Consider the following 1,090,243-nt stretch of genomic DNA (forward strand, 5'->3'; position numbering starts at 1 on the left):
GCTATTTCAAATCCTAAAAGACGATGCTGTTAAAGTGCTGCACTCAATATGCCAGAAAATTTGGAAAACTCAGCAATGGCCACAGGACTGGAAAAGGTCAGTATTCATTCCAATCCCAAAGAAAGGCAATGCCAAAGAATGTTCAAACTACTGCACAATTGCATTTATCTCACATGCTAGCAAAGTAATCCTCAAAATTCTCCAATCCAGGCTTCAATAGTACGTGAACCAAGAGCTTCCAGATGCTCAAACTGGATTTAGAAAAGGCAGAGAAACTAGAGATCAAATAGCCAACATCCACTGGATCATTGAAAAAGCAAGAAAATTCCAGAAAAACATCTACTTCTGCTTTATTGATTATGCCAAAACCTTTGACTATGTTCAGCTCAGTTGCTCACTCATGTCCAACCCTTTGTGACCCAATGGACTGCACTATGCCAGGCTTCCCTGTCCATCACCAACTCCCAGAGCTTGCACAAACTCATGTCCATTGACTCAGTGATGCCATCCAACCATCTCATCCTCTGTCATCCCCTTCTCCTCCTGCTTTCAATCTTTCCCAGCATCAAGGTCTTTTCCAATGAGTCAGTTTTTCACATCAGGTGGCCAAAGTATTAGAGCTTCAGCTTCAGCATCAGTCCTTCCAGTGAATATTCAGGACTGATTTCCTTCAGGATTGACTGGTTGAATCTCCTTGCTGCTCAAGGGATTCTCGAGTCTTCTGTGACACCACCATTCAAAAGCATCAATTCTTCGGCGCCCAGTTTTCTTTATGATCCAACTCTCATATCTATACATGACTACTGGAAAAACCATAGCTTTGACTAGATGGACCTTTGCTGGCAAAGTAATGTCTCTGCTTTTTAATATGCTGTCTAGGTTGGTCATAGCTTTTCTTCCAAGGAGCAAGTGTCTTTTAATTTCATGGCTGCAGTCGCCATCTGCAGTGATTTTGGAGTCCAAGAAAATTAATAAAATTAAACTGTTCCCATTGTCTCCCCATCTATTTGCCATGAAGAATGGGACCGGTTGCCATGATCTTAGTTTTTTGAATGTTGAATTTTAAGCCAGATCTTTCACTCTGGTCTTTCACTTTCATCAAGAGGCTCATCAGTTCCTCTTCACTTTCTGCCATAAGGGTGGTGTCATCTGCTTTTCTGAGTTTATTGCTATTTCTCCTGGAAATCTTGATTCCAGCTCGTGCTTCATCCAGCCTGGCATTTTGCATGATGTACTCTGCATATAAGTTAAATAAGCAGGGTGACAATATACAGCCTTGACATATTCTTTTCCCAATTTGGAATCAGTCTGTTTCATTTCCAGTTCTAATTGTTGCTTCTTGACCTGCATACAGATTTCTCAGGAGGCAGGTAAGGTGGTCTGATATTCCCATCTCTTAAAGAATTTTCCACAGTTTGTTGTGATCTACAATCAAACGCTTTGGTGTAATCAATACAGCAGAAGTAGATGTTTTACCGGAATTCTCTTGCTTTTCCGGAAAACTCTTCTACAGTTTGTTGTGATCTACAATCAAATGCTTTGGTGTAATCAATACAGCAGAAGTAGATGTTTTACTGGAAATCTCTTGCAAATTGCCAACAGATGGTGGCAATTTGATCTCTAGTTCCTTTGCCTTTTCTAAATCCAGCTTGAACATCTGGAAGTTCTCAGTTCACATACTGTTGAAGCCTGGATTGGAGAATTTTGAGTATTACTTTGCTAGCATGTGAGATGAGTGCAATTGTGTGGTAGCTTGAACAATCTCTAGCATTGCACTTCTTTGGGATTGGAATGAAAACTGACCTTTTCCAGTCCTGTGGCCACTGCTGAGTTTTCCAAATTTGCTGACATATTGAGTACAGGACCTTCACAGTGTCATCTTTTAGGATTTGAAATAGCTCATCTGGAATTCCATCACCTCCACTAGCTTTGTTCATAGTAATGCTTCCTAAGGCCCACTTGACTTCAACTTCCAGGATGTCTGGCTCTGGGTGAGTGATCACACCATTGTGTGACTGTGTAGATCACAAACCATTGTTTGACTATGTAGATTACAACAAATGGGAAAATTCCTCAAGAGAGGGAAATACCAAACCACCTTACCTGCCTGGTGAGAAATCTATATGCAGGTCAAGAAACAACAGTTAGAACTGGACACGGAACAACAGATTGGTTCCAAATCAGGAAAGGAGTACATCAAGGTTGTATATTGTCACCCTGCTTATTTAACTTATATGCACCATGCAAAATGCCAGGCTGGATGAAGCATAAGCTGCACTCAAGATTGCCAAGAGAAATACCAATAATCTCAGATACGCAGATGACATCACCCTTATGGCAGAAAGTGAAGAGAAACTGAAGAGCCTCATGATGAAAGTGATAGACCAGAGTGAAAGATCTGGCTTAAAATTCAACATTCAAAAACTAAGATCATGGCAACCAGTCCCATCACTTCATGGCAAATAGATGGGGAGACAATGGAAACAGTGAGAGACTATTATTGGGGGCTCCAAAATCACTGTAGATGATGACTGTTGCCATGAAATTATAAGGCACTTGCTCCTTGGAAGAAAAGCTATGACCAACCTAGACAGCATATTAAAAAGCAGAGACATTATTTTGCTGACAAAGGTCCATCTAGTCAAAGCTATGGTTTTTTCCGTAGTCATGTACAGATATGAGAGTTGGACCATAAAGAAAGCTCAGTGCCAAAGAATTGATGTTTTTGAACTGTGGTGTCAGAAAAGACTCTTAAGAGTCCCTTGGGCAGCAAGGAGATCCAACCAGTCAATCCTGAAGGAAATCAGTCCTGAATATTCATTGGAAGGACTGATGCTGAAGCTGAAGCTCTAATACTTTGGCCACCTGATGCAAAAAACTGACTCATTGAAAAAGACCCTGATGCTGGGAAAGATTGAAGGCAGGAGGAGAAGTGGACAACAGAAGATGAGATGGTTGGATGGCATCACTGAGTTGATGGACATGAGTTTGTGCAAGCTCCAGGAGTTGGTGATGAACAGGGAAGCCTGGCGTGCTGCAGTCTATGGGGTCGCAAAGAGTTGGACACGACTGAGCGATTGAACTGAACTGATGATAGTTCCATGTTTAAGAAATTCCAAAACTGTTTTCCAGATTAGTATACTGTTTAACAGTTCCACCAGCAATGCATAAACAAGTGATCTAGCTTCTCCACATCCTTGTCAATATTTAGTATCTCCACTATTTTTTATTTAGTCACTCAGATAGTTGTATAAGAATACCTTATTGTGGCTCAATTTGTAGTCCTCTAATGATTAATTGTGTTGAATATCTTTTTTATATAAATTTATTTATTTTAATTGGAGGCTAATTACTTTACAAAAATATGGAACGCCTCACAAATTTGCACATCCTTGCACAGGGGCCATGCTAATCTTCTCTGTATCGTTCCAATTTTAGTATATGCACTGGCTAAGCGAGCACTGTTGAATATCTTTTCATGTGCTTATTTGTCATCTGTATATCATTTCTGATCAAATATTAGTTCATATCTTTCACCCATTTTCTAATTGGATTTTTGGGTTTGCTTCCCACTCCAGTACTCTGGCATGGAAAATCCCATGGATGGAGGAGCCTGGTAGGCTGCAGTCCATGGGGTTGCTAAGAGTTGGACACGACTGAGCGACTCCATTTTCACTTTTCACTTTCATGCACTGGTGAAGGAAATGGCAACCCACTCCAGTGTTTTTGCCTGGAGAATCCCAGGGATGGCAGAGCCTGGTGGGCTGCCGTCTATGGAGTCACACAGAGTGGGACACGACTAAAGTGACTTAGCAGCAGCAGGAGCAGCAGCAGCAGCATACATTCTAGATACCAAGGCATTTTGGATATGTGGCATGCAAATTTTTCTCCAATTCTGTAGCTTGTCTTGTCATCCTCATACAAAGATCTTTTGTAAACATTTAAACAATTGAACTATAATCTATCAGTTCTTCTTTTTATGTATCATGCTTCTGCTCTCAAGTCTAAGAATCTTGCCTAGTTTTGGGTAACAAAGACTTTCTCTTATATTTTTTTCTAAGTTTTAATGTTACATTTTACATTCAAGTTATTTAATTAAATTTCCGTTTTGAGGTTTATTTAGAGGATTTTTTTTTTTTTTTTGCCCATGAATGTCCAAATTGCTCCAACATAATTTGTTTAAAAGGTTATCTTTCTTCCATTGAGTTGATTTTACACCTTTGTCAAAAATCAGTTGGGCATGTTTGTGTGGTTCTCCTCCTGTATTCTCTATTCTGTTCCATTGATCTATGTATCTGTCCCTCTGCCAATATCACAGTCTTGATTATTGTAGCTATATAATAAGTCTTGAAATGGGACAGAGTGAGTCCTCCTACTTTATTCTCCTTTTTTGAGATTGTGTTAGCTATTCTAGTTCCTTTGCCTTTCCATTTAGGTTTTAAAATAATCTTATCTATACCTACAAAATATCTTGCTGAGACACTAAGGACATCTCTATAATGTTGAGTCTCTCAGTCCATGGTGATGGTATGTCTCTTCTCCTTTCTCAACAGCATTGTGTTGTTTTCAGTGTACAAGTCCTGTATATAATTTTGAGTTATTATAAATGGTATTATATTTTTAATTTCAATTTCCATGTGTTCAGTGCTAGTATATAGAAATGCAACCTTAAAAATTAAAATTAAAAAAAAGACAGAAATGCAACCTTGCTGAACTCACTTATTAATCCTAGGCGCTTTTTTTGGCCAATTCCCTTGTATTTTCTTCGGAAATTATCTTGTCATATGGAAATAGACACAGTTTTGTTTCTTCCTTTATGATCTGTATGCTTTTTATCCCCTTTTCTACCTCATTTGACTAGCTAAATCTTCTAACACTGTTAAATAACGTGGTGAGAGTGAGCATCCTTGCCTTGTTCCTGATCTAGGGGAAAACATTCAATCTTTCACCATAAAGTGTAATAGTAACTGTACTTTTTTAGTTAGCTGTTGGTTTCTATAACTTAACGTTCCTCTTTATTATTATCTTTCTGAGAGTTTTTGTCATGATATGCTGTTGAATTTTGCCAAATGCTTTTTCTGCATCAATTGAAATGATAAATGAATTTTCTTCTTCAGACTGTTAATATAGTAGATTATGTTGATTTTTCAAATTTTAATGTTGTTTTCTGATGTAATATTTAAGTGCGTTTAATGCTCAAAATTCTCCAAGCCAGGCTTCAGCAATATGTGAACCGTGAATTTCCTGATGTTCTAGCTGGTTTTAGAAAGGGCAGAGGAACCAGAGATCAAATTGCCAACATCTGCTGGATCATGGAAAAAGCAAGAGAGTTCCAGAAAAGCATCTATTTCTGCTTTATTGACTATGCCGAAGCCTTTGACTGTGTGGATCACAACATACTGTGGAAAATTCTGAAAGAGATGGGAATACCAGACCACCAGATCTGCCTCTTGAGAAATTTGTATGCAGGTCAGGAAGCAACAGTTAGAACTGGACATGGAACAACTGACTGGTTCCAAATAGGAAAAGGAGTTCGTCAAGGCTGTATATTGTCACCCTGTTTATTTAACTTATATGCAGAGTACATCATGAGAAACGCTGGACTGGAAGAAATACAAACTGGAATCAAGATTGCCGGGAGAAATATCAATAACCTCAAATATGCAGATGACACCACCCTTATGGCAGAAAGTGAAGAGAAACTCAAAAGCCTCTTGATGAAAGTGAAAGTGGAGAGTGAAAAAGTTGGCTTAAACCTCAACATTCAGAAAACGAAGATCATGGCATCTGGTCCCATCACTTCATGGGAAATAGATGGGGAAACAGTGGAAACAGTGTCAGACTTTTTTTTCTGGGCTCCAAAATCACAGCAGATGGTGACTGCAGCCATGAAATTAAAAGACACTTACTCCTTGGAAGGAAAGTTATGACCAACCTAGATAGCATATTCAAAAGCAGAGACATTACTTTGCCAACAAAGGTCTGTCTAGTCAAGGCTATGGTTTTTCCAGTAGTCATGTATGGATGTGAGAGTTGGACTGTGAGGAAGGCTGAGTGCCGAAGAATTGATGCTTTTGAACTGTGGTGTTGGAGAAGACTCTTGAGAGTCCCTTGGACTGCAAGGAGATCCAAACAGTCCATTCTGAAGGAGATCAGCCCTGGGTGTTCTTTGGAAGGACTGATGCTAAAGCTGAAACTCCAGTACTTTGGCCACCTCATGCGAAGCGTTGACTCATTGGAAAAGACTCTGATGCTGGGAGGGATTGGGGGCAGGAGGAGAAGAGGATGACAGAGGATGAGATGGGTGGATGGCATCACTGACTCGATGGACGTGAGTCTGAGTGATATCCGGGAGTTGGTGATGGACAGGGAGGCCTGGTGTGCTGCAGTTCATGGGGTCGCAACGAGTCGGACACGACTGAGCGACTGAACTGAACTGAACTGAATCAATCTTACTTTGAGTACTATGCTTGTTGTGTATTATGCTAATTTGTTCCACAAATTTTAACATATTTGTTGTCATTCAAGTATTTCATAATATCCTTTATGGTTTCCTTTACTACACGAATTGGATTTTTAAGTTGTCTCTCTGTTATTAATTTCTATATTCACTGCAGTATAAAGATCGTCTGATACCAATCTTTTGAAACTTATTGAAACTTCCTTTGTGGCCCTTTTTTTGAAAGATTTTGCTTGTGTTCAGAAGGAATATGTATTCTTTTTTGGGTGCACAGTTCTACATATGTATCATACATATGTGCACGCGTGTGTGCTAAGTCACTTCAATCGTGTCTGATTCTTTGCAACCCCATGGACTGTAGCCTGCCAGGCTCCTCTGTCCATGGGATTCTCCAGGCAAGAATACTGGAGATGGTTGCCTAGCCCTCCTCCAGGGGATCTTCCCAACCCAGGGATTAAACCTGTGTCTCAACTCCTGCATTGGCAGACAGGTTCTTTACGACCTAGTGCCACCTGGGAGGCCCATCATACATATATATGCTTTAATTTATTAATTTCCGTTTCATGTATTCAATGTTTGTTAATCAGTTTCTGAGAGGGATGTCTTAAAATCTCCAACCACAATTAATCTATCCATTTCCCCCACAGTTCTATAGGTGGTAGCTTTTTATGTTTTGAAACTGTTTGGTTTTTTTGAAGTTATGTTTTTAATGCATCTATGCTTAGAATCAGAGAAGGCAATGGTACCCCACTCCAGTACTCTTGCCTGGAAAATCCCATGGACAGAGGAGCCTGGTAGGCTGCAGTCCATGGTGTCGCTAAGAGTCGGGCACAACTGAGCGACTTCACTTTCACTTTTCACTTTCATGAATTGGGGAAGGAAATGGCAACCCACTCCAGTCCTCTTGTCTGGAGAATCCCAGGGACGGGGGAGCCTGGTGGGCTGCCGTCTATGGGGTCGCACAGGGTCTGACACGACTGAAGTGACTTAGCAGCCGCAGCAGCATGCTTAGAATCGTTGTATGTTCCACTCTGTTCTTTTTTCCTAGCATATAATATGCTTAACAGCTATGGTATTTTTGACTTTAAGTCTGTTTCATCAAATACTCCAGCTTTAAGTTATTTATTTTTAAATTGAAGGGTAATTGCTTTACAGAATTGTATTGGTTTCTCCAAATATCAACATGAATCAGCTATAGGCATTCCAACTTTCTTTTGATTTAGAATTACATGGTTTATCTTTCAATTCTTTCACTTAAACATATATTTAAGTATTCATCTATTATATTTTTATTTCAATTATCTATTTAATATTTTACCTAGTTCCTTATGATTTCTTATTCCTATATCATATTAGTAATACATTTACTATTTTGAATACATTGTTTAAAATTTATCTGATCCAATAATTCTGTTTTAAGCATTATACATTGTTCAATTTTTTGTCTTTCAGTGATTTTTTTTCTTAGGTGTCTAGCTATCTTGGTTAATGATGTCATGTTCTCCTGGCATTAGTTACTCTTTCTGTTAATATCTACTGGGCAGGGACTGAAGACCAAGTCTCAGTATCTCTCCTAGTGAATTTAAAGAGAGAGGATGGAAGAATTTCCAGGGTAGAAAGCCTTAGATACCAGGTTCCTTTAACTGCCACTTTATTCAGTTCAGTTCAGTCGCTCAGTTGTGTCTGACTCTGCGACCCCATGAATTGTAGCACACTGGCCTCCCTGTCCATCACCAACTCCCAGAGTTCAAACTCATGTCCATCAAGTCAGTGATGCCATCCAGCCATCTCATCCTCTGTCGTCCCCTTCTCCTCCTGCCCCCAATCCCTCCCAGCATCAGAGTCTTTTCCAATGAGTCAGCTTTTTGCATGAGGTGGCCAAAGTACTGGAGTTTCAGCTTTAGCATCATTCCTTCCAGTGAACACCCAGGACTGATCTCCTTTAGAATGGACTGGTTGGATCTCCCTGCAGTCCAAGAGACTCTCAAGAGTCTTCTCCAACACCACAGTTCAAAAGCATCAATTCTTCAGCGCTCAGCCTTCTTCACAGTCCAACTCTCACATCCATACATGACCACAGGAAAAACCATAGCCTTGACCAGATGGACCTTTGTTGACAAAGTAATGTCTCTGCTTTTGAATATGCTATCTAGGTTTGTCATGATTTTCCTTCCAAGGAGTAAGCATCTTTAAATTTCATGACTGCAGTCACCATGTGCAGTGATTTTGGAGCCCCCAAAAATAAAGTCTGACACTGTTTCCACTGTTTCCCCATCTATTTCCCATGAAGTGATGGGACCAGATGCCATGATCTTAGTTTTCTGAATGTTGAGGTTTAAGCCAACTTTTTCACTCTCCACTTTCCCTTTCATCAAGAGGCTTTTTAGTTCCTCTTCACTTTCTGCCATAAGGGTGGTGTCATCTGCATATCTGAGGTTATTGATATTTCTCCCGGCAATCTTGATTCCAGCTTGTGCTTCTTCCAGCCCAGTATTTCTCATGATGTACTCTGCATAGAAGTTAAATAAGCAGGGTGACAATATGTAGCCTTGACGTACTCCTTTTCCTGTTTGGAACCAGTCTGTTGTTCCATGTCCAGTTCTAACTGTTGCTTCCTGTCCTGGATACAGATTTCTCAAGAGGCAGGTCAGGTGATCTGGTATTCCCATCTGTTTCAGAATTTTCCACAGTTTATTGTGATCCACACAGTCATGACCCAGATAACCACGATGGTGTGATCACTCACCTACAGCAGACATCCTGGAATGTGAAGTCAAGTGGACCTTAGGAAGCATCTCTATGAACAAAGCTAGTGGAAGTGATGGAATGCCAGCTGAGCTATTTCAAATCCTAAAAGATGATGCAGTGAAAGCCACATTCATTATGCCAGCAAATATGGAACACTCAGCAGTGGCCACAGGACTGGAAAAGGTCAGTTTTCATTCCAATCCCAAAGAAAGGCAATGCCAAAGAATGTTCAAACTACCGCACAAAATTATACTCATCTCAAGCGCTAACAAATGCTCAAAATTCTCCGAACTAGGCTTCAACAGTGTGTGAACTGAGAACTTTCAGGTGTTCAAGCTAGATTTAGAAAAGGTAGAAGAATCAGAGATCAAATTGCCAACATCCATTGAATCATATAAAAAGCAAGAGAATTCCATAAAAAACATCTACTTCTTCACTGACTATGCTAAAGCCTTTGACTGTGTGGATCACAACAAACTGTGGAAAACTTTTAGAGATGAGAATACCAGAACACCTTATCTGCCTCCTGAGAAAGCTTCATGCAGGTCAGGAATAACAGAAGCAGACATGAACAACAGACTGGTTCCAAGTTGCAAAAGAAGTACATCAAGGCTGTATATTGTCACCTTGCTTATTTAACTTATATGCAGAGCACATCATGTGAAATGCCAGGCTGGATGAATCACAAGCTGGAATCAAGACTGCAGGGAGAAATATCAATAAGCTCAGAAAAGCAGATGACACCACCCTTATAGCAGAAAGTGAAGCAGAACTAAAGAGCCTCTTGATGAATGTGAAAGAGGAGACTGAAAAAGCTGGCTTAAAACTCAACATTCAAAAAACTAAGATCATGGCATCCAGTCCCATCTCTTCATGGTGAATAGATGGGGAAACAATGGAAACAGTGACAGACTTTACTTGGGCTCCAAAATCACTGCAGATTGTGATTGCAGCCATGAAATTAAAAGATGCTTGCTCCTTGGAAGAAAAGCTATGACCAACCTAGACAGCATATTAAAAAGCAGAGACATTACTTTGCCAACAAATGTCCATCTAGTCAAAGCTATGGTTTTTCCAGTAGTCATGTATGGATGTGCGAGTTGGACCATGGAGAAAGCTGAGTGCCGAAGAATTGATGCTTTTGAACTTTGGTGTTGGAAAAGACTCTTCAGAGTCCCTTGGACTGCAAGATCAAACCAGTCAATCCTAAAGGAAATTAGTCCTAAATATTCATTGGAAAGATTGATGCTGAAACTCCAATACTTTGGCCACCTGATAGGAAGAACTCAGTGGAAAAGACTCAGATTCTGGGAAAGATTGAAGGCAGAAGGGGATGACACAGGATGAGATGGTTGGATGGCATCACAGACTCGATGGACATGAGTTTGAGCAAGCTCTGGGAGTTGGTGATAGGGAAGCCTGGAGTGCTGCAGACCATTTGGCTGCAAACACGACTGAGGAACTGAACTGAACTGAACTGAACTGAACGTGACTAACAGATAAGGAATGTATTTATTTCCATTGCCCAGAACTTTACTCAGGTCTGTAAACTCAATTCCAGCTCAGATTTGAACTGATCCCTCTCTTTCCAACAAAGCTGGCTAGAATTGTTATCTAAAGGAGTGTGACATCCTGCTTCTCCACCCAAATTTGAGACCTAAGAAAGATGATTCAAGTGTCTTCTAGGCCTCAGGTTGAATGTTAGTTTCCACATTTAAATGTCACTAAAAATGGATCCTACAATGTTTGCTTCCAGGTAGGCCTGATGTCCCAAAATGTATTTGACAGCACCTTTTATTACATGACTCTAGGCAAAGTCTCCCAAGTCTTACATATAGGTAGAGATTTTTCCTATTTTTGTGTAGCCATAAACTATAGACATAAATTCTGACAATTATCCACATTACCAAATATCTTACTTACCACTACCTTGACATAGACATGTGCACCTTTGAGACCACATATAATTCTTGATGACCATGTATAATTCTAATTGTTTTTCTATCAATCACTATTGTTTCATCATTTCCAAATTCCATCAGGAATGCCAATTTTTCTCTGCAATACCTGTCACTATTTCTTTTCAAAACGTCTTAAGAGTGGGCACGTAGCCTCATAGCTCAGTTGGTAAAGAATCCGCCTGCAATGCAAGAGACCCCAGTTCAATTTCTGGGTTGGGAAGATCCACTGGAGAACAGATAGGCTACCCACTCCAGTATTCTTGGACTTCCCTCATGGCTCAGCTAGTAAAGAATCCGCCTCCAATGCAGGAGACCTGGGTTAGATCCCTGGGTTGGGAAGATCCCCTGGAGAAGGGAAAGGCTACCGACTCCAGTATTCTGGCCTGGAGAATTCCATGGACTGTACAGTCCATGGGGTCACAGTCAGACATGACTGCATGACTTTCACTCTCACTTTTTTAACAGTAGCCTACAGAACCAGTAGGAGACATGTATAAAGTATTGGGTCATGTGATTATGGAGACTGAGAAATCCTATGATCTGTAGTCTGCAAGTTGTAGACCCAGGAAAGTCAGTGGTATAGTTTGAAGGCCTGAGAACCAGGAGTACCCAGGGCAGACAAGTTGGCACATACAATTACACACAAACTTTGACTGCTGTTCTAACATGAATTCAAATGCAGGCCTCGGAGTGTTCATCCAGTCACCAGGAGACCCTGTCTCAAAGGTAAAAGTAAGGTAGGGGTCTTAACTCAGCACACTCATGTCTGCCTTGGGCCTGTTAGCTTTCCAGGAAAGACAGGTTTCTAGGAAAGAATCCATTTTCTTCAGGTGATGCTGGGCAAAAGACCATCTTCCATACTATGATTTTGTGATGAAGATTTTCAGAGATTCACTCTAGAGAGACAATGCTATGTGAGCAGTTTTCCATTCAAAATATAGTGTATTTCCCTCTCTCAGCTTCCAGTTTTATATTGATCTCAAGAGTAGCTTTCAAAAATTCCATTAGACTTTCAGGTGGCATTCCAGAGCTATCAGAGGCTAACACTGGATCAATTTCTATTCCCCAGCACTCTTTATCTAACAGTTCAGTCATGATGATGAGTGCCCACTTGGCAGATCTCCAACTGCTAGATGATACTGAACTTTAAAGCCCCCCAAATGTAATATAGGAGTTCAGTGAATTCTCCCACATTTTATTCTCAAAGTATCATCCCTGCTAACTCGAAGTGGTCATCAAACTTGGGACTATGGTTTCTGTTTTTAACACCAAGTCTTTGCTAGGATGAAGACTCTTCAGAAGAGTCCTTTTACTTCCTTTAACAATTACTATTTTACCCTGTTTTATACTACTAGTAAAGTAACCAAATAGGAATAGCTTTTGCTTTGTTTTCTCAAGTATTTCATTACAAATGAAATGGTTAATTTATCAAAATGTGATGATGTGAAAGCACACTGCCAGCTATAAAACAAGCTAGACAAAGGATTGCTTAATTTAGTATTTTTAGTTAGAAGGGCCTATTAACATATCGCATTAATTTCAGAAAAATCCTATCATGTCTGAGCTGTAAAGAACCTGGAGTTCACTTATTCCAGATGAGAAAAATGAGGCCTAGAGCTTAAACAACATCTCTTTAAGTCACCCAGCTTAGCAAGTTTCTCCCAGGAAAGGAAGAAAAAAGGGAAAAGGCAAAAATCAGAATAGAGCATCGAAACTGCAATAAGACCCACCTTCAAACACCTAAACTACAATCAATGAACAATTATTTAAATACCAGGAAGTTTCAGCCCTTTTGACTTATTCTACTCATTTTCAAAAAGCCAAAGAGAACTTTAAAAAGATGGCTTTATAGAGAAATCATTACATATACCACTTATATAAATGTTTACTTGTACTTACCTCTACAATTTAAATTTTAAATGCTTTAAGATTCTCCAAAGCCAACTATAAAAATTAAAGGTTTAAAATTTTTTTTCTTTGTTCTTAGAGATGAAAATGTGCATCAGAATTTCAAAAGAATATTTTTGTTCAATATAAATACTTACATGAAATAAATCCCAAGTGCTATATTTGAGGTTTTTTCAGTACAATTTATTCTTCTTACATTTTAATTTACATTTATTAAATACCTTAGAAATATTACACTCAAAGTTAATAGACTTCCAGACAGAGACCATTAACTAAGAAGGAGCAGTCTCACTAAGTCAACTTCCCTAGTTAGTTTGCTGGCCTCCTCACTATTCACATGCTCTCTGGTGCTAATTACTATGCAACTGTCTTCAAGATGTGGTTGAAGCTTGAATCTACATCTGGCATCAGGCCAAGTCTGTGAATCCATGAATACTGGCCATCAACTGCATTTAGGGTACAGCCTGCAGAAGGCTCTTTCCTGACAGTCAATGATGATGAATGTGGAAAGACTGGATATTCTCTTGGGAGAAGAAAATATACCCCACCTTAAGTGACAGCTACAGTTTCCTAACAGAAAAAACAATTAGGAAAGGGAAAAGATCAATGATAAGAATAAGGAAAATACTCTGAGAATAGAGTAAGTACATATACATAATGGAGTAAATAGGCTGCTCCTGAGTCCATACGCTTACTTTTATTTTTAAAAGTCTGATAAAAATTTACTCAATTACATTTTATACAGTAATATTTACTGAGCTTTGTCCAAAAAGGCTATGTTTTAAGTTTGCTTGTAAAAATAACAAAAGCTTTATCAGTCTCTGGTCAATAAGAAAGGAAGAAAACCTTGCTAGAAATAACAATAAATAATTTCACACAAAAGGCCAGGTGACATAAGAATAGTATATTAATGAATATATTTTCTTTGTATTTACAATAAATCCATTTGTTAATACTGTGATAGAAAAAATAATCAGTCCACATTATACAGTAGAAACAGGCTTTGAGGCTGATCATACCTGTCACAATAAAAACATACAAGGATTTCTTCCACAGCTAAAGTACTTTTCAACATGACAGTCTTGGGTGAAGGCAAAACTGACCGAATACTTCACGTCTTAGAATCGAGGAATCGAGGGTGTTACCATTAAGCAAGTAGCAAAAAGCTGTTGGGTTTTCCAGGACTATTTAAATATAGTAGTTACCATATGAGAATTTAATTTTACTTTGAGATATAAAAAGTAAAAACCCTCAATAGGGAAACTGCATTAATCAAAAGCAGCCCCAAACAATAAAGCCATCAATAGAGAAATGAAACAAGGCATTCTTATGTATCATGCATAAAAAGGATAATTACATAATACATACTTAAATGACCAGATTAATAAATAAATGTGATAAATGTTACAGTCATTGGAACAAATAAACTATGTTCAACTACTTAAGTGTTATGCTGTCACTGCTTCTGTTTCAAAATATTAAGTAATATAATTAATCTAACATCTAAAAACTGCATACTTTGAATGTTTGCTTTTTTGATCCCCTCTTGAGACAGTAAAGGGGAACTATGTAATAAAATATTATCTGAATATAAATTATCAACACCAATATGATACAATTATTATGTAATTGGAATTTTGTATATGCACAGTGTAAATATTTTGAAAACTGGACAAAAAAAGATGAAAATAGACTGGTCAGAATTTTAAATTTCAGACTAATCCATGATAATCTAGAACAGAAGATAAAAATAAAGTTCACCAAATAGACATAACTTGATATCTTTTCCAAATTCAGTAGTCCACTGAAGATGCAACTTCTAAACAAGTCTATCGTCTCAAAGGTAAAAAGAAGAAGAAAATGTAAATCTCTTTTGAGCTTTAGTTTTCAAGTTTATGCTCTCAAAAAAGAGCTTGACATTAGTCAGAATAGCAATACTATATCTTTGTTTTTGAACTTTGTATTTGCTTTTCCTATTTTAGCTATAGTACTGAACAGATAAATTATCGAGTCACCCTTAACTATTTATGGCAAGCTCATGAAATATATTAAACTGAATTAATCAGCTGGGTCAAGAATTTCCTACCATCCTGCTATGTTTAATACCTATAGTCTTGGAACAGTAATTTAGGAGATGTCTATCATAACTACTGACAGCACTTTCTATGGTATACCAATTTCCACTTTTACTTTCTTCTCTCCTTTGCCACTTTAATGCATTATTTTAACCATCTGATATTTTATTTTACAAACTCCTGTTCCAATTACTGAAGAGGTGATTGTAACACATAAACCTGCCAGTCCTCAGATGATGATGATGATGATGGTTAAATTAAAACCCAGAGGATTATTCACTCAAATTTCTGCTTTAGTTTTTTCTGGAAGATGGCTGGCAGAATAGAAAGTAGAGCCAAAATCATCAGAACAAATACTGAGTTCCAGGAAACAGCTTCCCCTGCTGTTGTAAGCTGGTATAGTGTTGTTCCTGCCTTAATTGCTACAAAAGAGGGAGGTGCAACACCTAAAATTAAAAGTAAAAACATACATTAGAAAAACAATCAATTCTTGTTAAAAATTAAAATTCTGTGTGTATAAAATTTCTTGTAAGAATACAGTGACTTACATTTTTTTAACTTTTAATTTAATTTAAAGCCCCTCAAGTTTATTTCCATATAAAGAATTCAATTTTTCATAATCACCTCTTAAGGATATTGAATTAAAAAACCCAAGGAAAGTTTCCAGAAAATAATTTTACAAAATTTATCAACAGCCTTAAAAAAAGAATGTGCTATGATTCGCCAATTTCAACTATATATAAGTTTATATACTAATGTATATAAGCAAAGATTTGGTCTCAAGGATGTTCATCTAAGAATTATATTTTAAAAATCTGGGAAAAAACCTCCATTGTTGAAAATAAGATTGAGTAAGTTTTCATTCACTCTTGATAGAGTACATTTAAAATAAAAATGAGTGGTAGGAGATACTCAGAAATAAAAAGATACTCAAAATATATGATTAAAAAGGGCACTTTATACAAAAGAATAGTGAAACAACCGTATTTTATTAAAAATCAGAACTGGAAAAATTACTTTAGCCAAAGCTGAAGTTAATTTTATCTCTAGGTATTTCATCTGTAAAATAGAGAGACAGTACAAAAACTCTCTCTTCTGATCCCATAAATGTAATATTATTTTACAAAATCCAAAAGTACCCCCACTAAGATATTTTTGCCACTTTTATGGAGAACCTAAGACTTTCAGCTTTGTCTATGAATTCTTCTAAAGGTAGCAAAAAAATTAAGTATTAACTTAAAGGTTTAATGTAATACACACTCAACACTTGAGGAATCTGCTCATTTTGTTGATATCTAAACAATTCAACTTAACTTTAAAAGAAACACAGAATATTCTTAGTAAAAGAACTACCAGAATTCACAAAATATATAAATGAATCTTTACGTCCACTGATTAATTTCAAAACTAGGTGTTAGCTCCTCGAAAGCAAGAATCTTTTTGTTGATCCTTATTTCCCTTATACTTTTGGTAATGCCCATAATGAGTACTATGTCAATAAAAAGAAAGGATCAATTCTTTATTGAAAATTAAAGTTCATTATTTAAGTACCTGATTAGAAGACAAAGGAGAAAGTACTCAAAAGAGGCACTTTCATTTTTTTTCCTCTCCACTGAGGGAGAGAATGGAGTTAAGAAGTCCTGCATAATTCTGTATGACTAAAAGAATATCCAGCAGACAGTGCTCTTATTTTTAAAAAGTAACAAAAAAGATTTAAATCAACCCAATCCAACAAACATTTCTGAACATCAATTTACATAGACCGGGCTCTGTGACCACCAGTTATATAAACCTACCCCAGTTGGACACGGCTAGACATGTACACAATGAGTTCTGTAACGTGCGTGAATTCATAGACAAAGATAAAAGTCTTAGCAGGTTCTCCATAAAAGTGGGAAAAAAATCTTAGTGGGGTACTTTTGGATTTTATAAAATAATATTACACTTATGGGATCAGAAGAACGAGAGGCCTTGGCCTTACCTAGAAAAGTGCCAATAAAGAAAACTTTCAAGGGCACATTTATCACAGGAGATGTAATATTAATAAACCAATTAGGCAGAAATGGTGTTATTCTCAAAAATATAATGTAGTTAATGAGATGTTCTCTGTGACGTTCAACCTGTGACAAGAAAGAAACAAATCAGGATGAAGACAAAGCCAATCCTGAAAATAAATTGCTTATTATAAAATACCTTATTTCAAATTCTCATCCCTGATAGCTCAGCATTTACCCAATAGAAATTATCAAAAAAGGAATTTGGAAATGACAATGAACTAGTCAACAAATGTTCATTATCAGAGCTAAATAACATCAGATGAAAGTTTTTATGATTGTGCTTACAGCATAATGTTACACTATTAAAGACGGTTCTACATCAGCCTAGATAATATGGCTCAACATTTTAAACCTAAAAAGGCAAAATTAAATTTATAACTATATATAAGATATCCAATGGTCAACTTTTTAATGCCTTTAACTTCCTATAAAGGAAGGGCTAGTATAGTACATCAATAAACCTAGCCTCCACTTTTTAAAAAAATTTCAGATAATCTTTGTTATTACAATTTACTTCACATTCATCATTGATAAATGAGATTAAATAAGCAAATGGAAACATTCAGCTGATTAAATAAAGGCACTGAATGCAGTTTATACTTCCTAGATCTTGCTATATAAATAATGATTTTGATTTGGGGCAAAATGCTTAATTTCTCTTAATTTCTTAACCTATAAAACAAAGGGGTAAATATCTAAAATTTCTCTGATTTAATAATGTTTCTTCTGCTTTTTTCTTAGAAAGACTATGTTAGACTTTCCTGTGTAGTAGTGTTTATATCAATATTTATCAGTGGTAGTCTTTGCAGAGATCCTAACAGAAGATAACAGTTCTTCCCACTAATGAAATGCATTAAAGGAGTTGGCTGATCCAAGCTTTTCAGAGACCCACTGACAGCATCCTGCATCAACACAAGTGAGGTGTTTAAATACATGGATGCCTTTACATTGACCCTTGGATTTTTCTGCTCTGACTAAACTTACTAGCAATACAGAATTTACTGTTATAGACACAAAAACTTCATATTTGAAATTCTTAACATTCATTATTTGCCTACCACTTAATTTTATTTTGGACAAAAGATTATTTTTATCAAAGCCCTGAGTCTGAGTTCATTTATGTAGATATTATACACTGACCTCCCAAGTAGCCAAAGAATTACATCAAATAATTTAAAAATACATGTTTACCTGCTGTGACCATTTTACTGCTTTCTCCGTTAGGTATTTATATACAACTGGCCTCCCAACTAAATAGGAGAGCATATAGCAGAATGAGGCACCGAGTCCAGAACACTAGAAAATAACAAAAACTCATAAGCATTTTGTACTTTTCCATCTTACTCACATGGATATATTCCTCTAAGGCAAAACTCAACTAGTTTCTTTCTTTTGGGGTACAGGGAGGTTACTTTGCATAACACCTCTAATGCAGAGAGCAAGAACCCATCTAATCCAGTGCTTTCTCTCACCAAATTATAACTAAAATGAGACCAGCTAAAACAAACTGGAACTTGTGATTAAACTGAGAGACTATATCCAAATAGTTCACGTTAGCCATTAGCCTATGAATAAAACCTCAACAGCCAATATGTTTTCAATTGCTATGCTTGAAAACACCACCCCCAGCCTTGGGACTTAACTCCTTGTGCCCACCAACAACATTCTTGGACTGTTTGAATTACAAAACAGTACTGGAAGCAAAGGCTAGAACAGAGCCTATAAATGCAATTAAGTCTGTGATATCCCTGTTCTAGAAAAGAGACAAACTATAACATCTCCTTATGGAGGGACAATTATTACTTTAACATTAAACAGCTCTTAAAACTAATTAAGTTTATGCTTCCAGAGACTAGAATGCCATCATCATTCCATCATTCTATTTAAAGTTATTTTTTTCTAGCCTCCCAATTTCATTTTAAATACTTACCAAACAAACAAGAAATAAGGCTAGTGGAAAGGGATAAAGAAACCCTGAGAGTATACTGAGAAATATAGAGCCCGGAATAGCAAATGTTTGCAAGCTGTTAACTTCTAAGTTAAGGATTAAAACATAATTAAATGGATTTTTCAACCACAAAACCAACAATCCAGAAAAAAAGCATCAATGCAGAAGTTATATGTTAATAAGATTATATCCATATTTCAATATTAAAAAATTAAGTGAAATTACACCCAAAGTTTAAAAAACACATGATTACTCAGTTGTAATACCTGTAACTTGAAGCTTACAATTTACTAACATTATCAGAAATCAATGCTAATTAGAGTGCGTTACTTAGAGAAAACCAAGACAAATGCCGAATGTGTACCGGACAGAGAAGAACTAGGCACTTTAGGGGAACAGGGACACAGAAAAAAAGAAGAAGAGAACAGAAAAGGTCTTCAGTAACCTTGTAAATAATATACTTCTCTAAATACATTGGATTTTTTACTCTCAAATACTTTTAGGAAACATGATTTCTGTAGACACACAGGTACATAGAAGATTTACTATGCCTAATTCAATGTGTGGACATTTACCTCAACTTACTACTCATTAAAAAAAGGACAAAGGTCACAAAAGATAGTCAAGTTACAAACAAGTCTTATTTTCAAATTAGATCTTTTTTCTACTTCTCTGGTTCCTAGTTTGAGCCTGTACCTCTGCATCAACCATAACATGATTTACTTATAAGTCAGAAAGAGTGAATTCCTTCAACATCTCTATACTTTAAAATTTGTATCTTCACTCAACCTGTTTGTTCCCTCTAGTTTGCACTTTACTCTTACTTTTGTTTCAATCTCCTTCTTCCTGGGTTCTTTAACTTCTTGCTCTTTGACAGATTCCTCCTGCATAAAACTATTCAGATGCCTACAAACTAAAGAAAACCTGGGCTTTTTCCTTGAGCAAGGTATCCTATCCAGCTATTGCCTCTCTCATCTTCACTGCCTTAGATTCTCTCCATGTCCCTTGCCACCTGGCTTTCATCCGCCACTCTACTGAAACCTCCTTCTGGCTGAAAGTAATGACTTTTTCTTAGTAAGAATTTTTTAGTAATTCCTGCATAAGATTCGGAGAAGGCAATGGCACCCCACTCCAGTACTCTTGCCTGGAAAATCCCAGGGACGGGGGCGGCAGGGGGCCTGGTGGGCTGCCGTCTATGGGGTCGCACAGAGTCAGACACGACTGAAGCGACTTAGCAGCAGCAGCAGCGTAAGATTAGATATCCTTTAATGTGAAACTCACCTCCAGTGAACTGTATTTTTCGATATTACAGATCATTCCTTCTCTAGCTTTTTTCTTCTCCTTACCCTCAAATCTGGAGATTGTTAAGTCAATCTCCTCTCACTTTTGATAAATTCAGTTACTTCCACGTATATGGACGCACACAGGGCTTCAAGTATATGGTCATATGAATCTATAATTTTGAATTCTCTTACCACTCTCAAATTTCCCAGCTGTCTATTAGATACCTCCACTAAAAAGTTTAAAATTACACTTATTTATTTCAGGGCTCTTTAGAATCTTTTAATGAAAAGTCTCAAACACATATGAAAGATGAGAAACTAGTACTATATACCCATACACAGTTTTAACAATTAACATACAACCAATCTTGCTTTCTCTGTATCCCTTACATGCAATTAGATTGAAGCAAATCCCAGACATACCATTACAACTACTTTAATACCTTTAAAAGACAAGGATTTCTTTTCTTAACACAACTATAATAACATTGTCAGAAATTAACTATAACTTCCAATTGGTCTAAGTAGCTATTTAGTGTGTTCACAATTCCCACATGCCTTTTTTTTTTTGACAGTTGGTTTGTTCAAATCAGGAATGAAAGGGGTCCAAACATGGTATTTGCTCACTATTAGCAAATAAATACAGATTTTTTTCCCCTTGCAATTTACTTATTGAAGTAATTAGGTCATTTGTGGAGAAGGCACTGGCAACCCACTCCAGTACTCTTGCCTGGAAACTCCCATGGACGGAGGAGCCTGGTAGGCTGCAGTCCATGGGGTCGCGAATAGTCGGACACAACTGAGCGACTTCACTTTCACTTATCACCTTCATGCCTTGGCGAAGGAAATGGCAACCCACTCCAGTGTTCTTGCCTGAGGAATCCCAGGGACGGGGGAGCCTGGTGGGCTGCTGTCTATGGGGTCGCACAGAGTCAGACACGACTGACGTGACTTAGCAGCAGCAGCAGCAGCAGCAGCAGCAGCAGCAGGTCATTTGTAGAATTTACCACTTTTTGAATTTTGCCTATTGTATTCCTTAGGGTGGTTTAATATGTTCCTTTGTCATTTTTTAAGATTAATCTTTGTTGGCATACACCTGATTTACAGGGACTTCCCCGGTGGCTCAGTAGTAAAAAATCTGCATGCCAATGCAGGAAACATGGGTTTGATCCTTGGGTCTGTAAGATCCACTGGAGGAGGAAGTGGCAACCCACTGCAGTATTCTTGCTTGGACATCCAATGGACAGGGGAGCCTGACAGGTTACAGTCCATGGGGTCTCAAAGAGCTGGACACGACTAAGCAACTGAGCATGCAGGCATGCGGTTCATTTACAATCTGCATTAGTCCCTGCTGCACAGTAAAGTGAAGCGGCTGTACAAACATAGATTTATATATATTGTTCCTCTGTCATTTATCTTGTAGTAACAAAGCCATTTTCTGTGCACAGGGATATAATTTGACTTTAATTTCCCAGCTCTGTATAGATTGTGTATTTTTTTCTCTAACACTGAAAAATCTTGGTTCTTAAAACCATAGCAAAATTAGCTATTTCCTTACATATTAACATATATATACACATATATATGTATGTGTGCATATATGGGCTTTCCTGGTGGCTCAGACACTAAAGAATTCACCTGCAATGCAGGAAACCATTAGTATTACATATTTTAAAATTTCAGAACAATACAACTGAAAAGAGTTTAAGATTTCTTTCAAATTTTTTTTTGTCCTTAAGATTTATCCCAGAAGGGACACATAACCAAATTAGTTTTTTCAAGGATATAAATAATTCCTCTTGATAGCCAAATCCATATCAACTCAATATATTGTTAAATTTATTTCATTTTGCTTTAGATTATTTTTTTTTGTTTTGTTAAAATATACTGAACATAAAATTTACCATCTTAACCATTTTTAATGTATGGTTCAGTAGCATTAAGTACTTTCACACTGTTGTGAAAGCAATCTCCAGAACCCATTCCTTCCTCCCCCACCCCCCTGACAACCATCCGTTCACTTTCAGTCCCTATGAATTGGGCTACTCTTATGCGTGTGCCTAGTCACTCAGTCGTGTCCAACTCTTTCCAACCCCATGGACTGCAGCCCGCCAGGATCCTCTGTCCATGGGGATTCTCCAAGCAAGGATACTGGAGTGGGTTGCCATGCCCTCCTCCAGGGGATCTTCCCAACCCAGGGATTGAACCCAGGTCTCCCACACTGTAGGTGGATTCTTTACCATCTGAGCCACCAGGGAAGCCCACTTTTTATGTGAGAGGAATCATACAGCATGTCTTTGTGACTGGTTTATTTCACTCAGCATAATATCCTTAAAGTTCATCTATGTTGTAACATGTTTCAAAATTTCCTTCCTTTTAAAGCTGATAATATTCCATTCATGTACATAGCAAACTTTGTTTATCCATTCATTGGTTAAAGGACACTTGAGTCACTTCCATTTTTTGGCTATTATGAATAATGCTGCTATGAACATGAGTATACAAATATCTCTTGAGACCCTGCTTTCAATTTTTCAGGTATATACTCAGAAATGGGACTGCTGAATCTTGTTTTTAATTTTTTGAGGTAACATCATATTGTTTTTCATAGTAGCCACACTGTTTTACACTCCCATCAACAGTGCACAGGGGTTTCAATTTCTTCACATCCTCACCAACACTTGTGACTTTCTGGGATTTTTGCTTATTTTTTTGATTAGTAGCCATCTTAATGGGTGTGAGGGTACTTTAGATTTTAAAGATCTTTGTTTCTTTTTTCATTTTGATTTAGTTGGTTTTATACCTCTGTGAAATTATTTACTTGGTTCTAAAGTCAACTTTACACAATGAAGTACACTTGAGGAAGTTCCACTTCCATCACTGTTTCATCTCTCTCCCCCCATAGGTAAACATTTTTATTAGTTTTTAAAGTTATCCTTTCTATTGTTATCCACAGCTCAAAAGTCCTCAATGACTATCCAATACCAAATACTATTCTAAATTCCTTAGCCTAGTACTCAAAGTCCTCTACAATCTGAGTGCAACGTCCAGCCTATCTTTCTAAACTTATTTCTCAAATCCTCCTCTTCTCACTTCCTATACACCAACAAAACTGGACTACTGATCACTTCCTTACCATGCCCTGTGCTTATAAGCCCTGCTCTACACTTGCTGTGTCTAGAATGACTGTACTATATCTCTACCCATAATTCTCATTATTCCAGATGGAAACAGTTGTTTTTGCTTTTGAACACTTAAACTAGACTGTACTTAGTATATAATTAGTACTTAAAAAAAAAAAACTGGCTAAATGGATGAAATCTAAGTTAAAATTAGTGATTATAACATAAAAAGTAACAGATATATGAGTTTGAATTAGGTAATACCAATGAAAGAACCAGTACTGCACTGCTGAATACAACGGCTACCAGGCAAATGTGCTGTGAAGATGAGACACTAAAGTGTGCCTGGTCTGAACTGAGACGTGTTATGAGCGTGAAATATACACATTTCAAAGACTTGGTACCAAAAAAAATGTGAAATATTAATAATTTTTATGTGGTTACATTTTGAAATGATATTTTTGACATTTCAGTTCAAATAAAATATATTAAGATTATTTTATTGGGGACTTCTCTGGGGGTCCATTGATTAAGACACTGTGCTTCCAATGCAGGGGACACAGATTCAATCCCTGGTTGGGAAACTAAGATTCCCAAATGCTGTCTGGCCAAAAAAAAAGAAGAATATGCCAATATCATTATAATAAATATTTTTAAAAATTGTTACTTTTTCTAATGCACTAACTAAAAAATTTTAAAACTGCATGTGGGTCACATTATACTTCTACTAATCAGCACTGTACTATTAATTATATGCCTTATATACCCTAAGATAAGTCTTCTCCTGTACACTGAATTTTAAAAAGTTTCTTTTTAACACCCAGAGCTTATGATTCAAAGGTGTAAAATAAATAGAAAATTATAAGAAAATATGGAATTAACACATTATCCTATAAAAAAATCTAAAACAATGCAGAACCATTACAATTAATTATTAAGCAAATAGTTAACCATATGCTATCAAACCTGAACTGACAATATTAACCAATGATTTATTTTTATCAAATGTATTTATAGTAACAAACCTATTCCTATACTTTCAATTCACTTTCTACAAGGCACTTTATTCTTTCCTACTAATTTGCATATGAATATTAAAGACAACTAGGCTGTAACATTTGTTCTCCCATAGATGATCAAGATTCACTTATGCTAACTGGCTGATTTGCCATATGAGTGGGAAACCCTTTTATCCTTCAGCCATGAATCCTTCCCAAAGCTAGGGGGCAAACTGGACAGAAAAGATGCTTTTCCAAAGTAAATAGAAACTGTATGTCTTGTTCACAAAAACCTTCCAAATGAAAGGGATGAATCAAATTTGTTTCTTCTTTGGGGAAAATATTTAATTTTATGGCTAAAGTTTATAAGTGTAAAATAACCTACAAGCCTAACACTCTGGTTTTCACAAATAAGCGATGAAATGGAAAGCAAACATCAAGAGTTAATGTCTTTCATTACCCAAGAAGATATGAAAAACACACAGGACTAGAATAAAAGATACAAAAGTTAGAAACTAACATCCACAAATTGGAAGGTTAATCACCAGTTGCACAGGTAGTTTGAAAATATGTAGAAAGAATAAAGCTCTTTTCCTGCCTAGTTAAATTATAACATATATTTCTATATAAAACAAAGGAATACATACTGAGAACTGTAAAAAAAAAAAAAATCATATCTTTTACATGACTAATTATCCTGTTAGGATTTTTTTACAAAGAGAACCATTAAGAAAAAAATCATGAACAAAAGATTCATAGCATAGTATCTACAAAAGCAAAAAATTAAATACAAACTATAACTACAAATCTAAGAGAATTTTTAAAAATTATGGTATGGTAACTATTAATTCAAAATTATTATTTAAATTACACCATCGATTAACTAATAATCCTAAATAAAGTAACTATCTTAAATAATACAAAGGAAAGAAAAAAGTTTATGATAAGTGAAATAAGCAGAAAACAGAAAAACAGGTAAATATTCAGAAATGACAACTGAGTTGAACAGACAGGATTAAAATGAGAATTTTTTCATTCTCATTTTTCAATATTTTAATGTTATACTGAGTTAGCAATTTTTAAAAGGAAAAAGTTATATATAACTGAACAGCAGATCTTTCAAAACCTTTTTCTTAAACAAAACTAAAAAACATTTTTTAGTTAAAAGGATACAAAATATATGTAGCAAAATAAGCTACAAGTACTTGTACATAAAAGGTGTCCTTATATTTGGATAAAACTTTTCCTAGAGCCTTGGCATCATCCATATCTCTGGGAACCTTCATATTCATTCTTTCTTCTCTAAAGAAATAAAATTAAAGTGAAAAAAATTTTAAATAGAAATTTGCCAAGATAATTCATATCAAAGTCAAGTTCAAAACATGAAGTTTTATCCAAAATGATTTTGATGCCTCGATCTGTAATACGCTAAGTATAAATTCACAAAATTTAACTTCAAACTCTATATATCATTTGCCTTTTAATGCTTTAATATAGTTTTATGAGACATATAATTCATATGAAAATTCAGGATGACCCAAATTAAAAGTTAAAAGCATTTGCTCAAACACTGGAGTAAATTTTGAACTAAGAAATGAACCACTGATGTTAGCATATTTAAAACATACTAAACATTATTTTGGGTAATTCTCATGATAAGCTACAGTAAATAATTAATTACAACCAAAATTAAATATAAATTTCAATGAATTTACAGTTCATATCTTTTCTTCAAGTATCCCAGCTTAAAGTTCAGATAAAAACTTAAACACTTGTTACTTTCTATTAATTTTACTTTATATTTGGTGCCTTGTTTGGAACTGAATGTTCTATTTATAAAAGCCCCAAATAATCACCTTAGTGTTTAACATATATTGTGCCCATTTTTTACATGAAAAAATTTCATCTTGCGGAACAATGATAGAAAGCTCTTAAAAGTTCTATAAAAATAGCAGGTAAACTAAAAAGGGTTTTTCTCTATAAGTTTAAAAGCTAAACTTTATGAGGAGATGCATACATCTCATACATATTACACACACAGAAATAATAAGCAGAATACAGAAGATCTATAAAAGCACATTATTATATAAGTGTTATAATTCTTAGAGCAGATTGGAAGCAAACAATCTTAAATTACACTCTATATTCTTTCCCTCTTTCAGTCAGTTCTTTATTTCTTACTCCTTTGATAAAAATGAGAAAGGATCTAAAACTGAACGACACTAGTATTAATGAAATGACATGCTATCCTCCCAAAGGCCTTTTCATTCATGTAAGAAATTTAAAGTATTAAAAATAAACATGTTCAACTATACAATTTCAAATAAAAAGGAAGTGTTAATGAAAGAAATTAAGAGGAAACAGGAACTTACTGATACCTTGAAATCACATCTCACAGTTATCTATTACCACACCAAGCTGGCCCTGGTTGAAAGTCTAACTATTTACATTTTAGTAGTCTCTCACATAATCTATGATTACCCAAGGGTGTTATTACTGTGGTTAAATAACCCAGAGATATTTCACCCTCATAAAATATGCCTCAGGTCTATAATCTTTTACCTGAAATTCAAAAAGCACTGAAAACCAAAAGTTCTTTGTAGTTTGTCAGCAAAAATTGATCCACATGTATATAAAGTTATTTATAGTCTTTTATGATACAAGTTTTTCTATGTATTTTATTATGGGGTACTGCCCCAGACCCTGCTGGAGATACTTCATAATATACAGGATTTATTCCATGCTATCTTTCCAAAATAGAAAAGCTCTAAATTCTGAAATACATCTCACTCCCAAGGTTTTTGCTAAGGAACTGTGGCTCTATACTAATAGACAAGTCTTTTTACAGGGTGCATTTCACAGCAAAAAGTACTTATTCAAGCCTTATCATTTCTATATAACAGGGAACAGAAAAAGAGCCAGTAGACAGAGACGCGGGAAGGAAGTAAATGGACTGGACAGAGGCAGACAGAAACTGCCACAAGGAAAAGTAGGAAGGGAGAAAACAAGAGTGGAAAAATGGAAAAAGCAGAGAAAAAGAACATTAGTATTTCTCAAACTGCAGGTCAGTTTCTATTCTAGACTGCAAGATAAATTTACTTGGTCACTACTAGCATTAAAAAAAATAAAATGCAATAAATTAATGTAGTTTATTTTCCAAAATTGCTTGAAAGCCATTAGAAAGATGCCTTAGAGGAGAAGAGCTAGAAAAACCAGGCGCAGAAAATCAAGAGACATATTTGGAAAGAAGTATTTAAAGACAGTGTCAATATGAACTTGCTACAAACCATGAGAGCTGATATACAATCATGACAGTTATGTTGCTTAAAATTAGTTAAACTTTTAATCCACTTTAATGCCTTAGACATTTTCTATATATTTTTTTTAGTATACTTACTCACTAAGCTGAGGAAAATTTTTATATACCAAAAACATAACAAAAGCTGCAGACAAGAAAATGGACACCAATATAAGAAGTGACATTCTTGCTGAGCCAGCTTCTGCACAGGCTTTCTCTGAAAGGGGAAAAAAAAAGTTGTAATTAAGATAAATATAAAGGAAGAGAGTATTCCAAGCCAGTAAATAATTTCCTGAAAGATTTTCCTCCTGAGAAACTGTTCACACTTTTGCCCACAACACTGTAACATAAAATTTTAAGTACTACCATATTTGATGTTTTATGAACTGGCTATAGTTCTTCTCACTGATATATGCATTTTAAAAGCATGAAAAAACAGAATAGCAGAATTTGTAGCACTGATTTGTGGATAAGCTAAAGGGGAAAAAAGGGCATTGCTGTAAATCTACATCGGGAGCTAACAGCATAGGCAGAATGGCTTCATAGGAAAAATGAGCTAATGCGGCAGTTACTTCAACTCTCATAAGAAAGAACCTGGAGACTGACTAACGCAACTGGTGAATGTTACACTTTCTGTTTATATCAAGGGCTTCAGAACAGAGCTGAAGCCTAGATATTTTGGGTGACTCTGTGACTCCAAGAATGGGAGAATATGTTTGTGTTCTCCAATAAGGTAATCTTAGTGTTATCTTAAAAAAAAAAATCTTATGGAAGATGACCATAGAAATGAGAGCCAGGATACTGCAAGCAGAATGAGCAGGGTGTTTTTACTGCAAGCAATCAATAGTGAGGAGGCGGGAATACCTTATAGTCATCACTGGGGAAGAGGCAGGAGAGGGTGGCTCAATTTGTATTACCTACATTTATCATAATCCCATGTATATACTGATGACATTCAGGAGACTAAGAGACAAACATGTACACTATAATTCAGTTCAGTTCAGTCGCCTAGTCGTGTCCGACTCTTTGCGACCCCATGAATCGCGCAGCACGCCAGGCCTCCCTGTCCATCACCAACTCCCAGAGTTCACTCAGACTTATGTCCATCGAGTCAGTGATGCCATCCAGCCATCTATCCTCTGTTGTCCTCTTCTCCTCCTGCCCTCAATCCTTCCCAGCATCAGGATATTTACAAATGATTCAGCTCTTCACATCACGTGGCCAAAGTATTGGAGTTTCAGCTTCAGCATCAGTCCTTCCAATGAATATTCAGGACCGATTTCCTTTAGGATGGACTGGTTGGATCTCCTTGCAGTCCAAGGGACTCTCAAGAGTCTTCTCCAACACCACAGTTCAAAAGCATCAATTCTTCGGCGCTCAGCCTTCTTCACAGTCCAACTCTCACATCCATTCATGACCACAGGAAAAACCATAGCCTTGACTAGATGGAACTTTGTCGACAAAATAATGTCTCTGCTTTTTAATATACTATCTAGGGTGGTCATAACTTTCCTTCCAAGGAGTAAGCGTCTTTTAATTTCATGACTGCAGTCACCATCTGCAGTGATTTTGGAGCCCAGAAAAATAAAGTCAGCCACTGTTTCCACTGTTTCCCATCTATTTGCCACGAAGTGATGGGACCGGATGGCATGATCTTAGTTTTCTGAATGTTGAGCTTTAAGCCAACTTTTTCACTCTCCTCTTTCACTTTCATCAAGAGGCTTTTTAGTTCTTCTTCACTTTCTGCCATAAGGGTTAGCAACATTTATAAAGGTGCATCAGGTGTCACTGCCTACTCCACTAATGCTCCCTTCTCTGAGGCCTAGCATCTTCCTCAAGTCTCCCCAACTCTTCAAAGGGGCTAATCTCAATGGCCCTATTACCACTGATGCCAACACTTTACCCGCCCAACACACAAGGCTGACTGGCCCATGGCTGGACACCTGACCCAAGTATCGGGATGGCCAAAATGTCATTTGGGTTTTTCTTAAGGTGGTATGGAGAAACCCAAACAAACTTTTTGGCCAACCCAAGAGAAACAATTCATTATTGGCTGACCACATTTTCTCTTGAGAATATGAACTAAGAAAAAGAGATATACTATTGTCAAGGTGTGGTAGATCTTGAGGCCAAAATGTCAAACAGCAAAAGGACACAGTCAAAAGACATGGCAAGCCAAAGATGTGTACCAGAAAATCCAAGAGGACAGGTTCAAATGGAAACCCAGACAGTAGAGACATGAGAGGAAGCTAACCTTCTTATCGATTTCTAACTTTTCATTTCCCTTGAAGCCTGGTGAGAATTCATTTTTTGCTCCTGGATACCAGAGTGACTGTCTCATATTCTTAGAGAACAACCTTGCTTTTTATTTCTGTTGGTCTAAACTGACTCCTGTTCCTTTGAAAGGAAAAAGTTTTAACTTTTTATGCTCAGTTTATCCCTTAGCTCATTATGGCAGTTTTTATATACGTTACATCTGAATTATTAGAATTTTAATACACTCAATGTTAAACATAGAGCAATAGAAAACCATCTAGTCTCTTGCTATTCCATGTGTTTTATGAACTACATGACTAAGCACTATCAATGAGTTTGTTAGAAATATAGATTCTCAGGCTAACATCCCAGACCTACTAAATTAGAAGCTGTATTCTAATAAAATGCCCAGGTGATGGTATATTAAAGAAGCAAAAATCTGACCCATCCTTCCTATTTTTTGCTAAGTAATGGAGGCCCAGAGGAGACTGCACTATTTTTAAAAAGTCTTAAACAATGAGATAGTGTGAAGTATTAAATATATTCCCAAAGCACTTTAATAGCCATTTATAAGCAACTCATAATTTCTGCTGAAATGAACTGCTTAGGTTAGTGCTTTAATATACTAAATATAAATTATTCTTATTGGTTCATTAAAGTATGCTTTCTAAAAGACAATATTAGGTTTACTGAGTTCTAGTATGTGGACACTAAAGTTAATTTTTTTTTAAAATCTTTTCTAATTTTCTATAGTCTAAATGTATCACTAATCAGCCCAACCTTCCAACTAGGCCCTATCATTTTAACTTTGCTTCATCTTAATCTCAAAAAGGACTTTACTTCAAAAACCAAGTCACAGATAGAAACTTATCTGTTCACATCACACTTATAAAATTTATTGCAGGAAAGAAAGGGATGATAAAACAATACAAAAGATGTCTTGAATGGAGTAATAAAGCAGTCACGTGCATGTGTGTGTTAGTCGCTCAGTCATGTCCAACTCTTTGCGATGCCATGGACTGACTCCTATGTGCCTGGGACTCTCCAGGCAAGAATACTGGAGTGGGTTGACATGCCCTTCTCCAGGGGATCTTCCTGACCCAGGGATCGAACCCAGGTCTCCCACATGGCAGGCAGATTCTTTACTGTTTGATCTACCTGGGAAGCAGTAAATAAAACAGTCATGCCTTCCTCTTAATACTCCAGTTCATCAACCCACTTACATATTTATATGCATGCTTTGTTGCGACACAGAGAATTAAAAAAAGACTTTAAACATCCGAGGTGGGTCAAAAGTGAAAAGGTCTCTTCAGAATCTTATGATAACAAACAAGTAGTTTCCTATTACTTTTTTGCCCTGATTATGATACCTAGTTCAATGCACACCTTGAGGATTCCTAATAAATCAGATCTACTCAATCTAAAAGGAAAAAGAGTAATTAGCCAAAAGTTACAAAACTATCAGTGCACTAAAACCAATTATATGAAAAATGTAGTTTTAGTTTCTAAGTAGGAATCCTATTGAAATATAGACTACTCTTAAGGCTAAAATGGTTAGTTTCTTTCTTACTTATAAAATAAAGAAGTACTCTACTAAAAAAAAAAGGGTAATATATAGGTACTGAGTTTGGGGACATAGGCTGACATCAAAGCAAAGACATGATAACATAAACGGTCTGTATAATTTTTCCAGAGTCCGATTACTTCTTAAAGATAGGAAATTAACTTGCCCCAGCCCTCACTTTTCACTTACTTTCCTGCTAGAATCAGGTCTAGAGTACAGAAAGGACTGATATAATATTTTAATATTATGGGCATCTTTTAAAATCTTTAAAACCATTAGTTTCTGTTTTGTTTTTCATCCTATAGATACTTGTGGACACAAGCATCACAGCTAAGACGAAATGGCTGATTTCCCCTCCTTTCTGGGAACATCTCTTCAGGATCTCTATTATGCAAGGAAGGCACACAAAGGTAGAGCTGCATAGGACTATCTGCTGAGCATTTGTATTGTACAAAATGTTTGGTCAATCTATGCTAAGAAGCTGGTAACACCATTAGCTAGATTCCCAAGGAATAGGACAAATGGGGTTTGAGATTATAGGAAAGCAAGATTACTGGGCTGGAGGAAGGCAAGATTCACAGACCAGGTGGAAATTTAGTTGAAAAAAAGATAAGTTTACACTCCTCTAACCTGTCCTGGAGCTAAAAGTATATTTAAAGAATCCAATAGGTGACTGCTGCTGCTAAGTCGCCTCAGTCGTGTCCAACTCTGTGCGACCCCATAGACGGCAGCCCACCAGGCTCCCCCGTCCCTGGGATTCTCCAGGCAAGAACACTGGAGTGGGTTGCCATTTCCTTCTCCAATGCATGAAAAGTGAAAGGTGAAAGTGAAGTCGCTCAGTCATGTCTGACTCTCAGTGACCCCATGGACCGCAGCCTACCAGGCTCCTCTGTCCATGGGATTTTCCAGGCAAGAGTACTGGAGTGGGGTGCCATTGCCTTCTCCTCCAATAGGTGACAGTCCTCCTTAAATTACACAAGACATTTTGCACAGTAACTCTAAAATTTAAGTATAATATTTTTCTCCCCATCATTAATCCACCAGTCTTAGGTAAGGGATCTGAAGGGAGAAAGGTGTGAGACTTTTAAGTGGACTACAGACCACTCTGGCCTCCTGATTTCACTAGAAAAGACCCTGATGCTGGGAAAGATTGAAGGCAAAAGCAGAAGGGGGTGCCAGACGATGAGATGGTTAGATGCATCACCAACTCAATGGACATGAATCTGAGCCAACTCCAGGAGATAGGACGGGAGCCTGTCGAGCTGTGGTCCATGGGGTGGCAAATAGTTGGGAAGGACTTAACAACTGAACAACAAAAACAGAATACTATCCTGAGTCTTCCTTCAGTACAGATTTCTCTGATTGCTACTTGTTGCCTTACAGTTGGATGATGAAATATGTAAGACATTTGTTGAACAAAATTAACCTCCAGGTTTAACTCGATATCTATTTTTTCACTCTCTATAATGAAATGCTTTTTCAAGCATTGTACTCAACACAACGTAAACACAAGAAAACAGTTGATAATGCAATAAAACTAAGTGACAGTCAACTTTAAAGCTCTCCATTCTTTCACACAAAACTTGCAAGTAGAGAATGTTGCCTATTACAATTCAATAATTCTGAGTACAGTTCTAATAAATCCAGAAGCTAGCATGCAATTCATTTAGTTCTGAACCTAGATTAAAGTTATAAACTTGGGAATTCCCTGGCAATCCAGTGGTTAGGACTCCGCACTTTCACGGCCGGGGGCCTGGGTCTGATCCCACAAGCCTTGTGGCACAGTCAAAAAACAAGAGTCATAAACCTTGTTTTAATGATGATTCAACATCTAAATGTGTAGCATACATAATTATAATGCCTCTTCTTTCTGGTTGCATTAGACACATGTTATTTAGCATCTAGAGCTTCCGACAACAGTGCTCTATACATTCATTAACCTCCAAATCTTCCACTATACCAATTCCCATTCTCAATTATCCCATTATCTGTTTGCCAACCTCCTCCCAGGCCAAAGGTACTGCGAGAGAAAGATGACTGTGTTCTCTTGGCCGACAAGTTCATAGGCTTCAAGCTTTTCTATCTTCAATTAAGGTTATCATTGGTAAACAATAATGATTTTACAGTACCCTCCAAAAAGACTACTTCAAGTCTCTTCAAGCCTTTAATTCTACTTTCTCCTATTCTCAACCAGCGAGGCTGCCTCCACAGCTTACCAATCTCCATCTCAAGATCTATTCTTGAATTATCTTCCCTGGACTCTTTCCCCTTATCTTCCATTAAATGCCAGCACACTTCCTTCCAGATCTTGCTCTCAGAACTAACTCTTCACTGAGTATCTTCAACTCTTCCTACTAACAAGCAACTTTTCTCTAACTTCAAATATGCATCTATTCATCCTGAAAAACCAAAACTTAACCTTAATGCCCCTGTAGTAGCTCTCTATTTCTCATTACTTTCATATCAATACTTTTTGAAGAGCAAAAAGTATTATATCTACAAGATCTCAGGAATCACTCTACTGCTCTTCTAGTACTCTAGTTCTCTACATTCAGTGTTTTCTAGACCTACATGATCCTACCATGGAGGAAGCAAAAGACCCATCTCTCCTGAAGACACAATTTACAGGGACTCCAACAAAAGATTTTTAAGGTTACAAGAATCTATTATAACACTTCTGGAAGTAAATTTTATTTCAAGAGCTTAAAATTCTTTAAAATTATGTATTAATAATCAAAAATGGTAGTTTCATCTAGTATAAATTTAAACTAAAATAACTTTTTTTTATAAAATACAAAGAGAAAGCATGTTTGCAGGTAGGTGAAGAAATAGCACCACCTAGTTTTGTATGAAAGCTCATTCTCTGATGTTTGTGCCCTGCACATCTGCTACCATTCAACCCACAATGCTCATTCACGATCATCAACCACTTTCAGGCACTTCCCCTTAAGAGGATAACAGGCAGGAAGGCAAGGGGTCTCCAAAAGGAGGAAATAGACTGCAAGTGTCAGACTTTTTTTTTCTCTCTCCCTTAACCAGCAGGAGGAAACACTCTCCACGGATATGTTTTTCTTAAGCTATGTTAATGAAACTATGTATTTGCTTTGGAATTTGCCTTTCTTCAAAATGGTCCCACCTAAGACTAACTTGATCTCCTTTTCTCAAACCTTGGGCTGGTAATAGCTCAACAAACCAGTATTCATATCAATTGTTTTACAGCTGGGGGATGACACACCTCGCGCCATCCTATCTCAAAAATGCATATTATGGGAGAGGGGCCTGGTGAAACTCCCTCAGGTCTCTCTTACCTGATTCAGTTCAGTTCAGTCGCTCAGTCGTGTCCAACTCTTTGCGACCCCATGAACTGCAGCACGCCAGGCCTCCCTGTCCATCACCAACCCCCAGAGTCCACCCAAACCCATGTCCATCGAGTCCATGATACCATCCAACCACCTCATCCTCTGTTGTCCCCTTCTCCTCCTGCCCTCAGTCTTTCCCAGCATCAGGGTCTTACCTGATTAATAGCTTTCTAACAGACATAAAACAGCTTGCTAAAACTAGCGGGGTGGAGGTGGGGTGGGGGGTAGCACTCTCCGTCCCCCTTCTGATGTCTATGTCAGAAGATTTCTCTGTCCCTTTTTATACTTTAATAAAACTCTGCTACACAAAAGCTCTTGAGTGATCAAGACTGGTCCCTGGTCCCCAAGTTAAACCTTCTTCGGAGATCACGAACAGGACACCGTTCACCATAAGCTATCACCCTATTCAGCAAAGACTAAGACCAAGCTTCAAGTAAACTTCATAATCCTAAAAGATACCTCCATTTAGAAGATTTACTCAGCCTCAAAATTCTTAAGACTTTCATTTCTATTCAACTTTAGCCACCCACTTCCAGAGATAAAGTTCTCACACCACCTGAGACTGCTCTACCTTCAACATTTTAAGCTTCAACATGCCATTCTTTGATCACCTCTGTTCTTTCATGAGCTTAACACCTCTATTTTCTCCCTTCTGTTGGGCTCCTCGCTTCTCTTCCTTCTATGCCCAGCCTGTGTATCCAACACCTTTGATTTAGAATCCTTACCTTTCCTTATAGCTAATCTAACCTGAAATCAGTGTTTCAAGCTCACTTTTTTCACTCCCATACCACGATGGCTGAGCACAAATATAGAAAAATCATGAGTGACCTATCACAGAGATCCATGTCTTTGGGAGAACTGATTTAGCCTCATTCCTACTTCCTTGTTTAGGTACTGAATACACATCAGGCTGAGCCGATTAAGTTATTCTTACCCTCTGACAACAGTGATAGGCTCAGGGACAAGCATTTTATCTGAGGCAATCTAATCGGAGTGACTAGACTTTTATTGGTAATACTAGGAAAAATAGGCTCAAAATTATCAAGGAAGCATTTAGCTTTACCTGGACCTTCAAGAGAAATCAACCTTAAGTAAAGCTGATATCAAGCAAGCAAAACAAGATATGAAAGAAATCTGATCCTGATGATACTACTGAGCCACTGGTTCCAGACTAAAGCCAGTGAATCCCACTTAATCTCTCTATTTTTTAGTTATATGAACCAATAAACTTCCTTTCAGCAAAGGTTTCAATTGTGTACTCTACTGATTATAAGCAAAAGAATCCTGATATATAATATTTGGGTTGAGTCTGACATCAGCACATCATATTAATATACCTTGGTTGATGTCCAGTTGCCAATTTTACTCTTAGTTCCCAATTATCAGTAATCAGAGCTTCCTTCTTCTTCCTCTAAGCTAGTACTTAGCTCACACCAGATGCCCAAAGGATATTTGTTGAACCTAAGTTCAGGCATCTGAGAAGGATTTTATTATCCAAGTTCAAACAATACTGTCTTCTAAAAGCAGTAAAAAAAAAAAAAAAAATAAAAGAGCAGTAAAATCAACTTCTTTTAGTGTTTCTAAAAGAAGTTTTTAGTGTTTCTCAAACATTTTTGGCTGCATTCCACAATAAGCAATGTATTTTATACCATGATCTGATACACACAAAACTAGATGACTGAAAAATAAAATTAAAAGAATACTTACCCCTACTACATACAAAGAACTCTATTTTTCCTTCAATTTTTTTAATGGCTCATGATTACCTATCAAATTCATTTCACACTGCTTACAAGCGGATGACCTATATATTGAAAAATGTGGCCTTAGGAGTTCTCTTATATCAAAATGGGGAACTTCGATGATTTGCTAGCAAAAAGATCAGTCAGGACAAACAAAAGAAAATAAAACACCTACCTGGTCCAGGTATTCTTGCACAAAGAGTAGGTCAAGAGCCTCTTAAGTATTATTACCTCTTGTGTCCCACCTTTTCTTATCATGCAAGAATTAGACTTTCAGTTTTACTGCCCTGCTCAAATCCTCACAGTGGTCTTCAGTGTATAAGACTCAAATGTCAGTCAAGGTGAAAGTGAAAGTCACTCAGTCCTGTCAGACTCTTTGTGACACCATGGACTATATAGTCCATGGAATTCTCCAGGCCAGAATACTGGAGTGGGTAGCCTTTCCCTCCTCCAGGGGATCTTCCCAATCCAGAGACCGAACTCAGGTCTCCCGCATTGCAGGTGGATTCTTTTACCAGCTGAGCCACAAGGGAAGCCCAAGTCAAGGTGAGGAATCCACTAAATGTACCAAATACTGCATGTGAGGTGTAAAATATTTCTTTTTTAATTTGGCTGCTCCAGGTCTTAGTTGTGGCATGTGGGACCTAGTTCCCTGACAAGGAATGGAACCTGTGCCCCCTGAATTGGGAGGGCAGAGTCATAACCACTGGACCACCAGAGAAGTCCCTAAAATATTTTAAACATACACACAATGACAACTACTATTCGTCAAAGTTATGTAGATGTATCAGTTAACAAAAACACAAACTTATTTAAAGTGTCATGGAATTTATAGAAATATTCAATTACTATGTATTCAAGAGTTACTGCATTTTCTTCCTCCAAAACTTTTCCTTTCTGAATACCAAGTTACCACCTACAATTAACAAAAATTTTTCATAATAACTTGGCAAATCAGTTGCTAAGTGGATACTACTGACATCACATCACCAGCTAATTAGCCATGCCCTCATCCAGGGATCTTCCTGACCCAGGGATCAAACCCACATCTCCCACATTGTAGGCAGATTCTTTACCATCTGATCCACCAGGGAAGCCCAAGAATACTGGAATGGGTTGTCTATCCCTTCTCCAGGGGATCTTCCCAACACAGGAATCGAACCAGGGTTTCCTGTATTGCAGGCAAATTCTTTACCAGCTGAGATACAAGGGAAGCCCAGCTAATTACCACCAGCAAGGAACTTACACCCTATCATGTAAGGGGTCCACAAAATCTTATACACAAAGACAGAATTCCTAACACCAATTAAAAAGAGATAGAGAGGCAGAGGAAAAGAAAAACCTGAGAACCATTAATAAGCAGATAGATCAAAAAAACATCCTTTGCCTAGGTCTTAAAGCCCTTTATACTAACATCATTTTGACCATGGCCAACATTATCTCTAACTACCACCCAACAGAACTAGTCCACTCCTGACAATTTTATCTCTTTATAAACACACATGAATGGTTCACACTAACTTTCAAGCCTAATGTCTCCTCTGCCCAGAATCCCTCTCGGGTCTACTAATCCAAACCCTACTTCTCTATGAAGGCATACCTTCACATCTCTACCCTCTGTCTTCCTGCAGATTTGTAGTTTCTTGACAGCATCACAAAAATAACTGTGGTGGATGTGTTTTTCTAATGGTAAAATAAGATAAACAATTGTAAAAGCTCTCTGGAGGTTTCAAGGTCTTATTTTTTATTTTCCGAACAGCTTTAAGTTAAAAAAAAAAAAAGTAATAAAGCAATTGATTGCTATTCCAAACCAAATGATAATCTTTAGGGATGACTTATCTGGTAAATACTTTTTCAAAAAACCCTTGGATTACTGTCACTCTGAATCACAGCATTTTCAAAAGATTCCTGTCATTTATAGTGTATTTATACTTTGACAACAATTCATTTCTGGGTTTTTGAAGTTATTTGGCTCTATGTCTATGAGGTGGAAAAATATCCAAATACATTAAGCTGAAAGACCCAAATCAGACTGGAGGCATCTTAAAATATTTTAAAGTGAAATACCATTTTCTGCAAGACACTTTCTAAATTTTTCATATATTTTAAATTTGATTCAAAAAAATTCAGCTGAATGTTAAACATTATCTCCATTAAAGTGTGCAATACTTTATTGTTGACTATAGTTAACAATGTTGTTGCTGCTGCTGCTGCTAAGTCACTTCAGTCACGCCCGACTCTGTGTGACCCCCAAAACAGCAGCCCACCAGTACCCCCCATCCCTGGGATTCTCCAGGCAAGAACACTGGAGTGGATTGCCATTTCCTTCTCCAATGCATGAAAGTGAAAAGTGAAAGTGAAGTCGCTCAGACGTGTCCGACCCTCAGCGACCCCATGGACTGCAGCCTACCAGGCTCCTCAGTCCATGGGATCTGACACTCTTAAAAGATCCTCTCTTTACCCATCACTGGTGGTGGAACACATGAGTGTGAGCTGTAGACAACTTAATTGAGACAACTAAACTAACAACTAAATGGAGACAACCATTTGCTACAATCACTCCAAGTTTACTGGACAGAGGAACCTGGTGAGCTACAGTCCATGGGGCTGCCAAACAGTCAGACACCACTTAGCAACTATACAACAACAATTCCAAGTTAATGGGCTTTAAAAGCATTTAAAGAGTTTAATCACTTCAACTGCTAAAAATTCTAGCTCAGATGGCATCAAAGTATTTAGTTTTTGGTTATACTTTTTTCCTTAAAATAATATTTAAAGCCCTGAGAAATTCCAAGATGGAGTAGTGCAAAAAAAAACCTTAAGGATAAGAGATCTCAGCTATAATAGTAATTGCTAACATTTATTCAGCCTTCACTTCAACTAAGCCAAACATCACTTTAAATCCTTTATATGAATTATTCTCTTTAATCCACGCACCAACTCTCTGTGTTATTATTACTATTGTCATCATCCCCCACTGTGCAGTTCAGATACTGAACTTTTAAAGGATAACAAGTCCAAAGTCATAAGTGGTAGAGGAGGGACTCAAACTCAAGTGTTCTTGCCACCTGGAAGTGGCATCTGGACGTATTAATAGTTAACTCCTTGCTTTTAGCCACTACTTCACTAATCTGGCTCTGTGACTTTGTGTAAGTTATATATCCACTCTGGACCTCAGTTTCCTCATCTGTAAAAAATAAACCCACGAATGCTAACGTTCCTTCCAGTTCTGCCTGGCTTTAATATTATCAACATTACAATCTCCCTGAGCATCAACAAGCCAGCGTTTCATTCCTTTTTTTAGTTGAATTAAACTGAAAAAAAAAACAAAAAAAACACAACATTTAGGAACGCACCCCATTTAGGTGTCTGGCCTTATGGACAGTGGGCACAAGGTGGACAGTGGCCGTAACCGAGGTCTTCCAATATCTCTGCTCCCGGTCCTGGATGCCCCCTTTTCACCCGCAAGTCCCCGGTACCCGCTGGGGTCCTTTCTCCTCCGAAACCCCTCCCGGCACACCTCCGCCTCTGGGCCAGGCCCCGCGCTGGTTCCCAGGTCTACTCACCTTTCAGGTGGTCTCTGCTGCTCGGCGTCGAAGGACCCCGCGTTCCCGTTGCCTTGTTCCCCGGAGGGGTTGAATGGAGTGCCTCCGTTTGCGATCTTTCGACCGCTCTGCCTTTCGTCATGGTTGTTTCAGGGTAGGTGGAGGAAGCAGGGTGAGGCCGCTCCCCCTTAACAACTCCGCTGCAGGATCCGTAAAACACCCAGGGGCTACAGCACAGCCACTTCCGGGTCGACCACCTCACCTGAGACGACCTCAGCTCCGCGAGCAGTGACGCGAAGCTGAGATCCGCAGCGCCTACTCGGGCTAGGCTCCGCCCCGCACCGCCCCCAAGGCTCGCGCGCTCGCTCCCGCCCTGTAACCGCGAGACAAGTCAGGGTCCCCGCCCACCCCATTTGCTGCCCTACCCGGTTGCGTAACTGCGCGGAGCATGCGCAGTTATGGCACCGGCATCAGCCGGTGTGACTCACGGGCTTAGGCTTGTAACGCGCATCTCTAAATATCCGGAAGTGCGTCCCAGACACTTAAATCCCTTTGTCCCGGCAGCCGGAAGTGGCCAGGAGTAATTAGTTGGCGTTTCACGGCAGATGTTGATTCCAATCTGCACCAATTAGACAACTTGTCTTGAATCTGGAGAAGCTAGACAGTGCTTTGTCTGGAGATGTTGGAAAACATAAAGGCTAAGCCGAACCCACCGAATTTCAGGAAATTAAGACTCAGCTGGCAGCTATTACCTGTGAAGGTCACAGGGTGGCAGAAATGGGTTTAGAGGGACTTCACTGGAGGTCCAGTGGTTGAGACTCCGCGCTTCCACTGCAGGGGGCATGATTGGATCCCTTATCTGGAACTAAGATCCCACATGCCCCACAGCAGGGCCAAAAAAATAGGTTTTGAATCCTGTTCCCAAGCAAATGCTTTCCCACGTCATTGACCTGTCACCTGTCACTTGTAAATCCAGGATGGCACATTTATCTTTTCCTTTTCCTGACCCTAAAGGTACGTTGTTTTTTTTTATGGTTACATTTTCCACTCTTACCTCCCAGAGCGGTATTCATTTACTGGTGAGTGTTTTGAAATGTCCTCTTGAAAGCAACTTGGCAATGTGTGTAAAAATACTGATTCTTCCTATCCTGTAATTCAATTGCTAAGAAACTATTCTGTGGGAATAAACCTACAGAGGGAGTTATTCCTGACGGAATTATTTTTTTAGTATGATAGTAAATGCAGAAGCAGTCTGAAAACCAATAGGAGATCCACTCAGTGGAACTGTTACTTTGTACACATCCTCTGTCTCCTTATATTAAGACCGTCAATGCCCTCTGTTAGGAGGTAGTGAAAACAGGAGGGAAGGGGGCAGGGCACAACCTTTGAAAGAATGACATAGCCTGAGAAAAGGACATAAATTGATTAGACTCAAACGGGTCCACGATGTCAGACAAGTCACCTTTGACTAGCCCTTGAGCCTCAATCAACACCCAGAGGTACTATGACAGTTCCAAGGTAAACCATCAAAGATCAAAAGGTGGGCAGTGGCCCAATCCCTGGAAACCCCCACCCATTTCCCGAAATAGTTGGAATAATACTCCCACTCATTAGCCTGTGAAATTACCCAACCCATAAAAGCGAACCACACACTCTGAGGCTGCTGCACTCACCCTCTGAGATGGCCCACGCTCTTCTGTGGAGTGTGTTTCTTTCTGAAGAATCCACCTCTTACCTATCACTTGGTCTCTCACTGAATTTTTTCTACGATGAGACATCAGAAACCTGAGCTTTGTTAGGTGTTGAAACCAGATCTGTGATCTCAGTCGGAAGACTGTGGATTTTGGCTGGTTTAGAGTCCCAAAGGGCTTCCCTGGTGGTTCAGACAGTAAAAAATCTGCCTGCAATTCAGGAGACCTAGGTTCGGTCCCTGGGTTGGGAAGATCCCCTGGAGGAGGGCATGGCAACCCACTCCAGTATTCTTGTCTGGAGAATCCCCATGGACAGAAAAGCCTGGCCAGCTAGTTGAAAAGAGTCGGACATGACTGAGCAACTAAGCATGGAGTCCCAAAATGGGTTTTGGCTGTTCAAGTCCCAGCCACATGGGTTCAAGTCCCAAGTAGGGTTTTGGCTGGGTTTGAGTCCCATTCTGAGGTAAATGATTTCAGCAGCTTCCCATTCAATTAATTCATGGTCATTATTAAAAGCAATATTTATTTAGATTATTTGTTTACTCTCTGCCTCTACCTCTAGAATGTAAGCTCCATTAAGATAAGGGGCCTTGCCTTCTGGCCCATTTGTATGCCCCAGCACCTGGCAGTGCCAACACCTAAGTGGGCATTCAATAAATATATTAAATAGATTTTCTTTTTGGCAGCACCAGGTAAATAGTTCCCTAATATATAATAATAATAATAGTTCCTTATTCTATTATTATTTTATAGTTCTGGGATCTTAGTTCCCTGACCAAGGATTGAACCTTGGGCACTCAGCATGAAAGCATAGAGTTGTAACCACTGGACAACCTTGGAATTCTGTATGTTTTTCAACCATACAAAATTACAAAGAGACTAATAACGTGGATAATGCTTCTTTAGAAACAAATGCCAAGAGGTAAGTATAAAAAGCAAAACAAATATCAAGAAGAAATACATAAGAAATTTATATCTTTAGTATAGAGGTCTTCTTGAGCAAGATGCAAAACCATTTTTAAACACTTTATATATTTTACTAAAAAAACAAAATTTTTTTTTTTAGCCACAACTTGTGGGATCTCAGACCCCTGACCAGGGATTGAACCTAGGCCATGGCAATGAAAGCCCAGAATCCTGACCACTAGCCACCAGTTCACTTCAGCCTCTCAGTCATGTCCGACTCTTTGCAACCCCATGGACTGCAGCACGCCAGGCTTCCCTGTCCATCACCAACTCCTGGAGCTTACTCAAACTCATGTCCATCGACTCAGTGATGCTATCCAACCATCTCATCCTCTGTTGTTCCCTTCTCTTCCTGCCTTCAATCTTTGCCAACATCAGCTTACTCAAACTCATGTCCGTCGACTCAGTGATGCTATCCAACCACCTCATCCTCTGTTGTCCCCTTCTCTTCCCGCCTTCAATCTTTGCCAACATCAAGATCTTTTCCAGTGAGTCAGTTCTTCACATCAGGTTGCCAAAGTATTGGAGTTTCAGCTTCAGCATCAGTCCTTCCAATGAATATTCAGGACTGATTTCCTTTAGGATGGACTGGTTGGATCTCCTTGCAGTCCAAGGGGCTCTCAAGAGTCTTCTCCAACACCACAGTTCAAAAGCATCAATTCTTCGGTGCTCAGCTTTCTTTATAGTCCAACTTTCACATCCATACATGGCTACTGGAAAAACCATAACTTTGACTAGATGGACCTTTGTTGGTCAAGTAATGTCTCTGCTTTTTAATATGCTGTCTTGGTTGGTCACAGCTTTTCTTCCAAGGAACAAGCGTCTTTTAATTTCATGGCTGCAGTCACCATCTGCAGTGATTTTGGAGCCCAAGAAAATAAAGTCTGTCACTGTTTCCATTGTTTCCCCACCTATTTGCCATGAAGTGATGGGACAAGATGCCATGATCTTAGCTTTCTGAATGTAGAGTTTTAAGCCAACTTTTTCAGTCTTCTCTTTCACTTTCATCAAGAGGCTCTTTAGTTCTTCACTTTCTTCCATAAGGGTGGTGTCATCTGCATATCTGAGGTTATTGATATTTCTCCTGGCAATCTTGATTCCAGCTTGTGCTTCATCCAGCCTGGTATTTCCCATGATGTACTCTGCATATAAGTTAAATAAGCAGGGTGACAATATACAGCCTTGACGTACTCCTTTCCCAATTTGGAACCAGTCTGTTGTTCCATGTCCAGTTCTAACTATTGCTTCTTGACTTGCATACGAATTTCTCAGGAGGCAGGTCAGGTAGTCTGGTATTCCCATCTCTTTCAGAATTTTCCACAGTTTGTTGTGATCCACACAGTCAAAGGCTTTGGTGTACTCAATAAAGCAAAAGTAGATACTTTTTTGATGATCCTGCAGATGTTCGCAATTTGATCTCTGGTGCCTCTGCCTTTTCTAAATCCAGCTTGAACATCTGGAAGTTCAAGGTTCACGTACTGCTGAAGCCTGGCTTACAGAATTTTGAACATTACTTTGCTAGCATATGAGATGAGTGCAATTGTGCGGTAGCTTGAGCATTCTTTGGCATTGCCTTTCTTTGGATTGGAATGAAAACTGACCTTTTCCAGTCCTGTGGCCACTGCTGAGTTTTCCAGATTTGCTGTCATATTGATGCAGCACTTTCACAGCATCATCTTTTAAGATTTGAAATAGCTCAACTGGAATTCCATCACCTCCACTAGCTTTGTTCATAGTGATGCTTCCTAAGGCCCACTTGACTTCACATTCCAGGATGTCTGGCTCTAGGTAAGTGATCACATCATCGTGGTTTCTGGGCCATGAAGATGTTTTTTGTATAGTTCTTCTGTGTATTCTTGTCACTTCTTCTTAATGTCTTCTGCTTCTGTTAGGTCCATACCATTTCTGTCCTGTATTGTGCTCATCTTTGCATGAAATGTTCCCTTGAAGAGATCCCTTAAAGAGATCTCTAGTCTTTCCCTTTCTATTGTTTTCCTCTATTTCTTTGCATTGATCGGTATCTCTCCTTGCTATTCTTTGGAACTCTGCATTCAAATGGATATATCTTTCCTTTTCTCCTTTGCCTTTAGCTTCTCTTCTTTTCTCAGCTATTTGTACAGCCTAGTCAGATAACTATTCGCCCTTTTTGCATTTCTTTTTCTTAGGGATGGTCTTAATCACTACCTCCTATACAATGTCACAAACCTCCGTCCATAGTTCAGGCACTCTATCAGATCTAATCCCTTGAATCTATTTGTCACTTCCACTGTATAATTGTAAGGGATTTGATTTAGGTCATACCTGAATGGTCTAGTGGCTTTCCCTACTTTCTTCAATTCACCTATCACATACTATATACAAAATTAATTATAGCTTACATTAAAGCTTTAAATTTAGTAAGAACTATGAAAGTACAGGCTGTATATTGTCACCCTGCTTATTTAACTTATATGCAGAGTACATCATGAGAAATGCTGGACTGGAAGAAGCACAAGCTGGAATCAAGATTGCTGGAAGAAATATCAATAACCTCAGATATGCAGATGACACCACCCTTGTGGCAGAAAGTGAAGAGGAACTCAAAAGCCTCTTGATGAAAGTGAAAGTGGAGAGTGAAAAAGTTGGCTTACAGCTCAACATTCAGAAAATGAAGATCATGGCATCCGGTCCCATCGTTTCATGGGAAATAGATGGGGAAACAGTGGAAACAGTGTCAGAATTTATTTTTTTGGGCTCCAAAATCACTGCAGATGGTGATTGCAGCCATGAAATTAAAAGACGCTTACTCCTTGGAAGGAAAGTTATGACCAACCTAGATAGCATATTCAAAAGCAGAGACATTACTTTGCCAACAAAGGTTCGTCTAGTCAAGGCTATGGTTTTTCCTGTGGTCATGTATGGATGTGAGAGTTGGACTGTGAGGAAGGCTGAGTGCCGAAGAATTGATGCTTTTGAACTGTGGTGTTGGAGAAGACTCTTGAGAGTCCCTTGGACTGCAAGGAGATCCAACCAGTCCATTCTGAAGGAGATCAGCCCTGGGATTTCTTTGGAAGGAATGATGCTAAAGCTGAAACTCCAGTACTTTGGCCACCTCATGCAAAGAGTTGACTCATTGGAAAAGAGTCTGATGCTGGGAGGGATTGGGGGTAGGAGGAAAGGGGATGACAGAGGATGAGATGGCTGGATGGCATCACTGACTCGATGGACGTGGGTCTGGGTGAACTCCAGGAGTTGGTGATGGACAGGGAGGCCTGGCGTGCTGCGATTCATGGGGTCGCAAAGAGTCGGACACGACTGAGCGACTGAACTGAACTGATGAAAGTACAGAAAGATAAAATAGAAAAAATGTTTTTATTATCCTGAGCAAAAAGACCTTTCTTAGTATAACCTATAAGAAAGCCTCTGATTTTACCCCTGTCAAAACTTAAAACAGAATTTAGCACTTTGAGTGATAGTCGCTCGGTCATGTCTGATTCTTTGCAACTCCATGGACTGTAGCCTGCCAGGCTCCTCTGTCCATGGAATTATTCAGCAAGAATACTGAGTGGCTTGCCATTTCCTTCTCTAGGATTTAGTACTTTATCACACACCCAAAGGAAAATCCACTCCACAAAACAATAATGAACAATGTAGACATTATTGAATTGTTTGAAGAGAAATAGAGAGACAGTAAATTATTTTAGACATTATTGTTCCTCCCTCTCATTGTGAGCACCTCCCTTTTTCTTCCCTCTCCTAATCTCTGGAGCAAACACAATCCTTTTCCACATTTAATCTTGACTCATAGGCCTTGGAGGTCTAGCCTCTGTGCAGGCATTCCAAATATTTATCTAATAAAAGTTGAAGAGCTTTTTTGAGAATCTAAAGCTAATATTGGAATAAGGAAGAAACTGAAGTTTTTATTATAAAGAAATGTGGGCATAATTTAAGTTTGCAATTTGCTAAATATTCACAAACTCAACAGGGGAGTCTCTAAGAGACAAAATAGTACCAACACCCAGAAAACCCCATATTACTTTCCAAGTCACTATTCACCCTCCCAAAGAGACATTGGAAAAGCCTCTTAAGCAAAACTCAAAGCCAGTTTCACATTTCTCTATCAAACCATGACAAAGGAATTGGGGACTTCTCTGAAAGTCCAGTGGTTAAGAATCTGCCTGCAAGTGCAGGGGCACAGGCTCTATCTCTGCTCCAGGAAGATCCCACATGCCACAGAGCAACTAAGCCTCCTCACCACAACTACTGATTCTGTTCTCTAGAGCCACAACTACTGAGCCCACGAACTTTAACTATTGAAGCCCAAGCACCCTAGAACCTGTGCTCCTCAACAAGAGAAGTCACCAAAATAAGACCGAGCAGCACAACTAAAGAGTAGCCCCTGCTCAATGCAACTAGAGAGAGCCTACACAGAGCCATAAGTAAATAAACAAAATATTGGTAAAAGTAACTTTACACCTTAAGGAGCTAGAAAAAGGAGCAAATTAAAACAATAGCTAGCAGTAGGAAAGGAATAATAAGGAATAAAACGGAGACTAATACAATACAGAATGGAAAAACAATAGAGAAAAATCAATAAAACCAAGAGCTTGTTTTCTAAAAGAAAAAAAACTAACAATTCACAAATATTTAGCTAAAGTAAGATACGAAGCAAGAAAAATCAAAGTATTAAAATCAGAAAATGAATCATTACAGAACAAAGCTCGTGTGCCCAACTCACAGTGAGGTCTAATAAACTGAAACACTGGAGCCTGGAACAGAGAAAGGTTTATTGAAGTAGGACATTTTTACAGATTTTACAGAAACAGAAAGGATTATAAGAGAATACGATGGCTTTTCATGAAGATGGCACCTAAAGCAGGGAAGGAAGTCCCTGCCCCTACCCAAACTGAAGCCAAAGCAAAGCGTTTGAAGACCAAGAAAGCAGTGCTGAAAAGGATCCACAGTCACAGAAAAAAGATCCGAAAGTCACCCACCTTCCAACAACCCAAAACACTGTGGCTCAGAAGGCAGTCCAAATATGCTCAGAAGAGTACCCCTAGGAGAAACAAGCTTGACTACTATGTCACCATCAAATTCCCCCTCACCACCGAGTCAGCCAGGAATGAAATAGAAGACAACATACTGGTATCCTCTGTGGATGTCAAGGCTGACAAGCCCCAGATCAGACCGGCTGTGAAGAAGTTCTATGACACTAACACGGCAGCCAAGGTAAACACCCTGATTGGGCCTGATGGGGAAAAGTAGACATCTGATCAACTGGCTCCTGACTATGATACTTTGGCTATTGCCAACACAGTTGGGCGGAGAAGGCAATGGCACCCCACTCCAGTACTCTTGCCTGGAAAATCCCATGGACAGAGGAGCCTGGTAGGCTGCAGTCCATGGGGTCTCGAAGAGTCAGACACGACTGTGCGACTTCACTTTCACTTTTCACTTTCATGCATTGGAGAGGGAAATGGCAACCCACTCCAGTGTTCTTGCCTGGAGAATCCCAGGGACGGGGGAGCCTGGTGGGCTGCCGTCTATGGGGTCGCACAGAGTTGGACACGACTGAATCGACTTAGCAGCAGTAGCAGCAGCAACACAGTTGGGATCATCTAAATTGAGTCCAGCTGGCTAACTTTTCATGTAAAAGTTTTCACTAAAAAGAAAAAGAGAGAGCCAGAAGATACTATAAATAATTCTCTTCAGGGAGAAGAACTGGGTGGCAGGGGAACAGTGAGATTTTACTTTTTAAATTTTGCCCTGTATGCATGAATAATTAACCAATAACAACAATAAACATATGAACCCAAGAACAGATAAAAATAATTTATTAAAGTGTAAATTATTTTTACTGTATTTTCTAAAGTATTTGCAATAGGTTTATGTTATTGTCATATTGTCAATTTGAAATAAAAACAAAAAAGATTTTCTAGGTGTTTGTAGTGATAGTGTGCATACAATTTTTATTGTGTATCTTTAATATCAGGTCTTACCTCTTCTTTGACTAAAGGACTTTTGGTGAAAACAGCATCTTCTTGGCTGTGAGCGGGAACAGGAACCCCTAAGTTTTGCATTCTCAGATGAGGGAACTGAACTGGGAATGGTAACAGTTTAGAAACAGAAAAAGAGTAGTTTCTCAGGAAGCCAAAGAAGGAGGATGTTATCCTAAAAATAGGTTGGAATGCAGTGGCTGGACTCAGGCATTTAGAACTCATTTTTAAGTCCGAGTGTTCAGGCAGCTGTCAGACAAGGCAGGCTAGAAGCCAGTGAAAAACAGCTGGTAAAGCTGGAAAGAAGTAGCAGGCTATGCATGTGGGGTAGGCAGGGTTGGCACCTTCATATACTGACACAGCAATGAGTTCTGTCCCCAAACTGAGTGGGAAAAGGCCTGGGCTCCAGTCAAGAGCAACCAGCCAGGTCCAACTCTGGATTGACATCACTCTTGTGCCAAAAGAATGCAGGGAGCTCAGACTGCCTTTTCATTTGGGCTGGGTGGAGAGAGTGTTGGCAATAGTCCAGATGGTTCAAGGCTTTGAGGCTTGGCCCTCTGGCCCGTTTCTCTTAGTTCTGCTATTTGCCCAGGCCAGTAAAGAACCCTGGTCTCTACAGAGTCAAGATTATCTGAACAAATCAGAATAGAATAACTTTTAAAATAAGAACTTTTTTTTTGGCTACGCTGGGTCTTCATTGCCACACACGGGCTGTCTCAAGTTTCGGCAAGCAGGGGCTACTCTTCCTTGTGGTGCATGGGCTTCTCATTGTGGCGGCTTCCGTTGCTGCAGAGCACAGGCTCTAGGGCTTCGGTAGTTGTGGTGCACAGGCTTAGTTGCCCTGTGGCACGTGGGGTCTTCCCAGACCAGGGATTGAATCCATGTCCCCAGCATTGGCAGGAAGATTCTTAACCACTAGACCACCAGGGAGGTCCCTAAAAATGAACCTTTTTTTTTTTTAATGTTTTTTCCATGGGCCATGTCATCAATTATCATTATATTATAATAGCAAACTTGTATAGATTTTTTAAATTTTATATTGCCTCCCCAGTTGGAATGTAAGCTTCATGAGGACAGGGGATTTTTCTGTTTCATTCACCGCTGTCTTCTCAAAGCTCAGAAGGATGCCTGGCACAAAATGTTGCTCAGCAGATTTTAGTTTAGTTACAAAAAAAAAAAAAAAAAAAAATCACTGCCAAAAAATTGTTAGAAAAAGTTCAAATAGTAAAGTTCAAAAAGTGAAAATTAAGAGTCATTGTCCATACCTCTAATTCTACCCACCCCCTACATAACCATTAAAACATTTTTGTGTGTACAATATTAATCCTAGAACAATCTGTCTTTTTATTATATCCTAAGCAGAGCACAATGCCTGGCATAGAAGAAAGCACTTGATAAAACTAGTTGAAAGAGTGGTAAGCAGTCTTGGAGTTGGGGTGGAGTGGCTAAAAAAAGGGTCGGCTGCTACAGGCTCTTTCCTCAGCAAGTTAGGATGAGTTCCTTGAGTTAAGTATTCATCTATATATCACACATATCTCAGGAAGAGTGCCTAAACAGGACCAATTATTATTTTTTTGCTTGTCTTTGAATTAATTTTTATTGGAGTATAGTTGCCCTACAGTGTTGTGTTAGTTCCTACCGTACAGCAAAGTGAATCGGCTATACAAATACTTACGTCTCCTCTTTTTGGATTCCCCTCCCATTTAGTTCACCACAGAGCACTGGATAGAGTCCCCTGTACTATATAATAGGTCCTCCTTGTTGTTGTTGAGTTGCTCAGTCGTGTCAGACTCTGCAGCACCATGGACTGCAGCGCACCAGGCTTCCCTGTCCTTCACTATCTCCCAGAGCTTGCTCAAACTCATGTCCATTGAGTCAGTGATGCCATCCAACCATCTCATCCTCTCTCAACCTCTTCTCCTCTACCCTCAATCTTTCCCAGCATCAGGGTCTTTTCCTGTGAAGCAGCTCTTCACATCAGGTGGCCAAAGTATTGGAGTTTCAGCTTCAGCATCAGTCCTTCCAATGAATATTCAGGACTGATTTCCTTTAAGATTGACTGATTTGATCTCCTTGCAGTCCAAGGGACTCTCAAGAGTCTTCTCCAGCACCACAGCTCAAAAGCATCAATTCTCATTAGTTATTTATTTTATACATAGTATTAGTAGTGTATATATATGTCAATCCCAATCTCCCCGTTCATCCCACCCCAAGGAACGATTATTTATTAAGCACTGTCTCCATGACCCAAGCATAAAATGAGGAGAAAGGTTTGATTCCCTGGCCTGCTGCACTACGTCTGGCTTCCTTGAATAAGACTCCTTGCCCTGTTAAACTGGCTCAGTACCTTTCTACCTGAGCATGCTGGCTCCAGGCAGAACTCCCATCCCAAGGGGCTCTCCAAGCCTTTTGGCTGCTGGCAAGATGGAATGAGAGGACTCTTCCACAGGCCAACAGACACGGACACCCATGCTCATGCCCAGCACATCTGGATGGAAAGTTGCCCAGTTAGGACCTCTGAGAGACAGACATCTGTCAGCATTTCTTTGTGAGGGTGTCTCAGGGGATTTGTCTGAGTGCCAGCTTTTCTATGGAAAAGGCAGTCAGAGCCAGAAAAAGCCAGCCATTCAGTCACACTGAAAATACAATGTTGAAGCACTCAGCTGGAATGTGGCGATTTACAGCTGTCATACCACACTCTCTAAATGAAATCACATTTTGTGCCAGACTTCCAAAGACATAATCACATGAAAACTATTTTTATTGCCTTGATGCATGGTTACAAGTAGTTTACCACAAACGTAAGAAAATCTACTATGGGATCGCTGTTGAAAAACAAATACAGGGAGCAAAGTGGTGTTTTCTATTTCACTTTGGGAAACATTTAGTTATAAATAGAGTGATGCACTAAGCACAGAAGAGTGACTTAGGGTGGATTCCTTGCTGGTCAGTAACTTTATTGAGTCAGTGAAACTAAATTTCCTAGAATTCACCTTAATGATAGATAGAAGATCTTCTTAGTAGGTCTTTTAGGTTCCAATTCAGCTTCATTTTCTTCTTGACTTCTGCTTATTTCCTTACCAGATCTTTCACCTTCTAAAAGTTAAGTAAAATATTCCAGTCTTACACTACACTTAGCACTGGATTCTCATGGGAAGGGCAGGGGTGAGAGGCGGGTGTTGGAGAGAGCGCCTGCATTCTTAGTAACCAAAACATTAAAAGTTGCCACATATGGGACTTCCCCGGCATTCCAGTGGCTAAGACTCTGCTTTCCAATACACTTTCACTTTCCAGTGCAGGGGGTATGAGTTCCATTCCTGGTCGGGGAATTAAGGTCCCACATGCCTTGGGGTGAAGCCAAAGACAAAAAAAGTTGCCACACATTTCCTCAAGCCCCTGCATCAGCTTGTTTTTTGGTTTGAGAGGAGACTCTTTTCCAAGTCCTTGAGTGGCTGCCTCCTCATCATTTCAGTCAAAGGTCAGTCCCTGCTGACTATCCTATTTAATATTACCCTCCTCCCATGACTCTGTCTCATGACATTTAATCTTATATTCCTCACACTACAGCATCTGAAATTTTACTTATTGGATTCCTGTCTGTCTACCTAGGTTAGACCTGAGCATCATGAAAGCAAGTAACTTGTCTGCCTTGGTTACCGTGGTACGCCAGCACGTCTGCTAGTGCTCGGTACAGAGCAGCTTCATGTACATGCTTATTCATAACTGAATAGATGGAGGCTGATAGATGGCAGTGATCAAGTATAAAAGCTTCAGAAGAGTGATTGCTTTAAGGATTTAAAAAGAGAATTTTAAATTTCCAGTCAATTACTGTCTTACCAAAAAGAAAAATGAATTGGGATTATCGTGTCCATTGTCAACTTCTGATCGTGCCCTTAGCACCGGTTTCTGTAGCTGGTATGAGAGCATCACACACACAGTGCTGGTTTTACCACTTGGATCTGAGATCAAAGGAAACCAGAAGACATTAGCAAATCCTAGATAGATTAACCATAACATGTGTTTTCCTTAATAGCTCTTGGAGGAGTCACCCTAAAACACATTGTTGCTCAATGGAATATGTAAATTAGTAATGAAAAAGTTCATTCAATTAAGGTGAAGCGATACATGTGTATAGAGAAGACACATTTTAAAGGGATAGAAGAAGTGCCTATTGAACTTAGCAACAGTAAGATCATTCTTTTCTTTAGTTCTTTGTAGTGAAAAAACTGTAAGGATGGCAAAAAAATTGACATTTTATGTGAATTGATACAAAGTAAAGGCATATATTTGCATCAGAAAAAAATTAACATTAGCAATCAGAGCTATATCCTAAGTGTCCAAAATATGACTTTGCTGGAAAAGGAAATGGCAACCCACTCCAGTATTCTTGCCTAGAGAATTCTGTGGACAGAGGAGCCTGGTAGGCTGCTGTCCATGGGGTCGCACAGAGTCAGACACCACTGAAGCGACTTAGCTAGCTAGCTAGCTATGACTTTGTTAATATTACCTCTCTGAAATCTTAACTAGTTTTTTGCAGGGGGCCGCTATAGAAATTAGGTAAGAAATCAAGCCCTCTTTGCTATAAAGCACAGGAAGCTCAGCTCGGCACTCTGTGATGACCTAGAGGGGTGGGATGTGGGTAGGATGGGAGATCCAAAAGGGAGAGGATATATGTATGCATACGGCTGATTCACTTCACTGTACAGCAGAAACTAACACAACATTACAAGGCAATTATTTTCCTTTTTTTTTTAAAGGATGGGAAGCAAGAGAAAAAAAGAAACAGGGCCCTTGAATAATGGCAATTGATTTAATTCCTCTTACCTTCACTATGCTCATCTGTAAAATGGAGCTAATAATCCTTACCATATAGAATGGATAGTGTGTACTAAGTGCCTGACTTCAGTATATAGCCAATAAATATTATTTTGGGTTGTTGCTCTATTTAAAGTGCTTGAAATCCAGAAGCCCTTTGAACAGCATCTGGTCTGTGGTCGCTAACCTGCTTCAGCCATTCTGAGCTCTATTATACATCCTCCCCGGGAGGTTACTCAGCAGGCACTGTGGGAAATAAGAGTTTGTTCTGACTGTAATCTGCCCCTATTTGTCAGAACAATAACAACAATAAAAAAATCAAGCCTCGTTTCCAGTTTCCTCTCTAGCACCAACTGTGCTTCAGTGATCTAACACTAGGCTTCTCTGGTGGCTCAGTGGTAAAGAATCTGTCTGCCAATGCAGGAGACGCAAGAGACATAGGTACCATCCCTGGGTGGGGAAGATCCCCTGGAAGAGGAAATAGCAACCCACTCCAGTATTCTTGCCTGAGAAATCCCATGGACAGAGGAGCCTGGCGGGTTACAGTCCATGGGGTTGCAAAGAGTTGGATACAACTAAGCATGCACACTCACACTCAAGGTAACACTAAAGAGGTATCTGAGGTCAAACTGAACATATGCCTAAAGAGATTGTGTACCCATTCAGGTGAGACTACCCCTCCACAGAGGCCACAGCAGTAGCAGGACAAAACTGAACCAGAGTAGTAATTTCAGGGCTGCCTCCCCAACAAGAGTAAAGTAGCTACTAAAAGGAGCTCCAAAGGCCGCCTCCCTCTCCCTGACCCCATCCTGAGAACAGGAAAGTGGACGAGGTGTCCCAGGGTGTGACTCAGCTTCCACCTGTCCTCCAGGGCACTGGAGTGGGAGGAGGATTTAAAAAGTCCATGGATCTCCTCTTCCATAAGTCCAGCATCTCCTCTGCCATTGTACCAGGGGAAGTGGAGAGCTTTGAACCAATCTTGAGATGGACATTTTAAACCAGACTGAACTGAGTTTTAGTTGTCATATTACAGAATCTGTCCAGGAAGACATTGAGGTACAGGTGAGGGGAAATTGCCACATCATCCTTGAAAGTGGTAAGCAAAAATAATAATACCTAACAATTACCGAGAACTTACTATGTGCTAGCCTATTCAAGAACTCTACATATACTGTCTAATCCTCATAATAACCTTGTGAAGTAGATCCATTACTGTCTCCACTGGACATGAGAGGAAACTGATGCTCAGAGGAGTTAATCTGATGAATACAGACTCCAGCAGTCCTGCTCCAGGGTCCTGTCCCAGACAATCATACTCCACCTCTTCTTATACCCTGATAGGGTGAGATTTCTTCATAAGCCTATACTCAGGTATGTGGGCTCCATCATTTATCAAGACCATATAAGCTGTCAGTGCAGAGTTCTCTCTTTTCTTTAAAGAACAAAACCTCTCAAGATATCTTGACTAATGCAACCAGACCTTTTTGTTTTTGTTGTTTGTTTGTTTTGATTGCACCACACAGCTTGCAGGATCTTAGTACCCTGACCAAGGACTGAACCCTGGGCTGCGGCAGTGGAAGTGCTGAGTCCTAACCAGTGGACCGCCAGGGAACTCCCCAAGCAGATGTTTTAAAGGCAAGGTTACACATGGCCATTCTACAGCTTCTGAGAATGTACCTCCTCCACTCAAGCAACATGCAAATACTGAAGAAGAATTTCTCAAATTCCATCATAGTTTCTGATGGAACACATATCCTTGAAGCCAACTCTGACTTCATCAGACTTTAGAAGAATGAAACAATAATCTTCTCTTTTTCACCTGGTCTGAATTGAGTTTCTGTTATATGCACTTGAAAGAGTTCAGAATTTCCGTAAAAGTTATGAAGCTCCAGAATGCATTCCAAGAAAGGTTTCATTTCTAAAGAAACTCTCTCCAATAATTGTCTGCTGCTGCTAAGTCGCTTCAGTCATGTCCAACTCAGTGCGACCCCATAGACGGCAGCCCACCAGGCTCCACCGTCCCTGGGATTCTCCAGGCAAGAACACTGGAGTGGGTTGCCATTTCCTTCTCCAATGCAGGAAAGTGAAAAGTGAAAGGGAAGTTGCTCAGTCGTGTCTGACTCTTCGTGACCCCATGGACTGCAGCCCACCAGGCTCCTCCATCCATGGGATTTTCCAGGCAAGAGTGCTGGAGAATAATTGTCTAGAAAGGACAATTCTTTCTTTCAAAGGGCCTTAAGTCTAGATTTTTCCCTCTAGATTTCAAAAGCAAATAAATAAGAAGAAATAAATCAATTGTCTCATCATCTTCCTGGAGAGGCAGACAGATATTATTATCCCAATTTGATAGGTTCAAATGGGCACAAAAATACTGAATTATTTTTTGGTGTTATCTACCACATCAAGAGACCTGCTAGGAATGGAAAATACTTTTTAGCCTCAGGACAACACTTCTCCTTTTAAAAAGAAAACATATGGAATCTAAATCTAAAAGAATCTGAAAAAGAGGGGATATATGTATGTGTATAACCTATTCACTTCAGTGTACACCTGAAACTAACACAACATTGTAAATCAACTATCCTCCAATAATTTTTTTTAAATAGGAAGAAAGAAATCTGCAACAATGAACACTTAACCAAGAAAAAAGGTTAACTTCTAAAGCTCATTTATTCCACCAAAGTAAACTCTAGCCACTCCCTTAGTCAAGTACCAGACATAGTTCAGGCAAATGAACACGTGAGCAGAAAATACGGGAATTAGATCTTTAGCTTATCACCTTGTCGCCCAGTTATTTCTGTATACGTTTTCTGCTTTGAATGCTCTTTGATCATTTGCTCTTCAGGGAATCTGATCATTGCGTTGCCTTTTGAGATCTAGTTGTAAGGCATCTGGAGTTCATGGTGAGAACAAGATTTCCAACTGTGAGAAAGGTATTTTCCTAATAACAGCTGTTACCTCTGTCGGGGGTGGGATTGTACAAAACTTTTTTCCTAAATTAAATATTTCTGAAATGTTTGAAATTTTTCAATGAGTATAGCTTGCTTCTGTAATCAGAAAAAAGTAAATACATATTTCTTTAAATGTTCAATGCCAAAAGTAAAAAGGCAGCCCCACAAAAAAGAAAGATATTTTACCCATGGAGTTCTCCAAAGGTATAGTATTTCTCTATAAGTTCAGTTCAGTTGCTCAGTCATGTCGAACTCTTTGCGACCCCATGGACTGCAGCACGCCAGGCCTCCCTGTCCATCACCAACTCCCGGAGCTTACTCAAACTCATGTCCATTGAGTCAGTGATGTCATCCAACCATCTCATCCTCTGTCGTCCCCTTCTCCTCCCACCTTCAATCTTTCCCAGCATCAGGGTCTTTTCAAATTTCTCTATCAGCTAGTGCATTTTGTCCTTTTTATCTTCTAATGATAAAATCTTATGTTCTTAAAATTTGTGATGTCTTAACAGAATTATAATAACCCCAGGTCTCTGCTTCCAATCATCCTTTTCTAATCATTCCCCACACTGTTACCAGAGGGATCTTTCTAAAGCAGATCTGAAGAAGTTATGTTCCTGTTGCAAATTTATCTGAGGCTCCTCCTCCTCTGCAGGGCCCCAGGGGCTCCATAAACCAATCTCTACCTACCTGCTGCTTCTTGGCTGCATTGCCCTTTACTTGTCACCTTGCTCTTGAAGGCTCTCCAATCCCAGACTAAGTTTTAGGGACACCATCTCAAGGCCCAGACTGAACCATCTCTGTCTCTGTCTAAATGAGAATGCACAAAGATCTCTCTAAAAAGCTTGACTTGCTGGGGCTGCACTCAGAGGTGCTCCTGTGAGTACAATTGAGGTCATAAAGATTGAGACACAAGAGCTGGCACTATAGTGGGTGGAGTGTCTTGCAACAACGTGGACAGACATAGAGAGCATTGTGCTTAGAGAAGTAAGTCAGACAGAGAAAGACAAATACTCTATGTTGTCACTTATTTGTAGAATCTAAAAAAATAACAAATGAATGTATATAATGAAACAGAATCACAGACATGGAGAACAAACTAGTGGTTACTAGTTTCACTCTTTCATGGAGAGTGAAAGGAAGAGGGGCAAGAGAAAGGAAGGGGTAAGTTAACAGAGACAAACTACTATGTATAAAATAGATACGCTACAAGGATATACTCTACAGAATAGGGAAATGTAGCCATTATTTTGTAATAATTTTGAATAGAGTATATTCTATAAAATATTAAATCACTGTGCTGTACAGCTGAAATAATAAAATATTGTAAATCAACTAGACTTCAATTTTTAAAAAGGTGGATGGAGAGCCATCACTTTGCTGATCCTCTGTGACCATCTTATCACTCCTGTTTTAACAACAGAAGAATCACCAGCACATCTCTATATACCTTGATATTGGTTTTCTCTGTGACTTTAGAGGTTTGGCATAACCCTCTGGTGGCTGCTGTGATGTCTGCTAAATGGATCACTTGGTATTTCTAGCCCAGACCCAAACTCACAGTGAGTGCCATGTAGACCAAAGGCTACTTAGCTCTACCGGGCTTCCTGAGTTCCTGTTGTTGCTGAAGCATCAGGAAGGAGACTTAAGAAGGAAGAGAGGCCACACCAGAGTAGTTCAAAGGCCAGTTTGTTCCTTGCCTGCTCTTATTATGCAATAATTGGAAGCACCCCAAGCTTTGACTTCTCTTGATCATGTGTGGGATATGAACTGGGGCTTGTAAGGACACCAAAAGCATGTGCTAGTGACTGCAACTGGAGCAATATGCAGATGGGTGGTCAAGATCTGGAAAGGAATTAGCCAAAGTATAATTAGTAATGTATCAGGTTAGTGGTATTACGGATTACTATTTCTTTTTAAAATTTTAAATAATTTAACTTTAAAAAAATAATTTTTGTTTATTTAACTTTTTGGTTCTCCTGGGTCTTCGTTGCTGCGAGGGCTTTTCACTAGTTGTGGTGAGCAGGGTCTACTCTCGTTGCAAAGCACGGGCTTCTCATTCTGGTGACTTCTCTTGTTATGGAGCACGGGCTCTAGGGTATGTGGTTTTCAGTAGTTGCAGGTCCTGGGGTCTGGAGCACAGGCTCAATAGTTCTGGCCCACAGGCTTAGTTGTATGTGGGATCTTCCCGGACAAGAGATCAAACTTGTGTCTCCTGCATTGGCACGGGCTTCCCAAGTGGTGCCTCTTCACCACTGAGCCATCAGGGAAGCCCTAAATAATTTATTTTTTAAGTACTTGTTAAGAGAAGAGGGAGTAAGGGAAGAAAAGAATGCTGCACCCTTGAGACCTGAATTTCTAGGGCTTAGTGTAATGGGATATATATATATATATATATTTAATAATCCATCTCACAAGTCACCATAGAGCTCAGTCAAATCCACCCATAGAATTAGAAAGTCATTGAAGGTACCTTTGGGGCACCTTAAAGACAGTCTAGACCAATTCTTCCTTTTATAGAAGAGAAAACTGAGTTTCAGAGAGATCAAGCAGTTTTCTACACTAGCACAGCTAATCTGTGGTAGAGCTAAAAGGAGAACTCAGGCTTACCTTTCCACCAATGAAAGGAAAAATTTTATTCTTCCTTATTACTGCCTTTCAAACACATTCTGTCAATTCTCTCTTCCCAGCCACTTGACCTACCTACCATCTTTGGTCCTCCAGCCAGCCTCTCACATAGCTCTCAGGTGAGAAAAAACATCAGTTTCTCTTCACCACAAGTCAGGGGACTCTGGTCAGATTGTCCCAAGAACTCTCACCACACTCTGCTCCAGGTCTCGGCTGCCTCGGGGCAGGATTTCCATTCAGCACACATCCACTGGGGTGTCAGTCTTTCTGCTTGATAGGTCCTTATTGTTTCCTTTCCCTTGACCGGAGAGAGAGAAAACAACAGTGCTTTTTAGTTCTCATCAAAGTAATCCTCATTTTTTTTTTTTTTTCATATTTTAAGTGTTAAAGCCATCTTCATTTTTTAAACCTCTTCCCTTGATCTTCTTTCCTTAAACCAAAAGTGGGAGTGACAGGTTACAGATGTCAGAACCAATGTGGGGGCCACCCCTTGAGCAAGCTGAGCATAAACAACCTGATTAGACGCCTTATAATATGAGGGTACTCGCCACCTAGTAACCTAAGCTCTGAAATGAAGAAAAGAAGGAAATCTCATTTAACGTCTTGGGGAGGCGGGTTGAATTGGGAGATTGGGATTGACATATATACGCTGCTGCTAAATCACTTCAGTCATGTCCGATTCTGTGCAACCCCACACACGGCAGCCCACCAGGCTCCCCCGTTCCTGGGATTCTCCAGGCAAGAACACTGGAGTGGGTTGCCATTTCCTTCTCCAAGGCATGAAGGTGAAAAGTGAAAGTGAAGTCGCTCAGTCGTGTCCAACTCTTCGCGACCCCATGGACTGCAGCCCACCAGGCTCCTCCGTCCGTTGGAGTTTCCAGGCAAGAGTACTGGAGTGGGGTGCCATTGCCTTCTCCAGACATATATACACTACTATATGTAAAATTAGATGACTAATGAGAATCTACTGTACGGCACAGGGAACTCTACTCAATGATCTGTGATGACCTAAATGGGAAAGAAATGTATAGCAGATTCATTTTGTTGAAGTGGGAACTAACACAAAATTGTAAAGTGATGATACTCTAATAAAAAATAAAAAAAAAAACACAAAACACGCACAAAAACAATTGCCTCTATTTCTTTCCTGGTGTCTTTGCTTCAGCTGAATCTTTTTTCAATTTGATTTTTATTACATTAGGCATTCAAATGAGAGAATGCATGTTTCTGATTTTTTTTTAGTTGGTTGGATCCTATTGTGGGACCAACTTCTGTCTCCCTCCTTCCCCTCAGCTGAGACTCTCAATAGCATCTGCAGAACCCTGCACAGAGACAAGAGGAATTTACAGTATGTCCATCCCTCACTCTAGGGTTTCCTATCAAGGTTGTCGATCATCTAAACTTAGGTCCCAGTCCTATCTGTTATCTGAACTTCAGTCTTATTCTACAGACTCAGCCCTCCTGGCCCTGCCATGGACACTCCAGACCTAGTCCATGGATTTCAGCCTGGTCTAGCGCCTTAGCTCCAATCCTGACTCCCTGCCCAATCTCGATCCCCCTGCAACTGGCACATGCCTACCCCTTTCAATTTCCTAAGATTGGACTGGCCCTGAACTTTAGTCCAGGGGCTAAGTTCCTGCTACCTGACGACCAGACTTACCTGTTTATCTGAAATCCTGAGTATTTCCTACCTTAGAATTTTCTGTCTCACATTAAGACGTGTCATGTTCTGTTTGGTCCTGGGAAATAACTGCTTGCCCATGCTACTGCTTGTCATTGGCTTCTGTGTCCTCCCAGTGGTGGAGCTGGCCTGCCTAGGACTATTTCAGTTGATGCTGTGTTCCCTGGTGGTATCAGATCCCAGTCTCTTCTTCTCAGTTGGCTGTAGACTATCACAGGACTCGAGCCAGGCATAAACCATTTCCCGCGAGTAGAATGTTTTGTTATATAACTGCTCTGAAGAACAGCACAACACTTGGGACTAAACCAGGAAAACACTCTTATGCGGTGAGTTATTTGAGGGCAGACCATGGGCTTCCCAAGTGGTGCTAATGATAAAGAACCTGCCTGCCAATGCAGGAGACGTAAGAGACACAGGTTTGATCCCTGGGTTGGAAAGATCCCCGGGTGGAGGGCATGGCGACCCACTCCGGTACTCTTGCCTGGAGAATCCCATGGACAGAGAAGCCTAGCAGGATATAGTCTATAGGGTCATAAAGAGTCAAGACTAAAGGGACTTAGCACACATATATGGAGTCACCTACTGTCTCTACTCAGGTACAGTCAACATGGATCACAGACTGTTGAGTCCTAGCTCAGTGAATGTATGTATAATGGACATTTATCTTGCCTGTCCAGCATCCCTTCTAGTCTGGTACCATAATTTTTCCTTTCCCATTCTCAATCCATAGAGTTCTAGTAGGGTTGACCCAAACCTCAGGCTTACCCCTGGCCAATCAGAGCAACACAGCACTCCTCAAACAGAGATTATTTCAGGGATGTGCATGTGACCCAAGCTGGGCCGAGGACAGTCTTACTTGGGAATGTTACAGGACCTATCAGAAAAGAGGTGCTTTCTTCTGGGGTTGTTAAATTGGTAGAATGTAACCTGGAGCTACTGGGAGCTGCCTTTGATATCATACAGGGAGAGATTGCCCAGTTATGAAATCAGTTTAGAGGAAAACAAAACAGAAAGCCAAAGGCAAACTTGTTACAACATTGATCCAATCCTAACACCAGCAATCCACCAAAAGACTCCTTCTTTTATAAACCAATAGATTTTCTTCTATTGTGCAAGTCAGTAGGAGTTGGTTTCCTATTTAGTTCAATTCAGTCACCCAGTCATGTATGACTCTTTGCAACCCCATAGACTGCAGTACGCCAGGCTTCCCTGTCCATCGCCAAACCCCAGAGCTTGCTCAAACTCATGTTCATCGAGTCGGTGAGGCCATCCAATCATCTCATCCTCTGTCATCCCCTTCTCCTCCTTCCTTCAATATTTCCTAGCATCAGGGTCTTTTCCAATGAGTCAGTTCTTCACATCAGTTGGTCAAAGTATTGGAGTTTCAGCTTCAGCATCAATCCTTCCAATGAATATTCAGGACTGATTTCTTTTAGGATTGACTGGTTTGATCTCCTTGTTGTCTAAGGGACTCTCAAGAGTCTTCTCCAACACCACAGTTCAAAAGCATTAATTCTTCGGCACTCAGCTTTCTTTATAGACCAACTCTCACATCCATACATGACTACTGGAAAAACCATAGCTTTGACTAGATGGATCTTTGTTGGCAAAGTAATATCTCTGCTTTTTAATACGCTGTCCAGGTTGGTCATAGCTTTTCTTCCAAGGAGCAAGCGTCTTTTAATTTCATGGCTGCAGTCACCATCTGCAGTGGTTTCCCATTACTTGAAGCTAATACAGCTGATAAGAAAGACTGATTGGTATTTCCTTCTGCTTTACCAGCTCAGTAAACCTCCAGGAAGGAAATATGCCAAAGAAAAGCCAGTTGAAAAAGTGTTCAAAAATGTATTCTTCATTTATTCAACTATTCAGTTTAAGAAAGCAGCAATATATAATGAAAACAAAACAAGCTTCAGAGCCTGTCAGAGCCCTATTCAAATCTTATTTTTCTTTTTCTTCCAGCTTTATTGAGATATAATTAGCATACAGCACCATATAAGTCTAAGGTGTACAGTATGATGATTTAAATTACATACATCATGAAGTGATTATCACAATAAGTTTCCTGGATGTCTATCATCTCATATGGATACAAAATTAAAGAAAGAATAAAAGTCTTTCTCTGTAATGAGAACTCTTAGGATTTATTCTTTTAACAATTTTCATATATAACATACAGCAGTTATATTTATTTTAGTTATGTTAGTTATATTAAATCCCTATTACTTATTTATCTTGTAACTAGAAGTTTGTACCTTTCGACTGCTTTCATCCAGGTACTCCTTCCCCAACCCCTCCCCCTCAGGTAACCACAAATCTGATCTCTTTTTCTATGAGTTTGTTCATTTTTGAAGCATAATTAACCTACAACAGGATATTAGTTCCTGTTACACAACATAGTGACTTGGTATTTTTATACATTTCAAAATAATCACCAGGATAAGTTTGGTTATAATCTGTCACCATACAAAGATATTACATAATTATTGACTATATTCTCTACACTGTACATTTTGTACCCATGACTCATTTATTCTGTAGTTGGAAGTTTGTATCTCTTAATCTCCCTCACCTATGTACTAGGCAGGTTAATTAATACCTCTGAGCCTCTATTTCTTCTTTTATAAAATGAGAATAACAGTACCTTCATCCTAGGGTTATTATGAGGAATAGACATGTATATGGTGCCTAAAAAAGGCTTTCAATGCTTGGTTGTTATTTTAATTAGCATACACCTTGACAAGCAAAGTGCTTTGGCCTAGTTATTTTAGAGGGATTAACAAAACAAAACAAAAAAGGAAAAAACTTGGACACTACCTCCAGAGATTCAAAATCTAACTAGAGGAAGAGATGTTAGAGAGAAAAGAAGCTGTCATGTGACTGGTAGAAACTTTGATAACTGAGAGGAAGGAGCTAATTTCCTCTGGGGTGAATACAAAAGTCTTTGTGGAAGGAATCGAATTTGGACCCTAGAATGAACAGTATTTTTAATAAGCAGAGATTGGGAGGAAGAGCATCCCAGAAAAACAAAGAGTGGGGGGAGTGAGAAAATCCATGGCTCTGTCTGTGGGATTACAGAGCATATCAACATGGCTGGAGTCAGAATCCATACAGGAGAAAATGTTGAAGCTGCAGAAGTTAGCTGCTGTCAGACGTGGGGTGTGGGACGTGCTAAGGTATGTGGCTTCTATTGTAGTCTCAGGGACTAGAACCAGGCAATGGGAACCTTTGAACGCTTTAGGTTAGTGTTTGTACAAGAGGGAAGTTATTATTAGTCAGAAATCACTTAGATCCTCTTTTAAACTGCACAGTTCAACCAGCTGTCCTTAGAACGCCTGCCTCAGTGAACCGCTATTGCTGAGAAGTGCATGTAATAACTTTCAGCCATGTCTTGGAACATGAAGGATGGCTGGTAAACATCCCAGAGGCAGAGATGCTATTCCAAAGACTATTGTGTATGATCAAAAGGGCACCAGGATCAGTAAAGCTTTAAAAAAACGGAGGGAATGTGGGAAGGATCTGTGTTCATCTCTTGCTTGGGATCCTACAATCATTTCCTTCTAACTGCTTTCTCTGCCTGTGATACTTCTAACTATTTTCAAACTATTTTACATATCATGGCCAGATTAATTTTTCTGTCCTTATCCTGTCATTCCAACTCCAAAACCTGTAATAACAAGCCACTATCTACAGAACAGACTGAAGTTCTTGATTTCCCTTGGAAGGCTCCTTTTGAATGAGACTTTTAGACCATGCTTCCTGGTTTTTGTCATCAGGTACTTCTGGTCCACCAAGCAACTATTCCAGAATCCCTTGTTTTCCTGTCTCCATGCCTTTTTCATACTTCTCATTCTACCTGGAGTAGCAAATCACTCCACATTCCCTTTCTTATCTATCTTCATTTTTTCCATCCTTAAAGGCTTAATTCAGGTGCCTTTCCTGAACCCCTCTATGTCCCACTCTACCTTTAATAATGTCTCTCCATTCTGAATTCCCATAGAACTTTACCTATATTTCTCTTTAGCCATGCATAATTTGCTTTTTAAAAGAGACTCTGAAGTTATTTATTTAAAAAAAAATCAAAACTTTAAAAGCAGTGTAATAAATAAAATAAAATCACACATACACCCCCCACCCAGAAGCACCAATTTTTAACCTTCATATTTGTACTCATATTCTTTTTTCTTTTTTTAATTGAGGTATAGTTGATTTACAGTGTTTCAGGTGTACAGCAAAGTGATTCAGTTGTATGTATGTGTATGTATATATATATATATATATATATATATATATATACACATATATGCTGCTGCTGCTGCTAAGTCCCTTTAGTCGTGTCCGACTCTGTGCGACCCCACAGACGGCAGCCCACCAGGCTCCCCGGTCCCTGGGATTCTCCAGGCAAGAACACTGGAGTGTGTTGCCATTTCCTTCTCCAATGCATGAAAGTGAAAAGTGAAAGGGAAGTCGCTCAGTCGTGTCCGACTCTTTGCGACCCCATGGACTGCAGCCTACCAGGCTCCTCCGTCCATGGGATTTTCCAGGCAAGAGTACTGGAGTGGGGTGCCATTGCCTTCTCCAATATATAAATATACATATATACAAATTTTGAAAATTCATCAGTGGCCACAGGACCGGAAAATGTCAGTTTTCATTCCAATCCCAAAGAAAGGCAAAGCCAAAGAATGTTAAACTACTGCACAATTGCCCTCATCTCACATGCTAGCAGAGTAATGTTCAAAATTCTCCAAGCCAGGCTTCAACAGTACATGAACTGTGAACTTCCAGATGTTCAAGCTGGATTTAGAAAAGGCAAAGGAACCGGAGATCAACTTACCAACATCCGTTGGATCATCGAAAAAGCAAGAGACTTCCAGGAAAACATCCATTTCTGCTTTATTTATCGAAGCCTTTGACTGTATGGATCACAGCAAACTGTAGAAAATTCTTCAAGAGCTGGGAATACCAGACCACCTTACCTGCCTCCTGAGAAATCTGTATGCAGGTCAAGAAGCAAAAGTTAGAACCAGACATGGAACAACAGACTGGTTCCAAGTTGGGAAAGGAGTACGTTAAGGCTGTATACTGTCACCCTGCTTCAGTTCAGTTCAGTTCAGTTGCTCAGTTATGTCTGACTCTTTGCAACCTCATGGACTGCAGTACACCAGGCCTTGCTGTCCATCACCAACTCCAGGAGTTTACTCAAACTCATGTCCATTGAACTGGTGATGCCATCCAACCATCTCATCCTCTGTCATCCCCTTCTCCTCCTGCCTTCAATCTTTCCCAGCATCAGGGTGTTTTCCAATGAGTCAGTTCTTCACATCAGATGGCCGATGTATTGGAGTTTCAGCTTCAGCATCAGTCTTTCCAATGAATATTCAGGACTGATTTTCTTTAGGAAGGACTGGTTGGATCTCCTTGCAGTCTAAGGGACTCTCAAGAGTCTTTTCCAACTCCACAGTTCAAAAGCATCAATTCTAAAGGTGCTCAGCTTTCTTTACCTTCCAACTCTCACATCTGTACATAACTACTGGAAAAACCATAGCTTTGACTAGACAGACCTTTGTTGGTAAAGTAATGTCTCTGCTTTTTAACATGTTGTCTAGGTTGGTCATAACTTTTCTTCCAAGGAGTAAGCGTCTTTTAATTTCATGGCTGCAGTCACCATCTGCAGTGATTTTGGAGCCCCAAAATATAAAGTCTGTCACTGTTTCCACTGTTTCCCCATCTATTTGCCATGAAGTGATGGAACTGGATGCCATGATCTTCATTTTCTGAATGTTGAGCTTTAAGCCAACTTTTTCACGCTCCTCTTTCACTTTCATCAAGAGTCTCTTTAGTTCTTCTTCGCTTTCTCCCATAAGGGTGGTGTCATCTGCATATCTGAGGTGATGGTATTTCTCCTGGCAATCTTGATTCCAGCTTGTGCTTCATCCAGCCCAGCATTTCTCATGAAGTACTCTGCATATAAGTTAAATAAGTAGAGCGACAATAGACAGCCTTTATGTATTCCTTTCCTTATTTGGAACCAGTCTGTTGTTCCATGTCCAGTTCTAACTGTTGCTTCTTGACCTGCACACAGATTTCTCAGGAGGCAGGTCAGGTGGTCTGGTATTCTCATTCTGAAGAATTTTCCAAAGTTTTTTTGTGGTCCACACAGTCAAAGGCGTCGGCATAGTCAATAAAGCAGAAGTAGATATTTTTCTGGAACTCTCTTGCTTTTTCGATGATCCAATGGATGTTGGTAAGTTGATCTCTGGTTCCTTCCTCTGCCTTTTCTAAATCCAGCTTGAACATCTGGAAGTTCACGGTTCATGTACTGTTGAAGTCTGGCTTGGAGAATTTTACTTTACTAGTGTGTGAGATAAATGCAATTGTGCAGCAGTTTGAGCATTCTTTGGCATTGCCTTTCTTTTGGACTGGAATGAAAACTGACCTTTTCCAGTCCTGTGGCCACTGCTGAGTCTTCCAAATTTTCTGGCATACTGAGTGCAGCACTTTCACAGCATCATCTTTTAGGATTTGAAATAGCTCAACTGGAATTCCATCACTTCTACTAGCTTTGTTCATAGTGATGCTTCCTAAGGCCCACTTGACTTCGCATCCATCATGGGAAATGTCAAGCTGGATGAAGCACAAGCTGGAATCAAGATTGCCAGGAGAAAGCTCAATCATCTCAGATATGCAGATGACACCACCCTTATGGGAGAAAGTGAAGAAGAACTAAAGAGCCTCGATGAAACTGAAACAGAAGAGTGAAAATGTTGGCTTAAAACTCAATATTTAGAAAACTAAGATCATGGCATCCGATCCCATCATTTCATGGCAAATAGATGGGGAAACAATGGAAACAGTGAGAGACTTTATATTTGGGGGCTCCAAAATCACTGGGCATGGTGACTGCAGCCATGAAAATTAAAAGATGCTTGCTCCTTGGAAGAAAAGCTATGACCAACCTAGACAGCATATTAAAAAACAGAGACATTACTTTTCCAACAAAGGTCTGTTTAGTCACAGCTACGGTTTTTCCAGTAGTCATGTATGGATGTGAGAGTTGGACTATAAAGAAAGCTGAGCCCCAAAGAATTGATGCTTTTGAACTGTGGTGTTGGAGAAGACTCTTGAGAGTCCCTTGGACTGCAAGGAGATCAAACCAGTCAATCCTGAAGGAAATCAGTCCTGAATATTCATTGGAAGGACTGATGCTGAAACTGAAACTCCAATACTTTGGCCATCTGATGTGAAGAACTGACTCATTGGAGAAGACCCTGATGCTGGGAAAGATTGAAGGCAGGAGGAGAAAGGGACGACAGAGGATGAGATGGCTGGATGGCATCACCGACTAGATGGACATGAGTTTGAGCAAGCTGGTGAGGGACAAGGAAACCTGACGTGCTGCAGTCCATGGAGTCGCAGAGTTGGACACGACTGAGCAACTGAACTGAACTGATAGATATATACATATATATGCATTTCAGTTGCTCAGTCGTGTCTGACTCTTAGTGACTCTATGGACTGTAGCCCACCAGGCTCCACTGTCGGAGGGACTTTTCAGGCAAGAATACTGGAGTGGGTTGCCACTTCCTCCTCTAGGGGATTTTCCCAATCCAGGTATTGAACCTGTGTCTCCTCCAGTGCAAGTGGATTCATTACTATTGAGCCACTGGGAAAGTCCAATATGTATGTTTATATATTCTTTTTCAGATACTTTTCCATTATAGGTTATTACAGCATATGCATTTATATCCCTAAAAGACTGAAACATTATAGATAAAATTATCTCCTTTAACCACAACACTTTCCCACTCAGTCCCATTTCTGCTCTCAATGTCCAGTGGTAACTGCTACCATGAGTTTGGGGTGTATCCATCCGTCCCATTCCCTATAATTTTATCTGAGTATGTATATGTATCCATATCCATCACCAATGGACTGTGATGTTGTGTGTTCTTAAATTTATGTTAATGGTATCATGATGCATGTACCAATTTGCATGTTGCTTTTAACACCCAAAATGGTTTTTGAGATCAATTTAGGTTGATATATGAAATATACTAGGTTGGCCAAAAAGTTTGTTTGGGTTTTTCTGTAAGATGTTACAGAAAACCTAAATGAATATTTTGGCCAACCCAATACTACTTTTATTTTATCCATTCCTTTTTGATAAAAATATCAACTATTTCTATCTTTTTGCTATTATAAACAGTGCTCCAGAGGACATCCTCATACTGTTTTTTTTGTATAGATAGGTGAAAGTTTCTTTGAGATACAAACCCAGAAGTGTAATCGCTAACTCACAGGGTATGTACCTTTTAAAAAATGTTTCATTGTGGTTAAACACACATATAACATAAAATTTACTGTGGTTAAACACACATATAACATAAAATTTACCACCTTAACCATATTTAAGTGTACAGTTCAGTAGTGTTAAGTATATTCACAATAGTGTGCAATCAATCTCCAGAACTCTTTTTATCTTGCAAAACTGAAACTCTAAGAGTATGTACATTTTTAACACATTATTAAGTTCATGACTTAGTTCATCTACTAAAGTGTGAGCTTTATATGATCAATATCTTATTAATTTCTACACCATGTCTACTATCATTGTTCAACAGGTAAATGCATAACAAATGTTTGTTGAGTAAATGAAAGAACCAAGTAATTAAGAGGAGTAATATAATTTTCACAATTATAGTGAGACAAAATTTCCTCATTACACAGATGAGGTACTGGACTCAGTTCTGGGAACCCCAATTATTTGAAACTTATCCTATAAGCCAAAAAGGGACACTCATGACCTCTGAACAGACAAAATAGCTGACCAAAGAAAAAAAGAATCAATGCTCTAAAGTGTATGTGCTTTAGAGGATCCCTCCTGAACTTATATTTGAGGTCTACTTACTATTTTACAAATTTTATTATATAGCATTTTTGATGCCAAAATTAGATTATAAAAATATACAAAACAGGCATTTTTAAATAATCACCCTTTGTTGCAAATAGAGAGATGTACTAGTCAGATTCCCTCTTGAGAAAGGGCTTTTTGCCCAGCTGCAGGAAAGGTGATGGCCTTCATCTGTTAACTCCTTGATCATCCTTATCTTTCCAGCCTCTGTCACTCTCTTCTTAGAGTGACTCAAACCAATGACCATGGAAGGTGGTGGTACAAAGTCCTGGCTCTTACCACAGATCACAGGACACCTCCAGTAAGGCAATCTTTGCTCCAAAGCTCCCTGTTGGCAGCAGAGAATTTGTACCACATCTAACTACTACATCTACCCAATCTGGCTTCCTCCTCTTTCTTTTCAGAGGAGTAACTTCCCAATGACTTTTTCCACTTGTAACTTCAACCCAACATTTGCTTCCTAAAGAAACCTAACTCTATCCTAATACTATAATTCCAATTACCAGAGATAAATACTTCCTTCCAGTCTATTTACCATGAATATATGTACCTTTTTTCTTTTAGGCCGCACCAGAGGCCTGCTGGATTTTAGTTCCCCAACTAGGGATTGAACACAGTCCCTGGCAATGAAAGTGCCAAATCCTAACCACTGGACAGCAAGGGAATTCCCTGAAGACACATACTTTTGCCTTTTATTTTCACTCATTTAAAATTAGCATTTTACTATGAAATTAAATAATTCTCAAAACTGTTATTTAATAAAATCATGATTGTACCATGATTTTTTAAATTATTGTCTTATGTTAGACATTTATATTATTACTAGTTTTTAAATAAATAATCCTGCAATGACTATTGGGAGAAGGCAATGGCACCCCACTCCAGTACTCTTGCCTGGAAAATCCCATGGATGGCAGAGCCTGGTAGGCTGCAGTCCATGGGGTCGCTAAGAGTCGGACACGACTGAGTGACTTCGCTTTCACTTTTCACTTTTATGCACTGGAGAAGGAAATGGCAATCCACTCCAGTGTTCTTGCCTGGAGAATCCCAGAGATGGGGGAGCCTGGTGGGCTTCTGTCTATGGGGTCGCGCAGAGTCGGACACGACTGAAGCGACTTAGCAGCAGCAGCAGCAATGACTATTGTATATAAATCTCTGCTCATATCTGTATTTATCACCTTAAGATAAACAAATAGAAATTAAATTACTGAGACAAGTTTGTATGCTTTTATTTTTACCACATTATAAATGAATGAAGTTTAAAAATATCTCACTGGAAATATTCCTTGACATATTGAAAAATATTTCAATACTTCAATACCCTAGACAAGATAGAGTGAAAAACACTTATCTTCTGCCTCATTCCTCTTTATAACCCAAACACAACCAGTTTCCACTTTCCATGTTGCTTCAGGTATATACCATCATATATTAAAAAGAAAAATGTGTTTCTGTTGCTATGTGTTAAACTTGCTCTATTGCCTTCGTGTTGTGGTAGATGAGGATGTAGAACTGTGACAAATACACCACACACCTAACTCCACTTCTTCTTCCCTATCTTCCCAGAGTAGTTAAATCATAATTTTAACTTACATTAATAATCAATGCAGATTCTTTACTGTCTGAGCCACAGACGGCAATCAATGTTTATATTATGATCAACATCTATAATTTTCAGAGTTGAAAAGTACACTCTTACTCCTGTATTGTAAAACTCTGCAGCTGCTGCTGCTAAGTCACTTCAGTCGTGTCCGACTCTGTGCGACCCCATAGACAGCAGCCCACCAGGCTCACCTGTCCCTGGGATTCTCCAGGCAAGAATACTGGAGTGGGTTGCCATTTCCTTCACCAATGCATGAAACTCTAGCCAATAAGAAATGGATACCAATGCAGTGACTTTTTAAAAAGAAACAATGTTTCTCTGGGACTTCCCTGGTTATCCAGTGATTAAGATTTTGCCTGTCCACTGCAGGAGGTTCAGGAACCAAGATTCTGCAAGCCTCCTGCGGCAGTCAAAAAATTTAGTAACTAACTAAATAACTAGATAAATAATTTTTTAAAAAGTAAAACATGTTCATGATGGAAATGTTTAAGAAAGAACCTGAGATCTAATGTAATCAAAGTCCTTGTGTAAAATACTCCTCTTGCCACCTCTCTGATCCCTTGTCTTCTTTCCAAGTACTGAATTGAATCAGTGCTACCTGGGATATCTGCAGAGTGTCATTGAGATGTCCTTGACCCTGAGGTCCTTTGGAGCATCCACTCTGACAACTTGCAGATCTGTGCTGCCCTTCTCTCTCTGATCAGGTGGAAAAGCCTGTCCCTTTCTCACGCAAAGCTTTTTTTCACAGGGAAATCCCACAGCAGTGTGTGCCAAGTGTGCCTAACAATTCAGTTCTTTCAGGGAGCTACCCAGAAAGGTACGTGGGCTCCTGGTGAGTTGGCTGCTTCGTTTTAGTACACAACCTTCTCCTTCCTTGGACTGACTGGAGGCAGGTTCAAATACAGCTTTATAAAATCCTCACAAACACCCTCCCCTAGCATTCAGGCCTGGTGGCTGATTCCACCCTCTATGGAAACTCCTTCCTCAGTTGTGGAAGTTTCCCTTAAGGAATCCATTACTTCCCACAATCTGTGTTTCATCAAACAATATTCATTTTAAAACCCAAATTTTATTTTCCATAGTACTTCTGGATCCAAGAAAATCAAGGGAAGGGGCTGTTTCAGACATCGTGTAACAACAGTCCAGAGCCCAGCATGACTTCCAGGTTCTGCACCAACCATGACACTGATATATAACGATAATCAGAGTGCTGGCAACTCCGCCAAGCCACCAGTTACCCTCCGTATGTTACTTCCTCTGTGAAATTTTCCCTGTACCCCTCTACTCACTGAGTTGCTTCCTCTCTTGTCCTTGGGCTTCCCCGATAGCTCAGTCAGTAAAGAATCTTCCTTCAGTGCAGGAGACCAGGGTTCGATCCCTGATCAGGAAGATTCCCTGGAGAAGGAAACGGCAACCCACGCCAGTATCCTTGCCTGGAGAATTCCATGGACAGAAGAGCCTGGCAGGCTGCAGTCCATGGGGTCGCAAAGAGTTGGGCACGACTGAGCGACTTTCACTTCACTTTCACTTGTCCGAACTTCGAGCAGAGCTCTTACTACGCCTATACACCCCCTCTCAGCCCTGACAGGGCAGGAAACTGTGCCAAATGCAGGACGAAGAGTAAGGATAAATATTTATAGGAGGGATGAGGATTTGGGTAGTCCAGGCTACATTCTAGGGCTTAAACACCAGGAAAGGGACTTTCTATCAAGTCGAAAAACAACAAGGAGGTGTTACGTTTTCTTGAGGCAGGGCAATTGGCTTGCACAAAGCAGCGTGCCTTAAAAATATGCCAGGTCATTGAGTGAGAGTCGGATGGGAATGCGGGAAAACCATTTAGGAAGTCACCCGCGGTGATCCTGCATTGAAATGTGAAGTGCAAGAAGGTTGCAGTGGCGGGGAAAGGAAGAACTACATCCGAAAGGTATTTCAAAAGAAATAATAACCAAGGTAGATTTGCTGAGTTCCCGCTATTTGTTAGGCTGGGCCAACAGCACCGAAGTGGGTGTGGACTCAGCCCTATTTCACCCAGGTGCAAAGTGAGGTTGACCAGATTGAATGATTCTCTAGGGATGACCCACCCGACAAGTGGCAATGTTGAGCTTCCAGCTTAGGTCGTGGGGCTGCCGAAGCTTCAACTGGCCCAGCCCAGTCACCCAAGCTCTGCACAGGTGGGCTGTGGACAGTTCTCCTAAATTTCTCAGTTCACTGAGAGGAGCCTCGCAGGGCCCTGGAGTTCAGGGCTGCTTTACAAGCTGCCGAGCCCTGTCGGGACCTTAGAGCTCGGCGCTTACGAGGGGAAAAAGGCTCGTGGCCGCGGAGGCTGGAGCTGACCGGGGCCCGGCCGAGCGGAAGCGGCTGAGTCACGGCAGTGCCAGAACGCTGCCGGCAGTTTAAGATTAGTGAGCCGTGACGCTCGGCGGCCGCACCTGCGGAACTGTCGGGAACCCCAGCTGAGCCGAAGCGATGAGTCAGCGCAGGTGACGCCCGCGGACGTTGGTGTGGAGGGCGGCCGCGTGGCTCCACGACCTCCGCGCCTCCGGCTCCCTAGGGCTGCGGATGGCGGATCCCAGGCCCTCCCCTTACATCCGCTCCGCAGAGATTAGGCGCAGGTTTTCCGTGATCCCGCCCTGAGATTGGAATCTGAGACCCAAATTTGACATCTTCAGGATTCCCCAAACAACAGATGCTGTGTGCAGGTTTCAGTGGAAGCTCCTGACCTTGTGAAAAGCTCCTGACCTGTGTGTCTCATAGACTGAGTGGGTGTTGAAGATCAAAGTGGGTGGGTTTCCCAGAACCAAAACTGATTTGCTCAGTTCCCAAGTTTAGTAAATAATAATGAAAACAAAACACTCACTTTTTCTTTTCTTTCTTTCTTTTTTCTTTTTTTGATGCAAGAGAAGAACTTCCAGAATTCCAAGAGAAAATGAACCTTGGTTTTCTGAGATGACTCCCAACACGGTGGGAGCATGCCAGAGGGAACTCCAGAGATCCCTGATAAACGTGATCTGAAAGTCTTTCTCCAGTTTCTCCCCACTTGTGCAATGCTGAAGCCAGAACCCATTTTAGTATGATGATGTTTTATTGTTCCTTGTTTATTTTTTAGTTAAAAGATGACACCACAGAAATTGCTGCGGGGGAGGGGAATGACACCTAATCACAGTCCATCAACCAGAAACCACAATTACTTCTGTTTCTCTCTTTACATTACTGTTCATAAAGAAGAGATTTTTCACATAGCTGCAACAGAGCCCTCATTTTCTGTTTTACCGTTTTCAGGTAATGTTATGTAAACATTGGCCCCTGTCGCACAGACCTTCAGGATCATTATTTTAAATTACTGCATTATGCTTACCACATAAACTATGCTCCTGTTGCTATGCGTGTAGGTTGTTTTGTTGACTGTAGGATGTTGACTGCTCTCATTTCTGATTGTCAGTCTTTGTCCTCCATCCGAAAACGTTCTCACTGGGCAAAATGAGGAAACTTATGAGGAAAAGTGTTTGCCAACCATTGCCTTACAGGAAAACTTATTTTCTTTTTAAGAGTTGGCATCATTTCCCCAAATAGTCTTTTGATGTTTTATCCCACTTGAATCATCATAGCATTTTTTGAATGTTGTTCGGTATACATTTTAAAAGACAAGGACTTTCCAGGAGTCTGACAGAAGAGGGATTCAGAGTTGTGTTATGAGACATTTTCAGATTTTCATCAAGCAAGTTTGTGTTAAATTGCCACTGTTTGCTGTCTTCTGTATGACTCAGAATATGTTATTTAACCTCAGTCTCAGTTTTCTCGTCAGAAAGACGGGGATAATAATAGTACATAGTTCATTAATTGTTGTGAGAATTAAATGAGATCATATTTGCAATGTGAGTGCTTAAAATGCCTGAACATAATACTCAGTAAGTATTTACTTTAAATAGTATCGTGTTTTTGCTATCAAAGAGAGAGCAATGGCTCTATACTAATGACCGGCAACATCTGCCATGGCTACCAAAGCTGAAACGGTAGAAGTATTTCCTTACAAACTTTCCCCACCCTTTGAAAGTCAACTCCATGTGTTAAGTCTTCTTAATCAGATCAGTAGTTTCATAGAGAAAAATGATAAAGCTGAAAATAGGTACATAATGTCATCTGATCTTTTTTTAAGGTTTTTTTCTTAGTTTATTTTTTGGTTGTGCTGGGTCTTTGTTGCTGCATGCAGGCTTTCTATAGTTGTGGACAGCCGGGGCTACTTTTCATTGTGGTGCACAGGCTTCTCTTGCAGAGCACAGGCTCTAGGCACACGGGCTCAGTAGTTTCAACTCATGGGTTCCAGAGCACAGGTTCTCAGTACTTGTGGCACACAGGCTTTGTTGCTCCTCAGTATGTGAAATCTTCCCAGACCAGGGATCGAACCCGTGTTCCCTGCACTGGCAGGCAGGTTTTTATCCACTGTACCACCAGGGAAGTCCAGATCTTTCAAACAGTTTTACCTTTAGAAAGTTGGACCTGTCTAGGGTAAAGACCGAAGGTGGGAGAGAAGACGATCAAGAAGCTGTTACGTTCCATTTTAGACTCCTCTGCACTACTTTGTCACTGTGCACACATATTACTTACTTTTTCTTTGTAATTTTGTGTAGCCTGAATGCTTGCTTTGAGTCAGACAGTTTGATGGTTCTTCAAACTGAAAACTAGTAGTAAGTCCCAGGTGTGATTCTGGTGGAAAACACAGTAGAATTTTTGCTTTTTCATTTTTCTGTCTTAGGCATTGTTTTCAACTACTGCTATTCATTCATCCATTCAACATATACTCGTTAAGTGGCTATTATGTGTTGGACACTACTCTTGTTGATTAAGACATTCCTCAACAGGCAAATAAAGTTTGAAACACGTGTGGCCAGCTACACAGAATGGATTTTTGTTAAAGACTTCTGTAATTGTTGGTCCTTGCACTTGTTGCTACTGAATCTTGAGATGATCTGACAGAATGTAGCTTTCTTTGCAACAGAGCTGTACCTAAAACATTCTATTTCAGACTCCAGAGTCTTGCACATATGAAACAGAGGTAGGATTGACTTTGGGCCCTGTGGTGAGGGAAATTCTTCCACAACACTACTTTTCTGGAGTTCTGCCCAAAGATAATGTTATATCAAAGGGCCCTGTGGGTGCACTTGCTGGAGAAATTATTTGGTTCATATCAATTCAATTCAAAATCAAGTATTGAGTGCCTACTATTAAAGCACTGGGGTAGGAATGGGTATGCATGCTAAGTCGCTTCACTTGTGTCCGACTCTTTGTGACCCTGTGGACTGTAGTCCACCAGGCTCCTCTGTCCTTGGGATTTTCCAGGCAGGAATAATGGAGTGGGTTGCCATGCCCTCCTCCAGGAGATCTTCCCGATGAGCCAACTATGGAAACAACCCAGACCTTGAAGCTCATTATCTTTTAAGGCCTTAAATCTTCGTGAAGGGCTTCCCTGGTGATCTAGTGGTTAAGAATCCACCTGCCACTGCAGGGGACACAAGTTCAATCACTGGTCCAGGAATATCCCACATGCTGTAGGGCAACTAAGCCCATGTGCCACAACTACTGAGCCCGAAAGAGAACCACCACAATGAAAAGCCCATGCCCTGAAACTAAAGAGTAACCTCCTCTTGCTGCAACTAGAGAAAGCCTGTGTGCAGCAACAAAGACAAATAAATAAGTAAACAGCCAAAAATAAATAAATTAAAAAAAATTTTTAATGTAATCTTCCTCATTAAAAAAACAAAATCTTCCTGAAAATTGTTCTGATCTAGGTACTTCTCTTTTTAAAAAATCTTGAATGGATCTCTTTTGCTTTCAAAAAAATTAGTTTTTCATCTCAAAAAATGCTAAATGAGTACTGGGCACTGTGCTAGGGGTTGATGATACCATTTTAAAAAATTACCATTACTGCTTGCATTATTGTTGATGGCATCTCATCCACCAATACAATGCACTTAAATCAGTCTGAATTGTAGCCAGAACAGGTATAATTTTGTCTTGTATTGCTGCAAGCATCTGACCACTGCTTTATGACTTCTAGTGTAGCTGTTTCATGAGAAACTGCATATTAAAATATACATTATTTTGTTATATCACTTCCCTTTTATTTCTTCCTTGTATTAAAGCACTATATTGATTCTCTAAAAATATGTGTATTTAGTCTATAGTATTTATAATCCTCATTTAAGAATAGCATAGAAGACATTACAAGAAGATGTCTGATAAAATTGAGAACAACTGGCCTAGTCAAATAAATCTAAATGGCTCATTTTGGCACTTATGGCCATCATTGTATGGTCTCAGGTTTATTTTTCTTTGCTATACCTAGGATCAGGCAAAGTTGCTTCACTTGATATTAGCACTTTTGGAGCAGTGCCTTCTGCTCCTACAGCTCTGAGGTCACTTTGTTCTATGCCACTGGGCTCTGTCAACTTTGACACATCCAATTGATCAGTCTATTCATAGTCTGTCCAACTGCCCAAGAGAGATATTCAATAGGAATGACAATAATTAACCAGATCAATCAAATTTTCTCTTGCAAAGATTGAATTTGAGATCCAGACAGATAATTAGTTAACAGCAGGATCAGAAGATGAAAAACATACAGAAAAAAAGCTGTAACTAGATATTATAACACAGTGGAAGCCAGGAGTAGACAGAAGTTCTTGAATATGCAGAAACAAAATGAGAAGCAGTATTAGCAGGAGCACCAGATACAGAGAGTGTCCCTACCTGGTCTGTGGCAGACCCTTAGAAAGGGGCCCAGACAAAGTATGTGTTCCCTTGAGCTGCCTTGGATCTAGTATAACCTTCCAGTTCCCAGACAGAATTTAATCCCCCACAAGGTCTTAGTCCTATGTGACTGAGATTCCTGTCTTCTTTATTCTTCCACGTTGCCTTGGAGAAATCTATCACTTAAGATAATGTGATCTTTGCAACCAAAGATCCTAACTACCAGCTACTACAAATCATGCTATCCCATTGCTATGCCCCTGACATAGCCTCTATTTACAACGTTCTGCTCCCATGGTCTTGTTTCATGATTCAGTGTCATGTACAGAGTCCAGCTCAGACTCCACCTCCTCCATCCTGAATCTTAGCTGCAAGTAATGCTTTTCTCTCTCCTTGGAGCTCCCGTTTCTACTTCTCTTAAGAATATATCTCTCTCCGAACTCTGTTACAGAAAAACATCACCTTTATCAGGCTTCCCTGGTGGCTCAGACAGTAAAGAATCTGCCTGCAATACAGGAGATCGGAGTTCAGTCCCTGGGTTGGGAAGATTCCCTGGAGAAGGGGCTACCCACTCCAGTATTCTTGCTTGGAGAATTCCATGGACACAGGATCCTGGCTGGCTACAGTCCATGGGGTCGAGAAGAGTCAGACATGACTGAGCAAATTACACTTTCACTTTCTAAGACTATTTCTCACTCCCAACTCTGTTACAGAAAAACATCACCTCTATCAAATTATGAGTACCTTGAAGTAAATACATTGACTATTTTATCTCTGTTACCCTTCACAGCAGAGCTAAACATAAAATCATGCATAGAATAGATGCTTAATTCTTTGCTTCTCCTTCTACTGATACATTGCCTATCTTCTCCCTATTTACTTCTCAGTCTTAGTTTGTTCATGGTGTCAGTTATTTTTAAGAACATGGCTTTGAGGGTGGGAGGGAGGCTCAAGGGGGAAGGAAATTATAGCTAATTCACTCTGTTGTACAACAGAAACCAATGCAACATTGTAAAGTAATTATACTCCAATTAAAAAAAAAAAAGAAAAGAACATGGCCATTGAGCCTGAACTGGTTTGTACATAGTTTTACTTGATATATAGGGCAGCATCATGTCCTATGCACTGGGCATCACAAGAATATACCCAGATATTTTAAATGAAATATTTCCAGTAGCCCTGAAATATTTTCAGTTGACAGTTCCTACTACTTCATTACTGATTTCTTCTAATGGCATTACCACTCTCCAAATCACTCAGATTTAAAAACTTTGAGTCATCCAAACAAGTAAAACCGAACCACCATAAAACAAAACCAAGCTGAATTTGACCCACGAGCCATAGTTCTCCAACACCAGATCTAGAACCCTGGAAACGTGGCAACTCTCTTTTTTGAGCTGGCAAGAGACACTTACAGGGGTTTTGCCTGCCACGGATACCTCTGGCATATCACATCTACTGAGTCATATGACCCAAGTGGCAGAATAGCTTGCTCTGTTGCTTGGACTTGCTACAAAGCATACAGTTGCTTGGACCTCAGTCGCAGGTCCCTCTCTTGCTCTTAGTCTCACTCAAAAATAGGAGCTTTCTGTATTGCCAAAGTGGCTTTTGCTGCTCTCATAATTGAAAGAGGTCCAGCAAGCATAGTTTCTTTTGCTTTCTTTCCTAGTACAAGGTGAAGCAACTTGTCCTTTAAGTTTTAAGGGATGCCACAAACCATTGGATCACTAAACACTTCACCAACGTGGTAGTTTTAAATTTTCATGAGTTTACATGGCCTACATATGTATTACTAGGGCTTTGGGAAGTATTTAATACTCCTGCTCACCAGATCTAATTAGTATGATGTTCTGACTACGGTGATGTTCTGTAGAATGTTAAGAGATCAAGGTCACTGCAGACTGTATATACAGTGACAAAGTAGGAGAATTATTATTATTATTATTATTTTAAGATTTATTTTTCTGGCTGGTGGGTAAGTCCTCTTCATTGCTGATGCAGGCCTTCTCTAATTGTGGAGGGGCTGCTCTCTAGTTGCAGAATGCAGGCTTCTTATTGCGGTGGCTTCTTTTGTTGTGGAGCACAGGCTCTAGGCTCATGGGCTGAATAGGTGTGGTTCACGGGCTTAGTTGCCCTGCAGCATGTGGGATCTTCCCGGACCAAGGGTTGAACTGGTGTCCCTTGGCATTGCCAGGTGGATTCTTAACCACTGGACCACCAGGGAAGCCCCAAAGTAGGAGAATTAAATAAAACAGCCCTGGGGCAAGACACTGCTGCTGCTGCTGCTAAGTCGCTTCAGTCGTGTCCGACTCTGTGCGACCCCTTAGACGGCAGCCCACCAAGCTCCCCCGTCCCTGGGGTTCTCCAGGCAAGAACACTGGAGCAAGTTGCCACTTCCTTCTCCAATGCATGAAAGTGAAAAGTGAAAGTGAAGTCGCTCAGTCGTGCCGGACTCTGTGCGACCCCATGGACTGCAGCCCACCAGGCTCCTCTATCCATGGGATTTTCCAGGCAAGAGTACTGGAGTGGGGTGCCATTGCCTTCTCCTGGGCAAAACACTAAATGGGTACTAATGTCGTTTCCACTAAAGACAAAATGGTTTGGGCCCTTACTTTCTATATAGCCATAACCATTTACTAATTGCTAGAAGCTGTGTTGATGTGTTGACAGTTCCTTGTATTCAAGCTTCGAAAGAGCCATCCCCAGCAAGATATTAGGACCAGCTCCAAGTGTGCTCCTGCCAGAGAGCTGAATCTGAGTCTTGGGTGAGTGTCTCCATGTCAGTAAATTCTCACCTATTTGGTTTAAAATAGTCCACTCCCTTGCTCTAACTCTCTCAAGATAAGCTCTTTCGGTTTCGGTTGTGACATATTAGCCAAGTCCTATAGTTCTTTTGCTGTGTAATTTATTTTCTCTTGGAGCAGGAAGAATATTTTTCCTCCTGGGCTATCCTGAGACCTAACCCTGGCTATCAGTATTATGAGCCCAGAGCAATGAGGGGTGACAAGGATGGATCTTAAGAAGGACAAGTCATCTTATGAGTCATCCGCTCAGGTTAAATCTTCTCAGGGTCCTCAAGGGAAGGGAGGTTTCTTTCCTTCAGCTAGAGGAAGGAAGGGCTTCTTCTGCTAAGCTGGAGGACTTAAGAGAATCCAGGGGTTCAAAATTCTCATGCTTGTCCATCTAAGTATCTTTATCCTGGTTTTCTTTTTTTTATTAATTTTTATTGTAGTACGGTTGCTTTACAATGTTTTGTTAGTTTCTGCTGTACAGCAAAGTGAATCAGCTATATGTATACATATATACCTTCTTTTTTAGATTTCCTTCACATTTAGGTCACCACAGAGCACTGAGTAGAGTTTCCTGTGCTATGAGGACAGTTCTCATTAGTTTTCTCTCTTATACATAGCAGTGTATATATGTCAGTATCAATCTCCCCATTCATCACACCCCTCTTTCTCCCTTTGGTGTCCTTAAGTTTGTTCACTACATCTATGTCTCTATCCTGCTTTGCAGATACATTCATCTATACCGTTTTTCTAGATTCCACATATAAATGATATTATACGATATTTTTCTCTTTTTGACTTACTTCACTCTGTATGACAGTTTCTGGGTTTATCCACATTTCTGCAATTGGCAGTATTTTGTTCCTTTTTATGGCTGAGTAATATTCCATTTTATATATGTTTATATGTACCACATCTTTTTTATCCACCCTTCTGTTGATGGACATTTAGATTGCTTCTGTGTCCTGGCTATTGTAAATAGCACTTCAGTGAACATTGGAGTACCTGTGTCTTTTTGAATAATCATTTTCTCTGAGTATATGCCCAGAAGTGGGATTGCTGGATTATATGGTAATTCTATTTTTAGTTTTTTGAGAAATTTCCATACTGTTTTCCATAATGGATGTACCAATTTACATTCCCACCAACAGTGTAGGAGGGTTCCCTTTTCTCCACACCCTCTCCAGCACTTATTGTTTGTCAACTTTTGGATGATGACCATTCTGACCCATGTGAGGTGATACTATCCCAGATTTAGTCCCCACCTTCTTCCTATCAGGGACTGACTGACTTAAGACATCTGATGCAGCTTTGAAACAATGCTACCCTTCTGAAGAGAACCTAGGCCCAGTTTTCAGCACAGACTGCTCTATTATTTCAGAGTGTTTAGAGTCTACTGAAATGGCAGAAAGTGAAGAAGAACTAAAAAGCCTCTTGATGAAAGTGAAAGTGGAGAGTGAAAAAGTTGGCTTAAGTTCAACATTCAGAAAACGAAGATCATGGCATCTGGCCCCATCACTTCATGGGAAATAGATGGGGAAACAGTGGAAACAGTGTCAGACTTTATTTTTTTGGGCTTCAAAATCACTGCAGATGGTGACTGCAGCCATGAAATTAGGAGACGCTTACTCCTTGGACGGAAAGTTATGTCCAACCTAGATAGCATATTCAAGAGCAGAGACATTACTTTGCCAACAAAGGTCCGTCTAGTCAAGGCTATGGTTTTTCCTGTGGTCATGTATGGATGTGAGAGTTGGACTGTGAAGAAGGCTGAGCGCCGAAGAATTGATGCTTTTGAACTGTGGTGTTGGAGAAGACTCTTGAGAGTCCCTTGGACTGCAAGGAGATCCAACCAGTCCATTCTGAAGGAGATCAGCCCTGGGATTTCTTTGGAAGGAATGATGCTAAAGCTGAAACTCCAGTACTTTGGCCACCTCATGTGAAGACTTGACTCATTGGAAAAGACCCTGATGCTGGGAAAGATTGGGGGCAGGAGGAGAAGGGGACGACAGAGGATGAGATGGCTGGATGGCATCATTGACTCAATGGACGTGAGTCTGAGTGAACTCTGGGAGTTGGTGATGGACAGGGAGGCTTGGTGTGCTGTGATTCATGGGGTCGCAAAGAGTTGGACACGACTGAGTGACTGAACTGAACTGAAATGTATCACAGAGGTCCTCCTGCGTTCAAAGCTTAGTTAAGTTGTCAAGGCTAACAGAGGTTTGTCCTTTTCGTTTTTTCTTCAAGTCTTAACAATGCTAATAAAAAATGAAGTCCCTCCACAATTTTCATAATCATCATTGCTTCAAACTCTTCAAGCGTCACAGCCACTGTAGATATAGCAAACACCTCCCTTTCACCTGCACCTCATCCCAATCAACCACAGGTTAGAGTCTTCGTAAATGTGATCCCAGGGAAGTCAAAGGTATCACTAACCCAGTTTTCAACAGCACGAAGTCCTCATTAGGTGATGCAATTATTTCCCAAAGTTCTGCTTTCTAAGACCATTCAATGCATCGCTGTTCTTAGGCTGGATTGCCCTGAGAGCAGAGCTTAAGACAAAGGCATACACGATTATTTCAGAGCACAATCCCAGAGGGCAAAAGTAAGGGACACAGGGTTAAAACAAGGAAAGAGAAAGAAGCCAATATAAACGGGGCTCTGCAGTTAGCTATTGTTCTGGACGACTGGGTGCTAGATTCTATGAGGCTGTCTCAGGAGTTATAGGAAAGATATCTCAGGACTATCCACCTGAGGGAAGAATGCGAGAAACATTTTTTTTTTTTTTTGATCCATTACTGTTCTCATAGATTAGGGTGTCCCCACAAGGCTTAAACTTCTCTGGGCACTTTTGGGTTATGATGTGGGAATACTGAGCAGGTGCCCACAGGATCCTAAGGAGTGTAATCAGAGACATCCTTGGACAGGAAGTGAGAGGTAAATTACATGCCTGAAATGAGACTTTGTTAAACTACACCTGCATGAAAGTGGTTGAAACCACACAGAATTGGTCACTACAGCTAAAACTAAGAGGATTTGAAGTGGTGCACAAGAAGTATAGGAAAGACTCAGGAACTTTACTTCCTGAAGTATCGCTCTATAGCAACCCTTAGATCCTAATCATCTCTCACCTTGACTACTACAACTCATTTTGTCTGATTTATCTGCTCTTAGTCTCACTCCTTCCAAGTCAACTCATTATTACCAGAATAATCTTTCTAAAACACAGGCAATTCTCTGGTTCAAATAATAAAGCATGGTGATACGATGATGAAGATCACACATACACATATGCACAAATAATAACTGTCATGTCCTAAATGTGTACTATATGCCAAGTACACATTTGGCGTATAGTATGCACTATAGAAAGGCATCCATGCAGAATAGTACACTGTATAGAAACAGTGACAGATTTTATTTTCTTGAACTCCAAAATCACTGCTGATGGTGACTGCAGCCATGAAATTAAAAGACGCTTGCTCCTTGGAAGGAAAGTTATGACCAACCTAGACAGCATATTAAAAAGCATAGATATTACTTTGCCAACAAAGGGCTGTCTAGTCAAAGCTATGAATTTTCCAGTAGTCATGTATGGATGTGAGAGTTGGACCATAAAGAAAGCTGAGTGCCGAAGAATTGATGCTTTTGAATTGTGGTGTTGAAGAAGACTCTTGAGAGTCCCTTGGACAGCAGGGAGATCCAACCAGTCAATCTTAAAGGAAATAAGTCCTGAATACTCATTGGAAGGATTGATGTTGAAGTGGAAGCTCCAATACTTTGGTCACCTGATGCGAAGAACTGACAAATTGGAAAAGACCCTGATGCTGGGAAAGACTTAAGGCAGGAGGAGAAGGGGACAACAAAGGATGAGATGGTTGGATGTCAGCACCAACTCAATGGACATGAGTTTGAGCAAACTCTGGGAGATAGTAAAGGATAGGGAAGCCTGGTGTGCTGCAGTCCATGGGGTCACAAAGAGTCAGACATGACTGAGTGGCTGAAGCCAAGTACTGTGCTCAGAGGTTTATCTGCATTTTCTCATTTCTTACAAGTCATTCATAAATATTATTATTTATTCTCAATGAGAAACTGAGTCTCATTGAGAGTAAATAACTTGCCCAGTGTCATACACCTGCCTTGTGGTATGGTTCAGATTCAAATCCAAGGCTTTTAAATTCAAATCTGAGCTTTTCAACCACTCTAAAGTACCGCCCTAAAAATTACTTTCACCTGTAAAGCACAAACTCTAACGTGATACTTTTACATTTTGGCACTAGCTGAGCTTTCTGAATTCATCTCTCATGATTGTCCTCCCCTTTCCACTCTCAAACGCCATGCACTCTCATTATTCTATGTCCCCGTACCTGCTATGCCTTCTTCCTAGAATGCTCTTCATTCTAACTGCATTTAAAGTGGTATCTCTCATCCTCCAAGTTCAGGGATCATGATATGTAGTAATCTGAAAATCCTCCTGGACTCCTTGAAAAGTAATAATTTTGACCTATATAGTCCTTTCTTCCATCTTTCTAGCCTTACTTTTTTCCTTCTTTTCCTCCCAGCTTTTGGATCTCAGATGTGGAGACTTGAGTTAATTATAATCTCAACTCCTGGCACATTTATCATCAATGGTCCTTGTTAGATTCCCTTCTTTTATTCCCCTTCGTCTGTGACTCTCATTAACATCTCTTTCCCTTCCATGGGCAACCATTTTAATATGTTTTACATGTGTCCTTAAGTAATTATTATGCTTGTAAAACATAAAATACTATTTTTTGTGAGTGGGCATTTTTAAATGTCAGATAAAATAGACTTTAATGAAAAAAAATTACTGAGCTAAAGACAATCATTTCATAATGGTAAGTTTCAGTCCCCCAGTAAATAGCTTAGCCCCAAATATCTAATGCAAGCCAACTGATAGAATTACAAGAGAAAATTTAGAAGTCCACAATCATAGATGATTTCAATTTTTTTTAATATTTGAAGAAACAAAGAGGAATTAGGAAAGAAAAAAGAAGGACAGAAGATGTTAAAGGCTAAACAGTGTCCTCTCAAAATTCCTGTGATGAAGCTTTAACTACCAGAACATGACTATATCTGGAAATAGGGCCTTAAAAGAGGTGAAGTTAAAATGAAGCCATTAGGACCTAATCCAACTTGACTGGTGTCCTTATAAGGAAAGATTAGGACACACACAAAAAGAGACACCAGGGACACAGTGTCCACGGAGGAAACACCACGTGGAGACAGTGAGAAGCTAGCCATCTCCAAGCCAAGGAGAGAAGCCACAGGAGAAAGCAACCCTCCTGACGCCTTGCTGTTAGAATTTTAGGCTCCAGAACTGTGAGAAAATAAATTTCTGTTGCTTAGAAGGGAAAAAATGTGACAGTATGGGATACTGTTTCATTATTTTTATATTTTTTGAACTTTTAATTTTGAATATTTATTATTTTTAATTTTAGTTTTCAGACTTTATTAAAAAAAAGTACAAAATTTCCCATATACCGTTTACCCTGAGTTCTCAAATGTTAACATTTTACCAGGTTAGCTTTATCATTCCCTTTGCCTATATTTCTTTTTTGACCATGAAGTGCAGACATGACACCCCTTTATTTTTTAGTTTTTCATAGTTTAGTTTATCATTTATTTATTCTGGCCATGTGGGGGTCTGTGTGCACAGGCTTTTTCTCTAATTGCAGTGAGCAGGAGCTGCTTTCTAGTTTCAGTGCACGGGCTTCAGTAATCGTGGCTCCCAGGCTCTAGATCACAGGCTCCATAGTTGTGGGGCACCGGCTTAGATGCTCCACAGTACATGTGATCTTCCCAGATCAGGTACTGAACCCACGTCTTCTGCATCGACAGATGGATTCTTTACCACTGAGCCACCAGGGAAGCCCCCTATTTTTTATTTTTAAAGAGAAAGCGAGTTTGTTTAGAAACATACACATTCCATAGGCAGCATGCAATCTGTCTCATAAGGTAAGAACAGCTTACATGACACCCCTTTAATGCTAAACTCTTCTATGTGTATTTTCTAAAAATATATTGGGTTATTTTTGAGGGTTTGTTTTCAGATTTTATCGAGTTGAAGCTAGCAGAGCTTTTTCATTAAGATATGGTGCTTATGGCTAAGGCGCAGATGTTCTAGTGTCTCAGCTGAAGTCCAGGGATATTTAACGGGATCTCTTTACCCTGTCACGGTTGGAACTCTAGTGACTCCCAGACAACTTGGTCTCTACCATCTCTGGTCCATTCTCTAGCTCCTGGTAGCTTCTCTTTGGCAAGCCTTTGATGCTTTTGCTCCATATGCATACAGCAAAACCCTCAGCCATGTTCTCATGGGAGACCATCACTACCCAGACTTCTGCGGCTCACCTGTACACAGCTCCCACTTCTGGGAAATCTCACCCCAAAGATTCCAGCAATTTCTCCTGGCCTGAGCTCTAATCTTTGATTTCTTAGATCAGCAGGATCCCTATGTTCTGCCAGAACCCCCTTCTTTACGCTGTAATTAAGAATTATCTTCAGACGGAATAGACTGGTGGTTGCCAAGGGGGTTGGGGGTTGGATTGGGAGTTTGGGATTAGTTCAGTTCAGTCGCTCAGTCATGTCCGACTCTTTGCAACCCCATGAATTGCAGCACGCCAGGCCTCCCTGTCCATCACCAACTCCTGGAGTTCACTCAGACTCACGTCCATTGAGTCAGTGATGCCATCCAGCCATCTCATCCTCTGTCGTCCCCTTCTCCTCCTGCCCCCAATCCCTCCCAGCATCAGAGTCTTTTCCAATGAGTCAACTCTTCCCATGAGGCGGCCAAAGTACTGAAGTTTCAGCTTTAGCATCATTCCTTCCAAAGAAATCCCAGGGCTGATCTCCTTCAGAATGGACTGGTTGGATCTCCTTGCAGTCCAAGGGACTCTCAAGAGTCTTCCCCAACACCATAGTTCAAAAGCATCAATTCTTTGGTGCTCAGCCTTCTTCACAGTCCAACTCTCACATCCATACATGACCACAGGAAAAACCATAGCCTTGACTAGACGAACCTTTGTTGGCAAAGTAATGTCTCTGCTTTTGAATGTGCTATCTAGGTTGGTCATAACTTTCCTTCCAAGGAGTAAGCGTCTTTTAATTTCATGGCTGCAGTCATCATCTGTAGTGATTTTGGAGCCCAAAAAAATAAAGTCTGACACTGTTTCCCCATCTACTTCCTAGAAAGTGATGGGACCGGATGCCAAGATCTTCGTTTTCTGAATGTTGAGCTTTAAGCCAACTTTCACTTTCATCAAGAGGCTTTTGAGTTCCTCTTCACTTTCTGCCATAAGGGTGGTGTCATCTGCATATCTGAGGTTATTGATATTTCTCCCGGCAATCTTGATTCCAGCTTGTGCTTCTTCCAGTCCAGCGTTTCTCATGATGTACTCTGCATAGAAGTTAAATAAGCAGGGTGACAATATACAGCCTTGACGTACTCCTTTTCCTATTTGGAACCAGTCTGTTGTTCCATGTCCAGTTCTAATTGTTGCTTCCTGACCTGCATACAAATTTCTCAAGAGGCAGATCAGGTGGCCTGGTATTCCCATCTCTTTCAGAATTTTCCACAGTTTATTGTGATCCACACAGTCAAAGGCTTTGGCATAGTCAATAAAGCAGAAATGGGATTAGCAGATGCAAACTGGTATGTATAGAACAGGTAAACAAGGTCCTACTGTATAGCACAGAGAACTATGTCCAACATCCTGTGATAAACCATAATGGAAAAGAATATGAAAAAGAATGCGTGTATATATATGTGGGTAAAGAATCTGCCTGCAATGAAGGAGACTGCCTGCAGTGCAGGAGATGTGGATTCAATCTCTGGGTCTGGAAGATCCCCTAGAGAAGGAAATGGCAACCCACTCCAGTATTCTTGCCTGGGAAATCCTACGGACAGAGGAACCTTGCAGGCTACAGTGCATAGGGTCACAAAGAGTCTGACATGGCTTAGCGACTAAACCACAACATAAGTATATGTGTAACTGAGTGACTTTGCTGTACAGCAGTAATTACCACAACATTGTAATTCAAGTATACGTCAATAAAAAATTTTTTTTAATTAAAAAAAAAGAACTATCTTCAGACAGATAGGTGGACAACCATAAGGCTCACTTTGTAAGTTCCTTTTCTCTCAGGGATCAATCTGACACTGTCTTTTTCTTTTCCTTTACCTGAAGATGAAAATCTTGTGTACTTTGTCCAGTTTTATAGTTGGTTACAGTGAGATGGCTCATCCCCTAGTTACTCTGTTTTGGTCAGAAGTGACATATGTGTGGGTTTTTAATTTACATCAATGTCATTATGCTGTGAATTTCATGAGGTTGCTTCCTTTTTCACACAACCCTGTTTTCCAGATCTGTTCATATTGCTATAGATACATTGAGATTGTTGCTTTTAACTGCCTCATAGTGTTCCAAAATGTGAATTTATTACTTTTGTCTTTTCCACTGCTCTTCCAGACCTTCTACTGCTCTAATGATAGATACCTGGGTTCCCTTCTACTTTCCTCTAAAAGAAATCTATGAAGATTTTGCTCTGAATTGCAGACCTAGGACTGGGAGCATTGCCTTATAGTATGAAAGCACTATTTGCTTTTGCTAAGTACTCACAGATTATTTTTCAAAATAGTTGAGTAAGGTTATGCTTTCATAAGCAGTACATAGGAGCGCCGTTCTTCCCATATACTTGTTTTGATAAATACTCGGTATTATACTACTTTATATTTTCTTGTTGCTGTCCCAGTGGATTAAAAAGTAGCATTTCATTGTTTTGTGTTTCACTAATTACTTGTGACCTTGAGCATTTCTTTATGTCCCATTTAGCAATTTAAGCTTCGCCTTCTATGAATTGCCTCTTAATACTACATTTCCATTTTTCTTTGTGGTCTTAATTATACTGATTGCAGAAATTCTACATATATACTTGATAATTATCCTCTGTGGGTTTTAGATGTGGTAAATTTCTATATAGACTCTGTCATTAACTTTGTCGCTTGTATCTTTAATTGGATAGAAATCCTTGTTTTTATGTAGATACATTTTTGTTTTGGAGTTTTAAAACCATTTCCCTCCTTCTAAGGTAAAAAAAATTCTTTTACACTTTTTCTATTAACTTTACAGTTGTACTTTTCAAAGTTATATCTGGCTACTTCCTTGGTGGTTTAGTGTCTAAGACTCCCCAGTACCAATGTAGGGGGCTCCAGTTTGATCTCTGGTCAGGGAACTAGATCCCACAGTCTGCAACTAAGACCCAGCACAGCCAAATACATAAATAAATATTTTTAAATTGCTACAAAATTATATTTGTAACCACATATATAATAGAATGCATTAATCTTAAGTGAAGACCTAAGATGTATAGAACAGTCTTTTGGACTCTGTGGGAGAGGAAGTGGGGGGATGATTTGGGAGAATGGCATTAAAATGTATATATCATATAAGTATAGTATCATATAAGAAATGAATCGTCAGTCCAGGTTCGATGCAGGATACAAGAAGCTTGGGGCTGGTGCACTGGGATGACCCAGAGGGATGGTATGGGGAGGAAGGAGGGACGGAGGGTTCAGGATTGGGAACACGTGTACACCCGTGGCGGATGCATGTTGATGTATAGCAAAACCAATACAATATTGTAAAGTAAAAAAAAATAATAATAATTAAAAAAAATTTTTTTAAGTGAAGACCTAGATAATTTTGTAAAATATTTGTTTATTTTTTTGGCTGCATTGTGTCTTGGCAGTGGTATATGGGCTCTCTAGTTGAGGCATGTGGGCTAGCAGCCCAGAGGCATATGGGATCTTAGTTCCCTGACCAGGGATGGAATCCATGTTCTCTGCACTGGGAAGTAGATTCCCAACCACGGGACCACCAGGGAAGTCCTAAGACCTAGGTAATTTTTGCATGTGTATGTAACTGTTGTAACCACTGTTTAAACCAATACATAGAACATTTCCATCATCCCAGAAAGTTCCTTGTTTGCTCTCTGTCAGTATCCTCTCTAGGTTTAACTACTATTCCGACTTCTACAACTACTGATTAATTTTCTATACTTTTGAATTTTAACGTAAGCAGAGTCATACAATTTATACAGCATCTATATGTGTGACTTCTGTCATTCAACATTGTCAGGGAGATTCATCCGTATCATGTGTGTATCAGTAATTTGTCCTTCTTTCTTTTCAGTGTAGCATTCCAGTGCATGAATTTATTTATCCATTATATTAATAGATATTTGAGTATTTTCGGTTTTGAACGATTGTAAAGAACACTGCCACAAATATTCATGTGCAAGTGTTTTGGTAGACATAAACACTAATTTCTTTAGAGTGTATGTCCAGTGTCATCAGTTCAGTTCAGTCACTCATATGTGTCCAACTCTTTGCATGGACTGCAGCATGCCAGGTTTCCCTGTCCTTCACTATCTCCCGGAGCTTGCCCAAACTCACCTCCATTGAGTTGGTGCTGACATCCAACCATCTCATCCTTTGTTGTCCCCTTCTCCTCCTGCCTTCAGTCTTTCCCAGCATCAGGGTCTTTTCCAATTTATCAGTTCTTCGCATCGGGTGACCAAAGTATTGGAGCTTCAGTTTCAGCATCAGTCCTTCCAATGAGTATTCAGGGCTGATTTGCTTTAGGAGGGACTGGTTTGATCTCCTTGGAATCCAAGGGACTCTCAAGAGTCTTCTCCAACATCACAGTTCAAAAGCATTAATTCTTTGGCACTCAGCTTTCTTTATGGTCCAACTCACATTCATACTTGACTACTGGAAAAACCATAGATTTGACTGTATGGGCTTTTGTCAGTAAAGTAACGTCTCTGCTTTTAAATATGCTGTTTAGGTTTGTCATAGCTTTTCTTCCAAGGTAATTCTACCTTATGGTGGTTTAATTTGCATTTCTTTGATGACTTAATGATGTTGAACACCTTTTCATATGTTTATTTCTCATATTGTTTTTTCTTTTTTTCTCTTTAGTGAGACATCTGTGTAAGTCTTTTGTAGGCTTTTTGAGTTTTTTTTTTTTTTTTTTTTCCCAGTTTGCAGGAATTCTCTATATATTCTGGATATAAATCCTTATGTATTTGACTTATGTATCCTATTAACTTGCCACTATTCATTATTTTTTAATAAACCTTTTATTTTAGAAGATTTAGAGCAGGAGAGGAGCTAACTCTTCTCTAAACTTTCGCTAGAATTTGACTGTGAAGCCGTCTGGCCCTGGGCTTTTGTTTTTGGAAGGTTTTTTTGGTTGTTTTTTTTAAATCACAGTTTTGATTTCAGCGTTTGTGATTGGTCTGTTCATAGTTTTTGTTTCTTCCTGGTTCAGTTTTGGAAGGCTGTATTTTTCTAAGAATTTGTCCACTTCTTTCATGTTGTCCATTTTATAGTTGCTTGTAGTAGTCTCATATGATCTTTTGTATTTCTGCATTGTCTGTTGTAACTTCTCCTTTTTCATTTCTAATTTTATTGATTTGAGTCATCTCCCTTTTTTTCTTAATGTATCTGTCTAATGGTTTATTAATTTTGTTTATCTTCTCAAGGAACCAGCTTTTGGTTTTATTGATCTTTTGCTATTGTTTCTTTCATTTCTTTTTCATTTATTTCTGCCCTGATCTTTCTGATTTCTTTCCTTCTAGTAACTTTGGGTTTTTTTTCTTTGGTTCTTTTTCTAGTTGACTTAGGTGTAAGGTTAGGTTTTTTATTTGATGTCTTTCTTGTTTCTTGAGGTAGGCTTATATAGCTATAAACTTCCCTCTTAACACTGCTTTTACTGAATTCCATAGGTTTTGAGTTGTCATAGAATGAGTCTGCGAGTGATCCTCCCTCTGCAATTTTTGGAAGCGTTTAAGCAGGATAAGTGTTAGCACTTCTCTAAATGTTTGGTAGAATTTGAACTTTTTATTTTAAAATAGCTTTAGGTTTGCAGAGTTACTGCAAAGATAGAACAGAGTTCACCCATACTGCACATCTAGTTTCCCCTATTATTAACATCTTACTTTAGCATGTTCTGTCACAACTAATGAGCCACTACTGATACATTATTATTAACTGAAGTCCTTAGTTTATTCAGATGCTCTGTTTTTCCTAATGTCCTTTTTCTTTTTTAGAATCCTATCCAGGATGCTACAGGGCATTTAACATTTATGTCTACTCAGACTCCTCCTGGTTACAATATTTATTATTTTAAAAAAAATCTTTTTTTTTTCTTTTTTGTCTGAATCATGCAGTTTGTGGGATCTTAGTTCCCTGACTTGGGATTGAACATAGGCCCACAGTAGGGAAAGCACAGAATCCTAACCACTGGACCACTAGGGAACTCCCTTTAAACTTTTTATTATTATGCAATTATAGATTCACAGAAGTTGCAAAAGTAGTACAGAGAAGTCCTATGTATTCTTTACCCCAATTCCCCATTGCATCTTGGACATTAGCACAATATTAAAACCAGGAAGTTGACATTGGTACAATGTGTGTGTATAGTTCTATGCCATATTGTCAAATGTGTTGATTCATGTAGCAGCCACTGCAATCAAGATTCAGAGCTATTCTGGGGACTTCCCTGGCAGTCCAGTGGTTAAGATTCTGGACTTCCACTGCAGGGGGCATGTGTTCAATTCCTGATCAGGGAACTAAGACCCCACATGCAGTGCAGCCAGAAAAAGAAAAAAAAAAAGATATGGAGCTATTCCACAATCACATCTCCCTTAGTGCTTTCCCTTTTAAAGTCACATAACTTCTTTTCTTTCTTGTCCACCACCGTCTCTAACCCTTTATAACCACAAATTTGTTCTCTACTGATATAATTTCATCATTCTGCCACTATTGATTTTTTAATTGACTTTAGTTTTTAGAGCAGTTGTAGAATAATAGAAAAAGTGAGCAGAAAGTACAGAGAATTCCCACTTACCCCTTCACCTCTCCCCACTGTTTCCCCTGTCCTTAACATCTTGCATTAGTGGGTACATTTGCTATAGCTGATGAGCTGATATTGATATATTATTATCATTTTTTACTACTTGATATTTTTTTAAACTTTTTTATTTTGTATTGGGGTACAGTGTGTGTGTTTGGGCTTCCCAGGTGGCTCAGTGGGTAAAGAACATGCCTGCAGTGCAGGAGACACAGGAGATATGGATTCGATTCCTGGGTCAGGAAGATCCCCTGAAGGAAGTGACTGAGCCCGAGCACAATGTGTGTTTAGTCATTCAGTTGTGTCTGACTCTGCGACCCTTTGGACTGTAGCCCACCAGGTCCTTTGTACGTAGAATTTTTCAGGCAAGAATACTGGAGTGAGTTGCTATTTCCTTCTCCAGGGAATCTTCCTAACCCAGGAATCGAACACACATCTCCTATGTCACCTGCACTGCAGGCAGATTCTTTACCCACTGAGTCATCAGGGAAGCTCCTCTGAAATGGGGTATAGACGATTAAAAATGCTGGGCTTCCCTGGTAGCTCAGATGGTAGAAAATCCTCCTGCAATGCAGGAGATCCAGACGCAGTTCCTGAGTCGGGAAGATCCCCTGGAGAAGGGATAGGCTCTTCACTTCAGTATTTCTGGGCTTCCCCGGTGACTCAGTCGGTAAAGAATCTGTCTGCGATGCAGGACACCTGGGTTTGATCCCTGGGTTGGGAAGATCCCCTGGAGGAGGGCATGGCAACCCACTCTAGTATTCTTGCCCAGAGAATCCCCATGAACAGAGGAGCCTGGTGGGCTGCAGTCCATGGGGTTGCAAAGAGTCGGACACGACTGAGTGACAAAGCACACACTGCTGTGTTAGTTTCAGGTGAACAGCAAAGGGACTCAGCCATACATATACATGTATCCACTGATACTGATATATTTTAATATTTACTGACATCCACAGTTTACATTAAGGTTCACTCTTTGCGTTGTATTATCTATGGGTTTTGACAAATGTATGGTGACATATGGGATTCCGCAACCCACTCCAGTACGCTTGCCTAGAAAATTCCATGGATGGAGGACCCTGGTGGGCTATAGTCCATGGGGTCGCAAAGAGTCGGACATGACTGAGAGACTTCACTCACTGATAGTGACATCTATGCGCTGTATCAAATAGAATAGTTTCACTGGCAAAAATCCCCTGTGCTCTACCTATTCATCTCTCTCTCCCTGAGCCTCTGGCAACCACTAATCTATTCACTTTTTTTATAGCTTTGCCTTTTCCAGAATGTCATATCGTTAAAATCATAGTATGCAGTCTTTTCATACTGGCTTCGTTCATTTTCTGATATTCACTTACGTTTCCACTCTATTTTTGTGGTTTGATAAGTTGTTTCTTTTCAGTTCAGTTCAGTTGCTCAGTCGTGTCTGACGCTTTGTGACCCCATGAATTGCAGCACTCCAGGCCTCCCTGTCCATCACCAACTCCCAGAGTTCACCCAAACCCATGTCCATCGAGTCAGTGATGCCATCCAACCATCTCATCCTCTGTCGTCCCCTTCTCCTCCTGCCCTCAATCTTTCCCAGCATCAGGGTCTTTTCAAATGAGTCAGCTCTTCCCATCAGGTGGCCAAAGTACTGAAGTTTCAGCTTCAACATCAGTCCTTGCAATGAACACCCAGGACTGATCTCCTTTAGGATGGACTGGTTGGATCTCCTTGCAGTCCAAGGGACTTTCAACAGTCTTCTCCAACACCACAGTTCAAAAGCATCAATTCTTCGGCGCTCAGCCTTCTTCACAGTCCAACTCTCACATCCATACATGACCACTGGAAAAACCATAGTCTTGACTAGACGGACCTTTGTTGGCAAAGTAATGTCTCTGCTTTTTAACATGCTGTCTAGGTTGGTCATAACTTTCCAGCCAAGGAGTAAGCATCTTTTAGTTTCATGGCTGCAGTCACCATTTGCAGTGATTTTGGAGCCCCCCAAAATAAAGTCTGACACTGTTTCCACTGTTTCCCCATCTATTTCCCATGAAGTGATGGGACCAGATGCCATGATCTTCGTTTTCTGAATGTTGAGCTTTAAGCCAACTTTTTCACTCTCCTCTTTCACTTTCATCAAGAGTCTCTTTAGTTCTTCACTTTCTGCCATAAGGGTGGTGTCATCTGCATATCTGAGGTTATTGATATTTCTCCCGGCAATCTTGATTCCAGCTTGTGCTTCCTCCAGCCCAGTGTTTCTCATGATGTACTCTGCACAGAAGTTAAATAAACAGGGTGACAATATACAGCCTTGACGAACTTCTTTTCCTATTTGGAACCAGTCTGTTGTTCCATGTCCAGTTCTAACTGTTGCTTCCTGACCTGCATATAGGTTTCTCAAGAGGCAGGTCAGGTGGTCTGGTATTCCCATCTCTTTGAGAATTTTCCACAGTTTATTGTGATCCACACAGTCAAAGGCTTTGGCATAGTCAATAAAGCAGAAATAGATGTTTTTCTGGAACTCTCTTTTTCGATGATCCAGCGGATGTTGGCAATTTGATCTCTGGTTCCTCTGCCTTTTCTAAAACCAGCTTGAACATCTGGAAGTTCATGGTTCACATATTGCTGAAGCCTGGCTTGGAGAATTTTTTTTTTTTTTGGCTTGGAGAATTTTGAGCATCACTTTACTAGTGTGTGAGATGAGTGCAATTGTGCAGTAGTTTGAGCATTCTTTGGCATTGCCTTTCTTTGGGATTGGAATGAAAACTGACCTTTTCCAGTCCTGTGGCCACTGTGAGTTTTCCAAATTTGCTGGCATATTGAGTGCAGCACTTTCACTGCATCATCTTTCAGGATTTGAAATAGCTCAACTGGTATTCCATCACCTTCACTAGCTTTGTTCATAGTGATGCTTTCTAAGGCCCACTTGACTTCACATTCCAGGATGTCTGGCTCTAGGTGAGTGATCACACCATCATGATTATCTGGATCGTGAAAATCTTTTTTGTACAGTTCTTCTGTGTATTCTTGCCACCTCTTCTTAATATCTTCTGCTTCTGTTAGGCCCCTACCATTTCTGTCCTTTATCGAGCCCATCTTTGCATGAAATGTTCCCTTGGTATCTCTAATTTTCTTGAAGAGATCTCTAGTCTTTCCCATTCTGTTGTTTTCCTCTATTTCTTTGCATTGATCACTGAGGAAGGCTTTCTTATCTCGCCTTGCTATTCTTTGGAACTCTGCTTTCAAATGGGTATATCTTTCCTTTTCTCCTTTGCTTTTCACTTCTCTTCTTTTCACAACTATTTGTAAGGCCTCCTCAGACAGCCATTTTGCTTTTTTGCATTTCTTTTTCTTGGGGACGGTCTTGATTCCTGTCTCCTGTACAATGTCACGAACCTCCATCCATAGTTCATCAGTCACTCTGTCTATCAGATCTGGTCCCTTAAATCTATTTTTCACTTCCACTGTATAGTCATAAGGGATTTGATTTAGGTCATACCTGAATGGTCTAGTGGTTTTCTCCACTTTCTTCAATTTCAGGCTGAATTTGGCAATAAGGAGTTCATGATCCAAGCCACAGTCAGCTCCCGGTCTTGTTTTTGCTGATTGTATAGAGCTTCTTCTCCATCTTTGGCTGCAAAGAATATAATCAATCTGATTTAGGTGTCGACCATCTGGTGATGTCCATGTGTAGAGTCTTCTCTTGTGTTGTTGGAAAAGGGTGTTTGCTATGACCAGTGCGTTCTCTTGGCAGAACTGTATTAGCCTTTGCCCTGCTTCATTCTGTACTCCAAGGCCAAATTTTCCTGTTACTTCAGGTGTTTCTTGACTTCCTACTTTTGTATTCCAGTCTCCTATAATGAAAAGGACATCTTTTTGGGATGTTAGTTCTAGAAGGTCTTGTAGGTCTTCATAGGACTGTTCAACTTCAGCTTCTTCAGTGTTACTGGTCAGGGCATAGATTTGGATTACCGTGATATTGAATGGTTTGCCTTGGAAACGAACAGAGATCATTCTGTCGTTTTTGAGATTGCATCCAAGTACTGCATTTCGGACTCTTTTGTTGACTATGATGGCTACTCCAGTTCTTCTAAGGGATTCCTGCCCACAGTAGTAGATATAATGGTCATCTGAGTTAAATTCACCCATTCCAGTCCATCTTAGTTCACTGATTCCTAGAATGTCGACGTTCACTCTTGCCATCTCCTGTTTGACCACTTCCAATTTGCCTTGATTCATGGACCTAACATTCCAGGTTCCTATGCAATATTGCTCTTTACAGCATCGAACCCTGCTTCCATCACCAGTCCCATTCACAACTGGGTGTTGTTTTTGCTTTGGCTCCATCCCTTCATTCTTTCTGGAGTTATTTCTCCACTGATCTCCAGTAGCATATTGGGCACCTACCGCCCTGGGGAGTTCATCTTTCAGTGTCCTATCTTTTTGCTTTTTCATACTGTTCATGGGGTTCTCAAGGCAAGAATACTGAAGTGGTTTGCCATTCCCTTCTCCAGTGGACCACATTCTGTCAGGAATCTCCACCATGACCCGGTCGTCTTGGGTGGCCCCACACGGCATGGCTCAGTTTCATTGACTTAGACAAGGCTGTGGTCCGTGTGATCAGATTGGCTAGTTGTCTGTGATTGTAGTTTCAGTCTGTATGTCCTCTGATTCCCCTCTCTCAGTGCCTACTGTCTTACTTGGGTTTCTCTTACCTTGGATGTGGGGTCTCTCTTCACGGCTGCTCCAGCAAAGTGCAGCCGCTGCTCTTTTTGTTTCTTTTCATTTGCTGAGCAATATCCCATTGTATGGATTTACTCTGGTTTGTTTATCCATTCACCTATTGAAAAACATCTTGGTTGCTTCCAAGTTTTGGCAATTCTGAATAAAACTACAATAAACATTCATGTACAGATTTTCATTTGTACATAAGTTTTCACCTCATTTGTGTAAATACCAAAGAGTATGATTGCTGGATCATATAGTAAGTATATTTTAGTTTTGTTAAGAAACTGCCAAACTGTCTTTCAAAGTGGCTGTACTATTTTGCATTTCCACACAGTGAATATGAGTTTCTGTGGCTTCACATTCTTGTCAGAATTTGGTGTTGTCAGAGTTTTGGATCTTAGTCATGTACAATAATAGCTATACAGTAGCATCTTGTTTTAATTTGCAATTCCCTAATGACATATAAGGGCTTCCCTTGTGGCTCAGTCAGTAAAGAATCTGTCTGTGATGCAGGAGACCTGGGTTTGATCCCTGGGTTGAGAAGATCCCCTGGAGGAGGGCATGGCAACCCACTCCAGTATTCTTGTCTGGGGAATCCCCATGGACAGAGGAGCCTGGCGGGCTACAGTCTGTGGTGTCTCAAAGAGTTGGACACGACTGAGCGACTAAGCACAATGACATATGATGTTGAACATATTTTCATATACTTATCTGCCCTCTGCATATCTTCTTTAGTGAGGAGTCTGTTCAAAGTGTGTGTGTGTGTGCACACTAAGTCACTCAGTAGTGTCCAACTCTTTTTGACCCCATGGACTTGTAACCCACCAGGCTCCTCTGTCCATGGAATTTCCCAGGGAAGAATACTGGAGTGGGTTGTCATTTTCTATGCCAGGGGATCCTCCTGACCCAGGGATTGAATGGCCACTCTTGAGTCTCCTGCATTGGCAGGCAAATTCTTTACCACTAGGGCGGCCTGGGAAGCCCCATCTGTTCAAATAAGTCTTGGTTAAATTCCCTTACATTGTTTACTCTGTGTGCAGGGCTCATACTAGTTGTTTGATATTGTGAACTTATAACAATCCAATGATAAAAGTGCTGTTGTTCCTGTTTAATAGCAAAAAATCCCCTTAGCTCCTCAGTCATGTCAAAACTAGGAGGTTGTAGGGTCAAGATTTAACCCAAGTTTGTCTGTTATGCTCATGTACCTTCTACTAAACTATAATGGTACTGAAGCTCTGTGGCTAAGTAGAATAATTTTTGCCAGCTAAAAGCTATGTGTTTCTGGATCAGCTCTTAATAAGACTGCCTTCCTAGAAAATTAAGTCTACCAAATAAACAATCACAGACCTCCTTCCCAGGAAATGAGGTATTCTGACCTCAGGTCAGAGTTTTCTGGTTATTGGGACCAACACTACCTCACATGTATTCTGACTGCTTTCTCCCCTTCAATCCGCTTGTTGGGCTAGATCTGCATATAAAAGGACTGTGGAAAGTATGTAGCAAATTTCACCTACATTATGAGTGAACACGTAAAAGGAAACTTTTCCATTGTGAATTAAAATAATAATCTTCATATGCGATTTCTCTTTCAGTTCTAATGGTTATCCTGACTACTTTATGTTATAAAGAGAGTACCTCTACCGGTCTGCAGTAGCTAAAAATGACAGTCTTCTGTTTTTGATCTCATTGGAGTAACAGTGAACACCTCCAGCTGTAAATAACTAGAAACTGGACAAAATATATGAAACAGCTGCTTTCAGACTTCAAACAAGGAGAAGGATTGTGATCCTTGAAAGAAAGAAAATAAATGAGGCAGGCCCTATAGTTTCCCCAGTTTTCTGTCTGGAGGCACAGTCTGAACCATAGGCCAGAAAGGGGATTACCATAAGGAGTATTGTGGTCTTACTGAGTCTTAGAGACAGAATTTGAACTTTAGAGAGGTCAAGGTGATTGTGATAGCAGAGTAGGGTTTCTGAAAGGAGAGGACTTTGCAGAAAAAGAACTCAAGAAATCCACATGAAGTCCCCCTGAATCTTTGTTGAATATTACATAATTTGATGTCTTTGAAATATGGTGCTAGAGAAAACTCCTGAGAGTCCCTGGGACAGTAAGGAGATCAAACCAGTCAATCTTAGGGGAAATCAACCCTGAATACTTGTTGGAAGGACTGATGCTGAAGCTGAAGCTCCAGTATTTTGGTCATCTGATGTGAACAGTTGACTGATTGGAAAAGTCCCTGATGCTGGGAAAGACTGAGAACAGAAGAGGACATCAGAGGGTAAGATAACTGGATGGCATCACCAATGCAATGGACATGAACTTGGGCAAACTTCAGGAGATGGTGAGGGACAGAGAAACCTGGGATGCTGCTGCAGTCTATTCCTATCAGCCAGACTGCAAAGACTTTGTTGATCACTTGGGACATTAATAGAACCCCAAAAGCCACACCTTAGTTTTACCATAAAATAGCCCTATAATCAGAGAAGGCAATAGCACCCAACTCCAGTACTTTTGCCTGGAAAATCCCATGGATGGAGGAGCCTGGAAGACTGCAGTCCATGGGGTTGCTGAGGGTCGGACACGACTGAGCGACTTCACTTTCACTTTTCACTTTGATGCATTAGAGAAGGAGATGGCAACCCACTCCAGTGTTCTTGCCTGGAGAATCCCAGGGACTGGGGAGTCTAGTGGGCTGCCGTCTATGGGATTGCACAGAGTCGGACACGACTGAAGTGACTTAGCAGCCGCCCTATAATAAGTGATGACTTAGACTTACCCTTAGAAACCTTGTAAACAAGGCTTGCAGGTGTCATACTGAACCCCAAATAACTTACTGCATACCAGGACAAAGCATTCATTAAAGAAAGACCAAAAAAATTCACTTAGTCAGCAACATAAATTTTACTATATTATCCAATAAAAAAATTACTAGATGTGGGGCTTTCCTGGTGGCTCCTGCCAATGCAGGAGACACAGGTTCAATTCCTGATCTGGGAAGATCCCACATGCTGTGGAGCAACTAAGCCCATGCACCACAGCTACTGAGCCTGTGCTCTAGAGACACAACTACCGAGCCTACGTACCGCAGCTACTAAAGCCCGTGCACCCTACAGCCTGTGCTCTACAAGAAAAGCCACTGTGATGAGAAGCCCACACACCACAATTAGATGGTAGCCCCGGCTCGCCACAGCTAGAGAAAAATCCTGCACGGCAACAAAGACCCAGTACAGCCAAAAGTAAATAGATTAAAAAAAAACATTTACCAAACCTGGCAAGAAGTAGCAAAATGTGATACAAATTCCTAGTAACAGGAGTGAAAGAAGGAATGTCACTATATATACTGCAGATATTAAATGAATAACATGAATATTATAAACCACTTATTCTAATAAATTAGACAACTGTGATGAGAGAGACAAATTTTGATAGACACAAATTGCCAAAACTGACTTAAGAAAAGTAGAAAATCTTAATAGTCCTATATCTATTAAAACTTAAATTCATAATTCAAAATGCTTCCAAAAAGAAAACTCCAAGGCTCTGATGGTTTCACTGTTGAATTCTACCAAATATTTAAGGAAGAAATAATACCAGTGCTACATAAATTCTTTCATAAAACAAAAGAGGAAGAAATATATTTTATGAGGCTAGCATTATCCTGCGCAGTGACAACCCACTCCAGTACTCTTGCCTGGAAAATCCCATGGACGGAGGAGCCTGGTAGGCTACAGTCCATGGGGTCGCGAAGAGTCTGACATGACTGAGAGACTTCACTTTCACTTTTCACTTTCATGCATTGGAGGAGGAAATGGCAACCCATTCTAATATTCTTGCCTGGAAAATCCCAAGGACGGAGGAGCCTGGTGGGCTGCCACCTATGTGGTCGCACCGAGTCGGACACGACTGAAGCAACTTAGCAGCAGCAGCATTATCCTGATACCAAAACTGGGTAAAACCATTTAGGAAAGGAGGACTACTGAACAACAGCCCTCATTAAGATAGATGAACATATCTTCAAAAAATTTAGCTAATTGAGTACAGCAATATACAAAAGTGGCAATACACTATGACCAAGTGTAGGTTATTCCTGGAAAGCAACATATGAAAATCAATTAGTATAATTCACCACATTAACAGAATAAAGAAAAAAATCCACATGGTGATATTAACGGTTCAAGAAAAATATTTGACAGAATTCAACACCATGTTCATGTTAAAAGCTTTAAGGAAATTAGGAACAAATTGGAACTTTTAAAATCTCACAAAATGGGCTTCCTTGGTGGTGTGGTAGATAAGAATCCACCTGCCATGCAGGGGACATGGGTTTGATTTCTGGTCTGAGAAGATTCCACTGCCTTGGAGCAACTAAGTCCATGCGCCCCAGCTACTGAACCCAAGCTCTAGAGCCCTAGGGCTGAAACTGCTGAAGCCTGTGTGCCTAGAGCCCATGCTCTGCAACCAGAGAAGCCAGAACAATGAGAAGCCTGTGCACAGCAACAAACAGCAGCCCCTGTTTGCGGCAACTAAAGAAAGCCTGCAAGCAGTGATGAAGAGCCAGCGTGACAAAAAAAAAAAAAAAAAAAAAAAAAAAAAAAAAACTCACAAAGAGAATCTGAAAAAGAATAAAAAAGTTGAGAGGATTTATACCACCTAGGGCTAAAGAGTAAGGGGGGGGGGGGGGGGGGTGGGAAATGTATCTGGAAATGCAAATAACCTAGAATAATCTAAACATCTTGAAAAAGAGCAAAAAAAAAAGTTGGAGGATTTATACTACCTGACTTTAAGACTTACTAATAACCTACAGTCCATGGGGTCGCAAAGAGTCTTACACGACTAAAGTGACTGAGCATGCACACAGTAACATATAGTATCAAGACACTGTGATATTGGCACTACCTGGAGGAAGGCATGGCAACCCATTCCAGTATTCTTGCCTGGAGAATCCCATGGACAGAGGAGCCTTGCTGGCTACAGACCAGGGGGTTGAAGAGAGTCTGACATAACTGAAACGACTTAGCACACACACATGTGATATTGGCATAGGAACAGATAGGCAGATCAGTGGAACAAAATAGACAATTCAGACATAAAGTGAAAGTGAAAGGTGCTCAGTTCAGTTCAGTCGCTCAGTCGTGTCTGACTCTTTGCGACCCCATGAACTGCAGCACGCCAGGCCTCCCTGTCCATCACCAACTCCCGGAGTTCACTCAGACTCATGTCCATCGAGTCAGTGATGCCATCCAGCCATCTCATCCTCTGTCGTCCCCTTCTCCTCCTGCCCCCAATCCCTCCCAGCATCAGACTCTTTTCCAGTGAGTCAACTCTTCGCATGAGGTGGCCAAAGTACTGGAGTTTCTGCTTTAGCATCAGTCCTTCCAAAGAACACCCAGGACTGATCTCCTTTAGGATGGACTGGTTGGATCTCCTTGCAGTCCAAGGGACTCTCAAGAGTCTTCTCCAACACCACAGTTCAGAAGCATCAATTCTTCGGTGCTCAGCTTTCTTCACAGTCCAACTTTCACATCCATACATGACCACTGGAAAAACCATAGCCTTGACTAGACGGACCTTTGTTGGCAAAGTAATGTCTCTGCTTTTGAATATGCTATCTGGATTGGTCATAACTTTCCTTCCAAGGAGTAAACGTCTTTTAATTTCATGGCTGCAATCACCATCTGCAGTAATTTTGGAGCCCCAAAAAATAAAGTCTGACACTGTTTCCACTGTTTCCCCATCTATTTCCCATGAAGTGATGGGACCGGATGCCATGATCTGCGTTTTCTGAATGTTGAGCTTTAAACCAATTTTTTCACTCTCCTCTTTCACTTTCATCAAGAGGCTTTTTAGTTCCTCTTCACTTTCTGCCATAAGGGTGGTGTCATCTGCATATCTGAGGTTATTGATATTTCTCCCGGCAATCTTGATTCCAGCTTGTGTTTCTTCCAGCCCAGCATTTCTCATGATGTACTCTGCATATAAGTTAAATAAGCAGGGTGACAATATACAGCCTTGACTAACTCCTTTTCCTGTTTGGAACCAGTCTGTTGTTCCAATTCCAGTTCTAACTGTTGCTTCCTGACCTGCATATAGGTTTCTCAAGAGGCAGGTCAGGTGGTCTGGTATTCCCATCTCTTTCAGAATTTTCCACAGTTTATTGTGATCCACACAGTCAAAGGCTTCAGCATAGTCAATAAAGCAGAAATAGATGTTTTTCTGGAACTCTCCTGCTTTTTCGATGATCCAGCAGATGTTGGCAATTTGATCTCTGGTTCCTCTGCCTTTTCTAAAACCAGCTTGCACATCAGGAAGTTCATGGTTCACGTATTGCTGAAGCCTGGCTTGGAGAATTTTGAGCATTACTTTACTAGCATGTGAGATGAGTGCAATTGTGCAGTAGTTTGAGCATTCTTTGGCATTGCCTTTCTTTGGGATTGGAATGAAAACTGACCTTTTCCAGCCACTGCTGAGTTTTCCAAATTTGCTGGTATATTGAGTGCAGCACTTTCACAGCATCATCTTTCAGGATTTGAAATAGCTCAACTGGAATTCTATCACCTCCACTAGCTTTGTTCATAGTGATGCTTCCTAAGGCCCACTTGACTTCACATTCCAGGATGTCTGGCTCTAGGTGAGTGATCACGCCATCATGATTATCTGGGTCATGAAGATCTTTTTTGTACAGTTCTTCTGTGTATGCTTGCCACCTCTTCTCCATATCTTCTGCTTCTGTTAAAGGTGCTCAGTTGTGTCCAATTCTTTGCGACTCCATGGACTATATAGTCCATGGAATTCTCCAGGCCAGAATACTGGAGTGGGTAGCCTTTTCCTTCTCCAGGGGATCTTCCCAATCCAGGGATCAAATCCAGGTCTCCTGCATCGCAGGCAGATTCTTTACCAGCTGAGCCACAAGTGAAGCCCAAGAATACTGGAGTGGGTAGCCTATCTCTTTTCCAGTGGATCTTCTCGACCCAAGAATGAAACTGGGGTCTCCTTCATTGCAGGCAGATTCTTTACCAACTGAGCTATCAGGGAAGCCCTCAGACATAAATATACACACATATATTAGGTCAACTCATTTTAAGCAAAGTGGCCAAGTGAGTCAACGATCAAAGAGTAAGCTTTTTAACAAACGGTGCTATAGTAACTGGGTATCCATATGCTTTCCTCACACCATACACACAAAAAATTAATTCAAACTGGATCATAAATGAAAACATGAATGCTAAAACTATAAAAATTCTAGGAGAAAATATAAGAGAAAATATTTACATTCTTGAAGTAAGAAAGATTTCTTATATAGAACACAAAAGGCACAATTATAAAAGAAACAGATACATTGGACTCTATCAAAATAGAAAACTACTTTTAAAAAGACCTATTAAGAAAATGAAAAGATTTCAAACTGAAAGATTCACAAAACAGCCCAGTGGATAGGACCATGGCCCAGGTTCAATTCCTGGTGGAGGAACTAAGATCCCAAAAGCCACATGGTATGACAAAAATAAATAAATAAGTAAGTAAGACAGGCAAAACAGATACTTGTATAGATATACAGGTACTACAAATAGATGTTATGGCACATGAAAAGATGCTCAACATTAGTAAGTCATCAGAGAAAAGCATCGTGTATTACACATCTACTACAGTAGATACACTTAAAAGACTGAGAATTCAAACTGTTGATGAAGATGTCCATAATTGCTGGTGGGAATGTAAAATTATACAACCAATTTCAGAAATGACTAGGCTCTTATAAAGTTACATATACACTTTCCATGCAAACCAGTCTTTCCATTCTTAGCTGTTTACAGAGAAATGAAAACATATATCCACACAAAGATTCATACACAAATGTACATATTATCTTTATTACGATAGTGAAAAACTGGAAATGACCTAAAGAGCCATTAACAGATGAAAGGATGATTGTTGTATATCTAGTCAATGGAAAGCCGTTTAGCAATGAGGAAGGAAGACCTATATACTCAACATCATAGAAATCATCTCAGAAACACTACAGTGAGTGGGGAAAAAAAGCCAGACATAAAAAGTGCTTACTGAATGCTTCCATTTTTATCAAACTGCTGCTAAGTCGCTTCAGTCATGTCCAACTCTGTGTGACCCCATAGACGGCAGCCCACCAGGCTCTGCCATGCCTAGGATTCTTCAGGCAAGAACACTGGAGTGGGTTGCCATTTCCTTCTCCATTTTATGAAACTAGGAATGGCAAATCTAATTGATAGTAATAGAAAGCACATTAGAGGATTTATGTGTCATGGGGCTGAGCATGTCAAGGTTGACTAGGAAGGGCTAATGGACAGAATCTATATGTTGATTATGGTGGTGTTACATAGTGTAAGATTTTGTGAAAATTTATTGATTTTGTGTAAATTATACCTTGATGAAGTTGAGCATCAGAAAATTGTTATATGGTTTAGGACATAAACTTCGATTTTGTGTAGGTTAGTGTGTTTCTGAAAGCTTGGCCTCTCTGTACAAATACCAGGGCCAAATCAAATCTTGGAGACAGGGTTTTGGATGAAATAGAAAAGGATAGCTTTATTCCATTGCCAGGCAAAGGGAGACACACCAGGCTTCTGTCTCAAAAAGCTATGTATCTCAACCCCAAAGAACTCAATGAGGGTTTTTATAACAGTAAATCAAAGGTGGGGTCTCTGACAAGATTAGGGTGTATGCAGGGTCTTCAGGGGTAGGGTCTCCTAATCTTGATGAACTTATCTGGTCCCTTTCATCTTGCCTCAGACAATTTTTGGCTGCTCCTTCCTTGATTAGCAATTGTTCTAATCTGCCCTTTGGAATTCAAGGTCATAATGGCTGAGGTCTTGCCTACAAGAAGTGGAGGGCAGAAAGGTCTCTAAGCCTGGAAGCCTCACAGGGCCCTGATTGGTTTCAAATGTACTTAAAAGAAATGCAATAATAAAATTGACAAGGGACCTCCCTAGTGGTCCAGCAGTTTAGAATCTGCCTGCCAATGCCAGAGACACGGGTTTTTTCCCTGGTAGGAAATGGCAACCCACTCCAGTATTCTTGCCTGGAGAATCCCAGGGATGCGGGAGCCTGGTGGGCTGCCATCTCTGGGGTCACACAGAGTCGGACATGACTGAAGTGACTTAGCAGCAGCAGCAGCAGCAGGGGAACTAAGATCCCACATGCTGAAAGGTGACTACGTCCGCAAGCCGCAGCTACTGAGCCTGGTGCATTCTAGAGCCTGCACACCACAACGAAGACCCAGCACAGCCAAAAAGAAAAATTAAAAATAAAAATAAAATTGACAAGATTGTCTTTTACCTTTCTTTGCATACACTAAGCTTTATAGAGACACATATGTACCAAACGGCTGAAACTGCAGACTTACTGCTGAGAAGGATGCTTTGCAGAAAGTCCCCCTTGCTTCACTTTCTTTCAGTTTCCTTCCTTGCCCTCTCCTCAGTCCTTTCCTTAATACCAATGACAATTTATGTTTGTGATGAGCTTTCTAATTACAAAGCACTTTCCAACCTCATTTAATTCTCAGAATAACTTTGAGAGTCTGGGATAGCATTATTTCTTCATTTTATAAATGATGAAACCAAAAATTTAGGGCCAATGAGACAAAAAACATTTTACCAAAGGCAGCACAGTTTGTATGTGCCTCACAACATAATCAATAGCTTTTCTCTTAGCTTCCAAGACTTTTTTTTTAACCCCTCTACACTTTAAATTGTTTAGAGTAAAAATCTTCCCAAGGTGTGAAAATAAATCCCGCTTAGTGACAAATATATATGATGTCTTTTAAAACAAATATTCATTTATTTGACTGCATCAGTTCTTAGTTGCGGCACATTGGATCTTCGATCTTCTTTGCATAAGCAGGATCTAGTTCTCTGATCACAAATCAAACCCTGACCAGGGATCAACCCCTCTTAGCCACTGGACCACCAGGGAAGTCCCATAGGATGTCTTGACAAAATCCAATCACCTCAGACAGATCAGTCTGGGCCTTAATATGCCCTTAGGTGCTAGGTACTTATGATCAAGGGACTTGTCATTGGTGTTCACCCACAAGAGACCCCAAGATCAGATCAGATCAGTTGCTCAGTCATGTCCGACTCTTTGCAACCCCATGAATCGCAGCACACCAGGCCTCCCTGTCCATCACCAACTCCCGGAGTTCACTCAGACTCATGTCCATCGAGTCAGTGATGCCATCCAGCCATCTCATCCTCTGTCGTCCCTTTCTCCTCTTGCCCCCAATCCCTCCCAGCATCAGAGTCTTTTCCAATGAGTCAACTCTTTGCATGAGGTGGCCAAAGTATTGGAGTTTCAGCTTTAGCATCATTCCTTCCAAAGAAATCCCAGGGCTGATCTCCTTTAGAGTGGACTGGTTGGCTCTCCTTGCAGTCCAAGGGACTCTCAAGAGTCTTCTCCAACACCACAGTTCAAAAGCATCAATTCTTTGGCGCTCAGCCTTCTTAACAGTCCAACTCTCACATCCATACATGACCACAGGAAAAACCATAGCCTTGACTAGACAGACCTTTGTTGGCAAAGTAATATCTCTGCTTTTGAATATGCTATCTAGGTTGGTCATAACTTTCCTTCCAAGGAGTAAGTGTCTTTTAATTTCATGGCTGCAGTCACAATCTGCAGTGATTTTGGAGCCCAGAAAAATAAAGTCTGACACTGTTTCCACTGTTTCCCCATCTATTTCCCATGAAGTGATGGGACCGGATGCCATGATCTTCGTTTTCTGAATGTTGAGCTTTAAGCCAACTTTTTCAGTCTCCTCTTTCACTTTCATCAAGAGGCTCTTTAGTTCCTCTTCACTTTCTGCCACAAGGGTGGTGTCATCTGCATATCTGAGCTTATTAATATATCTCTCAGCAATCTTGATTCCAGCTTGTGCTTCTTCCAGCCCAGCGTTTCTCATGATGTACTCTGCATAGAAGTTAAATAAACAGGGTGACAATATATAGCCTTGACGTACTCCTTTTCCTATTTGGAATCAGTCTGTTGTTCCATGTCAGTTCTAACTGTTGCTTCCTGACCTGCATATAGGTTTCTCAAGAGGCAGATCAGGTGGTCTGGTATTCCCATCTCTTTCAGAATTTTCCACAATTTATTGTGATGCACACAGTCAAAGGCTTTGGCATAGTCAATAAAGCAGAAATAGATGTTTTTCTGGAACTCTCTTGCTTTTTCGATGATCCAGCAGATGTTGGCAATTTGATCTCTGGTTCTTCTGCCTTTTCTAAAACCAGCTTGCACATCAGGAAGTTCACCGTTCACATATTGCTGAAGCCTGGCTTGGAGAATTTTGAGCATTACTTTACTAGCGTGTGAGATGAGTGCAATTGTGTGGTAGTTTAAGCATTCTTTGGCATTGCCTTTCTTTGGGATTGGAATGAAAACTGACCTTTTCCAGTCCTATGGCCACTGCTGAGTTTTCCAAATTTGCTGGCATATTGAGTGCAGCACTTTCACAGCATCATCTTCCAGGATGTGGAATAGCTCAACTGGAATTCTATCACCTCCACTAGCTTTGTTTGTAGTGATGCTTTCTAAGGCCCACTTGACTTCACATTCCAGGATGTCTGGCTCTAGGTCAGTGATCACACCATCGTGATTATCTGGGTCGTGAAGAGACCCCAGTGGAGGGCTGAAAACAGATGATTAACTCTTTCCATTTCCTTATAGCTATTTTGGTCAGTCCCTCAAGAGCCCCCCTCCTCCCATTTTTTCCTCTCTCTAAGCTGCAGCCAGACAAGTTTTTTCTGTTTGAGCAACAGAACCCTTGTTTATAAGAGCAATTGACCAAACCACCTCTGGATTGTTTCTTTATCTTTTCCTGATTTTTGTTGAATCCCATTCTACTTCAAAACTATTGATAGCTCTGAACTCTAGAACCCCTGTGCTTTGTACTTCTCTAAATTCCTCAGACTAAACTTCCCTCCTGAGGGCAGGAGGAAAAGGGGGTGACTGAGGATGAGATGGTTTGATGGCATCACCGACTCAATGGACAGGAGTTTGAGCAAACTCCGGGAGATAATGAGGTACACGGAAGTCTGGCAAAGGAGCTGCAAAGAGTTAGACACGACTTAGTGGTGACTGAACAACAACAACAACAACAGAATGTATAAATCAATGCTGGAATCTAAAATAGCTTTGCAGGGACTTCCCTGATGGTCCAGTGGTTAAGTATCTGCCTGCCAATGCAGGGGAACATGGGTTTGATCCCTGGTCTGGGAAGATTCCACATGCCTTGGGGCAACTAAGCTCTGTGCACCACAAATACTGAGCCTGAGCTCTAGAGTCTGCCAACAACTAGAGATAGTCCCCACTTGCCCAAATTAGAGAAAACCCTTGCACAGCGATTTAGATCCAGCTCGGGCAAAAATAAATTAATTAATTAATTAAAAAATAAAATAGCTATGTAGTAGTGCAAAGATGATTGGCTTTGAAATCATAAAGACTGAGGTTTCAATTCTGGCTCAGCTCTGACAACTACAAGTATTTATTGAACTCTTAGTAGACATTTAAGCTCTGTGATAGGTGAAGATGCAAAAGTGAATTAAAACAATCATCATTTTCAAGGCCCTTACATTTGAAGGATGGAACAGGGAGACGAAATTCCTAAACAGATTGTATCTGTACAATAATAGATCTAACTAAAGGTTATATTATGAAAATCTTATGATCTTTCACAATTTAAGCCTTGGAGTCTTCATTTGTAAATCAGGAATAATTATACTTCACTTCCAGGCATAATGGCTGGCACATAAGAGGTTAATATTGCAAAACCTGTTATTCCAGGGAAAGCTTTTATGTCCTTGCTTCTCCTTTCTGTAAAGAAAAAACAATAAGTGATCTTTTTACAAACTGCATTTGAAAGCTTTAACGTAAGATTCACTTAAAATACTTACATAACTTTATTACAACAATAAGAGGTGTGAAAGGGAATTACTCAAAATCTCACCATGCTAGAAAATCACCTACTTTCCCTTGCTAGTCTTATTTCCCAGTTTTTGTCTGTTACAAAGCTATATCTATTTTTAAATGTTTTAGTGTTGTTACAAGGTATACAATACTTGTAATTTTTGGTGGCTGTTAAAAATTTAATTGACTGGATTCCTGTTATTTGCTTAATCATTCCTCTATGGTTCCACATTTCTCTTGAGAGGCAACGATTCATTGGAGAGAATGAAAACTTTGAAAACAGAAATATCCTAGGTTTGAAGTTCTAAGCGAACCTCTTACTAAGAGATCCTGGGTGAGTTATTTAACCTTTCTGAAACTGACTGTTTAAAGAAGATGGATTTTAATAAAAATTACGCTTTTATTCTGCATTTAGAGGTGATCCATATAAAGTCTGTGCCAAAATTTGGATACTCGAAATAAATCATAATTTTAATATTTAATTATCAGTACATAATGCGATAAGCACCTTTAACACATAAAGCTCATTTAACCCTTTGTGTTAGTTACTTCCTTAGTTTCAAATGGGATTACTTGGGTCAAAGATTATAAACATTTTTACGGTATTTAGAAACATCTCAAATTGCTTTTCAAAAGACTTCCTTCAGTTACACAACTACTAGCAACACACATTACATCAGCCTTACTTTATGGTTACCAAAGGTATATTATTGTGTGACATCTTTGTAATTGATAGTTTTAATTTCTTTCTGAGAAGTTGGAACATTTTTTTCTTTTTAAATAGCAAGTACTGTCTGCAGGAACGACAGCTCAGGGCCACGTGGGTTGCGGATCGCACAAGTGGACTACATCTCCCAAGGTGCTCAGCCGGCGCGCCGACAGGAAGTGGCCGGAGCATCTCCCGCCTCCACGCCGAGGAGAAGAGGTTCTATCCGGGGCCTTGGCGCTTCTCTTTCCTTTCGCGCCGGTTGCCGCTGCGGAGCGCGGCGGGTCCATGTGCGCAGTGAGCGGCACTATTCCTGGCCCAGTAGCACCCGAGCCCCGGGTTTGACCGCGTCCCCGCTGCGATGGACCCCAACACCATTATCGAGGCCCTGCGGGGCACCATGGACCCAGCCCTGCGTGAGGCCGCGGAGCGTCAGCTCAATGAAGTAAGGACGCCGGGGTGGCGGTGGCGGTGGCGCTGGCGGTGGCGGCGGCGGCGGAGGGCGGGTGGACTGTGGCAGGCCAAGCCCTCCCGGCCTGGCCAGAGGCGCGGACGGCGTCGCTGAGGGGCCCAACGGGAGGGGTGGGGCGGGGACCTGACGGCGAGTGCCACGCCGGGGCCCTTTGGCTGCTGCGGTAGTGGTGGCGCCGGCCACGGTTTGCGTCGGATCCTGAGTTGGGCCTCTGGCTGCGGTGGAGGCATGAGGGGCCGGCTGGGGCGAGGCGGGCGTGACGGGCTGGACACATGGCTGGCTCGGGTGGCGGCCGCCCTCTGGCTCATTCCCAGCTTGTTCTCGCGCCCAGGAGGGGGCGAAAGTCACCGGGAGGTTTTCAGACGTTTCCGGGAGGAGTCTTGCTGGCGCCGGATTTGGAGGGGCTCCTGGGAATGCAGAGCTGGTCCACTGGAGGCTGCGCCTGTCAGCTTGTCCCTTTCCTGGGCTGATGGGTGACCTGCACAACTTTCTCCTCCCCGGCTGAGTTGCTAGGGACAGCTTTCAGAGGCGAGCCCCCACTTCTTAGGCAGGGTGAAGGTAGTGCGGGACACCCACAGGAGTCTGATTCACTGCTCCTCTACTCTATTATTGCCTCGCTGGGGAAGGCAGGGCTATTTAGTGGAAAGTGTCGGGTGAAGCGCAACCTTCTAAGTAGAGCTACACCACTAATTTCTGAACTGACCTTGGGCAAGGCGCTTAACCTTTCGATCCTGAGTTTTTCCCATTCATAAAATTAGGCCGGAGGGTTTGCTGAGAGGTCAAGGGAGACGATGTAAGACAGTGCCTTGAAATGTGCCAAGGTCCACATCAACTATCTGAGGATTGGTTTATTTTTCTCCCCATATTTTTGAAGGAGACCACTCTTTGGAAAGCAGCCTTATGTGGGTATTTAATTGTACTCGTTTCCGTTTCATTCTTTGTTTCTAAGTTTCTGCAACTTCTGTTGGAGTAAAGACTTTGAAAAGGATCCCTGTCACTTCTTGTGTCTCCCTATGAATTTGCCCAGCTTTAGTGAGGTTTATGTCTTTTTATTTTTAAGGTAGAGAGAATTCCTCTTTAAAATAGAATCTCAGTTAGTTTATGCTCCTCTTAGCTGGTAGGTAAATACTTCTACAACTTGATATTGACTAATCTGAATTGAACATCTTCAGTGTGCCATGCTGTTTAGAGATCCCTGGCCTCAGTGAACTGAAATTTTAAAAAGCTCATCCACAGAATTTAGACAAATTAAGTGTGAAGTTACTTCAAAGTAAAAAGTTAAATCTATTTTATACTGAAGACCACTAGATCTTGCCAAAAATGATGCTCAAATTCTCAGGCTGAAAGTCACCTTGGGAGGAGGACAGATTCCTTTTGGATATAAAATCGTGAGTTGAAAGAAATTCACTCTTTAAACCATTATTAAACTATGGAGAGAGTTATGAATCACTTTTTGCTTTTGTGATAGACACATGTTAAGATGAACATTATTTTGTTTATGATGTACTAGACACACTACAAGTTCAGTCATGGTGATGTCTACCATGACTTTGCCCTAAATCACATTATTTTCCTTTTGGATATAAAATAGTGAGTTGAAAGAAATTCACTCTTTAAACCATTACTTAACTATGGAGAGAGTTATGAATACCTTTTTGATTTTGTGATAGACACAAGTTAAGATGAACATTATTTTGTTTATGATGTGCTAGACACACTACAAGTTCATAGTGATGTCTACCATGACTTTGCCCTAAATCACATTATTTTGAGTAAATATACTTGTGTGTAATTATTAATTTAAGAAGTTATTTGAAAGACTTGGTTCCTTTGTAGGAAAATTGAGTAAGTAATACTTCCTGCATATTTGAAATTTATTTATTCCTCAAGCAGCTCAGTTCAGTTGTACGTACTAACATCTTGTAATAGAGACTTGGGGTAAGTATTTAACAGGCTAGTTTTTAGAAGATAAACAATCAAAGTAATATTCAAAACATTTATTATTTAACAGTTAAGCTGCTATTAGGGTTTTTAAATTTTCTGAAGTATGAACACTGCTTAGCTTTTCTTTCAAAAAAAATTGATATCTGGCCTGTATTTCTGTAATTGTTAGCTACTTATATTTTGCACTTTTCTTTCAGTTATTACAAAATACCTAGGTTTTTTAGTAATTTTCCTAAGGTAACTTTTCTGTTAATTAGCATATTCTAATTTCCAGTCTTGCTTGTATTTGAATTCTTTTTGCTTTGACTTTCTTGCTGCAGAACCTAGGTTTAGTCACACTATACAGCTCAGTCGCGTCCGATTCTTTGCAACCCGGTGGACTGTAGCTGGCCAGGCTCCTCTGTCCGTGGGATTCTCCGGGCAAGAATACTGGAGTGGGTTGCCATTTCCTGCTCCAGGGGATCTTCCCAGGATCGAACCCTGGTCTCCCGCATGGCAGGCAGATGCTTTATCCTCTGAGCCACCAGGGAATTCCCGAACCTAGGTTTAGGAAGAAATAAATCCAACTCTTGAAGAAGCTTGACTGTAGTAAGAATGAGGAAGTAGCATCTTATTTCTGGCAAGCTTTTCTTGCTTTGGATAAAATAGGGTAAACCAATCATTCCATCATGATGGCTTTTTCAACTGAAGCTACATATTGGTTCATTTAGTTAGAAGAAAAAGATCATTGCCATTGAATGAATCTCTTCAGCTAAGTAAAGTAATCACTAACTTAAAAATTTTTTAATATTATCAAAGTAGATAATTTAAAAACCAAACCAAAAGTGTCCCTATCTCAGAGATTGCACTTGACTGTTCCATTTGCTTGGAACCCCTTTTATTCATTTGTCTCCCAAACTTGTTATTTCACTTCCCTCTCATTACTGTTCCGCTGTGTCCGTATCCCTAAGGAGTGACTTGACTACCATGCTCCATGTCTCCCTTCACTTGTTTATATCATATGTATTGTACTTACTGTTTCCCCAGTGTAATTTTTGAGTTTCATGAGGTCAGAAATTCTTATGTCTTGTTACTGTTATTCTTTGGTTGTTAATGGTAGGCTTTACTGACTTCCTGTTATAGTAGATAACAGTATAGGCTTTAGGTTTCTCATATGACCTCCACTTCAGGAATTTTAAGGGTATTTATATGTTTTTTATATTACATATAAAGTTCCGACAGATTGTTAAAGACCACTGTATGGACACTGTTTTTGACAGATATTTTCAAGATAAAGCTGATTTAGTATTCCTCACTTAACTCTGTAGTGTGTTATGAATGTTTTTTTTTGAACCACTGTTATAATTTGGAACCCATTGCCATGTCTCAGTTTGAAATATGTTCATGTAACAAGCTTTGCCTCAAAGACTGGAGAGAACCATTTTGATTTTTTTTTTTTTTAACTACTGGAACATTTCTCCACTAGCGGGATGGTATTAATTTAACCTTTTTTAAAGCATCATTTTCCTTGTGTTATCATGGTATGTCATTGTGTGGGTTGAGCAAAATGATAAATGTAAAAATTTTAGAACTACTAAGTTCTCTCAAGAGTATTTGAATTACTGTTTAAGTGCCAATTGATTAACCAATCCAACATGCAATACATTTCATTTCCTACCTAAGTTAGTAGTTGTTCATCTCAGTGGCAGATGATCAAAACTGATGGAGAGAGAACACATAACCTGTTATTTGGGCACTTAGCTCACTAGTGGATAGCATTATTATATTGCAGCATGAAAACTGGCACTCTTATAAGTACACTGCATGGCACATTGTAGGCTCTCAGTAAATATTTGTTGAATGCAAAGAAATAAAAACTTGAATAATGGAAATGTTAAGAAGACTCATCCTTGAGTTGTTAAAGTAGATTTGTGTTACAGGGATCTTTCAATTCTCATTGAAATTCTATACTACATAGTTTAATATATCTAGAAGTGCAGTTAAAAAATTTGTTTAGGTTATCTAAAATGTGTGCGTTTGGTATTCATTCAACATTGTTTCTAATATTCTAGAGACTATTTGTTTTTGAATGCAAAGACTGTTCTTTTCTATCTGTACACACACACACTTAGAAATACTTGTTTTTTCATTTTCATTTGCAAAATAAAATATGTCTGAAGGTTTTTGGCAGATTATTATAACAGAGGACAACATCTCTGCTCTCTTGCTTTAGCTGCCAGTGTTCCTCAGTGGAAACCTTTCTGCATGCAAATTTTTACTCATGCTGCTCACGCCTCTTGTTAAACTCTATCAACTAAAATTTTTTCCTAGCCATGGTTTAGTCCCTAAGTTGTGTCCGACTCTTGCGACCCCATGGACTGTATGTAGCCTGTTAGGCTCCTCTGTCTATGGGATTCTCCAGGCAAGAATACTGGAGTGGGTTGCCATTTCCTAACCATAAATCTCTTTTAAATCTCTTAAACCCACAGTTCCTAAGCTTAATGTGCTATAAAATAGTTATGTGGGCAGAAATGTTGCTTTTTCACATGCCTTCTGTGAATAAAAAGTAAGAGGACATAGCTTTGGTAAGTTTCTTGATATTTTGTGTTTATCTTTAAAATTCATGAACTACCTAAGTCATATCTGGTATCTTCATAGATGGTTACTATTACAACTGTAAGTGATATATTTATTTATAATTGATTAGTTTTATTTTATTTTATTAAAGGCTTACGAAATGTTTAAGGAAACTCTTAGGTCCGGAAAAGTGCAGAATGACAGCAGTTTGGCATGTCTAAAAATTCAAAAATTTTTGAGACTATGGTGTATATTTTTGGAAGATGGAATAGTTTGTAGTCTAAGCAGGTAACATTCCTTAATTAGGAATGTCATGAAGTAGGTACTGTTGTGAATTTTGTAGAGGGAAAGTCCCTGGATTCTTGGACAGTTAGACAGGAAGTTATTCAGTGACATAGCATGTTAAAGATCTGAAAGAAAAATAACAGTGTATTAGTAATACTTATAAGAAAACAACTTTCTTTTTCAGAAGTAGCGATGCATGCATATCTGTCAGTGGCACAGTAATGATGAGTTTGATTTAAAGTTTGGCTTTTCTTTTGTAAATTTTTTTTGTCACTGATAATTTGTAATTAAGTTTTTAGAAACACCTTAATTGGAAAGCATTACCACTGTTTAATGAAAGGCAGGAAGACACAGTGAAGACCCTCAACCTGGTCCTAATTTTACCACTACACTGACTTACCCTCACTATGCCTCGTATTTCATATAGGTAAAATAGATACAGTATTTGCCTTTGTCAACTTCTTTAGTAAAGCAGAGAGGGAAGAAATTCCTTGGCTCTTGAAATTATCTGGCTGTATTCATTTTACGTAAACTCTGATATCAGAGTGCCCTTAAGCCCCTCTCTTCCTTGTAAATGATGTAAAGTACAGTAACTGAAGGTTTGTTTGGTTACATTCCAAAATGACAAATAATAAAAAGCTACCTATTAAAGAGTAAGCTTTAAAAGAGACTGACATTGGGTGATTACATTGGAAAATGTGGGTCTGGAAGGGAAATTGATATTGAAGAAAGCATGACTAAAAAGTTTTGTCTGATTTGAGGAACTGTAGACCCCAAGGAGAAAATGGCTAGGAGGCAATTGGGAATGTGGAACTGAAGTTTAGGATAGAAGGCAGTAATAGAATTGTGGTTTTTCTTCTGCAAGTGAATTGAGAGGAAGGGAGTATGATCCAGATGTGTGGGGTGGACTGGAGCGCAGCACACACTTGGGCCATGCCCATTTTGGGGGGACTCTGAGAAACATGGAAAAGGAGATAGGAGAATTGTGCAGAAAAGTAGGAGGAAAGCAAGAAAAGGAGTTTCAAGTAAGAAGATTGGTTTCCTTTTTCCTTAAATAAATTTCAAAAATTTTCTACCAGTGAGCATGAATTCCTTTTGCTTAAAAAGCTATTAGAAAAAAGGGTTGTTGACATTTCTAAATGAGAGAAATTAACGGAAAATGAAGACTTTGCTGGGAAAGTCTTTTAACGAATTGATAACCTTGGAGAAAACAGTATCTGATTACAGGATTAGTGAGTGAAATGCTTGTTCAATTCAGTCGCTCAATGTGTCCGACTCTGTGACCCCATGGACTGCAGCATTGCAGGCTTCCCTGTCTATCACCAACTCCTGGAGCATGCTCAAACTCATGTCCATTGAGTCGGTGATGGTGATGCCATCCAACCATCTCATCCTCTGTTGTCCCCTTCTCCTCCTGCCTTCAATCTTTCCCAGCACCAGAGTCTTTTCCAGTGAGTCAGTTTTTCACATCAGGTGGCCAAAGCATTGGAGCTTCAGCTTCACTAGGAATAAGTTTGTAGGTTAGAAGGGTAGTAGGGTCAGGGGAAGTGTGTTTATGTGATATATATGTCTTTTTTTTTTTTTTTTTTCCTTTTGTAGTCAGACTTATTTTGGGGAGTAAGGGAGCTCCCTGTGGAGTAGAAGATTTCAGGCTTTTATAATTATAGGTTTCTATCTGTAATGTTTTATAGTCCTTTATCCTAGAATTACATCCTCATACTGCTTCATGACCTTATCTTCCTACAGGATAGATCTGATCATGTAAAAATTTTCAAAAATAAGTTCACACTTAATAGATCTTGATGTGATCACAACTTACCTATTCATTTTTGTCTTTCACTGTTCTCTTTCATTCTCCTAGTAATCTCTTTAACATCAGATCAGATCAGATCAGATCAGTCACTCAGTCGTGTCCGACTCTTTGCGACCCCATGAATCACAGCACACCAGGCCTCCCTGTCCATCACCAACTCCCGGAGTTCACTCAGACTCATGTCCATCGAGTCAGTGATGCCATCCAGCCATCGCATCCTCTGTCGTCCCCTTCTCCTCCTGCCCCCAATCCCTCCCAGCATCAGACTCTTTTCCAATGAGTCAAGTCTTCGCATGAGGTGGCCAAAGTACTGGAGTTTCAGCTTTAGCATCATTCCTTCCAAAGAAATCCCAGGGCTGATCTCCTTCAGAATGGACTGGTTGGCTCTCCTTGCAGTCCAAGGGACTCTCAAGAGTCTTCTCCAACACCACAGTTCAAAAGCATCAATTCTTCAGTGCTCAGCCTTCTTCACAGTCCAACTCTCACATCCATACATGACCACAGGAAAAACCACAGCCTTGACTAGATGAAACTTTGTTGGCAAAGTAATGTCCCTGCTTTTGAATATGCTATCTAGGTTGGACATAACTTTCCTTCCAAGGAGTAAGCGTCTTTTAATTTCATGGCTGCAGTCACCATCTGCAGTGATTTTGGAGCCCCAAAAAATAAAGTCTGACACTGTTTCCACTGTTTCCCCATCTATTTCCCATGAAGTGATGGGACCAGATGCCATGATCTGCGTTTTCTGAATGTTGAGCTTTAAGCCAACTTTTTCACTCTCCACTTTCACCTTCATCAAGAGGCTTTTTAGTTCCTCTTCACTTTCTGCCATAAGGGTGGCGTCATCTGCATATTGATATTTCTCCCGGCAGTCTTGATTCCAGCTTGTGCTTCTTCCCGTTTCTCATGATGTACTCTGCACAGAAGTTAAATAAACAGGGTGACAATATACAGCCTTGACGAACTCCTTTTCCTATTTGGAACCAGTCTGTTGTTCCATGTCCAGTTCTAACTGTTGCTTCCTGACCTGCATATAGGTTTCTCAAGAGGCAGATCAAGTGGTCTGGTATTCCCATCTCTTTCAGAATTTTCCACAGTTTATTGTGATGCACACAGTCAAAGGCTTTGGCATAGTCAATAAAGCAGAAATAGATGTTTTTCTGGAACTCTCCTGCTTTTTCCATGATCCAGCGGATGTTGGCAATTTGATCTCTGGTTCCTCTGCCTTTTCTAAAACCAGCTGGCACATCAGGAAGTTCACGGTTCACATATTGCTGAAGCCTGGCTTGGAGAATTTTAAGCATTACTTTACTAGCATGTGAGATGAATGCAATTGTGCGGTAGTTTGAGCATTCTTTGGCATTGCCTTTCTTAGGGATTGGAATGAAAACTGACCTTTTCCAGTCCTGTGGCCACTGCTGAGTTTTCCAAATTTGCTGGCATATTGAGTGCAGCACTTTCACAGCATAACATAACCTGTATTTTTCCTTTTAAAAATCTTTTCTTCTCATTTCTGTGGGTTTAACTGCTTTAGGGTCTAACTAAAAAACTTACCTGTCAGTCTAATTAGAATTAATCCCCCAGCCTACCTTGAAGTGGTGATCTTTTATCTCTGTAGTATATGGCATGTTGTAAAGTACTGGTAAGTGGAGTGGAGTTAAAGGAGATGGAGTTGAAGAATTTTGTTGAGGTGGGTTAAGGGTGAATGTTGGTTATCTGTATTGATGACAAATAATGAAAAGGTAAGAAGTCGTCTATAAAGATAGTTCTGTATTATGGTGAGCAGCTTTTAAACCTGAGTGTTAGCAGTTTTAGCTGTATGATATATAATGACCCATTTGTTGCCTTACTTCTGGTTCAGGAGCTTGAGGTGGGCCCCTAATTAGTGTCAGCATCCAGAAGTTACATTTATACTTAGACTCATATAAAAGATTTATTGTAGCATCTTCTGAAGCCTAATCAGTGTTTGCCAGACTTTGTGATTAAAGTTGATGCTAGTGGTATTTTTACTTAAATTTATTTTTTATATTATAAAATATAAAGATGTTTAACATTTATGAATAGTTAACATGTGATAGAAATTCTTCTAAATATGTGATAGTTTGCTATATTCAAGAATCCAGAAAGTTGTTAGAGATTACCCAACGCTTGAGTTTTTTCCTAACTTGTACAGTTAGTGTATATCTTGTTTCTTTTATAACTAACTGTACAGATCTATGCATTTTTCTCCATTTTTAAACTTAATTGAGGTATAATTTATATACTATAAAATTTACCTGTTTTAAGTGATGATCAGTGATTTTTAGTAGATTTGAGTTGTATGGCTATTAGAACAATCTAGTTTTGGAAACTTACCATTATCCCAATAAAATGCCTCAACTCCAGCTCATAGTTAATCCCTGTCCCGCCCTCCAGTGATGATGAATCTACTTTTTGTCTCTGTTTTTTTTCTTGAGAACCTGATGTTTGATATTTGGTACTAATTTAATTGAGTCCATTTGTTAACTTCTTTGGGAGAAGATGACAAGGCTTCCTGCACTAGGGATTTCAGACGGATGGGACCAGTAGATGGATGTCCAAGGTTGAGATTGCTTGTGCTATTCCTGCTGATGGAAATACCCCTTCTTTCTTAACCTTAGTCTAGCTCAGTTGTCTGAACATAACAGTTTTTTTGGTCATTTGCGCTTTTCGGATTTATGCTAGTGTGTTTTTGAAAGCATTCAAAGTGACAAAATAATAGAGTGATAAATTAGTACTTATTTTCAATGTTTAGTTTCCTGGTTTTTTGCAATAATAAATTTATTGAATTCAGTCACTTTAGTATCCAGTTCAGGGGTTTTTTAGTATATGCACAGTTATGGATCCATCACCACAAACTTTAGAGCATTTTTATCACCCCAACAAGATACCCATACTATTAGCAGTCACTCCGTACTTCTTCCTACACACCTCCAGTCCTCGGCTACTTTCTGCCCATAGATTTACCTATTCTGGACATTTGATACAGATGAAATCATATCATCTGTAGTCTTTGGTGACTGGCTTCTTTCACATAGTGTAATGTTTTTAAGCTTCATACATATTGTACTATGTGTCAGTACTTCATTCTTTGTTATTACTGAATAATTTTACACGAATGAATGGATATGCTTACATTTTGCTTACCCATTGAAGGACATCTGAGTTGTTTCCACTTGGTTATGAATAATGCTGTGAATGTTCAAGTATAAGTAATCTTGTTGATTTTTTTTCTCTTTTGAGGGATAATTTATATATAATACAAAGCTCAAAAATATGTACAGCTCAGTCAGCTTTTACCTAAGTACCATCCTCCAGATTAAGATAGATAGACAAATAGAGAAAACATTTTCATTGGCCTCGAACTTTCCCTTAAGACTCTCCCTAATCAGTACCTTTCTTTAGGTTACTGTTACTCTGATTTCTGTTATTGTAGCTTGGATTCACCTGTCCTTAAACTTGATGTTAATAGGATTACATAGTATGATATAGTCTGGCTTCTTTCTCAACATGTTTTTGATATCTGTATTATTGATTTCATAGGTTGGGTATTTTTTTTTAAGTTATTGTATAGTATTTCATGTATGAATTATATCACAGTTTGTTTATATAGTCACATGTTAATAGACTGGAGAAGGCAATGGCAACCCACTCCAGTACTCTTGCCTGGAAAATGCCAGGGACGGAGGAGCCTGGTAGACTGCAGTCCATGGGGTCGCTAAGAGTTGGACACGACTGAGCGACTTCACTTTCACTTTCCTTTTCATGCACTGGAGCAGGAAATGGCAACCCACTCCAGTGTTCTTGCCTGGAGAATCCCAGGGATGGGGAGCCTGTTGGGCTTCCGTCTGTGGGATCGCACAGAGTCGGACACGACTGAAGCAACTTAGCAGCAGCAGCATTGTGAACATAACCCCTTATTTCTCTTGAATATATAAGAGGGAAATTGCTAGGTTATGAGATAAGTGCATGTCAGATAATGCCAGTTTTCCAATATGGTTGTGCCATTATATATCTACCAGCACTGAATTCCTTTTTTTTTTTTTTTTCTTATCTTGATCAATGCTTTGGTATTGCATATATTGTTTTGGGGTAGCTTTGTCTTGTCCACGTGTGTGTGTGTGGCCATGCCATGTGGCTTATGGGATCTCAGTTCCTCAACCAAGGATTGAACCTGGGCCATGGCAGTGAAAGCCTGGAATCCTAACCACTAAGCCACTAGGTAACTCCTTGTGCTAATTATTTTATAATTTGCTTGCACATATTTGTTGATTTTTGTTTTGGAGTAGTTAACACTTCCTCAGATGTTGAGGTATTTTCCTTTTGTTCCCCTCAACATTATTTATACCAAGGCAGGGCCGAAGCCTATGAAGCTTTACTTTTACCTATCTGATACCAAAACTGTTTCGTGTCTTTCACCCTTTAAAGTGTTAGGCTTAGGTTTTCTCCACCAAGATGATAAAAATATTCACCTTGGTTTCCTTCAAGTACTCTTAAGGGGTTTTTTTGTATTGTTTAAATCTTAAGAAGTTAGAAATTGATAAAGGTCCTTTGTTATTATAACATGTGGTACCTATTGTGTTACAGGAAGATGCACTGAGTAGCATGTGCTCACTTCTGACTCACATGTAGCTGTCTGTGTCCAACCAACAAAAACAGTAGCCGTTGTGTGGTGGTTTTTGTTGTTATAAAGTGACTCCTAAATGTAAACCAACAGCCTCATTTGGAGTTCCAGTCATAGAAAGCAGTCTTTTTCTACTCAGAAAGATAAACTTCAGAATTGGGACCTCAGGAGAGTGTTAATATATAAATGAAACTACATGTTGTACTTCATGAGTGATTTAACGTACTGAAAAGTAATTGGCAAAGTCAATTTATGCCCTACTGACTTTAGAACATACTTTCTGAGAAAGATGAGATACGGTTTTTGTGTGTTTTTCTGTTGTTGTTTTTATTTTTTGGCCACACTGCACAACTTGCAGGATTCTTAGTTCCCTGATCAGGGATTAATCTCTGGCCATGTCAGTGAAAGCCTGGAATCTTCACCATTAGACCACCAGGGAACTCCCTGTCATGTTTTGATGTTTGCTAAAATACTTTTCGTGTTATTTCCTTATAGCTATCCTGTGAAGTAGATTCTGTTATACTGACTTCGTAATTAAGAGTTAGATTTGCTGCAGACTTCTGTATACTACTATATATAAAAGAGATAAGAACCTGCTGGTATAGCACAGGGAACTCCATTCAGTACTCGATAATGGCCTATATGGGAAAAGAATCTTTTAAAAAAAGTGCCATAAATATTTGTTAAATATAATTAATCTTCACAATAAAAAAATTAATTTGCTGAATTAAACTTGCTCAGGAGTTAAAAATGTAGGACATGACATCACTTAGGTTTATAACCAGTACTGTCTTGAATTCTAGCAGTTCATTCATAGAGTTCACAATTTTATGCAGGAGATAAGATATATTGTTGTAATATTAATGACTTAAGAAGTATCATAGTAGTGGTCTTTGTGGGCTTACCAGTCTAAAAATACAAATTTGCTTTTTTGCTCCATACAACCTCTATGTGATCACAACTGCCTCTAAGGCACCTTTTTTATTATTCATTCAGTTATTCTTTTAATAAATTTGTTGATTATCTTGAATGCCAAATATGAGTAATTGGATATAAAGATAGTAAAGTCTTTACTCCTTATGTATCTTGAGTCTAATAGGAGAGGCAGACATAAAGCCAGTCTACAAATATGTAACAATTATTATGAAGTGGAAAAAAAAACCCTTGGAGCTTATGAGAGTAATTGGGAGCCCTGCTTAGCCCTAGTGTGATCAGTGAGGAAATGCTTCTCTAAGGAAATGTTTAAACTTGAGACCTAAAGAATAAGGGTGTGGACCAGTTAACTCTGGTGGAGCATTGGAGAGAAGAGTGATGTAGGCAGAAAGTGACAGCATGTACAAAGACTGAAATGGGGTAATGTTTATTGTTGCAAAAACCTAAGGTGGGGCAATGAGGGGGATGAGGAAGTTTCTTTAAGTGAGGCTGAAGAAATAAGCAGAACAAGCTAAGACAGGGCCTTTTAGGCCTTAGGAAATACACTAGAAAATTGTTAAAAGATGTGTTTCAAGGGGATTACTTTACAATTTTAAAGATTATTGAGTACTAAATAAAGAATGGTTGGGGAGGCAAATGGTTACATTAAGAGAGATGATAGTCACTTGAATTAGGTTGGTGTTAGTGGGAATGGAGAAAGTGGATATATCGATTATACAACCAATTTGGCTATGCAATTGATAGAGTCTGATGTATTGAATTGGGATAAGAAGAGGAAAGTGGACTTCCCTGGTGGTCCAGTGGTTAAGAATCTGCCTGCCAATGCAGGAGACATGGGTTCAATCTCTGCTCTGAGAAGATTCCACGTGCTGAGGGGTGAAAAAGCCTGTGGGCAGCAACTACTGTGCCAGAGTACCCTAAAGTTTGTGCTCTGCAACAAGAGAAGCCACTGCAGCGAGAAGCCTGTGCAGTGAGAGGAGGAGTAGTCTCTGCTCTAGAGAAAACACGTGCACAGCAGCAGAGACCCAGCACAGTGAAAAACCAATAAATTAAAAAAAAATTTTTAATTTTAAAAGAAGAGGAACATATTAAAGATGACAGTCAATTTTCAGATATGAATAACGGATAATGATGACAGGTTGGGAGGGGTGGTACAAGGAAGGAAGAGTCACAACTTTTTGGGGGAAAAAATGATTTTATCATAATAAGTCTGAAAATCCTGTGTGATAATGGAGGTAGGAATGTTAAATAGGTCTGTTAGTGTGTCCTGGACTGGAAACTACATTTGATTTATAGATGGTAGTTAAAGATAGGAGTTGCATGAAATCAGCTGGGGAGCAGAAAAGATGGCCTATGACCGAGTTCTTGAACCATGTAGACAGAATGAGAAACAACCAGAGGAGCCTGAAAAGGTACCAGGAAAAGTGATGTATGAATGATTTAGATGGAAGGGTGTTTCATGAAAGAGATAACGGTTAACTGTTCAGATCTATTTAGAGTACTGAAAAGGGTAAATTCCTCCCCTTTATCTATTTAACTGCTCCTGTCCAGGTCTTAAATTTAAATACTACTTCTGGGTTAGGAGATTCTACTTTTGATTCTTCGGTACTGTTTTCTGTTTCTTCCATTATATTGATACTTCATTACAGTTACCTGTTTGGCTGTCTTGTTTTCCTTCATTGTTCATTTTCCATGAGGTCATGGAGACTTACTGTCTTGTTCAACCTTGTGTTTTCAGGTCCTGGCATAGTGTTTTGCACCAAGAACAGCTAAGTAAATAACTTTTGGAGTGACTGAATGAGCAGAGTATCCCTTTGGGTCTAATGTGGAAGACATTTTTTAATATCTGAAGGGAAATTCTTCTGTTTCTAAGAATGTGTTTGTAGAATGCATGAAAAAGTCTATAAGGAGGAAACTAAAAATCATGAGTGTCCATGTGAACATGCGCAGAAAAATACTAAAACTTGGGCTGGAAGGACATTATAGGAGGTGTTTATATTGTGGAAAAGGGAATGAGAATACATATAAGAAGAGATTTCAGGTCTTTTTTAATAAAAGCAAATATGACAGATTTAGAAATTAACTTTTTTGTGTTGTTAATGAAAGTAATCCAGGATCATGGCATAAAATTTGGCTAATAGAAAATCTCTATAATCCTACCATCCCAGATACAACTCATTAGCATTTTTGGTGCATTTCATTATTTTCTGTATGTGTTGCATTGTATATTCATGTAAATACATTTATTAAGTCATGCAGTTTATATCCTACTTTTATTGTATGTTCAAAGCTATTTTAAATATAGCATGCATACAGAAAATGATCATGAGGATACAGTTGATTAATTTTCACAAACTGGACACACTTATAAAACAGCTGTATTATGATACAAAATGTTATTAGCACCTTGGAAATGACCCCCTCAGGTTATTAATTTTTGCTCATTTCATTTTTGTCTAGCCACTTAATAGAATATCCCTGGAGAAATTATTACTGAATTGGGGAAATAGGTATCACAGAGGAGACCGTTTGTGAGCTGCTGCCATCAATGTGGTGAGAAGTTCAACAGTATGTAGGCAAATGCAAACATATGAAGGTTTTAGGAGTTAGGTTACTGCGTTTTGTGTGTGTTCCTTATATGTGAGTGGCAGGAAATACTGGAACCAGCTAGTGGAGGAGAGCCTTTTGTGCCAGCCAAGTAGTGAAATAAGAGTACTAAGAATATTTATTTGCAGAAATTTAAAATATATTTTTTTATTTGTAGGCACACAAGTCTCCGAATTTTGTTTCAACGCTGCTTCAGATTACTATGTCGGAACAACTGGATTTACCTGTGAGACAGGCAGGCAAGTTTCCTGAATTATTTTCTTGGATATATGTAAATAATGTTTGAAAGGTTCATAGTTGAACAGCAGAAGTGTCTTGGGAAGATCCTTTGGTGATTTTCTTCCCAGAAAATTGATTTGGCCCCCTTGTGTTAACTACAAACTGTCACAAGTACGTTGGTATCTGGTGGCAGAGTTTAAAGGAATGTGATATTTCACCGAATTAAGAAAAAAGCTGGAAAATTGGTGAGGTTTATTGCAAGATTCTCCATATTGTGTTTCCTTCCTTGATGGATGATTCTAAAATACAAACCTCCAGTTATTTGCTTTTACTGTTTTATTTTAACCATTTAAAAGATACTATTTCTTAGTCCCAGTTTCAACAAAATATTAGTTCCTTCAGTATCAGAGTCGATGAAAATGTGGCATGCTACTTCTGATATTATCTGTTAGTCAGCAAAGTAATGGAATTCACATCTTTAATGCTTGTTATTTATTTGCAGGTGCATTTCTTATAGGACATATAAACTGCAGATAACTTTACTGTTCTGGAAAAACCACTTATATTCTGGAGTTATTTTTTGCTGTTCTTTTTCCTTACACCGATTTTGTTTTTTAAAAAAATTTTTCCGCTTACTTTATTTAATGCAAGCACATCCCCTTTCTCTACATAGTGTTAATCCTAAAATTTATATTTTAATGACTAAATGGTTTACCTTAATGTTCCATATGCTCTGAAACCTTTCTCAGTTGTTGGAATTTAATATCAGGTCTGTATGGTTAACAGTTGTATTTCGAGTACCTAAAGAATTGCCTGACACAGTGAAGGTACTCGGTAAATGAATGAATGAATGGAAGTTATGACTTTTTAAAAATTGGCATATAAATAACAAATTAAATGAGACTTTTGTGTCTATAAAATACAGTAATTTCACTGAACCATGGTCAACAGTAAATCTTTAAAAAATTTTTCTAGTTAAATAGGAAAAGGTTGGTTTGACAATTTTAACTGTCATTTCTCTTTTACTTATGAAGTTGACATTTTCCCCTTTGGCTATTTTTTTAGATAAGAAACTTTGCCTTTAAATCTCAAAAGTTTTACTAAGATGTTGAAAGCCTTTGGATTTAGGAAGGATCTTAAGCACATTAGAAACTTGATTATGTGTTTTAGCAAAATTAAATTCTACTAGAAAGTTGTTTTTTTAGTATGTATAAAGCCAGAAGCAACTGAACTGTGGAATTGGTCCGAATTTTTACAGTATCATCATTACTTTAAAATTTACATCCTTGTAATAACTGAATTATATTGTATAGTGTGTGGTATATGGTGGTTTCATTTGTTAGACTTTGAAAGATACATTTACTGTCTTTGTAGTAGAGCTCAAGCATTCTGGATGGAGTAGAGTGAATCATGAGGTTCTTGCAATACAGTTCCCACTTGTTTATGTATTTTGTTTGACTAAACACCTTTTAAAATACTGAATCAAAATTGTACAAATAAGTATATACATCCACTTCTTTGGTGCATTAAGATAGAAAGAAATACTCAGAGGCTGTTTCTCACAGTTCTAGATTCCAAGATTAAGTAGAAACTTTATTGGTACGTGTATTCAGTTTTGTTTTTTAGAAGTTTCATTTAAAAAACAGACTTGGTAAAACAGCTTTCCTACAGAAAACAGGGTGAAAAGTGTTGTGTGTAAATGCATTGTAAAAACAGTTTTGTTTTAGTTTGCAGACTTACTGCAGTTCAGTTCAGTTCAGTTCAGTTCAGTTGCTCAGTCGTGTCCAACTCCTTGCAACCCCATGAACCGCAGCACGCCAGGCCTCCCTGTCCGTCACCAACTCCCACACACTGTATATTTAATAATGACTTTGTGGATGATTACTGTAGCCAACCTTAAATTTGTGTTTTGTCAACTTTTTAAATAATAGAATACAGTATTTTAGTTTTAAAAGGATAGCTTTACTAGCAGTGGTTGGTCTGAAAGAAATAAACTGAGGTGTAGACACGGGAATGGTTACAGTGCTTTCACATTCTTTTGTCAAATTGATCTATATTTTAGGTGTTATCTATTTGAAAAATATGATAACGCAGTATTGGCCTGATCGGGAAACAGCACCAGGGGATATATCCCCTTATACTATTCCTGAAGAAGATCGACATTGTATTCGAGAAAATATTGTAGAAGCCATTATCCACTCTCCTGAGCTCATCAGGTATGTATGTATTTTAAACTTGACCATTATTTTATTGAAGGTAATAGTTTTCAGGGTTTGCAGGAAAGGGAATCTTTCAGAACATAAAAATTGGTTGTTTTGGAGACTTCCCTGTTGATCCAGGGGTTAAGAATCCACTTTACAATGCAGGGGATGCAGGTTCAGTCCCTGTTTGGGGAACTTTGATCCTACATGTTGTGGAGCAACTAAAGCCTATGTGCCACAACTCCAGAGTCAGTGTGCTGTGACTGAAAGATTCAGCAAGATGCAGCAAAGATCCCTAGTGCTGTAACCAAGACCCAGCGGAGATCCCCCCACCAAGTCTATCCTTTCTGCAGCACAAAACTTAAATGCTGTTACAGGAAAATTAGTTTTTTGTTTTACTTTCTCACTGCAGTTTAATTTTACATTTATTAAAACCCAGAACTTTAAACTTCATGTCAAACTTGTGAAACATACTATGTTTAGATGAAAGGGAGCATAGAAAACTATAGAATTCTGTCATATACTTTATATTGTATTGATGTTCTGAATGAAACCTGTCAGTTGATGGGGATGAAAAAAAATACAATTACCTGTATTTGTAACATTTGTTGGGTTTCTTTGAAATCAGTAGTAATAGTTCTTGCTTAGTGACTTGTTTTTTAAAATTTATTTTTGGCTGCACTGAGTCTTTGTAGCTTTGCTCAGGCTTTCTCTAGCAGCAGTCAGGGGCTACTCTTTGTCGCGGTGTGCTGGCTTCTCATTGCGGACCACAGGCTCTAGGTACTCAGGCTTCAAGTAGTTGCAGCATGTGGGCTCAGTTGTTGGCAGCTTGCATACTCTAGGGCGCATGGGCTTCAGTAGTTGGGGTGCACGGGCTTAGTTGCTCTGCGGCTTGTGGAATCTTCCTGGACCAGGGATCAAGCCTGTGTCCTCCACATTGGCAGGGGAATTCTTATCCACTGCACCACTTGGAAAGTGCAATCCAGTTGCTCAGTTGTGTCTGACTCTTTGCGACCCCATGGACTGCAGCATTCCGGGCTTCCCTGTCCATCACCAACTCCCGGAGCTTGCTCAAACTCATGTCCATTGAGTCGGTGATGCCATCCAACCATCTCATCCTCTGTCGTCCCCTTCTCCTCCTGCCTTTAGTCTTTCCCCGCATCAGGGTCTTTTTCCAGTGAGTCAGGTCTTTGCATCAGGTGGCCAACGTATTGGAGCTTCAGCTTCAGCATCAGTCCTTCCAATGAATATTCAGGACTGATTTCCTTCAGGATTGACTGGTTGGATCTCCTTGCAGTCCAAGGGACTCTCAAGAGTCCTCTCCAACACCACAGTTCAAAAGCATCAGTTCTTCATTGCTCAGCTTTCATTATGGTCCAACTCTCACATTCATACATGACCACTGGAAAAACCATAGCTCTGACTAGATGGACCTTTGTCGGCCAAGTAATGTCTCTGCTTTTTAATATACTGTCTAAGTTGGTCACAGCTTCTCTTCCAAGGAGCAAGCGTCTTTTAATTTCATGGCTGCAATCACCATCTGCAGTGATTTTGGAGCCCAAGAAATAAAGTCTGTCACTGTTTCCATTGTTTCCCCATGTATTTGCCATGAAGTGATGGGACCAGATGCTATGATCTTAGTTTTTTCAATGTTGAGTTTTAAGCCGTATATATATATATTTGGCTGCTTTGGTTCTTCTTTTGGGCATGTGGGATCTTTCCATTGTGGCGAAGGCTTCTCTAGTGATGGCATGGGCTTAGTGTTTCTTCCTTCTTATTGTTTATTTTTGACTTTCAGGGTACAGCTTACTACATGCATTCATCATATCATCAAACATGATTATCCAAGTCGCTGGACTGCTATTGTGGACAAAATTGGCTTTTATCTTCAGTCTGACAACAGTGCATGTTGGCTAGGAATTCTTCTTTGCCTCTATCAGCTTGTGAAAAATTATGAGTAAGTATCTCTCAATTCCTATAGTTCTGAGAAGTAGAAAAAGCTTGGGAAATTTAAGCTGATCGGTTTGAACAGCTTAAAGTTTCATTTGATCTATATACCAAAGTTAGTGAATTACATGTTGATTTTAATTGTGTCTTCGTTTTGAAATAGCATTCTTGTTTTAATTCTGCAGTCTCTTCTGTTGATTCAGCTGTGAAACTCCTTGTGCCCTTTTTTCTTAATCATCTATTTGCCTATTCAAAACCTAAGTTATCTATAACTCCTCTATATAGACTCCTCAATTGTGCTGATAATAGGCCTAAAGATAAGCTTTTTTTAAGATATGAAAGGGGTCAAAGTACACTGAGCTTTAGAGCTCTTTTCCTGGCTTTCTGTAAATTTTTATCTTAATTTGAGTTCTTGCTAAGTTTCAAGAACCTACCTCTAATTCTTTAAGAAGAATGTGTTGGAAATTCATTGATCATTTTTTAATCATTGTGTTTGAAGGATTCATAGTCATCTGCTTCAGTGTTGGTGTATTTGAGCAAATTATAGTCTGTGTAAGTACTTAGTATCAGTAAGAAAGATTTAGGGATCATTTTATACCTGGGTTTAGGGATCAGGAAAAAAAACATCTAACCTTGGAAGTTGAGGTAGCACTAAAAGTAGTGAGGTGTAGCACTAAAAGTAGTAAGCCTAATGTTGTTGAGGTTTCTCTCTTAAGTGTGTGGTGAAAATAATGAAATTGGTAGGCACTTGAAAATTTTGATGTTAGAAAATTAAAGAGGAAGGAACACTACACCGTGATGGTGGCTTTATTTCTAGTCCTAACAGCTACACATTGTGAGCCCTCTAACTCGGGGGCTTGAAGTTAGCCTCTGATATCCTTTCTGGGTCCCACTCAGAGTAGCTGATGAACTGCTGCTTTTGTTCTGAGCAGGAAAGAAATATACCATTTACAGCATTGGTACTGGTGTTTTCTTGTGTTCCCACCAGCTACCCATCTTCCTGCTAAGGGATGTTCCAGCTGTTGCTCCAACCTCTGTCGGAGTGCCAGTTGTTGTAGTTCTGGTAAGTGAGTGACTGAGAGAGAATAATAATAACAAGCTGTCATTGTCATTGAGAAGGTTCAAGTCTCTCCTGCCCTGTAATCTTTAGTAGGAGAGAGTATGATAGGGATTTTTTAAATGGAAAACATAGGAGACGGCTGCAGTGGTGGAATTTCAGTTTATTTTCAGCCAGTGTTTGTGGAGCACAAGGTGTTCACAAGGGGCCTGTGTGGACTAAAGCAGTTCTACGAAAATGCATGCAGAAATGGAAAGTTGTGATGGCCTTCAGGAGCATAGATCCTTAGGAAATGCTTGTCAGTTGAAGGAGCATAGAAGGAACATTTGAAGAGAAAGACATGTCACACCACATGGAGTGAGCAAAGAAAGACGCCGAGGCAGAAATGAGACACTGTCTTTAGTGGGTAGTGAGGAGACCACTGACTGGTATGGCTAACTTCTGTTGAGAGACTGGGGTTCGTTTTAAATTAGTAAATTGGGACCTTGTTAAAAGACGGTTTTGAATGCCAAGATGGGGAATTTGCATGTGATCTTTTACATGCAAATTGACATTTCTTTTTTTAAAGAGGAAAGTGATTGGCTAGTTTTTGAGAATTCCCTGAGTATGGTTCACCAGATTGACACTGATAATAGGCTTTTATTTAAGAGGTGAGCTCCACATCCTATTCCTCCACCATCTTGATCGCTCCGTAGGCTTTTATTGGTATCACATTTTCATGCTTTCAGGAGCTTTCAGGTCTTATGGAATAGTATTTGTATCCTTCCATAAATTATTTTCATACTCCAACCCATTCCATTTTAAGACATTCTTCTCTCCTACCTCCCTCTCTGCACTGAGTGGTGGCCTGGAAGTTGGATGGTACAATATCTAAACTAATGAGTATGAAAATAATAATGTGGGCGATCGCTAGATTAGATAATGGAGAGAGGGTTGCATAATATAGTTCTCCTCTTTGTTGTTACAAGATAATATTGTCAGTAATTAATACAGCTTGTCTAATCAAATTGGAGAGTGCAAATGGCTTCCTTTTGTAAATCGTTACTGTTTTTATTGACTCAAAGAAATGTTCAGATAACCTTTAAATGTATACTAGGTGTAATTTCTCAGCATATCAAATAATATTTAAAACTGTCAGTTAATTGTTTAATCTCAAATCATTATTAGCGTGAACATTGCTCTTATTTTACTCTTGGCAGTTTACTTTGCTTCTCGTTTCACCCAGTGGGAAAAACACTCCTGCCTTTTAGGAATGTCTACCTTTACCTTTAAAAACGTGCTAATACACTCAATTCTTAGATACATTTTCTCCCTTTAGAAAAGCTACTGGTCGATAAAACTGGGGTCTGATAGGGGAAATCAGTTACTTAATTAAAAAAAAAAAAAGCCAGTAGACCTTTTAATAGTACTGTTAAAATGCTAAGGATCTCTGGGGGATTGTCTCAATTAGTCAGCACTTGTTTACTCATATCTTTTAAGCAAAATGTAAATCAGAATTCAGGATTTTTCAAAGTTTAGAAAGGTTTAACAAGGTTCACATAATATATTTTCTATTGAAATCTATACCAGTGTCCAGGAATCAAACATTATTTTTTATACATGCTATAAGTATATGAATATTTACTCCAAATGGGATAAACAGAGATCATCAATATCCTGTTGAGGTCAGGCTTTGTTGCCAGAAAGGTTACCAATTTATAGTGGTAACATATCACTACAGTGATTTATAGTGCTTTTAGAAATAGAATATTTTCTGCTTTACAGATGCCATTTCTTCTGTAATGCTTTTGGTGTGTAAATCACATCAGCTCCTAATGTTTAAAAACCAAATCATTGTAGCTCCTCAGTTGTATCAGTATTCACAGTTAGTGATAACACAGTGACATGGTTAAAGGGCAGATCCTGAATATGCTAAGGTTCATAACTAGATTTATATATTGGGGAAGATATTTAACTACTCTGTACCTCAGTTTACTCAGCTATAGAAGTGAGAATATTAATGAGGCCTTGGAGGTTATTTACCTCATAATAAATACTCAGTAAATTTTAGATGTTCTCTTGTTATTTGAGGTTTTTCTCAAGTTGCTTTTTACCTATGGTTAAGTTACATAATAGGTTTTTCTTCTAGGACTATAAAATTGCTTAGAAAATATTTGCTTTTATCTGTATAAACAGGCAAGTAGTTTATATTTATAAATAAAGTTGTAAATAAATTCTCACAGAATTAGTTTATATTCCTACCCAAAGGTATAAGAAACCAGAGGAACGGAGTCCATTGGTAGCAGCAATGCAGCATTTCCTGCCAGTTCTAAAGGACCGTTTTATCCAGCTTCTTTCTGATCAGTCTGATCAATCTGTCCTCATTCAGAAACAAATTTTCAAGATCTTCTATGCTCTTGTTCAGGTAATTTTATAAAGTAGTTTTTAATATATAAAGTCCACTATCATTTGGCACCATTAATGATGATAAAGAATATCTTTCAGCTTAAGAATTCCCAAAACTGAAAATCAGTTCTTAGAGTTTACATCTAACATGTGCTTTGTCCTGCCATATATGTGTGGATTGTCCCACTAATTACAAAACCTATTCCTAAACTTGACACAAAATGATTAATACTGTGGATTTGACTTTATATATTCTAAATCTTCCTGGGATAAAAGACCCAACTAAGGAAATGGTGGTATCTATAGTTTCAGTGGACTGTAATTACTTATGAAACAGAGTTTTCGATTAGGATTAAAATTCTTGCTCTTCTAGTGCCACATGGCCAAAGAGAGATTTGTCTCATCTGCCAGAGTCTTTGGTTCAATTCATAACATTACTTATTTTTTATAAATCTCATTTAAATAGACTTTATTTCCACTAAGGTTATTATAACTGACTGCCATTGTTTGGTTGGATTTTTCATGTGATTGCTAGATCTTTAAAGATAATCTAATATCTTTCTCATGACTCCTTATACAATTTTTAAAAAAATGAAAGTTCTTTTTATAAGTTATTCTAGGGCGTAGGACCCAATTGATTTTTTGAGACTAGCATACCCTGAAATCAAAATGTAGTACTGGCTCATTTGTGAAAATAGAGGTCCTGAAATGCTAAATAGGATGTTGATTTTAAGTTCCTATTAAGTGATATGATTTACCCCAGAAACATGAGAATGTCAGGAGTGAAAAACCAGTTTTTGTGATTAAGCTTTATATTATTCAAAAAGAGACCTGTAAAACAATCTTTAAGGATGGTAGATAAAGTATTTGATAAAATAATCATTTCTGCTTTAAAAAAAATTAAGTATCCTGGAATAGAAATTTCCTTAACTCAGTAAAAGATATCGTACCTTATGGTGAAAATTAGATGTATTCCCAGGAATTTGGGAATCAGACAAGAATGCTGACTGTCTTTGCCACAGTTGACCATTGTACATAAACTAACCAAATCAGCCAGATGAGAAATTTGCCTGTCTACTAAAAGAAATGTGGATTGCATGAAGTACGTTTTTTAGGTTTTATAAAGAGTAAAAGGAAGTTGGATTTTCTTTTGTAAAGATTTTAAAATATTGATTCTTGATTTTAATTTAGTATACATTACCACTGGAGCTGATAAACCAACAGAATCTGACAGAATGGATAGAAATTTTAAAGACTGTTGTGAACAGGGATGTACCTAATGTAAGTGTATTTCCTATATCACTGAACTTAAATATTTAGTTACCTTTTGAGAATTTTAATTGATATTTTCTAATACATTCTTTGTGAATGTGTGTATTTTGTGATGCAAGTTTTTCTAAATACATGTTTCATTTGTTTATATATGTGAGTATATTAAGGGAAAAATTATAAAGGTTGTTTTGTGTATTATTTAAGGTGCTTATATATAGCTTGTTTTTTCCATCCTAATTCTCTGTTCTTCAGTTTTTAATTGAGTTCATAAAATGTATCACCTGACATAGTTAGGAATTTTTTTTCTTACAGTGAGAACTTTTAAATATACTGTCTTAGCAACCTTCAGATAAACAATATTTTTTTGTTATTTATTATTAATCAAATCTATAGATACCATGTCCCCAGAATTTATTTATCATATACCTGGAAATTTGTACCTTTACACCATCTTCCAAAACTTACTATAGTAAACATTTTGCAGTTTATACATATATCAAATTATTCTGTTTATACCTTAAAACTAACACAATGTTAGATATCAGTTATATCTCAAAAAGAAACAAAGAGCCTGTAGCTGGATTTTAGTCTAGTGATTTGTCAGACTTGGATGAACTGAAGAAGAACTTGATTTACAAGTTGGTCAGACTTTGTTGTTAGTTATATTACTTGGTTTTAAAATAACAACCTCATAGAGATCTAACTCAAATACTATAAAATTCACTATTTTAGTGTACAATTCATTGGTTTTTCAGTCCCATAAACAGAATTGTCCATAAATAAAAAATCTTATTTTTTTCACATTTAATAACAATTTTTTAAATAACCACAATTTTTCTTTATAATCTAGTTTTCTAGAGAGGTAGCAAATTTTCAATTCCTGAATCCCTAGTGTGTTTTAAGTACTTTTGCATACCTTGCTTATCTAATGTTCAAAAAAAAAAATAAATCCTGAATTTATTTTAAACAGAGGTATAGAAGGGTTATATAATTTACCAACATAATTTTTTTTAGTGGAATAAGTGAGACTAATCTCCTGTTTTGTAATTTAGTTTGCATTTTAGTGCTCGAATTTTTATTTTAAAAATACGCTGAAGAAGTAAATAGGACCTTCCTTCCACTCCATAGAAAAGTGATTTGATGTGTTATTTTCTGTATACATTTAATAGGTATAAAATATAACTTTGAGTTTTCATAACTATATTCTGCATCTTTTTTGGTATCATTTGTAATAATAAACATGCACATATGAGTAAACAGTTTGAGTTGTAGCAGTCATATTCACTCAAGTAACCAGCACCTAGAATATTTGCTCATGGCTGGATCTAGTCGTTCTACCATCACCATTCTAATTTCTAGCACCATATATTAATTTTGCCTGCGTAGAATCTAATAAAAAGGTGATTTTTGTGTGTGTCTACTTTTACTTAATATACTTACGATGCATTCATGTTGTGTTATGGTAGTTCCTTTTTATTGACAAGTGGTATCCCATTGTAAGGATGTTCTATATTTATTTACAAGTTAATGTGTATCTGGGTAGTTTCAAGATTTTAGTGTTACAAATAAGGCTGCTATGAATGTATATGTTTAATTTTATAAATAACTTCCAAAGTAGTTGTATCATTGCTGTCACTGGCAGTGTATGGAAGTTTTGGTTGTTTCACAGTCTCATTTCTTTGTCTTTAAAAATATGTCATGACTGTCTTAGGTCAGTAATATAATGAGCCAGTTCATTCTTTTAATGGTTGTGTAGTAGTCTGTTATGGATGTTCCATAATTAAACATCTCCTTATTAATGAATGTTTAGTTCTTGGCATTTTTCTCTGTTACAAATAGTTTTGTAAATGAATATTTTCATCTGTTTATATATTTAAACTAGTATTCTGAAAGTAGATTTTTAAAATGGAGTTTTTTGTGCCCTTTTGATTTGTGCCCTTTAACTATACTGGTTTTAGTTAAGCTGCTTGCCCAGGCCTTTATTTGTATTATTTGGATCATGACTAAAATGTTTTTGAGTTTAAACTTTTATAAGACTTTGAAAAAGCATGTCCTTTGTAACTAAGTAGTGAAGCAAAACGCCTCTTATAAACAAAGGTTAGTACTTTTCCAAGTATATCCTTTTATAATGAAAGGCCAATGTTGGAGGAGCATTCATGTTTTTGTGAATCTGTTCTGAACTCACTCTATATTCCTTTTAGATTATGTTGTCTGTCATTAAATAAATGTCTCTTTAAAGGAAACACTTCAAGTTGAAGAAGATGATAGACCTGAGTTACCATGGTGGAAATGTAAGAAGTGGGCTTTACATATCTTAGCAAGGCTTTTTGAAAGGTAAACACTTCTCATTATGTGATAACTTAAGTTTTGTTTTTTTTTTTTTCAATCTTCATGATTTGGTGCTATTTTAGTAAGTGCTGATATAAAACATTATAAAGACATGATGGGCATTTTAATGTTCTTTTAGGTATGGAAGTCCTGGCAATGTTTCCAAAGAATATAATGAATTTGCTGAAGTATTTCTGAAAGCATTTGCTGTTGGTGTCCAACAAGTAAGTTTAAGATAATTTTTCCATGTAAAAACATGGCGCTGTTAATTTATCTTGCTTATTTCTAGTTTCTTTGTCATCCAAAGATTGCATGTAGCAGTCTTTAACATCTTGAACACTGTAGTTAGCAAATGTTTTGGTCTCAGGACTTCCTTACAATCTGGATTATGGATTATATTATATGTAATGATATTTACCATTTTAAAAACTGAGACAAAATTTAACAGTATTAATTTATTTAAAAGTAATAGCAAATCTGCCACATATTAATAGAATACATGTTTTTTGTTGTTGTTGTTGAAAATAGCTCTTTTCCAAAATGAAAAATTTTTAGCAGGAGGAAATGGCATCGTTGCACATTTTTACTAATATCTTTAATGTCTGCCTTACTAAAAGGTAGCCATATACCACATCTACCTCTCTATTCATTGTTTTAATTTGTTCTAATGGAAGTAAATAAAGATAATTTGGTCTCAAAGATAAGTTGGAAAAGAAAAGACTGATTTAATATACTTAACACATAATGTTGGAAATTTTTTATATCATGCCAACATTTGACAGTGGTATTTTCTTAAAGGTTAATTGCAATGTAGAGTTTGAAACTATAGCAATAAACATCTCATATTCTGTTATATTAACATTCATTGGTTTGGTATTGTACTTTGAATGGGTCTTTTATCCATGTATGATTTTGTAATCCTGCCTTGGTCATTGGAAAATATTGACTTAGTGGGTCAGTGGCAATTTTCTGAATGCTAATTGATTTCATTATGTAACTTTAAAAATTTTCATTCATTCATATCACCACTGATCTTATCAGAAGTATCTTTAAATATTTAAAAGCTGTCAAGTGGAACTAAGTGGTGGGTGTAAGATTTTGAGAATTCTAGTTTTGCTTGAAGTCTCGGATTTTAATACCAGTAACATATTCTCACTTCAGTGAGAGGCTCATTTTGTTCATTTTTGAGGGGAAAAAAAAAAATCTGCCATATACACAAGTCTAAATAACCATAATTTTTATCAATCAGTTTTTCGTTCAAGCTTATGGTATTTGTTGGAAAAAACTTTTTCATTTCTGACTCTTGTTTCTCTTCGAAATTAATCTTTCGCCTTTTACTGAAGGTTTGCCTTGGGAGGGATAGGCAAGTGTTGCTTCATTTTTTTTGAGGCCTTGTGAGATAAACAAGGCCCCCCCAAAAAAGCTGTTTCCGCTTTTCTTCCAAGCATTGTACTTTGGTGTGTAGCAGAAGTGCTGCATGTATGCATTACTGGTTCGTGAAGGACATCGCTAAGGCAAGTTTGTTCTGTGATTATGTGGCTGTAAAGAAGATGATGACTGCTAGCACCCTTGAGCGCCGCTCTGTTGGCTCCTGTTGGGCGCCTGAGGTTTTACCACCGCCACTCTCGTATCGTTGATGCAAGTGTCAACACAGCAAAAATGGCTAATAATGTCTGAGCATTATTATGAAAATAGTTTTGACCTGTCAGACCCTCTGAGGTCTGTGGAACATATTTTAACAACTGCTATTCTCAAATATCAAAGATGAATTAGAACTCTTAGCAGTCATTAATTGCTTAAATGGTTTGGGTAAGATTTTCCTAAAAGTTGATTTTAACAATATAGTGCTGTCTCAGTGGTGTGTTCATAAATAGCATATGATTTTTTCTTCTTGTATTTAATCAGAAACTCATCCTTTGATGTACAATGTTACCTCAATTTGTTTATTTTACTTTGGGAATAAATATAGTTCTCCAATACATAATTTAAAAAATTCCTTTTTAATAGAATCTGGTGGTTATTTTATGATGATGATCTGGGTAGTGTCAGATGTTTTTGCTAGCTTGTAAATGGTTAAACTCTATTTAAGCTTTGGGTTTTGATCAAATTTTTTTTCAAAGGTTTTATTGAAGGTGTTATATCAGTACAAGGAGAAGCAATATATGGCTCCCCGAGTTTTACAACAGACGTTAAATTATATTAATCAAGGAGTTTCCCATGCTCTCACCTGGAAGAATCTGAAGCCTCATATACAAGTAACAATTTTCTATCTGAACTATTTTTCTAGAAAATATAATGGAAATAACATTAATTATCAAAAAGGTTGAAAAAATCCATTTTTTAATGTGTGTTACTTGGTTTAGTTCTGATAGTTTTATATTAGAAAAATAAAGTAACACCTTGAAAAACCTTATAAAAGGTATTTTGTGAATATTCAGATTATTTGTTTAATCTGAAACTATTACCTAAAAATTTGCCTTTAAGTTCTGTTAGATCATGATTAGTTTAACATGACTAGTTAACATGTAATTTGGAATAGACACAGGACTATTGCACCAAATTACTTCTGAGGCTAATTGGCTTATGTATTGTTTCCAGTAGTGTATTTGCTTTGTTTTTAACTGTAGGGTTTGATGGACTAAAATTTCACTTTGTATTTTCTAAGAATACTTAATTGCTATGTATGTATACATGTCTTATTTGACATGTGCCTTACCCTTATTGCACAGAGGGTAAGATTATGTACATTGGTGGTTGATCTGAGAATGCATTTTAATGCATTTATATTTTACTGAAGTTTGATATTAAGCTTTGAAACACATGCTGTAGAGTTATTTTTATTTTAGCACTTATTAGAAATTTGAAAACTGAATTAAGGTTACTTTCTTAACTTTTAAATTGCAGGGCATTATCCAAGATGTTATTTTTCCATTGATGTGCTATACAGATGCTGATGAGGAACTTTGGCAAGAAGACCCTTATGAATATATACGCATGAAGTTTGGTGAGGACATTTTACTTTTTTAGAAACAAAATACGTCAGTAGTTAAGGTTCTGTATGATAAACCTTGAATATTAAGGCCTCACCTTTGGAACTGAAAAATCTCCCATTATTTTAATATAATTTATCCATTGTTAAGTCATTTGGGAAGCTTTTCATTAGTTTGGTCATTTGATAATGATAATCCTCATTTTTAGCAGATGTAAATACAATAATGTTAGTAGGTTATGACTGTTGGATATACCTCTGGCACATGCCAGAACTGTTAGAAATTCAAGGGTACACCTTAACACTAAGTATCTGAACTGTGCTTTTGGATCCCATGTCAGTCATCATGTGTATGGAAGTTGAGAAGATGGCATACGGAAAGCTGGAGTCATACGGAGTCTCTGCATGGAACTAAAGAATTGTAATTTGGCTAATGTTGAGTATTAGTCTTTCTTCCTACCAAAATCTTAGGTACTTTCAGTAGTTGGTATTTTTGTGACCCCATTGTGAAAATTCTCACAGTAGTGGGGCTTCATATGATAGAAAATAATCATTGGGAGAAGTTAATGGATTAAGATTTAATTCGTACAGAAAAGACAAGGCATTAGGCTTTTGCAAAATTCTTTGGAGATCTGGATTTGTTTTCATGTTTGTCTTTGAAGATTTAGTGAAAATTTAAGGTCCTTTTTTGTTATCACTGAAAATCATTTGTAAACTATATGAAAATGTTTGATGAAAAATTTGAAATTACTATTTTTCTATATTCTGTGTTAATTCTATTCTCCAGATGTATTTGAGGATTTCATCTCTCCTACCACTGCTGCCCAGACGCTCTTGTTTACAGCCTGTAGTAAGAGGAAAGAGGTGGGTTATTTAGTATGTGGATAACTTTTGCTTTAATATTTAAAATATGTTCAGATATACACTTAGGATGTTTTTTTGTTTATTTTATTGAAGTATAGTTCATTCACAGTAGTAATTTCTGCTATTCAGAATAGTGATTCAGTTACATATATAGTTTATCACAGGGTATTGAATATATTTCATCCTGCTATACAGCAGGACCTTGATGTTTATCCATTCTGTATATAATAGTTTGCATTTTCTAAACCCAAACTTTTAGTTCTTAATGGTTACTTAAGATCATCTTGTCATCAGTGTTTTAGAAGGATTTTTGGATATCCGGTAAAGCAGTACTTTTCTCTGTTAATCTAGGTACTACAAAAGACTATGGGATTTTGCTACCAGATTCTCACAGAACCAAATGCTGATCCTCGAAAAAAAGATGGAGCCCTGCATATGATTGGTTCTTTAGCCGAAATACTTCTGAAGGTATTTGTGTGTGTGTGAGTGTGTGTGTGTGCGCACACGTGCATGCAATTAGTTTGTTTTAATAGTGGCAATTGAGATAAAACTGAATTGAGGTATAGTTCATATACCAGGGAACGCCCTGTAGCTCAGATGATAAAAATCTGCCTGCAGTGCAGGAGACCCAGGTTTGATCCCTGGGTTGGGAAGATACCCTGGAAAAGGGAATGGCAACCAAATCCAATATTCTTGCCTGGAGAAGTCCATGCACAGACCGTGGGGTTGCAAAGAGTCGGACACTACTGAGCAATTTTCATATACCATATGGTTTGTCCATTTAAACTATACAGTTCGGTTGTTTTTCTTATAAAGAGTTGTGCCACCATCAACTCTAATTCCCAAGAGTTTTCATCATCCCCAAAAGAAACTTTTAGACATCACTCCCCATTTTCTCCCAAATCTCCTAGCCCTAGTTGTTATCTCCTTTATGTCTCTGATAATGGATTTTTCTATTCTGGACATTTCATATAAATGGAATACATACCTGTGACTTGAATTGCTGATGAAATGTTGGGAGACTGCTGGACTGTTTTCCAAAGTGGCTGTACCATTTTTTATGTATTAATTAGCAGTGTGTGACGATGGTTCCAGTGTCTTTGTCTTTATCAACACTTGGCTGTTGTCTGTCTTTTAAAGTTATAGCCATCCCAGTTGGTATCAAATGGTAATTTCACTGTGGTTTTAATTTACATTTCCCTCACGACTAATGATACTGAGAATCTTTTTTTATGCTTATTGTCCAGTCTTCCTTGGAGAAATTTCTGTTCAAATCTTTTGTCCATTTTAAATGAAGATATTTATCTTTTTACTGTGATTTGTTAGAGTTCTGATATATATATATACATATATGTGTATATATATATATATATTTTAATCTAATTTTTTTGGCCACACTGGGTGGCTTGTGGGATCTTAGTTTCCCAGCTAGGGATCAAACCTGGACCCTTGGCCGTAAAAGTGTAGAGTCCTAACCTCTGAACCACCAGGGAATTCCTTGTATATTCTAAATGCTATGCTTTTAAAAAGCTTTCAAATACAGTTGACCTCTGAACAACACAGGTTTGAACTGTTTTCAGGTTCACTTAACGTGGATTTTTTTAAGTAGTAAATACTACAGTTGGTTGAATCCACAAATGGAGTTGTTTGAATCCACAGATGCAGAATCACAGATATTCAGGGCTAATTGCAAATTAAGTGGCAGATTTTCAACTGCACAGAGGGTTGGTGTGCCAACCGCCTCATTATTCAAAGATCAGCTGTATGTGATTTGCAAGTATTTTCTACCATTCTGTGGATTATCTTTTATCTTTTCACATTCTTGATGGTGTCCTTTAAGGTACATTTTCTTATGATTTTGAAAGTGTCTTCTATATTTCTTTTTTATTGCTTGTGCTGAAGATAATTCTTTTTGCATGAATTATTTTCTTTTCATATTGTATTAAATTGTAGTGTTTTTTCTTCTCAGAAAATTGGTTTTGCTGGAAATTTGTAAACCTGAATATATCCCTTCCCATTATTACCTTGAGAGCAGAATATTTCTCAATCTATGCTGTATTGTTCATGTAGAACCTTTCCAGAGGTTCTTTCATTATAATAATTTTATAAGAGAAAAATGTTTTGTAAGATAAGGAATAAAATTAACCATTCTTCTCTTACTTAAACACCACTGGTGTTCATGTCCAACATAATTGCTTTGTAAACAAACGATGTAAAAAGATTTAAAAATGTATAGTGATTTTGATGTTAATGTTTGAGAATTAAGATGTTTTGACACCATTAGTCATTTTAAGGATTTGTGTATCTGTTTGACATTTGAGATGATTATATTTGTTTATTTTTACAGAAAAAGATCTACAAAGATCAGATGGAATACATGTTGCAGAACCATGTATTCCCTCTCTTCAGCAGTGAACTAGGCTACATGAGAGCCAGGGTATGTTTTAAAGCTGTATTGTTTTGTATATTTATGTCTTATAATGAATAACTGCTTATGTGGACTTTTATATGGAAGCTTTTAGATGTTCACTTTAAAACCCTATGTTATCCTAGACTTTTGTGTTTCTGTAAATGGCTGCTCATAATGTGTGCATAGTTTTCATCTGTGTCTGATAGCAGCATCTGTCTGTGTTTTGCATTCAGATCTTGCTATCCACACAAACATCATGCAGCCAAAGAGTAAGTTGGGATCATAGTACTGGTCTAGTGTTGTCTCTTTTGACTTCATCTACCACTGGCCAGCCTCCAAATTCCCACACAAGAACTTTGGCACTAGAAATATTGTCACATGGTAGAATTTAATGTAAGACACCTATAGTAACTCACTGCATTTTTTTTTAAAGGCTTGCTGGGTCCTTCACTACTTTTGTGAAGTGAAGTTCAAAAGTGACCAGAACTTGCAAACAGCCCTAGAACTGACCCGAAGATGTCTGATAGATGATAGGGAAATGCCTGTTAAAGTGGAAGCTGCCATTGCACTTCAAGTGCTGATCAGCAATCAAGAGAAAGGTAAAAGATTTGTATGTATAAGACATAGTCCTAAAAACTTGACATATTGTCTTCCTTTTCATTCTAAGGTATTTCTTGTTTACTCTTTGGTATATATTGATTCAGGTTTTAAGGAGTTTTAGCTGTTGGCACCAGAAGTTTTTTCCTCTTTCTCTTACAGCTAAAGAATATATCACACCGTTCATCAGACCCGTCATGCAGGCTCTTCTTCACATTATAAGAGAAACAGAAAATGATGATCTTACCAATGTAATTCAGAAAATGATCTGCGAGTACAGTGAAGAAGTTACTCCTATTGCAGTAGAAATGACACAGCATTTGGTATGTTATTTGATCAGTAATGTATGCATTACTTAGATTACAGCAGGTGTTTTCACAGAGCTTATTGTATATCAGGCATCATTCTAAGTCCTTGATACATATTTTAACTCATTTAATTCTCATACAGTCCTCTGTGAGGAATATTCCTATACTGAAAGAAAATGTGAGTTATGAAAAGGTTAATTAACTTGCCCAAGTTAGAAGGGGTGGGGCTCCTTCTAACTTGGAGTGGATTGCCATTTCCTTCTCCAGGGGATCTTGCCAACCAGGAATCAAACCCTCATCTCTTAGTTCTACATTTGCAGCCGGGTTCTTTACTAGTAGTGCCACATGGGAAGCCCCAAATGTCAGCCAGTAATACTAATGTTCATAATATTAAGCATTTTCTATGCCTTGCCTCATTTAATCCTCACAGTATCTCTGTGAATATGTCAGGAAAAAGAGGTCAAGTAGTCTGTTTGAAGTGACCCAGTAAGTGGTAGAGCAGTACCATTGACTATATAATATTAATTGATTTGGAAATGCCAGTTGTGCTGTCTTAGAACATTTTAAAAACTATGTTTTAGACAAAAATATGTTTATACTGCTTTAAGGGCAAAGCTTAATTATATTCTCTTCAATGTAGGCAATGACTTTTAATCAAGTAATCCAGACTGGGCCAGATGAAGAAGGAAGTGATGATAAAGCAGTTACTGCTATGGGAATCCTGAATACCATCGACACACTTCTTAGTGTAGTTGAAGATCATAAAGAAGTAAGAAAATAATCCAGTGCTGTAAAAGTTTTAGGGAATTTCAAGCCATTCTTCATCAGTTGTTTTGTGCTTTTGGGGGGCCCTCTGACATATAGTCTTTGGTCATCTTCTCACATATCTTGATTTTTGCTATCTTTTAACTAGTAGTACCCTTTTCATAGTACCTTATAAATATTTTAGAAGGAATAGGAGGGAGGTATTTGTATCTTTGCCTCAAAGCTCTGAGTTTGGGGTTACCTTTCTCAGATCTAAAGGTATAGTGATTCCTAGGAAAACTTACTCTCGCTAGTTTTCCTTTTTAATAAAAAATTTTTTAGTTAGGGTATAATCCGTATAACATATACCACCTTAACCATTTTTAGGTGTACACTGTATGTATTCCAAATGGATGTCCTGCTTCCTGCACTTTTTAACATTATGATGACTGTTAGGAATTTGGGATCCAATTGAGGATCATACTGATAATTAAAAGGGGAATTTGTATATTCTATCTATCTTGTATGACTTGGGTGCACTGCTCACTGTTAGATAAATGGAGCTGACTTAAAAATTTACTGGGAGTGGTAGGATTAATACCTTCTTTTAAATAATTTTTCAGTAAGCTATTGATTTGTATCTCTGTTAACTTCACTTACATTTGGCTGAATTACAAGATTTTAGTCTCTGCAGAATGATGTGGCTCCATTTTTATAGGATATTTTTTTTTCTTATAGTAAACTATACTTGTTATTTCTTGTTTGTCTGATTGTAATGGTATTGTATTAAGTTTCATTCCCAGATTGATTCACAATTTTGAAACATTCCATTTTGAAACAAAGGCTTAAAATAATTTGTTGACAATATTGACTTTACATGTAAATGCATTGAATTATTATATTATTTAACAATTCACTCAGTGTGCTGCAATTCCATATGATTTTTTTCTTCTCTTTTAGATAACCCAGCAGCTTGAAGGAATCTGCTTGCAGGTCATTGGAACTGTTTTACAGCAGCATGTCTTAGGTAGATACCTCTGATTGTTCAGAGAATATCCTACTACTTCATATGAGCAAGCATTGTCCTAATGACTTGGTATTCTCTTTTAGAATTCTATGAGGAGATCTTCTCTTTAGCACACAGTTTGACATGTCAACAAGTGTCTCCACAGATGTGGCAGTTACTACCTCTGGTATTTGAGGTTTTTCAGCAAGATGGTTTTGATTACTTTACAGGTAGGTGAAGTCATCATAGAAATACTTAGGGTTCCCCCTGTTTGTATTCAGTTTTAGTATATCACTTGAACACAAAGTTTTGCATATTCTTAAGTGCTTCCTTGTTTGGATAAGTTATCAGTAGTAATTAATGCTCCAAGATGACCCTAGCTTTGATTTCCATTATACATTTTGATTTAGTTATCACTTGAGATCTTTTTCACTAAAACACATATTCTTAAGTTTCTGTTTCCTGTCAGTCTTCTTGGTATAATCTTTAACATAATCTTTATGTTTACTAAATATGAAGGAATATACTTTAATAATAGGCTCATTTTGACATTTAATTACAAATGAATAATTAAAAGTGAATGTTAGGGATAAAACATTCAGACTTGCTTCTTTTTCTTAGATTTTTCAGAAACACAGCATTTATGTTAGTAAAGATATTTAACTTACATTTTTTTTATTAATACAGATATGATGCCTCTGCTTCATAATTATGTAACAGTTGATACAGACACACTTCTATCTGATACCAAGTACCTTGAAATGATATACAGTATGTGCAAAAAGGTAGGTCACCCTAATACAAGAACATGTGAGGCTTGTGTTATAAAAAGTACAAAATTGTAAAGAGACATGATACTACATTATGGTAAATATCATATGAGTTTGATATAATAAGGATTATTTAAAAGTTATCAACAAAATGGCTTTGATTCCTAGATCTCTCATTGATGACTTTGACAAGTATTTATGTCTACCTTCTGGTATTTAATTAGAGCTACATTTCTTGATTTTAGTGCCTGGATCTTATCTTCGCTTGTTCCCTGCTAAGTTTTGAATCAAAAGAAGAAAAGGCCAGAAATGATTATCAATGTCTTATAAAGAACATTCTCAGACTCAAAGATACAGAAAAGAAACTAATGGTTGCCAAAAGGGGAGGAAGGGTATAAATTATGAGATTGGGATTAACAGATACAAACTACTATATATAAAATTAATAAACAACAAGCTTCTGCTGATGTTCAAATAAATAATAAACCATAATGGAAAATAATATGAAAAAGAACGTGGATATGTATTAATGACTTCGCTGGTGGCTCAGTTGGTAAAGAATCTGCCTGCAATGCAGGAAACCCAGGTTCAGTCCCTTGGTGGGGAAGATCTCCTGGAGAAGGAAATGGCAACCCACTCCAGTATTCTTGCCTGGAAAATCTCATGGACAGAGGAGCGTAACAGGCTACAGTTCATGGGGTCGCAAAGAGTTGGACACAACTTAGCGACTAAACCATACTATGTGTAAGTGAATCAACTTTGCTCTACACCAGAAATGAATACAACATTGTAAATCAACTACTTTAATAAGGAAAAAAAAAGAAAGGAACTCCTTGGAGGCTGTGGGTTTGCAGTAGCTGTACAGTATTAGTAAATAGCAAGATTATAAAATCTGAAGGTTCATTTTTAAAAAGTCAAAAGTACTAGGCCATTTTTGGAAAATCATAAGATACATATATATGGTGAATGTTGCTTTTTTTTTTTGCTCTTAAGTAGGAGATAAAATGATTGATTGGGGTCCTTTGATATCCGAGTTAGTGTAATTGGTAACATGAGTTCCTTACAGTATTTGTTGAGAACTCTCAGTCTGTTGTTTAAAACCAGACATTAAAAAATGATTTTCCTCCATGAAGTTTTTAGATGTGTTTGTCATCCTCATTCTTTCTGAACACTTAGTGGCAGAATAATCTAGTTATGTTATTATTTATTGCTAATTGTTTATGTTGATGTTCTAGGAACAGAGATAGCTATGCCATCCATACTCCAATTTTAAAACACTTATCCTTAACCCTTTGATTCCTCTAGTGCTAATGAGCATGTGAATTACATGCTTTTATTTCTTGTCTGGGGACAACTTCTGCCATCAGCAGACTGCCTTTTCATCCTGCTCATCTCACAATCCATTGCCAGTATTTTTTTTTTTTTTTAGACACAGTGGTTGTCAACTTGTTACAGTCCAGAATGGCACAACAGGGGAGGTCCTTTGATTATTTAGACCAATGTTACAGACAAACAACTCCAAATCCTTACAGTTCTTTAGACTGTAGTCTGTGCAATCACTCATATTTATTTATTAGACTCTCTTGAATACTTAAGCAGTTACAGACTGATTAAAGGTTTTGAGATGCCTCCTTGCAGTTTATATTTTCTGTTGATCAGGTTCTTACAGGAGTTGCAGGAGAAGATGCAGAGTGTCATGCAGCAAAATTGCTAGAGGTCATCATTTTGCAGTGCAAAGGGCGTGGCATTGACCAGGTCAGTGAAGCCATTAATGATTCAGATTGCAGGATTCAGAGAAGGAATCTTTCCCTCCGCTTTTTGTTTTTGGGCATTTGTTATATATATATATATTGTAGTTTATTATGACACCAAGATAACATGTTAAAATTGTTTAAAATTTAACCAATATTTAATAGTGACCATATATTTAATATGTATGGAAATAAACAAAATGATTACTACAGTAAGGTTAGTCAGTAGGAATATTTTGAATCCATGATTGCTCTTGTGGTGGGGCTCTCATATCAGTGAAGACTGATTTTTCTCTAAAATTGGATTTCCCACTGAAATGCTTCAGCAATAAAAATTATTGGATCATTTAATGGAAAAGTGTTTAGTTGAGGAAACCAGAAAATTAATATGGTCAGGATAGTTAATGCCTGCTATTACTGACAGTTTTGAAATGTTTCGTTCTTTCTCTATAGTGTATTCCCTTATTTGTGGAAGCAGCTTTAGAGAGGCTGACGAGAGAGGTGAAGACAAGTGAGCTTCGAACAATGTGCCTGCAAGTTGCCATTGCAGCTTTGTATTACAATCCACACCTACTTCTCAATACCTTAGAAAATCTTCGCTTCCCTAATAATGTTGAACCAGTTACAAATCATTTTATTACACAATGGCTTAATGATGTTGATTGTTTCTTGGGGTAAGTGACATGTACTGGGTCTTTGTTTATATAACTTTGTGAGGAACTGTGCAAAATTTTTTTAAGGAAAAGAAGAAAATATTTATTTTATTTTTTTCAGGCTTCACGACAGAAAGATGTGTGTTCTGGGCCTGTGTGCTCTTATTGATATGGAACAAATACCACAAGTTTTAAATCAGGTTTCTGGACAGATTTTGCCAGCTTTTATTCTTTTATTTAATGGATTAAAAAGAGCTTATGCCTGCCACGCAGAACACGAGAATGACAGTGACGATGACGATGAAGCTGAAGATGATGATGAAACGGGTAAGGGATTTGCAGTGTAGGAAGCCAGTCTTATTACCTAGTTAGAAATATCACTGGACTTATTCCTTTAGCCCTTCTTCTAATGAAATGTGGGATCATAGCTAAATATTTACACGTTCATTCATTCATAGACTCTCACTAGATTCCCACTGGAGTATCAGGTCCATGAGGGCAGAACTTTGAGCTGTATCTCCATTACATAAAGCAGTTCTAGGCAAAAATGGCACCCCACTCCGGTACTCTTGCCTGGAAACTCCCATGGACGGAGGAGCCTGGAAGGCTGCAGTCCATGGGGTCGCTAAGAGTCGGACACGACTGAGTGACTTCACTTTCACTTTTCACTTTCATGCACTGGAGAAGGAAATGGCAACCCACTCCAGTGTTTTTGCCTGGAGAATCCCAGGGGTGGGGTAGTCTGGTGGGCTGCCGTCTATAGGGGTCCCACAGAGTCGGACACGACTGAAGCGATGCAGCAGCAGCAGGCAAAAATGATTTTTGGTTTGGGGTTTTTAGTGTTTGTGAGCATCTAATACATTTCACCTGTGAGATACTACAGACCACAAGAGTAAAAATAGATGTTGTTTAAGTTATTGTAGTGGTTCCAAAATATGATAATTGCCATTTTTGTCTTTTATCATATATTATCTTAGCCAGCCTTTAAAAAAAAATCTCGTAAAAGGTATTCCTGTGGAAATAACAAACTGTTGCTTTACTATTGGTATTTATTTGGTTTGGTAAATACCATAAGGTTCAGAGCATGCCAAGTGCTGGCTCTCATTCAGTCCATTTTCCAATTTTAGAATCTATGTATAATAGAATACTGGAATCTAGATTATTAACAATTGTGGTAGTTTTCTTAGATTTCTGTGAGAATTTTTTTTTTATTTATTGCTGAATGTGTATTTAAACACAAATTCCTGGAACTCTCCCTTGAATTATTCAGTTGTGATTTTCCAACAATGATCATTGTCAGTGAGTTAAAATGAGTAACAGAATATTTCAGCGTTAACAAGAGCACCTTTTTATGACTTGGCAGAGGAACTGGGCAGTGATGAAGATGATATTGATGAAGATGGACAAGAATATTTGGAGATTCTGGCTAAGCAGGCGGGTGAAGATGGAGATGAGGAAGATTGGGAAGAAGATGATGCTGAAGAAACTGCCCTGGAAGGCTATTCTACAATCATTGATGATGAAGATAACCCTGTTGATGAGTATCAGATATTTAAAGCTATATTTCAGAGTAAGTTTACTTGTTCTATGTAATTCAGATAGTTCCATATGACCCATTTTCCTGAATCAAACTGTTCTTCTTTATGTCTGTCCCCTAAAGAAGAGATTGGGGTATATCAAACCCAAACTAGAATTTGATTTAGGATTGTTAGGCAAAGTAACCAAAGTTACTTCTCCTATTGCCTTAGAGATTCAGAGTATTTTCCTCATCCTGTTATTTTACTTTTATTTAGATCATAATTTTGAAATAGGCACATCATAGGAAAATTGTATACTTCATTGTAGCCTCCCAGGTTTCGCCAGAAGTATCTACCCTTATGTTTCTTGTGTTTGTGTGTGTTTTCCCCCCTGGCTAAACCTGTGCTTACCTATCTGAGAATTTGACCATTTTTTTACATGTATAGTCTTGGGAATCTTTATTCTTTTCTCCTGCTTCACAATGTGTGGCTATAGACTGCTAGGTGCCACTTTTTGTTTTTGATAATCATTTACTTGGATTTCAACAAAATACAACATCAGTATGCTTTAACCTAGCTTAAGAAATTTAAATTGACACTATATTTGAACCTCCTTTCCTTCCAGTTAACTACTTTTCTATTTTATCATCCCTATACATTATGAATTTTGATGTAGAATAAATTCTCTGATAAGCAAAGCATTAATCTTCCAAGCCCACGACAAAGCAATTTTGATGCAAGGTTGCGGAAATGCAAGTAATTGTTTTGGGGCTATGTGGCAGGCTGTTAAAATTGATTGAAGTGCCAAGAACTGACTGGCTTTTGTCCTTGACTTTGTATTTTGTATACTTAAACACATGTTAATTCCTAAATGATGGTTTATAATAGAAGGCTCATGCACAGTAAAGGCAATAAAGTAGAATATCATGAGGAAATGAGTTTTCATTCTTGGGAATTACTCTGTAAAAATTTTTTATTTTGTGGAAAGCCTTTATAGAGAACATTTTCTCTCACTCACTCACCATACACACAGACCCCTTTCTGTAGCTAATTGAAACACAGACGTATATAGTTAGACTTGTTACCATTATTTATCAACTTATCTAGTGCGTGTTTTCATTAAACAGTGAGATTTTTAACACCTGGTCTTGTGATATGCTGGGAAATTTTGTTATTCCTTCTTACGGGTTATATTTGACCATTATTTAGACTATAATATAAAAATATGTAAGTGCTGCAGAGTACCTTTCTATGGAAAGACTACATATATTTAAGAAAGATTTTTGAATAAATGCAGAAAAAAATAATTTACTTTGTACCAGTCATCTCTTTTTTAAGGTTTCTGGGTTTTGTTTTTTAATGTAGGAATTTGAGAATTATATCTAGAATGTGGGAATGTGTCCATTTTTAAGTTGCTTTAACTCTGAATCTTCTAAGGAGTTTGAGTTAACTTTATTTCTAGTTTCCCTACTTTGTTACTTGTTAGATAACAACTGATTTAGGCTCTGTTTACTAACGGTGAGGATTTTGAGTATGATTAGATTTTTGAGGCATAATGCTAAACCATAGATTTTTCCCCTGTATGTTTTTCTCACAAACAATTTAAAATACTGTAGGTAATTATTCGGAAAATATAAACGAGATCAGAATTTCAGTACTGGAGGTAGAGTAGAGGGAACAGAATAGTAGAGAACTACCAGGACTCTTACCGCCCTATTTTACCTTGTTTTCTTTTTGATAGCTATACAAAATCGTAATCCTGTGTGGTATCAGGCTCTGACTCATGGTCTTAATGAAGAACAAAGAAAACAGTTACAAGATATAGCGACTCTAGCTGATCAAAGAAGAGCAGCCCATGGTATGTTACTTGACCCTCTTTAATGCAATTAATAACTTTGATACAGCTTTAAAATTTAAATTTGGTGATTTAAATTATGTAAAAGCTACAGTTGTTGGAAGTGATAAGAAATTCACTCTAATCTGTAGGAATGAGATGAATTTTGGTTTGGGCCACAATTTCTTGATTTTACGTGTAGTTGAAGACTATAATAAGGTTGCTAAACCTCATGGGGCTGGTTTGATAGTGGAAAATTCTGAAAACTGCAGTTTCTTAAAAGTATATTAAAGACATACATCATTTCTTTTCATCAGTAAATGTTTCATGCTTAACAATATATAAATGTTTTTCAATATAGGATATTTTAGGTAATACACATTCTAACAGTTTTGTAGGTCTTAATAACTGTGAGTAAGACTAGTTTTATATTCAGCGAGGGTCCTCCTTATAAAAAAGGAAGTATTTATACCTCCTTTCTAAAGTATTTATATTTGAATTTGCTTGCAGTAAATTCATTAGCTGTTACTACCTTTGGATTTGGATCCTATTGATTCACTGTTTGACTCAAAATAGGGTATTTAAAGATTTTTCTTTTTAAACAATGGGAAGTAAAATTGCCTAAGAAGTCTACAGCATACAAGAGAGTTCATCTTATCTACATATTATACACTTCTCTTCTTTACATATGGAGGGAGAACAGAGACCAAAGCTTGGAACTTCCTGGCTAATATTGGTGGTTTAGCTGTTAATGTCTGTTGGTTCGTTCTGTTCTCCAAAGTAGTAAGCTGATCGAATGCTCTACCAAACGTTTACTTTTTGTTTTTCTAGAATCCAAAATGATTGAGAAACATGGAGGATACAAATTCAGTGCTCCAGTCGTGCCAAGTTCTTTCAATTTTGGAGGCCCGGCACCAGGGATGAATTGAGTTACCACTTTCCTTCCTGCAGTGTGATTGTAGTGAAGAGCTTGTGTTCCTCCTAGTAGCGGTTCCAGAACTGGTTCATGTTATCTACTCTAAACTAATTGATCAATAGATGGACAAAGAAACCCCAGAAGGTGGGACTTGATCATGCAACTTGGCACTGAAAATGAAACTAGAGGGATTTTGGCCGGGGAGGGAGGTAACTCGGGGGGTAGGGAGTATTTTCTTTCTTTTTTGAAGAAAGTAAGGATTTGACTGAAAGTTCAAGTGACACTGTGGAAATCTGCAACAGGAGGGGATGTCATGAAGGCAGCTTTTCTTTTTCTGAGGAAAAAAATAGGCATGGGCTACAGGACTATTTAAAATGTCTCATTTACAGTATAAGCTCAAAGGTAGATGTAATTTTTACACCTATGAGTATTTGTCCAATTTCTGTCTCTCCTTCACCATTGGGTATCTATTCTTTATATGTAAATAAGATAAGGTAATGGATAGCCTTATTCAATCTTCATCATTTTCATTCATCAAAGATTGTTCCTATGTAGATTATTGGACATTTATTGTAGCACTACATAACTGATTAAAAAAAAATCTGTAAATGAATTAGCACTTTCATATTGAAACAAGCCTGCTAGCCTATGTATAAAATAGCAAAATGTTTGCTGTTTATAAAAAGATGGGATGTAATGGGGTGGGGGGCAGGGGTAATTTCAAGTTATTAATTTAAAAATGAATTAGCAATTTTGTACCTGGTGACTTTGTGGTGCACTCACCTCTGATAGTGACTTGAATTCGGTATGTTAAAAGGGGTTAGTGATATTTCATTGCTGCTAAAAATGGCAACTCCCTCTGTGTCCTGTTTTTTTCTTAAAGCTCTCAGTGTACAAGTGGATATTTGGGTACAAGACCTTACTGTAACAAAGAGGAAAGGTGATATTTGAAGCATGTAAATTGGATATAAAGTTCTACTCTTAAAGAGTTAATCGAAGAGTATGACTAAACATCTATATATGCAATCTATTAAAAGAACTTAATTCGGCTCTTATGTCTTGATTTGATTGCAGTTTTTTTCTAATTATAAATTTTTTCCTCATTGATCTATTTTTATCCTATAACTAGAAAGAATAGGAAATGCACACTTTTAAAATTGACATCTAACACCTGCCCACCTCCCTTTCCCATCTCCTTTGCCCCTCTTGTTGATGCTGGTATCTGATAGGCTGAAGGCACAGGGTTCCCTCCAAAAACCACTGTTGATACCACTGCAAAAACAAGCCAGCAACAAGACAACGTGGAGAGGTTGGCTTGCTTCCCTCTCTCCTAACTGCATGTTTCAAAAATAAGCTTTTATTGATCTTGAACATCTGTCAGATGAGTCATACATTGGGTTATTTTTTTATATACATGTATACACACAATATTTCAAATTGAAAGCAACATCTCAATGGATTCAAAACTATTGAGTGCTGTTATCTATAACAGACTAGGAAATTTGTAAATGTAAAAATGAAGCAAATGCACATATTATTTAAAATGCATAATGAAAACCCATTGGTGTTGTGTTTTTCTTGTATGCCAGTAATTAAGCCACTACTGTTGGCATTGTTTGGTTTTCTATTTTAACACTGAAGGAGTGAAAGTATTTCCTATATTTATGATTTTACTATGAAAATCTTGGCAAAAAAAGAAAAAAATGTTTATCTGAAATGTGTGGGTGAAAATTGTTAATCAAGTGTGTTTCTACTTTTTCGCCCCAAGTTGAACACCATCTGTAAACCTTAGGTTGCTTCAGGGGATTTCATTATTACATAAAAGTCATAAAATTAAAATGGAGTAGTTGTATATATGCAACATTATGTACAGAGGGGAAGTGCTGAATAGTATTAAACATTTTTGTCTTCCTTTACCTTTTATCCCCTACCTAATATCTAGTCTACTTTTTTAAATTTCAAATTTCACTGCTCTTTGAATTGATAATTTCAATTTTCACATTGTTATTGGAAACCGTATTAATAAAGGTTTTAGTTATTCCCATGCACAGTATGAAAATTCTCGGTTGCTGAGATTTTGTTTCAAGAAAATGTATTGGCATGTCTTTGAGATCAAGTTTTATTGTCTCCTCTGTCATACAATCCAAACTAAATCTACATTTATGAATTTTTGACTGAAATGAAAGACCTTAAAATTAAACTATATTTAATATTAAATATTGTTCAAATGGTAGTTTCTAATGCATCAAATATACCTCGATTATTTTCAGTATTTCCTTAAATATAACATCAAATTAGAGTTTCTTATAGATTATGAATCTTGATAATGTATCAGTGTTTTTAAATAAGGTTATAGGACTTTTAGATAACTTTTTGAGAGTAGTATTTATAAACTTGTAATTAGTTGCATGTGGATTTTATTTATTTCTTTAACATACAGCATTTCCCACAGTTTCACTAATCTATAACTTATTTTTTAATTTATACAAGTTAATTCTGATTTTGTTTGGGTTTCAGTATGTCTTTTTTAATGGCTGACATTAGCATAAAATCTTCACTTTTTTGTAAACCTAAGCCATCCATTTTTATAAAAGCTATTCGTTTATCAGTATTAAATAAAAGATGTTAATCTATTTCTCTGCAGGTAACAGAATGGTGATTACTAATCTACATGCCTTACCAGGATAATGACCGCTATGTTCACCTCTTGAAGAGACCAGAGTGTAGAGCAGGGGTGGCCATACCACAGCACTGTGGCTATGTTCAGTTCCAGATGTAGTCCCTGAAGCAAGCATTTAGAAAAAGTGATTAGCAATCACATTAATATACACCGTGTCTTTGGGAGGATCTAGCACAGTGACTTAAGCAGAGTAGGCATTCCATAAGCGTTTGTGAATTAAATGACCTGAAATTACATTAAAACATGGGTTATAAAAATGTCAGTTCTGTTCTATGTAATTTTAAGTTTTGGTGAATATTGATCCCTTCTGAAGTTGAGGTTTTACCATTGATGAGGTTGGCCACCCTTGCAATAATAGCATTTTACTTTGGTGCATGTGGTTTTTACCAACGGAAACTAGATATACAGCTAGAAATCTAGAATTTTGTTACTATGAGAGGAATATCTTTTAAGTAACTTTTTGAGAGGTAATTCCCCCTTTAGTTTTTTTTTTTTTTAAAGCACGGGTGATAGATAGAAATTTGTCAATTATATTTGGTATCTGAATCCTATATTTAAGTGCTTCCTGCTGCTGCTGCTGCTAAGTCGCTTCAGTTGTGTCCGACTCTGTGCTTCCTACCAGAGTCTTTTTTAAAATTTCCTTTTAACAAACTCAAGAAGGAATTTCCTCAATCTGAAAGAAAGGCTCAAACTAATGGACTTAATAATGAAAGAGTAAAAACCCTTCCCCCTAAGATCAAAAATGCCCCTGTTGCCCTTTCTGTTTAGCGTTGTACATAGGGTTTTGTTTATTGTTGTTCCATTGCGACCGTGTCCGACTCTGACCCCATGATCTGCAGAACGCTAGGCTGCTCTCTGTCCTCCATTCTCTCCCCAAGTTTGCTCAAATTCATGTCTGTTGAGTCAGTGATGCTATCTAACTATTTCATCCTCTCCTTTTGCCTTCAATCTTTCAATAAGGGTTTAGCCAGGGCAGTTAGGCAGGAAGAAATAACACACCCAGTGGGAAAGGAAGAAGTAAAATGTATTCTCAGATGACCGATGTCACAGAAAACTCTGAAGAATCCACACACAAAGAGCTAATGATTTCAAGTTTGCAAGGCATAAGACTAATATACAAATACACAGTTGTATTTCTATACAGCAGCAGTGAAATTAAGAAAATTACATTTACGGTGTTGTTTAGTCACTAAATTATGTTCGACTCTTGCCACCCCATGGACTGTAACCCGTCAGGCTCCTCAGTCAATAGGATTTCCCAGGCAAGCATACTGCAGTGCAGTGGGCTGTCATTTCCTTTTCCAGGGGATCTTCCCAACACAGGGATTGAAGTCTGCTGCTTGCTTGGCAGGTTCTTTACCACTGAGCCATCACCTAGTAAGAATAGGTAACCTTTTTTTTCTTTTTTTGCTGTAACTTCTGGCTTCTGGGATTTTAGTTCCCCAATCAGGGATTGAACACATGCCCTTGGCAGTTAAAGCACAGAGTCCTAACCACTGACCACCAGGGAATTCCCAAAGATAGATACCTTCTACTGACAAATAGAATTGAGAGTCTAGAAATAAACATTTAAGTTTATTGTCAATTGATTTTCAACAGGGGCTTCCTAGGGGCTTCCCTCATAGCTCAGTTGGTAAAGAATCTGTCTGCAATGCAGGAGACCCCAGTTCTATTCTTGGAAAGATCTGATGGAGAAGGGATAGGCTACCCACTCCAGTGTTCTTGGGCTTCCCTTGTGACTTAGCCAGTAAAGAATCCACCTCCAATTTGATCCCTGGGTTGGGAAGATCTGCTGGAGAGGAGAAAGGCTACCCACTCCAGTATTCTGGCCTGGAGAATTTCATGGGGTCACAAAGAGTCGGATACGACTGAGCAACTTTCATATTCCTAGGTGGCACTAGTGGTATCCACCTGCCAATGCAGGAGACATAGGAGACTCAGGTTCTATCTCTGGTTTGAGAAGATCCCCTGGAGGAGGGAGTGGCAACCCACTCCAGTATTCTTGCAGGGGAATACCAGGGACAGAGGTGCCTGGTGCACTATATAATCCATAGGATCACAAACAACTGGACATGACTGAAGTCACTTAGCACATACTTATGCACAATTTTCAACAAGGGTCCCAAAACCAATGTAGGAAAGAATCTTAAAAATGGCTCTGAGACAGCTGGGCATATTCTTAGGAAAAAATACAGGTGTAACTCGTGGTGACTGAACTAGTTAAGTTTCTTGGATATAACACCAAAGACCAAGACACAAAAACATGATTTAGATTTCATCAAAACTTTGGTTCAAAGGTTACTTTTGAAAAGTGAAAAGACTCCACAGGATGGGAAAAAATATCTGCTAATCTTGAGCATATGCAGAACTCAACAAGAAAACCTCAATGTAAGAATGGTCAAGAATCCAATTAGACCTTTCTCCAAAGAAATAAATGGCCAGTTATCTTAGGAAATGCTTAACATCTCTAGTCATTCAGTTCAGTTCACTCAGTCGTGTCCAACTTTTGCGACCCCATGCACAGCGGCATGCCAGGTTTCCCTGTCCATCACCCAAATCCTGGAGCCTGCTCAAGCTCATGTCCGTTGAGTTGGTTGATGCCTTCCATCCATCTCATCCTCTATCGTCCCGTTCTCCTGCCTTCAATCTTTCCCAGCATCAGGGTCTTTTCCAATGAGTCAGTTCTTTGCATCAGGTGGCCAAAGTATTGGAGTTTCAGCTTCAGCATCTGTCCTTCCAATGAATATTCAGGACTTAGGATGGACTGGTTGGATCTCCGTGCAGTCCAAGGGACCCTCAAGAGTCTTTTCCAACACTCAGTTGAAAAGCATCAATTCTTCAGCCTCAGCTTTACAGTCCAACTCTCACATCCATAGGTAACTACTGGAAAAACCATAGCTTTGACTAGACAAACCTTTGTCAGCAAAGTGATGTCTTTGCTTTTTAATATGCTAGTCATTAGGGAAATGCAGATCAGAATTCATGATGCGGTATTCCTTATCTACTATCCTGTTTAATCAAGAAGGTACACAATCACAAGTATTGGTGAGGAAGAAGAGAAATTGTACCCCTGTACAGTGTTGGTACAAGATAAAATACTTACCTGTTGTATAAAAGTTTGACGGTTCCTTAAAAGGTTGAAAAGTGTCACCTAAAAATTCCACTCATATATATATGTATACACACACACACATATATATATATATAATCTGAGAGAATTGAAGCCTATCCACACAAGAACTTGGTGCACAGTTGTTCATACTAGCATTATTATAGCCAAGAGCAGGAAACAATCCAAATAGCCACTGGTGAGTGGATAAACAAAAGGTGAAATATCCATACAATCAGATTTTTGACAGTAAAAAGGAATGATGTGCAATTACACGCTACAGTGTGGATGAGCCCTGAAAACAAGTCAGACACGAGTCCATATATATGAAATGTCAGGAATGAGCAGATCCGTAGATTAGTAGTCACTGGGACAGGGGTGGGGAGGGATGACGGAATGGAGTGAGTGTGATGGGCGTAGGTTTTCTGTTGGCATGATTAAAGTGTTTCCCATTGGGTACTGGTGATGGTTGAACAGCCTGGTGAATATACTAAAAACTACTGAAGTGCATGTATACTTTAAAATGGTGAGTTTTCTGATATACGAGTATCTCAGTTTTCAGTTTCAAGTTTGTTTTAAAGTTCTCTAAAAAGTAATACTCAATGTTTATTCATTAAGTATAAAGTAAGAGCTGCTGCTGCTACTAAGTCACTTCAGTCATGTTCGACTATGTGGGACCCCATAGACGGCAGCCCACCAGGCTCCCCTGTCTCTGGGATTCTCCAGGCAAGAACACTGGAGTGGGTTGCCATTTCCTTCTCCAATGCATGAAAGTGAAAAGTGAAAGTGAAGTCGCTCAGTCGTGTCCAACTGTTAGCGACCCCATGGACTGCAGCCTTCCAGGCTCCTCCGTCCATGGGATTTTCCAGGCAAGAGTACTGGAGTGAGTTGCCACTGCCTTCTGTGAAGTAAGAGCTAGCTATCCCTGTATACAGGGAAAACTGTCTTAGAGATTGTATTCTGCCAATATTTAGTTATTTGAGCTAACTACTCTTTTTTTTTTTTTTTAAATCACATCACCCCATCAAATAGCCCTAGCTGGCACTGAACTTTGTCAGGGTGGATAGCAGGAGGAAGAATTCTTAAAAAAATTTTTTTTTCCTGTAAATGCTGCATCTTTGTTATATATTTCAGTGTAATACAGCATTAGAAATTTAACACTGAGCCATCTTTTTTTCCGCCTCCTCCCAAAACTACAGCACCTAGTGCTTTTCTATAAAATGGTATCAATCTTACTGTTTATTTGGAGACAAACGCTTCACTTGAAAAAAAAAAACCCTGACCTTGAGTATGTCTTTTCAGAAAAATAAAAATCATTTTAAAAACAATGGTTTCATTTATAGACTATTCTTTACTGCTGAAGTACTACCTACTGACTATGTATATTAGTGAAACTTGATTTTCCTTTTGTCTGGAATGTTATATTTTAGATTTAAGCAAATGTAATTAGAAGCCAAAAATGACTGCTAGAATCTTACGGAGGAAGCCAGTTTCAAAGGAACACTTGGAATCCTCAAGGGCTCTAATTGATAAAATTTTGTAAATAAGAGTTTATTTTCTCTTAGCTTGCCATTAAAATCAAACACATTAACCACAACTAATAACCTTGGAGCTCAGTTATCAGGTGCTATTTTCAAAGATGTAATGAATAAATGGGCTTCTCTGGTGGGTCAGCAGTAATGAATCCGCCAGCCAACACAGGAGGTGCAGGTTCCATCACTGGGTAGGGAAGATCCCCTGGAGAAGGTAATGGCCAACCACTCCAGGAATCTTGCCTGGGAAATCCCACTACAGAGGAGCCTGGCAGAAGAAGGTGGCAAGAGTTGGACACGATTTAGCGACTCATTCAACAACAAATGAATGAATGAATTGGGTTAACAAGTGGTCCATGAGTAGAGCTGATAAAATGGAAAACGGCACATACTGGAGTTACTATCAATAACTTGAAATGACGGGAGTCCTGCAATTAGCCACTAACAAAACATTACCAGTATTATCAGCACTATGCTTAAGTCAGCATACATACTGAGAACTATATCTGAGATTGGAAAGGAACATTTTAAGTAACATATACTTCTAAAAGTATATTCTAATAAAGCTCTGATTAATGTTTTCAGTGTAGAAGCCGAGTGAGATTAACTGAGTTTATACTGCAGAGCAAGGATTCTGGGTCCATGAGCCCTATGAAACTGATGCCTTTAGTATATTTTTCATAGCTTTCATCTGAATCTTAAAGGAGTTTTCAAAGTGCTTAGAAACCACCGGTGTTGAGCATTAAGTGAGACTTGGAGAGAGAGGTAACATCAAGCATTTGAAAAGTACCTCTGATGGGCACTGTGCTACCTTTTTCTACATTCTCATACATCTTCCCAATCAACACTTGTGAAGTTTGTTTTTTATTTATTTGCTCTGGGTCTTAGTTGTAGCATGTGGGATCTAGTTCCCTGATCAGAGATCGAACCCAGGCCTCCTGCATTGGGAGCACAGTCTTAACCACTGGACCACCAGGAAAATCCCTGAAGTAAGTTTTTATTTTACAAATGGGGCAAGAGTTTCTAGGACAAGTGACACATCTAACAGCCACAGCTTCCAATGAAGAGCAAATGACTAGCTTGTTTTTAAAATCTTTAGCATTTTAAGAAAAAAGACAAAAATTCTTCAGTGTTTGAAAATGAAAGTCGTTCAGTTGTGTTGGACTCTGCCACCCCATGGTCTATACAGTCCTTGGAATTTTCCAGGCCAGAATACTGGAGAATACCAGAAAACTGGTAGCCATTCCCTTCTCCAGGGTATCTTTCCAACCCAGGGATGAAACCCAGGTCTCCCGCATTGCAAGCAGATTCTCCACCAGCTGAGCCAACCAGAGAAGCCCTCAGTGTAAGAATTGTAGATTTCTTTCAGTGTTTTAAAAATTCTACAAATTTAGAGGGAAAATGTATTAAACCTATTCCAGATAATTTGGTAACTCAAAGTCACCTTCTCCTAGACAGTTATTTAAGAGTTGAATGCATTAATTTTTTTTGCCGAACCACCAGACTTGTGGGATCTTTGTTTCCTCACCTAGCCCTCAGCAATGAAAGCACGGAGTCCTAACCACTGGACTGCCAGGGCATTCCTTCCACGTTTCTTCTATACATAGAATACTTTAGTAGTTATATCTGTGTGCAAATATGCCCAAATCAATCAATTCTCCAGAAAATTCTGAGTTAAATGTTTTTAAAAACTAATAGTAACAGTTTTTGAGGGCGGCTAGAACCAGACCACCTGACCTGCCTCTTGAGAAACCTATATGCAGGTCAGGAAGCAACAGTTAGAACTGGACATGGAACAACAGACTGGTTCCTAATAGGAAAAGGAGTACATCAAGGCTGCATATTGTCACCCTGCTTACCTAACTTAAATGCAGAGTACATCATGAGAAACGCTGGGCTGGAAGAAGCACAAGCTGGAAATCAAGATTGCCGGGAGAAATATTAACAACCTCAGATATGCAGATGATACAACCCTTATGGCAGAAAGTGAAGAACTAAAAAGTCTCTTGATGAAAGTGAAAGTGGAGAGTGAAAAAGTTGGCTTACAGCTCAACATTCAGAAAACTAAGATCATGGCATCTGGTCCCATCACTTTCTGGGAAATAGATGGGGAAACAGTGAAACAGTCAGACTTATTTTTTTGGGCTCCAAAGTCACTGCAGATGGTGACTGCAGCCATGAAATTAAAAGACGCTTACTCCTTGGAAGGAAAGTTATGACCAACCTAGATAGCATATTCAAAAGCAGAGACATTACTTTGCCAACAAAGGTCTGTCTAGTTAAGGCTATGGTTTTTCCAGTGGTCATGTATGGATGTGAGAGTTGGACTGTGAAGAAAGCTAAGCACCGAAGGATTGATGCTTTTGAACTGTGGTGTTGGAGAATACTCTTGAGAGTCCCTTGGACTGCAAGGAGATCCAACCAGTCCATTCTAAAGATCAGTCCTGGGTGTTCATTGGAAGGACTGATGCTAAAGCTGAAACTCCCAATACTTTGGCCACCTCATGCAAAGAGTTGACTCATTGGGAAAAGACCCTGATGCTGGGAGGGATTGGGGGCAGGAGAAGGGGACGACAGAGAATGAGATGGCTGGATGGCATCACCGAATCGATGGACATGAATTTGGGTAAATTCCAGGAGTTGGTGATGGACAGGGAGGCCTGGTGTGCTGCGATTCATGGGGTCGCAGAGAGTCAGACATGACTAAGCGACTGATCTGAACTGAGAATTAAGTTAGCCTGTTTAGAAAACTGGTGAAAAAGTTCAGCTTTGTGGAAAAGCCTGGACTAACAATGATTGGCAGTTAAATGTTTTCAAGCCATTAATTTGTTAAGATGTAATAAGATGAGGAATAGGAGGTGATTCAGGGAAAATCTGGATTATGGATGGCCCTAAATATTACGACATTCGAACTCTGATCTGTAGTCAGTGGTAAACATTGTAACACAAAGATCTATTATCTGTGACAATATCATTAGTGTATCTTTGTGAATTAAAGTAGAATTATAGCATCCTATTCACCATTATCATTAAATGTTTACAACCACTTAGTAGGTCCCAAGGATAGAAAGATGTCCTGTAACCAAGATCCACAATTACAGGGTGATTTTTTTTTTTTTTTTTTTTTTTTTACAGGGTGATTTTTAACTTCCTTTCTGAGATTCTGTATTACAATGTTTTAACAAACACACTAAAGGTTAGTGACTTAGTAATAAATGACTAAATTCCATAAAAATATTTTGATTCTTTTAATAACATTTCTGATGACAAAATATAGATATAGCATCTGGAAGGTACAGAAGTATAAATTAGAACACTTGTTTGTCATCTGAACCCTCTGCTCTGTGAAAAAAGGAGTCTATCCATCGGGAACAAGACTGGAATGAGCCAATTCCTCCAGTTTCAAGCAACTTAATCCAATCTTATGTGTCCCATTTTTTATTCTTATAAGGGAATAAAAGATAGTAACTACTTTAAACTTCTAAAGATCATGTATTCAAACGACACTCAAAAGTCTCTTCCTTCCAATGGCGTTTGGGCACCAATTAGGCAGCTATACCTTCGTTAGGGTCTGTCTGCCCCTCACTCCCTACCAAAAACAAGGTAACGCTAAAATCTCAAACTAGACTCAAGTGTAAATAAAAACACTGTAATGATCCTGAGGACAGTCCATAATCACCTGAAAGACACTAAATCAAACATTATCCAGCTTTCTCCAATTTTTGTAAGCATTACACAAATCTCCAAGTTACAGCGGGACCATCCTCTTCATTCTTAGTAACTCAAATCTACACTTGGAACGCCCGATTTAAAAAATCTTGAGTCTACACACTTTATCTCATCTTTATTCAGCTTCGTTGCTAAAACACATGAATACATACTGAATACTCCTCAAATGAGACTTGTATTTCCAATAGCTTAAAAAAGTTTGGGTTAAGAGCTACGAGAAACATTACCTAAACTTCACAACTAACTTGTATCCAATCTTATTAGGTACAGGGAGACCCACTCAATCAATGCTTTTCCCACCCTTTTTGACTTTAATTCGCGGCACACACAAGAGGGAAGGTAAAAAAGAAGTTAGCGACACCATTAGAGACGACTTCAAAATTTGAACTTATGCAACATGAAAACGCAAAGCATCCGCAATGTCTCCCAGCAGAGTCCAAGACCACCGCCTCGTTGTCGAGTTTCGCCTGAGCTTCCGCTGAGGCAGGAGGTTCATCCTCCTACCAATGATGACACCCCGGCGACTGGAAAAGCAAAGATAGTCTTGGCAGCCAGTGACAAGGATACGGCAGCTCTCAAAAACCAGAACCTCCACCCAAGAGCAAAGGCCTCAGCTGGCACAAAGAGCCCCCAGGGAACTGTGAGCCGTCGCATCCCGTCTCACCCCACCCTACCGACGGGGCAACACTCAGCAATTGCTAGGCAAAGCGCAACCGATCTCCAGAACGCGCTCCAGCAAGCCCACCGGGAGAGCCAAGGCCACCTCCTAGCCCCTGTGGGGAAAATGGCGCCTGTGAACTCTTCTCCCTCCCGGCTAGTCACAAGGACCAGCCTCCCTCCCTCGCTACAAAATGGCGCCTCCTGCTGGGGCCCCAGAATAGGCATAATTCACTTGTCAGAGAGGCGTTGTCGCGCTGGGATGAGCGGTTCTGTCAACCAGTCAGAAGCAGGAACTTTGGTTCCGCACTTTGGGTAAGCCACTCAGTCGCTGGCTGTAAGGCCAGGCGAGGCTGACGTCAGGTAAGGGGGCGTGGATAAGGCCGTCTTCTTTCGCGTCGCCTAAATTTGAGCCAATGGCAAGCAGGAAGCGTCTAGTGAGTGACGTAATGACAGCCCAATGGAGGCTGGGGGCGGGCCTCAGAGCTACTATGCGGGTTGCGGGGCTTGGGGGCCGGGCGGCTGTTTCCTGTCCTGGTGCATGGTGGTCGGACGAAGGAATTGTTGGAAAATTTTCTCGGAGGTTCGTATATAAATGTGTTTTTACCCAGTGTGCATTATTCTCCGCCCGGCCGCCGCCCTCAGCGCGGCGGCGCGGGCCCGCTTGGGCCCGGGCTCTGGCTCCGGCTGCTCAGCCTCCATCTCAGGCCTTGCCGATCCTACGGCCGGTCGCGGTAGTTGCGTCTGGGCAGAAGCGGAGTTTATTAATAACCCGCGGCCGCCACTCTGGGGCGGCGGAGCTTTTCTCTCTGAGGACGCAAACCACCCCCCCTCCCCCCAGTCTCGTCGGGTAGCGCCCCGCCTGTTCCCCTCAGGGGACCGCCGAGGGGAGGGAGTGAAAGAGGGGAGGGTGGAGCCCTCGGGAGCCTGGCGGCGCTTCTCGGCTTGACCTCCGCGCGGAGCGAGTCCCCAGGCGCCGCCGCGGCGAAGCTCCTCGGGCTGAGACGCTGGGCCCTGGTCAGCACCAGGCCCCGGCTGGGGCGCCGGCGGCAGAACTGGCCGAGGGCCCGATTGGGTTCCCGCCTGCAGATCGCCCCCAGTATTTCCTCCCGCTCCGACCCTGCACACATTTCTTGTTTCCCTAACTTGGGGAAAAAAAAAAAAAAAAAATTGGGGTCGTTGAGCCTAATATCGAATATTGGAAATTACTGATTTTATCATTCTGTTTTCTCGATTTTGGTGAAAAGTGAACGAATCCTTCGTTGCTTTGTAACATTTATTGTGGAACGTCCATCAATATTCTCTCCCCTTTTGCTCTTTTTAACATTGTTTACTCTTTAAAGAAGTTAAGTAAAAAGTGATAAAATGATTGCCAAACTGATGATAAGTTTAAGATCAGTTTAAGCTTTTGGAAGTGTGTCTGTAGTCAGCTGGTATAATCTAATGGAGATGTGAAAAACTGTAATTTCGAGGTTGTCGCCTTTGTCCTGAATCTTACTAGAAGCTGTAAGCGTCCAGTAGTTTTGCTGTAGTTAACAAAAATCTGTGCAATATTTAATATTTTCCCTTGCTGATGGCATAGTTTCAGTTCGTTATTACGTGTTTAGTAAGAGACTAGGTAATGAAATCATCCAAAAGTTTCGGTAAGATAGTAACGAATTTTACCCAAGTGTATTTTGATTACTTTGGAAATTATTTAGTGTACAAATACTTTGCCTATTTTTTCCATAGCGACCTTTTTAAAAGTAACAACTTTATTGATAGAATATACAGACCTTTATAATTCACCCCGTTAAAGAATGTAATTAGGTAGGTTTAATGTTTTCACGGAGTTGTGCAACCATTACTAAAATTTTAAAACAGGTTCATCACCCCCCAAGAAACTCGGTACCCACTAAGTTTCTCCCGATTTCCCCGTAACACAGCTCCTTCACCAACCACTAATCTACAAGTTTGTCTGTTCCCAGTGTTTCATAAAAATGGAATCACACAGTATGTGGACTCTTGTGACTGGCTTCTTTGACTTAGCATGTTTGCAAGGTTCATTCATGTTAGAGCATGTATGAGTACTTCATTTCTTTTTATTGCCAAATATTTCATTGCATGGACATAATACCTTTTATTTATCCGTTCATCTGTTGATGTGGACTTTTAGGTTGCTTCTATCTTGGCTATTATGCATAATGCTGCTATAAACAATCACATATATTTATTATTTATCTATTCATTTGGCTCCTCTGGGTCTTAGTTGTGGCATGTGGAATCTTTTAGTTACATCATGAACCTGTGGAATTGATTTCTCTGACCAGGGATCTAACCAGGGCCCCCATCATTGTGGGTGTGGAGTCTTAGCCAGTGGACCACCAGGAAGTCCCCTCTACTGTTAGTTTAGTTGTTATTAAATATTTATAATGTAGGTACAGTTTATGATTACACATGAGGAGAACTTTCTGAGTCCTGATGTTCTTATCATTACTTAATTTTGAAGTTCTTATATAGTTCTTGTTTTTATATATGTGTTATTTATTTAGCTGCCCTGGGCCTTAGTTTCAGCATGTGGGATCTAGTTTCCCCATCAGGAATCAAACCCAGGGTCCCTGCGTTGGGAACTCAGAGTCAGCCTCTCTACCACTAGGGCAACCCTTGTTTTTATTTTTAATTTGAGATTTTACCCAGTTCTTAGTCTTTTTCACTTGGCTTTATTTCAGGACATAGTGATTATTTAAAGAGTTGAGTTGTTTCATTGCTGATTTCTATGCTTAATTTTCATTTTAAGGATAGCTTTTGTAAGACAGTGTATTGTACTATCAAAATGATTTTGTTTTTAAGATGGATCTATACTGAAAATCTCCCTCCCTCTCAGAGAAATAAAAAGTCTAGTTTCCAATAAATTTAATCCTATTTTAAAACTGTGCCACCATGGGAACTCTATACTCTGTGGAAATAACTTATCTATTAATGTGTAGACACAGGCCTTTAACTCCAAACTACATTTTTTTTGTACTTAAAATACCACTTTATGGAAATTACCCGGTGGTCCAGTGATTAGGACGTGGTACTGCCAGGGGGCCTGAGTTCAGTTCTTGGTTCGGGGAACTAAGATTCCACATGTGGCAGCTCTGCCAAAATAAATAAGTAAATACATATTTTTTAAAGTCAATTATTTAAAATCACCCTTAGAAATTATTTTTTGTCTTCTTTTTGAGGGAAAAAAACTTTCATAAGGATAAGGAAATTTTTTTCTCTTTTTAAATTGAAGTATAGTTGATTTACATTTTATTTGTTTAGGGCGTATAACAGTGATTCAGCATTTTTATAGATTGAAATTTTTTATTTTTAGCTTAAAAATTTTTTTTTAATGGAGGAACCTTGAAAACATTATTTAGTTTAAGTGAAAGAAGACAGTCACGAAAGACCATATGCTATGATTCCATTTATATGAAGTGTCCAGAATAAGCAAATCTGTAGAAATAGAAAGTAGATTGGTGGTTACCTATGGGTTTGGGAAGGGGGAGATAGGCTTTTCTTTTGCTGGTGATAAAAATATTCTGAATTCAGGTTGTGATAATATTTGTACACTCTATACTTAAGTCATTGACTTGTACACCTTAAATGGATAAATTTTATGGTGTGTGAATTGTATCTTAGTAAAGGTATTTTCAAAAAGTAAAATTATGAACAAGAGGAAAGTTTCTCTTGAATAACACATCTCTGAAACTTTTTCTTGTTTTTCCCTCCTCTGGCAATACCACTTGACGGAAATTCCCTAGCAGTCCAGTGGTTAGGACTCAGTTCTTTCACTGCCTGGGAGCCTGAGTTCAGTCCCTGGTCAGGGAACTAAGATCCTGCATGTAGTAGGTGAAAATAGTGAATAAGACAGACATTTAGCTTCTCGTTTAGCTTTAAACTACTGATAAGCAGCTTAGTCACTCAGTCATGTCCAATTCTTTGGGACCCTCATGGACTGTAACCCGCCAGGCTCCTCTGTCAATGGGTATTTTCCAAGCAAGAATACTGGGGTACTTTGCCATGCCCAGGGATCAAACCCAGGTCTCCCACGTTGCAAGTGGATTCTTTACTCTCTGAGCCACCAGGAAAGCACATTAATAGCAGACATACATGTAATGCCATGTGCTGTTAAAAGCGATTTTTATTTGCAGTACCTCTGTGAAGTACCTGCCTTTTACAGATAGAGAACTGTGGCACAGTGTAACTTGCCCAAGGTCACATAGATAATATGTGGTCAATGAGAGTGTGAAGCAGGCTGGCTCAGGAGTCCTTATTCTTAAGTATAATGCTATATACCATGTCTTGTAAGTATTCCTTCCTAGGTATAACACATACTTTCTAATATATCAATAGGTGAATCCTCCTTAGATACTATTGTATGTTTTAGTAGCTGGTTGCTATAAATATGGGCTTCTCTGGTGGCTCAGCGGTAAAGAATCCACCTGCAGTGCAGAAAACCCAGGTACGGTCTGTGGGTCGGGAAGATCCCCTGGAGGAGAGCATAGATGGCAGCCCACTCCAGTATTCTTGCCTGGAGAATCCCATAGACAGAGAAGCCTGGCAGGCTGCAGTCCATAGGGTCACAAAGAGTCAAATGTGACTGAAGCTACTGAGCACGCGTGCACATGCTCTAAATACACTGCTACTCTGGAGAAAAACAGGTCAAGTATACTGTGGTAAGTGTTATGGTAAGGGTATGGACACAGTGTCTTGGGAAATACAGGTGAAGCATTCAGACCCAGTTTGGGGAGTTGAGATAAAACTTTCCAGTGGAATCTGAAGAATTTAGCCAAGTAAAGAGAGAAAGCGGAGAAGGCAGTGGCAACCCACTCCAGTACTCTTGCCTGGAAAATCCCATGGACGGAGGAGCCTGGTAGGCTGCAGTCCATGGCGTCGCTAAGAGTTGGAAACGACTGAGTGACTTCCCTTTCACTTTTCACTTTCATGCATTGGAGAAGGAAATGGCAATCCACTCCAGTGTTCTTGCCTGGAGAATCCCAGGGACAGGGGAGCCTGGCGGGTTTCTGTGTATGGGGTTGCACGGAGTTGGACACGACTGAAGCGACTTAGCAGCAGCAAAGAGAGAAGGAAGAGTATCCTAGAGAGAATGAATGGCAGTGTTCAGAGCCCAGATGCAAGAGACATCTTGGGCCAGAGTGGCTCATGTAAAGAGTCAAATGGTTAGAAGGTGATTTTACCATTTATGTTGTGAAGTTAAGGACATCATTTAACCTGAGTTTCACTTTCTTCATTTGTAAAACTGTGATTAAATGATACTTAATTCACAGGATTACTAGAAGGATTAAATGAATCAGTAGTAATGCCTGGCACATAGTATTTTGGAAGGATAAGTTGTCATTATTAAATTTTTTAATTATTTACATCTTAATATTATTAAATGATACTGCTGCTGCTGCTAAGTCGCTTCAGTCATGTCCGACTCTGTGCGACCCCATAGACGGCAGCCCACCAGGCTCCCCCATCTCTGGGATTCTCCAGGCAAGAACACTGGAGTGGGTTGCAATTTCCTTCTCCAATGCATGAAAGTGAAAAGTGAAAGTGAAGTCGCTCAGTCGTTTCTGACTCTTAGCGACCCCATGGACTGCAGCCCACCAGGCTCCCCCGTCCATGGGATTTTCCAGGCAAGAGTACTGGAGTGGGGTGCCATTGCCTTCTCCGATTAAATGATACTAGTATCATTAACTACTAGAATTTTAATCAGTGTTGCTGGAATGTAGAATGTGAGATTGTGCTAGAATAAGACTGGAGGATAGAGTGACCAACTTGTCTTGATTTGCTGAAAGTGTTAGTTGTTCAGTCATGCCAGTTTGTGGGTGGTTTTACTGTGTTTAGAACCATGGAGAAAAATAGTTACCTTAGAAAGGAGCAAAATGAGAACAAAGTAGGATATGCCTGTGTACACACACATAAGCACATTTTAGAGATTGAGTTCACACCAGTACCTCCAATTCCAGCTCATTCCACAGAGCTCTTTCTTTTCTTCCCTTATTCCATATTTGCATTTCCTTTCTTCCTTAACGAGAGCTGTGGCTTCCACCAGCGTTTACACATTTATTCAATGCTCAGTCTTTTATTATGTCTAAAATAGTTTCCAAGTTGTTTTGCCTTTGAAAGTGTTAGTCACTCAGTTGTGTCTGATTCTTGTGACCCCATGGACTCTAGCCCGAAGGCTCCTCTGTCCCTGAAAGTCTCCAGGCAAGAATACTGGAGTGAGCAGCCATTCCCTTCTCCAGGGGATCTTCCCAACCCAAAGATGGAACCTGGGTCTCCTGCATTGCAGGCAAATTCTTTACTGTCTGAGTTACCAGAGAAGCCCTTGCCCAAGACTATTCCAATTTGTTTTCCTTTTTAATTATTTGTTCTTTTATATATATATATATATTTTTTTTATTTTTTATTTTTTATTGAAGTGTAGTTGACTTACAGTGTTTCAGGTACACAGCAAGGTGATTCAGTTATACAAATATACATATATTATTTTTGAAATTATTTTCCACCATAGGGCATTACATGATATTGACTATGGGTCCCTATGCTATGCAGTAAACCTTTGTTGCATATCTATTTTTTAATTAGAAATCTAGTATTTTATTCATAAGTCAAACAAGTGGAATAAAAATGTCATAATTTTTTTAGTTAGGCAAAAATGCATACATTTTAAAAAATATAAAGTATACATATTTATATATATATGTATACAAAAGCTTTTCTACTACACTTGATAAAGACTTGAGAAAGAACATCAAAAAAAGAGATGGAGAACATAAACTAAATGAAATGGAAACACTGAAGATGAAATATAAAAAGTGAAACAAACTAGATAAAAGTAAAAGTCCATCATATAGTCCAGTTTTTAAATATGACTGCTCATTAGAACCATGGAGCTATGGAGGTAAAAGCAATACCTGAGCATTTGTATTTTTCAAGAAATTTCAAGATAATTCTGATATGTATCTGGATTTTAAAAAGTGATTACAGATTTTTCTGTTAGATCCTAGTTTTGGTGATATGGTAAGTGGAAGTGCATATATGCACATGTTTTCATCTACCTAGCTAGTCCATGTCTTTTGGCTGTTGCATTTAATCTATATTTAAGGTTATATTATGATCCTGTTACTGTTTTCTTAATTATTTGGGGTTTATTTTCTGTAGCTCTTTTCCTTCATTTGTGTTTCCTGCCTAGAGAAGTTCCTTTAGCATTTTTGGGATAGCTGGTTTGGTACTGCTGAATTCTCTTAACTTTTGCTTGTCTGGAAACTTTTGATTTCTCTATCAAATGTGAAGGAGAGTCTTTCTGGGTAGAGTATTCTTGGTTGTAGGTTCTTCCCTTTCATCACTTTAAATATATCATGCCATTCCCTTCTGGCTAGTAGAGTTTCTATTGAGAAATCAGCTGACAGCCTGATGGGAATTCTCTTGTATGTTATTTGTTGTTTTTCCTTTGTTGTTTTTAATATTTTATCTCTGTCATTAATTTTTGTCAGTTTGATTACTGTGTGTCTCTGTGTGTTCCTCCTTGGGTTTATCCTTCCTGGGATACTCTGTGCTTCTGGACTTGGTTGACTATTTCCTTTCCCATGTTCGGAAAGTTTTCAGCTGCTGCTGCTGCTGCTGCTAAGTTGCTTCAGTCGTGTCTGACTCTGTGCGACCCCATAGACAGCAGCCCACCAGGCTCCCCTGTCCCTGGGATTCTCCAGGCAAGAACACTGAAGTGGGTTGCCATGTCCTTTTCCAATGAATGAAAGTGAAAAGTGAAAGTGAAGTTGCCCAGTCGTGTCCGACTCTTAGCGACCCCATGGACTGCAGCCTACCAGGCTCCTCCATCCATGGGATTTTCCAGGCAAGAGTACTGGAGTGCGTTGCCATTCCCTTCTCCAGGAGATCTTCCCAACCCAGGGATTGAACCCTGGTCTCCGGCATTGTAGGCAGACGCTTTACTGTCTTGAGCCACCAGGGAAGTCTTCTTCTGGGATCCCTATAATGCAAATGTTGGTGTGTTTAATGTTGTACCAGAGGTCTCTTATGCTGTCTTCATTTCTTTTCATTCTTTTTTCTATATTCTGTTCTGTGGCAGTGATTTCCATGGTTCTGTCCTCCAGTTCATTTACCCGTTCTTCTGCCTCAGTTATTCTGCTATTGATTCCTTCTAGTGTATTATTCGGGAGAAGGCAATGGCACCCCACTCCAGTACCCTTGCCTGGAAAATCCCATGGACAGAGGAGCCTGGTAGGCTGCAGTCCATGGGGTCGCTAATAGTTGGACATGACTGAGTGACTTCACTTTCACTTTTCACTTTCATGCATTGGAGAAGGAAATTGCAACCCACTCCAGTGTTCTTGCCTGGAGAATCCCAGGGACGAGGGAGCCTGGTGTGCTGCCGTCTATGGGGTCGCACAGAGTCGGATACGACTGAAGCGACTTAGCAGCAGCAGCGGCAGTGTATTATTCATCTCTGTTTATTCTTTAGTTCTTCTAGATCTTTGGTAAACATTTCTTGCATCTTCTCAATCTTTGCCTCCATTCTTTTCCCAATATCCTGGATCATCTTTACTATCATTATTCTGAATTCTTTTTCTGGAAGGTGCCTGTCTCCACCTCATTTAGTTGTTCTTCTGGGATTTTTTTCTTGTCCCTTCATCTGGGATATAACTTTCTGCTTTTGCATCGTGATTAACTTTCTGTAATAATAGGTTTTGTTATAGCTGCTGTGAGACTGTGCTTCTTGCTTCTTCTGTCTGCCCTCTGATGGATGAGGCTAAGAGGTTTATGTCAGCTTCTTGATGAATGGGAAAAACTGGATCTTGCTCTGGTGGACAGGGCCTTGCTCAGAAAAGCTTTAATCAAATTATCTGCTGATGGGTGGGGTTGCACTCTATCCCTGGTAGTTGTTTGGCTTGAGGCGATCCAGCCCTGGGGTGTGTGGGCTCTATGGTAGACTTAATGGTGAACTCCAAGAGGCTTTATGCCAAGGGGACCTTCCAGTGCCCCCGTTCCTGTGGCGAGCCCCTGCCGATCCACGCTTCCACGGGAGACCCTCCAACGCTAGCAGGTAGTTTTGGTTCAGTCTCCTGTGTGGTCACTGCTCCTCTCCTCTGGGTCTTGGTGCACGCAAGATTTGGTTTGTGCCTTCCGAGCTTGGAGTCTCTGTTTCTCTCAGTGCTCTGGAAGGCCTATAAACAAATCCTGCTGGCCCTCAAGGCCAGATTCCATGGAGATTTCCAGTCCCTTTGTTGGATCCTCAGGCTGGGAAACCTGATGTGGGGTTCAGAACCTTCCCAACAGTGAACTTCTTTGGTATTACTGGTCTCCAGTCTGTGGATCACCCATCTGGTGGGTATGGGATTTGATTTTATCGTGATTGTGCCCCTCCTACCATATCACTGTGGCTTCTTTGTCTTTGGATGTGCAGTATCTTTTTGGTGGGTTCCAGCGTCCTCCTGTTGATGGTTGTTCAACAGCTGGTTGCAGTTTTGGTGCTCTCACAGGAGAGATGAGCACACACCTTCTACTCCACTGTCTTGAACTGGAAACTATCCCAATTTTAAAACAAATTCCCCCCAGAGAAATAAAACAGAAATGAAAGTTCCATGACCTAGGAAGTTTGTCAGTGTTAGGCAAACCAGGATGATTGTATTAGAGAAGTTAGTAGAACCCCAATCATGGTATTTGGACTTTATGGGTAAGTGGGAAAGTTTTGAAGGTTTTTATGACAGAGAAATGCTCTGATTGGATTTGAAAGCACTTGGACTGTGCTGTGGAGATCAGGTTGGAGGAGGGTAAAAGTGGATTTCAGGAGGCTGATGTAATAACCCAAGTGGTGATGGTCTCCTGAATTAAGACCACCTAATAATAGAAGTGAATGCATTTGACAGATATTTAGGAGGTAAAGTGATCATTTTTCGTGATTGGAGATTAAGGGGGATTGGACTACTGGGTAGTGATTGCATTTATCATTGAGGTAGAAAATACAAAAGTAGAATTCTATGGCAAACTGTTTTGAGATGGAGGTGGCTGTGGACCATGAATGTTATCAAGGCCAATAAGCAGCTAGATAAATCAGGAGCCATTAAGGGGAAAGACTTGATAGTTTTAGAAAGCTTGTACATTCTAGAGATCTTTGAAACCATGGGAATGGATATGATATTCCAAAAGGAAAAGTGCATAAAATGAAAAAACAGATGAGGATGCAAACTTGCAGGTTCTCAACATTTAGGAATACATCGGAGAAATGGAAAAGGATTGGCTAGGAAGTTGGAGGAAACCAGGACCATGTAGATGTCATAGATGCCAAGGCAAGAGAATATTCTAAGAAAGAGATAAAGGTCAGTGGTATCAAAGACAGAAAAGTATCCATCACACTGTTTTTTAATGTTTAAATATCAATATTATAATGTCTGGTCATTTAAAAAAACTTTTTGAAAATTTAGGGTATAATCATCTATGTTCAATTTGATGAGTTTTGGCAGTTGTATACATCCAGATGATCATTACTCAAAAGAAGATAATAGAACATATCCATCACCACAGAAAATTCCCTTGTTCCCCTTTCCAATCAGTCCCCTAACCTTGCAATCACATTTTATTCTAACATTGTAGATTAATTTTGGTGTTCTTGGAAGTTATATTAATGGAATAATACAATATGTACTGCTCTGTGTCTGTCTTACTTCCCTCAGCACAATAATTTTGAGATTCATCACTGTTACTGTTATACACTGTTGTGTATGTGTATATAGTTTGTGATGCCAAAGAATGCTCAAACTACCGCACGATTGCACTCATCTCACACGCTAGTAAAGTAATGCTCAAAATTCTCCAAGCCAGGCTTTAGCAATACGTGAACCGTGAACTTCCAGATGTTCAAGCTGGTTTTAGAAAAGTCAGAGGAACCAGAGATCAAATTGCCAACATCCCCTGGACCATCAAAAAAGCAAGAGAGTTCCAGAAAAACATCTATTTCTGCTTTATTGACTATGCTAAAGCCTTTGACTGTGTGGATCACAATAAACTGTGGAAAATTCTCAAAGAGATTGGAATACCAGACCACCTGTCCTGCCTCTTGAGAAACCTATATGCAGGTCAGGAAGCAACAGTTAGAACTGGACATGGAACAACAGACTGGTTCCAAATAGGAAAAGGAGCACGTCAAGGCTGTATATTGTCACCCTGCTTATTTAACTTCTATGCAGAGTACATCATGAGAAACGCTGGGCTGGAAGAAGCACAAGCTGGAATCAAGATTGCCGGGAGAAATATTAGCAACCTCAGATATGCAGATGACACCACCCTTATGGCAGAAAGTGAAGAGGAACTCAAAAGCCTCTTGATGAAAGTGAAAGAGGAGAGTGAAAGAGTTGGCTTAAAGCTCAACATTCAGAAAATGAAGATCATGGCATCTGGTCCCATCACTTCATGGGAAATAGATGGGGAAACAGTGGAAACACTGTCAGACTTTATTTTTGGGGACTCCAAGGTCACTGCAGATGGTGACTGCAGCCATGAAATTAAAAGACGCTTACTCCTTGGAAGGAAAGTTATGACCAACCTAGACAGCATATTCAAAAGCAGAGACATTACTTTGCCAACAAAGGTCCGTCTAGTCAAGGCTATGGTTTTTCCAGTGGTCATGTATGGATGTGAGAGTTGGACTGTGAAGAAGGCTGAGCGCCGAAGAATTGATGCTTTTGAACTGTGGTGTTGGAGAAGACTCTTGAGAGTCCCTTGGACTGCAAGGAGATCCAACCAGTCCATCCTAAAGGAGATCAGTCCCGGGTGTACATTGGAAGGACTGATGCTGAAGCTGAAACTCCAATACTTTGGCCAGCTCATGCGAAGAGTTGACTCATTGGAAAAGACTCTGATGCTGGGAGGGATTGGGGGCAGGAGGAGAAGGGGATGACAGAAGATGAGATGGCTGGATGGCATCACTGACTCGATGGACGTGAGTCTGAGTGAACTCCGGGAGTTGGTGATGGACAGGGAGGCCTGGCGTGCTGCAGTTCATGGGGTCGCAAAGAGTCAGACAAGACTGAGCGACTGAACTGAACTGATAGTTTGTTTCTCTTTATTGCTAGGTAATAATCTATTGTATGAATTTATCACAACTTTTTTTTTAATCGTTTCTTTTATTTGAGTTCATTCCAGCTTGGAACTATTATGAATAAAGCTGCTATGGACATTCTTGTATAAGTCTCTTTGTGGATAGATGAATATTTTCATTTCTCATTCATGCCTAGAAATGGCCATTGAACTTCATGTTAAAATAGAGATCAGTGACCAACCAGAGAGTTTCTGTTCTTAGGGACAGAAATCAGATGGATGGCAGTGGGAAATCAGGAAGCATTGTTAGTAACAACTGTTAAGGAAATCTAGCTGTGATAGGAAAGAGATAACAAGTAGCTGAGTCAGAGGTGAGTTTTTTTGTTCTGTTTTGTTTTTGTTGTGTTTTTTAAGTTACTGATGGGAAGAAATGGGGAGAGAGGGAAATTGTTTACAGAAGAGGTCCATGAAATCCCTGTGGAGGAAAGACAAATGAAATGCAGAGTACAGGTTGAAGAATTGGTCTTACCTTGTAGGAAAGTAGTATGGTAGGAGAGAAGGAAGAAATATGCAGAAATGCAGTGAAGTGAGGGTTATTGGCAGATAATTCCTTTGATGACTTATTTTCTGTGAATTGAGAGCTGATTAATTGAAGTCCTGAAGGAGACAGAGTGGGGGGATAGCAGAAGAGGGGGTGAAGTTGAAACAAATGGAAAATATTTAAATAGTTGCCACGAGGAAACAAAGAAATGTAAGTTTTCGGGACAGGTTTGGGGATTCAGAAGAGGCTGGAAGAGCCCAAGAACTTTTATGTCCCTTGAGGACTATTCCATCAAATAAGTTTTTAGATCTGAAAAATGCCTTGTAAATATGAGACCTATGCAAAGTTTTTTCTGACTAGAGGTGTGTGTTTTTACTATTTATGTTTAGTGTCCTAGTCCGTGTACTTTTTGTACAAAGGATCTATTTTGTTGCAGTTGTATGTCAGGAATGCTCTGTAATTTTCATAATTGTCTCACAATGTTTTGCTTCCCTTACTTATGACAAGATGAGCAATTTGGATGATAAAATATTAACATAAACAGTGTTTCGGAGAGGGCGGTGGCACCCCACTCCAGTACTCTTGCCTGGAAAATCCCATGGACGGAGGAGCCTGGTAGGCTGCAGTCCATGGGGTCGCAAAGGGTCAGACACGACTGAGCGACTTCACTTTCACTTTTCACTCTCATGCATTGGAGAGGGTGATGGCAACCTACTCCAAAGTTCTTGCCTGGAGAATCCCAGGGACGGAGGAGCTTGATGGGCTGCCGTCTATGGGGTCGCACAGAGTCGGACACAACTGAAGTGACTTAGCAGCAAACAGTGTTTATCTTGAGGGAAATAAAATACAATGCAGGATCACAGTCAGAAGTGGAGTTTGAATATATCAGAACCTCTCTCCTGCTACTTACACTTCCTCAAACTCCCTAGACTCTGTGCAGGCAGGCCAGGGCATGCTTAGTAAACTGAACTATGCAGAAATGCCCTTATTAAGCTCTGCTGTTAGTACCGCATTGTTGAGGTTTGAGAGAGATTTTTTTTTTTAGGTTCTTTTTCATATCAGTGGTTCAGTTAAGAGCAGACCGTCGCCAACATTGATGTTTCTGATGACTAGACCTAGATGTCCATTTCTAAATTCTTGTCTCTGTTCTCACAGCTTTTTCTCACACATATTTTAGTTTTACTTCTCCAGGCCTCGTCTCAACTTCCTGCCAGTCTGTTGTAAATCTTTCATTTCTGAATGTTCTTGGAACTTGGTAAAGCCTTCAATTTCAACATTTTACCCACCCACTAGGATATCCTACTTCTTTAAAATTGGTAGTATAAGCTCTGTCCCTCCATTTTACCCTTTAGCATTCTGTACAGCCTATGAAAACTACCTCATTTATTAGCACGTTCTAACTACTCTGTGCTTAACTGAATTACATTGCATCCATGGAACATGCTTGCTCCCTGGGTATATTAATATTTAAATAAAACTGAAGAGATTTAAAGACAGTTTTCCACAAAGGTTAATCAAAGCAGTGTAACTGAATCAGCAAACTACAAAGTTACAGAATAGCCTACTATTTTTGTTGCTATACTAAGAGATTCCTTGTTCCAGGGTAGGAGATGTCATAAAATGCAGCACAAATGACCATGCTTAAATGAAGAAGCACTTTGTATATTAGTGAGTTTATAAGGAAAATTTGTAATTGAGACCAGGTAATAGAAAGGCGTGACTTCTCTGGAAAGTGTGTAGGTGGAACCAGCTTGAGGTTAGAACTGGAGTTTGACAGTTTCTGAAGGTCTGGTTTTTGTTAGTTAGATCAGTCGCTCAGTCGTGTCTGACTCTTAGTGAACCCATGGACTGCAGCACACCAGGCCTCCCTGGTCCATTGCCAACTCCCAGAGTTTACTCAAACTCACGTCCATTGAGTTGGTGATGCCATCCAACTATCTTATCCTCTGTCATCCCCTTCTCCTCCTGCCTTCAATCTTTCCCAGCATCAGGGTCTTTTCAAATGAGTCTGGTTTCTGTAGCTTCATGCAAAAAGTCTTTAGAATTTGTTAATCTAGATTTCTTGTTGTATCATTTCTTACTACGATAAAGATTACTTGTAGTTGAAGTCCTTACTCTTATACCTGAACCATTAGATTTATATTTTCATAATAATTCATGATAATAATTGTATCTCACAATTTACACCAAATTTGAGATAGCTAAGGGCTTCACATTTTAAAATATTGGTCTGATGTAGACTGAGACCACTGAGGAAACTCTGATTCTTTTTTTTTTTAGGGGATGAAGTCAGCTAGTATTTAATTACTAATTTTCTTTAATGTGGGAAGCATGATTCTCTTTATTTTTTTATTTTTGGTTGTGCTGGGTCTTCATTGTTATGAGGGCTTTTCTCTAGTTGCAATGAGTGGGGGCTACTCTCTAGTTGCATTGTGTGGCTTCTCGTTGTGGTGGCTTCTCTTGTTGTGGAGCATGGGCTCTAGGGTGCTTGGGCTTCAGCAGCTGTGGTGCGTGGGCTCAGTAGTTGTGGCTCCCGGGCTCTAGAGCACAGGCTCAGTAGTTGTGGTGCACAGGCTTGGTTGCCCTACCACATGTGGGATCTTCCCAGACCAGAGATCAAACCCTTGTCCCATGCATTGGCAGACAGATTCTTAACAACTGCACCACCAGAGAAGTTCCTGAGAGTCTGTTTTAATCCCTTTGGATATATGCCCAGAAGTGGGATTGCTTGATCATATGGTAAAATTCTATTTGTAATTTTTTGAGGAATCTCCATACTGTTTTTATTTTGTTTTAATTTGTTTGGCCGTGCCACTCAGCTTGTGGAGTAACAGTCTTTTTTGTTTGTTGTTGTTGTTGTTGTTGTTATCTTATTTCATTATTATTTTTCTGTGGAGTGGCAATCTTAGTTCCCTGACCAGGGATTGAACCTGTGCCTTTGGCAGTGAAAGCAAAGTGTCCCAGCCACTGGACTGCTAGGGAATTTCCTCTATACTGTTTTTAATAGCAGCTGCTAGTAGTAAAGAATCTGCCTGCCAGTGCAGGAGATGCCAGAAACTTGGGTTTGATTCCTGGGTCGGGAAGATCCCCAGAGTAGAAAATGGCAGTCTTCCCCAGTATTCTTGCCTGGAGAATCCCATGGACAAAGGAGCCTGGCAGGCTACAGTCTATAGGGTCACAAAGAGTCGGACACAACTGAAGAGACTGAGCACATGTGCACATACTATAAATACACTGCTTCTACTCTGGAGAAAAACAGGTAATTAAGGTATACTGTGATAAGTGTTATGATAAGTGCGTGACTGAGCATTCGTGCGTGCACCATTCTACATTCCCACCAAAGTGCTGCTGCTGCTGCTAAGTCGCTCAGTTGTGTCTGACTCTGCGACCCCATGGACTGTAGCCCACCAGGCTCCCCCATCCATGGGATTTTCCAGGCAAAAGTACTGGAGTGGATGCTGTTGCCTTCTCCACACCAACAGTGCACAGTGGTTCTCATTTCTTCATGTCCTTTCCAACACTTACCTTGTGTTTTGGTAGTAGACATTCTTACCGTTGTGAGGTGATATCTAATCATGGTTTTGATTTGCCTTTCCTCGATGATTAGTGGTATTGAGCATATTTTCATCTTTGTTGGCCATTTATCTTCTTTGAAGAAATTTCTATTAAGTCCTTTGTCCAATATTTATTTGGGTTATTGTTTTTTGATTTTGAGTTGTAGAAATTCTTTATTTTGGATATAACATTTGCTGCACTTCATAAATGTATTTTATTTTCTTTTCTTATGGTAATATTGATCATCATCTTCCAGAAAGGCAGGAACTTATTACTTTACGTATGTCTTCCTTTGAGATTCCTGTTGTGCCCCATCACAGCCTCCCTGTGTCTGATTTCGGTCCATGTTTCATTATTAAAGCACAGGAAATTGCCTACCTTTCACAAGGTGGCTCTTTCTGAAGATTTCGTGTGTATCTCACATGCTTCTGTGTGCGTGCTCAGTTGTGCCCAACTCTTTGCAACCCTGCCAGGCTCCTCTGTCCATGGGATTTCCTGGGCAAGAATACTGAAGTGGGTTGCCATTTTCTTCCCCAGGGAATCTTCCCAACCTAGGGATCAAGCCTGCGTCTCCTGCATTGGTAAGTGGATTCTTTACCACCGAGCCACCTGGGAAGCCTTTCTCACATGCTTATTTACACACTATCTGAAAATGTTGATGCACAATCATGGCATGAATGTGAATATGGTGTGAGTAACTATAGAGTTTTTAACTCTAGCTTATTTCATTTATTCACTATCATATTTTCCCCCACTTGATCATTTTCTAACAAAGGGCAGTAGTTGTATCACGGAGTCTTTTTGAGAATAAGATGGGCTGTGACCTGACATCACTTATTATCTCTGGCAGTTGTAGTGCACATTTGATCTCTTCTGAATCCCTTACCACTAAGTGTATTTGCCAGCAGTTTGTGTCCAGGAATCAGCTGACTCTTCATCTTTGAGTTAATGTAGATTTTTTTCAATTAGGATAGAAACTATAGGTGCTGAAGCCTTCCTAAAGAAATGTAACACTTGACCAGCTTTCAGACAAGAAAGAACTTTATCAGTTACCTGTTGATGTAGTAATTTGGAGATTTATAAATAATTGAAAAGGACAAATGCTTGAGTTATGGTCAAATGGACGTTTTTTGATATTATGACCCTAATTAACTTGTAATCTGCCTTTTTCAAAATTCACTTTCTAGATGTATACTGTAAAAATCATGCAGTACTTACTACATTTTTATAGGTGCTTTCCCTTCCATTTCCTTGTCTTATTTCTGTTATATAGTGACTGTACTTGTTCTGAAAATGAGCCTGTCCCAGTCTTAAACTCAGGGAGCAGAGTACCATTATTACTTTGAGGCTTCTCTGTTAGTCCTTAGAAGTAGCAAGGAAATAATTGAAGTTTCCATCTGCTTTATAAACAGATATAGATTATATCTGTTTATAATCTGTTTATACTTCAGGAATCCCTGAGAAGTCAGCCCTTGACTGGCTTTTTGTGAGTCTAAACCATAGTCTTTGGCTTTAATCCAAAGAAGGTGCAGTTTATAGTGTTTATAAAATGAAAATCTTCTAGTCCTAAACATAAATATAATTGTAAAATATTACTAATATCTGTATATTTCCCTTTTAAATATTGACAGCTGAAATTAGATCTTTAGACCTGAAAAGGTCCTCAAGAGATGCTCTGGTCCAGTTCCCTGGCTTAAGGCAGCTAAATTATCCCAACTTCTGTTAGAGACAACTCAGGGCCCACAGAAGTTATGAGACCTGGAGGTGGGAAAAGGGAGATGGGGTTACAGTGAAGATTGGTTAAAGGGCCATTCGTGCATCCATTTATTCAGCACCTATTGTGTACTATGTGCCAGGTACTTTGTAGGCACTTGAGTCAGCAGAGAGCAGATGACAGTCCCTGTCCATGCTAGTAGAGGGAGAAATAGATAAGAAACAAACAAAATAAGTAAATACATGTAGTGTCCATTTATTAGTACTGTGCGGAAGTATAAAGGAAGGGAGAGGGATAGAGTGTATCATCATTGAGGGTTGGTGATACAGTTTGCAGTGAGGTAAATAAGGAAGCTCTCGTTGAGGTGCCGTTGAACAAAGACTGGAAGAAGACGAGAGAGTAATAATGAAGATACCAGGAAGGCTGTTTCAAGCAGAAGGAACATCAAATGTAAAGGTCCTGAGGCAGCAGAGCATCCACTATGTTAGAGGGAAAGCAAGGGCACCAGCGTGGCTGAAATGGAATGAGTGAGATGTAGAGCAGTAGAAAATGGGGGCAAGACCATTGGCCTCACAGGCGAGCATAAGGACTTTTGGCTTTACTTTGATGAGAAATCATCAGAGAGTTTTGAGAAGAGAGACAAGATCTAACTTTTCCCTTCAGAAAGGGCAGTCTGATTGCCGTGTTGATAGGAGACTGTGAAGGAGGTCACAGTAGAAGCAGGGAGACCCATTACTATGCTGTTGCAGTAACATCTCAGGGTAAGAGATGGTAGTGGCTTGAATCAGGGAGGTGATGGTGAAGCTTGTGAGAAGTGGCCAGATTCAGGATAGATTTCTGAAGATTGTCAACAGAATGGACTCAGTACATTCATGGATTCTAAGGGGGAATATTCAACATGTTAAACCCAAGGAATGTTGGGTTTTACAGGAATTTTAGACATGGTACAGAACTGATGGGCAAGACTTGTCAGTGTGTTCAGTAATTTTCTGATGAATTATTAAAAGCATGCTCTGGACTTTCAGCTAATACTCTTACCCTGCATATTAAGTGAAATTTCAGCTTATTTCAAAACACTCTTTAACTTCCTTAGCAGTTTTTTATAGTTCATAAATATTCTCTGTAGATTTTATTTCGTAAATACATTGTTTTTTGTTCTTAATGCCTGCATTTTTCTTCAAGGTAGAAAATGTTGTTAGCCCAGATAAATCGAGATTCTCAGGGAATGGCAGAGTTTCCTGGAGGAGGAATGGAGGCTCAACATGTTACCCTGTGTCTGACAGAGGCAGTAACTGTGGCAGGTGAGCAGTTTTATTTGAAGGGATCGTGTGGGTTTGGAAATATTTATCTTAAGGGAAAATGGAAACTCACAACTGTGATTACTTTGTTCCTCCTCCCTTAGCTAAAGGCAACACAAAGCTAAGCCTTTTTATGAGCATTTTTACCTTGGTGTGGATGGTGGGTACAGTAGGGTGTAGAAATATTTTTTTGTAAATGCTTGAAGAAAGTCCACTTGAGTCTAAGTTAAGCAATCTGCCTTTTGATTAATTTTTACTTAAAAACTTAAACAGCACGCACATATGATAGTTATTTAAAGAAAATAACTTTTGTTTTGTAATAGATGGTGACAATTTAGAAAACATGGAAGGTGTAAGCCTACAAGCAGTAACACTTGCAGATGGTTCTACTGCTTATATACAGCACAATTCTAAAGGTATGTGCTTCATATACAGCCCATTGGTTATTACCAGCAATTCATAACCTCAGAGTTGGAATACCTAGCAATTATACTTTTTCCTAACCCCTCCTAAAGACACTGTATATTGCATGTGGTAATTTTAAGTCATTTCAATTTAACTTAAATTTTGTTTTGATAATTTGAGGAAACCTTTTGAGATATTTGGAACATACTCTATCAGAAGTAGTGAGGAAAGGGAGAGGATTAGTGTCCTTGACCTATTATCAGTAAGACCTTTATCACTTTAAATTACTATTTAATGTTTTTACAAAATATGCATAAAAATAGACATTTGGTTTTGCTTTTATAACATTGTTTCTAAATCAGTGTTTACTTTGTGCCAAGAAATAGCCTAGTTCTCAAATTTCTTGTTTTTATGGAAACCTGCAGAGCATATGTATGCATAGTCAAGGGACTTGTAGCCCCCAAGGATAAGAATGACAACTAGCCTTGCATGCACTGATGTATCTCTCTGTCTTCCCAGTTTCAGCTTTGCTGTGGTCAGGGTCCCTATTCCTAAGTGGCTCTGAAAGGTATATGGAGGTTTGACTCATGTCACTTGCTATGATGAGCCACTCTTCCTCTTGAACTAATTGAAAGTTGGAGGGAAGGAAGGATGGCTGAGGGAGGCTTTTCTGCTTTCTGTAGGATCACTGGATGTGTTATTGAATTGCCTCAGAACATTGAGGGAAGAAGAAAGATGAACATGATCTTAAGTAGTGTATGTTTTTATAGTTGATATCATTTTGAAATTGTATGAAGTTGAAATTTTTTGCTTGTGCTCATTTATTGGCTTAAATCTTTTGTTTCTAGATGGAAAACTCATAGATGGTCAGGTCATTCAGTTGGAGGATGGTTCTGCTGCCTATGTTCAACATGTACCCATACCTAAAACTAGTAAGTATTTGATACTCACTCACCTTCCTGATTCTCATACTTCAGTATTTTCTGCCTCCAGCTGCCTCTTACTACTTTAACTTGGTCCTGATCTCTAGTCCTCCTTCTGAAAGGAGAGATGGGTAGATGTCAAAGAGAGGATCTAAAGACTATTTTAACTTGAGACTTTCTCTCAGACATAATAGAAAAGAAGTTACTAGACTGTACTCTGGAGATAAATGGCAACAGTTTTAAGTGAATATTTCTATTAGTTGAGCTAAATCCTACATGTCGTCTTATTTTCTTCTTTCTTTTCCCTTCTTTCAATTCTCCTTATCCCCTGGTATATATTTTTCAGGTATTGTAAATATCTTTTTACCTTTAAACACTTACTCAGAGCAGCTTTGCTGAAATTATTTATATTCAAGTATCCTTAAAGTAAGCGTAGGTTTGTATGATGTATTTAACGGTTTATTGACTCTGTTGCTGCTGAACTATCAGCATATACTTGGATAACATGGGATCTAAATGTAAGCATTGTTTTTGAGCAGGGGACAGTTTGCGTTTAGAGGATGGGCAAGCAGTGCAGTTAGAAGATGGAACGACAGCATTTATTCACCATACCTCCAAAGGTAAATTAGCTCTGAACATTTGAATAAAACAAGGGAGAAGTGGGGTGTGGGAAAAATAAGACCTTTATTTAGTTGCTGAAATGGTGTTATATAAAAGAAGAATTCTCTCAAATATAAGATGGCAGATTTTGGCACAGTCTAATATAACTCTCATAATGGTCCAGTAGCAGTTTGGATTCCTGGAAAGACTTCAAATAGAGGCTGCTTTTAAAATATGAAATTAAAACATTTGAAAGCTAAATTGTGGATTTTTTTTTCCTTTTAAATGTACTGTCTTTAGCAAGGTCCTTTGCCCCTTGGGTTGGTCCTTAAAACTAAATAAAAATTTTAAAACTATTTAAAGTAAATATGGCAAAATGTTTATGAGTATTAACTTTGTATAGGGGAGACCAGGGGATTGAGGTGAAATGCATAGGAGCAATGAGCACAGCTCTGCAGCCAGACTATCTGGGTTCCAGTCTGGATCTGCTGTCTTTTAACTGTGTGCCCTTGAGCAAATTATTTACCCTTTTGTACTTCAGTTTAATCATCTGAAATGAAAATTATAATATACACCCCCATCATAGGGTAGTTGTAAAGACAAAATATACAAACATCTAAAGCACTTGGAACAATATTTGTCACCAAGTAAATGCTCAATAAATATTATTGTTATTATTTTATAAAATATTTTATTATAGAATGATTGTAAATGTTTTAAAGACTGTTTAGTTGTGAAATCAACAAAAGAAACTTTTAAAAATTTAGAATATTTTTATTTGTAAGTAAATTTATTAAAGTTGAGGGAAAGTAAACTCTGACTTTTTTTTCTTTAGCAGTAGAAGTTGATCACAGGGTCACTGTAATTGGCTAGATTTATTATTTAACAATGCTGTGTGCATCTTGGTACGGTTATATAGAGGGAAAAAAAAACATGGAGTCATACTGACATAAGTTCAGATCCTAGTTTCTCTGCATAATGCTTTTGACTGTTAATTGTTATTTTTTTATTTCCTGGGTCTTAAGAAAGTATCTTTACTTCCTCAAGCCTCAGTTTGCCATTTGTACAATAGGGTGATAAATACACCCACCTTAGAGAATAATTGTGAAGATTGAGTGAAATACACATATAAAGCACATGGGCCCTGCTCATAGTAGCTACTCAATAAAACTTCATTCCCTGCTTCCTTTAAACATGTAATTGTTTATCACACTACCTTTAATTTAATGCCATTCTCTTCCACTCCCTCAGATAGTTATGACCAGAGTGCATTACAGGCAGTTCAGTTGGAAGATGGCACCACAGCTTACATCCACCATGCAGTGCAAGTCCCACAGTCTGACACCATCTTGGCAATTCAAGCTGATGGGACAGTGGCAGGTCTGCACACTGGGGATGCCGCCATTGACCCCGACACCATCAGTGCTTTGGAACAGTACGCAGCAAAGGTATAGCATTTTACAATGTCAAGAACATCCCAGGTAGAGCTTCTTTTGTTGTTATTTAGTCACTAAGTCATGTCCAACTCTGCAACCCCATGGACAGCAGCACATCAGGCTTCGCTGTCCTTCACCATCTCCTGGAGTTTGCTCAAACTCACGTCCATTGAGTCGGTGATGCCATCCAACCATTTTATCCTCTGTTGCCCCCTTCTCCTCCTGCCCTCAATTTTTCCCTGCATCAGAATCTTTTCCAGTCAGTCGACTCTTCATATCAGTTGGCTAAAGTACTGGAGCTTCAGCTTCTTTATCTTTCTTTAAAAGAAAAAAAAATAAGAAACTAGAAATCTCAAAGTCAAAATGAGACAGCATCAAAGAGAAGGTCAGCATTTATCCTAAAAGAAATGAAGGGTATAAATATTTGAATAAAAATAAAGGAATGACATAAGAACTTATAGAAGGGAAATGGGTAGCAGGTAATTCACACACAAAAAAATTCAAGGATGAGTGCCATAAAAGAAACAATGAGGTATATAGATAGAATTGCTTATGAATTATGAAGTAGACATTAGAAATTGGAAAAGGTGAGGGAACATCTTAAGTTTTACATCAGAAGGGCTGTGATTTCTCCCTGCATTTAAATTATATCATTTATATAGTTTAAAAGTCCCCCATAATTTTTATCATGAAAATTTTCAAACATACGCAAAAATAAATAAGAATCCCCATGTACTTATCTCCCAGCCTAAACAGTTATCAATATGTAAACATTTTTTTAACTTTATTTTATCCTTATAGGTGTCCATTGATGGAAGTGAAGGTGTAACAGGTTCAGGAATAATTGGAGAAAATGAGCAAGAGAAAAAAATGCAGGTGTGTAAGGCTACTTTTTTATATTTGAATCTCTTTCTCTTAGCATGTCTGAACTCTTCTAAGGATGAAAGCAAGAATTGGGAACTTACTACCTCTTCAGGGAAATTGTTACCAGTGAAGAAAAACAGTGTGCCTTCAGCAACAGCTTTCTCCAGCTACCTCAGGTCTCAGAATTCATGATCTGGTTGAAAGTGGCACTAAAGAAGTAGAAATATCACAGAAATCCAGATGAAGCCTGTGTTCTGGAGTCCAAGGCAGTTTTGGAGACCAGGTGGTCTTCTGTCTGCCCCACCCATGGCAGTCTGTGAATCCTTTTTCTGGGCCTTCTCCCTTACTGTGATTAAACTTTGCTACCTTGGTTGTTATGTCTTTTTGTTTCTTTTGCTTATAATTGATTCCTTCAGTACTTCCCTTTTCAACTTCTAGAGAGAGGGTCCAGCCTAGCTAATTATCATTGTTCCTTCTGGTCAAAGCTGTTTCTACCTCTTCTATCAGACACCTTCCTGGGCTGCAGATGGCCACGGGTCGGCTGCCCTTGATTCAGATGCTCACCTTGGGTCCAGTCATTGGCTGTCCCTTACCAAGCTAATAGCCTAGAGCAGCAGTCAGTGCCTCCATAAGTACTGAGTACAGAGTAGTCACAGAAGCATTTTGGAAACCCTACTGAACTGAACTGAACAAGTCAAAATTCAAGATTATGTTTTGAATTTATGTGAAAACATAAAGTATTTGTTTGAGGGTAGGTGTTTGTCTGAGTGGGCGTTCTTGGAGTTTATATAATCATTGTAGTGTATTCTTGCTTTAATGCTGGTCCTTTTTGTTCTTAGCGATTAGTTCTAATGTTTTGTTGACTGTTTTCTCATAGCAGATTTTTTTTTTCATTCTTCCAAGAGTTTTTATTGTATTTAATTCCTAAAGTTATTGCTTCAGGACCACACTTGTTAAAAATTTACTTATTAATTTTTGGTTGCTCTGGGTCTTCATTCCTGCACGTGGGCTTGCACAAGTTGCGGTGAGTGGGGCCTACTCTGTCGCGGTGCACAGGCTTCTCATTGTGGTGGCTTCTTCTGTTGTGGAACACGGGCTCGAGGTGATTGGGCTTCGGTAGTTGCAGCATGTGGGCTTCAGTAGTCACGTCACAGGCTCAGTAGTTGTGAGGGCCACACTTTTTAACTTGAGCATGTTGTTGCTACTGACCACAGGAAATGTAGCTAGTCACAACTGGCATGTGCTGTGAGTCTAAAATATCAGATTTCAAAGACTCCCAATGAAAAAAGAATGTAAAATATCTCTTAATAATGTCTCCTGTTGACAACATGTTGAAATGATAATGTTTTGGATATATTAGATAAATAATCACTAAAATTAATTTCACCTATTTCTTTTCACTTTTGAATGTAGTTACTAGAACATTTTAAATTATATATGTGGTTTGTATTTGTGACTCATATGTCTGTTAAGAGCTGGACAAGAAGTTTCTGAATCTTCCATCCCTTAAAATAATTGTGTCCCATAGTTGAGGTTGAGGGCCAAGTACATGGTAGTAAAAGGTCAAAATGTCCTATAGCCATTCTGCCAGAGTTGCTTAAGAGGTTGTAACTCTGTGCCTGGCTGAACTTTAAAGAGGTCTGTACCTAACACAATAAATTTTTTTTTATAGTCTTGTTTTAAAGCTTTAGTTTTTTTTTTTTAATTGTGATGTTTATAGTGTAGAGCTTTTTCTTTCACCTATAACATAAGCATACTTGTTGTGCTGCTGAGCACACTCTTACTTGAAATCAGATTTCATAGGACAGCAAAGACCTACAGTATTAAAAGCATCTACCCTCAAGGGAAAGTGGTTTTGCCCCTAGGGGATGTTTGGCAGTGTCTGAAGACAGTTTTGGTTGTTACAGGTGTCGGGCATCTGCTGGGTAGATGTCCTGCAAGGCATAGGAAAGCCCACCTCAATAAAGAATTGTTCTGTTCACAATGTCAGTAGAACTCAATGTGAAAACACTCATCTATTTAAAGATGTCCATGTGTTCAGTTGTAAGAACTCTAAGGATGATGGGATGTATGTGTTTTGAGGAGGCTATAACTGTTGTGATTACCCTCATGATGCACCACCCTTAGTTAAGCAGAAAACAGTATGGTGTTAAAGTAGCATGTGATTTGTAAAAAAAAAAGTCTGAGTCAAGCTTCCATCCTGCTGTGTAGTAGCTATGTGACTGTGAGCAAATGACTTAATTTTTTTGTATCTGAGATTTCTTATTAGCTAAATGAGAATAATAGCCTTTGCTTTACTCATCTCATAGGGTTGCTGCTGCTAAGTTGCCTCAGTTGTATCCGACTCTGTGTGACCCCATAGATGGCAGCCCACCAGGCTCCCCCGTCCCTGGGATTCTCCAGGCAAGAACACTGGAATGGGTTGCCATTTCCTTCTCCAATGCATGAAAGTGAAAGATGAAAGTGAAGTCGCTCAGTCGTGTCCAACTCCTAGTGACCCCATGGAGTGCAGCCTACCAGGCTCCTCCATCCATGGGATTTTCCAGGCAAGAGTACTGGAGTGGGGTGCCATTGCCTTCTCCGAGTTTCATTTGATTAGTATTTTAGGTAATACATAAGAACATAATTTGTATATGTATAAGCATTATGCAACATTGTTGATGCCTTTACATGTTCTATAAGAACCCAAGGCCCTTGTTCATGGTTTCCATCAGTTTTGACTTCATTAAAAACCAGTTTTATTTATATTGGAGATCAAAGTCCTATGGCTTGACAGCTTTTTGTTTGTTTTAAGCCACACCATGGAATTTGTGGAATCTTAGTTCCCTACCAGGGATTGAACCCAGGGCCCCTGCAGTGAGAGAGCCAAGTCCTAACCACTGGACTGCCAGGAAATTCCCTAACTTGGTGGTTTTAATCAATCAAAGCTCTAATAACTAGTTAACACAAAAGGCCCATCAATCTAGCTCAAGAAAAAAAGAGATACGTTGTCAGAAGAATGTATCTTATAAGAAACTAAGAATTGGAACTGCTGAACAGCTATACTTCACAGGAACCAGAATTGCAAAGGAATCAGGACTGGAGGCTGATATCACTCCTCCTTTTTCCTTCTTCTGCCCTCTTCCATGGCATCTCTGCTCCCTTCTTTTCTCTGCAGACAGGCTTCCTCTGCATCTTCATTGAGTGTGCATTTGGTTTCACCACAGCCATGCTTTCTCAGGTTTACTACCCACAAGCAAGTCAAGATTTCCCTGGAGAATTTGTGGACTCAGCTTGACTTTTTAAGCCAGGCCATATACCTCATTGGTCAGTCTTAGGTATGCCATCTTCCGTGATTATCAAAGTCTATGGCTAGGGTGGCAGATTCTCCCAGAACATGGGTTGGATAATTATCGCAAAACTCATTTAGTATAGACAGTTTGAATGTGGATCACATTTCATATATATTTTCTGGGGAGTTTCCCACTTTCAGGGCAAGGGCACAGAAGTGATTCCTGGTTGGGAAACTAAGATCCCATATGCTGTGCAGGGCAGCCAAAAAAAAAAAACCAAACATACGTATGTTCAGTACTTTTGTCTAGCTATGTGATCTTGAGCAAGTGAACCTTGCTTTTCTTAGGCTCTTTTTTTCATTCCTAAAGGAATGTATTAGATCACTGGTTATTAATCAAAGGCCAGCATGAGTTTGAGCTGTGGGACTTTTGCAAAATAACCCAAGACCAACTTCCAGAGATTCTATTGGTAGGTCTGGGATAGAACCCAGGATTTAAAAATATATATATTATTTTTAGTGGGTTTTTTTTTTAAATCAGAGACATATAAAGAAAAAAAAAACCCAAATGAAGACCATATCTTACTCTACAGATAGCTATTGTATACTTTTTTTTTAAGTAATCATGGTTTCATGTTTATATTTAGATATCTAAAAATAAAGAGACATAAAAATAAAAAGTGAAGGACCTGGATAAACAAGGTCCTGCTTTAGCATGGGGAACTATGTTCATTATCCTGTGATAAATCATAATGGAAAAAAATATAGATATAGGGTTGGCCAGAAAGTTCGTTCAGGTTTTTAGTTACAGTGTATGGAAAAAACTGAACAAGCTTTTTGGCCAACCCAATATGTATAACTGAATCACTTTTGCTGTACAGCAGAAATTAATGCAGCATTGTAAATCAACTGTCCTTCAATAAATTTTTTTAAAAACCGAAGGACCACTACCTTGTAGTATTCTTTGTATAAAACCAGTGAAGATTTTTTTTGTTTTTTTAAAGTCTTCCTGTCAATGCCGACATGTCCCATGGTTCCCTAAAGGTCCCTCTGTTGCCGTACTTCTAGTATTCCTTTCTTGAAAGAGAACATACTTGAAAAAATATTTCCAGTTGCTTTCATTTTGTTCTCCCAAGGAATATATTTACATCCTAATATGCAAGCTTATATACAGCAAAAAATAAAAACTGTATCTGCCGTGTGCATTAGGGCATTATTGTAAATTGAATTTTACTGAACGAGGCAGCAAAAGGTACCAGTTATTCTCTGTCCTATGTCTATCACTCTACAACTACATAAACTCTGCTGACCCCAGCCAGAATGCATTTATCTGATTTACACTGTGTAAATGAATGCTGTGTGAGATTTCATCTGACAAAGGAGTTTGACTCCTTAAAAAAATGTTTAAGAAAGGAAAAATACCACTGATTTCACGTAATATGTTCCTTTTAAAAACTTATTTATTACTTTACAGTGTTAATATTGGTTTCTTCCATACATCAACATGAATCAGCCATAATATGTTCTTTACACAGATAAGCAAATAGGCCCTACATAACTTGCACAAGGTCACATAGTGAATTTACGACAGAGCTAAGGTTATCTCTTAATTCTCAGAACATACATTAAGCATAAAATAGTAATGAAGTCATTTTCTGTAAATGGTTTTAGAAGCTAATTAGTATTCACTGATAATAGCTTCTGAATGGCCCTCAACTCATTTCCCTTGTGATGACACATCAGGTGGTTTTCCTTTTTACAAGGACCACTTAAATACCTAAGCCTAGTTTATTAATTTAGCTTTTGAATTTTGAATTCTGTCCATTTTTGTCCTTGAAATATCCGCAGAATCATATGTTGTATTCTGTTCCATTAGTCAGTTGTCCTGGGTTGGTTTTCATCACTCCATGGTTACGATTATACAAACTTGTGTTGGTCTCCTTGCCTCTTTTGTCTTTCACTGCGTTGTGCACCATTGCCAGTTTTCTCTTTTGAAACACAGAGCTGATCTTGGTCAATCCCTTGCTTTAAATTTTTTGTATCTTTTACTTTCATTATCTAGGTTTGTACTTCAGAATGACACCTAAAACTCTTCCAAATATGGGCCTAAACTTCCCTTTCTTTTTTATGGTATTAATTCTATTATATAGATACAATGTTCTTATATTAAGTTTCCATTTCTTCCAGACACACTTTCATACTTTTGGTGATACTATTCCTACTGCGTGGACTGTTCTGCCCACCCCTCTTTTTCAGCCTCCAGATTTTTTCTGTAGACAGCTTGCCCTAACCTACAATTCTCCCAACTTTTGAATTTTGTCCCTCTAGAACTTTGAGTGGACTGCCGTGATAGCAATTATTATATTTTATTATTGTCCTTCATTTATAGGACAGTTTAACTAGCTAGACTGAGAGCCCTACCAAGGCAGGGGCCATATCATTTATTGTTGTTGAAGTAGGTACTTAACCAGTCATTTGTCAAACATTTATTATTTCAGAACTTCTGCCATGGTGGAGTCAGAAGTGGGTGGAAAGGGAAGTTAGTATGGAAATAGGATAAAAGAGAGTGGTAGACATAAAGCAAGTTCCAAAAAGAATAAAATAGTTTGAGAACTGAAAAGATAAATGTTGGTTGGGATTGAGAGATAAAGGGTTTTATAAGGAAACATTTCCAGTAAAAAAGGAGAGGCTTCCCATTCCATTCAAACATTCTATACATGGAGATAAAAAAGGTTTTTGACTGTGTGTTCTTTGGCTATTTGGAGATTTTTCCAGGTGTTGTTGTTGAGTCTCTGAGTCATGTCTAACTCTTTGCAACCCCATGGAATATAGCCGGCCAGTCTTCTCTGTCTATGGAATTCTCCAGGCAAAAATACTGGAGTGGGTTGCCATTCTCCAGGAGATCTTCCTGACCCTGGGATTGAACCCGAGTTTCCTGCTTGGCAGGCAGATTCTTTACCACTGAGCCACCTAGGAAGTCCATTGTATGTTATATTGCATTGCTATTTCAATGGTTTTCTTTTAAGAGGTTCCTTTTGCTAGTTGGTGTTGCTATGGGTACTCATCCTACTGTATTTTGCAAGAATGCCTTTATGCCAGGTCAGTTTTGGATAATTAGAGCTACTAGTGGAAATAGTTCTGTTGCAAATAGTGCTTACTAATAATTCTCATAATATGTCAATGTTAGTGACTTCAGTTGGTTTAGAAATAAGAAATTCTGTTACCAGCCTCACTTCTGCCATGCTGACAGAGACTTGGAGTTCTCAGTAGTTCTTCCGAAACTGGAGCTTCTGCCCCTTATGTCACCACCCCTGAGCTGTGGACGTTAGGATAAGAGCAGAAACAAGTACATTTTTGGAAAACATTTTGAATCCTCCTAACAGGTTTTAAGTTCAGTCTTAACTTCATTGTTTTGGCTTAATTAAATTAAATGCCAAACCTCTGATAATCTGTTTCATGCCAGAATTAAAACTTGTCCTAGGAGAGAATAACAGAAAAGATTCAGGTCTGGGCCTTTCCAGAATAAACCGCTGCCACCACCTGGTCTGAAGGTGTGGGCTTGTTGGGCTTAATCTTTCAGACCTGGGAGATGATAAACTTGGTGCTTTTAGAAAGGAAGAGAAGGAAACAGCAAGAACTCTCTTCTCATGATGTGGAGTCCCATGTTCAATTAATTTCTGCCTTTAGAATTTGTGTAAAGCTTAATTCCAGTTCTGCTAAAATAAAACTTATACACTAATATATATATAACATATATATATTTTAAAAATGCTAAGTAGAAACAAACCAAGATATTAACAGTTATTTTTTGCATGCTGGAATTACAGCTCACTTGAACTTTTCTCTTTACTCTTTGCTGTGGTAACCAAATTCACCCAATGTATGTGTTACTGTTATAATCAGAAAAAATAATAGTGAAATTTTAAAAATAATAGTTACTTTTTAAGGGATTCATAGAGACTCTTCTGGTTCTTGCGAATAAGAGAAATTTTCTTATTCAAATTACCATTTATTTCCTTTTAATTTTATTAATATATATTTCACATACTATACAGTTCACCAGTTTAACGTGTGTAACTCAGTGGTTTTAGTAGATTCACAGAGATGAACAGTAATCACCACAGTTTTAATTCTAGAACTTTTTTAACACCTCCCAAAAGATTTTTAGTTCCTTTGAATTATGCTCATATAGTTAGTGGTATAAACCCTTTAGCTAGCACTGTGAGTAATGACCGGAGAAGGCAATGGCACCCCACTCCAGTACTCTTGCCTGGAAAATCCCATGGATGGAGGAGCCTGGTAGGCTGCAGTCCATGGGATCGCTAAGAGTCAGACACGACTGAGCGACTTCACTTTCACTTTTCACTTTCATGCATTGGAGAAGGAAATGGCAACCCACTCCAGTGTCCTTGCCTGGAGAATCCCAGGGTCGGGGGAGCCTGGTGGGCTGCCGTCTACGGGGTCGCACAGAGTCGGACACGACTAAAGTGACTTAGCAGCAGTAGCAGCAGTTAGTGGCATAAACCCTTTAGCTAGCACTGTGAGTAATGACCAGAGAAGGCAATGGCACCCCACTCCAGTACTCTTGCCTGGAAAATCCCATGGATGGAGGAGCCTGGTGGGCTGCAGTCCATGGGGTCACAAAGAGTCGGACACGACTGAGCGATTTCACTTTCATGCATTGGAGAAGGAAATGGCAACCCACTCCAGCGTTCTTGCCTGGGGAATCCCAGGGATGGCGGAGCCTGGTGGGCTGCCGTCTATGGGGTCGCAAAGAGTCGGACATGACTGAAGCGACTTAGCAGCAGCAGCAGCAGTGAGGTATGATGGCATATGTGATATAGATTTTGACATTGAGGAACTGCTAGGCTAATAGGGAAGAAAAGGAAATACAAATTCTTTAAAATAAGACAGTAGCATCAAGTGCCAAGTCCATGATACAAGCTAAATATTACAGAGATGCTGAGGATTTGAAGAATCTGCTCTGTTTGGAATGATGAGAACAGGCATCATGAATTTAGAAGGACGGAATTTCCTAGGCAGAGAAGATGTGGAATTATATCTTTTTACTTTCAAGCTTCACCCATTAGGAAGTGTGCCCATATTTTATCTAGATGTTTTAACAACATAAGCCTACCTTTACTTAGAAAATTGTGCCCTGCAATATTTATTAATATACCACAATACATGAACATAGATAATTACTAGCTTGTAATTCAGCAATAACACTGAGATCCACTGCTTGTTTTTCCTTTTTTTTCCCCCCGATTATTTATTTATTTATTTATTTTTTATTGGAGGATAATTACTTTACAGAATTTAGCTGTTTTCTGTCAAACCTCAACATGAATCAGCCATAGGTATCCATGTATCCCCTCCTTTTTGAGCCTCCCTCGCATCTCCCTCCCCATCCCACTCCTCTAGGTTGATACAGAGCCCCTGTTTGAGTTTCCTGAGCCATATAGCAGCAAATTCCCGTTGGCTATCTATTTTACACATGGTAATGTAAGTTTCCATGTTACTCTTTCCATACATCTCACCCTATCCTTCCCTCTCCCACTGCTTGTTTTGTAACTGATTTAACAGTTACAGGGAAAAGCCTAAGACAGACTCTGTATAGCCATCTGTGTCTGTTTTGTAAAGACCGTACCACACCTTCTGTACTGTTATCCTCTAATGCGGGGCTCTCTCTGTCCCCCCAACCCTTGTAGCTCCTCCACACTCCCACCCCCCAACCCTCACTTCCCACCCACCACCATTTAAGTGTGTATTGCTGTAGTGGAGCATTGCTCAGAATGATGAAGACCTGCCATTCCCACTTAGAATGATGAGGACCTGACCATTCCCAAAGTTTAGACAGCTCCATTCCAAAACAGCAGAATGATTTTTAAAAGTTGTTTTGTCCTTTACAGCATGGTAAATAAATTTTTAAAATTATCTACCCTAGAAAACTTTATTTAATGTAAATATATCCTGTGAATAAATGAAATATATTAAATCATAGTGTTGTCAGATTTTTAAAAATATCTAGGTGAAACCTGAAGATGGAGGAAACACTCATTATTTAGAAGCTTAAATATTTAGCAATATAAATAAAATTAATTTTTATCAGTTCTGATACCAGAATCAGATTCCATGAAGCATATTCATTTCCTTCGACACAGGGTTTATAAATATTTAAAAAAAAGAAAGAAAGAAAAAAGAATAGGAATAAAAAGCACCAGGCAATTGAAAATATGGAATTTTTACTTACCAAAAACTCCCATGTTGATGTGCAAGTGATAGGGGGTATGACAGAACCTCTTTTGGAACCGAGAGTTCTCTTTAATAGAAACAAAGAGATTCTAACAGCTCTTTGAAAAAAGGCCAGTAGAGTCATCTGTTTCACTTTGTTGTGTCTTTTATTTTCAGATTTCTCTGTCAGCTTTTAGCATCTGTTGTATCTCATCAGTCATGATGATATTTGCTCCATTATTTTGAAATCTTTACAATATAAAACAGCTTTTGGCAGAGTTATTTTTGAGCCAAGCACGACAATCTGCACAGATAGGATGTGGCAGCACCGTCACTACATGCCCACAAAGTAGAAAGTCATGTCTTCACGTTTCATGGTAACTTAATTTCTAAAATAGGTCATCATCTTTAAAAAACCTCTGTGGCAATTTAGTTGCAAAGTTGTGTCTGACTCTTAACAATGCAATGGACTGTAGCCCACCAGGCTCCTCTGTCCATGGAATTTCCCAGGCAAGAATACTGGAATGGGTTGCCATTTCCTTCTCCAAAGAAACCTGTAACATCAATGCAATTATTTAAAGTCTTAGGGTGTTCATTTCCAGAGAAAGTGAAAGTGAAGTCGCTCAGTCATGTCCGACTCTTTGCAACCCCATGGATACCAGACTCCTCCGTCCATGGGATTTTCTAGGGAAGAGTACTGGAGTGGGTTGCCATTTCCTTCTCCAGGGAACTTCCTGACCCAGGAATCGAGCCCAGGTCTTCCCACATTGTAGACAGACGCTTTACCGTCTTGGGCCACCAGGGAAATTCCAGAGAAGTGATCTTCTAAAGTGATAGTGTGAAAGTGTTAGTCGCTTGGTTGTGTCCAACTCTTTGCAACCCCATGGACTGTAGCCTGCCAGTCTCCTCTGTCCATGGAATTCCCTAGCAAGAATACTGGAGTGGGTAGCCATTCTCTTCTCCAGGGGATCTTCCTGACCCAGAGATTGAACCCGGGTCTCTCTCCTGCTTTGCAGGCAGATTCTTTACAATCTGGGCCATTTTTTCCCCCACAGACTAGCATCATATGGATTCTCATGTCTCCCACAGGTGACTCAGATGATCTAACCCCTGCTTTTTCATTGGTTTTGAAATTGAAAATGACTTTTACATTGTTTTTAGAACATATGTACTCTTATATATATATATATTTTTTTTTTTTTAAAGCATTATTTTATATATATACTATATTTTAATGGAGAAGGAAATGACACTCCATTCCAGTATTCTTACCTCAGGAATCCCATAGACAGAGGAGCCTGGTGGGCTACAGTCCATGGAGTTGCAAAGAGTAGGACATGACTGAAGTGACTTAGCACATTATATTTCCAAAAATATTATTATTATATATATATTATATCATTTTTAAAATTTCAGAATTTTTAAATATTTTTAAAAATACACACACACTTATTGGAATATGTCAAGGAACAGCTGCATACAGTGGACCAATGTATGCTGCCTGGCTTGTTTTCAGTTTCCAATCTCTGAGTGCTGATTACGCCCCCTTGTGGATCTCCTGTTGACTTCTTCCAGAGCTGCTGACTTCAGCCACATAACAGAATTAACCCGACTGGCTCAGGATGATAGAATCTTCGTCTGAGTCTGGAACCTGAGTCTGGAAATCCACATTTTATCTTTTTTTTTTTTTTTTTTTTCTGAAAACTGTAACTTCATCTACTTTATTTCTGTGTAAATACTTTAAATTGTACTTTTGGTTTCCTCTAGATTGTCTTACAAGGACATGCAACAAGAGTAACTGCTAAATCTCAACAGAGTGGAGAGAAGGCCTTTCGATGTGGCTATGATGGATGTGGAAAATTGTATACAACAGCTCACCATCTGAAGGTATGTACGAAGGAAGGCTGTGTCTAGTTATGAGGATACCTAGGACATTAAACGCCAACTTGATGTACTTGTAGCATTCAGACACCATTGTTCTCCCCCACCTATCAAGATACAAATGCTCACACTCATATACACACAAAAACCTATGCAGATTTTAGAAATAAACTCTTTGAGGACTAGGACTATGCTTTCTTCGTCTTTGTCTCCCTCGTGTCCAGCATATGTCATAGCATATGATAGGTACTCTACATATTTGAAGAAATTTTTCTCATGTGAAATTTATGTAATTATATGGGAGATGTGGATATAATCACTCCGTTAACAGTGATTTGCTGCAATCCAGCAAAAGTTGGTGTTGATTGTCCTGTCTGTCACATACATAGGCCAAGTATTTTGATTGAAGCTAATATAATATATCATCACTCAAAAAAATAATATCTAGCTTTTATTGAATAACTTACAGTGTGTCAGGAAGTGTGCATTTAGCATATTTGGAATAGCAGCCCCAGAGCCCATCTCTGCTGCCTATCAGTATGTAACCTTGACATGTTACTTGACCTTTTAGTACCTCATCTTCCTTATCTGTAATATTAGACCATAGAGATTATATACCTCCCTCAATGAGTAGCTGTAAGAATTAAGTAAGTTAATTCTGTGCCTGTAAAGTACTGAAGAGAATGGCCTGGCAAGTGGTACAGGTTGAGTAAATATTGGGCATCGTCATGAGTATTCCTTTGTCACAGCAGCCCTCTATGGTAGGTACTATTATGCCCCCATTTTACAGAGAGAACTTGGAGGCTGAGAGAAGGCAGATGCCACAGTCACACCACCAGTCAGTGGTGAAGCCTTGCTTCAGATCAAGGCCCCTGTAGCAGCAGCCTCCACACTCTTAACTTTATGTTGTGTAGTGTCTCCTTGTACTCGCTCTCAATAGGTATATGTTCCATACAGACACCTTTGAGCAGTCTAGAAAAGCTCACACCTCCAATATTCCTGTTCCTTACTTAAAATGAGTACATCTTAACATATAGCATTTGGTCTATATTGAGAATTAGTAGTTTTTGAGAAAATTTATCTTCTGTCTTTCAAAAATAATATACAAGCAGCAAAATAATTCAGCAGTTGGGGGCAAGGAGGAAGTCTTTGTGGAGACCATCTACCTGCAGAATGCCTCGAGGAAACAGACTCATGCTTTTGTTTTAATGACAGGTCCATGAGCGGTCACACACAGGAGACCGGCCTTACCAGTGTGAGCATGCAGGCTGTGGGAAAGCATTTGCAACAGGTAAAAACTTCGAGTTATGTTTATTGGTTCCACTCGGGAGTCAAGCAGAGACAGGTTAGAGGAAGGAACTGACCGCCTGCCTTGGTCTGAATTAGTGGGCGTGCAGTGACTAGTTTTCCAGTCTCTCCCTTTCTTCCTTTTGTCCCACTTGGTCTCTTCTCTTTGTGTTCTCATTTTTCTCCTCAGACCTGTTTCTGCCTACTGTGTTCATATTTCACTCCACACACTACTTTCTTTTAGCAAGAAACACAAAAGCTGAGAATTAACACTGACTCAGAGTTTAACATTAGGACAGGCTCTGAGGGGAACCATGATCTGGGGCTTAGCAGTGGGATGGGTCCTGCCCTGGGACACATGCAGCAGGGCCAGGACTGGTGCCCGGACTCCTGACTTCCGCCCTGTTCTTCACTCCATGCCTCCATTCTGCTTCAAGATTTTGGAGTATGAGTAATGCAGATGTAATAAGATGGGGAAACTTTTAAAAAAAGAAACACACAGTCTCTTCTAGTCAGAGATGAAACTGTTGAATTTTCAGCAGGACAGTCCTGATCTGTCATGCTCTAGTACCTGTTTAATAGTTATTCTGTTGTGTTTGCCTATTATATCCTTGGTGTTTACTGTACTTTTCAATAGCTTAATCTCAGTGGGCATGCTTACAGGAATCTGGTATAATTAAATTTCTTTTAAATTTTTCTTAAAGGTTACGGATTAAAAAGTCATGTCAGAACTCATACAGGAGAAAAGCCATATCGGTGTTCAGAAGACAATTGTACCAAATCCTTCAAAACTTCAGGAGATCTACAAAAACATATCAGAACTCATACAGGTACTGGTGTGAAGAAATACTCTATCTAGGCCAGGAGTTCTTCATCTGCAGGGAGGCTCTTGGGGAAGTGGTTTCTGGAAGCGCTTCAGGGAGTCAGTATCAAGGGCTTCGCTTAAACTCATGAAACTCCATGTAGTCTGCCATTTGTGCAGGTCTGTTTTTTCCAGGATGAGGGCCTGTAACATTGTTAGATTCTCAGTGGGTTCCGTGTTCCAAAAGATTAGCAGTGGCCCTAGACCGCCAACCCTCTCAGTTTTCAGGAATTATCTGAGCAACAGGCTTATGTACCTAGGATTATATGTCTGCTTAGTAGCCCAACTGAGACCAGAACCTAAGGCACTCAATTTCTTCTGTTTAGCATGGCTTCTCCTGCTTTAAGCTGCTCGTATAAAAAGAAAAGAATCTGACGTCCTTACAGCCCCACAGAAAGAAAGGCTTGTTCCTTTCTTGTGATCATTTTTCCTACCCTTTAAATTCCTTCTCTCCTTTTCCTACGGGGTACTTTGTTCAAATCTTCCTTCCCCTCCCCTCCTCTCCTTATATTTGATTATTTGCTGATTGGTGTTATAAAGGTAATTATTTGCTTTGGATTAGAGTTGGAAGAGTTTCAGAAACTGTTGATAAGAGATGCTGGTATAAGCTGTTGACTAAGTAATATATTGATAGCATAAGGTCATTTAGTTTGAGATTTTACTGCAGATGTTTTAAATGTAATCTTATCACTTTGTCCCCAGATATTTCTAAGTATTCTGAGATAGTTTAGCAAATTTTCATGGAGGATTCTTCCCATTATCAGTGTTTAACTTTTAGTTCAAATATGATTCCAGACTGGCTTTACAGTGTTCAGGAACAAAGCTGTAGGTCCCTGGTTCTATTCATGCTCTTATTGTTATATGAAAGGCAGGTGTTTCTAAGCTCCTGAGAATAATAATATATTCAGTGAGTATTTTTAATGCATATTATGTATGAGACACTAGATTTTAAAAAGACCAAAAATTTTTTTCTTTAAGTGTTATAGAATAAATAAAGGAGGAGATAAGCTTTTAGGGATTCCAAGGCTATTCTAACTTAATCCTTATGCTTTACTCTGTTTTTCTTTTGTATTTCTTTGTGATATGTAGTTCTTTGTCGCTTATCTCAGTTCATTTTTTAGTATGCCTTTCTGGATGACTCCCGTCTTGGAAAGTCATGTAATCAGTGATGAGTTTTGAATACTATTCAGGTTTTCCTATGTAAATTTACGTTTGGAGTAGACAGTGCTGTTTGCAGAAAAAAATAAAACAAGAAAAACAAAGGGAAACTCAATACAAAAAGGCTATAGAGTCTGAGCATGAATGATCCTAAGCAGAATTGAAGTATAAGACATTTTAATTATCTGTGTATTTTTGCACCATTTAATGTATTTCCCTTTGTGTTTTCAGGAGAAAGGCCCTTTAAATGTCACTTTGAAGGCTGTGGTCGGTCTTTTACAACATCAAATATTAGAAAAGTGCATATTAGGACACATACAGGAGAAAGACCTTATTACTGCACAGAACCAGGATGTGGGAGGGCATTTGCCAGTGCAACCAATTATAAAAACCACGTGAGAATACACACAGGTAACGGTCTCTAGTTCTTAGTCTTCTGTCTTTCAAGGCTCAGTTTTAACTCCTGCCTCTCCCATAAACCATTTGCAGGAATCTCTTCCCTCCTTCCTGCCACAGCAGTGGATTACATAACTTGAACAAACTTCACTTTGGCATTTATACATTTATTTATGCAATAGTTACTGCATGTCTGCTGTGTGTTCCCCTGCTAGGCATCAGAAATGCAGAGATAGACAAAACATGTCAAGGGCAGTTGATTTAGGGAGGGGTCATAGACATAATTGTTGCAGAGTATCTGTATATATTTTTTTACCAGCTTTATTGAGATATAATTCATACACTATACAATTCATCCATTAAACTATATGATTCATTGTTTTTTTAGTATATTCACAAGGTTATACAACCATCACCACAATCCAATTTTTATAGATATTTTCTCCTGTTCTTTTTTTTTTTTTTAACTTTTTTGATGGTGCCATTTACAGCACAAAAGCTTTTAATTTGATGCTATGCTTTGTGGTTGTATTTTTTTTATAGTTGACATATAATTGATTTATAATTTTGTATTAGTTTCAGGTGGTTGTATTTTTGATGGGAATGGAGAGGAGAATGAGAGGATACATTAGTTTTATCAGAAATTTTTAATTATTATTACTCATATTAAGAGTAAACTTGTGATAATTCAAAATTAAAAGACATTTAGAATGGAATGTTAGTTGTGTAAGGTAGTATTTCTCAGGCTACATTCTACAGACCCAGGATATCTCTGGAAATATTTTCAGGCATCTATAGCAATCCCTTTACTTTGAGAAAGGTACATTAATAAGTTTTGGATACTGCTTGGGAATGGTACATTAATAAATTTGGATACTGCTATGGACCTAAGAGAAGCAGAAGATATTAAGAGGTGGCAAGAATACACAGAAGAACTGTACAAAAAAGATCTTCACAACCCAGATGATCACGATGGTGTGATCACTGACCTAGAGCCAGACATCCTGGAATGTGAAGTCAAGTGGGCCTTAGAAAGCATCACTATGAACAAAGCTAGTGGAGGTGATGGAATTCCAGTTGAGCTGTTTCAAATCCTGAAAGATGATGCTGTGAAAGTGCTGCACTCAATATGCCAGCAAATTTGGAAAACTCAGCAGTGGCCACAGGACTGGAAAGGGTCAGTTTTCATTCCAATCCCAAAGAAAGGCAATGCCAAAGAATGCTCAAACTACCGCACAATTGCACTCATCTCACACGCTAGTAAAGTAATGCTCAAAATTCTCCAAGCCAGGCTTCAGCAATACATGAACCGTGAACTTCCTGATGTTCAAGCTGGTTTTAGAAAAGGCAGAGGAACCAGAGATCAAATTGCCAACATCTGCTGGATCATCGAAAAAGCAAGAGAGTTCCAGAAAAACATTATTTCTGCTTTATTGACTATGCCAAAGCCTTGGACTGTGTGGATCACAATAAACTGTGGAAAATTCTGAAAGAGATGGGAATACCAGACCACCTGACCTGCCTCTTGAGAAACCTGTATGCAGGTCAGGAAGCAACAATTAGAACTGGACATGGAACACCAGACTGGTTCCAAATAGGAAAAGGAGTACGTCAAGGCTGTATATTGTCACCCTGCTTATATAACTTATATGCAGAGTACATCATGAGAAACGCTGGGCTGGAAGAAGCACAAGCTGGAATCAAGATTGCCGGGAGAAATATCAATAACCTTGGATATGCAGATGACACCACCCTTATGGCAGAAAATGAAGAGGAACTCAAAAGCCTCTAGATGAAAGTGAAAGTGGAGAGTGAAAAAGTTAGCTTAAAGCTCAACATTCAGAAAACGAAGATCATGGCATCCGGTCCCATCACTTCATGGGAAATAGATGGGGAAACAGTGGAAACAGTGTCAGACTTTATTTTTTTGGGCTCCAAAATCACTGCAGATGGTGACTGCAGCCATGAAATTAAAAGAAGCTTACTCCTTGGAAGGAAAGTTATGACCAACCTAGATAGCATATTCAAAAGCAGAGACATTACTTTGCCAACAAAGGTCCGTCTAGTCAAGGCTATGGTTTTTCCCGTGGTATGTATGGATGTGAGAGGTGGACTGTGAAGAAGGCTGAGCACCGAAGAATTGATGCTTTTGAACTGTGGTGTTGGAGGAGACTCTTGAAAGTCCCTTGGGTTGCAAGGAGATCCAACCAGTCCATTCTGAAGGAGATCAGCCCTGGGATTTCTTTGGAAGGAATGATGCTAAAGCAGAAACTCCAGTACTTTGGCCACCTCATGCGAAGCTGACTCATTGGAAAAGACTCTGATGTTGGGAGGGATTGGGGGCAGGAGGAGAAGGGGACAACAGAGGATGAGATGGCTGGATGGCATCACTGACTCGATGGATGTGAGTCTGAGTGAACTCCGGGAGTTGGTGATGGACAGAGAGGCCTGGCATGCTGTGATTCATCGGATCGCAAAGAGTTGGACACAACTGAGCGACTGAACTGAACTGAACTGATGGATAGAGAGGAGGGTAGATTTAAAGAAAATTTACTTTTTTTAGAAAAGAATTACTCTGTCAATGCTATAGAAAGAAGTTAAAGGGAGATGAGGCCATAAGCAAGGAGACTGATTAAGGGCCATTAGAATATTTTAAGTGAGTGAGATGGAGAAGGATAAAAATGAAAGACATTGAAGAGGTATCAGCAAAGGACCTGATGACCAACTTAGTTATGAGGAATGAGAAGAACTTGTCTTCTAGCTTGTGTGATAGGTTCAGTGATAATGCTAAGATGAGGAAGACCAGGTTGGGAAGGGAAGATAATAGTGTGGGTTTGCAGTATATAGTTCTCTGGGTTTCCCTCACCACCTGAACTCTCACCATCTGTATATTTGCAGTAATGGTTTGTAAAATTTTTACTCATAATTTGATTCAAACTGAAACCCCACAATAATGAATCCACTTGATACATGCATTTTTCTATAAAAGGAAAAGATTTTAAGTTGCATATGAATCTAAATGAGAGAACATAGAATACACTGTGGTAATATTTCTGATGCAGTCATATCTTATACTCACATTGTATATTATACATTACTTTTTTTATTATACATTATTGCCATCATCTTGCCTACATTATTTGTGTTTCCTAAGAAAGTAGAATATCCTGTGAAAACCTCAGAGGCCTGGAAAAGATGGCTGTAGATTAGAAAAAAATTGTCTTTTGCTAATGTAATCTGAATTCCTTTCTATCTGTCTTTAAGATTTGTTGTTCAGTTGCTAAGTTGTGTCTGACTCTTTGCAATCCCTTGGACTGCAGCACACCAGGCTCCCCTGTCCTCCACTATCTCCCAGAGTTTGCTCAAATTCATGTCCATTGAGTCAGTGATGCTATTGAACCATTTCATCTTCTGCACCCCCCTTCTCCTTTTCCCTTTAGTCTTTCCCAGCATCAGAGTCTTTTCCAATGAGTTGGCTCTTTGCATCACATGGCCAAATATTTTTAAGATATTTCATTTTAAACTTATAGTACATGTTTGTGGTGTAGAAAGAAAACAAAATTCCTATTTGATACTCTGCTATTATTGTGTATTACACACAAACTTATACATGCTACTGAGTTCAGAGTGTTAATAATTAGATAAATGGTGTTTTAAGTGCTTCATTTTATGCAGACATTCTTGGTGGGTTAAGAACCTTTTTGTAATATTTGGGGTAAATGGTTGGGGTTTTTAGATGGATTGGGAAAACTATTTTTCCCATCTAAAGTAATGGAATATAGAAAGTTAGCCATTCAACATGTTTTATGGGCAAATTAGATTACAGTCAGAGGGATGTCTGCTTCCCAAGTGGCTCAGTGGGAAAGAATCTGCCTGCAATGCAGGAGATGGTTCAATCCCTGATTGGGAAGATCCCCTAGAGAAGGACATGGCAACCCACTCCAATATTCTTGCCTGGGAAATCCTATGGACAGAGGACCCTGGCAGGCTACAGTCCATGGGGTTGCAAGAGAGTCAGACACTACATAGCAACTAAACAACCACCACTAAAAGGAATGCCTACATTCAGTTTGGTCATTATGATCTTTGGAATATGCAGGTAGAGTAGTGCTTTCAAATGTGGCTGTACATCGGATTCACCTTTTTAAAATAGACTGATTCCACAGATCCTGTCTGCAAAGATTCTGACAGTTTTACTGAGGTGAAGCCCAGGTATCAGTATATATTAAAAATCCTCCAGGTCTTTTAAATGCATACATGGTTAAAAGTCACTAAAATAAGGATATCCAATGGTGGTTTAGTTGCTAAGTCATATTCGACTCTTGCCACCCCATGGACTGTAGCCCGCAAGACTCCTCTGTCCATAGGATTTTCCAGGCAAGAATGTTGGAATAGGTTGCCATTTCCTTCTCCAGGGAATCTTTAAAACCCAGGGATCAAACCCGGGTCTCCAGCACTGCAGGCAAATTCTTTATCTATTGAGCTATCAGGGAAACCCCCTCAAGGATATCCAGTAGGTAGTTGTAAATGTTGGCCTGACCCAGGAAGTGGGTCTGGGTTGGAAGAAAAGATTGGCTGATGATCATCAAGTAGATAATACAAAAATCCACATTATGTATAAGTGGAGCATAAGACTCAGCTGTGTAAAATGCAGTCCATTTTGGAAGGATGATGAGATGACCGACCCAGTTGAGAGTACAGCTAGCTATTGCTGCTGTTAAGTCGCTTCAGTTGTGTCTGACTCTGTGCGACCGCATAGACGGCAGCCCACCAGGCTCCACCGTCCTTGGGATTCTCCAGGCAAGAACACTGGAGTGGGTTGCCATTTCCTTCTCCAATGCATGAAAGTGAAAAGTGAAAGTGAAGTCGCTCAGTCATGTCCGACTCTTCGCAACCCCATGGACTGCAGCCTACCAGGCTCCTCTGTCCATGGGATTTTCCAGGCAAGAGTACTGGAGTGAGGTGCCATTGCCTTCTCTGCACCTAGCCATTAGGGAGCTCTAAAGTGCAACTCAGATCCATTTATGTCTCCATGAGAAGATGTTCAACATCGCTATCACTCAGGAAATGGTAAACAAAACCACAATGAGATATCACCTCACACCTGTCATAATGGCTATTATCAAAAAGATAGTAACAAGTGTTGATAAGGATGTAAAGAAAAGGAAATCCTCTTGCACAGTTGGTAGGAATGTAAATTGGTACAGCCACTACAGAAAACAGTTTGGAGTTTCCTCAAAAATGAAACATAGAACTACCATACAATCCAGCAATTCCACTTCTGGGTATTTGAATGAAGAAAATAAGACACTAATTTAAAAAGATATATACACCCCTGTGTTTATTACAGCATTATTTTCAATATCCAGGATATGGAAGCAACCTAAGTGTCCATTGATAGGTGAATGGATAAGTGTGATACATTTACATACAAACATACAGTGGAGTATTAGCCATAAAACAGAATGAAGTCTTGGCATTTGTGACAACATGGATGGACTTAGAGGGTATGCGAAATGTCAGACAGAGGAAGACAAATACTGTATGATTTCACCTATATGTGGAACTTTAACAAACCAAATGAATAAACAAACATAGAGACAGACTCATAGATAAAGAAAACAAAACTGGTAGTTGCCAGAGGGCAGGGGATTGGTGGATGAATAAAATAGATAAGTGAGATTAAGAGGTACAAACTCCCAATTATAAAATAAACTTGAGTTATATGATGTGCAGCATAGAGAATATAGTCAATAATATTGGAGTAACTTGTTATGTTGACAGACTTATCATGGTGATGATTTTGTAATACATAATATTATTGAGTCACTATGTTATACACCTGAAACTAATATAATATTGTAAGTCAGTTACACCTCAATTGTAAAAACTATAGTTTCAAGACAAAACCAAAAAAAAACAAACCACCCCCACTGCCCATGTATTTCTATCTTGACTGTGGTTTGGTGCCACATAGTGGCAGTCACTGCTCAAGCCTGAATATGAGTAGGGCTGGTTCTCTGAATTGGAGTTGCCTGACATTTTCCTGCCTGGTCTTGCCCTCATCATGGCCCCTCCACAACCATTCGCCAAGATAAAAACTTCAACCTGCCCTATTTTGAGATTGTGGGCTGGGCAGAGGACAAGACGTAATCTCAAATACTTAATGTCTAAGATGTATATTACAGATTACCTTAGTGATTTTACTATTTGTGGATGGTTTTACCGTGTTTAGAACCGTGAAAAAGATGGGAGTTACCCTAGGAAGGTGTAAAGTGAGAACGAGTAGGATATGCATGTTTACACACATAAGCACATTTCAGAGACTGAGTTCACACCAGTACCTCCAATTCCAGTTCATCCCACAGAGCTCTTTCTTTTCTTCTCACATTCCATGTTTGCATTTTCCTTCTTCCATAGTCAGAGCTTTGGCTTCTAACAGCATTTATACATTTATTCATTATTCAGTCTTTTATTATGTCTAAAATGGTTTCCAAGTTGTTTTGCCTTTCAAAATGTTAGTTGCTCAGTGATGTCAGACTCTTTGGACCCCATGGACTGTAGCTTGCCAGGCTCCTCTGTCCATGGAATTTTCTAGACAAGAATACTGGAGTGAGTAGCCATCCCCTTGTCCAGGAGATCTTCCCAACCCAGGAATCAAACCCTGGTCTCCCACATTGCAGGCAGATTCATTATTGTCTGAGGCACCAAGGAAGCCCTGTTTTGCCCATAGTACTAGAATAAACAAGCCCACCAAGAAGAGTTAAATCTTTGTTTGTAGTTTTTCCCTATTCCAGGTAGTCCAAGACTGAGACTATTAAATACTGTATATATGAGTTACTTTAGCTTCTCCTCCCCAACCCTGGCCCCCATACCTCTTCTAAGTGGTTAAAAGTGTTCATTTAAACTACAATTAGGCTAATTTGTTCCAGTTTGGTTTCCCTCACTGTGTTAGATTCCCTGCGCGGCACCCTCCCACAACATACAAACAGTGTCTAGATATTGTGATACTAAATAATTATTGGTAATTTTGTTCTTTATAAAAAGCATCCATCTTTTATACAGTCAGATATACTCATGGATGAGATGGAATGTACATGGAGTTGTTTCAGAGGGGGCAAACGTGTGGCGAGTAATTGATAGTTGAAGCTAATAATTGATAGTTGAAGCTAAATGATTGGTTTATTGCACTGTTTCTCTATACTTGTGTGTATGTTTAAAATTTTATATAATGAAAAGTTCTAAAAATATGTGCACTGCCTGTATTATTCTCAGACTGTTTCATGGAAAAAGAATTGCTTTGCATTGAATTGTTTTTAGTGAATATTTAATAGCTTTTGATTGGTTGCAAGAAGTCAAGTGAAGTTAATATGAAATATGTGTCCAGACTATATCTCATACACTTTTTAGAAAATGTTTGTTTTTTATCCTTATAAAACCCTTAGGGTAAGCTACATACATTATACTAATAATTGCATTTATTATTTTTATTATTATTTTGGACTGTACCAAGTGGCTTGTGGGATTGACCCCAGGTCCTCTGCAGTGAAAGTGTGGAGTCCTAACTACTAGACCGCCAGGGAATTCCCTACATTTATTATTTCCATTATTAATATAGTATCACTAATGATATGTAGATTATCTAGTTATAAGTAACAAGAACAGTTTCATCAATGCTTTTTTTGTGTGTGGCTTTCTGTGTGGCATATGAGATCGTAGTTCTCCAACCAAGGATTGAACCCATGCCCCCTGCAGTATAAGTGCCTAGTCATAACCACTGGATTGCCTGGAAAGTCCTCATCAAAGCTTGTAGCTGGGCAGTAAATATCTCCATCCTTATTTTTCACATTTCTTGAAATTAAACAAAAAGTGGTATTCAAGTGTGGGGTATGACTCAGGTTGCAGACCACCTTTTGAGCCAAGTTGAAACCATAGTCAGAGAGTCTTTTCTTATGCTGTGCCTTACAGCAGGATAGAAAGGGATTTGACAACTGGTTACTTTTGCTACTAGTGGTTTCCCTCCCCCTTCATTCCCCGTCCACCTCCTAGAAGGTATGGAATGATTATGCCTTCATTACTGAAAATTGATTTTTTTTCCCCGGTGCCATTCTTTTCTTAGGGGAAAAGCCATATGTTTGTACAGTCCCTGGGTGTGACAAAAGGTTTACAGAATATTCCAGTTTGTACAAACATCATGTTGTTCACACTCACTCCAAACCATACAACTGTAATCACTGTGGGAAGACATACAAGCAGATCTCCACACTGGCCATGCACAAACGAACAGCGCACAACGACACTGAGCCCATCGAGGAGGAGCAGGAAGCCTTCTTTGAGCCTCCCCCAGGTAAGGGTTTTTTCCAGTATTTTTATGTCTGTGTTTGAAAATCAATAGTTATGAGCATAATGTATGATTGAAAGCATTATCTCTAACCATAAAGTTTCATTCAAATAGTCGCACAAAAATACCGTTTACAACTGCAATAATTGCTATCAAAGTAAGGTACTTAATGCTCTGGGATGTATAAGAGGGGAAATTAACCTAATCTCAAAGGTCAGAGACAACTCCCCTGAAGAAGTGATTTTTGGAGAGATCATGGGTTCACTCGGTGTACGGGCAGGGATGTACAAGGGTTGGGGGGTAGGGTGGTAAACAGGGAGCAGAGGCAGGAGAATGTTCCAAATGGAGGGACTGGCACATGCAAAAAGCCCTGAGGTTGGAGAGAGCCAAGTAAATTGGAGAGACTGAACGAAGCCTGGCCAGCATGGCATTTCTGCCTGGGAGGGTGGTATGACATGAGGCTGCACAGCAGGGTAGGGGTAGCTAGACTATTTGGGTGTATTAGAATGTTGGTCTTAATCAAGAGTGGTGAAGCATTCCCAAATAACTTAGTTGATTCATGTCTATTCAGTAGTGTTGTGGGAGACAAAAACATTCATTTCAGTAAGGATAAACTCTTGAGAAAAACAGAATTAGATTCTATGATTTCAGTTAAATAACACAGCATAGTTAAATAGGTTAAAATGAAATAGGTTTTTCTGAAACAGAACAAAACATATATATTGTCCTGTTTCATTGAGTAGTTCCTAAATGAAGTAAGTTTGAAAATTAAAACATTCTTACCCAATCTTACAACTAATATTAAAGGATTGAAAAACATACAGGTAGGGGAAAAAATGGAGAATAAGGAAAAGAACAGATCATTCACTATCTACTCAAATAATTCCGTGTAATTCTAATTTATCTTTTCAGATATTAGTCGTGTAATAGTAAGAAAATACGGAGAAGGAAATGGCAATCCATTCCAGTATTCTTGCCTAGAGGATCCCGTGGACAGAGGAGCCTGGTGGGCTGCTGTCCATAGGGTCGCACAGAGTCAGACACAACTGAAGCGACTTAGCATACATGCATGCATTGGAGAAGGAAATGGCAACCCACTCCCATATTCTTGCCTGGAGAATCCCAGGGACAGACAAGCCTGGTGGGCTGCTGTTTATGGGGTCGCACAGAGTCGGACACGACTGAAGCGACTTAGCAGCAGCAGCAGCAGTAAAAAAATAACATTTCCTTCACTCTTTTTAAAATATTTCGTCCATATCACAAGGTTTGCAGGATCTTAGTTCCCTGACCAGGGATTGAACCCAGGCTCCATCAGTGAAAGCACCAAGTGCTAGCCACTGGACCACCAGGAACTTCCCAACAATTCCTTTCCTCTCAAATGCTATGCTGTTTTCTAGCCATAGCACTGTAAGTGTGCTTGGTTAGATGTTAACAATTGCTGCTAAATCCTTGCAATTATAAAGTAGACTTTAATGATGTCAAACTTGGGTTTAAGACTGTTCCCTTTTTAATCTTCCTCAGTCTCTTCCTTAAATGTTAACATTTCAGATTGTCAGAATTTCTTGTGTTCTAGAAGATAACCTATGATATACATGTTATTAAAAAAAGTTAAACTAAGATTGTTTTTCCGAGAATAAGAATGGGTTTGTGTTCCTTTTCTCCCATGTGATCCCCTACGTTTTGAACCCCGTTGGAGTAATGGTATAATAATAATAAATGGCCATGCGTGCATGCTAAGTCATATCAGTCATATCTAACTCTTTGTGACCCTATGGACTGTAGCCTGCAGGAATCCTCTGTCCATGGGATTCTTCAGGCAGGAATACTGCAGTGGGTTGCCATGCCCTTCGCCAGGGGATTCTCCTGACCCAGGGATTGAATCTGCCTGTGTCTTGTGTGTGTGCTCAGTCGTGTCCGACTCTTTGCGACCCTTTGGACTGTAGACCACTAGGCTCCTCTGTCCGTGGGATTTTGCAGGCAAGAATACTGGAGTGAGTTGCCATTTCCTCCTCCAGGCAATCTTCCCGACCCAGGGATCAAATCCACATCTCCTGCACTGGCAGGTGGATTCTTTACCACTGAACCACCTTGGAAGCCATGGAACAGAACAAAAAGAAATGAAATAATGAGTGTCATAGGGATTACACCATGATGACCATAGCTGTATGAGTGCAGGCATCAACCATAACTTTGAGAAGTACTCTTAAATTAGCATATAAAGTCCTTTGAATTAAAAAAAGAAAATTACCCTTTTTCTGGCCTCATGAGATGTGGAAAGCAGTAGAAGAGAGGGATAAGGCATCTTACTGGTTGCCAAGTATGGAAGTAATGGACAGTTGAAATTTCTGTTTACTTGGTGATTTTTTGTAAAATAAAATTGGGTGGGAGTTCCTGTTCAGTCACTTATGAAATTATTAACCTTACCCCAGATAATACTGTCTTTACACAGTGATATCATTGTGTACTGATAACTTGTAATAAGTCACTCTTGTTAAAGAGTAAGTAACTTAGTGTTAGTACATTGTGTTTACACACCATTCTGGTTTTGGGGTTAATGTTTATGAAGATTGTCTTATCATTTTTAACAGCTTCTTAAGTGACTGCAAGAACTTAGCACATATTTGCCATGTTAGAAGGGTTACTTGCTAGTTAGTCTCCCTGTGCAGTTCCCCCACTTCTCACCCCAACACACATGCACAGTGTTGTATAATTATGCCAACTAAGGGAGTAAGCAAGGTCTCTCAGAATTAGAACAGTTACTCTTTATGTGGAAAAGTTTAGTTCAGTCTGCTTGGATTTGGTTTGGCTTTGCAAAAGAGCAGGCGGAGAGATCAGCAGGTGGTGTTAGAAATCATTTTCATTATTTAGAATTCAGTACAGTCTTTTGGACTCTGTGGGAGAGGGAGGTGGGGGATGATTTGGGAGAATGGCATTAAAACATGTATAATATCATATAAGAAACGAATCGCCAGTCCAGGTTCGATGCAGGATACAGGAAGCTTGGGGCTGGTGCACTGAGATGACCCAGAGGGATGGTATGGGGAGGGAGGTGGGAGGGGGGTTCAGGATGGGGAGCATGTGTACACCCATGGCAGATGCATGTTGATGTATGGCAAAACCAATACAATATTATAAAGTAAAAAAAAAAAAAAAAAAAAGAACTCAGTACATATGCCCTTTCATTTTTGTCAGTTTCTCCATAATATTTAAAATATTCTGTTTTCTAAAGAGCTTGGTAGGTTGATCAAATAAATGATTTATTTGTTTTAAACAGGTCAAGGTGAAGATGTCCTTAAAGGGTCCCAGATCACATATGTTACAGGTGTAGAAGGGGATGACGTTGTATCTACCCAAGTAGCCACAGTAACCCAGTCTGGGTTGAGTCAACAGGTTACACTCATATCCCAGGACGGGACTCAGCATGTAAGTACCCACCAAAAGCCAGACACATTAATATTTCTCTGAGCCTGGTCTCGAAAGGCGGGTTGGGTCCCAGTTGAAGAAAGCCTTGAATTGGAGCACAAAGTTTGGAGTTTAGCTTGTGAGCAGTGCTAGATCTCCTGAAGAAAGAGACTCTTTCTTGCTGAAAGAGACTACATGCAAGGAGGTCCATAAAGAGAGAAGGTTTGTCACTCTGTAGAATTGAGGTGGTGGAATGGGTATCTTTCAAAGGTAAGGTGATGAAGGTCAGGAACACAGTGAAAAGTAATGGGTCTATGCGAAACTTGGAAGGGATAGATTGGGTGGCTAATTAGGTCCAGGAGATAAGATTGAGAAATCAGCAGAAGTTTGGCAGAGGTGATGAGGACATCATTAAAAGATCTGGGCGAGTCAGTGATGGGGAAACCTGTAGAATTTCCAGGGTGTGACTTTCTCCCTACTTGGAATCATGGTAGTTCATTTAACTAGCTTCAGAATTAATAGGAAGCTGTCTTAATTTCCCCAGGAAAAGCAATATAAGAGTTGTTGTTTGACAGTCAAACTTGTCATTGTTTTCTAGATGCCACTGTCCTAAAATAATTCAGACTTGATTTCATTTTTAAGCCCTTGCTAAGGTTGTCTTAATACCCGTGGAAATAGATGCATGGGGTTCTTTATCCTCCAGTACTGCTTCTTCCATGGAGAACTGTCTTTTTACCCATCTCTTTTAGAACTTTACCTCCCATGATTAATCTGCCCTTTGAATAGATAACTCTTAATGTGCTGCACTCAATATGCCAGCAAATTTGGAAAATTCAGCAGTGGCCACAGAACTGGAAAAGGTCAGTTTTCATTCCAATCCCTAAGAAAGGCAATGCCAAAGAATGCTCAAACTACCGCACAATTGCACTCATCTCACATGCTAGTAAAGTAATGCTCAAAATTCTCCAAGCCAGGCTTCAGCAATACGTGAACCGTGAACTTCCTGAGGTTCAAGCTGGTTTTAGAAAAAGCAGAGGAACCAGAGATCAAATTGCCAACATCCTCTGGATCATTGAAAAAGCAAGAGAGTTCCAGAAAAACGTCTCTGTTTCTGCTTTATTGACTATGCCAAAGCCTTTGATTGTGTGCATCACAATAAACTGTGGAAAATTCTGAAAGAGATGGGAATACCAGACCACCTGACCTGCCTTCTTGAGAAATCTGTATGCAGGTCAGGAAGCAACAGTTAGAACTGGACATGGAACACCAGACTGGTTCCAAATAGGAAAAGGAGTACGTCAAGGCTGTATATTGTCACCCTGCTTATTTAACTTATATGCAGAGTACATCATGAGAAACGCTGGGCTGGAAGAAACACAAGCTGGAATCAAGATTGCCGGGAGAAATATCAATAACCTCAGATGTGCAGATAACACCACCCTTATGGCAGAAAGTGAAGAGGAACTCAAAAGCCTCTTGATGAAAGTGAAAGTGGAGAGTGAAAAAGTTAGCTTAAAGCTCAACATTCAGAAAACGAAGATCATGGCATCCGGTCCCATCACTTCATGGGAAATAGATGGGGAAACAGTAGAAACAGTGTCAAACTTTATTTTTTGGGCTCCAAAATCACTACAGATGATGACTGCAGCCATGAAATTAAAAGACGCTTACTCCTTGGAAGGAAAGTTATGACCAACCTAGATAGCATATTGAAAAGCAGAGACATTACTTTGCCAATAAAGGTCTGTGAAGAAGGCTGAGCGCCAAAGAATTGATGCTTTTGAACTGTGGTGTTGGAGGAGACTCTTGAGAGTCCCTTGGACTGCAAGGAGATCCAACCAGTCCATTCTGAAGGAGATCAGCCCTGGGATTTCTTTGGAAGGAATGATGCTAAAGCAGAAACTCCAGTACTTTGGCCACCTCATGCGAAGAGTTGACTCATTGGAGAAGACTCTGATGCTGGGAGGGATTGGGGGCAGGAGGAGAAGGGGACAACAGAGGATGAGATGGCTGGATGGCATCACTGATTCGATGGACATGAGTCTGAGTGAACTCTGGGAGTTGGTGATGGACAGGGAGGCCTGGTGTGCTGCAATTCATGGGGTCGCAAAGAGTCGGACACGACTGAGCGACTGAACTGAACTAAACTGAACTGAATGTGCCAGTGTTAGCTAGAAGCAGAATATATTCAGGATAGAAACATACAGAGCACTTGGACCATCCCATTTATCCCTCTCCTCCTCACTTCTGTCATCACTAATTCCACATAGTACTCTTTGTCCACCGATTGGCATATAAGATTAAACAAATTTACTAACAGTTTTATTCTGGACAGATAGGGTATCACTGGGGATTTGAGCAGGGAGCATAATGAAATTTGTTTTTTACCAAGGTGACAAGGTGGAAGATGATTAGGGAGGGGTTAAATATCTAGAAGTTGTATTATTGGCAAAAATTAGATGAAAGAAAAATAGAAATCTAAATTGTCAGTAGAGATGGAGAGGAGGAAAACGTATTTAAGAAACACTCAGTTTTTCTGATGATCTCTTTCTAAAAAGTTTATTCCATTATAAAATGGTTATTTGCTCCCAGAGTAGACTTAAACAAGACTTGCATGTGTGCATGCTCAGTCGTGTCTGACTCTTTGCAACCCCATGGACTGCAGCCTGCCAGGCTCCTCTGTCCATGGAATTTTCCAGGCAAGAATACTGGAGTGGGTTGCCATTTCCTTCTCCAGAGGATCTTCCTGACCCAGGGATCAAACCTGCATCTCCTGCACTGGCAGGCGGATTCTTAACCACCAAGCCACCTGGGAAGCCATAGGAGGCTTAGGCCCAGTCCTTAATAAAATTGACCAGATAAAGCAAGAAACATTGCCTGATTGTAAAATGCATTGTGTTGCAGGTCAACATATCTCAAGCCGACATGCAGGCCATTGGCAACACCATTACAATGGTAACACAGGACGGAACGCCCATCACAGTACCTACTCATGATGCAGTCATTTCCTCAGCAGGAGCACATTCTGTTGCTATGGTTACTGCCGAGGGTACAGAAGGGCAGCAGGTAATTGCTTTTTTCTTTTATACCAATTGGTACAAATATCAGTATCAAAATTGTTAGTCATAGATGTACGGTGTGGTATCGTGCATGCTAAATCACTTCAGTTGTGTGTGCCTCTTTGCGACGCTGTTGGCTGTCACCCACCAAGCTCCTCTGTCCATGGGATTCTCCAGGCAAGAATACTGCAGTGGGTTGCCATGCCCTCCTTCAGGGCTCAAACCCATGTCTCTTACGTGTTCCACATTGGCAGACGGTTCTTTGCCACTCGCGCTCCCTGGGAAGTCCAGTGGTTAAGCACATAAACTTCAGATTGAATCTCAGTTTTAAAGCTTCTTAGCTACACATCCCTCTGAGTCTCAGTTTTTTTTTCATGTGTAAAATAGGATTGATTTTTGCATATACCCCATAACAGCCCCTGGGATCACAAGAGTTAGATACAGCTGAGCGACTGAGCACACGCACACACAAATAGTCATCTCCCCCCGCCTTTTATACGGTAGTAAGCACTGTAGTGTTTATCACCTCCTTGTTTGTTTTTTTTAATCTTAATAATACATCTAGGACATCTTTTTGTGTCTTTATATAGAGAGTTTTCCTATTCTTTTTTCTTTTTTTTTTTGGTAATTCTGGTGGCGCCGCATGGTTTGCAGGATCTTAGTTCCCAACTGGGCATGGAACCTGGGCGCTGGAAGGGAAAGTGAAGAGTCCTGACCACTGGATTGCCAAGGAATTCTCTCTCATTCTTTTTCTAAGCTATATCATATTCCACTGTATGGACATGCCATAATTTATTTAAAGTCTTTTGCTGTTTCAGACAACACATAATCTTGTGCACATGGGATTTTTTATGTGTGTGAATATATCTGCTACTAGATAAATCCCTAGAGTGAAACAGCTGGCTGAAAAGACATACACATTTGTAACTGTGATAAGCATTGCCAAACTTCCTTTCTAGGGCTGTACACATCTACATTCTTATCTGTAGCCTTTGAGAGTGCCTCCTCCCCTTTTGATATCAGGTCAGCACAGTGGTATCAAATCTTATGTATCTCTTTGTACTTTATTTTTCATTTATCTTAAATGATTTTGGTTAATACATTTAAAAACTGTTCTTATAGGGTCTTCCCTGGTGGTCCAGTGGCTAGTACTCTGTGCTGCCAATGCAGAGGGCACCTGGCTGGGGAACTAGATCCCACATGCTGAAATGTAAAGATTCGGACTGCCATAACTGGGGAAAAAAAAAAAGATCTGCATGCTGCAACTAAGACCCAGCACAGCCAAATAAATCAATAAATAAAGTTGAAGACATTACAACAACACACGCACACAAAAATTGTTGCTGTGCTATGCTGAAGACAATGCTAAGTTTCACTTCAGCTACTGTACCCTGTTCAATGAAAGGGTGTGTCAAAATTCATAGCTATTATTCTTCCTAAATTCATTTATAGATTGAGTACTATCACAATCAAAATTTCAGAAGGCATTTTTTAAGATATACATAACCCAATTCCAATATTTATATGAAAATACAAAGGACCTAAAAAGAACATGCAAAGTCCTGAAAAAAAGAACAGAGTTAAAAGTCTTCTGGACCTTGAAATACAGGAATCAGAATCAAAAAGCTTCTAGAAAACAAGTAAATGTTTTTGTAACCTTAGGATAAAAATTTCATAGACAGGATACAAAATGCACTAACAATAAAATTTTTTCTTTTTGGATAAATTGGACTTTTTCAAAACTACTTCTGCTTACCAAAGACAATGATAAACAGGGTGCCTGATGAACTATGGACGGAGGTTCATGACATTGTACAGGGGACAGGAATCAAGACCATTCCCAAGAAAAAGAAATGCAAAAAAGCAAAATGGCGGTCTGAGGAGGCCTTACAAATAACTGTGAAAAGAAGAGAAGTGAAAAGCAAAGGAGAAAAGGAAAGATATACCCATTTGAATGCAGAGTTCCAAAGAATAGCAAGGAGAGATAAGAAAGCCTTCCTCAGCGATCAATGCACAGAAATAGAGGAAAACAATAGAATGGGAAAGACTACAGAGCTCTTCAAGAGAATTAGAGATACCAAGGGAATATTTCATGCAAAGATGGGCTCAGTAAAGGACAGAAATGGTATGGACCTAACAGAAGCAGAAGATAGTAAGAAGAGGTGGCAAGAATACACAGAACTGTATAAAAAAGATCTTCACGACCCAGATAACGCGATGGTGTGATCACTCACACTCACCTAGAGCCAGACATCCTGGAATGTGAAGTCAAGTGGGCCTTAGGAAGCATCACTACGAACAAAGCTAGTGGAGACGATAGAATTCCAGTTGAGCTATTTCAAATCCTAAAAGATGATGCTATGAAAGTGCTGCACTCAGTATTCCAGCAAATTTGGAAAACTCAGCAGTGGCCACAGGACTGGAAAAGGTCAGTTTTCATTCCAACCCCAAAGATAGGCAATGCCAAAAAATGCTCAAACTACCGCACAATTGCACTCATCTCACAAGCTAGTAAAGTAATTCTCAAAATTCTCCAAGCCAGGCTTCAGCAATACATGAACCATGAACTTCCAGATGTTCAAGCTGGTTTTAGAAAAGGCAGAGGAACCAGAGATCAAATTGCCAACATACACTGGATCATTGAAAAAGCAAGATAGTTTCCAAAAAACATCTATTTCTGCTTTGTTGACTATGCCAAAGCCTTTGACTTTGGATCACAATAAACTGTGGAAAATTCTGAAGGAGATGGGAATACCAGACCACTTGACCTGCATCTTGAGAAACCTGTATGCAGGTCAGGAAGCAACAATTAGAACTGGACATAGAACAACAGACTGGTTCCAAATAGGAAAAGGAGTACATCAAGGCTATATTGTCACCCTGCTTATTTAACTTCTATGCAGAGTACATCATGAGAAACGCTGGACTGGAAGAAGCACAAGCTGGAATCAAGATTGCCAGGAGAAATATCAATAACCTCAGATATGCAGATGACACCACCCTTATGGCAGAATGATGTTGAATACCTTTCCATGTGCTAAATGACCTTTAGGAAAATACAAATCAAAATCACAGTGAGACCCCACTTTACCCCCATTAGGATGACTCTTATCCAAAAACAGAAGATAACAAATTTGGGGACAATATAAAGAAATTGGAAATCTTGTGCATTGCTCATGGGAATGTAGCTGCTGTGGAAATCAATATAGCAGTTCTTTTAAAAGTTGAACATAGATAGATTTACATATGATCCTGTAATTCCACTTAAAGGTATATACCCAAAAGAATTTGAAAATAGAGACTCAAACTAAAAATTAGCTATAATCCCTTGAGGTTAAAATAACTAGTCTCAACATTTAGGACTGTTCATCTTGTTTTCTGTGTATATGTGTGTATGAACAAAGTTGAGGATAATAATACAATTCTGTATGCTTGTCATCCACTTAACACTATATCCTGAGCACTTTCTCATATCAATTAAATGTTCTTTTAAAAGGATTTTTAATATTTATAAAACAATTGATCAAATGGATATACTATAGGGCTTTCCCAGTAGCTCAACGGTAAAGAATCTGCCTGCAGTGCAAGATATACCATCATGTATTAACGCATTCCACATACACAGATTGTTCTGCAAGTCTCTGATTATTTTCATGGGAAACAAATTCCAGTCATGGAATTATTAGATTAATGGCTTTATTGACTATGCCAAAGCCTTTGACTGTGTGGATCACGATAAACTGTGGAAAATTCGGAAAGAGATGGAAATACCAGACCACCTGACCTTCCTCTTGAGAAACCTATATGTAGGTCAGGAAGCAACAGTTAGAACTGGACATGGAACAACAGACTGGTTCCAAATAGGAAAAGGAGTATGTCAAGGCTGTATATTGTCACCCTGCTTATTTAACTTCTATGCAGAGTACATCATGAGAAACGCTGGGCTGGAAGAAGCACAAGCTGGAATCAAGATTGCCAGGAGAAATATCAATAACCTCAGATATGCAGATGACACCACCCTTATGGCAGAAAGTGAAGAGGAACTCAAAAGCCTCTCGATGAGTGAAAGAGGAGAGTGAAAAAGTTGGCTTTAAGCTCAACATTCAGAAAACGAAGATCATGGCATCTGGTCCCATCACTTCATGCCAAATAGATGGGGAAACAGTGGAAACAGTGTCAGACTTTATTTTGGGGGGCTCCAAAATCACTGTAGATGGTGATTGCAGCCATGAAATTAAAAGAAAAGTACTCCTTGGAAGGAAAGTTATGACCAACCTAGACAGCATATTCAAAAGCAGAGACATTACTTTGCCAACAAAGGTCCGTCTAGTCAAGGCTATGGTTTTTCCTGTGGTCATGTATGGATGTGAGAGTTGGACTGTGAAGAAAGCTGAGCGCCGAAGAATTGATGCTTTTGAACTGTGGTGTTGGAGAAAACTCTTGAGAGTCTCAAGAGAATTCCCTTGAGAGACTGCAAGGAGATCCAACCAGTTCATTCTGAAGGAGATCAGCCCTGGGTGTTCTTTGGAAGGAATAATGCTAAAGCTGAAACTCCAGTACTTTGGCCACCTCATGTGAAGAGTTGACTCATTGGAAAAGACTCTGATGCTGGGAGGGATTGGGGGCAGGAGGAGAAGGGGACGACAGAGGATGAGATGGCTGGAGGGCATCACCGACTTGTTGGACATGAGTCTGAGGGAACTCCGGGAGTTGTTGATGGACAGGGAGGCCTGGCGTGCTGCGATTCATGGGGTCGAAAAGAGTCAGACAATACTGAGCGACTGAACTGAACTGAACTGATGAACTATTTTAACCTTCTTCTAAAAAGAATAGTGCTAAATTCCTTTCTGGAGAGTTTTAATAATTATGCCATGGATCTAAAAGTATTCTTATTTCATTGTACTCTTGGTAGCACTGAGGATTTTGTTTTTTACATTTGCATTGTTCACAAGCAAAAGATAAGTTATATTTTTACTTTAACTTGTCTATTAGTGAGGTTGAACATGTTTTTCATATTAGCCTGCAATTGTTTCTTCTTCATTGAGGTAAAATTTATATACAGTGAAATGCATAGGTTTTTTTTTCCCCCACATCATGTGGTTTGCAGGATCTTAGTTCCCCAACCAAGGATCACACCTGGGTTCCTGGCAATAGAAGCACAGAATCCTAATCACCGGACCACTACCTGCACAGATCTTAAGTTTACAGTTTAGTGAGTTGTTAAACATACACACCCATCCCATCCCAAACAAGATCTAGAACATTTCTGTCACACCAGAAAGTTCTCTTGGGACCCCATCCAGTCAGTGTCCATCTAGTTGCTCTGACTGTATTATCTTGTCTTTTCTTGAATTTTGCATAGTGATGCCAGAGTATGAACTCTCTTGTTTTGTGTTTTTTTGTTTAACGTAACATTTTGGAGATTTATCCATGTTATTGTTTATAACATGAGTTCCTTCATTTTTATTGCTAAGCAGTATTCTGTGGTTAGGAGTGTATCACAATTTATTGATAGATTCTCCCCTTGATGAACAAATATTTGAGATACTTCCAGTTTTTTTTTTCTATTATGAATTAAGACGGTGGTAAAAATTCTAGTACAAGTATATTTGTAGACACATATTCTCATTCTCAGATTAATAACCTGTTAGTGGAATTGTTGAGTCATAGGGTAGAGGTATATTTAACTTTATATGAAAGTGTCAAGCAGTTCTTCAGAGTGGTTTGACCCCACTCACACTCCCACTCACAGTAGTTCTGTTTGTTTCATATTATCAACATTTTGAGTTGTTGCTATTTAAAAGTTTAGCCATTCTTGTAGATGTGAAATGGTATATCATTGTGGTTTTAATTTGCATGTAGGTTGTTTAATTTCTTGAAAGAGAAAATGTTAGTTGCTCAGTTGTGTTTGACTCTGTGACTCTAGACTGTAGCCTGCCCGGCTCCTCTGTCCATGGATTCTCCAGGCAAGGATACTGGAGTGGGTAGCCATTTCCTTCTCTGGGGGATCTTCCTGACCCAGGGATCGAACCTGGGTCTTCCACATTGTGGGCAGATTCTTTACCATCTGAGCCACCAGGGAAACCCTGATAATTTCTTAATATCTGGTACTTTTCTCAATACCTGTTTTTCTTGATTTTTAATTTAAGTCTGTTATGGTCAGAGAACTATATGGTAAGATATTCTTATTTTGAAATTTGAGACTTGTTTTCCCTTTGTCTTTCATTGATTTCCTGTTGTATTTCATATGTATTTGAAAAGAATGTGTGTTCTGCACTTGTGTATAGCATGTTATACTTTAAGGTGGTTGATAGTGTTGTTCAAATATTCTATAACCTTATTAATCTTTTATATATTTGTTCTATCAATTACTAAGAAAAAGTAATTGATATCTTCAACTATGATTGTGGATTTGTCTCCCTTTTAGTTGTTTCTTTTTTTACTTCTAGGTTTTTGAAACGCTGTTATTAGGTGTGTACATATTTCATTTTAATTCCTCAAATGACTTCATAATTATACCCTTCTCTGTTACCTTTTTGAGGTTGCCCTGGGGATTAAAATGTACATCCTTAAGTTATTGTGGTCTCTTTAGACTTAAGATTGTTACTAGTTTACATAAAACCTTGAAGCAGTATATTTTCATTTATGTCCCTACTCTTTGTGCTGCTGTGATTTATTTTATATTTACAGATATTAAAACCCCTGCAGTGCAATATTATTTTTTAGCGTAAGCAGTTAGTCTTTTAAGTAAGTTACAAGATGATGGGAAACATAATATTTTATACTTATCTGCTGGTTTACAATTTCCAGTGCCTATTATGCCTTTCTGTAGATTAAGTGTCTAAATGACATCCATTTGGCCTGAAGGATATATTTTGTTTTTTAAATTAATTAAGTCATTTTGGCTGTGTCAGGTCTTAGCTGTGGCACACAGGATCTCTCCGTGCAGTGCGTGGTTGTGGTGCAGGCTCCAGAGTGAGCAGGCTTCGGTAGTTGTAGCCTGTGGGCTCAGTAACTGCGGCACTTGGGCTTAGTTGCTCTGCAGCATGTGGGATCTTAGTTCCCCAGCCAGGGACCAGACCTGTGTCCCCTGCTTGCAAGGCAGATTCTTTATCATTGGGCCACCAGGAAAGTCCCCTGAAGGATATACTTTAGCATTGTTTGTAGTGCAGATCTACAGTGACAAATTCTCTGGTTTTGCTTATTTGAAAACATGTCGCCTTTCTGTTTGAAACATATTTTTGTCTTGAAGGATATTTTTGCTAGATATAGAATTGGCCGGGTTTCTTTTTTTTTATTCTTTCAGCACTTCAAATTGTCTCTGTCCTTCATTGTTTCTGGTGAGAAATCAGCCATCTTCATATCATTGTTCCCCTGTATATGATACACCAGTTTTTCCTCTGGCTATTTTCTAGACTCTTTATATTTGCTTTTTAGCAATGTAATTATGGTGTGGTCTTCTTTGTATTTATCTCATAGGTTTCTTATATATAAGACAACATATATAATATTCAGATCAGATCAGTCGCTCAGTCGTGTCCAACTCTTTGCGACCCCATGAATCGCAGCACGCCAGGCCTCCCTGTCCATCACCAACTCCCGGAGTTCACTGAGACTCACGTCCATCAAATCAGTGATGCCATCCAGCCATCTCATCCTCTGTCGTCCCCTTCTCCTCTTGCCCCCAATCCTTCCCAGCATCAGAGTCTTCTCCAATGAGTCAACTCTTCACATGAGGTGGCCAAAGTACTGGAGTTTCAGCTTTAGCATCATTCCTTCCAAAGAAATCCCAGGGCTGATCTCCTTCAGAATGGACTGGTTGGATCTCCTTGCAGTCCAAGGGACTCTCAAGAGTCTTCTCCAACACCACAGTTCAAAAGCATCAATTCTTCGGCACTCAGCCTTCTTCACAGTCCAACTCTCACATCCATACATGACCACAGGAAAAACCATAGCCTTGACTAGACGGACCTTTATTGGCAAAGTAATGTCTCTGCTTTTGAATATGCTATCTAGGTTGGTCATAACTTTCCTTCTAAGGAGTAAGCGTCTTTTAACTTCATGGCTGCAGTCACCATCTGCAGTGATTTTGGAGCCCCCCAAAATAAAGTCTGACACTGTTTCCACTGTTTCCCCATCTATTTGGCATGAAGTGATGGGACCAGATGCCATGATCTTCGTTTTCTGAATGTTGAGCTTTAAGCCAACTTTTTCACTCTCCACTTTCACTTTCATCAAGAGGCTTTTGAGTTCCTCTTCACTTTCTGCCATAAGGGTGGTGTCATCTGCGTATCCGAGGTTATTGATATTTCTCCCGGCAATCTTGATTCCGCTTGTGCTTCTTCCAGTCCAGCATTTCTCATGATGTACTCTGCATAGAAGTTAAATAAGCAGGGTGACAATATACAGCCTTGACGTACTCCTTTTCCTATTTGGAACCAGTCTGGTGTTCCATGTCCAGTTCTAACTGTTGCTTCCTGACCTGCATACAAATTTCTCAAGAGGCAGATCAGGTGGTCTGGTATTTCCATCTCTTTCAGAATTTTCCACAGTTTATTGTGATCCATGAAACATTATATGGTAATGTTTTTTGTAGGGGAGGGTGTTTGTGTTTTTATCAAATTTAGGACAAGTTATGCCATTATTTCATCAAAAGTTTTTATTCTGCCTCATTGTTTCTCTTTTACTTCTGGGTCTCTAAAGTATATGTGTATTAACTTGGTGTTTTCCCACAAGTTTCTGGGGGGTGCATTCTTTTTTTTTCTTAGTTCTTCAGATAGATAATTCTTATTGCTCTGTCTTTGAGTTCACTGACCTTTTCTTTTGACATCACCTATTTTACCCATCTTTTATTAGGCCCATTTAGATAATTTTAGATATTGTCATTTTTGACTGTAGAATTTACTTTTTTATAGTTTTCGTTTATTTACTGAGATTTCCCCTTGTGTGAATTCCGTAAGCCTTTTAACATATAATAACTGTCTTAAAGCCCTAGTTTGCTAATCACAACATATTGGTCATCTCAAGGTCTGTTTCTGTTGACTTCATATTCTCTTGACTCTGGATTACATTTTCCTCTTCTCATGTGTTGTAATTTCTTATTGTATTCTGGATATTGTAGATGATACAGTATGGGGATTTTTAATTTGTTTATCTTCCTCTGAAGAATATTAATTTTATCAAGTAGTTAAGTTACTTATGGAGGCTGGGGTTTGCACTTTATTAAGGTAGGTTTGTTTTGGTTTTGCCATTTGGTCTCAGGGTGAATCTTTAGTCCTGGGACATAGTCTTTACTCCTAAAATGTAGCTCTTAAGGTTTCAGTGGAAAGCCTGAGGTATTTTCCAAGCCCTTCTAAACTTGGTGGGGTTGAAATTCTAAATTCTGTCTGCCCTTTGGTGAGTATCACTGAATCCTCTTTTCAGCTTTTTAGCCTTCTAGCTGCTGCTTTATTCCAGATTTATTGACACCTCCCCAACACATTTGCAGTTCTGAGGTCTTAAAGAATTGAGAGGAACTTATATACAGGTTTGGGGATCCCCCTCCCTCTGGTTTTCTCCTTTCTAGGATATCCCTTTCAATATATAGCCATTCTGGCAGCCCTGGACTTCAATATCTGATACCATAAGTTGCCTTATGCTGCAGATTGCTGACTGCCCTCAAGTGGAAAAGCTGTTGAAACCAATGTGACCCAGTGTGGTTCCCTTCTATTGAGAATCCCCTCCATTTCCTGCCTGCTTTTCACCATTCACCAATGCCTTCAGATGGTTGCTATTTCATATTTTTTTGACACTTTATGATTGTTACCTGAAGGAAAGGTTAGTCTAATATAAGCTTCTCTCCTGTTGTTGGACTAAAATCTGTTGCTGGACTATGGACCAATACTGGGATTGATCCAAGCTAAATATCTATTAGCACTAAAATCTAGCATTCTTACTGGATTAATGGCCGGGTAAAATCGTAATTTCAGTTTTTAACCTATTCTTTCTCTAAGTTTGGCTGAACAGAATACTGAAATATCATATGACATGTAGTTGATGCTATTTTCTATGTTATTATCTACACAGAAAAAGCTGCATTCGTAGTTTAAGAGCCACAAAAGCACTTTTAACCACTCTGACTAGGTGCTTCAGGAACAGGTTGGAAAGATTCCGTGGGATCTAAAAGAGGAAGTGACTGTGACAGAATGTGTTGCTGGGAATTAATTCCCTGGTAACAGGGGTTAGGATTACATGCTTCCACTACAGGGGTCATGGGTTCAGTCCTTGGTTGGAAAACTCAGATCCCTCATGCCATGTAGTAATGTTCCTGGTACTTTGTTTTCCCAGTTAATGGAAATCTTTTTTTTTTTTCTTTTTTTTTGCCATGCTGTGCAGCTTGCTGGGATCTTAGTTCAATTCCCTGACCAGGGCTGGAACCCAGACTCACGGCAGTGAAAGGGCTGAGTCCTAACCACTGGATCACCAGGGAATTCCCTGTGGAAATCTAATTTTAATTTTAAAATATTTTATTTAAAATTATTTTATTTTTAATTTTTTGTTTAATTTTAAGCATTTAATGGAAATCTAATTTTTTAAAACCTTTTATTTTGTATTGGGGAATGGCTGATTAACAAACAATGTTGTGATAGTTTCAGGTGAACAGCGAAGGGACTCAGCCATACCTGTACATGCATCCATTCTCCCCCAGACTCTCCCCTCCCATCCAGGCTGCCACATAACACTAAGCAGAGTTCCCTGTGTTACATAGTAGGTCCTTTTTGGTTAATGGAAATCTGATTTGTAGTGCAACAGATAAACAGGAGAAAATAGTGTATCTACCACGGATCCAAACTCAGGAATAAATAGACATATGAGATATAAATGAATCCATGAGTGTAACTTCCCAGGCAGCTGCTTAGGGATATTAGAATCTAGGCACAGTCACGTCTCTTCTGTTTAATGAAATCTGACATAGCGAATCCACTTTCTCAGTGTCCTCTCTCCGGTTTTGCTCTCGGCTTGCGTCATAACTTTAGATAAGTCCCTTCTTTCTGAGTGTCAACTTCCTCAAAAAAGAGGAGTCCATGGGAATCCCCGGCAGTGCCAGTAGTTAGGACTCTGCTCTCACTGTGGAGGTCCCGGGTTCACTCCCTCGTAGGGGAACTAAAATCCCACAGTCTGGGAGGTGCAGTCAAAACAAAAAAGGAAAAAAAGAGGAGTTCAGAATAGACAATATGTAAGGTCTTTTCCAGCTTTCAGCTTCTACAAGTCTATGGTCAGAAGGGAGGATTTCCCTTTGAATTTGAAGACAGTCCCTTGCATTAAATGGATTTTAACCTATTTAAATCGTAGTTTTAATTCTTCTGTGTACTTTTAAGGTTGCAATTGTGGCTCAGGACTTGGCAGCATTCCACGCTGCATCATCAGAAATGGGGCACCAGCAGCATAGCCATCACTTAGTAACCACAGAAACCAGACCTTTGACCTTAGTGGCAACGTCCAACGGCACCCAGATTGCAGTTCAGGTGAGTCCAGTGGCAGCCGTCCTGTCGGCAGCAGTGCTGTTCAGCCCTCAGCCTTGTCGCTGTGCTCTGATGCATGGCAGTCACAGAAGCAGGCCACGGATAATACGTAGTGCTTAGCTCCTTTAAGGAAACTGCCATGTTTGAAATAAACTCAAAGAGACTAAAACTTTGTTTGCTACTATCTTTGTGTGTTATAAGGGGATTTATAACAAGAAGTATAAAGCTCCTGGTATATACATCCCTGTGTGTACCTGACCAGCCATCTTTACTGTCAGAATAAAAGTTTAATTAGGCAGGATTCCATAAAGCATTTAAGAGTTATTCCTTGGAAATGAACCACCTGTAAACATAGACTCCCAAGTTAGTCCTCAAAAATGTCCCTGCACAAGAGCTGTATGTTATGGTGGGAAATGTCAGAAGACGATGAAGAATACAGTCTCTGGGAAGTCAGTGCATTCAGAGAATCTAGAATATGAGGTGTAGATTACCTTTCCTTGGGAAGTTTGTTTTGTTTTAACATATTTACTTGGAAAGGGTTAGAATGCACTCAGGAAAATGCCAGCTGTTGGTTTTAATTTAGTTTATGGGCATGAAGCTAAAGGCTCATGAAGCTGTCTATCTCCAACAGAAAAGATAAGCATCTTTTTGTTCCTTGCATATGTGAAGATTTATCAAAATCCTGTATAAAGAAACTGCATTATTCTCCCCAGCAGGAATTTTTGTTTTGTGGATGAGCATTAGTACTTTAACAAGCCCAGGTGTTAGAATTATAGAGAGAAATTTTACTTCTGGGATATTATATTTCTTTGGCATTATCTTGACTGTGGCTTTGTGTATATTCCTGTTTCAGCTTGGAGAACAGCCATCTCTGGAAGAAGCCATCAGAATAGCATCCAGGATCCAGCAAGGAGAAACGCCAGGGTTGGATGATTAATCCTCAGAACAATGGAGCAATAAAGCCAGAGAAGCCTTTCATCTTCAGGCAGCAGAGATCCATGAAGCCCGGGCCCAGGAAAATTAGAAATTTTCCATTCCTGAAACACTGTACACATTTTTATGCAAGAGTGGAGAACATTTTATTCTTGACACTTTTGTGTATATAACCCTTGGAATAGATTTCCCAAACTGATGTATTGTGTACAAGGAAGTATGAAATTAGGGCAATACAGTAATTTTTTATGTTACTCTTTTATCAGATTGCAAACTCCTAGAGTCTACGTGCAAGACCAGTGAAGTCTTACGGAGTCTTATGATGGATTTTTAACTTACTATGAAAAAAGTAAATAAATAAAGGCTGTATTGAAAATGTCAAAGGTTCTATACGTCAAACAATCATAATTCCAAAAGCCATCATGGATAATAAAGGATGTAAAGCCTTCAGATATTTCCCTCAGCTAGTAGAGTGTCTGCAGTTTTTGTTCTACTGTATACTTGTCCATTTTTATTTGTATTAAATATCTCACGGTTTGAAGACTATTCATTACAGTTTTCCACCCCTGTTAAATACCAGCTCTGCAAGCTGAAGTGCTAATTATATTAGCATTACATTGGATTATGTATAAAATTACAAAGTTTTGTTATTTAAAATTAAAAAGTTAATTCCAGTACTTCGGTTTTGTTAAAGATGATTTCCTGAGTGTTCAGTTTTTTTGTTACTGTTTCTTAAAAATAACGAACTATCAAAGCTTGACCACAGGCTGGAGCCCGGGATAATAGTGCTGCAATTGGAAATGGCTTTACTCTGAAAATTAGGTTAGTGGGTTGGTGTAAATTATTTATTTTTGCTTATGTACTTTTGTTTTAAAGCTTATTTACCCTAAAGTTTGTTATTAATTTTGAATACAGCAATTTTTAAAATGTTACCTTTATATTTGTTTCATTAAATTGGTATGGGGTGGGGGGAAGAATTGTAGAAAACACCACTAATGTAATTGGTTAAAATACAATATATATATATTGAGAGTATATTATGTATCAAGCACAATAAGTACTTTTCCATACATATTTATCTGCTCATAACAGAAGTTTGTGAGATATATGAGATTTAATACCTCTGTACATGAGAAAGCTGAAGGTTCAAAGAAGTTGTGTCTGCCCAGAACTGTGGTGAGGCAAGGTAAGGACTTGAGAAGCCAGACTGACTCCTACGTCCAGGGTGTTTTTTTTCACCACACCACAACCGCCTCCAGATTATGTATATGAGGTTTGGTGATTTCTTTATTAAAATTTCTGGTGGCATGCCGAATCTCAGTTCCCTAAACAGGGATCAAACCCATGCCCGCTGCAGTAGAAGGGCAGAGTCTTAACCACTGGACCTTCAGGGAAGTCCCAAGCTTTGGTGGGGATTTATGATTGCCCAGTGACCTGATAAGCACCTGAAAAACCATCTCTAATGTTAGAAATTCAGTGTAGGGGCCACCAAGTTCCAAAAAAGGAGGGGGGAGGGTGTGTGAGGGTTGTCCTGTAAGAATCACTTCTTTGCTGTTTTCACCATGCTTTGTTTGCCAGAGAGCTGAAACAGGGCTGTTTTTCATTTCAAGCTTTACAGTAAAAAGGAAAAAATGTTGTGCTGTTTTATTTAATATAAATGTTATCTTTGATCAGGTTCTTTGAAGTCTTGCTAAGAAGGGTCATGACTTAGTCATTTGAAATGGGAAACCCGGCAGGGTTGGGCAGGGCGGATTGGCTGCTTCCCTTCAAAGCTCTTCAAACATATATAACATTAGAAAGGTCTTAGTCACCCACAGTCTCAGTCTGCATTCTTGACAGAGACATTTAAGTACCCACAACTCCCAGCTGAGGCTCAGAAAGGGGTCAGCATGGGGCAGGGGCTGAGGTAGGGGTGGGATAGAGGAAGAACAGGATCTTGAACTGTGCTCCCGCCTTCCACTCTTCCTCTGGGGACTGGCTGCCAATCCAGAGCTGCTCTGCTGAACCCAGCTGGCTCTGCTGTGAACCAATACCCAAACCTCCCTTGGCTTTGCCTTTCACCTGCCTTTGTTTAGAATCGGTGTTCATCCCTCACCCCAGCTCCTCTGCCTGGTTTGGACAAAGCTGAGCTGGATGCTGCTGGTGGGCCTGATTGTCCCTCAGCTCAAAAGAAAATGCCTTCCTAATAGCACCAGAGAAGAGGGCATGGGGTGTTGCTGGTTTGTCCCCTGACTTCCTGGGAAGGGAACTCAGGAGCATAGACAGTGTATTCCCCCAAGGGAAGACTCCAGCTGATGCACTGACAGTTGTGAGTAAAGCTGGTGTGGGGTTTCTTCTTAGCCCGCGAAAGTTGAAGAGTCCCCCCAAGATACTTGATGAAACTAGAGAATATCTTTTTTTTTTCTTCCCTAGCTGCTCCACGAGTCTTGCAGAATCTTAGTTCTCCGACCGGGTATTGAACCCAGGGCCATGGCGTTGAAAGCACCAAGTACTACGCACTGGACCACCGGGGAACTCCCCCAGGGTACATCTTAGCAGATGTAGCTAGTTGGAGCATAACTCTCTGCAATATGATCCAGATGATGCTCAAGGCAAGCCTTTCAGTCCAAGAAACCCCGCCCCCACCTCCCACTCTACCCCAGACACAATTTGAAGCCACTACAAAGAGAAAGTACGTTGGGTACAGTCTGCACTCCAATTTAGGAAATAGAAGGATTTGGCTTCCTTAATCCTCTACAGGTGGCAGCTACCCAGAGGGCCACACTTCTCCCTGTGCCCGTGCACTGCACCCCCAGGTCATTAGAGGCAAACTAATAGCCAGTCTCACATCCTGCCCTCCTGTATGGCAGCCCTGGGACTAGGGAACTTGGGAAACCATGCACTCAGGGCTGACATGGGCTGGATTCCATGTCTCATCCCGAGGAATTTACATCCCAGTGTTTGCTGGCTCAGACAAGTTGTAGACCAGTCAAGCAACAGTGGATGGGGAGTGGGAGGGTGAAAGGAAAGGGGCAGAGCTGGAGTCTGTTGTCAGAAAGAAAGGAAAGGGAACAGGAGGGACAGGAGGCAAGGCTGCCTCAGCCCCTCCAGTGTAAGCACTTCTACACTTAACTAGGTTTAAGTTAAGTGTAAACTTCCTTCAGGGATGAGGGGGTCTTTCGAAAAATACTCCCGCCAAAGACACTCTTTTCTTTGGCCTGAGGAACAGGGTGTGTGACTAGTACCGTTGAGGGCCCCGCACTTGGGGCTGAATGCACTGTGGTTGCAGTCTTAAAATTCATAATCATTTTATCTCTGATTTTGTGTCAAGGGAAGTCTCATGGAACCAACAATGGAGCAGGCAGGCACAGCGGTGGAAGGGGCGGGGGTCCCTGGAGTCTGACCTTACACAGTCACATTCCCTACAGCCGCCATGGATGGGTTCTCACTATCCCTCCCCTGCCTGGCAGGGGTCTGGTGCCAGTGCAGGAAGGTGGGTGTTGGGGGCATGGTGGTGGCCATCCCCACCTACTGAGCTCATCCCAGCTCTGAGTTCTAATGATGCTTGGCAGTAGCCTATGTGCTGTGGGCTGGGGTGGCAGGCCTGTGGGAAGGGGAAGCTGGCAGCTTTTAGGCCAAAGAGACCATCCCCTCAGGCACCCATGAGGTCCTATGCCCTGGAGGGCTCTTTCTCCAGGTTCTGTGCCAGGGGGATCCTCACCTCCTCCTTCCACTTTTCCAGACCTTAGCTCTTGTTTTTCTCTTCTAGCCAGCTCAAGGTAACCTCCTGGAATTACACAAAATTCAAGTTGTATAATTTCAGTGATTCCAAATACAAGCTAAATACTTAATTTAAAATTGGTATTGCATAAAATGAAAATGAAGAGTAAAATTGATGCTAAAAATTTAAGTCTTTAATTTTTCTTTACTTAGGATGACATTAAGTAGCAAATAAAACACACCTTAACAAGTCATAAGAGAGTCTGTGAAAGAAGGAAAAAGTTTATGTATTATGCATCTGTGTGTAAGAGGTGGAGGCTGAAATATACATAATAGAAACCATTTTAAACATTTTTGAGTGTGCAGTTCATTAAGTACATTCACTCTCTTGTGTAAACATGACCACCATCTGCAAAACCTTCTCATCTTCCAAAACTGAAATTGTACCCATTAAAAACTCCCCCTCCTCACTCCCTCCAGCCCCTGGCAACCACCATTCTTTCTCTTTCTACGACTCTAGCTAAACTTGGTACTTCACAGAAATGCAATCACATGCTATTCGTCCTTCTGTGTCTGGCTTTATGTATACCTTCGATAGGCCTTTTCCTCCTGCTTTTTGACCAAGAGTCCCCATTATTTTCTTTTTCTTTTTACACTAAGCCCTGCAGATTATGTAGCCTGCCCTGCCTAGGAAAGCTCTTCAGTTCTCTTTTTGCTGTCACACAGGAGGTGTGACTCGTGTTTGGGGAATATATCATATACTTCTACTTTTTAGGTTATGGGCTCCCATAGGGTAACTGGGAATTTCTACTTCCACAGAATTCTAGACACCCTGCAAAGCAGGTCACCTCTAGCTTCTAAACTCACCTGCCTTGAGAGACACAAAGAGTCCTCAATCCTTCATGCAGAAATTTCATGTTGCTTCTAGAACTTGGCTAAAATTGAAAGACAGAAGGCAAGTCTTGTGAGAATAAAGCATGCTCAAAAATCAGGATAATTGCATGAATAGTTAAGATGAAAATTAGCTGGCAAAAGCTTTTTCTTCTCACTTTTCTGCTTTTGAATGACAGAGAATAGGATTCTTGCTCTAATGTCAATCCTAAATTTCTCCTGGATTGCTTCCTTTCTGCAGTTTCCCTGGACACACAGGAGGCATCCAAAAAGAAGATAGAGCACCTTCACTAATCTGTCCAGAAGGCCATCTGTGTAAGGAAAGATGTGGAAACACAGTTCTAATCTGAGTTTCAGACTCAGTCCCAGAGCCCTCTAGATAAATTCTGCAATTTCAAGAAAAAAGGTAAAATCTCTGCTGCCACAAGGGAGTTGTCTTATCTTTTTAAATAGGGAACTTTTGCTCCAAGCAAGTGATGGCACTTTTGTGCTGATGAGGACGCTGGGAGGGCAGTAGGTCCAGATGGGAGCAGCTGTTATACTCACCAGACCTTTTACCCAGACAGAACTCATCAGCTAAGCGGTTTCCCCACTGCCTTGGAGCTTCTCTAACTAGTAAAGTAATGCTCAAAATTCCAAGCCAGGCTTCAGCAATACGTGAACCACGAACTTCCAGATGTTCAAGCTGGTTTTAGAAAAGGCAGAGGAACCAGAGATCAAATTGCCTACATCCACGGGATCATGGAAAAAGCAAGGGAGTTCCAGAAAAACATCTATTTCTGCTTTATTGACTATGCCAAAGCCTTTGACTGTGTGGATCACAATAAACTGTGGAAAATTCTGAAAGAGATGGAAATACCAGACCACCTGACGTGCCTCTTGAGAAACCTGTACGCAGATCAGGAAGCAACAGTTAGAACTGGACATGGAACACCAGACTGGTTCCAAATAGGAAAAGGAGTACATCAAGGCTGTATATTGTCGCCCGGCTTATTTAACTTCTATGCAGAATACATCATGAGAAACGCTGGACTGGAAGAAGCACAAGCTGGAATCAAGATTGCCAGGAGAAATATCAACAAACTCAGATATGCAGATGACACCACCCTTATGGCAGAAAAGTGAAGAGGAACTAAAAAGCCTCTTGATGAAAGTGAAAGAGTTGGCTTAAAGCTCAACATTCAGAAAATGAAAATCATGGCATCTGGTTCCATCACTTCATGGGAAATAGATGGGGAAACAGTGGAAACAGGTCAGACTTTATGTTTTGGGGCTCCAAAATCACTGCAGATGGTGACTGCAGCCATGAAATTAAAAGACGCTTACATCTTGGAAGGAAAATTATTACAAACCTAGATAGCATATTCAAAAGCAGAGACATTACTTTGCCAACAAAGGTCCATCTAGTCAAGGCTATGGTTTTTCCAGCGGTCATGTATGGATGTGAGAGTTGGACTGTGAAGAACGCTGAGCACCGAAGAATTGATGCTTTTGAACTGTGGTGTTAGAGAAGACTCTTGAGAGTCCCTTGAACTGCAAGGAGATCCAACCAGTCCATTCTAAAGGAGATCAGTCCTGGGTCATTGGAAGGTTTGATGCTAAAGCCGAAACTCCAGTACTTTGGCCACCTCATGCGAAGAGTTGACTCATTGGAAAAGACTCTGATGCTGGGAGGGATTGGGGGCATGAGGAGAATGGGACGACAGAGGATGAGATGGCTGGATGGCATCACTAACTCGATGGACATGAGTTTGAGTAAACTCCGGGAGTTGGTGATGGACAGGGAGGCCTGGTGTGCTGCAATTCATGGGGTTGCAAAGAATCGGACAGAACTGATTGACTGAACTGAACTGAACTGAACATTCTGAAATTACTGAATATTCTTTGAAAGAAAAAATCAGGAACAACAGAAAAGTGGACCATTTTTGGTGTGCAAAGGTGACCTTCACTATTGTGAAGCTGGTGAAACCTTGTGGGTGTATTAAAGTCAAAAAGAAAGCAATTAGCTAAGAGATGAAAGGCTCTAGTGAGCCTTGGGGTCAGCCACCAGCAGAAGGCACTTAGTAGGTTCAGGGAGCAATTGACAGCTACACACGGCTTCACAACTTCCTTCTGGAAGGAATCAACCGGCTGTGGCTGGATGAGATCAGTCTTTATTCTCAAAGGAAGTCATTTCATGCTAGGAGGAAACAGGGTTAGTGATAGGAAAAGAAGAACCCTGACTGCCTCCTCAGGTCATGGCGTTTGACATTAGGACAGGGGTCCCCAACTTCTGGGCTATGGACCACTATGTCCTTTCAGATCAGTGGTGGCATTAGATTAGAAATAAAGTGCACAATAAATGTAAGTCTCCTGAATCATCTAGAAACCACCCATACCCCACCCAGGTCTGTGGAAAAATTGTCTTCTGTGAAACTGGTCCCTGGTGCCAAAAATGTTGGGGACCACTGCATTAGAAGGAAATGCCCACACCAGACTTAGGAGACTAGCTTTGTCTCTTGGCTCAGTCTCACAATCACTTCTGGCTTTGTAACCAGTGTTGACCAAGGAAATACTTCTGAGCACATCTGAGATTTAGTCCTGATGCCAGTTGCAATTCTTGTGACTAGTAGGTGCTGAGGACTAAATATTGTTTTCAAGCCTGCACTTACAGGGCAAATCTCTGCCAGGCCTACTGGGTCCCAAGTACTAGTCACTTACTCTACCAGTGTTCAACACTCCTCAGCCCAGTCCTAATTAATGTACGGGCAGGTTGTTGGCAGTATTTATTAGTGGCATCCTGCATCCCTGCATGGGCTTCCCTGGTGGCTCAGCAGTAAAGAATCTGCTTGCAGTGCTTGCTTCGGCAGCACATATACTAAAATTGGAATGATACAGAGAAAATTAGCATGGCCCCTGTGCAAGGATGACAAGAAAATTCGTGAAGAATTCCATATTTTTTCAGGATGTGGAACACATGTACACCCATGGCTGATTCATGTCAATGTATGGCAAAAACGACGACAATTTTGTAAAGTAATTAGCCTCCAATTAAAATAAATAAGCAAATTAAAAAAAAAAAAAGAATCTGCATGCAATACAGGAGGCCACTTGTAATGCAAGAGACGCAGATCCGATCTCTAGGTTGTGAAGATCCCCTAAAGAAGGAAATGGCTGTCCACTCCAGTATTCTTGCCTGGAGAATCCCATGGACAGAGAAGCCTGGCGGGCTACAGTTCATGGCGTTGCAAAGAGTCAGACACGACAGCAACTACACCACCACCACCACTATCACTCTGCAGTCTCGGGGTAAGGGCTACAGGGCCACGTTCCTCCATCTTCACGGAAAAAGCCGCTTGCTCACTCAAACGCAGACCCCAGTTCAGGGCCCCAGAGTCAACCATGACTGGATGCAACAGGGTGCTGAAGCTCCCACCCAACGTCCTTAGCAACCATTGGGATGAATGCCCTTTCCTGCCCTACCCTTGGATTTGAGTCTAACAAGTAGGCTCTGAATGGGGGCTTCCCTGATGGTCCAGTGGCTAAGACTTTGCAGGGGGCCTGGGTTCAATCCCTGATTAGGGAACTAGATCCCACATGCCATAAGTAAGAGTTCAAATGCTGCAACTAAGATCTTGCATACCACCACTAAAAATATCCCACACTCTGCATAGACAAATAAAATAAACATACAGGCTCTAACCTTGTTGCCAGGGTTTGCAGATGCTACTACTCTGGAGATATTTTAAAAAGTGTTTTAAAAACAAAACAAAACCTGTTGCCTTTAACTACCTTCTTTGGCTATCTTTCTTCCTTTTTCTTCCTTACTGGGTATCAGAAGAAAAGGAGGAGCTTACTCATACTGTACGTGCAGTGACTAAGATTTACTCATTCAGAAGAAGAGCCTGTTTCTAGCTCCACCTCTGAAACTAGGAAGTTAGAACTTAGCACTCAATCCCTAGGAAAATTTTTCAAGCTTTCCTAAACGACCCTTCAATCAGTAACAAACCAAAACTAAATTATAAACTAGTTTTTAAGCATATAGCTGTGTGAATGTATGGTCTTCAACTGGATGTGAAAGTATGAATGATCCTCATAAATCTAAAGTTGAGCAAAAGAAGCTGGATGCAAGAGTATAGACCAAACTATTCTCTTTATTTGAAGTCAGGACACTGACTACCTCTGCTAGGGAGTGGGGCTGAGGATGAGAAGAGAGCCAAGAGGGGAGTTGAAGAGCCAGCTTCAGGGGCATGTGTATAGGGCCCTGTGCTTTGAAAGACCCCACAGTTGACTTCAAGCTCTGCGGTCACCATCTTAAAGTTCTTAATAAAACTGGAACATTGCATCTTCATTTCTCTTTGGGCCCTGTAAATTATATAACTGCTTCTGGGTATTGGTGATGTTTTCTTTATTTTTTTATAATTTTATGTGTTTATTTTATTTTAGCTATTTTTGGCTGCACTGTGTCTGCATCGCTGCGTAAGAGTTTTCTCTAGGTGCGGCAAGCAGGGGCTCCTCTCTGTTGTGGTGCACGGGCTTCTCACTGCAGTGGCGTCTCTTGTTGCGGAGCATAGGCTCTAGAGCCCAGCCTCAGTAGTTGTGGTGCACGAGCTTATTTGCTCCGTGTCATGTGGGATCTTCTTGGACCAAGGATTGAACCCTTGTTCCCTGCATTGCAAGGTGGATTCATGACCTTACACACTTTTATTGCTAAATAAGAAAAAATAAAATTTCATTAACAAAGCAGATGACATAGGAAATTAGAAGAGGAAAAAAGTCACAGCAAAGCAAAATTTAAAGCAAAAGGAAGAAATTAATAAAGATAAAAGCAAAATGAATTATTTCAATAGCAGAAAAGCAATTGATTGATAAATCTAAAATCTAGTTCTTTGAGGTTGCTGCTGCTGCTGCTAAGTCACTTTAGTCGTGTCCGACTCTGTACGACCCCATAGACGTCAGCCCACCAGGCTCCCCCGCCCCTGGGATTCTCCAGGCAAGAACACTGGAGTGGTCCACCATTTCCTTCTCCAATGCAGGAAAGTGAAAAGTGAAAGTGAAGTCGCTCAGTCGTGTCTCTTAGCGACCCCATGGATTGCAGCCCACCAGGCTCCTCCATCCATGGGATTCTCCAGGCAAGAGTACTGGAGTGGGGTGCCATTGCCTTCTCCGAGGTTGGAGGAAAGCAAACAATAAAACTGATAAACCACTAGCTAACATGATGAAAAAAGAGTAAATAGGGAATTCCCTGGTGGTCCAGTGGTTAGGACTCTGTGCTTTCACTGTCAAGGCCCCAGGTTCAATTCCTGGTTGGGGAGCTAAGAGTCTACAAGCCTTGTGGCGCAGCCAAAAAAAAACACGACAAAACATAAATATACAAATTAGGGAAGAGAAAGGGCTTATGAGCATGGGTAAGAGGAAATAATGAGAAATACAAGTGAAAACTTGGCCCTATTACAATTTAAAATCTGAAAGAAATGGATAATACTCAAGGAAATATAAATTACAAACAGGGACTCAGAGATGGTAGAAAATCTAAATACACAAATAACCATGGACAGAAGCTGTCAAAAGCTATACCTCAAAGAAAAAGTGCTGAACCCAGACACATTAATGAGCAACTTCTTTCAAATTTTCACAGAATCAACCATTCTTATACTATTAAAGCTGTTCGAAAGCAGAGAAAGAAGCAAACATTCCACTATTTTGTGAAGCCAAAATCTTATCGAGATTGTACGACAGAAAAACAATGGCTCAGTTCCATTTATAAATATAGATGCAAAATGCCTAAATGAACATAATTTTGCAGTATACTTTGAAAGCAGCTTGACTATAGTTTATTTCAGGAAGGATAGAGTGGCATAATAGAAGGAAATCCATTAATTTAATTCACCACATACATAATTAAACACAGAAAAAAAGACTAATTAAGAGAAATGCTAAAAAGGGGGTATAATGGAATATTCATTCCTCAAATATTCTGTTGAAAGAATACTTCTCTAATATGGTAGATATAAATCAAGTCCACATGTACATATATACACATCTTATCACCCAATATTATTCAGTTCAGTTCAGTCACTCAGTCATGTCTGACTCTTTGTGATCCCATAGACTGCAGCACACCAGGCCTCCCTGTCCATCACCAACTCCCAGAGTTTACTCAAACTCATGTCCATTGAATCAGTGATGCCATCCAACCATCTCATCCTTTGTCATCCCCTTCTCCTCCTGCCTTCAATCTTTCCCAGCATCAGGGTCTTTTCAAATGAGTCAGTTCTTCGCATCAGGTGGCCAAAGTATTGGAGTTTCAGCTTCAACATCAGTCCTTCCAATGAACACTCAGGACTGATCTCCTTTAGAATGGACTGGTTGGATCTCCTTGCAGTCCAAGGGACTCTCAAGAGTTTTCTCCAACACCACAGTTCAAAAGCATCAATCCTTCGGTGCTCAGCTTTCTTCACAGTCCAACTCTCACATCCATGCATGACTACTGGAAAAACCATAGCCTTGACTAGATGGACCTTTGTTGGCAAAGTAATGTCTCTGTTTTTAATATGCTGTCTAGTTTGGTTATAACTTTCCTTCCAAAGAGTAAGTGTCTTTTAATTCCATGGCTGCAGTCACCAATGTGGTCCACTGGAGAAGGGAATGGCAAAGCACTTTGGTATGCTTGCCTTGAGAACCCCATGAACAGTATGAAAAGGCAAAAAGATAGGACACTGAAAGATGAACTCCCAGGTCAGTAGGTGCCCAATATGCTACTGGAGATCAGTGGAGAAATTACTCCAGAAACAATGAACAGACGGAGCCAAAGCAAAAACAACACCCAGCTGTGGATGTGACTGGCAATGGAAGCAAGATCCGATGCTGTAAAAAGCAATATTGCATAGGAACCTGGAATGTTAGATCCATGAATCAAGGCAAATTGGAAATATTATTCTTAATAGCCCCATTAAAGTCAGGAGCAAGACAGGGATACTCTCTACCTCTCCTAATAATTAGCACCGTACTCTAACTGAGCTAACAAGCCAGTGAACACCGCAACCCACTCCAGTGTTCTCGCCTGGAGAATCCCAGGGACGGGGGAGCCTGGTGGGCTGCCTTCTCTGGGGTCGCACAGAGTCGGACACGACTGAAGCGATGCAGCAGCAGCAGCAGCAGCCTGTTACTTAATACTGTCCTGGAAGTGCTAGTTAATGGAATTAGAAAAAAAAAAAAAAAACAGCAAGAAGGACAGAATGATCAAATACATGATTGTCTACCTAGAAATCCAAAACAATCAACTGAAAAATTGTTAGAAGTAATATAGAAGCATAGAACATCAGTTCAGTTCAGTCGCTCAGTCATGTCCGACTCTTGGTGACCCTATGAACCGCAGCACGCCAGGCCTCCCTGTCCATCACCAACTCCCAGAGTCCACCCAAACCCATGTCCATTGAGTCACTGAGGCCATCCAACCATCTCATCCTCTGTTGTCCCTTTCTCCTTCTGCCCTCAATCCTTCCCAGCATCAGGGTCTTTTCAAATGAGTCAGTTCTTCACATCAGGTGGCCAAAGTGTTCAAGTTTCAGCTTCAACATCAGTCCTTCCAATGAACACCCAGGACTGATCTGCTTTAGGATGGACTGGTTGGATCTCCTTGCAGTCCAAGGGACTCTCAAGAGTCTTCTCCAACACCACAGTTCAAAAGCATCAATTCTTCAGCACTCAGCTTTCTTTATCCAACTCTCACATCCATACATGACCACTGGAAAAACCATAGCCTTGACTAGACGGACCTTTGTGGACAAAGTAATGTATCTGCTTTTTAATATGCTGTCTAGGTTGGTCATAACTTTCCTTCCAAGGAGTAAGTGTCTTTTAATTCCACGGCTGCAGTTACCATCTTCAGCGACTTTGGAGCCCAAAAAAATAAACTCAGCCACTGTTTCCACTGTTTCCCCATCTATTTGGCATGAAGTGACGGGACGAGATGCCATGATCTTAGTTTTCTGAATGTTTGAGCTTCTTTTTTTTAATTTTATTTTATTTTTTAACTTTACAATATTGTATTGGTTTTGCCATATATCAACATGAATCCGCCACAGGTGTACACGTGTTCCCCATCCTGAACCCTCCTCCCTCCTCCCTCCCTATACCATCCCTCTGGGTCGTGCCAGTGCACCAGCCCCAAGCATCCAGTATCCGCATCGAACCTGGACTGGCGACTTGTTTCATATATGATATTATACATGTTTCAATGCCATTCTCCCAAATCATCCCACCCTCTCCCTCTCCCACAGAGTCCAAAAGACTGTTCTATACATCAGTGTCTCTTTTGCTGTCTCGTATACAGGGTTATTGTTACCATCTTTCTAAATTCCATATATATGCATTAGTATACTGTATTGGTGTTTTTCTTTCTGGCTTACTTCACTCTGTATAATAGGCTCCAGTTTCATCCACCTCATTAGAACTGATTCAAATGTATTCTGAATGTTGAGCTTTAAGCCAACTTTTTCACTGTCCTCTTTCACTTTCATCAAGAGGCTCTTTAGTTCTTCTTCACTTGCTGCCATAAGTGTGGTATCATCTGCATATCTGAGGTTATTGATATTTCTCCCGGCAATCTTGATTCCAGCTTGTGCTTCCTCCAGCCCAGCGTTTCTCATGATGTACTCTGCATAGAAGTTAAATAAGCAGGGTGAAAATATACAGCCTTGACGTACTCCTTTTCCTATTTGGAACCAGTCTGTTATTCCATGTCCAGTTCCAACTGTTGCTTCTTGACCTGCATACAGGTTTCTCAAGAGGCAGGTCAGGTGGTCTGGTATTCCCATCTCTTTCAGAGAAAGAGAAAGCCTTCCTCAGCGATCAATGCAAAGAAATAGAGGAAAACAATAGAATGGGAAAGACTACAGAGCTCTTCAAGAAAATTAGAAATACCAAGGAATATTTCATGCAAAGATGGGCTCAATAAAGGACAGAAATGGTATGGACCTAACAGAAGCAGAAGATATTAAGAAGAGGTAGCAAGAATACACAGAACTGTACAAAAAAAATCTTCACGATCCAGATAATCACAATGGTGTGATCCCTCACACTCACCTAGAGCCAGACATCCTGGAATGTGAAGTCAAGTGGGCCTTAGGAAGCATCACTACGAACAAAGCTAGTGGAGATGATGGGATCCCAGTTGAGCTATTTCAAATCCTGAAAGATGATGCTGTGAAAGTGTTGCACTCAATATGCCAGCAAATTTGGAAAACTCAGCAATGGCCACAGGACTGGAAAAGCATAGAACATAGTTTGTGTATTTATTTCATCCTTGCCATATTTCTGTGCTCTTGTTGTTTCTAACTACTTGTTGATAAACATACAGACAGACACACAGAGCCCTGGAAAGTTAGCACAGCTTAGTCGTGGTGGGTGGGAGTGGGGACAGGCATCAAACACAAGACTTGGCTGCTTCAGAAATCTTTGACGGCAAACCTGCTTTGTCTGCAAAACGGGTGATCTAGTCAGAAGTGGCAGGAGCATGTGTGAGCTATCCTATGTCCCAAACTGAGTTTCTGGATCAGTTAAATTCTGCAACTGGTTACTAGGGACAAAGTCTTTTATTCTGCACTTAGAAGTGAGCCTGTAATAAATCAAGAGCGATCCTGGAAGCCCCTTCCTTATCAGCACTCACCATGGACGACAGGCAGAACACAGAGCTGCTTGTCTGAGAGCAGCCGGAAGACCAGTCCAAATGAAATAACCAGGCTGAGAGAACCGGAGCACACGCTCCTATCCCAAGAGCAAAGCCAGAGAAGGGAGACAGGGAGGCAGGGACACGAAAAAATGGAAGGAGGGCTGGGGCATCAGTGACCAGAAAGAGTGGAGAGCTACAGGATGTCAGAAAAAGCAGGGTATGGTTCTCCAGGACCTCTGCCATATTCCACTTGCCCCATCCTGTTTTAGAGTAATGTTACAGCTTCTCTCTTGTCTCTCTCTTTAGTTGGTACCCAGGCATTTTGGAAGTGAGATTTTTTGATAAATTTGTATATTTCTCCGTATGGTTAATATATTTACTGTAGGCTAATTTTTTTTAATAGAATCATTATATAGTTTTGTAACCTTTTTAAAAATTATATCTTAGATATCTTTTCATTTTGTATGTATAGCTCTATCTCATCATTTGGCAAACTGTGGTTACTTAATATTTAATGGACATTCAGGTGGCTTCCAATTTTTGGTATTATATGCCATACCTAGAACACAATTCTCTAGATCTCCATTTGGCTTATTCCCTCACTTAATTCAGACTCCTGCTCAAATGTCACTTCCGCGAAAGGCCTTCCTAGATCACCCTATTAAAATAGCACCTCCCCCCAACCCTCTGGGGCTTCCCTGGTGACTCAGAGGGTAAAGAATCTACCTGCAATGCTGGAGACCCGGGTTCGGAGCCTGGCGGGCTACAGTCCATGGAGTCGCAAAAGAGTTGGACACAACTTAGCGACTAAACAACAAACATTCTTTTACATATTTTTGCAGACCTGTACCCATGGACGGAGGAGCCTGGTGGGCTGCCGTCTATGGGGTCGCACAGAGTCAGACACGACTGAAGCGACCTAGCAGCAGCAGCAGTAGCAGCAGAAAGGTTTAGTAGCATTGCTGAGTCAAAGATGATCAATATTTAAATTGCAGAAGAAACAGTCAAAATGATCTTTTAAAATGGTACCAATTTATACCCACCCCCATAGTGGACAGGAATGCGTTTCTCCAAACCCTTAGCAACACACCATAGTATTAATCTTCGCAATTTTTCCTCTTGATTTTAGAATTTAAAATACATGTGGGTTTTATAACAAAAAGGCAGAGGTGCCAATACGGCTGTCTTTGACACCCATGACCCTCCACCGCGTCCTGCTACCCAAACTCTATCAGCACACTGCCCATGGTGGGGTCCTGTGACCCTGTCTTCAGCAAGCCTCCCAGTGAGTTCTCACCCTCACCTTACCCAGTCCAGCTTGTTTGAAGGTTCTAGCGAAGGAGTGCAGCTATTCCAATACCCTTTTCGACGAGCTTGAGCTTGCAGCTTGAGGAGGGACACACGTGAAGGGGTGACGCAGGAAGGGGACACTGGTCTAGCCAGCCAGATCAGCTGAGTCAACCCTGGTGATTAATGGGGTGATAGATGTCACAGCCAGATCACCCTCACACGCGAAAGAGCGAGTCTTGAAGTCAGTAGTGACACAGTCTCAGTGATACCAGCTGTATGACTATGTGATACAGGCATTTAACCTAGTTGGGTTTCATTTTCTTTCATTTTTTTCATTTTCTTCATTTGTAAAAACATGAATTAAAATACCTCTCTCGGAGCATTCCTATAAAGATTAGATAAATATGGAAAGCATCTGGCTTAGTGCGTGCCATATATAGCCAGCACTCTAGCCTTCCCAGCTCCTTCCAAAGCACCCCAGCTTTTTTGTGGCCCTTAGGATATTACTCATACCCTGACTCGTATAAAGGTAAGGGGCAGTAGGTAGGATATGGATCATGCTTGAACATGGCACACACCCAATAGAAGATGCCAGGTAGAGTTGATTTCTGCATTCAGGAACTAATTCACCCTCATGGGTATTTTTTTTCCATGTACATATTTATGCCCACCAATCAGCTGATCGTACCTAGTACTACTGGGTACTCTCCACCCAGTTAGCTACTGGATGAGCTCATCTCTCAATCCAGTCTGAGCTGGATTTTTACAGAACTTTAAAACTGACTCACCACTGAATCATCAAAACATAGCAATACCCAAACACACCCCTGTTGCCACACAAAAGACCAGCAAGGGGTGTCTGCCTCATCTCCTTTCCCTCTCCTACTGAGACAGGGCCCTTGTTTCACTGGAGACGTGTCATCACATCTTTTGTGCTGCAGGAATCTGGACAAAGCTGGTTCAGCTAATCACAGTGCGGCCGCAGAGACTGGCGGTCCTGTAGTCCTCCAGATCATTTCCTGTGTGTGTCACTAACCCAGGAGGAGAGGCAATCAATCAATTACCCGACTGTGTATTTAGCACTGCTGTTCTGTTGGTCACTCGCTCATGACTCCTCCTGTTTATAAATAGATTCCTGTGACGTGACCTTTTCAGTTACTGAAACTCATTAAGAATTTAGAGAAAAGCAGCTCTTTGCAAGTATTAACAATACTGGAGAAAATGGGACTACTTAGTTCCATTCCTCTAAAAAGGAATTTTAAAATAGCAAATAGGAAGCATGATGTTTTGGCTGCCTCACAGAGCTATAATTTTAAATGTTGGTTGAGAACTCCTCTTTTATCTAGGAATGATATGTCCAGTGGCCAGTATTGTCTCTTGGGAAAAGTCTTAAAGTTAGTATTATTGCCACATGCCTTACTGAGTGCAGTGGACTATCAAGTCTTTGAAGATTAGAGGGGCTATGTAAAGGCTTAGATAACTGGGAGTAGGCCTGAAGGCTTCTTTCACTAACAAGACTGGTTATAGCAGAGGTTTTGTGTATGTACACACACAATTGTTTTTTTCCCTTTTTGTTTTGGCCATGCTGCAAGGCATGTGGGATTTTAGTTCCCTGGTCAAGGACTGTGCCTCCTGTAGTGGAAGCTTGGAGTCTTAACCACTGGACCACCAGGGAATTCCCCAGATACAACTTTTAAGTACCGTAGCACGGTCTTTCAGTGTTGAAATCCCCAAAGATAAACTGAATGAGAATTTTAGATCCTCAGACTTTTTGTACATAATCTATTTAATTGATACAATTCTATGTAATGGAATCTGCTGTTGATCTTACATAAATGTTAGAAGGATAAATGGAAAGAGTATGTTGGTAATCCTTAAAGATTAATTAGGCATGAAAATAAAGTATGTTCATTCCATTAAAATACAAGCTTTCAACTGGTCACTCTTTCCTAGCTATACTTTTCAAGTTCTTATCACTATTATCTCTGTTCTGATTTGATCATCCTCACTGGCTATACACAGACTTAACTGGTTATTCACATTGCGTGTTTAGTCACTCAGAAATGTCTGACTCTTTCCGACCCCATGGACTGTAGCCTGGCAGGTTTCTTTGTCCATGGGGATTCTCCGGGTAAGAATACTTGAGTGGGTTGCCATGCCCAGGTTGTGCCAGGGGACCTTCCCAACCCAGGGATCGAACCCAGGTCGCCCACGTTGCACGCGGATTCTTTACCCTCTGAGCCACCAGGGAATTCCTAAGTTTCACATTAGGCAAACTTGTTTTGAGGACACCAGGAATCACAGGCTGCATTTACTGATTAAAGCCATTAACAAGTATGATTATTCTCAAATAACACTGCTGTAATTAAGGACTTTCCTGGCAGCCCAGTAGTTAAGACCTTGCCTTCCAAGGCAGGGGGCACAGATTCAGTCCCCAGCTGGGGAGCTAAGATCCCCCACACCTCATGGCCAAAATGTCAAAACATAAAAACAGAAGCAATATTGTAACAAAGCAATAAAGAGAATAAAAAATGGTCCACATAAAAAAAAAATCTCTAAAAAAAATTGCTATACTTAAAAGTACACACAAGATTTATTGAACACTATTTGTAAGGCACAATGCTAGTCTCCCATTTAGTCTATTGAACAACTAAGGGGGAACTGGATTTGATTATTCTGTATCAGAGTGAGCTGATGAACACGCAGTTGAAATGGTCAAACAATGTCATCCATCAGAGGGTATTAAGGCAAGCGACAAAGTACAGAAATCTAAACTACACCTGAGAAGTAAAATGGGAGCAGTGGTAGGGGTTACCACATTCTAGCCTGAGAACTGGATTCTGGAGCCAAATGGCAGTTGGTAACAGTTAGAGCTGGGCTGAAGTGAGGTGAGGTTTGCTGAGAAAACCAGCGGAAAAGGATCGGTAAAGACACCAGGAGGATGAAGTGAAACAGTTGAATTTTTCAAGCACATTATTTGGTTTTTAAGTGAAAAACAGATTTGACCAACATGACTTAAAAAAAAAAATTAGATATCTATTAGAGTAGGCTTATCTTTAGAAAAAGTTATTTCTCCAGAATAAAAAGCATAAGCTAGAAAGGATTCAGCTGTGGGTAAAAGCACGCTAGTCTTAAGAAACATTCTTAGAGGCCTTACATCACTGTGAAAAATTAGTTCCTAGTTCTCAAGGACCTTTCATTCAAAAGTTCATGGCTTATGTTTACGAGAATACGCACATATATTTATGTGCTGTATAAAAAGTATCTGAGAAGGTGATTTAGGACTCTCAATTATAAATTTTCAGGGCAGGAGACTTATTTTGCTGCTAGGACAAGTGAATGGGCCAACAGTGGAATGAAAGTCTTTACTTGGTAAATCATCATTGTAAAGGAGAGAAACAGGTTAAGTCTGTTCTCCCAGAGGCATGATTTTTACTCAGTTATTACAACAATACCACAAAAGCTGCCTAGTAACATTGGTTAAAAACAACACAGGGTAGGGAAAGAGCAGGAAATTTGAATTAGATATGCCCTGGGGCAGGTGGGCGTAACCCCTTCTCTCAGTACAGTGAGTGCTGTACTCTGAAGAGCGTGAAATTTAAAAAATCGGAACAATCGTTTAGAATTTCAGTTAGGATATTGCTGCAGTTAAACCCATAACGTTGTGCCATGTTCTCAGCTGCAGGAGGCAGGGCCTGGATTTCTTACTCATTTTGGCACTTTTGTTTTTTAAAGAACACTACATTTTAATTATTTCAGAAACATTTATTAAGCACCTTCTTTGGAGCCAAGACACACTGCTGTTTTCTGCAGCTCTAAAGATAAATAAAACTTGATCTCAGCCCTGGTTGGGAGAGAAGCCAGACAAGTAAACAAAGGGTGTTACATAGTCCGCGCAGGGTGTGGTGAAAAGTCTGGAGCAGGCAACATCTATTTTACATGGAAGTGGAGAAAGTCAAAGGATTCTTGCCCTGAGTATCACTTTTAACAATACTTTAAAAAAATTGTTTTTCGTCTTTCCCCCAGTCATTCTATACATCTGGTGGGAATTTACCTCTCCTATTCTGTGTGAGGACCTGGGTGTGAACCAAGAAATCTTCCCTTCCCATTGGGAATCCACACCCTTTTTGCCCCAGCTGATTTTAAGAACATCCCAGTTTAGGGAAGCAGAAAGGTGGCAAGGTTAAGAGTTGACGAACAAAGAGTATTAGAAGAGTTTTCACCTCCAGGAATGGGACTTGGGCAGGGGGTTGCAAGGTTAAGTGGGAGACTTCTGTATCATTTGAACTAATAATATTGAGAGAGAATATAAACCAATCAATAAATATGTAAGTAAGGGTCCTATTATCACTCAGAAGATACTGAGCACCTAAGCCGTATCATTTACTTTGCTGACAAATGTCCACATAGTCAAAGCTATTGTTTTTCCAGTAGTCATGTATGGATGTGAGAGTTGGACCGTAAAGAAAGCTGAGCGCCAAAGAATCGATGCTTTTGAACTATGTCATTGGAGGAGACTCTTGAGTCCCTTGGGCTGCAAGGAGATCCAACCATCCATCCTAAAGGAAATCAGTCATGAATATTCATTGGAAGGACTGATGCTGAAGCTGAAGCTCCACTTTGGCCACCTGATGGGAAGAACTGACTCATTGGAAAAGACCCTGATGCTGGGAAAGATTGAAGACAGGAGGAGACGGGGATGACAGAGGATGAGATGATCAGATGGCATCACCAACTCGACGGATGTGAGTTTGAGCAAGCTCTGGGAGTTGGCGATGGACAGGGAAGCCTGGCGTGCTACAGTCCATGGGGTCACAAATAGTTGGACACGACTGAGTGACTGAACTGAACTGAAGCCATATCAGAATACTGCAATAAACAAAAGGAAAGGTCCTTATACTCAAGGACCTCATTTTCTGGAACGGAATAGTAGTTAACAATCAACACACTCTGAGACAGATAAAAGCCTGTCAAGGAAATGAAGCAAGATGTTGTGAAAGAGTGAAGGGGGTGGGAGGCAGCATGAGTTTGCATTCATAGAAACAGCAGATATAGAATTCTTTATATAGGAGAAGCTTGGGGCAAAAAATTAGGGGGCAGGGGTGTTTAGGAAGCACACTGCTTTACATACAACTCATGTTACAGATCAACAAAGAGTAGAAGTTTTACAGTTATATTTATTTATACTTCACATGACATTTAGAAAATGTCAACTATCCATATCAAAGAATTTATATTTCTCACTAGGAGAGAAGAGGTGTTGGAGTGCCAAATCACTTCAGGCATGTCCAACTCTTTGCAACTCCATGGACTGTAGCCCACCAGGTTCCTTTGTCCATGGAATTCTCCAGGCAAGAATACTGGAGTGGGTTGCCATTGCGGAGGGTGCTAAAAACCACTCCTTGGCTTTTCAGAGAATGGCACTCCTTGAAACATACAAAATAGGAGAGTTCCTGTCTTCTGAGCTTAAAATTAAGTTTGGATTAACACACACAAAAAAGAAATATCAGTTAGCAAATATTTGGAGAAAATGACTGTTTACTCTTCACTGCATCTTCAGTTATGTAATCTCAGGGAATTTCCCATGTGATAAATACTAAGATGTGTTTCCATTACTAAAAATCCAGCTTAAATTTTAACTTTTGAAAAGTGTTAGAACAGCATATATGGTCAAGTGTTAATATTCATGAAGTGCCACAAGCCCATGAAAACTGTCCAGTGATATGAATCAAAACAACAAAATTAGATCAACAAACATTAAGTACCCAGAGAGTCCCTTGGACTGCAAGGAGATCCAACCAGTCCATTCTGAAGGAGATCAGCCCTGGGATTTCTTTGGAAGGAATGATGCTAAAGCAGAAACTCCAGTACTTTGGCCACCTCATGTGAAGACTTGACTCATTGGAAAGGACTCTGATGCTGGGAGGGATTGGGGGCAGGAGGAGAAGGGGACGACAGAGGATGAGATGGCTGGATGGCATCACTGACTCGATGGACGTGAGTCTGAGTGAACTCCGGGAGTTGGTGATGGACAGGGAGGCCTGGCGTGCTGCGATTCATGGTGTCGAAAAGAGTTGGACACGACTGAGCGACTGATCTGATCTGATCTGATGTCCAGAATTCTCAGAATGTACTGTAATCCACTGCCAGTGAGAACATAATTTTTTTTTTCTTCTGGAGAGCAATTGGGCAGTTTACATACTTTGACACAGTAATTCCTACTTCTTTGAATGTATCCTAAAGAATAAAAACCAAAAAGGAGAAAAAAAACAACACGAGAAGGAAGAAGATTCATTAGGGTGTTAGAACTGAAAAAATTGTCAGAAACTTCTGTTTTCGACAATAACAGAGGGATAAATCACAATTTGACAGGAGTACTAGGGAAATTTTTTCTCAAGTTGCTTTGAAGTTTGCAGCAAGCTGAGCCGATCTGTTTTGCCAACACTTGCCCACGTGCTGGCAAACAAATATAAACACCGTGGCCGCGTGGTGGGCACTTGGTTTTGTGCTTAGGGCCGAGTGTAGAGCTGCATTATTTACGGTGAACGAGTTGGGGGGTGGGGTGGGGGGGAACGGGGATGGCAAAGACCACGGTCTGGGGGCGTTCTGCAGACACCCCGGCCCATAACAGGCTCTCTGGAGGGAAACAGAGGCTCAGAGACAGCCCTGCAGCCAGGGACCTCGCCTGAGAACTCGAGTCTTCTTCTGACTTTCAGTCAGTTCAGTCGCTCAGTCGTGTCCATCTCCTCCGACTTTGGTGTCAGCCTAACCCATTTGCACACACTTCGGTCCAGAGGCTGGAGTTACCATTCCCGGCTCAGACCTCGACTGGGGAACCTAACTCCCCTTAGCCACGCCCATGCGCCCCAGGGGCCAGAACCAAAGGGATGCGGGACGTTAAGGTCAGTCTCCCCCGGGAGCAACCAAGGGCCACCGCGGCCTCCTGCTCGCCCCGACCCGCAGGGACTCTGAGGCGCTCTCCAGCCGCCAGTCCAGCTCCACCTCCGAGGAGTCGGAAGGGCCCGGAGGATGTAGTATCCGGGTTGGCGCTCGGCTCGGCCGAGTTCAGCCCTCAACCATCGCCCCTCCCAGAAGGCCGCCTAGGGTCCCCTGCCCGGCCCAGTCCGGGAGGTGCCAGACCCAGCTCCCAGGCATCCCGCTCGCTCATAGGCCCGAGGCGCCGCGCCCGCCCTGGCTAGGCCCGGCGCCGAGAGGGAGGGGCGGAGCCAGCGAGTTCGCGCCAAAATCGCGTAGCCGATCCCTCCCCAGCGGACTACGTCGCGCCCTCCATTTTTTTCAAACCTTAGGCTGGATGGGGATTGGTGGACTGGGCACTCACGTGGTTAACGGTCGCGGGAAGCCGCGGAACCCGAACCTGCGGCTGGACCTGCGGAGACCCCAGACTCGGCGCCCGGGCCACCCCGCCTCTGCCGGACGGCCCGCGCTGCCGCCTCCCCCGCCGGCCGCCGCCCAGAGCGTCCCGGAGCCGCCGTTCGCCGGCGCCGCCGCGCAGGCCCGCCGCAGCCGCGGCCACCGGGCGCGCCTAGTCGCACGTGGCGGACCCGCCCCCTGGGCCGGCCGAGCCCTGGACTCCGCGGGCTCTGGTTCTCCTGTCCTCCGCCCCGGCCCCAGGGGCGCAATGAGCTTCCTGAGCCGGCAGCAGCCGCCGCCGCCCCGCCGCGCCGCGGCCTCCTGCACGTTGCGGCAGAAGCTGATCTTCTCGCCCTGCAGCGATTGTGAGGAGGAGGAGGAAGAAGAGGAGGAAGAAGGCAGCGGCCACAGCACCGGGGAGGACTCGGCCTTTCAGGAGCCCGACTCGCCTCTGCCTCCCGCGAGGAGCCCCACAGAGCCCGGGCCCGAGCGCCGTCGCTCTCCGGACACTATCCCCGGCAGCCCGGGGGAGCTAGAGGAGGACATGCTGCTGCGGGGCGCCTGCCCCGGCGCGGATGCGGCGGGCGGCGGGGCAGAGGGAGACTCGTGGGAGGAGGAGGGCTTCGGCTCCTCGTCTCCGGTCAAGTCGCCGGCCGCGCCCTACTTTTTGGGCAGCTCGTTCTCTCCAGTGCGTTGCGGAGGCCCGGGGGATGCGTCGCTGCGGGGCTGCGGGGCGCGCGGGGCCGGCGAGGGCGCCTGCTCGCCGCTGCCAGACTACCCGGGTACCCCGCCCCACAAGACCTTCCGCAAGCTGCGGCTCTTCGACACGCCGCACACCCCCAAGGTGAGAGGACGCGGCTGCCTGGGCGCCCAGAGCCCGCGCCGGCCCAGCCTTTTAAAAAGGCCGCGGCGCCGGGAGCGGAGCGCGGCGCTGCCCGGGTTCGGTTACATAACCGCCCGGCCTCACCCCAGCTCGCTCTCCGGCGCCGTAACAAAAAAGTTGGCAGCCTTTTTTTGGGGCCCTGCCCAGCAGTTGTCCGTTAAGATTATGTAACTGAACAATGGGCCTTGTCTGGAACTTCTTCATCTTTCAAAGGGGCTGATCGGCGCCGTCCAGGTGGCTGACGATTTAACGCCCGCCGAGTCGGGGCGGCCCCGAGCGTGGCAGGCGGGAGTGTGGCACCGATAACGCGGTTTGGAAGGATGCTCCAGTGGTGCTGGCCCGGCCACCTGACACTCCTCAGCGCCGCAGCCATCTGGTGCCTTTTAAACGCAGTGATCACTCCTGTAATTTGGGCGGCGCACGCAGGAGTTCGGTTAAAAAAAATGCACTTATCGTTTCGTATCAGGTGGCCTTTTGGGGGAAAGTTTGAGATACGGAGGGAGACTGCGCTTCGACTTTGGAGAAAAGGCTGGCCTTCAAGTATTTACAGCCTTAAAAAGGCTCGTAAATAACTCGGGGTAGCGTTTAAGCCTCTTTCCGGAAAGAATATTTTATTTGGTAAGCGTTTGTTTACACTCGGGTTTGCAGTTCCCAAGTTTGATCAGCCGAAGTGTCTGAATTAGGAAGGTCCAACTGTTAAAAACCAGCGTGGATATTGTCGCCTGAACCCTCAGGCTTTCATACCATTGATAATGTCTCTTAAAGAAGTAGGTATTCAGCACCTGTGTTGAGTGGCAAGTGAGTATGCAGATTACCACTTGTAGAACTTTAGAAGTAACAGCAGATTTTAAAGCAGACACCGAAATTCAGACAGTATCGAACATAAAAGATTAATGTGGAAAATGGACCTTTTAAAGTGAGTTTCAGTCCGCTTACTAGTCATAAACCTCAGGAGATGTGTGCTTTTTGTGCCTTACTGTTTATTGGCCGACTTGCCCAAGGCAAGTCTGGAAGTGAGGGGAGGAGCTCTACGATGGTGGCTTTCAAAGCCCTACTTGGATGGGGGAGGGGAGCTTTTATGTGACTCCCAGAATGCTTTCTATTTTTAGATGGATTGAAAGGTTTCTTAACTTTAGCTCCTAGAGTGAACTTAATTTTAGTTTTCATTCATATTCTTTTTAGGGCTAGAGACCTGTTGACTTTTTCAGGAAAGGTGGTTAGTATCCAGCTTCAGGCTCCTAAGTAAACCACTGTCTATTTTGCTTGAAAGATTAACAAGGGTTGGTGTGTTGCTTTGACCTACACATTCAGCCAGGAGAAAGACTTGTTGAAAATTAGGTTGAGAAGGCTATCTATAGCACTTGGATCCTAAGGGTTTCTTTTCCTCTCCTAGAGTTTGCTCTCCAAAGCTCGAGGAATCGATTCCAGTTCTGTTAAACTCCGAGGTGGCTCTCTATTCATGGATACAGAAAAATCAGGAAAAAGGGAATTTGATGTTCGACAGACTCCTCAAGTGAATATTAATCCTTTTACTCCAGATTCTCTGTTACTGCATTCCTCAGGACAGTGTCGTAGAAGAAAGAGAGCATATTGGAATGAGTAAGTTATTTATTTTTCAACAGTTTGGTTCCTCAACCACCCAAGACTGGTTTGGCATAATTAAAATTTAATTTCAACCAAATGATTTGGAAGTTTATGGGCTGAGAATTTTCTCCATTACTAGCAATTTTCAGTAATCAGCTATGGCGTGGGAAAGGAAGAAAGAAAAGGTCTAGATAAATTCTAGTAAATCTGCTTGTGTCAAAATGAGGCAAGCAGAGAAAGTTGATTTAGAAAGGCTTTAATTTTGATATGTGTGGTGGTGTTGGTATATCTAAACAGGAACAACATTTTCATCACTTGGTCTGTATCTTGTCATTACAAAAGTAAATGCTTTCTTTTCGGTTTTCATTCATTAAATTTTCATTTTGCTATATATCTGTCAGATAGTTTTGGATCTCTAGTTGATGAATCTGTCAAATACATTGATAGAAAAAATAATATTTTTCAGTTCCTGTGGTGAAGACATGGAAGCCAGTGATTATGAGTTTGAAGATGAAACAAGACCTGCTAAAGTCAGTAGCTTTTGATTTCCTTTTTATTGGTTTTTTAAAAAAATTTCTTTTTATTGTTTTTGATATTTGTTTTTACTTAACAAGCTATCATATATACATGTTGAAATTGAAAGCCACTCAGTCATATCTGACTCTTTGCAACCTCATGGACTATAGCCGGCCTGGCTCTTCCATCCGTGGAATTCTCCAGGAAGGAGTACTGCAGTGGGTTGCCATTTCCTTCTCTGGAGAATCTTCCTGCCCCAGGGATTGAACTCAGGTCTCCTGCATTGCAGGCAGATTCTCTACCAACTGAGCCACAAGGAAAGCCCATATATACATGTTAAATAAGCATTAAAACATAAGATAAAATTTTTAAATTTCATAGTGTTATTACCTTAGTGAAAAAATCACTTTCGTACCTTTATATATATATATGGATACACTTTTTATTACAGAGAATTACAATTACTGAAAGCAATATGAAGTCTCGATATACAACAGAATTTCATGAGCTAGAGAAGATTGGTTCTGGAGAATTTGGTTCTGTGTTTAAATGTGTGAAGAGGCTGGATGGATGCGTTTATGCCATAAAGCGATCAAAAAAGCCATTGGCTGGCTCTGTTGATGAGTATGTATTAAAGATTTTGTCTTTTGCTCTTTTGTTCATCAGTATGGTGTTAGAAATGTTAAGGTTTTATGTGGTCAGTCACTGAATTTAATCTCTAATGTTTGAGAAGTTACAATGACTTAAATCAGATCCATTTCATTTTGTGCCATTAGTTTTTATTGGATTTGATAGAGTAATATGAGGAGTCTGATCTTGGAGCCTAATTTAAATTTTCTATTTCTAGTAGCATCCATGAATTCACAGTAGAGTAGAATTTCATCTTTCCTGAATTGTAGGGCCAGCAAGATTCCTTCTTTCTAACATTTTTAAATGGCATGATGTGTGCTTAGTCGTGTCTGATTCTTTGCAACTCCATGGACCGTAACCCACCAGGCTCCTCTGTGTGGAATTTGCCAGGCAAGAATACTGGAGTAGGTTGCCATTTCCTACTCCAGATTCTTTAATGGAAACCTTTGGGAAAATCTCATACAGAGTTTTAATCCTCTTCGCTCTTAAGCAAGTTGTTCTTCAGCATAATGAATGATAGATCCAGAAGTCAAGATTCTTTTATGAACTTTCAGATAAATTAACTCAGTTTATCTTAAATAAAAATGATTTACGATTCTCTTAATCTCAAACTTCTAGGCAGAATGCTTTGAGAGAAGTATATGCTCACGCAGTGCTTGGGCAACATTCTCATGTAGTTCGATACTTCTCTGCCTGGGCAGAAGATGATCATATGCTTATACAGAATGAATATTGTAACGGTGAGTAATGGTTCCCCTGTAAATGTGTAAGCTCAAGAAAACGAACACCAAGGAAATAATTTATTTTTTATCTAAAGTCTTGCTCTAATTCTATATATCTTTTACCTGTTATAAATTCAAAGATCAAAAGCCTGACATGAAGTGCAAGTTATTCTTACCTGGAAGATAAGATTGAAAACCTTGTTCTTTCTACCTAGATAGTAGAACCATGCATATTATTTGTATGTCTGTTACTCAAATTAAACTGATTTTCTTGAGAGGATAGCACCCTTGCCATGTATATTTTGGTATTCCTAGCACTTAGCATAGTGTGGGGGAGGGATATAATAGTTAATAAGCCAAGCTCCCTGTATCTAACCTTCCGTTTGCATTTCATTTTATGTGCTGCTGAAACTGATAATGGTTACTTGTAAAATGACAGTGACTCTCCATTGATATAAATTCAGCCATTTTTGAATCTTGCTCCCCCTACCATCTATCCACCCTTTGTTTACCACTAGAATCCACTGAAATGTTTCTATAAAGAGAGAATTATTCTCATTAGTTCCCTAGCTGTGCTTGCCTCCTTTCTTCCTCCCTGCCTCGCCCCAAAAAGCATTTATAGAGGTTTAACTTTGGACCTTTATATGGTTTTGAATTTCAGCAGGTCCTTCAACAGTCATCCTGGGTCCTTCCTTTTTCACTAAATCTTCACCAAAGTCCTGGCCTCACTTCTGATTCTTACAGATCTGTTACTAAACACCTAAAATTTTGTATATGATGGATTTTTATTTCTGTACATCTTCAGTAAAATATTAGAGAATTTAGAATTTATTGAACACTTGAGTAGCGAAGATTATTTTTGTTGATTCTCATTTTTTCCCCTAAGACTAGCCATTTCATAGCTTGTGAATAAATAAGTGGTATAAGTAGTAGATCAAGTTTTCTGTTTTGGAAAATAATGAACAAAACAGATGTAGAAGATCCATTTCTCATACCTGACTTCTCACTGAGTTGTCATTTTATTCTACACCCTTGAAAAAATATAATTGTTCAGTATGCAGCATTGCTGCCGCTGTCACAAATCTCTTGAAATGTTTCTGTTCATATCAAAATATTTATGTAGCTGTCACCTATGGCTTTGTGGACTATTCTGTTGGCTTAACCTCCATTTTTTTGTTACTGCACTTACTAATAGTATAACTTGATCATAATACCTTCTTTCCTCCATATTTGCTAGACACCATCTCCTAGTTTCTTTCTACCTCTCACCTTGTTGATGTGACTTGCTGTCAGCCACAGTCCAGAAATCACAAATTTGTAGCAACCTACCAAATATGTGGTTGTGTTATTTAGTTGATTCTGAGATAACTGGCTTGGGCCTGGGATTTGAGTGAGGGGGATGAGCCGTTTTGCTACCCTCTCAGATTACAAAGACCCTGTCCTGTAATAAAGTTAGATTATAAAATAATCTTTTGAAATAATTTATTATTTTGGAGCAGTCTTAAGCACTTTAGGAATATGGATCTTTAAAAAAATAAATAAACTTGTGTAAAATAGAACAGCCTCTTTGTATGATGTTTTGCTTAGATGAAAGAAAATGAGGCTGTCTAGATATATTTGTGAGCTCTTCTGTTTCCGTTTTCCATGATTTTCTCCACATAAACCCTGAATATCCTAATAGACCTAGCTAGATCCTTTTCTGTAGTTTCACAGGGATGGATTCTGTTATCATTCATTTGTAGTGTTGATTAACTGATATCCTTTATCTTAACTGATTTTTTATCGAAAACAGTTGTTTGCATTTTGAGCCTGTTTTCTTGATTTGGTGATAGACGGAATTTCTACTCTTGATAAGCAGGTGTAGAAAAATGTTAATTGATAGCGGAGGAGAACCTGAAATATCAGATGAATGGTTTGCTCTTCTCACCTTTCTTACCCTTTCAGCAGCAAGATAGAAGAAACTGGCCCAGCTGTAGTAGCTAGACCCATTAAAAAGCAGCCATATTATTTCTTGGTGAACTTGATCTAGGACTTCAAATTCACATATCCCAAAAAGCTTATTGACCTGCTCCCTTCTAGAGCTCTCTTTTTCCCACAGTTCAAGATTTGTACAAATTAAGTTCAGAGAACATACTTAATCCTAAACTATACAGGTGTGTGATTTACTTTTATTTTTACCACACATTTGATGTTTTTGCTGTTTAGACTTGTTCAAATTATAGGACCTCCTTTTCTGAGTAGTATATCATCGACCTAGATTTTATTACCTTGCTTCTGGTTTTATTATTCCCAACTAAGCTTTAAGCAGAAGTGGTTTGTTTATTTTTTAAACATAACTCCTCATTTCCTCTGAGACAGAGTATAAATAAAGTTTTTAGTAAAACTTATGAAGTATAAGCTTAAAGTTTTTTAAAGTATAAACAAATTAGCTGATTGGTTTGATTCTATAAAAGCAGGTTTGTTCTTATTCATAGAGTGGTATAAATTAAAACTATACTAAGATACTGGATTTTACTTATAAAATTTGTAGATTCTGTTGTTATGTGTGTGGGGAAAATAGGTATTCTTGTACATTAAGCATGGAGGTGTGATTTGGTACAGCCTTCTCTAAAGGGGACTCTGTGTGTGTGTAATCGTCCAGATTTGTCTTCCAAATCCCCAGATTTACATAACCTTATGCTAGCAGATTTTAAGTATTAGCCTTTTGAAATCAGGAATTGAGTGTGTTTTATGTGAGCTTTCAGAGGCAATCAAGTCTTGGCATTGATACTGTGAAAACCAACCCAAAACTGTTTTGTAGGGTAAATGGAAATGGCGCTCTCAGCTATAGGAATTTATCCTATATCTAATAAAATAGTGTCTCATACACCCAATGAATGTGTATATTACATTGTATATACCATTGGACCCAGCAGTTTGTTTGTAGGAGATAACAAAATATGTGTGAATTCCTGAGACTAATAATTTGTAGTATTGAAAAGTGAAAGTGAAGTCGCTCAGTCGTGTCTGACTCTTTGCGACCTCATGTACTGTAGCCTACCAGGCTCCTCCCTCCATGGGATTCTCCAGGCAAGAGTATTAAAGGCTTGGAAATCATTTTTAAATGTCCATCAATTAGGGGATTGGTTAGTGCATTACCATTCAATTATGCAATGGAATTTTGTATACCTAAGAAAGGAGTGGTCTTTGTATAATATAAAGAATGATCTTCAAGATAATGAAAATGTGTTATTGCTTATATAAAAAGGAGTTGAAAAGAATTCATAACATTACTCTGGGAAAGAGAACCAGGTGGGTTGCTAGAGTATGTATTGATAAGACAGAGACTTTATATTATAGTTTGTACACATGTGAGTGTTTTAGCTATTGAGAGAATAAATACAATTTTGATTTCACAAGCAGGTTGAAGAGAATAGGTCCTGTAAAATGTCATTTTCTTGGTTGCGTCTAGTCATATAGTAAAGATGAAAGAAAAATGGTATTTCAGAAAGAAGAAAATTCTAACTTCTCTTGTGTTTGTTAGGTGGCAGTTTAGCCGATGCCATAAGTGAAAACTACAGAAGTATGAGTTACTTTACAGAAGCAGAGTTGAAGGATCTCCTCTTACAAGTTGGCCGGGGCTTGAAGTATATTCATTCAATGTCTTTAGTTCACATGGATATAAAGCCTAGTAAGTATTACAGATCATCTGACCTATGTATGTTCTTTAGGGTTTTATAAAATAAATGATCTCATTAAAACAATAAGGCAACATAAACATTTTACTATGTTTTTTCATTGTTAGTTTTTTTTTAAACTTTTTATTTTATACTGGAGTATAGCTGATTAACAATTTGTAATAGTTTCAGGTGGACAGCAAAGGGACTCAGCCATACAAATACATGTATCCATTCTTGCCCCAACTCCCCTCCCATCTAGGCTGCCACGTAACACTGAGCAGAATTCCCTGTAGTGTACAGTAGGACCTTGTTGGTTATCCATTTTAAATTCAGCAGTGTGTACATTTCATTTTAGCTTTAAAAGATTTTTGACCCACTTAGTAGTAGTGTTTCATTTCCCATCACCTCTTCCCTTGTTACGCCAAAAGATCTGAAATAATATTCTCATTTTTACTAAAAGCTGAAAAAAAATGTTCTGCATCTTATGGGAACCACAGTCTTAGAGTGGGACTGATGGGGAGACTAAAAGAACTCATGTTTAAAGCCTGCTCTCTTGTACTAGGCTGTATAGATCTGTACTTTTAAATTAATGGTGGTGCGGCTAGGAGGGTTATTGTTATTACTGTTTTGTTCAGAAAACAAAATGGTACATGCATTTTTATTTTGCGTTTAAAAAAGGATGCAAGTGAATCCTACACTAACATTTTAGTGCAGATCCCTCGTCAAAAGTCACATCGTAAGGTACATACTGTTGTAGAACTTTTTTTAAGACACTGTCTCTACCTTTCCATTTCAATAATTATCTACTTGCCAGATCATATTCAAATTTTTACTAGTTGACCAAAGTCCTTAGCAGTTGCTTCATCCAAACTAGCGTCCATTTCAGAACCATGCATTACATCAGGGTAAATCCATTTTCTTTTTTAGGTTTTACTTTTCCCCTACTTAAATAATAATAATACAGACCTTGTTTTGCCAGATTTCCTTTCTTCTGGGTTCGACTGGTTGCTTCGTTGCATCATTTAGCTAATTCCTTTTTCTATCCTTTAATTTAGAAGTTATAACTAAAAAGTTGATGGGTTTAAGTTAAACATTTTAGGCTAGGTGTTTTTAGGCATGGTCAGGTGGATTCTTTACCGTTTGAGCCACCAGGGAAACCCAACTGAAAGGTTGATGGATTTAAGTAAACATTTTAGGCTGAGTATTTTTAAATTGAATTACTGAGGTTCTTTTCTTTTTTTAATCTACGCTAAGTCGTGTCCTACTCTATGCAACCCCATGGACTGTGTGATTTAAATCATTTTTCACAACTTAATTGTATGCATTATATGAAGAATTTTTGTATGTCAACTTACTAAAACATTTATTTTCAAAAAGAAAAAATTAAGTTTGAACTGGTTGCAATTAATGTAGATCATTGAGGTTTCCCCATACTCATAGCTTGTATTTAATGTTATACAAACATAGGGGACCATTACATTACAGGTACAAAAGTTGAAAATATTAAGGCATGTGAAGTTTTAAATTTACAAATATCTCCATAAAATAAGTTGTCCTGTAAATAAAATTGAAAAGACGCTAGTGAATGAAACATTGATAAAACTACTAAAATAAAGTTTGCTGCTGAAGCTTATATTTATATAACCTTACCTGCATTAGATGAAGAAAAAGTTTGTGTACGGTAGAAATAGTGAGCCACAAAACCTCTTTGGGTTGTAGATGCTGTATGGTCAGCCAAACTCAATATCTGCATGACTTGTTTTCACACCAGCCTTGTAGCATTAGATTAAAATTTGTGCCTCAGTAGCATCACAGAGTCGGACATGACTGAAGTGACTTAGCAGCAGCAGCATCATGAATTAGTATGTTAATTGCCCTTTGTATTATTTCTAAGTAATTAGAACTGCTGAAGATCAATGTGTAGCTGACAAGAGTCTAATGCAGTGGTTTTCAAGTGTTAAAGGACCAGTGCTAGACCAGATTCTGTATTTTCTGTACCTAGAAAATACAGTCCCCTTTCATTCTCACTGGGTTTGGGATAGAACACATAGTCTATGTATTTAAGCGCTTTCTGAATGTTTCATTGTATGACTTGTTTGTGAACTTTGATTCTATTAATTGTTAGTATGGCTTACCTAAATAACTGTTTGACAGGTAATATTTTCATATCTCGAACTTCAATCCCAAATGCTGCCTCTGAAGAAGGAGATGAAGATGACTGGGCATCCAACAAAGTTATGTTTAAAATAGGTAAGAAAGAAAAGTAACCAAATTATTTCCTTAAAATAGAGGCTGTTTTGTTTTAATTCTTGACTGTATTTTTTGCAATACTTCTAGGTGACCTTGGACATGTAACAAGGATCTCTAGTCCACAAGTTGAAGAGGGTGATAGCCGTTTTCTTGCAAATGAAGTTTTACAGGAGGTAGTTTTTCTTCTTTAAGCCATTTGCTTTGTAACACTTATTATCAGATGCTAGAAAACTATAAATGCAGATGTACTGAAATTTTAAGCTAATAACCAGTAGAAAGATAATACAGAATAGAAAGTGTAAACTATTAGCTTGTTGGGGTATTCAATCTAGCAAAAGTCAATAAAGGCAAAGATTTATCATATTCAACAGTGGTGGGGTTGCAGTAAAAAAGAAGTTTCCACGCATTACTGGTGAAACTTTAAAATGACAATGTCTTTTCGGAGGTCAAAGTGTTAACATCTGTCAACATTTTAAAGTCACATTCCCTTTGACCCAGAATTTCCATTTCTAGGAGTCTCTCTTAAAGAAATATTCATATACAAATAAATTGAGAATGTTAATATTTAGCAATAAAGGAATTATTAAATAAAGTATGGATACAGTTAATAATGTGAAAGTGTGTGTTAGTCACTTAGTTGTGTCCAACTCTTTGCGACCCCATAGACCATAGCCCGCCAGGCTCCTCTGTCCATAGAATTCTCCAGGCAAGAATACTGGAGTGGGTTGCCATTTCTTTCTCCAGGGGACAACTTCCTGACCTAGGGATCGAACCCAGGTCTCCTGGATTGCAGGCAGATTCTTTGCCATCTGAGCCATCTGGGAAGCCCCATAGTTAATAATACTATTTCAAAAACAGTGTTGTAAAATATTTCTTGATAAGCATTTTTGAATGGAAATAGAATAACTAGAACAAATGAATTGTATGATACTATTCTGTTTATGTATATTTGTGTTGTATATGTATATGCATATTTCTAACTTGTTGATGTTTGTAGTTTCATATGAATGCCCCTAGAGCTAAAGTTTCTTCTGAGAGTTGAGTGAGGCTGGTGATAAAGAGGAGGCCTTTTAGAAATAACCTGAATACTTTTAGAAATGTATTTACCATCCCACCCCAAAGTGTATTGTTGTTTAGTCGCTAAGTCGTGTCCTACTCTTTGCAACCCCATGGACTGTAGTTCACCAGACTCCTCTATCCATGGAATTTCTCAGGCAGGAATACTGCAGTGGGTTACCATTCCTTCTCTGGGGGATCATCCCAGCCTTGGGGTTAAACCTGTGTCTCCTGCATTGTCAGGCGGATTCTGTCCCACTGAGTTACCAGGAAAGCCCCAGAGTGTATATAACTTTGTCATTAAAAAAATTATAATCTCCCCAAATTTAGCTTGTTCTCTGAGTATGTCCTAAATTTAAATGTATCACTGGACATTTTAATTTCGTCTTATTTCTCACCCAAATCATCATTGAGGTGTAATCTTACTTTATTTTGACAATCTTTATATTCCCTTAACTTTTTTTTTCCTTTTAATTTTACAGAACTATACTCATCTACCAAAAGCAGATATTTTTGCCCTTGCCCTCACAGTGGTATGTGCTGCTGGTGCTGAGCCTCTTCCCAGAAATGGAGACCAATGGCATGAAATTAGACAGGGTAGATTACCTCGGATTCCACAAGTGCTTTCCCAAGAATTTACAGAGTTGCTAAAAGTGAGCATTTTATATGTGAAGCACTTTATTGACACAGTTCAATATTTTATTAAATTGCATATCTTTGTGTTAATTTTACTTCTCTTTTTAAGGTTATGATTCATCCAGATCCAGAGAGAAGACCTTCAGCAATGGCACTGGTAAAGCATTCAGTATTACTGTCTGCTTCAAGGAAGAGTGCAGAACAATTACGAATAGAATTGAATGCTGAAAAGTTCAAAAATTCACTTTTGCAGAAGTAAGTGATGGGGTTTTTGTTTTGTTTTTTATTTTCTCATTTTTATTCTCAGATTTTAATTAGAAATGATTTATACTTTCCATCAGTGAAGAATAAAGTGGCTTGGCATGTTATATGGTTAAAGTTTGGGGACTTCTGTCTTGATATTTGACCTATAAATTGGCATTGTTTCTAAACTTTGAAATTATGGACTTAAAAGATTTTTAAACCTGCATATATTCGAAAGTGGTGATAATCCTTATGCCCAAATTGTCCCAAAAGCTAAAATGAGCAGGTATCAGTTTTTTCTCTCCAAACTCTTGTCATAAATGACATTCTCCTCGAAATGTTCTGTTTACTTTTATGAAAGGATGAAATTAATGTCAATTGGGTTAGATGATTTTCACATTTGCTCTGAATGACCTTTGACATTTTTGGAAAACTGGTTGAAAAAAAAAAAAGAAAACTGGTTGGAGTGTTTATCTAATTCATTTGCTTTATTGCTACCATTTTTATACTAACCTAATAAAACTGACTTGAAATACTTAAAGGTTATTTTGCCATTAGTTTGATAGCCAGCATAGTTCATATAAAGAGGAAATAGAATTCTCCTTTTGTCTCTTATGTAAATAGATTTTCACTTTTTTTTTCTCTCTAATTGTATCTTGGAGTAATGATGGCACACAAAAATCTCCCAACTGATAATGTAGTTTGTTGGCCTCTTAGGATCCCTTTCTGGGTTTAATACAATAGGTGAAAAGTCTTGTTTCCTATTTTTATGTTGTTAGAGAACTCAAGAAAGCCCAGATGGCAAAAGCTGCAGCTGAGGAAAGAGCACTCTTCACTGATCGGATGGCCACCAGGTCCACCACCCAGAGTAATAGAACATCTCGACTTATTGGAAAGAAAATGAACCGCTCTGTCAGCCTTACCATATACTGAACTACTCATTACCCACCTCCCCCAAAAAAAACTGTGACAAGAGGAAGCTAGGTTGAAATCACTGCTACAATCGAGTTAGCAATTCCTTTTTCAATCGGTGTCAGTAATTTTACTGAAATACCTTTTAGGACTTATTTGTGAATTACAGTTTAAAGCTGTATTTTGACCAGTGCTTTATCAGGCTTTTGTCTAGTCGTACCAGTCTGTCTTCTGTAGGATGTCGGTCACTGTTGGATGTTACACCAGCCTTTCCAGGGTTAACCACTGTGGTGGTGTGCTGCTTATGGTTTGCTGTTGCATTGTAATAAAAGGTATCTTTTCCTGTAGTGACCTGTAAAACAAGGACTCAAGGGCTTTATTACATACCTGTTCTCCCTTTGAAGAGGGAAATGCTAAGAGACTCAGTACTCCTCAGCTTTCAATGTACCTGTGTGTCAATCTTATATTTCTTTTTTTTTTTTTCTAAATTGTGAATTATACTTGTATATCCAACTGGGAGCACTTTGTAGGCATTGCATGAACCATGGAATGATAATTCTGTGGAAGTACTGCCTTGTGAATTTGCTGCTATTTTAGTTTTGTCTTTGCTGTAAAATTGTAGCATTAAACAATCATTGTTGTTAATAGGCTTTCTTTTTAAAACAATTATGTGAAATATATAGCTGCTCTTGATGACAGTAGCTATATGCCTTTTTTTTCTTTGAACTTTGAAGCTAGTGCATTGGAGAAATGCACCTCCCTCCCCTCCTTTGGAATGCTGTATTAATGTAGTATAATTATTACTGGTTTTGTACTTTTTTCCTGATAATACCCTTCTCTGACTCTTTAAAAAATGTTTTCTCCTTCCACCCAAGTTTTGTACCTGATTGTATTGTTAGTCTGTTTTTAAATGTTTTGCCCGGTTTCTCTTCAATATTTGTGTATATAAACTAATCTTGGTGATACTGTACATAGCTGTTTGAAATGGCAGAATGATTTCTGACTATCCCAAGCTTTTCACAAAATATATTTTATCTGTGATTAGCCATTTGACTAATAATACTGGCTAACAGATACTGCAAAAAAAAAAAATAGAATTTGTTGTTTTTCTATTAATTTTCTTTTAAAACATGTTTGCACGTGTCTGTTTGACTTGTGTTTTATTAACATTGATTGGCATATTAAAAGTCACTCTGAGCTTACCTTCATTGTGTGAATCTTAGTGGTGCCTGTTTTCTACTATTTTATCTCCATTATCACTACATTTTTTTTAACACATTTTAAAATGTTGAATATAATGTATTTAAAGTACTAAAGACAGAGGACACATTTTTGATAGAGTATGAAACATGATTTAATGATGAGCTTTAGTTCACATTGGGCTTCCCTTGTAGCTCAGTTGGTAAAGACTCCACCTGCAATGCAGGAAACCCTGGTTCAATTCCTGGGTCAGGAAGATCCCTGGGGAAAGGGATAGGCTACCCATTCCAGTATTCTTGGGCTCCCCTCGTGTCAGCTGGTAAAGAATCTGCATCCAGTGCAGGAGATGGGTTCTATCCTTCGGTTGGGAAGATCCTTTGGAGAAGGGAACAGCTACCCACTCCAGTATTCTGGCCTGGAGAATTCCATGGACTCTGTAGTCAATGGGATCACAAAGAGTTGGACACAACTGAGTGACTTTCATTTTATTCCACATTAGTTACATTTTGAGATTTAAGAAAAATTTACCCATCAACCTTGAATGTTTTTTGTCATTATAAATAACATCTTTATATCACATTGCATATTATGCATTTGATCTGCTAGAAATGTATAATATGGTTTGAAATAGCTCTAAGTTAATATAATGATAGGACTTATAACTTTAATTTGAACTGTGCCAGAAGAGTTTTGAAGTGGGGAGGGTTTTAACTCACTAAACTGGACTAGATTTTAGAATTGATGGTGTAAATTTAAGTGATTAACAGTGCTAATTCTACACATCTTTTTCTGACAATTAGTAGTGAAGGCCGTTTAGCAGGTAAAAATGTCACAAGATCCTTGTGCTTTTTCATCATGGGTACATACATCATTTCTTCATTAGGGTCCATTTATTTCTGCTATTAGCGTTTCTAAAAACCTTCATTATTTTAGCTTTTAAGCGCAATTTAGAGGTGTGAGAGGAGTTGATAGAGACAGAAAAAATAGTTATATTAAAGTTGATAGATGTGGGAGACAGGAAATAAAGTTACATAGGCTAGAGCAGGTAATAACGTTTTATCCACTGAGGACAAAGCTATAAAGAGGTATAATAATTGGTGTTTATTAACAGCACTAAGTCATTAAGGTGCATTTTTCTAGTGCACTAGCTTCAAAGAAAAAACCAGATGCTTTTCATCAAGATTTGTGGTAAATTTTCTCATTGTTTAAGAGAATTTGATTGAGTAGGAAAAAAGTGATTTTCAAAGAGAGTTTTTAGGCTATCTGAAAGCTGATAAGAGTTGGGCTCATATTCAGTGTAAGATACTTAACATTAAGTGTCTTTTTTGTGATAACTGGTAGACCAAAGAAATGGTCTTTGTCCACTAGATACTCAAGATAAAATACAGAAGACTCATGTAAACACAAAATGACAATAAAATTTGTTTAGTGCTGTGTTGGAGGGATGTTTCAAAGGACAACTGCAAGATATGCAGTTGTTGGGAAAATGCTGGTGGCAGATTAGAGAATGGACCATGGCAATTATGTTTGGCTTGGTTTCAAAGCCATTGTACTAAATCAGGGTAAGATTAAGGAGGGCCTGAACTAGGAGGCCTATGGATGGAAACAAGGGGATGGGATTTCATTAGGAACACTATGTTGAACACTTTATTTTTACAATAGAATGAAAATTTGTTAGCATAGCATCAGGATTGGGGAAAACTGCAAGTGCTAATATGGAAGCAAAGAAACTTCCCAGAAAAATTACTTAAAATACAAAGGTCTGTTATTGTTTGAGACAGATATTTAACAATGATTAAGTTACTTTTTTGGGAAGCTAACTTTAGTGAGGAAGAAAATATTTAAAATATTTAAATATTTTAAATTTTAAATATTAAAATAATTTAATATTTAATTTAATTATATTTAAGTTAAATATATATTTAAATTAATTATAATAAAATTAAAATTAAATATTAAAAATTTAAAATATTTAAAATATTGACTATGCAGTTGGGTAGGAGGAATCATATTGCAGTTGGCTACAAATTGACACCGTTGCCTTACTTTTATCTTGCCGAGAATCGAAGGCAATCCCCTTAAATTAATGCCTTTTGAAGAGCCAGTTCTCAAACTTCGGTTTTTACTCTGTTAAAGAGGGCAAGAAATGGTGCTTAATTGATAACAGCTGGGTTTGGATAATGCTTTGACTGTCTCCCAATTCTTAAGCAGCAGCATCCTGCCTGATAGTTTTTCTTCCTCTCATTCATATCCACAAAGTATCTCACTGACTTTAGCCAACAGATGAGAGTTGTTGCATCCTTAAGGTATTTATATTTGTGAAATTATTAAAGGTCAATTAAAGCAATTAGCAAAGAGGATGGATCAAAAGGAATTGTGGAAGTGTTTTAGATACTGGTTTTTAAAATTTATTATTTATTTGTTTGTTTTGGACACTGAAAATCATAATTGAAGCCCTGGAACTAGGAATTTGGAGGAAACTGCCTCAGTGTTTTGAAGGCGTTTGTATAACTAAAAAAAATCATTGAAACTGGTCAACATTGCAGAGTGAGTGGATCTAGACAATTGTCCTGCAAACCTGGTTGTATTGTTAGGTGTTTCTCAGAGGCTCAGCAAAGTAGATTTTTATGAGATGCAGGTTTGATTTCTGGGTCAGGGAGATCTCCTGGAGGAGGAAATGGCAACCCACTCCAGTATTCTTGCCTGGGTAATCCCATGGACAGAGGAGCCTGGTGGGCTACAGTCCATGAGGTTGCAGAGTCAGACATGACTGAGCACGCATGCACACAAGACATCATTGAAACTGCCCCTCTTCCAACATTTAGCTTTCAGAAACTTTGAGAGGCCTCTTTTTTTCTTTGTGGCAGATGACCCTAATTTTCAATGTAGTTCAGAAGTCTCCTAGAGTAAGGAAAAATATCTGTGTATGCCTTAGGAAGAGTTACCAGCAAAAGAGCGCATGTTCTGTCCAAACTTCATTAAACTAAGAGTCTAAGAAACCTCGGCCAGTCCATCCTATGAAGAAAAATGCCTCAAAGAAACATTTATATCATAGTTCATATTGTTTAGTTTTATACGGTTAATAAATATTTTGAAGAGCACATTTTTTGTTTTGAGTTGTGACATTCTTAAGGTAGGAAATGAGTTTCTAAGTCTGGAATTCCAATTTAAGCCTACTGATTCATTACACCCATGGGAAATGTAGGCTTAGTGTACAATGACTCCATTTGGACTGCTTATCCAGGAGAGAAGTTACCTTTCCACAGACTAGAGTATGGCAGCTCAGGTAGTTAAGTAATAGGAACTCAGTTTGATAAGTAGGAGAGCCAGAATTCCAACTCAGACCTCATAGCAAAGAATTGTGCTTTTTTTCCAGATACATGAAAGTTGAGGGCAACACTAATTAAAGGGCAGAGTGAGGCAGCAAAGGAGAGTAGGAAGGATCAGTATGAGAATTAGGAAAATTAGGAAGACTAGTGTCATGGTGGAGAAGGCAACGGCACCCCACTCCAGTACTCTTGCCTGGAAAATCCCATGGATGGAGGAGCCTGGTGGGCTGCAGTCCATGGGGTCGCTGAGAGTTGGACACGACTGAGCGACTTAGCAGCAGCAGCAGCAGCTAGTGTCATGGAGACCAAGAGAGAACTTTGAAGGAGAAATTGGTTGACTGTGCCTGTATGCAGAAAAGATTAAGAAACAACTTGAAGCTCTATGAATGCATCTGAAATTTATTCAATCTTTAGCAAGCAGTGTCAGTAGAGGGGGAGCAGAAGTGACTACAGTGAGGTATAAATGGGAGATGAACAAGTAGAAACAGCAAGCATAAATTCCTTTTAAGAAACATGGCTGAAAATGCATGGCAAGGGAGGAGGGGGCCGAATAGTTGGAGAGGAATCTTTGGATCTTGTTTTGCTATCATGTACTGATCACCTGGTATATGCTAAATGTTTTCCATACATAATGTCATTGATCCTCATAAGAATTCTACACAAAATCCCCACTTTACGCATGATATTTAGAGAGGTAAAACAAATTTCCCAGATGACATAGCCTCAAAGCTTCAGTGTTCAAGCCTAAAGTGTTTGGCTGAACTACTAGCCTAATTCATAGCAATTCTTTTGAGCAGAGGAAAAATGTGGATGAGACAAGTTTGGAAGTGATGGGGGGAATGCAGGAAATGGGAAAGGAGAATTCCAGTTTGAAGTCTCAATAGTAGAGTCCCATGAACTGAAAATGCCTGTGGACACATAAACATATGTGGGAGGAATACTAACCCACTCCACTGCATTCTTTCTAAATGAGGGAAATATATAAAGAGTATACTATAAGGCTACCGTCAATGGGGTCTCCAGAGTCGGGCACAACTTAGCGACGAAACCACCACCACATATGGCCATTTAAGCAAAGTTTCAAGGAATTTTTATGACTGAGGGAAATGTATGAGTTATAATGTTAAAGAGGAAAAAAAAAGGAAGCAAAATTGTGTGTAAGGGATTTTTTTTTTTTTTTTAAGCACTAAAAGAATGAGGCTTAACAATGGCTGTCATTTGAGTGGTGAGATTATGCATATTTCCCACTTCTTAACCTTCTATATTTTAAACAATGAGCCTTTATTTTGTAATCAGAAAAAGTAAAGTGTAAAAATATTTGATGTTTTTAACATCTGTAGTCAGTACAAATGGGGCTTAGTCAGCTGAATTGCAGACTTACCCATTGATCATATCTGTGGGCCCTAAAATTTCTAATAATAAACCCACTCCTTTGAGTATATGCTAAAGATCCTAGGGTTCCTAATAAATCCCTTCGTTAAGGCTCCTGTTGTGTCAAGACTCCTGTCTGACAGCAGCAGACTCCACAGCAACCTCTCCTGGCGTGCCGTGTTTTTTCTGGTTACGTGGGGTTATAGCATCAATTTTCTAGTGGTTATTTTGTGCTAAGCACCATGCACAACAGTTCCAGAAAGAATTCTGCTGAACATGATTAGACACCACATAGTTTTATTAATGGAGAAGGAAATGGCAACCCGCTCCAGTGTTCTTGCCTGGAGAATCCCAGGGACGCGGGAGCCTGGTGGGCTGCCATCTCTGGGGTCGCACAGAGTTGGACACAACTGAAGCAACTTAGCAGCAGTTTTATTAACAGCTCAAGAGATTTAGCCTGGTAAGTCTTTAGACAATAATTAGACTGTGCAGTTTGTTTTCCTGTCTGCCATACACTATTGCTGTGATGTCACAAATGCTTTTTTGTTTGTTTGTTTTTACTGCGATGTGCAGCATGCAGGATCTTAGTTTCCCAACCAAGGATCAAACTAGTGCTTCCTGCACTGGGAACACACAGTCTTAACCACTGGACTGCCAGAGAAGTTCCAAATATGCTATTTTTGAATGAAGAAATTGGAGATAGAAACCAGGGGAGTGGGCTTCCCTGGTGGCTCAGTGGTAAAGAATATGCCTGTCAATGTTTTCCTTTTCTGGTTTTCAGTTCCCTGACAAACTGCTAAGAAATATGGATTTCTGTTTATTCTGTGCAGAAGAGTTGAAAATAATGATAAATGAACAAATGAAAGAAAAATAAATAATAGGTCCTAGGTCTTGTCAGTCAAGGAATATGAGCCACAACAACTGTGGGAGGAAAAGAAGAGAAGAGCTTCGATCACTGTTGCAACCTCAGCATCTCCCGAGCCCCATCCTCTGGCAAGGACCTGGAGGGTCTGCTTCTGCTGTGACAATGGTCCTGCTGTCTGCTCCAGGAGCAGGCCAGCTGTAGGCACCGTTTCTCCTGTCCTCTGTACCATCCTCCTGCCTCCAGTGCTCCTGGTGCTGCCTCCTCTGTGCCCACCATGTGCTTGAGCTCAAGCATTGCCACCCACATGCCCCTTCCTAGCTCCTGGTCCCTGAATACTGAGCCATTCCAGCAGAGACAAGACTTGGAGCAGGTGGAGGAGGGCAGGCCTGTACTCTGGAAATAAGCATCTCCTCCCCTTTGGCAAGGGCGGCTGCTTCTCTTCCTTTCTTACTCATTGGTGTCCAGAGAGGGCCAGGAAGGACCTAGCAGCCTCCCCCTCTATGAAGCTGGATGCATTTCTGCAGCAGAGCCCGTGTGATACTGCTGTTATGATCTTGACTAGAGTGCTTGCCAAGCAGGCTGGCAGGGAGGGATCTATGGAAAGGCTGAAATGAAATCCTAACCAACGAGGCTAGAGGGTGAATAAGAGCTAAATCTAGAGAACTACAGGCGCCAGCGTAGAAAACCAAATTCAGCTGCAAGCCAGAGGCAGAAGGCTTGGATTCTGGCTTGGATCAGCCTGGCACACTCCCTTCGGCTGCTTCACTGGTTGTCAGCTGTGTGGGGTTAGTGTGTTACACTGGTTCCGCGAGCTCACACGCACACTGGTTCATGCAATTTGGAGGCCAAAGAATCCCTTCCATCCAGGAAGAGACCCAGGCCCAGATGGGGAGCCTGTGATGGGACGGCTCCTCCCCCTGTCCTCTGCACTGGAAAGGAAATTCTCTCCACCACCAAGGCTCCTTCTGAAAAACTGCAGTGGGTGCAGATTTACATCTGTTTGCATTAAGAAGGCGGAGAGGGCAATGACACCCCACTCCAGTACTCTTGCCTGGAAAATCCCATGGACGGAGGAGCCTGGTAGGCTGTGGTCCATGGGGTCGCTAAGAGTCGGACACAACTGAGAGCCTTCACTTTCACTTTTCACTTTCATCCATTGGAGAAGGAAATGGCAACCCGCTCCAGTGTTCTTGCCTGGAGAATCCCAGGGACGGGGGAGCCTGGTGGGCTGCCATCTATGGAGTCGCACAGAGTTCGACACGACTGAAGCAACTTAGCAGCAGCATTAAGAATGGAGGCAACATCAAGGCTTCCCCTTTGGGCATAATAAAAAAGAGAGCAACTCAGAGATAAAATGGTGCCAGGGAAGGAAATACGGAGGGTGGCTTGTGAAAAGACATGGGCAGCTTGGGAGAGATGAGAGGGGCTGAGAGGCCTTAGAAGTGCAGCAGAGGAAGGGCAGTTGACTGGCCTGAGAGGGATGACAGAGCAAGGAGAGAGGCTCAGCTGTGTCCCCACGTGCTTTAACCCTTGAACTCCACATGGGCAATGTGTTAAGGCTATTTGACTGTGCTTTGGGTAAGGATTGAAAAATACTTAGCAATGACATAGTAATGCTTCCTAGAGGTGGCTACCTGTATTTTAACTACAGCATTTGTTTTTTTTTTTTTTTTTATAGCACTGCGCAGCCTGTGCGATCTTAGTTTCCCCACTAGGGATCAAACCCACGCCCCCTGCAGTGGAAGCTTGGATTCTTAACCACCGGATCACCAGAGACGTCCCTAATTATAGCATTGTAATTGTAATGTTCTAATACATTTTCTGCTCTGGGAAGTGTCCTTATTACATGGGGCAGGTACCCAGTGAGCAGGTCTGTACTTTGGGACTCATTTCCTCAGCACAGCTGGTTGATCCTGTGAAAGACACTTTGACTCAAGAGAGCTCTCACATCTCTTCATAGCCCAGTCATTGGTGATATTTTTATGGGACCAAACTTGGATCTGCTTGCCTTCCATGCAGCAAAGCCAGTCCACGGATGCTGGGTCATGGTGAAGGAAAGGACGGTGTTCATTGCATGTGTCATGCAAGGAGAAAGGGACCACTCCTGCTCCAAAGTCCTAGGCTCCTGGATGGCTTTGGGGGAAGGGTTTTCAAAGACAGAATGCAGGAGGGGGTCTCAGGGTGAGGGATCAGCCTGCGTGCATGCTTCTGATTGGTTGGTGGTGAGGTAACAGGGTAGTATTATACTTAGGAGTCAACATCAACAGCTTTCTGGGTCCAGCTGGCCTGGGGGCTATGTGCTGGTTGTCAACAGGCAGTCAGCTTCCTCCATCTGGTATTTGTTATTTTTTTTTAATTAATTAATTGATTTTTGGCTGCCCTGGGTCTTTGTTGCTGCGAGTGGGCTTTCTCTAGTTGTGGCAAGCAGGGGCTACTCTCTAGCTGCAGTGTGTGGGCTTCTCATTGTGGTGGTTTCTCTTATTGAGAAGCATGAAATCTACGGTGTGCAGGCTTCGGTAGTCGTGGTGCGCAGGCCTAGTTACCCCATGGCATGTGGGATCTTCCTGGACCAGAGATTGAACCAGTGTCCCCTGCACTGGCAGGTGGATTCTTAACCACTGGACCACCGGGAAGTCCCTAGTGGGGGTTTTTAGTATCTGCAAAATAACTTAAGAATGTGCATCAGACTTATCTTTACTTTTTCTACAGTGAAGGCAGGGGTTGGGGGGTGGGTCCCCGTGACTGATTTATTATTTAACTTACGACTACTCTCCTGCCTGACTGTGCGATCTTTGTTTCTGCATTCGTTACTTCCCCAAACATTAACTGCTGGGACCTGTTGTTTGTTCCACACGGAGGGCGTAGGAGGTCACAGTGTATTTCTATAGCCTCTTTTCCCAAGAGGCCATCAGTGGAAACACAGAGGGTCTGTCACTGGGAAGGCCACTAACGGACTTGCTCAGTTTCAGTATGGAAGTCAGTCTACAACCCAAGCCAGGACAGGATCTCCTCTCAGAACAGAGAGAGACTAAGCCAGTCCCTGTCTGCAAGGGGCCAGGTGGGATGTAAGAGGCCAGGGAGCTTTTGGCACTCAGCCTCCCTGAGGAGCCCAGTCTCCTTAGTGGGGAAAGTTATAGTCAGCATGCAGAGAGAACCAGACATTGAATCCTTGGTTCTAGTTATATCTGCAAGTGAAAGTGTTAGTCTCTCAGTTGCGTCTGACTCTTTGAGATCCTATAGATTGTAGCACACCAAGCTCCTCTGTCCATGGAATTCTAAGCAACAATACTGAAGTGTGATGCCATTTCCTTCCTTTTTTTTTTTTAAATTTTATTTTATTTTTAAACTTTACATAATTGTATTAGTTTTGCCAAATATCCCAACCCAGGGATTGAACCCTGGTCTCCTGCGTTGCAGGTAGATTCTTTACCAGCTGAGGTACCAGGGACTGAGGCTCAAACTCAGAGTTTCCTTCCCATTCCTCTAGTTTAGTTGCTGTTGAAACAATTATCCTTCCAACAAGCCCCACAATCCTGTTTTTCTTTCTCCAAGTAGTTTTTGGTTTCTTGTATCACACTCCAAGAGGTCTTTCTTACACGGGTGACAGACTGAGTAGATTAAATTAATCTTATCCAAAGCTTTCTTCATTCTCAGACCTTAGATCACTCTGCACCCCCTTTATAAGCTCCATGACCACAGCTGGTATCTGCCCTTCTAGGAAACTCTCAATCCTAGAAAGACCTGGGAGCTGCCTTTGAGAACCCACAGTTCAGGAGAGAATAGGAAACCCAGATGCTCAGGCACTTTCCTGGAGTTTCCTCAGAGGATGTTTGCTTTTAGCTTTACATTTGACCCAGCCTCTTCCCATAGGAAGCTGAACATCTGCAATACAGCAAAACTCATTTTTAACTATGCAGACGAATGCACTGTATCTGAAATCGTTTGGTGTCATTTCATGGGCTCTGGTACTACAGTCCTTTATGTCTTCATGCAGAAAGAATTCAGCGAGAGGTAGAGTGACAGATAAGAAGTGATTTATTAGAATAAACCCCATGGACTGTAGCCTGCCAGGCTCCTCTGTCCGTGGAAGTCTCCAGGCAAGAATACTGGAGTGGGCTGCCATTCCCTTCTCCAGGGCATCTTCCTGACTCAGGGATTGAACCCAGGTCTCCTGCATTACAGGCAGATTCTTTACCATCTGAGTCACCAGGGAAGCCCAGAATAGAGTGCTTGTGAGTCTTAAGAGTGGGTGGGCAAGAGAATGTCACACCCTGAGAACTTATTGGGCTACAATTTTATAATCAAAGGAAAAGTGGGGAGGGGGAGAAGACCTTTGTTTTTCTTGAGTAGATGTCATGGTTCCATCATCAGCTCCTCCTCAGGTTGAGCAGGGGAGTTTTCTTGTCCCTACATGGTCAAGCTAGGCTCACAAATTATTGTTTTTTTATGTGTGCAGAGAGCATGTCCTAGGGATCATTAACTTAGTGAGCTCACTGGGCAGGATGTGGGGCTCATGCCACCATTGTTTTATTGTTTGGGGCATGTCTTCTGCTTCTGTTGCAAGGTTTTGTTGCTAAACAGCCTGCTTGGTTTTCTGGTTAAGCAAACCTGCTTTCTTGAGTGATCATTAACTTACAGGGATCCCCCATATTTTTTTCTATGGGCTTCCCAGGTGGTGCAAGTGCTAAAGAAATGGTCTGTCAATGCAGAAGACAAAAGAGACGCAGGTTCGATCCCTGGGTTGGGAAGATCCCCTGGAGAAGGGCGTGGCAACCCACTCTAGTATTCTTGCCTAGAGAATCCCATGGACAGAGGAGCCTGGCAGGCTAGAGTCCACAGGGTCGCAATGAGTTGGACACGACTGAAGCAATTTAGTGTGCACAACCCCCAAGTGGGATTAACTATTTAATCATCTATTTTGTCCCTTTTTACTCTGTCCCTATCATATCTACTCACCTAGACCCTGCTCTGTACTGCATGACTCATGGGTCTTCCCCGCCTCACCCTCTGAAAAAGCACATTTACACAAACAAAATGTGCCAGGAATCTGACCATACAGACAAAGCAGCAGGTGAGATTTCTCACTGGAAAGAATGACTCTCAATGGAACATAAATAGATCCCCTCAAAGCATATATATCTCTCATGAGTGTGAGACTACATATGTAATATATGAAAAGGAATTTGGTCTCTCCCAAATTATTTCTGGTTACTCAGAAATAATAATCAACATCTCACTTGAGGAAGTGGGAGTGCTACAGTCATGTCATAGATCAAGGTCCACTTGCTCCTGCCCGCACTTCCCCTCTGTACACTATATTCCCTTGCTGAGTGGGAGCATCTGCTGATCTTAATTTTGACTCTGCCATTTCACACAGAGTATGATGCTTTAGTGAAGAGAAAGAGGAGTTCAAATTACAGAACAGAAAGTTCAATTTTGGCCATGTTAAGTTTGAAGTCCCTGGGGGGCACGCTGGTGGCAATATCCAATGGGTGATCACCTATTTGTTCATGTCAAAATTTTAGATTTGGGCATCAATGGCATTTCCATGGTCATTGAAACCTTGGGCCTCAAGAGAGAGAGAATCTGAGAAGAATTTACAAAAGAGAGAAGAAGTAAACCCAAGGAACAATATTTATGGGATTGAGGGAGGAAAAGGTGTTAGGGAGAGCATCCAAGGAGACAGAAGAAAATGAGGGGTGACAGGTGTATCAGTAGCCCCAGGAGAAGAGAATTTTAAGAATAAGGAATGTAGAGAGGGGGACTAATTAGATAAGGACTAAAGTGTCCCTCTGGTTTAGCAATACAAAAGTCTCGGGACATTGGAAAGAGCAACTTCAGACATGAGGAAGAGAATCCAGACGTCACGTGCCTGAAACTGGAGACCCTGGCCCCTGTCCACAGGGGAATGGAATTTTCCCTGCCCCTGCTTAGCAGTCGGTTTTAACAAGAAGATAGAAGGATAAGGAGACAAAGGAGGTGGAGAGATAAGAGGAGAGTTACAAGTATGGCTGTGTTTGGAGAATGGGGCTTTATCATAGAGTGTAGCCCTTCTAAGTAACAACAAGACTTCGAGTATGACCAAGGGGATGAGTGGCTCAAGCAGTAGGAAGAACAAAGGTTACTGGAAACAAAGGAGTCAGAGACTTTAAGATTAAGATGGAGAATGTATTATCCACAGAGATACTAAGTTATTTATGATGATGACAGTATTTCCCAGTGAATGTTGGGAGACGGGGAAGATGATGTTGCCAATGAGGGGAGACTCAAAGCAGAGTGACAGTCCAAAAGAGGTGGTGGGAGGTAGAAAGATGCTGACCACCCTCCTCCTTGTCCCGTCGTAGGTGGACAATGGGACTGAGCCAGCATCTCAAGAGATCAGCAAGGGAGGCCTTGTCCCCAGCCAGATTTCAGTTAAGGTAGAAGGCGGAGAGAGCTCCTTTCTGTAGGTGAACAAAGATTGCAGGTGATACAGGCTCAGGAGACTGAGAGTAGTGGCAGGAAGGTCAGAGGGCAGCATCAACCAAGACTATGGGAAGAGGCAGGTAGCTGGATTGACTTGTATTTTGGGTGTATTAACTCAAAAATTAGCCACAATCTGAAAGTAGGGAGTGTTTTATATGGTGGGAATGTTTAGGACTCCAAACCCAGGAGACAGCATCTCAGTAGCCCTAAGAGACTGCTCCAAGGAGGTGGGAAAGGGCATCAGACTATATGTTTGCAACAAAGGGGGCGGGCAGTCTGAACATCAAAGATTATTGTTAAGTAAGATAAGCCGGATATCAAGTTAAAACTTTTAGCGTTCTTCTGTGCAAGATACAAGAGTCTGGGATTATTGAAGTCATTCCTTTCATACGCATCTCAAGTATCTGGGGCCAGCACTCTGCATTTTTACAGAGATATTCTTCTCTTCTTGAATTCCCTTAGGTCACACCAGAGGGTTGTAATCACTGATGATTGTGACATCCTTAAGTTTCTCATATGCGGAGTGGTGCAGCTTGTCGGCATGGCTCAGAAATTCACATTTGGAGGGCTGGAATTGCGGATGGCCATGACACTTCTTGCCCACCATATGGCAGGGAACATTTCATTTCATGGGAGTTAGCCTGGGATGACAAGCAGGGAGCGAGGCACAGTGAGACTGATTGACTAGGACCAAAGGAGACCATGATTGAAATGGTCTCCATGACGTACAGACCGAGACCCAAGGCAACTTGATGTACAATTTAGGGCTTTGCACCAGGTTCCCAACAAAAATATGTGGGTGTTGTTTGGGAGTCTCTGCAAGACCTGGCCTTGGTGAAGGGATGGGTAATTAGACTGCATCAGAATAGAAGCAGGCAATAATCTCCTGCACCCCAGCCCTCAGTGGATATTCCTTTGTCATGGATCCTGTGACAGGTCCCCACGCCCCATTCATGCCACTCTCTTTTCTAAAGGGAAGCCATGCTCTTTAGTCAGGATTGATTTCACTTCCAGCCCCAGCAGTATGTTGTCAACCAGCTAGAGAAAGCCCATCTTCCAGCCCAGTGCCTGATTCAGGGGAAGGGCCTAAGGCAGCTCCCGCAACTGCCCAGCTGCAGAGGTTGCTTTGGGATTTCCCTGGTGGCTCAGCAGTAAAGAAACCGCCTGCAGTTCAGGAGACCCAGGTTGGATCCCTGTGTCAGGAAGATCCCCTGAAGGCATGGCAGCCCATTCTAGTATTCTTGCACTGAGCTGAGCTTCCTGTGTTATACAGCGGCTTCCCTCTAGCTATCTGTTTCACACATGGTTGTATATATATGTCAATGCTACTCCCTCAATTTGTCCCACCTCTTTCCACCCTGTCTCTGCAAGTCCGTTCTTTATATCTACAGACACCTGTTTATATTTTGTAGAACCTTTTGTGGGCTTCCCTTGTGGCTCAGATGGTAAAGAATCTACCTGCAATGCAGGAGACCTGGGTTGGATCCCTGAGTTGGGAAGATCTATACTTCAGTATTCTTGCCTGGAGAATCCCCATGGACAGAGGAGCCTGGCAGGCTACATTCCATGTGATCGCAAAAAGTCGGACATCACTGAGTGACTAATCACACATACACACAGAGCCTTTTGCACTATTACATCTGTATTCTTAATAATCCCCCTAAGCTAGTTTTCTGGGTTTTTTTTTTTTTTTTTTGGTTTGTTTTTAGTGTTCTGTTAATGAGAATGTTACCTCCCATCTCTGATCTTTACCACATTGTACAGTACTGCCTGCTTTCCCTTCCCTCTCTCATTTATGCAGGGAACATTTATCCAGGGTCCATTATGTGGCAGGCACTGTGCATACATAGTGAACAAAACAATCATCTCTGCCTTCAGAGGTTTGTGTTCTAAGGAAATACAGACAAAAAACAAAATACACAAGTGAAAGACACATACACAAACAAAATACACAAGTGAATTACACACACATGTATATGTGTATATGTATATATACACATACTTTATTTTTAGCCACCCCATGAGGCTTATGGGATTTTAGTCCCCCCGACCAGGGACTGAACTGGGGCTGTTGGCAGTGAGAGCACAGAATTCTAACTAGGGAATTCCCTACATACCTTTAGATAGTGATAAAGTAGAAAAATCCAAAGCAGGGAGGTTTTTTTTTTTTCTTTTTCCTGTTTGCCTCACTGAGAAAGTTGTTTTTGCTTCTGAGTAAAGATCTGAAGGAAGTGGGGCATGTACCATGTGAGACTATGGAGGGGAAAACCTTCCTGGCTGAGGAAATAGGTCCATCAGGTGGGCATGTGCCTGGTGTGCTTGAGGAACAGCAAGGAGGCCAGTCTAACCAAAAAGAGTCATGGGAAGGGAGAGGAGGAAGACAAAAGGCCAGAGATGTGGGGGAGGGCTTTAGGGGACAGCGAGCACCTCAGCTTTTACAGGTGATGATAGATGGAGAGATTTGGGTAAGTTTTAAATAGAGAATTGGCATGATCTGACCCAGACTTATAGGAAAGAGAAGGACTCAAGGATGACTCCAAGTCTGGGGCCTGAGCAAATCAAAGAACTGACTTGCTATTAACTGAGATAAAGACTGTTAGAAAAACAGTCATGTGCGTGGTGTGTGCGTGTGTCTGGAGAAGGAGAGATGGAGAACAAGCGGTCAGATTTGGACATTTATGTTTGATATCCATTTGAAGAGATCAGAGGACAGACAAATATTTGAGTCTGAAGTTCAGGGGAGAGGTTGGGGTTAGGGATCTGTTTTGAGAATCATTAACACAGTGATGGCATTTAAAACCACAGAACTGAATAAACTAACTCAAGATCTTATTTTGCTTTTACTTTGAAGATCCTTTCCCTAAACTGTGGCAGTACTTTAATTCATATCTTTAGATACTTTATTTTGCAACAGACTGAGTGTACTGAAAATGAAGAAGTGGCATTTTACGTCTGGCTAACTCCAACTCTGAGAAAAGGATGAGGTGAAGGGATCTTTTTGCAGTCACTTTCCATTGAAGTTAAGGGTTTTGTTAATTGGGTGAAGATAAAATAACATATATTTGACTATATTACTTCAGCTTAATGAATTTATCATTGTCTTAAGATGTATATAAGATAAATCAATTTTTAAAATATTCAAAGTATTATTGTGAGCATTATTTTATTGCTTTGCTAACATCATGCATTACAATTTTATGGCATTTCTGCAACTTTAGTAGATGTATGGTGCTATGTCAAAGTTTTTTTTTTTAATAAAAGTATAATTGATTTACAATATTATGTTAGTTTCAGATGTACAATACAGTGATGAAATATTTTTCAAAGTTGTTTGAAGTTTAAAATGTTTGATTATCTGGAACAATGAAAAATTTCTCCTATACTTGTGTACTAATTTTATTTCTCCTCTTGAATTACATACTTCTTTGTAAACTGAGTTAGTGGAATCTTTGTTTTTTTTAGATATATAAACAAAATTTTATATGTTTGAGGGATTTTCTGTTTGTTGTTTTGTGTAAACATTTTTCTTTTAAAAATCCTGTCCAGTTTTTGAATGTTAGTCTTTCCTTTGCAGTTTCTTGTTTCAAAGCTTTGGGAATGCTGACATTTACCCATAAATCTGTTTTATCCTTTTTAATATAGTGTTTCTATGACGTTCTTTAAAATATTTAGAATTTTAATCCACATGGAGTTTATTTTGATGTATAATGTAGAACTTCCTTTTTTTCCCTCCAAATGTTCATTCATGTATGCGAGCATTCCTAAGTAATCCCGTTTTACACCCGTGTTTGGGAATATTAATTTACTATGTATCACATCAGGGTTTTAGACATACATACATGTTTGTTCAGTCTCATTCCTTTCAGTTGATCTCAGCTTCTATTTTTGGCTCTGGTTTCAGTCCCAGCCTAGCAGTAGAAACGAGCATTTTGCCCCCTGCAGGCTGCCTTGGTCCTACCGGACCTGAGAAGCCTGGGGCCGGGCCTAGAATCTGCCCTCCGAGCCCGCAGCCCGGCTGTGTGTGTTGAGGGGGTGTTGGGGGGTGGGGGTGGGGGGGGGCCCGCTATGTGTCGCTCTGTCTCTGCAGGAGGATTTGGGGCCCTTTTGACCGGCCTCCTTCTGTCCAGGTCTCCTGGAGTCTCAGGTTTCCCCAATCCCACGTCTCTAGTCCCTCTAAGAGCTGGGCCTGTACCCGGCTGTCGGGTAGTAACTGTCCCCTTCGGGCTCTCCCTTTAGCATCTTTCTTTGCAGTTCCTTGATGAGGTCACGTGGTTCTCGCCCACTGTGCGGAATTCCGCGGCACCAGGCGCTGCGCCCGGATAGGTTCTAGGAGCTGACTTTCCAGTCTGCAGCTTCCTGCGTTTTTTACCCCACTTCCTCGGCCGCCCCCCATCCTTCTCAGCACATCACGGACTGTACCCACTCCTAACAAGGAGCTCACTGTTGAAATGTTGAAGCAGACACCGTTCAAACATGAAAAATAAAATATTTTATTTATTCAGCAGACGCATACATACAGAACGTGTGCCAGATGCTATTGTCAGATTAGTCCCGGACTGAGTCAGGCCGGGGATTCTCGAACCAGCCAAGTTTGGTTGCCAAAGTGGAAATCAGGTTTGGGGGCATCTCAGGGAATGAGAAGACAGCCGGGAGAGGGGTCGGCCTGGAGTCGTCCCCGATGAGGAACAGGCTGGCGCGTGCGCCCCTCTGTTCACGGTCTCCCTTCAGTCAGCGAGCCGCCGGGGAGGAGGGTGTTCGGGAACCGCACCGTCTCGGGCCTGGCGCCGCTCAGCCCGACGCCGAGGCCTGTCGGGAGCCGGCGCCCTACGGCGCCCCTACCGCCGCCACGCCCGGCGCGCCCCTCCGCGCGGGAACGCCGCGCGCTCCCTGGTCTCGGCCGGGCCTCCCGGCGCGCCCAGGCGGGGGAGCTCGCGGGCAGGACATTCCGCGGTTGGCCGCGGCCCAGCCGGCCGCCTATACCCGGGCGCGTCGGGGCTCCTCCCCAGGGCGCTCCGGGCGCCCTCGAGGGCTGCGCCACGCGCTCAGGACCGTGCTGGTTATTTTTGTAGACACTGGCTGACAGTCTACGTCCGGAAAACCCAGTGATAATTGGGGAGTAAAACTTAAAATACAGGTGAGCCAACCAGCGGTTGCAGCATTTCCGTGGAAAAAAAAAAAAAAAAAAAACCCGAAAAGCACAGGCGCCTTCCAATGCCTGGGCCCCGGAACCCGCCAGGGCAGGACCCACTGTCTTAGAAGGGACATTGGGGGTTCAGCCTTGCTGCGGGGATAGGAGACCCCTGGGATGGAAGACCCCCTTTAACGTGCTCCTGGACCTGTAGGGGCGTTTACTGTCTCTTTGGAGAACATACAACAACAACAAAGTCCCTGAATTCAGTATTTCTTTTAAATTAATCTGTACTTATTTATTTGTATTTATTAATCACAAACCTATCAACAGATGAAAAAGAATGTTCACGTCATACACTATGTATGTAGCAGATGCAGCAGGAGTTTTTAATCTAGGGGTACAGGGCCAAGTAAGCTTGTCTAGGATTTAAGGAGTCCGTGACAACCCTGAAATTGTTTCCAATTTTGGGGGTGATGTGCCTTTTTCTAGTAAGAAATTCGGTAGCTTTTATGATAACCAATGTACATAACCTTAATTTGGTTATGAACAGCTTAACATTCAGTGGGTTTCTAGATTCAGACCTCTCGGCACTAACAAGGAGGTTCCCCTGAGGAGCGACCCGAGGCCCACGAATCTGGACTCCAGTGGAAGTGTTTGGTTCTCCAGTGAGGGTCATTACAGCCTGGACTTGACTTTGTCTCCTTGCAGAAGCCCCTTCCACCACCCCCAAAAAAGCCTCAGGGGCACAGTTGGTTTCCTTTTAAAGACAAATTAGGTTCACGTAGATCTACTTCTGCATTTCTCTGTGCTTAAATAGAAATTAGTCTCTGGTGGGTTTTTTTTCCTGAATTAGTCATGCAAACGCTCTATGCCTCACTTACCACTGGGTTTCAACCTCTGGGGCAGCCCTCGGTGCAGGCGCGGCCCAGGACCCCTCCTCCACGCAGGGGAGTCTCTGGGGGAAACTTGGGTGCTGACTTCACTGGGCTGGGATTTTCCTCAGCCAGTGTGCCCAGGGAGTTAAAACGTGCTCCTTTTAAGGAAGAAAGAATACAAGATTTTTTTTTTTTTTAATTGTAAAGGAAAAAAAGAAAGATTACAAAACCATCCACAATGCCACTAATAGGCCTAACAAAGTAATTTATTTTGTTTTAAACATCAGCTCTCCTGTGTGCACACATTTGCATTGCTGTAATTATAGCAGCACAGTAATTATATATTGAGAACTGTTCTATTTCACAGTCTGCTACTTTTAACATACTGTAGACATTTTACTGTCTTCATAATTAGTGTTTTTAATGGCTGTATACTTTTCCACCCCACAAACATATGTCACATCTCCCTTTGTTGTACATTTTCATGGGTTTTAAGTTATTGAGGGTCTGTGTGTGGTGGGGTGGGGCAGGGGGCGGTGGTTATGCCATGAACTTGTGTTCAAGAGTTTGTGCTGAGGTCTTTTTTCTCCAGCCAATTTCTGGTGTCATGATGAACCCTTGAGCTCCAAAGAAGCCAGCCTTCCTTTCTTCCTTCCCTCTTTCCTTCCTCTCGCAAATATTTAGTGAATGTCTACTACCTGCCAGGCACTGGTCCAAGCACTGAGGATAGAGAAGTGAACAAAGTCTGTGCTACTGTGAAGCTTCTAGTTAGGGAGACATACAATAAACATATATATTAAATATTATGTATTATATTGTCTGATAATCATAAGTGCAACAGAGGGAAATGAAGCCAGGTGAGGGAGATTAGGTGTACTGTTTTTGTGTAGAGTAGTTGGGGAAGATTTTTTTCTGATGTAACATTTGAGCAGAGATACGAAGGAGGTGAAAGAGCAGCCGTTTTGCAAATCTGGGGAGGGGGCTTTCATGGCAGAAGAAACACCAAAGCAAAGACTTTGAGGCAGGGGCATGTGCTTGGCATGTGGGAAAAAGCCTGTGTGATGGAAGTGGAGTAAGTGGGAAATGAAGGGGATGCAAGCAGAGTGGTGGATTGTACCACATACTGTGATAGTGGAGCCACTGGAGGGTTTTGAGGAGAGGAATGAGACGCTCTGATTTAGCTTTTAAAAGAATCAATTTGATTGTCAAACTGTCAGAGTTTGGAGGTTGTTAATAATTCAGGCAAGAGATAATACGGTGCTTTGAACCAGGGTGCCCTGGTAAAGGTGGTACGGATAGCCTGGGCATGGATCCAGCAGCATTTGTTGATGGTTTGAATGTGAAGTTTGAAGGAAGAGTCGGTGATGGCTTAAAGTTTTAGAAAGAATGGAACTGCCTTATTTAAAAAATTTTTATTGTTTGTTCTGTTTGTGTTTTATAGAGGGAGAGAATTAGGAAGTAGTTTTGGACATGTTAAATCTGAGATGCCTCTTAGAAAGCTAAATGAATATATCAAGTTGGCAATGAAATTTAAGAAATTGCAGCTTAAGGCACAAATCAGCTGATTTTGGAGATGTCAGTGAACTCCATATTTAAAGCATGGGAAGCCATGAGAGAGCCAGCCCAGATCTCTCTCCTTAGTCATTTATCCGGTTGTCTACTTGACGTCTCCACTTAAAAGTTTAAAAGACAACCCAAGGTCAGTGTGTCCACACACAAACATCTAATCTTACCCCCTGTGCTGCTCTACGCACAGCCTCCCCTGCCTCAGTTGATGAGGGTGGTCTTCTTCCATTGCTCAGACTAAATAAAGCCTGAGAGTCGTTCTTTTCTTTTTCTCTCACCTCCTACCTCCAGCCTGTCAGGAAATCCCTACGGCTCTGTCTTCAGAATATATCCAGAGTCGAATCCGTACACTGCTCACCACCTGCACTGCTACCCTCGTGGTCAGAGGCACTCTTAGTTATCTCTTGCCTGGGTTACTGCGGTAGCTCCTACAATTTGCTCTGCTTCTAAATCCACCCCCACCTCCAGGAGTCTGTTCTCCATTCAGAAGCCAGAGGAATTCTTTTCAAATATGTCAGAGCAAGTCCCTCTGCTCAGGACCCTCTGACAAAGTCCTGTGTGATCTGACCTAGAGGGCTGCACCTCTGGTTCCTACTGTTCTCGTCATCATTCACTTTGCTCCAGCAACAGGGTCTTCTGGTCGTACCTCAGTCATGTCAGACACACCCTGCCTCAGTTCTCTCTACTTAGAACATCCTTCTCTCAGCTATTCTCCTTGTCTTCTTTCCCCACTTCCTTAAGATTTTGCTCAGCTCACTTAGCTCACTTTCTCAGTGGGACAGCTCCTGGCAGCATCTTTCACCCTGCGCTCTTGTGCTGGTTTCCTTGCTTTTTTTCCTTTTTTTAATCTAAGTTTTTATAGTATAACATATGATGTAACATATTTATTCAAATATATTATATTTATTAAAAAGGAGCCCTTGTAGAACACTGATATTTGTTTTGTCTTCTTTAATTTATTGATGTGTCCCAAGGAGCCAGAGCAATACCTGGAACATAGTGGATGCTCAATACATATTTAAAAATTTATTTATTTGTTTATTTGGCTGCACTGGGTCTTAGTTGTGGCTTGCAAACTTTTAGTTGTGGTATGTGGGCTCTAATTCCTCAACCAGGGATTGAATCTGGGCCCCCTGCATCGGGAGCATGAAGTTTTAGCCACTGGACCACCAGGGAAGTCCCTCAATACATGTTTGTTGAATGAATGAATGGTTGAATTTAGAGCATAATGAAATGAGTCAGATGGTTTCCAAGGCAGACTGTGATGGTAAAGCTGAAATGGAGTGATGGAAGATGCCAAGAACAGGTACAGGGATAATGCTGAGACTCTTTCTGGGCTGGGTGCAGGGTACAGGTAAGACATTGTGAGGACCTGAATCAAGACAGGGAATGGAAGCATATTTTTAAAGTGACAGACTTAAAAAACTGAAATTTACAGAAACCAGGTAGTTATTTGTTCATTCATTCATTCGCTCAGTCTTTCATCAAATGCTTTCTCTGCTGCTGCAACACGGAAAATGTGGAGAAAAGCAGTGCTGTGTCCTGCCAGAGCTTTCCTGAGTTAAAAGGTAAAGTGTCCAAGTAAATGAAAGAGCTAGTGTATTCCTTGAGCAGGGCATTTGTCTCAGTCTCATAGGGTTATCAACACTTACATGAGCTGCCAAACACCTCATAGGTGGGAAAAATGAAAGCAGAATGAACTGAACTGGCTGGTACTCCTCTGGCAAATCTGCTTGGTTTTTTTGCTGCCAGGACGTCTGGGCTTGCCTTAAGTCAAGGAGGCACAAATACAGGATCAGAACTCCAAAGTTTCCCAAATATCTGTTCAGGGAAGCTGTGTAGGCTGAGACCCTGCTTACTGCTCCCCACCCTGCCCCTTGGGTACTGTCTGCAGAAGGTCAACTCCTGGGGCAGGACATGTTGACCAGTGGAAGCAGCGCTGAGACCAATTTTGAGACTGAGCAGGATTTTCAAACATCCAAGTCCCTGAAAGGACTGATATGGATGGGGACTAGGCTTTGGCCTGCAGGGGCTACACTCAGACAGATACCCCGGGGCCCTGGAGTCAGAGCCAGCTGGAAATATAAACCATGTCACAGTTTCATCTTTTACAGTCCTGAGTGTGTCCATGTTTGCATAACTTGCCACGTTGATTTAGACCTTCAAGGCAAGCAAAGATTTGGATCCAGGACAGCATGACACAGGAGTCTGGCCCACTCATCTTTGATCTGGTCTACATCCTCCTCCACTTGGGATCTGGCATCATAGAAATCATCCCATTTTGTAACAGCTGTCTTTTTACAGAAATGAGATTGAATGGGACTAAGAGGCTCAGTTAAGTTCAGTTCAGTTCATTTCAGTTGCTCAGTCGTGTCTGACTCTTTGCAACCCTATGAATTGCAGCACGTCAGGCCTCCCTGTCCATCACCAACTCCTGGAGTTAACTCAAACTCATGTCCATTGAGTCGGTGATGCCATCTAACCATCTCATCCTCTGTCGTCCCCTTCTCCTCCTGCCCTCAGTCTTTCCCAGCATCAGGGTCTTTTCAAATGAGTCAGCTCTTCGCATCAGGTGACCAAAGTATTGGAGTTTCAGCTTCAACATCAGTCCTTCCAATGAACACCCAGGACTGATCTCCTTTAGGATGGACTGGTTGGATCTCCTTGCAGTCCAAGGGACTCTCAAGAATCTTTTCCAACACCACAGTTCAAAAGCATCGATTCTTCGGCACTCAGCTTTCTTTATAGTCCAACTCTCACATCCATACATGACTACTGGAAAAACCATAGCCTTGACCAGACGGACCTTTGTTGGCAAAGTAATGTCTCTGCTTTTTAATACACTGTCTAACTGTTCACTTTTACATTTGACTTTACTTGAATTCTTAAAATGAGCAGGAATTATTTTTGTTATTTAAAACTTTGGTTTTACCAGACCACCTGACCTGCCTCTTGAGAAATCTGTATGCAGATCATGAAGCAACAGTTAGAACTGGACATGGAACACCAGACTGGTTCCAAATAGGAAAAGGAGTTCGTCAAGGTTGTATATTGTCACCCTGTTTATTTAACATATGCAGAGTACATCATGAGAAACGCTGGACTGGAAGAAACACAAGCTGGAATCAAGATTGCCGGGAGAAATATCAATAACCTCAGATATGCAGATGACACCACCCTTATGGCAGAAAGTGAAGAGGAACTCAAAAGCCTCTTGATGAAAGTGAAAGTGGAGAGTGAAAAAGTTGGCCTAAAACTCTGCATTCAGAAACTAAGATCATGGCATCTGGTCTCATCACTTCATGGCAAATAGGTGGGAAAACAGTGGAAACAGTGACAAACTTTATTTTTTTGGGCTCCAAAATCACTGCAGATGGTGATTGCAGCCATGAAATTAAAAGATGCTTGCTCCTTGGGAGAAAAGTTACGACCAATCTAGACAGCATATTAAAAAGCAGAGACATTACTTTGCCAACAAAGGTCCGTCTAGTCAAGGCTATGGTTTTTCCAGTGGTCATGTATGAATGTGAGACTTGGACTGTGAAGAAAGCTGAGTGCTGAAGAATTGATGCTTTTGAACTGTGGTGTTGGAGGAGACTCTTGAGAGTCCCTTGGACTGTAAGGAGATCCAACCAGTCCATCCTAAAGGAGATCAGTCCTGAATATTCATTGGAAGGACTGATATTGAAGCTGAAACTCCAATGCTTTGGCCACCTGATGTGAAGAGATGACTCATTTGAAAAGACCCTGATGTTGGAAAGATTGAAGGCGGGAAGAGAAGGCGATGACGGAGGATGAAATGGTTGGATGGCATTACCAACTCAATCGGCATGAGTTTGAGTAAACTCCAGGAGTTGGTGGTGGACAGGGAGTCCTGACGTACTGTAGTTCATGGGGTTGCAAAGAGTCGGACACGACTGAGTGACTGAACCGAACTGATAGTTGATTTACAATGTTGTGTTAATTTCTACCATACAGCAGAGTGACTCAGTTATACATAATATGTATATTCTTTTCCATTATGGTTTATCACAGCATATTGAATGTGGTTTTCTGTGCTGTACAGTAGAATCTTGTTGTTTATCCATTCTATATGTAACAGTTTACATCTACTAATTCCAAACTCCCAGTCCAAGCCTCCCTCCCTCCCCGCCTACCCTTTCCTTTGGCATCCACAAGTCTGTCTTCTATATCTGTGAGCCTATTTCTGTTTTGTAGATAGGTTCATTTGTGTCATATTTTAGATTCCACATAGAAGCGGTATCATATGGTATTTGTCTTTCTCTTTCTGACCTACTTTCATTTAGAATGATAATATCTAGACACACACAGGTGAGGTTGAAGGGATTGAGGAACAGGCCAAGACCAGAACCCGGGTCTCCTAAGATGAGAGGAGTCTAGGCCCCAGGGTGAGGCGCTTTGAAGAGCGAGTGGGCCTTCGCCCGGCTCAGCCCCTGCCTGCACCCGCAGCCGCCCTCCTGATGGAGGAGCTGAATCCCTATTCCAAGGTCAGCGCAGCACTGGGTTCAGGGCGGCACTGGGTGGGCGCTGTCACACGCATCGTCCTCCTGTTGCTCCTCATGGTGGTGCTGCTGCGCCTGTTCGCCTGGCGCTGGTGGAGACAAAAAGACAGGGGCAACAAAAAGGAGAAGAAATGCCCAAAATGGCATTATTTCATTTTTTTTTTCCAGTGGATGAGTAGTATCCCATTGTATATATGTACCAAGTCTTCTTTATCCATCAATGGGCATTTAAGTTGTTTCCATGTCTTGGCTATTGTAAGTGCTGCTATGAGCATAAGGGTGCGTGTATCTTTTTGAATTATAGTTTTCTCCAGATATGTGTCCAAGAGTGGGATTTCTGGATCATATGGCAACTCAATTTTTAGTTTTCTGAATTACTTCCATACTGTTCTCCATAGTGGCTGCACTAATTTACATTCCCACCAATAGTGTGGGAGGGAGCCCTTTTCTCTACATCCTCTCCAGCATTTGTTATTTGGAGACATTAATGGTGGCTGCTGTGCCTGGTGAAGGTGGTATCTCGTAGTTTTGATTTGCATTTCTCTAATGATTAGCAGTGTTGAGCATTTTTTAATGTGCCTACTGTCCATCTATATATATATTTTTTTGAGAAATAGCTACTCAGGTCTTCTGCCCATTTTTTGGTTGGGTTGTTTGCTTTTTGTTATTGAGTTGTATGAGCTGATTGTATATTTTGGAGATTAAGTCTTTGTTGGTTGCATCATTTATAAATATTTTCTCCTAGTCCATAGATTGTCCTTTCATTTTTTTTTAATGGTTTCCAATAAAAAAAGCAAGAGAGTTCCAAAAAAACATCTATTTCTGCTTTATTGACTATGCCAAAGCCTTTGACTGTGTGGATCTCAATAAACTGTGGAAAATTCTGAAAGAGATGGGAATACCAGACCACCTGACCTGCCTCTTGAGAAACCTATATGCAGGTCAGGAAGCAACAGTTAGAACTGGACATGGAATAACAGACTGGTTCCAAATAAGAAAAGGAGTACGTCAAGACTGTATATTGTCACCCTGCTTATTTAACTTCTATGCAGAGTACATCATGAGAAACGCTGGGCTGGAAGAAGCACAAGCTGGAATCAAGATTGCCAGGAGAAATATCAATAACCTCAGATATGCAGATGACACCACCCTTATGGCAGAAAGTGAAGAGGAACTCAAAAGCCTCTTGATGAAAGTGAAAGAGGAGAGTGAAAAAGTTGGCTTAAAGCTCAACATTCAGAAAACTAAGATTATGGCCTCTGGTCCCATCACTTCATGCATGGGAAATAGATGAGGAAACAATGGAAACAGTGTCAGACTTTATTTTTTGGGGCTCTAAAATCACTGCAGATGGTGATTGCAGCTATGAAATTAAAAGACGCTTACTCCTTGGAAGGAAAGTTATGACCAACCTAGATAGTATATTGAAAAGCGGAGATACTACTTTGCCAACAAAGGTCCGTCTAGTCAAGGCTATGGTTTTTCCAGTGGTCATGTATGGATGTGAGAGTTGGACTATGAAGAAAGCTGAGCGCCGAAGAAGAATTGATGCTTTTGAACTGTGGTGTTGGAGAAGACTCTTGAGAGTCCCTTGGACTGCAAGGAGATCCAACCAGTCCATCCTAAAGGAGATCAGTCCTGAGTGTTCATTGGAAGGACTGATATTGAAGGTGAAACTCCAATACTTTGGCCACCTCATGCAAAGAGTTGATGTATTGGAAAAGACCCTGATGCTGGGAGGGATTATGGGCAGGAGGAGAAGGGGACGACAGAGAGTGAGATGGCTGGATGGCATCACCAACTCGATGGACATGAATTTGAATGAACTCCAGGAGTTGGTGATGGACAGGGAGGCCTGGCGTGCTGTGATTCATGGGGTTGCAGAGAGTTGGACACAACTGAGCAACTGAACTGAACTGAACTTGCTATACAAAGGAGCTTCCTTCATAGCTCAGTTGGTAAAGAATCCGCCTGCAATGTAGGAGACCCCGGTTTGAATCCTGGGTCGGGAAGATCCCCTGGAGAAGGGATAGGCTACCCACTGCTGTATTCTTGGGCTTCCCTTGTGGCTCAACTGGTAAGGAATCTGCCTGCAATGTGGGAGACCTTGGTTTGATCCCTGGGTAGGGAAGATCCCCTGTAGAAGGGAAAGGCTACCCACTCCAGTATTCTGGCCTGGAGAATTCCATGGGCTGTAGTTGAACACGACTGAGCAACTTTCACTTGCTATACAAAAGCTTGTGATTTTTGACTAGGTCTCATTTTTTAATTTTTTGCTTTTATTTCTATTACGTTGGGAGACTGACCTAAAAAAACACTGGTATGATTTATGTCAGAATGTTTCACCCGTGTTCTCTTTTAAGAGTTTTATGGTGTCACGTCTTATGTTTAAGTTGTTAAGCCATTTTGAGTTTATTTTGTGTACGGTATAAGGGTGTGTTCTAAATTCACTGATTGACGTGCAGCTGTCCAGCTTTCCCAACATCACTTGCTGAAGAGACTATCTTTTTGCCATTGTATATTCTTACCTCCTTTGTCAATGATTAATTGACTGTTGGTGTGTGGGGGGAAATGAGTTTTGATATTGTAGACTTTCTCAATTATTTGAGTCCCTTCTGAATTAAATGCCAAAAATCACATAGCAATTTACTATCAAAATTATTTTTAACAATCTATCAGCTGACACCTCAGTTTTCAGTATTGTTGAAAGCAAAAGAGCTGGAAAGCACCTAACTTTCAAAGGAACCGTTACCCACTTAGCTTCAGTCACTTAATTCCTGGGAAACATAGCAAGAAAGGCTTTACCAATACTTAACAAATTAATAATAATATTACTTATGTATTTTATTATTCAGATAGAGGCATTTTATTTGACCCCAAACCCTCAGAAAAAATTGGGAACATAAAAAATTAATTATAATATACCTTGCAATACAGCTCCCCCTTGAACAACATGAGTTGGAACTGTGTGGGTCCAGTTAGATGCAGAATTTTTAAATAAATATATTGGACATTTTTTGATATTTGTGATAATTTGAGAAAACTCTCAGACAAAACACAGCCTAAAAATAGTGAAACGTTTTAAAAAAGCTTGGTATGTCATGAATGCATAAAATATATGTAGTTACTAGTTTGTTTTACCATTTATTACCATAACATTTACACGGATCTATTATAAAAAGTTAAAATTTATCAAAACTTAGGTACACAAACAGAGACCATCCATGGCGCCACTGGAAGGCCAGAGAGATGTAAATGAACATGAAGATGCGGTATTAAATCATAGCTGCATAAATTAGCTGTGGTGCATACTGGACTGTTGTAATAATTTCATAGCCACATCCTGTTGCTATTGCAGTGAGCTCAAGTGTTGTATCTGCTTAAAAGGCTTTGTGAGGCTAATCATCTCCACATGAGCAGTTACTTAACTGCTCTCTCTAGTAAATAGCATATTACAGTAAGAAGTGATCTGTCGTGGTTCTTACATATTTTTCATTGTGTTTAAAGCAGTACCGTAAACCTTAAGTAACATTGTAGGACCCATACAAAGTGTTGCTAGTGATGTTGGAAGTGCTCCCAAGAAGCAGAGAAAAGTTATGACATTATAAGAAAAAGTTGAATTGCTCGATATGTACTGTAAATTGAAATCTGTAGCGTGGTTGCCCACCATTTCAAGACAAATGAGTCCAGCGTAAGGACCATTGCAAAAAGAAAGAAGAGGCAAAGTAATGTCTCTGCTTTTTAATATGCTGTTTGGTTTGGTCATAGCTTTTCTTCCAAGGAGCAAGCGTCTTTTCATTTCATGGCTGCAGTCACCATCTGCAGTGATTTTGGAGCCCCCCGAAAAAAGTCTCTCACTGTTTCCATTGTTTCCCTAACTATTTGCCATGAAGTAAAGGGACCGGATGCCATGACCTTCGTTTTTTGAATGTTGAGTTTTAAGCCAGCTTTTTCACTCTCCTCTTTCACTTTCATCAAGAGGCTTTTTAGTTCTTTTTCGCTTTCTGCCCCTAAGGGTGGTGTGATCTGCATATCTGAGGTTATTGATATTTCTCCCGGCAATCTTGATTCCAGCTTGTGCTTCTTCCAGCCCACCGTTTCTCATGATGTACTCTGCATAGAAGTTAAATAAGCAGGGTGACAATATACAGCCTTGACGTACTCCTTTCCTAATTTGGGACCAGTCCGTTGTTCCATGTCCGGTTCTAACTGTTGCTTCTTGACCTGCATACAGATTTCTCAGGAGGCAGGTAAGGTGGTCTGGTATTCCCGTCTCTTCAAAAAATTTCCCCAGTTTGTTGTGATCTACACAATCAAAGCCTTGGGAGTATAATAAAGTGGAAGTAGATGTTTTTCTGGTATTCTCTTGCTTTTTCAATGATCCAGTGGATGTTGGCAATTTGATCTATGGTTCCTCTGCCTTTTCTAAATCCAGCTTGAGCATCTGGAAGTTCACGGTTCACATACTGTTGAAGCCTAGCTTGGAGAATTTTGAGCATTACTTTACTAGTGTGTGAGATGAGTGCAATTGTGTGGTAGTTTGAACATTCTTTGGCATTGCCTTTCTTTGGGACTGGAATGAAAACTGACCTTTTCCAGTCCTGTGGCCACTGCTGAGTTTTCCAAACTTGCTGGCATATTGAGTGCAGCACTTTCACAGCATCATCTTTCAGGATTTGGAATAGCTCAACTGGAATTCTATCACCTCCACTAGCTTTGTTCCTAGTGATGCTTCTTAAGGCCCACTTGACTTCACATTCCAGGATGTCTGGCTCTAGATGAGTGATCACACCATCGTGATTATCTGGGTCATGAAGATCTTTTTTTGTACAGTTCTTCTGTTTATTCTTGCCACCTTTTCTTAATCTCTTCTGTTTCTGTTAGGTCCATACCATTTCTGTCCTTTATTGAGCCCATCTTTGCATGAAATGTTCCCGTGATATCTCTAATTTTCTTGAGAGATCTCTAGTCTTTCCCATTCTGTTGTTTTCCTCTATGTCTTTGCACTGATCACTGAGGAAGGCTTTCTTATCCCTCATTGCTATTCTTTTGAATTCTGCATTCAGATGGGTATATTTTTCCTCTTCTCCTTTGCCTTTAGCTTCTCTTCTTTTCTTAGCTATTTGTAAGGCCTCCTCAGACAACTGTTGTGCCTTTTTGCGTTTCTTTTTCTTGGGAATGGTCTTGATCACTGCCTCCTGTGCAGTGTTACAAACCTCCATCCCTAGTTCTTCAGGCACTCTGTCTATCAGATCTAATTCCTTGAATCTATTTGTCACTTCCACAGTATACTTGTAAGGGATTTGATTTATGTTATACCTGAATGGTCTAGTGGTTTTCCTTACTTTGTTCAATTTAAGTCTGAATTTGGCAATCGGGAGTTCATGATCTGAGCCACAGTCAGATCCTGGTCTTGTTTTTGCTGGCTGTATAGAGCTTCTCTACCTTTGGCTGCAAAGAATATAATCAGTCTGATTTCAGTGTTGACCATCTGGTGATACCCATGTGTAGAGTCTTCTCTTGTGTTGTTGGAAGAGGGTGTTTTCTATGATTGGTGCGTTCTCTTGGCAAAACTCTGTTATGCTTTGCCCTGCTTCATTTTGTACTCCCAAGGCCACATTGCCTGTTACTCCAGTTGTTTCTTGACTTCCTACTTTTGCATTCTAGTCCCCTATGATGAAAAGAACATCTTTTTTGGGTGTTCTAGAAGATCTTGTAGGTCTTCATAGAACTGTTTGACTTCAAGCTTCTTCAGCGTTACTGGTTGGGGCACTTGGATTACTGTGATATTGAATAGCTTGTCTTGGAAACAAATAGAGATGTTCTATCATTTTTGAGATTTCACTGAAGTACTGCATTTCAGACTCTTTTGTTGACTATGAGGGCTATTCCATTTCTTCTAAGGGATTCTTGCCCACAGTAGTAGATATAATGGTCATCTGAATTAAATTTGCCCATTCCAGTCCATATTAATTCACTGATTCAGACAGAATGAAAATCCACAATCACAGAAAACTAATCAATCTGATCATATGAACCACAGCCTTGTCTAACCCAATGAAACTATGAGCCCTGCCGTGTAGGGCTGCCAAAGATGGACAGGTCATGGTGGAGCGTTCTGACAAAACGTGGTCCACTGGAGAAGGGAATGGCAAATCACTTCAGTATTCTTGCCTTGAGAACCCCATGAACAGTATGAAAAGGCAAAAAGATATGACACTGAAAGATGAACTGCCCTAGTTGGTAGGTGCCCAATATGCTACTGTAGATCAGTGGAGAAATAACTCCAGAAAGAATGAAGAGATGGAGCCAAAGCAAAAACAATGCCCTGGTGTGGATGTGACTGGTGATGGAAGTAAAGTCTGACGCTGTAAAGAACAATATTACATAGGAACCTGGAATGTTAGGTCTATGAATCAAGGTAAATTAGAAGTGGTGAAGCAGGAGATGGCAAGAGTGAAGCCTACTCTGGGTGACCTCTTTAAAGAGATGACTTTTTTAGGTGTCTGACTCTCTTAGGATGCGTGGGTGATGCACTTTTTTTTTTTTTCATAAAGAGAAGAACAGTTGTGAAAGCTCTAGTGGGGATAGACAATAGGCATGATAGTGTACATGGAAGGTGCATCCTTACATCAGTTAGAGGCAACAGTGCATATGGAAGCCAAGATCAGATCAGATCAGTCGCTCAGTCGTGTCCGACTCTTTGTGACCCCATGAATTGCAGCACGCCAGGCCTCCCTATCCATCACCAACTCCTGGAGTTCACTCAGACTCATGTCCATCGAGTCAGTGATGCCATCCAGCCATCTCATCCTCTGTCATCCCCTTCTCCTCCTGCCCCCAATCCCTTCCAGCATCAGAGTCTTTTCCAATGAGTCAAGTCTTCGCATGAGGTGGCCAAAGTACTGGAGTTTCAGCTTTAGCATCTTTCCTTCCAAAGAAATCCCAGGGCTGATCTCCTTCAGAATGGACTGGTTGGATCTCCTTGCAGTCCAAGGGACTCTCAAGAGTCTTCTCCAACACCACAGTTCAAAAGCATCAATTCTTCGGTGCTCAGCCTTCTTCACAGTCCAGCTCTCACATCCATACATGACCACAGGAAAAACCATAGCCTTGACTAGACGGACCTTTGTTGGCAAAGTAATGTCTCTGCTTTTCAATATGCTATCTAGGTTGCTCATAACTTTCCTTCCAAGGAGTAAGCATCTTTTAATTTCATGGCTGCAGTCACCATCTGCATTGATTTTGGAGCCCAGAAAAATAAAGTATGACACTGTTTCCACTGTTTCCCCATCTATTTCCCATGAAGTGGTGGGACCGGATGCCATGATCTTTGTTTTCTGAATGTTGAGCTTTAAGCCAACTTTTTCACTCTCCACTTTCACTTTCATCAAGAGGCTTTTGAGTTCCTCTTCACTTTCTGCCATAAGGGTGGTGTCATCTGCATATCTGAGGTTATTGATATTTCTCCCAACAATCTTGTTTCCAGCTTGTGTTTCTTCCAGTCCAGCGTTTCTCATGATGTACTCTGCATATAAGTTAAATAAACAGGGTGACAATATACAGTCTAGACGTACTCCTTTTCCTATTTGGAACCAGTCTGTTGTTCCATGTCCAGTTCTAACTTGCTTCCTGACCTGCATACAGATTTCTCAAGAGGCAGATCAGGTGTTCTGGTATTCCCATCTCTTTCAGAATTTTCCACAGTTGATTGTGATCCACACAGTCAAAGGCTTTGGCATAGTCAATAAAGCAGAAATAGATGTTTTTCTGGAACTGTCTTGCTTTTTCCATGATCCAGAGGATGTTGGCAATTTGATCTCTGGTTCCTCTGCCTTTTCTAAAGCCAGCTTGAACATCAGGAAGTTCACGGTTCACATATTGCTGAAGCCTGGCTTGGAGAATTTTGAGCATTACTTTACTAGCGTGTGAGATGAGTGCAATTGTGCAGTAGTTTGAGCATTCTTTGGCATTGCCTTTCTTTGGGATTGGAATGAAAACTGACCTTGTCCAGTCCTGTGGCCACTGCTGAGTTTTCCAAATTTGCTGGCATATTGAGTGCAGCACTTTCACAGCATCATCTTTCAGGATTTGGAATAGCTCAACTGGAATTCCATCACTTCCACTAGCTTTGTTCGTAGTGATGGAAGCCAAAGATCCCCTTAAACTGATGTCCTTAAACTGTCCATTCCTGCATAGCTGTTGAGAGCCTAGTTTAAAGACCATTATCTGAAAGTACAGTTCTGATCCTCGGCTTCCCAGCTAAAATTTTGAATGGCTTCTTATTGCCTGTGGTGGTAGCTCCTAATCTAATTATCATCAGAAGCATGGGTCCTACCCCCCAAAGATTATGATACAGAATTGCTAGAGTATAACTCCAGAACATTCATGTTTACAGTGTTCCTTAAGTAATTCTAATGGCTTCAGTGATGCTAAAGCCTTCTAATGGGAACATGAGTTCTGGGCTTACAGCATTTGCCTCCATCCCTCCTACATAATTACTCTCAGTGACTCCAGCATCCAACACCCAGGCCTCAATTCTGTTTATTTATTTGTTTGGCTGAGTCAGGTCTTAGTTGTGGCACACAGGGATCTTCGATCTTTGTTGTGGGACATGGGATCTTTATTTTTATTTTGTAAATTTATTTATTTTTAATTGAAGGATAATTGCTTTACAGTATTTTGTTGTTTTCTGTCAAACCTCAACATGAATTAGCCATAGGTATACATATGTCCCCTCCCTCTTGAACCTCCCTCCCGTCTCCTTCCCATCCCACCCCTCTAGGTTGATATAGAGCTCCTGTTTGAGTTCTCTGAGACATACAGCAAATTCCCATTGGCTATCTATTTTACATTTGGTAATATAAGTTTCCATGTTACTCTCTCCATACATCTCACCCTTTCCTCCCCCTTCCTGTGTCCGTAAGTCTGCTCTTTATGTCTGTTTCTCCATTGCTCCCCTACAAATGAATTCTTTGGTACCATCTTTCTAGATTCCATATACATGCTTTAGTATATGATACTTATCTTTCTTTCTGACTTACTTCCCTCTGTATAATAGGCTCTAGGTTCATTCACCTCATTAGAACTGGCTCAAATGTGTCCCTTTTTATGGCTGAGTAATATTTCATTGTGTGTATGTACCACAACTTCTTTATCCATTCATCTGTTGATAGACATCTAGGTTGCTTCCATGTTTTAGCTATTGTGAATAGTGCTGCAATGAACATTGGGGTACATATGTCTTTTTCAATTTTGGTTTCCTCAGGGTAAATGCCTAGGAGTGGGATTGCTGGGTCATATCATGGTTTTATTCCTAGTTTTTTAAGGAATCTTCATACCATCTTCCATAGTGGCTGTGTCAATTTACACTCCTACCAACAGTGCAAGAAGGTTCCCTTTTCTCCACACCCTCTCTAGCATTTATTGTTTGTAGACTTTTTTTAAAAAAGATAATATATTTTTATTTGCTCAGAATGCTTGTTTTTAAAGGTCACTGAAATTAAAAATGGTTTACTTCCCAAGAAGTTGTTAACATCCAGAACTTTATTAAGTTTACAACAAATTAAGAATTTACCACAAATAGGGACCTATGTAATCTTAGCTGATACCTGAATAGTAAGGTATACACTATACGATGGCACATATTCTTTTTATTGGAGCATGGTCTCCTGAACAGACACAGAAATGCAAAAGTAAGTAATAGTGTTATTTTCACTTTTATTATGCTTGAGTATAAGATTTGAGTTCCTAGAATTCAAAACTCAAAATTGTTCACCCAGATTTAGTTTTTTTTCCTTCTTGTTCAAGCCTGGAGAGCTCCTCCATAAAATTTTACATTTTAAAACTTTTCCTTTGACATATGAGAAAAATGTGGAATCTCCTATGTTACATGCAACTTATACATACTTTAAAAATTATTTTTAAAAAAATCACAAATTAACCAGCATATATATCCATAATAAGCATCCTTACTATTCACATAGTTCTTTAAACAATATTCAAGTATATTTGTGCTTGTATGTTTACATTACTTTAGAGCCTGTTTTTAACTTTCCATAATACTGTATCTATAAAAATTACTCAAATATTTAATAAATGAAGCAAACCAGTCATTATGAAAATATAAACTGTGTTTACAGCCTTTTCATCTTTCGTGTTTTTATGCATTTCCTGTCAACCATATAATTTCCTTTTCCTCAGGGAAGTTGCAGAGAAGACAATGGCACCCTACTCCAGTACTCCTGCCTGGAAAATCCCACAGACAGAGGAGCCTGGTAGACTGCAGTCCATGGGGTTGGGAAGAGTCGGACACAACTCAGGGACTTCACTTTCACTTTTCACTTTCATGCATTGGAGAAGGAAATGGCAACCCACTCCAGTGTTCTCGCCTGGAGAATCCCAGGGACGGGGGAGCCTGGTGGGCTGCCATCTATGGGGTCGCACAGAGTCGGACACGACTGAAGTGACTTAGCAGCAGCAGCAGCAGCAGCAGGGAAGTTGATAAATTATTGTCTTTGTAATCTCAACACTGCTGCTTTCTCAACTGGCCATTCAGATTTTCTGAACATATGGTATTCTCTTTATGTATCAGTTGTATCAGTGGAATCTGATAATGTTGCTATTCATCATTTCCAGTTATTTCAACTGCAGGACCACCTTATTAGCTGCTTCCCAGGAATTTATTAGATTCTTCAGCTCTTCTTTACTCATTTCAAAAGAATATGGCTTGACTTCATCATTTTCTTTTACATCTAGATGAAGGTTTAAAAGTGGCATTTGTAATATAGCAATCTTGTCACTAGGAAGTGCAAGCTTTAACTTCCATCAAAATCATGTAGCTGTGCAGAGGAAATATCAACTATTTCTTCCAACAGAGTCTGCTTGATTTCATCTTTCCTACTTTTTAAGCATTTCATGATAGCTTCTTGATGAGATGAATTCAGCTGCTTTAACTGCTGAGATATCTCTTCGTCAGATAAATTTATACCAACTACAGCTTTGAAAAAGGTGGTAATGTCCTCTAGAACACGCATCCATTCTGCTGAATCCCAAACCCTGTGATAATCCTGGTAGAGAGGATAAGTTCGGCCACAAGTGCCATCAATTATTTTGTGAAGAAGCTGCAGGCCCTGCTCTGTGGGAAGCTTCTGCAGCTGCTACAAGGGTGTCCCTTCTTCCAGGTCCATCCCTGTGAGAAGCTAGGGGCTCTGTTTGTAGACTTTTTGATGTTGTCCATTCTGACTGGTGTTTTGATTCACATCTCTCTAATAATGAGTGATGCTGAGCATCTTTTCATGTGTTTGTTAGCCATCTGTGTTTTCTTTGGAAAAATGTCTGTCAACCCACTTTTTGATTGGGTTGTTTGTTTTTCTGGTATTGAGTTGTATGAGCTGCTTGTATATTTTGGAAATTAATCCTTTGTCAGTTGTTCGATTTGCTATTATTTTCTCCCATTCTGAGGGTTGTCTTTTCACCTTGCTTATAGTTTCCTTTGCTGTGCAAAAGCTTTTAAGTTTAATCAGGTCGCATTTGTTTACTTTTGTTTTTATTTCCATTATTCTGGGAGGTGGGTCATAGAGGATATTGCTTTGATTTATGTCATCGAGTGTTCTGCCTATGTTTTCCTCTAAGAGTTTTATAGTTTCTGGTCTTACATAGGTCTTTAATCCATTTTGAGTTTATCTTTGTGTATGGTGTTAGGAAATGTTCTAATTTCATTCTTTTATATGTAGCTGCCAAGTTTTCCCAGCACTACTTATTGAAGAGGCTGCTTTTGCCCCATTGTAAATTCTTGCCTCCTTTTTCAAAAATAAGGTACCCATAGGTGCATGGGTTTATTTCTGGACTTTCTATCTTGTTCCAGTCGTCTGTATTTATGTTTTTGTGCCAGTACCATACTGTCTTGATGACAGTAACTTTGTAGTGTAATCTGAAGTCAGGACTGTTGATTCTTCCAGCTCCATTCTTCTTTCTCAAGAGTGCTTTGGCTATTCAGGGTCTTTTGTGTTTCCATATGAATTGTGAAATATTTTGTTCTATCTCTGTGAAAAATGCAGTTGGTAATTTGATAGGGATCACATTGAATTGGCATATTGCATTTGGTAGTATAGTCATTTTCACAATATTGAGTCTTCCTACCCAGAAACATGGAATGTCTCTCCATCTGTTTATGTCGTCTTTGATTTCTTTCATCAGTGTCTTAAAATTTTCTGTATACAGTTCTTTTGTCTCCTTAGGTAGGTTTATTCCTAGATGTTTTATTCTTTTTGTTGCAGTGGTGAATGGGATTGATTCCTTAATTTCTCTTTCTGATTTTTCATTTTTAGTATATGGGAATGCAAGTGATTTCTGTGTACTGATTTTGTATCCTGTGACTTTGCTAAATTCACTTGTTAGCTCTAGTAATTTTCTGATAGTATATTTAGGTTTTCTATGTATAGTATCATGTCATCTGCAAACAGTGAGAGCTTTACTTCTTTTCTGATCTGGATTCCTTTTATTTTTTTTTCTTCTCTGATTGCTGTAGCTAGGACTTCCAAAACTATGTTGAATAATAGTAGTAAGAGTGGACACCCTTGTCTTATTCCTGAACTTAGGGGAAATGCTTTCAGTTTTTCACCATTGAGAATAATGTTTGCTGTGGGCTTATCATATATGGCCTTTACTGTGTTGAGTTAAGTTCCTTCTGTGCCCATTTTTGGAAGAGGTTTAATCATAAATGGGTGCTGAATTTTGTCCAAGGCTTTTTCTGCATCTTTTGAGAGTATCCTATGGTTTTTATCTTTCAATTTTTTATTATGATATATCACATTGATTGACTTGTGTATATTGAAGAATCCTTGCATCCCTGGAATAAACCCAACTTGATCATGGTGTATGAACTTTGTAATGTGTTGTTGAATTCTGTTTGCTAGAATTTTGTTGAGGATTTTTGCATTTATGTTCATCAGTGATATTGGACTGTAGTTTTCTTTTTTTGTGTTGTCTTTGTCTGGTTTTGGTATCAGGCCTCATAGAATGAGTTTGGAAGTGTTCCTTCCTCTGCGATTTTTTGAAAGAGTTTTAGAAGGATAGGCATTAGCTCTTCTTTATTTTTTAATTTATTTATTTTTTTGCAGACCTCTCTCTGAGATTCTGTTTTTATTTTCTTTAGATGTATACCCAGAAGTGAGATTGTTGGCAGGATCAATCATTTCTCAACCACTACTATTTTCTAAGTCCTTCTGAGGTGATCCAGTTGCTGCTGCTGCTGCTGCTAAGTCGCTTCAGTCGTGTCCGACTCTGTGCGACTCCATAGACGGCAGCCCACCAGGCTCCGCCGTCCCTGGGATTCTCCAGGCAAGAACACTGGAGTGGGTTGCCATGGCCTTCTCCAATGCATGAAAGTGAAAGTGAAGTCGCTCAGTCATGTTCGACTCTTCATGACCCCATGGACTGCAGCCTACCAGGCTCCTCTGCCCATGGGATTTTCTGGGCAAGAGGACTGGCGTGGGATGCCATTGCCTTCTCCGTAGATCTTCTTTAAATGTTTGATAGAATTCACCTGTGAAGCCATCTCGTCCTGGGCTTTTGTTTTTTGGGAGATTTTTGATCACAGATTTCAGTGCTTGTAATTGGATTGTTCATAATTTCTATTTCTTCCTGGTTCAGTCTTGGAAGATTGAACTTTTCTATTTAATCTGTCCATTTCTTCCAGGTTATCCATTTTATTGCCATATAGTTGTTCATAATAGTCTCTTATTATCCTTTGTATCTCTGCATTGTCTATTGTACCCTCTCCTATTTCATTTCTAATTTTGTTGATTTGATTCTTCTTTTTTTCTTGGTAAGTCTGGCTAAAGATCTGTCAATTTTGTTTATCTTCTCAAAGCACCATCTTTTAGTTTTATTAAGCTTTACTATTGTTACTTTCATTTATTTCTGCTCTGATCTTTATGATTTCTTTTCTTCTGCTAATTTTGGGGATTTTTTTTGTTGTTCTTTTTTTCTAGTTGTTTTAGGTGTAACATTAGGTTGTCTGTTTGATGGTTTTCTTGTTTCTTGAGGTAGGATTGTATTGCTATAAACTTTGCTCTTAGAACTGCTTTTGCTGCATCCCATAGGTTTTGAGTTGTCATGTTTTTGTTGTCATTTGTTTCTAGGAACATTTTGATTTCCCTTTTGATTTCTTCAGTAACCTGTTCATTATTTAGAAACGTATTGTTTAATCTCCATATGTTTGTGTTTTTTACAGTTTTTTTTTTTTTTTTTTTGTAATTGATATCTAGTCTCATAGCGTTGTGGTCAGAAAAGATGCTTGATATGATTTCAGTTTTCTTGAATTTACTGAGATTTGATTTGTGACCCAATATGTGGGGACGTGGGACCTTTAATTGGGGCATGCAGGATCTTTTTACTTGTGGCATGTGGGATATAGCTTCCCAACCATTTGAACTTGGGTGACCCCCTACATTGAGAACCCAGAGTCTTAGCAACTGGAACATAAGGGAAGTCCCTCAATTCTGTGACTTTCTTGTCGTCAATGACATTTCTTCTATTCCTTACTACTCTTGTGGATTCACCTGAGATCTTACCACCAAAATCTTCACCACTTGCAAAATCTCCCCCTTCCAGTTCTCCAGCTCACTGTTCTGCTTACTCCATGCTGTTGTGGGCAGGATAGAGGTCCCCCAGAAATGTTCACATTCTAATCCTGGAACCTGTGAATATTCTACTTTACAGGGAAAAATGGATTTTGCAGGTGTAGAAAAGGTATGACGTTTAAGATAGGTAGGTTATCCTGGCTTGTCTAGGTGGGCCCAACCTAATCATGTGAGGCCCTAAAAGCAGAAAACTTTCTGTGGAGTCAGAGAGTTATAACCAAAAGTGTAGAGCAGAAGAGATGTGGCCAAAGGGGCAGTCAGAAATATTTGAGATTTAAGGAGGACTCCATGTGCTGTTGTTGGTTGGAGGATGGAAGAGACAACATAACAAAAGGAATGCAGGAGTTTTAAGAAGTTATAGAGGCTCCTGCCTGACAGCTAGTAAGGAATGGGGACCTGAATCCTTCAACCATATGAAACTGAGTTGTTTGTTGTTGTTTTGGTTTTTTTGGCTGCACTCTGTGGCATGCAGAACTTTCCTGACCAGGGATTGAATCTGTGGCCCCTGCAGTGGAAGCATGGAATCTTAACTGGACCACCAGGAAGTCCCTGAGGTGTTTGTTTGTTTTTTTAACATTGAAGTATAATTGACTTACAATATTATATCGGCTTCAGGTGTAGAGCATAGTGATGTGATATTTTTATACAAGATGATCACTATGATAAATCTAATTACCGTGAGACTCTACAAAGTTATTAAAATATTGATGATATTCACACTGAATATTACATCCCTATGACCTGTTTATCTTATAACTGAAAGTTTGTGCCTCTTTATCTTCCTCACCTATTTCATGCTACCCCTCCCCCACCTAGCCACTGGCAACAACCAATGTGTTCTCCTGTCTATGAGTCTGTTTCTGTTTTATGTTTACTCCTTTGTTTTGTTGTTTAGATTCTACATATAAGTGAACTCATATGGTATTTGTCTTTCTCTGTCTGAGATTTTACTTAGCATAATACCCTCTGGATCCATCTATGCTGTCACAGAGGGAAAGTTTCATTCTTTTTTTATGGTTGAGTGTATATATATATATATATATATATATGATATATATATATCACATCTTATTTATCTACTTATCAATCAGTGAACACTTAAGTTGCTTTCATTATGTTGATTATTGTTAATAAGGCTGCAGTGAACATAAGGGTACACATATCGTTTCAAATTAGTGTTTTTGTTTTCTTTGAAAAAAATACCCAGAGATGGAATTGCTGTCTTGTATGGTAGTTCTGGGCTTTCCAGGTGGTGCTCGTGGTAAAGAACCGCCTGCCAGTGCAGGAGATGTAAGAGACTAGAGATTGATCCCTGGTCAGGAAGAATCTATGGGAGAAGGCATGGTAACCCACTCCAGTATTCTTGCCTGGAGAATCCCATGGACAGAAGAGCCTGGTGGGCTACAGTTCATGGGGTTGCAAAGAGTTGGACATGATTGAAGTGACTTAGCACACATGCATAGTAGTTCTATTTTTAATTTTTTAAGGAAACATCATACTGTTTTCCATAGGACTGTACCAGTTTATCGGAGAAGGCAGTGGCACCCCACTCCAGTACTTTTGCCTGGAAAATCCCATGGATGGAGGAGCCTGGTAGGCTGCAGTCCATGGGGTCGCTACAATCGGACACGATTGAGCGTCTTCACTTTCACTTTTCACTTTCGTGCATTGGAGAAGGAAATGGCAACCCACTCCAGTGTTCTTGCCTGGAGAATCCCAGGGATGGGGGAGCCTGGTGGGCTGCTGTCTGTGGGGTCGCACAGAGTCGGACACGACTGAAGTGACTTAGCAGCAGCAGCAGCACCAGTTTATATTCCTACCAGCAGTCTGCCTTTTCTCAGCATCCTCACCAACACTTGTTATCTTTTTGACAGTAGCCATTCTGAAAGGCGTGAAGTGATACTTCATAGCTTTTATTTGCATTTCCCTGATGATTAGAGCATCTTCACATGTGTCTGTCAGCCATCTGTAGGTCTTCTTTGGAGAAATGTTCAGGTCCTCTGCTTTTTTTTTTTCTTTTTCTTTTGGCTGTGCTGGTTTTTTGTTGCTGTGAGGGCTTTTCTCTAGTTGCAGAGATGGGGGCCACTTTCTAGTTGTGGTGCTTGGGCTTCTCATTGCAGTGGCTTTTCTTGTGGAGCACAGGCTGTAGGGCACGTGGACTCAGTGGTTGCGACTTGCTGGCTCCAGAGCACAGGCTCAATAGTTGTGTTGCATGGGCTTAGTTGCTCCAAGGCATGTGGGATCTTCCCAGAACAGGGCTCAAGCCTGTATCTCCTGCACTGGCAAGTGGATTCTTCACTACTGAGCCACCAGGGAAGCCCCTGTCCATTTTTTAATTGGGTTGTTTGGTTTTATCTATATTGAATTGCAGGAGTTCTTTACGTTGGATATGAATCCATTATAGGATATATCATTTGCAAGTATGTTTTCCCATTCAAGAGTCTGTCTTTTCATTTTTTATTTCTGGCTGTGCCATGTGGTTTGCAGAATCTTAGTTTCCTGACCAGGAATTGAACCCAGGGCCATGGCAGTGAAAGCGCAGAATCCTAACCTCTGGACTACCAGGGAATTCCCTCTGTCTTTTAATTTTGTTGATCATTTCCTTCTCAGTATACAAGCTTTTTAGTTTGATATAATCTCATTTATCTTTGCTTTTGTTTCTTTTATTGGAGGCAAGATATCTGAAAAATTATTGCTACTATTTATGTCAAAGAATATATTGGTTGTATTTTCTTCTCTGAGTTTTATAAAAGTTTCAGTTCTTATATTTAAATGTTTGATTCATTTTGAATTTATTTTTGTGCATGGTATAAGTAGTCCAGTTTGATACTTTTACATGTAGCTGTCCAGTTTTCCCAGCAACATTTATTGAAGAAACTGTCTCTCCCCCATTGTATATTCCTGCCTCCTTTGTCATATATTGTGCTGTGCTAAGTTGCTTCAGTCATGTCCAACTCCTTGTGACCCCACAGACTGTAGCCTGCCAGTCTCCTCTGTCCTTGGAATTTTCCAGGCAAAAATGCTGGAATGGGTTGCCATTTCCTTCTACAGAGGGTCTTTCCAACCCATGGACCAAACCTGCATCTCTTAGGTCTCCTACATTGGTATTCAGATTCCTTACCACTAGCGCCCCCTGGGATTGTTGTAGATTAACTGCCCGTGTAAGTGTGAGTTTGTATTTGGGCTCTCTATTTTGTTCCGTTGATCTATATGTCTGTTTTTATGTCAGAATCACACTGTTTTGATGACTGTAGTTTTGTAGTATAGTTTGAAAGCAGGGAGCATGATACCACCAGCTTTGTTCCTCTTTCTCAAGGTTGTTTTGGCCCTTTGGGGCCTTTTGTGTTTCCATACAGATTTTATAATTATTTGTTCTAGTTCTGTGAAAAATGCCATTGGTATTTTGATAGGAATTACATTAAATCTATATATTGCCTTAGAGAGTATGCTCTAAGTATTGGTCTAAGTATAGTCATTTTAATAATAATAATTTTTCCAATCCATGAACATAGTATATTTTTCCATTTGTTTATGTCATCCTTGATTTTTTTCATCAGTGTCTTACAGTCTTCCAAGTATAGATCTTTTACCTCCTTGATTAGATTTATTCTTAGGTATTTTATTCTTTCTGATGCAATTGTAAATAGGATTGTTTTATTAATTTGTCTTTCTTAGATCTTGTTATTGTACAGAAATGTAACTTATTTCTGTATGTTAATTTTGTATCCTGCTATCTTACTGAATTCATTTATTAGTTCTAAAGTTTTTTGGTGGCATCTAGAATTTTCTATATATAGTATTATATCATCTGCAAACAGTGACAGTTTCCTTAATAATTTTCTTTGTGGATAATCTATTGATGTAAGTGGGATGTTAAAGTCTCCTATTATTACTATGTTAGTGTCAAAATTTCCCTTTATTCTTATTGATATTTGCTGTATATATTTGGTGCACCTATGTTGGCCACATATGTATTTACAATGGTTGTGTCTTCTTCTTGGATCTATCCCTTTATCATAAAATAATGTGCTTCTTTGTCTCTTGTTATAGTCTTTGTTTTAAAATTTATTTTGTTTAAGTATTGCTATTGTAGATTTTTTGTTTTGTTTCTATTTGCATGGAATATCTTTACCCAATCATCTCACTTTCTTTCTGTGTGTGTTTTTAGATCTGAAGTGAGTCTTTTGTAGGCAATATGTATATCGTCTTGTGTTTTATCTATCTGGTCACACTATGTCTTTTGACTGGAGTATATAGTTCATTTACACTTAAAGTAATTATTGATAGGTATGTGGTGGTTGTTGTTCAGTCACTATCTTATGTCCAACTCTGTGACCCCATGGACTGTAGCATGCCAGGCTCCTCTGTCCTCTACTATTTTCTAGAGTTTGCTCAAATTCATGTCCATTGAGTTGGTGATGCTATCTAACCATCTCATCCTCTGCTGTCCCCTTTTTGCCTTCAAACTTTCCCAGCATCAGGGTCTTTTCCAATGAATTGGCTCTTCTCATCAGGTGGTCAAAGTATGGAAACCTCAGCTTTAGCAACTGTCCTTCCAATGAATATTCAGGGTTGATTTCCTAGGATTGACTGGTTTGATCTCCTTTCAGTCCAAGGGACTCTCAAGAATCTTCTCTAGCAGTGCAAATGGAAAGCATCATTTCTTTGGCACTCAGCCTTCTTTATGGTCCAACTCTCACATCTGTACATGACTACTAGAAAAAACATAGCTTTGATTAGATAGATCTTTGTTGGCAAAGTGATGTCTCTGCTTTTTAATACACTGCCTAGGTTTATCATAGCTTTCCTTCTGAGGAGCAAGCATCTTTAAATTTCATGGATGCAGTCACTGTCCAGTGATTTTGGAGCCCAAGAAAATAAAATCTGTCACTGCTTCTACATTTTCCCCTTCTGTTTGCCATGAAGTTATGGGACTGGATGCCATGATCTTAGTTTTTGAATGTTGAGTTTTAAGCCAACTTTTTCACTCTCTTCTTTCACCTTCATCAAGAGGCTCTTTAGTTCTTCTTCACTTTCTGCCATTAGGGTGGTGTTGTCTGCATATAACCTCGCCTGAGGTTATTGATATTTCTCCCAGCAATCTTGATTTTAGCTTGTGATTCATCCAGCCCAGCATTTCACATGATGTGCTCTGCATATAAATTAAATAAGTAGGGTGACAGTATTCAGTCTTGCTGTACTCCTTTCCCAGTTTTGAACCAGTCCTTTGTTCCATGTGCAATTTTAACTGTTGCTTCTTGACCTGCATATAGATTTCTCAGGAGACAGGTAAGGTGGTCTGGTATTCCCATCTATTTAAGAATTTTTCAAAGTCTGTTGTGATCCATATAGTTAAAGGTTATGTACTTACTGACATTTTGTTAATTGTTTTCTGATTGTTTTCATAGTTCTTTTTTGTTCCTTCTTTCGCTCTCCTCTCTTCTGATTTGATGACCATCTTTAGCGTTATGTTTGGATTCCATTCTCTTTTGTGTATGTGTATCTGTCATAAGTTTTTGTTTTATGGTTACCATGAGGTTCATACTAATATATAACCACCTTTAAATATACATGATTATTTTAAGTTGGTAATCTAAGTTTGAGCACATTCTAACAACCCTGCATTTTATACCCTCCTGTTTTGACATCATATTTTATATATTTTTGTTTTGCGTATCTTTTCCTCTAATTGCTTATTGTGGATATAGGTGATTTTACTACTTTTATCTTTTAACCTTCCTACTAGCTTTGTAAGTTTTGATCTACTAACTTTACTGTATAATTACCTTTTCCAATGAGATTTTTCCTTTTGTAATTTTCATAATTCTGTTTGTGATCTTTTCTGCTTAGAGAAGTCCTTTTTATATTTCTTGTGAAGCCAGTTAAGTGCTGCTGAACTCTTGTAGCTTTTGCTTGTCTGTAAAATTCTTTTATCTCTCCTGCAAATCTGAATGATAGCCTTGCTGGCTAGAGTATTCTTGTTGAAGTTTTTATCTTTCATCACTTTGAATATGTCAGGCAGCTCCCTTCTGGCCTGCAAAGTTTCTGTTGAAAAGTCAGCTGATAGTTTTATGATAGTTCTTATGTAACTAGCTGCTTTTTCTCTTGCTGCTTTAAAAATTCTTTCTTTATCTTTAATTTTTGCCATTTTAGTTATAATGTGACTTGGTGACCTTTTTGGGCTCATCTTGTTTGGGACTTCCTGGACCTGTTTTCTTCCCTAGGTTAAGAAAATTTCCAGGTATTATTTCTTCAAATAAATTCTCTGCCCCCTTTCTCTCTTCTTCTGGGAATCCTGAAAGCAAATGTTCATACACTTGATGTTGTCTCAGAGGTCTCTTAAACTAGCCTCATTAAAAAAAATTTTTTATTTTCTTTTTGGCGTGGGTAATTTCTACTCCTCTTCTAGTTTGTTGATCTATCTCACTGTGTCATCTAATCTACTATTGATTTTTTCTAGTGTATTTTTTATTCAGTTTTGTTTGTTCCTTTATGTTTTCTGAATCTTTGTTATACTTCTCATCATGTTCACTGAGCATCTTTATGATCATTATCTTGAATTCTTTATCTACCCAGATTGCTTATCTCCATTTCACTTAGTTCTTCTAGAATTTTATTTTATTCCTTAGTTTGAAACTTATTCCTGATTCTCTGTGTTTATTTCTATGTATTGGGTAGGTTGGTAACATTTTCCATTCTTGGTGAACTGTCCTTATGTAGACGTCCTAGGGTGCCCAGCAGCACACTCCCCTCTGGTCACCAGAACTGAATGCTCTAGGGGTACCCCCTGTGTGGGCTGTATAATCTCAGTGTTAGGAGGGATGAGTCCTGTGTGACTGGCTGAATGGCCTGGGGTGGCCTGGGGCTGATGCCAGCCTTCTGACAGTGGAAGTAGGACCTGGTGGGGCAGGCTATGTGGTCTTGGGGGCCGGGGGGCAGTCCCTAGGACTGGTGCTGGCCAGCTGGTGGGTGGGTAATTTCACAGGGCTAATAAACTAGAGAGAGTACACCAAAAAAATCACTTGCCAGACTAGTGTCTGCATGATAGAACAATCTCCCAGAATTGGTGGTGGTCAGAATCTGTGTCCCCAGGGGGAGTTCCAGTTGCCTCCTGCCTCTCCAGGAGGCTCTCCGAGGTTAGCAAGTGGATCTGATTCAAGATCCTTTAAAATTATTGCCTCTGCCCGGGAGCTTGAATCTTGTGAGAATTTGCATGTGCCCTTTGAGAACAGAGTTTCTGGTGCCCACGGTTCTCTGGTTCTTTGTACACAAGCCTTGCATCTTTCTGGTGCAGGACCTCTGGAGCCTGATATGTGGCTTGGACCTTTCACTCCCTGGGGAGAACCTCTGCAATTGTGATGATCCTTTCCTTTGTGGGTCACTTCCCTGGGGGCGTGGGTCTTGACTATACTGTGCCTCCACCCCTCCTACCTATCTCATCATAGTTCCTTCTTTATATCTTGGAAAGAAAGTGAAAGTGTTAGCTGCTCAGTCATGTCCAACTCTTTCCATGGACTCCATGGACTGCAGTCTGCCAGGCTCCTCTGTCCATGGAATTCTCCAGGCAAGAATACTGGGGTGGGTTGCCATTTCCTTCTCCAAGGGATCTTCCTAACCCAGGGATTGAACCCAGGTCTCCTGCATTGCAGGCAGATTCTTTACCATCTGAGCCACCAGGGAAGCCCACCACTTTGTATCTTTAGTGGTGAAGAATCTTTTCTTCTGATCGTCAGCATGTTCTCATAGATAGTTGCTCTGTAAATAGTTGTGTGCCTGCGGGAGGAGGTGACTTCAAAAGTTTTCCTATTTTGCCTTGCATACCTCCTACCTCAAGGAACTAAATTTAGTCAGCAACCTATATAATCTCAGCAGATTTTTTCCTTAGAATCTCCTGTGAGGAATGCAGTCCAACCAACACATTGATTTCAGCCTTTTTGATACTTTGAGTAGAGGACCCAGCTGAGCCGTGTTGTCCTGGTACTTCTGACCCACAGAACTATGAGATAATCAGTGGGTGCTATTTCAAGCCACTTTATTGTTGTTTAGTTGCTAAGTAGTGTCTGACTCTTCATGACCCCCTGGATTGTAGCCTGCCAGACTCCTCTGCATAGGAGCTTGGATTTCCCAGGCCAGAATACTGGAGTGGGTTGCCATTTCCTTCTCCAGGATCTTCCTGACCCAGAGATCCAACACGTGCCTCATTATTGGCAGGCGGGTTCTTTACCACAGAGCCTCCAAGGAAACCTTCCAAGCCACTTAGTTTGTGGTATTGTGTAATGGCAGCAATAGAAAATGAATATACCATACTATGGTTGTTTACATTATATTCTAAGCCATTGATCCCCATTACTTTATCATTATTGGTCAGTCCCTCATGCCTTGACTTCCTTTCTTTTCCAGTTTAGACTCTCTAGTCTGCCATTTAATTATTCCCTTATAAACACCCTCAGGTCTCTTTGTTCTTTCCCTTTTTTAAAAAAAATTTATTGGCTGCGCCAGGTCTTAGTTGGGGCACGCAGCATCTTAATTGTGGCGTGTGAATCTTTCACTTGCGGCATGCTAACTCTTAGTTGCAGCATGTGGGATCTAGTTCCCTGACCAAGGATCAAACCTGGGTTCCCTGGATTGGGAGTACAGAGTCTTAGCCGCTGGACCACCAGAGAAGTCGCTTGTTCTTTCCCTTTATTGCAGTGCTGCTCAAACTTGACTGGGTGTGTAGCATCAGGGTCACCTGAAGGGCTTGTTAAAACACAAACTGCTGGGTCTACCTTCTGAGTTTCTGATTTAGGACATCTGGAATGAAGACTGAGACTTTACATTTCTTACCAGTTTTCAATAATTCTGATGCTCCTGGTCTGAAGACCACACAATCATAACCCCTGCCTTACTATGATCACTCTGATTGAACTCAACAGATTGAGGACAGGAGGAGAAGGGGATGACAGAGGATGAGATGGTTGGATGGCATCACTGACTTAATGGACATGAGTTTGGGAGTCTTGAGAGTCCCTTGGACAGCAAGGAGATCAAACTAGTCAATCCTAAAGGAAACCAATCCTGAATATTCATTGGAAAGACTGATGCTGAAGCTGAAGCTCCAATACTTTGGCTACCTGATGCAAATTGCCAACTCATTTGAAGGGATCCTGATGCTGGGAAAGATTGAGGGCAGGAGAAGGGGTCAACAGAGGATGAGATGGTTGGATGGCATCACTGACTCAATGGACATGAACTTAGGCAAGCTCCAGGAGATAGTGAAGGACAGGGAAGCCTGGCATGCTGGAGTCCATGGGGTCGCAAAGAGTCAGACCAGCTTAGCGATTGAACAACAACAATTGTCTTTTCTGTACCTGCAACCAACTAGCTGGATATTGCTTAAGAGAAATCACCAATTGGTCTGACTGCTTTTGTTTAAATATGTGATTAAAGACTCCAGATGGTCCCTCAACAACTGCCTGGCTGTCCTTTTACATTTCTCTAGTAAGGTCTCTAACTTTTCTCTCTTCTCAAACTTCCAGTATCCTGCTCACCCCTTAGTTTCAGCTGATAGCCTCACGTCCCACACTTCATTCACGAAGGTGAAGCCAGGAGATGTGAACTCCCTCGTCTTCCCATCCACGAGGCTTTAGCTCTGCTGCAGTCTGCTCCTTCTTCTGTTCTGTTCTACAAAAGATAGATCTTGCCCATAATCAGTCAACCTCTTCTCCACGCTCTACATCTTGTTGCGCTCATCTCACCAAGAACTCTACTTCTTTAATCCCCTCCTTTCTCCTATGCTGCGGTCCATGGGGTTGCAAAGGGTCTGACATGACTGAGCGACTGAACTGAACTGAACTTTCTACTGTGCTACTGATTGTGTTAATCTGATTATGCCTCGTATCCCCATTTTTAACTCTCCCTAGATCATATTTAATTTCATGGCTGCAGTCACCATCTGCAGTGATTTTGGAGCCCCAAAAAATAAAGTCTGACACTGTTTCCACTGTTTCCCCATCTATTTCCCATGAAGTGATGGGACCAGATGCCATGATCTTTGTTTTCTGAATGTTGAGCTTTAAGCCAACTTTTTCACTCTCCACTTTCACTTTCATCAAGAGGCTTTTTAGATCCTCTTCACTTTCTGCCATAAGTGGTGTCATCTGCATATCTGAGGTTATTGATATTTCTCCCAACAATCTTGATTCCAGCTTGTGCTTCTTCCAGCCCAGCGTTTCTCATGATGTACTCTGCATAGAAGTTAAATAAGCAGGGTGACAATATACAGCCTTGACGTACTCCTTTTCCTATTTGGAATCAGTCTGTTGTTCCATGTCTAGTTCTAACTGTTCAATCCTGACCTGCATACAGGTTTCTCAAGAGGCAGGTCAGGTGGTCTGGTATTCCCATCTCTTTCAGAATTTTCCACAGTTTATTGTGATGCACACAATCAAAGGCTTTGGCATAGTCAATAAAGCAGAAATAGTTGGTTTTCTGGAACTCTCTTGCTTTTTCGATGATCCAGCGGATGTTGGCAATTTGATCTCTGGTTCCTCTGCCTTTTCTAAAACCAGCCTGAGCATCTGGAAGTTCACGGTTCACGTATTGCTGAAGCCTGGCTTGGAGAATTTTGAGCATTACTTTACTAACGTGTGAGATAAGTGCAATTGTGCAGTAGTTTGAGCATTCTTTGGCATTGCCTTTCTTTGGGATTGGAATGAAAACTGACCTTGTCCAGTCCTGTGGCCACTGCTGAGTTTTCCAAATTTGCTGGCATATTGAGTGTAGCACTTTCATAGCATCATCTTTCAGGATTTGAAATAGCTCTACTGGAATTCCATCACGCTTACTCCTTGGAAGAAAAGCTATGACCAACCTAGATAGTATATTGAAAAGCAGAGACATTACTTTGCCAACAAAGGTCTGTCTAGTTAAGGCTATGGTTTTTCCAAAGCATTCATAAGAGTTGAACTGTGAAGAAAGCTGAGCACCGAAGAATTGATACTTTTGAACTGTGGTGTTGGAGAAGACTCTTGAGAAGACTCTTGCATCTCCCTTGGACTGCAAGGAGATCCAACCAGTCCATTCTAAAGGAGATCAGATTTGGAAGGACTGATGCTAAAGCTGAAACTCCAGTACTTTGGCTACTTCATGAGAAGAGTTGACTCATTGGAAAAGACTCTGATGCTGGGAGGGATTGGGGGCAGGAGGAAAAAGGGACGACAGAGGATGAGATGGCTGGATGGCATCACCGACTTGATGGACATGAGTTTGAGTGAACTCCGGGAGATGGTGATGGACAGGGAGGCCTGGCGTGCTTGGATTCATGGGGTTGCAAAGAGTTGGACACGACTGAGTGACTGAACTGAACTGAACTAAACTGAGATCATATTTACTCTCTCAGTCATCCCGTTTCTCCATTTCTATTCACAGCAAGAATTCTTAAGAAGATTGTCAACTTACAGTGTTTCTACCTCCTCAATCCCCATTCCTTCTTTTGAAAGGTGCATGGGAGGTGTATTTATTGATTAAAATATTACATTGGATAGTTGATATCTGTTAAGCTTTGTTCTGCAGTTCCCACTGTCATGAGTTGGTGGGTAAACCCCTAAATATGGCATTTAGAGCAAGTGCTACACAGAAAACAGAAGACAGTGGTGGTTTTTGTGACTCATAAGGGCATTCATGAAATTTATATTGAGTACCGACAGTGCACCAGAGAATGTATCAGTGAAAAGCAGGGGTTTCTGTCCATGTGCTGTTTACTCTTCTTCTGGAGAATATAAGAAATTAGCAATGACAACAAAAAGATAAAAGTATATGTTGGTGATATGTGATATAAGGGAAAATAAAGCTGAGAGAGTTAGGGCGTGTATGCAGGGGGATTGTAACTTTAAATAACATGGTCAGAAAGGGCCCCTCTGAGAAGGTCATTTGAGTAAAGACCTGAGGAAGGTAGAAGAGTTAGCTGGGGAAGAAAAGGATGGAAGGAGAGAGCGGGCGCAAAGGCCTCAGGGTGTGAGCATGCCTGGCTGTGGAGTAACTGCAAGAAACTACAGACTTATCAAGGAGTTGGCCTGGAGCTAGATGAGCAAAGGGAGAAACCAAGAGTCATCAAGGAGCCGGACTGTGACAGGCAGGGCTTGGCAGACTTTCCCGTAAAGAGCCAGATAGTAAATATATGAAGCTTTGCAGGCCACATGTGGTTTCTATCACATATTTATCCTTTAAACATGTTAAACAACCTTTAAAAAGTGTCGAGGTCTTTTTTTTCTGTAGTACAAGGGTTTGGCCCACTGGCCCTAGTCTGCCACCCTCTGAGACCTTGTAGACTGTTTTAAAGATTTTGTTTCTACTCTGAGTGAGATGAGAGGCACTGGAGGATTCTGAGCAGAGGAGTGACAGGGCCTCGTTTAGATTTTGGATGGATCTCTCCTGCTGTTGTGTGGAGAACAGCTGAAGGGGCGGGGAGGGGTGCCTTGTGAAGGAGGAAGCAGGGATGCTAGACTTTAGGTTGTACGTGGGGCAAAATAAACCACCCATCACTTAGAGACTGAAGTAACAAACTTTTACTGTCACTCATGGTTCTGTGGGTCAGGAATTTGGCCAAAACACAACAGGACTACCAATCTCTGCTGGGCCTGAAATGTCCCATGTGGCTCCTTCACTCACATGTGTTCACAAACAGTCAGGGTCCTGACTGCAACGCACTTGGGGCCGCAGGTCTGGGCAGCTTGGCTCCTGCTGTTGGCTGGATTCCTTGGTTCACCTCCAGATGGTCTGGTAGCCTGTCCCTCTTTTCATGCGGCCTCTCTAACAGGGTGGCCAGACTTCTTACGTGGCGGTGCAGGGCTTCCCGAAGCGTAGGAGTAAAAGCTGGCAGGCCTTCTAAAGACTTTGGCTCAGCATCAGTTTTGCCACATTCTCTTTATTTAAAGCAGGTACAGGGCCAACTTTGATTTGAAGGGAGGAACCATTCAAGGACATGAATATAGGAGCTGAAGTTCACTGAGGGCACCAAAGTGAAAGTCCAACACCACTGAATTGAAAGCTATTTCAGTAATTGAGGCAAGACGACATGGTGGTTTGGACCTAGGTGTTAGCAATGGAGACGGGAGGAATTCATTGGTTTCTGGATGTGTTCTGAAAGTAGAGTTGAGAGGATTTGCTGGTGGCGTTGTATGCAGGTGTGAGACAGACAGTTCAGGGTGACTCAGGTTTTCAAATTGAGCACCTGGAAGAATGTTATTTACTGAGAAGCAGAAGACTAGGGGAGGGGCAGGGTTAGTAGAACTGTTAGTTATTCCAATTTGGAATTTTAAGCTTGAGATTTCTGTTGGACATACAAGTGAGACATCAAGAAACAGCTGAATATGCAGGTTTGGAGAGGTCTGTTGTGGATATATAATTTTCAAGTTGTTTCAGGGTATAGATGGTATTTTAAGACCATGAGACAGGATTTCACCAAGGCAGCTTGAAAGCAAGAAAGGGAAATTTCCAGGAGGCAGAAATCAAAATGCAGCCCAAAGCTAGTATGCTGAGCAGAATTCAGAGCTGGGACAGGATGGGTCTCAGGCACTAAGGATGGGATTTCATGTCGTTATGGCAACAGGAGATTAGGCTTTGGACTCCCTAAGACTTGGACCTGGGATGAAGGTCCCATCATAACATATGAAAGAGTCCACTGAAAGTCTAGAAGAGTGAATCAAAATCAGTACTCCGTGGAGAAATTTCAGAACAGTGTGGACAAGGAGGTGTTCCTAAAACCTTTCAGGGAGAAAGAACCATTTTCAACAAAGCCTTAAAGATAAGACATTGGAATTCTCACCTTTCTCATGGAAAGCTAGGAGGCAATGGAAAAATGCCTCCAAATACTGAGAAAAAAAAATTTTTTTTTACGTAGAATTCTAACCCTACCAAGCTATCAAGTGACGGTAGAAAAAATTCTTCAGACATGCAAAGTCTCAAAAAATGTTGCTCCCAATGCACTCTTGGGACATAACAGGAGAATTTGCTCCAGGAAAACAAGGGGATAAACCAAAAGGGAGGAAGAATGGGAACTAGGGGACTAGGTCTTTATCACGAAAGAGAGGGAAAGGAAGTCCCCAAAACAATGGTGAATGAAAAAGCCAAGATGACGATGATGCTGCGGGCTTAGAGGACAACCAGCTCACACTGGAACCAGTCAGAAGGCTCCAGGGAAGATTTCAAAGAGATGGGATAGATAGCATACCTAAAGGGAAAAAGTATGCTTGAAAGGAGATTCACACAGCTGATGGAATGTTTGAAGATACATTAGGATAAGGACATAGAAGACTAAAGGAAATAAAAATCTAGGATTTTTTAAAATGGGGAAACAAAACTAAAAGTTGCCAGTTGATTGTAATATGCATCGTGACTTCAGAGATGTTAAAATGTGAACAAATGTGCATGTTAGAATCAAAATCCAGTAGTTCATTAGGAAGGGCCTATGAGGGGTAAGAATTTGTTAGTTTTTATATGCTGAGATTCAGCTCCCCTAACACTCCTAATAATTTGGTTGAGTCTAAATTTCTTTCAGGGACTTCACTGATGGTCCAGTGGCTAAGACTTGGCGCTGTCGATGCAGAGGGCCTGGGTTTGATCCCTGGTCAGGGGACTAGATCCCACATGCTGCATCGAAGGGTTCACATGCTAGAACTAAGCATCCTGCTAGCTTTGACTAAAAATAAATAAATAAATTTCTTTCATTCCTAAGACTTGAATCTTCAATTCTGGAAAAAAAATACTCAGTGCTTTTCAAATATTGCTCTTTCTGCTATTTCTTTCAATTCTCTTTCTCTGGAACTCTTATTATATGAATATTTCAACCCTTGAATCTGTTCTCCATGTTTTAACTATGGTTACTTTCCATTCACCTCATATTATACTGTAAGTGAGCTCCTGCATTCTCTCTTGCAATTCTCTAATTCACTCTCTGAATGTGTTCAATCTTGAGTTTCTCCTGTTACGGCCTTTTTAAGCTTTTTATCTTTGGCTGCACTGAGTGGCTTGCAGGATCAGATCTTAATCAGGGATTGAACCCGGGCTCTCCGCAGTGAAAGTACAGTGTCCTAAAGATTGGGAATTGCCCCATTGGTGACTTTTAGATTTCAATGAGGGTATTTTTCATTTCAAGGATTTCTGATTGGTTATTGTTCATATTGTTTCATTTCAGTCTGTTTTTGCCTAATAATTTCCTCTTGAAATGGAAGGTGTGCATTCATCTCTGAACATTTTCAACATCCTATTTTAAAGTCTCTTTACACTCTTTCACAAATTTCCAGTGGAAATTTGAGAAAATTTCTGATCTGATGGTTAATTTCAAAGGCCATCTCCCTCTCACCAAGTAGGTTCTTTCATATGTTTTGGAATTATAGTTTGAGTAAGAGAATATTTGTTTTTGTTTGATTTCTCTCTTTTTCTGACTTTCCTCTCATTCCCTTCTCAAGATGCCACTGTCTGGCCCTCTGGCCCTCAACCTAGATAGAGCCAGGAGAATTGTGATCCTCCATCCCCAGAGGTTAGGAATGTCACATCTGGTCAAGGGCCAGGAGATGACTTGATGATCAAGCAAGGTGCCCTCAACTCCCCAGACACTAATAAAGCCAGAGTCCCACTGTTTTATTCAGGTTCTTTTCACAAGCATTGGAGCAGACATAAGCCTCTGGTATCAAGCCATGAGTTTCAGTCCCCCCATTAAAGGGAGCTCTTGATCCCCATAGTCACTGAATGTGTACCCAACTGCCAATGTCCAGCTTCCAGACTTGGAGCCCATAAGCCTGAGACATGGGCCCCACTGACCTTACTGTGTTTCTGTTTCATTTCTGGCTCATGGACATATGTGAGGATACAGCTATATCTTTTTTACTTTTAATTTATTTGGCTGCACTGGGTCTTAGTTACGGCATGCAAGATCTTAGGTTGTGGTACGTGGGCTTTAGTTGTGGTATGTGGGGTCTAGTTCCCTGACCAGGGATGGAATCTGAGCCCCCTGCCTTGGGAGTATGCAGTCTTAACCACTGGACCACCAGGGAAGTCCCCAGCTATATCTTTTTTTTAAAAAACCATTTTTATATTTTTAAATGTCATGGCTGGCTATATGTTTGAAGTAAGGGGGTTTGGGGAGATAAAAACTCACTTCCTTGTGTTGAATTTGGTCTCCTCACACCTGCTTTCTGTCCCCCATCCTGCTACTTTTCCCACTAAGTCAAAGCCACTGATGATGATGTCCAGGTTGCCAAATGCAATGTATGTTTCTCTGTCCCGATGGTACCTGACTATTTGGCAGCTTTGATGTAACTACTTGCTCTGTTCTCAAAACATCCTTCTCTGCTTGGCTACCCAACATTCTCCTGTTCTCATTATCATTGCCTTTTAGCATCTCAATAGATCAGCGGTTTTAAGATATTCCTTTGTCTTCTGCCATTTATTGTTGTTGATGATGGCCTGGCTAAAGCCTATTCAACTTCTGTAGGTATTCTGTCTTTTTCCATAGATTGTTTTTAAATTTTGTCTCTTACTTTTGATGTTCTTCAATTTTACCATGATGTCTAGGGTTGAATTTATTTGTATTTTGCTTAGTATTTGTCACCTGAACCTGATGGATAATGTGAATTTGGGTCCCACACTGGTGCAGAACAGGCAGGCCTGGGGTCCCAAATTATCCCTGGTGATTCCTTTTCTGCCTGTGACCCAGGCCAGTGGTGAGTGTTCTTGCTCCTTCCCCAGGGTAGTAAGCAGAGTTTTTCTATCCTTCTGTAGGGAGTAGATAGGACTTTTATTCCAATTTCAGGTCTTGTCAGCCCTCAAGGCCTCACTCATCTTCTGCTGCCATAGCAACATTAAAATCTCACCCCTAATCCCTAAGACCTGTCTTGTCTCAGCTTTGTATTCTGCTTACTATGATGGCTTTGGGTTCCTATTGATTTCTGGCCCCTGAGAATTTCCCTTTCTCGCTTTCAATGTCAGATACATCTTAAGAAAAAACTATCCAGCATTTTTCTTTGTGTGAGCAGTGAGTTCTGCTTCAGTTCCGTCAGCTTGTCTTGGTTTCCAGACACTGTTTTGCAATACAAAGCCAAGTATTTAACTCTTTCTCCTCACTGGGTTCTTTTGAGTCTTATTTCCTGTGTCAGTAGAGCTCATCTTTAAGATCTAGTACAACTAAGCTGGTGAAAATTGAGTTTTGGTCAATTAAAGCCAATGTTTAATACAGTGGTGTTTGGAAATTTCTGACCTTCAGGATAGAGGTCAAGTTCCCCAAACATTTTTAAAAATTGAAGTGTAGTTGATTTACAATATTAATTAGTTTCAGGTGTACAGCATAGTGATTCAGTATTTTTATAGATTCTTCCCCAAAAATTCTGATCCTAAGTATGTTCCTAACTCCACTTCTTATTATCTTCTCTTATACACCCAGTCTTTGGATACACCCAAGTACCTGCTATTTTCCAAGTGCCCCTGAAGTTTCTCACATACTCCTCACCCAAAATACTTAAACACATTTTTTTTTAATTGGAGAATAATTGCTTTACAGTGTTGTGTTGGTTTCTGCTGTACAGCAACGTGAATCAGCCATTAGTATATATATATGTCCCCTCCCTCATGAACCTCCTCCCACTACTCAGAATACTGCCCCATCACTTCAGGCCAAATCCAAGCTGCATTTCAAAGTCCGGCTCAGCTGGTGCTCCTGCAAAGACTGGCTGATCTTGCCAGCCTCAAGTTACCTGTGCTTCCTCTGAGTTTCTGTCACTGAGGGAAGCAGCTATGGTATGAAGGACTGAATCTGTGAATTGATATCAGGACCTGGTTCTTCTACTCTTTAGCGATCTGAGCCTCAATTCTTCTTTCTTTCTTTTTTTTTTTTTTTAATATTTGTTTACTTAGCCTGTGCCGGGTCATAGTTGTGGCATGCTGGATCTTTAATTATAGCATACAAACTCCTAGTTGTGGCATGTAGGATCTAGTTCCCTGACCAGGGATTGAACCTGGGCCCCTTGCCTTGGGAGTGCAGAGTCTTAGCCACTGGCCCACTAGGGAAATTCTTCAATTTTTCTTATATAAAACGGAGGTACAAATATCTACCCCATGGAGTTAAAGTTTCTTTTGTGACTCTTTTGCTTTTGAGTGACAGAAAAACCCAACCCAAATTGGCTTCTGATGAAACAATATTTATTGGTTTGTACAGGTGAAAAGTTGAGGGGCAGAGATGGCTTCAGGCAGGGGTGAAGTCCAGGCTCAAATGATATGATCAAGAGTTGGTATCTCTCCTTTCAGTTCTGCTTTTTGCTCTGTCACCTTCAGGCTTAGGTTCAAACAGTGGCAGCAGTCCCAGCACACACAGTCTTTGTGCTCTAAATCTAGCAGACTCATTTGGAATCTCTTTCTCAGAAGTCCTAACTAGGAGTTTCCCTGGATGACCAGTGGGTTAGGACCCTGTGCTTTCACTGCTGAGGCCCAGGTTGGATCCCTGGTCAAGGGACTAAGATCCCACAAAGCTTGCAGCATGACCAAAACCAAAGAAATCCCAATTGAATTTTCATTGCCCTCAGTGAGTGATGTGCCCGTCCCTGAGGTGGTCACTAATGGCTAGGGGAACTCCATGCTTGGATTGGCTGGGGCCCAGGAAACTTGTTCTACCTCAGACCCTGGGTGCAGGCCTGGGAGTAGGACACAGGATCAGAGCGGGTGGGTGGAGTTTCTTCCCTGAGAGGTTAGGGTACACTTAACCCAGAGGGGGAAACGATGCTGAATAAGAATCATGGCAGATGTCCCCCACAAGTTGTGTCAAGGAGCAAGTGAGATAATATAAGGAAACTGACTTCAGAAAGCCCCATTCAAATATAAATGATGATTATTCTTTGGTTATCTCTCTCGTGGCATGTATCACTTTCTTCCTTCAATTACAGCCATCAAATTCATGCTTTATCTCCTTTACTGCACCCTGAGCAGCTAAAGAGCAGGATCTGTGTCCTGGTCAGATCCTGGGTGGGTATTTCACTATTTCTGACTCAGCACAAAGAAAATAGAAAGTACTCAAAAATTGATTATGGGTTAACTGAATGAGCCTAAAATCCCAAACATTTCCCAGAATTGTGCTAATCCCTAAGCCAAACTCTTGAAGGCCTGGGGAACTTAACGCGTTCAGTGCAGTCATGGGCCAGTCAGCGCTGACTTTTTTCACAGTGGCTGGAGGGGTAGGTGTGTACATACGCATTTGCTTCATGGGTGTCCAACTCTTTGCAGGAGAGGAGCTCCTGTAACCTTAAGGGATTCTCCACGCAAGAATATTGGAGTGGATTGCCATGCTCTTCTCCAGGGGATCTTCCCAATCCAGGGATGGAACACATGTCTCTTGCATTGCAGGCAGATTCTTTACCCACTGAATCCTTGGGAAACCCCTGGGAGGGTAGGGTGAGAAATAATTTCAGGAAGATATGTCCTTGCATTGATTTGTTGACCTGGCCAACGTAAGGCCATTCAAAGAAAAGAAAAGTCCTTCTGGTTTGTTTACTTATTTGATTTCTGGATTATTTTTCTCTTCCTGCCCTCACAATTAGGGGGGAATGGGCTTCAGGAAAGTACAGACTGAATGAAAGAATTTTCCAAAGGCACTGATCAGCAGGACAGGTTTGGGGCTCCCTCCTGCTTCTTGAGACCTGCGCGTCCAGGAATTTTTGAGTTTAATTAAAGGAACTGGATATCAGATCTACTTGAGCAGCTGGACGGCCAGCCCAGTGAATCTCTTCTGTGTCTCTGAGATTGTCTTCATTGTAATCCTTGGATTTCCTGTCTGAACATAGAGACTGGAGCTACTGGGGCCATACTGGAGTTTAGGAAATGAACTCTCAAGAGAGGGGATGAAGGATCCAAAACACACCTTCTAAAATTTTTTTTATGTTTCTTTATTTGGCTGCATTGGATCTTAGTTGTAGTGGGATCTTCACTGCGTCATGCACAATCTTTCGTTGCAGAGCACAGACTCTAGTTACAGCACATGGGTGCAGAGTGCACAAGCTCAGTAGTTGTGGCTGGCGGACTTGGCTGCTCCATGGTATGTAGGATCTTAGTTCCCCAACCAAGGATTGAACCCACGTCCCCTGCATTTCAGGGCGGATTCTTTAACCACTGGGCCATCAGGGAAATCCCTCAAATCACATATTTTTGTGTGTGTTTTTTGGTAATTTTATTTATTTATTTGACTGCACCGGGTCTTAGTTGCAGCACACAGGAACTTTTAGTTGTGCTATGCGAACTCATAGTTGTGACATGTGGGGTCTAGTTCCTTGATCAGGGATCGGAACCCAGGCCTCCTACATTGGGAACATGGAATCTTAAGCCACTGGACCACCAAGGAAGTCCTCAACATCACCTCTTAAAATAGTTTACAGGGGACCCCTGCTCCAAAGTTGGCCTGGACCTCGTTTTTTGACTGATTTTGCAATAAAAATACCAATTCTTCAGTCACAGTTGTTAAGCAGGAAAGGTGATATGGCTTATTGTTGTTTAGTCACTCAGTTGTGGACGACTCTTTGTGACCCCATGGACTCCAGCACACCTGGTGTGCTGTCCTTCACCATCTCCCGGAGCTTGCTCAAACTCATGTCCATCGAGTTGGTGATGCCATCCAACCATCTCATCCTCTGTTGTCCACTTCTCCTCGTGCTTTTAATCTTTCCCAGCATCACGGTCTTTTTTAATGAGTTGGAGTTCGCATCAGGTCACCAAAGTATTGGAACTTCAGCTTCAGCATCAGTCCTTCCAATGAATATTCAGGATTGATTTCCTTTAGGACTGACTAGTTGGATCTCCTTGCAGTCCAAGGGACTCTTAAGAGTCTTCTCCAACCCCACAGTTCAAAAGCATCAATTCTTTGGTGCTCTGCCTTCTTTATGGTCCAGCTCTCACATCCATACGTGACTGCTGGAAAAACCATAGCTTTGATTAGACAGACCTTTGTTGACAAAGTAATGTATCTGTTTTTTAATACCGTGTCTGTATTTGTCATAGCTTTTCTTCCAAGAAGCAAGTATCTTTTATTAAGTCTGTCACTGTTTCCATTGTTTCCCCATCTATTTGTCATGAAGTGAGGGGACTAGATGCCATGATCTTAGTTTTTGAATGTTGAGTTTTAAGCCAGCTCTTTCACTCTACTCTTTCACCTTCATCAAGAAGCTCTTTAGTTCCTCTTTGCTTTCTGCCATTAGGGTGGTATCATCTGCATATCTAAGGTTATTGATATTTCTCCCAGCAATCTTGATTCCAGCTTGTTCTTTATCCAGGCTGCCATTTCTCATGATGTACTCTGCATATAAGTTAAATAAGCAGGGTGACAATATACAGCCTTGACATACTCTTTTCCCAATTTGGAACCAGTCCACTGTTCCATGTCCAGTTCTAACTGTTGCTTCTTAACCTGTATACAGATTTCTCGGGAGGCAGGTCAGGTGGTCTGGTATTCCTATCTCTTTAAGAATTTTCCACAGTTTGTTGTGATCTACATAGTCAAAGGCTTTAGCATAGTCAATGAAGCAGAAGTAGATGTTTTTCTGGAATTCTCTTGCTTTTTATATGATCCAACAGATGTTGGCAATTTGATTTCTTGTTCCCCTGCCTTTTATAAATCCAGCTTGAACATCTGGGAGTTCTTGATTCATGTACTGTTGAAGCCTACTTTGTAGAATTTTGAGCATTACTTTGTTAGAATGTGGAATGAGTGCAATTGTGTGGTAGTTTGAACATTCTTTGGAGAAGGCAATGGCACCCCACTCCAGTACTCCTGCCTGGAAAATCCCATGGACGGAGGAGCCTGGTAGACTTCAGTTCATGGGACTGCTGAGGGTCAGACATAACTGAGCGACTTCACTTTCACTTTTCACTTTCATGCATTGGAGAAGGAAATGGCAACCCACTCCAGTGTTCTTGCCTGGAGAATCCCAGGGATGGGGGAGCCTGGTGGGCTGCCGTCTATGGGGTCACACAGATTCGGACACGACTGAAGTGACTTAGCAGTAGCAGTTGAACATTCTTTGGCCTTGCCTTTCTTTGGGACTGGAATGAAAACTGACCTTTTCCAGTCCTGTGGCCACTGCTGAGTTTTCCAAATCTGCTGGCATATTGAGTGCCACACTTTCACAGCATCATCTTTTAGGATTTGAAATAGCTCAGCTGGGATTCCATCACCTCCACTAGCTTTGTTTGTAGTGATGCTTCCTAAGGCCCACTTGACTTTGCACTCCAAGATGTCTGGCTCTAGATGAGTGATCACACCATTGTGGTTATCTGGGTCATGAAGATATTTTTTGTACAGTTCTTCTGTGTATTCTTGCCACCTCTTCTGGATATCTTTTGCTTCTGTTAGGTTCATACTGTTTCTGTCCTTTATTGTGCCCATTTTGCATGAAATATTCCCTTGGTATCTCTAGTTTTATTGAAGAGATCTCTAGTCTTTCCCATTCTATTGTTTTTCTCTGTTTCTTTTCATTGTTCACTTAGGACGACTTTCTTATCTCTCCTTGCTATTCTTTGAAACACTGCATGTCAGATGAGCATGTCTACTTTTCTCCTTTGCCTTTTGCTTCTCTTCTTTTCTCAGCTATTTGTAAGCCTCCTCAGACAATCTTTTTGCCTTTTTGCATTTCTTTTTCTTGGGGATGGTTTTGGTCACTGACTCCTGTACAATGTTATGAACCTCCATCCATAGTTCTTCAGGCCCTCTGTCTATTAGATCTAATCCCTTGAATCTTTTGATATGGCTTAACATATGGAGGCTGTAGGGACCCACTAATTTTCAAGCTGGCCTCTCTACTATTGTAGCAATAATGCTAATCCAAGAACTTGGGCCCTATCAGGGCAGAAACAACAGGGACAGTTTATTAGAGAAGGAAATTGACATGATTACATGTATATTGAATATGGACATAAGCACTTGACTAAATTGTAGAATCATTGTTGCAAATAGTGTTGTAGCTCCTCTATATCAAAGAAAGTTGCTGGTTGGTAGGGGAGTGGGAATGAAAATTGTCCGTGGGCACTGTTAGTAGGTTAGATGTCACCAAAGGAAAATCTAAGCTGGTGAGTCAGTAGCTCCCAGTCTGTTGCTCGGCAAGCTTGAGCTCACAGGCCAGGTGTTGCTTGAAAGGAACTCCTTCTTCACTGTCTTCACTTCCTGGACTCTCCAAGTCACTACAGATTCATTTCTGGAAGGATATCCCTTGACCTTACCACCCTTTCATGTCTCTGTCACTTCCCCAGTTGGCATTTTCTCTCTTTTCCTGACACTGGCTTCCTCTTTGGCCTCAGCAGAGCCTCAGCAGTGTTCTCATGACTATTTTGCGTAATGCTCTCCTTGCTCGAACCTGCTGATTGGTCTCTCCTTCCCACAGGTAGCCACAGGTGTTCTGCCCAAGGGACCTGTAGCAGCATGGCCAGAGAGAAATGGCCTAGACCTGGAAGCTACACAGAGGTGGGTTCTAATCCTGGTTCTGCCATTTATTTAACAGGATGAACTTGAGCACGATATTTCATTTCTCTGAAGTCTTAATTTCCTCATCTGTGAAATGGGGATAATTTATCTTACTGGGTTTCTATGAGGATTTGATAAGTTAAAGACCTAGGATAGTGAGCAGGTTGACCCTTGGTTGACCCTTGGCAGCTCTTACTAAAAGGGAAGCGCAGACTGGCAGGGACACACTGCACAGCATCACCTGCATCTCACCAGTGATAGCATCTGACCAACAGAATCAGGCGTTTACACTGGGGAAACTTCCTGCGTAGTTGGAGCCTCCACTTCCTCATTTGTAACCTGCTCTAATATTGCACCGTCTGTCGGTCCGGAAATTGTTCTTAATATCTAGCCTAAGTTCCTCCTAACTGCCATGTGTCATATCACAGTTTTTAAAAAATGACACACAAATAGACTCATGAAAATGAGCAGAGTTTTCTATGAGTCAGAGGCATTCACAGGCCTTGGATTTACTCTTAAAGAAACCAGGGGATGCTTGTTGTGTGACCCCTGCAGACCAGGGACTGTGCTGGGCTATGCTGGAAGCTCCAGAGACGTGTGACAAGACTCTCTTGAGACTCATGTGCCATCTGGGCCAGTGGTCAAAGTCTTTCACTCTCTCTTTTAATTTTTCGGTTGCAAGTGAATGACTGATCCTGATTTATAAAATCTGGGAACACAATAAAGGAATTTAGTAGGACTGATCATGTTGGTAACTAATCATAAATACCCAATTTGGCTCTGGCAAGGATTGAAATGAAAATTTTGTCTTCGTGTTTGATATTTAAGCAGATGACACTGACCAGCCACACACAACAGATTATTTTGTTCAACTGTGCATGTGCATTTTGCAGCTCATCCTTGCTGGGCTATTATTACGAATTACATCTTTTCAGCTATGTGGCCCCAAATCTCAGTATATGAGCAGCTCCTGTGAGAAGGAAATGTTTGCACACTTCCACATATATCCATCCTATGGACGTGCTGTAAATTTACCAGCTGAGGTTGCAAACTGATGCTCTATGCACCACAGATAGCCTGTAGATGTATTCTATTTGGCCCCAGTGTTTTGTTTTTAAAACTGAATTGGTTGGAGATTTCCCTGGTGGCCCCATGATAAAGAATCCACCCTGCAATGCAGGGGATGTGGGTTCGATTCCTGGTTGGGGAACTAAGATCCCACATGCTGCATGCCACAACTACCAAGCCTGAGAAGCACAACTAGAGAATCCACGTGCCACATCGAGAAGATTCCAAATGATGCAATGAAGATCCTGCATGCCACAAGTAAGACTCAACACAGACAAATAAATATTTAAAAAATTGAATTGGTTGCCCTAATCTAAAACTTCATATGATTCACATGATCCAGTTTTTTGGCTTTTCTTGAAAAAGGGAAGATTTGGCAACAATAAAGCTGCATTTCCTCACCATAGCATCACCTGGGTTTGAGTAGCAATGCTGCCTGTAGATGGGAGCACCATTCCCTACTGCTTCATTTCCACTCATTTTCCTTCATGTATGGACCCTGCCTGGGCCCTGAAGGCATTTGAACTGGGGACTTCTGGTCTGTGAAGTCCCCTTTGGTTGTTGATAAAAGAGCATAACTACTAGTGATCTGTTCCTTTGGGCTCTCAAACTTCTTGCCCTACACCAGAAACCAGTGTTTATGATTCCTACAGATACCAGCAGAAATCAGTTGTTTGGGATTCCTTCCCTGAGTTTATAATAAACATCACAGGTACGTGTCATGTTACCAGTAGGTCCTCATATGAGAATCAAGGGCATGAAGCTCTCTTTGCAATTTGCCTTGCCACATTATTTATAGGTTCTTCAGAGTCCAGGGGATTTCTTTCTGTGCAGAGAAGCATTTTCTACAACTTCCAGTCTAACTGATGCTCAGTTTATCAAATTTATATGCCTAATCAACTGACAAAACTAATACATTTTTCAAGTTTCTCAACATACAATTTTACATTTAAATCCTATTGTAAAATTTGTTTTGGCTGGAAATAACAGAAAGCCCTGAAGTGGGGTGGGCTGTGGGCACAGTGCGCCTGGGCTGCAGCCCACTTCGTCGCGATCCTCTTGGTTCTGCCCTCCTCCATGTGCTGGCACCACCCACGGGCTTGCAGCATTGTGGCAGCTGCAATGACATTGTCATATCCAAGACACAACAAGTCAGACAGAGCAAGACTCTCCTTCCCTTTTTTTGTAACTGTGGAAAACTCCCAGAAGCTCTCTGTGGACTTTAACTCCCATCTCTTTGGCTAGAGCTGTGTCACATGTCTGTTCCTAAACCAGTCACTGCTGAGGAGAATGGGATGGCCAGTTGGCTTTTACTAATTATCCCAGAGTGGAAGGACTGTTGAGAAATCCATCCTAATGATCACCACATCACTTACTTAAATTCCCTTAAACAATCCAAATAATAAACACAAACCCAGTAAGACTAATTCCTCAAACATTTGAAACATCCCAACATACCAAATAGCAGACAGAAACATGAAAACAAAGTACTCACAAAGGCTATAACCACGTTTAGGTCTGAATTGTTAAAACTATGGATTTAATTTTTTTTTCATTACTTCTATACTTATTCATGGAAATCATATTTATTTAGATACTTTTTTAGGTTACAGTGATTTTATTAGACCTCCAATTAAAATAATACTATTTCATACTGGCCAGGGTTGTAGGTTATTTATGTAGGTTGGGGTTATTTAAAATTAAAAAAGTTCATTTATTTGGCAGTGCCAGGTCTTAGTGTGGCACATGCGATCTTCGATCTTCATTGCAACGTGCAGGACCTTTAGTTGAGGCATGTGGGATCCAGTTCCCTGACCAGGGATCAAATCTGGGCCCCCTGCATTGGAAGTGCAGTGTGGAATCTTAACCACTGGACTAGCAGGGAACTCTTGGGGTTACGTATAATTGATTCTTGGCTGGAGCGGAGGATTTGGTGACATCTTCTAAACTTGAGCTAGTGTGCATGAGTCTGCCCTCCTCTCTTTTATTGTAACAGCTTTACTGAGATAAGATTTACGTACCATATCATTCACCATTTAAAGTATACAATTCGGTAGCTTTTAGTGTATTCACAGAGTTGTGCTACCATCACACAATCAATTTTAGAGCATTTTCATCATGGCAATGGCAAATTCATTAGGAGTCACTCCCCATTTCCCTCCTCTTCCAAGCCCCAGGCAACCAGCAGAGATGGCATTTTCTGTCTCTATGGATTTGCCTATTTTGGACACTTCGTTCAAATGAAACCATAGACTATGTGGAGGCTGGGACCCTTTAATCATTAAACACTTTACGTGCTCCATCAGTGGCATTTGTCATGTCTGTTTCATGTGCTTCCCACGTGGCACTAGTGGTAAAGAATCCGCCTGCCAATCCTCTTGTGAGATGTAAGGGATGTGGGTTTGATTCCTGGGTTGCAAAGATCCCCTAGAGGAGGGCATGGCAACATAGACAGAGGAGCCTGGTGGGCTATAGTGCATAGGGTTACAAAGAGTCAGACACAACTGAAGTGACTTAGCACACATACAGCCCTTTCATAGGGGGATTTCCTGAAATTATGTAGCTTTGCTTAGTTAGTGCAGGTATGCCTCATTTTATTGTACTTTACTTATTGCACTTCACAGATACTGTGCTTTTTATAAACTGAAGGTTTGTGGCGACCTTACATTGAACAAGTCTATCAATTCACAATATTTTAGACTTTTCCACTATTATTATATTTTTATGATGATATGTGAACACTGATTTTTTATATTATTTACTGTTTACTATTGCATGAAGATTATGACTCACGGCAGTCTCAGGTGACAGCAGTTTTTAGCAATAAAGTATTTTGTAACTAAAGTAGGTACAGTGGTTTTTCTTGGCAATGCTGTTGCACAAATAGACTACAGTATAGAGTGAACATAACTTTTCTATACACTAGGAAAACCAACGAATTCATGTGATTTGCTTTATTGCATAGTCACTCATAAACTCATAGACTCTCCTTTATTGCATATTTGCTTTATTGCAGTATATGATTTATTGTGATAGCTGGAAGTGAATTTAACCCTCAGTATCTCTGAGGTATGCTTGTATTATATAATTAGTTGTGCTGCCTTTGTTATATATTTACACAGTTGTTTGGAATGACTGGAAATATAAGCATTCTCTCCCTTCTTTTCTTCCTTCATGCCTTCCTTTCATGAATAAGCATTGAGCATCTTCTCTGTGTCAGGTATTATGGCAGTCACTTGAAATACAGCACAGAACATGTGGGTAAGCCATTCCCCTCATGGACTTAGCGCTGGGTAGATGTCCTGTCCTTTCTGCTGATGACTTGAAAAGGCCACGACATGTGGATGCTGCTGAGTACCACTCAAGAACTGTTTAGGGTCCTCAGAATAGCTTCCTGATCTCTCTCATACGTCCAATCTTCCCTTAGCTCTCCTACCATCTAACCTTTGACATACAATCTTCAAGTGTATACTTACCAACATTTATGCAAACTTTTCCATACATGGTTAATTATCTTATTATCACAATAACAACTCATGAAATATGGATCAGATTTGCTTTGTTACCACATTTTATTTGATCACAACACTAAGCTGTTCATTTGTTTCATATTTATACCTACATTATTCCCCAAAAAGGATCAAAATTGAAGCAGAGCACATGTCATTTCTAAATAACCAAGGTATAGATGTTAACAGCTAAGAAAATCTTTCTTACAGTTGAGCCCTAAATTTATTTTGGATCAAAAAAAGAATGCAAACAAATTTGCATCCGTGAAGAGACTTCTGAGTGGTGATAGATGATTCAAATAAAGATTATAAAAGAGAAGAAATTATAATCATAGATTTGGTGAGGGGTTAAAAATTAAGGAAGTAGAACATATATTAAATAATTATATTCATATATTAGAATAAGTAGGAGTTGGATAAAAGTGGAAAGATTTAATGCAAATTGATGGGGACTCAGGAAGAAAAATACTTTTCAAGTTTGTCACCTGTAAACAACTTTACTTACTACCAAATTGATTTGCACACCCAATATCCAGATTTTGGATTCTACTATGCTCCTTTAAAAAATATACATATATATTTATTTAGTTGGTGCTCCAGGTCTTAGCTGTGGCATGTGAGATCGGGTTCCTTGACCAGGGTTTTTAACTTGGGCTGCTTGCATTGGGAACATGGAGTCTTAGCCTCTGAACCACCAGGGAAGTTCCCAAGACTTCTGAAAGCTTAGTTAATTCCATGTCTTGGAACAGGGAAAAACCAGGGAGGGCTCATAATATCTGAGAAAATGATGCTTCCAAAAACACTTGAAATAGTACTGACTGGACATTGAAGCCAATATAACAGGGCTCTCAATGGCCATGTTGTCTCTTTGAGCATCAAAAAAGAATAATAATTATAGTTAATTATAACATTTCTAAAGTTCATGATTCAAAGTGAAAGTTTTAAAGAAGCATATAAAAAGGTAATTATAATGCCAAAGGAGGTTAAATATAATAAAATACATTTAAATTCTTATTAATTTTCAAAGTAGGTGTTAATATTTTTGGCTGCTTTGTTTCTTCTGGTAGGTACATTTTCTGTAGTTCTGGGGCTTAGGGCAGGCCACCCCAAAATGTGCCTCATAACATATAGGTTATTTTGAATAAAGTTACTTAAGAAATGGCCAACATAAGAGGTACACTTTGACCTCCCCTCATTCTCCCTGAAAGCAAGAAATAGATCTCTCATGTGAAAGGTGCCCTCCCTGCATCTGGAGGCAGAAGGAGACCCTATCCCTAGAGAGAAGGAATTCAGGCCAAGAATCCTGAACAAACAAATCCTAAACAAACCTTGTTACTTCTTTAATTTACTACCCCAAGCCCAAACTCTGTTTAGATTCTTCACTAACTGAGCATCCAAAACCAAAAATTCTTTGTCTTGTCACTTCTTCACAAATTTATTATTTTGTTTTTATCTAAAAAGTATAAAAGTTGCCTGCGTTGGCCAATTCTTAGGTCCCATTTCTATGGCATCTCCATGTGCATGAATTAAAATTTGTTTCATTTTGCCTGTTAATCTATTTTATGTCAATTTTATTATTAGTCCTACAGGAATTCAAGAGGGATAAGGTGGAAATATCAGTTTCCAGGAGAAATATCAATAACCTCAGATATGCAGATGACACCACCCTTATGGCAGAAAGCAAAGAAGAACTGAGGAGCCTTTTGATGCAAGTGAAAGAGGAGAGTGAAAAAGCTGACTTAAAACTTCAACATTCAAAAAACTAAAATCATGGCATCTGCTTCCATCACTTCATGGCAAATAGATGGGGAAACAGTGACAGACTTTATTTTTTTGGGTTCCAAAATCACTGCAGATGGTGACTGCAGCCATGAAATTAAAAGATGCTTGCTCCTTGGAAGAAAAGTCATGACCAACTTAGACAGCATAGTAAAAAGCAGAGATGTTACTGTGCCAACAAAGGTCCATCTATACAAAGCTATGGTTTTTCTAGTAGTCATGTATGGCTGTGAGAGTTGGACTATAAAGAAAGCTGAGTGCCGAAGAATTGATGCTTTTGAACTGTGGTGTTGGAAAAGACTCTTGAGTCCCTTGGATTGCAGGGAGATCCAACCAGTCCACCATAAAGGAGATCAGTCCTGAATATTCATTGGAAGGACTGATATTGAAGCTGAAACTCCAATACTTTGGCCACCTAATGGGAAGAATGGACTCATTAGAAAAGACCCTGATGCTGGGAAAGATTGAAGGTGCGAGGAGAAGGGGAAGACAGAGGATGAGATGGTTGGATGGCATCACCGACTCAATGGACATGAGTTTGAGTAAGCTCCGGGAGTTGGTGATGGACAGGGAGGCCTGGCGTGCTGCAGTCCATGGGGTCACAAAGAGTTGGACGTGACTGAGTGACTGAACTGAACTGATGCGAAGAACTGACTCACTGGAAAAGACCCTGATGCTGGGAAAGATTGAAGGTGGGAAGAGAAGGGGACGACAGAGGATGAGATGGTTGGATGGCATCACTGACTCGATGGACACGAGTTTGAGCAGGCTCCAGGAGTTGATAGTGAACAGGGAAGCCTGGTGTGCTGCAGTCCATGGAGTCGCAAAGAGTCGGACACGACTGAGTGACTGAACTGAACTGAAGGTGGAAATTTCCACTTCCCCAACAGTATAAAGTATAAGTATTTATTTCTCTCAGTGTAATGAGGGAAGAATGTATATAGTGAACAAAAGTAAGCCAAAGAATTATGTGAAAGGCAGAAGCTGTACTAGGAACAGGAAAATACGCTTAACCTGATGGTCACATAATAACCAGCTTAAAAGGGAGTCTGATAATATGTTACAAGATGGTGCATCAGTCAAATATCATAAAGAAAGCTGACTCTACTGTCTCAGTCCTTTGTTTCTGGAAAGTAAAGTCTTCAGATGATTCTACCAAGGTATCACAGGTTAGATGATGGAAGAGATGGGGAAAGACTGAAAATATGAGAAGGAGCAGGAAGCTATTTTGAGGACCCAGTGAACAATCCTAGAGTGGTGCTCAGCAGCACGCACATGGCATGGCCTCCTGAAGTCATCAGAAGAAAGGACAGGACATCCACCCAACTCTAAGTCCATGAGGGGAAGGGCCCACCACCTGCATGTTCTGTGTCAGATTCCCAGTGCCTGGCACAATACCTGATTCAGAGAAGATGCTCAGTGCTTATTTGTGAAAGGAAGGAAGGAAGACATGGAGGAAGAAAGGAAGAGAATGAAGAATGTAAGACTCTTTTTTTACACTGCTGTTTTTCCCTTCATCTTTATTGAGGTATAATTGATAAGTAAAAATAGTATATATTTATGGACTTCCCTGGTGGTCCAGTGGCTAAGTAAGACTCATTGCTTCCAATGGAGGGGGCTGGGTTCTATCTCTGGTCATGGAACTAGATCCCACATGCCACAGTGAAGAGTTCACATGCCAAAACTAAAGATCTTCAGAGTCACAACTAAAGATCTGGTGTGCCACAATGAAGGCCCAGCACAGACAAATAAATATTAAAAAAGTAGTATATGTTTAAGGTATATGACTTGATGTTTTGATATATGCATACATTATGAATTTTAATGGCTATAGTCAAACTAACTGACATATCCATCACTTCACATAATCACCAGTTACCATTTTTGTGGTGGTAAGAACAATTAAGATCTACCCTCTTAGCAGATTTTAAGTATATACTACAGTATTGTTAATTCTATTCCCATTGCTGTACATCAGATCTCCAGAACTTATTCATCTTGCAAAACTGAAACTTTGTGCTTTTGACCAACATTTCCCTCCTTCTCCCTCCCTGCAGCCCCTGGCAACTATCATTCTACTCCTATCGTCTATGAATTTGACAATATTAGATTCACATACAAATGAGATCGTGCAGTATTTGGCTTTCTGTGTCTGCCTTATTTCAGTTGTCACGATGTCCTCCAGGTTCTCCTGTATTGTTGCAAATGTCAAGATTTCCTTCTTTGTAAAGGTTGAATAATATTTCATTGTATATGTGTGTGTGTGTGTATATATGTGCTGTATTCTTTACCCATTCCCCATCAATGGACATTTAGGTTGTTTCCCTATCTTGGCTGCTGTGAATAATTCTGCCATGAACATGAGAGTGTAGATATCTCTTCAAGATGCTGATTTCAATTTTGATGTATGAATGTTTTCCCTGCACCAAGCAATCCTCCAACACTAGCTGATGTCAATTCCAACACTCTCTACCTGGAGATAGCTAACCTGGAGACAGGTTAAAGGCTCAGTCCCACGACTCTTCGCTTCAGATGCCAATTCCAAGTACAAGTTGTTACCTGTGCTTCTGACCCACTGGCTCTAACTCAGAGGTTCCCACGACCCCTTGGGGATTTGATTGATTTGCTAGAATGACTCACAGAAGTCAGGAAACCAGTTTACTTATTAGATTACCAGTTTATCGCAAAAGGTATTAAAGGTTATGAATGAACAATCAAATGAAGAGATACATAGGGTGAGTTTTCTGAAAACAGGAGTTTCTGTTTCCGTGGAGTTTGGGAGCTGGAATATGGATGCATTCTGGTTTACCAACCAAGAAACTCTCCAAATCCTGTATCCTTTGAATTTTTATGGAAGTTCCATTACATAGGAACAATTGATTAAACCATTGGCCATTGGTGATTGAGCTCAACCTCTAACCCCATTCCTGTCCCTAGAGGTCAAAAGGGGTGGGACTCCAAGTTCCAACTCTCCAATTAAATGGTTGGTTCCTCTGGCAGGGAGCCCATATCCTTAGGTTCTTTATAAAAGTTACCTCATTAACATAACAAAAGACACTGTTATGGCTGTCAATGCTTAGGAATTTCTAAGGGTTTTAGGAGCTTGTGCTAGAATGCGGCTGCTGCTGCTAAGTCGATTCAGTTGTGTTCGACTCTGTGTGACCCCTTGGATGGCAGCCCACCAAACTCCTCTGTCCCTGGGATTCTCCAGGCAAGAATAATGGAATGGGTTGCCATTTCCTTCTCCAATGCATGCATGCATGCTAAGTCACTTCAGTTGTGTCCGACTCTCCGCGACCCCACGGACAGCAGCCCACCAGGCTCCGCTGTCCACGGGATTCTCTGGAGTGGGTTGTCCACTGGAGTGGGTTGCCATTTCCTTCTCCACGTGCCAGAATGGGACAAGATTAAATGTATATTTGTTATAAATCATGATATCATATAGCCAAAGCACCATCCTTTTTTTTTTTTTTTTTTGCTTTTCTACTTTTGCACATGGAGCTCTTTCTGGAATGCCCTACCTCCTCTTCTCTAGCTATCTATGAACTTTCACTAATTCTTAAGACTCAGTCTCCACATTTGACAAGGGCTTCATCTCCAAAATATACAAACAGCTCATACAACTCAACAACAGAAAACCAAACAACCCATGGAAAAATGGACAGAAGACCTTAATAGACATTTCTCCAAAGAAGACATACAGATGGGCAGTAGACACATGAAAAACTGCTCAACATCACTAATTATTAGAGAAAAGAAAATCAGAACTATAATGAGGTACCACTTCACACCAGTCAGAATGGCCATCATTAAAAAAAAAAAAAAAGTAAATAACAAATGCTGGAGAGGGTGTGGAGAAAAAGGAACCCTCCTACTCTGTTGGTGGGAATGTACGTTGGGGCAACCACTATGGAAGACATATGGAAGTTCCTCAGAAGACCAAAAATAGAGTTCCCTATGATCCAGTGATCCCACTCCTGGGAATATATCCAGACAAAACTATAATTTAAAGAGTGTACCTCTATGTTCATAGCAGCACTATTCACAGGAGCCAAAACATGGAGACAACCTACATGTCCATTGACAGATGACTGGATAAAGATGTGGTACATATACACAATAGAATACTACCCAGCCCTAAAAAAGAATGAAATAATGCCATTTACTGCAACATAGTATGATGTGAGTATCATACTAAGTGAAGTAAGTCAGAAAGACAAATACCATATGATATCACTTATATATGGAATCTAAATGTATGGCACAAATGAACCTATCTACAAAACAGAGAAGGATAGAAAACAGCCCTGTGGTTCCCAAAGGGGAGAGGGGATACAGGTAAGGAGAGGGGTGCACAGGGAGTTCGGGGTTGGCAGATGCAAGCTACTACATTTAGAATGGATAAACAATAAGGTTCTACTGTATAGCACAGGGAACTATGTTCAATATTCTGTGATAAACCATAATGGAAAAGACTGTAAAAGAAGAATTGTATATAACTGAGTCACTTTGCTGTATAGCAGAGATTGGCACAATACTGTAAATCAACTGTAGGTCAATAAAATTAAAAAAAAAAAAAAAAAAGACCCAATCTCCATGTCTGTGAAGCTTCTCTCGACTCTACCCTCATCCCTATTCTTAATGGGTCAGGTTGACATGGAGTTTTCATACATGGATCTATTCCATGGGGCAGTAGATCTGGTCTTGGTCTCAGTGAAAGATGATTAAATAAGGATTTTCTGTGGAACACGGGATTCAGCCTAAGCTTCAGCTAGTGATACCAGAGAAGGCTTTTAGTTCTTACAGTTAAAAGATCAGATTTTGCTGCTTCTGCACCTTGAGCAAGCCACCCAACCCTAAGGCCTCAGAGGATTTTGTTCTTGCTGGCATCAGAACTCCATTATTCTCCTCCTCCCTGTTTATCACCATTGTCGGTCCCATTTGGACAGGCTTTAGTGACCATGCCACGCTTTCACAGCTGTTAATTTTATTTGTTCCTCATAATAACCCCCAAGAGCTGATTTTACCAGCTAAAGAGACTGTAATTTGTCCTGGTTCTGAGAATGTAAATCCTGGCATTGGCTTATGAAACTTCTCATGGAACCAGAAGCTTCCTCTCAGGAAGCTGTGGGGTGACGGCAGTCACAAAGATGCTATCAGCGGCCTTGTGGCTGAGGGCTGGACACCACTCCCAGATCTGCCAACGTCAGGCACAGTTGCTCAGCATTTCTGCTTTTTGCTTCTAGATTGTGCCCACTGATTACAGGGTATTTCAGGTGATGAAATAAAATTCATATTTTATGGCAAGGTAAGGAAAATTTAAACATAAAAGTTCTCTCCATCTGTTTGGGCCTTCTCCTTCTCCTTGCATCTGCATTACCCAGAGCTCCTTAGGAGAATGTTTTCCATCTTCATCTTATAAGGGGTCATGATGACTCACTTTGTATATGCAGATCTGATTGTGGCCACTGTCAGTATATCTTCTGATATAAAACCCTTTGTCTCAAAAACTTACATAGCTGTGCTTTGACCTCTAACAGGCAGAACAGTCCTCAGAGCTTTCTGAAAGACTGCTTCCCGCATTATAATCTTCAGGTAGGCTTGAATAAAATCTTCCACCTCTTTCTTTTTTGGGCTGTGCCATTCCCTGACCAGGGATCAAACCTGTGCCTCCTGCACGAGGCACTCATGAAAGCATGGATCTTTTTATTTTTATTTATTTTTTGAGAGATGATACCATTTAAAAAATATTTTTAAATTGGAGAATAATTGCTTTACAATGGTGTGTTGGTTTCTGCTATACAAGGTGGATCAGCCATAAGTACACATGTGTCCCCTCCCTGTTGAACCTCCCTCCTATATCCTACCCCATGCCACCCGTCTAGGCTGTCACTGAGAATCTGATTGAGCTCCCTGTGTTATACAGCAAATTCCTATTAGCTCTCTGTTTTGCATATGGAAATGTATATGTTTCAGTGCTACTCTCTCAATTCGTCCTACCCTTCCTTCCCCTGCTGTGTCCACAAATCTGTTCTCTATGTCTGCGTCTTTATTCCTGCCCTGCAAGTAGGTATATCAGTACCATTTTTCTAGATTCCATATGTATGCATTAACATATGATATTTGTTTTTCTGACTTCACTCTGTTTAACAGGCTCTAGGTTCATCCACCTCATTAGAACTGAGTCAAATTTGTTCCTTTTTATGGCTGAGTACTATTCCACTGTATATATGTACCACAACTTCTTTATGCATTCATCTGTCAATGGACATATACGTTGGGAAGAACTGAGTCTTAACCACTGGAATGCCAGGGAAGTCACTTCTATTTCTTTCTTAGATTGACTGTCGATTGATTTTTCCTTCAGCACAGGTCTCGGCCAAGATAAGCGCTTGACAGAGCTCATGGGCAGGACTGTTTCTCTTGGCTTATTCTTCTTCCAATGTTGCCTCTCTAATTTCTCCTCTCAGCTCAGCACTGTCTCCCTGTTCTGCACACTCAGGCCACACTGGTCTTCACTTGGGTTTCATTACTGAACTATGCTCCATCTACACTGTTCATTCTGTCTTGAAATTTCTTCTCCCGTTTTTTGCCTAGCTCACTGCAACTCATCCTTCAGGACTCAAACTCATTGTCACTCTTCATTTGACACTTTCCCTGTTTCCAACAGAGCAGTGTGTTCTCTACACTCTCATACCATCCTGTGTTTCTCCTTTGTCGCAGTTAGCAGAAAAAGACAGGATGTCCTGGGACACAGTCCAAACAGAGGGAATGCCATCTATTTGTAACACTTAGAAAGGTAAGTGTTAACCATGACTGTGGTATTCCTGAATGAAAGAACACAGTCCACCCAGCCAAAGCTAATTTTGAAAGTTTTCACGTCCTTTATCTGTACCTTTCAAATGGGGCTATGTAGTCTTTCCTGCGATCTCTTAGAATCACCCCTTTTCCCACCCACTGCCTTTACATACAACTGCTTTTCTTTTCTTCTCAACCATTACCCCTTCTCCCAAATTCTGCATTGTGGTCTCTTTTCCCTCTTCCTTTCTTCCTAATTTGCCATTATAAGAAAGAGCTCAGGAGCTGGTCTGGGAAAGTGGGACTCTCCTTGAAAGGCAGGGGGAGGGGAAGCATCCTGAGTAGGCCAAGCCAGAATCTTATTCAGTGGGCAGCGGAAGGAAACATCTTGGGAACATCATCTTGCCCCTGCTGTTCAGTTATCTAATGCTACCCAGCAAACCACCCAAACCACCATGGTATTTCATGGTGGCATGAAACACCAACCATTTTATTATGTTAATGATTTAGTGGGTCAGATGTTTGGGCAAGGCACAGGAGGGATCGTTTGCTTTTGTTTCCCAATGTCTGGGGCCTCAAGCTACATTGTCTCAAATGGCTAGAGATGGCAGGAACAGCTTACCTGGGGTCATAAGTCTGGGGTTTTGGTTCTTTTCCATGTTGTATTTGCTGAGACTAGAATGTCCAAGATGGCTCCTTCATTGACATGTCTGATATCTGGTCTTGGATTGTTGCAACACTTGGGGTTTGGCCAGCATCGTTTCCTCTCTCCATGTGGTCTTTCCACGTGACTTTAGCTTCTCATGGCATGACAGTAAGTCCCAGGAGAGCATATTCAAGAGTAAAAGTCCAAGAAATTGGGTGAAAAGTGTAGGTTTTTAATGATATGACCACAGAAATCCCAGGCTGCCCCTTTTAACACATTCTGGAAGTCAAAGGGTCTTCCCAGGTGGCTCAGTAGTAAAGAATCCACCTGCCAATGCAGGAGATACAAGAGACATGGGTTCAATCCCTGGGTCAGGAAGATCCCCTGGAGAAGAAAATGGTAACCCACTCCAGTATTCTTGCCTGAGAAAATTCCATGGACAGAGGAGCCTGGCAGGGTACGGTTCACAGGGTCGTAAAAAGTCAGACATGACTGAGTGACTGAGCACACATATGTCAAACGAGTCACTAAGTCCAGCCCATATCCAAGCAGAGAGGAATTAGACTTTTTTTCTGCAACTCTTTTCTTTTTAGTGTTTATTTGGCTACACGGGGTGTTGGTTGGGCACATGGGATCTTCACTGTGGCATGTGGGATGTTCAGTTGCAGTATTCAAACTCTTAGTTGTGGCATGTGGGATCTAGTTCCCTGGCCAGGGACTGAACCTGAGTTCCCTGCATTGGCCGTATGGAGTCTTAACCACTGGACCACCCAGGAAGTCCCAGACTTCACCTGTTGATATGAGGAGCAGTATGTCTCTATAGGGAGGGACAGAGTTACTAGCAGCTGTCTTGGAGACCATCCACTACAACCCTCACCTCATCCCAGTTATCACAATCACGTGCCTTTGATGGAATTGGCTTGAAGTCTAGGATCTCATAAAAATCCTGGTAATTGCAACTCCTCTTCATTTGAAGAATTGTGAATGAAACAGACAAGTTATCTGTCCCATTACTTCCTATGTTGGGCATCCCCACGACCACCCCCAGAGAATTTCAGTAATTCATTAAGAGGACTTACGGGACTCAGCATATAGTCATACTCAGGGCTAAGGTTTATTACAACAAAAGAATTCAGAGCAAAATCAGCAAAGGGGAAAGGCAGATGGGGCAATGCCCAAAGAATATTAGGGGCAACTTCCAGAGGCCTCTCCCAGTGGAGTCACACAAGATGTGCTTAATTTCCCCAGAAATGCATTGTGAAGAGACATGTGAAATGTCCAACAAAGGAAATTCATTAGAGAGCCAATGCCCAGGATTTTTTTATTGAGGGTTAATCAAGTAGGTAGCCTCTGCCTGACCTGTACCTGAATCATAGACACCCAGATAGAAGACAAGTATTCAACATGAACCATATTGTTTGTCCAAACAGTTTAGTAGGCATAGAGAGCCGCTCTAATCAAGTAATGGTGGGAGCCTTCTAGAAATCTAGGTTCCCAGTTGCCTGCCAAAGGCCAACCTTTTTTCTCCCAAAGGTCAATTTTATATTCAGACTTTCTAAGGTTAAGCAGTCAGGTCTGCTATGTTAGCTCTTTTTTGTACACTGGCCAATATGCAATGGTAATATAGGGACAGAATAACTATAACAACTGCTGCTGCTAAGTCTCTTCAGTTGTGTCCGACTCTGTGTGACTATATATATATATATATATATATATATAACAACTACTCCCATTCAAAAAAGTGGAGGGGAGAGGGATGAAAGGCAGGTAGCAGTCACTGGTTCATAGCAGTTCTGAAATCCATCCAAGCATATGTTTTAATTCCTTGACTAAGGCCTGGTCCTGCTTAGAAGTGTTTCTCTGTAATTCTTGGCTTTTCCCTCTGGATTCTTGCCTCTGTAGTCAGTCATTATTCCTTTTGCATAAGAAATAGCCTATGTTTGCAAATGGGTTGCTCTCTCTGTCATCTTCCTGTTTGTATAACGTTGCTGTCCCTCCCCCAGGCCACTTTTCATTCTGAACTATCTCTGTTTTTTCTGTCCAAGTTGATGGTGCTTCTACCAATATCGTTTTCTTAACATGTGTGGGTTTTCTATTAAATGCATTGAAGTCTCTTAAATATAATCCCCTCTGTTCCTTGATCTTCCCATTCCAGTACTCTTGCCTGGAAAACCCCATGGATGGAGGAGCCTGGAAAGCTGTGGTCCATAGGGTTGCTAAGAGTTGGACACGACTGAGCGACTTCACTTTCACTTTTCAGTTTTATGCATTGGAGAAGGAAATGGCAACCCACTCCAGTGTTCTTGCCTGGAGAATCCCAGGGACGGGGGGGCCTGGTGGGCTGCCGTCTATGGGGTCGCACAGAGTCGGACATGACTGAAGTGACTTAGCAGCAGCTTCCTTGATCTTAGAGTCAAGATGCTCTGAGATAATGCTCTTTAAAGTCTTAAAGCTGTTTTTTTTTTGGTCTAACTGGGAGTATCTGTGAAGCATACCTTTCAACCCTGCGTTGGATCCTTGAGCTGAAAAAAATCCTGAGATGATTTTTACCTCTCCTTTTCTTCAAGTGTGCTGGATTTAATCTTTGCTCTTAGGCTATGTCCTGTTTTGAAGGTCTTTTACCAGGAGAAACTGGGAATTAGAAACAGTTTTATCTTTGAACCCAGCATATCTTGCTTTGTTACAGTCCCTCTGAATGCAGCTTCCAAATTGAATAATTCCAGCTTTAGTTCAGCTCCCTTCATGTACTTTATCTTAGACAAATAGAAGAATCCAGTTGGCAATTTCAGCATTATGACTGAAAATCTCCTTAACCAGATCCATAAGATCATTAAATATCCTTACTGTTTTTCATTAGATACTCTTTCTATGTTTTACATTGTGTCAGTTGACAGTGTTGCCAAACTTTTCACTAGCTATAACCTTTTGTCCAACACTATTTGCTAGTGGTGCCATGGTAAGGTACTACAAACTGGTGGCTTAAATAACAGAAATTTATTACCACATGATTCTGGAAACACAAGATCAAGCTAACAGCGGGGTTGGTCCTTTCAAAAAGTTATGAGGGGGAGTTTCTTGGTGGTCCAGTGGTTAAGACTCCATGCTTATCAGAGGATCCTCTGTGAGGACCAGAGGAAACTAACCAGGGATCACAAAAGAAAGCTGGTGAAGAAGTCTATGGAAGGCTGTAGCCTCTGCAACCAGAAATGGGCTTGAAACTGATAGTCATCACAGCTAACAGGAAGACAACTTGGATTGAACTCAGAGAGAGTGAGGGCAAACTAGAATTCATAAGGACAAACCGGAACTGGTGAGGTCAGAACAGAACCCACAGCTATCTCTCACATTGCTGATGCAGGCGGCCTTCCCCGAGAAGTTAATGCCTTTACCACAGAACTACATGTGTGCCTTGCCCCAGAGGCTTGTTGTTGTTCAGTTGCTCAGTCATGTCCGACTCTTTGCGACCTCATGGACTGTAGAACGCCAGGCTTCCCTGTCCTTCACTATCTCCCAGAGTCTGCTCAAACTCATCTCCATTGAGTTGATGATGCCGTCCAACTGTCTCATCCTTTGTCGCCCCTTTCTCCTCATGCCCTCAGTCTTTCCCAGCATCAGGGTCTTTTCCAATGAATTGGCTCTTTACATTGGGTGACCACAGAGGCTAGGAGAAGCTGAAATAGGAGATGTGGTGGGAGGTGGAGGAGCTGGGGACCAGTTGCTGCTCTGCACCAACGGTGTGCCAGCAGGTCAGTAAAAAGTTTACAATCAGCAGCTGGTACTTGGCATCAGCCATGGAGCACAATCACTGCTGCTTCACTTGCTCCTTTCAAATCCTACACAGATTTCTCTTGTGACCAGTCCTATCCTGGAACCAGAATGGGAAGGGAAGTTTGGGGAACTGAATTTCAGTTCAGTTAAATTGACAGAGCAGAAAACCACCACAAGAGCCAAATATCAACAGTTGTCAGGTACCAGGGTACTGTGTCTCATATATACTGATGTCTCATTTAAGCCTTATAGCTGCTTTGCAAGATAAAGATTAGCCTTCCCATTTTACATGAAGAAATGAAGCTTCATATTTGCTCACAGGTGAGCAAATGGTGGAGTTTGGATTCTACCCTACATCTGTGTGGTCACCAACTTCCAACATGGGCCCCAGTGATTCTTGGCTTTTGATTGTTGTTTAGTTACTAAGCCATGTCCAACTCTTTTGCCACCCCCACGGACTGTAGCCCACCACAGTCCTCTGTCCATGGGATTTCTCAGGCAAGAATACTGGAGTGGGTTGCCATTTCCTTCTCTAGAGGATCTTCCAGACTCGGGGATTGTACCCACATCTCCTGCAATGGCAGATGGATTCTTTACCACTGAGCCACCTGGGAAGCCCTGCCTTCTGATATTCATGCTCTTTTGGAGTTCCCCTCCCACCTTAAATAGGTCTGACCTGAGTAATCAGTAGAATATTACAGTGATGATACGTGACTTTTGAGGCAGGATCATAAAAGACATTGAAACATGTATAATATCATATATGAAACGAGTCGCCAGTCCAGGTTTGATGCACGATACTGGATGCTTGGGGCTGGTGCACTGGGACGACTCAGAGGGATGGTACGGGGAGGGAGGAGGGAGGAGGGTTCAGGATGGGGAACACGTGTATACCTGTGGCGGATTCATGTTGATATATGGCAAAAGCAATACAATATTGTAAAGCTAAAAAAAAAAAAAGACATTACAGCTTCCACCTTTTTCTTGGATCACCTGCTCTGGGAAAAGCCAGCTGACATATTGTGAGGACATCCAAGTAGCTGTAGGCAAACCCATATAGGGAGGAACTGAGGCCTTTTGTGAACACGCCCATGTGGGTGAAACAAGATGCAAGTAATTTCTACAGCACCAGCCTCCCCTTCAGATGACTACAGTCCCATATTCTGACTGAAACCTCTCAAAAATCCTCAAGTCAGAACTATAGGACTAAATGGCTTCTAAATTCTAGAAATTGATGAAAATATGAGATTATTATTGCTTTAAGCTGCCTAATTTTGGGTTAACTGGTGATGCAGCAGTAGATAATATAATTTGCTAGGTTCCAAAGCACAGTTCCTATGACATTATTTTGCTTTAAAATTTGTTCAGATTATGAGACTGCGGATTGTGGAAGAAGTCGAAATTTGAAAGTTCAGAATGTGCTGGTCATGTGACACCTCACACCCCAGCAAAAGCTTTGAAACATCTTTCTGGTGCTTCCAGATACAGAGAGAAAGAGGAGTGTCATCTAGTGGTTAATCTGAACCTTGAGAATTAGGAGGGTTTCTTTTTTGTCACTACCCAGGAAAAGCTGAGTTGTGTGAAGAAATTAGAGGTTAAATCATGTGTTTTTGTTGACTGGAAGACTTGACCTGGAGTAGGGAAGATCACTGATGGAGACTGGATTCTAGCAGAGAAAGCAAAGTCCTGACAAATGGAGAAGCAGGGGCTCAAGTGCCCTCCAGTGAGAGACTGACAGTAACCTCTGCTTCTGCCCCTTCCCTTCAACTGGGTTATCCCTTCCTCTGCCCCACCAAGTTCCCTTTGGCCTCAAGCTCACTGAAGTAGCTCCTTCCTTTTCTGCTCTCTCCAAATCCCCCTTGCTTATGATACCCTTTTCCTTTTAACAAAGTGCATATACATGCATTTAGGAACATAAAAGAGGAAAACAAAACCATCTGAGAACCATTTCCCTTTGAAAATTCTTAGTAATTGTTTTTCTCTCCTTTTTGTCCAGATTTGGTCTTGGATAGGAGATGCAAGGCACTGTGCCTGGTGACTTAATCAGACTGGAGTCAGCCAGCAGTAGTTACTGCCTTAGGATGTTAGCACTAGCAGAGCCCTTCCAGAAAATTTGGAGCAACCATGCTCATTTCATATGTGGAAAATTTGAAACCCAAAGAGCTCAAGTGATCACTGTTAACAGATATGAAATGAACATCTACAGTGAGGAGGACATTCTTCCGGGCATGGATAGGTTCTTTTAAATGGTCCACCCATTCTGATTAGTAAGATGGGTGGAGTGATTTGCTGGGATCCTTCCAGATCTCATATTACAGAAGCACAGAAATATCAGGAAACAGCATGTCAAACCCTCTGTAAGTTGTGAACTGACCCTAAACAGCTGAGAGTTAGAATGTTGCCTGACTCTCTGACTTCTAAACCCACCTTAAACCTCGTCTCTGAGACCCCCGAGTCCACTACACAGTAGACATCAAGAAACGGTTTGCGAAATCAATGAACCAATTTCCCTCGAGGCCTTCCCTGCCCCCCCCCCCCCCCCCCCCCCCCCCCGCCTCCACCGGCTCCATATCCTGTCCCACTAGGAACTGTGCCAGAATTTGAGCCCCTGCCCGGGAATTTTTGGGAATCTTGTCTGGCCTCCTCAGACTGTGACCCCCTTCTAGGGTCAGGACCAGGGCTCCCTTTTTCGCTGCTGAACGCGTACTGAAGCCGAGGAGGCTGCTCTCCTCTACCCTCATATTTTTCCTCGGGATAGGGGCTTTTGTTTGGAAGGCGTGCAAGTACCGAAAAGTGGCCCGAGCTGGTTTTGGAAGCACTAGGGGAGTGCTTGGTGTCGCCTGTCTTCCTAGCCGGGAAACAAGGCCGGGCGTCCCCACCCGCAGGGATAGGCACACCACGCGACTCCGTGCTCCCTCGGCGGAGCGCGGTTCCCCCGCGGGCGCCGAGTGGGCGGGGCCTGGTGGGGGACAGGCCTGGCGATGTCACGTGACCGCTCGGCAGGCGGGGGAGGCAGAGGCAGAGGGGCTTCGGACGCAGAGTGGCTGGCGGGGCAGTCGCGGCAGCCGGAGGAGCAGCGCCGCAGGCATGGGGAGCTTGAAGGATGAGCTGCTCAAGGGGATCTGGCATGCGTTCACTGCGCTCGACCTGGACCACAGCGGCAAGGTCTCCAAATCCCAACTCAAGGTGGGCACACCCTCTCCCGGACCCCTATTCGCCCCTCCCCGGCGCGCGCTCTACTATCCCCGGGTGGAAGCGGGCAGGCGGACGGTGACCACAGGGAGTGGCAGGCCAGAATGTGGTCGAGCAGCCTGCTTGGGGTGGAGGGGGCAGAGACCGGCGTTTACATTTTTTGGACTCCCTCTTGTTTTGCGTTAGTTTCCCCAGGGCTCACCTTGAGCAAGGGACCGCGGTGGTGGGGCCCCTGAGCGGCGAGCTCGGCTCCCTGTTGGCGCAGGAGGCCGGGAAAGTTTCAGACTCCGAGAGGGCGGTGGGAAGCTCCCTAGGAAACTAACCCAAAGTTTCCTTCTTACTCTGGGAGAGGAAGGGTCTTGCCCAAGGTGCCTGGGCAGAGCCCTGCAAGGCGCACGCTCCGCACCGGGGCAGTGCTCAAAACGGCCGGCTGCACCGCAGGCAACCGGGCAGTTCCGAGAAGAGAGGGAGAAGTGCCCCAGGGCCCGGCCCTCGGCGGCCTCCGCTTTTGGGGCGCTGTGGCAATGGGGGACGCTTTCCGATTAGTGACGACGACCTGGCGTCCTCAAGTCTGGATCGAGTCCAGGGTGTGCCGTGTCCCGCAGGAACGTAGTTTCCGGGTGAGGAGCTCTATCGGCACCCTGCAGAGGTCTTTATTGTGACTGCCCAAGACCCCATCATTAAGTGCGAGTAAGGTATGAATAAAGGAATGCTTGTAAATTGAGTAACCCCAAGCAGGGCAAGTGGCAGTTGGCCAGGAGAAATTGGCAGCTTCTTGAAAGTTTAAAATATGGAAACAGACAAGAAGAACCATTCATAGGCATTTTAAAATATACACATTTTGGATATGAATGTCTTGTTTTCTTAGCCTACTCTGGGAGTGAATTTCTGAAGATTGAGTTTGCTTTGTATATTTTGTGCCGTCATCAAGAGGTTCTTATGACTAGTGGCTTTTATGCCAGTAGGACTCAGCATTCTGCCTGTTTTCCTTTCACCCTACTCTTTTTTCTTATACACAAAATCATAGTCTGGAACAATTCATGGAGATCATCCACTTAATCTTTATTTGAATAAATTTTTAAAATTAACAGAGTAAAATTAACTTTTTTGGTGGATGGTTCTGAGTTTTAACATACATAGATTTGTATAATTACTACCAAAATGGGGTTTCTGTCAGTTACATCATCCCCAAAATTTCCTTCATGCTGCTCCCTCTTCCTTAACTGCTGGCAATCAATAATCTGTTAATTACTGTAGTTTTGTCTTTTCCACAATGTCATAAAAATGGAGTTATAGAGTATGTAACCTTTTGACATTGGCTTCTTTTATTTAGCATGTATGCCTTTAAGATTCACGGATGTTGTATCAATAATTCTTTTTGTTTCTAAGCAGTATTCCACTGTATGGATATACCATGGTTAATCCATTCACTCTTGAAGCATATTTGTGTTATTTCCAGTTTTTGGTAATTATTTTACTCTTCACTGTTTTTACTTTTAATTTACCTATACCACCATGTTTAAAGTGAGTTTCTTTAGATGGCATGTAGTTGGTTTTTTAATCCATTTTGATAATCTGTAATTAAATATGTGTGTACAGACCAGTTACATTTAATTATTGATGTGGTTCGATTTAGGGCTAGCATTTTACTATTTGGTTTCTGTTTGTTTCCAATATTGTTTTCATTTTTTTTGTCTTCCAATTGATGACATTAATGAAATGTGAAATGTTTCCTATTACTTTTGTTGTATACCATTCAGCATGGTCTTTGTGGCTACTGATGGAAAAGGTGTCTGGAGGATTCTTGACTGCAGGCTTGGTGTGTGTGCATGCTAAGTCACTTCCATCATGTTGACTCTTGACCTCATGGACTGTAGCCCTCTAGGCTACAGCCCCTTTCTCCTGGATTCTCCAGGCAAGAACACTGGAGTAGGTTGCCATGCCCTCCTCCAGGGAATCTTCCCAACCCAGGGATGGAACCACCTTTCTTACATCTACTGCATTGGCAGGTGAGGTTCTTAATCCCTGGTGCCACCCGGAAAGCCTAGGCAGGAAGCAAATCCCAGTTCATAACTTTTACCCCCAAGATGTTGATAATGCAAATATGCATTTGTATTTTGTCTCTTTCTCAGCTTAACTGAGAGATTTGGGGATTGATTCAGTTCTGTTCATCTTGCCAATGTGTCTGGAATTGGAAATATTAGAAAATTGTTATTTAGTTCTCTCATTTTTGGAATTTTGACTCTGTAGTTTGGTGGGCTACAGTCCATGGGGTCACAAAAGAATCAGTAATCCATTGGCTAGGAAGAATTTGTGCCTTAATTTGCTCATTCATTTGTTCTTAAATGACATTTGTGTGTACTCTGTGTAAGGTATCATGGTAATTTCATTAAAAAATTAGTATTTTTAGGCTCTTTAAGAGTTAATATCTTGGAGGAAATATAGAATTGATTAAATAGAAAAAAAATTACACACCCAAAATGAGGTTGAAATTTATCACTTTGGAAAACTATATGGGCATTCTAAAATAAGTTTGACACTTATCTTTTTGAACTACTTTCACAGTTTTTGACGTGCGTGGTGACACTTCATGTGTTATTAGATACTGTGCCTAATTCTAAGGGTAATATGGATAGCACAGGTGGAGAAGAAAGAAACATCAGTTTTTGCTTTTAAAGAGTTTAAATTTTGGTAGGCAAACTAAAAACTTAAGCAGCCATTAGGGAAATCTCTCTCTCTCTCTCTGTCTTTCCAGGTATATATGTAGATTATATTACTCAGAGAATTACCCTATCCTTAAAAAATGTAAGATCTGGTGACAGAGATAAGAAGTACAGAAATACTATTAGAGGAAGATGCTGAATGTGATAGAAGATAAGAGGCCATGAGATTTCAGAGGAAGAGACCAGTAGTTTTTACTGGTGAAATTACTTCATGAAAAAAAGCATTGACGTGACCTCTGAAGAAAGCTAGGGTGTAATTATGTGGAATGGGGGAGAATTAAGCCCATTCTATTAATTCATTCAGCAAGTAGCCTGGTGACTCAGTGGTAAAGAATCCGCTTGCCAATGCAGGAGTCAGGGGAAGGAAATGGCAATCCACTCCAGTATTCTTGCCTGGGAAATCCCATGGACAGGGGAGTCTGGTGGGCTACAGTCCATGGGGTCGCAAAAGAATCAGACATGACTTAGCAGCTAAACAACGAGAACAACAGCATTCATTCATTCTTTCAATGGATATTTATTGACTGGTTTTAGCTCTAAGGGATCCATGTAAACTACTGTAGGCCACAGAAATTCATCATGCACTTATGTATGGAGACTTCTGTGTGACTTATTTTGATTGGAGCGTAGGATATGAGTGTGTTTGTGTGTAGGAAGAAGAAGAAAGAGTTGTTGAGGTCCTTGACGGATGGAGGTTAAGCTGGAGATGATGTTCTTGGAGAAGTGCGGGGCTGTTGGTACAGATCTAGTAGTTGAAGCGTGGAAAGAGGAGAGAAATTCAGCAATGGCCTTGGAGAATGGCTAGAGTAGAGGGAAGAAAAGAAGCCTGGGGACCAGAAGTGAGATGCAAGAACCACTCTGGGACAGCATTGGTGCTGAGGGAGAAGGGATTTTTCAAAGAAGACATGGTCTGTTATCTTTGAGAACTTATTATTAATTATGTATATATATTTGGAAATTGTAAAATAATGACTGATTTTTCCCAGCTGTAGGTCATAAACTACATATTTCTTCTTTTCTGAAGGGAAGTTGTCAACTTTTCTTTCTTTCTTTTTTTTCTTTTTTAATAATTGTATTAACTTATTTTTGACTGTTCTGGGTCTTCGTTCCTATGCGGGCTTTCCTCTAGTTGCGGCGAGCGGGGGCTTCTCTGCATTACCGTGTGCAGCGGTGTTTCCCTGGCTGTGGAGCACAGGCTCTAGCGTGTGTGGGCTTCAGTAGTAGTGGTTCCTGGGCTTTAGGGCCCAGGCTCAGTAGTTGTGGCCCTTGGACTTAGTTGCTGTGCGGCATGTGGGATCTTCCTGAATCAGGGATCGAACCCGTGTCTCCTGCATTGGCAGGTGGATTCTTTAACCACTGAGCCACCAGGGAAGCCTGAAGTTGTGAAAAGTTTGGAATATTGGCATTATCTTGGGAATAAAGTTATCTTTTACTTTTAAGGAGATTACTTTGTAGTATAGTTCTCCTTTAGATAAATGTTTGGGTGTCTGCTATAATTAATAAATATTTTCCTTGAGGGACCCAGTTTAGTACAAAAAGATTTTTTTTTTAATTTATTTTTTATTGAAGGATAATTGCTTTATAGAATTTTGCTGTTTTCTGTCAAACCTCAACATGAATCAGCCACAGGTACCCATATATCCCCTCCCTTTTGAACCTCCCTCCCGTTCCCTCCCCATCCCACCCCTCTAGATTGATACAGAGCCCTTGTTGGAGTTTCCTGAGCCATACAGCAAATTCCCATTGGCTATCTATTTTACATATGGTGATATAAGTTCTCATGTTACTCTTTCCATGCATCTCACCCTCTCCTCCCCTCTCCCCACGTCCACAAGTCTATTCTCAATGTCTGTTTCTCCATTGCTGACCTGCAAGTAAATTCTTCAGTACCATTCTTCTAGATTCCGTATATATGCATTAGAACATGATATTTATCTTTCTTTCTGACTTACTTCACTCTGCATGATAGGTTCTAGGTTCATCACCCTCATCAGAAATGACTCAAATGTGTTCTTTTTATGGCTGAGTAATATTCCAATGTGTATATGTACCATTCTTTATCCATTCATCTGTCAATGGACATCTAGGTTGCTTCCATGTTCTAGCTATTGTAAATAGTGCTGCAGTGAACAATGGGATACATGTGTCTTTTTCCATTTTGGTTTCCTCAGGGTATATGCCTAGGAGTGGGATTGCTGGGTCATATGGTGGTTTTATTCCTAGTTTTTAAAGAAATCTCCATACCATCTTCCATAGTGGCTGTATCAATTTACATTCCCACCAACAGTGCAAGAGCATTCCCTTTTCTCCACACCCTCTCCAGCATTTATTGTTTGTAGACTTTTTGATGATGGCCATTCTGGCTGGTGTGAGGTGATATCTCATTGTAGTTTTGATTTGCATTTCTCTGATGATGAACGATGCTGAGCATCTTTTCATGTGTTTGTTAGCCATCTGTATGTCTTCTTTGGAGAAATGTCTGTTTTAGTCTTTTTCCCTCTTTTTGATTGGGTTGTTTGTTTTTCTGGCATTGAGTTGGATGAGCTGCTTGTATATTTTGGAAATTAATCCTTTGTCAGTTGTTTGATTTATTATTATTTTCTCAAAAGGTAATTAAAAAAAAATTTAAGTTTTAAAAAATTTATTGAAGTATAGTTGATTTAGAATGTTTTAATTTCTGCTGTATACCAAAATAATTCAGTTATACATATACATTTATATATACACACACACCTTCTTTTTCGTATTCTTTTCTATTATGGTTTATCACAGGATATTGAATATAGTTCTCTGGCCAGTAGGACCTTACTGTTTATCTGTCCTATATATAATAGTCTGTGTCTGCTGATCACAAACTCCCAATCTATCCCTCTCCCCCTTGACAGCCTCAAGTCAAAAGACTTATTTTTGACACCTAAATTTTATTATTAAATAATAGTCTGTTTTTGAGTAAAACAAAAATTGCTATCTGTAGAAATTTTGAAACTTAAAATCAAAAAAAAATTAACTTAAGAAAGATATTTGTTGAGGCAAACATAGTTTCATTAAAGTTATCAATAAGATAAAAATATAGAAAGAATTTAAAAACTACTTGTGACTTTCTTAAGCTACTATAGAAGCAGATGTTGAGTAGTCCTCTAGTCACAGTGATGTTTCTTGTTAAACCCCACCCCCAGTCCCCCACCCCACCCCTTCCCTGCCTTCTCGCCCTCCCACAAATAGGGAACCAACTCTGCCTCGTTCGTTACCTTGAGTGTTTTTTCATCTTGCTCCCACATTTCCTGTTATCCCCTCTAGCTTCTTGCTGGCAATCTGTGCACCCTCTCCAGGTGACTCCTTGGCTCCAGCTGTGGCATTTCTGGCTCCCCACCTGAGTTGTAGCTGTATAGATCTTCACCTCCATAGTCAGCCTATGTACCCCTGTAGAAGTCATCAGCTATGTTAGCTTAATTTGTAATTGCAGTGTTGCAAGGCAACTCATTTTTTAAATTGTCATTGGTTTGCTCTCTTTTTCAGGCTGGAATACAGAGGGATACTAAGCTAAGTTACTGTTTTAAGTTAAGCTTGTTCTGATTGTGTAGAGATCTACTTTTCACCTGTGAAAGTAGATAGTAGATTAATGGTGGGAAAGAAATCTCAGAAACACAGTCTTTACTTGCTTTTATACTTGTATTCATGAACAGTCCTTCCTTAGAACAAACTGTAGTTTATTGTATGCAATTTTAGTATAGTCTATGATAACTGAAGAGAGGTTAAAAACTGAGAGAGATTTTGATGGAAATTTTTCTATATAGGAAGATCCATACATATAGGTGGCTGAGTAAACATTACTGAGCTTAATGTTTTAGAAATTTTTTTCACCAGTTTTTCCCTTGGTTTTGATGTTTGTGCCCTTCTTTTGTCTGTTGTTGTTTTTTAAGGAGGGACATTTGTGTGTAGATCCTGTATTTTAGGAAACTTTATTAATGTGCCATCTGAAGCCGACATTGTTACTTTTAGGTTATGTAAATTTCTAAAATTCCTAAGGGAAAAAGCTATTGGGCATATTATTTGAAGGAGAAGCAGCAATTCTTCTCCACTGGTGTTTAATTTTATTTATTTATTTATTTATGGCTGTGTTGGGTTTGTGATGCTGTGCATGGGTTTTCTCTAGTTGCAGCGAGCAGGGGCTACCTTCTTCTTGCGGTGCACAGGCTTCTCATTGCGGTGGCTTTTCTTCTTGCAGAACATGGGTTCTGGGGGTACCCAGGCTTTCGTAGTTGCAGCTGTTGGGCTATAGAGTGCAGACTCAGTATTTGTGGCGAACAGGCTTAGTTGCTCTGCAGTGTGTGGGATCTTCCCAGATCAGGGATGGATCCAGTATTCCCTGCATTGCAGGGCCGACTCTTAACCACTGGACCGCCAGGGAAGCACTCCACTGATATTTTAAAAATATCTTCAGATGATTTAGAATTTCGATGGTCTTGCAGAAAGATACTAAATCTCCAGTGTTACTTAGTGGGGATTCTTGGAATTCTAATACATGCAATTCTAAGAAGATGAAAAGATGAAGCCTATCATTTAAAAAATATAAACCAAAAAAAGCCTTTTTGAATACCTCCTATATATACATGATATAAAATTCATAATTTTCAAAAGAGCATTTAGGAGAGTGAAAAGTAAGTATCATCTATACCCTGGCCCACACTAGTTATCTACCCTCAAGGTAACCATTTTTAGTAACTTTTTTAATATTCCTTCTAGAAATCTAAATGTACCTTAAAATTGAACTCTCCTACACTGGTGGTGGGAATGTAAATTGGTGCAGCCACTTTGCGGAACAGTATAGAGGTTCCTTAAAAAACTAAAAATAGAATTGCCATACCCAGCAATCTCACATCTGGGCATATATCTGGAGAAAGCTATAATTAAAAGAGATACATGCATCTCTTCACTGCAGCACTATTTACAATGAATGGATAAAGAAGATATATATATATATATATATATATATATCACAATGGAATATTACCTGGCCATAAAGAAGAATGAAATAATATCCATAGGAAATAAATTTCCACATCGGAAACAAATTTATGGTTGCCAAAGGGGAAGGGGGGAGGAAAGGATAAATTAGGAGTTTGGAATTAACATCTATATACTACTATATTGAAGACAAATAACTAACAAGGACCTTCTGTGCAGCACAGGGAACTATACTCAATATTTTGTAGTAATCTAAAAGGGAAAAAAATCTGAAAAAGAATATATGTAGACCCCCCTCCACATGTATATGTACCTGGATTACTTGGCTGTACACCTGAAACTGGCAGAATGTTATAAATCAACTTCAATAAAAAAGTTCCTTAAAATTATTACTTTTATTGTTATTAGTAAATGTTTTCTTAATTATAGTAAAATCTAGTGATATTTTTGCAACCTTTATTATGATTTTACTTTATAATTATTGTTGCAGTGTGAATTACATGTCAGTGCTGGAAATATCTTGAAATAAGCTTACTGTCTCTGCACTTTTATCCTGTTGTTTTTAGAAACACAGGATTTTGTTTTGTTTTAAATTGTGCCCTTCTGAGGTAAAAGAGCTCACAACTAGTGAGAATCTAAATGAAAACAATTTGAGGAGCAACATGAATACTCTGAATCTTTATTCATTTCTCAATGATAGATTTTCAACTAAATGTTTTTAAATTTTGGCCATGCACTTGTTTGAATATCTTGTGAATAATGTCATGTGTTTTGTTCCCATGTAGGCATTTAGCCTCAAAAATTTTTAATCTTGCTAGTTTCAGAAGTAATTGAGCCAGGCCAGCAATCTGTTGAAAATATAAAGGAAGCAAGCTGCAGTAAAGAGCTTTCTTTGTGTGAAACACAATGTAAAACATTTGGTTAATTCTTGTGAATTTGGCCTGTGTAAGTATTCCCTTTCTAATCTTTAGTGTTATGTTTCTGTTAACCCCTGTGGTTAAAACTGTTTCTGTTCTAAAAATCTAATAAAAAAAAAATCCCCATTTAGAGGACCAGAGCATGACTCACGAGTGAGTCTGTGAAAGTCTTTGTAAATATTTTTTTGTATCTCACCAAAATGAAACAATAAAGACAGCTTTCCAAATAAAGAGCTTATAAGAGACATGTAAAAATCTTAAAATGGTAATAATGGATTCCAGATTATTTCCTTTTTCCATTTGCTAGAAACTTTTTAGTAAGATAGATTGGAAGTTTTTATTTTATTGAAATACATGTAAGCTTTTGCTTTATTGAGGATAGTATGCAATCTATGAGGTGTTTTTTTATGTGTGACCTTCCATCTTAATAGTCAGTGCTTTTCTAATGTTATGACTCAATGACTCTTAACCTTCCTGGTCCCCGTTTTGTATTTCCTCTGGGGTCTTACTGCAGTCCCAGAGGTACATAGTAACTGGAAGCTAGAGACGGAAGAGGCTTTGAATGACCTTTTCTCACTTACACAGTTTGCCCTCCCATTTTCCCCAACAGGAGGGTTACTGTAATCCCCTCAGTGACTGTTAGCACATTGAAATCCAGATACTCCCAGTTTTTCTCCTCAGTTCCTCTTGCGTGTGTCCCAGTTCCCTTCCTGAGCCTTTGGCTCAGTTTCCTTTATGTTCCCCAAGGCTTCATTTCACGAATCTGTTTTTCTGCTCTGCTCTCTGCTTTATTTACTTCTTCTCATTCTACCTTTAGATTCCTTCTTTTTTTTAACCCCAATGTGTGTCTACTTGAAACTGCTGTTTGCTGTTGTTTAGTTGCTAAGTTGTATCTGACTCTTTGCAACCCCATGGACTGCTGTTTTCAGAGATTAGGGTTTTAATTGTGGAAAAGTATTTGGGAGTAAATCTGCATATAGTCAAATTTTATGTAAGGAGATCTTACAGTTAGGAAGAGATTTCTGCACTATTGGAAAGACTAATTTTTTCATCTCAAGGTTCTTCTCTGTCTTCTCTACCTTTTGCTTCTTTAGGAATTATTAGCTTTACAACTACCAGGGGAGTGTTATTATGTGGGCCTGGCGTACCAACCAGAAGCGCAGCAGTTAGGATGAAAGCTGTTCGGTCAGGTGGACAACGTTGAAGGTATTATATTTCACTGGGTAGGCAGGTCTGGGAGGATGGAGCACGGTCTGCTTTACCAGGCTGCACATCTGCATCAGTTCTTTTAGTTCATAGGATATTTGATGTCTCAGCCAGATGCTGTTACCTTGGAGTGAGAGCAGGAGCTGGTGGGCAGCTGACTTAACTCTTGTGACTCCCTTCAGGGATGGTTTGAGAAGATACTATTAGATAATGGGACACCGGCTTCCCAAGTGGCACGGTGGTAAAGAATCTGCCTGCCAGTGCAGACGACACAGGAGATTTGGGTTCCATCTTTGGGTCAGGAATATCCCCTGGAGTAGGAAATGGCAATCCACTCCAGTATTCTTGCTGGGAAAATTGCATGGACAGAGGAACCTGGTGGGCTACAGCCCATGGCTTTGCAAAGAGTCGGACATGACTGAGCACACATGAGTGCGTGCGTGTGTGGACCACCAGGGTGTTAGCAGATCAAACTAGGTTGGAATTCTGAAGTTCTACATTGGGATTATTTGGGGAATTTGCTTTGCTCATTGTATTTTAAGTGTGTGTGTGTTCAGTCCTGCCCGACTCTTTGCGACCCTTTGTTCTGTAGCCTGCCAGGCTCCTCTGTTCATGCAATTTTCCTGGCAAGAATACTGGAGTGGGTTGCCATTTCGTACTCCAAGGGATCTTCCTGACCCAGAGATCGAGCCTGAGTCTCCTGCGTCTCCTGCGTTGGCAGATAGATTCTTTACCATTGTGCCACCTGGGATCTGTTAAATGGAAATAAGAAGACATTTAAACAACATACTTGCTTGAATAGATGAAGCTCACAGCCTTTATGTGTGACAACAGAACATTTACTAGCTAACTATTTCTTACCACACACTGAGGTTGAAGAAAACTAATCTACAAAGCAGCATATAAATTTGAAGATTCTTATCTATACCTTTTGCTTGGATTCTGGGGAAGTGAAAATTGTACAACATTGCCCCTTACATTGAGAAGCATGTGGTTTAGTAAAGAAGACAATACATGAAATGACAACAAATTAATGTATAAGCCAGTTCTACAAGTGTGGAAAATGAGAACTATGGAATATGATGTCCAGAACATTAGCCATTAACCACATTTGGCTATGGAGCATTGAAAAAGCAGCTAGTCCAAATTGAGAAGTTCTGTAAATATAAAATATACACTGGATTTCAGAGACTTAGTACAGGAATGTAAGATATCTCTTTAAAAGATTTAAAAACATTGATTACATATGGTAGTTGTAATATTTTGGATATATTAGTAAATTTAATGTTAGCTTTTTTTTTTTTTACCTTTTGCATCTTTGTACATTTTAAAAATGTAAGTATTAAAACTTTTTAATTCCATTTGTAGTTTGTATTCTGTTTCTGTCAGATGGAGCTGCTGTAGAAGTTTAAAGGAAATAGAGGAAAAAATGCACACAGTTGTAGACAAAAAACGTTTCATGGAAGAGAGAAACTTATCAGCTGCTTCTGGAGGGAGTGGGGCTGATCTTGTCCAGTATAGTCAAAGAAAGATGGCAGTTACGGCGGTGGTCCTGTGAATGAGAGCAAGAGCTGAAACTTGCAGTATTGTGAGTGATAAGGAAATACTTTGAGTCAAGTGTTTGTTTTGAGACATGGTGGAAAATCAGGATTTAAAGGGAGATGGGATTACATTTTAGATGATTTTGTTCTTGTACAGAATAAATGATTAATGTGTATTTGTTGACTATGTTAGAATGAGTAGTTTGGAACTGATCCTGTAAAGAGGGGAAGTTATTAAACTTTGGAGGGTAGATACGTGACAGAGAGAGTTCTGAGATTCTTCTAATGATGTGGGTGTGATGATATGAGCTGAGAGTCTGGAGATGGGGGACCAAGTGAGGGACTGCTGTAAAGATTGATGTGTGCTAGACTGGGGTGGCGGCCCTGGGAATCAAAACCAACAAGCTCCCTACTCTCATGGAGCTTGAAGTCTTGTGAGTGAAACGTATCAGCAAACTGACAGGGCAAATAAAATGAGATAAAGAAAGTACCCGGTGCTGGGAAACACAGAGGAAGGGAACTACTTAGCTGCGGTGAGGATTGGAGGCATTGGGTCAGAGAATGCTTCTACAGCAATAGTCAGTTGTCATTGACCCTAAGGAATGTGTGCGGCTTCTCAGTAAGCACATTTGCGGTGAAAGATTTGGAAAGTAAATCCCTTGGAGACAGAGGAAAAAGTGTCAGGAGAAAGAGAGCACTGGTTAGGGAGTCAGGAGACTTGTCTCTCCTTTTGTTTGTGTGTGACCCTGGGAGGTTTCTTCTTCCCGAGCTTCATCTTGCTCATTTGTGAAATGTGGAATAGCAGACAAGATCTTCAAGTCTTAGCCTTCTAATTGAACTTCGTCAGCTTGATGTGTTTACCATGTCATATCCTGAGGAGTGGGCTCTGTTAGGGCCTCAGAAGGGAGAATGGGACCTGCTGCTGAGAGCAGGAAGCCTTTGTTCCCCCAGCCTCACCTTCTCTGGTTAGTCTTTCACCAACAGAGGGGCAGGATCGGTTGTAAGGAGAGGGATTGACCCTGGGGGAGGGGATTGAATTGGATCCAGAAATAGGACAAACTGTCTAAAAAAGTACAAGAGGAGAGTCCATAGTTTTGTTGTTAAGGGAATGGTGGTACCACAGTCAGAATCAGGGTGGGAAACCTGTTTTGGGGAGAAAGATAATGAACTCTCCTTTGGATTTTTTGGATTGAGACAAATTTAGCCTGGAAATCTTTAATATTAGTGATACAAACCAGAGCTCAGTTGAGAGGTCAAGACTAGAAAGGGATCTGGGAGTCATTAAGGTGACTTCTTGTTGTCAGAATTAAAGCACTCTTTAAGAACTAGGGGCTCAAAATTGGGCTTTGAAAAATGTCCAGAATGGGAGAATAAAGGGTGAGGGAAGTGAACCCATAAAGGTAGAGCAAGGTAGAGCTAGTATGTCGTGGGACCAAGAAAGTCTTAAGTGGAGAGGATGATCCAGACTGCCAGAAACTTCGGAGAGTGAATTGTTTAGAAGATGTCTGTCCCAGGTTGGGTTCTGCAGGGAGTAGATGTTGAGACAGAGCTGGAAGTGCAGAAGGGTTACTGGGGAGAAACATGTATGGGGGAGAAAAAGAGAGAGGAAGCAGGATTGGGAAAAGGAGCTGTCAGTCTAGGACATGGACTTGACAAAACCAGGAGCTCTGGAGCAAAGATGGCCTCTTGGAGGACACCCACACTGGGGAGAAATGATGTCACTCCCTTGCTCAGTCATTGGCTGAGGTGGACCCTGGAGGTACTAATAGCTGGAGGCTCTGCTAACCTCAGCTCCTCCTTGTAGCCGGGCCTCAGTTCCTTTCTTGAGTGCTGCAGCTCTGTGTCTGCCACAGAGTCTTTTTGAGAAAGCAGTTTCATGACCCTGATAGGGATAGAAAGAAGCCATATTATAGTGACTAGAGGGGACAAGGGGCCCGAGTGGTCAGAGGATGGGGCAGCAGAGGTAAGCCCTCAGATTTGTGATCTTTGTCATCACCTTGGGTGTACACTGTGGCCTCAGATCTCTTGGAGAAGAGTATACTAAATTAAACTGCCTGGTTTCTCTGTCTTCTACTGTACAGTTTTCTCTCATACACTTGTTAATTTCTCTCGAGTCCTTTCCTCAAAAATCCAAACTGGACTGCTTTACTAGGTCTCAGGTCAGATGAGTAATGCCTGCTAATTCTGGGAGTGTTAGTGACTAATAGAGGTATTATATAGAGTTTTTTTTTTTTTTTTTTAAACTTCAAAAATTATTTGAATTAGAGATTCCAATTAAACAAAAATTCTTTCTGGAAAGAATATGCTGGTAGTTTAGTGAAATACATTAAAAAAAAAACCCCACATTTAGATTAAGGTGATGGAGAAGCAAACTAAATGAAACTAACCAAAAAAAAGAAAGAAAATTCTTAAATGGGACTCATTTAGCAAACATTTGTAGGCATCAGACACTGTCTTCTCGGCATTTCATTAGGTTTTAGTACTACAGGATAGATACACTATAGACCCTCTCTCTAAGGAGCTTACAGAGTAGTGGGAGAAATAGATAGAGGCTTACTTCCTGTACATGAATTATCTTCTTAAAGACATTTGTTTATGCTGTGATCCCGGAGGCTGGAATCTAAGGCGGCTGCTCAGGTAGGGAGACTTTGTTGCCCACATTGTGGCTTCTTCAAGAGGCATGGCAAAGCACAGTTCTTTATGGATGACTAAAGTGAGTTAATTTCATCAACTTTATAGTCCTACAGTGATCTCTTCATATAATTTTATTGGTGCTTTCTAGCTGGGATTTTAAAAAATTCCTTTAACATTAATAATTTCACATAAATATATTTAAATTTTACATAAATATAAAAGCTTCACCTTTTCTTATTTTAAAGATAGTACATAGAATATTCAAACAATACCTTAAAGTATAGAGACAAAGATAAAAGCACCTGGACTTCTGCCACTAAAGGCAGATGCAGTTAACTTTGCAGTGATTATCCTTTTAACATTTCTTTGTCCCTCCCTATCCTTCCTCCATCTCCCTTACTGCTTACAAGCATATACATTCGTGCACACATGTGCATATACATATATATTCTTTTATGTAAATAGGATCCTATTTCATATGCTTTTGTAACCTGTTTTCTTAATCAGTGTGTTAGGGTCATGTTTCCATGTCAATGCACATAGACACAGACACCATCATTCTTTATAATGACTATGAGCTATTTTACTGTGTTGATGAGTCATGCTTTATTTAACTGCTTTATTGCTCACAGATATTTGAAATGTTTTGGTGGTTTCAGCCAGGGATGCTGTGAAACTTCCTACAATGCATAGGACACTTCTCCCTGCTCCCCAACAAAGAGTTATCTGGTCTAAAATGTCAGTAGTGGTGGAGAAAACTTGCTCTATACCTTCTCTGGTATTGGATGTTGGCAATTTTTACTCTCCTATGTCTGGTCAAATGCAAGGAGTTGCTTTTCAGGCGAAAAAGTAGTTGCTTTTTTAATGTGCATTATGTTGATTACTAGTGAAGTAAAGTAGCTTTTCCTGTATTTATTAGTCATTAGCTGCTTTTGTGAATTTTCTATTCCTGCCTGTTGTCCGTTTTTAAAATTAGGTGTTCATTTCTTACTTAATAATTTCTAGGAGTAATTTGAGTATTGGAGCTATTAGCCTTTTTTGTTTATGGTGTCTCTTTTTAAAAGGAAATTTAAGAACTTTTATGTAGTCAGATTTCCCAGTATTTTCTTTCTGATTTCTGAAGAGGGCCAAGTTAGTGAACTATCCAAAATAACTTTTTAAAGATAGTCTATTTAAAATGTAATCCCGTGGCATATGCTGTAGTTTGTTGTTGTTGTTTAGTTGCCGAATCGAGTCTGACTCTTGCAACCCTGGGGACTGTAGCCTACCGGACTTCTCTGTCCATAGGATTTCCCAGGCAAAAATACTGGAGTGGATTGCCATTTCCTTCTCCAGGGGATCTTCCTGACCCAGGGATTGAACCTGTGTCTCCTGCACTGGCAGGGGGATTCTTCATCACTGAGCCACCTGGGAAGCCCATGCTGTAGTTTAATGGCGTGTATTCTGTGGACAGCATTGCAACGGGTGATTTTGAGTTAGCTATCCTGCCTTAATGTGTCTGTGAGTGTTATATTCCTATTGAGCCCTCTGCTAGTCACTGAAGGATGTGGAAGAACAGTTTTAGGCAGGGTTTCCTCCCTCTCTGAGCCACAGTTAGGTATTTGAGGTATTGCTAGTGTATGAAGCAGAATTCACATAAGTGCTAAATAGGAGTTGAGTGGACAGAGGGGACAGTGAAGGGTTCCTCGAGTTTATGAAGAGTGACCAAGTCTTGAATGATGCGACTAGGTAACAGATAACGTTTCCAGCACAGGGCTTGATTGTGGGACAGGCAGTTAGGAAGGAGAGTTGGGTTCTTGCTTCCGATTTGTTACTCATCAGTTCAGTTCAGTTCAGTTCAGTTGCTCAGTCATGTCTGACTTTTTGCGACCCCATGGACTGCAGCACACCAGGCCTCCCTGTCCATCACCAACTCCCGGAGTTTACTCAGACTCATGCCCATTGAGTCAGTGATGCTATCCAACTTATCTCATTCTCTGTCATCCCCTTCTCCTGCCTTCAATCTTTCCCAGCATCAGGGTCTTTCTAAGGAGTCAGCTGTTTACATCAGGTGGCCAAAGTGTTGGAGTTTTAGCTTCAGCATCAGTCCTTCCAATGAATGTTCAGGACTGACTTCCTTTAGGATGTACTGGTTGGATCTCCTTGCAGTTCAAGGGACTCTCAAGAGTCTTTTCCAACACCACAGTTCAAAAGCATCAATTCTTTGGCGCTCAGCTTTCTTTATAGTTCACCTCTCACATCCATACATGACTACTAGAAAAACATAGCTTTGACTAGATGGACCTTTGTTGCCAAAGTAATGTCTCTGCTTGTTAATATGCTGTCTAGGTTGGTCATAACTTTTCTTCCAAGGAGCCAGCATCTTTTAATTTCATAGCTGCAGTCACCATCTGCAGTGACTTTGGAGCCCCGAAAAATAAAGTCTGTCACTGTTTGCACTGTTTCCCCATCTATTTGCCATGAAGTGATGGGACCAGGTGCCATGATCTTAGTTTTCTGAATGCTGCGTTTTAAGCCAACTTATTAACTCTCCTCTTTCACTTTTGTCAAGAGGCTCTTTAGTTCTTCTTCACTTTCTGCCATAAAGGTGGTATCATCTGCATATCTGATATTTCTCCTGGCAGTTTTGATTCCAGCTTGTGCTTCATCCAGCCCAGCGTTTCTTATGATGTACTCTGCATAGAAGTTAAGTAAGCAGGGTGACAATATACAGACTTGACGTATTTGTTTCCCTCTTTGGAACCAGTCTGTTGTTCTGTGTCCAGTTCTAACTGTTGCTTCCTGACCTGCAACAGTGTGTGTGGCTTAGACAAGTCTCAGGCTTCAGTCTTTTTATCAATGAAATAAAGAGATAGGATATTTCCTAAGATTGTTGTCACTGTTAAACTTACTGTGGTTTTACTGTCAAAGGAGAATTTTTAGAAGGAATTTGTTCAGCATTTATTGAAAGCCTTCTGCATTCTGAGTAGCATGCTAGGTACTGTGGGAATGCAAGGGTGGGTAAGACATGGACCTTTCAGAAATTTAGTCTTAGGGGAGAGAGTAAATTATGTGCAGGAGTGTAAAATAAGAAATACAGAGTGCTTGGGAAATGCAGAATGGGGAAGACCGTCTTGATTTTGGGTGGTGGAGGCTTTAGAAAGGAATGGCATTTATGTTAGGTAGAAATGGAGGTGTAGGGGTGGTTGGAGCAGAGGCCTGGAGGGGGACAGGGAAGTGATACAGGGCTTGTTTGAAGTGCTGTACTCAGTCGCTTCAGTTGTGTCCGACTCTTTTGTGACCCTATGGACTATAACCTGGCAGGCTCCTCTGTCCCTGGAATTTTCCCAGTAAGAATACTGGAGTGGGTTTCCATGCCCTCCTCCAAGGGATCTTCCTGATGCAGCAGGTGAACCTGAGTGTCTCCTGCGTCTCCTGCACTGCAGGCGGGCTCTTTACTGCTGAGCCACTGGGGAAGCCCCTAAGGTGTTCTGCGTAAACTTGTCTGCCTAGTTTTGTACAGTTGGTGCAGAAGGGTGGGAAAAAATAAGGCTGAAAGGTAAAGTGGGACTGGCTTGCCAGGGGGCATACACTGCCTTGGTTTTTCTTTCTGTAGGCTTTTTATGGCTTTCAGACAAGGTGGGAGCGTGAGGTGAGCAGCCCTTGAAGATGAATGTGGTAGAAGTGGCTAAGATGGTGATTGATTGCATTCAGGGACTTGAGTCAGAGATGACGTTGAGATTTCTGAGGCTGAGTATAATACAGATAGTTTAAGAGAAAGCTAGCAGGCCTTAAGCAGTGACGAGCAGGACGAAAAGATATTGTCAGGAAAGGGAAAATGAGTCCTTGTGGTAAGGGGCGGGATTTCTATTAAGACAATGCTCTTAAGGCAGGGCATAGTATGGGTAGGAAATTGGTCATTCTGTTAGGAAGCGTTTTCTGGTAATTCGCCATCAGCTTGAAATTTTATTAATCAGATAGGAATTTTCACGCTTTAAAAAAAGATTACCCATTATGAATTTTAGTTCTGTAATTGTGTCCCTTGAGATAAGCTCGTTGGGATCTCCACCCCTCTTTTTTTCAGTGTTGAATTTTGCCCATTACGCACATCCTGTAAAGGGAAGCAGCATGTGACTGGGGGTCGGCCGGAGGGGGGGAGGTTCTTTTCAGGGAACCTTTGTAATCTCTGCATCTTTGGGAGGGAGGAGGGTAAGCATTAGGCATTAGGCACTCATGTGTGTTAAAACACTGTGTAGTCGTTCATCATCCTTGAGTTCTTTCCATGATAGTTGGAGTAAAATACTTAAAAAGGGTAAACGGCAAACCACTGAACAGGAACCAACCACACGAGCAGTTAGTCATTTCTTGTCGGCAGAGGCCCTGCAGAGGCACTGGCAAACAGCTATGAAGGAACTGGAATGATGAGGGTCTGGCATGGATATGGATCTTTTATTGTAGTAACAATAGTTTATTCTTCAGATCAAGGAATGAGAGCAAAGTTGCTTAGCAATTATGTGGGCGTTGAAACAATGGCCTTTGGAGGAGCAGGCATTTGAAGTGGGATAAATTCAACTTTCTCAAGAAACTTACAAACACTGGTTAGCATGATCAGGGGCAGTCCTTTTACAAATCAAGAACATGTAGTCCTGTTTCCTCCTGATGGCTTTGGTCCTCATCCGTTTTCCAGTTTTCTCATCTGGAGAGGAGGATGGTAACTCTTGGAACAGTTTTCCCCAAAGGCAGGTGCTGGGAGATGAGGGCTCCCAGAAAGAGAGTGGTCCCAGACTTCTAGGCAGATGTGGTTCTTTACCGTTGGATCTAACTTTGCTCCACTAAATAGCTATGGCCATCTTGCTGGGTGCTGGAGAACTGACCTGGTGGGCAGTGGTCCATCACTTCACCTTAGCAATAACAGACATGCATGGCCACAGCACGCAGGTCACTTTTGTATGGTCAGGGCTCTCTGTTTGTCCAGGGGGAAAGGGGAAGTGGTAGGGCATGGAAAGGGCACCAGAGTATAAGGTTTGGGTTCTAGTCTTGGTTTCACTGCACCAAAAACTATGTGATTTGGGAGACATCTCCTCATCTCTGCATTAGCGTCATCTGGACAGAAGCAGTACTATCTACTCTCCAGGGGTGAGACTAAAAGCAACTAATGGATAATGTGAGTCTACTCTAAAAAAGCATCAACTGCTGTGTAAGTTTATGGAGATTTTACCTCTTGTTACTAGTTTATATTCTGGCCTTCAGGAATCCTCTTTTTTTTTTTTTTTTTTAATACCTTTTACTTAAAAACTTTTGAGATACTGTTGTTACTTTGTTTAAAGAGGACTTCCCTGTTCTGGACCTTACTAACAATGAAAAAAGCTGAATTTCTGATCTAAACTATAGTTCTTTCTGTTGAATTCATGAAATGAGTTTTGGTTGACAGTTAAGGATTGGATTTTTGAAAACATTAGTTTTAGAAACAAGTCACCAACTCTTCATTTTGCAGTGAGGGTACTGAGACTAAGCAAGTAAGCAGCAAAATATTCTAATATTTTAAAAGGGTAAATGGTAAACCACTGACCAGGAACAGACACATGAGTACAGTGGGTACTCACGTCTCCTCCTCCAGGGTCCTTTAATATAATCTGATGCCTCTCGCACAGTTTGCTTAACTAAAATAGGTGGTTAAGAAAGTTATCCTTGAATTCAGTTATCCCTGTAGTTTTTAAAAGTGCTGTTTAATTATCCATGGCCGGAGTCTAGGGTTTAAATCTAAATCTTCAGTGAGATCACTGGATTGAACTAAAGCGTCTACACAAAGATGTTGATTTTAGAAAACTGGAAACATAATGGTCCTTATTACTGGAGAGTGCTGGACCAGGGTTTACAAAACCTGACTTAGTCTCAGTTCTCCTAAGTCACCTTAGTCAAGAAAAACAAATTTAATCTCTTGGAGCCAGTACTCACCATCTCTAAGATGGGAAGGATCTAAGGCCTCTACCAGTACTTTAGTTGGAGGGTCTGTGAAACCCAAAGGCAGAAAAAGGGATGGGTGTGGGAGAGATGGTGTCTCGTTTTTTGTACCCTGAGAATTTTGCATTCATCAGTTACTTTTCTCATATTTTATCCCTCTATCTGGAAAACCTTCCAGTTGCCCTTTTCCTACCCAAAGTGACAGTGAAAGTGGTGTCACGGTCGGTTGTGTCCGAGTCTTTGTGACACCATGGACTGTACGCAGGCTCCTCTGTCCGTGGAATTCTCCAGGCAAGAATACCGGAGTGGGTTGGCATTTCCTTCGCAAGGGGATCTTCCTCACCCAGGGATCGAACTCCGGTCTTCTGCATTCCAGGCAGATTCTTTACCGTCTGAGCCACCAGGGAAGCCCTTTCCTACCCAAAAGCTCTCCTTATTTTGGGGCCTAGGTTACATTTCATTTAATATATGATGTCATTGTAGCACACACTATTCTTTCTGAACTCATTTATTGCCCTTATACCTTATTCATCCATTAGTCATGGTACGTTGCTGTGGGATATGTCTCTCTTTTGTACCTAATTTTTAGGGGGTAAGTTAATGTAGAAGATAGAGTGTAGAGTTCGAAGATAAGTCGATTTAGCTGTGTGGGACTTCCCTGGTGGTCCAGTGGCTGACTCCACGCTCCCAATGCAGGGGGCCCAGTTTCCATCCCTGGTCAGGGAACTAGGTCCTGCATGCCGCAGCTAAAGATCCTGCCTGGTGCAATAAAGATTGAAGATCTTGAGTGCTACAACTAAGACTCAGTGTGGCCAAATCATTTTTTTTTAATTTTTAAAAAATAAATATTAAAAGATTTAATGTGAGCTTAAGCTGGCCATTAAGAAAAATGTGTGTGTATGTATATATGCTTAATTTTTAAAATAGCTATTAACGTTTTTTGAATAGGTAAAATTTTTTCCAGAACTTAATAAAGAGGGAGATACAGTGAAAAATCTTTTGGTCTTGGTCTGCAATCAAACTAGTTTTCCCCCCACTGTTACTTGTTTCTTATATATCCTTGTAGAGTTTATAAATTTTTTTCTTCCTTTTTCTTTTACACAGAAGCACACTGTATGTAGTCTTAGATACATTTTTTTTTTTTTCTTTTCACTTAAGTTACCTGGGAGATCTTTTCCTATCACTACACGGTAAGTTCCTCATTGTTCTTAATGTTTTATGGATATACCATAGGTTAACCTGTGATTGGGAGTTTTTACTTGGGTAAAGTCCCAAATAATTTTAAAATCTGAAAGACTATTGGGCCTTATAAGAGGACTGTGTTCTTTATTTTTCTATATTTCTACAGTGTGTTGCAGTTTTTAAGCACTTTATATTCTTGAAGTAGATCCTCACAAAAACTCTATAGGTGTTACAAGGTAAATAAAGAAAGGAAATGTCTATTTAGGATTTTTTGACCGTGGTGCAAGATTCAGTAAAAGCTCCACCGTGCCCTTTTCCTGTGCTGTACTACTGGCAAATAGAGAGTTTCCTTGAGAAACACAGCCTGCTTTGTAGGGCTGATAAAAGTCTTCATTACTTCATTTATAACCATGTGTGTACTTCCTTCACTTTACTTACTTCCTTAAAACCAGCAGAGCATGTAGAAAAGGATCTCCACATAAATGAAGCTTTGAGAAACAAAACAAATGTAGACAGAAGATATGCAAATATTATTTTTATAGGTTAATTTTTTAAGTTGTAAAAAATCCTAACTGAAATATATGTATGCAGAAAAAAGGGACTTGCTTAATGGAGTTGGAAGTATTCATTGAGGTGAATGTGGCTCCTTAAGCAATTGAATGGGTAGGGCTGAGAAAAACAGGGAAGATTTTAACCTGGGATTTAACATCTAATAAGATTCTGTGTTAGAGGAAGTACCGCTTTAGCTGTAGAATTTGACCTGTTTAGAATGCACAAATGAAATGAAAGGAATTTAAGTTTTATTTTTAAATTTTCCCTTAATATGAAACACAATTAGTACTCAAATAGCCCAAACTGCTAACTCAACTACCTGAATGTTAAAGTGTGCAGTTAGATTATGGCAAGACCAGAACGCAAATTCTCTGCAAAATATTTTCAGCCATTTTGGTGACTCCTGAGATATTTTTGCTATTGATTTTTTTATATATTTTTAAACCAGGCAATTGATTTCTTTCTCTTTTATACTTTTATACTCATTTTATACCCTCATTTTATACCCTTTTATACTCATCCTGAAAACTTAACCTAGCATCATGGAGTTATAGAGATGGTTGGACGACTAGAGATTACTAATCAATATTTGATATATTTGTACATTAACCTGGCCCTTTCTGTTGAACAAAAGAGAGAAGTGAAGCGGAGCGAGGTTGTGGCCAGCCTGGCTTGGCCACCTTATCCAGAGCCCCCAGCCACAGCTCTTCAGTACCTTGTGGTTTCTTTCACAGCTTTGATTGACAGACACTGTTCTTGCCTGGAGAATCCCAGGGATGGGGGAGCCTGGTGGCTGCTGTCTATGGGGTCACACAGAGTCGGACACGACTGAAGTGACTTAGCAGCAGCAGCAGCTCTGCTTGGGGAGATGTTCAATTCTGAACATATTCCCTTGCTCTTTCCCCCCTTTTTCTTTCTAATGTGGGCCAATTTATAAAAGCCTACAAGGAGTATGTGCAGAAGGGAATGGCAGTCCACTCCAATATCCTTGCCTGGAGAATTCCATGGACAGAGAAGTCTGGCAGGCTGTAGTTCGTGGGGTTGCAGAGTCAGACACAAGTCTAACTAACACACACACAAGGAGTACTACAGATCTTTCATGGAGCCTGGCTCATTGTAGGCAAGTAGAAGAGACTTGTTTGAAGTGAACCAAAACTGGAGAGGGAATGAGACCCTGTCGATAACAAGTAGGGAACCTGGCAGCTGGCAGTTTATTTTTCATCTTTCTCTCCCCAGGGTAGGGGGCAGCCATTTGTGTTCGAAGCATGAAGGTGCCACGTACTGCTTAGTGGATGCCTCTAAACTGCTCTCTTTCTCCCTTATAGGTCCTTTCCCATAACCTGTGCACCGTGCTGAAGGTTCCACATGACCCGGTTGCCCTTGAAGAGCACTTCAGGGATGATGACGAGGGACCTGTCTCCAATCAGGGCTACATGCCTTATTTAAACAAGTTCATTTTGGAAAAGGTATGATTCTAACCTCTTCCTGCTTATAGCGGTGTTCAGGTTACACATTTCAAGTGGGCCCCCATACATCTTTGTTGATGAGTTCCCTAAGGAGTTTAGTTGTGAAGCATCTCGAGATAAATCAGAATGAAAGAAGAGACTGACAGTGCTTCCTCTTTCTCTCTCTTCTCCAGTGTCTTCTAAACCTTGGTTTGATACTTTTACAACTGGCTCTTTTTTTGAAATTAAGAACTGTATTTTGTGTTAATCTGCACCCGTCTTCTCTTTGGGAGCTTTTCTTTTTCCTTTGTAAATTCTGGTTCTACATGTACCAGAATTGTTAAAGAATGGATTTGATATGATTTTTTGTTTTGAATTCTGGTTCCACATGTTCCAGAATTATTAAAGCATGGATATGATGTGGTAAAATATCTATACTTTATAGATATTATACAGCAAAGTTTTCATCCTGGACTTTTCTGGGTACCACGTGGATGTTTCCTCTGATATGTTTTAACTAAGGATGCTATAAACTATTAGGTGTTAGGAAGCCAAATATAACCTACTGGTATTTTCTGCCTCATTTGAGGTCTCCTTTGGTTTGGATAATTAAAAATGACACATTAAATTGTTAGATTTAATGTTCATTTTTTTTTAAAGAAAATCATCTAAATTAATGGCACATTTAATTAAAAACATTTGTGATTTAAAAGTTATGAAAGATAGGAATTCCCTGGCAGTCCAGTGGTTAGGACTCTATGGTTTCACTGCTGTGGCCTGTGTTCAATCCCTGGTTGGGGAACTAATATACTGCAAGATGCAGCCAAAAAAACTAATTAAGTAAAGTCTTAAAAAATTACATAAATTAGCTTGTTATTAAATAGGCATTTAGTAAAAATATATGAGATAAAAAGTAAACTCCCTTTTTAGTCTGAGTCTTTAGGAGTAACCACTTTTAATTATTTGCTGACCCTTTTATATGCATGCAAATACACACCTATACAGTACATAGTGTTTTATTTCTGTCCCAATAGGATCATGCTACATAAAGTTCAGTTTGTTTTTTTAACTAAGCAATATATTACTGTCATCTTTCCATATTATGTACATTTAGTTTAGATATGAAAAGTAATCATATATGCACATTGAGGGTTGGGAGTTCCTACTTTTGCTTATTTATAATATATAGCGTGAATTTTGGGGGTATATGTTAAAAATGTCTTTCGAAAAGTGACGGTGATAATATCTTTAAATTAAAAATAAAATACATTATAAAAGCCTACTTTCCAATCACTAAATACCATAACTACTGACATATTTTTTCCTATGATTTAAAAAATTTTTTATAGCTATTTATATGTATAAATTCTTTTTATAATTTAGTATCTTTTTATAATACCAAAGTACAGTAACTAAAATGTATAATAATAATTTAAGTTATTGGTTTGGAAAATGCCAAAATGTTGGTCAGCATTTTTTTTTTAATCACATTTTATTTTTTTAGAAATTTTGCAGCAAAGACTGTCAAAACTATAGTCTGTTCATTTAGGTAGTATTCTTTGTACCTGTATCTATTATTTCATATAAGCCTCAACAATACAATTTATGCTCTTTATTTGTATGTGTGTGTATGTTTATGTAAATATAAAACATTGCCTTGGTCATGCTTTTCTTAGAAAAGAAACTGCAGAGGGAAAAACCACACCAAAATGAAATGTAAGACTTAAACTTGCAAAAATCACCTATTGTATGATCCAGTTTATATGAAATGTCCAAAATAGGCAAACACATGAAGATACAAAATAGATTAGTGGTTGCCAGAGGTGGAGGGAAGTGGGAATGGTGAGTGACTACTGATGGGTTTGCAGTTTCTTCTTGGGGTGATAAAAATGTTCTAGAGTTAGATAGTGGCGATGATTGTAAAACCTGTGAATACACTGACTACTACTAAAATGTGCACTTCAAGAGTGAATTTTTTGGTATGTGAATTACATTGTGATAAAAAAATTTTAAACAAATTATATATAAACTATATAATTGTTTCTATATATTGTAGTATTGTTAGTTATTGACACAATGCTGTGCAGTATATCCCAGATCTTTTTCATCTTACAGCTGGAAGTTTGTACACTTTGATCAGCATCTCCCCATTTCCACTCCCCTCTCTCCAGCCCCTGACCACTGCCATCCTATTCTCTTATTTCTTTAAGTTCATTGTTTTAAATATTCTACATAAAACTGAGAACATATAGTATTTGTCTTTCTCTTAGATTGTCTTAGCCATGGTTAGTTAAAACAACTTCAGAATCCTGAGTTTACCATTTGATATTTCTGCATTAATTTAAATAAAAGTCAGGAGGTTTTGAATACAACTGCAGTGATGAGAACGTTTATATTCCATTAACAGCCCCTAAGACAAGAGAGCCTGTTGATGAGGGTGAAAGAGGAGAACGAAAAAGCTAGATTAAAACTCAACATTCAAAAAACTAAGATCAGGGCATCCGGTCGCATCACTTCCTGGCAAATAGATGAGGAAAAAGTGGAAGCAGTGACAGATTCTACATTCTTGGGCTCTAAAATCACTGTTGATGGTGACTGTAGCCATGAAATTAAAAGAAGCTTGCTCCTTGGAAGAACAGCTGTGACAAATCTAGATAGCATATTAAAAAGCAAAGACATCACTTTTCATACAAAGGTCCGTCTAGTCAAAGCTATGGTTTTTCCAGTAGTCATATATGGATGTGAGAGTTGGACCATAAAGAAGGCCAAGCGCCAAAGAATTGATGCTTTGGAATTGTGGTGTTGAAGAAGACTCTTGAGAATCCCTTGGACAGCAAGGAGGTCAAACCAGTCCTTAGTGAAGTCAACCCTGAATATTCACTGGAAAGGCTGATGCTGAAGCTCCAATACTTGGGCTGCCTGGTGCGAAGAGCCAACTCATGGGAAGGGACCCTGATGTTGGGGAAGATTGAAGGCGAAAGGAGAAGAGGGCGGCAGAGGATGAGATGGTTAGATGGTATCACCGACTCAGTGGACATAAATTTGCGCAAACTCCAGGAGATGGTGAAGGACAGGGAAACCTGGCGTGCTGCAGTCCCTGGGGTTGCAGAGAGTTGGACATGACTCAGCAACTGAACAGCAACAACAACAACAGGACAAGTGGTTAGCAAATGAAGCCTGCCCAGATCCCACATAAGGGGTCAGATTAGGCGTATTCCCCCCCTTTTCGATCAGTACCTATTTTAATCACGTGTAGGCTCCAGTACTCTTGCCTGGAGAATCCCACGGATGGAGGAGCCTGGTGGGCTGCAGTCCATGGGGTCGCGAAGAGTCGGACACGACTGAGCGACTTCACTTTCACTTTTCACTTTCATGCATTGGAGAAGGAAATGGCAACCCACTCCATTGTTCTTACCTGGAGAATCCCAGGGATGGCAGAGCCTGGTGGGGTGGCAGAGTCGGACACGACTGAAGCGACTTAGCAGCAGCAGCAGCAGGCTGTATGAACTAGAAGCAAGACAGTCTGCAGTGGACCGTCAAACCCAAAGGACCCCCTTTCTCTGTGCCTCTAGGACAAACAATGCCTAGATCCCTAATTTTTTCACCTAAAGTATGTATGTTAGCACTCTGGCATTGTAGACTTTAAAGAAATAGACAAAAACTTGTTGTCTTCCCTACTTTTTATAAAAATGTGTTTAAAACATACTACAACCTCATCGTATTTTTACTTTTAAAAAAGTTCCAGTTTATTTAAACCAAAATCAAAACCAGAAACAGAGGTACCATTTCACACCAGTCAGAATGGCTGCGATGCAAAAGTCTACAAGCAATAAATGCTGCAGAGGGTGTGGAGAAAAGGGAACCCTCTTACACTGTTGGTGGGAATGCAAACTAGTACAGCCACTATGGAGAACAGTGTGGAGATTCCTTAAAAAACTGGAAATAGAACTGCCTTATGATCCAGCAATCCCATTGCTGGGCATACACACTGAGGAAAGCAGAATTGAAAGAGACACGTGTACTCCAATGTTCATTGCAGCACTGTTTATAATAGCCAGGACATGGAAGCAACCTAGATGTCCATCAGCAGATGAATGGATAAGAAAGCTGTGGTACATATACACAATGGAGTATTACTCAGCCATTAAAAAGAATACATTTGAATTAAAAAGAATACATTTGAATCAGTTCTAATGAGGTGGATGAAACTGGAGCCTATTATACAGAGTGAAGTAAGCCAGAAAGAAAAACACCAATACGGTATACTAACGCATATATATGGAATTTAGAAAGATGGTAACAATAACCCTGTATACGAGACAGTAGAAGAGACACTGATATATAGAACAGCCTTTTGGACTCTGTGGGAGAGGGAGAGGGTGGGATGATTTGGGAGAATGGCATTGAAACATGTATAATATCATACATGAAACGAGTCGCCAGTCCATGTTCAATGCACGATACTGGATGCTTGGGGCTGGTGCACTGGGACGACCCAGAGGGATGGTACCGGGAGGGAGGAGGGAGGAGGATTCAGGATGGGGAACACATGTATACCTGTGGCGGATTCATTTTGATATATGGCAAAACTAATACAATATTGTAAAGTTAAAAAATAAAAAATTAAAAAAAAAAAACAGAAACAGTTCACACAGTAAATATGTCTTATATTTGACAAATGTTTGATGACCTGCTGTGTGCATGTGTTTGAGCTTAAAAATTAAAAAAAAAAAAGCAGAATTATGTCTGTTATTAAAATATATGGAACATACCGGGAAAGTCTCAGAAACCTAGAAATTGCGGTTTTTCAGTGCTAGAATTTGTGTGGGCTGGAAGACTGGGTAGAGAGACATGGTTGAATATCTTGAGGTGCTGTACCCTGATACCACATTTTGTTCTCCTTGATGTAACTTTCTTTAAACATCCTGAGCTTTAAAGTTTTAAAATGTTCTTTGTTTTAGTATTCAGGTATTTAAAAGTTTTGTAACTGGGGGAGAAACTATATGACAAACCTCAGTTCAGTTCAGTTCAGTTGCTCAGTCGTGTCCGACTCTTCGCGACCCCATGAATCGCAGCACGCCAGGCCTCCCTGTCCATCACCAACTCCCGGAGTTCACCCAGACTCACGTCCATCGAGTCAGTGATGCCATCCAGCCATCTCATCCTCTGTCGTCCCCTTCTCCTCCTGCCCCCAATCCCTCCCAGCATCAGAGTCTTTTCCAATGAGTCAACTCTTCTCATGAGGTGGCCAAAGCACTGGAGTTTCAGCTTCAGCATCATTCCCTCCAAAGAAATCCCAGGGCTGATCTCCTTCAAAATGGACTGGTTGGATCTCCTTGAAGTCCAAGGGACTCTCAGGAGTCTTCTCCAACACCACAGTTCAAAAGCATCAATTCTTTGGCGCTCAGCGTTCTTCACAGTCCAACTCTCACATCCATACATGACCACAGGAAAAACCATAGCCTTGACTAGATGGACCTTTGTTGCCAAAGTAATGTCTCTGCTTTTCAATATGCTATCTAGGTTGGTCATAACTTTCCTTCCAAGGAGTAAGCGTCTTTTAATTTCATGGCTGCAGTCACCATCTGCAGTGATTTTGGAGCCCCCAAAAATAAAGTCTGACACTGTTTCCACTGTTTCCCCATCTATTTCCCATGAAGTGATGGGACCAGATGCCATGATCTTCGTTTTCTGAATGTTGAGCTTTAAGCCAACTTTTTCACTCTCCACTTTCACTTTCATCAAGAGGCTTTTGAGTTCCTCTTCACTTTCTGCCATAAGGGTGGTGTCATCTGCATATCTGAGGTTATTGATATTTCTCCCGGCAATCTTGATTCCAGCTTGTGTTTCTTCCAGTCCAGCGTTTCTCATGATGTACTCTGCATATCAGTTAAATAAGCAGGGTGATAATATACAGCCTTGACGTACTCCTTTTCCTATTTGGAACCAGTCTGTTGTTCCATGTCCAGTTCTAACTGTTGCTTCCTGACCTGCATACAGATTTCTCAAGAGGCAGGTCAGGTGGTCTGGTATTCCCATCTCTTTCAGAATTTTCCACAGTTCGTTGTGATCCACACAGTCAAAGGCTTTGGCATAGTCAATAAAGTGGAAGTAGATGTTTTTCTGGAACTCTCTTGCTTTTTCAGTGATCCAGCAGATGTTGGCAATTTGATCTCTGGTTCCCCTGCCTTTTCTAAAACCAGCTTGAACATCAGGAAGTTCACGGTTCACGTATTACTGAAGCCAGGCTTGGAGAATTTTGAGCATTACTTTACTAGCGTGTGAGATGAGTGCAATTGTGCGGTAGTTTGAGCGTTCTTTGGCATTGCCTTTCTTTGGTATAACATATTAAAAAGCAGAGACATTATTTTATTACTGACAAAGGTCTGTATTGTCAAAGTTGTGGTTTTTCCCGTAGTCATGTATGGATGTGAGAGTTGGACCATAAAGAAAGCTGTGTGGAATAATTGATGCTTTTGAACTGTTGGAGAAGACTCTTGAGAGTCCCTTGGACAGCACGGAGATCAAACCAGTCCATCATAAAGGAAATCAGTCCTGAATACTCATTGGAAGGACAGATGCTGAAGCTGAAACTTCAATACTTTGGCCACCTGATGCAAAGAGCTGACTCATTGGAAGGGACCCTGATTCTGGGAAAGACTAAAGGGAGAAGAATGGGACGACAGAGGATGAGATGATTGGATGGCATCACCGGCTCAATGGGCATGAGTTTGAGCAGGCTTTGGGAGTTGGTGATGGATAAGGAGGCTTGGCGTGCTGTAGTCCATGGGGTCGCAAAGAGTCAGACACAACTGAGAGACTGAACTGAACTGAACTGAGCGACTATAGCAGTATTTAAGAAGTCCAAAATTAGCCACTACATTTGGGGAAAATCTTATTCACAGAGCAAGTGAGGATGTGATGAAACAGTGAGCCCTTGTTTATTATTGCTTAGCCACCTGGAGTGGAATTTTGCCAGGCTTTCAGTCCAAATAAAGCAGCCAAGGTTTCCATGGTGTGGGTTTAAATTGAGCAGATTGGTGCCTTGTTTTGAAACTTGGTTGAAAAAAAATGCCAGTAGTGACTGAAGAGTGTTAACAGAAAACTTAGATTGTCATCAGTTATGTAATGAATATATGAAATGATGATTAAACATTTGCAATATGTGCTTTTATACATACACACACACACACACGGTCTGATTTGATCTTCATGCTAATCCTATGATGCATAACTGGAATTCTTATCCCCATTTAACTCAGGAGGAAATAGAGAACATAGCTAATAAGGGGTAGATAGGTTTTGAACTTAAGCTATTTCACGTCTAGACCAGAGTACTTTTACCTGTATGTACTATTGAGGGATTAATGACTACTTTGCAGAATTAATACTTTTCTAGTTACTGGATGTATAGTAGGGGCTAGGGGAAAGTGGTTTAAAAACTATTCTGATCATCTCAACTCTTTCATCCAGCGTCAAAACCCTTAGGTTCTTTCTCAACTGTTTAATGTAATTTTTCTTCTTCTTCTTCAGTATCTGGTGTTCCTCAGTGTTCAGTTTGGTCATTTCTCCCCTGCCCACCTCCCACCCCAATTATTTGAGAGGTTTTTCTGCCTTTGCCTAAGAGAGTTACTCAGAAGGGGTTGAGACCAAGAGATAAATTATAATGAAACTTGCTTTGCAAAAAATAATTTTTCCATTTGGTTTCTGTATTTGCTTCTTCAGAGGGAATAATTCATGTTGTTCTTCACATTGATAGAATTTATTTTCAGCTTTCCTGAGACTTCAGATGATGATCTTGTGTGTTCATGTATTGAATATTTTGCCTCTGCTGATTGTTAACTTTTTTCTTGTTTGTTGAATTCCTTTTTTTTTTTTAAAGTAAAGAATAGGATTCTGTAAATATCCAGGAAGAATTTTTGAATTTTTGTGAGCTCTTCCCCACCTTTTTGGGACAAAAAAACACTGTGCCTGGATTATCTGACAATGAATAATTGAAGAAAGTGGTATATTGTTACTTTAAAAATTTTGAGCCCCAGTAGACTACACTGGAAACTAGTTCTGAGACTTCACTGGTAGTACAGTGGATAAGAATCTGCCTGCCAGTGCAGTGGACATGGGTTCAATTGTGGTCCGTAATTAATTTAAAAAAAAAAAACACAAAAAAACCTAGTTCTGCCTCAGCATGTTATGAGGCAATCTAAACCTTTCATGAGCTTTAATAGCCTAGTTGGCTTCTTCGTCCAAATCATTGTCAGTTCTTTTCCCTGATTCTACACATTAAAGGTTGGTCTGGGCTATTTGACTAAAAACCAGTAATCCTTTGTCAATAAGCCAAGTCCTAATTGGGGGATTTATTGCTTTCTAATGTAATCCTTTTGTTGTTATTGTTTTTGTTTTAATTTTGTTTTGGGAACACACACACATGCAAAAGAAATACACAAAGAGAGCCATTTTTGTGCAATATAATGTTTCTTCTCTCTAGCAGTCTGCATTCTGTTTTCTTAGGCTGGATGTTATACTTTCTTCCCAAATGCTTACTGTCCCTTAGTTATAGTTCTAGCATAAAATGAGTTTTCACATTTCTCTTAGCTTCAGCACTCAAAATGTTGTCAAATGTATACCTAACAAGTATCATGTAATAGGAAAGGGTGCGTGCGTGTGTGCTGAGCTGCTTCAGTTGTGTCCGACTCTTTGCAACCCTGTGGACTGATTCCGCCAGGCTCCGCTGTCAGTGGGATTCTCCAGGCAAACATACTGGAGTGGATTGCCATGCCCTCCTCCAGGGGATCTTCTGACCCAGGGACAGAACCGGCCTCTCTTAAGTCTCCTGCGTTGGCAGGTGGTTCTCTACCATTAGTGTCACGGGGAAGCCCGATAGGAAGGGTGCTGCTCTTAAATTCCCCAAACCAGGCTTTTGTATGATTCTTTCTTCTTATCCTTTAGCCTGTGTTGTTTTTTCTTTCACTGTTGCTTGAAAGTTACATAGTGTTAATTTAGAACAATGGCCAAGTTGGACTCGACATTTTCATCATGTTTGCCAAGTAATACAGGACTAAAAACTTCTGAGTAATTGAAGAGGTTCCATGCTGAGAAGTATGAATGACTTTATGTCATTGAACACCATGGCCAACAATATAAAACTGATGTGGTCTAAAGAAATCTTACGTTTTTTTAAAGTGTCAGTTCTTTACTACAGTAATCAAGAGGGAGAGTAACCTTACTTATTTATGCCTGCAGTGTGGGGCATGTGGGATCTTAGTTCCTCAACCAGGGATCAGACCTGTGCCACCTGCAGAAGCACAGAGTCCTGACCACTGGAGTGCCAGGGTATTCCCAGAAGTACTCCTGTTTAAAATAGCAACTTTAGTGAGATATAATTCACGTACCATACAGGTATATTTAAAGTGTACAGTTTGGTGGTAAAAACTGTATCCATTAGCACTTACTGTCCTCCCCCTCAGCTGTAGGCAACCACTAGTCTACTTTTTACCTCTGTGGATTTACTCTTACCTCTGTGGATTTACCTCTGTCTGCACTCATGCAGTGTGACTGGGACCATGTGACCTTTGCAACTGTCTTCTTTCATTTAGCATCAGGTTTTCACAGCTCATCCATGTGGTAGCGCATAACAGTACTTCATTTCTTTTCATTTCCGAAACATATTCCATCATGGATATACCATATTTTGTTGGCAGATTCATTGGATGATGGATGTTTTGTTTTCTTCCCACTTTCGGTTATCATGAATTTACTGCTGTGAGCATGCATGTTCAATTTTTGTGCGGAGGTCTATTTTCAGTTCTTGGTTGTATACCTAGGAATGAAATTTGGGTTATGTGGCAGCTCTGTGTTTAACCTTTTGAGGAACTGCCAAGTTGTTTTCCAGTGTAGCTATGCATTTTACTTTCTGCCAGCAGCGGCTGAGGGGTCCAGTGTCTTCATATCCTCATCAGCATTTTGTTTTTATTATAGCCATTCCCGTGGATATGAAGTACATTGCTTACTGTGTTTTGATTTGCATCTCACTGATAATTAATATAAAATACTGTTTTTAAAATTTGTTTTTTATTGTAATGGTAATAAAAGGGTATTATTGAAATTAAGAAAAAAAGAACTTATTAAGAAAATATGTATCATCCATAGTTTTAACATACAGAGGCAGTCACTGTTAGCATTCTGATATGTTTGTTTTGAGTTTTTATTTTTATTTTATTTTTGTGGCCACACTGTCTGGCTTGTGGGATCACAGTTCCCCAACCAGAGATTGCACATGCATGCTCAGCAGTTAAAGTGTGGACTGCCAAGGAATTCCCAAGTCTTTATTTTTTAAAATGTTTTTATATATTGTTTTTCAAGGGATCATATTGAACACTTAGCATTAATATTGCCTGTCCCATGTCATTGAATTTTTTAAAAAAACCTTGAGTATAAAGATGCTAATATTTATTTAGAGTCTGTTGTGTTTCAGATACTAAATGTTCTAAACAGATGTTCTAATAAAGTCTTAATGTCAACTCTGTAGGTTAAGTACCATCATTACCACCATTTTAAAGATGAGGAGATGGGCCTTGGGTTAAATGTTTGCTCAAGGTCACCCAAGTACTAAGTGGTATTCAGTGATTGTATAATAGTTTTGTACTTTACAACCATGCCTTTTTTTGGTGGATTTTTTATTTTTTCCCCCCACTCTTTTAAATAATAGTGACTATCCTAGGTGAATCTTTATCTGACTTTGGTTCTCTTGTTAGGATAATCAACAAGTATTGATTGAACAACAAGTATTGATTGAACAACAAGTAATTAAAGTAGTATTATTGATCAAAGAGTATGAATGCTTTCTGAGAAAAATTTCTGCTGTTTCTAAAGCACTAAATTGACCAAGTCTTTTGAGAACTGTTTCTGTTCCACAACAACTTTAGTCTTGAGCTGGGTTTGTATGAAGTTTCTAGTTTAGAGAACATGTGAGTTTAGTTTTGTAAATACTCTTAGTACTTTGAATCAGAATTGAGGTAGTATCTTATTCTTCATATGTATGAATCTTGATGTAAAGTAAAAATTTTACGTAAAAATAAGAACCACTACATATTTCTCTCTTGGAAATTATCTTCGGTTTGGACACCTTGAAACCACTAGCAGCAATTATGTGAGACTATTGATTTAATATGTGTGATACAAACTAGAATTTTGGAGCCAGTTTGTTCTTGTAGATGAGATAGAGTATGGAATCATAGATTTTTAGACCTTTTATAGTTTGAATGGGCCTAGAGACCATTTCAATTTATGGATTTATTTTAATTGAGGTAACATTGGATATTGAATGCATACCCTTCAGTGGCTTGTGTTGTTTTCAGGTAAGTCCAGCATCTTTATCATGACATACAGGGCCATGTTCACTTTGGCTTCTGCAACCCCTCTAGCCTTCTCTCCCCTCCCTCTTGCTCACTTCAGGGCAGCCACCTTGGCCTTCCTCAGATTGCTAAGCCCTTTCTTGCCACAGAGCCTTCAGAGGCTGCTTCCTCTGCTGTGAGGTTTCCTCCACCATCATGCGGAGGTCTCGGCTTGATTGTCACTTCTTCAGGGAGGTTTCTCCAGGTAGCACCCCACCCATTCTAGACCTAACCAGCTTTCCTGTAATGTACACTTGTGACATTCTGTGCTTTTCTTTTTTACCACACTTTTCACCATATAGGTGGTTGTGTTATTGCTGTATAGTTTGATATCTTATTACTCCCCTGGAGTGTAAGTTCTAGGATGGCAAGAACTGTTTTCACCCATGTTTATGGGTTGTGTTTTTTTCTTTTTGGTATGTGCAGGAGCTTTTAAGTTTGATGTTATTTTGTCTAATTTTGCTTTTGTTGCCTGTGCTTTTTTAGCATCATGTCTAAGAAATCACTGCTCATTCCAGTTTCATGAAGTTTTTCCTCTATATTTTCTTCTAGGAGTTTTATACTTTCTGGTCTTACATTTAGATCTTTACTCCATTTTGAACTTAATTTATGAATATGGTATAAGGGTCCATCTTCATTGTGTTGCATGTGGACATTCAGATTTTCCAACACCTTTTGTTGAAGAGACTGGCCTTTAAGTATAAATGAGGGTTTATTTCTGGGCTTTCTATTCTGTTTTATTAGTCTGTGTGTCTGTCATTATGCCAGTACCATACTGTTTCTTTTTCTTTCTTCTTCTTGTTTTTTGGTCATGCTGAATGACTTGCAGGACCTTAGTTCCCCAACCAGGAATCAAACCCATGCCCCCTGCAGTGGAAGCATGGAGTCCTGGTCACTGGACTGCCAGGGAATTCCCTAGTACGTACTGTTTTGATTACTGTATCTTTGTAGTAGGTTTTGAAATCAAGAAGTATAAGGCTTCCACCTTTGTTTTTCTCAAGATTGTTTGAACTATCATGGACCTTTGAGATTCTGTGTGAATTTTAGGGTAATGTTTTTTGTTTCTGCAGGGAAAAAAAAAAGCCATTGAAATTTTGATGGAGATTGCGTTGAATCTGTGGTAAATGCTTTGGATAGTGTGGGCATTTTAATAGTGTTAAGCCTTTCAGTCACGAGTGTAGGATGTTTTTCCATTTATTTATGTCATCTTTAATTTCTTTGAGTGAAGTTTTGTAATTTTCTGTATACAAGTCTTTTTGCCTCTTTGGTTCAGTTTACTCCCCAGTATTTTTGATACTCGGTAGCATTTGGCACTGCAGTAGCCCCTCCTTATCTGTAGTTTCTCTTTCCGTGGTTTTGGTTACCTGTTGTCAACTGTGGTCTGAAAATATTAAATAGAAAATTCCAGAAATAAAGAATTCATAAATCATTGTGTGTTCTTCTGAGTAGTGCGATGAAATCGCACCTTTTTGCTCCATCCTTCCCAGGACGTGAATCGTCCCTTTGTCCTGCGTGTGCCACCTGTTAGTTAATATCCATCTGGGTTATCAAATTGACTGTCATGGTATTACAGTGAACACATAAGAATGTGTACAGGTAACCCCCCCACCGTGTTTTGTTTTGGCCATGTCACATAACTTGCAGGATTGTAGTTCCCTGACCAGGGATTGAACCACAGCCGTAGCAGCGAAAGCTCCAAGTCCTAACCAGTGAACGACCAGAGAATTACCAAGTAACTCTTATTTACTTAAAAATGGACCCAAAGCACAAGAGTGGTGATGCTGGCAAGTCAGATAGGCCAAAGAGAAGCTTTAAAGTGCTTCCTTTAAGTGAAATGGTGAAACTTCTCTACTTAATAAGGAAAGAAAACCTGCTGACATTGCTAATATGTTTGGTAAGAATGAATCTTTTATCCGTGGAATTGTGAAGAAGGAAAAAGAAATACTGCTAGTTTTCCTGTTGCATCTCAAAACTGCAAAAGTCATGGCCAAGTACACGATAAGTGCTTAAAGATGGAAAAGGCATTAACATTTGTACAGTAAGATATTTTGAGAAAGAGAGAGACCACATTCATATAACATTTATTACAATGTTTGTTTATGATTTTTCTTATTATTGTTGTTAATCTTCTGTTATGCCTAATTTGTAAATTAAACTGTATCATAGACTTGTATGTATAGGAAAAAAACACATGCAGTTTCAGATGTCCACTGGAGGTCTTGGAACTTATCCCTCATGGATAACGGGGGAGATTGCTGGGTTGATCAGACCGTCGTCTTCTTGTTTGCTCACTCAGTTTTTATGTCTTTGTGGTTCTCCTGTCACTTTGATTGTTCTTCCAGTCATCATAATTCCTTATCCTTCTCTCACTTTGTAAATGTGCAGATCCTCTGAGGTTCTGTTTTGATTCCCTCTCTTTTCTCACTTTGAGTTTCCTCTCAGTGATCTCATTGAGCGATGTGGCTTCAGTCCTTGTCGGCATGCAGTTGATTCACAAATCTGCCTTTCCTCTTAGGTTACAGTTCCTCCTTTGAATGTCTTCAGACGACATAAATATCTCACCAGAACTGCAGGTTGAAGATTCACATGATTGAACACTTTCTCTCTCCCTTGTTTTTGTCCCCTTCATCCTGTGGCTATTCCCCAGACATGGTTGGTGTGGGCTCCTGCTGTGCCCTTGCTCATGCAGTCTCCTTTCCTATCCTTTGCAATACTATTCCTTGTACTGTTTCACCATGCTTTGAGGTCTGCCCCAAATACCGTCTTTTCTGCCAAGTACTGATCTGGCCTGCAGATGACCTGGCTGTTCTTTGCTCTAAAACGGGGGGTTTCCTAAGGCTATTTATTTATTGAAATTATAAAGCTCTTTGTGATTTCTGTCTGTGTTTGCTTTTCTAGCCATAAATCTGGCCACTCCCTCTCAGGAAGTCTTAATTCACCACATGATCCACATAGAATCACTTCTTGTTCCTCGGAGCAGAGCTTTTTGCTTCCATGCCTATGTCATTTCCCCCGGTGGCATATCTTCCACTTAGTGCTTTTTAGGGCTGTGGGTGTTTAGAGTTGATAAACTGGCCTTTGAGACTAGTCCTGTAGAGAACTCTTCCATCATATAAATAGAGTCCTTCGTCTGCCGAGTTCTACACGCAGTTGGGCATAGAAAAAAGGGATAGAATGTAAGCTTTGATTTAAACTCTGGTCTTGATATTTACTAGTCATGTAAACTTGGTACCCAATTTTCCTGAACGTGTTTCCTGATCTGTAAAATGAGGATATTTAACCTTTATGGGGCCAACACAAAGTTTAAATGAGAAACTGCATATAAAATGCCAAGTATATGCTAAGTCCTCAATAAATGGTGTTAAAGAAAAAAAAAATGAAAAGGAAAGAAAAAAGAGAAGCAGAAGCTGTTACTTTCCCTTCGTGGGGTCATTTGTGTATACTGGGGGCATGGGAAACGGTGTCAGACCGAGACTGGGTGGCGAAGGCAGAGCACAAAGGATATCTTCTTACTCTTGGGAAACTGGTTTGCCAACCACAAAGAGAAACTTCTTCCTGCAGCTAACTAGCGACTTCTTCCTTATGTTATACACACTTTGTTCATCTCTCTCTCTAAACAGAATTGCTTTGCTCGTGTTGTCCTGTTACCCACTCTGCCTCCTCCCCTTCTCCATACTGTCCTGGCTTTAAAATGCAGGTTGTGTATGTTGCCCCCTCCCACTCCTCCAAGTACAGTTAAATCCTAATTCTTTACCCTGAATTATATATACGGCTCTTCGTGATCTGGTCTTCACCCTCTCTCTAGCCTAGTCTTTCACCATGCCACATACAGTGGGCATGTTTTTTTTTTTTTCCCTGACTGTCCAGTATCTGAATTCCTTTCTTGTGTATGGAAGGAGGACAGGACCTGTCTCATATCTTACATATTGAGAAGTTTAGATACTCATTTTCCCTCTTTCCTGGCAGCTCGGGCATAGAAATGTGACCCAGTGTGACTCTGAACCTGCAGTGAGTGGCACGGAGGCTCGGGGACTGGATCAGGGCCAACAGCGCTGGCCTCGCGTCACACTGACCGTGGTGTCTCCCCCTGCTGGTACCACGAGCAGTTTCAACTGCAGTTCTGACTGCCTAGCCTGGATTGTTACTGGCTTAGTTTCAGAGTCTAGATTTTTTAGCCTTTGTGTTAGATCTTTGAGGTTACCCATTGCTTTTCCAGTACATTTTCTTATCTGCTTAAAGGAACTCAAGATGGTTTCTGTGGTTTGCACTTATGAACAGCCTGACTTATACCACCCGCAGTACCAAGTAGCCCATTCACATTAATCTTCTGCAGTTCTTCCAGACTGACCATGGTTGTTTCCACCTCTGGGCTTTTTCACGTTCTGTTCTACCGGTAACAGTCTTTACCCTGTTTTCAAACTGTTTGACTCTTGATGGTTCTTTGACCCTCAGCTCTGTCACCTTTTCTGGAAATCTTTCCCCAGTTCTTAAGATTGGGTTGTTAGCCCCTCAGTGTTCCCACAGAAGCCTCTGTTTACATCTATGTAATACTTACCACATTATATTGTAATTGTCTTGGCATTCCTTGGAGACAAGGGCTAGCAGTATTGAGTTGGCCAAAAAGTTCATTAGGGTTTTTCTTCAAGCTCTTATGGGAAAACTCGAACAAACTTTTTGTCCAACCCAGTATATTCAGTATCTCTGTGATGGCCCTGGCAGATAATGACTACTGTCTAAATTTTATCGGTTGAATGAATAAAAACTATTGAATCATACACTGTGTTATGTTAAGATTTGTCTGTTTGCATGTCTGTTTTTCATAATAAACTGTGACTGTTCTAAGAGCAGGGACCAAGTTATTCTTCATCTTTATATCATTCATTTTTAAAAAACTGTTTGTTTATTTCTTTATTTGGCTGTGCTGGATCTTTAGTTGTGACATGTGGGATGTAATTCCCTGACCAGGGATCAAACCCAGGCCCCCTGCATTGGGAGCACAGAGTCTTAGCCACTTGACCACTAGAATAGTTCCTTTATATCCTTATGTAGCTTAGTAGTTGGCTCATTTGTGCATGTGTGCCAAGACATTTCAGTCATGTCCAATTCTTTTCGATCCCATGGACTGTAGCCCACCAGGTTCCTCTGTCCATGGAATTCTCCAGGCAAGAGTACTGGAGTGGGTTACCATTCCCTTTTCCAGGGGAGCTTCCTGACCTGGAAATCAAACCCAGGTCTCCTTCATTGCAGGCAGATTCCTTACCATCTGAGCTACCAGGGAAGCAAACCAGTAGACCCTGAGGGAATGTTGAATGCATGGTTGAATGACCGAGTGGCAGAGCTGTCTTTTTAGAATTTCAGTTAAATAGTTTTTCCCAAGAGAAAGTATCTGCTTTGACCATATAGGTAAAAATGATATCTGCATGTGGCTCATATTGAATAACTGACATTCTCAACTCCTATACCAAGCTTGGTAGTCTGTTTAGAAGATAATATCTATACATGAAAAAATTACTTGACAAGCTAGTATTTCATGTGGCACGTGAGTCATATGAGCAGGTGTTACTTCAGCGTCAGGCTCAATGTAACATTCTTAATTGAACCTTTGAAAGTGTGACCGAAGCAACTCCTTAGGAAATGGCTATTGGTTAGCTGGATTGATTAAAATGGATGCCTGTAGTAGGCTTTGTCTTTCTGTTTTACTTGGTTTACATGCTACTTATTTTGGACTGATTCATTGGAATTTTTCCTCCTTTCTTTTTAGGTCCAAGACAACTTTGACAAGATTGAGTTCAATAGGATGTGTTGGACCCTCTGTGTCAAAAAAAATCTCACAAAGAATCCCCTGTTCATTACAGAAGAAGATGCATTTAAAATATGGGTTATTTTCAACTTTTTATCTGAGGACAAGTACCCACTAATTATTGTGCCAGAAGAGGTAAGGTGTGGATGGACGTTTTGTGTGACTATCTTAGCATCTAATAGATCTAACTTGGAAGTATCTGTGTTAGTTCAGTGTAGATATGGAATGAGGTCCTGTGCTAGTGTTTTTGGATCAGAGGCAAAAAAGCGTGGATCCAAAAAAGTCCCAGACTTAGTAATTTGAGGTCATGCAGTAACTCTGGATATTTACAGGCAGGGTGGGGCTCTTCCTCTTTAAGCTGTTCTAATTATAGACAAATCCATTCTCACATTCAAGGAGTCTTTTATTCAGTATAAGTCACAACATAATTTTCTGCCTACTTACATGTTGGCAAACCATAAGAACTAGCTGAAGGATACTATATGGGAAACACACAGGATCCAGAATGGTATTCCCAAGGCTCATTTATGTGAGGAAATACTACTCCTGTGTCAAAGTCAAGGATGGAGACTTTTTTTAAACCATACTTTACAAAAGAAATTAAAAAGGACATTTGCTTGTTTTGTTGTGGATTCTTTTCCCTGAGCTTCCAAAGGTGGGGAGAGGAGCAGGGAATGCAAGAGTAAGGCTCTGTGCTGTCTTATTGCCCTAAAAATGATACATATAATATATGCTTATTACAGTTGTAAATTTAGAAAAGACTAATAATATCAGATTAATCAACTGTAGTCTTCCCCTTAAAAAAAGTCATCTGTAATCCTCTAACATCGGACAATGTTATTTAACCTCTTGAATTTTAATTTCCTCATCTATAAAATCGGAGAAGGCAATGACAACCCACTCCAGTACTCTTGCCTGGAAAATCCCATGGACAGAGGAACCTGGTAGGCTGCAGTCAATGGGGTCGCAGAGAGTCAGACACAACTGAGTGACTTCATTTTCACTTTCATGCAATGGAGAAGGAAATGGCAACCCACTCCAGTGTTCTTGCCTGGAGAAGCCCAGGGATGGCGGAGTCTGGTGGGCTGCCGTCTATGGGGTCGCACAGAGTCGGACACGACTGAAGCGACTTAGCAGCAGCAGCAGCAGCAGCATCTATAAAATAGAGCTCTTAAAATGTTTATTCTAAGAGTTGTGAGGCTTCATATTTAAAGAACTTAGTTCAGTAAGTGAAACAAGTCAGAGAAAGATGGATACATATGATTTCATGCACATGTGAAATATAAACAAACAAAATAATTAACCAAACCAAACAAAAACATGTAGATGCAGGGAACAGAGTAGTGGTTATCAGAGGGGCAGTGGGGGTAGGGCTGGTAAAATGAATAAAGAGGGTCAACTGTATTGTGATGGATGGAAACTAAATTTTTGGTGGCGAGAACACTGTAGTGCATTTAGACGTAGAAATACAATGTTGTATATAAGAAACTTCTGTAATGTTATAAACCAGTGTTACCTCAATTAAAAAATCTAAAATTAAAAAAATAATAATTGTGACTGGGGAAAAAATAAAGGAGTTAGCTCAGTGCCTAGCACGTGATATGTATTCAGTAAATATGTTAGGTCCTGTGACTAATATTGCATACATTTTTGCACACTAGTCTGCTTCTTTCTTTCCACAGTTTCAGCAGTGGAATTCTAAGTCCTAAAAAATGCATACTTTCAGGGTATTAGATAAACGAGGCAGAACTGCCCCTTCAGAAAGGCTATACCAATTTATATACCCACCACTGGTGATCAGGCGTGCCCATTATTATCCAGTCTGCCAGCATGGAGTCTGGTCTGCGATTTATTTCTGTGATTCATGTTCATGTTAGGAAAATCTGTTTAAAAGTTTACACTGCAATATTTTTTCAAATCAGCAAGTATTTATTGACTGGCAACAATAAATGAGGCAATAAGAGGAATCTGAAGTGAAAAAGATGACTTCCTGCCTTCAAGAAATTTGCAGTCTGCTCAAGGAAAAGAAAGTCAAGTGTAATTCAAAGCAAAATAGACAACCTGTTATAAGAGAGAACAAATACCATGTAACTACAGAGAAGGGAAAGATTTATTCCAGTTTGGGAGAAGTCAGGGATCAGGGAAGTCTTTTTAAGAGAGGCAATAGAATGTAGTGGTTAAAAGCAGCATCTTAAACTTTTTCAGTGAAGGCCAGACAGAAAATATTTGAGACCTTGTGGGCTTTTTGGCTGTATTGTCTGTGTTGTAGCTACTCAGCTCTGCTGTTAATAGCATGAAAGCAGCCACAAGACAGTATGTTGCTTCAATAAAACTTTTATTTATAGATGTTGAAATTTGAATTTCATATAATTTTCATGGACCATGAAGTATTATTATACTTTTGATTCCCACCCCTCCCCCGCCCCAACCACTTAAAAATGTGAAATCTGTTCTTAGAGCAAGGGTGTATAAAAACAGGTTGATCCTGATTAAAGAAGGTTCTTATATAATTTAAAAAACAAAAAAAAAACAGGTTGAGAGTCAGATTTGGCTGGTAGGGTAGATTTGACTCATGGGCTGTAATTTGGTGTTCCCTGGTTAAGAGCAGAGATCTGGAGTCAGATGTCTTGGATTTGAATTCTAGCTTCATCACTGCTTACTAGCTGTGTGACCTTGGGCAATTTATTTAATTTTTGCTACAGTTTCCACCACTGTAAACTAAGACTAATGCTACTATCTACCTCCTGCTATTTTTGTGATGATGGAATGAGAAGAATGCCTGGCTCTTAGGAAGTGCTCATTAAGTGTTAGCTGTTATATTTAGGGGGGAAATAGCACTTATGCTGGGTCTTAAAAGATGGAAGAGTTTTGACTAATGGAAAAAGCAAAGGAGAATACTTCTGGATGGAAGGGACAGAGGGCGAGGTCATGTAAGGCAGGAAAGCAAAGGAAGAGCATGTCTGAAATGAGTGAGGTATCTCACTTGGCCGAATTGCCAGTCTTCGAAGCAGCTGGACTTACTGATTTAAGCCAGAAAGGTAATTTTAAAAATGTTGGGTAGCTTATAGAATGGCTATTATGGCTGAAAACCAGGTGTGGAGGCTGTGCAGTGAGGAACCACAGGGAAACTGTGTTGTACTGTGGAATATCTCTGGCCCTGCATGCTGCTGCCCAGGAACTCAGATCTTCTTGCAGTTGTTCTTGCTACCACAGAGAGCTTTCTATGCCTACTTCCCAATCACAGGGCATGATGCATCTGATTGTTATGATCTAGGTCAGGTGCCATGAACTAGTTGCAGAGAAGGCTTGAAAAGGGTCCATTTGTGTTTAGCTTCCACATTGGGAATTCCCCAGACATAAGGGGGTTAGCATTGATTTCATCAATGTGCCTGCTAGCTTCTCCCACTCTGGACTGGTCTGTTTACCTGGTCATTCTTTTGGTCATGGTCAAGATTAGACTCTGGGGTCAGTCACTTCAGTGCCCAGCCTACTGGTTTTTTCCAAAGAGTGAGAGTTGAGGTTTGAAATTTCAGTATGCCCTAGACAACCTCCATTTGTGACCCTGGAAAACAGAAGTACCTGAAACATGTCATTTTGAAGACTACTCATTTAGGGTTTTACTTTGAACTTTCCTCACTAATAAGGTTAATAATGAAATGATACTCCCAAAAATAACTATTGCTACAAGCCCCTGTAGATCAGTGATAAGAGCTTTTGTGCACTATTTTTAGTTCATAGGATGAATGAATGACTGATTCATGCCCAGAGCTTAATTATGTGAGGGTTTGGTGGCTGTCACTCTAATCTTTTGTGTGTCTTCACTGGTTTTCATGGTCAGAAAGAGGCAGACCTGCTATATGTAAGCCAAGTTTTACTGCCTTCTGTCAGGGAGCTGGTAGAGAGAGTTATTTTAAAAAATTAATAGCATCCTTTCCCTATAAAACCAGACCACCTTACTTGCCTCCTAAGAAATCTGTATGCAGGTCAAGAAGCAGCAGTTAGAACTGGACATGGAACAAAAAGATTGGTTCAAAATTGCGAAAGGAGTACGTTAAGGCTGTATGTTGTCACGCTGCTCATTTAACTTGTATGTACAGTACGTCATGCAAAATGATGGGCTGAATGAATCACAAGTTAGAATCAAGATTGCAGGGAGAAATATCAATAACCTCAGATATGCAGACACCACCTCCCTTATGGCAGAAAGCAAAGAGGAACTAAAGAGCCTGTTGATGAAAAAGTGAAAGAGGAGAGTGAAAGAGCTGGCTTAAAGCTCAACACTCAGAAAACTAAGATCATGGCATCCAGTCCTATCACTTCATGGCAAATCGATAAGGAAACAATGGAAACAGTGACAGACTTTATTTTCTTAGGCTCCAAAATACTGCAGATGGTGACTGCAGCCATGAAATTAAAAGATGCTTGCTCCTTGTAAGAAAAGCTATGACCAACCTAGACAGCATATTAAACAGCAGAGACGTTACTTTGCCAACAAAGGTCCATCTAGTCAAAGCTATGGTTTTTCCAGTAGTCATGTAAGGATGTGAGAGTTGGACCATAAAGCTGAGTGCCAAAGAGATGCTTTTGAACTGTGGTGTTAGAGAAGACTCTTGAGAGTCCCTTGGACAACAGGGAAATAAAACCAGTCAATCCTAAAGGAAATCAGTCCTGAATATTCATTGGAAAGACTGATGCTGAAGCTGAAGCTCCAATACTTTGGCCAGCTGATGCGAAGAACTGACTCGTTGGATTAAAACCCTGGTGCTGGGAAAGATTGAAGGCCGGAGAAAGGGACGACAGAGGATAAAATGGTTGGATGGTATCACCAACTCAATGGACATGAGTTTGATCAAGCTCAGGGAGTTGGTGATGGACAGGAAAGCCTGGCGTGCTGTACTCCATGGGGTCACAAAGAGTCAGATACGACTGAGTGACTGAACTGAACTTTCCCTATAAATAGCATCTTTCCCCTGGTAGCTCAGACAGTAAAGAATCTGCCTGCAATGCAGGAGAACTGGGTTTGATCCCTGGGTTGGGAAGATCCCCTGGAGAAATGAATGGCAACCCACTCCAGTATTCTTGCCTGGAGAATTCCATGGATAAAGAAGCCTGGTGGGCTATAGTCTATGGGCTCACAGAGAGTTGGACATGACTAAATGACTAACACTTTCACTTTCCCTATAAAATATCTGTTAATTACAGAAATGTTAGATTCTTATTCTACTTATTTCTACAAGTAAGTATAAAGAACTTTCTTTCTATAGTTCTGTAGTTCTGCCACTGAAAGAGAACCAAGGTTAACATTTGGAGATACTTTTTATATTTTTTCTATTCATGACTTAAAAAAAAATACAGTGTAATTGTACAATATATACAATTTTCCCTGCTCTTTTTTTCAGTTAACATTATGCTGTAAACATGTCATTGAAAATTAATGTAATTTTAATAACTAAAAAAGGGAGGGATTAGGGCTGGGCAGTAAAAATGAATGGCACATGTCCTTTTTAACTGGAGCATGACGGCTGTGCAGGGACAGAGACAACTTTCAGGTCTGGGCAACTGGGAGGAGATACAGTGTAGTTGTTTAAAGCGTTGTCTTTCAGATCAGACTGCCTGATTTAAATCCCTGCTTGACCACCTTTTGGCTCTGTGACTGTGAACAGATTACTTAGTCTCCCTGTTTGGGTTTCCCCATCTGGAAAATGGGGATCATTGCTTCCTTCACTGGACACTTGTGAGGACTAAAGTAGTTGATGTATGTGAAGCATTGGTGATGAACTATTTGGGGTGTGATGTATGGTGACGGTTTGGTACAGTTGGCATTGTGAGGGGATCATCCTAGCGGAACTGCCTTGTTTCAACTGGAAGAGTATGTTCAGAGCCGTGAGAGGCCAGGGCTGGAGACAGAGACAGGGAAGCCGTGGGAGTCGGTTAGGTCAGGAAGAAAGAGATGGTAGTAGGAGAAGCGAGGGCTGGGGACAGAACCATGGGTATGTTTCTGTAGCCGGGGGAGGAAGTAGATTTGGTAAAGGAAGTTTAATAGTCTGTCAGGTAGGAGAACTGGGAGAGTGTTGAGTCATGGGTGCCAAAGAAAAGAAAAGTTCTAAGAAACAGAAAAGTAGTTCCTAGCATTAGGTGCTATAGAAAAATTAGAGGGTGATGAATGAGAAGTTGTCCTTGGATTTAACAATTAGGTTGTCATTGATAAGCAAGGAGAAAGCAAGTTCACTATAGTGGTGGGAACAGTTTTTCAGTGTTTAATAATAATAATGTAATTGTGCACATATGTTAAAGGGGAAATTAAAACATGTTATGGAATTTTTGTCCATGAAAATTATCTTAATACAGAAACATATGGAAGGGAATAGAATGTTGATAGATGTAGATATGCTAATGGTATTTTTAAACCTAGCTGCTGCTTGGAAAAATTATGATAATAAAATCTCCATTATTGTCCTTTAAGACATTTTGCAGTTTCACTCTGGATTTTCTTTGGAACTGGAGATGTAGTGGGTCTCTTACCCATGATCTTTTGGTTTTTTCCATCACCAAAATATACATGGTGGACTTGAAAGTGACCTTAGAATTAGAAATTGCTTTGTAGGGAGATTTACCATATTCCTTGAAGCAGCTCTGACTTGATGTGGGGGACTTGTCATTGGCTTTAAGTCGTCACTGAGTCACAGGCTGCGGAGGGAGCCGTCAGCACCAGCTTCCTGACTGCCTTGCCTAAGACACTCAAAAGATTTCTGCTTTAGGTGGCCTGAAAAACTGGGACTCACAGAAGACTTGAGGTGGGCCATGAGTTTTATTTTTCTGCACCCAGAGCCCAGCCAAGACTCCACAGCTTGCTTGTTTTCCTCCTTGCAGGCTGACAAGAGTGTCTTGCTCCTCTCCTAAACAAGTTAGTCTCATTTGAGAAGGGAACCCCAGGCAGCATACCTTCTCCTGTCAGTTTGGACTTACTCTGTTGTTTTGATGTCCTTAGCTCCCTCAGCGTTCTTCTGATTAGAAGTAGAATTAGAGTGAGTTCTACAGATTACTACTCTGTGGCCAGGAGTACTTGCGTGGGGAAGGAAAGGATCATTAAAACAGATTTGTGTGAAATAGCTTTGTCTGAATGCTGAACCAGCCTCCTAAGGTTTAAAATATGGTCTTGTGTTTATTTAGCTCTTAGCACATCTCCTGGCCTTTGCTCAAGCAATGCAAATTCAAGGTTGCACGTTTGTGAAAAACAGTGGAGTTATTGGTTAAGGTTCCATTCTTTGTTAGATTTTGCTTCCTTCCTAAGTATTTATTAAAGTACTCTTATGGTACTAAGTATTAAAAAAAATTGTATTTGGAACTAGTTTTAGGCTTACAGATTTTAATTAAGTGTGAAAACATACACATTTAAAGTAAAATTGAAGTATAATGTCTTAATTTGTCACGTATGAGTTTGATTTGTAATATTACCAGTTGATTTTATGCTTTATAAATTTAAAGTAATCTTTATGTTTCCAATAAGTCATTTATTATAATGATCATTTGCATTTTAAGTCCAAAATGTTTTTAAGTGAGATTTTATTCTCCGCCTTTGATTAATACTGTATTAGACATAAGTAACAGTAGTAGTTATATGAATAACATAACTGGTATAGATAAATTTGCTTTTGATTCAGATTCCCATCACCCAGAAAGTAGTATCAAGAACATTGAATAAACAAGTGACTTACTTCACTAAAGTCCAGAACTAGCGTGTCCCCATTTGAGATGGTTCCGAAATTTTTGTCGAATGGTTTTCCTGGAAATGTGTGTGTGTGAAGTATAGTTTTTATGTTAGTATTCATTTCCCACTGAGCCAAGAAGAAAACAGGATGTGTCTGTTGCTTATTTGGAAGAATTGCCTTCATGCAGTTAAATCTCAAACCTGAAAGAGTTTTAAGAGATCCTCAGTGAAATAAAATCTGAATTAAGTCAATAAAGACCCTCTTTAATGATTACAAGGAAAGAACTTTTAACAAAGAAGTTTCAGAGCCAGAGGCCTCAAAAATCACATGCAACTTGAAAGTTTATTCTTTGTTATTTTTGGTGCAACTTGCCTTGGAAGGAGGAAGTAAGCTGCTTCCTGAAACTGAATGAGCTCTTAGAATTGGTGCAGGCCACTCAGACTAACACAGCAACACGTGATTTATTATTTAGTATGATCGAGTAGTTGAGAATGGGAGTGTTTGTCTCTCCTTGGCCCAATATAATGAACTAAGAGGTTCTGAAGTTATTTGGTTGTGTTAAGTATGTGATTGTGTTCAAAGTCAACAGGAAATGAATCTAGATTAGTTACCTGGCGCAGTCACTGGGAATGCAGAGCACAAACTGGGCCCTGATGACCAACTCTGAAGGGCTGGGGAGGGCATGTTCAGAAAGGTTCACGAGGAACCTGGAGAGCTGCCTCTAGAAGAGCTCAGTTTGCTGCAGACAGGAGACACTGTAAAAGACATTCCGATATACTAGAGGAATTGAAGCTCCAATATGCAAGAGGAACTGAGGGGCACAGGGTCATTCCCCGCTGTTTCCTGACTTGCACTAATGGTCAGTCAGATGCACGGTCTTGTCACACCCACTTTTTGTCATCCTGTCCATACATGTGGCCACACCCACAGCCTCACTACTGAAACTTCTGGGAGTGCCTATACAGCTTTTATCCCAAGTTGTGATCAGGCAGCATGGGCCCTCTTTCTGCTGCCTTAGGGAGATTGAATTTCTGTGCATGAGAACGCCTCTGAGTTACTTTACTTTGGTCAATTGTTTATATAATTAAGTTTTTCTTTCTTGTGCCTTATTGCTTTACATTTTTTTTTCCCTTCTCTTTTCTATCCCTCTGTCCCTCTTCCCTTTTTTCTTCTTGATTTCCTTTTTTCTCTTTTTCCACTTCCTGTCCCTGTTACTTCTTTTTAAAAGCCAAGAACTTACCTGGTGGTCAGGTGGTTAAGAATTCTCCTGCCAGTGCAGGGGATATGGGTTCAATCCCTAGTCTGGGAAGGTCCCACATACTGAGGGGACCTAAGCCCATGTGTCACAACCTGCATGGCATAACTACTGAAGGCCATGTGCCCCAGAGCCTGGGCTCTGTCGCGAGAAGCCACCACAGTGAGAGGCCCTCACGCTGCAGCTGGAGAGTAGCTCCTGCTTGCTGCAAGTAGAGAAAGCCCATGTGCGACAACAAAGACTCAGCACAGGCAAAAATAATTTTTTTAAAAAACCAAGAAAATAATATCTGTTAAACTTAATAGCAGATGCACAAGCTTAACAGGTACATCTCCAACAAGAGAAAGGAAAGTTCTGAGTGTGTTTTTCTCCAGCAAGTAAACATTTGTTGAACACCCCACTGTATGCTAGATTTAGGGTATTAGATAATCTGCATACTGGAGGAGCTTATAATATCTCATCAAATTACATCAATAGAGCTCTTCATATTTTTTGACCTTGTGATGTTTTGTGAGTGTGTATTTCTTTGCAAACATGTTTTTCCTATTGTTCACAGTCTTTTCCTATTAAAGTATGTTATGTCACAAACAACATTATAACCAAATTGGAATTGCAAAGAAGAGAAAGAAATTAATTCATAATCCTATCTGTAACAAAATTGACTGTAATATTTTCCTCTAGTATTTGTCAGAATATTGACATAATCTTTATGCAGTGAAAATCATAGGTAAATTTAATTTTGCATTCTTCCTCATTCTGTGTTATTTCATGAATGCTTATCTTAAATGTCATTTGAAATGGTGCAGTGCAGAAGGAAGTAGCATTGATTGAGTACCTGTTATGCCAGACATTGTGCACAATGTTCTATTTTTGTCCCATTTTATCCCCATGGGAGTCCTATATGATGAGTTTTATTATACCTGTTTCTTTGATGAGAAAATTGAGGTTTAGCTTGGTTTATTTCCATTTCATTAACTGAGCTCTACTACATCTGTGTACAATGCTGAGTTCTGGAGATTCAAATATGAGTGGGACATTGTCCCTCCTATAAGGAGTTCAAAAAATCAGCAAGGGGCAGCATTTGAATATAGAGATACTTTCTGTACAGTATACTGGGTTCAGAAGAGGAACACCTGACCTGGGTCAGAGCACTTTAACCAGAGCAGTGCTTCTCAGACTTTAATGTGCATAGGGAAGTACCTGGGGTTCTTGTTAAAATGCAGATCCTGATTTGTGGGTCTTTGGTGGGGTATGACCTAGTAGAGAAATGGGGAAAAGTAATCTCAACAGGACAACATGGGGCAAGGCATAGAAGCATGAAAAAGTGTGTTACATGGGTACACTACTTAAAATCTCTCACAGGTGTTGGCTGACTACAGCTTACTGGCTGAATTCAGTGCACAGCCTGGTTTTATATAGCCCCTGTGCTAAGATAGTTTTTACATTTTTAAAGGGTTGTTAAAAAGGAAAACCCAAAACAAAGAAAAACATATAGCAGAGATATATAAAGGCTTAAATATTAACTAGCGGCTAGCTCTAGCCCTTTATAGAGCTTGTGTGGGAGCAGTGTTGATGGTGGTGTTGGTGGGGTGTAAAATCTGCAGTGAGGCATGGCAGAGAAAATGTTAGAGACAGTACTCGGGGGGTGAGTGACCATAGGGGACACAGAGGAGCTTGCCTTGATCTTTGAGGTGATAGGGAGCCAGGCAGAGTTTAAAGAGGGGAAATGAAAACAGTAGGATTTTGTCACTGATCTTGATGTAAAGGAATGGGGCATGGTTTGTTGTCCTAGCATGGGTGAATGGTGTTGTTCACAACTGAAATCCATAATTGGAGGAGAAGCCATTTGAAAGATAGAGATGATTCATTCATATTTGGATATGTTGAGTTTGAGAGAGCACTGTGGGATACCCAGGCTTTCCAGAAGATAAGAGACATCAATTGTAATTCAGTATTACTGCCTCACAGTGGGTTTTTTTTTAACTGTTACTATTTCATTTACATTTTTAAAGTACTTTTCATGTCATGTGCACATCCATTCATTGTGCGCTCATTCATCAGAAAAAAATGGCTATTGGACAGCAGGAGTCTTGTGATCCCTTTCATGCCAATGTTGTGTGTGTGTAGAGCTTTTTGGAGGGATGAGCACAGTATTTTCTACTATTTTTGTATACAAAGCTGTATGTTTCAGAATTCAATAAACTTTTCTGGCCCAGTCTAGGACTTCACCATTGTTTGCAACACTGTTAGAATTCTAATGAGAAGCGGCAGCATTAATTTCAAATAGTTGGCTTATGTGGAAAATTTATAAATTGGTGACTAACTTGTACATACTTTGAGATGATTATTTAGTGTTGCATATTGGTTCAGCACAATTAGTATTCTCATATGTTGAAATCCACCAGAGTAAGCAGATCACATTGGTTAGTTAGTGTGCGATCGTGTCTGTGTGCAATTTGCTTTTGTTCTGTATACAAATATGCTGTTAAGGGTTCCAGATTTGATTACTTTATTCTAAGTTAGCATAGACTCAGTGGCATTTTATCCATACCCTTCTCCTTGAGGGTGTCAAGATTCTTTAAAGATACACTTGGAACTATAAAAGAATATTTCCTAAATTGACCTTTTAATTTAGTTATTTAGTGTAATAACATAGATACATACTTAAGTTTAAAAGTTTGGGCTTTTTTTTTTGCTATGCAATAATACTTATAAAATTCTTTTTCTAGATTGAATACCTGCTTAGGAAACTGACAGAAGCTATGGGAGTAAGTTGGCAACAAGAACAATTTGAAAATTATAAAATCAACTTTGATGACAGTAAAGATGGCCTTTCTGTGTGGGAACTGATTGAGCTTGTTGGAAATGGACAGTTCAGCAAAGGCATGGATCGGCAGACTGTGTCCATGGCAATTAACGAGGTCTTCAATGAGCTAATATTAGATGTGCTGAAACAGGTAAGCATCCTGTAACACTGTTTCTCCTCACCTTTAGAATTTGACATGTTTGAAATAAAAGATTTTTATCACAAAGATGAGCCTAAGTCACTTATATTTTTACACTAATTTAGAACAGGAATAAAATTTCTTATTTTCTCAGTCTTGTCTTAGGCTTACATTGTAAATGATTACAGTTAAACACTGGGAAGTTACTATTTTGAAAGAACTGTTTAAATGATCACATTTCTGAACATAGTACTTTTGTGTTATGTGTACATCTATACTCATTCGTCTGAAAGATCCCATGGCATACTCTTCAGTGAAGAAAACAGGTTGTGGAACAGCAGGTGTCTTGTAATCCCTTTCATGCAATGTGATATGTGTGTAGAGCTGTCTGGAGGGATGGGGGCCAAAATGTTAGAAGTGATCACTGCTGGGTTGTGGGATTTCTATGAATTTTATTTTATTCTTTTTCTTTTCTTATTATTCGACTTACTACTATAATGTATATATGTGTTAACCTCTCTATAGGATATGTGTAATTTTTATGAAATCAGAAAAATGCCCTTCCTTTTGGGGAAAAGTGCCTTTATGTAATAAAGTTGTGTTTATCATATTAGGTTACAAAGTTTGTATTCTCAGTACCTGCATAGCATCTGATAATATTTATGGTATACATATGCTGACATACATAGTCTGTTTAATAAACATAATGCATAGTAAATAGAATTTATATATTTTGAGTGGCTCTTTCAGATGTCTTACATTATTATATTGAATAATAACTCTTACTGGTTGGTCCTTGTTTTGCCCTTTTAGGTAATGATGTTGTTTTTGCTCTTTTCTTCAGATGTAGCCTATCAATAAACTTTAATTGAGGCTTAATTTGTGTAGGTTTTTGGTGCTGTAAGAGGTTAGGAAACATGGTCTCTGAAGAGGATTTCCAGGCCCATTAGGATGGCAGAATATAGAACTGCAGATGAACAGCCGTATGAGATAGCCTTGGTTTAAATGTCAAGAGCTAGCAAACTGAACGAGTAATGTGATTAGAACTTATTATAATGATCACATGATACAGCCAAAATATTATTATATATTTGATGATTTGTATAGTCTGCCACAGGCTATCAGCACCTATAGATTTACTGTGTAAAATGTTAGCTATTCTTGAACAATCCTGAAGTGTTTTGGCCTGTAGTAATGTGTAGTCTTGCTGAAATAAAATTTTGGATCACACATCTTTGAGGCTGACATATGGGAAGAAAATACAAGCCTAGTAAGTGTGAGCCTAAAAGCTATACTTAGAAGCTAGGATCCTAACTACTGGTGCAGTTCATTTTCTGCTCCTGATTTCATCCTCCAGAATCCTGAGAGATCAGGTAGAGAGGTACGTGATTGTCTGAGAAGGCATGCTTGGCCAGGTTTACTGACACCTTTTAGCATTTTCAATAACGGAGGTCTAGATTTACTGAGAATCACAGTTGGGGGGGGCGGTGGTGTGTGTGTGTGTGTGTGTGTGCGTGCGTGCGTGCACACGCGTCTGTGTGTTAAAAGGAAGAGATACCAGCTCTTATAAGGAAAAGCACCAGCATTTATATCAGATTTAATCTTACCTAGGGTTACATGATAAAAAAAGGCCATAGACGGAAAAACTGGACTGAACGCTGGTTTGTATTAAAACCCAACATAATTTCTTATTATGTGAGCGAGGATCTGAAAGATAAGAAAGGAGACATTCTCTTGGATGAGAACTGCTGTGTGGAGGTAAGAGTCAATGGTTACCTCTTTCCAGTGCTGCCGCCTGCTGTTCAAGTAGTTTATCTTCCTTCTTTTAGACTCTAGAGCCTTAAAAATAATCTTAAAATTCACATTTCTAAAATAATATAGGCATACAGTAACTATAGTTTCTGAACCAAAAAATTACAGATACCTGACAACATTTTTTTCTAATGTGAATTTATTTTCTGTCTTGTATTCGAGAATAAAGTATAGGGATTAAATCTCATTTATTTAAGGAATCATTTCTTGAGTAAAATGGAGTCATAAATAAGAAAGCCAAAAAAAAATCAGTAAGACAGCGTTTGAAATCATGAGTGTATCTGAGAACCTGGGCCCTTTTTGAGTGTAATAAATAAACCAAAAGAACATGTCTTTGAATAACTGGTATGACTTTCAGAACACTTTATCACTGCTAATTCTGTAAATAGGTGAAGTCCTCAAGAACATAATGTTTTGAATTTTTAATTTATATCTGAATTATTACCACATCTGTATTTGTTGAAGAACATTTAAAATACCTAAGATCTCATAAATGATAATGTGTCTTGATGGATGAAATGGTATGTATTAATAGTAAGGGTGTGCAGTGCCCAGTAAGGGGTCTTCTTAGATTCAGCTAAACATGGAGACTCACAGGATTATGATGGACTGTGCCAGTCTGCTTATAAGGATATAGGACAAGAACCACAGCTTGCTGGCAACAACACCCCTGGTGCAAGGAAGGGAGAGACCCATCTGCAGGGTGTGGGAATCACCCTGGGTGTCTATACCTGTTGGAACAGTTCCATGGGCATATTTTCCAGGATTCCTGAGAGAGACATGTTCAGGTATAAGGTGCAATGTACAAGGGTTGCTGTGCTCAGGAAAGGCCATCGCGTGGCCCATCAGGTGGTGTTGGTTCTCCCAGTCTAGATGTCGTATACGAATCTGGGGTGGTTTTTACCATAAGCATTGTTGCCTAGAGGGCAGCATAAATAAACCAGTAGTATTCATTTATAGGTACTTCTTGTATAAGTAATTAAGTTTGAATTTAAATACTTGAAAGTAAAATTTGAAAGACTAATTTTGCTTTCTGCCCTAGTCCTTGCCTGACAAAGATGGAAAGAAATGCCTTTTTCTCATAAAATGTTTCGATAAGACCTTTGAAATCAGTGCTTCAGATAAGAAGAAGAAACAAGAGTGGATTCAGGGTAAGATAATTTTTATTACTTGTCATGGTATAACTTAAGAGCACTTTCTGTTTTCATTAACAGTCCCTTGGACGGCAAGGAGATCAAACCAGTCAATCCTAAAGGAAATTAACCTTGAATATTCATTGGAAGGACTGGTGCTGAAGCTGAAGCTCCAGTACTTTCATGACTGATGCAAACAGCCAACTCATTGGAAAAGACCTTGATGCTGGGAAAGATTGAGGGCAGAAGGAGAAGGGGGCAACAGAGGATGAGATGGTTGGATGGCATCACTGACTCAATGGACATGAGTTTGAGCAAACTCTCGGTGATGGTGAAGGACAGGGATACCTGGCATACTGCAGTCCATGGGATCTCAAAGAGTTGGACACGACTGACTGACTGAACAACAGAGATACTCGGCATTGTTCCCTGTTGCCTATAGTTATTTCTATATGAAGCCCAGTAGCTAAAAGAAAAACAAGCTGAGAGGAGTTCCCAAAATTTTCATCAGGTTCATTTGCCTGGTGAACTTGTGGGAAAAGTACAAACTGGACCTTTTCGGTTTTATTTATTTACTCTTACTATTTCGAGAATATGGAATTTCCCCCTTTAAGGACCATGAAGAATTTTAAAGTGGCCATTTTGAGTATTTAGAAATATGTAAAACAAAAGAGGAGTTGTGCAATAGGTTTTGAATACTTCAAGTAATTTTCAAGATTTGTTACTTTCACAGGAAATCACTAGTTTCAGATATCTCAAGAATGAAAACTTCTGATTTAATAACTTTTAAACTAAAATATCACTCCAGCATTAGTAAAGATTAAAGTGAGATTTTCTCTTTAATCCTGAAAAGGGAATTCTCAATGTAATATTCTTGAATCTAGGTAAAATTGTTTGTTGAGAATTGTGGTCATTTTGATATAGCTTCAGTTTGAGGCAAGTGTACAATTGTGGTCATTTTGATATAGCTTCAGTTTGAGGCAAGTGTACATGGGTCTGGATCCTCTCTCCTGGGTCACTAGGAATTCTGGAGCAGCTTTCTTCTCTGGAATGGGGCTAATGATAGTACCTGCCACTCAGAGTTGTTGTGAGGGTTAATAATGAGATAGTGAAGATACAGTTGCACATTTTTAAAATGACACGTCGTTGCAGGATTGTTTGTGGTAGACTTATAAACAAATGTCCATTAATCAGGGCGTGGTTGAATAGATGATGCCAGCTGCATGCTGGAGGACTGATGAGCACTGCGCAGTGTATGCCGATGCTGGAGGACTGATGAGCACTGCGCAGTGTATGCCGATGCTGGAGGACTGATGAGCACTGCGCAGTGTCTGCCGATGCTGGAGGACTGATGAGCACTGCGCAGTGTATGCTGATGCTGGAGGACTGATGAGCACTGCGCAGTGTATGCTGATTCAAACTAATACAGTTATGTAAAGTTTAAAAATAAAATAAAATTAATTAAAAAAAAAAAAAAAAAAAAGCTCTCCAGGGGGACGGAGAGGACAGACTCAGGCTGAGGAGAGTGTTATGCCCCACTGTGTCCGTGGAAGGTGGAAGAGGTATATATATGTTTATTTGTATTTACTTTTAAAGTATCTCAGGAAAGATGCACAGAAACAGTTGGTGTTAGTTGGTAGTGGAGTGAAGAGCTCAGTGCTTGGGAATAGCAGTAGGAGGGAGATTTCATCTCTGTCCTTTCAGGCTTTTGAATTTGAACAGTGTGAAAATACTGGCTATTTATTTATTTTTGATTTTATTTTTAATTGGAGGATAATTGCTTTATAACGTTGCATTGGTTTCTTCTGTACAACGATGTAAATCAGCTATAAGTACACATTTATCCCCTCCTTCTTGAGCCTCCCTTCCACCCCCCCCCCCACCCTGTACTACCTATTTAGATAATGGAAACAATCAGGAAAGAAATCAGATTTCATACAAAAATTAGATAATGTGTGTAAAGAGTGTGTGTATATATATACACACACACATATATTTATATATAGCAAATATTCAATATATGGTATTGGCTGTTATCACCTCGGGAAGGGAGTATATAGGGAGATGGTTTCATAAGGCATAGATGAGAGGCAGACTACCTACAGTTCAGTCGCTCAGTCGTGTCTGACTCTTTGCAACTCCATGGACTGCAGCACGCCAGGCCTCCCTGTCCATCACCATCTCCCAGAGCTTGCTCAAACTCATGTCCGTTGAGTTGGTGATGCCATCCAACCATCTCATCTTCTGTCATCCCCTTCTCCTCCTGCCTTCAATCTTTTCCAGCATCAGGGTCTTTTCCAATGAGTCAGTTCTTCGCATCAGGTGGTCAAAGTGTATTGGAGCTTCTGTTTCAGTGTCAGTCCTTCCAATGAATATTCAGGACTGATTTCCTTTAGGACGGACTACTTACAGCAGGTAGCAAATCAGATACAGGAATTTTGAATCTCAGCCCTTGTGATGTCTTATTCTTATTTGGCCTTTTGGGAAGTTAAGGAAGGGAGTTGCAAGTGTTGGGAGTTCCTCAAGTGCATGTTATGTTCCCAAATCAAGTCTATTTAAGCACATATAGGCAGTTATGGGACTTTGGAGCTGGAAGGGACTCAAGAGATCATCTCTCTCTGGTTAGAGGTGAGAAACCCACGTGTAAGTGGTTCTGTGACTGGCTAACGGTCACAACGCTGCTCAGTGGCAGGATCAGCATTACCCTGGGTTTCTGATTTTCTTCCCACTATGCCATTCAGGTTAGGCTCACGGAGAATAAAAGGTATTTCCCATCTTTTCTCTCATGCCTTTCACAGCCATCCATTCTACCATCCATCTCCTGAAGCTGGGCAGCCCCCCACCACACAAAGAAGCCCGCCAGCGTCGGAAAGAGCTGCGGAAGAAGCTGCTGGCCGAGCAGGAGGAGCTGGAGCGACAGATGAAGGAGCTGCAGGTAGCAAACGAAAATAAACAGCAGGAGCTGGAGGCCGTGAGGAAGGTGAGAGTGGGCGCTGGGCTGGGGGTGGGCTCCCGTTTCTCTGTAGGAGCCTCTGTGACCTTACTTATGAGCTTCAGTTCTACTGGGACTAGGTTAACGTGACTGTAGGGAGATTATTTGGTGAACTGCGCTTCCAGGAAGTGTATCTAGACCATTGAGTGAGACACTGTTTTCCCAGCCCTTGAAGAGTATGAGGGTCTCAGGACAACAGGGATATTTCATTGACCAGAAAAGAACATTTGTAAGAACAATGAGTACAGTTGAATTTGTTCAGAGAAAGATGAGAAGTTTCTCCTGAGGATGTCAGGGTCACTTTTGGTGAATGGATAGGATCCGTTGCCTTTTTAGGTTTTCCCTTTAGCTCCCATCTTCACTCATGAGGATCTTGGAAGATGCTTAGTATTAGAATTGTGGATTTTACTTATTGTTTGGAGTCAAAGATACAGTCTGGACACCACCACCAGCCCCTCTTCCGCTCCCAACTCCCTCTTCAGATGCCAGTCCCGAGTCCAGGTTGATACCTGTGCTTCTGAGCAACTGGCCATAAGTGAGAGGTTCCCACAGCCCCTTCTCTTGTGCTGTACTGTGCTGTGCTGTGCTTAGTCACTCAGTCACGTCTGACTGTTTGTGACCCCGTGCTCTGTAGCCTGTCAGGCTCCACTGTCTGTGGGGATTCTCCAGGTAAGAATACTGGAGTGGGTTTCCACGCCTGCTTCCAGGGGATCTTCCCAACCCAGCGATCAAACCCAGGTCTCCTGCTTTGCAGGTGGATTCTTTACCAGCTGAGCTACCAGGGAAGTGCCCCCCCCCCAACTTAGGTTTGATTAATTTGCTAGAACAGCTTATGTAACTTGGAGAAATGTTTTCCATACTAGTCACTGGTTTCTTATAAAAGACTGTAACTCAGGAATAGACAGATGCATAGGGCAGCATGTGGGGAAAGGGCACGGAGCTTCCATGCCCTCTCTAGGCATATCACTCTCCCCAAATCTTTGTATGTTTACTAACCTGGAATCTTTTTGAACCCTGTGCTTTTGGGTTGTTATGGAAGATTCATTACACAGGCATGATTGATTACATCATTGGACATTGGTGATTGACTCAACCCCCAGCCCCTCTCCCTTTCTCAGAGGTCAGACTGGAAGTTCCAACCCTCTAATCACATGGTAGGTTTCATTGGCAACTGGCCCCTATCCATTGTTTTCTTAAAGTCACTTTATTATCACTCTCAACACTTAGGAAATTCCAAGACTTTGGGGAGATCTGTGCCAGAAACTGGGACGAAGACCAAGTATTATGTATTTCTTACTATAAATCGCAATATCATGGTATAGGTTTATGAGTTTTTACAGGTGCCTAGATTCTTGAAACCATCACAGACAGAATTTAGAACAATGCCAGTGCCCCAGAGAATTCCCTCATGCTGCCTCTTGTATTCAGACTCTCCCCTTACCCCTGGCCCCTGGAAACCACTGATCTGTTTTCTGTCCCTGTATTCTTTCCAAATTATCATATAAACAGAATCATAGAGTATGTATGTTTTCAGTATGTGGGTTCTTTGATTTAGCATCATGCATTTGAGATTCATCCATCTGGGACCCTTTTAAACTCGTCGACTTTTAACTCAACCTCCAGGAGCATGTAGGTCCCTGGTCTGTGCTACGTGAATGCGTACCCAGAGTTGGTCAGACCTCAGCTGACCTTGACCACCTTGCCAGATCCTAGTTCTACCGAATCATTAAAGCAGCTGATTTGAGGTTTGATGGGTAAATATTGGAAAGCAGTTATTATGGATCCTTTAATAATTGTTAAATTTCTTTTCTTGTCAAAAAATAAAATTCTCCAGTTTTTCACTGAAGCATTTTTAGAAAAATACTATTTAGATGAATATTTGAATCACCTGGAATGAGATTACATTTTGTGAGACTTGATACAAGGCCTCATTTAATTCAGAAGGAGGAATAAGAAACTATGGTAGGCTGTTTTTGTGTGTGTTTTCTTTTTGGCTGCACTGTGTTCCTTGACCAAGGATTGAACCTGGGCCCTTGGCATTGAGAGTGTGGGGTCCTAACCACTGGACTGCCAGGAAATTCCCTGGTATTTTTCTTTAACAAATTAACAGATTTCTTTTTTTCCCCCCAGATTTCTTTAAAGTGTTACTCAAGTAATTTTATTAAAAGACTTAATTTTTTTTAGAGATGTTTTAGGTTCACAGTAAAACTAAGAGGAAGGTGCACAGGTTTCGTACATACTTACAGTGTCAATATATACATGTCCTCACCCAGAATCAATGTCCCCAACCAGAGTGGCACATTTATTTCAGTTGATGAGTCTACACTGACACCCCTAGTCACCTAAAGTCCATAGTTTATCTTAGGGTCCACTCTTGGTGGTGTATGTTCTGTGGGTTCAGACAAATGTATAATAACATGTATCTACATTATAAATACCATTCAGAGTATTTTTTCACTTATATTGCCTTAAAAATCCTTTGTGTTCCACCTACTTATCCCCCCCAACCCCAGCACATATATAATCATTTGTATAAGTAATAAAATCATATGGTTCAAAAATTTTAAAATATAAAAAGGGATTCAGTGAAAAAATTTCCTCCTACTGTCTCTTCCCTCTGCTTGGTTCCTATGCCTTGCCTAAGACAACTATTATTTTCATTTCTTATGTATCTTTCTAGATTCATGTAATGTATATTCTAGAGAATATGAATATACATTCTTCTTTACCCATTTTTAAACACAAAAAGTACATACTTATGATTCTTTGTCTAGTTTATATATATATATATTTTTTTTTTTTCTGTATCAGTGTAGTATAAAGCGCTTTCTCATTCTTTCTAATAGCTATAAAATGTTCTATTATTTGACTATATTATTACTTATTTAACCGGTTCCTCCTGTTGATGAACTTTTGGGTGGTTTTAGTCTTTTGTTTTAATAAGCAGTGCTGCAGGGCATTATTTTGTACTATGTCATTTTATAGATGTCCATACATGTCTAAAGGGCTGCCCTGGTGGCTCAGACAGTAAAAAACCCGCTTGCTGTGCAGGAGACCTGGCTTCAATCTTTGGGTCAGAAAGATCTGGAGAAAGGACTAGCTACCCACTCCAGTATTGCCTGGAGAATTCCATGGACGGAGGAGCCTGGCGAGCTATAGTCCATGGGGTTGCAAAGAGTCAGACACGACTGAGTGACTAACACTTACTTATACATGTCTGATATATCTGTAGAATGAATTCTTAGAGGTGGGATTGCTGGATCAGAGTGTATATACATCTATAATTATAACATACAGGCAGATGGAACAGCCACCATGTCAAATACTGCTGTTCACTGTGTCAGACAAACAAGTGTTCTAGAATTTGCCAGTTAACTACTCCAGCCCAGAAATACCACACTTCGCTTCTATTTATTTACGGTATTCTGGTCAGAACTAGTCACATGTTTCTGAAGTTAGTTGTCAGTCTTACTGGTGTTTCCTTGTGTAAGATGAGTCATTTTTCTCTTGTCACTTTTGGCATTTTCTGTCTTTGGTTTTCCACAGTTTTACTATGATAAATATGTGTGCATGATATGATGTATGTGTTACACTCTTAGTATTTATCTTACTTTCTTGGATGGGTGTATTAATGTTTCCCATCAAATTGGGAAAGTTTTCAGTCATTATTTCTTCCAATATTTTTCTACTCCTTTCTCTTTTTTCCTCTCCTTCAGATATTCCCATTTTGTGAATGTTGGTGTATTTAATGGTGTCTCACATTTAATGGGTGTCTCACATTTCTCTGAGGCTATTTTCTATTCTGTTCTTCAGATTGGATGATTTCTATCAGTCTGTCTTTGATAGATTCTTCTTGTATTGGTGAGCCCCTCTAGTGAATTATTTAGTTCAGTTATTGTACTTTTCAACTGCAGAATTTCTGTTTGCTTCTTTTTATAATTTCTGTCTCTTTACTGATGTTGTCTGTTTGAGGGGATATCATCATATCATCTGTAATTTCCGTAAACAAGGTTTCCTTAGTTCTTTGAACATATAATAACTTCTTTGAAGTCTTTGCTAAATCCAGTCTGGGCTCTCAAAGGTAGTTGCTATTGCTTGCTTTTGTCCAGTATATCAATCATACTCTTTCTTTACATATCTCGTAATTTTTTGTTGAAAACTGGGTGTTTTAGATGATGTTTGTAAGCAACTCTTGATGTGGCTTCCGCCCTTCTCCCAAGGACTTCCTGTTGTTTGCTCATTTATTTGCATGGTGACTTGGCTGGACTGTTACAGTGAAGTCCATCTTCCTCGTGATATGCAGCCTCTGACTGTCCTCTGTCAAGGCACAACCTTGGGTATGGGTACAGTATCCTGGAGTAACCAGGGTGTCAACAGAGCCTTTTTTTTTTTCTGTATTATTTAAAAAAAAATAATTTGTAAAGGTCACGCTGCATTTATCGTTGTTACAGAATACTGGCTTTCTTCCCCACGCTGTATGACGCATCCTGGAGCCTGTCTTTACCCAGCGGTCTGTGTCTCCCAGTCCTCACTCCTGTACCTGGCCCCTCCCCTTCTGTCCTCACTGGTAACCACTAGTTTATTCTCTGTATCTGTGAGTCTGCTGCTTTTTTGTTATATTCACTAGTTTGTTGTATGTTTTCGATTCCACCCATAAGTGATATCATACAGTATTTGTCTTTTTCTGTCTGACTGACTTCACTTAGCATAACACCCTCCAAGTCCATACATGTTGCTGCAGATGGCAACGTTTTGTTATTTTTTATGGCTTAGTAGTATTCCATTGTATATTTGTAACACCGCATCTTCTTTAATCATTCATCTGTTGATAAGACACTTAGATTGCTTCCATATCTTGACAATAATAAATAATGATGCTATGAACATTGGGATGCATATATCTTCAAATTAGTGTTTTTGTCTCGAAACTCCTACCTTGTCACCCAGGGGCGGAATTGCTGGGTCATATGGTAGTTTCGTTTTTAGTTTTTTTGAGAACACTCCATAATGTTTTCAACAGTGGCTGCACCAATTTACATTCCCACCAACAGTGTGCAGGGTTTGGCTTTTTTTCCCTAAATCTTTTATTTATTTACTTATTATTTTTGGCTGCACTGGGTCTTTGTTGCTGTGTAAGGGCTTTTCTCTAGTTGTGACATGTGGGCTTCTCATTGTGGCGGCCTCTCTTGTTGCAGAACATGGGCTCTAGCACAAGGGCTCGGTGGTTGTGACACACGGGCTTAGTTGCCCTGCAGCATGTGGGATCTTCCCGGGCCAGGGATTGAACCTATGTCCTCTGCATTGGCAGGTGAATTCCTAACCATTGGGCCACCAGGGAAGGCCTGTTTGGTTTTTTTTAATGTTAAGTTGTATGAGCTGTTTATATATGTTGGATATTAGTCCCCTTATTGGTCATATTATTTGCAAATATTTTCTCCCATTCAGTAGGTTGTCTTTTCATTTTCTTGATGGTTTCCTTTGTTGTGCATAAGTTTTAAAGTTTAATTAGGTCCCATTTGTTTTTGTTTGTATTGCTTTTCCTTTAGAAGACAGATTGAAAAAATATTGCTGTAATTTATGTCAAAGAGTGTTCTGCCTGTGTTTTCCTGTAGGAGTTTGGTAGTATCTGGTCTCACATTTAGGTCTTTAATCCGTTTTGAGTTTACTTTTATATGTGGCAGCGGGGTTCCGTCTGCCAGAGATCACCTCTGATCTCTCTGTTAAGTTGGCTGCCTCAGTTGGCGTCCCATTCTCAGGTGTTCATCTCACAGGTTTCTCTGTTGTTTTCAACAATGCCCTGGGGCCTAACTTGCCCCATAGTCTGATATTTAAATTTTGGCCCACACTTGATCTTTGAGGCCTGACTTTGAAACTTGTTCCTAATACTTGGGAGCTCTTTGCTGTCTTCCCCTGTTTCCCCTGTGAGACTTCTAGCTGGCCTGTGATTTAGTTTGTTGATCTTGTTGACTGAAAAAAACACACAACCTACAAGTTGAGAGTTATATTTTATCTGGTGCCTTTTACTGAGGACTCTTGCCTGGGAGAAAGCTTCTCAGCTATGAGGAGCTGTTTCAAAGAGATAGGCGGAGAGCCAGGATTTATAGGAGTTTTTGTTGGAAAAAAAAAAACCAGAACAAAACCGTGTGGTTAGTGCTTATCACAAAAAAACAGATATTTCAAGTTAATGATTTTAGTGCTTTTCTGTATATAGGAAGATACAGATTTTAGCTCATTAAAATGATTTTGTAGGTATGCATTTTAACTCTCGAGGGCCAGCGTCCTGTTTCTCTTCACCCTGAATTTCCCTCATGGGTCATTGTTGGGATGGCTGCAGTGGCTGATGGCTTGATAGCAGACTTCATCCTTTGTTTATTGGAATGGCAGACAACTTTTTTTTTTTTTTTTTTGTCTGCATCCTCCTGTGGGATACCATATCCTTAGACTGGAAACTGAGAGGGAGCCTTGTGGTCTTGGTTCCATGGCCATGGGTAGAGCCTCCTTCTACTGCCAAGGCAAGGGTAGGGTGGAGAAGAGGCCGTGATGCGGTTCAAATGCCATAGACTTTCACAGTTCTTGCTGAGATTTAGTTGATTTTCTTGGATAAATGTTCTCTGTTTGCTGTATGCTCTCAGGATAATTCCCAGAGACTTTAAATGATTGCTTTCGGTTTTTCCCTTGTTTCACTAGAGAACCACCCTTTGGGAAGTTGGGCTTCCCTGGTGACTCAGACAGTAAAGAGTCTGCCTGCAGTGCAGGAGACCCAGGTTCCATCCTGGATTGGGAAGATCCCCTGGAGAAGGGAATGTCTACCCACTCCAGTATGCTTGCTTGGAGAGTTCCATGAACAGAGGAGCCTACAGTTCATGGGGCTGCAAAGAGCCAGACAAGACTGAACGGCTAACATAACAACAACAACAAAGTTTTTAAGGAACAGTGTTAAGATGACAGAACTGCAGTGAGCACAAGAAATAGATTTGAACTTCACAGATGCATTTGCAAATGAATTTAATGACAACACTAAAATTTTCTTTGCAAAATGTTGCAGCTTACTAGGAGTCATTTGTTTATCCAATTTGTTTTGTATGTTGACTGGGAAAATTGTTGGAATGGAATTGCAGTGGATCTACAGGGTTTATTCTGTCTTTATTGAACATTGAGAATGACTGGCTTCCCCCATAATGTTTAAATGTGACCCTTTCTCTCCAAATGCACTTCCACTGTAACGGTCCCTGCTTTTCTATGAATGGTTTTCGGGTAGAAACTGGAAGAAGCAGCATCTCGGGCAGCAGAAGAAGAAAAGAAGCGCCTTCAGACTCAAGTGGAGCTCCAGGCCAGGTTCAGCACGGAGCTGGAGCGGGAGAAGCTTGTAAGTACCACACTCCCCGGGGTGCTGCTGCTTTAACTTGAAGAGCCCGCCCTGATCCCGTCCTGGTCAGCAGAAGGACAGAGGCCAACCTGTGTGGGTGGAGGAGCAGGAGCCCGCCTGGCTTGGTGAAGTGGGAAGACCTGGGAGGCTAGAGTGAGATCATCTTGCCAGCTGTCTCTGCCGCTGACTCACGGTGGGCTGGCTGTTAGGGAGGTTTTGTGTTTGTTATTAACTCATTATCAGTTTATTGAGCACTCTCTTGTGTGCCAGGTATCATGCCAAGCATGTAAAGGTAAATCTTGCTCTCAAGACCTCCAGTACAAATTTATGGAATGGGTTGATAAGTGCTGTGGGGAGGGGGACTCCACGTCCTGGTTTGCCTGGGACAGTCCCCACCATCCTGGTATGATTATTGCTAGCATCCCTTTCATTCTTCAGGGTTTTGGCTTGGAAAGTAACTAACTATGGAAAAAAGTAAGCACAGGTTCCATGATATTTCCCCTCTATAATGAGCAAGAGTGGGGGTTCTGAAGTCATGAGAATGTGTGAATGCTGGTCGGCCACTCTTGGCAGCTCTGACTCCTCTTAGGGGTTCTCATCCCCACGGTCCAGTTGCTTCAGGCAGTGAGCTGGTTAACTGGAACACAGGTCTCCTCACATCGGGTTCCAGTGTGTGGGAGAGGGCTGGGCCCATGGCCTGCTAAATAGGTGCTCTGACATTTCCTTCAGCAACTTTGTGTTGCTTAGACTTGAAGTGGATGTGTGTGTGTTGTGAAAGGAAGGCACCCGAGATCTGAGGGGGTGCTGCACCACAGCCAGATCTGGGTTCGTGTCCTCTGCTCTTGCTTATGAGTATTAGTTTCTCTTCTTCAAATTAGGGGGATGTCACATGATCTCTCATGACCCTTATGAGGATGAAGTAAGCTAATGCAAGTGAAAATACAAACTGCAGAGACATGTGCTAATATGTTTGATATTACATTTATGATGTCCTTGTCTTAACTTTTAAGGCAGAGATTCAAGGCTCTTTAATCCAGAATGGAGAAACCATAAATGTGTTAGAATGCTAATTAGATGCTTGAGGGTCCCCCAGGTCTGGAGGTGCCCTAGGGAGGGAGAAAGTAGAGGGTGCTAGGCAGCCAGGTAAGTGCAGGAGACCATCTTTCCTTTCCCCCTTATTTTAACCCTTTGGGTGTTCTGAGTGGGAAAGGTTCATTCCTTTTAGATGGATGTGGCTTTAAGACAGAAAGGAATTTAAAGAGAAATTATACAGGGAAGTATTTTTTTCTTGAGTTTGAAACACAGTGTGGAAGGGATGAGAAATACACCAGAGCAGGAGAACAGCCTTTGGGTGTAGTCTGTGTGCCTGGACTCTTAAACTGTGGTCTTGCGGATGGGTGTGGTACTCCTGCTTCCTCCATCATCAAGGAGTGAAGGACAGGGCCCTGCCCACCCTGAAGGGCTGTGGCTGTGGCCGTGGCCTCGCTCAGGATGGTGTTGGAGCAAGAGGCTTTCCTGAGGGCGAAGTTGGCCTGGTTTAAACATAACTTTTATATCCTCAGATCAGGCAGCAGATGGAAGAACAGGTTGCCCAGAAATCCTCTGAACTGGAGCAGTATTTGCAGCGGGTCCGGGAGTTGGAAGACATGTACCTAAAGCTGCAGGAGGCTCTCGAGGATGAGAGACAGGCCCGGCAAGATGAAGAGACTGTGCGGAAGCTACAGGCCAGGTGCGGATCGACTCATCCTCTGCTCTTTGTGTGCCCTGCCTGGGCTCATACACTTTCTAGGAAGCACTGACTCTGCTGGAGAGGGAAGAGTCTCTGCCAGATGGGAGGGACTCTGGAGGCTTGTCTGGCTGGGCTCTTTATTCCCCATCTCCCCTGGGAAACCCTTGCTTCTGTGGCTAATGACAGGCCATGTATCTATTTCAGAGTAGTCGGATGGATGTGTTTGGTGTGGTTCCCTTAGTCAGATTCTAGAATGTCCGTGGAGCCAGCATCAGCCCTGATGAGAATCTGGTTTCTTCCACATATTCCAGACCTGAGAAGCCCCTCGTGTGGAGGCAGGGGCCTGTTAGGCCAGAGCTGCAGCCACTTTGGGGGACAGTGAGGAACTGAGCAGTTTCCATTTGGTCTTTCAGGATTGGTGACATTCCTTACATAATTCTTAGTTTTAGAAGTTCTTGAAACAGATTTTTTTTTCCCCCCTTAGACCTTTTAAAGTCAGGTTTACTATGTATGATGGTCGTGATCTCGGATGAGAACTCTCACTTTTGACTTTGGTAGCAGTAGGAGGGACGAAATTGAATGAAGACCCCAAAGAGCAAATGTCAGCTGCCATCTCCCAGTTTCTAACTTGCTTCCCCATTAGCTGTCCTTGAGATGTCGCGTCAGGGGGTGCAGCACTAACCACCGTTGCCCTGTAGCCGCAGCTGGTTAGTACAGGCATACCTCACACCATTGTAGGAGCAGGTGTGGGATGAGCTGGGATAGATTTTCCATGACTGCATCCACACATGGAGCTGCAAGAGGTGTTTGTTTAATCTTCAGGTAGGAAGAGAGAAAGAAAGGCTTGTTACGCACGTTGCCAAAAATGACTTCAAAAACAAATTAGGTGTTGAAATGTTTGATTCTGTTAAGGAAAAATTATCTTCTAATAGAAGATTGAATGCTTTACACATTGCTTGGAACATACGGGTCCCACAAGTGCGTGTTCATCGTGGTATTAGCCAGGGTCTGGGGACCTTCACCCACTTGCCGTTGGGCAGTGGCAGTGGCGCTGTACAATTGCGATGTTAACACACCGTCCACTGCATGGGAAGGTTTGGTCCCATGTGACTTCCAAAGAGAGACATTCTAAGGGACGTTAGATATTTTTGACCCTCGTCATTTGTGATGTGTTGAGTTTATAGGTTGCCCTTATGTAGAGAATTCACAGATGAGATGCAATATATATTTACTTCTCTGAAGCTGTGAGGGAGATTAATTATGACATGGCAGAGATCAGATCATAAAGGGAACCAGGTAACTCTAGAAATGTATTAAAGTATTAGTTATTTCATGTTTATAGAATGATGTTTTGAATAAGACAGTTTTGGATAATTAATGGCAGTAATTTTTAATCAATAGTATCAGAATCATTTACATAAAGCTTTGAAAAACGCACATGTAGGGACTGTTCCAGATTTACGGTATCAAAATATCTGTGGATAGGAGCCCAGGCATGAGTATTTTATTTAAAAAGTTCTGGCTAGGGAATTCCCTGGGCTTCCGTGATGGCGCAGTGGTCAAGAATCCGCCTGCCAAAGCAAGAGATTCAGATTTGATCCCTGGTCCAGGAAGATTCACCTGGAGAAAGAAATGGCAATTCACTCCCCAATTCTTGCCTGGAAAACCCCATGGACAAAGGAGCCCGGCGGGCTATAGTGCCTGGGGTCACAAAGAGTCAGATATGACTTAGTCACTGAACAACAACAAGGGAATTTCCTGGTGATCCAGTGGTTAGGACTCTGCGCTTCCACTGCAGGGGGCGCAAGTTTGATCCTTGGTCAGGGAACTAAGATCTTGCATGTCTCATGGCATGGCCAAAAGAAGAAAAAGCTCTGATTAATTATTTTGTACACTCTAATCTCAGTAAATGGAAAAATGGTTTCAACTTGGTAAATGGAAATATAACTACTACATACAGCTCTGTACCAATAAGCTAAAATTACTACACAAAAACGAACTACTTTTTCTTGGTGTTTAAAGGCCATTTTAGGCATTTTACTATTCTGTTTTTAACTTGGATTTTGGAACTTGAAATGGACAGACCTGCGCCCTCTAGTGGTCATTTTTTAAAGTGTGGTGAGTCCATATTTTTTCCAAAGTCACGAGAGCCTGGGCCTGATTCAGAGGGACATTTTGTCAGACTGACCAAGGGGACTTTCTCCTTGCTCCCACTCTTCAGGGTACCCTTTGTGGGTAAAAGGTCAAAGGAAATCATCATGGAGTTGGGATAGAAACGTTTAAGTCTAGCACTAATGAACTGAAAAGCTGAAAAAACTTCAATTTTAATGGCAAAACAAAAAACCCGAAACAAGAAGACCCAGATGGCTCAAGTCAAAGTTCCTGTATTTAAACGACTCGCGATTAAAAAGTACCTCTGGGGAAACTTAAGACACTGACAGAGGAGGGACCGTCCACTGGAAGAAGAGTGAGATGCCAAATGTTCCAAGAGTGCCTTGCTGTTGCTTAGAGCTGGGACAGAGGTTAACTGAAAAGCCCTCTGTATACACCCTGCAGCTAAGATTATGTTTCACGACTGAGCACACACGCACTTCTGTTAACTGTAACGTAATCTTCGCTGAGGGTGTATATACAGGGCTTTGTAGTTGACCTCTGTCCTTGTTCTAAGCAACAGCAAGGCACTCTTGGAACATTTGGCATCTCACTGTTCTTCCCGTGGACGGTCCCTCCTCTGTCAGTGTCTTACGTTTCCCCAGAGATACTTTTAATCGCGAATCGTTTAAATACAAGAACTTTGACTTGAACCATCTGGGTCTTCTTGTTTTGGGTTTTTCCATTAAAATTGAAGTGGTGTTGCTGTTTTTTAATGTGTAATCCTTAAGGTTATCTAGCCTCTTCTGAGTGGAACTCAGAAGGAAACTGTTCATTTACCATTTGGACAGCTCAATTATTGGAAACTTCTTGAGACTGAGCCATAGTCTGCCCCATTATAACTTCCACCCACTGAATTTTTATGTTTGTAAGGCCTGGGAGCACACTTTGGTCAGGTCTGTATCCCCAGCAACAGGTGCATTGTCTGGCACATGGTAAGTACCCACGGAATCTTTTTTGAATGGGTGGATCCAAGTTCTACTCTTGGGCCCATATGGAACAACAGTCCACACAGTAATAGATAGCCCCGAACTGAGGATCTGGGTTTGATTCCCAGCCATTGTACTGTCTAGCCGTGTAATTTTTAGAAAAGTTACTTCACTACTTTCAGCCTTCAGTTCCTTATCTGTAATAAGCTCATAGGGTTCTTGTGAAGGCTGAAGAGGGTGGTGCTTGCAGAGTTTAATGTCTGGATTTGATAGTCATCGGAATTTGTTGGTTTCTGTTCCTTTATATCTCATTTGCAGATGGAGAAGAAATGTAATGTATAGAATATCAAAATAAGCATTCAAAAAAGATGTTGACAGGCTGGAATGCTGGTTTTAGAGCAAGAAGATAATTTAAAGTATCAACAGAACAAGTACAGGATCCAGGAGACTTGGCTTAAAAGCAGTTCATTTGAAAAGGTTCAGGGTTTTACTTCTCTGATATAATTGATTGCCAAAAACCTCATATACTCATATACTCTCAGGCAGTCTTCATGAGCATTCAGAGCAAATGAGCTAATAGTCCCATCATAACAATATGAGCTGACATTTATTCAATACTAACAATGCGGTAGGCATGGTTCTAAGAATGTTACCTGCATTATCACATCTAATGGATCAGCAAACCTTTGATGGTGGGAGTAGTTCCTAGTGGGGCTACCCAGGTGGCGCTGGTGGTATAGAATCTGCCTGCTATTGTAAGAGATGCAAGAGATTTGGGTTCATTTCCTGGGTTGGGAAGATCCCCTGGAGTAGGAAATGGCAACCTACTCCAGTATTCTTCCCTGGAAAAACCCATGTCCAGGGGAGCCTGGCGGGCTGCAGTCTATGGGGTTGCAAAGAGTCAGACATGACTGAACACACACATACACACACACACACACACACACACACACACACACATAGTTCCTATTCCTTTTTTCATAAATGAAGAAATTGAGGTACAGAGAGGTTCATCTTTAGTCAGGAGTCCTGTTTGCAAACCAGAAAAACCCAACTTGGGTTAGCTAAAGCAATAACAGTTTTTTTTGGAAGGTTCTTGAGAAATTCACCAATTCCTCAGAAAGGCAGGTGGCCAGGCCCTGAACACAGGCAGGAACCAAGGGAGGCTGAGCAGACCAAACAAGGCCATGGGACAAGCCAGGGAGGATGTCGCTGATGCAGACGTTGGCACCATGGGTTTGTCAGTCAGATGTCCCCATTGCTTCTGCCATCACTCAGCACTGCATGTTGCTACCACCAGCAAGATAAACTCTCCACTTTCTCTGCTCTCGTGAGTCAGTGGTTTCACGAAGTTCTAGGAATGACAGCTGCTTAGCCAAGCCCAGCTTCCACTGCACCCCAGCTTGCTAGGGCAGAAGGGCAGGGGCTGTGGCTTCTGTGTTGGGATATGGACCCCGTTTTTCATCAAGACAACCCTGGACCCATGAAGGGGATTCAGTGCTGGGCAGCCTCACCTTTTGCAATGTCCCTTGCCCTCCAGACTTTGACCACTAGGATGAAGAAACAGGTCTTCCAGTCTCGTTCACTGGTGTATCTCCCATGTCTAGGAAAGCACATGGATGGTGTATAGCATACACACTCTGGTCAGCCCCTGGTGGCAGGGTAGCGTTCACTGCGATGTCACATCCAAGAGACGACTCAGAGGGAGCACACTGGCCCTTTGTGGAACCCGGGGGAGGAGATAGGAGAGCACATCCTAGTTGAGAAAGAACTTTTAAGGATCAAGGCTGCCCAGAAATAAACTACCCGGGTTGTGAAGCAGTGGCCCATCACACACGATCGGAGGCCACCCTGTAGGATGTCGTTGAGGGAATTCTTACAGTGGTGCAGGATTGGGGTGGTCAGATAGTGGCTGTAGAGTCTGTCACTTTATTTCTGCTGCTGTTGGCTTTAGACGTGCAAATGCTCTTAGGCAGCAGTAACTGGCCTGCTGTGAGGTTTGTTACGTAATTCTGACGATCAAGCCAGTAGACATGCGTCCTGTCCTGGGCTGGCGTCTAACCACGTTGTCTATACTTGGGGTACAAGTTAGTTTATTTATTAAATATCTGCTTAACCTGGGATGTCCTCTGATAGGTAGCCTGTTATTAAAAGATAACATTTTGAAGTCACGTGGGCCTGGGTTGAAATCCATTGCTTACCTGTGCGTCATACTTTGAAATCCTTTGACTTCATCCGCAGGGACAATAACACCTTGGTATTGTGATAACAATAACACGGAATTCTGGGGGGATCACAGGAATGAAGGTAAAGGTAAAGAGCCTGACCTGTGCTCGGTCAGTAGCTGGTGTCAGCTTCCTCTGGCTTTTGTCAGCTCCTCCTCCTTTGCCTTTGTTGGTGTGCCAGCTTTTCCCTTGGTAATAGGTTTCTGTTAGATAAAAAAGTGTTTTAATGTTGTAGCAACCAGGCAGACTTCAAAACTCAGCCCTGCTACCTGCCTGTCAGGTGGATGACCTGGTCCAGGTCACCTTCCCTTGGTGCCTCACTTTCTTCATCTCTGAACTGAATAATAATAGTACGTAAGCCTATTGTGAGGATCAGTTGAAAAAATGCACTTCTTTCTTGGCCCATTAAGCCTTCAGTACATGTTATTTTTAATTTTTTTTTTTTCATAAAAGGGTGAAACAGAGCTTGGAGCAGACCCGTGGGTCACCTTACCCACAAATCTGGGCCTCTCTGGCTCCTGGCTTCCTTCTTGTGAGAAGAGAGGTGGTTGGATGACCTCCCAGCTCCTCTAAGGCTCCGCTGTGCTTTGTCATCTTCTGGGTCGGGTGCAGTCACCCTGAGCTCTCTGTATTGCAGGCTGCTGGAGGAAGAGTCGTCCAAGAGGGCCGAGCTGGAGAAGTGGCATCTGGAGCAGCAGCAGGCCATTCAGACCACGGAAGCGGAAAAGCAGGAGCTGGAGAACCAGCGCGTCATCAAAGAGCAGGCCCTCCAGGAAGCCTTGGAGCAGCTGCAGCAGCTCGAGCTCGAGCGGAAACAGGCACTTGAGCAGTACGAGGTCAATTACGCCCATCCCTGCAAATACGTGCATTTAAATTCTTAAACATTTAAAAACAAGAAAATATTTATTTGCTCTGCCATAAAAAGCTGTGTGAGAATGTTGCTTAGCTGTAAGTAAGGGTTTTTCACAGGCCTTGAGGTATAACAGTTGGAATTCAATCGGGAGACTGAAACCACACAGTAATTTGAACAAGGAAGGTTTAATATAATCAGCTTTTAACTACAACAGAGGATTACCTACTGAGCAGCCAAAAACTCTTAAGAATACAGGAAGAGCAGACACAGGAAGCAGCCACTGCCCCCATCCCCACTCCGGCTGGGACAGAGCACGCAGGGAAGGAACACACACTCTGCTCTATAAGCCCAGTGCTGGGATCTGGTCCTCCTTGGAGAGGGCATGGCCTTGGCCCCTGGACGGCAGGAAAGCCCAACGAAGCACTGTGATGGGGAAGCTACCCTCTGGGGCGCTGGTGGCAGCTGCCCACAGGGGAGGTGCCACTGAAACCCACTAGATGGACACCGTGGGTGTCCCACGTGCCACAGGAGCTGCTGAGATGAGCACAGCGGAGCCTGGAGGCAAAGCCCCCACCTCTTCCAGTGTCCTGCCAGCTCCTCCACTGACGAAGCTTAAGTGGGGCCCGCTGGCGAGGGTCACAGGCAGGACAGCGAAGGGTGGATTTGGAGTCGAGAGGCAGTAAGGCGTCACTGGCCAAGAAGTATCTTATATGTCATCTGTAATTAGTGTGAATTAGGTCCTTGGGGGACCTCGGGCAGGTTATTTAACTGCTCTGAATCCTAGTCTCCACCTGTGTACCATGGGGGTAATAATAGCCCGTGTTTCTGTGGCTGGAATGACTTAATGAGATAATCCATAGGCATGGAGCAAGTGCCCAATCAGTGTTATTTGGCTCTTAAACTACCTGTGTGTTTGCAGAGTCTAAAGTCTGCTCTTGTTCCAGGGAGTTAAAAAGAAGCTAGAGATGGCAGCTAAGACGACCAAGAGCTGGAAGGACAAAGTGGCCCATCATGAAGGATTAATTCGATTGATAGAACCAGGTAACACACTCTCTGAAGTAATCAGATATTTAGTCAATTTTTCTGTTTTATTTGTGTACTTGAATTGTGCTAAAAAAAAAAACAAAACTTTCTTAGCCCAAATATACAGGAACCCAGCTCTTTGCAATAAACTTTTCTTGAATTTCTTTTGCCTTCTGATAGATGAGAAGGCCTGTTTAATTCCCTTTGTGTACAAATTCTGATGGTTTTGCCTCCTATGACCTTTATGGATATTCCTCAGAAAAGAAAATAAAGTAGAAAAATGTACTCTCTTGTCTATAGAAAAATGATAATGTTAATTGAAGAATATAAGACCTTGTATGTTTGATGCGCGTTTGTCTCTTAGGTTCAAAAAGCGCTCACCTGATCACTAACTGGGGCCCGGCAGCTTTCACCCAGGCAGAACTTGAGGAACGACAGAAGAGCTGGAAAGAAAAGAAAACCACCGAGTGAGCCGTCGTTACGTCAGCTGTGTGGGTTGCAGGCACAGCTGCAGAACCTTATGCTAAAGACAGAAGGCCCTGGATTTTCTGCTTCTAATCCAGCGCCTCCTGTGGGGTCAGTATACTAAAGAAGCCTTCTTATTTATCTGCCAATAAGGAAGGGCTTACCTGAAAAGAAAAAAAAAAAAGTCAACATTGTCAGGCTCTTTATTTACTCTTCTTTCTTTGAAAACCTCAGCTTCTGAAAATTCCCTTCAGCTCCCTCAGATTCTTTTCGGAGGCGGCGGTGCACAGAGAGCTCAGTGGCGTATGACCAGGAGCCGGGAGGCGCTCAGATCCCTGGGTATCGGAACCTCTGTGGGCTGGGGCTGTTTTTGCAGCAGCGTATTTCCTCCTCCGAGTGCTTGTTTCTAAACTAAGTCGGCCACTCTGCTTACCATGGTCCGCGGTAGACGTGGACTGCCTCTGACCACAGCTGCTCAGCTGGAAAAGGCACTTCTCCTGGACGTGGTCCTCGCTCGGACTGAGGGGTTGCCATTCGTGTCTTTGATTGTACATGTTTAATGCCATGTGAGCGATTGGCATCTAGCTCCAGAGGCACTGTCTCAAGGGAGCAGAAGTCTTTTTAATAATGCTTTGGCTGAGATAGATACTTAAGAATCAAAGATAACACAGAGATGAACTAAGTGAATCCCATTCAGAATGATGTTTTGATACTAATTGAATTCTTCCTACTATTTAAAATGGTTTCAACCATCCACGTGCTGGCAGACCCCTCGGTTTTACATTTGTAGTTACTGTACAGAACATCTCTGGTGTGTGTGAATGCTTGTCCTAATCAGACCTTTGCCTTAATAAACAGCAGTATGATCATTCCTAGAAATTACACATGAAAAAAGTTTTTAAAATGTATTTTTGTGATGTGCTGTGTTGAGAGGGAACAAAATATTTATAATTTTCATTCTTACCTAAATATTGTACAATGTAATATGCTGAATTTTCTTAATTTTTTGGCTAATTTTCTAAGATATGTTAAAAATGTTTTGTATGGTTCTTGTTTGTTTGTTTTAGTCAATTGGAGTCGGTAAGAAAATAAAAAAATATGGGAAGAGCATACATTTTAAGCTGTCTGATTTAACGGAACAGGAGGGTAAGGTTGTGTGTATGTGTGCATGTTTCCATATAATGAGGTGAACTTGGATTTAGGGACACTTCCTGAAATACTGGATTTGCAGTTTGTAGCCCCCAAACCGACACTGTCACGAAGTTAGCTATGGCCTCGAGTTTGCCGCTTGAGTCACTGATGTGGGAAACCATGGTGGATGCGTCAGCTTACAAGCGGGAACTCACACGGATAATTTCTCCCTCGTCCTCACTATTCCCTCCAAATCCTCTTGCCTCTGCTTTCCCGAATTTTCTTTTCTGCCTCTCCTGTTTTTCTTTCAGTTTTTACCAGAGTAAACAGTGTGGGTTTTTTTGTTTTTGTTTTACACGGTTGCCAAGATTAAAAAATGCCTTTTGTGGATTAAGCAGGCCCACTCAGTGCAGCCTGATCATGTCTTGGAAAGCTGAGATGTGGAGGGGCAGTGTCTGGAGACGTTTTTGGTGGTCACTACTGGGAGTGTTCCTGGCATCTAGAGGGTAGAAGCCAGAGGTGTTGCTATATACCCTGCAATTCATCGGACGGTCTTTGTAACAAAGAGTTACCTGGCCTGATCAACATTCTCTGCAGAAAGGCACATTCTGGTCCAGAACAGAACAGGCTCTTGGCGTCAGGGTTTCCCTAGGAGGGGTGTCAGGACTTGACCTCGTTGGTGTAAATGGAATGCATGTGGGAGGACAGCGACCGAGTGCTCGGTGAGCAGGCAGAGGGCAGGAGCCGAGGCTCGCCCGTGTGGGGCACTGTGCTTCAGAGACTCTGTAAAGGCCTTTTCCGCTTATGTGCCAGGGAAGTTGCTTCGTATATGCTTTAAAGTCTTCCTAGGATCCAGGCTGCTGAGGCGGGAAATGTAAAGCTGCCATGACCTTGAGTGTGGGGAGGGGCTGTCGGAACCATTTCAGCAGCTGGGGAGGAATGAGTGTGCAGATTTATGGCCCGGCTGTTAATGTCCCTCGCAGAGCACCGGTGCCTGTTCCACTTGGCACAGCCTCCATCGTGCCTCCACAGCCGTGCCAGCAAGTCACAGCTGTCCTGGCAGAGCAGGGATGGGGTGACGTCAGGCCACGGGGAGTGGGAAAGAGGCGCGGCCCAGCTTTTACCAGATCATAGTAGGGCCTCAGCATTGACTGCAAGAATCAGTATTAGGAGTACTTTAAGGTCCATCTATTTCTTTCCTCTTGTTCTTCCCTCTACTTCCTTCTGTATTTTTATATTCATTTTGAGACCCATAAAAGTCACCCCTCAACTTAGGAAGCAAAATGGTGATATCTACTCATGCTAGAGACAACACCTGCCTGCAGGCCAGTGGTCCCCCCAAGGGCAATGAGGCAGGTGTCCACAAGGAGACCCTGCAGGGGGTTCACTGCAGCTTTGTTCAGGATGACCCAAAGCAGCAGCAACCCCAGTGCCCATCAGCTGAAACAGATCTGTGGATGTGGTGTGTTCAGACAGGAATCCTATACTTCATTTAAAAGTAGCATTACTGAGAGATGAAGTTCACAGCAACGTGGATGAATTTCACAGACATTTTGTTGAACGAAGAAGCCAAACACAGAAAATACTGCTTGACCCCATTTATATTAATTTCTAGAACCGGCAGAGCTAATTTGCGGTTTTTGAAGTCAGAATTGTGGTTACCTGGGGGTGGAAAGGAAAGTTATTGACTGGAAACAAGTGAACTTTCTGGGATGCTGGAAATGGGTAGTGGTTACATAAGTAAAATATATCAGCTTTATACTCAAGATTTGTAGTTTGCTCTTTTGTACTAGTGCTTCTAGAATGCTGGGCTGGCTAGTCCCTGGGGTCAGCTGGTCCAAAGCCCTCCCCTTTGCAGAGGACCTGGAAGGGGACCAACCACATCTACCCAGGAACAGCTGACCGTCTTCTAGGATGTGGTTCATGACGCCACCTGCCTCCTCTGGGTTCTTTAAATACATTTGATGTCACACGGTTTTATCGCGGTGTGTTTCTGTCTCCCACCACACAGCTGGTTCCATGTCCCTGCTTCACCCCTCTGGAGGAGTGGGCCCTGACCCCTTCTTGTCCTGTGCCCACCTTCCACTGACCTTTCTGAGGTTGCTGAGTCTTTGCCCTTGGGGAGTGGGTAGATCTGTGGTGGACACTGAATTCCATCCAGGGCCAGCCTCAGATTCCTCTTCCATGTCTACTATGTAGATGCAGCATACTGATTCTCAGGGTCGTTCACCCACAGGAATGAAGGCCTTTCTCCCTGTTTGTGTCCACCTCCTCAACAGCTGTCCTCAGGGCCCGGATGAGGGCCGGAGGACGTGATGAGTGGGAGACGGAAGCTTTCTCTAGCAGCCCCCACTCCAGTCAGCCCCGAGCCCTGCATCCTGTCCTTCTTCCCCATCTAAATCTCTCATTTCCTGTCCCAGGTCCCCCAGCCTCTTGCCCGCAGTCAACACTCTGCCTTGAGTAGCAGCCCATGATGGGTCTCTTGATTACAGGGTGTCTTAGGTATTCCTCTTTGAGTTCATCCTGTGTGGGCCTCTCTGCACTTCCTGGACTTGGGTGACTCCTTTCCCAGGTTCGGGAAGTTTTCAGCTATTATCTCTTCAAATATTTTCTCAGGCCCTTTCTCCTTCTGGGACCACTATGAGTACTGGTGCCCCCTGATGTTGTCCCAGAGATCGCTTAACCCTGCCCATCTCCACCTCACTTAGTTGTTCTTCTGGGGCTTTGTCTTGTTCCTTCTTTCCTAGGATGCCCAGGCTAGTGCTGACTCACTGAAGGACAGAGTCAGGGCTCCAAAGGCTCTGGGGCTGCTGCCCACCCACTGGCAGGTGAAGCCAGGGCCTGGGGCTACTGGCAGGCAGAGCTGGTCCCTGGAGTCTGGCTGGAGGGCCAGGGGTCCTGGAGTTCATTTTAGATCATTTGCGGAGGGTGGAAGCAGTTCCTGACTCACTTGGGTAAGGGGCTTGGCGTGTCCTGAAGGTTGCGGTGGTCTGCTAGTGGACAGGGCCAGCCAGGGCCCAGTTGGGGCATTGCAGCTTTCTGCTTCTGGTGTCTGCCTCAATGGTGGGCAGGGCTGAGTCTGGAAGCAGCTGTGGGCTCTTTGGTCTTCAAGCAGCCTATTTGCTGGGCCGTGTCTCCGCCCAGTTAGTTGCTTGGCTTGAGGCACCTGCAGGTTGTTAGGCTAATGAGCTGGAGGGAGATTTTCAAAATGCGGTCCCCTAGCCTCAGCCTCAGCCAGCGCCAGCGTCCACACAGCTCCTAAGAAGGGCTGCTGCCAGTGTCTGTCCTCAAGGTGCGCTGCAGCCGTGCCCCCGTCTTTCCAGGAGACTCTCCAAGACCAGCAGGTAGGTCTGGTCCAGGCACCTATCACATTACTGCTTTTGCCCCAGTTCGCATGCGATTTTGTGAGCCCTCTGAGAGTGGAGTCTCTGTCTCCCTGGTCCCAGGAGGCTCCTGCAGTTAAGCCCCGCTGGTTCTTCAAAAGCCAAATATTTGGGGGGCTCCTGTTCCCAGTGCTGGACCCCTGGGGCTGTGGGGCCTAATTTGGGGCTCAGAATTCTTGCTCCTGTGGGAGAATCTTTGCAATGTAATTATTCTCTAGTTTGTGGGTCGCCCCCACCCCGGGTTGATGGGGTTTGATTATATCATGAGTTTGTTGCTCCTACCTGTTTTGGTTGAATTAAGTTCTGTGGACCCTACTCAGGCCTAGCCTGGCTGAGGCTCTCAACTTTGGCAGGGTAGGGTTCTTTTTCTGTCGGGATTCAAGCAGCCAGCAATGAAACCAAAGTTGAAATTGACACAGCATAAGCTTTACTCAGTGGCCAAAAAAATGAAGAAGCAGGAATTAAGTACACAAATCAACTTCTCACCCACCTGGCAAGAGGGATTAAATTATAGAGTAACAACAGAGGGAGGAGGAGTGGGACTGACTCTGGGGAGGCCTTGTGCTTTAGTCTGTGGGGAAGGGAGCGGGGGGCTGTGGAGGTGCCATCCCCTGACCGTCCCTTTTTGGTCCTTGGTGTCTGGTTTTGGCCACTGGTAGGTGTGTTATTTAATATGCTAATGTAGTAAATTCAACATATAATGAAACTCAGGGTCTGCTGGAGGTCAGACTCGGCATCATCTTTGGTGCTAGCTGGTTCCATCTAGGTTTTTCTTTTTTTTAAACGTTAAAAATCTGCTTTTCTTATTAAGTAATACAGAGTTTTACCAAAAGGCCGATTAAAAAAACAATCTTTGAAATGTCACCTGCCAGGGTCCAGCCCCAACAGGATCCAGGGGTACCCTCAGGATGATGGCTTAGGCGATAAGGATAGCAAAGCGGAGAGCAGGGCTTGATCTTCCTTGATAAACACAGAAAGCCAATGAAGCTCCTGTGTTCCAAGGAGTCATTCTGAAAGAAGAACAGAGAGAGAAAAGGAGGGAAAAGGAAAAAAGAACGACACGGGGAGACCAAGCTTCGGTGAGCGAGGCCCATAACTTTATTTTCAAAAGGAACTTTTATACCTTGACTTGTACATAGAGGGAAATGAAAGATGCAAAGTCATACAGAGGCAGCCCAAACATTACATCTGTTTATCAAAACCAGGATTTTTTCTGCACACCTTTCCCATAAACAATGTTGTGTACATTATCTTCTGGCCTTGGAGGCCTGTGGACATTTTATGACTCTTTTTTGATAAAGGCTGATCAGCCAGAAAACTTATTTTCCCTTAAAGTGTTTCTTCTTTATTTCTCCCAGCCTCAGAAAGTACTAAACAGAGTTACATTCTCATGGAGCAAAGGTGCAGTGAGTTACAACAAAGAAAGAACCAATTAGCTCAAAGGTCTGATGTGGTTAATTCCAAGGCTGCTACTTGTTTTTCTTACATTCCAACTATATTAACCAATGCACTCCCAGGTGCACAATGGATAAGGGATATGGGCACTTGGCAGCAAGCATTGGCCTAATAATGAAGCCCTTTACCAGTACTATGTATTCTAATAATTTTTCATCCCTTAAAGGACTCGATGCTCATTAGGACTTTTAGAATGTTTAGGTTTCCCATGCCTTTCAAGGTTGGGGAGTTGTGAACAATCAAGTGTGTTAACTGCAAGAGTATGGATAAACCTGTCAGGCAAGCTAGAATGCCAACAGAGGGGTTTGAATTGAGATACTCCTATCATGCCCATTAACTAAAGCCCTAAGTTGATTTTTTTCCAGAGAAAGGTGGTCGGGGATAGCCCCCTGTTAATGACAGAAGAGTTGGTGAAAGGCATAATATAATAAACAGTAGACAGATTTCGGTTTTAGGGTAGATGCCCGAGCAGATTCAGGGGGTCCCTGGAGGCCCGATCCGCCTTTGCCTGTCAGGTCTCTTCCCCATGACCTTTGTCATGGGTGGGATCTCCCGTGGTGGCTCCCGGCAGTCACCGAAATAAAATCTTGATATACAACCCAAGTTGGTATATCACTAAAATATATTCTTAACAGAATAAAAGCCTATCGTCAGAACACTGGTTGAAAACACAGAAGCTCTATGGAGGCAGTAAGTTGGGAGCTAGTCATGTTTGAAATCTGCCGTCAGTGTTTCATTGTTGAAACCCAGAAGTTAGAGTAAATTGAACTGATGGTATAAGCTAGTACCGTGGTTTTCTACCAGATTCTGGAAGAGTAGGATTATCGAGAGCTTTTAGCTTATAAACTTAAATATCCGTTTTTGTGGGGTTTTCTTCTTATCTCTGGACCCTTTAACTTAGATTCATGTCCCCTCCTGCTAACGGTGGGGGAGGTGGCAGTTGTGAGCAAGGACATTCCTGCTAAAGGGTGGTGATTCATGTGTTTTGAGCAAAGACTTGGAGCAGTTCCAGCAACTCTCCTTTGTGTCTTTGGTTGTAGAAGGTCTTTCCTGGTAGGTTCTGGTCTTTTCCATTGACGGTTGTCCTGTGGATCGTTGTGATTTCGGTGTGCCCGGGAGAGGTGAGCTCAGGGCTTTTCTTTTCCACCGTCTTGGCCAGTCTCGCCCACAGTGGGTCTCTGAGAGCAGTCTTCTTGGAGCCCCAGTTTCTGTTTCCTCCTCTGTTCTCAAGGTCGCTACCCTTCCTGTGTCAGCCAGGCCCACCCTGGACTGAAGCCCACAGTCTGGTTTCAGGGCTGCCAGGACTGCTGCCAGCCCCATGCTCACCTGTCCACCCACCCGCTCCGGAGCCCAGGCCCACCCCCTCCTCCTAGCAGCTGCACCGTGCTGCCAACCTCGGCTGTCTGCTCCCCTACGGAGGCCATATGCATCTGAAATATTTCTTCTCAGGGAGCATGCCCGGAACCCAGAAAAGGTGTAGAAGATTTCATCCCCGAGTCCCAAGGCCCTGTTCTCACAGCACTATTGGCTGTAAGATCAAGGGTCTGCATGAACAGCTTCTTTCTACAGTGCCTGCCCTCACAGCCTGAGGTTCTAACTGGTCAATGCTTGGCTTTCACAAGTACCAAGCGGGACCTACTGTATAGCACAGGGAACTCTGCTCAGAGTTATGTGGCAGCCTGGATGGGAGGGGAGTTTGGGGGAGAATGGATACATTTATATATATGACTGAATCCCTTTGCTGTCCACCTGAAATTATTACAACATTGTTAATTGACTGTACCCCAACATAAAAACACAGACACAAATCGATGCCCTATACAATCATCATTTAATTACCCCTGTGAATATTTGTAGGGACTGGAATCTAATGGGAATTGAACTGTTTAATGTGTTCTGTAATAAGCTGATGTACATGCTCGAACGTGGTAGATAGTTAATTCATGATTATACATGTGTTACATATGTGTTACATATGAAAAAGCATGTGTACTTATATACGTGGAAGGTCACATAATCCACAATGTACATAGGAATATTAGTTTTTAAGATATTGTTTAATACTAAAAGTACATAAAGATGCTGTTATTGTCTCATAAACGAGTTGTTCAGGGACTCATTTAAGTAGAATTTCAGTTTTGGGTGCTGACGGTAGAGCTGGAGCTTCTTACTTGCATCACAGGGAGATATGTTATTTTCTTTCCCTGATTTAGAAGAACAAAATAGCAGATATACTACAAAGACTCTTCATTTTAGGAGGTTATTTTTAATAATGCTAGTTACTGGTATAAGGACTATAGTTCTAAGACAGTAGAAAGTAGATCTCCTTTTTCCAATGATACTACATGGGTGATCAGTGGTTTGTCTTTCTATTCATGTTACTGTTTTTTTTTCCCCCAAGACTTTCCTACATGAGTTTTATTTAAAGCACAAATAAGTATTTATCTTTACGTAATGGCAAATGGTTCAAATAAGAATCATTGACTAATACAGGGCTTTAAATGTGAAACAAAAGTGTTTTTAAAGAAACAAAGGTTATATATATACTAAAGGGACCTGGAGTCTACAAGCAGATTCCAAAAATGAAATCAGTAGAAAATCTGTGGTGAAACCATAACACCGCACCCGTGCCTTGGAGAAGGGCTACTAGACAGCATTCAGTCAGCTGAAGATGGACTGACTGGTAGCGGTGTGTCCACACAGAAATCTCAAGTCGTTTCCGCTTGCGTAGAATCATCCAGATCTTCCTCAGACTGAAGGGACAACTCTGTGGCTTTCTTCTTTCCCATATTCCCAAAAAGGCTACATAGAGTTCAACGCTTGATGAGCTGCACACAACAGCAGTTCCTTAGGAGCCAACATTCCGGGTGCGTCAGATTTCCCTATGAGAAACAAACCTGGACGCTTACAGCAGAGTATCTAATAGGGCAGGTCCTTTGCTCTTCCTTCTGCTTATGTACAATATCTCCTTTCAAGACTGCTATCCCCATCATACTTGTTCCTTCACAAGTCGAAACCTTGAGGTGATATGAAGGAGATCAACATCAAGAAAAGAAAATTCAATTCAGAAATGAAGAAAACTGGAAGGTATGCAATACACCCCAGAGCATCTTGATGACCCCTGCTGCGGTGCAGTCCAGTGTACTGCTTTGGTCCGTAGATAAGTCATGGCAGCTTGAATGAGCCCATGTTCCCCATCTCAAGTACTACCCAAGTAGGAAATACTGGGCAAGAGGAGTTTGCTAGAAGAATTAGAAATTTGAAAATTAACCAATTTTTATCCCTGTGATAATTCAACACTAGTAAGGAGGCAAGTACTGAAGATTAGAAGCTAAGATTACAAGAGACCCGAGGTATTTTTAATTGTCTAGTGTAGCTGAAGTGGCATTTTGTCCATATAGGATGAGATCCCTGTTGGACTATTAGAGCCTGTTTTATGTAGCAGTAATGGGTGAAGAACTGTTAAAGCTGCAATAATGAATGGGAGGATAAAGTGGAAGGTGATGAATAGGGTGAGTGGCTTTTGTCAACTGAGAATCCTCCCAAGATTCATTTGGCTTGGTTAATGCCAATGTAAGGAATTGCTGAAAAGGAGATTGGTAATGACTGTTGCCCCTCAAAAGGATTTGTAACCTCATGGTAAGATACAACCTATATATGCTGTGGCTATTACCTTAAATAGTAGGATAATTCTGACATTTTATATTTCTAGGAATGTGTAAGATCCATAATACAGGCCCCTTCTTAGATGGATAAATAAGCAAAGAAAGACCAGGAAAGGTTCATTTGCATATAAATATCAAATGATTCATCCGTAGTTTGGTAGATATTAAATACAATGTATTGCCAGGAATAACCCTATTAAGATTTGTAAAATTAAATACTGGAGGCTCAAGAGGGAGGAGAATATATGTATACTTATGGCTGATTCATGTTGTACACCAGATACTCACACAACATTGTAAAGCAATGAAAATAAATTTAAATTGAAAATATTTGAAATTGAAAATAAATTTACAAAATGGAAGGAAAATTTCATCATGATGAGATTTGATGAGGCTGGTAGATCAATAAGTACAATGTTAACGATTTTGATGAATGGGCAGGATTTTTCAATATTTAAAAAAAAAGTACTGAGTTGGAAAGGACCTGAATTTCAGAGTGATACAGACCTGGGTCCTACTCACGGTTCCCTGGGGAGTCACCTCGGGTGAGCTGGCCTGGGGGTCTGCGTTCTCACAGGGAGTGTGTCCTGAGGGTGTCACACCTGGACGCACACAACGCCCCCCCTCTCATTGGTGAGGCGACGGAGTCACCTTGGGTGAGCTGGGCTGGGGGTCTGCGTTCTCACAGGGGGTGTGTCCTGAGGGTGTCACACCTGTATGCACACAATGCCCCCCTTCTCATTGGTGAGGCGATGCATAGCCCTCTCGGGTTTCTCAACTTCACAGATGTGCTCTGACTGGCATTTTGTCTCTCTGCATCTAGTTACAAAGTCTTGTGGTGAGGGGCTTTCCATCTTGGCCAGAGCTGGTCTCCCTAGTGGGGATTTTGTTGACAGAGTGGCAAGCTCTGGGAAAATCCCGCAGGTGGCTGAGGTAGGTCCGTCCTGCATGGCTCCCCCTCCACAGGCCAGTGTCACTTCTGAGTGAATGAGTGAGGGCCTCCAGTGAAGGTGCCTCCCAGCCTGGCTCCCACGTCCCACCACACCAGCCACTCGGATGGCCCCAGCAGGCTGTGAGGTGGATCTCAAGGGCCTGGGGTAGAGACCAAGGACCCCCAGGCTCTGCTCTTCCTTCAGGGCTTATGTGGCTTCCTTGATGGTCATTACAGCTTTTTTTCTGTGGTGGCCACAGCTGTTCTGCATGTCCTTCTGGGGACTCACCCAGGGCTGCAGCCCCATCACCACACTGGATGTTCTTCCTGGTTCCCCTTCGACAGCAGTGGGGTATGGCTCCCTCCGGCACTTCAGCCCTGAACACTCCCAAAGTCCAGTCCAGTGCTGGGGAAGGGCGGGTGGCCTCCTCATAAAAGCTGGCTTGTAAATAGCCTTTCTCTGAAAGAAATCCTTGTTCTCAAATGCCTCACCAATACAGTCCCCCTGGGCTCCATCTGGCAACCCACTCCAGTACTCTTGCCTGGAAAATCCCATGGACGGAGGAGCCTGGTAGGCTGCAGTCCATGGGGGTTGCAAAGAGTCAGACATGCCTGAACGACTTCACCTGGGCTCCATCAGAGCTGATTGACCACAATTCTCCTCTCATTGGTGGCTTTCACCTAACCCTATCCTGAGGTTGGGCTTCCTTGGTGGCTTGAAGTCAAGTGAAGTCGCTCAGTCGCTTCCGACTCTTGGCAACCCCATAGACTGTAGCCTACCAGGCTCCTCCGTCCATGGGATTTTCCAGGCAAGAGTACTAGAGTGGGTTGCCATTTCCTTCTCTAGAGGATCTTCCCGACCCAGGGATCAAACCTGGGTCTCCTGCTTAGCGTGAAAGAATACACCTGCCACTGCAGGAGACTCGGGTTCAATCCCTGGGTCAGGAAGATCCCCTGGAGAAGGAAATGGCAACCCACTCCAGCATACTTGCCTGGAGAATCCCACAGACAGAGGAGCCTGGTGGGCTACAGTCTATGAGGTTGCAAAGAATCGGCTACGACTGAGCGACTAAACAACAATCCTGAGGTTAGGGACTCGCTTCCCTTTCTTTCTTCTTAAAGTTAACACCAGCATACATGGAATCTGGACCGTCCACCCCTGTGCTGCCAATCCCAGTCTTCTCTTCCAACCAACCCTGGGAAACTTCATGTGAACGGAGTCGCTAGAAAACCCCCAACTTCCAGAGTTCCCTGCCTGCACTCTAACCTGCCCCGGAAAATCCCACACCCAGAGCCCGCGGGCCGGGGAAATGCCCTAGTGCCGGCCGCGAGGACCCGCATGGCCGCCAGGGGGCAGGCGTGCGCTGCGGACTGTCCCGGCCAGACCAGGCGCGCTGCTCCCCGGCTCCAGCGGGCGGGGCGAGGGCCCGGGGTGGAGGAAGCCCCCAGTCTCGCGGCCCAAGGGAGCAAGCCCTGCTGCAAGCTCATTTTATCTTCAACACTCCGGGAACTCAGCGCTGCTCGCCTAGTTTACCGATGAAGGAGGTGAGGCTCGGAGTTAAGCAGTTGCCCAAGGGGACACAAAACCCAGGTGCCCAGGCTCCAGGGCCACTCCGTCATTCCTGGCACGTGCATGTGCGGGCAAGTGCTGGCCAGCCGGGCGGCCTCGTGAGGCAAGGGTGAGAGCACCCCCGCTTCTGGCTCAGCCCCTGGGGATTTCCTCCTGGGGCCGGGGGGCCTAAGGAGGGCCCTCTTGGCGCCTGGAGGCACGTTAGTCCTGCATGCTCCCCCATTCCCCCACTCCCTCCCTGGGGCAAACAGCCCTGGGCCCTGTTGCTGTAGGCATCTCAGGAAGGGGCAGCCCTCTGCCCTCTGTGGACACGCTTGGCTGGAGTCTGCCTGCCGTCTGGCCTGGGTGAGAGTGGGTGAGGAGGGAGGAGCAGCAGCCAACAAGCAAGGGCCTGTTTCCTGCCTGGCCTGACCCCAGCTGTCCCCAGGGAGGCCCCAGCAAGCCGAGTAAGGTCATCCAGGGCGAAATTCCAGCCTGAGCCCTGAGCAGTCACTTCACTTTTCTGATAAGGCTCAAGAAAGGACCCGGAGTGTCCTCCGCACACCCCCTCGCTGTCAGCACCTCTGTTGTTGGGGAGCCTCCGCTGCAGACAGCCTGCCTGGAGAAGAGACAAAGATAGACCCGGGGACAGATAAGGAGAGACAGCCAGGCAGAGAGAGGGCAAGGGACACAGATGAGGAGATGGGAGCGGGGGCAGGGCAATGGCCCAGGCGGTGGGTCTGGAGCCCCAGAGGTCAGAAGAGCTTCCCAGTTTCTCTTGCTGAGCTCTGCCTGGGCTCGGGTGTTGGAGAAAGATGCCATCATGGTGGAAACAGAAGAGCTTTTGTGTGGTAGGAAGACGATTAAGCTGGCAGTCCTGCCTCTCTGGGCTTGGTGGATGAGGGTACTGGCAGAGTCCATGTGGGGCGTGGCCACCGAGCCTCCTGGAGGCCAGGCCAGAGGGGTTGAGATGGGGGGCCCTGTACCTCAGTGGAGGGGCAGGTGGGGCACCCCTGGGACAGATGGGGCTGTACCCAGACAGCTACGTGTCTCCTGCTCAGGGCCTCTTCTTCCTCCCTGTAGAATATGTGCACCTAACACTGGTGATGTGACTTGACAAGTGAGCAAGGGCATAAAGTCACAGTTGGCCTGCGGGCACCCAGTCACCATATGCAGCTGAGTCAGTCACAGCCATTTCCCCCATCCCTTGGGGGCCAGAGCCTCTGCCCCGCCTGCACACGTAGACACATCCACGCAGGTACGCGCAGGTACACACAGACGTGGTGCGACTGAGTCATAGATGCCTCCTCAGAGAGCACGTGCCTGCATGCACGCGCACACAGGTGCCTGCAGACACCACGTGCCTCTGATTCTGAGTCACCAGGCCGTTGAACCCTGAGGGAGGGTGCCCAGCGTGTGTGCTGCCTTCCCTGTTTAGACCCTGGTGCCCGTATATCTGCATGCACGTGTACGTGCCCACCCTCTATCCTGCTACAGCCTGCTGGGGGGGTGGTCAGTAGATATTGGTGGAATGGATACACGAATGAATGAATGAATGAACAAACAAGTGAAAACGTGAGCAACACCCACACTGCTTGGAAACTTGGTACCATCGGCTGGGGCTGCGCTGCAGGGTGGGTCCCAAGTGTGTCTGCTGGGAGTTGTCCTGCTCCAAATATAGCCTCCGTGGGAGGGCTGGGAGCCAGGGCTGCCTCCCAGACTGTGACTTCACTGGGCCTGAGGCCCAGCCTCTGAGGAGTTGGAGAAAATTAACAGAGAAGAGGCCCAAGGTTTCCACAGCCAGGGCTGAAGTGTGAGACTAGAGCTGGTGGGTGACTGCGTACTCGAAGTGTCAGCGGCTTGAGCTTCAGGGTTGAGGACTGTGTGGTGGGCCCAGGAAGGACAACTTCTGAGGCAGGCCCCTGGGAACCACCTATCTGGGATGTCTTGGGCCAGATGTGCAGAAGGCACAGCCCCACTTGAGGATGGGGAAGCACTGTGCATAGGTCCATTGGTGGGTGTCAAGCCAAGGCCTCTTAGATGGCCCCCCATCTGGACAGGCCTGCTTGCAGGGCAGTTCCCATCTGCAGCTTGACTCTTCCTTCCCTAGCGGCTGTGCCTCTGCCCTATTTCATCATCTAGGATATTGCAATATTACCCCAACTGATCTTTCTGCCTTGACTACCCCCTCAAGTCCATCTTGTTCATAGCTGCCAGCTTTCTTTGTCTGAAATATAGATGTGATTCTGTAACTCCTCTGCTCAGAAGCCTTCCATAGCTTCCTGCTGTTTAGCAATAAAGGTGGCTTGCGTTAGCCTGGTGCTCAAGACCCTTTCATAACCTGCTCCTGCTTTGCCATGTGTGTTTTGAAAGGCTGACGTAGGACGAGGGCATTGGTTACGTGCTGAAGGACGGGTTCGTGGATGCTAGGCTGATGGATGCTTATAGGAATGGAGGGGCCTGGGGACTGTTTGATTTGTAGACAAATGATTAGAGGTTGGGATGCTCACGGGGCTAGCAGTAGGCGTGGAGACGTGGATGGGTAGGGGGTTGGAAGTCAAGGTGGTATTGGTTGTAAAGGACAACCCCAGCCCCGCCACGTGTAATCAGGAAGGGGGTGAGGGTGAGTGCAAGGCCCCCTGGACACACTTCACTGGGGGCTGGGCCTCGGGAAGGTGGCTCCTCCCGGTCCCGGGCAGCTCTCAGGTCTGGCCGCGCCTGCCCTGCGGCCCCTCCCTCTGCCTTCCCCTGCCTGGCCTGGTTTTCTGCCTCATGGCCCAGCAGTTGTCCTCAGCCGTCCTTGAGCCTTCCTTCCTTCCACAAGATGTTTGCTTTTTTTTTTTATGTGACCTATTTTTAAAGTCTTTATTGAATATGGTACAATACTGCTTCTGTTTCGTGTTTTGGTTTTTGGGCCTTGAGGCATGTGGGCTCTCACCAGGGATTGAATCTGCACCCCCTGCATTGGAAGGCTAAGTCTTAACCACTGGGCTGTGAGGGAAGTCCCCACAGGTGTTTTTATCAAGTGACTGGTTATGTGCCTGTTTGTACTCAGCAAAGCTTCAATGTTCTGAAAAATAGACTGGGAACAAAAAGTTACTGCCCTCTGGAAGTGTGCTTTCTGAAGGGAGAGACAGACGCGAAACAGTTACGTGCCAGGTGGTTAATGCTGTGGGACGACCGTGAGGGCGAGGGGGTTGGGGTGCCTGCAGAGGGGCGGAGGGGGCTCAGGAAGTCTCCGATCAGGGAGTATTTGAGCGGAGATGTGACTAGAGTGAGGGTGAGCCCTGAAGATCGCTGGGGCAAGAGTGTTTCTAGGAAGAGGGAATGGCGAGCGTGGTGGCCCGGAGGCAGGACTTCTCTGCACATTTGAGCAGCATCAGTGTGGCCGATGCAGAGTGAACAGGGGTACGGAGGTAGGAGATGGGATCAGAGGGACAGAGCAACAAGGGTTTTGCAAGCCGTGATTAGGACTTGAGCTTTTACTCCAAGAGGAGAAAGCTGGAGGGTGTTCGACAGAGAAGCAACGCTCTTCTGTGGTTTCAAAGGCCGCTCTGGCTTCTGTGTTGGGAACAGACTAATGGGGTCCAAGGTGGAGGCAGGGAGCCCAGTTAGGAGGCTCCTGCAGAAACCCAGGGGGAGCTCACCCAGTGCGGCAGTGGCAAAGGTTGTCCAGTTGAGGATGTATTTTGAAGGCAGAGTAATCAAGATTTGCTGATGGATGGGCTGTAGGTGTGAGAGAGAAGAAAATTCTTTCAAGGACGAACCTAGACTTTTTGGCCAGGGTGACTGAAGATGGAGTTGCTTCTTCTGAAGTAGAAAGTTGTCTTTTGCGGCCGCTGTCACCCTTCCCTGGACCACAGCAGCCTCCAGAGTGGCTCTCCACATCCTCTCTTACCAGCCTCCAGCCTGTTTTCCCTGTTACAGCTACTCCGTGAATGGATTCTGCCTTTTTTTTTTTTTGATGGTTTGCTGCTGCTGCTGCTAAGTCGCTTCAGTCGTGTCCGACTCTGTGCGACCCCATAGATGGCAGCTCACCAGGCCCCGCCGTTCCCTGAGATTCTCCAGGCAAGAACACTGGAGTGGGTTGCCATTTCCTCCTCCAATGCATGAAAGTGAAAAGTGAAAGTGAAGTCGCTCAGTTGAGTCCGACTCTTAGTGACCCCGTGGACTGCAGCCTACCAGGCTCCTCCGTCCATGGGATTTTCCAGGCAAGAGTACTGGAGTGGGGTGCCATTGCCTTTTCAGGTGTGTTTTATTGGTTTCCTTTCCGAATCCTTCTACAAAAGAGCAAAACGAAAGCTCCTGGCAAGATGGTAAGGGGGGTGTGTGTGTGTGTGTGTGTCGCTCAGTCGTGTCTGACTCTTTGCCACCCCATGGACTATAGCTGGCCAGGTTCCTCTGTTCATGAAATTCTCCAGGCAAGAAAACTGGAGTGGGTTGCCATTCCCTTCTCCAGGGGATCTTCCCAACCCAGGGATTGAACCCAGGTCTCCTGCATTGCAGGCGAATTCTTTACCGCTGTGCCTCTGGGGAAGAGGGTTGAGGGCCCTTCCCCATCGCCATGTTCCCCACCTGTGTCCCTGCTGGGTTCGCAGAGGCAGGGGACCGGCTGCTCGGGAGGAGAGTCAGAGAAGCTCCCCCACCCCCTCCACGCAGAGAGGGGAGAGGCCTCTCCTGGGGAGGGTGGGGCCGGCTTGGGGTCACAGCAGGGGCTGGAGTCCAGGCGGCCCTGTCCCTGGGCAGGAAGGCAGACCCGAGTGTAGGCTGGAGGCCCGTTAGACCCAGAGCTCCGCCAGGAGAAGAGGCTGTGAAATTTGCAGTATCAGGTTTCGGAAAACACAGGGTCAGGGTCAGCGGAGCAGCTGGTAGTGGGGAAGGCCAGGCCCAGCTAATTTCCTGTCAGAGTGGCCCAGAGGCCCCAGCCTCTCTCTGAGCTGGCCGCAGGGGAGGAGATGCCGGGAATGGCTCACATTCCTCTGGCGGGGGCCCACGCAGAACCTCGGGGGGCCGCGGGGAGTGAGGAGGTGGACGTGCTGAGGCCAGAGGCGGGGGCCCTCTGCAGGGACCAGGCCTCTGCCGTCCAAGCCTTAGACTGGGATGGGGCCAGAGGCGGGAGAGCAGCGGCGGGAGACCATCGCAGCTGCTGGAGCTCCAGGGTAAAGGAGCCCAACCTCACATTTCAGACGAGGAAACAGAGGCTCAGACAGGACCAGATCTCAGCAGGATCGCAGGAGCATCCTGATTCTAAGCCCTGGAGCTGTTTTTTCTGGCCAGGCCCACCAGTTTCCTGGAAGGCCCTGCATTGCTAAGTTGTGTGACGGATAGGGGTGGGCAGGCGAGCGGGCTTAGTCTGTGCTTCTCTTGCAGGGAGGCGGGAACCCTCGCTTCCACATGGGAGGCTTGCTTCCCAGATAGTCTTGCTGGGGGCTGGGTGGCCCGTGTGGAGCAGGCCGGGGGGCCCTGCGTCAGCTGAGGGCCCACCTCTCCTCCCCGTGGAGGACCCCAGCCCATCCCCACCACGGATGGGACTCTATGCCCTGGCCCAGCCCCAGGAGGATGAGGCCATATTCCTGGCCTTGAGTGGCCTTTAAGTGGCCTGACCAGGCCCAGTGGGAGGCAGAGGTCACAGGTCCTGGCCCAGCTGAAGTATGATGTCCAGGTAGGATTGGCCCTGGACAAGGTCACACGAGCCCGGGTGCAAACCTGGCCCGTTGGATGCCACCGTGTGACCTCAGGCAGGTCAGGTAACCTTTCTAAACTGCAAAACAGAGAGGGACCACTGCCGTTCTTTCTTTCCATCAGCTTGTATGGTGGGTCTGTGACTTGGACAGAGGGTCTCCTGCCGGATGCTGTGGGACACACCCCCTCCCAAGGCTTGGAAGTGTTGCCCGTGCCCTCTCTCCACATCGCCCACCACCCCCAAGGAGTATCTGGGGAGGCTAGGCCAAGGCCTCCGCTGTCCGCCTAGCCATCCTTTCCCAGCTCTCAGCACTGGACTGTGAGACTGGGACCTTTTAAGGTGTCCCAGGCATCCGCTTGACCAGACTGTCCCTCCATCCCCTTTGTCCACCAGTCAGGCTCCAAGTTCTACAAATGCCACCTCAGGCCTGTCTCCGAGGCTTCCACATCTATGCAGCCGCGCTGCCTTCTCAAGTCTGAACAGCCACAGTGGCCTCCAGCCACCCTCCCTCCTCACTCTCCCCCATGCACTCTTCACCAGAGAGATCTTTCTAAATACGCATCCCGGCCTGGGGGGACTAAGGCCAGGAAGGCCTAACTGCCTTCCCTGCCCTCCTCCACGCACCTTCGCATCCCTGGACTCAGCATAAATGTCACTTATTCAGGGAAGTCTTCTTGGATCCCCAGGGCTGGACTGGGCTCCCCTCCCATCTGTCTCTGCGCTCCTAGCTGTCCCCACCCCATCACAACTCTGATCACACTAGACATCAAATCTTTCAGGTCTGGGGAATGGATTATTTTACTTGGAGTCTAGAGTAATCAGAACAGCAAACATCCATGAATGTTTTGGGAATGCCTGAAAGGTGGGCCCACGGTGCTTTGGGGTGATGGGTCTACTCGTAGTCGGTTCCATCCTACGTCTGGAGGTATGGGGGAGTGTGCCACTTATCAGGACTGACTCTGGTACCTCACATACCGAGGCCCTGGGCAGAGACATGACTTCTGGCCACCTCTGTCTGGTGAGGCTCAAGCAATGTGGTCATGGGAGGAACCCCCAGCCTCACCTGCTAAACTCAGCTGCCACCAGGAAATTCAGATGTTGACAGAGGCAATGGGTGGGCTCATGTCAGACAGCATCTGCATGTGTAAGTGGGTGTGTGCTCGTGCAAGTGTATACGTATGAACATGCAGCTGCCGCCTGTTGTCTGTGTGTGAGGGCGTTTGTGTGTAAGTACCCCCTTACAGCGACTCCTTTCCCAGCCTAGCCTGTGCTGGGTGCTGGTGCCTTGCACACACCTGTCATGACTTGTATCACGGTACTTTATCTGTAGGATGCTATATTAATTTTCTGTTGCTGTTGTAACAAATCACTACAAACTTAGTGGCTTAAAACAGCAGACTTATTATCTTACACTTCTGGAGGTCACAGTCCAGAGTGGGTCTCACTGGGCTAAAATGAAGGCGTCAGCAGGTCTGTGTCCCTTTTGGAGGTACTCCCGGCTTTTGGGGGCTGCCCACGTTCCGTGGCTCATGGCCCCTTCTGTCTTCGAAGCCAGCGATGGCTGAGGGAGTCTTTCTCAGATTACCTCACTCTGACGTTCACTTCTGCCTCCCTCTTCTGCATGTAAGGACTCTTGTGATGACATGGGGCCCATCTGGGCTGGTCTCTGGAGGTCAGTTGATGGGCAGCCTTAATTCCATCTGCAACTGTAATTCTCCTTTGCCATGCTGCATAGCATGTTGGCAAGTCCTGGGGATGAGGATGCAGATGTCTTTGGGGCGGGGATGACATTGTTCTGTGTGTCAGATATGCTCTGCCCCTTCTGTCACTTGTGAGCTCTTTGGGCCTGTGCTGGGTCTGATTGATCTGCACGCCCCTTGGGAGCAGGACACTGGCCAGCCTGCCCTAGGGGCTTATTACATATTTGTTGAATAAATCTGATTTGGCCAACAGCTTATGGAGAATCCATTTTGTGTTGGGTACTTTGACATCACAGTTTTTCCTCCCATTTGATAGGTGAGGAAGATAAAGCTCAGAGAAGTTAGGATCCACCCAAAGCCAAAGAGCTAGTCAGTGACAGAGCAGAAGCTCAGTGTACCCCGACCTCGGGTCAGCAAGGCTGACACCTTAGTTCCTTCGAGTCTGGGGTGCTGAGAGAGACCAGTCCTGGACCTTTGGTGGTGGCCATGAAAATGCATCTCTTGAGTTTCAGGCTGGCCTTTGCCGCTGTGCTCATACCCACCGCTGTTTGCTCCCAGGCCTGCGGGCTGCCCTTGACAGGGAGTCCTGGCATGAGGATTCCCCACTGGACTTGTTGCTGTCTTAGACCTAAACTGCAGCCTTAGACTCTTCTACTCTCCCTTCGTGCTCCTGTCTCTCCCTGGTAGGGGTCAGACTCCATCAGTCTCGTGTCTCTCCCAGCTCCCCCGACTCCCTACCTACTTCTCACTGGAGATGTCTCACACAGAGGAGATGGGGAGGAGGATGCCGTCCTGGTTGGTGGGGACCCCACATGGTCCCTGGAGCTGGTAGTAGCTCAAATGCTAGAAATTTCACTGGTGAGAACCCAGGGAAGTTTCCTAGAGGAGATGAATTCTGTGGCAGGTGTGATACTTCAGGAATTTGAAAAATATGGGGGGAACAGTGCCTTCAAAAGATGGGCCGCTTGCTGCTCACTTGTCCTGATGCCCCGTAACGGGAGGAAGAGGGTAAGCCCCCAATAAGCAGCTCGTGGGTGAGGGGGACAGCACGCAGCCTAGGTGAGGGGGAGGCTACAAAGAGGCCCTTGCCTCTAGCAGTGGGGGACAGCTGTGGTGGAGTGGCAGGTAAGGATAAAGAGAGTTGCAGAGCTCCGGATGAGTCTGAGCACTCGGCCAAGGTAGTTGTATGGGGGTCAGGCTGTACTGGGTAAATATGGCACCCTGAGGTCACTGAAGCTGCAGCCTCCCTGACCCTCTGGGCTGGCAGGAGTGGCCTGCACTTCCTTGGGAGAACTCCCACCTCTCCTGCACTGAAAGATGCCACTGAGGCCTCGCCCCCACAGGGCAGCGGGTCCCCTCCCAGGAGCAGCACCTGCTTCCTCTCCTGTCTGCTAAGGACAATGATGAGGGTGGAATTCCAGAAGAATCTGGCTGGGGACATGCTGGGCCTGATAAGGGGGAAGGAAACTACCCTAGGAAAGACTAAGAACCACGGTGGGTACTGGCAGAAGGCAGGGGGATTTCCTGGGATTGGATTTGTGAGTGTTTGAGGCAGCTGGAATGGAAGACTGGATCAGCCAGAATCCATTGACGTGAGGGCACGTTCTTCAGACATAGAATTTAATACCCTAGCTAGGATGCCAGGGGGTGGAGCAGACACTCCTAGAAGTCTTTTGGAAAAAGTCACGGCCAGCACTCAACAGAGTGGAAATACCCAAGTTTCCCTGGCAGACAGTAGAGAAGAAATCCATGACAGCTGAAGAAAGTGGCCACTTGGAGTGATGTATTATGTAAGGTCAGTATGGACAGGCAAGGACGGAGGGCCAGGCAAGTGGACAAGTGTATCGAGCATGGTGTCCCCAGGGGCCAAATGGATGGGCAGCCAATAGGTTCTGCTTAACGTCAGCAGCTGGGGAAGCAGACAGGAATGGAGGAGCAGGAGCGGGGCAGCAGAAAGTCAGGGTCCCCGCTCAGTTCCCAGACCCGAGCCCGTTTTCAGACATGGAAGCCATCTCCTGAAGAGGCGGCCAGGGCTCTAGGACGAAGGACCCTACAAAACAGCCACCAGTATGTATCATCATGATTCCTTCAGTTTTCCCCAAAGGTCTATAACCATTTATTTGAGTGACTGTTCACTAGAGAAAGGGGGCCACCAGGCAGATTTTGAGTCATATTAACACTTGGAGGCTCCAGGCATCTCGCAGGCTATTTGTCAGCATGGGGCCCATGGAGGTCAGGGAGCAAGTGGAATCCTGGCTACAGCTGGGCTTGCACTGGGTCCACGACCCATGCAGTGTTTAATTAGAATTCACGCGCTCTGGACCCCACACTGGGTGCCTGGCCTAGTGGGCAGGAGCCTGTCACAGCAGAGAAAGCTCAGTGGAAACTTCTGAAATTGCCTTCTCCTCGTTCCCTCATCCTGCTCAAGGTAATAGATAAAAAAAACAACACCTCATCCAGGGGTGATGGCAGAAACAAATGCCACTGTTAACAACTTAAAGGACGAATGGGTGGCGGTCCTACCATCTCTCCATTTAATTCACCAGTCTGACCTTTGCAGAAATTGACCAGATCCTGGAAGAAGACTGCAGGCTTCACCAAGTGATAGCTCTGTTTGCAGCTGCTGTGCCTGTGGAATCATTCCTAGAGCAGATTCATAAGGCTTTAGGTATGCACTTTGCGGTCATTTGGCAAATGCCTTCTTTTCCATTCCAATTTGAAAAGAGGATCAGAAACAGTTCACATTCACATGAGATGAACAACAATATTCATTTACAGTTTCACCTCGGGGCTACATTAACTGTCTTGCCCTTTGTCATAATATAATCCCCAGAGATCAGGGCCACGTGAGTATCACAGTGATCCATTACATCAGTGACACCGTGGTGGTAAGACAGGATGAGCAAGAGGTGCCTCTGTGCTGGAGGCCGTGGCGAGGTCACATGCTGTGCAGAGCAAGGCATATAAACCTGCGAAGACTCAGGGACCTGACACTCCAGTGAAGTTTGTAAGGGGCTCAGCAGCCAGGGGTATGCAAGGATATCCCCTCCCAAGTAAAAGAAACAGGTGTATCTTGTATCTTTTACAATGGTGAAGACAGCACAGGGCCTGGCTACCCTTGGTGGAAGGTTGCTCTTGGTTAGAGACAGCCCCTTACTCTGGGAGAGATGGAAGGCTGCCGGCTGCTGGTGGGTCCCCTAACAGGACCAGGCACTGCAGAAGGTCCAGGCTGCACTGCAGTCGTGCCGTTGGGTCATACCATTTGGCAGACTCGCTGGTGTTGGAAGCGTCAGTAGTGGGAAAGGGAAAAGATGTGGTATGGGGCTTATGGAGAGTCCCGGGGATCCTGCAGCAGGGCTGCACTATCAGGGACAGAGGATTACACACCTTTTAAAAAATAAATTTTAGAAGCTTTATTATGTTTTGGCCGCACTGGGTCTCTGTTGCTGCAGGTGAGCTTTCTCTAGTGCTGAGCGGCGGCTGCTCTTTGTGGTGGTGCCCTGGTTTCTCACTGCGGTGGTTTCTCTTGTAGAGCGCTGTCTCAATGGTCGTGGTGCACGCGCCTAGTTGCTCTGTGGCGTGTGGGATCTTCCTAGACCAGGGATCAAACCAGTGTCACTTGCATTGCAAACAGGATTCTTAACCCCTGGGCCACCAGGGAAGTCCCCGATTATAAACCTTTTGAGAAACAGTTTCTGGCCTGTTACTAGGCTGTAGTAGAGACAGAACGTCAGACCGCAGGGGGCATCTCAAACCGCCCAGTCTGAGTTGGGGTCTGTTGGATGTGTCAGTTCATTGAGTCGAATGGGCCTGGCAGTAGACCAGCGTAAGAGGAAAATGCTCCCTCTGCAGCTGAGCCTGAGTGGGGCCAGAGCGCAGTAGACCGCATGAGGACGCAGCCGGGCCCGGCCCCTGACTTGCACCTACGGCCACATGGAGGTCCTGCATAACCAGCTGGAAGAGGAGGGACAAGCCTGAGCTTGGTTTATGGATGGGTTGGTTTGGTACGTGCCTATGAGCTGCAGGTGGGCAGTAGCTGTATGACAGAGACGGAAAGGGAAACGGAAAATATTCCTGCTGGGTAGGGCTGTGAGCAGAGTACCTGGTCATGTACTTTGTATACAAAAAGTGGCCCAAGGTAGTGAGCAGATACACAGCCTCCTGGGCAATGGCCAACTGCCTGTTTGGTCAGGGGCCTGGAAGGAGAAGAACGGGAAGATTAGGGACGAGGAGATGTAGGGTAAAGACAAGTGGATGGACATATGGGGGAAACACGAAGATTTTATTTTTAAATTTGTTTTGGCTATGTAGGCTCTTTGTTGTGGCGCACAGGTATCTCTTGTTGCCCTGCACAGGCTTAGTTGCCCCTCGGCATGTGAGATCTTAGTTCCCTGACCAGGTATCAAACCTACATCCCCTGCACTGGAAGGCAGATTCCTAATCACTGGACCACCAAGGAAGTCATCATGCAAGATTTCAGTGCCACATGTTAATGCCCATTAGAAAGCACCCAGCACACTGGAGGCAGTGAATAATAAGTAAACAAAACGACCTGGATGGTTGACACTAGCTGGTCCTTGTCGTTGCTACGTGGGACCAGCAGGATGAGCCTGAGTGGGGTGGCCACAGTGGCAAAGGCAGAGCCAGGCAAGGGCTGACTTGGCCACCAGCACAGACTTCCACCTCCCAAGGCCGCTCCAGGTACTGCTCCCTCTCCGTGCCCAGCCTGCCAGCAGCAGAGACCTATGCTGAGCCTGCATGTGGCCCTCCTCCTGCCTGGGGCAGGTCAGCTACCTCAGGCACTTTCCATCCTGGAAGGGCCAGTGGTTCATCTTCACAGGGATGGAAATCTCCTTTGAGTTTGCCCTTCCTGACCAGAGAGCCTCAGTCAGCACCACTGCCCAGGGACTTACAGAAGGCCTGATCCAAAGGCATGGATTCCACACAGCTGAGCATTTGACCAGGGACACAGGAAGGGTCCTGCTGAACCATGGCTCATGGCTGTCACCAAGGCGACGACTCCTGTGTCCAGGAACCAGCAGGGGTCCTTGACTCTGATCAGCAGAAGACAGGGCTGCTTCTACATGATGGGGGCAGGAAGGAGGGTGACCTTCTAGCCACCCAAGTAATCCCCACCATAACCCAAGGAGACCTGTGCAGCAGTCCTGACCTGAGACAGGTTTGATTACCCTGGTCCTCCCTCAGTGGTGGGAAGATCTGGAGAGAGAAACGGCAACCCACTCCAGTATTCTTGCCTGGGAAGTCCCATGGACAGAGGAGCCTATCGGGCTACAGTCCATGGGGTCACAGAGTTGGAAACGACTTAGCAACTAAACAACAATAACCTCCTTCAATGAAGGCTTGGATCACATCTCCAGGAGAGTCCTCAGCATGCCCTGAGGTGGCTGAGGGTGAGGGGAACTCAGAATGGAGAGTGGGAAGAGAGAGGGCATGAGATGAACTGCATCAAGGGCGCTGTATTAGTCCTTGGACTCGCCTCTAAGTTTCACTAGAAGAGAGGCCCAGGGGAAACTGGGAGGAACTTCTCTGGAAGCTGGCTGTGAGAGGTGCTCTGCGACCACGGTGAGAAGACTCCCCTGGGTCTCTGAGTGCACAGCCTGTGCGTGACTGTGGGCCCCAGGTGCTGCTGCGTTCTGCAATCCATTGCTGTTTGTTTCCCTGGCTGCAGCATGCTGATGGCTGAACGGGGTGGGTGTCCCAGGCAGGCTACCCTGGGGAGGTGTGGGGTTGCTCTGATGATTTGTGATGTCCTGAGGACTTCTCATCTGCCTTGCCGAACTTCCTTAGAGTTACTCCACAGTCTGAGTCTCCCACCCAGCTTTTCCTCCTCCCTCCCTTCCTTGGGTCTTTGACAAGGTCATGACTGCACACTGGTCTCCTGACTCTCCCAACCTCCCCTACTTTCCTGCCCATTTGGCGCCTGCTTCTCAGAGGACTGGGATGAACACGTCTGTTAGCACCACTCAAAGCAGGATCCTTGGACCAGCAGCCTCAGCGTCACCTGCGAGCATATTAGGAATATGGAATGTCAAGTCCCCTCTCAATCCTACTGAGTCAGGATCTTCATTTTAGCAAGATGATTCATACACATGCTACAATTTGTGAAGCGCTGATTTAGATGATTTGGTCTCTTTCAGCAAATCCTTTCCATCACAGTTTGGAGCCTCAGTTGCTGCAAAGGTGAACCCTTGGAATCACAAGTTCACAGATCAGGGTCCTTCATTTTATAGGTCAAAGCCTTAAAGTTACGATGTAGTTCAAGGTCTTATCACGAATTAGATGCAGCATCGAGGTCCCTCACCTCCCACTTTGGCTCTGCTTTGAGCAGGTTGCTTGCTCTAAATCTGCCTTGCCTAGCATAGTAGCACAGGAATGTGGCTACTTGTGGTATGATTTTAAAGTTTTTTTTTTTTTGGATCTTTGTCCTGGGTTTGTGGCATGGAGTTGCTAAAACCTTTAGAACTTCCTGAGTGAAAGGCGTGCTTTTGTTATTCATAATGAGTCCCTCTGCCCACACCTGTGTTTATGTGAACGCAGTGACTCAGGCTGGGCCCCTAGAAGCTTCAGGGTGGTTACCAGAAAGAACTACGTGCGAACGGGGTGTGGGAAATTACACCTCCAGGGGGACTGGAGAGTGGGTTATGAAAAAATCCTGACGGATGCAGAGAGCTTCCCAGCTGGCGACCACAGGGAGGGGCTGGGAGGGCACAGGCCACCCCCTCTCCAATCCTTGCCCTACGCGTCCCTTCCTTGTGGCTGTTGCTTCCTTAGGACACACTGATAAGCACAGACCACGCGCTTCCTGAGCTGTGCATGTTCTGCACAATCACTGAACCCGAGGAGGGGGTTGTGCATTGGTCAAAAGTCTGGTGGCCCCTGGGACTTGCAAGTGGCATCTGAAGGGGGGACACTCATGTGGGACCGAGCCCTCAACCATGGGGTCTGGGCTGACTCTGAGGAGGAAGCGTCTGAACTGGATGAACTGCGGGACACCCAGCTGTATGGGGACACTCAGCTGTATGGGAGAACTGGAGAAGAGAGTGAGGAACGACAGGAATTTTGTATGAGAAATGGTGTTGGAAAAAAGATAACACAATGGTCCAAACTGAGATAGACCGTAGGTGCAAAATACTCACTGGGTTTTGAGGACTCAGTATGAACTAGTTCATGAGAAATTTTTTGTACTGATTATTTCAACATGTCAATTTTGATAGATTACAGTAAATAAATGATTGAAAATAAGATAAATTGTTATAAAACTTAATCAATTTCTTTTTACTTTTAAAAAAAGATTCACAGTGGCTTGATTATATATCTATTTGGCAGTACTGCTCCAAGTCTTATCTCTTCATCCATACTGTTGCAGGAAAGGGGGTCCCTTCCAGGGCCCGAAACTGGGCTCTTGTCTAGCATTCGGAAATGAATTGTCTGAGGAGACACATGTGCTGACAAAGCAAGAGATTTTATTGGGAAAGGGCACCCTGGCGGAGAGCAGGAGGGTAAGGGAACCCAGGAGAACTGCTCTGTCGCGTGGCTTGCAGTCTCGGGTTTTATGGTGATGGGATTAGTTTCCGGGTTGTCCTTAGCCAGTCATTCTGACTCAGAGTCCTTCCTGGTGGTGCTTACCTTGTTCAGCCAAGATGGATGCCAGAGAGGAGGATTTGGGAGGTGGTCAGACAGGTGCTGTCTCCCTTGACCTTTCCCGAACTCTTCTGGTTGGTGGAGGCTTCTTTAGTTCCCTGTTCCTTATCAGGACCGCCTGTCATGCAAATGGTTACTATGCTGCCTGGCCAGGGTGGGCGGTTTCAATCAGTGTGCTTCCCCTAACAATACTGTTTTATTCTTGGCTTAATTCATAGCTCTGATCGCTGTAACTGAGGGCATTTCCTGATTATCAGCCTGAGATCTTGAGATTATTCAGAAATTCTTTATGAGATAATGGAGTTACTTAACAAGTCTTAAAAGAACTCCGAATGAAATATCTATAAATGTCAATTTTCATTGAGAAACAAATTAGCCGTACTATTATCAGTTAACACTCCAGCTCTGGAGTGAGGTCATCGGGTAGAGGGGCTAGGGAGGTAATATGAAGAACCTGGGCTGAAGGTTTTGGGGAGTGGGGCCTGTGCTCCCCTGGGTTGCAAGAACCCAGGCATAGAAAGGCCTTGTCAGGGGAGCCGCAGGGCCAGGGCTCCAGGTCCTAGTCTTTCTTCCTTGGAACCCAGTGCCCTTCTCCCCGCACAGCTAAGGCTGAGGAACGAAGGGCAGCCTGACACTCTTGGGCTCGACTCCCAGCTGTTTCCCTTGTTAGTCATGTCAGGGTCACAGCGTGCAGAACGGCAGGTCCCAGGAGTCCTGGAGACTCAGGAAATTGGAAGGCTCAGGAGGGTGTCGATGGGGCCCTTCCTTCTCCCTGGATCTCCAGACTTGGGGGTTCAGTCCTGAGAACCTGCATTCTGTTGGCTCCCCATCCAGATGTAGTCGGGGTCCCCAAGGTAAACTCCAAGAGCTTAACGAGAGGAAGTGTGGTCCAGACTGTGCTGTTTAACAACTTCCTGAAGCAGAAAAATCTGCTTCTGAACTAGCGTTTGATTTCTCCTGCCTAAAATTCTTGCCAATTGCCATATGCCACAGGTGGTGAAATTGCAACCTGGAAGAGGTAAAGGATTTAACCAACTTCACACAGCTCATCAGAGGCACAGGGCGGGAGTGGCAGCCTTAGGCCTCTTCCCTAAACTCTGCAGCAGTGTGTTCAGAACCAGGGCAGTGACGACATTAATAGAACCATGACAAGAAATGGGTTATGGTGTGTTTTACCCTTGAACTTTTAGTCCCATGTATGAATCATGAGTGTTGCCTCCTAAGTGTCCCGCAATGCACAATGAGCTTTATTTCAATAAGTGAGGGATGCTTTTTCTTAAGAAATGTTTAATTCAAGGTGGTTAGTGAATACAAGGCATGTAGTGCCTTCATGAAAGTTAAAAGAATCCAGTTACAAAAGAAGCACTGTGTAAAGTCTCAAATAGCTGAAGGTACAGTGGGCTCCATATTTTACAGAGTACAAAAAATTATTTCATATACAAAGAAAAATACAAATAATGTGCAAAAACATTTTCACAGGTGGCAATTTATAAAATGAAAATGATAGAAAAATCCTTCATTCTTATTATCCCCGAATTTCTTATATATTAACACAGTTCTGTTTCCTAGTGTGTAGATGATTTTAAATTTGAAAATCTGATTTATTTTTCATCTACAAAGTGGCTTTTTAAAAAGGGAACCATTTTAAAATTACTGAAATCTTATGAATGAATCAGTTAATTTTATATTAAATTATAAGCAGACTACCTGAAAAACAAGGGTATAGAAATCATATATACATATTTTTGAAACATTAGTTTGGTATTTAACATATTAACATTTCAAAACAAATGTGATGATCTAGCTACCTAAGACTCCAGCTGACCACAGTGGCTGTTGCAGAAAAGCTGTGTCTGTTCACTGTGAGCAAACAGCATTCCTGTATCTCAAGCTGGACAAACACAGGTTATCAAAAGTACAGAAAATCTAACCGACTAAACAAGTCCTTAAGTTCACGTGCAGAGGTGCTGTTTGGGTATCCAGTCACGCCACGGTGCGCCCGCGGTCTATACAGCCCTTGTCACGGGGTGGTGTGCTCATAAACAGCTGGCTTCTGCCTCTCCAACATCTTCACTTTATTAGAGTTCAGTGCAAGTGGCTGTTTTGTGAATTAGTGCATTCAGCTTTCTGCATGTTATTTTGTGTAAGAAGCTGTCAGGGAGCAGAAGAATACATGGGACTATGAAGTCCTGGATCCTCAGGGCACCTTTGGCCTAGGAAAATTCAGTGTTTTGGAAGCAGTGTTTTCCTGCATTGGCCTGGTGATTACTGCACCATTCCCTGGCCAATCTTTCCCATCAGGCTCTTCTGTGTGCCCCTTGGCCTGCCTGAGCACTGGTGGTCTTGCTGTGAACCCCAGCGCTGAGCAGGGATCCTGGAAGCACCTTTGGCAGCACCAGAGAACCAAGTATCTCTAAGGTTGGGCAGTAAGAGCAGGAGCCTCCAATGGGAAACCTATGCAGAATGGAAGATAGTCTTGGAGGATTTTGAGTTTTGCTTGTCAGGAAGTTCTCCAAGGAAGTTATGACCTTGGAGAACAGAAAGGATCCAGCTTTCATGAAGAAGGACCCAGGTGGGTGGTAGCCACTTGGCCTAGGGGATGGGTGACAGATGGCTCAGGAAGCATTCTTCTGATCCCTAACCATGAGGGATTGTTCTAACCACTAGGTTAGAACAACCTAGTGCAAGACGCAGGGAGGGCCTGGGGCTCTTGACCAGACTCGTGTGACACATCTACTCTGGCTAAGAAGACGTAGCAACTGCCGAGAGTGGAATGGCTAAGTCTGGGTGGGAGAGCCTCAGGCCCTAGGATGACTCATCAGAACTGAGCAGGAAGCTGTCAGCTCTTCAAGGATTCACGCACTTTTTTCCTATCTGGCAGCACAAGCCCTTCCTCCCTCTTCTGTGTGGGTTGACCATGGGTATCAGGCATCAGAGATGCAGCTCTGGATCCTGTCCATCCACTGCTGGGCACTCTGTCCATCCTGGGCACAGAAGTTATACACACGTTTGCTGGTCTTGAGCTGCAAAAACAAAGGAAGAGAAGCAGAGATGAGGGCAGGGCTAGTCTACAGGTTTGGTCATGTGAGCTAATCAATCCCTGTGATCTTCCCTTTTCATGCTACCCTGGAACCTCCGTATTTCTCTGCCCTCCACTGTACTGCCATTGTGTATGGAAGTGATTTTACTTTCCTGGTCCCCAGAGTCACAGGGGATCTTAACAGAAGGGTCTGCAGAGAAGACAGATATTCCAGAAAAGCCTGACTTTGCACCTTCTTGACTAAGGAAGAGGGTGTGGAATAGCTGGAGCCTCTTGCCTCACCCATGTACTGCAGCCATGCAGCAAAGGAGCCAAGAAGACTGAGCTTCATCCACATCATGCTGGGGTTGGCTTTCACATTAGCTTCCCATCTCTTTCTCTAAGTCTTCAGCTGGGGCCTCACTGGGAGTTCAGAGTCAGGGAAATGGCCTCACAGCCTGAGCAGGGCACTAGAATATGACCTGTGTTCGGTATGAAGTCTTGCTTGGCTCTGGGGACTACATAAGTCCCCTATCATGTGGCCCATAAAATGTCCCAAGGCCTGCTGAAGATGTCAGGGAAGACAGTCATCATGTGTGACTAATGATGTTTTTTTTGGATGATCAAGCTTGAAGACAAAAAGATATAAAAGGGAAGTAACATCTGTTCTTGACAGAAGGTGGTGAGTGAATAACTAACAATATTTAACAAGGAGTTCCTTTGCTTCCAAGTGTAGTTGGATACCTTTTGAAGAAGTCTTTTGTGCAAAGCAACACGCAGCCTTTATGAGCCACAGGGACAGCGGGGAGAGGTCAGGTTTGGGGATTAAGAGTGCTGGCTTCAGGTTCTGCAGCAGTTCCCACAGCCAGGGTGGGGCTGTGGCCCATCTGTAGTCACCATCAACTGCTCTGAGGCCCTGTCATTCTTGGAGTGGATGGACTGACTGTAAGGGATTACGTGCAGAGAGCCAGGAAAAGACAAGGTCAACTTACATCAAAGAAAGCCTTGTCACTCGTGTGCTTCGGGGCGCCCATGCTGGGGCCGGCAGGGATGACCATTTCTACTTCAGCCAGGTCGATGTGGCCCTTACAGCTGGTGTCCTCACCCGAGTCATAGTATCGCAGCTGGAACCAAAGGACACATGGGGTATGAGACTCAGGAAGGGGAACAGCAGGGCTTTGCAAAAGGTATCTGAATACTTTCCCATATCTTGTTCAACTATGTCTGGAAGAACAGACAAATTAAAAACACTGTCTGCTTCTAGGAAGAAGAATTAGGTAGCTGGGAGAAAGGGTAAAAAGACACAGTTTTTGACATTTGAATAAATGTATTATATATAAAAGAATAAAAACATCAACAACTGTAAAAATATATGGAACATATGAATAGGGGGTTAATGTTTAGAATATATACAAAATTCCTAGAGATTGAGAAGAAAAAGATAAACAACCTAATAGATAACTGGTCAAAGGATTTCAACTGGCAACTCACAGAAAAAATTTGAGCGACCTATAAACATCTGAAAAGGTGAAGAGCCTAAACAGTCAAAGGTAAATGAAATCAATGAGATTTCACTTTTCACTTAGATTAAGAAATATTTCAAATGGCTGACAATATTCAGGTTGAATGGAAGGCATGAGGTATTCGTAAGCACCATTTGTGGGGTTATAATTAGTCAGAAACCTATTAGAGGACAATCTGGCAATATGAACTAAAAGTTAAAATGCTTATACCTATTGCTACACCTTTCCCTTTTTATCTTACAGAAACACTCCCACAAGCATGCAAAGACACACAAATAAAGAGGTTTCCTTCAGCACTCCCTCTATCAGCTAATGACTGAACAGAGGTATCTGCCTGTCAATAGGGTGTTGGATAATTAAATGATGTACATCAATAGTATGGAATGCTATACAACATTTAAGAAATAAGCTCTGTGTGAACTGGTAGGAAAATATGTTCAAGCTATACTGTATTTGAAAAGCTAATTTCCAAATAGCATGTAGATATGAAGTGATTTTTGAAAAACAATGAAGAGCTCAACATTTGACTGAGGGTTACTATGTGTAAGGACTGGATTTCACTTGAACTCTGTCAGTCTGGATTTCAGAAAGTTACGTGGCAGGAATGTGTCTGGTGCCTCCGTCACTGTGATTCTGGCCTCAGACTTTTCTCTACCACTCTCTGCAGGCATGCTAGGAGCAGGACAAATAGAAAACCGTACACCTTTTGTATTAAATCTAAAAGACTGTCAAGAATGCAAGTATAATTTGACGTTACTGTAAATTATAGAAACATCATGACATTCTCCTATGTTTTATTTAGTGGTTTAATGGGACTTTTCTACACAATGTAGGCTCTAATTTCAGAAACAGTGCTGTTTAAAGTCCAGTTGCCTAAAACGGGCTTCCACTGCATATCTGTAAAAAAAAAAATTCTCTGTATCTGTAATCCAGCAGGATCCTGTGTAACCTTTATGAAACTCCTTGAGCAGAGTGAAAGGTGGTTGATCCCCACATAAAGTGTTCATCTGGCAGGAGTCATCTAGATGCAGCTCCAACCAGAGCACCGTACTGGGGTACAGCCCGTATCTTTCTCAGGAGACTCCACGTTCCACATAAATGCACTGGGAATCTGCTCAAGGCTGACTGGTCAGTTCTAAGGCAGAGTGAAGTCTCCGGTCAGACCATGGGAGGACATGTGACTCTCCAGTGAATGATACAAAGAGGCTGGAAGTTTGCCTAGTGTCCCCCTACCCTCCAAGATCACCGGAGCAAAGATTCTGACTCTAAGGACTGTGGGGAGAGCAGGGGGGCTAGAGCCATAGCAAAGGACCTAACAGCGGGGAAAAGACTTCCCAGCATGGTCTGGGAGGTCCAGGCTAGTGTCCGCCCACGGTGGATTTCAGGTTTGGATGGGCACATCCCTTTCTGCCTATTTTAAAGCTCCTGCCCTCCTCTGTTGCTGTCACCTTTGAGGGATAATGATGCCTTCTTTAGTACAGGGATGGGCACAGAGAAGGTGTTCAAGAAATGTTTGTTGAATAAATTAACGCCCTCGACTCTGAATGGCTGCTTTGTGCTGTCGACATGAAGTGATCTGTACTCTGGAAAGTGTGCACAGGCACGGGCTCTGTATGTGCGTGTGGTATGCAACACGCTGAAACCCTGAGGTCCTCTCCTGGCCTGGTTGTGGACAGCAGGCAGCAGGAGATGCATGAGCATTAAAAAGCAGAGTTGTGTTGCTCTTAATGCTCTGGGCGCCAGGTCACTGCCTCCATCGCACACACCCGCACTTTCTCAGAGGGCTGCCGCGTGCCCTCTCACTGGGTCCACGGAGGAGCCCCCAGGTAGCTGGTGGGAGGCCTCAGGGAAGCATTCTGTACATGGGGGCTGTGCGTGTCTGCTGGGAGTCACACAACAGCCAGGGATGGAGGCTCGCCTGGGCAGAAGTGACTGCTATAGGTTGTGATGGGGTTTATTACCTGATGCTTTGTTACATCCAAAACAAACCAACGGGGCTTCCAGCCTTTCAGCAAAGCCCCTCTTTTGTACAGCGTTCCCTCAAAGGACCTAGAAGTAATGATGACATGGCGGTTAATATGATTTTACTATGTACTGTAAAGGCGATATCTGTTGTTTTTGTTGGTCAAGTTTCTGTTTCCCCTAGATGATCCAAAAAAGATCAGTCGGAGCTCCCCCCAGAATTTCTCTACTAGACTCTCAGGGAAAGATTGCCTCATTCTGCTGGGATTACCAAACTTGTGAGGTTTGGAGCTCTCAGCAGCCATCCTTTGTACCACACTGGGGTTCATGCAGCCTATACAGAAAGCAGAGCTGGTGAATGACAGAAGCCTGAAGGTAGCCTTCTCACTTCATGTGAGTAAATTCCTTTCTCCTTGGGCGAGCATGTGCTGGATCTCAGAAGTCTGCCACTGGTGAATCGCTCCCTAACACACATTCCCTCAAAAGACCAGGCAGATAGGAGATAGTAGGACCCGCCACAAAAAACTACAACCTCCTCGCCTTATTTTAGTTGTAACTTGGACTTTTCCTCTTCCAAGAACCATCTAACATATTTAAAACAGAAACAAAGAATTAAAGCGGATCCATTTTAAGTTGATAGAACGTGGCATGGCCTAGGCCTGGCTGATTCGAGGGGGGCTGGGAGAGCCTCTGTCGCACCCCCAGGCAGGGCTCACAACGGCCACCTGTTCTCGTCGTTCTTGGGCGTGTACTGGCTGTACAGCGTGGCTGCTCTGCGGTCCACCCCGTTGGATGGGGAGACACCAGTGTTCTGCTCCTCTGCCAGGCTGCTGTCTGGAAGGTGCAGCTGAGGCCTCTTCTGATAAAAAGGGAGGTTGGTGGACACAGTTCCTGGGGAGCCCGAAGGGTATCTCTGGGGCTGAAAAAGACAGAACAGGAGATAGGAAGGCTTTACAAAGACTTTAAGCAACTGATCCGGTAATTTTACTTCTAAAAATTTACCTCAAGAAAGAAACTGGACCATATATATGTCTATATAAAATATGTATAAAAAGATGCTTACCTTGGAGTCTTTTTTTTATAATAGCAAAAAACTAGAAACTACCTAAATGTCTATCATTATGGGGCTAGTTAAAAAAAATATGTCTGAACAATGGGATTCTAGACATCTGTTACAAAGGGTGCTGATTTATATACGACAAATGGAAAGACACGCATGCCATATATTAAGGAAAAAAGAAAGCAGGTTTTAAAACTATGTCTATAGTAAATCCCTTTTATATATGTGTTTAAAAGTCTGAAGGCATAGTGATTTATTTCTATGTTATAAATTTTGGGTGATTTCTATTTTATAACTTCCTGTGTTATAAAGGAATACATACTTAAAGGAATACACATATCGTATTCATATTCAGAAAAAAAATTAACAAACTATTTTATTCTTCTGAGGAAAAAAGCAGTAAGACTTCATCCACCCATGGCCTGTCTGATAATAGCCCCTGAGTTGCCACCTGCAGGCCAGAGATGGCGCCCCGAGGACCCCTTCTTACAGGGTCAGAGGACATTTTCTTCTGTATTCCATTCTCCTTGACCGCTCTGTGACATCTGACCCTGCTTACCTCTCCTTTCCTGAAGTGCTCTCATCTGTCCTAACCTCCCTCTGTTGCACTTGGAGCCGACCTGCTGTGGGTTTGGCTGGTGGCCGCCCTGTGTGTCAGCCGTGTTATCTGGGCCTGAGCCTGCACGCATGAGCCGGACGCCACTGCCTCACTGCGTTAACAGGACGCTAAGGGGCTCGGCACAGCCCATTCCGCATTTTACAGCTTAAGGGGTGGGGAGAAGCCGAAAATGGGAGTATTTGGTATTAAAATATTTTTAGAGTAAATGTTTCTTAATTTAGAAACAAAAAGGGGGTGTGAACAGCAGAGAGTGGCATGTTTTATTGTTTTACAATATTTGATTCTCCCTATTTCTCTGGCGCCAGCAAGATCTTGGCATTTCCTTCTTCCCTCCCCTCCTGTGGTAGAAGATCAGCTGAAACCACAGAGGTGCTGAGATAGAAAAGACCCAGTAATTTCCCCTGGATTCGGGGCACTGAACACAAGTATTATATCACTGTGGTAGAGTGAGACACTCAGGAAGTACTTGGTCGTTTGGAACTTTCTGCCCTGGACCCTCAAGGCACGACCCCTCTCTCTGGCCATACACCTCCTGGGTTACCAGTGGCAGAGGCCCCACCTGCCCTCAAGAAGCTCAGCAGCAACTCTTCAAAGGGCTTTGCCAACTCACATGGTCTGCTCTGGGCTCTTCTTTAAGGTCCACGTTTACCCGCTCCCACAGCTGCTGCCACTTCTCAGGGGTTTGGTTCAATTTATGCTCCAGTCTTTCAATTTCCTACAGAGAAATTAAAAGGGTTGTTTTTTTTTTTTTCTTTTTTGACAGTTAAGTATTGGGTTAGTTAAGAAGTTCGTTTGGGCTTTTCCATAACAGCGGACAAACTCAAACGAACTTCTTTCACAGAAATCACGGTGCTCCCCAGAGCCACAGCTCCTCTGAGCCAGAGGAGGAGCACGACCAGAGCAGTGAAAGGCTGCAGCGAGCCCGGGCCAGAGGCCTCCCAAGCCAGGAACGGTGGTGGCGGGAGTGCTAGCTGGTGTGATACACTGTGGCAAAGATGATTTATTAGGATCTGTAACCGGGCCTCTTTGTACAGATGGCTTAAATAGAGAGATGAAATCTGTATCCCAAACACCTTCACCCTTGGCCAGCCCATAGGAAATCTCATGGCCACAGCAAAAGGTCAAGCACTAGGCCTCTGTCCAGACCCTAATAGTTGAGGTAGATGAGAAGTCTGTCCTGGACAGAGGAACCCCTTGACTCTGATGATTCAAACCAGATGTAGGGAGAATGAACCAAGAAATGCCCAAGGCCTGGCATTTCTCTCGGCCAGGGAGACTGAGAGCAGAGCGGCAGCCTCTGTGACGGCGCTCTCACACACCCTTCTCCTGGTGGGAAGACTGAATGGAGAAGACTCTTCAGGAACTGTCTGGCCCGTGTCAGGGCTCAAACCCTTTTCTCAGGGCCACTGCTCTTATCATGGGGTTACTGCCAGAATGGCTTCACTCCAGAATATTCCTTGTAGAAGACGGCTGGCAGTACTCCCATCAGACCATCAGCTCCCCACACTTCTGACCGGAGGAGTAAGGCACCCACAGAAGTCATAACCCAGGCCTGACTCCGGCTCTTGGCCAGATGAAACAGCCGGGAAGCTGCAAACCGCTCTACTTGCTTGAATGCTTCCTCGTAATGATGAAAAACTCATTTCTACTAAGACTGTTTTCCAGTCCCTGCGCCTGGATCTCCAGGGATGCTGGGGAGCAGGTCTGGCTTCCGCATGTTCTATGGTGCTGGCAAGAATGCTAGCCCAGTGTGAGGAGAGCCATGGCCAGGAGCTGGTGAACCAGGCTTCACTCAGCCAGGTTCCCGAGGCCTCTTGTGCCTTCAGGGGCCCAGAGCCTTGGGAGCCTGGCTTCACGTGGTGACTTACACTGAAAAGGCTGGTGAGAGCGTCGGGCTGAGCGCAGCTGACGTCATCGTAGCACGGCCACACGGTTCTCCTCTGGCTCTGGGGCCTGGCTCCTCCGGCCAGCTCAGAGTCTTCGGAGGGCAGCTGCTTGGGGGTCAGCATCATCCAGTCATACGAGGGCCCCATGGAAAGCGTCTCCTCTATATAGTAATCCCACTTCTTGAGGCTGGAAACGTTTACATTGGGCTTCAGGGCCTGTTTAAAGAAAATTCTGAAATGTAGTTTCATCCTGACCTCAAAGTAGCCCAAGCTTACTGGCAGGCCAGCCCCTAACACTGCAGGGTCCAGGGAAGAGGATGAACAGAGGTTCTGATGACATATGTCTATATATTTAAACATTACACATCAATATAACTATCAGATAAAGTATGTTCTATCTTCCTACCCTGACAAATATAACTTCCAAACGACCTAGAAGGCCAGGTTTCAGTTGAGAATTCTCAGACCCCTCCGCACTGGGGGAGGCTGGTCCCAGTTCCCAGTTGTTGGCCTAAACCCGTGCTCCTCCTGGCTCAGCTCTGTCCTACACTCTGAAGGTCTCTTACGAACATGCACATATACCCCAGCCCTGCAGCTGAACTCTGTCTGCTCCCTGACAAATACTACTCCTTAGCTGCCCTTTGGCCTAGGAGTACACTTACTGGCTTAGGGAAGTGGTCTGGTAAGTAATTTGAATTTGGGCAAGGAATTCTGAAGTGCCAGAGTGTGGTCTAGATGAAGGAGGAGCATCTAAGCGTGTACCCTTGGTTTCTCACACACCTCATGAGAAGGGCGCATCTGGAGAAAGGCCAGGGTGGGGTCCTATTGTTCTGGGGCTCACAGCCCAGCCTTTCTGCCCATGAGTGGTGGTGGAGAGCTCCACTCCACTGCAGAGCCTATTTCATGCAGACGGGCATGGCAGAGCATGGCTGTCCCTGAGAAGTCAACCTTCCTGGGCTGGGCTCCAACCTTCCTGCTTCTCATAGGGTTTCTTCCATGGCTCTGGTATGAATGGACTTAGGGAAGTCTTATCTGAAGTATTTTAGGTTTTTCAGCTTAGACAGCATGCTGAGGTTTCAAGTTTTGTTTGTTTTCCCTTCCCAAGGCAAATCAGGGCAAGCTGATTTGCTCTGAGTTTCTTGAAGTTATCCTTTCTATGTCTAGGGGGCCAGCTCCTAATTTTTCTGGTCAAGAATTTGGTAACAGACTTCATTGCATCATAATCTAAACCCAAAGTGTATCAACTTTTAAATAGCTTCTGGTATGAAACCTAGTCAAATGTTTATAAAAAGCTTAAACAGCTTATATACACTTAAAGTAAGGAAAACTTCAACACAAAAATATCCCCAAAATGCAACATAAATGCTTTCTTTCTTTACCTCTATTTCCACTGGTGAATATAAATAATTAAAGAAAATGGGACTCCTCTTGTGCATTCTATCAATACACTCCCAAATACAAATTCCTTTTTTAGCATGCTTGTCTCCTTTATCATCAAATAAAGTTCCTGGAAAAAAAAAATCAGCAAAACAAAAGTCAAATAAATCAACAGTCTGCTTAAAAATGTGATGCATGTAGCAGATGAAAAATGGAGCATTTCGTATGGCTCTCGAAACATCATTGCATGGGCAAAAACCTTAGAAAATAAAAATGATAGGAAAGGACTGTAGCAAAGCTAAAGATAGGAATGGACTTCACAGCTATATGGAAACAAATCCAAATGGAAGGAAAACATGTGCTGAAGTTTTCCCAAGTATTTAGCAATACATCATGACTCCCCCCTAGGCCACATCCCACATCTATATCTAGATTCACAGAGGTTCATGCCAGCAGACATTCTACACATTTTTCCAAAAAGCTGGAAGGAAAATGATTTGATGAGACTCAGTTAAAAACATAATTTTATGTTTCTTTATAAAGTTGCTGGCTGTTTATTACAAAGCCATTTAAAGTGTTTTCTTTGGTAGTTTACATACACCACACATCATGGTCAGGGAGACTGTAGATGTCAGATGGGTGTGGTCTGTATCCTTGGGTGAGTTCAAAGCTGAGTTGGGGAGGGTGGCGTTTCAGGCACTATATTTGTACCTTTTCGTCTGTTACTCACATGAGCCCACTTTGTTTTAATAGAGAGGAAGGTGTGTGAGCGTGAGGCAGGAGGTATTTCTTTAAAAGGCCAGGAAGCGTGCCTCTCGTGGAGTGCTGTCTTTTCTTGCTTTACATGAAAAGACTCAGTCAAAAGTTAATAAGCATTTTATTTACCATAAAATAATGTCTCATGCCCAAGACTGCACAAAATCTTATGAGGGGCCCCCAAGACATGGAGTTTTAGGAGTTGGACATCACTCAGAGACTAAACTAGCACCAACACTAATTCATGTTTCTTCTCTACCTGTTAAGTGTAGAGTGCAGAACAGTAGTTCTCAACCCTGGCCACTCATTTAAAAAAGACAGCAACAAAAAAAACGGGGGCTTCAAAAAGTCCCAGCACTTAGGTCTCACCTCAGACCAATTACAGAATATGAGAATGGGCCCCAGATAAAAGTCATTTTAAAAAGTTCTCTAAGTGACTCTAATGTCCACTGTAACCAGCTCTACTTAATGTCTTCCCAACACAAGGGTGACTAAAAAATTAAGGTTTCTGATTGTGATGTGTGGAATGACAATTTTGAGTCAACAAAGGTCTGGCAGTTCAAACAGGAAAGGAAATGGTATCACCAGTAATGTCTCCCTTACCAAAAGTATGAAATATTGTACTAGACAAGTTTAATAGCATGCATTGAAAAACAGTATTTCTTGCTTTCATATTTTAAACTCAGAACATTAGTAAATATTTTCAGCCATCAAGAGAATCCTCTTTATGAATATTCAGTATGTATAATATACTGAAAATAAACAGTAAACATAACATACTGCTTTTCTTTATTTGATTGTCTTCTTAACAAAAATACTCATGTGTATCCTCGTTTCCCCCTCCTACAACAACAGCAGAGTAAGAACGTAAAATCCCCTTGGGCAATGTTTACACAGGGGCTGACCAGCTTTTAAGAATCTATTCTTTAGAACTGCTACTGCCATTAAAAATTATAATAATGGTGCTATCTAAAATTTATTGAGTTCTTACTATGTGGTAGCAACTGTGCTAAGAAATTTACAAATATTAATGTGGTCATCCTGGTCCAAAAAGGGGTGTGTGCTATTATTATCCTCCTTTTAAAGATGTGGAAACTGAGGAAACTCAGAGAGGAACCTAACCTGTCCTAAGTATCGATACTTGGCTGGTAACTGGCAGTGTTGAAATTTAACTGTATTCTGTTTGCTCCAGAGCCCGTGGCCATAACTGCTATGCAAACTGCTTCCAGGGGAGCAGTAACCTACCAGAGTGTACCAGGGATGGGATAACTAGGAGTCAGGTGTTTCTCCACAAACAGTGCTACTGCTTGGAGATAATAAGAAAGTAATAAGCAGATTTACGTTTTCAAAGGTGCTACAGGATGACCACTAGCAGTCCCTAAGATCTGGCACAGCACAAAATCTCACTCATTCATGTCCATTATACTTTCATAGTTCAGAATAAAACACTAAAATGGCCTTGCCACACTTGGGGATGATTATTTAATTAGAGTTTTTAATTAAAAATACATAAAACTAACAAAAAAAGATTGAACAAGGGCATGCAAACACGTACCGTGCTCTAATCTTTCATAGTCTGAATCCAGGAGAAATGTTTTAAAGCGATTAGACACATAGTGGAAAGCCAAGAACTTTAAGTAGTAGAGATTGAATTCAAACTCAGTTGGATACTGGTTGTGAACCTGAAACACACAAGGCAAAGAAAAGAATAAGAATTAAATGGAACAAAAAGTGGATGCCATGCCACTGAACACTGACTGAAATGCATGGGAGACCATTTGGTGACTCAGTCAACTGAATCCCTAACAGGAGTGGAAGTGGGAAGTGAACCAGGCCTTTGCCAGATACCATGCTAGGGGGTTTTACAAGCATAATCTCATATAATCTCCATAACAACACTGCAAGATACGCATTATTTTTTGCTGGATTTATTGAGCTATAATCGACATATAACATTGTGTAAATTTAAAGTGTACAACACAGTAATTTAATACACAAATCTATTGTAAAATGATTACCATGTTAGTGGTAGTTAACACCTCCATAACCTCATACGATTACCTTTTTTTTTTTTTGGTGGTGAGAACATCTAAGATCTACTTTCTTAGCAACTTTCAAGGATATAATACAGTAATACTAACTAGAGTTGCCATGGTGTACAATGGACCCCCAGAACTTACTCCTCTTAAGTCTGGAAGACAAACATCTCCCATCTGCCACCTCCCCACAACCCCCAGCCTCTGGTAACCACCATTCTACTCTGTTTTTGTGAGTAAGGCTTTTTAAGGTTTTACCTATAAGTGAGATCATACAGTATTTATCTTTCTCTGACTTATTTCACTTAGCATAATTCTCTCAGGGTTTATCCACACTGTTGCAATGGCAGGATTTACTTTTTTCTCATGACTGAGTGATATTCTAATGTTTATGTATATAATGTTTATATTTATAACATATATATATGTTATCCATTCACCTGTAGATGGATACTTAGGTTGCTGCCATTTCTTGACTATTGTGAATAATGCTACAGTGAAGTATCTCTGAGATAACGATTTCATTCCCTCTAATGTATCCAGAAATGGGATTGCTGGGTCACATGGTAGCTCTATTTTAATATTCTGAGGAGCCTCCATGTGGTTTTCCATAGTGACTGAACCAGTTCACATCCCTACCAGAAGTGCACAAGGGCTCCCTTTTCTCTGCATCCTCTCCTACACTGTTACCATTTGTCTTTTTGATACTAGCCATTCGAACGAGTGTGAAGTGATGTCTTGTGATTTCAATTTGCACCTTCCTGATGATTACTGGGGCTTCCCTGGTGGCTCAGAGGTTAAAGCGTCTGTCTGCAATGCAGGAGACCTGGGTTCGATCCCTGGGTGAGTGAGCACTTTTTCATATACCTTTGGCCATTTGTATGTCTTTGGAAAAATGTCTGTTCAGATCCTCTGAAGAGAGGTATTATCACCCACCCCCAACCCTGTGCGGATGAGGAAGCTGAAGATGAGCAGGATTAAGTAATTTGCCCAAGGTCACTTACAGTAGTGAGAGAGCCCAGATTTGAATCCTGGCTTGTTAGGCTCCTCAGTCACTGTCTCATTTACTTCATACTGTGCTAGATACTTGACAAATACGAATTATTGTATGCTGTGGTCCTTGCTTTCCAGGCATTTGTGGTGTAACAGTGTGTAATACAACAAGAAAAATTATGCTAGAAGTTTGGCAGTGAAAGGAATGAGAAGAGAAGGTGGTGGTTTGCGGGGGGACAGCAAGAGTTGTTTTCCTGACAAAAGAAAGGTGTGCCTGTCTGAGGGCAAGGCAGAAGGAGCCAATAGAGAATAAACTGTGGAGAAAGAGCTGATAACTAAGAGAGTAAGGCCCTGGGAAAGCAAGAATGAATGAGGCCAAGGGTCCAGAAGTAGGCAAAAGCCTTAAAAATGAGGCGGAATAGAAGAGTAGACAGAAAGAAAAGTAGACAGAATGTTCAAGTGCCAAGGGTGGGAGGGAAGAGCTTATGCCTTTTAACCTTAATTTTCCATCAGTAACTTAGTGAGGTCGCTGGAGGGAGGAATAAGGATGAGGGAATGGCATGGGAGGGTGGGAGCAAGGCAGAGCCTGGAACAGTCACTGAGCTGTGGTGTGCTTTAGGCAGACTCTCTGGAGCCATCTTATGTTGGCAGAAGATAGGCTGATGACCTTGGGACACTCTGTGGTCCACCCAGCAACCTCACCTCTGGACTGCTCACTCTCTCATGACCAATGAGAGAATTTTGCTTGGTTGAGATAAGTTCCAATCATAATTGTATTTGCTTAAAAGCTGTTTCAAATGAACACTGCAGGCAGGCTGTCTAAAAGCCAGCTTTCCTCTCTCTCCATGTTTAATTTGGCAATGTAGACTCACACTTGGTCAGCCAAGAGAGCGGCATATGTGCAATATGTTGATTGCTCAATAGATCAATGGGAGTTTAAAGTCATGATCTGGATACCATCAATTTATCAACCTTTATCACTTGATTAGAAACTTAGATTTCTGTGATGATTAAAGATTTTTTTTTCCTATTAACTTTTTTTTGGCTTTTACACTGAACTAAAATTTTAGTTCATACATAATGCAAAATAAAATGGAGGCTAAGAAGATGTATTAAAACAGTCTGACTCTTCTGCATCAGGCTTGCAAACTGTGGATGGACCTGTTTTCTTGACCTGAGCTACCGTCCTTCCTGTTGCGTCTGGCCTCCCCAGGACAGGGGAGCTTTCTGTAGGACAACTGGGGTGTGGCTCTGAATAGTGAGGTAGTGCACCATATTCCAGGTTTTAGAACTTAAACTCTTTAGCCTGAGTTCCTGAATCCATAGCACCACCTCAAGGGGCCAGGGTGCACATGATGGAGAGGGGGTGACTGGGGCTGTTGGGATAGAAGGAGACAGGTCCAGGATGGAGCTTGGTTCTCTACCATCTGAGAGTCTCAGGGAGAAATCTGCAATGTGTTTGGGTGTGAGCTCCAAGAACAACTTTGCCCCAATAGCCCTTGGAATAAAACTCCGTAATCACAGGCCAGACCCTTGGCTCACTGTATCCAGGGGAAGAGTTCAGGGCAATTTCCACTGACCTAGTCCATGACAATTCTAAAAACTTAAAAAAAAAAAAAAATTATTAAACAAAGCCCCAGAATAAGAAAACATTTCTCTCAGTGATTCTTCTCCATAAAAACCACTTGCTGCATATATAACTGTTATCTTTTCTTGATTATTCTGATATTTAATATGCCTAGGAATATAATTTTAATGACCCACTTCTGAGGTAAAGTAGAATGGAAATGATAATGAATATGACCTTAAGTTGAACTTACAGGCACTCAGGGAGATCAGCCACTAGGACTAGAAGGAAAACTCCTCTACAAGTGGAAAAATGCTCTCACAGACCACTGTGCTGAGTGACTGACCTCACCACAAACCCTGCACTCTACAATTAACGACAGTAAGACTAGACACTTCTTCAAGGCTGCTGGCGCTCGCCCTGCTCGAACTGGAACTGCTGCTTAGAAAACACCCAGGTGTGAGCGCTTGGGGGCACCATGATGTCTGCGTCCGTGTGGCCATGAAGGAACCTGCAGTTGGTAACTGCTTGGGGTGAAAAACAGTCTGTCCCCATGCTGGGGTTAATTATCAGGTCTGTTGGAAGTGGAAGAGAAGATGCTGAACAACTTGGTAGCAATAGTTTTAAGCAACAAGCATGTAAAAATTTCTTGGATGGAAAAAAATAAATAAAAGTGACTTGAATGCCAGGTTGATTAATGCCTAGCCATGTTTGGAATCTGACATTAAGAAACTCAAGGAATTTTCTGAAATGTCTTTTTACTATAATGAAAAATTAAGACCTGATTGTGAATACAAGACAAAAATCTCGTGCTTAGACTTCTAGTAAAAAAGAAAAATTATACTCTCTCCATTTAGTCCTACATCCCAGAAACTGAGTTTGTCCAGTTAATTGGCTCCCCTCCCCTTGTCAACAGGACACCCGGACTCTCCTGCCGTACCCCACCACAGTGCTCTCCACGAGGCACAGGACACACAGGCCTCCTCCTCCTCCCATTAAGTATCGCTGTGATAGAGGAAATGGGATCAAGGGCAGAGACGGCCTCTAAGGACTTATTACGGGGAACGAGTGAGAGTTTAGAGGCTTGTTGGCCACTTTTTTTTTTTAAATTTTAATGAGGTATAATTGACATACAATAAGCTGCATATACTTAAAGTGTAGAATATGCTACATTCTAACATCTCCATACACTTGTGAAGCCATTACCACCATGAACACAGTGAACCTACCAACCATAACTCCCCAAAGTTTCCTGCGCCCTCCTCTGCAAGCAGTGACTGATTTGCTTTTTGTCACTATGGGTTAATGTGTACCTACTTGAACTTTATATAGGGCTTCCCTGGTGGCTCTGTGGTAAAGAATCCGCCTGTCAATGAAGGAGATGTGGGTTCACTCCCTACGCTGGGAAAATCCCCTGGAGAAGGAAATGGCAACCCACTCCAGTATTCTTGCCTGGATAATCCCATGGACAGAGGAGCCTGGCGGGCTACAGTTCATGGGGTTGCAGAAGAGTAGGACACAACTTAGCAAGTGAACAACAAGAACTTTATATAAATGGAATCAGAAATGTGTACCCTTTTTGTATGTGTGCCTTTCACTAAGCATAATTATTTAAGATGCATCTACGTTGTTGGGTTTTCAGTAGTAAACTCCTTTCTATAACTAGATAGTATTCCACTACATGGATATACCACAGTTTGTTTATTCATTCACCTGTGGATGGACACTGGGTTGCTTCTAGATTTGAGGTTATTACATATAATGTTGCTGTGAACAGTTATGTATGAGTCTTTTTATGGGCATAAAGCCTTCGTTTCTCTTGTGTAACTGCCTAGGGATGGAAAGATGAATCATACATTAGATAGGTATGTTGAACTTTTAAAGAAATGGTCAAACTGTTTTCTCAGTGGTATAATTTTATATTCCCACCAGCAGTGTTAAAAAGTTCCAGTTCCTCTACATCCTTGTCAACACTCCAGGCAGTCAGTTTTTAAATTTTAGTCATTAAAATAGGAATATAGTAGTTAAATAGCTACATAGTAATGATTTTAATTTGCATTTCCTAATGATAAATGATAAAAGTATCTTTTCATTTGCTAATTTTCCATCTGTATATTTTTGAAGTCAGTATAAATGTTATGCTATTTAAAAAAATAGGTTGGTTGTTTCTTAAATATTGAGTTTTGAGAATCCTTTATATATACTAGATATAAGTCCTCTAGCAGATACATGATTTGCAAATGTTTTCTCCCACTCTGATTTGTCTTTTCATTTTTTTAACAGTGATTTTGAAAAACAAAAGTTTTTAACTTTGACAAAGTCTAATTTATCTAAGGGAGGCCTGGTGTGCTGCGATTCATGGGGTTGCAAAGAGTCGGACACGACTGAGTGACTGAACTGAATTGACTGAATTTATCTAATTTTTACCTTTTATGGATGATGCTTTTGGTGTTGAATCTAAGATATCCTTGTCTCATAACCCACGATCACAAGGATTTCTTCCCATGTTTTCTTCTAGAAGTAGAGTATTATGACCCCTTTGGAATTAATTTTTATTTGGATGCAAGGTATGGGTCAAAAGAAATGACCCATTTTCCATTTTGCATCTGGAAATCCAATTGTCTGATACCATTTGTTGAAAAGACTCTTTTCTACCTATTGTTTAGACTTTTTTTTATTTAAAACTTTTTGTTGACGTGTAGCTGATTTACCATGTTGCATTAGCTTCTGGCGCATGACGCAGTGACTATTTATCTATATATACACACATACATATATGTATGTGTGTATATATGTATATGTATGGGCTTTCCCGGTGGCTCAGCTGGTAAAGAAGCTACCTGCAATGCAGGAAGCCAGGGTTCAGTCCCTGGGTTGGGAAGATCCCCTGGAGAAGGGAAAGGGTACCCACTCCAGTATTCTGGCCTAGAGAATTCCAAAGACTGTATAGTCCATGGGGTCACAAAGAGTCGGACATGACTGAGCACCTTTCACATACATATACATCATATATATATTTATACACACACACATATATTCTCTTTCATATTCTTTTCCATTATGGTTTATTACAAGACATTGAATATAGTTCCCTGTGCTATACAGTGGGGCCTTGTGGCTTAACTATTTTATATATGGTAGTTTGCTAATCCCAAACTCCTAACTTACCCCTACCCCACCCCCTTTCCCCTCTGGAAATCATAATTTTTTTTTTCTATGTCTGTGAATCTGTTTCTGTTTTGTGAGTATGTTACTGTTATCATATTTTCGATTCCACAAATAAGTGATATATTTACCTATTAGTTTTGCATCTTTGTAAAAAATCAGTTGTCCATATATCATATATATATATGGAACTATTTCTGGACTGTCTATTCTGTTACATTGATCTATTTGTCTATCTTTATACCAATTATCATCCTGTTTTGATTACTACAGCATTATAATAAAATCAGATAATGTTAGTCCCCCAATTTTGTTCTTTTTCAAAGTTGTTTTGGCTATTCTAGATCCTTTGCCTTTCCATATGGATTTAATTGAATTAAGTTTGCCAGTTTCTACAAACTAGCCTCCTAGGAGTTTTATTATGATTACATTGAATCTTTAATTTGGGGAAACTGATATTTTAACATCGAGTTTTCTGATCCATGAACAACAGGTATTTCTTGATTTATTTAGTAAATATTTTCTTTTTATTTTCTCTTAGTAATATTTTATAGTTTGTGTCTAGGTCTTTAATGTATTTTGCTAAATTTCTTTCATTTTTTTTGATACTGTTGTAAATAGTAATATTTTTAAATTTCAATTTTCCTATAGTTTATTGCTAACATTGATTTTTGTATATTGAGCATGTATTCTGCAGCTTTGCTAAACTCATTTATTTTAGTATCTTTTTTTGGAGGTAGAATCCATAGATAATCATGTTGTTTGCGAATAAAGCTAGTTTTACTTCTTCCTTTCTAACGTGGGTGTCTTTATTATTATTTTCTCGCCTTATTGCATGGCTATTAAGTTTAGTACAATGTTGAATAGAAGTGGTGAAGCAGGCATTCACATCTTGTTCCTCATCTTAGGAGGAAAGCATTCAATCTTTCACTATTAAGTATGATATTAGCTGTAGGTTTTTTTTGTTTTTGATACTGTTTATAGTTTAAGAGAATTTCTGAGAATTTTCACAAGGAAGGGATTTTATATTTTGTCAGCTTTTTCTCTGCATCTATTGAAATGATTGTATGGGTTTTTTTTTTTTAGTCCCTTAATATGTTTTTTAGCCGCACTGGGTCTTCGTTGCTGTGCACAGGCTTTCTCTAGTTACGGTGAGTGGGGGCTACTCTTGTTGCAGTATGCAGGCTTCTCATTGTGGTGGCTTCTCTTGTTGTAGAGCATGGGGTCTAGGCCTGCAGGCTTTAGTAGCTGTGGCACTCAGACTCTGCAACATGAGCTCAGGAGTTGTGGGGCACTGGCTTAGTTGCCCTTTGGCATGTGGGATCTCCCCAGACCAGAGATAGAACTTGTGTGCCCTGCACTAGCGGGCAGATTCTTAATCACTGGACCACTAGGGAAGTCCTAGTTCCTTAATATGGTGAGTTGCTGCTGCTGCTGCTGCCAAGTCACTTCAGTCGTGTCCGACTCTGTGTGACCCCGTAGATGGCCTCCTACCAGGCTCCTCTATCCCTGAGATTCTCCAGGCAAGAACACTGGAGTGGGTTGCCATTTCCTTCTCCAATGCATGAAAGTGAAAAGTGAAAGTGAAGTCGCTCAGTCATGCCCGACTCTTCACGACCCCATGGACTGCAGCCCACCAGGCTCCTCCGTCCATGGGATTTTCCAGGCAAGAGTACTGGAGTGGGTTGCCATTGCCTTCTCCAATATGGTGAGTTACACTAATTGATTTCAAGTGTGAAACTGACTGCCTTCCTAGAATAAACCCCATTTGACCATGGTATCAGAGAAGGCAATGGCACTCCACTCCAGTACTCTTGCCTGGAAAATCCATGGATGGAGGAGCCTGGTAGACTGTAGTCCAGGGGTCACTAAGAGTCGGACACGACTGAGCGACTTCACTTTCACTTTTCACTTTCATGCATTGGAGAAGGAAATGGCAACCCACTCCAGTGTTCTTGCCTGGAGAATCCCAGGGACGGGGAAGCCTGGTGGGCTGCTGTCTATGGGGTCGCACAGAATCGGACACGACTGAAGCGACTCTGCAGTAGCAGCAGCAGACCATGGTATGTCACTTTTAAAATATATTGTTGAATTTGATTTGCTGAAATTCTGTTTAGAAAATTTGAATCTATGACCATCAGAGATACTGATCTATAGTTTCCATTTTTCTTTGTCAGACCAAGGTAATGCTGGCCTCATACACTGAATGGCTTTTTGCTTAAATTTTCTGGAAGAGTTTTTGTAGAATTGCTATTATTTCTACCCTGGGCTTCTCTGTTAGCTCAGTTGGTAAGGAATCTGCCTGCAATGCAGGAGACCCTGGTTCAATTCCCAGTTGGAAAGATCCACTGGAGAAAGAATAGGTTACCCATTCCAGTATTGGCTTCCCTTGTGGCTCAGCTGGTAAAGGATCCGCCTGCAATCCAGGAGGCCCTGGGTTCGACCCCTGAGTTGGGAAGATCCCCTGGAGAAGGGAAAGGCTACCTACTCCAGTATTCTGGACTGGAGAGTTCCATGGACTATATAGTCCATGGGGTCGCAAAGAGTAGGACATGATGGAACAACTTTTACTTCCTTAAATACTTGGTAGAATTTGCCAGTTAAGCCACTGAGGCCTGAAGCCATCTTTCTACATGGAAAGGTTTTGACTACAATTTCAATTTCTTTACTAGACACAGGCCTATTCAGGTTATATATCTCTTCTCGAGTGAGTGGGATCGTTTATGTCTTTCAAAGAATCTGTCCATTTGAACTAAAATTTTAATTTTACTGATGCAAAATTGTTCACAATATTCCCTTATGCTGCTTTTACTACCTATAGAATCTGTAGGGATGTCATCTTCTTCATTGCTAATACTGGTAATTTGTGTTTTTTTTCCCTTTCAGTCTGGCTAGAGGTTTATTAATTTTACTGATCTTTTCAAAGAAAAGCTTTTGGTTTCATTAGTTTTCTTTATTGTTGGCTATGACTTGCCTAAAGGCAAGTCTGCTTCAAATAAATTTAGCTGTACTGTATTATGCAGAACTGGGAATGATAGGCATCTCAGGCTATAAATTAATTCTATGTGAGCATTTCCCCAAATATGCTGATGAACAGAGTTTTAGGCCTCTTTCAATCATCATCTGGATTCTGTTGTTCAAAACAATTTTGTATTTATCTTGATAAAGAGAAAAAATATATACAGATTTAAAATATTAGGACTAAGCTGTTTGAGGTATTTTTGGTTTTATTTTCCATTAAGTACTAAAACCTGCCAATTTCACTTATTTATAAGAAGAGAATATGAAATGGAATCTGGAGAAATATGAATTTATAGGGTTTTACTTTTTGCCCATATGCCATTAAGTACTTTGTAAAATTTAAAGACTCATAAAACTAAGCTATGACTCAAATCCCAGGAAAAATCAACATTTTAGGAATAAAATATAAAAAGTTAAAATTGGATTTTATTTCAGGAATTACAAATATTAAGCTACAAGAGAACCTGTATTTAATGGTATCAACATTTTAAAAATTATGAGTATACTAGACACATCCTAGAAAAAACAGGTAGCTAATACTAGTTTTTGTTATTTCACAGATTAAGATTTAACAAACATTAACTGTGTACCTTCTGTGCCAATCATTTCACATAAGATTTTTAATCCTTCTGAGATATATATATATATAAACATATATAAAGAAACTGAAGTTCTGCTGCTGCTGCTGCTAAGTCGCTTCAGTCGTGTCCGACTCTGTGCGACCCCATAGACGGCAGCCCACCAGGCTCCCCCGTCCCTGGGATTCTCCAGGCAAGAACACTGGAGTGGGTTGCCATTTCCTTCTCCAATGCAGGAAAATGAAAAGTGAAGTCGCTCAGTCATGTCCGACTCTTAGCGGCCCCACGGACTGCAGCCCACCAGGCTCCTCCGTCCATGGGGTTTTCCAGGCAAGAGTACCGGAGTGGGGTGCCATCACCTTCTCCGAAAAGAGGTTAAATAATTTGTTTAAAGATCAAAAATTAGTAAATGAGACTAATATGCAAACTCAAACATACTTTATGGGCTCAAACATTAAAAGCTTTTAACGTGCAATTGCTTTGTTATAAAACAGCTTAGAGTATGCCACTTTTGCCAGTTTTCAGTTGACTGGGAAGCAGGCAGACACTAGAAACTCTTGAATATACCATGAATCCATTAAATGCAGTTATTTTGCCAATACTCATGGATACATTTTAGAGTAACTGACCTATGTGAGGGGGCAGCTTAGCTGCTCAAATATGTACTCAAGGGAAAGCTCACATCTCTAAAAGGCAAATAGCTTTTCTCTTTGGAATAGGACCTAGCATAGTGCTAGCATAGCGCTGGCATGTGATAACTGTGAGGAGAATCCTATCATAAAGTCAGACCAGAGTGAGTCAATTTACAAACTGAATAAACGTCAAAGGCAAAGTTATAACTGTTACTTGTTTTTCTCCAAACAGGAAATAATGAGAAAGTCCTAAGATGCACTCAAAGATTTAATCTAATGCTGGAATAAAGGAGATGCTTTCCGACATGCCATGTTTTCAAATTCATACTTTACGTATTTTTCCCCCTTACTTTTAGAAAGAAATTTTAGGTAATTAAAACAAATTTTTTGGATGTGTTTTCCTTCTAAGTTTGGTTCAACTATTTTAAGAAAAGGAAGCATCCTGTAATGATATCATCAGAGCTAAGCCAATTTCTTTTAGAAGCAACAAAAAAATCTGCCAGATGTAGCTATTATGAAACAGTGATCCAGCATTTATAATTCATCTGACACCTGGATATACTGGCGTAAACAATGGCTTTTTATATGATGAGGCAGTTCTAATTTAAGATCAGTGCTTCATCTGTTTTCTTTGTAACTCTATTAGCACTAATGGGCAAGTCTAAGCATACGTCCATGGACTGCCTTTTGGCATTCAGTGTGTTACAAATGGTTAATAAGCAGTGAACACATTCCACCTGGGAAAGTTTCGCTTGCTGCTGCATAATTTTGCACTTATTTTTTAAAATGTTCTTGGGCCTGGCTCTGTTTTGTGCTCCTGAGAGACTGAGGACAGCACTAATTCGAACTGTCTGGCAAAGGAGAGTCGTGTAGAGCGTTAGTGTTCACTTGAAAGGTATTCCAAGAAGGCATTTTCTAATGCCTAAAACCAGTATGGAAGAGATGAGGAAACACTACCATATAATTAAGTCAGCAAGAATCAAAAGCACTATCTGTTAACTATAGTCTCCTGTTTCTGAATGAATATATAATCCCTTTCAGCACAAAATAATCTACTTCACCAAAACTATCACAGCCAAACATTCTTTAAATACTGCAATTAATGTCATATACTCACTTTGCCATGACTTGCCTGCACTCAGGTAATTATGTTAGGGTACTAAGTTGAGGGTTCAGACAAATTTTTAAAAATATCTATTTTGTTTTTTTTTTTAAACATGGTACAACCAGATTTGAAATCATACTAAAGGGTCTTTGGATCCTGTGAAGCACTCACCTGCAAGTAATTGAGCTTTCATTAAGTCAACTTTTGCTTTCAGTTTCAGAACTGACTGGTTTATACAGAATATTTGCATTTTAACTCTTGTTTAAAATAAGAAAGTTCCAAAAATTAAACATATGCCCCATGTTCCTTTATCTAACTTAACAATACACAGTTTAAGCATCTGTTGTAATGAATTCTAAAGGTAACAGAAATGTAATTCATACTTCATTTTAGTTTACGTTGAATTGGTTTGGTTACACCACTAAAGAGGTACTTGTAGAACACAGGTTACTTTCCAACATGCTTCCATTCAACTCATCCCACCCCAACAATAAAATACAAGCATTACATTTCAAGTAATTATTATTATACTTGGGACACAATGATATTCCCATCTGTGAGGACAGTGTGTCTTATATGAGAATATTCCGTGACTCTCCTTGTGAGTGGATTCTTTTGCTGATGCGAATATTTAGATATGCAGAGCTCTGCAAGGTGAATGTGGGTGTTCAACACCTTTAATAGTGTGTTTAACTGAAGCCAAGTTCAGCCACACAGACACACCCCCTAGCAACTCTCCCTCAAGTAAAGAAAAGGGATTTTTAAAAGGTACAAAGTCGAAAAGGAGGTGGGGAGAAAGGGAGCAGGAGACAGGAGAAGATCAAGAAAATTCTGAAAGATGGAAAATTTAAGAATAGCAGAAAATGACAGAAGATAAGAAGCTATACTAGAATGCCTGTAGGATGAAAATGATTTGAAAAGTAAGAGTTTGCTCTGTAAACCCAAAAAGTCTCAGAAGCCCAAGTGCTATAAAGGGGTTAAGTGTTACCCCCTTTATGGGGTCGCTCAGTCGTGTTGGACTCTTTGCTACCCCATGGATTGTAGCTCACGAGGCTCCTTTTTCCACGGAATTCTCCAGGCAAGAATACTGGAGAGGGTTGTCATTCTCTTCTCCAGGTGATCTTCCATCAGGGATTGAACCCCAGTCTCCTGCATTGCAGGCAGATTCTTACTGTCTGAGCCACCAGGAAAGCCCATAAAGGGATGAAATCGGGGCTAAAAATGAGAACAGTTGTAAGTCTAGAGAGGCAGTGCCAAGACTTCCAGGGTCCTTTCCTACCCCATGTGACTACCTTCTTGCAGGCAAGAGACTAGAGGTTTGTTGTCTTGAAAAACCAAACTTGGTAAGTTCTGGGCTTGGGGACCCCTGTGCACAAGTACGTTAATGATGAGACTGCCAATGTCTGGAGAAAGTGAAAACCTGCATGCTTCACTGGGATTTCCCCGGGCCTACTTCCTGCCGAACTTCCAGAAAGCAGGCAGCCGGGTTTATAAGTCCGCTCTGGGTATCACACCGGCAAGTTTTTCTTTAGAGAAACTAGAGAGCAGTTGTCTTTTTTTAGAACTCCAGTTTACTGACAGGTTGGAGTTACTATTTAAAATATTTTTTTTTCAGGTTCATTGAAGTACACTTTAAATATACTAAAATTTCCCTATTTTAAGCATACAGGTTGACTCGTTTTGGTCACACGTTTGTGTAATTGTGGCGGTGTAACCGCCACCACGATGAGGATGCAGAATAGTTCCCTCACCCTATGAAGCTTGCTCATGCCCTTTGGGAGCTGATTCCCTGCCCTGACCGCTGGTTCCAGGTGACCACCGATCTATTTTTCTACCACTATTTTGCCTTTTGTAGGATATCCTCTAAGCATAGAGTGTGTAGTCTGTAGTCTTTTTAACCTATTTTTCTCCCTGGTTTTAATGAGAAATAGTTGGTATACATCACTGTAAAGGTTTAAGGCATATAGTATGGTTGTCTGAATCACATATATTATGAAATGATTACCACAATGTATTTAGCTAACATCTACCATCTCATACAGAGAAAAGAAGAAGAAAAACAAATTCTCCTTGTGATGAGATTTCTCTTTTTTCATGGATCATGCTTTTGACACGTCCATGTTGTGTGTATTATTTCATTCCCTTTGCTTGCTGATTAACATTCCACTGTGAGCATATACCAGACTCAGTTCATCTGTTCACCAGCTGATGGATAATGGTTTTTCATGATACCCTTTTATAGTCATACCTATTCTCTTCTCCCCACTATCTCCACACCCTCACAATCAATAATTAATCTCTATAATTTTGTCATTTTTGAAAATGTTATGCTAACGGAATCATAGTGTGTGACCATTTGAGACTGCTTACTCAACATCATGCTCTTGAGATCCATTCATATTGTTGCCTGTTATCAGCAGCTCACCCCTTTTTATTGCTGAGCAGTATTCTGTGGTGTGGATGTACCACAGTCTGTTTAGCCATTTACCTATTTCAAGACATTTTGTCCCCTCTCCCCTGCAATTTCTGGCTATTACAAATAAAACTTCTATAATGATACTTTCATATTTGAGCTGAGTTTCCTATAAAAAGCATGTTGTTAGGTCATGTTGTATTTAGACTGTCTCCATTTAATGCAATTATTGACATGTTAAGGCTGAAGTCTGTCATTTTACGTTTTGTCTTCAGTTCTATATTTTTTTCCCTTTTTTTATTTTCCTGCCTTATATGGATTACTTGAACATTTTTTAGAATTCCATTTTGACTTATCTATAGTGTTTTTGAGAGTATATCCTTATATAGCTTTTTTAGTGGTTGTTCTAGATATTACACTACATATATTGTTATGGTCAACCAGTGTTGGTATTTTACCAGCTTCAGTGAAGTGTAGAAGCCTTACTTGCCTTCACATCTCTTTGTGCTCCTTCATTTCCAGTTGTCTTAACTATTTCCTCTACCTATATTGGGAACATCAAATAGTGTTATAATATTTGCTTCAAGAATAACTTAGCGAACTCAAGAGAAAAGTATATTGTGTTTCAGTTCAGTTCAGTTGCTCAGTCGTGTCCGACTCTTTGCGACCCCATGAATCGCAGCACGCCAGGCCTCCCTGTCCATCACCAGCTTCCGGAGTTCACCCAGACTCACGTCCATCGAGTCAGTGATGCCATCCAGCCATCTCATCCTCTGTCAGTCCCTTCTCCTCCTGCCCCCAATCCCTCCCAGCATCAGAGTCTTTTCCAATGAGTCAACTCTTCGCATGAGGTGGCCAAAGTACTGGAGTTTCAGCTTTAGCATCATTCCTTCCAAAGAAATCCCAGGGCTGATCTCCTTGCAGTCCAAGGGACTCTCAAGAGACTTCTCCAACACCACAGTTCAAAAGCATCAATTCTTTACCCACATTTTACTTTCTGTTGTTCTTTTTTTCCTTCCTGATATCCCAAGATTCCTTCTTTTATCATTTATTTTCTACTTGAAAAATTTCCTTTAGCAATTTAGGACAATGATCCATTTCAGGCAAATTTCTGTGAATGATGTAAGAATTCGGGGTTCATAGTTTTCTATACAGATATCCAGTTATTCCATTTGTTGAAATATTTCCTTTCCCCATGTCTAGGTTTACAATTATGCTCTGGTGGTGGGGGCGGGGGAGAGCTGTCTTTAGAGTCTTAATCCCTTATTGTGGAAGCAGAAGTTAAATTTACTTATTTTATTTTTAAATATTTATTTGGCTGCATTGGGTCTTAGTTGTGGCATGTGGGATCTAGTTTCGCAAACAGGGATAGAACCCAGGCCCCCTGCATTGTGAATGCAGAGTCTTAGCCACTGGGCCACCAGGGAAGTCCCTAAACTTATTTTAAACTTTATTTCATGCTGTGAAATCTGAGGATGTCACTTCAACATGTTGCAGAAAAGGAACAGTTACAAACTCATTTTAGCTGAAAAAAAAATTAATTTTAGGATAAAAATGTGAAAACAAAAATATGGATATTTTCAAATGCCTACGGATAATATCTTAAAGTGCCTAGTAAAGAAGCTTATAAACAAATGGCCTATTTTCAGTTTAATTCTTATGTAAGAAAAGCTTGATGGGGGAAGGCCCTGGTGGCTCAGTGGTTAGGACTCTGCACTGGCAGTGCTCAGGGCCTGGGTTCAACCCCTGGTCAGGGGACTAAGATTCCTGCAAGCTGTGTAGTGTGGCCAAAAAAAAAAAAACAAACCCCAAAAACTTGACATGGGTTCAGTTTAATTCTTATTTTAAAAAAGTCTGCATGAGTGACTTTACCTGCCACTCCTCTCATTGAAGTATATTTTTAAAAAATATCCTTTTCCATTATGTTTTATCCTGGGAGACTGAATGTAGTTTCCTGTGCTATATACGATAGGACTTTGTCATTTATTCATTCTAAATGTAATAGTTTGCAATGACCAATTCTAAACTCCCAATCTATCCCTCTTCTTCCCCACACCTTCCTTGGCAACCGCCAAGTTTTATTTCTATGTCTGTGAGTCTATTTCTGTCTTGTAGATAAGTTCATTTGTGCCATATTTCAGATTTCACATATAAGTGACACCACGTGGTATCTGTCTTTCTCTTTCTGACATACTTAGTATAATAATCTCTACTTGCATCCATGTTGCTGTAAATGGCATTATTTCATTCTTTTTTATGGCTAAGTAGTATTTCATTGTATATATGTACCACATCTTCTTTATCCATTCACATTTAGGTTGTTTCCATGTCCTGGCTATTGTGGATTGTGCTGCTATGAATTTAGGGGTGCATGTATCTTCTTGAATTATAGTTTTGCCCAGGTATATGCCCAGGAGTGGGATTACTGATCATATGGTAATTCTGGTTTTAGATTTCTGATGAACTTCCACATTGTTTCCACAGTGGCTGCACCAAGTTGCACTTCCACCAACAGTGCAGGAAACTCCCCTTTTCTCCACATCCTCACCACCATTTGTCATTTGGGGACTTTAACGGTGGCTGGTGTGACGGGTGAAGGTTGTACCTCATTTCAGTTTTGATTTGCATTTCTCTAATGATTAGCAATGTTGAGCATCTTTTCATGTGCCTACTGGCCATCTGTATATCTTCTTTGAAGAAATATGTCTATTAAGGTCTTTTGCCCATTTTTCCATTGGGCTGTTTATTTTTGTTGTTGAGTCATATGAGCTGTTTGTATATTGTGGAGATTAAACCCTGTTGTTCACATCATTTGCAAATATTTTCTCCCATTCAGTAGGTTGCCCTCCCCCCCTGCCTTTTTTTTTTATGGTTTCCTTTGCTGTGCAAAACCTTGTAAGTTTGATTAGGTCCCATTTGTTTATTTTTATTTCTATTGACTTGAGAGACTGACCTAAGAAAACAACGGTACAGTTTATGTCAGAGAATGTTTTGTCAATGCTCTCTTCTAGGATTTTTATGGTGTTATGGTTAAATCTTTAAGCCATTTTGAGTTTATTTTTGTGTACGGTGTAAGGGTGTGTTCTAACTTCACTGATTTACATGCAGCGTGCTCCCTTTGTCAAAGATTAACTGACGGTAGGTAGGTGTGTGGATTTATTCCTGGGCTCTCTATTCTATTCCATTGATCCATATGTCTGTTTTTGTACCAATATCACAATTTTGATTAATGTAGCTTTGTAGTATTATCTGAAATCTGGGACAGTTAGGCTTCCTACTTTGTCTTTTTCCCCCTCAGAATTACTTTGGCAATTCTAGATCTTTTATGATTCCACACAAATTTTAGGATTACTTATTCTAGTTCTGTGAAAAATGTCATGGATAATTTGATAGGGATTGTATTACTTTTGTAGATTGCTTTGAGTAGTACTGCCATTTAAACAATATTAATTCTTCCAATTCAAGAGCACAGGATATCTTTCTATTTCTGTGAAGCCTCTTTAAATTTCCTTTATTAATATTTTACAGTTCTCAGTGTATAAGTCTTTCATCTCCTTGGTCTGGTTAATTCCTAGTATTTTTTTTTTTGAGGGGGTGCAATTTAAAAAGTTATTATTTTTTACACTACCTTTCTTGTATTTATTGTTAGTGTAAAGAAATACAACCAATTTCTGAATAGTCTTGTATCCTGCTACTTTGCTGAACTGATTAGATCTAGTAGTTTTTGTATGGTGTCTGTAGTGTTTTCGATACATAGTACCACATCATCTGCATATAGTGACAATTTTACCTCTTCCTTTCAATTTGGATACCTTTTATTTTTCTTGTATGATTGCTGTGCCTAGGACTTTCAATACTATGTTGAATAAAAGTGTGAGTGGGCATCCTTGTTCCAGATTTTAGCTTTTCACTGTTGAGTATTATATTGGCTATGGGTTTGTCATAAATAGCTCTTATTATGTTGAGATATGTCCACTGTAACTCACTTAAGTAAAAGTTTTTATCATGAATGGATGTTGAATTTTGCCAAATGGTTTCTCTGCATCTACTGAGATGATCATGTGGTTTTTGATTGTCTTTGTAATGTGGTGCGTCACACTGATTTGCATATTTTGAACCATTTTTGTAAACTTGGGATGAATCTCAAATGAAGAAGGTGTATCATCTTTTCTCTGTGTTGTTGGATCCAGTTTGCTAACATTTGTTGAGAATTTCTGCATCTATATTCACCAAAGATATTGGCCTGTAATTTTCTTTTTTAGTGGTATCTTTGTCTGGTTTTGGTATCAGGGTAACTAATGGTGGCTTCATATAATGTCTTTGGGACTGTTCCCTCCTCTTCAAACTTTTGTAAGAGTTTCAGAAGAATCGGTATAAGTTTTTTGTATATTTGGTAGAATTCACCTGTGAAGCCATCTTGTCCTAGACTTTTGTTTGTAGGGAGTTTTTTTTTTTTTAATTACAGGTTCTTTCACTTCTAGTGATCATTCTGTTCAAATTATCTATTTCTTCTTGATTCAATTTTGGTGAGTTTTATGCTTCTAGAAGGCGTCCCTGGTGGGTCTATGGTAAAGAATACAGGCGACACAGGTTTGATCCCTAGGTCAAAAAGATCTCCTGGAGAAGGAAGTGGCAACCCACTTCAGTATTCTTGTCTGGGAAACCCCATGGACAGGGGAGCCTGGTGGGCTACAGTCCATGGGGTTGCAAAATGAGTCAGACAAGACTTAGTGACTAAAAACAACAACGTTTCTAGAAGTTGTTCATTTTTTTTTTAGCTTGTCAAATTTGTTGGCATATAATTGTTCATAGTATTCTCTTATGGTCTTTGTATTTCTGTGGTATCAGCTGAGATTTCTCCTTTTTCATTTCATTTCTTATTTTGTTTTTTTTGAGGGGTTTTCTCTCTTTTCTTTTTGGTGAGCCAGGCCAGAAGTTTGTCGATTTTGTTTACCCTTTCAAAGAACCAGCACTTGGTTTTATTGATTTTTTTTCTATTGTGCTTTTTTAATCCCTACATGTTCTTTAAGTGTGAACACCACATTATGAAGACTGTGACTTTAATTGTTAAAGATACACATTTGTATATGCCAAAGACATTAAAAGACAGTCAGTTGCTTCATCTAGTATTCAACTGAATAAACAGTGATATTATTTCAATGCAGGGCTAAAACTGATTGAGAGTACTTACTGAGACAACACGGACATCCAGTAAGGAGCCTTAAAAACCTTTCAAGTGATTTTTGACAGTATTATATTCAAGTTGTATGTGAGTAATTCTTTATGACACAGAGCCACTGAAAGTTTCTGTCTGCTTTAAAGATTTTTGTAAAAGAGGATAACAGCATCATATCTGAGCATTCAGAAGATTTTACTAGCAATTGTACTTAGGATATCCGAGATGGTCCTGATGAAGGGTAACGAGGGCCTGAATAAGGCTGAACCAGGTGGTCATTCAAATTTTCATGTATTCATTCGTTGTACTTATGTACTGAGGGTGTACTACACTCCAGAGACTGAAATTATAATTAGATATTAGGGATATGAAGACTAATATGACACAGACCCTGCTCCCAAGAATTCTAGAAGGCAACAGGCATTTGTCAATAGATGGATGCTAGTGTATAGATGCTATCAAGGAAGTCTGTAGATGGTTCGTTAGAATACAAAAGAAGAGGCCTCGAAAAGGTTCAAGGATTACCTAGAAAGAATCATGAAATGTAGTGCTGAGAACAGTGCCTGGCATAATAGTAAGTGGTCAAGAAGTATTAGCAATGACTGCAAGGGGGTGGGAGGCAGACAGGGAGGCAGGAAACAGCCTGGTGCACTCGGTTAGCATAGGAAGTGTGAGATAAGTATTTCATGAAGAACGTGTATGCCTTCACCTGTCCAGAAGTGAGAAGAGATGCCTGCACATCTCCTTTGGTCTCAGTTAAGTTTTCTGTTTCACAGACAATGGGCTTCACGCTTCTCCTTCATCTATTTGCTGAAAGGAATCCGAATCAAAAGGCTAATATTCCAACAGGAAGCAAATATATCATTTGCTACAGAGTTTAAAAGCATAAGCTCAACCTTGCGGCCAGCTTCTCCAGATGCTGCTAAAATCAATTAAAATTATTCAGTAGGTCTTTAAAAAGCTGTGGAGCAATCAAAAACATAACCTCCAGTGTGTGTAAGCTGGGAATGGCATCCAGGTGGAGGTGGTGTACAAGTCACTGCTAATGTGTATGGAGTTTGTTTATCGGGTGATAAAACAATCTGAAATTGCTTGTGGTAGTTGTACAACTCTATGAACATACTAAAAACTACTGAATTATACACTTTAAATAAATTTTTAAAAATATAAAGTGAATTGATAAAGCTGGTGAAGTGATTAATAGAATACAAATCAAAACACAACCATACATAAGATGACCTAGTTCCAAAACTGGTTCCTAAAAAATATTTTTACTTTTCCTTTCAATACATACTTGAGGCCAAGGTATTTCAATTTCAAAGAGGTTCACCATTTTGACAAATATGTGTGACATGTCAGAACCCATTCACTGTTGATGAAACACAGCTGAAAGCATGAACCTTGTTCTTCCCAGGCGGATTTAGCCACTGGCGCCAACACCTTCAACCTGCAAACTCAGTGCCATCTGTTCTCAAGCCCAATCCCGAGACGAAGGTAGGAGGAAGCCGAACATGCACATCTCCCTGCCCCTCCGGATCTGACTGCATCACAGACCTTTGTTTCTGTCTGGCTCTTTGATTAGTGATGATTATGTCACCCAGTGGAACTGAGCCACTGTTTTCAACCCCAGAGGCTTGCCTGGTCAGGCCCGAATTCTTTCTCAAGGGTTAGGCTCTACCTCTCCTAAATTCTCAGGCACGAGGTAGGGTTTTCCCCAACTGGGAAGATCACGTGTAGGATTTCAAGCCCCACCATCACCTAGAGATTTTTGCTATTCTACACTAGACCAAATCTTCTTAGAGAATAAGCCCAAGTTTGTTCCTCTTCTTGGTAGGTGGTAATTTAGAGTGCTGACTCCTTCACTTGGGGCTTCCCTGGTGGCTCAGTGGTAAAGAACCCGCCTGCCATGCGGGTTTGATCCCCAGGTTGGGAAGTCCCTGGAGAAGAAATTGGCAACCCACTCCAGTATTCTTGCCTGGGAAATCCCATGGACGGAGGAGCCTGGAAGGCTATCGTCCATGGGGTTGCAAAAGAGTAGGACATGACTTAGTGACTAAACAAGAATAACCCCTTCACTTGGGATCAAGCTCAACAACCAGCTCAGCTGTCTTAATTTCAGAAACCAACTAGTTTGAACTTCCCTGGCAGTTCAGTGATTAAGAATTCGCCTGCCAATGAACGGGATGTGGGTTTGATCCCTGGTCTGGGAAGATTCCATACGCTTCAGGGTAATGAAGCCTGTGTGCTGCAGCTACTGAGGCCCTAGCACGCTAGAGCACAGGTTTGCAACACGAGAAGCCACTGTAATGAGAAGGCTGCTCGTCGTAACTAGAGAATAGCCCCTGCTTGTTGCAACCAGAGAAAGCCTGTGCAGCAATGAAAACCCAGCGCAGCCATAAACAAAAACTAAAAAAGAAGAAACCAACTAGTTCTTTTTCTTTTCCATTTCCAGAAATCTACCGCTGAGATTTCATCAAATCTATGGCTGAGTCCATCAGAGTTGTGACATAAAGATGCCTGGCACAGCAATGCAATACTCAATAAATGCTACTTCTGTTCTTTCTTTTGTATCTAGTTGATTTAAACTTGCTCTACTTACCTGGTGTACACAATCTAAGAACTGTAGGAAGACTGGAGTGAAACCACTGCCCTGATAGCTGAGGGTCAAGCTGCTCCGCTGACTGAATTTATGACCAAAAGAGAGCCACTCTTTTTCGACCAGCATCCGGAAGCCTTCAAGTGTCCTATAAAAGGGATCACTGAGTAACTGAACCAGGGAGGTCACCTAGGGCACAAGCAGGTTGGATACTTCATTACTTTCAGTCCTGAAAAGTTCCTATTGCTAAGACAAAGCACTTCATTTTGATGACTGCTTACTCTACAAGCAAAGTATCTGGATGGCAAATTTGTTCACTAACCTGTCCAGGACAACTAACTGTATTAATTCTACAAGATTTCCATTAAAAAGTAAGACTCAAATTCATTTTGGTTACATTTTTCTACAGAGAATTAAGAATTTAATCCTTGTCTGACCAGTTTGCTGACTGTGGCTTTCTCCTAGGTTTATCAACAAGGTCAGAGGCTCAATTCAAACCTACACCTTCTGGGAGATGTAGACTAACATCTCCTGTGGATCATACTCATACTTTGGCGTGAGTAAAGAAGGGGCTAACAGAACCAGAGAAAGAACTGACAAAACACAGGAAAGATGGTCTGTGAACTACATGGCTGGTCACGCTTGCATGGTACATCTGTGGTGATGCTCTGTGGAGCCTGATGACCTGAGTCGGCGTGCTCAGGCTATGGAGGGCCTAGGAACTCCTGGCACAGAGCTTTTTGATGACTACCAGGCGGTGTTTAACAGAGTACCTTCTCTGCCCATAAACACATTAGTCATTATACAAAAGATTCACCTGCAGAATTTTAAAATAATTCAATTGAAATACAAATATACAACCATCAGAAAATATGGTTTAATAATTTACTTGTGCAGTGATGTCCCAGCCTTCTTCCAAACACACCAAAACTGAGGAACCATTCTCAAGTACTTCTGAAACAACCACAGCCAGCTGCAGTATCCTATGAAGCTAAGAAAAGGAACAGAGGCCACATTTAGACCAAGTGCTTTCTGAGCACCAAGGACAGACACACCTGCTATCAACCTTAGATAGTCAAACAAGTTAGGGATAAAATATTTCAACAACTAAGAATCATATAAATTTTAAACAATTAAAACTCTTCATCAAAATTAAGATTAAACAATGACACAATTTAAAACAACGTGTTCAAGTGATACATAATGAAATAAATTGAGCTCCTAAGATTCCCCTCAAAGCTGAAGAGCTATTATAATTCTATGGAGTGGCAAAGACAGGTTTTAAGTGGCCCTTGCAATACAGTTATTGGATTTAAAATTTCTTATTATATGATGTAGTATGTTTTATCTCAGAGGGCTGCACAACTTTGTAAATATACTAAAAAGTATTTTTCACTTTTTTCATTTTAACTGAACTGTACACTTTAAAAATTTTAAAAACCTTATACTAGAGAAAATATCCATACCAAAAATCTTAGGAGAAAGAAAAATATTACAGAATATATATAAAATGCATCTCCCTAGAGAAATTATAAAAGATATTGCTTCTATCAAATGTGAATCGTACACTTAAGTATTTGTACTGTGTATTAAATGAGAAGAAAACTTGCATTTGTGCTCAGCTTTTTGAGGCAAGCCAACTGACTCAAAGTCCCTAATGAACAATTAGGTTGTGAGCAGAGCATATAGATCTCAAAACTAAATGTGTAACATTCTGATTTAAAAAAATTTTTTTAAGCCTCATGACATAATTTGGAGAATGAATCCAACTTGGAATTTAAACACCCCCACCAACATATTTTAAAGAGCTAGGCTATTTTAGAAACAGGAACAAGGCACGTGTCCCCTCCAGGAACAGGAAGCTCCTCACCCAAAAGTTCCTATAACACAACTATTAGCAGGCCTGAATTCTCGTGGGCTTAGTTAGCATTTGCTCTAAGTTAACTTTTAAATTGCCAATATCCCAAGTGGGACAATGTTTTCCATTGTTTTTAGTCACTAATTTCTGATATGGATCCACCATGAAGTAAGGAGCAGAATAGCAGAAACAGATGGATAGGTTCAGTGGTGGGAACATTTTGGGGCTGGGGCTCATCGTTTAGGAACAGAAGGGAGTACTGATTTCTCAGCTTCCATGGCTACTTCAAAGTATCCTGAATTGCCTTAACAGTAATTAACACAGTCTCATACAGATTTATAGCTAAGTATATATGTGGCTGTTTTCCTGGAGATTAAGTACCTTGAGAATAGTCACTGCCCTGGGTACTTACATCATTTTCTGGCTTTTTTTTTTTTTTTCCCCTTTTTAGTCTCATGTACTTTTGGAAACAATCCATTTTCCTCCTCAAGTGAGGAAGGGGGGAAAAAAGAGGTCGGAGACTTGGAGGTTGATGTAGACAAGGGAGAGAGGGGATATGCACTCCTGTGGGGGGAGAAGGAGTAATGAACAAGCACGAGGGGCCTAAAGACAAGGCTGTACTGCAGAGAGGCTCTTGGCCAAATGTCTGCATCAGTGTCTGAAACATGCATGTCATAAATACCGTTCTTTCTGTGGTTTGGAAGACATGTGGGTTATGTGCTGGCATACCTGTTTCCTTAATTTCTCGATAGGAGTTCAATTGAAAACATCACAAGACTGACTTAGCTGAGGGAAGGATAAGTGGTTTTTCCTAAACCTTAAGATGGCTTCAGGGCATCCAGTGTGCCTTTGATGGGCTGGTTTGGGAGATGAATCCAAAATCCAGAGAGATGGACCAGGTAGAGACAAAAAGAAAGTGAGAAAGGAAAAGGCCCTTGGAGCCACATAGAAGTCACGTTCTGTCCTGGATTATCATCATTGACAATGACAGACCAGAAGCCTTATAAATACATGTTGATTAAATTTGTTACGTATCAAAAAGTTTCCACCTAAAAATCTTTCTTAGCATCCCTATGGAGACCAAATTTCAGTAATAGAGAAAAACCCAAGGATGAAGAATTCCACCCCTGCACCTCCTGCATCACGTGGTGCCCTGGAACTGAAAGGCCTTTATAGAGGACACACAAGAAGGGGAGAGAGTGTCAGGTAGTGGGGAATACAATATTCTTTTCCTCAAATATCAATTTTGTATATTCCCTTGGGACTCTCTTTCCTTGAGTTAGAAAACAAGCTGCTCCAAATATTACCTGTGGGAACCACTCAGAGTCTCCCAGGGCTCTTAGGAAGGTCACTTCTGAGTCAGTAGGGATGGCACTTGGAACACAAGCCCTCATCAGCTTTTTGAAACTGGCTTTCACTTGTCGGATGTCATGATATTCAACAGGAACAAACTCACAATTTAAAGCAAATTCTAACTTGAAGTTCTGTGGATGAAGATGCAGAGAATTAAGCAGATGAAGTGTAACAGGTAAAAGAACAATGTTCTCAACAGGGAAATGCTTAATAATATATAGTCAGTTGAGGCCAAGGAGCTGCAGGGGCTGCAATGGGTCAAGAAGGTCAATCTTATGTGGCTAATGCATCAGTATTGCTGGAAAGAGATATTCAGTAAGATCTAGTGCTTTGACTTGACTTCTCACTCTGAAACTTGAAGAGGCTACTTGTAGACTGGAACCTATTTGCTGGAGCTTATAGAACCAAATAGAAGCCACTTAAAAAACCATGAGGACTTCCTTGGTGGCTCAGACGGTAAAGTGTCTGCCTACAATGTGGGAGACCCGGGTTTGATCCCTGGGTCAGGAAGATCCTCTGGAGAAGGAAATGGCAACCCACTCCAGTACTCTTGCCTGGAAAATCCCATGGACAGGGAAGCGTGACAAGCTACAGTCCATGGGGTTGCAAAGAGTCGAACACGACGGAGCGACTTTCACTTTCTTATAAGGCCATGAACCTGGAAGTCTAAAGAGGAACCAATGATGCATGACTAATCCCAAACTGTAAACTAAATCTCCCTAAGATGTGCATTACAATTAAAAGGTAATATGCTATTGAGGTTCCAAAGCTCTACAACTTAAAGTTTATAGACATACACATTTGTTTATTATGCAAGTAAAACACAGCCACTGTGAAAATGAAAAAAACAGAGTAGAGATAAACATGGAGAAGGAAATAGAAATCACTGTCTCACTGTCCTAAGACTACTAATATTGTAGTTATTCTTTTAAAGCCAATAATAAAAAAATGATATACAGTAAAACATGAGAGACTTTGTTGATTTCTAACTTTTGGACAATTTTTCCCACTCAATATGACATATATTTGAGTACTTTTACTCAAATAAAAATTCATATGGAATTTTGGTACTTTTAATCCACATGGAGTTTTTCCAGGTGAGTTTTCAATATTAACTAAAGAATGCTAAATTGATGGCTCACTGTAATGGTTTATTCTGATAATCTAGTTGCCTACTTCTGAAGATTTAAAAGTTCTCCAGCTTCTTATGGCAAAGAATGAATGACTTTTCTCATGTTCTTTTCACTTTCTTCATATCCTGCCCAAATTACTCGAGCTGGACCATCTGTTTTCTGAAGACTGACTGTACAATAATGTGAATGTGATTAGCACTGCTACAGTGTGTATGTTAAGACAGTAAATTTTATGTTATTTGTATTTTATCACAACTAAGCAAAATTGCTGCCAAAGATTACATATAGGGTCCATTTCATGTTTTATACTGGTTAGAGTGTTTTTTAAAGGCCTATAAGAGTTTTCAAATAAAAAGCAAAAACTCCCAAGTTTTTTTTTTTTTTTCCTTTAAAGAGCATTTCCAACATATATTAAGAAAAAAAGTTTATTTGTCTTAGTAATTCCACGTTTAGGGAGCTACCCTAAAAAAATAATCTAAAATGTAGGGAAAATCCTCCAGTGGATTGTATTGTATCTCAATAAAAAATAAAAATAAAAAAGCTGTATGCTACTGTGATTTTACATATAGATGATAAAGAAAAACAGAAAGGAACTCTTATTCTCATACTGCTAGATTCTTTATCTCAAGTCATAACATGTTTCCATGTTGTATAATATAATAGACTTCATAATTATTTCAATCATTGGATAATTTTCCAAATTGTTGGATATTTTGGATTTATCATCTATGTGTAAAATTTCAGTCACATTGTCAAGTTTTTTTAACCTTTTTTTTGCTTTACTTTAAAAGTTATATACAATTCAAAACATTTATTATAATCCAGATATATTTACCAAGATATTTGAACATTTATATTCCTGAGTAAGTTCCCTGTGCTGTACAGCAGGTCTTTTTTTGTTATCTATTTTTTAAACTTTTTATTGAAGTATACTAAATTGATTTACAATGGTGTGTTGTATAAATTACAAAAAAACAACTTCTAATACATAAAAAATAGTTTATTTTTCAGGACAACTAGATTCTTTTCTATTTCCCATCTGCACTTGAGGTAGGTATACTTACCTTAAGAGGCTTCCCTGGTGGCTCAGACATTAAATAATCTGCCTGCGATGCAGGAGACCCAGCTTTGATCCTTGGAGAAGGAAGGGAATGGCAACCCACTCCAGTATTCTTACTTGAAGAATTCCAGAGAGAGAGGAGCCTGGCGGGCTATAGTCCATGGGGTCACAAAGAGTTGGCCATGACTGACAGAATAACACTTTCATACGTACCTTATACAGCAGGAGTTATTGACCATAGTGTTGAGACACACTGTTAGATTATAAGGAATTTGTCACCAAGATATTAAAAGTATATGAATTAAAAATGGTAAATAAAGCCAATTCCAGATTATTTAGAATAAGTCACTCTCACTGATTGGTTTCCTGTGTTTCCTTTTGCTGGGAGAAGGTGTGGAGCTGTAACCAGGCAGCACTGTGCTGGCTAGACTGAGGCACACATCAAACACATGCACCCACGGTCTACAGACGGAGTTCAATAAAAACACGTGAATGGAACACACAAAAATGCTCATAACTAATGTGCCATAGATTATGTTTGGGATTATGGAATTATGCTTTTTAAATATAATATTGTATTGATGAAAGAGAGAAGGGAGGGAAGAAAGGAGGAAGGGTCTATTTGGCCAGTCTTTCTTACTTGTATATGCCTGATCACACAGCTTATCTGAAGACTGATGTGCAAAGGGAATGGTAGAGATGTGCATTCAGGAGACAAACCTTGGGGAGTGACTCAGATCATAAATAAGTGGTGTGCTTAAGTGTGAGAAGTCTGTGCTCTGGGAAAGACACTGGTGCCAAAGAGGCTGTGCAGGCATCCCTGGGCTACTGTTGAAAAGTGTCCCAGTTATTTTCTGGACATAAGATTACCTGCTGTATCAGAAGACACGTGTGCATATTTAAAAACTGAGCATTACCCAGCAGTTTCATTCTACCCTAAAGCCTGGAGACTAAGTGACTACGGCAGTCCAGGCAGCGGGAGAAGTGCCAGGTAGATTGCCACAGAGGAGCTGACTCAGGCTCTGGCGTCCTTTGGACCAAGCCTGAGGGATCCTGCTCGCAGCCTCCATTCTTCAGTTCAACTGAAGGTCTGCCTAGATTGTCCAGTGCTCACTGCAGCCCTGGACTAAACTTGAGAGGATTTCTTAATTAACAAGCCCTTTTTATTTCCCACACACCTGTCAGTAATGATGAAATTTATTTTGTAATGTGTGAATTGCAAAACATTAAATCCAGAAGAATTAATGTTGCTTTTGGAGATAGAGACTGTCTTTACAATTTAGAGGAACTTGAGCACAGTGAAGCTCTTTAGCATAATAACTGAAAAGTAAGAATAAAGTTGATTAGCAGCTAATTAATATTTTACATTTTCTGACATGTCTTAGAGGACATGTGTCTCTGTATATAGCCTTGAGGAATCTTAAAAAATGTAACCTAAGAAGTACAACCTTGGCCTTCCCTTGCTTCCATATGCAGTGCCATACTATTTCCACTGTTCTTCCTTCCTATAGCTTTATCAATAGGTTTACGAAGAACAGAAACATCTGTTTTGCCATGGGCACAGATTCTGGAAGCTGAACTGAAAGAGTGGAAAACCACAGCCTGAATAGATGTCTTTCTTCTTTTTTTAAATGTATACTCCCTAATAGTCTTGATGTTTATGCTGATTTTCAAAATGATTATGTATCACAACTTCTTTACCCATTAACAATGAAGAATATAATAATGGAATATTACTCAGCCACTAAAAGGAACAAAATTGGGTCATTTGTAGTGATGTGGATGAACCTAGACTCTGTCATACAGTGCGAAGTAAGTCAGAAAGAGTAAAATATTGTATATTAATGCATATATATATCCATCTAGAAAATGTTTCTGATGAACCTGTTTGTAGGACAGGAATAGAGACACAGACATAGAGAATGGGCTTGTGGACACAGCGGGGAAGGAGAAGGAGGATGAATTGAGAGAGGAGGATCGACATATATACACTACCATGGAGAGAGGAGGATCGACATATATACACTACCACGTGAGGAACAGCTAGCTAGCAGGAAGCTGTGTGTAATGGGGAGATTAGCGTGGTGCTCTATGGTGACCTAGAGGGGTGGAGGGAGGCTCAAGAGGGAAAGAATATATATATGCTTATATCTGATTCATGGTGTTGTACAGCAGAAACTAACTCAACATTGTAAAGCAATTATCCTCCAATTAAAAATATCCCATGATAAACCATAATGGAAAAGAATATTAAAAAAAGAATGTATATATGTATGTGCTGAGCTTAGTGGCTCAGTCATGTCTGACTCTTTATGACCCTGTGGACTGTAGCCCGCAAGGCTCCACTGTCCATGGGGCTTCTCCAGGCAAGAATACTGCAGTGGGTTGCCATGCCCTCCAGGGGATCCTTCCAACCTAGGGATTGAACCTGGGTCTCCTGCATTGCAGGTGGATTCTTTATCATCTGAGTCACCAGGGAAGCCCCAAGCAATTATCCTCCAATTAAAAAAAGTATCTTATGATAAACCATAATGGAAAAGAATATTAAAAAAAGAATGTATACATTATGTGTAACCAAATTACTTTGCTGTAAAATAGGAGTTAACAACATTGTAATCAACTATACTTCAATAAAAGAAAAAAGAAAATGATTATAAATAAGCACTTTTTTCACGGGTAAAATATGCATGTGTGTATATGCATATGTATCTCCTTCTACATAAGTACAGGCAGACACACATATGTAAACATATTCATGAGCTAATTTTTTTGAGATTATTAACTCTAGGTTAAGAATCCAAGCTGGAAAAAAAAAATTCTAGGAAAATTGGTTTATGAAATGAGTTTTAGAAGCTGCCTTCCTGTATCCATGAAGTTTCTAAGTGAGAAAAAGAAATCTTACCCTTAGCTGTGACTTCTCACCAAATATGTAAAGGGCTGCTTGACGTTTCAAGAGCTGGTTTTGCAGGTAAGTGCTGTTACTGAAGGAGGTTGAGTGATCCTTGCCTGCCAGCCGGGCGCCAACATCAATGAAGGATGTTGGAGAGCTGATCAGGCGAGTGCTAGAGCGAAGACTTGCCCAAACACCTTCACAAAAGTCAAAACAGTTGAGTGAGATAATCTGATGTGAGAATGCCATTGGATAGGGAAAAAGATGCATGCTCTGCAGGTACAGTTTTAGAGGTAATAGCAAATTAATTCATCTAAGTAATCACATATCATATTGGTCATCTGCATCATATAAGCATTATTCAACACAGCATTTCAAAAATCATTTGGCTCAGAGGAACCTAAGAAATCACCCAAGTCAATTCTATTTTTGCATACTGATGTAAATTCAGTATTTACATACTGAGTATTTTATCATAAATAGAGTACAATGACTCTAGGAAAGAAAAAAATGTGGGCAGGAGGCAATAATGATGCCTAGGGAAGAGAACATGGAAGTAAATTCCTCATGGCTTCAAGAAAGAAGTAAGAAACATTCTTCTGCTTTAGTCAGTTCAATAAGAATTCCACATTAAGAAATAAATCACAACTTTACTAAACCCACTAAAATTTGAGGCTGGATTTAGAATTAATATTTGCACATCATGCCAAAATGATGTAATTTTAAGTCAGTAAAGATTATATATTTATCTTTTTTTCCCCCAGTATCCAGGAAAAACAGTGAAAAGTTATAAATTTAGTAATGTGCATTTCACTCTTAGGAGGCTTTATTTAAGAGGGACAGTCTTAAATAAAGGGGCAGATGTCTTCTAAGGGAAAGATGAAGCTAAGCTACTAGGAAGAATCTTATAAGTTGACCTTAATTAATTAGAAAAATCAAGCATTTTATATGCAAGTTAGACTATTAAGTATTTAAACACAAAGGGATATAATACAGCTCGAATTTTACAGAGGTCCTTAGAAATGCCCATAGACTGTGGTGTCAGGCTGTGATGGAGTCACAGGGGTACATAGCACTACTACTGCTTCCCTAAAGAGCTTTCTTTAGATTTGGAAAGGCTCTTTGAGAAGCTTTAATCTTTGACAAATATTAAATCAAGCCATGTTTCTAGGTGACCAGAAGTCACCATGATAATGTCACATCTGTTTCTCTCTTTATAAGCATCTATAGGGTCGGAAGACCAGTTCTCAAGAAAAGGTTTTGTAATTTCTGCTTAATATGGATGAACCTATTACAACTGATAAGGTTTCTTAGAAACTATGGCAAGTGTTAATTTTTTTGTAAATGAAGTCACAGAGGAAATTCAGAATGTGGATGAGAATAAAGAATACAATTTGACAAACGAATGTGAAATAAGTCACTTGTAACACATATGCCTTCATATGAAGATGGTTAAAAACAGTGATACATCATGACAAATAATACAGTACCTTGATTATGGACTCTTCCCTTAGCTGAAGATTTGGGATTGGACTGAGTAAAACATTTATCTCTGTACCCATGCACTGGTAGGTAAGATTAAAGAAGGAAGGAGGAATGAAATGTACATAGCAGCAAACATCAGAGCAAATTGCATAAGAGAAGAACAGGTTAATTTTAAAAATTAAATTAACAATAGGGAAAATGTAAATATAATAAAAGCAGAAGATTTGATTAACAAATAAAAAGCTTATTTGATTAACAAATAAACAGTCACACAAAAAGATGAACTGAGTGTCTGTTAAATGAAATTTCAGCACTTGTTTATAAATATTATAAGCACAATGAAATGGACAGCACAGCAAAGAGTGCCACTAAAAAATTATACCAAATGGAATAAGCTTTTAGAGGTTGTCACTTGGTGAGAAACAAATTTTTATAATAAAATTAAGGAATTTGGGGAGGGGATGAATGTTAGGAATACATTGGTCCTGGTACTTAATGAGGCTGACTGATTTGCAAATAAGATTTGCTATATAACACGTTTATTCTTTGAGCAAGGGCATCATATCAGGAATGAAGCTCTACCAACCATTTGGAATAACAAAGGGCATGTTTTCGCAGTAGAGCAGTAAGCATTGCCACACTATCTTCTTTTTTCTCTTTTCACTTGGAAATTCCATTTATTTTCCATAAGCCGATAGTTATGCACAGCATTAAAACTTATGATCCTGTGACAATACCCAATGCCACAAAAAATATAGCTTGTGATGGCTGACGCAATGGCTTCTCCTAAAATCCCTACTTGCACCAAAATGACAGGTAGTATCAAAGATAATACTTTTGTAATTTGAGTAATTTTTTTTTTCTGACAGAAAGTGCTTCGTGACAGTGGCAAACTTTACCTGGTAACAACAAGCACGGTGAGAAGTCAGTCACAGTTATGTTCTTTCCTGAGCAAAAGGGCTGCTCAAGTCACTTAAGGAAAAGGATTCTGTTCTTATTAAGGACTGAAAACATCAATGGCAGGATAATTAAGCTATCTATTTCAAAACTGCATAAAATATGACATAGTTTGATAAAAGTCATCAGCCATGATCTTTCATTTCTGCCTCACTCCTTTGGAAACAGGAAACGAAGGGCACTGATGCTTTCAGTAGCCAGAAGAAGTCAGGAAGCTCAGGCTGCAGAGGTGCTGGCTGACGGTACACAGAAAATGCTACTACAAGACAGAACAAAGAGCTGAAAAAGGCACAGGGCTCCCAGAAAGGAGCCTACTGGTCTCCTGTCAGTCAAGGCTCTGAGCTTTCGTACTGAAATACAGATCAGTAAATGCTTGCTTACAGTGACGCCTGAGTGCTTGGGTCCCTGATTTTGAGATATTGTTCTCTAAATACATCATTTTTTTACGCTAGTCCCTCAGCCTAGAATGACCTCTCCCATTTCTTTACCTGACAAACTCCTTATTCCTTAAGATCCAGGAACAATGTAAACTCTGAAAACCATTCCTGACTGTCCCTAGAGTTGTAGAGAGCTCTCTTTGAACTCTGATCCCATAGCACACTGTGATTATTTGCACATCTTATTTTACTGATTGTGTGTTCCAAAGGGCAGAGACCTAATCACATTTAGTCTTTGCTGTTGCTGGCTGTGCCATGCGTCTTGTGGGATCTTAGTTCCGCAATCAGGGATTGAACCTGGGCTCTCAGCAGTGGAAGCACAGAGTCCCAGCCACTGGACTGTCAGGGAATCCCCCACAAATAGTCTTATCTCCATGCCAAGAGCCTGAAATGTAGGTACTGCAAACATTTGCTGATTACTTTCTTTTTGAAAATTGATACATGTGAGCTGTTGTGGTTTTCTACTATATCCTGAACTCAGTTATTTGCCCTGAAAGAATAAAAGGGGTATTAAATTTTAAAATAATTAAGTACTTTCTCAAACAGAGCCTCATTAATGAAAAACTGCCAAGTATTTATCACTGAGCAGAAAATCAGCAATGGGAAAACAGCCTGTACTGATATGGGGCCAACACAGGACTTAAACAACTGCAATTCCATCCGGCAATCACGTTACCCAAAGGTGTGACATTACTTCATTGGTGGTGAGGTCTACTTATTTTCCTAAGTGATTCTCAGGTGTCAAATACGTGTCCTGAGCATGTTAACACCAACCTGGAGGTGTGTGTTTCCAAACTGCAGAGTCCTCCTTAGTGGTTTGTGAAATGATTTTAGAAGGTCAAACTGTATTTTTAAAGAAGTGAAACAGATTAGAATAGAAAAAAGGTATGTGCACTGCTTGTGGTATGTAGATGAATATTGTTTTGTGAAACTTTCGTTACAGTCTCTATACATTTTGCATACATATACAAAGGTATATGTATACATACAGTAAGAAATACATTTTATATCCGTAAGTCGTGATCAAAAAAATTTGAAAGTTATTGGTCTAGGCTGAAGGCACATTTCCTTTATCTGCTTGCCTTTTGCCAGTGAGGAGCAACCAGACTTAAGGCAATTTACATTCAAATATAGACTTCCCTCCCATTTCAGTGGAGTATGAAGCAACGATAATGACAATAACTTCAATAATAATAATGGAACTGACATTCACTGAGCTCCTATTAATAATGAGCCAGTTACTAAATTAAGCGCTTTACATATATTTCATTCTTTCCTTATAACCACTTGAAAGCGAAAATACTATTTATTATCTCCATTTTACAGATGAGGACACTGAACATGAAGAGGTTTCCTAAGTTGCTTACTATCATACATTAAGTGGTAGGACCGCAGTTTGAGTCTGAATGTAACTGAACCGAACTCTTAGTGTCTTGTTACCTAAGCAACCATGTGGCCCTGGATCTGTCCAGAAGAGTCTGGATAAAGAGGTTGCTTCAGGGAAGAAGTCATTTAGTTCATCCCACCCATGGGAATGAAGTGTTGTTCAGAGCATGAGTTTCCTGAGCAATGATATTATTCTCTCTACTCTGTTCAGAACAAAGCAAGGAAAGAAGGAAAAGACATGCTAGGGTTGGATGTAGGGACAGCGTACTATATTTATCAAAGTAACCTTATGCCTAGCAAAATGCATGACGTATAAGTTATATTCAGGGAATGCTGCACTGAAATGGACTGAACTAATCTTAGTCCCAGTTCTGCTCTTATTTGCTAAGTGATCTTGGCTAGGTCATGTCATCTCTCAAAGTCTCTTGAAACATCTGTCCTGAAGGTTATTTTAAGGATAAAATAACACTGCTGAGGAACTTAAAGGGCTGTGGAAATGTAAAGGAGGAAAAATTTAAAAATTTTCCTCCGTGTGGCTACTTCTCAAATACACCCAGCTATTTCATTTTTATATTTAAGAGGCGGATTTTCTCATGGCATTTTTCTACACAAGATAATTTATCCAAGTTGCAAATTTTGCTCATAGGGCACAAAACCTACTGTCATTTTAAATGAAAAGCAATGTTATCTATTCACATCTTCATCTTTTCTTAACTGGTTCCTGCAGTTAAGAAGCAAAAAGGTTGCTTCTCCTGTCTTAGGAACTCTTCAACATGCATGCTCAATGCTAAGTGACCACCCCGACTGCAAAAGGGTGAAGGAGAAGGTGGAGGTCAGTCTAAACCCTCATTCATCAGGGTAGGTAAGAGGCACAGTGGAGAGAGCATAAGAAGGAAAGCAGGAACTAAGATTCTATGACAATGAAAAGGAATGGAAAAACAGTGAAAATAGAATAGAAAAAAGGAGAAGGTTGGTAGGGAGATTCCAAGATAGGAGGCTCTCTCCACACAGGGTAAATGAGGAACCGCTGGTGAAGTGGTACCTAGCTCTCTGGAAAAATGAAGACTCTATACTTGAGGATGGGAACAAGGAAATGAACTAACGGCAAGGCATGCAAATGTCTACATGTAGTCATGCCCTGGCCAATCTGAGTGTGAGTCTACCTGCCATGTTCATGTTAACAGGGAATCTTCTGAGATTTCCTCAGCTTGCCCCAGTCCATTCCTGCTGCTCTATATGAGGAGGGATGATGCTATCAGAAGAGGCAAAGGAAAGCAGCTCTAGGGACACAGAAGATTAAGGTGTCAGGAAGCGGCCACATTTCATCTTCCAGTTAATCACTGGGACCTTGGGAGATGTGGGGGCTTTGGGAAAGAAGAATTAAGAGATGGACCCTGCTTAGGAGCAAAAAATCTGTCATAAGGAAACACACCAAGTTTACAGTAATTTTTAGGAGAAAATATTTGGGAAGGGGATCATGAATAATAATTATGGCCTCATTATGCATAGAAAGAGTCACAAACAAATTAAATAGAGTTTAACCCTAAGATGTAAATACAGCTTTCCAGGCACATTTGAGAATAGAAAAGAAAGGACACAAGATTAGAATGTAACCACTAGTGGGGATTCCCTTGCATAAAAAAAGCCATGAATCTGAGGCCAATATAAAAAAAGAAAAGATACTGAGGTTGAAACATATTGGTGAACATCCTTGAGCCTCAGGTACCAACACAGAAACAGACAGTTTCATACCTAAAATTTATAATATAGGTCACCTGGCCAAGTGGAGGAACAGATAATGTGTTTGTTGTTGATGAAGTTTACAAAGACAGAAATCAAGAGTAGGATGGGGATGGGAGGGTTTCAACTAGATAAACCAAGAAGTTGCATTCTACTAAAAGTTAAAGGGAAAAGGTGCTGACATGCCTGCTAATATAAGGTTTCAGATGGCAAATGAAGAAATAAGAGAACTGCAACTTCGAACCAAATCCCGACACCAGTTCCTGGCAACAGAAATACCAGAAACCTTGGGAGAAATACACTGTACTATCTTTTAGTTCAAACTCACCAAGAAAGAAATGAGGAGAAGACTGAAGATTGTATCTTAGACTTTAAAACAACAAGTATTTAAAAGTTCAGGAAAAAGCTACATATAACTGTTATGGGTCAAACTGTGTGCCTCCCACCCCATCAAAATTCTTCTGTTGTCATCCTAATCCCTCAGTTCAGTCACTCAGTCGTGTCTGACTATTTGCGACCCCATGAATCTCAGCACGCCAGGCCTCCCTGTCCATCACCAACTCCCGGAGTTCACCCAAACTCATGTGCATCGAGTTGGTGATGCCATCTAGCCATCTCATCCTCTGTCGTCCCCTTCTCCTCCTGCCCACAATCCCTCCCAGCTTCAGCATCTTTTCCAATGAGTCAACTCTTCGCATGAGGTGGCCAAAGTACTGGAGTTTCAGCTTCAGCATCAGTCCTTCCAATGAACACCCAGGACTGGTCTCCTTTAGGATGGACTGGTTAGATCTCCTTGCAGTCCAAGGGAGACTCTCAAGAGTCTTCTCCAACACCACAGTTCAAAAGCATCAATTCTTCGGCACTCAGCTTTCTTCACAGTCCAACTCTCACATCCATACATGACCACAGGAAAAACCATAGCCTTGACTAGATGGACCTTTGTTGGCAAAGTAGTATCTCTGCTTTTCAATATGCTATCTAGGTTGGTCATAACTTTCCTTCCAAGGAGTAAGTGTCTTTTAATTTCATGGCTGCAGTCACCATCTGCAGTGATTTTGGAGCCCCAAAGATAGTCTGACACTGTTTTCACTGTTTCCCCATCTATTTCCCATGAAGTGATGGGACCGGATGCCATGACCTTCGTTTTCTGAATGTTGAGCTTTAAGCCAACTTTTTCACTCTCCTCTTTCACTTTCATCAAGAGGCTTTTTAGTACCTCTTCACTTTCTGCCATAAGGGTGGTGTCATCTGCATATCTGAGGTTATTGATATTTCTCCCAGCAATCTTGATTCCAGCTTGTGCTTCTTCCAGCCCAGTGTTTCTCATGATGTACTCTGCAGAGAAGTTAAATAAGCAGGGTGACAATATATAGCCTTGATGTACTCCTTTTCCTATTTGGAACCAGTCTGTTGTTCCATGTCCAGTTCTGTTGCTTCCTGACCTGCATATAGGTTTCTCAAGAGGCAGGTCAGGTGGTCTGGTATTCCCATCTCTTTCAGAATTTTCCACAGTTTATTGTGATCCACACAGTCAAAGGCTTTGGCATAGTCAATAAAGCAGAAATAGATATTTTTCTGGAACTCTCTTGCTTTTTTGATGATCCAGTGGATGTTGACAATTTGATCTCTGGTTCCTCTGCCTTTTCTAAAACCAGCTTGAACATCTGGAAGTTCATGGTTCATGTATTGCTGAAGCCGTCCTAACCCCTAGCACCTCAGAAAATGTGACCCCATTTAGAAATAGGGTCACTGCAGCCGTAATTAGTTAAGATGAGGTCACACTTCAGTGGGGTGGGCCCCTAATTCATGTGATTGGTGTCTTTATAAAAGGGGAAATTTGGAGACAGGTGCACAGGGATGTCATGTATAGATGAAGGCAGAGATCTGGCTGATGCTTCTACAAGCTAAGGGATGCCAAAAATTGCCAGCAAACCATCAGAAGCTAGGGGAAAGGCACAGAACAGACTATTCCTCATGGCCCTCGGAAGAAGCCAAATCTGATAACATCTTGACTCTGAACGCCTAGCCTCCATACAATAGCTTTAGAAGCCACGCAGTGTGGCATTTTGTTACAGCAGCCCAAGCAAACTAATACAATGATGTTAAGGCCTGATTAGGAAGATAACTGAAGAAGGGTGAAAGCTCTTAGGAAACTCTGCAATCACAGAAAGTTTTGATGAAGAAGGAAAAAAAAGTATCTGTCTAAAGAATCAGTATGATTGCCAGGAGATGTGCACAGTAATCTTGGTTTTCAAAAGGGAAACAAGTGAATTTTGTAAAATAGTCTTTATGTCGATCCTGAACTATTGTCTCTTATTCCTCAACCTAGCACTTCCGAGAACAAGAGTAAAAATAACAGGCAATGGAGGCACAGCCTTCGAGTCTGGGCTCACACTGCCCTAGCTGTTTATGCTTCTGTGCTCAGCCTTTCTACCCTGCATACTTGAAGCATCGTGGAATGCTGCCAGGGCCGAGTCACCATTTAGACATGCTCCACGCTCCCCTCCCCATCCAGGGCTCCCAAACTCATCAGTATGTAAGATTTCAGCAATTATTATACCTCTTGTTCCATGAGGCTAAACTCATCTGTCACCATGCTAGTAATACATTTGATCATTCATTTAGAAAAGGGTGATAAAAAACAAATTTAATCATTAGTTGATTTAAAGTATCACTATCTAGAAAAAAATTTTCTGCTTTTAAGGTTGTATCAGGGCTCAGTTATAAAAATCAGTCTTACTAACCTCCTCGAGCAAAGCTATTGGATGGGTTTACATCCAAATGTCCTGGCACTACCTGCTTAAGCACAGTGGACATTCTTGAAGTCCTTCTTTCAGTCCCTAAAGTCAGCCAAAAAGAAGAACAAAAACCATGTCGTTGGGGTTAACATTACTCAAATGACAAAAAGTTATCTTCATGTGTAGCATGTCTAATTGCTGCCAAACATTGTACTTTTTAAGTACCCAAAGCTTAATAGAGATAACAAGGCACTGTTACTATTTCCTCAGAGATACACACATCTGCAAGATTATAGAGAGTTAGGTTTGGCAAGTGCAATCAGAGAACTGAATGATAAATGAAGCAAGGCATGCATGGTGTTACTTTACAAGAAAAGCCACTTTCTGCTTATGTTGAGCTAATTCAAATAGTTGATTAAGCCAAGGAGACCAGCTTCTCAAGTCACATGCTCCTGTGTCTAACACATTAGGGTTACCTCTACATGAACCCTTTGGGGTTCCATCACATGATAACTGAAACAGAATATTAGTACAAGTCTTAATGGCTTCATCCAAATCTAGTGAAAACAAACTGTACTGCAAGTCATAAAAGGCCACAGAAACTTCAGGAATTTCAAACTTATACATGATGATTTTAATAAACATACATTCAATAAACATGTTCAACTTACACAGTCAACTCTAATACTGATACTTTAAACTTTGTGTAAAACAGATTTCAGGAAAAAAAAAAACTCACATGACTTTGTCTTTCCTACCACCTCTCCTACTACTCTTTTTAAAAGGAAATAACCGAATCTCTAAATTTGGTTACTATTTACTAGAAATTTATAGTGGTACCCTGATAAAAGCTAAAGTTACAGACCATAAGGTAAAACATTAAGGGGTCGTGTTGACGGAACAATGCAAATAACTAAAGAGGCTAACCCTAGGAATGAATATGACCTTTCATAGCTGTCAAAAGGAAATGCATTATATCAAATCTTACCTGGAGACAGAGCAAGTGCTGGCCTGACAGTAAGAGGGTTATTGCCACTGAGCTTCTGATGGACAGAAACTGCACTCAGTAATGCTTGCAAGTACTTTTCTTGTTCTATGCTACTGGAAGATTCTAAAGAGGAGGTAGGAGCTATAAAAGGAAAAGATATTAAGTAAAACCATCTCTATATTAATAAAACAGGCTCACTCTATATATATGCTTATTCCTTCTATATATGGTCTTCAAGTTACCACACTCAAATATAGAAACCAGCCCCACTTAAAACTCCAAACTTAAATAGATAATCCTCCGATGATGATGGTTTCACCACATCTACTTCCAGACTGCCTCATCATCCTCCTGAAAGAGCCCAGGCCTGGAAAGCCAGCACACAGCTGTCCTCCCAAGTGGAGGTATAGTTTTTCACTATCCAACCAACTCAAAGATTCACAAAAGACAACATTTCCTTGATGACCCATGCTTCTGTTCGGGAGCAGAGGATGGAGTGGGTTCCCTCAGCATCCCAGAATGAGCAGAAGTGAGACTTCCCAATACCAGTAACTGTATTCCAATTCTGTCACACTGGCCTAACAGGGGACGTGAACTTGTAGAGGGTTGTTGTGGAAAGAGTGGAGGAAGAAGAGGACATAGGAGCAGCTACTGCTCAATCCCCTGGTCCTTCTAAAACAGGATCAAAAAGTATGCACAGATGGAAACAACAGTGAGAGCAATTCTGGTTGGAGGGAGTCTGAGCCTGGCTTGCATGGAATAAAACAGAATCACTGAAAATGGCCCAGGTACTCTAAAGTGGTATTGGGAGGGGACTGACTAGAAGAACAACAGATAATAACAAATTTTCTTACAACATGACTAGGAAATAAATAATTAGCATTACTATCTTATATTTTATCAACTTTAAAGTGCCATCATATTTTATAAACTCTAAAATGCCATTAATTATAAGATGCACTACTATTTTATTTAATGAGAATTTAAAAACTGCCATTTAAGCCAAGACACAATTCTTTCTGATCACATGAACTGTAGGTCACATTCCCATTTTAAAGATATTAAAATGTGAGTAAATGTGTGAGTTCAGAAAGTGTGAAAAACAATAAATTTATATTATACTGAAAAATCAGAAATGAGTAGAATAAGACAATTTCAAGTTTTCCAACTAAAAGCTCAGTGATATGCTCATAATAATGCTCCTTGAGATGATTCACTCACTTTATGTAATCTACATATGTTATGTTCTATGATCCCCTTATGTGGCTTTAGAAGATTCCTTAGGACAGAAAAAGTTAAAAGCCAATGGCCTTCAATATATATATGTTGAGATTCCATGCCAAGCGGAATAACAACAACAATATAGCCCACCAGGCTCCTCTGTCCATGGGATTCTCCAGGCAAGAATATTGGAGTGGGTTGCCATTCCCTTCTCCAGGGGATCTTCATGACTCAGGGATCAAACCTTGGTCTCTTGCATTGCAGGCTGATTTTTCACTGTCTGAGTCATGAGGGACGCCAAATAACATAGCATTGTGTGTATAATGTCCTCAAGTGAACTGAATGATCAAAGACATGCTGGCCAACTTTGAACTTTCAGGAAGGAATGGATGAGAATAAAGAAGACATGTCAAAAAGCACATGGTTCTACCTACTGAACCACTGAACTTGAGTTTGCTCATTTCCAAAGAGGGAAGTCATTCCTAACTTGAATCTGGTGTCTTAGTGGTCCTTGGTTAAATTTTTTGAGCATCTGTTTTAAACTAGAGGTTATGAGAAAGGTTAGCAAAATGTAGCTTCTGACTGACTTCAGACCTCAAACCCAGTGCTCAGAAGTGTCCTCAGAAAAAGGGCACCACGCTTAGTGTGCGTTTTTTCTTACATTGACCAGCCTCTAGCTTCCTAAAAACTTTTCCATTTGAGTGCTCCAAAACCAGGATTTTGGTCATTAGGTTGCTGACTTGTATGTGTGTGTGTGCGTGACATGTAGGAATGAGATAGGATATCCTATATCACATAGGACAGAATACCTATTTACTTCTGAAGCTAGTAAATATATCTGAATACTTCCCCCCCAAAAGAAAACAATTATTATATCTGTTTCCATTTGTGGATACTCTGGTTTGCTGAAATGAAAACAGCCTAGAACCAAAGACTTTACTATATTAGTTTCTATTAAAATTCAAATATAGACAGACATATTAAGCAAGATGTCAAATTCAAGGCGGAGCCCCACACTGTCAACTCTAGTTCTTAACTGAACAGACTATACACAGCGCACTGGAAAAGTTCACATGTGAGAGGCTTGATGGAAAGGGCAAAAAATATCATTCCTGGACTTTACTTCCTTAATTTTTGGAATACTTAATTTTGGAAGTGGAAGGATCAGCATAGTGTTGTGGAGAGTTGCTTACCTGCCTGAGGGGAGTTCTGAGACTTAAAAAGGCCAACCACTCCCTTTCCATGGAACCCTCCAGATCGGAGGAGCAGGGTACTGCTTCTTGAGTTTCTCCAACACACAACAGGCAGGCGATTGTGTCGATAGCAGCGGGCTACTCTGGGTAAACTACTGTCCTGTACAGCTTGAGGTACAACTAAAAGGCCAGGATAGCTTCAGGGGAATGGAGAGGAGAAACAGCATGATTTGGGTGGGCGAGGCAGGGTCGGGGGAGGAGAAGGAAAAAGAAATGGGGAGAGAAAGAATACAAGAATGTGAATTTCATAAGTTCACAGCAAATTTCTAAGACTCAGAAACACTGGTGGAGAGATAAGACATATATTTCAAACATGAAACAATTCAGTTCTTTAGGGGTTGAGAAGAAAAGGCCTAGATAGTGAAAACAACTAGCTCATCTACTAATCTTTTCTTCTTTTTTTAAATAAGCCTTCTTCAGTGATACTGCAAGCTTTTGCTGAGTAACGTTAAGTGTAAAAATTAAAAACGGCATACAGAACTATTAAAGAGGCCTCCAATAAACAAGATTTCCCTTGCCTTATATACAACTTGAATAAAGATTGCAAGATTAATGTATTAATGTCAACTTTATGAGAATGACAAATCAAACTGTCAACTCCTTGGATTACTGAAATGACAACAGAGGATAAAGTACACTAACATTCAGAATGCCAGAGATGGTGAAAGGATTAAAAATCAAAACCAAATGATTTTTGGTATGAAAACAATATGTTCAAATGTCAAGTAAGTGTAAATATTTTATTAACACTAAATGTTGATAATTAAAAAAAAATTAGCTCATAAAGTTACAGGATATGATGCTGGGAAAATTAAAAACAGACAAGATAGATAAAAACTTATTTATCTTGTTTTTATAGATAAGTACAAGAAGACAGGCAGCTTTCAAAGCAGTACTTCAGTTTATTTAGAAATATTAAAGAGATTCCATGTTAATAACCTCCTAACCTCTAATCCCATGTCTTTTGTGTGTGTGTGATTTTTTTTTAAATTGTGGTAAACTGTACCTAACATGAAACTTAACATGTTAACCATCTTCAGTCCACAAATTAGTGACATTGTCACAATACTGTGCAATTAATCACTTCCAGAACTTTTAATCCCTTATCTTGTTATAAGTCAGTGCTGAGAGCAGGGAGAGAAAACCCAGTATGTGGTCATATAACCTTCAATGACTTTAGTAAATGCCAATTTTATTTCTTATTTATCCAGAGATTCCCTGGAAGCATTCTGAAAGCCTAGCACTTTCGTGCTTCAGGTTTACAGGCTGTCTTTTTCTAATACCACAAACTGAGAGCGAGTCATAGTTGTAGACATAATCATTCATGAAGACTTGAAAACCAGTTCCATTATTAGGGTCCTATGCTTCTTTTCTTTTTTAAATCACAGTACAGTTGTTTTACAATGTTGTGTTAGTTTCAGATGCACAGCAAGGGCTTTCTCTTTCTAACTCCAGTTTAGTATCTGTTTATTGCTCCTTTTGGTTCTAGATACTACGGTGATTTTGTGTCTTAGATAAGAGAGTAATGCTTAATAGCTTTTGGTACTGTTTCAGTAACTGGGAAAGAACCAACACACTCCTCTACCCCATTCCCCCGTCCCTTCTTTCCATGGCATTAGCACCACAGACCATGCACTGCTACACACAGGATCTAAGACTTTCCTGGTCCCAGGCATGGGCCTGAGTGACGGCTGGATAGCTACTGGTGCTAGGGTAAAAAGCATAGAGCCTGAAGGCCAGCAGAGGCTACTCTCAGGACCAGTGTCATTTAGCATGAAAGATATATCCATTTATCCTGCCACCCACCCTATTCTACCACCACTACTTAGAGCTACCAGCCATGGGTACCAGAGGAAGCCTTGAGGTAGACTGGGCTTTAGGAGCTGCTGTGGAAACTTTTAGGGCTTCCCTCATAGCTCAGTTGGTAAAAGAATCCACCTTCAATGCAGGAGACCCTGGTTTGATTCCTGGGTCAGGAAGATCTGCTGGAGAAGGGATAGGCTACCCACTCCAGTATTCTTGGGTTTCTCTTGTGGCTCAGCTGGTAATGAATCTGCCCGCAATGCGGGAGACCTGGGTTTGATCCCTGGGTTGGGAAGAGCCTCTGGAGAAGGAATACTCCAGTATTCTGGCCTGGAGAATTCGATGGACTGTAGTCGATGGGGTCACAAAGAGTCGGACACAACTGAGCGACATTCACTCACTCTGGAAAGTGGAAACGTCCAATCAAAGAATAACACACATACAAATAACTTGAAACATACATGAATTAACACAAAAAGAAATCCATATCATTAGCATCTGGGTCAAGAAATGGACCATTCATTACCAGCATCCAAAAAATCCCCTTGTGTCACCTCCCATTCAGTGTTTCTCCCTTTTCCTCCTCCAAAGATTATCATTAAACATCCTTGACTGCTAACAACATGGATGAGTTTTGGCTGTTTTTTGAATTTTACAAAAAAGGAACAAATAGAATTTATTTTTTTGTGTCTGGCTTCTTTTTCTCAACAGTATGTTTATGAGACCCATCCATGCTATCGCATGCAACTATAGTCTGTTCATTTTCGTTGATGTACAGCTGGGGTCCCCAACCTCTGGGCCATAGATCAGTGCCTGCTCTCAGATCAGAGGTGGCATAAGATTAGAAATGAAGCACATAATAAATGTGATGTGCTTGGACCACCCTAAACCCCCACACCCACCTCCCCCCTGCAGGTCCATGAAACTGGTCCCTGTTGCCAAAAGGTAGGGGACTGTTGCTGTCTATTATCCCACTATGTGACTATATTACTTATCTAATCCTTTTATTGTTGATTTTGAGTAGTGTCTAGCTTTTGACTATATAAGAAACATGTTGCCATGAACATTCTTGTAGTTGTTTTTTGGGAGTATGTATGCTTTCCCAGATGGAGTAGGCTTTCCAAGAAATACATAACAGATTGTGCACATGTTCAGTACAGGTCTAGATGCTGCCAGGGAGCTTTCTAAAGCTATTTAACCAATTTACAGTTACACCAGCAATAAAGAGTTCTACTTGCTCAACATTTTTTACTAGCATTGTGTATTGTTGGTCTTTTAAATTTTAGCCATTTTTGCAGGTATAAATTTGTCTCATTGGGACTTTAATTTGTATTTATCTGAAGACTAATAAAATGAGCATTGTTGGAAGATGGAGGGAACTAAAAGTGCCTACCAAATTGAGAAGGCATCTTGAGATTAAAGCATGAGGCAGGCAGCTCCATAAGTAAATATTATATATTTATATATATATATATATAAATATAATAATAAAATGCATCAGTTCATTAGAGGGTATCTTACTCACAGGGTGGGATCTATCAGTGGATAATGATCAGGCAACATTTGCTACTATACTCTGAGCCCAGGACAATTTTATAGTCAACCTAGAGTATGGCGGTAGGTGCTTAGAAACAGGATGTGCATTCCCAAGTTAAGAATAATAGGTCACTAGTCTCAAGGGCCCTGGGAATACTTCAGGGAAGGTTTTCATCATTGTTTGGGAACTAACAGAGCATATAGACTACCTGGTCCTAATAAGCATTAAATAATATCTATTGACTACAAAGCTCTTGATGACAGAGAAGTGATTCACCGCATAGTACAGAGTTGGGCAGGGTCAGCGAAAAGACAGGAGAAACTGTTAAGGCCCAAGATGGCATCAGTTATGCCAAGAGTCACATAAGCATCTTTTTAGATATTTATTGCCCACTAGGATATCCTCACAAAAGAGGACATCCTCTGCCTTTGGTTATTGCCTTTTTATTCCCCTAATGATGTTTTCTGATATATAAAACTTCTTAACTTAGCTATCTTTTACTTTATGGATAGCTTTTTTCCTGTCTTAAGAAATATCTTCTAGAAGCTTTATTTAAAATTTTAACCTTTTTCATGTAGATCATGTAGCTCTACAGATCAGTGGGAATTGATTTTTGCCTATGTAGTGTAAGGTAGAGGTCAACATTAATTTTTTCCTTGTATGGATATCCAGCACCATATATTGAAAAATATCTTTTATCTACTATTTTTAAATGCTATCTTTATCTTAAGCCAAGTGTTCTCATATGTTGAGATTTTTCTATATTCCCTATTTTGCTCCAGTGATCTGTTTATTCCTGTGAACATTCGATACTGCCTTAATTACTGTTACTTTATATAAAGTCTTGATATCCTATAATATTATTCTGTAAGACGATCCTGCTACTTCTGGCCTTTTGCATTTTAATGTAACTCTTAGAATCATCTTTTCAATTTCTATGAACATTTTGCTGGGATTTTGATTGGGATTGTATTGACTCTATAGGTCAATGTCTGGGGAAATCACAGTTTTAGAGTACTGAATATTCTAGTCCAAGAACATTAAATATCTACTTATTTGTCATCCTTAATACTGTTTTGACTGTACCATGTAGAGATTTTATACATCTTGTATTAGTTTTAGTCCCAAGTGTTTAATAATGTTTTTTAGTGCTATTTTAAATAGTACTAATAGTATCAAAATAACATCATTTAAAATTTCATCTTTTAATTGTTTTTGGTGTATATATATGACTAATTTTTTATAATAACCTTGAAAATTTGCTTATTAATATAACAAGTTTATCAGTTGAGTCCCTCAGATTTTCTGTTTAATCAGATCATCTGTGAAAAGCAGTTTTATTTCTTTCCTTTCAATCTTTCTTTTATTATTTATTTTTCTAATTTTTTTGTACTTCCTAAGACCTCTAGTACAACACTGACTAGAAGTGGTGATAGTGGGCACTTTTGTCCGGATCTCAGAGTACAAGTTGTCAGTACTTTACCATTAAGTAATTTTTGCTGCAGGATATATTTTTTAGAAACTTAGGAAATTAAGAAGCTCTCCCTGTATTTCTAATCTGCTTAAAGTTTTTTATAAAAACTCATATATTATACTTTATAAATGCTTTTCTGTATACAATGAACTTACAATAATCTGTAATTCTTTTAATGTGGTGAACTGTGCTGATTAATTTTCAATTGTTAAGCAAGTTTAGCATTCTTGTAATAAACTACACTTGGTCATAATGAATTCTGAATGAAATGAACCTTTTGTCATTATGAGCCATCTTTTTTTTATTGCTAGTAAAATTTTACTTTAAAATATATTTTAAAATTTATATATTGACAATAGCTTTATTTTAAAAAGGTGGTTTTGCATGCTGTATTCTTTCTGTTCACTTTCAACCTTTTGGTAATTCTGTATATTAGATATAGCCCTTAAAAGCAGCATAAAGCTTAAAAAATTTGGATTATCTTTTTCTTTTTATTGGAACATTTATCAATATTATAAGTAATATAATTACTGATATATCTGAATTTATACTATCTTACTATTTGCTTTCTATTTGTCCCATCTGCTGCATGATTCCTTTTCTCTCTTTCTTGCCTTCGTTTGGATTATTTACTATTACATTTCCTTCTAATAGCTTACGGGTTTATGCTATTTAATATCACCATAATTTCCTTATAATAATCATTAGAATAAATGGTATATTCAGATTTTATTTTGTTTCTGACAGAGTGAAATGATAAATAACACCTGTTTTCTCACTGTCAGATAAGATTTTGATAACAAGCTTCTCAAATAGCAGGACGTCACACCTTATGCCTTTGCTTACACTTAACTACAAAGAAAATTTGGTTAGAAGGACAGAGTATTAGGAAAATTACTGCATACTCAACAAAGTCACAGCCTTTCAGTACTTAATGTGAAATTTTTATTTATCCCAAATGTCAATCTATATTCCCAATATGTTTCTCAAGTTTCACATTTGTATTTGTACACTTAAACTGTCATTTAAAATGAGATAGCTACAGTTCTTCAAGAACAGCAGGGCTTAAACTAATAGTAACATTAAGACAACTTTCTGAAATATGTGCAAGACTTACAAGTTACAAAGTACTTTCACAGTGTTATTGTATTTAATCAAACCAGAAATTTATACATGCAAAGAAAAGAATTTACCTGAAAATGATCAAACTTGTGGAGGGTAAAAATGTAGTTTTAAAAGATATAAAGCAGGAAATAGGGCTTAACAGATATATATAAAATAGCAGTAGACACAGTAGAAAAAAGAACATGTGTTCATATTATTCTTTAAGTAGTATCTCTTGAAAAAAGTCTATTTAGACAGCATAAGGAAACCTGACCTACACTTGGATTAGCAAATTACGGCCTGGGCCCAAACCGGCCTTGCCCATTTCTTTATGTACTGGCTATGGCTGCTTCAGTGGCAGAGTTCAACAGCTGCAATAAGAGAACATATGCTGAGTAAAGTTGAAAATATGTACTATCTGGTCCTTTAAGGAAAAAGTTTGCAGTCCCTTGACCTACAGTATATTTTCATCTCTCCTCTGCCTGGGCAAATTCTATTCCTACTTCACGCTATCTCAGGCATGCTAGAAGAGGGGCAAACAGGAAGAGAAAGACAAATATGGGAAATCATAAAGTGGACAGAAACTATTACCGTCCACTTTCTGATCTAACATAGGCACTGTTCAGTGACCCAGCTATACTTGTGAGAATGTCAGTGAGACGCTTGCACATGCTGCACAAAAAATGTCCCTTAAACACACATACCCCTGGACACCCTGCTCCTGTTTTCCAGCATCTCTCCTTCTCTCTTGGCTATGGATGCAAATAGCCCATTCAAGACTCAAATGGAAGAAAGGAAGGTCTCTTTTGGAGAGACTAACAGACTTACCTCCGGCAGAGTGAATACATCCTGTTGGAGGCAGTGATTCGAAAGTACTCTGGTTTAGAGCGAGAAGAGCTGCCACTTATGGTTCCCAAACCCAAACGCTGATAGTCTCTGAAACAAGCTTTTTCTACTAGCTGTTCCATTGTAGATTTCTCTGAGGCCTTTAGAGTGGTACTCGTGGGGAGTTCACTATCATCTGAAACTTGATGGCAGAAACAGGTTTTGAAGAAATGAGACAGCTCAAAGTAGAGGATTAAAAACTTCCTTCTAAAGAGGATCTTTAACCAAGAGAGGTTTATATTAGGGCTAGAGGTGCTATGTATGCCAAAAATTGAATTATGGAACTTCTATGAGGCATCATTATGCTCAAACATAAACTGTAATAGTCAGGAAATAAAATATTAGGAGCTCAACTAACTCAAAACGTCAGGGAAAGTAACTTAAAATTTCTAAAAACAATATAATTTTGAATATATTACCCATATTTTTCTTTGTTAGTCAGGCTTGATTTTTACTGTCCACCTGGAGTGATTTCTATTTAGGACTCTGTAAACACTCATACTTTGTGAGAGACTAACCTATTAGTAAAACTCACCTCTAACATAATCATTACACAAACTCATCAGGTTTCAGTTAACTTTAAAGAGCATACACTTTCATTAGAAATTTTTAATTAAGCAGAAGTTCACTACTGGGAAAGGATCTTTCTTAGATATGAAGAAGTTATATTTGGTGGAAGTTTTATTTTGTCAGAGGATGTGGTGTACATGGGAAACTCCCTCAATTTTGCAATCACAGGTTACAGAAGCCTTTAAAATTTTAGATGTTGGAAGAGTTTACCCAATAACCAAGTATTTTAGGGAGGATTAAAAACAACAACATTCCTAATTGGTACTGCATGTTCTAACTAAAAAAAAAAAAAAAAAAAAATTCCATGTTAAAAACTGTCCTAATTCACTTTCCTACTTATTTTTACAATGAGAGAATTAAAATTAACCTTACAAAGTTTTTGGAAATGTACTCAAAGTTCTAATGTCAAAGGGAAAGATATAGCTCTCTTCAATTAAAAGAAAAAAAAAACCTAGTTTATTTCTATAAATATAAGCCTTTGTGCTTTAGTTTGTGAACTTCACAATGCAAATGCATCATTAAGTATCAGTTTTATTTGTTTTGGCCTCTTATCTTTAGAAGAGCAAAGAGTATTACATAATTTGGTCTTTTGGTGGAATAATTATCATAGAACAAGTTTTTGTTCTGTGAAATCATAAAAGCTTTAAATTAGAAGAGTCAATAGTGATGGGTAGCAGTAATTTTTGTATGACTTTCCATGTGACTGTGAGAAGCCCGGGTTCTAATAAATGATCTTTTCACTGCCCCCAGAGGCAAGCCTGTAGCTACACATACTGAAATGGAGACCTTTAGCCAAAGATCTCTCTAAAGATGATATTTCTTTCTTTAAAATGTTCTTCTGTTGTTATTAGTGGCAGTAAAAGTAGTAGTTGTATAACCACTGGTGATCCAGTCTAAGAGTCTGAGAAGAAAAAGGATGCAATGGCATCCTTTCTCTTAGATCAGATTCTCTCTAGTGTTAATTCCATAAGCATACTTGACATTGGGTTAAGGAATAGAAAAATTTTGCTACTGGTTTCCTGACTGAGTTATCTCAGCTTCCCAGGTTCTGCTCTTTTAGATATTTAGCAGGCATTTTTTTCTTATCACCTAAGAATGCCTTCATCTTAGATTCCCCATATAGATTAGGAGTACCCACAATGTTCTCACCAAAACCCCAAATATTCAACTTTGAATAATTTATGTCCTTATTTTCTTATTCTTATTCCATAACAATAAAGTACAGGGGACTACTTTATACCTAAATTTCCTGTGCAGTGGGATTTCTTTCTTTCTCTTTTTAATGAGACCCACATGCTGCTGCTGCTAAGTCGCTTCAGTCGTGTCCAACTCTGTGCGACCCCATAGACGGCAGCCCCCCAGGCTCCCCCGTCCCTGGGATTCTCCAGGCAAGAGCACCCACCTAACAGTGGCCAACTAGCTCTATGGATTAGTGGAGGAGTGTGTGTGCGCTATGTTGCTTCAGTCGTGTCTGACTCTCTGCGACCCCATGGACTGTAGTCTGCCAGGCCCCTCTGTCCATGGGGATTCTCCAGGCAAGAATAGGAGTGGGTTGCTAGGCCCTCCTCCAGGGGATTTTCCCAACTCAGGGGATGAACCCGCATCTCTTACATCTCCTGCATTGGCAGGCAGGTTCTTTACCATTAGCGCTACCCGGGAAGCCCAAAGGAGGAATACAACTTAACAGAATCTTATCTGAACAATGGAATACTGGGGAAACCAAAAAAATTTTTTTTCCAGTTCTGAGAAGGTGGTAAGTACCTCCCATCTTATGAGGTAGGTTTTTAAGAGTCAGGTTTAAGTGCAACTATGTCTTTATCTCTTGTTCTTACTCATATAAGAAGAAAGAACAAAGTTCATTCATGAAGGAAAAATGAGTTCTCACATACCAGATACGTCATCGTCTTCATTCCATCCGGGACGGCTCACTCTCTCTTCCACAATCGTCCCTGTCCTTCTCTTCAGTAAATACTGCCGCCCAATCGTCATTTTGCCTGCCCTTTTAGCACCTTTCACAATGGTTTTCGAGAAAGTGCTGCGAGTTATAAAACCAAAGAGAATGTTAATTTACTATGAAAATGCCACTTACATTTTTTGATACCCATGTTGCTCAACTTGTTTTTTCTCTACCGCCACACCCACTAGTATTATCCAGACCTTCATTAAGCCTCTCTTTCTTCAGGTCACTTTTTATATGGCAGAAGGCTAATTTACTATATAACGTTATCATCAGGACATTGTGTTAGGCAAAAAGTGCAAGAACCTAGAGTGGGACACAGACTATTTATCATCCCCAATCTAAACTCCTCAGTTTGGCTTTTTGTCAAGCATGCCCCCAACCCACTCTGTTTATCCATGCCACTGCCTCCACCAGAGACCATGCTTACGGAAGTCCTCCTGCATGGAAAGCCAGCCTACCTCCTTCTCTACTGATTCAGAATCTCTACTAACTCATAGGCTTTCTTTAAGATCATCACAAATGTAGCTGGCAGCACCGCCACTTATTTCTTAAATGCTTTAAATGTGTAAGTGTAGTGTCCTGCCTTCTGACACTAGAAACCTTCTGAGATATGGAAAAGAATAATTAACATAATTCCCTTTTCTGAGAGGAGAAAAGACAAGAAATCAGAAATCTGAGTACCCTTTTGAGAATCAGCTTTAATTACAGAGAAACTAGGATTTAAGATATTTGGATCTAAAAGTACCTTATTTAAATAGTTTAGTTTTTATTGCTGATAGAAATTCTGGGTGTAGATATTTATAATCCAAAGAATTAAACAAAGGTCCCATTTCCTGAATAATCATATTGAGGTGAAGGTTTCAAGTAAGAATGTTTTTGATTTATTTGTCCACATACAACAACAGAACTTTTCCTGTGTTTTCTTGTTGTTCAATGAAAAGCGATAAGGATTCTTTTATAGACAAATAGTTTTATCAGACCTCATCTTTAGTGATCTGAAATGTAAATTTGAGGGTTATGGACCTCAAATTAAAATGCTGTTTTATGTAATTGTTAGAATTCACACAATATAGATATTTCCTAAATTAAGCCTATTGTGAATCACTTCAGATGTAACTTAAACTCAAGGGGATTTTTGAATGTTTTCCCAGCTAGAGCTGTATCTTTTGTTTTATATATGCAAGATAATACTAAGAGATTTTAAGGTTTAAAATTGATATGTCTCTGTTGTAGCTTGATAGAATAAGCTTGATTTTACAGATATATAACCACCCTTACCCCAACAGTTTCTAAACATAAAACACCATACAAAGCTTTGTTTCTTCCATAGAGAGTTAAAATAATGAATATCATAGGCTCCTCTGTGACCCCACAGTGCTAAGATGCAATGCCTGGCTCACCATTTAAATGTTTAAAATGCTGTTCATGCTTCTTCAGCATCTCACACCTGCATATGCATGGTCTCCTTTGCTTACCAGGTAACAATGGTACGAGTGGCTAGCCATGCAGTTTAGAAATGACATACTGCCTGCAACCTCAAATGGCCTATAATCTCCACCCGGCCCCACTTTCAGGCAAAAGGAAGGCCTTTTCTCCAAAGTCTGCAGAGTAACCTTAATATGTAATTTGTACTAGCAGATGCCCAAACTCCAGGTGATTAATGGTGAATGGACTGCAATATTAACCCTTATATTTTACCATTAATTGAAGAACATTTTAAAGCAATTATTATTTTGTAACCATTCAAATGTAAATGTTTCAACATAAATTCCTAAACATTTTCATTAGAAAATAAGGGTTCCTACTAAACAAATGTGGCAAAAGGAAATGCAATGACTGATCCTGGATTGGATCCTCTACCAGACAGAAAAAAAAGGACCTGCAAAGGATCATAAGCAAAATTTAAATACGAAATCTGGTCAGGTGAAAGTTTTATATCAATTAAATTTCCTGGTTGGATTACTGTACTGTGGTTATATAAAATAATGTTTTTGTTCTTAGAAATATATATTGACATATTAAAGATCCAATGATATTTTAAAATCAAAGTTAGTACAAAAATTCATGATAAAAATATCAAATTTTTAAGGAAAGTAGGATTAGAGTGACTGAGTTTTCCTTTTGTGTCTAGCTCTGGTATGACTCAGCACAGCACTGTGAATGCCACTTTTCTACTTTGGGCCCATTTCTTCTGAAAACTTAAAGGGCGGGATCAGAAATGCTTAATGATCCTGTGGCCCTGCAACAGGACTGAAAGTGTGTTCAGCTAAAACAAGGCAGTGCTGAGGACCCTCTGTTCCCTGAGCCTGCATCATGGTGGACCAGACAAAGGGCGATGCCATTTCTTGCAAGAGTTAGAAATGCAAGGCAAACATAACCCCCTCACCTGTGGACTCCATATAGCTGGGCTCAAAAGAAAAGAAATCTGTGGATTAAAAAAAAAAACTAGAAAAAAAAAAAAGAATAAAGGAGCATTATGTATGTAACTCAAATGTTTAAAAAAATATATATGAGAGATAAAATGATAAAGAGAATGGAATAAAGCATAAGCAATTGGTGAATCTAGGTAAAGGGTATACAGGACTCCTTTGCACTGTGTTGTAACCTTTGTATAAATTTGACATTAAATAAAAAGCCTATCAGCAGACGAATGGATAAGAAAGCTGTGGTACATATACACAATGGAATATTACTTAGCCATTAAAAATAATACATTTGAATCAGTTCTAATGAGGTGGATGAAACTGGAGCCTATTATACAGAGTGAAGTAAGTCAGAAAGAAAAACACCAATATAGTATACTAATGCATATATATGGAATTTAGAAAGAGAGTAGAGATAACCCTATATGTAAGACAGCAAAAGAGACACAGATGTATAGAACATCTTTTGGACTCTGGGGGAGAAGGCAAGGGTGGGATGATTTGAGAGAATAGCATTGAAACACGTATATTATCATATGTGAAACAGATCGCCAGTCCAGGTTCGATGCATGAGACAGGGTGCTCAGGGCTGGTGCACTGGGATGACCCAGAGGGATGGGATGCGGGGGGAGGTGGGATGGGGGTTCAGGATGGGGAACATGTATACACCCATGGCTGATTCATGTCAATGTACAGCAAAACCACTAAATTAAAAAAAAAAAAAGCTACAGAACGGAAAAAAAAAAATGTTCTCACCTCTCAATCAGAACAAAACTGTTTACTTGACCTGGGTATTGATGGAAACTAAAGGGACTGCTCATGGAAACTAAAGGGACTGCTCAAAGGTAGAAAGTGAGCAACAGAGGGAAAAGAGAAAACAGAACTTCACATTCTAAAAATGCATTATAAGCAATGAACATGATTGTTCCATATGTCATTGCTGCTCTCCATAACTCCTGAGCTTCGTTCAGTGGGTGTGACAGAATGGCAAACACATACTGACTTAGGAGATAGGTCACTTTCCCTGACAGTGACTTTCAACTTTGGGAGAGCTGAAATGAAGAAACCTGTCTCCTCACCGAAAGGAAGTGTTCTTTTCCTTCTGCTTGGGTAAAATGATTTGTGGGGTAGTTTGTCCAGCAGCAAAGGCAAAGGTGGTAAAAATGGACTGAGGATAACGAAACTTCATCAGCTGTTTCTTAAAGATCTCTACTACTTCTGGACTCACTTCTTCATCAAATGCTACTTTAATCAACTAGAGACAAAAGAAATTAAACATATCAGAAACATTAAGGATTTCCAGATAGCTTCCCCCCCAATTACTGAAATAACAAAAAAATAACAATACTAAATGACAAGAGGTTAGAGGTTGAAGGGACTTTGGATATCATGCAATATAATTTAAAATTTTTAAAAATAAAAAAGGGCTCAATAAATTGAGGGCTCAGAAAGGTTTACTTGTTATAGATGGTTGGTTGGTAAGGAAAACAATGTGTCTTGAAGTTGGGTTTCTTTAAGACTATCTTTTCTCAATTTCTTTTCCTTTTTGGCTGCACTGTGTGGCTTGTGGGATGTTAGTTCCTTGACCAGGGTTGAACCCGGGCCCTCAGCAATGAAAGCATGGAGTCCTAACCACTGGACTTCCAGGGAATTCAGGACTGTCTTTTTTATGATACGATAGGGAAATTAACTTATAGTGGTTGGAGTAGGAATTGTGTCCTTCTTGTTTATCAACCACTGGTGCTCCTAGATAGGGGATTTTGCCTAAGGAAGTGTCTTCCTATCCAGAGATACTTATAAATCTAGGAAGAAAAAATTAAGTTTGACTAGAATCCTAATTGGTAGACCCATGTGTTTGATAGAGCCTTTAGACAGTGTCTCTTGGCATCTGTTTCTGGAGGAAATGCCTGTGGCTCTTCTACGGAAGAGGCAGAGCTCTGAGACCACAGCATTCTAGTTTAGGGTCCTTTGGCAGTTGGAATAATGAAGAAATCCCTAAGGGATCAGTACTGTCATGTGGCCAGAGCAGGTCTGGACCTACAGATTAGAAGGCTTACATTTCACACAACCAGAATATGGAAGTATTAGGGAGAGCTTCTTGACTGGAAGGAACAAGGCAAGAATTGGAATCCCGGGAAATCTGAGAAGTCAGAAACAAGGCACAAGAGTGGGAAGAGCAAAATGTGGTCTCGAGAATTATTTTTTTTTTTTAAAAGCAAAACTAAGAAAAGATCACTCTTCTGAGTGTCTGGTTAGCATCAGTAATTCCCACAAGTTCTGAAATGTTCAGCGCTCCCTGGAAAAACCTTGGCTTCACCAAGGTTTACTTATAATCAACAGTACTTTAGCCCTAGCTATAATTCTCTGTAATTCTCAGAGATCTGCCTCTTCCACAGAAGAGCCACAAGCATTTCCTCCAGAAACAGATGCCAAGAGATGCTATCTAAAGGCTCTATCAAACACAAATTGAAGTATTACATGGCAGAGAATAAGAGTCAACAGAGTGAGTCTGAATTTGTGAGATCACTCAATATCGACAGATAATCCATTGTTACTCTGAGCTGACTGAAGGGCTCAGGAAACAGAGGATTAAATAAATCCAATGCTGTTCATGAGCTGACTCAGTCGAAGATTACCCTCACAGAACCTCATCCTCCTTCTCCTCTGACTCCTGACCATATATGATCAAAAGAAAGTGGCTATCATTTGTAGATGACATCATTTGTAGACATGACAAACGTCTACAAATGACAACATCTGTAGAGAAATGTTAATAGCACAGTGGCGGCTCCCTTTCTTAATACCTGAAAAGACGCCGATGTGACCTGCAGTCCTTCTTGCATGTTCTGTTGTAGCTGGTTCTGCATTGTGATCTTCTTCTCCTTGGTGATGGAGGCAATGGGGAAACTTCGTACAACCGTCTGCTCCCCAACTAAAGGAAAACAGGGCACAGACTAAGCAACAGCACTTTACAGCTCATCTCTAGTCTCTGCTGCTCATTTTACCAGCCTCTGCCGGAGAAATGTGTCTGGAGAGGACAATGTCCAGGAAAGAAGCAAGACAAAGTGCCATGATTCTGGAATTGCATTCATTAATTGTGTTGCATGGCAATTCATTCCTGACACACATTTCTTTCCTGGAGTGCAGGAATGGTCCCAAACTGCCAACCTTCATTCTGGTTCCCCAACCTATTGTGTGTCACACAACATCATCTGGTTTAAGGCATCTTACAGGAAGGGTAGGTATTAAACAGAAGAAAAGAAGTATCTTAAAATATTGAAAAGACATTTATTATATTTAATATAAGAATAAAGCAAAAGAGAAAAGACTGTTAAGGCAGTTAAAATTTGTCTTTAAAATTTTGTCTTTTGAAATCATTTGAAAGATGATGCTGTGAAAATGCTACACTCAATATGCCAGCAAATTTGGAAAACTCAGCAGTGGCCACAGGACTGGAAAAGGTCAGTTTTCATTCCAATCCTTAAGAAAGGCAATGCCAAAGAATGCTCAAACTACCGCACAATTGTACTCATCTCACATGCTAGTAAAGTAATGCTCAAAATCTTCCAAGCCAGGCTTCAGCAATAAGTGCACTGTGAACTTCCAGATGTTCAAGCTGGTTTTAGAAAAGGCCAAGGAACCAGAGATCAAATTGCCAACATCCGCTGGATCATGGAAAAAGCAAGAGAGTTCCAGAAAAACATCTATTTCTGCTTTATTGACAAGCCAAAGCCTTTGACTGTGTGGATCACCACAAACTGGAAAATCCTTCAAGAGATGGGAATAGCAGACCACCTGACCTGCTTCTTGAGAAACCTGTATGCAGGTCAGGAAGCAACAGTTAGAACTGGACATGGAACAACAGACTGGTTCCAAATAGGAAAAGGAGTATGTCAAGGCTGTATATTGTCACCCTGCTTATTTAACTTCTATGCAGAGTACATCATGAGAAACACGGGGCTGGAAGAAGCACAAGCTGGAATCAAGATTACCAGGAGAAATATCAATAACATCAGATATGCAGATGACACCACCCTTATGGCAGAAAGTGAAGAGGAACTAAAGAGCCTCTTGATGAAAGTGACAGAGGAGAGTGAAAAAGTTGGCTTAAAGCTCAACATTCAGAAAACTAAGATCATGGCATCCGGTCCCATCACCTCATGGCAAATAGATGGGGAAACAGTGGAAACAGCGGCTGACTTTATTTTTCTGGGCTTCAAAATCACTGTAGATGGTGACTGCAGCCATGAAATTAAAAGACGCTTACTCCTTGGAAGGAAGGCTATGACCAACCTAGATAGCATATTGAAAAGCAGAGATATTACTTTGTCAACAAAGGTCTGTCTAGTCAAGGCTATGGTTTTTCCAGTAGTCATGTATGGATGTGAGAGTTGGACTATAAAGAAAGCTGAGTGCCGAAGAATTGATGCTTTGGAACTGTGGTGCTGGAGAAGACTCTTGAGAGTCCCTTGGACTGCAAGGAGATCCAACCAGTCCATCCTAAAGGAGATCAGTCCTGGGTGTTCATTGGAAGGATTGATGTTGAAGCTGAAACTCTAAAACCTTGGCCACCTGATATGAAGAGCTGACTCATTGGAAAAGACCCTGATGCTGGGAAAGATTGAGGGCTGGAGGAGAAGTGGATGACAGAGGATGAGATGGTTGGATAGTATCACCGACTCAATGGACATGAGTTTGGTGGACTCTGGGAGCTGGTGACGGACAGGGAGGCCTGGCATGCTGCAGTTCATGAGGTTGCAAAGAGCTGGACACGAGTGAGAGACTGAACTGAACTATACATAATCCATGGAATTCTCCAGGCCAGAATACTGGAGTGGGTAGCCGTTCCCTTCCCCAGGGGATCTTCCCAACCCAGGGATCGAACCTAGGTCTCCCGCATTGTAGGCAGATTTTTTACCCAATGAACCACCAGGGAAGCCCCAAGATTCTTGAGAGTTTAAATACTAAAGGAAGAAATGAAAAATATAAATATTTATCAGCTACCTGAGGATATGAAGATAAGCATCTAGAAAAGCAGCAGCACACATGAGGTCTCCCGTGGAAAGCTAGCACTTCCTCATGGGAGAGGACAGCCACATGTAGAATACAACAGCATGCACTTAGCGCCCAGGTTTGAGGGAACGTGGCTTTAAAGACTTCAGAGCGAGAAGTCTGCATGCTAGATGGCTAGAGAATTAATTCCCGGAAAAAGTGACAGGGCGGTGAACTTTGAGGAGAATGGAGGTTTGCATCTGCAGAAGGGAAAAGGGTGGGCATTTTAGGTAGCAGTACAAGTAACAGAACAGGACAGTGATGAGCAAGGACCCTCAGCTCTTAAGCCAGAGAGGGTAAGACGTGAACTGGGTATAACTGACTTAAGAGCCCCTTTATTAACTAATATACTTATTATTATCAGAATTCCTCATTCCTTGAACTTCTAAATTCCTAACCTGGAAAATTCTGATTATTCTCTTATGTTAAACTCATACCCAGAGATTAAATAAAATCAAGATGTACATTAAGATTTTAGTTCTAAAATGTATTAAACAACTTATGTTTATATCACTCATGTAAAATGATCAGATTCCTATGTGTCATTAAAGGAGAAATTTTAAAATTTAACTTAAAAGAGAAATTTTAAAATTTAACTTAAAAGAGAAATAAAAGAGGCAAATAAAAAGATTTTCTCTGATGAAAATAATTTTCCTAAACTGTGAAATTACCCCAAAATTATCAGGAAAAAACAAGAGACCAATACAAACTTTCACACTAAATATGGCTTTGATTTCTTTAAAAGACGTAATTTAGAGCCGTTTAAATGGCCAACTATCTCATATATTTATAAGCCCAAAATGTTATGTGTATGTCCATTGAGCTCACAAAGGTTTCAGTACAAAAAATGGTAAGTACCAGATATCTAGTTTTAAAAACATACTTGCTTTCAAATACAAATGTAATTTATTTACAGTAATATGACAGAAGGTTGAGAAATTCTGCTATTTTTCACTTTTCTTTAAAATGAACACAACTATTCCTGTTGATTCATTGTTTATTGAATTTTATAGGCTTTTTGCTTTTCATGTGGTAAGCAATCTTTATGACCAAGATAATAAACCACATTGATTCTAGGTAAGCACGGGATTATACAACTGTGAGAGTTTGAAGATAATACAGTTCATATATCTGAATCCCACTGTCTGACAAAGTGCACAGCATATAGTACATACTCATCAAATGACAACTGAATAATTTCAGATGAGGAAGGAATTCTAGTGACCATGTATCCCCATGTTTCTCAATCCTCAGTTCAGTCGCTCAGTCGTGTCTGACTCTTTGCAACCCCATGAATCACAGCAGGCCAGGCCTCCCTGTCCATCACCAACTCCCGGAGTTCACTCAGACTCACGTCCATCGAGTCAGTGATGCCATCCAGCCATCTCATCCTCTGTCGTCCCCTTTCCTCCTACCCCCAATCCCTCCCAGCATCAGAGTCTTTTCCAATGAGTCAACTCTTCTCATGAAGTGGCCAAAGTACTGGAGTTTCAGCTTTAGCATCATTCCTTCCAAAGAACACCCAGGGCTGATCTCCTTTAGAATGGACTGGTTGGATCTCCTTGCAGTCCAAGGGACTCTCAAGAGTCTTCTCCAACACCACAGTTCAAAAGTATCAATTCTTTGGCGCACATCCATACATGACCACAGGAAAAACCATAGCCTTGACTAGACGGACCTTTGTGGACAAAGTAATGTCTCTGCTTTTGAATATGCTATCTAGGTTGCTCATAACTTTCCTTCCAAGGAGTAAGCGTCTTTTAATTTCATGGCTGCAGTCACCATCTGCAGTGATTTTGGAGCCCCCAAAAATAAAGTCTGACACTGTTTCCACATCTATTTGCCATGAAGTGATGGGACTGGATGCCATGATTTTCGTTTTCTTAATGTTGAGCTTTAAGCCATCTCAATCCTCAGTATGTATGAAAACTATATAGATATCTGGGTCTCCCCCTTCCTAGCAGCCTATTACAGATTCCAATTTAGTTGTTTGAGAGTTAGAGCCAGAATTTTTTTTTTAAAGCTTCCCAGATAATTCAAATACGCAGTCAAGGCTGAGAACCACTGGATTATCACCAAATGAGTCCGATCCCCTCATTTTATAAAAGGGGAAATTGAAACTTGGATCAGGGGACTTACTTAAGATATCCAGATTGGTCAACAGTGACTGAAACCTGGGCTTTTTGATCTAGAGTCCAATAATTTCATCCAAAACCTTATATGCTTATCAACTAGAATAGTTTACATAGAGACTACAGTGATTTTAAAAAGATAATTCAGATTTGATAGTGTCTGCTATTCTTTCTAATGCAGAAGACTGTGGACAGTTGTGGAAAACAGAGGTTGATAGAGTTTAGGAGCAGAAGAGCGTTCCGCTAAGAGAGGAAAGGATTAGTTGAAACGGAATGAGAGAAGTGGGTGGGGTTAAGTCAAGTTAGTGCTGTACAGCCCTGTAATACTTCGCACACCTTCCGTCTCACAAACGGGATCCTGAATCTGGAAAACCTCAGCCTTAACAGTTTACTGCAGCATTCAGAAGGTGGGGAAGTCAGCAGGGGATGCCACTAGCAGCTAGATACTCTGAATACCCTGAAATCACAAAATGCTACTTCATGAAATTATTATAGTTTTTGTGGATGAACCATAGTTTGCTGTTTAGAAGATATCCTTGGTTCATTAAATGAGAATCCAAATTATCATTAGGTTTGACAGACAGTATTCTAAAAAAAAAATACGTGTGTGGCAAAAGGCTTACTTTGATTTTGAGCTGACCTGCAAATCACTGCACACAGATGGAAGCAAAGCCTCACATAGATATCCCTGTTCTGATGACATAATATGAGCCTTACCTAGTTGATCATGGGGAGTCCCTCTGAACAGAATTCTGTATGTGGTAAGGAACAAGGCTCCTTCTGCTGGCAGAAGCTGAGGGCCTCCAAGAAGGCCTCCAGTGGCTTCTTCTCTTCCATCAGGATCCAGTAGGACTCGAAGGCCTTCACAAACAATTTCTTCTCCTGGCAGTAGAGCAGGTCTAAGAATCTTGGGCTAACAACAGACGAAGTTATTTTAGACACAATTCTAGAGAGATTTCCAGCCCTAGAGTAAGGTTACCTTGTTAGCTACAGATCTAAAAATGTGAATCAGACTTCCCACGTAGCCAAAATGAGTAAACAGATTTGAGAAGAGTCAGAAATGATGTTTCTGCATCCAAATGTAAAAAGACTCTCTGCAGCATTACTTATTCACAGTAAAATTGCTGGAAATTACTAAACCAGTTGAGATACCTATTCAACGGAACATTTTGCAACCGTCAAAAAGAATGGCACGGATCTAGATACATAAACACAGAAAGATGCCAGAATACATTGTTAAGTAGAAAGAGTTACCAACCAGTATGTACATTATGATTTCCTTTTAGTATATGAACCAAACTGTTAGAGCTGGTACTGTCATAGATAAGCGTAGAGGTCAGAGGAGAATCATGGGAGACTTTCATTTTGTACAATGTGTGCTCCTTTAATGCTTCAGTTTTATACAAAAGCATCGTTAGTTTGCAAACTGAAAAAACATATTTAAAAAAATGGACACGACTTTAAAGAGCCCTTCTTATTAGCCTTTAATAAATATTAAGACAAAAAAAATGGCCAAGTTATGACCATTTACCTATCTTGGGAAATAAGGAACCACATGATACACTCCCTTGAAGAGTTTAGTGCTAGAAAAAAAAAAGTCCATTTTTCCTGAAGCTTTCACTTATTTTCTTTTACTGAGCAATAAAAACTATACAAATCCGGACAATTCTCTTTGTTGGCTCGAGGAAGCTCAGAGCTAAAATGTAAAGCCAAAGTATAATGATCACTGTGTCTCAGATTTCTGATAGACTCATCTTTCCTTTCCATCTGGCTTTTGATTTCTCCTTTGAATTTATTTTTAATAGTTCTGTTACATAGGTAAGAGGGTCCTAAACCCTAGTTCCACAGACTGGTGCCAGACTAACTGCAAAATAATCACCTGGGATACTTATTAAAGTACAGATTCCCAGGCCAAGTCCCAGGGTACTCCAATTCAGGAGGCTGGGCTGAGATTCAGGCCTCTCAATTTTTAATAGACTTCCCAGATGTTTGTGATGTATGCTTGTAATGCATACGGATTCAGGAACCTGGTGATTTTATACTAATTGCCTTAAGTCATTTTTTGGGGGAAGGAGGCAGAACATAAAACCTTGGCTTGGGCTTAGAAGTTAGAATGTTCACAATTTATGCCCTGCCTATAAAAGTAGACTCAACAAGAGATTATTATTGCTCCTTTGTTGATCTCCTATTCTGCTTCCCTATCCTTTTTATGAGGAGCTACATGTAAACTCCTCTCAAAGTTTAATGTATCATTAAAACTAGAGCTGGTCTGTAGAATGTTAGAAGGTACTTTCTGTGGCACAACAATCTACTGTTGCTGTTTTTAGGAGGTTTTACTTACTCCCTCAAAGCATGCAGTCCGGAATAATTACCTTCTGTATAGGTGGGAGTCTTCTGCTCTCTCGATGCACTGCTTCTAGGGTTTCAATGTGCATAGCTACAATTCCTGGCATGAGTCAGAGAATTCAAAATAAAAGAGTACCAAACAAGCAGAATTAAAACAAATTCTGGATATTTTGGAATTGAAAACTAATCAGAGTTTGGTGGTTCTTCAAAAAGCTAAACACAGAATTATCATATGACCCAGCAATTCCACTCCTAGGTATATACCCCCAAAGACTGAAAATAAAACTCAGACACTTGTGTATGAATATTCATAGTAGTACTATTTACAAGAGCCAGAAAGTCACAACAATTCAAGTGTCCATCAACAGATGAATGGATAAAGAAAATATGGTATATCCATATAACAGAGTATTATTCAGTCATAAAAGGAATGAAGCCACAATACCTGCTACAACGTGGATAAACCTTGAAAACATTATGCTAAAGGAAATAAGTCAGACACAAAAAGACAAGTATTATATGATTTTACTTATATGCATTATCTATAATAGGCAAATTCATAGAGATAAAAGGAATTAAGAGGCAACCAAGGGCCAAAGTGGAGAATGGAAAGCTACTGCTTAACAGGTACAGACTGTCTGTACGGGGTGATGAAAAAGCTTTGGTAATAGACAATTGGTAGTAGTTGTACAGCATTGTGAATATAATTTATGCCACTGAATTTTACATTTAAGAAAGTTTAAAATGGCAAATTTTATGACGTATATTTTATACAATTTAAAGCTATTTAAAAAACAAATCAAAACAAAAATAAACAGCATGACTAAGCTACCTGGAAGCCAAGTGCTATGCTGGAAAATGACCCATAAGAATAATCCTTATTCAATTATTTCTAATATTCTGGTTCTCTGATGTCTGCAAAGTGATTACCTGGTATCATGCAATGCAGGCTCTTGATATGATCCTGAGTAACTCCACTCTCCGTACAAACTTTGTCAATAAATCGGGTAATGAAACGCACAACAGAATTGCCAATGTCATTATTCTCTGAATCTTCAAACCCACTTTCTGTATCATAGCTCTCAGCTACACTTCCTGCAATACTAAGAAAGTCAAGGGAAGAAATCACGCTCAGGGCTCAAATTTAACAAATGACTAGTATATCACGGTGACTTTCCACAGCAGTTTAAACTTGCTCAAAGGGATGTGTACTCAAGCAGAAACCCCACTTAACTCCTCGGCTCCTCTATAAGTGATAGTGGCGAAATGCGATGTCTCGCCTACACTTGGAAGCTACCGTCAGGCATTGTCCTTTGGACCCAACTTAGGTGCCTTAGTCACTCACTATGTAAATCAGATTGTAGAAAATGTCATGAAAGAAACAAAGGTATAAGATAATGATGATGTGCTACTTAAGACAGGAAGTCAGCAAGGTCTCTCTGGGTAGGTGACCTCAGAGCAGAACACTAAATGAAGGGATTCTTGTGACTTTTTCAGAGAGTATCCCAGATTGCGGGAGTAACAAGCACAGAGGCCCTGAGGCAGTATCATGCTTTGAATGTTGAACAGGGAGGCCAGTTTGGTTGACAGAAGAGTGTAGGAAATAAAGTCTGAGCAGCAGCCAGGGGCCAGATCCTGTTAGGCCTTGTGGTCTATGGTTTTTATTTTCAGTGGTACAGGAAGTATTTAGGGTTGAGATAGTGTTAGTCGCTCAGTTGTGTCCGACTCTGTGACCCCATGAACTGAAGCCTGTCAAACTCCTCTGTCCATGGGATTTCCCACACAAGGATACTGGAGTGGGAAGCCATTTCCTTCTCCAGGGGATCTTTGTGACTCAGGGATCAAACCTGGGTCTCCTGCACTGTAGGCAGTTTCTTTACCATCTGAGCCACTAGGGAAAGTGTTAGAACAAAGAATGGTTGAGGACACGATTATAGGCAAATGCAAGGGGTAAGATGAGGAAAAGGAGGTCCAAGAAACAAATAATCACTTTAATCAGAGTCCATTAGTACTTTCCCACAGTGCTTTCTGTAAGTTGCTGTGGCAGAAAGTAACTGAAAGGGCTAGATCAGTAATGCGTGAGACATTTAAAAAGTCAGAGGTCATAAAAGAGAAGAGGGTATGGGAGATAATTAAGAATAGTTGGATGTAGTCAAGGTCTTTTAATAGACAAAAGCTGAGCAAGTCTGAAGGTGAGAAAAATGGTTAATTTTTGAAATGTGTATAGCACCATTTACCCCAAATACTTCATATTCTGTGCTAAACCAAGAAGGACAGGGTGTCTGTGTGTGCCCACATTTTGGTACCTGTTTGTGACGATGCTGTTGCTCCCACTCTCCCAATCTCCTGGGGCTGACGCTCTTAGGAGCTTGTTTTTACTTGAATCCAGCGGAACCAGCAGATTGACCATGAGGTTTGCAAAGTGAATGGCTTGACTAAAGACAGTGCTTTCCTCTCGCTGCACCAGCTCCTGCTGAGCTGATTTGCTCAGAGTAGGCCAAAGGCGTAGCTGCTCAGCTGCCAGGTCCATTGCTGTCTTCTCCTGATATTGGTCATCAGGAAGTTTATCCTAAAAACCAAACCAAAACAAAACAAAATCAAAATCTGTCACTTCACACAAGCTTCAAAAAACATGGGAGATGTTTTAATAATTCATCTATTAAATACCTATGTCAGTAAAAGTGGAAATACATAAAAAAATATAACAAGAACATGAAACTCAGTCTTTCTTTTTTTCTGAGCTCCAACAGGCCTTGAATGGAACCATGTGACAAATCCAAGGAGACAGCAGCAAAGCACTGAGATACATACTTCTCACTGCTACCATTTCACTGCATTTATTGATACTTATCTCTGGCTCTATCACCTTCAGGTCACCAATTACAACAAATTATTGACCTGAAATACCTGTAAATGCTCTGGTCAAATGTGCCAGTAGCATTTTCTAATACTCCGCTATGTTTCTTTTCTTCTGCTCTCTGATTGAAAAAGACAGAATGACCCAAGTCACAAAAAAGTAGAGCTAGATTTCCTTGTAAATGTGGGAGTCAAACATTATCGTTAAATGGGTATACAGGTGTCCATGGGATTTTTAAGAGGGGTTTCCCATAGGCTGAAGAGTTAAACAATAGCAGTAACCCATACCTGCATAGTCCTTTACAGCTTATGAAGAGCTGGTGTATCTATAGTCTTACTCATATCTAACCTGGGGCTCTAAGACACACTTTTACAGAATAGAGGACATAGAAGCAATGACATGTATTTGCTTTATGAATGTTTTGGAGATATACCAATGTTGTGCCAAGTCACCAGTCACGTCAGACACTTTGCAACCCCGTGAACTGTAGCCCAGCAGGCTCCTCTGTCCATGGGATTTCCCAGGCAAGAATACTGGAGTGGGTTGCCATTTCCTTCTCCAGGGGATCTTCCTGACCCAGGGATTGAACCTGTGTCTTTTACATCTCCTGCACTGGCAGGCAGGTTCTTTATCACTAGCACCACCTGGGTCCCCTCATACCCATGTCAGCACTATATTTTCTTTAAAAATTATCAAAAGCACCTTACCAGGCCAATCATCTCTACAACATGACCTCAAGCTAATACTCTTTGGATGTGGCCCAAGTTACCCCTTTACCCAAGTGCATCTGGTGTTTTTGAGTTTTTAATTAAGAAAATAATTAAAACTAATTGTATAGTAATAATTTGTAATATCTGATAGATGTCAGATAGTGCCATTTGTTATTAAAAGTTTCTGTTCTTATCATATTCATGAGTAGACTAATAATATGGTTAAAATTATTTGAGGCATAGAAATGTATGAATATCAGGCAGTTTCAGTTAGCTATCTAGGTTCATTTATCTCACATAGTATAAGGAAAATTTAAAATGCAGCAAAGGATCAGCAGTGATGTATTAGCCCAGCATGTGGAAAAATTACTCAATAAAAAAGGTAAAAAAGCACCAACAAATTACTCCAAAAAATTACTCTTAAAGTGAATCAACACTAGTAATCAGCCCTTCATGCTGCTCTAAGTTCAGTTAATAAGGACAGTAATTTCTAACTTTTATGATTTAGTATGTGCCAGGAACTCTTCAATGCCCTACACTTGTATTAGACATTAAAAGCTTACAATAATCATGTCTGCTCATTTTACTAATGAAGAAATAAGACACAGAAAACTAAAGTGAATTGCCTAAGATCAGACAGCTAGTGTATGACATTTCAAAATTTCAATTAACTTTAATTTGGGCTTCCCAGGCGGCACTAGTGGTAAAGAACCCGTCTGCCAATACAGGAAACATAAGAGATGCAGGTTTGACCCCTGGGTTGGGCAGATCCCCTGGAGGAGGGCATGGCAACCCACTCCAGTATTCTTGCCTGGAGAATCCCCTGGACAGAGGAGGCTGGTGGGCTATAGTCCACAGGGTTGCAAAGAGTCGGATGCGACTGAAGTGACACAGCACGCAACTTTAATTTGACATTTCTTCAAGAAGTTAATTGCACAGAGACATCTGCCTAGGTATTTTAGGTTGACTCGTTTCAATTTCCTATAAATGTTTCCAGGGAATTCTTATTAAAATACAATAAAACAATTCTAGTGCTACAGAACTGTAGTAAGAAGTTATGGGAAAAAAAAATATCAGGAATCAATAGAAGAAAGATGCTCACCAGGGGGCTTCCTAAAGTAAACGCCAAATACACTGGTGCTGCTGCTAAGTCGCTTCAGTCATGTCCGACCCTGTGCGACCCCACAGATGGCAGCCCACGAGGCTCCCCCATCCCTGGGATTCTCCAGGCAAGAACACTGGAGTGGGTTGCCATTTCCTTCTCCAATGCATGAAAGTGAAAAGTGAAAGTGAAGTCGCTCAGTTGTGTCCGACTCTTAGCGACCTCATGGACTGCAGCCTACCAGGCTCCTCCGTCCATAGGATTTTCCAGCCAAGAGTACTGGAGTGGGTTGCCTTCTCCAAAAATACACTGGTAGGAAGTGGCTAGATAATACCTGACTGAACTTCCCTTGAAGCCAGGACCCTAGCCCCACACAAATACATTTCTTTATCTTACCTTTTGCTTCAGATGCAGGGCATGATTGTCCTCCTTGGCCGAGAGATACAGGGAGCGAACCTGTTCCTGCACCGCATTATAAAAGGTTGTCTCCCAAAACTGCTGATTTGTCCAAATGGGGTGGTCCTGTACACAGGTGTAAGCAAACTGGCTGACTCCAGGGGCCAGTTTCTGTGAGAACACATAGTATATATCACCATGGAGCTGACAGTGTCAGGACAGTTCAGAAGGTTACAGAGGCCACAGATAATCGTGAATGTGATCAAAGGATTTATCTAAACATATCTTATGGCAATACAAGCTTAGCAATCAGCAACGTACACAGTTTTAACTGGCAACTATGGGCTTGCTATCAAATCCTTTAAAGGTCTCTGTCATTTTATCTCTTAAAAGGGACATTTTAAAATCAAAAGTATTATACGAATTAGAGAATATATGAAACGTACCTAAACACTGTACTGTGCATATAGCAGGAAATGTAGAAGTTGGGTAGTTATTACAATTAGGACATGTAATAAAATCCATCACAACCTAAATCTAAAATTCCAGATAGTTCAGAATTTTTTCTACTTGGTATTAGAGTACATTTTGGTGGGGTTAGGAGGGCACTAACTGAAATGCGAGTGAGCCTACAGCTTGGCCTTATACACAGAATGAGGGCGTATCATGAATTTCTTGCCTGCTCATTCTAGCCCTTTACCTCCTTACGAAGCCTGCTGCCTGGCTCACACACTCGCCAGCAGGGCTGCCACGGTATTTTCTGTTAACCAAGTCTGGGTGTGGGAAGGTCATCTAAAACCAACCCTTCCTTTCTGGGACTTCCTGCCGGGCTTCTAAGTAAGAGTGAACCTTACTCTGTGATTAACAACAGCGGGAAGGAAAACTACCTCTGCAGTCACTTGAAGCACTTCATAAACACACACCTCATTTAATACTGAAAATCTTGTAAGATGCATGTTGTTATTGCCAAATTAAAGAAGAGGACACAGAAGTTCAAATAGGTTTAACTGAGTGATTGCCCAAGGCCATATAGCAATTACATAAGTGGTAGAACTAGGTTTCAAGCCCAAAGTTTGTTTCCAAATCCCCTGCCCTTTTTATTATAACAAATTATCTTGAAAAGAAACTGAAAGCAAATCATATATAAATTGAATAACAGTTAGTACAAGTCTTTGTTATTTTAATCTTTTATTTTAGGTTTTATTTCGCAGAGTAATATTCTGCCTTGAAACCTCTGATATGACCTGACTCACCTTTCCACAGCTGTTGCTTTCATTTCTCAAAGTTAAAAATGTCTCAAAAAAAATTAAATCTATTATTTCTCAGCAAATACTTGATAATGGTCTCATTAGAGAACTTTTCAGTCCATTTTATTCTTTAGAATTGAATTATTTTTTTCTCTATCAGTAAAACTAAAGTTTCTGATAATGTAAGTTTTCTTTTGAAGCAATTAATAAGTGAATTCTTTTCTGCTGAAATATTGAACACTGAAGATCACTATTAAAGTTGCATACATAACAGTTACGTAGCAGAGTTCTTTCTTTTCTTAGGGACACATAACAAATGTATAAGGTACCTGGTAAAAAATTATATGCTCAATACATACAAACTTCCTTCTTGGTCTAGAGCAGACTAAATCTTCAACTGGAATAAATCATGCATACCATGAAATATACTGCTGCTGCTGCTGCTAAGTCGCTGCAGTCGTGCCCGACTCTGTGTGACCCCATAGACGGCAGCCCACCAGGATCCCCCGTCCCTGGGATTCTCCAGGCAAGAACACTGGAGTGGGTTGCCATTTCCTTCTCCAATGCATCAAAGTGAAAAGCGAAAGTGAAGTCACTCAGTCATGTCCGACTCAGCGACCCCATGGACTGCAGCCTACCAGGCTCCTCCATCCATGGGATTTTCCAGGCAAGAGTACTGGAGTAGGGTGCCATCGCCTTCTCTGATGAAATGTACTGTAGTACTTAAATAATTGGAAGTGGGGTGGCTGTGATTTTTGCCTATTAGAGTCTGTGTACTTCTGAATCTCATGTGTAAGTCCCTTTCAAGGTAGGCCTATGTACTGTTGTTGGGGTGATCATCTATTAACTCAGCCATAAGCTAGAACTGACCATGAAGCAAAGGTCAGGAAATCCTTAAGGGGAAGTTGCATGAGGATTGCTCATTCAAAACACAGCTACTCTCTACCTGTACAAAAAAGATCTTCATGACCCAGATAATCACGATGGTGTGATCACTCACCTAGAGCCAGACATGCTTGAATGTGAAGTCAAGTGGGCCTTAGAAAGCATCACTATGAACAAAGCTAGTGGAGGTGATGGAATTCCAGTGGAGCTATTTCAAATCCTGAAAGATGATGCTGTGAAAGTGCTACACTCAATATGCCAGCAAATTTGGAAAACTCAGCAGTGGCCACAGGACTGGAAAAGGTCAGTTTTCATTCCAATCCCAAAGAAAGGCAATGCCAAAGAATGCTCAAACTACTGCACAATTGCACTCATCTCACATGCTAGTAATGTTCAAAATTCTCCAAGCCAGGCTTCAGCAATACATGAACTGTGAACTTCCAGATGTTCAAGCTTGTTTTAGAAAAGGCAGAGGAACCAGAGATCAAATTGTCAACATCCACTGGATCACTGAAAAAGCAAGAGAGTTCCAGAAAAACATCTATTTCTGCTTTATTGACTATGCCAAAGCCTTTGACTATGTGGATCCCAATAAACTGTGGAAAATTCTGAAAGAGATGGGAATACCAGACCACCTGACCTGCCTCTTGAGAAACCTATATGCAGGTCAGGAAGCAACTGGACATGGAACACCAGACTGGTTCCAAATAGGAAAAGGAGTACGTCAAGGCTGTATATTGTCACCCTGCTTATTTAACTTCTATGCAGAGTACATCATGAGAAACACGGGGCTGGAAGAAGCACAAGCTGGAATCAAGATTGCCGGGAGAAATATCAATAACCTCAGATATGCAGATGACACCACCCTTATGGCAGAAAGTGAAGAGGAATTAAAAAGCCTCTTGATGAAAGTGAGAGAGGAGAGTGAAAAAGTTGGCTTAAAGCTCAACATTCAGAAAACGAAGATCATGGCATCTGGTCCCATCACTTCATGGGAAATAGATGGGGAAACAGGGGAAACAGTGTCAGACTTTATATTTGGGGGCTCCAAAATCACTGCAGATGGTGACTGCAGCCATGAAATTAAAAGACGCTTACTCCTTGGAAGGAAAGTTATGACCAAGCTAGATAGCATATTAAAAAGCAGAGACATTCCTTTGTCCACAAAGGTCCATCTAGTCAAAGCTATGGTTTTTCCAGTGGTCATGTATGGGCGTGAGAGTTGAACTGTGAAGAAAGCTGAGCACAGAAGAATTGATACTTTGGAACTTTGGTGTTGGTGAAGACTCTTGAGAGTCCCTTGGACTGCAAGGAGATCCAACCAGTCCATCCTAAAGGAGATCAGTCCTGGGTGTTCATTGGAAGGACTAATGCTGAAGCTAAAACTCCAGTACTTTGGCCACCTCATGCAGAGCTGACTCACTGGAAAAGACCCCGATGCTGGGAGGAATTGGGGGCAGGAGAAGAAGTGGACAACAGAGGATGAGACGGCTGGATGGCATCACCGACTCGATGCACATGAGTTTGGGTAAACTCTGGGAGTTGGTGATGGACAGGGAGACCTGGCCTGCTGTGATTCATGGGGTTGCAAAGAGTCAGATACAACTGAACGACTGAACTGAACTGAACTCTCTACCTATGGGAAATCAGGGATAAAATGTGTGTGGTTCTGTGAATATGCAAACAGAAGTGTCAGACTCTGAGTCACATACTCCTTCTACACTCTGCTTAAGGATACTTGGGATGTAGGTTGCACTTCAATTTTTTTTTTGCCCCAACCACTCTAAGGAATAACAGTGACCTCAGTGGCAATACACATACCTATTATGAAAGAGATTTTAAAGGCATAAAATTTAAACAAGGTACAAGCGTGACTTTCCCATGAGTATAGTCAGGCAGCACCATTTCTTATGAACACAATATAACAACAGATTCTAACATTTTGGAGTTTTGAAATTATACTTAATAAATCCTTATCAGTTTCTTACATAAAGTTCTTTTAGGATCATCAATACAGTAAATAATTTATTACAATAAATCTCTTATTACAACTTGACAGAGCTCTATAGGAATTTGAGAGTATAATGAAGCCCTGCCTTCTTTTAGCATTTTTCTCACTGTTGATGCATATTCACTTTACTTGGCACATATCAATTATTATCTTCCTATTTATTCAAAAACTAAAAGTGACTACATAAAAACTTCTCGTGTTTTCAACAAAAGTGGACTGCATATGTTCCAAGGAAGAAAAATGGTGTGAAACAGTAGCCCAAAGTGTCAGAACCCACTGCTTGTTTACTGGATGAGAATGACAGTAAGGTGAAGGCATTATAGGATACGCACTTTTTGGTAGCAAGTCAGTCACAAATGGTGCTGGCATCTGATAAATGTGTAAGAAATTATTAATTCCCAAATACTTAAAACATAATTTTTCTAAACATGAAATTTGCTTCTTTTCTTTGTGGTTTCCTGCTATGTCTTCTCAAGTGAAAGCAAGGAGCACTGAGACCTTTGATGTTTGAAAGGGCAAGATCATTGCACTGATGGGCAGGTATGTACTGAGGACCAGCAGAGGGCAGTAGCACCTTATTCTGTCTAAATTCCATGCTGCTGCTGCTGCTAAGTCGCTTCAGTCATGTCCGACTCGGTGGACCCCATAGACGGCAGCCCACCAGGCTCCCCCGTCCCTGGAATTCTCCAGGCAAGAACACTGGAGTGAGTTGCCATTTCCTTCTCCAATGCAAGAAAGTGAAGAGTGAACGTGAAGTTGCTCAGTCGTGTCCAACTCTTAGCAACCCCATGGACTGCAGCCTACCAGGCTCCTCTGTCCATGGGATTTTCCAGGCAAAAGTACTGGAGTGGGTTGCCACTGCCTTCTCCGTGAGGGATTTTTAAATAGGAATTGAAAAAAAATGGAGCTCTACAGCCTGACTGGGCTAGAAAGTTGGGTGGAAGAATACTGCACGTCCTCACTGTACATTTGAGAGATCTCATAAAGCAAATGGATTTTCCCAAGGTCACATAGCAAGATATGTGGAAGAGAAGGGAACAGAGACAAGGTTTTCCATTATTTTATGTCATTTCAGTACAATACAAAAATTAAGATACTCCACCAAACAAAACTATAATTATCTAGAGAAAGATACAATAATACTGCTCAGGGATTCAGATTCACTATATCCTGTGACAGCAGTTTTAGTAAACAAGAAAATAAGCACCTGTGGAGAAAACTATCTCATGATTCTAATCACTTCTTTGGTTTGAAAAAAAGGCTTTCCTAAGACGATTTCTCAAATTGGCCCATATGCCAGCTTCATGACCTTTTATTTTGCATACAGATGAGACTCAATCCATACTGAAGGTCTGAGGGTAATGGTGGTGGTAAGGAATACTGTTGTCAAATGATATCTTTCTTCCTCTTCAAATCGGGCAACAATATTTACTTTACATTTCATAATTCTTATGATTTTATCCTAAAGAAACAGTTGATATTTTGCTATGTAATTTCATGAGATGTTTAAAAATGTGTTGACTTTCTTGTCTAGGAAAAAAAAACAGCTCTGAAGGTACCAGATTAAGCAATGCCATTCAGTTTTTCACAGAGCATTCAAAGGAAACCAGCATGGGACAGGATATGGAGAATAAACTTCATGGGGCTTACCAACGAGCAGGCTAGATTCAAATCCAAATAGATGGATACAAATCCTCTCAGACGAATTGGTCAAGGGAAGGTTAAGATATCAGTATGAGAGGCCAGTCTAAGGCCTGTCTGGCTAGATATGTTTGCTCTCCAGGCCCAAGCTCAGAGGGAAACCAGATTCCAGGAGAAAAAGTGCCTAGGAAGATTGAGTCCATAAATATTAAGAGTCTTAAATAATAATTAGAATACAAAGAGTCACTGTTTAAATTGTTGGGTATTTCTTATCCAGTTCTGGACACTGGAATACAAGAGTACCTCACTGCACAATTCAGGGCTGGTGCCAGTCAGTCCTTTTATGATTCTACACTGGCTTAATGAAGCCCACATATTAAGTCACTTCTGAATGTATTCTGATGAACTTTGGAAATGCTTAGTCTTGACAGACTTTAAAAGGAAGACAGAAATGGGAAAAATGTGTATCTAAAACCTGTATTTATCAACTCTTAGCCACATCTGAACACATTTGCTTTTGTGCATTATTTTTTTAACAAGAGACATACAACATAGATTTGATTGAAACTCTTCACCCCATTTCTCTATCTGAAAGGCAACAATGATCCTGAATTATTTTTCATTCCCATTTATGTTTTTATACCTGTTTGTATCCATAAAGAATATACAGGATTACATTGCAGGTTTCATCTTATTCCTTACTAATCTTTTTCAAAATATACAGTTTATATTTCATTGATTTATGTAATATTTAGTTAAACTATATAATTAATTGGGACAAAATATCTGGCTCTTTATATACATACAACTCAGAAGGGACAGACAGCGGCCTCCAAGAGATGAGTATTTGGAATATTGTGTTCATTTGTCAGTGGGGTTGACAGAAAGGTGAGTAATCGAATAATTAAAAGGATGTAATGTGAGAATCTACTATAGTTTTTCCTTGAAACTGAGCAGTGCAAGTAACTTTAAATGCATAACCATCTAAACCTCTCCTGGACTCCTTAGAAGATCCAAACACACAATTTCTACACAAGAAATATATCCATTCGCAGCACTGCCCAGTATTCATTTGATGTGCCATTGTCAGTAGCTGGAATGACAGGGTTGAAGTCCTTAAACCATGAATCTTTTTAATGATTCTCTGTATTAAGATGCTTAGCAAATACTGACATACTGAGAGAGAAGATGAATCAATTTCTTTCCTTTGTTGTCCAAAATTTAGTAGAAATCAAATATGGTGTTGTCAAGTCCTTTGTCTGGGTTTAGTATTCCTAAAAACACAAAACAGGATGCAAATCCCTGCTTCTTTTTGGTAGGTTTTGAAACTTAATATAGGCAGTATCATATTGTGTCTTATTTTGCCACTTGGCTTTTTATATATTATGTTGCTAGACTTATTAAGGTAATAAATAATAATTATTATAACTAACTTGTTCTGGTGGTTTCTCACTATATATATTTATGAAATGACTTAGTCCTTAGAGTAATTTTATAATCTACTGTGTGTGTGTGCTATCTTTCCCACCCAGGGATCGAACCTGCATCTCCTGTGTCTCCTGCATTGCAGGTGGATTCTTCACTGCTGAGCCACCGGGGAAGCCCCACAATCCCCTGAGATAAATGCTATTATTACCCTTGTTTTAAAAGAGAAGAAACTGAGGCACAGAGAAGTTAAGTAATTTGTCCAAGAGAATATTGCCAGGAAATACTGGGACCAGAGCTGGGATTCAAACTCAGGTAGTTTAGCTAGAGAATTTAATTTCTTATTCATTGCACAACTTACTGTGTGGAATTCCACTGTATGAATATATAGCATTTCCTTGTTCCTGTTAATGGATATTTGTATTGTTTCTACCTTTTAGCTATTAGAAACAGTGGTTCATATCAACTTTTAGCTTTGATGAATAATTTCAGTACTATTTAATAGTGCCTGGAACTAATTGAGAGAATTCTCAGATATATTCCTATTGTTATTTCTACCAATAAACATTTTTGGGTTACTGTACACTGGTTATTTTTCTAATGAGAAATTACTTCACAAAGACTTTCTACAAACCTACTGTTTGAAAACTTAATAATTCTTTAATATAAAATATCTAGTCAGTGTTTAAAATACCTTTTAAATGTTAAAAAAGTTTTCCTTTGATTTTTCCTTGTTTTTTATTTTTACTTTTTTTTTTTTTTAAGAATCAGTTTGTCTGACTCAGGAAGGACTCAAACAAGGTCTACATACATACATTCTACATACATTCATTTCTCATTCATTCATATATATATATGAGGTAAGTTTTAACCTTTAGATTTCTCTACCACCTGTCTGTCCACCTCCCCCCGCCCACCCATCTGCAATCTATTTTTTGAAGAAACTGGATCATTTGTCCAACAGAGTTTCCATCTGTCTAGTGGTTGTTGACTGCATCCCAGTGATCTCATGTGAAATATTCTTTTGTCCTCTACATTTCCTACAAATTGGTAGCTGGATCTAGAAGCATGATCCGAGTCAGGCTTCACTGTTTGGCAACAATATTTCACAGATACAGTATAAGAGGCACATCTGGTTGTTTCTCTTTTTGCAGTCTTAAAGGCCACTGACAGTCAACGCCTGGATTCATTAATCATTAGGAACAATAAAATACTGATATTCTCATTCTACTATTACTTTCTCACTTATTGTTATTATTGTTCAGTTGCTAAGTTGTGTCCGACTCTTTGTGACCCCGTGAACTGCAGCATCCCAGGCTCCTCAGTCCTTCATTATCTCCTGGAGTTTGCTCAAATTCATGTCTATAGGGTAGGTAAAGCTATCTAACCCTCTCATCTTCTTGCTGCCCCCTTCGCCTTTTGCCTCCCATCTTCCCCAGCTTCAGGGTCTTTTCCAAGGAGTCAGCCTTTCACCTTAGGTGGCCAAGGGATAGGAGCTTCAGCTTCAGCACCAGTCCTTCCAATGAATATTGGAGTTGATTTCCTTTAGGATTGAGTGGTTTGATTTCCTTGCTGTCCAAGGGACTCTCAAGAGTCTACTCCAGTACCACAGTTCAAAAGCATCAGTTCTTTAGCACTCAGTGTTCTTTCTGATCCAAGTGCCACATCTGAACATGACTACTGGAAAAACCATAGCTTTGACTGCATGGTCTTTTGTCAGCACAGTGATGTCTCTGCTTTTTAATACGCTATGTAGGTTTATTATAGCTTTCCTTCCAAGCAGCAAGTCTTCTAATTTCAAGGCTTCAGTCACCATCTGCAGTGATTTTGGAGCCTAAGAAAACAAAAAAAATTTCCCACTGCTTCAACTTTTTCCCCTTCTGTTTGCCATGAAGTGATGGGACCAGACGCCATGATCTTAATTTTTTCATGGTGAATTTCAAGCCAGCTTTTTCACTCTCCTCTTTCACCCTCATCTAGAGGCTGTTTAGTTCCTCTTCGCTTTCTGCCATTAGAGTGGTATCATCTGCATATCTGAAGTTGCTGATATTTTTCCTGGCAATCTTGATTCCAGCTTGTGATTCATCCAGCCTGGCATTCTGCATGATGTACTCTGCACTATAAGTTAAATAAGCAGGGTGACAATATACAGCCTTGTCATACTCTTTTCCCAATTTTGAACCAGTCAGTTGTTTCATGTCTGGTTCTAACTGTTGCTTTTTGACCTGCATACAGGTTTCTCAGAAGACAGGTAAGATGGGTTGGTATTCCTATTTCTTTGAGAATTTGCCACAGATCGTTGTTATCCACACAAAGGCTTTAGCTTAGTCAATGAACAGAAGTAGTTGTTTTTCTGGAATTCTCTTGCTTTTTTCTATGATCCAATGGATGTTGGCAATTTATCTCTGGTTTCTCTGCCTTTTCTAAACCCAGCTTGTACATCTGGAAGTTCTCGGTTCATGTACTGCTGAAGCCTAGCTTGAAGGACTTTGAGCACAGTTTTACTAGCATGTGAAATGAGCACAATTGTACGGTAGTTTGAACATTTGTTGGCACTTCCCTCTAGCTTCTCTTTAGATCATATAAATCTTCCTCACTCATTAGCTAGGATATTTATATAAAGAAAAACTTCCCCTCATCAACTGTTTGGAGACCCAAACATATAGTCTATATTAGAAAGTAGGATAAATATATGATTTTATCCCTTCATTTTTCAGTTTTAAAAACAATGACTTGTTTCTTTAGAAGCTATTATAGATGAACAGTTTAATTTTTCTTTTCCTATTGATATTTTTATGAAACTGCAGATTTTAAAACATATTTATAACTATGCTTAGTCCTGTGGATCTTGTGGACTGATGCATCTAATAATGTTGTTTGTAACAGCACTGTAACCCAGGAGGATAAAGGGCCTAATTGGGAGAATATAATCAGCAAAAAGACTAGCAGATCTGTATCCAGGTATCTCCTCTGGGTTCTATGTTCCAAAGGAGTGATAGAAGAAATGCTGAGTGAGTTCTGGCACAGGAAATGGAGGAATTTGGTGAGTCACAGTTCTCACGAGATGTACTTGCAAATGGCCCAAAACTCAACAAAAATGTTTATTTTAGCATTATCCTTAATAGCTATACCCGCCCCCCCTTTCAAAGTTCACAATTTTAATGTTTAACTATAGAGAAGAAAGGTCAGGCAAATGATGCTACCTTATTAACACAAAAAATATTATGCTACAATTGAAGTGGTTAATATGATTATGTGCTTATAAGTGAAGTGCTTATGCTATATTTCAAAAAAAAACAAGCGAATTATGCTATGATTACATCTGCAAGTACATAAAAACTAGGAGGAAAAAGGCAAAATGAAAACGAAGTAAAGATAATAGAATTTTGAATAATTTCTTTTCTTTCTTCAAAAAAAATTTTTAAGAGATTTTTAAATTAAATGGCAGATTGAATATTCTTTTGTTCCCTGAACTCCACTGAAATAGCAAAGAAAAAAAAACTGTTAAAAATATACAAGAACAAAGAGAATGAGAGAGGAGACAACACCAGATAAATGATGTTAATAAGATTTTAGAAGTCATAAAATGGATTTAATAACAAATAAAAAATTTGGAGAAGGACATGGCAACCCACTCCAGTGTTCTTGCCTGGAGAATCCCAGGGACGGCAGAGCCTGGTGGGCTGCCGTCTATGGGGTCACACAGAGTCAGACACGATTGAAGCGAATTAGCAGTAGCAGCAGCAACAAATCTGAAGATCAGATAAAGTTGAAACCCCTACTACCTAGAGAAGGAAAGCCCTTTTCACACTTTAAAAGAACAAATTTTTATAGTACATGAATTATATCTCAATTTACAAATGAAACAACCCAGTGTATATCAAATGATGAATAAAATGTGGTATATGTGTACAATGTAATACATAGCAATTAAAAAAATATGAGGTACTGATAATGTTATGGATGAAACTTGAAAACGTTATGCTAAGTGAAAGAAGCCAGTTATGAAAGATTACATATTGCATGGCTTCATTCATATGAAAATCCAGAACAGGCACATCCACAGAGATAGAAAGTAGATTTGCTGTGGCCTAGGGCTCAGGGGATGGGGGGAAATGGGCAGTGGCAGCTAATGGGTATGGTGTTTCTTTTCATAGTAATAAAAATGTTTTACAATGGATTGTGGTGAAAGGGAATTTACTAAGCCACCGAAATGTATACTCTGAATGAGTGAACTGTTGTGGCATGTGAATTATATCTCAATAAAACATTTTTAAAAGGCTGCTGCTAAGAGAAACCGGGCAAGGACACATGGAAACTCCATCTCACCAGCGTTTGGTAAATGTCAAAACACTAAAAGCTGACTGTACAAAATGGGCGAAAGAAGACGTGGCGCGCTGACACGCGTCCGAAGGACGCTGGAGCGGCTCTGTTAATACACGCTGATTTCAAAGCAGAGAACATCACCGCAGAGAAAGAAGGTCATTTCACGGTGGTAAAGGGTCAATTAATCAAGAAGACATGAAACCTCAAAGTGTTTATCTACAAGTAAGACAGCTTCAAAATATAAGAATGAAATCTGATAGAAATGCAAGGAGAAATAAATACACAATTATAGTTGGAGATTTCAATATCTCTAAGTAATTAACAAGTGTAAGCAGAAAATCAGCAAGGATATAATAGACTTGAATAACATTAACAACTAACTTGATTGACAGCATGACAGCAAAATAACCACACGTGTCAAGTGAATACATAATATTTATCAAGAAAATCTCTCTGGCAATAAGTTATAACATACTTAAGGGATTCAGATTATACAAACTATATTCTCTGACCAAAATGGAATTAAATTAGAAATCAATAATAGAAAAGTATCTAGAAAACTAAATGACTCACCGATCAAAGAGGAAATAAAAGGGGAAATTAGAAAATACTTTGCACGAAATGAAAACACAACATATCAGAATTTGTGATATGCCACTAAAGCAATAATAGTTTGGGAGGGATTTTATAGCAATAAATGTCTGTATTGGAAAAGAATGGTCTCAAATCAATGACCTTAGCTTGCACTTAGAGAGATTATACGAGAAGCAAATTAAGATCGAAACAAACAGAAGAAGGGAATTAATAAAGATTAAAGCAGTAATCAATGAAACATAAAACAGAAAACCAATAAAGAAAACCAATCAAACCAAAAGCTGATTCTTTGATAAGATTAATAACATTGACAAATCTCTAGTCAGACTGATTAGGAAAAAAAAAGATAAAATTACCACTATCAAGAATAAGTAGCACTGCCCGGATGGGAGGGGAGTTTGGGGTAGAATGGATACATGTATCTGTATGGCTGAACCCCTTCACTGTTCACCTGAAACTATCACATTGTTTGTCAATCAACTATATTGCAATATAAAACAAAAAGTTAAAGAATAAGTAGCATCATTAGAAGTTCTACAGAAATTAAAAGGATAATAAAGAAACACTATGAAGAACTTTATGTTATTGACAACTTAGACAAAATGAACAGATTCCTTGAAAAATACAAAGTACCAAACCTCAATCAAGAGGAAACAGATAGAAGACTTCCCTGCTGGTCCAGTGGATAAGGCTCTGTGCTCCCAGGGCAGAGAACCTGGGTTTGATCCCTGGTCAGGGAACTAGATCCCACATGCTGCAACTAAGACCTGGTCAAACTAAGTAAATAAGCATATATTTTTTTAAAAAAGAGGAAGCAGATAACCTGAATAGGCCCATATCCATCACAGAAATCGAAACTTCAGTAAAAGAATTTTCCAATGAAGAAAACATTCAACACACAGCTCTATCAGGAATTCTACCAAACATTTAAAAAAGAACTAATAACTCTTTTAACACAAACTCTTCCAAATAACCAAAGAGGAGGGAAAAATTTCCAACTCATTCTATGAGGCCAGTGTTATACCGATACACAGATGTAAAAATTCTAAACAAAATTCTAACAAACCAAATTTAGCATGTATTAAAAGAATAATACATGACCCTTGAACAACACAAGTTTGAACTGCACTTACAAGTGGAATTTTTTTTTTACTCAATATGTACTACAGCACCACATGATCCACATGGACTGAATCCAAGGATGCAGAACCTTGAACATAGAGGGTCAATCAAGCAGAGAAAGGGTCATCTTGCAACAAATGTTGTTAGAACAATTGGATCTTTGCTCATATCTAGTACCATATAGAAATATTAACTCAAAAGGAATCACAGACTTAAATGTAAAACCTAATATTATTAGATTTCTAAGAATATTTGCAAATCATATATTTGCTAAGGACTTATATCCAGAATATGTAAAAAATCCTCAAAACTCAAGAATAAGATAACAAACAATCCGGTTCTAAAAGATGGGCAAAATACCTGAACAGATACTTTACCAAAGATAATATATAGAAAGCAAATAAGCACATGAAAAGACCCTCAACATTATTAGTCATTAGGAAAATGTAAATAAAAATCATGATGAGATATCATGAGATATATATTAGAATGACTAAAGTTAAAAGCAATGACATTAGTATGGGAGGAACTGGAATTCTCAATCACTACTGAGAGGACTATAGGATGGTAGCACTCTGGGAAAAAGTTTGATCATTTCTTAAAAAGTTAAACATACACCTGTCATATGATCCAGCCACTCTATTCTTAGGTATTTACCCAAGATAAAATGAAATGTATGTCTATACAAAGATTTGTATACAACTATTTATAGTAGCTTTATTTGTAACAGCTCATATTTAGAAACAACTCAAATGTTCAGCAACAGGTTAAATGTAGGGTGTTGTTTTGTTTTTTGTTTTTACAATGGAACACTACTCAGCAATAAAAAAGAATACATTGCAACAACACAGATGAATTGCACAATAATTTGAGATTCATCTATGCTGAAGACAGACAAAAATATCATATACTGTATAACTACATTTATATATAACTACAGAACACGCTAACTACATGCAAAGTCTGTAGTGATAGAAAGTTGATCAGCAGTTTCCTGGGGGTGGGGATGAAGGTCAGATGAGAAGAGATCACAGTGAAACATGAGGAAACCTTTGGGGCAATGAGTGTGTTCACTGTCCTCACTGTGGTCATGGCTGCACGGCGGGTATATATATCTGTTAAAACTTATCAAATCAAATTGTATAGTTAACTATGTATAGTTTATTATGTGTCAGCCATACCTTAATAAAATCAATTAAAAACCCTAGTAAATGTATAAATAAGTTTTAAATATTTCATTGTATGTAAATTTTACCTCAAAAGAAGAAAATACAAACTATAATTACAATTCTCACTACAAAATGCTAAGCATCTTAAAGTACTGTAATTATATGTTGCCTATTTGCTTTGAAATACATACAAAATAAGGTAGATTGATGGACGGACAGACACGTATAAAGAAAGGACAGAAAAATGTTAGTATTAGACTCTAGATGGTAGTTTTATGGATGTCTACTGTAAATTAAAAATGTTTTCTCTATGTTTGAAAAATTTCATAATAAATATTGAGAAAAAATAGAGTATTAGTCTAGGCATTAGTATCCAACCAGTAGGAGTTCTAGAAAGAAAAACAGGAAAAACTGAGATGATAAAATAAATTAAAAAACCAAAGGACATGGATTTTCAAATTGAAAGCACCATCTCATATCTGGCAAACTGAATGAAAAAAGAACCACATTAAGGTATATAATTATAAACACTTAATCCTTAAAGGAGAATTCTATAAAGGAGCATAAGGAAAAAATCGGGCCACACACAAAGGATTAGAAATCACTATAGCATCAGACTTGGTATGGTGGTGAAATGAAGAGATCTAAATTTTCATATTCCAAGTCAACTGATATAATGTCTAATATTGTAAAATTAAGGAATAGAAGTAAAAGCATGTTATAAACTCTAAGCCAAATACCAAAAAGAAACATCTGAACAAATAAACATGGCAGATCTTGAAGGTAAGGCAAGGGACCTTTGTTTTGTTAGAAACCATGTAACCTTTGTATTTCTGACTTATATACATGTATTACTTTGAAAGGCTTTACATTAGAAAACGCTTTAAAATGTGATTGGCTTCCCAGGTGATGCTAGTGGTAAAGAACCCAACTGTCAGCGTAGGAGACATAAGAGACACGGGTTTGACCCCTGGGTTGGAAGTAGTGCAAAGATTTTCAACTTTGTGGTTGGAAATGAAATACTTAAGGCTTTTTTTTTGGCCACATCACTTGGTTTGTGGGATCTTAGTTCCCTGACCAGGGATTAAACCTGGGGCCCTTGGCAGTGAAAGTGCAGAGTCCTAACCACTGAACTGCTAGGGAATTCCTCCAAATGCTTAAGGTTTTAATCCTTGGTTAATTAGAAAAAAAATAATCACGTTATTGCAAAGTTTTGCTGGGTATTAAAACTGTTGGTGTGGCCTCAATCTGTTATGCAATTTGTGTCATTAGAATATATTTCTATAAAGATACCCATTAGCGGAAATCTAATTTATAAGGGACCATTCCCTTGACTTACACTGCTCAGAGTAGATGATCTATTACTGTTTTTTCTCTTTCTTCACTAGTATGTTCAAAATATCTCCCGGAGCACAAGCAACGTCTCCAAGGCCATGTCCTAAGCAACTGATCTAGAGTGAAAGAGGCAACATTCATAACAGTGCAATGGTGTAACAAGAGGATGGAAGAGGCACTGACAATCCCTGGTTCCAATGCCCAAGCCCCATTGGCCTGGCAGATTTCAGAGATGGAGTGAAAAATACACTGTACTTTTACCCAAACAGCACATTCTAAAGTAATTCATTCTTCTGCTGGTAGAACTGAATATTGTTTCTAACAACAATAATAGCTTTGGTGATACTAATGATTCTTGGATTCCACTTTATCAGAGATGAAAGGAAAACTCTTTCTAGGGCTTGGGGAGTCTTCTCAGTGACTTAAAGCAATCACTAAATAGCAAGTTTTACAGTGCGCTACATAGGTCTAAAGAGATTTGTATTAGTGTAGTATAAAAATATTATGACATTGGATTTGATACTGATTTCTTAGATATGACATTAAAGGCACATGTATCAAAAGAAAAAAGACAAGTTGGACTTTATGAAATTAAAAACTTTGTGCATCAAAAGACACTATCCACAGAGCAAAAAGGCACCCCACACAATGAGAGAAAATGTTTGTAAATTATACATCTGATACAGGACTAACATCCAGAACATATATAGAACTTCTGAAACCCAACAACAACAGAACAACTCAAATAAAAATGAGCAAAGCACTAGAATAGATGTTTCTCCAAAGAAGATATATAAATGGCCAATATGCACATGTAAAGATGTGTGCTAATTAATTATTAAGAAAATGCAAATCAAAAGAGTCAGTCCAACTCTTTGCAACCTCATGGACTATAGCCCACCAGGCTCCTCTGTCCATGGAATTCTCCAGGCAAGAATACTGGAGTGGATAGCCATTCCATCCTCTAGGGGTTCTTCCCGACCCAGGGATCAAACACGAGTTTCCTGCATTGCAGGCAGATTCTTTACCATCTGAACCACCAGGGAAGCTGAGAACAGATGTTTCTCCAAAGAAGATATATAAACGGCCAATTGCACATGTAAAGATGTGTGCTAATTATTAGGGAAATGCAAATCAAAACTGCAATGAGCTACTACCTAACACCCACTAGGATGGCTACTCTCAAAAAAAATCAGAAAGTAACAAGTGCTGGTGAGGATGTAGAGAAAGGGGAAGCCTTATACACTGTTGGTGGGAATGTAAAATGTTATAACTGCCGTGGAGAACAGTATGGTTAATTCTTTCAAAAATTAAAAATAAAATTACCATATTATCCAGCAATTCTAGTTCAAAAAGCTGAAAGCAGTCTTAAAAACATATCTGTGTCGGTATAGTCATAGCAGCAGTATTCACAATAGTAAAAAACGTTCACGTAACCTAAGTGTCCTTTGATGAACAGGTAAGCAAAACCTGGTATATACACATAGTGGAGTATTATTCAGCCTTAAAAAGGAAATTCTACACTATACTATAACATGGATGAAGCTTGAGGACATCATGATAAGTGAAATAAGCCAGTCACAGAGACAAGTACTGTATGATCCCACTTATATGAGGGATGCTTGGAGGGATTGGGGGCAGGAGGAGAAGGGGAAGACAGAGGATGAGATGGCTGGATGGCATCACCGACTCAATGGACATGAGTTTGAGTGAACTCCGGGAGTTGGTGATGGACAGGGAGGCCTGGTGTGCTGTGACTCATGGGGTCGCAAAGAGTTGGACACGACTGAGCGACTGAACTGAACTAGTCAAAATCGTAAAGACTGAAAATGTAATGGTAGTTACAAGAAGATGGGGGAGAAGTCAATGGGAAATTATTATTTAATAGGTATAGAGTTTCAGTTTTACAAGATAAAAAGAGTTATGGGGATAGCTGAGGTGACAGTTGCACAGCAATGTGAATGTATTTTATACACTGAACTGTACATTTAAACGCAGTAAAGATGGCAAATTTTATGGTATGTGTGTTTTACCACAATAAAAAAAGAAAAAAATTGGCTCACAACCATGAAAGGTAGTTGTCATTCACCACAGCTTTAGTAATCCAGAAGGTATACTATGCAACCAAAACTAAAATTATGGTATACCATCTGTGCTAATTTCATTTCAATTTATCCCCAAGGAGGTAGGAAGATTCAGTATGTTAAACACTTAGCATAGTACCTGGCACTTAATATGTATTAGAAAATAGAAGCAGCAGCCAGGGCTCAAGGATTTAGCAAAGCAGTTGCACAGCTGAACAAGGTGAGAGTGCTACTGCCAAGAGCCTGGGCGGGAAGTCATGGCCATCTCGGGAAATACAAGCACCTGCCTGGGCAGAGGGACAGTAAGCAGGTGTAGGGGCCTGCAGAGGCAGCGGGACAGGCCACATGGCTAGAAAGCCGGCAGCGGTCACCTGGCTCTAGATGTCCTGCATGTAACAGTTCACTATTACACCAGGACAAAAAAGACAAAGATCTATTTCCTGGAAAAGCATGTTCCTTCCCTTATGTGATTAAACTTTACAACTGAAATGCTCTGATTCAATTTGGGTAATGTTATCGTTATCTTAAGAGACTGTTCCAATGACAAAGAATCTAGAGGGAAAACAATTAGCATTAGCAAGGCTTGATTTCAAGTGATTTTTAACTTGAATTTTATCACTTACAAAAAAATCTTAAGAAAAATGAACTTCTTCCTTATACTATTTTCTACTTTTTAAAAGATGAAAGCAGGAATCACAGTACTATCAGATTACAATTTTGAGGCACATCTTTTCCTTCCTTAGTTTCCATCTATTCAACTTTTCCAGACACATACTGACACACACAATTAAATTATTTTGTTAGAAATATGAAAAGCAAAGTGAGTCTTGAAAGCATCCTTACAAACAACAAAACCAATATCTGGGGGCCTAAATTTCAGAATTTTATTGAAATTTTGACTCAAAAACTTAAGACTCTTGTCAATGACCAAATAAAGACTCTAATTATAGGTTGCATCCATGGTCTAGTCAATTGTGGGTGAAGTAACTGCAACTGTTTTCTAAGGGTTTTATTTTGAAACTGTGGTCTTCAGAGAATGAGTGATGGACAGCCACTATGATTCACTAAGTTGGTGCCCACGCAAATTGGAGGCCACAGAGCAGTAAATGCTAGGGCTGAGCCTTGAAGTGTTTCTGACTGATACAATATTCTCAGATGAGTCACCTAAGCTCCCAGTTTAAGTTCATTACAAAGATAACACCTTCTTGATTGGATGTGTTTCTGCCTATTTTTGAAAAGAAAAAACATTATTATTAGATGACTCTATATAGTGGGGAAAAACATTTCTTGAAAAGAAAAATATGTCATTATTTTTTTAAGAGGACAGATCTTCTTCAACTTTAGTCCTATTGACTTTTATTTATGAAAGATTCATTAAAACTGGGCCTCTAAAATGATGAATAACCTGTTGGATCTACTTAGCCATTTCCAAGGAAGAAGAATTCTCTACTGACTCATATAGGTCAGGCCAAAGTTATCAAAGTGTTTGTACTAGTTAGTCCATAACTATACCCAGAATTCTAAAGTACAAGTGAATAGCAGTAATTATCTGCCTAAAAATAGCTAAGACCAGCCCAGGACTTAGAATCAATAGCTGTAAAGTCATACTAAACTGTTCAAGGACTGGAGACAGTTTTCAAGCTTCAAGGTCATTTCCCAGTTTTGATACTTTTAGGAACACCACAAATCCACCTCTGCACCCCCAATTCCCAGCTTCTATGTCCATTATTAATGCCTAGAATTTTACTATTCATGTGTCATTCTTACAGTTGAAGGGCTAGTTCCTTCTAAAAGGCAAATATCCCTGCAGGTTTGGGGATACTTTTACCCAGCTGCCTACCAGTGAGTATGAATAAGGCTTTGAGATTAAGTTTCCTTAGCAGGGTAGAAAAAGCAGTCATGAGGGAACTTGAAATTTGAAGCAAGAGAGAATAGGAGGGCCAATGAAGCTGGAAAAAGGCATGGAACAAGACTGGGGAAACCAATTATCTCCCCAATTTGCCTGGTAAATTCTCTCTGGGAGGTCCATCTGGGTTCCTGGAATATGCAGAGAAAGGTTTCTAATTCATGGGGAGGTAGGAGTTCAAGTTCAACATATAAGTGGCAGTAGATTTTTATGCCTATCATCAAACACTTGCAGAAGTGGGCACATCTGCTGGTGCGAGAGCACAAATGTGAAAGCACACAGGCACATACAAACACACAATATGTGTTAAATTGCCTTTTTTTTTTTTTTTTTTTGAAGTATAGACTCCTTAAGTTGAAAGAAACCTCAGAGATAGTTTAATTTTTTCATTGACATATGGGGATGCTAACAGATACAGAAGTAAAGAGACGTGATCAAGGCCACATGGCTATTTAGAGCAATACTAAAACCAGAGAAGGAGGTTTCGTAAGATACTAAATAATTTGGCCACATCCTCTCTTTCTGGACTTCCTGAATACCATTCACTTTTGTAGATGTCATCCTACAAGTGAAGGAGCTGAATGCTCTGTGTGCTGAACATATTCTTTGCTTTCTCACTGCTATGACATTGGTTAAGTTATTTGAATCTTCCACCTGGAATCTGTTCTTCCAATCACTAATGATTAAAATTCTCTTCATTCTACAAAGGCCTATAAAGCCTCTTTCAAATAGACTTTCCTGGTTACTATCTCTCAATTTTCCATCTGTTAGGACTAATTGTGCCCACCTAAAATTTATATGTTAAAGCCCTAATTCCCCAGTGTGACTGTATTTGAAGGAAATAAACAAGGTTAGGGCTTCCTTTGTGGCTCAGCTGGTAAAGAATCCACCTGCAATGCGGGAGACCTGGGTACAATCCCTGGGTTGGGAAGATCCCCTGGAGAAGGGAAAGGCTACCCACTCCTGCCAGGAAAAGTATCAATAACCTCAGATATGAGGGTGGAGATGACACCACCCTCATGGCAGAAAGTGAAGAGGAACTTTGATGAAAGTGAAAGAGGAGAGTGAAAACCTGGCTTAAAACTCAACATTCAAAAAACAAAGATCATGGCATCCAGTCCCATCACTTCATGGCAAATAGATGGGGAAACAGTGGCTGACTTTATTTTCCTGGGCTCCAAAATCACTGCAGATGGTGGCTGCAGCCATGAAATTAAAAGACACTTACTCCCTGGAAGGAAAGTTATGACCAACCTAGACAGCATATTTAAAAGCAGAGACATTACTTTGCCAACAAAGGTCTGTCTAGTCAAAGCTATGGTTTTTCTAGTAGTCATTTATGGATGTGCCTATAATAAACAGCTAATTTATGAGTTGGACTCATAAGGAAAGCTGAGCACCGAAGAATTGATGCTTTTGAACTGTGGTGTTGGAGAAGACTCTTGAGAGTCCCTTGGACTGCAAGGAGATCCAACCAGTCCATCCTAAAGGAGATCAGTCCTGAATATTCACTGGAAGGACTGATGCTGAAGCCGAAGCTCCAATACTCTGGCCACCTGATGCAAAGGACTGACTCATCAGAAAAGACCCTGATTATGGGAAAGATTGAAGGCAGGAGGAGAAGGGGACGACAGAGGATGAGATGGTTGGATGGCATCACTGACTCAACGGACATGAGTTTGAGCAAGCTCCAGGAGTTGGTGATGGACAGGGAATCCTGGCGTTGGTGATGGACAGGGAATCCAGGATCTATAATACTGGAATTATGGGGTCGCAAAGAGTCAGACACGACTGAGCAACTGAACTGAATCAAAGTTAAACGAGGTTTTAAGTTATGGTGGGGCCCTAATGTGATAGAATTAGTGCCCTTATAAGAAGAGATACCAGAGAGTTCTTGTTCTTTCCCTGCCCTTGACCCCCGATGAAGTAAGGCCCTGAGGACAGAGCAAGAGGTGGCTTCAAGACAGAAAGAGAGTCCTTAACCAGAAACCAAATTAGCCAGAACCCTGATCTTGGATTGCCAGCTTCCAAAATTGTGAGAAAATAAAATTCTGTTGTTTAAACCACCCATTCTATGGTATTTTATTATGGCAGTCTGAGCAGACTAAGACACTATCTTACATAGAATCTGTTTATAATTTTCTAACAATTGTTTCATTCTATTTTTTACATCTAGGACTACTTTTGTTCAAGAATGTGTTAAAATGCCACATTAAAACTCCTCTCAAGAAAAAAAAAAAAACCTCCTCTCAGAATTATATGAGAACAACTACTGACAGATTTTAGTTGCCAATGTGGTAAAATGTAATAGCAATAAAGAGTACTAGTATTTGTATTATGATCATTTTTTTTTAAAGAGACTTTTAGGAACACCACAAAAGCCACCTCTGCAGCCCCAATTCCCAGCCTCTATGTCTGCTTATTAATACCAAGAATTTTACTATTCATACAGAGGGTTTTTAAAAACAGTAATACCTTACTGTTTATAAGAAATTGTATTATGTGAAATGAGTTCCTATACTGTTCCTATCTTTACATAATCATTAAGAGATGATAATAGATATTAATTAAAAGGTCAACTTTTTTTTAGGTTTTGAAAACTAAGTATTAAACTATTAATTAAACAAATAAACTTTTTTTTTTGTACATACAGTCTCTCTCTTAAAGCCTTTGATGGCAGAGACCATCTCTAGCACACACTGGAATCAACTCAAATACCCAGTTAAAGTATCTTGAATATGGGTATTGGGGATATACAGAATGTTTGCCGAATTCTAAAAAAGTTAATTACGTGTTTTCAAGAGGTTTGCTTCTAACATTACCATTTTCATTCTAAGTTTATTAGCTGAAATGTCACCCAAGAGTATAACAAAACTAATTTCTCAGTCATTCCAGCTGGTTTTCCGACTTCTTCCTGGTAATCCCCTGCCATAAGTACTGAAGCACTCCCATGACTGAGGGTTCCCCCTGCTTTCATTTCCCCAGTACTTAATCTCCCTCTGAAAGTGGTCTCTATCTTTATGCCTCTCTCATCACTGAAAAATCTATCAGTGACAAATAGGGACAACTGCAAAGCTGCAGAAATTAAAAACAGACCTCATGAGTTAGGTACAAAATGTTTCCCTTTGGACTTAAAGGGAATTTGCTGAGTCACTGAGTTAAGTATTTATAGCACCACATAATTACTTTTCTGCTGTAATAACTTCTGTAACTCAGCAGCTCCTGCACAAGTCTCTATCAAATCTATGATTACTCAAAAATGCTAACAATGCTGACTAATAAGAAGGAAACAGTGCTACCTAAGCAAAATTAAACTAGAAAAATAATCTATGTATAAAGTGCTCTTTAGGGACAGGTTGCTAATAAAATCTTTGCTTTCATTATCCACAAAGAGAGTCATAAGTTTTGTATACATTCTTTTCTGAAGCCAAAAGTTTTCTAATTCCTATCCTTAGGCCTTTTCCTTATTGCACTCAAGAATTCACAAACAGAAGAAGCTAAAGCTACAGATTGTAAAGCCAGCCTCCTATTAGCTGCATCTGGCTGCAGATGTTTTACTTTCCATTTTTTTTGGCGGTCAAGGACTTTGAAAAAATTAAGCCAACACTTAAAAATGAAAGGATTCTACAGAAAAGCTAAATTTCTACATTCTCTTGAAAAACTGAAAGTCACAGTAAAGATATTCCTGCATTCCTGCATGGTGACAGCTCTGAGCTGACTGAGGAGGGGCTGCCCTCTGCAGAGAGCTCTCTCCTTTTGGCGGGCTTAACTCATTTGCCTCATTTTTGTTTGTTTGGCCTCCAGAGGCATTTGGTTTGTCACCTTTGCTAAAAGCAAACCATGTTATAGATAAATTTCTATCCACTTAGTGGATCTCTCCCTAAGTGCTCTCATTGACACTTGGCTATTATACTAGCCTCTTTTTATTTTATTTTATTTTATTTTTAAACTTTACATAATTGTATTAGTTTTGTCAAACATCAAAATGAATCCGCCACAGGTATACATGTGTTCCCCATCCTGAACCCTCCTCCCTCCTCCCTCCCCATACCATCCCTCTGGGTCGTCCCAATGCACCAGCCCCAAGCATCCAGTATCGTGCATCGAACCTGGACTGGCAACTCGTTTCATACATGATATTTTACATGTTTCAATGCCATTCTCCCAAATCTTCCCACCCTCTCCCTCTCCCACAAAGTCCATATACTAGCCTCTTAAGTGACTTTTGTTCCTCAACCTCTCAATTCTTCTCCACATCTTCTACACTGCTGTTAGGTTTCTGAAACACAAGCAGGTAACTTCCTTGTTCCAAAGTATGCTATTGCATGTTCTCAGTGACTAAAGAATAACATTAATCTAAACTCCTTAACGTGAAATCTGAGACAATTCTCTGATTAGATTCGAAATTACCTTTCCCATCATATTTTCTAAGTAGATTGACACGATCCAAAAAGGAAGTGTCAAGTGGCCTGCTATGAAGTTCTGCTGTTTTCAACACTTTTATCAATGGCTTAAGTAACAAGACCCTGGAGAAGGAAATGGCAATCCACTCCAGTACTCTTGCCTGGAAAATTCCACGGACAGAGGAGCCTGGCAGGCTACAGTCCATGGGGTCGCAAGGAGTCAGCCACGACTAAGCGACTGAGCACATAAATAACAAAAGTATGATTTTCAGATTTAAGGAGAAGGAGGAATAGGAAATACTGATAATTTATTTACATCTCTCCTGTGAGACGTATGCCTTTATCTTTTTACTGCCTTTGACAAGTGCTCACCCGCAGAAAACAAAAACATCTGGGGTCGATAGTATTCTAAGATACACAAATGTCAATCATAAAGATATAGAGCTCCTTTGCCTTTTACAGCATAGTGAGCATTCCTATGGACATAGAATCTCATTTTTTCAAGACCAAGAAGAAAAGCAGGATACAAATAAATTGAGGCAGTGGTTACACAAAATAAGATTTGCATTTGGATAGAAGGCTCTCTGCACAGTCTGGGTACCTAAGAATACATTATACTATAACCACAAACATTTTTCAGAGTACCAAAGATATGTTTAGCACTCTGCAGGGGGCTTGGTTGGTAATTCTAAAATGTACTGTCACACAAGGTTTTAAAACACTGGGATGAAGCCCTATGAAACAGCCTCGAGTCATGCATATAATTCTTTGCAATTATATGCATCTCCCTGGAGGAGGAAATGGCTACCCACTCTAGTATTCCTGCCTGGGAAATCCCATGGACAGAGAAGCCTGGCAGGCTACAGTCCGTGGGGCCGCAGAGAGTCAGACCTGACTGAGCAGAGTCATGTTAGGAAGAACACGTGACTGCCGACTGTGGCACAGCATCCCACTAGAGAAAGAATATGCTGTAAAAATGTTAATTTTGTTCATTCCAAAAAAGGTGATACAGTCCAGATAACTTTTTCTTTTTTTACTCAATCTTCCAGATTCAAATTCCACTCCTGGTGGACCAATTTCTCACGATAACACTTTGGCATGGGGCATGCCCAGATGTCAGCTGCAATGCACTTCCCAGAAGTCATGTCAGCTTCAGTTAACTGTCTTGAACGGAAAAGATCACAGATTTCAGTTTTGGCCAAGTACAGTCTGCAGCTCCAACCCTCAACCCGCAATTAAACAAATGAATTTGTTTTGTAAGAAGAACAATAAAGCAAAATGTGTTTTTTACCCAGAGCTTTTCTTATAACACCGCAGGTCTTTATAACATAATGGTTAAGTCATCAAACATGCAATCGGGAAGTGAATTACTTAGTAAATAGACAAAAATTCTGGCTCAATACAAACGTTTCCTTAACTTGAGAGGTACTAAAAATGCAAACGGAGGCCAGAGAACATTTCAGAAAAAGCATTCTAAGGCTTGCTTGAGGGAAGAAAAACCCCTCTTCATTACTTGTTAGCTTCTGAGAATTATGAATTAGTACCTTCATTGTTATTCTATGGAAAATTTCCTACAAGATTCATAGGTAGCAGGATGAAGCCAGTACAATTTTGATTGTAACCACAAGGAAGAAAAAAATTATTAATGGTGACACTTTATCCTGAATCACAGAAGGTACACAATTGCACAATTTCAGCAGACATTTGTATTATGTGAAGTAATTTAGCATGGGACCATTGAAAAGCACTTCCAAATATGGTATTTTATTTTTATGAAACTTCTAATACAGTTCTTGCAAATACCTTCTCTTGTACTAATCAGTATTTCTTTTAAGCCATATTCCACTGCAAACTTAATAAAAACTATAATTCATATTGGTCCCCTCACCCAAACACCTATGATAGCTCCTTACTGATCATATCTGGATGTCAAAACTTGATACTAAAAAGCTACATAATGATGATGATCATGATAATAATAGCTAACACTCACATATCACTTACTATGTACCAGTAATTTTGTTATCTATTTTCTGTGTAAAAATAACAGCCCCAAAGATAGTGGCTTAAAAACAACTATTCCATTATTTCTCAGTACTTTATAGATTGACTAATGTTTAGAAGAATGGGTTCTGGACTCAAAATTGTTGTTGTTCAGTTGCTCAGTTGTGTCCAACTCTTTGTGATCCCATGGTCTGCAGCATGCCAGGCCTCCCTGTCCTTTACCATCTCCTGGAGTTCGCGCAAACTCATGTCCAGTGAGTTGGTGATGCCATTCAACCATCTCATCCTCTGTTATCTCCTTCTCCTCCTGCCTTCAATGTTTCCCAGCATCAGGGTCTTGTCAAATGAGTCAGCTCTTTGCATCAGGTGGCCAAAATATTGGAGCTTCAGCATCAGTCCTTCCAGTAAATATTCAGGGTTGATTGACTAGTTTGATTTCCTTGCAGCCCAAGGGACTCTCGAGTCTTCTCCAACACCATAATTCAAAGGCATCGATTCTTCGGTGCTCAGCCTTTTTTACTGTCCAGCTCTCACATCTGTACATGACAACTGGAAAACACATAGCTTTGACTATACGGACCTTTGTAGGCAAAGTAATGTCTCTGCTTTTTAATACGTTGTGTAGGTTTGTCACTGCTTTTCTTCCAAGGAGCAAGCATCTTTTAATTTCATGGCTGCAGTCACCATCTGCAGTGATTTTGGAGCCCAAGAAAATAAAGTCTGTCACTGTTTCCATTGTTTCCCTGTCTATTTGCCATGAAGTGATGGGACCAGATGCCATGATTTTAGTTTCTGAATGTTGAGTTTTAAGCCAGCTTTTTCACTCTCCTCTTTCACCTGCATCAAAAGGCTCTTTAATTCCTCTTTGCTATCTACATAAGAGTGGTGTCATCTGCATATCTGAGGTTATTGATATTTCTCCCCGCTAACTCAGAATATCTGAGTTTAAATAATTTTGAGTAAATTACTTATTTTTTCTGTGCTTTATTTTCCTCATCTGATAAATCAACAAGTAAGTAGGGTTTTAAATCTCATAGTCTTTCAAGGTTAGGATGTTGAGAATTGAAATAAATGGCATGGTATATGGAAGATGCTTAAAACAGTATCTGGTACCCAGGAAATATTCAAACAATATTAGCTATTACTACTGCATAAGCTCTTTTTTTTCCCCAGCTCAATAATAATATATCACAAGCTCCTCAAAGACAGAGGGCAGATCTTCTATGTTGAGGCTCCTTACTTAGCCTACCAAAGGATTCTGATCATGAAGAAAGAGCTGAATAAATACTTTGTGATTTGATTCAGTAGGTGCAATGAATTAAAATAGGTGTTCTTCATTTTTCATTAATTTTTTCTTAGAATTTTAAACATACAGATCTGAAAAAAGGCTTTGAAGCTATTTTTTGGACCCTAAAATCTCAGATTTTTTCCCTTGGCATGGAGGAATAATGTCTTTACAACCACTGTCTACTTGTAAAGTATGTTATTAAGTTATATTAGACATCACCAGTATTTTCACTGGAGTTAATGACAGATTCTCAGGGTTTTAGGACCTTTAAAGACCTCTCAGTTCAACTGTGGAACTGTTAAGACACCCGCGTGTCCAGGTTTCAGCTCCAGAGATTTTGGTTTCAACTTTGATAGGAGGTTTGTTTATTGTCTTTAAAAGCACTCCCGGTGATTCTAATGTGCAGCAGGGTTGACAGTCGTAGATCCAGGAAAAAGGATTAGAGCTCATTTAGAGAAATAAATGCTTGGGACTCAGGGGACTTGGGCTCTTATACTAAATGCTGATTAATCAATTCAACAAAATTTTGGTGAAATGTTCTGGACTATTTAAAGATAGGGATGGGTTTCAAACCCTTTTAAAAGATGAACTTTTAGCTTTCCTTCAAAGGAAATCTTAATTGTAATTCAATGTACACAAAAGAAACAAAAGGGAAGTGGGTAGGGGTTAGGTATTTCTGCTATATTGCCTTAGCCTTCTCACTGCTCTTATAAGTAGAAAGCTAACTCTCTAATCCCATTAGCATTTTCATCTTATAGCTTTTGTGGCACACTTGTTCCTTATCCCAAGATTGTAGATCTCACTTTTCCTGGAGTAGAACTGAAATGAGGACAAGTGTTTGTTGCAGAGCTTTAGGTTTGCGAAATACACATGCTCTTAAGAATCCTGGCCTAGAGAGTCCCAAGGCCTATGAGAGGCACTTCCGCCTGTGTTCAGTTCCCGACTTTCCTCTTAGGCTCTCCCATGTGTTCTTTTGAGGTAAATTAATTAACCACTGTGCTCCAATTATTTTTGGTAATAGTAAAAGAAAACCTAACAAAATAAGTTATGTATTCAATCATGTAAACATATTTCAAACATTTCACGGAAATACCCTGAGGTGGTCAATATATAAAACAGAGCTTTTGAGACCTAGATATTGAAATACTGTAATTACTTCCTGTTACTATACATGCTTCAGCAATACGTGAACCGTGAACTTCCAGATGTTCAAGCTGGTTTTAGAAAAGGCAGAGGAACCAGAGATCAAATTGCCAACATCCGCTGGATCATCGAAAAAGCAAGAGAGCTCCAGAAAAACATCTATTTCTGCTTTATTGACAAGCCAAAGCCTTTGACTGTGTGGATCACAATAAACTGTGGAAAATTCTTCAAGAGATGGAAATACCAGACCACCTGACCTGCCTCTTGAGAAACCTATATGCAGGTCAGGAAGCAACAGTTAGAATTGGACATAGAACAACAGATTGGTTCCAAATAGGAAAAGGAGTACGTCAAGGCTGTGTATTGTCACCCTACTTATTTAACTTATATGCAGAGTACATCATGAGAAACGCTGGGCTGGAAGAAGCACAAGCTAGAATCAAGATTGCCGGGAGAAATATCAATAACCTCAGATATGCAGATGACACCACCCTTATGGCAGAAAGTGAAGAGGAACTAAAAAGTGCCTTGATGAAGGTGAAAGAGGAGAGTGAAAGAGTTGGCTTAAAGCTCCGTACTCAGAAAACTAAGATCATGGCATTTGGTCCCATCACTTCATGGGAAATAGACGGGGAAACAGTGGATACAGTGTCAGACTTTATTTTTCTGGGCTCCAAAATCACTGCAGATGGTGATTGCAGCCATGAAATTAAAAGATGCTTACTCCTTGGAAGGAAAGTTATGACCAACCTAGACAGCATATTCAAAAGCAGAGACATTACTTTGCCAACAAAGGTCCGTCTAGTCAAGGCTATGGTTTTTCCAGTAGTCACATATGGATGTGAGAGTTGGACTGTGAAGAAGGCTGAGTGCCGAAGAATTGATGCTTTTGAACTGTGGTGTTGGAGAAGACTCTTGAGAGTCCCTTGGGCTGCAAGGAGATCCAACCAGTCCATTCTGAAGGAGATCAGCCCTGGGATTTCTTTGGAAGGAATGATGCTAAAGCTGAAACTCCAGTACTTTGGCCACCTCATGCGAAGAGTTGACTCACTGGAAAAGCCTCTGATGCTGGGAGGGATTCGGGGCAGGAGAAGGGGATGACAGAGGATGAGATGGCTGGATGGCATCACTGACTCGATGGATGTGTCTGAGTGAACTCTGGGAGTTGGTGATGAACAGAGAGGCCTGGAGTGTTGCAATTCATGGGGTCACAAAGAGTCAGACACGACTGAGTGACTGAACTGAACTGAACTATACATGATGTCAACACTCCAAAGTAGTTCATGCACTTTTAACTGCATTATTTTAAAAAGTGAAATATTCTTTAAATGATATAAAATCGATATAATGTTTTCTTCCAGTCCTCATGCTGCTCATGAATATCCTGTCTAGTTCAGGCCTATATTAAGTCACAATTATGTCCTTACACTCCCTTCCCATTCCCAGCTCCTCCCCACCAAGTTCATTGAGCCTGGATAGCACACTTCTCAATTTGGGGGATATAAACATTTTTTAAAAATGTAATAATTTATTTATTTTGGCTGTGCTGGGTCTTTATTGCTGCACAGGCTTTCTCTAGTTGCGCCAAGCAGGGGCTACTCTCTAGCTGTTTCTCATTGTAGTGGCTTCTCTTGCTGCGGAGCACAGGCTCTAGGATACCTAGGTTTCAACAGCTGTGGCACATGGGCTCAGCAGGCTTCAGCAGTTGTGGCACATGGGCTTAGTTGCCCTGAGGCATGTGGGATATTGCTGGATCAGGGATTGTTTGATCCATGTCTCTTGCATTGGCAGGCAGATTCTTTACCACTGAACCACCATGGAAGCCTGGATATAAACCTTTTATACTGTATTCTATACATGGTAATAACAGAGTAAGAAGAGATATAATTTTGGGAGAAGTCCATTTCCTCTAGGGGATGAAAACTTTCAAACAAATTTTTAGGTTTTAATTATGTTAAAACTTCTACTTTTAAATCTGTGTGTCAGGAATTCTTTGCCTGCCCTTGAATCCTGCAACAGGAGCTAGGGTATCAGGTATACTAAGGCTCAGACAGAACCAGACTTAGACTCTGCTGCCGTGTTGCATCTTCCAGTATGACTTTCAGCAGATGGGACACCTCCTCCCTTCAAATGTACTTGGAGGGGCCAACAGAATATATCAAATTCCATGCTACAGAGTAGAATAAGTTAGAGTGTAGTTTCAGTTCAGTTCACTTCAGTCGTGTTCAACTCTTTGCGACCCCATGAATCGCAGCACCCAGGCCTCCCTGTCCATCACCAACTCCTGGAGTTCACTCAGACTCATGTCCATCGAGTTGGTGATGCCATCCAGCCATCTCATCCTCTGTCGTCACCTTCTCCTCTTGCCCCCACTCCCTCCCAGAATTAGGGTCTTTTCCAATGAGTCAACTCTTCGCATGAGGTGGCCAAAGTACTGGAGTTTCAGCTTTAGCATCATTCCTTCCAAAGAAATCCCAGGGCTGATCTCCTTTAGAATGGACTGGTTGGATCTCCTCGAAGTCCAAAGGACTCTCAAGAGTATTCTCCAACACCACAGTTCAAAACCATCAATTCTTCGGTGCTCAGCTTTCTTCACAGTCCAACTCTCACATCCATACATGACCATTGGAAAAACCATAGCCTTGACGAGAAGGACCTTTGTTGGCAAAGTAATGTCTCTGCTTTTGAATATGCTATCTAGGTTGGTCATAACTTTCCTTCCAAGGAGTAAGCGTCTTTTAATTTCATGGCTGCTATCACCATCTGCGGTAATTTTGGAGCCCCCCAAAAATAAAGTCTGACACTGTTTCCACTGTTTCCACATCTATTGCCCATGAAGTGATGGGATCAGATGCCATGATCTTAGTTTTTTGAATGTTGAGCTTTAAGCCAACTCTTTCACTCTCCTCTTTCACCTTCATCAAGAGGCTTTTTAGTTCCTCTTTACTTTCTGCCATAAGGGTGGTGTCATCTGCATTTCTGAGGTTATTGATATTTCTCCTGGCAATCTTGATTCCAGGTTGTGCCTCTTCCAGCCCAGCGTTTCGCATGTATTCTGCATATAAGTTAAATAAGCAGGGTGACAATATGCAGCCTTGACGTACTCCTTTTCCTATTTGGAACCAGTCTGTTGTTCCATGTCCAGTTCTAACTGTTGCTTCCTGACCTGCATATAGGTTTCTCAAGAGGCAGGTCAGGTGGTCTGGTATTCCCATCTCTTGAAGAATTTTCCACAGTTTATTGTGATCCACACAGTCAAAGGCTTTGGCATTGTCAATAAAGCAGAAATAGATGTTTTTCTGGAACTCTCTTGCTTTTTCGATGATCCAGCGGATGTTGGCAATTTGATCTCTGGTTCCTCTGCCTTTCCTAAAACCAGCTTGAACATCTGGAAGTTCACGGTTCATGTATTGCTGAAGCCTGGCTTGGAGAATTTTGAGCATTACTTTACTAGCGTGTGAGATGAGTGCAACTGTGTGGTAGTTTGAGCATTCTTTGGCATTGCCTTTCTTTGGGATTGGAATGAAAACTGACCTTTTCCAGTCCTGTGGCCACTGCTGAGTTTTCCAAATGTGCTGGCATATTGAGTGCAGCATTTTCACAGCATCATCTTTCAGGATTTGAAATAGCTCCACTGGAATTCCATCACCTCCACTAGCTTTGTTCATAGTGATGCTTCCTAAGGTGCACTTGACTTCACATTTCAGGATGTCTGGCTCTAGGTGAATGATCACACCATCGTGATTAACTGGGTCGAGAAGCTCTTTATTGTACAGTTTCCCTGTGTATTCTTGCCACCTCTTCTTAATATCTTCTGCCTCTGTTAGGTCCATACCATTTCTGTCCTTTATCGAGGCCATCTTTGCATGAAATGTTCCCTTGGTATCTCTAATTTTCTTGAAGAGATCTCTAGTCTTTCCCATTCTGTTGTTTTCCTCTAATTCTTTGCATTGATTGCTGAGGAAGGCTTTCTTATCTCTCCTTGCTATTCTTTGGAACTCTGCATTCAGATGCTTATATCTTTCCTTTTCTCCTTTGCTTTCACTTCTCTTCTTTTCACCGCTATTTGTAAGGCCTCCCCGGACAGCCATTTTGCTTTTTTGCATTTCTTTTCCATGGGGATGGTCTTGATCCCTCTCTCCTGTACAATGTCACAAACCTCCGTCATAGTTCATCAGGCACTCTATCAGCTCTAGTCCCTTAAATCTATTTCTCACTTCCACTGTATAATCATAAGGGATTTGATTTAGGTCATACCTGAATGGTCTAGCGGTTTTCCCTACTTTCTTCAATTTAAGTCTGAATTTTGCAATAAGGAGTTCATGATCTGAACCACAGTCAGCTCCCGATCTTGTTTTTGCTGACTGTATAGAGCTTCTCCATCTTTGGCTGCAAAGAATACAATCAATCTGACTTCGCTGTTGACCATCTGGTGATGTCCATGTGTAGAGTCTTCTCTTGTGTTGTTGGAAGAGGGTGTTTGCTATGACCAGTGCGTTCTCTTGACAGGACTCTATTAGCCTTTGCCCTGCTTCATTCCATACATCAAGGCCAAATTTGCATGTTATTCCAGGTGCTTCTTGACTTCCTACTTTTGCATTCCAGTCCCCTATAATGAAAAGGACATCTTTTTTGGGTGGTAGTTCTAAAAGGTCTTGTAGGTCTTCATAGAACCTTTGAGCTTGTTCAGCGTTATCGGTTGGGGCATAGGCTTAGATTATTGTGATATTGAATGGTTTACCTTGGAAACGAACAGAGATCATTCTGTTGTTTTTGAGATTGCATCCAAGTACTGCATTTCGGACTCTTTTGTTGACCATGATGGCTACTCCATTTCTTCTGAGGGATTCCTGCCCACAGTAGTAGACATAATGGTCATCTACGTTAAATTCACCCATTCCAGTCCATTTTAGTTTGCTGATTCCTAGAATGTTGACGTTCACTCTTGTCATCTCCTGTTTGACCATTTCCAATTTGCCTTGATTCATGGACCTAACATTCCAGGTTCCTATGCAATATTGCTCTTTACAGCATCGGACCTTGCTTCTATCACCAGTCACATCCACAACTGGGTATTGTTTTTGGCTCCATCACTTCATTCTTTCTGGAGTTATTAGATTAGCTTCAGTTTAGCTTCAGCTCACAATTACATTTCTACTCTCACACAGGTTTTGTTTTGTTTTTAAATAATGATTAGTTGATTTTTAAAGGCACTGAAAGACTGGTCAAATTAGCAACTTCCTTTAACTTCTATTCAAAAGCAGGAATTTTGCAAGTTCTCTTGATCTCCTATACATGACTCTCTTGTTCTGCTTCATTCTTTGGTTTTTCTTCCTTTCTCATTCCATAGAAATTTCCCTCAAGTTTCTGACTTGTATTATTTTCTCTTCCCTCCCAATAGAATTTGGTAATCATCTCTCTTTAGTAGCCTCTCAAATTTATACCTTCAGTCAAACCTTTCTTTCAGGTTAAAATTTGCATTTCTCATTGTTATCTACACAGATCCACATAGAGGTTCTATAGTAAAGGCTACAAACTAGCATCTTGCAGTTACTTTATTTTGGATTTTATTATTAATAATTAGGAAATTATTTTTTTTTAATCTGCAGCAAATGGACAGATCTAAAGATTATCATACTAAGTGGAAGTGAGTCAGAAAGACAAAAAGCATATAATATCACTTATATATGGAGTTTAAAATAGACACAAATGAGCATATCTACAAGACAGACTCACACAGAGAACAGACTTCAGGTTGGTAAGGGGAAGGTGGGGTGGCGGAGGGGAAGAGTGAGTGAGTGGGATTAGCAGACGCAAGCTCAGATGGATGAACAAGGCCCTACTATATAGAGCTTATTGTTCAGTTGCTAAGTCGTGTGTGACTCTTTGCCACCCATGGACTGTAGCCTGCCATGCTCCTCTGTCCGTGGGATTTCCCGGGCAAGAATACTGACTGCTGCTGCTGCTAAGCTGCTTCAGTTGTGTCCAATTCTTAGCGACCCCATGGACTGCAGCCTACCAGGCTCCTCCATTCATGGGATTTCCCAGGTAAGAGTACTGGAGTGGGGTGCCATTTCCTTCTCCAGTGGATCTTCCCGACCTAAGCACTTGAACCTTTGTCTCCTGCATTAGCAAAGTAGATCCTTTACCACTGAGCCACCAGGGAAGGCAGAATGTATAGTACAGGGAACTATATACAGTATGATATGATAAACTGTAATGGAAAAGAGTATGAAAAAGAATATATATATATGTGTATGTATATAAAACTGAGTCACTTTGCTGTATAGCAGAATTAACACAATGTTGTAAATCAACTATACGTCAATAAAATTAAAACAACCAAACAAACCTCCCCAATGCCCCCCAACCTTGATTTCTGTCTTACTTTGAAAAGTGCAAGACCCAGCAACGCTGTGCCCATATTTCTACCTGACAACAAGACTGGAACTAAACAGAAGATGTTGTCTTAACATGGAACAAGCATTCTGCAGTTCTGCACATTTCCATTTCAATCATTTACATTACCAGTCTGATTTCTTTAAACATATGAGTTTGCAATCTTGCCAGAAAGGACAGGAAGAATAGATAGCAGGCCTGACTAAAACTTCTGGATTCCTTCCACTCCAACGTGTCAATGTTTAGTGACAGTCTACCCCTAAATCCATATATTTGCCATGATATCATTAGAGAGTTGGTCAGATATTTTGTATGTTTTCAGTTCAAATAATCAGCACGTGACCTTTCAGTAGGGAGTGTACAGCCTGATAGGTAGAGTGGTGTGTATACTGTATGTGTGTACTGGGGGGAGAGTTGTTTTTATGGGGCCCTGGAGGGTTATCACCAAGTTCTCTTAATCCAAGAGCAATACACAGACCACATCTTCTATTCTTCTACAATTCCCCTCTTCCTCATATCATTTGTCTATTAATGCTTTCAAAACTCAGCACAACTTTGGCACAGAGCTTTCTATGCTAAGAAAATGCAATAAATACATCTTTAGTATTCTGAAAATAAAACCAACCAACCAACACTCAGCAAAAACCCAGTAAAAATTATTGGACAGTTAGTTTGAGTGCTGATTCTTATGTTAGACAATCAATGTGTCTACCTATAGGACTCCTGACTGGCTTTCACAGCATTTGTTCCTCTCATTTGGCAGAACTGAGCTAAGCTTGACACAAAGAAAAGGAGGAGGAAAAAGGCATAATAAAAAATCAGCAGTAGTCATTAACATTTACTGAAGGCCTATCACGTGCTGGGCAGTAAAACACTTTATATATCCTACTGCAGCCATGAAATGAAAAGACGCTTACTCCTTGGAAGTAAAGTTATGACCAACCTAGATAGCATATTCAAAAGCAGAGACATTGCTTTGCCAACAAAGGTCAGTCTAGTCAAGGCTATGGTTTTTCCTGTGGTCATGTATGGATGTGAGAGTTGGACTGTGAAGAAGGCTGAGCGCCGAAGAATTGATGCTTTTGAACTGCGGTGTTGGAGAAGACTCTTGAGAGTCCCTTGGACTGCAAGGAGATCCAACCAGTCCATTCTAAAGGAGATCAGCCCTGGGTGTTCATTGGAAGGAATGATGCTAAAGCTGAAACTCCAGTACTTTGGCCACCTCATGCGAAGAGTTGACTCATTGGAAAACACTCTGATGCTGGGAGGGATTGGGGGCAGGAGGAAAAGGGGACGACAGAGGATGAGATGGCTGGATGGCATCACCGACTTGATGGACGTGAGTTTGAGTGAACTCCGGGAGATGGTGATGGACAGGGAGGCCTGGCGTGCTGTGATTCATGGGGTCCCAGAGAATCGGACACGACTGAGCAACCGAACTGAACTGACAGCATTTAATGCTCATAATAACCCTATAAGGTAGATATTATTATCATCCTTATTATGGTTAACAACCATAGAGAGAAGTAAAATAACATGCCTAAGCTCACACAGGTCTTAAGTCCCAGTCAATCTGACTCCGGGGAAGGCAATGGCAACCCACTCCAGTACTCTTGCCTGGAAAATCCCATGGGCAGAGAAGCCTGGTGGGCTGCAGTTCATGAGGTCACTAAGAGTCGGACATGATTGAGAGACTTCACTTTCACTTTTCACTTTCATGCATTGGAGAAGGAAATGGCAACCCACTCTGGTGTTGGGTTGAATCCCAGGGACGGGGGAGCCTGGTGGGCTGCCATCTATGGGGTCACACAGAGTCGGCCATGACTGAAGCGACTTAGCAGCAGCAGCAATCTGACTCCAGGGTCCACTCACTAGATAGCGGTAAGCTTTGTGAAGGTGAAAGGAAGTTGTATTTTGGAAGCTGTGTCCTATGTGATGGTTAAAGGGACAGATTCTGGAGTTAGATAAAACTAGAGTATTAAGTCTAGTTATTACTCATTTTGGAAAACAACTCTGGGATTTGCTGATCCCCTGTACTGTATTTTTGTTTTTCCTTTTCATTAATTTCCTTCATTTATTAAGAACTGATTGTGTACCAGGCACAATTTAGGAGATGGGGACAGACCAGTGAAGCAGTGAAAATTTCTGCTTTCCTGGAGCCTAGTAGAAAGACCGAGAAAATAAATAATAAAAATACGTGATGTGCACATACCCACTAAAGAGCAGACAAGAGGAAGCAAGAGTGCTCGAGAGGGATAGGTAAAATTTTAAATAGGGTTATCAGGATAGGCCTCACTGAGAAGATGACATTTAAGTAAAAACAGGGAACTGAGGGACAAAACCACAGAGTTAATTTAAGAAAGTGCCTCTGAGTATGATAAGAAGCAGTTGGGGAAGGGGGTTATTAGCAGAGGGATGACACACTTGCTGTACATTTTAAAATGGTAATGTTGGCAGCTGTGTTGACAACAGAATGTAGGGGGCAAAGGTGAAAGCAGGGAAACAAAAAAGAGGGTAATATCCAGGCAAGAGACTGCCATGGCTTCTCAGAGAACCTGTATGTCTATAGATTTCAGTCTCCCCACCCAATGCCAAAGGTTCTAGGTTCAGGGTATAACTAGATGCTTTCAGGTTAGCTGCAGCTTTACCCAGCAACAGTGTATCACCTTAGATTCCTGCTTCCTTTTCATTTTCACCCTTGAAGATTCTCCTTACTTTCCTGTGCTGAGTTATGCATTAAATAAGATATTTTACATTATCCTACATGTTAAGTGTTTTAATGCTGGTGGTGGGAGTGTTGGCCTGGGATGTTTCAGAACATTCAGTATGCTACATTGTCAAAGTGGAAGTCCCTAGATTTGAATACCACCTTTTCCCACTTACTAGTTGTAAGACCTTGACAAGTTATTTATCTAGACTCAGTTTCCTCAAATGTAAAATGGAGAAAATAAGATCTAGACTGTGGGGAGGTTGTAAAGATTATGATCTTCTAATGTACATAAAGTACATAAAGTGCTTAGCCACAGTGCTTGGCACATAGGAAATGCTTAATACACTTTATTGCTGCTATCATCGTCCTCATCATCATGCCTGCAACATTGTATACATAGTAGGTATTCAATAAACAACTGCTAAAGTGATCTACTGAAAATGAATTAAAATTGCAGTGTGCTCAGTGGAAAAGACATGCAGCTGGATTGTCTCTAAGTATATAATACAACAAGGGCCAAATACAGAAAAATGTTAGAACTCTTGTCACCCATTCCCTAGAAAAGTAAATAGGGGCTGCACTCCTCTAGCTGTAATTCATTAAATGTCTTCAGCTAAACACCCGTGCTGTATTTATTGCCACCGTCCATTTCCCCAGGAGCAGAAGTGAAGGTGGAAGTAACTAGCCCAAGGTCCAATTCTACAATCTCATGCCTTCAAGAACAGTCAGTGAAACAAACAGAGGGAAACAAATTAGAATTTCTCCTCTGTAGCTTGCCAGCACTGAGATGCTAGCTCTTTGTTTCTTCCAGGCAGGGTTTCCTTGCAACTGACATGGTGGCAGTGGGTGAGCTGCTCACCGGGTTTCTTAGAGGAGGCATAGGGCTTCCTCTTTCTATAAGACTATCATATTCATTAGCTGTTTAAACAAGATACTATCAGATAAAGGCTTAATTGATCTCTATTTTAAAGTGAGCATAATAAAAAATTTCCCATAAAACGTATCAAGTATAAATCAATGTGTTTTTAATTATAAATCTCAGTCTCGGCTGGTCAATGCAAGTAGTTTTACAAAAGCAGGTGAATATTTGATCTCACTAAGAATGTTTAGCTTTCCACAAGGAAAATTTTATTTTATAACCTGAACTAATCATGAAGGGAATCTGGAATATAACAATGGATGGGTCAGGGTGAATGCAATTCCTCTCCTGAAATCAGCTCTACAGTCTTTGTAATATTTGTGTGGCTGCACATCATCCATTATCTCATCATTCCCTACAAAAGATAGCCCAGGACATGTTAATAATATAACACATTATCATATGATCCAGTAATCCCACTCCTGGGTATATATCCAGAAAAGAAGAAAACTCTAATTCACTCTAACGTTTATAACAGCACTATTTGTAATAGCCAATATATGCAAGCAACTAAGTGTCCATCAAAAGATGAATGGATAAAGATGTGGTACATATATACAATGGAATATTAGTTATAAAAAAGAATGAAACATTGCCATTTGCAGCAACATGGATGGACCTAGAGATTATCACATTAAATGAAGTAAGTCAAGAAGAGAAAGATAAATATTATATATTATTGTCATGTGAAATTTAAAAAACAATACAAATAAACTTACTTAGAAAATATAAACAGACCCACAGACAAAAGAAATTTACGGTTACCAAAGGGGAATGGGAGAGGGATAAATTAAAGAGTATGAGATTCACAGATACACATTACTATAAATAAAATGGATAAACAACAAGGATTTACTGTAAAGCTATATAGCACAGGGGACTATATTCAACATCTTATAATAACCTATAATGGAAAAGAATCTGAAAAAGAATATATATTTTATATATGTATAAAAACCAAATCACTTTGCTGTGTACCTGAAACACACTATTGCAAATCAATTATACTTCAATAAAAATACAACATATCACACTTGTGTGTGTGTGTTCAGTTGCTCAGTCGTATTTGACTCCAAGATCCTTTGGATCTAGCCTGCCAGGCTCCTCCGCCCATGGGATTTTTCAGGCAGGAATACTGGAGTGGGTTGCCATTTCCTCCTTGAGGGGATCTTCTCGACCCAGGGATTGAATTCTTGTCTCCTGCATTGTAGATGGATTCTTCATTGCTGAGTCATTGGGGAAACCCTTAACATATTACATGATACATATAATACATAGTAGTAATGAATTATTGAGATAATAAAAATCTTTTCTGAGATTTAACAAGTTAAATGGCTTTGAATATAGATTACTTTTTTGACTCTGAAAATATCTTTGTGGGTAAATTAAAAATAATTTGGGGGGCTTTGCTCTGCAGCATGTGGAATCTTAGTCCCCTGACCAGGGATCGAACTTGTGACCACTATAATGGAAGTGTGGAGTCCTAACCAACGGACTGCCAGGGAGGTCCCTTTGTGGGTAAATTTTAAAAATTTCAGAGTGAATTCTGTAAATAAATAAAAACTATCAAGTATTAGAAAACCCATGAAAGAAAAAAATTATTTCATGAGCTTTCACCTTGTTTTCTAAAATCTAGATACCTGAGTTTCAGACAAGCTCAAAGTTTAGATGACAAGAAGTCTGACCATGTGTTGTTAAGAAAGAATTTTTTAAAATAGCATAATAATATTCAAAAAATGGGAATAATAATAGTTACTATGATCCTCTACATATAAAAAACATTTAGTTTAGTTCCTGGTAGGTCAGAAGTACTCAATAAAAGTAATTATGATTTTTATTATTCTTTTACTTATTCTCTTTCAATAACCAATAGCTATAATAGATATAAAATTAACATTAATGCCTGTCATATTCAACAGACAGGTTAGACACAGGGTCTTACTGGTATCATTATTCCTAATCTATCATTCAGTTAAATTGGGCCCTAGTGACACTGGGGAAATACACAGACAATTTCTGTAGTTTGGTCTAGATCACACACAAATAAGGAGGTTACATGTAATATTCAGTTTGGTGTGAGCCAAATTAAACAAATAAATCAACCAGTATTAGCCAGGAAACTAAGTTGAGTAAAAACAAGTAATTATACACTACCATTATACAGAATCTTTTAAGAATATTTAAATAAATAGTGTCTAATCCATTCCACATACATATTTTAAATCTGCATTTGTAACTCTCCTTTTAAAGTTAGGCTATTCCCTCAAAGCACTTAAGCAAAATTTCTGTCATTTAGCTGAGGATTTTATGTAACCAAGATTCTGATCTTTTCTTAGTACACTGAATACCCTTTACAATAATTGTACTCACATCATGTTCTCCTAACCTCTTACTACAACAGACACTCATTCAAGGGATCAAATTCCAGAACAATACTTATACATATGCATAAACAAAGAGAGTAAAGTCAGACCATCTTTCTGTTCCGAAGCATCTGGTTGGACCTCCACTTTGAATGGTAGTTTGTATTTTAAACTCGACTCTGTTATACAATAATAATGGAAGAAACAGCAGGTCCCTCCTCCAAGGTGGATATTTCTTAGAGAATGATTAGAGTGAACAGTTTTGACTGAATATTGGTAATAAATCTTGAGGTTGAAGGCTAATTACTGGTAACAAATTATCCTTTGTGAGTAACTTTCTCTACAACATTAATGAAAGTGTCTTGATTTGTGTAGCTTTCACAATATATTAATGTCGAAGGATGCTCTAAGGCTGAATGAAGCAGAAGAAATAACAGAAAGAGGTTCTGAAAAGAAGGAAATTAGGAGAGAAGGACAATTATGCCCTGGAAAGCATGGAAAACTGATTAGAAAGCCTAAGGGAGAAGGCCCCCATGTGAGGGAGGGGACAAAACTCACACATATCAAAACCTGAACCCAGAGGAAAGGGAGGAAGAGAAAACAGATTCCCGCAAATCATGGTGTCATTATGTAAGGGAGATTATAGAGGATTTTAAAAAATAAATAATAGGTTAGTCTCCTTAATCCTTGACACACTCCTATTCAGTCTAGCAGTTCACTTTGTTTCTTTCTAGTCTACTTTGTGCTAGTCAATTTCATGCCTATCTATCCTACTAGATAATCAGTGGATAGCAGAAAGCAAGTCTTATGTGTTTTTGCAACTCACACAATTTGTAGGACAGAGGTTTACATAAAATAGACACTCAGAGATTTTGTTGAAATAAAATTTTCTACCAAAGTGGTTAAAGTAACTTTATATTTACAAGTAACTATGCTCCTTCAAATCTTGTTTTTGCTATTAGTTTGTTTAAACCTTTAAAAGAATTATGAGCATAGAAATAAAAAAATCTATTATTTATACATTATTCAAATTACTTAACATGGCACACAAAGCCCTTCACAGAATAGTCACCAACGACCTTGCCTTTGTGCCTCCACCTCTATAGCCATAATTCCCAATAAGTGATTCATGGTATCTTCTCTGCCTATAATATTTATGTCTTCCCAGCCCACCCACTTCTCATGTCATCACCACCTGTGAGACAAATGCCTATTTGTCTTTCAAGGCACAAATGTCAATAATTCATTTGTAGTGTTCCTTGCTGTACCAGGAATTAATGTATTGTACTTATACCTGTTTTAAAACAGCTACACTGTAATTTATTTTACTAATCTGTCTTTTCTGTAAGTGTGTGCTCTTTAAGGGTAGAAACCATGACTATTCACCATATATTACTAACATTTGGGACACGGTAGTAAGTATTCAATGTCTGTTAAACTCAATTGTATTAGTAGGCTGTCTTATTTCCTGAAGAATGAACAAAAGGGCCCCCAACCTCTGAACATAATACGAAAAAGTTGAACAGTCAAGAAAAAATGCTCCATAAGTATTTATTAATTCTTCACTAGAAAACACAATAATAATTAATATCCACTCTCAAGCTTTTGAGTAATTATTCTATAATTGCCTTGCATCATTAAACTGTGAATATTAAACTAGTATTAATAAAAAAATGGGGCTTCCCTGGTGGCTCAGTGGTAAAAAATCTGCCTGCCAATGCAGGAGACCAAGATTTGATCCCTGGGTCAGGAAGATCCTCTGGAGAAGGAATGGCAACCCACAATAGTATTCTTGCCTGGAAAATCCCACGGACAGAGGAGCTTGGCAGACTACAGTCCATGGGGTCGAAAAAGAGTTGGACACGACTTAAATGACTAAACAATAACAACAATAAAAAACAGTAATTCCAAACTGGTTATAAAATTATAGAGGCTTTTCAGGAGGACCAGGAGAAAGGAGCAGCTGTGTAAAACTGGAAAGAAGGAGTAAGAAAAGCAAGAAGAGATTGTGTTGAGAGGCAGGAGGAAGAAGGAATGCTATACTGTCCTAAAGAAAAGAAAAAGGTAGAGGAAGTAAAAGCAAGATACTATTTTTCTGGCCATTCTAAAATTCTGCTGTACTGGAAGCATCCGCTATAATAAACATATTCATATCTTTTCCAGGCCAAATTTGGATTCAGCCCAGTGTTGATGCCTGTCTTCACTCTGAATTGTTTTTCTGCTGACTTATTTTTAAGATTAGTATGTGATTTTACAGCAGAAAAAAAAGGTGGAAAAAGACCCTTTATCATCTCTCTCCTTTTTTGAGCCAAAAATGTAATCCTTTGAGATCTGTTATAGGAAATGCAATGTATCCAGATCATGAAGTCTAAGAAAACAAAATTCTTTTCGTATTTTGTAGATTTTTAAGAAACTCTCTTGTCATGTACCAAAGGCAGAAAAATGAAGATTAATGAAATATCTATTTTTTATGACGAAAAGATTTTTCTTCCAGCAGCAATCTTCCATCCGTTAGAAGCCGCTGTATCTATTGTGGGAAAAGTAGAGTCCATATTAATTACTAAGAGGCAAAGTCAGGTAGTTATTCAAATAAATTCTAAAGTCAAAGAAATACAAAAGCGCATCTGGTGTGATCCTATGTACTTAGCATGCTTTATATTAGAAATATGTGGAAGTTAGAGATTTATAAATAATGTCATGGGACAGTTATTTCTTAAATTAACCATAACAAACAAACAATCAGCATTTCCTAACTTTTGCATCCTCCAAGCCAAATATTAATGAAATATCCTTGCTGGATATATGGATGAAAATGGCCGAAGGAATGAGGAGGTAGGAGTGATGCCAGTTCAACACCTCTAAGTAAAGAGTCAAAAAAGCTCCAAGAGTATGCTGCATAACCGGGACTCACGTGGGGAATCCTATCACAGTTAAAGATACGAGGCTTTGGAGTCAAGTAGAACTGCGTTTGAGTTCCAGCTCTGCCACATACTGGCTCAGTGGTACAGATTCTCTCTAAGACATAGCTTCTTTTGTCTTAAAATGGAAATAATAATACTCACTGACTTGGATTCGGTATAGTAAACCAAATGTAGCATCTTGTGCATAGCAAAAATTCAGTAAATGTTATTATTCCTATCACGTTCCTTTGGACTTCTGTTCTTTACTGTTCTCTGTTAGGTGCACAGGCTTACATAAGAGATATCAAGCTTTGATATGAAACATACTGATTATAGATTTTAGTTCACTTATTTTGGGGGGCAGGCGTTGGGGGGCAGAATTACTGCTAGAGTCTGGTGGCAGGAAGATCATTGTTCAGGAGATGAAACAGAAAATTCTGAGATTTTTCATGCTTTAATGTTAACTTTCTGCTTCTCTGACTGATTAGGTAACCTGTTGCTGCTAAGTCGCTTCAGTCGTGTCCGACTCTGTGCGACCCCATAGATGGCAGCCCACCAGGCCCCGCCGTCCCTGAGATTCTCCAGGCAAGAACACTGGAGTGGGTTGCCATTTCCTCCTCCAATGCATGAAAGTGAAAAGTGAAAGTGAAGTCACTCAGTCGTGTCCGACTCTTAGCGACCCATGGACTGCAGCCTACCAGGCTCCTCCATCCATGGGGTTTTCCAGGCAAGAGTACTGGAGTGGGGTGCCATTGCCTTCTCCAGATTAGGTAACCTAGGCTTATACAAATGACATTTTTCAGATTTTCCTATCACATCATGTTGAATATACTTGCTTTAGGCTTTTATATTTTGAAATAGAAATGATATCTAGGTCTCAAATTTTATTTAGTGAGATAAGCTAGTAGATGTTCATTTACAATGTATCAGAAAAAGTTAAAATTTAGCAATGGAAATATAAAAAACCCATAAAATGTAGACAGAAATGTGAAATATATTTCTTCAAATTGAGAAATTATGCTTTATATCTCATATGTTTTCCTAATGTATTTACTGAAAGATAATTAATTATATATTACATTTGAATTAGGTATAATTTGAAATACGGTGAAAATTACAGAAGGTGACATAAGCACTCAGGGTATGAAAATTTTTTCATTAATAATTAACAGCCCTCAAGAAATCTTCAAAAAACCATAGGTGAATTTCAAATACATTATGCTTAGTGAAAGAAGTCAGACATAAAAGAATATATATATGATTCCATTTTTATAAAATATGCAGAAAAGGCAAATTTATAGAGACAGAAAGTATATTAGTGGTTGCCAGAGAATGGAGAGTGGCTACACGGGCATGAGGTTTCTTTGGGCTGATGGAATGTTCTAGACTAGTGTGGCGGTGCTACTTGCACAGTGCTGCAAGTAAAGGTCACTGAAAGGAGATCTAAAAGGAGCGGGTACTCATGGTAGTTAAATTATACCTCAATAAATCTAGTAATAAAATAAATCTTCCATGTGACTAGATTGTAGAAAAGACATTTTTATGTACTATATGAAACAAGAATTTTGAAGAAGAAATCTACCACTGAGAATGGGAGCCTGAGTAATGCTTTTATTCTGAATGAGACCTAGCTCAATCAATAAAACATTCTCAAAGTGGCATCCACAGTGGGAAATCTTAGGAATTTGGGAAGGCAACACTTTATAATGCTTGAATTTAACGTAAATAGGGTGCTGCTTTTTTCTCCTCGGGTAAACATAAACCACAACTGGTGCCAAAGGAGAAAGTGTCATCTCTCCTGTGAGTCATTGTGAGTATCAGTAATGAGCAGATGTGCCTCACAGAGGTAATGAGAGGGATTGGTCATACTTTGATAGGACTCTCTCCAGATTACGTGGGTTATTAAGAATTGCAACAGCATAACTCTAAGGTGGGGCTTCCATGGTCACTCAGATGGTAAAGAATCCACCTGCAATGCAGGAGACCCAGGTTACATCCTTGAGTCAGGAAGAGCCCCCTGGAGAAGGGAATGGCAACCCACTCCAGTATTCTTGCCTAGAGAATTCCATGGACAGAGGAGCGCAGCAGGCTACAGTCCAGGGGGTCTCAAAGAGAGTGACTAACACTTTCACTTTCAAGTCTAAGGTACATAGGTCACTGAGGAGAAGGTACTAAATGGTGGTTCATAGCCTTTATTGTTGCTCACTGCTACCATGTTAACATGGTTCTTCAGTTAAACATGATCTTTCCCTGGTGGCTCAGATGGTGAAGTGTCTGTCTAGAATGGGGGAGACCCGAGTTCGATCCCTGGGTTGGGAAAATCCCCTGGAGAAGGAAACGGCAATCCACTCCAGTACTATTGCCTGGAAAATCACATGGACGGAGGAGCCTGGTAGGCTACAGTCCATGGGGTCGCAAAGAGTCGGACACGACTGAGAGACTTCACTTCATAAGTAAACAAAGAGTAGCCCAATGTTATTTAATAACTGAAAGAGTTCCTCTGTCAGTAGTTAATTAAAAGACATAACATTAGACAGTATGTTTCTTGAGGGTAAGGACCATGTCATTCACCTGTAACTCAGCAACAAACATAAGCACAGTGTTTGGGATACATAAAAAACATCTTCTGAACTGAGAATGAAAGCACCATATACACAATAAATGTAAAAATTGTTATTTTTTACCATAAAAGTAACCCTAATAATTTAAACCTAGCTGTTAAGGTACTACCTTCAAGAAAGGCTTCATGAGTTAAAGACACATTAAATACAAGTTTCTTAAAGTAGAAAAAGGTGTGAAAGAACTGTAGAGGGAAAAAACCTCTAAATTTATGGTGGCCGTGGTGTAACAAATTCCCAAAGATCTCATATAGATAATGTCGAAAGTGGTACATCTTTTAGTCTAAGCAAAGCTCTAAAAGATACACATGTGTTTAATCTGGGCCAATAAAACACTCTACTTTTATGAGAAGGATAAGTATATGCATAATTATTTTTTAAATTAAAAATAAACTATGCATCCTGAAAACTAGAAACCACTGATAAAGGAAACTGAAAATGATTCAAAGAAATGGGAAGATATTCCATGCTCTTAGATCAAAAGAATTAATATTGTTAAAATGGCCATAATACCTGAAGCAATTCAGAGATTTAATGAACCTCTATCAAAATACATATGACATTTTTCACAGAACTAGAACAAAGATTTCTAAAATTTATATGGAATCATAAAAGGCCCAGAATTACCAAGTAATCCTGAGGAAGAACAACAAAGCTGGAGGAATAACCCATCCACACTTCAGACCATACTACAAAGCTATAATAATCAAAACAGTGTGGTACTGGCACAAAAAACAGACATATAGATCAATGCAACAGAACAGAGAGCTCAGAAATAAGCCTGTACATCTGCAGTCCATTAATCTATGATAAAAGGGGAAAGAATATACAATGGATAAAAGACAATCTCTTCAATAAATGGTGCTGGGAAATTTGGGACAGCTATGTGTAAATCAATGAAATTAGAACACTCCCTTACACCATATAGAAAAATAAATAAATTCAGAATGGGTTAAAGACCTAAATATAAGACACGACACCCTAAAATTCCTAGAAGAGAATATAGGCAAAATATTATCTGACATAAATTGTAGCAATATTTTCTTATATCAGTCTCACAATGCAAAAGAAATAAAAGCAAAAATAAACAAATGGAACCTAATCAAACTTGAAAGCTTTTGCACAGCAAAGGAAACCATCAACAAAATGAAAAGACAGCCTATGAAATGGGAGAAAATATTTGCAAATGATGTGACTGACAAGGGATTAATATCGAAAATATATAAACAGCTTATATTACTCATTATTGAAAAAACAAATTCAATAAAAAAAAAATGGGCAGAAGCCCTACATAGACATTTTTCCAAAGAAGACATAAGATGGTGAAGAGACACTCAAAAAGATGTTTGACACTGCTAATTACTAGAGAAATGGAAATCAAAGCCACAGTGAAGTATCATCTCATATTGGGTAGAATAACTATCATCGAAGTCTATGAATAATAAATGCTGGAGAGGGTGTTGAGAAAAGGGAAGAAATCCTGTACTCTATTGGTGGGAATGTAAATTTGTGCAGCCACTATGGAAGACAGTAAGGAAGTTTCTTAAAAAACTAAAATTAGAGCTACCATATGATCCTGTAATCCCACTCCTGGGTATATACCTGAAGAAAATGAAAACTATAATTCAAAGGATGAATGCACCCCAATGTTCACAGCAGTACTATTTACAAAAGCCAAGACATGGGAACAACTCCTATGCCCATGAACATAGTATCAATTGGCTTAAGAAGAAATGGTGTGTATATATACACACAGTGGAATAGTATGCAGCCATAAAAGAAAGAAATACTACCATCTGTAGTAAAACAGATGGATGTAGTGAATATTATACTTCATGAAATAAGTCAGATGGAGAAAGACAAATACTATATGGTATCACATATATGTGGACTCTAATAATAATACAAATGAATCTATATATAAAACAGAAACAGAACCACAGATATAGAAAACAAACTAACGGTTACCAAAGGGGAGGAAGGAAGGATACAAATTACTATACATAAAGTAGGTAAGCAACAAGCATTTACAGTATCGCACAGGGGATTATATTAAATATCTTGTAATCCCATGGACAGAAGAGCTTGGTGGGCTACAGTCCCTGGGGTTGCGAAAGAGTTGGATACAACTTAGTGACTAAACAGAAACAACAATAACTCAATGGGTATAACCTGAAAAAAAAAATCACTCTGCTATACATCTGAAACTAACAGTAATTCACAAATATTGTGAATCAACTACACTTCAATTTTTAAAAAATAGCTGATATATTAAAAAAAAAAAACCCAACAAAATAGGCACCTGATCCATCATCTCTCCCACCACCTTACTCAGAGCAGGCTTTGAGTTCCACTATTAAAAAGACATATATATGGAGACATATATGCAGTCATTAAAAATAATTAGGTATATATGCTATAAATTAATTAGGTATATAGAAGGATCTCCAAGATATACTACTAAGTGAAAAAAGCAAGGTGATCACTTTAGTTAAAAAATAATTTTATCTGTATATTCTAGCAAAAATACACAACTTTTTTTTCCCCTAGGAGGAAACCAATTGTCAGAAGAAATGGAGTAGAGGTGGGAAAGTTAGCATTTATTTTGCATTTTCTATCTCTCTGTACCATCTGAATTTTCTAACCATGCATATATACTACTTTAAGAAAATGTCTACCTGACTGATGAAAACTGTGGACCAGCTTGTTTATTATTTATTACATTATAAAGACTAATGTAAGTTCCTAGTGGCCCCATCTATGTTTTGTTCATCTTGTTACCCAAGATGTTGTCTGGTATAGTAACCTTTTTTGTTGAGATGCTCAATAAACTCCTGGTGCATTGAAAAAAAAAAGACTAATAAATGTTATTAAAAAATATTTTCAAAGCAAGTTTAAGCAAGACAAGTAGCTGAGTCCATTTTCTGAAGCAATGCTGAGCAAGACTCAGGAATTTACACCCTTTGAACAGTATGAAGATGGCTCATGTGCAATCAGAGGCCAGGATAATGCAATTGACATCTACAGAATTTTCCTGAATTAACAAATCCACTATGCATCAGCAATAATTTCCTGTAAGACAGAAACTCAGAAAGTATCTAAGAATCAATATGATCTACTCCTTAACCCTGTCTGCTGGGTATCAATGCAGAGCCTCTCTCCTCTGGATCTACCTGCCTTTGCCTTGCTTTGTGGTAATGCAGCTGGACCTGTCAAAGTTTTTTCTTTGCCAGCTGGCACAATATATTAAGCTTTGTCAGCTGGGACACTACAGTATGAATTGGTCTCTTTTCTTGGTTCTGGTGTGCTCTTTCCTTCTCATTCCTGCTAGTTGTGTGTGGGACACCCGGACGCGCTCCCCACTTCACAGGTTTCAGTGGTGCCCCAGAGACGGTGGCTTCCTAGCAAGCCTTGTGAGAATTCCAGTGGGCATTTCCTGCTTGCCAGTCCAAGTCTGCAGCCCCTCAGTGAACTTCACTTCAGTGCCGGTCATAGCAATGCCTCTCCAACAAGGTCTGAATCTCAGTCTTGTTGGAGAGTGGCCCTCTCCAAATTTGCTCCTTTTGTGGGTATTCTGCCTGAACCTTCGACAAGCTGCTCCCTTTATCTGCTACTTCTGTATTCTTTAAAATCCTCTGTACTTCTTAGTAGTTAATCCCCTATTACTACTTAACAATTCCTTACATTAAATTTTTCCTGCTCATATTACTGTTAAGGTTTCTGGCTCCTGACTGGACCTTGAGTAATTCATGCCCAAATTAAATCAAAACAAACCAAGTAAAATCAAGCCAAGCCAATACTAAAGAATTAAATCTATAAACTCATCATAAAATGTAAGTCTGTATTATTAAGTTTGATAACACAGAGAAAAGCATGGCACACATCCCTGCTTGTTAACTAACTGCATTAAACACATGCATGAAACAAACAAACAAAAAACACAGTGTAATGCTTTTGCACTGTGTAAACTAAGCTAAGCCAGAACTATATTTCCCAGAACTCTCTTTGCCGCATGAGTCCAGGTTAGGGTTAATGACAGAGAAATGTGTCTAAGATTTGGAAGGCAAAATGAAGCAGTGGCCGCTACACTCTGAAGGTCAGTACAGCCACGTGCTGCTGTATCTCATACACTTTTATGACTAATCTGCTGGATCATCTTAATGTGTGGGAAGAACCAGGCTCACATTTCTTTCAGTTCCTATTGGATCTCTTCCATTAGCTACGCCTACTCAGAGCTAGGCACATGTGTAGCTCGATGGCCAACAACGTGGCTTCTTTTTCAGGTCACCTCCTTCCCTGAGGTTGGAGGACATGAGAGACATACACAGATTCTACTTTGCCCTTGTTCTTCGCTCTGTCATGCCCAGCTTTTCTTCCTGACTGCTGCCCTGATGACCTACAGTGACATCAGGCCAATAGGTAGACCCTAATTTGAAGCTTTCCATAAACTTCTTCTCCAGCTTCTATAACAATATAAAAGCTGGTCCCTACAATAGGGTCCTTACTTCCTATCACTCATGGTGCTTTTGCTTGATGACCAAACCCTCGCTAATACACTATAAAACAGGTTAATAATCCAGCTTAAACAAAGTCTTCAGTAGTTTGGATTTCTTGAGCAATTGAGTTTCTACTGTCAGTTCTTATTTTCCCTACATTTCTTCTTGTTTTTTAAGTGTAGATATTATATAGAAATAAATATCTTAGATGTTAAAGTGGGAAAATTTTAAAATGCTATTTTCTTTAACAAATGCCCATGTGAGGGCCCGTATGAAGGCTAGTTAGAAGAAAGTTTTCTGGTTACTCTGGGATATGGAGACAAATTTCCTTGATGGTTTAAGACACAGGAGAGCCTGACCTATTTTTGTAACATTGTTCTTCATGTTAGGAGAGGAATAAGATGAAGAACCACTAAGCAGAGTTCAGAGAAGAATGGTATGTATGCAGTTAAGAAAAACTAGAGTGGGCCTGGAGACTGGTTAAGGGAAAACCAAAAGATAATGCCCAAGCTCCAGCTGGTTGTCTTTAGTTTCTAAAGCCAAATTCATTTGATTAAAATTTTTGAGATTTGTCCTTATTTCCTGAGGATGCTCAGTATGACCTGCCAGATCTCAGAAGTGTGAGTCTCATAAATTTCATTTTCTGTTTTTGAAGAGGATGGGAAGGTAAAGAGGAAGAAAAAGGAATACGCAGTGACTTAGCAGCAGAGAAAGGGCTCCGGATTATGGAGAATGTTTGGGTTAAGACTTTTAACTCAGAGACTGTGGACAAACTGTTTGAAGTAAAGTTTTTTAAAAATTTGTCTTATCAATTATGTAAAGTTTAAAAATAAAATAAAATTAAAAAAATAAAATAAAATATCACAATGACAAAAAAAAATTGGTCTTATCAAGAAATATTTATTGAACACATGCTAAGTGCAGGAAGAGGACTAGACCTCATCAGTCAGATATGGTGGATGAAACAAAAAGGATAGGCAGAACAAAAAGCATCTAAGGGCATGGATCATTTTTATGAATCAGCTAAAGCACTTAGATATATCTGATGCCTAGTTCTCCACTAAATCAGATCTGGGAATATCTGATAATCTCTCTTGACTTAGAGTCCATGAAACAGGGAGTAGCTAAGCTAGAAGTCCTTCCATAACACCTGTCTGAAGTCCTGGGCTTCCTGAGGCTAACTGCACATAGCTGGGCCTGAGGCAGCCTGGCTGCCACAGGTTTCTTGTTTCCTACTGTGTATTTCGGACAGACGTAATCAATGTGCTCTTCAGAGCGTGGCTCCGTAACTCCTTACAAGTCTTCACAGGAAAAGAGAGAATAAGAATTTTCTGGATTGTTTGCCGTAAGAATCAATCTCTTTGAAAGGCATGGACAGGAGAACTATGTGATAGAATTAAGAAAAGCACTGAGCACTCCAGAAAATTTTAAGAAGGTTCACAGAAGTTGCCAGTGACGTTAATCTCTAATTTCTGCCTTACATTTATTCATCTAGTGTGTTCATTCATTCAGTCACTCATTCAGTAGAAACTTATTAACACTGGGATATAGCAATGAATAAGACAGATAATATATAATATTAATTAATTAATATAAATTTATTAAATATAATAAATAATTTATTATAATTAATGATTAATATTAATTAATATATAATATAATTATATAAGTATAATTATATATAATAATATCCCACCAAATTTGTTTTCTTTGGTGGCAGAGAGCAGTCAAATATAAACTAAACAATACATAATTTCAGGTTATTAAGTTGCTCTAAAGAACAATGAAGTAGGGATAGAGTGCTGGGGTTATATCTTAGGAGATAATTTAACATGTATTTCATTTTTTGCACATAGTATACAACAAATGTTATAATAAATATAACCACAGATGTGTCTTAGATATAGTCAGGAGATGGGACTGATGTAGTTCCATGATAAATCAAGCTGAATACATTTATATAAATCAAAATGACTTACATATAGACCACTAAAACTTACCCTATAGAAAGCACTAGTCAGAGGGAGTAATGCTGCAGCAATGTTATATTCTTCTAAACTGGAACAATCCTTAAAGAAAACAAAGAGAAATGAGCATTATTAGGACATTTATCAGAAATCACAAATATATGGAAACAAAAATCTATGATACATTATTTACTGTTCTAAGGGGTTTTTACTTTTATTCTAAATTGTCATTAAGACTTACCTAGATAATTGTGAAAAAAGAGCTGGAAAAAAATACTGTCCTGAAGCACAGTCTTTTGTTGTAAAAATACATTTGAGAAAGATATTTTCATACACTATTGGTGAGTAGCTACTTTTACTTTCCCGTTTATGTTCATAGCTGTGCAATTTGTCCAAAAAATTTTGGAGGGGGTTTAAATATATTTAATTACTGCATTTCACTGCACCAAAGATACACCTTTTCCCTCCACATTTTAACTTCTCTAAGACTGGGATGTATGTTATAATTGAAATAGTGTATTTTTTCTTAGTGTTACCTATGAAGAGTTTGCATGTAAAATTTTGTTATGGATCAGGCAAGAAATATCAGTGTGCCAAAACCCTTTGGGTGAAATGCTGGGGAATGGGAAAGTCAGGAAATCTCAGTGGGAATGTAAAATGGTGCAGCTGCTAGGAAAATGGAGAGAGAGGAATGAGGAGAAGCCACTAAAGACAGAAACCTGGGGAAGATAGATGCTTATATAGAAGGAATAAAGGAAAATCAAGATGGGAAAGAAATTAGAAGAAAGCAATACTAAAGATGTCAGGATTCCCAGGTGGTACTAGTGGTAAAGAATCTACCTGCTAATGCAGGAGACGCAAGAGACACAGGTTCGATCCCTGGGTCAAGAACATCCCCTGGAGTAGGAAATGGCACCCCACTCCAGTATTCTTGCCTGGAAAATTCCATGGGCACAGGAGTCAGGCGGGCTAGAGTGATGGGGCCACAAAGGGTCAGACACGACTGAACACAATACAATAGATGTCAGGAGAAGAAATGACCAATGGTGTTGAAAGCTTCATGAAATTCAGTAAAATGAAGATTGAGAAAAAGCCAAGAAACTTGTGAATCAAAGAGGTTACTGGTGACATGATGAGGGTGTAAGTGAGTAGAGTAAAAGAAAAGCCCCCAGTGTAAATGCTCATAGCTGTAAAGGGGAGGAAGCTGTGGAAGAGTTATGACATCCAAATGGGTGGCTGAACGAATCTTGGTAGTACTGAGCCAGATGAATACTAACATTCTATGTAATCCTTTGATTCTGTAAGAATTAGAAGGGACCCATGCACACCAAGGAGGAAAATCCAAGGGAGAGAGAGTTGAAAAGAAAGGTCACTGGTAGAACAAGGTCTCTGAGATATGGCTGCTATGCAATGTGGCTCCCATTTCTAAGGGGGAAACATCTCATTTACATAAAAAGCAAAAAAACAGAATTTATATTAACCATCAGGACCCATGAATACATCAGCAAAGATAACATATTAGGAGAGAGAAGCTTGGTTTTACAAGGAAGACTCAGGCTTATCTAAGAAGTTTCTATGAGGTCAGTGGGCAGTGTCCTTACTGTTATGCAAACACTAGTTGTTTTTTTTTATTAATTGGAGGATAATTACTTTACTATTTGGTGAGGTTTCTGTCATGCATCAACATGAGCCACAGGCAAGAACTTATTCCCTTCCTCTTAAACCTCCCTCCCAATCCCACCCCTCTAGGTTGTCATAGCTTTGGGTTTCAGGCATCATACAGCAGATTCCCACTGGCTCTCTATTTTACATGTGGTAATGTATATGTTTCAATACTACTCTCTCAGGTCATCCCACTATCTCCCTCACCTACAGTGAATGAAAGTCTATTCTTTATGTCTGTGCCTCCTTTGCTGCCCTGCAAATAAGAAGGCAGTCCTTACTTTGGAACCACATTTATGTTTTTATTTTAAAATAAAGGCAGGCTGGGAAAACTGGATATCCAAATGAAAAATGAAACTAGACTTCTATCTTTTTTTTTTTTTTTTAGACTTCTATCTTATACCATACACAAAAATCAACTCAAACTGGATTAAAGATGTGAATATAAGACCTGAAGCAATAAAACTCCTAGGAGAAAACACAGGTGGTAAGTTCCTGGACATTATTCTTGGCAATCATGTTTTAGATGTGACACTTAAAAGTACAAAGGCAACAAAAGCAAATATAAACAAATGGGACTACATCAAACTAAAAAGTTTCTGCACATCAGGGAAAACCATCAACAAAATGAAAAGGCAACCTATGCAACAGGAGAAAATATTTGCAAATCATAAATCCAATAAAGGGTTTCTAGCCAAAATATTCAAGGACCTCATACAACTCAAGAGCAAAAAAGACCAAATAACTCAATTAAAAAACAGGCAAAGTAACTGAACATTTTTTTCAAAGACATACATATGGCCAACAGGTACATTAAACCAACAGGTTTAACCAACAGGCCAACAGGTACTCCACATTGTTAATAATCAGAGAAATGCAAATCAAAACCACAGTGACCTGTAACTTCATTATTAGAATGGCTATTATGCAGAGTACATCATGAGAAATGCTGGGCTGGAGGAAGCACAAGCTGGAATCAAGATTGCCAGGAGAAATATCAATAACCTCAGATATGCAGATGACACCAGGCTTATGGCAGAAAGTGAAGAAGAACTAAAGAGCCTCTTGATGAAAGTGAAAGTGGAGAGTGAAAAAGTTGGCTTGAAGCTCAACATTCAGAAAACGAAGATCACGGCATCTGGTCCCATCACTTCCTGGCAAATAGATGGGGAAACGGTGGAAACAGCGGCTGACTTTATTTTTCTGGGCTCTAAAATCACTGCAGATGGTGACTGCAGCCATGAAATTAAAAGACGCTTACTCCTTGGAAGGAAAATTACGACCAACCTAGACAGCATATTAAAAAGCAGAGACATTACTTTGTCAACAAAGGTCTGCTAGTCAAGGCTATGGTTTTTCCAGTGGTCATGTATGGATGTGAGAGTTGGACTATAAAGAAAGCTGAGTGCCAAATAATTGATGTTTTTGAAATGTGGTGCTGGAGAAGACTCTTGAGAGTCCCTTGGACTGCAAGGAGATCCAACCACTCCATCCTAAAGGAGATCAGTCCTGGGTGTTCTTTGGTAGGACTGATTTTGAAGCTGAAACTCCAATACTTTGGCCACCTGATGCGAAGAGCTGACTCATTTGAAAAGACCCTGATGCTGGGAAAGATTGAGGGCAGGAGGAGAAGCAGATGACAGAGGATGAGATGGTTGGATGGCATCACCGACTCAATGGACATGGGTTTGGGTGGACTTTGGGAGTTGGTGATGGACAGGAAGGCCTGACGTGCTGTGGTTCATGGGGTCGCAAAGAGTCAGACACCACTGAACGACTGAACTGAATTACCAAAAAGACAAGAAAAAATTGCTGAGGAGGATGTCTTGCACACTGTTGGCAGGAAAGTAAACTAGTACAGTCACTATGGAAAACAACTGGAGGTTCCTTAAGTAACTAAAAATAGAACTATCATATGATCGAAGAATCCCACTTCTGAGAATATATACAATGCAAAGAAAATCATTATCTTACAGAGAAATCTGTACTCCCATGTTCATTGCAGAATTATTCAGAACACCCAAGGTGTGGAAGCAACCTAAGTATCCATCAAAGAATGAATGGATAAAGAAAATGTAGTTTATATATGCAATATTATTCAGCCTTATAAAGGAAAAAAGTCCTGCCACTTGGAACAACATGGATGAATGTAGAGGGTATTATGGTTAAGTGAAATACACCAGGCAAAGAAAGACAAATACTGCATGGTATCACTTATAGGTATAGTCTTAAAAAAAAAGTTGAACTAAGAAAGAGTAGAATGGTGGTTGCCAGGGGCTGGGGTATGGGAGAAATGGGAAGATGCTGGTAAAAGAATATATATAAGATGAATAAGGTTTGAGAATCTAATGTATAACATAGTGACTACAGTTGATAATATTGCTATTATATAATGAAAATCTGCTAAGAAAGTAGAATTTAAGTATTCTCACCCTCCCCAGAAAGGTAAATCTGCAAGGTGATGGATGTGTTAATTAATTCGATTGTGGGAATCCTTTCACAATGTATGGTATTTTAAATCTTCATGGTGTACACTTTAAATACATTACAAATTTATTTGCTGATTATACTTCAGTAAAACTGGAAAAAATACAGAGGCCATGTAGGAAAACACCACATCCTGTTCCTGTTCTGTCATCTCCATGGATTTTATAATCCCAGAATACAGCAAAAAGTGTGAGTCATCTTTTTTCTTCCTAACTTATTCCTCATTCTCTTGCTTAGGACACTGTTATGTGCAAGAATGTCATCCCCTGTGTCCTAGCACATCTGAGTTTCTTTAACAGAAATGCCTTGCATGTTTCTGAAGACTGTCATGAGGCCCAAGGCAATAAAGTTCAACAGACTTGAGCTGTAATCTTCTCCTAAGGAAATGATTGGGATGCCAAGATGCCTTTTGACTTTGATTTCACAGCAGGGCTTCATTTGTAATGATGCTGTCCAAACTTTAAATGACAACAGCTGTGATATGAAGTCCCACACACTCATTTATACAAATTTCCCACATATTAAAAAAAAATTAAACAATGGGGAATTTCAATCCATGACCAATTAGCAGGGAACAGGCAATCATAAAACATTTAGAAGCTATTTATTATCTTACAAAATGTTTACACATTGTAGTGCATGTCTCAAACCTGAGCACCAGTCAAATGCTGATTGCAAAATATAAATATAAAATTCTTTGTAAATCACGTTAGAGACATTCTAAGTTAATTAGATTGAAAAATGGAAAAATTCTGAAACAAGAAGTACAATCATTGACATGGCAATAGCATTTCGGCATAGTGCAGTTATCTGTTGGGGAATCAGTTCGTAAATACACATCCTGAAGTCCCCTGTGTTTTGGCCACGTAATAGCAAAGTAGTTATAGGCATACCAGGCAATTTATAAGCCTGCAAGAACTTGAATGCCTATACATGTTTTATTTTGAACTTTGCTACATGGTTTACCTTTAATTTTCCTCCTACAATTGAAGAGTGAACCTTGCAATCTTAATTTCTCATTACCCTCAATTATTTCATATTTGGATTTGCATACCTTTGGAACTGTTATAACCAGCATTCCTGTTTTCATAAAACTTTGGAATCTCTCAAAAATGATATATGTAAACATTAAAAGAAAAAAATAAGGCCAAAAGGCATGATGTCTTACAAAGCTTTTTTTGAGTTTGGATTAGACATAGCTCAGAAAAAAAAATTTCTTTGAGCTGTCCAAAACACTGAGAACATTTGTATCTTCTACACAGAGACAAAAATTAAAACTACCAAAGCCAAAAATACCTCTGTATATCATATTACTCTCTTGCTCAAAAATGTCAGCTATGCTCTGACCATTGCAGGATAATGAGCAAAGTCTTCTGCTAACCTTGTAAGACCTCTGTGGTGTGGACCAGTCTCCACAGTTAACCAACCATATGGCCCTCCAGTTATAAGCCACAGCTCTAGTCAGTCTGCTTTTTTTTGGTCACCTTCTATTTCACATCACCAACTCAACAGACATGAATTTGAGCAAACTCTGGGAGATTGTGGAGGGCAGAGGAGTCCATAGGGTAATAATGAGTTGGACATGTCTTAACGACTGAACAACAACAAATGATTCCACATTATAACTACTCCTATCACATCTAATACCTCTAGAATGCCACCCATGCCTTGCCTCACCATTTACACTCCTCCCCTTTGGCACCCCCACATGAATGCCCTCAGGCTCGTCCACCCTTTCCAGGTACAGGGTGTGCTTGCGAGCTAAGTTGCTTCAGTTGTGTCTGACTCTTTGGATCCTATGGACTGTAGCCCACCAGGCTGTCCGTGGGGTTCTCCAGGCAAGAATACTCAAGTGGGTTGCCATGCCCTCCTCCAGGGGATCTTCCCAACCCAGGAATTGAACCTGGGTCTCCTGCGTCTCCTGCATTGGCACATAGGTTCTTTACCACTAGCACCACCTAGGAAGCCCTCCAAGTACAGTGCTAAGTACAAAATAAGCAGTGAGACTCTTGTTGTTTCAGCCTCAGGTTATATTTTAATGCTCAATCAGCTAATAAAACCACTGAGAATGTATCACAATTTTGAACACTATGGTTATTTAATATGTACCACCAGTCCTACTGAGACAGAAGATGAATGCTAGACTTGACAAATAACATCAAGTCTTAAGTTTTTGAGTGAACGGTGCAAGTCTGCTTCAGCGTTATATGTCTGGAAACTAGGACAGCGCACCTGACATATGGTAATAATAGCTAACATTTATTAAGTGCTTACTAAGTATTAATAGCAAACATTTTCAGTTTGGATACACAGAAATTATTTCATTTAATTTTTACAACATCTCTAGGAGGTAGACACTAGAATTGGGTCCATTTTGTTTAGGAAGGAACTAGTTTCTAGAGGTTAAATAATTGTCTGAGATTAAATGGGTACAAACAACAGAGGAAGAATTCAAACCCAGCAGTCTCACCCCAATGTTTATGCTTTAAAGCTCTAAGTCCTGTTGCCTCTCAAATGCAATAGAGTCTCAGATCAGATCAGATCAGATCAGTCACTCAGTCATGTCTGACTCTTTGCGACCCCATGAATCCCAGCATGCCAGGCCTCCTTGTCCATCACCAACTCCTGGAGTTCACTCAGACTCAGGTCCATTGAGTCAGTGATGCCATCCAGCCATCTCATCCTCTGTCGTCCCCTTCTTCTCTTGCCCCCAATCCCTCCCAGCATCAGAGTCTTTTCCAATGAGTCAACTCTTCGCATGAGGTGGCCAAAGTACTGGGGTTTCAGCTTTAGCATCATTCCTTCCAAAGAAATCCCAGGGCTGATCTCCTTCAGAATAGACTGGTTGGATCTCCTTGCAGTCCAAGGGACTCTCAAGAGTCTTCTCCAACACCACAGTTCAAAACCATCAATTCTTCGGCGCTCAGCCTTCTTCACAGTCCAACTCTCACATCCATACATGACCACAGGAAAAACCATAGCCTTGACTAGACGGACCTGTGTTGGCAAAGTAATGTCTCTGCTTTTGAATATGCTATCCAGGTTGGTCATAACTTTCCTTTCAAGGAATAAGCGTCTTTTAATTTCATGGCTGCAGTCACCATCTGCAGTGATTTTGGAGCCCAGAAAAATAAAGTCTGACACTGTTTCCCCATCTATTTCCCATGAAGTGGTGGGACCGGATGCCATGATCTTCGTTTTCTGAATGTTGAGCTTTAAGCCCACTTTTTCACTCTCCACTTTCACTTTCATCAAGAGGCTTTTGAGTTCCTCTTCACTTTCTGCCATAAGGGTGGTGTCATCTGCATATCTGAGGTTATTGATATTTCTCCCAGCAATCTTGATTCCAGCTTGTGTTTCTTCCAGTCCAGGGTTTCTCATGATGTACTCTGCATATAAGTTAAATAAACAGGGTGACAATATACAGCCTTGACGTACTCCTTTTCCTATTTGGAACCAGTCTGTTGTTCCATGTCCAGTTCTAACAGTTGCTTCCTGACCTGCATACAGATTTCTCAAGAAGCAGGTCAGGTGGTCCGGTATTCTCATCTCTTTCAGAATTTTCCACAGTTTATTGTGATCCACACAGTCAAAGGCTTTGGCATAGTCAATAAAGAAGAAATAGATGTTTTTCTGGAACTCTCTTGCTTTTTTCATGATCCAGCGGATGTTGGCAATTTGCTCTCTGGTTCCTCTGCCTTTTCTAAAACCAGCTTGAACATCAGGAAGTTCAATAAAGTATAGAACTGAATATAAAAATGGCATCTGAGAAACACATAATTCAGGCAAAAGAAGAAAATTTCCACTAATTATAAATAATCTCCTCAAAAGAGGTTGAAACTATATTACAACTGTGAAAACCAATTGAAAAATTTAAATGTGATTGCTAAAATTAAAATGCAAAGGAAGTGCTGGAAGTTAATTTTTACCCCCATAGTATCCATTTATTTCATCTCTGTCTTGATAATTTCTTTAAAAATTAAGAAATACAGAGAATCAAGTCAAAGCTTCTAAAATATGTGTAATAGGAGTGCTGGAAATAGAGGACAAAGCAGGAAAAAGTAAAAGAAATAATAAAAAGAATTTAGTCTTCATATGCTAAGAGTTCAGAAAGTATCAAACAGGAAAAACGAAAAAAGGTATTTGGTAGAATGAATAAAATGTGGTATACTGATACAAAAGAATACTACATAAAAGTGAAAATAAATTATAGTTATATCCAACATCATGGATTAATCTTCCAGACAAAATTTTGATCCAAAGAATCAAGGCAAAAGGAATAATCACCACCATTTCATCATCATCATCAAATTAGTCACTACTGAAAGACACATCAAATTTAACACTGCTGTAGTTTTTTTTTTTTTAACTTTTATTTTGTATTGAGGTATAACCAAAGGACAGGGAAGCCTGGTGTGCTATGGTCCATGGGGTCGCAGAGTCCAGACACAATTTAGCAACTGAAAAACAATAGCTAATTAACAAACAATGGTGTGATAGTTTCAGGTGAATAGCAAAGGGACTCAGCCTTTCAAACACCTGTATCCATTCTCTGAAATACACTTTCATATTAACATTGGCCTCTACCTCTATTCACCCCATCAAACACAGCAATGTAAACATGTAAACAATATAGGATTTCATAAAGTCTACCAAGTCAAAGAATTGCTTCTATCACATCATACTGACAAAGGAAAATCTAGCGAAGTTAGATCAAGTGAAAAAAAGATCACTGGTTAGGATGATTTTATGCTAAGTGTTTTAAAAGAATATGATTTGCTGTCAGAGGATTAAGAGAGTCCCTTAAGAACAATTATGACGGCTTTAAATATTTCTTCAAAAAGGATCATCTTTGGAACAGTGCTGTAAAAGCCAAACATAAAGTAAATCATGATGCAATTTTGTTGGAAAATAATTTTAAATACATTTATCTCCCCCAAGGAAAGTGAGATTCATACTTTGGTTCTAGAAGTATCAGCACATGGTAAAAATAACCTAAGTATTGGTTAAAATAAAATTTTAGATTTCTTCTTTTAAATATAATGTTATCAAATGCTTTCCCCACTATTTGGTATGAAACTTTAGTTCCTATTTTAAATGGATTTACTGGTGGTAACAGTGAAAATTAGTTCCACTCTTAATGATTTAAAGGATGCAAGAGTAATGGTCTCTGTCATAGCTCTATTTAATTCTCCAGTCCTGTGTCTGCAGAAACCAGACAGATACAAAAGTATAAAAGTAGACTACAACAAATTCAACCATGAGGAAGCTCCCATGGCAGTTATATAATAAAGACACGTTGTCTTTGCTACTGCAGATTATGGTCGCAGGAATGTTGCATGTAGTCAGTAATTTGGTGAATAAATTCTATCTCTGTCACAGAGGAGGATCTGAAACAGTCTGTATTTACATGAAATGGACAATGGTAATTATGTATTTACAATTTTGCCTCAGGGATATGTTAATTAAATCCCCCTCCCATTCCAATTTAGTTGGAAGAAACGTGGACATTAAATGTCACCTAGAACATTATACCAGACGGAGAAGGCAATGGCACCCCACTCCAGTACTTTTGCCTAGAAAATCCCATGGACGGAGGAGCCTGGTAGGCTGCAGTCCATGGGGTTGCTAGAGTTGGACACGACTGAGTTACTTCACTTTCACTTTTCACTTTCATGCACTGGAGAAGGAAATGGCAACCCACTCCAGTGTTCTTGCCTGGAGAATCCCAGGGATGGGGAAGCCTGGTGGGCTGCCGTCTATAGGGTCGCACAGAGTCGGACACAACTGAAGTGACTTAGCAGCAGCAGCAGAACATTATACCGGAGAAGGCAATGGCACCCCACTCCAGTACTCTTACCTGGAAAATCCCATGGATGGAGGAGCCTGGTGGGCTGCAGTCCATGGGGTCGCTAAGAGTTGGACAAGACTCAGCGACTTCACTTTCACTTTTTTCCTTTCCTGCATTGGAGAAGGAAATGGCAACCCACTCCAGTGTTCTTGCCTGGAGAATCCCGGGGACAGGGGAGCCTTGTGGGCTGCCGTCTATGGGGTCGCACAGAGTCGGACACGACTGAAACGACTTAGCAGCAGTAGCAGCAGCAGAACATTATACTGATCTGCTACATTGATGACACCTTGCTAATCAGGCTGGATGAGCTAGCAGTGACCACCATGTTGGAAATCTTGGTGAGACATGCACTGCAGAAGATGGGAGATAAACATTATAAAGGTCCTGGCCTGCTGGGACATCTCATTCAAAGAAAAAGGACAATTTGTTGCATCTTGTATCTCTCATCATGAGGAAATGAGGAAGGAAGCACAAATTCTCTTAGGCCTCTTACGGTTATGATGAAAGCATATTTCACATCTGGGACTCCTGTACAGGCTCACACCAGGTGACACAGAAAGCTGCCAGCTCTGAATAGAACTCTGAACTAGGACCCAGAACAAGAAAGGGCTCTGTAGCAGATCTGAGAATTAAGAATCCCTGCTTACTACCACAATCAGTGATACACTTAGAGAATTTGTGCTTTCCATTGCTATAACTTTGAGCTGTACAAGGTTACAGACTCTATTCCCCAAAGGAGGAACAAATTTTACTAGAGGACAAAACAAGAATCTCATTAATCTGTAAACTACAGCTGTTGCCAAGGAACTGGCAGACAAGAGGAGCCATCATCTTGGCAAGAAAAACCCCCCAAACTGAACCTGAATGCCAGGGAGGTAGGGCTAATGTCATACAGTGAGAGCAAGGAGGAATGCCTGGCACCCAGGTTAAGTCCTTGGGTACCTCTTGGTACTTCCTTGCTAAATTCTGATGGAAAATGAACCTGTGCAACAACGCTGGGCTGAGAAACACAGGTGACCAGAGGCTAAGACCCCTCCAGGATGACGGTTTGAGTCATAAGAAGAGAGGTTAGCATCATTTGCATTTCTACCATCAGCTACATCTGCAGGGGCTAACGTTTTCCCCACTTACCCTCTTCTCAGTTTCCCCCAGCAAGAAAGGCACACTAGAATTCTGGAGGAGCTGCTTCTGAATACCATTGTAGAAGTGGAGGTGAGCAGCACCAGGAATGAACATGACAATGCCTTATCCAAATACCCCTTCAAGGAAGGACTTGCTGCTGCCATGACTTGGCAATGCTGTCAACAGCCCTTCCTGAAGCAGTAAATATTCAATGACTGATCAAGGTGTGGGCCCATACCCAGCTATTCTCACATAATGTGGGACAACTCTAGCCCCAGAGCTCTGTGTGGGTTACACTGAGACTAACCTTGAGCCCACAATGTTGCCTGACTTCTCCTTTTGCCCAGTTCTATTTTTTTCCCTTCCCTCCTACAGGTGTTAATCTAAAGATCACTCCCTGACAAATATCCTTTGAACTAAACTCTGCCTCAGAATCTGTTTCCAACCTGAAACAATTTCCTAATAAAGTGGTAGTACACACATTGTTTTCTGGGGAACCCAGGCTAAGAGAGATATATAGCCTGAAAAGATCTACTGGCTATAGGATAATGCTGCTGAAGTGCCAATACTTTGGCCACCTGATGCGAAGAGCTGACTCATTAGAAAAGACCCTGATGCTGGGAAAGATTGAACGCAGGAGGAGAAGGAGACAACAGAGGACCAGATGGTTGGATGGCATCACTGACTAAACGGACATGAGTTTGAGCAGGCTCTGGGAGATGGTGAAGGAAAGGGAGGCCTGGTGTGCTGCAGTCCATGGTGTCACAAAGAGTTGGACACGACTGAGCGACTGAACGACGACAACCAGCTAAGAGAGATCTGTAGTTTGAAAAAATCACTACTGGCTATAGGATGATGAATGCATTTAGGCCAGAACAAAAATGGATGGCGGAAGAATGTTTAGACGAGTATTACAGTCTAGGAGGGATGATGGTAGCTTTGATAGGGATATCATAGGTGGAGGGAGAGGGAAGAGGATCGTGTCAAAAGGTTCCTATGGGGTGAAAATCAATATGACTTGGTGTTGGAGATGAAGAAGATGGCATCAAGGAAGGCTCTTAGGTTTTAGTTTGCATAACTGGATCAGTTGTGGTGCCATTTGCCAAGATTGGGAATGGTGAAAGGGAATCAGGTTTGAGAGTTGAGGGGTAAAGGAAATTCATTATCATGAGCTTAGTTTGTAAAGCTGACTGTCTTTGACACCATGAAAATGAGATATCAGGCACCCAGCTGGATATAAAGGTGTAGAGCTCAGAGCAAAGGTCTGGAGTAGAAAATAAACTTCCAAGAGTCATCAACATATAGGTAGTAGTTTAAGTTGTACATGTGAAAAAGATCATCCTTGAAGTAAGTATAGAATGAGACAAAAAAAAAAAAAAAGAATATGAAGCTTTAAAAATTAAAGGCCAAGTGGAGAAGGATGAGCTTTAAAAGATGGAAAAAGAATGGCCAGAAAGGTACAAGGATATGTAGAAAATGTTTCATCATGGAGCCAAGGAAAGAGAGCGCTTCAAAAAGAAATTCTAGTTGATAAACTGCTTCCTCTATCTTCAAAGCAAGGAAAAGCTAGTGGATGTAGCCATGAAGAGATAACATTAATAATTTATATAGTTTACAGTTTCAAGGTAGCTACTATAACATATTTTTTGTTTGTTTTCCTATACTCCCACCCCTCTAAAGGCCATACTTTAAATTCCTGTGACAAAAAAAGGAAATGAATTATAAATCTGTCTGATCTAGAACTAATAAATAAGTAAAACCTATAGAAAAGCCTTTTAGATTAGAAAAGCCTTCATGTATTGATTATATAAGTGAGGTTATAAAGGAAAACAAACAGCTCTTTTTAGCATTTTATTTTCTTGGCCGTGCTGTGCAGCTTGTGGGATCTTAGTTGCCTAACCAGGGATCAATCACCTTGCATTGAAAGTAAGGAGTCTTAACCACTGGACCGCCATGGAAGTCACTGTTTTTAGCATTTTAACCCATAGGTTATCACTATGTTGCCTTTATAACATTAGCAAAAGGTAAAATAATCAAATACTTATATAGCCAATTACTGCAAATAGTAATAATTGGAGACAATTTTCCTCATGATTTATATTATAAAAATAATGATAACATATGATCAGAAAAAACTTAAATAGCTCTTAGTTTCAGTAAGAATATTTTGGAATATCTTTGTAAAGAGTTAAAAATTGATACTGGGAAAAACTTTTAAGACTCATTAGCAGCATTATTTATGAAAATCTTCTTGAAAGTCAAAATCAGATTCCATACAATGAATGAAACGTGTAAAAAGTCAGGCTCAACCACATCTAACCAGCCTTAAAAATAAATAGGCAAGGAATTATCAACCCTATAGTTACATGTGGTGGCTATTTTTCCCGAGGCACTGATAAGGAAACACTCAATGAAATGTAAAGTGTTACAGAAGGTCAGGATAGTAGCATGAAAGCATTTCTGGGAATCCTAAGAAAACAATGTTTGTAAATTCTGAATTTATTCCTTAATGACAACAGAAAACTAGGCACTGGCCAGAAGATCAACCCTCTCTAGATTGGCTTTGGCCTTTTGAACTTCCTACCCCCACTTTCACTGGCAAAGGTCACCACTTTCACCTCTTACACGCCAACCAAATGGATTATGTTTAGACATTTAATTTAACCTCTATACCATTTGTTAAGATTAAACACATATTTTATCTTTTTTGAAAAACTACTTTCCTTTAAAAAACCCCCCACACTTCCATTATAAAAGATCTAGGAAATGCAGGTTAAGTGGGGAAAAAAAAAAAAACCCAAAATATCTTGTGATAAATCCTATGACCGTTATACAACCAATGTAAAATTTTGGTGTCTATATTTTCCAAATCACAAATTGTATATTTATTCATATAAATTAACTTTACTTCTATATAGTCATTTCAAACAATCATTTGGTGAACAATATCATTTAGTGAACATCTGTCATCTCATATAGATGTCAAATTAAAGAAACAAACATTTTTGTGACAAGAATTCAGGATTTACTCTCTTAACAACTTTCAAATACAACAAACAGCTGTGTCAATTATACTCATCATATTGTACATTACATTCCTAGTACCTGTAACTGGGATTTTGTATTTTTTGACTGCCTTCATTCAATCTCCCCCCCTCTGACCTTCCACCGCGGGTAAACACAAATCCGTTTGTTCTTGAAATATAATTGGCCTATAACACTGTTAGTTCCTGTTACACAACGGCAATTTGATATTTCTATACATTTCCAACTGAACACCAGGATGAGTTACACTATAAAACCAAAGATTTTATTACATAGCTATTGACTATATCTCCCACACTGTACATTTCATACTGTGCCTTTTTTGTATCTGGAAGTTTGTACCTCTTAATCTCCCTCATCTGTTTCTCACCCTGTTGTCCTTCAGTTGCTAAGTTGTGTTGAACTCTTTTGCAGTCTGCCAGGCTCCTCTGTCCATGGGATTTCCCAGGCAAGAATACTGGAGTAGATTGCCATTTCCTTCTCCAGGGGATCTTTCCAACCCTGGGATCAAAACTGCAGCTCCTTCCACATCTCCGGTATAACAGGCAAATTCTTTACTGCTGAGCCACTGGGGAAGCCCACTTCTTGCCGTACCCTTCCCCCATAAATACACTGTAACTACCCTGCATTTTTCTCACCCCCACTCCCTGCATTTGGGAATCTCCTGTAGCTCAGAGGGTAAAGAATCTGCCTGAATTGCAGGAGATCTGGGTTCGATCCCTGGTTCAGGAAGATCCCCTGGAGAAGGGAATGGCAGGCAACCCACTCCAGTATTCTTGCAGGGAGAATTCCATGGACAGACTATGGGGTGGCAAAGAGTCAGACACAGTTCAGCAACTTTCATTGCCCCTGCATTTACTGTTTTTGATAACATGTTTTATAATTTTTTGTTCTGTGTATCCCTTAAATACTTATCATGGATAGATGATTTTACTACTTTTTCTTTTAAACTTCCTACTGTTTTTAAACATGGCTTTGCTTTACTACTTTTACTGTATATTTGCCTTTATCAGTTAGATTTTCTTTTTGTAATTTTCATGTTACTAGTTGTGACCTTTTCTTTTTCGCTTAGAAGTCATCCCTTTAACACTTCTTGTAAAGCTAGTTTGGTGGTTTTGAACTCTTTTTGAGCTTTTGTTTGTACAATTTTGATTTCTCCATCAAACCTGGAAAGCCTTGTTAGGTAGAATATTCTTGGTTGCAGATTTTCCCCTTTCATCACTTTGTATAGTGCTATTCCTTTTTGGCCTTAGAGGCTGGATCCTGGGGCAGCTGCCTGAGGGATCCGAGGTGTCTAAGAGCTGGTATTGGCCTGCTGATGGGTAGGACCAAGGCCCAGGGGCTCCAGGGACTGGTGCCTGCTCATTGGTAGGTGGAGGTGGGTCCCAGGGTCTGTAACTGCAGGGACCTGGGGGATCCCAGGGCTAGTGATGGTAAACTGGTATGTGGGGCCAGGTCCAGGGCTTCCTGGTAGACAGGGTCACATTCCAGGGTGGCTGTGGGCTGGGTCCTGGTGCTAATAAGCTACAGGGAAGAAGATTCCAAAATGGCACTTGCCAGCACTAGTCTCCACGTGGTAGAACAAGCTCTCAAAATGGTTGTGGTTAGTGTCTATGTCTTCGAGGTGAGCTCAACTTGCTTCCTGCCTCTCTGGGAGGCTCTGCAAGATCAGCAGGTGGGTCCAACCCAGGCTCCTTTCAAATTACTGCTTCAGCCTTGGGTACTGGAGGATGTGAGATTTCATGTGCGTCCTTGAAGTCTATTTCCCACAGCCCTCTAGCTCTCCAGAAAGTAAGCCCTGCTGGCTTTAATTAAAGCCAAACATTCTGAGGGCTCATCTTCCCAGTGTAGGAGTCCAGGGATGGAGAGCTTGGACCACTCACTCCTTGGGGAGAACTCTGGTAATTGTAATCATCCTCCCATTTGTGGGCTGCCCACCTGGTGGTATGGGTCATGACTGTATTGAGTCTCTCCCTACTACTTGACTTGCTGTGGATCCGTCTTTATGACTTCAGTTATAGAAAATCTTTTCTGTTAGTCTTCCAATCTTTCTCATCAATAGTTACTCTGTAAATAGCCGTTATTTTGGTGTGCCCACGGGAAGAGATAAATTCAGAGTCTTCCTACTCTACCACTGTGGCCTGCATTCTTTCTAGTCACTTTATTCTTAATTTCCTACCTTGGCCTCCTTGACCCCATTTTTCTCCTCTTACGCCTTTTCTTATGGATCTTTCATCTCAATGTTTTAGTTTTTATTATTCTGCCCACTCCTTAAATGTCAGTATTTCTAATTTATTTATTTATTTTTTCATCCTTAGATCTCCTCTCTTTTACTGCCAATTTTCCTTAGGCTGGCTCAACCATTTCTGTGAGATACAATGCCACTGTATTTCTAGCACAGACAACTCTCCTCAGCTCCAGCAGACTGGGCTCTTTCAATCTGTTGTAAAGACCTCAAATTTAATATATCTTAAACTGAATTATCTCCACCTCTAATACCCACCTTCAAGCCTGATACTCTTCCGTAATAGCTTGGTAAAAAGGGCAAGCATCTATTCCATCAACTAGCCAGGAAGCTTTGTATCACATCATACCCTCACATTCACTCAGATATCAAGATGATGCTTCCAATGTGATCCTGCTTCCATCTATCCATTCAACAAATATCTTTAGTAGAACTAGGTACATTGTGCCGGGGGCTCTGCATTAAACAGTTATACAATCATTGTCCTCTTGAACTTGAATCAGTTAATGTTAGTTCTGTCTTCATCATATCTTTATCATGTGTTTCCTCTTCTTCGTATTTACTATCCTTGTTTGGGCTTTCACCACAGATATAATTTCTTTACTCCAACCAACTTCTGAGCCTTTGGAGAGTTCTGTAGTATAAATCAGACTGCTTCTCTGCTTTCCTCTGTCTTCCTAATTTTACCTTTCTAATGTCCATTAAATCATTTAACTCTTGCTTTCTGTCTTTTAAAAATTTTGTGCTAGCATTTCTTTACCTGTTTTCTCTGTCCTTGTTGATCTGTGTTTATCTTTAAAAAATTTCTATACTATCACTTCTAGTTGAGTTTCAGAAGGGAAATGGAAGTAAACGTGGAGGTAAGTGATCAGGAGCCCCAAATTAGGTCATTCTAGAGTTTATAATTTCTGGAAGTTTCTTTATGCTACCATTGCTAGAATATTTTAATATATTTTCCTTTACATTTCCTAGCTATGTGATTTTTCAGCAAGAGAATTCAAAACAGCCTCTTCTTCATTAAAAACAAAAATTATTATTATCTTACACAGTCATCTAGTCACTGAAGAAATAGGAAATAAAATTTAGGAAGTAGGCCAGTGTATTAGGAGATAGCAACCATGTATAAATCATTAGGCAACACTGTGCAAATATTAGTGACACATACCTTGGGCCTTAAATCTCAAGTAGAAATTAAGTCTAGTTTTTTATTTTGGAACACTAAAGTCTACCTGTCAAAAAACTGGCATGATGGACTATTAGAAAATTCTCTTTCAGGTCTTAATTAAACATTTCAAACAACTATGTATCTTTCTTCTACAAAACTTTTGGAATGAACACAAACACACACCCACACACAGAGCCATGGTATTTTTGAAAGGATGTGAGAGTTAGCCTTGAAATTGAACAATCAATCAAATAATTCCTACTGCTTTCTTGGGGAAAACAAATGACACCAATGGCCAGAATTCTCTGGAAAAAAAAAATCAGAATTTTTTCTTTCTGAGTGTATCTTTTTTTTTTTTTTTTCAGTGTTACAGCTCTATTTTATTTAGAAGATAGCAGGAGAATCCAAGACTTGAAGAGAAGAGAGTGGAGGAGTGCATGGGGAGGGAGAGAGAGAGAGAGTGAGAGAGAGAAAGAGAGAGAGAGAGCGCGCGCATGCACGAGGGAGAGAGTCTGAGAGAAAGCACTTTGGCTCCTCCTTTTATATGCTTTTTTCCTCCACCTGGGCCTGCCCTATGCAAATTGAGCTTAGCCGGGAGTGCTGTTTGTTCTGCCTGAAGTCTTCACTCTGGTCCTCGAACCTTCCTTGTCTTTTAGCCACCACCATTTTGGACTCCTTTTCCCTATTCTACCTACCTAATATTCCCCCCTCAAGAGATGGGAGGCCCAATTCTTTGGGAATAGGGGCGTCAAGGTCTTTCTGGCTACTTCCTGCTGAACTGGGACAGTGAGGGGTATTGGGCCTTCCCCTCTTGCTAGTCTCAAGCCTCAGAGTCCTTATAGCAGTGTCCAAGGGTGTGTGACATTTTCCATGGTCAGCTGTAGTTTTATATCTTTGTTGAACTGGCACTGCATGTTGTAGCTGGTTGACAGGTGTATTGAGTGTCCTCTTCTGTTTTCTTCCATGGCTTGACTCGTGAGTAGTGAATCCAGGAGTCATGTCTTGGTACCTTGACTGCTGGTGGCAGAGGCTTAGCCTCTATGGTCTCAAAATTGGAGACTACTGCATACCCGGCTCTTCTTTTTCCATCCAAGACAAAGCTGCTTCCATCAGTGTACCAGATTTCCTCAGGATTGGTCAGAGGATCTTCTGACAATCCCTCTTGGGGTTTTGTCCAGTGGTCCAAGGTTTCGTAACTGGAGGTCTTCTGGAATCTGAGACTGGGCCGCGTGAGCTTTCTGCTGAGTTCGTTTTTCGCTGTCCCGCTTTCCAGCAAGATGGGCCTTCCCCTGAGCTGGGTTTCTTCGCCTTCTGTTTCTAGCGCGGGAGCTTCACTGAGCTGGGCTCCTGCTGTGCTTGGCCTCTTCCACGCAGAGGTTGTTTCAGCCAGGTTAAACCCGAGTCATGGCACCACAGATGTCACGCGAGTGTATGTTCCTCGGTTCTTTGTCTCATCACAACAAAGATTTGGAGCGACGGACATTAAAGCCCTCAGCGCGTTGGGTCTTGGACAAACTGTGCTACAGCTCTTAGGCAAATCAGTGTTACAGCTCTATTTTATTTAGAAGATAGCAGGAGAATCCAAGACTTGAAGAGAAGAGAGTGGAGGAGTGCGTGGGGAGGGAGAGAGAGAGAGTGAGAGAGAGAAAGAGAGAGAGAGAGCGCATGCACGTGGGAGAGAGTCCTGAGTGTATCTTTTCTAAATAACACACAAACATACAATATAGGATTCACTAGCTGAGAAAAGGCAGTAAGGGCTGTAGAAACTGTAAAGGTGCTGGACATGAGAAAAGAAATAGCAAGGTTACTGGAAACAAGAGAGGAATCCTTGTTGGAGAAGACTCATCAGGAATATATATTAAATATTAATATTAATATTAATTATATTAATATTAATAAATATATATAATATATTTAAGAATATATTAAAGAAAAGATAGGCAGAATTGGGATGTAGAAAGAATATATTCTAAGTTGGGAAACTAAGCTTTGGACAGGAGTAGAGGGAGAAAGGTACAAGGGGGAAAGGCAAAGGCAGGAAAAGTTCCTGATACAGAGAAAAGCTATCAGTTTTGTGTCATTTATGAGACCCACTATAAACATCTGGGCACTAATATAAGCACATATGTTCCTTCATAGGTACCTAGTCTGTCTTTCAGAGCATGCACATAAGGGAATTTTGTGATCAGGTGACAGATTAGACTCTTTTCCATTAGATAAGGTTTTCATTTCCTTATATGTGAAAAAAAGAATCATCTAAGATTTCCTTATGATTTTGCCTTTTGCTCCGTGAGATTTTAGTGTTGTGTAGGAAAGCTGTCCCTCAAGCACTGCTTTCAAAAGGTTGGCTGGAGAAGGAGGCTGATTTTCTGAAATACTACTGACTGGCTGGTAAAGAGTGAGTTTGGCTGTGGTGCCCAGTTCCTCTATTTCCGAATGACTAGGTGTCAGATCAGTGGTACCCCAGTTAGGGAAGCCGGAAGTGGAGACAGGCCTTATTTTTTAAAGTTTTGGTGTTTTGTCAGGTCTCCACATTGCTCCTTTCCTTAATCTTCCCACTCATTGTGCACACTGCCATGCTTCTTTCCTTCTCTTCTTCAACTTGCCTCTCCTCTCTTCTTAGTCTATTTGGCTACAATAGCATTTCAGAAAATGAGTTTCCTGGACCAGCAGTAGTAGTATGACCTGGGACCCTGTTAAACACACAAATACACAGGCTCTACTTCCAGCCCACCTGAATCAGCAATCTAGGTGTGGGGATCAGCATTCTGTGTATTAACAACCTCTTCAGTTATTCCAATACATGTTCAACTTTGAGAACACTGGCTTACAATGTACCAGTACTGTCTCTTCTGATTCAACTTTGTAGCATTCTAGAAAAATAGGGCTATATCTGACTTTAGATTTAGGTGAAAGTGTGAAGTATTTTGTGTTATTCGATTTACTTTACATTTGCTTAAAGTAACAGCCACCAAATTTTTTAGACTAAAATCTACATGTTGAGAAGAATTAAGTTTGTGTTATTTGGTTTGTACTTACATGTTTTCATTTTTTCAACCAATACACATGAACCCTATGTGACACTGTTTAGAAGGTAGTGGAACCAGCAGACAGGCCTAACAAGAGCTAATGAAAATCAGTGTGTTCAACATGCCACAGGAGAAGCAAGAAAAGCTGTTAGGGAAGCACTGAGGAGGGAGTGATTCCACCACAGCAATCAGAGAAGGCTTTATGAATAAGAGGCATCTGAGCTGAACTGAAAGATGAATAAGCTCTTTGGATTAATTTCTCTTCTTTCACATCTCTAATTTTTTCCTTTTATATGCCAGTTAATGGCTATTTTGCATATGGTTTTAGATGTATTGTTTTAAATATATATAAAAGATAAACATGATTATATATATATATATATATATTCTGCATTGGAAATGAGGCCTAGTGATTTTAATTTTAAGAAAAGCATTATGCCTCAAGAGAAGTTTTCCAATATTGAGCTACTTTATTTAAGTGAATTTTAAAATTTCCTTTAAATAAATCTAAAGAAATGTCTTTATGGTCACAGACCAAAAACTTGCTATTGTTTAAAGACTATGTGTAAAATCACAGAACTGAACAACATTAAGACCATATGTTTATTCTCAGTATGTCACTATTTGGTCCTGTGATCTTGAGGAAATTACTTCACCTCTCTGGACCTTCATTTCTTCATCTAAAAAAAACTGGTACTCAATAATCTCTAAGGACCTTTTTTTTGTTTCTTCTTTTTCAAAACCCTTTGAATCCCATTTATAATTTCAATAGGTTCAATTATTAAAATATTCATCAACAAGGAGAATGTCTCTTTTTCTGGCTATCTAGGCAAATATCCTCCATAAATACTTTGGCTACAAGGCTAGATTCTAGAAATTAGTTAATGAAGTTTACAGAACACAATGTTAGGCTCAAAACGTGTTCATAACAGACTGCATTAGGAAAGAGTGTCCTTAAAATTACATTACTTCATCTCTAACGAGAAGTGTCTCAAGAGGCCATGGCAGTGGTCAAAACCTTGGCTGAATGACTTTCTGATACATTATTGACAGAAAAGTCATTCCTCAAACTGTAAAACCTGCTCTACCCTTATTAAACAACATAGATAAGGCCAGAACTGAATTTCACAGAGAGCCTAAGAGATTTAAATCAAGTGTAAGATTATTTTGCTATGGTGAGACTCTGAAAATACAGAATATTTCAGTCCAAATAAATTTGTAGTGCACAGAAAAATAATGGCAACTGTTTACTATGGTTGTGAAATTTTTGAACCTGTCAAAAACCTTAAAGAATGAAAAGTTATATAAAAAGGAGCATGTCTTCTTGAGTCTAAAAAAGTTTGCAGACCATTTTCTAGCCTGGTTCCTTTTGACGCACGGCTGTCATGCTGTGAACTGCAGGAAGAGGGATTGAGCAGTGACCTTTGGAATGAACCACCTTACGGGCCAAGTGTCTGTACCTAATTGATTTTCCTTACCCCTTTAAAAGTGTATCTCTTACTCCTGGCCTCAATGCCTGCTTAAAGTTCAGCCAATTATTGCAGCGAGATTCAAGCTAAGTGAATTTCACTGAAGCATGCAGTGTGAGGCAGACACAGAATTCATCATCTTGATTGTGGTGATGGTTTCAAAGGTCCATACACATGTTAAAAAGTTATCAAGTTGTACTCCTGAAATAGTCCAGTTTACCGCATGTTAAAAGTTCAGTTCAAAATGTTACAAAAAAACTCATTAGTGCTTATGGTGTGTGTGTGTGCGGGCACACGTGCACGTGTGCTGAGTCACCTCAGTCATGTCCGACTCTTTGCAACCTTATGGACTGTAGCCCACCAAGCTCCTCTGTCCATGGGATTCTCCAGGCAAGGTAAGAGTAGTATGTAAGTGCTGAGTTGGTCCAGTTGTGCCTGACTCTTTTGCGACTCCATGGACTGTAGCCCAGCAGGCTCTCTGTCCATGGGATTTTCTCCACAAGAATACTTGAGTGGGTTGCCATGCCCTCCTCTGGGAGACCTTATCAACCCAGCAACTGAACCCATGACTCCTGCATTGCAGGTAGATTCTTTACTGCTGAGCCACCAGGGAAACCCATATATAATTATATGGGGAAGAGTATATAAGAGATGGCCATTTTTACCTGAGAAAGACATGAAAGGTAAAAGTTGAACTGAGGCTTGAATGATATATTCACCAGATATGGGGGAAATTGAAGGGCAATGGGCATTATAGTACAAAGCAGCTGAACAAGGTACGAAGGCAAAACACAGTTTGGTCACTGTTCTATAAAGGAGGTGGTTGAGTGAAATTTAAACTAGTAAGATGACATGTGGTGATAAATATAAGCCTAGAAAGGAAGGCATGGCTTTGATGCCATTCTAATACATTTTGACTATACTGTGTGGGTGACTAAAGTTGAAAATTTTATACACATTTGAATTTGTTTAATTCCAAAATACACATCTAAATTGCTTCCTCTTAAAACCTCATTTAAATTACAATGAAGATATTATTTTCTCAATGTACTCTCTATTAAAATTCCAATGGCACTTTTCACAGATCAAAACAAAAAGTCTTAAAATTTCTATGGAACCACAAAAGACCCTGAATAGCCAAAGCAATCTCAAGAAAGAAGAACAAAGCTGGAAGTATCATGCTCTCTGGTTTTCAGGACACCAGAATCAGTTGGAGGTAGGTGTACCATACTGAAAATGAGAGAAACTGAGCTTCCAGAACTCTGGCAGCCAGGTTTTTACATTTCAGGGAGCTGATCAGATTATTTTCTGAAAAGTATGACCAGCTCCCTGCAAAAAAAGGGGGAAAAAAAGAAAATTAAAGCTACTGATATTGAGGGTAGCCCTACAAGCAGACAATAAAATATTACCAGACATCTGGACAAAGTTTCTAATATAAAAGACAAAGACCAGAATAAAGAAATAGCCAAAAACTATGGAGAAAGAGAAACCATGCAGCTTTCTCTGCCCTGCTCCTCTCCCATAATATGGGCCAGTTCTTTCTCTATTTTTGTCTGTCAATACCCTCAGATAGATAAGTGAAAAAGTTATTACATTCATGAGACAAAACCAGAATACCAAAAAAGTGAATATTCCGAGAAAAAAACTATATTTGGGTGTAAAAACATAATACCTGAAATGTAAAATTCAACAAAGGGTTGGAAGATAATCTTGAGGTAATCTGCCAAAGGGTAAAGCAAAAGGCAGAGATAGAAAATAGTAGAGAAAATAAAATTAGAGCATTGCTCCAGAAAAGACATCTAAATAGTATAAAACCCAGAAGAATAAATTGAGAAAATGAAGGAAAGGACATCAAAGAAAATAACTGAAGAAAATTGCCCAGAATTTAAGAACAGGAACGTCCAGACTGAAGGGACCTATCAAGTATTTAGCACAACACACTTAAATAGCCCAAAGACATCAGGGGGCATCAGGGGACTTCACTGTGAAATTTTAGAAGACTGGGATCAAAGAGGTAAAATCCTACAACTTCCACAGAGAAAAAAACACAAGTTTCATGGGAAGGGTAAAGTAATGGTAGCATGGTCCAATGCACGATATTTACCTGCTTAATCCATTTTATAGCAAGGAGAGAAATATTTCAATGTAAAGAAATAGAAGAAAACAATAGATTAGGAAAGACTAGAGATGTCTTCAAGAAAATTAGAGATACCAAGGGAACATTTCATGCAAAGATGGGCTCAATAAAGGACAGAAATGGTATGGACCTAACAGAAGAAGAATATTAAGAAGAAGTGGCAAGAATGCACAGAAGAACTATACAAAAAAGATGTTCACGATCCAGATAATCATGATGATGTGATCACTCACCTAGAGCCAAACATCCTGGAATGTGAAGTCAAGTGGGCCTTAGGAAGTATCACTATGAACAAAGCTAGTGGAGGTGATGGAATTCCAGTTGAGCTAGTTTAAATCCTGAAAGATGACGCTGTGAAAGTGTTGCACTAAATATGCCAGCAAATTTGGAAAACTCAGCAGTGGCCACAGGACTGGAAAAGGTCAGTTTTCATTCCAATCCCAAAGAAAGGCAATGTCAAAGATGCTTAAACTACCACACAATTGCACTCATCTCATATGCTAGTAAAAAAATTCTCCAAGCCAGGCTTCAGCAATACGTAAACTGTGAACTTCCAGATGTTCAAGCTGGATTGAGAAAAGGCAGAGGAAACAGAGATCAAATTGCCAACATCCGCTGGATCATCAAAAAAGCAAGAGTGTTTCAGAAAAATATCTGTTTCTGCTTTATTGACTATGCCAAAGCTTTTGACTGTGTGGATCACAATAAACTGTGGAAAATTCTGAAAGAGATGGGAATACCAGACCACCTGACCTGCCTCTTGAGAAACCTATATGCAGGTCAGGAAGCAATAGTTAGAACTGGACATGGAACAACAGACTGGTTCCAAATAGGAAAAGGAGTATGTCAAGGTTGTATATTGTCACCCTGCTTAAATTTAAATTCTATGCAGAGTACATCATGAGAAACGCTGGGCTGGAGGAAGCACAAGCTGGAATCAAGACTGCTGGGAGAAATATCAATAACCTCAGATATGTAGATGATACCACCTTTATAGCAGAAAGTGAAGAAGAACTCAAGAGCCTCTTGATGAAAGTGAAAGTGGAGAGTGAAAAAGTTGGCCTAAAGCTCAACATTCAGAAAACTAAGATCATGGCATCCGGTCCCATCACTCCATGGCAATTAGATGGGGAAACAGTGGAAACAATGGCTGACTTTATTTTTCTGGGCTCCAAAATCACTGCAGGATGGTGACTGCAGCCATGAAATTAAAAGACGCTTACTCCTTGGAAGGAAAGTTATGACCAACCTAGACAGCATATTCAAAAGCAGAGACATTACTTTGCCAACAAAGGTCTGTCTAGTCAAGGCTATGGCTTTTCCCGTGGTCATGTATGGATGTGCGAGTTGGACTATAAAGAAAGCTGAGTGCCAAAGACTATGCTTTTGAACTGTGGTGTTGGAGAAGCCTCTTGACAGTCCCTTGGACTGCAAGGAGATCCAACCAGTCCATCCTAAGGGAAATCAATCCTGGGTGTTCATTGGTAGGACTGATGTTGGAGCTGAAACTCCAATACTTTGGCCACCTCATGCGAAGAGCTGACTCATTTGAAAAGACCCTGATGTTGGGAAGGGCTGAGGGCAGGAGGAGAAGGGGACGACAGAGGATGAGATGGTTAGATGGCATCACTGACTCAATGGACATGAGTTTGGGTAAACTCCGGAGTTGGTGATGGACAGGGAGGCCTGGCATGCTGCGGTTCATAGTGACACAAAGAGTCAGACACGGTTGAGTGAGTGAACTGAACTGAACTGAATCCATTTTATCAACACATTAAGGGTGAAAAAACCATATTACTATAATAGGTGCTTTAAAGCCATAAAAATATTTATCAACATATTATATATATGTGTAAATATATATATATATAAAATAGCTAAGTAAAACAGAAATAGAAGAAAACTAGTTAAATATAATAAGGAATATCTATTAAAGCCAAATAATAAATATTACCCTAAGTGACAAAACACTAACCATTTCAATCAGGAATAAGACATGGATGACTTTCATGAAATTTTTATTAAACACTGTCTTGGAGGTTCTGGGAAATAGAATAAGACATGAAAATGAAATAAATAAATGGAGCAAACACTGGCAAAGAGGAAATAAAACTATCATTTTGGGGGACTGATACTATTATATGTTTAAAAAACACAAACACTGTAATAGAAAGCTGAAAATAATCAGAGAACTTGGTAAAATGGATAGAAATAAAATATACAAAATCAATAGCTTTACTTTTTAGAAAAAGTAAATGCAAATGGGAAAAGCACTCCATTCACAATAGCAATATAAACTATCAAATACTAGGGAATAAAACACTTATCAAAGAAAAGAACTTATAAGCAGTAAACTTTCAAAAGAATACATTTGAATCAGTTCTAATGAGGTGGATGAAACTGGAGCCTATTATACAGAGTGAAGTAAGCCAGAAAGAAAAACACCAATACAGTATACTAACGCATATATATGGAATTTAGAAAGATGGTAACAATAACCCTGTGTACGAGACAGCAAAAGAGACACTGATGTATAGAACAGTCTTATGGACTCTGTGGGAGAGGGAGAGGGTGGGAGGATTTGGGAGAATGGCATTGAAACATGTAAAATATCATGTATGAAACGAGTTGCCAGTCCAGGTTCGATGCACGATACTGGATGCTTGGGGCTGGTGCACTGGGACGACCCAGAGGGATGGTATGGGGAGGGAGGAGGGAGGAGGGTTCAGGATGGGGAACACATGTATACCTGTGGTGGATTCATTTTGATATTTGGCAAAACTAATACTATTATGTAAAGTTTAAAAATAAAATACAATTAAAAAAAAGATAAAAAAAAGTTAATTAAACAGCATAAAACAAAAATTAAAAAATGAACCATTTATTGGTTGGGAAGATTTGATGGCAAAAAGAGTTAGTCACCCCGTTGTGTCAAGACTCTGTGATTCCATAGACTGTAGCCTGCCAGGCTTCTCTGTCCATGGAATTCTCCAGGCAAGAATACTAGAGTGGGTTGCCATTTCCTTCTCCAGGGGATCTTCCTGACCCAGGGATCGAACCCAGGTTTCCAGCACTGCAGGCAGCTTCTTTACTGACTGAGCCACCAGGGAAGCCCACTGGAAGACTTAATATCATAAAATATTAACTTTCCCCAAATTGACATAAAAATTAAATGCAATTTCAGTTAGCTTGCATTCTCAATTCTAATGGAATTTTTTGGAATTGAATATTATTACCTTAATGTTTATATGAAAGAATCAGGGGTTAGGAATGGCTAAAAAAATACAAAAAAGAATATCACTGTAGGATAATTTGCTTTATTGGGTATCAGTATATAATAAAGTTCCTTAAATCAATATAATATGGTTTGAAGAAGAAGTGAAGTGAAGTGAAGTTGCTCAGTCATGTCCGACTCTTTGTGACCCCATGGACTGTAGCCTACCGTGCTCCTCCGTCCATGGGATTTTCCAGGCAAGAGTACTGGACTGGGTTGCCATTTGGATATATATAAATATCCATGGATTGGAATAACATATCTAGAAATAAGCTACAGTATATTATGAGAATTCAATATATGACAAATGTGATAATTCAATTCAGCAGTAAAGTTATGAATTATTTAATAAGTTGTGCTGACATTAACTGGCTATCCTTTAGGAAGAAAATAAAGTTGGACACTAATGATATACTATGTAATTATAAAAATAGATTCCAGATGGACTAAGAATCCTGCAAGAACATTTAGGCAACATTTATACATTGGGAATGAAAAAAAGACTCAATTATATAGACAGAAAATACAAAGCCTATATATATAAAAAAAAAGAACAGCCAAAACCTGAGCAAAAAATTTAGTTTCTCTATAGCAGAAGATAAAATACAAAGCCAACAGATAAATAAATGTATTTGGGAAAAAGTCTGCAAAGGCAATATGTATATTAAACAAGGTGCTCTTGCAAAATGGCTAGCAAAAGTCAAATAACCAAAAAGGAAAATAAGCAAGAGGTATATGCATAAGCTGGAGAAGGCAATGGCACCCCACTCCAGTACTCTTGCCTGGAAAATCCCACGGACGGAGGAGCCTGGTGGGCTGCAGTCCATGGGGTCGCTAAGAGTCGGACAGGACTGAGTGACTTCACTTTCACTTTTTTACTTTCATGCATTGGAGAAGGAAATGGCAACCCACTCCAGTGTTCTTGCCTGGAGAATCCCAGGGAAGGGGGAGCCTGGTGGGCTGCTGTCTATGGGGTCGCATAGAGCTGGACACAACTGAAGCGACTTAGCAGCAGCAGCAGCATATGCATAAGCAAATCACAGAAAAACAATTCCAGAAAGGTCAAGAATCTAAATTGATGTTAAAATTTAGTACAAGTTGAATAACTTCAAATTGAAAGAACAATGAGATTGTTGATTGCTTAGTTGGTTGATTCGTTTATCCCTAATTCACACACTGAAATTTACTGAAAATTTTAATGAGTCAGGCACCACTCTAGCAGATCAGAAGTAAACTAAACAAAATCCTTTTTACATAATTTTTGCCATACCATTTTGCCCATATGTCAAAGGGCAAACACTGAAAAGAGCAATTGAACCTATCATAGACAATGATGTAGGAAAGAATATATTATCAATAAATGTTGGCAGAAACGTGAAACATATAACAGCCTTTTTGAAAAGCAATCTGGCATATCTATTCAAACTATGTATGTGCGTGCATGTGTGCTCAGGTGCTCAGTCATGTCCAACCTTTGCAACTCTGTGGACTGTAGCCTACCAGGCTCCTCTGTCCATGGAATTTCCCATCAGGGTTTCCCAGGTGGCTGTCAATGCAGGAGATGTAGGTTCAATCTCTGGGTCAGAAAGATCCCCTGGAGAAGGAAATGGCAAGCCACTCCAGTATTTTTGCCTGGGAAATCCTGGGGACAGAGGAGCCTGCAGGGGTACAGTCCATAGGATTTCAAAGAGTAGGATATGACTTAACAACTGAAGAACATACACATATGAGCACACACACAAACACACACATATACAGGCGGATTCTTTACCACTGAGCCACCTGGGAAGCTCATATATACACCGTACACACACACACACACACACACACACACTCTGAAGCAACTCCATTCCTAGGAATCTAACCCACAGAAATATAGAACAGTAAACAAAGACATATGCTATTTACTGAAGCTTTGTTTAAGATGGGAAAAAAACCGGACAGAGTGTCATTTCCCATCAATAGGGAAATACTTGAAAAAAAAACCCAAAAACCTGGGTTGCAGCCACACCATGAAAATACTATGCAGTAATTAAAAAGAATGTTTAGAACCATGGTTGGTTCCTAAACTGTGCGATGAGTCATCCTGAGGTACTACGTTAAAATCACAGGAGTGACATGCTATAATTTTAATGGTCAGAGAAAACACAACATCTTTCAACATCTCTTGACACTACATGAACTAGCTTTAGGTAATTCACATTTTTAACGTTAGATTGTGCTACATTACTATCAACAACATACCTTTGGGAGGCTGGGTATTCAGCCGTTGCTGTGATTTAAACGCAAGAACTAAGCTAACAGCAAGATGGAATAGGATACGTACGTAGCACAAATATTGGTTTGAGCAGCTGTGCAGTACTTAACAAGAGCACACATTCCATTAGTAAACGACTGTAGTTATTTAAAAATGAAATAAAAGTATTAATTTTTTCAATGTATGTGTATTTTTGCCAAATGGCTATTCAGTTTCAAGAACATCAACACATATTAAGCTGGCCTTAACCACTCAAGAAGTGGCACAAGGGGCACCAAGAAAAAACTGCTGAGATATAAGGACTCTGTGAACTCAGGAGGTTTGGAAACTTCTTAATCCTGTACTTTAAGAGGTTACAAATAACAGAATAAAATTAAAACAAAAGGGAATAATAAAAGTAGAGCAGAAATTAAATGCAAAACAAAGATATAAAGGCAAAGGGAGTACAGAGTAATAAAACTGGCAAAACCAAGTTTTAAAAAGAAAACTTCTTAAAAAAGAAGAGTGAAGTCAACAATAGACAAATTCCTAGGAAAAATTACCAAACTCAAGAAAAATGAAAAATTTCAATAGTCTATAGGTAGTTAACCAACTACCTTTAGGAACCAACCATGGTTGGTTAAGATATTCCTATTGGGCTTCCCTGGCTCAGCTGGTAAAGATTCACCTTCAGTGTGGGAGACCTGGGTTCAATCCCTGGGTTGGGAAGATCCGCTGGAGAAGAGAATGACAACCCACTCCAATATTCTTGCCTGGAGAATTCCAAGGACAGAGGAGCCTGGTCGGCTGCAGTCCATGGGGTCGTCAAGAGTAGGACACGACTGAGCGACTAAGCACACAGTACAAAGAAAACACTATGTTCCGATGGTCTCACTAATGAGCTCAAACAAACCTTCAGGGAGCTTGCTATTTCAATCTAGTATGCACTATATCAGAGAGAGATACAGAGGAACACTCCCTACTTCATTTTCTGAAACCAAATATAAACTTGTTCTGATACCAGTCAAGGACAATATGAAAAGGTACAGGCTAATTTCACTCATGAAAACAATCATGGGGAAAACTCCTAACATATCAAGTCCAACAATGCATAAAAATAACTGAGAGTTGCTGAAAAAGCATTTCATAAACTTCAATACCTATTAATGATAATAAATCTTAATAACAGAAATAAAAGAATACTTTCTAATCTGATACAGGAGGACATCTATTTCACAAATTTCCTCATGATTTTTTCTAAAATAAATTACTGTCTTTTATTTTCGTTGTTGATCAGTGGCTATGTCCAACTCTTTGTGACCCCATGGACTGCAGCATGCCAGACTTCCCTGTCCTTTACCATCTCCCGGTGCTTGCTCAAACTCAAGTCCCTTGAGTTGGTGATGCCAATGAACCATGTCGTCCTCTCATCCCCTTATCTTCCTGCCTTCTATTTTTCCCAGCATCAGGGTTCTTTTCCAATGAGTTGGCTCTTCGCATCAGGTGGCCAAGGTATTGGAGCTTCAGCTTCAGCATTAGTCCTTCCAGTGAATATTCAGGACTGATTTCCTTTAGGATTGACTGGTTTGATCTCCCAGCAGTCCAAGGGACTCTCAAGAGTTTTCTCCAACACCACAGTTCACAAACATCAATTCTTTGGCACTCAGCCTTCTTTGTGGTTCAACTTTCACATCCATACATGACTACTGGAAACAATCATGGCTTTGACTAGATGGACCTTTGTCGGCAAAGTGATGTCTCTGTTTTTTAATACATTGTCTAGGTTTGTCATAGCTTTTCTTCCAAGGAGCAAGTGTCTTTTAATTTCATGACTGCCGTCAGCATCTGCAGTGGATTTGTTGCCCAAGAAGATAAAGTCTGTCACTGTTTCCACTGTCTCCCCATCTATTTGCCATGAAGTACCATGATCTTTGTTTTTTGAATGGTGAGTTTTAAGCCAGTTTTTTTTTTTTTTTTTTTTTTGGTCCATGTTGCCTTACTTTTGTCTCCCCCCGCACCCCTATGACACTGACATGAATTTTCATGTTTTGGTGCTTTACTGCTGCCAAAGGCTATCTTTTGCTTCTTTTTTAGCCAGGCTACCTTCCAGTCTTCCTCAAAGTAGGATTCCTGTATAGCTCTCAGTCTGAGTTACATGCTTCCTTTTAGTGCTCATGAATTTTTTTAAAATTTATTTTTCTATTGAAGGATAATTGCTTTACAGAATTTTGTTTTCTGTCAAACCTCAACATGAATCAGCCATAGGTATCCATATATCCCCTCCCTTTTGAACCTTCCTCCCATCTCCCCATCCCACCCCTCTAGGTTGATACAGAGCCCCTGTTTGAGTTTCCTGAGCCATACAGGAAATTCCCATTGGCTATCTATTTTACATATGGTGATGTAAGTTTCCATGTTACTCTTTCCATGCATCTCACCCTCTCCTCCCCTCTCCCCATGTCCACCAGTCTACTCTCTATGTCTGCTTCTCAGACGGTTAAGCGTCTGTCTACAATGCAGGAGACCTGGGTTCGATCCCTGGGTAGGGAAGATCCCCTGGAGAAGGAACTGGCAATCCACTCCAGTACTATTGCCTGGAAAATCCCATGGACAGAGGAACCTGGTAGGCTACAGTCCATGGGGTCGCAAAGAGTCGGACATGACTGAACGACTTCACTTTCACTTTCAAGTAAATTCTTCAGTACCATTTTTCTAGATTCCATATATATGCATTAGAATTCCTTTCCCAATTCTGAATATCTTTCTCTTTCTGAATCACTTCACTCTGTATAATAGGTTCTAGAATCATTCCCCTCATCAGAACTGACTCAAATGCATTCCTTTATATGGCTGAGTAATATTCCACTGTGTATATGTACCACAACTTCTTTATCCATTCATGTAATGGACATCTAGGTTGCTTCCATGTTCTAGCTACTGTAAATAGTGCTGCAGTGAACAATGGGATACATGTGTCTTTTTCCATTTTGGTTTCCTCAGGGTATATGCCTAGGAGTGGGATTGCTGGGTCATATGGTGGTTTTATTCCTACTTTTTTTTTTTAAGGAATCTCCATACTATCTTCCATAGTGGCTGTATCAATTTACATTCCCACCAACAGTGCAAGAGTGTTCCCTTTTCTCCACACCCTGTCCAGCATTTATTGTTTGTAGACTTTTAGATGATGGCCATTCTGACCAGTCTGAGGTGATATGTCATTGTAGTTTTGATTTGCATTTCTCTAATAATGAGCAATGTTGAGCATCTTTTCATGTGTTTGTTCGCCATCTGTATGTCTTCTTTGGAGAAATGTCTGTTTAGGTCTTTTCCCCACTTTTTGATTGGGTTTTTTTTTTCTGGCATTGAGTTGGATGAGCTACTTGTGCATTTTGGAAATCAGTCCGTTGTCAGTCGTTTCATTTGCTATTATTTTCTCCCATTCTGAGGGTTGTCTTTTCACCTTGCTTATAGTTTCCTTTGGAGAAGGAAATGGCAACCCACTCCAGTGTTCTTGCCTGGAGAATCCTAGGGTCGGGGGAGCCTGGTGGGCTGCCGTCTGTGGGGTCACACAGAGTTGGACACGACTGAAGTGACTTAGCAGCATAGTTTCCTTGGCTGTGCAAAAGCTTTTAATTTAATCAGGTCCCACTTGTTTACTTTTGTTTTTATTTCCATTACTCCAGGAGGTGGGTCATAGAGGATCTTGCTTTGATTTATGTCATCGAGTCTTCTGCCTATGTTTTCCTCTAAGAGTTTTATAGTTTCTGGTCTTACATTTAGGTCTTTAATCCATTTTGAGTTTATCTTTGTGTATGGTGTTAGGAAGTGTTCTAATTTCATTCTTTTACATATATGGCTGTCCAGTTTTCCCAGCACCATTTATTGAAGAGGCTGTCTTTGCCCCATTGTATATCCTTGCCTCCTTCATCAAAAATAAGGTACCCATAGGAGAAAGCAATGGCACCCCACTCCAGTACTGTTGCCTGTAAATTCCCATGGATGGAAGAGCCTGGTAGACTGCAGTCCATGGGGTCGCTAAGAGTCGGACACGACTGAGCGACTTTACTTTCACTTTCCACTTTCATGCATTGGAGAAGGAAATGGCAACCCACTCCAGTGTTCTTGCCTGGAGAATCCCTTGGACGGAGAAGCCTGGTAGGCTGCAATCCATGGGGTCACACAGAGTCAGACACGACTGAAGCGACTTAGCAATTAGCATAGGTGCATGGATTTATTTCTGGGCTTTCTTGTTTCATTGGTCTATATTTCTGTTTTTGTGCCAGTACCATACTATCTTGATGACTGTAGCTTTGTAGTATAATCTGAAGTCAGGAAGGTTGATTCCTCAAGCTCCCTTTTTTTTTTTTTTCCCACTCTCCTCTTCCCCCCTTGTCAATAGGCTCTTTAGTTCCTTTTTGCTTTCTGCTGTAAGGGTGGTGTCCTCTGCATATCTGAGGTTATTGATATTTCTCCAGGCAATCCTGACTCCAGCTTTTGCTTCATCAAGCCCAGCTTTTTGCATGATGTATCTTGCATATATGTTAAATAAGCAGGGTGACAATATACAGCCTTGACTTATTCCTTTCCCAATTCTGAACCAGTCCACTGTTCCATGATTGGTTCTAGTGGTTGCTTCTTGACATGCATACAGATTTCTCAGGAGACAGTTAAAGTGGTCTGGTGTCCCATCTCTTTAAGAAGTTTCCTCAGTTGTGATCCACACAGTCAAAGGCTTGAGCCTAGTCAATGAAGCAGAAGTAGATGTTTTTCTGAAATTCTCTTGCTTTTTCTATGGTCCAGTTAATGTTGGCAATTTGATCTCTGGTTCCTCTGCTGTCTCTAAATCCAGCTTGTATATCTGCAAGTCCTCGGTTCATGTACTGTTGAAGCCTAGCTTGGAAGATTTTGAGCATGTATTTGCCAGCGTGTGAAATGAGTGCAATTGTGTGGTAGTTTGAACAGTCTTTGGCATTGCCTTTCTTTGGGACTGGAATGAAAACTGACCTTTTCCAGTCCTGTGGTCACTGCTGAGATTTCCAAATTTGCTGGCATATTGAATGCAACACTTTTACAGCATCATCTTTTAGGATTTGAAACAGCTCAGCTGGAATTCCATCACTTCCACTAGCTTTGTTTGTAGTGATGCTTCCTAAGGCCCACTTGATTTTACACTCCAGGATGTCTGGCTCTAGGTGAGTGACCACATCATTATGGTTATCCGGGTCATGAAGATCTTTTTTGTATAGTTTTTCTGTGTATTCTTGCCACCTATTCTTGGTATCTTTTGCTTCTGTTAGGTCTATACTGTTTCTGTCCTTTATTGTGCCCATCTTTGCATGAAATATTCCCTTGGTATCACTAATTTTCTTGAAGAGATCTCTAGTCTTTCCCTGTTTCTTTGCATTGTTCACTTAGGCTTTATCTCTCCTTGCTATTCTTTGGAACTCTGCATTCAAATGGGTATATCTTTCCTTTTCTGCTTTGCCTTTCACTTTTTCCCCCCTTCAGTTATTTGGAAGACCTCCTGAGACAACCATTAGGCCTTTTTGAATTTCTTTTTCTCAGGGATGGTTTTGATCACCATCTCCTGTACAATGTCACGAACCTGCATCCATAATTCTTCAGGCACTCTATCAGATCTAATCCCTTGAATCTATTTATCACTTCCACTGTAAAATGGTATGTGATTTGCTTTACGTTATACCTGAATGGTCTAGTGGTTTTCCCTACTTTCTTCGATTTAAGTCTGAATTTTGGAAAAGGAGTTTATGATCTGAGCCACAGTCAGCTCTTGGTCTTGTTTCTGCCAACTGTATAGAGCTTCTCCATCTTTGGCTGCAAAGAATAGAATCAATCTGATTTTGGTATTAACCATTTGGTGTTGTCCATGTGTGGAGTCATCTGTTGTTTAGTTGAAAGAGGGTGTTTGCTATGCTCAGTGCGTTCTCTTGGCAAACCTCTGTTAGCTTTTGCCCTGCTTTATTTTGTACTCCAAGGCCAAACTTGCCTATTACTCCAGGTGTTTCTTGTCTTCCTACTTTTGCATTCCAGTCCCCTATAATGAAAATGACGTCTTTTTTTGGTGTTAAGTTCTAGATGATCTTGTAGGTCTTGACAGAACCATTTAACTTCAGCTTCTTTAGCATTAGTGGTTGGAGCATAGACTTGCATTATTGTCATACTGAATGGCTTGCCTTGGAAATGAACCAAGATCATCTGTCATTTTTGAGACTGCACCCAAGTACTGCATTTAAAACTCTTGTTGACTATGAGGGCTACTCCATTTCTTCTAAGCATTCTTGCCCACCGTAATAGGTATAATGGTCATCTGAATTAAATTTGCCCATTTCAGTCCATTTTAGTTCACTGACTCCTAAAATGTCAATGTTCACTCTTGCCATCTCCTGTTTGACCACTTCCAATTTGCTTTGATTCATGGATCTAACATTCCAGGTTCCTATTATTAATAGCATCAGACTTCACTTTCACCACCAGACACATCCATAACTGGGTGTTGTTTTCTCTTTGCTTAGCCTTTTCATTCCTTCTGGAGCAATTTCTCTGCTCTTCTCCAGCAGCATATTGGGCACCTACTGACTTGTGGAATTCATCTTTCAGTGTCCTATCTTTTTGTGTTTTCATACTGTTCATGGGGTTCTCAAAGCAAGAATACTGGTTGGCCATTCCCTTCTCCAGTGGACCACATTTTGTCAGAACTCTCTACTATGAGTTGTCTGTCCGTCTTGGGTGGCCCTACACAGCATGACTCATAGCTTCATTGAGTAGACAAGGCTGTGATCCATGTCATCAGTTTGGCTAGTTTTCTGTGATTGTGGTTTTAATTCTGTCTGCCCTCTGATGGATGAGGATGATAGGCTTGTGGAAGCTTCCTCACGGAAGGGACTGTCTGTGGGGAAAACTGTGTCTTGCTCTGGTGGGCAAGGCCATGCTCAGGAAATCTTTAATCCAATTTTCTGCTGTTGGGTGGGGCTGTGTTTGATCTCAGGAACTACCCCTACTATGGTAGAGGGAATGGCAACCTCTTTCAAAAGGACTTATGTTGGCACTCGATGCCTCCCAGGACTGCTTCAGTCAGTGTCCCTGACCCTGTGATAGGCCACTGTCAACCCACACCTCCGCCAGAGACTCCAGAACACTCACAGGTAAGTATGGCTAAGTCTCTTGCGGGGTCACTGCTCCTTTCTCTTGAGCTCTGTGTATACAAAGTTTTGTTTTTGCCCTTGGAGAGTCTCTGTTTCTCCAGTCATGTGGAAATTTTGTAATCAAATCCCACTGGTCTTCAAAGTCAATCTCCCTGGGGGTTCTCAGTCTTTTTGCTCGATACCCAGGTTGGGAAATCTGCTGTGGGCCCCAGAACTTTTACAACAGTGCAAGAACTTTTTTGGTATAATTGTTCTCCAGTTTGTGAGTCGCCTGCTCGGTGGCTCTAAAGTGGGGCTTAATGGCTACCTCCTCCAAGAGGATTTATGCCACACGCCACACCTCCCAGGACTGCTGCTGCTGGAGTCCCTGTCCCTGCAGCAGGCCACTCTGACCCATGCCTCTTCAGGAGACACTAAAACACTCAAAGGCAGGTCTGGCTCGGTCTCCTTAAGGTCCTGGTGTGCACAAGGTTTTGTTTGTGCCCTCCGAGTGTTTTTGATGGGTATAAGGTTTGATTTTAAATGCAATCACTTCCTACTGACTGTCTTCTTGCAGCTTCTCCTTTGCCCTTGGACGTGGGGTATCTTTTTTGGTGGGATCCAACATTCTGCAGCCGATGGTTATTCAGCAGCTAGTTGCGATTTTGTTCTCACAGTAGAAGATGAGCACACATCCTTCTACTCCACCATCTTGGAGTGATTTAATTTTTATTTATTTATTTTTTGGCCACTCCATGTGGCATGTAGGATCTTAGTTCCCTGACCAGGGATTGAATGGTGACACCTTGCATTGGGAATGTGGACTCTCAGCCACTGGACCTTCAGGGAAGTCCTTAATCTGATGTAGACATTTATCAAATACCTTTTAGCAAATAAAAAGTGCAACAATGAAACTTTAAAAGAAAAGTGCTATCACTTTTATTTAATGTCATACTATAAATTCTTTCCAGATAATAATGAAAGAAAAAGAAATAAAATGTATTAAACTCCAAAAATAAGACAAAAAACATTACTATTACTAGGTTATATGCTTGCCAACACAAAGTACCAAAAAGAATATGTAGACAAATTATAAGAATTAAGGAAGTTTGCAATATTAGTGAATAAATTTACTGTATTTCTAAATATTGAAAAAAGCAATTAGAATATGTAATTTTAAAAGATACCACTTATAATAACAATAGTAAGAACAGTCTTGAGTATTCATTGGAAGGACTAAGACTGAAGCTGAAACTCTGATACTTTGGCCACCCAATGTGAAGGACTGACTCATTTGAAGAGACCCTGGTGCTGGGAAAGATTGAAGACAGGAGAAAGGGATGACAGAGGATGAGATGGTTGGATGGCATCACCAACTCGATGGACATGAGTTTGAGCAAGCTTCAGGAGTTGGTGATGGACAGGGAAGCCTGGCACACTGCAGTCCATGGGGTTGCAAACAGTTGGACACAACTGAGCGACTGCACTGAACTGAAAACAGACAAACTAACAAAAGGCAAACAAGAATAGATCTAACAGAAGATGTATAAAGTTTTCATGGAAAAAAATCACAAAATGCTACTGAAAGACATTAAAGGCCCATACACATTAGGGAATATACCATGTTTACAAATAGGAAGACTTGGAAAAACGTCAATTCTTCCTTAGTCTATGAATTCAATGTAATTTTAATCAAAGTCCCAGTGGAGTTTCTCATGGAATCCAACAAAGTGATTCTAAAATTATATAGAAAAACAAAGGGTGAAGAACAGGCAAGATATTTCTTAGGAAAACACAGCATGGGGACTTGCCTCACAGATTTTAAATTTATTATTAACTTTAACTAAGACTTTGAGATGCTTTTTTGAAAACAGGCTAAGAGACCAACAGAGCAGAAATCCTGAATAGGCTCACATATTTATAGAAATATGGTATGTGAAGAGGAGGCCATAGTAAACCACTAGAGAAAAGGTATTTATAGAAATAAATCATTCTGTGGGCTACTGATTATACATTTAGAAAAAGATAAAATAGATTTCTACCTCACACAATTCACAAAAAATCGATTTTAGATAAAGGACTTAAATATGAAAGGCAAAATTATTAAACTTTTAAAGCGGATATGAGAAGATCTTTATGACTTCACTGAAAGGAATGATTGCTTACATAAGACACAAAAGATACAGACCATAAAAGAAATGATTAATGAAGCTAACTACTTTAAAATTACAAACCTATATTCATCAAAGGTACCAGAAAGACAAGGAAAAGACAACCACAATCTAGGAAGAGGTACCTGCAACATGAAAGGATTAGCATTCAGAACATATTAAGACCTCCTACAAATCAATGAGAAAAAGCTAAACAATTCAAAAGAGAAAAGGGCTGAAGAAGCACAAAGGCATTTCCTTATACAGAAAACATGCAAAGGTGATGAATATGAAAAATCATTCCACTTTATCAGTTACTGGGGAAATGCAAATTCTAACTACAATGATATACCATTATATAATGACCAGACTGGCAGAATTTATAATATAGAATTTTTTTAAATACCAAAGTTGGTAAGGATGTGAAGTAATAGAAACGCTCATACATTGTTGCAAGTATGTACATTTATAAAGATATTTTAGAAAATAATTTGTCATAATCTAGTAAAATTGATGTTGTATATACTCTTGACTCAGCAATTCCAGTCTTATGTGTTCATTAAAGAGAAATTCTTACACAAGCACATCAGTGTATAAGAATGATCATTACAACACTTTTCAGTTACAACACTTCTTTCATTTCTGTTGCAATGGAAACAGTACAAATATCCTTCAACAGTGGAATGGACTTATCTAGCAGTGAATAAACCATAATACGTGCATCAACAGGGATGATCATTATGAGCAGCTGCTCAAAAAAATAATTATATCAGTGAAAAAACAGGATGATTCCAATTATAAGAAGGTCAAAACAGTCAAAACTAAATGGAATTATAGTTAAAGAGTACACATACAGGGTAAAATCATAAGGAAAAGCAAAGGAATGAATAATATCAAATTCAGGAGAGTAGCTCTAATGGAGAGGAAGAGTGAGAGCAGTTGAGTGGAACTCCCAAGGATTTTAATGTGAATGTTCTATTTCTTAAACTAGATGTTAGGTATATATGAGTGTGTCTTATTTTTATTCTTTTAAAAATATGGATGTCGAACTTCCCTGGTGGAGCAGTGGTAAAGAATATGCCTTGAAGTGCAGGGGACACAGGTTTGATCCCTGGTCCAGGAAGGTGCCACATGCCATGGGGCAACTAAGCCCGTGCGTCACAATTACTGAGTCCATATGCCTACAGTCCATGCTATGCAACAAGAAGAGAGCCCACACACCTCAACTAGAGAGTAGTTTCCATTTGCTGCAACTAGAGAAGAGCCCATGCTACAATGAAGACCCAGTGCAGCCAAAAACAACAAATAAATAAATAAAATTTAATAAATGCATGTCATAATTTATTTTGCAAAAAGAATTTCATGAGTCACAATGACCATTTATTTCGCAAAAAGAATTTCATGAGTCACAATGACTACTTGAAAACAAGGTCAAGTTGAGCTGCACAGTGGGTAATGATTCTGAAGGCTTACACACTACCTAAGTGTTTCACTAGTACATACTAGCACTACATGTACAGCTCATATTTCTGCCTCAGCAAAAAATACAAATTACTATGGGTTATGAATTGTTCTCAAATAGTCAACATATAGAATGCCAAACCTACGATTGTCAGCAGTCTGTTAAATTTCCATTAAGTGTCCCTTAGATATGTACACATGTAATGAAATCTCATATAACTAGATAACAGATAATATCCCATTTGTAAAAGCAGTTTATTATCCAGAATTTTTAATAATTATTGTTGGTCTTTCTACACATTTAGACAGATGTAACTGAGATAAGTAAAATAAAACAAACTTTCAGAAAATGAAGATTGCTACTTAAGGATTTTTCTGACCTGTACTGGGATTTTTTTTTCAGGAAAAAACCAACCTAAGGATGGAAATCTGGACTTGGTTCTTTGATCTGATTAGATTCAATGCCTTAATAACTGGTGGGGGGTACAAAAGGGCAGAAGATTCTTAGGGTAGTGAAAATACTCTGCATAATATTAATACCATTATGATGGGTACATCTCATTATACATTCGTCCATACCCAATGAATGTAAAGCGCTAAGAATCATGCAAACTGTGGACTTTACATGATTATGATATGTCAATGTAGGTTCATTAATTGTAACAAATGTATCATTCTTCCGAGAAATGCTGATAATGGGGGAGGCTAAGTGAAGAGGAACTAAAAAGCCTCTTGATGAAAGTGAAAGTGGAGAGTGAAAAAGTTGGCTTAAAGCTCAACATTCAGAAAACGAAGATCATGGCACCCGGTCCCATCACGTCATGGGAAATAGATGGGGAAACAGTGGAAACAGATGGGGAAACAGTGGAAACAGTGTCAGACTTTATTTTTCTGGGCTCCAAAATCACTGCAGATAGTGAGCGCAGCCATGAAATTAAAAGACGCTTACTCCTTGGAAGGAAACTTATGACCAACCTAGATAGCATATTCAAAAGCAGAGACATTACTTTGCCAACAAAGGTTCGTCTAGTCAAGGCTATGGTTTTTCCTGTGGTCATGTATGGATGTGAGAGTTGGACTGTGAAGAAGGCTGAGTGCTGAAGAATTGATGCTTTGGAACTGTGGTGTTGGACAAGACTCTTGAGAGTCCCTTGGACTGCAAGGAGATCCAACCAGTCCACTCTAAAGGAGATTGGCCCTGGGATTTCTTTGGAAGGAATGATGCTCAAGCTGAAACTCCAGTACTTTGGCCACCTCATGCGAAGAGTTGACTCATTGGAAAAGCCTCTGATGCTGGGAGGGATTGGGGGCAGGAGGAGAAGGGGACGACAGAGGATGAGATGGCTGGATGGCATCACTGACTCGATGGACGTGAGTTTGAGTGAACTCCGGGAGTTGGTGATGGACAGGGAGGCCTGGCGTGCTGTGATTCATGGGGTCGCAAAGAGTCAGACACGACTGAGCGACTGATCTGATCTGATTTGATGCATGTGTAGGTACAAGAGATAGGTATCTCTATACCTTTCTCTCAATTTTGCTGTGAACCTGAAACTGTTTTTAAAAAATAAAATCTTACTAAAAATAATAATTATTAATTAACAAAAAGCATCAATAAATCTTTTGCCAGTGGTTAATGAGAAACTCAGAGAAGGCAATGGCACCCCACTCCAGTGCCTGGAGTACCTGGAAAATCCCATGGACGGAGGAGCCTGGTAGGCTGCAGTCCATGGGGTCGCTAAGAGTCGGACATGACTGAGCAACTTCCCTTTCACTTTTCACTTTCATGCACTGGAGAAGGAAATGGCAACCCACTCCAGTGTTCTTGCCTGGAGAAGTCCAGGGACGGGGGAGCCTGGTGGGCTGCCGTCTGTGGGGTCGCACAGAGTCGGACACAACTGAAGCGACTTAGCACAGCATAGCATAGCAATGAGAAACTGGTAGTCCCTGGCACTCAGAAGCAAAAGAGTTACTTAAATTTACCCCTACAGACAACTGTTATCAACTGCCTATATAACCAAGTAATTGTTGTCATAAATATTTTAATTCAGATAAGGGGAAAAATAAGGCTAGTCCACTGTATCAAAGGTCACTAGAGAATCTGAGTAAGTCAGATAGAGGAGAAATATCATATGACATCCCTTATATGTGGAATCTAAAAAGAAATGATACAGATGGGGCAGGGGAAGAAGAGGAGGGATAGTTAGGGAGTCTGAGATAGACATGTACACATCACTTTGCAACCAACAAGGACCTAATGTATAGCACAGGGATCTCTGCTAATGTTATGTGGCAGCCTGGATAGGAGCGAAGTTTGGGGGAGAATTGATACATGTATATGTATGGCTGAGTCTCTTCACTGCTCACCTGAAATTATCACAGCATTGTTAACCTACTATATCCCAACGCAAAATCAAAAGTTGTTTTTTAAAAAAACAGGTCACTAGAGAATTTGAAGGAGGATCACAATTTCAAGATGCTAAATTTCTTTCACAAGGTTCCTGCTGGATTTCCTCTTTCAGCATCTTTGAATTCTGAGCTAGTGTTTGTGCAGCTCTGTGGTGACAAGAATTAACTTTTTATACAAATGAACAGCATGATCAAAGTTGAAGGCTTAAAGGCAGTGAGAGGTACAGAAGATTCCAATGTGTACTTGCTCTCTCCTTCTTCATAAACAGGAAAATGTATGGATGGATTAAATAATCTACAAACAGAAACTGATTACAGGTATATGTAAACCCCATATTTCAATTCATGTACTGAAAGTGAAAGTCGCTCAGTTGTGTCCGACTCTTTGCCACCCCATAGACTATACAGTGGAGAAGGAAATGGCAACCCACTCCAGTGTTCTTGCCTGGAGAATCCCAAGGTCGGGGGAGCCTGGTGGGCTGCCGTCTATGGGGTCGCACAGAGTCGGACACGACTAAAGCGACTTAGCAGCAGCAGCAGACTATACAGTCCATGGAATTCTCTAGGCCAGAATACTGGAGTGGGTAGCCTTTCCCTTCTCCAGGGATCGAACCCAGGTCTCCCACATTGCAGGCAGATTCTTTACCAGCTGAGCCACAAGGGAAGCCTAAGAATACTGGAGTGGGTAGCCTATCCCTTCTCCAGCGGATCTTCCCGATCCAGGAATTGAACCAGGGTCTCCTGCACTGCAGGCGGATTCTTTACCAACTGAGCCATCCAGGGAAGGCAAGTGTAAATGTGAACACTGTACTTATTACATAGATTGCCTTTAACATACATGTTGCTGTGTATACCTTTAGCACATTAAAAAAAAATGCCTGCTGATTAATACTCCATGGTGTACATGCACCAAATTTTATCTAGCTACTATCACTGTCTCCCATATATATAAGCTTCAGACTCTTTGTGACCCTATGAACTGTAGCCCACCAAGCTCCTCTGTCCATGGGATTCTCCAGGCAAGAATACCGGAGTGGGTTGCCATATTCTTCTCCGGGGGATCTTCCTAACCCAGGGATTGAACTTGGGTCTGCCACATTGCAGGCAGACTCTTTACTGTCTAAGTCTTATAGTGAATAAAGGAGTAACCAGGTACAAGTCCTTTTATGGGCTTGTACAAGACCTCTCTCTCTCTTGTCCAGAACTGCTGGGTCATACAGTATGTATACTTTTCTGTTGACTAATTACCATCTGATTACTTTCCAAAATGACTGTATCTGTCTTTGCTCTTACCAGTAATGTATAAAGATTCCCATATTGCCACTTCCTACCAATACTTTGCATTGTTCTACTTTCTAATTTTTCCCAGTCTGAGTAATAGTATGAACAGTTACTGTTTTAATTTGCATATCCTTATAGCTTCCTGAGTTCTTTCTTTTATAAAAAGTCTGTTCATATCCTTTTTATTTTTATTTTTTTTCATTTTTTTCCCACTGGGGTTGCTGTTTATTCTTGGTGATTTTTGAGAAATTTTTTTTTTTTTGGTGTGTGTATACACACTCCTACAACCCCTCATATATTCACAAACATACACATACATTTCCACCTATTTATTTCACTATATATGTTGAAAACCATGAGTTGACATTGTTAGCTCTAATTTATTCAAAATCATAGGATTCATGCTTTCTCTTTTTTCCATACTTATAATTTATTCTTTTATCAGTGAAAAACCTGGCTACAATTATTCTCAGTACATTTACTTATTTGCTCAGTCTTTTAACTGTAAACGGTCCTCTTATTCCACTGGGCCACCAATACCAATTCATCTAGACCCTGTTTTACAAGTATGGGACCAGCCTCTGCCCCGCCTGAGCTTGCCCAATGGTGCCTGGATACTGGAGAAAGGAAAAAAGGGAGGGAGGGATAGAGGGAGGGAGGAAAGGCAGAGAAAAGGAAAATTAAAATTTTTTTTTACTTGTTAGGTTTTGCTGGTAAAAAGAAAAACTACTGATTTTTGTAAATTGGTCTTATATTCAGTAACCTAACTGAATCATCTGATTAAAGTTAAAATAATTGTCAACGTGGCACTTTTTCTAGGCAGAGGATCATATCATCTGAAACCAATGACAGCTTTTTCTTTCTCTTCTAATCCTTAGATCTCACCTTTACCTTCTAACATTTTTAACTGAGAAATAATTTACATGTAACATGATATTAGTTTTAGGTATACAACATAATGATTTTACACACTGTTAATAGTGGTGATAAAAGAAAGCATTTTTATCTTGTTACAATCTTCAAGGGAACACATACAATTTCTTCATTAACTATAAGGCTTGCTTTGCTATGTAGGTTTTATCAAGTATGGAAGCTTTTCTCTAATAAATTTGCTAAGAACTTTTACTCAAATACATTTTGAACTTTATTAAATGCTTTTCTGTACTGATTAAGATAATGATAATTTTTTTCCTTTAATCTATTAATGTGATGAATTATATTCAAAGGATCCAGAGATCTATTCCACTATATCATGATTTTTTTTATGCACTACTAAAATCAATTAGCCAATATTTTATTTAGGAATTTTGCACTTACATTGATATGAAAAATGAGACTAGTTTTTCCTTCCTTCTATTGTATTATTTGGTTTTGGAATCAGATTTACATTAGCCTCATAAGATGATATTAAAAACATAATGCTGATTAAAAAAAGAAACATTTGTGCTTTATCACTCAGTAGTGTCCAGTTCTTTGCAACCCCACTGACTGTAGCCAGCAAGGCTCCTCTGTTCATGGGGATTCTCCAGGCAAGAATACTAGAGTGGGTTGCCAGGCCCTCCTCCAGGAGATCTTCCCAACCCAGGGATCAAACCCAGGTCTTTCACACTATGGGTGGATTCTTCACCATCTGAGCCACCAGGGAAACCCAACAAACCATTTACATACCAACACACCATTGACATTCTTTTATTTTTATTACCATTATGCACTCAATTTCCTTCAGTCATTTTAATGTATTTAATATATTGTTTTCAATGCAGATGTTCTTTAAAAATACATATTATTTAGTGCATATCTATTTTATGTATGTATGTATGAACCACACGATTTACATAAAAATAGACATACACTAAATTAATATGTATTAATATGATTGAGGGAAATTGAGTGCATAATGGTAATAAAAATAAATGAATAGAACAAGAATGGGACCTTGCATGAACCAAAAATGATAATGTGTTATGAACTGGAGAGGGCCACTATTGCTCCTACTAGTCAAGGATGAAAAAAACGATCCTGAGATTATATAATTTAGAAGTAAGAGGAACCCTGGGTATCTAGTCCAACACATTTACAATGCAGAAATCCTTTTTCAGCTGTCCTGAAAATGGCTAGAGTGATAGATTGCATATCTATAAAGCATCCTTTTTGGTGTTAAAAAGTTTTAAATGTTGGCTCTAATCTCCCCCTTCCCAGACTTACCAAATCAGAATCTCTGATGATGGGGTCCAGAAATGCATTTAAAAATGTTAAGAAAAGTTAAAAAAAAAAGTGACTACAGCAGATATCAGAACACTCATTTTTTTCAACTCTTAATTAAATGTTAAATTTACCTGCAGAATTTAAGGACAGTATTGGTTGGCCAAAAAGTTCATTTGGGTTTGTCCATAACATCCTAATAAAAACCCAAATGAACTTTCTGGCCAACTCAAGATTTGCTGGCTATACATGAACTTTAAATTTTGCTTTCAAGCACAAGTTGTGAATTATCAACTATCCATCTAGGTTTTCTCACCTAGATATTCTTGTGCACAGAGACACAAAGTGTGCAGAGGCCAGTTCTGGTTGGGGACTGGATTATAGCCAAGAAAGGATGAAAGCTACTGACTGGTGTAAGGATGGAAGATGTCAAGAACTGAAACTCTAACCAGATACGGTAAGCAGCTACTTATATTACACTAACTTATTCATTTACTCATTCTCCCAAATTGGACTGAGCAGGTTGTATTTCATGCCAGACATACTGGGAAATATATTAGAAATTGCTGTAAGCAAACAGCAATTTCATTATATGTGATAAGCATTATTGTAGGGTCCCAGTGGACAGGATGGGGGCAGTAGAAGATAAAGTAGAAGTACATTGAAGTAATTCCCAACTCACAACTGATGGGCCAAAGAAGGCTTCCAGGAGGAAGTAACATCTAAACTGAGAGTAAAGGATGGCTAGGAGTTAGCTAGGTGAAAGGGACAACTGAGGGAGTAGGGAGTCGAAAGAAACAGTGTTCCAAACTAAGGCAGTAAGATGTGCAAAAGGCCAAAGGATTCACAGAAGTGAAAAATGAGACCACAGATGTAGGAAGGAGCCAAGATATGATTAGAATTTACTCCGAGGGCAAAGGTTAAGAATTTTAAATTGGGAAGTGACAAGATCCAACTTGAATTGTACAACTATCACTTTTGTAAAGCAAGGAAATAGACAAGTAAGGGGGTGGGTCAGGAGGGAGGTGAGGAGTCCAGTTAAGAAGTTGGTGCAATGAAAGAGGTAAGGAATGTTGGTAACTTTAATGAGGATAGTGGAATTAAGGGATAGATTATAGTGGATCTAATTTGAGAGACATTAGGAGAGAGATATAGGAAAGCAGAATCTACAGGACTCAGTTGCTGATCATACATGAGGATAAGGCTAAGAGAAAGAGACTAATTTCATGTTTTTGGCTTATCTTGTGTCATTTATTAAATTAGAAAATAGGAAAAAGAGGCTGTGGAAGGTGGCTAAAAACAGGGATAAAAGGTGACTATTTCAGTTTGGAATACAGCATCTAAATAGCTTTGGGACATTTAAGTAAAGATGGAGAATAATCAGAAAGATACTCAGTTCTGGAGGTAGATTTGGAAGGATTAGGTAAAAGACAGTAATGGGGATGAATAAGATTGCCTAGGTAGAATCTTAGACTGGGAGACTATCTAAAGATACAAATAAACATCATCATTTGTGTGACGGGGGTAAAGAAAGCCTACCAAAAAAGACTGAAAAAGAGATTTAAAAGAAGTAGAATATCAGGAGAAATGGTATCATCAAAGACAATGGAAGTGGGTTTTGCACAGAAGTGGCCAGAGGCTATCATCAAATCTACCACGTGCCAAAAAAGATAAGAACAGAAGAATTTCTACTAGATTATCAATGAGTTCTCATTGGTGAGTAGTGGTATCCAAAGATTTAGCCTAAACCTTAGAGCTGTTAAAATAGCTAACTTCTTAATTTTTTCCTATATCTGAAACTCAAAGTGTTGACAACCAAGTTGTTTCCTTAATAAGCATCTTAAAAGATTAAAGACTTATTTCAGTAATTACTATTTCCATGAAATTATGTAACAATTCAAGTATTCAAACAATATCTGAATACTTTCTATGTGCCAGGTACTGTGCTGGATGTTGGGTATACAATGATGAACAATAAAGACAAAGTCTGTTTTCATCCAGTTAAGGATGGAATTTTTCAATAGCAATTTAGAAAAATAAAGATCTGTGTTTCCAGAATGTAAGTTCCTGATCGAATTTTAAATTCAGTTATACAGCACCTACTACCACAGTTTTTGGAGAGCACAGTGTATCAGTGAGTTACAGGCACAGAATTTAAAAAAGATTTAGAACTCATTTTTCAACTTAATGAGCTGTGGTTTGAAAAAATTAATTTCTCTGAGCCTACTTCAAGAGGGCAGTAGTGATTGTGGACGACTGTTTCAAAGCCTAAAGAAAGCTGAGGTTGTCTGAGGGATAAAAGTACCCAAGGAGGAAAAGAACAGAATAATTATCGATGTTGACTAAATGGTTCTCTTACAAGAGAGTGGAGAATGAAAGGAGAGTTGAGGAACAAAGGTGGGGGTAGGAACTGACTGTTTTATTGACCCCTTCTGCTTAGGTCATCTTCCATAAGAGGTAAACCGAAGATTGACAAAAAAAAAAAAAAAAAAAAGAATGTATACATGATGGAACTTGTTGACTGCAAGCTTTGTTACAGCATGACCTGGTTGAACTATTCTGTTAAGAACCTCCTATCTCAGTGTTTTCAGTAAAATCTTTTCCTCTTTGGCTGGTCAGATTTCTCAGAGAACTGTCTTCCAATGTCTGCTTGAGGGAAGCCTCCCAGAGTTCTAGGAACTGAAGGGGGAAAGTTGTTGACTGGTATTCTTAACATTTGACACTCATTTTACTCTCTCGTTTGTAGCAAAACAGAATTTCCCTCAGCCAGACATAGTGTCTCCCTTGCCTGTTCATGCTTTGTCTCTCAAAAATAAATACACAAACAAGCAAACCTCTAATAGTCTGCTAGGATAAAGGAGAGGCAACTGGCTGTTAACACAGAATTGGAAAAGATCTGAGACAGGACTCTAATTGCATGGTAAGAAGACTTTCAACTAATCCTCTTTTTAATGTTTAGCTCCATCTTAAGCTCTTGCTTTCAGAGATAACCTGATATCTCTAATTCTTGAGCCCTTTGCAGTTCTGGCAACTGGGATGCTTCAAGGCATTTACAACTGTTAGTTAGGTAAAGGCTTTCTTGGGGCTGTTAAGTCACTCATCCATCAGCTTTCTAGTTTCCAAAATATTGTTGCTGTTCTCTCCTATCCTATTTTGCCTGTAGGTTTATGCATTAAAGGGCTTCCCTTGTGGCCCAGCTGGTTAAGAATCCAGCTGAATCCTGCAATGCAGGAGACCTGGGTTCGATCCCTGGGTTGGGAAGATGATCTGGAGAAAGGAAAGGCTGCTGCTGCTCCTGCTGCTGCTGCTGAGTCGCTTCAGTCGTGTCCGACTCTGTGCAACCCCATAGACGGCAGCCTGCCAGGCTCCCCTGTCCCTAGGATTCTCCAGGCAAGAACACTGGAGTGGGTTGCCATTTCATTCTCCAGTGCATGAAAGTGAAAAATAAAAGTGAAGTCGCTCAGTCGTGTCCAACTCAGCGACCTCATGGACTGCAGCCTACTAGGCTCCTCTGTCCATGGAATTTTCCAGGCAAGAGTACTGGAGTGGGTCGCCATTGCATTCTCCAAGGGAAAGGCTACCACTCCAGTAGTCTGGCCTGGAGAATTCCATGGACTGTATAGTCCACGGGGTCACAAAGAGTCGGACATGATTGAATGACTTTCACTTATGCATTTTAAAAATCCTCTTTACTGTTGTTTTAGTGGTTTTGGTGGGTAGCAGCTGAGGTTAAATGTATATATTCAATTTACACTTTAACCAGAAGTTACTCTATCTACTTATCTACCACCACCTTTCTTTACTACACTTGGCAATTTGGAACAGTTTTCAATTTTCAAAAACAGAGGTCCTTTCCCTATTTCTTTTTGCTACTAGCAACTTCCTCTATCTGGAATACTTCACCTCCCCACCAATCCTTGTCTGACCCTCTGTGACCATCTCTTTCCGACTCTAAATCCAACAACCCAGAACAGCATTTATAGTACTTTTTTACACACCCCTATCAGGGCAAAGATGATGCTGTGAAAGTGCTGCACTCAATATGCCAGCACATTTGGGGAACTCAGCAGTGGCCACAGGATTGGAAAAGGCCAGTTTTCATTCCAATCCCAAAGAAAGGCAATGCCAAAGAATGCTCAAACTACCACACAATTGCACTCATCTCACATGCTAGTAAAGTAATGCTCAAAATTCTCCAAGCCAGGCTTCAGCAATATGTGAACTGTGAACTTCCTGATGTTCAAGCTGGTTTTAGAAAAGGCAGAGGAACGAGAGATCAAATTGCCAATATCCGCTGGATCATGGAAAAAGCAAGAGAGTTCCAGAAAAATATCTATTTCTGCTTTATTGACTATGCCTAAGCCTTTGACTGTGTGGATCACAATAAACTGTGGAAAATTCTGAAAGAGATGGGATTACCAGACCACCTGATCTGCCTCTTGAGAAATCTGTAGGCAGGTCAGGAAGCAACAGTTAGAACTGGACATGGAACAACAGACTGGTTCCAAATAGGAAAAGGAGTACGTCAAGGCTGTATATTGTCACCCTGCTTATTTAACTTCTATGCAGAGTACATCATGAGAAACGCTGGACTGGAAGAAACACAAGCTGGAATCAAGATTGCCAGGAGAAATATCAATAACCTCAGATATGCAGATGACACCACCCTTATGGCAGAAAGTGAAGAGGAACTCAAAAGCCTCTTGATGAAAGTGAAAGTGGAGAGTGAAAAAGTTGGCTTAAAGCTCAACATTCAGAAAATGAAGATCATGGCATCCGGTCCCATCACTTCATGAGAAATTGATGGGGAAACAGTGGAAACAGTGTCAGACTTTATTTTTTGGGGCTCCAAAATCACTGCAGATAGTGAGCGCAGCCATGAAATTAAAAGACGCTTACTCCTTGGAAGGAAACTTATGACCAACCTAGATAGCATATTCAAAAGCAGAGACATTATTTTGCCAACAAAGGTTCGTCTAGTCAAGGCTATGGTTTTTCCAGTGGTCATGTATGGATGTGAGAGTTGGACTGTGAAGAAGGCTGAGTGCTGAAGAATTGATGCTTTTGAACTGTGGTGTTGGAGAAGACCTCTTGAGAGTCCCTTGGACTGCAAGGAGATCCAACCAGTCCATTCTGAAGGAGTTCAGCCCTGGGATTTCTTTGGAAGGAATGATGCTCAAGCTGAAACTCCAGTACTTTGGCCACCTCATGCGAAGAGTTGACTCATTGGAAAAGACTCTGATGCTGGGAGGGATTGGGGGCAAGAGGAGAAGGGGACGACAGAGGATGAGATGGCTGGATGGCATCACTGACTCGATGGACATGCGCCTGAGTGAACTCCGCGAGTTGGAGATGGATAGGGAGGCCTGGCGTGCTGCGATTCATGGGGTCACAAACAGTCGGACACGACTGAGCGACTGATCTGATCTGATCTGATCAGGGCAAATGGAGAAGGAAATGGCAACCCACTCCAGTACTCTTGCCTGGAAAATCCCATGGACGGAGGAGCCTGGTAGGCTATAGTCTATGGGGTCGCAAAGAGTCAGACACGACTGAGTGACTTCACTCACTCATCAGGGCAAATCTCTATATCATAAATACTAGTTTACCTATGAGTTTTTCCTTCTAGCCTCTGAACTCCTTAAGAACTAAAATTATACTTTAATCACATCAGTACGTCCAGTACTTATTACAGAGGCTAGTACATGGTAGGAATCAGTAAACGTTTGGAGGAAGACAAAGGAGTAAAATACATAGTCTGCTTAAGGAAAAGATGCATTCTATTGATTAATATACTCTTTTTCTTAAAATTGAAGTGCAGTTAAAATATTGTGTTAGTTTCAACTGTACAGCACAGTACCTTTAATATGTATATAATTTTTTCCATTATAGGCTATTATAAGATATCAAATCTGTAAATGCTTGTTGTTTGCATATTTTATATATATATATCTGCAATCCCAAACTCCTTATTTATCCCTCCCCTCTTCCCTTCTGGTAAGTTTATTTTCGATGTCTGTGAGTCTGTTTCTGTTTTGTAAGTAAGTTTATTTGTATTATTTTTTAGATTCCACATATAAGTAATATTAAATGTATTTGTCTCTGTCTGACTTACTTCACTTAGTATGATAATCTCTAGGTCCATCATGTTGTTGTAAATGGCAACATTTCATTCTTAATTTATGAAATATACAAAGAGCTCATATAGTTCAACATCAAAAAAGCAAACAACCCAATCAAAAAATGAGCAGAAGAACTGAACAGATGTTTCTCCAAAGAAGTCAGACAGATGGCCAAAACTCACATAAAAAGATGCTCAACATCGCTAATTTTTAGAGAAATGTAAATTGAAACTACAATTAAGTATAGCATGACCCTCATCAAAAAGTCAACAAGCAGCAAATGCTAGAGACAGTGTGGAGAAAAGGGTACTCTCCTATACTGTTGGTGGGAATGTAAATTGGTGTAGCCACTATGGAGAACACTTCGGAGATTCCTTGAAAAACTAAACTAGAACTACCAGCAATCCCACTCCTGGAAATATATATAGAAGAGATGAAAACTCCAATTCAAAAAGACACATGCACCCCAATGTTCACAGTAGCACTATTTATAATAGCCAACACATGGAAGCAACCTAAGTGTCCATTAACAAATAAATGGATAAAGATACACACACACACAAATGGAATACTAATCAGCCATATAAAGAATGAAATACTGATTAATATATTCTCATTAGACTGTTCTGCACTGCCATAACAAAACATCATAGACTGGGTGGTTCATAAACAACAGAAATGTATTTTTCACAATTTGGGAGGTTGGAAATCCAAGGTCAGAGTGGTAGTGAGGGTCTAGTTAGGGCCCTCCTCAAAGCTGCACACTTTGTATTATATCTTTACATGGTGGAAGGGATTAGGGAGCTCCGCTGGCTCTCTTTTATAAGGGCACTGATCTCCTTGGTAATGTCTTTGCCTTCCTGACCTAATCCCCTCCCAAAAGCCCCATCTCCTAATATCATCACCATTTTTTTTAAATAGTTGCTCAGAGGTGTCTGAGTCTTTGCGACCCTATGAACTGTAACCCACCAGGCCCCTCTGTCCGTGGAATTCTCCAGGCAAGAATACTGGAGTGGGTAGCCAGCTCCCTTCTCCAAGGGAGCCTCCTGATCTAGGGATCAAATCTGGGTCTCCTACACTGCAGGCAGATTCTTTCCTAACTAAGCCACAGGGAAGCCCTTAGGCACTAGGTTTCCAACATATAAACCTGGGAGGACACATTCAGAACACAGAAATTAACAAAATTCTCAAACTGGTACCTCTTACATAGGAACGGGTCATGAACAGTGCTTGAGGACCTTTGAAAACTTCTAGGCTGGGCTTCCCTGGTGGCCCAAGTACTGAATCCATGTGCCTAGAGCCAGTGTTCCAGAACGAAAGAAGCCAGTGCAATGAGAAGGCTATACAACAAAGAGTAGCCTCCACTTGCCACAACCAGAGAAAGCCAGCGCACAGCAACAAAGACCCAGTGCAGCCATAAACAAATAAATAACCTTCTAGATTGTGGAAGGCTTGGGGTTCCAGAAGAGAATCCATTTTCCTCATACTTTTAAACCTCTATGTGGTTTCCTAAGTTATTCAGAGCCCTTAGCATAACAAGCTCAATGTAAGAATTTATACAGACACCACCAGACACCACCCTAATGGCAGAAAGTGACAAAGAAATAAAGAGCCTCTTGATGACAGTGAAAGGAGACAGTGAAAAAGCTGGCTTAAAACTCAACATTCAAAAACTAAGATCATGGCATCTAGTCCCATCACTGTATGGCAAACAGATGGGGAAGAAAATGAAACAGTGACAGACTTTATCTTCTTGGGCTTCAAAATCACTGCAGATGGTGACTGCAGTCATGAAATGAAAAGATGCTTGCTCGTTGGAAGAAAGGCTGTGACAGACCTAAAAAGTGTATTAAAAAGTAGAGATATCACTTTGCTGACAAAAGGTCCATCTAGTCAAAGCTATGGTTTTTCCAGTAGTCATGTATGGATGAGAGTTGGACCATAGAGAAAGCTGAGCGCCGAAGAATTGATGCTTTTGAACTGTGGTGTTGGAAAAGACTCTTTAGAGTCCTTTGGACTGCAAGGAGATCAAACCAGTCAATCCTAAAGGAAGTCAACCCTGAATATTCATTGAAGGACTGATGCTGAAGCTGAAGTCCAATACTTTGGCCACTTGATGTGAAGCACCAACTCATTGGAAAAGACCTGATGCTGGGAAATATTGAGGGCATGAGAAGGGAGAGACAGAGGATGAGATGGTTGGATGCCATCAATGACTCTATGGACATGAGTTTGAGTAAACTCTGGGGGATAGTGAAGGACAGGGAAGTCTGGCACGTGGCAGTCCATGGGGTTGCAAAGAATCAGACAAGACTGAGTGACTGAACAATAACAATGGAATTTTATAAAAAAAATTTTGTTGATAACTAGAATTTTCACCCTTTACGAAACCTGAGGCTTGATTAGGACACTTGGTTCCTTTTGGAGATACTGACCAGTGCTGGCTGATGTCATACTAAGTCCACTGCTGTTATTTATTTTTAATAACAAGACTTTCTCAGTGAGGAGAAAGTCACTGATTCACATACTGGCACAACTTTCTTATCTTGTCACAGACTAGTACTTTGAATACTACTGTGTTAGTAGTTGTATCATCCTTGTATTTTTTTTAAATTCTCTTCCATATTTTCCATGTTTTTGTCTCTCTCTGCTCCACTAGGGGTAATTGCTTCAGATCTGTATTCCAGTTCACTGTAATTCTCTCACTGTATTTAGTCTGATGTTTAATGTATCCAATGTGTTTTTTTCTAATTATGCATTTCTTTGTTTACTTATTTTATCCCAAATAATTTCAAACATATATCAAAGTTGAAAGAATTTTACACTGAACTTAGGTGGTATACTAACCACTTAAGACTGTATCATTAACATTTTACTATGCTTGCTTTATCATTTAGTTGTCCATCTATCTATCTATCCATTATCCCAGTTTCTTGTTAGTGTATTTCAAAGTAAATCATAGACAGACATCAGTTATACTCCCTCCTAAGTACTTTAGCTCCCCTGGAAAAGGAAATGGCAACCTACTCCAGTATTCTTGCCTGGAGACTTCCATGGACAGAGGAGACTGGTGGGATACAGTGCATGGGGTCGCAAAGAGTTGGCACGACTGGCCAACTAACACTCACACTCAACTACTTTAGCATTCACATCATTAGAGTTCAATATTTTATAGTTGTTCTTCCACTGTACAATTTATATACAATAAAGCACAAGCTGGAATCAAGATTGCCAGGAGAAATATCAATAACCTCAGATATGCAGATGACACCACCCTTATGGCAGAAAGTGAAGAGAACTAAAAAGCCTCTTAATGAAAGTGAAAGAGGAGAGTGAAAAAGTTGGCTTAAAGCTCAACATTCAGAAAACTAAGATCATGGCATCCGGTCCCATCACTTCATGGCAAACAGATGGGGAAACAGTGGCTGATTTTTTTTTTCTGGGCTCCAAAATCACTGCAGATGGTGATTGCAGCCATGAAATTAAAAGACGCTTACTCCTTGGAAGGAAAGGTATGACCAACCTAGACAGCATATTCAAAAGCAGAGACATTACTTTGTCAACAAAGGTCTGCTAGTCAAGGCTATGTTTTTTCCAGTGGTCATGTATGGATGTGAGAGTTGGACTATAAAGAAAGCTGAGCGCTGAAGAATTGATGCTTTTGAACTGTGGTGTTGGAGAAGACTCTTGAGAGTCCCTTGGACTGCAAGGAGATTCAACCAGTCCATCCTAAAGGAGATCAGTCCTGGGTGTTCATTGGAAGGACTGATCATTGATATTGAAACGGAAACTCCAATACTTCAGCCACCTGATGCGAAGAGCTGACTCATCTGAAAAGACCCTGATGCTGGGAAAGATTGAGAGCAGGAGGAGAAGGGGACAATAGAGGATGAGATGGTTGGATGGCATCACCGACTCAATGGACTTGGGTTTGGGTGGACTCCGGGAGTTGGTGATGGACAGGAAGGTCTGGCAAGCTGCGGTTGATGGTGTCGCAGAGTCGGACATGACTAAGCGACTGTACGGAACTGAAAATACAAAAACCTTATGTGTACACTCAATGAGTTTCTACAAATATGCCATAATGTTTTTGAGATTTATCCATGAGGTTACATGTATTATTAACTTTTTTTTTTTTTTTTAATTTTATTTTATTTTTAAACTTTACATAACTGTATTAGATTTGCCAAATATCAAAATGAATCCGCCACAGGTTTACATGTGTTCCCCATCCTGAACCCTCCTCCCTCCTCCCTCCCCATTCCATCCCTCTGGGTCGTCCCAGTGCACCAGCCCCAAGCATCCAGTATCGTGCATCGAACCTGGACTGGCAACTCGTTTCATACATGATATTTTACATGTTTCAATGCCATTCTCCCAAATCTTCCCACCCTCTCCCTCTCCCACAGAGTCCATAAGATTGTTCTATACATCAGTGTCTCTTTTGCTGTCTCGTACACAGGGTTATTGTTACCATCTTTCTAAATTCCATATATATGCGTTAGTATACTGTATTGGTGTTTTTCTTTCTGGCTTACTTCACTCTGTATAATAGGTTTCTCTTCATATTGCACAAATCTTTCGCTTCTTATTAACTTTTTTTTAAAAATACTGATTAGTATTACTTTGTATGGTATATGGTAATTAAAAAAAAAACACCTATTCTCTGATTGATGGGCACCTGCGCTGATTTCGGCTTTAGGCTGTTATGAATAAAGCTCCTATGAATATTTTTGTTACATCTTTTTGTAGTGATATGTTTTCATTTTTTTAAGGTAAGATCCAGGTGTGAAACTCCTGGATCATAGGGTAGGTATATGCTTACTTTGATAAGAATCTCCTAGACTTTTTTCTAAAGTGACTGTACCAGTTTACACTCTCAACAATAAAACATGAGAATTCTGAGTATCTTAAAACCCTGCCAACACTGGGGGGCGGTCCTAAAATGGTGCAAGAATAAGACGGGGAGACCATTTTCTCCCCACAAATTCACTGAAAGATCATTTGAACACTGAGAAAATACCACAAAACAACTTCTGAAAGCTGGCGGAGGACACAAGGCACCCAGAAAGGCAGCCCATTGTCCTCGAAAGGAGATGTTTTATCATCGGTGCTGTATGGATGGAGAAGTCTTGAGGCTACTGTAAAAATAAGACTGAAAGCCAGAGGCAGGAGGCTTAAGTCCAAAACTTGAGAAACTAGAAAACTCCTGACTCCAGGGAACATTAATCAACAAGAGCTCATCCAAAAGCCTCCATACTTACACTGAAAGCAAGCTCCATCCAGGAGCCAACAAGTTTCAGAGCAAGATATACCAAGCTAATTCTTCAACAACGCAGGAACATAGCCCTGAGCACAAAAAAACAGGAGGCCAAAAGTCACACCAAACCCATAGACACCTCAAAACTCACTACTGGACACTTCATTGCAATCCAGAGAGAAGAGATCCAGCTCCACCTACCAGAACACGGATGCAAGCTTCCCTAACCACGAAACCTTGAGAAGCCACTCGTCCAACTCCACCCACAGGGAGGAACCTCCACAATAAGAGGAACTGCAAACTTCCAGGATACAGAAAGACCACCCCAAACATAGCAACCTAAATAAGATGAAAAGGCAGAGAAATATTCAGCAGGTAAAGGAACATGATAAATGCCCACCAAACCAAACCAAAGAGGAGATAAAGAGTCTACCTGAAAAAGAATTCACAATAATGATAGTAAAAATGATCAAAAATCTTGAAAACAAAATGGAGTTACAGATAAAGAGTCTGGAGACAAGGATTGAGAAGATGCAAGAAATGTTTAACAAGGACCTAGAAGAAATAAAAAAGTCAATCAGTGCAATTACTGAGACCAAAAGCACTCTGGAGGGAACCAACAGTAGAATAACTGAGGTAGAAGATAGGATAAGTGAGGTGGAAGATAGAATGGTGGAAATAAATGAAGCAGAGAGGAAAAAAGAAAAAAGAATTAAAAGAAATGAGGACAACTTCAGAGACCTCTGGGACAATGTTAAACGCCCCAACATCTGAATCATAGGAGTCCCAGAAGAAGAAGACAAAAAGAAAGGCCATGAGAAAATACTTGAGGAGATAATAGTTAAAAACTTCCCTAAAATGGGGAAGGAAATAGCCACCTAGGTCCAAGAAACCCAGAGAGTCCCAAACAGGATAAACCCAAGGCAAAACACCCCAAGACACATATTAATCAAATTAATGAAGATCAAACATAAAGAATAAATATTAAAAGCAGCAAGGGAAGAACAACAAATAACTCATAAGGGGATCCCCATAAGGATAACAGCTGATCTTTCAATAGAAATTCTTCAAGCCAGAAGGGAATGGCAGGACACAGTTAAAGTGATGAAAGAGAAAAACTTACAACCCAATTATTGTACTCAGCAAGGATCTCATTCAAATATGAATGAGAAATCAAAGGCTTTACAGACAAGCAAAAGCTCAGACAATTCAGCACCACCAAACCAGCTCTTCAACAAATGCTAAAGGATCTTCTCTAGACAGGAAACACAGAAAAAGTTTATAAACTCGAACCCAAAACAACAAAGTAAATGGCAACGGGATCATACGTATCAATAATTACCTTAATGTAAATGGGTTGAATGCCCCAACCAAAGGACAAAGACTGGCTGAATGGATACAAAAATAAGACCCCTATATATGCTGTCTACAAGAGACCCACGTCAAACCTAGGGACACATACAGACTGAAAGTGAAGGGCTGGAAAAAGATATATCATGCAAATGGAGACCAAAAGAAAGCAGGAGTAGCAATACTCATATCAGATAAAATAGACTTTGAAATAAAGGCCATGAAAAGAGACAAAGAAGGACACTACATAATGATCAAAGGATCATTCCAAGAAGATATAACAATTTTAAATATGTATGCACACAACATAGGAGCACCACAATATGTAAAACAAATGCTAACAAGTATGAAAGGGGAAATTAACTAACACAATAATTCTTGGAGACTTTAATACCCCACTTACACCTATGGATAGATCAAATAAACAGAAAATCAGCAAGGAAACACAAACTTTAAGTGATATAATGAACCATTTAGACCTAATTGACATCTATAGGACATTTCACCCTAAAACAATGAATTTCACCTTTTTCTCAAGTGCACACGGAACCTTCTCCAGGATAGATCACATCCTGGGCCATAAGTCTAGCCTTGGTAAGTTCAAAAAAACTGAAATCATCTCAAGCATCTTTTCTGATCACAATGTGGTAAGATTAGATGTCAACTACAGGAAAAAAACTATTAAAAATACAAACATATGGAGGCTAAACAACACACTTCTGAATAAACAAAAATCAGAGAAGAAATCAAAATATTCATAGAAATGAATGAAAATGAATACACAACAACCCAAAACCTATGGGATTCAGTAAAAGCAGTGCTAAGGGGAAGGTTCACAGCAATACAAGCCTACCTCAAGAAACAGAAGAGAAATCAAATAAAAAACCTAACTCTACACCTAAAGCAACTAGAAAAAGAAAAAATAAAGCACTCCAGGGTTAGTAGAAGGAAAGAAATCATAAAAATCAGGGCAGAAATAAACATAAAAGAAACAAAGGGGACCATAGCCAAAATCAACAAAGCTAAAAGCTGGTTCTTTGAGAAGACAAATATAACAGACAAACCATTAGCCAGACTCATCAAGAAATACAGGGAGAAGAATCAAATCAACAAAATTAGAAATGAAAATGGAGAAATCACAACAGACAACACAGAAATACAAAGGATCATAAGAGACTACTATCAGCAACTATATGCCAATAAAATGGACAACTTGGAAGAAATGGACAAATTCTTATAAAAGTACAACTTTCCAAAACTGAACCAGGAAGAAATAGAAAATCTTAACAGACCCATCACAAGCACAGAATCGAAACTGTAATCAGAAAATTTCCAACAAACAAAAGCCCACAGCCAGATGGCTTCACAGCTGAATTCTACCAAAAATTTAGAGAAGAGCTAACACCTATCCAGAGTACATCATGAGAAATGCTGGGCTGGAAGAAGAACAAGCTGGAATCAAGATTGCCGGGAGAAATATCAATAACCTCAGATATGCAGATGACACCACCCTTACGGCAGAAAGTAAAGAGGAACTAAAAAGCCTCTTGATGAAAGTGAAAGTGGACAGTGAAAAAGTTGGCTTGAAGCTCAACATTCAGAAAACTAAGATTATGGCATCTGGTCCCATCACTTCATGGGAAATAGATGGGGAAACAGTGGAAACAGTGTCAGACTTTATTTTTCTGGGCTCCAAAATCACTGTGGATGGTGACTGCAGCCATGAAATTAAAAAACACTTACTCCTTGGAAGGAAAGTTATGACCAACCTAGATAGTATATTAAAAAGCAGAGACATTACTTTGCCAACAAAGGTCCATCTAGTCAAGGCTATGGTTTTTCCAGGAGTCATGTATGGATGTGAGAGTTGGACTGTGAAGAAAGCTGAGCGCCAAAGAATTGATGGTTTTGAACTGTGGTGTTGGAGAAGACTCTTGAGAGTCCCTTGGACTGCAAGGAGATCCAATCAGTCCACTCTAAAGGAGACCAGTCCTGGGTGTTCTTTGGAAGGAATGATGCTAAAGCTGAAACTCCAGTACTTTAGCCACCTCATGAGAAGAGTTGACTCATTGGAAAAGACTCTGATGCTGTGAGGGATTGGGGGCAGGAGGAGAAGGGGACGACAGAGGATGAGATGGCTGGATGCCATCAATGACTTGATGGATGTGGGTTTGGGTGAACTCCGGGAGTTGGTGATGGACAAGGAGGCCTGGCGTGCTGTGGTTCATGGGGTCGCAAAGAGTCGGACATGACTGAGCGACTGAACTGAACTGAACACCTATCCTACTCAAACTCTTCCGAAAAACTGCAGAGGAAGGTAAACTTCCAAACTCATTCTATGAGGCCACCATCACCCTAATACCAAAACCAGACAAAGATGCCACAAAAAAAAGAAAACTACAGACCAATATCACTGAGGAACACAGATGCACAAATCCTTAACAAAATTCTAGCAAAAAGAATCCAACAACATATTAAAAAGATCATACATCATGACCAAGTGGGCTTTATCCCAGGGATGCAAGGATTCTTCAGTATTCACAAATCAATCAATGGGATACACCATATGAACAAATTGAATGATAAAAAACATATGGTTATCTCAATAGATGCAGAGAAAGCCTTTGACAAAATTCAACATCCATTTATGATAAAAACCCTCCAGAAAGTAGGCATAGAAGGAACATACCTCAACATAATAAAAACCATATATGATAAACCCACAGCAAACATTATCCTCAATGGTAAAAAATTGAAAGCATTTCCCCTAAAGTCAGGAAGAAGACAAGGATGCCCACTCTCACTACTAGTATTCAACATAGTTTTGAAAGTTTGAGCCACAGCAATCAGAGAAAAAAAGGAACAAAAGGACTCCAGATTGGAAAAGAGGAAGTAAAACTCTCACTATTTGCAGATGACATGATCCTCGACATAGAAAACCCTAAAGACTCCACCAGAAAATTATTAGAGCTTATCAATGAATATAGTAAAGTTGCAGGATATAAAATTAACACACAGAAATCCCTTGCATTCCTATACACTAACAATGAGAAAACACAAAGAGAAAGTAAGGAAACAATTCCATTCACCATTGCAATGAAAAGAATAAAATACTTAGGAATATATCTACCTAAAGAAACAAAAGACCTATATATAGAAAACTATAAAAACACTGATGAAAGAAATCAAAGATGACACAAATAGATGGAGAAATATACCATGTTTATGGATCAGAAGAATGAATATAGTGAAAATAAGTATACTACCCAAAGCAATCTATAGATTCAATGCAATGCCTATCAAGCTACCAATGGTATTTTTCAGAGAACTAGGACAAATAATTTCACAATTTGTATGGAAATACAAAAAACCTCGAATAGCCAAAGCAATCTTTAGAAAGAAGAATGGAACTGGAGGAATCAACCTGCCCGACTTCAGGCTATACTACAAAGCTACAGTCATCAAGACAGTATGGTACTGACATAAAGACAGAAAGATAGATCAATGGAACAAAATAGAAGGCCCAGAAATAAATCCATGCACCTATGGACACCTTATCTTTGACAAAGGAGGGAAGAATATACAATGGAGAAAAGACAATCTCTTTAACAAGTGGTGCTGGGAAAACTGGTCAACCACTTGTAAAAGAATGAAACTAGAACACTTTCTAACATCATACACAAAAATGAACTCAAAATGATTTAAAGATCTAAATGTAAGACCAGAAATTATAAAACTCCTAGAGGAGAACATAGGCAAAACACTCTCTGACTTAAATCACAGAAGGATTCTCTATGGCCCACCTCCCAGAGTAATGGAAATAAAAGCAAAAATAAACAAATGGGACTAATTAAACTTAAATGTTTTTGCACAACGAAGGAAATGAAAAGACAGCTTTCAGAATGGGAAAAAATAATAGCTAATGAAGCAACTGACAAAGAATTAATCTCAAAAATATACAAGCAACTCCTGCAGCTCAATTCCAGAAAAATAAGCGACCCAATCAAAAAATGGGCCAAAGAACTAAACAGACATTTCTCCAAAGAAGACATACAGATGGCTGACAAACCATGAAAAGATGCTCAATATCACTCATTATCAGAGAAATGCAAATCTAAACCACAATGAGGTACCATCTCATGCCAGTCAGAATGGCTGCGATCAAAAAGTCTACAAGCAATAAATGCTGGAGAGGGTGTGGAGAAAAAGGAACCCTCTTACACTGTTGGTAGGAATGCAGACTAGTACAGCCACTATGGAGAACAGTGTGGAGATTCCTTAAAAAACTGGAAATAGAACTGCCATACGACCCAGCTATCCCACTGCTGGGCATACACACCAAGGAAACCAGAATTGAAAGAGACGTGTACCCCAATATTCATCGCAGCACTGTTTACAATAGCTAGGACATGGAAGCAACCTAGATGTCCATCAGCAGATGAATGGATAAGAAAGCTGTGGTACATATACACGATGGACTATTACTCAGCTATTAAAAAGAATGTATTTGAATCAGTTCTAATGAGGTGGATGAAACTGGAGCCTATTACACAGAATGAAGTAAGTCAGAAAGAAAAACACCAATACAGTATATTAACACATAGACATGGAATTTAGAAAGATGGTAATGATGACCCTATATGCAAGACAGAGAAACAGACACAGATGTAAAGAAAAGACTTTTGGACTCTGTGGGAGAAGGTGAGGGTGGGATGATTTGGGAGAATAGCACTGAAACATGTATATTATCATATGTGAAACAGATTGCCAGTCCAGGTTCCATGCATGAGACAGGGTGCTCAGGGCTGGTGCACTGGGATGACCCTGAGGGATGGGATAGGGAGGGAGATGCGAGGGGGGTTCAAGATGGGGAACACATGTACACCCGTGGCGGATTCATGTCAATGTATGACAAAACCACCACAGTATTGTAAAGTAATTAGCCTACAAAAACAAACAAACAAACAAAAAACCCTGCCAACATTTCGTATTGCCAGTCTTTCTAATTTTAGCCATACTGGTGGTTATATAGTATTATCTCATAATGGTTTCAATTTGCATTTCTTAGATGACTGACACTGACTAGTTCATGTTTTTATTGACCATTTCCATATCTTACTTTGTGAAGTGTCTGTTTAAGCTGTCCATTTTCAAAAAATGGCTTGGCTGCTTCTTCTTAAGTTGTAGGAGTTCTTTATATAACCATGACATCAGTTCTTTGTCACATATATATTTTGGAATAATTTTTCCTAGTCTTCAATATTCATTTTCTTAATTCTGTCTTTTGATAAGCATATGTTTTAATTTCTATGAAGTATAATTATGTTTTTTTTTCTTTTTTTGGTTATCACTTTTTGTGACCTAAGAAACGTTTGCCAGTTATAGAAATTATGTGTCAAAAGAGTCAATTAATAATTTTTTAAAAAAGGAAACTGTTACTCATTCCCAAGTCATGAAACTATTCCATGCTTTCCCCTAAAAACTTTGTGGTTTTCTATTTTATGTTTATGTCTATGCTCTACCTCAATTAATCCTTGTGTCTGATATGAGGTAGAAATTGAGGTTCACTTTCTTCCATATGGATATTCAGTTTTCCAGCACTATTTGTGGAAAAAACTTTCCTCCCTTGATTGGATTACTTTGGTGCCTTTAACAAATTTCCCATAAATTCAAGTCTAATTTCTGGGTGCCCTTTTCCACTGATCTATTTGACATGTCAGTATTACACTATCTTGATTACTGTGGGTTGATAATAAGTCTTGAAACCAGGTTGGGTTAAGTCCTCCAACTTGTTCTTATTCAAGATTAATTTGGCCACTCTAAGTCTTCAGCATTTCCACATAAATTTTGGAATCATCCAGTTAATTTCTAAGAAAAAGTTTGCTGCAATTCTTATTGGAATTACATTCAGGCTACAGGTTGATTTGTGGAGAACTGACATTAATGATACTGGGTTTTCCATATCCTTTGATGTTTTACTTTACTGATTACATAATCTAAACTTATCTAGCCCTTTTGTTAGTTTCTTATTATCTGCTTACTTTGTATTCAATCCTTTTATTTAAATATTTTAATTATTATATATTCAAATTAGATAATTCTAAAATATAATGCCTATGAGGCCTTCAATCTGTTTTTGTATGTTTCTATTAACACTATTTCACACTGGCTCATTTCTTTGGTATTTGGTCATTTTAAAATTGTGACTTCACATCTCACTAAAGTTTATCAGTGGGAACCCTGACTGCCTAAATTGGGGCTGATAAATATTTAATAAATTATACAAAAGATTTATATTGTTTCTTCTGGAAGCAAGGGTGAGGGGTATGCCATTGAAGAGCTATTATTTCATTCTTCTTCCGATGTCCTACCTTGAGGTAATAAAGCTCTCAGGTTCAACCAGCTCTCTTACAGACGTCAAGACTTAACTGATTGAGCTCATGTATCTGGTTTCCCTAACTGCTAAGTGCTCAGAATTTGGTTTTCCCTACTTATCTTTTTCTTGAGAATAGAGGAGAGGTCTTTTAGAGATTTCCTTTTCTTCTTAGGAAAAACAATATATAAAAATCATGGGTTTTTGCTGTTGCAATTTTCTAAGATCTATTTCTACATTAGTGAGAGGGTCCCTCATACCCTGCAGTTTATTATAAGGCTGGAAATGGAGTACTCCACTGGGTTTTTAAGTTATAATTTACCATTAAAAGATCTTAGCTATGATCTTACACATAAAAATTATGTATCTGCTAAAATGAAAAGAGTTAAATCCATGATATTTTTGAAGAGATATATAGTAATCTCAGTTATAAAAAAAACTAAAATAAGATCAGTTATTTGAGATGAGAAAATACATAGGAATAATCTATAATCTCCATAAACCAGTCCTTTAAAAAATCATCTTGGCACTGAAAGAACATGATAAACAAAATAACCCCTTGGCAGTACTCATGTTCCATTTAATTTTCCCTTGAGGACAGAAACTACAGGATAACTTCATGACAAACAAAAATTACTAAAGTTTTTGAATCACTACCTAAAACTTAGTTCATTTAATGTTTCTATTTTAAAACACAAACACAGATGTTTGGCCTCTCTGCCTTGAAACTCTATGCTTTTGTAAAAAAATGTTCAGAATGTTATGTTAAATCCCCACAAGTATTGTAACAAGAATATAAATATTAATAAATCCCAAGTTGGTAAATAAGTAATTCATTAAAATAAAAGTATCACATATGAACTCATTTATAACTGAAAAGAGCCTCTCTACAATGGAACAAAGACAAGATCTAATTTTATGAAATACTGAATTACAAAGCACTAAGAGTTCATTAGTGCAGGTGCATTTGGAAGCAGCAACAACAACAAACCCGAGCTTCCCCCGACAGAATATGATTATTCAAATGAAAAGGAGTATTTTTCTAGCCCAAGGGTACCTGGCTATTCTGTAATCCATTACTAATTGGTTTATGCTAAAATTAAGTTTAGATAAAGCCTTCTAATTTAGTTCTTCAGTTAATTCAGTTCAGTCGCTTAGTCATGTCCAACTCTTTGCGACTCCATGAACCCAGTTAATTACAGCACATAAAATACAAATGGAAAAAAGCCTCCCAAAATAGTTTTTTCAGTTTTATCACCAGGTATAGGGAACCAGGATATTATCTAAGTTTAGGACTTCTTGTAACCTTGATCTCTTAATCAAATTCTTTTGTTCTCTGTAATGACAGTACCAAAGGAACTGAAACACAGGAACAGAAGTAGCAAAAGACTTGTGATTTTTATGGCAAACGAATTATGTCTTACTCTTCTCATAAAGTTTCAATAATTTCCTTCCTACAAAAATGAGAATACTCTTCTGTTATAAAAAACCCTTGTTATATGTTTTAGATAATTTAATTATGCTTATGTGTATGTGTGTGTTTCAAGCAGAGAAAAGTTTAAATGGAAGTCAAAACTCTTCTAATCTATATATGTCAGAGATAACCATTACTAAGGATTTAGTGTAAATATCCTTTCTAGATTTTCATTATAATATACATACCTACATACATGTAATTTTAGGTCAAAATAGAATTATATCTACCTTATGTACCCCTGCTGGCTCAGATGGTAAAGAATCTGCCTGCAATGCAAGAGACCTGGGTTCAATCCCTGGGTTGGGAAGATCTCCTGGAGGAGGGCATGGCAACCCACTCTAGTATTCTTGCCTAAGGAATCCCCATGGACAGAGGAGCCTGGTGGGCTATAGTCCATGGAGTTACAAAGAATCAGACATGACTGAGTGACTAAGCACTACCTTATGTATCTTTCTGTGTGCCCACCTGGCAATATGTAACAGAAGTTTTTTCCTATAGGTACATATTATAGTGCTACCTCTTTTATTTTAGTAGCAGAACAGTATTCCAAAGAAGTGTTCTACCATACTTACATGAATTTATATCCAAATGGTAAACATTTAGGATGCTTTCAATTTTTGATATTATAAACTATTATAGCTAGTCTCTTATGCTCTAAAATAAGAATTTATTTCCAGTAGAGGTGAATTATCTCCTATTTTGTTAATTTGCTTTAACAAACCACAAAGTGCTCGTTACAAGATTACATTTTTCATTCTAGCTTTTAAGTTAGAATTTCTGAGAAAGATATTATCTGAAATGCATTTGAGAAGATAAATACACCCTGCAAAAAAATATAACAGTAGCACCCTAAGACATTAATGTGTATAAATTATAAGGAAGACCTTAGCAGACATTTCTCCAAACAAGACATATAGACGGCCAAGAGGTACATGAAAAGATGCTCAACATCACTAATTATTAGAGAAATATAGATCAAAACTAGTACCTCACAGAATGGCCATCATCAAAAACTCCACAAATAATAAATGCTGGAGAGGATATAAAGAAAAGAGAACCCTCATGCACTATTGGTAGGAATGTAAATTGATATAGCCACTATGGAGAACAGTATGGGGGTTCCTTAAAAAAATAAAAATTGAACTACTATATAATCCGCCTGCAATGCAGGAGACCCCAGTTTGATTCCTGGGTCAGGAAGTTACCCTGGAGAAGGGACAGGCTACCTACCCACTCTAGTATTCATGGGCTTCCCTGGTGGCTCAGACGGTGAAGAATCTGACCTACAGTGCGGGAGGCCTGGGTTCAATCCCTGGGTTGAAGACTCCCTGGAGGAGGGCGTGGCAACTCACTCTTGCCTGGAGAATCCCTATGGAAAGAGGAGCCAGGCGGGCTACAGTCCATGGGGTCACAAAGAGTCAGACACAACTGAGCAACTAAGCACAGCACACAGCACCATATAATCCAGCAATCCAAACATTTGCTGCAGCACTATTTACAATAGGAAGGATATGGAAGCAACCTAAATATCCATCAACAGATGAATAGATAAATAAGATGTGGTACATATAAACAACGGAATATCACTCAGCTATAAAAGGAACAAAATTGGGTCATTTGTACAGACAGTATGGACCCAGAGTCAGAGTGAAGTTAAGTCAGAATGAGAAACAAATATTGTATATTAACACATACATGTGGAATCTAGAAAAATGGTACAGATGAACCTATCTGCAGAGATGAAGATGTGGAGAATGGAAGTGTGGGCATGGAGTGGGGGGTTGGGGCATGGATGAATTGGGAGATGGGGACTGATGTATGTGCACCACCATGTGTAAAACAGATAGCTAGTGGGAACTTGTTGTTCCTGTTGTATAATGTAGGGAGCTGGGCTGGGATGATTTAGATGGGTGGGATGGAGGAGGTGGGAAGGAGGGTCAAGAGGGAGGGGATAGAGATATATATATATAAACAGATAGCTGATTCACTTTGTAATACAACACTGTAAAGCAACTGTAACCCAAGAAAAAAAAATGATACAATTAATACCCATATACATAGGTTAAGAAATAGATTATGAACTGAATAATTCATTTACCATTTGGATTACCCACCATTCATTGCCCTCTATTTTAACAGTACAACTGAAAACCGGCTGAAAAGGGATGACAAAAATATAGACATTAAGTAATATACAGCTGAATGTTTCAAAGATGACTTCACTTCAGAAAGCTTAATTACAGAACTAGCAAAATAACCTAGTATTTTTCAAGAAAAAAAAAAAAAAGGAAGAATAAAAACACTCCTAATATTTATGCTGAGCAATACATAAGTGTTTCTAACAGAAATGCTACAAATATCAGCTCTTCATATTATCAGATGTAGAAGGCTTAAGAACCTGATATACTAGTAATTATTGAACTGCCTGGGGAAAAAAAGTATTATTCTCAAATAAGAAGAGAAATCTGAAAGAACTAAAAGTTACCTGTAGAGTACAGTTCATCATCCTTATTATGTAGTCAAACTGCTGATGATCTAATATTGCCCGGTTCTGCTGAACATGTAAACCCAGCTCATCAGTGAGACACTGTCTTGCTGCCTTTCCTTTAAGGGCTCTCAATGCAGCAGGAAGGGTCTGAGGACATAAGAGGCAGACATGAACAAGAGGTTTCACTGGAAAAAAAATAACTTTAAATCACGCTAACTCATGCATATCCTGTAAACCATTTAACAGAGCTATTAGAATTAGAAAAGGGTTGATTTGCTGTTAAGGACAACATGGATTTATAGTGATTTTTTAAATTTGTAAGGCAGCATGAAAACAAACAGGACTTGTTTATGTGATACATTTAAAAAACATTAAACTTCATTAAAAAAAAAAACTTATCAAAACTCTGGCCACCAAAATAACTGCTGCTTCAGATTCTGAGTCAAAACCATGGATAATTGACATGTTCTTTCAATAACTGGCCACATCTCCGTGGCAAGAATAGAAGGAAAAATTAAAATGATAAGAAGCATGGGTGATTTTATTCTTTTATAGTGATTAGCAACTTAATCACTACTCAGTTTTAATTTATGACTGGAAAATTCTGCAATCCCTTCTATTTCAAAAGTATAATTAAGAAGGAAAAAACTCAGAGCAACAAATAGAAATCTCTAGGTTTACATACTAAAACTCTTCTACTTCCTCACCCACAAGAATGCCTCTTCCAGTTCACCTTTAGAGCCTGAGTTACTTTACATAAAGTAGTATTAACAATAGGCTTATTTAACTTTGGAAACGTAAAATGAGAACAAAGGAGCAAATAAGAAGGAAGGAAAAAGACTGAGAGTAGGAGGTCCTAATATTGTTACAAGGGGCACATGAAACAGTGTGAAAGTTGAAAGCAAGAGAAGCAAAAGAAAGTCCATTTAACACTACAATCATAAGAAAAAATGGATTCCAAAAAACTCAAAACACAGACTTGAGGGTCATTAAGTGGATAAAAACTTTGTTTCACAAGCTTTACTAGCCCCATGTAATAAATGCTCAGAACTGTGACAAGTCACTAAGAAAAGGTGACATTAATGTTTAATATGTTTTATTAAAGAAGGCAAGAAAATGTGCTATTAAAGCACACATGAAAGGCATATTTAAATGAAGACCACAATTTTTATAATTCATTACTTGTTTTAAGTAGATTTTTTGTAATAAATAAAATTATATTTTAAATGTTTTTAAGTCTCTTGATGAAAGTGAAAGAGGAGAGTGAAAAAGTTGGCTTAAAGCTCAACATTCAGAAAACTAAGATCATGGCATCACTTCATGGCAATTAGATGGGGAAACAGTGTAAACAGTGGCTGACTTTATTTTTGGGGGCTCCAAAAATCACTGCAGATGGTGATTGCAGCCATGAAATTAAAAGACGCTTACTCCTTGGAAGGAAAGTTATGACCAACCTAGACAGCATATTAAAAAGCAGAGACATTACTTTGCCAACAAAGGTCCGTTTTGTCAAGGCTATGGTTTTTCCAGTAGTCATGTATGGATGTGAGAGTTGGACTATAAAGAAAGCTGAGCACTAAAGAATTGATGCTTTGGAACTGTGGTGTTGGAGAAGACTCTTGAGAGTCCCTTGGACTGCAAGGCGATCCAACCAGTCCATCCTAAAGGAAATCAGTCCTGAGTGTTCACTGAAAGGACTGATGTTGAAGCTGAAACTCCAATACTTTGGCTACCTGATGCGAAGAACTGACTCATTGGAAAAGACCCTGATGCTGGGAAAGACAAGGCAGGAGGAGAAGGAGACAACAGAGGATGAGATGGTTGAATGGCATCACCGACTCAATGGAGATGAGTCTGAGTAAACTCCAGGAATTGGTGATGGATATGGTGGCCTGCAGTGCTGCGGTCCATGGTGTCGTGAAGAGTTGGACACAACTGAGCGACTGAACTGAGCTGACTGAAGTTTCTAAATAATATGCCAAAATAGAATTTAATGAACAATGTTTAAAAGTTTCAGGGGGGGAATTGACTATCAATATTTCGGGCTTGGCTAAGATTTTAAATATTAGGCACTATTCATTTAAAATGATAAAAACAATGAAAGAATACTTTATAAAGAAAAGGGATGGAAATAGAGGAGAGGTCAGTTGGCAAGCTAAACACAGAAATCTGAAAGGGCCATGATGAATATTAGGAATGATGGCATTTTATTACCTTTTCAGTCTCCAATGTTTTATTTTCAAATATGAATGAAATGCAGTTTCTAACAACTTCCAATCTCTGTGCACTGTTGAAAACTGTTGTCACTTTATCCATTATTGAAACTATTAAGGAAATATAACACAAATTAAATTCCTTTAGCAATACTAAAAGCAAGGGGAATATTACTGTTTACAGTTTATATGACTCTGTTTACATGACAAACACTTAAGCCTTTATTTCCCCCTTTTTACATAACACTGAAGGTACTTCATCACTTTGATTACATTTCTACGTTGTGAAGTGACAGGCTAATCAATAGCTTATTGAGGATAATTTCACAGGATAGATGCTAATGCTGTACTTAACTCTTACACAAATTAATTCATGTTGCACAGTAAAATTTTATTAAGCAAAGATAAACATCTTTTTTTAACCGTTAGTTGTAAACAGACAAGAAATGTGTCAGGTACAAGATCATGACCAACACAGCTAACGCTCATATATACGAGGACTGACTACTAACAGGAAAAGAAGCTGATATTTCTAACATATTACCAAAGAAAAACCACATACCACAAAAAATTAGGTTCCAAAAATCTGAGTATAGGTGACCTGAAGAAGCACTGAACACAAACAAAAGTGATCATGGCCAAAGAATTGCTTTACAAATTTGGGAGAGTCACTTTTCGGTTCTGTGAACTTAGTAGCTATCAACTTCACAAGATTGGATAATTCTAGTGTACTACATAAGCTAAAATTACTTAAAACAAATGTAACTTATTAAAAGAATATTAGAAGATATAAATTAAATCAGTATTCATTAAATAAAAAGTATAATTTCACAAAGAACTACACAAAATCATTTGTACAAATCAGGTAGTAGCTATAATTCTTAAGCCTTATATTTTATGATTGCTCTTACCTAACAAGAAAAACCATAATACCATACTCTTGGCCTTCCTTTCATTTCATCAATATGAAATTTTACATTCTTAAAACAATTTTTTAAACTTAAAAATTTTGAAATAATTATAAGCTTACACAGAGTTACAAATTAGTACAGAGAAGATCCATGTACTTCACACCAACTTCCCCAAATGGTGGTATCTTACCTAACTATAGTGCTTTATCAGAATCAGGAAATCAATCTTACTTGGTTTTTACTAGTTCTCTTGAAATCATTTAAAATTATGTAACAGTAATGACCATGATGGTAAAATAGATTATTTCATATGACTTTCTCTGTCTGAAATGCACATTCTTTATTTTGTACTCTGGAGCTTCCCACACGTGAAAGTCTGTGGCATAGACAGAAACTGAAATTGATCTATATTTAGAGTAGAAAATGTCTTAGTCTCCAAGTAGGACCACATACTTTAGAGAGCAACATGTTTAACCTATTTTTATAAATTTTTAATTCTAAAATTTCTTTCATAGCATTTTAAATTTTCTTTAGGATGAACCATTAAAAATCCCACCTTTTAAAATAATGAATCTGTTTACCATCTGGAAATTACTACTTTCCTTTGGAGACTAAGACTTAGTTCACTCCCAGGAGAAAGTTCTTCACCTAGAGTTTGATATATCAGGGATTGGCCAAATCCTCAGCTGCGGCATTCTAATACTAGCTTTCTAACAGTTGACAACAACTCTGGTTTATGGGTATTCAACTTTTCAGGTCTTCCTTCTTAAGGTTTTGGCTTTCAAATGCTATTTTTAGCAGTTCATCATCACTCTGGAACCTCTGAAGAATAGCTGGAAAGTAATTAACTTCTCAAAATGTGAATGGTTCTTAAAGTGACATAGCAATTGTACACTCATACTAAGTGGGTATCATGTAAGATGAAACATTCATACTTTAAAATTTTAATGCAATGAAAATCCTGATTCTGATCAGTTTAAACAAATCAGAAAGTTGGACAGAGGTCCCTGAATTCATCTTTCACCCATTCATTCATCATTCTTTCATCTGTTCATTCATTCATTCATTTTGGTTTTATAGGCAGTCCATGCAGGGACAAATACTGAGTCATATGTATTTCTCTCACCGACAATGAGAGATCCCATATGCATATAAAAAATTTGATGTTGACTGAAAATGAAGAAAGTAAAGAGATTATACAAAAATAATACTGAGACAAGGCTACAATTCAAGCAGATAAAAATTTAAACCAACTTCATGTGTGTATTTAAAGAAAGCATTCAACTAAGTTATGAATATTAAACTTACAAGATGAAATCCTTCAAAAAGTAACTACCCTAACACATTGGCTTCTCTATTTTCTTCTCCATGTAAAAGTATGATCAACACTTAAGTATAAGCTGGTAATATGTAGGGAAATTACAGCAAATTAGTATTATTAAGTAAATAATAAATAATATTCACATTAGTATATAATATCCCTGACCAGGGATCAAAGCTGGGTCCCCTGCATTGGGAGCATGGAGTCTTAGCCATGGATCACCAGGGAAGTCCCTGTGTCTTATATCTTGGTTAAAAGTTTACCTTAAACAAATGGATAAATACATACCAACAGGTGGACCTGCAGGCACAACACATTTCTTTTCCACTCTTGAAGTAGGAGGTGCATTCTGATTCTTAGCAAGATTTTCCTGTATTAATTCCTGTACCCGAGTTTCATTAATTTTGGGGAAAGGAAGAATATGAACTCGCAAGTGGGATCCTTCTGTTGGGCGTGGAACTTTCTGAAATGCCATATGAGGGTTTGGATTCTCCTGCAATATTAAACATAGGTAAGATTATTCATAAGTTAAAATAACAATGGCAGATTGTTGGCCAGAGGGAAACTGAAATCAGACAGGTGAGAGATTGTACACACATTCAGATATATGCCATAAAATACAGAGTCCTGGAGTACATGAGCTACCAGCAGCATCTGATACAGCTGATCAATCACTCTTTTCCTCTTCAACACACTTTCTTCACTTGGTTTGTAAATTTCTTGCTACATCTTTGTCTATTTTTTATCTCCCTAATCTCTTAACTATGTGACTACCCCAGGGCTCAGATCACAGGCCTCTTTTCTATTTACATTTACTTCCTTGGTGATAACTTACAGTCTCGTATTTTTAACTACAAGAACACCAATGATTCACAAATTTTGGTCTCCAAATAAGTGTCCTCCTGAACTCCATATCCATATATTCAACAATCCGCAAATACTGTTTCCACTTGGATTTAAAATAACATCTTGAATATATGTTCAAAACGAGCACTTAGTATTCACCTCCTCCAAAACTGCTATTTACAGTCTTCCTCACTTCAGTACATGGCATATTTATTTCTTCCAATCATTTCAGTGAAAAACTTAGAGTAATCATTAATGCCTTTCTCTAATACCCCATTATCCATTCCTGGGCAAACCTTTAACTTGTGTCTTTAAACTATGTCTATAACCTGACCACTTTTCAACACACCTTGGTTTAAGTCAGCATCTCTTTCATATTGCTAAGAACAGTCTCCTAATCTGTCTCCCTGCTCCACCCTTGCTCCCACTCTCACTCTATTTTTAACACTGCAGACAGAGTGATCTAGTTAAAGCATGTCAAATTATTATCTACTTGTTCATAATGAGTGGGACACAATGTTGAACACATATCAGGACTGTATTAGTTAAATTAATTGTGTCAGCTAATATTTTCATAGACCCTCGGAGTTGGCATGGAGTTTTATCCAGCCACTGAAAGTGAAAGTGAAGTCGCTCAGTCGGGCCCAACTCTTTGCGACCCCGTGGACTGTAGCCCACCAGGCTTCTCTGTCCATGGGATTCTCCAGGCAAGAATACTGGAGTGGGTTGCCATTTCCTTCTTCAGGGGATCTTCCCAACCCAGGGATCGAACCCAGATCTCCCACTTTGCAGGCAGATGCTTTAACCTCTGAGCCACCAGGGAAGCTCTACTTCTTCTACATAAGTATCCAGCCACTACTTATGTATAATTATATTTCAAATATTACAGGCAGAGTGGAATCCATACTTTTTACAAAGTTCCATATGAAAGGCTGCTGTACAATCATTCTTAGGCCAACTCTTGCATTTACCATTCGGTGAAACCAGAAAATTTCTTTTTCCTTCTGAACCTGCATTATTTGTGTTGTACATTAAGCTCAATATTGCCCTACATATTCTCTGGACAGTTAAAATGGCCAACCAGCATCATCTACCAGAGCTGCTCCCCACAATTCTTTCTGATTATTTGGCCCAGATCCAGATAAAGGAAAGGCAGGATCATAGTAGAAGATAAAGGGAGCATATGTCAGTAACAGAGTGGAAATAATACTCTTTAAGTGTCAGAAAGCCTGGGTTCTAGTTTTTGCTCTACTCATGTGATACTGGATAAACAACTTTGCCTAAGTCTATAAAGGCATGCCTTGTTTTCTTGCACTTCAATTTACTGAGCTTCATCAGTTCAGTTCAGTCGCTTAGTCGTGTCTGACTCTTTGCAGCCCCATGGACTGCAGCACGCCAGGCTTCCCTGTCCATCACCAACTCCCGAAGTTTACTCAAACTCATGTCCATTGAGCCATCTAACCATCTCATCCTCTTCGTCCCCTTCTCCTCCTGCCTTCAATTTTTCCCAGCATCAGGGTCTTTTCAAATGAGTCAGTTCTTTGCATCAGGTGGCCAAAGTATTGGAGTTTCAGCTTCAACATCTGAGCTTCATAGTTACTATCTTTTTCACAAATTGAAGGTTTGTGACAACCCTATGTCAAACAAGTCTATTAGCACCATTTTTTCCCAATAGCATTTGTTCACTTTGTGTTTCTGTGTCATGTTTTGGTAATTCTCATAATACTTCAAACTTTTTCATTATTATATTTGTTAAGGTGATCTGGGAGAAGGCAATGGCACCCCACTCCAGTACTTTTGCCTGGAAAATGCCATGGACAGAGGAGCCTGATAGGCTGCAGTGCATGGGGTCGCTAGAGTCGGACATGACTGAGAGACTTCACTTTCACTTTTCACTTTCATGCGTTGGAGAAGGAAATGGCAAGCGACTCCAGTGTTCTTGCCTGGAGAATCCCAGGGACGGGGAAGCCTGGTGGGCTGCCGTCTCTGGGGTTGCACAGAGTCGGACATGACTGAAGCAACTTAGCAGCAGCAGCAAGGTGATCTCTAGTCAGGGATCTTTGATATTATTATTGCAAAAAGATTATGACTTACTGAAGGCTCACATGATGGTTAGCATTTATTTTTTTAACAAAAATAGTATTTTTAAATTAAGGCACGTACATTGTTTCTGTTAGACACAAATACTATTGCACACAACAGACTACAGTATAGTGTAAACACAACTTTTATATACACTGGGAAACAAATTCACATGACTCACTTTATTGTGATACTTGCTTTTCTTCAACTCACAATATTTCCAAGTGCCTATACTTACACTTCTCTTAAAAGATTCCTGAGCTGGTGAAATCAGATCAAAAACTTGTTCCTGCCAAAGTAGCCCTCATATACACTTTGTATTCCCCCTAATATACAAAGATATATTAGCAAAGACAGAAAAAAATAAGTAAATTCCTAAGCCAAGTCTTCACAATCACCACCTTCTAAACTATACGCTGAAAAAACTGTTCTAAAATTACACCAGATTAACACCAATATCACTGGTCTGGAGTTTCTGAAATTGCCCTTTCCAAAAGCAGTATGTTTGTTCTCTGTTCTTTAAACACAATATCTAAGATACTTTATCGTCTCAAAAATTATAAATATACATTTTCTAAAACTCATTGGACAGATAATTCTTTCAGGCTGGGGAGATAATTCATGTGAATTTTGAGTTTTGAGTCATTTAAAGTATATTTGTCACTATTTCTGTTTCTATATACACTTATTTTCTTTATAATAAAGTTAAAACTAAATATATTTCCTATGATGTAAATAATATTTATTAAAGTGAATTTTAAAACATGGAAAAATAAAAGTAGAAAAGAAATCTTCTTAGTGATGATAGTATCTTTTCTAGCATATTTTATCTCTCTCTCTCACTACATATTCTTCTTATTTCAAAAATAACTTAAAGTGGTTTACAAAAATAAAGATACACATATTGATTGCTTCTAGTCAAAAATTCGGTAATGTTACAGGTTCATTCTAAATTGCATAAGCAAGACTGAAGATCTAAAAATAGTCAAGGGAATTCAGAAGAAGAGTAAGTGGAGAAGTCAAACTCTCCAGATTATAAAACTTATATAAACCTTTAATAATTAATACAGTATGGTAACTAGTATCACTGAGGGTTAAAGGGCTAATGAAATCAAGAAGCCCAGAAACAGGACTATGAGTGAAAATGTGATAGAGATGGGAGGCACTGTAATTCAGAAGGAAAAGTTAAAACAGTTCAATGAAAGAGAGTAATACAACAAAGTATTTTTAGCTCATGGTCTCTGATGTCAGATTGCCTGGATTAAATCCCAGCTTAGCCACTCACTAGTAGTGTGACCTAGTGTAGTATCAATTCTCTTACTACTTGTGTTTTAGTTGCCTCATCTGTAAGGAAGATAATAATACAATACCTACTTCATAAGGTTCTTGTGAGAGTGGAACAAATTATTATAGGAAAGCTTTATAACACACACACACATATATTTCCCCTGAATAAATCTAAAGCTCTTTTCCAAAAGTGTAGAGTATATTCATCTGAAAAATGTTCAGTCATTGCATATTCTATGGCATGACACCAAGCTTCTAAAACTAAAACCCCACTTCTTTTTCCATTGTATCATCCATCTATTCCCATATATTCCCATCATATTACCAGCTACTTATATTTTTAACAACAATAGTATTCAATAAGGGTTTAAATAAAAATCACTTATTAGAGAAAAGATATAGCTATTCGTCACTAACAGTGTTTTTCTTCTCATAACCAAATCCATACACAAGTCAGAACAATAAGCATCTAAAACAAAAATAACTTTAAAACAAAGTTCATATTCTTCAGTTGTACAGATAGTCTTCATAAAATTCAAATTATGGGTTAAAGTTACTGAATAATAATGTATTTAACTGTTTTTAGAAAATTCAAGAAAGGCTCATGCCCCAAGATCTAGTATTGAACACTATTTGGTTTTCCGGCTGCCGTATCTGTACACTGCTGCCCTCTAACGGGCAGTATGGTAATTATAAAGGACTACATTCACCACCTCGCACCCAACTTGGTCGTATAATGACTTCTGAGAAGACAGCAGAAATGAGAGACATTTTAAGGCTGGTTGAACTCGGCATGTTCTTGGAAACATGTGATCTTATTTATAACTCCAAATGAATTTAGAACAATCCCTTGAAGACTTCTGAGCTCATTAAAAACCGCAGACCAGTTTCATTGTTTAATCACCATATTGAAATAAGAAAATGCATTATTTTCCAATAGAACAAAAGAAGCAGCCAAATGGTCAACTCTGATTTTCGAGAAGTGCAAATATTAAGTAATAACTAAGGATTTAGACAACTGCATACTTAAGGTGAACATAATTCTGTCCAAAGCAACACGTTGGCAAAATGTACTATTGTTTAGAGGAAATTTTAAAGTTGGATAATGATTTTCAAGAAATGAGCTCTGTAATCCTGCTTTTAGAGAATACTCTATCAATGGGAAGCACAATGATTTTCTCAGACTTGAGAAACTGACACATAAACCATCTGGTCTGGAAACATGGATTTTTCTTTTGGCAAACTAAATGAGAATATGCCTAGGGCTTACAGAAAACAAGGCTGAGAAAGCATTTCAAATAAAAGCAAAACAAAACAAAAAGGCCTAAACTCGACTGGAAACTCAAAGTAGGCACATTGGGGGAAAAAACTTCTTCCACACTGGTCTCAACAATGAATGATAAATCAATGTGTCTCATCAGAGGCTACCAAGTTTCCCATATTAGTTTAGGTATTTAATAATTATTTAATGTGCACCAATCATATCTAGAGCTGTTATACAAATTCTTAAAAATCCATTCAAATACAGCCAAAACAAAACTATCATTGGACTGAATTGTTAAACACTGACAAAATGGACTTTTTGGACTTGCCTGACTGTGAACACATTTGCTAGAATGAAACATCCTCAATTTTCCATCTCACAGGCCTTTCAATGATCACCTAACAGAATTAATATCTCATTCTTAATACAAAGAAATCTGGTGTATGACTTTAATATTTGAAGTGTTGGCTGCCCTAATTCAAGGTTTATTGACCTTGACACTATCAACATTTTGAGCCAGATAATTCTTGTTTAGCAGTGAGGGGTGGGGAAAAGTGGGTGTCTTGTATATTGTAAAATGTTCAGAAGCATCGTTGGCCTCTAATTAACTATATGCCAGTAGTATACTCTCTGGTTTTGACTACCAAAAAATGTCTCCAGACACTGCCAAATTTCTAGGGGAACAGAGTTTGCCCCTGTTAGAACAACTGCTCTATTCATGACTCCAGAATGGAGGCTGCGTGTTCTAAGACATGTATCCTTTTTACAAATACCAAAAGAGCACAAGTGACTAGCTAAGAGACCTAATACTCTCACACAGCTGCTGGCATGCAAATTAAAGCCATAAAAGATAAAACTACAAACTTATTAAAATGGCTAAAATTAAAACAACTGAGTACACCAAGTGTTGGTGAAGATGCAAAGCAAACAGAACTCTCATATATTACTGGTGGGAATGCAAAATTGTATAGACTCTTAAGAAAACAGCCTGGAAGTTTTTTATCGAGTTATCATCTTGTTACCACTTTTCTAGCAGTCTATTCCTAATTACTCACTCAAGAGAAATAAATATGTTCACATAAAAACCTGTCAGATTGATTATATTCTTTGCAGCCAAAGATGGAGAAACTCTATACTGTCAGCAAACACAAGACCTGAGACTAACTGTGTCTCAGATCATGAGCTCCTTACTGAATAAAGAAAGTAGGGAAAACACTAGACCATTCAGGTATGACCCGAATCAAATCCCTTATGATCTTACAGTGGAGGTGACAAATAGATTCAAGGGATTATATCTCATAGACAGACTGCCTGAAGAACCATGGACAGAAGTTCCTAACGCTGTACAGGAGGCAGTGACCAAATCCACCCCAAAGAAAAAGATCTCCAAGAATGCAAAATGGTTGTCTGAGAAAACTTAACAAATAGCTGAGAAAAGAAGAGATGTGAAAAGTAAAGGAGAAAGGGAAAGATATAAGCATGAATGCAGAGTTTCAAAGAATAACAACAAGAGGTAAGAGAGCCTTCTTAAATGAACAGTGCAAAGAAATAGAGGAAAACGATAGAATGGGAAAGACTAGAGATCTCCTCAAGAAAACTGGAGATACCAAGGGAATATTTCATGCAAAAGATGGGCACAATAAAGGACAGAAATGGCAAGCACCTAACAGAAGTAGAAAAGATTAAGGAGAGGTGGCAAGAATATACAGAAGAACTGTACAAAAAAGGTCTTAAACTTCCCAGGAGAAACACAATGATGTGGTCACTCTCATCTAGAGTGGGGTGTAAAGTCAAGTGGGCCTTATGACGCATTACTAAGAACAAAGTTGGTGAAGGTGATGGAATTCCAGCTGAGCTATTTCAAATCCTAAAAGATGCTGCTGTAAAAGTGCTGCACTCAATATGCCAGCAAATTTGGAAAACTCAACAGTGGTCACAGGACCGGAAAAGGTCAATTTTCAATCCAATCCCAAAGTAAGGCAATGCCAAAGAATGTTCAAACTACCACAGGACTGCATTCACTTCACATGCTAGCAAGGTCATGCTCAAAATCTTTCAAGCTAGGCTTCAACAGTATGTGAACTGAGAACTTCCAGATGTACAAGCTGGATTTAGAAAAGGCAGAGGAACCAGAGATCAAATTACCAACATCAGCTGGATCATAGAAAAAGCAAGAGAATTCCAGAAAAATATCTACTTCTGCTTCATTGACTATGCTAAAGCCTTTGACTCTGTAGATCACAACAAACTGTGGAAAATTCTTAAAGAGGTGGGAATACCAGACCACCTTACCTGCTTCCTGAGAAAGCAGGTATGTAGGTCATACCTGTATGCAGATCAAAAAGCAACAGTTAGAACAGAGATATGGAACAATGGAGTGGTTCAAAATTGAGAGAGAAGTACGTCAAGACTGTGTATTATCACCCTGCTTATTTAACTTATATGTAGAGTACATCATGCAAAAAGCCAGGCGTGATGACTCACAAACTGGAATCAAAATTGCCAGGAGAAATATCAACAATTTCAGATATGCAGAGGATACCACCCTAATGGCAGAAAGCAAAGAGGAACTAAAGAGCATATTGATGAGGCTGAAAGAGAAGAGTGAAAAAGCTGGCTTAAAACTCAACATTCAAAAACTACGATTATGGCATCCGGTCCCATCACTTCATGGCAACTAGATGGGGAAAAGTGGAAACAGTGGCAGATTTTATTTGCTTGGGCTCCAGAATCACTGCAGATGGTGACTGCAGCCATGAAATTAAAATACGCCTGCTCCTTGGATGAAAAGCTATGACAAGCTAGACAGCATATTAAAAAGCAAAGACATCACTTTGCTAACAATAGTCTGAGAGTAAAGGGCAAGATTTTTCCAGTAGTCATGTATAGATGTGAGAACTGTACCATAAAGAAGGATAAACAAAGAATTGATGCTTTTGAATTATGGTTCTGGAGAAGACTCTTGAGAGTTCCTTGGACAGCAAGGAGATCAAACCAGTCAATCATAAAGGAAATCAACTCTGAATATTCATTGGAAGGACTGATGCTGAAGCTCCAATAATTTGGAGTCCAATACTTTGGCCACCTGATGCGAAGAGCTGACTGACTGATAAAGACCCTGATGCTGGGAAAGATTGAGGGTAGGAGGAGAAGGGGGTGACAGAAGATGAGATAGTTGGATGGCATCACCGACTCAACGGACATGAGTTTGAGCAAACTCTGGGAGATACTGAAGGACAGGAAAGCCTGGCATGCTACAGTCCATGGGGTTGCAAATAGCTGGACATGGCTTAGTGATTGAACAACAAAAATCTTTGAACATGTTTAGGGTGGTTTTACTCACAATTGCCAAAATTTTCCTTCATTTGCTTAACAGATAAATAAAACTTTGATTAGACACAAAATGGAATAGTGCTCAACAATAAACGGGACTAACTGATTCATGCAGTGACAGGAATGAGTGTGAAATGCCTTATGCAAAGAGAAACCAAACTCAAAAATCTACATACTATGAAAAAGGCAAAAACTAACTACAAAGACAGAAAACAGATCAGTTGTCAAGAGTCTGAAGTGAGAGGAGGATGTGACTATATCAGAGTAGTAACAAAATCTGGGGGAAGATAGAAATGTTCGATGCCCTTAGTGTGGTGGTGATTGCATAACTAGATTCATTTGTCACAATCTACTTAATTGTACATTAAAAATGGTAAATTTTACTATACGTAAATTATATCATAGTAGATCTGACTTAAAAATGAACAAATTAAATAGGATGGAAGAAGGAATTTGATTTTTACGCTTTGGGTTGAGCGCCTCATTTTATCATAACAATCTAAGTGTTTATGTTTTAACTTTAAGATGAAAGATGATTGCAATATTTTACTTCTTTCCTATAAAAACAACAATAAGAAATCCCTTTATTCACAGTTGCCAAAGAGTATAAATATCATCAGTTTAGATCAAATGTGCCTAGTAGTGAAATAAACTTTCTGCAGAAATGTAAAGGAAACAGACCTAATTGATTTAGAATGGCTATTCCTGCATTTGGGCTTTCTTTTCTCATTAGAATTTTCAAACCTATCTGTTTCAGCTGGGCAATGAAATACCTATTAAACACAAATAGAAATCTCATATTATAGGAAAGTCCAAGTCCTCTCATTTTTCCTTTAATTTTTAAGAAAACAGACAAATTACACAATCTAGCAAATGATTATGTACTACCACAGATGCAAAACAAATGAGAAAAACTGCACTATGTAAAACAGCAAAACACATGTCCAGTTGATTTCTTGATGCCTCGGAATGGATGCTTATAAAGTTCTTGTTCTGGATTATTTTAATATTCTCATTTTGCATTCAGCTAGTTGATTATTATAAATGTATACTAAGACTCATAGAGAAAGAGCAGTGCAGGAGTTAAATATGCTGTCATCAAAGATGACAAATACGCAGACATCAAAGATTCTGAAAACCAAAATAGGCAGTCACAGTATTATCAACTGGGCATGGAAAGAAAAACTGTACCAATATATGGCCAATGAAAATGTTCATGGTATAACGTTGCCAACACTTACACATTTGTCTCTAATGGATTTATTTGTTTTCCTTCTTCATTCCACCTCCCCTTTCCCCTCCCAAACTCACCAGAAACTTTTATTTAAGAAGCTCCAGGAAGTTAAAAGAGCAGCTAAACCCAGCAATTCTTCCTTCTCACATCTACTCACATTCCTGCTCTCTGAATAGCACAATAAAGGAGTGGTGATAAGAAAGTGAACAATTAAGGTTTGTATCTGAGGTACTGCAAAGGGAAGTAAAAGAGAGAGGCTAGATACACATACCAGACTTCAGTGCAATCAAGTATTTACAAACAACTGAGTGGAATAACCAGGTTTCAATTCTAACCCAATACTAAGGAAACAGTCAAATTATATGGTTGGCTTTTGCTTACGAAAAGGGAATTTTAGAAGTGTGATGATTAAAAAAAAATGACTAGTTAAAAATAGAACCATCTGGATTATTTTCCTTGCATTGAGACCATCCTTCCTCCCTCCTCTCAGCTTCCTGTACAACTCAAGAAAGTAACTTTACCATCCTGACTGCTTTTTAACTTTAAGTATTTATTTTAGGAATGTTAGGACCATCAAGAACTTTAGAATCACAGAACTAAAAGGAATCTCAAAGTCTGCTGCCAGTCCACCGGGATATTCTCAAATACTCATTCATCATATACGTGTATCCTCTTCTCAAGGATATTAGTGGAATCTTGTACCTAGAAAATGCCTGGAACTAGTACGTGCCTAATATACATACTGAATGAGTAGATTTGATTCTATTAAATGGAACAGAATTAGACTGTGGAGGGGGAAAAATTCAATAAGGGCTCAAGAAATGAGAGAACATCTGAAGAGCAATATCCATATCATACCTAATAATACAATCCTTCATGATGATCGCCTTACTAGTGTCCGATAAGATGCAAGCTGTTTGTGTTTTACACCCACTCTCGAGAATGTGTAATTGCTAGATACTTATTTCACTTCAGTTTTCAGTTTTGTGTTGGTTTAGTTTAAGTTGGACTTCCCTGGTGGCTCAGACGGTAAAGCATCTGTCTACAATGTGAGAGACCTGGGTTCGATCCCTGGGTTGGGAAGATCCCCTGGAGAAGGAAATGGTAACCCACTCCAGTACTCTTGCCTTGAAAATCTCATGGACGGAGGAACTTGGTGCAGGCTACTATCCATGGCGTTGCAAAGAGTTGGACACGACTGAGCGACTTCACTTTCACTTTAGTGTAAATTAGGTATCATTAAGTTATAGATTAAATTTACATTATCATTATATATTTAAGTGACTTTGTTTTTGCATTATAATGGCTTGGCACATGCCCTTCCATACAATGCATACTCAGTCCTGTGATAGAGACAAATCTGTGTCAGAACACCAGAGCTCTGGTCACTTACTGGCTATAGAATTTTGCAGTTCTGGAATAATCTTGTAAAAACTTAAGAAATAAACATTCAGTTATTAAATAGATCAGTCCCAGAGTCTTAAACATTGTTTCCCATTTAATGTTTTGCTATTCTCTGAAATCCATAAATAAATCACTCCTAGTGAGCAAAGAAAAAAACTTTCTAATCTTCAATTTCCTAACATATCGACATCTGCTTTATCTATCTCAAAGGGCTATTTACAAGATGAAATGAGAAAATACATTAAAGGGCTTTATAAAGAAAAAAGTATACAGTCAACCATTGGAAGTACCACTATTTGTTCAACTGGAGATGAGTCAGCCTAGTGGGAATGAAAGAACATAGTCTAAGGTATTATAGAGATGAAAATTCCTGAATTTAAAAAATCTGGATTCAATCACTTAATAACCATTTAATAACCACAGGATCATGAATCAATTATTCCCAGTAAAATGGGGATAATGACACCTATCTTACATTGTAAAGATTAGAGATAATGTATGTAAAGTGCTTAATCCCATGCCTGGCACATTGTGCTAAACACTCAATATTTATTCTTATTACAATAGGTCAACAGAATTTTCTCACATGATCACCCTATACTTAGTTCTATACAGTCACCATAAATGGTAAAGACAAGCACAGAACACAAGTTTTCCTTCTGATGGAAAAACTTCCTTCCTTCCTTTTTTAAGTTTTAGCATATTGAACAAGAAACATATTGAACACAATTTTATCATATTGGACACAATTATAAATGTGAAATTTAGGATATCAGTTCAAGGGATAAGTTTTAAAATAACTTCAGAAATAAAATTCATAAATAACTGAATAATCATGAAACAGAGAAACACAGTTTAGTATCCTGCTTTTATCCAACTGGTTCTTAGATTTCAAAAGGATGTTACAACCCACTGATTAATGACCCAACATCCAAGAAGACCCACCTATTCAAATATGAAGTTAATTAAGCAATACCACACGCTAGTAAAGTAATGCTTAAAATTCTCCAAGCCAGGCTTCAGCAATATGTGAACTGTGAACTTTCAGACGTTCAAGCTGGTTTTAGAAAAGGCAGAGGAACCAGAGATCAAATTGCCAACATCCACTGGATCATTGAAAAAGCAAGAGAGTTCCAGAAAATCATCTATTTCTGCTTTATTGACTATGCCAAAGCCTTTGACTGTGGGGATCACAATAAACTGTGGAAAATTCTGAAAGAGATGGGACTACCACACCACCTGACCTGCCTCTTGAGAAACCTTTATGCAGGTCAGGAAGCAACAGTTAGAACTGGACATGGAACAACAGACTGGTTCCAAATAGGAAAAGGAGTACATCAAGGCTGTATACTGTCACCCTGCTTATTTAACTTATATGCAGAATACATCATGAGAAATGCTGGGCTGGAAGAAGCACAAGCTGGAATCAAGATTGCCAGGAGAAATATCAATAACCTCAGATATGCAGATGACACCACCTTTATGGCAGAAAGTGAGGAAGAACTAAAGAGCCTTTTGATGAAAGTGAAAGAGGAGAGTGAAAAAGCTGGCTTAAAGCTCAACATTCAGAAAACTAAGATCATGGCATCCAGTCCCATCACTGGCAAATAGATGGGGAAACAGTGGAAACAGTGGCTAACTTTATTTTTCTGGGCTCCAAAATCACTGCAGATGGTGGTTGCAGCCATGAAATTAAAAGATGCTTACTCCTTGGAAGGAAAGTTATGACCAACCCAGAGAGCATATTAAAAAGCAGAGACATTACTTTGCCAACAAAGGGCCATCTAGTCAAGGCTATGGTTTTTCCAGAAGTCACGTATGGATGTGAGAGTTGGACTATAAAGAAATCTGAGCGCTAAAGAATTGATGCTTTGGAACTGTGGTGGTGGAGAAGACTCTTGAGAGTCTCTTGGACTGCAAGGAGATTCAACCAGTCCATCCTAAAGGAGATGAATCCTGGGTATTCATTGGAAGGACTGATGTTGAAGCTGGAACTCCAATACTTTGGCCACCTGATGCAAAGAGCTGACTCACTTGAAAAGACCCTGATGCCGGGAAAGATTGAGGGCAGGAGGAGAAGGGGACAACAGAGGATGAGATGGTTGGATGGCATCACCGACTCAACGGACATGGGTTTGGATGGACTCTGGGAGTTGGTGATGGACAGGGAGGCCTGGCGTGCTGCGGTTCATGGGGTCACAAAGAGTCGGACATGACTGAGCGACTGAACTGAACTGAAGCAATACTAGGATACTGATCCCAAATCCTTCTTAACTATATTTTCTTTAAGATACATCTCCCCTCAACTTTACACTGGAAGACAATACTTCTCACTTATTTTCCTTTTTTTAGTAAAAAGATTCAACTCTGAAAATCTTCGCATGCAGGAGAAATAACTAGTAATCATTAGCCAGTATCCACTGTTCTGTGTGCATCTTCTCTTCTCTCCTGGTATCCAAATACAGACTTTAACACATTCCAGTCTTTAACTTACTGTGTTTCTTTATCAGGGAATACTTTCACCCTTGAGTTTGTATGGCACCTGACAGTTTTCTTTCTTTAAGCTTTTCACTCCTGTATATTCAAAGCAATGCACCTCAAAGTTTTTCACGATACAATGGACAGTCACTGTACCAAGCTAAAGCAGAATACATCGGTCAAATCTGTCTCAGGTAGTTCTGGTCTCCATGAGTCTAATCTTTACATCTCAAAAATATTCAATATGCTCTTAAGAAGACAGAGACCCAAATGAAAATCACAATGAAGGCAAGTGATAAACTGGAAAACTGGGACTAATATGTTTTCATAACATATCAATTGACAGGAAAATCACTTTGAAAAATGAGGTCTATTTTGATGCACAGTACCAACTTTAATATTTTGGAACTCATAGTCTCCAGGGTTTTAAATCAGATCAAAAAAGATCATCACTAGGAATATGAAGCTTTTGAATTTTTCAAAGAAAATACTTTATTAATACTTTTAAAATTAATGACTATCTAAATAAATATACTTACGTACATTTTTAAATAGTTGCTCAGCAAGTTCTCTGACATGCTTTATCATCTTCATTGGGTTATTTTCTTCAACTTTAATTCGCTCTACTTCAAAAGCTACCACCTTGGAAAAAGAATCAAATGATAAAGTATCAACTGTAAAATATGCTGAATTAGCAAACCATGTGATAATTTCACACAATTTGCAAACTAAAAAGCATACAATATGTATATTATTATTAAAACAAAATATTTTATATTTTTACTGGGTTTCACTTCTATTCTAGAGTTAATCAAGTCCTTGGATGTTCTGGTGGTCTCTCTCTAATGATTCAGGGTCCTGTTTTTTCTTGGGAAAGTCATTATTTTTGGAACTCAATGAGATTCTCTCATTCTGCAGGCCTCACTCAAAGAATTCTCTCACTCAGAGAATTTCAGACAGTCAGAAAGTCTCCAAACATTTCCCTAACTCACAAAATATGAAGTAAATGTTCAAGTTGGGTCACTCTAGTCCTAGTTCTGCTAACAGCGTGATTTGAAACAAGTCACTAAGACTCCTGAGCTGCAGTTTTTTCATCTCTAAAATAAGATGTAAGAACAAGATGACCTTAAGATTCCTTCTAGTTCTCAAATTATAGAACATCTGATCCATTTCCTTACCAACTAATTTACTGGAAGAACCATGTTAGTGTGTACACTTGGAATGCAGCAAAGAGTACTGACAGGAAAAAATGAGGTAGGAGGAAGAAGTAAATAGATGGATTTTTTTAAAGGGTATAATATAGGGATTTTCATTCCAGCAACTAATAGATTCACGGGAGCAGACAGACATATAAAACTATGACTCCAGCTATTGTAGGCCAGCATTCAGAAGGATTGCCAAAGAAAGTCAAATGCTTCTTTCCTTCTAACAGGTCTATTTGATGAGTGTCTATAGCTAAGACAATAGACAATGCTCAAAACTGCTCAAAGCTCCATAAGCCTTGTGTGTGGCAGGCTGCCCTCAGCCAAATGAAAACAAGGCAAGAGCAAATGCAATTTTCCTAAAAGCACATTCTCCTGCAAGCCAATTAAGTGGCCAAAGAGAATAGAAGAAGAAATTACTTAGGTCTGAGGTCTCATTTCTTTTAGGCCCTTGACAGAAGTATATATAGGAGTAACTGGCTTTCAAGTAATAACATTAATAAGACATTAAAAATCATCACTGTAGACTGAACAAAGAAGTAGATGAACACTAAGGGGAGACTAACAGGAATTAGTCTACTAGGAATCTTGGATAGGTCCTTGCAGTATTATTGTTTTCAATCTGAAGAATATATATATATATATATATATATATATCTATTGTGTATATGGACTTCCCTGGTAGCTCAGATGGTAAAGCGTCTGTCTGCAATGCGGGAGACCCGGGTTCGATCCCTGGGTCAGGAAGATCCCCTGGAGAAGGAAACGGCAACCCACTCCAGTATTCATGCCTGGAAAATCCCATGGACCAAGGAGCCTGGTGGGCTACAATCCATGGGGTTGCAAAGAGTCAGACATGACTGAGCGACTTCTGTGTGTGTGTTGTGTATATAATAAAAGATAAGTTGTCATATAAAGTTAGAGACATAAAATACAGCTTAATGCTGACTAGTGGCTTTCAGAGTCATCAACTTGGGGAAAGTCTGTAGGAGGTGGTGAGATATGAGCAGAGTATGAAAAATGGACAGAAAAGGAGAAAGAGAGCACTTTGGGCAAGGGAAGCACTTATAAAAATAGAGTCTGTGGTAAGCTGGCAAGCAAGTTTTCTGGAAGTAATCGATCTGACTTATTAGTTGTAATGAAGCTGCGAGAAAGTATTACTAAAAGAATTTGTATAGAAAGAAAAAGGGTACATAAACCCAAGTTACTATTTCAAATGCTTGAGACTAATAAAATGTAGGTGCTAGAAAGGACCTTGGGGAGCACCTAATTCATCCACATAAATCATTATGTATCAGTTACTTAGTTCAAGATCTAAAGGGTGATATATGTTAGTATTAAGTAATCAATGATCAATCATATTAGAGAATCAGAGATCAGTAAGTGATCAGAAAAAACTGTCCACCTCAGGGCACTCTCTCCGAGATCTTCACATGTTTTGTGTTATTATTAAGTAAAGCATTTGGTATAGATCTCCATACTCAGAACTAAAGCATATACCTTTTCTTTTATTCTGACTTTACTTAACTATCTTTACAGAGAATAAAAGACCCTTCTCTAAACAAATATTATGAAATAAAACCACCAGTAGCAACAAAAGTCCATATAATCAAAGCTACAGTTTTTCCAGTAGTCACGTACAGATGTGAGAGTTGGACCATAAAGAAGGCTAAAGTGAAAGTGAAGTCGCTCAGTCGTGTCCGACTCTTTGCGACCCCAACTGTAGCCTACCAGGCTCCTTAGTCCATGGAATTTTCCAGGCAAGAATACTGGAGTGGGCTGCCATTTCCTTCTCCAGAGGATCTTCCCATCCCAGGGATTGAACCCGGGTCTCCCGCATTGCAGGCAGACGCTTTACCGTCTGAGTAAAGAAGACTAAGCACCAGAGAACCGATGCTTTTTAACTATGGTGTTGGAGAACCTGTGAGAGTTCCTTGGACTGCAAGGAGATCAAACCAGTCAATTCCAAATGAAATCAGCCCTGAATATGCATTGGAAGGACTGTTGCTGAGGCTGAAGCTCCAATACTTTGGCCACAACACTTGAAGAGCCAACTCACTGGAAAAGACCCTGATGCTGGGAAAGATTGAAGGCAAAAGAAGAAGGGGGCAGCAGAGGATGAGCTGGTTAGATAGCATCACCAACTCAATGGATATGAACTTGAGCAAACTCTGGGAGATAGTGGAGGACAAAGGTGCGTGGTGTGCTGTAGTCCATGGGGTTTCAAAGAGTCGGACACAGTGACTGAACGACAACAACAACAACCAGCAGCATAATAGGATCACTGTTACTCTTCTCCATTACTCTAGGTACTAAGAGTGGTTTTCTTTTACAGACTTCTGAGAACTTCTACATTTCTTGGTTCTAACATCATGCTCTTCCAGAAGTTTAAATGGGAGTAAGAGTCATTGTTCTATCTATCAGAATGGGCTTCTATGAACACAGTTAATGATAAATGGAAAGATGCATCACAATAAGAAAAATCAAAACTAACACAAAATAGCATCCTTATTTTGAGTTGCATCTGCTCAAACTCTTCCTTTATATGGCCAATTCCTGGAACAAAAGACTAATTCCTTGAACATAGAGACTAAATCTGCTGTTCATATATTTAATATCTCCTAAAGGAAATACGAGCTCTGGGTTGGGAAGATCCCTTGGAGAAGGGAAAGTGAAAGTGAAGTCGCTCAGTCATGTCCGACTCTTTGCGACCCTGTGGACTGTAGCCCACCAGGCTCCTCAGTCCATGGGATTCTCCAGGCAAGAATACTGGAGTGGGTTGCCATTTCCTTCTCCAGGGGATCTTCCCAACCCAGGGATTGAACCTAGGTCTCCTGCATTGCAGGCAGATGCTTTAACCTCTGAGCCACCCGGGAAGCCCAAGTGAAAGTGAAGTCACTCAATCGTGTCTGATTCCTTGCGACCCCATGGACTGTAGCCTACCAGGCTCCTCCCTCCATGGGATTCTTGAAGGGAAGGGCTCCAGTATTCTGGTCTGGAGAATTCCAGGGACTGTATAATCGATGGGGTCGCAAAGAGTTGGACACCACTTAACGACTTTCACTTTCAAAGAAGCTACACAAATACCAGAAAAAAATCAGCATTAGTTAAGAATGGCTTAGCTAAATGCAAAGAAGGTGCTAATTCTTACTTGAAATTTGCTATATTTTCCAAGGATTAGTACTTAAGAAAACACCCTGATTTGTGGTTCTTTTATGGAGAAACTGAAATTGTGGCCTCCTTACTTTATTTTCCAAGCTTTGATTAAAATAAAGATAACCAAAAAATAAATAAATAAATAAAAAAGAATGGCTTAGTTAAACTATGGCTCTAGGACACAGATTTAATTTAATTGCAGTTTGAAATAACATATTTATACATTAAACTTAGACCTTTCTCTCTATAAAACTGGTAAGTTCTATGTATACAATCACTGTCAATTTTTCAAAAAGATTTTAATCAACTATTTAAAATTCAGTTATTCAAGGGAATTTCCTGGTGGTCCAATAGTTAGGACTCTGAGCTTCCAATGCAGGGGGTACAGGTTTGATCCATGGTTGGGGAACTAAGATCCCACAAGCCAAAAAAGTATTCAGTTGTTCAAAATTTCTATGTATTTTACTTCTGAGACATCCTATAATTATATTTTTTCTAGTCCACATTATAAACACCAAGATCTGATACATACAATAGATATTTTTTTATCTCAATTAAATGTTTAAAACACTGCTTCTCTACTTTTAGCTACTAATTTTGTCTGTAAATAATGAATTCATTTGATAATAAGTATACCTCATCAAAGAGATCACAGGATCTATAGGGAGGACCTCTTTCTGAAACAAAACCTGCAAATGCCATTCCATTGAGAACTTTAGTGAGGAAATCATTCTCAACTAGACCACGCTGTCCCAAGAAAGCTGTCTGTAAAGAAAAATAATGTGAAATGAATAACTTATCACTTAGCAATGGATGAATGAATGGTCAAAACAGAAACATACTAGAAAGATCAAAGCCTGAATAAACGTCTTCATGCATAAGTATGTTGTTATAAAATACATTTCTCTCTAAAAGGGCTTTGATACCTGAAATACTACATGTATTGAATAAAAACGAACCTGTCTGTAAAGCAGGAGCAGAAATCAGAAATAACCTCAATTTTAAAAGAAAAATCAATTTAAAGTTAACATATTCTAAAGGAAAATATATATCAGTTCCACAGTATTATTAAAAATTATCAGACACCTGACACACAACACTGTAAATCAACTACATTCCAATAAAAATAATTAAAAAAAGAAAAAAATTATCAACTAGCCACACAAAGCAGAGATATTAAATAAACAAATGTCATAGATTAAACTCAAAATACATGGCTAGAAAAATATTGCCAAGTTCTTTTAATTAAATTAGAGTTTACATTTTGGACAAATATAGTATGGTATTAGATCTTACCTTGTGAAAATGTATTACTGGTTCTGCGTGAATTCTTATAAGCTGTAAGCATGATCTATATCCTTGGAAAAGTTGTGCAAATAATCTAAGAAAAACTGCACGCACTTCCTTATCCTGAAAATATAAGAAGAAACATGTTAGATAACTGAATTTCTTAAAAAACAAAAGAAAAATCACAAATTAGAAAGTTGTAAAGAACCTAAGAGATTATTTAATAAATCTGTGCTTCCTATGCAGAAGTCTCATTTGTAGCAGAACTAAGTAGTGGGCATCTAGTCTGTGCCACGGTTGGACAGTGTAGGCCGTTAAATAGTTCCTTTAAAAACTGAACCTAGTAAAACTTTCCTCTAGTACATCCAATTTTCCTCTCAGAAAAAAACATAAATCAGAGAGGCTCTGCTTTCACCATGTTAGAGAAGGGCATATTTCCCAAGACATTTGATTTTTATCTCCATCAAAAGAATTACTGTTACAAATACAAAAGAAAAAACTCAAGACTATTTTAAAAGCTTATGATATTATTCCAAAGTTTATACTAGCTCTAAAAATCTATTCTTACATTAATATAAAGTATGACTTAAAAGTCGGTTTTGATAATTCAGAATTAAAAAAAATCATAGTTTTGGAACTCTAAGGAACTCTCAGATTTAGTCAATCCCTTATTTAATAGATGAAGAAATAGTTAAAAATGCTTCATAACTCATCAAAGGTATGCAGTTCTATAACTTTCCATACTGGCCGCAAAGTTCATCACTAAGAAATGCACTGATCAAAATAAAAAAGGGGTCTCTGCTGTATAGTCACTCTTTTATGACTTTCAATTGGAGCTACATTTATCCACTCACTCAAACTTGATTTTCTCCTGTGACCAATGACCTCTGTTTCCATTTTTTATAAGCTTCCCTTTTTTATCCTTGCCTGACCCTTTCAATTTGCTGCTTGGCACAGCTTTTCAGGCTGTAATCTAAGTTCTGATTTTTTTGTCCCATACTTAGTCATGCCTCCTCAGAGAAACAGTCTTGGCCTACTCCTCCCCCAATCAATGTACTGCCTGTGGCTTCCCCTTCAGGAGGCCACAAGGTCAATCAGTGGCAATTCTCCTAATTTCTAATTTGGCACACATTTACTACGCTGTCCATCTAACTCTCACTATACTCAGCTTCTTTGAGAAATATACAAAGAAAAGAAACTCTTTTTAAAAACATCAATTTTAAATATTGAACTTCTTACCAGCATTTTTGAGTGGGATAAAGCTGTTCGTGGAGGGGGAAAAGCATGATCTGCTACTTCCAAATCTGGGTGTAGAATCTAAAGCAAAGAAGCTCTGTTATGTAAAATACCAATAAAACCTATTATTTGATCTACTGGTGGCATTAAGACAAAACAGTCTCAGTATGTGAATTACAATATATTCATTCCCTCCATGAAATACATTAGCTGAGGCAGCTCTGCATGTACTATGCGAAAAGATATTCAAGAAAAAAATATTCAATTAAAATACCCGTTACAGGGAAACACACATAGTTTGGTTTCATTTATTTGAATATAGCCGATCCCTTCTCCAGGGGATCTTCCCAAGCCAGGCATCGAACCCAGGTCTCCCACATTGAAGGTGGATTCTTTACCAGTTGAGCCACCAGGGAAGCCCAAGAATACTGGAGTGGGTAGCCTATCCCTCCTCCAGGGGATCTTCCTGACCTGGGAATCAAACTGGGGTCTCCTGCATTGCAGGCAGATTCTTCACCACCTGAGCTGACAGGGAAGCTGAATACCAAGCTACCAGTATTACCAGCCGAATACTGAGCTACTACTATATATAATAGTATATATCATATACATATATTTCATTGATATGATATACATATAAATGAAAATGTAAAGTTCTGAAATACACACTAAAATATAAAATAGTAGTCACCTCTGAGAGAGACTGGTCTAGGGCAGAGCTATTTATCTATACAGTTGAAAATCTAAAGCATTTATTTTTATGTTTTTTAAATATAATTAAAAATTAATTAATTAAAATACTGAGAAGAAACAGAATAAGTCTGTGAACCTCACAGTCCATAGGGGTGACAGTATAACACAATGTGACAAGTATTATAAATATATAAAATAATAATAAGTGAATATAAAGTATAATTAATTCAACCTAGAGAAAGTCAAAAAAAGAAGGCAACATTTGTGTTAGGCTTTAAAGGAAGGCAGGCTGAGGGGGCACATGGGAAAGACACATCCATGCAGGGCTTACACAGGGAAAATAATTCTGCATCAGTAAGCAGCAAATTTTTGTCTTTGCAGAATCACTTTCAAATACTGAAGATTTGGTATTATAGACCAAAAAGCTCAAAACAATACTTATGAAAGACACCAAAATATAAATAATATTTATAATCTAGTCATCAAATCATTATCACAGTATAATAACATCTTCATGTCTATAAAAATGCCCCTGATTATTACACTGTGTAACCATCAGATTATAATTATTTACTGACCAAATGAAGCTGATATACTTGTATGTCAAATCTCCCACACATTCCATCAAATATGATATCTTTTTAGTCCTATACGCTTATGTACACTGTAGTATATGATCCAACAAAGTGTTTGAAAACTGCATAAATAGATATACTCAGTTTTACCAACTCTGAATTTTACTCATTGTCAAATCTGGTGGCACAAGTGTTGAAGGTTAAGGTTTAACAGGGTGCAGAAAACCTCTACCAAAAGCCACTGACTTAAGAACTAAAATCTTAACCTTTGTTAATTTTGGTACTTAATCCCTGAAATTAAAAATATCATTAAGTAAATGTACATTAATATTTTTAAACTTATTTAATATTTCTAGAAATATAAAACTTTTTCAGTCACTCAAATACTACGTTCTTAGCTTTTGCTATATCCATATACCACTGTTGCAATTGTTTAGCTAATATTTTTCTTTGAAATGTCTTTAAATCAACTCATCTCTTTAAATCTAGTATTTTCTTAGATGATATCATCTGTGAAATCACAGGTTTTGTATGCTATTTTTAATAAAATAGACATTATAACAAATACATAATTATTTAAATTTAAAAGTTGCCACATACCACCCCAAATCATCTCCATACTTCACTCTGGGAAAGAGGTATTTGTCATCCTTTGTATGAAACATTCATCCTACTAATAAAGACTAGGAAACAGAGGATGGAATGTGATTTGCTCAAAAATACCCAGTGGCAGGATGCTGACTGGAATTTAGGTCTCCTAAGTTCTAACCTAGTATGCTTTTTACTCTATCACACCTGGTATCCCAGATTAAAAATTATATTGGGAACAAGTTAGTCTTCTCCAAGTGTTCCCATCCTACATACCACTATAACAACACAAGGACCAACACAAATTTGGAAATTTCTGAAAATAAAACCCCTCTTGGTAATCCTAGACTTCTGAGTTCCTATCTAAGTTCCTATTTAAGGGGGAAAAAGATTTTAAACAGCTCAGACTGGAATACCATTCAAGAAGAATATGAAAGCCTTAATTTTAGTAATAGCTTGAAAGGGAATGAAGAATTTCTAAGTTTCAAATTTCTGATGATGGGTAAGTGGGCAACTAAAATGTTGTCAGTAAAATAAAATACTGTGCCTTGTGCTTTTAAAAATAAACAAAGGTTGACAAAAAATAAATTTGCTTCAATGAGAAACACTCGGATCACAAGATTTCTTACAGCTTCAATGCACAGAATACTAGACATTTATCAATAAGTTACATCTTTTTGTAGTAAGCTGGAAACACTGGCCAGTCCTTATTGCACTGCTTTGCAAGAAGCACATCTACCAAAGAGAAGTGAGATGTCATTAAGAAAGGTGAAGGAAAGGGGACAGGTGCTAGCTTATAATGAGGGAAGTTAGGAGAATCAAGGATTTTGAGGCATAGCCTGGTCTTATTTTCAGAGGTGTGTTTCTAATACCTAGAACAAATATTCACTTAGGATTCAAAGTATACTCTTTAGATAATATTTTGTAAATTATCCTATTCTAACACTATATGAGAATACATCTATATATTTTAAGAACACATAACTCTCGTTTTTAAGTAATTACACTGTCAATGAATGATATCCAATTACCTTAGGTTAGATTTAAATCAAGAGAAAAATACTTCAAGAAATTAAGTAAATTAAGAAAGAATATATCATACCAAAGAAAGAGCTGCTTGAGTCTGTTGTAGAAGTGGTTCCGGAAGGGAAGAGAGGTGAATACATTCAGGAATTTTAATAGTACCTCCATCCAAGTCAGCTATGATTACATCTAACTGAAGAAGATAAAAAGAATATATAATTAATAAAATGTCTTTCTAGGTTGATTTTCAGCTACTGTATATTTCCCAGTTTCCTCTGAAATTAGATGTGGCATATGACCAAGTTTCTGCTAATGGAGCGAGAAAAGTGATGTGCACATTTTCAGGCATTCAAAACAGAGGTCCAGTCAGGCCCTCCTATGCTTTCTTTCCTCTTACCATCGCTGAAACTATGAACTAACAACCCAATCTTGAACACATTCAGAGGATGACAATGCCTGAGTGGATTCTAGTGGAGAAACAAGAAGCAAACAAGCATGGTCCTTCCTTGAATGAGTTCATGGAACAAACTGGTCTGACATAATGGAACACTTCTACAAACTGCTGCATGAGTGTTAAATAAAATTCCATTTTCTTTAAGCCATTGCATTTTGCATGCTTTATTATAGTAGTTCAGCCATATCCTAAATAACATAGTAATCATAAGAGTTAACAAGCAAAGCAACTAGTATACATCAAAACAGTACTGTTTAGGCAGCTAAATCACTAAATTTTAGCATTTTACAAAATCTATTTTAAAATAACATGAAAAATGTAATAGAGAAACCAGTCAAAATGATTGAAGGTATTATGTTGCTAACAGGATTAAAATTAATTCTAATTTATTCAATGAAAAGTTAAGAAATTCACTTTTGTCAATATTTGGTTTGTCTGACTTCCACAGACTGTTTTTATTTACTGAGAAAAAAACTGCCTACAAACCTGATGAGTGTGTTTTTAATTAGTACTAATGAGGTTTCACTTAATGTTTATGCATTTATAGATATTTTTGTATGTTGATATCAAAGTTAAAAAGGAACCAGATATCCATATATAAAGTCAGAAAAAAGAAGGAGGGTCCTGTTTACAACTGCAATGTGCAATGGTCTTCTGTCAGTTTAAATGACAATTATGATTTGATTATAATTGTAATTATACAAAAGTACCTACAGAGCTTACCTCTTCACTGGCATTTATAACTAAAACAAAATTAGAATAACAAACTCTTTAGGATTTGTGAATCACAGATGTCATATAACCCAACCTTTCAATGAAGAATTTTTCTTAAACTCCCTGAAAACTGTAATGCAATCTGTCTTTGCACTCTACTTAGAGTACTCTTCACATAAGGAGACACATTCATCATACTGGGCAGCTCTATTTACTTGAAAACTCAGACTGAGCAGAAATTTGTTTCTATATCCACTATACCCACTGATTCTATTTCAGTGTCTACCTCTTCTTTTTAAGACAGCTACTTAAATATTTATCTTTAACTATCAAATAACATTAGGTTATTACCTGTGAAAATTTTCTTAGGCCCTCAAAGAATATGGTTTCTAAACTCTTGACATCCTAAATGTCCTTCTATGAAGTTCAATTTTGTTACAGTCCTTCTTAAAGCACACTACAGAGAAGTAAACTTATTTTTAAGAGCTGGTTGAATACAGAGTATTACTTTCTCTCCTTTAGTATTTCCATTTAGTATTAAGAACAGAATAATCTGGGGGCAAAAGTTGGGGGGAGCTCACAATAAACTTGTATTCCTCCAAAACCCTTCATTCCTTTGCAAATGCTTTTTGCTTTTTGCAAGTGAAAAAGTGAAAGTAGCTCAGTTGTGTCCGACTCTTTGTGTACCCATGGACCATACGGTCCATGGAATTCTCCAGGCCAGAATAATGGAGTGGGTAGCATTATCACAGACCTCATTTCAAAAGATGAATAAATTAAAGCACTCATAATAAAAGCATAAATAGACTGCTACAAATGGTTAATTTTATCTTCCTTTCTCATATGTGAGATGAAGAATATAGAAAGATAAACTTAATATGCCAAAAGAGGGAAATTTTAAAAGATTAATGAATTCATTTTATAAATCTCCTTTACTTGCTGTAAGGAAATATTAATGTATTTAGGTTTTTTAATGATGCTGTGCTTCCAGCCAATCTTTTCTATTGGGAATGGAACAGATTTGAAAATAGTAATTAGTTGAAGTGCTATAGGACTGAGGTCACGGCAACCCATTCCAGGATTCTTGCCTGGAGAATCCCACAAACAGAGGAGCCCAGCAAGCTACAGTCCATGGGGTCGCACAGAGTTGGACACGACTGAAGCGACTTAGCAGGCAGGCAGGACTCAAAGAAATGTAAGAAACCTCTGACCTCAATAACTAGCAATTTAAAGATGAATACTTACAAGTTCATGAACATCAGTTTTAAAGACAGAATGTACTCCAATAATGAAAGGTGTTGGGGAACTCAGAACTTCCAGGAGCTGAGCCGGGAGAATAGGAATATAAGGGTAACTAGAAATAATAAAAATACATGTGAGAAATATTTGTTCTTCCATAATACAACATACCTTTCTTTCATTTTTATACTTTGTGAATTTCAGATTATCTGTGTTTAGAAATTATCAATAATATTCTCAGAGTTGTTAATATTAAATTCTTGGGAGAAAAAAGATTTCAAAAATTCTTCATGTGAAACGTATGATCTGATATAAGAAGATATGAAGTAAGCAGGGCAGCTTTCTTATCCCTTACCCCTCTAGGCAAGCAATCTCTTTAAGTTTTTCAAACTTGCTTGAAAGAATTTTTCCTTACATAGAGATCTGACATCAGTTGGTAACACTGACTTCCTGATGGAATACCCCCACCACCCACATACTGGTGATAATATATTTCTCTATATAAAACAATCATTTGAGTTCCATTTTCTCTACTTGATTTTTATATTTGGTAAGAATGGCAAGGTACAAAATTAAAGTTTAGAATGCTCTCTTATCTGGAAGTTTAAAAAAAGCACACAGGTTAAAAAATATTTTTAATAAAATCTGCAGACTAAATTTTTTCTAGGTCACTGTGACTAACAAATTGATAAAAAAAATCAGAATAAAATATTGTACTTACAGCACTCTCAGTCATCACTGTTTTCCCTTATACTTTGTATTACAAAAAAATTAACATCCCTCTCTGCCCCCAAAAGAGAGGGGAAAAAAGAAAGATAAAGCCTCACATATTTAATCAGCTTTGACAATCACCAATGCATGGTCACATATATATTTCTACCCATTTTTGTTCTTTTTCCTACCACATTATTTGGAGCAAATCCCAGATACCATATCAGGTATACATAAATACTTTAGTATATATCTAAAAAAGGTAAGGGCTCTTTTAAAAGTAAAACTATAATACCACTATAACTGCCTGAATTAACAATTTCTTAATATGAAATAATCAGTACTATCTTAAGACTTTTATCTCCAACTATATTCAAAGGGAATTAAATGTTGCTGACAATACTATTCAAATTGATTACTTTTTCATGAAAGGAATCAACACTCAATAATAGGCAACTTGGAAAAGTTCCAAATTCCAGGCTAGATTTCTTTCAGAATCATGACTCTTATAACAGCATAACTTTGTAAAATATGCTCTTGTTGTTCAAAACTGTTGTGAAATGATGTTTTGATTGATCACTGATAAGTAATGCATAATCTGGGAATAAATAAAAACACCAAATAAAAACCCTCACCTATATTTAAGAGGAAACATTAATGACTCCAGGGCTCTACAAGCATCACTAAGTCTCTGGAAACTTGCAGAATGGAAGAGAACCTTATTTTCTGTAAGGACCGCACAAAAGAGACTGAGGACATTCTGAATTCCTGAAAACACAAAGAGCAAAGGCTTACCAAATGCATTTAATTTTATTATGTGCTGCCAAGAAACATAGCCTTAGAATTACATGGAATGAAAAAGCCAATACTTAAAAAAATCTCTAAAGAAAAATATTTAGTTAAACTATGAATTCCAAAGAGCCTATGGGTATTTGTTTTCCCAAACTTTCAGTTTTGTTTGTCTTATTCTTCAAATCAGCATACACTCATTGAATATATTAGTTAATTGGAAATATACTATTACCTTCTTTTCAACTTCATCTCTAAGGTCTGTACATAAATTTCTATCTTAGATGCTTGGCCTTGTTCTAACAACTTTTTTCCCTTTTAAAGTTAATTTGTCTGATTTTAACATAACCAAACAAGTTTTGTTGTTGAAATTTTCCTAGTATATTTTTTTTTTCCAACTTTTCACATCACCCTTTCTCTAATTCATGGAAATAGCATATAGTTGACAATTAAAAAAAAAATCTCCTCTAAAAGCAAGGAAAAAGCAACATAGGAGAATAATATGAATTTATAATTTACACAAGAGGAAATCAAAATGGCTGATTAACATGAAAAGAAGCTCCAACACTTTTAATAATCAGAAAAATTCAAACTCAAAAATTCAGGAGGTATGATTTTAAACCTACTACAATAGCCAACATTAGAGTTTGACAATTCTAAGTGTTTATGAAGATGGTAGGGAAAGGGATTATCATATACACTGCTGTGACGAATATAAATAAAGTTAAGATGCACATGCACATACCCTGGTATCTAGAAAATGTAATAATTCTAATAATTCCATTTTGAGTTATTTATTATAGAAACTTTCATGTGTACCCAAGAAGATAAGGTACAAAAAGGAACATTGCAGAAGTTTTTAAACAATGAAAAAAGGGGATACATCCCAAATATAAGAATGAATAATAAATTATAGTAAAATTTAAGTTTAATTTACTAAAAATTAATACATGAACCGTGAACTTCCAGTTGTTCAAGCTGGTTTTAGAAAAGGCAGAGGAACCAGAGACCAAATTGCCAATATCTGCTGGATCATGGAAAAAGCAAGAGAGTTCCAGAAAAACATCTATTTCTGCTTTATTGACTATGCCAAAGCCTTTGACTGTGTGGATCACAATGAACTGTGGAAAATTCTGAAAGAGATGGGAATACCAGACCACCTGACCTGCCTCTTGAGAAATTTGTATGCAGCTCAGGAAGCAACAGTTAGAACTGGACATGGAACAACAGACTGGTTCCAAATAGGAAAAGGAGTACGTCAAGGCTATATATTGTCACCCTGCTTATTTAACTTATATGCAGAGTACATCATGAGAAACACTGGGCTGGAAGAAGCACAAGCTGGAATCAAGATTGCTGGGAGAAATATCAATAACCTCAGATATGCAGATGACACCACCCTTATGGCAGAAAGTGAAGAGGCACTCAAAAGCCTCTTGATGAAGGTGAAAGAGGAGAGTAAAAAAGTTGGCTTAAAACTCAACATTCAGAAAACTGAGATCATGGCATCTGGTCCCATCACTTCATGGGAAATAGATGGGGAAACAGTGGAAACAGTGTCAGACTTTATTTTTGGGGGCTCCAAAATCACTGCAGATGGTGACTGCAGCCATGAAATTAAAAGACGCTTACTCCTTGGAAGAAAAGTTATGACCAACCTAGATAGCACACTCAAAAGCAGAGACATTACTTTGCCAACAAAGGTCCGTCTAGTCAAGGCTATGGTTTTTCCAGTGGTCATGTATGGATGTGAGAGTTGGACTGTGAAGAAAGCTGAGCGCCGAAGAATTGATGGTTTTGAACTGTGGTGTTGGAGAAGACTCTTGAGAGTCCCTTGGACTGCAAGGAGATCCAACCAGTCCATTCTGAAGGAGATCAGCCCTGGGATTTCTTTGGAAGGAATGATGCTGAAGCTGAAACTCCAGTACTTTGGCCACCTCATGTGAAGAGTTGACTCATTGGAAAAGACTCTGATGCTGGGAGGGTTTGGGGGCAGGAGGAGAAGGGGACGACAGAGGATGAGATGGCTGGATGGCATCACTGACTCGATGGACATGAATCTGAGTGAACTCCGGGAGGTGGTGATGGACAGGGAGGCCTGGCGTGCTGCGATTCATGGGGTTGCAAAGAGTCAGACACGACTGAGCGACTGAACTGAACTGAAACTTCTGACTGAAGATGGCAAATGTGGACTGAAACAAAAAACTAAAATTTTATTATTCAAAATTTATAAAATGAAATAATTATTAAAGAAATTTAAATATTTTCAAGTGATATGGCTTTTGTAGAGGGTAGGTCTATAACAGTTATACCTGTGACTTTAAGGTTAAAACATCACTAAGACTTTGGGGATACCTTTACAACCTGAAAATAAGAGAGCTAGTGCTAATATATCAACATAAACAACTCTCCTAAATATAATGTTGAGTGAGGAAAGTATGGTATAAAGTGATTCTATAGAATGATAGCATTTATATATTGCTTAAAACCATACAAAATGCTACTATATACCGTTCAGGTATATATCAATACAAACATAGACTGTCTAAAGATATATCCGGGAATAAAAAGAACCGAATAAAGGATAGTATTATCTCTGGGATGAGGTGGCATATGTAAGAAGTTTGAACTATATTTATGATACCACACTTATTAAACTGAATAACATGTGTGTGTTCAGTTGTTCAGTCGTTTTGGACCCTTTGTGACCCTGTGGACTGTAGCCCTCCAGGCTCCTCTGTCCATGGAATTTCCCAAACAAGAATACTGGAGAAGGTTGCCATTTCCTTCTGCAGGGGATCTTTGCAACACAGGGATTGAACACGTGTCTCTTGTGTTTCCTGCACTGGTATGCAGATTCTTTACCACTGAGCCACCTAATAGATAACATTAAATATTTTTCTTTGGAAATAATTAAAGCTTAAAAAAAAGCTGCAAGAACAGTGCACAGAGCACCCAAATATCCCTCACAGTGATTCACCTAATGTTGAATTCTGCTCCATTTGCTTTAACATTTGTACTTTATGTGTAAGCATGCCCTGCCTCTTTCTAAAACCACATACACATTTTCTGACCCGTGTGACTGTACACATCATGACATTCACCCTTAAATATGTCAGCATGTTCTTCCTAAGAATAAAGATGAAAGCTTCCTTAACCACAGTATGGTTATCCTCCTCAGCAAATTTAACATGTTGCAATATTTTAAGTCTAATCCAAAATCACTGTAGATGGTGACTGCAGCCATGAAATTAAAAGACGCTTGCTCCTGGGAAGAAAAGCTATGACCAACTTAGACAGCATATTAAAAAGCAGAGACAGTACTTTGCCAACAAAGGTCTGTCTAGTCAAAGCTATGGTTTTCCAGTAGTCATGTATGGATGTGAGAGTTGTACTAGAAAGAAAGCTGAGCACAGAAGAATTGATGCTTTTGAACTGTGGTGTTGGAGGAGACTCTTGAGAGTCCCTTGGACTGCAAGGAGATCTTACCAGTCCATCCTAAAGGAAATCAGTCCTGAATATTCACTGGAAGGACTGATGCTAAAGCTGAACCTCCAATACTTTGGCTACCTGATGCGAAGAACTGACTCATTGGAAAAGACCCTGATGCTGGGAAAGACTGAAGGCAGGAGGAGGGGATGACAGATGATGAGATGGTTGGATAGCATCACTGACTGGATGGACATGAGTTTGAACAAGCTCTGGGAATTGGTGATGGACAATGAAGCCTGGCATGCTGTAGTCTATGGGGTCACAGAGTTGGACACGACTGAGTGACTAAACTGAATATTTTAAATCTAATCTTACATATGTATTCTCATTTTGTTTCATTCTGACACAAAATTATTCTTTGGAACTTTTCCCCTACCATCAGGATTCATTCTAAGCTTAATGATTTCATTTAGGTGTCCTGTTTCTTTGCTGTGCTGTGCTTTGTCGCTTAGGATGGAGCATTTCCACAGCATTAAATTATTTTCATTGAGATGAAATTCACATACCATAAAATTAACCATTTCAAAGAGAACAATTTATTGATTTGCTTACTGAATCATCCCAAGGAGTATATCCTACTCAATCACGTTCTATGATCCTTTACCATATTGTAGAATTTGGATTGCCAATATTTTGTTGAAGATTTTTGCATCTAAATTCAAAACGCTAAACCTGTAGCTTCCTTTTCTCAGAGTGTCCACGTCTGACTTTGGTATTAGGGTAATGCTGGCCTTGTAAAATGAGTTTGGAAGAGCTCCCACTTCCTCGGTTTTTCAGAAGAGTCTCTAATATACAGCTATTAATTCTTCAAATTTTTCACTGGACTCATCCAGTGAAGCTGTGTGGTCCTGGACTTTTCTTTTAGGGATGTTTTTGATTACTGATTCAGTCTCCTTGTTAATAACGGTCCTGTTCGGACTTCCTGTTTCTTTGTTCTCCTGTTTCGGTAGGTTTATGTTTCTAGGAAGGTATCCATCCTTCCAGGTTATCTCTTATTGGTGTCATCACAGTGGTTGCCTATCATCCATAGTGTTTCTGTGGTATCATCAGTAACGACCCCTCTTTCGTATTTGCCTGTATTTGAGTCTTCTCTTTTTCTCCTAGTCTAGCTACAGGTTTATAATTTCACCTATCTTAAAAAAAAAACAAACAGGTTTTAGTTTCACTCATCTTTCCTACTGTCTTTTCATTCTGTTTCATTTATTTTTGCTCTGATCTTAGTTATTTCCTTCCTTTACTAACTTCAGATTTCATTAGTTCTTCTTTTTCTAATTCCTTGGAAGGTAAACTTAGGATGTTTGAGACCTTTCCTTTTTCTTAGTGCAGATATTGATCACCATTAACATCCCTCTTACATCTCAATTTGCTGCATCGTGGAAGTTGTGGTGTTTGCTTTTCCATATTCATTTGTCTCATGATACTTTTGATTTCCCTTTTGATTTTTTCATTGACCCACTGGTTGTTTAAGAACATTTTGTGTAATCTCCATACATTTGTGAATTTACAAGTTTTATTCTTGTATTGGTTTCTAGTTGTTTTTTTTTTTAAGATAGTCTTTACTATTATGATTATAATCCATCTTTACTATTATGATTATAAAATGCTGTTGCAAATCGCATTCAACCAGTTAGAAATTAGCACTTAACATTCAGCAATAATCAGAACTCTCATTTATTCCCCCATTACCTGCTTATTTATATATCCATCATCAGTATAGACTCATGGATTTCTATTTTTTTATTTCAACATTCTATAAGTTATTACTGATCTTAACTATGTTTGTGCCCATTAAGTCCTAAACTTAGACAACGGTCACCCCTTTAACCTAGTTCCTGTGTCCCTATGATATGAACCCTTTCTTTTTTAAGTTCTTTCTTACTTTCTAGCTTGACAAAATAATCCAGGCTCATATTTTACCTCCTCTGTCCCTGCTCTGAAGTTAGTCACCTCTCCAAGGAGGCTTGGTTCCTTCCATTAGAAATGGCTTTTAAAAATCAAGAATTGAGAGTATTAGGGTAAATGTTAGATCATTTCTGCCAAGGTATCTTTGTTTTGGGGTTACTTTTACAGATAAGAGTAGATACATGCACATATATGAACACATATACTTGCATATAGACAGACACACACATACATATAGATCCATATACATGTATTTGAGAAATCCAAGTCCATATCATTACTTTCAGTTCCAATCTGTTCTCACAGAGTCTCCCAACTAACTCCAATACATATTTCTATGTTCCTTTTTCCACTGAAAACCCTGGATCCTGATTACATAAACACATTTTTTCATTTGCTAAATCTTATATTGGGGGCTTTCCTGATGGCTCAGATGGTAAAGAATCTGCCTACAATGCAGGAGAAAAGAATGGCTATCCACTTCAGTATTCTTGCCTGGAGAATTCCATGGACAGAAAAGCCTGGTGGGCTACAGTCCATGGGGTCGCAGAGAGTTGGACACGCAGATGACACCAACCTTACTGCAAAAAGCAGAGGAATTAAAAAGCCTTTTGATGAAGGTGAAAGAGGAGAGTGAAAAAGCTGGCTTAAAACTAAATATTAAAAAAACAAAGATCATGGTATCTGGTCCTATCACTTCATGGCAAATAGATGGGGTAACAGTGAAAACAGTGACAGACTTTATGTTCTTGGGCTCCAAAGTCAATGTGGACAGTGACCACAGCCATGAAATTAACAGACACTTAGTACTTGGAAGAAAAGCTATGACCAACCTAGACAGTGTATTAAAAAGCAGAGACATTTCTTTGCCTACAAAGGTCCGTCTAGTCAAAGCTATGGTTTTTCCAGTAGTTACGTATGGATGTGAGACTGAGTGCCAAAGAATTGATGCTTTTGAACTGTGGTGTTGGAGAATTCTTGAGAGTCCCTTGGAGTGAAAGGAGATCCAACCAGTCCATTCTAAAGGAGATCAGTCCTGAATATTCACTGGAAGGACTGATGTTGAAGCTCAAGCTCCAATACTTTGGCCATCTGATGCGAAGAGCTGACTCATTTGAAAAGACCCTGATGCTTGAAAAGACTGAAGGCAGGAGGAGAAGGGGACGACAGAGGATGAGATGTTTGGATGGCATCACTGACTCAATGGATATGAGTTTGAGCAAGCTCCAAGAGATGGTGAAGGACAGGGAAGCCTGGCAGTCTGCAGTCCATGGGGCTGCAAATAATCAGACATGACTGAGCGACTGAACAACGGCAGCAGCCTCGCTCTGTAATCTAGGTTTCCTGGTTCAACGGATAGAGCCCGGCTTGGGGGAGCCAAGCCTTGGATTCCTGTTTTGGTTGTCCGTAACTTTCTAGGTGACTTTATTATTCATTTATTCAACAAACATTTACTGTGTGCCTACCATATATCTGACACTGTCCTGAGCCCTGGGGCATGCATTAGCCCACAAAATAGTCACAGTTCCTGTCTTACTAGAGCTAATGGCTGAGTGAGGAGACAGACTACAGGAAATTAACAAGCAACCTGCTCTCCAAACCTTCATTTCCCAAACCTTCAGTTCAATTCAGTTCAGTTCAGTCGCTCAGTTGTGTCTGACTTTGCGACCCCATGAATCGCAGCACGCCAGGCCTCCCTGTCCATCACCAACTCCTGGAGTTCACTCAGACTCACGTCCATGGAGTCAGTGATGCCATCCAGCCATCTCATCCTCTGTAGTCCCCTTCTCCTCCTGCCCCCAATCCCTCCCAGCATCAGAGATGCTGACAGAGTCTGCATCTGACAGACAGAGTCTTTTCCAATGAGTCAACTCTTCGCACGAGGTGGCCAAAGTACTGGAGTTTCAGTTTTAGCATCATTCCTTCCAAAGAAATCCCAGGGTTGATCTCCTTCAGAATGGACTGGTTGGATCTCCTTGCAAGGGACTCTCAAGAGTCTTCTCCAACACCACAGTTCAAAAGCATCAGTTCTTTGGCACTCAGCTTTCTTCACAGTCCAACTCTCACATCAATACATGACCACTGGAAAAACCATAGCCTTGACTAGACAGACCTTTGTTGGCAAAGTAATGTCTCTGCTTTGCTGCTAAGTTGCTTCAGTCGTGTCCAACTCTGTGCAACCCCATAGACGGCAGCCCACCAGGCTCCCCCGTCCCTGGGATTCTCCAGGCAAGAACACTGGAGTGGGTTGCCATTTCCTTCTCCAATGCATGAAAGTGAAAAGTGAAAGTGAAGTTGCTCAGTCGTGTCCGACTCTTTGCGCCCCCATGGACTGCAGCCTACCAGGCTCCTCCACCCATGGGATTTTCCAGGCAAGAGTACTGGAGTGGGGTGCCATTGCCTTCTCCCAATGTCTCTGCTTTACAACTCCATATATATGTGGAATTCAGGAAAATGGTACAAATGAACCTATTTGCAAAGCAGAAACAGACATACAGATGCACAGAACAAAGGTATGGACACCATTGGGGAGAAGGGGGCTTGGGATGAACTGGGAGATTGGGACTGACATATACATACTACTAAGATAACTGAGCAGAATCCACTGTGTAGCACAGGGAACTCTACTCAGTGCTCTGTGGTGACCTAAATGGGATATAAATCCAAAAAAGAGAGAAAGTATGAATACATATAGGTGATTCACTTTGCTGTACAGTAGAAACTAACACAATATTGTAAAGCAAGTACATTTTGATAAAAGTTTAAAAAAAGTGGAGTTTATTTGCTTCTGTATGTCTTCAGTTTTAATATATTTTGCCTCTTTTGATCATGATTGGTCTAATACTATTTTCTGAGGATGTGAGATCGAAGTAAGTTTGGAGAAGTCAAAACTTTAGAATTTGCTCTACCATTTTAGCAACTTCTTGTGAGTCCAGGTATTTAAAAATTAAAATTTATATTTAAAAAAGTCTGTAGTGTAGTAATTTCCAATGGCTATTGTAACAAATTTCCACAAACTTAATGGCTTAAAACTCAGAAGCCCTACTCCTGGGTTTCCCAGCTTCTAGCAATTGCCTGCATTCTTGAGCTCGTGGCCCCCTTCCATCATCAAAGCTGGTAAGGCCGGTTGAGTCTTTCCCTCTTGTGTGAATCAGAGTGCACCACTCTCACACTATATCTCCCTCTTCCATCTTTTAAGGACCTTTATGGTTACACTGGGCCCACCTAAAGGAATTGACACTCAAGTTGCAGTTTTAAGGATAAGCAGCAGTTAGAGTTAGGGAAGCGAGATCAGTAAGACTTTCAAAGTTGACAGACGACCACATGCAAAGAAACAAAGGACTGAGGGAGGGAAAGGCATTCAGAAGACCTACGAGGAGTTTTGCCAAGGCCGGGTTCATGAAGAGTCTGTATACCATTAGGAAGGAATCCAAACTTTTCCCCTGAAGACTCTGGAGAAGAACTTTTCCCTCTCTACTCCCCTCTGAACCCACTGTAATACCCACAAAAAAATAAACCTATTTTGATAATCCATCAGAAAATAAAAGTCATGGCAAGCATCATGTAGTATTAGATAAAAAGCGAAGAAGGAAGGTATACAGCTCTCCTTAGAGAGCTTACATTAGTAGAATCAATTTGTGACAGCAAGGAGTGAAATATTACACTATATTTACTACTAAAGGATAACATCTCATGTATTAGAAATGAGTTAGGGGTAACAGTCTAATGCTTAAAGGGTAAGTTTTTCATTATCCAGAAAATTATTTCAGTTCAGTTGCTCAGTTGTGTCTGACTCTTTGTGACCCCATGGACTGCAGAATGCCAGGCTTCCCTGTCCGTCACCAACTCCTGGAGCTTGCTCAAACTCATGTCCATCAAGTCGGTGATGCCATCCAACCACCTCATCCATAATATAAAATAAAATTTACCTGTGACTAACTACTGGACAGCATAAATTTTGCATTTTTAAACATCACATGCTTTAAGTTTTAGATAATTAACAATCTCAAACATTTTAAGAAATTAAATTACATTGATGTTTTTATTCCTAACTAGCAACACTTGTTGCTGGCTTCATTATCCTTGAACTGCTAGTCATAATCAGTTTTTTAAATAACCTTGAATGTTTCCTAGTCTTCAGTAGCCAACGTCTATCCAAAGCTACACAATAACAGGAGAGAAAAACAGTATGAAAAGCAAACATTCCAGTGATAATTTCTACTGATTTGACTACAATGATACATACACATCCTGTTGACTGTCCAAATAGTAAAACATTCTGAAAAATTACTTCCTGATCTTAACTTTTCTTTGGGGGTTAAAGATCTAAAATTCATAACATCAAACATTAATGAAGGTATTTGTTTCTTGCTTTGAAAAAACAACACCACAAACTTCTCTCCAGAAACCTCCCCTTCTCTGAATAATAAAGATATGTTATACAAATAGAACACTATGTCTCAGCTTTCAAATGGGCAAATTGAGGAATTGAAGGTCCTGGTTTTCTTGGCAGGTTATATTTCCAAAAGCCTTAAAGAATTTACTATAATTCTGTCAATCCACAATGGAGAAAATGTTATAATGGTCATGGCTTAACAAAAGTCATGAAAAAGGATATTTCCCATTCATTTGATCACTATTTGTTGAAAGCCTACAAGAAAAAGAAATGCAACAAGGCAAAATGGTTGTCTGAGGAGGCCTTACAAAAAGCTGAGAAAAAGAAGAGAAGAGAAAAGCAAAGGAGAAAAGGAAAAACTTGAATGTAGAGTTTGAAAGAATAGCAAGGACAGATAAGAAAGCCTTCTTAAGTGAACAATGAAAAGAAATAGAGGATAACAAAGAATGGGAAATACTACAGATCAAAGAATATTCAAACTACCACACAACTTCACTCAATTCACGTGAGTAATCCTGGTAATGCTCAAAATCCTTCAAGATAGACTTCACCAGTATGTGAACCGAGAACTGCCAGATGTACAAGCTGGATTTAGTAAAGGGAGAGGAATCAGAGATCAAATCGCCAACATCTGTGGAATCACAGAAAAAGCATTCCAGAAAAACATCCAGGAATTCCAGGAAAACATTTACTTTTGCTTTATTGACTACAGTGTTGTGACCATATGGATCACAACAAACTGTGGAAAATTCTTAAAAAGGTAGGAATTCCAGACCACCATACCTGCCTCCTGAGAAACCTGTATGCAGGTCAAGAAGCAACAGATAGAACTGGACGTGGAACAATGGACTTGTTCAAATCGGGAAAGGAGTACATCAAGGCTGTATATTGTCATCCTGCTTATTTAACTTATATGCAGGGTACATCATGCAAAATGCTGGGCTGGATGAAGCACAAGCTGGAATCATAATTCCCAGGAGAAATATCAACAACCTCAAAAACGCAGATAACACTACCCAAATGGCAAAAAGCAAAGAGGAATTAAAGAACTTCTTGATGAAAGTGAAAGAGAGTGAAAAAGCTGGCTTAAAATTCAACATTCAAAGAATTAAGATCATTGCATCTGGTCCCATCACTTCATGGCATATAGATGGGGAAGCAATGGAATCAGTGACAGACTTCATGTTCTTGGGCTCCAAAATCACTGCAGATGGTAACTGCAACCATGAAATTAAAACACGCTTGCTCCTTGGAATAAAAACTATAACAAACCTAGACAGCATATTAAAAAGCAGAGATATCACTTTGCCAACAAAGGTCCATCTAGTCAAAGCTATGGTTTTTCCAGTAGTCATGTATGGATGTGAGAGTTGGACCATAAAGAAGGCTGAGCACTGAAGAACTGATGCTTTGGAACTGTGGTGCTGGAGAAGACTCTTGAGAGTCCCTTGGACTGGAAGGAGATCAAACCGTCAATCCTAAAGGAAAGCAACTCTGAATATTCACTGCAAGGGCTGATGTTGAAGCTGAAGCTCCAATACTTTGGTCACCTGATGTGAAGAAGTAACTCACTGGAAGACTCTGATGCTGGGAAAGATTGAAGGCAGGAGGAGGAGTTGACAGCAGAGGATGAGATGGCTGGATGGCATTACCACTTCAATGGACAAGAGTTTGAACAAGATCCAGGAGTTGGTGGTGAACAGGGAAGCCTGGCATGCTGCAGTTCATGGGGACACGGAGTTGGACATGAATGAGCAGCTGAACAATAACCACCACCACTATGCTCCAGATACTAGGAATACAATAATGAAGAAAAATAAAATCCCTACCCTCTCAGATTATCTAATACTTTATACAGTTAAGTTCTGTAACTACCACTGAGAGGCAATGTTTCATATTTGTTACAAATTCAGTATATTATTTCCAAATATGTTATAAATGGAAATCTAAGTAAAAAAATAACTAAGAAATGTAACTCAATTGGGCAACTATACATGGGTGTATTTTAGTGGTTATGAACATTTTTATTCCCTTGAATGTGACATGAATTAAATACACTTTGCGTGCATGCCAAGTCGCTTCATTTGTTCCTGACTCTTTGTGACCCTGTGGACTGTAGCCTACCAGGCTCCTCTGTCCATGGGATTTCCCAGGCAGGAATACTGGAAAGGGTACCATTTCCTTCTCCAGGGGATCTTCCCGACTGAGGGGTTGAACTCAGTCTCCTGCACGGGCAGGCAGAGTCTTTACTGCTGAGCCACCAGGGAAGCCCATTTAGTGGTAGCCTTTACCCATTTAGTGTTAGTATTTAAACACAATAAAATGAAAATGGAAAATCCTTTGAATCAGGATTCTTCTGAACTGTCCTCAAATGATATCATGTAGCAAGCAGATATTAAATATTTTATTTATGTATGATTCTAGCAAGCGGAGTACATTAATCAACAACCCATTGGTCATGACTATTAGTATTTGGTATTTTGAAGAGCTTCCTTTATAAACCAAGCATAAATATTAAATGTTTAATTTTTAAAAGAAAGCAATCAGTTTCCTGATAACATTGTGACCACTTCTGAATGCTCAAGCTTCATCAAATATCTTATTATTTCATGAATGCCTATCATGGCTCTATATCATTGCTTACATCTTTCTCTCTGCCTGGAATGTCCTTCCACTTTTCTAGCTAGTAAAAGTTAACTCTTAGTATCTCTATTATTGCATTAATTACAGTGTACTATAATTTTTAAAACATGTAAAAGTATTATCTGGGAGAAGAGGATGAGACTGTTTTATCTTTACATCCCTAGTGACTAGCATAGGACTTTACATATGGTAATGGTTCTCTAAGTATTTGACAAAAAAATTATACTCCTGTAGATAGGCATTATAGAAATTTTGTTTGGACTCTGGAATAAAGTAGACATGGTAAGAAGTATCTTCAGAAAAGTGCTCCAGACAGACTAGTGAGAAGATTTAATGTGTTTCAAAACCTCAAGACAAAAAGCTGACAATCCAACTATCTCAAAATGATTAATAATACATATAGTTACAGTAAAACATTAAATTTCCTATTTCTTCCTTTTCTACCTAGAGCACAATATTCCATTTACAGTAATGATCTAAACTTTTGTGCCCACAAATTCTCCAACTACGTGTTAAATTACATATAATAAAAATGAAAATGGCTACCTCATCTTTTCAATTGTAATTGAGAAAAAGACTAAATCAAGTACTAATGTTACATGAATGATCTAGGAAAACTAAACGAAAACAGTAATGTGATCCAAGACTCTAGATTTTGATCATTTAAGGAAAAAGGACAAAAATCATTCTACAACTGATGCATTAATCATGTGGTTCATAAATTTACCAGTCAACATATTCTTAAAGGTGTTACCTTTAAAGAGAAGAATTTTCCACAACTTAAGCCTTCATTCTTTCCTCTAATAATTTTTCTTCTTTCTTTTCAGGAACATAAATTAGTTTTGATACACTTATAAAAGTTAATATCATTTTAAGAATAATTATATAGCATTACAACCAGAAGCTTTTCCAGAGGAAGACAAAAGAGAGAATGCCAGAAGTTTTCCATTAAAACATTTAAGAGCAGAAATAACTTTCTGAATAGCAAGTATGGTTACCATCAACATTTTAAGGATGTTTATATAAAAAGGAAAAATAATGTTCGTAAGATAAACTGCAAGGAGATCCAATCAGTCCATTCTGAAGGAGATCAGCCCTGGGTGTTCTTTGGAGGGCATGATGCTAAAGCTGAAGCTCCAGTACTTTGGCCACCTCATGCAAAGAGTTGACTCATTGGAAAAGACTCTGATGCTGGGAGGGATTGGGGGCAGGAGGAAAAGGGAACGACAGAGGATGAGATGGATGGATGGCATCACCGACTCGATGGACATGAGTCTGAGTGAACTCCAGGAGTTGGTGATGGACAGGGAGGCCTGGCGTGCTGCAATTCATGGGGTGGCAAAGAGTTGGACATGACTGAGCAACTGAACTGAACTGAACTGACTGAAGATAAACTGAAGAAAAAACTCTAGCAATTTTAATAATTTAAAAAAAAATCTCTACTTAGTATTAGAGATAATACACAGAAATATTGACTCAATAATAGTCCATGAGAAACTGGCTACATATGGGTAAGCAAAAAGAAGTATGCCTATAAAAAAGTGTACACTAGGATGAGATCATGAGGAAACAGAAATTTTGATCAGACCAATAATGAGTAAGGAGATTCAAACTATAACCAAAACCTCCCAACAGAGAAAAGTCCTGGACCAGATGGTTTCACTGGTGAATTCCACCAAACATTTAAAGAAGAATGAATACCAATTCTTCTCAAACTCCTTCAAAAAACTGAAAAGGAAGGAACAATCCCTAAGGCCAGGATTACCAGAATAACAAAGCCAGGTAAGGACTCAATAGGAAAGAAAACTGTAGGCCAATCTTACTGATTAACATAATATACGAAAATTCTCAACAGAATAGCAGGAAAATGAATTCAATACCGTATTAAAAGGACTATACACAATGATCAAGTGGAATATAATTGCAGGATGCAAGGATATTTCAACATATACAAATTAATCAATGTGACATACCACATTAATAGAATTAAATATTAAAAAATCCTATGATTATCTCAATACATGCAGAAAAACATCTGATTCAAAATTCTTTCATGATAAAAACTCTCAAAAAATTAAGTATGGAAAAAAACATACCCCAACATAAAAAATGCTGATATGAGAAGTCCACAGCTAACATCTTATTTAACAGTGAAAGCATGAAAGTTTTCCTGCTAAGATCAGGAGTAAGACAAGGGTGCCCATTCCTTTTCAACACAGTACTGGAAATCTTACCCAGGGCAATTAGGAAAGAAAATGAAATAGAAAGCATCAAATCAGAATGGAAGAAGTAATAGTTTGTTTGCAGATTATATGATCTTATATATATATACAGAAAATCCTAAAGACTCCATCAGAGAACTGTTAGAACTAATAAACAAATTCAGCAAAGTTGTAGGATATAAAATCAACATAGAAAAATCAGATGCATTTCTACACACTAACAACAAACTATTTGAAAAAGAAATAAAATAATCTCATTTATAGTAGCAACAAAATGAATAAAATACTTAGGAATAAATTTAACTAAGGAGGCAAAGATCTGTATGTTGAAACTGATGAGAGTTTGATAAAAGAAACTGAGGAAGATATAAATGAATGGAAATATATCCCATATTCATAATTCAGAAGAATTAACACTTAAAATATCCATACTACATCAAACCACCTATAAATTCAATTTAATCAAAATTATTGAAAAGACCCTGATACTGGAAAAGATTGAAGGCAGGAGAAGGGGACGATGGAAAATGAGATGGTTGGATGGCATCACCAACTCAATGGACATGAGTTTGGATACACTCCAGGAGTTAGTGATGAACAGTGAGGCCTGGCATGCTGTGGTCCATGGGGTCGCAAAAAGTCAGACACTACTGAGTGACTGAACTGATAATTATATTTGAATAAGCATAGAAAAAAAATCAATCCTAAAATTCATATGAACCATAAAAGTCCCTGAATAGCCAAAGGAATTCTGAGAAAGGACACAGTTGGAGGTTTCACAATTCCTGATTTTAAACTATATTCTAAGGCTGCTGCTGCTGCTGCTAAGTCACTTTAGTCATGTCCGACTCTGCGCGACCCCATAGACGGAAGCCCACCAGGCTCCCCCGCACCTGGGATTCTCCAGGCAAGAACACTGGAGTGGGTTGCCATTTCCTTCTCCAATGCAGGAAAGTGAAAAGTGAAAAGGAAGTCTCTCAGTCATGTCTGACTCTTTAGTGACCCCATGGACGACAGCCTACCAGGCTCCTCCATCCATGGGATTTTCCAGGCAAGAGTACTGGAGTGGGGTGGCATTGCCTTCTCTGTATTCTAAGGCTACAATAATATTTTTTTAAAAGTATAGTATTGGCATAAAAACAGACACATAGATCAATGAAATAGAATTCAGAGTGTAGAAAGAAACTCACACATATACAGTGAACTAATACGTGACAAAAACCCAAAAATATTCAATGGGGAAAGGAATAGTCTCTTTAACTAAAACTGAATATTCATGTGCAAAATAATGAAATTGGACCCCTATCTCACACCACTCACAAAAAATAATATGAAACAGATTAAATATATAAATAAAAGAAACAAACTATAAAACTACTAAAGGAAACAGAGGAAAAGCTCCCTGATGCTGGTCTTGGCAATGATTTTTTAGATGTGACACCCAAAACTCAAGCAGCAAATACAAAAATAAACAACTGGGATTATACCCAACTAAAAAGTTTCTGAACAGCAGGAGAAACAATCAGCAAAATGAAGAGGCAATCTATAAACCGGAGAAATTACATGCAAATCATCTATTTGCTAAGATACTAATATCTAAAATATAACAGGATCTCATATAACTCTGCAACATTCCCTGGTAGCTCAGAGCTTAAAGCGTCTCCCTGCAATGCGGGAGACCTGGGTTCGATCCCTGGGTTTGATCCCTTGGAGAAAGAAATGGCAATCCACTCCAGTATTCTTGCCTGGAGAATCCCATGGATGGAGGAGCTTGGTGGGCTACAGTCCATGGGGTCGCAAGGAGTCGGACACGACTGAGAGACTTCACTTTCACTTTCATATAACTCAATAGCAAAAAGGAAAAAAGAAAGACTACAAAATGGGCAAAGGACTTAAAAAAAACAGACATTTTTCCAAAGAAGACATATAAATGCCGACATGCACATGAAAAGATGCTCAACTTCATTAATCATCAAGGAAATGCAAATCATCTCACAACAGTTAGAATGACTACTATCAAAAGACAAAAGAGATCTCTCTTATACACTGTTGGCGGGAATGTAAATTGGTCCAACTACTATGGAAAACCATATGAAGGCTCTCAAAAAAAAAAACAAAAAAATAGAACTACCATTTGATACAGTGATTCCACTTCTGGGTACATATTCAAAGGAAATAAACTCACTATCTCTAAGAGCTACTCATGTGTTCACTGCAGTATTATTTACAATAGCCATGACATGGAAACAACCAAGTGTCCATCAACAGATGAATGGAAAAGAATACATATATAATACATTGGAGAAAGGAAGGAAACACTGTCTTTCATGACATCATGGATAGATCCCGAAGGCACTATGCTAAATGAAATGTCAGCGAAAGACTAATACTCTATATTCTCATTTTTATAGACTCTGAAAAAGCTGAAAACAGACAGAATGGTGGCTGCTAGGGGCTAGGCGGTGTGGGAGGGCTTTCCCAGGTGCCTCAGTGGTAAAGAATCCGCGTGCTAAAGCAAGCAGATGCAGGAGATGTGGGTTTAATCCCTGGTTTTGGAAGATACCCTGGAGTAGGAAATGGCAACTCACTTCAGTATTCTTGCAAGGAAAATCCCATGGACAGAGAAGCCTAGCAGAATACGGTCCATAAAGGTAGCAAAGAGTCAGACACAACTGAGTAACTGAGCACGCATGTACACAAAGGGTTGGGGAAGTGGGAAGATACTAGTCAAAAAATACAAATTCCAGGTATAAGATGACTAAATTCTGAGCATGTAATGTATAGCATAGTACTATAATTAGCAATACTGTATTACAGATTTTAAAACTGTGTAAAGAGTAGATGTTACATGTTATCAGCACACAAATAATAGTTATGTGAGGGGATGAAGGTGGTAACTAATCTTATTACAGTAATCATTTTGCAATACATATAAGCATCACAGCATCACACTGTAAACCTCAAACTTATACAAGTTATAGCTCAAGAATATCTCAATAAACACAGATGTTACATGACTAACGCTGTTTTACTATGGAAACAGAGTGACAGTAACTTAAGGCCCAAACTAGCTTTAGCCTGTGACTTTAAGAAGGTCTAATAAATAGTATACTATAAAATTGGGAACAATTATTCTATAATGAGTGTGTTTATAGTTAGAAACCAAATTATAGGTGAACATATATCTCAAAAGATGTCAAGAGAATTTCACAAAATTATCTGGGTCAAGGAGGGATACCTGAGCTATGGATTAAAAAAATCAGAGGGACTATAAAAACCAGTTCCTGTGAATACAATCTTAATTAACATGAAAAATTACAATTTTCTACACAAAACACAAATCTTAGATAAATAAAAAGCAATTCACATAGACTACAAAAAGATATAAATATATAAAATAGATGTTAAGTTGGAGATGAAGCTGGTTAACAGAAAATTTTAAGGAATGAGGTGGGTAATGGCATAAGTCCACATAACAACTTCAGGCAAACATAGCTCTGAAACTGTGAAAAACAAATTCATTATCATAACAACCCTTGGAAAGAAGAACCAAGGAAATGCTATCATTACATTTAGGACTTTCACAGGAAAACTAGTCAAGGCTACAAAAGTATCTTAGAATTTTATCTGCTTCCTGCCTGTGCTTTGTAAAATCCACCACCACCACTGCATCCCCAACACAGGTAGTGAACGGTGATAATGGTCTAATGCTGGCCTTCAGCGACTGTCTAACCAAAATGACCGGTGATAAAAACATGACTTCAGACAGAACTATCAGCACCACATGCTTTGGCAACTACAACTGCATACAGTGCTGTTTGAGAGGAATCTTTCTTTCTCCTTTCCTTTCTTATCTTTTCCTTATGAAGAATAAGCTGAAAGAAAGATGCTGAAAAAGTAAATTTTTAATATGTAAGCAAAAGATAATTAAGCTCAAAATACTAGAAAGTAAAATAATGAAATCTGATATTCAAATGGCTGATAATCATCTGTTCTGTGCACTTCATCCATATACAGAACTTTCCTAGGAGATATGATTGCCATCTTCTTCATGGCTGGTGCAGTAATTTATTCAGTAAATACTGATGCCTTCTGTGCCCAAGGCACTATGCCAGATATAGAGGATGCACAGGATAATAAGACAAGGCAGTTCTTGAAGCTCCCCAGTCAATAAAGTGAAAATGCCCTATTAATAAATAAGAGAAAAACATGTCTTCCTGAACACATCTGGGCATTAACATATCAGTCCTGTACTGTCTTTTTGTTTCTGGAGGACAAAATCTTTTACTTTGTTCAAGCACTCAACTTTTATTAAAAAAATAAAAAAGGTGCACATATGAAGAGTTAAATAGTTGCACAAGTTTTCTAAATATTTCTAAGATAAAGCACAAATACAGAAAAGGATACAAATCAAATGTAGTTCAATGAACTATCTTAGAAACACTACCAAGGTCAAGGGAGGACTTTGCCAGCAGCCCTAGAAGCCCCTTGCATATGCTTCTAATCATGACAACCTCTCCATTGCCATAAGTAATCAATATGCTGCCTTTCTTCTATTGAGCATTTTCCTGATTTTTTCCTACAGACATTTTTTTATCACCAAAAGGTGCATCCCTAGACACTACAGTATAATCTCACTCTGTTAAAAATGGAATCTGTTTCAAATCTCTTACTTATATTTTGTCCACGTCATGTGGCATGCTGGATCTTGGTTCCATGACCAGGGATAGAACCTGCATTCTCTGCAGTGGAAGCCTGCAGTCTTAACCACTGGACCGCCAGGGAAGACCCTCAAAACACTTTAAATCTTGAGGTTCCTCCTCCATATAATTTATTTATTAAAGAATTTGTGACATTGACCAACAGTATCTAAGAGCCTGGATTTTGACAACTGCAGTCTCTGGAAGCAATGTGTTCCCTAGCTTCTGTTTTCCAGGGATCAGAATCAAACTTAATCTCTTAGGAAAATACAGGTAGTGTTTGGCAAGGTTAGTTCAGTTCAGTTCAGTTCAGTTCAGTTCAGTTCCATCGCACAGTTGTGTCTGACTCTTTGTGACCCCATGGACTGCAGCATGCCAGGCTTCCCTGTCCATCACCAACTCCAGGAGCTTGTTCAAACTCATGCCCATCGAGTCGGTGATGCCATCCAACCACCTCATTCTCTGTCGTCCCCTTCTCCTCCCACCTTCAATCTTTCCCAGCATCAGGGTCTTTTCCAATGAGTCAGCTCTTCGCATGAGGTGGCCAAAGAACTGGAGTTTCAGCTTCAGCATCAGTCCTTCCAATTAATATTCAGGACTGATTTCCTTTAGGATGGACTGGTTGGATCTCCTTGCAGTCCAAGGGACTCTCAAGAGTCTTCTCCAATACCACAGTTCAAAAGTATCAATTCTTCAGCGCTCAGCTTTCTTTATAGTCCAACTCTCACATCCATACATGGCTATTGGAAAAACTATAGCTTTGACTAAACGGACCTTTGTTGCCAAAGTAATGTCTCTGCTTTTTAATGTGCTATCTAGGTTGGTCATAGCGTTTCTTCCAAGGAGCAAGTGTATTTTAAGTTCATGGCTGCAGTCACCATCTACAGTGATTTTGGAGTGCAAAAAAACAAAGTCTGTCACTCTTTCCACTGTTTCCCCATCTAATTGCCATGAAGTGATGGGACCGGATGCCATGATCTTTGTTTTCTGAATGCTGAGCTTTAAGCAAACTTTTTCACCCTCTTTTTTCACTTTCACCAAGAGGCTCTTTAGTTCTTCACTTTCTGCAATAAAGGGGGTGTCATCTGCATATCTGAGGTTATTGATATTTCTCCTGGAAATCTTGATTCCAGCTTGTGCTTCATCCAGCCCAGTGTTTCTCATGATGTACTCTGCATAGAAGTTAAATAAGCACAAGCACGGTGACAATATACAGCCTTGATGTACTCCTTTTCCTATTTGGAACCAGTCTGTTGTTCCATGTCCAGTTCTAACTGTTGCTTCCTTACCTGCATATAGGTTTCTCAAGAGGCAGGTCAGGTGGTCTGGTATTCTCATCTCTTGAAGAATTTTCCACAGTTTATTGTGATCCACACTGTCAAAGGCTTTGGCATAGTCCATAAAGAGGAAGTAGATGTTTTTCTGGAATTCTCTTGCCTTTTTGATGATCCAGCAGATATTGGCAATTTGATCTCTGGTTTATCTGCCTTTTCTAAATCCAGCTTGAATATCTGGAAGTTCATGGTTCACGTACTGTTGAATCCTGGCTTGGAGAATTTTGAGCTTTACTTGATTAGCGTGTGAGATGAGTGCAATTGTGCAGTAGTTTGAGCATTCTTTGGCATTGCCTTTCTTAGGGATTGAATGAAAACTGACCTTTTCCAGTCCTGTGGCCACTGCTGAGTTTTCCAAATGTGCTGGCATATTGAGTGCAGCACTTTCACAGCATCATCTTTCAGGATTTGAAATAGCTCAACTGGAATTCCATCACCTCCACTAGCTTTGTTCGTAGTGATACTTCCTAAGGCCCACTTGACTTCACATTCCAGGATGTCTGGCTCTAGGTGAGTGATCACACCATCATGATTATCTGGGTCGTGAAGATCTTTTTGTACAGTTCTTCTGTGTATTCTTGCCACCTCTTCTTAATCTCTTCTGCTTCTGTTAGGTCCATACCATTTCTGTCCTTTATTGAGCCCATCTTTGCATGAAATCCTCCCTTGGTATCTCTAATTTTCTTGAAGAGATCTCTAGTCTTTCCCAATCCATTGTTTTCCTCTATTTCTTTGCATTGATCGCTGAGGAAGGCTTTCTTATTTCTCCTTGCTATTCTTTGGAACTCTGCATTCAAATGGGTATATCTTTCCTTTTCTCCTTTGTTTTTGCTTCTCTTCTTTTACAGCTATTTGTAAGGCATCCTCAAACAGCCATTTCACTTTCTTGCATTTCTTTTCTATGGAGATGGTCTTGATCCCTGTCTCCCGTACAATGTCACAAACCTCTGTCCATAGTTCATCAGGCACTCTGTCTATCAGATGTAGTCCCTTAAATCTATTACTCGCTTCCACTGTATAATTGTCAGGGATTTGATTTAGGTCATACCTGAACGGTCTAGTGGTTTTCCCTACTTTCTTCAATTTATGTCTGAATTTGGCAATAAGGATTTCATGATCTGAGCTGTGGTCAACTCTTGGTCTTGTTTTTTCTGACTGTAGAGCTTCTCCATCTTTGGCTGCAAAGAATAAAATCATTCTGATTTTGGTGTTGACCATCTGGTGATGTCCATGTGTAGAGTTTTCTCTTGCGTTGTTGGAAGTGGGTGTTTGCTATGACCAGTGCATTCTCTTGGCAAAACTCTATTAGCCTTTGCCCTGCTTCATTCTGTACTCCACAGCCAAATTTGCCTGTTACTCCACATGCTTCTTGACTTCCTACTTTTGCATTCCAGTCCCTTATAACGAAAAGGACATTTCTGGGGGGTGTTAGTTCTAGAAGGTCTTGTAGGTCTTCATAGAAACATTTAACTTCACCTTTACTGGTTGGGGCATAGACTTAGATTACTATGATATCGAATGGTTTGCCTTGGAAATGAACATCATTCTGTCGTTTTTGAGATTGCACCCAAGTACTGCATTCCGGACTCTTCTGTTGACTATGAGGGCTATTCCATTTCTTCTAAGGGACTCTTGCCCACAGTAGTAGATATAATGGTCATCTGAGTTAAATTCATCCATTCCAGTCCATTTTAGTTCACTGATTCCTAAAATGTCAATGTTCACTCTTGCCATCTCCTGTTTGACCACTTCCAATTTGCCTTGATTCGTGGACCTAACATTCCAGGTTCCTATGCAATACTGCTCTTTACAGCATCAGACCTTGCTTCCATCACCAGTCACATCCACAGCTGGGTGCTATTTTTGCCTAGGCTCCGTCTCTTCATTCTTTCTGGAGTTGTTTCTCCACTGATCTCCAGTAGCATACTGGGCACCTACCAACCTGGGGAGTTCATCTTTCAGTGTCCTATCTTTTTGCCTTTTCATACTGTTTATGGGATTCTCAAGGCAAGAATACAGAAGTTGCTTGCCATTCCCTTCTCCAGTGGACCACATTTTGTCAGAACTCTCCACCATGACTGATCTATCTTGGGTGGCCCTACATGGCATGGGTCATAGTTTCACTGAGTTAGACAAGGCTGTGGAACCCTTGCAGATATCCCATTCTTTCTCTCTTTAACTCCCTGCTCTCTGGGGCTGTCCTAAGAACTCTAGCTGCCTTGCTCTCCAGAGATCTCCGCTCTATTTCCTTGTCTAGGGAGTCCTCTAAGCCCCACCTCTGTCCCCCCTCCCTGCACCATGGCCTGTAAACTCTCTCAAGGCAGAAAGTGGTGCCAATAGTGAAAGTGAAAGTCACTCAGTTATGTCCAACTCTTTGTGAGCCCATGGACTACACAGTCCATGGAATTCACCAGGCCAGAATACTGGAATGGGTAGTCCTTCCCTTCTCTTGGGGATCTTCCCAACCCAGGGATCGAACCCAGGTCTCCCACATTACAGGTGGATTCTTTGCCAGCTGAGCCACAAGAAAAGCCCAAGAGTACTGGAGTAGGTAGTCTATCCCTTTTCCAGTGGCTCTTCTTGACCCAGGAATCGAATTGGGGTCTCCTGCATTGCAGGTGGATTCTTTACCGAATGACCTGCTGTTTCCTGCTTCTCAGGGATCTTTGTCCTTCAGTTGCCACTATTTTATATTATTTTTTCCCAGCTTTTTAAGGTGTTTCAAGCTGCAGGGTAAATCTTGGCCCAAAATATGAATCAGTTTTTATTAAAGTTTTATTACCTTGTTGTTCATAGTAGTTTTTTAGTTGATCCTCTTCACTTTTCCAGTGAATGATATAACAGTTAGATCACTGGGAAATAGTGAGAATTTTATCTTCCAATTTTTGTATTGTTAGTTTCTTTCTCTTGGGTAATTGCTTCTGCTAATATGTCCAGTAAACAATATCAGCAATAATGGAACTCATTTTTAATTTAAGAATGAGTGTTACGTTGAATTATGTCCTATTTTTTAAATTATGGAGTTAATTTTATTATTTTTATAATTTATTAATGTAATTAATTAATGTTAATAGATTTCTGTTGGTATTTTGATTTTTTTGATCCATTGTAAAATATTTAGCCTTTCTTTTTTTATTTTTTTCTCTTTAGGATTTTTTTTTTCATTTGTTGAACTTTCATGATGATGTGCTAAAATTAATGGCTTTTAAAAAACATTAATTCAGTGTGCTAGACATATTGACGGAAAAGGCAATGGCACCCCACTCCAGTACTCTTGCCTGGAAAATCCCATGGAGAGAGGAGCCTGGTAGGCTGCAGTCCATCGGGTCGTGAAGAGTCAGACACGACTGAGGGACTTCACTTTCACTTTTCACTTTCATGCATTGGAGAAGGAAATGGCAACCCACTCCAGTGTTCTTGCCTGGAGAATCCCAGGGACGGGGGAGCCTGGTGGGCTGCTGTCTATGGGGTCGCACAGAGTAGGACACAACTGAAGCGACTTAGCAGCAGCAGCAGCAGCAGTGGTCCCTGTGATTAGATTGGTTAGTTTTCTGTGATTGTGGTTTTCTGGTTGTCTACCCTCTGATGGAGAAGGTTAAGAGGCTTATGGAAGCTTCCTGATAGGATAAACTGACTGAGGGGAAAACGGGTCTTGTTCTGATGGCGGGGCAGTAAATCTTTAATCCAATTATCTGTTGATGGGTGGAGATGTGTTCCCACCCTGCTGTTTACCTGGGGCCAAACTATGGTGGAGGTAATGAAGATAATGGTGACCTCCCTTCAAAGATCCCATGTATGTACTGCTACACTCAGTGCCCCCAACCCTGCAGCAGGCTACCACCGACCCACGCCTCTGCCGGAGACTCCTGGACACCACATGCAAGTCCGGGACAGTCTCTTGTGGGGTCACTGCTCCTTTCTCCTGGGTCCTGGTGCACAAGGTTCTATTGTGCCCTCTAAGAGTCTATTTCCCAGTCCAGTGTAAGTTCCGGCAGCTCTACGGTAGGGTTAATGGCGACCTCCTTCAAGAGGGCTTAAGCGATACCCATGTCTGCTGCACCCAGAGTTCCTGTCCTTGAGGAAGACCACTGCTGACCCATGTACAGCCATACAAGCCATCCTAAATGAAAAAGATCTGTGAACAGTGCTTCAGTTCAGTTCAGTCACTCAGTCGTGTCCGACTCTTTGCGACCCCATGAATCGCAGCATGCCAGGCCTCCCTGTCCATCACCCACTCCCGGAGTTCACTCAGACTCTCATCCATCGAGTCAGTGATGCCATCCAGCCATCTCATCCTCTGTCGTCCCCTTCTCCTCCTGCCCCCAATCCCTCCCAGCATCAGAGTCTTTTCCAGTGAGTCAACTCTTCGTATGAGATGGGCAAAGTACTGGAGTTTCAGCTTCAGCATCATTCCTTCCAAAGAAATCCCAGGGCTGATCTCCTTCAGAATGGACTGGTTGGATCTCCTTGCAGCCCAAGGGACTCTCAAGAGTCTTCTCCAACACCACAGTTCAAAAGCATCAATTCTTCGGCGCTCAGCTTTCTTCACGGTCCAACTCTCGCATCCATACATGACCACTGGAAAAACCATAGCCTTGACTAGCCGGACCTTTGTTGGCAAAGTAATGTCTCTACTTTTGAATATGCTATCTAGGTTGGTCATAACTTTTCTAGCTAAAATCAATTAAGTTAGTGATTAGTAGGGACCATGCACAGGCTGTGTAGGTAGTTCATGAACCCCTAAAATTACATCCAAAACTTTGTGGAGGAAGGTTTTAATCAATAAGATATTCTTTACAGAAACAAGTGCCACCAAGGACTCAGTGCCTATTTCACACATTAAACAAAATAGCTTTAATTAAATTAATTTGAACTTGGTTGAGATGATTCAACGAGCAGAAACTTTCAGGGAGGAAGAAAAGGAATACATGATTTTTAACAGTTTAAACTCCTATGGGGAGGCAGCTATAATAGAGTACTACTACTTTGGGACTGATGCCATCATTCATCTTTATTAGGATACTGGAAACTCTATGTGTGGTGATTTGGTCACTGAGTCGTGTTCAACTCTGGAGACCTCATGGACTGCAGCCTGCAAGGCTTCTCTGTCCATGGGATTTTACAGTCAAGAATACTGGGGTGGGTTGCCATTTCCTTCTCCAGAGGATCTTCCTGACCCAGGAATTGAACCCAAGTCTCCAACATTGCAGGTTGATTCCTTACCAACTGAGCTACAAGGGAAGCCCACTAAACTCTTCTGAGGCTCTCTAAATTTCACTGATGGAAGTCACAAAGAAGAATAAGGATGGGGCCATTAAAGGAAAAGGAGTGATGTGTTTCAGAGTTGAGCAGGGAGTAAAATTCAACATGAGATGGGAGGAAATAAAAAGGTAGAATTTTTGTGTAAGGAATTAAGAATTCCATGGAGAAGTAGAGATAGGCCCTCAGGATAGGCATGGTTTCAACTCAACTATAAAAAGACATAGATGGAGAAAAATGTGAAAAACATAGTCTAAGGGAGTGAGAAACTCTTATGTAGGTACATATATAAGACAAGTAAGAGATAACTGGACATGGAACAACAGACTGGTTCCAAATAGGAAAAGGAGTACGTCAAGGCTGTATATTGTCACCCTGCTTATTTAACTTCTATGCAGAGTACATCATGAGAAATGCCAGCATGGATGAAGAACAAGCTGGAATCAAGATTGCTGGGAGAAATATCAATAACCTTAGATATGCAGATGATACCACCCTAATGGCAGAAAGCAAAGAGGAACTAAAGAGCTTCTTGATGAAGGTGAAAGAGGAGAGTGAAAAAGATGGCTTAAAGCTCAACATTCAGAAAACTAAGATCTTGGCATCTGGTCCCATCACTTCATGGGAAATAGATGGGGAAACAGTGGCTGACTTTATTTTTCAGGGCTCCAAAATCACTGCAGATGGTGATTGCAGCCATGTAATTAAAAGACGCTTACTCCTTGGAAGGAAAGCTATGACCAACCTAGATAGCATATTAAAAAGCAGAGACATTACTTTGCCAACAAAGGTTCGTCTAGTCAAGGCTATGGTTTTTCCAGTGGTCATGTATGGATATGAGAGTTGGACTATAAAGAAAGCTGAGCGCCAAAGAACTGATGCTTTTGAACTGTGGTGTTGGAGAAGACTCTTGAGAGTCCCTTGGACTGCTATGAGATCCAACCAGTCCACTCTGAAGGAGATCAGCCCTGGGATTTCTTTGGAAGGAATGATGCTAAGCTGAAACTCTAATACTTTGGCCACCTGATGTGAAGAACTGACTCACTGGAAAAGACCCTGATGCTGGGAAAGATTTTGGCAGGAGGGGAAAGGGACAACAGAGGATGAGATGTTTTGATGGCATCATTGACTCGATGGACATGGGTCTGTGTGGATTCCGGGAGTTAGTGATGGACAGGGAGGCCTGGCATGCTGTGGTTCATGGGGTCACAAAGAGTTGGACACGACTGAGTGACTGAACTGACTGAAGAGATAAAGTAAGTGACAATCTCTGGCAGCGCTGATCTGAAAAATACTCTAAGTTACATTACTCCTTTAATGAAGTATGAGCTGTCCAATGTACAGAGGGCACTTTCTCATGTCCTCCCTCTAATTCTTCACCCATGCCATTGCTAGAAAATTAGAGATGAAGTCCTGTTACAGGTGGTGATATGAAAAGGAAGGGATTTTTAGTTTTATCTTCTAAGGAAAAACAAAACATACTACCTATTCATGTTTTACAGCACAGAGAAAATATGTTTTCCTTCTAAAAGCCTAAGTGACTACAGAGCAAAAGGAGCCTCGGTTAAAAACAATGAATAGTAGTTGGGATTAGAAGCCATATAATTATGTATTTTATATATAAGTTATTTAATGGTTTACTTTTTTATTGTCCTGGTTCATGTCAGGTGATGTGGGCTTAAAAATTAATCTTGTTTTCAGAAGCTTTTAGAAAAACGCTGAAAAATGGAGAACAAGACATACCTAACTGCTGGAACAGGAGAGCCACACTAGTTCCTGTGACAGGAAGACTGTCATGCAAGGGAGTCTGGATCAGCTGTCTGTCTCCTGCACCCAAGGAAAACAGCTTCTGCAGATTGGGCGGAAAAGACATACACACAACAAATGATTTCTTTTCACACATTTTCTCAAGATAAAAAAAATCTCTTTGAAGTTCAAATTTAGAGCAGATGCTGGTCATATAAGACCCAATTAACAGATGCGAAGGGCAATAAAGCAGCTCAAAACACTAAAGCTACTTTGTGCCCAAATGAATATGATACAAGAAAATTCAGTAGTTGGAAGGTGAAAATTTAGTAATAATGAAACACACAAATCAGTGACAGTAACATGTAACTTAAAAATAATAAAATATTAAAGCTAACATTTATATGCCAGTTACATGTGAATAAAACTGGAAAAATAAAAGAAATACAGTAATATGAAACATATAATTTAAACTTCTAATAGTCACAATAAAAATCCTTTTTAAATTAAAAAATACATAAAATTGTGTCAACAAAAATTTCATCATAATAAAGGCTCATAAAATAACTCATCTGCTTTACAGTGTAGGTTCAACTGTTACTAAACTCCCATTCCATATTCTGCCCGTGGAGTACAAACAGGAGAGTGAGGGAGGAGCGTGCAGAAGGAAAATAAGCTTAAGAGTAACCAAAAGGCATTAAGAAAGATAGTAGATAGTTAAAAAGGCAAAGGGCAAGGGAAAAAGATGTCAATTTTACCATAAGTAACATCTCTATCAGACTTTTTTTTAATGGATCAGAGTTTAAAAAATGTAATTTTTAGAGGGCTGTTCTTCCCCTCGATATTACATAAGAATAAGCATAGTAAGTGGTCAACTAATCAATTTTAGGACTTAAGTAGTTTTTTAAAGTTACCTAGGAACATTTAGTCATAGAAGCTGAGGTTCTCATTTTTCTACTTCAGAGAAGAAGATAAAAATTTCAAGACACAGAGAAGATGAAAGACATGTCACTTTGAGAAAGCTTTATTTCAGTGTAAGAGTTTAATGTCCTCATGCGCTCAATCTACGTATGATGAAATTCTTTAAGGTATAGATTATACTTTCCAAAGAAGATCTATGATTTTGGACAATGGTCAACATCATCATCATCATCATCATTATTATTATTATTAAAGGTAGACAACTGAGATGAGAAAAATAAGCCCTCTCCTGAAGCTTAAGTGCAAGCTATTCTACTAAACATTACACACAACATACAAAATGGTTTTAAGGACCATATATAACTGATTTTATCCAAGGAAATGAAGAAATGAATTAATCTATCCAGGGGTAGTTACAATGTTACAAAAAATTATACTGACAGTTTTCTTAATGTTATCTCTGAATTTTTGTCACTGAAAAAAATTTTAATGAGGTGTAATCATATAGAGGAATAAGCATGGTATAAAGAACACATCTGAAATTCAATTTTAAAAAGTGCATTCCCAAGAAAATGTAAGCTAGATTTCAAGTTACACAGAATATAACTTCTAACTATGCAATGTGAAAGGTGAACCCTGTGTTAAAATTAACCCCATGACCTAAGAAAAGAATGGAATCTTGTGTTTCTAGAAGGAAGACCACAGGGACAATGCTTAACTAAACTAAGACCTTTTTTTTTTTTCTCCCAAGGATTGAACTCTCGCCCCCTGCATTGGAAGGGCGGAGTCTTAACCACTGGACCGCCAGGGAAGTCCCCTAAGACCCACTTTAAAAAGAAAATATTTAAAGAATTCGTTTTTTTTCTTTTCTTCATAAATTAAATTAACTGGAGGAGAGGAGAAGAGAAGCAGGCCCTTTTCATCTTCTTTTTTACTCTGTTTACCTGAGACCCTCCAGCCGCTGGGACAAGACACGCACACAAGTTTGCAATGAGACTTTCCAAGGAGACATTCAGACTGTCCACATATACAGTGTAGATCAAACCCAGGCAAGCCTGAAAACAAAAGATGCATGAAGTTATTTAATGGAAAAAGCAAGCACTAAAAATAAATTGTGACATCTGCTCCCAGGAAAGTTTCTCTTTGAACGTAGTATATTCTACAGTGACCACAGAATAAATTTTAAGCAGCAAATGTTATTAAGTTTATTAAATTTTCCTCCAGAACCAGAAGCTCTAAATGAGCTTCTAAGATGAGTTTATAAAAAACAGAAGTACATAATTTGTAAAACAGGTGTTTGTGTTCAGATAACCACTCTAGCAAATTTGAAAGGCTTAAAACTCTTTTTGTCTCAACTTATTTTGCAAAACTCCAATTTTCAAGAAAAAAATTTAGAAACTTTACCTTATTTTGTGTTTATCAATAATTCAGAACATTTATTTTACAGAAAAATTTAACTTATGTGAATTATTATAAAGAACAGCAAATTAGAGAATATATGATTAACACTTTAAGCTCAGAAGAAGATAGGTGGTAAAATGGAGGACAAAATGGAATCATATGAATCTTCTAGTTTATTAAAATTTATAATTAAAAAATTAGTATCTGTTAGGAGTTACCAATTGTCATTGAAATCTTGACACTAAGAATATATATAATCTCAACTATACAGAAAAGTTTTCCAGAAATTATGCATTAATTTCTCAAATCCTTGAGAGATTTTAAGGTATAATTTATACTTTATAAAGAAGATCTGTGATTTCTAGACAATGGTCAACATGCTAATATTAAAGATAACAATTGAAGTAAGAAAAATAAGCCCTCTTCCCTTTCAAATATATTTATAACTACAGTAAATTTTTTTCTATATTTGAAAATTCTAACTATCTAAAAAGTAAAATATCTGGAAGTAAACAACATTTTAAAGCTATGTTGGTAGCAGTATGATCACAACTATTTGAAATTACAAATACTCATCCTAGTTCCTTTCACTTGGACTCCTAAAAAGATCAGTAAAAACACACTAAGTTGTTATATTACTAATGCATTTTAAACTTGATACAAGTAATCAAATGATTTCTTTAGGATTCATAAATTTTGGAGTCAGTAAAAATGGGACCTATTTTAAAACAAATTAAACATCCTTAAATATAAGGATATTTTAAACATCCTTAGAAGTTTAAATAGTTATACTAACTTATTCAGGTATTTATTTCATCCAACATGAAATTCATTTCTTCTGTTCACAGTAATTTTATTTTATTGATGAATTCCCAATCAATTTAAAGATATTTTAGGTACAAAAAAACTTGTTACCATGGTTCACTCAGAATATATTTATATAATGATACAAATCAATAACAACAACTATGAGTTCTTTACCCTAAAAATTTCTGGATAATCTAATCTGGATACCAACACCAGGCTTTTGGGAGCAAACACTTCCGCAGGCTGAATTAAACCAGACACTTCCACTTCACCTTCAGTCTCTTCCTTCTTTGTTCCCTAAAAAAAGAGACACTGTAATCAACAGACAGACAATTTCTTAGGTTTATAACTGACAAAACGTAGACATATCACACACTTCCATGTAATTTATAAAATCCAAAATTAATTCCAAAATATAATTTACAAAACTCAAACTAAAAACAAAGAACATACTTTGAGAGGAATCTAAGAAGCAAGTAGGCAAAGAAATTATGAAGCAGGGCATACTCATTACGTTTCTGAAAATCCTTAAGTTCCAGATATACAGCACAATTTTATTTGAACATTTGGTTTCTATGTGAGGTACCAGTAATAAAAGGTAAATAAAACACAATTCATCACTGACTAGACAAATACAAATGACACTTAATGGAAATTCAGTTTTTAAGACAAGAAAAAGAAATCTGTTTTAGAAGTAAGGCACTACTTTTTAGTTTTGTTTTTTGGACTTCTCCCAGTCTTTCAAGCAAAAGAGATAATCATTTAGGATTATCTTGCAGAATGCTCTTAGAAGTAAAGCCCAAACAGCTCTAAATTCTTTTTTCTCAGGAGCAACAATATTGATTTTTTTAAAAACAGAGGATATTTTTATATACATAACTAAGTTTCAGAATGTACCTAGTTGTCACTGAGCTGTAAAGTTAAAAATAGTTGACGTGTAAAGCTTATGTCATGCCTATTTTATTAGCACAATAAAAATATCTAGAATTTTTTTTAAAACCCTAAATATTGAGTGATTAAATACTGGTTAATGTAATAAACTTGAAAAGTATTATTCTGGGGCTTCCCTAATGTTCCAGTGGTTAAGAATCCACCTTGCAATGCAGGGGACACTGGTTCCATCCCTGGTTCAGGAAGATCTCATAGTGTTGCGGAGCAACTAAGGCCATGCCCGTTGACTACTGAGTCTGCACTCTGGAGCCCATGAGCTGCAACTACTGAGCCCTGCACGCTCTAGAGCCCATGCTCCACAAGAGAAGCGACCTCAATAAGAAGGGTTGATGCCTGTGCACCGCAACTAGAGAGTAGCTCCCACTCTCTGCAACTGGAGAAAGCCTGTGCACAGCAACAAAGACCCAGGGCAACCAAAATTAAACTAAATATACCAAAAGAAAAATAGTATTCTCATTCATAAGCAACTTATTCAAATTCATAAGTGCTCCATAACACTATATGATGCACTATAAAACTTTCAAGAGAAAAGAAAAAACCAAGATAGAAAAATATTCAAATTTATTTCCAAATGATATTCTAAGATGCTAGGACATTTTCCCTGACTAGAATCCTTTTCTCTTTCCTTTCCACTAATCAAAGGTCCAGGAGCTTAGACTTTATCTTGCTTCTCAAAGGCTTTCTTTCACTGATTTTTTTCTCCAACTGTTAATTCTTAGCATTTATCAACATTGCACATACCTGTTCATACTTATTTCTCCTGCCAAGCCTCTCCCCTAAATGCCACAAAATGCTGATTCAACTGCCTGCTTGACCTCTCCACTTAGATGACAAATAGGTATCTCAAATAAGACAAAAATATAGCTCCAATCTTTTTTCCCAAACTCCACTCCTCCTTCAGTAATCTCTTATCTCAGTTAAAGGAAATTCTATCCTCCCATTTAGCAAATCAAAAATGCTGATTCCTCTCTCTTTCATAACCCTGGTAGCAATCCCGGTTTCTCACCACCTCCACTGCTACCACAGCGCTGTGAGCCACCATCGTCACTTTTCTGGGTTATTTTATCAGCTCCCTTTCATCTCCTCCATTCCTCTTTAGCCCTACTTTGCTTCCTTGCTGCTCCTCAAACGTGCTGCACATGTTCCCAGGTAAGGGTCTCAAACACTTTATTATTCCTTTGCCTGGAATAGAAACAATAAATAATTCCCTCATCTCCCTCATCCTCCCATTCAAGCAAACTTCTGCTCTATTAAGCCTTTGCTGGTATCCTACTTGAAACTGCAATATCCTAACCCCACTTACGTCCCCTTTGCTTATTTTATTTTTCTCCATGGCACTTGTTATCATCCAACATTCCACTTATATTGTTTTCTGGTTTTTGCCTCAACTAGAATGTGCTCTATGAAGACCAGGATTTCTGTTTTGTTCCACTTATATTGTTTTCTGGTTTTTGCCTCAACTAGAATGTGCTCTATGAAGACCAGGATTTCTGTTTTGTTCACTGGTGACTTCCCAGTTTCTAAAACAAGAGGTGGGCACATAGTTGATATTTATATAATATTTATTCACTGCATTCATGCAGGAATGAATTTTCTTACATAAAATTAAAAATTTTCTTATTTTACCAAGGGAAGTTTTTCACCTCTACTCGAGGAGGCCAAGAACTGTATTAATATTTTCTATCTTCTTTGGAGCCCATATAGCTTCTATACAGTGACATATGACCAAGTATTAGATGTCTATGGAATGTACATATCCAAAGGGAAATATCTGTTTACTTTTTATTATGTATGATAAGATCCATATGCTCTTGAAAGATTTTCATTTGTTACAAGGCAAAAGCTAAAATTAGGTTGGGTGGTTCTGGAATTCTTAGAAATAATAAAAATGTGATGAAAATGAATTTACCAAAGATTTTCACACTTAATGAATCATCTTTTTTATGGATTACTAACAAAATTTGTCCTTGCATGACAAAAAAATGACTGAAATTCCTGAAAGAGATAAAGTTATCCACATTTTTATGAGATTGTGATACATGCCCCAGAGTACCATTAGAAGTCAGCTTGAGTAAGTACATAACCATTTCATATAAATGACCATTAACCTATGTTAACCTAAACATAAAATAGAATGCATTGGTCATTTCCTTTAATTAAATATTCACTAAATGGAATAATTATTAACAAGAAAGAAAAAAGGTCTGACATAATATGAATCAATACTAAATAAAAACAAGTCCATTTTCTTTACATCACTATTATAGATTTTGACCTTTACTTTGTAAATGTGCAATAAATCATAAGATGCTGCTATTCTTCATTCCAATAGCTCTTCTATAAGAATACAATGTCCCAAGTTTAGAGAAAATTCATATTCCTTTTTTCAAAGCAAAATGTACTGCTGTGATTTTTTTTAAATTGTTGTTTATAACAAGTCTGATTCCAGTAAACAGTAGTGTTGTGATTTTGGTTAACTTTTTCTATAAGTAATTTATCATGTAAAAGAATAGTGCTGTTTTTTATAGCTGTTAGAATATATTTTGTGTAATAATTATGTAGTGATACTAACTCTGTTATGTGTTTTACAATGACAAATTTTCACATATTGAAAAGATGTGAGAAACGTAATAAGCAGGAAATTAAAAACACAGGAATACAAATGTAATAGACATTATAATAATGGTTAGAAATTTAACATTTTATAGTATAAAGCATTTTCACATACTGAATCTCATTTGAACAAAACTTACAAGCCTTCTTCCAAGCTAAGATTATTCCTTGGTTTTAGTAGGTCCCAAAGTACTCTTGCCTGGAAAATCCCATGGACGGAGGAGCCTGGTAGGCTGCAGTCCATGGGGTTGCTGAGGGTCGGACACGACTTTCACTTTCATGCATTGGAGAAGGATATGGCAACCCACTCCAGTGTTCTTGCCTGGAGAATCCCAGGGACGGGGGAGCCTGGTGGGCCGCCGTCTATGAGTCGGACACGACTGAAGTGACTTAGCAGCAGCAGCAATAAAGATACATGGAGAAGGAAATGGCAACCCACTCCAGTATTCTTGCCTGGAAAATTCCATGGACAGAGGACCATGGCGGGCTACAGTCGATGGGGTCACAAAGAATCTGTCACGACTGAGCACATCAGCAATAGATACAAATTTACCTTAAATTCTGTTTACTGAACTGCCTCATGTTGACATATAAAGTGATTTTATCTTATATTTAGTGTAAGCATGTGCCACAACTTGCCCACTGACTGGTATTTTTTCCTACCTATTATTACTGCGGACCACATCTACTAGCGGCATTCCCAGCTTCCATGTAGTTTACATTCTATGTAGCTCTCAAACTCTTCATGCTTCAATAATATGGGATAAATTAGTACCCACCATAGCAATCTGCCCTAAAGGAACTACTGCCTTTCAAACATATCCTCAGACAAAAATGCTAAAAATTATTAGAATACTGATTTTATGGAATGACTGCATATAGCAGATAGGCATAATCTGTAAGAAATTTATCCTATCACCCAGGTAGAATACTTCATTCTCATCTCTGCTCTACTCCTGATGCTTGACTGCTGTCTCTTCTATTCTGAAAAGACTAACTGCATCCAATATCATCTGTGCTAAGCTCATTTTCAGCAACACTGTTTCATACTGTATGTGTGTGTGTTAGTCACTCAGTCCGCTCAGTCGTGTCCAACTCTTTACGACCCCATGGACTGGAGCTTGCCAAGCTCCTGTGTCCATGAAATTCTCCAGGCAAAAATACTAGAGCGGGTTGTCTTTCCCTTTTCCAGGAGATCTTCCCAACCCAGGGACTGAACCCAGGTCTCCGGCATTGCAGGCAGATTCTTTACTGTCTGAGTCACCAGGGAGTTCCTACTAATTCTCCCTACAAAATTTCTTTAAACACTCAATCTTAAAAGGAGGATGAAGGAGACGGCAGGATGAATTGTGAGAGTAACACTGAAACATACCTTAATATATGAAGTGGGAAGTTGCTATGTAACACAGGGAGCTCAACCCACTGCTCTGTAACAACCTAGAGGAGTGGGATGGAGTATGGGGGGTGGGGGGTGGGAGGGAGTTCAAAAGAGAGGGACATATGTATACTTACGGTTCATTCACATTGTTGTATGGCAGAAAAGTAAACATATTTTTAAGGCGATTATTTGCCAATTAAACTTTTTTTTAATTATGAAAGGAATTACGCAAGTAAAAATTTTCCAGTTTTACATTTCCTTTTTGAAAAGCAATTTATTACAGTACACCATTATATAGATTTGCCACAGCTAAGCAATTTGAGGACTTCAAGATCTTCCAAAACTGGAAATAAGGGAGTAGGAGTAGTTGCAAAATTCTGTAAGGTCTACAATTCCGCCCTGAAAACTTCATTTCTTGCCTAATAGTCCCTTAATTATGTTGACACGTCTATATGACAAAACCTAATTTATTCTTGCATTGGTCTGAAAAATAATGACTACATGAGACAAACACATTTTAGGATTTCAAAGCTTCAGACAACTGGGCCACAAGTCTTCAGTTCAGAATGCAGTTTACCTCTAGCAAAGAAAATACCGTGATATTTTCCCCTTCAATAGCTCCTGGACTCGCCACTATTCCAAAAGTAGGGCAAGTTCATTTGCAGGGCTATATATATTCATCCAGAAAGCTCCCTATTTTTAAGAAGCACACAATCCATAACTTTTTTAAACATATATACTTATAAGGCAGCATTTTCCAAAGTGTTTTCTGCTGGAAGCTAAACAGATATTGCTTAGGTAAAAAGGTCTCCTAATCAAAAATTTTGGAAACAATAAATTAAAGCCAAGTTAAAAAGGTTTCCTCACTGCAGGAATTTTCAGACTGATAGGCAAATCTCGATTGTGTAACGTCAAGCAAAGATGATATGAATTATTTCTCCAACTTACTGGATGCTTTATTAAAAGCATCTAGGGGACCTAGTGCCCTATGAAACATATGCTGAGAAAGGCTGTCACAAGCTGTTCTAGAATAGAAAATGTATGAAAGTGAAATATGTATATATTCCTATGTTCTATATCCTAAAAAGACTAAGTTAATACCATGCTTATTTCATAAATATATTATTATATTTTATATCTGTTTCATTCATTCTCACATTTCATAAAGTGAGATTGGAAAATATTAGAAAGTAGATAATGTTGCTGGAAGCTAGGGCACTTTCAGTTCAGTTCAGATCAGTTCAGTCGCTCAGTCATGTCTGACTCTTTGCGACCCCATGAATCGCTGCACGCCAGGCCTCCCTGTCCATCACCAACGCATGAAGTTCACCCAAACTCATGTGCATCGAGTCGGTGATGCCATCCAGCCATCTCATCCTCTGTCGTCCCCTTCTCCTCCTGCCCCCAATTGCTCCCAGCATCAGGATCTTTTCCAATGAGTCAACACTTCGCATGAGGTGGCCAAAGTACTGGAGTTTCAGCTTTAGCATCATTCCTTCCAATGAACACCCAGGACTGATCTCCTTTAGGATGGACTGGTTGGATCTCCCTGCAGTCCAAGGGACTCTCAAGAGTCTTCTCCAGCACCACAGTTCAAAAGCATCAATTCTTCGGCGCTCAGCTTTCTTCACACTCCAACTCTCACGCCCATACATGACCACTGGAAAAACCATAGCCTTGACAAGACGGACCTTTGTTGGCAAAGTGATGTCTCTGCTTTTTAATATGCTATCTAGGTTAGTCATAACTTTCATTCTAAGGAGTAAGCGTATTTTAATTTCATGGCTGCAATCACCATCTGCAGTGATTTTGGAGCCCCCCAAAATAAAGTCTGACACTATTTCCACTGTTTCCCCATCTATTTCCCATGAAGTGATGGGACCAGATGCTATGATCTTAGTTTTCTGAACGTTGAGCTTTAAGCCAACTTTTTCACTCTCCTCTTTCACTCTCATCAAGAGGCTTTTAAGTTCCTCTTCACTTTCTGCCATAAGGGAGGTGTCATCTGCATATATGAGGTTATTGATATTTCTCCTGGCAATCTTGATTCCAGCTTGTGCTTCTTCCAGCCCAGCGTTTCTCATGATGTAGTCTGCATAGAAGTTAAATAAGCAGGGTGACAATATACAGCCTTGATGTACTCCTTTTCCTGTTTGGAACCAGTCTGTTGTTCCATGTCCAGTTCTAACTATTGCTTCCTGACCTGCATATAGGTTTCTCAAGAGGCAGGTCAGGTGGTCTGGTATTCCCATCTCTTTCAGAATTTTCCACAGTTTAGTGTGATCCACACATCAAAGGCTTTGGCATAATCTATAAAGCAGAAGTAGATGTTTTTCTGGAACTCTCTTGCTTATTCGATGATCCAGCGGATGTTGGCAATTTGATCTCTGGTTCCTCTTCCTTTTCTAAAACCAGCTTGAACATCTGGAAGTTACAGTTCATGTATTGCTGAAGCCTGGCTTGGAGAATTTTGAGCATTACTTTACTAGCATGTGAGATGAGTGCAATTGTGTGGTAGTTTGAGCATTCTTTGGCATTGCCTTTGGGATTGGAATGAAAACTGACCTTTTCCTGTCCTGTGGCCACTGCTGAGTTTTCCAAATTTGCTGGCATATTGAGTGCAGCACTTTCACAGCATCATCTTTCAGGATTTAAAATAGCTCAACTGGAATTCCATCACCTCCACTAGCTTTGTTCATAGTGATGCTTTCTGAGGCCCACTTGACTTCATATTCCAGGATGTCTGGCTCTAGGTGAGTGATCACACCATCGTGATTATCTGGGTTGTGAAGCTCTTTTTTGTACAGTTCCCCTGTGTATTCTTGCCACCTCTTCTTAGTATCTTCTGCTTTTGTTAGGTCCATACCATTTCTGTCCTTATCAAGCCCATCTTTGCATGAAATGTTTCCTTGGTATCTCTAATTTTGTTGAAGCGATCTCTAGTCTTTCCCATTCTGTTGTTTTCCTCTATTTCTTTGCATTGATCGCTGAGGAAGGCTTTCTTATCTCTCTTTGCTATTCTTTGGAACTCTGCATTCAGATGCTTATATCCTTCCTTTTCTCCTTTGCTTTTTGCCTCTCTTCTTTTCACAGCTATTTGTAAGGCCTCCTCAGACAGCCATTTTGCTTGTTTGCATTTCTTTTCCATGGGGATGGTCTTGATCCCTGTCTCCTGTACAATGTCACAAACCTCCGTCCATAGTTCATCAGGCTCTCTGTCTATCAGATCTAGTCCCTTAAATCTATTTCTCACTTCCACTGTATAATCATAAGGGATCTGATTTAGGTCATACCTGAATGGTCTAGTGGTTTTCCCTACTTTCTTCAATTTAAGGCTCTTTACAGCTGCCCTAAGAAAATATTCAGCTTGCTTGTGGCCCATTCTCACCATGAGTTAGGAACTTCTTCTCTAGACCAGTGGTTCTGTAACTTTAGTGCACAACAGGATCACTGCTGCTGCTGCTGCTGCTGCTGCTAAGTCGCTTCAGTCGTGTCCGACTCTGTGCGACCCCAGAGACGGCAGCCCACCAGGCTTCCCCATCCCTGGGATTCTCCAGGCAAGAACACTGGAGTGGGTTGCCATTTCCTTCTCCAATCCATAAAAGTGAAAAGTGAAAGTGAAATCGCTCAGTTGTGTCCGACTCTCAGAGACCCCATGGACTGCAGCCTACCAGGCTCCATGGGATTTGAGGGCTTGCTAAAACCGATTTTTGAGTCCCACCCCTAAAATTTCTGATTCAGTAGGTCTGGGGTAGAATCCAAGAATTTTCATTTCTAACAAGTTACCTAGTGATACTGATATTGCTTGTGCAGGGATCAGTTATGTCCAACTCTTTGCAACCTTATGGATTGTAGACTCTGTCCATGGGATTATCTAGGCACGAGTACTGGAATGGGTTGCCAGTTCCTTCTCCAGGGGATCTTGACTACCCAGGGATCGAACCCGCATCTCTTAGGTATCCTGCATTGGCAGATGGGTTCTTTACCTCTAGCGCAAACTGGGAAGCCCAGAGATCATGCAGTTTTAAGTTAATCAATATGAGAATATCAAAGAAAATAATAACTGTAACATATATTCTATATGCCAGACACTGTTCTATGCATCGTAAGAGTGTAAATAATTCATTTATACAATCAAGAACTTATTAAATACTATTTTCCAGTAAAGGAAACCAGAACTCCCTGGAGAAATGACATTCTAATTTTGAGTCACAAAAACGTACAAAATTAGCCTATTCATCTTAGTAAAAAAGTAAATAATCTGTCAAAGACTAACAGAATCAAAATAAATAAAAATCACTATTGACTGATTTAAACATACAAAAATCCGTAAGTTTATAATTTTTAATTGGTCACTGCTTCCCTGGTGGCTCAGAGGTTAAAGCGTCTGCCTCCCATGCAGGAGACCCGGGTTCGATCCCTGGGTAGGGAAGATCACCTGGAGAAGGAAATGGTAACCCACTCCAGTATTCTTGTCTGGAGAACCCCATGGACGGAGAAGCCTGGTAGGCTACAGTCCATGGGGTCGCAAAGAGTCGAACACGACTGAGCGACTTCACTTCTTCTTCTCACTTCTCAAAGACGGCTAAAGGGGTTCCCTGATAGCTCAGGTGGTAAAGAATCCGCCTGCAATGCAGGAGACCTTGGTTTGATTCCTGGGTTGGGAAGATCCACTGGAGAAGAGATATGCTACCCCCTCCAGTATTCTTGGGCTTCCCTTGTGGCTCAGCTGGTAAAGAATCTGCCTGCCTTGCAGGAGACCTGGGTTTGATCCCTGGGTTGAGAGGATCCCCTGGAGAAGGGAAAGGCTACCTGCTCCAGTATTACCAATCTAACTGTAGTCAATGAAAGTTCTATTTAATAACTGAAATTCAGTTAATAAATACAGAAAGAATAATAGAAAGAAGAATTTACCTTTTGCAATTCTTGCTTAAATTATGTATTTAGGCAAAGATCATCAATAGATCCCAAACTAAGTGAAGGCTGGCACCACCCCAAAACCCACAAATCAATCTTAACAATACTAAAAGTAGAACAACCAGAAGTTAAGTTTATCTTGATGAGACGCAATAGGAAGTACAGTACAATCTTTGAAGTGGTCTTGATTTAAAAATTGAATGTGAATCCCATCAAGCCTCTAGATCTAAATATTACTTTAAGGAAACTATGGAGAAGAGAGTTATAATGGAGAACAGAGGTAAAAATAATATGGAGAATTAATCAGCCCAATCCAGAATACAGAACTTTGCATAGAACAAATGACCCAATTTCTCTACTGCCCCCGAAAGAGGGCCTGTTATAGAAAAAAAACTGAAGAAATATCAACCAAATATAATGTGCAGAATTTGCCTGAATAAGTCAAGACATTTTTGAGACAATTTTTTAGATTTAGAAATATGTAAGTTAGATATTAGATAATAATAAGGGATTATTCATTGTAATTAATTTTTAAGTATTATAATGGCAGATTGGTAATGTAAAAAAAAATCTTTATCAGTTAGAGATATATACTAAAATATTTGGGGCTTCCCTGGCGGTTCAGGTGGTAAAGTATCCACCTGCTAATGCAGGAGACCCAGGTTTAATCGCTGGGTTGGGAAGATCCCCTGGAGAAGAGAAGGGTTACCCATTCCAGTATTCTTGCCTGGAAAACCCATGGACAAAGGAGCATGGCAAGTTACAGGCCGTGGGGTCACAAAGAGTCAGACATAACTAAGGAACTAAGCATGCCTGCAGCATGCACACACTAAAATATTTGCAATAAATTATGCTGTCTGGGGTTTGCTTTAAAATGTCTCTATTTAAAAAAAAAGGATTTAAACTTTAAAAGACCAACAAAATTCTGATAATTTTTAAAGCTGGGTCAAGTGTAATGGGATTTATATACTACTCACTTAAATTTTGTATTAAAAAAAATTCCCATCTAAAAAACAAAGAAAATAAAATCTTCATTATCCATCTCCTATGTGTCAACGTTATTCTAAAGTACATTTATTCATTTTGCTCCTTTGATCACACTTGGTTGCTGACATACCAAAATGTCTTTAGTTTGAACTGCATTATTATTGGTTCATAAACACACTTATAGACTCATTAAAAGATTCTAAAATGATACACATCCTAAGTTGCTTCAGTCTTGTCCAACTCTATGCGACCCCATGGACTGCAGCCCACCAGACTCCTCTGTCCATGGGACTCTCCAGGCAAGAATACTGGAATGGGTTGCCATTTCCATCTTCAGGGGATCTTCCCGACCCAGGGATCGAACCCATGTCTCTTAAATCTCTTGCATTGGCAGGCGGGTTCTTTACTAGGGCCACCTGGGAAGTTCAAAAAATTTAGACAGGTCCATCTTTTTTAGGGTAAGTCATATAATAAAGCACCTCACATCTATCATATTTTACTGATTACTTAAAAAATGTTATAATCACATTGCCTAACTGAATAATTCTGGGAATATGTTATCAAAAATTTAATGCCAAACTTTTGCTTGTGTTTTTTGACAGTGTTACTGTAACTTAGAAAGATAAGAGCCAACATTTTTAAAGTTGCACAATTATATTTTGGATGGTTTGTGTCCCTAAGTTCCTCTTCTTTAGACTTCCAAATAATGTGTCATAGTATATTTGGTATGAAATAATTCACACCAAATGAGAATTAAAAGATCTATTTTTGAATTGATGATATGATCCAAAAATAAAAGAAAAACACATTTTTTAAAAAGGACATAGTTCACTGTTCACATTGAAAATGGGAACAACATTAATGATGACCCAAGAAAGGAACATCATCTGGACTTTAATATTATCTTTTTCAAATATTACCTCATTGTTTTTACCATTTTTTTGGACCAATTCCAAAAGATATTATCTCTCTATTTTTCACAAAGAAAAGCTGTTATATAATTCTGGCTAGCATCTACTACCTAGGTGAACTTATATAGGAGCTAGAAATCTTATAACTTAAACTCGAAGCAGACTCTAACTTTCTGTAAGGTAATTGCGAATACTAAATAAATTACAATGCTTTGGTCCAGTTAAAGTGGCAAATAGGAAAATATTTGAGCTAAAAAGAAAAATAATTTTCAAGCGTTAATTCTAAATATATGAGAACATTGGAGAAGGCAATGGCACCCCACTCCAGTACTCTTGCCTGGAAAATCCCATGGGCAGAGGAGCCTGGTAGGCTGCAGTCCATGGGGTCGCTAAGAGTCAGACACGACTGAGCGACTTCACTTTCACTTTTCACTTTCATGCACTGGAGAAGGAAATGGCAACCCACTCCAGTGTTCTTGCCTGGAGAATCTCAGGGATGGGGGAGCCTGGTGGGCTGCCATCTATGGGGTCACACAGAGTCGGACATGACTGAAGTGACTTAGCAGCATGAGAACATTGATCTTGGTTTTTAATATTATTTATTACTCAAATGAGCCAGGGATCCTTGAAGTATTGGCTAATTTAAAGACTGGAGCAGGGGAAGAAAAAGGTGATTCTGGAACACCTTGGTATGACAGAAATTTTTTAAATGCTTTAAAAAAAAAACTATTGTGGGGTTTTGACAAGACAACACAGGAACCATTCTGATGGGGTAATCACTGGTCAAATCTTAGACAATCTGTGTATCACAACAGTGAAAACCGTTAATTATATACTACTGAAGAAAAAAGAAACTAGAATACATGAGATCATATCTCAGTCAAGACAGAAAAGGTAAAATGTCAACTGCTGACTGGTAAAGGTACAGGTAGAGGGTGTGCACAGTTGGAAAACAGTCATTTTGCAACCATCATACTAAGAACTGGCATAGGCAAGAATCATCACTAAATGCTAAATCTGGTGGGAGTGTAGAGGGATAATTAATTAGTTACAGAATATTTAGTCTTAAAGTATCTTACCACACACAGCTTATTAGTTCCAAGAAAAAAAAAAACCAAGCAAGTAAACAATGGAGATATCTGACAATCACCAGACCAGGTACTCAAAAAAAACATTAGTAGGGCAGGCTGGTAGCAGACAGACATTGTGTACTTCCAGATATGTGCCCATAGAAGGACATACACTTGGTATTCCAAATGCTGGTAGTATTCCAACTACTGGTGGATAACCTGAATGTAAAGTGAGAGATATCAGAAAAAAAACAAAAAATGTTAAGAGTTCTATTTAAAAGAGGTGTTCGGACCTGCATTATTTGAAAATGTCAAAGGCTGAGCAACTATTTCAGATGAAAACAGACAAAAGAGAAATGGTAATTAAATGCAACACATGATTTTTTTAAACTACATCCTATACTGGAGGACCAAAAAAAGGCAGTGGGAAGGGCATAAAGAACATTAGGTCAAATGACAAAACTGAATATGGACGGTAGAGGAGATAAAGGTGTATTACCGATGTCAGTTTTCTAATACTGATAACCATACTATGTTTATGTTAGAAAAAAAAAAAAACTAACTCATGAAATACAACCTGAATACTTTAGGGCAAAGAGAAATGAAACACACTAATTTGTCTCAAATAGGTCAGAAAATGTGTGTCTGTCTGTCTATCTAAGGAGAAAGATGGAGTGGAGTAGGGGAAGGAGAGCGAGGTCTATTAAAGATAATTAATATTTACAATAATAAACATCTTAATCCATTTAACTGTTGATGGTCTCTTAGCTTGTTGCTGTATCTTGGCTATTGTGAATAATGCTGCAATGAACATGGGAAGCAGATATCTCTTCTATACCCTATTTTCATTTCCTTTGGATACATACTCAGAAGTAGTATTGCTGGATTATAAGGCAGTTCTATTTTTAATTTTTTGAGGAATTTCCATTTTCATTATCCATAGTATTTCCCACCAATTCACATTTCCACCCACCATTCACAAGGGTTCCCTTTTATCTACAGTCTTGTATACACTTGTTGTCTCTTACCTTTTTGATAACTGCCATTCTAACAGTTGGCAGTGTTAGGTGATATTTCATTATGTATGAGGTGATATTTCATTATGTTATTGATTTCCATTTCCCTGATTATTACTTACTTCTGCTAAGCAACAACAAAAAAATCCAAGTCACTGGCAAGACCTTTGTTAAGGAGTTTATCCCCAAGTATTTACTTTTTTTAAGAGCTTACTGTTTCATTTATTTCCACTCTGATCTTTGTTATTTCCTTCATTCTATTAATTTTTGGCTTAGTTTTGGCATCTTCTAGCTCCTTACAGTGTAAACTTAATTTGCTTATTTGAGGTTTTGCTCTTTTCTTAATGTAGGTGTTAATTACTATAATCACTGTAAATTTCCCCCCTTTTGGTTCAGTCAATAAATTTTGGTATGTTGTATCTTCATTTTCATTTGTCTCAAGGTTTTTTAAATTCTTCTTTAGTGTCTTCTTTGACCCATTCAGTAGTGTATTATTTAACCTCCACATAGCTGTAAATTTTCCAGTCCTCTTCTTGTAATTGACTTCTAATGCTACACTTCTGTGGTTGGAAAAGAAGCTTAATATGATTTTAATCTTAAATGAATTGACTTCATTTGTGGTCTACCATATTATCTATCCTAGGGAATGTTCCACGTATGCTTGAGAAGTATGTGTATTCAGCTGCTATCATATGGAAGGTTCTCCATATGTCTGTTGGTGCTTCCCAGGTGGCACAGTGGTAAAGAATCTGCCACCAATGCAGGAGGTGCGAGAGCTGAGGGTTCGGTCCCTGGGTGGGGAAAATCCCTGGAGTAGGATATGGCCACTTGCTCCAGTATTCTTGCCCAGAAAATTCCATAGACAGAGAAGCCTGGTGGAGTTCATGGGGTTGCAAAGAATTAGACATGACTGAGTGACTGAACACACACATAATGTTTGTTAAGTGCATCTCGTCTAACATACTGTTTAAATTCAGTTTTCCTTATTGATCTTCTGTTTGAATGATCTCTCCACTGTTGAATATGGGGTACTTAAATCTTCTACTACTATTGTATTGTCATCAATTTTTATCTTCAGATTTGCTTTATTCATTTAGGCACTCTAATAATATCAATAGATGCATAAATATTTATCAATATTATCTCTCTGATGAGCTATTTTTATCATTATACAATGACCTTGTCTTTTGTTACAGTTTTTTGTTCAAAGTCATTTTTTTCTTATATTAATTACAGCTACCCCAGCTTTCTTTTGATTTCCATTTGCATGAAGTATCTTTTTCTCCCCTTCGTTTTCAGCCAATGTATGTCTTTAAAAGTAAAGTGAGTTTTGCTTCAGGTCGTTCTGTTTTGTGGGTTTTTTTTTTCCCCCCTAAAATCCATTCAGTTACTCCACATCTTTGAATTGGAAATATAGTCATTTTACATTTAAAGTAATTATTGATTATTATGTATTTACTACTGTCATTTTGTTAACTGTTTCCTCGCAGTTTTGTAATTCTTCATCTTTATTTTACTACATATAACATTTACCATTACAAGTGAGATTTATACTTTTACATGTTTTCCTATTACTAATTAGCACCTTTTCATTTCAGATTAAAGAAATTCCTTTAACCTTTCCTACAAGGCCAGTTTAGTGGTGATTAGCTTCTTTAGCTTTTGCTAGTCTGCAAAACTCTTTCCTTCAATTCTTAAGGACAACTTGCCAGGTGAAATCTTCTTGATTGGCAGGTTTTTTTCTCAGGAATTTAAATAAATCTTGCCACTTCTCTCTGGTCTGCAAAGTTTCTGCTGAAGAAATCTGTTCATCTTCTTATCAGGGTTCCCTTTTATGAACAAGTTATTTTTCTCTTGCTGCTTTTAAGATTCTCTGTCTTTAACTTTTGACACTAATTATAATGTACCTTGGTGCTCGTCTCTTTGGATTCATTGTATTTGGAAATCTCTGGGCTTCTAGATCTGAATGTCTGTTTCTTTCCAAAGCTTAGGAGAGTTTTCACCCATTATTTCTTCTTATAAGCTTTCTTCCCCTTTCACTCTTTTTTCTTCTCCTAGGATCCCTATATAATGCAAATGTTGGTTTGCTTGATGTTATCTCATAAGTCCTGACCCTCAGGCAGTAGCTTTTAAAGTATGCACTCTGGATGTTTTCAAGCAAAGACTGAGAGATGAGTTTCTCTTTGTTTCGTCCATGCTGAGCCTCAGCAAATCCTTGAAAACCCATTAATAACTCTCTTTGTTATACTCTGGTGGGTCTCATGAACAAAAAGCCCCACTGTCTTTCAGAGCTGGTGTTTTTGGGGTCCATACCTCAGGTGGAAGTCTAAAAAAATGGGAGGTAAATGTTGGGTCCAAACTCTTGGCACATCAGGGGAGGAGCTTGGAGTTGTAAGTTCCTTCCCGATTGCATGTCTCTGTGCCAGGGATGGGTTTTATGGTGAGACTGCATCTCAGCCTTTTTTTACTCACTTCAGTGCAGGTATATTCTCATTAGCCTGATATACAGGAATTGCTCAGCTAGTTTCTGTATTTCTTTCAGCAGAAACTGCTCTGTGTATAGCCATGGATTCAGTTTGTCCATGGGCGTGGGCTGCCTGCCATCTTGAACTGGAATCCTGTTACAATGTCTTAATGTATTACTTGTCTGTGAGTTTATTCGAGGTGAAAGGGGTTGGTAATGATGGAGAGAGGAAGAAAAACCAAAATAATCAGTTTTATTAGATAATTCTAGGGAGTTGTACAGAGGCACCTTCAGGAATACGGAAATAAAAGAAAATATTGCATTCTCAGAACTAACATATTCAAAAGATCAACAGGGAAATGAAAGGTCCCTTCAAAGAGACAGTGAGGCTCTCAACTAGAGAACATTCTTTCTCATCAGAATGAACTGATCAAAATGGGAATTGAATTAACTAACTGTGTTGGCAACACCCACTCAAATGCATCTAGGACAGAAATGATTAGAATCATAGACATTTAAGTTTTCTGTCCGCACTGACAACATGTTATTGTTGTTTAGTTGCTCAGTCGTGTCTGACTCTTTGTGACCCTATGGGCTGCAATATGCCAGGGTTCCCTTTCCTTCACTATCTCCTGGAGTTTGCTAGACCTTATGTCCATTGAGTCAATGATGCCATCCAACAATCTCATCCTCTGTTGACCCCTTTTCTGCCTGCCTTCAATCTTTCCCAGCATCGGGGTCTTTTCCAATGAGTCAGCTCTTCGCATCAGGTGGCCAAAGTACTGGAGCTTCAGCTTCAGCATCAATATTCCAATGAATATTCAGGGTTGACTTCCTTCAGGATTGACTGGTTTGATCTTCCTGCTGTCCAAGGGACTCTCAAGAGTCTTTTCCAACGCTGCAGTTCAAAAGCACTCAGCCTTCTTTATGGTCCAATTCTCACATCTGTACATGACTACTGGAAAAACTATAGCCTTGGCTATACAGATAATTATTAATTTAAAAAATAGTTGGCCCTGAACAATGCAGGATTCAGAGATGCCAATTTCTCTGTGCAGTTGAAAATCCACACATTACCTTCACAGTTGGTGTTCTGTATCCACATATTCAACCAACCATGGATCGAGTATTTACTGAAAAAAAAACCCATGTATAAGTGGACCTGTGCAGTTTAAGCCCATGTTATTTAAGGGTCAATTACACAAATAATTGGCTGTGTTAATCTGGCAGGTATTAAATCTCTGACATGAAAAATTCCTTTGTTTGATTCCACAATCAAAATGAATCTGATTTGACATGGCTTCCCACAAAGATCTGACAATAAGGAAAAAGTGTGCTGATAATATAGGTAACATATATTTTGTTCTATATAAACTTTTAACATCACTATAAATTAAAAACCAGCATACTAGTTTTAATACATTGCTCTAATGAACTTGGATAATTTGAGTCAGTACCATGAAAGTTGGTTTGTTTACTCTTGTAAAGGGAAGTTTTTGCATCAAGAACATTCAGACCATGGCATTTAATTAAAATAGCAAAAATAACAAATGCTCCTTTGTGAGGCCACTTCAGAAAGCACAGCAAATAATGCAAATTGACTCCCTCAACATCCTTCAAACTGTTTTATAGTTTCCTTCTCAAACTATAGAGACTTAATTTGTGCACAACAAATTAACAAATAACAACAAAAACGTTTTTCTGATTCCTTTGTGGGCGGCTGGAGGGGGGAATCTGTAAGCAATCTGACTTACACAAGGAAACACCCCATATGATACTTAAAGCAGGAGTCACCAACACGTGACAGTGGCTGCATGTGGGAGAAAGGATTTTTTTTTTTAAGTGCAATTATTATGAAGGTTATAGTGGTGGTTCAGACAGTAAAGAATCTGCTCATGATGCTGGAGACCTGGGTTCAATCCCTGAGTCAGGAAGATCCCCTGGAGAAGGAAATGGCAACTCACTCCAGTATTCTTGCCTGGAAAATGCTCCACAAAGGAGCAATACTTTCTCATAATATCTTTCCTGAATAAATTAGAGGCAGTATTTAGTTATCTGAAACAGAAAGAACCCCAACTAATACTCTGAAAGACCAGTACTTTTAATTACTTTTAATTTCTATACTGCTAAGTCACTTCAGTTGTGTCCAACTCTGTGCGACCCCATAGATGGCAGCCTACCAGGCTCCCCCGTCCCTGGGATTCTCCAGGCAAGAACACTGGAGTGGGTTGCCATTCCCTTCTCCAATGCATGAAAGTGAAAAGTGAAAGTGAAGTCACTCAGTCGTATCCGACTCTTAGCAACCCCATGGACTGCAGCCAACCAGGCTCCTCCGTCCATGGGATTTTCCAGGCAGGTGTACTGGAGTGGGATGCCATTGCCTTCTCCGAATTAATTTCTATAGTTCTAGCCTAATAATTTCAGTACCATCATTTTGATAATACCACCGCCAATAATGATTTAACAGTTACTTCAGTGCTTAAAAAATAATATCAAGCATTGTGATAAGTGATTTATAAACATTCTGATTAAATGCTCTATATTCTGTGAAAGCTACCTCAGGAGAAGGACTAAAAGGGACAAACCATAGCTTCACCATGAGCAGATACAAATCTTCTTACCAACCAATTTGCAGATGTGCTATTCTTAGAAATATGCAGACTATGAATAATATTTTAAAGAAGAACAATTAATCTTGGACAATTAATTTGCCTTTTTGCTCTCTTCAATAATACAGTACCTCAGCCTTTTTAAAGTAAATCACGTAACTCAAACTTGCAGTTCTAACAAAAACAAATATAGCATAATAGAAAGATTCCTAAAAAGGTGCCCTTTGGCTATAATTCGGCTATAAAAGTTATTGCACCTGAAGATTGATCTCTGCTTCATAAAAGGTTAGGCACGAGCAGTAATGTCGATCTGAGTCAATATCTGTCAGGACCACCACAAAAAACGTTGGTTGCTTCCTCTCTCTGGACAGCTGCCATCCGCCAGGCTGACAAAACTAAATCAGATAGAAAAAAATAAAACTGTTACATCTGAAAAGTATAAAGGTAAATTTATTATTTATATATCTTTTAAGAATGTTCAATGTTTTTTCATTTACAAAAATTTTTCAGATATGTCACTTCAGCCATTATTTTTAAAATCAATCACAAATTGATAACATTAGCATACTTCCACTAATGTACATATGCATTTTAAGAAGACAGCCTAGATTTTTCCAGAGATGCCACACATTCTGAAACCTAAGTTGGCATCCATAGGAACAGAGCACTGAGATGAAAGTTTTGTGTCATTAGAACAAATCATGAGGTAAGCTGAAGATAAAAGTACTCGCTTCCTACCACGGATGGAAAATAGAATTATTTTAAAATATCATCATTAATCTAAGACTTCAATTCAGAAAAATAGGCGTTGTTCATCAAGACAGACCACATTTTGGGCTATAAAATACATCTTAATTTATTTAAAAGGATAGAGTTCATATAAAGCATGCTCTCAGACCACAGTAAAATTAAACTAAAATTCAGTTACAGAAAAATGGCTGGAAAATCCCCAAATACTTGGAGATTAAATAATAAGACACTTCTAAGAATCTCAAAAGAAATTTTCAAATATATTTAACTAAATGAAAATATAACAACATTTGTGGGATTCAGCAAAAGCAATGCTTGGAGGGAATTTTATAGCAGTGAATTCATATATTAGAAAAGATGAAAATTTAAAATAAATAATCTAACTTTTAGGAAACTAGGACAAGAAGAGCAAATTAAATTCAAAGCAAGCAGAAGAAAAGAAATAATAAAATTTGATCAGAAGTCAATGAAATCTATAATAGGAAATCAATAGAGAAAGGCAACAAAATCTAAAGCTAGTTCTTCAAAAAGAACATTAAAGTCAACAAGCCTCTAGCCAGACAAACTAAAAATAAAAGATACAGATTATTAACATAAAAAATGAAAGATGACACATTACTATAGACATTAAAAAGATAATAAAGGAATACTATGCATAAGTCTACGTCCACAAATTTGATAATCTACATAAAATCAATCAGTTTCTCGAAAGACATAATCTGATAAAATTCACCAAGAAATAGACAATGTGAATAGACCTAGGTCTATTAAAGAATTTGAATCAACAATTAATAATCTTCCAAAATACAAAGTATCAGGTCCCAAAGGGTTCATTGGTAAATCTTACCAAATATTGAAGGACAAAACTAAAACATCCTCTATAATCTCTTCCATAAGACTGAGCACAAGAAATACTTCCTGACTCATTCCATAAAGCCAGCATTACCCTAATAGTAAAACCAGAAAAAAACAATTTACAATAAAACTACATATCACTGAGCTTCCCTTGTAGCTCAGTTGGTAAGAATCTGCATGCAATGCAGGAGACCAGGGTTCAATCCCTGGATTCGGAAGATCCCCTGGAGAAGGAAATGGCAACCCACTCCACTATTCTTGCCTAGAGAATCCCATGGATAGAGGAGCCTGGCAGGCTATAGTCAATGGGGCTGCAAGAGTCAGACTCGACTTAGCGATTAAACCACCACCACACATCTCTCATGAACACAGTTGCAAAAAGCTTCAACAAAATATCTGCAAATTGAAAATACCAACATATGAAAAGAATTACACACCATGACAAAATAAGATTTATTTTGGGTATGCAGAGCTGGTTCAACATTCGAAAATCAATTAATCACATGAAGAAGCTAAACAAGAAAAAGTGCATGATCGTATCAGTAAATGCAAAAAAGGGATTTGAGAAAATCAAATACCAATTCACGATAAAAACTCTCAGCAAAGTAAGGATAGAGGGGAAGTTCCTTAACTTGTTAGAGAAAAAAAAAAAAACTACAGCTAACAATATACGTAATGTTAAGAAACTAGATGCTTTCTAGCTAAGATTAGGAACAAGGATGTCACTTCTTACCACTACTTTTCTAAATTATACTGAAAGTCCTAGCTAATACAATGAGTCAAAAAAAAGGAAATAAAAGGTTTACAAATTAAGAAGGAATAAGTATAACTGTCTTTTTACTCCCAAATGACATGACTGCCTCTGTAGAAAACCTGAAAGTAATAAGCAATTACAGCAACGTTCCAGGATCCAAGGTCAATAAACAGAAGTGAAGTCTCCTATATATACCAACAATGATCAAGTGTCATTTGATATTAAAAACACAATACCATCTTCATATATTAGCACCCTCAAAATGAAATACTTAGGTATAAACCTAATAAGCTATGTATAATATATATATATACACACACATATATATAAATTACAAAACATTGACAAAGGAAATCAAAGAAATAGAGTGATTCCAATGTTCATCAATAGGAAGACACAATACTGTCAAGTTTCAATTCTTCCCAGCTTGATTTATAGATTCAATGCAATCCCCCAAAATCCAGCAAGTTATTTATGGATATTGACAAACTAATGTTAAAGTTGATGTGGAGAGGCAAAAGACCCAGAATAGCCAACTTAAAATGCAAGAACAAAGTTGGAAGAGTGACACTATCTGACTTCAAGACTTACTATATAGCTACAGTCATCAGGACAGTGTAGTACTGGTGAATGAAGATACAAATAGATCAATTAAGAACAGTGAGCCCAGGAACAGACCACGTGAATACAATCAACTGAAGTTTGACAAAAGAGCAAACGCAACACAGTGGAGAAAAGACAGTGTTTTCACAAATGGTACTGGACCAACAAAATATTCATATACAAGAAAGTAAATCTAGACACAGACTTTGCACCCTTCACAAAAATAAACTCAGAGTGGACCATACATCTAAATGTAAAATACAAAACTATAAAATATCTAGAGGATAACATAGGAGAAAACAAAGACAATATTTGTTTGGGCCATGACTTTTTTGATACAACCCCAAAATTATAAACCAGGAAAGAAAGAGTCAATAAGTCAGACTTCACTAAAATTCAAAACTTCTGCTCTGTGAAAGACACTGTCAAGAAAATGAGAAGATAAACTAAGGACTGGGAGAAAATATTTGCAAAACGCATATCTGATAATGTATTATCATCCAAAATATACAAAAGAGATTTTAAAACTAAATAATAAGAAAGTGAACAACTCAATTTAAAAGACAGCAAAAGATCTGAATAAGATTATTGTTGCTCAGTTGCTAAGCCATGTTCAACTCTTTGCGAACCCATGGATTGCAGCAAGCCAGGCTCCTCTGTCTTCCACTGTCTCCTGGAGTTTGCTCAAATTCATGTCTATTGAGTCAGTGATGCCATCTAATCAATCTAATCCTCTGCTGCCCTCTTCTCCTATAGCCATCAGTCTTTCCTAGCATTGGGGCCTTTTCCAAAGAGTCAGCTCCTTGTAGCATGTGCCCAAAATATTGGAGCTTCAGCAATGGTCCTTCCAATGAATATTCATGGTTGATTTCCTTTAAGATTCACTGGTTTGATCTCCTTGAAGTACAAGGGACTCTCAAGAGTCTTCAACACCACCACAGTTCAAAAGCATCAATTCTTCAACACTCAGCTTTCTTTATGATCCAACTGTCACATCTGCATGTGACAGGTGGAAAAACCATAGCTTTGACTATATAGATCTTTGTCAGCACAGTCATGTATCTGCTTTTTAATATTCTGTCTAGGTTTCTCATAGATTTCCTTCCAAAGAGAAAGCATCTTTCAATTTCATGGCTGCAGTCATGGTCTGCAGTGATTTTGGAGTCCAAGAAAATAAAATCTGTCACTGCTTCCAATTTTTCCCCCTTCTATTTGCCATCAACTGATGGGACCAAGTGCCATGACCTTAGTTTTTTGAATGCTGAGTTTCAAGCCAACTTTTTCACTCTCCTCTTTCACCTTCATCAAGCAACTCTTCTTGGTTTCCCTGGTAGCTCAGCTGGTAAAGAATCTGCCTGCAATGCAGGAGACCTGGTTTGATCTCTGGGTTAGGAAGATCCCCTGGAGGAGGGCATGGCAACCTACTACAGTATTCTTGCCTGGAGAATCCCCATGGGCAGAGGACCCTGCCAGGCTACAGTCCATGGGGTCGCAAGGAGTCGGGCATGATTGAGCGACTAAGTACACTACAAGATAGTAAGAAACTCTTCAGTTCTTCTTCAGTTTCCTTCTGAATAAATCTCTCTCCAAAAAACATACACAGAAGGCAAATAAGCATATGAAAAGATGTTTAATATCATACTTCATAGTTCAGTTCAGTCGCTCAGTCGTGTCTGACTCTTTGTGACCCCATGAACTACAGCATGCCAGGCCTCCCTGTCCATCACAAACACCCGGAGTTCACCCAAACCCATGTCCATTGAGTCGGTGATGCCATCCAACCATTTCATCCTGTCATCCCCTTCCCCTCCTGCCCTCAATCTTTCCCAGCATCAGGGTCTTATCAAATGAGTCAGCTCTTCACATCAGGTGGCCAAAGTATTGGAGTTTCAGCTTTAACATCAGTCCTTCCAATGAACATCCAGGACTGATCTCTTTTAGCATGGACTGGTTGAATCTCCTTGCAGTCCAAGGGACTCTCAAGAGTCTTCTCCACCACCACAGCTCCAAAGCATCAATTCTTTAGCGCTCAGCTTTCTTTATAGTCTAACTCTCACATCCATACATGACCACTGGAAGAACCATAGCCTTGACTAGATGGACCTTTGTTGGCAAAGTAATGTCTCTGCTTTTGAATATGCTGTCTAGGTTGGTCATAACTTTCCTTCCAAGGAGTAAGCATCTTTTAATTTCATGGCTGCAATCACCATCTGCAGTGATTTTGGAGCCCCCAAAAATAAAGTCAGCCACTGTTTCCCCATCTATTTGCCATGAACTGATGGGACCATAAGGGACTGCAAATTAAAAGAATGAGACACTGCCATATACTTATTAAAATGGCCAAAATACAAAATAATGACAATGCCAGATGCTGACAAAAATATAGGACAACAGGAACTCTCACTTATTGCTAGTGAGAATGTAAAATGGTACTACTACATTGTAAGAGAGTGTGGCAGTTTCTTACAAAACTAAACATACTCTTACCTAAAAGCCAAATACTTACCCAAAGGAGTTGAAAACATATATTCACACAAAACCTGCACGTGGATGTTTATAGCAGCTTTATTCAAAACTGTCAAAATGTGGAAATAACCAAGATGTCCTTCAGTAAGTGAAGGCACATCCAAGTGAAGGGATATTTTATTGCACTAAAAGGAAATGAGCTATCAGGCTTCCCTGGTGGCTCAGTGGTAGAGAATCTGCCTGCCAATGCAGGAGACATGGATTCAATCCCTGGTCCATCAGGATCCCACATGCTGTGGAGCAACTAAACCTGTGTGCCACAACTACTGAGCCTGTGCACTAGAGCCCAGGTGCTGCAACCACTGAAGCCTGCACACCATAGGGCCCATGCACCACAAGAGAAGCCCCATGCTGCAACTGGAGAGTGGCCCCCATCTCGCCACAACGAGAAAAAAAGCTCAGGCAGCAACCAAAACCCAGCACAGCCAAAAGTAAATAAAATAAAATAAAGAAATGAGCTATCAAGCCATGAGAAAACATGGAGGAACATAAATACACATTACTAAGTGAAAAACAGTAGTCTGAAATGGCTGCCTATGGTAAAATTCCAAATTTATAATATTCTGAAAAATATACAGCCATAGAGAGCAAAAAGATTAATAGTTACCTATGGCAGGGAAGACATAACAGGCAGAATTTCAAGGATTTTTAGAGCAGGGAAACTATTCTGTGTAAGAATATAACTGTATATAAATATTATTATGTATTCATCAAAATCTTTAGATGTACACCAAGAGTGAAATCTAAGGTAAATTACAGCTTTCGGTTCCTGATGACGTGATCTATGTGAGTTCATTCATCAACTGTGATAAATATATCACTGTGGTGGGGGATACTGATACTGTGGAAAGCTGCATGTTTGGGAACTGAGAATATATGTGAATTCTCTGTAGTTTTTGCTCAATTATGCTATGAATCTAAAAGTACTCTAAAAAGTAAAGCTACTTCTAAAAAGATGAAAAAGAGAATATCTTGTTAACAGTATTGGAGAAATGGAACAGAAATAGAAACAAGCTCAACAGTACAGAAGCTCTCAGTACCAGGTTACCTTCTTTATCATGCTTAGTAACTGTGCAGTTTCAGCATTTCATTCACCCTTTCAGAACCTTAGTTTCCTCATCCATAAAAGGCAGAATATTAGTACCCATCTACTAGTACTCCAGATTTATACTTTACTTATACAGATTTATACAGTTTTATACAGTTACACTTTAGAACTGGACATGGAACAACAGACTGGTTCCAAATAGGAAAAGGAGTACGTCAAGGCTGTATATTGTCACCCTGCTTATTTAACTTATATGCAGACTACATCATGAGAAACGCTGGGCTGGAAGAAGCACAAGCTGGAATCAAGATTGCCGGGAGACATATCAATAACCTCAGATATGCAGATGATACCACCCTTATGGCAGAAAGTGAAGAAGAACTACAAAGCCTCTTGATGAAAGTGAAAGAGGAGAGTAAAAAAGTTAGCTTAAAGCTCAACGTTCTGAAAACTAAGATCATGGCAGCTAGTCTCATCACGTCATGGGAAATAGATGCAGAAACAGTAGAAAACAGTGTCAGACTTTATTTTTTTGGGCTCCAAAATCACTGCAGATGGTGATTGCAGCCATGAAATTAAAAGATGCTTACTCCTTGGAAGGAAAGTTATGACCAACCTAGGTAGCATATTCAAAAGCAGAGACATTACTTTGCCAACAAAGGGCCGTCTAGTCAAGGCTATGGTTTTTCCAGTGGTCATATATGAATGTGAGAGTTGGACTGTGAAGAAAGCTGAGCACCGAAGAATTGATGCTTTGAACTGTGGTGGTGAACAAGACTCTTGAGAGTCCCTTGGACGGCAAGGAGATCCAACCAGTCCATTCTGAAGGAGATCAGCCCTGGGATTTCTTTGGAAGGAATGATGCGGAAGCTGAACTCCAGTACTTTGGCTACCTCATGCGAAGAGTTGACTCATTGGAAAAGACTCTGATGCTGGGAGGGATTGGGGGCAGGAGGAGAAGGGGACAACAGAGGATGAGATGGCTGATGGCATCACCGACTTGATGGACATGAGTCTCAGTGAACTCCGGGAGTTGGTGATGGACAGGGAGGCCTGGCGTGCTGTGATTCATGGCGTCGCAAAGAGTCAGACACGACTGAGAGACTGAACTGAACTGAACTGAACTGAACTAGTACTCTAAAGATATGAGACTGAAAGATGAACTCCCCAGGTCGGTAGGTGCCCAATAAACTACTGGAGAAGAGTGGAGAAATAGCTCCAGAAGAATGAAGAGGCTGAGCCAAAGGGAAAACAATGCTCAGGTGTAGATGTGACTGGTGATGGAAGTAAAGCCTGATGCTGTAAAGAACAATATTGCACAGGCACCTGGAATTAACAGTCCATGGTAAATTGGAAGTGGTCAAACAGGAGATGGCAAGAGTGAACTTCAATATTTTAGGAATCTGTGAACTAAAATGGACCAGAATGGGCGAATTTAGTTCAGATGACCATTATATCTACTACTGTGGGCAAGAATCCCTTAGAAGAAATGGAGTAGCCCTCATAGTCAACAAAAGAGTCCAGAATGTTTGTACTTGGGTGCAATCTCAAAAATGACAGAATTATCTCTGTTCGTTTCCAAGGCAAACCATTTAATATCACTGTAATCCAAGTCTACTCCCCAACCACTAATGCCATAAAAGCTGAAGTTGAATGGTTCTATGAAGATGTTCAAGACATTCTAGAACTAACACCGCCCCCCCCCCCCAAAATGTCCATTTCATCATAGGGGACTGGAATGCAAAAGTAGGAAGTCAAGAATACCTAGACTACAGGCAAGTTTGGCCTTGGAGTACAAAATGAAGCAGGGCAAAGGCTAACAGAGTTTTGCCAAGAGAACGCACTGGTCATAGCAAACACCCTTTTCCAACAACTCAAAGAAGACTCTACACATGAACATCACCAGATGGTCAAATGCAAAATCAGATTGATTATATTCTTTGCAGTCAAAGATGGAGAAGCTCTACATAGCCAGCAAAAACAAGACCAGGAGCTGACTGTGGCTCAGATGGTGAACTCCTTATTGTAAAATTCAGACTTAAATTGAAGAAAGCAGGGAAAACTACTAGACCATTCAGGTATAACCTAAATCAAATCCAATTATACAGTGCAAGTGACAAGTAGATTTAAGAGATTACATCTGACAGATAAGACTGCCTAAAGAACTATGGACAGAGGTTTGTAACACTATACAGGAGGCCGTGATCAAAACCATCCCCACGAGGAAGAAATGCAAAAAGGCAAAATGGTTGTCTGAGGAGGCCTTACAAATAGCTGAGAAAAGAAGAGAAGCAAAAGGCAAAGAAGAAAAGGAAAGATATACCCATTTAAATGCAGAGTTCTAAAGAATAGCAAGGAGAGATAAGAAAGCCTTCCTCAGTTGATCAGTGCAAAGAAACAGAGGAAAACAATAGAATGGGAAAGACTAGAGATCTCTTCAAGAAAATTAGAGACACCAAGGGAATATTTCAATGGAAAGATGGGCACAATAAAGGACAGAAACAGTATGGACCTAACAGAAGCAGAAGATATTAAGAAGAGGTGGAAAGAATACACAGAAAAAAATTACAATAAAGATCTTCGTTACCCAGATAACAATGATGATGTGATCACGCACCTAGAGCCAGATTTGCAATTTGAATTCAAGTGGCCCTTAGGAAGTATCACTACGAACAAAGTTAGTGAGGTAATGGAATTCCAGCTGAGCTATTTCAAATTCTGAAAGATGATGCTGTGAAAGTGCTGCACTCAACATGCCAGAAAATTTGGAAAACTCAGCAGTGGCCACAGGACTGAAAGATGGTCAGTTTTCATCCCAATCCCAAAGAAAGGCAATGCCAAAGAATGTTCAGACTACCGTAATTGTACTCATCTCACACACTAGTAAAGTAAAGCTCAAAATTCTCCAAGCTAGGCTTCAACAGTACATGAACCGAGAACGTCCAGATGTTCAGGCTGGATTTAGAAAAGGCAGAGGAACCAGAGATCAAATTACCAACATCTATTCAATCATAGAAAAAGCAAGAGAATTCCAGAAAAACATCTACATTTGCTTCACTGACTAGGCCAAAGCCTTTGATTATGTGGGTTACAACAAACTGTGAAAAATTCTCAAAGGGATGGGAATACCAGACCACCTTACCTGCCTCCTGAGAAATCTGTATGCAGGTCAAGATGCAACAGTTAGAACTGGACATAGAACAATGGACTGGTTCCATATTGGGAAAGGAGTACATCAAGGCTGTATATTGTCACCCTGCTTATTTAACTTATATGCAGAGTATATCATGAGAAATGTCAGGCTAGATGAAGCACAAGCTGGAATCAAGATTGCCAGGAGAAATATCAATAACCTCAGAGAAGCAGATGGCATTACCTTAATGGCCAAGGTGAAGAGGAAGTAAAGAGCCTCTTGATGAAGGGGAAAGAGGGAAGTGAAAAAGCTGGCTTAAAACTCAACATTCAGAAAACTAAGATCATGGCAACTGGTCCCATCACTTCATGGCAAATAGAAGAGGAAACAATAAAACCAGTGATGGACTTTATTTTCTTGGGCTCCAAAATCACTGCAGATGGTGATTGCAGCCATGAAAATGAAAAACGACTGCTTCTTGGAAGAAAAGCTATGACAAACCTAGACAGCGTATCAAAAAGCATAGACATTACTTTGCTAACAAAGGTCCATCTAGTGAAGGCTATGGTTTTTCCAGTGGTCATGTATGGATTTGAGAGTTGGGCCATAAAGAAAACTGAGCACTAAAGAATTGATGCTTTTGAACTGTGGTGTTGGAGAAGACTCTTGAGAGTCCCTTGGACTGCAAGGAGATCAAACCAGCCCATCCTAAAGGAGATCAGTCCTGAATATTCATTGGAAGGACTGATGCTGAAACTAAAGCTCCAATACTTTGGCCATATGATGCGAAGAACTGACTTATTAGAAAAGACCCTGATTCTGGGAAGGATTGAAGGCAGCAGGAGAAGGGGACGACACAGGATGAGGTGGCTGGATGGCAGCACCGACTCAATGGCCATGAGTCTGACAAGCCCCGGGGGGTGATGATGGACAGGGAAGCCATGGTCCATTGGGTCAGAAAGAGTCAGACTGAGTGACTGAACTGAACTGAACAAATACTCTTGGGAAGCTCACAAAAGGTAACAAGAGAAAAGTACTCAGAATAGACTCTGCCATATAATTCTGAGAAGTAAATTTTACTTATTAGGATTGTTAACCCCCTTGATCTGCTGAGTTTCTAGTATCATATCTATAACACTTTCTTTCCCCTTCTTTGTCAGTTTTTCCCTGCTTCTTCTTTCATTGCCTCATTGACTCCCTGATTCATTCTAAAGAAACATCGAAAAAGTAGTATTTGAATGAATTCCTACATTTAGAGGACACATTAATCACTGTCAAAGCTTCTCTACCAAATGGAAAGCTCTACCAGACTCGTTTCTTTCAGCAGACACCATAGGGAAACAAAAACAGCAGAAAAACTTTAAAAATACATGAATTAGTAAGTAAAATATCTTTCTCTACCACATTTTTGTTTTGAAATAGTAATTCAGTGAACAAATATTTATTTACCACGTTACTATCACTTACTCTGTGAAGCTTCTTCTGAAGCTCCCCAGTTTCTCTAAACCCCCTCCAAACCAAAGAATCAAGCGCTTCCACCATGTGCTCCAAACCATTTTATAAATTCTTATTATAATAAGTAATTATAATAATCACAATAACCTTTTATTCCTCTCTATATACAGACATATATATATCACTAGAAGTTATATATTTTACTAATCCAATACAGAAAAGTTAACTTGTAATTTTGTTTATGTGTATATTTCTCCCTCAACAATTATTTATCCAAGTTACATGACTTCACATCTCAGATTTTTCTGTGGCCACCATAAGCTTATTTCATTCTAGAATAACAGCCCTCAAAGTATCATACACAGAATTACAGGAGTCCCAGTGGTCAAAACAGTTATCATAATACTACTAAGAACTGGTTGTTTCTTTCACTTTGTTGGCATTTACTTTAATGGTGGAAAAGGAATGGTGGGCAAAGTTGCTGGTATCTTAACAGTAATCAATGCAGCAGTACTAAACTATACTTGTAGACATTGTATTCTTCAAAGCTACACCCTTGCAGTTTTATAAAAAGTTTCATTAATAGTTTCTCTGCTGATGCAATAAACATTTTAATTTCATTATAACATCATCCCTGAATTAAAATAATCTGTTTCAAAGAATAAGTACACATAAAGCACTTTTAAAGCATATAGGAGTACAATAGCTGTGTAAGAAAAACTACTTGTGTAATTGTTTAAGTTGTAAGCTGAACCATTCTCCCCCCAACCCATGCCAAGAAAACCATTTTTTACTTGAAAGAATAACTGATAAACAGGCTTATAAAGACTTATGTATTTGGTAGTCATTTTCTCAAAATGAATGAAGTGGCCTGTCACTTCAAGATAAAGATCTGAGGCTATTTGTTATCAGTGATAAAATGAACTTTCAAGCACAATCATGAGCCTGACAGCTTTGTATTCCTAATTAATAGGACAGTATTATTAACTAACATTTTAAACACTATATATGTTAATATTAGGAAGATCTGTATAACTCTCAATCCCTATTTGCCAAATTACTAAAGCATGATGCTATAAAATCATGCATGGATAAAAGATCTTTCGAAGTGCAAAGCCAACAATAGATTTTATCACAGAGAATAAAAAATGTTCATTGATGTGTTTACATAACTCACATTACAATTAGCCTTTAGGAAATTTCTATTTATTGAGTACTGATGTAGTATTCAGACAAGAGTTTCTACAAGTATCTGAAAAGGCTACAAAAATATACCTCCTTTTTTCAATTACATATTTGTTAGACCTGATTTTCTTCATATACTTCTCGGTTAACCAAAACAACATACTGTATAAGCATGAATGTAGAAGGAGGAATGAGAATCCAGTTGTCTTTTATTAAGTCAGTATCAATAATATTTCCAAAAATATAATACCACTCTTTTTCTTATGTTTTTGTTATGGAAAACATAGTTACTTTTTCAAAAAATATGCTATTTAATATGCAATGGTACACTGACCTTTTAAAAATAGTTAAAATTTTCTAGTTGTCATTTCTAACATAAAAATTAATAGCTAAAACTACATAAACAAAACTTTTTGCAGATTCTCAATAATTTCTGAGAGTATATATAAAGTGTGAGACCCAAAAGTATGAGACTTGCTATTCTAGTAAGAATGGGTGTTAATCTGTAACTCGCCTTGGCTTAAGCTAGCAGGAAGGTATAATCTTTGGTAGAACTGGGGAGTTTTAAACAGGTTTTAACAAAACCTAGAAGTGTTTTTCAAAATCCTCATGTCTGAGCTGAGATTATGAAATAATATAAGAGAGAGCTTGTATCATCAGGTCCACTCATTCCAACAAACAAGTCTTCTGATACAAAGACAATCAGTTCTGTGAATTAATAGCAAATAAACACATTCTCTTAGATGTCTGTCATTCATTACCATAGCTGCTCATTAGGCTTGGCAAATGGTACTAAAAGTTATACGTCATAGAATGACAACTATATATTTTCACATAATTAAAATGAAACTATAAGTTTTCAGTAAGGAATCAACTAAATCTTTTTTTGTGTTAGTTCCAATTCTACCAACTTCACTGATTTCTCAAATCAAAGGTACCTATCATAGAGGAAGAGTTCACAAATAACAAAGTAACTTTTGTAAGCAAATAAATACATTACTTAAATAAACAATCAGATATTTTGCTGCTAAAACTAGAAAAAGCAACTTGTGCTTACTTTTATATCAGGTGCTTTACACATACAGAGAATATGACAAACTATTACAGAATAATTAAAGATTCCCATAGCATTATTGTGAGTAATTTGAATGATCTCTTAAAGGTGTAAAGTTGTAGAAGGTTCCTGAGATACCAGTCACTCAGTATTTTCCAAGACCTTCATATACATCTATAAATTTAAAGTTCACTAAACCACATTTTATTGTTCAGCCTTTAATTAAAAAATAAAAAAAAAGAAGCCTATAAGAAAATTCCTCTCATGGAAGACAAGAAACACATAACATCCAGAAGGAGAATATGAGAGTTAGGTAGTAAGACCTCCTTAGTTACTCATTTCCCAAAGTTTACATTATAACAGGAATTCTGTTAAATTATGACTTCAAAAGTATTAACAGTGGGAATACTGGGAAATTACAAGGATCATTCTTTTCAGATTCAGTAAGTACTTATTCAAAATTAAGCTTAATGTGACCAAAACTAAGACAGTAATAGTAACTCATGATAGGCCTGGTCAGATATTTTTTACTAAATTTTTCACAAAGAAGCTGTCAAGATAGCTGGTTATACTGGTTATACATGAGACCTTTTATTTCACACATCCAAGTACAGCTATATAAAGGAATTATTTTATTCTATGATATAATTATAATACTATAATTAATATTATTAGAATCATACTCCAAAAGAAATTTTGATATTGTATTCCCAAATGAAATATATTAATTTATAAATATTCAATAAATAAACAATAGTTCATATAAGCAAATATACAGCAACTTTTTTCCAATGGATGAAAAGAAACAGTCCTAATCTCCAGTTAAATGTCTACCTTTCACATTAAATGTGTTATAAGATTAAGTAATAACAGAACTTGGTATATCAGGAGATGATCCTACCACTAATGAGAAGTATTCCTCATAGGATCTGGATTTGAAATATAATAATGCTAGCTGGTTTAATCGTTTCAAACTTTAAAAGTGTGCTGAGGAAGTAATAAACATGTAAGGGGAATTCGCTGGCAGTCCAGTGGTTAGGACTCTGTGCTCTCACTGCCAAGGGCTTGGGCTCGATCTCTAGTCAGGGAACTAAGATCCCACAAACTGTTCAGTGTGGGAAACATACACACAACGGAGGAAGGGACCCTGTAATTCTTGAACCTGAGCTCAAGTCGTATTTCTGACAGGAATGTGAGAGAATGTTTAGACAGCTGGAAAAAGAATAGTCACTAAAAGACAGTAAGCAGAATGATAAGCATTAAACAAACAAGATAAAAATCAGGATTCTGCTCTCCCCAGTGTCTTCATTGGCAAGCAGGGGGAAAAATGCTATCACAGGTGCAAAACCTAAACTGTTTACAACTGAGTGTCATGACTGACTGGCCTGCAGTTTGCTCTTTTTTCGAGTGACTGAGGAAACATCTATTTGGAATGACACTCAATGTACATACCACATAAGCTGACAAATACTGTTTTCATAAATACATGAGTGTATATACAGCAACTTCTGTTTTTCACTGTTCCTTTCTACCTACTCTCATCATTTCTCACAGACCAGACTCATTAAAATTTTACAACGTATTAGTGACAGTCAAGATGGGGATACTTTTTCAGGATGCTACATGTCTTTGTTCAGTTTCAGTTTTCTTTAAGACATATCCTGGAATCACATGATACTTCAAAAGCACAAGGTTAGAACTGACAGACATTTTTAAGCTCCACACTTAATGCATTATAAATATCAACTTGGCTTACTTGGGGATTCCTAGGGGGCTCAGCGGTAAAGAATCCGCCTGCCAAAGCAGGAGACACAGGTTTGATTCCTGGATGGGGAAGATCCCCTGGAGGAGGAAATAGCAACCCACTCACTCAACACTTCATATATATAACCGAATCCCACAAGGTTCATTTTACAAATGATGAAACCAAGGCTAAGAAACATTAAGGTGATACAGGTAGTAGGTGACAAAGGCAGCGCTAGAATTTAAGCCTTTGTGTATCTAGGAACTGTGTCATCTCACTGCTGAATTATCTGTGTCAATTACCTTATGGATATTGTTTTCTGTTAATATAAATTTAAAGTTGAAAAGTTAGAAAAGAAACAATGAAAATGAACAGTTATTTAATATAAAACTTTGTTTTGCAACCATTTATATCTGGATGTATCTTTTTTACGTAAAAGGGGACATATACATACAGTTTTGAGCCCTTTTTTCTCCACCTTCTGTAACAAGTGCATTTTCCCATGTAGTTATGTATTTTTAAGAAAGTTATTTTTAATGATTGACTATTACACCAGCATATAGGTAAGTACCACAATGTAACCAATTCCCTTTTGTGGGTTAAGTTGTTCACAATTTTTTAAATAATTCTGGGATAAGCATTTGCATGCATGTTAAGTCACTTCAGTCATGTCCAACTCTCTGCAACCCTATGGGCTGTAGACCAAATTAAGCATGGTATTATATAAATCTTCCCTGGCATGTTTCATTGTGTTTTTTGAGAAGAACTGGTTTTGTAGAGCACAACCAAAATGAGCACAAAAAAATGTTTAATTGACCTTGAATTCCTTTTTAAAAGTTAAGCAACCCCAAAATTATTTTGTTTTGCTGATAGAGTTCTTTTCTAAAGAGGACAAAAAAGAAGTGATAACAAAGAACTCTTATTATGAACTATATTCTGACCAAATAAGAAATGACTTGTGAAATAAAGTAACAGAAGTCTTAAGAAACTGAATTCCATTGCCAAGTCAGGCCATGGCAATGTCAGGTGTGTGTTCTATATTTTAAACAGGTATTTTTCAAAAGTTCAGAGAAAACACAGTGGTTATAAGACTTTGGGAGAGAAGCCAATTTAAGAGTTGGGAAATTTCAAATATTTTGTTATCCATACAATAATGAGTATCACAAACACGTGCCTAGTTTTAGTAGACAGCTTTTGATGAAATATATTGATATAGTATAAAAGAATATCCAAAATAACTTAAATGTGTTTATGTGTAAGATAATATGATTGTCAGCCTTCAGAATCCAAGCAAACTGATTAACTATTGTTTGAGTAAATAAGAGTTTAGTTATGTAGCATCATATAAGAACATGTAAAAATCAACAGCTCTCTTTGAGACCAGCAACAAGCAATTTTTAAAAATATCTTATTTATAACCTTAATATAGTCTCAAAGTCACAGGATGAGCTAACCTAATTTCTTAATTTTTTAGTATCCTAGCACATCAGTCTCATGAAGATCCCTACATGTAAAGCTTTAAATATAAAAATTTCAAGAAGTAAACTCCAAAAAAGAAAAATGAACATTAGAATATGTTCTAATGTCCAACTTCTGAAAGAAATACAGCAGTACATGATTTACAAACTTAAAATAGTTCTAAGATGAAGACTGCAAAAAAAAAGGGATTAAAGGACTTCCAGTTAAGCATTACAGATGAAACAAACGCATTTACCTCCAAGACCTCCTCAAATGCTCTGAAATTGCAGTTAAAACACACACACACACACACACACACACACACACACAAACAGCAAAGTAATGTGAAGGAAGATAACAGGTTTAAAATGGGAAGTGACTTTCGGAAGCCAGAAAACTGGTTTACACTACCAATTCTTAGAAAAGATAATGAAAGACAGGCCCCAGGTATGTATGAATGCCACAAATATGAAGGGAAGACCAAAATGAACAAAGGAGGAACTCAGTGACCATAAGACAATATAAGGAGAAGCAGAAGACTTTCAACACATGAGAATAAAAAGATCAAAATCATTAAGAAGAGTCTGTATATCAGAACATTTACAGAACAAGAGAAATAATAAAAATTAAAACTGAAGCAACTGTAAGACTGTTCCAGTAGGCCCCCAAAAGGGACATACAAATGGAAAATGGGAAAGAAATAAGTAAGAAACGTAGATCATCGTGGGAGTTCTAATTCTTAGGTAACAGGAAATTCAAAAGGAATACACATAAAGAAAATACATAAAAGAAATAATAACACAGCCCTCCCACGCCCACTCCCCAGAAAGGCTCAGGACCTTAGGACAGAATTAAACTTCAATATGTCTAGTACACTGAATTAATGTTTTTTTAAAAGCCATTACTTTTAGCACATCATCATGAAACTTCAACAAATGAAAAAAAAAAAAAAAAGATCCTAAAGAGAAAAAAAGAAAGAGAAGGCTAAATATTTTACAATGGATCAAAAAAATCAAAATACCAATAGAAATCTATTAACATTAATTAATTATATTAATAAATTATAAAAGTAATAAAATTAACTCCATAATTTTAAAAATAGGACATAATTCAACGTAACACTCATTCTTAAATTAAAAATGAGTTCCATTATTGCTGATATTGTTTACTGGACATATTAGCAGAAGCAATTACCCAAGAGAAAGAAACTAACAATACAAAAATTGGAAGATAAAATTCTCACTATTTCCCAGTGATCTAACTGTTATATCATTCACTGGAAAAGTGAAGAGGATCAACTAAAAAACTACTATGAACAACAAGGTAATAAAACTTCAAATTAATAAAAACTGATTCATATTTTGGGCCAAGATTTACCCTGCAGCTTGAAACACCTTAAAAAGCTGGGGAAAAATATATGAAATAGTGGGCAACTGATGGACAAAGATCCCTGAAAAGCAGGAAACAGCAGGTCATTCGGTAAAGAATCCACTTGCAATGCAGGAGACCCCAGTTCAATTCCTGGGTCAGGAAGAGCCGCTGGAGAAGGGATAGACTACCTACTCCAGTACTCTTGGGCTTCTCTTGTGGCTCAGCTGGCAAAAAATCCACCTGTAATGTGGGAGACCTGGGTTCGATCCCTGGGTTGGGAAGATCCCCCAGAGAAGGGAAGGACTACCCATTCCAGTATTCTGACCTGGGGAATTCCATGGACTGTGTAGTCCATGGGCTCACAAAGAGTTGGACATAACTGAGTGACTTTCACTTTCACTATTGGCACCACTTTCTGCCTTGAGAGAGTTTACAGGCCATGGTGCAGGGAGGGGGGACAGAGGTGGGGCTTAGAGGACTCCCTAGACAAGGAAATAGAGCAGAGACCTCTGGAGAGCAAGGCAGCTAGAGTTCTTAGGACAGAACCCAGAGAGGAGGGAGTTGCAGAAAGAAAGAATGGGATATCTGCAAGGGTTCCTCTGAGAATTCAGGAGGGTTCTGGTCAGTGCATGTATATGAGGAAACCACCCAGGCTGGTAAAAGAGCCATCTGAAAAGATTAGAGAAAAGAGCACTTATCATTTAAGCATGGCTGGGCAAAGTGTCTGTTCCTTCCATCCAGAATGGAAAAATTCATAATTCATAGGACACTGGACAGAATCCATAGAAAGGTCTTGTCTCAGTAGTAGGAATAATTAGACCTAGATTGAATCTGCTCTAAAATTACATAACAAATCATACAAGCAAGACCCAAAAAGGTCAAATTGTTTAAATTAACTTAACTGCATCTTAGAAGCTCAGGAAGATTTATAGGAATACAAAATGTTCATCACCCAACAAAATAAAATTCAGGATGTCAGGCACCTTATTAAAGATCAACAGACATACAAAGAGAGAGGGAAATAGAACCCATAATAAGGAGAAGCATCAATCAAAGCTGACTTAGAACTGATAGAGATATCAGAATGAGCAAAAAAAGACACACAGCTACTATTACTGATTCCTATATGTTGAAAAAGTTAAATAGAGATGTGGAAAATATAAAAGACTCAAATCAACTTCTAAAGAGAAAAACTACAATGTATGAGATTTTAAAAATGGATAGGATACACAACATATTAAATGTCACAGAAAAAAAGATTCAGTCCGGTTCAGTCGCTCAATCGTGTCCGACTCTTTGCAACCCCATGAATTGCAGCATGCTAGGCCTCCCTGTTTTGAATTCACACCAATAAAATTATCTAAATAAAATACAGAGAGAAGAAAGAACCCTCTGAAATGAAATGAAATGAGCATCAGTGAGCTCTAAGACTTCAAGCATCCTAACATAAGAGTAATAAGAATCAAAGACGTGAGGAGGAGAAAGAGAAAAAAATGTTTGAATAAATAATGGCCAAACAACAGCAGATGAAAACTGGATCTACACAAAACAGGACAGAGCACCAAAAGTGTAACCATGTGCATAAATAAATAAAATTTTTCTTATTTAAATTTCTTTTAAAGATGATTGACTATATAAACAAAAATAACATTGTGGCATGGGATTTATACTATGCTATGCTATGCTAAGTCACTTCAGTCGTGTCCAACTCTGTGCCACCCCATAGACGGCAGCCCACCAGGCTCCCCCGTCCCTGGGATTCTCCAGGCAAGAACACTGGAGTGGGTTGCCATTTCCTTCTCCAATGCATGAAAGTGAAAAGTGAAAGTGAAGTCGCTCAGTCATGTCCGACTCCTAGCGACCCCATGGACTGCAGCCTACCAGGCTCCTCCGTCCATGGGATTTTCCAGGCAAGAGTACTGGAGTGGGGTGCCATATATCAATAAATGTAAAGTATATGTCAACAATTGTACAAAAGTCAGGAGAGGCAAATGGCAGAGTACAGGAATACTATACAGTTCATAATACTGTAGGAAAGGTTGTATAGTATCACTTAAATATAGACTGTTAAGTTAAATAGACTGTAAGTTAAAGATGTATAAGACTGAAAAATGACAAAACAAATAGTTAAAAATAATAAGACAACAGAAATAAAATAATCAAGAAAAATAATCTAAAACAAAGCAGAAAAAGTCAATGAGATGAACAAAAAACAAGCAGTAAAATAAACTTAAGCCTAACTATATTAATAATCACATTAAATGGCTGAGATAATGGAATTTGGATAAAAAGCAAGACCCAAACGTGTGCTGCCTACAAGAAACTTAAAAATACAACGAGCCAAAGAAGTTAAAAAGGATGGAAAACAGATATCATCTGCTAACATTAACTAAAGGAAAGCTGGATTAAGATTAATATTACTGTAGATTTCAGACCAAAGAATGTTAACAGGAATTAAAAAGAAATTTTATAATGATTTATGAGCCAGTTCATCAAGGAAACATAAATTTCTAAGTATTTATGCCCCTTATAAAGAGCTTCAAAATACATGAAATAAATCGGACAGACCTATGAGTAAAAAGACACAAATTTCCTCTATTTTAGTCAAAGACTTCAAAATCTCTTAATAACTGATAAAACAAGCTTACAAAAAAAATACTAAGAATGTAAAAGATTTGAACAATACTATCAACCAAACTTAAAAGGTGCTTACTCCTTGGAAGGAAAGTTATGACCAACCTAGATAGCATATTCAAAAGCAGAGACATTACTTTGCCAACAAAGGTTCGTCTAGTCAAGGCTATGGTTTTTCCTGTGGTCATGTATGGATGTGAGAGTTGGACTGTGAAAAAGGCTGAGCACTGAAGAATTGATGCTTTGAACTGTGGTGTTGCAGAAGACTCTTTAGAGTCCCTTGGACTGCAAGGAGATCCAACCAGTCCATTCTGAAGGAGATCAGCCCTGGGATTTCTTTGGAAGGAATGATGCTAAAGCTGAAACTCCAGTACTTTGGCCACCTCATGCGAAGAGTTGACTCATTGGAAAAGACTCTGATGCTGGGAGGGATTGGGGGCAGGAGGAGAAGGGATGACAGAGGATGAGATGGCTGGATGGCATCACTGACTCGATGGACGTAAGTCTCAGTGAACTCCAGGAGTTGGTGAAGGACAGGGAGGCCTGGCGTGCTGCGATTCATGGGGTCGCAAAGAGTCGGACATGACTGAGCGACTGATGTGATCTGATCTGATCAACCAAACTAGACCTAACTGATTTTTATAAAACACCCCACACAAATAGCAGCAGAACACACATTCTTTTCAAGCATACTTCAAAAAAGGCAAGATGGAGTATATTCTGGGTCATAAAATATATTGCAATGAATTTAAAATGACTTGAATCATAAAAAGTATATTTTCACACCACAAGGGAATTAAATCAGAAATTAAAAACAGATCTCTGGAAAATTCACACTCTTGGAAGCTAAATAATAAATTTCTAAATAACTCATGGGTCAAAGAGGAAATCAAAAGGGAAATTACAAAGTATTTTGAACTAAATGAAGTAAAAAGATTACCTATCAGAATCTGTGGGATGCCACTAAAGCAGCAATAAAGGGGGCAGTTTTAGCACTTAAAATAGAAAAGAAGAAAGGTTTTGGTCAATGAACTCAGCTTCTACCTTAACTAGATAAAAAAGAAAACTCAAGGTAAACAGAATAAAAGAAAATAATAGGGATCAAAACAGAAATCAATGAAATAGAGAACATATGCAATAGAAAAATAATGAAAGCAGTAGCTGGTTCTTTTAAAATACCAAAAAAGTTGATAAACTTCTAGCCAGACTGAAAATGAGAAAAGAGAAGACACAAACTGCCAAAATCAGAAATAAGACAGATGGTATCACTATAGAGCGCTGACAGTAGAAGATTAATAAAGGAATATTATGGATAAACTTATGCAAATAAACTCGACAATCAGAAAAAATAAACAAAATTATCTAAAAAACACAAACTACCCAAGCTCACTCATGAAGAAACCGATAACCTAAAGAACCCTATATTTACTAAAGAAATTAAAACTGTACTTAAACATCTACCCATAATGAAAACTACAGTCTCAGACAGTTTTACTGGTGGAGTCCACTGAACATTTAAGGAACCCATAATAATGTTCTACACAAACTCTAAAAATGTGAAAAGGATAGGATAATCCCCAAACTCATCTCATGAAGCCAATATTACCCTGATACCAAAATCTGACAAAAACATTATAAGAAAACTACCAGTAGCCCTCAGGAACACAGTCACAGAAATTCTTTTAAAAATACTTTTTAGCAAACTGAATCTAAGAATACAGCAAAAGGCATCATGACCAAGAAGGATTTGTCCCAAGAATAAAGGGTTGGTTCACATTTGAAAAACAATATAATTCATTATTTTAACATGGTTACACAAGGAACTGTAACAAACTAAAAAAGAAAAAAGAATATGATAATTTTGACAGAAGCAGACGTATTTGAAATTCAGTATCACTTCTAATAAAAAATTCTGAGCACATTAGGAGTAACAGTGAAATTTCCTTAACAGATAAAGGACATCTACGCAAAACCTACAGTGAACGTCACACACTGAATGTTTAAAAACTGAATGCTTTCCTGCTAAGACCAGAAATAAGACCAGCATGTCCACTATTACCACATCTACTCTACTTTGTGCTACAGGTTTGAGCTGGAGCAATTAGGGGAAGGGAGGGAGGGAGGAAGGAATGGAAGGTATATATTTTGGAAAAACAGAAATAAAACTCCTTACTCACAGACGGCATTCAACTGACAATGTAGAAAATCTATAAACAATGTCTAGAACTAATACATGATGCTGAGTAAGATTACAGAATCAATACACAAACATCAATTGTATTCTACACATTAAGAGTGAACAATCATAAATGAAAATATCATGTACAATAGCATCAAAAATATGAAATAGGGATAAAATGTCAAAAAATATGAAAGACCTGTAGACTGAACTGAAAAACATTCCTAAAAAGCTAAAGAAGATCTAAATAAATAGGAAGATATACTTTGTTCAAGGGTTGGTCAACTCAATATTATTAAACTATCAACTTTCCAAATTAACCTAAAATTGAATAAATCTATAGATTCAAAGTAATTCCAATCCAAATGCTAGAAGGGTTTTGTTTTTGTCTTTGGTAAAAATTATAAAACTGAATTTAAAATTCCAACTGAAATATAAAGGATACAGAATAGCTCAAACAACTTTTAAAAAGACAAAAGTAAAAGAACTAACACTACTTGATTTCAAGAACTATGATAAAGCCAGAGTAATAAACAGCAGTGTGGTATTAGAGTAAACAGGCAAACAGAGCAAAGGAACAAAACAGAGAATCCAGAAATAAACCTCAAATACAAAGACAGCTCATCTCCTCCCACCAATGGGAAACTTTGACACTTGTTCAAGAAAAGATTAACTGCTGTTGTTAGGTGTTCTAAATGTAAAGGATGATGAAATGAAGCAACATGGTAATGGAGAAAGTTCCTAAGCAGAAAAAAATAATCTTTGCACATTGGGTTCCCTAATCTCTTGGTGCTTGCAAGTCACCCCAGCACAATATCCACACAGGTAATTTTGACTTTGTGTATATTTATACATATAGGATTAAGTGCTTCCTTAAGTGGCTTAATGGAGAAATCATAGGTGTTTCCTTCCACATATTGTTGTACCATTTATATACACATGTGCGTATATAAATATTAAGTCTTAATTCAAATAGTACAATGAAAGCCATCTTCCTTTATCTAAATTCACTGTCACCATTTCACCACATACAAATATTTAGCTTTACATATAGGCATTTCATATATTTTATTTAGCCATTCAGGTAGAACTCATTAAGATTATAGTTACTAAAGTTAAAATTTTATAAACAACTCTAAGAAAAGACGAATCATATCATCAAGACTTTATATATTTTATAGGAAAATTAAGATTCCATTCAGTACAGAGAGCTGACATTTCAAAATCTTTCAGGCTCAACTACTCACTTCCTGAAGCTCACTGCACTTTAAAAGTCAAAAATACATGTTTCAAAGACAGTTATCAGTTAGTGCAGTCACTCAGTAGGGTCCGACTCTTTTAATTGAAAACTGAAACTTAACCAATAGTCATAATAATTCCTTGGATTTTTTTAGAATGAATTCAAAATTTAGTGCTTATGAATAGGAGAAATAAGGTGAGTTCCATTACAATTCCTCTTTCTTTTCAGTTTATGAACATTGTTTATATAAACATTGGAATTTTACTAATTTCCTGGATGACAAATGGAAGGAATGTTTTCATCTGGGGCTTTCCCACTTATAGTCCCATTACCATGATCTCTAAAAACAAAGAACCCAGTGAAATCTTGATGTCAACTGACTCCTTCAAAAAGCCTATGTATAATGTGGCTCATATTACATGAAAATGAAACTTCAGAAATTATATCATGTGTGAAACATTCATTTGCATTCTTGTCCTTTCAAGTGCTCTATAATAGCCCAAGAAAGAAGGTAAACTTGAGAACTAATGGTCTTTCACTTAAAGAAACTAAAAGCCAAGGGAGGGTCTACTATCCCCTAATACAACGTCATCCAAAAAGCAAAACATGAATGTGATGCACCAGAGATATTATTTTTAAGGGAAACATTTACAAAACAAAATAAAACAAACAAGGAAAAAAAAGACTTATTAGCAGATCTGAAGAGGGAAAAATTGCCCCAAATGAAACCTTTTATAAAATAAATTACGTACTATATATTAAGCTCAGTACAGTAAAAAGACTGGTGACTGGCTTCAAAATAACGTACACGCAAAATGTCTCAAAAAAAAAATTAGGCAGTCGAATTCTGCGGTATATAAAAGGAAAAGGAAACACAAACAAGTGGGATTTATTCAAGCAACTTAAGGTTAACTCAGAGTTCAAAAACAAGTCAATATAACCCATCATATCAATCTAAAAAAGAAAAACCACATCATAATGTCATTTAACAACACATTGACACCATCAGGATAAAAATTCTCATCAACCTAGGAATAGAGGGGAACTTTTCAACCATAAAAAGGACATGTGCAATTGATCTACAGCGAACATCACAGTAAATGATGCAAAGTGACATACTTTCCACCTAAGAATAGGAAAAATGTAAGGATATCTACATTCACCATTCTGGCAAAAAAAGACATACAGACTAGAATGAAGGAATAAAACTGCCTCAATATGTAGATGACAAGAATGTCTGTAGAAAAACCTAGGGATTAAAAAAAAAAATCTTCCTAGAACTAATACAAACAAAACTGCAGCAAGATACAAAGTCAAAACACAAAAACCACGTTTCTATACATGAGCAATAAACAACATGAAGCTCAAAAAAAAGCAGCAGCATTTATAAAAGCTTCCCTCCACCCTGGCCCCACTGGCTCATGGAACTTTATTCAGAATGGAATAATAAGATCCTGTTGGTTCTTGCTGCAGTTGAAAGGTTAGGCCCAGCTAGGCATATTCCCTAAGAACCCAGTGCTGAAGACCAATGATTGCATTCCTACTTCTTTCAAAACTCCTGGGACCAGAGTTGGGGCCTACACCCTTTCAGAACCCAAAGGAACACTGCCTGACAACAGGGAAAAGTCTCACACCCGTCACAGTCCCTCTGCCACACATACACAGATGTATAGACACATTGCTATTGAAAACTTTTAGATATAAATGTAACAAATCATGCCACTTAAGAAAGACAGCAAAGATGTTCTTAAAAACTGGGAGACAGTGTCAGAAGACTCACCATATTAAAGATATAAATTTTCACCAAAATGATCTATATTAAAATAAAAATCCAAGCAGGGCATTTTTTGTACTTACAGATAAAGTTCATTTTTAAACATTAAATGGTACAACAAAAGAACAACAATAACTAAAAAAATGCTGTAAAAAGAAATTAAGTTGGAAAAACCACAGTACTGAATTTTATGACAATTATAAAGCAACAGTAATCAAGAGATTGTTTGGAATTCTGTGGCAGTCCAGTGGTTGGGACTCCATGCTTCCACTGCTAGGATCCTGAGTTTGATCCCTGGTCAAGGGTTCCACAAGTCACCAGTGTGGCCAAAACATGGGCAGGGCGGGGAGGGGCAGGACTAGTGAAGCAAAAACATAGGTCAGTGGAATAGAAGTCCATAAACAGACCCATAAGTATGACCATTTGATCTCTGACAAAGAGCACTTGTAATTCAAACTGGAAAAAAAAAATAGTCTGTTTCCAACAAATGGTGTTGGGACAACAGGTTGTTTAAATGCAAACAAAAATAAAACCTAATCTCAATCTAAACTTGTCTAATATAGAGACTGACTCCAAATGGACCATCAGATCAGATCAGATCAGTCGCTCAGTCGTGTCCGACTCTTTGCAACCCCATGAATCGCAGCACGCCAGGCCTCCCTGTCCTTCACCAACTCCCAGAGTTCACTGAGACTCACGTCCATCGAGTCAGTGATGCCATCCAGCCATCTCATCCTCTGTCGTCCCTTTCTCCTCCTGCCCCCAATCCCTCCCAGCATCAGAGTCTTTTCCAATGAGTCAACTCTTCGCATGAGGTGGCCAAAGTACTGGAGTTTCAGCTTTAGCATCATTCCTTCCAAACTAAACAGAAAACATAAAGTCATAAAACTTTTAGAAGAAAACACATGAGAAAATCTTTGTGAACTGGGGTTTAAATGAAGAATTCTTAGAAATAACACAAAAGCAGGATGTGTTAAGAAAAATTAGTAACTCAAACTTGACAAAAGTTAAAAATTTGGCCTGTAAAAAAGATACTCTTAAGAAAATTAAAAGCCACGTCTCCAGAATATATAAAGAACTCTCAAAACTCAACAGTAAAAATAACAGTCAATCCCATCAGAAAATAGGCAAATACTTGAATAAATATTTATTCAGAGAAGATCATGCAAATAGCCAAAAACACACGAAAAGATGCTTAACAACATGAGTCATTAGGGGAATGCAATGAGATAGTACTTCAGTCCCATTAGGATGAGTATAGTCAAAGAGGCTGGTTAAAGTATTGGCAAGAACGTAGAGAACTGCTGGTAGAAATTTCAAACAGTACAAACTCTTTTGAAAAACAGTCCAGCAGTTCAGCAAAAGGTCAAACATACAGCTAACACATGAATCAGTAGTTCTACTTCTAGGTATATACCCAAGAGAAATGAAAACTAATGGGTCTACACAAAAACTTGTGCATAAGCATTCACAGTACATTATTCATAACAGCCAAAAACTGAAAGTAACTCATATGCCTTTCAATAGGTGAGTGGATAAACAAAAATACGGTACACCCACATAATGGAATACGGAATAATATAATGAAAAGGAACAAACTACTGATACATGCAACAACTTAGTCTCAAATACATTACGTTAATTGAAAGAAACCAGGACCTAAAGTTTACACACTGTATGATTTCATTTATACAGCACTGTCAAAAAGATAAAATTACAGTAATGGTGAACATATCACTGGTTGCCAGGGGTTACAGTGGTAGGAGGTGTGACAATAAAGGGATAGTATGAGGGAATCTATTTCAGCGATTGAACCATCTTGTATTCCGATGTCAGTGGTGGTAATACATGTGTTAAAATATATATATAGGCTGTATCCTAAACAAATAAAAAGGTCAATTTTACTGCATAATAATTTAAACAAAAAAAATTTAAGAATATCTATTGATCCCAACAGCTGCCTATGAGAATTAAAGAAAACAAACATGGTCAAATTGAGTGTTTAAGGCCAAATATACAGGATTTACTTCCTACATGTCTGATTACATGGGGGTGCACAAAGGAGGAGTTAAGAATGTGTGCCAATATTTATGTTACAGTTTCCCCAGAAGCAAACCCTGAAGTAAGGATTTTAGTGCAAGCAGTTTCTTTAGGAAATAATTCCAGGAAACTGTAGTCAGGAAGAAGGGAAAAGAAGGCAGCCATGGTGATCATTTATGAGTTGTCTACATCTGTGGGCAACTGGAGTTAAACTGTCTCACTGAGAGTCAGTGTAGGTCTTGCATTAGAGTTTATCCCATTCAAGGGGCGAGGGAATAGAGATTTTCCCCTCAGTTTCTGTCAGTCATCAGTTGGAGGCTACTCCTCCGGAGCATGAATTCCCTAGAACTTTTGGCCTGTCACTGTGCAGGTACAGAGTAAGCTTCAGGAGACCAAGAAAGCCCCTAAGCTAACAATTAGATGTACTGGCAATCAGATGTCAGGACAACTTGCATGGAAATGGAAGGTGCTGATCACAGGCAGGGCACTGAGGAAAGAAGGACAGGGCCACAACAGCATTTGCTCCAGATGGGTAAACATGTATCAGCTCAGTTCAGTTGCTCAGTCCTGTCCAACTCTTTGTGAGTTGGACTGCAGCACACCCCACGGACTGCAGCACACAAAGCTTCACTGTCCATCACCAACTCCCGGAGCTTGCTCAAACTCATATCCATCAAGTCGGTGACGCCATCCAACCATCTCATCCTGTCATTCCCTTCTTCTCCTGCCTTCAATCTTTCCCAGCATCAGGGTCTTTTCCAAAGAGTCAGTTCTTTGCATCAGGTGGCCAAAGTACTGCAGCTTCAGCTTTAGCATCAGTCCTTCTAATGAATATTCAGAATGGATTTCCTTTAGGATGGACTGGTTTGATCTCCTTGCAGTCCAAGGGACACTCAAGAGTTCTTCAACACCACAGTTCAAAGGGTCAATTCTTTTATTGATAGCATAGTTAATAAAGCAGAAGTAGATTTTTTTTCTGGAATTTTCTTGCTTTTTCTATGATCCAATGGAAGTTGACAATTTGATCTCTGGTTCCTCTGCCTTTTCCAAATCCAGCTTGAACATCTGGAAGTTCTCAGTTCATATACTGTTGAAGCCTAGCTTTGAGAATTTTGAGCATTACTTTGCTAGTGTGTGAAATGAGTACAATTGTGCAGTACTCTGAACATTCTTTGGCATTGCCTTTCTTTGGGACTGGAATGAAAATTGACCTTTTCCAGTCCTGTGGCCACTGCTGAGTTTTCCAAATTTGCTGGCATATGAGTGCAGCACTTTAATAGCAACATCTTTTAAGATCTGAAATTAATAGAATTACTTCTGAAATAAAACCCAAGAAACTGTCTCTGGAGTGTCAGAATAGAGAGGATATTTTCCTTTTAAACCTTTAAAAAAAATTTCACCATGAACATAAATATTAACTTTTCAAGGCTACTGTGCTTATCCAGTAGAGAAATAATGGCAGCGAGGACTGTGCTCATTGTGTTGGGAATGGAGGGAAATTAATAGATTTTTCTGAAGATGTAATTAATGGAATGGATGTGGCATGTGAGGAAGAGAGGAGTACCCAGAATGTGATTTATGCTTTTGGGATCTGAGCAACTGAAAGTATTTCAAATTTGGATCAATAATTGTTCCATTTTTTAATAGGGTTGTTTTGAGTATGGAAGTGCTTACAACAATGCCTAGCCAGGTAGGAAATACTCAGTAAAGGTTACTTTAAGGTGTGGCAAATTTTTGTTCTTTTTATGGCTGAGTAATATTCCATTGTGTGTAAGTGTGTGTATATGTATACACACCACATACATATACACATACATATATACAGATACAGATACACACACCACATCTTTATCCATTCATCTGTTGATGGACACTTACGTTGCATCCATATCGTGCCTATTACAAATAATACTGCTAGGAACACTGGGAGTACAAGTATCTTTTCAAAGTAGTGTTTTCATTTCCTTTGGATATATACCCATGAGTGGAATTGCTGGATCATACAATAGTTCTATTTTTAGTTTTTTGAGGAACCTCCATATTGTTCTTCATAATGTCTGCAACAATTTACATTTCTACCAACAGCTATCTCCTCAAGAATTAGAACCCCTTATTGGACATATTAAACCAGAAGCTAGATGGCAATTTATCAGATATACTGAAAACAAGTTTGTAAAGAAGGCTGAACTTGATAATCTCAAGGCTTCTGACATCAGACAGAAAAGAAATGAGTCTTGATTCTGGCCTTAAGTGAAGTTATGTTCTTAGTGAAATTTTCTAATTTCTCTGAACCTCAGTTTTTCTTGAACATAAAATATCTCATATTTTGTGGGTAAGATTAAATGATATAATGTATGTAAGTTGTTTAGCGCAATACCTGAGACAGTGCATGATTAATAAACACTATGGTAGAACCTCTAGCCTGTCACACAGCTGGTACTCAGATATACTGGCAGTCCATATCACCTTCATTACTGCTACTATTATATAAGGGTTCTAGTCAGTAACTGATGAATGGAACAGAGGAAACATCTCATCTGAGACATACAGTGTGGGATGGTAGAGGGACCAAACAGGTGACATTACTGAAGGGTAGAATCCACGTGTCCATATTTTTATAAGCAATGATGTCCAGTGTCTGGGTGTCCAGTGATGGACACCCAGAAATGGATGGTAATTAATTAATTCAATTAATTTATTGAGCAACTACTCTGTGCCAAGCACTAAAATAGGATAAGAAAAATAAAGTCCTTGCCCTGTGGGAGTTTATGTTTTAGTGTTTCTGGTGATTTTAATGATGCATAGTTGTTACCTGAATGTAATGTAGTGCAAGAAAATATCTGAACCTGAAATATGTGTGTGTGTGTGTGTGTGTGTGAAAGTGTTAGTCCTTCAGTCGTGTCCAACTCTTTCAGACCCTATGGACTGTAGCCCAGGCTCCCCTGTCCATAGAATTCTCCAGGCAAGAATACTGGAGCGGGTTGCCATTTCCTTCTCCAGGGGATTGTCCCAACCCGGATCAAACCCAGGTCTCCTGCACTGCAAGCAGATTCTTTACTGTCTGAATCACCAGGGAAACCTATATATATATATGTGTGTGTGTGTGTAATGTATATAGTAGCTGTATTTTCTGTGGGCCCAGGCAAGAGTACTAGAAATGGCTAAGTCCCTCAGACTAGTATTATATGTTTGCAGAGGAATGACACTCCAAATCACAGTGATACATGAGATAGATACCACAAAATATTAAGTACAGAAACTTCACAAAACCCCTGTAATCAATTCCAAGTACCAATTCAATCCACGTCTAAGATATCAATGTCAAAAACAACCCAAGTTTTACTGTAAATGGTAGCTGACTGCAACACTGCACAAAAACTATCATTTTTCAAAACACAGGATACAGTATAACTTGTGATTTGGAAATAAATCAAAATATACGTCTAAGTAAACTAATGAAATGATTCAACCAGTTCAAAATTTGTTAGTTTTAGCTCTCATGGGTTTCATAAAAATATGTTTGGTATGAAATGCTAACACTGTTTTTGATAAGAACTGTCTAAACAAGATGAGTATTATTTACCAAAACAGAAAAACAATGTATTAGTTTGATATGGACAGTTGGCTAGTTTTAAATTCTATCATCTGTCAGTCACCCAGAATATTTACTACTTGTTTACTTAATGCAGCCTTTCTGAGAAAGGCACTTGCAGAATATTCACTGGCTGCTAAATATTATTGTTAGAAACAGCAACCAGAGATGGTTATCTGTTTAAGCTGTTTATCTTTGTCCCTTGAAAAAAAATTACAGCAAACAGAACAAAATGTTCTACTGCAAAAAAAAGCTCAGTCTAAATGTATCTGGATAATAGCAAAATGAGTGTCTCCTTGGAACTTCAGAGGTAATAATCTCTGAAAAGCAGCCTGGAGGAGAAAATCTTCCTTTCGATCACTACTTTATCAAAGAATAAAATAGATATAGAGAAAAATTTTCCCTTGAAAAATAACAACTAAATCATTCATTCACAGAAGAGAGAAAGCCTGAGTGCCACACCACCACAGTGTACCTAGACCCAAGCATCAGGAGCAAAAATAATGAAGACTGAATAACAAGGTCAGACCTACAAAGCAAACAACAAAGGTAAAGAAAAAATGGCTAAGAGGTCTCCAATCAGATTAGCTCACGGAAAAATGCTTAAATAAACATAAAATAAAATAATAGCACATCTTATGTTTACATAGCACCTTGGCATTTTCAAAGCACTAGAGCTTGAGATCAAACAATCAGCATCTCAGCGACGGGTTCGCTTATTTCAAGTCTAAACTGCTCCTTTTTGGGGGGCTCTCAATTCTTGAATATCTATATTTGAACATTTATCCAACTACCTTGTATTACAACTGATTACAAAACAGGCTGTATGTCTCACTATATTATTACTAACCATAAGGCTGTGTTTTATTCAATTATTTCCCTAGAACTTATTACCACTGTCTCTCTCAAAGATAGGTGCTATTTAAAACTTTGTTGAATTTGACTCTTTATCTTCCACAATGATCATAACTGTCCCATGAAATAGTGAAAGCAGACAGTGTACCTGTTTTATAAAGGAGGAAACTGAAATACAGAAAGGTTAAATAATGTGCCCAGATTCACCCAAGTAGGCTCCACTTCAACTTCTAGGATAACAGTGTTCCTTTGTACGACAGTGTTTAGAAGATTTAGATACAGAAATTGATGGGGAAATAATTCACAGAATTTAGAATGAAACTAAGCACTCCCAATTTAGCATTATTCTATAAAGAAACCATTTATCTATTATCTACTGCAGAGCGTCAGTAAAAGAATAACACGATTTGTAATCCTGAATTTTCTTTTTGCTTTTCCTGGTCCACTGAGAATCAAGGGAAGTTAAACCCTACAGATTTATTTTTGGAAGTTACTACCCTAGGAATATGACTTAAATCAGGATGGCATAATATTGAACCTTCACTGACTAACTGTACACCAAAAACATAGTCGGGACATGTACAACATATGAAACATAAAAATAACAAAAAAGACCCACCCAATTTCAAAAACAAGATAAATTCCAATGGCCTGTAATGAAACAAAAATGGTTAAAAAAAGAAAAAAGTAAATTTGGTTAAAAGCTCCTGATTTTAATAATGAAACTGAATTTTGGAGTTAGCATCAAGGGGAATTTTTTTGAGATTGTTTCTTAATCTGTGATTTTCCTATATATTTCTGTCCTTCTCATCATCCTACAAACCTGACCCATTCTTGTAAAAACTAAGGCTAAATACATGGACCAGTTGGGTCACATCATATCTGGTGGCCGTTAAGGCAGCAGTTCCAGTAATCCAGCTGTAAGGGCATGAGAGAAGTACAGAAATTCTACTGCCAGGCTCCACATAGCATTTATTTGACAAGCAGGGGAAATGCAGTCAGGTGATGGCTTTACTCTTGTGTTTTACCTTCCTCTTCCATTCAGTTCAAGTAAACTCCAGAAATAAGTCAAATTCACAGTAAGCACTGACTGAATACAAGGCCCTATACTACATACTATAAGGGGTACGAAAGCTATCTTCCCTTCAAGAGTTTACTATTTAGATAAGAAAACAGTTGACAAGTAAATGATGGGCCAAGATGGAGTAATGAAGAGCTAGATTTAAGCTCCTGTCAAAACAAATTTTTTTAAAAGAGTAAAGAACTGAAGAAAATATATAAATAACAAGTTTTCAAGACAATGAACATCATGTAATAAAGGACAATAATCATGAAAAATGAGGTGACCCTTAGGACTTCTTCTGCTTCCCACACTGAGTTTACAGAACAGAGAGGGATGAAGTCCAACAGATACCCTGGGAGGAGAAGACAGAACAGATATCCAGAAAGACCAAGAGAGCTAGAATCTGCAAAAGATGAAAATGCTAAGAGAGAAAACGCCAGAGATTTGTAGAAGGTTCCCCTCAAGTATTCAAGAGCATATAGATAAGAAGCAAAAACAATAATAATAAAGATCAGAGGGGTAAAAAAAAAATAGAAAACAGGAAAACACTTAGGTAAAAACTAATGAAATCAAAGCTATTTCTCTGAAATGCTGAATGTAATTTATAAACCTCTAGCCAGATAGCTCAGCTGGTAAAGAATCTGCCTGCAATGCAGGAGGCCCCAGTTTGATTCCTGGGTCAGGAAGATCCGCTAGAGAAGGGATAGGCTACCCTCTCCAGTATTCTTGGGCTTCTCTTGTGGCTCAGCTGGTAAAGAATTCGCCTGCAATGTGGGAAACCAGGGTTCGATCCCTGGGTTAGGAAGATATCCTGGAGAAGGGAAAGGCTACCCACTCCAGTTTCTGGCCTAGAGAATTCCATGGACTGTGTAGTCCATGGGGTTGCAAAAAGTCGGACATGACTGAGCGACTTTCACTTTCAGCCAGATGGACAAAGAAAAAGAAGAAGACACAAATTATCAGTATCAGGAATTTAAAGTATACAGATCTCAAAAACATTAATACTATAATAAGGAACTATTTTAAATAACTTCATACCCATAACTCAACAGCTCAGATGAAGTGAATAATTTTTTTTAAAGACACAAAATTTGAAAGACACTCAAGAAGAAACAGATATTCTGAATAGTCCTGTACCTCAGAATATCTAGTTTAAAACCTTACTACAAAAAAAATTCTTAGGCCTTATAGTTTAATAAGCAAATTCAATTAATCAAGATAAAATATTAAAACTCTACATAAAGCTTTCTTGAAAACAGAAAAGTAATATTTCCAAATCTATTTTTTGAGTTGAGTATAACTCTGAGACCAAAACCAGACAAAGATAATAAGAAAACTACAGATCAATGTCTTTCATGAATATAGGTAAGAAATCCCCAGCCAAGTATCAGCAGACTGTTCCCAGTAATATGTAAAAAGAATAATACACCCCATTAAGTAGCATTTATGCTCAGAATTAAAGGCTAATTCAGTACTTGAAAATCAATCAAAAAAAAATAAATTAAAAAAAAAAAGAAAGAAAATCAATCAGTGTAATTCCTCAAATCAAGAGACTGAACCAACTCCTGGGCATTTATCTGGAGCAAACTCAAATTCAAATAGATACATGTACCCTAATGTTCATAGCAGCCTGAAGATAATATGCTAAGTGAAATAAGCCAGACGCAAAAGGACAAACATTGTATGATTCCACTTATATGAAATACCTAGAAGAGTCAAATTCACAGAGCCAGAAAGAACAGTGATTACCAGGGGCAGGGAGAGGAGGGAGGAATGGGAAGTTGTTGTTCAACAGATACAGAATTTCTGTTAAGAGATGATGAAAAAGTTCTAAAGACAGACAGTAGTGATGGTTGCACATGTGAATATATTTAATGCCACTTAACTGTACATTCAGAGAAGGCAATGGCACCCCACTCCAGTACTCTTGCCTGGCAAATCCCATGGACGGAGGAGCCTGGTAGGCTGCAGTCCATGGAGTCGCAGAGTCGGACACGACTGAGCAACTTCACTTTCACTTTTCACTTTCATGCATTGGAGAAGGAAATGGCAACCCACTCCAGTGTTCTTGCCTGGAGAATTCCAGGGACGGGGGAGCCTGGTGGGCTGCAGTCTATGGGGTCGCACAGAGTCGGACACGACTGAAGCGACTTAGCAGCAACTGTACATTAAAAATGGTTAAAATGCGAAGTTGTATTTTATGTATATTTTACCATGATTAGATAAATAAACTTAGTGAAAAAAGAACTGACGGGTCTCAAATAAACACTGACCCAAGCAGAAAGGACAGTGTCCACCTCGTAGACCTGGTATAATTAAAGAATCCGAAGATAATTTCCCACTACCTAAATCCCAAGAATTAGGTACGCTAAATCAAACACACATCCTTTTCCTCTGCTTCTGAAAATTTCCAGCTCTGGTAGTGAGGGGGGAAAGAAGCTTCTACTAAGAAGAAGTAAATTAAAAGTTGAATTCAATTTATTTGTATTGTAAAACTAATTTATAAAAAATTTAAATTTAAAAATCTCAAAGTTACCAAATACAGTAAAACTCTACTAGAAACGAAAAATAAGTCAAATATAATCTGAAGAAAATATTAAAAAATATTAATTTGGGGGGACTTCCCTAGTGGCCCAGTGGTTAAGAATCTGCTGTGCAATGCATGGGACATATGTTCAATCTCTGGTTAGGGAATTAGGATCCCACACGTCATGGGGCAACTGAGCCCAAGCACCACAGCTAGAGAGACTGTGTGCCCAACGAAAGATCTCACATGCCACAACCAAGACCCAACACAGCCAAATAAATAAATACTTAAAAAATAATGCAAAACACAAAAGGAGAGTAAAAGCAAAGTCAGTAAATTAAAAGAACAGAAAAGAAAATACTAAATCCCAAGAGAAGAGAAAGGGTCTAGAGAAACCAAAATTATAAGTAATACCCTACTTTCTTTTTTTTCTTAGAGTTAATATATACTAAGTGGTTTTATTTCTTCCTAGAAAGTAGATAAATTTATGGCTACATTTAGTTTTAAAACAACTTATTCTAAAAAGTACAGATCTGTGAGTATAGGATCTAAATTGACATTTTTGCAATCTATATACAGTTGTGATTAGCTGAAGCAAGAAGTTATATGTGAAAATTTTGGCCTGCTCTAAAATAGGACTTAACTTTCTCATACAAACATGAGAAAGAAGCTACTAGGTAATTATACAACTCATATTATTTATTATAGCTCTGTTTTCTAGACACAAGTCTAACATTCTAGAACCAGAAAACCAATTCTGTTATTTAAATCAACCTGCTATCTGTACAGAAGCCAAAAGTTCTCTGATAGGAATGAAAGAGGATATGAATCAGAAGCAAAGAATAACCATTAAAGGTTAGAACAAGGGGACAGCACAAAAACACATGCATTGAAATTCAAAAATTATAAACTAAATGACTCTAGCCAACACCAAAGTGTATGTATAGGGGTGGGGTGTGTGTGTGAGAAAGAGAGATACAGAGATAGTGATAGAAAACACACCATGAATATAGTGTGGGCAATTCTTAATAATCCACTCAGTGGGATTATACCCTAAAATAAGCATAAGATGAGAAACAAAGAGCTCTTTTTCACATAGCTGACCTCAATTCAGGAAAGTCCTTTAAGGGAAAAAAAAAAATCTTTGTACTGTGCATTATTCAAATATCTAAGCCATAAGTTATAATTTTCAATTAACATGAACCCAAAATATATTAACAACTTCATCCAATGCTTTAGCTGGAAAAAAAATAATCAATTTCTTCTAACAATGAAAGAACCAGCTGCTTCAGACACATGATTTAGTTTGTTGGGCTTTTCTTAGGGAGAAATTTTAATTAAACTGAAGGAGTATCACAACGGGAAGAACATTCCAAAGATTTACATCAGTACAGTACAGATTTACTAAATTTCGTTAAGACTACCTTCAGTTCAGTTCAGTTGCTCAGTCGTGTCCGACTCTTTGCAACCCCGTGAACTGCAGCACACCAGGCCTCCCTGTTCACTCAAACTCACGTCCATCGAGTCGATGATGCCACCCAGCCATCTCATCCTCTGTCGTCCCCTTCTCCTCCTGCCCCCAATCCCTCCCAGTATCAGAGTCTTTTCCAATGAGTCAACTCTTCGCATGAGGTGGCCAAATTACTGGAGTTTCAGCTTTAGCAAGATTGCCTTAGCAATACAAGATTTTTGCTTTTTGTATAACTTTAGAATCTGTTTATCACATACTTCTACATATAATAAACATAAGCTAAATACAATTCTATTGTTATTTTTAAAGCCAATACATAATGAACATGAAACTTCTATTCTTATTAAACTATAACTGTTTAATTATTTCAAAAAATAATATATTTTTTCTAAACAGAAAAAAACTATTCCAAATCTTGTGAGTACTAATAAATGCTAATTTGTAGTATTTTATAACAGAGCTATAGACAGTCTGAGAGAAGAAAAAAACATACTTGCTAGGATGAGAAGTACACATCTGAACAAATAAATGTTATCCTAATTCCAATTTACCATCCCTTAAGCTACTTAAGATTGTGCAAAATGCTTTAAAATTTCTCTTGAGAATTCTTCTTTGACCCATGTGTTACTTTGATATGCACTGTTTCATTCCCAAGTATTCTGGGATTTTCCAATTACCTATTACTGATTTCTAGTATAATTCCATTGTGGTCTGAGAATAGACACTGTATAGTTTTCAGTCTTTTAAATTTGTTAAGGTGTTGTTTTATGGTCCCATATTTTGCCACTGGAACTGAACACTTCTGATACAGGGGGTGTTGAAGTCTCCAACTGAAATAGTGGTTTCATCAATTTCTCCTTGTAGTTACATTATTAAAGATTTCCCTCATATTTCAACACTCTTTCCTTAGGTACATACATATTAAGAATCCTTTTCACCCCCAAATTGCAATTTAAAACAACGAACACTTATTATCTCATTTTATTTTAGTCAGAATTTAGTTTAGTTGCTGGATGGCTCTGATTCAGTCTCTCTTGAGGTTGCAGTGAATCTGCCAAGTCTGGGTTGCAGATCTGCTTCCAAGCTCACTCTCATGGCTGTAGGCAGGCCTCAGTCCCTTCCATATTGGCTTCTCATTAGGCTGACGGAAGGTCCTCAAGATGCAGCAGCGGGCTTCCCCCAAAGCCAGTTATTCAAGAGAGAGAGAAGGTGAGAGATCACATCCAAAACTGGAAACTTCAGTCCTTACAAAACCTAATCTCACAAGTAACATTATTTTATAATAGAGTTGTAGATTACTGTTTAGACATTTAATACATACATCCTTTGTCAGATAAATGTTTTTAAGTATTCTGGCCTAACGTGTCACTTGCCTTTTCATTTTCTGTATAGCAAGCAGATGATGAAGAAACCCTTTAACCTTGAAGAAGTCTAGTCTATCAGTTTGCTCTTTTATGATTACTGTTTGCTTCCTCTGTACTGAGTATCTGCCTATCTCAAGGTGGCAAAGATACTCTGCTAAACATCTTATTAAAAGCTTTATAATTCTAACTTTTAATTGAGATCTTTAACCTATCTAGAACTGATTGTTGCTTCTAGCATTCTAACATCACTCAGTTCAATTCAGCTCATTCACTCAGTCTCGTATCCAACTCTTTGTGACTCCATGGACTGAAGCACACCAAGCTTCCCTGTCCATCACCAACTCCCAGAACTTGCTCAAACTCACATCCATTGAGTCGGTGATGCCATCCAACCATCTCATCGTCATTCCGGTCTCCTCCCGCCTTCAATGTTTCCCAGCATCAGGGTCTTTTCAAATGAGTCAGTTCCTTGTATCAGGTGGCCAAAGTATTGGAGGTTCAGCTGCAGTATCAGTCCTTCCAATGAATATTCAGGACTGATTTCCTTAAGGATTGACTAGTTTGATCTCCCTACAGTCCAAGGGACTCTCAAGAGTCTTCTCCAACACCACAGTTCAAAAGCATCAATCCTTTGCCACTCAGCTTTCTTTATGGTCCAGCTCTCACATCCATACATGACCACTGGAAAAAGCATAGCTTTCACTAGATGCACCTTTGTCGGCAAAGTGATGTCTCTGCTTTTTAATATGCTGTCTAGGTTGGTCATAGCTTTTCTTCCAAGGAGCAAGTGTCTTTTAATTTCATGGCTGCAGACACCACCTGCAGTGATTTTGGAGCCCCCCAAAATAAGGTCTGTCACTGTTTCCATTGTTTCCCCATCTATTTGCCATGAAGTGATGGGACCAGATGCCATGATCTTAGCTTTCCGAATGCTGAGTTTTAAGCCAGCTTTTTCACTCTCCTCTTTCACTTTCATCAAGAGGCTCTTTAGTTCCTCTTCACGTTCTGCCATAAGGGTGGTGTCTTCTGCGTATCTGAGGTTACTGATATTTCTCCCAGCAATCTTGGTTCCAGCTTTTGCTTCATCCAGCCTGGCATTTCACATGATGTACTCTGCATATAAGTTAAATAAGCAGGGTGACAATATACTGCCTTGATGTACTCCTTTCCCAACTAGGAACCAGTCTGTTGTTCCATGTTTGGTTTTAACTGTTGCTTCTTGATCTGCATACAGATTTCTCAAGAGGCAAGTCAGGTGGTCTGGTAAATTCCCATCTCTTGAAGAATTTTTCACAGTTTGTTGTGATCTACACAGTCAAAGGCTTTACAAAGTATTGTTTTTGCTATCTGAATTGCTTTGTTATCTTGGGCAAAAATCAACTGAACTTTCAAGTTTGGGTCTTTTCCTGGATTCTCTATTCTGTTTCATTGACTTACAGTATTTATATATTTTATGCTAATACAATGCTGACTTGGGTTCTAAAACTTTATAAATCTTGAAACTGCAGAATATAACCTTTCAGCTTTTTTCTCCTGCAAACATTTTTGACTGTTCTAGGTCCTTTGAATTTCTATATAAATTTTAGAAACATCCCCTTAACTTTTACTAAAAACTTCCACGGGGAATATTATGTTTGAGGCTATACTAAACAAATTAAAACAATAAGAATGTTGACAATTCTATAAAATATAATCCAATCTACTGCTTTATCTTCTTAAATTTATCTCAACAATGTTTCAGAGTTTCCAATTAGGAGTCTTATATGTGTTTTCTTAAATTAATCCCAAGTATTTCATGTGTTTAGAAACTGTTGAAATTGGAATTTACTTAATGCCTTTTCCACTTAAGGTCACTAAACTACTAGAAAGGAAATTTATATTTATCATTCTGGCTTTGTATCCTGAGGCCTTGCTAAATTTATTTAGCTAGTTCTAGCAATTGTTTTGTAGATTGTTGTTGTTGTTTAGTTGCTAAGTCATGTCTGACTCTTTTGTAACCTCATGGACTACAGCCCACCATGCTCCTCTGTCCACGGGATTTCCCAGGCAAGAATACTGGGTTGGCTGGGTTGCCATTTCTTCCTCCAGAGGAACTTCCCAACCCAGGGATCAAACTCACATCTCTGCATTGGCAGTAAAATTCTTTACTACTGAGCCTTCTAGGAAGCCACCAGTTAGGCCTTTTCTTTATATCATCTTATTGAACACTGAGCAATATTGAATATAAATGGTGAGAGTGAACATCTTTGTTAAGTCCACAATTTTAGTGGGAAATTGTCTCAATATTATTTCAATAAGTTTTCTGAAGATGATCTTTATCAAATTAGGGAAGTTTACTTACAGTCCTTATATGGGGGGTGGGGGGGGTGGGAGGGAATAGAGGAGGAGAGAATGTTTCATTATGAATGGGTACTCAATTCTTTTAATGTTTTTCCTGCTTCTATTGAAACAATCATATATATGGTAAGCTTTGTCTTCTATTGTGCTTGTATGATGAATTACACTGATTGGTTTTCAAATATTAAATAAATCTTCCATTCATGGGTAAATCTCCACTTGATTATGATGAATCATGATATGTAATACTTTCTAAATACTGCTAGAGATTTGACATGCAAATATTTAGGAAAGGATCTGCATACTTTCATGAGGGATAACATCCACAATTTTCTTTAAATATCCTTAGTTTAGATGTGAAGCCTTATGCTGACCTCAAAGGAATAAGTTCAGAATTATTCTCTCTTCTGTCTCTTCTATTTTCTGAGTTTGTATAAAATTAGTATTATTTCTTCCTATGTTTATGAAATAATTCATCACTGAAGCCATCTGGACCTGAAGATTTCCTGATGGAAAGGGTTTTGACAATGAATTCAACTTCTATACTAGATATGGAGCTAATCAGATTTCTCCTTCACTTTATGTTCTAGTTAGCTATGCTTTTTCAAGAAATTTGTCCATAACATCTAATTTGTCAAATTTATGGGCATAAAGTTGTCCACAACATTCCTTTATTTTCTTCTGAATATCAGCAGAATATACCGAAATATAAGCTCTTTCACTGCTATTATCAATAATGTTTGTTTATGCAAGTGTGTGTTTATTATAAGTGTGTGTTTACTATTATTATGCAGGTATGTATTTATGCAAGTGTGTGTTTATTAGACTTGACAACAACTTCTTCAATTTTTTAAATTTTTTCCAAAAAAATTTTGGATGGCTATTTCTTTGTTTTCTATTTTATTGATTTCTACTTTTAGCTTTATCATTTACTTTCTTCTATATACCTTGGATTTAACGTGATCATCATTTTATATCTCAAGATAGAAATGCAAATCAAAAATTTTAAATCTTTCGTCTTAGTACATATTCATTTAAAGGTCAAGTTTCCTCTAAGCACTGCTTTAGCTGCATCCTAAATTTAAAAAAAAATCAGTTTTAATGATATATATTTTCCATAAATAAAATGTACTCCTTTGAAATATACATGATGCATTTTGAAAACTACCTAGATCCATGAAATGATCACAATTAAAATCCAGAACATTCCCATCACTTCAAAAAATTCCCTCCCGCCTTGATGAAGTCAATTCCCTCAACCCAACCCAGATTCCTGACAACAACTGGTCTGCTTAGTGTCACTATAGTTTTTGCTTTATAAAGAATTTTATAAAGGACTGACTACAGATCCCTTTAAAAGTAGCTTTATTAAGGGGTTAATCTCAAAAATACATAGAACTCTAACAACTCAATATAAAAAAACTATTAACCCCAATTTTAAAATGACAGACAGCCACCTCTCTAAAGAAAAACATAATCGCTAACAAGTACATGAAAAGGTGCTCAGTATCACTCATCATCAGAGCAATGTGAATCAAAACCACATGAAATAGCTCCTTACATCTGTTAGGCTGGATATTTTAAGAAAGTGTTGCCAAGGACATGAAGAAACTGAAATCCTTGTATACTGTTACTGTGAATACAAAATGGTACAGCTTCTATGGAAAACAGAAGAAAGGTTGACCAAAAAAATAAAGTATTACCATATGAATCATCAATCCCACCTTTGGCTATTTAACAAAAGAACTAAAATTAGGATATTCAAGAGATATCAAATGCCCCCACAAAAAAATAAAAATAAATAATAACTTTAGGTATAATTTACATATATATAATGCACACTCATTTCAGACATATAGTCAGAGGAATATTGGTAACTGAGAATCTTGTAACCATCACTCTAAACAGTTTCCTTTTACCCCTTTGCAATGGACCATCTCTCTTATCCCAAGCCCCAAGTAACCACTGAAAAGATCTCTCTCCTTATGACTGTGCCTTTTAAAGAATTCCATATAGACAGAATCATATAGTCTTTGGCATTTGTCTGACTTCTTTCACTTCACATAGGGTTTTCAAGATTCATCACTATTCTAACATGTATCAGTATTTCATTTCATGTTATTGCTGAGTAGAACTCTGTTGAATAAATGCACCATATTTTTTTTTACCCATTAACCTGTTGATAAAAGTACATGTTTAAGAAACTAGCTGTTATCCAAAATGATTGTACCATTTCACATTATCATCAGGATGTTCCAGTTACTCCACATCCCCCGTAACATTTGATATTATGGGTATTTTCCATTTTAGACATTTTATTGGGTGTATAGGTTTTAGTATGTAATCCCTAATGACCAAGGACACTAAACACACTGGCCATTTGTATATCTTATTTTTAAAAGTGTTGGTATAAATCATTTGCCCATTTTCTAGTCAAGTTGATACTTCTGAATTTTAAGAATTCTTTACATTCTGGACAACGGTTCTTTATCATGTATGTATTTCAAAAATAAGTTTCTGCTAAATTGTACCTTATATTTTCACGTTATTTATAGTCTTTTGAAGAACAGAAGTATTTGATTGTAATGAAGTTAATTTATCAATGTTCTTTCCTATGGTTTCTGCTTTTTGTACACTAAGACATTTTTGCCTAAAGCAATGTCTGAAAGAATTTATCTTAAGCCTTGCTCTAGAAATTTTATGTCTTTAGCTCTAACATTTAAATATGTAATTCCTTTCAACTCAATTTTGGCACCTAGAATGAAGTACTGTTTGTGATTCTTTTCTGTCCTATGGTTTTCTAGCTGTATAAGCACAGTTTGTGAGAAAGATTATCTTCTCCCTCATAGCATTGCCTAGATATGGAATAGCTCTATAAAAACTCAATGAACCATATCTCTGAAGATCTATTGCTTTTCTTTTCTAGTCCATGATAAATATATATATGGATATTTGTGCCAGTATCACATTTCTTTATTAGTGTATCTTTTTATTAAGACCAGAAACCAAGTGAGTTAGGTTCTCTCACTTTTCCTTATTTTTTCCAAATGGATTTGGTTGATCTAGGCTCTACTGCATTTTTGAATGAATTTTAGAATTAGCTTTTAGCTTGTAAGTTTCTTTAAAAAAATAAAAACTCTCAGAATTTATATATTTAAATGAGACTGGTTTTAATCTTGAGATCCATTCAGGAAGAAAGTTCATTTTAAAAAATATCAAGTCTTCCATGAAAACAACCTAAGTGTCCATCAACAGCTGAATGGATAAAGAAGATTAAGTATATACATATATAATGGAATATCACTCAGCCAAAAAAAAGGTAAGATATTGTCATTTGCTGCAACATGGACAGACCTAGAGATGATCATACTGAGTGAAGTAAGTCAGAGAAAGACAAATATTATATGATATCACTTATATGTGAAATCTGAAAAAGAATACAAATGCATTCATTTAAAAAACAGAAACATGCACAGACATAGAAAACAAATTTATGATTACCAAAGGGGGATGGATGTGGGGGATAAATTACAAAATACTACTATGAATATACATAAAATAAACAACAAGGATTTACTGTATAGTAAGGGAACTGTATTCAATATCTTATAATAACCTATAATGGAAAAGAATGTGTATGTGTGTGTATATATATAAAACAATCACTTTGCTGTATATCTGAAACTAACAACCCTGTAAAATTTTCAAGTGCATGAACATAATATATAACCTTCATTTATTTAAGACCTTCAAAATTCCTCTCAGTAATATTTTATAATTTTCCCAATAAATCTCTTAATAATGCTTTCTACTTTATGAGATATGGTTATCTTCTTTTACTTCATAAGGCATGATTTCCTTCAGTTCTTTGAACATATTTATAGTAGCTGCCTGGAAATTTTTATCAGCTAAGTGTCATCTAAGCACCTTCAAAGACAGTTTCTATTACCTGCTTTTTTATATATATATGGGCTATATTTTCCTATTTCTTTGCATGTCTCAGAACTTTTGCTGTAAAATCACACATTTTAGATAATGTATCAATTAACTCTGGATACTGATCTTCTACCCATCCAGAGAGTATTGTTGTGGTTTGCTGGTTTATTTCTTCAGTGACTTGGCTAAACTATTTTAGTGACATCTATCTTCCACACAGTGTACAGGCTCTGATGCTGCTCCTCAGAGGACACAGCCTGGGGCATGCAGAAAGATATTTAGTGGTAATAGTTTGGGGGAACTCTCCTTGTCTCTTTCCTTGATTTCTCTGTTGTCAGCTTCTGTGGATATCACACCTGGCTGTTGACCTCCCCTAGCTGCCTCTTTACTGCTTAACTGTTTTCAAAAGTATGCTGGGCATAAACTGTTCCACAGTCTTATCCAATTAAATCCTATCCTCTTTACAGAGGGTGGTCTTAAAGCCAGAGTATTTGAAGTTCATTCCAACCCCAAGTGGGCTATTCTTAGCTATCTCTTTCCCTGGTTTTATCTGGTAAACTTACAGCTGCTCTACAATTTATCTTGCTGTGCACATGGAGCTATCAGCCTTCTCTGAATAGCCTACACCAAAATCACCATTGTTTGTGAGCACACCCTTGGGCTTGAACTTTGCCAAACTCTGTTCCATATAAAGTCAGTTCCTGCAGGGAGAACTTCAGAACTCTTGGTTTTTATGGCCTGCCTCTTCCCCAAGAAGAGTTCTCTGGAACTGGAAACTGCAGCCATCTATCTCTCAGAGTGATATCTCTGCTTTATGAATAGGGTACTTCACAGCTGGGTGCAGTCGCTTATAGTCTTCTCATCTTGCTCCTCCCAGTGTGGAACCTCCACCCTAGTAGCATGCTGGGCTGATGGTGATTGAGGCCACAGTATTCTCAGCCTGCTGCCCAGAGGAAGGGGGCTGGATGGAATAAGAATCCCAGACCTCTTTACTTATTCTTGCCTAGAAGAGAACTTCTGTAACATAGAGCTGGGGGAAAACAAGAAACGCTGTCAGCCTGCCCCTTCAGGGGAAAACCACTGTCCTGGACTGGGAGCTGAGAGGGTGGGATGGCAGAAGGAGCCCTGCATATCAGTTTGAACCTGCTCAGAGTAAGGTTTCCTTTGCTGACCTGCTGGGGAAGAAAAATGGCTCAAATGACAGATTCTCACTGTTAGAAGATTTAGTAGATTTTCTTGAATAAAGGTTTCTTCATTTGCTATATGCCCTTATAACCATTTGCAGAGATTTTAAATGGTTGGGCGTTATCTGTTTGCTTTTTTGTTTTAAACCTCATCAGTTATAATGGTTTTACAAGGAAGAGAGTCTGTGAAGCATCTTATGCCATCATTTCAGAAGTCATGTCTGATTATATATTTTTTCTTCTATTGAGTGTTACACAATCATCGTATTCCTGGAATAGAGCCCACATGGTTATATATAGTACATGATATTGTCTATGTTACTAGATTCAAACTGTTAATATTTTGTTAACATAGCTTTATCTATCTTCACTAGAGACAGTAGCCTGTTGTTTTCTGTAATGTCTTAGTCTGTTTTTAAGATCAGCTGCTCTCATAGTAAGCTGGTAAGTATTTCCTTCTCCTTTACTGACTGAAAGACTCTTTGATTAGAAATAAGTAAATGCTGTAGGTGTTCAAAAGAAAACACTGTGTCCCAGAATTGATTTGGGAGTATAACTGAGTTTGGCCTAGGAAAGATAGTCTTAGGAGAGACAAGTGATGAAATGGCATAATTAAAGGCACAAATATATTTCAAAACAACATTAGGAAATAAGTAGCCCACTTTACTAGAATTCAGCAACTTTTGGCATTGTGCTGCTTGCTTGCTCGCTTGCTAAGTCGCTTCAGTCATGTTTCTTTGTCACCCTATGGACTGTAGCCTGCCAGGCTACTCTGTTCATGGGATTCTCCAGGCAAGAAAACTGAAGCAGGCTGCTATGCCCTCCTCCAGGGGATCTTATGTCTCTTAAGTCTCCTGCATTGGCAGGCAAGTTCTTTACAGAAGCACCACCTGGGAAGCCCATCCTGTTACTGAGCCATTGAAACATAATGATGATGGGATGTCGTTGCTAAGTCATGTCCGACTCTTGTGATCCCATGGACAGCAGCCTGCCAGGCTCCTCTGTCCATGGGATTCTCCAGGCAAGAATACTGGAGTGGGTTGCCATTTCCTTCTCCAGGGGATCTTCCCAACCCAGGAATCAAACCTGGGTCTCCTGCATTGCAGGCAGATTCTTTACCAACTGAACTACAATGGAAGCCCAAAACATAATAATAGAAACATTTTATACAAGGAATTTATATCTCCAACTTTCACTTCCTTTGTGAAGAATCATCACACATAAATTTTTATACAGAAATGCAAAGGAGTTAAGAACAGCCAAAACAACCCTGTAAAAATGGGGGCAAAGTCCAGATTTCAGGAATCATTCATAAAGTATTCAAAATAGAAGTACTGTCATCAAGAGAGACAAATAAATCATGAAACAGTATAGAGAGTGCAGACACAGATGCACATATAAACAACTGATTTTCAACAAAAGAGCAAAGGCAAATTCATAGGAGCAAGGACAGCCTTTCAACAAGCCATCTGGAACAACTGAATTTTCATAGCAAAAAAGTGAATCCACACCTTGCACAGTATGCAAAAATCAACTGAAAATGAGCCATGGACCTGATAAAATATCTAAAAATTAAAATTCTTTGATGAAAACATAAGAGAAAAATATTAGTAACTACTTTGGATTAGGCAATGATTTCTTAGATATGACAACACAATTATCATCCATCCATACATGTATGGATGATGATACATCCATACATCATGAAAAAAAATACATGAAATGGACTTGTAAAATTTAAAGCTCATTTTGCTGTACAGCAGAAACTGAACACTGTAAATCAACTATACTCCAACAAAAAAATTCATTTAAAAAATGTAAAGCTTCTGCTCTTTAAAAAAAAGCTAGTGTTATGAAAATGAAGATAACAGCCACAGCTTTGATTAAAAAAAGTTTCAAAGCATGTATCTGATAAATAACTTGTATTCACAATATAAAAGAAAACTCTAAAAGAGGAAAACACTCTAAAATAGACACTTCACCAAAGAAAACACCCAGGTGGCAAGTAACAACCTGAAAACATGTTCAACATCATTAACACTAAGGAAATTCATATTCAAATCATGAGCTAGTATGACATATCTATTAAGATGACTAAAATTTAAAAGATCAACCATACTAAGTGTTGATGAGGATGTGATAAGAGTTCACATACACTGATGGTAAAAACTGAAAAGGTATAACCACTTTGGAAACAAGGTTTACACATTTCTTTTGATCTAGTTTTAAGCAATCTATTTGGATACAAGTCCTTCACCAGATAAATGATTTGTAAACATTTTTCTCTCAATTTGTGTCATGTCTTTTCATCCCTGGATTGAATTCCACTACTGGATTTTTACCCAACAGAAAAGAAAGCATATGTCCAAATAATACATAAATGTTCATAGCGGCTTATTTGTAATAGCTCAAAACTGGAAACAACCCAAAGATCCACCAACAGGTAAATGGATAAACAAACTATAATATTACTGAAAAGAAAAATAAAAAGGAACTGACCACTGATACATAATAAAAGATAAACGAATCTAAAAATGTTTAGGCTGACTGAAAAACATTTACTCCAGACATAGGAGAAAACACAGTATATAATTTCAATCTATATAAAACTCTGGGAACTGCAATTTAATCCATAGTGACATAAAGCAGATAAATGAATGTCTGGTAGAGGGAGGTGGATAAAGAGTGGGAAGGAGGGATTATAAAGGGGCAGTAGGAAACTACTCTGGGTGATGAATACATTCATTATCCTCACTGTGGTGGTTTCATGGTATAATATATGTCAAAAACTTTTCAAATATGTGTAGTTTGTAATATGTATAGTTTATTACATGTAAATTATACTTTAATAAACCCACTGAAACAAACAGTTAAGGAAAGCACAGAAAGACTACCATCTCTGATATATAACACACATGGCTGATTAAAACCTGATAAATATTGGACTTGATTAAAATTACAGACTTCTGCTCTTTGAAAGATACTTATAAAGGAATGAAAAGACATGACAGATTGAGAGAAAAATATTTATAAATCATGTACCTGGTGAAGAAGTTGTATGCAGATAGATTGTTTAAAACAAATAAATCTCTAAGCTCAATAATAAGAAAACAAAACCTCCAATTTTAAAAATGGGCAAGAGATAGGTTATTTATTTGACTTTTTTCTTGTTTCTTGAGGTATGCCTGTATTGCTATGAACATTCCCCTTAGCACTGCTTTTATAGTGTCCCATAGGTTTTGGGTTGTTGTGTTTTCATTTTCATTCGTTTCTATGCATATTTTGATTTCTTTTTTGATTTCTTCTGTGATTTGTTGGTTATTCAGCAGCGTGTTGTTCAGCCTCCATATGTTGGAATTTTTAATAGTTTTTCTCCTGTAATTGAGATCTAATCTTACTGCATTTGTGGTCAGAAAAGATGCTTGGAATGATTTCAATTTTTTTGAGTTTACCAAGGCTAGATTTATGGCCCACGATGTGATCTATCCTGGAGAAGGTTCTATGTGCGCTAGAAACTAGAAAAGGAAGAAATGAAGAACCCCAGGGTTAGTAGAAGGAAAGAAATCTTAAAAATTAGGGCAGAAATAAATGCAAAAGAAACAAAAGAAACCATAGCAAAATTCAACAAAGCCAAAAGCTGGTTCTTTGAAAGGATAAATAAAATTGACCAACCATTAGCCAGACTCATCAAGAAACAAAGGGAGAAAAATCAAATCAATAAAATTAGAAATGAAAATGGAGAGATCACAACAGACAACACAGAAATACAAATGATCATAAGAGACTGCTGCTAAGTCACTTCACTTGTGTCCGACTCTGTGCGACCCCTTAGACAGCAGCCCACCAGGCTCCCCCGTCCCTGGGATTCTCCAGGCAAGAACACGGGAGCGGGTTGCCATTTCCTTCTCCAATGCATGAAAGTGAAAAGTGAAAGTGAAGTCACTCAGTCGTGTCCGACTCTTTGCAACCCCATGCACTGCAGCCCACCAGGCTCTTCCGTCCATGGGATTTTCCAGGCAAGAGTACTGGAGTGGGGTGCCATCACTTTCTCCATCATAAGAGACTACTATCAGCAATTATATGCCAATAAAATGGACAACTTGGAAGAAATGAACAAATTCTTAGAAAAGTACAACTTTCCAAAACTGAACCAGGAATAAATAGAAAATCTTAACAGACCCATCATAAGCATGGAAATTGAAACTGTAATCAGAAATCTTCCAGCAAACAAAAGCCCAGGTCCAGATGGCTTCACAGCTGAATTCTACCAAAAATTTAGAGAAGAGCTAACACCCATCCTACTCAAACTCTTCCAGAAAATTGCAGAGGAAGGTAAACTTTCAAACTCATCTATGAGGCCACCATCACCATAATACCAAAACCTGACAAAGATGCCACAAAAAAAGAAAAGTACAGCCCAATATCACTGATGAACAGAGATGCAAAAATCCTTAACAAAATTCTAGCAATCGGAATCCAACAACACATTAAAAAGATCATACATCATGACCAAGTGGGCTTTATCCCAGGGATGCAAGGATTCTTCAATATATCCACAAATCAATCAATGTAATACACCACATTAACAAATTGAAAAATAAAAGCCATATGATTATCTCAATAGATGCAGAGAAAGCCTTTGACAAAATTCAACATCCATTTATGATAAAAGCCCTCCAGAAAGCAGGAATAGAAGGAACATACCTAACATAATAATAGCTATATATGACAAACACACAGCAAACATTATCCTCAATGGTGAAAAATTGAAAGCATTTCCCCTAAAGTCAGGAACAAGACAAGGGTGTCCACTTTCACCACTACTATTCAACACAGTTTTGGAAGTTTTGGCCACAGCAATCAGAGCAGAAAAAGAAATAAAAGGAATCCAAATTAGAAAAGAAGAAGTAAAACTCTCACTGTTTGCAGATGACATGATCCTCTACATAGAAAACCCTAAAGACTCCACCAGAAAATTACTAGAACTAATCAATGAATATAGTAAAGTGGCAGGATATAAAATTAACACACAGAAATCCCTTGCATTCCTATACACTAATAATGAGAAAACAGAAATAGAAATTAAGGAAATAATTCCATTCACCATTGCAATGAAAAGAGTAAAATACTTAGGAATATATCTACCTAAAGAAACAAAAGACCTATATATAGAAAACTATAAAACACTGGTGAAAGAAATCAAAGAGGACACTAATAGATGGAGAAATATACCATGTTCATGGATTGGAAGAATCAATATAGTGAAAATGAGTATACTACCCAAAGCAATCTATAGATTCAATGCAATCCCTAGAAAGCTACCAATGGTATTTTTCACAGAGCTGGAACAAATAATTTCACAATTTGTATGGAAATACAAAAAACCTCAAATAGCCAGCCAAAGCAATCTTGAGAAAGAAGAATGGAACTGGAGGAATCAACTTGTCTGACTTCAGGCTCTACTACAAAGCCACAGTCATCAAGACAGTATGGTACTGGCACAAAGACAGAAATGTAGAGCAATGGAACAAAGTAGAAAGCCCAGAGATAAATCCACACACCTATGGACACCTTATCTTTGACAAAGGAGGCAAGAATATACAATGGAGAAAAGACAATATCTTTAACAAGTGGTGCTGGGAAAACTGGTCAGCCACTTGTAAAAGAATGAAACTAGAACATTTTCTAACACCATACACAAAAATAAACTCAAAATGGATTAAAGATCTAAATGTAAGACCAGAAACTATAAAACTCCCGTTGCTGCTGCTGCTAAGTCGCTTCAGTCATGTCTGACTCTTTGCGACCCCATAGATGGCAGCCCACTAGGCTCCTCTGTCCCTGGGATTCTCCAGGCAAGAATACTGGAGTGGGTTACCATTTCCTTCTCCATGGTGTGAAAGTGAAAAGTGAAAGTGAAGTCGCTCAGTCGTGCCCAACTCTTAGCGACCCCATGGACTGCAGCCTACCAGGCTCCTCCGTCCATGGGATTTTCCAGGCAAGAGTACTGGAGTGGGTTGTCATTGCCTTCTCCAATAAAACTCCTAGAGGAGAACATAGGCAAAACACTCTCTGACATAAATCACAGCAGGATCCTCTATGACCCACCTCCCAGAATATTGGAAATAAAAGCAAAAATAAACAAATGGGACCTAATTAAAATTAAAAGCTTCTGCACAACAAAGGAAACTATAAGCAAGGTGAAAAGACAGCCTTCAGAATGGGAGAAAATAATAGCAAATGAAGCAACTGACAAAGAATTAATCTCAAAAATATACAAGCAAATCCTGCAGCTCAATTCCAGAAAAATAAACGACCCAATCAAAAAATAGGCCAAAGAACTAAACAGACATTTCTCCAAAGAAGACATACAGATGGCTAACAAACACATGAAAAGATGCTCAACATCACTCATTATCAGAGAAATGCAAATCAAAACCACAATGAGGTACCATTTCATACCAGTCAGAATGGCTGCGATCCAAAAGTCTACAAGCAATAAATGCTAGAGAGGGTGTGGAGAAAAGGGAAGCCTCTTACACTGTGGGAATGCAGACTAGTACAGCCACTATGGAGAACAGTGTGGAGATTCCTTAAAAAACTGGAAACAGAACTGCCATACAACCCAGCAATCCCACTGCTGGGCATACACACCAAGGAAACCAGAATTGAAAGAGACACGTGTACCCCAATGTTCATCGCAGCACTGTTTATAATAGCCAGGACATGGAAGCAACCTAGATGCCCATCAGCAGACAAATGGATAAGAAAGCTGTGGTACATATACACAATGGAGTATCACTCAGCCATTAAAAAGAATACATTTGAATCAGTTCTAATGAGGTGGACAAAACTGGAGCCTATTATACAGAGTGAAGTAAGCCAGAAAGAAAAACACCAATACAGTATACTAATGCATATATGTGGAATTTAGAAAGATGGAAACGATAACCCTGTATGCAAGACAGCAAAAGAGACACAGATGTATAGAACAGTCTTTTGGACCCTGTGGGAGAGGGTGAGGGTGGGATGATTTGGAAGAATGGCATTGAAACATGTATAATATCATATGTGAAACAAATCACCAGTCCAGGTTCAATGCATGATACAGGATGCTCGGGGCTGGTGCACTGGGATGACCCAGAGGGATGGTATAGGGAGAGAGGTGGGAGGGGAGTTCAGGATGGGAAACACGTGTACACCCATGGTGGATGCATGTTGATGTATGGCAAAACCAATACAATATTGTAAAGTAATTAGCCTCTAATTAAAATAAATTTATATTTTTAAAAAAAAATGGGCAAGAGATTTGAACACATATTTCACCAAATAAGATATAAAGATGGAAAAGGAACAAGTGAAAAATTGCTCAATAGTATGAGTCATCAGGGAAGTAAAAATTAAAACCATAATGATATGTCACTACACACAGTACAATGGTTAAAGTTTAAAAGACTGACCCTACCAAGAACTAGTCAAGATGAGGCAGCACTTGAATTCTCATATACTACTTGAGGGAATGTAAATGGCACAGAATTTTCAAAAAAACACTTTTGCAGTTTTATTAAAAAGCGAAATGTGTACATGCTGCTGCTAAGTCACTTAAGTTGTGTCCGACTCTGTGTGACCCCATAAATGGCAGCCCAACAGGCTTCTCCATCCCTGGGATTCTCGAGGCAACACTGGAGTGGGTTGCCATTTCCTTCTCCAATGCATGAAAGTGAAAAGTGAAAGTGAAGTCGCTCAGTCATGTCCGACTCTCAGCGACCCCATGGACTGCAGCCTACCAGGGTCCTCCGCCCATGGGATTTTCCAGGCAAGAATACTGGGGTGGGTTACCATTGCCTTCTCCAAATGTGTACATATATAAAGTCAAATATACTGAAGCATTCAAAATCTAGAAATTTATCCAAGAAGAATAAAATCATCTGTCTACACAAAGATGACACAAATGTTCATAGCAACTTTATAGTAGAAAAATTTGGAAATAACTAAATGTTCATCAACAAGTGAATAAATCAACAAACTGTAGTCAATATATACATATGTGTATACATATATAGACTACATATGTGTATATACTTAGCAATAAAATGAATTATTAACACATGCAAAGGGCATCTAAAAATAAGTATGCTGAAAGAATCTAGATAAAAAAGAATACACACTGAATGACTCCATTTACATAAAATTCTAAAAAATGAAAACTAATTTTGTATCCACTTCATTGGGATACTGTGACAAATTATCACAAACTTGGTGGCTTAAAACAAAATAAATTTAGTCTGTCACAGTACTGAAGGAGAAATCCAAAATCAACATGTTGGTAGGGTTAGTTCCTTCTGTACACTTCAAGGAAGAATCTGTTCTGTTCCTCTTGACTAGCTTCTGATGACTGCCAGTAATACTTGATAGTCCTTGGCTTGTAGATGAATCACTACAATATCTAACTCCATTACATCACCTTCTCCTCTCTATGTCCTTTCTTTCTCTTATAAGGACAATTATCATTGGATCTAGGGCCAAATCTAAGCTAGGCTGAGCTCATTTCCAGATCCTTAACTTAATTACATCTTCCAAATAAGGTCACATTCATAGGTTCCATGTGGACATAACTTTTGGGAGCCCACCATTCAAGCCATCAATGTACAGTGACAGCAAATCAGTGGTTGTCTGGGGGTGGGAGGCAATGAGAAAAAAGGATCACAAAGAGGCATGAGAAAAACTTCTGAGGTAATAGATATGTCCATTATCTTGCTTGTGATGATAGCTTCATGGATATAAGCATATGTTAAAATCTATTAAAGTGTACCCGATGAGACAGTTAGATAGCATCATCGACTCACTGGACGTGAACTTGAGCAAACTCCAAGAGATAGTGGAGAACAGAGGAGCCTGGCATGCTACAGTCCACGGGGTTGCAAAGAGTTGGACACAACTTAGCAAATAAAAACAGCAACAATTTGCAATAAGAACACCTTCATTACTGACATTTGACTTTCAAAAATACAGCCATTATATGGTACTGAACAAAGTAAGTGACCACAAATTTGAAGTAAGATAAAGGGAAAGAGGTTAGGAATGAATACAGAATTGAAGAATACCAGAACAAATTGAGCTATAAATTATGAATGACAGAGGTTAAAGAAGGAGTTCTACTACCTGGAATGGAAGAAAGGTTAATCAGACAGCTTAAAATCAGTACTCTGAACACTGCCTGCCAGGCAGACCCTTGAGAAATACTTGTAAAGGTTAAATATATACATACATATATGAAAAAGAGGAGGGCTTCCCTGGTAGCTCAGTGGTAAAGAATCTGCCTGCAATGCAGGAGACTGAGGCTCAATCCCTGGGTCGGGAAGATCCCCTGGAGGAGGGCGTGGCAACCCACTCCAGCACCCTTGCCTGGAGAATCTCATGGACAGAGGAGCCTGGCAGGCTACAGTCCATAGGGTTGCACACAGTCGGTCGGACACGGCTGAAGCAACTAAACAGCAGCAGCAGGAAAAGTCAACATACCGGTGAATTAGTAATACATGAAAAGAGTCAAATGTATCAATGAAGCATTCATTCAGAGCTCCCGTGGTAACCATAACGTGGTATTCACACAAGGAACAAAAAGTGGGAAGCACAAAACAACGAGAAGGGTGCAAAAGGAAATGAGAACAGATAACTTTTTAAGGTAGCTATTCTTAAAAAGTATAGGAAACCACAGTTTCTAACAGTAACACTAATATAAATATGACCCCCAAAATTAATATTTCCATTTTCATTCTCATTTGCCAAGAACAAAATTTCATATGGCAATGACTTAAGTGGGAAGAAGGGTTAAAATGGGGAGTAAAAGAGTAAAGAAAGAATTCTCAATGACTGGCCCCTTTCTAGACTCTTATAATACCTACAGTTTGGTGATGCACTGGAAAATCTGCTGAAACATAAGAATTCTTGCCATATTGTTCAGAAACCACTAAATTAGACACATATGCAAAATGCATTCTCTATCCCATGGAAAATTCTAAGCTAAAAAACATATAAAAACAATAGCTACAGATTTATGTACAAATAAACTTTATTATGTTATGTGAAAAATATATCACATTAAAGGGTGTAAATGTAATCCTTGAAAAAAAGAACCCAAACATCCTCTTTAATGAGCAACACCCATTTGTTCTAGTATATCACGCTTAATTCACATGACTAGCAGTTTGGTTTGGCAATCTCAATGCATAAGAAAAATAATTCATAAAAGTTTGACAATATTATTTTTAGTTCACATGCTTCTTGGATTGAACCCATAAATGCTTCTACTTTATGCTACTCTAGGGACTCCATTCAGACACAAATACATTTTTTAGCCATTGTGAGGCTGAGGGAGGAACTGAGTATATATACCATTATATTCTAAGCATATATAGCCCATTTTGGCAGAATTTAAAATACAACAATTTTTAAAAAGGACTCTAAATGGAGCCGATGAAGTGTGATGGTATAGTTAAGACTAAGACTATACACCATTACGTGCAAGAAGTACATTTCTGTTAGGTAAGGGTCACCAATGATCATGCCCTGTCAATTTAAATTTTAATTGCTCTCATTCATAAAACTCATAATGTTTGAGAATGGTGACACAAATATCTTCTTAAATATAATCTGTGTTATAACGACCTTGTTTATATTATGAAGCACAAAACATATTCATTTTTAATGAGGGAGAAAAAGATCTAAAATTAGAACTAACACAAACATCTGAATCAATTGTTTCCCCAACTACTTCCAAACAAAATATTTCAAATTCCGTACAAGATTCTGCAAACCCATGAGTACAAACTCTAATCTTGACACTGAATTTGGATCATCTCCATGGAGGAAATCCATGAACCAGATGTGAATTTATTCTTCCAGATGTATTTTATATGTTTGAAAAATAAAACATTTCTTCACTGGCTTTCTTTGAGGCCACTTAAAATTACACTAAAATTAGAGCCAACAGAAGGGAAATCCTACAGATCTTTTGAGTCTTCTACTACTCTTAAAGTAGTCATTAATTGAATTATTCCTAAAGTAACCAAACTACACATACAGTTGCTACATTATCAATGAACATTAAAGTAACTGGTAACTCAGAATCAATTTAACATTTATAATCCACCATTTTTCTCAATGTTCAGAAGCCATACTAATTATAACAAACTGTTTTAAAACAACTTTATTTTGATATTATCAAACAATGCATATTATTGGAAAATAAAAAAATACACCTATAATTTTATTAAAATGCCATGACTTCACCAGCTGAGAAAAAATTCTACACAGAAATAAACTAATCACAGCAAAATTTAATAAAATTAGTCATACACCTGAATCTAATTGCATGGTTTCAAAATTTTAAATCATTTTATAATACCAATGACACAAATCAAAAATCAAGAAATTTAATATCACAAAAACCAACCAACATTATATTAAGATCTCAACTAACTAAAAACACACAAAAATGGTTTCTCTGGCACATACATTTTCTTTCTCCTCCAACAGAGATCCTTTAAATAATTAACAGTTCCTATTTAAACTTTAAAAAAAGATTAAAAAAAAAAGAAAGAATTTACTCAGGAAAGTGGGTGATCTCGTTGAACTGTTTAATTTTATCCAGGAAAAGGCCCATGCTAATTAGTTATAACAGCTGTAAGTGGGTATGACTTAAATAACTATTTCATATGAAAACTGCTTAATGCACTAAGAAATAGCTAATCAAGCATCAATGCACATCACAAAAATCTAAACACACACACAAACACATGAAACTGACAATTTTGGTCCTTCTCATGTTTTCAGTGATTTAATAAAAAGTTAGAATTATGATATCCTATATAAAATGAATATTTTAAATTCTTAATTTTACTAATAATATAATTTTACATGATTTCATAGAAATAGTCTATGAATATTCCAAAAATTTTAATTCTAAATTAAAGGAAGAAACTTTTCCAGGTAGGAAATATTATATAATTTCTTTTTAACCTAAAGGATGGGGTTGATTTTCTAAATACATCAAAAGTAAGTGTGAAGTGCTAAACAAGAACACATGTTATGAGCATCAGTAAAACTGTAAAGTAACTCAAATCAGAGAAAATTTCTAATTCTCTAAAGTACCAGGAACAGAGTATTTTACACCCACACATATTTATTTAATACACAATTTTGATGTAGTGCCAATAACTCTTAGATTCACCAAGAATTCCTCTCTGGAAGTAAGTAATTGTGGTTGGATTTTAAATACAAATAAATTAAAAACAAAAATTTAACTTAAGTGCACTTAAGAAAACAGATGTTTTCTTTTCACTATTTAAAAATCCTACCAAGCACAAAAACTCCTTTTGGTTTAAGAAGAAACCAGTTGTTTCATTTAAATTTCACACTTGAATCTGAACAACATAAAAGTTACTCTGAATTGCAGAAAGATGATCTCTGATTTCAAGGAATAAGATATGAATGACACTAGTCATGAACTACAATGTCACATTCCATACATGGTAAGATTGAACCCTTGACTTCTTAAATATATTTGACTTTTCTTTTAAACTCATGAAAGGAAAACAAAAAAACCCGACAGTAAATTTAACACTTATAATCAGATAAGGATAACTGCAATCTTTGGTAAGGCAATTAGCAAACATATCTTCAGAGAAAGTAAAATTTGTAGGATGCAAGAAGCAGAACACACAGGCAAAAAGAATAAACAGAAGAGGTTAGGATGAGGGAAAGCAAAATCATTTAAATCTGACATAGGTCTTTAAATAGTAAAGTACAAGAAAGAAAAAGAATATAAGAGAATATTCCTATTAAGGTAAAAACTTACGAAGTATATTGAAAACAAGATGAAGTATAAATAGGAGAAATGCATTAAAACTGTATATTTATGGGGCTTCTCTGATGGTCCAATGGTTAAGAATCTGCCTTGCAATGCAGGGGACACGGGTTTGATCCCTGGTCTGGGAAGATTTCACACTCCACGGGGCAGCTAAGCCCATGTGCCACAACCACTGAGCCCGCCTCCTACAGCCCCGGAACCACAACAAGAGAAGTCACTGCAATGAGAAGGCTGTGCCCTGCAACTAGAGAGCAGCCCCTGCTCTTCACGACTAGAGAAAGCCCGTGCACAGCAGCAAGGAACCAGCACAGCCAAAAATAAAAAAGACAAATATTTTTAAAAAACTAAATACTTAAGATGAAGAGGATTTTTTTAACCTTTTCTTCCACCAAATTATCTTTTTAAAGCATCCAAGAACTATCATATCTGACACAAATCATTCTCTAATAATAATATACATGCTTATAATAATAACCTATATTGGTGGTATCCCCCCCCAGCTTTACTTAGGTATAATTAACAAACAGAATTATAAGATATTTAAAAAGCATACAACACAATGATTTCATACACATATACATCATGAAAGGATTCCTCCACACACTGAGTTAATTAAGACATCCAAAATGGCATGCTTTTAAAATCTCACGTATTTTATTAAAACTGATTAAAAGAATATTTGCACAGAATACATCATAGTAAATCAAAATATAGACCAACTTGTTTCATCTAATATTTCTCTATTAGAATTATGATAGGTGAAAAAAGAATGACTATTAAATATTTCTAAATATATTTAAGACTTTAATTAAAATATTGCTATATTTTTCAGTCAAATATTTACTGACAGCATACCACATGCCAAGTATCCCACTAAATGCTAAAGATGCAGCTGGCAAGTAAATAAGACAAGATCATTGCTCTCATAATGATTATTTTCCAGTGGGGCAGAAAGACACAAATTAGAGGCAGGATGATAAGTGTTAATTGCTAAATCACTCAATTTGTCACTTTCTGGAACATTTCGTATAAGACAGACATAACTTACTAATAGAAATTTTGGTAAAATTCATAAGTAAAATAACTGAGACTAATGCTTCTTATACACATTTTTTTTAATGTATTTATTTCTTTAATGGTTAGAGTTCTCTTAGATTTTCTATTTCCTTAAGTCAACTTTGGTCATTTATATTTTTCTAGAAAACTAGAAATTCTAAATTAATCAGAAATTCTAAATTTAATTCAAATTTTTGAATTCATATTTTTGGACTAAACCTGTTCAAAGTTGCTATTATAATTTTTAAAAATCTCAACATAAACCCTTTACATTTCTAACACTATTAATGTGTACTGCTTCTACCATTTCTTGACCAGTTTTATCAGGGGAATTTGCAAAAGTTAAAATACTGGCTCCATCATTTATAAGTTGTGTGGACTTAAGGTTTTAACTTCTCTGAGTTTTCCTGAATTTTTAAGTAGGAATAAAAATATACTTTTCCTGAAGATTATTGAAGGAATTAAATGATATAATACATGTAAAGAACTTAGAACATGCTTGGGGAATAATAAGTGCTCAACAAATGGTACATACTGAGTATGGACTTATTTTTATGCCCCTTGTTTGGAACACAGTATGTTTCTTCAATCTAAAATCTCATGATATTCCTTAATCTTCAAAAACTTAACAGCCTTTATCCTCCTTTCAGATATTGTCTTTGATTCATTCTCTCTCTCCTCTAGCTCTAAAATTTCTAGAAGTTGGACCCTCTAATTCTGTGTGTCATGTTAACATTTTATAAATATTTTTTTCTTTATGTATCTGTGCTATTTTCTGGGTGGTATCCACAAATCCCTCTTCCAATTAACTAATTTCCTCTTCAAATAATTATACTATCCTACAGTAAGAAATACCTTGTAGCACATAGAAAGAATGCAAAAGTTTGTTGAATAAAAATCACTGGTATTTTAATTTCATTTACTGTATTTTTTCATTGCTAAGCATTTGGTCTCTGTCAAATCTCCCTGTTCCTCTTTCCTATTACACAAGTTGTCCATACTGGAAATGATTAATCACTAATAATTTTAAATGAACTTGGTTTAAAAAACATATTTTTAGTTGTAATATAGCTGATTTACAATATTAGTTTCAGTTGTATAGCACAGTGATTCTACATTTTTACAGATTATACTCCATTATAAGTTTTTACAAGATAATGGCTATAACTCCCTATGCTATACAGTATATTCTTGTTGCTTATCTATGTGATACATAGTAGCTTGTATCTCTCAATCCCATATGCTCGATTTGCCCCTCCCCACTTTCCTCTCCACTTTGGTAACCACTAGTTTGTCTTCTGTATCTGTGAGTCTCAGACTTGTTTTACTGTTTCTTCAAGGTTTTTCTACTATCTCTCGCTCTTGTTGTATTTATTCTCTTACCTATTGTGTCTACTCATTCTCTGCATGAGGTTTGTTTCCTATAGTCTACAACGTCTATAACCTTCAGCAGAGGTTGCTTTATTTGATTGGATCTTTGTTTTGTTTTTTTTTTTTTCAATTTTATTTTATTTTTAAACTTTACATAAATGCCCTGAGCTATGAAAGCATACTTAAAGGACAGAAACACGCTCATTTGCTTTTGCCAGGCCCCAAGGAACTTCACTGCTCCCTGACCAGGGACATGAGAAAGAAGTTCATCTATACAGAGTTTGTGTGAACCGTTGTGTTTATTTCATGTTATTATTTTAATTATGACATGGATAACTTCACCATTATTACAGGAATTCCTGGCTGCAGTGAGCAAATAAATCTAATATTCTTTTAGATGTTTTTCTCTTAAATAAAAAAACATTCAATTAACTCCTGAAATGTACACTCCTATCCCAAGTACTGGCGATTCTAATCTACTCTATAAATCATCTTTTTAATAAAGAGCTACAATATATGATGTGTATTTTCAGAAGTAATCATAATAATAATGATAATAAATATATTTGGGCAGTATGTTACGAGTTTATGTAGTCCTTTAAGTAAACTTAAAATACAGTGTCTTTCCTTTGTTTCTCACATCCTGGGAAGATGACAGAATCAGAACTATAACCCTTGTTTTATACATAAAGATCTGAGGCCCAAAGCTGTTGCCTTATGTGCACATACAGAAATACACTACATACTCATTTATTATTCATTAGTAGTATGTATACCAACATTTTTCTGTTCCTGATAAGTTTTTTTTTTCTTTCCTGCTAATTCTGGATATTAAATCCTATGATAGTCCCCGCTTTATTCTATTGCTTCAATGATTAGTATAAAAATACTAAGAATACAAATCTACAAGGCACATAATACTGCTACAAGTGTTATGAAAACATCATGTAATCTCTATTCTAAAACATATCTATCACACTCAATGTTTCTATTGTCAGGATGGATCTCCCAAATAACATCAAAAGAAACCTACTGGTGATCATGCAGAAAAGTAAGTTATGAAATCACTACAAACACAATTGCCCAAATAAAATATCTGTTCATCTGAGTATTACCATTAGTTGAAGTATCTGTACTTGTAGCATCAAATATGACTAAATTTTAATTCAAATTTAATCTCTGGGTGTCCGTTAAATTTTCTAAAAAAGATTAGAAAGTAAGAATACAAAAATAAAGCTGACTGTCATATATCAGGTAAGATGATTATACACAGTGGGAAACCATGAACTCTTTAAGAATTGCTGATTTCCAATGCCAGGACAGAATTTATGCATCAGGGAAAACTCAGATACATTCTTTTCCAAGCATTCCAATGAAGCACCACTGATAGATTAATTTTCTGAAATATGTCTTTGGTCATGTTATTCTCCTGTTCAAGAATCTGTAATGGTTTCTTATTACTTAATTCAAATACACACTTCATACAACTTTCAAGGCCATCCACTATCTGGCTTCATAAATTTATGCAATTTTAATTTCCATTCTTCTCCACTTCTACCCCCTTGAATCTCTGCTTCAGTCAGGTCACTCTCGTAAAAGAAGTCCCCATCTGACCTACAACCCTGTCTGAATCTGTTCACTTCCCCCGCCCCATCCTCTTCTTGCTAACAAGTAAAATCCTACCCTACCCTTCAAAGCAATTCAAGTCTTAATCTACTTCATTTTCAGCTCCTGCTGTAGCTAGAGACACTATTATATAAATTATCAACAATACTAAGCTATTTATTTCTTAAATTTTGCTTTTTCTTAACTTAGATCTTAAGAGACTTGGAATACCATCCAGCCTTTCTCTTATACACTAGAAAACAGAAATCCTGTTAGGAAAAAAAAAAAAAGGAGGACTTAATGAGATAGGAAACTAAACCTCTGTGAAATTAAATGAAATGTCCAGATTAGAAAGCTAAATATAAATAGTTCAACCTAGACAAAAAGCCATCTAAGTGATCTTCACCTCCAATTCAGTATTGACAAATGAGGTACAGCGCAAAACAAAAGGTATGTAGCAAACCCTGATCGACTTTGCTTTTTAACTTACATAAAAAATAAAATCACAAAAGGGGCATTATATACTTCTGTGACTTGCGTGTTAACCCACTGACATTCCTCTTTCCCAATTAGACTAAAAGTTTATGAACTCTGAATTAAAGTTCCAATACAAATTAGGGGTGGCTACTGGGAGGAGAGGAGAGAGAGAATTAGTTATGGACTTGCTTAGAGTCACAAAGTTGTATTTAACCTTGGTAAAGCAGCCTTAAGAGTTTCTCTTGGGTGCTATTTACACATTTTTTTTCTGACTACAATCATGCAATATGATTCCATTTGGGATTTCGAGTAAAGTTGGAATGCTGTATTCCCTAAGGAACCAATACTGTTTAGCTTTAAAAAAAAAAAAAAGAATGTGATACTTCTGGTCAAAAGTTCTCTTTCTGGAATTCATGATAAATGAAAAGAATTTTGGCTGTTCCTCTGTCGTTATGTATCTCACAAGCAACGTGCGATTTCTCATGTCACTACAACCTGGTTATTCACTGAAACAGCTGATCTTATTACAAAACAAGTTAAAGAAACAAACAAAGCCTCCTTCAGTTCCTGCCTTGATTCATTATTAGAATTCACCTTTCCTTTCACCTCACCCACAATCCCAGATATTAAATGCCAAATGTTGGTCTTACTGAAAGACAGGACATTAGACAATTTAAACATCAGCAAAATTGAATTCAGCTATCCTTAGTCACTGACTGATGACTCTATTCCTATTTGCACATTTTTAAAGTACTACTATGTCCTTCCCGGAAGTTCTTTTTGCATTCCAGATTACAACAGAGACTGAAGCACAACAAAGGAAAAATGCAAAAAGTCAAGTGTCAGGATAAGAGTTGGAAGCAGATACACATATGTAGGTAAGCCTGGGTCAAATTCCTATTCAATGAAATATTAATCTTTAATATAAATTTAAATAAAAATTTGAATAATTTATTTAGCCTAGAAAGCAACTTAATTCTGCCTTAGTACCAAATTCAAAATGTGATCAGAAAGTATACACTATAACATATATAAGAATAAAGTATTTACAAAGCATTTCAAAGATTCTGTAATAAATAATATTTGATTGTAACATACATCCTGTTTGTCTAATGTCATGTGAAAATAGGATATAGGAAATGTTACCATCAATTTTTCATCTCCCATTTTATAACAGTAACTAAATATATTTCCTCTCTCCCCCCACCAAAAATCAGAGGTGATATGATTAAAGTACTCAAAAATTTATTTCTAAAATTTACCTAGAAGAGCTTCAAAAACCAAACAATTTTATACGAATACCAGAAATTACATTTAAACAGCTGTACACATTCTTTATCTAAACTGAACAGAGTTCATTTCACAAATGACAGTTGTCTTTACTTCTACTGCTGATTACCCGCTGGGAGCACACACACACAAAACCTAACTGTCAAAGTCACATCTGCAGGAAAAAGGTTACTAAAAAAAGAACAGTCTGCTATTTCAAGTTTATATACTGCCAGTAGATATTTTGCAATGCTAAGGACACAAACTGATTTCAAAGAAATAGCTTTATATTTGCATATATTTAAGGCAGAAATTAAATATATTTAAAAGCATCTGAATACAGAGTTCCAAAGAATAGCAAGAAGAGATAAGAAAGCCTTCCTCAGAGATCAATGCAAAGAAATAGAGGAAAACAACAGAATGGGAAAGACTAGAGATCTCTTCAAGAAAATTAGAGATACCAAGGGAACATTTCATGCAAAGATGGCTTCGATAAAGGACAGAAATGGTATGGACCTAACAGAAGCAGAAGATATTAAGAAGAGGTGGCAAGAATACACAGAAGAACTGTACAAAAAAGATCTTCACGACCAAGATAATCACGATGGTGTGATCACTGACCTAGAGCCAGACATCCTGGAATGTGAAGTCCAGTGGGCCTTAGAAAGCATCACTACAAACAAAGCTAGTGGAGGTGATGGAATTCCAGTTGAGCTATTTCAAATCCTGAAAGATGATGCTGTGAAAGTGCTGCACTCAATATGCCAGCACATTTAGAAAACTCAGCAGTGGCCACAGGATTGGAAAAGGTCAGTTTTCAACCAATCCCAAAGAATGCTCAAACTACTGCACAATTACACTCATCTCACACGCTAGGAAAGTAATGCTCAAAATTCTCCAAGCCAGGCTTCAGCAATACGTGAACCGTGAACTTCCTGATGTTCAAGCTGGTTTTAGAAAAAGCAGAGGAACCAGAGACCAAATTGCCAACATCCGCTGGATCATGGAAAAAGCAAGAGAGTTCCATAAAAACATCTATTTCTGCTTTATTGACAATGTCAAAGCCTTTGACTGTGTGGATCACACTAAACTGTGGAAAATTCTGAAAGAGATGGGAATACCAGACCACCTGATCTGCCTCTTGAGAAATCTGTATGCAGGTCAGGAAGCAACAGTTAGAACTGGACATGGAACAACAGACTGGTTCCAAATAGGAATATGAGTACGTCAAGGCTGTATATTGTCACCCTGCTTATTTAACTTATATGCAGAGTACATCATGAGAAACGCTGGACTGGAAGAAACAGAAGCTGGAATCAAGATTGCCGGGAGACATATCAATAACCTCAGATATGCAGATGACACCACCCTTATAGCAGAAAGTGAAGAGGAACTCAAAAGCCTCTTGATGAAAGTGAAAGTGGAGAGTGAAAAAGTTGGCTTAAAGCTCAACATTCAGAAAACTAAGTTCATGGCATCTGGTCCCATCACTTCATGGGAAACAAATGTGGAAACAGTGGAAACAGTGTCAGATTTTATTTTGGGGGGCTCCAAAATCACTACAGATGGTGATTGCAGCCATGAAATTAAAAGACGATTACTCCTTGGAAGGAAAGTTATGACCAACCTAAATAGCATATTCAAAAGCAGAGACATTACTTTGCCAAGAAAGGTTTGTCTAGTCAAGGCTGTGGTTTTTCCTGTGGTCATGTATGGATGTGAGAGTTGGACTGTGAAGGAGGCTGAGTGCTGAAGAATTGATGCTTTTGAACTGTGGTGTTGGAGAAGACTCTTGAGAGTCCTTGGACTGCAAGGAGGTCCAACCAGTCCATTCTGAAAGAGATCAGCCCTGGGATTTCTTTGGAAGGAAAGATGCTGAAGCTGAAACTCCAGTACTTTGGCCACCTCATGTGAAGAGTTGACTCATTGGAAAAGACTCTGACGCTGGGAGAGATTGGGGGCAGGAGGAGAAGGGGACGACAGAGGATGAGATGGCTGGATGGCATCACTGACTCGATGGACATGAGTCTCAGTGAACTCCGGGAGTTGGTGATGGACAGGGAGGCCTGGCGTGCTGCGATTCATGGGGTCACAGAGTCGGACACGACTGAGCGACTGAACTGAACTGAAGGCAGAAATTCCATACTCAGAAAATTTAAATGATATCTGTACTATTAATAAATTTCACTGAAGAAGTCTGTCACCTTTATCTGAGACTCTGATTTGCACCATACTTTCTAAAACCTTGTAATGACAAAAATTGTCTCGGTCCTCCCCTTACCATTTGCATCAAATATATTCACCATTTATAATTCTCATGTGTAAATACTAGTATCAACAACAAACTAGAGACAAATTTTATTTTGAAAATCTAGAAAGTGACAATATGGATATATGTAATAAAAACTGTTGAAAGTATAAAAGAACAATATAATTCTAGTTGAATAGCATTTACTCTTTCAAATAAGCGAAAGTTTAGGTTAAATAAATGTTAATTATATATATACTACTTAATTATATATATATATATATATGTAAAAGTAGATTTAAAAATTCTTATAATGTAGGCATTGATGAAAATCATCCACCAGACAGCTTGATTCTTTTGTTTTTACAAATTTCTTCAATTTACTATTAAAAGGGTTCTCTGATTTCAACTCTTATGGCTGAATTAATAAATGATTATTTAGTAAGTTAGAATTTAACAGTAGGTGAACCAAACAATACTTAATTTCCAGGAAAGAAATTATTTACAAGATCACATGACATCATCTCTTTTGCAGCTTGTCTTATAATTTCTTTTTCTAAAAAAGTTTTTATGCGTTTTTTTTTTGTTTGTTTGTCTGTTTATTTCAGTGGTTTCCAAACCTGCTGTAGAATCACCTGGGAGGCTTTAAAAATTTTTCAATGCCAGGACCCCAACCCAAATCATAAAAATTATTATCTTGGCAAGCAGGCCAATTTATAAACTATTTCGATTTTTTTAACTAAAGTACAAGTATATAACAATTTGCCATCTTAACTATTTTTCTTTAAATTTTGTGTAGCAAAATCTGTGTCAGTCATGCTCTCTCCAATATATTTTTAAAATCAGTTATTTTAATTGGAGGCTAATTACTTTACAATATTGTGGTGGTTTTTTGCCATACATCGACATGAATTAGTCACAGGTGTACAGGTGTCCCTCCTTCCCAAACCACCCCCGCCACCTCCCTCCCCATCCCATCCCTCTGGGTTGTCCCAGTGCACTGGCTTTGAGAGTCCTGTTTCACCCATCAAACTTGGACTGGTCATCTATTTCACAAATGGTAATATACATGTTTCAATGTTATTCTTTCAAATCATCCCACCCTTGCCTTCTCCCACAGAGTCCAAAGGTCTGTTTTTTATATCTGTGTCTCTTTTGCTGTCTTTGCACATAGGGTCGTTGTTACGATCTTTCTAGATTCCATATATATGTGTTAATAAACTGTACTGGTGTTTCTTTCTGACTTACTTCACTCTGTATAATAGGCTACAGTTTCATCCACCTCATTAGAACTGACTCAAATGTGTTCTTTTTAATAGCTGAGTAATATTCCACTGTGTATATGTACCACAACTATCTTATCCATTCACTGGCTGATGAACATCTAGGTTGCTTCCATGTACTAGCTGTTGTAAACTGTACTGCAAACAACATTGGGGTACACATGTCTCTTTCAATTCTGATTTCCTCAGTGTGTATGCACAGCAGTGGGATTGCTGGGTCATATGGCAGTTCTATTCGTTTTTAAAGGAATCTCCACACTGTTCTCCTTAGTGGCTGTACTAGTCTGCATTCCCACCAACAGTGTAAGAGGGTTCCCTTCTCTCTACACCCTCTCCAGCATTTATTGTTTGTAGACTTTTTGATAGCAGCCATTCTGAACAGCATGCGATGGTACCTCATTGTGGTTTTGATTTGCACTTCTCTGATGATGAGTAATGTTGAGCATGTTTTCATGTGTTCATGAGTCATCTGTATGTCTTCTTTGGAGAAATGTCTGTTTAGTTCTTTGGCCCATTTTTTGATTGGGTCGCTTATTTTTCTGGTATTGAGCTCCATGAGCTGCTTGTATGTTTTTGAGATTAATTCAACGTAACTATTTTTATACTTATATTTATACAGTGGAAGTGACAAATAGGTTAAAGGGGTTAGATCTGATAGACAGAGTGCCTGAAGAACTATGGACGTAGGTTCGTGACATCGTACAGGAGGCAGGAATCAAGACCATCCCCAAGAAAAGAAAGGCAAAAAGGCAAAATGGTTATCTGAGGAGGCCTTACAAATACCTATGAAAAAAAGATAAGTGAAGTGAAGTGAAGTCGCTGAGTCGTGTCCAACTCTTTGCAACCCCATAGACCGTAGCCCACCAGGCTCCTCCATCCATGGAATTTTCTAGGCAAGAGTACTGGAGTGGGTTGCCATTTCCTTCTCCAGGGGATCTTCCTGACCTGGGCAACAAACCCAGGTCTCCCGCATTGCAGGCAGACGCTTTACCGCTTTACCATCTGAGCCACCAAGGAATCCTGAAAAGAAGAGAAGTGAAAGGCAAATAAGAAAAGGAAAGATATACCCATTTGAATGCGGAGTTCCAAAAAATAGCAAGGAGAGATAAGAAAGCCTTCCTCAGCAATCAAAGCAAAGAAATAGAGGAAAACAATAGAATGGGAAAGTCTACAGATCTCTTCAAGAAAATTAGAGGTATCAAGGGAACATTTCATCCAAAGATATACACAATAAAAGGACAGAAATTGTATGGACCTAACAGAAGCAGAAGATATTAAGGAGAGGTGGCAAGAATACAGAGAAGAACTATACAAAAAAGATTTTCATGACCCATATAATTACGACGGTGTGGTCACCAACCTAGAGCCAGACATCCTGGAATGTGAAGTCAAGTGGGCCTTAGAAAGCATCAATACGAATAAAGCTAGGGCAGGTGATGAAATTCCAGTTGAGCTATTTCAAATCCTAAAAGATGATGCTGTGAAAGTGCTGCACTCAATATGCCAGCAAATTTGGAACTCATCAGTGGCCACAGGACTGGAAAAGGTCAGTTTTCATTCCAATCCCAAAGAAAGGCAATGCCAAAGAATGCTCAAACTACCACACAATTGCACTCATCTTACATGTTAGCAAAGTAATGCTCAAAATTCTCCAAGCCAGGCTTCAACAGCATGTGAACCGTGAACTTCCAGATGTTCAAGCTGGATTTAGAAAAGGCAGAGGAACCAGAGATCAATTTACCAAGATCCCTTGGATCATCAAAAAAGCAAGAGAGTTCCAGAAAAATATTTACTTCTGCTTTATTGATTACGCCAAAGTCTTTGACCATGTGGACCACAACAAACTGTGGAAAATTCTTCAAGGGATTGGAATACCAGACCACCTGACTTGCCTCTTGAGAAATCTGTATGCAGGTCAAGAAGCAACAGTTAGAACTGGACATGGAACAATAGACTGGTTCCAAATAGGAAAAGGAGTACATCAAGGCTGTATATTGTCACCCTGCTTATTTTTATATGCAGATTACATCATGAGAAATGCTGGGCTGGATGAAGCACAAGCTGGAATCAAGACTGCCTGGAGAAATATCAATAACCTCAGATATGCAGATGATACCACCCTTATGGCAGAAAGTGAAGAAGAACTAAAAAGCCTCTTGATGAAGGTGAAAGAGGAGAGTGAAAAAGTTGGCTTAAAACTCATGTTCATTCATGTGACAAGATTTCCTTTTTTTAAAATTTCCTTCTTTTTTAAGGCCAATGTTTCACTTATGTATATACCACATTTTCCTTCTCCATTCGTTAATCAATGGACACTTGGGTAACTTACCCTTTTTAGCTATTGTGGATAATGCTGCTCTAAACATGGGTGTAGAAATATCTCCTTGAGACTCTGCTTTCAATTATTTTGGGTATTTATCCAGAAGTGGAACTGCTAGATCATATGGTAATGTTATTGTTTAATTTTTTGAGAAACCGCCATATTGTTTTCCACTGTACCTGGACCATTTTACACTTCCACCAACAGTGCTCAAGAGTTCCAAATTCTCCACATCCTTGCTAACACTTGCTATGCCCTGGTTTTGGGAAAATAATTATCCTAATGGGGGTGAGGTGTCTTGCTGTGGGTTTGATCTGTATTTCCCTGTTAGTGATGGTTGGCAACATTCAACGAATTATCTCTTTTCAAAGATATGGAATTGACTGACATTCAGAAGAAAAAATAATCAAGCACCAAAAGGCAATGGTTGAAATACACTTAGAGAATAGTCAGAACCTTCAGCTAAGACTGGTTTGCTTCTTCCATCCTACTCAGCCTTCTTCCTTCCTTGCACCTTTCCAGTCTCTCCATTTTCTATACAGTTTTTTCTCCATCATTTTAATTCTGTGCTTAAGAAAGGATTAAATATGAACCTGGAAATGTTTATTATTTTTCCCTGGGTCATTTACATATAAAGTCTTAACATCCTTTTAGGAAAGATTTTTTATTTTCACTTGGTAAGAAGCTTTAAGCCACAACTCTGAAGCAGAGGTGCTCAAGGGCTGACGCCCTCACAAGCCAGTTTGAAAGATGACTGACTCGCAATTGGTCACTTATTTCACTTAGGGCTCATTTTAGAAACAAGACAACCAACACTGACATAAGAATATTCTTTGGTACCCACCAAGCATTTACTTAGAGACCTGTAGAATAAACTGTATCTCTTATGTATTTTAGAGTTTAGAGCTAGAACTAAAGCAGGTCCTGAAAATTTGAATTATGAGACTTTTCCAACATCATCACTGGTTCATTACCCTCAATTATGCAGAATACAACCAAGACCCTAAAAATAGGTCAAACAAGCAAAAACGAAGAAGCAAGTTACATTAAAAAAAAAAAGAACAACTTTGTTAAAATGCATCTAATTTCCTCATATGAGAACCCGTTGAGGCTTACTGAGTTACTGGAAAGTATCAGTTTACACACAATTTTAGCAAATATAATGAAATTATTTTTCTAATCATTTATGTTTTACAGACGTAAATACATTGAGGTTGAAGATGGAGACATGTAACTATGAACAAGCACAATCATCTAGGCTGGCCCTTTTACATGCACACTGCATGTTACAAACATCACTTATTACACCATGCTACTAGACCTGGTATTCATATTGAATAGTTTTACTCATTAAAGACTGAATTACATTAGTATGCAATTATAGAAACTGCACGGCTTGCAACCTGTGCAGCGGTAGTGCACGCACAGACACACACACACCTTATCTACACCTTTCTTCTGCCTCCTGCCAGCAGCTACTCAATTTTGACTCTCTCATGAGTCACCACATAAGCAGCTCTTTACTGTGGGTTTACCCTTCCCTGCCTAGTTTCACCATTCCAACCACCTGACTCAACTGAAGGGAACCTTCCCTCCATTTTCCCTACTGAAAGGAAAGAATGCTTCAGGACTAGAGAATCTACAAACTGAATCTAAGAACATTCAACTTTGAAAGAGAAAGGCAGAAAGGAAGATGACCGAGGAAAAGAAATGGGAGTAAGAAGTGAGACACAAGGCCTAGCTCATAAAAACAATCGGCCGAGTAGAAATATTTATTCTTCCTCTCTTAATAGCTTATTTATGACAGATACATGGGGGGATAACATACTATTAATATCTGTTCTGCTTTCCGCCTCTTTAAAATCAGTAGAAAAAACCTGAAAGTTATCCCTATTATCTGGGTAGTTTTATAAAACCCTACAATCCAATGCTTTGTGTAGGTTTTTTTATACATTATTTGTTCTTCTTTGCTATCTTCGTTAGGTTTTCTGTATTACTTACTGCTAAAAGTGATGCTGCTTTCATATAATTCACTGTGATGCTTTCAGTTCTGTACTTTCAATATTTTAGAATTGTTACAACAATTTAAGAATTATCTGTTGCTTGTTAATGAGCTACACTAGAAAGGGCAGTAGGCCAATAAAACTATATGGCCATGCTGCCCCTTTTTATGACAAATCTTTAACAATTCTTTTCTTAACTATTTAAACAAATTTTTACCTTAGAAAAATTTTAGACTTACAAAAAAAAGTTGCTTCTTTAACTTATATGCAGAGTACATCATGAGAAACACTGGGCTGGAAGAACCACAAGCTGGAGTCAAAAGACTGCTGGGAGAAATATCAATAACCTCAGATATGCAGATGACACCACCATTATGGCAGAAAGTGAAGAAGAACTAAAGAGCCTTTTGATGAAAGTGAAAGAGGAGAGTGAAAAAGTTGGCTTAAACATTTTCAACATTCAGAAAACTAAGATCATGGCATCCGGTCCCATCACTTCATGGCAAATGGATGGGGAAACAATGGCAGACTTTATTTTCTGGGCTCCAAAATCACTGCAGATGGTGACTGCAGCCATGAAATTAAAAGACACTTCTTCCTTGGAAGAAAAGTTATGACCAACCTAGACAGCATATTAAAAAGCAGAGACATTACTTTGACAACAAAAGTCCATCTAGTCAAGGCTATGGTTTTTCCAATAGTCATGTATGGATGTGAGAGTTGGACTATAAAGAAAGCTGGGCGCTGAAGAATTGATGCTTTTGAACTGTGGTGTTGGAGAAGACTCTTGAGAGTCCCTGGACTGCAAGGAGATCCAACCAGTCCATCCTAAAGGAGATCAGTCCTGGGTGTTCCTTGGAACACTGGAAGGACTGATGTTGAAGCTGAAACTCCAATCCTTTGGCCGCCTGATGCGAAGAGCTGACTCATTAGAAAAGACCCTGACGCTGGGAAAGATTGAGGGCAGGAGGAGAAGGGGACGACAGAGGATGAGACGGTTGGATGGCATCACCAACTCAGTGGACATGGGTTTTGGTAGGTTCTGGGAGTTGGTGATGGACAGGGAGGCCTGGCGTGCTGCAGTTCATGCGGTCGCAAAGAGTCAGACACGACTGAGTGACTGAACTGAACTGAACTGATATTCTTTACTGGTTTCCTCTAAACATGTTATATAGCCATGGTACATTTGTCCCAATTAAGAAACTGCCATCAGTAAAATATTAAGCTACAGATTCTATCCAGATTCTTATTTGTCCACCTATGTGCTTTTTTCTATTTCAGGATGTTGGCTTAAAGCTCAACATTCAGAAAACGAAGATCATGGCATCCGGTCCCACCACTTCATGGGAAATAGATGGGGAAACAGTGGAAACAGTGTCAGAATTTATTTTTTGGGGCTCCAAAATCACTGCAGATAGTGATTGCAGCCATGAAATTAAAAGATGCTTACTCCTTGGAAGGAAAGTTATGACCAACCTAGATAGCATATTCAAAAGCAGAGATATTACTTTGCCAACAAAGGTTCGTCTAGTCAAGGCTATGGTTTTTCCTGTGGCCATGTATGGATGTGAGAGTTAGACTGTGAAGAAGGCTGAGCGCCGAAGAATTGATGCTTTTGAACTGTGGTGTTGGAGAAGACTCTTGAGAGTCCCTTGGACTGCAAGGAGAGCCAACCAGTCCATTCTGAAGGAGATCAGCCCTGGGATTTCTTTGGAAGGAATGATGCTAAAGCTGAAACTCCAGTACTTTGGCCACCTCATGCGAAGAGTTGACTCATTGGAAAAGCCTCTGATGCTGGGAGGGATTGGGGGCAGGAGGAGAAGGGGACGACAGAGGATGAGATAGTTGGACGGCATCACTGACTCGATGGACCTGAGTCTCAGTGAACTCCGGAAGTTGGTGATGGATAGGGAGGCCTGGTGTGCTGCGATTCATGGGGTGGCAAAGAGTTGGACACAACTGAGCAACTGAACTGAACTGATGTGCTTTTTTCTATTTCAGGATACCAAAATGCATTTGGTGTCATGACTCCTCAGTCTCCTATGATCCATGAATGTTACTCTTTGCCTTTCTTTTTTTCCCCTAACTTGATAGTTTTTAAAAGTATTGGTTCGAAATGTGGTAGAATGTCCTCCAACTTGGGTTTGTCTGATGTGTTCTCACATCTCTACTGCTGTTAGGGGTCTCAGGAAAAATGTCACAGAAGTAGAGGCCTTTCTCACTACATCATTATTAACAGGTAAACTCTACTAACATGACTTATTACTGGTGATGTAAATAAACATTGATGACTTGGATAGTATTAGTTTTTTTTTTTTTCTCCAATTCCTCTGTTATCAATCTGTTGAGGTTTTCTACAGCTTAATTTCATTCTGACAATTTGTTTTGTTTAACAAATAATCTGCCTCATTGAGATTTTTCAAAGTGTACATGTTTAAACTGCATAAAATATTTTACTCTTTATTGTTAATATCCTCTAAACCTGCAGATATATTGCCTATCTCAATCCTGAAGCAGTATATTAATGTTTTCTTTCTTTTCTTATAAATATATATTTTAGATTGGACTATTTTGCACACCTTTTTTTTTGAGTTTTAATATCAATCAATTATATTTTTGGCTTTCTAATTTACTATCATGATGGTGTGGTCACTCACCTAAAGCCAGACATCCTGGAGTATGAAGTCAAGAGCATCTTAGGAAGCATTACTAAAACAAAGCAAGTGAAAGTGACCAAATTCCAGCTAAGCTATTTAAAATCTTAAAAGATGACTCTGTTAAAGTGTTACACTCAATATGTCAGCAAAGGTCAGTTTTCATTCCAATCCAAAGAAGGGCAATGCCAAAGAATGTTCAATCTACTATACAATTGGGCTCATCTAACATGCTACCAAGGTTATGCTCAAAATTCTTCAAGCTAGGCTTCAACAGTACATGAACTAAGACCTCAAAGGTGTACAAGCTGGGCTTTGAAGAGGCAGAAGAACCAGAGATCAAATTGCCAACATTTGCTGGATCATGGACAAAGCACGGGAGTTTCAGGAAAACATCTACTTCTGCTTCATTGACTACACTAAAGCTTTTGTGTGAATCACAACAAACCAGGAAACTGTCAAGAAGCTACACTTAGAACCAGACATAGAACAAGGGACTGGTTCAAAATTGGGAAAGGAATATATCAAAGCTGTATATTTTCATCCTGCTTATTTAACTTATATGCAGAATACATCATGTAAAATGCTGGGCTGTATGAATCACAAGTTGGAATCAAGATTGCCAGAAGAAATATCAACAACCAAAGGCATGCAGATAATACCACTCCAATGGCAGAAAGTGAAGAGGAACTAAAGAGCTTCTTGATGAAAGTGAAAGAGGAGAGTGAGAAAACTGGCTTGAAACTCAACATTCTAAAAACTAAGATCATAGCATCCAGTCCCATCACTCCACAGCAAATAGAAGGAGAAAAAGTGGAAGCAATGACAGATCTTTTCTTGGGCTCCAAAATCACTACAGACAGTGACTGCAGCCGTGAAATTAAAAGACACCTACTCCTTAGAAGGAAAGCTATGATAAATCTAGACAGCACTTAAAAAGCAGAGACATCACTTTGCCAACAAAGGTCCGTCTAGTCAAAGCTATGGTTTTTCCAGTAGTCATGTATGGATGTGAGAGTTGGATCATAAAGAATGCTGAGTGCCAAAGAACTGATGCTTTTAAATTGTGGTACTGGAGAAGACTCAAGAGTCCCTTGGACTGCAAGGAGGTCAAACCAGTCAATCCTAAAGGAAATCAACCCTGAATATTCATTGGAAGGACTGTTACTGAAGCTCTGGCACTTTGGCCACCTGATGCGAAGAACAGACTCATTGGAAAAGACTCTGACACTGGGAAAGACTGAAGGCAAAAGGAAAAGGGGGTGGCAGAGGATGAAATGGTTAAGACAGCATCATTGACCCAATGGACATGCTGCTGCTGTTGCTGCTAAGTCATTTCAGTCACTTCCGACTCTGTGCGACCCCACAGACGGCAGCCCACGAGGCTCCCCCGTCCCTGGGATTCTCCAGACAAGAACACTGGACTGGGTTGCCATTTCCTTCTCCAAAGCATGAAAGTGAAAAGTGAAAGTGAAGTTGCTCAGTCGTGTCCGACTCTCAGCAACCCCATGGACTGCAGCCTACCAGGCTCCTCCGTCCATGGGATTGTCCAGGCAAGAGTACTGGAGTGGGTTGCCAGTGCCTTCTCCCAATGGACATGAATCTGAGCAAATTCGGGGAGATAGTGAAGGACACAAGAGCCTGGTATGCAACAGTTCCTGAGGTCACAAAGAGTCCTACACGATTTAGCAACTGAACAACAACAACAGTTTACTATCATCTTTTAACTCCATTATTTATCAGAGAAGTAGTATTTAGAGCTTGACAGATGGCCAGGGTATTGACAGATCAGAAAGTGATGGGACTTACGTGTGGAATGTAAAATATGACATAAATGACCTTATTCACGAAACAGAAACATATTAAACATAGAGAAGACTTGTGTTTACCAAGGGTGGTTGGGGGGAGTGGCAGAGAAATAAACTGGGAGTCTATAGGGTTACTAGGTGTAAACTATTATATATAGAATCGATAAATAATAAAGTCCTACTCTATAGCACAAGGGACTATATTCAATATCCTGTAATAAACCATAACAGAAAAGAATATGAAAAATATATGTATATATAACTTAATTACTTTGCTGCACAGCAGAAACTAATACAACATTGTAAATCCACTACACTTCAATAAAAAATAAATTTAAAAAAAAGTGATCGGAAGACAAACTAACAAAGCAGACAACCAAAGCCATAGAGGATTAGGAAAAAAATGGAATATGTAATCTGACCTAGCTATTATACATAAAACACATAGGATGAGAAAGTAAGAATAGATACAAGCAATACTGACCAGGTTCAAATAAAATATATTCCAAAAATACTCCTCTTCAAAAAATTAAACATAAAATGCCCATATGATTTGCCCAAAATGATCCAGCAATGTCATCTTTTGGATATATTTCCAAAAGAATCAAAAGCAAGAACTTAAGAGATATTTGCACACACATGCTCACTGCAGCATTATTCACAACAGTCAAAAAGTGAAAATAATCCAGATGTTCACTGACGGGTGAATAGCTCAACAAAATGTAGTATATACATAAAATGGGATATTATTTACCCTTAAAAGAGAAACTAAATACTGATACTTGCTATACTGTGGATAAATCTTGGTGACTATGCTAAATAAAATAAATAAAACAACAAGCATTATATGATTCCACAGATATGAAGGACCTAAAACAGGCAAATTCATAGAGACAAAGGAGAACAGAGGTTACCAGAGACTGACAGGAAAGGAGAATTGAAAGTTGTTATTAATGAGTATAGAGTTCAAGTAGGGGATGAATAAAACAGTTCTGGAAATGAACAGTGGTGACTGCTTCACCACAGGGTGTTTATACATAATGCCACTCAACAGTGTATTTAAACATGGTTAAGAGCTGACTCATTGGGAAAGACCCTGATGCTGGGAGGGACTGGGGGCATGAGGAGAAGGGAACGACAGAGGATGAGATGGCTGATGGCATCACCGACTCGATGGACGTGAGTCTGAGTGAACTCCGGGAGTTGGTGATGGACAGGGAGGCCTGGCGTGCTGTGATTCATGGGGTCGCAAAGAGTCGGACACGACTGAGTGACTGAACTGAACTGAACTGAAGATACTACATTTTATATTATGTATTTTTTCCAATTTTTTTAATGGTGATAAATTTTAAAATATGAAATTTAACATCTTAACCAATTTAAAAGTATCATTCAGTGGTATTAAATATTTTTATTTTCCAATTTGTTGAGACAAGATTGACATATAACATTATATAAGTTTAAGGTGTACAGCATAACAATTTGACTTACATCTATCATGAAATGATTACAAGAAAAAGTTTGGTGAACATCTTTCATCTCATATAGCTACAAAATAAAAAGGAAGTTTTCCTTGTGATAAGAATTCATAGGATTCACTCACTTAGCAACATGTATATATACACATATATGTATATATAAAACATACAGCAGTGCTTGTTATTCACATTGTGCATTATATCCTATCACTTACTAGAAGTCCTTATCTTTTGACCACTTTCATTCAATTCCTCCTCCTCCACCTTTTGTAACCACAAATCTGATCTCTTTTATGTTTTTTTGAAGTATAACTGACCTACAACACTATGTTATTAACACTTTCTAGTGTGCAGCATAGTTGTTCAAAATGATCCCCATAATCAGTTACCATCTGCCACTATACAGAGAGAGTATACACTTACAATAATCTCCATGCTGCACATTTCATTCATATGACTAATTTATTTTGTAACTGGAACTACGTACCTCTTAATCTCCCTCACCTATTTTATTTATCCCTTTACCACCCTCCCTGTTGGCAACCACCTGCTGGTCCTCTGTATCCATGGTACTATTTATGTTTTATTTGTTTCGTTTTTTATATTCTACATATAAGTGAAATCACACAGTATTTGTCTTTATATGATTTATTTCACTTAGCAACACTCTCGAGGTCCATCCATGTTGTCACAAATGGCAATATTTCATTTTTCTTACAGATGAGTGACATATATTAATCACATCTTCTTTATCCATTCATCTATCAATGAATGCTTCCATATCTTGACTACAGTAAATAATACTGCAATGAACACAGGGGTGCGTATATTGGGTTTTTTTTTTCCTTGCCTTTTTTTTTTCCCCCTCCCACCACCCTCCCCATACCATCCCTCTGGGTCATCCCCATATATTGTTTTAAATTAGTGTTTGTTTTCTTTGGAAAAATACCCAGAAGTGAGACTGCTGGATCAAACAGTAGTAGTCCTATTTTTTTTTTTTTTTTTTTTAAAAAGGAACCTTCATACTCTTTTCCATAGTGGCTGAACCAATTTATATTTCCAGCATCAGTGCACAAAAGTGCCATTTTTCTCCACATCCTTAGCAATAATTTGTTATTTATTATCTTTTTGACAACAGCCATTCTGAGGAGATAAACTCAAAGTGCCTTTGATTTACATTACCTGATCATTACTGATGTTGAGCATCTTTTCATGTGGCTGTTCACCATCTGAATTTTGGGGAAAATGTTTATTTGGACTCTCTGCCCATTTTTTAGCAAGATTGTTTTTTTGATATTGAGCTGTATGAGTTCTTTACATATTTTGGACATTAACCCCTTTTCAGATATATCATTTGCAAACATCTTCTCCCACTCACTAGGCAGCATTTTCATTTTGTTGATAGTTTCCTTCACTGTGCAAATGCTTTTCAGCTTCACATAGTTCCATCTGTTTGTTTTTGCTTTGCTTACCTTGCCTTAGGAGACAGACCCAAAACATAAACAAAGTCAAACAGCATACTGCATATATTTTCTTCTAGCATTTTTAAAGTTTCAGGTCTTACATTCAAGTCTTTAATCCATTTTGAGTTTATTTTTGTATATGGAATGGTTTGTAATCTAGTTTGATTCTTTCGCATGCAGCTGTCTGGTTATCCCAGTATCATTTATTAAAGAGTAGTAGTTTCCTCATTGTATGTTCCTGACTTCTCCATCACAGGGTTCATTTCTAGGTTCTCTATTCTGTTCCACTGATTTATGTGTCTGTTTTATGCCAGTAGTATACTGTTCTGGTTACTGTAGCTTTGCAGTATAGCTTGAAATCATGATACCTCCCAGTACCATTCTTCTTTCCCAAGATTCTTTTGCCTACTCAGGGTCTTTTGTATTTCCAAACAAACTTTAGATTATTTGTTCTAGTTCTTGGAAGATCCCACTGGTATTTTGATAGAAATTCTGGTATTCTGATGTGAGAGTTGGACCATAAAGAAGGCTGAGTACTGAAGAATTGATGCTTTTGAACTGTGGTACTAGAGAAAACTCTCAGGAGTTCCTTGGACAGCGAAGAGATCAAACCAGTCAATCTTAAAGGAAATCAACCCTGAATATTCACTGGAAGGACTCATACTGTTGCTGAAGCTCCAATACTTTTGGCCATCTGATGCAAAGAGCTGACTCACTGGAAAAGACTCTGATGCTGGGAAAGACTGAAAGACTGAGAAGGGGACAACAGGATGAGATGGTTGGAGGGCATCACCAACTCAATGGGCATGAGTTTGAGCAAACTCTGAGAGATGGTGATGGACAGGGAGGCCTGGCATGCTTCAGTTCATGGGGTAGCAAAGAGTCAAACATGACTGAAGTGACTTAACAATAACAACAAACCCTAACAACCTTGCATTTTACTCCATCGCACACATTTCAAGTTTTTAACATCATATTATATATACTTTTTCCAGTAGTCATGTATAGATGTGAGAATCGGACTATAAAGAAAGCTGAGCACCGAAGAATTGATGCTTTGCAACTGTGGTGTTGGAGAAGACTCTGAGAATCCCTTGGACAGCAAGGAGATCCAACCAGTCCATCCTAAAGGAGATCAGTCCTGGGTGTTCATTGGAAGGACTGATGCTGAAGCTGAAACTCCCAATACTTTGGCCACCTGATGTGAAGAAATACTCATTTGAAAAGACCTTGATTCTGGGAAAGATTGAAGGCGGGAGGAGAAGGGGACAACAGAGGATGAGATGGCTGGATGGCATCACCAACTCAATGGACATGAGTTTGAGTAAACTCTGGGAGTTGGTGATGGACAGGGAGGCCTGGCATGTTGCAGTCCATGGGGTCGCAAAGAGTCAGACACAGCTGAGCAACTGAACTGAACTGATATATACTTTTGATTTTTGTATCCCTTAGCTACTTCTTGTAGATATAGATGATTTCCTTACTTTTGTCTTTTAACCTTCCTACTAGCTTTATAAGTGGTTGATCTACTACCCTTACTGTATATTTGCCTTTACCAATGAGATTTTTTTCCTTTCATTATTTTCCCATTTCTAGTTGTTGTCTTTTCTTTTTCACTTACAGAAGTCATTCTCGGAAACATTTCCTGGAAAACTGGTTTTGTGGTGTTGAACTCTATTAGCCTTTGCTTGTCTATAAAACTTGCTCTTAAAGATCAGGAAATGTAACCAACCTATGTAATACGTACAAGAAAGCACAGAGAATTAGGCAAAATGAGGAAAGCTTTACAGGAAGCCTAACAGGATATTGGTTGTAGGTTTTCCCCGTTCTTTACTTTAAATATAAATATATGATGCCACTCCCTTCTGGCTTGCAAAGCTTTTGCTGAAAAATCAGCTGACAGTCTTACAGAAGCTTCCCTTATATGCACCGAGTTGTTTCTGCCTTGCTGCTTTTAATGTTCTCTCTTTATCTTCTATTTTTGCCATTTTAATTTCAATGTTTCGTGGTGTGGCCCTCTCTGGGTTGATTTTGTTTGAGATTTTCTGTGCTTCCTGGACCTCGATGTGTGTTTCCTTTCCCAGTTTAGGCAAGTTTTCAGTTACTATGCCTTCAGATAAATTATCTGCCCTTACTCTCTCTTCTCCTTTTGGAACCCATATGTTAATAATGCTTCAGGTTGTCCAAGAGGTCTCTTTCACTCATTTTTTAAAATTCTTTTTTCTTTTCTCAGTTCAGCTTGGTGATTTCCACTACTCTGTCTTCCTGTTCACTAATCCATTCCCCTGTATCATCCAATCTACCATTGATTCCTTCCAGTGTATTTTTAATTTCAGTTATTGTATTCTTCAGATTTGTCTTTATATTTTTTAACTTTTTGTTAAACTTCTCACTGGGTTCATCCATTCTCCTGAGTTTGTTGAGCATCTTTATGATCATTACCTAGAACTCTTTACTGAGTAGACTGCATAGCTCTACTCTGTCTAGTTAAAACCCACTCAAGGGTTTTAACTTGTTCCTTCATTAGTCACACCTTATTTTGCCTAATTCTCTGTGCTTATTTGTACATAGGAGGTGAGTTGGTTATATTTCCTGATCTTCAAAAAGCAGTCTTATGCAGGAAACATTCTTTGGGGCTCAGCAGCACACTCCCCTCGGGTCACAGGAGGTATGACCTGGGGTGCCCCAAAGGCTGAGTGGGCCCTTCTGTTGTGGTGGGGTCAACTACTGTGAGTATGCCAGTAGGTGGGGCTGGTTCCTGAGCAGTTGGCTGCAGACCCTGCCTCACATGGAGGCTGCCGGCTGCTGGTGGGTAGGGCTAAGTCCTGACATAGCTGGCTGTAGGGCCTGGGGCTGGTGCCAATCGGCTGGTGGGGAGGGCCAGACCCCAGGGCAGCAGGCCGCAGGTAGCAGAAGTTTAGAGGGTAGTCATGACTTGTGGTTGAGTGGGGTCACTGCCTGGGGGGTTCTGGGGTTGATATCACCCCACCGGTGGGTAGGGTCAGGTCCTGGACCACCTGGTGGGTGTGTCTGTACCCATATATATTAATAGCTGGCTGCTTGGCCTGGGGAGGGCAGGGTCCCAGGAATGGTGCCAACTGGCTGGTAGGCAGGTAAGCTCCTGGTATTAATAGGCTAGGGGGAAGATTCCAAAATGGTGTTGCTAGCACCAGAGTTCTCATGGTAGTCCAAGTTCCCCAAAATAACTGCCACTGGCATCCACGGCCCCCACGGGAGTCCCAGTTGCCTCCTGTCTCTCTGGAAGACTCTCTAGATCAGCAAGTAGGTCTGACCCAGGCACATTTATGTGCTGAGTCTTGAAAAATGTGATATTTTGTATCTCTGCTTTGAGAGTGAAGTGAAGTCCCTTTCCTACAAGCCCCACTGGTCTTCAAAATACAATGTGCTAGGGGGTCATCTTCCCAGTGCAGGATCCCTGGACTAGGGAGCCCAACATGGGGCTTGAACCCCTTACTCTTTGGAAAGAACCTCTGCAATTTTGTTTATCCTCCCGTTATAGGTCTCCTACCTGGGAGTGCAGGTCTTGATTATATTGCGTCTCTGCCCCTCCTAACATGGTTCCTTCTTTTATACCTTTGCACAGATTTCCATTAAAATAACTGCTAACTAAATTAATGAAATGACAAATATTTCATAAAGTCCAAAAAGTTTACACAGATACATCATTAACAATAAGACCTCTTTCCTTCAAAAATATTGATTCTGCCTTCCTGAAAACTAAAAGCAAAGGTTATCTTTTTGCAAGAGCCACCTGATGGCTCAGTGGTAAAGAAATCACCTGTGGCTCAGAGATAAAGAATCTGCCTGCCAATACAGGATATGCAGGTTCAATCCCTGCGTAAGGAAGATCCCCTGGAGAAGGAAATGGCAACCCACTCCAGTATTCTTGCCTGGGAAATCCCATGGACAAAGGAGCCTGGTCAGCTACAGTCCATAGGGTTGCAAAAGAGTGGGACACAACTTAGCAACTAAACAACATCTTTTTGCAAGGATCACCAGAGAATATCAATCTATCTTGCTGCTGCTACTGCTAAGTCGCTTCAGTCGTGTCTGACTCTGTGCGACCCCACAGACGGCAGCCCACAAGGCTCCCCCGTCCCTGGGATTCTCCAGGCAAGAACACTGGAGTGGGTTGCCATTTCCTTCTCCAGTGCATGAAAGTGAAAAGTGAAAGTGAAGTCGCTCAGTCGTGTCCGACTCTTCACGACCCCATGGTCTGCAGCCTACCAGGTTCCTCCGTCCATGGGATTTTCCAGGCAAGAGTACTGGAGTGGGGTGCCATTGCCTTCTCCAATCTATCTTAGCCCCCACCTATTTTGCAACATGTTCTAATACCAAGAACATATGCCAGTTAAAGAATCTATAGTGGGATATCACGGACTGAAGACTTTGATGATTGAAATTAGATGAAAGGACAGTACTGAACTTCAAAGTCCTAAAAAGAAGAAGAAAAAAAAAAACCTATTTTTTGAGCTGAAAGTGAGAAATAATATATTTTGTCAGTTTTATTAATTTATAAACTCAATTTCTGGGGGACAATGCTCAACAAAATAAAAGGTAGTGAATTTACAGAGTTGTGAGCCTTTCATCACTTTAAAACAAGTAGGGGAAATAGCTGTGTTTTCTTTTGAACTATACTTTCTAATCATTTTTATATGAATAAATGTTTATTTTTCTACTTGTTTTCTTATCTAGTGTAATTCAGTCTCAAAACAGGAATTTCTCTCCACCTGGACCAACAAAAGATAATATCCAACCAATTAACTTTGGTTCAAATAATTATGTCTACCAAAGAATACTATTTCTTGCTCCTTTGTGATTATTTCCTAGGTGCTAAGAAGCTTTAAGAAAATTGTTGTTACTTGTATCCAGTTTTTTTTCTCCTCTCTCCAAAACAATCAATAGTATCTATTAAACATACAGCCATGCACTTAGGAACCCAATAAATCAAATTATGATCCTTCTGTAATTTTTTAAAAATTTAGTCTATTTTTATTCTCCTTGATACTTACTTTACCCTTACTTACCTAAAAACCTTCAACAATCATGGGTCTGATCTATAAAATATATTGCACATCCAACCACTTCTCTGCACATCCATTTCCACTGCTTGGTTCAAACCACTGTACTCTCTTTAATAGAGCTGCTTTAATAACTAAATAACTGACTACTAAATGAGTAGTCGTTTTCACTCTAGTTTAGTAACAGACTAGTATGTGAGCTTTCTAAACTCTATATTGGCATTTCAATATTTTTTTCATTAAGTTTAAAAACTGCTTTATGAAAATGTTCAAATATTAAAAAAGAATAATTAACATGCTTATTTCTACTACTTAGACTTTAAAATTAAGATTTGGTCACAAATGCTTTTTTTAACTGAGATATAGCTGACACCTGACATTAGTCTCAATTGTACAACACAGTGATTCAGGATTTGTATATATTGTGAAATGATCAGGTTCTCCTTTACTTTTATTGAAAGCACTTAATTGAAAATCATCTAACTTCCAAAAGGATTTGTAGCCAGGTTTGAGGATGATTTATTAGTTTCTCATTTTCTGAGAAGTATACAAAATGACTTTCAAAAACTTATCTTATAAATATTAATTACAAGTGTTATCCTTTTACCTAGTAACAGGTTCTTTAATCAAATATACTAAAATGTGATGGGAAATTTCAAAAATATTCTTAAATTTCAATATACCTGTGATAAAACAATATCTTTTTATTTTGAAATTATAGAATATAGGCAACTTAAAAGAGTATATAGAGGCTTCGATACTCTTTTCTTACTACTTATACAAATATAGTACAATATCAAAACCAGAACACTGACATTGGTGCAATGTGTATAGTTGTGTGTCATTTTATCACTCGTTTAATATTGTGCAGTCACCATCCAAAATGAGAAGTAAAACTATTTCATCACCATAATGATGCTGCTCCTGCTACAGCCTTATAGTTACACCCAACTCCCTCTCCCACCTCAATTCCCTGGCAACCACCAACTTGTTCCTAATTTGACCTCTGTAATTTTGTTATTTTGAGAATGGTATATAAATGGAATGGCATACAGTGTATCTGTGAGACTGATTTTTTTCACTCAGCATAATGCCCTTAAGATCCATCCATGCCATCAAGTGTATCTACAGTTTATTTCTTTTTATTGCTATGTCATGGTACATATGTACCTGAGTTTCTTTAATCATTCATTTACTATAGGACATTTTATTAGATATGTGGCTTGACTTCCACTTTGATTCCATCATGGTCAGAGGACACACTCTGTATGATTTCAATTCTTTTAAAATTTTTTCAGATTATAAAATGTTTAACCTAAACAGAATATAAGTGTTCTATAAATGCTGACTATATCCTGTTGGCTGATAATATACCCTTGCTGATTTTCTACTTGTTCTATCAACTGATGAGAGGTGGGTGCTGAATTCTATTAATTATAATTGGAAATTTGTTTTCTCCTTCAGTTATATCAGTTTTGCTTCACATTTTTGAAACTGTGCTGTTTGATGCATATGCATTTAAAATTGCTATTATTTACTGATGGACTGATGGCATTTATCATTCTGCAAGTTTGTCTCTATCCTGGCAAGGACTTTTGTTCTCTCTGAAGTCTGTTTTATCTGGTATTAACATAGCCCACCCTAGTCTTGATTAATGTATGCATCACGTATTTTTCCATTCTTTTTCCTTCAACTATCTTTTTGAAACTACCTACGTTATATTTGAAGTGATTTCTTACAGATAGCATATAATGGTCATCCCTTTTTATAAACTTTTAATTGATATATCAATTTACATCTAATATTATTTATATTACAGGGCTTACATCTGTCATTTTATTTTTGTTTCCTGTTGGTCCTCTATTCTACATTTCTATATTTTTCCTGCCTTTGTGTACATTAGTCAAATATCTTTTAGAATTCCATTTTGATTTATTGATAGTGTTTGAGTATATTTTTTGTATAGATTTTGCAGCGGTTGCTCTAAGGATTACATATGTACCTAACATCGCAGTCAACTAATATCAGTATTTACCTAATTTGAGAGAAGTGTAAAAACTCTGCCTTCCTTTATGCTGGGTTGTTGTTGTTCAGTCGCTCAGCTGTGTCCGACTTGTTGCAACTCCATGGACTGCAGCATGCCAGGCTTCCTTGTCCTTCACCATCTCCCGGAACTTGCTCAAACTCATGTCCATTGACTCAGTGATGCCATCCAACCATCTCATCCTCTATCGTCCTCTTCCTTTATACTGGGAGGGTGCCATAATTAAGAAAACTCAAGAAGAAAAGTCACTCTATGGCTCATAATGCTGCTGATGAGAAATCTGCTGTTATTAAAAAAACAATCCCCTATTGCTTAGGTGTCATTTCTCTCTCGCTGCTTTCAAGACTGTCTTTAGTTTTCAGAGATTTGACCGTAGACGTACCTTGGCACAGATTTCTTTGGCTTTATCCTTTTTGGAATCCACTCGGCTTCCTGAATCTGTAAGTTTGCATAAACTTTTGCCAAATTTGGGATTTCTTCCCTGCTATTATTTATTGAATAGTTTTACAGTCCTACCCTCCTCTTCTTCCAGCATTCTGATGACATGCATGCTGGATCATTTATATATTCCCACAGGTACCTGAAGCTCTATTCATGTGTTTGTCTTGTTTGTTTTGGACTATTCTCTCAGATGCTGAGGCTACATAATTTCTTTTGCTCGATCATCATGTTCATGGATTCTTTTCTCTGTCCTTTCTAGGCCTCTGTTGAGTCAGTCTATTGAGGCTTCTTTCCCTTTTTTTAAATTTTCAGGTTTTTTTTTATTCTAAATTTTCCTTTTAATCCTTATCTTTTATTTCTTTGCCAAGACAATCTATTTTTTCATTTAAGTATGTTTGAAACTGTTCATTAGGCATTTTTATGACAGCTGCTTTGATTGTCAGATAATTTTAACACCTATGTCATTTTGGTGTTGGCATCTAACTGTCTTTTCCCATTCAAGTTAAGATTTTCTTGGTATTATGATTAATTTTCCATTGAAGCCTAGAAATACAAAATACTATGTATAAAATTCCAGATCGTTATCAAATCTTCTATTTTAGCCTATCTCCTCTGATAGTGCTCTATCAGGGGAAGGAGGATACTGCCAAATTATTACATGATGCAGGTGGAAGTCCAGTTTCCCTACTTAGTCTCTGTGAATGCTATAACAGAAAGGGATCTTTTAATTTCATGGCTGCAGTCACCATCTGCAGTGATTTTGGAGCCCCAAAAATAGTCTGACACTGTTTCCACTGTTTCCCCATCTATTTCCCATGAAGTGATGGGACCAGATGCCATGATCTTCGTTTTCTGAATGTTGAGCTTTAAGCCAACTTTTTCACTCTCCTCTTTCACTTTCATCAAGAGGCTTTTTAGTTCCTCTTCACTTTCTGCCATAACGGTGGTGTCATCTGCATATCTGAGGTTATTGGTATTTCTCCTGGCAATCTTGATTCCAGCTTGTGCTGCTTCCAGTCCAGCGTTTCTCATGATGTACTCTGCATATAAGTTAAATAAGCAGGGTGACAATATACAGCCTTGACGTACTCCTTTTCCCATTTGGAACCAGTTTGTTGTTTCATGTCCAGTTCTAACTGTTGCTTCCTGATCTGCATATAGGTTTCTCAAGAGGCAGGTCAGGTGGTCTGGTATTTCATGGAACATTTAAACACCATAAAGTACTTAAGCCTAGGGCTTCCCTGGTGGCTCAGACAGTAAAGAATCTGTTTGCATTGCAGCAGCTGTGGGTTCGATCCCTGGGTCAGGAAGATGCCCTGGAGAAGGAAATGGCTTACCACTTCAGTATTCTGTATTCAGTATTCAGAATTCAGAATTCTCCAGTATTCTTGCCTGGAGAATCCCATGGACTGAAGAGCCTGGCAGGCTATATATAGTCCAGGGGGTCTCAAAGAGTTGGACACAACAGCTACTAACACAACACCAAAGGCTAGAGGTACGCAAATCTGACTTTTTTCAGATTTGCTGTAACCTTCAGGTAAGAACAAAAGTAAAAATTATCCATCCTCTTTAAGCTCTTAAGTCTTGTCAACTCTGTACCTTTCCTTAAGAAACATCATTCCTCCAAGATTTCATCTTAGATTTAATTCACTGCTAATTCTGAGAAAGAAGCACATACTAAAGTCATCATTAGCAGGTAAGTAACCTGTGTGATAGGCATGAACTGTACCATTTCTGAATATTTTAAACGTTTTTTTTTTTTTTTTAGTAATAAACTTGGATAAGGATATTCTGTGACCTGAAATATTGCACAAAAGCTTCTGATTTCTTATCATGTATCTTCCATTTAGATGTAAATTAATTTCCTTATCTGCTAGAGATTTGGGAATGTAGTTTGGCTTTATATTTTTCAATATTCAAGGAGACTGTGCTATCAGGTCTCCTATGATGTGAAAGCAGTACAAAGTATGACTCTCATTACTATTTTGAAAATTAGGATTATTGGAGAAAGCTTCAACATCAAACAAAGCCACAATTTCTAAGAAAAACAACCTTATTTTTCAAGAAAAGTTCATACTGTATCAAAATACTTTTCCTTTTATCTATTCAAATTCCAAAGGTCACATTATGCTGTTTAGAAAACAGCTTCTGGTATGAAGTCACCACTTACCACAAAAATGACTTCTATATGTGGATGTCATAAATGTCAAACTATAATGCCATAAAGCCATTATTGACTTCTTAGTGCTTCCACTACCAAGAACAATAAACTTTAAACTTGATTTTAAGCAACCAATACAACTATTCTACTAGCCAGAAGTTTGAGGACGTTTTTGTAATCAGAATTTATACTATTTTAAAACTGTTTACAAGTTGAGATATCTCCAAACAGAATTAATAATAATCCTCTAAAGAAAGGTACCACTTGGCAACTCAATGATAGGTAACTGACACAAACACTTGGAGGGGATCATTCTGTAAAACTCAAGATTGAACTCAGAAGGGTGGGTACTATAAGAAGACATCAAGTATGAATCCAGACACGAAATATTTTGTCTGCTGCAAAGCCAACAGTCTCATGAGAGTATTTGCTTCATGAATTGTTACTAATTTCACTCAATCCTTGGCTACCCTATAAAATATTGATGTATTGGGTCCCCATTCATAGGCCCCCGTTAATTAGGCACTTTAGACTTTAGGTAGTTACACAAATTTCTGTCTCTAAAGAGAGATCAAAGAAAGGAAAGGCAGGAAGAAATCTGTTAGCCCCCCCAGTGATAGAATCCCATGTGAAACAATATGCAATGAAAGAAAGTTATACTGGTTATTACCCCTATTCTGAAGTAATCTATTAAAGCACTAAAACAATTAACAGTCAGATTTATAAAATGATACAGCAAATACACTGTTTTTCAAATTGCAATTTGTTTTCTGTAGTCATAACCAACTTTATTGTTCCATTAAAAAATACTTTCAGATGGCAAATATTTAAGATATTAAAATAGCACTGCTTTTTAAGGAAACCCTGACAAAGGATTTTGAAACCCAATTCTGATAGAAAATGGTAATAAAAAAATATAAGATACAGTAAAACAAAGGCTTAGACAAAACATATTTTTTTAGTTTCTAAAATGTTTTTTTTTTTAAAGGTCATATTCACTAAGATAACAGCAGAGTCACAAGTGTGCTATCATGATTTGAAAGTCAAAAATATTTTTTAAATAGGAATAATCAAAAGTAAAAGCTCACAAAGAAAATGAACATAAACTCATAGAACTAATAAGTAATTTAAGCAAGGTTGCAGGATAACTACAAATCACTGATGAAGGCAATTATAGAAGATCTAAATAAATGAAAGGAAATCTGGGTTCATAGTTTTGTAGATCAATATTGTTAAATAAGTCAATTCTCCTTGTAATGATCTACAGGTTCAATGTAATCTCCATTAAATTCCCATAAGATTTTTTCATAGATATCAATAAATGAGTTTTCAAAAGTCCTTCAAAATGTGTATCTCCACCAAATAATGTTTTCTGATCTTGATTTAACCTTCAAATTTGTTTTTGCCATATTTGTGTCCTGTATGTTCAATATGACTACTTAATGTATGCACAAACCATGGTAATTTTTATGTGTTCTATTGAGAAATATAAATAACACTGGCTACAGTCCATGGGGTCACTAAAGAGATAGACATGACTGAGCTACTGAGAAGGCAATGGCACCCCACTCCAGTACTCTTGCCTGGAAAATCCCATGGACGGAGGAGCCTGGTAGGCTGCAGTCCATGGGGTCGCGAAGAGTCGGACACGACTGAGCGACTTCACTTTCACTTTTCACTTTCATGCATTGGAGAAGGAAATGGCAACCCACTCCAGTGTTCTTGCCTGGAGAATCCCAGGGACGGGGGAGCCTCGTGGGCTGCCGTCTATGGGGTCGCACAGAGTCAGACACGACTAAAGCGAATTAGCAGTAGCAGCAGAGCTACTGACACATAGCTAGCTTTATCATTAGACCCTTGTTTTGACTGTATACTATTTCATGAAAACAAAAACAAAAATATAAGCCTTCACACTGTACAAGAACTATGCTCCTGTCAGAAAGAATATGTATGACAAATCTTTTATTTACAGAAAATTTAAACCCATTAATGAAGTATTAATTTCATTAATACTTTGGAATGAAGTATTAATAGCCCCTACCACCTTTGCAGCCTTCTCTGTTATGACCTAATATCCCTCCAAATCCAAAATAAATAAAATGCCACCCCACTCCAGTACTCTTGCCTGGAAAATCCCATGGGCGGAGGAGCCTGGTAGGCTGTAGTCCATGGGGTCGCGAAGAGTCAGACACGACTGAGAGAGCTGACTTTCACTTTTCACTTTCATGCATTGGAGAAGGAAATGGCAACCCACTCCAGTGTTCTTGCCTGGAGAATCCCAGGGACGGGGAAGCCTGGTTGGCTGCTGTCTATGTGGTCGCACAGAGCGACTGAAGTGACTTAGCAGCAGCAGCAGCAGCAAGCTTCAGACAACTTTAACATCCCATCTCAGGACTTTTGCTAAAGCAGTACAAATGTCTTTTCTCTTTAGCATATTCAAATTCCACTTATCTTCCAATTACTCTTATTGCATAAGTCATCTCAAGATACAGTAGCTCAAATTAAGCACTATTTTATTATGCTCATTGAGTATGTGGATGAGGAATTTGATAGTGCAGAACACTATTCTCATTCAACTGGACAAAAGTCAACAGAGAAGTTTCAGATCAATAGATTTAAGATTAGCTATTTCTGGAGAACAGGGGATATTTAAATGTAAATTTAGCAATTTAACATTTTAAATGTATAAGTTGACTGACAGGGTTTAAAAATTTTTTTAATTAATTTAACTATATTGATATGTTGTGTTTAAATAAACATATTTTATTGACTAAAACTATCTAGACTACAAAAGTTATTTTTTAAGCAGTTCAACTGGAAATGCTTCACCTTGAAAATAAATGATGATCTTCTATGATTCTACTTTAAAACAAATGTCCCACATTTTGCACCTGGATAAAACAGCTCAGACTTAACAGACACTGCAAAGAAAAATAATCATAAATATGGCAGGTATGAGATAGAGGCATTGATGGTGTGATGTGGTGTGGTGGATTCCCCCCAACTAAGTCCATATAAAAAGGTCAAGTGCTAAGTAAAAACAAGAGCAGGCATGAAATGGGAGGATAAATAACCAAATAAGGATAGAGGCAGAACTGGAGCAATTACCTAATGTATTAAATTCACAATCACGCATGACTAAAACCTTTTGGAATTGGGCTGAAATCATTATAGAAACACTAGTCAGCACTTCTCATTAAGACTCTTGACAACTAAAGGGCTCCTCCCAACTTTCTAGGCTAAAGGTTGGAATGCATCTCCCTTAGAAGACAGCACATTAATGTGTAATCATCAAACCTAATATTCTGATATACATGATCTCTAACCTTCAAGGATTCAATATTTGAAAACATCTATATTCAGCTATGCATACACATACCATACTTACTTAACACCTATAAAAATGTCCATTGTATAGTTCAAGTTCTAAAAAGCTTCTATATTAGAAAATCCCTTAGCATGCCTTTGCTCACCTAGACCTCTCTCCTCTGCTTCCTTCTTCTACAGATTGGGCAGAAAGACCATATACCCCTGACATGAATTCCAAATACCCCTGACAACTTTCACTAGTATTCCTTTCCTCCTAAGAAACAGCACATCTAAAAGGGGTGTGAAAACAATAAAGTGCTACCCAAACATTATTACTGCACAGAGCTCATTTTCTAGCTACAAGAACAATTCCCATTCAAACAATCCTTTATGGATCACAAAGTATGTCACAGGAAATTAACTGGTTTGTCAAACAGTTAGTTAAAGCAGAAAATCATAAAAATAAACACCTCTGATATTTTTAACTTAAAACATGTAAGTACATCATTTTATAATAATGAGAAAACTTTAGGTTGTTTAGAAGAAATATTATTTGCAAGATATTCTATTGTTTCATCATAAGTTACACTAAACTTTGCATATATAATAAAATAAGGATTGGGCAGCTCTGGCTACTAAAGAAGTATTTCTAGCTTTGGAGGTAATTTCAACTCCTTTTCTTCATATTCGGATCTATCTATGTCACTATGTGTAAGATATCTGCTGCTGCTAAGTCGCTTCAATCGTGTCCAACTCTGTGCGACCCCATAGACAGCAGCCCACCAGGCTCCCCCATCCCTGGGATTCTCCAGGCAAGAACACTGGAGTGGGTTGCCATTTCCTTCTCCAATGCATGAAAGTGAAAAGTGAAAGTGAAGTTGCTCAGTTGTGTTAGACTCTCAGCGACCCCATGGATTGCAACCTACCAGGCTCCTCTGTCCATGGGATTTTCCAGGAGAGAGTATTGGAGTGGGTTGCCACTGCCTTCTCCATAAGATATCTACATCACCCATAATTTCATTTTCTAACTAATCATCAATGGTAATCAATTACTACATATCACCTTCACTAAACTATAGGAATATATGAATTTATAGACATCAATTAATAAGCTATTTTCAGTTTCTGTTTGCAATTCATTATCTTCTGTGATATTATCAAACTCCTTGGTTTTATCTAAGATTCAGTGAAAACTGAGCTGGAAATTTTGTTCCATTTGTAAATAGTCTTTAATGTTGATGATTTATAAAAGGTGCAAAAAACTTAGAATTGAGAGTTCAACATACTTCAAAACATAACTTTAAATTTTTCGCCATTCCTGAATCCTTTGACTCATGTGTCTGAATTTAAAATACTGTCAATATCCTCACTATTGAGATCTGAAGGAACACTGAGTGCCTACATAAATGGGGCATCCAAAGTCAAAGCATACCCTAAGACAGATATTAAGAATGAACTAAGAACACAGTAGACACCAGCAGAGGAAAGCTAAGAAAGTTCCACAGGTGCAACAGAACTGGCATGCGTATTAGATGAAAAGCAAGAAGGGAAGAGAAAGGGAATTCCAGGAGAAAGGATCAGTTTGATCAAAGATATATAGGAAATGAATGCCTAATGCAATTTTGGAAAAGAAAACGTGCAGACAGAGATAGCAAAGGATGATAAAACTAGACAAGGATTTCTTAGGAGGATAACTTGTAGCCAGGTTATGAACCTTGTATCCCATGACAAAGAGAATGAATTTCTTTCTGCAGATAGACAGTGGGATTAACAGCAGATTTTTGGAGAAAGTCAACACTGACCAAATCAGATTGATATTCAGGAGTAATAACTCAGGCAATAGTGAAATGTAGGCAGTGATAAAGTAACAAAGACTGGATGGGAAATTATTATCATTACCAAGAATAAAAATTACAACAGCAACAAACAAAAGTAGCAGAGGCTGAGAGAGACCATATTTCAGGTCATGTAAAAGGCATTCACTAGTGGCTTCCCTGGTGGTCCAGTGGCTAAGAACCGAGTTCCCAATGCAGGGGCTCAGGTTCAATCCCTGGTGAGTGAACTAGATCCCACACACTGCAACTAAGAGTTCATCCGCCACAACTAAAGATTTCACATGCCTCAACGAAGATGCAAGATCCCCTGTGCTGCACCTATGACCCAGCACAGACAAATAAATAATTAAAATAAATATTTTAAAAGCTATTCAATAAATTGAAAATGATATGAATCACACAAAACTATATTCACTGACTACAGTGGAATTTAAAACGTTTAAAAAAAAGAAAGATTATCTACAAAAATCTTAAAATATTAAGAAACACAATTCTAAATAACCCTTGGGTCAAAGAATAATTTTAAAGGGAAAGTAAAAATTGGTTTTAGGCTTTCCTGATAGCTCAGTTGGTAAAGAATCCGCCTGCAATGCAGGAGACCGCAGTTCGATTCCAGGGTCAGGAAGATCCCCTGGAGAAGGGATAGGCTACCCACTCCAGTATTCTTGGGCTTCCCTTATGGCTCAGCTGTAAAGAATCCGCCTGCAATGAGGAAGATCTGGGTTCGATCCCTGGGTTGGGTAGATTCCCTGGAGAAAGGAAAGGCTACCCACTCCAGTATTCTGGCCTAGAGAATTCCATGGGTCCATGGGGTCGCAAAGAGTTGTACACGACTGAGCAACTTTCACTTTCACTTAAAAAATAGTTTGAACTGAATTAACATGAAAATATAATTTACTCAAGTTTATGAAAGGCAATTAAAGCAATACTTGGGGACTATTAATTTATAGCACTAAACATCTTTTATGAGAAAAGAATAAAGGTCTCAAATCAATGACTTCAGTTTCCACCATGTGCTTAGACACTCAATCGTATCCGACTCTGCGATCCCATGGATTCCAGTCTGCCAGGCTCCTCTGTCCATGGGGATTCTCCAGCCAAGAATACTGGAGTGGGTTGCCATGCCCTCCTCCAGGGGATCTTCCCTGGATCCCTGGAAGCCAGGTCTCCTGCATTGCAGGAGGATTCTTTACCTTCTTACCCACCAGAAGCAGGCAAAAAAGATGAGCAATTAAACCCAAAGTAAGCAGAAGAAGGAAAATAACAGAGAATGGCAATCAATGAAATTGATAACAGAAAAGCAATAAAGAAAATCAATGAAAGCAAAAGCTGGTTCACTGAAAATATTAATAAAACTAATAAAACTAGTAGACTGATAAGAAAAAAGAAGTTCTATAGTTTCAGACTTTAAATTTAGATCTATGTAGGCTTTCCTGGTGGCTCAGCCTGATAGTGCAGCAGACACAGGTTCGATCCCTAGCTTAGGAAGATCCCACGTGCTGTGGAGCACCTAAGTTTGTGCACCACAACTACTGAGCCTGTGCTCCAGAGCCCAGGAACCACAACTACTGAGCCCTGGTGCTGCAACTAATGAAGCCGCGCACCCTAGAGCCTTGTGCAGAACAAGAGAAGCCACCACAATGAGAAGCCTGCGCACCGCTGCTCACCACAACTAGAGAAGTCCTTGTGGCAATGAAGACCCCGCACAGCCAAAAATAAAATAAATAAAATTATAAAAAATATATAGATCTATGATCTACTTGGAATTCTTGAAATATGAATGGAAGTTCATCTACTAAACAATATGGCTATCAAATGTTCTAGCACAATCTGTTGAAAAGGTTATTCTTTCTCCAGAATTAGCTTTGTATGTCTGTAAAAAAAATCAGGTGTGTGTATGTGTGGGTATGGGGTAAGGGCTCTATGTCTGGATTACTCCTTCTACTGATAGAATTAGTACTATCCCATTTACCTATCCTGACTCTAGTATTAAACTATTTGAACACCTTAACTTAACAATATGCCTTCAAGTCAATTAGTATAAGCCCTCCAACTTTGTTCCTCTTTGTCAAGGTTGTTTTTATATTCTAGGTCTTTTGCATTTCCATCTGAATTTGAATTCTACTAGTTCGTTGTTAGCAATATTCAAAAACGCTTAGTTTTTGTATATTGATCTTATATCTTGCAACTTCCCTGAACTCATTTATATTAGTTCTAATAGTATTTGGAGATTCTTTAGGATATTTGACACTCTGGTTCTCTTTAATGTACTCGTTTCTGTATTTTTTACCCTTTAACCCTCACCATGAAAAAGTTGGAATATTTTCTTTTCATCTATCTTTCAGTTTACTAACTCTCTTCAGCAAAGTCTAACATGCTGCTAAGTTAATCTTCTCAGTTACTAATTTTAGTTACTGTATTTTATCAGTTCCTGAATTGCATTTGGTTCTTTTATTAGATTCCTATACTCTGCCAAAATACTAAATCTTTTATGTTTCCTAGACATATTAAGGCACAGCCTAGTCTGATAGTGCCATTATCTAAATCCTTTGTGAATCTTTTTCTATTATTTGTCTTAGCTTTCTGCCACATTATCTTATCTCTAAATTGATTACTTTTCAATTGTAAACTGAACTTGTTTTTTTTAAAGATGGAGATAAATTGAGACTCCAGATGATGTTATCTTCCTCCAAAGTGAATTTATGTTTTCTTTTGGCAGGTAGCTAGTCTAAGTGAAGTGAAGTCGCTCAGTCTTGACCGACTCTTTGGGACCCAATGGACCATAACCTACCAGGCTCCCCTGTCCATGGGATTTTCCAGGCAAGAGTACTGGAGTGGGTTGCCATTTCCTTCTCCAGGGGATCTTCTTCCCGACCCAGCGATTGAAACCGGGTCACCCACATTGCAGGCAGATGCTTTACAGTCTGAGCCACCAGGGAAGCTAGTCTAAGGACATCATAAATATTAGATAACCTTAATCCAATCAGGAGTTAAATTTAAGAATTCGTTTCACTCCCTGTGAGGGCTGATCTATTTCTAACTCACCCATATATCTACAATGAAGCCTATTATAACACTTAGAAGTACTTCCAGAAATGATTTAGGATAAAAGATGGAAGTTTTCCAGCTTCTGACTCCATCAAAATTACAAAATTCTGACTACCTATTTTATCATTGAAAGCTTTCCTAAGAATTGAATACTCTTTCTCTATACAGTCAGCTTTGGTGTTAAATTCTAAATAATCTAACTTGTAATGAACAAGTAGATCATTTCCAGTGAGCTACAACATCAGTCATGTAGAAATCAAGTGTTAGGGATCTGTCAGTAATTGCTTCACTATCACTAAGAAGAGAGTAATCTTATACACTGGTCACACTTAATCCACAATTTATTTTCCCTCAAAACACAATATTCAAATGGTAGAAAATGTGAAACTCATATCTAGAGACATTAAATTTTGTAACACCACTGCTATATTCTGCTGTCATACATGTTAAAAGAAGTTAAAATAAATAAACTTAAGAGAAACTGAAAGCATTAGAAGCATTCTTGGTTCAAGAAAGGGTTAGACATCATAATAGAAGATATACTGTCTCCTTATATTTGAATTTTTTAGAGGGAGATATATAATGAAACTTTAAGATAATGCTCCCCTAAATTTATGTATATCTTTATAGTCTAGAAACTCTTTATGTTCTTTTGTTAAAATTTCATGTCTATTTCAGAGGGAATGGTCATATGTATATACATTTTAAAGGTTTTATATATATATATATGATAGCTAAAATAACTTTCTGAACATTTTCAACTTGCTCTAAAATAAAGTAACTTTTTAATGTATTCATAATTTTATTTTATTTTTCCACACCTATTGGTATTCTCACATTACAGGAACAGTTACAAGTGAAGAAAACTGCCAAGCACCTTAAATTGTATCTTTAAAAAGATTTAACTTGTCAAGCTATCAGATCATGTGTTTAACTGAAAACAACTGAATATCTCAGTTAGCTAAATAAAACCCATTTTTGTAGAGAGTTCACTCTTCCAATCATCAAAGCAAAAGTAATAATAATCATGGTAAATAAAAATGAATGCAAAGTAGGCTTTTCTAGTGTTAAAAATTTATTCTCACAAAACACTATTTTTTCTCATATTCATCCAAATATTTACATTATATATAACATGTTTAAATTTTACCACATACAAATGCAGGCTCATTATGGTTGCTGATGAGAGGGGTGAGGGAGGAGGAATAGTTAGGGAGTTTGGGATGGACATGTACACTCTGCTATAGGGATAACCTATAAGGATCCACAGCATAGCACATGAACTCTGCTCAATGTTATGTGGCAATCTGGATGGGAGGGCACTTTGGGGGAGAGTGGATACACATATATGTATGACTGAGTCCCTTCACTATTCACCTGAAATTATTACAACATTGTTAATCAGCTGTACCCCAATTCAAAACAAAAAGTTAAAAAAAAAATGCAGGTTCATGTAGTGTAACTGCAAACCACCAACCATCCACAATCATACCCCTATACTTCTCTTTTATGGGTAAAAAATACTTAAAAAAAAAAAGCAAACACAAATTATTTGATCTGACCAGGTGCTACTCACAAGTAAAACTGATTTAAATGATTCAACTCTCCATCCTCAAAATTATGCCTCTTTCTATAATACTTATTTCAGAAAGTAAGTCCAAAACAAAAACCTTGCCTCTTTCCACACCTTAACCTCTTTTTTCATTTGAATCCTTTGACAAAATCTGACCAGAGAACAGGAAGAGAGAGGAGGAAAGAAAGGAGAAAGGGGGAGGAGGAGGAAAGAGAGAAGGAAGAGAAACTGAGGAATTATGGCAGTTATGAGGAAGTATACCAAAATGTTAAAGATAGTTATCTCTGGCTGAAGATATTACAAGTAATCACATTCTTTTTTATACACCTTTCTGTATTTCTGAGATCTTCAAAAAGACAAAAATATGTTTCCCTTTTCAGCAGAAGGGGAAAAATGTTTTGAAAATGTCTTTAATGATATTAAAGTGATATCCAATGATATTGGATAAAAGTCTAAGTCTTTTACTAGTTGGTTCCTATGCCTTTTGTCACTCCCCACACCCCTTGACACGACTGAGCGACTTCACTTTCACTTTTCACTTTCATGCACTGGAGAAGGAAATGGCAACCCACTCCAGTATTCTTGCCTGGACAATCCCAGGGACGGCGGAGCCTGGTGGGCTGCCGTCCATGGGGTCTCAAAGAGTCAGACACGACTGAAGCGACTTAGCAGCAGCAGCAGCAGCACACCCCTTGCATCCTAATATCTGTACCTCTGCACAAGCTGGAACACAAACCCCATTCACCTTTACCTGGCTAATTCTCACCCACATGGGTTGCCTCCCGTCTGGAAAGCCTTCTTGGACTGCAGCTCTGCTCACTTCAAACCCACTGTTCCAAATACTCCTTTTACATGCACCTTTAGAATCTAGTGCACACAGTAAGTTCAGTATTTAAAGTGTTTACAGATTTGTCTCCCTCTTTCCTTGAAATAAGGAACACACTTATTTGTTATCTAATTCCAGCATCTAACACAGTGCCTGACACATGGCAAGGGGTCAAAAAAAGTTTGTTGTACAAATAATTCCAAAGTCAAAGTATTTCTATTCTATTACATTGTCTCTCTAGAGCTATATAAAGGTTGAAAAGTTGAATTCCTAAAATAGCAGATTCTCAATCTGGGAGTGAAACAGAATGCTACCATTCTTGTTCCTTCAATCATTTATTCACCAAATATTTATTTAGTACCTCATATATGCCTAGCATTAGGGATAGAAGGATGAGCAAAAACAAAGGGTTTCTTCTCTCATGATTCTCAAGATGGGATGACAAGAGGGTAAATATTGACTAAATACTCAGGGTTATTTAAAAAAAAACACAGTAGTGAACTGGCCTTGCAGTTAAAAAACACAATTCTGATAGAGTATATATGGAAAGACATCACCATGTTTGAAAAGGTCAAAGATTCTGAATTAGGATTGAGGTGAGGTTACTGGAAGATGGTAATTGCTAATCTTCTTTTCTGGCTGCCACATACATACATTTCCACAGTTATGCATTCTTTCCACAACAAGCTAAATAACTTTACTCCAAATAAAAGAGCATAAAACCTCATAGTGCTTGCCAATACCTAGTTCAAAACACCGAATCACCTAACTCGAGACTTTTCTATGTTACAGGAAAAAAAATATACACCCACCTCATTAAGTCACTATTATTTGGGTTTATTTGAATGCAGTTGAATCTAAGCCCAACAAATGCTGTTGACAACTAATGGAACTAAATGAAACCTCTGCCCTTTGGGGCAATAGAAGAATATAATTCAAAATGACATGCATAGCCAAGAGTGAAGTAAGACACACCTTAACGGTGAACACCCAAAGCAGAGTTGTTTGAAGAACTCAGGGTTTAAAGCTATCTCTTCCTTGTAACTAGACAGAACATTAACTGAAATGACATAGTGTTCTCTTCCAGTTATGAAAGGATACTAGAGTTTAGCTGAGAACAATATTATTTTAGGTACAGTCTTAAATATACTATTTTCAAAATAAATAAAACAGCCACAAATTTTGGTAGTTATGGGTACCAAACTGCTAGGCCTCCTCCAAATTCTAACTGGCATGCAGTTAAATACATAGGCTCACTGATTATGTACAAAGACTAAACAGAAATGGGTATGCATAGCTTATTTAAATATTGATGGGTATAGGGAGATGAGAGAAGGAAATCTAAGACTATATGATTTCTACAGATCCAAAAATACCTAGAGACAGTCCTCTTTATGTGTGGGGCTTCCTTCGGTCTGATAGCTTTCCTCAGACTGCCCCTGTCATCTGCAATTTCTGAAATACAGTTTTTTTCAGATGAGTCTTTAGGCTAGTTTCAGCTTTTCTGAGAAAGCAAATTGCTCCCTATAGGTGCCAAGAGAACACTCAGTAGTGTATGAAGGTCAAGGTGAGCAAAACCCACCTGTATAGGAAAGTCCAAAGGACCAGATTAATATGTGGAAGAACAAAGCTAATGTCATGGAGTGAGGGGAGCAGAAAAATGAAATCTAACATCAGAACTTTGACTTTAATTGAGCTAAAACACACTGTCCAGATGAAAATAACAAAAGTAGGAAATAAACATTTTCAATATGGCATTTTAAAACAATAAAAAAGAACTGTAAGTACAGTAATAAAACACTTTAGAAGACCCTTTCCTCTCCCACTTCCCTAAAATACATAATAAGATTAACATGATTTAGTAATTACAACTGCACAACACATTTTCCACGCCTTGATTCTTACTCATTTGAGAAGGTATTGAGAGCAGGAAAGGAAAGGGAATGAAGTCTCCTGGGACTGCTCCAAATAAAAGAAATCCTTTTTATATCAGTAAGTTTCATACCAAAATTACAAAATTATTTTGGAAAACATACCTTAATAATGTTAACAACAGTACCAACAACTAACATATAATGATTACTATGTACCAGCACTATTCTGAGAATTTTATGTGTAGTAATTCATTTGATCTTTATAATGATCCTGTAAGTCAAATACTATTTTTAAGCTTATTAGATTGGTGAAAAGAGGCACAGGGTCTTTAAGTAAGACTTAAGATCTCTGAATTACTAAGTGGAGAAACCAGAATTAAATTCAAGCAGTCAAGATTTTAGAGTGCTTGTTCTTAATCACTTTACCAAATTGTCTTTTTAGATTATGACACCTTAAATTCATTTGCAGAGTAAAACTGGACAGATTATTTCTAGTTTCTCCCTATCTTGTCAAGGTACTGCTACTGCCCTGGTCACTGAACTTTGAATCTTCAAGGTAACTTTTCGTCCTTCACTGCATTCTTATTCAATTAGTCATCCAACCAAACCCTGTTGATTAAATATATACTCCGTTTCCACACCTATTATCATCCTGGCGATTCTGTAGCCAAAAACTGAATCAGCTTTTCAAGAAGCGAATACCTCATGCTCACCTTATTAATAAAACACCTTTTTCACATGAACTGCAGGCCTCTTTTATCAGTTTTATGGGACACAATTAAAATAAAATATTTTACGTTTCCCTATAAAAGTCCTCCTTATTAATTTCAGCCCATCATTTTAGCCTACATATTACTATTCCTTTCCAGATATATAGCAAACACTGGCTAAGCAAAATTTTAAATGAAAAATGTACCAATCACACTCCCTATTCAAAAGAAACACAGAGCCTTTGAGGTGTTAGCACCAGAAATAAAATCTACAGGAGACAAAGGTAGCTGGATCAAGCTGGACCCCTAAATTATACTTAGGGGTAGGGTGCTCTCACTTCAATTACCAGTCATGACTCAAGGGAATAGAGGGTCATGTAAGTTATAACCCTCCTTTAATCCATTTTGATTCCAATGAGTATCAGTGAGTATTTAAAGACTTTGAAAAGGACTTTACCAAACAGAGAGAGAATGAAAATAGAGACCAAGAAAGCGTAAAAGCAGTCCACAGCATTGGATAAACCACAATGCTCTCCAAACTTTTTCACTTCCTACAACACAGAAGACTCTATTTACACAGCACACATGCCAAATCAAGACTGTTCATATTAGTGGTCTCAATACCTCAACAAACTGACAGCCCAGTTAAGTGGCACAAACCATTGCTAGACAAGTTCCACACTCACCTACTGCACTTTATTTGTTCTCAGCTGTCATAAATTTTAGGACTTCCCTGGTGACTCAGACGGTAGGAATCTGCCTGCAATGCAGGAGACAGGTTCGATCCCTGGGTCAGGAAGATCCCCTGGAGAAGGAAATGGCTACCCACTCCAGTATTCCTCCCTGGAGAATTCTTTGGACAGAAAAGCCTGGCGGGCTACAGTCCATGGGGTTGCAAAGAGTAGGACAGGACGGAGTGACTAAAACTTTCACTTTTTATTCACTTTCATAAATTCTAATTTATTGCAAGCCAGAGATTCATCTGAAGCCCTAGGACATCTCTGAAGGTCCTTCACATGGGTTCTTCATTTTCTAGCTCCCTTTTTGCCAGGATGTGGGGAGTGCTATCATCTGCTCTTCCTCTTAGAGACAGAAAGAAATAGCTAATTCTGACCTATACCCTGGACCCTATTTTATTTCTGTTTTAAATCTGAGAAAAGCCTCATCAAGCTGCCTGGTAACTGACCACTGAAAGACTATTCAATTACTGAGCTCTTACCTCCACATCATGAACTCCTTATTGCCAAATTCAGACTTAAATTGAAGAAAGTAGGGAAAACCACTACACCATTCAGGTATGACCTAAATCAAATCCCTTATGATTATACAGTGCAAGTGACAAATTGAGTCAAGGGATTAGATCTGAAAGAGTGCCTGAAGAATTATGGATGGATGTTCGTGACATTGTACAGGAGGCAGTGATCAAGACCATCCCCAAGAAAAAGAAATGCAAAAAGGCAAACTGATTGTCTGAGGGGGCTTACAAATAGCTGAGAAAAGAAGAGACGCAAAAGGCAAAGGAGAAAAGGAAAGATATACCCATTTAAATGCAGAGTTTCAAAGAATAGCAAGGAGAGAACAGAAGGCCTTCCTCAATGATCAATGCAAAGAAATAGAGGAAAACAACAGAAGGGGAAAGACTAGAGAGATCTTCAAGAAAATTAAGAGATACCAAGGGAACATTCCATGCAAAGGTGGGCTCAATAAAGGACAGAAATGGTATGGACCGAACAGAAGCAGAAGATATTAAGAAGAGGTGGCAAGAACACACAGAAGAACTATACAAAAAAGGTCTTCATGACCCAGATAACCACAATGGTGTGATCACTCACCTAGAGCCAGACATCCTGGAATGTGAAGTCAAGTGGGCCTTAGGAAACATCACTACAAACAAAACTAGAGGAGGTGATGGAATTCCAGTTGAGCTATTTCAAATCCTAAAAGATGATGCTGTGAAAGTGCTGCACTCAATATGAGAGCAAATTTGGAAAACTCAGCAGTGGCCACAGGACTGGAAAAGGTCAGTTTTCATTCCAATCCCAAAGAAAGGCAATGCCAAAGAATGCTCAAACTACTGCACAATTGCACTCATCTCACATGCTAGCAAAGTAATGCTCAAAATTATCCAAGCCAGGCTTCAACAGTACATGACCGTGAACTTCCAGATGTTCAAGCTGGACTGAGAAAAGGCAGAGGAACCAGAGATCAAATTGCCAATATCCGCTGGGTCATCAAAAAAGCAAGAGAGTTCCAGAAAAACATCTATTTCTGCTTTATTGACTATGCCAAAGCCTTTGACTGTGTGGATCACAACAAATTGTGGAAAACTCTTAAAGAGATGGGAATACCAGAGCACCTGACCTGCCTTCTGAGAAATCTGTATGCAGGACAAGAAGCAACAGTTAGAACTGGACATGGAACAACAGACAGGTTCCAAATAGGAAAAGGAGTACGTCAAGGCTATGTATTGTCACCCTGTTTATTTAATATGCAGAGTACATCATGAGAAACGCTGGGCTGGATGAAGCACAAGCTGGGATCAAGATTGTCAGGAGAGATATCAATAACCTCAGATATGCAGATGACACCACCCTTAACGGCAGAAAAGTGAAGAACTAGAGAGCCTCTTGATGAAAGTGAAAGAGGAGAATCAAAAAGTTGGCTTAAAGCTCAACATTCAGAAAACTAAGATCATGGCATCCGGTCCCATCATTTCACGGCAAATAGATGGGGAAACAATGGCAACAGTGACAGGCTTTATTTTGGGGGGCTCCAAAATCACTGCAGATGGTGACTGCAGCCATGAAATTAAAAGATGCTTACTCCTTGGAAGGAAAGTTATGACCAACCCAGAGAGCATATTAAAAAGCAGAGACATTACTTTGCCAACAAAGGGCCGTCTAGTCAAGGCTATGGTTTTTCCAGTAGTCATGTATGGATGTGAGAGTTGGACTATAAAGAAAGCTGAGCGCTGAAGAATTGATGCTTTTGAACTGCGGTGTTGGAGAAGACTCTTGAGAGTCCCTTGGGCTGCAAGGAGATCCAACCAGTCCATTCTAAAGGAGATAAGTCCTGAATATTCACTGGAAGGAGTGATGTTGAAGCTGAAACTCCAATCCTTTGGCCATCTGATGCAAAGAGCTGACTGATTTGAAAAGACACTGGTGTTAGGAAAGATTAAAGGCAGGAGGAGAAGGGGACGACAGAGGACGAGATGGTTGGATGGCATCATCAACTCAATGGGCGTGAGTTTGAGTAGACTCCGGGAGTTGGTGATAGACAGGGAGGTCTGGCGTGCTGCAGTCCGTGGGGTAGCAAAGAGTCAGACATGACTGAGCGGCTGAACTGAACTGAAGGTGATAGGAGATTATAAAATGTATCAATATTGGTATTTGAAACTTGCCGCAAATATTAACATGGTGTGATACAGAGTAGATTAACTTCTCACTAGCCGATATTCTTGTAATGTTTTCATACCCTTGCAGTACTGCAGCTAACATCTCTAAAAATGAGTTCTGGGCAATTAACAAGAGCTCATGACTCCACTGGCTCGGCTGGTAAAGAATCCACTTGCAATGTGGGAGACCTGGGTTCAGTCCCTGGGTTGGGAAGATTCCCTGGAGAAGAGAAAGGCTATCCACTCCAGTATTCTCATGGCCCTGGAGTATAGTCCATGGGGTCGCACTGAGTCGGACACGACTGAGTGACTTTCACTTCCATGACTCCACTAGCAATAGCTGGCACTGGTCTATAGTATCTAATAAAATCTGTTGCAAATCTAGTGAAAAATAATGTCCAAAGATTTGCCTGAGCTGAAATTTCTTTTTGAAAAGCAGGTTACTGAATTAAGATCCTAAGTGTACATGTATAAAGTAGAACACCCAGCATTAAATGGACCAGATCCCCATCTTAATCACTTTCAACTAGATTATGTAAATGTCTGAAATCACTCTTAAAGTAGTTAAATAGGGTAGGTACTAAGAGTCAACATTCTGCCCTGCATATATTCTAGAAAGTCCAATTTATTACATTAAGAGTCTTCTATCTATAATTTAATAACACACCTAAACATTTTTAAAAATTCAACTTTTGAAAAAAAATATAAGCATGTATTTTTTTTATATAAAGTTAGAAACAGGCTTTTGATAAGGAAAAAAAAAAAAAAACCAAAGTACTTCCAAGTACAGTAATAACAAGTAGAATATTTACCTGACTAGGTTAGGTTAATGTTCATACAAATCTGTAAAGTAGAACAAGACCCTTAAAGATGATTTGTATGAAACTATGAAGGTAAATATACACACACAAGCAAGTTTATCATTACTTTAAAAATGCTACTAGACTGAATATGAGGGCATGGCCACATCTGTCATATTTATTGCTGAATTCCCAGCACCCAACACATTGTCCAGCACCTAACAGGCACTAAGAAAATACTTAAGGATGAATCACTGGAAGCTACATGACCATTTGGCAAGAATACTATATACAAAGTAATTTAATCATCACAAGGGAGGTTGGAATTTGACCAGGAAACCTTTAAGATCCTTTCCAAACCCTAAGATTACAAGACATTTTTATCATTATCCCAGTCATGATTTTAAATGATGGTCACATTCTATTATAGCAAAAGCCTTTAGAGAGATGCTTACCAATAACTAGAGGATGATTCATAACCCACCAGTCAGTCAGTCTATAAAAATCTTTGTCAAGCAGGAAAAAAGAAAGAAAAAAGGGTAAGGGAGAATCACTAAACATTACTGATCCTAAAGGACAAATTAAACATATATATTGCTACATTTAAAACAGATAAGCAACAAGGATCTACTGCAAATTCAAACAAAAAAAGTACACAGAATCATGTTTTCCTTAGAAGCCTCAAATTGTAAAGTCCTATATCAATTAAGCAATTGCTCAGTTACAGAACTGATTTAGAAATACATTAGATTTTTTTTTTACTTGTACTTGGCTCGCTTTAATGACAAACTGCACATGTGTGATACATCTCTGAACTCTTTGCCCTTGTATGAAATACAAATATTTTAAAAATACTGTATCATATACAAATGGATTACACACTAAATGTATAGCCTTTTTGATTACAGGAAGTTATAACCACAGTAATGTAGAACTCACCTATCTGGATAATTTTGGGCTACTGTAAGACAAGAAACTAACATTCATCACTACTTCATAATATAAGAAATATTTTCCTTAATAATCTGGTACAGTTGAAGTATGTATTTATAATTTGCTTTGTAATATCAAAAATATGCCAAATTCTAAAAGCTATTTAACCTAGCTTATTTGCTTTGCTTAGACTATCTGGCAAGCAGCAACAGGTAACTGGTTGCCTTGGTTATTTACAAACAAATGGACCACATTGTTCCTGTCAATGCTTTAGTACTTATCACTTCTCATGTACTATACAATTTACTTACTCACTATAGTTAGTGCTGGCCCATTCTCTACTATAAATTAAAGTTTTAAGAAGACAAGGACTTTATTTGGTTCACTGCTATATCATCAACACCCACCTCCATGACTGACACAAAGTAAGTGCTCTATAAATATGTTAAATGAATGAACCAGCATTAAATTGTAGCCAGAGTTTCAAATTGGCTATAAATTTTAAAGCAAAATTCTGGACAAATGAGCAAACTATAAAAAAAGAAGCTGTATAAGTACTAACAAGCTAGCACTTTAATAATCTTTATTTTTAAAATCACCAGATAAGATCCAGTAATTCCACTCCCAGGTATATACCCAAAGAAAACCAAAGCATTAATTCAAAAAGATATATGCACTCCTATGTTCACAGAAGCATCATTTTAAATTGCCAAGACACAGAAACAACCAAAGTGTCCATCAAAAGATGAAGGGATAAAGAAAATGTGGAAATACATACACTGCATAGTATGTATCATGGGATACTAATCAGCCATTAAAAAGAATGAAATTTTGCCTTTGCAACAACATGGATGGACTTGGAGGGTGTTATACTTAATGAAATAAGTCAGAGAAAGACAAATATTGTAAGGTATCACTTACATGTGAAGTCTAAAAAATAAAACAAACCGGCAAATATTACAAAATATACAACAACAACAAAAAAACAGACCAGTGGTTACCAGTGGGGAGAGAAAGAGGGGCAATATTAGGGTATGAAATTAAGAGGTACAAAGGTACCTAGATTAAGAAGTACATAATGTATGAAATAAATTAGCTACAAGGATATATTGTTCAGCACAGAGAATAGGGCCAATATTTTATAATAACTATAAATGGAGTATAATCTTTAAAAACTGCAAATCACTATGCTGTATACCTGAAATTTATAGTCAATTATAACTCAGTTTAAAAAAAATTTTTTTTTAAATTTCATACAATAAAAGTAAAAATCACCAGAGATCAAAGACCCCACCCTTAAAGTGTTTGGGAAGCAATTCTTCACTTTCAGTAAGAGCAGCACCACACCATTCTACTTAAGGTTATTACTGTCACCCAGCACTGATAAATCTATCTGCAGGGCAGCAGTGAAGATGCAGACATAGAGAAGAGATGTATGGACATGGGGGCGGGGGGCATGGGGAGAGAGGAAGGAGAAGCTGGGACAAGTGGAGAGAGTAACATGGAAACATATACACTACCATATGTAAAATAGATAGCCAATGGGAGTTTGCTATATGACTCAGGGAACTCAAACCAGGGCTCTGTAACAACCTAGAGGCGGGTGGGAAGGGGTAGGAGGTGGGAGGGAGGTTCAAGAGAGGGGACATATGTGTACCTATGACCAATTCATGATGATGTATGGCAGAAACCAACACAATATTGTAAAGCAATTATCCTTTGATTAAAAATAAATTTTTTTTAAAAAGTCACTGTTGCCAAGAGGCAACAGACTGTTCTGTGAGATTAAATTACAGTATTACCTAGGTAGAACAATATTAAGATAAGTAAATATTTATGTGGAATTGGAATACATCTAGAAATTTTAAAGAGGTCACATTCAGTTTAAAAGAATTTCTAGTTGATGGAATAAGTAGAAAAAGTATTTATAAGCAGGGAGCTCTCCTGTGGCTCTTTTAGACTCAGAAAACATCTCTTCCACTTCTCTGGCCTATCAGAGTAACACTTAACCCAAACGGAAAGTTCCACCCCATCTTGTGTATTAGCACTCAGAAGTCTCAAAGTAACACTTAACCAGAATGGAAGATTCCACCCCACCTTGCGTATTAGCACTCAGAAGTCTCAAGAAAAGCAGTCACTGCCCTAAGAACCCAGTCAACAATGGAAACCACAATCAACCCACAAATTGATAGCACATCTCATTTAAGTTTTAGAGGAATTTATTCCTATTTCCAAAGTAAGTACACAGTACTGAATTGGAGAAATATACTGATGATCTTACTACCCTTACTGAGATTTTTCAGTCAGTTATGAACCCAACAGTAGAATCTAACTTTTTCATTAGAACATTAAAGCTGTCATATTTGAAGGTTATTCTGAGTTCACCTATACTATGTGTGTTTCTGGTAAATATGGTCCATCTTCGGAAGAAATAAAAGCTGCCAATTCCTTAATTACCAAAGATTTGTATCATTAGACCCTTCTGATTTTAATGTTTTAACATTAACACTTTTTTATTCACTTCTTCCCAGTGCCAGCTAAACCTTCCTAATTAGAATAAGACTTATTTGTTAATTTTTTTATTTTGAGAAAAAAGAAAAAAAAATTTTTTTTAAATCAGCTTACCACATCTAACCCAAGAATATTTTATATTAGTTTTAGAAAAGCTTTAGCAGAGAATCAAAAGGCCAAGGGCTTTATTATCATCTCAGCCTACATATAGCCTAAGTAGCTATATGACCTAGATTTCAATATCTAATTTTTAGCATGAAGAGAGATGAATTTCCGCACTTAAAATAAATCTAACTTACCTAAACCTGTCACTTTTCTCTTTAGCTTTCCAAATCTTGAATTTATACAAATTTTTCCAAATTGTCTAAATTTCAGAAATTTATACAATTTCCATATATATTTCAGATTCTGGATACTTCTTGGTCTAACTTAAAGTATCTTAAACTAGCCAGAAGTAGCTATTTAGAAATAAACTTAACTAAGGATTGATTATCTTTATGATTAACTTACAAAATATTGACCCTATTTTTAGCTTTTATTATATTTAAGGATATGTCAGAAATCATTCTACCATCCTTTATGCACACATTTCAGCAAAATGCAATAGTAAACTACTGCTGACATAGTACAAAATAGAAACACTGTCAAGTAAGATATGTATGTAACATATAATTTAAAGGCATTTCTTGAAAGTAGGGAAAGCCTATTTCCTTCTTGAAAGTAAGGAAAGATAAAATTTGCAATAAGAGACCCAGCCGTACATACATCACTGACAGATTTATAGTTGATCAATAAATTTTTAGTTCTCAAAGATTAAAAACTCTTCTTGTGTTTGTCAACTTAGTAACTCTCTCCACCTAAAATTTTGTATATTGGGGATATTACTGACTTTTTGTAGACACATAAGTACCACTAGAGGCCACCAGAAGCATTTTTAAATGCTTTTTAAAACTGACATGTTTGTTTTTCCAAGGGTTTTCAAGTACTCTAGAAAAACTTATAAGGAAAATGACTATATTCATAGTAGGGAAAATTCCACATGAACACTCAAAGTACAATACAAACTCAAGAAAAAAGATGTGACTGTAACAGGATGTCTGGACCACGGAAGAACTTGATTAGAAAAAGAACTGACGTGTGAGGGGATGGATAATATGAAAATATAATTCCTTATTATACCATTGAAAATAGATTATATAACTTAAAAAGTTGGTGTTCTTTCTCTAAATAGCTGTTGCTTTTTATAATCAAATTATATATAGGTATATATACTGATACAGACAGATAAATAAAATCCCGGAGTTCAGTATTGTTTCTTCGATATCACAAAATCTTCTACATATAATAATGTTTTTATATCTCAAGTTGGCTATCATCTATAGCAATTAAATTTTGATAAATAAGTTCTATTTGCAAAAGCCACCCCACAGATTTGAATATATCCAAAATTCTGGCTTGACAAGGAAACCTGGCTCAGCAGAATAGATAACATTTGAGAAACCTTTGCTCTGAGATCCCAGGTAAATTGTTTCTAGAATCTCTTTTCTCCCAGTCTCCTCCTCCTCACTAAAGGGAAACAGCAAAAAATAGAAGGCCCAAGTGGCATCCAGAGATTCTGTAGATCCAACTGAAATCTATGAAACAAAACAGGGCTTATTATCTGACTACCCACCTTTGCTGCATAATAAAGCAGAGAAACTTTATTAAAGTCTCTGCTTAGCTAAAGGTTTGCAAAGATGCTGTCCTAAGTTTTCTTTTAAAAATCTTCACAGTTTTAGCTTTTACATTCAGCCAATGATCTGTTTCAAATTAATTTTTCTGTATGGTGTGAGGCAGGGTCAAAGCTATTTTTTTCCAAATGGACATTCAATTGTTTCACTACCATTTGTCAGAAATCCCATCTTTCCACAACTGAGTTACCTTAGCCACTCTACTGAACATCTGTTTAGCAGAACGTGGGGATTTGCTTCTAGACTGTAGCATGGATGTACATGTCTATCTTTAAGCCAATACCACACTGTCTTGAATATTGAGTTCTACAGTATGTCTTGAAATCAGGTAATGCAAGTCCTCCAATTTTGATCTTTCTTCTCTAAATTGTTTTGGCTATTTGCCATACAATGTGTCAGAGATTAATTCATGTCACTGAATAAAGCTCTATCTCATATTTTTCTAAAAAGTTTTTAATAGTAGTAAAGTATACAAATAAAGCCAATGGCAAAGAATGCTCAAACTACCGCACAATTGCACTCATCTCACACGCTAGTAAAGTAATGCTCAAAATTCTCCAAGCCAGGTTTCAGCAATATGTGAACTATGAACTTCCAGATGTTCAAGCTGGTTTTAGAAAAGGCAGAGGAACCAGAGATCAAATTGCCAACATCCGCTGGATCATAGAAAAAGCAAAAGAGTTCCAGAAAAACATCTATTTCTGCTTTATTGACTAACTATGCCAAAGCCTTTGACTGTGTGGATCACAATAAACTGTGGAAAATTCTGAAAGAGATGGGAATACCAGACCACCTGACCTGCCTCTTGAGAAACCTATATGCAGGTCAGGAAGCAACAGTTAGAACTGGACATGGAACAATAGACTGGTTCAAATAGGAAAAGGAGTACGTCAAGGCTGTATATTATTACCCTGCTTATTTAATTTATATGTAGAGTACATCATGAGAAACACTGGGCTGGAAGAAGCACAAGCTGGAATCAAGATTGCCGGGAGAAATATCAATAACCTCAGATATGCAGATGACACCACCCTTATGGCAGAAAGTAAAGAGGAACTAAAAAGCCTCTTGAAGAAAGTGAAAGAGGAGAGTGAAAAAGTTGGCTTAAAGCTCAACATTCAGAAAATGAAGATCATGGCATCTGGTCCCATCACTTCATGGGAAATAGATGTGGGAACAGTGTCAGACTTTATTTTGGGGGGCTCCAAAATTACTGCCGATGGTGACTGCAGCCATGAAATTAAAAGACGCTTACTCCTTGGAAGGAAAGTTATGACCAACCTAGATAGCATATTCAAAAGCAGAGACATTACTTTGCCAACAAAGGTCTGTCTAGTCAAGGCTACGGTTTTTCCAGTGGTCACGTATGGATGTGAGAGTTGGACTGTGAAGAAGGCTGAGCGCCGAAGAATTGATGGTTTTGAACTGTGGTGTTGGAGAAGACTCTTGAGAGTCCCTTGGACTGCAAGGAGATCCAACCAGTCCATTCTAAAGAAGATCAGCCCTGGGTGTTCTTTGGAAGGAATGATGCTAAAGCTGAAACTCCAGTACTTGGGCCACCTCATGCAAAGAGCTGACTCGTTGGAAAAGACTCTGATGCTGGAAGGGATTGGGGGCAGGAGGAGAAGGGGACAACAGAGGATGAGATGGCTGGATGGCATTACTGACTCAATGGACATGACTTTGAGTGAACTCCGAGAGTTTGTGATGGACAGGAAGGCCTGGCGTGCTGTGATTCATGGGGTCGCAGAGTCGGACATGACTGAGCTACTGAACTGAACTGAAAGTATACGTAACATTTATCATCTTAACCATTTTTAAATGTGCAGTTCATTAGTGTTAAGTACACTCATACTGTCCTGCAATCAATCTTCAGAACACTTTTCATCTTGCAAAACTGAAAATCTATACCCATTAAACATTTCCCCATTCTTGCCTCCCCACCCATGGCAATCACCATTCTACCTTTTTTATGAATTTGGCTACTCTAGGTACTTTACTTTGTGACTGGCCTATTTCACCTTGGCTAATGTCCTCAAGATGCATTCAAGTTGTAGCACATGTCAAAATTTCCTTTATTTTTAAGGCTGAATAGTACTTCATTGTATGTATATAACACATTTTGTTTATCCATTTATCTGTCAATGGATATTTGGGTTGCTTTTGGCTATGGTGAACAATGCCACTATGAACATGTGTGTACAAAAACCTATTTGAGTCCCTGCTTTCAGTTCTTTGGGGTATATAACCAGAAGTGAAATTGCTGGACCACATAGTAAGCCTGTTCTGAATTTTTTTAGGAACTGCCTTATCATTTTCCACAGCAGCTATACCATTCTACATATCCACCAACAGTAACAAGGGCTGTAATTCTCCACAGCTTTGCCAACTCTTGTTATTTTCTATTATACTTTTTTATATTAGTCATCGTTTAATAGGTGTGAAGTAGTATCTCATTTTCATTTTGATTTACATTTCCCTAATGATTAGTGACCTTAGCATCTATTCAGGTGCTTGTTAGCCATTTGTACATCTTCTATCTCATACTTTTAACAGTTGCATTTTATTCCGATGAATGATTGTAGCACTAATTCAGTCACCTACTGACAGACATTTAGGTAGTTTCCACTTTTTGCCATGAATAACTTTACACATGTATATGCATATGTATAAGCAACCAAAAAATCAATTTGTTCAGGATAGATTCAATTTATGCAAGTTTTCCAACTCACTACCTTTCACTCTCAAAGTATTCTTGTTCGAATAATACATATGACTTATCAAGTGTCAGTTCCACCATAGCACAAACTGCTACAAGTGAAATTAGGCAAGAACTATCTCGATGGACGTGAGTCTGAGTGAACTCCGGTAGTTGGTGATGGACAGGGAGGCTTGGCATGCTGTGATTCATGGGGTCACAAAGAGTCGGACACGACTGAGCGACTGAACTGAACTGATCTTTTATTAAACCTTCCAGGCTATTTGTTACCAGAACTCACACAACATTAAGAAGCCCAGGATTGGAAAGAGATACCAAACATGGCTTAGCTCTGTCTGAGACATAAAGGCAACACACTTAGATTATAGGAATTGCACAAAACAACAATCAAAGGCGTGACTAGAATTCAAGTTTAACAGACTGACAGAATAGTGATGCCATCACTTCCAACAGAAACAAGATACCGAAAAAATGAAAACTGAATCTTACAGTCTGTAGTAAGGAAGCCACAAAAACAAAATAAAACAAAAATAAGGAAAGGCTATGGTTTTTCCTGTGGCCATGTATGGATGTGAGAGTTGGACTGTGAAGAAGGCTGAGTGCTGAAGAATTGATGCTTTTGAACTGTGGTGTTGGAGAAGACTCTTGAGAGTCCCTTGGACTGCAAGGAGATCCAACCAGTCCATTCTGAAGGAGATCAGCCCTGGGATTTCTTTGGAAGGAATGATGCTAAAGCTCAAACTCCAGTACTTTGGCCACCTCATGCAAAGAGCTGACTCATTGGAAAAGACTCTGATGCTGGGAGGGATTGGGGGCAGGAGGAGAAGGGGACGACAGAGGATGAGATAGCTGGATGGCATCACTGACTTGATGGACATGAATCTCAGTGAACTCCGGGAGTTGGTGATGGATAGGGAGGCCTGGCGTGCTGTGATTCATGGGGTCGCAAAGAGTTGGACACGACTGAGCGACTGAACTGAACTGAAGAGAAAATTAGCATGATGGAGATGGCTGTATTTTTCCTGATGCCAAATATGTGTGTTTTCCCCAACACCAACTGGGTGGCAAACAATTCAATTATGACACTAACTTCCCAGAGTGAGTACAGATCCCACAGTCAAGGGGTCAGGCCTCAGCCAACAAGACTGTCCTCAGCTTCAGATGCCAGCTGCAAAAGGATGTCCAAATTATCCACATTTCTGCCTGTAGACTACAAATTCAGGGGTTCATATGACTGTCCCCCCTAGGTTCAACAATTCATTAGAATAGCTCACTGAACTCAGGAAAACATTTTATCTACACTTACCAATTTACTGTAAAGGACATAACTAAAAAAGAGCCAAACAGAAGAGATCTATAAGTCAAGGTATGGAGGGAGGGCGAAATACAAAACCTCCATGCCTTCTCCAAGCTCACTACCTTCCCAGCACATCCATGTGTTTACTGACTCGGAAGATCTGTATATACCTTCGTCTAGGGGTTTCTATGGAAGTTTCATTAGGTAGGCATGGCTGAATGTTTCATTAGGTAGCTCATTGGCCATTGATGACTGAACTCAATCTCCAGCCCCTCTTCCTCCCCAGCGGGCCTGAAATTTCCAATGCTCTAACCACATGGTTGGAGAAGGCAATGGCACCCTACTCTAGTACTCTTGCCTGGAAAATCCCATGGACAGAGAACCCTGGTGGGCTGCGGTCCATGGGGTGGCTAAGAGTCAGACACGACTAAGCAACTTCACTTTCACTTTTCACTTTCATGCATTGGAGAAGGAAATGGCAACCCACTCCAGTATTCTTGCCTGGAGAATCCCAAGGAGGCGGAGCCTGGTGGGCTGCCGTCTATGGGGTCGCAGAGAGTCGGACTCGACTGAATCGACTTAGCAGCAGCAGCAACCACATGGTTGGTTACTCTGGCACACCAGTCCTCTTTCTGAAGCTATATGGGGTTCCTGAAACCCATAAGCCATCTTATTAGCATACAAAAGAGTAAATTCCAAAGATTTCAGGCACTTTGTGTCAGGAACTGAGCCAAAGTATTTTTTATTCTACCACAAAGACTGAATTAGTGATATCAAAAAATAAAGTCGTCAAAGAGAATTAGAATAAGGGAAAGATCTTTGAATTTCAACAAGAACACTGTGGCAGAGGAAAGGCAGCTGTTCACTAAATCTGTTTCCCTTTTCTCCTAGGCACACATCTAGGTTTTATTTGCCAAACTCCCCTTACAGTCAACTGTGATTAAAAGACTGATTTCCGATGAATGGAAGAGAAGTGATGTACACAGCCTTCTGGGCTTCCCCAGTGGCTCAGTGGTAAAAAATCCTCCTGAATGCAAGAGATGCATGTTTGATCCCTGGGTCAGGAAGATGCCCTGAAGGACGGCACAGTAACTCACTCCAGTCTTCTTGCCTGTAGAATCCCATGGACAGAGGAGCCCGGCAGGCTACAGTCCACAGGGTCACAGAAAGTTGAACACGACTGAAGCGACTGAGCACACACGCATACAGCCTCCCAGACCTTCCCCATAAAATCCACCTTTACTATCCTCCATGTTTTCTCTTACTACTCTGCCAACTGAATGGTAATGCTCAAGATGAAACTTTGAAGATACCAAACCACACTCTTGTCTACCCTACTGCCAATCAAGTCTGTGATCATGCAAGTAAGAAGAAAAAAAGCTCATCTCATTTTAGCCCCTAAGGCTTCAAGGTTTACCTATTATAACATCAAGCATTACCTTAATGAATTCAGAAAATACCAACAAACTTCAACTTTGCAATTTTAGAATGGAGAGGGCATAACTATACTTCAGAATACACCCCTGAGATGTGGGTGAGATGGGTATAAGAGATGAGAGTGGATAGCAAGAAATCAGAACATTAACAGTCTTACAGGAAAAGTAATATGATCACAAAGGTAAATTAACTTTGTTTAAGGTTTTTAAGTTCAGATGCCATATTCCTTCCATAGTACCACACTAGGTTCTTACAGAAATGGAGATGGCAAATGAAGAAGAGTCATTTGAAACATTTCATAATAAAGAAGAAATATGATAACAGCTAAAGAGATAGGGTCAGGAAAAGGCTTTTTTAAGTTAATACTTGGGATCAATGAAAAATGAAGACCAGAATGAGGAACTGAAAGTTAAAAAGTACAGAACAAGCCATAGTGGTGATATGACAGACAATTACATAAGAGATGAACAGCAGTATTCTGTGTGGTAATGGAGCCAGGCTGTTTGCAAACAACATAAATCTGTAATAGGTTAGGCTTGTATACTGTAGTTCTACAGCTTCCCCAGAAAGTTCTCTATGGCGTCAAAGCTTTAGGTATAACAGAGCCCCAGCATGGCAATAAAACCTTTCCTGAGGTGGTTCTGAGAGCAGACCAAGGAGACTGGGTAGATGAAAGATTCTCTAGCACAACAGAGACTACTAATCCTCAGTGTTAGTCACTAAGTCATGTCCAGCTCTTTGCAACCCCATGGACTATAGACCACCAGGCTCCTCTGTCCATGCGATTTCCCGGGCAAGCATACTGCACCGGCTTGCCATTTCCTTTTCCACTGGATCTTCCTGGACCCAAGGATCAAATTTATGCCTCCTGCATTGCAGGCAGATTCTTTATGGAATGAGCTACCATAGGTATCTTCTATAATTATATAGTTTAATTTTTAGCTCTTTTTGTATTTGTCAAATCTCTGGGAAAGTATTCTGCTTTCTTTACTCTAAATAATTACTTATATATCTCATTTTTTTATACTCACATGCAGGACCTACATTTTCACCTATTCAATTTAATCCTCTTATATGAAGGACCTGTAATTCCAACCTTTTAAAATATTTGTGAAACCTGATTCTGTCATCCAAAATGTTCATTACCTTTCTCATTCTCCTTTCACGCATATTCCTCTACAAAGAGGGGAAAAATTCTCTTTCATCCTTTCTATACTCAGTCCCCTGACCAAACAGTACTTATATCTAGGTCAGATGGACAGCCACAAGCCCATTTGCAGTATTCAGTGCATTCTAAACAGCTTAAAGAATTAAAATATTACATGACGCTTATACTTACTTCTCTGCCTTCAAATAGCATCCCATACCAAGACTACTTCTCCTAAGTTACAACTAAAGAATGTTGAAGACAAAGTATTTTTCATCTCTTCTCCCCAATCTATACTTAAAACTACAGAAAACTGGATTCATGCTGGTAGTCAAATCACTAGTTTATAACTTAAACAAATGAACTAATATCTTAAGAATCTCAAGTTTAGAAATTCTAACGAAACATTTAATCTTCTTTTACCCAAGCCACAACATTTTTTAATCACAGTACTTTAGTCTTCTAAAAAACAAATCAGAAAGATTTACAAACGCCTCAGTTGAGGCGCTCCCTAGTGAAGACTGTGACACACTTTTTGAATGTGAATATAAAAAATTCACTTCTGCGACAGGGCACCTTTAAAAAGAGCTGGCACCTAAAACAATACTATTTGTTGATGCCCAAAATGAGGCCAATACAAACATTGCTTCCCATAATCAGAAATAGATTGTTAGCCATAGAATGTCTCTGCAAAACAATTCTTCAATTTTCTTTGAAATAGTCACTAAAATTGACTGAAACTTTATTTATATGACTGTCTGTGGTTTCCATGTATGCCTAAAAGGTACGAGTAAAAGATAAAAATAACCTAGAATTGGAAAAGCAGTCATTATGTTTGGTTTAGCTTATTTTCATATTTTTATTTTTAAAAAACCATCCAAATTAAAGTTCAGCACATCTCAATAGAAGAAAAGAAAGAGAAGGCAAGTTTTTTTTACACAAAAGCTTTAGAAAGACTAAATTCAGCATCCTCTGAATTAAATTTGGTATTTGACTTATTAGTGAATGAATGTCTAAAATCCTTTCCCACAAGTCATAAAGTTTAGTCTTCAGGCTGAACACAATTGCCTTTCAATTAGAATTTGAATACATGAAATACCTGCTGTGTGGACAAGAAAGATGACAACAGAAAATAATTTCAATATAATACTATGTTCTGAACCCAGGCTTATCCTCTAATAAAATAAATAAATGAAACTGGCTTCTAATAACACAGCATTGTTTTAGCACAGCATTCTTTTAAGATTTCTGAACCTCAGGTCTACCAAATTATAGAATCCTGTTTTCAGATCCTGCATTTAAATGTTAACCATAGCTTAAAGTATCACTCTCAGAATATTCTCAGATTTTGACTGAGACTGAGAGTTAAAAGACCTGGGTTTGAATCCTAGTTCTGCTGCATCTCAGCTGTTAGACCTTAGCAAAACTGTTTAAACTTCCTAATCCTCAATATACCTACCTTTAGATATATTAATACTATTTCTAATCATCTAATTTGTCAATTCATCATATTCTATCAATCGTATACAACTGTTAGATATTAACATTAACATTACATGCTAAAAAGTTGCTCCATTACCACCACCTTGGAGGAGCTAAGATTTTTTTTTTTTTTTTTTAATGTAAATCATCAGAAAAGGGTCATTACAACCCTGGAATCAACAAACCACTTAAGAGACTGAACCAGATCATCTTTAATTACACTAAAATTTTATTAGGTCTATTTCTGGTCTTAAAGCTGCAGGACTTGCTCTAGATTACACAGTTTATCACAGTTTTCAAGTTATTGCTGTTAATATGCAGAATAGCTTCACATTTCTAACATATAAGGTATAGTATGTGTATGTGCTCAGTCACTAAGCTGTGTCCAACTTTTTTGTGATACCCATGGACAGCTGTAAATAGTAAGACAACAAAAATGTAACAGTTAACGATTTTGTATGTTTTTAAATGGATTTGATAGATAATATAAACAAATTTATTCTGTACCTGACAAGGCACAACAGACATTAGGAAATAGGAATTGCTATCAATTATGAAAAAATTTAAAGGAAAGAGAAAGTTCCCAATGTAATCCAGCAAGATAAATAATCTTTAAATATTAATCTAGCCCCAAACATTCTGAAATGCTTCACAAAAAATCACCCAACATATTCATCTAGGAAAATCTTAGGTGAGGAAAAGTTATGCTACTTCTTAACACCTCAGTTTCACCAATCCAGTAAAACTCTACTTGTTACTGGAGAGACCCTGACAGCACCCAAACACAGGACTGTCTTTCCCACAAAGAAAAAATATCCATTTAGTTAGTAGTAAAGTCAACACCGGAGAAGGCAATGGCACCCCACTCCAGTACTCTTGCCTGGAAAATCCCATGGATGGAGGAGCCTGGAAGGCTGCAGTCCATGGGGTCGCTGAGGGTTGGACACGACTGAGCGACTTCACTTTCACTTTTCACTTTCATGCATTGCGGAAGGAAATGACAACCCACTCCGGTGTTCTTGCCTGGAGAATCCCAGGGACGGGGGAGCCTGGTGGGCTGCCGTCTCTGGGGTCGCACAGAGTCGGACACGACTGAAGTGACTTAGCAGCAGCAAAGTCAACACATTAGATCTGATAGACAGAGTGCCTGAAGAACTATGGACGGAAGTTCGTGGCATTGTAGAGGAGGTTGGGATCAAGACCATCCCCAAGAAAAAGAAATGCAAAAAGGCAAAATGGTTGCCACAAATAGCTGTGAAAAGAAGAGACGCCAAAGGCAAAGGAGAAAAGGAAACGTATACCCATTTAAATGCAGGAGTTCCAAAGAATAGCAAGGAGAGATAAGAAAGCCTTCCTCGGTAATCAGTGCAAAGAAATAGAGGAAAACAATAGAATGGGAAAGACTAGAGATCTCTTCAAGAAAATTAGAGACACCAAGGGGACATTTCATGCAAAGATGGGCACAATAAAAGACAGAAATGGTATGGACCAAGCTTGCTACTTGGAAGAAAAGTTATGACCAACCTAGACAGCATATTAAAAAGCAGAGACATTACTTTGCCAACAAAGATCTGTCTAGTCAAAGCTATGGTTTTTCCAGTAGTCATGTATGGATGTGAGAGCAGGATGGACTATAAAGAAAGCTGAGTGCTGAGGAACTGATGCTTCTGAACTGTGGTGTTGGAGAAGACTCTTGAGTGTCCCTTGGACTGCAAGGAGATCCAACCAGTCCATCCTAAAGGAAATCTGTCCTGAATATTCATTAGAAGGACTGATGCTAAAGCTGAAACTCCAATACTTTGACCACTTGATGCGAAGAACTGACACATTTGAAAAGACCCTGATGCTGGGAAAGATTGAAGGCAGGAGGAGAAGGGGATAACAGAGGATGAGATGTTTGGATGGCATCACTGACTCAATGGACTTGAGTTTGAGTAGACTCCGGGAGTTGGTGATGGACAGGGCGGCCTGGCCTGCTGCAGCCCATGGGGTAGCAAAGAGTCAGACACGACTGAGTGATTGAACTCAACTGAACTGAAAATCAACACATGTCTCTCCGTTACTACTAGTGAGACATGAGAGGCATCACAGTATCTATGCCTTAACTTTTGAAATACAGAAAGTATTCCTTCTCAGTCATAGCTAAATAAACTACAGTCAAATCATGATCTCTCTTTAACCCAATAATGTCTGTTGTTCTTAAAATTTATGAAGGTGGTTCACTGTTCATACTGTCAAACTGATGTAATTGATATCCATCCGCACATTTATGTGATGGGAGGTAGGAACACACAAAAGTTCTAAAAGACCTTGAGTACCAAAATGCTCCCCTTTCAATCATTACTAAAAAGGACAGTGAAACAGTTTTAAAGCTTTAATAGTACAAATGCCAGTTATCCACACTGTAAGACCAATTACTAGTATTTGCCGAGATATGGAAGAGAAGAAAAAGGAATATAAGGAGGGTCCTTAAAAACCTACTTTTCTCCTCATGTTTACCTTACTCAGAATACTTCATCTCTGACACTCCTAGTCACCCAATGTGTGGGATTTTTTTCCTCAAAACAAGCAATTATGCACAACATCTGCTGGGTGTCCTACAATTTAACTGACTGATTAAGGCTAAGGGCTCAGTCCCATGAGACCAACACATCCCCCTCCACCTGAGATGCCAACTGCAAGTAGGTCCCCAGGTTACCTACAACTTCTGTATGACTGACTTGGCTACAAATCGGAGGTTCCCATGACTTCAACCTCTTCGGATTCAATTAATTTGCTCAAGTGGCTCACTTACAAAACATTTTATTTACAATCAGTTTATTAAAGGATATGATAAGGAATACAGATGAACAGCAGATGAAGAGATATACAGAGGGAAGCCTGGGAAGGTCCCAAGCACAGGAGCTTCTCTCTCTGTGCAGCTGGGGTGCATCACCCTCCCAGTAGGTGGATGTTCGAACAACCTGGAAGTTCTCCGAATCCCATACTTTGGGGATTTTTATGGTGGCTTCTTCATGTAGGCATGATCAATCATTAACTAAACTGTTAGCCCTTCTCCCTTTACAAGAGAATAGCAGATAAATGCTGAAAGTTCCAAGCTTCTAATTATGGCTTGGTCCTTCTCCTCATCCAGGAACCATCCAGGAGACCCCCAAGAGTCACCTCATCAGAACAAAACACTCCTACCACCCAGGAAGTTACAAAGGTTTCAGGAGCCCTGTGGCAGGAACCAGGATCAAAGATTAAATATTAGAACAAAAGATGTCTCTAGTATTTTTTGACTTAGGAAATTACAAGGGTTTCAGAAGCTCTGCGCCAGGAACTAGCGGCAGAGACCACTTTGTTGTTCAGTTGCTCAGTCATGTCCAATTCTTTGCAACCTCATGGACTGCAGTACACCAGGCTTCCTTGTCCTTCACTATCTCTTGGAGTTGGCTCAAACTCACATCCCTTGAGTCGGTGATGCCATCCAACCATCTCATCTGCTGTCGTCCCCTTTTCCTCATGCACTCAATCTTTCCCAGCATCAGGGTCTTTTCCAATGTATTGCCTCACAGATTCTCATACTCTTCCCCCCTTTTTAATGCCTAAACTCAAGATTTACCCTCTCTGTGGATCTACAGAACTCACAGCCTTCTTTACACAACTGGGTTTAACAATCAAAATTAAGCATTTAGCAATGTATTTTTTATACTTAGGGAGGCAGAAATGGACAGTCATTTGCTAAGATAAGAAAAATCATAGTTTTCAACATCAGTTTTATTACTAATAAATATTTCTGATACAGGCTAACAAAAGACTGAACAGTTCTTCCTCTGAGGTAGGAGCTGCAGTATGTCAAACACAGAGCACCAATGACAACAATAATAACAAGCTACCTTATTTACTGAGAACTTTATGGAAGACACTGTTCTAAGCATTTTATTTGTATTTTTCTTGTATTATTTTTATATAACCCTATGAGATTAGTATTATTAGTGTCCTCATTTTATAGATGAAGACTCTTGTCGCTCAAGAAATTAAGTAACTTGCCAGATATCACACCATTCAGCTGGGATTTTCAACCCAAGCACTCTTCTCATTGTCATATTATACCAAATGTTCACTCAAAACAATTGCTTTGATGAATACTGCTCGTGTGTGTGTGTAAATATACATACAATATAGATGAACACACACACATATATACAAACACATATACACACTCTCTCTAAACTTTATAGTCATATTGCAAAAATACTTTAGCGATCATCTTTTCAGTCTCTGATTTTATCATCACAGATCCACCACCAGAGAGAATGTGTTAGTCATATAAATTATGCTCAACCATAAACTGCTTTAAAATGGTTGACAAAAATAAGGCAGTTAAGTATACTATTACAAAACAACATACAAATCCTGTAACTAGAAAGAATTCAGATTTTGATTTCAAGACCAAATTCAAACCATGATTGATCACTATTAAACCAACCTTTGGTTTTGTTTATCTACGTTTTTATTTAGTTTTCACTAAAACATCGACCTTGAAATTTTCAGGAAGAAAAATACAATAAATATTTGATTAGTGACACATACTATCACTGAAGATACTAGGCTAAGAGTTTGATTATAAGAATCAGAGGAATTTTTCAGCTTCCAGGTACATAAAGATCATCTATTTCATCTTTAATATTAAAGAGAAATTTAAATGGGAAGAACAGCAAAACAGGTATTCCAGAACCAATGTAAGTCAAAGGTTTCTGTGTTGGGGAGATTATTTTTAATGTGTTACAATTAAATCACCAGATAATTTAAAAGTAACTGCAACATAAATATAACCATAAATAAAACAAGAAAAGTATCATTTTAAAAGTACAGTAATACAACATCAGCTTACCAATTCAATTCCCTGTGGAAAAGGCGTATCATCCCAGTCCTTCTGTGGAAATCTCTGGATTATTTTCCCCAGACCTGCTCCTGACCCTATTAATAAAATCAAAGTGCATTAAGTTACAGGTACTTAAAAATCTGAATACTCATTTTATTAATACTTATTTCTAAATGAATACTTGTTGAACAAATTTATATACTAATTAAACATTTTCATGTTTTAAAGGGCATAAAATTATCTTCTAAACACAATACTGAAATGATAGGTAATTCCCATCCTACAGACTCTCAGAAGAGTGACACAGAAATACTAGGAAAAACAGGCATGTGAAATCAAGCCTCCACATCATGGGAGTAACTACCCTTTATTTCCAATAAGGAAAGCCATCTTCTGCTCAGTATCTCGAGTTGAACTTTAAAACCTTTACCATGAAGACAAAGTAATCTTAAATGACAAATGAAATGGCACTATTAGCACTACGCTTCAGTTATGGGCTATAAGCACTGTGCAGGGTTAAAGAAAGATTTTTCAGAGTGGCCTGGAAATTAGACAATTGCCTAAACAGGGTTTCTCCACATCAGCACCACTGACATTCTGGGCCAGATAATACCTTGTTGGGTTTGAAGGCAGTGGGAGGGGAGCTATCCTGTGCATTATAGTACACTATAGTATGTTTAGTAACATCCTTAGCTTTAACCCACTAACAGTTAATAACACCGCATCTAATACCACTAAGTTGTTACAACCAAAAATGTCTCCAAATCACTGCCAAATATGCTCGGGGTTGGGGACGGGGGCAAAAATGCCCCTGGTTGAAAACCACTCATCTGTATCATTCAGTTCAGTTCAGCTGCTCAGTCGTGTCCGACTCTTTGCAACCTTGGGACACTAGCACGCCAGGCCTCCCTGTCCATCACCAACTCCCGGAGCCTGCTCAAACTCATGTCCATTGAGTCAGTGATGCCATCCAACCATCTCATCCTCTGTCGTCCCCTTCTCCTCCCACCTTCAATCTTTCCCAGCATCAGGGTCTTTTCAAATGAGTCAGTTCTTTGCATCAGGTGGCCAAAGGATTGGAGTTTCAGCTTCAGCATTGGTCCTTCTAATGAATATTCAGGACTGATCTCCTTTAGGATGGACTGGTTGGATGTCCTTGTAGTCCAAGGGACACTCAAGAGTCTTCTCCAACACCACAGTTCAAAAGCATCAATTCTTTGACGCTCAGCTTTCTTCATCATCCAACTCTCACATCCATACATGACCACAGGAAAAACCATAGCCTTGACTAAACAGAACTTTGTTGGAAAAGTAATGTCTCTGTTTTTTAATATGCTGTCTAGGTTAGTCATAACTTTTCTTCCAAGGAGTAAGCGTCTTTTAATTTCATGGCTGCAATCACCATCTGCAGTGATTTTGGAGCCCCAAAAAATAAAGTCTGTCACTGTTTCCACTGTTTCCCCATCTATTTGCCATGAAGTGATGGGACCAGATGCCATGATCTTAGTTTTCTGAATGTTGAGTTTTAAGTCAACTTTTTCACTCTCTTTCACTTTCATCAAGAGGCTCTTTAGTTCTTCATTTTCTGCCATAAGGATGGTATCTTCTGTGTATCTGAGGTTATTAATATAATCTCAGGTTAATGCTGAGGTTATTCTCCCAGCAATCTTGATTCCATCTTGTTCTTCATCCAGCCCAGCATTTTGCATACTATACTCTGCATATAAGTTAAATAAACAGGGTGATAATATACAGCCTTGATGTACTCCTTTTCCTATTTGGAACCAGTCTGTTGTTCCATGTCCAGTTCTAACTGTTGCTTCCTGACCTACATACAGATTTCTTAGGAGGCAGGTCAGGTGCTCTGGTATTCCCATCTCTTGAAGAATTTTCCACAGTTTGTTGTTATCTGCACAGTCAAAGGCTTTGGTGTAGTCAATAAAACAGAAGTAGATATTTTTCTGGAACTCTCTTGCTTTTTCAATGATCCAACAGATGTTGGCAATTTGATCTCTGGTTTCTCCGCCTTTTCTCAATCCAACTTGAACATCTGGAAGTTCACAGTTCACGTACTGTTGAAGCCTGGCTTGGAGAATTTTGAGCAGTACTTTGCTAGCATGTGAGATGGGTGCAATTGTGTGGTAGTTTGCACATTCTTCGGCGCTGTCTTTCTTTGAGATTGGAATGAAAACTGGCCTTTTCTAGTCCTGTGGCCACTGCTGAGTTCTCAAATTTGCTGCCATAATGAGTGCAGCACTTTCACAGCATCATCTTTTGGGATTTGAAATAGCTCAACTGGAATTCCATCACCTCCACTAGCTTTGTTTGTAGTGATGCTTCCTACGGTCCACTTGACTTTGCATTCCAGGATGTCTGGCTCTAGGTGAGTGATCGCACCATTGTGGTTATCTGGCTCATGAAGATCTTTTTTGTATAGTTCTTCTGTGTATTCTCACCATCTCTTCTTTATATCTTCTGCTTCTGTTAGGTCCATACCATTTCTGTCTTTTATCGAGCCCATCTTTGCATGAAATGTTCCCTTGGTATCTCTAATTTTCTTGAAGAGATCTCTAGTCTTTCCCTTGTTTTTTTCCTCTATTTCTTTGCACTGATCACTGAGGAAGGCTTTCTTATCTCTCCTTGCTATTCTTTGGAACTCTGCATTCAAATGGGTATACCTTTCCTTTTCTCCTTTGCCTTTGGCTTCTCTTATTTTCTCAGTTATTTGTAAGGCCTCCTCAGACAGCCATTTTGCCTTTTTGCATTTCTTTTTCTTGGAGATGGTTTTGATCCCTGCTTCCTGTACAATGTCATGATCCTCTGTCCATAGTTCTTCAGGCACTCTGTCATATCTAATCCATTGATAGACAGAGTCTATATCATTTCTCTATCATTACTATTACAAAATTACCCTGTGACATTAAAGACCAGATCAACTCAAAATTGATCTTTGGGGATATAATCTGTGAGCAATTTGGGCTAGAGAGTACATGCTAGGTCTAAATTGCTTTTTGCTGTACTTTTTAAAGAGCTTCCTGCACTTACATATTCTACATGCTGTTTCTACTCACTCTGAAGTAAAAGCAACTGCATTCTGATTATCTGTGCATCTAACTTAAGGAAACCTTAACACCTGATTCAATTTTTTAAAAAGAAATCATCCACTATCATCTCTCATCTTCATCCCTGTGAACTGAACTTCCCTTTGGCTCTCACTTAGACTTCAATCACTTTATGACCAAATTCTTACCTTTAAAAGATAACTGGAAAGTTAAATTCATCTTACTGACCAACTGAGAATTGTTCTAAAATTGAGGTCACATTTGAAAAAGGCAAAATAAAAACATTGTCAAAAACGAACAACTGCTGCAGTATAGTAACTCTTCATATACCAACCATTATAGGGAAATAAAGGATTTCAGTCAGAGTAAACTAAAAGTGATTTATTATAGACACCCAGCTTCCAAAATCCACCTCAAGTATCACCAGTTCTTACATTCATAGCAAACTTAATTCAACAAATTACTAGATACTGGAGATATACAATAAAAAAGACATGGCCCCTATCTCAAGGAATTAAGAGAACAGAAAACAGAAAAATGAACTGATAATTTCAGTATATCACAGTAAGTACAACGACAGAAGTAGCAGAGAAATCATGGAAATTTTTACAGAAATGACAGTTTCTTGTTCTTTCAGAACCATCTTTATATGCCCAAGTACCTAGCATAATGAATGCCTGGCACTTAGTTCATACTGAGCTAAATGTTTATTTCAATAGATTTGTTAATATTGATGGAAATTGTTTTAAACTTATATCTCCTCTCACTTTTTAAAAAGTGATATGAATATTATAGATATCATCATATTTAATCAGGTGTTCCTATATTGCTTTCAATTCTAAAAGTCATAACTCATGTACTTCAGGCTCAGGAAATATTTTATCACATTAATTTTCACTAATCATAAAAATAATAAATGTCAGCTGCAGAAAAAACTTTAATATATAAAAATATAAAGGAGAAATCATCTATTATCCCACACCCGAAGACAATTACTGCTAATGTTTGGATTTTACCCTAGGCTTTTCTCATATGTGTATTTTTTCCATCATAATCAAGATAATACTAAACTTAAGTTTATATATTGATTTATTATTAATGTTTTCTAACATGCCTTTGACAATTATATATATTTCCTATTTTCTCTATTATAAATAATGCTATGAAAGCACCTTTCTATACAAATCTTTATCCTCGTCTCACTTTTGCCCAGAAAAAATCTTTAGATATACAACTAATGGATCAAAGAATATGAAAATTTTAAAAACTCACACAAAGTCAAAGGGCCCATCAGAAAGATATAATTTTTTACACCCTGTGTGTAAGAATGAGACTGTTACTTTCACTTGTTTAGTTAATGCCAATTTGAGAAGTAAAAAGCTCCTTGTAAGCAGGAACATAACTTTCTAAAGGTCTCTAGGAGCCATATACTTACTTTATTGATTTCATAATGATATGCAGTCTTTCAATAACATGAAAGCTTAGTGTGAAATGCTGATGTAACATTTGTAAGCACACAGAGAAATATGATTCATGAGTGATATAACTTCCTTATATGATGCTATTTGTAAATGGAAATTAGGTTATAAAAAGGCAAAAATAAAAATGGTGACATGGTATTTCACAAATAAAATGTGGAAGGAGCTACAGCACAGGTTTTGAATATCAAATATGTAAATTGGTACGGCTAACTTTTGAGAAACTTAGGAGAATACCCTATGGAAGTAAACGAACATTGTCTGATGCTTCTTTTTGGATTTTAAGACTTTAAACTGAATGTTTAAATTTATTTTCCAAGTTTATAAAATTTACCTAAAACCATTCTTACAGGAAGCACTGGTTGTATTTAAGAATGCTAACAAGATGAAATTTTATGTTAAGGAGCAAGCCATATTGCGGGAAGACTGTTTTAGAGTCAAATGTCCACCTGTGGGCTGATTCTTGTGTCCAGAGGTGAAGTCAATCAGAATGGCTGTGGAAACAGCTCCGATTTGCACTATATATTAAATGGGCATGGGTAACTGGGTAGGGAGAGAGACACTTCTCAAAAGAAAGGGGATCACTTCTTAGAAAAGACAAGTGATAGGCTGACAAATTGTGATTGTTCACTGCATTGCATACAGCTAAATTGAAAAAAAAAAAAAAAAAAAAAGAGGGGGCAGTTACTAGTCAAGGCCTTCCTGATTTTCTTTCCAGCCCCTACTCTACCACTGCATCATAAAATCAGGAAATACAATGACCAAATGTGGAGCTCATACATAAAAAGAGGGACTCTTAGCAGGATACCAACACATTTGGAAATAGCTTTCTTTAAAAAAAGAGCAAATGCTAGACAAACCGCCCCACACAAATTTAGGAAGGGTGAGGAAATACTGGCGTGATCAGGCACACTTTTCCCTCCTTTATGTGTGGTAACCCATCCACCTTCCCCTGGGTCCTGATAGGGTAATCCACTTACCCGGCCCACCACAAGGATTATCAAGTGACCTAGGATGATCCAACCATTCACCCTGCCAAAGTGACTGTTCAAGCCTTACCAGATGACTGCAGGAAAGTCAAACAGTATTCTTAGGGAGTGCTAAGTAGCATGCTGTAGGTGTGGAACAGCCAATAGTATGAGGAAGATGTTCATTTGCAGAAGAAATGAAGTCAGTAGGGGTTAATTAACTGAAGAAATGCAATACTTTGCTCTATATGAAACAAGATGCTTGATATTTGTTGATCGTATCAACTGACAGAAATCAATCATTTTAGTATCATGTATATGTTTAAAGTATACACATATAAAATATATACTACTTGGCTTAACAGAGGCTCTGAATTTTGAGAAATGCTACTCTAATGCATACTTTTTAAAATCTTCTCTATGTTTGTCTACACAACTAGATCGGTGGTTATCTATATTAGAGTTGCTTTCTGAAGTCCATCTGCCCATACCACATTCTATCAAAAATGGCACCAGTTCAAGGAAGGGCAGCAGTCATGTTCAGAAGCACACAATCCTCTCTCTCTTACCAACCAGAGAGAAATTATGAAATCATTAATTTGACTAGTACATTTGCTTCTACTTGTATATTTCACCTCACTAGAATGGAAACAGTGATTTTGACCTGCTATGTTTACTGATGTATCCCAGGCATTTAGAACAATAACTAGTATATATTAGATATTTAATAAAATACTTGGTGAGTCAATGAATGGGACTATTAGGTGGGCAAGGGCAAGCAACTGGCAAGTAACTTATGACCAGAGTGACCTATAAAAGGTACCTTAGACAAACCTGGCTCCTCTGCTGGGAAATTCCGAATAGAAGAAATGAGAGACTAAAGCAGCTAAAAAGATGTATCAAGACTTGTGAGTCAGGCAACCGCAGGGGGTCATGTGTAAAGCCAGTTACAGAAGAGCAGAAACCCAGGCCAAGACTTGCCAGTACAGCACAGGTTGGCAGTACAGACACAGGAGGCAGCAGAAATGATGCAAGAGAAAGGCTGGGTAGCTGTCTAAGTTCTACCTCCAGTAAACCGGTAGCACTGGAGCATCTGCCATCAAACTTCAGAAGTAACAATACTCCTCCCTCTGAGACTAGACTAGATCTATGATTCCTTGTCACAAAACAGGCCAAACAATAATACACAATTTACACATAGATGTAAAAGGCATCTACGATAGATCAAGCCCTTTCAAACTGGTAAAGGGTCTGGAAAATTTTACATAAAAGAAGATTTAGTCAGAAAAGTGTTTTTAAAAGTGCTTAAAAAGAAGCACATATGAGAACTTTCTCCAAATGTGTAAAGAGCTATTATATGGAAGAAGATAGAGTGGAACAAACTAGAGCCAAAAGCTATAATTCAGAGGAGATATTATTGAATCAATATAAATGAAGAACCTTGTGAGAATGAGAACTATCAAAAATGACAGCGTGAACTGCCACAGAAACTACAAGGGCTTTCTTGGTGGCTCAGTGGTAAAGAACCCGCCTGTCAATGCAGGAGATGCAGGCTGAATCAGGAAGATCCCCTAGAGCAGGTCCCCTAGAGAAGGTAATCCCTACCCACTCCAGTATCATTCCCTGGGAAATCCCATGGACAGAGGAGCCTGGTGGGCTACAGTCCATGGGGTCACAAAAGAGACACGACTGAGCAACGAAGTAACAACAACAAATGGTGTATCCCCCCCAAAAAAATCTTAAAAGCAGACATTCTTTCATGGTTTAAAAAGCAATGTATTAAGTCTGTTCTCTATACCTGTGAGTTTGTTTCTATTTCACTTATGAGGCAGAATGGGAATAGGGTGTTGAAAGGTAAGAACTACGATGTATAAAATGGATAGACCACAGGATGTGCTATACAGCGCAGGAAAATAGTCACTGCTTTGTAGTGATTTTAAATGGAGAGTTACCTATAAAAAATGCTGAGTCAGGTACAGTGCTCTGTACCTGAAATTAAAATGATGCAAATCAACTATACTTCAATTTCTAAAATGCAATTCGAGTTTTCTAAAAGTGCATGATGCATATACATGGTAACCTCTTTTCACAATGACTTTGTTTTTCATATGATTTTTATACTCAGCAAACTTTATACTCGGTCTACATTTAATACTGCAGACATTCATGAATAATTATGGAAATTAAACTATGGACTTTCTCACTAACACGTTTCAAATATATAAATCAAATAACGGACTAAATTTATTAATATGTGCATGCAAAAGCAGAAGTCTCTCACTCTATTAATACAGAAGGGTATTTGTCCTTCTCTGTCTGGCATATTTCAGCTAGAGTATGCTGGGGGGAAACAGGGAGATGTTAGTAACAGTACAAACTTTCGACTATAGGTGAATAAGTTCTGAGGATCTAATGTAAAACATGGTGACAACACTGTATTGCAAAATTGAAATTTGCTAACAGTAGAACTTGTACTCACCTAAAAAAAGACAAATATGTGAGATGATGGATGAATTAATTAACTAGGTGGGGGAATCCTTTCACAATGCATATGTATATCAAATCACCATGATGTATTCTTTAAATATCTTACATTTTGCTTGTTAATTTTACCTCAATAAATAGTTGGGAAAAATTACTGAAAAGCCAAAAAGAAAATTAAATGAATGGTACTAACAGAAACCTTTAAATCGTAATTATTATACAAATGAAACAGTAGCCTTTAACACTGACCTTTTAAATAATTTTACAAGTAAATGAATGGATAATGCAGAACAATACATCAGCTAAAATGTCCTCTTACTTTCATCACAGATTGCCCATCCCTTGGTTCCTAACTGATCCTTATCTCTCCCAAGGAGGACAAGAACAGTCTGCACATAGATTTGTCTTTAGACACAAAGAAGACAAGTTTTGATAAAGGAAGATGGCAGACACAGTGTATCTAACCTCTGATTAGTATAGTGGAAAAACCTGGGCTTGGAGGCTAGACAGACTTAAGTTCAAATTCAGGCTCCACTATTTCACTTACTCCCTAGAAATCTGTTTTCTCAACCTCAAAATATGGTTAATATAATCCCCATCATAAAAAGCTGCCATTAAGAATGAGATCACACACTTAGCAGCAAAGAATCTGCCACAAAAGACAGGCTTGAGACAAGAAAAGTTAGATCAAGTTAAGACTTACTCTTCTACTTAAAGAATATACTTTAAAGGAGTTCCCACTGTTCACATTATCTCAGGGCTTCCCAGATGGCCCAAGGGGTAAAGAATATGCCTGCCAATGCAGGAGACACAGGCAGGAGACATGGGTTCAATTCCTGGGTTGGCAAGTTCCCCTCAAGAGGAAATGGCAACCCACTCCAGTATTCTTGACTCAAAAATCCTATGAACAGAGAGCCTGGCAGGCTACAGTCCATGGCATCATAAGAGCCGGACACAACTTAGCGACAGAGCCACAAACACATCCAAAGAGTATTGAGAAATCAATGGCAACCTAAAGGCAGCCTTTAGCTGACATTTGTTTTACTCTGTCCCAATCAACACTTATATTAATTACATAGTTGAAAACATAAGACATCCTCTTCAAATCTGTAAAAAGAAAAAAATCTGAAGATGGAGGTAGCAGAAACCTAGCTCACCAATTTTGCTGAATTCCCATATAAAAGATAGCATCAAAACAGCACAATTGAACTGGCATAAAGACCAATGTAACAGGGACTTCCCCAGTAGTCCAGTGGTTAAGAATCTGCTTTCCAATGCAGGGCACACAGGTTTGATCCCTGGTCGGGGAACTGAAATCAAACATGCCACAGTGCAGCTAAGCCCACACACCTCAACTACTGAGCCTGTGAGCTCTAAAGCCTGTGCTCCACAACAAAAGAAGGCCATACCCCACTACTAGAAAAGCCCCTGTAAGCAGCAATGATCACACCAAAATGAAGACCCTGGGCAGCAAAAAATAAATAAATAAAAGACCTATGTAACAGAATAGAGAATCCAGAAATAAACCCTCATGTATATGGTCAAATGATCTTTAAGAAAAGTGCCAAGGTTACACAATGGGGAAGGACGGTTTCTTCAACAAAATGTGCTGGGAAAACTATTTATCTGCATGTAAAAGAATACGAATGGATCCATGCCTTACACCACATACAAACATTAACTCAAAATGGATTAAAGGCCTAAACCATACCTGAACTACAAAATTCCTAGAAGAAAACAAAAAGGGAAAAGGTTGATGTTATTGGATTTGGTAATAATTTCTTACATATAACATAAAAATACAGGCAACAAAAAGTAAAAACAGCAAAAAGGGACTACATCAAACAAAGATTCATGCACAGCAAAGGAAATTAAAACACAGTAAAATGCAACCTACAAAATGGGAGAAAGTATTTGCAAGCCAGATATCTGATAAGGAGTTAATATCCACAATATATAAAGAGCTCCAACAACTCAACAACAACAAATATCCAATTTAAAAATAGGCAAAGAACTTACATAGACATTTCTGCAAAGAAGACATATAAACAGCCAACAAGCATATGACAAGATGATCAATATTACTAAGCATTAGGGAAACTCAATTAAAACCACACAGATTAGGATGGCAACTATCATAACCCAGAAAACAACACACGTTAGAGAGGACACAGAAAAACTGGGACTACTGCGGACTGTTGTCTACAATGCAAAATGGTACAGCCCCTATAGAAAACAGTATGGAGGTTCCTCAAAAAACTAAAAAGGAAACTATCATATAATCCAAAAATCCCATTTCTGGGTATATATTAAAAAAAACTGAAAACAGAATCTCAAAGAGACATTTGCACATTCATGTCCACTGAAGCATTATTCACAACAGCCAAAAGGTGAAAGCAACTAAAACATCTATTAACAGAGATGTCTCTGGTGGTCAGTGGCTAAGACTCTGTGATTCCAATGCATGGGGTACAGGTTCTTTCCCTAGTCAGGAACGAGATCCCACATGCCACAACAAAAGATCCCACATGCCACAACTGAGACCTGGCACAGCCAAATAAATATTTTTTAAAAATCTAATAAAAGATGAATGGATAAAGAAAATGGGGTACATACATACATGGAATAATATTTAGCCATAAAAAAGGAAATCCTGTCAAATGCTACAACACAAACAAACATAGAAGCAACCTAGATGTCCACTGACAGATGAACGGATAAAGAAGCTGCAGTACATATACACAATGGAATATTATTCAGTCATAAAAAGGAACACATTTGAGTCAGTTCTAATGACGTGGGTGAACCTAGAGCCTATTATACGGAGTGAAGTAAGTCAGAAAGAGAAAGATAAATATCGTAGTCTAATGCATATATATGGAATCTAGAAAAATGGTACTGAAGAATTTATTTGCAGGGCAGCATTGGAGAAACAGACATAGAGAATAGACATGTACATGGGGGGAGGGGAGGAGAGGGTAAGCTATATGGAGAAAGTAACATGGAAACTTACATTACCATATATAAAATAGACAGCCAAAAGAAATTCGCTGTATCTCTCAGGAAATTCAAACAGGGTCTCTGTATCAACCTAGAGGGGTAGGATGAGGAGGGAGATGGGAAGGAGGTTCAAAAGGAATGGGGTATATGGATACCTATGGCTGATTCATGTTGAGGTTTAACAGAAAACAACAAAATTCTGTAAAACAATTATCCTTCAGTTAAAAAATAAATTAATTCAGTTCAGTTCAGTTGCTCAGTCGTGTCTGACTCTTTGTGACCCCATGGACTGCAGCAGGTCAGGCTTCCCTGTCTATAGCCAACTCTCAGAGTTTACTGAAACTCATGTCCATTGAGTTGGTGATGCCATCCAACCATCTCATCCTCTGTCATCCCCTTCTCCTCCTGCCCTCAATCTTTCCCAGCATCAGAGTCTTTTCAAACCAGTCAGCTCTTCGCATCAGGTGGCCAAAGTATTGGAGTTTCAGCTTCAACATCAATCCTTCCAATGAACACCCAGGACTGATCTCCTTTAGGATGGACTGGTTGGATCTCCTTGCAGTCCAAGGGACTCTCAAGAGTCTTCTCCAACACCACAGTTCAAAAGCATCAATTCTTCGGTGCTCAGCTTTCTTTATAGTCCAACTTTCATATCCATACATGACTCCTGGAAAAACCATAGCCTTGATTAGACGGCCCTTTGTTGGCAAAGAAATGTCTCTGCTTTTTAATATGTCTAGGTTGGTCATAACTTTCCTGCCAAGGAGTAAGCATCTTTTAATTTCATGGCTGCAATCACCATCTGCAGTGATTTTGGAGCCCCGAAAAATAAAGCCTGTCACTGGTTCCATTGTTTCCCCATCTACTTGCCATGAAGTGATGGGACCAGATGCCATGTCTGAATGTTGAGCTTTAAGCCAACTTTTTCACTCTCTTCTTTCACTTTCATCAAGAGGCTCTTTAGTTCCTCTTCACTTTCTGCCATAAGGGTGGTGTCATCTGCATATCTGAGGTTATTGATATTTCTCCCGGCAATCTCATGATGTACTCTGCATAGAAGTTAAATAAGCAGAGTGACAATATACAGCCTTGACGTACTCCTTTTCCTATTTGGAACCAGTTTACTGTTCCATGTCCAGTTCTAACTGTTGCTTCCTGATCTGCATACAGATTTCTCAGGAGGCAGGTCAGGTGGTCTGGTATTCCCATCTCTTTCAGAATTTTCCACAGTTTATTGTGATCCACACGGTCAAAGTCTTTGGCATAGTCGATAAAGCAGAAATAGATGTTTTTCTGGAACTCTCTTTTTTGATGATCCAACAGATGTTGGCAATTTGATCTCTGGTTCCAAGACGGGCGGGTCATGGTGGAGAGATTTGACAGAATGTGGTCCACTGGAGAAGGGAATGGCAAACCACTTCAGTATTCTTGCCTTGAGAACCCCATGAACAGTATGAAAAGGCAAAATGATAGGATACTGAAAGAGAAACTCCCCAGGTCAACAGGTGCCCAATATGCTACTGGAGATCAGTGGAGAAATAACTCCAGAAAGAATGAAGGGATGGCGCCAAAGCAAAAACAATACCCAGCTGTGGATGTGACTGGTGATAGAAGCAAGGTCCAATGCTGTAAAGAGCAATATTGCATAGGAACCTGGAATGTCAGGTTCATGAATCAAGGCAAATGGGAAGTGGTCAAACAAGAGATGGCAAGAGTGAATGTCGACATTATAGGAATCAGCGAACTGAAATGGACTGGAATGGGTGAATTTAACTCAGATGACCATTATATCTACTACTTCGGGCAGGAATCCCTCAGAAGAAATGGAGTGGCCATCACGGTCAACAAAAGAGTCTGAAATGCAGTACTTGGATGCAATCTCAAAAACGACAGAATGATCTCTGTTCGTTCCCAAGGCAAACCATTCAATATCGCAGTAATCCAAGTCTATGCCCTGACCACTAACACTGAAGAAGCTGAATTTGAACAGTTCTATGAAGACCTACAAGACCTTTTAGAACTAACACCCAAAAAAGATGTCCTTTTCATTATAGGGGACTGGAATGCAAAAGTAGCAAGTCAAGAAACACCTGGAGTCACAGGCAAATTTGGCCTTGAAGTACGAAATGAAGCAGGGCAAAGACTAATAGAGTTTTCCCAAGAAAATGCACTGGTCATAACAAACACCCTCTTCCAACAACACAAGAGAAGACTCTACACATGGACATCACCAGATGGTCAACACCGAAATCAGATTGATTATATTCTTTGCAGCCAAAGATGGAGAAGCTCTATTCAGTCAGCAAAAACAAGACCAGGAGCTGACTGTGGCTCAGACCATGAACTCCTTATTGCCAAATTCAGACCTAAATTGAAGAAAGTAGGGAAAACCACTAGACCATTCAGGTATGACCTAAATCAAATCCCTTATGACTATACAGGGGAAGTGAGAAATAGATTTAAGGGCCTAGATCTGACAGATAGAGTGCCTGATGAACTATGCAATGAGGTTCATGACATTGTACAAGAGACAGGGATCAAGACCATTCCCATAGAAAAGAAATGCAAAAAGCAAAATGGCTGTCTGGGGAGGTCTTACAAATAGCTGTGAAAAGAAGAGAAGCGAAAAGCAAAGGAGAAAAGGAAAGATATAAACATCTGAATGCAGAGTTCCAAAGAATAGCAAGAAGAGATAAGAAAGCCTTCTTCAGCAATCAATGCAAAGAAATAGAGGAAAACAACAGAATGGGAAAGACTAGGGATCTCTTCAAGAAAATGAGAGATACCAAAGGAACATTTCATGCAAAGATGGGCTCGATAAAGGACAGAAATGGTATGGACCTAACAGAAGCAGAGGATATTAAGAAGAGGTGGCAAGAATACACAGAAGAATTGTACAAAAAAGATCTTCATGACCCAGATAATCACGATGGTGTGATCACTGACCTAGAGCCAGACATCCTGGAATGTGAAGTCAAGTGGGCCTTAGAAAGCATCACTACGAACAAAGCTAGTGGAGGTGATGGAATTCCAGTGGAGCTATTCCAAATCCTGAAAGATGATGCTGTGAAAGTGCTGCACTCAATATGCCAGCACATTTGGAGAACTCAGCAGTGGCCACAGGACTGGAAAAGGTTAGTTTTCATTCCAATCCCAAAGAAAGGCAATGCCAAAGAATGCTCAAACTACCGCACAATTGTACTCATCTCACACGCTAGTAAAGTAATGCTCAAAATTCTCCAAGCCAGGCTTCAGCAATATGTGAACTGTGAACTTCCTGATGTTTAAGCTGGTTTTAGAAAAGGCAGAGGAACCAGAGATCAAATTGCCAACATCCACTGGATTACAGAAAAAGCAAGAGAGTTCCAGAAAGACATCTATTTCTGCTTTATTGACAATGCCAAAGCCTTTGACTGTGTGGATCACAATAAACTGTGGAAAATTCTGAAAGAGATGGGAATACCAGACCACCTGATCTACCTCTTGAGAAATCTGTATGCAGGTCAGGAAGCAACAGTTAGAACTGGACATGGAACAGACTGGTTCCAAATAGGAAAAGGAGTACATCAAGGCTGTATATTATCACCCTGTTTATTTAACTTATATGCAGAGTACATCACACAAACTGGAATCAAGATTGCCAGGAGAAATATCAATAACCTCCGATATGCAGATGACACCACCCTTATGGTAGAAAGTGAAGAGTGAAGAGGAACTCAAAAGCCTCTTGATGAAAGTGAAAGTGGAGTGTGAAAAAGTGGGCTTAAAGCTCAACATTCAGAAAACGAAGATCATGGCATCCAGTCCCACCACTTCATGGGAAATAGATGGGGAAACAGTGTCAGACTTTATTTTTCTGGGCTCCAAAATTACTGCAGATGATGACTGCAGCCATGAAGTTAAAAGACGCCTACTCCTTGGAAGGAAAGTTATGACCAACCTAGATAGCACACTCAAAAGCAGAGACATTACTTTGCCAACAAAGGTTCGTTTAGTCAAGGCTATGGTTTTTCCTGTGGTCATGTATGGATGTGAGAGTTGGACTGTGAAGAAGGCTGAGTGCCGAAGAATTGATGCTTTTGAACTGTGGTGTTGGAGAAGACTCTTGAGAGTCCCTTGGATGGCAAGGAGATCCAACCAGTCCATTCTGAAGGAGATCAGCCCTGGGATTTCTTTGGAAGGAATGATGCTAAAGCTGAAACTCCAGTACTTTGGCCACCTCATGTGAAGAGTTGACTCATTGGAAAAGACTCTGATGCTGGGAGGGATTGGGGGCAGGAGGAGAAGGGGACGACAGAGGATGAGATAGCTGGATGGCATCACTGACTCGATGGACGTGAGTCTGAGTGAATTCCGGGAGTTGGTGATGGACAGGGAGGCCTGGCGTGCTGCGATTCATGGGGTCGCAAGGAGTTGGACACGACTGAGCGACTGATCTGATCTGATCCTTGGTCTTTTCTAAGTCCAGCTTGAACATCTGGAAGTTCAAGGTTCATGTATTGTTGAAGCCTGGCTTGGAGAATTTTGAGCATTACTTTGCTAGCGTGTGAGACGAGTGCAATTGTGCGGTAGTTTGAGCATTCTTTGACACTGCCTTTCTTTGGGATTGGAATGAAAACTGACCTTTTCCAGTCCTGTGGCCACTGCTGAGTTTTCCAAATTTGCTGGTATATTGAGTGCAGCACTTTCACAGCATCATCTTTTAGGATTTGAAATAGCTCAACTGGAATTCCATTACCTCCACTAGCTTTGTTCGTAGTGATGCTTCCTAAGGTCCACTTGACTTCACATTCCAGGATGTCTGGCTCTAAGTGAATGATCACACCATCTTGACTACCTGGGTCGTGAAGATCTTTTTTGTATAGTTCTTCTGTGTATTCTTGCCATCTCTTCTTAATATCTTCTGCTTCTGTTAGGCCCATACCATTTCTGTCCTTTATTGAGCCCACCTTTGCATGAAATGTTCCCTAGGTATCTCTAATTTTCTTGAAGAGACTTCTAGTCTTTTCTATTCTATTATTTTCCTCTATTTCTTTGCACTGATCACTGAGGAAGGCTCTCCTATCTCTCCTTGCTATTCTTTGGAACTCTGCATTCAAATGGGTATATCTTTCCTTTCTCCTTTGCTTTTTACTTCTCTTCTTTTCACAGCTATTTGTAAGACCTCCTCAGACACCCATTTTGCTTTTTTGCATTTCTCTTTCTTGGGGATGGTCTTGATCCCTGTCTCCTGTACAATTAATAAATTAATTAAACACCCCCCAAAAAAATCTTAAGAAAGCTCATATCAAGCAGTACATCTTAGCCAACCATATTACCAAATATCGATCACTATTACTTTGACTTAGGTGTTTTTCATCAACACATTTTACCAGTTTATTCAACCTGAGTACACATGAGTATATAGCACAGAAAACATATAGAAAGATGCTCATCAAAGCATTAACATAGGATTTTCATCAATTGTATTGCCTGATCCATATATTCTAAATTTTCTAATATGTACACACATTTCTTTGTAATGAATGAAAAGTTTTAAAGCATATTAACCACTTTTGTACCTTCAATGGTGGAAAAATTATATACGTGCTATTAAATTTATAGATATGGATAAAATGGGGTATATACATACATATAATATTATTTAGCCTTAAAAAAGGAAATCTTGTCAAATGCTACAACACGAATAAACTTTAAGGACACTATGCTAAGTGAAACAAGCCAAATAATACATGATTCCTCTTCTATGATGAGAACCCCAAAACAGCTAACAAGTATTCACTAGAAAGTAGAATGGCCAATTTGAGAGTGGCAGCACATTTCTGTAACATGGACTAAAATTACTAGAGCAGTTTAAGACCCCAGACTGGAAAAACTGCAAGGAGTAGAAGAATCAAAACTGAGCAGAAAAGGACTTTCTACCACCTGACTGTGTATTGTCATCCTGCTTATTTAACTTATATGCAGAGTGCATCATGCGAAATATTGGGGTAGATGAATCACAAGCTGGAAACAAGACTGTCAGGAGAAATATCAACAACCTTGGACACGCAGATGATATCATTCTAATGGCAGAAAGGGAAGAGGACCTAAAGAGCCTCTTGATGAAAAGAGGAGAGTGAAAAAGCTGGCTTAAAACTCAACATTCAAGAAACAAAGATCATGGCATGCAGTCCCATCATTTCATGCCAAACAGAAGGAGGAAAAGACAAAGCAGTTACAGATTCTATTTTCTTGGGCTCCAAAATCACTGTGGATGGTGACTGCAGCCATAAAATTAAAAGAAGCTTGGAAGGAAAGCTATGATAAGCCTAGAGAGCATATCAAATAGCTATTAATTAGCAAAGACATCATTTTGCCGACAAAGGTCCATATAGTCAAAGCTATGGTTTTTGCAGTAGTCATAAGAGTTGGATCATAAAGAAGCCTGAGTGCCAAAGAACTGATGCTTTCGAACTGTAGTGCTGGAGAAGACTCTTGAGTGTCCCTTAGACAACAAGGAGATCAAACTAGTCAATCCTTCCGGAAATCAACCCTGACTATACATTGGAAGGACTACTGCTGAAGCACCAATATTTTGGCCGCCTGATGAGAAGAGCCAATTCAATGGAAAAGACGACCCTAATGCTGGGAACGGTTGAAAGTAAAAGGAGAAGGGGGTGGCAAAGGATGAGATGGTTAAATAGCATGGACATGGATTTGCGCAAACTCCAGGAGATAGTGAAGGGCAGGGAAGCCTGGCGTGCTGCAGTCCATGGAGCACAAACAGCCAGACACGACTGAGCAACTGAACAACAATAACAATTTACCTGCTGGTCACAGTGCTCCTTCCTGGAACTATATAGGATAAATTTAGTCCCATTTCTACAAGACAGTTCTTCAAATATTTGAATATAACTCACAAAAATCTTGCCCGCTGTCTCTCCTCTGTACCTCCCCTGATCTTTTCTTTTTCAAATTAGTTTCAATTTGCTCCTCAGATTCCAATGTGATTTTTAATTTTTTTTTACAATGTTAGGAATATGGAGTAGGGATCTAGATTACCTGCATGTGCTCAGTTGCTCAGTCATGTCCCACTCTTTGTGATCCCATGGGTAGGCTGCTCTACCCATGGAATTTTCCAGGCAAGAACACTGAAGTGAGTTGCCATTTCCTAATTCACTTCCACCATTTACTTGCTATGTGACTCTGTGAAAATTGTATTACCTCTTTGTGCTTCATTTTTTCCCCCCATACATAAAAGGTACTATTACCTACCTTGTAAGAGCTCTTGTCAGGAAAAATATGAGTTAATATACATGTGAAGAGTTTCAACAAGCATCTGGTGCACGATAAATACTATATAAGTGTTGATGATGATGATAACAATGATGACCATGACTATAACAAAATAAGTGTGTGCCAGTTTGCCTGAGTAGTACTCCAGAATGGAACACAGTACTTGAGATTACTGAGTTGGTCTCAGTGATACACTGTAGACAACTACTGCTCTAAATTACATTAGGTCCCGGTGACCACAAGACTTTGGAAGAAACATGTAAACCTGCAAAAAAACTGTTTCAGACTCAAGTTATACCTGTTAAATTTTTTTAGTTAGCCTAGCACAAGCATGTTTTAGATCTTATGTCTGTTACTCATTGTATATACATTATTCAATTTTTTAAGTGGGGGCATACATTTCATAGAATGTGACCATTTTAACAGTTTGATAGCTGTTGACAGAATCTTAAAAACTATTTCAGTAAAATAAAAACAAAAATGGAAAAAGTGGAAATTACTTAATTGCAACATGCTAAAAAATTGTTCAAGGAGTTTCTCCAGAAAATATTTTCCAAAAACATTTCATCAAATTGGCATAAGTCTGATTAATATTTTTTATTTTCCCAACTCCCCTTCAAAGACCACTGCCTTGTCATGGTGAAGGGGCTTGCATAACTCAATGAAGCTATAAGCCATTCCATGCAGGGCCACCCAAGATGGACTGGTCATAGCAGAGAGTTCTGACAAAAGATGATCCACTGGAGGAGGGAAAGGCAAATCATCCCAGTATACTGGCTGTGAGAACCTCACAAACAGTATAAAAGGCCAAAAAGATATGACACCAAAAGATGAGTCCCCCAGGTGTGGAGGTGTCCAATATGCTACAGGCAAGAGTGGAGGAGAATTACCAATAGCCCCAGAATGAAATGGCTGGGCCAAAGCGGATACAACTGTCAGTGGTGATGAAAGTAAAATCTGATGCTGCAAAGAATAGCACTGTATAGGAACCTGGAATGATAGGTCCATGAATCAAGGAAAACTGGACGTGGTCAAGCAGGAGATGGTAAGAATAAACATCAACATCTTAGGAATCAGTGAACTAAAATGGACAGGAATGGGCGACTTCTATTCAGATGACCATTATATCTACTACTGCAGATATAATGTGGGCAAGAATCCCAAAGAAGAAACAGAGTAGACCTCATATTCAGTGAAAGAGTCCGAAATACAGTTTGGGTACAGCCTCAAAAATGACAGAATGATCTCTGTTTCCAAGGAAAGTCATTTAACATCACAGTAATCGGAGTCTATGCCCCACCACCAATGCCAAAGAAGCTGAAGTTGATCAGTTCTATGAAGATCTAGAAGACCTCCTAGAACTAACACCTAAAAAAGATGGTCTATTCATCATTGGGGATTGGAATGCAAAAGTAGGAAGTCAAGAGATACCTGGAGTAACAGGCAAGTTTGGCATTGCAGAACAAAATGAAACAGGGCAAAGACTAACTGAATTCTGCCAAAAGAACTCGCTAGTTATAGCAAATACACTTTTTCAACAACACAAGAGATGACTTTACACATGGGCATCACCATCACCAAATGGTCAATACCAAAATCAAACTGATTACATTCTTTGTAGCCGAAGATGAAGAAGCAGTACACAGTCAGCAAAAATAAGACCTCGAGTTCACTGTGGCTCAGATCATCAGCTTCTCATAGCAAAATTCAGATTTAACTAAAGAAAACCAGGAAAAACAGTAGGCCAGCCAGGTATGACTTAAATCAAATCCCGTATGAATTCACAGTAGAGGTAACAAGTAGATTCAAGGGACTAGATTTAGTTAACAGTGAAGTGAAGTGAAAGCCACTCAGTTGTGTCCAACTCTTTGCAACACCATGGACTTTAGCCCACCAGGCTCTTCTGTCCATGTTATTTTCCAGGCAAGAATACTGAAGTGGGTTGCCATTCCCTTCTCCAGGGGATCTTCCCGACCCAAGGATCGAACCCAGGTCTCCTGCATTGCAGGCAAATTCTTTACCGTCTGTGAGGTCTGTAATATTGTACAGAAGGCAGTGAACAAAACCATCCCAAAGATTAAAAAAAAGCGAGAAGGCAAAGTGGTTATCTGAGGAGGCTTTACAAAGAGCAGAAGAATGAAAAGAAGCAAAAAGCAAGGGAAAGAGGGAAAGATATACTCAATTAAACTCAGAGTTCCAAAGAATAACTAGAAGATACAAGGCAGCCTTCTTCAACGAACAGTGCTTGATAATAGAAGAAGACAACAAAAGGGGAAAGACTAGAGATCTCCTCAGGAAAACTGGAAACATCAAGGGAGCATTCCACCCAAAGATAGGCACAATAAAGGATAAAAATGGTAGATATATAGTAGATGCTGAAGAGATCAAGAAGAGATGAAAAGAAGACATGGAAGAACCGTATAAAAGGATCTTAATGAACCGGATTACTACGATGCTGTGGTTAGTCACCCAGAGCCAGACATTCTGTAGTGCGAAGTTAAGTGGGCCTTAAGAAGCACAGCTGTTAATAAAGCTGGTGGATGTGATGAAATTCAAGCAGAACTGTTCAAATCTCTAAAGGATGATGCCATCAAGGTTTTGCATTCATTATGCCAGCAAATCTGGAAGACCCAGCCAGTGCCACAGGACTAGAAAAGGTCAATCCTCATCCCAAGTACCAAGAAGGGCAATACCAAAGAATGTGCTAACCATCAGACAATCGCACTCATTTCCTATGCTAATAAGGTCATGCTTAAAATCTTGCATATGTTAGGCTTCAGCATTATGCAAACCAAGAACTTCCAGATGTCCAAGCTGGGTTTAGAAAAGGAATAGGAACTAGAAATGAAATTGCCAACACTTGCTGGATTACAGAAAAAGCAAGGGAGTTTCAGAAAAACACCTATCTCTGTTTCATCGACTACGATAAAGCCTTGACTGTATGGATCATTACAAACTGTGGAAAGCGCTCAGAGAGATGGGAATACCAGACCAATTTACCTGTCTCCTGAGAAACCTGTATGTGGGTCCAAGAAGGAATAGTTAGAACCCTGTATGAAACAACTGACTGGTTCAAGATCGAGAAAGGAGTACAACAGGGCTGTCTGCTGTCACCCTGTTTGTTTAATCTATACATTGAGCACTTCATGAAAAATGCTGGGCTGGATGAGTTACAAGCTGGAATCAAGATAGGCAGGCAAATATCAATAACCTCAGATGTGTGGATGATACCACTCTAATGGCAGAAAGCGAAGAGAACTAAAGAGCCTCTTGATGATGGTGAAGGACGAGAGTGAAAGAACCAGCTTAAGACAAAATATTAAAACAACTAAGATCATAGCATCCACCCGCATTACTGCACAGCAAAATAGAAGGGGTAAAGGTGGAAGTAGTGACGAATTCCCTCTTTTGGGCTCCAAAATCACTGCAGATGGTGACTGCAGCCATGAAATCAGAAAACAACTGCTTCTTGGCAGGGAAGTGAGGACAAACTTAGTGTGTTGGAAAGCAGAGACATTAACCTTGTTGACAAAGGTCTGTATAGTCAAGGCTATCACAAAGTCTTGAAGACAGTCAAGGCTATCTTCCCAGTGGTCACAACAGTTGTGAGAGCTGGACCGTAAAGAAGGCAGAATGCCAAAGAATTGATGCCTTCGGACTGTGGTGCTGGAGAAGACTCCTAAAAGTCCCTCGGACAGCAAGGAGATCAAACAGTCAATCTTAAGGGAGATCAATGCTGAATATTCACTGGAAGGACTGAAGCTGAAGCTTCAGTACTTTGGTCATCTGATGTGAACAGACGATTGACTGGAAAAGTTCCTGATGCGAGAAAGACTGAGGGCAGAAGGAGAAGAGAGTGTCAGAGGATGAGATGGCTGGACAGCATCACCAATGCAATGAACATGAACTTGGGCAAACTCTGGGAGATGGTGAGGGACAGGGAGGCATGCTGCAGTCTATGGGGTCGAAAAGAGTCGGACACGACGGGATGACTAATCAACAACAACAGTTCTCCCAGTTGGAGTTAAAATTTCCCATAGGGAAAAAGTTTCGGTCAAAACATGCTATATACATATCACTGGCATTGGCACCAGTCCTTCTATTCTATTCTATCCCAAACAATCTCCAATTTCAGCACTGTGCCTAGCACCTGTTCTTTTCTTCACTAAGAATATCACCCTTAGGGGAAACAAGTGAAGCAAAAGCACGACACTAGAAAAATCAGACTTATGACCTTTCAGAAACATATAGCTGACTTATACATCTTAACAGGGTAAAAAAGCTGATCAGCAGAAATTTAATTTACTTGTTCATAAGTAAAATTAAGATGAGGGTCTTATAGTTCCCAAGCTTCCCATGCTTAATTGAAAAATCTGCTTTTTAGCAAATTATCATTTTTAAAAATGTTTTCTTATTCATCAAAGGCTTGTGCTATAATGCCAAAATAATCAGAAGATCAAAACTCTGCAACACAAGATCTAATTGTGCCAGTAAAGACCAACTTTCAAAGGATAAGGAAAAGAAAAACTGTTCATTCACTGCAAAGAAAGCATGCAGGAAATCATTCCACAATAGGCTTTCATATTTGATCCATTTAGTATTTAATCAAAGAAGTCTGGTTTTTTTTCAACTGAAACAAGCCTTTTTGTGGTTATTCAAAAATTTAGGTAGGAATGCAATATGATTTTCCGAATTTCCAGTATAATCTCCTATTATTCAAAAGGCTTATTAAGAACACACAAACTAATTTTTTCCAGAGTTAAATTTAGCAAAAAGCCAAAGGGCTTTCACAGAAGGGAAAAAGAATGCATTTCAAAATTTAACAGAATACATAGAGTACAATGCATACCATTAAAAATAATAAGTCAACAATAACTATATAACCTTGTGTTTTTCTTTTTCATTTTTTAATTGGGGAGAAATTGCTTTATACTGTTGTGCTGGTTTCTGCTGTACAACAATGCAAATTAGCCATAATTATACATATAATCCCTCTCCCCATCCCACTCCTCTAGGCCATCACAGAGCACCAGGCTGGGTTCCCTGTGTTATACAGCAACTTCTCACCAGCTCTCTATTTTACACATGATCGTGTGTATTATGTCAATGCTACTTTCCCCATTCATCCCATTCTTTCCTTCCCCAACTGTGTCCACAAGTCCTTTCTCTACATCTGGATCTCCATTCCTTCCTTTCAAATAGATTAATCAATACCATTTTTTAGATTCCATATATATGTGTTAATATATGATATTTGTTTTTCTTCTTCTGATTTACTTCACTCTGGGCAACAGACTTTAGATTCATCCACCTCACTAGAACTGATTCAAATTTGTTCTTCTTTATGGCTGAGTAATATTCCATTGTATATATGTACTACATCTTCTTTATCCCCTCATCTGTAGACAGACATCTAGGTTGCTTCCATGTTGTTGTGCTCATGCTCAGCTGCTAAGACAGGACCAACTCTTTGCAACTCCATGGGCTGTAGCCCACCAGACTCCTCTGTCCATGGGATTTCCCAGGCAAGAGTACTGGAGTGGGTTGCCATTTCCTTCTCCAGGGGAATCTTCCCAACACAGGGACTGAACCCACGACCCCTGCATTGGCAGGTGGATTCTTTACCACTGAATCACAAGGAAAGCCCATGTCTTAGCTATTGTAAATCGTGCTGCATTGAACATTAGGGTAGGTGTGTCTTTCAGAATTGTGGCTTTCTCAGGGTATATGCCCAGAAGTATACTTTGACAAAGGTTTTTCATACACTGACATCAGGCACTAGTTGACAGTAAATCTAGAGAGAAAATAAACAAATTAAGTGAGTCCTACAATTGCCCCACCTTACTCCCGAGTGAGAGCTTCCAGCCTGCAGAACAGAAATAGAGAATCTGAAGTGAAGTTCAGAAGCTTCCCTAAGTTGAAGCAATAGAGTGAAGGGTCCAGGAAAGTTAAACAGGTTAGAGTTCACAGGGCAGAATACCAAAGAGAAGAGAGATTCATAGTAAAAGAGAAGTCCAGAGATCTGCAGAGGGTCTACCTGAGTCTTCAGCTATCTAACTACTTGAATGTGAGAAAAACCACCTGGGGCCAGAGAATAAACCACATTAAAGGAACAGAGAGAATGAGTCTCAGAGCTCACATAAAGCCCAGAATAGTATGTGTTCCCAATAGCCAAAGGTGTGTGGGGGAGGGGAGGGACGCAGCGGGGACAGAAACAAACAAAAATCCTGCCATAATTCCCAGAGCTTCAAGCAGAGAATCCAGAAGAGTACTGCCTTAACAGTGTGGAAAAATCAGCCCCAGACTAAATGCTGCTGTGGGCCCACCTAACAAAACTGAAAAATAAGGGTCAAAATGATCAAGCTATTTCCAAGTGATTTAATTACATCCCAGAACAAAATTCAAGAATATTTATAGATATGTAAAAATATCCTTCACTCAACAGAGTAAAATGCACAATGTCTAACATCTAAGTCAAAAACCACCAGGCATGAAAAGAAGCAAAAAAGTGTGGGTCATAATGATTAGAAAATCAACCAACTGAAACAGAGTCTAAAAAGACAAAGGTGATGAAATCAGTAGATAAGGACATTCAAAGTTATTTTAAGTTTGTTGCATATTTTCAGGTATGTGAACATGAAAATACACTGGATACAATGAATGAATTAGACACTACAGAAAAAAAAAGATGAAAGTCTCCAAAATGAAAGAGAGACAAACGGTAAGAAAATGAACAGAGCATCACTGAGCCGTGTAACTTCTATTGACCAAATATGCATGTAACAGGAGCTGGGAAGAAGAGAGACAAAAATATATTTGAAGTAACAAATGGCCAAATTTGATGAAATTTTATTTTTCCAAATTTGACAGAAACTGTAAACTTAATGATCAAGAAGTTCAACAAACCCCAAACACACACACAAATGTGGCAAACTATACCAAGGCACATCATAATCAAATTATTTTAAAATGATATAAAGAGAAAAATCTTAAAAAGAGCCAGAAAAAAAGAGACATGCTATTAAGAGTAACAAAAGTAAGAGGAACGACAGCAGACTTCTCATTATAAACAATGCAAGTCAGAAGACAATGGAGTCACATCTTTAAAATACTTGGGGCGGGGGTGCAGGGGGAATGTCAACTCAACATTTTAGGCCTTGCGGGCTCTGAGATTCCCCTCCCACACCAAGAGGCAGCAGACAGTCCAGCCTGGGAAATACCTTCTGCCACTTCAGACAGCACTAGCCTGGACCTGTGGGAGAACCAGATAAACCAAGAAGATCAAAATAACATTGCAAAGACCTGAAAATTAGACTGCCACTGGAACAGCAGCTCACAGAATTAGATGATGGTCTATGCACTAAATACAAGCAGAATAACTAACTGAGCAACCAAAATATCCATAATGTAATTTTTAAAATATCCACTGTACCATGAACCAGGAAAATCAAACCTGAATAAGAAAAGACAATCAACTGATGCCAACATAGACAAAGATATGACTCAGTTGTTACAACATATGACAAGGATTTTAAAGTAGCTGTCACAAAAATGCATCAATAATTAATTCCAAATTCCAGTGAAACATAGGAAAAATAGAAAATATCAACAGAGAAAGAGAAGTTATAAAAAGAATGAAAATTATAATAAAAAAATAAAATAACCAAAATAAAAATCTCAGCGGAAAGATTCAGTGGTAGAATAGAGATGGCATAGAACAGAATTACTACACTTTGAGACAGTTAATAGAATGTGTCCAATTCTGAAAAAGAGAAAATAAAATATAAACAACAGAGCCCTGGAGATCCATGTTATCATAACAAAATTGCTAATGTTCATGTAACTGGAATACTAGGAAAAGAGGAGGGAGTGTAACTAAAAGAGTATTCAGAGATAATAATGGCTGAAAGATTCCCAAATTTGGCAAAGCAGAGAAATTTAAGAAGCTGAGTGAATCTCAAATGGGATAAAGTCAAAGAAATTTATACCAAGACACATTATTATTGATGTTCTAGAAAAAAAATTTTTTTAAATCTTGAAAGAAGCAACAGAGAAACAATATATTGCAAAGTCAAAGAAATTTATACCAAGACACATTATTATTGATGTTCTAGAAAAAAAATTTTTTTAAATCTTGAAAGAAGCAACAGAGAAACAATATATTGCCACAGGATAACATCAATTCAAACGACAGCAAACTTCTCATCAGAAACCACAGAGACCAAAAGGAAGGGCACAACATTTTTCAAACGCTGAAAGAAAGAAATGTCAACTATGAATTCTATTTCCAGCAAAACTATCCTTCAGGAACAAAGGGGAAATCCAGACATTCTCAGATGCAGAAAAACTAAAAGAAACTATCACTAGAAAACCTGTTCTTAGAGATTAATTAAAGGAAATTGTTCAAACAGAAAAGAAATAATAAAGGAACTAGAGCATCAAGAAAGAAGAACAAGGGACAGAGCAAATATATGAGTACATACAATAAACTATAATTATCTTCAAGAGTTTTATAAATTGTATCTGATGATTAAACAAAGAAGTATAGCAATTCAATGTTTAAATACCTTCTACAATATCCCCAAACAGTTGTTCATCCTCTGTCTTAACATCTCAAAGTAAAAAATGAAATCACTACTTTCAAATTATTAGAAAGTTATTTTACATGTTGAAATATTTGTTCAGAATCCAAGTCTCCCCAGGACTAAGGTTTTCTTTTTATTTAGGTCAGACACCTTCAGATCAGATCCAACAAATATTTACTGTGCAGTTATTGTACATGAAGCAGTTAATCCTAACAACAAGCTATGCAATAAAAATATTAATCTCCATTTTACACATAAAGAAATAAATTTACACACCAGGTAATGTTTCCGAAGTCACACTGTATAAATAAGCAGCAGCCCACAACTGTGAATCCAAGTCATTCTAAATCCAGCACTCAAATGTTGCTCAACCTAATGGCTGGTGTCCTGATGTCACCTGATGGCTCTAAACCTCCTTCCAGGGCAATAGTCTACACCCTTTATCCTTAGTCCAACAATGTTTGGATCATTGAAAACTTCTCTAACCTTGATTTTACTGCTTACTTGACTTGCACCCTTTAGTTGTTGTACCATAACAGGGCAGGTGGTTAGGAACAGCCAGAATTAATCCTTCTTTCAACACAAAATTTAATATAGGTATGACCCTATAGATAAGTCTAGTTCTAGGGTCTTGACTCTCTCTTATACTTTCCATTCAACTGAAAGAAACTAGACCTCCCTGGGGAAAGCCCAGAGATTTAATAACTAACATTTGCTATACTCACCCTAACAACCTAAAAATAAGCTAACCCCTCTCCTACAGGTAACCATTTAAATACTTAAAGACAATTATTGTGTCTTCTCAAAGGTAAATATGATTTCCCTTTCTATGTTGGTCAGTGTTCCAAGGGTCTTTCTATTTCTCAAAAGACTACTATACTAAAGACATCAACAGAAATTATGAATACACAGAAATAACTCTAAATGTAAATATCTTCATACAGTATCTTCTAACTAACCTAAGACAAAATTCACATACATAAACCACTGAGTCTTGTTTTAATAAATACTACATTGGTAATCAGGAGATCTCAGGCATGTCTTAGCTCTATCTCTAATGGTAACCATAAGCAAATCCTCTAACTTATCTGAAGCTCAGTCTCTCACCTATAAAGTGATCTTAGGTACCTTATGACTCTAAAATCGTATGCATGATCAGATCAGATCAGATCAGTCGCTCAGTCTAGAAAACGTGAAATACATACATCTACCACTAGAGGGAACAAAATGACGACTGCCAACCAAAAGAGCAGACAAAAATCCCCAGATTACCTGAGAAGATGCCCTGAAGAAGAGAATGGAAAACCACTCCAGTATTTCTGCCTGGAGAATTCTGGGATCTGGTGGGCTTACAGTTCATGCGGTTGCAAAGAGTCGGACACGACTGAGATACTAACACTTTCACTCTTTAAGCAAATCCTCTAATTTCTCTGAATCTCACTCTCTTACCTATAAAGTGACCTTAGGTCCCTTCCAGCTCTAAAATTCTACCCATAATAAAGATACCAGAAAATGTAAAATACATATATCTGCCACAAGAGGGAACAAAACTATGGCTGCCAACCTAAAGAGTAGACAAAAGTCTCCAGAGAGATTACCTTGCTAGGAAAACTATATTCATTTAAACTAAGCCTCAATAATGCATCTGCTGACAAAGAACTCAGGCTACTGCCTAAACACTGTTACTATGTATGATGCAGAATAACAGATCTCTTTCTAGACAGGTTAAGGTTATCTTAAACCATTCTAAAGGAGATCAGCCCTGGGTGTTCTTTGGAAGGAATGATGCTAAAGCTGAAACTCCAGTACTTTGGCCACCTCATACGAAGAGCTGACTCATTGGAAAAGACTCTGATGCTGGGAGGGATTGGGAGCAGGAGGAAAAGGGGACGACAGAGGATGAGATGGCTGGATGGCATCACCGACTTGATGGACATGAGTTTGAGTTTGAACTCCAGGAGTTGGTGATGGACAGGGAGGCCTGGCGTGCTGTGATTCATGGGGTTGCAAAGAGTTGGACACGACTGAGCAATTGAACTGAACTGAAACCAAACTGAATATCAAAACAAAAACAGGCTTATTGTGTAACACTAAGGAATCAGCTCCCTTACCAAAAAAGAGGAGTAGAACTAGTTGGACAGGGAAGAACAAAGATGGAGGGAAAGGAGAAGGGAGGAAGAAGAAAAGGGGTTTTCTGGAATTTCTGCTGTATAATAGTATACCTATACCTTTCAAAGTACTATAGAAACATACTACCATGATACCGCAGAACATTTAGCCCCTGTTGATAATACAGCAGAAAAAACAATCCCACACAAAAATTACAGATAACTTTCTTTGAAACAGTTTAAAAACACTTAATATTTTGGCAGTATCCATAATACATCAATTTTTTTAGAATTAAAAAAATTACACTTTTAAAATACGATTCTTCTTGGGACTTCCCTGGTGGTCCAGTGGCTAAGACTCTGTACTCCCAATGATGGGGGCCAGGGTTCAATCCCTGGTCAGAAAACATCCCACATGCCACAACTAAGACCTGTTGCAGCCAAATAAATCAATTTTTTAAAAGAATTTTTTTTAAAAGAATGTTTTTTAAAAGAATAAAAAAAAAATACAATTCTCTACTATGACTTGCTGTATCAATTTCACTATGTTGTTTAAGTTTCCCTCCAACTGAAGATAGGATTATTACAAGATAGGTATTTAGTTTTAGCATAAGAATTTTAAAATAGAACATTGTTAAACTAGGAAGAAAAGTTATTGATTGAACAACAGCAAAGGTCATCATGTTCATCTTCCTTAAACAAGAGATTCCTGTTTGTTGCACAACGCAACCAGGCATGATCACACCTAAATTTCTCATTAAAACTCATTCAACATGTCCCTATCAATGGATTGTCTAACTCTTAATAAAGGACAGAAAGCAAGAAATCTCTGAGTTTGAAAGAATCTCTAGCAACCTGTGCCTTACAAATCAACCAGGTCTTTAAAAGAATATATATACTAAATTTGTTCTTCCCAAATACAGTTTAAATATGTCCTCTACCTACAGTACTCTCCCCTCCTCTTTCTTTCGCGTCTCTAACTTCTATCTCCAACTCAAAGAGCAGAACTGCCAACACAGATAATCCAAGCCTTATGTTTTCTGCTTAATCCTGCTCAAAAATCAAACTTCCTGTCCCACAAAGAAGAAGTGAACGAGTCATGAGGCTGGTTGTTTTCCCTGAGGTTTCACTCACTTTAAAACATTTTCTTTTTCTACCAGATAGAACTTTTCTCAAGCTCCCAATGCCATCAACATCCCTTACTGAACATTTCCACAGACACAGTAAATTAAACACAACCAAAATGGGCTTTTCCCATTGTTTCTACAAAACCTGTATCTTCTCCTCCTCCATTCCGTGTCGCAGGAGGCCGCCTTATCCATCCAGGTATTCACTGTCTCCGATAGGGGTAGGCTCAGCAGCATATGACACAAAACCCTAAATATCACCAGCTCTAAACAAGGGAGAAGTTTATTTCATTTCATATAAAGGAAGCCTAGAGGTGAGAGCCCAGGACTAAAGACGAATCTTTGCTCTAGGAAACCAGCTTCTTCAGCTTCACTGCTCCATTACCTACATGATTTGGCCCTGATTTTCATGGTTAAGATCTGCCAGAGCTCCAAACGACACATCCACATTTCAAGTAGAAATTGAGAAGGACACAGGTTACTTAGTGAGAATTCCTGGAAGAACAAATTCACTTACATATCACTGGTCAAAGTCTAGTCACGTAGCCATGCCCAGCTGAAAGGCAATGGTAGTTAAGTGACAACTGTTCCACTAAAAAGCCTGAGCTTTGTTTCTAAAGAAGGAGGTGGGAAAAACAGATATTAGGAAGGCCACTAGCAGCTTCTACCAGACTGACCATTAGTCTGACAAGTGTCAACACACTGTTTATGAGGGACACGGGGAACTCTTCAGGAATGAAGCCAGGATGGTCAGGGAGAGACAGCCATACAGAAACAGCTTTTGCATGTGCAACACACATGCACTTCAGTACCTGCACTGTGCCCAGTCCCGGACACACCTCTTCTATCTGGCGCCGGAATGCTATTTGCTTGTCATCCCTTGCATTGACAGTTCATGTCACTGGTATCCAGTATTTAGGCACTTGTTCTCTAACAGATATAACAGCAAGACAGAAACCCTTTTCAAAAGTAGAATATTTGCTTGCCAAAGAGGATACAGCTTGCCACTGTGATTCTCCTGCTGGGGCCTGTAAGAAGCTCCATACAGCAATCTAAGGGCAGCTTAACAGATTACTCAGTAAAGAGGATGGAACAGTACACTTGAATGAAGGGTAATCCTGACCCCAAATCCCAAGAGATCCACCAGTTACTGTATTTCCTTTTGGTAGCAGAGGATGTAAGATGCAGTAGTTATCTTCTACTTCAGAAGGAACATCTCAACTTACCTCTAAACACTGCCACCTCAGAAATTTCACTAAGGCATCGTATCCTCAAACTTTGTATGGGATTCATGTCCTACCATCATCTGGGTCTTTAAAAAGGCTCTAGAGTGCTTGTGAGTTCTCTAACCCAAAGTCCTGTCATTCAGCATTATATCCTCATTGTAGGGGACAAGAGAGAGGTACTTCGAGATAGTGAGATGAACAAAATCCCTATAGACTATAAATTACAGCACAGAGCTAAAAAACTGGCCTAATCATGGAGGCAATATGGTGACAATATGGCGGCACTACATTGCTGGCCATTTCTGATGATCTTTGCATATATGTGTGTGTATATACTTGTAGATATACTTTTTTTTTGGTATGGCACTTGATCAATCAGTAGTTAATCACTAGTTAAACACAGTGTCTTTTTCTAGTGAAGAGACCACTTGTGGAACACCAGGTAGAACTAGAGTGGTGGAAGAAGATAAGGTAAATAATATATCATCGTTTTCCAAAATCTATTATCTTCCATACAGACAAGAGAGTTCCATGAAGCCTGAATGTTTCCACCCCTGAACCTTTCATGTCTTTAATGGAGCATTAATCTCTATAATTCTGGATGTGAGATGGCTTTTGGTTCATTATTTTGGTAGGAAGAGAGCTCCAGGGGGCTACACCTGGCTCTTTCTGCCATAATGACTCTTAATCCATGGACATGGAAGCCAATTTGGGAATTCTCCCACTGTCAAGCATGTTTATTCCAAATATGCACTAAGAAACAAGATATAACCACAGGATAATTCACAGATCAGCAGCCCTACTGTGAAATAATTCAAGCCAAAGCTCTGTTCATATCTGATTTCCATAAGCTCTCATTCTGCCTGGTGAAACACAGTGGTATCTTGAGTCACTGGGGATTAGCATTAGCTCAGGTTCCAACTGTAGGTAAAAGAATTTACCTGCAATGCAGGAGAGGCAGGACACATGGGTTCGAACCCTGGGTTGGGAAGATCCCCTGCAGGAGGGCAAGGCAACCCACTATAATATGCCTGGAGAATTCCATGGACAGAGGAACCTGGTGGGCTACAGTTCATGTGGTCACAAAGAGTCAGACAAAACTGAGCAACTAACACTCACTTTTTTCAGATTCCAATACTCCCTGAAAGGTTTGAGTCTTTTCCCTTCCCTGATACACAGTTACACTTGTATATGACCAAAGGTCCTTTTCTTTAGAAAAGGCTGCAAAAAAAATTAGCTGCTTCAAAAGAAGATACCCATAAATTTAAAAAAGAAAGGAAGGAAGGAAGGTACCTTGCCTTCTCTTTATCCAGGGAGTTTTAGATCTGTGAAGTAACAAAGGTATGGGGATTAGGTGATTTCAGTAGGGTGACCTAAAATCAAACCTACATTTATTAGACCTAAGATGTTTTGTTTGGCTTGTTTGTTTGCTTTAATTCGAGTCTCCAGATCAAGTAAGACCTTGGTGAACTGCTGCTCCATGTCATTCTGCTATGATAACCATTGTCCACTTGGTCTCTGATGGTTAATTTGTTACGTGTCTCTGCCATTCCAGGACCCCAGTCGCTTAAGGGGGTCCATTTTATAGCAGTATCTCTCATACTCACACCACAGCCAGAGAAAACTGCCACTACAGCACCTTCCAAGGACGCCAGCATTCCCCTCACCACTGTTCTTTTCTTAAAGGTAGCAGAAAGCATCCATCTTGGGGGAACATAATCAGAGAGTTAAGAAAGCCTGCTGCACATAATTCACCTCCCCAACATTCCTAATTTCTCAATTCTGGCATCTCAACTTCATTAAATGTAGATCACTACTGATTTGAAGTATCAGTCAACAAAACAAGCAGACAAAATTAGAACCAGTTTTTGCTGCTTGAGCAATCACCAAATCTGAAATCTCTTGTGGGTGACCCTACATTAATAAATTCAGCCCAAAATAAAATCAGATCCCCTCTTTCCTAATCTAGAAGCCTCAAAGTCTAGTTTTGCATCTATTTCTTAGAATTTTACTAATATAGATTAGTAAAATTCTTACAATTCTTTTGATGCATAAAAACATGTCTCTGATTTTGAAACTGGCCCTTTGGACTTGCTAGGATCTGACTCTAGCTATAGGTCTGGAGGCCATGAGGTGGTAGGGTTGGGAATGAATACAGCCATGACTCTACTCATGAGGCCATTATAGCAACTTTATGCAAGGCAGGACCACTCTCATCGAAGAAAGAGGGGTGGGTTCTGCTGGCAAGGGAGGTTCAGTAAAAACTATACTTCAAAATATGTGGGGAATTCTAGGATAGTCCAGTGGTTAGGACTCTAAGCTTTTATTGCCAAGGGTGCAGGTTCAATCCTGTTAGGGGAACTGAAATCCTATAAGCCATGTGGCATGGCCAAAACAAACAAATAAATAAATAACAAATTAAAAAAAAGAATATCTGGAGTCATCTAAACAGTGTTACCATTCCAATTCTTGAATTTCACTCTTTCCCAATCAATGTCCCAACTTACACTGAAGAGATCTGACTAAGCTGTGGATTCAACCTACACTGTAATTCAACTTACTGGATTAGGCTCTGCTCCAATTTTGGTTCAGACAGCCCTGGAGTTGTAAGATACAAAAGACTGTTTTAAACCAATCACAAAACTACTTAGTTCTCTAGCCATAACTTCAGCTGTGACCTTGCCATGTTCTTTAAATCAATTTACCAAACTCAGCACTACCAACATTCTGGGCCGATAACTCATTGTTTTCATGGTAAGGAGGAAGCAGGCCTCTATAGCAGCATACTTGGTCTCTGCCCATTGAGTGCCAGAAGTACCCTCCTCCTCTAGTTATGACAACCAAAACTGGCTCCATACATTGCCAAATAGCCCCTGGAGGGCAAAATTGCCCCAGCTTGAGAACACTGCTTTAAACTCTGCAGTGGAGTTAAAACCAGCCAATCCTCCCATTTGTTCAGTCTCTCAGTCATGTCCGACTCTTTGTGACCCCAAGGACTACAGCACACCAAGCTTCCCTGTCCTTCATCATCTCCCACAGCTTGCTCAAACTCATGTCCATTGAGTCGGTGATGCCATCAAACCATTTCATCCTCTGTCATCCCCTTCTCCTCCTGCCTTCAATCTTTCAGCATCAGGGTCTTTTCTCATAAGTAGGTGCTTCGCATCTGGTAGCCAAAGTATTGGCACTTCAGCTTTAACATCAGTCTTTCCAATGAATATTCAGGGTTGATTTACTTGAGGATTGACTGGTTTGATCTCCTTGCAGTCCAGGGGACTCTCAAGAGTCTTCTCCAACACCACAATTCAAAAGCATCAGTTCTTCAGCGCTCAGCCTTCTTTATGGTCCAACTCTCACATCCATACATGACTACAGGAAAAAGCACAGCTTTGACTAGACGGACCTTTGTCGGCAAAGTAATGTCTCTGCTTTTTAATACATTGTCTAGGTTTGTTATAGCTTTTCTTCCAAGAAGCAAGCGACTTTTAATTTCACAGCTGGAGTCCCCATCAGCAGTGATTTTGGAGCCCCAAAAAAATAAAGTCTGCCACTGGTTCCACTGTTTCCCTATCTATTTGTCATGAAGTGATGTGACTGGATGTCATGATCTTCATTTTTTGAATGTTGTGTTTTAAGCCAGCTTTTTCACTCTCCTCTTCTACCTTCATCAAGAGGCTCTTTAGTTCTTCTTCACTTTCAGTCATAAAGGTAGTGTCATGTGCGTATGAGGTTATTGATATTTCTCCCAGCAATCTTGATTCCAGCTTGTGCTTCATCCAGCCTGGCATTTCGCATGATGTATTCTGCATATAAGTTAAATAATCAGGGTGACAATATACAGCCTTGATGTACTCCTTTCCCAATTTTGAACCAGTTCATTATTCCATATCTGATTCTAACTGTTGCTTCTTGACCTGCGTACAGGTTTCACAAAAGGCAGGTCAGGTGGTCTGGTATTCCCATATCTTTAGGAATTTTCCACAGTTTGTTGTGATCCACACAGTCAAAGGCCTTTTCCAGTCCTGCAGCCACTGCTGAGTTTTCCAAATTTGTTGGCATATTGAGTACAGCACTTTAACAGCATCATTTTTTAGGATCTGAAGTAGCTCAGATGAAATTCCATCACCTCCACTAGCTCTGCTCGTAATGATGCTTCCTAAGGTCCACTTGACTTTACACTCCAAGATGTCTGGCTCTGGGTGAGTGATCACACCATTGTGGTTATCTGGTTGCCGGGGACCAGCCCCGGCTGATCCAGGGTATTCGAAGGAGAGACGGCTAGGCGAGGGTCAGGGAATAACTGCTTAATTACACTTTAATTAAGGATACAAAGAGTAATAGAATAAGGATAGCTCAGTGAGGAAATTCAGTGGAGAAAAGCGGCTGAAATAAGGATAGCTCAGTAGGAAAATTCAGTGGCGAAAAGAAGCTGAGTGGCTTGGTTTACGCGGAAAATCAATATAACCCGTGACACCAGGTTAGCTCTGACCACGGAGGCCGCAGGCGCCCTCTCGAATAGCGGAAGGTGCCCCACCTTAGACACCTTCTCGAGTGGGTCTTAGAAGCCCAGGCAAATAAATGGTCGCAGAGGACATCCGCGCTCCAGATGGACACTCAGCTGGAATTTGGGAGAGAGAGTGACATGGGGAGACCAAGTTTCAGTGAACAAGGCCCGCACTTTATTTTCCAAAGTAGTTTTTATACCTTAAGGTATGCATAGAGGATAATGGGGGAAGGGGTGGAGTCATGCAAGGACAGCAGTTCCTGGTTCTAATCTAAGCCAGGCTTTCAAACTTATCATATGCAAAAGTTCAGGTGATTGACATCATCTTCTGGCCCGGAGGCCTGTTAACATTTTAAGAAACTTATTTTTCTCTAAAGGTGATTATTCCAAAGTCAGGCACCAGCCTTCCAAAAAGCATTGGACAAAGCTGCATTTTACATTTCTACACACCCATTATATCAATCAATACACTGCCAAAGACACAGTAGGTAAGGAGTATGGAGACTTAGCAGCAAACATTGGCCCAACAAGTGAAAAACCCTTCACCAATACATTTTCTAATCAATCTTTTAACTACTCAAAGGAATCTGTGTTTAGGCAGTTTAGAACATCTCCTGCCTCTCACAGTTGGGAGGCTCTGAACAATCACATGTGGCCGGAAAAACCTATTCAGGCAGGCTAGAGGATTTCCAAAGGAGTTTGTAGGTTGAAACACTGTCACATCCAAGAATTATTAACTGGAGCTGTAAGCTAACTCTTTTTTCAGAGAGAGGTAGTGGGGGACAGCCCCCTGTAAAGTCAGAGGTGTAGGTGAAAGCACAAAGCAGAAAGTAGGCCGACTCTGGTTTTGGGGGTAGATGCTCGAGAATTTCCAGGGGGACTCCTGAGGCTCGATCCCGCCTTTGCGTATGCCGAGCCTCCTTCCTCATGACCTTTGTCATGGGCAGAGTGCCTCACGCTGGCTCCCGGCAGTGATAGAATTCCAGTTGAGCTATTACAGATCCTCACTCAATATGCAATATGCCGGCTCCCAGCATCTGGTCATTAAGATCTTTTTTGTATTCTTGCCATTTCTTCTTAATATCTTCTGCTTCTGTTACGTCCATACCATTTCTGTCTTTTATTGTACCATCTTTGCATGAAATGTTCCCTTGGTACCTCTAATTTTCTTGAAGATTTCCTTATTGCAAATTCAGACTTAAATTGAAGAAAGTAGGGAAAACCACTAGACTATTCAGATATGACCTAAATCAGATCCCTTACAATTATACAGTGGAAGTGACAAATAGATTTAAGGGATTAGATCTGACAGAGTGCCTGAAGAACTATGGACAGAGGTTTACAACACTGTATAGGAGGCGGTATTCAAAACCATCCCCAAGAAAAAGAAATGCAAAAAGGCAAAATTGGTTGTCTGAGGAGGCCTTACAAACAGCTGAGAAGAGAAGAGATACAAAAGGCAAAGGACAAAAGGAAAAATATATCCATCTGAATGCAGAGTTCCAAAGAATAACAAGGAGAGATATGAGAGCCTTCCTAAGTGAACAATGCAAAGAAACTGAGGGAAAAAATCTTCCCATAGTCTTTGTATTACATTATTTTGTCTCCCCAAATGCATCACCATTCAACCCACTACAGCTTTGCCTTCAACAGGTACTTCATTTCAGATGACCACAGGTAAAAACAAGTAACTTTCACCATTAGTTGCCATGGGCTGATATTCAATGACCCTTCCATATTTCTCAAGGATCTGTTTCCTCAAACATTTTTGGTACCAACTGCTTATACTGGTTCAGGATCAGAATCCACTCTAGGCAGTTTAAACAAAAACAGGTTTAATATAAGAATCAGATGTTCACAAAATCACTAGAATAATGGACAGGCAGGCTACAGAGTGACCATGACTCCAGAAACTCGTAACCCACATAACACTCTGCCTTAGCCACAACCAGGAAAGCTGTCACCATCGGTACAGGAGCTAGGAGCAAGCAAACAAGGAAGCTGCTGCAGAAGCTGCAAAAACAGAAAGATACCCACTAAATTAGGAAACTGCCCCCACAAACAGCTAACTCAGAACCATTCTACCTCTCTCACTATCTTTGCCAGCAAAATTCAATGCCATCCCCTACTTCTTTCCCACGTGGTTCAGTTCCAAATCAGAGTGTATAGGAAGGATGGAATCTGAATCATGACCGAAAACAAAGTAGCCTGTTGGGGAAGAATGTACTGGTCAGAAGGATTATTAAGTACTCTCATTCTGAAAGTTACATTTCTATCTAACTATATTCAGTGTCTTATAATAACCCATAATGGCAAAGAGCGGGAAAAAGAATAGACATATGTATAACTGAATCATGTTGCTATATGCCTAAGGCTAACACAATATTGTAAATTAATTATATTTCAATAAAGATGGTTATTTTAAAAAAGCCAAAAAAATTAAATAAATAAAAAGGGGCTGAGAGATTATATTATCCTACTGCAAATGTCTATATTATCTTAAAACATTTTTTTATACTGAATCAAAATCTTCTCCAAGGATTCTCACTAACTGATGTCACCAGATTTCAAGAATATATCCATTCCTTCTTTAACATGATAGCCTTTTAGCTGTTTAGAGACCATAAGCATGATTCTCCCATCCTTCTCTCATAATTCTTCTAATGTAACTGAGTAATTTTCCTATTATACATTACTCTAACAGCTATTACACAGTGTTCAAATAGAGCTAAACAATTTTAAGTTTCCCTTCATAGTAAGTAGTCATCAGACACTGTACATCTGATGATTCAACAAACGTATGTATAATAATAGTATAAAGTAATAACATCTCCTCTAGATTAGCAATATTAACATAATAAATATGAGGAAGTAGAAGGATAAACTCTCAAGTTTATTAAATTTTCCATCTTTCATATTTGAGAATCAACAGATGCTATACAAAGTTGCTCAATATATTCATTCCTCTAGGCATTCACCAACAAAAGTAACACGAACTAAAAAGAGGTATTACTTCAAAGGAAGCAGGAATGAGGGTGGGTGAGGTAAGAGAGACATCTTACTTTATAGTCTTCTGTTTATTTAACTGCTTCATTTGAAAAACAAAACAAAAACCAACTAAAAAGAAAACATTTACTAGTGCATACAATATGGTGGAAAACACTAGTAAAATCTGTGGACTATATACTCAAGGAAATAAAAAGCAAATAAAATGACCACTGACAACTTTCAATAGTTTCTTCTATTAATTACTCCAAAAGTATGATCGCTTTGTAATTACAAAACACTCACTGATACAAGTCAGAGATAGCGATGCCTCTACAAGAGGCCAAATTATGCCATTGCTTTCTGATAATATTTATGAGCAAAATACTCTCCGAGTCCTAGAGAGATATTACTCTATTTTGTAAAAATAACTTTCAATCATTACAGAACTCTCCTTGTTCTTTAACACAACAAATGTGCAACCAAGACCCACTGCTTCTACTCCTAAGTTCTCACTTTAATTCATTTCCTCCTCACTACCACCACTCCCTTGCTGCTGCTGCTGCTACGTCGCTTCAGTCGTGTCCAACTCTGTGCGACCCCATAGACGGCAGCCCACCAGGCTCCGTCGTCCTTGGGATTCTCCAGGCAAGAACACTGGAGTGGGTTGCCATTTCCTTCTCCAATGCATGAAAGTGAAAAGTGCAAGTGAAGTTGCTCAGTCATGTCCGACTCTTAGCAACCCCATGGACTGCAGCCTACCAGGCTCCTCCATCCATGGGATTTTTCCAGGCAAGAGTACTGGAGTGGGGTGCCATTGCCTTCTCCGCCACCACTCCCTTAGGCCTTCAAAATTTCTTGCTTTATTTAATTGGTATCCATCTCTCCCTTTTCTCCCCATTCTGTACACTGACACAAAGCAATCATTCTAGCATGCAAACTTGACTGCACGCAGATTCTTTACCAACTGAGCTACCAGGGAAACCTGATTATATCACACCCACATTTAAAGTTTCAATGGCTTCCCACTATCTATAAAGTCCAAAGTCCTTGGCATGCCATTCAAGGCCTCTAATGACCTGGCTCTAGCCCAATCTTTCTGGCCTCATATTTTCACACATCCCCTTATACACCCTATAACTCTGGCCACACCAAAACTACTTGTAATTCTTCTAAAGGATCATTCATTCTGAGGCCCCACAAGTTTCTATTCTTTTCTCTTCTTTCTTAGAAGTCTTATTCTCTTTCTTTCTCATAGATAACAATACAGAAATCACATCCTCCAGAAAGTCTTCTTGCGTCTCCTCTCTCCCGTCAGGTGGATAAAGCTCTCATTCTCTGTGCTCTGCATGGGATTCTATTCATCCCTCCATCATGTCTCCTTTTCACTGATATTACTATCTTCTCTTTACCTGATTGTCTTTCCCACTAGATGTTCTCTCTGAGATCAGGAACTGTGACTTCTCTCTTTGAATTAGGCAATTTATAAAGATAATATTAAAAATAATTTAACTAATTAGAATATGATGCTTTTTTTTAAAAGCTGGTATCTACAATAGGAAATACAATCATAAAGGGAATTCCCCACACAAAAAGAACAAGGGCAAATTCTGCTTCTGGTATCACTGAGTAAGTGCCAACCAGATCAACACACTCTCAGATAAAAACTATAAATTGTGAATAAAATATAAAAATAACTACCAAAAGACACTGAAGATTGACCAAAAGAAGGCATATTAAATGATACTTGGAACACAACAGTACAAGTGAACTTCTCATTTTAACTTTTTTCCTAAGGCAGGTCCAGTCAGTACCACAGGGGTTCCTAAAACTCCAATATAAACCTCACAGTCTTCCTACCTTGAAGAACCAGAGGACACAGTTCAGGGACATTAAACATGAGCACTGAAAAGTAGGAGGAATCTCAAAATGAAGAGAGTCAGAAAGGAGAGATACAAAATCTAATACAAATCCAATCCAACCTCTGGATGGATACAAATCCAATCCAACCTTGCAAATCCAACATTTGCAAGGAGCAAACCATAAGAGGCCCAGATAAGGATAAAAGAACTGAATTAAGACTACCATCTAAGAGTTAGAGTTTGAGTCCAGTCATGCTAACTGTCCATTAAACAAAAGCATCAACAATCTTTAAAGGAATATAACAGAATTCAGTCTCCACAATTTCAAGCGTACAATGTCCAGCATACAATCCAAAGTTCTTTGAAAAACAAAACAATCAAGAAAAGGTGACCCATTTTCAAGAGAAAAGATAACCAACTAAGTACAAGACTGCTCAGATGTTACAATTAGGTGACAAAATTGTCAAATAAGTATTACAACTAACTTCAAAAATAGAGAAAATTTTGATCATAACAAATGAAACATTAAGAGGCCAAAAGAAAATTTAAAAATACCCAACAGAGAAGAAGGAAACGGCAGCCCACTCCGGTATTCTTGCCTGGGAAGCCTCATGGATGCAGGAGCTGGTGGGCTACAGTTGGTGGAGTCACAGAGAGTCAGACACAACTGAGCATGCATGCACACACGCGGACTATGACCCCCAGAAAAACAAAACAGCAACACTGCTTCAAAGGTTAAGATACACTAGGGCAGGGAATGCCCCTTATTGACCACCAGGTGGCACTGTAGACCAAACACAGCTTGGTTGTTAGGCTATAGTCTGCAGTGTGAACGCTGGGTATCAAACCTGGTAGGGCTGCCGCGGCTGCTGCTGCTGCTGCTGCTAAATCACTTCAGTTGTGTCCAGGCAGGAACACTGGAGTGGGCTGCCATTTCCTTCTCCAATGCATGAAAGTGAAAAGTGAAAGTGAAGTCGCTCAGTCGTGTCCGACTCTTTGCGACCCCATGGGCTGCAGCCTACCAGGCTCCTCTGCCCATGGGATTTTCCAGGCAAGAGTACTGGAGTGGGGTGCCATTGCCTTCTCCGGTAGGGCTAGATACATACAATGGAAAATTATTCAGTCTTGTAAGGGAAGAAAAGGGACTTTCTTGGTGGTCCACTGGCTATGACTCCAAGCTCCCAATGCAGGGGACCCAGGTTCGTTCCCTGCTCAGGGAACTAGATCCCTTATGCTGCAACTAAGACCTGATGCCAATAAATAAGTATTTTTTAAAATAATAATAAAAAAAAGGGAGAAAATTCTGACACATGTGACAGTATCAGTGAACCGTGAAGACATTATTCTAAGTGAAATAAGCCAGACAGAAAAGGACAAATATTACAGGATTCCACTTAAATGTACTTAGAATAGTCACATTTATAGAGATTAGAAAGAATAGTGACTTCCAGGGGAATGAGAAGTTATTGTGGAGTGGTACAGAATTCAGTTTGAGATGTCAGGTTTTTCTGAAGATGGATAGTGGTGATGGTTATACAGCAAAGTGAATGTACTTAACACCACGAAACTGTGGCTAGGTTCACAAAAATGACTGAGATGGTAAATTTTATGTTATAAATATCTTACCACAATTAAAAAAAATTCAGAAAAAAAAAAAAACCAACAGATATCCTACAACTGAAAAATATACTATCTAAAATTAAAAAATTTACTGGACAGGACTTCCCTGGTGGCACAGTGGATGAGAGTCTGCCTGCCAACACAGGGGACACAGGTTTGATTCCTGCTCTGGGAGCATTCCACATGCTACAGAGCAACTGAGCCCATGCGCCACAACTACTGAGCCCAAGCACCACAACTACTGAACCCAAGCACCTAGAGCCCATGCTCTGCAACAAGAGAAGCCATCACAATAAGAAGCCTGAGCAACGCAACCGAATCTAGAGAAAGCTTGCCAAACAACAATTAAGACCCAGCGAAGCCAAAAATTAAATTAAATTAAAAAAAAATTCACTGGACAAACAGCAAAATGAAAATGTCAGAAAAAAACAGTGCATTTGAAAATCGACCAACAAAATCATGGAATTTGAAAAATGGAGAGGAAAAAAGATTTAGGGAAAAGAGAAAGTCCCAGGGCTCAGTACACAAAATGCTAAAAGTTTCTCTTTAGGCTGAAGGAAAATGATACTAGGGAAACTCAGATCTCCAGAAAGTATAAATACTGGAAACATCTTGAAATGCATCCATTAATTCAACAATATTTAACACGTACCCAGGACAGACAATGTCCTTTAGGCAATAAACATTTCATTAACCTTGTATATAAATCATTTTTATTATTAGTTTATGCTATATTTTCAGGGATGCTTCAGCAGTAGTCCTGTATATGCCAGTTATGAAGTGTCTCTTTTTTTTTGGCGGGGGGGGGGGGGGCGGGGGGAGGGGACGGGGGGGCCACAGCACATGGCTTGCAGGATCTTAGTTCTCCAACTGGGGATTGAACCCTGACCACAGCAGTAAAAGCGCTAAGTCCTAACCACTGGACCACCAGGGAATTCCCATGAAGTCTCTTTACCTCCTGCTTTAGACTCAACGTTTGTGTCCCCCCAAATTCATACCTTGAAATCCTAGCTCCCTATGTGATGGTATTACGAGGTGAGCCTTTGAGATGTGATTAGGGCCTGGAGGTGAAAGCCTCATGAACAGGATTAGTGCCATTATAAAAGAGACCCCGAGAGTTCCCCTCCCTTCTGCTATGCAGGAAGATGGCTGTCTATGATCCAGGAAGCAGGCCCTCACCAGACAATCTGCCAGCACTAGGATCTTGGACTTCCCAGCCTCTACAACTATGAGAAATAAATTACTGTTGTTTATAACCCCCCCGACAGAGGATGATGGTTGGATGGCATCAATGACTCAATGGACATGAGTTTGGGTAAACTCCGGGAGTTGGTGACGGACAGGGAGGCCTGGCATGCTACAGTCCATGGGGTCGCAAAGAGTTGGACTCGACTGAGCAACTGAACTGAACTGATAAGCCCTCCAGTCTACAGTATTTTTGTTAAAGCATCCCAAACAGACTAAGACACCTTTCCCAAACTGTATATTTGAAAGTTTTATTCATTTTATAAACTAGGAATGTAAATGAAAAGTAACACAATAGGCATACACTGAATACTTTTATTAACTCACTGACTATAAAATCTACCAAGTTATGGACATCAGTTATGTCTCCTCCCTGCCCCATGTTCAGCTCCTCGTAGGTCATTATTTCTATTCCATTTAATCTTGAATCCATCTACTTATCTCAACCTTTATTGCATAACTCATGCCATCATTTCTTACATAGATTAATTACTATTTTCCCCCTTGCCCTCTATTCTCACAATAGCCACAAATCATGGATCATGTTCACTCTCCTTCACTGACTCCCCAGTGCATTTAGAATGAAGACCTAAACTCCTTGGGATTCCCAGATGGTGCTAGTGGTAAAGAACCCACCTGCCAATGCAGGAGACATAAGAGATGTGGCAAACCACTCAAGTATTCTGGCCTGGGAAATCGCATGGACAGAGGAGTCTGGCAGGCTACCGTCCATGGGGTCACAAAAGAATTGGACATGACTTAGTGACTAAATGGGCTTTTCCGATAGCTCAGTTGGTAAAGAATTTGCCTGCAGTGCAGAAGATCCCAGTTGGATGCCTGGGTCGAGAAGATCCTCTGGAGAAGGGATAGGCTACCCACTCCAGTGTTCTTGGGCTTCCCTTTAGGCTCAGCTGGTAAAGAATCCACTTGCAGTGCAGGAGACCTGGGTTCAATCCCTGGTTGGGAAGATCCCCTGGAGAAAGGCTACCTACTTCGAGTATTCTGGCCTGGAGAATTCCATGGACTATATATAGTCCAAGAGGTCCCATGAAGTGAAATGAAGTCGCTCAGTCGTGTCCAACTCTTTGCGACCCTGTGGACTGTAGCCCATCAGGCTCCTCCATCAATGGGATTCTCCAGGCAAGAATACTGAATGACCCCTTATAGTCACAGCTGAGTGACTTTCACTTTCACTTTAGCGACTAAGCAAGAACAAAGAGGATCCCAGAAAGCTCTCTCACCTGCGTTCCACCATGTGAGAATACAATGAGAAGATAGTCTGCAACACAGAAGAAGGCCTTCACACCAGAACCCAACAATGCTGGCATCCTGATCTTGGACTTCTGCCTCCAGAACTGAGAAATAAATTTCTGTTGTTCATACGCCAACCAGCCTATGGTACTTTGTTATAGCAGCCAGAACTAAGATATGCAGCTATTCATATGGCTAGCTCCTTCTAATCTTTTACACGTTAGTTTAAATGTCACCTCTTTGGAGTGCTTATCCTGACCACCTTGTCAAAAATAGGTCTCTGCATTATTCTCTAGGGCTGCACTATTTTTTTCCCTTCATTAACACTTGCACAAATCATATGGTGTTTTTGTTTTGCTTTACTTTGCTTTTTATTACTGGAGACCCCCATACACAACTATAGCTCCATGAAAACAGGGACCACATCTGCATGGTTTGCAGGCTGCCTGACAGCTAATACAGCAGGAATACTGAGGGTGCTTTTTTTTAATTAACTGAAAACCAAAAACAGGCTCAAGTATTCACACATCTCAAATATTGTTTCATTTTAAATAGTTTATTTGATATCTCAGTTTACCATATTGGGGGCAGGGAAGTATGAGGAAACAGACTTGACAAATGTTCATGTAAAATGTTTATTAAAAATAGAGAAAGTATAAAATACATCCTTTATTGCCCCCAGAGAATCTGTGTTACTTGAACCAGGATGAAAAAAATACTTTATAATTTTTTTTTAATCGCTGGTAATATTCCAAATTAATCCATATCAGAAACATATCTTTAAAACTTACCATTGAGAATATAATTGAAAATATGTAGCAATTTAACAAAAATAAAAACATTTTTCCTCTATTAAAAAAAATATATAAGTGGACTATTAAATTATGCCCCCAAAACAAGAAAGATATTTTAAACAGATGTAGCATTTTGAAAACCCAATTTCCTATCAAGAAAGCAAGAACGTTCTTAAGAAAATAGTAAACATCTAAATCCTAGACAAGAAGTACTCTCTGTCCCTAAAAACTAGTCATAGCGGTTGTATTTGTGCTACTATAAATAGAAATCTATCTCTTAGTTATTGTAGTGCATATATTTCCTTTATTATCTCCACAGGAGAAACAGATGACAATGACTACATCAGTTTTTTTAAAAAAGGCAAAAGCTGCTTTTTGCTTTCATGTCTTTAATTCTATTAAAAGTCATCTTCAATTCACCCTGCCATAGAAGTTCTTAAAATAACAATCGGTGCAGTTAACTTCTAATTATCCCAAGGGAAGCTATTCCTACTACTTCCCAGGAACATTTCATCATTCTAGACTCAAACATTTGCAGCATTTGTAGTAAATTAAAATATGACAGCATTCATTATTCATAAGATTGGCAAAAGTTAAACTGACAAGGCCCAGAGCTGATGAAAGGATTTAAAGAGGGAAAAGAGCATTCATATACGTTGCTACCAGAAGTATAAATTGGCAAAATTATAAATGGTATATGTTTCAGAAGTTTTTAAAACGTTTCAGGCCTTTTAAACCAGGATTTTCATTTTGAAAACTTCTTCCAACAGAAATAAGCAGTCAGGAGACATATGTAAGCCCGTCTGCTGCAACACTGTTGGTAATATTGAAAAAATGTAAATTACCTACATACGATTTGGTTATCTGGCACTGGAAAACTGGTTAAATGAATTATAGTATATTCATATATGTCAGGATCCAGTCATGATAGGCATAATTCATGTTTTGAAAAGACAGAGCATATAACTATTAAGATACCTTTATTTATTATCACAGATGTCCAAAATATTTATGGGCTTCCCAGGTTGTGCTAGTGGTGAAGAACCTGCCTGCCAATGCAGGATACATAAGAGACGTGGATTTGATCCCTGGGTTGGGAAGACCTCCTGGAGAAGGAAATGACAACCCACTCCAGTATTCTTGCCTAGAGAATCCCAAGGACAGAGAAGCCTGGCGGGCTACAGTCCACAGGGTTGCAGAGAGGCAGACACAACTGAGCGACTAAGCACAGCACAGTACACATGTCTAAAATACAGAAACAGTTTCAATCTTCTCTGTTGAGTATAACATTAGCTGTGGATTTGTCAAATACGGTCTTTATTACTTTATTGAGGTATTTTCCTTCTACATTCAATCTGTTTAGAGCAGTGGTCCCCAACCCTCTTGGCACCAGAGATGGATTTCATGGAAGCTAACAGCCCCAGGGTGGGGAGCATGGTCTCGGGACGATTCAAGCGCATTTCTTCTATTGTGCACTTTGTTTCTATTACTATTACCTCAGACGCACCTAAGATCATCAGGCACCAGATCCCAGAGGCTGGGCACCCCTGGTTTAGGCCATCTATTCTGAAAGGATATTACATGTTGTCAAAATGCTTTTTCTATATATTTTGAGATGATCAAATGACTTTTACCTTTTTTTATATTTTATTAATGCAATGTATCACATTGATTTATTTGCATATGTTGAACCTAAACCAGTATTCTCAATCAAAGAATCTAACTTACCACATACTAAAACTTTTTTTAATTGGAGGATAGTTGATTTACAATGTTGTGTTAGTTTCAGGTATACAGCAAAGTGAACCAGCTACACATATACATACAGCCACTCTTTTCTTAGATTCTTTTCCCATATATTAATAGGCCATTACAGAGAACTGGGTAGGATTCCCTGTGCTATAACAATAGGTCTGCACTAGTTATCTATTTTATATACAGTAGTATGTATATGTCAATCCCAATTTCCTAATTTATCCCTCCCCCACCTACCCCCTGGTAACTATAAGCCTGTTTTTTATATCTGTAACTCTATTTCTATTTTGTAGATATTTTCTGTTAACCATGCCTTCTCTTCAAAAGGCATGGTTTCTCTTTCATGTTGATACACAAATTGAGTTCTTTAATTTTCCCTTTTGAAGGAAAATTATCATTCTTATCAATTCTCTCCATTTTTATCATATCTTAACAAGACTTCTTTCACACATGTGATAAGCATTATGTCCTAATCTTCATTAGAACTGTATAGGAAGAGTTATTTTGTCTTTATCTTAAAGCATAAGAAATATGTAGCAAAAAAAAAATCTTTCTACTGACAGATCATCGGTCAGGTGCTCTTATTCTAAGTAATCCATATTTTATCATCTTACCTATACCACTAATTTTTAAGAGTTTCTAAACTAAAAAGTATCCATTTACTTTTCCTTAACCTCTTAAGGAGTAAAAGTAAAAGTAAACACTTCTAAGGAGGTGTTAAGAGGCTACGGGAAAAAATAAATTTTTCCCTGACCAAAAAAAAATTTTTTTTACCTCAAAAACTCTGTATTATTTTGAACAACCTATGCTAATTCTTTTTTAAAAAACGATTATTAGCATGGCAGCCAAGGAGATGAGCTGCTCAGATCTCCTTTCAAGAAAGAACATAAAATACACCTGCATGGAGGGTAAATAGCGATTAGAATCTTCGGGTTCTGCCACAACTCTCTAGCCAAAACCACAATTTTCCCAGGCATAACCCAACCAATGACTGTGCATGGTTGGGTTACTAGGACCTGGCCACTTCCACCTAACACAGGACTCCTCTAAGAGGCAATCTTTCTCTAGAGCTCCCCACTGAGTTGGCTGAGACTTTGTCCCGAGTTAATCACTGTACAGAATATTAATTAAGCTAGGACACTGGCTTAGAAATTGGCTCAGAAAAAAAACACATCCTTGGTGTCAGAGTAAAACATTTGCAGGGGTAAAAACAACTACCTTAACCAACTTTCCAAATAAAATGGTAAAAGTCTTCAGTATATTTGTTCTTAATATTTTATACCATTTTTTTCCTCCCTAAAGATTCATTCATTATTTTGACACAAAAAGTAAACCCTTTAACCTGGAAAGAATTTCAATTGTTTTCATAATGTTGTACAGCAGTATCTTCTAAATCTCATCCTATAAGTACCTGTAGAAGAGTCTAAAGGAGTTACAAATTAGAGAAATAAATGTTTGTTTGAGGTGCTAAAACTACAGTTTTATGTTTGGATCTTTGATGAGTAATAATGCTACATCAGTATTAAATAATTGTGTCTGCTGGGTCCTTTGGGAAGAAAATGCTAAGACAAAGATAGGACTACAAGAAATGTTTTAGAGAACAATGCCTGTGAAAGGTTAAAGGAAGCAGGACTGGGCCAGGAAAATCTCACCATGATGCAGCAAGGACAAAATCTGAATCATGTCATCAACTAACATTTTTTTAAAGCCAACTGAGAAACTTGACCTATACTAACACCATACCTATAGTTACATGAACTTCTTTCCTTTTGTGAAAATGGAGAAAATACTTTGACATCAACTATTTTTCTATCATTTCTCTAATTCTTCACAATTCCTCAGTGACCTTCATTAGCCACTTTCTAGGATCATCACTGATGATGCCCTGGAATTTTATTAATTCCCCACAGAAAACTTACTGTGCTAAGCCGCTTCAGTCATGTCCGACTCTGTGGGACTCTACGGACTGTAGCCTGCCAGGCTCCATCTATCCATGGGTCAAGGCAAGAATACTGCCTTGAACACTTGCCATTCCTTCTCTAGGGGATCTTCCCAACCCAGGGATCGAACCAGTGTCTCTTACATCTCCTGCACTGGCAGGAGAGTTCTTTACCACTAGCCCCACCTGGGAAGCTCCGAATCACTACTGTACCTAGCAATCCAACACAAATATCATCATCCAACATGAGTGTTAATTTCCTTTCAAAAAATTATCACCAAAAATGGTATAAAAGAAGAAATTTAAATTTAAAATAATCTGATTATAGACTAAATTACAGTAAGCAAGACAGAAAAAAAGAATTACAGGACACAGATCCAGGAGAAGAAAACCTAGAGGTAAAAATCAACATTTTGGGCCACTTTTTCCCTAGCACAACTCTCCAAATCCAGCTGAAGATATAGAAAATAAGCAGAGCTTCTGACAGGCAGGGAGGGATAGAGGACAAATACTGGAGTCCAGAGTCCACCAAGAAAAGAAGTAGAGTTAAATATTCTGTATCTGGTGTCCAGACCCTGAAGGGCTACTCCCTAGGAAGCCTGAAATAACTGACTATCTTTGGGATTACAGCCCAGCCTCAAATCATCTCAGTACTTAAACCTGGATTAAGGTGAGATAGTATCACTAGTTCCCTTAGCCACCTGCTAGAAGCAAAAATAAATCTTCATCCTAAATCTTCAGTTATTTCTATAACTTTTCTAATATCTAACACTCAATCAAATATGACTAGGCATAGAAGGAAATTTTTTTTATTCTAAGCTACAATAAAACCCCAACAGGAATACAGAAAATAGCATTATCAGAAACAGACTATCAAATACCCAAGTCTTATGGCCCATGCATAACTTCTATAAGAATATTCCTAGCAGCTTTATTTGTAATAACCAAAAACTGAAAACTTCCCAGGTTTTTCCCAGGTGACGCTAGTGGTAAAGAACCTGCCTACCAATGCAGGAGACATAAATGAGGCAGGTTCAATCCCTGAGTCAGGAGGATGCCCTGGAGGAGGAAATGGCAACCATTTTCAGCCTTGCCTGGAGAATCCCCATGGACAAAGGAGCCTGGCAGGCTATAATCCATTGGGTCGCAAAGAGTGGGACACAACTGAGTACACACACAAACTGGAAACAGCCTAAATGTCTTTGGATGGACCAATGAATCAACAAACCTCAATGCTGTCGATCTGTCAAACAGCCACAAAATGGGATCTTGTTGTTTAGTCGCTAAATTGTATCTGACTCTTTTACAATCCCATTACTCAACAATGAAAAGAAACTATTTGATCAACACAACCAGGATATCAAGATAATCATACTGAATGAAAGAAGCCCCCAAATACATACAAGTTATATATTTATATCAGAGAAGGCAATGGCACCCCACTCCAGTACTCTTGCCTGGAAAATCCCATGGACGGAGGAGCCTGATAGGCTGCAGTCCATGGGGTTGCTAGGAGTTGGATACGACTGAGTGACTTCACTTTCACTTTTCACTTTCATGCATTGGAGAAGGAAATGGCAATCCACTCCAGTGTTCTTGCCTGGAGAATCCCAGGGACGGGGGAGCCTGGTAGACTGCCGTCTATGGGGTCGCACAGAGTCGGACACGACTGAAGTGACTTAGCATACATTTATATAAATTGCCAAAAATACAAATAATCTACAGTGCCAGAAAGCAGATCAGTGGTTACTTAGGGATGGGAGTGGTAAGGGGAGTAATGGATATGTTTATTATTATGTTGGTCATGGTGATGGTTTTACCAGTACAAACATATCAAAACTTATGTTTGTAAATATGTGCAGTTTATTTTACAATAAATCAATTATATCTCAATAAACCTAAAAACCTTAATATGTTCAAATAAATAATAATAAATCAAAGAGAACTTTTTTTTAACAAAAGAACCAGGTAAATAATCTAAAATTGAAGCATACTATTAACCAAAATTAAGAATTCAATATGTAGGTTTAAAAGCAACTCAAAATGTAGGTCAGAAGAAAACATGCAGAATACAAAGAGACAAAAGGATGGACTATATAAAAAATTAAAAGTTGGGGAGCAAAACACAGAAGAGATACAATGGGAAAATCAACATACATGTATTTGGAATTCCAAAAGGAGAAAGAAAATGAGACAGAAGAACATTCCAAGTGATAATGGCTTAAAATTTTTGAAAACTGATTTCAAAACATCATGATTGAGCCTAAAGAAGCCCAGTGAAATGCAAACATATAAATAGAAAGAAAATCATGGTGAATTCAAAGACAAAGGCGGGGAGGGGGGGGGGGGGAGGTGGTTGTAGGGGGGCGTTGGGCTCGGGGGAGATGCTTAAAGCAGTGCATGAAAATGCTAGCTTCACTTCCTGGCGGAAGTCTGAAGAGCCAGTATGATTCACCATGAAGGTGCACTCCATCAGCGCCCACCCATATTCCTTGGATCTTTTGGGGCCAACTTTCACCTGCAGGGTCAGCATCTAGGTGCCTGAGCGCTTTCTCTATACCTGGAAAGACAACCTGCCTGCCTTCTCAGCAGGTCAGAGTGCCTAGGAAATTACACAGCAGGGGAAGGAAATGGCAGCCAACTCTAGTATTCTTGCCTGGAGAATCCCATGGAAGAAGGAGCCTGGTAGGTTACAGTCCATGGGGTTGCAAAGAGTCGGGACACAACTGAGTGACTTGACTTTCACGGAAAAAAAAAATTAGACTTTAGGCTAACTTCAACAGAGACAATAGAAGCCAGAACACAATAGAAACACATAAACTGTTGAATGATAACTGCCAACTTAGAATTCTATTTCCTGAAAAAATGTTTTTTCAAGCATGAATGTGAAATAAACACATTTTCAAATATAAAAGAGAATTCTCACAATTACACACAGAAAACTCAGCATAATTATTTTGAGACTCATTCATACGGTTGTATATCAATAGCTTGTTCCTTTTTATTGCTAAGGAGTATTCAACTGTATAGATATATCTCAATTTACTTGTATATTCATCTATTAATGGACATTTGGGTTGTTTCCAATTTGGGGCTATTACAAACATAGTATGCTTCAAGAAGAAGAAACACTTAGCCAGGCAGAAGCCTTAGAGATGCAGGAAGGGAAAAAATGTAACCTTAAATATGTGAGCCAGGAGAAATCTCAATAACCTCAGATATGCAGATGACACCACCCTTATGGCAGAAAGTGAAGAGGAACTAAAGAGCCTCTTGATGAAAGTGGAAGAGGAGAGTGAAAAAGTTGGCTTAAAGCTCAACATTCAGAAAACTAAGATTATGGCATCCGGTCCCATCACTTCATGGCAAATACATGGGGAAACAGTGTCAGACTTTATTTTTCTGGGCTCCAAAATCACTGCAGGTGGTGACTGCAGCCATGAAATTAAAAGAGGCTTACTCCTTGGAAGGAAAGTTATGACCAACCTAGACAGCATGTTAAAAAGCAGAGACGTTACTTTGCCAACAAACGTCCGTCTAGTCAAAGCTATGGATTTTCCAGTGGTCATGAATGGATGTGAGAGTTGGACTATAAAGAAAGCTGAGTGCAGAAGAATTGATGGTTTTGAACTGTGGTGTTGGAGAAGACTCTTGAGAGTCCCTTGGACTGCAAGGAGATCCAACCAGTCCATCCTAAAGGAGATCAGTCCTGATTATTCATTGGAAGGACTGATGTTGAAGCTGAAAATCCAATACTTTGGCCACCTGATGCAAAGAGCTGACTCATTTGAAAAGACCCTGATGCTGGGAAAGATTGAGGGCAGGAGGAGAAGGGGATGACAGAGGATGAGATGGCTGGATGGCATCACTGACTCGATGGACATGGGTTTGGGTGAATTCTGGGAGTTGGTGATGGACAGGGAGGCATGCTGCAGTTCATGGGGTCGCAAAGAGTTGGACATGACTGAGCAACTGAACTGAACTGAAATATGTGAGCAAACCTAAATTAATGACTGTTTAAAACAACAGCATTTAAAACAGCAGCAAACAAGTCAGTAGAAATAAATGAAGTTAAATTGTTCTAAAGCTCTCAATCTAGCAGGGAGAGGATAAGATTAAAAGTATCTATATTACTAGCCTTTGATAATTCAGAGAAAATTCAGTAATAATTATAAAGAAACGTGAGACATTTAATTCTTAAATTCAACATATATGGGACTCTCTTGGAGGCCCAGGGATTAAAGCTCCACACTTCCACTGCAGGGGCACAGGTTCGACCTCTGATCACGGAACTAAAATCCCACATGCTGTGCAGCAGTGTCCCCCTCCCCCCAAAAAATTCAACATATACTTACTGAATGCCTGCTATATGCCAAGCACAAAACACGTACTATGTATACACAGCAGTGAACAAAATAAATTGTTACAAGCAACTCAAAGCTCACCGACTGTGGAATGGATAAATGCAATACAGTTTCTTCATAAAATGGAATACTACCCAACAGTGAAAACAAACTACAATACATACAACATGGATGAATCTCAAAACATAATATTCAGTGAAAGAAGAAAGATACAAAAGATTATCTACGTATTCCTCCATTCATATGAAGTCCAAACACAGGCAAGAATAATCTACAGAATTATAAATCAGAAGTATTTCTTTGGAGACAAGGAAGGGTTAATGACTGGAACAGAGCATAATAATTACATCTGCTGGATCGGATCATGGAAAAAGCAAGAAAGTTCCAGAAAAACATCTATTTCTGCTTTATTGACTATGCCAAAGCCTTTGACTGTGTGGATCACAATAAACTGGAAAATTCTTCAAGAGATGGGAATACCAGACCACCTGATCTGCCTCTTGAGAAATCTGTATGCAGGTCAGGAAGCAACAGTTAGAACTGGACATGGGACAACAGACTGGTTCCAAATAGGAAAAGGAGTACATCAAGGCTGTATATTGTCACCCTGTTTATTTAACTTATATGCAGAGTACATCATGAGAAACACTGGACTGGAAGAAACACAAGCTGGAATCAAGATTGCCGGGAGAAATATCAATAACCTCAGATATGCAGATGACACCACCCTTATGGCAGAAAGTGAAGAGGAACTCAAAAGCCTCTTGATGAAAGGGAAAGTGGAGAGTGAAAAAGTTGGCTTAAAGCTCAACATTCAGAAAACTAAGATCATAGCATCTGGTCCCATCACTTCATGGGAAATAGATGGGGAAACAGTAGAAACAGTGTCAGACTTTATTTTTCTGGGCTCCAAATCACGGCAGATGGTGACTGCAGCCATGAAATTAAAAGACGCTTACTCCTTGGAAGGAAAGTTATGACCAACCTAGATAGCATATTCAAAAGCAGAGACATTACTTCGCCAACAAAGGTTCGTCTAGTCAAGGCTATGGTTTTTCCTGTGGTCATGTATGGATGTGAGAGTTGGACTGTGAAGAAGGCTGAGCACCGAAGAATTGATGGTTTTGAACTGTGGTGCTGGAGAAGACTCTTGAGAGTCCCTTGGACTGCAAGGAGATCCAACCAGTCCATTCTGAAGGAGATCAGCCCTGGGATTTCTTTGGAAGGAATGATGCTAAAGCTGAAACTCCAGTACTTTGGCCACCTCATGCGAAGAGTTGACTCATTGGAAAAGCCTCTGATGCTGGGAGGGATTGGGGGCAAGAGGAGAAGGGGACGACAGAGGATGAGATGGCTGGATGGCATCACTGAATCGATGGACGTGAGTCTCAGTGAACTCCACAAGTTGGTGATGGACAGGGAGGCCTGGCCTGCTGCGATTCATGGGGTTGCAAAGAGTCGGACACAACTGAGCGACTGATCTGATCTGATCTTACGGGGCACTGACAATGGTCCAGTTTTAAAGTGAGTGGTAGTTAAAACCGTGTGTTCATTTTGGGGAGTATTTACTGAGCTGTGTAGTTTGTGTACTTTTGTATATGCATGCTACAATTTCATTAAAAGTTTTTTAAAAGATGGTGTAGTTTATATAAACTGATATGGAAAACTTCAGAGCATACTCCTGGGAAAATTAAGTTCTGAGAAAAAGAAGAACTACTGAATAACAGTTTTATCTCTTTTTATAAAAATATATTGCCTATATACATTTTGCAGAAAAGAATTCTGAGAGGGTGTCAACAAAATATCAGCAGGAGTTATATCTGAATGGCATAAATGGGGGGGGGGGGGCTCATTTTCTCCCCATATTGGTCTGCTTTTTAAATTTATACAACAAATATGGAAATCCTACATGATAGATATACATGAAAACTAATTATAAAAGAAAAAGTCTTTTTATCCTCCTTAATCTAAAGAAAATTCATCTTAAAAGAGGAGATAAAAGCCAAATGGGAACAGAAAAGCTCTGCTTTCTCTGACAATCTACTAATACAACACCTCAGTTACAAACAGCAGGACTGTCCTTTCTTTGTTGTTACTGCTACCAAAACAATCTTAAAAGCTTTTTATGGACTTAAGCATTTGTCACAGCTTCATTACAAGCTTTGGCCTTCTCCACACTATTTGTATACTCTAGTGTCTTTTATATTCATCTTTGCTTATATCTGTCTTTACCCTTTTATTTTTTACATCCTTTCAATAACTGCGCTGATCAGTACTCCCATCTTATTTTACCTACTGTTCTTCTCAAAAGTAATATCCCAAGATTTTTTTAGAATGTCTTGTCTTCAAAGAGCAAAACACTGGAAAATTAAAATTTCACCAACTCCACACAATTCAAACATGTGTTAATACTTGTTACTGAAAGTACATAACTCTTTTATAGCTAACTGTAAAATATTACAAACCCTTTCAACGCAGTTACCCAATAGTCAACACTTTTTTTTTCTTTTTGGCCATGCTGCTGGCATGTGGACTCTCAGTCCGCCAAACAAGGATCAAACCCATGACCCCCGCACTGGAAGCTTGGAAGTGCAGAGTCTTAACCACTGGACTGCCAGCAGAGTCCCCCAGTATTCAACACTTTATGTGCTTCATTTTGGGGTTTTCCTAACACCACTTTGATCAAACCTTTAAACAGTAAATGAAATGCAGAAATATTTATGACAACAATTTATAAATACTCAATTTTACTTATATTACATAAAATTTATGCAGTGAGAAAAAATAACACCATTTGATCACTCTAACACAACTTAGTTTGAGGTACGTCCTCCTTTCATTTCTCTCCATTTGGGTTTGTTTCAGATCCATAATTACTTTGCATATATGACCTCAGATTTTCACTTTTTTCCCCAACTATACCATAAGAATTTTCCATGTTTCTATACCCTCCAACATTTTTAACTATAATCATTCCATTCGTGCTGAAGATTACTGGCTCCAGTGTTTAGCTACTATAAATAATGCTGCAAAAAAACATCTTTAAAGTAAAAGTGAAAGTCACTCAGTCATGTCTGACTCTTTGCGACCCCATGGACTATACAGTCCATGGAATTCTCCAGGCCAGAATACTGGAGTGTGTAGCCTATCCCTTCTCCAGAGGATCTTCCCAACCCAGGTATCAAGCCCAGGTCTCCCACACTGCAGGCAGATTCTTTACCAGCTGAGCCACAAGGGAAGCAGAATAAATAATGCTGCAATAAACATCTTTATATAGTCATTTTTCCATATTTTTTATTTTATTCTTAGGTTAGATGCATTATGGAAAAAGCAGTTCTTGAATTAAAGAGAGCATTTCAGGAATTCCAGTGGTTGGGACTCCACACTTTCACTGCTGAGGGCAAGGGTTCAATCCTGGCCGAGGAACTAAGAACCCAGAGGCCAAGAGGCAAGACCAAAACAAATAATAAAGCAGAGAGAATTTTCAATAGACAAGAGGACAAGCAAGGCCCTGGATCTGAGGTCTTTGGGGAATACAGAGTGATTCCATTTGGCTGATACATTATATACGTATAAAGGAAAACAATAAGAAATAAAAATTGGAAAGAGGGGTTGAGCAAGATAAAGGAGGAATTTTATTAAGTGGACAATGGAGGGTAACTCAAGTTTTTAAATAACACAGGTTAATGTAATTGATACATATTTCTCAAAGTAAGTAAAAACCTTAAGTGGCTCTGAACATGTAAGTGGGGCTTCTAAAATTTTTATCTAAAGACCTACCTTAAATCATAAAACTATAAACCATCTCCTATATCAGAACTTTTGTTAAGCTTCAATCTTTTTCAGGTTCCCCTTCTAAAAAGTGAGTTGATTCAAGGGAATGAGAAGACAAGCCACAGACTGGGAAAAAAATATTTGCAAAGAAGACTTAAGTAGACATTTTTCCAAAGAAGACATACAGATGGCCAACAGGCACATGAATAGATACCCAACATTGTGAATTATTAGAGAAATGCAAATCAAAACCACAGTGTGGTATGCCTCATACCAGAATAGCCATCATTAAAAAGTCTACAAATAACAAATGCTGGAGAGAGGGTGGAGAAAAGGAACCTCCTACAACACGTTGGTGGGAAGGTAAGTTGTTGGTATAGCCACTATGGGAAATACTATGGAGATTCCTCAGAAAACTAAAAATAGAATTATCATATGATCTAGCAATCCCATTTATCGGCACATATCCAGAAAAAACTATAATTCAAAAAGACGTCTATGTTCACAGCAGCACTATTCAAAAGAGCCAAGATACGGAAGAAATCTAAATGTCCATCAACAGAAGAACAGATAAAGAAGACGTGGTACACATATACCAAGGAATACTACTCAGCCATTAAAAAAATAATGCCATTTGCAGAAACATGAATGCAACCAGAGATTATCATAATAAGTAAAGTAAGTCAGAAAGAGAAAGACAAATAACAAATGATATTACTTATTTGTGGAATCTCAAGTATGACACAAAGGAACTAACCTACAAAACAGAAACAGACTTGTGGTTGCCACGGGGGAGGGAGCTGGGGAAGGAATGGAGTGGGAGGTTGGGGTTAGCAGATGTACGGCATTATATATAGAATGGATAAACAACAAGGTCCTACCGTATGGGCAGGGAACTATATATCCTGTGATAAACCATAATAGAAAGGAATAGTTTCAGAAGTGTATGTATAAATGAAACAGTTTGCTGTACAGCAGAAATTAACACATTATAAATCAGTATTTGCAAAAAACATAAAGGGCTGTTATTCAAAATATTTTTTAAGAACTCTTAAAACTCAACAGTAAGAAAATGGATAATCCAATACACTAAAAATGGGTAAATGATTTAAATAGGCATCTTTCCAAGGAAGATATACAGATGCATATTAGCATATGAAAAGACATTCAATACCATATTTTATTTGGGAACTGCAAACAGAAATAATGAAACACTGTCTCACACATATTAGAATGGCCAAAATTCAAAACACTAACAACATTAAATGCCGTCAAGAATGTGGAAAAACAAGACATCTCATTCACTTCTGGTAAGACTGAAAAATGGTACAGCCTCTTTGGAAGACAGTATGGCAGTTTCTTACAAAACTAAACATACTGTTACCATACAATGCAGCAATTGTGCTCCATGTTATTTACTGAAAGAAGCTGGAAACATACATCCACAATCAAAACCTGCACATGGATGTAGTTTTCTCCATAATTGTTAAAACTTGGAAGCAACCAGTATGTCTTTCAGTGGGTGAATGGATTAATAAACTCTGGCACATCCAAACAATTAAATAATATTCAGCACTAAAAAGGTATGAGCTATCAAGCCAGAAAGAGACATGGAGGGATCTTACATGCATATGACTAAGTGAAAGACACCAATCTGAACAGGCTACATATGATATTCTTTCAACCAAAGACATTCTGGAAAAGGCAAAACTATGGAGACATCCGTTGCATCACAGAAAAAGCAAGAGAATTCCAGAAAAACATCTTCTTCTGCTTCACTGACTATGCTAAAGCCTTTGAATCACAACAAACAGAGGAAAATTCTTAGAGATGGGAATACCAGAGCACCTAACCTGCCTCCTAAGAAACCTGTATTCAGGTCAAGAAGCAACAGTTAGAACCAGACATGGAACAACAGACTGGTTCAAAATCAGGAAAGGAGTATGTCAAGGCTGTATATTGTCACCCTGCTTATTTAACTTATAAGAAGAATACATCAGGTGAAATGCCAGGCTGGATGAAGCACAAGCTGGAATCAAGATTGCTGGGAGAAATATCAATAACCTCAGATATGCAGATGATGCCACCCTTATGGCAGAAAGCAAAGAAGAACTAAAGAGCCTCTTGATGAAGGTGAAAGAGGAGAGTGAAAAACCTGGCTTAAAATTTAACATTCAAAAAACTAAGATCAGGACATCACTTCCTCATAAACAGATGGGGAAAAAATGGAGAGAGTGACAGACTTTAGTTTCTTGGGCTCCAAAAATCACTGTGGATGGTGACTGCAGCCATGAAACCAAAGACACTTGCTCCTTGGAAGAAAAGCTATGACAAACATAGACAGCATTTAAAAAGCAGAGACATCACTTTGCCGACAAAGGTCCATATGACCAAAGCTACGATTTTTCCAGGAGTCATGTATGGATGTAAGAATTGGACTGCAAAGAAAGCTGAGTGCCAAAGAATTGATGCTTTCAAACTGTGGTACTGGAGAAGACTCTTGAGAATCCCTTGGACAGCAAGGAGATCAAATCAATCAATCCTAAAGGAAATAAACCCTGAATATTCACTAGAAGGACTGATGCTGAATCTGAAGCTCCAATACTTTGGCCACCTGTTGTGAAGAGCTTACTCATTGGAAAAGACCCTGATGCTCGGAAAGACTGAGGGCAAGAGGAGAAGGGGATGACAGGAGATGAGATGGCTGAAGGCACCATCGATTCAACGGACATGAGTTTGAGCAAACTCCAGGAGACAATGAAGGACAGGGAAGCCTGGCGTTCTGCAGCCCACGGGGTCACAAAGAATCAGACACAACAGAGAGACTGAACAACAACAAATGGAGACAGTAAAAAGATTAGTAGTTGTCTAGAGTCAGGAGAGAGGTCATGATGAATAGGTGGAACACAAAGGATTTTTAGGACAGTGAAACTATTCTGTATGATACTGTAATGACAGATACAAATCACTATGTATTTGTCAAAACAGATACAATGTACAATACCAAGAGAGAACCCTAATGTAAACTACAGATTTAGAGTCATAATAATGTGTCAATGAGGTTCATCAACTAACAAATGTCCCACTCTGATGCAGGTTGTTGATAGTCAGGGAGGCTGTACATACCAGGGTAGGGGGTATACAGCAACTCTGTACTTTCCCCTCAATTTGCTGTGAATCTAAAATTGCTCTAAAAATTCATCTTTTGTTGTTGTTTTTGGTTTTTTCTTCTGGTTTTATTGAGATACAACTGTAAAGTTTTTTTTGATTGGAGTACAATTGCTTTACAATGTTGTATTAGTTACTACTGTACAGCAAAGTGATCAGCTGTAAGTATACATGTTCTCCTCTTTTTTGGATTTCCTTCCCATTTAGGTCACTATGAGCACAGAGTAGGGTTCCTTGTGCTATACAGTAGGTTCTGTCTCATTAGTTAACTATTTTATACAAGGGCTTACCAGGTGGCTCTGTGGATGTGACTGATAATAGAAGCAAGGTCGGATGCTGTAAAGACCAATATTGCATGGGAACCTGGAATGTCAGGTCCATGAATCAAGGCAAATTGGAAGTGGTCAAACAAGAGATGGCAAGAGTGAATGTCGATATTCTAGGAATCAGCGAACTAAAATGGACTAGAATGGGTGAATTTAACTCATGACCATTATATCTACTACTGTGGGCAGGAATCCCTCAGAAGAAATGGAGTAGCCATCATGGTCAACAAAAGAGTCTGAAATGCAGTACTTGGATGCAATCTCAAAAATGACAGAATGATCTCTGTTCGTTTCCAAGGCAAACCATTCAATATCACAGTAATCCAAGTCTATGCCCCAACCAGTAACACTGAAGAAGCTGAAGTTGAATGGTTCTATGAAGACCTACAAGACCTTTTAGAACTAACACACAAAAAAGATGTCCTTTTCATTATAGGGGACTGGAATGCAAAAGTAGCAAGTCAAGAAACACCTGGAGTAACGAGCAAATTTGGCCTTGGAATACGGAATGAAGCAGGACAAAGACTAATAGAGTTTTGCCAAGAAAATGCACTGGTCATAGCAAACACCCTCTTCCAACAACACAAGAGAAGACTCTACACATGGACATCACCAGATGGTCAACACCGAAATCAGACTGATTATATTCTTTGCAGCCAAAGATGGAGAAGCTCTATACAGTCAGCAAAAACAAGACCAGGAGCTGACTGTGGCTCAGACCATGAACTTCTTACTGCCAAATTCAGACTGAAATTGAAGAACCTAGGGAAAACTACTAGACCATTCAGGTATGACCTAAGTCAAATCCCTTATGATTATACAGTGGAAGTGAGGAATAGATTTAAGGGCACTCTATCTGATAGAGTGCCTGATGAACTATGGAATGAGGTTCGTGACATTGTCCAGGAGACAGGGATCAAGACCATCCCCATGGAAAAGAAATGCACAACAGCAAAACGGCTGTCTGGGGAGGCCTTACAAATAGCTGTGAAAAGAGGAGAAGCGAAAAGCAAAGGAGAAAAGGAAAGATATAAACATCTGAATGCAGAGTTCCAAAGAATAGCAAGAAGAGATAAGAAAGCCTTCCTCAGCGATCAATGCAAAGAAATAGAGGAAAACAACAGAATGGGAAAGACTAGAGATCTCTGCAAGAAAATTAGAGATACCAAGGGAACATTTCATGCAAAGATGGGCTCAATAAAGGACAGAAATGGTATGGACCTAACAGAAGCAGAAGATATTAAGAAGAGGTGGAAAGAATACACAGAAGAACTGTACAAAAAAGATCTTCACAACCCAGATAATCACAATGGTGTGATCACTGACCTAGAGCCAGACATCCTGGAATATGAAGGCAAGTGGGCCTTAGAAAGCATCACTACAAACAAAGCTAGTGGAGCTGATGGAATTCCAGTGGAGCTATTTCAAATCCTGAAAGATGATGCTGTGAAAGTGCTGCACTCAATATGCCAGCAAATTTGGAAAACTCAGCAGTGGCCACAGGACTGGAAAAGGTCAGTTTTCATTCCAATCCCTAAGAAAGGCAATGCCAAAGAATGCTCAAACTACAGCACAATTGCACTCATCTCACATGCTAGTAAAGTAATGCTCAAAATTCTCCAAGCCAGGCTTCAGCAATACGTGAACCGTGAACTTCCTGATGTTCAAGCTGGTTTTAGAAAAGGCAGAGGAATCAGAGATCAAATTGCCAATATCCGCTGGATCATCAAAAAAGCAAGAGAGTTCCAGAAAAACATCTATTTCTGCTTTATTGACTACGCCAAAGCCTTTGACTGTGTGGATCACAATAAACTGGAAAATTCTGAAAGAGATGGGAATACCAGACCACCTGACCTGCCTCTTGAGAAATCTGTATGCAAGTCAGGAAGCAATAGTTAGAACTGGACATGGAACAACAGACTAGTTCCAAACAGGAAAAGGAGTATGTCAAGGTTGTATATTGTCACCCTGCTTATTTAACTTCTATGCACAATACATCATGAGAAACGCTGGACTGGAAGAAACACAAGCTGGAATCAAGATTGCCGGGAGAAATATCAATAACCTTAGATATGCAGATGACACCACTCATGGCAGAAAGTAAAGAGGAACTAAAAAGCCTCTTGATGAAAGTGAAAGTGGAGAGTGAAAAAGTTGGCTTAAAGCTCAACATTCAGAAAACGAAGATCATGGCATCCGGTTCCATCACTTCATGGGAAATAGATGTGGAAACAGTGGAAACAGTGTCAGACTTTATTTTTTGGGGTTCCAAAATCACTGCAGATGGTGACTGCAGCAATGAAATTAAAAGACGCTTACTCCTTGGAAGGGAAGTTATGACCAACCTAGATAGCACACTCAAAAGCAAAGACATTACTTTGCCAACAACGGTCCGTCTAGTCAAGGCTATGGTTTTTCCTGTGGTCATGTATGGATGTGAGAATTGGACTGTGAAGAAGGCTGAGCGCCGAAGAATTGATGCTTTTGAACTGTGGTGTTGGAGAAGACTCTTGAGAGTCCCTTGGACGGCAAGGAGATCCAACCAGTCCATTCTGAAGGAGATCAGCCCTGGGATTTCTTTGGAGGGAATGATGCTGAAGCTGAAACTCCAGTACTTTGGCTACCTCATGCGAAGAGCTGACTCATTGGAAAAGACTCTGATGCTGGGAGGGATTGGGGGCTGGAGAGAAGGGGACAACAGAGGATGAGATGGCTGGATGGCATCACTGACTCAATGGACGTGAGTCTGAGTGAACTCCAGGAGTTGGTGATGGATAGGGAGGCTTGGCATGCTGCGATTCATGGGGTTGCAAAGAGTTGGACACGACAGAGCGACTGAACTGAACTGAACTCCCAGGTGGCTCAATGGTAAAGAATCTGCCTGCCAATACAAGAGGTGCAAGAAATGTGAGTTCAATTCCTGGGTTGGGAAGATCCACTGGAGTAGGGAGTGACAACCCACTCTAGCATTCTTGCCTGGAAAATTCCATGAACAGAGGAGCCTGGCAGATTATAGTCCATAGGGTCGCAAAAAGTCAGACATGACTGGGCGCACACACAAAGTGTATATATGTCAATCCCAATCTCCAATCCATCCCGCTACCCCTTCCCCCCCTTGGTAACCATACATTTGTTCTCTATGTCTGTGATTCTATTTCTGCTTTGCAAATAAGTTTATCGATACCATTTTTTTAGATTCCACATTCATGTGCTAATATATATTTATTTTTCTCTGACTTACTTTACTCTGTAGGATGATATCTAGGTCCTTTCATGTCTCTGCAAGTGGCACAATTTCATTCCATTTTATGGCTGAGTAATATTCCACTGTTTATATGTACCACATCTTCTCCATCCATTCCTTTCTTGATGGCCACTAATGAGGTATCACCTCACACTGGTCAGAATGGCCATCATTAAAAAATCTATGAACAATAAATGCTGGAGAGGGAGAGAAGAAAAGGGAACCCTTTGCACTGTTGGTGGAAACGTAAATTGATACAGCCACATGGAGAATAGTACGGATGCTCTTTAAAAAACTAAAAGCAGTGCCATCATATATTCTAGCAATCCCACTCCTGGGCATATACCCAGAGAAAACCATAATTCAAAAAGATACATGCACCCCAATGTCCACTTCAGCTGACCACCTAAATGTCCATCAACAGTATAAAGTCTTTTATAAAAAAATAAGTTAACATCTCAAAAAATTTTTTAAAAAGTCAACATCTCAAAAAAATTTTTTTTAAAGTTAACATCTCAAAAAATTAAAAACAAAAAAGTTAACATCTCAAAAGCACCTAAGAGTCTCATATGCAGTAGAACAGCAGTTCATTAATGCTTCATTAAATCCTAGCTTGATCATAGAATTACAAACATCAAAATAAGCATGTTAGATGCCTGTCCAAGTTAAACATCGAGGTCTTGACTGGGATTTACATTGCAAAGGTGTATTCGTCTGTTAAAACTTAACTTGTATACTTAGGCTCTTATGTATTTTATTCTATATAAATTAACGTCCAGAAAATTCTGAAATTTTAAAGTGATTCTGAAGAAACTTGACTGGGTATTACAGCCCATAAGCAAATAAAATTTCTGCACTTGAAGTTGATTTTCTTTTTCTGTTTTAAAGGAGAGGTGCTACCAAAGATACAATAATTAGCAATGCGACCACAGAGAGAAAGGAAAAAAACTGGAGAGGATAAAGTACAAGTTTCAAAGTTGAAAAGCAGTTGGATAAATTTAGCTGTATTAGCTCACCTCAGAACACTAAATCCTAAACCATGGGGAAAATGACTAGAAGCTACCAGATTTACACTTCAGAATGCTCAACAAGCTCTGACAGTCCCAAGCAAGACTGGCAGTACCAAACAATTGTAGAAGTGAAGGATCGGTGGGACTGTAGGAAAGCCTAGGTAAAAAGCAGTTAAATCCCCAGATACCCTCCCTTCTCTACACACCTAAGTGACTATCCTTGCTCTACCATAGCAGAAGAGTAGAAGCTTAATTAGTATCAGGAAAAAATAAAAGAGAGGGTAACTCATCTGTGGGAATACTTAGCGATTGAGAGTAATGATTTCAAACTGAACAGAGAAGAAATGATTTAAAAGTTTACATAGGGAGTGCTGCAACCCCAAATAATCTTCCTCTTCCTGGCTCCCAAATTTCTGGCAAAGAAACCTATACCTCCCAGGCAAGAGCTATGGGAGGACCCTTCTCTGGGAAATCTGACAAACCCAAAAGACCAAGGGAGGATGGAAGGATGTAAATCTGTAAGTTACCAATTTGGAAGAGTCTATTGTATAGCCATAATAATGAAGACAAAAACAGCCACTTGAAGACATGAAATTTCAGAAACCAGGAATAAATGAAAAATCCAAAACTCTGAAGGAGGGGAAACAGCACCACATACAGGATTAGGAATGACAGTAGCTCTGGATTCTCAACAATCTCAAAATCTAAAAGCCAATGGATAGGGACTTCCCTGGTGGTCTAGTAGTTCAGACTTTTACTTTCAATTGCAGAGGTTGAAGGTTCCATCCCTGGTTGGGAAGCTAAGATTCCACATGCTTTGCAGCCAAAAAACCAGTTAACATAAAACAGAAGCAATATTGTAACAAATTCAACAAAGACTTTAAAAATGACAGACATTTAAAAAATCTTGAAAAAATAAAAAGACAATCGATCAATAACTTCAAATTTCTGAGAGGAAATATTTCTAGCCAATTCAAAGTATCAATCAAGAATAAAAACATTCAGACATGCAAGGCCTCAGGAATGTTACTTCCTTTTTAATCTTTTCGCAAGATGCTACTGGAAGATAGTGCTAACAAAATTAAGAGGGAAAAAAAAAGAAGCTGTGAGATTCGGGAATAAAGAGATCCTACACAAAGAAGGGAGAAAAGGAGAATCTTCAGAATGAAGGGGAAGAAAAGTTTCAGTATATCAGTGGTGCATCATATAGAACAATTAATATAAAAAGCACCTCAGTCAGCCCGAGGAGAGAGACCTTCAAAAAGATAGAGCTGACAGAGATTTAAATGACTGACCGAGTTAGTTGTATTTGAACTAAGGATAAGCAATGGAAAACTAAGTAAACAACAAAAAAGATAATTATTAAGTTCATTTACATCATCAAAATGAAAGCACTGAACACTGACTTAGACAAAATTACAACATAACATTTGGGAAGATGTCAGGTGAGTAGGAAGTGCTTCTGTGCAGGCAAGTGAAATAGGTTAGGCGAAAGTCAATCCCCATTTTCACAAAAGTCCAAGAAATACAGCCTAATATTTTTAATCAAAAACAGCAATATAAGGTTTATTCAGAGATATGGAGTCATATCAGATAGGGTTAGGCAGGGCTGCAAGTGAAAGGAAATCTTAATAGTAGTTTAAACAAAACAAATTTCTCTTTCACACAAATGAAAGAATCTAAGGTTGGTATGGAGGATCCATAATTATCTTTTCACTCTACAATCTTCAATATATAGTTTTTAATTCTTGTTCATGATGGCTGCTCAAGTTCTAACCATAACATCTACTGTCTAATCAGCAGGAAAGAAAAGTAATAATGAAGGGTGTGCTCCTTCCTCTTAAAATCATCTCCCAAAAGCTGAAAATGACTTACTATTTAGTATTTAATCATATTACTGCAACTAGCCACAAGAAAGATTGACATTTTTGCTCTGTTGTGGAAAAAAAAAATCACTTCATTAAGATCAAGGATACTTTCAGAGTATCAGATGTTATTAATTCTGCAAAATGCACAAAGGATGAGAAATTCCCTAGAGTTAAGACATTGTAGTTAGTATACTAAGAAATTATACATATATATATTTTACCAGATTTTTACATCCAGAAATGACTTTTTTTTCTCTCTTAGTTATGGTCTAAGGACAATATTTTTATGTTGAGTAAGAGAAAAGAAGTACATGCAAAGTAATTAATAATAGCTAACATTTATTCAGTGTTTTCTATATGTACAAAGCCCTTTACAAACGTCTCCTTCAATCCCTACAGTCTGGTAGATACTCTCATGACCATTTTACAGATAAGAATGGAGGATATAGGTAACTTGTCCAAAGTTTTCCATCTGACAGTACAGGACCTGGGATTCAGTCTCAAGCATTCAATCAAAACTCCACAATCTACAGCCTTTTTTAACACCTGCGTTGTCCTGCTTTATTTCAGTGAAAATTCTGTTTCCTTATTTGAACTGAAATAAGATTGCTTGCAGGAACAGAGAGCTACTCGAACAAGTTCAATTGAAAGTGAGGATATTACAAAGGCACGACAAAGATCTCACGGAAGTCCAAGGGCTTGACTCACAGAAGCCAGACCAAGCCCCAGAACACAGGAACATGGCCTGGGTTCACTTACCTCTGCACGCCTTCTCTGTTCTGCCCGTTTTTTCTGTTGGTCAGTTCCTTTGCTCCCGAGCAGTTTCCTACTCCTTTGTGATTTTCACTAGCTATCCTACTGCTGCTGTGTGGCTCTTTCGGCCCCTCAGCAGTATGGTTTTCCATGTGGGGCTCTAAATCATATGGACCCATCTTCCCTTTCAGCGGCAAACCACATAAGTGAATGGGTTGTCCTTTGAGTTCCTATCCTGTCATTTCTGAAGAAAGTAAAGTTACATGATCCAGAACATGGCCACTGACCCTTAACATGGCCTTGACACTTCACCTGAAGTTGGACACGCATCAATGGGATGGTTAAGATTTATTGATAACTAACTGACCTAGTTTAGGTGAAACTATCAAAGAAAAAGACAGTCATGTGAAATTTTTGCTAGATAAATATTTTCCAAGATGCCTTTCACAAGCAGTTCTAGTCAATGCCCTGTGAAGAGTGTTAACTTTGACTAAGTATATATGGGAAACTCTGCCTGTATTTAGTTCCTGGACATTCAGTGTGGAATGGTATATTTAAATTTTCTGGAAAAAAAAAAAAAACTGGGAATCCCTGCAATATGAAATTTTGATGAGCCCTTTAATATAACATTTCCCACATTTACTTTGTCATAGAACTCTTACTGTGTAATGATATCTCATTGAGCAGTATTTTGGGAAGCATTGCATTAGAGCGAGGTAGTTTTCTTTTCTTGGAGAAGGCAATGGCGACCCACTCCAGTACTCTTGCCTGGAAAATCCCATGGGCCGAGGAGCCTGGTAGGCTGCAGTCTGTGGGGTCGCTGAGTCGGACACAAGTGAGCGACTTCACTTTCACACACTGGAGAAGGAAATGGCAATCCACTCCAGTGTTCTTGCCTGAAGAATCCCAGGGACGGGGGAGCCTGGTGGGCTGCCATCTATGGGGTCGCGCAGAGTCGGACACGACTGAAGCAACTTAGCAGCAAAGGCAGCAGCAGTTTTCTTTCCTTAGTGGGGTAGGAGTAGTTATTTATAAAATAGCTTTACCATCTGAGCTACCAGGGAATCCATTTATAAAATACTATTGTTAATTCTACTTAGCAGTCATTGACAATAAGGGATGGTTGTTAAAAACACAGGCTGTGGCATTACAGAGACAGGATTTGAATTTTAGCTCTGCAATGTATTAGATGTGATTTTGGATAAGAGTTTAACTGTTCTGGGCCTCAGTTTACTAATCAGTGATATATCCCAGCAGATGCATAGCCCAATGCCTGACACAGTGAATAACTAATAAATGGTGATATGTAAAACTAACTGTGTTTCTACTAGAAAATGTTCAGGCACACAGTTAGGGCAATTATTCTTCTGTAAGAAGTTATCTTATATGGGAAGAGTTTTATCTAGCATAACATAATTTCAAAGAAGAACCTCAATTCACAGAAAAGATATCAGCAGGAGAGAGGCTATTAAATTTATGGAGTAAAATTTATGGGGGGTGTGTGATGTGAGGTGAGGTTATTGTCTAAGACTGCTGGATAGGAGTCTGTGTGTAGGGAGTGACAATATGGTTAAGAGACTATGCTCTTGAGAGGGCAGACCAGATTTTAAAATCTGAATTCACTTAATGATGCTTTGATTTTTAAACCAAAAGTGTACAGACAAATATAAAGCTCTGGGTGTAAGCAACAGCCACAGTTCATTTCTGTAAAAAGCAGTCTCAAGGCTTGCATCACGTGTTATGCTTTCTATCATGAGTTCCTTCCACTTTGCCACAATTAACTAGACCAGGGATGTGTATGTAGGCCAGTGGCTTTTACATTAGCATGACCTGAGAACTGTTCAGTAGTTCTGTCTCACAAAATGATGAACTAACTCAGTCTAATTTTCTTCTTCAGGAGATCTGAATATGAGATGGCAAAGAAGGCAGTAAGCAGAAGCTGCAGTACAGCAGAAACCATGAAGTAGAGAAAGCAGTCATGGAAAAGAAGAAAACGAATCTACAGTCAGAGTGGAGGCAGAATCAGGAAACTGAATGATGATGATGATCAATTAAGACTTCCTGTTGGGATACCAATTTTATTTCATTCATCCAGTTCTCAACGAGGCCTGATGGTGGAGACTTTTCTTGTCCTTCCACACTACACCACTTATTCTTAACTAAATTTCTAATATGAAGTAATTTAATTGAATCTACATATAGTTCTGGCCATCAGAAAGAGTCCATCTTGCTTAATATTAATACTACCACCCACTTCCTTTAATTAAAGTACAACAGTTCACTTAGTTGGTATAAATGAAGCCCACTGATGAGCTGGGTGGGAAGAACAGGGCCTCTGTGCCATTACTAACCAGGGACTGTAACAGCAGGTGGGCCTCTTTCTGTTTGGACATAGTTGCTTCAGTACTGGGGGACAGAGACTTGGGTTTAGGACTCGGCCATCCATTAGCTATGTATGATCTTAGATAATTCTCTTCATTTGGGGGTCAGAGTTTTCTTTCTATAAATTTGAAATTAGTCAAGCCGGGGTTTCTTGGCCGAGACAAGAGATTTTCAGCACAACTGGTCATTGTTCACAGCATTTAGAAATGGTTAGAGATGGCAATAAAGCTGAAAAATGAGAGGAAGTAAGTGTAGTCAATCTAAGTAAACATTAAAATATTGACACAGCTTAACCAGGAAAGTCTAATAGTTTTCAGTGTTTCTCTACTCTTTTGTTTAGGAAAAAAGGGAATGTCTGGGGGATGATATATCTTCACAGATGGGACACTAACTTTAATACCATATGTTTCTGGTTTTTCTTTATTTATATTTCAAATATTTACAGCCATTTGCTCTAAAGAACTTGACAAAACAGGTAGATCTGTTTTTCAATCAGTACTTCCCTAGGCTTTGAGTCAACCTGGCTGCTAGTTGTCCCCCAGTATCTGTTTTTCCCTCTTATTCAGTAATGGAACCTTTGGTTTTTAGCTGAGTACATGGCTATCTGGAAGAAAATTATGTCCCATTTTTCTCTCACTCAACATAAAAATCATGTCCTTAGACCGTAACTAAGAAAGAAAAAAAAAAAAAAAAACACCTTATTTCTAGATGTAAAATGCAGAAAATCTTGTTTTTAGATCTTATTTCTACATGTAAAAAGTCTGGTTTGTTTTTTTTTTAATTTACTAGTACACTAACCACAATATCTTAACTCTAGAGAATCTCTCACCCTTTCTACATTTTGCAGAATTAATAATATTCTGAAAATATCTTTGATCTTAATGAAATTACTTTTTTCCCACAAAGGTTAATCAGAGAAAACAACAACATTAATCAGAGAAACCGAACAATGAGATACTACTATACACATATCAGAATGGCCAAATATTTAAAAGACTGAAGGCACCAAATATTGATAAGATTGTAGAATAACTGCAACTCTCATACATTGTTGGTAGGGATGTAAAATGGTACAAGCACTTTGGGAAAATATGTTGCAGTTTCTTATAAAATTAAGAATATACCCACAATGACCCATAACTAAGTATTGACTGAAGAGAAGTGAAAAAATATTGTCACAAAAAGACTCATAGGAATTACATAGCAGTTTTATTCATTATAGCAAAAAATTGGGAATAGCCTAGGTATCCACCAATAGAACGGATAGACTGTCTTTTTTTTCACACAATAGACTACTACACAGCCAAAAAAAAAAAAGAAACTTCTGATAGACCTAACAGTATGGGTCAAAAACACTATGCTAAGTGAAAGATGCCTTATATAAAGGCGTGTGTGCTATATAATTCCATTCACAATAAGTTCTAAAATGGGGAAAATTAATCTAGGGTGAAAAAAAATCAGAACGGTGACAGTGATTACTTCTAGAAGGGTTGGGGGCAAGAACTGACTGGGAACAAGCATAAAGGAACATTCTGGGATAACAGTGCTATACTACATCACGATAGGGGACTGGGTTATATATATGTGTTAAATTTCCAAGAATGTAAACTTAAGATTTGTGTATCTCATTATATATAAATTTTATATTGAAAGAAAAAAGGTCCAAAAAATATCACACTCTAATTCATGATATGCATGCCAAACTAATTAAGAAAAAGTACACTGAAACCAACAATTTACTTTGAAATGCATCCCCCAAAAAGATGGATAAATGGGTGATAAAGAAGTGAACAGAAGCATTAATATGGGATAAACTAAGTACAATAAAATGTTAATTGTACAGTGTAGGTAGTAGACATATGGTGCTCACTATAAACTTCATTCAGCTTTGAAAAAAGACTTTTATTCTGATCGCACTTCATGGCTTGAGGGACGTTGTTCCCTCATCAGGGATCAAACCCAGGTCCCAGCAATGAGCACACCAAATCCTAACCACTGGATCACAGGGGATTCTCTAAAGTTCTTCATAAGGCCGGGGGGGGGGGGGGGGGGGGGGGGGAGGAACTTACCCAATCACTCAAGATTCAACTCAAAATCAATTACTTATGAGCCCTTTCCCGTTACCCTTAGCACTGGAACACTAGTCTTACTGTCAGTAGCATTAATTTGGCAATTTTATGTTAGTTATCTTTTCACATACTGTCTTACATTTACAAAATAAAGTGTAAGCCTTTTGGGGGGGACTGCTTCTTGAGAGTGGGAATAAAAAAGACTGCAGTGATCTGTTGACTATTTTTTCTTTGTAAGTTTAAATTCTTTAATGAGCCATAATTCCCAAAAAACAACCTATCAGTCAACTTAAATACCAGTATATATGCACACACAACACACATAAACGCATCTGAAAACTAACAACCATTATAACCTTTAACCAAGTGCTTGTGTTTTTTGTTTGTTTTTGAGTCCTTGCCTATTAATGAAATATACTATGCTTACTGAATTCAACTATTCAAGCCATGTGCGCAAAAAGAATCGGTCAGCTTTTTCTCAAAACACTCTGTGAAGTGCCATGGTACCAGAGGTCTCAGATCTTTGAGGATAAAGGTGTCTTCAGGAAGTTAATTGTGGGCTATAATTCTATGATCACAGAAGATGAAAAAACATTCACATAAAAAGTGATGCCATTCTTTAAAATTGATTGACATCTTCCCATGTTCAATACATTTAATTAACCTTAAAAAGTTTTGTTATCTTCATGTTTAAAAATTATACACAATATTTACATTTAGGATCTTAAAATTTCCTTCACTTTACAAATACCTTTTCTCTATATCTGTTGAAGGATAATAATAAAACATTTAAGAATCTCCTGTATAAATATCAGGATAAGAAATCAATATTTAGATATGAGCAAAAGGAAAGAAGCATATAAATCATACATACTTTAATTTTAATAATTCTACATTTTTGTCCCCAAAAGAAAAAATATGAAGCAGAAAGTATCAGATATAGCAAATACTTAAGCAAGTTTTTCTTGATTCATCTGAATTGTCATGACATAACGCTGGAAGAAACTACAATTTACTTTCAGTTTAGAGGGGTTTCCCTCACTGCCATGTATGAATAACCAAGAGAATGATTACTGTAGCCTTAAAACATTACTGATAACTCTGATTGATTCAACGGAGAAGGCAATGGCACCCCACTCCAGTACTCTTCCCTGGAAAAATCCCATGGACTAAGGAGCCTGGTAGGCTGCAGTCCATGGGGTCGCGAAGAGTCGGACATGACTGAACGACTTCGCTTTCACTTTTCACTTTCATGCACTGGAGAAGGAAATGGCAACCCACTCTAGTGTTCTTGCCTGGAGAATCCCAGGGATGGGGGAGCCTGGTGGGCTGCCATCTATGGGGTCGCACAGAGTCGGACACAATTGAAGCAACTTAGCAGCAGTAGCAGCAGCATGATTGATTCAAACTGCAGAAACGTTAACTATTATCATCAAGAGAAATGCAGGAACTTCTACTGGAAAAACTATGAATGTTAAATAGCAGGAGACTTTTACTACTAATCTGAGTGTAAATGAGACAAGTACCTAATTAACAGGCTTTAGATGCCTCAAGTACAAAGTGAAGGCTGTATAAAATCTCCATGTTGTACTTATATAAACCTTTGACCACAGAGAATATTCAACTACTTTACCTAGAAAAATAACAGAAAAGAATATGCCATATCAAATGGAAAATTTATCCTAGCCAAAATAAAAGTCTCTGGAATACAATTACTATACTTAAAAATTCTTAAAGGAAAACTGAGAGAACACTTAACAGTTTAAGTTACCTATCTAAAAGGCAAAAAAATATTTAATATTCAAAAATAATATAGCTCTAGCACTATTTGGAAAATTTATTCAAACAGGTCTTAAGCAATGATCTGGTAATTATAAAAAATATTCTTGATTTATGAAGTTAATATAAAAAGTAAGAACTACAAGATAGTTCAAGGCACATATATGAATGTGCTTCCAGCTTCGAAAAGCCCACCAAGGGACATGTGGAAACAGTAGGCAGCCTGGGATCTTAGTTAAATTCCAATATGGTTCTACTGCCACACTCCCCTCTTCATGGCTCTAGAGTATCACTTATAATGAAGACGAAATGGAGCAACCATAAACTTACCTGTATTTCAATTATCAACTGTACACAAAGTGACTTGGTCTCCATCTTTAACCTTAGTGATCAAAATAATTCAGGGAAGTTAAAATTAGCTGATCATAAAAAAAGCTGAGAATAAGTGATTTAGAGGTTATAATAAACACTATATATTTATGTTAGAAATTCTTTACATATATTCATACATGCAAAAATGATAGGTGCCATTTTTTAATGCCTTTTTTTGCTATGCACAAGATCCTCCTTATGTGCTGTGCTGCGCTTAGTTGCTCAGTCATGTCTGACACTTTGCAACCCCATGGCCTGTAGCCCGCCAGGCTCCTCTGTCCATGGGATTCTCCAGGCAAGAATACTACAGTAGGTTGCCATGCCCTCCTCCAGGGGATATTCCCAACCCAGGGATCGAACCCAGGTCTCCCACATTACAGGTGGATTCTTTTCCATCTGAGCCACTAGGGAAGCCTTCTCTGGTGGCTCAGTGGTAAAGAATCTGCCTACAATGCAGGAAACGTGGGTTTGATCCCTGAGTCAGGAAGCTCCCTTGGAGTAGGAAACAGCAATCTGCTCCAGTATTCTTGCCTGGGAAATTCCATGGACAGAGGAGATTGGGGGCTAAAGTCCATGGGGTCACAAAGAGTCAGACGCAACTGAGCATGCGCACAAAGGATAAACTGAGCTCAGTAGTCATGTGATTTGTCCTCAGTCACATTCCAGAAGATGGTTAAGCAGAAATTCAAATTCAGGTTGTCTGACTCAAGAATTTATGCTCAAATGTGATCAACCATCTTATATAGATCCTCATTGCAAAAGTACAGGAGAAGGCAATGGCACCCCACTCCAGTACTCTTGCCTGGAAAATCCCATGGATGGAGGAGCCTGGTGGGCTGCAGTCCATGGGGTCACTAAGAGTTGGACACGACTGAAGCGACTTAGCAGCAGTAGCAAAAGTACAGAGCAGGAAACGACACTATTTGGAAAACCTTTCAGCAAGGACAGAGCACTGAGGCTGTAGAAGACTAGGGAACACCACTCATTATGGTGAAGAGGAAACATTCCTGTCATGCAGGACAGTGTGACTGCATGATTCAGGTAATGCAGATTTCCTCTGCCACTGACTTAGATACCTTGAGGCACCCTGGGTATGAATTTGAAGCCAGTGGCAAACTATTGAAAAATTAAACACAGAGTAATATAAACATTTTACTGAAAAAAACTATTTTGCTGTATGAAACTAGCTGGAGAAGAATTTAACTGAAAGGAGGGCCTGAACAATGGCATTAACTGTGGGAACATATAAGAAAAGTGAGAAAAATTTTAAAAGAAAAATAAAACACTTTGAGGTGAAAGTGAGAAAGGAAAGGAAAAGTGTGGCAAGTTTCTAACTTGGGTGAATCACCAAGAGGAAAAGGTCTGGAAGAGGAGCACATTTACTTGAAAATGTTGAATTTCCAGTTCCTAGGTGGATTTTTTCCACCCCCTGCAGGCAGTTCCACCTCCTAATCCTTACCCACATACCCACGCTGGTATCCTCTTGATGCCTTAGAGCTGTCCAAAACTACCTGATCATTACATCTCATACTGGTGTAGATGTGAGCCTTTTAAAAGAAGAATTTTCTATTTCTCTGCTAACGAGGTTGATCAAGCTTAGCAAATTAAATAAATCCCTTGAGAATAAAGCCAATATCCCCAAACCCACTCTCTAATCATTCAATAGACACTTGACTGAATGGCTAAAAGGAAGCCATTTGGCACTTCTTATAAAAGGCTTACTAATTTTCTTTAAAAGAGGATAGTCAAGTTCAGCTTTTCCCTAAGTGCTCTAGCTTGTAATTTCAAAAACCTCCAGTTATTTACTATCCTAAATGAATTCTTGTTGTCCCTCTCATTTCTTTCCTCCTTAAAAAAAAAAAAAAAAAGTTTTATTAATCTAATCTTGTGTGGATTTTAGTTTACTAAGGCTAGTATTATTTGGTAAAATATCTGTCTCAAAAGAAAAACAAGTAACATTCTTTTCAAATTCCATACAACCGCGTGGGACAATTATATGAAGCATTTGTAAAATTCACTCCAGTCCCAACTACTATTTTCCATTGCAAATTAATTTTCATACTATTATTTTCCAAGTTTGTTTTGACACTTGATTTCTCTTTCTCTAAATGTAACTAGATCAGCTTAAGCTGAGGAAAGAAAGACATATTTTTACCTACAAGCAGATGTCATTAACTATAAACAGATTACTCTAAAACTTGTCCCCAAACTAGTTATTTTCTTTAAATAAGAATCTTTAATTCCAAGGTTTCAAATCTTATGTTTAAATTAAGATTAAAGTATATAACAAATACTTGATGGAAAAAATAACCTGAGATGTCGTTTCCTAAAGAGTTAGTTGTTTTCTTCAAATGATGGCACTCACTGATCTTGTAAATTAATGAAGTACGCACAAAGAGCTACAACCACTCAAGGCTAAAGAAGTCATCTACAGAATGATCTCATCCATGGAAATGGGCCTTTCCAAGGAAGATACAAATTTCTTTGTATTCTTTCTCCTAACTCAATCTATTAGGGAAATTATTGAAAAAGAAAATCCTAAAATCTGTCTACTCAGTAAATGTTCAGCAAATAAGCGTTCCATTCCCATTAGATAAAGTAGTCCACCAAAGCAATAAGAGTATGTCTGCTGAAAGGGCTTTCTCCTAGTTTCAAAGACTTCTCTACTCAGACTTCCCTGGTGGTCCAATGGTTAGAAATCCACCTGCAAATGCAGGGAACACGGGTTTGATCCCTGGTCCAGGAAGATTTCGAGTGCTGCATAGCACCTAAACTGGTGCACCACAACTACGGAAGGCCAGGCGCCTAGAGCCTGTGCTCTACAGAAAGAGAAGCCACTGCAGTGAGGAGCCCGCGCATTGCAATGAAGAGTCAACCCCACTCGACGCAAGTAGAGAAAGCCCTCAAGCAGCAACTAAGACACAGTGCAGCTAAAATAAATAATATTTTTAAAAAATTTAAAACCAAAGACAAGTAATATTTTGTAATGTTTCAGAGACATAATTTAAATTAGGTATAAGATCTGATCTCCCTGATTTTGTCCCTTACCATTTACACCTTCATAAAACTATGCAGTTTCCTCTGTTATTGCTTAAGCAATAAATTTTATTAAGTGATTTTTTTTCCTAATTAAACTTCTCCTGAAGGACGGAATTCTTTGGCGGTCCAGTGGTTAGAACTCAGAGCTTTCACTGTCCTGCTGGAACCCAGGTTCCACCCCTGGTCAGGGAACTAAGATCTCACAAGCCAATAAACAAATTAATATACATTTTTTTTTAATTAAAAAAAAAGATTCCCCTGAAGGAGATGGGAGGATATACTGATATAATCTTTCTGGAATACAATTCAGCAATATACCTCAAAACTACTTTCAAAATTGTTCTTTTGGCTTTCAGGAATGGCTGGACCCAGAAATCTTATATGATGTTTCCAAAGCTCTGTCTCCTCATTTTTCGGCTATCTTTGCCTCTCTCCAATATTCAGACAGACTCTCTATACACGGTGGGGAAAACACTGACAGCCCCAACTCAGTCACATTATCCTACCTTAGTTACCCTAGTAGAAAAAAAGATTTTCTAGTTCCCTCCAAAAGAAAAGACCTGTAAATGACTCTAAATGGCCCAGCTTAAGGTATAGGGTGGGAGCAATGAGGACACTTTCCCTGGAACCACAGGGAATAGAACATGCTTCCCAAAGGAAGAGATGCTAGGCAGAAAATTAATGTATGTCCACATAAATGTACATGCCCTTGATCCAGCAATTCTACTTCAAGGAATTAAAATTGACACAGTTATTCAGGAAAGGAGTACGTCAAGGCTGTACATAGTCACCCTGTTTATTTAACTTAATATGCAGAGTACATGATGTGAAACGCTGGGCTGGATGAATCACAAGCTGGAATCAAGATTGACAGGAGAAATAGCAAAACCTCAGATATGCAGATGACATTAACCTAATGGCAGAAAGTGAAGAGGAACTAAAGAGCTTCTTGATGAAGGTGAAATAGGACAGTGAAAAAGCTGGCTTAAAACACAACATTCAAAAAACTAAGATCATGGAATCCGGTCCCATCACTTCATGGCAAATAGAAGGGGAAACAATGGAAACAGTGACATATTTTATCTTCTTGGGCTCCAAAATCACTGCAGATAGTGACTGCAGACATGAAATTAAAAGACACTTGCTCCTTGGAAGAAAAGCTATGACAAACCTAGAGAGTATATTAAAAAACAGAGACATCACTTTGCCAACAGAGGTCTGTCAAATCAAAGCTATGGCTTTTCCAGTAATCATATATGGATGAGAGTTGGTCCATAAAGAAGGCTTACTAAAGAATTAATGCTTGCTTTCGAACTGTGGAGCTGGAGAAGACTCCTGAGAGTTCCTTGGACAGCAAGGATATCAAACCAGTTAATCCTAAAGGAAATCAACCCTGAATATTTACTGGAAAGAATGATGCTAAAGTTGAAATTCCCAATACTTTGGCCACCTGATGCAAAGAGCTGACTCACTGGAAAAGACCCTGATGCTGGGAAAGATTAAAGGCATGAGGAGAAGAAAATAACAGAGGATAAGATGGTTGTATGGCATCAATATTTACTCAACTCAATTTATGGGAGACAGTGAGGGACAGGGAAACCAGACATGCTGCAGTCCATGGGGTCACTAAGAGTCAGACACGACTGAGGAACTTCACTTTGACTTTTCACTTTCATGCATTGGAGAAGGAAATGGCAATCCACTCCAGTATTCTTGCCTGGAGAATCCCAGGGACGGGGGAACCTGGTGGGCTGCCGTTTATGGGGTCGCAGAAAGTTGGACACGACTGAAGCGACTTAGCAGCAGCAGCATTTTATAGATACAGAAATTCAGACAGAAAAATTAAGTAATTTATCTAAAGTTAGAACTTCTTAGAGCCAAAAGTGAAAGTGTTACTTGCTCAGTCATGTCTCTTTGAGACCTCATGGGCTGTAACCCACCAGGCTCCTCTGTCCATTGGATTCTCCAGGCAAGAATACTGGAGTGAGTAGCCATTCCCTTCTCCAGGAGATCTTCCCCACCCAGACGAACCCCGGTCTCCTGCATTGCCAGCAGATTCTTTACCGTCTGAGCCACCAGGGAAGCCCCTCTTAGAGCCAAAACAAGGAATCAAACCCAGATCATGTGACTCCATCCCATGCTTTTAACTACTTAACTTCACTGCCTCTCTCTTTAACTACTTATCCCAAGCAATTAAAGATGAATGCAAAGATTTAGCAGAATTCATCACAGTTATTATTACATGTACATTAAATTATGTTAATTATTTAATAATAATGTTATTATTTAGTTAATAAAAATTAACCCTACCATATATACATATACATATATGTATACACACACATATATTTTTTAGAATATGGAAAGTTGCCACTAATATACAGTTAAGTTTTAAAAAACACATACTGAATAAATTAAACAGACACTATGAACTTGTTTTATAAGAATTAAAATAAGACTGTACATATGGATGCACACAAAAATCTCTGGAAATATATCTTAAATTAAAATGTCAGCAATATACCACTTTACACCCACTAGGATAGCTATCATTGAAAAGACAGATAACAGATAACAATGAAAGACTAGCAACTCCAAAGTCGAGAACAATCTTGATCCCTTAGGAGAATGGCAAGTAGTTCACTATAGCTAAGGCTTATTTATTTGCCATTTATCAGCTACTGACATTATTTCCCTAAGTCTTTCAACAATTTCTTCAATAGCTTCAAACCTCATGACCCACAAGTACAAATAACTCTTGGCAAACATGGTGACCTCACCACAGTATATTATCCATTAAAAATAAACAATCCCTTGACGTCTCTGTGTCATATGTACACAGAAGAAAAGACCACTTATACTATTTTGCTTGTTTTTTCTTATTTATATATGTGGTAACTAATTATTCTGTTTAATCAATAGTAGAAGAAAACAGTTCCATTTTACTAGAAAAGAAAAAGAAAGCGATAGGGACAGTTTTCAGAAACCATTACTTCAGTTTAATTGTACAAATTAAATCAGTCCAGAATCTAGATGTTTTTGAACTTAAGGTATTGTTTTTAAAAAACGGCTTCAACTAACACTCATGCTTACTGAGTAATAAAAATGGTATCATTATTTGTTCAGATTAAAAATCAAACAGGAAAGACTACAAAGCATCAATTAAAAATAAATATGAACACACAGTACTACAAAACTTATTTTCTTTTAAAAGTAATAGAAAATATGATGCTTGTTTAGCTGTGCTTTGATTTGTACATGAATGTTATGACTATATTTCTAGGTAACAAAGTTTTGTCAGTGCTGGGACTGTGGGTAAAAACAGGTACAAACACAAAGATGTCCTATTCCCACACTTTTGTTTCTGGATATCCCCTTTCCCTGTGCTGAATTCTAATACAGCAGACCAGTTAGTGCTACAGGCCGATGGGTAAGAAATGGATTATCTCCTGAAGCACAGTCCTGAGACAGATCCTTGGGACAGAAAACTAGAACCAGGAAAGTGGACCCTGGATAAACCTGACAGGAATGGATTATGTAGCCCCCACCCAGGGCCCAGACTTAAGGAGACACATTAAAAGGAAAGATAACCTCTAGCACAAGAAGGTACCAGAAACTAGATAGGACAGAATTCCTTTAGGAGACCACAGACTGAAAAGGAGTACACACTTTGCAAACCAAATGACTGATTTACTCTCTGGCTTTGTTCCTCTTCTGTTTTATCTTCAACCTTTAGAAAAGTCTTTTTTCCAATAATCCAGCCTTGTTTCAGCTGTGTCTGAGCAAATAAAGGGGAAATGACTGGGTGAAGAGGGAGTTATTTGAGCCAGAATGTGAAGAAACAAGTGGTGCTGCACGAGAACAGTAGAGAAATGGAAGAACTGGGGCTCTGAGGCCAAGCCAATTCTTCCCATGTGGCGGCTTTCCTTCCACTGCCAACCCTGGAAGACTATACCATTTTCATTTTATTAAGAGAACTAGGAATTTTCTATACGAATACGGAGAAACAAATCCACTGTCACAAGGTCTGAAGAGATGGGTACTAGAGTCAAGAATAAGCAACTTTCTGTACTGTTTGAAATTTTTATAACAAGTATGTTACTACAACAAGTAAAATATAACACACACTAGCAACAGACAGGTCAGTCAAACCAGGAATAAACTGATACACCAAAACCATGACAGTATGAGTCAAAACTGGGTAGAAAAATAGATGAATAGAGTTTCGGATGCCCTGGACAGAAGAATAAGTCAAGAGCCAAGCAGAAATATTAGTCAGAAAGTAGGTCTAAAGTAAGTAAAGTCAAGATGTGAATAAAACAGTGTGCACAGACTACAGAGAAAGGAAACCAGACCAGTTTGAAGTCAAAGGCAATTAACCTGCCTTCTATAAAAGCAAGCGCTGTGTCACCCTATTTGTGCTTATAGTTGTGAAAGCACAACACTGCTTTAAAAGAATTGAGTGGCACTACCCTAGGTTCCAAGACCAGAAAAAAATATTTTACTCCTCAGGAGCCTAATTCTCTGTTGGAACAACTTGGTAGGTATGACACTCATCTCCCTCTGATATACTACTTACACGATGTAAAACTAAAATATTTTAAGTTATTTGTTGGATGTTTAAAATATTGTTTTAATTTCATGTTCTTAATTTCCAAGGAAAAATATATACCTTACACTCTAAAATTCCTTTCATTTATGTGACTTTTCATTAACTTTCACTCTTTGGCTTAACAGTCTTTCATAAAAAACAGGTTTTCAATCCTGCTCAGTTCCAAGGCTGCTATAGAATCTTAAACAAAATACCAATACCTAGAAGGGATAAATTAAAAATTGCTTCTTGGGGAACATATTTTAACACCTGGGTAACGCTTAAACAATTCACTATTCCAAAACAATATTTTAACATAAAATTCTATAAGCTCTTTAATTATATATATATGTGAAGATCCACTAAGTGGCTTCTTAAAGAAGCACACTCTTCCTCGTAAGAGTATGGAAAACAGTATGGTATTTCACTGTTGTCTCTGAACTTCTGTGGTATTCATAATACTTACTATAGATTACATCATGCTTTAGGTTTCAAAACTTGAAAATCCTCTTTAACTTTTGGTCACAGTTATAATCAAATAAAGCATTAAATTTAAGAAGCTCTAAAAGAAGCAATTTTCTTCTGAGATTATAGCTAATGACCTTTCACAGTGATCACTTTGCATAGCGTGACACTTAACTTTCCACAAAAGACACTGCTGATAAGGAGCAGACATTTCTCAGCATAATTAGGAGTCCAGACTCACCTGTCAAACCAAAAAATAGCAACCACAAACTGCAACAGAAAAATATTTTCCAAAGCAAGTTTATCTTCCTGACTGCCAAAGTTCAATATTTCTACAGAAATATTTTTAAACCTTCTTGTGCAACAAGGTTTTAAATTTTGTTTTCCAAAGTATCAAGAATTTCAGCTCCAGAGATTAGGTGCAGAAGGACAAGGAAACAATGCAATGAAAAGTGACAAACCTCAAAAACAGCCCAGGAAACACAAAAATAACTGTCTTAGTTACTCTAATATAATCGTCATTTATTGCCTATCCAGCGCTCCTTTTCTGGTTATGAAACTATTACTTAGCAGTTCTCTTCTGGTCCCAATATTTCAGCAAATCCAAGCTACTCATGGCTGTTCACTCCCGTGCTTCTGCCACTACTACTATCCCCTCACCTAAAAATCCCTGCCCTCTTCCTCTCCCTCATCCTTCTTCACTACCTGCCAGTCACCACAATGGATTTATAAATAAGAGTTTTTAAAGTGAGAAAATCGAATTCTATTTAATCCCATTTAATTCCATTTATGATCCGTGTGAAAGTGGGCTAATTACTCAACTTTGATGGACCCCCACAGCATAACTCACTGTGTTACCATGAAGAGTTATTGAGATAATGTATGTGGAAACTAATTTTTTTTAACATATAAAATGAAGATAAATCTCTGCATATGAAGCAAATTCCTAAAGAAAGAAATGTAAGCTGTGTGGCACATCCAGAGAAAGCATCTGTAGACCTTACTGACACAATATGGAGAGAAGAAATGGCACTAGTAAAAGTGGGGCTTCCCTGGTGGCTCAGCGGTAAAGAAACCACCTGCCAATGCAGGAGATGTGGGTTCTACTCCTGGGTTGGGAAGATCCCCTGGAGAAGCAAACAGCAACCCACTCCAGTATTCTTACCTGGGAAATCCCATGGACAGAGGAGCCTGGAGGGCTACAGTTTACGGAGTCTCAAAAGAGTCAGAGACAACTTAGGGACTGAACAACAACAAACAGCTAGCATTACAAAAACTGCATGAACCACTGTGTCTGTAGTTGGCAGAATTGTATCCTACAAAATTCATATCCACAGAATGTGGCCTTATTTGGAAATAGGGTCTCTGCAGTATTAATTAGTTAAGGATCTCAAGATGAAATCATTCTGGATTTAAGGTGGGCACTAAATTCAATGATTACTTCTGTATAAAAGAAAAGAGATTGGGACACAGAGATACAGAAAAGAAGGCCATGTGAACATGAGGCAGAGATGAGAGTTCAGTCAGCCAGTCAGTTCAGTCGCTCAGTTGTGTCCAGCTCTTTGCGACTCCATGGACTGCAGCACACCAGGCCTCCCTGTCCATCACCAACTCCTGGAGTTTACTCAAATTCATGTCCATTGAGTCAGAGATGCCATCCAACCATCTCCTCCTCTGTTGTCCCCTGTTGCGTACCAGGCTCTTGTGTCCTCCATTATCTCCCTGAATTTGCTCAGATTCATGTCCATTGAGTCAGTGATGCTGCCTAACCATTTCATCCTCTGCCACCCCTTTCTCCTTTTGCCTTCAGTCTTTCCCAGTATCAGAGTCTTTTCCAACGAGTCCATTCTTTGCATCATGTGGCCAAAGTACCAGAGCTTCAGCTTCAGCAACAGTCCTTCCAATGAATATTCAGGACTGATTTCCTTTAGGATGGACTGGTTGGATCTCCTTGCAGTTCAAGGGACTCTCAAGAGTCTTCTCAACACCACAGTTCAGAAGCATCAATTCTTCAGCACTCAGCTTTCTTTATAGACCAACTCTCACATCCACACATGACTACTGGAAAAACCATAGCTTTGACTAGACGGACCTTTGTTGGCAAAGTAATGTCTCTGCTTTTTAATATGCTGTCTAGGTTGGTCATAACTTTTCTTCCAAGGAGTAAGCTTCTTCATGGCCACAGTCACCATCTGCAGTGCTTTTGGAGCCCCCAAAAATAAAGTCTGTCACTATTATGATGAGAGTTACGCTGCCACAAATAAAATAAGCCTAGGACCACTAGAAGCCAGAATAAGGAAGGATTATTTTGTTTTAAGACACCAACTTTGTGATAATTTGTTATGGAAGCCCTAAGAAATTAACAGTGTTGGAGAGCTAGCCTGTAGCGATTACACAATAAATCGTACTGTCATTAAGACATTTTAGAAAGTAAGGATTATTTCTCTGGTGTGTGCTCAGTTGTTTAGTCGTGTCTGACTCTTTGTGACCCATGGAAAGGGGTCATAAAGGCTCCTCAGTCCATGGAATTTTCCAGGCAAAAATACTGAAGTGGGTTGCCATTTCCTACTCCAGGGGATCTTTCCAACCCAGGAATCGAACCCAAATCTCCTGCGTCTCCTGCATTAGCAGGCAGATTCTTTATCACTGAGCCACCTGGGAAACCCATTTCTCTGGTGCTGCCATATAATGTTCCCTTAAAATACAAGCTTTTTTATTTTCTTAATCTTTTTGTTCTATACTCGAGAATAATCGGTAACTATAGAACTATACAATTTGAAAAATCTAGTCTATTTAAATCCATTTATACTTAAGTAGCAGTCATATGAAATATTTCCACAGGTAAAATATTTCTTCATTTCTTTTGTTCAGTAAACAATGGAAAACTTACAAGTTTAACTAAAATTTTTTATGAAAAATTCAATAATGATACTGATATATATAAGGAAAAGTAAAATTATGAAATCATAAAAGATATTTTCCTTCACAATGTAGCTTACAAAAATGAGAACTTCAAATGAATAGCATTTACTTTATAAACAACTGCATAACCCAAATTATTAATCAAATTCAGCAGTAATTTAAAAAGCACCATAAATCTTGTGATATTTAATGATCTCATTTTTGACAACAGCAAACTTTCTAAAGTAATAAATACTAGTCTACCAATACGATTTAGTCAATGGCTTCACTGTTGTAATAGTTTTTAATGAATATCATCATCATATTGGGCACAACAACCTACAACATATGTTAACCTAAGCTGGGAAATGCAGAGTACATCATGAGAAACGCTGGACTGGAAGAAACACAAGCTGGAATCAAGATTGCTGGGAGAAATATCAATAACCTCAGATATGCAGATGACACCACCCTTACGGCACAAAGTGAAGAGGAACTCAAAAGCCTCTTGATGAAGGTGAAAGTGGAGAGTGAAAAAGTTGGCTTAAAGCTCAACATTCAGAAAACGAAGATCATGGCATCCGGTCCCATCACTTCATGGGAAATAGATGGGGAAACAGTGGAAACAGTGTCAGTCTTTATTTTTCTGGGCTCCAAAATCACTGCAGATGATGACTGCAGCCATGAAATTAAAAGACGCTTACTCCTTGGAAGGAAAGTTATGACCAACCTAGATAGCATATTCAAAAGCAGAGACATTACTTTGCCAACAAAGATTCGTCTAGTCAAGGCTATGGTTTTTCCTGTGGTCATGTATGGATGTGAGAGTTGGACTGTGAAGAAGGCTGAGCACCGAAGAATTGATGCTTTTGAACTGTGGTGTTGGAGAAGACTCTTGAGAGTCCCTTGGACTGCAAGGAGATCCAACCAGTCCACTCTAAAGGAGATCAGCCCTGGGATTTCTTTGGAGGGAATGATACTAAAGCTGAAACTCCAGTACTTTGGCTATCTCATGCGAAGAGCTGACTCATTGGAAAAGACTCTGATGCTGGGAGGGATTGGGGGCAAGAGAAGGGGACGACAGAGGATGAGATGGCTGGATGGCATCACTGACTTGATGGACGTGAGTCTGAGTGAACTCCGGTGATGGACAGGGAGGCCTGGCGTGCTGCGATTCATGGGGTCGCAAAGAGTCAGACACCACTGAGTGACTGATCTGATCTGAAGCTGGGAAATAAAATTGCTTCTCAAAAATTTATTTTGAGAGGTTAGACTTCTTAGGAACTCATTTTTTATATACTTGCATCCAAATTTAAAGCTTACCCTGAAACCACTCTCTTGGCACGCTTCACCACTGTCTTTTTCCAACAGTACCCTGTCCATTAGTGCTCATTTTACCTGTAGATTTCTGGTTCTATAATACGCCTATGTGACTTGTCATCATCCAGAAAATCCCCACAGCTCATCAGTGAAATGTTTTGATGGACCCCATTATAGAAAGTCTCCAAGACTAATGATATGGCAATATTATTTTCCAAAGTGCATACTCTTTTTAGAGGGGGGATATTCAGAGCCCACTGATATATTTGTATCCTGTATACATGTGTTCCAGACTTCAAGTCCTAAGGAACTTCCTTCCCATACCTATCTCCACTCTTTCCAGGATCAAGTGCTCTCATTCTATTGATTCCCACTCTTCTTTCTGCCTTTGTGTATGCTCAGATCTGTCCTATACACTTTAAAATTCTCAGTGAACCACACTACTTCTTGCAATTCAATTTAAACATGTCTTATTAAGCACTAATCAGCCACACAACTCCGGGATACAAAAAAAAAAAATAGTCTTTTTATCCTGAAGACAAAGCATTCCATGTTTTCCAACCAGATATTCTTACCTCTCAAAATTCAGATGACTCAAACAAATGGTCTTAATCTGCTGCATTCACTTCCAATTCTTTCTCCTGTTTAAAGTTTTACTATTTGTTTTATAATACAACATTCTGGCTGAAACAGTTTTGGAGTAAAGACTATCCTTGATATAAATTCTCAAAGGATAGCATGGTGTATTAGAATACAGGCATCAGGAAACTTGCAGTCCAGGATAAAAGCTGTGTGACCATTCACAGGTAACAACATGTAGCAGAGAAGGGTTGTGGGAACATGGGCACATTGGTTCCTCATCCATAAAATACGTTGAGTCAAATGACGTATAGTTAACTTTCAACTCTAAAATTTTATGAAACACAAAGATCTTCACTAACTCCACATCTCACAGACCTCTATCTGCCACCCTTGATGCTGGAAATAGTCCCCCCACTTTCTATGACTCTGGATACCAATCTCCTCCACCTCTGTGTACCTGGATTAAGATTAGCTTCATGCAACAGAAAACTCTAATTTCTAGCAGTTTAAACACAAAGTAAACAAATAAACAAACACATACAAAGTTATAGTCTTAAAAAAAAAAAATTCCAGAGGCAGCTATAATAACCCCACTATAAGTCATTAGGGACCGAGGTTCTTTCTAGCTTTTTGCTCTGATTTCTCCAGGATGTGGGCCCTTATCTACATGGTTTAAGATGACTCCAGTTTTTATACCAGCATGTCAGTCTCAGGATCCACTTGCCTGAGAGAATCCCAGGGATGGAGGAGCCTGGTGGGCTTCCGTCTATGGGGTCACACACAGTCGGACACGACTGAAGCAACTTAGCAACAGCAGCAGCAGCCAGTCTCAGGAAAGAAAAAAGTAAGAGAAAAATACCCTCATCCTTTCAAGAATACTTCTGGGGATACTGCATGCATTATTTCCAATTACATCCAACTGGCCAAAACTCATTCATGTGTTTCTATCTGTTAGTAACTTGAAATAGTCTCTCCTACATGGCTACAAAACTAGCCAAAAATCAGGGGTTTTATCACCATTGAGAAGAACTACTACTATTGGGGAAAATTAAATCTCTCTCTCAAACTCCCCAACTCCTTCTTCTGTGGGTCCTCTTATTCTCCATCTTAGTAACAGTGTTCCCCAAAGATCAGTCCTTGGTCCTCTATTCTTCTGTCTCTACAGAGACTTTCCTTGGGTACTCACAGTGACGCAGATCTATCTACTAATGATTCTCAAGTCTTTGTGGTCAGCCCAGGCCTGTCCATCTTCTGAAGACTCCATCTAGATAACTGTCAAGTAAAACCCATAATCTTCCAAGCCAAAAACACAAATAAGTAATTTAATAGAAAAACATTTACAAACTTCTTAAGTCATGGTATCAAAAAACATCCCAGACCTCCAAGTTTGGAATTTTAGTCACCTCTGCCTCTTTCCATAAGCCACGGTTTGTAGGTTATACAGACTGTCTAAAAAGAAATGAAATAAATTGGACTATATAAAGTTTATACAGCATATGACCTGGGATGTACATTTAGCAAACTGGCTTTGGCCCCTTCAACTCTCTAATGTTCTAAAGTCACCATCCTAATTATCAAGTCTATGAGTCTGTCATAGAATCTGTGAACACCCCTCCAAAAAAAAAAAGAAAATGCATATATGTTGAAACCTAAATCTCCCAATGTGCTAGCATTTGGAGGTGGGGCCAAAGTGATAGTACTTGGAGGTGACTAGGGCATGAGGGCAAAGTTCTCATTACAGGGATTAATGTCCATATCAAAAAGACCCCAAAGAGCTCCCTTGCCCCTTTCAATGTAAGGACATCATGAGAAGACAGCCATCAATGAGCCAGGAAGCGAACCCTCAAAAGACCCTTCCTTAGAGTTTTATGTATTTTCCATATGTTCAGTTCAGTCACTCAGTCATGTCCAACTCTTTATGACCCCATGAACCACAGCACGCCAGGCCTTGTTGTCCATCACCAACTCCCGGAGCTTACTCAAACTCACATCCTTTGAATCGGTGATGCCATCCAACCATCTCATCCTCTGAAATTCCCTTCTCTTCCCACCTTCAATCTTTCCCAGCATCAGAGTCTTTTCAAATGAGTCAGTTCTTCACATCAGGTGACCAAAGTATTAGAGTTACAGCTTTAGCATCAGTCCTTCCAATGAATATTCAGGACTGATTTCCTTTAGGATGAACTAGTTGGAGTTCCTTGCAGTCCAAGGGACTCTCAAGAGTCTTCAACACCACAGTTCAAAAGCATCAATTCTTCAGCATTCAGCTTTCTTTACAGTCCAACTCTCACATCCATATATGACTATTGGAAAAACCATAACCTTGACTAGATGGACCTTTGTTGGCAAAGTAATGTCTCTGCTTTTTAACATGCTGTCTAGGTTGGTCATAACTTTCCAGCCAAGGAGTAAGCATCTTTTAGTTTCATGGCTGCAGTCACCATGTGCACTGATTTTGGAGCCCAAAAATATAAAATCTGCCACTGTTACCACTGTTTCCCCATCTACTTGCCATGATGTGATAGGACCAGATGCCATGATCTTAGTTTTCTGAATGTTGAGCTTTAAGCCAACTTTTTCACTCTCCTCTTTCACTTTCATCAAGAGGCTTTTTAGTTCCTCTTCCCTTTCTGCCATAAGGGTGGTGTCATCTGCATATCTAAGGTTACTGATATTTCTCCTGGCAATCTTGATTCCAGCTTATGCTTCATCCAGCCCAGCATTTCACATGATGTACTCTGCATATAAGTTAAATAAGCAGGGTGACAATATACAGCCTTGACATACTCCTTTTCCTATTTGGAAACAGTCTGGTGTTCCATGTCCAGTTTTAACCGTTGCTTCCTGACCTGCATACAGATTTCTCAAGAGGCAGGTCAGGTGATCTGGTATTCCCATCTCTTGAAGAATTTTTCAGTTTGTTGTGGTCCACACAGTCAAAGGCTTTGGCATAGTCAATAAATCAAAAGTAGATGTTTTTCTGGAACTCTCTTGCTTTTTCGATGATCCAACAGATATTGGCAATTTGATCTCTGGTTCCTCTGCCTTTTCTAAAATCAGCTTGAACATCTGGAATGTCATGGTTCACGTACTGTTGAAGCCTGGTTTGGAGAATTTTGAGCATTACTTTACTAGCATGTGAGAGGAGTGCAATTGTGGGGGTAGTTTGAGCATTCTTTGGGATTGGAAGAACACCGACCTTTTCCAGCCCTGTGGCCACCACTGAGTTTTCCAAATTTGCTGCCATAATGAGTGCAGCACTTTCACAGCATCATCTTTCAGGATTTGAAATAGCTCAACTGGGATTCTACCACCTCCACTGCTTTGTTCGTAGTGACACTTCCTAAGGCCCACTTGACTTTGCATTCCAGGATGTCTGGCTCTGGGTGAGTGATCATACTATCATGATTATCTGAGTCATGAAGATCTTTTGGTACAGTTCTTCTGTGTATTCTTGCCACCTCTTCTTAATATCTTCTGCTTCTGTTAGGTCCATGCCATATCTGTCCTTTACTGTGCCCATCTCTGCATGAAATCTTCCTTTGGTATCGCCAATTTTCTTGAAGAGATCTCTAGTCTTTCCCATTCTACTGTTTTCCTCTATTTCTTTGCACTGATCACTAAGGAGGGCTTTCTTATCTCGCCTCGCTATTCTTTGGAACTCTGTATTCAGATGGGTGTATCTTTCCTTTTCTCCTTTGCTTTTCGTTTCTCTTCTTTTCTCAGCTATTTCTAAGTCCTCCTCAGACAGCCATTTTGCTTTTTTGCATTTCTTTTTTCTTGGGGGTGGTCTTGATCCCTGTCTCCTGTACAATGTCACAAACCTCATTCCATAGTTCTTCAGGCACTCTATCAGATCTAATCCCTTAAATCTATTTCTCACTTCCACTGTATAATCGTAAGGAATTTGATTTAGGTCAAACCTGAATGGTCTAGTGGTTTTCCCTAGGTTCTTCAATTTAAGTCTGAATTTGGCAATAAGGAGTTCATGATCTGAGCCACAGTCCATATGTACATACTCACTCAATACATCTTTATTAAACATCTACTATGTGTCAAGCACTCTTCTTTGCATATAATTCAAATAGCATATAATAACTATTTTTTCCAGTTTGTAAAAGTAATTTTTCAAAAAACAAGGTTTTCTTTCAATTCAAATTTAAAACAGAAAAATGAAAAAAAATCAACTAAAAATATTATTAATTACATTTTATGAACAAACACAGTTTAGTATATTGAACAGATAATTCCAGGAACATTCTGGAATTAAACACAGCATATTTCAGAATCATAATATCATAATGCTAGCTTTTAGAGTGATGTAGGTAATAAAATCATACTAACTCAAGAAAGCTTTATAACAAAGGTTTGTAGACTCAATTAGGTTTATTCTTCATTCACAATTCAAACAATTATATAGATTTGGTGAATTTTGTCCCAGTAGGTTTTTATAGAGAGTTTCAGTAAAAATGACTACTGAAAGGATACAAAACCATTTAAATACCTAAAAAAGCTATGGTACTGGAGAAGACTCGAGTCCCTTGGACTGCAAGATCAAACCTAAAGGAAACCAACCCTGAATATTCACTGGAAGGACTGATGCTGTAGTTGAAGCTCTTAATACTTTGGCCACCTGATGTGAAGAGTTTACTCTTTAGAAAAGACCCTGATGCTGGGAAAGACTGAAGGCAGGAGGTGAAGGGGATGACACAGAATGATATGGTTGGATGGCATCACCAACTCAATGGATAAAAGTTTGAGCAAATTCCAGAAAATAGTGAAGGACAGGGAAGACTGGTATGCTGCAGTCCATGGGGTCCCAAAGGGTCAGCCACAACTGAGCAACTGAACAAGAACAACAAAAAGTCATTCCAATTAAAACATTTGCTCTTCAAAAGCTATCGCTAAGAAAATGAAAGGGCAAGCCACAGATTGGAAAAATATATTTGCAAAACACCTGATAAAGACTTGTATCTAGAATTTTAAAACTCAATAATAAGAAGCCAAACAAATGAAAACTATTACATAAAGAATGGATAAATAAGAAGGTCCTACTGTATAGCACAGGGAACTATATTCAACATCCTGTGATAAACCAAAATGGAAAAGAATATAAAAATGAAAATATATATATATGTATAACTGAATCACTTTGCTGTACAGCAGAAATTAACACACACTGTAAATCAACTATACTTCAACTAAAAAAAAGAAGCCAAACAATCCAATATAAAAAAGAGCAAAAACTTGCTCAGACTCTTTACAAAAATATTCCAGTGCAATAGGTGCAAGAAAAGGTGCTCAACATCATCAGCCACTAGGAAAATTCAAAATGAAACCACAATAAGATACCACTACATGTCCACTAAAATGGTTAAATTTTTTAAAGTAATATAAATAAAATTTTAAAAAATAACTGGAAATCTCATACACTGCTGGCAAGTACGTAAAATGGCACAGCCAGTTTGGAAAACAGTTTGGTTGTTTCACATAAAGTTAAACAGACACTGATCAAACGTGTGGTGCCCGAGGATAAAAGAACAAGATGAGCGAGAAGGATCTTGGAATGCAGGAACAAAAACCACCAGACTCTTATCGCCCTTCCCGCCATGTTGTAACCATCGTAGAATCTCTGAGTCCTCCTGAGTAGTATGGCCTGTTCCTACTCCCATCCCATATAAGGAAAAGGTATTTGTCTTACTCTTCTCCTGCCCTGTATGTTTTTGTTCTATGTTTAGTAGCTAAGTCGTGCCCGACTCTTTGCGACCCCATGGACTGTAGCCCAACAGGCTTCATCCATCCATGCAATTTCCCAGGCAAGAATACTGGTGTGGGACTTCCCTGATGGCAGTGACGCAGTGGATAAGAATCTGCCTGCCAATGCAGGGAACAAGAGTTCAATCCCTGGTCTGGGAAGATTCCACAAGCCACAGAGCAACTAAGCCCATGGGCCACAACTACTGAGCCTCTGTGCTGCAACTACTGAAGCCCTCACCTAGAGCCTGTGCTCAGCAGCAAGAGAGGCTATGACAGTGAGAAGCCTGTGCGCCACAACGAAGGGTAAACCCACCCCTACCCTGCAACTAGGGAAAGCCCTCGCAAAGCAATGAAGACCCAACAAGGCCAAAAATAAATAAATTAACAATATGTTGATTAAAAAAAAAGAATACTGGCATGGGTTGCCATTTCCTTCTCCAGGGGATCTTCCTAACCCAAGGATTAAACCCATGTCTCCTGCATTGGCAGGTGGATTCTTTACCACTGAGCCACCAGGGAAGCCCCGGTAGAGGGATGTATATATGTAGTTCATCCAATCAGCAAATGACTCAAAAGACCCCTGCCTTACTTCTTGTCCTCCAGCTATACAGACCAAAGAGCCCTGTTTGGGGTCTGCTCTCCCTGACTAGCAGGAAGTGGGCCTACAGTACAGGCAGCGATCCCCCCTCCCCTGCTCTAATAAACTTTACTGTCCTTTCACTCTGCCTCCTCTCTGAAAATTTCCAACCCGCACACATACCATGACATATGACCCAGCAATTTTTCTCCTAAGTATCCACCCAAGAGAAATGAAATCAAATGAACAAAGATCTTTTTGCAAATATTCAGTGTAACTTTGTTCATAGTAGCCCAAAACCAGAAACTCAAATGTCCACCAATGGCTGTATGGATAACAAATCATGTTATATTTAGCAATAAAAAGGAACTGACAGTACATACAAGATGGGTAAGTCTCAAACATATTTTTCTAAGTGAAAAAAGCCAGACATAAAAAACTGCATAATTTAATTTATAAGACATTCTAAGAAAGATAAAAAAGTAAGGACAGAAGAAGATCAGTGATTGCCAGAGGCTAGGGAAAGAATTAACTGTACAAAGGGGCACAGAGGAGCTTTCTGGAGGGAAGTGTTCTATCTATATCTTGCCTGGCTACACTTACACATACATCTGTCTAAACTCACTGAACTGTTCAGTTAAAAGGTGGATTTTACTGCATGTAAATTTTACATCAATAAGTATGACTAAAGAAAAATTGGGGCTTCCCTGGTGGCTCAAACGGTTGCCTGCAATGCAGAAGATGTATGAGATGCGAGTTCAATCCCTGGATTGGAAAGATCCCCTGGAGAAGGGAATGGCAACCCACTCCAGTATTCTTGCCTGGAAAATTCCATGCACAAAGGAGCCTGGCAGGCTACAGTCCATGGGGTCGCAAAATTATCCCAAGTTAAAAGAAAGATACACTTTGCTATCGAGATTCTGTGATTTAAAAAGCTTCTGGATTTTGTTCCTTAAAAAAATAATCTTCCCTTTCTCTGCTGTGGGATACGGAGCAGTCATTATAGCCTGGCGGGAGCGGTAGTATCAGAGCCCAAGTGAACCAAGAAGGTACTCCATGTGGGAAGGAAAGGCCAAAGGAGATGAGTTCAGTCAGAGTCCAAGCACTGCAAGGAGGGTGCCAAAACAGAGGGGCAACCTGGAATAGGGCACTGGGGAGTATGGAATGAGGATGTCTTCCTTCAAATGGAAGCAGCCCAGAGTCGTGTGTCAGACCTAAGTAGGGTAAGAAGTATATCCACAGACACTGGGTAAGATAACATGGGGAGCTAGAGCCAGAGCTGGCTGAATAGGGTGTCCCTGTACTGAGACATCCTGGTAAGGGCTATTAGGTCCTAACAGGGGCAGGATGTTGGGAGAGACAGAATGAAGAATCTGAGCCCGACAGAGAGAGGAAGGCATCCAGGAGGGAGAGGGTGGTAGCAAAGATGAAAGACTGGTGTAATACATGGAGATTGAACAAAGAAGTAAATATAATAAGGATAATGGGAGCCGGATTTCTATCAGAGAAGAATATTACAAATATGAAAAAGGGAAAAACTTGAGTGGACCCAGAAGTGTTGGACTGAAATCGGTGATATTGGTAGGAACTCAGAGTTTTTTAATATATATAAATAAATATAGACATAAACGTGTGTGCACACATGCGTGCTCCGTTGCTCAGTCCTTTCCAAATTCTTTGCAACCCATGGACTGTAGCCCACCAGGCTCCTCTCTCCGTGGGATTTCTCCAGGCAAAAATACTGGAGTGGGTTGCCATTTTCCTCCTCCGTGGAATCTTCCCAACTCAGGGATTGAACCTTTGCTTCCTGTGTCTCCTTGTATTGGCAGGCAGATTCTTTACCACTGAGCCACCTGTGTGTACCCATACATGTATTCCCCAGCTCCGTCCATTAAGAAAGCCTAAAAGCAGTAGCAACACAGCAGCAGTAAACACACAAGCACTGAGATCTTAGCTTCTTAATGTCATCCAGCATTAAAACAATCCAGGTCTCCCTAGAGAAATGGCTGATTCCAGCACTGAGGCAGGGACAGTACAAGATAAGCCCAAAACATCTTCTTATGCCAAAAAGTAAAAAAGAAAAAAAAAAAAAACACTCAAAGTAAAACGCTCACAGTGGGGACATGTCATAAAGACACAGAAGCCAGACTAAATGGGCCCTAGTTAGCCGAATGAGGAAAATTTGAAGAACTAAATAAATAGCAACAATATAACCCAGCCAAAAAAAAGAAAACCATGAATCCATACAGATATAAATGCATAAAGGAATACATTACCTGTTTGATGAGGACCAAGACACATAGTTTCAAAGCAATCCTCACGAAAAACATTAGCTATTTTTTCCTTTTCTTAATTTTGTAATTGGAGGAAAAACACTATCAAATATTAACTTTAGGGAATTCTCTGGTGGTCCAGTGGATAGAATTCCATACATCCACTACAGGGGACACAGGTTGGGGAACTAAGATTCCACAAGCTGCACAAGGGACTTCCCACAAGGTGGGAAGTGGTAAAGAATCCACCAGTCAATGCAGGAGACCCAGGAGACGCGGGTTCAATCCCTGGGCTGGGATGATCCTCTGGAGTAGGAAATAGCAACCCACTCCAGTAATCTTGACTGAGAAATCCCATGGACAGAGGAGCCTGGCAGGCTATCGTACATGGAATAGTAAAGTGTTGGACACAACTGAACATGCATGCACACAATCTTCATTAGGGTAAGGATTATGAAAATCAAGAGAAGATGAGGGAATCATTTCGGATTGAAGAAGTCATGAAGCATATGGCCAAGAATGTACTGAAAGTAAATGAGAACTTAATGAAATTCATCACCATCAAGTATGCAAATAAACTCCTGAAGATCAGTATGATTCCTCAGCTGAGCTCCAAAGCTATCCAAGAGCTTGCCTCACCTCTGATGAGACGACCCTATGGCAAATAAATGCAATATATGATTCTGAATCAGATTCTTTTGCCAGTAAAGAGACGGCATAATCAACAAAACTTGAACCAGTACTGAAACAGGAGGGGAGGGGGCAGGGCATAAACTTTAAAAGAATGACACAGCCTGAGGATGCGACAATTAGATTAGAACCAAACAGGTCCAAGATGGCCAACAAGCTGACTTCCACTACACCTTGAGCTTCAGTATAAGGCTCACTGTAACACATCAGCAAGCTAAGTGACACACCCTCTGGCGCCATGACAGGTTCGAAGCCAGCCACCAAAGACCAAAAAGTGAGCAATGGCCTGATTTCTGGAAACTTCTACCCCTTACCCAAAACAATAATCCTCCTACTCATAAGCCTATGAAATTATCCAGCCCATAAAAACTAACCAAGCCATAATTCAAGGCTGTTGTCTTCGGAGATGGTCCACACTCTGCTTGTGGAGTATGTTGTTCACTCGCTAAGTCGGGTTCGATTCTTTGTAGCCCAATGGACTGCAGCATGCCAGGCTGTCTTCCACTATCTCCCAGAGTTTGCTCAAGTTCATGTCCATTGAGTCTGTGATGCTATCTAACCATCTCATCCTCTGCCACCACACTCTCCTTTTGCTTTCAATCTTTCCCAGCATCAGGGTCTCATCCAATGAACTGCCTCTTCTATCAAGTGACCAAAGTATTGGAGCTTCAGCATCAGTCCTTACAATGAATATTCAGGGTTGGTTGTGGAGTGTGTTTCTCTCTAAATAAATCCACTTATCTATCAATTTGTCTCTCACTGAATTCTTTCTGTGATGACACATCAAGAACCTGAGCTTCATAAGTCCTGAAACCAGGTGTGTGTGATCAGTTAACAGATGGTGGGTTTTCGCTGGGTTCCAGTCTTGCAGGTGGGCTCAAGTCCCAATCTGAGATACACTGTTTCAGTCTGAGAACTACATGAAGTACTATGTCAGTGTAAATTTCCTGATGTTTGATGATTGTACTGTGATCATGCAGGGGAATATCCTTGTTCGTAGAAAATACACAACCTGGGGTCATAGGGAAGGCATCAGGTCAGCACTTCCTAAAGGTTCAGGGAGAAAAAGGTTCTTTGTACCATACTTGCAAGTTTTCTGCAAGTTTTTGATTGTTTCCATTTTTTCTAAGTGAGAAAAAACTCAAAGTCACTAAAAATGAAACAATGTTAAATACAAACTCTGCTTCTCCATATTGTCAGTCTTGGTAAGAAAGAGCTAGCAGACTATGCAAAATTACTAGGAAATAAATAAAACTTTGTGTAGTCAGAAAATATTTAAAATATAGTCCAACCCTTCTCTTGCTAATCTCAATCAGGTCAAGAATAAAGACTAAAGACTTTTAAAAGTCCCCACTAAAGGAAGTTATTAGGAGAGGAACAGTGAAAGGGGCAGTCCACCAAGAGTGGGAAGAACAATGGTATTCTGAAGCTACAAATGACTGTAACCATCAGCAAAACACAATCTCAGCATCTCCTCTGAAAAAGGAAGGGCTGTCTAGCTGAGACCTTAAATTTCTTGTAAATTACCCTGAAGTTACCCTGAAATAGATGTGCTTCCCCAATTCAATTTATCACATTATGCTTAGCTACGCAGTAATACAAAAGGAATACAAAAATAAACGTGCATAAACATTGAATTCTCTTAAATTGTGGAAATCCCTCCATTAAAATATATCTGCCAGATTGTTACCTAAGAGGATAATTCTGCGACGAATGAAAAGGCTAATTAAAACACTCATTAAAGTGAAACAAGATCACCTGCAGCGATGTGCTGACGGTCCTTATTTAAATGATCGTACTCAGACTCCTTTTGAAATGACCGTCAGATTTGTCCTGAAAGAACACGCATTTCCTAGAAATGTTCATAAGTTCAAGGATCATTTGCCCTCTCTCGGTACCATGCGTCCACGGGCGCGGTGACTAGACGGGCCCCCACCAGCTCAGGGGTGAGGTAGCACTGGACTCTCAGCACTTCCTTTCGGAGAGGACAGCCCCCTGCGTCATTCGTTACTCACTCAGGATGCTAGGCAGAAGTTTATCCCCGAGGAACTTAGCACAGTTGGCTCCCGCCCTCCCAGCCCTGAAGCCCTGACCCAAGCCCGCCGGCACCGGGGCGATGCCCGTGGTACCCGGCCCGTTTCAGAGCGAGCGCCACGGCACCCAGACTCGCCCCAGCTGGGCCGCCCGGGGCCCGGAGGACGAGGCCGCCTCCTCCTCCTCCTCCCTCGCCCCTCGTGCTGGCCCCTCACGCCCACCGCGAGGCTCAGCCGGGCCATCAAGGCCCAACGCCGAGTGCCAGCTCCACCGGGGCCGGGACCGGCCCTTCCCGCCTCCCGGCCGCGATGCCCAGCCCAGAGGAGCCCACTGGACGGCAGCCGGGGGGCGGGGGCAGAGAGGCCCGGGGGCGGCGCCCGACCCACACCCTTACCTGGCTTCTCGTGGTCGTAGCCGACTACGATGAAGTAGTCGGCCAGCCTGGCCATGGCCTCCGCCGCCGCGCCCGAGAAGCAGGTGCCCGTCGCCGCCCTCGCCGCCGCCGCCCACCGGGCCCGGGAGGGCTCAGCATTTTCCCTGCAGCAGCAGTAGCCGCAGCGGCGGCCCTTCAGCCATGTTTGACAACCGAGGCTCGCTCTGCGCCTGCGCCGCTCTTAGCGCCCGCTGCTTCCCCGCCCCCACCCGCGCTGGCTCATTCACCCAAGCCCCGGCGGAGAGCCCACCCCCACCCTCCCCGGGCCGCTCGGACAGCCGATCTTGGGAGTAGGCAGCCTAGTGTATTCCTACTGCGCGTTGTCACAGCAGCCTCTCGGGGTGCTTCACTTTGAGGCCTGGCTGCCCCTCCGCGGCCCACCTCCCGCTCCCCTGTTTCTCCTAAAGCAGGCTGTCCTTCCTTCCGTCCTCTCCACTCTTTCTTTCTGGGTCTGGGAAGAAGAGACAGGGATAGATGAGGGGGTCTCCTGGAAAGTTTGCTGCTTCCCCTCCCCACCCCCACCTTCAACGGCCCCTCCACCCGGTCACCCGCCTTCCCAAGACAAGATTCTCCCGCCCTCGACTGGAAGCCTGGAATTTGCACCGCCAGGGCTTTTGCTGCACGTTTCCTGTTTATGTTGTGCAGATGGGAATTTTAGGAACATGCCACCAAACAGGCGGAGGAGGGAGAGGCTTTTGCGCAATCCTCAGAGGCGCCTCCTGCTTTAGTGCTGGGTGGGCTGGGGGCGGTTGGCCTGGGCTTCCCCCAGAGCGCCTGGGGAGGCTGAATTCCTCCAAAGAATGCGGCATCCCCGGGATCCTCCTGAACTGGCCCGCAACAACCGAGTCCGAGGGAGAAGGTTTGTCTCTCCCCAAAGAGTTCTTCCCGCCTAGGTTTTCGCCCCCTGCAGCGGTCCCAGGGCTCCTGCCGCAGGAGCAGGTGGTGAATTCCAACTTCCCTGTTCAAACAATGCAATTAAAATGAATTCGTATGTATCATCATCCAATCGAGGAATTATCTAGGTCACTTGTTACTGCACCTCTTATTGTTTGGAATTTGGCAAGTGAGAAACCCAGGTGAGCATGCTTTGCCCTCTGTAGTATCTCATGAAGTTTTGGTAGCAGGATATGTTACAAGGGAAGTTTGGGAAATCTTCATAGTTTGCAAATGATCATCATCCTAGGTGCTTATCACTACTCATTATTAATTGAGGGTTTAACCTTTACCATTTACTCTTAGCAAAGGGTCTTTTAAGTGCTTAACTATTATGTTTGATGTTGGAGAAGGAAATGGCAACCCACTCCAGTGTTCTTGCCTGGAGAATCCCAGGGACGGGGGAGCCTGGTGGGCTGCCGTCTCTGGGGTCGCAGAGAGTTGGACACGACTGGGGCGACTTAGCAGCAGCAGTAGTATGTTTGATGAGTGAATATACAAATTCCCCCAGCCACCAGCAGGAAGCTGCAATGGCTAGAACTCTGAATTGAGAGTTCAGAGATTTGGTGTCTCAGCTACTGAAAGTTTACTCTCATTGATCATTTCCTCTTTCTGTGTGTGTGGCACTTTTTTCACCTACAGATTGAGAGGGTTGGGCTGCACTAGAACTGAAACTCCAGGGAAGGAATACTTGAACTCAGGGAGTTCATTTGCAAATTGCTTATGGTCAAACTGAATCAACCTAGTTGCAGATGTGGAGGAAAGATAGCAGATAGGTCTTGAAAATAATTAAACTAAAAAAGCTTTAGTCACACCTCAAGTAAGAATCTTCTCTATAACTTCCCTGAGAGCTCATCTAACTTGATCACTTTCAGTAAAGCTTAATTTAACTTCCTTGGGAGGCTGCCTATTCCACTGTTTAACAACACTAGTGTTGGAAAGTTCTTCCGTGTTATGCCAGAGTTGTCCTGTAACTTCCCCCAGTTTTGCTCTATGGAAATACCCAGAAGAAAAATCTATCTTTGTATATTTTTCTCATTTTTTAATTTTCTTTTTTTAAGCAGCTTTCTCATTTTTAAGCAGCTATCATATTCCTTCCCCATTTTACTTTTTTTTTTAATGGTGAAATTCACATATCATAAAAGAAACCATTCTAAAGTGTGCAGTTCGGTGGTATTTAGTACATTCATAATGTTGTGCAACTACCCCCTCTATCTAGTTCTAAAATACTTTCACCACCCAAAAGAAAACCCTGCACCCATAAAGCAGTCACTCCCATTTTCCCCTCCCCCAGTTTCTGATAACTATCAGCTTGCTTTCTGTCTCTATGGATTTATCTAGTATGGATATTTGATATAAATACAATCATACAATATATGACCTTTCATATCTGGGTTTTTTCATTTAGTATAATGCTTTCCAGGTTTGTTCATGCTATAGCATGTATCAGTACTTAATTCTTTTTCATGGTTGAATAACATTCCATTGTATGTATATACTATACAAAGTCAATTTTATCTAATTTTTCTTTTGTCTCCTGTGCTTTGGTGTCATATCTAAGAATACATTGCCAAATCCAAGATCACTCCTTGGAAGTGAAGATTTACTCCTATGTTTTCTTCTAAGACTTTCATAGTTTACTCTTGTTTTAGTCCATTGATTCATTTTGAGTTGATTTTTACATATGATAAGAGGTAGGGGTCCCACTGTACTTTTTAAATTTTTTTTTTTAATTTCATTCACAAGTGTTTGTTCAAATTAGTCTTATTGCGTAAGTCCCCTATATACAAACCTTGAAGTTGCAAACTTTCAAAGATGAGAATGTCCATGCCAATCCCTGTATGTCCTGCTATTGTACTGTACTATTCAAGGTACTGTAAGATTAAAAATGTTTTGTTTTGTTTTGTTTTTCTGTACATATTTGTGTAAAAAGTATTATAAGCCTATTATAGTACAGTACTATATAGCTGATTGTGTTAGTTGAGTACCTAGGCTAACTTTGTTGGTCTTAAAGCGCAAATTGGACTTATGAACGCACTCTCAGGATGGAACTCATTGGTATGGGAGGGGGGACTTACTGTATTATTTTTTAATCAAAACTTGGCTATTTTCAAGCCTCAAATCAAATGTTTGCTTTTAGACATATTTCATCTGTTGAATCATATGTAGGCTGCCAGCCCATTTGCAAATGGATATTTAGTAGCACAGGGATTTTGAGATACTCCAGGTATATGTATATAAAGACACCATGTATTTGTATACACATGTGAACATATTTAGCATACACTGGAACTGTATTTTGCTTCTCAGCCAACAGCTGCCAGTCTGCTGAAACTGATAAGCCCTGACAAGGCAGCCTGATTACTGAGGTTGGCTGAAGGCCAGACCATCCCCTGAGATAACCACCATCACCTCTCACCAAAAAGGGACTAAAGCAAACCCAGATTTGTTTTACTGAAGTGGGGCAGGAGTGGGAGGGAGGAAGACTATGCTTTATAAGACAAAAGGAGCTGATTACTAGTAAGCAAGAACAATCAGCCTGCTCTTCCTACGTTCAGCTGTTGTAGAGTAAGTGGTTGATCTATACAGTGATTTCAAGTGCTTCCTGTGGTTAGCCACTAAAGTTCAGAGAGGCAATATGACAGTTCGATTTGACCAAGCAGGGCTGGGGCCTGTTCAAATGGTCTCTACCAACCAATAACAAAGGAGACTAAGCAGCTGTGGTAGATTCCCTGCTCCATTGCCACATCTCCATCCACTCAATTGCCCAAACAAGAAACAATGATTGCTATGCTTGCCACCTGCCTCTCTCATAACCCTATATTCATCACTCAGTCCTACTGATCCTGCCCCCCAAATATGTATGCTTCTCTCCCCACTCACTGCCACCCCACTCATCAGCCACTATCACCTTCCACCTTGACTATTGCAATAGTTTCCCAACTGCTTTCCCTGCTTCACTGGCAGTCCCAGACTTTCCTAGTAGGTAAAACATCAGGACGGGAAGTAGATTATGAACACTTGTCATCAAATTAAATCTGTATAGGAAACGTACTATTTCTACCTTGAGTGTGTATGTTTAGGGTGCAGGAAGGAGACTTCAGAGGTGGCTAACAGAAATTATCGTGCAGTTGCTTTCATGTGTGTAATTATATGAATAATTGAATCTTGACACATAAAGTACCTCTGACATTTAGCAGTATAAATAGGTGCTGTGAGATTGCAGGCTGCTTTAACTTAGATTGCATGTCTATTTGGTGAGTGGGACTGGCTGTGGAATGTGCAGAGACCAAAGCAAAATGAAAATGTAGGAGTCTCTCTGTTCAAAAATTATTAAGAATTTCAAAGCAGAAACAAGCAGAACATGAAATCAAGTGTGAGTCCCTATGTGACTGAACAGGATGCACATCCATGAAGACAGCTCTGTTGGTGACATTTAGGACTGAGTACGTGTGTGCGTGTTGAGATTATGTGGGGACTAGGCCCTCGCCAGGCTCTCCAGGGCGCCACCACTGCATGCTCCCCCTCTCTTCCTCTCTAATCCAGTCATCACACTCGATTGCCACAGTGACCTTTTAAATAAATGTATATATAAACTGAAAACTTTCACTTTTCACTTTCATGCATTGGAGAAGGAAATGGCAACCCACTTCAGTGTACTTGGCTGGAGAATCCCAGGGACTGGGAAGCCTGGTGGGAGGCCGTCTACGGGGTCACACAGAGTCAGACATGACTGAAGTGACTTAGCAGCAGCAGATCATATCTCTCCCATCTTCAGACCTGTTAATAGCTTCCCAAATCACTCTGAATAAAATGCAAAATCTTCATTATATTCCAAAGGGCCCTATTTACTCTAACTTTGATAACCTCCTTAATCTCATGTCATGCCTCTCTTCTCCCTCACACAGTGAATTTCAATCTCCTTTTGTCTCCCCTAACGTCCCAAGTTCTTTCTCACCTCTAAGCATTTGTGCATACTATTTCCTCCATTTGGAACATTCAGATCAGATCAGTCGCTCAGTCGTGTCCGACTCTTTGCAACCCCATGAATTGCAGCACGCCAGGCCTTCCTGTCCACCACCAACTCCCGGAGTTCACTGAGACCCATGTCCATCGAGTCAGTAATGCCATCCAGCCATCTCATCCTCTGTCGTCCCCTTCTCCTCTTGCCCCCAATCCCTCCCAGCATCCGAGTCTTTTCCAATGAGTCAACTCTTCGCATGAGGTGGCCAAAGTACTGGAGTTTCAGCTTTAGCATCATTCCTTCCAAAGAAATCCCAGGGCTGATCTCCTTTAGAATGGACCGGTTGGATCTCCTTGCAGTCCAAGGGACTCTCAAGAGTCTTCTCCAACACCACAGTTCAAAAGCATCAATTCTTTAGCATTCAGCCTTCTTCACAGTCCAACTCTCACATCCATACATGACCACAGGAAAAACCATAGCCTTGACAAGACGGATCTTTGTTGGCAAAGTAATGTCTCTGCTTTTGAATATGCTATCTAGGTTGGTCATAACTTTCCTTCCAAGGAGTAAGCGTCTTTTCATTTCATGGCTGCAATCACCATGTGTACTGATTTTGGAGCCCAGAAAAATAAAGTCTGACACTGTTTCCACTGTTTCCCCATCTATTTCCCATAAAGTGATGGGACCAGATGCCATGATCTTCATTTTCTGAATGTTGAGCTTTAAGCCAACTTTTTCACTCTCCACTTTCACCTTTATCAAGAGGCTTTTTAGTTCCTCTTCACTTTCTGCCATAAGGGTGGTGTCATCTGCATATCTGAGGTTATTGATATTTCTCCCAGCAATCTTGATTCCAGCTTGTGTTTCTTCCAGTCCAGCCTTTCTCATGATGTACTCTTCATGTAAGTTAAATAAGCAGGGTGACAATATACAACCTTGACAATATATAGCCTTTTCCTATTTGGAACCAGTCTGTTGTTCCATGTCCAGTTCTAACTGTTGCTTCCTGACCTGCATACAAATTTCTCAAGAGGCAGATCAGGTGGTCTGGTATTCCCATCTCTTTCAGAATTTTCCACAGTTTATTGTGATCCACACAGTCAAAGGCTTTGGCATAGTCAATGAAGCAGAACTAGATGTTTTTCTGGAACTCTCTTGCTTTTTCCATGATCCAGCAGACATTGGCAATTTGATCTCTGGTTCCTCTGCCTTTTCTAAAACCAGCTTGAACATCTGTAAGTTCACGGTTCACGTATTGCTGAAGCCTGGCTTGGAGAATTTTGAGCATTACTTTACTAGCGTGTGAGATGACTGCAATTGTGTGGTAGTTTGAGCATTCTTTGGCATTGCCTTTCTTTGGGATTGGAATGAAAACTGACCTTTTCCAGTCCTGTGGCCACTGCTGAGTTTTCCAAATTTGCTGGCATATTGAGTGCAGTGCTTTCACAGCATCATCTTTCAGGATTTGGAATAGCTCAACTGGAATTATATCACCTCCACTAGCTTTGTTCGTATTGATGCTTTCTAAGGCCCACTTGACTTCACATTCCAGGATGTCTGGCTCTAGGTCAGTGATCACACCATCGTGATTATCTGGGTCGTGAAGATCTTTTGTACAGTTCTTCTGTGTATTCTTGCCATCTCTTCTTAATATCTTCTGCTTCTGTTAGGTCCATACCATTTCTGTCCTTTATTGAGCCCATCTTTGCATGAAATGTTCCTTTGGTATCTCTCATTTTCTTGAAGAGATCTCTAGTCTTTTCCCATTCTGTTGTTTTCCTCTATTTCTTTGCATTGATCGCTGAAGAAGGCTTTCTTATCTCTTCTTGCTATTCTTTGGAACTCTGCATTAAGATGTTTATATCTTTCCTTTTCTCCTTTGCTTTTCGCTTCTCTTCTTTTCACAGCTATTTGTAAGGCCTCCCCAGACAGCCATTTTGCTTTTTTGCATTTCTTTTCCATGGGATGGTCTTGATCCCTTTCTCCTGTACAATGTCACCAACCTCATTCCATAGTTCATCAGGCACTCTATCTATCAGATCTAGGCCCTTAAATCTGTTTCTCACTTCCACTGTATAATCATAAGGGATTTGATTTGGGTCATACCTGAATGGTCTGGTGGTTTTCCCTACTTTCTTCAATTTAGGTCTGAATTTGGCAATAAGGAGTTCATGGTCTGAGCCACAGTCAGCTCCTGGTCTTGTTTTTGCTGACTGTATAGAGCTTCTCCATCTTTGGCTGCAAAGAATATAATCAATCTGATTTCGGTGTTGACCATCTGGTGATGTCCATATATAGAGTCTTCTCTTGTGTTGTTGGAAGAGGGTGTTTGTTAGGTCTCCCTAATCTTGCTTTTCCTTCAGAACACTTCAGTTTTAGTTCAGTCGCTCAGTTGTGTCTGACTCTTTGCGACCTCATGGACTGCAGTATGCCAGGCCTCCCTATCCATCACCGACTCCCGGAGTTTACTCAAACTCATGTCCATTGAGTCAGTGATGCCATCCAACCATCCCCTTCTCCTATCTTCAATCTTTCCCAGCATCAGGGTCTTTTCAAATGAGTCAGTTCTTTGCATCAGGTGGCCAAAGGATTGAAGTTTCAGCTTCAGCATCAGTCCTTCCAATGAATATTCAGGACTGATTTCCTTTAGGATGGACTGGTTGGCTCTCCTTGCAGCCCAAGGGACTCTCAAAAGTCTTCTCCAATACCACAGTTTAAAAGCATCAATTCTTCTGCGCTCAGCTTTCTTTATAGTCCAACTCTCACAGCTATACATGACTACTGGAAAAACCATAGCTTTGACTAGACGGACCTTTGTTGGCAAAGTAATGTCTCTGCTTTTTAATATGCTGTCTAGGTTGGTCATAACTTTCCTTCCAAGGAGCAAGTGTTTTTTTAATTTAATGGCTGCAGTCATCATCTGCAGTGATTTTGGAGCTCCCCCCACAAAAAAAAATAAAGTCTGTCACTGTTTCCATTGTTTCCCCATTTATTCGCCATGAAGTGATGGGGCCAAATGCCATGATCTTAGTTTTCTGAATGTTGAGTTTTAAGCCAACTTTTTCACTCTTCTCTTTCATGTTCATCAAGAGGATCTTTAGTTCTTTGCTTTTTGCCATAAGGGTGGTGTCATCTGCATATCTGATATTATTGCTATTTCTCCCAACAATCTTGATTCCAACACTTACCAAGTTTGTAATCAGGTACTTATTATTCCTATGAGGATTTGCTTATATTTGCCTACCCTACATGCTATAAGCTCACTGTGAGCAAGAATGATACTTGCATTAATGATTATTGTATGCCTAGCATTTAGCACAGAGAAAGGCATGTAATACACGCTCAGTAAATGTTGAAGGAACAAATGACTTTCAAATCATGTAGGCTCATACATTAGAATTGCCTCATTCTGCCAGTTTTAATCTGATAGTACAGTATCCCCAGCTGGAGGCAGGTGGCATGATGGTGGTTCCCTCTCATTAACACCATTCTCATTGGCTAAGTTCAGTTCAGTCGCTCAGTCATGTCCAACTCTTTTGCAACCCCATGAATCACAGCATGCCAGGCCTTCCTGTCCATCACCAACTCCCGGAGTTCACTCAGACTCATGTCCATCCAGTCAGTGATGCCATCCAGCCATCTCATCCTCTGTCGTCCCTTTCTCCTTCTGCCCCCAATCCCTCCCAGCATCAGAGTCTTTTCCAATGAGTCAACTCTTCGCATGAGGTGGCCAAAGTACTGGAGTTTCAGTTTTAGCATCATTCGGGAAAGACTAGAGATCTGTTCAAGAAAATTAGAGATACCAAGGGAACATTTCATGCAAAGATGGGCTCAATAAAGGACAGAAATGGTATGGACCTAACAGAAACAGAAGATATTAAGAAGAGGTGGCAAGAATACACAGAAGAACTGTACAAAAGATCTTCACGACCCAGATAATCACGATGGTGTAATCACTCATCTAGAGCCAGACATCCTAGAATGTAAAGTCAAGTGGGCCTTAGAAAGCATCACTACGAACAAAGCTAGTGGAGGTGATATAATTCCAGTTGAGCTATTCCAAATCCTGAAAGATGATGCTGTGAAAGTGCTGCACTCAATATGCCAGCAAATTTGGAAAACTCAGCAGTGGCCACAGGACTGGAAAAGGTCAGTTTTCATTCATTGGCTAAGGATGACCCCAAATGATCTAATCATCTCTATTATACTGCATTTTTTAATGTCATTCATTGTGCTACCAGTAGTAAATTTTTCTTAAAGTCATTTCACCTCATTCTGTTCTAGATGTTAGTATAAGAAGTTTTTATACGTTAACCATCTTCTCTGTGTTCTCCTTTATCTGTCCTACAGCAACTTATATTCTTTAAGCTTCAGGGAGGTTTGTCTTCTGGCTTTATCAGATACAAGGACTGATTATTTCTGTCCATATGTTTTGTGCAAGAGCACAAAAATGAGGCAGCAAAAGCATTTATTTTCTTTTTGCTGATGTCCTGGAAAATTCTATGCCCTACAAATAGAGAGGTTAACTGCCCTCATCTACCACTCCAAGACAGAAATTAATGCAGTAGAAACAGTACTTTTTATTGCATCAGCATTGGTCCACCTCCTGAAACCATATGTTTATTTTATACTTAAATTGGTTTGTGTACATGTGCATTTTTCTGGAAAGGATCTATATCTTATTAGCTCCTTAGAGAAGTCAGAGATTTAAAAAAAAAACAAAACACAAAACCAAGTACCCTGAGCTTTGTATCCTGCTTTACTTTTTCTCCTGACTAAATTTGAGAAGCTGATTGGCTCCTTTCTCTAAACCACTTGGTGTTTTGACTCCCAGATGCTTCTTGAAAGTTGTTTTCAAATGGAATTGGTAAACAAGCCTCAGCAGAGGCATTTTGAACCATATGAATAATAAATGCATTATAAACATTCCTGTTTGAAAAAAGAGGCATCAGAGATAAATATGCAATACACTTAGCTACTCAAGTTTAGTTATTCTTATTAATATTATTAATACTATTTATTGTTTCTCATTTCTTTTCTTCATGACCTGAGTGTGGTCACACTGGCTTTAGGGACTGCGTCCACAGTGTTAACTGAGAAGCCACCACCAAAATTTTTTTAAAACTCCAAACATTACTAAGAATAAGGCTTGGATTTAGGGCCTAAAAATAATTCAGTTGGAATGTGAAGTTGAGACACCATTATACAACAAGGCTTCTGGCATGTTTGTATATCTGTATATATGATGTCAGCATACATATAATTATTACAATGCTTTGGGGGTTTATTTACAACATGACCTTTTAAAAAATTCTTGGACACAAAAAGAAGTGGATCTTCATTAACCAGATTGTTCTTCTGTTTCTCTCACTTGTTTTGCCAGTGAGATTTTAAAGATGTTTCTTCCTGCACTTCCTTCCTTCCTTCCTTGCACTCTGTGTGACTCTACAATCACTGCAACTTGAATGGATGAAAGTCCACAAACCGGCAAAATCAGAACTCCTAGGTTGTTTCTTTCCAAATCCGATATTTAACCGTAAATGCATTCTAGTGATCGTCCCCTCCTTCAACTGTAAGTAAACGAACCCCAGGTTCCAAGGGGGAAAAAAATAGATGCCAACATTTGGCAAAGTTTATAGCTATGTTTCAACTTATACTCCACGGCACTTTGGGAAAACCCTATGGCCCTCGTCTCCGACCCACGTAAACACACACTTTCGAAGATACGGGTGTTCTAGCAAAATCCCGAGCCGCCAAGCCAGGACTCTACTTAAAGAAAGATTTGACGGAGTTCTCAAGCTTCAGACTTCTAAGTGCCAGAGCTACAAGGCGCACCTGGGCTGATAAGGAGCGTGCCCAGGCTCTCAGGTGGGAATTCCTGGCACCGCCCCTACGCCGCTGGCTTAGACACTGGAGCTCGGTGGAATCTCCACTTCTGGGTCGGGTTTGCTTGTTGAAGCCTCTAGTAGCTCAAAACTAAGTCTGCACCAAGAGCAGGCTTCGCGGTCTTTCAGCGGGAGTGAGAGCTCAGCGCCCTCCACCCTCATTCCTTCCCCCATCCCCTCCACCCTCCCTTTCTCCTGGAATCAGGGCTCTCCTAAAGGACACAGCGGGGAGGCCACGAGGTGCAGCTAAAGAGTCCTCTGCAGACCAAACCCCCCAGGGCTGGAGGGATCTGGAAGGAACGAGTCCAGACCACGGGACCTTCCCTGGCTGTGGGCCGGCGCCCAGCTGTCCTTGACCTCCCCAGCAGTCGGAGGCGCGCGCCGGGGAAATGAAAGTAAAAACCTGTCTTGGCACGGACCCAGCTGGAAGCTGGCGACGAGTAGGTCGCATCCGAAGACAAGAGTGACAGACAGCGGGTCCTAGACAGGGTCGCTGCGAAAAGTCAGACTCTCAGCGGACAAACTGAAAGAAAGCAATGAGAAATGGGAGACGAGCGAGAAAAACAGAATACTTGGGACTGGGGCGGCTCCTGGAAACAGAGCAGGCGTTCAGTAATAACCTGCAGTCTGCGGTGCGGGCCGACCAGCCGCCAAACCTCATCTACTGCGGCGACTGCCCGGAGGCCAGACACGCGGCCCGAATCTTCCGACCCTCAGCGTGTCCAGCCCAAGTCCGAGCCCAAGCCAGGGATCTGTCCCCTACCCGAAGCTGGAACTCAGGTCCGCTCAGGTGACTCCCTCGGGGAAGAGCCCTCAGAATAAATAGCCTCGAGGCGACCATTCCTTCCCCAAGTGCAGTGTCCACCGGTCATTCCTGGGAGTGAAAAGGCGGCTGAGGCAGCAGTGCTCGGCCCAGGCCAGGCAAGCTCCGTGCGCGCCCCAGCGCCAGCCGTCTGTGCACTGGGTCTCAGAACTAGAGTGGCAGGGCAGGTAGGGAGCTTAGGGATCCCCTGAGGGCAAGCTAGATGGGGAAGCTAGAAGGTGGGGGCGTAACTTGCCCAAGTTCATACAGAGAATCGCTGTCGGGTGAGGACTGGAAACTGGTCCACAGAGTTCTAGTGGTCCCTCACCCTCCTCCTGTCAGTCTAGACCCTCAGCTTCAGGACCGGTATCCAGGGTAGTGGGTGACAGAACTACAGAAGCTCTCCTGCAAGAAGGGGGGGAGTCCCGCGGGGCTAAGTTCCCTCCCCAGTTTGACCTCCAGAATTTAAGTAAGAAAGTGAAGTCAAGAAGCAGTGATGGAAGAGCATAAACGGGTGACAAATGTGTTTGGGGGTGATTCATCATGAACAGGCATAAATCCTTGGGCGGGGGCTAGGACTCTCCTCTCCCCCTTGAGGAGATGATGGCCCCAGCCTAGAAAAATATCCATGCCGCGCCCCACTCCAGTCTGCCATGCATGCTTCCTGGCCGAGCTGTTAACCACCTTTGGTGTGACTTTGAGCAAATGCTTACCCCTCTGGACTTTAGTTTTCTCATTTCACCAAGTAGAAAATTGATGTTACCTTCCTTGTCTAACTCAAGGGTAGGTGTGAGGATCAAAGGAGATCGGGATGTGGCCATGATTTGTAAAGTGTAAAGCGATTAACATACGTGAAGCATTAGTGTGCTCCTTGGCAGTAAATCCTCACGTTTACAAGGGGTGAATGAAGGCTCCAAGGGCAGTCAGGCAAACTCTCAGGTTGTAACCTTATAAGGCATAATTTGATTACAAGGGGGGAAAAAACGAAACTGTATTCTTCGTCCTAATTTTGGTTATTCCTATATTTCCAAACAGGCATGCAAATTCTGAAACTTCAGGTGACTCCCCACTCTAACTCCCAATTCTCAAATTAGCCTTTCGGAGCCTTGCCCCTATTGCGAAATCTTACCAGTCCATCCCCAGAACCCAGAGTCTCGGCCGCTCGGGGTGGCGGTGGGGAGGGGGCGCTGGCGAGCCCCCTCCTCTCAGTAGTGCTCTGTGCCCTGCCCGTGAGGCTCCGTGGGAGTCTGGGGTCGCGGCCAGGTCAGGCACCAAGCCGGCATGGGGTGCTGTCCACTCGAGGCCACAGCTCCCGAGGTCTGGGGTTCGGGTCATCCACGTGGTACCCTGCGCTGGCTCTTGCAGTTCTGTGCCAGACCTTACACTCTGGGCTGCATGGGTCCTAGGTAAGGAAGGACCCCAAGAGGTTGTACCGGCTCTGCTTCGTCTCGGCTTAAGGTCTGAACGCTGTGCCCAGAGAATCAGTACCAGGGCAGTTCCTGCATCAGTCTCCTGGTGCTCATCTCTAAAACTTTCTAGGCATGAGGGATACCCCTCTCCCCAACCTGCAAACCCCACACTCACGGACAAGCAATGCGCGCGCCCGACTATAGAGCGCGCGCCCAAGGGAAGGGAGGGAGGGAGTGCAGGCCGCCTAGGCCCCGCCCCCTGCGCTCTTATAAAGCAGAGGAACGCGAGCCGGCCACTCAGTGGTTTCTTGGTGACACTAGGCGAAACAGCTCGAACCTTCTCACTTTTGGCTTCTCACTGCAGCTTCGACGTCGAGGTTTTGCCACTGCCAGAGCGCCGTCTCAGACTTAATACTCCAAAGAATTTTGGCAGATTACCCCTCAGCAGGTATGCCCGCGGGCGGGGCGGGTTGAAGTTGTGGGGGCTTGCATAGAAGCGCTGAATGAGGGGTACAATCTACTTTGCAGGGTCCTCTGCTGGGTGCGTCCCACATCCCGAGCCCAGCTCGTGGACACAACTGGAACTCCAGAGACCCAGTCCCCTCTGCTCCGTCAGCCAAATTCTGAGAAGTTGAGTGGGGAACCTCTGGGAGCCTGGCGCTGGGCAGCGGCCTCCCCTGCAGGGCCTGTCACCCGCTTGGCGGGTGCAAATGCCGCTGGCGCCTCTCTGCGCCCCTGGGAGATAAGCGTCTGAGTCAGGCGGAGCGCAGGCTCACCCTGGCCGCGCAGGGGGCCCCCCGCTCGCCTCCTTGCCCCGCCCGGCGGTGCGGCAGGCCCACACACTCAAGCTCTGCTCTTTTTTCTCCTTCCCCAGGGTCTGCGCATCGCCGCCGGGATGAAGCTGGTTCCCGTCGCCCTCCTGTACCTGGGCTCGCTCGCCTTCCTAGGCGTGGACACGGCACGGTTCGACGTGGCGGCAGAGTTCCGAAAGAAGTGAGTGGCTGGCAGCGCCTTCCCCAGTCCTGGTACCTGCAACGCAAGGGAAACTGACCAATGGTCGCCGAGGGGTTAGAAATGAAGAGGAATGGGGATGGGCCAAGACCTCGCCAGGACGATTGCGAATGGAGTCTCTTTGTTTTTTAGATGGAATAAGTGGGCTCTAAGTCGTGGAAAAAGAGAACTTCGCGAGTCCAGTAGTTACCCCACCGGGCTCGCCGACGTGAAGGCCGGGTCTGTCCAGACTCTTATTCGGCCCCAGGATGTAAAGGGCGCCTCTCGAAGCCCTCAGGCCAGGTAACTATGCCAGGCGCTGTTGCGGATCCCTTCTCCTTTGCCCTAGCCCTGGGGATCATCAGGGCTGTATTGCAATTGAGATGAAGATGGCAGTTTCCAGCTCCCTCCGGTCTTAGAATGGCTGTTTTCCCGATGACTGGGACCAGAGACCTGCTTGGTGGTGGTGGTGGTGATGGTGGATGTGGTGGGGGAGGGGGGGGGGCGGTCTCACATAGCCTTCCTTTCCCGTCTCCAGCAGTCCTGACGCAGCCCGCATCCGAGTCAAGCGCTACCGCCAGAGTTTGAACAACTTCCAGGGCCTGCGGAGCTTTGGTTGTCGCTTCGGAACATGCACGGTGCAGAAGTTGGCGCATCAGATCTACCATTTCACGGACAAGGACAAGGACGGATCCGCCCCCAGGAGCAAGATCAGCCCCCAGGGCTACGGCCGACGGCGCCGACGTTCACTGCCTGAGGCCGGTTTGGGTCGGACTCTATTACAGCCTCCAGAGCCAAAGCCGCGAGGGGCCCCGGACTCCCGGGTGCACCAAGTATTTGCCACCCTCCTTAGGATTTAGGCGCCTGGGCAGCAGCGAACAGTCGCGCTCGCATCTCGCCGGCACCTCTTCGGGCGGGAGGGCTTCCGCAAGCCGAGCCCCTCACTCAGCCTATGGGCCCGGGCTGAGAACAGCCCTGAGAGACCGATAGTCCTGGAGGCACCGTCCGGCAGCCAGCGAGCACTGGCTTTGCAGGAACCCGTCCTCCTCGGAGGGAAGGCAGTGTTCTCTTCCCTCTAATTGGGGCCAGGTGCAGTTTCTCCTCTCCGTGAGCCTGGCAGACGCTCACGGAGAGGAGAAACTGCGAAATAAATGCTGAGACCCTCAGGGGCAAGGGTCTGAGCCACTGCCGTGCCCGCCCACAAACTGATTCCTGATGGGGGTGTCACCCCACCGGGGTGCAAGCCTCACTATTACTTGAACTTTCCGAAACCTAGAGAGGAAAAGTGCAATGAGTGTTGTATATACAGAGATAATTATCAATATTTAAATTTGTTGTTGTCAAGATTTTTTTTGTAACTTCAAATATAGAGATATTTTTGTACGTTATATATTGTATTAAGGGCATTTTAAAGCAATTGTATTGTTCCCCTCCCCTCTATTTTAATAAGTGAATGTCTCAGCGAGATGCAACGTTGTTTGCTGCGTGGAATGTGAGAGTGTGTGCGTGAAAGAGATGAGTTGCCTCTTGTGGAAGAAGAAAACACCGTGTCTGTATAATCTATTTACATAAAGTGGGTGATTTAAGAAGTAGCAAATCAATAAACTGTCTCAATGCTGATTCATTCTCGGGTCACGAGTCTTGGGAGGGAGAGTGTCCCGGGTCTCGGTCTGCCCGGGAGCCTTGGGGTCCGGCCGCCTGGCGTGGAAAGGTTAGGACGGCTGCGCTGGCTGAGCTGCCGGAGTAACCCTCTACGGTGGGACGCGCAGAGCGCGTCTTGCTTGCCGGTCGCGGCTTCGCGGAGATGTTCCAGGTCCCATCCTCGTGGGGTAGGGGGGCCGGGTAGAGTAGAGTGAGCCCTTAGTGGGGAGGTGAACTTGGACTCTCGATTGCGCAACAGAGTCCCAGATTTTATGGAGTCGGTCACGGAACCCCGCGTGAAAGCGCCCCTCGGAGAGTTGGGGTGGTCTCCGAGGCTTTCCAGCTGAGGAGTTTCCCCCTGCCACAGCGGTGCTAAAGTGCTTTTTTGACTCCAGCAAAAAGTGCGAGCTCCTCCGGGAAGTGCTCAGCCGGGCCAGTTAACCCCAGTTCTCTCCCGGCCCAGTGCCCCAGCGAGTCGGCGGGCTCATAAGCGATGCTGCGGCGCCCCCAGCCGGCCGCCTCCGACGTGCCAGAGAGCCGTCAGGAGGTACGTGCGGTTTAATAAGTCCTCCTACGTGGGAGTCAGCACACAGCCTTAATGAAAGAGGAAAGAAAAAAACAGTTTGCAGATGCCAACCAGGACCGCCCCCCCCCCAGACCTGTACCGTGGCTCCCTGTTCTGGGACCGTGACTCAGCGCCCACACGCTGCGCCGCGTGCAGCTGCTGACCGGAGGCGGGCCGGACGGACGTGCCGCCGGAACCGTGCGCCTGCGACGGCCTGAGACCTTCATTGTTCCGCCTCTCCTTGCCGCTCTCTTCTTCCTTCCTCCTTCCCAAGACTTTTTCCATTTTTTTTCCACACTTCTCTCCCTTCTTCCTTCCTCCCCTTTGCTTAAATTTATACCTAATCATCTTAGACGGTTGACCCCAGTTCTGGTGATACAAGCCCGACACTGAACTCCAGTGAGTGACTAGAAGGGCAGGGGACATTGAAACAGTTCGGTCAGAAGAGGAGGATAGGAGAAGGCACCCTACTATTGATGTCCCTGTCCCATTGGTCTCAGTCAACATCCTGGAGACCCAGGATGGAGTTCTACTCCCTGCCTTTCCACTTTAAAGCATGACTGAAACGGTGCTTCTGGGTGATCTCAGAAAACTTCCTGGTGAAGAAAATCTGACGGTGAGTTTGAATAATAAAAGTGTTTCCAGGGCAGCCTACCTTGTTTTTGTTTTTGCATCCATTGCATACCACAAGGTCCCTTCTGAGGGCCTAGAATCGTTCCTTTCAGAAAAAGCCTGAGTGAGGCTGCGAGAGGGCCAAGGTCTGGGGTCCAGAGACTGCCTGCTTCTGAAGCAGTTTCCAATTCAGACAAAGTAGATCCTGGTATGTGGAATGTCTTTGAAGACCATCTGAGGCCTCTGTTTTGAGCACCTGGCTGTTGAACCTGTAGTCTTCATATAGTTCATTGTCCTATTTGACCTTAATTTTATGAGGTTTGTTAGGATTCTAGGGGTTACAAATGCAGCAAGAGCCCATCCTGTCCTCAAGATTCTTCTAGTAAAATTCACTTAGAGGGAGCTCTGTGCCAGGCACTGCACAAAGTGCATGGGATGTATTGGAAGAGTAACTACAAAATCCAGTTTTGGAATTCCCATGCCAGTGAGTGGTTTTGAGTGGTCTGAAGGGGCTACAAAAACCAGAGAGCCACAAACACTTCAGGCTTGCAGACAGTGACTCGGGGTTAAATACTCACCCTTCTCCTTGAGCCAACGTTTGTCCCATAGCCACAGAGCCCTTCAGCCAAACCTCACCCTGGCAGAGTTTCAGCCAGCAGGCAAAGCTGCCAAAGGCAGGTTGGGCACTAGCTTAGGGCTGTTCTGAACAGGGAGCAGGCATTTGCCTTCTGCCCAGGGAGTCTTATGACTCCCTTCAGGGAATCCAAGGCAAGTGAAAGAGATGGTTCAGCTCTGAGATGAAGAGGCAGCTGCTCAGATGGAGTCCTTCCCAACTAAAAAAAAAAAAAAAAAAAAAAAAAAATCAGTGATTGGAGATGTGTCTGAAGAGACAAGAGATCTTCCTTAAACCAGTCCAGTACAAGTTCTGAATTGACTGAAGGTCATCATCAAACCGTGGAGACCTTCTCTGTGAACCATCCAACCTTCCTTCTGAATTTTTTTTTTTTCTTTTCCTAAGGTGTCAAAGCCTGTCAGGATAAGGCCTCTTGATTCCAAGAACACATCGTTTATCAACAGTGATGAGTCATTTGTGAGCTGATCCGACCTGTCGGCGGCTGAAGAGTAGCCACAGCTTTTATCTTTAGCTACTGTTGCTGGCTGTGGGAATGGTACCATCCATTTGTAATCAAACACAATGTACCAAGCAGTTTCTTCAAAAGCTGACACCTTGGCTGAACAGCTAAGGGTGGAAGGGAATGATGGGGAGAAATGGAAACCAATTTCTTTTTTTAGCACCTGCTTTGTATCTGACATTCTCCTTGCCACTTTAATCTCTTATCTCATTTAATTCTTACAGCAGCCTTGTGGAGTGGGTGTTACTATCTCTGTTCTGTCTGCGGATAAGGCTGAACCTCAGAGACGTAAAGTAACTAAGCCAAGGTCACACAGTGAGTAATCAGGACTGGAGTTTGGATTTGCACTCAAGTGCTACAGGCTATTTTGATGCTATGAAGACATAGAGAGTAAGGTGGGATAATTTTAACATTTGTATTCTCAAGCCAGATGTCCCCAAATGTCCTCTAATATGAGGATGGCTTGGGTAGGTGATTTCCACCTGTGGTTCTGAAAGATTTACATGAGGCTGGTAGGACTGGAAACCAGAACGGTTTCAGTGGTATGCTCAGTGAGTGCAAAATAAATAAATGAAGTGAGTTTTAAAATTCTTGGACCTGGTTTGAAGCAGGGATTATAAATCAGAAATAGTCTCTTTTTTCCCCCCTGAGCTAAGCTACTGACCTCTTTGGTTTTTGTTGCCAAATATAGTTAGAACATACACTGAAGACCTCAAGAGCTGGCTTCTGAGAGGAAGGCCTTCTGAGCTATTCCTGGCCAAACCCAGCTCCACACTGCAGGTCTTGAGTCGCCTGGAAGGACACCTGTGTCTACAAAGCTGCAAATAGAGTTTCCACCCTTAGGTGGAAGCTTTGTCTTTGGCAACAGCTGCCCAGGCCAGCTTTTCAGCTGACAAGAGTTCTGAGTGCTGCCCCTCCTTTCCCCAGCTGGAAAGCCAAGGGCCTTGTTAGCTTGGGTCCCACAGAGCTTTTTGACAAAGCCTGATTGGAGGCTTGGTCTTCATTTGCATGGGAAGAAGGGTGAGGCTAGATAGCTATTTGGTGGTCCCACTGGTCTCGTTCCAGAGTTATTTTGGAACATTCTGGAAAAATAATAAAATGACTGTGACCACACAGGCAGATGAATTTACTAGGTTATTGTACATCTATCAAAAACCAAGAAAGTAGTTCTGAGTATTAAGATGAGTTTTTGAGAAAGAAATGCATGTTACTTATTATACAGTATTTATTCAGTGTAAAAAAAAGAAATGATTCACCTTTCATACCATTCCCAGAGAGATAACCATGGCTAATATTTTAGTGTTTACCTTTTAAGACATTTTTAGACGTATACACATATCAGATCAGATCAGTTGCTCAGTCGTGTCCGACTCTTCACGACCCCATGAATCGCAGCACGCCAGGCCTCCCTGTCCATCACCAACTCCCTGAGTTCACTCAGACTCACATCCATTGAGTCAGTGATGCTATCCAGCCATCTCATCCTCTGTCATCCCCTTCTCCTCCTGCCCCCAATCCCTCCCAGCATCAGAGTCTTTTCCAATGAGTCAACTCTTCGCATGAGGTGGCCAAAGTACTGGAGTTTCAGCTTCAGCATCATTCCTTCCAAAGAAATCCCAGGGCTGATCTCCTTCAGAATGGACTGGTTGGCTCTCCTTGCAGTCCAAGGGACTCTCAAGAGTCTTCTCCAACACCACAGTTCAAAAGCATCAATTCTTCGGCGCTCAGCCTTCTTCACAGTCCAACTCTCACATCCATACATGACCACAGGAAAAACTGAACTTGAGTGCAGAGAGCTGAATTAAACATACTCCTCAGTTTAAGGCAAGTTGTTGTTATCCGTCTTTGCAAGGCTTCTCTCTTGTTGTAATTATTTTTCTCCTTTATTTCCCGTCCCCCTTCCTACTTCCTCCACAGGAACTGTCTTTCATATGTTTGATACTTTACTTATTCTATGTTTATAATCCTGTAAAATTGTTTTGTGGTTTTGTGACTATGTGTTTGCATGTGTATGTGTTCTGTGTGAAGCACTTTATCATTCCAAACTTGTTTTTTTCCAATTAATCAGTATCAGTTGTTCTTTTCAGGAACAAAGACCTGCTGATTTCAGGACTTAATAATGCTTAGGTTCTTGATGTCTCATCGCAGAAAGAATTCGGTGAGAGACAAAGTGATAGGTTAAGAAGTGGATTATTTAGAGAGAAGTGCACTCCACAGAGTGTGGGCCATCTCAGAAGGAGAGAGCAGACATGACTATGTGTTTTTAACATACAAGTATATTGTGTTAAAATTTTTCCATGGAGTCGCTAAAGAGTCAGACATGACTGAGCGACTTCACTTTCACTTTTCACTTTCATGCATTGGAGAAGGAACTGGCAACCCACTCCAGTGTTCTTGCCTGGAGAATCCCAGGGACGGGGGAGCCTGGTAGGCTGCAGTCCATGGGGTCACGAAGAGTCGGACACGACTGAGTGACTTCACCTTTACTTTTCACTTTCATGCATTGGAGAAGGAAATGGCAACCCACTCCCGTGTTCTTGCCTGGAGAATCCCAGGGACGGGGGAGCCTGGTGGGCTGCCGTCTTGGGGTCTCACAGAGTCGGACACGACTGAAGCGACTTAGCAGCAACAGCATATTGTGTTAAAAATTTTCCTACTTTTTCTTACTAACCACTCAAAAAAATAATTATCCAAGTAGATTATTCCTTCTTACAGCTGCATATTATGGAGTAACAATGCATCTACCACATTTTAATTTTCTTGTCTCTTAATGAGAGACACTTGGGTTGCCTGTAGCACCCGTTTGCCACCAATAATGTATACAAGAACATCCTGTTTCATGTCCTCTAATGGATCTGAATAAGAATTTCTTCAGATTATATATCCAGAAGTGGCATCAAAAGACTTCTGCAGACAATGCTAAATTTTGTGAGATTACTCTTCAGAACGCCTGTAACCAGTTTGTATTCCCACCAGCAGTGCATGTTCCTACCTCCCTGTGTCCCTGTCAACCTCTGTATAGATTCACGTTTGCCATCCAAAAGGGTATACATTAATAAGGTACTATTGATTTAACTTCCATTACTGATTACTACTGAATTTTAGCACTTCATTTATTTTATTGTTTTAAAGGTAAATTCTTATAAGTAAAATTATTGAGGCCATTTTCTCACTCCACATGCAAATGTAAACTAAAAATGTTTTAAAGATTTACATGTAACCTCTGAAACCTTAAAACTTCCAGAAGAAAACATAGCCAATGTGTTCTTTGATGTTGGTCTTAGCAAAAATTTTGCCTGTCTTCTCAGGCAAGAACAACAAAAGCAAAAATAAACAAATGAGACCAGATCAAGCTAAAAAGCTTTTGGATAGCAAAGGAAGCTATCAACAAAACAAAAAGGCAACCTACTGAATGAGAGAACATGTTTGCAAATGATGCATCTGATAAGGGGTTAATATCCAAAATATGTAAAGAACTTGAACAACTCAATATCAAAAAAAGTCTGATTAAAAAATGGGCAGAGGATCTGAATAAGTATTTTTCCAAAAAAAACATACAAAAGGTCAATACGAGCATTGAAAAGATACCCAACAACACTCATCATCAGGGAAACAAAAATCAATACCACAATGAAATACCACCTCACATGAGTCAGAATGGCTATCATCAAAAAGACAAGAAATATCAGGTGTTGTAGAGGATGCAGAGTAAAAGGAATCCTTGTCACTATTGATGTGAATCTAAATTGGTATAACCTCTATGGAAAACAGCATGAAGATTCCTCAAAAAAAATCCAGCAATTCCACTCCTGGGTATTTATTAAAAATAATAATAATAAAAATGCTAATTTGAATAGATGTGTGCAAGAGGAGCCTTGTGGGCTACAGTCCATGGGATAGCAAAGAGTTGGACCCGACTGAACTATTAAGCACACAGCACACATGTACATGTATGATACACAATAGAATATTGTTTAGTCATAAATAAGAATGAAATCTTGTTGCAACAGACATGGATGGACCTAAAGGGCATTATGCTAAGTGAAATGTCAGACACAAAGACAAATACTGTATGTTTTCACTTACAGATAGAATTTAAAAAAATAAAATAAAAAACAGGACAAAGCAGAAATAGACAGGTACAGAGAAGAAACTAGTAGTTGCTAAAGGGGAGGAGGATGGGGAATGGATAAAATAGGTGAAAGGGACTAAAGCATAAACCACCAGTTATAAAATAAATAAATCACACAAATGTAATGTACAGCCCAGGAAATATAGTCAATAATATCGTGATAACTTTGCATGATGCATGCTCAGTTATGTCTGGATCCTTTTACTAGGGAATGGTATGAAGAGTGCAGTCTGGTACTATGTGTGTGCTCACTTGTGTCTGTCTCTTTGCGACCCCATGGACTGTAGCCCACCTGGCTCCTCTCTCCATGGGATTTTCCCTGGCAAGAATACAAGAGTACTGGAGTGGGTTGCCATTCCCTTCTCTAGGGGATCTTACCGACCCAGGGATGGAAACCCTGTCTCCTGGTCTCCTGCATTGTCAGGCAAATTTTTTACCACTGAGCCACCTGAGAAGCCCCAACTTTGCTTGGTGCATAAACTATAAAAATCACTACATTGTATACCTGAAACTAATATAGTAAGTCTTACTAATATAGTAAGTCAACTATATTTCAATAAAAAAATAAGTAAATTTATTGAGCCCATGAGTGTGTACTTTTTTGTTAAATACTGTACATGTATTTCCAGATCAACCTCTGGGATGATCAGTTTTTACTTCTACTAACAGTAAATGTCAGTCTCCTATATTCTTAGAAACACTGAGCATTATCCCTTTTTCTTAATACTGTGTTATCTGATAGGTAAAAATGATATGTCTTATTAGAAAGTTTTATTCTTTTCCTATGTTTTTAGACTACATTTATATATTGTGAATTCTGAACATTTTTAGTTGATACCTTCATTCTTTTTAAAAGAAAAAAATTCAGTTATTTGGCTGCACTGGGTGTTAACTGTGGCATGCAGGATCTTTAGTTGTGGCGTGTAAGCTCTTAATTGCGGCATGCGGGATCTTACCAGGGATTGAACCTGGGCCTCCTGCATTGGGAGCCTGGAGTCTCAGCCACTGGACCACCAGGGAAGTCCTTACACTTTCATTCTAATAACTCTGTAATCTTTATCAGCTGACTCTTAGTCATCATGATTTATTCCCTATTTCTGTAATTTGGGGTTCTGCGTGTTAAAGCTTCCGGGTTGAGGTGAATTGCTCCAGAGAGGTTTGTGTTTGTTTTTTCTTACTGCTCCAGAGTTGTTATACCAGATTTTTTTTTTAATTGGAGCATAATTGCTTTATAATGTTGTGTTAGTCTGCTGTACAGCAGCGTGAATCAGCTGTATGTACATATATATCCTCTCCGTCTTATACCAGCCATTTTTAATATTAATTTCCTGATTTGGTGTTTCTAAACCATGCACATGGCTTTTGTGTTGGAGAAGTGGGGCATAGCCTTTGGAGGATCCTGGATTTACTTGAGTGTCTCAGTTCCTTTTCTTCTGTCCCTAAGAAAGTTTCTTTATTACCAGGGAGAGGAAAATCCTCCCGGAAGCCCAGGCAACTATTGATACTTTTCAGTTCAAGCTCTCCATTCTGATGTTCAGTTACCTTGGTTTGGTCTCTTGTGAATTTTCTGTATGTTCATGGGAGTTCAGTTATCTTTTTAAAAGGATGTTAAGTATACTTTACTTAACATGTCTAGATGTTTTATAGTAGTTGAATTTTTAGCTTATCTAGTTTGCCATTATCATCAAAAATAGGAGTCAGTATCAACTCTTCTCATTATTACTTTAATTGACAATATTTCATTGATCAATGGTAATGAAATATTTTTCATATCTTTATGATAATTTATATGTCCTCATATATATTGTTTTGTTGCTGTTGATCCTTTTATTCTATTGGAGTGTTTTTTTTATTGATTTGAAATTCTACTTAATTTAGGAATATTAAAGTTTTGTCATATACACATATTCCTTTTTTGTGAAATGTGATTTATTTTTTTGCCCTATAAAACTTTAGATATTTATATAATCAAAGATACTAGTTTTTCCCTTAATTTTTGCCTTTGTTGGCTTGATTAGGAATCCTTCTCTCTGGGACGGGGGACAGGGGACAAAAAAAAAAAGGAATCCTTCTCTGTCTTAATATTTCAGAATATTCATCTATTTTTCTATTATTCATCTGATTTCATTTTGTACTTTAAACATTTTAAGATGACTAGAATTTATTTTGGTATATGATGTAAGGTAGAGATTTAACTTTATTTTTTCCCCCAAATGATTAGCAATTATCTAATACATATATTAATACTAAGTAATATACATTTTCTGCAGGACTTGAGAGGTTTCCTTCATCATAGACTACAGAGGTTTTCAAACTGTGTCCTATAGAGCCACAAGGTTTCCTGGGATTACTTCTGCAGATTCCTGGGGAGACAAGGAGGAAGAAAAAGAGCTAGACTCTCTAGCCCAAGTGGTGGTAGTGGTAAAGAGCCTGCCAGCCAATGCAGGATACGTAAGAGACGAGGGTTTGATCCCTGGGTTGGGAAGATCCCCTGGAGGAGAGCATGGCAACCTACTTCACTCCTGTATTCTTACCTAGAGAATCCAATGGACAGAGGAGCCTGACAGGCTACAGTCCATAGGGTCACACAGAGTCAGACATGACTGAAGTGACTTAGCACACGCACTCTAGCCTCAAGTGGAGCAGGTCTACTCTTTTTTGTTTTATATGTTGGGGTCCTCTGTCAGAGTTTATTTGAAGAAAGAATTCATCTGCCTGCAAATCATTAATACAACATAAATCTTTTGCAATTAAAAATTTTTAATTACTTTTTGTTGGAGTATATTTGATTTATAATGTGTTAGTTTCTGCTGTACAGCAAAGTAAATCAATTCTATGTATACATATATCCACTCTTTTTTAGATTCTGTTCTCATATAGGTCATTACAGTGTATTGAGTAGAGTTCTCTGAGCTATACAATAGGTTCTTATTGGTTATCCACTTTATATATATATTAGTGTGTATACGGAGAAGGCAATGGCAACCCACTCTGGTACTCTTGCCTGGTAAATCCCATGGACGGAGGAGCCTGGTAGGCTGCAGTCCATGGGGTCGCAAAGAGTTGTACACAACTGCACAACTTCGCTTTCACTTTTCACTTTCATGCATTGGAGCAGGAAATGGCAACCCATTCCAGTGTTCTTGCCTGAAGAATCCCAGGGATGGAGGATCTTGGTGGGCTGCCGTCTATGGGGTCGCACAGAGTTGGACATGACTAAAGTGACTTAGCAGCAGCAGCAGCAGTGTGTATATGTCAATCCCAATCTCCCAATTTATCTCTCTCTCTTACAATAAATCTAAAACTATAAATGTTTGAATTTGTTTCTGGCCCTTTTATTCTCTTCCATAGTCTCTCTTTTCCTGTACTAGATTAACAATTTAAAAAATTGTTACAAGACTTCAAATTTAACAACAACAAAAAAAGAGATAATAACTAAAGAACTCTCATATACCTATTATTAAAATCCAACAATTATCAAGATTTTGTCACACTTCTAAAGAGCCTCTTGAAAGTGAAAGAGGAGAGTGAAAAAGTTGGCTTAAAGCTCAATATTCAGAAAACTAAGATCATGGCATCCGGCAAATAGATGGGGAAACAGTGGCTGACTTTATTTTTCTGGGCTCCAAAATCACTGCAGATGGTGCTTGCAGCCATGAAATGAAAAGACGCTTACTCCTTGGAAGGAAAGTTGTGACCAACCTAGACAGCATATTAAAAAGCAGAGACATTACTTTGCCAACAAAGGTCCGTCTAGTCAAGGCTATGGTTTTTCCAGTGGTCATGTATGGATGTGAGAGTTGGACTATAAAGAAGGCTGAGCACCGAAGAATTGATGCTTTTCAACTGTGGTGTTGGAGAAGATTCTTGAGAGTCCCTTGGACGGCAAGGAGATCCAACCAGTCCATCCTAAAGGAGCTCAGTCCTGGGTGTTCATTGGAAGGACTGATGTTGAAGCTGAAACTCCAATACTCTGGCCACCTGATGCAAAGAGCTGACTCATTGGAAAAGACCCTGATGTTGGGGAAGATTGAGGGCAGGAAGAGAAAGGGATGACAGAGGATGAGATGGTTGGATGGCATCACTGACTCAATGGACATGGGTTTGGGTGAACTCCGGGAGTTGGTGATGGACAGGGAGGCCTGGCATGCTGCGGTTCATGGGGTCGCAAAGAGTCAGACACGACTGAATGACTGAACTGTCACACTTATTTAATCTATCCCCTTTACTCTTCTGTTTGTTTTGTTTCAGTATATGGTTTGCCCCTCCCTCCTTTCCTTCCTTCCTGTTCTCTTTTCCCCAGACATCCTATCACCCACACACAGTTCCACACACAAGGGGCTTCCCTTGTGGCTCAGCTGATAAAGAATCCGCCTGCAACGTGGGAGTCCTGAATTTGATCCCTGGGTTGGGAAGATCCCCTGGGGAAGGGAAAGGCTTACCACTCCAGTATTTTGACCTAGAGAATTCCATGGACTGTATAGTCCATGGGGTTGCAAAGAGCCGTATATGACTTTCACTTTCACACACAATTCAGTATGCATCTGTTAAGAAAAAAGAAATGAAAAAAGAATGTCTTCTTACATAACCAAATGCTATTGTTACACTTAATGTTAACAATAATTTTGTGGTATCCTCTCATACCCAGTGCATAATCAAATTTGTCTTACTGTCTCAGACATGTCTTTCAACAGTGGTTAGTTCAAAACAGACTCCAAACAAAATTGTTGTATCTCTACATTTCCTTTTAATCTAGACCAATCTGCCCCCGTCCCTTTTATTTTCATGCCATTGACTTGTTGAAGAAAACAAAGCCTTAATAGTTGTCATTTAGAACTTTTATTATCGAGATAAATCTTGATTCTCCTCTTGATTCTGCCTGTGTAGACTCAGCCAGAACATCCTGGCCTGCTCACTTACCAGGGTGGGGTCAGGGTGGGGGACTGGAGTGACCAACGTCACAGTATTTCTTATACAGCAGAGTATCTTGAAAGGTTAATCTTTGTACTTTTCTTGCTACACTTTTTCCACTTGACCTTTCCCCTAGAAAATCAGAGGAATTGCCTCGAGAAGAATTAGTATTGGTAAAACCGGAATGTGAAGAGAAAGAGTCAGAATAAAACAGTCAAAGTTCAGCTTTCTGACATTTAAAATAGGCTCTTGAAGCCCACATGAAAAACAATACTTTTGAAAGCCAAAGCCTTTTATTTGCAGAGCACCAGGTTTTGCTGAGAGAAGAAAAGGCCCTTGAGAATCAAAAGGAAAGGCCCGGAAGCATGAGGAATTGACTTTGCCGTAAAAACACATTGGAAAGAGACTAGAGGAGAACCTGACTAAGCCGCTTCACCCCAGCGTCCTCTGGGCTGCTGCTGCTGCTAAGTCACTTCAGTCGTGTCCGACTCTTTGTGACCCCATAGACGGCAGCCCATCAGGTTCCCCCGTCCCTGGGATTCTCTGGGCTAGGGGAGAGCAAAGACTTAGGAGGTTGGATGGAGGTCTGAGGGAAGAGTCCCACCTAGAGGAGGGCAGCACCTTGGAGAGACTGCAGTCGGCCTCAGGAAACTTTGGAGGGCCTGGAGTCCATCTGCCATCTGATTGAGTCCCACTGTTTCTGAGCCGCAGAGCCATGTTAGCTGTTCTTACCACTGCTGAGGGTCTTTCATCACCAACAGCCAGAAGCCCCAGCAGAAGTGACACTTGTCTGTGTCCAGAGTCATTGTTGAGTCCCACCCAGAGAGCTCCGAGTGGCAGAGGACACAAACAAGCCACCCCCAAATACTTAGTTCAAAGGTTGGGGGCACTTTACACCGAGGAGCAATAAACTGAAGGAGGACCACTCATCTCTGTGTTTGGGCAGGACTGGACCCTGCAGGACATTCACAAGTCACATAAGGGATGGGATCTCTCGGCCTAGTTGTACTCTTGTATCCTAACCTAGTTTTTGTCTCAATTTGATGGGTTTGTTATGCTAGTTAGAGCAGTCATCTTTAACCTTTTCTGCCTATTAAAACCACTTGGGGGAGCTTTTTAAAAAGTACTGACACTGGGCCACATCCCAAACCAATTGAACTAGATTCTCTTGTGGGTGGGACATAATGTCATTGTGTGTTTGTGAGTAAAATTTTATCTTTGTGAGGCCACTTAAGGTTGTTTAGCCCAGACGTTATCACTTTGAAGCTATTTCAAAAATGCACCCCAGCCATCATAACAGACTGAGACCAAGAGTTAGTTTATGTTTGCATGTACTGATAAAGAGAAAGCTACAGGCCCCAGATGGCATCACCTGAGCTAAAGCTCATGCTGCCAAACCTAGACTTAGTACTCAACCTAATAGCAGTTTAAAAAAAATCTATTTATTTTTAATTGAAGGATAATTGCTTTACAATATTGTGTTGATTTCTGCTATACATCAATGTGAATCAGCCATAGGTATACATATGCCCCTCCCTCTTGAGCCTCCCTCCCACCTCCCACCCCATCCCACTCCTCTAGGTTGTCACAGAGCCCTGGTTTGAGTTCCCTGAGTCATAGAGCAAATTCCCACTGGCTATCTATTTTACATGTGGTAATGTATATGTTTAGGCTTCCCAGGGGGCACTAGGTAAAGAACCCACCCGTCATTGCAGGAGACATAAGAGATGTGGGTTTGATCCCTGGGTTGGGAAGGTCCTCTGGAGGAGAGCATGGCAACTCACTCCAGTATTCTTGCCTGGAAAATCCCATGGACAGAGGAGTCTGGTGGGTTATAGTCCATAGGGTCGCAAAGAGTCAGACACGACTAAAGCAACTTAGTATGCGTGCAGTATATATGTTTCTGCTGTAGGAAGGGGGGGCCCCCCTCCAGGGCCTTAAGAGTGGGCTATTGTCTAACACTCGGAAAAGAATTATCCAAGGAGACAAGTGCTGACAAAGCAAGAGAGTTTATTGGAAAAGGGCACTGGGCAGACAGCAGCAGGGTAAGGGAACCCAGGAGAACTGCTCTTTCATGTGGCATGCAGTCTTGGGTTTTATGGTTACAGAGTTAGTTTCCAGGTTGTCTTTGGCCAATCATTCTTACTCAGAGTCCTTGGTGGCGCACGCATTGCTCAGCCAAGATGGCTGCCAGAGAAAAGGATTCTGGGAGGTGGAAAGACATGTGGTATCTCCTTTTGACCTTTCCCGAACTCTTCTGGTTGGTGGTGGCTGATCAGTTCTGTGTTACTTACCAGGACCTCCTTGTCATAAAACAACTCATGCACGCAGATACTACGGTGCCTGGCCAGGGTGGGTTATTTCAATCAGTTTGCTTCCCCTAACATTTCCAAGCTACTCTCTCCTTTTGTAGCACCCTCTCTTCCCCTGCCCCACCCACTGTGTCCACAAGTCTGTTCTCTATGTCTGCATCTCCATTCAGTTCAGTTCAGTTGCTCAGTTGTGTCCGACTCTTTGTGACCCCATGGACTGCAGCACACCAGGCCTTCCTGTCCACCACCAACTCCCAGAGCTTGCTCAAACTCGTGTCCATTGATTCAGTGATGCCATCCAACCATCTCATCCTCTGTCATCCCCTTCTCCTCCTGACCTCACTCTTTCCCAGCATCAGGGGCTTTTCAAATGAGTCAGCTCTTCGTATCAGGTGGCCAGTATTGAAGTTTCAGCTTAAGCATCAGTCCTTCCAATGAATATTCAGGACTGATTTCCTTTAGGATGGACTGGTTGGCTCTCCTTGCAGTCCAAGGGACTCTTAAGAGTCTCCTCCAACACCACAATTCAAAAGCATCAGTTCTTTGGCACTCAGTTTTCTTTATAGTCCAACTCTCACATCCATACCTGACCACTGGAAAAACCATAGCTTTGACCAGATGGACCTTTGTTGCCAAAGTAACGTCTCTGCTTTTTAATATGCTGTCTAGGTTTGTCATAACTTTCCTTCCAAGGAGTAAGCGTCTTTTAATTTCATGGCTGCAATCACCATCTGCAGTGATTTTGGAGCCCCCCAAAATAAGTTCTGTCACTGTTTCCATTGTTTCCCCATCTATTTGCCATGAAGTGTCGGGACCAGATGCCATGATCTTAGTTTTCTGAATGTTGAGCTTTAAGCCAACTTTTTCACTCTCCTCTTTCACTTTCATCAAGAGGCTCTTTAGTTCCTCTTCACTTTCTGCCATAAGGGTGGTGTCATCTGCATATCTGAGGTTATTAATATTTCTCCCAGCAATCTTGATTCCAGCTTGTGCTTTCATCCAGCCCAGCGTTTCTCATGATGTACTCTGCCTATAAGTTAATAAGCATGGTGACAATATACAACCTTGACGTACTCCTTTTCCTATTTGGAACCAGTTTATTGTTCCATGTCCAGTTCTATGCTTCCTGACCTGGATACAGATTTCTCAGGAGGCAGGTCAGGTGGTCTGGTATTCCCATCTCTTTCAGAATTTTTCACAATTTGTTGTGATCGACACAGTCAAAGGCTTTGGCATAGTTGATAAAGCAGAAATAGATGTTTTTCTGGAACTCTCTTGCTTTTTTGATGATCCAGTGGATGTTGGCAATTTGATCTCTGGTTCCTCTGCCTTTTCTAAAATCAGCTTGAACATCTGGAAGTTCATGGTTCACGTACTGTTGAAGCCTGGCTTGGAGAATTTTGAGTATTACTTTGCTAGCATGTGAGATGAGTGCAATTGTGCGGTAGTTTGAGCATTCTTTAATGGCAACCCACTCTAGTACTCTTGCCTGGAAAATCCCATGGACAGAGGAGCCTGGTAGGCCACAGTCCATGGGGTGGCAAAGAGTCCGACATGACTGAGCGACTTCACTTTCACTTTCTTAGGGATTGGAATGAAAACTGACCTTTCCAGCCCTGTGGCCACTGCTGAGTTTTCCAAATTTGCTGGAATATTGAGTGCAGCACTTTCACAGTATCATCTTTTAGGATTTGAAATAGCTCAACTGGAATTCCATCACCTCCACTAGCCTTGTGTGTAGTGATGCTTCCTAAAGCCCACTTGACTTCACATTCCAGGATGTCTGGGTCTAGGTGAGTGATCACACCATTGTGGTTATCTGAGTCATGAAGATCTTTTTTGTATAGTTCTTCTGTGTATTCTTGCCACCTCTTCTTAATATCTTCTGCTTCTGTTAGGTCCATACCATTTTTGTCCTTTATCTCCATTGCTACCCTGCAAATGGATTCATCAGTACCATCTTTCTAGAGTCCATATATATGCGTTAATATGTGATATTTATTTTTCTCTTTCTGACTAATTGCAGTTTTGACCTTCCCAGAAATGTAAGCTTAATCAATCAGGCTGGAATTTTCTGGTCAGCCCCTATGAGGTGATCTGTCACTATACCATTTCCATCCCCTACCCCCAGAAGGGATGTGCATCATAAAATCCTTGTCATTCCCTCCCCTTCCCCTAAGCTGTAATGACCTAAAAATAATCCTTTCTTTTCTTTTGCTAACAGCTCCCTCACCCCATCCTTCCTATAAAAACCTTCCATTTTGTACAGCCCCTGAAACCCCCTTCTAGTTGCTAGATGGGATGCTGCCCCATTCATGAATTGGTGAATAGAACCAATTAGTTCTTCAAACTTAGTCAGCTGAATTTTGTTATTTATTTATTTACGGTCGTGCTGTGCAGCATGAAGGCTCTTAGCTCCCTGACCAGGGATTGAACCTGCACCCACTGAAGTGGAAATGCAGAGTCTTAACCACTGGACTGCCAGGGAAACCCCTGAATTTTTTAAAAAAATTATTTATTGATTTATGGCTGTGCTGGGTCTCCATTGTTGCATGGGTTTTTCTCTAGTTGTGGTGAGCAGGGGCTACTCTTAGTTGTGGTGCACAGGCTTCTCATTGCTGTGGCTTCTCTTGTTGCAGAGCTCAGGCTCTAGGGTGCAAGGGCTTTAGAGCACATGGGCTCTAGGGCACAGGCTCAATAATTATGGCACAAGGGCTTAATTGCTCTGCGGCTTGTGGGATCTTCTGGAATCAAGGATCGAACCCACATCTCTTGCATTGGCAGGCGGATTCTTTACCACTGAGCTACCATGGAAGCCATTGGATTTTGTTTTTTAATAGTAGTTTTAGATTTAGGGTTGTATGCATTAACACAGCCAGAAATAGAAGGGTTAACTGCCGCCAGCAGGGGCAGGTGTTCGGAGAGAAGACCAGCTGCAGGTGATGGGAGGAAGGCCAGCCCAGGGTGCGTAACAGACAACAGGTGGCTGTGCTGTAAGGCGTTGGCGGCAAAAAGGAACAGCAGGAAGCACCAGGGCATCAAGAATGGCAGAGAACACAGCTGTGGGCATCCTAGGAGCAAACTGTAGGCAGGCCCCAGTGAAGTCCAGGTGTAGGAGGCAGAGAGAGGACTCTACCTATGACAGCCTGTTATAGGCTGGACTGTCTCTTCTTCCCAAATTTATGGTTGGAGTCCTAATTCCCAGAACCTCAGCATGTGACTGCATTTGGAGATAAGGACTTTAAAGAGGCAATTAAGGTAAAAAGAGGTCTTCTGTGTCATTTCTTATCCAATATGGCTCATGTCCTTATAAGAAGAGGAGATTAGGACAGAGATAGCATGCAGACTGAGGGGTGACCATGTGGGGACACACAGAAAAAGTGGCCATCTGCAAGCCAAGCGAAAGGACTGGCTTTCCAGTCCAGAAAGCAAACCTGCCAGCATTGTGATCTTAGACCTCTAGCCTCCAGAACTGTAGGAAAAAAATTCTACTCTTTAAGCCACTCAATATATGGTATTTCGTTGTGGCACCCAAGTAAACTAACACATTGCTGTCAGAGGGATTTGGAGAGAACAGGGCAGGGCTATAGTCCTAGAGGTAGGGCATCCTGGCTGGGTCTCAGTACCAAGCACATATCAAGGGTCAGGGAACCAGGACTGGGTCACTGACGCAGGGGAAGCAGGATCTCATTCATTCATTCAAGCAACAATAATTAATTAAGCTCCTCCTGTATGCTGGTCCCTGTTCCAGGCACTGGATACACTGTGACTGCAGTGGTCTGGTTGAAGGGTGACATCGGCTTGGATTAACAGAGTGGCGGTAGACTAGGTGATTTGACACAAACTGCCAACCTGGAGCTGATGTTTCCTGAATCTCCCTGCCCAGGCATATACCTACTTATCTACCTGCAGAAGGATTTGAGTTTCCTCATTTTCAGAGAGGAGGAACTGTAGAGCAGTGACCAGGCAGGTTGTTTATAACTTATCCAGAGATATGATTTTTCTCTTTGGGAGAAAGTGAAGTTTCAGTTTACACACAGTTTTCACTGGCACCTCAGATAACAAGGGCTTCCCAAGGGGCTCAGTGGTAAAGAAACTGCCTGCCAGTGCAGGAGACATAAGAGATGTGGGTTCAATCCTTGGGTCAGGAAGATCCCCTAGAGAAGGAAATGACAACTCACTCCAGTATCCTTGACTGGAGAATCCCATGGACAGTGGAGCCTGGTGGGCTACAGTCCATAGGGTCACGAAGAGCCGGATGCGACTCAGCGACTGAGCACACGTGTCAATTAACAAACTTGGATGTTCCCCTGAATGTCTCCATCTCGTGATCTTTAACACATAACATTCCCATGTTATCTTAACTTCATTAGTTTTTCTAAAATGTCACAGTTTCTTTCCCAAACCAAGTTTCATTGGAAAATTCAGACATTTCCAGGCAATAACTCCATCATCTGTGCCACTGTGGACAACCATTAGATAAACTTCCCTAATTTATACCACATCTGCTCTCCCAGTCCTGCTTGACTTTGAGCATTAAAAAAAAAACAAAAACCATCCAAATTATTTTTTTCCCAAAATAAGCATCCCTTCCACATTTCCCTCACCAATTTTCTATTAAGTGAAAGACAAATCGTCAACGTCGAATCAGCCAACTTTTATGAAAAGCTGGGAAGTCTTTCAAAAGATTTCAGAGTAAACTGCCTTGTAGAACATGACGAGTAGATAATGGGCCATAGTTTCATCTGTATGGTCCCTGTAGATCTCTTTGATAATTCTGGTAACCGAGGACTGTTTAGACACTGGCATCCTTCTCTATCACTGTGAAGGACTCTTTCCTCATTCCATCATTTGAAAAGTTAAAGCGATGTGAGCCTACAATCTCCCAACTTGATTTGCACTCTGGCCTTGTTTCATTTGGCAGGCAGCATAGGGGAAGAGAAAAGGACATAGGCTTTGAAGTCAGGCAGTCTTGAATTTGCCCATGGATTCTTCCCTCTTCTAGCCCTGTAATTGTGGGCAATTCTCTTAACCTGACTCTCAGTTTCATTAGCTACAAAATGGGGATAATAATATTTACCTAATAGGCTTGTGTGAGGATTAATGACACAACGTGGATGAAAGCATCAGCCCCTGCTGGCAGTGTAGTAAATGCTCATTAAATGGCAACTCTTTTAAAATAGTAACAACTGAAGATACCCTGACTAAAAAAGAAATAAATAAAGCACCTACTCTTCCCCATGCCAGACCCAAAGCTGAAACAGTAAATGTGTCATGTCACCTTAGATTTATAATCTTTGAGATCCAGCCAGTCCATTCTGAAGGAGATCAGCCCTGGGATTTCTTTGGAAGGAATGATGCTAAAGCTGAAACTCCAGTACTTTGGCCACCTCATGTGAAGAGTTGACTCATTGGAAAAGACTCTGATGCTGGGAGGGATTAGGGGCAGGAGGAGAAGGGGACGACAGAGGATGAGATGGCTGGATGGCATCACTGACTGGATGGACGTGAGTCTGAGTGAACTCCAGGAGTTGGTGATGGACAGGGAGGCCTGGTGTGCTGCGATTCATGGGGTTGCAAAGAGTCGGACACGACTGAGCGACTGAACTGAACTGAACTGAAAATTGGGAGATGGAATCAATGATCTCTGATTCCTCCCCTCTAGCTCCATCCTGCTAAGATCTTATGTTCAGGGAGAAATGAACACTGAAAAGCAGAAAAAAATTAGATCATCTTTTCTGACTAGTGCCTTTGAAAGCTCAAGCTGTGCTTCACTAGTACTCCAGTTCCAAAGCTTATAGGATGATGTTTTTTCAAGAGATCAGGAGAAGGAAGCCTGGGGGTAGGGGTGGGGGTGGAAGTGAGGAGAGTACCTGTTAACTTCATGGCTGCAAAACAGTTTTTCAGGGTTAACAGAAAAAGAACAAAGGGACATTTGACCTTTTCATGATTTTTTTAAAATGCAAAATACAAGGTATGCACATAATCTTGTTTTCTGACTGGTTCTTTAAAAAATCTGGCATATTAATGATCCCACTTAAAAGCACTGAAGATGGGGGCCAGAAGGAAACTTTTTCTTTCTGAACAATGACTGAGAAGGGAATTCTAATGAATATTTTGGCACACCGATCTCATTTTCTGGCTGCTTCAAGACCCAAGAGCTAGTAGGTCATAATTAAAGCCAATAATGGCAACTCCAGACAGTTATACAAATATTTTCCTGGTGCTGTCAATTCTCCGTGTTAAATGATTTAACATCATATTTGGGGAGTGTAGAACATACAGAGAGGGAATTGAATGTTGATATAAATTCTGGAACATTCACTGCAGATTGCCTCAGAAGATATTGTTTATTACATTCGGAGGAATCGTAAAATGTTTTCTTTAGTAGATAATTTTAAAGGACCCCTTCTGTGTGCAAGAACTGTGAAGTTTGTCTTTAAGCCCTCAGAACAAAATCACATTTTCTGCAGGAAAGAAACATATCCTGTGTTGGGGACTGAAACCTCAAGTTATGTAAATAAATGGACTTCTACCTCCAGTGCACCTTTCTGAAATGTTCTCTTTGATCCCCAAGAATTGCTAATGCTGTGGATGTGTTATATAACTTACAAAAGACCAAAGCTGCTCACTTTTCTGTCAATTCCAGTTCCAAAAAGAAAACCCACAAATACATCTGTTTGTAAAATCTGTTTAGGATCTTGAAAACAAGGTCTTCAATTTTGTCTTTTTTTTCCATAACAAATTTTGTATTTTTAAAAATGATAATTATGCGAAATCCTCCAGCCCCATCCCCACCCCTGTCCATTCCTACTTTAAACAGGAAGAGCGTTTCCTCCTGGATGAAAATAAAGTGTGTGTGTGCATGCTCAGTCCTGTCAGTCTCTTTGAGACCCCATGGAATGTAGCCTGCCAGGCCCCTCTGTCCACGGAATTTTCCAGGCAAGAATACTGAAGTGGGTTGTCATTTCCTCCTCCAGGAGATCTTCCTGACCCAGGGATTGAACCCACGTCTCCTGCGTCAACAGGCGGATTCTTTACTACTTAGCCATCTGGGGAGCCCGGAAATTAAGCAGCTCAATCTAAAATGGGTCTGAGAGAATTCTGAGGCACCACATTGGGATAAAATACACTGCCTAGTCAATTCATAAAGGCAAAGCTGGATTTATTCTGCAAAACAGTTCAGCCAGAACTTGGGTTCCAAACTCTAGTGCTGTACTGGGGCAATGGAAACTTTCCAGCCGCAACTTGAAGCTGGGCGCCAAGCACAACACTGAGGCAAAGAAGACATTTGAGACCAAACCAGACAGTGATCTTGGCACAACCTGTCCCTGAGCCCAGGACGTCAGCGGCTGTGGGGTGGTGATGTAGCCTTCAGAGGTCTCCAGATCTCTAGGTGCACCAGAGACCAGATTTGAAAATCTCACTTGTTTCCCCTATTTTTTTCTATCCACACAGATCACCTCGTGGGTTACATCATAACAGATGGTGAAAATGCTATGCAGCATACCCACAATTCTTAGGCACACTTCCACTTAATCATACTTGGGTTTCTATGAGGGCCCCCCCACTGTGAATGAGCAACTCCTTGACATTGGGCAAGAGAACACGAGACTCACAGCCAGAGCCTCTGGCTCTGTGATCTGGCCATTCTGTGCCAGTCACTTTCCTGCCTGGTTTGCAGAACCAGGTAGGTCTCTGGTTTGGCATGACTTTTTGGGGGTTCTCTTGTCATAATGCACAGAGACCACTCAAGAAGACTCTATATTCTCCATATTACAAGAGGGCAGTGTGCCAGTTTTAGGGCCAGCTGGCTGACTCAGAGATGAGGAGATAATTCCATGACAGTTTGTTTTCATTCTCACTCAAAGGGTAAAAAAAATAAATAAATAAAACTTTGCTGCCACCTGCTGTTTTCCTAGGAATAAATTCTTAAAATGATTCTAGAATAGTTATGCGTTGATTTATTTTAGTAAAGTGCCTTGAAGAATTTGGGGGATTTCAGAATAGTGTGTTTGTTTAGTTGGATAGAGTCGGACACGACCAAGTGACTTCCTACTTTCACTTTCCACTTTCATGCATTGGAGAAGGAAATGGCAGCCCACTCCAGTGTTCTTACCTGGAGAATCCCAGGGACAGGGGAGCCTGGTGGGCTGCTGTCTATGGGGTCGCACAGAGTCAGACACGACTGAAGCGACTTAGCAGCAGCAGCAGCAGCTGGCCTGTCATTTCCTAGGATGGATTGCTGGGCCACACAGATGGCTTCCTTCTTTCAGGCCAATGAGTCCTGTCTGTCCCATCCCTTGGTACAAACTTGCTGGGACTCAGAAAGGAAGGGCAGACTCTCTGACCCCTGGCAATCTTCCAAGGATGTCCATGCAGGGATCTAGCCTATGAGGTTTAGGTTTGGATGCCCTTTCCCCATGGGCCAGTGATGTCATGAAAGGCATAACTGAAGTCAAATCCCCCAGGTACACACTGGTCTCTCCTGGGGGTGTTGGAGGCCTGGGGAAATGGTCCTCAGAAGTACCCTTCCCAGCAGAGGTGATTGTAAACCTTGGGATGAGGTTCCTTTGTGATGTCTCCAAATGTTTAATCTTTGTCATCCTTGAGGAAACTGAGGCAGGTTAAGGAAGAGGGGTCCCCAGAAAAATGAAAGTGAAAGTGAAGTCGCTTAGTCGTGTCCAACTCTTTGAGACCCTGTGGACTGTAGCCTGTCCATGGGATTCTCCAGGCAAGAGTACTGGAGTGGGTTGCCATTTCCTTCTCCAGGGGATCTTCCCAACCCAGGGATCAAACCCAGGTCTCCCGCATTGTAGGCAGACGCTTTAACCTCTGAGCCACCAGGGAAGTCACCAGAAAAATGAAGGTAAACCCAATTTGAATCACTCCCAGGTGAGAATCCTTGAGCCTAAGTTACATGATGAGTGGGAGGAGGGAAAATAGTATCTCCTTGCTGCTGCTGCTGCTGCTAAGTCGCTTCAGTCGTGTCCGATTCTGTGCGACCCCATAGACGGCAGCCCACCAGGCTCCCCCATCCCTGGGATTCTCCAGGCAAGAATACTGGAGCAGGTTGCGATTTCCTTCTCCAATGCATGAAAGTGAAAAGTGAAAAGTGAAAGTGAAGTCACTCAGTCGTGTCCGACTCCTAGTGACCCCATGAACTGCAGCCTACCAGGCTCCTCCATGCATGGGATTTTCCAGGCAAGAGTACTGGAGTAGGGTGCCATTGCCTTCTCCAGTATCTCCTTGAGGCACAGGTAAAAAGCAGGAGAAGAGTTAACAGTCAGAAGCTTAGCCAGGCCTCAGAAGGGCCCTTAGTCACCTTACTGGAGCCATCTAGAGGACAGAGACCTCCTAACCTTGACTATTTTAGTCACTTTTTGCTGCTCCAAATCACAAAGTGGGATTTTTTTTTCTCCCAGAAGATTCATTTAGATGTGAATGAGTTCCTTTCCATTGTCTTGAGAATTCTTTCAACCAAGATATTTTTATTGGCAGAGATTAATGAATCAATTAAGTGTGCTTTCATATATAGTTTTAAGTGTCCATTCTTCCTTTTTAAAAAAGATGTAAGATCTGGGACCTTGACGATGGCACAGAACGCAGTTTCAAGGGAAAGACCCTTGCTTTTTCTTCTTTCAAAAAGAAAAGGCATCTGAGTGGAACTGCTAAGTTTTAAAGGTGTGTGATGGCCCATTATTCAATGTCTGGCATGATAGCTGGCATGTAGTAGCATGTTCACTGAATGATCGTTCAAACTCATCACCCGTTGTTTCTTCAGTAGGTTTGTGAGGACTGTTGGGGAGGGTTGGGAGTAGAAAGGAACAGAAGGAATAGTCTCAGATTAAACAAGGGGCAAAGTCTGTGTGTAGAGTGAGTCATAGGAACCAGTGCTACGATAGGGCCAAAAGGGATAGGGGATTAAGAGGTACAAATGACTATGTGTGAAACAAATAAGCCACAAGGACATATTGTACAGCACAGATAATACAGTCAATATTTTATAATAACTATAGAGCATGCTACTGCTGCTGCTAAGTCACTTCAGTCGTGGCCAACTCGGTGTGACCCCATAGACGGCAGCCACCAGGCTCCTCTGTTCCTGGGATTCTCCAGGCAAGAATACTGGGGTGGGTTGCCATTTCCTTCTCCAATGCATGCATGCATGCTAAGTCGCTTCAGTCGTGTCTAACTCTGTGCGACCCTATGGACAGCAGCCCACCAGCCTCCTCTGTCTATGGGATTCTCTAGGCAAGAATACTGGAGTGGGTTGCCATTTCCTTCTCCGCACTATAGAGTATAACTTCTAAAAATTGTGAATTACTCCATTGTACACCTGAAACTTAAATAGTATTGTACATCAACAATACCTCAATAAAAAAACTTACAAAGCAGACAAAAAACCCAACTAATGCTGTATAAGTGACAAAATATATTTGTACTACTTATAAATTGAATATAATTCTTGGAAAAAATCAAACAAGAAGATTATAATGTATAAAATTCCTCCTTGCATGTCTCATTCCCCAAACACTACCATTGTGAATGTCATGCATAAGCCTGACATGTTTATGCTTCATGTATTGTCTTGTTTATACCCTCATTCTTTCTCAAAAATTTGTAAAGCCTCTGGAAAGGGGCTAGTTTGGCTCAGCTATGTAAAGAAGAGTTCAGGGAAGTGGCGTGTATCCTACTAAAGAAATATCAGTGTCTCCCTGAAAGGCCTCATGTGGTGATGGCAATGGGAGGTAAAAGTGGGAAACTAAGTAGGAAGGAGAACTCAGGTGGACTGGACTAGGTCATGGAGATTCCCACTGGAGTTTCTCCCTTCCTGGAGATTCTCCATTTTTTAGGTTTTCTTTTTTTCTCCCCCCAGCATTATTGAGGTATAATTGACAAATAAAACTGTATATTTAGAATGTTCAGTGTGATGATTTGATACAGTATATATTGTAAAATGATTACCACAATTAAGTTAATTAACACATCCATCACCTTGCATAGTTACTCTGTGTATCTGTGTGTGTGTGTGTGTGTGTGTGCGGTGAGAATGCTTAAGATCTAGTCTGTTAGCAAGCTCCAAGTATACATTATAGGATTATTACTATTAAAAATGTTTTTTTGGCCGTGTGGCATGTAGGATATTAGTTCCCTGATCAGGAATTGAACCCATGCCTCCTGCACTGAAAGTGTGGCGTCTCGGCCACTGGACCACCAGGGTAGTCCCACAACACAGTGTTATTAACTATAGTCATCATACTGTGCATTAAGTCCCCAAAACTTACCCACCTTAAACCTGAAGATTTGTACCCTTTGGTCAATATCTACCATTTTCCCCTAGTCTCTGGCCACCACAATTCTACACTCTGTTTCTATGAGTTCAAATTTTTTTAAAGCATCCACATGTAAGTGAGGTCATTCAGTGGTACACTGTATTTATCTTCTGGAGACTTTCTTGATAGTGTTCATTACTTGAAGGTTCAGATTTTTTTGTGGTGGGGTAAAAGGAGGCAACTTCTGGGGAGAGTAATGAGGTTGGTGTTTACCTGCATGATGTATTTGAGTAGCATGGGAGCCCACCATCCCATGCATATGTTGATCCCTTTCTCCCTGTAGAAACTCTGTCCCGATGCAAATGTCAGAGCCAGAGTCCTCAATCTGGTTCTGCACTCTAGGGTGGCTAAGAGAGTATTGTGTGTGTTTAGTCACTCAGTCATGTCTGACTCTTTGTGACCCCATGGACGGTAGCCCACCAGGCTCCTCTGTTTATGGGCTTATCCAGGCAATAATACTGGAGTGGGTTGTCATTTCCTTCTCCAAAAGAGAGTATAGTAACTGCTAAGAGAACTGCAGAGGACTATAAGGTAAGCAGATGGCCAGTAAACTCTGCCCCTTGTAAGGGTATCAGAACTCTTTCCTGACAGACGGTATTTTGCAAGGGTACTATAGGGCTCTCCAGTGACTGGATGAATAAGATCACTGTTTTTGCAAGCCTATCCTCTGAAGAACACACAATCCCACCCAATGGTGCCAGGACATGGTTGTTTGAATGTTTTAGATACTGGCTCCTGCCCCTCCTGTTGTGCTTGGTAACTAAGATGCTGTCAAGAAAATACAGCAGGCTTCTATGAGCTTAAAAAGAGCATTTCAAAATATGGCATTAGCATTAGCCTTTTGTCCCTTTAGTCTATTTCTCCTAGAACAAATGTAATCTTAGTCGCTAAAATTTCTGTTTAAAATAGCTCTTCTGATGAGTCACCTAGAGTTAAGCTGCAGATATGGTATTGTTTTAGCTATGTCAAGCTTGAAATGTTAGCCAAGTCCTAGTAACGACTCACTCCGGGAAACTGGTGACATGCTCTCACATGTGTTTTGGGGGAAGATCCTAAAATGTCCAGAGAGAAAGACATGCCTCGGATGAGCCGGTCAGTATTATGCATCTCAGAACAGGCTGTAAGAGTGTCAAAATGTAAGGAATGGTCTCTGCAGGCTCAGGAGCTCCTCATGGTCCAAGACATGTGAAAGTGCTGCCTACCATACACCAGCCCCACCCCGGCCAGTGGACAGAAACTTGGGGAAGTCTCTAAGAGGCCATGCAGAGGGGTCAGAGGACCTTGCAGATGCTCTGAAGAATAATTTAAAGCTTTAAGCAGAACATCATGCCATGACTTTAAAGGTCATTATCTAGTTCACACTTACATCAGACTCTAAATATTGTCAGAAAGTGGATAAGTTTGCCAGGATCATGAACAGTAAAATTGCTCAAAATAGACCACAGAAATCATCAAGGCCAGTGTGGCTGTGGCAGGCCGTGATGTTCAGATCTGATGCTGCCTCGTGAGAGACCTCAACAGGAATGAGAAACAGCAGCTGCTTAAAGGAACATTTATGCTCACTGACCCTCAAAAAATTGCAAAAGCTTTTCAGGCCATGTGAGTGCATGTGACCCTGTCTCTCCCTTTCCAAATGGAAGTGGTGCAAGAAGGAGACTTGTGTACCTTCAGTGAAGTCCTTTGTCCAGCTGTACTATGGCCTCTAAACTTTCTGTCCTTCCCCCTTCCCATGGTATAGCTTGGTGCCCAGTGAACACTGAGCAGTAGCTAGAAGCTTTACCCTCCTGCTGGCCCCACCCTCTGTTGGCCAGAGCCAGGTCCCCTCCTGCCAGGCAGCTGCTGGGTGAAAGTCCAGAACAGCTCTCCTGAATAAACAAGTCAAAGAATGGCAGTTCCCAGCAGTGGATGGGGCTGTGCTCCAGAAGTCTATTTGCAAATCTATCCTTTGGAACTTGGAAGACATCCCCAGGAGGATGTAATGCATTGTGGCAAGATTCCCAGACTAGCCCACTGCATGGATTTCACCTGAATTGGAATTGGGAAGCGGTACTCTAGAACTCACCATCAGGGGTAATAGATCTGTGGTCTCTTCTCTTCAGTTCACAGACATTTGCTGAGCATGGTACCAGCTCATGTGGGACTCAAGGCTGCCCCAGGTTTGCAGGGTAGGTTGATTCAGTGACTTGTGGGTACCAAGACAATGGATGAGATTTCCCCAACTTCATGATCACCCTGCTGTCCTTTTCCACTATTTTAGCTGAGGGTGAAAGGTGACTATGCTGGTATTCCTTTAGTTTGATTCTCAAGGTACCCTGGTGTTGGGCCAGACAGCCTGGGTAATAATTCCGACTTCACCCCTTGCACAGTTGCATAACCTCTCTGAGCTTGTTTCTCATCAGCAAAATTGCAGTCATGTATTCCTTAAATCACTGTAGATGGTGATTGCAGTCATGAAATTAAAAGACGCTTACTCCTTGGAAGAAAAGTTATGACCAATCTAGATAGCATATTGAAAAGCAGAGACATTACTTTGCCAACAAAGGTCCGTCTAGTCAAGGCTATGGTTTTTCCAGTGGTCCTGTATGAATGTGAGAGTTGGACTGTGAAGAAAGCTGAGCGCTGAAGAATTGATGCTTTTGAACTGTGGTGTTGGAGAAGACTCTTGAGAGTCCCTTGAACTGCAAGAAGATCCAACCAGTCCATTCTATAGGAGATCTGCCCTGGGTGTTCTTTGGAAGGACTGATGCTAAAGCTGAAATTCCAATACTTTGGCACCTGATGCAAAGAGTTGACTCACTGGAAAAGACTCTGATGCTGGGAGGGATTGGGGGCAAGAGGAGAAGGGGATGACAGAGGATGAGATGGCTGGATGGTATCACTGACTCGATGGACGTGAGTCTGAGTGAACTCTGGGAGTTGGTAATGGATAGGGAGGCCTGGCGTGCTGCGATTCATGGGGTCGTAAAGAGTCGGACACGACTGAGTGACTGAACTGAACTGAACTGATTCCTTAAAGAGCCTTGGGTTGTCTCCCCAACATCTGTTCTCCTTCTCTTGGCAACTAGCACAACTTTTGTTAGGGTATTCACATCTCTCCCCTAACAGAACTCTTTGTTCCTAAAGGCTCAGGCCTAGAGCAATTCTATTTCCAAGTCATTATAACAGACCCAGGGCTGGCCTCATTCAGGCCAATAAGCTTGCTGAAGTTTATTGGTTACTCTCAGAAAGAAAAAAAAATTTTATCTCTCACATTAGATAAGAATGGGGATATATGTGGTCCCACTCTGAGATTGCAGTAGGGGTCCACTCTAGCTGGTAGCTCTCACTGTGGGTGGCAAAGTGGAGAAATGGAAACAGCACCCCTTGATGAAGCTGCTGGACTCCCAAGTGGACCCGTTCTGAAGCCAGTTCTACTTCTATTGTCTCAAGTGTGTGAACCAATAACCCCCTTTGTACCATTTTGAGTTGAGGTTTCTGTTCCTGTTCTTGTAATGGAAGACATTTTTAATTGATACATTATAGCACAAGATTTATCATGGGTAGTACATGGGATAAAGCATTCATAATATTTATTCCAGAGCCTAATTTATAGAAATGACTTCCACTCTTTTAGCCCAAAGGCATTAGTGGGAGAGACCCCCATTTCTTAAGCCTTTATTGGGGCTAGGGAAGAAGAGGGTCTGACTCAGCAGATCCCAACTAAACCTTAACCTGTTTCAAGGTTTAGGTATCTTGCCTGGGCTGGGAGGGGCCCCTGCTGGACTAGTTCTAGTTTCAGGATAAACCTTTCTGGACGGGGTCTTGTAAACCTGGGGTTCCCCTGGACCCCGGGCAGGTAGGATTGAAGAGGGTTGGAGGACCAAGAGGGAAGAAAGGAGAGAACCATGATTTGCTGGAGCAATAACAAAAGGACTTATCTTTGGGATCACAGTTAATCTCTTCCTTTCTTCTTTTTTTCTTCATTTCCCTCTCCACTTCCTTCCACTGTTATTTACCCTCAGTTCTCACCAGGCCTGGGTGATAGAGGACATCAGAGTTGGGAAGGATTGTTGATAAGGGCAAGGACATCCTTCCTGGAGGGAGACTGGAGAACTTCTATCTCACTCTAGTGACTTATTTAAGTGTAGCGGGGATCTCAGTTTGCAGACTAAAAAGTGGATTTAGACTCCTCCTATACAAGGTTGGCAAGGCTTGGTTGGTTGTCTTGGAATCTTTGCATGAAGGATAAGGATGTAGGAAAGACAGTTCATTTCAAAGACAAACAGTTGTGTTGTGACTGTGGTAGGAGGGCTGTAAGTAAGGTTTCCGGTCATTTCATCACCCCTAGATTTAGGCCTGCATCTCTAGAGAGAGGAGACTGCAATAAAAGAATAAACTGACACAAAGCTGGCAGGACTGAAAGCTCTGTAAGCGCCCTTGTTCACGTGACATCACTGCTTTGCAATCTCGTTGCATATGAAGAGTAGAGCTTATTTGTCCCAATTTAGCACACTGCTTTTGAAATATGCTAGAGGATAGAGAAGGAGTGTAAGAAAACATTTCTTCATAAAAATGGGTTAAGGGTGCCATGTTCCAACAATGAAGCGGATGCCTAGAAGTGAAAATAGAACCACAGCGTGGTCTGATGAGAACAGGACTGAATTGCCAGCGTATTATCTGGACATGAGATTTATGACCATGGTCAAGAATTGCCCTCGCCTTTGTTTTTATCAGCCACATTCCATTAATGCCTCTTGATGAAGCTGTGGCCAATAAAAAAACCTACTTGTTTTTAACATGAACTGCTGCCAAACCAGGAATCCCCATGAATTTGTACTGCCGATTTAAAAAAAAACAAAATACGCAACTGAATAATGATCCTTGCTGAATTTCATGCTGTTCAGATTGTTTTTCATCTTGCCTCTTTCATCTCCTAGCTATGACTCTAAACTTTGTGCTTATCTTCTTCCTTCAAGTCATATATAAAAATGCTGACTAAAGCAAGGTATAAGAAGGATGAGTCTGATGGAAAACTTCCTGCTAACGGAAACCAGTTATTTATCAATCCTCTGTGGATATGGCTCTTTAGTCAGCTGCAAAATCATGTCATTATACTTTTATACCACTCACCTTCCCGACCTATCAGTGAATCATGGGATGCTTTGTCTAAGGCCTCACTAAAATCAAGTTACACCGCCTCTGGCATTCTGACCCCTGGCAGTCTGGCACTTGCCCAATATGTTGCACGTGGTAGGTGCACATAAATGTTTGTTGATTCCTTGAATCATCAGCTTAATGACCATATATTTTTTAAAAAAGGAAATGAGACATGATTAATTGATAAGATACCTGGTTTCCTGGTGCTCTTTATATTCATTTTTATTGTTTCAAGTAAAAATATAAGTGTCATACATTACAGAAAAAACAAATATAGACTATGACTGACAATAACCATTGTGCCATTTATTATCATTATCCATATCCATTATTATAATTTTTTTACTTTAAAAAACATAATCACATGAAGCGTCATTTTTCATTTAACCTATTCTAGCTATTTTTCTTTTTCTGAGTAGTACTTAGTTGTGTGGATCTCATTATTCTCGAAGTCTGTTTAAATTCTTCAGGTTCTGACATCACAATTGTTTGTCTTTAAATTGTGGAGTTAATTCATTCCTAGCAGTGGATGGGACTGTGCTCCAGAAGTCTATTTGCAAATCTGTCCTTTGGAACTTGGAAGACATCCCCAGGAGGATGTAATGCATTGTGGCAAGATTCCCAGACTAGCCCACTGCATGGATTTCACCTGAATTGGAATTGGGAAGCGGTACTCTAGAACTCACCATCAGGGGTAATAGATCTGTGGTCTCTTCTCTTCAGTTCACAGACATTTGCTGAGCATGGTACCAGCTCATGTGGGACTCAAGGCTGCCCCAGGTTTGCAGGGTAGGTTGATTCAGTGACTTGTGGGTACCAAGACAATGGATGAGATTTCCCCAACTTCATGATCACCCTGCTGTCCTTTTCCACTATTTTAGCTGAGGGTGAAAGGTGACTATGCTGGTATTCCTTTAGTTTGATTCTCAAGGTACCCTGGTGTTGGGCCAGACAGCCTGGGTAATAATTCCGACTTCACCCCTTGCACAGTTGCATAACCTCTCTGAGCTTGTTTCTCATCAGCAAAATTGCAGTCATGTATTCCTTAAATCACTGTAGATGGTGATTGCAGTCATGAAATTAAAAGACGCTTACTCCTTGGAAGGAAAGTTACGACCAACCTAGATAGCATATTGAAAAGCAGAGACATTACTTTGCCAACAAAGGTCCGTCTAGTCAAGGCTATGGTTTTTCCAGTGGTCCTGTATGAATGTGAGAGTTGGACTGTGAAGAAAGCTGAGCACCGAAGAATTGATGCTTTTGAACTGTGGTGTTGGAGAAGACTCTTGAGAGTCCCTTGGACTGCAAGGAGATCCAACCAGTCCATTCTGAAGGAGATCAACCCTGGGATTTCTTTGGAAGGAATGATGCTAAAGCTGAAACTCCAATACTTTGGCCACCTGATGCGAAGAGTTGACTCGCTGGAAAAGACTCTGATGCTGGCAGGGATTGGGGGCAGGAGGAGAAGGGGATGACAGAGGATGAGATGGCTGGATGGTATCACTGACTCGATGGATGTGAGTCTGAGTGAACTCTGGGAGTTAGTGATGATAGGAAGGCCTGGCGTGCTGCGATTCATGGGGTCGCAAAGAGTTGGACAGGACTGAGCGAATGAACTGAACTGAACTGATTCCTTAAAGAGCCTTGGGTTGTCTCCCCAACATCTGTTCTCCTTCTCTTTGTATATTCCCCTCTTCTTGAGTGCAGACATGGCCTGTGACTTCTTTCTAATAAAGAGAATACACTAAAGGTGATGGAATGTATATGATTATTGATTTGATTGCATATATAATCTTAATATTATTTTCCTGAAGGGCTTTTTTAGCTTTGAGGAAGCAAATAGCTATATTGGGAGCCCCATGTGCCAAGGACCTGTGAGCAGGCTGTAAGAGCTGAGGGTGGCCACAGGCTGACAGACACCATGAAAGTGAAATCCTGAATTCTAAAACCCCAAGGAACTAAATTCTGCCCTCTGAGTTCTGAGCGAGCTTGGAGCAGAATTTTCCCTAGGCTAGCCTTAGAGGCAGAGAAGGCAATGGCAGCCCACTCCAGTACTATTGCCTGGCAAATCCCATGGACGGAGGAGCCTGGTAGGCTGTGGTCCATGGGGTCGCTAGGAGTCGGACACGACTGAGCAACTTCACTTTCACTTTTCACTTTCATGCATTAGAGAAGGAAATGGCAACCCACTCCAGTATTCTTGCCTAGAATCCCAGGGAGAATCCCAGGGATGGGGGAGACTGGTAGGCTGCCGTCTCCGGGGTCGCACAGAGTTGGACATGACTGAAGTGACTTAGCAGCAGCAGCAGCAGTCTTAGAGGAGAACATAGCCCTAGCTGATACCTGATTGCCTTCTGAGACCCTAAGCAGAGGGTCCAGTTAAGTCATGGCTGGACTCCTGAACTGTAGAAACTAGTGGTAGTGACATTAAGCAGCAGTAGGTGACTAATACACCACGGGTTGGTCTATTTTGCCTTGCCTAAGAACTGCAGGATGAAGAACAGAGAGAGGGAAGAGACTGGAAGGGAAACTCAGCAACTTTATGAAGAGAAGGAAGTGACAAGAGAATGGGCTTTTGCTGTGAAGCTCTGCCATGTTGATTCACTCATTCATTCATTTATCCATTCATTTGTTAACGGATGTTAAATTGGAAGTACAGATACATCAAAATATATGTATCAGTCAGGTTTCAGGGAAGGATGTGGTTATAGACCGAATTGTGTCCCCCTAAAATTCATAACTGAAGCTTTAAATTCCAGTACTTCAGAATGTGATTGTATTTGGAGAGAGGGTCTCTAAAGAGAGAATTAATTTAAATACTGAGGCCATTAAACTTCCCAGGTGGAGCCAGTAGTAAAGAACCTGCTTGCCAACACAGGAGATGTAAGAGATATAGGTTCAACCCCTGGGTTGGGAAGATCCACTGGAGGAGGGCATGGTAACCCATTTCAGTATTCTTGCCTGGAGAGTCCCATGGACAGAGGAGCCTGGTGAGCTACAATCCATAGGGTCACACAGAGTCAGATGCAACTGATGTGACTTAGCAGCATAAGTAGCAACAGCAGCAATGAGGCCATCAAGGTGGGCCCCCATAAAATCTAACTGGTAATCTAAGAAGAGGAGATCAGGGTACACAGAGAGACATCAGAGGCACATGTGCCTTGAGAGGCAACTGTATCCAAAGACAGAAAGAGAGCAGCCATCTGTGAGCCAAGGAGAGAGGCCTCAGAAAAACCAACCTGGCCAACACTTTGATCTTGGACTTCTAGCCTTCAGAACTGGGACACAATAAATTCTTGCTGCTTCATCCACCTGGTCTGTGGTATTTTGTTATGGCAGCCCAAGTAGACTAATCCAGAATTAGAAACCATTCTAGGTATTTTATGCACATAAATATTTAATAGGAATTTCAAAATCATTGGAAAAACCGGAGTATCTGGGGTTGGGCTGCCACCAGAACTAATATGTTCGAGAATGTGCTTCTGTGGCCATGATCCTGGGGATTGTGAAGTTGCTGCCTCTTCTGTCCACTCTGCCCTGGCCACCACAGCTTCCTCTCAACACCCAGGAAGGTGGCAGGCTGCCCCTGAAAAGCTGAGGTCAGCTACTCATCTGGCTTTCCATACTTAGGTGTCCATGACCTTGAGTGCCAGGGAAAAATGGCAGTGGGGTGATGTCCTCCATCCCATTTATGCCTTCCAAATCTCATATGAAGGTTCTTTTGTTAAAAAAAAAGTCTTTTATTAAGACACATACCCTAGTAGAATTTAAAAACCAAAGGAGAGACTGTAGCATTCGCCCCCTGTTATGGCCTGCCCTCTGTGATGGTCCACACTCTGTCTGTGAAGTGTTTCTCTTTGAATAAATCCACTCCTTACCTAAAACAAAACAAAACAAAACAAAAACCAAAGGAGGGCTTCCATGGTGTCTCAGTGGTAAAGAATCTACCTGCCAATGCAAGAAACATGGACTCCATCCCTGATCCGGGAGGATCCCACATGCTGCGGAGCAACTAAGCCCATGCCCCACAACTGTTGAGCCTGTGCTGAAGAGCCCATGCTTCTCAATAAGAGAAGCCACCACAATGAGAAGCCTGTGTACCGCAAATACAGAACAGCACCCCCTTCCACAACTAGAGAAAAGTCTGCGCAGCAACGAAGACCCAGGACAGCCAAAAATACATAAATAAAGTTGGATAAGAGAAACAAAGGAGTATAGCTCCAATAAGAATTATTTGAGTGAAACTGTGTTACACATATAAAGGCACGCAATGTTACCTTCTCTGTAAATACTGAGGCAGGTACTGTTTTTCCATATTACCATATCTTATTGTTGCCCTTGAACATTTTTATTCATTTTTTTTTATTATTTTACTTTATTTCTATTTGTTTATTTTTTGGCTGTGCAGCATGGGGGATCTTAGTCCCCTGACCAGTGATGGAACTCTTGCTCCCTGCAGTGGAAACACAGAGTCCTAATCACTGGACCACCAGGGATTGAACCCGGGTCTCCCGCATTGTAGGCAGATGCTTTACCATCTGAGCCACCAGGGAAGCCCAATGTAAATTTAGGTTCCGCCTGATGAGTCCCTGATTATGACACCCAGTGAGCAATTAGTAATCTTTAATCTCAATAATTCTGTTAGTTCTAATTCTCACCTTAGTTTCTTGAGCTTGATTGACTTTCAGTGAATACATCACCATATTCATTCAGCTGGTAAAGAACCGCCTGCAATGCAGGACACCCTGGTTCGATCCCTGGGTCGGGAAGATCCCCTGGAGAAGGGATAGGCTACCCACTCCAGTATTCTTGGGCTTCCCTCGTGGCTCAGATGGTGAAGAATCCACCTGCATTGTGGGAGACCTGGGTTTGATCCCCGTGTTGGGAAGATCCCCTGGAGGAAGGCATGGCAACGCACTCTAGTAGTCTTGCCTGGAGAATCCTCATGGACAGAGGAGCCTGGTGGGCTACAGTCCATGGGGTCGCAAAGAGTTGGACACAACTGAGCGACTAAGTACAGCACGTTCACTCCACAGTGACTCCCAGTGATCTCCACTGTCCTATTGCAATTACTAAATGGTAGTAACTGACTTCTGACCAACAGATTACAGCCAAAGTAAACTGGGATGTCACACCTCAGCTTTATTTATTATTACGTTATTTTAAAAAATTCATTTTATTGAAGTTAGTTAATTTACAATGTTGTATTAATTTCTGCTGTAAAGCAAAGTGGTTCAGATATATATGTATGTATATATATTCTTTTTAATATTCCTTTCCATTATGGTTTATTACAGGATATTTAGTATAGGTCCCTGTGCTATACAGTAGGACTTTGTTGTTACACCTCAGTTTTAAATACAGAAGACTGTGACTTCCCTGTGACACTCTCTCGAGTTCCCACCCTTTCTCTTTCCCCTTGTTTCTGTTCTCTTCCTCTGCACTCTCTCTCTTTTATCCTGGAAAGCAGGCACGAACGTTAAGAGCTATTCTACAGACATGCTCGTGTGATGCTTCTTAACTGTGTTTAGTATTCTGGCTGCAAGGGGGCCATAGTTTTTAACTTCTCAGCCTCTGTAGCGCTGCTGCTGCTGCTGCTGCTAAGTTGCTTCAGTCGTGTCCGACTCTGTGCGACCCCATAGATGACAGCCCACCAGGCTCCCCCGTCCCTGGGATTCTCTGGGCAAGAACACTGGAGTGGCTTGCCATTTCCTTCTCCAATGCATGAAAGTGAAAAGTGAAAGTGAAGTTGCTCAGTCGTGTCCGACTCCTAGCGACCCCATGGACTGCAGCCTACCAGGCTGCTCCGTCCATGGGATTTTCCAGGCAAGAGTACTGGAGTGGGGTGCCATCGCCTTCTCTGCTGTAGCACAGGAAGGCACAAAGAAGGGCATGGGAAGGGATGCTGAAGCTTATAGACATATCGAGGGCCATGCACTAGACACCAGAGCAAAACAAGTACCAAGACGTTCAAAGAAGATATCTGAACCTGATTACAGAATTCATTGAATTGCTCACTTATATCAAAGATATAAAATGCATGGAAAAGAGAGGATTTGATTTCTTTGGGGAAGTTGTGCAGTTTTGTCTTCACCTATCGCTAGCAATAGCTCTGAGTGCTTCTCCCATCACTTCAGGTGAGAAAGAAGCTATTCAGCAGGACCACATTGGGAGTCTGATATGGATCCCCCTGTGATTTGGGCCTTGGAGGATTCCTACTGGACTTCTGTCTGACTTTTGCCTTGGAAAATATAAAAGATGGAGATGGTTTGGTGAGCTGCTCAGACCTTGGGAGTGAAGGAGAGGTAGTTGATCTGGGCAGCTTGCTCTTCTAGAGTTTATTGTGGCAGAGAACGTGTATTTCCAGAGCTGCAGAATGTCCAGGAGACGTGAACGGGGAGAGCTGGGGGAAGCATTTGAGTTGAATCATTGTTGGAGTTAGCTAAACTGAGAAGGGTGGAGTATGGCATTCCAGGTAGAGGGAACAGTATGTGCAAAGGCTTAGAGGCATGAAAGGGCCTAGAATGTCCAGGTAGAAAGTTGAATGTTCAGTGTGGCTCTGCTATAATTTGAGGGTGCAAGGAGTACAAAAAATTAGCTTGGAAAAATGCCCTAAGTACATGCTGTGCTTCCAAGCTTAGCCTTTGTCCTTTAGGAACTAGGTAATTACTGTAGAGGTGTTTTTTTTTTTTTTTTCTTTTCTTTTAAATTGACATGCTATTTTTTTAGGACATTTCAGATACGCAGAAAAACAGAGCAGATAGTACAAAGAGTTTCCACAGAGCCCCATAGTTTCTTCTTCTGTTACTAACATCTTACAATGTCATAGTATATTTGTTACAATTAATGAACCTTCTAATGACACATAATTAACTAAAGTTCATAGTTTATTCAGATTTCCTTACTGTTTACTTAAAGTCCTTCTTCTGTTCCAGCATCCTATCCAGGACCCCACATTACAGTTAATCCTCATTCCTCCTTAGGCTCCTCTTGTCTGTGACAGTTTTTCAAACTTTCTTTTTTTCAATAATCTTGACAATTTGAGGAGTATTGGTCAGGAATGTTTTTGCCGCTGCTACTGCTAAGTCGCTTCAGTCGTGTCCGACTCTGTGCGACCCCATAGATGGCAGCCCACCAGGCTCCCCCGTCCCTGGGATTCTCCAGGCAAGAACACTGGAGTGGGTTGCCATTTCCTTCTCCAGTGCGTGAAAGTGAAAAGTGAAAGCGAAGTTGCTCGGTTGTGTCTGAATCTTCGTGACCCCATGGACTGCAGCCCACCAGGCTCCTCTGTCCATGGGATTTTCCAGGCAAGAACACTGGAGTGGGGTGCCATTGCCTTCTCTGAGGAATATTTTAGGGTACTTTTAAATTGGTATTTGTCTGATGTTTTTGTCATGATTTGGAGAAGGAATCATTTGTCATGATTACACTAGAACTCTGGGTACTATGGATTTTTCAGTATGATGTGACCTATGTTTTACAAACATGATTTGGGACCAGTGTGAATGGTGAATGAGATGGGTATATTAAGTTGGCACTCTTTCATTAGCAAGGCCTGCAATGACTGCATCACAGTCATTATTACTTATTAATTAGTTTATTCACTTTGGCTGTATTGTGTCTTAGTTGCAGCGCTCGGGATTCTTGTTGCATCGTGAGGCTCTTTCACTGTGGTGCACAGAGTCCCCAGCCACGGTGCCCAGGCTCAGCGGCTGTGGTGCTCAGGCACAGTTGCTCCACAGCATGTGGGATCTCAGTTCTCTGGGGATCAAGCCCATGTCCCCTGCATTGCAAGGCAGATTCTTAACCAATGGACCACCAGGGAAGTCCCACAATTTTTATTATTATTGTTTTAATTTTTAAATTGATATGTAGTTGATTTACAGTGTTAGTTTCAGGGGTACAGCAAAGTGATTCAGCTATACATTCTTTTCTGATTATTTTTCCATTATAATTTATTACAAGATACTAAATATTGTTCCCTGTGCTATATAGTAGGTCCTTGTTGTTTATCTGTTTTGTATATAGAAATATGTATGTATGAATTCCAAACTCCTAATTTATTGTCTCTCCTCTTTCACCTTTGGTAACCATAAGTTTGTTTTCAATGTTTGGGAGTCTATTTCCATTTTTTAACCAAGTTCATTTGTATCATTTAAAAAATGATTCCACATATAAGTGACATTATATGATATTTGTCTTTCTCTGACTTTCTTTACTTAGTCTGATAATCTCTAGGTCCATCCATGTTGCTACAAATGGCATTATTTCATTCTTTTCTATGGCTGAGTGATAAACCATCGCAATTATTGGATTAAAAAATCTAGAGAAAGATTAAAAGATCTAGAGAAGGCAATGGCACCCACTTCAGTACTCTTGCCTGGAAAACCCCATGGGCGGAGGAGCCTGGTGGGCTGCAGTCCATGGGGTCGCTAAGAGTCGGATACGACTGAGGGAATTCACTTTCACTTTTCACTTTCATGCATTGGAGAAGGAGATGGCAACCCGCTCCAGTGTTCTTGCCTGGAGAATCCCAGGGACGGGGAAGCCTGATGGGCTGCCTTCTCTGGGGTCGCACAGAGTCGGACACGACTGAAGCGACTTAGCAGAGAAAGACAAAATTGTGTATGATTTCATTTATATGTGGAATCTGAAAAAACAAAACAAATGACCAAACATAGCAAAACAGAAACAGAGTCTTAGATTCAGAGAACAAACAGGTGGTTGCCAGAGGGGAGGGAAGTGGAGAAAGGGAAGAAATAGATGAGGAAATTAAGAGCTACAAACTTCCAGTTATAAAACAAATGAGTCATGGGGGTAAAATGTGTGGTACGGAGAATACAGTCAATAATAAGGTGATTTCTTTGTGTGGTGACAGTGACTAGACTTGCCATGGTGATTATTTGGTAATGTACAGAAGTATCAAGTCACTACATTGTGCACCAGGAACTAACGTAGTGTTATAGGTCAATTATACTTCAAAAGCAAACAAAAACTCATAGAAAACGCTATCAGATTTGTGGTTACCTGAGGCAGGGGATGGGGGGAGGGGGGAGTTGGATGAAGGTGGTCAAAAATTTTAAACTTCCAGTTACGAGATAAGCAAGGGATGTATCATACAACATGATAAATGTGATTAACACTGCTATTTTTATATCTTAAAGTTAAGAGAGTAAATCCTGAAAGTTCTTGCCACAAAAAAAAAAAACTAGTTTTCCTTTGTTTTTCTTTTTATATGAAATAATACTGAATTTGAATGATACTGAAATGATCAAATGAATGATACTGAACCTATTGTGGTATTCATTTTATGATCTATGTACTTCAAATAGTTATGCTGTGCACCTTAAACTTACATAGTACTGTGTGTCAATTATATCTCAGTGAAAGTGGAAGAAAATGTCATACTCTTTAATATGACTTACACAACCTACAGGATCTGGACCCCGCCTGCCTTCCTGACCTCATCTCCTGGCACTCTCTTCTTTGCTCTTAATGCTTCAACCTCACTGGCATCCATTTCTTGAAGACAGTGAAGGACAGGGAAGCCTGGTGTGCTGCAGTCCTCGGGGTTGCAAAGAGTCAGACACAACTGAGCGACTGAGCAACAGTTTGAAGCTGCGAGGTTTGCTGCCCTCGGGACATTTGAGTGATTTTTGCTCTATCATCCAGGTAGAAGATGAGTTGGGCCTGAATTAGAGGAAAAGGGACCTGGTCAGAGAGTGTGTAAGTGTTAGAACTGAAAGGCTTTAACTGACTGAGTATACAAAATGAAGAAAAGAGAGGATTTGGGCACAGTTCTAGACTTTGTAGTTTGAACGACTTGATCACTAGACTTGCCCATTCACTGAGATGGAATGCAGGAGCCTGGTGGGTGGGGAGAGCATCATGAGATCACAATGACATACCAAGTTTGATGTGCTTGTGGACCATCAAGATGTTCCTGTCCAGCAGGCGTTGGAAATCATGAGTCTTGGGTTCAGGAGGGAGGTTGCGTGGAATAAGAGCAACTGCCAAACGAGAGATTGTGGCGGGGGCGCTGATTATTAATTCAACTGGGATAAACCCAAGGGACATATTTGCAGTAATTCAAACCCTTGGCAGAAAGTAGTTTAATGTGAACTTCAGGTCAGCAGAGAAATTAAATTTATTTTGGAGACTATCAAGCAAAAGGAGGCCAGGACTTTGGGGAGGATTTTGTGGTCATTCCACTCACCACGCTTAGGCTAATGACTGCTTCTCTTCTACTGGAATGAAACTTTGGGGTTTGAAAAAGCTGCTATTTTAACTAATTAATATAGCCTCAGAAGAAGTAGCAAAGAGTTCTGGGGTTTGGACAGAGTTTTATGTAAGTGGAAAGTAGAGTGATGGACAGGTCAGGTTGTGATGAAATTGCTCCCAGGTATGTCATTATACCTCTATAGTTACTGCCTTCACATCACCACATGCGTGCGTGTATGCTCAGTCACTTCAGCCTTGCTCGACTCTGTGACCCCATGGACAGTAGCTCACCAGTTTCCTCTGTCCATGGGATTTTCCCAGCAAGAAAACTGGAGTGGGTTGCCATGCCCTCCTCCAGAGGATCTTCCTGACCCAGAGATCAAACCTGTGTCTCCTGCATTGCAGGCAGATTCTTTACTGCTGAGCAATGGGTGAAGCCCCTCAAAGCACTATATTTACAGTAAAAAAAAAAATTACAAAAGTGGTATACCCATGCTTTGCAGATACTGTAGGCTAGCTTACTCAGTAAACACTGAGACCAATTTCTCCCCTGTCTTTTACTATAGAGTTTGGAAAGCAAATTACATGAATTCCAAGACCTCCTTAAAACCAGAGGTGGTCATGAAATACGGTCTGGGTTCATGAAGAGTTCCCAGAAGTCCTCGTGGTGGGCGTCCATTTCTGAATAGAAAGGCAAAGGTTTGTGAGGAGAAGTTTTTGCCCTTATGCGTTCTCTTGCATGAAACTTAGATAAAATGCCTGGAGACAGCAGCCATTTTGGTACCAAGAGAATAAGAAGTGTAAGCTGAGAATAGTGGAGCCGGATTCTATCATGACTTCCTTTAGCAACTGTACTGATCCTGACCCGCTTCTGGATTTCATGTTATGTGGAAAAAAAAAAAAATAAGCCTTTACTTCTTTACTAGTAAACTGGCTTCCAAACTTAGCTGCCCATGAGAATCACCTGCGAAGGTTTAGGGTGCCAAATGTTTAAAGAACCTCTGATACCACCAGTTGAATGGAAATTTCTGGGGATGGGAACTTAAGATTCTGTAATTTCTAATTACAGGGAATTCCAAGGTACAGCCAAGTTTGAGAACCAGTGTTTTTTTTAAACCACTGTTTTTTGTTCTTGTTTTGTTGTCATTTCCCGGTGGATGCTATTGTTACAATACACGTGTTGAAACTGTATTTAAACAATAGGAGCAAATAAACTCCCCCATCTCCAATCAGCTCCAGCTCTACTACTGTCCCTAGGGGATAAACAGTCCTCATGGTGCTGTGCCATTTAAAAAATTTCCTATCTGCATATACCAAGGTATATTCATTTTTTATTATAAAAACTCCTCTAAAGGCTGTTCAAGTACGACCTGAGAAGTGACATTTCCAGGTAACCTGGATGACCATAATTAATTATTTCACTGTGCAGCGTCGTGTTAGTCGCTCAGTCATGTCCGACTCTTTGTGACCACGTGGACTGTAGCCCGCCAGGCTCCCCTGTCCATGGGATTTCCCCAGGCAAGAATACTGGAGTGGGTTGCCATTTCCTTCTCCATTTAGCTGTAAGACATAGAAAATGTTGACAGTGGTATTGGTGAGCTTTGATGTAAGGTAATCCTCATGTTTTGTGTACTAAAATCCTCCTCTTTGATTACTTGCCTCAAGTTTCAGTTGTGAGGGTCGGTTCTTTTGAAGAACCATCATCTTTTTTGATTTATGTTTCAAAGTTGCAAATCACTTTGAGAATCAGGAGAGATTGAAATCAGCACATATAACATTTTCAGCAATGCTGCTATAATTGATAGCATACCTAAAAAAAAAATGGGGAGTTTCCTGGCAGTTCAGTGGTTAAGACTTTGAGTTTCCACTGCAGTGGGGCATGGATTTGACCCCTGGTTGGTGAACTAAGATCCTGCATGCCTCTAGTTGCAGCTAAATAAATAAATATTTATATAAAAATCAGTTCAGATCAGTCGCTCAGTTGTGTCCGACTCTTTGTGACCCCATGAACAGCAGCACGCCAGGCCTCCCTGTCCATCACCAACTCCTGGAGTTCACTCAAACTCATGCCCAGAGTCGGTGATGCCATCCAACCATCTCATCCTCTGTCGTCCCCTTCTCCTCCTGCCTTCAATCTTCCCCAACATCAGGGTCTTTTCCAATGAGTCAGCTCTTTGCATCAGGTGGCCAAAATATTGGAGTTTTAGCTCCAACATCGGTCCTTCCAATGAACACCCAGGACTGATCTCCTTTAGGATGGACTGGTTGGATCTCCTTGCAGTCCAAGGGACTCTCAAGAGACTTCTCTGACACCACAGTTCAAAAGCATCAATTCTTCTGCGCTCAGCTTTCTTTATAGTCCAACTCTCACATGCAAACATGACCACTGGAAAAACCATAGCCTTGACTAGACGGACCTTTGTTGACAAAGTAATGTCTCTGCTTTTTAATATGCTATTTAGGTTGGTCATAACTTTCCTTCCAAGGAGTAAGCGTCTTTTAATTTCATGGCTGCAGTCACCAACTGCAGTGATTTTGGAGCCCCCGAAAATAAAGTCAGCCACGGTTTCCACTGTTTACTCATCTATTTGCCATAAAGTGATGGGACCAGATGCCATGATCTAAGTTTTCTGAATGTTGAGTTTTAAGCCAACTTTTTCACTCTCCTCTTTCACTTTCATCAAGAGGCTCTTTAGTTCTTCTTTCCTTTCTGCCATAAGGGTGGTGTCATCTGTATATCTGAGGTTATTGATATTTCTCCCGACAATCTTGATTCCAGCTTGTGCTTCATCCAGCCCAGCACTTCACATCTGCATATAAATTAAATAAGCATGGTGACAATATACAGCCTTGACGTACTCCTTTTCCTATTTGGAACCAGTCTGTTGTTCCATGTCCAGTTCTAACTGTTGCTTCCTGACCTGCATACAGATTTCTCAAGAGGCAGGTCAGGTGGTCTGGTCTTCCCATCTCTTTCAAAATTTTCCACAGTTTATTGTGATCCACACAGTCAAAGGCTTTGGTATAGTCAATAAAGCAGAAATAGATGTTTTTCTGGAACTCTCCTGCTTTTTTGATGATCCAGTGAATGTTGGCAATTTGATCTCTGGTTCCTCTGCCTTTTCTAAAACCAGCTTGAACATCAGGAAGTTTACGGTTCACATATTGCTGAAGCCTGGCTTGGAGAATTTTGAGCATTACTTTACTAGCGTGTGAGATGAGTGCAATTGTGCGGTAGTTTGAGCATTCTTTGGCATTGCCTTTCTTTGGGATTGGAATGAAAACTGACCTTTTCCAGTCCTGTGGCCACTTCTGAGTTTTTCAAATTTGCTGACATATTGAGTGCAGCACTTTCACTATTCCTCTGTTGAAAAGACCTCTCGCTCCAGAGTGAGGACTCTTGTGCCAAAAAGTATTAATGTTGTGACTTTACAAAGTGTCTTGTAAAATAAATGCTAATTTCTTTCTCATGGAGGGGAGGCATTGCCTTACAAGTTCTGGAATGAGAAGGCATGGGTTCAAATGCCAACTCTTGGCAAGGAACAACAAGTGTCGGTGAGAATGTGGAGAAGAGTGAATCCTTGGGCACTCTTGGTGGGAATGTAAATTGGTACAGCCATTGTGAAAACCAGTATGTTGATTCCTCAAAAAATTAAAAATAGAGTTACCATATGATCCAGCAATCCCATTTCTGGGTACTAATCCAAAGGAATGAAGACACTAACTTGAAGAGACATCTTCACTTCCATGTACACTGCGCATTATTTACAGTAGTCAAGATATGGAAGCAAACTAAGTGTCCATCGATAGATGAATCAGCAAAGAAAATGTAGCACAACACCTATCGTTTAACAGTGGACGTTGAATTTCCAAATACATGGGAGTTTGTTTCAAGTGTCTGTAATAGTAATTTCTCATTTTGATACTAATTCTCATTTAAAAGCTTTCTTCTCTGCAATCATCCTCCATGTTTTTTCAGTCTTCTCACTTCATTGAGGCTTTTGATGGCTAAGTCAGAGATCTCTCTTGGTAAATTTCACACTGCACTTCAAAATTTGTGGATTATCTTCAAATGTCTTTTGATATTGCTCTCTAACATAATTCCACAGTAATAAAAGAACAGATTCTGTATGTTTTCAGTACCTTTAGACCATGAAATTTCTGCACCTGGTTTTATGTCTCTGGGTATATTCCATTGCCTTCTAGTTTATAGTCTATGGGAACTTGAATAGAATTTGTATCCTACTGTTGTATGAAAATTGTATAAATCTTAATTTATGTTGAATTGGTTCACTGTGCTTTTCAGGTCTACTATATCCTTCTACTTCTGTGCATATTCATTCTGTTAATTTTTGAGAGTTTGATATTGAAACTCCAACTAAAAATCTTAATTTATCTACTTAAAAAATAACTGTAATAGATAGTGTCAATGCAGGAGACATAGGAAACACAGTTTCGATCCCCGGGTTGGGAAGATCCCCTGGAGGAGGCCATGGCAACCCACTCCAGTATTCTTGCCTGGAGAATCCCATGAACAGAAGAACCTGGTGGGCTACAGTCCATGGGTTTGCAAAGGGTTGGATAGGACTGAAGCAACTTAGCACACACATAGTAGAACAATACCCTTGTTCTGTATTTTCCAAGTCTCCTGTAAATATGTTATTATACTTTCATAATTTAAAAGATAAAAGTTAATAAAAGAGAATGTAGGATATATGTACAATGGAGTATTATCCACCAATAAGAAAGAATGAAATCTTGCCATTTGTAACAACATGGATGGACCTTGAGGGTGTTATGCTTAGTGAAATAAGTCAAAGAAAAACAAATACCACGTATGATCTCACCTATATATAGAATCCAAAAAAACCCCAAAACCTTCATGAGTGATGGACAGATTGGTGGTTGCCAGGGACAGGATTGGGGTGAGCAAGATGGGTGAATAGGGTTAACATGTACAAACTCCCAGCTACAAAATAAATGTCATGGAGATATAATGTATAGCATGGTGACGGTGGCTAATAATGCTATAATGTAAATATGAAAGAAATAAAATTTTTATAGCTGTGTATGGTAAAGGAGTTTTTTTGGCTATGCAACATGACTTACGGGATCTTAGTTCTCTGACTGAAAGTGAAAGTTGCTCAGTTGTGTCAGACTCTTTGCATACATATACATGGATATACAGTCCATGGAATTCTCCAGGCCAGAATACTGGAGTGGGTAGCCTTTTCCTTCTCCAGGGGATCTTGGAGGGATCGAACCCAAGTCTCCCTCATTGCAGGAGGATTCTTTACCAGCTGAGCCACAAGGGAAGCCCAAGTTCTCCAACAATGGACTGTGTTTTGTAACCACTGGACTGTTAGGGAATTCCCTGAAGGACATTAACTAGATTTATTGAGATCATTTTGCAATATATACAAATTTCAAATCATCATGTCATACACCTGAAACAAATATATGTCAGTAATATCTCTGTAATAACAAAAGTCATTCTACCCTATGTGACTTGGGGTGTATTATTAAATCTCTATGCCTCAGTTTTCTCATCTGTAAAATAGTGGTATTATTATTTCTTTTCTTACCAGATTGCAGCAGGTTTTATAGTGGCCCCCAAAGGTTTTCTCAAGTTGTAACCCCCAGAACCTCCAAAGTGAAAGTGAAAGTTGCTCAGCTATGTCTGACTCTTTGTGACCTGATGGACTATACAGTCCGTAGAGTTCTCTAGGCCAGAATACTGGAGTGGGTTGCCTTTCCCTTCTCCAGGGGATCTTCCCTACATAGGGATCAAACCCAGGTCTCCATATTGCAGGTAGATTCTTTACCAGCTGAGCCACAGGTAAAGCCCAGAACCTGCAAAGGTGACCTTATTCGGAAAAACAATCTTTTCACTTGTAATTGTGGATTCTGAGATGAAATCATGTTGGATTTAGGGTGTGTTTGTTTGTTTGTGCTCAGTTGTGTCCAATTCTTCATGACTCCATGGACTGTAGCCCGCCAGGTTCCTTCGGTCCATAGAATTTTCCAGGCAAGAATACTGGAGTGGGTTGCAATTTCCTACTCCAGGATAATAGTAGTATTATTGTGAGGATTAAAGGAGATAATAAACAATTAGAAATATGTCTAGTAAATGACCAATGCTGCTGCTAAGTCGCTTCAGTGGTGTCTGACTCTGTGCGACCCCATAGACGGCAGCCCACCAGGCTCCCCCGTCCCTGGGATTCTCCAGGCAAGAACACTGGAGCGGGTTGCCATTTCCTTCTCCAATGCATGAAAGTGAAAAGTGAAAGTGAAGTCGCTCAGTTGTGTCCGACTCTGTGCGACCCCATAGACCGCAGCCCACCAGGCTCCTCCATCCATGGGATTTTCCAGGCAAGAGTACTGGAGTGGGGTGCCATTGCCTTCTCCGAAATGACCAAAAAATATTAACTATTTGCACACTTAATCCTAAATACTTATGCTCAAAGGCAAATTCCCTTTTTGTGGAATTTTTTCCCCCAGACCTTTAGTTGACACAGAATTCCTCCCTCCAACAATTTCTATTGAGTTTGTTGTTGGGATTTCACCATTAATATTTCATTTTCCTCTTATGGTTTCACGCCACACATTCTTCCTGACCTCTAGTTATCACCTTATGCTGAGTGGTTCCCATATTTGAAGCTCAGTATAAATTTGTTTTGTACATGCTCCAGACTCCTATGGCTTTTCAGACATTACCACTTGGATGTTCCATAACATTCCATCCCCTAAACTGTATTCCCTATCGCAGAGAATGGCACCATAATTCGCCCACAGCCTCCTAATTCTGAATGTAATCCTCGACTCCTCCCTTTTACACCCATCAAGCAGTCTACCAATTGTATCTTCAATCTACTCACTTCTCTCCATGATTTTTGCCATTGTCTTCTCTCAACTACTGCAGTAGCTTCTCGTTCTCCTATCTTCACACTGTAGCTTTAATAATATTTCTAAAATGTAAAACTGTCATGCTATCCCTCTGCTTAAAACTCTTCAATGACTCCCTATCATCCTCAGGATAAAATACAAACTCTCTAACAAAATATGTAAGTTCTGTCAAGATCTGGCTGGTGCTTGGTCTTCCAGCCTCTCTCTGTCTTTTTTTTTTTTTTTGACTTTGCCTGGATCTTAGTTCTTGCTAGGGTTGAACCTGCACCCTTGGCAGTGAGAGTGCTGAGTCCTAACCACTGGAGAACCAGGGAATTTCCCCAGACTCATCTCTTGCCCTCCTCTTCCCGAAGTCCAGACTTATTGATGAGTCCACTTTGCTGTCTTAATCTCAGGGCCATGGTGCTTGCTGCCCCCTTTACCAGTTTTTCCTCCTTGTCCCAGCCTTTGCCCTGCCTCATTTTGCCTAACTCCTTCTGATCCTTCTCAGTTTGAGAATGGTGTCCTCTCAGAAAACTTCTCTTGCCTCCCACACTTGGGTTAAGGGCACCTCCTCCTTGTTCTACAGAACCCATTCTATCATCCCGCTGATTCATACTTTTATCTGTTTGCTTACCTATAGCACTCACAAGAGTGACACACAGTTAAACCTTAATAAAGACGAGGTTTGTGTAATCAGTATCTGTTGTGTTATCAGTACCTCTATCAGGCACTTGTTCACAGTCTTCTGGGAACAACATTTCTTTTCTGATAACTAATTCGTGTCTTACAGACTCTGGAGGATTTGGTAGGTCTTTACAGGACTTAGATTGAAGGTGAGTGCATGGCCCAAGTGGGAGCAATCATGGTATAAAAATTGTGATGGAAAAAACCAGATTGTGATGGGATAATGATAAAGCCTAATAGATGTTGGATTCAAATCTAGGCTCTTCAGCTTAACAGCAAATGAACATCTTTGTGGTTTTATCTTTTCCATCTGTAAATGTGTATAATAATACCAACTTTATGCATCTTGAAGAATGACAATGAATTATTGTAAATCTAATCGGATGTTGGTTACAGATGGAGTTTCATCGTTGAAACAATTTAGCACACCTGGTATGCAGCTGGTGCTCTGAATGCTTTTTTCTTTGTACTTGTTAATAAAGCCCATCAGAAGCACCTTGCTTTTAGTTGTTAGGGCCAACAATATCCCTTCACTATCCTACCTAAGGGATGTGTAACTCTTCAGCCCTATGTCATACTTTTGTTCCAAGGAACCTTGATTGCCTTTGGTCCTGAATCATCCCAATTCATCAGGTGGATGACATCATGCAGATGCTATCATGCTTCCTGGCAAGCAGGAAGTAGCAATGACCATAGATACACTGGAAACACAGATTTATGGACAGGGTGGGAAGTAAACCCCACAAAAATGTATGGACTTGGCATCTTGTAAAATTTCTATAGGTCTAGTGATCTGGGGCACAGGGAGTTATCTTTTCCAAAGTAAAGAAAAAGTTGCTGCATCTGGTCCCTCCCACCACTAAGAAAGAGGTACAATATCTCTTGGGTCTCTTTAGGTTTTGGAAGCAACATGTAATTCATTTAAACATGCAAGTCTCACCAATTTACTGAGAAACTAAAAAAGTTGCCAGTTTTGAGGGGGACCCCAACCAAGAGAAGACTCTGCCTCAGATCCAGGCTGCCATGCAAATGACTCTACCACCTGGGCTGTGTAACACAGTGGTTCTTAAAGTGCCAGTGGCAGGTAGGGACACTTCAGCAGTCTCCAACTGGTGAATCATAGCTCAGACTGTTAAGATTCTGGAGCAAAGCTTACCATTTTCTGAAGACAACTATTCTCTGGAGAAACAGTTTCTAGGTTGTAAATGGGCCTTAGTGAAAAAGCAAGAGAGTTCCAGAAAAACATCTATTTCTGCTTTATTGACTATGCCAAAGCCTTTGACTGTGTGGATCACAATAAACTGTGGAAAATTCTGAAAGAGATGGGAATACCAGACCACCTGACCTGCCCCTTGAGAAATCTGTATGCAGGTCAGGAAGCAACAGTTAGAACTGGACATGGAACAACAGACTGGTTCCAAATAGGAAAGGAGTATGTCAAGGCTGTATATTGTCACCCTGCTTGTTTAACTTATACGCAGAGTACATCATGAGAAACGCTGGACTGGAAGAAACACAAGGTGGAATCAAGATTGCCAGGAGAAATATCAATAACCTCAGATATGCAGATGATACCACCCTTATGGCAGAAAGTGAAGAGGAACTAAAAAGCCTCTTGATGAAAGTGAAAGAGTGAAAAAGTTGGCTTAAAGCTCAACATTCAGAAAATGAAGATCATGGCATCTGGTCCCATCACTTCATGGGAAATAGATGGAGAAACAGTGGAAACAGTGTCAGACTTTATTTTTGGGGGCTCCAAAATCACTGCAGATGGTGACTGCAGCCATGAAATTAAAAGACGCTTACTCCTTGGAAGAAAAGTTATGACCAACCTAGATAGCATATTCAAAAGCAGAGACATTACTTTGCCAACAAAGGTCCATCTAGTCAAGGCTATGGTTTTTCCTGTGGTCATGTATGGATGTGAGAGTTGGACTGTGAAGAAGGCTGAGCGCCGAAGAATTGATGCTTTTGAACTGTGGTGTTGGAGAAGACTCTTGAGAGTCCTTTGGAATGCAAGGAGATCCAACCAGTCCATTTTGAAGGAGATCAGCCCTGGGATTTCTTTGGAAGGAATGATGCTAAAGCTGAAACTCCAATACTTTGGCCACCTCATGCGAAGAGTTGGCTCATTGGAAAAGACTCTGATTCTGGGAGGGATTGGGGGCAGGAGGAGAAGGGGACGACAGAGGATGAGATGGCTGGATGGTATCACTGACTCGATGGACGTGAGTCTGAGTGAACTCTGGGAGTTGGTGATGGACAGGGAGGCCTGGCGTGCTGCCATGGGGTCACAAAGAGTCGGACACGACTGAGCGACTGAACTGAACTGAAACACTGAATACTTGATGATATCATCAGATTTCCATGCAACCTAAGTTGGTCACCATGAACTGAATGTTGTCTGACCTTCCAAGCCATAAAATTGAACATTTATGGCAGCATTCCACTATTAAATGTAAGTGTATGTATAAGGTCAGGCTCAAGTGAGTTCTGAAGGCACAAGTAAGCTATATAAGAAAATGGCACAAATGCCCATGGCCCATGCTCCTCTCACATTGCCATTTCCTCGCCGGCTTGAATCTGTGGCTTCTTGAGGTGTTTCCTATGACAAATGAAAAATTCCAAGCCTGGTTTAAAGATGGGTCTATACTACATGCTGGTGCTATTCAGAAGTGGATAGTTGTCACACAGCAGGTCTCCCATGATGGATGGCTTTAAAATGTAGGAGTGAAGGAAAATTCTCCCAGGGGACAAAAGTAAGGATTTATGTTGACTCCAGTGCCGATGGTTTGGTTGGATCATGATTGAAAAATTGGTGACAAGGTTTGAGAATGAGGTCTATGGACAGAACTCTCTGAATATGAACATAGTGTTAAGATATTCTGTCCATGTGAAAACTTCCTACACAGAAATCTCATCGTAAGAGGATCTTAATAAGCAGGTGAATGAGATGACATGTCTGTGGACATCGGTTAGCATCTTTCCTTAACTACTCTTCTTAGTCCAGGAGAGAAACAAAAGTTGTGCATAGAGGTTATTCAGGGACTGAGCAACATGGATTTCCAGTCACCACTGCTGAGACCAACACTGAACATTCATTCTGGCATCATTCCCTGGGAGCACCAGCCTTCCCTTTCCACAGTTGTTCTACCAAAACCACTAAGACTTATAGATTGTGTTATTCACGTGGTATTTCACAAAGATAACCATGATAGTGTGATCACTCACCTAGACTCAGACATCCTGGAATGCAAAGTCAGGTGGACCTTAGGAAGCAAGCATCAACTACGAACAAAGCTAGTGGAGGTGATGGAATCCCAGTTGAGCTATTTCAAATCCTAAAAGATAATGCTGTGAAAGTGCTGCACTCAATATGCCAGCAAATTTGGAAAACTCAGCAGTGGCCACAGGACTGGAAAAGGTCAGTTTTCATTCCAATCCCAAAGAAAGGCAATGCCAAAGAACGATCAAACTATCGCACAATTGCACTTATCTCACATGCTAGCAAAGTAATGCTCAAAATTCTCCAAGCCAGGTTTTAACAGTACGTGAACCATGAACTTCCAGATGTTCAAGCTAGATTTAGAAAAGGCAGAGGAATCAGAGATCAAATTGCCAACATCTGCTGGATCATTGAAAAACCAAGATAGTTCCAGAAAAACATCTACTTCTGCTTTATTGACTATGCTAAAGCCTTTGACTATGTGGATCACAACAAACTGGAAAATTCTTAGAGAGGTGGGAATACCAGACCACCTTACCTGCTGCCTGAGAAATCTGTATGCAGGTCAAGAAGGAACAGTTAGAATGGGACATGGAACAACAGACTGGCTCCAAATTGGAAAAGGAGTACGTCATTAATACAATGAATTCATTCATTCATTGCCTGTGTTATTGTCACCCTGCTTATTTAATTTATATGCAGAGTATATCATGCGAAATGCTGGGTTGGATGAAGCACAAGCTGGAATCAAGATTGCCAGGAGAAAAATCAATGACCTCAGATATGCAGATGACACCACCCTTATGGCAGAAAGTGAAGAAAAACAAAAGAGTTTCTTGATGAAAGTGAAAGAGGAGAGTGAAAAAGTTGGCTTAAAACTCAACATTCAGAAAACGAAGATCATGGCATCTGGTCCCATCACTTCATGGGAAATAGATGGGGAAACAGTGGAAACAGTGACAGACTTTATTTTTTTGGGCTCCAAATCACTACAGATGGTGACTGCAGCCATAAAATTAAAAGATGCTCCTTGGAAGAAAAGCTATGACCAACTAGATAGCACATTAAAAAGCAGAGACATTACTTAGTCAACAAAGGTCTGTCTAGTCAAAGCTATGGTTTTTCCAGTAGTCATGTATGGATGTGAGAGTTGGACTGTAAAGAAAGCTGAGCACTGAAGAATTGATGCTTTTGAACTGTGGTGTTGGAGAAGACTCTTGCGCATCTGTTGAGCTGCAAGGAGATCCAACCAGTCCATCCTAAAGGAAATTAGTCCTGAATATTCATTGGAAGGACTGATGCTTAAGCTGAAGTTCCAGTACTTTGGCCACCTGATGAGAAGAACTGACTCATTTGAAAAGACTCTGATGCTGGGAAAGATTGAAGGCAGGAGGAGAAGGGGATGACAGAGGATGAGATGGTTGGATGCCATCACTGCCTCAATGGACATAAATTTTAGCAAGCCCTGGGAGTTGGCAATGGACAGGAAGGTCTGGCGTGCTATAGTCCAAAGGGTCTCAAAGAGTCGGACATGACCGAGTGACTTAACTGAACTGATTTCACAAAGCTTTGCTTCTGAGCAGAGAACTCACTGCAAATGAAGTGTGCCAAAGGGCTCATGCTAATGGAATTCTCTGGTCTCGGAACATTGCCCATCACCTTGAAGCAGCTGCCCTGATAAAGTGGTGGCATGACCTTTTGAAGGCTTAATTACAGTGCTATCTGGGTGAAAACAGTTTGCAGAGCTGGGGCAATGTTCTTCAGGGTGTATATATGCTCTAGGTTAATGTTCAGCTTATGTTGCTATATCTGCTATAGCCAGTTTTTATGGCTCCAGGAATCAAGCTGTGGAGGTGGGACAAGGTTCTCTTACTATAATATTTAGTAGTCCACTAGTAAAAAAAAATTTTAATCTTTATTTTGTATTGGGGTATAGCCGATTAACTATGCTATGATAGTTTCAGGTGAACAGCGAAGGGACTCAGCCATACATATACAAGTATCCATCCTCCACTAGTGAAATTTTTGCTATTTCCATCATTTTAGGCTCTGCTGGTCTAGAAATCTTATTTCTCAAGGGAGGACTGTTTCCCTCAGGTAACACCTCAATGGTACCATTAAACTGGAAGTGAAGACTGTCATGTGACCACTTTGGGCTCCTCATGCCAATGAATCAACAGGAATAGAGGGGTTACTGAACTGGTTGGGGAATATTTGATCCTCACTATTAAGGGGGAATGGGATTTTCTTAGAGACTAGACTTGAGGCCTGTGTGACCCTGGTGGCTTGGGGCTTAACAGAATTCTTGGGGCTTCCCTGGTGGCTCAGATGGTAAAGAATCTGCCTGCAATGCAGGAGACCCAAGTTTGATTCCTGGGTCGGGAGGATCCCCTGGAGAAAGGAATGGCCACCCACTCCAGTTTTCTTGCCTGGAGAATCCCATGGACAGAGGAGCCTGGTGGGCTGCCGTCCATGGTGTTGCAAGGAGTCAGACATGACTGAGCGACCAAGCACACAGCAAACTGGCTGGGGAATATTTGATCCTGACTATTAAGGGGCAATTGGATTTTCCTAGAGACTAGACTTGAAGAGGAGAAGGCAATGGCAACCCACTCCAGTACTCTTGCCTGGAAAATACCCTGGACAGAGGAGACTGGTAGGCTGCAGTCCATGGGGTTGCTAGGAGTCAGACATGACTGAGTGACTTCACTTTCAATTTTCACTTTCCACTTTCATGCATTGGAGAAGGAAATGGCAACCCACTCCAGTATTCTTACCTGGAGAATCCCAGGGATGGGGAAGTCTGGTGGGCTGTCATCTATGGGGTCACACAGAGTCGGACATGACTGAGGCAACTTAGCAGCAGCAGATTTGAAGAGGCCTGTGTGACCCATATATCAAGGCCAAGTATGCTGGTTTACACCTGTATTTTATTAGGGCTCATTAATTGCAAAGTATAGAGTCCCAAATCCAAGCAGCTCGAGAAAAACAAGGAATTTACTTAGAGAATCATCTCCTGGAACTCAAAGACAAGACCTCAGTTAACCCTCAAGAATAAAGTAGGATCAGGCTCTCAAATGCTGGGTCCCCATATCTCCTTTCAGCTTTTCTCTGCACATCAATTTCATTCCATGTTTTTATTGCAGATTGGTCCTCTCTGCTCCTCAGTTCATGTGGCTCAAGATATGGCATCTAGTTCCAGAGAAGGCAATGGCACCCCACTCCAGTACTCTTGCCTGGAGAATCCCATGGATGGAGGAGCCTGGTGGGCTGCAGTCCATGGGGTTGCTAAGAATCAGACACGACTAAGCGACTTCACTTTCACTTTTCACTTTCCTGCATTGGAGAAGGAAATGGCAACCCACTCCAGTGTTCTTGCCTGGAGAATCCCAGGGACAGGGGAGCCTGATGGGCTGCCATCTATGGGGTGACACAGAGTTGGACACGATTGAAGCGACTTAGCAGCAGCAGCTGCAATAGCTTCAGCTCCCTGGAGGGAGACTGATACTTCTTTCTTGTTCTGGTTGCAAACTTCCTGGGGAAGAATTCTGATTAGTCCGGCTTAGTTCAGTGTTTGAGGGAGGGGTCATATTGTACTAGTGCAAAGGCTTCCATGAAACCTCAGGGGGAGAGTTGGTTGACCAGAAGGTTAAGAACGGATGGGGAGGTGATTGTGGGAAAGTCTGTTCCCAGAAGAAAAAGAAGGATGCTGGACTGACAAGTTATGAGGGTCTATTACTAAGTAGTCCATTTCCCCCCCTAATAATAATTTAAAAAACTAAATGAATAAATAAATAAACAATAACTAATATATTTGGAGCTTACTATGTGCTAGATTCTGGAGGTGGGTATGATAACCCACTCCAGTATTCTTGCCTGGAGAATCCCTGTGGACAGAGAAGCCTGGAGGGCTACAGTCCATGGAGTCTCAGAGAGTTGGACACAACTGAGTGACTAAGCACAGCACAGCATGTGCCAGATACTGTGTGTGTGTGTATCATAGTCCATAAGGTAAGTTTAATTTGTGTTCCCATTTTACAGATGAGGATAAAGAGACTTAAAGAGAATTAAGTAATCCAAGTAGGTAGATGAACTGGAACTTGAACGCCAAACTTAGTTATTTCCAAGGGCTGTTCTTATACCATGACACCTTTATCTAGTTCTTTAGGTTCTAGGCACCCAGTCTTACCACAGACCTCAGGGTGCTGGCTGGCCATCTGCAACCCTACATAAGTCCTGTGAGCTACTTTTTCTGGGATTTTGTCTGTGGGCTCCATGCATCTGACTCTGTAGGATCAACTGACTCTGAACCTTAGTTTTCTTATATGTAAAAATGGGGTTGCTATAGGATAATGGAAACTCTTTGAGGGCAGATATTTTTATCTACCATATTTACTGCTAATCCCCTGGACCCAAAACAGTGCTGGACACGATAATGATTTATTAAATGAATAAATGAGATGACGTGAAACTCACAAAGGTCCTCTTTGAGGAATACAATATTCTTGCCTTTTGGCTAACTATTAGGATTTTGTGTGTGGGGTTAGGTGAGTGACAGGGAGGTGGAGAGGACTTTAAAGAAGCTGTGTATATGGGGAGGGAGAGACAGGGAGAGAGGAGAGAAGAAGAACCCTGCTACAGGAAAATTACAGAGACTGAGGAGGAGAGGAGGGAGAAGACAAATGGAGCTGCTGGGTTAAGATTTACTAGCGGTCTGCCAGATACATGGGTACAGCGGAGTAAGGGGAGGGTGGGATGAATTGGGAGAGTAGCATCGACATCTGTACACTGCCATGTGTTAAACAGATCGCTAGCAGAAGCTGTTATGTAACACAGGGAGCTCAGCTCGGTGCTCTGTGATGACATGGAGAGGTGGGGTTGGGGGTGGGGAGGCTCAAGAGGGAGGGGATATAGGTATACATATAGCTGATACACTTGGTGTACAGCAGAAACTAACACAACATTGTAAAGCAATTATACTCCAATAATTAAATAAATAAGATGGCATGCCAAAAAAAAAGAAAAAGATTTACTAGTGGTCCACAATGTAAATATCCCTACGGAATCTCTGGTGAACTCTGTATCATTCACCCTTGCTGTAGAGGTGGATTTGTCAAGTACTGGCCTTGAGGTGGGTCCGTGGTGATGTTCGGAGCTGAGCACACACAGTTACGATTGAATGAGATGAGGTAATTGAACTCCCTGGCCCAGTACCTGGTCCATGAAAGTCAATCAGTATAAGTCTATTTCCCTATTGACCTCAGCTGACCTGCCACATCTCCCTGAACACAGCACAGGGCTTGGCATGCAGAGACTGCTCAGAATGTCTGCCTCCCTGCCAAGCGGGTTTTCCAAGGGCTCTGCTTGAGAGCATGACAAAGCTCTGAGATATGAAGACTTTTGTGCCACTTCACTCTATGCAGAGTTCTCACATGCCCACTCCCAAAAGAAAACACTCTTTAGCCTGGTTGGGAGACTCCTGGGTAAGCAATGATGTAATCTGTTTTCACAAAAACTATCAGAGGCTTTTGAGTTAAGCGTTTGCTCAGCTGGCCTTTGCCAAAAACCATGGTTGCTTTGTGTCATTGCCTGTTGACAATGGTCATGGTCACGCATTGTACCTCAAAGGCCAGACCATTCCAGGGTAAAATGCTTATGAGGGAGCTGAGCTCAGAGCTCAGAGTCTAGAGGTCTGGAGAGATCCCATTAGGTGCCCAGCCAGATGTGGCCCCAGGGACTCTACTCCAGGTACAACAGAGTTAGTAGACAAAAGGGAATGACAACCACTGCAGGCCCATGCTGTCCCCTTGGGCACAAATGTTCTCAGAGTTGCCGTAGATATTTTAATCAGGATGTCCCTTTCATTTGAATCAGCGGGATGCAGATTCTATATTTACTTGTTTGCCCCTGCTAACAGGCTGTGATCCCCTAAGAGGGCAGGAACTCTTGTCTTATTCATTGTCACGTGCCTGTGGCTTAGCACAAACCCAGGCAAAAAGGACTCATTTGGTGAAAGTTTATGGGATGGAAGAATGAACAAAGTGTCCTCCTTTCAGCCTCTGTTTTCAGGCTCTTCCTTACTCCCTTTCATTGGCTTGGGTCCCTGCTCCCTGCAGGTGTCTCCTAAGAGCTCATGTCCCTCTGTTTCCTTCTCATCCTGGAAACGGAAGTTCATTTTGAAGGCTGCTCTATTGTTTGTTCTGCTCGTCATCCTAAGCTGAATGAGACCCATTTGTTGCCTGTTTGGCCGCTCTTCACACAGCGTGTTTTTGTGATACGTAACATTTCCTTTCAGACCAAGAGTGGCCTGGTGTAGTGGTAAGCCCCAGTGCACCTATGGCTGTTAGTGTCCGAAATTTCAGCTCTCCTATTTTCTAAGGCTGTAATTCAGGCACATTATTGAATTTCACGAATCCTCAGGGTCCTCTGTCCCTAACATCGGTGGAACAAGGTGAAATCGACTGAGATTGGACCCAAAGATTTTTGGATTTTTTGGATAAACTTGAGATTGAAAAAGAACTGTGATTTAAGATTCACAAACAGTTTTGTCTCCTAAAGTTTCCTGAAGAGGGAATACCTAGGAAATGCCTCTTAGGCACCTTAAGCAAACGTAGAGCAAAGATCTGACTCTAGAATGGGGAGGGTCTGATATACTGTAGCTCCAATAACCTAAAATGGTTAGTAAAATTGTGTCAGACATTTCTATTGTGTTAGAGTTAATCTCTCCAAAGTGTTTCTTTTGGAGCAGTGTTTTTTTCCTCAGTACGTGTTAGACTGCCATCTGCTTGTTTATTATTGCTTTCAGGAAATGGATGAGCCATTACCAACTAGTCAATCATAGAAACTCAGTTGCTCAGACACTGAAGATGCCTGGAAGGCTGCATCAGCCTGGTCATAAACTCTTTTCAGAGGAGAGAATGTGAAAAAGGGCTTAACTGGGTTTTATGGGACTCAAGATTGTCTGGCCTGTGGTCAGAATGCTTTTTCTAATATCATTTAGAAGTTGGAGTTTTCCCTGAAATGGACACTTCAATTTTCTGACTTCCTGGAATAAGATCCTAAAGCAGGAAATAAAGACAAAGGTGATGGGCCTTGGACTGGAGTATAGGGAAATAACCACCTCTTTTATCTGGATCACAAGGATTTGGGGAATGAAGAGTATTCCTGCTGTGGGACAGGCTGGCCCTTGCCCCGTGGCAGCAGTAGAGATGAGCACAGAAGTCCAGCACAGGGCCTGAGAAATTAGAGTGAAAGTACTGGGTTTTACATTCCTCTCTGCTGAATTCTCTCTTCTCTCTCAGGCTGTGTCATCACAGCGAGAAAATAGGGGAAGGGTCCTGGTGGCTTAGACGGTAAAGCGTCTGTATACAATGCGGGAGACCTGGGTTCCATCCCTGGGTCGGGAAGATCCTCTGGAGAAGGAAATGGCAATCCACTCCAGTACTATTGCCTGGAAAATCCCATGGACAGAGGAGCCTGGTAGGCTACAGTCCATGGGGTCGCAAAGAGTCAGACATGACTGAGCGACTTCACTTTCCTTTCCTCTTCTGTATAGCTCATGCTGGGGCGGTGCAGTGAGTGGGCTCAGGAAAGTTGTACCTTGAGGGAGGCACGTATTCAGATCCAGCACCCTCCATGTGGGGCCAGGCAGCTGGCCGTGGTGGAAGGTACAGGAGAAATGGGTAGGCCATGTAGGCATTCTTAGGGGAAGCTGGTGAAAGCCTGGATTTCTTTCTTTTTGTTTTTAAATTTTTTATTGGTGTATAGTTGATTTTGGGCTTCCCAGGTGGCTCAGTGGTAAAGAATCTGCCTGCCAATGCCAGAGACGCAGGTTTGATCTCTGGGTTGAGAAGATCCCCTGGAGAAGGAAACGGAAACTCACTCCAGTATTCTTGTCTGGAAAATCCCATGAACAGAGGAGCCTGGCAGGCTACAGTCCATGGGGGCTGCAGACGACTTGGACACGACTTAGTGACTAAACAACAATGGTTGATTTACAATGTTGTGTTAGTTTCAGGTGCACAGCAAGGTGAACTAGTTACATGCATACAGGTATCCACTCTTGTTTTTTTAGATTCTTTCCCCATACAGGCCATTGCAGAGTATTGAGTTCCCTGAAAGCTTAGGTTTCTAGAGGACAAGTGGGATGGGGCTTAAGCTGTAATGATTGGGGCATTAAGTAGAAGTATGAGTTTACAAACTGAAAGTGGAACATTTTTGAATGACATCAGGATACTAAAATCTACCTCATCCAGTGGTAAAGGATTTGCCCTTACAGTCAGGTTTTACTCTCTGCAGCTATTATCATTACTAGTGTAAGTTGGGAGAAGGCAATGGCACCCCACTCCAGTACTCTTGCCTGGAAAATCCCATGGACGGAGGAGCCTGGTAGGCTGCAGACCATGGGGTCACTAGGAGTCGGACACGACTGAGCAACTTCACTTTCACTTTTCACTTTCATGCATTGGAGGAGGAAATGGCAACCCACTCCAGTGTTCTTGCCTGGAGGATCCCAGGGACGGGGGAGCCTGGTGGGCTGTCATCTATGGGGTCGCACAGAGTCGGACACGACTGAAGCAACTTAGCAGCAGCAGCAGCAGTAGCAGCAGCAGCAGTGTAAGTTGAATTGATCAACTTCTTTTTTAGTTTCTTTCTTTTAAGTTTTTTTTTTAAGTCTTTATTTAATTTGTTACAGTATTGCTTCTGTTTAATGTTTTTGGTTTTTTGGCCCCAGGGCGTGTGGAATCTTAGTTCCCTGACAAAGGATTGAATCTGCACCGCCTGCATTGGAGGCAAAATCTTAACCCCTGGACCGCCAGGGAAGCCCCTTGCTGATCAGCTTCTGAGATGCCTTCTTGCTTAGCAGTTGTTAGACTCTATGGGGTGCTGGAAGCACCCGTGAAGTTAGCCTGGCTTGAGTGTTTGTTGGTTCTCCTTACTGCATCCTTGTCCCTCACTGTCCTGATTCTGTTCAGCTGGCATGGAGTATGGGGCAATGCTGGAATATTTCAGAACATGTAGCCAGGGCAATGTTGTAATTCATTAGGAGTCATTCTTTAGGGGAGAGAAGCTTGTACTTTAGATAGTTGTTCACATTCTTGGAAATTATGGTTCTGAGGTTCTCTCTGGTTGCAGGAGGGCCAATTCCCATCCATCTTGTGACATGCTGAGATGTTGTTTAAGCATTTCTTAAAAACAGAGGAGACATTTCAGGACGAGCACAAACAAAGCCTCAATTTTAAGACGGCAACAAAAGAAGTAAGTCTTACTTAAAATTTACATGTGAGCACATCAGGTCCTGCTATGGGACAAGGCCAAAGAGCCACGTGGCAAGTTGTGCTGTCCAAAGATGGCCACAGTACCACCTCTCCTCCCACATGCTGTCCCCACGATGATAGCTTGACATTCCTTCTTTTGAGAGATGGGATCTATCTTCCATCTTCTTGCAACTTGACAGGCTTTGGGGAGAAGTAATGCTATGTGACTGAGCCCAGGTCATAAAAAGTAATATAATTTCTGCCTGATTTGTGTGGGATGCTCACTCCTGGAACTTGTATTAGAGAGCTATTACTATGTAATAAAGCACCCCTAAACTTAAAACAACATACATTTATTATCTCAGTTTCTTTAAGTAAGGGATTTGACCATGGCTTGGCTTGTTCCTGTGCTGCAGGATCTCTCCCAAGGCTACAGTCAAGTTTCCGACCAGTGCTGGGGTGTCATCTGAAGTTGAAAATGGGGAAGGATCCACTTCCAAGGTCATTTATATGGTCATTGGTAGGATTCAATTCTTTGAGGATTATTGTATTGAAGTCTTTAATTCCTCACTGGCTATGGGCCAGGGTAACCCTCAATTCCTTGCCATCTGGGCCTCTTCAACATGTCAGCTTGCTTTATCAAAGCCAGAAAGATAGAGAATCTTATAGTAAGACAGAAGTTATGATCTTTTGTAACCTAATCATGGATGGAATATTCCATCAATGTACCATATTTTGTTGGTTAGGAGCAAGTTACTCAAGGGGACAAGATTACACAAGGCTGTGAATACCAGGAGTTAGGGCTCATGGCGGGCTACCTTAAATCCTTCTACCGCAAAACCTAACCACCATGCTATGAGAAATTCCAGCTTGAGAGGCCACATGTAGATGTTTTAGTGTTACAGATATGAGTGAAAGAGCCTTCAGACAATTCCAATACCTAGTCATTGAGTAACCCCTGAGCTTTTCAGACTTTCCAACTGAGGTTCCAGGCATTATGGAACAAATATAAATTGTCCTTGCTATGCCCTTTCTGAACTCCTGACCCATATAATCCTTGAGAATAATAAACTGGTTGTTGTTTTACACCACTAGGTAGTAACGAGAACAAACCACATATCTGAAGATTTATTACTTACCTGGTCACCTGGTTGGATCATATGAAATACCGTTGCACATTTTTTTGCAACTAGATTGGTATCACATTTCTACCCAAAGTTTGCAACCTGAGAATATTCTAACAGTCCCTGCAGGATTAAAAAACCTTGAAAGAGCCTATGAAAGTGTCATAGGCAATACTTACTTTTTGGCTCATCTAACAAAAATAGCACCTACTTTCGGTGTCTTTCCTGTATCAGCAGTTTGTAAATTGTCTTCACAAGGGGCACAAGACAAATCCAGTTTTCCCTGGCTCAGTTCTGGGATTCAGCTGAGCTTTCATGGCCATGGGCACACTCCTGAATCAGGCAGGATGTTCTAAACTTTCTTATCAGTCCATTTTGAACAGGACAACCATAGTGCTTGGTCAGGCATTAACAATGCATCAGAATAGTTCTGCATACTTTTTATTTACATGTGTATATTGAGATGGAAAAAAAATTTGGGTTACTTTAACATCTGGCACTTGAATTCCTCTATGGGTGGGAAGTGACTTTGTTTGAATAAAGAATTTGATAAATAAGCAGTGGGGGTACAAGAATATGACCCAACCCATCCCCCCTGCTCCAGCCTCTCTGAGTGAGATAAGGAAAGGAATTTGTTTCTGAATTTTGAGAGATGGTTGGGAGAGGAAAGAGCAGAGGACAGAGAAGGGAGAAGGAAGACAGAGGAACCAGAGGAGTATGTGTGAGTGGGTTCAGTGAAGGAAGTTATGCTGTTGGGGCTACTAGAGAAAACCATCATCAGGGGCTGGCTGGAGGGGCTGAGGACAGCAGGAACGTGTGATGGGGATTTCTAGATTCTCTGTTGTACAGTGAATGATGGGACTCCCTACCTGTGACCTCTCCTTAACATTTTAAGCAAATATTAACCTTTTTTTTTTTGGACTATGTCACACAGCTTTCAGGATCTTCGTTCCCCACCCAGGGATTGAAGCTGGGCCATGACAGGAAAAGCACTGAGCCCTAACCACTGGACCGCTCTAGAATTCCCAAGCAAATATTAATCTTATATATGGGGTATATTAATTTTTTTCCATGAAAGGGCTAAATTTCAAGCCTCGATTGATATGGTGCTAAACAAAGGCTTTTCTCAAAGAACAGTACCCTGAGAAAGCAGGACATGAGGCTGTACGTGTCCTGAGCATTCACAGAAATCCTAGAGAAAGCTTTGGACTTCCAAAGGCCCTGGGTGTGTATTTTGAGCACAGGTCTCCTAACCTTCCTGACGCAGGGAGGTCCCAGCTGATATGAGGGACTGTCTGAGCCTCTATGTGTCAGGCCCTGTCTGCTTCCTGGCCGCTACGTCCTTTCTCAGTTTTCTACCCTTACTTTTCCCTTGAACTATGTATGTGAAACCCTGGCTTGCACTTACAGGCCTAGCCCTGCTCCAGATCTCTGGGATATCCTGGAGATTCAAGAGGTATTTAACTAGAGCCAATCTGATGGTCTAGGGCTACACAAGATGTCAGTTTAGCTGCCTGTGGTTTCCTGATTTTGCATCCCTATTTTGCTACCTCTTGTCCCTCCTCCCGCCCTCCCTCCGAGGGCCCTCAGGACTTGTAGTTGGACTTTTGCTATGCAACCTATTTCTAAATTTCTTCTCTGGTCTTCCACTTACTCCTTTCCTCTTAGGAGTAAGGAACCTTGATCTTTGGGTCTAGATCTGATACAAAATTGCTCTTGACTTTTGCAAAGTCACTTTTAATCTCTGGCCCCTGGATTTCTCACCTGTTAAGACATTGTGGTTAGGAAGATGATTCATAACTCAACAGGCCTGGACATGAGTTGTAGAGGCTCCTCAGCACAGGGACTAGACGGGATGGGTTCCAGGAGTCTACTAGTCCTAAATGTGTGGTGAAGTCAAGCAAGGTGTGGGTCAGGGCTTGTGACTACAGGGCTCCATCAAGGGTTTGGGTGCAGCCATGGAGTGTAAAGTAGAGATACATGGAACAATCTTGGTTTTCAAGATTCAGGCCGTTGAATACAAACTCAACCAGTGGCTGGGAGTTGGGGAGCAGGGTCTAGCCCCCCTGTAAAGGAAATCTGGTTAGGTTAGATAGGGACTCAGAACCACAACCAGAGCTAAAGCCAGGAGGACTAGAGTTCAGGGCAAGACTCAGTTTTTAGGGGGGCAATGGAAAGACAGTCAGAGAAACTGAGGCTGAAAGTCAATGGTATGAACTGAATTGATATAGCTGTCCGGTTGTGACTAGGAGACTTTGGGGGTTAGTTCTAGCTTACTGGCTTTTGGGGGATAAAAATAACAAGATTACTTTTATATCAGCAACTGTATCAGCTAACACAATTAAAATTCCTTGGGTCCAACCTTTTCTACTTGAGGCTGCTTTGGAATGGGACTAAACCTGTTTATGGGGGAAGATGGATTGCTGGTACCAGAACTGTCCTGGTAAAAGATTCTAAGGTTCCTTGAGCAGTATCAGACATTCAGGAGGGGTCAAGTGAGGACAAATCCCAGTACCCTTCATGGTCGAGGAGACTATAGGCCAGGGCACACCTGGATTAGGTGGCGGCTTTCTAACATGTTTGTTAGATCAGGCATTGAGCAGAGCACTACACTTACTTGTGAGTTCACTCTTGTGTGGATGAGAGACCATAGTATCTGACACATAGTAAGCCTTCATAAATGTTGGTTAAATCAGTGAAAAATGAAAGTTGAATGAAATAAACAGGAAAGATTGACAGCTGGAAGAAAGGATAGAACAGCAGTGATCTTGGAAAACTGTCGTATTTCCTTCATGTGATCCTTACCATCAACAACTGAGTCTTAACCTTTTCCCTATAACAAGAAAAATAACTCTCAAAACATATTTTCAAATTATGGATTGCCAGAGTCAGGGAGATGTTCCTACCCTTGACCCAATAATCCCACTCTTGGGATTCTATCATAGGAAATAATTCAACAAAAACAAAAAGTTAAGTGCACAAAAGTATTTATGATAACATCATCTGAAGCTGCAGAAAAATGTGAACAGACCATGTGTCCAATGAAAAGGGCCAGGCTGAATAAATTTTGGTACTTCCACTCAGTAAAATATACTGAAGGTATGAAAAAGATCCGTATAAAGATTATGTGCAAACATGAAAATCACCTACTAAATTATTTCATAAAAAAAGGAGTATGCAAAATGCTACATACTTTATCCGTGCAAATGTGTTGAGTGTTCTTTCTTGTCTCAGCCAATTTATTCTAAGTTCCTATTACTATGGTTAAATTCCAAAGGAATGTAGAAGTTACTTCAGAATATCTAATGTTCCCTACTCTTGCTCTGATTTAAAAATGATGCATAGGGACTGTATCAGGCAATCCAAGCAATCCAGTGGTTAAGACTCTGCCTTCTAGCGCAGGGGACATGGGTTCTATCCCTGGTCAGGGAACTAAGATTCCACATGTCATGTGGTATGGTGAAAAAAATAAATAAAAATAAATAATGATGCATATTGTATAAACTTTATTAATTGTGGGACGGCAGCAAATTTTCCAGAAGTCAGAATAATGCATATCCTATTATAGACAGTGATAATATGGGTTGTTATAGTCTTCTCAGTGTTTTATATTATAAATAAATACGTGTGTGTGTGTGTGTTAGCTGCTCAGTCGTGGCTAACTCTTTTTGACTCCATGACTCCTGCCAGCCTCCTCTGTCCATGGGATTCTCCAAGAAAGAATACTGGAGTGGGTAGCCATTCCCTTCTCAGGAGGATCTTCCCAACTCAGAGATCAAACCCAGATCTGCAGAGCAGGCAGATTCTTTACCCTTTGTGCCACCAGGAAAGCCCAAATAAATACATGCTGCTGCTGCTGCTAAGTCGCTTCAGTTGTGTCCAACTCTGTGCGACCCCATAGACGGAAGCCCACCAGGCTCCTCCATCCCTGGGATTCTCCAGGCAAGAACACTGGAGCGGGTTGCCGTTTCCTTCTCCAATGCATGAAAGTGAAAAGTGAAAGTGAAGTCGCTCAGTCGTGTCCGACTCTTCGCGACCCCATGGACGGCAGCCTACCAGGCTCCTCCATCCATGGGATTTTCCAGGCAAGAGTACTGAAGTGGGGTGCCATCGAATACATAGTAGAATCTAAAAAAAATTAGAATACATATTGAAAATGTGAGAAGATGGCAGGAGCAGGATAGCATAGAATTTGAATCTTCTGGAAGTACCACATAAAAAACAGAGCAGCTAGTTAAAAAAATTAAAGATCTAGGGTTGATATTTATAACAAAATAGGTAACAAAATACAAGCACCAACAATTATAATGTGTTTGGCATCTATGTAGGACAAAGTGGAGGAAGGTAACAGGGAATTGATGGACCTGAGAAATTATGAGACGACATTAGACATGATGGAAGCATGGAGGGTCAATCTGAGAGCAGGAACTAAACCTGGAAGGGGTTTGCCCACTCCAGTGAGGGATGGAAACAGAGGGCTTGAGGTAAGGCCTGAAGGAACTGGGACACTAACTGCTTTGAACATGAACTTTCTTTTTTTTTTTTGAGTCAGGTTGACTTTTTAAAAAATAATTTTTATTTATTTATATTTTGGCTGCGCGTGGGCCCTCCAGCTGCGGCGAGTGTGGGCTGCTGTCCTCGGTGGCCTGTGGGCCTCTCACTGCTGTGGCCTCTCGTGTTGGAGCACAGGCTCCGGGACTCAGGGCCCTACTAGTTGCCGCTCATGGGCTCTGGAGCGTGGGCTCAGTAGTTGTGCTGCATGAGCTCAGCTGCTCCATGACATGTAGGATCCTTTCAGACCAGGAATCAAACTCCCGCCCCCTATGTCGGCAGGTGGACTCTTATCTACTGCACCACCAGGGAAGTCCCTGAACATGAACTTTTGAAACTGAGTAGTCCTGATGTCATTTAAAAGCAGGGTCCTATATTAAGGGAAACTTCTAGGAGTACAGTAAAAATTGATGAGATAGAGTTAAAAAACAAAGCAAACAACTAAAGTAAGAGACGGTTGAGAAAAAGTGGGAAAAAACAAAAGAACCAGGAAAGAAAGAAAGCAAACTGTTTAAAAAAAATAAACTTTTAATTTTAGAAGGCAGAGTGCCACTTTTTGACATTACATGGACACAGCAGAAGAGGGTGCTCTGTGAAGTTAGAAAAACCATTTAAACAAATTCAAGGAAACTATACTCCCATCAGTACAATCACCAGAAACGTATCAAAATCAAATTTTCTATGATGAAAGGATTATGCAGCATTTTAATATATTCAAGAGATAATGAAAGCTTGCCAGAAAGGCATGCTCAAAAAGGAGATGAAAATATAACATTCTATTTCAAAACAAGAGATTAAAGACAAACATAAATCAGAATTTGAAAAATTTGGAAATCGTATGACAGAACTGGGCTTCCCTTGTGGCTCAGCTGGTAAAGAATCTGCCTGCAATGTGGGAGACCTGGGTTCGATCCCTGGATTGGGAAGATCCCCTAGAGAAGGGAAAGTCTACCCACTCCAGTATCCTGGCCTGGAGAATTCCATGAACTGTATAGTCCATAGGGTTGCAAAGAGTTGGACACAACTGAGCAACTTTCACTTTCACACTTTCATGACAGAACTAAAAATTTAGAAATAACAGACAAAATCATTTTAGAAATGAAGATGCGATTAGAAGAAGCAATAGAAACTATTCAAAGTATAATTCAAAAGAGAGGGGGAAAAGGCTGAAAAAGATGATCAGAGCCTCTGTAGCCTATAGGACAGTAACAGGTGGTATAATATATGTATTATAATTGGAGTCCTAAATTGGGGATGGGGTGGGTCAAAGGAATAATGGCAGAAAAAGTTTTCATATTTAATAAAAACAATAAATCCACAGACCCAAGAAGTACAACAAACCCCAGGCAGGAAAACTAAAAAGCAAATCACACCAAAGCATAACATAGTCAAACTGCTGAAAGATAATGACAAAAACAAAAAGCAAACTTAAACTTAGAGAAATTCAGAGACACATACAGGGAAACAAAGATAAGAATGACTATAAAAACAAGCCATTGTCTTCCAGCAACATTTTTGAAGTACTAAAAGAAAACTCTGTCAACTTAGAATTCTCTATCCAGAAAAAATATCCATTAAAAATGAAGGTAAAAATAAATACTTTCTCATATAAATAAAAGCTGAGAGAATCTGTGACTATTACTTAACTGCAAAAATGTTAAAGGAAGTTCTTAAGGCCAGAGAAATATGACACCATCTGGAAACTTGCAGCTACATGAATGAAAGCAAAGTGGAAGAAATGGTAAACATGTGAGTATTTATAAAAGAATTTCCTCTCATTTAAAAATTTTCTTACAAGATAAGTCGCAGTTTAAAAATAATAACAAAATGGGACTTCCTTGTCGGTCCAGTGGTTAAGGCTCTGTACTTCCACTGTGGGGGGCTCAGGTTCAATCCCTGGTTGGGGAACAAATATCCCAAATGCCATGCAATGTGGCCAAAAAATAAATAAAAATGAAAATAAGGACAGTGTTTCATGGTGCTTATAACGTATGTAGAAGTAAAATGTATGGCCACAATAGCACACAGAATGCAATGGGGAGATAGAAGCAGATTGTTTTAAAGGTCCAGCACCCCACTCCAGTACTTTTGCCTAGAAAATCCCATGAACAGAGGAGCCTGGTAGGCTGCAGTCCATGGGGTCGCTAAGAGTCGGACACAACTGAGAGACTTCACTTTCAATTTCCACTTTCATGCACTGGAGAAGGAAATGGCAACCCACTCCAGTGTTCTTGCCTGGAGAATCCCAGGGATGGGGGAGCCTGGTGGGCTGCCGTCTATGGGGTCGCACAGAGTCGGACACGACTGAAGCGACTTAGCAGCAGCAGCAGTAGCAAACCACATAAAGTGGTATATGATTTAAAACTAGACTATGATAGGATAAATATGTATATATAAAAATGGAGGCAATCACTAAAAACAAAACAAAAGTCAAAAGAAGGTACCTCCAAGGAAGTGGTGTTTAAAATTATAGTAGTTTAAAAATATATTTTATATCTGGCAGAACAAAGGATTTCCAATACCCTTCTTATAAACATTTCCCCAGCTCTTGTAAAACTAAATGTTATTTATTACAGGTAATGTATTTACTTGTCTTAAAAATCAAATCATAGCAAAAGGTGTACAGATGCAATAAATGTATTTATCCATGTTTAAATATGCATCCATATTTTATACATAAACTAGTGAATATGTAAGTATAATTTTTTTCTATTTAAAAAAATATGTGTATGAATGATAGCAAACTAGCACAGTCTTATGTACTTTGGTTTTTCACTTAACATTTTACTTGGAGTTCATTCCATTTCAGTATGCTGAAAGCTTCTTCATCCTTTCTTAAGCTGCACAGCAAAACTGTTCATTGAGCAATTTCTTATTGATACATATTTTTTCCATTTTCTTAGATAATAACAATAAATAAAAAATAACATTGTGCATATGCTTTTTTACATAGATACAAGGATATCCAACACATAAATTTCTAGAAGAGGAATTTTTGGATTAAAAGGTGTGCGTACTTATAATTTTTAACTATTGCCAAATTGCTCTCCACAGAGGCTGTATCAAGATACAATACAATGACCAATGTATGAGAGTGTCCATTTGCTCACATCCTTATCAGTGATATGTTTTCAAATTTTTTGATAGTTACCGTTCTGCTGCTGCTTCTGTGCTGTGCTCAGTCATATCCGACTCTTTGCGACCCCATGGACACTAGGTTCATATATATAGCACACTGGGTTTCTCTATCCATGGAATTTTCCAGGCAAGAATATTGGAGTGAGTTGCTATTTTCTACTCCAGGGGATCTTCCCGACCCAGGGATCGAGCCCATGTCTCCTGCATTGGCAGGCAAATTCTTTACTACTGTGCTACGTGGGAAGTCCAAGTAAGGTAGAGCATTGATAAATAATGACAATTTTGCCTTGGAGCCACTTGTTTCTCTTTTATGTCTTCCTTTATTGTACTGACCTTAACTTCAAGAACAATATTAAAAAATAATGATGAGACTGAGCATCCTTTTCTGGGTGCTGATTTCAATGAAATAGTCTATAGTATTTCAATTTTAAGTACAATATTGGTACTCTTGATTATGTTTAGAGATTATCCGACTCTTCCTAAAATTTTTAACAATTAAAAAAAAGAACCAACAGAAATGGATGTAGAATTTTAGCAAATGTTTTTTAGAATGTGGATTTGAGTGATTTATTTCTCTTATTGATGAATTGTATAATTTTAATACCTTTCTTAATGTCAAACCATCCTTCCATTGCTAGAATAACCCTTGCTTGAGTATCACAGATTCTTTTTTAATGTGCTTTGATCCAATTTAGTAAAATATTTCTCAAAATTTTTCTGTCCATATTTGAAAGTGAGACTGCCTGTTGTTTCTTCTCGTGTTTATACTGTTCTTGACAGGTTTTGTTGTCAGGGTTATGATGACCTCATAAAATGAACCGGGCAGCTTTTCTTTGCTCTTCTGCCTTGCTGCTCTCCTGGCTTGGGGAGAACAAGGCTGGCCTGCGTTCAGAGCTCTTTCAGGACCCCTGGTGACCTCCAGCATGTTCCCCGCCCTCTTCTGGACTCCTGATGCTGTTGTCTCTGGCATCTCTCCGCTTTTCCTAAGGCCGGACTTCCCAGTGTGCTCCCTTAGCATCTATGCTCCGATGTGGGCTGGCCTCCGGGTGAACCCAGGGGAGGGGATTTCCTTGGCAGATGGAGCCTCTCTGTGTGCCCCTCCCACTTCCTCCAGGAGCCGGACCCCCCTCCATCCCCCCTACAACCAGCTGCAGTCACTAGCTCTCTCCTGGGTTTCTGTTTGCAGCTCTCTGCTGCCCTCACCTGCCCTCTGGCCACCATGTCTGTCCTTACGATGATTCCCTTCAGCCAAAAGAATTGAAGACAGAGCTTACTCCCACAGGTTCAGTGTTCATGGATGTCTTGAAGGCCCCTGGGAGTTCTCCAGAGCAACTGATTAGAAGTGAATGCTGCAGGGAACAGAACAGGTGTTCTGGCTGTCTCTGAAGAAAGAGAATGCAAGAATAGTCCCAGAGCCTGGTCTCTGCCCCTATGGGAGAAACACAAATCACATTTCTGTTACAGGTCACCTCTCAGAAGGCTGTGTTCTGGCAGGGCAGTCAGAGTGGGGAAGGGTCACATTTCATCTGGACCTTTGTCCATCATGAATTGGTGTCCCCAGACACATCTGTGGCCTAAGAGGTGTCTATGACTTACACCTCTACACCTTCCACCCCCTAGGCTGTTTTCCCTTCTTTTCCTGCCACCTGAGACAGTTTGTATGTTCATCCTTTCTGTTCCACTGTCAGCTGTGAATGACGCCAGATGGTGAAGTCTGAGCTATTCTGTGAACCATCTGGCTCAGGCTGACGCTTTCCTTGCCAGTCTCCCCTGATGCCATTTAAGGCCAAGGCTGTGGGGAGGCACTTTTGTAAGTATATTGTTGGTCACAATTTAATCTCATCTAGTGGTGAAGAGTCAGGCAGATTTGGTTTGAACCTTGGGTATGTCACTTACAAACCTTAGACAAATAACTGGCCCTCTCTGTGCCAACATTCCTTGTCTTTAAACCAGGAAAATAATAGATGGACTTGTTAGGTTGTTGTGAGATACGAATGCATGTAATGCATTTGACCTGATGCCTGACGTAGTACACATTCTATAGATGATAGTTCAGTTCTTTATTATTCTGATTCTAATTTCTCCTGTGAAATCAAGGTAACTCCTTAGCTGACATTCCGGGCTCTACACAATCAGCTTTCAAGCTGCCTTTCCAGCCTTAGCTCTACCGCTCCATTGTACATACTCTATTAATCAGCCAAAATTTTACCTCCTTGTTTTTGTTCATGCTGTTCCCTTACACTGATCTCTTCCCATTTATTCATCATTTGCTGAGAAATTTCCCAATTGTTAAGGCCCAATTTAAATACTATGATCCATGAGGAGTTCTTGGATGCCCCATTCAGAGGCTGTCTGCCTCCTCCTGGAATGTTACCATTGTAACTGTTCTCAATCAAGAATTGAGTGATGAGATTTGGCCTCTGAGAGTGAAATTTAATGTCCAATTTCGAGTGACAAATGTCCTGAATTTCCATGGATATGCCCCTCTTGGAGAGTTGATCTCTGACTGCCTCAGGCCTTAGGGACACTGTTGGCTCCAGAATTTCATCACCAAAAGGGCTGGGAGGGGAAGCTAGGGTTGCATGGTGAATACCACTGTGATGTCTGTTTATTAAGGATGCTTAGGGGTAGGGGTAAGAGATTGGAGTCAGGTAGCTTTGGTCCTACTGATGAGCTATGGATACTTCCTAATCCATGAGTGAATGGACTAGTTAGACTTTGACAATAACTAACCCGGCTCTAATGTAAGCTGTTCTTAGAAAAGTGAATGTGAAGAAAGGCGCAAGGTGGCTCTCTGGTGACAAGTCAGGGTGTTAACGTGTGCTGTGTCACAGCCACGTCCAGGTCTCTTTGTGAGAGTCCCACTGGGGAAAGGGGACCTTCGCCTGGGTTGAGCTGGGCTGGCTGGTGTGGCCATGAACTTGACATTCCTAGAAGTTGAATTAGTCAAAATTTGGGCCTTGGTAGGCAAGGACCTTACTTCTCCAGGGACCTCTCAGGTCTGGTGGGAGCTTGGCCTAGACCTGTCTACCAAGAATCACAGGCAGGAGGTCAGGCTATGGGCAGAGGTGTACTTATCTCTGGCAAGTGGGTTGCGGGCTGTCCCCAGGGATTCCAAGGGTCTGGCTGCGCTTTGGAGCATGAAATTGGCAAGGGTGGTGGTGGGGGGGGGGGTTTGTGTGTGACTTGGTGTCTAGGCATCCTCCCCCTGGATCAGAGGATGCCTGAGAGGCAGGAGCGGAGACCTGTAGTACGAAGGTAAAGTCAGGGAATGACCCAGAGGACTTGAGAGGTTCTTGTTCCTCTGAACTTCTGTGTGAGGCAGCAAAGGATAAACTGGGCCCAGGGAACAACCAGCAGAGAGCCTTTTAGACCAAAGTCGTGGAAAAGCCTCATTTTGCTATATTCCAGCCTAGGCCCCAGGATCCAGCCCTAGCCCCTTCCTTGCCGTTCATCGAAAAGTTTGTTTCTCTCTTAGACTTTGAGGAATCGTTAATGCTGTTTTTCAGATACTTCCAGTTCTCCTCTATTCCAGACACACAGTAAGATTGCACTTCCCAGGCGCCCTTGTGACTGGAGCCAAGGTGACAATTTGAAGCCGATGGGTTGGGACCGGAAGGGGTATGTGTATGCATCACTTCTGGACTAGAACATCTCATTATTAATACCAGATCATCTGGAACTCTCTTACTGACAGTGGTTTGGGCAATGCTCAAGATGATGGCTGATCTATCAGCCTGGGTTCTGAAGGAAGAGCTGTGGAGCAAAGCCCCCAGTCCTGGACAGGTAGCATAAGAGGGGAAACAAACTGGATTACTGTGAACCACTTATTTCTATCAGTTCTGCTTCATGGGGGATGCAGGCCCCCTGCCTATTCCCCCATTTTACTCGTCCACAGCGTTGGAAGACCTGTTTATTTTTTCCTCCAAGATTGTGCTTTCTGATTTCCTCTTGTTTTTCTCTATCCTCCTCTTTCTTTTCTTAGTTCTTATCTTTTGCACACATATCCCTGGGTCCTGGTGCTACCTTGTCATCGATTAGCTCATCCTCGGGACCCTCGAAGTCCCCTCTTGGACCATAAAGAAGGCTGGGCATACCGCAGGCAAGATTGCAGAGGCTGGAGTGGGCAAGGGCAGAGGGCGCATTGTAGCTTTCAAGATGTCCCTGGTGATCCTCGCCTCCTGGTACCTCACCCTCATGTATTTCCCTCCCACCTGGTACCAGTTTAAGTCTGTGAGATCAACAGAGTATGGCAGAAGGACTGGGATGTCACCTCCAAGATTATAAAAGATTGCAGCTTCTGTCGCTCTCTCTCTTGATAATTCACTCTGGGGGAAACTGTCATGAGATGCTATGGAGAGGTCCCTGTGACAAGAAACTGAAGCCTCCTGCCATTAACCCTGTGAGTAAACTTGAAAGTGGATGCTCCAGTCAAGCCTCAGATGACTGGAGCCCTGGCTGACACCTTGAGTGCCACCTCACAAGAGACCCCTTGCTAGAACCACCTTGCCAAGCGACTCCTGGATTCCTGATCCATCATACACTGTGGTTGTCTTAAGCTACAAATTTTGGGATAACTCATTATGTGGCAATAAATAACTAATACAGGGAAGAGATTGTTTGGGGACCTCAAAGCTGAGTACAATAAAGATGATAGATCTCAGCTTAGCCTAGGCTGTGTCCCTTGCTCAGGGACAGATTTGGCCACAGGATGCCTTTACACATCATTCCTGAGGGACCTTCCAGGACAGCATGCAACCCAGGGGAGGAGGAGGCAGGATATGTGAACACAGCCTGGTGTCTTATCCCTTAGAAATGTCACTTGACTCAGTTCTAAGAAACCCACTCAAATCTGTTTTGTGATAAACACTGAAACCATTTTACAAAGAATGTAAAACATTGGTGCATTAGCCACATTCCTTTCGGACAACTTAGCTTAGTGTGACGCGCAGAGAGACAGCTAGTGTGACTCTGTGAGGATTCCAGCACACGCATAGAGCCATGTAGAGCAGTGGATACCCCAGAGACAGGTGACGACAACCATAGGAATGAGCATCTAAGTTGTTGACAGGGAGCAATAAGTTGGTGAAATCAGAACTATTGCTTTTAAAGCATCTTCACTTGTGCTTGTAGCCTTTTGGGGCTTGGGAAAATCTGGGATCCAATAACGACAACAACAACAAATACAGTCCTTCCACTTATTAAACACTTGCTTTGTTTGACTTCAGAGTAAATAGTTCATGAAAGTGAAGTGAAGTGTTATTCACTCAGTCATGTCCGACTCTTTGCGACCCCCTGAACTGTAGCCTTCCAGGCTGCTCTGTCCATGGGATTTCCCAGGCAAGAATACTGGAGTGGGTAGCCATTCCCTTCTCCAGGGGATCTTCCCGACCCAGGGATCAAATACCTGGGTCTCCTGTATTGTAGGTAGATTCTCTACAGTCTGAGCCACCAGGGAAGCCCAAATAGTTCATGCAAGTCATCATAGTTTTCAAGCTTTGAAATATTCTATTAAGTGAACATTACTCCCATTTTACAGATGAAGAAACTGACATTGCATAACTTGCTTCCTCCAGAAGTCAAAGCAAGGGCCACACAGGCGACTTCACCGTCCACTCCTAAGGGCACAGTCCTCTGGTTCCTACACCTGACAAGGAGGACTTCGTTCCAGTTGTGTTCTAAGCACTTGTAAATCTGGCCCCTTTGCGAGACCAGGTCCCCTGAAAGAAAGTCCATACTACCATCGGAGTAAGGCTTTTGGCTCCAGGGATCCAGGGACTGTGTAGAGTGGGGCAGGAGTGTTTCCAGAGTTGGGGAAAGGATAGTTGAGCACCTCCAGGGCTCAGGGGCAAGGTGGGGTCCCTGAGGTGAGTCTTTACATCTTTATCACCCACAGCCTCCACTAAGCCCAACACAGAGCCTCATGTACCTGTACCAGGGAGGGCAACCTGCAAAAGAGGGTTTGCTAGAAAACTGATGTCCACTCTGTACATCCAAGAGGAGGGTCTTTTTAATGCTTAGCTTTTGAGAGGGAAATCTATCTAAAATGGCATATATCTTTTTATTTTTTAAAAAATTAATTATTTTAATTGGAGTGTAATTACTTTACAATATTGTAGTGGTTTTTGCCATATATTAACATGAATCAGCCATGGGTGTACATGTGTTCCCCATCCTGAACCCCCCTCCCACCTCCCTCCCCATCCCATCCCTCACAGTCGTCCCAGTGCACCAGCCCTGAGCACCCTGTCTCTTGCATCGAACCTGGACTGGCGATCTGTTTCGCATATGATAATATACGTTTCAATGCTATTCTCTCAAATCATCCCACCCTCGCCTTCTCCCACAGATTCTGTTCTTTACATCTGTGTCTCTTTTGCTGTCTCACATATAGGGTCATTGTTACCATCTTTCTAAATTCCATATATATGCATTAATATACTGTATTGGTGTTTTTATTTCTGTATAATAGGCTCCAGTTTTATCCACCTCATTAGAACTGATTCAAATGCATTCTTTTTAATAGCTGAGTAATATTCCATTGTGTATATGTACCACAACTTTCTTATCCATTCATCTGCTGATGGACATCTAGGTTGCTTCCATGTCCTGGCTATTATAAACAGTGCTGCGATGAACACTGGGGTACACGTGTCTCTTTCAATTCTGGTTTCCTCAGTGTGTATGCCCAGCAGTGGGATTGCTGGGTTGTATGGCAGTTCTATTTCCAGTTTTTTAAGGAATCTCCACACTGTTCTCCATAGTGGCTGTACTAGTTTGCATTCCCACCAACAGTGTAAGAGGGTTCCCTTTTCCCCGCACCCTCTCCAGCATTTATTGTTTGTAAACTTTTTGATAGCAGCCTAAAATTACATGTATCTTATGGGTCTTTTTAAGCTATCTATAAGAATCATATTTTACAACATGGTGAAGGGGAAGAGACTTGGGCTTTGGAGTCATAAGGATATGGTTTCTTTTACCTAATCAACTAATAAAGCACAAAAAAATAAAAAATTAAAATTAGAAAAAGGAGATTTGGGAAATTATTATCAGTTAGGAAATGGGATCTGATAGAAGAAAACGACTGTCCTCTTGAGGTTTTACGTCGGTCTGTGTGGAATATGGATCAACAAGCTGAAGAAGTGGGTGAGCAGGTGAGACACTGTTGGGTCATGGCAAGGATGACCAGATGAGATCGTCACAGAAAGTCTCAGTTCAGTTCAGTTCAGTCGCTCAGTCATGTCCGACTCTTCTCGACCCCATGAATCGCAGCATGCCAGGCCTCCCTGTCCATCACCAACTCCTGGAGTTCACTCAGACTCACGTCCATCAAGTCGGTGATGCCATCCAGCCATCTCATCCTCTGTCGTCCCCTTCTCCTCCTGCCCCCAATCCCTCCCAGCATCAGAGTCTTTTCCAATGAGTCAACTCTTCGCATGAGGTGGCCAAAGTACTGGAGTTTCAGCTTTAGCATCATTCCTTCCAAAGAAATCTCAGGGCTGATCTCCTTCAGAATGGACTGTTTGGATCTCCTTGCAGTCCAAAGCACTCTCAAGAGTCTTCTCCAACACCACAGTTCAAAAGCATCAATTCTTCGGCACTCAGCTTTCTTCACAGTCCAACTCTCACATCCATACATGATCACTAGAAAAACCATAGCCTTGATTAGACGGACCTTTGCTGGCAAAGTAATGTCTCTGCTTTTTACTATGCTGTCTAGGTTGGTCATAACTTTCCTTCCAAGGAGTAAGTGTCTTTTAATTTCATGGCTGCAGTCGCCATCTGCAGTGATTTTGGAGCCCCCCCAAAATAAAGTCTAACACTGTTTCCACTGTTTCCCCATCTATTTCCCATGAAGTGATGGGACCAGATGAAGTCTACCTGGAGCTAAACTAGAGAGGAGAGATTGTCAATTCATCCTAGGCCCCCATGGTGGCTATAACACTACAGTCACACTTAGTAATAGTCACCGTGTGTGTGTATATATATATATATATATGTATATATATATAGGGTTGACCAAAGAGTTCGTTTGCATTTTTGAATAAGATGGCCCTAGTAGCGCCCAGGTGTGTGTGCTCAGTTGTGTCCGACTCTTTGTGACCCTATGGCCCGCCAGCCTCCTCTGTTCATGGGATTTCCCAGGCAAGAATACTGGAGTGGCTTGACAGTTCCTCCTCCAGGGGATCTTTCTGACCCAGAGATGGAAACAGTGTCTCCTGCATGGCAAGGAGAGTTGTCTTTAACCACTGGGCTTTCCTTGTGGCTCAGCTGGTAAAGAATCTGTCTGCAATGCTGGAGACCTGGGTTCGATCCCTGGATTGGGAAGATCCCCTGGAGAAGGGAAAGTCTACCCACTCCAGTATTCTTGCCTGGAGAATTCCATGGATTGTATAGGCCATGGGGGTTGCAAAGAGTTGGACACAACTGAGCAACTTTCACTTTCATTCAAAACAATTTTGTTAGATTGTATTGTGACATCTGTCATATCAGCCTGCATTAAAAAACTTATCAAAATTGGTGAATTTTTGTGCAGCCATTTTAATGTTGAAGATGCAAGAAAAAAGTCACATTTTCAGTATATTATGTTTTATTTCAGGAAAGGTGAAAATGCAACTGAAACACCAAAAAAGATTTGTGCAGTGTATGAAGAAGATGCTTTGACTGATAGAACATATTAAAAATGCTTTGTGGAGTTTTGTGCTGGAGATTTCTTGCTGGATGATTCTCCATAGTTGGGCATACAAGTTGAAGCTGATGGTGATCAAATTGAGACATTAATTGAGAACAATCAATGTTATACCACATGGGAGATAGCCAACATTCTCAAAATATCCAAATCAAGCATTAAAAATCATTTGCACCAGATTGGTTATGTTAATCACTTTGATGTTTGGGTTCCACATAAGTGAAGTGGAAAGAAACCTTCTTGACCGTATTTCCACATAAGAGTCTCTACTTAAATGTAGCAAAAACATTCTGTTTTTGAAACAAATTGTGACAGGCAACGAAAAGTGGATACTGTACAATAATGTGGAATGGAAGACATTGTAAGGCAAGCTAAATGAACCACCACCAACCACAGCAAAAGACAGTCTTCATCCAAATAAGGTGATGTGATATATATGGTGGGATTGGAAGGGAGTCCTCTATCGTGAGCTCCTTCTGGAAAACCAAATAGTTAATTCCAACAAATGCTGCTCCCAATAAAACCAACTGAAAGCTGCCCTCGACAAAAAGCATCCAGCATTAGTCAACAGAAAATGCATAATCTTCCACTAGTATAATGCAAGACCACATGTTTCTTTGATGACCAGGCAAAAACTGTTACAGGTTTGCAGGGAAGTTCTGATTCATCCACTGTATTCACCAGACATTGTATGTTCAAATTTCCATTTCTTTCAGTCTTTACAAAATTCTCTTAATGGAAAAAAATTCAATTCCCTGGAAGAGTGTAAAAAGTACCTGGAACAGTTCTTTGCTCAAAAAAATAAAAAGTTTTGGGAAGATGGAATTATGAAGTTGCCTGAAAAATGGCAGAAGCTAATGAAAGAAAACAGTGAATACATTGTTCACTAAAGTTCTTGGTGAAAGTGAAAAAAATGTGTCTTTTTATTTTTGCTTAAAAACCAAAGGAACTTTTTCACCAACCCAATATATATACTATATGTCTATGTATTATTATATTTAATAATAGGTATATAAGAATTATACAAAATTATATCTTATATAATATGTAATTATGCAATATCATACATTATGCATGTCACACATGTAATATATGTATATGTATACATATAATAGACATGTGTGTACATATATTACACATATGTGTGATGCATATATTGCATAAAATTATGTAATATTACATAATATGTAATCCAACCAGTCCATTCTGAAGGAGATCAGCCCTGGGATTTCTTTGGAAGGAATGATGCTAAAGCTGGAACTCCAGTACTTTGGCCACCTCATGCGAAGAGTTGACTCATTGGAAAAGACTCTGATGCTGGGAGGGATTAGGGGCAGGAGGAGAAGGGGACGACAGAGGATGAGATGGCTGAATGGCATCACTGACTAGATGGACGTGAGTCTGAGTGAACTCCGGGAGTTGATGATGGACAGGGAGGCCTGGTGCACTGCGATTCATGGGGTTGCAGAGTCGGACGTGACTGAGCAACTGAACTGAACTGAACTGAACTGAATATGCAATAATATAATTTTGTGTAACTATTACACAATTGCAATTGTTATTGTGTAATAGTGTGAGAGACAGAGAGGCCTGGCGTGCTGCAGTCTATGTGGTCACAGAGTCGGAAGTGACTGGGCGACTGAACAGCAGCAATAGTGTAACATATATTACATTATATAATGTCAGTTATGTTCTATATATTTATGTGTGTAAATATATATATATATAGATGATCAGTAAACATTAGTACACGTTTGATCACATAGGATGGGGTCGGGTCTTTCAAATGATTCTTTGCCACCTTTACAAAGTCCTGGGTCACAGAGGCCTCTCAGGTTCGTGTAGGAAGGAGCCCGCAAGGGTGGCCCCAAAGCACTGTAGTCCTCATTCCAGGGCTGCACTCCAGATGAGCTGATCTTGTTTCTGTGTGTCTGGGCTACATGTTAGACTTGACCTGCAGCAGAGCACATAAAGCCACCATGGCAGAAACACACAGGTCCTGATGACTGGGCAGGAGAATCCAGACCCTCTTCAGATCCTGCAGGCTTCCTGGGAGGTGGGGTCCTGATCTGACTCTCAGGGAGGAGCCCTGTTCCTGAACAGTAAGTGATGGGTCTGGAAATGGGTTTGGGAGTTGGGAGAGGAGCTGAGGCTCCTGCTTTTTGCATGCTGATAAGCAGAAGTCTTTTAGAGATATAGGACTTGACTGCAAGTTGTGAAACTGGGGTGCCATCTGCTTTCCAGGCCCTTTGGATGGTTAAGAGACTCCTTTGCCTAGCCAGCTTTCCTATCCAGCACCAGGGAGGACTCATACCTTTGACCACGCTACACGTAGCACAGGATCTAAGAGGGGCTCCACATCCCCTCATTCCCCTCTTGGCTCAGTCCACAGCTGTCTCTTACCCTAATTATAATCCCTACAAGGGCAAATACCATGTCTTAATTCATCTTGGATGTTTCTGTAGCTCTTTACCTCCCTCTCTCCTTGTGCTTTGCAGAGAATATATAATAGAGGATACCAGTGACCATTTGTTAAAGACCCTTGTCCCCAGATGCTCCTTAGCAAGTTCTCTTTTCCTCTGCCCTAGAGACCAACTGCTGTGGCTTGATGACTTTACACTGTCAGCCAGAGTTCTTAAACTGCAATTTATCATAGTCTGTGGCCTCCAGATTCTTGCTTAATTCCTCTCTCTCTGGAAATATGCCAGATAAATCACAGTCAGTTATATCCGTGCTTTACCTCTCCCCAGAAAAGCCAGCGGGAGGGCAGAGTTAGAAGGGCCCTGGGAAAGCATCCTCATATTATAGACAGAAAAACAAAACCCCTGGGGAGAGAAGGGACTTGCCCAAGGTCATGGTTTTTAGTCAGGGCCAGAAGTCAGCTCTCCTGCCTCCCAGCGCCTCCGTGGCTCAGAAAGCTGGCCTGGTGGCCTCTCTCTGTGTGCAGATTGAAGCTTTGAAAGGGCTTTTCTCTGGCCCTCACCTTTCAGGCATCACATCTGGAGAGGCAGGTTGATGGCTCGGTCAGGCCAAGCGTGTCAGCTCCAGGGGAGGATGAAGGCTTGGAGCTCAAGGAAAAAGACTGGCCCAGGGAGTGGAGATCATAGCCAGGGTCCCTCTTGACATTCTCTCCATGCAATTCGGTCTTCTGTCAAGTATGGTTTGACAATGAACCCACTGAACAAAATAGCGTCCTGCTGGAGTTCACCCTGAACGTGAACTTTGTAAAGTGTTCATGGCCATCAGAACTTCTTGCCTACCCCATTTAACTGTCTTCTGGCAGGAGGATGGTTTTGTTTTTGTGGCCTCAGGGTAATGTTTTTCTCATCAGCAGAGGCTGATTCCCGCCTGAGCTTTGACCAAGGCCTCCGGCTCCGGCTACGTGCCACGCTGAGTTCTTTGAGGGAGGAAGCTGGTAATAGTGCTTCGTGAAGCTGTTTTCCAGGCACTGCTTGCTTGATCCCCACTGAAGCCTGGGTGACAGGAGGGAAGTCCTTATTCAGTTCGGTTCAGTTGCTCAGTCATGTCCAGCTCTTTGTGACCCCATGGACTGCAGCACGCCGGGCTTCCCTGTCCATCACCAACTCCTGAAGCTTGCTCAAACTCATGTCCATTGAGTTGGCAATGCCATCCAACCATCTCATCCTCTGTCGTCCCCTTCTCTTCCTGCCTTCAATCTTTCCCAGCATCAGGGTCTTTTCCAATGAATCAGTTCTTTGCATCAGCTGGCCAAAGTATTGGCACTTCAGCCTTAGCATCAGTCCTTCCAGTGAATATTCAGGACTGATTTCCTTTAGGGAAAAAAGTCCTTATTAGTCCCTACTTTATAGAAGACATAATGCAGGAGCCATGAGAGAGTGAATTCGCTCTCTGGGTTGGGAAGATCCCCTGGAGAAGGGAATGGTAACCCTCTCCAGTATTCTTTCCTGGAGAATCCCATGGACAGAGAAGGCTGGTGGGCTTCGGGTTGGTCCTGGTGGTCCATCGGATTGCAAAGAGTCAGACACGATTGAAATGACTTAGCACACACACACACACAGCCGAGAGAGGATGAGTGATTAGCCCAAGGCCACAGAGCTAGTGAGTAACTGAAACTGTGGAAGTTCTCATATTCAAATTCTGCTATTTACCCTGAAGAGCATTTGAATCTAGGGTTTCCTACTTACTAGTTGTGGGATCTTGAGCATTATTTAACCACTCGGCCTCAGTTTCCTCATTTTTAACATTAAGAATATAGCACGACCTTCACTGGAATGTTGGGAGATTTAAGGTTATGTGAAGTTCATAACCCCGCACTTGGCAGTTGGTAAGTGCTGAGTAATGTTAGAGATTGTTGTTATTATCAACTCTGGCTCTGCTCTCAAACAGGGCAAGTTTCTTCTGAGCTCAGATGGGGATCCCTCCAGGCAAAGTCAAAGTGCTGCAGAAGAGCTAATCCTGTCTGACTGCTCATTTAATTTTATTATTATTTTAAAAATCTGACAATTGAAGATAATCATATATAATTACTCTTGTGATACATAGTAATTAGGCCCACAAGGCCAGTGGTTCACATAAATGGTTGAAATTATTTTTGCCTTGATGTAGGCAAATGCAAAGTTGATTTTTCTCTTATTTGGTTATTTTTGTTGTCTGTAATAGAGATCCATGTCATCACATTTCTCCATTACATGCACCATTTAATCCTGATCGAATGCACTGACAATGACTCACGTTAAGAGACAAAAATAGGAAAAGAAAACAGAATTACTCATAATATTCGGGAAGTGGGGGGTGGGGAATGATAGGAAGTGTAAGGGTGTTAATTTCCTTACCTTTCATAGCAGCCAATCAATTGATACTGTTTAAAACTGAAGACTGTTAAAAAAAATACACATAGTGATTCCAGTCTCTTAATATTTTTCATAGTATGTTTTCTTAACCTTAAAAGTATCTTTGAGAGTAATATCTCTTGTGGAGAATAAATGAAGTAAATAATTCCATTAGCTTTACTTCAGTATTTTATACCTTTTACTAAATAGTATGTGGAGGGTGATCCCTTTCTAACTATTTATTTATATTCATCCATCCACCCATCTATTCAACCACTCTTTGTTAGTTACCTGCCTATCTATCCATCTCTCTGTACATCCATAGAAAGAAATATCTGCAATGATGTTTACTCGTGTTAGCCATGATTATTTTGAGGTGAAGGGATTTTGAAGATTTTTGAATAACGTCTTTGTGTTTTTAATTATTATTTAAATTTGTTATAATTAATATGTATCTGCCATTTGCAGTAATTTGGACATGTGTGCTGTGCTTAGTCACTCAATTGTATCTGACTCTTTGCAACCCCATAGACTGTAGCCTGCCAGGCTCCTTGGGCCGTGGGGATTCTCCAGGCAAGAATACTAGAGAGGGCTGCCATGCCCTCCTCCAGGGACTCTTCCCAACCCAGGGATCAAACCCAGGTTCTGTCTGCCACATCACAGGCACATTCTTTACTGTCTGAACCACCAGGGAAGACCAAGAAGACAGGAGTGGGTAGCCTATCCCTTCTCCAGAGATTCTTCCCGACCCAGGGATTGAACCAGGGTCTCCTGCATTGCAGGCAGATTCTTCACCAGCTGAGCTATGATTATAATACTAAGTAAAGTAAGTCAGAGAAAGACAAGTATCATATGATATACTTATATGTGAAATCTAAAAAAATAATACAAATGAACTTATTTACAAAGCTGAAATAGAGTCATAGACATAGAAAACAAACTTGTGGTATGTATAAGATAGATCATCAGCAAAGACCTACTGTGTAGCACAAAGAACTCTTCTCAATATTCTGGGATAACCTACATGAGAAAAGAATCCAAAAAAGAATGAATGTATGTGTATGTATGACTGAATCACTTCACTGTACACTTGAAATTAACACCACATTGTAAATCAACTATATTTCAATAAAATTTAAAAAAGAAAACAAACTGTGGATGCCAAAAGGAGAAGGAGGGGAGGGATAATTTCCAAATTTGAGATTAACAGATATATATATATATCTACTAATCTCAAATTTGGAAATTATCCCTCCCCTCCTTTTCCTTTTAGATATCTATATCTATATCTATCTATCTATATATATAAAAGAGATAACCAATAAGGACCTACTATATGGCAAAGGGAGCTGTATTCAATATCTTATAATAACCTAAAATGGAAAAGAATCTGAAAAATAATATATGATATATATATAATAAATCACTTTGCTGTATACCTAAAACATTGTAAATCAACTATACTTCAATAAAATATACTAAAATTTTTTTCAAATTTAAATTTATCATTTTTATAAAAATAGAGGTTATCTTAAAAAAAAGCAGACAATGCTTCTGGAGTTCCCCAACATTTGGATTTTCTTGCTTTTATCACCCTCCCCCACTCCACAGGCTCCAGAACCAAGGCTTTCAGGCTCATCCAATACCCATGGTGGTTCTATCCCAGGCCCCTGTTCCCAGAGCTCATGTCAGGAGTCCTCAGTGATGGAGAACTTGGGTGGCAGAAACTCTTTGCAAAGAGGCTGTGAATAGCCTGACAGGGAAGCATATAACTGAGGGAAGGTGGCCAAGGATGGGGAGAAAAGAAAAGAGCTCTGAGTCCCTGGCATTGCCTCATTTTACATATGAGGAGATCAAGCTTAGAAGGGAAGCGTGGCTTGTTCAGGGTCAACCAGCCTGTCACACACATTCAGTGCACCATGCCAAAGCAGGCAATGTCTTTCTCCAAGCCCTATTGAATAAGTAGAAGTAGTAGGGCCTCAGCCCCTTATTCTTGATTTGGAAAATGGAGAAGGAAACGTAACATCAGAGTGTGGGAGAGGGATTGGAGCCACAACCTCTTCTTCTTCAGCATCTAGTTCTATTTTGCTTTAATAGGATGTAATGTCTTCAGTGGCTCAGTGGTAAAAAAAAAAAAACCACACAAAAAACCCGCCTGCCAATGCAAGAGTTTTGACATGGATTTGACCCCTGGGTCAGGAATGAGGTTGATGTTCCCCTGAAGGAAATGAAAACCAGTATTCTTGCCTGGGAAATCCCATGGACAGAGGAGCCTGGCAAGCTATAATCCATGGGGTCTCAAAAGAGACGGGCATGACTTAGAGACTAAACAACAGCAGCAAACAATGTCTGGCAGAATTAGCATCTGTAGGGAGTGCAAGACCCCCTGGAGACATCTACAGCAGCCACCGCACTGACTGTTTAGATTCAGAGACTTCTGGGCAAATATTATGTCTGGATCTGAGTAGAGATTTAGAAGACTCTGCCAACCAATGATTGTCTTCTCTACTGCGATTGGGGAACGTGACCTATGTTTCCCTACAATAGTTTTTTCTTGTTTCTTTGGGGTTGGGTGGTGGCAAGGATGAGGAGGGGGCTCTTTCACAACACTCGAGGAGGGCAACTCCGGTCCAACTGTTGTCAGCACCTGCCTGGTGGACAGCTCCACGGCAACCACCCGCTCTCCCCATCGCAATGGGGCATGGAACCATTGGTGTTCTGTGAACGATGGCTTGTCTTTCTCTCATTACTTCTTTCTTTCTTAAGACATCATTTTGTCATAAGGGGAGATCTGATTCAAGAGGTTTTATTTTTTAAGATACACAAAACAGTATGTAAAAAGAAATATCAAATTAGCCTGAATAAAGGATTACTTTGGCTAATTATAAGAGCCCGAGTGATTGAGTTAGAAACAGCTCAGGGATCTCTGTGTGTAATAGTTCAGGAATCTCCTATGGCAGGACTTTCAGATCCAAATCAACATCAAGGATACATCATCTCACAAAAATTGTTTGGGCTACTTCCCAGTGCTAATGCAATATGGGAGAGGTTAGTTGGACGCTGAAACCTTAGCATTTCAAAGATATTTTAATGTTTTGAGGTTGCTGTTCAGAATACTTAAAATCTGGGATGTTCCAGAAAATCCAGAATTATAATTATTATGCCCCTAACCAGCAATCTAGAATGACTCAAGTAGAAGAGAGAAGTCTAACTGGAAATGGACATCCCGGAATTGTGAACACACTGGAAACCAAAGTACTCAGGATGTACAGAGATTTTTGTGCCAGGAGTGAGTAGAAAACTTTGAAAAAATATGATTCCATCTATTTCTTTACTTAATAGCAGTGGAACATGCCACTAAAGGCTGTAAAAAGGTGTGTAGCCAGGTCAGGTGCTGGCAGGAGAGGCTGGTTGGCTTCCATTAGGCTCCTTATAAAGCAGCCTTTATTGGTGAAGTCATGTTATTACAGAGTCTGGTTCCCAGCCTGGAAGGCTTGGAAATGCAATTTTGCCAATATAGAGTGTGGCTCCATTTCACTCAGACCAGGGTTTAACTGGTATTTTTAACTGGTTTATTTACATATTCACAATACTCTTTATGATTTATCCATTCATTTTATTTAAGAAACAATTTGTTAAAATTATTTAATTAGATTTTGCCCTTTCTACTCCTGATCCCAGGAAGTCTATGATTATAGCTTATACCTGTTTCTAGTTTCACTGAGAGTGTGAGGATTTTGAGTTTAATTCTTAGAATTTTGGGAGTGCCTTGCTGATGATCACATGTACTGATTCCAGGAGGTGGGGGTGGGGAGGAGGAAAAACACATTAGTAATCAGAAAAGGAGGAACATTTAGAAACAGAGTATTTGATGTGCTCTGAATTTTTAATGAAACTTGATCACAGACTCTTGAGTTCATCTGGAAGAGAAAAGACACAATCCTAGCCAAGAACATTTTGAAAAAGAACAATGGTGAAGAATTTTCCCTATTAAATATCAAAGTATGTGATAAAGCTACAGTGATTAAAACATTGTGGTTTTGGTATGAGTGCATGCAAGTCACTTCAGTTATGTTTGACTCTGCAACCCTGTGGACTGTAGACTGCCAGACTCCTCTGTCCATAGGATTCTCCAGACAAGAATACTGGAGTGGGTTGCCATGCCCTCCTCCAGGGGATCTTCCCGATCCAGAGATTGAACTTGAGTCTCTTATGTCTCCCGCACTGGCAGGTGGGTTCTTTACCACTAGCGCCACCTGGAAAGCCTGGTTTTGGCATAGGAATAGACAAATAATTCAGTGGGACAGCACAGAGAGTCCAGGAATAGATTCACTTATATATGTGAGTTTAGCATATGAATGAATATTTCAAATGAGAAGATAAAGGGAGGAGAATAGGGTGAATTGTATAGTAAATGGTTGTATTAGTTATTCATTTAGAAAATAAATTTTTTAAAAAAATTAAAAAAAAGAAAATAAATTAGATCCCTATCTCACACATACACAAAAATAAAATTCAGTTGTAGAACTAATACTAAAGAACAAAACTAAAACATTTTAGAGCAAAACATATGATATTATTATTTTTTTTTTTAAATCTTGAGAGAGGGAAGATCATTCTAAGTAAGACAAAAATTTAGAACCCTGGAAAAGGCTGGCAGATTTGACTATGTAATATTGAAAACTTATGTGCCGACTAAGATACCATAAACATTACAAATATAAAACCAGCTCTGGAACTCTGCCCCCACTCTCCAGCTCCTGTCTCTCTCTGTCTGACTCTCCTCTTTTCAGTCCCTGGCGGCTTTTCCGAATCCCTGCTCTCTTGTCTGTGCCTCTCCTCCTCCCTCTCTCAGTCTCTGATCTTTCCTCTTTGAGCTTTCCATCATTTTGTCTCTGGGTTTGTCTCAGTTTCTTTCCTTGAGAAAAGCCTAAAGAGTGAATTCACACATGGATTGAGAAGTAAGGAAGGAAAAAGATGGTAGAGTGGGAGGAAAATTTGCAGTATATATATAACAAAATATTGAGATTCATAAGATATGTATAGTAAACACAAGTCTGTACAAAAGGCAAGTGCTATTAGAAGATTGGATAAAGGACATACACAGGCCATTGGAAGATACTAAAATGTACGTGGCTTAGTGATGCTCTGTAGCCCTGGTTCCCTCAGAGCATGACACCCATCCCCGAGGTTCTGGGCATCTCAGTCCCCTGTGACTCTCAGCTGAGTCCTCCTACAGGAACTATCACTTAGAATGAAAGTGAATGCTGTCATTCCTAGCAAAGCAGTCACAGAGAAGTTTGAATTACACTAAAAATGGGGTCACTGCCACTTATAAATAAAAGTAGTCTTTACAGCTGCCACCATAATTGTGTCAATTTCCTAAATCTAACTTTAATCTTTTTTAATTTAAACACTTAATTCCCTTGCCACATAAAAAAGGGAAAGACCTAATTTGCATTTATGTTAATCACATGTTATTATCTAAATCAAGACTTTTTTGGATATTTGCTTGCTTTTATATCAGGAACTGTGAGGTTCCAGGGAAATTTGCTCTGCCCTTCCGATTCTCCCGGGAGGAGCTCTGACTGACCTCTGTCCTGACTAATGACAGGAGCTGAGGGCCAGGACAGGGGGCAGTGGTTGAAAGCCTCTTTGGGATCTGACTGTCCTCAGAACACAGAAACACTGAGTGGACTGGAGCAGAACTGCAGTGACAGGCATGAGTCAAAGGGAAATGTTGCTGATAACAACAGCTGGGGTTGTCATTGTGCTTCCCCTGGCAGCTCTGCAGATCCATGTGTTCATGATCCCCCATCGCTCCCCAGTACACAACGTGATGGGATGTTTACTGCTCACCTGAGCAGCTGAGGTCCAGAGGGGCCAAGGATATAAACAAGGAGGACAAAAGCAGGACTTGAACCCAAATGTCAGACCACATGCATTCCTGACTGAGTGCATGACTCCTCTAAAAAGCCCCTCCCACTTTTTATGCTCCTACAGGTCCTTGTTCATTCAAAATTATGTCAGATTTGAAGTATCTCTGTAACCCTTGGACTATTCTTGTAACACCTGTGTGGGGTGGGTACAGTCTACCACCAGAAACATCTCATACTCTCAGGGCCTCATGTACACCTGGACAGTCCAGGAGATTCAACAAAATGATTTTATTTTCTCATCAAGTCGTTCATCACTCCTTACAGAAGTAGCCTTAGATGGGCAAGTGGGAATTCTCTTGGCTCTCCTCACCTCACTATGATCCTGTTCCTTTTCTCTATTCCTTGGCCACCCCCAGGAGCCTAACTCCATTCCAGAGCTGTGGTGTCATATCCTAAGATCTTCAGGTCTTCATGTCTTTCAAAATCAGCAGAGAGAAGCATCCATAAAACAAGTCATCCTCTTTCTAATATTAATTGTCTTCTGTAGCCTGGGGTTTTTGTGCCAACAGAGTGTCGGCCACTCTACTGTGACTATCTAGAGACAAGCCTTCCTCATAAGGGACAGGTGAGGTTAGGGTTAGGGAAGGAAGGAAAGAAGTGGATGGGGGGAAAGAAAACCTCACACAGCTACCACATCCCTGGGTCTGTCTCCTCTGGTAGATGGTGGGCTCCTTGAGGGCAGGAATGTGCCATAATCCTCGCTACCCCCACATCAAGCATGGGATCTGCTTCAGAGTGAAAGCTCAGTGAACACTGGATGAGTGGAAACACTCAGGTAGAGAAAAGTAGACCTCAAGAGCATTCCGGAACCCAAACCTCCTTCACATGTGGCTGGTGTGACTTCTTTTGATTGACTCATTCAGCAACATTAAAAATTATCTTCACCAACCTGGGCCTGAGAGAACACAGTCCCTTCCCTCATGTCAAAGAGCTTCTGAGTGATTCTGGTAGAAACAAATTAGCCACACAGTCACGTGCTGTCTTGTCACTAGAGGATGGGGGTCCACAGGACGCAGTGGGAGCTCAGAGGAAGGACCTCCAGCCAGACAGGGGTTGGGGAAGGCTTGAAGTTCTTTTTAGAAGCTGATACGTTCCTGCTAGAGATGGGGAGAGGTTGTGGAGAGCCAGCAGAGAGGGAGCTGGCCGGCAGTGGGGTCAACAAAAAACTTGGCTATTTTCACCAGCCTCCGGCCAGGAAGGGGGAGTGAGAAGCCTCAAATGGAGCTTTGACACTGTTTTTCTTTCTTCTGGAGAGCTGCCACGTGCCGCCACAGAGAGCATTTCACGGGTAGATGCATATTATTCCAGTGTGTTTATCTAGGAAACCAGAGCCCAGCTCCAGCATCTGGTTTTCAGCACAATCCTGAACAAAGTCCAATTTTCCAGTTGGGTTAATGAAAATAAAACCTGGGAAGCTGTGGGCTGGCTGCATATCGGGGGTGAGTCCTGGGCTCACACAGGGTCACTGGCTGCAGGGCCGGAAGGGCTCTGGCAGGTCATGGATTCCGTGGGACTGGCCGTGAGGCTGGCACAGAAGACAACTTTGCACAGAGGGGGAGAGCTGCCAGCCTGGCTCGGAGGAGCGTGCCTCACGGAGGAATGGATGTCTTTGGATTCCATCTGGCTCAACCTGACAAAAGTTGACGGAATACCTTCTGTGGCCAAAGCACCGGGCGGAGTTGTAGGGCGGGTGAGATGCAGATGTGAACCAGCACTGGCCCTGGCCTCCCGGAGGGCATCACAGAGCCACCGACCTGCCAGACAAGCTGACCGACGAGTGAGACCCTTGACGGCCCCTGTCAGCACTCGCAAGCTTCTGGGAAGCTGGGATGTGAGAGGGACCCATTTTTAAAAGTCACACTGAAAAAGATATAGCGGCGCTTCAGCGCTTCCTAGGTGGCGCTACTGGTAAAGAACTCGCCTGCCAATGCAGGAGACCTAAGAGATGTGACTTTGATCCTTTGGTTCAGGAAGATCCCCTGGAGGAGGGCATGGCAACCCACTCCAGTATTCTTGCCTGGAGAATCCCATAGACAGAGGAGCCTGGCAGGCTACAGTCCATGGGGTTGCAAAGAGTCGGACACAACTGAAGGACTTAGCATGCACACACACGGGGTTCAAGGAGACCTGAAACCCAGAACTCTAAGTCCATACAGTTCTCCTTGTTCTCATGGCTGCCCGTCCTGCATGACCTGCCTCATTTTCCCATCTCATTGCAGATCGGGTATTTCTGTTCTCCAGACTGCATGGCAAGAAAACATGATTTCCCCAACTGTTCCTGAGTTCACATGAGCCTCCTTTGCTCACTCTTTCTTTCCCAGTTCCAGATTTCTTGGGGAAAGGTGTTCATTGGGCCTGGTAGGTGACAAACTCACTCTTGGTAAAAGCAGCTATGGCCAGGGATCAGGGTCACATGTGTAAATCGGGGGAAGGGGAGCTGATCCTGACCTGGGCCTCTTCTTCATGGAAAGTGCTTATAGGAAGATGCGCATCGCAGGAGCTTGTCCTCCTACCAGTCTACTGATGTGAGTGAGATGGGACAGGGATGCTCATCCATGAGTGTCGGAAGCAGGGCTAAACCCAGACTCCTGACCTCCAATCCGGTGCTCTTTCCACTACACCCCGTTCCTTTGGTCCTGACGCAAAGCCAACAATTGTGAAATAGACTTTGCCCATGCCGTTCCCCCGTGGGACCAGCTCCAGAATTAGCAGTGTTGATTAGAGAGAATTTTGTTGGCGGACCTTGGAGTGAGCTGGAAGCGGAACACCAGTGGTGGGGCTGGTTGAAAACCCTTGGGGAAGCTACCAGAAGGTGTGTGTCATAGGTCACAGACAGGGTGATCTCTCACAGGGCTGTGAGGCTCTTGGGGGAAGGATGGCCTCTTACTCTTGTCTCCTTTACCTGGAGGTTGCTTCTTAGGACAGAATGTAGAGAAGGCCAGGGCAGGGCAGGGAGGAGGTGCTTCTTTCTCCTTGGTCCTGGCTCAAACTAACGAGCCATAAAATGGCCTTTGGTGGAGATAGCTTTCCCTGAGACTAGAGAGCAGAGTCCCCAAGCCAAGCCAGAGAGCTAACTCCTGAATGACTCCTAGGGAAAGGCAACTGGTATATCCTGGTCATCCTTCAAAGCTCCTGATGATGACATTTTTCTTTCATTGTACCATCTTGGTGTGGGAAGTGATGTGATGTTTTCCAGGATGCTGTCAGTGGTGGACACACCCTGCTGCTCCTGCTCCTGACTCTCCAGAGCCTCATGACTGAGATCATTGATGTTGTGGCTTCCAAGGCTGAGCCCAGCCCAAGGCTGGAGCCAATCCTAATGGTGGCATCAGTCCATTCCTGGGGGCTTAGACCCATCTTCCTACTGGTAGACCTGGCAAGGGGTGCACCAGGCCCAGCCCCTGGTTGGGCTCCTTCTGCCTTTCTGTGTTGGGATATCCATAGACTGGGCTCCTACCTCAGTCCCTTCTTCCTATTTTACTTGGTAATACTTCCCTGAACCCAAACTACCCGGGGATCCACATCCACTTACAACTTTTGAGCTGCTGTCCATTTCTCCAGCCACTGATGAGCACCATGATCTAGCTTCACCTGTTCTTTATCACCTCTCATCTCTGTCATCTCTGCCTACTGGACAGGCTGCCTTAAATACTAATGCTGATCAGAAATGCCTTTTTCAGCTGAGCCGGAACCTCTGGCTCAGGGTTAATGAGGAAGCGCTTTCCATCCTCTCTTGTTCCTCTCCCTGGCTCTGCCTACTTCTCTGTGCCTGTTCAAGTGATATTTAGCATGAGCTGTGTTTCATGTCCCACTAGACCCTGTATTGGAGTCTTCCCTCCTTTCCATTTGTCTTTTTTTCATTAATTGTGAGGGTTGTTGGGAGTCAGTGGTCAGCAGCCCTTTCCCCAGGGAACAGATCTCCTAGTATACCAATGAGGGTTGCTGACATTTTAGAATCAAGCAAATCATGTAAATATGCCTGGAATATTACAGATCATCTTGTATCAGGATGACCATCAAACAACAGGATTAATCCGAATCTAAGCAGCTCTGCTCAAGGTGAAGAAGGAGAAAAGTAGACCATATTCCTCACTCGTTTGATTTTAATTCTTCCTCCCATGATGCAGGCAGGTATCACCTAAGCACACTCTTGGCTGACCCTTCACAGTACTTTCCTCAATCCGGCTGCTGAAATGACATTGTTTACATCTCTGAATTTGGGTCTATACAGTTCCTGCATCTGCAGGGGCTGTTCTGTCTAATCACTTACTCTCCCTGGGACATGGTTCATATAGTGTTTGCCCAAGGCTGAAATGTCCTCATCCTCCTACCTACCCACCCAGCCATGCGTCCAGTCACAGTTAATGCTTCTGCCAGGTTCTGCACTGTGCAATGAGAACACAGTGATAAACAAGTAAAGCATGGTTTCCTCCCCCAAGGACCCCTGTGCTCTGCCTCGACCACCCCAGCACCTCTAAGCTGGAGTCACTGATGTGTCCACCTCTGGGCCTGGGCTCATTTTTGTGGGGATGACAGACAAAAGTGGGGGAGACTGATGATAAACATGTAAACAATAGTTAATGCTAGTTGGCTATAGGGAATGACTCGCATGGCAAAAGAGAACAGCAAGGAATCAGAGGGGAGACCTATTTAGAAAGGATGTTGGGAGTAGGCTTTCTGAGAAAGTTACTTTTAAGCTGAGATCTGAAGGATACGGTTGGACAGAAATGCACAGGCAGCAGAAAATAAAATACTCTAAGGCCCAAAGGTGGGAAAGAAAATGGTTTCAGGAATGGAAAGCAGCATGACTGAAATACAGTAAAAGAGGAAAGGACATGAAATGAGACCAGGGAGGTAGGCAGGAGACATATTAATGGACAGCCTTTGGGTTACGGTGAGGAAGTTGGAAAGGGAAGAGGCTTAATCAAGGACTGATGTTATCTCATTTATAGTTTTAAAAGATTACTCCAGGACCTCTAATATGGTCCAGTGGTTAAGACTTTGCCTTCCAATGCTTTGGTCATCCTTCAAAGCTCCTGACATTTTTCTTTCATTGCACCATCTTCATGGGTTCAGTCCCTGGTTGGGGAGCTGAGATCCCCAACATGCCTTGGGGCCAAAGAAACCAAAGCTTGAAACATAAGCAATATTGTAACAAATTCAATAAAGATTTTAAAAATCAGTTCAGTTCAGTTGCTCAGTCGTGTCCGACTCTTTGCGACCCCATGAATTGCAGCACGCCAGGCCTCCCTGTCCATCACCAACTCCCGGAGTTCACTCAGACTCACGTCCATCGAGTCAGTGATGCCATCCAACCATCTCATCCTCTGTCGTCCCCTTCTCTTCCTGCCCCCAATCCCTCCCAGTATCAGAGTCTTTTCCAATGAGTCAACTCATCACATGAGGTGGACAAAGTATTGGAGTTTCGGCTTTAGCTCAGTCCTTCCAAAGAACACCCAGGATGGATCTCCTTTAGAATGGACTGGTTGGATCTCCTTGCAGTCCAAGGGACTCTCAAGAGTCTTCTCCAAGACCACAGTTCAAAACCATCAATTCTTCGGCGCTCAGCTTTCTTCACAGTCCAACTCTCACATCCATACATGACCACAGGAAAAACCATAGCCTTGACTAGATGGACCTTTGTTGGCAAAGTAATGTCTCTGCTTTTCAATATGCTATCTAGGTTGGTCATAACTTTCCTTCCAAGGAGTAAGAATCTTTTAATTTCATGGCTGCAGTCACCATCCGCAGTGATTTTGGAGCCCCCCAAAATAAAGTCTGACACTGTTTCCACTGTTTCCCCATCTATTTCCCATGAAGTGATGGGACTGGATGCCATGATCTTCATTTTCTGAATGTTGAGCTTTAAGCCAACTTTTTCACTCTCCTCTTTCACTTTCATCAAGAGGCTTTTTAGTTCCTCTTCACTTTCTGCCATAAGGGTGGTTTCATCTGCATATCTGAGGCTATTGATATTTCTCCCGGCAATCTTGATTCCACCTTGTGTTTCTTCCAGTCCAGCGTTTCTCATGATGAATTCTGCATAGAATTTAAATAAGCAGGGTGACAGTATACAGCCTTGAGGTACTCCTTTTCCTATTTGGACCCAGTCTGTTGTTCCATGTCCAGTTCTAACTGTTGCTTCCTGACCTGCATACAGATTTCTCAAAAGGCAGGTCAGGTGGTCTGGTATTCCCATCTCTTTCAGAATTTTCCACAGTTTATTGTGATCCACACAGTCAAAGGCTTTGGCATAGTCAATAAAGCAGAAATAGATGTTTTTCTGGAACTCTCTTGCTTTTTCCATGATCCAGCAGATATTGGCAATTTGATCTCTGATTCCTCTGCCTTTTCCAAAACCAGCTTGAACATCAGGAAGTTCATGGTTCATGTATTGCTGAAGCCTGGCTTGGAGAATTTTGAGCATTACTTTACTAGCCTGTAAGATGAATGCAATTAAATGGTCCACATAAAAAAATCTTTACAAAAAAAAAAAAAAGATTACTCTAGTTGCTATGTGGATGATGGTTTGGAGAGAGGTCCTGTGGAAGTGGGGAGACCAGATGGGAACTACTGCAGCAGATCTTTAAGCTGAGAGATCTGATGTCATGGCCCTGGAGACACATTTTGGATACAGAATAGGAAGATCAGAGGTGGTAGGCAAGGGAGACTCCATGCATGAGGCCCATGTTTCTGGCTTGAGAAACTATGTGAATAGAGGTGTCTTTAACAGAGATATGGATACTGCAGGCAGAGAAGCTTCATTTGGCCGAGAAAATCCAGAGTTCAGACTTGGGCATGTCCGTTAGACATCCAAGTGGGTCAAGTAGGCATTTGGAGAAATGAGACTGGAGCTCAGGGAAGAGGTTGGGCTGAAGTTAGTTAATTAGCCTTATCAGCACATGAGAGCAATGAGACAGAAGACACTTTGTATCTGCTCCCCTGGCAGCTTTGCCCCAGAGCTAAGGTCTTTCATGCTGCCTTAAAGAAAGGTTGGGGTAGGGGTCCCAGGACATGCTTCTCATAAGAGTGGAGCTTTGGGTTCCTGCAGGGTTAGGACTGTGCAGAATAGTGATTCAATTGGGGTTAAGAACTTTCTCTTCTCCACTGGGACCAGCCTTTCCTAGGGCTGTTTTAAATTCCATTGATTTTTTTTTTTTTTTTTGCTTTGCTCTGGAAACAACTCCTTTTTATGTAAGCCCTCTCAGAAAGTGACGAATCATGGAAAAATTCTCTTGGATTTGGATTCAGCAAAGATGGCACATCTTGCTCTGTGCTGCGGAGGCCACCCCCAAGGATGCACTAGAGGCCAAAGAGCTGGAAAGTAGATGCAGGTGGCCAGGCTGGGCCATCACAACTCTTCACTCCTGAGAAACCATACACAGCTTCACAAGATACGGAGGGAGTGCAGGGGGATGGCGGGGGTGGGGCACTGCCCTGTCTGACAGCCAAGGCAGGAAGGGAAGAATTGGACCAGGAGGGGAACATGTTTCTCTGGGGCAGGAGAACACAGTGTACTCCTCTCGCTTCCAGGAGGAATTCTCCTGCCCAGGGTTCCAGTCTCTCCCATGACTGAACTCTCTAGTAAAGAAGACAGTGATCTCACCCCAGGGAACCTCCAGTGGAGGTGCCTGCTGCCATAATTCTTGACTCTAAAGGACACATTTGGGGAAAGCAGAGTCCCGTCCCTCCTCTCATAGGGAGAGCTTCCTGAGCTTTTAATACGTCTCCAGGGATGAAATGCCTGCTTCTGCTTTTCATTTCTTTATTTCTCCACACTTCCCCTCAACCCTGATTTCCTTCCTTATATCTTTATTTCCCAATTCTCTGCCTCACGATGGAATGAAGTGGTGTGTAGGGGCTGATGTCCTTGGCCATAGCTGTAGAATGTTGACGGTGGCAACAGAAAGTGAGGAAAAAGCAGAGAAGCTCCATGTACCCAGATCCCAGAAGGTACCTCTTCAAGCCTCAAGGTTGTGATACTCAGTAATAAAGGAGGAGGTGGAGATGAACTTCCTGTGGGCAAAGAGAAGGGAATCAGCTGTCACCATGGCACATTTGCTAGACATGATAGACTTAAAAGTGGCGTGTTGATTGATCAGTTGTCAAGATTGTAAAGAAGGGAGACTAGTGGAAGCAATGTGGAGAGCACAGACATCAACTTGGAGAGATGATAGTTGACCTGTGGCCCCTGCTGGTCATTCTCCCTCCCTTCTTCCTCCCACCCCCAGGTGCTTCTCCCTAAGGTTAAAGCCATCTCCTTCTGGGGCTGAGACAAAGTAACTGGGAGCCAAGGCAATGGCTGTTGAAAAATGCAGAGAACTTGGGACTTCCCTGGTGGTCCAGTGGCTAAGACTCTGTGCTCCCAATGCAGAGGGTCCGGGGTTCAATCCACAGACAAGGAACTAGACCCCACATGATGCAATTAAGATAGAACATCCTGTGTGCCGCAACTAAGACCCAACGCAGCCAAGTGAATACATATTTTAAAAAAGAAAAGAAAATGTAGAGATTGCTCTGGGGCACACAATGACCCAGGAGTGGCAGACACAGAAGGTCTGGATGGTAAAAACCACCCCTTCCCCTTTCTTTTTTCTCTACTTTTTGTGAGTTTTATGGAGTTAGTATAGGAACCCTGGGTAAACACTTCAATGGCATCTCATCTGAGAGTAAAATCCAAAGTTCTTATCGCAAGCCTAAGGCCCTTCATGACTTGGTCCCCACTGCTTCTCCCTGTGTTCTCCTTGTTCTCTCTTTCCAGCCGATTGGCCTCCTTGCTGTCTTTTGGTGACGCCAGCATGTCACATCTCAGGGTCTTAGCATTTGCTGTCTCCTCTGCTTGGAGCTCTTTTCTCAGAGACCTGCGTGCCTCACTCCCTCAGTCAGGTTGTCTGTTTCAAAGAATTCAAATACTTCAAGGTATTCAAGCGCTACCTTAACAGAAAAGCTTTCTCCAGGCATTCTACCTGAGTCAGACACCTCCCCAGTTCGCCTCTCCACTATCCATCCCTTTTCATGCTTAATTTTTCTTCACAGCTCTTCATCCCCCTGTATCATATTACATGTCCATCTGTTTGTTTCAGGTCTGTCTTTTCCTGCTTGAAAGTAACTATTCAATACTGCATTCCCAAAGCCTAAAACACCGTCTAGCACATGCAAGAATTCAATAAATATTTGTTGGGTGAGTGGACGACTGATAAAATCCGATGGAAGTAGAGGTTTGGGTGACTCACTAGCATTGACATGCAATCTGCACAGTGAATGTTTGTCACAGTTATCAACATTTTCTTCACATTAATCCACTTTCTAATAATCTTGTCTCATTAGTGCAAAATGACTCCTCAGTGTTCGGCCAAGTGCCAGGTTTTTCCTGGAAAGATTAGCAAGAAAGACCAGCAGGGTGCTCGAGCTGAGCCCCTGATATCTGAGAAGAGGGCCATGGCACTCCTGGGACTTTGACAATAATCTCACATTATCTGAATCTTCCCGGAAGGAAGCCTGGGCTATGTCCCTCTCTGTGGATGAAGTGGAGGGAAGGGGGGATATTAGTTAGGGTTCTCCAGAGAGACTACTGACAGGACACATACACACACAGACACATCCATCCATCCATCCATCCATCTATCTATCAAGAGGTATCAGAAAGCTGTGTGGAGCAGAGGCAGGAGATGGGTAAGATTGGAGAGGAGGAGTCAGCTAAGAGGAAAGAAATGGAGATGAGAGACAAGTAGATCTGAAGAAAGAGGCATTGAGGGCGTGTCAGCTGAAGGCCCTTGCCTCAGTAAAGCAGATGCAGAGGCTCTCCTGAAAATACTGACGTTGGCAAAGGCAGTTCGTGGGGTCTGAAGGGAAAGATAAGGGCAGCTTGTTGGCCAGAGAAGTGAGGAAACCCTGGGCTGAATGAGGGGCTATAAGAAGGCTCCCCAGTAGATGGAGGGTGTGACTCAGACCCTCCTGCAGCCCTCACTGGCAAAGGGTTTGGGGACCAGACAAAAGGGGACTGGGAGAGGACTGGGAGTCAAGAAGGCCAGAGGTTGCTGGTTGACCTGCACTGGAGACCCTGGGAGAGGCCCAAAGCCTGGAAGTTATCCGGGGGCTCCAGGGCAGGCTGGCAGAAACGGAACTGTGAAGTTGGATTGGGGGCTGCGCTCTCCAAGGGGGGTCCACAGCCCGAGGAAGGGGCAGGGGTTCATCATGGTGATCATGTCCTCATATCCCTGTAGCTGCTCTTGCCCTGTCTGGAATAGCTCTGCCCTTGACGTGTCCCTGCAGCCCCACGCATGCCTCTTTCACTGACAGCTCAGGTGGGGACAGTTATCTCCTTCTCTGTGCTCCCAGCTCCTGGGCTTGCCTCCTTGCAGCGCTTGTCAGGCTGGATTGAAGGTGACCCTGTCCATCTACTTCTCCCATTCCCCACAAACCCCAGCCATGGGACTGTGATTTCTTGAGGGAGCAGGCTTATGTCTTGCTCATTTGTGGGGCACTCTGTGGAATGGCAACCCACTCCAGTACTCTTGCCTGGAAAATCCCATGGACGGGGGAGCCTGGTAGGCTATAGTCTGTGGGGTCGCAAAGAGTCAGACACGACTGAGCGACTTCACTCACTCACTCACTCTGTGGGTCTTCAAACAACTATGTCCTGAAATGGGGCTCTCCTGAGGATGGGTTTATGCCCAGGATTCCAAGTGAGAGTAAGTAGAGGGCTGTGGTGGGAGGCTGGGTGTCTCCTCTCCCTTGCTCTTTGCTTTCCCTCCCTTCCTTCCTTTTCTTTTTAAAGATTTTTTTTTTTTAATGTGGACCATTTAAAAAATCTTTATTGAATTTTTACAATATTTCTTCCGTTGTTTATGTTCTGTTTTTTTTTGACCCTGAGGCATGTGGGATCTTAGCTCCCCCACCAGGGATCGAACTCATACCCCCCACTGTATTGGGAGGTGGAGGCTTAACCACTCAGCCACCAGGAAGTCTCTCTTTTCTTTTTTCAAATTAAAGTATAGTTGATTTACAATGTTTTACTCGTTCCAGCTGTAGAGGGTAGTGATTCAGTATTTTTATAGCTTATGCTCCATTAAAAGTTATTACAAGGTAATGGCTATAATTCCTCCACTCTATTGTACAATCTATCCTTGTTGCTTATCTATTTTATACACATTCCCCCTCCTTCCTTTCCTCTTTCCTAACCCGGCTCTTCTGTTCTATTCTGGGGAAAAGAGACAGAGCAATCCAGACCAGATGATAGCCTCAGACAGTACAAAGTCTGAACAGCCCCCAGCGCTCAACACCGGAGCGCTTTCAGAGCTCAGACCCGCGTGCGACGGGGAACGAGACTCATCCTGGAGGCGGAGGAAGCGCCGCGCGGCGCGGGAAAGCGGCGGCCCCAGGGAGGGTCGGTAGGGGGCGCCTGGAGTAGACAGTCAGCCTCCTTGCCTTCCCCTGTGGGTGATCTCAGACTGGGTTTGCAGCAGTATCACAGATGGGATGCTTATGGTCATAGCTGAGAGCTTGTGCGGCCATTCCCTGGCTGCGTAATCCAGTGCCACCCACAATCTTAGTTTTCACAGTTATAAAATGGGTTTATTAATAGGACCATAAAACATGAAAATGTTCTTAAAGCGTTTTCACATTTGTTACTGATAGAGGCTAGCTGTCTCTAGGACTTAAATTTCCCGATTTCCCGCCTAATACCTTTTGCATCCATCAAACATGTTTGTCAGGGCTAAGGATGAAAAATCCTCCTTGGGTGGGCCTCCTCTCAGGATGATAAGTTCTCAACAACTACTGTAAACGCTGTTGGCCCCACTCCTGCCCGGGCTTTTTATTACCTAGTGGGGGTGCCCTAGCGAGGGGATTGTGGGCACCGAAAAGGGTGAAAAGTTGCTCTGCCAACCCTGATTGAGCCCTTTATTTATTCGACAAGTGTTCATTGAGCACAGGCACTGGGGATACAGCGATGAGTCAGATAGCATGACAATTCTGGACTGTTTTTTCACTTTTAAAGTCTTGACCAATCTGTCCTAGATGGCACTAGTGGTAGAGAACCTGCCTGCCAATGCAGATAGAGGTAAGAGAAGGCAGGTTCCATCCTGGGTTGGGAAGATCCCCTGGAAGTGGGCAGGGCACCCCACTCCAGTATTCTTGCCTGGAGAATCCTTTGGACAGAGGAGCCTGGCGGGCTACAGTCCATGGGGTCACACAGAGTCAGACACGACTGAAGTGACTTGGCCTGCACATCCTAGATTAGTTTCAGGTTTCCCTAAATCAGGGGCCAGAAGGTTCTGCCTCTCCACCCTCAGTCTCAGCCCCTGCCCTCTGTTAATGACAGCCTTGGAGGAGCTCTGTGTGGGGTCGAAACGTCAGGCTCAGAAATGCCAGGGCTTTTGGGGGCCAGGGGCTGACACCTCCCCACACCCATCTCTCCCACAGCTTCCTCAGGGAGTTTTACCCTCATAAAGAGTGATGAGTTCTGGGCTTTGTCAGGCATAAGTCATCCTCAGAGTCTGACTGAACTCACGCAGCACAAAGTGTGGCTGAGTCTGGGCTGGTTCCCTCTCCCGCTCCTCTACTGTGCTCTCAGAGAACTCAGTCTCTAATTCCTCAGCCCTAACTCTGGGTATCAGCTTGAGCCTTCCTGAAATTTCTCAGTTGCTGGTTCTCTCTGTGTCTGAGTTTCTAAGCCCCAGGCTCCTGTTTTGCTCAGCATTCCGGAATCCAGGTCTAGAGCACCTGAGAAGTGAAACTGCTGCTGATGGTCTTTAGGGATTCCCATAGCGCCTGCTGAGATGGAGGCAGCCCAGGCCCCAGAACTGCACAAAGAGGCCTGGAGCCTGGCCTTCCCGCTCTTACTTGTTTGCTGTGAAATGTAGGGCAAGTCACTTTCCTTCTCTGGGCTCAGATTACTCGTTTGTTCATCTACCCATTCATCCACCAGTACAGTAAACATTTCGACAACTCTCCATCTCCTGGCACTGTTGGATAAAGTCTCAGCCCCTGAGCATGGCATTTAAGGCCCCTGATAGTCTGAACCATCTGGGAGGGAGCTGGATGAGAGATTTTGTTTCCTGAACTGTTTTTATTCTGCCCTGACTGCCCAGCCCTTCACACACCACCCCTGGAGCCACGGCTGGTCTCCTGTGCCAGGTGGTCTGGCAGAGACACACTCAGGGTACCTGAGTGCAAAGAAGCTCTGTCCTTCCTAGAATTTCCTGGGAATTTTGGCCACCTGCTACTAGAAGACCCAAGGGTTTTGAAAGGTCTTTCAGTCCCTGAATTCAGGTCTAAACCTGGGGGTGGGGTGGAGCACAGAGAAGCAGGTTATAATGAGAACCAGGTGACCTGGAGAGGCTCAGTGGAGTAGGTCTCTGGATGCACAGTCCAGGGAAGAAAAGGGAAGGTGGGAGGAGAAAGAGTTCTGTACGAGTCGAAACCAGGAGAGACCTGGGAGTGGTCATGGGCAGATTGGTGTGACTCAGAAATGGGGACTTGAGTTTGCTGCTGCCTTGGTGTCCAGACTGTCGGGGAGAGACAGTCTGGGCAAACTGGGTGTGTGTCCTGTTCCGTCACTTAACCCACAGTGCTTAGCTCAGCTTATGACATATGGCTCAGGAGACGTGTGGCTTATGATGTGTGGCTCAGAGTAAATTCCAGGACTTGAACAAGAGCTTTGGGGAAGAGACTTGATCTTTTTCCACTGGACTTGTATCCAAGAAGATGAAGGCTTGGAGTTGCGGGAGCCATTTTCCCTTAGCTGTGACATCTGAGATTGAAGTCAACAAGGTGGAGAGCAGAGCAGGGGCAGAGCTCAAATATCATCATTTGAGCCTCTTATGCTGCTTTGCCTGAAGCTGCCCATCCCTGGGACTTTAGTTTCATGCCCCTCGCCTATTATTATTATTATTATTTTTTGCTTGAACCAATTAGATTTTTGTGTGTATGCATGTGTTTTAATCACTTCTAACTAAAAAGTCTTACCCAATATAGAGACCACGATAAAATCCATCTTCATTAATAAAGGCCAATGTGACTGGAAGTTTCTTCAAGAGATCGTTAGAATTCAGCCCCACAGTGACTTAGTGGTGATCATCTGCTAATGACTGCTGCCCTGTGCAGGGCCAGTAGGGTCTCACTGACCCAGAGACTGGCAGCCTGGGGGGCTCAGGAGAGCTGCTTTGTGGGTGCAAGTGAGGCAGGCCCAGAGCCTGTCCACCTGGTCACAAGTGCACCTGCCCTGCACCGCTTGTATTATTGTCTGGCTACTGTCTGCAGCCCAAGATAAGTCTGCTCACGTAGTCCCAGGGAAAAGGGATTAATTAGACACCAAGTCTGGGACTTAATCTCCTCCTGGAGAGGGTGTGTGCTTCTAAAGATCCCACTTGAAAGCAAAGACAGAGAGATATTCTTTGTCCCTCTGATGTCCTTCATCATAGCAGTCATGAAGTTGTCACTCCCTCACTATGGCTTAGCCTAACATCTCTTCCCCAAGTGGACTTCTGGGTCTTGACCTGGAAAAGTGGAGCCTAGACAGGGAGCCAGGCTACCCTGGTGGCTCAGATGGTAAAGAATCCACTTGCGATGCAGGGGACCTGGGTTTGATCCATGAGTCGGGATGATCCCCTGGAAAAGGGAATAGCTATGCACAGTATTCTTGCCTGGAGAATGCCATGGACAGCGGAGCCTGGCAGGCTATAGTCCACGGGTCGTAAAGAGTCGAACACTACTGAGCAAATAACACACACACACACACACACACCCCCGCACACAGGGAGCCAGGACCTCTAGCCTGCAGAGGTCTTCAAATGCAGCAGATGGAAGTGAATACTAGAACAGGTTATGTAGAATTTGTAGTTTTCTGGACTTACACTCAAAGCAGAAATGAAGTTCCTGCAATAGTAAATGGTCCCATACAGAGGAGAACTTTGTTATCCTCGATATTTTATTTGCTGCCTGTATAAATGAACCACAACTTTTATATGTTCCAACTTTCATAAAACTTTCACTTGTGTAACTACATGTTGATACCTTGAAACTGGTACTTTGTCTATCAGCTGATGGACTTTGTGTTCCTTCTTGGTGGCCAATTGCTCCCTGCTGTTGCTAGCGGATGAGGAACCGGGTCTCTACCTTGGGGTGGAGCCACAGGAAGTATGTATGGTGGAGTTGGCCTCATTGCCCTCCATGTGCCAAGGGGACCCCTAGTCCCCTGGATGCTCGGGGCCTGGAACTTGCCTGTTGATATAAGATTGCTGAACAGGTAGTTGCTTCCATCTCCCTTCTTCCCTCCTGTGGTCCTTGCATCTTGTGGGGTGGGGAAGGAGCTTGGTGGCTTATGTTCTCCGTGATGGCAAAGGTGGTCTTCTGCCTGGGGATGGTGGAGATTTTGCTAATCTGTAGTAGTGGAGAAGATGAGGGTAGCAAGGGATAGTGGAATCTTGGAATAGAAGACACAGCCTGGACTTCTCCAGGCCCCATGGAACAACAGGGAGATGTCCATGAAGTCTTGCACCTGCCAGGACCCAAGGTGAGTAATAACTGTGATGTTTTTGCAAATATAAAACTGATGTGTATAATTAATTATACCTCTTAACGTCATTGTTTTCCCTCAAAGAGCCAGTTATAAAGATGATCACTAGAGGGCAGGAGAGACTTCTTTAACAAGACGGCAGGCTTCCAGCCCGGGCCAGCACTTTCCCATACCTGGGGCTGAACTGCCTGATGCTTCCCCATTCATATAGAAAATGAGAATATGTGTATGGCACACTGGGGTAAACTGAAGGGAACTTGGGGATACCTGTTTGGGCTTAGTGAAAAATGCACAGCATTTTTTCACATTTTGTAATTATAGTAAGATACAAAGTAAAGGAGAATTCAGTTCAGTTCAGTTCAGTCACTCAAGTTGTGTCCAACTCTTTGAGACCCCATGGACTGTAGCACACCAGGCCTCCCTGTCCATCACCAACTCCCGGAGTCCACTCAAACTCATGTCCATTGAGTCGGTGATGCCATCCAACCATCTCATTCTCTGTCGTCCCCTTCTCCTCCCACCCTCAATCTTTTTCAGCATCAGGGTCTTTTCCAATGAGTCAGTTCTTCTCATCAGGTGGCCAAAGTATTAGAGTTTCAGCTTCAACATCAGTCCTTCCAATAAATATTCAGGACTGATCTCCTTTAGGATGGACTGGTTGGATCTCCTTGCAGTCCAAGGGACTCTCAAGAGTCTTCTCCAACACCAGTTCAAAAGCATCAATTCTTTGGTGCTCAGCTTTCTTTATAGTCCAACTCTCAAATCCATACATGACCACTGGAAAAACCATAGCCTTGACTTGACGGACCTTTGTGGGTAAAGTAATGTCTCTTCTTTTTAATATGCTATCTAGGTTGGTCATAACTTTCCTTCCAAGGAGTAAGTGTCTTTTAATTTTATGGCTGCAGTCACCATCTGCAGTGATTTTGGAGCCCCCCAAAATAAAGTCTGACACTGTTTCCACTGTTTCCCTATCTATTTGCCATGAAGTGATGGGACCAGATGCCATGATCTTCATTTTCTGAATGTTGAGCTTTAAGCCAACTTTTTCACTCTCCTCTTTCACTTTCATCAAGAGGCTCTTTAGTTCTTCTTCACTTTCTGCCATAAGGGTGGTGTCATCTGCATATCTGAGGTTATTGATATTTCTCCTGGCAATCTTGATTCCAGCTTGTGCTTCTTCCAGCCCAGGGTTCCTCATGATGTGCTCTGCATATAAGTTAAATAAGTAGGTAACAATATATAGCCTTGACACAGTCCTTTTCCTATTTGGATCCAAAGGAGAATAATAATATTGAATTTGTATAAAATTCTAAATAAAATTATGTCAAATATTTTACTGTTAAATATGAGTTGGCATCCACTAACATATCTTTCTATATCTAATTTTAAACTTAAATGGAGACACGAAATTTCTGATCAAGATTTTTAGTTATTTCTTCAAATGATGGCTATCAAGAATAATCATCATTGATGAGAAAATTCATTCATACAAACTGATGATAAAGAAATTAAAAACAACTTTATAATGGCTCAAAAATTTACAGCAGTTGAAATTAGGTTTAAAGACTATAAGCTTTTGCTCTTCTTCTATTGATTAATGCAGTGCTGAAATTTCTTGTGATAAGGCATTGGATTTAGCATCCATTGAATCTCTTGGATTTGAGTATACTGAAATAATGATGATTCATTAATTTGCATAATGCACATGCATTCTTAGAGCAATCACCCTGCAGCCAGCCTGGATGTAACTAAAAAAAACTCAGCTGCTGAAAAAGATAAGAAGCAACCCATATACAGAGAGTAACCATTGTCCTGATTTGTCCTGAAGGGTTCTGACTTACATCTTCCAACTTGACATGACTATTCATAGTGCCTCCTTTCACTCAAAAAAAAAAAAAAAAATTGCATCAGTTTTTCAGTTTGGTGTTGATACACGTAACATGGATGAAGCTCAAAAACATCCTGAGTGAAAAAAGCCAGACACCAGAAAAGTACATGCTGTATGATTGATTTCGTTTATTTGAAATTCTAGAACAGGCACAACAAATTTGTAATGATGGAAAGCAGATGAATAGTTGTCTGGGGCAGCAGGGTGGGGCAGGGGAGTGGGTGATGACTGCAAAGGGGTACATAGGAACTTTTGCAGCAATGGCAAGGTTTTCTATCTTGGTTGTGGCAGTGATCACCCTGGTAGATCACCCACATATACATTTGTCAAAACACATAGTTTTGTATAATATATTTAAAATGGATGTATTTTATTGTGTATAAATGATACCTCATTAAAATTGATTTAAAAAAATAAGATGGGGACTTCCCTGGTGGTCCAGTGGCTAAGGCTTGGAGCTCCCAGTGCAAGGGACCTGGGTTCAATCCTTGGTCAGGGAACTAGATCCCACATGCCACAACTAAAAGATGTCACGTGCTGCAACTAAGATCCAGCACAGCCAAATAAATAAATAAAAATAAAGTAAAATAAAAAAAAGAAAGTGTACTAGTTTGGTCAAGAGACTATACGGTTTCTGTCTAGGGCTGCCATCTGATGCTGTGCCCACCAGGAACTCCCTCACCTGCCCCATCCCCACCCCTTGGTGGGCACTCTGTGGTCTCTGGGCATGTGGGACACAGTTCTTCTGATCCACAGGGGGCAGCAGCACATACTAGAGCTGGTGGTCAGGAGACGTATGCTGGTGGTGGGGGCCCCCTCTGCTGACTGGGGGAAGATCATTGTCCTTGCTGCCGAAGGGGGCCTTCTTCAGGGAGGGGTGGCCCTCAAGGAGCTGTAGGCCAGGCTCTCCCCAGGCATGACCAGCTCACGTGGTTTAGCTGCCAATGCATCCCAGGGCTGTGGGCATCACACCATTTTGCTGCACCTCCTCAGTTCACTGGAGGCATGCCTAGTAGAAAGCTCCAGCCTAGGGAGGGTGCCTATGCCAGTCCCTAAGCCTTAACCATGAGGCTGGAGTCAGAAACAGGGAGGACCTTATGTAAAGGAAATGAACCAACTCCCGTGTCTTGGCCCCAGGAAGTAGGGGAAGATGAGAGCGGGAAGGAGGACAGACATAAGAGCTGTCAGATACATGGGTCTTAAATCCCCTTTCTGAACTTTGGTCTAGAATGGGTGTCAGGCATACTTTTCTCTAAAGGGCTAGATAGTAAGTGTTTTAGGCTTCCAGGTAGTCCTAGCTCTGTTGCAACCACTGAACTCTGCATTGTAATTTGAAAGCAGCCATGATTGAGGTTGCACCAATACAACTTAATTTATGGATGCTTAAATTTGAACTCACGTAATTTTCATGTGTCACAAATATGATTTTTCTTTTGATTTTTTCCCCAATCATTTAAAAATGGAAAAAACAGTCTTAGCTCACAGGCCTTACTTACAGAACAGCCAGTGGGCTGGATTTGGCTGGCTGGGCACAACTTGCCAACTACTGGTCTAGAGAGGTGTGTTTATTATGGGGATACTGAGGGTACATGGAGAAGGAAATGGCAACCCACTCCTGTGTTCTAGCCTGGAGAATCCCAAGGACAGAGGAGCCTGGGGGCTACAGGCCATAGGGTCACAAAGAGTTGGACACGACTGAGGTGACTTAACACGCACTGGGGGTGCAAGGCTTCTGGAAAGGGATGGCTCTTTGATTTCTGGGTTTCGACATAGTTAAAGAGGCCGTGACCTTTAGCGTTACCAAGACATTCTTAGTTCCTATTTGATTTGCACGCAGAAGTTCTCTCAGTCCCTGAGGAACTTTCTGAGTACAACCCCAATTCAGAATATGCAAATATATTGTTAGACTTTCAGTCATTTGGTTTTGACTTTTAAGTAAGCTTTTGGAAATCATTTGGCATGACATAATTAAAATTATGAAAGAGGGCCATAAATTGACATAAAAATGTGTGGGGAACCAAAGGTTATGAATAACCAAATTCTGTGTTTTGAGATCTATAAAGAGGTGTGTGTGAGGTGGCTACCTGAATAAATTTAGGGTGGGGGCCTCTTCAGGTACCATTATAGGGAGCTAATTCGACGCGTAGCATCAAGGGTCCACTGTAGTCACTGCGCCTGGCATCTAGCACAGGCAGGCCAGGGAAGCCATGTTCTGGCGGGAAGGGCCAGAGTAGTCGGTGCCTGTTTGCGCATGCGTGATGCCTAACGCCGGCATGATGCCTAACGCCGGCATGATGCCTAACGCCGGCATGATGCCTAACGCCGGCATGATGCCTAACGCCGGCATGATGCCTAACGCCGGCATGATGCCTAACGCCGGCATGCCTTAGCGCAGCCGGCATGTACAGGTGTCCCTCAGCCAGCTGTTTTCTGCTTTCTGTCTCCCTTCTTCCTGGGCCCCACGCCTCACTCTCATTCTGCAGCACCGGATCCTTTCTTTCCTTATTCCCTTTCCTTCCTCCTTGTCACAGGCAGTAGTTGGGTTTTGCTCTCAGTTTTGCGTTTTTTTTTTTTTTTCTGACATCAGGAGTTGGTGTCCCAGGTTGGCACTGTGGCAAAGCTTTTGGCCCTCCCACTCTGTCCCTGGTGAGTTGGGGGAGGTTTTTCCTGCACCCACTGTTAGTGAATTGAGTGAGGGAAAATGGCAGTCTGACTCAGGAATCACTG

The 1,090,243-nt window shown here is 40.0% G+C and overlaps 8 protein-coding genes, 4 long non-coding RNA genes, 6 other non-coding genes and 1 pseudogene across 36 annotated transcripts; 11 read left to right on the forward strand and 8 right to left on the reverse strand.

Moving 5' to 3' along the window:
* Positions 1–3,358: 3,358 nt before the first annotated feature.
* LOC112579772 lies at positions 3,359–3,460 on the reverse strand. Its single transcript, XR_003104106.1, has one exon. It is a non-coding gene; the product is annotated as a U6 spliceosomal RNA (small nuclear RNA).
* Positions 3,461–13,966: 10,506 nt separating this feature from the next.
* On the reverse strand, positions 13,967–40,682 carry TMEM41B (transmembrane protein 41B). The gene is made up of 7 exons (XM_006051586.4): positions 40,346–40,682; positions 27,958–28,075; positions 25,734–25,862; positions 19,140–19,233; positions 18,401–18,505; positions 17,134–17,272; positions 13,967–15,598 (listed from the first exon to the last, which is right to left on the reverse strand). The coding sequence occupies exons 1-7, from the start codon at positions 40,464–40,466 to the stop codon at positions 15,429–15,431; spliced, it is 876 nt and encodes a 291-aa protein (XP_006051648.1). The 5' UTR covers positions 40,467–40,682; the 3' UTR covers positions 13,967–15,428.
* Positions 40,683–46,225: 5,543 nt separating this feature from the next.
* LOC102399091 (60S ribosomal protein L23a-like) lies at positions 46,226–48,391 on the forward strand. Its single transcript, XM_044929003.2, has one exon. The coding sequence runs from the start codon at positions 47,818–47,820 to the stop codon at positions 48,223–48,225; it is 408 nt and encodes a 135-aa protein (XP_044784938.1). The 5' UTR covers positions 46,226–47,817; the 3' UTR covers positions 48,226–48,391.
* Positions 48,392–72,115: 23,724 nt separating this feature from the next.
* LOC123329626 lies at positions 72,116–75,033 on the forward strand. The gene is made up of 2 exons (XR_006545159.1): positions 72,116–74,327; positions 74,444–75,033. It is a non-coding gene; the product is annotated as an uncharacterized LOC123329626 (long non-coding RNA).
* Positions 75,034–112,562: 37,529 nt separating this feature from the next.
* Positions 112,563–156,446, forward strand: IPO7 (importin 7). The gene is made up of 25 exons (XM_025266634.2): positions 112,563–112,816; positions 127,781–127,862; positions 129,905–130,058; positions 131,842–132,000; positions 135,295–135,451; positions 136,624–136,713; positions 138,944–139,038; positions 139,172–139,256; positions 141,153–141,287; positions 141,937–142,036; positions 142,809–142,885; positions 143,237–143,353; positions 145,233–145,322; positions 145,729–145,894; positions 146,055–146,215; positions 146,841–146,969; positions 147,905–147,971; positions 148,055–148,180; positions 148,638–148,735; positions 150,380–150,475; positions 150,925–151,145; positions 151,246–151,451; positions 152,488–152,694; positions 154,383–154,499; positions 155,307–156,446. Exons 1-25 carry the CDS (start codon positions 112,733–112,735, stop codon positions 155,402–155,404), a joined length of 3,117 nt encoding a protein of 1,038 aa, XP_025122419.1. The 5' UTR covers positions 112,563–112,732; the 3' UTR covers positions 155,405–156,446.
* Positions 145,464–145,648, forward strand: LOC112579741. Its single transcript, XR_003104077.1, has one exon. It is a non-coding gene; the product is annotated as a small nucleolar RNA SNORA23 (small nucleolar RNA).
* Positions 156,447–167,548: 11,102 nt separating the features above from the next.
* ZNF143 (zinc finger protein 143) lies at positions 167,549–233,760 on the forward strand. Of its 5 annotated transcripts, none has more exons than XM_006051584.3 (17): positions 167,576–167,681; positions 183,801–183,844; positions 186,160–186,278; positions 186,599–186,691; positions 187,529–187,612; positions 188,140–188,223; positions 189,455–189,651; positions 190,441–190,515; positions 201,776–201,895; positions 203,105–203,180; positions 203,881–204,006; positions 205,428–205,607; positions 213,712–213,939; positions 217,208–217,356; positions 220,240–220,401; positions 231,752–231,898; positions 232,749–233,760. In XM_006051584.3, exons 3-17 carry the CDS (start codon positions 186,167–186,169, stop codon positions 232,830–232,832), a joined length of 1,917 nt encoding a protein of 638 aa, XP_006051646.1. In that variant the 5' UTR covers positions 167,576–167,681; positions 183,801–183,844; positions 186,160–186,166; the 3' UTR covers positions 232,833–233,760. The 5 variants fall into 5 exon arrangements, with proteins under 5 accessions (XP_025122421.1, XP_006051644.1, XP_006051645.1 ...); XM_044929497.1 differs by having other exon boundaries at positions 167,611–167,681; positions 186,164–186,278; XM_025266636.2 differs by lacking the exon at positions 183,801–183,844 and having other exon boundaries at positions 167,549–167,681.
* Positions 233,761–240,251: 6,491 nt separating this feature from the next.
* On the forward strand, positions 240,252–240,358 carry LOC112579767. The gene has a single exon (XR_003104101.1). It is a non-coding gene; the product is annotated as a U6 spliceosomal RNA (small nuclear RNA).
* A 1,175-nt stretch (positions 240,359–241,533) lies between these two features.
* On the reverse strand, positions 241,534–255,828 carry LOC112579670. Its single transcript, XR_003103973.2, has 3 exons — positions 255,700–255,828; positions 248,379–248,533; positions 241,534–242,107 (listed from the first exon to the last, which is right to left on the reverse strand). It is a non-coding gene; the product is annotated as an uncharacterized LOC112579670 (long non-coding RNA).
* TRNAE-UUC lies at positions 242,640–242,712 on the forward strand. The gene has a single exon. It is a non-coding gene; the product is annotated as a tRNA-Glu (tRNA).
* Positions 255,829–255,999: 171 nt separating the features above from the next.
* WEE1 (WEE1 G2 checkpoint kinase) lies at positions 256,000–270,024 on the forward strand. Of its 2 annotated transcripts, none has more exons than XM_006051580.3 (11): positions 256,000–256,575; positions 258,008–258,213; positions 258,665–258,728; positions 259,166–259,338; positions 259,963–260,084; positions 263,590–263,736; positions 265,880–265,975; positions 266,063–266,148; positions 267,514–267,684; positions 267,777–267,922; positions 268,690–270,024. In XM_006051580.3, exons 1-11 carry the CDS (start codon positions 256,000–256,002, stop codon positions 268,841–268,843), a joined length of 1,941 nt encoding a protein of 646 aa, XP_006051642.2. In that variant the 3' UTR covers positions 268,844–270,024. The 2 variants fall into 2 exon arrangements, with proteins under 2 accessions (XP_006051642.2, XP_006051643.1); XM_006051581.4 differs by lacking the exon at positions 256,000–256,575 and adding an exon at positions 256,624–257,232.
* A 34,700-nt stretch (positions 270,025–304,724) lies between these two features.
* On the reverse strand, positions 304,725–305,336 carry LOC102413443 (annotated as a pseudogene).
* Positions 305,337–332,199: 26,863 nt separating this feature from the next.
* SWAP70 (switching B cell complex subunit SWAP70) lies at positions 332,200–490,508 on the forward strand. Of its 6 annotated transcripts, XM_044929501.2 has the most exons (17): positions 352,817–353,010; positions 376,002–376,142; positions 393,273–393,446; positions 405,005–405,232; positions 406,832–406,978; positions 408,075–408,183; positions 410,964–411,145; positions 418,416–418,523; positions 420,086–420,252; positions 426,195–426,393; positions 427,355–427,451; positions 427,798–432,373; positions 436,844–436,954; positions 438,356–438,465; positions 439,586–440,008; positions 489,360–489,439; positions 490,398–490,508. In XM_044929501.2, exons 1-12 carry the CDS (start codon positions 352,912–352,914, stop codon positions 427,902–427,904), a joined length of 1,758 nt encoding a protein of 585 aa, XP_044785436.1. In that variant the 5' UTR covers positions 352,817–352,911; the 3' UTR covers positions 427,905–432,373; positions 436,844–436,954; positions 438,356–438,465; positions 439,586–440,008; positions 489,360–489,439; positions 490,398–490,508. The 6 variants fall into 6 exon arrangements, with proteins under 6 accessions (XP_044785437.1, XP_044785438.1, XP_044785436.1 ...); XM_044929500.2 differs by lacking the exons at positions 436,844–436,954; positions 438,356–438,465; positions 439,586–440,008 and adding an exon at positions 470,007–470,138; XM_044929502.2 differs by lacking the exons at positions 352,817–353,010; positions 436,844–436,954; positions 438,356–438,465; positions 439,586–440,008 and adding an exon at positions 332,200–332,256.
* On the reverse strand, positions 424,848–427,200 carry LOC123329778. Of its 3 annotated transcripts, none has more exons than XR_006545329.2 (4): positions 426,985–427,200; positions 426,051–426,410; positions 425,660–425,760; positions 424,848–425,088 (listed from the first exon to the last, which is right to left on the reverse strand). It is a non-coding gene; the product is annotated as an uncharacterized LOC123329778 (long non-coding RNA). The 3 variants fall into 3 exon arrangements; XR_006545327.2 differs by lacking the exon at positions 424,848–425,088 and adding an exon at positions 425,197–425,473; XR_006545328.2 differs by lacking the exons at positions 424,848–425,088; positions 426,985–427,200 and adding exons at positions 425,197–425,473; positions 426,633–426,768.
* Positions 456,325–966,006, reverse strand: SBF2 (SET binding factor 2). 4 transcript variants are annotated; one of them, XM_025265781.3, is made up of 41 exons: positions 965,781–966,006; positions 866,787–866,872; positions 741,817–741,954; positions 722,818–722,940; positions 721,380–721,490; positions 719,512–719,617; positions 691,667–691,799; positions 690,327–690,435; positions 687,993–688,106; positions 685,038–685,115; positions 683,808–683,921; positions 683,148–683,276; positions 678,697–678,795; positions 664,514–664,718; positions 661,995–662,104; positions 659,778–659,927; positions 590,380–590,448; positions 537,392–537,562; positions 534,633–534,895; positions 533,257–533,429; positions 532,353–532,426; positions 530,698–530,893; positions 525,601–525,728; positions 523,876–524,051; positions 520,303–520,448; positions 517,787–517,985; positions 510,981–511,177; positions 508,567–508,707; positions 507,585–507,680; positions 498,848–499,032; positions 493,707–493,883; positions 491,431–491,532; positions 490,545–490,730; positions 468,815–468,941; positions 466,506–466,633; positions 465,109–465,342; positions 463,851–463,955; positions 462,287–462,480; positions 461,561–461,648; positions 459,069–459,200; positions 456,325–458,080 (listed from the first exon to the last, which is right to left on the reverse strand). In XM_025265781.3, exons 1-41 carry the CDS (start codon positions 965,833–965,835, stop codon positions 457,982–457,984), a joined length of 5,646 nt encoding a protein of 1,881 aa, XP_025121566.1. In that variant the 5' UTR covers positions 965,836–966,006; the 3' UTR covers positions 456,325–457,981. The 4 variants fall into 4 exon arrangements, with proteins under 4 accessions (XP_025121566.1, XP_025121567.1, XP_044785434.1 ...); XM_025265782.3 differs by lacking the exon at positions 507,585–507,680 and having other exon boundaries at positions 965,781–966,005; XM_044929499.2 differs by lacking the exons at positions 866,787–866,872; positions 965,781–966,006 and adding an exon at positions 841,799–843,025.
* Positions 682,160–682,231, reverse strand: TRNAC-GCA. The gene has a single exon. It is a non-coding gene; the product is annotated as a tRNA-Cys (tRNA).
* On the forward strand, positions 731,946–732,017 carry TRNAG-CCC. The gene has a single exon. It is a non-coding gene; the product is annotated as a tRNA-Gly (tRNA).
* Positions 966,007–979,120: 13,114 nt separating the features above from the next.
* On the forward strand, positions 979,121–981,426 carry ADM (adrenomedullin). 4 transcript variants are annotated; one of them, XM_044929505.2, is made up of 5 exons: positions 979,121–979,260; positions 979,341–979,442; positions 979,687–979,805; positions 979,956–980,105; positions 980,341–981,426. In XM_044929505.2, exons 3-5 carry the CDS (start codon positions 979,708–979,710, stop codon positions 980,660–980,662), a joined length of 570 nt encoding a protein of 189 aa, XP_044785440.1. In that variant the 5' UTR covers positions 979,121–979,260; positions 979,341–979,442; positions 979,687–979,707; the 3' UTR covers positions 980,663–981,426. The 4 variants fall into 4 exon arrangements, with proteins under 4 accessions (XP_044785440.1, XP_044785439.1, XP_025122424.1 ...); XM_044929504.2 differs by having other exon boundaries at positions 979,341–979,805; XM_025266639.3 differs by having other exon boundaries at positions 979,341–979,805; positions 980,344–981,426.
* Positions 981,427–981,899: 473 nt separating this feature from the next.
* LOC123329779 lies at positions 981,900–984,556 on the reverse strand. Its single transcript, XR_006545330.1, has 3 exons — positions 984,418–984,556; positions 983,199–983,453; positions 981,900–982,037 (listed from the first exon to the last, which is right to left on the reverse strand). It is a non-coding gene; the product is annotated as an uncharacterized LOC123329779 (long non-coding RNA).
* Positions 984,557–1,090,243: the final 105,687 nt, after the last annotated feature.

The sequence above is a fragment of the Bubalus bubalis genome, chromosome 16 (genome assembly GCF_019923935.1).
Source record: "Bubalus bubalis isolate 160015118507 breed Murrah chromosome 16, NDDB_SH_1, whole genome shotgun sequence".
In the NCBI taxonomy this organism is placed as follows: domain Eukaryota; kingdom Metazoa; phylum Chordata; class Mammalia; order Artiodactyla; family Bovidae; genus Bubalus; species Bubalus bubalis.

What these genes read in the sequence shown, in the direction of transcription:
- TMEM41B (XM_006051586.4), bottom strand. Translation starts at nt 40,466, where the DNA reads ATGACGAAAGGCAGAGCGGTCGAAAGATCGCAAACGGAGGCACTCCAT. An exon ending in TATTTTGCTACATATATTTT is followed by an intron (nt 19,234 to 25,733) that starts GTATCCTTTTAA and finishes AGAAGTTAACAG; the next exon opens with CTTGCAAACATTTGCTATTC. An exon ending in CTTTATTGGCACTTTTCTAG is followed by an intron (nt 15,599 to 17,133) that starts GTAAGGCCAAGG and finishes TTTTAATTTTAG; the next exon opens with GTGTTGCACCTCCCTCTTTT.
- LOC102399091 (XM_044929003.2), top strand. Translation starts at nt 47,818, where the DNA reads ATGAAGATGGCACCTAAAGCAGGGAAGGAAGTCCCTGCCCCTACCCAA.
- IPO7 (XM_025266634.2), top strand. Translation starts at nt 112,733, where the DNA reads ATGGACCCCAACACCATTATCGAGGCCCTGCGGGGCACCATGGACCCA. An exon ending in CCTGTAGTAAGAGGAAAGAG is followed by an intron (nt 142,886 to 143,236) that starts GTGGGTTATTTA and finishes CTGTTAATCTAG; the next exon opens with GTACTACAAAAGACTATGGG. An exon ending in TGGTTTTGATTACTTTACAG is followed by an intron (nt 148,181 to 148,637) that starts GTAGGTGAAGTC and finishes TTATTAATACAG; the next exon opens with ATATGATGCCTCTGCTTCAT.
- ZNF143 (XM_006051582.3), top strand. Translation starts at nt 167,640, where the DNA reads ATGGTGGTCGGACGAAGGAATTGTTGGAAAATTTTCTCGGAG. An exon ending in AGCAAGAGAAAAAAATGCAG is followed by an intron (nt 190,516 to 201,775) that starts GTGTGTAAGGCT and finishes GGTTTCCTCTAG; the next exon opens with ATTGTCTTACAAGGACATGC. An exon ending in AGGGTACAGAAGGGCAGCAG is followed by an intron (nt 220,402 to 231,751) that starts GTAATTGCTTTT and finishes TGTACTTTTAAG; the next exon opens with GTTGCAATTGTGGCTCAGGA.
- WEE1 (XM_006051580.3), top strand. Translation starts at nt 256,000, where the DNA reads ATGAGCTTCCTGAGCCGGCAGCAGCCGCCGCCGCCCCGCCGCGCCGCG. An exon ending in AAGAGAGCATATTGGAATGA is followed by an intron (nt 258,214 to 258,664) that starts GTAAGTTATTTA and finishes AATATTTTTCAG; the next exon opens with TTCCTGTGGTGAAGACATGG. An exon ending in CAAAGTTATGTTTAAAATAG is followed by an intron (nt 265,976 to 266,062) that starts GTAAGAAAGAAA and finishes CAATACTTCTAG; the next exon opens with GTGACCTTGGACATGTAACA.
- SWAP70 (XM_044929501.2), top strand. Translation starts at nt 352,912, where the DNA reads ATGGGGAGCTTGAAGGATGAGCTGCTCAAGGGGATCTGGCATGCGTTC. An exon ending in AGCTGGAGCGGGAGAAGCTT is followed by an intron (nt 418,524 to 420,085) that starts GTAAGTACCACA and finishes TTATATCCTCAG; the next exon opens with ATCAGGCAGCAGATGGAAGA. An exon ending in AGGCACTTGAGCAGTACGAG is followed by an intron (nt 426,394 to 427,354) that starts GTCAATTACGCC and finishes CTCTTGTTCCAG; the next exon opens with GGAGTTAAAAAGAAGCTAGA.
- SBF2 (XM_025265781.3), bottom strand. Translation starts at nt 965,835, where the DNA reads ATGGCCAGGCTGGCCGACTACTTCATCGTAGTCGGCTACGACCACGAG. An exon ending in TCTCCTGTTCCAGCAGTTAG is followed by an intron (nt 691,800 to 719,511) that starts GTATGTCTTGTT and finishes TTGTGTTTTCAG; the next exon opens with GAATTCAGAATGTCCTCAGT. An exon ending in GTGAGAAGTCACAGCTAAGG is followed by an intron (nt 493,884 to 498,847) that starts GTAAGATTTCTT and finishes CTTCATCCACAG; the next exon opens with AACTTCAAGTTAGAATTTGC.
- ADM (XM_044929504.2), top strand. Translation starts at nt 979,708, where the DNA reads ATGAAGCTGGTTCCCGTCGCCCTCCTGTACCTGGGCTCGCTCGCCTTC. An exon ending in GCGGCAGAGTTCCGAAAGAA is followed by an intron (nt 979,806 to 979,955) that starts GTGAGTGGCTGG and finishes TTTGTTTTTTAG; the next exon opens with ATGGAATAAGTGGGCTCTAA. An exon ending in TCTCGAAGCCCTCAGGCCAG is followed by an intron (nt 980,106 to 980,340) that starts GTAACTATGCCA and finishes TCCCGTCTCCAG; the next exon opens with CAGTCCTGACGCAGCCCGCA.